Here is a 1,086,136-nt window from a genome sequence, read left to right as displayed (position 1 = left end):
AATATGTATGCATTTTATATGTCCAAGTGAACATAATTTATTTAACATACTCTGTAATACTCTATGAATTTAAATGTATTAATTATATTGCTAATGGAAATGAAAACATGTCGATACTTTTCTAGGAACCAGATTGTGTGCCTGATCAGGTATTTTTCCTATGAGAGGGACATCATAGTGATCAAATACTATTTGCTCTGGAAAGAAAAAAATAACAACAAACCAACCAAAGAAACAAATAAGTTTTTAAAAAACATTACAACAGTTAAAATAACAATAATGTAACAGTAATATTCGTCACAGATTCCATTGCTTATTACTGGAATATTCCATCCTCAATTTTTTTTTTTGTTTGCAGTGTCAGATGTATAATTGTACTGGATATATATTTACATTTTAAAGTATTTAGCATGCAGTTGACCAAGCCTTTGTTCATTTGAGGGAGCACGCATTTAAGCGTTGTAACTATAGGGTAAATTAACTCTTTTGAATTATTTCTGAAGTTGATTGCATCTGCTGGAAAATAAGAAACATGATTTAGTTATACACATTTGAAACTCTGCTCCTGACCTATGTTTTTTTATATTGTTCTTTTACAGCTGTACATTTAGCTACAGTAAAACAAGGATAATCAGCTTACCTTTGAAGATATTATTCTTAGTAAATATGAAAACAGACTTTTGTTTAAATTATTGCTCAATAATAGGCTTGGGGTTGACTTGGGCTTTTCCTTTGAAGAAAACCACTGATCTGTAGCATCTATGTCTGAAAATGACAGTTTCCATATTTGTTATTATTTCCAAAAGCCCAGGAACTTTTGCTTATGAGACAGATAGGGTTATAACAGAGAGTTCAAATTACTGATTTGGGATAATATTTTGATACTGTTTCTCATAACAGAGTAAAATATACCCACATCATCACAGAAACACATACATTTTTCTCTCATTTCATTTTTAATGCTTGGTCTAATCCAATGCTTTTGATTATATCATTATTCTTCTTCTAAAAAACGCTTGTATTATAATGCCACAAGGTGCCTCATAAAAGGAATATTTTAATTCATGATATTTAATTTTAAATCTAGTTATTAAACATATCAAGTATTTAACTGAATGTCTATAGGGAAGTCAATTTAATTACAGTTTATAGTCCACGTTAACCTTCATTTACATTTATATGTATGATCAATTTTTAAGTTATGCTTTAATTATGTATAAACAAAGTTTGGTCACTAAATAACAATACAGAATTAAAATTATACACATGGAAAATAAGAAACTTAGCTTTATAAAAACATCAATCATATTTTGGCATTTGTTTACTGACATCCTATAACTAAAAAATATTTTATTGGGAGAAAACGAAAGCCCTTAAAATGCAGATTTTCCAGGTGAGTAATATAGAAATACTGAGGACTTATAAATGTATTATTTTATGTTGATTCAGATAACACTCCTGATATGAAAATATGTAGAGCAAATTTTGGCTAAACACCAGCTGAATCTGTTTACAGCAAACTTTTCACTATTCAGAACCACTTAAAATCTTTATTGCACATTTTTTACTACAGAAATTATTGTATTACCTCTTTTTGTCTGATTACTACCACCTGCCCTTTTCATTAAAACTTTAAGTGATAATATTAAAATCTTCAAATCTGTTTTCCAAATAACTGCACTAGTATTTCTCACATCAATTAAATTCATTGAACCAATAAATAATTTAAAGCCTATTTAAGATTATGAAAGCATATGTTTTCTGCATTGGCTTTATTTACTTATTTATTTTTTATGTTTCTTGTGTGAACTCTGGAAGCAGGTAGCTGGAAGGGATATATTACTTTTACATTAATGCCAACTGGCCTTGGAGAGTAGCATGAACCCTGCTCCAGCAAGTCACCATTTTGAAGATGGGCCAGATGTTTGGCTGTGTTATGGTGGGCAGGAAAGTCTCAAAATAACATGCTACAGTATGACTCATTAGCATATGTGTATGTGTGTGTCCCCAAGCAATGTTTTCGGTCAATTGGTGCTTAAAAATACTGACAATATTTTACCTCAGCTTGAATCTTGTGGTTATCAACTGTGTATTTTCAAGAGAGACACAAAAAGGCAAATGACTAAAAACATGTGTAACTAATGGAGGACTGTAGTCCTTTAGGACTGCTGCTGCTGCTGCTGCTGCTAAGTCGCTTCAGTCGTATCCGACTCTGTGTGACCCCATAGATGGAAGCCCACCAGGCTCCCCTGTCCCTGGGATTCTCCAGGCAAGAACACTGGAGTGGGGTGCCATTGCCTTCTCCGCTTTAAGGACTAGAAGTAGTTAACTAGGAGCCCAAATTGAGAATATTGCTGCATTAACTTAAATAGAACCCCGGGAAGTAACTAATATATATTTTAAAAACATATATTTGTTGAACTAGTTGGTACAGTTAGATCATGGAAAGCAAAACATTGGACTTTTTGTTCCCATTGTTATGATCTTTGCTATGATGAGCTGCTATGCTTTTCTATTACTCAAAGATACTGAAAAAGACATTATCCTCATTTCCCAATTTAGAGTGCTAAAAAGACATCAGGGTCACAGACACGTGTAGATGGTAAAGTGTTTTAAAGATAGAGTGATGGATTCACTTTTGTATTTTCCCAAGCTTCTACTTTAAAGCTGTGATTTTACCATATTAGGAGACATCTCTATTTTTCATGTGTTTGATTGACATTTTCACTTTGTGTCTTTACTTTTGGGGGGAAGGTTGTTTCCAGAGTGGAGTTCTGGCTTTCACAAAGTCATTTTGAGATCCTCTCTCCCCCATGGGAAGGTGAACAGGAAGGATCTGGAGGAAGCAGGTTAAATTTGGGGTTCAAATACTTGTTTTAGAAAATAGGGAAAATGAAGGGAGTAGATGTGGAGTGAAAATGTGGAGCATCTTTTCTAAGAGATGCCTGTGATGCTGCAAGAGGAGAGATCCTCTACATTTCCCCTTCTAAGGATGATGGTGTGGACCTTCAATGTAAGGAAGTATCAAATGTATCTTAGAAAATCCACTACTTTAAAAGATATTTTAAATTTAATATTCAAATAGATTCTATAATCTTGTTCTTCAAAATTCAAAATATATGAAAGATTATACAGTGAAAACCCTTTGTCTTCCTTGGACCTCCCATCATGGAATTCCTCGTTCAAGAAGCACGAGTTTGATTAATTTCTTTTGTTATTTTTCCAGAGATATTTTATATTTTTCCAAGCAAATTTATATACTTTTTATTCTCTTTTACATAAGTGATAGCATAACATACTTACTGTTCTGCATCTTGCTTTTTCACTTAATACAAGTTGGAATCCTTTCTTTATTCATACAAAAAAGGAATCCCTGCTCTATTTTTATGGTTGCATGGTATTTCATTGTGAGAATGTACTATAAATTATTTAATCAGTTTAGTAATGATAAATGTTTAGGTTGCTTCCAATCTTTTGTTCTTATATAAATATAAGAAGCCTTGTGTATTGCTGATAGGAATGTGAGATAGTGTGGCCGCTGTGGGAAACAGTTTAATGCTTCCTCAAAAAATTGAACACAGAATTGCCATGTTTATGCTAAGTTGCTTCAAGTATGTCTGACTCTGTGTGACCCTGTGGACTGTAGCCTGCCAGACTCCTCTGTCCATGGGATTCTCTAGGCAAGAATACATGAGTGGATTGCCATTTCCTGTTCCAAGGGATCTTCCCCACTCAGGGATCGAACCCTTGTCTCTTATATCTCCTGCTTTGGCAGGCGGGTTCTAGCGCCACCTGGGAAGCCCCAAGTGAGCTAAATAAGTAAGGCAAATTCTTAGACACAGGAAGTAGAGTAGTAGTTACCAGGGACAAAGAGGTGAGGATGTGAGTTTTTTAAACTTCTGGAAATAGATAGTAGGGTGGTTATACAACAATATGATTGTACTTTAAAGTTTTAAAAATTTAAGTTCAAATTGAATTATAATTGACATATAATATTATAGTAATTTAAAGTGTATGACATACTGATTCAATATTTTTGTGTGTTAAAAAATGATCACCACAGAAAGTCTGGTTACCATCTATCACGGTACAGAATTATTACAATATTATTGGCTGTATTCTCTATGCTGAACTTTACATTCTTATGATATTTATTTTATAGCTGGAAGTTTGTACATCTTAATTCCCTTCACCTATTTTGCCTTTTGTCCTCTCCTCCCATCCCTCTGGCAATCACCAATTTGTTCTCTGTATCTACCAGTCTGTTTCTATTTTTTGTTTGTTTTGTTTCAGATTCTACCTATAAGTGAAATTATATGGTATATGCCTTTCTCTGACTTATTTCACTTAAGGTAATACTCTCTCGATCCATCCATGTTGTTGCAAATGCAAATATTTCATTCCTTTTAGTAGCTGAATAATATCCCATTGTATGTATGTATGCATGTATATATATATGTGTGTTCTTTTTTTTCCCATATCCTGGCTATTGTAATTAGTGCTGCAGTAAACATAGGTGTACATACATCTTTTCAAATTGTTGCTGTTGTTCAGTTGCTAAGTTGTGTCCAACTCTTTGTGACCCCATATACTACAGCATGCCTGGCTTCCCTATCCCTCACCATCTCCTGGAGCTTGCTCAAACTCATGTCCATTGAGTCAGTGATGCCATCCAACCATCTCATCCTCTGTCGTCCCTTTCTCCTCCTGCCTTCAATCTTTCCCAGCGTCAGGGTCTTTTCAAATTAGTGTTTTCGTTTTCTTCAGATAAATATCAAAGTAGAATTGCTGGATTGTATGGTAGTTAGAAGGGCTCCCAGATGGCTCAGTGGTAGAGTCCACATGCAATGCAGGAGACACAGGTTCGATCTGCTGGGTCGGAAATGTCCCCTGGAGGAGGAAATGGCAACCCACTCCAGCACACTTGCCAGAAAAATCCCATGGACAGAGGAGCTTGGCAGGCTACAGTCCAGGGGGCCGCAAAGAGTTGGACATGACTGAATACGCACATGCACACACATACACAGTAATTAGTGTTTTGAAAAACCTCCATAGTGTTTTCCATAATGGCTGCACCAATTTATATTCTCACCAACAACTGTACTCAAGGGTTCCCTTTCTCCACATCGTTTCCAACACTTGCTATTTCTTGTCTTTTTAATAATAGCTCTTCTGACAGGTGTGAGATGACATCTCATTGTGGTTTTGATTTTTATTTCCCTGATGATTACTGAAGTTGAGCTTCTTTTCATGTGCCTGTTAGCAATCAGTATGTCTTCTTTGGAAAAATGTCTACTCAGTTTCTTGGCCCATTTTTAAAAAATGGATTCAGGGTCTTTTGTGGTTCCACACAAATTTTAGAACTATTTCTTCTAGTTCTTTGAAAAATGGTATTGGTATTTTGATAGAGATTGCATTGAATCTATAGATTGCTTTGAGTAGTATGGGATTTTAACAATATCAATTGTTTCAATCCATGAGTATGATACATTTTTCCATTTATTTGTGTCACCTTCAATTTTTTTCTCAATATCTTATAGTTTTCAGAGAACAAGTCTTTCCCTTCTTTGGCTAAATTTAATCCCAGGCATTTACTATTTTTTGATATAATTTTAAATACAATGTTTTCTTAATATTTATTTTTGATAATTTGCTATTTGCATATAGAAATGCCAGATTCTTTTAATATTGGAGGATGATTGCTTTACAATGTTGTATTATTTTCTGCTGTACAACAGTGTGAATTAGCTATAAGTATACATATATCCCTTCCTTTTTGAGCCAACATTTCATCACCCCAACCAACCCACAGGTCATCACAGAACACTGAGCTGAGCTCCCTGTGTCATGTAGCAGTTTCCTACTAGGTATCTATTTTACACATAAGTCTAAGTAGCTAAGTCATGTCCAATTCTTGCAGCCCCATGGACTGTAGCCCACCAGGCTTCTCTGTCCATAGGATTCTCCAGGCAAGAATATTGGAGTGGGTTGCCATTTCCTTCTCCAGGGGATCTTCCCCATCCTAGGATTGAACCCGGGTCTCTTGCATTTCAGGCTGATTCTTTACCCAACTGAACTATGAGGGAAGCCCTATTTTACATGGTAGTATACAGTAAGGTGAAACAGAAAAACAAATATTGTATATTAATGCATATGTATGGAATCTAGAAAAATAGTACTGATGACCTATTTGCAGAGCAGGAACAGAGAGGCAGAGATAGAGAGCAGACTTGTGGACACAGCAGGGGGGAAAGAGGGTGGGATGAATTGAGAGAGTAGCTTGACACAAGGATGGGATGAATTGAGAGAGTAAAATGGACATAAGGGTGGGATGAATTGAGAGAGTAGCATTGACACCCTTATGTCACCCTTATGTCAATGCTGCTCTCTCAATTCATCCCACCCTCTTTCCCCTCCGCTGTGTCCACAGGTCTGCTCTCTACCTCTTCCTCTTTGCTCCTGCACTGCAAATAAGTCATCAGTACTTTTTTTGGCCATGCTGTGCAGCATGCAGGCTCTTAGTTCCATGACCAGGGATTGAACCCGTTACCCTTGCAATGGAAGCACAAAGTCCTAACCTCTGGACCACCAGGGAATTTCCTAGCAGCTTTTAAAGAAAGTAGATATATACAGTCCAATGGGGATGCAATAGTTATCCCTGGAAACTGGCATAATCAAAGGCAACTTGCAGATAGCTGTGATGGAACAGTTATCGCTAGGGCTCTGTTTGAGCAAATTTGAGCAAGTCTTTGGTGTGATTTCTCTTCCCTGGTGGCTCAGACAGTAAAGCGTCTGCTTACAATGCGGGAGACCTGGGTTCCATTCCTGGGTCGGGAAGATCCCCTGTAGAAGGAAATGGCAATCCACTCCAGTATTCTTGCCTGGAAAATCCCATGGACAGAGGAGCCTGGTAGGCTACAGTTCATGTGGTCGCAAAGAGTCGGACATGACTTAGTGACTTCACTTTGGTGTGATTTAGACCGGGGCTTCACACACTTGTCCACTGAAATCTCCCTCCAGCCGTAGACAGCAACACATATGCACGTGCAATCTGGTGAGAAAGCACAGAGTGATCAAGCAATGCCATACTTTGAAGTCTCCAGGTTTTATCTTAAAATTAAGTGGTTATTTTAATAATCTAATAGTAATTATGCTATTTATGCTTATTTAAAGTGACAAGGTTTTTTAGTATTTACTGTCAAATGAAAGCGTGTTATTGTCTGCAACTACGAGGTATCTCTGGCATACCATCTTAACGGACTTCACTTGGAGGAGAACTTGCTAAATAAAACTGATATAGTTTAGAATATTTGAAGGCCACTTAAACACAGTTATTGTCATACGAGGTCAGGGGTAAGAGGGTGCAGAAGGCAGTCTTTGCCAACCTTCAGTCTAGGACTGACCACACTTTCTAGTGGCTGCTTTTAGTCACAGCCACATGAGGTCCCTGTGTGTGGACAGAGATGGAAGCTCTCCTACAAGCCATGTGGACAAATACAATGCCACTAAGGTGACCAGTGGTGTCTCCCTGCCCCTGGGGTTCTAAGTCAATGGGACTTGAGCTCTAGTCCATGGAGCTTCCCCTTATTTGTTTACATTTCTATGGACTTATTTTCTTTAGGCTTCCTCTGGCTTAGTGTTTGGAATCTGTGAATGGTTTCTGTTTTGTTTTTGTCCACTTGGATGCAAAATTCAGTGCCTCCACTAGTTTACTACCCCGTATCTACTCACATCAAGCATTTCCTGAGTTTATAACTTGATTGAATATTTCAGCCTCCCAACAATTTCACTAGCCCTACCACTTCCCTCCCTGCCCTGACTTTCTTTTCTTCCACTCCTTCCCTCTTAAAATCAAACAAGATTTCTCTCTCTCTAGTTTTTGCCCTGTAGTTTCACCCTCTCCTCTGAATCCTTGGCCTCAGGTGGTATTCCTGCCCTGCAGTGCTCACCTACTGCAAGCGGGGCTACTAAAGCATTTTCCAACAAAGGCAGTTCTCTCACTAAGAGAAATTCTCATACCAGCTGCCGAGAGAATAAAATGTTCTTCGTCTAACCCCCCTAATAATAAAGTAACAAAGGTCAAGAGTGATTTATTTTCTTTTTAAAAAATAAATTAGAACAGATTCAAGGTTATCTCAGTAATAATAGCACTGTCTCTCTCCCTTGCATTCCATTATGCTGTCTTGAATGGGAGAGAAAGGCATGAAGTTATACAACTTGTTCAAAAGGAATGGAGTGTAGGGTGCTATCTGTGTATTGCAGGAGACAAAAGAGCTTCTCCACTTCACCTGATGCCTGAAGAGTCATTATCTAGCATCTGCTTCTACATCCCCAAAGTTGGGTTTGCAACTTCCTAGAGCAGCACATAGTCCTTTGGGCAATATTGACAATTTAGAAAATTATTTTTTGTATTGAACTGATGTCAGCCTTCTGGAGCTTCCATTTTTGTGTTCTAACCCTATGTGCATGAACTTGGACCTGACTACTTCGATTTGAGTTACCTTAACCCAGTGTTGTATATTCTCTATCCTAAAACATATATGTGAGAAACCACTTCTTGCTCAGATTGTCTTGGCGGAATAAAATTTTACTTCCTTAGCCTAGCAATCAATGTCCTTGGTAAGCTGCTTCAGATATCCCTTTTCCTCTTAACCCTCTGTTTTCCCCTTGTCTTGTGTCTCCTAATGTTTGAGTTTCTTTAATTCCCTAGGTAGATATGTCACTTTATTTGGTTTAGTTCTGCTTTCCCACCATTATAAAAAGCTTCCCAAACTGCTCCATCTCCACTTGTCAGCACCTTATTTATTTTCCCATGGTATATTCACTGTGAAGCCTTCTTTAGTTTCTCCTATGAGTTTTGCTTACTTTAGACATGTGCTGCCACACGATGTAGCCACTAGCCACACGTGAGTCTTGAGCACTTGAAAAGTAGCTTGTTCACATTTTTTGAGATATGTGGCTAGTTCAAATTGAGATGTGCTGTTAAATATAAATGAAACACTAGATTCAGAGACTTCTTCATACAAAAAACAGGATATGAATATTTCATTAGTAATTTTTTACATTGATTCTGTGTTAAAATAAGCTTTTGGCTATATTGGTTTGTATAAAACTTTATTAAGTTAATTTCACCTTTTAAAGTGGCTACTAGAAAATTTTAAATTAAGTATGTGGCTCACATTATAATTCTACTGGACAACCCTGCTTTAGATCATTGTATGTGATTCAATGCTAAACACCTTGCATTATCACTCTGAGTGCATTTTAGTCCCTACTGCTAGAGTTTCAGTTCAGTTCAGTTCAGTTCACTCACTTTTGAACTGTGGTGTTGGAGAAGACTCTTGAGAGTCCCTTGGACTGCAAGGAGATCCAATCAGTCCATTCTAAAGGAGGTCAGCCATGGGTGTTCTTTGGAAAGAATGATGCTAAAGCTGAAACTCCAGTACTTTGGCCACCTCATGTGAAGAGTTGACTCATTGTAAAAGACTCTGATGCTGGGAGGGATTGGGGGCAGGAGGAGAAGGGGACGACAGAGGATGAGATGGCTGGATGGCATCACCGACTCGATGGATGTGAGTTTGGGTGAACTCCGGGAGTTGGTGATGGACAGGGAGGCCTGGCATGCTGCGATTCATGGGGTCGCAAAGAGTCGGACAAGAAAGCTGCTAGAGTTTAGGTTCCCTGAACTCAGGAACCTGTAACCTCCTATTCCTTTCTGCTCCCCACTTTCATTCAGTGGGTCTGCAACATATGCTAATGAAATACAATAGAAAATATTTTCTCAAAAGAGGTAAGGAATTCAAATGCTTAAGAAAACAGGCAGATAGCATAATTATATGAAATGTGCTGGGTATAACAAGGATCTTGGTGTCAGGGACACAATAGGCTTAGAAATTGGCAAGCAGGGACTACGGTCAACTGGAGACTGGCTGCTCTGTAAACGAGGCACCACTTCTCCCTATCAGCTGAATTATTACCGCATAGGAATGCAGGCCCAGAGTTGCCAAAGTTTCCAATTTTTCAAGAGAAATTGGATGTCTGGACTATCTGGACTTTTCCTCAAATTTAACTGGTTTTTGTATGTTGGCTTAATTCTTAAAAGCTTTGTTTGAGCCAACCAAAATACGTTAGTGGCCTGAATAAAGTCTGAAAATTACCAGTTTGTGCTTCTGGTTTAGAGGGTAAAATGAAATTTAACTGTAGTACCATAGTAGTAGAAGAGTAAAACAAGATTCATTATTGTGGCTTTCATCAAGAAGGGACTAGAATTGGGACCCTTAAATTTGCAGAAAACTATTGGTAGATGGTATTTCCAAACATTCCCAAACAATTATACCCCTCTGTAGAATTTCTCAACACTTAGGTCCATAATGAAAAAAAGGGGGAGCTGTAAGTTTATTGACAGAAGAGTAAAACTGTCAACTTAGTGCTAAAGGGAATAACATGTCTCTCATTCTTAAGTCTGTACTTGTTTCAGTTCAGTTGCTCAGTTGTGTCTGAATTTTTGCGACCGCATGAATCGCAGCATGCCAGGCCTCCCTGTCCATCACCAACTCCCGGAGTTCACTCAAACTCACGTCCATAGAGTCAGTGATGCCATCCAGCCATCTCATCCTTTGTCATCCCCTTTTCCTCCTGCCCCCAATCCCTCCCAGAATCAGAGTCTTTTCCAATGAGTCAACTCTTCACACGAGGTGGCCAAAGCACTGGAGTTTGAGCTTTAGCATCATTCCTTCCAAAGAACACCCAGGGCTGATCTCCTTTAGAATGGACTGGTTGGATCTTGCAATCCAAGGGACTCTCAAGAGTCTTCTCCAACACCACACTTCAAAAGCATCAATTCTTTGACACTCAGCTTTCTTCACAGTCCAACTTCCACATCCATACATGACCACTGGAAAAACCATAGCCTTGACTAGATGGACTTTTGTTGGCAAAGTAATGTCTCTGCTTTTCAATATGCTATCTAGGTTGGTCATAACTTTCCTTCCAAGGAGTAAGTATCTTTTAATTTCATGGCTGCAATCACCATCTGCAGTGATTTTGGAGCCCCCAAAAATAAAGTCTGGTACTGTTTCCACTGTTTCCCCACCAATTTGCCATGAAGTGATGGGACCAGATGCCATGATCTTAGTTTTCTGAATATTGAGCTTTAAGCCAACTTTTTCACTCTCCTCTTTCACTTTCATCAAGAGGCTCTTTAGTTCTTCTTCACTTTCTGCCATAAGGGTGGTTTCATCTGCATATCTGAGGTTATTGATATTTATCCCAGCAATCTTGATTCCAGCTTGTGCTTCTTCCAGCCAAATGTTTCTCATGATGTACTCTGCATAGAAGTTAAATAAGCAGGGTGACAATATATAGCCTTGATGTACTCCTTTTCCTATTTGGGACCAGTCTGTTGTTCCATGTCCAGTTCTAACTCTTGCTTCCTGACCTGCATATAGGTTTCTCAAGAGGCAGGTCAGGTGGTCTGGTATTCCCATCTCTTTCAGAATTTTCCACAGTTTATTGTGATCCACACAGTCAAAGGCTTTGGCATAGTCAATAAAGCAGAAATAGATGTTTTTCTGGAACTCTCTTGCTTTTTCCATGATCCAGCGGATGTTGGCAATTTGATCTCTTGTTCCTCTGCCTTTTCTAAAACCAGCTTGTTTAGGGTTCAGGAAATGGTCAAAGAAACAAACACTTTGAATTTTCAGAGCTCTCGTGACCTGCATGTTTACAGAGGAAATCTTGTGGTTGAATATTTAGCATACATGAAGTGACAAGTCTAGAAGGGGCTGAATGCTAGTCAGAGTAATGTTATTTTTAAATGATAGGGTGCTGCATCTAAGGCAGTTTAGCATTAGTCTTGCCTTGGTTTTCATATCTTTGAAATCCAAAGTCAATAGACCAAGTAATGCAAAAGAACTCTGGCTTAGACATGTATTGCCTATTGAATTATTAGTGATTTTTGGGGGTCATTTTATAAATCTCAGTAACTTGCAGTGATGATAATATCAGAATTAGCTTGTCAAAGTGTCATTATCCTATTGAGTAGGAAAATTAGTGAGAATTTGTGTAACTGCATTTCAATTTTGTTATTTTGCATGTAAGCTGAGCACCTGAAATCAAAGATTCTTTTAGAGTGTTGTCTTTGAAAGTCATTCATCATGTATAAATGAACATATGAGAGTTTAAGAAAATTTCCTAAGCAAATAGAAAGAAGAAGTATGTTGCAAGATAGGACATCAATGAGTCAAAATAATAATGTTTCTTTACTTGGGCAAATTATGTGTGTTTTAAAAGCGGGAAACAGTTGGTCTAGAAATCTGAAATATGTTTATGGTGTTAGTCAGGTAAGTATCAATGACTTGTAAAGTCATTCATTCTGACTTGTGGTTTGCCTTTGAGTAAGTCCTCAGATCTTTCTTGTTCCTCAGTTTCCCCATTTTTAAAGTAGTTATAATAATCCCACTTATTTCTTAAAAAAATTTTTTTTTAATGACTTGTTTATTTTTGTCTGTGTGGGATCATAATTGCTGCACGGGCTTTTACTAGTTTCAGAGAGAAGGGGCTACTCTCAGTCTGTGGTGTGTGGGCTTCTCATGGCAGTGGTCTCTCTTGTTGTGGAGCCCGGGCTCTCGGCACATGGGCTTCAGTAGTTGTGGCTCATGTGCTCAGTAGTTGCGACCCACGGGCTTAGTTGCTCTGTGGCATGTGGGATCTTCCTGGACCAGGGACTGAACCTGTGTTTCTTGCATTGTGAGATGGATTCTTAACCACGGGACCACCAGGGAAGCCCTAATACCATTTATTTTTTTAAGCATAATCATATACTAATGTAGAAGATTGTGCTACTCCTGGGGAAGTGTCCTGAGATCTGGGCAGATAGATGTGGTTGTTAATTAATATAGCAGCATATTTTATAAGAGCAGCCTGCATTGCTTTATAGCATCTTACTGTTTACAGAATCAACAAGCAGCTGTTATATTATTATATAGCTCCACACGCTTATTATGAAGAGTAGACTACATCATATGTCAAATACATATTTACATAAATGATATAATAATAACATTAAAAGAAATTGTTTAATGGGAAAAAACAACCAGAATTCCAGATAACAAAAAACTGTCATATTTCATATTCCTTACCCTAGTCTGTGTGCATTTGACTGTTCCATGTAATTGTAATTATAATATAGATAAAATTTAGTATGATCTTTGTGACAACACACTCTATTTCCCCATATTTCTGAATAATATCCAGCACTACTATTTTATATGACTGTGTAACTATCCATTAAATATAGGCATCATAATTAAACATTTTTCTATTGCTGGCGTATGCAAGTCCATGGACTGTAGCCCACAGGCTCCTCTGTCCATGGGATTTTCTAGGCAAGAACATTCGAGTGGGTTGCCAATTCCCTTCTCTAGGAGATCTTCCCAATCCAGGGGTTGAACCCAGGTCTCTAGCATTGCAGGCAGTTTCTTTACCATCTGAGCCACCAGTTCAGTTCAGTTCAGTTGCTCAGTTGTGTCTGATTCTTTGTGACCCCATGAACCGCAGCATGCCAGGCCTCCCTGTCCATCACCAACTCTGGGAGTTTACCCAAACTCATGTCCATTGAGTCGGTGATACCATCCAGTCATCTCATCCTCTGTCGTCCCCTTCTCCTCCTGCCTTCAATCTTTCCCAACATCAGGGTCCTTTCAAATGAGTCAGCTCTTCACATCAGGTGGCCAAAATATTGGAGTTTCAGCTTCAACCTCAGTCCTTCCAATGAACACCCAGGACTGATCTCCTTTAGGATGGACTGGTTGCATCTCCTTGCAGTCCAAGGGACTCTCAAGAGTCTTCTCCAACACCACAGTTCAAAAGCACCAATTCTTCGGTGCTCAGCTTTCTTTATCCATACATGACTATTGGAAAAACAATAGCGTTGACTAGACAGACCTTTGTTGACAAAGTAATGTCTCTGCTTCTGAATATGCTATCTGGGTTGGTCATAACTTTCCTTCCAAGGAGTAAGCGTCTTTTAATTTCATGGCTGCAATCACCATCTGCAGTGATTTTGGACCCCCCCAAAATAAAGTCAGCCACTGTTTCCATGTTTCCCCATCTATTTCCCATGAAGTGATGGATGCCATGATCTTCGTTTTCTGAATGTTGAGCTTTAAGCCAACTTTGTCACTCTCCTCTTTCACTTTCATCAAGAGGCTCTTTAGTTCTTCTTCACTTTCTGCCATAAGGGTGGTGTCATCTGCATACCTGCGGTTATTGATATTTCTCCCAGCAATCTTGATTCCAGCTTGTGCTTCATCCAGCCCAGCATTTCTCATGATGTACTCTGCATATAAGTTAAATAAGCAAGGTGACAATATACAGCCTTGACGAACTCCTTTTCCTATTTGGAACCAGTCTGTTGTTCCATGTCCAGTGGGAAGCCCCCTTATTGCTGGTAGATCTGGCTTAATTAACTTTCTAAAGCAGATATTTCAGAAAGGAATAGTGAAAAGTTAAAAATGTTCCAGTTTAACTGGTGGAAAATAGGTTGATGATGAGGAAATGCTGTGAGATATCTATTACCTCTCTAAGTCTAGGATCTCCTGAACAACCCAGTAATCTTGTACATTAGAATGTAACTGAGGACACTGGTGAAGATGCCAGTTTGGAAGACTTTCACATCTAGATGGTCATTCAAGATCTGGGGCTCTGATGATTTGAGCCAAGTTTAGTGTAATTAACGACAGGACTCCGAAGTACAGTCACATTTAAAGGACATACAGAGGGAACAAAAGGCAAAGGAGACTAAGAAGGAATAAAACAGCAGCATCAGAAACCAAGAGAAACTAAGGCCAGCAGTACTGTTATGACTTGCACAGAGGCGGAGCTGACTCTGGATCTGAGATTATTGATTTCTACCCTGTGCCTAGTTCCATCACTTCATGGATAGGAGTAATTTTTCCTTTAACACTTTGTGCTTTGTGCCTGGGTCCAGTCAAGGACAGGATGCCTCCATGTACCTAGATCTGTTTTGATTGTTTTAAATTCTGTTAAACTAACTAATCTGAACTCATTAAAATCTAAGAACAGAATAGCTTGTTTTATAAAGCATTGCACTGTGTATTTCCACTGCTGTCTTATGGCAATGTTTTCCAAAGGCTGGTTCAAGGACACCAGAAGATATGTTTCAGTATATTTGAGAAGATCTTAAGGGCTTGTACTTTTAGTAGGTTTCCAGGTGATTTGATGCATGTTCAAGTTTGGAAACCCTTGAGTTTTTAACCAGAAAACATAAAAGCTTCACAGAGATTTTAGAATGGCACATCTAGAGATTTGCCATACCAGGGTTAAATAGATATGAGGTATAGTCTCAATTTTCACGACAACTTACTGTCATAAAGAATCAGTCCAGAGTACATATATCTCTTGAACTTTTCCACTATTCAGAGTATTAGGCAGGATTCAGAGTAAATTAAAAAGAAGATAACATAAATGAATAATTGAATGCAATCATAATCTACAGAGACAATGAGATCCTTAGTGGATATTTGTGAAAGGGATATACTTCAAAGATAATCTCAGTCAGTGGGAAAGGGAGTGTGGTATCAGAGGATGCTTTCTCCAGACTCCCTCACTTGTGTACTGCTTTGTTTCTTGGCCTTCTCCATGGGGACCATGTGTTACAGTAGTAGAAAGTGCCTTAGACTTGGCATGAGATGCTTTGATTTGGGGTCTTTCTCTGTCCCTTGCCAGCTGAACAATCTTCAGAGAGTTTCTTAACTTTTCTGAACCTGGGATTCTTATCTATTAAACATGATAAAATCAGCGTTGAGAAATGTTTGACAATGTAAATATGAAATAATATTATTTATAATTAACTCTGAAAGGGGGCTTCCCTCGTGGCTCAGATGGTAAAGAATCCGCCTACAATGCAGGAGACCCAGTTTGATTCCTGGGTCGGGAAGATCCTCTGGAGAAGGAAATGCCAACCCACTCTAGTATTCTTGCCTGGAGAATTCCATGGACAGAAGAGCCTGGTGGGCTAAACTCTATGGCATCACAGAGATGGACGTGACTGAGAACTAAACCACCACAAACACCACCAATTCTGAAAGGAGAAATTTCTAGTGTGCTTGCTTTTTATAAATATTTGTGACATATCAACATTTAAAATGTTTTAAAATGATTGATTTTAAATATTCTTATCATGTTTGGGTGTGCTGCATATTTAACTGGGTGCCTTTCAGCAATATTTCCTAAAAGCTGCTTTGAGATCACTAGTGGTTCTGGATTGGTAGATCTGGACTGGGACCTTTTAATCTATGCTTTTTCTTAATTATTTTTTTAAATTTAATTTATTTATTTTAATTGGAGGCTAATTACTTTACAATATTGTATTGGTTCTGCCACACATCAACATGAATCTGCCACGGGCGTACACGTGTTCCCCATCCTGAACCCCCCTCCCACCTCCCTCCTCGTACCATCCCTCCAGGTTATCCAAGTGCACCAGCCCCAAGGATCCTGTATCAAACCTGGACTGGCGATTCGTTTCTTATATGATATTATATATGTTTCCATACCATTCCCCCAAATCATCCCACCCTCTCCCTCTCCCACAAAGTCCAAAAGACTGTTCTATACATCTGTGTCTCTTTTGCTATCTCACATACAGGGTTATCGTTACCATCTTTCTAAATTCTGTATATATGTGTTAGTATACTGTATTTGTGTTTTTCTTTCTGGCTTACTTCACTCTGTATAGTCTGCTCCAGTTTCATCCACCTCATTAGAACTGATTCAAATGTATTCTTTTTAATGGCTGCATAATACTCCATTGTGTATATGTACCACAGCTTTCCTATCCATTCATCTGCTGATGGACAGCTAGGTTGCTTCCATGTCTTGGCTATTATAAACAGTGCTGTGATGAACATTGTGGTACACGTGTCTCTTTCAATTCTGGTTTCCTTGGTGTGTATGCTCAGCAGTAGGATTGCTGAGTCATAAAGCAGTTCTATTTCCAGTTTTTTAAGGAATCTCCACACTGTTCTCCCTAGTGGCTGTACTAGTTTGCATTCCCACCAACAGTGTGAGAGGGTTCCCTTTTCTCCACACCCTCTCCAGCATTTATTGCTTGTAGACTTTTGGATCGCAGCCATTCTGACTGGCATGAAATGGTACCTCATTGTGGTTTTGATTTGCATTTCTCTGACAATGAGTGATGTTGAGCATCTTTTCATGTGTCTGTTAGCCATCTGTATGTCTTCTTTGGAGAGATGTCTGTTTAGTTCTTTGGCCCATTTTTTGATTGGGTCATTTATTTTTCTGGAATTGAGCTGCAGGAGTTGCTTGTATATTTTTGAGATTAGTTGTTTGTCAGTTGCTTCATTTGCTATTATTTTCTCCCATTCTGAAAGCTATCTTTTCACCTTGCTTATAGTTTCCTTTGTTGTGCAGAAGCTTTTAAGTTTAATTAGGTCCCATTTGTTTATTTTTGCTTTTGTTTCCAATCTTCTGGGAGGTGGGTCATAGCGGATCCTGCTATGATTTATGTTGGAGAGTGTTTTGCCTAAGTTCTCCTCTAAGAGTTTTATAGTTTCTGGTCTTACGTTTAGATCTTTAATCCTTTTTGAGTTTATTTTTGTGTATGGTGTTAGAAAGTGTTCTAGTTTCATCCTTTTACAAGTGGTTGACCAGTTTTCCCAACACCACTTGTTAAAGAGATTGTCTTTTCTCTGTTGTATATTCTTGCCTCCTTTGTCAAAGATAAGGTGTCCATAGGTGCATGGATTTATATCTGGGCTTTCTATTTTGTTCCATTGATCTATATTTCTGTCTTTGTGCCAGTACCATACTGTCTTGATGAATGTGGCTTTGTAGTAGAGCCTGAAGTCAGGCAGGTTGATTCCTCCAGTTCCATTCTTCTTTCTCAAGATTGCTTTGGCAGGGATGTAAGGATTCTTCAATATCTGCAAATCAATCAATGTAATACACCACATTAACAAATTGAAAAATAAAAGCCATATGATTATCTCAATAGATGCAGAGAAAGCCTTTGACAAAATTCAACATCCATTTATGATAAAAAAAAACCTCTCCAGAAAGCAGGAATAGAAGGAACATACCTAGACATAATGAAAGCTATATATGACAAACCCACAGCAAACATTATCCTCAATGGTGAAAAATTGAAAGCATTTCCCCTAAAGTCAGGAACAAGACAAGGGTGCCCACTTTCACCATTACTATTCAACATAGTTTTGGAAGTTTTGGCCACAGCAATCAGAACAGAAAAAGAAATAAAAGGAATCTAAATTGGAAAAGAAGAAGTCAAACTCTCACTGTTTGCAGATGACATGATCCTCTACATATAAAACCCTAAAGACTCCACCAGAAAATTACTAGAGCTAATCAATGAATATAGTAAAGTTGCAGGATATAAAATCAACACACAGAAATCTCTTGCATTCCTATACACTAATAATGTGAAAATAGAAAGAGAAATTAAGGAAACAATTCCATTCACCATTGCAATGAAAAGAATAAAATACTTAGGAATATATCTATCTAAAGAAACTAAAGACCTATATATAGAAAACTATAAAACACTGGTGGAAGAAATCAAAGAGGACACTAATAGATGGAGAAATATACCATGTTCATGGATCGGAAGAATCAATATAGTGAAAATGAGTATACTACCCAAAGCAATCTGTAGATTCAATGCAATCCCTATCAAGCCACCAACGGTATTTTTCACAGAGCTAGAACAAATAATTTTGCAATTTGTATGGAAATGCTTTTTCTTAAGTAATAAAAAATTTCACACTCTTCTTTAATGTTATATGAAATTTGCAGATAAATTTAAATTCATGACTAATGTTAAGGATTAGTTTTTAATATATGGGCTTCCCTGATAGCTCAGTTGGTAAAGAATTTGCCTGCAATGCAGGTGACCCCTGTTCAATTCCTGGGTTGGGAAGATCTCCTGGAGATAGACTACCCACTCCATTATTCTTGGGCTTACCTTGTGGCTCAGCTGGTAAAGAATCCACCTGCAATGCAGAAGACTTGGGTTCGATCCCGATGTTGGGAAGATCCCTTGGAGAAGGGAAAAGCTATCCACTCCAGTATTCTGGTCTGGAGAATTTTATCGACTGTATAGTCCATGGGTCACAGGAGAGTCGGACATGACTGAGTGACTTTCACTTACACTTTGGAATATACATTAAAATTTGCACCCTTCATTATTTGTTCCTCTGAAAAATTGCTGGACTTTAAATTTGCTTTTGTTTTGTTCTGAAAAAGAATAATTGTCTTTCAAAGTCTTAAATGCCTTTTCATTCTGTTGATGGTTTCTTTCACTCTGCAAAAGACATTTAGTTTGATGTAGGAAAGGCAACCTACTGAATGGAAGAAATTATTTGCAAATGATATATCTGATAAGAGGTTAATAACCAAAATATACTTTTAAAAACTCTTAAATTCAGTATCAAACAACAAACAATCTGATTTAAAAGTGGGCAGAGAATCGGAATAGACATTTTTCCAAAGAAGACATACAGGTGGCCAATAGGCACATCAAAAGATGTTCAAAATCACTAACCATCAGGGAAATACAAATCAAAATCATAATAAGATATCACCTTACACCTATCAGAATGGCCACTAGCAAAAGGACAAGAAATAATGTGTTGATTAAAATGTAGAAAAGAAGGACCCTGCATACACTGTTGGTGGGAATGCAAATTGATACAACTATGGAAAACAGCATGAAATTTTCTCAAAAAAATAGATACAGTGCTACCATACAACCTAGCACTTCTGGGCATTTATCTGAAGAAAATGAAAACACTAATTCAAAAAGATATACACACTCCAGTATTTATTGCAGTTTTATTTGTTATAGTGAAGATATGGAAGCAACCTAAGTACACATTGTAGATGAATGGATAAAGAAGATGTCATATGTTTATGTGTGTGTGTTTGTGTGTGTGTGTGCTTGCTTAGTTGTGTCCAACTCTTTGCAATCTCATGGGCTGTAACCCTCCAGGCTCCTCTGGCCATGGATTCTCCAGGCAAGAATACTGGAGTGGGCAGCATTCCCTTTTCCAGGGGATCTTCCCTACCAAGGGATCAAACCCGGGTCTCCTGCATTGCAGGCAGATTTTTACCATCTGAGCCACCAGGGAAGCCTATATATATATATATATATGTATATGTATTTATATATATATATATATGAAATGGAATATTACTAAACCATAAAAAGAATGAAACCTTGCCATTTGTGACAGCATGAGTAAACTTATAGAGTTTCATGCTAAATGAAAGAAGTCAGACAAAGACAAATGCCATGTGATTTCACTTATTTGTAGATCTCAAAACAAATTAAAAAACAAAACAAAACCAGACTCAGATATAGAGAACAATCTGGTGGTTGCTAGAGGGGTGATGGTTGAAATGGGGGGGGAGGGAAATTAAGAAGTACAAAATTCCAGTTGTAAAATAAATAAGTCACAGGGATGCAATGTAAAGCATAGGGGATATAGTCAATAATGTAATAACTTTGTGTGGTGACAGATAGTAACTAGACTTGTCATGGTGGTAATTTCAGAATGCATAAAATATTGAACTACTCTATGATATACCTGAAATTAATATAATATTGTAAGTCAAGTATACTTCAATAAAATGTAAAGTTTAATTATTTTCTTTCATTCATATTTATTCTTTTTAGCTAAGCTAAAAATATGACCCTTCAATTGCCAATATACATACTTATCTTTATTTCTCTTGTTCTTAAAAGATATGATTTTGTTTTTATTATTAAAGCTTGTGTGCTTTTAATATCTTTCCTTCAGTCTTATTAATATTATTCCCTTCATTTTACATGGCTGCTTAGAAGCAACAGGTGTTTCTTTGTGGTGAGATTTGACATAATTAAAATTGAGTGAGAGGAAGGGAAGGAACCTGCTCTGTAGGTTTAGTGCTCTCAGGAAGCTCTTCAGTAAGCATGGTAATGAACTTCCTTCTATTTGCTAAATGAATGGATCTTTATTTAGAGACTCCACTAGTTGGGAAGAGTAATATTGAAAGACTTTGCTTTAAACAGTATCTTAGAGCTAAAAAGACCAATTTGAGTAACTTGTCATTCCCCATTGACTTAGAATTTAAAGTCATGACTACTGCCATTTTTTCTTGTCAATAATTTCCTAAAGGCTCTCAGTGTAAGACTTGTGTGTGTGCTCAGTCGCTCAGTTGTGTCCTACTCTTTACAACTCTTTGGGATGTAGCCTGTCAGGCTCCTCTGTCCATGGGATTTTTGAGGCAAGAATACTGGAGCAGGGTGCCATTTCCTCCTCCAGGGGATCTTCCCAACTCAGGGATCGAACCCACGTCCCCTGCATTTCCTGACTTGCCCCTGGATTCTTTACCACTGAGCCATCAGGGAACCCAATGTGTGAGACTGTAGGTGTAGGGCTTAGTTCTGTGATTTGTTTGAGGTCTCTGTCAACTTGTCTGTGATATTGTTAATGAATTAACAATTTAAAACATGTTTAAGTGCATACCTTAAACTATGAATAATATTCTATTTTTCTTCTGAAAATCTCAATTCCAGAGCCTTAGTGGCCTCATCTGCCTGAGGCAGCAGTGCAGAGGCCTCCTATTTCATCCTGCTGAAGACTAGACTTGCTCCTGTCCCTCCAGGTCCCTTTTGCACATTTGGTCACTTCTGATGCTTTTGAAAGTTGTTTGCTTACTTGTTCTTTGTCTCTCTCCCTCCTCTACAATGTGAACACTGTGAGATCAGAGACTTTTATTCACTACTGTCTCTCAGTGCATAAAGCAATGGTTGGTCCTCAGAAATAATTTATTGAATGAATATATGCTTTATTTTTTTAATAACAGGGCACACCTATTTTCTGAGTTGTCTTCCTTCTTATGTTTTGACTAATATTTTTTCCCTTTGCCATCTGGAAATCTTCATTCATTTTAAAGGGCTTTACCATCTGCTGCTGCTGCTGCTAAGTCGTTTCAGTCGTGTCCGACTCTGTGCGACCCCATAGATGGTAGCCCACCAGGCTCCCCCGTCCCTGGGATTCTCCAGGCAAGAACACTGGAGTGGGTTGCCATTTCCTTCTCCAATGCATGAAAGTGAAAAGTGAAAGTGAAGTCGCTCAGTTGTGTCTGACTCTTAGCGACCCTATGGACTGCAGCCTACCAGGCTCCTCCATCCATGGGATTTTTCCAGGCAAGAGTACTGGAGTGGGGTGCCATTGCCTTCTTCTTACCATCTGCTAGGAGTTGCTAAAATTCTGATTTTCATCTGCATAGAAAGGCCAGCAGGAAGTTATAGAGACTAGAAGTATAAGATCAAAATGCTCCCAGGGTTGATTTCTGGTGAGGAGTTTCTTCTTGGCATGCAGATTGTTGCTTTCCTTTTGTGTCCTCATATGGCCTTACTTCAGAGAAGGCAATGGCACCCCACTCCAGTACTCTTGCCTGGAAAATCCCATGGATGGAGAAGTCTGGTGGGCTGCAGTCCATGGGGTCGCTAAGAGTCGGACATGACTGAGCAACTTCCCTTTCACTTTTCACTTTCATGCATTGGAGAAGGAAATGGCAACCCACTCGTGTTCTTGCCTGGAGAATCCCAGGGGGCTGCCATCTCTGGGGTTGCACAGAGTCGGACACGACTGAGCAACTTAGCAGCAGCAGCATGGCCTTACTTGTGTGTGTGTGTGTGTGTGTGTGTGTGTGTGTGTGTGTAGAGAGAGAGAACTCTCTGGTGTCTCTTTCTTTGTTTATTAGGACACTAGTCCTATTAGATTAGGGTCACCCTTATGACTTCATTTGACCTTAATTTTGCCTCCATAAAGGGCCTTTCTCCAAGTACAGTCCCACAGGGGGATATGACTTCAACATATGGTTTTTTTGGGGGGAGGAGGGGAACACACCCATTAGTCCATAACCGCAATTATTTTCTTTCAACACCTAACAGTAGTCATTCCATTGTCTTCCGACTTTAAGATTTTAAAGTCTGTGTCTGGCAATTCTAATACCTGGATTATCTGTGGTTCTGTTCCTATTGGATATTTAAATATTTTTATCCTTACTCTTGGTATTAAATATCATAGAATTCCTGACTGGTTTCCAGAGAGGGGTTTTCTTCAGCTGCTGGTAGATATTTAGAATAGAGGCAGATCATTCTGACTATAATATTATTACTATTAATATGTTATTAGGATGATTAAGATTTGGATTGCAGTCTTTGTAAGGTTCAGGTTATTTCCACATCATTGTTACTTCTAAGGTAGAATTTTATAGGACTCCCAGGTGAAAATTTGGAATTTTTACCAAGGTCTTTTCTCTTAGGCAAATCATGAACTCAAGTTTTTATTTCCCGAGTCCTGTGAGAATACTTGAAACTCTTCTTAGCATCTCAGTCTCTTTGAAACCATATACTTTTCTGCCTGTTGACCTGTGCCATTTATGAATTGGTGAATACCTTGAGAAGAAAAATGACTTAAACTTTTGGTCTCATGTCTCTAAACTTCCTTTCTCTCTGGAACTTCATTCCTTTAAGTTCTGACTGCCTTGGTAGCTCTGAACCCTAATTTATGTCTCTCCAGCTCCTTGAGGCTGCAAAAACCTCTGCTCATCTATACCTTCTTGTCCACTTAATTGCTATTTCCTGCTAGGTCTGTCAACTTCTTTGTGTTACCATGAATTTGGCAGAAGACATATGATTACTGGGTCAAAGACAAGGAATGGTTTATTACTCACAGAAATAGCAATAGCTAGAGTATCATCATTTTCTTGTGCCAGTTCCCCAAGCCTCAATTTTCATAGGGCAATATAACAAGTAGTCATACACTTCCAATATAGTGGGTTGTATTACAGTAGAGGAATCCTAAGCTTAGGGAATCCAGTCTTGGGTTACAAATAAGTTTGTCCTTTGTTACCAAAGGAGACATGATCTTTAATAATAATGGGAAGCAAACAAAGTTGCCCTTTGCTATGGAGGCAGACAATCTCTCTGTTTTCCAAGACTATTCATTATACAAACATCCTTGAAGGTAGTCCTGAAAACAAGAGCTATGAGTGTTTCTACTTATAAGAACAAATAATAGAATCAGAACCAATCCCTTAAACCATCTAAGTTTACTATATAAAGCTAGGTGACTTCCATTTGAAATTTCTATATTGTCTTTTCTACTTAGCCTTAAGTACTCTACTTAGGTATAGCACATTGTGTTAATGAATCCATAGACTCCACTCAGGGATGCGAGGAGAAAGTTTAGGATAATTCTGTCACCCATAATAACCTTAGCTAACGCAATGAACCTGATCTGAATACAGAGCCAATATGATATCACTGATCATTTGAGCTAAAGTCAAGAATAGGTTTATAACTGGAAGACTTTCATTAAAGAAAAACTGCTTGTAGGGTGAATATAAATAATGAGTTGGTTATTCCTTTGAAAGCTCCTTAGAGCAACCAAAGGAGGTCTCATTTTGGTGAGATATTTTCAGTTATCTGGGGATTACATGATCTACTAGTTATATTTCTTTAAATATTTAAAAGCTTTGCATCTTTAGATGTAGATCCCTGTGTGAGAGGGAAGTCAGTGTTCAGCTTCCACACAAGAAGTTGCAATTGGGAAACAGTCCAGGGACACATATGATACTCTTGGAAAAAAATGTTGTTTACAATTGTTGAGTCAGGTGGCAGAGTGGAGATAAAGTTTCTCCCAGAGGGATAGCTAGAACCTTTTCATGTATAGCTGAGATGCAGCTAAGGCTATGCCAGCAATAGGGATGTACTATTCACATTTGACATGTGAAGCTCGATGGCCTGTTGTAACATGTTAGTCATTAAGTCTGAGTTTGTTGTTCGTTGTTGTTCCGTTGCTAAGTCATGTCCGGTTCTTTGAGACCCCATGGACTGCAGCATACCATGCTCCCCTGTCCTTCACTATCTCTCAGAATTTGCTCAAATTCATGTCCATTGGGTCAGTGATACTATCCAACCATCTCATCCTCTGCTGCTCCCTTCTTTTGCCTTCAATCTTTCTCAGCATCAGGATCTTTTCCAATGAGTCAGCTTTTATCATCAGGTGGCCACAGTATTGGGGCTTTGGCTTCAGTATCAGTCCTTCCAGTGAGTTTACTCAACCTCAAAATGAGAATACTAGGCTGGAAAGTCATAAGACCTCCATGGGTCAGCAAGCTAATAGTTACTTTTCAGAAGGAATATATCTAGTATCTGTGTTAGGGAAGCAAGGAGTCCAAAACCCCAGAAGCATCTATGGGTGCAATCTGCCTCCCTTTGCTTGGGCTCCGATAGTCAAAATCATTCGTCCCAGAGCTTCATAGCTCAGTAGAATCATTAGGCTGTAAGAGCTCCAAAAGCAGAGTGTGCCAGAGCTTTTTTATTCCTTAGTTTTGAGGTTGAATGGAGAGACAGTGAGGATATTTTCCTTCTACTTGAGGCCTCAGGATGAGTAATAAGATACAGAGGGCCACGACCAGAATGAAGCCTTAGAAAAGGGCATGATGCTGGCATCTCAAGCCACTTCTGGCTTAGGTCTTAAAAGTGGAAAATAGATGATTGACTTTATTTCAAGTCCAGGCCTTCAGGGCTGAAGAAAATATGTGCATTGGGGCTCAGTGTTCCAGCCAGGAAGAAATAAAGTGGTATCATTTGTGTAGAGTGTTTCCTATACATCCTGGAGAGGCCAGTGTGCCTTCTTTAGACTGTACTTTATGCATTAATTTTTTTTAAATTGTAAAAAATCTTTGATATGTGTGTGTGTGTGTATATATACGTGCATGCTAAGTCACTTCAGTTGTGTCCGACTCTTTGTGACCCTATGGTCACTGACTCTTTGTGACTGTAGCCCCCCAGGCTCCTCTGTCCATGGGATTCTCCAGGCAAGAATACTGGAGTGGGTTGCCATGCCCTCCTATATGTATATATATATATATATACACATATATGTATATACATACACATGTATACATATATGTATATATATGTACATGTATATATACATATAGTAAAGAAAGAATAGTCCATAGATTGCATTTTGAAAGTACATTAGTGAGCCTCTCACTCATGCTAGATCTTCTAATTTCTTTTAAATGGTATTAGTTATAGAAGTGTTTTCATCCTTCTCCCTTTTAATTGTTTATAATTTTTCAAAAAGTAGTTTTTGAATTATCAACCTTGCCCCTGAGACAAACAAGTACATACAACCAATTTCTGAACAGCAATGTTATTGCCAACTATTTCCCATGTCACTCGTGTCAGAGAGGATCCAGTTTCATCACCAGTCTCCTGTCCCAGATTTACTTTTCTCCTTTTTGCTGATGTCTGGTGAATCTGTAACCTCAGTTCATGGTTCTCTTTTAAGATCCAGACCATTATATGCAACACCTTACCAGACATCTACATCAGGATACAAATCTTGAAAGTGGCATTAACAAAATAAAATAATACATTTCTCCACCTTGTCCACCCTCAAATCTACTCCCACATCATTTTTCCTTCTCGCAGGCATCAGTCACTTCATTACCCACATCAGAATTTAGTCCTGCCTCCTGACTGTCTCTTACATCTGTCTCCTCTTTGTCACTCCCTTGGCCCTTCCTTGATTCATACTCCTATCTGAACTATCTAATAACTGCCATGATTGCTGGGAATTGGCCATTCCATTATCCACCCTGCAACCCATTATCCACCTTGCAACTATATTTAGAAAGTGATATTTCTAAATACAGAGTTGATCATTTTACTTCTCTACCTAAACTTCTTTAGTAATTCTTATATCTGTGGAAGGATTAGACTCCAACTCCTGGAATGGAGATACTGGCCCTTGTTTACCTTTTAGACTAAGTGCTACTCCTGTGCCTAATGCTGAATTTTTCCCTATTAACCCAGTATTCCATATAACCAGTACGTGTGAAATGGAGTTTGACATGTGAGAATAGAATACTAATTTATATTTCTACATTTAAAATGGCGAAAAGAGAGATGATTCATAGATCTTCTGAAATGACTCAAAAGTCTGATGAAAGGAATCTGTGATAAAAAGTGACTATTTTAAAAACTGAATACAGGACATGTATCTTGAAAAAGATTTTTTTTCTGTCTTATGTATACACTTTTATAAAAAGTATTGTTTAGATATAACATTATTGTTTGAAAAAAATTTATTGAAATGACAAGAAATTAGGATTATTCTTAGGAAATTTAAAATCTATGATTGCCAAACCTGAAGGAAGTTTAATGATTTAAGGCAATTTACTGTTGTTGGAAGTATAAAAAAATGACTTGATAGGATTTTTAAAAAGGATTTATCAAAAGAAATTTATAAGATTCAGATATGTTCTAGGATTTCTTAATTAGAACTCAACTAACTTAGATATTTCTAAGAGTTAATCTAATAAAATCTGTACTTCCTAAGATCATGTAGAATTTTACATGGTTCGAAATTTAAAGACATAATACATATTTCAATTAAAAATTTTATTTTTAAAAAAGTGTATTTTAATATGTGATACAATAACATACTTCAAAATCAAAATATATAAAAACTTGTACAATGAAGTCTCTCTCTACTCTGGGTTTCATCTGCTCAGTCTCCTTTTCCCAGAGTCACAGGCAGGAAACCAGGAATATCAGTTTCTTATGCATTTTTCCAGAGTTCCTTTATACACATACAAGTAAATACAAATATGTGTTTTTATTTTTATCCATTTCTAATGCAAATGGTAGTATAATGTATACATGATGTCCGTACCCTGGGTTGACATGTTTTCTGCACAGAAAACTCAGGAACTAACTCATAGAGGGTTTCATGGAAATATCAAAGATTTCTGAAATATGTGTTCTTTATATGTACTTATCTGCTTAGGATTATCTAAGGCAAATAATCTGAGGCTGAACTCTCCCAGCCCCTGAGTAGGCTTCTGAGACTTTCTCCCTTCCCACCAACTTGCTTACATTTCTTTAATAGAAATTAAGTCTAATATTAAGCTACCAGGCTCCTCCATCCATGGAATTTTCCAGGCAAGAGTACTGGAGTGGGTTGCCATTTCCTTTTCCAGGGCATCTTCCTGACCCAGGGATCAAACCCGGGCCTCCCACATTACAGGCAGACACTCTACCGTCTGAGCACCTGGGAAGCAGCCTAATATTAAGCTGCAGAAACAGAACTGAAGAGGTAAAATTGCAACAAAGAAAAGCAAATAATAATATAAATTTCTGGCATTAAATATGAAGAATATTTCTATTTTCTGTAACACAGAAAAGCTGTGGACATAATTTAAAATGCTCTCATTCTAATCATGTCAGGATGAATGTTACGAAAGTAGGTCATCATCATTCCCTCTCCTGTTGCCTGCCCCCAATCTGTGCTGCAGTAGAAGACTTTAATGTGGAGAGGCCCTTCTCACCAAGATGCTCCAGGTGCCCTCCCAGTCACGTGCCCTGAGGCAAAGACCGAGTAGGTTGTAGGAATCAGTACAGATTAGGAAGAGAGCAATCCATTTGCAGTATAAAGTGTGGGTTCTAATCCTGGCTCTGCCTCCTATTAAATGGTAATCTTGTCAATTCGTATAGGTTTATAAAGTTTTCTAGGCACCAATATTTTCATCTGTGAATGAGGCTGATCATTTCCATCCTACCTTCCCCGGTAGGTAGTGGGTAGTACCAAACATGAAGTGTTAACATACCTCACGACCAGTGTGGGGCCATGTGAATGCTGTTACCACCATGAGCTCTTTGGGATTTCTGAGGGGGAGCTTGTTACTAGGTTTTCCTGGTAACTCTGTAAAGGCTTGTGCCCAGCAGTGGGAAAAGAAGAAATTTTCCAGAAAATCAACCTGAGGGTTTGCCACTAAAATTTTGTTCTTTGGTTTGTAATATTTGTTTTGTTGTTGTCCTTTAGTTTTACTCTTAGGCATATCGTGTTCACTCTTTAATAATATTATGGTTTTATTTTGGTGGCTAATTTGCTACTTTTTTTAGATTTTGACTTAGAATGGCCTTTTTGACAACTACACAAAAATGTTTAGGTTGTTTCCAAAGACATGTTTGCCTTTAAGACATGATGCAAAACCCCAGGTGTGCCAATAGGACCTGGTATCTACTTCATTGGGATCCTTCCCCTCTTTACTTGACAAACGCAATCGTCTGGGTCAGAGCTTTGCAAACTGGAGTGATCATTGCTATCAGCTGGAAGGCTGTTAAAATACTGGTTGACTCACTATTTCTGTTTCACTGTCTCAGGTAGAGGTCCAAGAATTTGCATTTCTAATGGGTTCCAGGTGATGCTGTTGCTAATGATTCTGGTTTGGGGGCCATGCTTTAAGAACCACTGATCTAAAACCTAAGGCAGGGTTTCTTTAAGATGGTTTTAAAAGGACTGCCTTGCTCTTAAAAGGACTGCCTTATTCGGTTAACACCCAGCATTTGGTAAGAAGGCAGATCCTAGATTCCAACCCCAACTCTGAGGAAGCAGATTCTCTGCGTTTCGGGAACTACAGATTCCGTCTCAGAGGTGAGTCTCCTGCATTTTAATGTCTGAGAACCACTGGTTTGTGCATAATTGTCATCCCTGTATGCACATTAGAATTATGTGGAGAGTTAAAAAGCAGCCAATACCTACTCCTCCTCCCACACCCCTAGAAATTCTGTTTCAAGTGGTTTGGGGTGGGACCCAAACAACAGGATTTAAAAAAAAAAAAAAAACACCCCAATGATTCTAACGTGCAGCCAGTGCTATGGACTAATGAGAGAACAGGTTGAGCTTATTGTTCTATATCTTGGGGTGTTAAGAATCTGTAGGAACTGGCTTGGGTCTTTTGAGGGTCAAGGTTGTTTGGGAATGCAGCCCAAAGTGGTGATAAACTCATTTAAGGCTAAGACTGCTAGTGAAGACGTACCATGGGAAAAGCTGAAAAGCACCTACTTTGAAGAGAGTGAGTTATCCATTTGTAATTATATGTTTATAATTGCAAGCTATAAATCTAATGTTATTTTGCTAACTATATTTTGTTTAGTCTGAGATTTAATTAAGTGTGTTTGTCTTATTTTGTGTTAACTGGTTATGTGTCTGATAGCTCTGTTAAATATCTTATACTCTCCTATGAAGACACTTAGATTTATTCCCTACAATAGCAGAGAGAAGAGATAGGTGGTCAGATTTCAATTTAAGATTAACGCAGGAGCTCTGTGGAAGGAGTTTTAAGCAGAGACTGAATGATTAGGGATGGGAAGAGATGTTGGAGAAGTAAAAGCAAATATAGAAGTGGTCATGTTTAAATCACAGGAGACTAGGATTCTACATCCATGAGAATGTAGGAAGCAGTAAGGGGGTCAGGACAGCTGTGACCAAATTCTCCTGAACTTTCCAGGACATTCAAAATTTGCTTTTGAAGACATTTTGTATTTATAGCTCCCTCTTTAGTCTTGGAGACCTGGAATACTTCCAGAGGGTCTAGGAACATGAAGCAAACAGTGCCCAGCTGGTCCGTGGAGTTGAAGCTTCTTAGGATAGTGTCTTGGAAACCATATGGAGTTTTGTCCCTGTAGGATTTCACTAGGGCTCTAAGTCTGCAGCTCTGAAGCAGAGACGATAGACATAGGGCATTAATGGAGTTCTCTGACCTATTTATTTTGGAGGTGGCAATCAGACAGTTCAGGTTATCTGGGGAAGTTATACTGGGAGCTCAGTGACCTTGTCTTGCAAACATACCACCAAGTAACAGGCTATTTGAGGTCATTGAAATTGTGGATGTGAAGGGCCTGTGGCTCCTCAAGGATGTGTGTTCCTGTTCCTAGCAAATGCTATTCTGGGTCTGTCTTTAAGGGTGAGCAGTGTTCAGGGTCATTCACAGGGGAGAGAAGGCTCTGTGTCTGTCACTTCCTGATAGAATAAGCACAACAATACACACAATATCTATTTCTCTTCAGTCTGTGGGGATTTTTTTCAGCACAGCTTTTACACATCTGATCCTGAGAAAATCCACACTGTTGCTACTCACCTGGCAAACCTGACCACAATATTGGCAGTCATTTTGGAGTTCTAACAGATGAAATCAACCATTTTCAATAGACATTTCCTCCCTGCTTTGCATATTTCCTTTAGCTGCACCCCCTCCTGACTTGACAGATGCTGCTTTCTCTGCATTGGTGGACTTTTCCAGGCCCCTCCTCTTGACACTGGCCCTTTAAGCAGACATTTACAGGAATTATCCTGTTCAGTGTCATTACTCTGCTCTCACAGCTACAGTCTTAGTTCACTTGAAGGAGAGCTTGGTTGAATTTTTGTCTGCTTCCTAGTTCCTGGAGTTCCACCTCCACTCATCTCGGCTCCTCCTCCTGTTTACCTGAGCTCTCTCTGTTGCAGGAGAGCAAATGGAACAACGGAGGCCAGGTTTTCCAGACATCATCAGTCTGTTCAGTATGATAATTTTCAATTAGCAGTCTACTATTCTTAAATATCATTGAGACCATTCATTTTCTCTAAAACATCTTTTGTGTTCTAACAAACATTTTCCATTTCTTAGTACTTTTGTAATTCTGATTGATTTTGATTACATATTTGTAGAGTGTTTCTTTTTTCCCTGAAGAGACATAAAAAGCCCTAAACATTTTCTTCTTTCTGTTTGTTCAGGGAGTCTCTGAGATAGTCACACTCACACATAAATGAATGAATATAACTGAGAATGATTGGCCCAGATGAGAAGCCACTAGAATTTTCTTCCTCTTCCAACTACCTCTACTGGGTAGTGTCCTTCACATCCACCTGTGTTGACCCCAAAGCTACCGTGGCCCTTCCTCACCCTACGGGAGGCCAGTTTTTGCTTACTGATCTAACTTAACGCAACCCAGGGCAGGGTTTGGTGTGGGTGTGGGGTGGGGGTGAATGGTTAGCCGGAGAGTAGCATGGAGGAAGGGAAGAGGAAGCACCAGGGCTCTCTTCACACCTACCTACTGCTCTGGCCCCAGGACAGTCTTATTCTGGCCTCTCCTTCCACAAAGCTCTCTTCCTGGAATCCTCTCCTCCAGCACTTGACATAAAAACAGACATCTGGTACTCTCCCAGTGCATTGTAGAACTCTTACTTCATTCATGGTGTCCTACATGGCCTACTGATGACACCTCCGTACTCTATATAGCCTGTGGGTTTAGGTCTCCATGCATGGCCCTCTGGTAGTCTAGAGACTCACTGAAACTATAAAAGAATTTATTTAAATGTGTTTGTATATATGCATTGTTTAAATTGTCTACACATGAACATTCCTCTGAATATGTTTTCCTGGGGGGAGAGTTCATAGCTTTTTATCAGATTCTCAATGAGTAATATGATCCAGAGATACTTTAAAAGGTCAAGGAGTAACCACTGATGTGGCAGTGGATGGCCTGGAGACAGTGTTTAGTTCAACAACAAATATTTATTGAGTTTATATAATGTGGCTTCCATAGTGGCTCAGACAGTAAAGAGTCTACCTGCAGTGTGGGAGACCCAGGTTCAATCCCTGGATTGGAAAGATCCCCTGGAAAAGAAAATGGCAACCCACTCCAGTATTCTTGCCTGGGAAATCCCATGAACAGAGAAGCCTGGCAGGCTACAGTTCATGGAGTCACAAGAGTTGGACACGACTGAGCGACTTCACTTTCTTTCTTTCTTTGTATAATGTGCCAGGAACTGTTCAAGGCTCTTGATACATCAGTGAACAATGACAACATCCCCCCAAATCCTTACCACATGAAGTTTTGCATTTCAGTTTGGGGAGACAGGCAGCAGACAGTATACACTATACATTCTGAAGTACACTAGGGGGTGTAAAATGCCATGGAAAAATAAAACAGATCAGGGAGGTAGGAGGGGAGAAGTGTTGCTATAGTTTCAGGGTAGACCTCATTGAGAAAATGATATTTTAGGGAAATCTTAAAAAGGACAGGAATCATGTGGATATTGAGGGTAGACTTTGCCAGGCAGAGTGAACAGCTGGTGCAGTGACTCTAAGGTGAGAGTAACCCTGGCTTGTTCAGAGTGGTGGGGTGGAGTGAGTGAGGGGGATTGGCAGTGAGTCAAAGGGTAATGCCATGTGCATGTATCTGTGTGTGTGTATTTTTGGTTGGGTTGGGAATGCATTATTCTTTTTTTCATTTAAGACAATGAAATATGATCTACTACAATCTGATTTTGTTACTAAAGATGCTTTCAGCAGTGGCTAGGTTTTGGATAATAAGGGATGTCAAAATTAGAAATTCGATAGTGGAGGGAGGATGAGTTTGAATTATTTGGGTTATAGGATACATCCTGTTTCCTTGATTCAAAGACCTTCACTCCCTCAAAGAACCTCTCTTCTCTATCCCAACTTAAAACCAATTGAAAAGTAATACAGTGGAAATCAGATGGAGAGTAAATCTTATCAGTTTTGTTGATGATAGATTTTAGTATTCTAAGCAGTAACACTTTCCAATGTTGACGTTTCCCACTGAGCTGGGTGTAGCAAAAAGGAAGTTGAGAACAGGTGCTCCCCACCTGGGACTTTGGCTTAAATCAGCTTCACTAAACTGAGAAATTTGGTCCAATTGCTCTGGTCCACCAAGTGACTAACTCAACCAACCTCCAGGGTGAGATGTGAGGGGCTGGTTATAATACAGGGAGTCATAATTGAAAATTTTCCTCTCTAGCATTGTAGCTGCCAGAGTCACTTTGGTGTCCTTAAGAGAATATGGTAGCAGCTCCCTTTTGATGGGGAAATGGTTTAGTGTGCCACCTGGAGACCAGGAGGCTAGACACATGCAAGCATGCACTTAGGGGCCCTTAGTACCCAGGAAAAGAGATGTAATTCCCAAATTTTATGTTTTGAGTATCTAAAAGTGGATACTATGAAGGATGCTTTTGGAGAGAAGGTGGGAATAGATGAGTACCTGATTGTCCTTGCTGCCTTTTTGAAAATTAGTTTCAGTGCCAGAATATATTTGTTAGGAAATCATAGGCTCCTGTGTATGTGGATGTTTGGGGAGGTGTTGGTGATGGAAGGGAGAGATAGGGAGAAACATAATGATATTTTATTTTTTTAATTTAAAATGAACTTGTAAACTTGTGGCTTTCATTTTTAAAATTCAAAATATATACTTAAACATTAAAAAGGACTGTAAAAATAAGTTCTCCTTGTTTTTTTCTCAAAATTCCCCTCTCAGAGGTAACCATCATTATCAAGTTTTTGTGAATCCTTCCAGAGATATTTTGCACAATAAATATTTAGTTTGTTTTACATAAATGATTAATGGTAAAGACACTTCCAGAGAAATACATTGGGTAGTTTAGTTAAACTTAGAGGCATTTGTGATATATGATGTCAATATTAACTCCATTATGTGATACCTTACTGTAAGACAAACCCTTTTTATTAGGCATAATTTACATACAATTGATGACTTAAAATCCATTGAAGAGAAAAGAATCCAAGTATAATGGTTATTGAAAAGGGCATCATTTGTACTGATGTGTTTCAATGTGTGTATTTTAGATTTGTTTTTCCTGCAGTGTCTGTCATGTATGTTTCCATGGTTACCAGGTAATAGACATAATGGGAATAAAAATGTATAGAGAACTGACATGGAACTATTAGAGCAGATTTCCTCCACAAAGGACATTCACTGTTACCACTGTTTCCTTTGGGTTATTTGGAAACTTACAGGGCCTGGATATAAAAGGTAGATATATACTTATTGGGTAGCTGGTTCTTTTCTCTAAGTATGTCTTTACGTACTTTGGAATTACATTAAACTATCTTCTGAAAACCAAATTTGCAGTAAACAGTGGAGTTAATGTCTAGGTAAAAACACTTACTACATTCCCAAAGTTATCAATTCTGGCAGAAGTGCTGTGAGAATGAGGTACAATGGCAGTCACATTAAAAAAAAAAAAAAGGCAAAAACTTAGATTCTGTTCTTAAAAGCAGGTGAAGACAAAAGTTGCACAATTTCATACTTTCAATATTCCTGAGATTTTAAAAAGGAGAAAAAAGTATTCCCCAACGATAACAACGGAAAGCAGGTAGGGTGGGGAAGTGGCCTGGAGAAATGGAAAACGCTCTGCCCTAGAAATAGTTGTGAGTTATTCTCCCAGCTTTGCCACCACGTGGATGACCTTAATCTTGACCAGATATTCAGCCTCTTCTGGCATCAGGTTTTCCATCTCTCAAACTTGGTAAGTAATCTCTCAGGTTGCTTCCAAATCCAACATTTTATCATGTTAGGAAAGGACTTCAAGTGATCCATTCTTATCTCAATTCCACATTGAGATTTTTGTCTGATAAATTACTGCATCTCTCTCAAAATACTTAACAGCTGCCTAGTCCTGCTAATAGTAATTCTTGTTTAGTTATTCCTCAGCAGCACAATTAGATAATCACAACTAGTCTCAACTAAAAGTTTTTGGTTAGTTACTGAAATCATGGCAGCAGTTGTTTCAGTTGCTCATATATATTTTCTTTTTCTTTAACTTATTGCTTCCCTCATGAGCCACAAAATGAGATTAAACTGAGATTTTAGGAATTAGTAGTAATTCATTATTGCTGAATACATTTAAAAAATGATTTAAGGACATTAAAAATTAAAAAAATTTTAGTGAAAAAATGCAGGAAAAAAAGTACAAATCAAGAATTTAGAGCTCAGTGAATCTATGCCCATGTAATCACCATATGGCATACAGGTAGAATATTGCCAGTGCCCCAAAAGCTTTCCTCATGACCCCTTTGTACTCTTCACTTTTTGAAACAAGACTGAACTCTTAGTCTTGCCTGTTTTTGAACTTTATGTAAGTGAAGTCATATACTATGTATTTTGTATCTAACTTTCTTCACTGAATATTAAGAGATTGTTCATGTCATTACTTGTAGTTCTTTCATTTTAATAGTTAGTATACTCTTGTATATCACAACAATTTATGCATTGATTCTACTGTTAGTACACATTATGGTTGGTTTTAGTTTGGGGTTTTTAAGTATAGTGCTTCTGTGAACATTTTCGGGCATATATTTGGGGCACATGTGCACAGTTTTATACCGAGTGAGTGACAGTCACTCAGTTGTGGCCGACTCACTGTGACCCCATGAGGGGTCACAGAGGAACTGTGATCCCAGAGGAACTGTAGCCCACCAGGTTCCTCTGTCCATGGAATTCTCCAGGCAAGAATACTGGACTGTGTTGCCATTTCCTTCTCCAGGGGATCTTCCCAACCCAGAGATCAAGCCCTGGTCTCCTACATTGCAGGTGGATTCTTTACCATCTGAGCTGCCAGGGAAGCCTACTACTAAGAGACTCAAAAGTATTAAAACTACTAAGAAGCCTACTATTAAGAGTTTTATACTGAGCATATACCTAAGTGTGAGGTTGCTGGATCATAGTATACATATAAATTTAGTAGAATGTCTATCAGTTTTCCAAAGTGGTTGTTTTAGTCAGATTGGGCTGCTATTGAATATAACAAAGTATCATGGACTGGGTGGCTTATAAACAATAGAAATTTATTTCTTATAGTTCTGGAGACTGGAAGTCTGACATTAGGTTACCAGCATTAGTTAGGTTCTGGTGAGGTCTCTTTTCTGGGTTACAGGGTTACAGACTGCCAACTTCTTGCTATACCCGTATGTGGCAGGCAGAGAGGAAGGGAGCTCTTGGCTGCTGCTGCTGCTAAGTCGCTTCAGTCGTGTCCAACTCTGTGCAACCCCATAGACGGCAGCCCACCGGGCTCCCCCATCCCTGGGATTCTCCAGGCAAGAACACTGGAGTGGGTTGCCATTTCCTTCTCTAATGCATGGAAGTGAAAAGTGAAAGTGAAGTCGCTCAGTCGTGTCCGACTCCTAGCGACCCCATGGACTGCAGCCCACCAAGCCCCTCCGTCCATGGGATTTTCCAGGCAAGAGTACTGGAGCAGGTTGCCATTGCCTTCTCCAGGGAACTCTTTAGAGTCCCTTTTATAAAGGCACTAATCCCACCATGTAGGCTCTTGCATCATGACCTAATTACCTCACAAAGGCCCACCTTCTACAGGCCTCACCATCACATTAGGGGTTAGGATTCAACATATGAATTTGGGGGGACAGAAATGTTCAGTCCATTGTGGTGATTTTTGCTAATTTACATAATCATAGGTAGTAGATGAGAATTTTCATTGCTCTAAATTCTTGACCTTTGGGATTGATAGTCTTACATTTTAGATGTTTCTATGAATGTATAGATCTTATGATTTTAATTTCCATTTCTTTGATTACCGTCAAGGTTAATGTACTGGTGAGAGTTCTCTAGAGAAACAGAACCAGTAGGGTATATATAATATTTATATTTATATATTTTTATTTTATAATGCATCTGTAAATATACATTTATTTATTGTGAAGAATTGGCTCATGTGATTATGAAGCCTAAGAAGTCCCATGATCTGCCATCTATGATCTGGGACCTGGGAAAGGTGGCATAATTCAGTTTAACCTGAAGGCCTGAAAACTAGAGGAGTTAATGGTGTAAATCCAGTCTTAAGGCCAGAAAAGATGAGATGAGGTGTCCCAGCTGAAGTGTTGAGACAGGAAAAAAGGGGCAAATTCCTCCTTTCGCCACCACTTCATTCAAACCCAAAAGGGATTGGATAATGCTCATCCACACTGGGAAGGGCAATACAAATGCTAATATCATCTGAAAACATCTTCACAGTCATACCCAGAAATAATACTTAATTTGGTTTCTGTGTGCCCAATAAAATTGATGCATAAAATTAACCATTACCCTTAAGTCAATTTTCTGAAGTTTATGGGCCACTGATTTTGAATTAAATTTCTTTATAATCTGATTACTTAAAATCAGGTTCTGTGATACTTTGATTTAATATACCAATATTGGATCTAAATGGTATTCTGTACATGCTTAAATTAGTATTAGCCATGATCATTCTAACATCTATGATAAATAATAAGTAAATAAGGCAATGTATTTAAAAAAAATTATTGGTCATTTTCATTTTTGTGAAGAACTTGGTCAAATTTCTTTATTTTTTCATTTTTCTTTTTATGTTTCACAAGTATCTTTCCCCATAAATTTGACTTTACTCTTGTCTGTGTTTTGATTAGTTGTTGTTCAGTCACTAAGCCGTGTCTGACTCTGACTCCACGAACTGCAGCCTGCCAGGCTTCCCTGTCCTTCACCATGTCCTGTAGCTTCCTCAAACTCATGTCCATTGAGTCAGTGATGCCATCCAACCATCTAATCCTCTATCATCCCCTTCTCCTCCCGCTTTCAATTTTTCCCAGCATCAGGGTCTTTTCCAATGAGTCAGCTCTTCACAACAGGTGGCCAAAGTATTGGAGCTTCAGCATCAGTCCTTCCAATGAATATTCAGGACTGATTTCCTTTAGGATGGACTGGTTTAATCTTGGTGTCCAAGGAACTCTCAAGAGTCTTCACCAGCACTACGGTTTGAAAACATCAGTTCTTCAGTGCTCAGCCTTCTTTATGGTCCAACTCACACATCCATACTTGACTACTAGAAAACCATAGCTTTGACTATACAGATCTTTGTTGGTAAAGTGATGTCTCTCTCTCTCTCTTTAAGTTGTTTTAAAAGAAGATTCTTTATTTTCCTCTTCTTTTAACTTAGATGTTTCTCCTTTTTAATACATTGCCTAGGTTTGTCATAGGATTTCTTCAAAGGAGCAACGTTTTTTAATTTCATGACTGCAGCCACTATCCACAGTGATTTTAGAGGCCAAGAAAATAAAATCTGGCACTGTTTCCACTTTTTCCCAATCTAATTGCCATGAAATGTTGGGACTGGATGCCATGATCTGAGTTTTGATGAGTAGGAAAACAATTTTAATGTAATCAAATTTTTGAAATTTCTTTGTATTGTTAGTGCTTTTTGTAATCTGTTTAAGAAATCTTTTTCTACTCAAAGGTCAGGAATATATTCCTAATCTTAGTTTCATTGTTTACTTTTCGTGTTTAGATCTTTAAAGCACCCAAAACTGAATTTTTCTTTTCTATGTGAAATGGCCAAATTTTGTTCTTTCCTATATAAATAGTTGACCCTGCATATTTTTTGTGAAGAGTTGATCATTTTTCCCACTGCTCTAAGTGTTCTATTTGACATTATTCAAGTAGCCACGTAAATATGGATCTATTTTTCTGCTCTATTACTTTGGTGTATATATCTATGCTTATACCAATTCTACACTGTCCTACTTCGTACAACTTTGTAATAAGCTATGTATGCCATCTGGTAGAATAAGGTCTCCCACATCAAGAATTTCTTGGTTATTTTGACCACTTTTATTTTTTTTATGTGATTTTTAAAGTCAACTTGCCGGTTTCCACACAAAAACTGTTAGGATTTTTACTGAATCCCAAAGAAAGGCAATGCCAAAGAATGCTCAAACTACCACACAATTGCACTCATCTCACACGCTAGTAAAGTCATGCTCAAAATTCTCCAAGCCAGGCTTCAGCAATATGTGAACTGTGAACTTCCTGATGTTCCAGCTGGTTTTAGAAAAGGCAGAGGAACCAGAGATCAAATTGCCAACATCCACTGGATCATAGAAAAAGCAAGAGAGTTCCAGAAAAACATCTATTTCTGCTTTATTGACTATGCCAAAGCCTTTGACTGTGTGGATCACAATAAACTGTGGAAAATTCTGAAAGAGATGGGAATACCAGACCACCTGATCTGCCTCTTGAGAAATTTGTATGCAGGTCAGGAAGCAACAGTTAGAACTGGACATGGAACAACAGACTGGTTCCAAATAGGAAAAGGAGTTCGTCAAGGCTGTATATTGTCACCCTGTTTATTTAACTTACATGCAGAGTACATCATGAGAAACGCTGGACTGGAAGAAACACAAGCTGGAATCAAGATTGCTGGGAGAAATATCAATAACCTCAGATATGCAGATGACACCACCCTTATGGCAGAAAGTGAAGAGGAACTCAAAAGCCTCTTGATGAAAGTGAAAGTGGAGAGTGAAAAAGTTGGCTTAAAGCTCAACATTCAGAAAACGAAGATCATGGCATCTGGTCCCACCATTTCATGACAAATAGATGGGGAAACAGTGGAAACAGTGTCAGACTTTTTTTGGGGGGGCTCCAAAATCACTGCAGATGGTGACTGCAGCCATGAAATTAAAAGACGCTTACTCCTTGGAAGGAAAGTTATGACCAACCTAGATAGCATATGGAAAAGCAGAGATGTTACTTTGCCAACAAGGGTTCGTCTAGTCAAGGCTATGGTTTTTCCAGTGGTCATGTATGGATGTGAGAGTTGGACTGTGAAGAAAGCTGAGCGCTGAAGGATTGATGCTTTTGAACTGTGGTGTTGGAGAAGACTCTTGAGAGTCCCTTGGACTGCAAGGAGATCCAACCAGTCCATTTTAAGGAGATCAGCCCTGGGATTTCTTTGGAGGGAATGATGCTGAAGCTGAAACTCCAGTACTTTGGCCACCTCATGCGACGAGTTGGACTCATTGGAAAAGACTCTGATGCTGGGAGGGATTGGGGGCAGGAGGAGAAGGGGACAACAGAGGATGAGATGGCTGGATGGCATCACTGACTCTATGGACGTGAGTCTGAGTGAACTCCGGGAGTTGGTGATGGACAGGGAGGCCTGGCATGCTGCAATTCATGGGGTCGAAAAGAGTCGGACATGACTGAGCGACTGATCTGATCTGATCTGATGGATGAATTGTCGTTTGAATGATACTGAATATTCTGATTTTGAACATAGTATGTCAATCAATTCATTTAGAGTTAAAAAATTCTCCCAATAAAGTTTAGATTTTGTTTACAAGTCTCAAATCTTTTGTTAAATTGATTACTGATTATTTTGTATTTTTGTATTATTGCAAATAGTACCTTTTAAAGTTTTTTACATACTACTTGTAGCCAACATATATAAATCAATTTCCATATATTTACTTTATATCTGGCAATCTTATTTGTTCTGATTCTAATAATTTATCTGTAGATTCATTTGAATTTTTTGTCTATAACTATTTTTTGAATAATTATTTTTTAAATCTTTTTGAATACTGTCTCATTTCTTTTGCTTTTTTATTCCATGTATATTTGAAAAATGTATATTTCATTTTTTATTCATTATTAAAAATAATAATAAAGTAAAAAGTAAAATATACCATTGATCTTCGAACAAGATAGGTGGTGAGGTACTGACCCTCTCTCTGCAGTTGAAAACCTGAGTATAACTTATATGTATAACTGACTATATGTGGTTCCTCAGTAGCCATGATTCTTCTGTATTCATGGTACTACATTCATGGATTCAGTCAACCTTGGATTGTGTAGTACTGTAGAGTTTACTGTTTAAAAAAATCCACGTGTATGTTGATCCACACAGTTCAAGCCTGTGTTGTTCAAGAATCAGCCACATATGATAGCTGTCAGCTACCTATGATTAAAAAGCAGAGACATTATTTTGCCAACAAAGGTCCATCTAGTCAAAGCTATGGTTTTTCCAGTAGTCATGCATGGATATGAGAGTTGCACCATAAAGAAAGCTGAGCAGCGACTTTTCGATGTAGTGCAGGGCTTCTCATTGTGGTGGCTTCTCTCGTTGCCAAGCACAGGCTCTAGGCACAATGGCTTCAGTAGTTGCGATTCTTGGATCCTAGCACTTGTGAGTCCAGTAGTTGTGGTGCGTGGGCTTTTAGCTGCCCACTGCATGTGGGATCTTCCCAGACCAGGGATCAAACCTGTGTCTCCTGCATTGGCCGGAGACACTGTACCACCAGGCAAGTCAGATAACTCAGTTTTTATATGTCTGTTAATATCTATATTTCCCCTTCATTCTTAAAGGGTACTAGCTATAGACTTTTTGGTTGGTGTTTAATATTCTGTTTTCACACAGTTTGGGACAAAGGTATTTGTTTAATTTGTACTGGGGAGGTTTAGGAAAGATGTTTGATTAGAAAAATTATTGATCATGATGCAGCATATCCTACAGTATATTCTGCAGAGCTAATTCATGGGCTTCCCTAACACAAAAAGAACTTCATGACATCAGATTTCGTGAAAACATGCACCATCTATTGCTTTTATTGAAATTCAGTGCATTTTATACCCTGAAGAGGCTGCTGTGATAAAATCCATTTAACTTTGTTAATTCAACATTATCCAAAATTATCTTATCAGGAAACCATAGTTCTGGGTGATTGCTAATAAATATTTCAAGCACTTGGTGATATGAAGGCTAACTTTTGGGAGAGCCTTTTTAAGGGCTACATTGTCCTGGGATACCCAAAAAAAAAAAAAAATCTGTGTGAGCTTGTTTTTTTTTTTTTTTAATTAGGACATTCTGTCCCCTGAAATACTCTTAAAATCTATTGTTTTAATTTCTGACAAAGTCTACCACGGAACTCAGTTTTATAACTGTAATCACAGCACAGTGCTACTGATAAATAGAAGGAATTCTGGTGCAAGTGGTAAAGCTCCTATAAACTGAGATTTGTACTGGGTTAGAGATCTCCATCAGAGAAGGCAATGGCACCCCACTCCAGTACTTTTGTCTAGAAAATCCCATGGACGGAGGAGTCTGGTAGGCCGAAGTCCATGGGGTCGCTAGAGTCGGACATGACTGAGCGACTTCACTTTCACTTTTCACTTCGTGCATTGGAGAAGGAAATGGCAACCCACTCCAGTGTTCTTTCCTGGAGAATCCCAGGGACGGGGGAGCCTGGCGGGCTGCTGTCTGTGGGGTCGCACAGAGTCAGACATGACTGAAACGACTTAGCAGAAGCAACAGCAGCAGAGATCTCTATAATCTGTGCAGAGAGGGGCATTCTGGTAACACATTTTGTTAAATAGGGAGACAAGCAGTTATTCATTGTACTCTGAGGACTTCAGAAATTCAGGAAGGGCATGGAGGAAACAGTGAGTCAATCTTATTTAGAGATCTGGTGGGGTTTATTTATAGAGGAGTATATTGTGTTTCCACCCCCACTCCCCGCCTGGCCACCAAAGACCCATCACCCTTTCATTTAAGTCTGTGCAGAACAGGACGATTTTTCTATCATCTTCAAGCCCAGCTGGCTTTAAGATCTGATATTAGAGATTACCAATAAAAGCATCCCAAAGTTGATGCATCCATAGATCCCTGGGGGGATGTAGAGGTTGTCACACTGGATGTATGTACATGGACAAGGTTGTTGGTGACCTTGAGCAATTAGAGGACCAATGCTACGGCTTCCAGCAACTCAGCCAACAAAAGAGCTGCTTCGCGTGTCATCATGTATCTCTATGGCAGCCACCAGCTTCCATGCTTTCTGCTTTCCTTGTAAATTGTCAAGGAACTCAAGAAGCAAACCCTTGCTGCAATCCCCTTCTTATCTTTGATACTGCACACATGTGGCTCTGACACATATATCATTAGTTCCTACTTTCTCAGTTTTAATTAAAAACAGAAATGAATTATTTTAATCTACCATTTTGAGAGTCAGCATTATTGCATGTGATTATCCACTGAAATGGGGTTGGCACAGAAAATTAATGATATTTAAAATATTATCTCTACTATTTTAGTTTGCTCTCCCAGCAAATCTTAATTTAGTCCAAAAATCTTCTCTTTACACATGATCCTAAGTAAAGAGGCATTTATCCAGTGGATTGAGACTCTAAATGTTAACTTTTCAAGTATTATTTAAACTGTCTTCTGTCATTAAAAACCTCAATCTTTTGGCATATGTAACTGTATAGTATATAAAATATGTTAAACATAAATTATATAATTAAAAATATCCAGTAACTCTTCTATGAGTAGAGTGACCATAGGGCATTCTGTTTTGCCCAGGACAGCCCTGGTTTACCCTTGTTGTCCTAGGTCAATTGCAAATAGCAACTCCTTTCACTTTCAAAAGTGTTGTGGCTTGGAGAATAAATTTTATAGTCATTCTATCATAAGCCAATTTCATTCAATATATAAATTATTAGGAAACAATTATTCATTTTGACATTTAAGGACAATGGAAGTTTTTGATTGACAATTAAATATCCTCTGGTAAGTTAGTAGTTCTGGTTGCATATCAGAATCACATATAGATCACCCATAAACTAATTAAAGTTTCTGGAGGTGGAGCACAGGTATCAGTTTGTTTAAAACCTTCACAGATAATTTTAACATGAGGTCAAGGTTGAGAATCACTGGATTATATAGATTGTGCATTTAAACTTGACTTCTTTTCAGGATTAATCAAAGACATTTTAAATAATTCAAATTATTTTAAATAATTTTTCTAGCTGACATACCTAGCTAGTGTTCCAATTCAGGTTCAAACTTGTAATGTATATACAGTAAACCATATCAGTGGATGCTTTTTGAACCATCATAAGCAAATAATCTAATAACTCACAGGCCAATTTAATCATGAAGATAATTCTAATAATTGAGTTAATCTTTGGTTTCTTTTTCTTTCTGCTAACTTAAGAATTTGATAAAGCTTTGGTGAATGTGTAGCTTGGAACTTATAAATAGCTGGTACAGTTCATCTTTTATACATAGATAAAAAGCAATTATTGAGGTGAATATTGTCTTGGGAATTACTGGAGTCATTCACGAGGAGTTTAGGGGTACCTGATGGTTTAGAAGATTAGAGAAATATATGGTCATATATTCTGGAAACGGACCTGAGTATTCATCATAGTATGAGAATTATTATCTCATAGGAATTATATCTACAAAATTACAAAGGGTTTGGGGATTTCTCACTCTTGGGAACAAAAAAATAGCATTATAACTTTCATCTGTATATTTCCTATAAGATCCCAAAGTCAAAACTTCCCTCAGGAGAGGTCCTGCAATGAGCTGTTGCTGCTAAGTCACTTCAGTCGTATCCGACTCTGTGCAACCCCATAGACGGCAGCCCACCAGGCTTCCCCGTCCCTGGGATTCTCCAGGCAAGAACACTGGAGTGGGTTGCCATTTCCTTCTCCAGTGCATGAAAGTGAAAAGTGAAAGTGAAGTCACTCAGTCATGTCCGACTCCTAGCAACCCCATGGACTGCAGCCCACCAGGCTCCTCCTTCCATGGGATTTTCTAGGCAAGAGTACTGGGACAGAGGTAATTCTGTGATTCTGCTTGGTGTCCCTCTATACAATTTTGTTAAATACTTCAGAAGAAAGTTAGTCTTCAAAAGACAGTGAGTCTTCAATATTAACAAAAGATTTAAATATTTTTATTGTTTAAAATGATTTTATTGAATTTATGATCATAACCCCTGTAAATGACTATTTTAATTCTGAGTATCTATAACATAATACTGCTTCATTTTAGTTTAATTTAAAGATAGAAATCTTCTTCTAACATTACCCAGTTATTATGCTTTGAAGGAACTGACACATTACATGAAGTTTGCCATATAGAAGCCACGGTCAATTTGTTCTACAATTTTTTAGAGTAGTTGATGTTCTATTATAAAATTTCCTCTGAGTCTTTAATGTGAAAATATTTAGCTGCATTAAGATTACATGACTTCAAAAAGACACAGAGTAAGCATTTGAAAGATCTCAAAACTCAAGATAATGTACCATTTGTTAGAAGGAATTTATCTCAATTCAAATATGCTTTAGAAAAAGATAGAAATGAATTTCTTTGAAGAATTTATTTAAGCAAAAAATACTTTTAGATGAGTTTTACCTGAAGCATATATGAATAAGCTGACTTTAGCCTCTTTCACATGTGACCTGCTATTCATATAATCAAATACATAAGCCTAAGGATAACTTACTGGAGTCTGAGATTTTGAAAATGAATGTGTGTTTAAAAATGAATATTCCAGGGTAGAAGCTTTCAGAGTATGGTCCCTGGATCAGCAGCATCAGAATTGCCTTGAAGCTTCTATACATTCAAATTCTTGATTCCCACTCAAGACCTACTGAATCACATATCTGAAATGATGCTCAATAATCTGTGTTTTATCAAGCCTTCCAGGTGATTCAGATGCATCCTAAAGTTTGAGATTTTTTTTAGGGACTGAAGTATAAGGTTAATGAGTTAAGGGTGAAATTGACTCGGCATAGCTAGATGATATAGAAGCTTGACTAGTTTAACTGTGTGTTCTTTAAAGAATTCATTAGTGAGACACATTTTAAGGATTGTATGTGCCTGTGGGTGTTTCTTTTTATTTCTCTCAATGAATAAATACAACTCACTTTTTAGCCATAAATATATAGCTAAGAACTGATCCTTTGAGCATTTCTTTTGCTTTTCCTTAAATCATATAGATATGTATGTTTTTTAAACATGAAGATTTATTGAATAGCTCATGTTTCTGTAATGAAACTTCACAAGACTGAGCAGTAGATTTTCTGTGATGTTTTCCCATCTGTAATATCAATTTTTCTTAGAAAGAATTAAAAATTAAAAATAGCCTAGCACATAGGAAGCATATCACTGGATAAAATAAACAAGGATTCTTGCCCTGTAGACCAACTTTTTAGCAAGTTTCATATACTGTAAATCCAATTTAGAAATAAAGTTTATAAATACTTGAATTGATAACCTTTATTCTATTATGATAGTTCCTTTTAGAATGAAAAGCTTCCCATGTGTCAGCCTGAGATTAGTTTTAGAGGTGACAATATTGTCAGTGTCTGTCTTTGGTTTGAGACTGAGTCTTTCAGCTCAGAGTTCCTCAGAGTCATTGGCCCCATGTGTCGAGTAAATGTCTCCTGTTTCCTTGGTCAGTGCTCTTAACTAAGAGTTCAGTAGTGGTACACTCAAAAGAAATCAAATGGTTTACAATAGAAATGTCACCTGAGACCAGCCATTTTTTAATCGGTTTCTCTGGGATGCAAGTGTCGAGAACAGGGAGGAAGCTGGTCAAAAAATACGCAGATGTGCTCCATGCTGAGAGACGAAGGGAGGATCTATAGCTCTTGGTAACTTCATCTTCTCAAGGATGGGCCTTTTGTACATTGTGGAACTGATTTTTATGGCCTTTACAATTCCTGCTTTCATATTCTGAAAGTGATCATGTGGTTTCATACAATACTTGCTGCCCATCCTAAATTTCCCTGTGATTATTCGTGTATGGTAGGTCCAGTAGGGACCTTATCTTTATGAGTCCACGAGGCCCCAACCCCCCTCTTGACGAGTCAAGAGATTTTCAGCACTTCTTAACTATTCTTCCAGAGGTAGTCCAGCACTGACTGCTGAATATGGAAGACTCCTTCCATTTTTATTGAATTTGAGAAATTCAGTAAATGATTTGAAATCATTATTTCAGTCAATTCTAGATACTATAATTATACCCTCCCTCCCTTACAGTCGTAGCATTATGAATATTTATTGTGTACAATGTTTATGATTAGTACATTTATATTACATAGTTGTCTTTAGACAAATTGACCAGAGACTTGGGTGGGTGAGAGCTGTACAGAACACTTGTAGAACTGGGTGACACGAGAAAAGTCCCTGATCAGGCCTTTGTGGAGAATGTCTGTTGTGACTGTTTGTTCATGTCATCCATCTCATGGCTTTTTTTTTTTTTTTCTTTTGTACTGATACTTGGAGAGAGAGAGAGAGATATATATATATATAATTGATATTCTCTCTTATTTGCCATGATTGGGCTGCTATGCTTACTTATTTTTCTGACAAATTTAACAGAATAGAAAAGGTAGTAAGAAGATATTAGATAACAGGGCAAAAGTTGGAAAAGAGTTGGGAAGGGAAATATAAAAATGTTGCTGCCTGAGATGGAGAACTTGAAGAGATGTGGCCTTTTACAGATTTGTAGGCTAGCCACAAGGTGGCATCATCATCATCTGCTGCTGCTGCTGCTAGGTTGCTCCAGTCGTGTCCGACTCTGTGCGACCCCATAGACGGCAGTCCACCAGGCTCCCCCGTCCTGGGATTCTCCAGGCAAGAACACTGGAGTGGGTTGCTATTTCCTTCTCCAATGCATGAAAGTGAAAAGTGAAAGTGAAGTCGCTCGGTCATGTCTGACTCTGTGTGACCCCATGGACTGCAGCCTGCCAAGCTGCTCCATCCATGGGATTTTCCAGGCAAGAGTACTGGAGTGGGGTGCCATTGCTTTCTCCAGGCGACATCATTTAAGGACAGCTTAGTTGCTTTTCAGGAATTAATGAAAGTTTGCTCTGGGTGTAAGAGTTATTCTGGAATGGAAGAATAAGGTAGGGACCCTACAGCTTTCTGTTCATATGTAAGATATGAAATCTTACAAAGAGCAACTTAGTGAATATTTATTACATTAATAAGTGATGGCTTCTAAACAAATACTTTTATTTCACTGACTTCAAGTAGTTTTTTATCTTCCCATTTTGAAAGCAGCTTCATTCTTTTAGTTACCAATATGCTAGTAAGAGAGTAAGACTGAAAATTTACAATGTAAATATCTGCTGTTTCTTCATTGGATTGTTATTTGTATGTGACTTTATGCTCAGCTTTAAAAAAGTGAAGTAGTTGCATATCTAGAGAATACTTTTCTGAAAGTCTGGGACATCATGCAAAAAAGTCTAGTCAAAAAGAGCAGGAAAGAAAACTAGGGAAAGATTAGAGATCACAAGAGGAAGAAGATACAATTCTTGAAGCCCCATCAGTTGAAAAACCATTAGCGTTTTAGGGATGAGAGGATGCAGTTAAAGTATAATTGTTGTTGATGTTGTTTGTGCTTAAATCTATGAGACTTTGGAAAGACATAAGATGTTTGCAAACTACTAAGAGGCAAACAGGACTTTTCTAATGTGAAAAAGGAGACCAGATAGACCTTGACTCTGGTTTGGATAGAAAATACAAGTTCAGTTCAGTTGCTCGGTCGTGTCTGACTCTTTGTAACTCCATGAACCACAGCACATCAGACCTCCCTGTCCATCACCAGCTGCCAGAGTCTACCCAAACCCATGTCCATTGAGTTGGTGATGTCATCCAACCATCTCATCCTCTGTCATCCCCTTCTACTCCTACCCTCAATCTTTCCCAGCATCAGGGTCTTTTCAAATGTGTCACCTCTTCTCATCAGGTGGCCAAGTATTGGAATTTCAGCTTCAACATCAGTCCTTCCAATGAACACCCAGGACTGATCTCCTTTACGATGCACTGGTTGGATCTCCTTGCAGTCCAAGGGACTCTCAAGAGTCTTCTCCAATACCACAGTTCAAAAGCATCAATTTTTTGGTGCTCAGCTTTCTTTATAGTCCAACTCTCACATGACTACTGGAAAAACCATAGCCTTGACTAGACAGACCTTTGTTGACAAAGTAATGTCTCTGCTTTTTAATATGCTGCCTAGGTTGGTCATAACTTTCCTTCTAAGGAGTAAGCATCTTTTAATTTCATGGCTGCAGTCACCATCTGCAGTGATTTTGGAGCCCCCAAAAATAAAGTCAGCCACTGCTTCCACTGTTTCCCCATCTATTTGCCATGAAGTGATGGGACCGGATGACATGATTTTTGTTTTCTGAATATTGAGCTTTAAGCCAACTTTTTCACTCTCCTCTTTCACTTTCATCAAGAGGCTCTTTACCTCTTTGTTAGTCTCTAACTTGTTTTTTGCTTGTCAGAATATTTTAAAAGTGTGTAAATTTATTTTCATTGTAATTGTTGTACAGCATGAACTTTTAATATAAGCATATAACAATTTATTTTTGTTTGTAATTTTGTGATGCAGGGTTAAAATTGGGGAATATTAACTTCTAGCATTAACCTAACACTGAATCCTATTTTTCAAGTTAGTGGGTAAATAGCAATTACAATTAGAAAATGATGACAAAGAAAATAAAAGCCTTTGTTATCATAAAGAACTAAGTTTATAACTACTTACTCAGACAAAGGATGAACCCTCATTTAGGTTTCAGTTGATTGCAGAGTAGGCCATCAATAAAAGAAGACAAAATAATTCAACAGCAGGAAAAATAAAATTTTATGCCTCTAGCCTCAAACTTCCTCATTAGTGGAAATTCTTTTAAAATACCATGAAGTATTCTCATTGCCTTAAAAATGTAATTTTTAAAGAATATTGTGAGGAAGAAAAATGCCACAATAGAGCTGAGAAAGGTTTGTGTATAATTGTGACTTTTCTCCTGGGCCTCAGGCCCATAAATGCCTCTCCTTCCCAGCTAGCACAGTGGTAAAGAACCGCCTGCCAATACAGGAGGTGCAAGTGACACGGGTTCGATCCCTAGGTTGGGAAGATCTCCTGGAGGAGGAAACGGCCACCTGCTCCAGTGTTGCTGGGAAAATTCCATACACAGAGGAGCCTGGTGGGCTGCAGTCCATGGGGTCACAAAGAGTCAGAAACCACTGAACGCGCACACACACACACACACACACACACACACACACACACGTGTCTGCATTTATATTGTACATACACTTTAAACTTACATGGGAACATCTCTCAACACAAAGAAATTTTCCACTGAATCAGTTCAGTTCAGTCATGTCCAACTCTTTGCGACCCCATGGACTGCAGCACGCCAGGCCTCCCTGTCCATCACCAACTCCTGGAGCTTGCTCAGACTCATGTCCATCGAGTCGGTGAGTCCATCCAACCATCTCATCCTCTGTCATCCCCTTCTCCTCCTGCTTTCAATCTTTCCCAGCATCAGGGTCTTTTCCATTGTGTCAGTTGTTTGCATCAGGTGGCCAAAATCTTGGAATTTCAGCTTCAGCATCAGTCCTTCCAATGAACACCCAGGACTGATCTCCTTTAGGATTGACTGCTTGAATCTCCTTGTAGTCCAAGGGACTCTCAAGAGTCCTATCCAACACCACAGTTCAAAAGCATCAATTCTTTGGCACTCCTCTTTCTTTATAGTCCAAATATTTCCACTGAATATTTCTGTTATATTGATTTATTTTCAATTCCTTGCTTGGAATATGTTTTATTTTTTTTAATGACTCTGTACACTCCCTTTTCTCTGAACTATCACTCCCCTACTCCCTTCCTTGACCACCCTGGGGCCTCTATTTTCTATGTTTACATACTCCTGTAGCCTGGAGTAGGAAATGGCAACCCGCTCTAGTATTCTTGCCTGGATAAAAAATTCCACAGACAGAAAAGCCTGGAGGCTACAGTTCATGGGGTCACAAAGAGTCAGACTGAGCACAGATACACATACTCACTTAGTATACTGTATCTCTGCCTTTATAGCTCTTACAGCACCTTTTCTTGTTAGTATCACTCACTAGATTTAAGCTCTGTGATGGGAGGCCAAATTTATTTTATCCACTACTACATCCTTAGCAACCCCCTGTGCCTGGCATATGTTAAATCAATAATATTTGTTGAAGCCAGGACATCGAAGCAACCTAGATGTCCATCAGCAGATGAATGGATAGGAAAGCTGTGGTACATATACACAATGGAATACTACTCAGCCATTAAAAAGAATACATTTGAATCAGTTCTAATGAGGTGAATGAAACTGGAGCCTATTATACAGAGTGAAGTCAGCCAGAAAGAAAAACACCAATACAGTATACTAATGCATATATATGGAATTTAGAAAGATGGTAACAATAACCCTGTATGTGAGACAGCAAAAGAGACACAGATGTATTGAACAGTCTTTTGAACTCTGTGGGAGAGGGCGAGGGCAGGATGATATGGGAGAATGGCATTGAAACATGTAAATTATCATATGTGAAATGAATTGCCAGTCCAGGTTTGATGCAGGATACAGGGTGCTCGGGGTTGGTGCACTGGGATGACCCAGAGGGATGGGATGGGGAGGGAGGTGGGAGGGGTGTTCAGGATGGGGAACACATGTATACCCATCGTGGATTCAAATCAATTGGCAAAACCAATACAATATTGTAAAGTAAAATAAATAAATTAATTAAAACAAACAATATTTGTTGAATAAAAATATTTACTTTTATATTCATATAAAAGTTTCATGTTTATGGCAAGTATCAGCATAAACAGCACATCTGATACAAAAGGCAGGTTGAATTAACCTTGCTGCACCACCAGCCTCTCATTGCCGATGAAGTAGTATGGGTGCACACAGATGAGTGACAGGTGGATGGTGATGGTAGTGGAGGCAAATGAAATGGAAAACAAGCTTCTTCCTGGTGGGTGCTGGAGCTCTTTCCAGCTGCCCCCCTTCTTTCTCTCTCTCTCCCCATTCACCCTGGTTCTAATTATCACCAGCTGGAGCCACTTAATCCTAGCAGTTTAAATATTGCTAAAACATCTGTGCGGAGAAGGCAATGGCACCCCACTCCAGTACTCTTGCCTGGAAAATCCCATGGGCGGAGGACCCCGGTAGGCTGCAGTCCATGGGGTTGCAAAGAGTCGGACATGACTGAGCGACTTCACTTTCACTTTTCACTTCCATGCATTAGAGAAGGAAATGGCAACCCACTCCAGTGTTCTTGCCTGGAGAATGCCAGGGACGGGGGAGCCTGGTGGGCTGCTGTCTATGGGGTCGCACAGAGTCGGACATGACTGAAGTGACTTAGCAGCAGCAGCAGCAGCAAAGCATCTGTGAGAATGTAGTGTTTAAGCTTCAGATGGCACCAAAGCAAACAATTTTTTTCCCTCATTTTTCTTGCTATATCTTTACCTTTCAGGACTGCCAACTCTGAAGAATGATACAGATCAGAATATTTATTAGGGATATAAGAATCTACCTCCTTGGGTCACATCCCAGGGATCAATCACTTCTGGACTCATCCTGAATTGCATTTTTTATAGCATCATTACTTAATCGATGGATTCAAAGTCCAAAAAACGAAGGACATGAATACTTGTATTTGTGCATAAGATATCTATCTATCCTCCTGGAAGAAACCCAAAGGGTGGTTTTTGAGAACCTAATTCATGTTGTAAAACATTTTTATGAATTAGAGAAATACTGTCCAGCTTATAAACTTGGACATTGGATATTTAAGATTTTAGAAGACATTAGAAATTAGTTGATTTGCTCATTGTCTTTGATCTTTTTTTTTTTTTTTTTTTTACATTTAAAGTCGCTCAGTTGTGTCTGACTCTTTGCGACCCCATGGACTATACAGTCCATGGAATTTTCCAGGCCAGAATACTGGAGTGGGTAGCCTTTCCCTTCTCCAGGGGATCTTCCCAACCCAGGGATCAAACCCAGGTCTCCCACATTGCAGACAGATTCTTTACCAGCTGAGCCACAAGGGAAGCCCAAGAATACTGGAGTGGGTGGCCTATCCCTTTTCCAGGGGATCTTCCTGACCCAGGGGTCAGGGTCAGGAACCGGGGTCATGAACTGGGCTCTCCTGCATTGCAGGCAGATTCTTTACCAACTGAGCTATCAGGGAAGCCCATCGTATTGACCTACTTTTTGTCTACTTAGCCTTTTCTCTTGGTTAAGGAGTCCCTGGAGTGCCTCCCCAAGTCCTCTGCATGGGTAACTTCTGTGTGGTCTGTAAGACTTACCTCAGCCATCACCTGATGGCTCCATTCCTGCTCTTTCTCAACATTTCTTTAGCATTATGGCTACCACAATTCCCCACGCTTTGTTTTCATGGTATCCTATATCTCCTCAACCAGTTGTCTTCAGAGACTTTTTTCAGAAAACAACTCCAAAATTCTGCTCTACTAGAAAAGTCAGGCAGTTTTGACCTTTCCACAGAATATGTCATTTATGCCCAGAAAGACTAGAGCTTGGTCTTCTTCCTTCAGGTCTGTCCGCTCTCCATGTCTTCTGAATGTTACTTCATCCCCATACCTCTTTAGTATTGAGATTTCATACCCTGAGCACCAGCCTGTGACAGGGAGTGAGCTTATGTTATTTCCTTCTGAGAGAGGAACATGCAAGCTGTTATGGACTGAAGGTGTGTTCCCAACTCCCTTCCCCATGATTTCAAAGAGTGAAGCCCTAACCCCCAGTGCAGTGGCATTCAGAGGTAGATATTTGGGAGATAAATAGGTTTAGGTAAGATCATGAGGGTAGGGCCTCCACAGTACATTTACTGTCATTTCAAGAAGATGAAGATTCTGGAACGTGCTTTTTCTTCACCATGTAAGAAAACAGGAAGAAGACAAATTTGCAAACCAGGAAGAGAGACCTTATCAGACACCACATCTGCCAGTACCTTGATCTTGCACTTCCCAGTTCTTAGAAATGTGAGACATAAATGTTTGTCATCCAGTCTACAGTACCTTGTTATAGGAACTTGGGCTCACTTTTAGTGTTGTGGTAGGGTCAAAATAGCCTGGGTTAGAATGCCAGTGCCTCTGTTTACTAGCTGTGAGATCTTGGGTAAGTTTCCTAACTTGTATGTGGCTCAGATTCCTCATCAGTAAAATGAAATTGATAATATTGTAGTACCTACCTATGGGGTTGTTATGAAGAATAAATTAATGCATGTAAAACACTCAAAATGGTACCTAGTGCATAGAGCTCAACTGACGTTAGCTGTCACTTTACATGTCCTACAGCTGAACACGGAACACTAATCTTGATGAATGTGACTGCTGCCTCACTCCAGGTCCCTTGTTCCTATATCATGTCTGGCACAAACCTGCCTGTCCCTCCCACTGGAAGGTGGCAGAGCTCTGCCTGGATGGCTGGCATTCCTGCATCCCGCGACACGGAATACAACCTCAACATAAACCTTACAAGTCTATTGCACTGCAGAGGAACCACTGCTGCACAGCTCTGGAGACAGTGTGATTTCTCTCCAGCCCACGTCTCTCTGCACAATTCTTTCCTTAGCATCCTCCCACAGGCTCCCAAACTAAGAATTCTTATTTCTCTCAATATAGGAAAAAAACGGTTGTTAGTACATAGGTCCCAGTCATTGTTCTAAAATATGCATCTTAGTATATTCAGTACCTTGTTTGATAAACATTGAATAATTCCTTCTCTCCCATGGGCTTCCCTGGTGGCTCAGACAATAAAGAATCTGCCTTCAATGTGGGAGACCTGGGTTCGATCCCCCTGGTTGGGAAGATCCCTTGGAGGAGGGAATGGCAACCCATTCCAATATTCTTGCCTGGAGAATGGACAAAGGAGCCTGGCAGGCTACATACAGTCCATGGGGTTGCAAAGAGTCAGACACAACTGATTGACTAAATATAGCACAGCATGGGATAAAATGCAGTCATCCTAGAGTGCCTTTTATACTTCTTTACTTACATTCCTGAATCTGGTGTCTTTCCTTTCTAATTGCCCTTTGTTCTCATGCCTGCATACTCTGTTTTCTTACATCTCTCTCTGCCTTGTGCACCCTCTCCTCTCTACCAAGAAAGTTCTTTTTGGCTTGGTGAACTCTTATCATCCTTGAAGACTCAGTTCAAATTACCCCTTTATGTTTTATTCTTGTGAGCAAAGCTAGCTATTCTCTTTCCTAATACAGTCTTTGCACCATCTTATACCTGGTTAGGGGCTTCCCTGGTAGCTTAGCTGGTAAAGAATCCACCTGAAGTGCAGGAGACCATCGTTCGATTCCTGGGTTGGGAAGATTCCCTGGAGAAGGGATAAGCTGCCCTCTCCAGTATTCTTGGGCTTCCCTGGCAGCTCAGATGATGAAGAATCTGCCTGCAATGCAGGAGACCTGGGTTCAATCTCTGGGTTGGGAAGATCCCCTGGAGGAGGGCATGACAACCCACTCCAGTATTTTTGCCTGAAGAATCCCCATGGACAGAGGAGCCTGGTGGGCTACAGTCCATAGGGTCACAGAGAGTCGGACATGACTGAGTGAGTAAGCACAGCACATACCAGGTTAGAGGGAGCTTCAGCAAGAGAGACCTCCATTTAAGAGTTACCCAGAGCTTTTCTGTATGGAAGGAGACAGCATGTCATCTTGGAAAGATCATTTTTAGTCTATGAAGTATCACCCATGGGGCCTTTCTTAATTGTATTTTGAAGGCTGTCTTGTTTGTTAACCTTTGTGATGAATGGTTTTGATTCTGAAGAGAAACATGTATACTTCTTATCCTATACGTTGCAGTGTGGCTTGTATTATTGAGTCACATTTTGTTCAATTGATAAATAAATTTCAGGAGTGAGTGAAATGATTTCCCTCTGTGTAAGCTGGTGAAATACCATTGAAAAGTACTGTTGTAGAAAGACCTTTCTCAAGTGCAAAGCCATGATATTAGCTTGTCATCCTGTTGTGGAGTTTCCTCTTTTAATTATGGGTATGCCGCCTCCCTTTAACTATTGTGTTTTATTTACTTGGTTTACATCCATGGAGATGTCCTTGGCCACATACTTTAAATTCCTCCACATTCACACTTTATGGCTTTTTGTCAACCAATTAAAGTTTATAATCTTCATTACATAATTTATTATATAACAAGTTTGAGCATATATTGCTTTTTATTTGCCATTTGAATTACAATTATCCAGAATCATTAAAATATACATTGATAAAGTAGTACACAGATTTTTTACCCAAAAAATCTGGAACTTCATAGAGGAGTTATGAAACATTATGTTACAATGGTGGCACCTTTTTTTTTTTTTTTTAAGTAAAAGCAAGTTCTTTTAAATGCTTTACTTTTTTAGACCTCCCACTCCCCTAGAAAAGGGGAAGGACTGGGGAGGTGAAAGAAAAAATTTTAATTCTGAATATTGTGATAGTGAAAATGAAGAGTCTATATACATGACTGTATCTAATGGAGTAGCAATTCACTCCAGTTTTCTTGCCTGGAAAAACTCTATGGACAGAGGAGCCTGGTGGGTTACAGTTCATGGGGTCTCAAAAAGCCAGCACAACTGAGTGACTGAGCACATAGATATAGGATAAGAAAGTCAAAGGGATAAATTTCTCTTAGGGGGAAGCTCTAATTCACATTTGTCTTAATGTCATTATCAACAATGTCTATCCCATTGTAAAGCCAGCTGACCAGGAATGCTGTCTTTGCCCAAAATAGTCAAATTAAATGATGGAGGAGGGGCTCCCATTGAAAATATACTTGTGAATTTTGTAGTGAATGAAAACTCATCTTCACATTCAACTCCTGAAAGGATCTGTTGAGGAAAAAGGACTTGGACCGACCCACCTCTTGAAGGATTTTCCATAGATAGAGAGAAGAAAGGAAGGCGTCCTAAGTTGGGAGACAGAGGAAGGATGTTTAGAGGCAAGGACTCATCATTTTAGCTGGGAGGATAGTAGGTAGATCAGCTCAACTGGCTTGGAGAGTTTGGGAACCTGAGGGTTGACTAATTAGAGTGAATATAAATCAAGGCTGGGTTGTGAAGTAACCTGAATATTACCCATAAAAAGTGTGTGGACCTCGTAGGAAATGGGGAGGTATTACTCTTGGAAGGAAAAGATGGTGTCTCATAACTTCTTTTTCTGTCCACTGTCTTTAATACATTGTCTGCCACACTGAAGGCATTCAATCATGTCTGAATTGAATGAATGACCCTGTCACTCCTTTGGGCTCCAGATTAAAGTATTAAATTGATATCTTCACTTGGTTGATTGAAAGGAATTTTGAAGTCTATATGTTTCTTATGATTTTACAATTTCCAACCCAAACCTAGTTTCTTTAGTTTTCTCTGTTTCAATGAATGATCCCACTATCCACTTACTTACATAAACTGAAAGTCCAAGAGTCTTAACCTATCCTCTTATCCACCATGCCCAACACATCACCAAGTTTAACTGACTTCTATATTTACCAATTTATATATTTCACCAATTTACATTGGTTTTACCTTACCTTCTAAATATCCCTCATATACACTCACTTTATCCTCACTAGTTCATGTTGTAGGCAGTTCACCCCAGAACTGCCACAGTCACTTTATTTTTTCATTTAAAACAATTACTTATTTGAATTGGAGGCTAATTACTGTACAATTTTGTGATTTTTTTTTTGCCATATATCAATATGAATTGGCCATAGACATATGTTTCCCCTCCATCTTGAAGCCCCCTCCACTTTCTCTCCCCACCCCATCCCACCAGGTTGTCATAGAGCACTGGCTTTGGGTGCCCTCTGGAGTCACTTTTGAGCTTTTTTTTTTTGTAACTACTTTGATTTTCCTCCAGAAAAACTTCTACTCAGCAACCAAAGGGAATTTTTTCCTATAGGAAAATGAGATTAGGTCTTTCAAACTTAAAGTGCTTACATGCATTGCCATCACCTTTCAGTATCAGTATCAGTTTAGTCGCTCAGTCATGTCCAATTCTTTGCAACCCCTTGGACTGCAGCACTCCAGGCCTCCCTGTCCATCACCAACTCTCAGAGTTTACTCAAACTCATGTCCATTGAGTCAGTGATGCCATCCAACCATCTCGTCCTTTGTCATCCCCTTCTCCTCCCACCTTCAATCTTTCCCAGCATCAGGATCTTTTCAAATGAGTCAGCTCTTTGCATCAGGTGGCCAAAGTACTGGAGTTTCAGCCTTAACATCATTCCTTCCAGTGAATATTCAGGACTGATTTCCTATAGGATGGACTGGTTGGATCTCCTAGCAGTCCTTAGGATAAGGCCAAATCCTTAACATAGCCTACAAGGTCCTTTGCCCTGAGGCCTTACTTCCTTCTCAGGTGTGTTCAGCTTTTACTCCTAATCTTTGTTTGGATTTCCACTGGATCTCCATTTCTGCAGGGAAGTCTTTCTTGCCTTACTGTTAGTTCCTCTCCTATTATACCATATATCTTGGTTTTCTAGCTTTTTATTAAAGTTGAAAAGGTTCACTCATCTGGTTATTAACACTGGTCTTTTCCACAGATTGTGATCTCTGTCAGGGTTGAGTCTGTTTTAGTTAGCTCAGGCTGCTATAACAAAAATGCCATAGATTGGGTGGTTTAAACAGTAGATGTTTATTTTTCACAGTTCTGAAAGCTGATGAGTCTGTGATCAAGTTGTGGTCAGATTTAGTGTCTGGTGTGTGTGTGTGTGTGTGCTCAGTCGCTTCAGCTGTGTCTAACTCTTTGCAAACCCATGGACTGTAGCCCACCAGGATCCTCTGTCCATGGGATTCTCCAGGCAAGAATACTGGAGTGGGTTGCCATGCCCTCATCCAGGGGATCTTCCCCACCAGGGATCGAACCTACATCTCCTGCATGACAGGCAGATTCTTTACCACTGAGCCACCAGAGAAGCCCTTGGTGTCAGGTGAGGACCCACTAACTTCTTGGGCTGTAGATGGCCACCTTCCTGCTATATTTGCACATGGCCTCTCCTTGGTGCATGTACATGGCAAGAGAGTTCCTATGATTCTCTTTCTTCTTATAAGGGGATGAATCCCTTCAGGAAAGCACCACTCACATTACCTTATCTAAATCTAATTACCTCCCAAAGGCCTCATCTGCTCAGAGCCATCACACTGGGGGTAAGGGCTTCAACCTATGAATTTGGGAGTATACAAATATTAGGCTCATGCAGAGTCTGTTCAGTATTGAATTTCCAGTGGTTAGTACAGCAACCAGTGGCCACTCAATAAAAGATTATAAATTATATGTATGTATATTATTGTAAGAGTTTTGCTGGTGGCTCAGTGGTAAAGTATCTGCCTGCAATGTAGGAGACATGTGCAGGAGACACAGGTTTGATCCTGGGGCCAGGATATCCTCTGGAGAAGGAAATTACAACCCATTCCAGTATTTTTGCCTGGGAAATCCCATGGACAGAGGAGCCTGGCAGGCTACAGTCCATGAAGTCACAAGAGAGTTGGACACAACTTAGTGACTCAACAACAATATGTATGTAAATATATATCCACACCACTAGTGGACTATATATTGACAAATATATGTATATAGTATATAAGTGTGAATATAATATACAGTCTGGTGATGGCCCAGAGGCTAAACAGGCGTATGTGGAGTTAGGGACTATTAGAATGTTCCAGTCATGAAATAACACGATCCTAAACTGCCTCTGTGGCAATGAGAAGAAAAATATTGGTTGTATGAAGTATTACGAGGAAGGAGTTGATGATGAGAGAGGCAAGAACAGCACAGAGAACCCAGTTTTCTGAATACAAAGCTAATGTCTGGACCTCCGCAAGAGAATTCATGTGGTGTAGATGATGGACATCATCCCTCTGCTGCACACACACACACACACACACCCAAAGGAGCCTTCAGTATGCATATGTTCAGGTGGGACTGATAAATGGACGCTGAAACAGGCGCTTCCACACTGTTTATATTAAGGCTGCCCTTTGATTTGCAGCTGTGGCATCTATTTGCAGAGTTTGACTAATTTTTCATTTTAGATTCACGTCCTTCCCATTGTTTTAGCTGAGAAATAAACAGCGTGCTTAGGGTCATCAATGAGAAAAGAAGCTGAAAATCCCAATTTCAGTGCTTTTGAACTGATTGCAGTCATGGTTGATCCTCATGGGTTTACTGCTGAAGGATGTCAACTAGACAAAATGCGAAGCACACCTTGATTGCTCTGTGATACAGAGGTCACAATCCGATTCCTGTGAAGGACTCAAGGGATATACTTGGAAATTAATTAAACAGATTTCCTCCCTAACTTTAAAATCATAAAAACAGAAACATCATACAAATCATTTGTATATTTTTATTTTGCATATTTTCTTCTAGTCTTTGAGCATTTACATCTGTGTCTCAGTTATGCTTTAAGTTTTGTTTGCTACATTTCATTTAATATGCACAGTATTTTCCCATGTTTCTGTATATTATTTCTAAATATCTTTTGTCATGAATCCATGATATCTCCATAGATTTAGGTACCTTTATTTATTTTATTATTCTTCTACTTGAATATTTTAGATTTTTTTTTCAAATTTTCACTTTCAGATGATGTTGCAGTACATGTAAGTTTTGTCTTGTTCACTTATTTACCCAGTTATTAATTAATTCCTCAAGATGGGAATAGTAAGTTCAACAGTAAAAGCCCTTTGAACTCTTGATACATATTGCTAAACTGCTTTCCTAAGTGGTTTGGCAATTATATAACAAAAATAAATGAATGCAAACAGATATGGTTGCATACTTACCATGTACCACGTCCTGTTTAGGTATAGTTTTAAGTATGAGATATCTCTGGAAGAGAAAAAAATGGCATTACCAGGTTACAATTTGGAATTTTGCTGTGGTTGGAAAAACAGAAACACAAGCAGGAAGCGATTCTTAGGATACAAAGTTGTCATGCAAGAAATGTTGGAAACCCAGGGGATATTGAGAGAATATCAGGCATATTAAAGATGAGAAACTGGAGTTCTTAAACATAGAGTTGAGGTTGAGTGAGAGAGCTACAGAAGAGTTTTAGGATGAACTGTGTATTAATTTCCTGGGGCTACAGTAACAATGTTCCACAAACTCTTTTGCTTATACTACAGAAATTGTCTTGCAGTTTTAAAGGATAGAAGTTCAAAATGAAGTTGTTGGCCAAGTTGGTTTCTCATGAGGGCTGTGGGGAGAGTGTTTCATTTCCCTCTCCTAGCTTCTGGTAGCCTCTTCCTGGCTTCTTTGGCTTGTAGATGACCCTTTCCCTGTGTCTTTACACTTTACACTGTCTTCCCTCTAAGTCTCTGTGTCCAAATTTCCCCCTTTTCATAAGGACACAGTTATATCTAGATTAGGGCCCACCCTAAGAGTCTCATCTTAATTCGATCATCTGCAAAGACCCTATTTTCAAATAAGGTCACACTTACAGGTACTTGGGGACTTTGGATTCCAGCATCTTTCTGGGACATTCCAGTCAACCTGTAACAAGCTCTTAATACAAGTTTTTGTGCAGATAAGGGTGGACTAAGTGCAGTATAAAGCTTGAGGTTTGAAGTCAGGTAGTGTTCAAACTCCAAATTGAGTCTGAATCCCAATTTGGCTTCTTACTGGTACTGTGATCTTGAGTAATTTATTTATGTCTCTGAGCCTCTAGTTGCCTCATTGTGAAATTAAATGGTTCTTTGAATCAGGTGGCCAAAGTAAAGGAGCTTCAGCTTCAGCATCAGTCCATCCAATGAATATTCAGGGTTGATTTCCTTTAGGATTGACTAGTTTGATATCCTTGCAGTCCAAGGGACTCTCAAGAGTTTTCTTCAGCACCACAGTTCAAAAGCATCAATTCTTTGGCACTCAGCCTTTTTTATTGTCCAGCTCTCACATTGACAGGTGGAGTAGGGATAATTTTAGCATTTTGTAAAAGAAGAAAAAGTAACTGGAGTAGTAAATGAAGTACTTGTGGCATACCCAGATAGGAATAGGTCTTTATTCAGTGAGAATGTGGGGCTACTTATCTGCTCTCTGACCATGGGCTTTTAATTCATTTAATTGTCATTTGAATTCACTTGGTTCAGATGTGTCTTTCTAAAATTGTTTTCACTTGGGATTTTAAAAATAAAGATACCAGAAAGAAATAATTGAGAATAGTTGAAATGATGCTATGAAAGAATGGTATAAGGTTTGTTAAAGTTGTAATAACCAACAAACTATTCCTAAAACTCTAAATGTCTTTTTCTAGTTTGGAAAGTAGTGAAATCCTTAGATTGGTGTAGCTATGTCTGCCTGATCAAGATTGTATTTTGTTTGTATTTGTGTGCAAAGTGTAACAGGGGCTGAGCTGTGTGTCATCCCCAGCTGCAGCCCATGCTGCTTCACACTTCCTCTATCTTCTGACCTGGTCTTGTCATTGGCTTGAATCAGAGTCTAAATACTCCTTGCCTAGAGTTCTCAGCCTCACTAATTGCTCCAAGTTAGAACCTTAGCAGCAAGATTTTGGTACATGGAATGAAATCCTTGGAACTTGTGCTGTTTTCCATGTGTTGCATCTAGAGGAATGGAGAGCCAGTTTCTGGCTTGAAGGATGGTGCAATACTCAATCGGAACATAAGTAAGACAGGCAATGTTCTGAAGTTAGCAGGTATACCATGGGAGATACCCAGGAAAGTTTTTTCTGTATATTGACTTTTTCTAAGAAGCCTTATAATGTTATATTATTACTATCTGGGTTGTTCCAGGGACCCAGTAATCCACTAGGTTTTAATTGGCCTTGGAGACATGAGATTGGCCTCCTGGGGATGGAATAACTAGGCCCTCATCTGAATTGTGGGTCCACTGGGAGTTCTAACAGTTTCAACCATAGCAGTAGGTCATCTGTTGTTGCACTGTAATTCTCTAATGGTCAACAAACCATAAAAAGTACTTAGAAACCCTGGGCTTTTAAAGCAAGAGTATAGGAAACGAAGCGACTCTTGTCTTCTCCCTCCCATCCCTCCGGGACAGATACTGTGAAAGTCTTGGTACCCTTTTGTAGGATGTATGCGGTTGGCATCAGAAACTGGAGGGCAGGATCCTCCTGAAAGATAGTTCCTGTATGAAACGCCTGAGGAGAAGGGATGAGGCTTTGGATAGTCACAGAATACTATAGATGAAGAAAGTTAGTCTTGGCAGTCTGGGCCTAAGGCCATGGCTCAACGTTTTCATTGTATTTTCTCAGGTTACCTCTCTTGGCCCAAGTGAAAGTCTGTTGCACAGAGCTTTCTGAGGATTAGTCCATTCGAAGGAGGAGTTTCCTTTACATAGCTCATTTGCTTAATCTTGCTTATAAAAGAAAAGTTTAATGCCACTGAAAATTATGACATTCTTTTGATAAAAATCAATTCAAAATACAAAGTTTTTTTTTTTTCTCATTTATTCACTCAAATGATACATTACAAACTAAAGCTTGCATAAGGTAGAAACATTCAGTGTGACCATTGCTTTTTCTTTACACAAGTCAGGAAAATCATGACAATGTTATATTTTCAAATGTATTATTGTTTATTATTATTTTTATTGAAGCATAGTTGACTCACATATTCATTTCAGATGTACAACATACTGATTCAGTATTTTCTATAGATTATGCACCTTGCAAAGTCCCTGTGTTGTACGTTACATCCCTTACTTATTTTATAGTTGGTGGTTTGTACCTCTTAATCCCCTTCACCTATTTGGCTCATTTCTCCACCACACTCCCCCTCTAGCAAACACTAGTTTGTACCTGTGAGTCTGTTTCTATTTTGTTGAATTTGTGGTGTTCCCCACTGGCTCAATGGTAAAGAATCTGCCTACAATGCAGGAGACATGGGTCTGATCCCTGGATCAGGAAGATCCCCTGGAGGAGGAAATGGCAACCCACTCCAGTATTCTTGCTTGGAGGATCTCATGGACAGAGGAGCCTGGCTGACTTCAGTCCACGGGGTCACAAAAAGTTGGACACGACTGAGTGACTGAACACACACACACACAAACACACATATTTGTTCATTTGTTTTGCTTTTTAGATTCCACTTATAAGTGAACACATACAGTATTTATCTTTCTCTGTCTTAGTTCACTTAGCATAATACCTTCCAGATTTATCCATGTTGTCTCAAATAGTAAGATATCATCTTTTTTCCAATAACTAATAAATAAGAGTAATATTTCTATGTGTATGTATCTTTATACATTCATCTGTTGATGGACACTCAGACTGCTTTCATATCTTGGCTATTATAAATAGTTCTGCAATGAACATTGGGGTGCGTATATCTTTTTGAATTAGTGTTTCTATTTTCTTTGAATAAATATTCAGAAGTGGAATTGCTGGGTCTTATGGTAGCTCTATTTTAAATTTTTTGAAGAACCATAATGGTCTTCAAACCATAAACTGTAATGACTCTACCAATTTACATTCCCATCAACAGTGTATGAGTGTTCCCTTGTTTCCACATTCCCACTAAACACTTATTTGTTGTCTTTTTGATAATATCTATTTTGACAGATGTGAGGTGATGTCTCATTGTGCTTTTGATTTGTATTTCCCTCATGATTGGTGATGTTGAGCACCTTTTCACGTACCTGTTGGCCCTTTGCATGTCTTCTTTGGGAAACTGTCTATTCATATCTTCTGCCCATTTTTAATTGGATTGTTTGTTCTTTGATGTTGTATGATTTTTTAAAGATATGCTTTGGATACTAAGTCCTTATCAGACATATCAATTGCAAATATTTTATCACATTCAATAAGTTACCTTTTCATCTTGTAGATGGTTTCCTTCACTGTGCAAAAGCTTTTTAGTTTGATGTGGTCTCATATGTTTAGTTTTGCTTTTGCGCCCTTGCCAGATGAGACATTTATAAAAATATTGCCCAAGACTAATTTCAGAGAACATACTGCATATGTCTTCTTCTAGGAAGGTCTTATATTTAACACTGTAATCAATTTTGAGTTTATTTTTGCATATTGTGTGAGGAAATGGTCTAGTTTCAATTTTTTATATGTAGTTGTACAGTTTTCCCAATACACATATTGAAGAGTTTATCATTTCCTTATTGTATGTTCCTGACTCCTTTGTTGTAGATTCATTGACCATGTGCATGTGAATTTGTGTTTGGGCTCTCTATCCTGTCCCTGTAGTCCAGGTGCGGGTTTTGTGCCAGTATCACACTGTTTCGATTACTGCAGCATTGTAGCATAATTTGACGTCAGGGTGTGTGATATCTCTACATTTGCTCTTTCTCGAGATTGGTTGGCTATTCAAGGTCTTTTGTGGTTCCATACAAACTTCAAAATTATTTGTTCATGTCATGTGAAAAATGTCTTTGGTCAGACTATGGTCCCCTGGAGAAGGGAATGGCAAACCACTTCAGTATTCTTGCCTTGAGAACCCCATGAACAGTATGAAAAGGCAAAATGATAGGATACTGACAGAGGAACTCCCCAGGTCAGTAGGTGCCCAATATGCTACTGGAGATCAGTGGAGAAATAACTCCAGAAAGAATGAAGGGATGGAGCCAAAGCAAAAAGAATACCCAGTTGTGAATGTGACTGGTGATAGAAGCAAGGTCCAATGCTGTAAAGAGCAATATTGCATAGGAACCTGGAATGTCAGGTCCATGAATCAAGGCAAATTGGAAGTGGTCAAACAGGAGATGGCAAGAGTGAACATCGACATTCTAGGAATCAGCGAAATAAAATGGACTGGAATGGGTGAATTTAACTCAGATGACCATTATATCTACTACTGTGGGCAGGAATCCCTCAGAAGACATGGAGTAGCCATCATGGTCAACAAGAGAGTCCGAAATGCAGTACTTGGATGCAATCTCAAAAAGGACAGAATGATCTCTGTTCATTTCCAAGGCAAACCATTCAATATCACAGTAATCCAAGTCTATGCCCCAACCAGTAACGCTGGAGAAGCTGAAGTTGAATGGTTCTATGAAGACCTACAAGACCTTTTAGAACTAACACCCAAAAAAGATGTTCTTTTCATTATAGGGGATTGGAATGCAAAAGTAGGAAGTCAAGAAACACCTGGAGTAACAGGCAAATTTGGCCTTGGAATATGGAATGAAGCAGGGCAAAGACTAATAGAGTTTTGCCAAGAAAATGCACTGGTCATAGCAAACAACCTCTTCCAACAACACAAGAGAAGACTCTACACATGGACATCACCAGATGGTCAACACCAAAATCAGATTTATTATATTCTTTGCAGCCAAAGATGGAGAAGTTCTGTACAGTCAACGAAGCCAAGACCAGGAGCTGACTGTGGCTCAGATCATGAACTCCTGATTACCAAATTCAGACTTATATTGAAGAAAGTAGGGAAAACCACTATACCATTCAGGTATGACCTAAATCAAATCCCTTATGATTATACAGTGGAAGTGAAAAATAGATTTAAGGGACTAGATCTGATAGATAGAGTGCCTGATGAACTATGGAATGAGGTTCGTGACATTGTACAGGAGACAGGGATCAAGACCATCCCCATGGAAAAAAAAAAAAAAACATCCCCATGGAAAAGAAATGAAAAAAAGCAAAATGGCCATCTGGGGAGGCCTTACAAATAGCTGTGAAAAGAAGAGAAGTGAAAAGCAAATGAAAAAAGGAAAGATATAAGCATCTGAATGCAGAATTCCAAAGAATAGCAAGAAGAGATAAGAAAGTCTTCCTCAGTGATCAATGCAAAGAAATAGAGGAAAACAACAGAATGGGAAAGACTAGAGATCTCTTCAAGAAAATTAGAGATACCCAGGGAACATTTCATGCAAAGATGGGCTCGATAAAGGACAGAAATGGTATGGACCTAACAGAAGCAGAAGATATTAAGAAGAGGTGGCAAGAATACACAGAAGAACTGTACAAAAAAGATCTTCACGACCCAGACAATCACGATGGTGTGATCACTGACCTAGAGCCAGACATCCTGGAATGTGAAGTCAAGTGGGCTTTAGAAAGCATCACTACGAACAAAGCTAGTGGAGGTGATGAAATTCCAGTTGGGCTCTTTCAAATCCTGAAAGATGATGCTGTGAAAGTGCTGCACTCAATATGCCAGCAAATTTGGAAAACTCAGCAGTGGCCACAGGACTGGAAAAGGTCAGTTTTCATTCCAATCCCAAAGAACTGCCCAATTGCACTCATCTCACATGCTAGTAAAGTCATGCTCAAAATTCTCCAAGCCAGGCTTCAGCAATACGTGAACCGTGAACTTCCAGATGTTCAAGCTGGTTTTAGAAAAGGCAGAGGAACCAGAGATCAAATTGCCAACATGCGCTGGATCATGGAAAAAGCAAGAGAGTTCCAGAAAAACATCTATTTCTGCTTTATTGACTATGCCAAAGCCTTTGACTGTGTGGATCACAATAAACTGTGGAAAATTCTGAAACAGATGGGAATACCAGATCACCTGACCTGCCTCTTGAGAAATCTGTATGCAGGTCAGGAAGCAAGAGTTAGAACTGGACATGGAACAACAGACTGGTTCCAAATAGGAAAAGGAGTTCGTCAAGGCTGTGTATTGTCACCCTGCTTAATTAACTTATATGCAGAGTACATCATGAGAAACGCTAGGCTGGATGAAGCGCAAGCTGAAATCAAGATTGCTGGGAGAAATATCAATAACCTCAGATATGCAGATAACACCCCCCTTATGGCAGAAAGTGAAGAGGAACTAAAAAGCCTCTTGATGAAAGTGAAAGTGGAGAGTGAAAAAGTTGGCTTAAAGCTCAACATTCAGAAAACGAAGATCATGGCATCTGGTCCCATCACTTCATTGGAAATAGATGGGGAAACAGTGGAAACAGTGACAGACTTTATTTGGGGGGCTCCAAAATCACTGCAGATGGTGACTGCAGCCATGAGATTACAAGATGCTTACTCCTTGGAAGGAAAGTTATGACCAACCTAGATAGCATATTCAAAAGCAGAGACATTACTTTGCCAACAAAGTCCATCTAGTCAAGGCTATGGTTTTTCCTGTGGTCATGTATGGATATGAGAGTTGGACTGTGAAGAAGGCTGAGCGCTGAAAAATTGATGCTTTTGAACTGTGGTGTTGGAGAAGACTCTTGAGAGTCCCTTGGACTGCAAGGAGATCCAACTAGTCCATTCTGAAGGAGATCAGCCCTGGGATTTCTTTGGAGGGAATGATGCTGAAGCTGAAACTCCAGTACTTTGGCCGCCTCATGCGACGAGTTGGACTCATTGGAAAAGACTCTGACGCTGGGAGGAATTGGGGGCAGGAGGAGAAGGGGACGACAGAGGATGAAATGGCTGGATGGCATCTCTGACTCGATGGACGTGAGTCTGAGTGAACTCCGGGAGTTGGTGATGGACAGGGAGGCCTGGCGTGCTGCAGTTCATGGGGTCGCAAAGAGTTGGACACGACTGAGCAACTGAACTGACCTGGAAGATTGTTTTGAATAATATGGACATTTCAACAATTTTAATTCTTTAATCCATGGGCACATTCCTTTTCATTTATTTGTGTTGTCTTCAGTTTCTTTGATTATTTTCTTACAGTTTTCAGAGTATAGGTCTTTCACCTCCTTGGCTAAATTTATTCCTAGATATCTTATTCTTTTTGAGGTGATTGTAAATGAGATTGTTTTCTTGATTTATTTTCCCAATAGTTCATTATTAGTGTATAGAAATGCAACAGGTTGCTGTATATGAATTTTGTATCCCGAAACTTTACTGAATGCAGTGATTAGTCCTAGTAGTTTTTGAGTGGAATCTTTCTTTAAGGTTTTCTATATGTAGCATCATGCCATCTTTAAACAGTGAGTTTTACTTCTTTCCTTTCAATTTGGATGTGTTTTATTTCTTTTTGTCTAATTGCTATAGGAAGGATATCTGATACTATTGTGAAAAAGTGGTGAGAATGGGCATCCTTATCTTTTTATTAATCTTAGATATTAAAAACTCTTAGGCTTTCACTATTAATATGTTAGCTGCGGGTTTGTCATAAATGTCACTTATTATGTTAAGGTGTGTTTCCTCTAAACCCACTTTCTTGAGAATTTTTATCATGAGAAGATGTTGAATTTTGTCAAATTTTGTTATGGCCTTTTCTTTTTCACTTAAAGAAGACTCTTTAGCATTTCTTGGAAGGCCAATTTAGTATTGATGAGTTATTTTAGTTTTTGCATGTCTGGGAAACTCACTGTCTCCTTCAGTTCTGATCGCTACATTGCTGGGTTACGTATTCCTGGTTGTGTGTTTTTTCCTTTCAGCACTTTATCATGCCACCCTCTTCTGGCCTCTAAAGTTTCTGCTGAAAAATCTGTTGATAGCCTTATGGGGGTTTGTTTGTATGTGACTCTCTGCTATTTTGTCTTGCTGCCTTTAAAATTCCTTCTTTTTCCCCCCACATTTGCCATTTTAATTAGGATACATCTTGGTGTGAATCTCTTTGGGTTCATCTTGTTTGAGACTCTCTGTGCTTCCTTGATCTGGATATCTGTTTCCTTCCCAGGTATGTAAATTTTCAGCTATTATTCTATCAAATATGTTTTCTGCCCTTTTCTTTCTCACTTCTTTTGGTCCCCCTATAATGCAAATGGTAGTACATTTGATGATCTCTGAGATCCCTTAAACTATCTTCATTTTTTTTAATTCTTTTTATCTTTTGATTGGGTGATTTCCAGTATTCTGTCTTCTGGGTTGCTTATGTGTTTTTCCATATTACCTAATCTGCAGATGACTACTTCTAGTATATTTTTCACTTCAATTATTCTTCAACTCTGATTTTTAATGTTTTCTAATTCTTTGTTGAAATTCTCACTGTGTTCCTCTCTTCATCTGAGTTTGGTGAGCACTTTTTATGACTGATGTTTTGAACTCTTGATCAGATAAATTACTTAGGTCAGCTTCACTAGGATTTTTCTCTGGGAGTTTTATCTTGTTCCTTCTTTTGGAACATATGCTTATCTCTTCTCATCATCTTTGATTTTCTGTGTTTATCTGTATGAACTTGGCAAAAGTTACCTCTCTCAGTCTTGAAGCCTGTTCTGTGTAGGATCATCCCTTTGCATGTTGCTTCTGCCAGGTGGCTCTGGCAAGAGAAGAAGAAGGCTGGACCTGAAACAAATGCAGACTGTGGGTTTTCCAAGGTGTACTGGGGAAAGGGGAATTGGAGCTGGAGAGGCATTGGAGGTGGAGCCTGGCACAGGCTGGAGTTTCCCTTTGAGTATACTGGGGAACTAGGGTGGGGCTGGAGGCAAAGCCCGTGACTTCTCCTAGGGTGCACTGGGGGCTGCTGCCTTGGTAGGGTAGGGTTGGATCTGGAGCTAGGTATGGGCTGAGAGTGTACTGCTGTGGGCATGGCAAGCGGGTGATAGTACCAGGTAGCTATCTACTTCTGCTCTGGGACTCAGAGCAGGTAAGTTTGTATATATGGCCTTTAAGTGCTGAGTCTTTTTTCTAAAACTCGATGGCTCTTCAGGTAATAAGTGTTGCTGTTTTTCAAAACCAAATGAGGGGATTTATCTTCTACTTGCTGGTTCTTAGAGCTGGGGTTCCCCTCACCCCTTAGGGAGAAGCTCTGAATTTGTGATATCCTTTTCCTCTTTTGAATTGCCTGCCAGGGGTGTGGGTCCTAACTAAATCGCCTCTTTTCTCTTTTTACCCATTTCAAGGTGACTTTTTTCTTTCTTTCTATCCTTCATTGCAAAAGAGCTGTTCTGTTAGTCTTCATCTTGTTCTCAGAGAGAATTGTTTTATATGTAATTGTACTTTTGGTTGTTTGGCCTGAGGTGATCCAGTCTTGGAGTCTAGTTTTGGTGTGTCTGTGGGAAGAAGTGAGCTCAGGACCTTCCTACTCTGCCATTGTGATCCTGCCTTAAATCTAACTATGTTCTTAAAATATTCCCCCATATAGTTATGTTAATATTATATCATGAGTGATCCATCATTTCCTCACAGATTTGAGATGCCATCTTTTATGTTCACATATGTGCCTGGTTTTATTTCTGGGTTCTCTTCTTCTTGCTGACCTATTTTTCAATTCCTGTAGCAGAACGACTTTGTTTTTAATATAACATTAAGACATATTTTGAGTGGGTCGGACCAGGCTCCATTATTTATTTTTCATGAATTTCTGTATAATTCTGCATTTATTCTTTTGGAAGGTCTTTTTACTTTAAAGCAAATGTGTTGATATCAGTGAGATTTTTGTTGTACTTTTGAATTTGTAGAGTAACTAAAGGATAAATATCCTTAGCATATTGAACTCTCCCATCCAGGAATGTTGTATATTTCTCCACATTGCAAGTTTTCTTTTCTCTCAGCAAAATTTTATGGTTTTCTTTACGCATTGTATAAAGAAAATTTTTCTTAACCAAATTGTATATTTTTTGCTAAACTTATTCTTAATCAAATTTTGTTATAAAATTATGAAAATTTTGTATCTGTTTTATAAATTAGATTTTAAAAGATTATAGGATTATTATAAAAATTATTAACTTTTGGTATATTTACCTTATATCCAAAATCCTAATAGAACTAAATTAGTATTTTTACTATTATGTCAGTTGATTTTTCTCTTTTTGAATTGTCTTGGGTCAACAATCATATAGTTTTGTCTCTGATATTTATGCTCTTGATTTCTTGTTCCTGATTAATTTTATAGTCTAGAACCAAAGAATAATAGCTGTGGGTAGTGGGCATTCTTATATTGTCTCTAGATTTAATGAAAATACTTTGTATTTTATGTTCTTTTAGTTTCCAGTTCTACTGAATTTGAGGAATTTAAATAAATTTCAGTTCAATTCAGTCGCTCAGTCATGTCTGACTCTTTGCAACCCCATGAATTGCAACACACCAGGCCTCCCTGTCTATCACCAACTCCGGGAGTTCACTCAAACTCACGTCCATTGAGTCGGTGATGCCATCCAGCCATCTCATCCTCTGTCGTTCCCTTCTCCTCCTGCCCCCAATCCCTCCCAGCGTCAGAGTCTTTTCCAATGAGTCAATTCTTCACATGAGGTGGCCAAAGTACTGGAGTTTCAGCTTCAGTATCATTCCCTCCAAAGAAATCCCAGGGCTGATCTCCTTCAGAATGGACTGGTTGGATCTCCTTGCAGTCCAAGGAACTCTCAAGAGTCTTCTCCAACACCACAGTTCAAAAGCATTAATTCTTCAGCGCTCAGCTTTCTTCACAGTCCAACTCTCACATCCGTACATGACTACTGGAAAAACCATAGCCTTGACTAGACAGACATTTAAATTCTCTGTAAACTTCTTTATGTCTTGCCTACTTATCCTGTCCTTTTCTGAGAGAGATGAGTTAAGGTTGTCTATTATAATTTTGACTTTGTGACTAAATCCATCTTTTTTCTAATAGTTTTTGCATTATATTTTGATGGTACTCTATTTGGTTCTGATGGTTCATGACTGTAGCTATCTTCCTGGGGGAATTACAGCTTATTTCATTATAAACCTTCCTTGTCCCATTTCGTGCTTTTTGACTTGAATTTTTACTTTTTTATGCTAATAATGGCACACATGCTTTCTTTTATTGTGATTTGCCTGACATATGTTTATCTATATTTTATTTTTTTTAACCTTTGTTATCATAAATAGCATATTGCTAGAAGTAAAATCTTTAATTTAGTTTTACTGATATGTTTGGTCTTATTTCTACCATCTTATTTTATGTTTGCATTTTATAATACTTTATATAAAGGGTGTACATGTATATATACATATATATATATATATATCTTATCCTGATTTTACCACCTAGATGAAATTATTTCTCTTTTCCTCTTTTAATGGCTTGAAAAGAATTGAAAAGAATTTATTTCTTTACCTTAAAATTAACATATTGAATACTTTCCTGTGCTAAAAATTAATGATTGGACATTTAGTTTGCTTCTAGGCCTGGCTAATATAAATAGTGCTGCAATGAACATTGGGGTATATCTTTTTGTATTATGGTATGCTCAAGATATATGTCCAGTGGTGGGATTGCAGGGTCATCAGTTCAGCTGCTCAGTAATGTCCAACTCTTTGCAACCTTATGGACTGCAACATGCCAGCCTTCCTTGTCTATCACTGATTCCCAGAGCTTGCTCATACTCATGTCCATCGAGTTGGTGATGCCATCCAATCATCTCATCCTCTGTTATCCCCTTCTCCTCCTGCCTTCAATCTTTCCCAGCATCAGGGTCTTTTCTAAGGAGTCAGCTCTTCACATCAGGTGCCCAAAGTGTTGGAGCCTCAGCTTCAGCATCAGTCCTTCCAATGAATATTCAGGGTGATTTCCTTTAGGATCAACTGCTTTGATCTCATTGCAGTCAAGGGTCTGTCAAGAGTCTTCTCCAACACCACAGTTCAAAAGCATCAATTCTTTGGCACTCAGCTTTCTTTATCATCCAACTCTCATATCCATACATGACTACTGGAAAAACCATAGCTTTGACTAGATGGACCTTTGTTGGCAAAGTAATGTCTCTGCTTTTGAATATGCTATCTAGGTTGGTCATAACTTTCCTTCCAAGGGGTAAGCGTCTTTTAATTTCACAGCTGCAGTTATCATCTACAGTGATTTTGGAGCCCCCAAAATAAAGTCTGTCACTGTTTCCATTGTTTCCCCATTTATTTGCCATGAAGTGATGGTACTGAAAGGTTGTTGTTGAATCAAGCGAAGACACCAGGATTCTTGGCCCCTGGAGGAGAAGAATTCAATCTGGGGCCAGAGACGAGGCTTGATCGCTCAGAGCTTTTGTGTAATAAAGTTTTATTAAAGTATAAAGGAGATAGAGAAAGCTTCTGACATAGGCGTCAGAAGTGGGCAGAAAGAGTATCCCCTTGCTAGTGTTAGCAATGAATACTCTCCAATGAATCCAAAGAATGTTTGGAGGTTGTTAAGACCTCACCAGACCTACTCCCATAATTTACATTTTAAGATAACAGAATTAGCCAGAAGGTTTAATTCAGTGATTGTCCTTAATCCAGAGACTGTCCTCAGGCAGGATACATTATTGTTATATAATCCTTGTAAAGACCAGGTCTACTCACATAATTTACATTTTAGGATAACAGAATTAGCCAGAAGGTTTAATCCAGAGACTGTCCTTAATCCAGAGACTGTCCTCAGGCAGGATACATTATTGTTATATAATCCTAAGGAATGTAGAGAAGGAAAAAAAGTTTGTCCTTTCTTCCTCCTTGAGAATTCCAGACCCCTCTCTCCTTGGGGACCCCTAGACTCCTTATCAACCTGCCTAGGAAATGACTCTCTCAGTACCAGATGCTATGATCTTTGTTTTTTGAATATAGAGTTGTAAGCCAGCCTTTTCACTCTCCTCTTTCACCTTCATCAAGAGGCTCGATAGTTCCTCTTCACTTCTGCCATAAGGGTGGTGTCATCTGCATATTTGAGGTTATTGACATTTCTCCCCGCAATCTTTATTCAAGCTTGAGCTTCATCCAGCCTGGCATTTCTCATGATGTACCATGCATGTAAGTTAAATAAGCAGGGTGACAATATACAACCTTAATGTATTCCTTTCCCAATTTGGAACCACTCCATTGTTCCATGTCCAGTTCTAACTGTTGCTTCTTGACCTGCATACAGATTTCTCAGGAGGCAAGTATGGTAGTCTGGTATTCCCATATCTTGAAGAATTTTCCACAGTATGTTGTGATTCACACAGTCAGAAGCTTTAGTGTAGTCAGTGAAGCAAAAGCAGATGTTTTCTGGAACTCTCTTGCTTTTTCTATGATCCAACAGATATTGGCAATTGATCTCTGGTTCCTCTGCCTTTTCTAAATCCAGCGTGAACACCTCGAAGTTCTCGGTTCACATACCATTGAAGCATGGCTTGGAGAATTTTGAGCATTACTGTGTTAGCGTGTGAAATGAGTGCAATTGTGCAGTAGTTTGAACATTGTTTAGCATTGCCTTTCTTTGGGATTTGAATGAAAAATTGACCTTTTCCAGTCCTGTGGCCACTGCTGAATTTTCCAAATTTGCTGGCATAGTGAGTGCAACACTTTCACATCATCATCTTTTAGGATCTGAAATAGCTCAGCTGGAATTCCATTACCTCTACTAGCTTTGTTCATAGTGATGCTTCCTAAGGCTCACTTGACTTCACACTCCAGGATATCTGGCTCTAGGTGAGTGATCACACCCTCGTGTTTATTATCTGGGTCATGAAGATCTTTTTTGCATAGTTCTTTTGTGTATTCTTGCCACTTCCTAATATATTCTGCTTCTGTTAGGTCCATACCGCTTATGTCCTTTATTGTCCCCATCTTTGCATGAAATATTCCCTTGGTATCTTTTTTTTTTTTTCCCCTTGGTATCTTTAATTTCCTTGAAGAGATGTTAGTGTTTCCCATTCTATTGTTTTCTTCTATTTCTTTGCATTGATCACTTAGGAACACTTTCTTATCGCTCCATTCTGTTCTTTGGAACTCTGCATTCAGATGGGTATATCTTTCCTTTCCTTTGCCTTTCACTTCTCTTCTTTTCTCAGCTACTATTTGTAAGGCCTTCTCAGACAACTGTTTTGCCTTTTTGCCTTCTTTTTCTTGGGGATGGTCTTGATCACTGCCTCCTGTACAGTGTCATGAACCTCTGTCCATAGTTCTTCAGGTACTCTATCAGATCTAATCCTTTGACTCTATTTGTCACTTCCATTGTGTAATTGTAAGAGATTTGATTTAGGTCATACCTGAATGGCCTAGTGGTTTTCCCTAATTTGTTCAATATAAATCTGAATTTTACAATAAGTAGTTCATGATCTGTGCTACAGTCAGTTCCTGGTCTTGTTTTTGTTGACTGTATAGAGCTTCTCCATCTTTGGCTGCAAAGAACATGATCAATCTGATTTCAATATTGACCATATGGTGATGTCTATGTGTAGAGTCTTCTCTTGTGTTGTTGGAAGAGGGTATTTGCTATGACCAGTGCGTTCTGTTGACAAAACTTTGTTAGCCTTTGCACTGCTTCATTTTGTACTCCTGTTGCCTGTTACTCCAGGTATCTCTTGACTTCCTGCTTTTGCATTCCAGTCCCCTATAAATGAAAAGGGCATCTTTTTTGGGTGTTAATTCTAGGAGGTCTTGTAGGTCTTTATAGAACCATTCAACTTCAGCTTCTTTGGCATTAGTGGTTGTGGCATAGATTTGGATTACTATGATACTGAATGGTTTGCCTTGAAAATGAACAGAGATCATTTTGTTATTTTTGAGATTGCACACAAAAACTGCCTTTCAGACTCTTTTGCTGACTGTGAGGGCTACTCCATTTCTTCTAAGGGATTCTTGCCCACAATAGTAGATACAATGATTATCTGAATTAATTTCACCCATTCCAGTCCAATTTAGTTCACTGATTCCTGAAATGTCAGTGTCCACTCTTGCCATCTCCTATATGACCACTTCCAATTTATCTTGATTCATGTACCTAACATTCCAAGTTTCTATGCAATATTTTGTCTAACAGCATTGGACTTTACTTCCATCACCAGTCATTTCCATTATTGAGTGTTGTTTCTGCTTTGGCTCAGCCTCTTCATTCCTTCTGGCGCTATTTCTCTGCTCTTCTCCGGCAGCATATTGGACATCTACCGACCTGGGGAGATCATCCTTCAATGTCGTATCTTTTTGTTTTTTCTTACTATTCATGGGGTTCTCAAGGCGAGAATGCTGAGGTGGTTAGCCATTCCCTTGTCCAGTGGACCACGTTTTGTCAGAACTCTCTACTATGACCTGTCCATCTTGGGTGGCCCTACATGTCATGGCTCATAGTTTCATTTAGTTAGACAAGGCTATGATCCATGTGAGCAGTTTGGTTAGTTTTCAGTGACTGGTTTTTGTTCTGTCTGCCCTCTGATGGATGAGGATAAGAGGCTTGTGGAAGCTTCCTAATGAGGGAGGGACTGGACAAGGAAGTCTCTTTATGATCTGTTCCCTGGTTAGCAATGTGGCCTCATCTCCCTGCTCCAGAATTACACTCTGGCCAAACTGAGTACCTTGCAGTTCCAGAACATCCCACCCATTGCCTTGAGTATATGAGCTTCTCCCTGCTGGATTATCTGACAAGCAGCTACTGATCTTCCTGATGTCAAATAAGCATAACCTCCTCTGTGAAATCTTCTCTGACTCCCCAGGTGGAAATAGAACTCTAACTATAAACTGTTTACTGGCTTCAGTGATCATATTTATACTAAAATTGTTTATGTCTCCTTTCACCGAACCCCAAACTCCCTAAAGTCAGGGTGTCTTTTATTGTCAGTATATACACTTAGTGTTTGGTATCAAGGAGGTATTAAATAAATGCTAGTTGGATGAACAAGTGAATAAAGAAATTAATATCTCCAAGGTTTTTGGGTAGATAGGAAGAATATGACTATGTATTAGGGAGATAAAATAGTGCGAGAAGGAAACTTTGCTTTGGTGGTGGTGATGAATTGAGGAGTAATATTAAGACCTCACCAAAATAATTTAGCTTTAAAAGTGTATGCCATTTTTAGTCTTGAATTAAGAGAACTGTTTTAGAAACTGAGATATAATTTGATTCTAAGAGACTGTGACAGTATGAAAATTGTACCAGAATTCACTGTGCTCTGTTGGACTCCTCATCAACAATAGAGACTTGCAACATAAATTGATTTAAAAAATACTTATGACTCTTTTAGAAAATCATAGCAAACACAGAGAAGTATAGGCAGAAGAATAAAAATTATAGCCCCACAATCAGAGATAACCACTATTAAATATTTTGTTTTATTGTCCTTTAAAGTGTGTTTTGTTTTACCTGGTTGAAATCATATTCAATGTTGTAGCTTCCTTTTGCTTATTTAAAATTTTATCATAAGCGTGTTCTCATGTCATTAAATGTCTCTATAAACATTTTAATTGCTGCATGTTATTCTGTCTTATGGCTATATCATAACAGATAATTGTCCATGTAAATTATACATCCTTATTTTAAAAATGCAGACAAAAAATCTAGGAGAGATTGTAAGAATACTTTCTAGAGAGAAAATTACACATAGAGTTTATGTGGACAAATATAACTCTATCTCAATTTCAAGTGAGCTGGGGTTTTTGAAGTTATGCTGTGTGAGTGTGACATACACAGCACATATGTTATACCACAGTGAAAAAGGTAAATGTTAGTGTGTGCAGAGGGCACCAGAGATGCCATGAGAAGAGACTCGAAGAGGCTTTAGGAGAGTGCCATAAACTGAATGTTTGTGTTCTCCACTCCCCACAGATTCTTATGTTGAAGCTTAATCCCTAGTGTAATGGTATTTGGAAGTGGGGCATTTGAGATATGATTAAGTCATGGAGGTGGAGCTGCTGTAAATGGCATTAGAGTCCTTGACTTGCCAGGTGGTAAAGAACCTGCCTGCCAATGCAGGAGATACAAGAGACACGGGTTTAATCCCTGGGTCAGGAAGATACCCTGGGGGAGGGCTTCACAACCCACTCCAGTATTCTTGCCTGGAGAATCCCGTGGACAGAGGAGTCTGGTGGGCTACAGTCCGTGGGGTTGCAAAGAGTCGGACATGACTGAAGCAACTGAGCACAAAAGAGACTCCAGATAGTCCAATAACCCTTCCCCTGTGTGAGAATATAGTAAAGAAATGTGGCCAGTTATGAACTAGGAAGTGGGCTCTCACCAGATACCAAATGTGCTGACACCTAATCTTGCATGTTACACAGCCTCCAGTACTATGAGAAATAAATTTCTGTAGTTTATAAAGTCATTCAGTCTGTGGGATTTTGCTATAGGTTCCTAAGGGGACTAAGACAGGGAATCTGTATGAGTGGTGGAAGTAAAGTCTCCTGATCCATTAATTCATTAAAGAGCCCTTTCTTAATCAGGTCTGTGGTATTCCCCATGCATTTCCTTTAGGCCATGTGGACACAGGGGACTTCAGTCTGGCATCAGGAAGGGTCTATGGATTAGGTATATGGTACCTAATTTTGATTATTTCTTCCTTTGCAAACTATTGGGGAAGCCCTGTTTCCCTGTTTGCATCTCAACCCATTCACAAACATGGAGGGTCAATAATACATCAGTAATGTGTGAATTAAACATGAGATAGTATTCTAGCTTTTGAGAGAAACAATAGATAAATTGCAATGAAATGTTGTAAGTGATATATATAGAGAGAGATATGAGAAAAAATAGAGGAGAGGGTAAGTAACTCTGCCTGGGAAGGTACCTTTTAAGCCAGATCTTATTGGTTGAGAGGAAGATGAAGGAAGGGTAGGGTTGTGCAGGTTATTCTACATGTGCCCCTCTCAATCAGTTCTTTGCTGGGCTCTGCCCTGTTGTGTACCCTTGGAAGTTATCCCTCAGAGTCTGCATCAGCCAGGATCCTTTCTGGCTTCCATGTGGATTCAGCAATTGGAGATTATAGCAGGAGGTTAGAGGACAGGAAGAGAGAGACAGTGGAGTATTTCTTTTTCTGCTCCCTCCCAGCTTTGCTGCATCATTCTGCCAGTGGTTGGTCTCTCTACATCTGGAATGATAAATTGGAGGCTGATATGACCATCACTGTGTTTTGGGAAGATGGTGGCTGACAGCGCTAAGCATAGAGTGTAGTGGGAAGAAACAGGATCAAGAAGACTAAAGAGAAGTAACTATTATAGTAGTTCCCACAAGAGATGAGGAAGGTCTGTATTAAGGCCTTTTTGGACAAGGGGGCACATTTCAGAGACATCTCTGAGGTAGCTACTATGAGATTTATTTTTTTTTAATTTTATTTTATTTTTAAATTTTACAACATTGTATTAGTTTTGCCAAACATCAAAATGAATTCGCCTCAGGTATACCTGTGCTCCCCATCCTGAACCCTCCTCCCTTCTCCCTCCCCATACCCTCCCTCTGGGTTGTCCCAGTGCACCAGCCCCAAGCATCCAGTATCGTGCATCAAACCTGGACTGGCAACTCGTTTCATACATGATATTATACATGTTTCAATGCCATTCTCCCAAATCTCCCCACCCTCTCCCTGTCCCACAGAGTCCATAAGACTGATTTATACATCTGACAAGGGGTATTTTATTTGGGAAGTTTTTATAAGGAAGTTGGTGACAAGATAATGGGAAGGTGGGGGTGTGAGGAGAAACGGGAAAAAATAATGAGTTTGGAATACAGTTTTGAGCTGATTAAGTCTTCATTGCCAGAAAGACACTGGGTTGTACCTATATGCCTCCTTGCATTTATTAAGGAATTTTAAATTAATTTGAATATCTAAAAACCTACTATGTGCAGCACACTTAAATTACCATGCAGAGATTATAAGATGGGAGTTTTAGCCATGGAAGAGTTCAGTGACTCTCAAATTAGTGATGATACGATAAAGAAAACTTTCATCCAATGCTTTAAAAATATAAAATCATAAGTGAAAATATTTTGGGGAATGTGGAAGCATGGAGAAGATTTGAAGCACTTGAGAATGAGTGCAAAAATAAGTAGCTTCTGTTGTTTATACACATTTTTCTTTTTAAATTTGGCATTATTCCTGGCAAAATTTAGGTTTTAAAGGGTAGTTATAAACCATTACTGAAGTCAATTTCCAAGGCTAAAGTGTGAGGGATGATTTTCCTGTCATTTGTCACCCAAGAGCCTACACTTTCAGTGCTGTGATTATTTCGAGGTGAAAGGTGAGAAGAAATGCCCCTTAAGGTTTATTCAGCTAGGATGTCAGGAATGGTAATCTCAGTCGCTATGGTGTTTGAGCCTGTAGGCTCTGAAAGGATTTACTCTTTTTTCACAAAGAGAGAGCAGAATGGCAGTGTCAAAGATAAAAAGAAATGAGATTTCGAAAAAGTGGATTTCTGTGTCCACAAAATAGCTTTTTATTCAGGGAAGCTTTAATAGGAATTAGTAGTATTGTTTTACATAAAGGGCCAGATCAATGCAGTTCGATGAAAGGTAGATGTATTTATGTTAAAAATGTATACTTCTCTGTGACATAATTTAAATTAAACGATCAGCGATGCATGTAAGGCTATTTCTTGTGCAATTATTAAAACACTCCTATTTTACATTTATAAACATATACATAGATTTAGTTTAAACATTTTTAAACTAAAAACTAGAAAGTTCTTTTTTTGTATCTGAGGTGGTGGAAGAGAGCAGGCTAACCCAGGCACTGGGAAACCGGAAGGACCTTCCTTTCTGTAATTTCAGTCAAGGGCCGGATCTCCTTGTTGTTTGACTATGATTTCTACAAATGGTGGCATTAGACAAACTTTTGGGGGAATCATTTTATATATACTGGAAAAGTTGCAGTGAACAAGAAGATACAGTATCAGCTCTCTAGGAGTTTATAGACAGACAAAATCCGTGGCCTTAGAAGTAAATAGATCTCATTTTAATTGTTTCTGGTCTTGGAATTGGGGTTTTAGAGATAATATCCAACCCATTCATTCATTTTTCAGATGAGAAAACTGATGCTTGGAGATGTTAAATAACCTGCCAAATGCCTCAAAGCTAGTCTGTGGCAAAGCTAAGACAATTTACTTTAAGCCCAGTTCATTTTCTGGGGATACAGCACAGCTCACTTTGAGCACATCAGAGGAAAAGGGAAGAAAATAGGGGAGAAGTATGTTAGTAGGGTCACTCTTTGACTCTGAGGTTTTGGGGTTTTTAATAGTTCATGCTCATATTTACTATTTTCTCAATGCTGACTTCATTATTTCAGGATTAAAGGTTGTTTTAGAGGTTAAAGTCATAAAATCAGATGAGTGAAGTAAAAGGGAATAGAAGTGAGAGGTTAATGTCAGAAAATCAGATGAGTGGGGTAAAAAGGGAATAGAAATGATGTATGTGTCAGAAGTTTGGGTTTCCTGTGAGCTTCACTGGCTGTGGGATTTTGGACACAGCTTCTCAGGTTCCTCAGCTAATACTTGCTTTTTGATATTACTGTGATAGACATTTCTTGGCCTCCCAATATCTCTTTCTCTCTCTCTCTCTTTTTTTTTTTTTTCAAAAAAGACAGCAGCTTAATATCCTTTTGGGGATTTATTCATCCCCCTAGTGAGACTATTACTCAAGGTGTCCTGACTTTCTCTCACCAAAGAGTGGACATTCAAACTAGTCTATTAGTCTTTCTCTGGGACTGTATTTCCTGACAGGATTTACAGAAAGGTGAAAAAACATGTCTTATTTCTGGCTTATGTTGGTGGTGAATTCCTGAAGAGGCATCTGTCAGTTCTTGCTACTTGGATCCCTAGAATTGTCTTTATTCTTATTTCTTCCCAGATGAACAGATGCTGCTTCGGCCTTCTCTTCAAGTCACCAAAAGGGTAGCTAGATTTAGTTTCTATTGCTTACAACCTGGGTTGATAAGCCAATAGACTTACCATGAGGCTAAAATAAGGACTAAGCCTCAGCTCAGATGGATGTTATCATTACTCGTGCATATTACTTCTTCCATTCTCAAGTATTTTCTAAATTACATATCTTTTTGGTGTTACATGTCTTACCAACTGGGTATGTTGTGTTCCTCAGTTATTTTATATTTGTGCTGCTCATGTCTGCAGAGGATTATCCCTTATTTCTCCCCCATTCCCATGTCATTAGCCCTCTGAGAGAATGAAACATTAAACAGGAAATGCTATATTAGTCAGGAGGCCACCCACAGTGTTTCTTCTACAATGACACTGTGAGAAACCTGTGAGAATACCTTAATCATTTTGTGGGAGGTCCTTTTAAGTAAATATACATAAAGCAGTTGTTCTTAAATTTTAGCATTCATCACAGTTCCTTAGGAGGCTGCCTAAAATGAGGGTTTTGGGTACCCATCTTTGGAATTTTTGATTCATTTGGTCTAGGGAAGGTCCAAGAATCTGCATTTCTAATGATGCTAATCTGAGGGTCATGCTTTGAGAACTGTTCATCTAGGATAATATTTTGAGTAATTAATATGCTTTCACTTATTTTTGGGGGTACTCAGATTGGATGTTATGATTTCTCACATATATTACTCCTTCCATTCTCTGGTATTTTCTAAATTATGTATCTGTTTGGCGTTAAATATCTCATCAACATTTCTCTGAGATGAGGGTTGAGGATTAAATTAGGGTTGTAATTGTAGGGGTGTAAAGAAAAAGAAAAAAAAAAATGAACTATTCCAAAGAAGAGTTTTCAAGCATACAAGGTTGACAGACTTGAAAGTGAGGGTAGGTTGTTAAAGAAAAGAATTCTGTAAACTCCATCTCTTCCTTTAACAGAAGAGGCAAGCCAGCAAACCAGGTCATGGAGTTTTTGTTTTCTTTTGCTTTTCTGACTATAGAGTTTTAAATATGAAGGGACTTAGCAAAACAGGGGAAAAAGGAAAAGCTGTTTTTTTTTTTACCCTCCTAGAGTTAGGGTAGGAAAACTGGTGATGAGATGTCTTTCTATGCCGCAGTCTTACAGGGGGAAGTCATAGATACAGGGACTCTGCTCTAGCTCCTTTTGCAGTCTGGAATCAGGTTACTTCAGCAGCCTGCCTGGCTATGTCCAAGTTACTTTGGCTCAACACGGTTGAAGAGAGTATCCAAGTTACTAGGTCTGAGTCTCCCTTAGATCCCATGTATTGTGGAAAGGATCCAGAAGTTCACTTGTGCCCTGTGGAGAGAAGGGAAAGACAGCTGGTGCTGAGCTTATCTAATGGGTCTTTCCTTGTGATGGGGACCAAGTCTATAGTCAGGGGCTGTAGCGTAGACACCTGAACCAGAGACTAACTGGGAGTCCCCAGGCTACTTTAGGGAAGATCATAGCCCTAGTGAGAGCTGGGATGGGGCCTAGTTCAGCAAAGAAGTGACCAGTGCTCCCTGAGAACATTGTCTCAGCCCAGAGAACACCTGTAGCCTTCAGTAGCATCAGGTGCCTGCAGAATGATCAGGGATGGAACTAGTCACACCTAACTGGTCAGCAATCTGTGGAGCAGCTAGAACATCCACTCTACTGTGGAAGTCATTGAGTTCCAGGAACAACTTGTGGGTGAGAGAATCTAGTTCTCCTCCAAAGCCCCCAGGGCATATTTCTCTCTTACACACCTACATACTTTGTTAAAGAGTCGTGGTAAAGCTCAGAGCTTTGAAACACTGCAAAGTCTTTTAAACAGAGACTGAGTTAAATTAATGGTTTTAACTGAGGTTACTAGATAAAACTAGTGTATTCTCCACCCTACCTTCCCCACCTGATACTACACAATCACAGAGAAATAAAGATACTTTCTTTGTACAATTGAGGGTAGAATGTTAGCTTGTATATTGGAAAAATCTAATAAGAATATCAGGCATCGTTGCCTATAGGGATTCAAAAAACATCTGCAGAATTTTCTTTCTATCTGTCAGGTCTGTTTTATTTTGTGTTGACTTTACTTTCAGGCAGGATTTAACAAGTGGTGGTAAAGAAGTACTCTTGCCTGGAAAATCCATGGACAGAGGAGCCTGGTAGGCTGCAGTCCATGGGGTCACTAAGAGTCGGGCATGACTGAGCGACTTCACTTTCAGTTTTCACTTTCATGCATTGGAGAAGGAAATGGCAACCTATTCCAGTGTTCGTTCTTGCCTGGAGAATCCCAGGGGCGGGGAAGTCTGGTGGGCTGCCGTCTATGGGGTCGCACAGAGTCGGACACTACTGAAGCGACTTAGCAGCAGCAGCTCATTATGCTTAGTAAAATCCTGACATGCTGGTCAACCCTCTGAGGCAGACACTGACACTGCGCGGTCACATGCTGTCCCACTCGGTGGGAGGGGTAGGGCTAGGTAATCGACATCCTCACCTGGTTGAGGAGCCTTTCTTAAAAAAAAAAAAAAAAAACTGAACAAGCACTTAAAAGAGATGGTCCAAAACTTAATTGTGACCATTGGCCCCACTGTGATCACGATTCTGCCTGATACCTGGGCGGAAATAGCTTATGGGCAATTATGAAGTGCCCCAGTGTCATTTGCCTGTGTGCTTTTGGAATTTGGAATCTGAGAGAGGCTTATTAAAGGAATTTGAGGAAGTAGTATCCTTCACATGTGTGCCATTACACAATTTTAGTGCAAAGGAAATACCTGTGTTAGGAAAATACTTGAGACAAGATACCATTAGCTCAACTTGGATGTCTGCTAGGTCCTCCACCCTCTTCTTTTGGTTAATTCAGTCTTTATCACTTACTTCAGGCAGTGTTTCCTCCTGGAAGCCCTCCTAGTGCTGGAGAAAGTACCTTTCCATGGTTGCCACAGTATTCCTATGAATATGATCACATAATTTATTTTCTACCCTGGGACACATTTGAAGTCAAAACTATTAATAGTAACTTAAAAAATTATGCTAGAATAACAGGTATAAACTGGATTTGTCTGACGCAGTGGAAACTGTGGTCCTCCTAACTACAGATGCCTTGATACGGCAATTACTTACCTGTTTGTCTTCCCAACTAGCTGGTGAGCCATTTGATAATGGAGATTATTTCCTATTCCAAATGCTCAACACAATGCTTGATGAATGCTTTTCAATGTTGAACAAAAAAGCCCCCTGTGGTTCTTGAGGGCTGGCAGATTTACTTAGTCTCCCTAGACCTAGAGGGGTTAATACATGCTTCAGGTACATTTGATCATTTCCCTTTCCCTTCCTCTGTTTATTCTTGAATGTTGATGCAGATATGTGTATTTTAAAGGTCTTCCTTCCATATCTCTCCAATTGGATGAGGCTAATTACATGACTATTTTTATCAAATCTGAGCCACCAGTAAAAGGGAATCAGGCTGGTTCTACTAGTGTTTAGATCCAGTAACTAACCCTTTCCTTTAGCTTTATTTGAAAATTCTTATGTCATATATTATCACACTATAAAGCAACAGACTAAACACAGTAATAGCTTAATTTATTTTGCTTTTTTTATGGTAGGTTTGTATATAAATGCATTTTAAAATATAATCTTCTAAACTCACTGATATTCATGATCATTTAGAAATGATTTTAAAAAGTTGTCAAATACTTGTAATTATAGAAATTGTCACTCAAATTACAGGAAGCTTAGAAAAGCTTTATTGCTGTTTAGTTTTGTTTGAATGCTCCCGAGTGTGCTATTGAGAGAGTTGATAAATCGAAAGGGCTGAAAGAAGGAAGTGGTCATAGTGTTTAAGTTATGTTACACTTAAATCCATTTAATTAACTATTTTCACAAATATGGTGTTCTTTTGTAAGAAACATTAAAAAAATCATTTTTATTCTGTGTTTTCCTCTATAGAACCCCCCCCAAAATTATCCCTGCTTGCTTTTGTATTTCTCATTCTTTGGTTTTCTTTCAATGCATGTATATAATTATATGTTCATGTTGTCATGGTGATTCAGAGCCTGAATTGTAAGACTGTTGTAATCATTTGCCTAAGCCTGAAACCTGCTGTCCAGCCCAGCTAAATCAGCAATGTAATGATAGATGGTCAATGTATTCTTTGCTGAAAATTAATCTGTTGTTGAAATATTCTTAAAAATATTTCTTTAACTGTCAGAATTTATTCAATGTATAGCAACGATTTGTATTAGAGAGTTAAAAATGTAGTTATTCAGCTTCTTATATTTAAATTTCATTATGATTATTTTTTTTTCAAAATCATATTGTTAGATGACATCTTTCTTCCTAGCTGTTTTTCTTCCTCCTAAGCATATAGTTTCTTCCAAAAAGGTGTATGTGTGTGTATATATATATATATATGTAAATTTGTAAAAGTAAAACATGGCATTTAAAATATTAAAGTGTAAAGTGTTGGTCGCTCAGTTGTGTCTAACTCTTTGCGACCCTATGGACTGTAGCCCACCAGCCTTCTCTGTCCATGGACTTCTCCAGGCAAGAATACTGGAGTGGGTTACTATTTCCTTCTCCATTAAAATATTAAAAAATACATAAATCCATAAAATAAATGCTTTCTCTATTTTAACTTCCTCCCCCCAACTTAATAGTATCATAAGATAATCTCCTTTCCTTCCTTTTCAGCCACACAGAACCAGCATGCAGGATCTTAGTTCCCCAACCCGGTATCAAGCCCATACTCCCTGCAGTGGAATCTTGGAGTCTTAACCACTGGATGGCCAGGAAAAGTCCCCCACAAGTTTACTTTATCGTTTTTAATATCTGCATAGTATTCAGTTGTATAGATGCAGTATAGCATCTTTGATAAGTCCCTTAAGTGCCTCACATTTATATTGTTTCTTACCTTTCCAACTACAAATTTTAATACCATGGATGAGCATTAGATACATATATCTTTTTGGACTTGTATTTTTGTGGGAAACATTCTTAGTCATCCTTACCTACAAGCTCAATTATATAATACATCTGAATGTGTTTATAGTGGGTCAAAGAGATATGTACACATAAAACCTCAGAATGTGTCCTTATTTAGAATAAGGGTCTTTGCAAAAAGAATTAAGCTAAAGATCTCAAGATGAGATTATCCTGGATTTAGGATGGACTAATGATTGGTATCCTTATAGGAGAAAGGAGAGGGAGATTTGACAGACAGACATGGATGATAGAGCGCCATGTGAAGACAGAGGCAGAAATTAGAGTGATGTGTCTACATTCCAAGAACACCTAGTTGGCAATCAAGAGACAAAAATTTACCAATCTAGAATTCTGCATCATGAAAAATTATCATTCAAAAGTGAAACAGAAATAGATTTTCTCAGGCAAACAAAAATTGAAAAAATTTGTCACTAGTAGTTCTGCCTTGCAAGAAATATTAAAAGTTCTTTAGAGCAAGGAAAATGATAGTTCAGAAACTTTGGATCTTCATAAAGAAAGGAAGGACTTCAAGGAATGCATAAGTGAAGGTAAACTAAAAATGTTTACTCTTATAATTCTGAATTGATATAACAGACAGCATATGAATACTTATGAATGGGTATGTACAGGCAAAATGAATGACAGCAATGATACAAGGTGGAGTGATTAGGAATATTTTGTTATAATAAGGTACCTGCACTACCAGTAAAGTGAAAGTGGACTTGGAGTAGTTTTAAATATATAGCCCAAACTTTGGGGCAGCCACCAAAAAGTAAAAAAGTTCAAGTGATATCCTAAAGAAGAAGAGAAAATGGAAGCAAATAAAATGCTCAAACTCATAAAAGGGAGAAAAAAAAATCTAGAGTACAAAAATAGGAACAAATAACAAGAGTAACAGAGAAAACAGTAACAAATATGGTAGACAGATATCTAACCATATCAATAATCACCTTATACATCAAAGGTCTAAATATACCCATTGAAAAATATAGATTGTCAGAGTGGATTTAACAAGACCCAACAATATTGGCTTCATGAAACCCACTTTAAATATAAAGACCCATGTAGATTAACTAACCCATATAGATTGACTGTGTAGATCACAACAAACTGGAAAATTCTTAAAGAGACAGGAATACCAGACCACCTTACCTGCCTCCTGAGAAACCTGTATGCAAGTCAGACTTGTTCAACATTGGGAAAAGAGCATGTCAAGGCTGTATATTGTCATCCTGCTTATTTAACTTACATGTAGAGTACATCTTGTGAAATGCTGGGCTGGATGAAGCACAGCTGGAATCAAGATTGCAGGGAGAAATATCAGTAACCTCAGATATGCAGATGATGCCACCCTTATGGCAGAGAGCGAAGAGGAATTAAAGAGCTTCTTGATGAAAGTGAAAGAGGAAAGTGAAAAAGCTTGCTTAAAACTCGGCACTTGAAAACTATTATGGCATCTGGTCCCATCACTTCATGGCAAATAGATGGGGAAACAATGAAAACAGTGACAGACTTTATTCTCTTGGGCTCCAAAATCGCCATGGATGGTGACTGCACCTATGAAATTAAAAGATGCTTGCTCCTTGGAAGAAAAGCGATGACAAACCTAGATAGCTTTTTAAAAAACAGAGACAATACTTTGCTGACAAAGGTCCTTCTAGTCAAAGCTATGGTTTTCCAGTAGTCATGTATGGATGTGAGAGTTGGACCATAAAGAAGACTGAGCACTGAAGAATTGATTCCTTTAAACTGTGGTGTTGGAGAAGACTCTTGAGAGTCCCTTGGACAGCAGGGAGATCGAACCAGTCCATCCTAAAGGAAACCAGTCCTGAATATTCATTGGAAGGACTGATGATGAAGCTGAAGCCCCAATACTTTGGCCACCTGATGTGAAGACTTGACTCACTGGAAAAGACCCTGCTACTGAGAAAGACTGAAGGCAGGAGAAGGGGATGACAGAGGATGGGATGGTTGGATGGCATCACTAACTCAATGAACATGAGTTTGAGCAAGCTCTGGGAGATGATGAAGGACAGGGAAGCCTGGAATGCTGCAGTCCATGGTGTTGCAAAGAGTTGGACACGACTGAGTGACTGAACAACATATAGATTAAAAGTAAAGGTATGAAGAATGATATCCATGGTAACAATAATCAAAAGAGTAGGAGTAGAGTAGGTATGTTAATTTCTGACAGCAGGATTCAAAGCAAGGAAAATATCAGAAAAAAAGAATGGCTTTAATTAATAGCATAATGCTAGAGGGATTAATATGCTAAAAAGACATTACATGCCTTAATGTATATGTGCTTAACAGTAGAATGTCAAATTATGAGGCAAACCTTGATAGCATTGCCAGGAAAGAGAAAAATCCACTATTAGCAGATCTCCAGCTAACAGTCCTCTATTAGAAATCAATAGATTCAGCAGAAAATCAGTAAGGAAATAACTGAACTCAAAACATCAACAACAACAATCAACTGGATATAATAGAACTTTTCATAGGTTATTTCACCTAACAACTACAGAAAACACATTCTTCTCAACTTCACTAAGATTATATTCTGGGTCAGAAAATACACCTAAAGTTAAAAGTATAGAAATCCTACAATGTCTGCTCTCAGACTAAAATAAAATTGAACTAGAAATTAATAAGAGGGAGAGCTGAAAAATCCCAAGGTTAAATGACAAACTCTTACATAATACATGGATTAAAGAAGAAATGCCAAGAGAAGTGAAAAGAAAATATTTGGAGCTAAACAAAATCACAACCTATAAGAATTTGTGGGATGCAGCTAAATCAGTGTTTAGAGGAAATTTATAGCACTGAATGCATATTTTAGACAAGAAGAAAGATTTAAAATGAATCATCTAACCACCCCTTTTATGAAATTAGAAATTGAGGAGCTAATTAAATCCAAAGTAAGCAGAAGAGAAGACTAATGAGCTATCAGGCAAAAGTCAATGGAATTTAAAAAAAATCACAAGAGAAAATCAATGAAACCAAACACTAGTTTTTTGGAAAGATCAATAAAATTATAAGCCTCTAGTCAGGCTAAGAAAAAAAGGAGCACAAATTACTAAAATCAGAAATGAGAGAGAAGTCATCTTTATAGATTCCATGGACATTAAAAGTATAACAGGTGAATTCTATGAACAACTCTATGCCTACAGAATTGATAACCTAGATTAAATGGTCAATTCCTTGAAAGACTGTCTTTGAAAACTCACACAAGGAGAAATACAGAATCTGAATAGGTTTATATATACTATGGAAATTTAATTAATAATTAATAAACCTCTAAAATAGAAAGCACAAGGCCCAGCCAGAAGATGGATTCACTGGTGAATTCTACCAAACATTTAAGGAAGAAATTACATCAGTTCTCTACACTCTCTCAGAAGATATTAATAGAAGCAGAGGGAGTACTTCTTAACTCATTCTGTGAGGTTGGCATTACCTTCATACCAAAATCAGGCAAAGATACTGCCAGAAAAGAAAACTACAGACCAATATCTCTCATAGGTATAAAAATCTTTAAATTTTAGCAAATCAAATTTAACAATGTATAAAAATATTCATACATACAATGAAGTGAGATTTATCTCAGGTACACAAGGCTGGCTCCATGCTAAAAAATCAATTAATATACTTCATCACAGCAATAGGCTAGAGAAGAAAATTACATAATTATATTAGTAGATGGAGAAAAGTGAAAGTGAAGTCGCTCAGTCCAGTCTGACTCTTAGCGACCCCATGGACTACAGCCCACCAGGCCTTCCGTCCCCCGTATGGGATTTTCCAGGCAAGAGTGCTGGAGTGCGGTGCCATTGCCTTCTCCGTTAACAGCGGCTAGGCATATTATATTTACTTGGAGCTGGTATACTTGGTGACAGCCTTAGTGCCCTCGGAGATGGAGAAAAAGCCCTGACCAAATCCAACATCCATGAATGATGAAAATTCTCAGCAAACTAGGGATAAAGGGAGAAGGCAATGGCAACCCACTCCAGTACTCTTGCCTGGAGAATCCCATGGATGGAGGATCCTGGTAGGCTGCAGTCCATGGGGTCGTTAAGAGTTGGACACGACTGAGTGACTTCACTTTCACTTTTCACTTTCATGCATTGGAGAAGGAAATGGCAACCCACTCCAGTGTTCTTGCCTGGAGAATCCCAGGGATGGGGGAGCCTCATGGGCTGCCGTCTATGGGGTCGCACAGGGTCAGACATGACTGAAGCAACTTAGCAGCAGCAGCAGGGATAAAGGGAAGTTTCCTCAATTTGGTAAAGAATATTTACCAGACTTCCCTGGTGGTACAGTAATAATCCACCTGCCAATTCAGGGAAAACAGCTTTGACCCTAGTCCAGGAAGATTCCATATGCCTCGGAGCAACTAAGCCCATATGTCCCAGCTACTGAGCTTGCACTTTAGAGCCTGGGAGCTGCAACTGCTGAGCCCACCAGCCACCACTACTGAAGCCCATGTGCTCTAGAGTCTGTGAGCTGCAACTCCTGAGCCTGTGTACCTAGAGTCCGTGCTCTGTAGCAAAAGAAGCCACTACGATGAGAAGTCTCCACACTGCAACTAGAGAAAAGCCCACACACAGCAATAAAGACACAGTGCAAGCAAAAATAAATTAATTAATTAAAAAACTTTTAAAATATAAATTTATTTATTTTAATTGGAGGCTAATTCGTTTACAATATTGTATTGGTTTTGCCATACATCAACATGAATCCGCCACAGGTGTACATGTGTTCCCCATCCTGAACCCCTCTCCCACCTCCCTCCCCATACCATCCCTCTGGGTCATCCCAGGGCACCAGCCCCGAGCATCCTGTGTCATGCACCAAACCTGGACTGGCGTTTCGTTTCACATATATACATGTTTCAATGCCGTTCTCCCAAATCATCCCACCCTCACCCTCTCCCACAGAGTCCATAAGACTGTTGTATACATCTGTCTCTTTTGCTGTCTCGCATACAGGGTTATCGTTACCATCTTTCTAAATTCCATATATATGCGTTAGTATACTATATTGGTGTTTTTCTTTCTGGCTTACTTTACTCTGTATAATAGGCTCCAGTTTCATCCACCTCCTTAGAACTGATTCAAATGTATTCTTTTTAATGGCCGTGTAATACTCCATTGTGTATATGTACCACAGCTTATCCATTTGTCTGCTGATGGACATCTAGGTTGCTTCCATGTCCTGGCTATTATAAATAGTGCTGTGATGAACATTGGGGTACACGTGTCTCTTTCAATTCTGGTCTCCTCAGTGTGTATGCCCAGCAGTGGGATTGCTGGGTAGTAAAGCTTCTGCGCAACAAAGGAAACTATAAGCAAGGTGAAAAGACAGCCTTCAGAATGGGAGGAAATAATAGCAAATGAAGCAACTGACAAATAATTAATCTCAAAAATATGCAAGCAACTCCTGCAGCTCAATTCCAGAAAAATAAACGACCCAATCAAAAAGTGGGCCAAAGAACTAAACAGACATTTCTCCAAAGAAGACATACAGATGGCTAACAAACACATGAAAAGATGCTCAACATCAGTCATTATCAGAGAAATGCAAATCAAAACCACAATGAGGTACCATTTCATGCCAGTCAGAACGTCTGCTATCCAAAAGTCTACAAGCAATAAATGCTGGAGAGGGTGTGGAGAAAAGGGAACCCTCTTACACTGTTGGTGGGAATGCATACTAGTACAGCCACTATGGAGAACAGTGTGGAGATTCCTTAAAAAACTGGAAATAAAAAAACTTTTAAATTTACAAAGACCTACAGTTAACATCATAATTAATGGTGAGAAATTTGAAACTTCCACTTAGTATGTGCATGTTTACAGATACATTCTTTCTGAACTGTGTGGAATATTTTCCAGGGTAGACCTTATACTAGCCTATAAAAGAAAAGAAATCTTAGTATACTTAAGAGGATTAAAATTATACAATATGAACACAGTGGAATTAAAAATCAACAATAGAAAGAAACTTGGAAAAATTCTCAATTTTGAAAATTTAAAAATACATTTTGAATAGCCCATAGGTCATAGAAAATAAAATAACCCACAAAAGAAATTAGAAAGTATTTTGAACTAAATGAAAACAAAATATAACATATCAAGATTTAAGGTATATACCAAAACAATGTTTAGAGGAAAATTTATATCAGTAAAAGCCATTACTAGCAAAGAAGAAAAAAATTAACATTAGATTCTGCCTTAAACTTGAAAAAAATTAACCAAAAGTCAGAGAAAGGGGAACAAAAAAAAATGAAGTTAGAGCATAAATCAATTAAGCTGAAAACAGGAAAATACAGCAACAAAACTGACAAAAGATTGGGTAGACTGAGTCTTTCCTCCCCTGGCAAAGAATGGAGAAGACAAAAATTACCAAAATCAGGACTGAAAGAGATTTTCTTTCTACAAAATTTAAAAACCAATTTTATGCCAACAAATTAGATAGCATGGATTAAATGGACAAATTCCCTAAAAGAAACAAACTACTAAAGTTGATTAAAGAAAGAATATTTAAATAGACCTGTAACAAACATACAAATTGAATTAGTATTAAAATCTGTCCACAAAGGAAAGCCCAGGCCCAGATAGATTTATTGGCATATTCTATTAAATATCTAAAGAAATTATATCAGTATTTCAGAAGCTCTTCCAGAACATAGAGGAAAGGGGGACATTTTCCAGCTCATTTTATGAGGTCAGTGTTGTTATTCTGATACCAAATACAGAACTATCATAAGAAAAGACTACAGACTGATATGTGTCATAAATATATATACAAAAAATCTACAACAAAATATTAGCAAACCATATCCAGAAACCTACAAACAGGTTATACCTTGTGATCAAGTGGAATTTATTCCAAGAATGCAAGATTTATTTAATATGTGAAAATTAGTGTAATACACTATCTTAAAAGAATAATGGAAAAAAGTCACATGGTCATTTCAATAGATGCAAAGGAAGGGCATTTGGCAGAACCCAACACCCATTCATTTGGGCAGACACTAGGAGATAGTGAAGGACAAGGAAGCCAGGTGTGTTGCAATCCATGGTGTTGCAGAGTCGGACATGACTTAGCGACTGAACAACAACTTCCATTCATAATAAAACTCTTAAATTAGGGATAGATAGGAGCATCTTTGCCCTGATAAAAGGCATCAGTACTTAAAAAAAAAAACCCTTAGAGCTAAAATCATACTTGACAATGAAAGACTGAATGCTTTTCTCTGTAAGTTTGGAAATAAAGCAAGGATATTTACTCTTACCACTTCAGGTCAACAGCATTCTGGAAGGAAAGGAAGGAGAGAGAAAGAGAAAAGAAGGAAGGGAGGGAAGGATGAAAGAAGAAAGAAAAAGAAAATGGGAAGTAAGGAAATAAGGGAGGCAAGGAGATAGGAAGGGAAAAGAGGGAAGGATAGGAAGGAAAGGAAAGGTAGGGAAAGAAAGGTCGGGGGGAGAGAGAAAGGGAAGAAAGGAATAAGAAAATTAAATTGGAAAGGAATAAGTAAATAATTTGTATTTGCAAAAGATATAAAACCTTAAGGAATTCATAGTTGTAAAGAATTTGCCTGCCAATGCAGGAGTCATAAAATATGGGTTTGATCCCTGGGTTGAGCATGGCAGCCCATTCCAGTATTCTTGCCTGGAGAATCCCATGGACAGAGGAGCCTGGCAGGTTACAGTTCATAGCATTGCACTGAGTCAGACACAACTGAAGTGACTTAGCACACATAATAAATATGCAATGTTGCAGAATATAAGACCAGTATACAAAGATCTATTGTATTTCTCTGTAAAATCTCAAGAGGCATATTTTTGCAGAAATTTGACATGGGAATGCAAAGGATATCAAACAGCCACAGTAGTTTTGAAATAGAAGAACAAAGCAAATGTAGGACTTAAACTTCTTGCTTTCAAAAATGACTCTAATGCTACAATAATCAAGACAGTGTGGCACTAGCATAAGTATAGACTAAGAGTTTAAAAATTTATGGTCAATTGATTTGGACAAATGTACCGAACCAATTCAGTGGAGCAAAGGATTGTCTTTTTTTATCAGACATTGCTGGGGAAACTTGATATCCATATACACAAAATTTAAAAGATTGTATCTTAAATATAAAAGCCAAATTATTAATTTCTAGGAGAGAATATTTGTGACCTTCAGTTCAGTTGCTCAGTTGTGTCTGACTCTCTGTGACCCCATGGATTGCAGCATGCCAGGCCTCCCTGTCCATCACCAACTCCTGGAGTTCACTCAAACTCATGTCCATTGAGTTGGTGATGCCATCCAGCCATCTCATCCTCTGTTGTCCCCTTCTCCTGCCACCTTCAATCTTTCCCAGCAACAAAGTGAAAGTGAAGTCGCTCAGTTGTGTCCAACTCTTTGTGACCCCATGGACTGTAGCCTACCAGGCTCCTCTGTCCATGAGATTTTCCAGGCAAGAGTACTGGAGTGGGTTGCCATTTCCTTCTCCAGAGGATCTTCCCAACCCAGGGATCAAACCCGGGTCTCCTGCATTGGAAGCAGACGCTTTACCATCTAAGCCACCAGGGAAGTCTCCAGGGTCTTTTCAAATGAGTCAGCTCTTTGCATCAGGTAGGTGGCCAAAGTACTGGAGTTTCAGCTTCAACATCAGTCCTTCCAATGAATATTCAGGACTGATTTCCTTTAGGATGGACTGGTTGGATCTCCTTGCAGTCCAAGGGACTCTCAAGAGTCTTCTCCAACACCACAGTTCAAAAGCATCAATCCTTCAGCACTCAGCTTTCTTTATAGTCCAACTCTCACATCCATACATGACTATTGGAAAGACCATAACTTTGACTAGACAGACCTTTGTTGGCAAAGTAATGTCTCTGCTTTTGAATATGCTATCTAGGTTGGTCATAACTTTCCTTCCAAGGAGTAAGCATCTTTTAATTTCATGGCTGCAGTTACCATCTGCAGTGATTTTGGAGCCCCAAAATATTAAGTCTGACACTGTTTCCGTGTTTCCCCATCTATTTCCCATGAAGTGATGGGACCGGATGCCATGAGTTTCGTTTTCTGAATGTTGAGCTTTAAGCCAACTTTTCACTCTCTACTTTCACTTTCATCAAGAGGCTTTTGAGTTCCTCTTCACTTTCTGCCATAAGGGTGGTGTCATCTGCATATCTGAGGTTATTGGTATTTCTCCCGGCAATCTTGATTCCTGCTTGTGCTTCTTCCAGTCCAGCGTTTCTCATGATGTACTCTGCATAGAAGTTAAATAAGCAGGGTGACAATATACAGCCTTGACATACTCCTTTTCCTATTTGGAACCAGTCTGTTGTTCCATGTCCAGTTCTAACTGTTGCTTCCTGACCTGCACACAGGTTTCTCAAGAGGCAGGTCAGGTGGTCTGGTATTCCCATCTCTTTCAGGATTTTCCACAGTTTATTGTGATCCACACAGTCAAAGGCTTTGGCATAGTCAATAAAGCAGAAATAGATGTTTTTCTGGAACTCTCTTTTTCTATGATCCAGCAGATGTTGGCAATTTGACCTCTTGTTCCTCTGCCTTTTCTAAAACCAGCTTGAACATCAGGAAGTTCACGGTTCATGTATTGTTCCTCCTTGAGTGTATTAGCATTTGAATTTAGAATTCCATAAAGACAGCAAAGAATTTTCCAAGATTGACTGCCCCTATATTATGGAGTAAAATTACATTCAATTTACAGTAGAATTAAGTTAGGCAAAATTCTTTTCACATAAATGCCAGTAATTATGCCTACTTTAATTCCCAAATATCTCATTAAAGCACTAGGAAAAGCGCTTAATTGAATATGATTTGTCTTCTGGTCCAGGAGGGTTCCTTGTCTTGTACAAAGTTCTGTTGGTCTTCTGTGAGTTCTGCTGTGCTCCTGTGTCTCTCAATAGTCTATGCCAGGGTTAGTTACTTCCTTTCATTGAAGCAGCTTGTTCTTGCAGTAGCCTAAAATATGTGCCCCACACCCTAGAAAGATATCAAGTCTCAATCTCTGGAATCCGTAAATGCTACCTTATTTGGAAGAAAGATCTTTACAGATGTGATTAAGACTTGGGATGTGAAGATCACCCTGGTTTATCCTAGTGGATCCTAAGTACCATCATGTGTATCTTTATTAGAGGGAAGCAGAGGGTGAGTTTGTTCAGAGATGGAAATATGAGGACAGAGCAGAGGGAGATTTCAATATACTGGCCTTGAAAACTGAAGTGATGTGGCCACAAATTAAGAAATGTTAGAAGCCACAGGAAGTTGGAAGAGACAAGGAACAGTTTCTCCACTAGAATCTCTGGAGGGAACACAGCTATGCCAACACCTTGTTTTTGGTTCAGTGACACTGGCTTCAGACTTCTGGGCTTTAGAACTGTAGGAAAAGAATTTCTATTGTTTTCAGGCACCAAGTTTGCAGTAATTTGTTACAGTAGCCACGGGAAAATAATACAGTACTATTTCCTGACACTTCTTATTTATCCCGAAATACTTTGAATTCAAATCTTTGTCAATAGTATTATCAAGGTGGTTTTCATTTTTTCCAAAAATGTTTTGTAGAATGTTGGTTGCCTTCTCTGTTTATTGACTCACATGGTATACACACCTTTTCCTTCTCTCTCACCTTCCCTCTTTTCCTCTCTCTTTTCCACGCACCCTTTGTTTTGGCTATGATATTTTAGTTTGGTCTGTTTCTGTGTTGACTGCCCTCTGGGATGTATCAGGAGAGTCATATTCTCATCCTTCTGATAAAAAGTAACTTTAGTATTGGGAGCCAAACTGATACAGATTTCTCCAATGAGAAGAAATGTGAATATCCCTTATGGCTGCAAAGACCTGGCAGTTACTATTAATGTCATTTTAGGTCAGGAAGCAACAGTTAGAACTGGACATGGAACAACAGACTGGTTCCAAATAGGAAAAGGGGTACGTCAAGGCTGTATATTGTCACCTTGCTTATTAACTTCTATGCAGAGTACATCATGAGAAACACTGGGCTGGAAGAAGCACAAGCTGGAATCAAGATTCTTGCTGGGAGAAATATCAGTAACCTCAGATATAAAGATGATACCACCCTTATGGCAGAAAGTGAAGAGGAACTAAAAAGCCTCTTAATGAAAGTGAAAGAGGAGAGTGAAAAAGTTGGCTTAAAGCTCAACATTCAGAAAACGAAACTCATGGCATCTGGTACCATCACTTCATGGCAAATAGATGGGGAAACAGTGGAACAGTGTCAGACTTTATTTTGGGGGGGCTCCAAAATCACTGCATATGGTGATTGCAGCCATGGAATTAAAAGATGCTTACTCCTTGGAAGGAAAGTTATGACCAACCTAGATAGCATATTCAAAAGTAGAGACATTACTTTGCCAACAAAGGTCTGTCTAGTCAAGGCTGTGGTTTTTCCAATGGTCATGTATGGATGTGAGAATTGGACTGTGAAGAAAGCTGAACACCGAAGAATTGATGCTTTTGAACTGTGGTGTTGGAGAAGACTCTTGAGAGTCCCTTGGACTGCAAGGAGATCCAACCAGTCCATCATAAAGGAGATCAGTCCTGGGTGTTCATTGGAAGGACTGATGCTAAAGCTGAAACTCCAGTACTTTGGCCACCTCATGAGAAGAGTTGACTCATTGGAAAAGACCCTGATGCTGGGAGGGATTGGAGGCAGGAAGAGAAGGGGACCACAGAGGATGAGATGGCTGGATGGCATCACCGACTCGATGGACATGGGTTTGGGTAAACTCCGGGAGTTGGTAATGGACAGGGAGGCCTGGCGTGCTGCAGTGCATGGGGTCACAAAGAGTTGGACACAATTGAGCGACTGAACTGAACTGAATGCTCAGTAGCATATAAAGTACATTTTCTTTTTGGTATGTCTTAAAATATTTTTGTATACTTTAGTAAGTCAAAAGAAAATTCAGAGGGCTTTATTCAATGTGAATATTTTATTGTGTGAGAAACAAACTGCTAACAGAGAGACTTCAAATGGAAAGTGGTTAGACCTTGGCTTTCAGTAGTTACACTTTTGCTTATAAAGGCTGAATGAATAAGCACATTGTTTTCTCTTGTGGTTGGTTAATTTTGTGTTCGTTTGATTGCCTACACTTAACTTGTTTGTAGCTGGCAAGCAAGGAAGCTGGAAAGTCTTGCTGTAAGGACATGAAGAAAGCTTAAGTTTTGTTTATCATCAGCATTTCTAGTAAGTCAGAACAGTTCAAGTTTTGGTTATTGACTGAGTTTTTTATTCAGTGGTAAAAAGAGTGACCTCAACTTTTTTTTTCTTTAGCAGAAATAAAAGTGGGCGTCTGAAATCAAAGTACCTAGGATTAAATCTCTGGAGAAGGCAATGGCATTCCACTCCAGTACTCTTGCCTGGAAAATCCCATGGACAGAGGAGCCTGGTGGGCTGCAGTCCATGGGGTCGCTAAGAGTTGGACACGACTGAGTGACTTCACTTTCACTTTTCACTTTCAAGCATTGGAGAAGGAAATGGCAACCCACTCCAGTATTCTTGCCTGGAGAATCCCAGGGATGGAGGAGCCTGGTGGGCTTCCGTCTCTGGGGTCGCACAGAGTCGGCCACGACTGAAGCGACTTAGCAGCAGCAGCAGCAGGATTAAATCTCAACTCTTCCACTTCTTAATTGTATGACTTTTTGTAAATTGTCTACACTAACCTGTTTAAGCCTTGGAATTTCTTATCTGTAAAATGTGGATGGTGATAAGGTTATTGTAAGGATTAAATGAGTTAATATATGCAAAGTACTGAGACAGAGACAGTGGCACATGGCAAATGCTTGTCAAATGCTGCTTCTATCATCATCATCATCATCAAGATCATTGTCAATGTCTAGGGTGAAGACTGTGCCCTCTTAATCTGTTTTTCTGTCAGAGCAGGGATGGTTTTCATTTCTTAACCTTACCAGCTCTTGAACTTGCCATCTCTTTAACCTGGCTCTTCTGCTGTAAGTGGACCCCAGGCATTTTATACATACTTGAGCAGGAGGAATTAGCAAAAGGTTTTCCATTTGAGGTGGGTCTTATTTTTATGAGCATTTATTGGCTGTCAGAAGGAATAATTTGATGAATTACTTAAAAGAATATCTAAATTTCTCAATTTTACTTTGTACTATATGGGTTCAGGCAAATTTTTCATATATATATATACATACATACACACATTTAAGCAAAATTTTCAAACACCTTTGAAATTTAGGAATGTCTATGGTTTTGTTATGTTAATTCATTCAGCAAATATATTTTGAATTCCTACTGAGTGCCCAGCTCCTGTGTCAAGTCCTGGGTGCCTAGCAGTGAACCAGACAGACATGTTCCTTCCCCATGGAATTTACAACCCAGTGAAGACAGACTGGGTTGGATGGCATCACCCAATCCCAGGGAAGACAGACTGGTTGGATGGAATCATCGACTCAATGGACATGATGGTATCATGTCCATTGGACTGGTTGGATGGTCCATGGACTGGTTGGATGACATCACTGACTCAATGGTCATGAATTTGAGTAAACTCTGAGAGTTGGTGATGGACAGGGAGGCCTGGCATGCTGCAGTTCATGGGGTCATAAAGAGTTGGACATGACTGAGCAACTGAACTTAACTGAAGACAGACTGAAAGAACAAGCTAATGAAATAACAGCAAGTTGAGTCAGGTACTAGGAGGACCACAAGCCAGATTCTGAGATGGAGACAGAGAACAGCAAGGTTACATGGGGCAGGATGCGTTCCAAGGTAGCTGGGGAAGGCTCTCTGAGGGGTGGACATTGGGGAGAAATTGATAGGATGAGAATGAGTCTGACATAAGAGAAGCTGCAGAAAGAAAATTCCAGTTAGAGGGTATAGTACATGTTTATGTGTTAGAAGATGACAAAAAATACCAGAGTGTCAGTAGGGAAGAGGACAGGTCTAGGAGCTATAGGAGGTGGTTTTGTGGCCATAGGCATGTGCTGCATCATGCAGGAAGTGACAGGTCCTTGGAAGGAGTTTGGATTTCATTCCAAATGCAGTGGGAAGCCTTTGAATAATTTTAAACTGTGGAGTTTTTAACAGGGTTATGGCTGTAAGGGCTGGGGAGGGTGGTGGGCCTTGGTGGTTGGAGAAGGGGAATGAGAGAGGTCAGTTGGTTTGCCCTTGGCATCAGTTCAGACAGAGATAATGTTTTATGGACTAGGCCCCAGCAGCCTATAAAGAGATAGATCAGCCATTTTGGGGAAGGTAAAATCAAAAAGACTTGTCCACTGATGGGATCTGGGGTCTGAGGAAAAGGGAGGGATCAGGAATTATGTCAGTGTTGTAAAGTAATAATAGAAGTGTAACTCATGAAATCAGTCATGGTTCTTCTTGTTAGCAAATCATTTTTATCTAGAATGTATGCAGGTAGGATTAGTATATGTGCCATACTATCATATAGTTATCTATGTTTCCAAATCAGTTTGATTTTTCTCTGGGACCAAAGTGGTTCCATTGCTTAAAAAGCTCTGCCTTGATCAGTGCCTTTAATAGCCATTAATATAAATAGAAGTGTTTTAAATTTTGATTAGGATAGCTAAATTTTGCTAAATCAGACTGATTGCAAAATTGACTTAAATAGTTTGAGTTATGTAACATTTTTCAAGGGAAATCAGTTTTATTACTTTGAAATTCATAGAGCATCTCAAACTAGACTAAGAAAATACTGCCAAATAGAGGAGATACCATAGGACCCACTTTAGTGATTGATAAGATGGTTTTAATTAGCACTGCAAGTATTCTTAATTGAATGTTCCTATAATTTTTGAAATTTTTATTCTACAGTAAATTAAGTGCATCCATTTCAGTTTTGCTTACATTATTTCCTTGATAAGATCCTTTTAAAAATAGATACTACAGGTATTATTCTGTGTTCAAATTACTTTCATTTGTTATTAATAGAGTACCAATAACAGAGCTTTATAGTTGTATAACTTCTCAGTATTTAAATGTCTTCAAATTATACAACATGAAATATCTGCTTAAAAATTGAAGCTGAGGAGAACTGCAAAGTATCTGTGCGCTTGCTTACTTTTCTGTGTTGTTATCCTGAGTAGCTATTTCTTAACTTAACATCCATCCATTTGAAGTAGACTAACCCCTTTTCCAGTGAGGCCTCTCACAGCTCTTGACAGACAAGAAACAACACGTGTGTTCCTCTATAATCTTCAGCCCGAGTGGTAGTTCAGCCTGTCTGAACATTGTAAGTATTAGGGATAAACCCCTAAATGAGCTCACTTTATTTGGTTAGGGATCATGTTAAACTAGATAACTTGTTTATGTTGATATGAAAGTCTCTGTGGCTTTTACTCATTAATTTCAGTTTGACTCACAGAGCTATGCAGGACATATCTGTTGCCCTTCCCCACAAGAGAATGTGGGCATTTGCTTCTACACCCACGTCTAGGTTGACACCCACCTCCACATCTACCTCCACACCTGCATCACAGTCTGTGTCTCTCTCTCTCAGTTTTGAGAGCTGCATTCACTTAAATGTGAAGCAAAATTTTTCTTTTCTGAAAGGTGTTTTGACTGACCTTCTCTAGTTTCTCTAGATTTTTCCCCCTCATAATAATGAACCTCAGGAATACACTGGTGCATTTTGGGTTGTCCTCTGCTGGACAGATAGCATTTCCTTGAGTTAGTTCTGGGGCTATTACCATTTGAAGTTTTGCTACCTCAGGTGTGTTGAGTTCATGACACTGCCATTCTTAGAGTTGAAAACTCCCTTTCTATGCTCAGTTTGGGGAATCTTGCAGAAGTGAGGCCACTTATCCTCCTCAATCATGGAACTCTGAAGCCTTGGTGTTTTCCCTTCCGAAACACTCCAACATGATATCCATAGGCCTAGGGCTTTGAAAACAAAGACCTGTTCAGGGTTGACTTGGGAGTGGCCCAGCCCATCTAACTCTTTTTTTTTTTTAAACCAAAAAAGACTCACCTCCCCCTTAGACCAAGGCAAGTCCAGATTTGAAGGACATAAGGCTTGGCCAGTATTCCATTTTTTCAACAAATAATTGTTCAGTGCTTATTCTCCCTACTCTTTGTCAGGCACTATTTTAGGTGCTTGATAAATAATGGTAACCAAGCCAGATAGTATTTCTGCGTTCATGCAGCTTATATTTTTGGTGGAGGGGACAAATGCTAAATGTGGTATATAGCTAAGGATGATGTAAGTGTTAAAGGTGATATGTGCTAAAGACAAAGTAAAACACTCCTGTGTCATATGGGGAGTCCCATTTTTACTCCCAAGTTAAAATAAGAAGTTAGATTTTTCAATGTTATTCCCTTATATTAAAAATCCCAATAAATTGCCTAGCTGTAATCATCACTGCCATCCCTGAGTGCCTACCGTGTGGCAGGTGTGTGGTAGATATTGTCATATTTAATTCTTACACCAGTACAAATATTACAGAGCATTTACTATATTCTAGGTATATTCTAGATACACACATTCTAGATACTGTGTTAAGTTTATTTTATGCAATGTTATTTCACCTATCTTACCCTTGGAAAATTAAAAATAACATCCTCATTTTGGGGGGCTTCCTGGGTAGCTTAGCTGGTAAAAAATGTGCTTGCAATGCAGGAGACCCTGGTTTGATTCCTGGGTCAGGAAGTTCCCCTGGAGAAGAGATAGGCTACCCACTCCAGTATTCTTAGGCTTCCCTGGTGGCTAAGATGGTAAATAATCCACTTGCAATGCAGGAGACCTGGGTTTGATCCCTGGGTTGGGAAGATACCCTGGAGAAGGGCATGGCAACCCACTCCAGTATTCTTGCCTGGAGAATTCCCATGGACAGAGGAGCCTGGCAGGCTGCAGTCCTGGGGTCACAATGAGTCAGACACAACTGAGTGACTAAGCACATACTCATTTTTCAGAGGAGGAAGTTGAAAACCTATGAGGTTAGGTAGGTTGTTCCAGGTGACACAGTCCTATGGGACAAAGTAGGGATTCAGAAATGAATTAAGTCAGTCTAGCTGAAGCCCACAGCCTTCCCTCAGATTCTGGGCCACCACTCAAAGGCATGACTTTGTCCCTGTGTGGTCCTCTGCTGCCTCAACACTAGCATTTATAGTGGGACATATTTCATTAATGCTGTTATTCATTCATTCCTGGAAAAAACATTGACTGTGCTAGGATTCTGATTTTCAAAGATGGAGAAGCAATAGCCCCGACCCAGAAAGAACTCATGGTCTGATGAGGAAATAGATATGCAAAATTTTATTTTTATAAAATGTAATTAGTTTTATAATAAAGGTATGTCCACCATGGGGCTTCCCTGGTAGCTCAGATGGGTAAAGCGTCTGCCTGCAATGTGGGAGACCCGGGTTCGATTCCTGGGTTGGGAAGATCCCCTGGAGAAGGAAATGGCAATCCACTCCAGCACTCTTGCCTGGGAAATCCCATGGACGGAGGAGCCTGATAGGCTACAGTCCATGGGGTTGCAAAGAGTTGGACATGACTGAGCGACTTCACTTCTTCACTTTCACCATGGCAAAGCTCTGAGGCCCTTCTGACCTCTGAACTTAGAGAAGGAATTTTAGGGTACTTTAGGACTTAGAGTTTTGGGGGTTTATACCTACAATAAGAAATGCATTCTAGATCATGACCAATTGCAATTAAAAGTACAATGTTCAGCTGAAACAAAAATTTCATGGAAAAACAGCTCATGCCAAGTGCAGACACTAGTCTAATATGTTTTCTTTAAAACATTTATTTTCTTGAAACAAAACATTTGGTCTTAAGACCTTGTATGAAGATGTGAGATGAATCAGGTATTGCAGGATGAGGTAGGGAAGGGTAATCTGGAAAAAGAATGTCTTCTACAAAGGCCCTGAGGCAGGAAAGGAGTGTGGAAGGGTAAAGGCTGAAGCTGAAGCTGGAAAGATACATGGGCAGCAGCTTGTGAAGGTTGTGACTGGCCTATGGGTGAGCTCACATGTGTGCATGTGTTCTAAATTGCTTCAATCGTGTCCAACTATTTGCGACCCTAGGGACTATAGCCCACCAGGCTCTCTCTCCATGGGGTTCTCCAGGCAAGAATATGGAGTGGGTTGCCATGCCTTCCCCCAGGGGATCTTCCCAACATGGGGACTGAACCCGCATCTCTTGCATCTCCTGCATTTAGCAGGAGGGTTCTTTACCACTAGCGTCACCTGGGAAGCCCATTGGTGAGCTCACAAATATATTTTATTCTTTAGATCAGTGTGTCTCAGATTTAATGCCCACATGAAACACCTCGAGATCTTGTTAAGATGCAGATCTTGTTCAGTAGGTCTGGAATGGGGTCTGAGTTTTTGCATTTCTAACAAACTCCCAGGTGATGTATTTTGGTTAGCACAGCTCTGTATCATGGGGGTACTATTGAAGAATTTTAATCAGAAGTGAAATGAGTAGATTTTTCCTTTAGAAAAATTATTGTAATGTCCAGGTAGAGAATAAATTTTGAGAATCTGAGTGGGAACCCAGTTTGGACATTGTAGTTGGTTAAGTCACAGCTGCTTCAGATCCAAATGAGAACAACAGGAATTTGACTAAAAAGAAGAGGAGAAAATGTAGAGGAATTTATAAGATGTAATTCAGAGGTTTTGGTGAGTAATAGGGGTTGAGACTGAAAGACCCAACAAGCATGGGCTTGGGATTTGTTTCTTGAGAAAAAGTGTTGCTTTTTGCCCAGATAGAAAAGGAAGATTATTTGCTCTGAAGAAAGTTTGTTTGAGCTGCCCTTCTCTTTCCTTTCCCTCCCCTTCCCTCACTGTCTCCTCTTATCACCCTCTCCCCTTTGTCTCTCCACTCCTGCCCCCACAACTTGTTTCTCCCATTCCCTGAAGCCTTGTGGAAAACAATGAGGTTAATTTTTTAACATAATGAGCTGGCTTTAGGACTAGAGCAGGGGAGTAGATTTGGGAACCATTAGCATACACATCATCGGAGAAGGCAATGGCACCCCACTCCAGTATTCTTGCCTGCAAAATCCCATGGATGGAGGAGCCTGGTGGGCTGCAGTCTATGGGGTCGCTAAGAGTTGGACACGACTGAGCAACTTCACTTTCACTTTTCACTTTCATGCATTGGAGAAGGAAATGGCAACCCACTCCAGTGTTCTTGCCTGGAGAATCCCAGGGATGGGGGAGCCTGATGGGCTACCGTGTATGGGGTCTCACAGAGTCGGACACAACTGAAGCGACTTAGCAGCAGTAGCAGCAGCAGCATACAGATCATAGGTGATCTTAAAGAGGAAAAGGTGGCCTGAGAATATGTAGAGAGAAGAGGATCAAAATAGAATCTTTCAGGGATAAGGAAGAGTCCCTCAATGAAATTGCTGGAGCCAGGAATGTGGAATTAGAGGCACTGGAGAATCAGGGAGGTGGTCAGAATCCAAGAATCCAGGGAGAGAGAGTTTCAGGAAAGGTGAGTTAGAGAGTCAACAGACAGTAAGTCAAAGGAGAGAATTACTGCTTTCCTGAATGAGGCCATGGAGAGAGAAGATGAGAGGGTTAATTACAGAACCTTGAAAAATTATATCTTATATTTTCAGGACTGTATGTGACTTAGGAAAGAGCTGGAAGTCTGAATATAGAGATCAAGGAGAAAATTGACTCATATTTATTGCCTGTGAAGCACAAAAGAAAGGAATGATTCAGATATGTTATTGTTATTTTGGGTCTGGGCACTTATGATAATACATGAACAGAATCAGAGGGAAATCAGAAGGAGAGGGAGCTGGGTTTTTTTGTGTGTGGGAAAGGGCATATAAAGATATTTGGATATGTTGATTTGAGGCTTCAGTGTCATAGCCTAATAGCAATGTCTTATCATTTACCATCTGAGCCACCAGGGAAGCCCATCAGTTCAGTTCAGTTCAGTCGCTTAGTCATGTCCGACTCTTTGCGACCCCATGAATCGCAGCACGCCAGGCCTCCCTGTCCATCACCAACTCCCGGAGTTCACTCAGACTCACGTCCATGGAGTCAGTGATGCCATCCAGCCATCTCATCCTCTGTCGTCCCCTTCTCCTCCTGCCCCCAATCCCTCCCAGCATCAGAGTCTTTTCCAGTGAGTCAACTCTTCACATGAGGTGGCCAAAGTACTGGAGTTTCAGCTTTAGCATCATTCCTTCCAAAGAAATCCCAGGGCTGATCTCCTTCAGAATGGACTGGTTGGATCTCCTTGCAGCCCATAGTTTACCTGAAATGTAGCATTAGTTTGGATAGGAGGCCAGGGTTGGAAATGTAAATTTTCAATAAAATTTATAAGAAAAGGGAACCCTCCAATACTGTTGGTGGGGATGTAAACTTGTGCAGCCACTATGGGGAGCAGTTTGGAGGTTACTTAAAAAAATAAAAATGGAGTTTCTATATGATCTAGAAATCCCACTTCTGGGCATTTATACAGAGAAAACCTTAATTGAAAAAGATACATGTACCCCATGTTTATAGCACCACTATTTACAATAGCCAAGACATGGAAGCAACCTACATGTCCATCAACAGATGAATGGATAAAGATGTGGTATATATATGCATATATATATGTAGTGTGTATATGAATATATATATGTATATATACACACACACACAATGAAATATTAGTCATGAAATAATGCCATTGGCAGCAATATGAATGGACCTAGAGATTAGTATACTGAGTGAAGTAAATCAGGCAAATATGGTCTGATATCACTTATATGTGGGATCTAAAAAGTGATACAAATGAACTTATTTAAAAAGCAGAAATAGACTCACAAACATAGAAAACAAACTTATGGTTATCAAAGGGGATAAAGGTGGGGGAAAGGATAAATTTAGAATTTGGAATTAACAGGTACCACACTGCTATATATAAAGCAGATAAAGTCCTACTGTATAGCACAGTAAGTACTCAAAATCTTGTACTTCTTCCCTATAATGGAAAAGAATAAAAAATAATACATATACATATATATTTACAATTTTACAGTATATGTACATCCATATAAATATATGATGGAATCACTTTGCTGTACACCTGAAACATTGTAAATCAACTATACTTCAATAAAAAATAAATACCATTCACAGAGATGTGATTGTAAGAGTTGGGTTCCTTGTAGTTCTGAAAGGAACACATATTTTAGACCTTGAGTTATTTTGTCTATTTTAGGGAACTCTTGTCTATTTTAGGGGCTTGCTATGTTGAGTCACTTTTAAAATTTGTACACTTCACTGAGATGCCAGAGCAGCAAATAGGGGGTAAAATCTAGCCAGGAGTTATGCTGATCCAGTGTATGCCCTGGGGTGGGGAGGAGGGTGCCATTTAATAACTCATCCTCCCAGAGGAAACATCTTTCATAATTTGCAGAAAGGCACGATATGTATCAACATGCCTTGAAAGGGAGCCAGGCTGATATGTGGACAGATTAAGAATAATTATTTAGATTATTTACCAACATGAATGGTAATGTTGGTTATGTACTCTTTGTAAATGAATTGGCCACCAAGTCCCTAAGAAAACCCTTCTGTCTGAGTTTCAAGCTCATCGTTTTCTTCTTCACCTGGTCTTCCATGCTGTCAACACAGCTATGCCTTACTGAAGCATATAAGGTAATAGCACCATGAACATGACTGAGAGACTTCACTTTCACTTTTCACTGTCATGCATTGGAGAAGGAAATGGCAACCCACTCCAGTGTTCTTGCCTGGAGAATCCCAGGGACGGGGGAGCCTGGTGGGCTGCTGTCTATGGGGTCGCACAGAGTCGGACATGACTGAAGCGACTTAGCAGCAGCAGCAGTATACATAATTGGATGTATACCCAGAAGTGGAATTGCTAGCTATGGCACTTCCATATTCTAGAAGTTTTCTTTTTATTAACAGAAGTTTCTTGAAAAGTCTAGAACTTAAATTGCCATTGTTTTTTCCTTGTAACAAAGGCATGATATACATGTAATTCCTATACTGAGTAATCTGTATTCAGTTCTCTTCTCTGCAGCTTCAGCTATGCTCTGTCATGTTCCTGGCAGTTAATAATATCTTGGGATATTCCATAACTTTCCAGTCACATATTGTTGCTAAATACTGGTGCACCCAGTTAAACACTCTAGGCTTCTCACTTTCCCTCCCTCCCCTCGCCCCCATCCCCCACCCCCCACCCCAGTTCAAGCTTGACTGAGCAATTAACAGGGGTAAGGGGTAAGGTCTGCTCTTCTATGTACCTCCCTTCCTGTGCTTAGGTTATGGCTCCCCATGGGTACATGGAGAAAAAGGCCAAGTTCCTACCTCTTGGTCTTTACTCTCCTTTTCTAGACATTTGCCATAGAGAAGCATTTCCTTGGCTGCAACCTGCAAGTCTCTATATTTAGCCTCACCTGCAACAGATTAGGTTACTACTTGGGCCCTGTTGAAACTTCTTAGGAGTCTTTGGCTTTGTCTTCTGCCCCTAACTGATTGGATCTCAGTTGTCTGTGTTACCCAGAATCTGTATATGTTGGTTTATGCATATCTTCCCCTGTTGTCTGATGCCTTTGTACTGACAGCTCCTTGGGGCAGGAGTTTTTGTGGATCCATTATGTTTGGATTTTGTTTGTATTTTAAACTTTAAGCTTAGCAATTCCCAGTTGTGCAAGCACATCTCGTTTCCTTATCTTAGTGCTAAACACTGAAGCAGGCTTTGGCATAGACTCTGACTTCCCCCTTAGCCTGTGTGCTGTGCTAAGTTGCTTCAGTAGTGTCTGACTCTTTGCGACCTTATGGACTGTAGCCCACGAGGCTCCTCCTCTGTTTATGGGATTCTCCGGGCAAGAATACTGGAATGGGTTGCCATGCCCTCTCCCAGGCGATCTTCCTGACCCAGGGATCAAACTGGCATCTCTTATGTCTCCTGAATTGGCAGCCGGGTTCTTTACCACATAGCACCACCTGGGAAGCCCTCCCCTTAGCCTGGCCTACCTCTGTTTCATAAATACTGCTTGTGGCTTGGTGCTCCTCCTAGTTTTCCTCCTCCTTCATAAACCAACTCATAAAGATAAGAGTTAAAAAATGTTTAATTTCCTTTAAAAATTAAAATGTAAAAAGAAAATAAATGGCACTTGAAATTACATTATCCAAGAATAAATACTATTGCCACTTTTAATGTACATATCTATATTATATATATAAAACACATATACTATTCATATATTTATATATATATCAAATCTGTGTGCTTAGTCTCTCAGTCATCTCCAACTCTTTGCGACCCCATGGACTGTAGTTCACCGGGGTCCTCTGCTCATGGGATTCTCCAGGCAAGAGTTCTGGAGTGGATTGCTATTTCCTTCTCCAGGGGCTCTTCCTGACCCCAGGGATCAAACCCAGGTCTCCTGCATTCTCTACCGTCTGAACCACCAAGGAAGCCCATCATGTAATATATGGAGTTTTATATCCTTAATTTTTCAGTTAGTATGAATATTTTCCCATGTCAGTAAGAAAAGGATCTCTAATGGGCATACTACATTCTGTTGTATTTATCACAATTTAGTTGGTAATTTCCAAATTTAAGCATTTATAATAAAAATATCTAATACCTACTTAGTACTTATGATGTTTCAGCCACAGCGTTAGTGCTTTATATATATTAACTCTTTTAATTTTTGTAATATACTTTTGAGATCCCCACTTTACAGATGAGAAAACTGAGGCATAGAGAGGTTAATAATGAAAGTCATGAGGTTGTCATTGGAAGCTGGTGAAGTTAAATTGGAACTCAGCAAGTCTGGCTCTACAACTTGAAGTCCTAATCACTATCCTATAACTGTCTGACTCACTGTATAATTATCTTTGTGGAAAAAAAATCTTTATCTGCATTTCTGATAGTTTGTACTAGGAAGATTCCTAGAGATGGAATAACTGGATGAAGAGTTATGAAGGCTTTCAAACTCTTGAAGAATGCTGTCCAGTTTACCCTTTGGAAAGTTCGTATCCATTTCCATTTACACCGATAGTGGGAAGAGCTTGCAGACACACGGACTTCCACCAGTGTAATTTAGTTCCTCTTGTATTACCTTGAAGTTATGGTCTCTCTGAGTGGTTAAAATAGCTGAAGGATCAAGGGTCCCCTAAAAACAAAGGAGGTAAAATTTTATCCGAATGAATCATTTGTGTATATGCCTCAGATAATACTATAACCTTGTTTTCTTGATCTTTACACAAGTGACCTTCTGTATGTCATTACTACTTTATATATGAGTGTGTACTCAGACTGCTTGTGCCCAGGATTTGGGGGTCATTACACCTGTCAAGGGTGCCTTTCAAAATGTAGCCTTATTTTGACAGCTGCTGTCACAAGGCATATTTATGGTTCTTTCTCAAGCTTTCAGGCAGTAGGAAGCCCTTTTATATTAATGATCTTATACTACCTTTTGGTTTAAAAAATAGCACAGTAAAAATATATCCTGCTCACATGTCTTTTTACTTTTCATTTGCTTTATGTGATATGCAGAAAGTGTTACATGTATCTGCATTTCCAGGTAATAATAACCTTTAGTAACCCAGGTTTTATCTCTCTGAGACATGAATTCTCTACTATCATCCTGAATTCAAGGAACACTAAGACTAGCAGGAAGAAATTCCAATTATTTTTTTAAAGAGAAGCTGAAATTTCCTTGCAAGTATAATAGGGAAGAAAATTTTAGCAATTTCTACAGTGATCTGGGCAACTTCAATGGGGAATCTAAATTATTCCATGTGGTTGGATGAAAATCAATCACCTTTCCTACACTGCTTCTTTGATTTGTATTTTATCATCACTATTCTTCAAAAGAATCTTCATAGAATCACGTTTCATTAGGCTTCATTAAGATTCTATTTCTTTTAGTCACAGGTCCAGCTTAGACTTCAAATGATTTAAAATCTAAGAAAAACGTGCACACGGAGAGGCAGGCAAGAGGCTGGTAACCTGGAGCAAAATAACAAACGCACGTTCAGCTGTGTAATATCTTGAAGCCTGTGCTGCTTGGGATTCTTTCTAGTTTTTATTTTTAAGTGTGACTCGGTTGAAGCTTTGTCTTGAACACAATGCTGTTGTTAATAGTGAATGAAATGACTGGAGCTGTGCTGAGGAAAAAAAAGAAGTCAGCTGAAGGATTTAAAGCAGACCACTGCAAACCAAACGTTGCAATTATCTGCAGCTGAAAACAAGTAGCTTTTAATGTGTCCATTTGGCCAAGAAGAGAGGAGAATTATAGACCATTGCTCTTTCCTCTCTCACTCTCACACTCTGTCTTCTTCTTTATATAGTTTATCATCCATAATTTCAGGATGTATTTTGCTTTTTTAAGCTGTTTTATCTGTAGGCTTATGAGGTCACTCATGTGTGAATTCCTTTGTTAGTCATCTCACCTTTTGCCTTGATGATAGAAAATTGATCAGGCCTAAAGTACAAGTTCAATAGACAACCCCCTTGGTCCTTTGTCTAGGAGAATAGCTACCATTGAAGGCCATGAGCAGGTTGCTATTAATATGACAGCCTGCTCTATCTCCCACTGTAATTTATAATGAAATACCTAATCTCCATTATTTTGATCCAAGCAGGCGATCCCATGAAAAAGTCTTTTCATCCAGTTCCCAATGGCTGTTACATGAGAAATGGCAAACCAATAATTTTTGTCAAGTTTTTTAAGCCAACAGAAATGCTTTTCCACTGCTACAGTTTCAAAAGGCACAGATAAAGCTCATTCACTGAGATGAATGAAAAAGCCATCTGGGGTTTTTCTTTTTGACTTCCTTTCCTTTTCTCCATCCTTGTAATCAAATTTGAGCAAAATCAAATGGGGCTTTCTATGAAAGTACCTTTTGTTGATCTGAACGAGCTGGTAATTTACAAAATACCCTTCCTTTGTGAGGAAGGCTAAAGAAAAAAAGAATCAGTAGCTTTTAAAGCTGGGCCTTAGTGGGACTCTAAATGCAATGAAAGCAGTCTGTGTTGAGAGATTGAAATGCATTTCAAAGCCAGGCCTGACTCGGGTACAAGGAAGAACAGACCTATGTGCATTTTGTAGGAAGAAAAATGTGAATGGAAAAGAGAGACAGGGAGAGAAATGGGGGAAAATCTGGATAATACATTAAAGTAACCACAGATTTGGAGATGCATTCGTCTTACTGAAATTGTGTATGTAACCAGTGATACAGAAGTCGGATATTTGCTCACTCAGGATGCTCAGCAATTTAGCCTTTAAAGTTTGGAGCTGCATGGGTTTGTGGAGAAAGTCGGCTGGTGATGTGTGTGATGTTTTTCTCCAACTTTTTCTTCACTGGTTTGGGATCCTTTGGGAAGTACTTCAAGAAAACCTGAAGATGCTAATTTTCAGACAACTAATATTTGCTATTTTTCTCTCCTTTTGCCTGATAGATTTCAGTGAAGATTCCTCTTCACCCCTTTGAATTCAGAAGGATGGCATAGATGTCTTCAAAATAGTAAGTAATGTGTGATATTTTTTTCAATTACTGTTAATAGTTAAACATAGTAAAGCTGAAATTCGGTTTTTGGAGGAGTTTGGAATCAGCATGCATGCTCAGAAGGAAAATACGTTTTGTGCAGCATTTGCATTATTTGATGCGAATGACTTTTGGTTCGATTTAACTGTGTATCACAATATTGTGCTGATGAGTGTCTTTTTCACTACTACTTTACTCTGTGTATTCTGTAATAGCTAAGTTTTGTGTGGCATGTAATATATGCATTCTTAGCACAACAATTCAAGAAACAATGCACAAAATTGCAGGCAACTATCTTGGAGATGAAAGATAGAAAACTGTCTTTTCTCCATGTACCACACAGTCTTCCTCACACATTTATAGTTCTGACTCCTATCAATCATGCCCTTTCTACTTGTGCTTGAAATAAAATTCTTGTGTAAGCTACATGAGCTTACTTCTTTAAAGTAAATATCCAGAGAGAAAGGCAAGAGTTGTTTTGATATTATAAACTAATCAAACATTTTTAAGGCTCTTTAAGTTACGTTTCCTGTAATTTAATAAAGCATTATAATTGCAATGAGCTTTGTTGAGAGAGATTATCCCTTTTTAAGAAAAGTGAAAAGTCTATTTTCAGCTTCCTAAAAATAATGGCATGTGTTGTCTAAGGACATATTACTTTTAATGAGAGCACATGTCACAAGTATTTTTTTTAAACATACATGGAGCATTGGCATTTTTACATAACTATGGTGCATATTTAAAATATGTAAATACTTTAAATTGGAACAAAGGGATATGGGGCAGCATCAGTTCTAATGTCTCCTAGATGAACAGTATCTGCATTAGTGTGGGCACTGCCAACCCGAGTGTGACCTGAGAATTCCACATAGGCAACCCTGAGACCTTTCTCTCTGGAGCCAGAAAACAAGTTTAAATGAAACGGAGACCTATGTTGTTTAACCCTTAAGGTAACTAGTTTCTTAGAGATGATGAAATGGAAAGTAGGATCCAGAAGGTTTCACAGAGGTCTCTATGAGGGCCAAACACTTTCCCCTTCTAACTATTCCTCATAGCAAATCTAAATTCCTGGAAGTTTGTATTTAAGATGAAATCTGTTTTCTATGCTTTTGCTGCTTCGGGTCTCTTTTCCAACTTCCTACTCATTTATCTTTGCTTGTAGTTTTGAGCCATTTGCTGCCTCCTAATGCCTAACCGTAAAATAGCATGCATGGCAGACTGCCAAGACCGTGGCAGTGGGTATTGGTTTGTATTGGAATTGAAGTTCCAAGGTTGTTGTTACCCATAATTTACAACAGTTGCTACAAAAGAGATGATTAAAACCTGAGGGGTGGGAGGGAGGGAGAAGAGTAAAACTAATTGGCACACTTTTTCATGCATCTAAGTGGTTTTTTCCTGTGAAAGCAAGTCGAATTGTTGTGTCATCTACATGGACACAGTCATGTTCTAGACCTGCTGTACTCTACCATTGTAATCACTGCCTGTGATCTCAGACTGATAGAGAAGCTCAACGTAAAAGCGCTTTTGTTTGAAAGATGTATTTAATGGTAACAGTTACACAGATTTTTCTTATAATATTGATTTCATTCCTTTTTCTAAAAATTAAACTTGTTTGGTAAAGATTGTTGCTAGTTCTTAAAGAATAAGTTTATTATTTAGACGTCGTTTTAGTTTTATTGCTAAGCCAAATTGGTACCTGAACAATAATACTTTGTCTTTTACTTACTAATTTCATGTCAAGTCAATCTTATAAGCGTTTTGCAAAATTGCTCTTCTATGCTATCTTGAAGTACTTGTGGTAAGGGCTAGAGGTAATTTGTTTTGGTGTAGTTGTAAAGAATGATGACGGTGAAGACTTGCTAAGGAATACATAATCCAGTCTGAAATTCAGCTAAGGTTCCTGTTTGCTTGGTTTGTCAAGGACTGCCTGCTCTAGAGCTCTTGCTAGTGGAGAAATGAGTGTTTCCTCTTTCCCTCAACGTAGGTATAAACACTGTTCTGTAAACACCTGGATTTGGGGAAACTGGAGAGCATGGTATTTCCCAGCTAACCACTGGGGCAAGGGGAAACTTCTCAAGTCTTTTGCTTACAGCCTTCTGTTCCTGGATATAACAATTGATATGCCATATGCTGTACTATTTGCTAAGCCAAAACAAAACCAAAGACAAACAAGCGAAAACCCACTTCTGGAAAGTTTAGAAACTTTGGTCTTTGTGCTGTTTTCGGAAGTTATCAGAGGAAAGAAAAAGGGCACACATTTGTCAGAACTCTGAAGCACCTGTGATTTATTTTAAAGTTCTGTTTTCTTTTGTGTAACATTAAAACTTCCTTGGGTTTTGCACTAGGAACTGGGTGCTACCTTTCCATTACAGTGATGGTATTGAGATTTTGATGCTTTCATGAACTAAAATAAATTTCAAAGGTGGAGATGAGGCTTGTATAGCTCTGATCTTTCCAGGGTGGGGGCTCTGGCCCCTGCATAAGCTGTGTCATCGGAAGCTGTTGTCTTCAGTAGAATCAAATAAATGTGTCCATGACTTGATGTCCTGACAAGCTATGGATTGCCTGAGTAAATGAGTATGTTAAGCACTCACCTTCTGTAGTGCTGAGAATGCAGGAAGGTGATTGGCTGGGTTTTAATTGCAGTTTTGTATTGATGATGGACTAATCACTGGCATTTTTGGGCCTTGCTTCTCTCAGGTGTGATAGAAATGTTATCTGTTGCTTGTTTCTTTTCTTGCCTCCTATGGATGGGGCAGGCATTTTGGCGTGATTGTGATGGTTGGGTCTGATCAGCTTAGTTGGTAGTGATGCAAAGATAAAGAAGATAAAACCAAGTTTCCACAGACGATGCCTCATTGTTAATCCCAATGCTAGATAATAAAGGGGACAAGGCAAGACAGTTTGGGACAGGTTTTAATCAATGCCATGGTCACTCCAAGTATTGGTCATACAACTCCATGAAATTATAAGCAGGGCAGCAGCATTTAACATGGAAGAAGATGCTTCAATTCTCTTCATGTCCTAAAATTTACTATGGGGATCTGGGGAGGATAATAGAAATTCTTTAATACCACTTTTTATAAGGGTTTTGCTGCAGATTGTAATGTAACAGAAGAGATATAGGATGAGTGAATAATTATGAGTAGAAAAAATAAAATTTAGTTTAAAACTCTGGAAGAAACATACACTATATCTGAAGACTACATTTCAATTTTTTTTTTTGAGTCACGGACTTGGTTCAGGGTTTTCAGCAGCTACAGCAAAAATGGGAAAAAACATCATTAAAAAAGTAACTTCCATATAGTGAGTATTTTGTACATTTTAGCCGTAATCCTCCTGAAAACCCCAAAGCCTGCTATCATTATGCCCATTTTATAGTGGAGATACTGCAGGATCAGAAAGATGCAGTGACTGGACTTTGTTAATATAGGCAGTATGTGACTATGTGGATTAAGTCCCGGTCTGATGTTTTTTGCTCTTTCTTTTTTAAGTTATGAAAGTATATTAACACATTTACCTGAGACTTGGAAAATACAGAACAAAGTTAGATATAGTTATACTATATAATACAATTATTTCTTAAGCAGATAAATTAAGATTTTTAGTTGGTGTTTCAATATCAAACTCTTGAAAATTAATAGAATGAATATACAGAAAAGTAGAAGGATATAGTGGACCTGAAAATCACCCTGAACCAGTTCAACATAGTTAAGATTTGTACAATTTCTCTCTGATACCTGGGCCTTCTTGGGGTAACACGGATATTAGCTGACCCTGCTGTCTCTGCCACATGCATAACCTCTTGCTGGTTTTGTCCAGGGTCAACCCACAGTCACAGATATCAACTTTTCCTTATGTTCACCAATAGAACCCTCTTTCACAGAAGAGTGAGTGAGCAGTGAAGATTTTACTGAGGGAAAAATGAGGGGAATAGTTTATATGTATATCTCTTGTCAAACCACTCAAACATTCTGGTCTGCAAAGTGCCTTAGTTTGCCAACACTGAAGGTTCCTCTCTGGCCCTTCCCTCATACTCTACCCAGCTTCCCTAGCTCTTCTGTCCCTGGCTCCCCCCTTCTCTTTCCATCTTTAAATTACTCTTACCTCTATTATGCAGGAGCACGTTGACTCGCCCAGCTCCTAAAACTAAAGATGCATATCTAAGCCCAGTGATCTGCTTAGCACACCCTCAAAGTCTTCCTGGTAGTAGTTCTTATCGTACTTAATAGTCTTGAGAATTATGTAGCAATTGAAAAAAAATACCATTACACGTTTTCCATGAGGGAAAAAAATATCAGTATCTTAGCTTGTCAGGCACTTAGTTATGAAAACAGTATTTTTCAGTGGGACTTCTTGGAGGATGCAGAGGACAGTCTCCATGATTCTAGGACATAAGAGGGATTTCACACACATTTGCTTGTTGCTGCCCATGGGGATGAATCCAGGGTGCTAAAGCAAAACTCGGACATTGCTAATTTGTATGGAACTTTGAACAGAAAGTTAATGATGGAGGAAAGGACAATATTAAGAATGAGAAAAGAAATAGAAGAGGGAGAAATAACTCGTTTAGTAATATGATGCTGGACATGAATTTGAGTCTCTTTTTTCAGTTGTGTATCGTAAATTCTACTGTATACTGCAATAGAAACTAGATTCTTAATTTGCACATTAAATGATCAATGCAGAATCTACTTAAATGATAATAGAAAGTTAATGCCTAGAAAGAGGGCACTGACACCGAAACCAAGTCCGGAGCTTTAACACCACAAAGGTATAGACTTGCGAGAATACATGAAATCACATGATTAGGTACAAGGGCTTTTATCGATTTGGCCTCTTTTAGAAAATTTGAAGGAAGTACTGCATGCATTAACTATAATGGCTCAACACATGTAATTTGTTTGGAGTTTGGGGCGTGGAGTGAGAATTGAGAAACACTTTACAAACCCTTTTGAAAAACCAGGTTTAGAAAGCTTTTAGCAGTCTTTTGCCTACACACTCGTATACTTTCTGCATAGGTTTTCTTTTAAGTTGATTAGGTCTTTGCTTCTGCTTTTTGGCTTAAGCAATTGGTGTTATAAGGTTCTTCGAGCCTTAAACTTGACTGTCAACAGTGTAACTCTTAGGCAAAGGTGTCCAATCTGTCAGCCATTCAAGGTTGCCTATGTTGTCACAGTCTAATGAGTATGTCCTTCAAAGAGGAAATTGGAGGCTAAAAGAAATGCCTTTTGATATTCATAGACTCCTTATAAAGTGCTCTAAAACCAAGAGCAAGATTGTAGTTTTTTTCTGACAATAAGACAGTTACAAAAATAGATTTAATAATGTTTAGTTTCCTTCATTGAAAGCTTTCTTAACATATATAAGCTAGCTCAGTGAGGGTAAATACATAGGTAAAATGGCAAAAATGTACTGTGAAAAAAATAGCCCAAAGTTATTTTCAATTTCTTTCATAAACTGAAGGAAGGGCAAAGCACTTTATCCTATAGTTTAGCAATTTTAACATTTCTAAGATAGGGGCAAGCAGGACTCAGTGAAATAAAGATGTGAGCAGAAGGAATGTAAAGACTTCCCCTCTAGTTTCTGCTGTGCAAAAAATGTGAATTCAGCTATGGCTTATGCATGAATTCAGTGAATTTCTCTTGTTTGCTTGGGAATCCAGATCTGGAAAGAAGGCCTCTCTTCTCAACAATGCTTGGATGACTTCCCCAAAGCAACTCAGAATTTTTTTCTTTTTTTTGGACTTCCATGTATAACCAAGGACGTAGTCACTTGCATTTATTCATAGAAAATTCCAAAACCGACAAGTTACTTTTCTGGCCTCCCAAAAAAGAAATGTCCAGCTGTCCACAGGGATAGCACAATCCATGATCAATGCAGTGAAAATAAGAAAAATAAAAGGGGGGGTTAGAAGTATGAACAGAGGTTAGAGAACAGAGGATGCGGGAAAGAAAGGGAAAATGCCCCAAATATTCAGAGATCAAAAACACTTAAGCTCTTTATAACCAAATGTTGCACAATTTTTTAGCTGTACTCAGTCTTAAAGAGCTTCTAACCCTGGGGTTGTCAACTGGGAGGATGAGCAGTAGGAAGGGAAATGTGACTTCAACCCACTATGGGCAGCAGAATCTTCCAGAGGCTGTATACTGTTTCAAAAAGTCTATGAATACATTTAATATTACAGTATAATTTTACATTTGGAAAATTCAACAAGTACTATTATTTTAATAGTTTAAACACCAGAAGCTAATGCTCCACAAGATCATCTTGGTCTGATGGAAATGTACAATCATGCTCAAGCTGCAAAAACTTCTGGGTGAAAGGTGGGCAGCTGTGTCAGAATGTGTTTGGTACTGAGGGGCCATTGGATTTTATATTCTAATAAAAACGAGGGTACAGGATGAAACAGGCTAAGAAATGCTTACCTAGACCAAGAAGAGCAGACTTGGGAGGTATTCTCCATTCAACAAATATTATTGAGCGCTCTACTGGGTTTAACATTCAGTTGAAGGTGTCTTTGCAGACAATGGGATCTATAAATATGGAGCTCAAGTTGAGTTTGGGGCTCAAGACAAAAACTTGGGACCATCTTAGAACTGAAGTGTCAGGTATCTTAAGGACTGAGAACAGCACACTGTATTTAGCAACAAAGAGATTGTGATTGACTTTGCAAAAGCATTTTGGGTAGAGGGATGATGTGGAAACCAGATTGTGGTAGGCTAAGAAGAGGGTAGGAAGTGTGAGAGAGGAGACTGCATCCATTCCATGGGCAGTTATTTCAGGCAGATTCACTGGGGAAGTGTTTGGGTCAAAGGGTTTAGGTCAAAGTTAGAGATGAGCTTGAGCATTAAGGGGAATTTTAAAAAAATGTTTTTAAAGAAAATAGGCTGATCAAATATGACTCAGAAGGAAAGAGGGTGTTGAATCTGAGTGCACCTAGAAATAATCACATTCAGCATGCCCTATTTGCTGATGAAAGAAACTTGCTTCTTGAATTAAGGGAAAGTGTTTTAGATAGGAGATAATTAAATGCAAAGTATTTAATATATATAGCTAACCAACTATTACTTCACTAAAAGTTCATTGAAAATACATTATGAGATGGAATATAAAATAAAGAATGCACAGTTCTTGCTCTAAGAAAGTTTGCAAGCTAGGTCACTCAATAAGGCCAATCACTAATCACAGTAATAGGCTGGAAATATGATGACCCATCAAAGTAGTATAAATAGTCCTATGTGGATTAAAATATCAAAGATCAAAAGTTATTCACCCCTTGGGATCAAGAAAAGTATTATGGAGAAAGCAGACCTTTAAAGGATGAAAGATTACAACAGAAGGAGTTTGGGAACCAAACACAAAGAATGTGAAAGGCCATATTATGTTTGGGGTTATACAATAGTCTTAAAAGATCATGGAAGGCACACTGGACTTTTACTGTGGGGTGCTGAATTCTAAATTCATATGTATGGTTCAATTCTGTGAGCAATTGGAAGGTTTTTGTGTAAGATAAGGATGTGTTCCACAGATCTACATTAGGAAAATTAACTTGGTAACCACACCTGGAAATGTTTGGAGTAGGTTGAAAGTAAGGAAGCTGGTTAAGAAACTTGTAAAATAGACCTGGTAAGAGGGAACTAGAGTCTCAATCAGAGTAGTAACAGAAGGAATGGAATGAAACAGAATTAATTCACTCATTAATTCAACAGATGTTTACTTCGTGCTTACTATGTGTTAGGCAGATATAGAGTTTTTTAATCTCAAAGAGCTCTCAGCCAAATATGTGATGTGAATAAGTTCTGTAATAGATAGATAAACTCAACAGTAAGCTATTACATGGGAGGGAGAGATATGTGTATAGAGGAAACCAGAAACCAAAGGAGCAGACTTTCAAGAAAGAAAGAGTGCTGTAACCAAAGGCAAAGAGGAAAAGGAGTCCTGAAATGATTCAAGGCTGCTGGTTTTTCAACACGGAGGGTGTTAGTGATGTTAACAGCAGCAATTTCATTGAAGCAGAACTGTTATAGATCCAAGACTGATTGGGAGATGAGGAATTGAGGACAGGGAGACAGGGGAAACATTTTAGAGATAAACATATGGTAGCCGCTGAGGTCAAGGTAATGAAGGATGAGAGAAAAGAGTGATTCTATGATTTTAAGTCTCAGGGAATGATGGCATCACTTGGCAAAATAGAGAAGTCAAGAGAAAGACTTAATTTTAAGGGATCTTTGGTTTTGCCCTTGATTGAATTTGAAATATGAATAGACATTTAGCCTATGATTTGAAAAAAGGATAAAAAAACTATAAGTAGTGTTAGGGCTACATACAGCTAGTTTTGATTTGTATAAAACAGGCAGTTGAAGCCAAAGTCATAGAAAATACAGTTGATCTTTAAACTCTATGGGTTTGAACTGCACAAGTCCACTTACATGCAGTTATTTTTCAATAGTAAACACTACAGACCACATGGTAGTTGGTTAAATCTGTAGATGTAGAGTGACCACGCATGTGGAGGGCCAACTATAAACTACATGTAAATCACACACACATGCCTTTCCCCCACCCACCACCAGATGCTCAAAGGTCAACTGTAAAATTATAAAAGAAGAAAAGAGTATGGAGGACAGGAGAAAGGGATGAGAAAGAAGATTAGAAGACAGTGAAGCTGACTAAAAAGAAGTGGTCAGATAAGCAAAGGAAACCACAAGGGTGAATTTTGGCAACCAAGGAGAGCTTAGCTTTCATGGCTGTTTAATCTTGGTTAGAATGTTATTTACTCTAAAGCAGAATAAGTACCAAGTAAATGCCACTGATTTTTAAGAGCTAAGAATTTTTGGTTTTCTTGGGAACCATCTATTCCCAACTGGGAATAGCTGTTTTAGTAGATTGATCAGGAAAAAAAAAAACAAAATAGAAACCGAGTTGTGAAGGGTTAAGGTATGAGTGGGATTTCTTTTTTATTTTTGCAGGGAAAGTGAGAGAAGAACTTAATTTGTGACTGTGGCAAGGCTGAAAGGAAAACTGAGGAAGTTTATATGTATAACTATGTGCAGAGAAAAATAGAGTTATCAGGAGTGAGAACTAAGGAAAAGGGGATAATTGATGAAGAAAGTTTGGGTAGAACAACCATACAATTTATCTTCTATCTTGGTATTTCTATCAGAATTTAATGAGGTAATGAATATGAAGTATCTGATAGATTACTAGGTTTGTAACAAATGTGATCTATTAGTAATTGGGAGTCAAGTGGAATGAAGAAAACAGTCATTGAGCATCTGCTCTATACCAAATCCATGTTATGTTTTTTTAAAAATTTATTTTTAATTGAATGGTAATTGCTTTACAGTATTGTGTTGATTTCTACCAAGCATCAACATGAATCAGACATAGGTTTACCCATGTCCCCTCCCACTTGAACATCCCTCCATCCTCCCTTCGCATTCCACCCCTCTAGGTTGTTATCAAGCCCCAGTTTGAGTTCCCTAAGTCATACAGCAAATTCCCATTGGCCATCTGTTTTACATATGGTAATGTATATTTCCGTATTAATTTCTCCATACATCCCACCCTCTTTTTCCTCCCCTCTAAGCAGCCATGTCCATAAGTCTGTTCTTAACATTTGTGTCTCCATTACTGCTCTGCAAACATGTTCACCAGTACCATATTTCTAGATTCCTTATATATGCATTAGTACACAATGTTTTTCTTTCTGACTGACTTCACTCTGTATAACAGGCTCTATGTTCATCTGCCTCATTAGGACTGATGCGTTCCTTTTTATGCAAGCCCCTGTTGTTTAACTTCACCTTCACGACAGCCCTCTAAGCCAGGTGTCATCAGTCAGTTTTATACACCATACAACTTAGTGGTTGAAGTCTTGCCTAGGGTCACAGTGAAATATTAACAACTGCAGAGCTGGGATTTTAGCGCAAGCTTACAGATACTAAAATATCATTAGACCTTGTAAGTTTTTTTGAATAGTTTCGGTTTTGCATGGGGTAACAGAGTAAAAGAAGTAATTTGAAAGCATTCTTATTGTGCAGGCTTGATGTTCTTTATAAATAAAATGAGAGATTAGATACCTGGTAAGAAGGAGGAGGTCCATAAAGAGAGATGGAAATGGGGAGGTCCTTATAGAGACAAAGGAATGAGTTGAAATAGCAACTCTAGGGCATTGGTGCATCAGTAAGAGATGAAGAGAAGAAGTGAAGTTTAGGTAGCATGGATTTCAATGAACCTTGTTACATGTTGATACCTCAAGGTGAGGTCTGATTCTACAGCAGAATCTGCTAATTCAGACCAGCAAACTTTCTGTAAGGTGACAGACTGTAAATATTTCAGACTTTGTGGGCTGTGTGGTCTCTGTTGAAGCTACTCAACTTAGCTGTTGTATCATGAAAGCAGCCATAGATAATGCATAAATGAGAGTTAGCTGTATTGTAGGAGAATTTTATTCATGTTGGGCAATGAACATAGTCCTATGATATCATGATGGACAATGCCATTATATACTATATACTTATCCAAACACACAGAATGAAGAACACAAGAGTGGACCCTAATATAAACTGTGAACTTGGGGGTGATGATGATGTGTCAGTGTAGGCTTATCAGTTGTAACAAATGTCCCATTCTGATGAGTGACGTTGATGATGGGGAAGCCTGTGCATGCATAGAGGCAGGGGCTATCTGGGAAACCTCTGCATCTTCCTCTCAATTTTGCTATAAACCTGAAACTGTACTGCTAGAAAAATAAAGTCCTTAAAAAGAGAAAAAATGAGGGACATTGAAATGTTAATATTTACGTGTCATGAAATAGTCTTCTTCTTTTGATATTTTTTAAATCACTTAAAAATATAAAACTTTAGCTTGAGGATAGTACAGAAACAAACAATGAGCCACATTTGGCCTATAGACAGTAGTTTGCCCGCTCCTGTTTTGGGTACTTCTTAAAATATAGATTACTGGGTTTTACACCAGACTAACTCAATCAGAATAATTGGGGTGGGGTCCAAGAATTTGCATTTTAAAAGAGAGAGAAATTTCATGTGTGTTTTAATATACCATTCTGAGGCAACTGCTTAAGGCCAGTGCTAGTAAATAGAGAATAAACAGTTCCCTAAAAAATAACAGAGTCCACAGATCTCAAATCACAAGGCAATGCTCAGCAGCACAGGACTGGGAGCCAAGGAGGGCCCATAGTGATCTGGGACTTGGCATGGAAGGAGTGGCAGAAAATACAGGGGCAGGGGATTCTAGACTTGTGGTTAGTGCTTCACTGAATGACCATCCAGGGGACCCAGATTGGCAGGAAGGCAAAGAAAGATAGGAGGAGGCTGATGAACTTAAAAAATCAGGAGGGTTGAAAGGATTAGGTTCCTAAGAGTAGGACACAGACTTGGAAGTCAAGGATCAAAGGGAGATGAACAGGTATCTGTGGTCAGAGAGGACATCAGAAGAGATGTGAACTGTATTGGAGAATGAGGTAGGACCGTGTAAGGAATTGTATGGTGTTGTGGAGCTGGGTATTACTGGAGATGAGAGGTCAAGGACTTTTGAGGCCAGGGGCCTACAGAAAATTATACAACACGAATGGACAACACAGCTAGATAGAGTATCCAGGATAGAAATGCAGATGGTCCGAGGAGTGAGAAGAGAGGCTTGTCAGCCTGGGCTAGCCTGGCCAAGCAGGCCTGAAGAGTGTAAATATGATGTTTAGTAGGTATAAAGCAAGAGGAGGAGGAGGAAAGAGAGAGATCTTGGTCATCTGCCCTGTTCCTGTTTAGTGGCTCTCACTCATACCAGCTCATTTGGCCTTTGCAACAAACTGCCCATTGGAGCATTATACACAGTCAGAGGTGAAGAATCTAAAGTTTATAGAGGTCAAAAGTCCAAAATCACACAGAATAAACTGAGAAACTGGTCTTTATGGCTGAGAAGGCTATTGTCTTTTTTTTTATTTTGTGTATCAACTCCAATAGTAGTCAGTAGTAACTTCCTAAAGCACTGTGTTCAGAAATATTCTGAGGTAGAAACTAAGATCAGAAAGAGTTGTGATTAATGAATTAATGTGCCTTGGGTACTGGATGGGAGGGGGCTTCCCAGGTGACACTGGTGATAAAGAATCCGCCTGCCAATGCAGGAGATGTAAGAGACGAGGATTCAGTCCCCGGGTCAGGAAGATCCCCTGGAGGAGGCCATGGCAGTCCACTCAGTATCCTTGCCTGGAGAATCCCCATGGACAGAGGAGCCTGGCAGTCTATGGTCCACAGGGTCGTAAAGAGTTGGACACAACTGAAGTGACTTAGCACACTTGCACACATGCTATGTTTAATAATAGATTATGGCAGGACCTGGTTGGATGAAGAACTCAGAGGCATGGAAGGAATAAGCCTGTGAATAGGATACCAAGTTCCAGGTTTTGGGTTTGACTTGATCGGGAGCAACAGAGGATTTTAAAAAGGAAATGGCTCCAGTTTCATCCACCTCATTAGAACTGATTCAAATGTATTTTTAATGGCTGAGTAATACTGCATTGTATATATATACCATACTGGAGCCTATTATACAGAGTGAAGTAAGCCAGAAAGAAAAACACCAATACAGTATACTAATGCATATATACGGAATTTAGAAAGATGGTAACAATAACCCTGTATACGAGACAGCAAAAGAGACACTGATGTATAGAACAGTCTTTTGGACTCTGTGGGAGAGGGAGAGGGTGGGAAGATTTGGGAGAATGGCATTGAAACATGTATAATATCATGTATGAAATGAGTCACCAGTCCAGGTTTGAGGCACGACACTGGATGCTTGGGGCTGGTGCACTGGGACGACCCAGAGGGATGGTATGGGGAGGGAGGAGTGAGGAGGGTTCAGGATGGGGAACACATGCATACCTGTGGCAGATTCATTTTGATATATGGCAAAACCAATACAATGTTGTAAATTTAAAAAATAAAATAAAATTTAAAAAATAAATAAATTTTAAAAAAGATTAAAAAACAGAATAGTAAAAAAATAAAATGCTATGCTAAGTCACTTTAGTCGTGTCCAACTCTGTATGACCCCATAGACGTTAGCCTACCAGGCTCCCCTGTCCCTGGGATTCTCCAGGCAAGAACACTGGAGTGGGTTGCCATTTCCTTCTCCAATGCATGAAAGTGAAAAGTGAAAGTGAAGTCACTCAGTCGTGTCTGACTCTGTGTGACCCCATGGACTGCAGCCTACCAGGCTCCATCCATGGGATTTTCTGGGCAAGAATGGCATAATAAAAACAATGGCTTAGGAAGTTTTGTCTGGTGGCTGAGAACAGGAATCAACAGAAACACTGTTCTAAAGTTATGAAATGCTGGAAGCTTAGATCAGGGGAGTTATTCATTAGTGTATGAATAGCAGGAATGGAAAGAAAAGAGATATTTCAGAATTATTAGTATTTGTTAACTACTTAGATACAGGAAATAGCATAAATAAACGATGGGAAAGTCAAAGATGACTAAGATAAGATTTTATGTGTGTTTCAGTGCAGCTGGTTCTTTCTGAGAGGACCTTCCAGAAAGAGTCCCATAATCAAATATATTTGTAAACAGTATATGCTCGATCCTCATTTTGGAGATTTCATAATGCACATCAGCATATAAAAGGCTCTGAGAAGTCCTGAAGAAAAGAAACCTTTTAAATTGTACTTAACTCTTCTTTCCTTCAAATTAACTGAACGTGTATCCCTTTCTCACATAAAAGAATGGATATATGACATATACTCTAGAAAATGATGCAGAAAACTGTGATGCCATGGTCAAAAAATGAGGAAGCTCTTTTGAAGAGAAAAGAAGGAGTTTTGTTTGCAGCTATGGTGAATTTGAAAGCAGGTATCTTTGAGTGGAGACACTCTAAAGCTTCATGAGGAGATTAGGGCTAAAGATGTAGATTGCAGAGTAATAAGCATAAAGGAGATTGTTGAAGCTGAGCTATGCTTAGTCACTCAATCATGTCCTACTCTTTGCAACACCATGGTCCCACCAGGCTCCTCTGTTCATTGAATTCTCCAGGCAAGAATACTGGAGTGGGTTGCCATAACCATCTCAAAAAGATCTTCCCAACCTAGGGATCAAACCCCAGTCTCCTGCATTGCAGGTGGATTCTTTACCATCTGAGCCACCAGGGAAGCCTAAGAATATTGGAGTGGGTGGCTCCAAAATCACTGTAGATGGTGACTGCAGCCATGAAATTAAAAGATGCTTACTCCTTGGAAGGAAAGTTATAACCAACCTAGATAGCATATTCAAAAGCAGAGACATTACTTTGCCAATAAGGGTCCATCTAGTCAAGGCTATGGTTTTTCCAGTAGTCATGTATGGATGTAAGAGTTGGACTGTGAAGAAGGCTGAGCACCGAAGAACTGATGCTTTTGACCTGTGGTGTTGGAGAAGACTCTTGAGAGTCCCTTGGACTGCAAGGAGATCCAACCAGTCCATTCTGAAGGAGATCAGCCCTGGGATTTCTTTGGAAGGAATGATGCTAAAGCTGAAACTCCAGTACTTTGGCCACCTCATGCGAAGAGTTGACTTATTGGAAAAGACTCTGATACTGGGGGGGATTGGGGGCAGGAGGAGAAGGGGACGACAGAGGATGAGATGGCTGGATGGCATCACCAACTCAATGGATGTAAGTCTGAGTGAACTCCGGGAGTTGGTGATGGACAGGGAGGCCTGGCGTCCTGCGATTCATGGGGTCGCAAAGAGCTGGACACGACTGAGCTACTGAACTGAACTGAACTGAGCCTGTCCCTACTCCAGGGGATCTTCCCAACCCAAGAATTGAACTGGGGTCTTCTGCATTGCAGGTGGATTCTTTACCAGCTGAGCTACTAGGGAAGTGCATAGAGGCTAAGAGTGTCTAACAAAAGCTGTTAGCTGGGCAGAGGGGTAAATGCTTGTCTGTTCTCTAATTAGGGAATGGGAGATGGTAGAAGAGTCAGCTGAAGGATACAAGGGATCAATGGACAAACAAGTATAAAGAGAACCTGGGTAGGATATGCTACAAAAAGTAAGGGAGGAAGTGATTTCTGAAGGGGTCTGAGTGTCAAACACTTTAGAGTATGAGGCAAGGCCACTGTGTTTGGCAAGAAGATGGTTACTGGTTACCCAGTAGTCAGGTCATGTTAATGCTAAGAATTCATTCCTCCAAAGGGTCTTGAACATCTTCTCTAAGAGAAAACAACATGGTCCCTGCTATTCAGTAACTCAAATCATCTCCTGAGAAGACAGTTGTCACACATAAGTAACAAATATGCTAACAGAGATGTCAACTGTTACTGAAGTGTGAGAAAGGGAAAGACTATTCCTGCTTGTCAAAAGCCTTAAACATCTTGTTAGCAGAGGTGGTTCTTGGTGACATTGTGAAGTTGGGGACATGTGTCTGTGGTCGTTCCTGAGCCCCAAGTCTCTGGCCTCTTTGTTGCTGCCTCTTCTCCATCTGCTTGAGCCTCCCCTGGTCTGCTTACTCTTAGGCGAGAATCTGTCATTCTTTACCTTGAAGCCAAATGGAAAGTTTGATGTGCCTCCTTTTAAGTGCCATTACATTATAAAAAGTGATCAAAGCCAGAAATAGAATGTCTGAATTTCTGAAAAGTTTTTCCCTAAACACAAATGTTTAAATGACATTTTTAGCATACTAATAGTATATAAGAAAGTGCTTAAAATATTATGTATCTTACCTATAATAATGATAAACATTCATAATGGATATAGCACATATGTAGTATACTCATGTCCTCCTGTGTGTGCTTAGTCATGTCCTACTCTTGTAGCTCCATAGACTATAGCCCACCAGGCTCCTCGGGAATTTTCCAGGACAGAATACTGGAGTGGGTTGCCATTTCCTGCTCCAAGGGATCGTCCCAATTCAGGGATCGTACTTGCATCTCCTTTGTCTCCTGCATTGCAGGTGGATTCTTTACCTGCTGAGTCTCAGGAAAGCCCATATAGTATACTAATGTACTATATTAATATATATTAAATGTATATTTATATATATATTTTTTGTAAACAAGCATTGACTTAACTCATCAATTAGAAGCCTGTCATCAAAATAGGGGTTCACTATTTTAGTCATTTTTAATGCTTTTAAGGCATAATATGGAGAAGGCGATGGCACCCTACTCCAGTACTCTTGCCTGGAAAATCCCATGGATGGAGGAGCCTGGTAGGCTGCAGTCCTTGGGGTCGCTAAGAGTCAGACATGACTGAGCGACTTCCTTTTCACTTTTCACTTTCATGCATTGGAGAAGGAAATGGCAACCCACTCCAGTGTTCTTGCCTGGAGAATCCCAGGGACGGGGGAGCCTGGTGGGCTTCCGTCTATGGGGGTCGCACAGAGTCAGACACGACTGAAGCGACTTAGCAATAGCAAAGGCATAATATATGAAAATAAAATAATAAGATATTTACAGTTTATTAGCTGTGGTGAGAACAGAGAAAGAAATGAAGTGAATAGCCTAAATATAAAAGAGGCCTGATTTTACACTATAGGTTCAATTCAGTCCCTCAGTCGTGTCCGCCTCTTTGCAACCCCATGGACTGCAGCACGCCAGGCTTCCCTGTCCATCACCAACTATCAGTAACATTTACACTATCAGTAACATTAAAATTAAACTTTGAAAATTGAATTATGTTCCCCAAAATAAACCGTATCTGTTTCTACAAAATGGCTAATATATTATGTTGGCCTCAGGAAAGGTAACAATTTCATGGAGTGACCCAGAGCAAGAGAATTTACATCTAGATGAGATTCTTACACCTCAGAAATGTGAATAACAATAATAATTGTAATTTAGGAGTGCCTACTCATGACTGCATGACTGAGTGACTGAGCATGTATGCACTCGGTGCCAAGCAATTTATAAAGCATACTTTATGCTATCTCCTTTACAACAATAGGAAGGTAAATATTACAGCAACCAAGCAGGTAAATATTATTACCCCAAATTTATAGATGATAAAACTGAGGCTCAGAGGGGACAGGAAACTTGCCCAGCATCATAAATCTGGGATTTGAATTTGGTCTGTGTAAAACCCCATATTCTTTCCACCTCTCTACGTGTGAAGTCCTAGTACTGTTTTGTGTGTGAAGTCCTAGTATTGTGCAAAATTTCTTTTAAGTTGATGTCAGCATCTTCACAAAATGATAAAAGGTAGTGGTAGATTATCAGAAGCTTCTTATGATAATAGCAAATGAAGCACCCGACAAAGAATTAATCTAAAAAATATACAAGCAACTCCTGCAGTTCAATTCCAAAAAAATAAACGACCCAATCAAAAAATGGGCCAAAGAACTAAACAGACATTTCTCCAAAGAAGGCATACAGATGGCTAACAAACACGTGAAAAGATGCTCAACATCACTCATTGTCAGAGAAATGCAAATCAAAACCACAATGAGGTACCATTTCACGCCAGTCAGAATGGCTGCGATCCAAAAGTCTACAAGCAATAAATGCTGGAGAGGGTGTGGAGAAAAGGGAACCCTCTCACGCTGTTGGTGGGAATGCAAACTAGTACAGCCACTAGGGAGAACAGTGTGGAGATTCCTTTAAAAACTGGAAATAGAACTGCCATACGACCCAGCAATCCCACTTCTGGGCATACACACTGAGGAAACCAGAATTGAAAGAGACACGTGTACCCCAATGTTCATAGCAGCACTATTTATAACAGCCAGGACATGGAAGCAACCTAGATGTCCATCAGCAGACAAATGGATAAGAAAGCTGTGATACATATACACAATGGAGTATTCAGATCAGATCAGTCGCTCAGTCATGTCCGACTCTTTGCGACCCCATGAATCGCAGCACGCCGGGCCTCCCTGTCCATCACCAACTCCCGGAGTTCACTCAGAATCACATCCATTGAGTCAGTGATGCCATCCAGCCATCTCATCCTCTGTTGTCCCCTTCTCCTCCTGCCCCCAATCCCTCCCAGCATCAGAGTCTTTTCCAATGAGTCAACTCTTCGCATGAGGTGGCCAAAGTACTGGAGTTTCAGCTTTAGCATCATTTCTTCCAAAGAAATCCCAGGGCTGATCTCCTTCAGAATGAACTGGTTGGATCTCCTTGCAGTCCAAGGGACTCTCAAGAGTCTTCTCCAACACCACAGTTCAAAAGCATCAATTCTTCGGTGCTCAGCCTTCTTCACAGTCCAACTCTCAACATCCATACATGACCACAGGAAAAACCATAGCCTTGACCAAACAAACCTTTGTTGGCAAAGTAATGTCTCTGCTTTTGAATATGCTATCTAGGTTGGTCATAACTTTCCTTCCAAGGAGTAGGTGTCTTTTAATTTCATGGCTGCAGTCACCATCTGTAGTGATTTTGGAGCCCAGAAAAATAAAGTCTGACACTGTTTCTACTGTTTCCCCATCTATTTCCCATGAAGTGGTGGGACCGGATGCCACTCAGCCATTAAAAAGAATACATTTGAATCAGTTCTAATGAGGTGGGTGAAACTGGAGCCTATTATACAGAGTGAAGTAAGTAAGCCAGAAAGAAAAACACCAATACAGTATAATAATGCATATACATGGAATTTAGAAAGATGGTAACGATAACCCTGTATGCAAGACAGCAAAAGAGACACAGATGTATAGAACAGTCTTTTGGACTCTGTGGGAGAGGGCGGGGGTGGGATGATTTGGGAGAATGGCATTTAAACATGTATATTATCAAATGTGAAACGAATTGCCAGTCCAGGTTTGATGCATGATACAGGGTGCTCGGGGCTGGTGCACTGGGATGACCCAGAGGGATGGTATGGGGAGGGAGGTGGGAGGGGTGTTCAGAATGGGGAACACGTGTACACCCGTGGCGGATTCATGTCAGTGTATAGCAAAACCAATACAATATTGTAAAGTAATTAGCCTCCAATTAAAATAAATACATTTATATTTAAAAAATAATTAAAAAAGAAGCTTCTTATGAATGTATATCAGGCTATCTATGTAGTATTATAATATTAGGGAAGAGTTCCAAGACATTCCTTTATTACTTAACACTCAGGTGTTGTATTATGGAATATTTTGAAAATCCTTGGAGGTAGTCTTAAAATTGAACAGTTATAAACCAGAAAGGTGAGTAAACACTAATGGCAGTGAAAAAGAAATTGCTTGTTGACTTTGTTCATCCTGGAGATATATGATAAGTTTGTTCTAAACACCAGATGAAAAGTACACTCTATCAGGGGAAGTAGTGTACAGAAATATTGTGCCCTGTGTTTCAAGCTATTTTAACCTGTAAGGGAGAAAATCATTACAGGTCATAGTTAAATTCTCTCTTGTTTAGAAAGATTTTACCCAAGGTAAGTTGGCGGCAGAGGATGAGATGGTTGGGTGGCATCACCAACTCAGTGGACATGAGTTTGAGCAAACTTTAAGAGATCGTGAAGGAAGCCTGGCGTGCTGCAGTCCATGGGGTCACAAAGAGTCAGACACGACTGAGTGACTGAACAACAAGTTGAACTCAGTTAACTGTATGTTTCAGGGAAGTTTAATCCTTGTTTCTCTCTGCCCTGAATGTGCCCTTCCATTCCATTGATCCCTAATCTCTGCTCACTGCACGAAGAGTTCCACTCTTCTTATCAAAAATTTCTTGTTCATTTTGTCTTCATGTTTGCTTTACCCACTCCTAGCTTTGGACTGTCATTATTTCATCTACCTGTTTGCATTTTGTTTTCCCTTTGTGTGGGGGGGTGGAAGTGCATTTTTCTGGACAAAACCCTTCAGTAAAGGTTTGTTCTTTTCTCTTGCAGCTTTTGTTGTAATCATGTACAGCAGCATACCCCTATCCCACTTGCTTCCCTTAACTTTAGCCCAAGACCTTTTACCATTTCCTCCAACTCTCTACCAAAATTTTATAGTTTTTACTGTTACTTTTTAAAAGATGCTCGTTTAAGACATTATTAAGTTCTCCAGAGTAGTCTCTCTTCATCCTACCTTTCTCTGTTTTTCTTTACTCCTTTATGCTACTTTCATTTTCTCTCTGATTTAATTCTATCTTTCCTCTTATTTGTACCTTCATATTCCTGCTTTTCTCTTTTCTAGAATTCTGGATGAATAAATTTCTCCCTGTAGTATTCCTTTCCCATAACTTTTCTTGGAAACTCTCCTCTATCTTTTAACTTTAAATCCCTTTTACTCTTATTAAACACCCCCGCTCCAAATCCATTAACTTTTCTTCATTCTTCAACTAAAAACCTTTCCTTCAGTCTATTCCAAACCCATCAGATGTTTGAATCACTTCCTCACCTCTGACTTTCTTCTTGACCTTCTCTCAACTACTTTCTCACTATCCTCTGCACTGAAATTGTACTTACCAAAGAAGTTCTAATGACTTCCTTCTGGAGAAATTGAATGTTCTTTCATCTGTGAGCTTCATCTTTCCTGGCAATAACTATCCATAGGCTAGTAGATCATCTTTGAAATACTTTTGAAGCAAGATAGGCTTTTTTTTTTTTTTTTGAACTAACAAAATATCTTCTAGAAAGTGCATTGTTTTGTTTACTTTGCTTATGAGAGTCAGAGACAACTTTCTGTTTGCATTTCTAATAGCTGTCTTTAAAAGTGTCTTGACATTTTCCAGTTGGTTTTAAATGGTCAGAAAATGGCTTTCTGAGTGTGGGTAAGGTTCTTTTCCCTGAAGGACAGACTTCTAAGTCAGTGTTATTTCCTTCCCTGCTCCCCGTCCCCCAAACACACACACATTCTATTTCTCTAAATCTAATTCTCAAGTTATTACCACAGTTAGGAAATCTAAATAAATGACTTTTGGGAAATACTTTCTTTGGTCATTTTAAAGGTCATTTCCTTTAAACCTCCCCAAACTCAAATTCAGTTGAAAATTAGAATTTTAAATATTTCTGAATTAAACTTGAAAAAGTAAAAACACCTTTTTACAGTTCTAATTGATGATGAAAAAAACACTTTATGGAGCCTTTATAGGGCTCCATGAGTGTATTTTTTATTTTTTTGACTATTTTTGTTCTTGATAAATGTTAATCATATGAGAGTAAAAATAAGAGTAAGAAGTTCCAGTGATAAGGGAAAAAATGATATATAAAGTATAAATGTTGCTGCTTTGTAACAAAAGCTTAGAATTCCAAGATCAGGCTGCTGCTGCTTATTTTTCCTTGCTAACTTCAAGGGAGTGTAGTCTTAGACTTCAGTGATTACTTCGTGCAGGTTTATGTCACTCCTATTAACATTATTTAAATATAGCTTTCTTAATTCCTGACAATGGTGCTGAAAATAGTGTTTTGACTAGTTAAATGGAGAAGACAAAGAGACTGAGACAAAAGCGAGATATGCACTGACTGATTTATGTCATTTTAATAACATAATTACTTGATAAGCACTTACATGATTTAGTTACTGATCTTCAATCTTTCAGAGCTAGGGAATGAATTGCTGATATATCATACCAAGGTACTGTCAAAAATTCAGAGCAATGCTGTATTCTGTGGTATTTCAGGAGGCATATTCCTGAGTTGTATCATTAAGTAGCTCATCATATGAAATAGGGGAGTTTAGAGAAAATATTTCATGCTTACATGCTAAGTCGCTTCAGTCATGTCCAACTCTTTGTGACCCTATGGACTGTTGCCTGCCAGACCCCTCTGTACATGGGGTTCTCCAAGCAAGAATACTGGAGTGGACAGCCATGCTCTCCTCCGGGGGATCTTCCTGACCCAGGGATCCAACCCACGTCTCTTATGGAACCAGATTGTTTTTGAATTGGTGCTCTCCTTAATTTCTCCAGGCTGGATATATTTTAAAGTAGGGAAGAGAATAATGTACATTTTTTCCTGATTTATGAATAATGAAAAAATTCAGAAGTGTGATCTAGTCAATATTCCATCAGGATAAGGCAACTGATTACATTTTTTAGAACATCAAGTCTAGGCACTGCCTTGGACTTAGATTCATCCCAAAGAGGTGTGTCTTCCAATACCTGAAAAGGAAGTATTAATCATAATTCTTAGAAATAAATATGCTAGTTAGTCTGCCTGCAGTGAAATCCTGTCCTTAGAGCAAATTACCCAGTGTGACCCTGTCCAACTTCTCTTACAGTGGTGAAGTCAGGTTTCAGTGATCATTATGGGCAGTCTCTAGGAGGTGAATGTCAACATCCATTTATTCACCAACTTTTTTTTTTTAATTGAGTGCTTATTTGATGCAGATATTCTTTGAGATGCCAGGGATGAAGCAGGGAATAAGAAATTGTTCTTAACTCATTAGGGGTGAGAGGTGATTAAAATTACAAGTAATTCCTGGTTTTATGGATAATATAGTAGGATAAGTACTACCATAGCTTTAATCCAGTGGTGTAACAGTAACACACAGGAAGTTCATTTAGCCAGGTCTGGAGGTGCATTGGGATGGTTTAGAGGAGATGTCCTGAAGAAGTAGGGGTGAAACTGATATTTGAATAATGAGTAGTGTTGGACAGGTGAAGAGATGGCAGAGAAGAGAGAATATTTCAGGAAGCAGAAACAGTATGTGCAAAATCCCAATGGTGAAAAAATGTGATTCACTCAGGGAGTGTTATATGGTGATAGGAGAGGAGTGGGGAGAAAGAAAGATGGAGAGAAAAGTAAAGCCTGAATCATGACTAGCTTGTATATCCTGTTAAGGAGTATGGCATTTATTCTAAGTGTAATAGGGAGATATGTAAGTATTTTGAACAGAAGACGTATTTGTGTTTTAGAAAGATTACCTTAGTTACATCATGATCACCTCAGTTACTTCATTTCAGGTGAAGTGGGAACAGATAGAAATGGAAAGCAGGATTTGGTTGCGACATTTTAAATAATCTTTTGGGAAAAGATTTTGGTGCCTGAAATAAGGAGGTGAGTAGATTTGAGGGAGATATAGGAGACAGAATTGATAGAATAAGGTGACTGGATATTGGGAATGAGAGAGAAGGAAGAGAATAGAAGGACTCAAGAGTCTTGTAGGCAATTTGAAAAAAAGCATGCTATTTAATGAGAGAGAACAAGAAAGGAGGGGTATGTTTGGGGGCAGAGAATTGAGTTCAATTTTGGATATGTTGATTTTGATATCAACAAAAGGACAGGGCAATCCTACTCTTCTTTAGGGGGGTTGCTAAAGGAAGTTTTTCATCAGGCAATTATAGAAGTAGTATCAAGAAGTCTTCTCAGCATTAATTTTATGTTTTAGAACTATTTCCCAAAGAAAAGCTGATTACTCACAAAAATAGAGCTGAAGTTTGGGCAGAGACTTGTTCTTAGCTCTTCTCTCAGGACTGGCAATAAGGGTTTTCAGGGGTGAACAGGCTTGGTGGACAATGGAGTTTTGCTGCCATGAATTGCCAATGGACCACTTGATACATCTTGAAGGAACAGGCAGTTGTGTGCTGCAAACTTCAGGCAGGCTAAGGGATTGTCTGTTCTTGGAACCTTAACCAGAAATGTAATCCAATTAAAAACCAAAGAGGCAATGTATTCAAGGTAAAAACGGAAGCTAGGGGTGCATTGTGCAGTTGAGGAGAAAAGAAATTAAGAGTCTGATGTGTTACAAAATGAAAAGCATAAATATATGAGCTAGGTTATCAAGCAAGGGATGTGGAAACTCAGAGGCCTAACACAGAAAGTAATGAGTTTGGTTTGTAAGCAAATGAGCTGCTGTGGGCCTGTCCCGGAGGCTGATGCTGAAGGCAGCCTTTTGAATGTTCTCAGGGTCATGGTGCTAGATATTCACGAGGTCAGCAGTAACACTGTTATCTATGTCTCCATCTTAGGGTCTCTTTTCTTGTAGGCCTGGAACCTCTTCAATTTGGAGGGTAGTTTTAGTGTTAGAACTTTAGGTTCGAATGCTGCTGCTATGGGGGAATTACTTGCTTGGGATTTTGAGTTAGGGAAGGATGGCTGGAATGGAGGACCTTTGGGATATGTAGGCAAAGCTGGTGCCTAACTCTGAGAAGGATTGTAATGTGAATCTTCTTAAAAATGTCAGGGTTGTGAGAATCCTTTAATGAGTGCCTGAGAGTAAAGTGTTGATCTGAATAATGTTGTGCTCAGTCACTTAGTTGTGTCTAACTCTGGACCCCATGGGCTGTAGCCCACCAGGCTCATCTGTTCATGGAATTTCCCAGGCAAGAATACTGGAGTAGGTTGCCATTTCCTACTTCAGGGGATCTTCCTAACCCAGAGATCAAACCCTATTCTCTCGTGTCTTCTGCACTGGCAGGTGGATTCTTTACCACTGATCTGGATAATAGGTGGTAGTTAACAGCAGCTTCTTCTTCTTTTTTTTTTTTAATTTTTATTTTATTTTTAAACTTTACATAATTGTATTAGTTTTGCCAAATATCAAAATGAATCCGCCACAGGTATACATGTGTTCCCCATCCTGAACCCTCCTCCCTCCTCCCTCCCCATGCCATCCCTCTGGGTCGTCCCAGTGCACTAGCCCCAAGCATCCAGTATTGTGCATTGAACCTGGACTGGCAACTCGTTTCTTACATGATATTTTACATGTTTCAATGTCATTCTCCCAAATCTTCCCACCCTCTCCCTCTCCCACAGAGTCCATAAGACTGTTCTGTACATCAGTGTCTCTTTTGCTGTCTCGTACACCGGGTTATTGTTACCATCTTTCTAAATTCCATATATATGCGTTAGTATACTGTATTTATGTTTTTCCTTCTGGCTTACTTCACTCTGTATAATAGGCTCCAGTTTCATCCACCTCATTAGAACTGATTCAAATGTATTCTTTTTAATGGCTGAGTAATACTCCATTGTGTATATGTAACAGCAGCTTCTTTAATAACAGCTCCATATGATGTTCCAAGCAGCCAGTCTCTTGGGTCACTGGCCCTAGCAGGAAAGCTCCTTAACATTTCCCTTGACTGGAGGTTGGTTCGGTAGGAAACTAAGCTTTTGGGGTGGGGCTTTGTGATGATTGATTTTATGTGTCATCTTGACTGGGACACTGGGTGCCAAATTAAACATTACTTCTGGGTATGTCTGTGAGTGTTTCTAGATGAGACTGGCATTTGATTCAGTGGGCTTGGTGGAACAGATTACCTTACTAATGTGGGTGGTCATTTGCCAATCTGTTGAGGACTTGAATAAAATGAAAAGGAAGAGGAATGGGGGGTTTACTCTGTCTGCCTGACTGGTTGAGCTTGAATATTGGTCTTCCTTGCCCTTGACTGGAACTTACATGATCCACCTTCTAGTTCTCAGAACTACACTGCTGGATTTTCTGGGCCTCCAGCTTTCAGACTGCAGATTTTAGAACTCCTCAGCCTCCATAATCATGCAAGCCAATTCCTTATAATAAATTACATATGCGTGCGCACACACACACATCCTGTTGCTTTGGTTTCTCTGGAAAATACAAATTTACAATGAAAAGCTCACCTTTGTCTCTAATTGTATTCTGAGCTGGACCTGAAGGCATCTGCCTGTTACCAGCAAAAGGAGACAGGGTGCCTCTGCTGTCAGAGGTCTGCATTGCCATGGAGACCAAAGGTGAGTCCCACTGGCGATGAGTGTCGAGCTTTGTGAACTGAGACCATGCTGAGTGGTCAGACCATTAAAGCACAAGCAAATCTAGCTCTCTGCCAGTCATCAATTTTGTAGGCAGCAGAGAAGAGCAGGTTTGGATGAAAAGCCACATAAATTCTTGTTTCTCAGGAGGAATGACTGTGGGTGACACAGGCAGGGCTCTGACCAAGAACATTTGTGAGCATGGACTCTGCCCCTCCTGGAGCTGACACTGGTTAATGTAAACCATTCCTTTCCCCTAAGAGTTGTTTCCTTCATTCAGTTCCCAGCCATCTGGTCACCTCAGCATCCTGGCTTGGACACTTCCTTTAAAGTGTCCCAAGGCACACTCATTCCGCATAGGATGGTCTTGATCACATTTAGGCAGAAATCCTAAAGGACACTCAATGAGCTTTCTTTCCTGTCTAGAAACCTATTGATTTGGCTTTTGTGGGAATCTACTTTGGAGGAAATTCTGAGTTTGCTGTTGTCATATGATTGTGGTCTCTTGTTCCAGTGATTCAGGAGCTTTGACAGAAGGTGGGGGTGATTCGTGGTGACAAGAGTGCCCTAGATATATTTGGATGGTGTCAGTGCACATTTAACAGGCCAAATAGAGTTTTGGCTTATATTTTTTAAAAAACCCTCATATGTCAAGCTGATATGCTTATTCTGAAAAAGTTCCAAAGGGATAAAATCCCATCTAACCACTATTCATTCATTTCAGTGTCTCAGAGCTTTTAAATATCCTCAGATGTTTTTTGTTACAGAGGCAGGGAGCCATGTTTAAAGCATAGAATTAATTAGGATTATAAGGGATGATGGAAATTATAGTTTATTAGTTTCATACTGTTCTGGGGGATAGAAATGAAGGTCTGAGCAGGGAGAGCTGCAGACCTTATTCTTATCCTCATCACAAATATGTAGTATTAATAGCTTCACTTTCAGGTAAGATTCCTTTGCATGGTACATTTCTTGGCTAAAAAACAGAGTTTAAAAATCATTAGTGTACTGTGGGCTTTTCAGGTGGCGTTATTGGTAAAGAATCTGCCTGTCAATGCAGGAGATGCAAGAGAATCAGATTCAATCTCTAATTGGGAAGATTCTCTGGAGGAGGAAATGGCAACCCACTCCAGTATTCTTGCCTGGGAAATCCCCTGGACAGAGGAGCTTGGTGGGCTACAAAGAAGTCCATGGGGCTGCAAAGAGTTGGACACAACTGAGTGACTGAGGATGCACACTCACAGTATACTTTATTTTCTTATTTGTAGATGTAAAACCTGTTCCTTAGAGCAGTAATATGACCTGCTGAAGAACCCAGAAGCATTGAATCAAGGCAGAGTTTTAGCCTCCTTACTCTAGTCTGGTTCCTTCCTACTTGTCTCCTAAATTCTCAGTGTGGTTCAGGGACAGCCAGTGGCCTGAGTGATCCGGACTTAAGGCACATTAGAGAATTAGAACTAGATATATACTAGTTCCATGCAAATTTATTAGAGATTTATGAAGAGAAAAATGTGACTCATGTTAAACAAACTTTGGAAATTCTAACCAAAGTTCTATAGTTTTATCTAGCTTATTTCTCCCCACAATTTAAAATATTGCTAATGTGAATATCAGACCTTTAACAAGGAAAAACAATATATGCAGTTTCTCAAATTTAGGTGACTGAGGAACATGCTTTTCATGGAGTAACCTAAAGGGGCAAATTTTCCATAAAACACACCCTGGGAAGTACTCTATAAAAATATAAACTTATCTCTGAAGATATTGAATCATTGATAATCTAAAAATATTTTGGATATGGAATGTCTTAAGCAGAATGTGCTCACATTGAACTGTATGTGTAATAGCACTGGCTGACCACCTGGAAGTTGAGAAGGAGGTTACCCAAGAAACTACAGAAAATAAATTGTTGAAAATATCCTTTCAGTTCAGTTCAGTTCAGTTGCTCAGTCATGTCTGACTCTTTGCGATCCCATGAATCGCAGCATGCCAGGCCTCCCTGTCCATCACCAGCTCCCGGAGTTCACTCAGACAGACTCACGTCCATCGAGTCAGTGATGCCATCCAGCCACATCATCCAGCCATTTCATCCTCTGTCGTCCCCTTCTCCTCCTGCCCCCAATCCCTCCCAGCATCAGAGTCTTTTCCAATGAGTCAACTCTTCGCATGAGGTGGCCAAAGTACTGGAGTTTCAGCTTTAGCATCATTCCTTCCAAAGAAATCCCAGGGCTGATCTCCTTCAGAATGGACTGGTTGATCTCCTTGCAGTCCAAGGGACTCTCAAGAGTCTTCACCAACACCACATTTCAAAAGCATCAATTCTTCAGCGCTCAGCCTTCTTCACAGTCCAACTCTCACATCCATACATGACCACTGGAAAAACCATAGCCTTGACTAGATGGACCTTTGTTGGCAAAGTAATGTCTCTGCTTTTCAATATGCTATCTAGGTTGGTCATAACTTTCCTTCCAAGGAGTAAGCGTCTTTTAATTCCATGGCTGCAGTCACCATCTGCAGTGATTTTGGAGCCCAAAAAAATAAAGCCTGACACTGTTTCCACTGTTTCCCCATCTATTTCCCATGAAGTGATGGGACCTTTAGGGAAATGTAAATCTGCCCATGATGCTAACTTGCTATAACATATGGATGTTGTAGGTGATACGGGGAGAAGGGGGCGGGGGAGACCACAGTCCCTTTTCTAATTCCAAATGTCTTCAGCACATCGTAAGTTCAACCATTACAGTCATTCTCTGGGTTACTATACCATTATAATTACCAGTATGAAAACACTGCTTAATGTGCCACTCTAAAATATCTATCATTTTACCAACTTGGTTAATAGAAGAGATAGTACTGAACATAAGTTAACAGCAGAGGTTCTAACAGAAAACTTCTCAGATTTGTGTCCCTGCTTTGCCATTTACTGGCTCTGTGATCTTTATAGTAAGGCCTATCTCCTCTGTGTGTCAGCTTCTTCATCTATAAAATGGGGATGCTATTTTTGGAGTACAAGTGTAAGGTTAAGAAACAGTAAAAGATCCTGAAGATACACTATAAGATTGAACTGGACTTTCTCACAACTAAGACTACTAAAAGATGACTAGAGTAAATGGCAACCCACTCCAGTGTTATTGTCCGGAGAATCCCAGGGACAGGGGAGCCTGGTGGGCTGCCATCTGTGGGGTCGCACAGTCGGACACGACTGAAGTGACTTAGCACAAGCAGCAGCAGAGTAGGGAATGGCAACCCACTCCAGTTTTCTTGCCTGGAAAATTCCATGGACAGAGGAGCCTGGTGGGCTACAGCCCCCGCGGTCGCAAAGAGTCAGACACGATTGAGCGAGCATGCATGCATACAAAGATGAATGTAGGAGCTGAGGTTGCTACCTGAAATATTTACAATGGAGAAGGGAGATTTGACAAAGCAAGCATGAAATTCCATTCAAGGAGGAGAACAAAGTTGGTATCTTCTCTCAGTCTTAAGAACCCAGCTCATCTAATGAACTGATTGTATCTATTGACTTTGTATTCCCATTGGACAGTGGACTTCTGAATGGCAGGAACTACACATCTTAATTTCTCATTCAGCTTTGTCTTGTTAGCAATTAGTATACTGCAACTTAACTTGTATTTTTATTGGGTGTTGAAAATAAATAGTAGGTTTGGGTTGGAGGATGGATTTTTCTCAAGCAAAATGATGTAATCATTATCTTAAAAAATATGAAAGAAAGCAAAGGCAGTGGCTTCTAGATTAAATCTGTTTGATCAAGCACAAAGTTCAGAAGATTATTTTCTGGTTTAAGAGTTGTGGAAGTCTACCAAATAGAATGATAAGTAGTTGGGAGGATTGATACCACTTTGTAGATGTAAGGTAAAAAATACACTAACTCAAAAATAATTTGAAGTACCTTTGTAGTCTAATCATTGTGCTCTGGGCATAGTTGCTCAGTAGTGTCCGACTCTGCAACCCCATGGACTGTAGCCCTCGAGGCTCCTCTGACCATGGGGATTCTCCAGGCAAGAATACTGGAATGAGTTACCATGCTCTCCACCAGGGGATCTTCCCAACCTAGGGATTGAACCCAGGTGTCCTGCTTTGGAGGAGACCTATTTTATTCATAATTTTTATCTGCTTTATTTCCCCAAATTATTTGAAACTTCTACTAGTAGTTAATTTTACTTTTAATTAATGAGGTTCATCTTCATTTGGTGCCTGGATTATTCTTCATTTCCTTCAAATATCTGCATGGTAATATTATATTGTCTCAATCTAATTTGGAATTTACAAAAGAATGAAAAGTTCCAACTATTTTCCTTACAATCCAGATTAGATTTATGCATTTTCTCCTAAGGATTTAATTGCTGTTGAGTGAAGTAGTAGTAGTATAATTTTCGAGTTCTTTTATTCAATCCTGTATATTGAAATGGTGCCTCAAATGTAGTGGCATCTGGTTTTCTTCCAGAGCCAGATTCACATGCTGCTTTGACTGTCAGTGGCAGAGATAAATCATGACCAACCAAGCTTAGGCGGCAGTTCCAAGACCTCCTAGTACTGTCTGCAAAGCAGTTAACAGTAAACACATGGCTGGATAATTCAGTAATACGGTTAGTTAATTAAGAGTCCGAAAAGAAAAATTTTCTATTCCCCAACTGCTGAATTATGATTTTTATAATTATAATAATTGTTAAAATAATTTTATCATATTTTGTTTCACAAGTCCTTTACAATTATAGTACTTTAATTGGCTCTTCATTGCAAAAAACATTTTGGATGTTTATCATTTTTATTCTCATTTTGGAGATGAGGAAACCAATAAAGACTTGTTTTATGACTTTTGTGAATTTAAGGAATCATTTCTATATTTTATTATCTATTCTATTAAGTTATTTGTGGAATTTGAAAGGGAAATAAGAAAGGGTATTTTACTTAAACATTGATATAGCTGGTAGTAATTAGCTCCTATTATTTTAGAGAGATGTTCATGTCAAATTCCTAAATCTATTTGGTTTTAGACCCTTAATATTTAGGCATGTTCAGTGAGCAGGTTGGGAATATAATTAGGGGAGTGGTCATATATTTTTCTGTTCGTCATTTCATCTGGGGTTTGTTAAACAGAGGTTAGAATACATGGTACGTGTACATCCAATTTTTTAAAATTTGAAAACCACAATTATCTGAGACATTCCCTACATCATTGACTGTAATTAAACAAATATGAGGAAAAAATGAAGTTCTGACTCTGATGTTAAACAATCAAAATCAGGAAATAGTAGATTGAGATTCACGTCAATAGCCCCAGATCTTTTACCCAAATATCTTCTCTTGTCATATTGTTCAGTGTTGGCTGTATTTCACTTCCTTTTTATATTTATTTAATAGAAAATCAGAGCAAAATAAACAAAACTCAGTCATCAGTGTTTATGGAGTAACTACTGGGGCCAGAACATGGTTCCCAATGCTTTGGAGAATTGTGATGAAGCCAAGTCCCAAGTCCTTAGGGAAAAAAAAACCTATCTAGTGGGCAGTGAAGTGAAAGTTAAAGCTGCTCAGTTGTGCCTGATTCTTTGCAACCTTATGGACTATATAGTCCATGGAATTCTCCAGGCCACAATACTGGAATCGGTAGCCTATCCCTTCTCTGGCGGATGTTTCCAACCCAGGAATCAAACCAGAGTGTCCTGCATTGCAGGTGGATTCTTTACCAACTGAACTATCAGAATGGGAAGTGGGGATACATAAATAGCAATCCTTAGACACTTCTATTTCTCTAGAAGGCCTGAGATGAAATTATTCCATAAAGCAAGAACAGAAAAATAGAAATAGACAAGCTGGTAGTCAAGGATGTGTATTAATCTGACATGACCTCTTCTCTAATATGAAATTAGCATGAAAATCTTGAGTCTTTTAGGATGTAGGTATGAAGAGAAACACGTGCTGTAAAGTATATGTAAGCGTTGCTGCTAACTCCGTGTTTCCAGGATAAAGGAAGGTTCTCTAACTACAGAAGCTTAGCAGGTTTTAGTTTCTACTCACTCCAAGCAGAGTTTTGTGCCAGAGGGGAAGAGAGTGGGTGGAATTATCCCAATAGTGGAAAGATTATTTTTTTTAATTAATTGTTTTTTTTTTTTTTTTTGGCTGCTTCTCATGGTTTGCATGATCTTAGTTTTCTGATCAGAGATTGAACATGAACCCTTGACAGTGAAAGTGTGGAGTCCTAACCATTGGGCTGCCAGGGAATTCCCAACAGTTGAAAGATCCTTGGGAAAAATGGGTCCTTTCTTGTCCAGTCAAAGGAGGGATAGCCCTTCTGTCAGCCTATTGTGGGTAGATGGTGACTGCAGCCATGAAATTAAGACACTTACTCCTTGGAAGGAAAGTTATGACCAACCTAGATAGCATATTGAAAAGCAGAGACATTACTTTGCCAACAAAGGTTCGTCTAGTCAAGGCTATGGTTTTTCCAGTGGTCATGTATGGATGTGAGAATTGGACTGTGAAGAAGGCTGAGCGCCCAAGAACTGATGCTTTTGAACTGTGGTGTTGGAGAAGACTCTTGAGAGTCCCTTGGACTGCAAGGAGATCAACCAGTCCATTCTGAAGGAGATCAGCCCTGGGATTTCTTTGGAAGGAATGATGCTAAAGCTGAAACTCCAGTACTTTGGCCACCTCATGCAAAGAGTTGACTCATTGGAAAAGACTCTGATGCTGGGAGGGATTGGGGGCAGGAGGAGAAGGGAATGACAGAGAATGAGATGGCTGGATGGCATCACTGACTCGATGGACGTGAGTCTGAGTGAACTCCGGGAGTTGGTGATGGACAGGGAGGCCTGGCATGCTGCGATTCATGGGGTTGCAAAGAGCCGGACATGACTGAGCGATTGATCTGATCTGATCTGATCTGAAGCAGTGGTATAGACATAGCAGTGACCATGTGTCCTTTTAGGTTGGTTTATAGGGGAAGCCATCAGTGTCTTCTGTTATAAGGTCAGTAAATGTAGTCTTCATCCTTAAGTGACCAGATCGATAGTAGCTGGAATGCACAGATCAAAACGACCTCTCACTCCCCTTAAAATGTGTAGTTAAATACCAGTCACACACACATTTCAAACATTACATTTGGGCTCAAATACAGACTCCTGTGATATGATAAGGCTGCATCAGCCTGCAAGGACTATAGTTTTAGGGGTCTGTCTATTGACCAAAGAAAGGAAGTTTCATTACAAAGTGTATCAGTTTCTTGGAAACCTGACAAATAGTATGGTGAATTGAGTAGTTTTCTTACTGGAGCATAGAGCACTATCTAATTTAGATCTTATATAGATTCTTTAATATAGATTCTAATATAGAATAGTAATTCTAATCTATATTTTAAGAATTAAGAACAGTTCGAGAAGTTGCCATGTGATCCAGCAATCCCACTGCAGGGCAAATATCCAGAAAAGATGAAAACTCTAATTCAAAAGGATATATGCACCCCAATGTTCACAGTGGCACTATTTACAGTAGCCAAGACTTGGAAGAAAACTAAATGTCCATCAACAAATAAATAGATAAAGAAGACGTGGTGTGTGTGTGTGTGTGTGTGTGTGTGTGTGTGTATGTACTGGTACATTATTCAGCCATAAAAAGAATGAAATAATGCCATTTACAGCAAGATGGATGGACCAAGAGATTATCATACTAAGTGAAATGAGCCAGAAAGAGAAAGACAAATACCACATGATATTATTTATATGTGGAATCTAAAAAATGATATGTGAACTTATTTACAGAAACAGACTCACAGACATAGAAAACAAACTTAAATTTATCAAAGGAGAAATGGTGTGGGAGAAGGATAAATTAGGAGTTTGGAATTAGCAGATATGAACTACTATATATATAATACATAAACAACAGGGCCCTACTGTATAGCACACAGAACTATATTTCAATATCCTGTAAATAAGCCATAATAGAAAAGAATATTAAAAAGAATATATGTGTGTATATATGTATATACGTGTGTGTATATATATATATAACTGAAGCACTTTGTTGTATGCCAGAAATGAACACAACATAGTAAATATACTTCAATAACATAGATAAATAAACTATAAAGAAAAAACAGAAGAAAAGAGGAGCTAATTGGCAGAGAACAGTCCCATTCTTAATTTTGAATTTTGACTAAATATTAGGAGAAAGTTGAATTTTTTGTTCTGGAAAGAGTTTATACAATGACAATAGATAAAAGTAATTTTTACTGCCATTTAGAGAGAGAATAGGAAAAGGAATGTAATTTGGAGGATTCTTATTCAGATATCAAGTTTTTTGGATTGAAAGAAAACAGATAGTACTCTGCTCATTTTATAGATGAGAAAAACTAAGGCTTAGAAAGGTTAATTATTTTTTTCCTGAGGTTATATGGATAATTAGTACAGGTCTGGGGCTTGAAACAAAGTGTTTCTGAATCCAAAAATCCATGCTTTTATTCTTGACATAATAAGGTAGATATAATAAATATAATAGATGAAATAATTATAGAACCTAACAGTGGATTCAGAGACAGGGAAAGAAATTTGCTTGAGGAAATTGGAAGATAGTGGTACATTTCCCTATCTAATGGGGAAATCCCTCACTAATATTGCTAGATGTTGGTTTAATTTATATCAAAAGGCTGTACAGCATCAAGAGTTGGCCACTGACAGATGAATGGATAAAGAAAATGTGGTACAATGGAACACTGTGAAAGTGAAAGTCGCTTAGTCATGTCCAACTCTTTGCGACCCCATGGACTACGTAATCCATGAATTCTCCAGGCCAGAATACTGGAGTAGGTAGCCTTTCCCTTCTCCAGGGGAATCTTCCCAACTCAGAGATCAAACCCAGGTCTCCCGTATTGCAGGCGGATTCTTTACTAGCTGAGCCACAAGGGAAGTCCAAGAATACTGGAGTGGGTAGCCTATCCTTTCTCCAGGGGATCTTCCTGACCCAGGAATCAAACCGGGGTGTCCTGTATTGAAAGCAGATTCTTAACCAACTGAGTTTTCAGGGAAGCTACTCAGCCATAAAAAGGAACACATTCAAGTCAGTTCTAATGAAGTGGATGAATCTAGAGCCTATTATTCAAAGTAAGTAAGTCAGAAAGAGAAAAACAAACGACGTATGTTAATGGATATATATGGATTCTAGAAAGGTGGTACTGAGGAACCTACTGACAGGGCAGCAGTGGAGATGCAGACAGAGAGAGTGGACTCATGGACAAGGGTGGGGAGAGGAAGGGAAGGAGAGGGTGAAATGAGTGGACAGAGTAGCATGGAACCATATACACCACAATATGTAAAACAGCCAATGGAAATTTGCTGTATGACTCAAGGAACTCAAACCAGGACTCTGTAACAACCTAGAGTGAGTAGGAAATGGTGGGAGGTGGGAAGGAGGTTCACGAGGGAGGGGACATATGTACACCATGGCTAATTCATGTTAGTGTATGGCAGAACTCTAACCAGTATTGTAAAACAATCATCAATTAAAAATAAATATAATTTTTTAAAGTTTCTGAAAATTGAATAAAGTATAGGCTCCTTATTTTAATCATATAATAATTATTTTACCAAATTTTTTATTATGAGAAATGTCAAACACAAAGTATACTACAATTAACAACTATATATTCATTATATAACTTCAATAATTTTCAACATTTTGCCAATTTAATTTCACCTATTTCCTCAATGTTACTGTTGTTTGTATGAATATTTAAAGAATCAACCATTCTAGGGTTTCAATTCTAGATTTTTCAGTATGTATCTCCAATAAGGGTTTTAAAACCATAACAGTGATATTATCATCCTTAATAAAATAGTGACTCTTAGTATTCTCTAATATCCTGTCCATTTTCCTGATTACTTCAAAAACATCTTATATTTAATTTGTTCAAATTAGCATCCAAACAGCATATTCATGTTACATTTGGTTGTTTTGTGTCTTAAATCTCAGTTATTTTGTAACATTTTCTCCTGATTCTTCCTCTCCCTCCACCCTCATCTTGCATGCCATAAAACACTGAGACACTGGGCCATTTGCTCAGTAGAATTTCCTACATTTTGCATTTGGCTGATTGCATCTTTACAATGCTGTTTATGTTCTTGATATTGTTCCCAAGTCCATTGTACTGATTTTAAATTGGTAATTAAATTTAGAAGCTTAATTAAATTCAGTTTCACTTTGTTTTTTGAAGAAAAAATTTTCTTTATTTCTTATTGTCTTGCACCATGAATCACATTATATTTGGTTGTTCTACTAGTTTCTATAGTGGTTGTGGTGGTATGTTGGCCAGATCCTTCCATTATAAATGTTCCCATCAATATTTTGTTAATAGTTTATCAAGCATTAATATTCATTGTCTAGGTCAGTTATTTTGTTAAGAGTTAGAAAATGGTGATTTTGTAATATGACCATTTGTTTTGCATTAGCTGGAATTCTTCTGTAAATAAATTTCCTTCACTAGCCCTGAACTACAGTTTGCACAGGTAGGGCAAGATACTTGTTTGATTCCTTAATCTAAATTATCAGTTTTCATGGTAATGGATTGGTACTCTAGCAACCTCCAATGGTGACCAATGAAACATTTTTAGTATCAGTATGAACTTGTGTGTGTGTCTATATAAAATTAATTCAGGTACAATCATTATTCTTTTTGATGCTCAAACTGACTCCTTTAAGGCCAGTGAGAGCCCTTTTAGCTAATTCCTTTATTCTTTCAACATAACCATATTCAGTTCAGTTCAGTTCAGTCGCTTAGTCATGTCCGACTCTTTGCAACCCCATGAACTGCAGCATGCCAGGCCTCCCTGTCCATCACCAACTCTCGGACTTCACTCAAACTCACGTCCAACGAGTCAGTGATGCCATCCAGTCATCTCATCCTCTGTCGTCCCCTTCTCCTCCTGCCCCCAATCCCTCCCAGCATCAGAGTCTTTTCCAATGAGTCAACTCTTCGCATGAGGTGGCCAAAGTATTGGAATTTCAGCTTTAGCATCAGTCCTTCCAATGAACACCCAGGACTGATCTCCTTTAGGATACACTGGTTGGATCTCCTTGCAGTCCAAGGGACTCTCAAGAGTCTTCTCCAACACCACAGTTCAAAAGCATCAATTCTTCGGTGTTCAGCTTTCTTCACAGTCCAACTTTCACATCCATACATGACCACTGGAAAAACCATAGCCTTGACTAGACGGACCTTTGTTGGCAAAGTAATGTCTCTGCTTTTGAATATGCTATCTAGGTTGGTCATAACTTTCCTTCCAAGGAGTAAGTGTCTTGTAATTTCATGGCTGCAATCACTATCTGCAGTGATTTTAGAGCCCCCCAAAATAAAGTCCAACACTGTTTCCACTGTTTCTCCATTTCCCATGAAGTGAGGGGACCAGATGCCACAATCTTCATTTTCTGAATGTTGAGCTTTAAGCCAACTTTTTCACTCTCCTCTCACTTTCATCAAGAGACTTTTTAGTTCCTTTTCACTTTCTGCCATAAGGGTGGTGTCATCTACATATCTGAGGTTATTGATATTTCTCCCGGCAATCTTGATTCCAGCTTGTGCTTCTTCCAGCCAAATGTTTCTCATGATGTACTCTGCATAGAAGTTAAATAAGCAGGGTGACAGTATATAGCCTTGATGTACTCCTTTTCCTATTTGGAACCAGTCTGTTGTTCCATGTCCAGTTCTAACTCTTGCTTCCTGACCTGCATACAGGTTTCTCAAGAAGCAGGTCACTAGTCTTTGATAAATTTCTATTTTTTTGTCACAGTAGATACTGGAAACTCTCATACATTTCTTGCTCCACTTAGAATCAGCCATTTTCCCTAGTATCCCTGGTTCCTTTTTTTTTGGAAATGGTATTTAGAGATAATAATATAGTAATTAGAGAAAAACATCATGTGTTTATGCTAATATTATAATTTAAATGGAAAACTATGGATTTTTGCTGAAGTTTTATATTTTATGCTTGTATTTTTTTCTCTTCCACTAAAAATCTTGCTCTTCACAATATTAGAATAATCACTTATTTGCTTTATGCTACAATAAACCTATAATAGCTACACTAATAATGATACCAATATTAGTGCTAACAGTAAGACTAAAGAATACAATTTATCTTTGAGACTTTGTGTCCTTATATTCCATGAGAGATTTATAATCAATATTCTGTTTTGAAGTTATTTGAGGTATTTCTCTATGTAGTTATGCCACCAACTTGATGTACAGTTCAGTTTCTTTGTTTTCATTTATTTTAATTCTTAAATGTTCTTTTCTGTTTTGATTTTTAATTATGTAAGACATTGACATGATTCCAAGTTCAACCTATGTAAAAAGATACAGTAAACAAATGTTTTCACCCCTGCCCCCTCCACATTTCCTCTTTTCTTCCCCATAGAAACCAGTTTTTATTAGTGTTTGGTTTGGCTCTATATTATTTCTTCTTAAAAATATAAGGAAAATTATTTTCACAGTAGTATTTCCCTTTACCTTTCTTAAAAAAAGGGAGACCATACCACAAATATTACTCTACATTTTGCTTTTCAAAAAACTTAATATATCTTGGAGACCAATCTTTATTAGTATGTTGCTGCTGCTGCTGTCACTTCACTCATGTCCGACTCTGTGCGACCCCATAGATGGTAGCCCACCAGGCTCCCCCATCCCTGGGATTCTTCAGACAAGAACACTGGAGTGGGTTGCCATTTCCTTCTCCAATGCATGAAAGTGAAAAGTGAAAGTGAAGTCGCTCAGTCGTGTCCGACTCTTCGTGACCCCATGGACTGCAGCCTACCAGGCTCCTCCGTTCATGGGATTTTCCAGGCAAGAGTACTGGAGTGGGGTGCCATCGCCTTCTCCTGCTTATTCCTTTATACAGCTGCATGATACTCTAATGATGCCATAGTATATTAAACCAGTCCTCTGTTCACGGACATTTTGTCTCTATCCAGTCTTTTTCTATTACAAATAGTGCCGTGATAAACACCTTTGTACATAGAAATTTTATGTTTTGCTTGTTTGTATCTTTGATATAGATTCTAAAAGGTATATCTGACATAAATCTCAAAGGTTAAAGGCACGGGGAAATTACCCTCTGTATGTAATTGTGCATTTTTCATTCCTATCAGTAATATATGAGAGTGCTTGTTTTTCCTAGACTCGCCAATAGAATATATTCTCAATCTTGGTTTCAGGACAGACCACTTATAAGGGAGAAAATTATTGTAGACTCCCTGTGTTGACTTAAATGATTTATGTTATTACTTAAATATGAGAAAACATAAAACTATATATAATATCAATTTTTACACTTATTTATTGTTGCTGTTCAGTAGCTCAGTCCCTCATGTATTTGCCATGAAGTTATGGGACAGGATGCCATGATCTTCATTTTTTGAATGTTGAGTTTTAAGCCAGCTTTTTCACTCTCCTCTTTCACCTTCATCAAAAGGCTCTTTAGTTCCTCTTCACTTTCTGTCATTAGGGTGGTGTCATCTGCACATCTGAGATTATTGATATTTCTCCTGGCAATCTTGATTCCAGCTTGAACTTCACATGATGTACTCTGCTGCTGCTGCTAAGTCACTTCAGTCGTGTCCAACTCTGTGCGACCCCATAGCTAGCAGCCCACCAGGCTTCCCCGTCCCTGGGAATCTCCAGGCAAGAACACTGGAGTGGGTTGCCATTTCCTTCTCCAATGAATGAAAGTGAAAAGTGAAAGTGAAGTCGCTCAGTCGTGTCCGACTCTGTGCGACCCCATGGACTGCCTCTTACAAGGCTCCTCCATCCATGGGATTTTCCAGGCAAGAGTACTGGAGTGGGGTGCCATTGCCTTCTCCGATGTACTCTGCCTATAAGTTAAATAAGCAAGGTGACAATATTCAGCCTGGACGTATTCCTTTTCCAATTTTGAACCAGTCCATTGTTCCATGTCTGGTTCTAACTGTTGCTTCTTGACCTGCATATAGGTTTTTCAGGAGGCAGGTAAGGTGATACAGTATTTTCCACAATTTGAGGTGATCCACACAATCAAAAGCTATAGCATAGTCAATGAAGCAGAAGTACATGTTTTTCTGGAATTCTCTAGCTTTTTCTATGACCCAGTGGATGTTGGCAGTTTGATCTCTGATTCCTCTACCTTTTCTAAATCTAGCTTGTACGTCTGGAAGTTCTTGGTTCCCATACTGTGAAGCCTAGCTTGGAGGATAGTTTTTATAAAACTGTAAAAGCAAATATACATATTAAGTATAAATAAACTATAAACCCAATACAATTTGAAATCAGTTTAATATAGTTAATGATTTTTCTGAAATGAAAATTTTTATGCAATGAAATGGCGACTAAAGAGTGTGAATATGGTACTGCCTGTTGCAACACTCAGCTTCTTTTACATAACATATGAATGTGCTATTGTGTGTCAGATATATTGATCAAGACCCTTTTGGTTACAGGGACAGAAACTCAGTTAAAACTAACCTAAGCAAGATAATAACAAAAAATAACTTTGAGAAATATAATGGACCACACACACATAATCTGGAATGTTGAAACCAGTATGTAACAAATGGGTAGACCCAGGGGTTTTAGTTCTTTTATTTAAGTTCTGTCTCTACTTCTGCCCTTAGTTTCTTCCATGAGAACTTCATTCTCAGACTCTCTCTCTCAGTCCATATCATAGCAAAGTTGGCCCATAGGCAGCTTCAAGACAAATTCATCTTTACAGATCAAGACTGTCCTGGAAAAAAGATTCTCCGGTTCCTTCCCAGTATCTGTAACCACCAACCAAAAAGGACTTTAATTGGCTTGTTTAGATCACATGCTCCTCTGAACCAATCACTGAATCTTTTGATCAGTCAGCTCAGATCTTATGTCTAACTCCAAGAAAAGAAGATAGTAGCTCTCTTGACTTTTAGTCTTATCAAAACTACCAAAAGGAAGACTTGCAAGACAGAAAAACTCTTACAGCTATCCACATCATTGTGGAAAGACTCAATTTCCCTGCTACTTTTCTCTATAGAACCTATTGAAAAATCTTAGTCTGGACACTGATTACCATTATGTGACTTGTTCTTCATTAGACATGGTACAAATTCCTCATTTACACATTGGGTCTTCCCTTAATCTTTCTTTCAGCCAGACTGTAATACTGCAATAGAGTTACTTGAAAGAAACATGGTCACTGAAATGACATTACAGATCTCAGTACTAGCAGGTCATTCAGATACTCAGGTGAGTTTAATTTGAACTGTCATAACAATGATAACTCAAGATTAAAATATTTGAGAAAACATCCAGGAAGCCGTCCCTCCTCTTAATCTATCCAGATGCCATTGAGGACTATTTAAAACATGATTGAGGTTTCCCAGGTGGTGCTAGTGGTAAAGAACCTGCCTGTCAATGCAGGAGACACAAGAGATGCAGGTTCAATTGCTGGATTGCAAAGAGCCCCTGGAGTAGGAAATGGCAACCACTGCAGTATTCTTGCCTGGGAAATCCCATGGACAGAGAAGCCTGGTGGGCTAAAGTGTATAGGGCTGCAAAGAATCATACATGATGGAGCACAAGCTAAAGCATGAATAAACATGCAATAATTGATTTCATTAATATCATTTTGTAATGATCTGAGTGCTTTTAAATCTGCTAATAAATTGAGTATCATATTTGGTATCCAACCTGAAATTTATAAAAGCAAATATTAGCAGAAATATAGAATGAAAACAAATGTAAATCTAAGTGTATATGTCAAGTTCAGAACTTAATGTCCACAAGAGCTCCAGCTTTATTTGGTTTACTTAAATCCATTTTTCTGAACTCTCTCCTCCGTATGGTAAGAAATCCAAGTCTCTCTGAATAGCTTTTCTGATTCTTGGGACTGTCAGGTTTCTCTTTTCTATATCTTACCTCAGTCTCCCCTCACCTATAATGTGAATTAATTAGGAGTGGAGTTAAAAGATTAGAGAAATTCACTGTACTGCTTAGGAAGTTCAGTCCTAGGAACTGAGAAAAATCTTTGAGATACTCTTAACTATTTAAAAGTATATAGACAAAACTTATATGGGCATTTAGAAAAAACTGTCTTAAGAAAACTCTTTTTTAAAGATAGGTGTAACCACTTCAGGATGTGTGTGCATGCTAAGTCACTTCAGTTGTGTCCAACTTGTTGTGACCCCATGAACTGTAGCCCACCAGGCTCCTTTGTCCATGAGATTCTCCTGGCAAGAACACTGGAGTGGGTTGCCGTGCCCTCCTCCAGAGGACCTTCCTGACCCAGGGATCAAACCCTTGTCTCTTAAGTCTCTTACATTGGCAGGCGGATTCTTTACTACTAGTACCACCTGGGAAGCCCGCTTCAGGATGTGAGGGACAGCAATAAAATGAAGGTTAATGGTTTTGCTTAGCTTCAGAGGTTGTAGTACAGCACTGAGAATATCTAGCTAATTCAGCAAGCGCTTCTCATACACCTTATCACCTCTATTGGCCAAAGTTTTCTCATATATAGAATGATACATGGGCTCTATCACCTCCACAAATCCTTGGTATCTTTACTTTAGTTTATAAGACATGGTCTTTAGTGCTGAAGGAATGAAACTGTGGATTAATATAGAGGTTAAAGTAAGACATCAGAAAAAATTTGTTTCCCTGTGAATTTTTACCTTTAATCAAAGATACCTTTCCTCTCATAAGGACAGATATGGTAAAATGGAGAATCAGCTTTGTGGTTGGCATGAAGCTATCAGGCCTTTGTTTTGAAGTTTCAAATCTTCTCTAATGCTAGAAGTAGTTCTTATAAAAGTAGAGACATAGTTACAAAAAAATGAACTGGAACCAGAACTTACAGAAGTTTGCTTTATTAAAAATCCCATATAGATGCATTAAAAAGGAACTCTGATGATAGTTTTTATATTTTGCCACCAGTAGCTTATAGACCATACTGAAATTATTGTGGAAAGACTGAAGTGACTGAACTCAAGAACAGAGATACTGATTTGCAGATGTGTCCCATGGTGAAAAGAGTAAGATACCAAATCCTGGGTGAGGCTGACTTTATAAAAGATCCATTTTCATGTAAAAACTTGCACCTTTTTAATGAGCCAGAATTTTTGTGGGTGAGTTATGTTAAAGACAATGAGACTTAGGTGTGCAAAACCTTCTCTGTGTCATTGAGAGATGGGATCCTTTAGTATGTAAAGTGTGTTGAAATCAAAGGTAACTTGCATAAGATCCATATTCGTTGCTTAATGCATAGTATGGCTGACATCTAGTGCATGCTAAAAAGCATCCTGAAAACCCCAAACATAACATGGTTTTGTGCATTAATGCTGCTGAGGAAAGTGCTAGCTATTAAATATTTTCAAAGTATTCAATATCTGATATTCAGTCTTATGCAAGATTTTTTAAATCACTTACCGTCATGTTGCAGTTGGTATGTAAATTTTTACAGTTTTACAGTTTAATACACTTAAACTGTTTAAAAATGCTTCCATTTTAAAATAGTTTGTATCATGTAAGAGTTAATTCCAGCTCTCTCATACCAGTAAAATAATTATTTCATCAAGTGGAATTGAATCTTTATCTCTCAGTTTGTACAAAAAAAAGAAAATTCAAAAGTGGAATAAGAAATTAAATTGAAGTGTAAGTGATATGTTTTTAGTAAAACCATAATAACATATAGCTGATGTTTTCAAAGCTTGGTTTTTATTTTATTTTAAAATGTGTTTCATGTATAGCTTCAACAGGGTTTTCCAGCAGGTGTCACTGTAGGCAAATATAAAATGACAGATACATGGTTTATGCAGCTTGCTGCTGGTGGTTCCTTGAGAAAAGAGCAGGTTATGTTCAGACTTCTCAATTATTATTTTGTATTTTGTTGTTGTTGTTAATATCAGTCTCCTAGTATTATTTTCTGTTCCTGTTGATGCATTCACGAGTTAGAAATACTACTCAGCTGAGTGAACAGATGCAGCACAGTGTACACTCTGAAATGATGACATGACAAAGAGCTCCCATTTTCAGGGGTAGAACTGTTATAATTTTGTAGGAGAGAATCTTGAATCTTGAAAAGTCAAATTAAAGACTAATATTTTAAATTCTGATGTCTCTTGGGGATCTTCCCTAACAGTATAATAAATTTCTAATTTTTATGGTTACTGTATAAGATTGTTATAAAACTAAAGTTTCATCAGGAAGGAAAAGCTTTCAAATTATTCAGCAAAAGCATTAGTCTGGGATAAGTATGAGAAAGGGAAGAGTAGTAGTAATATTACTGGTTCCTTGAAATTATGCTTTAATAGGTGAGTTAGATTTGAATTCATATTATTCAGCCTGCAAAGAATATCTCATTAGGCCCCAGAACAGCCATTTCTGAGTATATTCTCAAAAAGAAATCCAGAAAACCCATTATTTCTGCCCCTCCTCTTCTTTTTAGTATGCACAGCACAGGGAAAGGGAAGCAGGGTGTTAAGGTACTGACGGGAGGAATTTTTCAGGAGTTATTTTTGCTGATTTCAAAGTTTTGCTGTTTCCTGGTGGCTAAGAGCATCTCTGCATAGCTTTCATAGCTTCTAAAGCAGGGTTTACTCTGCATCTGTAGACTAGATTTGGCTGTTGACAATTTGACATGCGCATATAGAGTTTAAAGAGAAATGCACAACAGAAAGTGGTTCAGCATTCTCTTCTGATCCCATTCTCAATGAAAAAGGTCTGCATGATGGGAAAAATTACATATTACACAGTTCATTCTTAGGAGGACAAAGTTATATTACATACATCCAGGCAGGTAAGTAAAAATATTACTTTATTCATATTACAATCAACTCACAAACTCTCGGGGAAAATTGCTGGTTTCTCTGACTAGAGTTCTTGAGCCCAAAATAGGAACCACATCTCCTGACTCACTTCTTTCTTCTAGAACATGTTGCCTAAAATAGGAAGTCTTGTGTTTTTTTTCCCTCACATCTGAAAACACATTTTCTTTTTAATAAAACTGCTAGGGTTGATTAAGGCCGATTCTTTACCTGGACTGTGCTAGGTATGTCAAACATGTTCTCTTGGTAGATTTCTTCTTCCTCCTCTTTCCTAGGAGGTGGGGTATGGTGTCCTCCTATGACACTGAAACAGGAACAGATTCAAAGCACTTAACATGTTCCAGGATCCTGTAGCCAGAAAGAATGGAGAAGGGGCCTGGATTTGGGTCTTTTCAAGTCCCAAAGCCTTTTGTTCTTTTTTAAAAAATTAATTTATTTTTAATTGGAAGATAATTGCTTTACAATTTTGTGCTGGTTTCTGCCACACATCAACATGAATCAGCCATAGGTACACTTATGTTCCCTCCTTCTTAAACCTCACTCCCACCCCAACCCACCACTCTAGGTTGTCACAGAGCACCAGGTTGAGCTCCCTGTGTTATACAGCAACTTTCCATTAGTTATCTATTTTACATATGGTAATGTTTACATTTCAAAGCTGCTCTCTCTATTCGTCCCACCCTCTCCTGTTCCCACTGTGTTCATAAGTCTTTCTCAAATCCTTTGTTCTTAACCTCTACACAAAGTGGACTGTTACATAGGAGAATAACAAAACTCTCATTGGCAAGTCACACAAAAAAGAAAAACATCCCTTTTCCTGCATTTTGTGGGCTTTTAAGTTAAAGCCAGCTTCAGCATGTCTGCAGCGTTCGGGTTCAATCCTGTGGGGTGACTGGCTATTGCTCAGGGTGATGATCCCAGGATCCCTAGTGCTGTTTCCCTGATTTTGCTTATTAAGCAGAACCATATATTTATACGTTTAAGGCAAGATTCTTAACAAAATCAAAAGCTCTTCTGGATAAAGAGAAAACTCAGGAGCTACAAACTCTGAGCATTATAATCTCATAGCATATTACATTTAGGGTTAGGGTTAGGGAAGGGTTAGGGTTCTTAGAAGGACTAAGATCTACCTTAAAGTTCAGTTTGTGACATGTTAGAATGGTTCCATTTGAGGCTTTGGAGTCATTTAGACTGTAACTTGTATAACTGTAACATGATTAAGAGTTTACAATGGATTTGAAGTCAGAGAATCCTGGAATGAAACTGTGACTAATCTTCATAACCTCAATTTTCTCATCTCTAACATGGGATAATAGCAAATACCAGCAAAAAAATATCCAGTGGTTAGTATATGCGAGGCACTGTACTAAGTGCTTTAAGGCTATTTCACTGTATCTTTCCATAACCCAGTAGGACAGGTAATGTTATTTTATCCCCATTTTACAGAGGAAAGAACTGAGGCTGAGAGGTTAAGTCCTTCACCTGAGACAGTGAGCTAGTAAGTAGTAGAAATGGGATTTCAACAAAGCCTTTGATTCGTAATGGCTCTTAACTACCATAGGAATAGTTATTATGAATATTAAGAGAAAAATTTAAATGAGGTAATGTACAGGAGGCATTTATGTAGGCATATAGTAGAAAGACAATTTTTTGGTCTGTTTTTGAAACTACGGAGGAGTCTGATAAACTTAACCCTAAGAATACAAGAGAAACTAAGAATCTGTCTTAGGGAACTAAGAATCTATTTTAAGGAATCACTGATTATTTGGTTCTCATTTTCCTAGTATTTCATTAGTTAATGCTTATGGTAGAAATTATGCTCAGGTACTTGTGTACACACACAGAGTTTTTAGTTAAAAATAGAATATACAAGAACATACAATATCTTAGAATCATAAAAGTTAATTTAAAAGTTTATATGATATCAATTTACTTTTAAAAATATAACTATCTACAATATCAAAGGTATGCTTATCATAGAAAACTTGGAAATTAGAGAAATTATATATAGAGAGAGAAATCATGATCCTAGCAAACAGAAATAAGTACAGTTAACATTGTATTCTTTTTTTAAATATATATTCTTTTACTTAATCCATATGACTTTATAGTCTTTTAAAATATGCTATTTCTTTATATTAAAATTTGTTATAGATTTGTATTTTTAAAAAACATTTGAAGTCTCTTGTGATTGTTAACATTAAGACACGACACACTTGGCAATGGAGATTTCACTGATCAAAGTGATTTCTTTTCGGTCCAACAGGGCAACAAGGTGTTTTTTTGTTTGTTTGTTTGTTTTTTTCAGTATTGGAAAGCAGTCTTCCAGCTGTCTCTCCCACAGTGCACTAGACATGTCAGGAGGTTCTTGCAGCACCACTGAAGAGAAATGCTGAGGATTGGAGCAGACTGGAGGCTGTGTGGACTGAGGGGAGGTGGTGTGCTGGGCAGAGTGTGGGAGTTCCATCATCGGGGTCTAGCAGGGTGGAAATACGGGGCTGATGGTATCATGACAGACTGCTGAAGGGAGAGAAGTAATGAAGCGACAAAGCTTCATGCGAGTACTACGTTAGTCTGGTCAGGCTGCTATAAGAGAACACCATAGGCAGGGTGGCTTATAAACACTAGGAATCTATTTCTCATGGTTCTGGAGGCTAGGAAGTACAAGATCAAGGTACTAGCAGATTTGATTTCTGGGGAGGCCGCGCTTACTGGTTCATAGACAGTCACCTTCTTATTATGTCCTCATATGGCAGAAGGTGGCAGAGAGCTCTCTGGGGTCACTTTAAAAGGTACTCATATCATTCATAAAGGCTCCACCCTTAGGACCTCTTCTCCTCACAGAGGCCCTGCTTTCTTAATACTGTCACATTGGGGGTTAGGATTTTTAACAAATGAATTTTGGGAGAACACGGGCATTCAGTCTACCCAATACTCTATTATGGCTTACATGAGAGAAGAATCTAAAAAAGAGTGGGTATATGTATAACTGAGTAGCTTTGTTATACACATGAACATAACACAACATTGGAAATCAACTCTACTCCAATTAAAAAAACATTCAGTCTGTACCAAGTAGTTGTGCTTTGAAACAGGAAGATACAATGAGCTTAAACTCAATAGAGGAGTGAGAGGACAAAGCAATGTTTTCTCTCTGATAACTATTAGGAGAGCTCTAAAGGCTATAGATGTCAAGACTCTCCAAGACCTTGAAACACTTGATCAAAAACAACAGAAAAATATGGACGTGCCTGGTTCTGTGGTTACTTGATGCTGGAATCCAAAGTATGAGACATTTAAGGCTTTTACCTCAAAGTAAGATTGAAAAAAACTGGGATTAGATTAAAATGGTTTAATAATTGTTGAAGTTTAATGGAAAAAGTACTTAATTTAAATTTCTTTTAATTTTGTCCTAAGTTACATATTTTAGTCGCCTTCTGCTTTTTGTGACCTCTGATCACCGTTTCACTTGGCATACAAAATTATTTACTTCTTTGCTTGTGAAAATGGACTTCCCTGGTGGCTCAGACAGTAAAGCGTCTGTCTATAATGCGGGAGACCCAGGTTCGATCCCTGGGTTGGGAAGATCCCTTGGAGAAGGAAATGGCAATCCACTCCAGTATTGCCTGGAAAATCCCATGGACAGAGGAGCCTGGTAGGCTACAGTCCATGGGGTCACAAAGAGTCGAACACGACCCCATGAGCGACTTCACGTTCGTTACTTGTGAAGATGTAAATCGGGTCCCATCACCTGTCTGTTTACAAGTTTTCCTAAATGGCTTCCTGAATGTGATTGGTAGGGCTCTTCACTCATAATTCCCAGGCCAGTGGCCTTTTTAATCTCTATGGAGCACTCTGACTCCAAGCCTGTTCCTGCTCCCACATTTACTTGGTGGATGTCAGTTCTCAATTTGGTGTCCCTGCATCCCAGACAAATACAGACCTAAGTCCTAAAGAGAATAGAAGCATAGCATTCACTGGAAAAAAGAACAGGTTGTTCTTTAAGAATTATTTATGAAAATTTATGTACACGTATAGAGGTATACACAAACTCACACAGACACACACCTGATATCATTTCTAGGAGCTCAATCAAGTGATTTTAAGGATTACTCGAGAGTATTTATGATGTCGAAGTAGTTTTTATAATTTGGTGTGGGTCACTAACTGGGTTAAATTAAGAGAAAAAATACATAGTTTTAAAATGAGAAGGTGAGATGCTGGTAAAGAGGGAGAAAAAAAGCAGAGATTTGGGCAGTGGACACTTATAAGATTCTAATGTCAATCTCAGTAAGCATGACTTCTCTGAGTAAACTGCCTGAGGTGATATGTCATTTATCCATTCATTCCCTTCATTCTACTATGTATCTTCCTTTTTAATCTTCCCCCCAAAATTTTAAAGTATCTTTCTACATTTCCCAGGAGAACTGGCTTTAAAGCATTTATTTTTTAATCCAAAGAAAAAATTGGGGAGATTAAAACTAAGAAATCTTTAACCATTCCCAAAGGCCCATCCATCTATTCACCTATTCATTAATTTGTCTGTACATACATACATCATTCATTCACTATTAAATACCAACTTCATTCTAGATTCTATCCTGAGAACTGGCATTCAAGGACAAATATCCTTTCTCATTGCTGGGGGTGAGTTTATTACACTATGAAACAGGTTCAAGTTTTAGGATGATCATTGAACTGAGAATCAGAGGAACTGAGTCTGCCTTTTTCTTTTACCCTTACTCATTTCCCTGTTTTCTTCTTTCCTGAGCCCTGGGTACCCATTTCCTCATCTTGTCTGTGAAGAAAAAGTAGACCTCTGACACTTGAGAGGCATTCTCTTGGCTCTAAACATACTGCCCAATATGTAGTCACCTTTAATAACATTTTATCAAATAAATGAATGAATGAATAAATAATTATACCCAGAGGTCTTCAGGAATCCATATTTGGGAATGATAATAGCAACCTTTCCCTGTCAAATCAATCAAAATATAGCTAGTTGAAATAACCTGTTCAGATGGGAGCAGATGGTAAATGTCAAATTGTGAAGCTCTATCATGATGACCTTTCTTCCCCAACTTAGACCATTTAACCCTTTCATGCTACAAGATCAACCAAGGCCACCTCTGAGTACCTTATGGTAGAGAAAAATACTCATTTTTTTAAAATTATGAGTAAATCCAGAATAAATTTTATGATTTTCACATTCTCATGTAGTGGATAAAAATATAAAACTGCTATCATGATATGTTCTGAGAAATTTTTAGAGTTGGAAAAAAGCTCCTAATGCTTGGAAATGTAGGGAAATCATCCTGTGAAATATTATCTTGGGGAAGTACATTATTACAGGGAAGGCTAGACTGAATGAATGATAGTTAATATTTTCTGAGTGTTCTGGTGCCTTACCTGTATTAAATCATTAATTCTCACAGCAACCCCATAGTTGAGCCCTATTATCACTATTAAGATCTGTATTTTAGAGGTGAGAAAAGGCACACAGAAAGACCAAGACTTAATTAAGTTCTTTGCACTGGTAGTGGTAGAGCCAGGATTCGAAGACAGCCAACCTGATTTTAAGGTTCACATTTTAAACTGATTCTTATTCTGCTTCCAAAATATGTTTTGTTCTTCTTTTGTGCTATTTTTGTTAGATCACATCAAGCTAAAAGTTGAACAAAAGTATGTAAGGAAGATGGTTACACACCCAAAAAACCCAGTGGCATCAAACTGTTAATACGCATGTTAAGGAATTTTACTTGTACTTAAAAACTTTAATTTTGGCATTCTTTATACGTAATGATAAAATATATGTGTGTATTTCTTCTCATTTCTAGGCTCACAATAATTATGTAATTTCCTTCACTTAAGGTAGAATAAACTGTTAATAAATTGAGTGGTTGGCACTTAAAGACTGTTAAAAACCACTTCAAATAACATGACAATCTCATCTTTACGGTAATGCCAGGTTGTTAATTAGATGAACTACCCAAATACAGAGATTATAGTTAAAATCGCTTTGAGACTGCCTGTTTTACAACATCCTCTATGCCATGCAATTCAACTCCCATTTTTAAAAGTAAAAATTTCCAGCACTACTTAAAAGTTCCTTTTCCTAAGCATGAGATTTTCCTGAAAAAAAATAAAGGTCTTGCTAATTAAATAGTTCTATAAACAAAGCATCTGTATTAATGTGGAAATATGTAGGAACAAAATGCTCAAGGCAGGAAATTAGTCTAGGTGCAGAAGGGAAAATGTCATTCCGATTGAATCTTTTGGTGATGCTAGTTTTAGAAAACTTGAAAGTACCCAGATAGCTGAATTAAAAAAAATATATTTTTAAAAAGTCATTTTTACTTTCAGTAGTGGCCACCTTTGTGTACTTTTGAGCACAGTAAAGATCTCTGCAGTCTTAATGTCACCACTCATCTCCAGAGAAGGACCCAACATCTTTTTTTCCATGGTCTTTGATTGTTTCCGCATTCCCAGTAGCAGCGTCTCTCATCAAGATTGAGTCTTGAGCAGTCATAACACTTCTATTTAATTCTGTAGCCAAACAGCATTTGTTCCATAAACAATTCTTAAGTATTGTCAATGTCCCAGGCCTTGAGCAAGAACGGGGGAATACCTTTATGAGTAAGAAATGGCCTTGAACTGACCTTAAGGAAGAGTCGGTCTAAGAGTGTCAGAAAGAGCATTTCAATCAGAATGAAAGGACTTAAAGACTAAGACGGGGGCTGAGGAACTGGTCAGGCTTGAATTTGAGGTCTGTGCTGTGCAGTCTGAACAAGAATCACTGGGAGGATTCCTGATAAAGGTATATGATTCCCAGGCCCAGTGCCAAGCACAGATATTTTCATAGAGATTCTTTAAGGTGGTTCAGGTCACCTCCTGACCACCCTTTCTAAAGTTACCTCTTACCCCAGCCAGGATCTTTATTTAGTTACATAATGACTACCAACCTCCACCCCCCATCTCCAAGACATACACTGGAATGTAAGCTTCATGAGGGCAAGGGTTTGTCTTGGTCATTGCTATATCTCCAGCACCTGAATAGTGCCTGGCACATAGTAGGTACTTAATAAAGATTACCAATATTACTAATGGTATAAAGCATGGAAGTCATGGTGATTCATAGACATTGTATTGCTGTAGATCAGGGCTTATTTACGGGGTAGAGGAGATGAAGCTAGAGGCACATTCAATGTTTTTACTGAAAGCTGCTAAAGGGTTTGGATTTTATCTGGCAGGTATTAGTAGATATTTGAAAAAGAATCAAAGTTCACCTTGTTTGTAGTCATTGGGAACAGAAAGTCGTCAGCTGATTCTTGGTGTTATGATTTAAAAAATGCCAAAGCCTCACTTTGAGAAAATTCTCCCTATTTTTCTTCTGAAGGCACTGAAGTCCTATGTGTTTGGAAGGAGTCACACAGACTTTCTCTTCCAGCCAAACACTGCTCACCTCCATAAAGAAGTAGAATGTTTATTATTTAGATAAGCAGATTTCTATGTTGTTTCTTATTGGTTCAAAGAGAATTGCAACTAGACTTGCTTTAATTTTGTGAGGGAGGAATGGAGTCTACCCAGATGGTTGTAGAGCCTCTGGTTCTCCATTACATTTCTTCTACGTGCTCCACTGTCTTTCCCTCATGTTTTGTCCACCTGGCTTCCCTAGTTTGTTCTTCTGGTGAAGCTGCCATTCACAAACTCATTGGGCACAGTGATTGGTTCAGGGAAGTGCACCTAACCCAAGCAGGGCAAGTTAGAGTCACCCCTGGGGTAGATACAGATCCTAAAGGATTACTTGATGTTTGAAATTAAATGTCACTCATTAAATGAATGGGTTGAATAGGTCATATTTATGTCTTGTCAAGTGGGATTGCCATATAATAGTTCACAAAATAGAAACTTCCCAGTTTTATGATATATAATATCTTCCTAAAAACCTGCAGTATTATAGAATAGACTAAACATGAGCTATTTAATTATTTGTTAGATGATGTTACATAGCAAAATAGGTGGTGATGGCATCAATATAGTATAGGATATTAATTTGGCAACACCAAATGAATAGAACCAAGAAATGACATCTTACCTGTCGAATTTATTTCAACTGGATTTATGCTTAATGTTCCCAAAGGCTGCTAAATGTTTTATGATTATATTAAAAAGATAAAATATTAATTTTGTCCAAAATTGTGACTCAAGGTGCTTTGACAACATATATATTTAACCTTTATAAGTATTTTTGTGGACTTCACTGTAAACCCTAGCACTTTAACAACATGTACTTTACAACATATATTCCACAAACATTTTATGCCATGCTTTTCTCTGCTCTTAGCTGCTATAGTACACATCAGGCTCAAAGAGGTTCTTTTTCTCTACTTGGGCTGAATGGTCCATTTTTCCTATGGTGTAGTAAGCATCATTTACACATGTGTTATAGATGTATAGACCTCACTGCCTTGCCAAAGGCTCTGTGCCAAGTGCTGTATCTATAAAGATGACTAAGATACCATGTCTGCCCTCAAGAAGTTCACAGTCCAATGACCAGGTTTATTGTCTATCTGGAACTTTAAAGTTCAAGGGCTGAGCAAAGAGACTAGGAGGTGGCAAGAGATAAAGATGGAATGGCAAGCACAGAATGGATAGAAAAAATTCTGTTATCTCCCCATTCCCAAATTTGGCCTTTTATTCTGGAGGCTGTCTTCTCTTTGAAAATAAGAAAATAAGGAAATGACAGAATTAGATTTGAATGTTAGCAAAAGCACTTTGGTGGGACTGAAGAGCAGGTTAAAAGAGACCTGTTATGAGTTGAACTGTGTCCTCTTTTGAAAAAGATCGTTGATTTTCTAACTCCTAACCCCTCAGATTGTAACCTTGTTTGGAAATAGAGTGTCACTGCCAATGTAATAAGTTATGATGAAAACATACTGCAGTCAAGTGGTTCCGTAATCCAGTATGATTGGTGTTCTTCTAACAAAGGGAAATTTGGACACAGAAACAGATGTGCACAGAAGGAAGATGATGTGAAGAGGCTCAGGGAGAAGATGGCCATCTCCAAGTCAAGGAGAGAGGCCTCGAACAGATAGTTCCCTCATAGCCCTCAGGAAGAACCAGCTCTGCTATGATAGTAGTTTGGGACATTTGCTCTCCAGAACTGAGGCAATCAATTTCTGTTATTTAAGGGAGCCAACTTGTGGTAGTTTTTTTATGAAACAAATATCTGAAGATTGTAGGCCCTCATTGGTACACAGTACCAATGAGGGCCTAAACTAAGGTGGGACGGGGTGAAGAGAAAGGATTTGAAAAATGTTTTGGAAGGAGAATTGACAAACTGTGGTGACCAGTTGGATATGTGGAGTTAACATAGTAATTAAAATGAACCTAGATTTTAGTCCTGGCTCTCTTCCTCCTCACCTGTTTGAATCTGAACCAGCCATTAATCCTCTTTATGCTTCAGTTTCTTATCTGTAGAGTGAGTCGTGATAGTTCCTATCTCACTGGGTTGTTGTGACAGTCAAGAGAGCGCAGTTTAAAATTTAGGGAGGGTGTGGAGAAAAGGGAACCCTCTTACCCTGTTGGTGGGAATGCAAACTAGTACAGCCACTATGGAGAACAGTGTGGAGATTCCTTAAAAAACTGGAAATAGAACTGCCTTATGATCCAGCAATCCCACTGCTGGGCATACACACTGAGGAAACCAGAAGGGAAAGAGACACGTGTACCCCAATGTTCATCGCAGCACTGTTTATAATAGCCAAGACATGGAAGCAACCTAGATGTCCATCAGCAGATGAATGGATAAGAAAGCTATGGTACATATACACAATGGAGTATTACTCAGCCATTAAAAAGAATACATTTGAATCAGTTCTAATGAGGTGGATGAAACTGGAGCCTATTATACAGAGTGAAGTAAGCCAGAAGGAAAAACACCAATACAGTATACTAACGCATATATATGGAATTTAGAAAGATGCTAACAATAACCCTGTGTACGAGACAGCAAAAGAGATACTGATGTACAGAACAGTCTTATGGACTCTGTGGGAGAGGGAGAGGGTGGGAAGATTTGGGAGAATGGCATTGAAACATGTAAAATATCATGTATGAAATGAGATGCCAGTCCAGGTTCAATGCACGATACTGGATGCTTGGGGCTAGTGCACTGGGACGACCCAGAGGGATGGTATGGGGAGGGAGGAGGGAGGAGGGTTCAGGATGGGGAACACATGTATACCTGTGGCAGATTCATTTTGATATTTGGCAAAACTAATTATGTAAAGTTTAAAAAATAAAATTAAATTTTAAAAAATAATAAAATAAAATTTATTACAGTGATATGTAAATACTTAATATGATAATCTTAGTAAATACAGTAAATACTCAATAAGTGTTTTTTTTTTTTTTTTTAATATGTGGGTTGTATGAAGGGGATTGAGAATGACTCAGATTTCTGACTTGGCCATCAGACAGGGCCATGCTGTTATTCAGGGAGAAGAAAAAGAGAAAAATGGATTTGGGAGGCAACATAGTAAATTCAGTTTTAATTAAATTTAAAACATACAAGCAAATTATTTGTCATTAAAAATATACTGCCTTACCTTTTATGTTGACTTTCATAGAGTTCAAGTTTATATTTTTAACTTAACAAAAGTTTATGTTTAACTTAACAATTGGAGATACTCTCACAAGGAAAATGAGAGAAGCACCATTGAGTTTTTAGGTTGCTAGAGGGAAAGGATTGTAAAATCATATTTGTTTAAAATTCCTTAAAAAATCTGTATTGATTAAAATGGCTATTATAGTGGTGAATTGAAATATTGACTTGTCAGTTCAACCAATAATTAGCTCTTAATTAACCTTCAGTTGTCACTTATGACCACCCTGTCCCTTGGATAATGACCTTAGATGTGGCGATCGATACCAGAGAAATTGAGTCATCTGATGGAGGTTATCCTTGGCTAAGTTTTAGTTCTAAGTTTGCCAGATAAAATCCAGGAGACCTATTTAAATTTGAATCTCAGATAAACAATGAATACTTTTAAATCTTCAATATACTTCCCCCCAAATTGCACAGGACATATTTATACTAAAAAAAAATTTGTCATTTATAATGTGTCACTTAAATCCACATTAAGTGATATCCTGCATTTTTGTGTGTTAAATCTGGCAACTCTATCTTAACTGTATTGATGGAATGTACTTCTGTAGAAATATTTTTAAAAAGTGAGCTTATAATCATCCTGACTTGAGACACAGTGTGCTTATAACTTGGTATACACTATTTCTCAAGAGAATTTCTTGAACTCAGGGATTTGCAATTAATGATTTAATGGTGAAAACATAAGCAAGTACAATGGGAATAAACACTGCCAAAGATAACGCATTATTTAATAATGTATAGAAGTCAAAAGGATCAACCACATATATAGTTTCTTAGAATGATATTTTTTGTAAGACTTTATTTAACAGATTAATTCCATGAGCAGCTATTTTGTTTTCTGTCTACTAATGAGTAGATTAAAATATAATGACTGCCTGCTTGTTTAATGAAGATGACAAACCCTCCATGTTGTGCTTATCTTTGTATGATGTGTTTCATATATAGCTTATATAATTATACCCTAAGAGATAAAGTCATAAGCTACTTTAAAAATTATTAGACTCAGAGTGACATTTTAGATAGCGGATGCTGCTGCTGCTGCTGCTAAGTCAGTTCAGTCGTGTCCGACTCTGTGCGACCCCATAGACGGCAGCCCACCAGGCTCCCCCGTCCCTGGGATTCTCCAGGCAAGAACACTGGAGTGGGTTGCCATTTCCTTCTCCAACGCATGAAAGTGAAAAAGGAAAGTGAAGTCGCTCAGTTGTGTCTGACTCTTCACGACCCCATGGACTACAGCCTACTAGGCTACTGCGTCCATGGGATTTTCCAGGCAAGAGTACTGGAGTGGGTTGCCATAGGTAGAGGATGAGATGTGGTTAAATGCCATGTGATTTCAATTTAGGCTTTGATTTTATTCATGAGGCCCCTGTTTGCTATCTTTCATCTCATCTATTCCTATACCTTTTGAATATGACTAGAAACCATCATGGGATCATTCTGCCTCTGTCTTGAACATTCATAGCCAAAATATTTGGTACAAATGGGAAAACTGGTAAGTTTTTCTTCTAAATCTAGGCATGTGATTTTGCTTGCTGCAGAATTGTAGTGGTTAGTTTGTGTTTGTTCACTTAAAATTTATCAGATCTTTTGCTACAAGTCATGCTACTTTGACTTTTTAGAATGGTTTATCTTCTTACTTCCTGTAACTTACTATAATGCTTGTGAAGTCATCATGAAGAGATGAAAATTATACTTCTCACTTTCCCAAGTATTTGCTCAAGTATTTTAAATGAATGCTAATTATTAAAAATACCCAAGAGAAATTCAAAACACAAATACTTTGAGATTCACTCCTAAGAAGAACAAAATAATATCAAGCAGTTCCCAGATTACAAATTGTCTGAGAAAATTCTAATTTATGTTTGAAAAAAGGCAATACAGAGATTGTGCTCATCATTTTTTTCATTACCCCATGATCACAGAATTGCTCAGACCTCTCTTGCCACTTCTGGAGGCATTCTGGTAGAAATGATTCTTTTCCTTCAGCAAATAAGCACCTCTTTTTCCCTTCATTTTTTTGTTCTTTATTTCTAAGGGACTGTGGAGAGGAATAGAGGGATACATTCATTACAAGAACCATAAGACTCTACCCTGTAAACATGTTACTTCTGGGTTTGGGATAAAAGCAATGCTGCAAAGGAATTTTACAGAACTACAGCATACCTAGAGAGCTTTGGAAGCATTTAAGAGGAGTACCTAACCAATGCCATGATTGAGGGAAGTCTGCTGAGAGGAAGTAACTTCTAAATTGAGAAAGAGAGGATGAGTAGAAGTGGATGGTGAAGAGAATATTCCAGGTGGAGGGAAAAGTACATAAAGAGACCCAAGAGCTGATAGAGATCTGCTAATTAGAGAATTGAACTTAGCTTAATTTGCCAACTAGAGTTCTAGGCCAGATTAAGAAAGTGTCATAAATCATAAAAAAGAGAATTTTACCCTGAAGACTTTGCTTAAGAATCAATGGAAAGTTTAATGCTGTGGAGGACATAGTAAGATTTATACTGTTTCAGAGATGTGGAGAATGGACCTGGGGGTTAAATGAAAGTTGGAAGAGCTGGTATGATGCTTTTCCAGTAATCCAGGTGAGGTGATGGCGACCTGACCAGGAAATTGGCTACAGGAAAGAGAAAACTGAAGAGCTCCAAGAAATATTTAAATGGCAGAGTTGACTGAACTTGATTGTTGGGTCATGGAGAATGAAATGAGGGAGGTCAGAGGATGATTTCCAAATATCTGGATTGGGAAATTAGTTGGATAAGCTGTAATATGATAAAAACTTAGAGGAACAGATATGGACATGGAAGAGTTAAGGGCAAGATAAAAATGAGTTAAATTTCAAGCATATTTTGAATACTTGTGGATACTGAATTATTCAGTCAACACATATTAATGAAATACCAACTACATGCCAGATAGTGTGAATAAAGGTCTTAGAAGTAGAGACGGCAGTGATATATTTTAAAGATTATAATCTAGTCGAGATATACAGTATGTAAGTAATAAAAATAATAAATATATACAATAAATATGATTTTTGCATGTAGTGGAGGAAAACACATTTATGAATTGATTTGTTTCTACTTAAAAGTATGTTCAGAGACATCAAGTAGATACAATACTGCCTGGCAATAGCCTGTTAGTCTCTGATCCACCTTCTCTTTCCACAGAGTACCAGCAGCCCCTTTTCTCTTCTCACTTTCATCACAATTCACAAAAGAGAAACAATTCATCTTTCTGTTATAAAAATCTATCAGCCAGATTTGTAGATTTATATCCACATATTCTTTCTTCCCATTTATGCACAAGGATAAGGTGTCTTTATCCTTCCTGAGGTCAAGTTATCTCCTTGTACACAGAAGCCAGTCTTCTCTTTTCTACTCAAGGGCACCATGTAATAATCCCATCTTAAAAGTAAACCATCTTCTCTGACTTCATGTGTTCCTCTATCCCCTACCTTATTTCTCTGCCGTCCTTTATAGCAAAACTCTCTACAAGAGTTGTTGATTCTTTAATATCAACTTCATTGAAATATAATTGCCATGTAAAACTGTAAGATATTTAAAGTGTACAATGTGGTGATTTGATGTGCATATACATAGTAAAAGAATTTTCAGCCATCTAATTAATTAACATGTCCATCTCCTAACATATTTATCTTTTATCTGGGGAAGGGAGTGAGAGCATTTAAATTCTGCTTTCTTAGCAAATTTAAATGGTATGTAATATTTAAAGAGGAATTAATTTATGACAAAATAGGCAAGATCATTCAAGAGGGCAAGCATTGTCTCTTCAATAAATGGTGCTGAGAAAACTGGACAGCCACATGCGAAGAAGTGGTCTATTTTTTTGACAATTTTTATTAATCTTACTCAGTGAATGCATAGAGTATTAAATAATTTTTGTAGTGAGATTGCTGAGGAAACTTCAGGGGTCATACTTCATTTCTTTCTGGCCTTTACTGCTGACTTGGTGACCTTTCCTGCTGAGGATGACTTCTTATCCACTGCCTCGATGACTCCAGTGACCACTATTTGTCTCATGTCCCACACATCACAATGGCCTAGAGGTGGGTACTCAGAGAACATTTCCACACATATGCCCTTGCTGGGGACTATCTGTGCATCTGCACAGTGGCCTGACTTCAGGGTCTTGGGGTTCCCTCCAGTTTCTTGCCTGAGCATCAGTCAATCTTTTCCCACAGCTCAGCAAGCTTGCAGAAGATGTGGGCTGATTGGGAAATAGTTGGGGTGGATCTTCCAACTATTGCGTCAAGACAATCACTTGTGTCATAAAGCTACCAGCCTCCATCTGGTGGGGGAGGGGTCGTTCCAGCCATATTTCCGTGATGAATGTCCTTCACAGATAAATTCTTCACACTGAAGTCCACCTGTCATCTGGAAGGGCCTCAGGCAGGGTCTCCTGGTGCATTTACCCAGCCTTGACCTCTGAGGTGAGGTTGGTGGGGCAAAGGTGACCTCCATCCCAAGTTTCAGGAATCTAGTTTCCAGAAAGTCCACAGACATAGGGCCAATATTTCCGATCATGTGCACATCTTGCAGAGGCAGCCTCAGGGGCTCATTGACCAGTTGAATGGGTGGGAAAATGGAGTCCAGAGCATCCAGGAGAGTCATCCCTGTGGCATTTCCCTCCTTCCTCTTGACCTTCCAGCTCTTGAACATGGGCATGTGGATGCTAGACTATGCTAGCCTGAGATGGGCATGAAGGCCATGGCAGCCGAATTATAGCTGATCTTCTTGATGTAGGCTCTCACATCCTTGGTGATCTGGTGGAAGCTTGCAGCACTGTGGGTGGGCTTGGTGGAGTCTGTCTTGTTGACAGCCATGATGAGCGGCTTCACACTCATTGTGTAGGCCAGTAGTGTATTTGCACATCTGCCTATACTTCAAGAGGCCTACTTCAGATATTCCCATGTTGCTGGGCCACAATGACCACAGCACAGTCACCTGGGATGAGCCAGTGATCCTGTTCTTGATAAAGTGCCTGGGGCATCAATGATGGTGATGTAGTATTTGGTTGTCTCAGACTTCCATAGTGAGATTTCATGGTGAAGCCACACTCTCTGCCTTCATTTTGTCCAGCACCCAGGCATACTTGAAAAAGCCTTTGCCCATCTCTGCTGCTGCCTTCTCAAACTTTTCATGGTTCTCTTATCAATACCCCTACACTTGCAGCTGAGATGTCCAGTGATGGTATACTTGCCAGAGTCCGCATTGTTGATGATGATAATATTGATATGGGTCTTCTTTTTTACCCATAATGGTGGGTTCTTTAGAATCGCTGATCCAGGTATTACCAAGAGCTTCACAGTCTGTAAAGTGGGAGCTGTGTATTATTGATGCTTCTGTTTCCTACCTCCCTTTCTGTTTGTAAGCCATGCAAAGGAGTATTTTTCTCTTTCACTCCACCGTAGTCTCCTTTCCCGAGGTGTTGGTGACCTCACCAACACCTTCCATCCTACCAAACCAATGTTCAGTTCTGACTTTATTTTATTTTCTCTCTCAGCTTTTATTGACATCTCTCCCCTCCTTGAAACTCTTAGATTTCCAGATACCAAAGTTTCCTAAATTTCCATCTATTATCCTCAATCTCCTTTGCCAACTCTTTCTTTTGGCTTTCTCTTATGTAGTTCTAAATATGAATTTCCTCTTGGTAATTTCACCTATTCATGTGGCTTTATATACCGCATATATCCTGATGATTTCTAAATTTATAACTCCAACTTTTTTGAACTGCAGTCATATATTCAACTGCTTATTTAATACCTTGAGATATGGCAACAGAATTCTTAATCCTACATGTCCTACTCTTGCTACCCCTACACCACCAAGCTTGTTCTTCTTCATTCTTGCCCTCTTCATTCTTATTAAATGGCTTCTCTTTTCAACCAGATGTAGGGTTAAAACACCTAGATTGTGTGCACTACCATTCTCTTTCATTTATGCTCCCCATATTCAGAAGGTTCTGTTGACTCAATCTTTAGGATATATGCCAAGTGTTATTAAATTTTTATTAAATTTACTATACAACATTAACCACCATGGTAGACTACGTCTGTGTAGCCCACTGTTTTCCCCATGTTCCCATTTCTGGACCCTCTCATAATTATTTCTCCACAAAATAATTAGGATAATCTAATAGTTTCTCATTATATTTGGAACAAAATTCAGACTACTTGCCATGACCTATAAGGCCATTCATGACCAGCCCCACCTACCTCTTCATTTTGAACCTTTCTCCCCCTTGCTCTTTATAATCCAGTGTAGAGAAGTGAAATTATTTATATCTTAGAAGCTGAATTAATACTTTCGTTAATGGATTAGATATAAGTGATGAGGAAAGCAGTGTATTAAGGACAACTCAAAGGTTTTGGTTTGAGCAACCAGGTGGGTGGCAGTTCGCAAAACTGACCATCAAATCAATGGAATGATGCTGTGAAAGAGCATTTTTCTTCTGAAAGAAAAAAGGAGAAGCAGACTTTTTATTGGTTTGCATTTTTCGTGGAAGAGGGTGAAATAAGTTTATTTAGGACCAAAATACAGTAGCTTTGATTCTTGTGAATGGGATCTATAGGTAGTTGATTAATTGAAAAATCTGTTTAAGAACAGATTCATTAAAAATAGTACTAACATAAGAGAAATCTTTTATTTTGGCTAAGAACATAAAACTATTTTCATTCACCCGTTTTTTTTTTTTATGTAGGTTCAAGGTATGTTCTTTGACATGGCTCCATTAATTAAATTTCTTCTTTTACATAAACCACATCCATAATATATTATATAATATTTCTAGTTTTGATTTATGTAAAAACTGGAGCTAAAGCTTAAATTCACATCTGAAGAAGTTGCGAGGCAAAACATTTCCAGATTTTTATAATTTTCTCCAGTCTTTTACATTTTTTGTTCCCCATAAACAATTTAATAGAAATTACTTGTTAGCTACTTGTTCTTATTTTAAAGCATCTGATATATTTTTAGACCACATCGTTTTGTTTTCTCACTTACATTTCATCAGATATATAGTAACACTAATTAAAATTACAAACTCACAATAGCAAGTACCAGTGAAATGAAAAAGTTTGGAAACAAACTTAATCAATTCTTGGTAAGCCTAAATACAACTGAAGATGCAGTTGCATTTGGATTTTCTAGAGAGCAATTTACTAGTTGTGACTATTAAGTATGACTTAGGTTTCAATTACAATATATGGAGATTACTTAAAGACAATTTCTACTGTGTATATACACTAGATTTCACATACATAAAATCTATTTTATGTACATACAGTGTAAATACCCTGAAGGCCCTACCTTTCAGGAAAAAATTCTCACAACAGTTTCCCACCCCCTCAGAGTTGTATGGGGTGGGGATGCACAAGATTGGAGAGCATGACAGCAGTTATTAATCTGAGCAGGATTTTGCTAACTGCAGAGTAGTGTTTTTAAAGAGAACATAGACATAAAGCAACTAAAATGGCTTTTGTTGAACTTCAAAGTCAACATTTTAGTGCCCCCAAAATGTGCACTAGGACATAATGACTGTGTTTGGCAAGAAGGAGGATTTTCTGGGATTGAGAGCACCAGATGGTAAAGACAGCCCTGTCAAGCTTGAGAGCAGGGCTGTGTTCCTGTTTGGGAGGTCCTGGTGTATGTATCAACAGAACATCCTCAAATGTCAGTGTTCACCAACACAAATGAAGTAGATAATGACTGTTACTCAGTGACTTGTGTTAGATAAATTAAAGCCTTAACTATTGTCTTTCAAGTCAACAAACATTTATTGATTGCCTGCAATGAGCATGGCACTGTGCTTTTCGACTAGTGCTGCTGCTGCTGCCAAGTCACTTCAGTCGTGTCCGACTCTGTGCGACCCCATAGACGGCAGCCCACCAAGCTCCCCCGTCCCTGGGATTCTCCAGGCAAGAACACTGGAGTGGGTTTCCATTTCCTTCTCCAGTGCATGAAAGTGAAAAGTGAAAGTGAAGTCGCTCAGTCGTGTCCGACTGTTAGCGACCCCATGGACTGCAACCTACCAGGCTCCTCCATCCATGGGATTTTCCAGGCAAGAGTACTGGAGTGGGGTGCCATTGCCTTCTCCGGTGCTTTCAGCTAGGGATTCACAAATGAAAAACATGATATATCACAAGTTCATACTCTAGTCACAAGCAGGCATTTCAGAACTAATAATGATATAAATCAAATTAGACAGTGCTAGAATGGCCATATGAATTTTTATTAATTTCCCTTTTCAGTGAATTTTGGTTCAGTGAACTGGTTCTGTGCTTTATGAGGTAAGTCAACTTTCATAACCACTCTTAACTTGTATAGATTTCTCACCTTTCAAATGAGCCAGTCATATTCTGGGCAATAATGCATTTTATTAAAAATGATATTTTCACTGGATAACTCCATTTAAGAGATGCCAATTAATTATCTATCATTTATAGCTGAATTTTTTTCTTTGGCATCAGCCTTATGTGTCATTCTCCCAGTGTTTTTTGTTATTGGAGATCCCAGTAGTCTATCCTTGAAGCCCGGCCACTGAAATGAGTATGAATTTTGGTTAAATTGGATGCTTTAGTGTACCCTGAATGTTAAAAAAGAGTCTGGCTTTATTTAGTAGGCATTTATTGCTTTTTAGCCTGTTACTTCAAATTCTACCTATCTCTAAGATATCAGCACACTTTCAAATAGTATCCTTCTAGTTAGGTCAAGGCTCATGGCCAGACACTGTCTGGGACCATGTGCCTTTTCTTCAGAGTTTTGATCTGTTATAATTTTATATTATTGGTGTGATTTTTCAGCTATTTATCTGTCACTCCATTCAGGTGCTAACCCAGTTGGCTCTAAACTTAACAGAGCAGGAACCACAGAAGTTTTACTCTTCAGCACTGTCTTAGCTTTTAGCCTGGTGCTTGGCACTAAATAGAGGAATGAACTTTGACCTGAAGTCTCTATTTCCTTCTTGTGTTAACTTTTGTAGGAGGGAGGTTGGGGGAAATGATGCAGATGAGTTTGGGTTCTGTACATTTGCTAATCACTTCTTCCTTCTAGTTTCCTAAACTTATTTTTACTAAAGTTTCAAGGATGCCCCACCATTCTATTGGGGAACAAGCCTGTGACCATGTTACCCAGATCGTTTGTAATTGTATAAATTTTAATCAAGTTCCCCATTAAGAAGTTGCCTTTCCAGGCTGAAGAGGCCAGTGTTTCAATGTGCCTCAAATAGCAACACTTAACACGTTGGTTGCTATTTCCTCTGTTGTGTGCCTTCTCTAGCTTCATTATTAAAATTTATGATATGTAAGGAGGCGATGGCACCCCACTCCAGTACTCTTGTCTGGAAAATCCCATGGATGGAGGAGCCTGGTTGGCTGCAGTCCATGGGGTCGAGAAGAGTCGGACACGACTGAGCGACTTCACTTTCACTTTTCACCTTCATGCATTGGAGAAGGAAATGGCAACCTACTCCAGTGTTCTTGCCTGGAGAATCCCAGGGACAGGGGAGCCTGGTGGCCTGCCGTCTATGGGGTCGCACAGAGTCAGACACGACTGAAGTGACTTAGCAGCAGCAGCATAATCTCACTTAGCATTCAAAAAGTGTAAGTACTGAAGCTTTCTAGGATACTAATTTCAGTTGGTTTTCTACTCTTCTTCTTTCACTTCTCCTTTCCTCTCTCTCCCTCTTCCTTCCTTCCCACACCCACCCCACCTTACTGCTGCTCCTCATCCCCTCCCCTCCCATCCCCCTCCTCTTCCTCCGTATTCTCCTTTTTTCCTCACACGACTTTTTATATAACTGAGATTTGTACCTTTGAATCCCCTTTACCTATTTTGCCCCCACCCCACTCCCCAACCTTCTGGCATCTACAAATTGTTCTCCATTGTATCTATAACTCTGCTTTTGTTTGGTTTGCTTGCTTTGTGTTTTTAGATTCAACATGTATTTATTATTTTTCTTTATACATTGATGTTTTCTTCACTTTTCAACCCCACAGATGATTCAGTTAGTATTTTTGGGAAACTAGCAATGACTCCTAGACATGTACTTCCTCTGCTTGAAGCTAATGGTTCAGAGCTGTTCATTTTATGCCGATGTCATTTATCATAAAATATGTTACCATATACTTTCTAAGTTGAAGTCTACTTATTATTTTTCTATCCACTTGTACAAATTGGTAAGATTTTCCTGATGGCTCAGATGGTAAAGAGTCTGCCTGAAATGTGGGAGACCTGGGTTCGATCCCTGGATTGGGAAGATCTCCTAGAGAAGGAAATGGCAACCCACTCTAGTATTCTTGTCTGGAAAATCCCATGGATGGAGGAGCCTGGCAGTCTATAGACCATGGGGTCACAAAGAGTCGGACATGACTGAGTGACTTCACTCACTTCATTCATACCTATACTTTACCTTTTTTCTTAGCTACAAATTGGGAGCTTTCACACTGAATAAATTCGGTCTTTTTGAACATTTATAAATGTGTTAAATATGATTGACATTAATCTTGATTCCCAAAGAACTTCACTCTGGAGGAAACTACACATTTATGCCTATTCTGAGTAAAAGTCATTCCTGGCCTACATCTACCCATGATAAAACTGCCCAATGGCACTACAGTGTCCATAGGGATTTCTGTCCTCCTGTTATTCAAAGGTAGGCCAATTTGTGGCTATCGTGCACTAGTATGGCTGTGCTGATGGCTTATGCACAGTGTCCTTTCTGATTGAGGATTCTCTTCTGATTGCTTGAAGCCCAAACATTGCCTATTGTTAATATTTTGAATATTTAAGGTGATCACAAAATCATTAAGCACCATCAGGATTATGTATTATCTATGGGCTTCATATCCATCTCCTAGGATAAACCATAATAGATAATTGAGTCACTTTGCTGTATAACAGAGATTGGCAGAACATTGTAAATTAACTAAACTTCAATAGAAAAAAAATGAACAAGAAAAAATAACATTTAAAACTATTGTTTCACTTCTCTTTACTGGGTAGAGAACTAACATAGCCATAAAAAAGGCTGAAACAAGACTACTGACATAAAATAGAGAATTTGAATTATTTGCAAACTATAATTATGAAGTAATGGTGCTTTTATAGGTCTGGCTTTAAGGTCATGAATCTGAGTCTTCTGGAAACTGAAAGTTCTTTGGATTTTTCAAATAATGGGAGGATATGTTTCTTGTCTCAGGGAAAAGGAGTGAATCCACTAACTTAATGTCATTCCTCTTATTTCCTTATAAAGTAACAGACTTATGACATGTTTTTGTCAGCATGGTCAAAATATATCAGAGCTGTGTGAAAAATCTTAGTTTTTTTTTTTTAAAGAGGCTGGGCTATAGCTGCAGAGTTGCTGTTAGAGACATGATGGTTCTCTTTTTTAGTATTTTAGTGGAGTCATGTAGACACAGTGGTAAGAGGGGAACATGTCCTTAGTCTGTCATAGAAACCATGGTTTGTATGAAGATCCAATTATTTATTTTTGAATTTCATAAATCATTAGCAGAAGGAATCCAATTTGAATTGAGATTTAGGTTGAGATTTAGCAATTATTTTTCAGTAATTTTGCTTAATTCTATAAATTGTTCGTGAAAGTGTTAGTCACTCAGTCGTGTCCGACTCTTTGTGACCCCATGGACTGTAGGCCACCAGGCTCCTCTGTCCATGGAATTCTCTAGGCAAGAATACTGGAGCGGGTTGCCATTTTCTTCTCCAGGGGATCTTTCCAAGCCAGGGATTGAACACGGCTTTCCTACACTGCAAGCAGACTCTTTACCCACTGAGCTACCAGGGAAGCCCTAAAGTGTTTTTAACTGATTGCTATTTTATACATAGTAGTGTATATATGCCAATCCCAATCTCTCAATCCATCCCCAATAAAACATTAAAAAAAACCTTATTGCTCAATTTTCCCATGGTCTAGACACTGTTTCCAAAAAGAACCTGAAAATAATTAAGATTTCACTAGGTACAATGTTGTATTACTTTATGGAGTTAAGATTTTCTCTATTATTGACCCCCTAAGAATGTTCAAGATCAGGCTTGATGATCAGTTGGTGATTTGTTGTAAGCAAATCCTTGCTCATCAAAATGTAGTCCATGGATCAGCAGCATTGTCATCATCTGGAAGTTTGTTAGAAAGGCTCCCTAAAGCCCCAGGTGGACTTCCCAGGTGGCACTAGTGGTAAGAACTTGCCTGCCAATTCAGGAGACACAGGAGACACCTGTTTGATCCCTGAGTGGGGAAGATCCCCTGAGGAGGAAATGGCAACCCATTCCAGTATTCTTGCCTGGAGAATCCCACGGACAGAGCATCCTGGCCAACTACATGCAGTCAATGGGGTCACAAAGAGTCAGACATGACTGAAGTGATTTGGCATGCACGCATGCAAAATCCCCAGACCTGCTCAGTCAGAATCCACAGTTTGTCGAGATACCAGGTGATCCATACATACATTAAAGTTTGAGAAGCTTGTTGTGAAGTGTATCTAATTAGGATGAAGTTGGGGAAAGGCCCTGGTAAATATAAATTATCTTTCAAGTTTTGTGTGATTAAGTTTCTATGATTCATGGAGTCGCAAAGAGTCGGACACGACTGAGTGACTGATCTGATCTGATGATACACTAAGAAGGAACCACTTTCAAATGGATGTTATTTGGATCTTTCAACATATGACTAGATGGAAGATGGTAGATGGTAAGTTCTAGATGACTAGATGGTGAATGGGATGGCAATTTTCTTTCACTTTTGCTGTTTTTCAGTGTGTACAGGTACTCTAGTTCTTGGTATTACCAATTTTGATTCTGATCTTCAAAAATACAACTGTGGATTTGAAGGCCCTATGAGAAAAATCTTGAACTGGATTTGCCATTTTTATGATTTATCATTGTTAATGATCTCTTATGTTCACATTTTTCTGAGTTTTAATTTAAAGCTGGCAGTAATGTGTAATATAATTTCAAAGAATGAATTTGGTCTCAGATTTCTTGGCTCTACTGACAACAGTATAACCACACTTGTCTAAAACTAGTCCCCAGGTCCTGCTTTCTACAGTGAAAGTTATACAAACATGTATTCAGCTATTAGCAGCTGCTGCTGGTGGTGGTCGTTTCCTTTTGCCTTTGGATCTGAAAGCAGCTTGAAAATAGAATAATACTTAAATAATTGAATTTTGGGTAAATTTTGTCAAATTCATTTTACAGTTCTTCATAAAGCAAGCAAATATGGACTAGTACACATACACACACAGTCTTTGTATAAATACTTTGAAAATCTTTAACAAATGAATTGAAAACATATTCAATACTTTATCTTACAACTGTTTCTGAAACCCTTTTCCATTTAATTTCTTCAAATCTGTTAAATCGTCTGGGGTGGTTTGACCATAGCTGCAGGCATTCTGTTACAACTAGGGGCTGGGGGTGGGAAGGTGCCACTGGCATCTGGTGGTTAGAGTCCAGACATCTTGCCTGAACATTGTACAGTGTTCAGAACATTCTCGCAGCAAAGAGTTAGCCAGTCCCAATTGTCAATAGTGCCAAGGTTGAGAAGGCCTGTGTTAAACTGAACTGGTTAATGTTTAAACTTGCAGTTAACTCCTGTGCATGGGAATATGCTATTTAGAGACAAAACAATTTATTGACTGCAAATATAAAGTCTAAATACAGTATCATTATTTTTACAAAAGCAATTGAAATGTCAAAATTCAGACTGTAAGGCAAGATGAATCCAATAGAGGATATATGATGTTGCAAATGTCAGAAATAAGTTTGACAAGTATCTTCCCTCCCTTTTCCCTTCAGCCTCAGCAGTTGAATAGGTTTCCTGTTAAGGGAAGCTAAGCAAAATACTGTCATGAAAATATTGGATATTTCAATTAATAAATTCCAAATAAAAGTGGAATTAAGCTAAAAATTATAAAGAGTCCTTGAATGGCTTGTTGATTAGAAACTAATGTAACTCCTTGTCTAGGATAAAACACCAAACAGGCAGCAGCTGCTGGTAATTTGGTGCAAGTAATTGTAGAGCCAATAAGTTGAAGAAGTGCTTATTAAAAGAAACTGCTTTCCTATCTGCTTGTAAGTTCAATTGAGTAATGCACTCTACATGTGGTCTGACACTGGGTAAATTATACACCTGATTTAAAAACACTCCATCCATAAGAGCTCCTATTTTGCTCATCCATAAAATTTTTACTTTCTTCATTACTACTTGCAGCAGTGTATGGCATAATATCTATCAAATTAGGCTTTGAGGACATCTCAGGCTGGCACCCTGCTGACTTGAAACATGTGCTTAATATTACTGCAGTGCTTTTAACCCCATGAGTGCCCTGGGTTAGCCCATATAGGCACACAGAATCTGTTATTTTTATTTCCTCTCTTTACTGCTATATCCTCCACCTACAGAGAATGAGAAGCATCAAAAATAAAGGAGTGGGGGTGGAATTGGGGTGTAGTCACTGGGTAGGAGAAATAGTCAAAGTTTATAGAAATAAGATGGACAAAAATGAAAACTGTGTGGTCGACTGTTTCACAATTTTCAAATCTGTGAGCTAGATGTAAACATTTGAAATCAAGGCATTCTATTCATTTGACTTCATAACTTTGAAAAACAAGGGTAAAACCCCACACAATAGGACTTCTGATGAACTCACATTTAAAGCTAACTTTGAAAGGTATTTTGTTTATGTGTCTGAATGATTTAATTTTAATAAGTATTTATTGCCTTCTCTACTAAGTGCTTGGAGAAGGGCATGGCAACCCACTCCAGTGTTCTTGCCTGGAGAATCCTGTGGACAGAGGAGCCTGGCGAGCCTCAGTCCATAGGGTTGCACAGAGTTGGACGTGACTGAAGTGACTTAGCACACTGCCAAGTGCTTAGCAATGTGCTTGATGGTAAAGATACAGTGATGAGCCTATGCGGCCCATGACATCTTACAGCTCAGATTTTGCAAAGGGATCAATATTTCAACAATTAACTATAATGCAATGGTAAAATAAAAATAACCTCAAGACTCTTGTTCAACATTCATTCATTCATTTGTTCATTCAGGGGAAATGATGCCTTTAATAATTATTTTACTTGCTGGGTCCCATTGGCAGCTCTTGCTCTATTATTGAGCTAAATACACCTGTGACTATCAGACTGATGCTAAATATTTGAGTCATGTGATTATTTCCCCCTATTCTTATTCCATGCTGACCTAGTAGTCTTCTGAATATAATTTAGCTTCCCACCTGGAACGTTCTTGTGGGGAAAATGAGCTTATGAGAGAACTCCAGTGGTCATTCATTTTTTTGGTAATAATACTACCTGTTCTAAAAAAATAAACTGGTATGGTATATCGGTCATAATTTTGCTCCCTATGTAATACTCTGGGTTGAAGACCCTTTGATATACTACTTTTCATTATAAGTGAATACTTCATCATTTATCTTGTGAGATTGGTTAACGCGACTTTATCGTCAAAGAAATTGGACCCACTTTCTGAGTGCTGACAAGTCAGGTTTGTCACCAATCAGATTCCAAAAATTAGTGCAAAGAGTAGAAGTTACTCGAGGATGTGAGAATGTTTAAAAAATAACGTGTGTGGAGAGAGAAAGAGGGAATAAGAGTCATACCAAGGTTAACTCTCAAGGTGTGTCAACCAGCAAAGGAAAATGGAGGACCTGGCTAACAGGAACCCAGAGAAAAGGGTCTAGAAAGGAGCAGGGAGGCAGAGATTGGTGAGTCTGAGAAGCAGGCCACTGAATAAGGTAGTTCAGTCCTTCAAGAGAGCAGTGTCAGTGAAGTGGGAGGGAGTAGGGAACCAGATTTCATGAAGTTATGGAATAAATACCTGGCAGAGAAGTGGATGTGGCAAGTGTGGGCTTCCCTTCAAGAAATTTGACCAGAGAATGACAGCTTGAAGTGTTCTCTTCGGAAAGAAAACACCGCAGTGTTTGTGGACAAAATGCAAAGTGCTGCTAGAGAGGAAGGGAATACACGACAGAGTAAATTTCCAGATAGGCATTCATGCATACCTTTGCTATTTACTCACTCATTCCTTCGTTCATGTAGAGAGCACAGGATAGTGGTTAGGCTCACAGATGTTGGAACCAAATGGCCTGGGTTTGAGTACCAGTTCCATTATTACAGCCTTGGGCAAATTAACCTCTATCTGCACCTGCCTCAGAGGGTTATTATTAGGAGTAAATGAATTAATGTTTTTAAAGCATGTAGAACTATACCTGGTATATGGTAAGCATTTAATCATATTTGATAAGAAAGGAGTTAGCCTGGAAAAGGAATAAAATATCTGATCCTCTAATAATCAATAATAATTTTTTTCTATATTTCTTGAACTTCTCATAAAATGTATTTGAGATCCAAAATTACCCAGAGCTTGTAGTGAATAAAATTGCTATATAGATCAGCACAAAATGTTCTGACAATCTTATTCCTAGGTACAACTAGGTAAAATTGCAGAATTCCATAAAGGAGTTAAAGGAATTTCCTGAAGAAATTGCCAACTAATTTTGTCACATTTTTGTGGAATTTGGTGGATCTAACTCCAGGCTACTTTCAGAATACCTCTGGCTTCATATCTTTCTTTGAATTTAACTGCCCTTTCTACCCTCTCTCTTTTATTCTAGGTATCATTCAGAGCTCAGAGAAGTAAACCTGAAAAATTTAAAAAAAAATTTATTTCTTGTGCTTTTCAATTGACGTTGGCTCAGAGCATATAGGGTTAATTTAATAAATGCATCCGATGGCTCTTCCCTTGGGCATCTCAGTCGATGGGAATGTAATTGCTTATTAATTTGTTGAGAACATTCTGCTATTAATGATGAAAGATGAGTGAATAATTCACTAAACTCTCTCCCTCCTTTCCTTCTCTTTCTCATAGATATATTCTTTCATTTCAGAGAGTCATAAGCATTGTTCATTTTGACTAGTGGCCCACTATTTTTTGAACTCAATATAGGAAAAGGAATACATGAATAAATTATTAAACTTTGGTGGTGCCAGTGGTAAAGAACCTGCCTGCCAGTGCAAGAGGCATAAGAGACTTGGGTTCGATACTTGGGTCAGGAAGATCCCCTGGAAGAGGAAATGGCAACCCACTCCAGTGTTCTTGCCTGGAGAATCCCACGGACAGAGGAGTTTGGCAGGCTATAGTCCACAGGGTCTCAAAGAGTTGGACATGACTGAAGTTACAGATCTCTTGCTTCACTTTTCACAAAACCAAGTGATAGCTTATTCAGAACAGCAAACCTGTCTCTCTTTTCCTTAACCTGTTGCTAATCTTGGCTTACTTCATCTCTGTTGTACAAGGAGAGAAAAATGCAAGTGTATATTTAATTTTTAAGTTGCATATTGGAAAATAATCCTAACAGCCACCTTGAGAATAGACTAACAGCAGATGACTGTTTTCATCCTCCTGTCCATCTGGGGACTGTCTCCAAGGCTGTGGTAAAGGATTCTAAGTGGGAACATTCCAAGGTTTAACTCAATGGTTATCTGAGAACTTGGATCTGGGAGCAGGTCTGGGATACTCTCTTGATTGGAAATGGGAGCTGAAGGAGCTGTCTGCTGGACAGAAGGCATATCATTTAAAATTATAAATTTCAGATGGCTGCAAAGAATGTACAGATTACAAAGTTGAAATCATCATCCCTGTGCTCACCAGAATGTGAATCTCAGGCCCTTTGTATTCTAGCTTTGTGATCTGGTAAAAATTGTTTAACTTCCTTGGGAATACTCCTTAGACTTTATAAACTTTAGTAAACTGCAGATGTTGATGTTTCTCCTATGTACCCACACAGAAATAGTCTGAATTGGATAAAAGAACTTTGTGTACCACATGGAACAACTCTTGGTATTATGATTAGGATTAATCTTAATATCAGTGTTATTGTAGGTATGTGCATACTAAGTTGCTTCAGTTCTGTCCAACTCTTTACTATGGACTGTAGCCCACCAGGCTCCTCTGCCCATGGGATTCTCTAGGCAAGAACACTTTAGTGGGTTGCCATGCTCCTCCAGGGGATCTTCCTGACCCAGAGATAGTTAAATTAGAACAGAAGTTGAATTAGAAAGAAGCTGAATTTAAGAGCAGAATTAGCCTTAGTTGTTTGACTGAGTAGACTTCAAAAAGAGTTAGCATCTCTCCTTTTAAACAGACTGAATAGGACAGAGATATGGGCCAGGAAAAAGATAGGATTTAGAGGCACCAGAGTCCATGACGGTACCTGCTGCACATAGACACTTAAGACATGGAGCTTGCATGAATGTGCTGGAAAGAAATTTAAATTATTTTAAATTTCTCCTTTATACTTTTTTGGTTTCTTTCCAAGTTTGATGCAAGCAGGACTTATTAATTTTAAAATTATTAACACCACTATTTAAAAGAAAATATGATACCAAAACCTAAACATGCAAAATGAGAGTACCACAGAAAATAGGAACAGTGATATTTAGAGGAGGAAACTTGGGGAATGACTAAAAGACCTCACATTTTTGGCAGACTTTTGTACGAGGCATGTGAGAAGTGCTCTGTATGTTTTATTGTATTTAATCCTCTTAACAAGTCTATATGGTAGATGCCAGTATTAATCTCACTTTGCAGATTAGGAAATGGGCACAGGAGATTTCCAATAGATTTCCAAACTCTTATGTCTGGTTGGTGGTCAGGTCAGGATTTACACCCAGTTCGTGTGGCTCTAAAATCTGTGCTCTTAACACTGAGCTGTGTTAACTTCTGAGATGATGTGGACAACTTCCCATCTTGGAAATAACTGACAAGAGCTGCTGTTCTAATTTCAAACAAGTACAAAAACAGATCAAAACAGTCTGCCATACTTAGCTCACTCATTAATCAGTGCTGCTGCTGCTGCTGCTGAGTTGCTTCAGTTGTGTCCAACTCTGTGTGACCCCATGGACGGCAGCCCACCAGGCTCCCCCGTCCCTGGGATTCTCCAGGCAAGAACACTGGAGTGGGTATTAATCAGTGCACTATATCTTAACCACAATCTTTTTTCCTTTCCTCTAAGCTGTATACTTATGTCAGGTTACTCTTGTAACTTGCTAAATTATCCAGCATTCTGATGCCTCTAGCTTTTTCCCAGAAGTGTTCCTCTCTTTTCTCTCACTGGGACTCCAAAAGGGCTAGTCTTTGCCTATCTTTGTGCTTATGTCCTTCTCGCCAACTCAGTTTAGTAAAGTTCAGTCACTCAGTTGTGTCCGATTCTTTGCAACCCCATGAACTGCAGCACACCAGGCCTCCCTGTCCATCACCAGCTCCCAGAGTTCACCCAAACTCATGTCTATTGAGTCGGTGATGCCATCCAGCCATCTCATCCTCTGTCATCCCCTTCTCCTCCTGCCCCAATCCCTCCCAGCATCAGAGTCTTCTTCGCATCAGGTGGCCAAAGAACTGGAGTTTCAGCTTTAGCATCAGTCCTTCCAAAGAACTGGAGAAGAAATGGCAACCCACTCCAGTGTTCTTGCCTGGAGAATCCCAGGGATGGCAGAGCCTGGTGAGCTGCCATTTTTGGGGTCACACAGAGTCAGACACTACTGAAGCGACTTAGCAGCAGCAGAAGCAGTTCCAAAGAACACCCAGGACTGATATCCTTTAGAATGGACTGCTTGGATCTCCTTGCAGTCCAAGGGACTCTCCTGAATCTTCTCCAACACCACAGTTCAAAAGCATCAATTGCTCAGCGCTCAGCTTTCTTCACAGTCCAACTCTCACATCCATACATGACCACTGGAAAAACCATAGCCTTGACTAGATGGACCTTTGTTGGCAAAGTAATGTCTCTGCTTTTGAATATGCTATCTAGGTTGGTCATAACTTTCCTTCCAAGGAGTAAGCATCTTTTAATTTCATGGCTGCAGTCACCATCTGCAGTGATTTTGGAGCCCAGAAAAATAAACTCTGACACTGTTTCTACTGTTTCCCCATCTATTTCCCATGAAGTGATGGGACCAGATGCCATGATCTTTGTTTTCTGAATGTTGAGCTTTAAGCCAACTTTTTCACTCTCCTCTTTCACTTTTATCAAGAGGCTTTTTACTTCCTCTTCACTTTCTGCCATAAGGGTGGTGTCATCTGCATATCTGAGGTTATTGATAGTTCTCCCAGCAATCTTGATTCCAGCTTGTGCTTCTTCCAGCCCAGCGTTTCTCATGATGTACTCTGCATAGAAGTTAAAGAAGCAGGGTGACAATATACAGCCTTGATGTACTCCTTTTCCTATTTGGAACCAGTCTGTTGTTCCAGGTCCAGTTCTGTTGCTTCCTGACCTGCACACAGGTTTCTCAAGAGGCAGGTCAGGTGGTCTGGTATTCCCATCTCTTTCAGAATTTTTCACAGTTTATTGTTATCCACACAGTCAAAGGCTTTAGCATAGTCAATAAAGCAGAAATAGATGTTTTTCTGGAACTCTCTTGCTTTTTCCATGATCCAGCAGATGTTGGCAATTTGATCTCTGGTTCCTCTGCCTTTTCTAAAACCAGCTTGAACATCAGGAAGTTCACGGTTCACATATTGCTGAAGCCTGGCTTGGAGAATTTTGAGCATGACTTTACTAGCATGTGAGATGAGTACAATTGTGCGGTAGTTTGAGCATTCTTTGGCATTGCCTTTCTTTGGGATTGGAATGAAAACTGACCTTTTCCAGTCCTGTGGCCACTGCTGAGTTTTCCAAATTTGCTGGCGTATTGAGTGCAGCACTTTCACAGCATCATCTTCCAGGATTTGAAATAGCTCAACTGGAATTCCATCACCTCCACTAGCTTTGTTCATAGTGATGCTTTCTAAGGCCCACTTGACTTCACATTCCAGGATGTCTGGCTCTAGGTGAGTGATCACACCATCATGATTATCTGGGTCATGAAGATCTTTTTTGGACACTTCTTCTGTGTACTTGCCACCTCTTGTTAATATTTTCTACTTCTGTTATGTCCATACCATTTCTGTCCTTTATCGAGCCCATCTTTGCATGAAATGTTGCCTTGGTATCTCTAATTTTCTTGAAGAGATCTCTAGTCTTTCCCATTCTGTTGTTTTCCTCTGTTTCTTTGCATTGATCTCTGAGGAAGGCTTTCTTATCTCTCCTTGCTATTCTTTGGAACTCCACATTCAGATGCTTTTATCTTTCGTTTTTCTCCTTTGCTTTCGCTTCTCTTATTTTCACAGCTATTTGTAAGACCTCCTCAGACAGCCATTTTACTTTTTTGCATTTCTTTTCCATGGGGATAGTCTCGATCCCTGTCTCCTGTACAGTGTCACGAAGCTCCATCCATAGTTCATCAGGCACTCTATCAGATCTAGTCCCTTAAATCTATTTCTCACTTCCACTGTATAATCATAAGGAATTTGATTTAGGTCATACCTGAATGGTCTAGTGGTTTTCTCCACTTTCTTCAATTTAAGTCTGAATTTGGCAATAAGGAGTTCATGATCTGAGCCACAGTCAGCTCCCAGCTTTGTTTTTGCTGACTGTATAGAGCTTCTCCATCTTTGGCCGCAAAGAATATAATCAATCTGATTTCGGTGTTGATCATCTGGTGATGTCCATGTGTAGAGTCTTCTCTTGTGTTGTTGGAAGAGGGTGTTTGCTATGACCAGTGCGTTCTCTACTCAGGGATGCACCAAAACCCTGTTAATTAAAGAGTACTCCTTTAAGAAAATGAGTACACAATTATACATTCAAAATAAAATAAACTATTAATTTTAAAATAAAAACAATAGATTACATTAAAAAAAATAAGCTGACAAATACTTTGGCACCTGATGATAAGATGTTTAGATAGCATTACTAACTCAATGGACATGAATTTAGCAAACCCTGGGATATAGTGAAGGACAGGGAAGCCTGGTGTGCTGCAGTTCATGGGGTCACACAGAGTCTGACATGACTTAGTGACTGAACATACACACACACACACACACACACACACACACACTTGCATGACTAAGGTCACTCTCAAGACTGTGCAAATGGCCCATGCAAGTGAGAATGCCTGAACTCCCAGAGTCACTATCTCTGCCCCAGCTTCTCCTGAGATCAACTGAGCACTGTTGTAACACAACCCCTGTCAGCTCTTCCAGTCCTAAAGGAAAGAGCAGTGATGAAAGGCTTTTCTTTTGGTCTCACACACAAAATCAGAAATTAATAGTTAAGTAAACAAAACAGAGACTTGTCACAGTAAAACTTGAAAAGATGGATTTGATGTCAATGAATTGGAAAGCAAGGGCAAGGCTAAGTAGTAGGTGTAACACTATAGGCTCCCCACCCCTCCACATCGTGTACTCTAGCAGAGGGTCTTCCAAAGAGTGAGACTGAAATGCCTAGAGAATGAGGTTGGAATCCTGTGTGTTAATAGAGTCAGCAATTCCAAGCAGAGAAGAGTATCTCTAGGCTTGTCTCCATTTTGCCTTAATTCCTCTTGAGTAGAGAGGACAGCTGTTGATCTTTTCACTATCCTTGTTCACTATCCTTGAGGTCCTACCTAAATTGTCCTCCTACTGGCTTCTCAGGAGGTTGGACTTGTCCATAGAGTGAGGTAAAGTAGTTGAGATCTCTGGTATAGAGGGAAATCAAGATTTCCTTCAATATTCCATCTTTAAAAAACAAAACAAACAAACAGAACATTCAGCAACTTTGGAAACTGAAATATCTGGATCTAAGTAGGGCTATAGGTTGAAGGCTCAAAAAAATCAGACAAAATAAGTTTAGGCTTCTGCTCAGAGCAACAAGTTAATACAATGATTATTATTTTTTTCAGTAAGGTATAGTTGACTTACAATATTATGCTGGTTTCAAGTATACAGCATAGTGATTCAGTATTTTTATAGATTATACTCCACACAAAGCTATGATAAAATGTTGGTTATATATATACATTATATCCTTATATCTTATTTATTTTATACCTAGTAGTTGGTACCTCTTAGTCTGCCTTCCCTATCTTGCCCCCTGACATCTCTCCACACTGATAACCACTAGTTTATTCTCTGTATCTGTGCATCTGTTTCTGTTTTGCTATATATTAAAAATGTTTTATGTTTTAGATTCAACAAGTGTGAGGAACATATAGTGCTTGTCTTTATCTAACTTATTTCACTAAGTATAATACCCTCCAGGTCCCTCTTTGTTGCTGCAATGGCAAAATTTCATACTTTTTTGTGGCTCAGTAATATTCCCTCATATATGTATGTATGTATATGTATTTGTCTGTGTATATTGTTGTTGTTCAGTCACTAAGTCATGTCTGACTCTTTGCAACCTCACAAACTATAGCATGCCAGGCTCCTCTGTCCTCCACTATCTCCCAGAGTTTGCTTAGATTCATGTCCATTGAGTCAGTGATGCTATCTAACCATCTCATCCTTTGCTGCCTCCTTCTTTTGCCTTCAGTCTTTCCCAGTATCAGGGTCTCTTCCTCTGTGTTGGCTCTTTGCATCAGGGGGCCAAAGTATTGGAGCTTCAGCATCAGTCCTTCTAGTGAGTATTCAAGGTTGATTTCCATTAGGATTGACTGGTTTGTTCTCCTTGCAGTTCAAGGGAGTTTCAAGAGTCTTCTCCAGCACCAGTTTGAAAGTACCAATTCTTCATATGTGTGTATGTGTTTATGTGTATATACGTGTATCACATATACATATACATATAAATATGTACATACATGCTATGCTATGCTAAGTCACTTCAGTCGTGTCCAACTCTGTGCGACCCCATAGACAACAGCCCAGCAGGCTCCCCCGTCCCTGGGATTCTCCAGGCAAGGACACTGGAGTGGGCTGCCATTTCCTTCTCCAATGCATGAAAGGGAAAAGTGAAAGTGAAGTCACTCAGTCGTGTCGGATTCTTACAGACCCCATGGATTGCAGCCTTACAGGCTCCTCCATCCATGGGATTTTCTAAGCAAGAGTACTGGAGAGGGGTGCCCTTGCCTTCTCCAAATATATATACATACATACACATATATATGGACTCAGTAGTAAAGAATCCACCTACCAATGCAGGAGACGTGGGTTCGATTCTTGGGCTGAGGAGATCCCCTGGAGAAGAAAAAAGCAACCCACTCAGTATTCTTGCCTGGGAAATCCCATGGACAGAGAAGCCTGGTGGACTATATAGTCTATGGGGTCGCAAAAGAGTCAGACAGGACTGAACGATTAAAACAACAACAACAACAACACACACACATACACATATACACAACACATTTCTTTATCCATTTATCTGTTGATAGATACTTAGGTTGCATCCATATTTTGGCTATTGTAAATAATGCTGTTATGAACATTGGGATGCACGTATCTTTTTGAATTAAATGTTTTCATTTTTTTGGATATCCTCAGGAGAGAAATTTCCAAATAATATGACAGGTATATTTTTAGTTTTTGAGAAAGCTCCATACTGATTTCCATAGTGTCTGAACCAACTTATGTTTTCACCAACAGTGAACAGTAAGACCCCTGTGTACAAACCTTCAAGTTGAGAACTTTCAAAGATGCAAACGTGTTTGTGTGTCCAGTCGTGAAGGTTAGTTTACATGTTTGGCATACACTGTCACATGTGTATATCCTCTACTAGTGGTGGTGCTTTTGTGTACTTTATAGAGTACAGTAGGACAGTATCTTTATGTCAGTCCCAGGATGTCCAGAAGCAAGTGTAAAAGCAGCAGTCAGTGATGTGGCTGGTAATGCTAAGAAGTGCCAAGCAATAGTGATGGAAACAAAAGTGAAAATAATTGAGAAAGTGGTGTGAGGCAAAACGATGGTAGACTTTGCTCCTTCTTAGTACATGAATCATTCAACCATTGGCGTGATTCTAAAAAACAAGGACAAATCATAGAACATGTGAAGTCTGCTGTGCCAGTGATATTGACAATAATGTTGAAGAAGCAGGGAAAAGTATGGAAGAGATGAAAAAACTTCTCAGTGTGTGGAGGCAGGATCAGCATTAGTATCAAATTCCGTTCAGTTTAATGCTGATTCAAGAGAAAGCTAAAAGCTTCTATGAGGACCTGAAGAAACACAGAGAAAAATCATAGGGCCCATCTTTTAATGCCAGCCATGGCCTGTTTCATCAGTTCCAATGCTAGAGTCTACCTTCACAATGCCAGGGTAAATGGCAAGGCAGTGAGGGTAGATATGATAGCAGCCCATAAATTTCCTGAAATACTTCAAAAATTATTTGATTTTTTGATATGTGATGAATGCACATATTTACTCGAGCAGGTTTTTAATGTGGACAAGACAGGACCGTACTGGAAGAGGATACCAGACCAAAGTAATATCAGTAAGGAGGAAAAGTTGATGCCAGACCAAAAATCAGCAAAGTGAAAGTTAAGTCTTTCAGTTGTGTCTGACTCTTTGCGACCCCATGGATGGTAGCCTACGAGGTTCCTCCATCCATGGAATTTTCCAGGCAAGAGTACTGGAGTGGCTTGCCACTTCCTTCTCCAGGGGATCTTCCCGACCCAGGGATTGAACCCAGGTCTCCAGCACTGCAAGCAGACGATTTTACTGTCTGAGCCACCAGGGAAGCTCAAAGGATAGGCTAACTCTGATGCTTGGTGGCAATGCTTCTGGCAGTATGAAACTGAGGCCTCTCTTAGTGTATCAGGTAACCCAAGATTTATTAAGAAAATAGCCATGGGCTCCCTTCCTGTTATGTGGAAGAGTAACCCCAAAGCCTGGCTTACACAGGCCATTTTTCAGGACTAGTTTTTCCACTACTTTCTCCTGGAGGAAGAGAAATATTACTTAAAGAAGGACATCTGATTCAACATTCTTTTGCTGCTTGACAGTGCTCAAGGCCACTTGCCATTCATGGACAACTTTCATCCTAGCATCAATGTAGTGCATCTGCCACCAAATACTATGTTGCTCATCCAACCTATGGACCAAAAAGCTATATCAACTTTCAAGAAATATTATTTACATCACACTTTTCATCAAGTAGTAAAGGTGAGTGACAAATCAGGAACAATGTTGAAACATATTTGGAAGGACTACAACATCTACAAGACCATTGACTTTGCTTGGTGTGAGGTTATGGCTGTCACCATGAATGGGGTTTGGAAGAACCTTTGCCTGAAGTGTGTTCACAGTTTTCATGGATTTGAGAAGGTGGACAAAGAGTCCAAAGAAGTCTTCAGCAACTTAGTGATCTTCAGTGAGAAGCTGGAGCTAGATCTGCAAGAGAATGACTTCATTGCCTTCCTTGCTATGCAACATGAGGTGCTTATTAATGAAGACCTGATGGAATTGGAGGCCCAAAGAAAGGACAAAGAGAGAGAGAAGTAACTGAAGAGCTGAACAGACTCATGACACAGGAAATGGCAAGGGGATTGTCTTTATTTGAGGAAGCACGTTAGTTTTTGAGGCACAAGACCCAAAAGTCGAATGGTACATGAAAGATGCAGCAGCTAGCTGTTCAGAAGGCAATCCAGTGCTACTGTGTCATCTATGATGAGAAGAAAAAAAAAAAGCTACTACCCAGATATCAGTGGATAATATTTTCTTTAAGAAAAATTCTTTTGGCCACACAGCACAATATGCAAGATCTTAGTTCCCTGACCAGGGGTTGAACCTGTGTCCCCCTGCAATGGAGCATGGAGTATTAACCATTGGACAACCAGGAAAGTCTCTGAATCATATTTTCAAAAGGGTTCAGTTCAGTCAGTCACTCAGTTGAGTCCGACTCTTTGGGATCCCATGAATCGCAGCACGCCAGGCCTCCCTGTCCATCACCAACTCCCGGAGTTCACTCAGACTCGCGACCATCGAGTCAGTGATGTCATCCAGCCATCTTATCCTCTGTCATCCCCTTCTCCTCCTGCCCTCAATCCCTCCCAGCATCAGAGTCTTTTCCAGTGAGTCAGCTCTTCGCATGAGGTGGGCAAAGTACTGGAGTTTCAGCTTTAACATCAGTCCTTCCAAAGAATACCCAAGGCCGATCTCCTTCTGAATGGACTGTTTGGATCTCCTTGCAGTCCAAGGGACTCTCAAGAGTCTTCTCCAACACCACAGTTCAAAGGCATCAATTCTTCAGTGCTCAGCTTTCTTCACAGTCCAACTCTCATATCAATACATGACCACTGGAAAAACCATAGCTTTGACTAGACGGACCTTTGTTGGCAAAGTAATGTCTCTGCTTTTCAATATGCTATCTAGGTTGGTCATAAGTTTCCTTCCAAGGAGTAAGCGTCTTTTAATTTCATGGCTGCAGTCACCATCTGCAGTGATTTTGGAGCCCCAAAAATAAACTCTGACACTGTTTCTACTGTTTCTCCATCTATTTCCCATGAAGTGATGGGCCAGATGTCATGATCTTAGTTTTCTGAATGTTGAGCTTTAAGCCAACTTTTTCACTCTCCACTTTCACTTTCATCAAGAGGCTTTTGAGTTCCTCTTCACTTTCTGCCATAAGGGTGGTGTCATCTGCATATCTGAGGTTATTGATATTTCTCCCAGCAATCTTGATTCCAGCTTGTGCTTCTTCCAGCCCAGCGTTTCTCATGATGTACTCTGCATAGAAGTTAAAGGAGCAGGGTGACAATATACAGCCATGATGTACTCCTTTTCCTATTTGGAACCAGTCTGTCGTTCCATGTCCAGTTCTAACTGTTGCTTACTGAGCTGCATATAGATTTCTCAAGAAGCAGGTCAGGTGGTCTGGTATTCCCATCTCTTTCAGAATTTTCCACAGTTGATTGTGATCCACACAGTCAAAGGCTTTGGCATAGTCAATAAAGCAGAAATAGATGTTTTTCTGGAACTCTCTTGCTTTTTCCATGATCCAGTGGATGTTGGCAATTTGATCTCTGGTTCCTTTGCCTTTTCTAAAACCAGCTTGAACATCTGGAAGTTCACAGTTCATGTATTGCTGAAGTCTGGCTTGGAGAATTTTGAGCATTACTTCACTAGCATGTGAGATGAGGGCAATTGGGCGGTAGTTTGAGCATTCTTTGGCACTGCCTTTCTTTGGGATTGGAATGAAAACTGACCTTTTCCAGTCCTGTGGCCACTGCTGAGTTTTCCAAATTTGTTGGCATATTGAATGAAGAACTTTCACAGCATCATCTTCCAGGATTTGAAATAACTCAGCTGGAATTCCATCACCTCCACTAGCTTTGTTCATAGTGATGCTTTCTAAGGCCCACTTGACTTCACATTCCAGGATGTTTGGCTCTAGGTGAGTGATCACACCATCGTGATTATCTGGGTCATGAAGATCTTTTTTGGACAATTCTTCTGTGTATTCTTGCCACCTCTTCTTAATATCTTCTGCTTCTGTTAGGTCCATACCATTTCTGTCCTTTATCGAGCCCATCTTTGCATGAAATGTTCCCTGGGTATCTCTAATTTTCTTGAAGAGATCTCTAGTCTTTCCCATTCTGTTGTTTTCCTCTATTTTTTTGTATTGATCTCTGAGGAAGGCTTTCTTATCTCTCCTTGCTATTCTTTGGAACTCTGCATTCAGATGCTTATATCTTTCCTTTTTTCCTTTGCTTTTCACTTCTTTTCACAGCTATTTGTAAGGCCTCCCCAGACAGCCATTTTGCTTTTTTGCATTTCTTTTCCATGGGGATGGTCTCGATCCCTGTCTCCTGTACAGTGTCACGAAGCTCCATCCATAGTTCATCAGGCACTCTATCAGATCTAGTCCCTTAAATCTATTTCTCACTTCCACTGTATAATCATAAGGAATTTGATTTAGGTCATACCTGAATGGTCTAGTGGTTTTCCCCACTTTCTTCAATTTCAGTCTGAAATTGGCAATAAGGAGTTCATGATCTGAGCCACAGTCCCCTCCCGGTCTTGTTTTTGCTAACTGTATAGAGCTTCTCCATCTTTGGCTGCAAAGAATATAATCTGTCTGATTTTGGTGTTGACCATCTGGTGATGTCCATGTGTAGAGTCTTCAGTAGAATTTTTCCTCTTTATGTTTTCTTGTTTCAGCCTCTTCTTTTTCACTTAAAGAAAACCCTTTAACATTTCTTATACAGTTGGTTTAGTATGGATGAACTCTTTTTTTTTGTTTGTTTGGGAAATCTTTATTTCTACTTCAGTTCTCGATGATAATATTGTGTAAATTAGGGTTAGGTTTTTTTCCTTTCAGTAGTTTAAAATATATCATGGCACTGCCTTCTGGCCTGCAAAGGTTTTGCTGAAAAACCACTCAGTAGTCTTATGGGGCATCCCTTGTATATAACTCTTTGTTTTTCTCAGTTGCCTTTAAAATTCTATTTAGCTTTTGTCATTTTTATTATGATATGTCTTGGTGTGAATCTTTTTGGGTTCATCTTGTTTGGGCCTCACTATGCTTCCTGAAACTGGGTATCTGTTTGCTTCTTTAGGTTAGGGAGATTTTCAGCTATAATTTCATCAGATACATTTTTTAACCCCTTTCTATTTCTCTTTTTCTTCTGGGACACCTATGACATGAATGTTAGTATGCTTGATGTCATTCTAAAGGTTCCTTATACTATTCTCATTTTTATTTGTTTTATTTTTAAATAATTTTATTATTATTATTTTTTAAAATTTTATTTTATTTTTAAACTTTACAATATTGTATTGGTTTTGCCAAATATCGAAATGAATCTGCCACAGGTATACATGTGTTCCCCATCCTGAACCCTCCTCCCTCCTCCCTCCCCATACCATCCCTGTGGGTCGTCCCAGTGCTCTGCTGTTTTGAATAGATGATTTCCACTATTTTATCTTCTGGATTATTTATACATTCTTGTGTATCACCTAATCTGCTATTAATTCCTTCTCATGTATCTTTCATTTGAGTTATTGTGTTCTACAGCTCTGACTGGTTCTTTTTTTATATTTTATATGTCTTTGTTGAAGTTCTCACTGTGTTCATCTAATCTTTTCCCAAGTTCAGTTAGCATTATTATTACCATGGCTTTGAACTCTTAATCAGGTATATTATTTATCTCTGTTTCACTTGGTTTTTCCCAGAGGTTTTATCTTATTCTTCTCTTTGGAACATATTCCTTTGTGTTCTCGTTGTGCTTAACTTTCTCTATTTGTGTCTATTAAATAAGGTAAAACATCTACCTGTCTGGGTCATGAAGGCATGTCCTTGAATTGGAGCATCCATATGTAGTCTACATGTGCCCTGTGGTTCAGTGAGAGGGCTAGATCTGGAGTGAGCGCAGGCTGTATTTTCCCCCAGGCTGTGTGTTGGCAACTTCTGACTTGATGAGAAGTAGGGCTGGACTCAGAGGGGCTGGAGTAATATCCATTGTAAAAGAGGGTTTCTTGAATTGTAGCCTACCACAGCTGTGTGACCCAAGACCTTTAAAGTCATATATTTTCTCTTTGGAATAAGTGTAATAATTCCTTCTCCATATACCTCACCACAAACTCAACTATAGTGAAATTGTTCGGTAAAATGAATTTCTCACCACAATTAAAATGTTTTTTCCTAAATGAAGTTTATACTGACTGAGTAGCATCTTAGGGGCTTCCCAGGTGGCACTGGTGGTAAAGAACCCCCCTGCCAATGCAGGATACTTAAGAGACAGGGATTCAATCCCTGGGTTGGGAAGATTCCCTGGAGGAGGGCATAGCAACCCAATCCAGTATTCTTACCTGGAGAATTCCATGGGCAGAGGAGCCTAGCAGGCTACAGTCCATAGGGTCACACAGAATTGGACACGACAGAAGCGACTTAGCATGGCACTGCACAGTAGCATCTTAGAGATCTTGAAGGCATGGGGAATACTTGAAACTCTACCTAGTTTACTTTGGTAGCTATGCTATATACTGTCTTACACACAGACCTAAACATCAATGAATGAGTTTAGATATGAAATAAAAATAATTTATTTTATTTGTTCCCTTATTTGCAAGAAGAATAATTTTCTGTATTCTGGCTTTACTCCAAGTTGTGAAAGTATCACTGGATGTAGGAAATCAATCCTTGGAAGTAGGCACTAAAATAATACAACATCTAAGAATATCAGATAAATAGCAGAGATGAAATTTAAAATGCTTTTCATAAAGATTCTACTTTATATTTAGCTAAGCAATATATGGAAAAATTGCCACCTTTCAACACTCAAGTGATTACCACTGCTGTTACTGCAAAGGCTGATGCTTGGGCAATACCTGCAGTGGAATTAAATTAATGGAATTGATTTGTAGATTCATTTTTTTCAAAAAGGTTGCTTTTGGAGAAAAATACAGATTTGCACTTAATTTTCAAATTTTTCCCATAAATGTTACCTATTTCTAATTGACTTCCTGCTATTGAACCCATATTTCTAGAACAGATCAAGACTTGCTTATTAGACATTTCATACATTATTAGAAAAACACAATGATGAAAGCAAAGCTGGTAGCACTTTATGTGTAAGAGAACACATTTAATGGATGCTTATTACATGCCAAATCTGGGCTAATCACTTTACATATGTTGGCTCATTTAATTACTCAAAAGAACAATGTAGGTATTACTGCTATCATATTTTTGCATATAGGCTTGGAGAGATTATGTAACTTGTTCAGAGTCACATAGATGATAAGTGTGGACCTGAACTAGAACCCAGAGAGTCCAAAGTATTTTCTCTCTAGATTCTTCATTTTTCACGAAATGTGCTGAGTGGCACTCTTGACTACGTGTCTTTTCATCACTGCCATTTGATTTAATTTTGCTGTTCAACAACTTGTATGTTTAGGAGATCTTTGATTCTAGAGGGGAGCCATGGGTCTTTTTCTACTCACTTCCACCTTATTTTCATGGATAGATGATTGTGAAAAACTAGGGAAAATGGAGATAATGAGAAGTTGAAGGTATATTTTCTATGTGTTAGAATAAAAGAGACAGAATTTTGTCATAGTCACAGCCCCATTGTGATTCTGAGAAATATTATTACTAAATAGAAAAGTGAAAGCACGTACTTTGTAATATTTTCATGTTTTCTCTGTTCTAAAAATCTAGTTTTCTTTTTGTTTATAATGGAACCAAACCAAAGTCAATGAAGTGCAAAAATAATAATTATGTGTGTGTATGTTTATGCATACATATATGTACAGCTGATCCTTAAGCAGCAAAGGTTTTAACTGCACCTGTTCACTTATCTGTGGAGTTTTTTCATAGTATATACTATAGTACTACACAATCCACAGTTGACTGAATCTGTGGATGTAGAACTGCTGAAGTAAAAGCTGGATAATTGACTCCAAGGAAGGCTGGCACCTCTAAACCCCTATGTTGTTCAGGGGTCAACTGCATATATGTAAATATATATATATATATATATGTGTGTGTGTGTGTATATATATATATGTATGTATGTATATATATGTATATATATTTATATTCAGTTCAGTTCAGTCACTTAGTCATGTTCAACTCTTTGTGACCCCATGGACTGAAGCACACCAAGCTTCCCTATCCATCATCAACTTTTGGAGCATGCTCAAAGTCATGTCCATTGAGTAGCCGGTGATGCTATGCAACCATCTCAACCTCTGTCGACCCCTTCTCCTCATGCCTTCAGTCTTTCCCAGCATCAGGGCCCTTTCCAATGAATCAGTTCTTCATATCAGGTGGCCAAAGTATTGTAGTTTCAGCTTCAGCATCAGTCCTTCCAATGAACACCCAGGACTGATCTCCTTTAGGATTGACTGGTTGGATCTCCTTGCAGTCCAAGGGACTCTCAAGAGTCTTCTCCAACACCACAGTTCAAAAGCATCAATTTTTCAGCACTCAGCTTTTTTTATGGTCCAACTCTCACATCCATACATGACTACCAGAAAAACCGTAACTTTGACTAGATGGACTTTTGTTGGCAAAGTAATATCTCTGCTTTTGAATATGCTGTCTAGGTTGGCCATAACTTTTCTTCCAAGGAGCAAGCATCTTTTAATTTCATGGCTGCAGTCACCATCTGCAGTGATTTTGGAGCCCACCTAAATAAAGTCTGTCACTGTTTCCATTGTTTTTCCCCATCTATTTGCCATGAAGTGATGGAACCAGATGACATTATCTTAGTTTTCTGAATGTTGAGTTTTAAGCCAGCTTTTCACTCTCCTCTTTCACTTTAATCAAGAAGCTCTTTAGTTCTTCTTCACTTTCTGCCATAAGTGTGGTGTCATCTGCATGTCTGAGGTTATTGATATTTCTCCCAGCAGTCTTGATTCCAGTTTGTGCTTCATCTAGCCTGGCATTTCACATGATATACTCTGCATACAAATTAAATAAGCAAGGTGACAATATACAGCCTTGACATACTCCTTTTCCTACTTGGAACCATTCTGTTGTTCCATGTCCAATTCTGTCTATTGCTTCTTGACCTGCATAAAGATTTCTCAGGAGACAGGTCAGGTGGCCTTGTATTCCCATCTCTTGAAGAATTTTCCACAGTTTGTTGTGATCCACAGAGTCAAAGGCTTTAAGGTAGTAAATAAAGCAGAAGTAGATATTTTTCTGGAACTCTCCTTTTCTATGGTCTTACAGATGCTGACAGTTTGATCTCTCATTCCTCTGCCTTTTCCAAATCCAGCTTGAACATCTGGAAGTTCTTGGTTCACATACTGTTGAAGCCTCACTTGGAGAATTTTGAGCACTACTTTGCTGGCATGCGAGATGAATGCAATTGTGCAGTAGTTTGATCATTCTTTGGCATTGCCTTTCTTTGGGATTGGAATGAAAACTGACTCATTATTTAGATGTATCGATTGGTAGATAAGGTATGTAGGTACATTTGTATGTAGGTACATATGTAAGGTCTGATAAGGTACATTTGCTAGGATTGATGTGATAATCTATATACCTTAGTTGAGGATGGGGAATTATTTATTGAACCTGATTCTAAAGTTCAAATTTATACGTGCAAGGAATTTAGTCTGGAATCTCATGTACAAATCAGATCAGATTAGATCAGATCAGTTCCTCAGTCGTGTCCTACTCTTTGCAACCCCATGAATCGCAGCACACCAGGCCTCCCTGTCCATCACCAGCTCCCGGAGTTCACTCAGACTCACATCCATCGAGTCAGTGATGCCATCCAGCCATCTCATCCTCTGTCGTCCCCTTCTCCTCTTGCCCCCAATCCCTCCCCACATCAGAGTCTTTTCCAATGAATCAACTCTTCACATGAGGTGGCCAAAGTACTGGAGTTTCAGCTTTAACATGTGTCCTTCCAAAGAAATCCCAGGGCTGATCTCCTTCAGAATGGACTGGTTGGCTCTCCTTGAAGTCCAAGGGACTCTCAAGAGTCTTCTCCAACACCACAGTTCAAAAGCATCAGTTCTTCGGCGCTCAGCCTTCTTCACAGTCCAACTCTCACATCCATACATGACCACAGGAAAAACCATAGCCTTGACTAGACGAACTTTTGTTGGCAAAGTAATGTCTCTGCTTTTGAATATGCTATCTAGGTTGGTCATAATTTTCCTTCCAAGGAGTAAGCGTCTTTTCATTTCATGGCTGCAGTCACCATCTGCAGTGATTTTGGAGCCCCCAAAAATAAACTCTGACACTGTTTCTACTGTTTCCCCATCTATTTCCCATGAAGTGATGGGACCGGATGCCATGATCTTCATTTTCTGAATGTTGAGCTTTAAGCCAACTTTGTCACTCTCCACTTTCACTTTCATCAAGAGGCTTTTTAGTTCCTCTTCACTTTCTGCCATAAGGGTGGTGTCATCTGCATATCTGAGGTTATTGATATTTCTCCCGGCAATCTTGATTCCAGCTTGTGTTTCTTCCAGTCTGATCAATGCAAAGAAATAGAGGAAAACAACAGAATTGGGAAAACTAGAGATCTCTTCAAGAAAATCAGAGATACCAAAGGAACATTTCATGCAAAGATGGGCTCTATAAAGGACAGAAATGGTATGGACCTAACAGAAGCAGAAGATATTAAGAAGAGATGGCAAGAATACACAGAAGAACCGTACAAGAAAGATCTTCATGACCCAGATAATCATGATGGTGTGATCACTGACCTAGAGCCAGACATCCTGGAATGTGAAGTCAAGCTGGCCTTAGAAAGCATCACTACAAACAAAGCTAGTGGAGGTGATGGAATTCCAGTTGAGCTATTCCAAATCCTGAAAGATGATGCTGTGAAAGTGCTGCACTCAATATGCCAGCAAATTTGGAAAACTCAGCAGTGGCCACAGGATTGGAAAATGTCGGTTTTCATTCCAATCCCAAATTAAGGCAATGCCAAAGAATGCTCAAACTACTGCACAATTGCAGTCATCTCACACACTAGTAAAGTAATGCTCAAAATTCTCCAAGCCAGGCTTCAGCAATACATGAACTGTGAACTTCCAGATGTTCAAGCTGGTTTTAGAAAAGGCAGAGGAACCAGAGATCAAATTGCCAACATCCGCTGGATCATGGAAAAAGCAAGAGAGTTCCAGAAAAACATCTATTTCAGCTTTATGCCAAAGCCTTTGACTGTGTGGATCACAATCAACTGTGGAAAATTCTGAAAGAGATGGGAATACCAGACCACCTATCTGCCTCTTGAGAAATTTGTATGCAGGTCAGGAAGCAACAGTTAGAACAGGACATGGAACAACAGACTGGTTCCAAATAGAAAAAGGAGTTCATCGAGGCTGTATATTGTCACCGTGTTTATTTAACTTATATGCAGAGTACAGGTACAAATAACAACAATAATATTGATAGCAGCTAATATTTAAGCAGCAATGCTTTGTGCCCCTCACAGTACTCATTGCTTTATGTATGTTCTCTCATTCTTACCTCCATAGGATAAATTAGGAACTTTCAGAAGTGAAGGCCTCTGGCAGAATCTCAGTGGCCACAGTGACAATGCATTGCTTTCTTTGGGTGCTCCTTGTCCCCCTCTCTGCCCCAAATAGCCTTAGATAAAGGTTTGAAGAAAAATGTCCTTCTGCCACTATTTTTGTACTAACTAGCAGTCAGATTTTGGGGGCTTATTGTGGCCATTAGCTATACGCTTGATCTTGGTGTTCAGGTGTGTTACTGAAATGTTACCTGCTTGTGTGTGCGTGAATATTGTCAACCTAGATCCAGCCTCTCAAGAAAACCTGCTAATAACCTGTATTGCCAAGAGTTCTGTCATTGGCTTCCAAGAACAGTGACTTGCTGTAGGCTGGGTGATTTGTTCTTCTAACCCAGCAGAAAAGGGCAGGACATAGATAGAAAATATAGCAATTTCTTTGATGCATCCTAAGTACTTTCCCAATACCTTAGTACTTTGCTAAAATGGAATGAATGACCAATCTGTGCATTAATATATTTCTGTACATCACCAACAAAGAGAGGCTGGTAGTGGATTCTTTTTAATTATAAAAATTCTCTGACTTATTCAACACTGCCAAGTTGGTGGCACACCTATAGTGTGGTGGCACAAAAATAATTTTTGTGTGACTTTGCAATCATTTGTAACTATTTGCAATCATTTTAACTATTTGCAAAATAGTTAAAAAAAAAAAAAAACAACCCTAACGAATAACAAATTAAGATCTGTGAAAGTGAAAGTCACTCTGTTGTGTCCGACTCTTTGTGACTGCATGGACCGTACAATCAATGGAATTATCCGGGCCAAAATACTAGAGTGGGTAGCCATTCCCTTCTCCAGGGAATCTTCCCCACGCAGGGATTGAACCCATATCTCTTGCATTGCAGGCAGATTCTTTACCATCTGAGCCACTAGGGATGCCAAATTGCTATGTTAGAAAATTTTAAACAAGCCAATAACTTGAGTTAACTCTGGTACCCACTGAGGGAATTATTTGAATGACTGATTAGTTCTTTTCTGGCTTCAGATCCTAAAGTAGGGAAGTAAGTATATAGCAGATTTATAGGAAATTTTCTTCCTTGTGTCAAAGGGCATAGCACTCTTTCCGAGGATTGGACACAGAATGCCCAAAGTAGGGCTTGACTTAGCAGAGCCAGAAGACTGTTTTCTATCAGAAGCATAGAGAGAGGAGGTGGGACTTCACAGAAACTGACTTCACTTGCTTATCAAGTCATACTTTGGGTTTTAATCACAGTTATGACAATACTTGGCTCTGTGCTCTGGTGAAAATAACTTTATTCTGTTACTCTTACCCCATGCACATTGTGTGCTAAGTTGCTTCAGTTCTGTCTGACTCTGCAACTGCATGGACTGTAGCCTGCCAGGCTCCTCTGTCCATGGGATTCTCTAGGCAAGAATAATGGAGTGGGTTGCCATGCCCTCCTCCAGGGAATCTTCCCAACCCAGGGATCAAACCCACATCTCCTACATTGGCAGGCAGGTTCTTTACCACTAATGCCACTTGGGAAGCCCACTCTTACCCTCACCATCTCTCAAATGAGTGAGTCTCATGAAATGACACCAAAGGCCTTTCTAACTTCAAGTCTAAGAGCTCTCACTCTGACCATTCACCTGCTGAAACCTTGTGTGGGATTCTGAGGATTAGTTTGTGAAGGTCTCTGAAGCATTTGGGAAAGTTTCAATTTAGAAAGTAACCAATTTTGCATTGACAACATGAAGCCCCTTATGCATATGTTTGGAAGGGAAATGTGGGCCCACTTAATATTTTTTAACTAAAAGAATCCATTAGTTTGATCTTCAGTGTCGTATTTTTCTTAAGAGGAGCATGTAACTTTGTGAATGGAACATAGAGCTTACATTACAAAGGCATCTTCATCAGTATTTTTGTCTGTATTACCCTATATATGATGAAAGTCATTGGATGAAATGCTTTTTTGACATGAATGAGAAACTTAGCTTTTGTGGTTTTGGAAAAAGTGACAAAAGATAGGAATCAGAAAGGTCTGGCTCTTTTTCCCCCTCTAAATAATTTGACTAGAAGTTCACACTTGCACATCTATAGAAGCTTTCATAAGCTTTTCTATGTTGACAGTAAATTCACATCTTTATACCACTTCCCACATTAAACTGAAATCTTGTCTTCCAAATAACCTGTGAATTGTTGCCTACCACCCATGTCTGTACACAAATCTGGGATATTTCTTGTGGAAGGACTTTAAATGGTACATATGATGTTGTATATTTAGAAAGGTAGAATTCCTTAGTATATAAGTGACTGCTAAACACACACATATGACATCTCTTATGTGCAGGATTTTGACTGATGAAAAGCTTAACCCTGTTGTATCTATAATACTGAATGAAGCCTCACAGAGTTTGGGGGAAAATCTTGCTCCCTGACAAATATTTTCAAGGGATAATAGCTGCTTTTCCAGTTGTAAAAGGCAAGCTGAAACCATCCTATAAGAAGAAACAGTGGACCTAGTAAACCAACATTTTATACTTGGACAAGATATGCAAATTTAAACAGAGAATTTTAGAAAGACAAAAAGTTTTTTATTGTTTTTTAAAAAATATAAAGTCTTTACAGTAAAAGAAAAAATTAGTTGTTTTTTTTTCCTTCCTACAAGAGGTTTAGGACTGTATAGAGACAGTTACATACATGGGCATCTCAAAGGAGAGGGCACCGAACGTACATGTAATTGGTTGCTTTTTTCTTTCCCTCAGCAGTCTGTAAAAAATGTGAAAATGCTCCTGCTTCTGCCTAGCCATTAAAAGGCAGTGCCTGCACCATACTGTGATTTGGGAGCTGAAGAAAATGGCCAGAACTGACTGATATCTGATAAACAGTAACAGGAGTCAGTTTATTGCACCAATCGTTAAATAATGGTGCTGATTATAAGGCTGCTAACTGCAGATGCTGTAATTGTCTGTCATAAATCTTAGTCATTTGTGACAGGAGCACAATGAAAGGGAGCATCTGCTTGAGGGCAAATGACTTCTGATAAATATCAGCTCTACGAAAATGTACTTGGATGTGTCTCAATATTTTGGAGAGCCATTCATGTTGCTTCCACAAATGTGAAGTTATTATTGGTTTGTATTGATTTTGCCACCCTTTTTTTTTAAAGAGACAGAGTGACTCAAGGTTGAGTTGAATAGCATCTCAGCTCTTTATCTGATCTACTCATTTCTCTCAAATGCATGTTTGAGTGAAAAAAAATAATTGCACTTTTTTTCAGTAGATTGCTGTTCAGAAACACAGCCTGGGAAATTCAATATGCAGCTTATAAAAAATAACAAAAGCCAACATTTGTTGAAGGAGGAGGGAAGGCTTTTGGATTTTTACAAAGGTTATTTTTTAGAAAAGATTTTAAGTCCTAAAGTGCCAATCTCTAATGAATTTTAACTGCATGAAAATGAATTACATATTCTATTATGCCTATTACATATTCTATAGAAAAATAGTGAATATTATCATATTCATTATAAAATTTACTCAAATAATAAAAACCATGTAACAAGGATTTTTAAGTTAAAAAAAACTTGGAAAAGTTCGTATCACATAAAACTAACAGCCACATCTTTAAAATAGCTGCCTTTTTCCTGAAATATTTATTTCATATTAAACATTTAGTTGCTACATCAAAGACATCTTAGAAAAAGTGCAAAGCAAATAGAGTGAGGAAATACACATTTCCTGATGTGGAAAATCAACCTTGTAATGAGCTCAGACTTACAAATGTGGTTTGAAGATGGTGAAAGTTATTAATAAGTGCAGGCTATATCTGTTTATGGCTGTTGATGATTATCAGAAATATGGGTCTCTTATCAGAAGTTTCCATATTAAGAAAGTAAAAGTTTTGCGATCTGTTCCATGTAATTGCTTAGTTTGGGAGAATCCAGCTGAAGTGGTACAGGGGTGGCTCAGGGTATAGGGCTGAGGGGATGTGAGGACACATCGTGGAAGTGGGGGGATGCACTCAGAGAGGGAATCAGCAACTTTCTTGTGGGCTGCCTGGACTCTTTCCTCTAACTTCCTCTGCCTCTATTTACAGCTCAGTGCCTTAGGTTGAAATACTGGGATATAAAGTCATCCATACATCCATAGAACAGACTCTGGGGACCACCTCAGTGATAGTATTTTTGGTTTCACCATCTTATTCACAAGATACACTTTTTCTAAAAAGTCATCTTAGACTTTTCATTCTGTTCTTGACCGCAGGACAACTTGTGCTCTTCGGAATCCCTAATAACTCTAATAATCATAGATATAAAGAGCTTCCTGGTAACAGCCAGGATGTGGGACTGTCTTTAATGAAGGATTCCCTTAAAAGGAAGAGTCTCTGGTATTATTATAACTAAATTTCCTGGGAGAATATCTGAAATATAGTGCTCTATAGTGACCCTAATTTTCTAAAAGGCAGATTTGGACAGGTTAGGTAGTCTTCATTGGTATTTTGAAGAAATAGAAAAATAAGTCCTAAATTTCAACCTTTTAAAAGAACATGGGAGGAAGGGAGATATACAAAAAAAAGTATACTTTGGCATCAGATCAAACTATATTTGATTCTCAGCTCTACCAGGCAATTTTTAAACTTTATCATCTGCCATTTTTATAAGAAAGACCATTTTTATTAATACTAGAGTTGTGAGCAAGATCTATAGTATTTATACACCATTTGGTACAATGCTTGGCACAAAGAAGACATCCAATAAATGTTTATGCTGCTGCTGCTGCTGCTAAGTCACTTCAGTCGTGTCCGACTCTGTGCGACCCCATAGACGGCAGCCCATCAGGCTCCCTTGTCCCTGGGATTCTCCAGGCAAGAACACTGGAGTGGGTTGCCATTTCCTTCTCCAATGCGTGAAAGTGAAAAGTGAAAGTGAAGTCACTCAGTCATGTTCGACTCTTAGCGACCCCATGGACTGCAGCCCACCAGGCTCCTCTGTCCATGGGATTTTCCAGGCAAGAGTACTGGAGTGGGTTGCCATTGCCTTCTCCAAATATATTATATATTAGTAGCAATTATAAATTGTATATGCTTACCTGGATTTGCATTTGCTTGTCAGTTGTCTCCTGATTTTAATATTATGATTTATCTTTTTCTTCTGGAAAGAAGCTGCTAGGAAACTTAGATAAGTTGTCGATTTCTACTTTTATGGGTATATTCCTATGACTAAGTGAAAAGGTGAAGCAACTATATGTTAAATACCTAGGTCTTATCCTACTGGGGTTGGAGATAACCAAAGGGATTCAGGGGAATAAGTGCTCTGACATTCATCCTTGCTTTCTCAAAGCTTGCTGTATTGTTGGATAGAAAAACAAGCAGATAATTATATATCAGTTGCCTCATTTTTATTAAATAGTGTCATATAATAAAGTGCTGGAATAATTGGAGAGAGGACCTGAGCTAGGATTTCAAGACCCAATGTGATTTGGATAAGTCTAGTCACCTGACTTAAGGGAGACCAACAGCATGAGTTGAAACTTCAACTCATGCTCATGTCATAAGCATGACATGGAATGAGTTTGGTGTATTTAAGGGACTCATTGAAATAAAGCAGAGAGTATGTCTTGGAGCAGCATGGGAATAAATAAAGTTGAATTGGTGGTGGTGTTTGAGGTCTGAGTAGTACTGTTACCATTTTTCTCTTCAATACCTAGCACTAATTAACTCTAATGTGCCAAACATTAAACTAAGTTCTTTCATGGTTGATTTCAGTTATACCCAATGGCAAGCCCATGTGATAGGTAATGTTATTAGTCCTAATCCTCAGGTAAGGAATTATAAATCAGTTTCGATGTGAATCGGTATGGTATGATGGTAAAGAGCTCTGTCACTATAACTGGACTGCCTGGGTTTGAATGTCAGCTTTATTAATTACCAGCTGTGTGACCTTGGGCAGTTACTCATTCACTGTGCTTCTGTTTCCTTGTCAGTAAAACAGGGATAATAACAGTACCCAGCTTATAGGATTATTGTAAGGATCCAATGAGTTGTTTACTTTTAGATATCCTTTGGAATATTCCTCGGTATATAGTCACATATTATATAAGTGTTTGCTCTGAAGTAAATAACGTACAGATATCAATTTTGTGGAAGAAACAGAATCACTATATGACTATTACTTATGTTGACAAATAGTTAAAGCTCAGAGGATAATATACTTAAGTAATTTATATTCATTATATAAAAAATAGAACATACAAATAAGAAAATTAAAAATCTTTATACTCTTTCTCATGCATAATCATTACTCTTTGTATGTTCTTTCAAAATGTGTATTTATGAATGTATTATATGACCTGATTTTCACTTAATAACAATTAGAGTTTAGAAACATTTTCTATATAAAAAAATATAGCTACATTGTATTTTTAATGGTTAGTAGTACAATATAGACATATGGCATATAAAATTGAACCAATCACCTACCTTTATATGCTATTTCCAGTTTCTTTTTGCTATTAAAAACAGTGCTGCAGTTTATAGAATTTATAAGACTCTCTCCTTAGGATAATTCCTAGAAGTGTAAGTCCTGACACAGAATTATTCCTATTTGTCAGTTACATTACATTTACATATAAAAATTTATACACACACACACACACATATATATATTACCAAACAGCCCTACAGAAACTTTTTGATAATTTCCAGTTCAATCAACAGTGTATGAGAATTGTCATCTCCCATTACCTTTGCTAACACTGGTAATTGCCCTCCTTTTAAATAGCTTTCAGTCTAACATATGAAATGGCATATCATCATTTGAAATTGCTTTATTATTACTAGTGACCATAAAACTTCCAATATGCTTACTGAACATTTTAAAACAAATTTTCTATTAGTATTATTTCCTCCAAATTTTTTAAAGAAGTTTAAATTTTGTATTGAAAAGAAATTTTCATGATTATGATAATAACCTTTTGTTAGGCATATTTTAAAAATATGTGTGTGAATATGCTTTGATTAGAGTATGATAAGGGAAAAATGAATTTGGATCCATTGGAGAGACTTTTCCTAAATTTCAAATATAAGCGTATTCTACCCTTGCTTTAAAACCTTTGATAGCTTCCCTTTAGCATGGGATAAAGTCTGCAGTTTAAAACTTGGCATGTTAGTTCCACCGTGATTCAGTTCAGTTGACTTTTCTCACCTCTTTCCCAGCCACACTCATGAACTGGTGGTATGCTAGGGCACAAGAACTTGCGTGAACAGACTGTGCACATCTCTTCTCAGCTCCACATTTAGTGATGTCACATGTCATGCTGGTGGCTTGAAATCAGCCATGGAGAAGTATTTATACCATGTTACTATTCAGTCACCCAGTCATGTCCGACTCTTTGCAGCCCCATGGACTGCAGCACACCAGGCCTCCTTGCTCCTCATCATTTCCCAAAGTTTGCCCAAGTTCATGTCCATTCCATTGGTGATGCCATCCAGCCATCTCATCCTTTGATGCCCTCTTCTCCTTCTGCCTTCAATCTTTCCCAGCATCAGGTACTTTTCCAATGAGTCAGCTGTTCACATCAGATGACCAAAATACTGGAGTTTCACCTTCAGCATAAGTCCTTCCAACGAGTATTCAGAGTTGATTTCCCTCAAGATTGACTGGTTTGATCTCCTTGCTGTCCAGGGGACTCTCGGGAGTCTTATCCAGCACTGTAGTTCAAAGGCATCAATTCTTCGGTGCTCCACCTTCTTTATTGTACAGCTCTCACAACCATACATGACCACTGGGAAGACCATAACCTTGACTGTATGAACCTTTGTCATCAGAATAATGTCTCTGCTTTTCAACACATTGTCTAGGTTTGTCATAGCTTTCCATAGACACCAGCAAACACTAGAAATTAGTTGGGTTTTTATTTTTTCTTCCAGAGACTCAATCATTGAATATTTATCAGCATTCCACTACATAATACCCTCAACTCTAGGCATCCTAAACATCTTAACATTTCTGATCCAGTGCACCACTGAGACATGTAAGCATCTCAGATAGGGTAGTAACCAGTTGCTCCTGCAAACCATTATTTGGTCAACATACATCAGCAGTGTGTGGGAGAAGCAGGGAAGCAGGCTCTCTAGTGGCAGGACTCTTGCCTCTTGCCTTTGTTCTGACCAACTTGTTCTGCTCCAACATTGCCTACTCTTTTTAATCACACAGAAAGTGAAAGTGAAGTCGTGTCCGGCTCTTTGCAACCCCGTGGACTGTAGCCCACCAGGCTCCTCCATCCATGGGATTCTCCAGGCAAGGATACTTGAGTGGGTTGCCATTTCCTTTTCCAGGGGATCTTCCAGACCCAGGGATCAAACCCAGGTCTCCTGCATTGCAGGCAGACCCTTTAACCTCTAAGCCACCAGGGAAGCCCTAATCACACAGAACCTGCAGCTAATCAACTCATCCTTATGAAGTCTTAGGCCCACCCCTTGAGAGTCTTACCACTCCCTCATCCCCACCTCAAGTGGCTTATCAGAGCAGTTCCTCTAACCATATATGGTCCCTTCCTTGAGGGCCATTCTGCTAAATATAGATTTTTTTCTGTCTTGTTTTAGTACCTCTTAAAGAATAGGATCTAAGACCATAGACTGGCTACCCCCACCTTTAACCTGAATCTACCCTCAAGATAACTTCCTTCCCTACCCTGTGCCTAAGTACATGTGTTCTTGCTTCCTTTCACCTTCCCCTGCCCATTTGGTTGATAATTTCCTTCTGACAGTAATCTCTTCCATGTCTACACCCTATAAGTCTCGATAGTAATAGGACTTATCACATGAGCCACTTTAAGCAGTAACTTTGTATCCATGAGTCTGAGCTAGATCCAGGAGTTGGTGATGGACAGGGAAGCCTGGCATACTGCAGTCCATAGTGTTGCAAAGAGTCAGACTAAACTGTGTTTAGTGTTTAGTGTTTAGTGTTGCAAAGAGCGACTAAACTGACTGACTATATCCTCATCAAAGAACCTTACATAGACGGACTTAGATCATGCTTGGCTGTATGGATATACTTGAGGAGATAGTGCCACTAAGGAAACATTTTATTAAGGTGAATTTTGGCAGAAGTGTGCAAGGTGACTGAAAGGAAAGAATTAAAATGGCCATTGTTAGGAAAACTGGATAGGGTGTTGAAATTTTGTAGGGAAGATCATCTAGTCATGAGGGGGTAGTGAGCTCCTGGAGGTGGGTGGTAGTAATGAGGACAGAAAGAGCAGACAGACAGCAGAACTTAGTGAAAGGCAGCCTAAGAGAAGAAAAGCTAGGCAAATTTAAATATCTTCAAGCTTCTAATTCAGAAACAGACATGGAGTCATCTGTGTAAAACCATGAACTCACAAGGAAGAGACCTAAAAAGTAAAAAGTGAAAGTTGAGTATTAGAAAATTTTTACATCTGGAAAAGGGGTACAGAAGAGGAGAAAGAGGAAAAATGATTAATGAACTAGAAAAAGAATCTAAAAATTGAAGTATCCTGAAACTTAAGGGAAGAGATTTTAAAAGAACAAATATGGTTTTAAGGATTTTAAATATTAGTCAAAGGCAAAAGAAAAAAAATTGCAAACCATCACTACCACAACAACCAAAAAACCAAAGGGTAAAAGGACCAAAAAAAAAAAAAAAAAAAAATATATATATATATATATATATATATATATATATATATAACTGGCATTGACAAGGAGATCTCTAGTAGCTTTGGAATTGACAGCCTCAGAAGTAATAGAACAGTGGAAAGTCACTGGACCACAACTCAGTGAATCCAGTTCAAATTCCTGTGCCACCTACTGACTGTATTACCTTGGGTAAATGTCTTTTTTTTTTTTTTTTTCTATTTATTTATTTATTTATTTTTTTTTATATTTATCTTCCAATTTTATTTTATTTTTAAACTTTACATAATTGTATTAGTTTTGCCAAATATCAAAATGAATCCTCCACAGGTATACATGCGCTCCCCATCCCGAACCCTCCTCCCTCCTCCCTCCCCATACCATCCCTCTGGGCCGTCCCAGTGCACCAGCCCCAAGCATCCAGCATCATGCATCGAACCTGGACTGGCAACTCGTTTCCTACATGATATTTTATATGTTTCATTGCCATTCTCCCAAATCTTCCCACCCTCTCCCTCTCCCACAGAGTCCATAAGACTGTTCTATACATCAGTGTCTCTTTAGCTGTCTCGTACACCAGGTTATTGTTACCATCTTTCTAAATTCCATATATATGCGTTAGTATACTGTATTTATGTTTTTCCTTCTGGCTTACTTCACTCTGTACAATAGGCTCCAGTTTCATCCACCTCATTAGAACTGATTCAAATGTATTCTTTTTAATGGCTGAGTAATACTCCATTGTGTATATGTACCACAGCTTTCCTATCCATTCATCCGCTGATGGACATCTAGGTTGCTTCCATGTCTTGGCTATTATAAACAGTGCTGCGATGAACATTGGGGTACACGTGTCTCTTTCCCTTCTGGTTTCCTCAGTGTGTATGCCCAGCAGTGGGATTGCTGGATCATAAGGCAGTTCTATTTCCAGTTTTTTAAGGAATCTCCACACTGTTCTCCATAGTGGCTGTACTAGTTTGCATTCCCACCAACAGTGTAAGAGGGTTCCCTTTTCTCCACACCCTCTCCAGCATTTATTATTTGTAGACTTATGGATTGCAGCCATTCTGACTGGTGTGAAATGGTACCTCATAGTGGTTTTGATTTGCATTTCTCTGATAATGAGTGATGTTGAGCATCTTTTCATGTGTTTGTTAGCCATCTGTATGTCTTTTTTGGAGAAATGTCTATTTAGTTCTTTGGCCCATTTTTTGATTGGGTCGTTTATTTTTCTGGAGTTGAGCTGTAGGAGTTGCTTGTATATTTTTGAGATTAGTTGTTTGTCGGTTGCTTCATTTGCTATTATTTTCTCCCATTCTGAAGGCTGTCTTTTCACCTTGCTAATAGTTTCCTTTGATGTGCAGAAGCTTTTAAGGTTAATTAGGTCCCATTTGTTTATTTTTGCTTTTATTTCCAATATTCTGGGAGGTGGGTCATAGAGGATCCTGCTGTGATGTATGTCGGAGAGTGTTTTGCCTATGTTCTCCTCTAGGAGTTTTATAGTTTCTGGTCTTACGTTTAGATCTTTAATCCATTTTGAGTTTATTTTTGTGTATGGTGTTAGAAAGTGGTCCAGTTTCATTCTTTTACAAGTGGTTGACCAGATTTCCCAGCACCACTTGTTAAAGAGATTGTCTTTAATCCATTGTATATTCTTGCCTCCTTTGTCGAAGATAAGGTGTCCATATGTGCGTGGATTTATCTCTGGGCTTTCTATTTTATTCCATTGATCAATATTTCTGTCTTTGTGCCAGTACCATACTGTCTTGATAACTGTGGCTTTGTAGTAGAGCCTGAAGTCAGGTAGGTTGATTCCTCCAGTTCCATTCTTCTTTCTCAAGATCGCTTTGGCTATTCGAGGTTTTTTGTATTTCCATACAAATTGTGAAATTATTTGTTCTAGCTCTGTGAAGAATACTGTTGGTAGCTTGATAGGGATTGCGTTGAATCTATAAATTGCTTTGGGTAGTATACTCATTTTCACTATATTGATTCTTCCAATCCATGAACATGGTATATTTCTCCATCTATTAGTGTCCTCTTTGATTTCTTTCACCAGTGTTTTATAGTTTTCTATATATAGGTCTTTAGTTTCTTTAGGTAGATATATTCCTAAGTATTTTATTCTTTCCGTTGCAATGGTGAATGGAATTGTTTCCTTAATTTCTCTTTCTGTTTTCTCATTATTAGTGTATAGGAATGCAAGGGATTTCTGTGTGTTGATTTTATATCCTGCAACTTTACTGTAGTCATTGATTATTTCTAGTAATTTTCTGGTGGACTCTTTAGGGTTTTCTATGTAGAGGATCATGTCATCTGCAAATAGTGAGAGTTTTACTTCTTCTTTTCCAATTTGGATTCCTTTTATTTCTTTTTCTGCTCTGATTGCTGTGGCCAAAACTTCCAAAACTATGTTGAATAGTAATGGTGAAAGTGGGCACCCTTGTCTTGTTCCTGACTTTAGAGGAAATGCTTTCAACTTTTCACCATTGAGGATAATGTTTGCTGTGGGTTTGTCATATATAGCTTTTATTATGTTGAGGTATGTTCCTTCTATTCCTGCTTTCTGGAGAGTTTTTATCATAAATGGATGTTGAATTTTGTCAAAGGCTTTCTCTGCATCTATTGAGATAATCATATGGTTTTTATTTTTCAATTTGTTAATGTGGTGTATTACATTGATTGATTTGCGGATATTGAAGAATCCTTGCATCCCTGGGATAAAGCCCACTTGATCATGGTGTATGATCTTTTTAATGTGTTGTTGGATTCTGATTGCTAGAATTTTGTTAAGGATTTTTGCATCTATGTTCATCAGTGATATTGGCCTGTAGTTTTCTTTTTTTGTGGGATCTTTGTCAGGTTTTGGTATTAGGGTGATGGTGGCCTCATAGAATGAGTTTGGAAGTTTACCTTCCTCTGCAATTTTCTGGAAGAGTTTGAGCAGGATAGGTGTTAGCTCTTCTCTAAATTTTTGGTAGAATTCAGCTGTGAAGCCGTCTGGACCGGGGCTTTTGTTTGCTGGAAGATTTTTGATTACAGTTTCAATTTCCATGCTTGTGATGGGTCTGTTAAGATTTTCTATTTCTTCCTGGTCCAGTTTTGGAAAGTTGTACTTTTCTAAGAATTTGTCCATTTCTTCCACGTTGTCCATTTTATTGGCATATAATTGTTGATAGTAGTCTCTTATGATCCTTTGTATTTCTGTGTTGTCTGTTGTGATCTCTCCATTTTCGTTTCTAATTTTGTTGATTTGAATTTTCTCCCTTTGTTTCTTGATGAGTCTGGCTAATGGTTTGTCAATTTTATTTATCCTTTCAAAGAACCAGCTTTTGGTTTTGTTGATTTTTGCTATGGTCTCTTTTGTTTCTTTTGCATTTATTTCTGCTCTAATTTTTAAGATTTCTTTCCTTCTACTAACCCTGGGGTTCTTCATTTCTTCCTTTTCTAGTTGCTTTAGGTGTAGAGTTAGGTTATTTATTTGACTTTTTTCTTGTTTCTTGAGGTGTGCCTGTATTGCTATGAACTTTCCCCTTAGGACTGCTTTTACCGTGTCCCACAGGTTTTGGGTTGTTGTGTTTTCATTTTCATTCGTTTCTATGCAAATTTTGATTTCTTTTTTGATTTCTTCTGTGATTTGTTGGTTATTCAGCAGCATGTTGTTCAGCCTCCATATGTTGGCATTTTTAATAGTTTTTCTCCTGTAATTGAGATCTAATCTTACTGCATTGTGGTCAGAAAAAATGCTTGGAATGATTTCTATTTTTTTGAATTTACCAAGGCTAGCTTTATGGCCCAGGATGTGATCTATCCTGGAGAAGGTTCCATGTGCGCTTGAGAAAAAGGTGAAATTCATTGTTTTGGGATGAAATGACCTATAGATATCAATTAGGTCTAACTGGTCTATTGTATCGTTTAAAGTTTGTGTTTCCTTGTTAATTTTCTGTTTAGTTGATCTATCCATAGGTGTAAGTGGGGTATTAAAGTCTCCCACTATTATTGTGTTATTGTTAATTTCTCCTTTCATACTTGTTAGCATTTGTCTTACGTACTGTGGTGCTCCCGTGTTGGGTGCATATATATTTATAATTGTTATATCTTCTTCTTGGATTGATCCTTTGATCATTATGTAGTGACCTTCTTTGTCTCTTTTCACAGCCTTTGTTTTAAAGTCTATTTTATCTGATATGAGTATTGCTACTCCTGCTTTCTTTTGGTCCCTATTTGCATGGAAAATCTTTTTCCAGCCCTTCACTTTTAGTCTGTATGTGTCCCCTGTTTTGAGGTGGGTCTCTTGTAGACAACATATGTAGGGGTCTTGTTTTTGTATCCATTCAGCCAGTCTTTGTCTTTTGGTTGGGGCATTCAACCCATTTACATTTAAGGTAATTACTGATAAGTATGTTCCCGTTGCCATTTACTTTATTGTTTTGGGTTCGAGTTTATACACCGTTTTTGTGTTTCCTGTCTAGAGAATATCCTTTAGTATTTGTTGGAGAGCTGGTTTGGTGGTGCAGAATTCTCTCAGCCTTTGCTTGTCTGAAAAGCTTTTGATTTCTCCTTCATACTTGAATGAGATCCTTGCTGGGTACAATAATCTGGGCTGTAGGTTATTTTCTTTCATCATTTTAAGTATGTCTTGCCATTCCCTCCTGGCTTGAAGAGTTTCTATTGAAAGATCAGCTGTTAGCCTTATGGGAATTCCCTTGTGTGTTATTTGTTGTTTTCCCTTGCTGCTTTTAATATTTGTTCTTTGTGTTTGATCTTTGTTAATTTGATTAATATGTGTCTTGGGGTGTTTCTCCTTGGGTTTATCCTGTTTGGGACTCTCTGGGTTTCTTGGACTTGGGTGATTATTTCCTTCCCCATTTTAGGGAAGTTTTCCACTATTATCTCCTCAAGTATTTTCTCATGGTCTTTCTTTTTGTCTTCTTCTTCTGGAACCCCTATGATTCGAATGTTGTAGCGTTTAATATTGTCCTGGAGGTCTCTGAGATTGTCCTCATTTCTTTTAATTCGTTTTTCTTTTATCCTCTCTGATTCATTTATTTCTACCATTCTATCTTCTAATTCACTAATCCTGTCTTCTGCCTCTGTTATTCTACTATTTGTTGCCTCCAGAGTGTTTTTAATTTCACTTATTGCATTATTCATTATATATTGACTCTTTTTTATTTCTTCTAGGTCCTTGTTAAACCTTTCTTGCATCTTCTCAATCCTTGTCTCCAGGCTATTTATCTGTGATTCCATTTTAGTTTCAAGATTTTGGATCAATTTCACTATCATTATTCGGAATTCTTTATCAGGTAGATTCCCTATCTCTTCCTCTTTTGTTTGGTTTGGTGGGCATTTATCCTGTTCCTTTATCTGCTGAGTATTCCTCTGTCTCTTCATCTTGTTTAAATTGCTGAGTTTGGGGTGTCCTTTCTGTATTCTGGCAGTTTGTGGAGTTCTCTTTATTATGGCGTTTCCTCACTGTGTGTGGGTTTGTACAGGTGGCTTGTCAAGGTTTCCTGGTTAGGGAAGCTTGTGTCGGTGTTCTGGTGGGTGGAGCTGTATTTCTTCTCTCTGGAGTGCAATGAAATGTCCAGTAATGAGTTATGAGATGTCTATAGTTTTGGGGTGACTTTCGGCAGCCTGTATCTTGAAGCTCAGGGCTGTGTTCCTTTGTTGCTGGAGAATTTGCTTGGTATGTCTTGCCCTGGAACTTATTGGCCCTTGTGTGGTGCTTGGTTTCAGTGTCGGTATGGAGGCAATTGATGAGCTCCTGTCAATGAATGTTCCTTGGAGTCAGGAGTTCCCTGGAGTCAGGGTTTGGACTTAAGTCTCCTGCTTCCGATTATCGGTCTTATTTTTACAGTAGTTTCAAAACTTCTCCTTCTATACAGCACCACTGATAAAACATCTACATTAAAGATGATAAGTTTCTCTACAGTGAGGGTCACTCAGAGAGGTTCACAGGGTTACATGGAGAAGAGAAGAGGGAGGAGGGAGTTAGAGGTGACCCAAATGAGATGAGGTGAATCAATAGTGGAGAGAGTGGGCTAGCCAGTAGTCACTTCCTTATGTGCACTCCACAACTGGACCACTCAGAGATGTTCACGGGGTTATACAGAGAAGAGAAGAAGGAGGAAGGTAACAGAGGTGGCCAGAAGGATAAAAGGGGGGAATGAAAAGGAGGGAGACAGATCCAGCCAGTAATCAGTTCCCTAAGTGTTCTCCACCGTCTGGAACACACAGAAATTCACAGAGTTGGGTAGAGTAGAGAGGGGTTAGGGAGGAGACACAGGCGACCTGGTGGAGAAAAAGGAGGGTCCAAAGGGAGAGAGAGCAGTCAAGCCAGTAATCTCACTCCCTAGTGAAAAATGGGTCCTGAAGATTGGGTCCTTAAAGGTACAAAATTGGTAACAAATACATAAAAGCAAAAATTAAAAATCTAGAGTAGAGTTTGGAATTTCAAAAATACGATGTTAAAGAAAAGAAGAAGGAAAAGAAAGAGAGAAAGAACGAACAAACAAAAACAAACAAGGTCGTGAAAATTATAAAGAAAGTACAGGTACAAAATTGATAACTAATACCAGAAAGCGAAAATTAAAAATCTAGAGTAGAGTTTGGAATTTCAAAAATACGATGTTAAAGAAAAGAAGAAGGAAAAGAAAGAAAAAACGAACAAACAAAAACAAACAAGGTCGCAAAAATTATAAAGAAAGTACAGGTACAAAATTGATAACTAATACCAGAAAGCAAAAATTTAAAATCTAGAGTAGAGTTTGGAATTTCAAAAATACAATGTTAAAAAAAAAAAAAAAAGAAGAAGAAAAATAAAGAGAGAAAACAAACAAACAAATACGATCAATGTCACAAAAATTATAAAGAAAATACAGGTACAAAATTGATATCAAATACCAAAAGCATAAATTAAAAATCTAGAGTAAAGTTTGGAATTTCAGATATACAATGTTATATAAAAGAAGAAGAGAAAGAAACAGAGAAGAAGAAGAAAAAAAAAAAAAGTCACAGAAATTATATAAAAAAAAACTATAGGTACAAAATTGATAACATATACCAAAAAGCGAAAATTAAAAATCTAGAGTAGAGTTTGGAATTTCAAAAATACAGTGTTAAAGAAAAGAAGAAAAAAACAAACAAAAAAAAACAAGGTCAAAAAATTATAAAATATATATATATGAAGTTTGCTGAAGAAGAAAAAAAATAGGGTCTTTTTTTTTTTTTTTTGCAAAGTAATAGGTTATAAAAGTGAAAATTAAAGGAACAATAGAGGACTTAAAATTTTTTTTTTTTTATTAAAAAAAAAAGAAAGAATGATCGTAAAAATAATAAAAATATATCTAGGGCTTTTTTGGGTTTTTTTTTTTTTTTTGTGGGTGTTGTGGGTTCAGTTCATTTTTGGCTAGTTCCTTGGTCAGATTTATATTTCTCAAGATCTATAGGCCCCTTCCTATGTAGTCCGTAGTAACCACAGGGTTTTGATCTATTGCCTGTAGCTTCCAAGGCGTTTCCCTCTGTTATATCTTCTTCTGTTTGCTAGTCTCTTCAGTATCTGGTTTCCACCCTGACTCAAAGGGCACGGTGGAGGACACTTTTTTTTTTTTTTTTAGGCTTACTTGTTCAGTCGCGCTGTGGGGAGGGAGGGAGGGATGCTGCAAACAAATAACACTGGCGTGGGCTCGCAGTGCCTCAGCCACCCTGGGTCTGCCCCCGCTCACGGCGCGTGTAGCCTCCCTGTCCACACTGCTCGGACTCTAGGTTGTTCCGCCGGGAACAATCCGAGGCTGGCCCTGGGCTGCATGCACCTCCCAGGTCCAAGCCGCTCAGGTTCAGGCACTCGGGTAGTCCTCAGAGGCGCAGACTCAGTTGGGCCTGCGTTTTGTGCTCTTCCCAGGTCCGAGCGCCAATTTGCTCTTCCCAGGCGAGCGCCAATGCTGCGACTTATCGCCTCCCCGCCACTCGGATATCTGGATGTAAAACCGGCGCACCTTCTCAGGCAGATGTTGACCGTCCAGACCCCCAAGAAGTTTTAGTTAGCAAAGAAGCCTGCTTACAGTTTAATAGATAATGTCTCTCTGGGGCTGCGATTGCCCCCTTCCGGCTCTGGCTGCCTGTCACCGGAGGGGCAAGGTCTGCAGCCGGCTATCTCTGTTCAGTCCTTTGTTCCGTGCGCGGGCCTGGCGGTCTTAGGTTAGGGCTGGCTTTTCGCGTGGTAGGTATCCCACAGTCTGGTTTGCTAGCCCAAATTATTTCGCTCAGATAGCGCTCAGGGTATTCAGGCCAGATTCTTACTCTCAGCGATGCAGCCCGCGCCGCGCCTCCCTGCCCAGCCCCGGCTTGCTAATGGCGGATGCAGGCGTCTGCGCTGCTTCTCTGCTGGGGGAGTTACCATAGGGCTCGCAATCTGCGAGTTTTAAATTGTTTATTTATTTTTTCTCCCTGTTATATTGCCCTCTGTGCTTCCAAAGCTCGGCGCAGATTCGGCAGTGAGAAGGTTTCCTGATGTTTGGAAACTTCTCTCTTTTTAAGATTCCCTTCCCGGGACGGAACTCCGTCCCTCCCTCTTTTGTCTCTTTTTTTTTGTTTTTAATATTTTTTCCTACCTCCTTTCGAAGAGTTGGGTTGCTTTTCTGGGTGCCTGATGTCCTCTGCCGGCATTCAGAAGTTGTTTTGTGGAATTTACTCGACGTTTAAATGCTCTTTTGATGAATTTGTGGGGGAGAAAGTGTTCTCCCCGTCCTACTCCTCCGCCATCTTGGCTCCTCCTCCGGGTAAATGTCTTAATATCCCAGAAATTCAGTTTCTTTTATAAAGGGAAGATAATTATTGTCCTACTTATTTCACAGGGTTAGTGTGAGGTTCAAAAGACAGATGTTTATGAAAGTGTTTTGAAAACTAAGTTTAATAAGAGTTTAATAAGAGTTACTTATTTCCATTACTATAGTCATGAAAGTGTGTTAGTCACTCAATCATGTCTGATTCTTTGTGACCCCATGGATTGTAGCCTGCCAGGCTCCTCTGTCCATGGGAATTCTCCAGACAAGAATACTGGAATGGGTAGCCATTCCCTTCTCCAGACTATTGTCATAATTGGAGCCAAATGAAAGGCAAGAAGGGTTAATGTAATCCTAGGAGGGTTAATGTAAAGAAAGGTAAAGGATGAGAAGGGGAAGGAAGAGATTGTGCAGTACTAGAAGAAGGAATATGGTAAAATGAAACCTTTATTTACTTTTGTTTGAAGGCACAGGGACCCTGGACATGGGTGAAGACACAAGGGGGCACTCGCAATGTGGAAGAAGGATGATTGTGGGGATGGGGCCCAGAGGAAATATAGAGTGTGGTCTTTAGACATAAGGACAGACATCCCCTCCTCTGAGACTGGTAGGAAGGGTGAGACCTTGATATAAAGACAAGTCAGGATGAAGATAACATAAATAAAATTGCTGTTATGGAGCACTCTAACCATGTGCTCATAGGATAAGGGAAGGGTGTCCAAGGAGGGTCAGGGAGACAGTGACGGCATCTGGCTGGAGAATCAGAACTATCATAGCAGAAATACTGTTTGAACTTCTGCTATGATAGTATCTCCTTATGTTGGAAACAATTCCTTGAAAGGAATTGCAAAGTATAATATCTATGATCTCAACCCCATGTAATCACTGAGCATTAGCTTAGTCCAAGTAGCACAACATGGCCTAATAAGAAAAAGAATTATTCAACTCTGCAATTGAATTAGATAACAAATGTGATCATCTGATTTTCTGCACTGAAGATTTAAGTACATGGTTAGATAAAAAATTTGTATATATTTCCCAGTTTTGAAAATCCATCTTGAAGGTGAACTTTGTACACTGAAATGTTGCATTCTCCAGGACATTTTCATGGTTTATAAGTTGAAAGGGAGAGTCATTTTGCAAATCAGGACTGTCTTCGATATATGAATCACATGATGCACATCTATGGTGACTTATATCTTGGATAACAAGGGACTCACATTAGGATGTAAATGTGTAAGGTAGAGTCGAGATGGGATGAGAATATACCTCTATTCCAGCATGGTTATTGATTGGTGCTGAGTAGTGGTTTTTTGTAGAAGTAAGTGCCTTTTCCTCTGCAGTTTGCCTCTACCAGATGTTAAGGTAAAGGATCAATTATCTTTCAATACCACACAGATTCTGTTACTTCTCTTACAATAAAAAAAGAAGTTCTCTCGTCCCATGACTCTATGAAGTGTGGAAAAGGAAAAGTGAGAGGTTTACATGGTTTACTTTGTCGGGAGAGTGTGTTATTTCCTCAGTTCTGTCTCACCATAGCAAAAATTTGAAGCAATGGACAGACCAGTGTTATAGCTCAGTTTTATTTAGAAAGCAAAGGAAAATACATCCTCAAGGTGTGAGGCTGGATCAGCCCAAAAGACACGAAGAGAAGCCCCCAGCTCAATTTTGGCTCCTCTTTTTATATGTTTTTTCCCTCCTCCCCCTGGGCCTGCCCTATGTAAATTGGGCTAGCCAGGAGGGCTGTTTGTTTTACCTGAGGTCCTCGAACCTTCCTTGTTTTATTTTCACGGGCTTTTCCCTTCTTTGCCTTTTAACCACTGCCATTCTGGATTCCTTTTTCCTATTCTAATTACCTAACAACTTCTTCTCTTACCTGACTCTGGTTGACATCTGAGTTTGGGAATCCTACTATAACCCAATGGTTCTCAAATTTAGCTTGTGACACATGATTATATTGAGATCAGTCCTGTGGTATGTTAACTACTTATTTAAAATGGCTCAAGTTGGGATAACTGTAAATAGTAAATTTTGATACATTAAACACTGTCCAAATTTGTCCTGTAATATTATTTCCTCATTACTTATATTCTGATATATAATTTCTTAGGCAGGTGAGAAACATTATGTTAAAGTTAGAATAATGGGAACATCCATGGAATTATGCCACGTGAAGGTACCACTTGTCTGTGTGTCCAGAGGGAAAAAAAGTTGAGAACTGATGCTCTGGCAGTTGATGGAGCAGTGGCCCTATAGTTATTTTAGACATCACTAAAAAATCATACATGGTGAACACTTTCTGCAAAGCTGTATTCTTTAATTTGATTTTGGTCAAACACATGCCTGGTTGAAGGAGTCAAATAGTTATTATAAGATTCATCTTAAAAAGCCACAGGTCTCCTGAGACTGTGGTACCCCACCCTGTTCCCACTCCCCTGAGACAACATTTGGGTTAAATGAATAATTTGTATTTGCTTTATGGTAATGTAAATTTTCTTCATAACAGATTCTTTTGTGTTTGGTTGTGTCTGACTCTTTGCAACCCCACAGACTTTACCCTCCCATACCCCAGACTCCTCTCCATAGGATTTTGCCAGCCAGAGTACTAGAGTGGGTTTCCATTTCCTCCTCCAGGGGATCTACCCAACCCAGGGATCAAACCTGTGTCTCCTGCATTGGCAGCCAGATTCTTTACCACTGAGCCACCTGGGAAGCCCTTGTTATGCTAGTACTAATGTACCATTGGGTCACAAAGAGTTGGACTGAGCGACAGAACCAACAAACAAAAATTGGACTTAATCATTGCCTCATATTTTGTTAGGCTTTTTCCTTAAATTGTCTGTTAGAACTATATTCCTGTCAAATTGTCAATATGTTAGGTAAGTTATCAGTTTCATTTTGATTTGGGACATTCCTCCTGAACCCCTCCTCCTTTTTTGCTCCAGCCCAGACTAGTTGCTTTCTAGGCTGTTACATAAGCATCGTCTGTGATTTCCCACTGCCTTAGTTCTAGAAATTTACTTTGCTTCTCTCGCTTGGTTTGACTCCCATGTCTAGTTTTTCTCCTTTATTTTCTAATTGTGGTGGTTTCTAGTAGTTTCTTGAGAAAATGAGTAAAAGGGATGAATATTTTTAAATCCTTCATGTCTGAAAATGTTTATAATCTACCTTGACATTTGGGTAGGTGTAGAACTCTGGTGTGGAAGAAATGTATCCTCAGTATTTTAAATAACATTACTTCACTGTATTCTAGCTTTTCAAGTTCCTATTGAAAAATTTAAACTCTGATTGCTGACCCATCAGCTATAACCTCTCTAGAAGCTTTTAGGATCTTCTTTTTATCCCTAAAGTTCTAAAATTATCACAGTGATGAGTTCTGACATATAACTTTATGGTCTAGTTTGGAATCTGTAACTTTAAGTCTTTTAGGGGTTGGGAAATTATAGTGGTTAGTTTGTGATGGTATCCTTCCCTTTCTTACGATTTCTCTTTCTGGAATTCCTGATTGTCAGATTTTAAGATTCTTGGATTGATTCTCTATTTTTCTTATGTTTTCTCTCCTACCTTTGCATTATTTTGTCTTTTTATTCTACATTCTGGAAGATTTCCTCAACTATATCTCCTAAACATCTTGTTGAAGTTTTGCTGTCATGTTTTTCAAGATTTCAAGAGCTCTTTATTGGTCTTATTTCATGGATGCAATAGTTTTCTTATCTCACTTTTAATTGCTGCTCTCTGACTTCTTCTTTGTTTTCCTAAAATATTTGGTGATCTGTGGATTCATTTCATATTTTTTTAACTTTTTATATATATGTATCCATTCTACCCCAAACTTCCCTCCCATCCAGACCGCCACATAACACTGGACAGAGTTCCATGTGCTGTATGTAGCAGGTCCTTGTCGGTTATCCATTTTAAATATAGCACAGATCACCAAGAAAGTATTGGGAGCTCTGTGTGTGTGCGTGCACACACACGTGTGCATGTGGGTATGTATACACATGCACGAGCATGTGGCAGGGACAGATTTCCTGATCTAGTTGGTTACCCTGCCTGATGTGAGGTGGCTGCCTACAAAGCCCTGGGGTGTTCTGGGGTTAGTGCTGGTGGGCAGAGCCAGGTTCTGGGGTGTATTGTTGTGTGGCCAGGAGTCTCAGATCTAGTGTTGGCCACTGATGGGTGAATCTGGTTCCTAACATAACTGGCTGCAGGGCCTTCAGTGTCCTAAACCTCATGTCACCCTGCTGGTATGTGGGGTTGAGTCCCAGGGCAACTGGCTGGATGGTCCAAGATGTCTAGGAGCTGGTGCCAGTAAGCTGGTGGGCGAGCTGTGTTCTTACATTGCAAACTGTTGGCCTGCGGTGGTCCTGGACCTTCTGTTTACCTGCTGATGGGCAGGGTTAGGACCCACTGGATCCCTGGGCTATTCTTGCCCACTGATGGGTGAGGCTCGTCTTGGTGCTAGGCTGTCCTACTGTTGGGCAGAGTCAGGGCCCAGGGTCTCTGGCTGCAGGGACCAAGCATCCCATAGCTGGAGTCAGCCTGCTAATGGGCAGGACTAAGTATTGCCTGCCTAGCTGTTTGCCCTGAGGTGTGCCAGTACTGGTGCTAACAGGCTGGTGGATAGGGTCAGATCCTGGTACTAATACACTACAAGGAGGATTCCAAAACTGCACTTCTTAGAACCAGTGTCTTTGTGGTAGAATGAGCTTTCAGATGGAGAAGGCAATGGCACCCCACTCCAGTACTCTTGTCTGGAAAATCCCATGAATGGAGGAGTCTGGTAGGCTGATTTCCAGGGGGTCACTAAGAGTCGGACATGACTGAGTGACTTCCCTTTCACTTTTCACTTTCATGCATTGGAGAAGGAAATGGCAACCCACTCCAGTGTTCTTGCCTGGAGAGTCCCAGGGACGGGGTAGCCTGGTGGGCTGCCATCTATGGGGTCACGCAGAGTCGGACACAACTGAAGTGAAATAGCAGCAGCAGAGCTTTCAGAATGACTGCCAGTACTGTCTATGTCCCCAAGGTGAGCTCCAATTGCTTCCTACCTCTCTGGGAGGCTCTCCAAGTTCAGCACATGGGTCTTACTCAGACTTCTTTCAAATGACTGCTTCTGCCCTGAGTTTTGGAAGGTGTGAAATTTTGCGGGTGCCCTTTAAGAGTGACGTCTCTATTTTCCACATCCCTCTGGGTTTTTTGAAAGAAAGCCACATTGGCCTTCAAAGCCAAATGACCTGGGGGCTCCTCTTCCTGGTGCAGGACCCCTGGGCTGAGGAACCCAACGTGCAGCTTCAACTCCTTCTTAGGGAAAACCTCTGCAATCGTGTGGGTCGCTCATCCCACATTATGGGTCTGGACCATACCATGTCTCTCCTCCTCCTACCCATCTTACTATGGTTCCATCTTTATCTTTAGTTGTAGAATATCCTTTCTTCCAGTATTCTTGTCTTTCTCATCAATAGTTACTCTATAAATAGTTAATTTTATTGCACTCATGGGAGGAGGTGAGATTAGGATCTTCCTACTGTACCATCTTGGACACTGGGTTACACTTTTAAAAAAGGGGGGAGAGAGAAAGATGAAAGAATGTGATTTCCAAAAGAACAGTGCTCTATAATACCCAGATATTATGCAAAAAAAATCCTATTTTTTGTATAATACAGGTGTCTCAAAGGCAAGGCTGCCGGTGTGGTTTCTCAGTTTGTTCAGTATATGAAGGTGCCTGACAAGAAACAGGCAAGGAGTACCTTTTTATTCACTATCAAGATCCCGCTTCTAACTGGCCTCTCCAGAGGGGAACATTTAAAAAAATTTTTATTTAAGTATAGTTGATTTACAATCTTGTATTAACTTCTGCTATACAGAAAAAATGATTCAGATATATATATATATATATATATATATATATATATTCTTTTTCATATTCTTTTCCCTTATGGTTTATAACAAGATATTGACTACAGTCCCTATGTTATACAGTAGGGCCTTATTGTTTATCCATCCTGTATATACTGGTTTGTACCTGCTAATCCCAGACTCCCATCCTTCCATCCCCACCATCCTTTCCCCTTAGCAACCACAAGTCTTTCTGTTTTACAGATGGTTCATTTGTGTCAAGTTTTAGATTCCACATATAAGTGATAACATATGGTATTTTCTGTTTTATGTCACTTACTATGATAATCTCTAGGTCCAATCCATGTTCCTGAAAATAGCATTATTTTTTATGGCTGAGTAACATTCATTGTGTGTGTGTGTGTGCGCGTGTGCGTGTGTGTGTGTGTGCGTATATACCACATCTTTATCCATTTGTCTGTTGATGGACATTTAAGTTGTTTCCATGTCTAGGCTATTGCAAATAGTGCTGCTATGAACATAGGGATACATGTATCTCTTCAAATTATACTTTTGTCTTGGATATATGCTCAGGAGTGGGATTGTTGGATCACATGGCAACTCATAGGGTGACATTTTTAAAATCATCTGCCCAGAGAGTAGCATCTTTTCCTAATTACTGCAAAGTCCCTTAGAGGTAGTCCGATTGCAAGATGAGTCCTGAACCGAAGGTCAGAAGAAACAAGACATAAACAATGGCTCATCCCCTGGTACATAAAGATTTGGAGAGGTTATTGGAAAGCCATAGGAGAAATGAAGCAATATTACAAATACCTCAGAGGAATCGTGGAAGGAACGGATGTTATTTAACTTGGAAAAGAGAAGAGAGCACATATTAAAAGATGTTTAAAAAATAAGAGATGAACTCTTTCAAAGAACAGAATGACTGGTTGCTCTTAAAGTTTGTCCCAAGGGGATCAATAGTGCTTTACTGGAGAAACAAAATCACTTCCTGGCAATGAAGACTATCATCAATATTAGAAGTTGTGGCAGATCCTCTTTAAGAGATGTTATAAAATGAGATGTATGCCCACCTGGGAGGAGTGTTAGTTGATTCCCCTTTAGATATTACAGAATTAACTAAAGTTTCTAAATATAAAAGTTTTATAGTTATTGTTCCTTTTGGTTGAAAAGGAAGTATGGGAAGCCCTTGATTTTCAAAGACACTTAGTTCTAGAGTTCTCCAGTGGGGAGATTCCTGAGTGCCCAAAATTGCAGAGAACTGCTGATGATATTGAGAGTGGTGGGTCTAGAATCAGGAGATCATTCATACTAGTATAAATATCTCTTTGCAAAAAATGTTTTAGTCTTTTTCCTTTCTGCTCCCTTACCTTTCTTTTCTGATAGTCAAAATTTGGTTTCTGGTACAGGATTTTTGCTTGAAAGTTTATTAAGTTATAACTACTGTTATTATTATATTAACTTCCTGCTCTGGGCACACAGTGTTCTTCTCTGTTTGCAGTATATACTTCCTACCTTTTCTTACATTCATTTATTCTTGCATTCATTCAACAAATATTTACTAGAGCTGTGTATGTATCAGTAATGTGCTGGTCGTTGAGGATTAAATGGCGAACTAGATATGACCCTTACACTCAAGAATGTCTCACTTTAGAGGAAAGATAGGCAAATAAACAAAACTACTTCCCACATCAGATGCTCATATCCTAAAATGGTTTCCTGCATATGTCAAATAGCAAGATTCTATCTAGTACACCCATCCAGACATTGACTTTGTTTACACATGTGACTTTTCTCATTTATTACTGTATGTACACAGTGTATGTATATGTGCACACACACATATATATTGAGTGTGTGTATATACGTATATACATATATACATATATACATAGTGTGCATATTGCTATCATCTATATCTATCTTAAGCTCAACATTCAGAAAACAAAGATCATGGCATCTGGTCCCATCACTTCATGGGAAATAGATAGGGAAACATTGGAAACAGTGTCAGACTTATTTTGGGGGGCTCCAAAATCACTGCACATGGTGACTGCAGCCATGAAATTAAAAGACGCTTACTCCTTGGAAGGAAAGTTATGACCAACCTAGATAGCATATTCAAAAGCAGAGACATTACTTTGCCAACAAAGGTCTGTCTAGTCAAGGCTATGGTTTTTCCTGTGGTCATGTATGGATGTGAGAGTTGGACTGTGAAGAAGGCTGAGCGCCAAAGAATTGATGCTTTTGAACTGTGGTGTTGGAGAAGACTCTTGAGAGTCCCTTGGACTGCAAGGAGAGCCAACCAGTCCATTCTGAAGGAGATCAGCCCTGGGATTTCTTTGGAAGGAATGATGCTGAAGCTGAAACTCCAGTACTTTGGCCACTTCATGCGAAGAGTTGACTCATGGGAAAAGACTCTGATGCTGGGAGGAATTGGGCGCAGGAGGAGAAGGGAATGACAGAGGATGAGATGGCTGGATGGCATCACTGACTCAATGGACATGAGTCTGAGTGAACTCCGGGAGTTGGTGATTGACAGGGAGGCCTGGCGTGCTGTGATTCATGGGGTTGTGAAGAGTCAGACACGACTGAGCAACTGAACTAACTAACTATATCTATCTTGTTCCCAAACTAAATTTTAAGCTAATTAATAACTAATATTTTATTGGTAATTTACTAGATGCTTGGTGGTGTGCCAGGTACTTTATATATAATCATGTTATTTATTCCTCATAGCAATCTCTGAGTGTTGGTTCAATTACTTTCCCTATTTGCATATGAAAAACCAAGCATTGAGAGGTTAGGTAACTCACCCAAGACTAAAGAGCTAATAAGCTGCAAAGCCAGGATTTGAACCCAGAGGTCTGACTTCAAGGTTACAAAGAACTTTAGCTTATATTATCCTATCTGATCCCTGCAATGTTCTATCCAGCAATCAGGGATTTCATTCTCATTATAGATGAAAACCTTCATGGTTTTGTTGACTGAGGGATATTGTTTTTGAAATTTTACTTTTGCAAGGACAAGATGATATTTGCTGGTAATATTTAGGGTGTATAACAATTTTAATGTTCAGTTGTGAGTGTATATGTGCATGTGTGTGTGTGTTCAGTCGCTTAGTCTTATCAGATTCTTTGTGACCCCATGGACTGTAGCCTGCCAAATTCCTCTGTCCATGGAATTTTTCCAGGCAAGAATACAAGAGTGGGTTGCCATGCTCATGTCCAGGAGATCTTCCCAACCCAGGAACTGAACCCACATCTCCTGCATTGCAGGCAGATTCTTTACTGCTGAGCCATACCAGGAGAGCCCCTTTGAGAGTTTGTGATGTGAAAGTCACTCAGTCATGTCTGACCCTTTGTGACCCCATGGACCAAACAGTCCATGGAATTCTCCAGACCAGAATACTGGAGTGGGAAGCTGTTCCCTTCTCCAGGGGATCTTCCCAACCCAGGGATTGAACCCAGGTCTCCTACATTTCAGGTGGACTCTTTACCAGCTCAGCCACCAGGGAAGAGTTTAGTTGCTGCTAAATACATCCAGCAAATTTTGAAAACTCAGCAGTGGCCACAGGGCTGGAAAAGGTCAGTTTTCATTCCAATCCCAAAGAATGGCAATGCCAAAGAATGCTCAAACTACCACACAATTGCACTCATCTCACATGCTAGTAAAGTAATGCTCAAAATTCTCCAAGCCAGGCTTCAGCAATACATGAACCGTGAACTTCCAGATGTTCAAGCTGGTTTTAGGAAAGGCAGAGGAACCAGAGACCAAATTGCCAACATCCGCTGGATCATGGAAAAAGCAAGAGAGTTCCAGAAAAACATCTATTTCTGCTTTATTGACTATGCCAAAGCCTTTGACTGTGTGGATCACAATAAACTGTGGGAAATTCTGAAAGAGATGGGAATACCAGACCACCTGACCTGCCTCTTGAGAAATTTGTATGCAGGTCAGGAAGCAACAGTTAGAACTGGACATGGAACAACAGACTGGTTCCAAATAGGAAAAGGAGTACATCAAGGCTGTATATTGTAACCCTGCTTATTTAACTTCTATGCAGAGCACATCATGAGAAATGCTGGGCTGGAAGAAGCACAAGCTGGAACCAAGATTGCTGGGAGAAATATCAATAACCTCAGATATGCAGATGACACTACCCTTATGGCAGAAAGTGAAGAGGAACTAAAAAGCCTCTTGATGAAAGTGAAAGAGGAGAGTGAAAAAGTTGGCTTAAAGCTCAACATTCAGAAAAAGAAGATCATGGCATCCGGTCCCATCACTTCATGGGAAATAGATGGAGAAACAGTAGAAACAGTGTCAGACTTATTTTGGGGGGCTCCAAAATCACTGCACATGGTGACTGCAGCCATGAAATTAAAAGACGCTTACTCCTTGGAAGGAAAGTTATAACCAACCTAGATAGCATATTCAAAAGCAGAGACATTACTTTGCCAACAAAGGTCCATCTAGTCAAGGCTATGGTTTTTCCTGTGGTCATGTATGGATGTGAGAGTTGGACTGTGAAGAAGGCTGAGCGCCAAAGAATTGATGCTTTTGAACTGTGGTGTTGGAGAAGACTCTTGAGAGTCCCTTGGACTGCAAGGAGATCAACCAGTCCATTCTGAAGGAGATCAGCCCTGGGATTTCTTTGGAAGGAATGATGCTGAAGCTGAAACTCCAGTACTTTGGCCACTTCATGCGAAGAGTTGACTCATTGGAAAAGACTCTGATGCTGGGAGGAATTGGGGGCAGGAGGAGAAAGGAATGACAGAGGATGAGATGGCTGGATGGCATCACTGACTCGATGGACATGAGTCTCAGTGAACTCTGGGAGTTGGTGATGGACAGGGACACCTGGCGTGCTGCGATTCATGGGGTCACAAAGAGTCGGACACAACTGACTGAGCAACTGAACTGAACTGAAATACATCCAGAGCATTAGGGTAGCAGCAGGATGATGGCACCTCGAAGGCTATCACCTTTTGATGCTCCCTCAGTTTATCTAATCCCAACCCCAAGTCTGAAGAGCCAACAGCTTAAGGGCAGAATTTAGGGGGCAGGCAGATTTGCTTACATGACAATGCTCACTCATAAACATTGCCTTTGCTAAATTGCTTTTCTTTTCAGTTTTTGTAGTTCTTATATTTTGATAAATATTTATCAAATTTTGAAACACTTGCCATCCTTCCAGTTAATCTAGATTTGAGACTTTTGACTCATTCCTAGACTTTCTCCATCCCATCTCATTCAAATCCCTCCCAATTCCTGTAGCTGCTTCCTTTGTAAAAGGTTTTGAGTTCCTTAGTACTCAATTCTTTCACTCTCTGTTCTCAGTATGTTATGCGCGCTTATAGGTAATGAGAAGAAAATACAGAATGAAGACTTTAACTGGCATAGGTGACGAAATTTGTTGTTCAGTCATTCAGTCCTGTCCGACTCTTTGCAGCCCTAGGGACTGCAGCACGCCAGGCTTCCCTGTTCTTCACTATCTCTCAGAGTTTGCTCAAATTCATATCCATTGAGTTGGTGATGCCATCCAACCATCTCATCCTCTGTTGTCTGTCACCTTCTCCTCCTGCCTTCAATATTTCCCAGCATCAGGGTCTTTTCCAATGAGCCAGCTCTTTACATCAGGTGGCCAAAGTATTGGAGCTTCAGCATCAGTTCTTCCAATGAGTATTCAGGATTGATTTCCTTTAGGATTGACTGGTTTGATCTCCTTGCAGTCCAAGGGACTCTCAAGAGTTTTCTCCAATACCACAGTTTGAAAGCATCAGTTCTTTAGCCTTCAGCCTTCTTTATGGTCCAAGTCTCATATCCATACATGACTACTGGAAAAACCATAGCTTTGACTATATGGATCTTTGTTGGCAAAGTGACAGAATAGTGGACAACTATTTTCCTGTGTTTAAAAAATCTTTATTATGAATATATACGTAGTAATAATTTTCAAATAATATCACTGAAATTATATGTTAATACTAATTGTACAAAACAAACAGCAGTTTAAATCAGACTGTCTTACACTTAACTGATGCTATTTACCTGGGATAATGAAGCAGTCCTATTGTAAATGGCAAATCACTTGCTGAAAGAGAATCAGACTTTGAATAAATGTGATTTTACTGTGTTTATGTACCATAGGTTTCTGACCTAAGAGTTTGAATGTAGGTCCTTGGTAATATCTAGCAAAACCCCTTCCCCACCACCTGCTACAGTGTCTCTGTTACATGTTGAAAGGGGTGATATTATGGACTCAATAGTGCCTCCTCCATTCGTATGTTGAAGTCTTAACCACCAGCACCACAAAATATGACTGTACTTGGAGATAGGGCCATTAAAGAAGGTATTAAGTTAATATGAGGCCATTAGAGTGGGTTCTTGTCCAATCTGACTGGTATCTTTACAAGAAGAGTCTGAGACATATAGAGGCACACCAGGATTGTGCATGCACATAGCAAAGGCCATGTGAGGACACAGAGAGATGGCAAAAGGCCTCAGAAGAAACCAGTCCTGTTGACACCTCGATCTTGGACTTCTAGGTTCCAGAACTGTAAGAAAATAAATTTCTGTTGTTTAAGCCACTCAGTCTGTGGTATCTCATTATGGTGGCCCTGGTAAGCTAATGCAAACTAAAACTCTGACCTTTAGTTCAACTTCTCCAGTGACAGAAAACTTTTGATCTCTAAGCCACCCAATTTTATATTTGGCCTATATTAATTATTTTATAGATCTTTCTAGTATTGAGCTATAATTTTCTGTCTTGTAACTTCTTCCCATTGGACTTATTTCTGACTAGAGTCACATTAAATCTGTTTTTGTTTTATCTTTTTTTTTTTTTTTTTACAAATGATGTTTTCAAATATCTGAAGGTAATTATTTCCCTGTATGACTTGTTTTTTCGCCAGAAACATTCCCCACCATCAGTTCTTTTCACTGTCTTCATATTCTATTGTTTTCCTGTCTTTATGATGATCATGTTCTTTTCAATCTTATAAATATTCTATTGTGCTGTGCTGTGCTGTTCTTTGGAGAAGGCAATGGCACCCCACTCCAGTACTCTTGCCTGGAAAATCCCATGGACGGAGGAGCCTGGTAGGCTGCAGTCCATGGGGTCGCTAAGAGGTGGACATGACTGAGCGACTTCACTTTCACTTTTCACTTTCATGCATTGGAGAAGGAAATGGCAACCCACTCCAGTGTTCTTGCCTGGAGAATCCCAGGGACAGGGGAGCCTGGTGGGCTGCCATCTATGGGGTCGCACAGAGTCAGACACAACTGAAGCAACTTAGCAGCAGCAGCAGCAGTGCTGTTCTTAGTTACTCAGTCATGTCTGACTGTGTGACAGTATGGACCATAGCCCGCCAGGCTCTTGGAGCTTCAGCTTCAGTATCAGTTCTTCCAATGAGAATTCAGGGTTGATTCCTTTAGGATTGGCTGGTTTGATCTCCTTGCTGTCCAAGGGACTCTCAAGAGTCTTCTCTAGCACCACAGTTCGAAAGCAATTCTTTGGCACTCGGCCTTCCTTATGGTCCAACTCTCACATCTGTATGTAACTACTGGAAAAACCATAGCATTGACTATACAGACCTTTGTTGGCAAAGTAATGTCTTCAATTTTTAACATGTTGTCTAGATTTGTCATAGCTTTTCTTCCAAAGAGCAAGTGTCTTTTAATTTCATGGTTTCAGTCCCCATCAGCAGTGATTTTGGAGCCCAAGAAAATAAAGTCTATACCTGTTTCCATTATCCCCCATCTATTTGCCTTAAAGAGATGGGACTGGATGCCATGATCTCTGATTTTTTTCAATGTCTAGTTTTAAGCCAGATTTTTCAGTCTCCTCTTTCACCTTTATTAAGAGGTTCTTTAGTTCCTCTTCATTTTATGCCATTAGTGTAGTATCATCGGCATATCTGAAGTTGTTAATATTCTTCTGGCACTCTTGATTCTAGCTTGTGATTCATCTAGCCTGGCATTTCTCATGATGTACTCTGCATGTAAGTTAAATAAGTAGGGTGACAATATACAGTCTTGATGTACTCTTTTCCCAATTTTGAACCAGTCCATTGTTCCCTGTCTGGTTCTAACTGTTGCTTCTTGGCCTGCATTCAGGTTTCTCAGGAGGTAGGTAAGGTGGTTTGGTATTCCCATATCTTGAAGAATTTTCCACAGTTTTGTTGTGATCCACACAGTCAAAGGCTTTAGCATAGCCAATGAAGCAGAAGTAGATGTTTTTTTTTTTTTTTCTTGAATTCTCTTACTTTTTCTGTGATCCAACTGATGTTGGCAATTTGATTTCTGGTTCCTCTGCCATTTCTAAATCTAGCTTGTACATCTGGAAGTTCTTGGTTAATGTACTGTTAAAGTGGTGTTAAAGTGCTGCATTCAATATGCCAGCAAATTTGGAAAACTCAGCAGTGGCCACAGAATTGGAAAAGGTCAGTTTTTATTCCAATCCCAAAGAAGGGCAATGCCAAAGAATGTTCAAATTACTGTACAATTGTGCTCATTTCACATGCTAGCTAGGTAATGCTCAAAATTCTTCAAGTCAGGCTTCAACAGTACCTGAACCATGACTCCTTACTACAAGGCAAAACTATCACTGTGTGCTTGTAGACAGAAACCTACTTTTCTCTATCAACTGTAGCTTGACTTTAAATTTTACTTAAGGGTAATTGGCTGAATGGATACAAAAACAAGACCCCTATATATGTTGTCTACAAGAGACCCACCTCAAAACAAGGGACACATACAGACTGAAAGTGAAGGGCTGGAAAAAGTTATTCCATGCAAATAGAGACCAAAAGAAAGCAGGAGTAGCAATGCTCATATCAGATAAAATAGACTTTAAAACAAAGGCTGTGAAAAGAGACAAGGACACTACATAATGATCAAAGGATCAATCCAAGAAGATGATATAATTATAAATATATATGCACCCAACATAGGAGCACTGCAATATGTAAGACAAATGCTAACAAGTATGAAAGGGGAAATTAACAATAACACAATAATAGTGGGAGACTTTAGTACCCCCCACACACCTATGGATAGATCAACTAAACAGAAAATTAACAAAGAAACACAAACTTTAAATGATGCAATAGACCAGTCAGACCTAATTGATATCTATAGGACATTTCACCCCAAAACAATGAATGTCACCGTTTTCTCAAGTGCACACAGAAACTTCTCCAGGATAGATCACATCCTGGGCCATAAATCTAGCCTTGGTAAATCCAAAAAAAAAAAAAAAAAAGAAATCATTCCAAGCGTCTTTTCTGACCATAATGTAGTAAGATTAGATCTCAATTATAGGAGAAAAACTATTAAAAATTCCAACATATGGAGGCTGAACAACACACTTCTGAATAACCAACAAATCACAGAAGAAATAAAAAAAGAAATCAAGATATGCATAGAAACGAATGAAAATGAAAACACAACAACCCAAAACCTGTGGGACACTGTAAAAGCAGTGCTAAGGGGAAAGTTCATAGCAATACAGGCATACCTCAAGAAACAAGAAAACAGTCAAATAAATAACCTAACTCTATACCTAAAGCAACTAGAAAAGGAAGAAATTAAGAACCCCAGGGTTAGTAGAAAGAAAGAAATCTTAAAAATTAGGGCAGAAATAAATGCAAAAGAAACAAAAGAGACCATAGCAAAAATCAACAGAGCCAAAAGCTGGTTCTTTGAAAGGATAAATAAAATTGACAAACCATTAGCCAGACTCATCAAGAAACAAAGGGAGAAAAATCAAATCAATAAAATTAGAAATGAAAATAGAGATCTCACAACAGACAACACAGAAATACAAAGGATCATAAGAGACTACTATCAGCAATTATATGCCAATAAAATGGACAACGTGGAAGAAATGGACAAATTCTTAGAAAAGTACAACTTTCCAAAACTGGACCAGGAAGAAATAGAAAATCTTAACAGACCCATCACAAGCATGGAAATTGAAACTGTAATCAGAAATCTTCCAGCAAACAAAAGCCCAGGTCCAGATGGCTTCACAGCTGAATTCTGCCAAAAATTTAGAGAAGAGCTAACACCTATCCTACTCAAACTCTTCCAGAAAATTGCAGAGGAAGGTAAACTTCCAAACTCATTCTATGAGGCCACCATCACCCTAATACTGACAAAGATGCCACAAAAAAAAAAAAAAAAAAAAAACTACAGGTCAATATCACTGATGAACATAGATGTAAAAATCCTTAACAAAATTTTAGCAATCAGAATCCAACAACACATTAAAAAGATCATACACCATGACCAAGTGGGCTTTATCCCAGGGATGCAAGGATTCTTCAATATCCACAAATCAATCAATGTAATTCACCACATTAACAAATTGAAAAATAAAAGACATATGATTATCTCAATAGATGCAGAGAAAGCCTTTGACAAAATTCAACATCCATTTATGATAAAAACTCTCCAGAAAGCAGAAATAGAAGGAACATACCTCAACATAATAAAAGCTATATATGACAAACCCACAACAAACATTAGCCTCAATGGTGAAAAATTGAAAGCATTTCCCCTAAAGTCAGGAACAAGACAAGTGTGCCCACTTTCAACTACCATTCAACATAGTTCTGGAAGTTTTGGCCACAGCAATCAGAGCAGAAAAAGAAATAAAAGGAATCCAAATTGGAAAAGAAGAAGTAAAACTCTCACTATTTGCAGATGACATGATCCTCTACATAGAAAACCCTCAAGACTCCACCAGAAAATTACTAGAGCTAATCAAGGAACATAGTAAAGTTGCAGGCTATAAAATCAACACACAGAAATCCCTTGCATTCCTATACACTAATAAAGAGAAAATAGAAAGAGAAATTAAGGAAACAATTCCATTCACCATTGCAACGAAAAGAATAAAATACTTAGGAATATATCTACCTAAAGAAACTAAAGACCTATATATAGAAAACTATAAAATACTGGTGAAAGAAATCAAAGAGGACACTAATAGATGGAGAAATATACCATGTTCATGAATCAGAAGAATCAATATAGTGAAAATGAGTATACTACCCAAAGCAATCTATAGATTCAATACAATGCCTATCAAGCTACCAACGGTATTCTTCACAGAGCTAGAACAAATAATTTCACAATTTGTCTGGAAATACAAAAAACCTTGAATAGGCAAAGCAATCTTGAGAAAGAAGAATGGAACTGGAGGAATCAACCTGCCTGACTTCAGGCTATACTACAAAGCCACACTCATCAAGACAGTATGGTACTGGCACAAAGACAGAAATATAGATCAATGGAACAAAATATAAAGCCCAGAGATAAATCCACGCACCTGTGGACACCTTATCTTTGACAAAGGAGGCAAGAATATACAACGGAGAAAAGACAATCTCTTTAACAAGTGGTGCTGGGAAAACTGGTCAACCACTTGTAAAAGAATGAAACTAGAACACTTTCTAACACCATACACAAAAATAAACTCAAAGTGGAATAGAGATCTAAACATAAGACCAGAAACTATAAAACTCTTAGAGGAGAACATAGGCAAAACACTCTCCAACATAAATCACAGCAGGATCCTCTATGACCCACCTCCCAGAATATTGGAAATAAAAGCAAAAATAAACAAATGGGACCTGATTAAAATTAAAAGCTTCTGTACAACAAAAGAAACTATAAGCAAGGTGAAAAGACAGCCTTCAGAATGGGAGAAAATAATAGCAAATGAAGCAACTGACAAACAACTAATCTCAAAAATATACAAGCAACTCCTACAGCTCAATTCCAGAAAAATAAATGACCCAATCAAAAAATGGGCCATAGAACTAAATAGACATTTCTCCAAAGAAGACATACAGATGGCTAACAAACACATGAAAAGATGCTCAACATCACTCATTATCAGAGAAATGCAGATCAAAACCACTATGAGGTACCATTTCACACCAGTCAGAATGGCTGCGATCCAAAAGTCTACAAGCAATAAATGCTGGAGATGGTGTGGAGAAAAGGGAACCCTCTTACCCTGTTGGTGGGAATGCAAACTAGTACAGCCACTATGGAGAACAGTGTGGAGATTCCTTAAAAAGCTGGAAATAGAACTGCCTTATGACCCAGCAATCCCACTGCTGGGCATACACACCGAGGAAACCAGAATTGAAAGAGACATGTGTACCACAATGTTCATCGCAGCACTGTTTATAATAGCCAGGACATGGAAGCAACCTAGATGTCCATCAGCAGATGAATGGATAAGAAAGCGGTGGTACATATACACAATGGAGTATTACTCAGCCATTAAAAAGAATACATTTGAATCAGTTCTAATGAGGTGGATGAAACTGGAGCCTATTATACAGAGTGAAGTAAGCCAGAAAGAAAAACACCAATACAGTATACTAATGCATATATATGGAATTTAGAAAGATGGTAACAATAACCCTGTATGCGAGACAGCAAAAGAGACACAGATGTATAGAACAGTCTTTTGGACTCTGTGGGGGAGGGAGAGGGTGGGATGATTTGGGAGAATGGAATGGAAACATGTATAATATCATATAAGAAATGAATCACCAGTCCAGGTTTGATGCAGGATACAGGATGCTTGGGGCTGGTGCACTGGGGTGACCCAGAGGGATGGTATGGGGAGGGAGAAGGGAGGGGGGTTCAGGATTGGAAACATGTGTACACCCGTGGCAGATTCATGTTGATGTATGGCAAAACCAATACAATGTTGTAAAGTAATTAGTCTCCAATTAAAATAAATAAATTTAAATTTTAAAAAATTGTTACTGAAAAACAAATAAATAAATTTTACTTAAGGATAATTAATATATTTTGTGATATATTTAATATTAAAAGTAATTTTTAAGCCTAAAATATATTTTAGAAGTAATTCTAATAAACATTAATTTTTTGTCATTTTTGAGGATTCATTCATTTTAAAGTATTTATTATCTATCCATTTATTATTGGAGTATAATTGTCCTATAACACTATTTATTCCATTGTACAACATAGCGATTCAGTATTTCTATATGTTGCAAAATGATCACCATAATAATTCTAGTTATTATCTGTTACTATACAAAGTTATTAAAATATTATTGACTATATTCCCCATGCTGTGTATTTCATTCTGGTGACTTATTTTATAACTGGAAATGTGTACCTCTTAATCTTCCTTACCCATTTCACTTCTCCCCTGACCTTTCTCCCCTCTGGCAAACTCCTTTTCATTTACTATATCTATGGATCTGTTTCTGTTTTCAACAAATATTTATTTTGTCTCTATCACATGCAAGGTTAGTTTGAATTGGGGGGGTAGTTTAGAAATCACATGTATCACTAATCAGCAATTCAGTCAAATTATCATGCATGTTGCATTTATACTGTTTGTGTCTCCTTTGACAAATGGTAACACAATAATGTATTTTAAAATTAGCGCCCTATGGCCTGGGGTTCAGGGTTGTCCCAGAAAGTGCTAGGAGTATGAAGAGAAAACAAGAAAGGTGACCAGACATGTGCCCCAGGAAGAATTAGGAGAGGGTGCTTTAGAAGAGTAAGCTTTGTGGATTCACCCACACTGAAAGGAGGAACAGTTCCAAAGATTGGTCTTTTTATAAGGTACCAACTTTGTTTGATTAGTCCAGGGGTTTGAAAGTGATCTGACCCTATAGATCAAAGCCTTTTAGTAACTATAGCTTCAGAAGCAGACATGACTACTTCAGATAAGAGGAAGAATGGCAACAAGGCAAAACCAATACAATATTGTAAAGTAAAAAAAAAAAAAAAAAAGGCAAACAGGTGATTGAATAAATGAATGAGTGAAAAAAAAAGTAACAATGGCAGCACTAATAGCAGTTACCTCAGTACTAATAATAGTTATATGAATATTTATCACCCTTGGAAATGGCACCCCACTCCAGTACTCTTGCCTGGAGAATCCCATGGATGGAGGAGCCTGGTAGGCTGCAGTCCATGGGGTCGCAAAGAGTAGGACACGACTGAGCGATCACTACTACTACTACTAGCCACTGTTTTAAGTGCTGTACCCTCAAATTCATTTACTCGCTGGACAAACATTTACTGAATGCCTATTATATGCAAAGTCCTGTGAACAAAATATACAAAAGCCTCTGTCCTTAAGTTTATCTTAGTGAAGAGGTATTTTATTTCATCTTTATTAAATCAAGGTCCTGGAATAGGTCCCAGTAAGAAAGTGAAATTTAAGCAAATACTTGAAGAAGAAGCCACATTGGCAGGCAGGTCTGCAGGTCTGGAACCTGGGGGAGGGTTCCAGGTGATGGAAGCAGTGAGAGCAGAGACCTAAGTGCAGGAGTGTGCTTTTTGTGGTCCAGGAGCAGTGGATCTGTGTGGCTAAAGCTGCTTGAGTGACTGAGGGGAAAGTGGGAGGGTATCAGCAGAGCCAGACAGAGCAGCGTGGAGGACGTTGTAAGCCGTTGTGAGGACTTGAACTTTTACTCTGAATTAAATGTGGAGTCTTCGCATGATTTTGATCAGAATAGTGACTTGGTTTGACCAAATATGAATAGGATGCCTCTTGGCAGTCATGTAGAGAATAGATCTGTGGGCTTGGAAAACTGATTTGGAAACTAGAGACGGTAGAGACAACCATGGAGGTAAGAGTGGTCAAATTCTAAATTTATGTTGAAGGACAAAGGGATTAACTTATCTGAGGTTATGAAGCTAATAAAAGTCTGAATGGGAAATTGAACACAGGCAATACAGATTCAAAGATAATTCTGATACACAGAATAACCTGACCAGTATAAACAGATGGTAAGAAGATAGGCATCAACTTAGTAAAAAGGCACAGCTTTCTGACTATTATGCCTTATTAGTCATATTATGCCTAATATTATGCCTTATTATGCCATATGCCTTATTAGTAAGGCAGTGATGTTCTGTGATTAGAGGGGTGTAAGATGAAACAAGAATGCTATTTGTCTTTGACAGTAAGGAAGATTCATGCACTGGGGATAGGGAGTTATAAAATGACTCTAAGTTCCTTACTAACTCTAATGTTCTATAATCCACATACAAAATAACAAAGTTTACTGTTTGTCAGTAGACATTAACAATTCTAATTAATAATTACTATTTTAAAAACCATTTTCTTGCCTTCATCTCGTATACTAAGATATAAACAATACTAGATTTGGCCTCTATCCTTAAAGAAAGGGTAAAACCTTGATATATCTGATAAACCTCTGTTGTGACTCAAAATGAACCCATGGAAATTGACCTTTTAAATGCACATTTGAAATATCTGTGTATTTGCTGTGTTAGTGCTACTACTAGGCAGTTCAGAGGAGATAAATTAATAAAATAATAGATGGTGGTCTCAGGTTAGGATTCTCCAAAATCATTGCAAAATATCCTTCAATACTCCTCTGGGGGTCTTGGCTTATAGTTCGTATATTTCAGGTGCTGTGTCCTGACTGTGTGTGTTGATGGAATATCAACAATGAAATATTGTGTTTGAGTTTCTGTTTATGAAACAGACAGCCCTATTTCTGCTTATATTTGTGGGTTGATATGCTGGGAGGTAATCCAAAAATATGACTTCATATAAATATTTTAAAATATTCTTTAGCATAATATCAAAGTGTTCTGAAGAAACTCCTTTGGGATATGATACATCCCACTGCAAGCAACGTATGACAAGTCTATAGAATCTACTATCTACTCCCAGTGCATTCAGCAGACAGGAAATGTGGAAATCTGGGAGAAACGTTTTGGAATATTTCTGACTGTACTAAGAAAATATGGGGAGAATAGATGAATGCACGATGTTTGGTGGAATGGGAAAATGAGGAAGCAAAATGAAGTTGAAGTAGATCCTGACAACTGACAAAGGAGATGGCAGGGCCCCTATTTTGGATGAAAGTTTCTTGAAATTCAACTCATCTTTGAAGGTGGAAAACTGTAGGTTAATATGCTTTACCTGAATCTGGATATATCTGGAGTCCTACTGACTAGTCTTCTCAAAGAAGGAAAATTAAACCCAAAAAGAACAAAGAAAAAAATACTCCTTCTCCACTACATATGAAGTGGAATTTTGGATAGTGTCCCTGTTGGACTGGATTCTGATCTTAAAAGGAACGTCCCAGGTGGCGCTAGTGGTAAAGAACCTGCCTGCCAATACAGGAGAGGTAAGAGACACAGGTTCAATCCCCGAGTCTAGAAGATCCACTGGAGGAGGGCATGGCAACCCACTCCAGTATTCTCCAAAATCCTATGGATAGAGGAGCCTGGTGGGCTACAGTCCATAGGGTCACAAAGAATCTGACATCACTGAAGAGACTTATCACACATGCTGCTCTCAAAAATTAAACCTGGTTCTTCTTTATACTGGTGGTGGTGGTGTGTGTGTGTGTGTGTAAGTACTTTCATCATGCAGATGTTCTAAGATATAACAGAGAGAGCCATTAGTTACATGAGGCAGCCTACTATAGAGCATAAGTTCAGATCTTAATGGTGACTTCTTCTCATTTGCACTGTTTGAATGGTATATCAAAGGAAGAGAATCTCAAATAAGTTGTCTAAATTTAGTAAAGAAACCTCTTCTCCCTGGTGGTTTTGCTTTATATTTCTTTTGGAGCACCATAGATACAATAGATAGCATTAAGAAATCCAGGGCTGATACTGTACTTTGTGAAAAGCTGTGACTTTCATTTCAGATTGTGTTTGATACTAGCAACTGATGTCTGAACCATGAAACAAGACCATATCAATCTTACCTCTTAGAATGTAAAATTGCACTCCTACTTGGACTCTTGCTGTTTAATTCATAGTGCAATTTTAATGAGTTCTTTTTTTTTTTTCTTTTTTGTTTTCTTCATGTGTAGCATGCAACTTACATACTTTATTAGAATTTTAGGTCAACTTTTATAATTCCCAAATATTAATTGTGGGAAAGTTTTGGTTTGTAAATGTGTACATGTAGAGAACTAGCACCCCCTAGTGTATTAACTGACCCCAAATATTTGGTTTGGCATTTAATAAGCTAATAACAACAAACAGGAATGTGTTCTAATGGACAGGTTATTTGTTAACTTTTATCACTGCCATTATGACATAACTTGTTTAGGCACAGGGCAAGCATGTTTTTAAGTTAAAAATCATCAATGGACTAAAAGGATGGAAGTCACATTTCAGATATTGAAACTAAAATTAGATAACCATTGTTGGCTGTTTGAACTGTTGGTGATATTTTAAGACTGTAAAATAAAACAGTAATCTGTGGTCATGTTGTTAATTTTCTAAATTCTTTTTCTTTTGAAAAATTTCAGCAACATACTTACATGTTTATGGAAGACTATAAAACTGAAAGTGTTTAGGATTTCTCTTCTTTGGGGAACTGTTATACTGTGTGTTGCTTAATGAAACTGTAAGCTGAAAATTATAGCTTCATTCCAGAGAGTGAGAGGACTTATTCCAACAGATGGCATCAAAACACCGGTCTAAACTGTATGATCGCTGATTGTTAATTGCATCTGTAAAACAATCCTTTTAAACAGAGTAATGCATTTTATCATACAGATTATAGTTCTACGCTTTTTGGTTTTTCAATGTGTGTTAACATTTTCTGCTCCAATGTAAGATTTAGTGCTTGCATAATTATCAGATTAAACGAGAGAGCAACAGTGACTCAATCATTTTTAAGAACTGTGCATAAGAAAGAGAGAACCATGAATCACATTTTTTGGGGGGGGGAGACATGCTATTTGAGAAATGTTTGGATTCTTATCTCATTATATAAAACAGGAAGAATGGGCTGGATCTCACCCTCATCAAATTAAAATGGTGGAAACCTATAAAAAGATCTTAAATATATGGTAAACATATACTGTATTTTTAACTATATCTCATGTAGATAAAAGTATGTTTAATCTACATGGGTATTTTCAATGAAAAGGAAATATTTGAGGAACATAGTAAGAAAGGGCTGTTCTCTGAAAGATTTAGAGATAAGGCACACAGCTTTCTTTTATAAACTGTTGCAGTGAAATCCTGCCTAGATACAGAGGGATGGGTTTGACAACATCGTGAATATCCTTTCAGAAAGATTCTTCTGGTACAGATGCATTGGGAAGATGGAATATGAAGACTTGATTGTTTGGTTAGTTCTTCAGCCTAAGTGATTTGAATCTTGGAGCCTAAGTGTAGAGATGTGAAGGGAATAATTTAACATTCGTGTCATTGTGAGGCAGTTTTTGGTTTGTGCATGTCACATGTGATTCTGTTTACATCTAATTATTAAACATAAGCAGAATTAATTCCCCCCCCCCAACTCTTTCTATTTTGAGTTCTTATGTAACTACTGGGAAGGGACTATAAATTTGCTTATTGAATTAGAATATGCATTTAGTAAATTAATTTGCGTTAATTCCACTTCTAAGTTTTTGGATATCTTTATCTGATATATAAGTGCCACTAAGATAATGTCTGATAAGCAATCCCTCCTAAGTGAAGTATTATCAATATAGATTTTATATAGAAAACATCAGAACCAAAAGCATGAATGTAATCACAGAGGATGTCTAAGTAGCAAAAAAGAAAAAAATATTTTTCCTTAAGAATCTGCAATAAACCTTTGCCCAGAGCCCACTTTTTTATTTTGAAAAGAATTCTGACAACTAGTTTTTTCTGATTTTAACCACAACAGATTACAAAGGCACCTTACTAGAGGCAAGCACACGGAGTGACTTCCAATGCCTTGCTCTGAGTAAAGAGTTGGAAAACTGTATTAACAAATCAGAGAAATACTTATTAATTACCACAGGGGAGGTAGGACCTTGGAATATCCCAGCAGACACCACCCAAAAGATGATCAAAGTTAACATCACCAGTAATAAGATACATTGCGTCATGGTCCCTGATGTACCAAAGAAATGGCATGGCCTTACATCTGTTGTGTTTTTGCCAAAAATGTATGCCCAAAAGTCCCAATATAATCACTGGAAAAGCCAGAAAAATTTAAAGACATTCTACAAAATAGTTAACCAGTACTCACCAAAAGTGATAAGATCATGATAAGCAGGTACATGCTGAAGAGCTGCCACAGGTTGGAGGAGACCAAGGAGACAAAACAAACAGTGTGAGAATCTGGGTTGGATCCGGAAACAGAGAAAGGATATTAGTGGAAAAACTGGTAAAATTTGCATAAGGTTGCATGATATTTATGTACTAATATTAATTTCCTGTTTTTAATGATTACATTGTTGTTATTTTAAGATGATAGCATTGCGGAAATTGGGTGAAGGGTGTATGTAGAGGTTCTCTATACTATTTTGTAACTTTTAATTAAGTCTAAAATTATTTTAGGATAAAACAATTTTTAATCCTATACAGCTCTAAGTGTGTAATAGTCTGAGGCCACTTAATACATGGACAAAAAGCCCTGTTATATACCTGAGTTGTATAAAATCATTGATAGCCAATATGATGAGCTTCAAGGAAGAGTTATTTTCATTATCATTTGTTTCAGGTAAATCATCATGAAATATAGTTTAAAATAATTTATATTAAAAATTTTAATATAAAAAATTTGAAACTATAAATGAATAAATTTCAATTATTTGGAAAACTATTTTTTGGGAAAATTTTATTAATAGTGTTGTATAATGAACCATTATTCTACCATAAGAATTTTCTTACCTATGCCAGAATTTTCCCTCAATCCTCTACCCAGAGAGAGGTAAAGTGTTACCTATCTTGTAGCAGTTGTGTGGCTCTGTGACATATCCAGATCTTAATTTGAACCTGCAATAAAACTAGATTTGAAAACTGAGCTGTAAGTTGAAAGAGTTCCATCATTCTGTGATCTTGATATTGTGTGGGAATGGGAAATTCAAATTATTTCCTTCAAGGCTTATCTCTGATCTCTGCTTTACAAACAGAAGTGGGAGACTTGAGTATTTATAGATCAGGTAGTGTTAATCAATCCATAGTTCTCATCCTCAAATCTGTCTGCTAATAATCTCTTATTTTTCAATGAAGAGTGACAACCAGGGTTTTCACCAAAATCCTTATAAGATGGCCCTGAATGCAACAAAGAGTAGAAAGCTCCACTATTTGCGCAATCAATAAGGAATGGAATCATATTTTTTCATGCTTTTTTTAGCCTACAATTTAGCAAATACGCCTGAATTTCTCTCACGTATACCATTACACTTAATTGTCTGCGAGAAGCTTGTAACAAGTATTTGTTGAACACCCACCATGTATCAGTTTGGGTGAGGTGCTGTAGGATTTAGAAGTATGCTTTAGTTCTTCTGTATCTCATAAGAATCTCTTTAAAGACCTCATGGGGTCTTACAAGATTAAAGATCGTGTACAATTGGAAACCAAGAAGACTGTATTCACTTAGGTGTTTAGACCAGTGGTTTCCAACCTTATTGAGATTAAAGGTTCTTTTTAAATGTTAAATATCTCACAGACTCTATCTGATAGTTGATCTGTGTGTAGTACTTGAAATTAGAAAAATACATATAGCAGAAAACAAATATGAATTATTTCAAACTGTGTATTTTATTAGTCTAATGAAAATGAAAGTGAAAGTGTTAGTCACTCAATTGTGTCTGACTCTTTGCAGTCCCATGGGCTGTAGCCCAGGCTCCTCTGGCCATGAGATTCTCCAGGCAAGAATCCCGGAGTGGGTTGCCATTCCCTTCTGCAGGGGATCTTTCCAACCCAGGGATCAAACCCAGGTCTCCCTCACAGCAGGCAGATTCTTTATCATCTGAGCCACCAGGGGAAGCCTTAATGGTATCTACTTATTTTGAAAAAAACAGTAGCAAGTACTTGTGAGTTGCATATGCTAATGCTAAGTCACTTCAGTCTCGTCGGACTCTGCGCCACCCCATAGACGGCAGCCCAGTAGGCTCCCCCGTCCCTGGGATTCTCCAGGCAAGAACACTGGAGTGGGTTGCCATTTCCTTCTCCAATGCATGAAAGTGAAAAGTGAAAGTGAAGTCGCTCAGTCGTGTCCGACTCTTAGCGACCCCATGGACTGCAGCCTACCAGGCTCCTCCATCTATGGGATTTTCCAGGCAAGAGAACTGGAGTGGGGTGCCATTGCCTTCTCCGGAGTTGCATATAATTTAGTATATACTTTGGTCCATATAGGAATCTGTAACCCATGAATTGTCCCCATGTCTATTCCATGGATGCTTATCCTCAGGCTGTGAGCCACACTGCTGGAGCAAAATTCCTATAGGAATCCAACTGAGAAACGTTGACATTGTTAGGGAAATCACCAGAGACTCCCTGGTAGGGCTTAAGGTGTGCCCCAGAGTCTACAAAAAAACTAGAGTATGCCCAAGGGAAGTCATGGAGAAGCAAGAATGAGGTAGGCATACAGAGAGGCAATGAGGAGCCAAGGCTGGCCAAAGGGAGGGCTGTGTTGGGGAATTAGAAAAAATAAAATGGGTTAAATGAGGCAAAGGGAGATTATAGAGATTATGAAAATCAAGCATAGGAGTGACAAACTTCCATTAAGACAAAGCACTGGAGTGGGACCCAAAGGAATGGTTGTAGTCCTGGCTCTACTGTTGCTAGCCTCAGGCAACTTATATTTTGGAGCCTTGATTTTCATCATTAATATGACTAGGATAATAATACCTGCCACTCAGAGAAGACAGCCATCTGTGAAATTTCCTAGTGGGTTTTCACTGTATTTTGGTTGCATCTGAAATAGGGAACTACCTAAGATTATTGAGCAGGGAATCAGCATGATGAAAGTGATATATTAAAGAAGATTAGTTTGGCAGCAATGTGGCAGGTTGGATTAGAGTCAGGAAAGCCAATGAGAAAACTGCCCCAGTGATCCTGAATCAAAGACTGTGAAAATAGGGACAAAAGGAGGTTGAGATGAAAATTGATTGGCTTTTTTATTTGATAAGGTATCAGGGATAATATGAATCAAAAATAATCTTGAGATTTTAAATAGCTAGTGACTTTAGAAGGATGGTTGGAATGCTGAAAAAGAAAATGGAGGGGAAAGTGATTTGTAGAAAAGGGATCTTGGGTTTGGACATGGTAAATGGTATATAACTGGTATGCCAACAGTCAAGTAGAAATTGAGTCTAAACTCTTGGGAATATGCAATTGGAGTGAAGGTGAAGTTTGTGCTAGAAATGGCAAGATGTGGGGCCCAGGAGCCTAGTGGTGACAGCTGAGCTGTGAAGTGGATGTGCCACTTAATAGAGATTATAAACAGAAAACCAATGATCTAAGATGAAGCCTATGTGATATTTTCTCTTGAGAAACAATTCCCAAGGCTGATCAGTTCTTTACTCTGTAGCTAACATAAGATGGAATTGAATTTTAATTATCTTATGGGGTATTTAACTTTTAATTTTTTTTTAAAAAAATTCTGATGAGCCAAAGGAATATAAATACATTGCTTTTCCTTTCAAGGGAATGACTGATTACTTGCTTTTAGCACTCCTCCTAAGATGAGGCATCGAATGACTCCTTTCAGGTCCTTTCTTCCAGAGTTATGGCAGGAAAGTATGACAACATTTCTGGAATTTCTGGTTGGCAAAGCCACTCACAACAGGCCTGTAACCAAGGGAGCTTCTCTGGCATTCAAAATTCTTCTTGATCTGACTTCTTCATTGTGTATTATTGCCCAGTTCCTTCCATCTGCATGAGTTGGGAGCTAGTCTTATGCTAGCTCTGAGCTCTCTTCCTCTACATGGAATGCCCTTCTCTCTGAATCCTTCAAGACCCAGTCCCAGTGCCTCCTCATCCCTGAGGCCCTGTTGCTAATTCCCCAGTAAGAAAGAATCCTGTCTTCACTGGTGCTTCCACCTCTGTGATACACTCCTTCCAGCCTATATTGCATCATCCTTGTTTGTTTATATCCTTGTCCCCCCCACCCCCCACCCCACTACATGGCTATGAACTCCAGCCAGTGGGGGATATGTCTGACTCCTACAGTGCCTGGCCTAGTCTCTCACTCACTGCTTAGCCAACTGTGAAGAAAATGGCAATTTCCTAGCAACAGTTTAGTAAATCAAAAAGAGAGAATAGCAGCCATAGGGGAAAAGGGAAAGAAGAGTCCTCTGTCTTTAGTTGGAAATTGAACACAGCAGAAAAGGAGCTGGTGATGGTGTTAGGCAGGGATAGCCATTTCTGTGGGTGGCTCAGGAGAAAGACACAGGGGGTTGCTAGAGAGTAAACATGAAAGTCTGACCTCCTGTGGAGCTCTGAATCTCAAAGCATTGGAAGTACATACTAAGGACATGACTCCTCTGTGGAAAGTTTTAGGTAATGTGGTGAATTTTAGGAGAACTACTCAGGTGGGGTAGCCATGCTGTATTGGAGGTGGGTCATAGGTTATAAGGCTCTGAGAGGGGCAGCCAGGGGTTGTGGAGTGGGTTGAAAGGAAGGATGTCCAGTCTGAGTACAAAAACTAAATATTTGAGAACTTAAAATTTCAAAACAGGGTAGAGGAAAAGTAAAGGGATTATTTTGGAAAGAGAAAATCCAATTCAGGCTTGATTAATCCAACCCCCAAATTAGCAAGTAAGTAATAACCTATCACATTTGGTTAGAGCTATAGAGCCTTCAATTAAATAGAGTCTGAACATTTAAATTTGATTAAGTAAGGTGACTTCTAATAATACAGGCAATTAGCCTGTGGAATGTGCAGGTGGAGAATGAGAAGGAGGAAACAATGCTGCCTTTTGAAAGCTGGTCTAGTGATTTTTAATATAATAACACCTTCTGCTTTTATAGAACTTTCCATTTACAATAGTCCCTAATCTTCATTATCTCGCTTGAGCCTTGCATCTCCCTGTTGGGCAGGTTAAGAAAGCTGTGCTCACATCTGGGTCTCCTCACTTCAAGCCTGGACTTCCTGGGTTCCTTCCACAGGCCTTGCTAGCTCTCTGATGGAGGTGAAGAAAGACCCAGTGTGTTTAGAGTTCTTAGCTGTCACTTAGTTAATACACAAAAATGTGATTTGACATAAGCTATTTGAATGAAAGTCTTGCAACTATAGTTTACTTTTGCAACTATTCTGTACACTAGGTGGCACAGTGCTATGCGTGGTAAATATCCACTGATATTTGGGAAGCAAATGAGCTGCTGCATAGTTCCCCTGGGCATCCTAGAGTTTCTGGAAAGGTACCTGAGAGGTAGCTTGGTGGGGCACCTGAGGTGGTGAAGGTGGGCCGGGGAGAAAAACGAAAGGACAGGCCTCTGATGCGCTAGTCTCTTCAACCCCAGCACCCTTTTCTTGATCTTATATAGTAAGTGTTACGGGTTGCCTTGTGTGTCCCACCCCAGAATTCATATGTTGAAGTTCTAACCTCCAGTACCTCAGAATATGAATGTATTTGGAGATAGTCTTTAAAGGGGTAACTAAGTTAAAATGAGGTAATGGGCCCTAATCCATTCTGACTGGTATCCTTGCAAGAAGAAGAAATTTGTACACAGAGGGAAGACCCTGTGAAGACCAGAGAAGACAGCTAGCTATCCACAAGCCTAGGAGGGAGGCCTCAGAAGAAACCAACCCTAATGACACATTGATCTTCTACTTCTAGCCTCCAAAAGGATGAGAAAGTAAATTTCTGTTGTTTATGCCACCCAGTATGAGGTACTTTGTTGTGGCAGCCTAGGCAAATGAATGCATTAAGATTCCAAGCATTTAAGGAAATTATAGAAAGAGAGAGAGAATGTTCTTAAGAGAGTTATAAAACTATGATTTTATGGTTTAAGATTACTTTCCATGAGGGTCAGATAAATACTTCTTTTATCCTTAAATCATATAAACTATCAGTAAGTAGTGGTCACTCTTTGAGGTGACCAAGTCTATAGTTTCATTGGTAAATAGATCAAAACAGCTTCTAAACTTTATTTTCTGGCACTAGAATATTAATCAATCTAGGCACACATTGCATCTTGCAGCATCATAACCACTGTTCTTGAAAAAACAGGTAAACAGTTTCTAAACTGTACGTGACACAAACCGATTCCATGGCTACTGAGTTCTCCACTCTTTTGCGCTAACACTTCAAACTAAAGTCCATGAAGAAAAAACTCAAACCGTTTCACAAAAGCTGGAAAAGAAACATGGCCTTTTTTACATAATTTGAACCCTCTGGGGAAGAATTCTAGATTTGTTAATACTACTATTTGTTTCAAAATTATCTTGGTTCCCCTGGAACTGAGCAAATTGCTGAGGAAAAACAAACTAGCTCCCCAAGAAGTTTTAGGATGGTGTGGTCAAATCATCATCAATTAAGGATGTCTTTTTCAGGAGTATCATTGTGAAGAAAACTGCTGCTGCTATTTACAAAAAGAAATTGGTGGGAAGGCATGAAACAAAATTGTTTCTAAAAGTGCTATGTATAAGCATTTATGTTTGGGAGCCATTGTCATTTTCCTCGATTTCAAGGCTGTATCATTTGCAGATGAAATTAATGTCAGATTTCTATTCTTCATGCCTGCTGTGGTAACAATGCTGAAACTGCTCTGAAGGACCCATATTTTGTACTCTCAAGTTTAAACCTAAATTTTAAAGAGATTTGAATGGAGTAAAATGTGAAAATTTATTGTTTAGTTAAAAAATTAAAGAACAAGCAAAAACAAAACTCACATAGGACAAGAATATATGCTTGCTGCCTTGCACAGTAGACATTGTCTGGTATTCTTTAAGAATGTAAGTGGTTGGAGCCTTTTGAAAAATGATCAGACAATTGTCTAATTAGAAAGTGGAGAAGAAAACTATTTGTTTTACTTACAGTCTAGAAAAATAATGATTCACATGAAAGCATAACTTATCCTGAATGATCTGTTCTGTCAGTATCTGGCAAGTTTTTTAAATGAAGACAATTACGTGTGTATATGCAAAACAGACCATCTATCATTGACCATTTTCTGGTGATGGAATCTTCAAACTGCTTCTTTTATAGCATCATCCTTTCAGGCTATGATGTAAGTAGGTAACAAGACCAAAATGCATATGTGATTACCTTTTTGGCACTCAGAATCCTGGCAGACTCCTCCCATAGAGTCTATTGTTTGTAAAAGGCCTATTGTTTGTAAAAGGTCATCGGTTAGACTGGCTATGAGCCCAATATTATTTATTTACATAAGTACTGGAGCACATATGACCAGTCACCTTAAAACCTAGGGTTGGTTGGGCAATGAATGACAGAAGTCAACTGCTATGCAAAGGACAAAAACAGAGCACATCTTCTTGTATACATACGCTGGGAGCTGGCAGTCTTACAGAAATAATTCTAAATTGTCATTCCCAGCGCTCTCTCAAAGGTGGGGATATCTTACAGTCTTGCACTTACTGCCACAGACCACATTAGGTTTGCATAATTTAAGCTGCTTATGAGTGAGACTGACTATTAAGACAAGAAGCTGTATTTCACTCTACATGAAGGGACTAAAGCAAATTCCCAATTCCTCATGAGCTTGTAGTTCACTGCTGTGAGTTCTAAGTCAGCGTCTCTTTATGGTTTTTAGTATCATGCATTGTTCTTGAAATGATAAATATTCCCTAACTTTTTAAAAGTTGAGTCTCATACATTTGTTTTCAAATTGGTTCCGAATTCAGAGGATAATTTTTTCCTTTAAAACATGGTTACAAACATGTCAATAAAAGCCTGCATTTATTAGAGCTAATAAAGTCAAAATACTGCAAGGTTTCAGCTGTATTCTTCACTAATAAACAAAACTAGAATAAACTGCAATTAGAATAGTTTCATATTTATCTTGGTCACTGGGGTCTAAGGAAAAGGTTTAATTAGAAAAAGATGAGGAAGAAAATGGGGACTTCTGAGTACTTGAAGGACTTAAAAGGGTGAAGACCTTAATGATGTCAAGCCTAATGATGGAAACGGTTTACCTTTCCTTGACACAAATGTGTTGTTAACCATTCTTTAATGCTTATCGATAATAATTAGTATTGTTCTTTGGGTTCACAATGGTGCATAGACAGAGGGTTTGAGAGGGTAAGGGAGAAAACTATTTCTGAAGAAATGAGCAAGGATTAAATGTGTTGGAAAGAGAAAATGAAGTTAAAGAGATATAAGTACATATATGAAAAAAATTTATCAGGATAAAATTTATGATGATTTCAAGGTTGAAATACAAGGAAAAATTATCTAACCTATCATCTCCTTGCCTGCAGGGAGAAAAAGGAGAGAGTGGACAGAGGCTTGGGGCTCAATGACTCCCCATTACTTTTATTCTGGGTGATAATATAGCTTGACAGCTACTCGGAATGGGGAAAGGGCAGGAGATGGCAACAAAGGGCAGGAACCCATGGACCAGCTACTTAATAGGGCTCAAGGGTAATATATTATACTAGGTGTGTTAATATTATACCATTAGAGAAAGATATTATTTATGAGATCCTAGCCAGTGCAGTTTTGTGTTGTATGCTTACTATCTTCCAGATATGGTTTATAACATTTATAAGCACTATCTCATTTAACCCTGTAATCCTTAAAGAGATATAATTGCTACCATTTTCCAGATAAAGAAACAGAAGTTACATTAAAGTATCTTGCCCAAAAGAGCAGAGCTCTGAACTGGTAGTCCTGAGAGTTGAATCCTGAACTGGCTGCACTGAGCCAGTGCTCTGGTCTGGATTGAGACATGATGTCTCCTCTTCTATCCATATTGAGGTATCATTCCATTAAAATATAAGAAAAAGTGTACACTTAGTACAGTACTGAGTGCAGACTGAATGTTCACTAAATATTGTGATTATCATCTACCAAAATAAAGTATTGCTTGTTAAATACCAACATGGCCAACATGGGGTCTTGGTATTCACTCTTGATTTTGCTTCTTTCTGCATTTTGGTAGTTTTCTCTCTGCCCTTCAGGCATCTCACTGTCATATATTTCTATCTTGGAAATCCACTGATTTCCCTTCCATGTGTTTGCCAGCCTATCATCTCTGTGAGAGTGAGGGACTGTTTTGGCACATAGTAGGCACTCATTAAATATTTGTTAGATTAAATCATTTAATCCAACAGCTGAACTGTTTACTTTGGATGTGTGCACACATACTTAGTCACACAGTCATTTCCAACTCTTTGTGACCCCATGGACTGTAGCCCATCAGGCTCCTCTGTCCTTGGAATTTCCCAGGCAAGAATACTAGAGTGGGTTGCCATTTCCTACTCCAGGGGATCTTCCCGACCCAGGGATGGGACCTGACTCTCCTGAACTGGCAGGTGGATTTTTTACCACTGCACCACCTGGGAAGCCCCTTTCTTTGGTGGTAGAGGACAATAGAAAAATTTAGTTCTATGTACAAACACCTGTACTTTAATATATTACAATAAAAAATTTGAAGTAAAACTTTAGAAACAAAGGGTATTTTTTGTCCAGAGACTGTGATAACACATTTCATAATTTATCATTAGGCTTTTGAATGTAAATAGTGTATTTTCGTGTTTTCATTAAACTACCAACATGAACAATTTAAGAATTACTCTTCACCAGTTATATAAGACACTTCATTTGAATTCTATTATACACATAGCATTATGCCTCCCTTCCTACATTTAAAAAAATTACATTTCAAAACAAGAGTGAATATTGTAGCTAGCAAGTTCATAATCATGTCTCTGAGATTTACAGTCTGCCTTCTTTGCTCTGGCTGTGTATCCATTCGTGGGTGTAGAAAACAAGACTATTTTATTCTTGTTCTGATATGTCCTACTAATACATGTTTATGGAATAAAATTGCCATGGTTATTAAAAGAGTCTATGACATTTTCTAAAGAGTGTGGATATTGCCTGCACAGCCTGGCTGAATTCCAGTTTGGGTAATTACATTCTGCTGTCTGGTTACCTTAGCGATCCTTGCTTTTGCTCTGTGGGTCCTCACGGTAGTTGAGCTCAGCTGAGATATTCCTGTTTGCCATCCCTAGTTTCAAATAACAGGAGCTGAAGGGAATCTAGTCTTTGGAAATTTATATTCCATCTATTTTAACAAACTTAAAATTTTGTACACATTCTGAGTCATATAGTAAAGCTTGGTTTTCTAATCTGAATTTTGTTGAACTAGAGTGGGCAGTCTAATCAGGGAGAAAACTGTGAACCTTGGGTTTTTTTCTGTTTTTGATCATATTTATTATTCCTATGGAAATTGGAGCAATTTTCTAAGTCTATTTAATCTCTCCTATCTCTGAGCCTTCATAGCAATTTGCTAGAACTTCTATCATTGTTCTTACAATCTGCCTTGAGGTAGAGCTGCTTGTGGGTTTATCTTAGACCCAGGATGAATGTTAAATTTCTAGATTATAGGGCCTCTATATTTTTCTTTTCATACTGATAAAAACTTTCACAGAATTGCATGTTGTAGGTGTTCAATAAATGATGGATGAATGACATTTCCTTTGGGTTAACATTATTTACTATTAAAGACTGAGCCTATGTTTTGGACACCAGCAGACAATTTATTATGCAGCCTAATGGGATTGTTTCAATTGCAATATTTCAGTTTCTGGACATCGGCATCACTATATTGTGGCAGGTTGCCCATAGAGACAGCTGGTTCCCTCCCTTGCACCCTCCTACACCAATTTTCTCTTAGAAAGCTTAAGGGTCCCAAGCCAGGATTATTATAAGATTATTATTGGGACTGCAACCACAGTTTGCTTTGCACTGGAAGATTCAATTTGCTTAGAAAGGGCAATTCAGAGTGGAGAATTTGTAAACTTTGATCTACTATACCAAAAAGAATGGAGGATCTACCTATAGCTGTCCCATTTTTTCTCCCATGGCAGGAAGCATATTAAAATGCAAATACCTTAGAATGACTTTACTATAGAGTTAAATTGGCTCTAAGTTTTGAAATGTAAATAATTTATATATGTCCGTATTTTAAGGAATGAAATTCTTGGTCCACATTCCTCCATAGAGCTCCACATGTTCATATCTTACTTCAGATTCCAGTTGTTCTCAGGGACCTCTCAGGAAACTCTGCTATGCATCTCATCTTGGGGAATGGCTCATCGCATTCTTGGTACTCCAATAACATCAAACTTCTATTCATTCCCTGCACACAATGGATACTTCTTTGGCCTGGAATGCCATGTTACTGGCCCTGTCTGGCTGACACTCATACATCTTTAAAGACTCAGTTTCACCAGAAGTGAAAACCCTAGAGGCAGGGTCAGGTCTCCCTCATCTGTGGTTCCCTAACATCTTGAGTATAGCTTCATATATAGTCTTTTTGGTAGAAATGATTTTTATTTTATGTCTTCCTTTATTCTTGGTGAAATGGAACTAAAATTCCTTATGTTGCATGTACATAGCAGAAACACTTGCTGGGGACTAATTATCTTTATTGTGGGGTGACTCTTCTCAGGACTGTAGTCTGCAAGAAGAAGGTAAATACAAAGGACAATGAAAATAAGATGGAGTCAGAGCAAGGAAAATCATTTTTACCTATGTCTCCTTTTCCTCTTTCCATGTGTTAAAAGTAGTTCAAGTATTTGCTGTTTTGCTTTTAAAAAAAAAAGAATTTGTTTTATAGTTAATAAGAAAAGAACTTAATTGCCTTCCAGTTCAGTTCTTAGGGACATCTTTGTAAAAGATTAGTCTGTAAACCTCAATTCTAGCTTCTCTTTTAGAATTGATATTTTCTGTTTTTCAAATTTTGAAAGTTGAACCTTTATGCTCTAGCAAGGAATGAATCATTTTGGTAAATACTTAAAATATTTAAAAGTCAGAAGTTCATAGGTTTTATTCATGATTGACTCACTGCTATGGTGCCATGGTATCAGTGAATACCAAATAAAAAATCTACATTGAACTTGAAATCTGAAAAATGATTATTCTTCAAAATACAGTGTGATATAGTCAGTAGAGTACTGATATAGGGCAGGAGAAGGCTAACATTCCAGTCTCAGGTTTGTAACCAGCTGTGGACTTTGGGAAAGTTATTTGGCCTCTTTGAGGCTCAGTTTCCACTTTTGCAAAATCATGATATTTGGAATCTGGGCTGATGACAGTAGCAATAGTAGCAACCACAGCAATCAAAACTAAAAAACTGGAAGACATATCCTGCTGCTCCGTGCAAGAAAACAATTGGAGGGAACCTAGACAGTTTTTAAACATCCTTCTTTTCATATGAAACATTGCTGGGAAAAATCTGGCATTATGGAACCCACAGGAGACTAGATAGAGGTATTGAAGCCATGCCAATCAGCCTCAGTCAAATCTAGGGAGGCAATATAATCTAGTGCTTAGGAACAAGGGCTTTAAATCTCAGGTTTGCTCCTTATCAGTGTGACAATAGACAAGTTGTTTAACCTCTGTGGAAATCAGTCTTCCCATTTGGAAAAAGAAAATAAGGTCTAACCAAAGGGTTTTAAGAAAGATTACTTGTGTCATTGTATGTTAAAGATACAATAAGTGATAACAGTTATTGTGAGGTGGTCTATATGAGTCTCAGAGTCATCTGGTATTGGGCCCCAACCTTGTTGGGGTCATCATTCTCAGTCTTAGTGGCAAGAATCATGTTAATGGTAACAATATTTATAGAATATTTATACAATAGGTTATAGACTTGCACATAGATTACCTCATTTCCCATCATAGTAATCCTGGAAGCAAGGCAGGTATTACTCCATTTATGGATGAGAAAACTGAATCCACTAATTTAAATGATACAGCTAAGATCACCCATCTAGTATGTAGCAAAGTTGGGCTCAAACCAAGGTCTTCTGTCTTCTAATTTCATCTGTTCCTTGTAATCCTAGTTCTACTTATGATTTGTGGTCTCAGGTCAATTGCCCGGTCTTAGGTCAATTGCCTAACTTGTCTGTTCAGTTTAATAAAATGATTAGAAAAGCTTTAAGATGCTTCTGTGATTCCAGAAATGTCCAGTCCAGTGTGGACGGTCACTATCTCTTTTGCAACCTCCTAGAAACACAGGTGCTGAGTCACGGGAGGGAACACTCCCTGTACTCTTGCAGGAGGGGTGGTGCTGCCTGCGTCAGGACTCGGCCTTACTTAATACATGTTGTGGCAACCATTGGATGGAACCACCCTTTGTCCAGTCCTAACTGAATCTCCTGAAGGAATCCACATAACCTTATGTCAGAGATGTTTTATGCTGGATAATTACATCATGGGGAAAGTTTATATTCCCTAATAATCCTGTCACTTCCCATAGTTAGTCTTGACTTTAAATTTGGGACCATAAATTTATTTATATTTCTCTTCCCTGGAACTGTGGGATTGGTTGCAGGACTGTTAAGAAAAACTAAGAAAATCAGAACTTTTGAACAAGTTGTCTTGTTCACGAACAGTCCATTTTGAGGCACAGTTTCAAGTTCCTACTAATCAAACAAAGGTATAAATGGACAGCACAACTGCCAGCGAGTCAGAATCCTTATGCCACCGCTGCCAGTGACCTGAAGTCACACTGGCACAATGCTTTACAGTTTACAAAGCATGTTCATATATAAGTTGCCTGAGTGTTAGTCACTCAGTAGTGTCCGACTCTGCTACTCCATGGTGTGTAACCCATCAGGCTCCTCTGTCCAAGGGATTTCCCAGGCAAGAATACTTGAGTGGGTTGCCTTTTCCTTCTCCAGGGGATCTTCCTGACCCAGGGATTGAACCTCAGTCTCCCCCACTGCAGGTAGATTCTTTACCGTCTGAGGCACCAGGGAAACCCTCATACATCATAGTGTGCTAATACAAACGGTACGTTAATAGAAATTGCTAATGGTGTTAAGTGATCTTGCCAGTTGAAGACATCAAGGGGCAGAATCTAGGATCAGTCAGCTGGTGAAGGCTAGAGCTGGGACTGGAACTCACATTTTTTACTGCAGAAGGCCAAATTGTCTTGGTACTGTATTATCTGTATTTGCAGCCCTCCATCTAGTGCTTGGGCTTCCTGGGTGGCACTAGTCATAAAGAACCACCTGCCAATGCAGCAGACATTAGTGACACGGGTTCAATCCTTGGGGAGGGAAGATCCCCTGGAGAAAGCCATGGCAACACACTCTAGTATTCTTGCCTGGAGAATCCCATAGACTGAAGAGCCTGGCAGTCTGCAGTCCAAGGGTCAGACATGACTGAAGTGACTTAGCACGCATGCATCTAGTGCCTATTAGCTTGTGAGCTAGTCACTTACACCAGATTGCTATTATCTTGGTTTTAACTTTCACCTTGCTTCCCTGGTGGCTCTACTGGAAAAGAATCCGCCTGCAATGTGGGAGACCTGGGTTCAATCTCTGGGTTAGGAAGATCCCCTAGAGAAGGAAACCGTCTCCCCTCTCCAGCATTCTCTCCTGGAAAATTCCATGGACTGTGTAAGTCCATAGGGTCACAAAGAGTCAGACATGACTGAGCGACTTTCACTTTTCTTCAGGTTTAGAGGTTTTAGCCTATTTCCTACTGAAATGATTAAATGTAACCAAAACACTCTAGAAGTTAACCATTGGTTAATGGTAACCATTGGTTAATGGTAACCATTTTACCAAATGTCCACAGATTTTAATGATTCTGGGCTATTTATATACTTTACTACTACTCTTTAGAGTTTTCCTTCTAGGAACAGGAAAGGGAAGTTGACTTCACCAGAAATAAGGATATCAAGACAAATAGTCCACCACAGATCTGTCAATAAAATTAAACAATAATCATGGTTCCTCTCCTGGGGCCCAGGATTTTGTCAGTGGTTCAGGTTAATGCAGAGGTTTTCTTTGCATTTTTGTCTTGGCGTCTAACACATTGACTTGTACAAATTTGGAACTCAATTGATTTGCTTTAATTTTACCCTAGGCCTTACATTCTCTACTTCTAGCCTGTTCTGCTGTGGTTTAAAAGAAAAAGAAAAAAGAACAGTTGTGCTCAAATCAGTCAAAGTGATCATTAAAAAGAGAACTACTTCAATGATTTTCTGAAATTGGTGAAATTATTTACACAGGGACTTATGCCTTCTTCTACTATACTTTAAAACTTTATGCCATGTTTTTAAGAATTTCATTGTAAATATCCATTCTTAGTATAAATTTTACTTATGAGATAGTTAATATTTTCCAGTTACTTTTCTGGGAAATATCTTTTCTTCCTAGTAATTTATCCAAAGGAAAAATTATGTTTTATTCTTACCAAAGATGAAGACCCTACTAAGTGAACAGTGAGTTTGGTGCTTTTACCTGCATGGTGGCATTTAGTTCTCATCAATGACCCTAAGGGATAGGTCACATTATCCCAGTGTTACAGATGAGCAAACAAACTCAAGGAGGTGAAATAACTTGCCATATACCTGCCATACACCCAGATGTTACAGAGCAGGTGGATCTGAATCTTTTCATAACATCACATTCTGTACAGAGATGAAAATCAATGGTGGAGTAATCATTTTGTTTATCAATCCCATAGCTTCTCAATGGATATGCAATTAAATGACCAACTACTGTCTTCATGAGCTGTCTGGCTTTGTGGCCCATTTCAAAGTGAATTGGACCATTAGTTCAGAGAAAAAGCATTCAAAATTATGCTTGAACTTAGAAGGAGCCTAATTTTCATATGCACTGATTCAGCTAAGCAGAGCAATCTAATCAAAGTCCTACAAAATATATATTATCCTCAAGAGTTCCAGGACGAAACTCATTTCAACTCAGCAAATATTTTGTGTGTGTGCATACAAACTTACTAGGTGTCAATACTCTCAGTGACCATTAATGGTACTCAAAGATAAATAAGATGTGATTTCTGCCCTTCAGGATCTCAAGATCTAATGAAGAAGACTTAGGTCTCTAAATACAAGGCAGGACATGGATTTTTTTTCTTCTAATTCCTTCACTAGGAGCCTATCCTCAGTCATTTTCTCTTGTTGCTTCTTTTCTTACCCTAAGAAAATCATTTATGTTCTTTATTTCAACCATCACATAATGAGCTGTGTGTTTCTCTATCCTAGATTCTAGTCTCCTATTTAAAACTATCTTCTGGACATACCCAACTGTGTTCTTCAGATATTTTAAATGCTATATACCCAAAATGAAACCTTGCCTCCTTTTTAATATTCTCTGTTTGATTTGATGGCATCTCTGCACATCAGTTTTCCACGCTAAAAACCTCAAATGCATGATTTATCTATCAGTCTCCCATTCCTCATGTTCAATTGTTCATCAAATCCTGTGAATTTTTATCTCCTAAATATGCCTTGAATTTTATATTTTATCTCTATTTTCATAGCTATGATTTCAGTTTAGCTACATTTCATCTCTTATCTGAGCTAATACAATCATCTAACTCATCTCAGCCTTTTATTTCTTTTCTTCCAAATCCAGCCTCTATAAGTTGCTTGGTTGATCTTTCTAAAATATAGTTGCTAACATGACTTTCACTTGTCTAAAACCTTTCAATGGTTCCCTCCTATCTACTAAAAGAAGTTCACATTATTATCCCACATTATTAGCCCTACTAATGTTATTGACCTCAACCTTCCTGCCACTCTTTTTGTGCCAAGCACATTCATTGATTTTGTTTCATTGACTATGCTGGCATGCATAGGTAAGACCATTTTTAATTCTGATTGGTCAGAATACACTTCCACTAGTTGTTAAGTATTTTGAATACCATCCTTTTCTTCAGTAATCTACTCTGTTTTCCATTCCCCTGTCATGTACTTTTGAGCCCTTTGAATAGTCAGTTTTATATGGCAGGAACATCATTCCCTTCTTCTCTACCTGGCAAATTAATATTAATTCTTCAAGATACCTGCTCAGATATCACCTCCTCTGTAGTATCTTTCCTATTTTCCCCTATATACAGCAGAATTTTTGTTTCCTCTGGCCTTTCAAATACACAGTGTGCATATGCTGGTTATAGCATTTATCACATTATATTGTATCACTTACCAATTTAGGAAATATTCAAGAAAAGTTTTTAAAAATCTCTGTTGTGTAGCATAGTATTTGGTATACAGCAAAAACTATAATAAAATGTTTATTGAATTGATAGATGGATCTAGAAACATTTAAGTGTTATTTTGAAGATGAAAGAGATTAAGGAGTGGTGTTTTTCAAACTTGGTTTCAGCAGGGCCTCTCTCATTAGCACTATGCTATGATAGTGGGAGACGGGGAGCCTGTGGGTGACCACAGTCCAAGAAGGGTCAGATGAATAAAGCTCTATCTAAGTTTAGGGGGGTGCAGAGCTGGAAATAAAGATGAGATTCACTTTGGAGGCAGAATTGGCAAGATTTTGTAACCGATAAAGTATAAGGTTAAAGGGAGAGAGATTAACAATAATTACAGTATTTCAAAATTGAGGGATTAAGAGACCAGACATGGCCCATCACAGGAGGCTTTGTGGAGTTTGAGTTAAATAAGGCAGAAGAACATAGATGCTGACAGTTATAGACTCATGTTTTCACCCTAAGAGCCCCAATTATAAGGCTTACTTCACATATTTTCTGTGTTTATCTTAATTTCCAGTACAAAACTCACTAGAAAATTCAGAAGCAGTGCTGATAATCATTTCTAATCACTATTGTGTAGACTTGATGAAGATAATTCAACTCACATATCCAGTTAGAAATGTTTCTTTTTTACGGGATTAGGGAAGTACAAGATCCATCTCAAACATACTTATTGCCAAAGGCTTTGTTTCATATATTGGAAAATACATTATTTTCATATCATTTGCTATGCCAATACATTATTAACTTAGAGCACAAGAGAAAAGAACAAATCTCATTCCATTAACAGGGTACAGAGTGTCTGTGCTATCAGATATGGTAACTACTAGCCTTACATGGTAGGATGCCTGTGTTAGTTGTTCAGTCATGACCAGCTCTTTGTGATCCCATGGACTGTAGCCCACCAGGGTCATCTGTCCATGGGATTCTCCAGGCAAGAATATTGGAGTAGGTTGCCATGCCCTTCTCCAGGGGATCTTTCCAACGTTTCAAGTATTCTGTACATGGTTATCGATCATTTGAAATGTGATTAGTTTAAACTGAGGTGTAAAATGCACATTAGATCTTGAAGACAGTACAAAATGAAATATCAAATTTCTCAATTATTTGTTATAGTCATTACATGTTGAAATGATACTATTTTGGATACATTGGTTATATGAAATGTATTATCAAAATCAATTCCACCTGTTTCTCTTTACTTTTATAATGTGGCTACTAGAACATTTAGAATTATATACCATGTTCACATTATATTTCTATATTTCTATTGGGTGATGCTGGAATATTTTTCTTACTCAAAAAACCACCCAACAGATATTTAGTTTCTAGTGTACAGATGGTTATGCTATGTACTAAAAGCTTTGAAGTTAGCTGAGGAGTTGCAGTTGCATAAATTATGTATATTTAGAGCTTGATAACATTTCGATCAATATACAGGACATTGGTTAGAAAAGTAGATTGAAATGTCTGTGGATTTGCTCTGTCCCCCTTTAAACGTTAGTTTTATTCTCTTACACTTTCTCCCCAATATCCTATTTAGTGATTTGTAAGGAACAACTGATTTTCTGTCTGTTATATAACAGTGGGGACTTTGATTTACAAGGTCTTAGAACCCTTGGGCTAGTAGAAAAGAATTAGCTCATATCCACATATGGTGGCCAGGATGCAGAGCCCTGGAATATAATCACTATGCTTAATTCTCAAACTATACTCAACATATCTTATTCTTTTTTTGAAGCATCAGAAGAGACTTACCAGTGTTACAGGCTTTGGGGTCATCCAGAATATTACCTGCTAGCCATGGTACAGAAAAAGAAGAAGAAAGAGGAGGGAGAAGTGGAGAGAGGAGAAGATTATATGCAGTTTATAAATATTGGAATTTTAGATAAAAAAGAATTTAGTTTGTGTTGAAGGCCTTAGTGATAGTGTATTTGCACTACCCTTCCAGATAAAACATGTGAATGTGTGTCATTGTATAAAAACACTGTTTTTTAAAGCAAAATGACTTATTATTGGCCAATATCTTAATTTTTATTTTTTGAGTGAGGCATTTAGTTTTCCATGCCTTGGTTCCTTCACCTTTAAAAATGGAAGAGATTTTTATTCTTTTGTGTTTTGTTTTTATGGAAATGAGAAGTAAATACTTTATATTTTTAAAAAGCTAAGTTTCTAATTATAATGGAAAGTGCTTCAGTGCTACAAAATGTACTGAATAGACTAAAGTTGCAGAAACAAAGTAATACAGAAGATGCAAAATATTCTTTGAAAATGGCGACTTCGTTTTAGCTGAGTGTTTCACTGGGTTAGAGTAATGTCGATGGAAATAAATAAGTAGCTGAAAACCATTTATGAATACCAAGATACAAATGCAGTTTAGATTTGCAATTCTCAATTCCTATGTGGGAACATCTTATTTAAAAAGGGCTGCCTGAATTAAGGTTATGTTCAGTTGCTGAAGTGCCAGTCTGGATATGGTTTTGTTTTTTTTTTAATTTTGATTACTAAATAGGATTTTATTTCCTTTTTAAAAAGAAAATTTGCATCACTTACTGAATAGCCCACATCGTGGACTAAAATGCTGTAAAAGTATGCACAAGCAATGAAACACCAGGAAAATGGCTAAATTTTCAATGAGTAGTGCTCATTTCATGTGTAAAGAATTGCATTATTCAAGGCTAGACTGCATATTCAAATATGAGCTATGCATTTTGCTGAAACATTGTTAACATTTTGTTGACTCTGAATAAGTGTTAATAATACACAGATTGTACCTGTATATTCTGGCTGCATAATATGCCAAATGTACCAATGTTTCTATGCATTTGGAGTGTTTTTGAGTCAGTATTAAAATATATGCTACTAACATCAGTATCTACTCAGTCTTAAAACATCTATGGCAATGGCATTGTTTCTTTAAAGAATTTATATTCTTTGAAGTATCAATGACACTTAAACATTTTGGTTTTTACTTAAAGCCTTACAATAAAAGGAATTAAACCATTAAAAAAAAAATAGCGGCAGCTTACTCACTGAAGCAAAGATAGATGAAAGTTCTGTCTGTTAGGCTAAGCCCTCACAGGATTAACGAAGTAGACAGGTCTGCAAATATGGAGGAACTGCACTGGCAGCTAAAATGACTGAGAGATTCATCATTCTTCAGCTTCCAAACCATGTCTTTGTATTGCACTAAGTGTTCAGTCATTGGTTCAATAATTATTAAGTTCCTATTATAGGTCAGGCTTGAACAAATAAAACATGATTGCTGGCTTCATGGTACTTCCTAACTAGTGTATGGGAGGTGAGAGTTGACAAATAGTGACTAGGTAATTGTGCAAATAAATATGGCAGTAAAAAGTGGCTAACAACACACACTCTGGACCCAGATATAGGTTGAGTCCTGACTCCACCACTTTGTAGCTGTGGAATCTTGGGCAAGTGATCTAATGTCTCCACTCCTTCTCATCTTCCTCCTCAAGGTTGCTGTGAGATTTTGGTTGGAATATCTATTAGCCTGGCCCATCATAAATGCATTATATTTGTATTCTTCTTCTTTTATTAAACTGTAATAAGGGCTATGAGGGTATGTAATAACACCAGTGATCTATTCTGGAGCTGGCAGTAGGGGTCAGAGAAAGCTTTTCTACGGAAAAGTTGTTTGAATTAGGATCTGCAGAATGGGTAGGACTTCAGTAGATTGAAGGGATCAGAGGTAAAGAAAGTGGGGTTGAAAGTGTAAAAGAACTTTCCAAGCATAGAGAAAAACAAGTGCAAACACTCTGAGGCAGGAGAGAATATGCCTCCTTCGAGGCCCCAAAGTAGCCTTAAGTGGCTGGGGTGCAGGGAGAGAGAGGAGGAATGCTGAGACAAGAGGTGGTACTGACTTTGCTCACTGCACGAACTTGAGCTCCCTTAGACTATTTTTTTTTTTTTTACAGTTTTTCTTTCTATCCCCCATTCCCACCACTCACCCCTTCCATGCAAAAGATAGAGGAACAAATAGTTCTTTGTGTTTTCTCTGCTCAGCCTTGCAAATAAAAATAATTCACAAGTGGCTCTACATATATAACCAAAATGCAACATTGTGTCTAAATATTAGATGTAAATTAAATTGTTTCTTGGTGTTCAACTTATCTTTTTGTATCCATTATAATCCTCTATTTATGTTTATGCTCCACAGCTGGAGAGCTGCAACTAGCTGTGGAAAAAAAATTATAATACTCCATACAAAAGAGGTGGGGTGGATGGGTACTAATTAAACCTAAGTAGTAAGAGACTTAAGGAAAAAGAGATTTCTGTATCTCTCTTAATGGGATGAATGTCATGTTCCAGTTCCTACTTTATGTAAAATCCATTATACAATATGTAAAATAATTCTCCAAATCTTGATTTCCTCAATTGAAAATGACCCTGAGCAAAAACTATAAGCAGAGGAAGGTTTGAATTTCTTGATCTTTGCACTCTTTTGTTCTCTCCGTACGTGATGTCTTAAATCAGCAGAATAATTTAGGAATGGTAGATATTGAAACAACTAATTTTTCTTTTCTGTAATCTGCATAGACTTCAAAATGCCTACAAAGCACAAAGTGCCAGTTCATATAATTTGTTGGCAAGGATAAAAAGAAGAAAGGAAATTATTTCCTAAGCGTGTGAATCAGCCCAGCTTTAACAGATATTTTTCTGTCATGTGCAGCCTGAGGGCTTATGCCTATCTGAGCTTTATTTGACAATTACCACTTGCCAGCATAATTAAATGATAATTTATAAATACTAAGAAAGCATAATGGGGAAGAGCAAATAGGTGCTTATCAGGGCATTGAATAAAGTTGATCTGCTTCAGTGGCAATTTTCATCTCTTATCTTGGTTGTTAACTGGTCTCACTTTTGTCTGTGTTTTGTTTAGGTTTGATATTTGTTAGGGTGATATTATCTACCTACATATACACATTTTCCTTCCATACAGAATTCTAATATTTCTTTTATTGTTCATTTTGAAGCCAATGTATTTATGAAATATTCCTTGTATTTTAATTCAAAACATAGATTTGGCACCTAGAAATTCACATATTTCCAGAGAAACCCTTAACAAATTAGTAATTTTTCTGTTTACTTCCCCCTCACCTTTTTTTTTTTTTTTTCCCAGTGAGTAAGTTCTTTTCTGTGTTGCATCTGTGATTTTCTTTAATCGGTTTTTTAATCACCTGGGCTTTGCAGTTAATTACATTCCACAGAGTCTCTTCATCTATCTCCTAGAATGCTGGCAGATTTTTTGTAAGAAAGAGTGAAAGCTCACGTGTAAGCCAGGACTGGCGAGAAGGGCTTCCTAACCTTGTGGTGGTAAGAATGATACTTGATATGCAGCACAGAAATTTTGCTGTGTTCCTACTGAATATAGAAATTGCCCACAGAATTCTGTAGGGTAGACAGCTTTTGTTGCATCAGTGTTTCTTCTCAAGGTTCCTTACCTATTATAAATATCAGGGCGGTTCTGCAGAAGCTGTTGTGGGGCCATGGACAGAAACACAGATTTGTCCTGGGTGACCTACATAAAGCAGTGCAAGAGCAATCCTCTACGTGAAAGGCAACAAATCAGTAGAATGGCAAATAGATATACATACTGAATTTCCACACTTTTAGAAAAGCATGTTTGAAGAAGTCAACAAGGTGGGGAAAAGCAAGATATTGTTAGTGGGTTGCAAAGAGCCTGAAGTCTTTTTTTTTTTTTTTTGACATCATGAAATTAAATAATTTTAGCAACTGCTGATTAGAGTTGTGGTGATTTGAGTGAAGAGCGTGAGGTTGCCTTATCAGAGAAACAACAAAATAAAAGGCTTTGGTGTTTAAAGTTGCCAATTCCTTGAATTATTCAGCATTTTGTCCTTATAAATAGCAATTATTTGCCTTTTTAGCACTGAAAAAATTATCTTCCATATTCAAATATTTAAATATACAGAGCCATCATTTGGGCAAAAAAAAATCCCAATGTCAGAACAGATTTTTTATACAAGAAATAATTTGAAAGTGGTGGATTAGTTTCCACCTTTTGAAACACAGTGCTTTCTATAATCTTCAAACATTATTTAGGATAATGGAAGCCATCATCCTGGTTCTCAAATGTTAGCACTTCCATTAGAATTTGCCGCTACCTCTTATTTTTTATATTAAAATACAAGGCTTAAAAGGTATTATCTTACTAAAGGGGGGCAATTGTAGAGATGATTTGATTGAATAAAGGAAAAAGCTGTACAGGCCTTTTAAGATCAAGGATGTATTGATGGAAAGCTATCATTAGAGACAATTAATGTTCTCCAAGGGAAGAAATTGATTATGGACAAAGATGGACCCTAAGGAGCAGATATGTCTTAATGCTCTAAGGCCTTAAGGATTATGCATTTCATTCACAGCATCTGTATTTTAACCCTTTGAAGTGACTAAATACTAGCTTATTCTTGCAGAATGGCATGAATTAAATTTTTTTTATAAGATTGTGTCTTGTAAAAGATGTGATTGACATTTGATTCTTTAAATAATAATAAAATAAATTTGTAGCATCATTTCTCTATATTGCCCTTCAGAGTAGATCTAGACATAAATACATATAATAGAAGGAATGAAATTAGATAGTGATGGCCATTCTTCAACATTATGGAAGTATGGTAATGCCCAATAATCGCCCTAAAGATGTGCTTTCATATGGAACCCCTGAACTTCAGCTGCATTTATGTTTCCAAATAATATATCCTTTAACTTTGCTTGTCCTTTCTATAGATCTTATACAAAGCATTCACCATGTTTTTAGCCAGTCCCTTGCAGCCGTGGATCACAATTGGGTACTTAATAAGGTGGCAACCCCACTGGGAACTTTTCATATAATTATTCTTAGCAGAAAGAAGATTGTTATGGCTTTTTTTCCCTTTTTGAGTTTGGCAAAATTCCAAGTGATTCAGTTTGGGCTCCTAAAAACCAGTTTTATACTATTGGTCAATTATACTTCATGAGTACTCTGATTCCTCACTTCCCAGTAGAATGCTGTATTGCAGGCCAGCAGAGTCAGTTTAATTGTACAGCTGGTCTCCTTGAATCTGTGACCACACCAGAACAAGTGATTGATAAAAGCTGCTTTTTGGCCACAAATTTCAGAAGGTGTCGATCTGAGCATGGAACTGTTTTTAGAAATCAATTTCTCTCCAGACTTCAGGGCACTCTCTGATGGTATATTATTCCGCTGTGCTTAGTCGCTCAGTTGTGTTCGACTCTTTGCAACCTGATGGACGATAGCCCGCCAGGCTCCTCTGTCCATGGGGATTCTCCAAGCAAGAATACTTGAGTGGGTTGCCATGCCCTCCTCCAGAGGATCTTCCCCACCCAGGAATCAAACCCAGGTATCCCACATTGCAGGGAGATTCTTTACCATCTGAGTCACAGTACAGTATGGTTATTGCTAAATATTAGGAGAAGCTCACTCATAGTAGTAAATACCTTATCCAGAGAGCTCTATGATTTTAAGTGTCAGTTAAGGGAAGGGAGGGCTTCCCTGGTGGCTCAGACAGTAATGAGTTTGTCTGTAATGCAGAAGACCTGGTTTTGATCCCTAGGTTGGGAAGATCCTCTGGAGAAGGAAATGGCAAACCACTCCAGTATTCTTGTCTGGAGAATCCCATGGACAGGGGCTCCTGGTAGGTTCCAGTTCATGGGGTTGCACTGAGTCAGACATGATTGAACAACTAACACCTTCATTTCACAAGGGAAGGGAGGTTAGATCCTGGATCCTAACTTTGGGCTTACTGAGTTTAGAAGTAACCTATTTAGTTAGCTCATATCATTAAAACTGTTTAAATTCTGATATTTAAAGGTATATCTTGATGTTCTTGGACCTTAAAGATGATGCATTTCATTCATCACTAAGTGAAATTTGTCAAAAATTTCAAATAATTTTAAACAAATTATTTTAAAGAATAGTGGCTGAATATACATGATACATTCTGTTGTGGTGCAACTGGATTATGGGTTTAAGTCTCCCAGCTGCTATTGCCAACTAATGTCCCTGAGCACTCAATACTTACTTACTCAAGTACATACATTTGGTGACTATGTGAGTGGCTGTAAGTGGCTTTTTTGGGTAAGACAAGAACATGTGAGAAGATAGTCTCCTATATGGTTCCTCTTAACAACAACAAATAGAGCACAGGACATTAATTACCCAAAGGTCTAAATTAAAGAGAAATTATGATTTATTTTTCATATAATTCAGATAAAAAGAAAAATGTAATTTTTTCATAATTTGCATTGGCCACATTGGGCTGGTGAGAAGTGGCTTGTAGAAGTCCCTTGTGTGGTTTATGAAAAGAGTGAGAATAACTAATAGGAACTCCAAGTCAGCTAAATATCTATGCAGTTTTGAATTTGAGTGCCTGGGGAGATTGTGGTACCATAGTAAAAATCAATGAGGGAAGCTGGGGTGAGGCATATTGCTTTCGAGGTCTGGTCAAATCGAAGTAGAGATGCTCAGCATAAAATTGAAAAGTTTAGGAAAGAGGTCAAAGTTTAGAATACTGGTTTGGAGATATAATAAAGAATCAAAATGGTAAGAGAAAGAACAGGATAATGCTGTGAAAAAAAAAAAAAAACAGAGAAGAAACTTTTAGGGAGAGAGTAGTTAGGTGCCATTAATGAACCAGGGAGTACCAGTGAGAATGAGAACCTAGAAGAAGGCCATTGTGTTTGACCTTTGATAGCTCATTAGTATGCTGAGAAGTCAGATGTTTGTTGTCATTGTTCAGTCAATAAGTCATGTCCAACTCTCATGCCCCCATGGACTGCAGCCGGCCAGGTTCCTCTGTCCTCCACTAGCTCCCAGAGTTTGCTCAAATTCATGTCCATTGAGTCGTGATGCCATACAACCATCTCATCCTCTGTGGCTGCCTTCACCTTTTGCCTTCAATCTTTCCCATCGTCAAGGTCTTTTCCAATGAGTCATCTCTACTCATCAGATGGACAAAGTATTGGAGCTTCAGCTTCAGCATCAGTCCTTCCAGTGAATATTCAGGGTTGATTTCCTTTAGGATTGCCTGGTTTGATCTCCTTGCCGACCAAGGGACTCTCATGAGTCTTCTCCAGCACCATAGTTTGAAATCAGATCTGCTTAGATTTAAATGCTAGTTCCCCAACTATTAGGGGAGATTTTTGTATCCTTGGGGAAGTTACTTAATCTCTCTAAGCCTAACTAATTTATTGCTCACAGCAACCCTTAACGTGATAAAGTTATTAGGACACAACTGAGTTGCAAAGAAGAGAGTAGCTTCCCCACAAGAACCACAGCTAGTAATGGCTGGATAGGGATTAGGGTCAGTAGCCAGAAATACAGGAAGATTAAACAAATTGACTAAAGAGGCAGAGTCAAGATCCAAACTCATACCCATCTGAAGCTCAAATAATATCTGTTCACTCTGTCTTTTCCAACTGCTGACTGAGATTTTGGAGAGGGGACAATTTACAAGGATTTACAAAAAAATATTGGATATATTCACTTAACGTGGCTCAATTTAATGACCTATGACTTCTATAGCCTGATATTAGAAGAACCCAGAGTATATTTTCTGGTCCAGCTGCATTGGCATCACCTGGAAACTTGTTAGAACTGCAGATTTTCTGCCCCACTCAGACCTGCTGACTCATAAACTCTGGAAGTGGGGCCTGGAAATCTGTGTTTTAACACACCCTCCAACTGAGACTCTCATGCATGTTAAAGTCCAAGAACCACTGTCTTAATCTAACTTTGTTTACAGGTATTTGTTTCTGTTGGTGCCTACTGCCAAGCAGCCAGGTAGATCTGAGTGTGGCTCGAACTGTAGTTCCCAGCCTTGAGAATGTCTAAAGGTTATTGAAATATAGGTGCTATTTTCAGAAATTTTTGTTTAATTGGTCTGATGTATGGACCTAGGCATTGAGAGTTCTAAAACTTCCCCATGATTTTAATGCACACCTCGGGCTGGGAACATCTCATCTAGAACCATTGTTCTCACACTTTAGTAGGAATCAGAACTTCACCCAGAGATCTGGTTAAAAGTCAGATTATTGGACACCCCTCCCTCTGAGTTTCTAATGCAGTGGGTTTGAGATGGGGTCAGAGAGTTTGTATTTCTAACAACTTTCTAGGTGATTTCTGCTGCTCTGGGAACCACACTATGAGAATTGCTAGTCTAGAAATCACATGTTCGGCTTGTGACATGTGATGAACTGAGCTGGTAATTTTAGTCAGAGTTCCCATTCCTGCCCCCAAGTCGAGGTGAAAGTCCCAGCCAAAGTATCCTAGTGATTGCTCCATGTCTGTGTCTCACTGACAGGGGAGACTTGGTTCAGAAATATATGTACCTGGATAGGGGCTTCTCAAACATTAGTGCACAGAGCACCAAGGGATCTTGCTAAAGCAGGTTCTGATTCAATGGGTCTGGGACAGGCCTGAGAATCCGTATTTGTGACAAGCTCCCTGGTGATGCTGAGGCTGCTGGTCCATGGACCATGGTGAATAGCAAGACACTAACAGTTTTTCTCAAATGTGCCTAATCATCCAAATCACCTGAAGTGCTTTTATTATGGATTTTTGGCTTCATCTCAGTCCTGTTGAATCAGAACATCCAAGGAAAACAGGTTCAACATCATGTCAGTATCTTTGTTAAGCAATTCATTAACTTATTTAAAAAATACTTACTGAACATTTACTCTATGCTAGGATCTATGCTACATGCAAACAAGACAAATGCATAGTTCCTGACCTCACGTGGCTTACATTTTAACCAAAGAAACAAACAATAAACAAGTTTGTTTTTTAAAAGTAACTTACAATAGTGGCAACTGCCTCAAAGCACACAAAGCAGGGTCATATGTCCAAGTTCATGGTGAGGAAGCATTGAATAGGGTCTTCAAGAAAGACCTCTTAAGGAGGAGCCATCCTGGTCTCAGTTTTTGTGAAAATCGTAAGAAGGGAGGTGCAGAGACTCTGTAGACTGAATTTGGCTGATTGCCAGGAGTTTAGAAGTGGGTGGGGCAGAAGTAGAGCAATTGAGTTCCCCTGGGTGATTTTCATACTTCAGAGGGTAAAGAATCCACCTGCAATGATAGACCCCTGGGGTTGATCCCCAGGTTGGGAAGATCCCCTGGAGGATAGCATGGCAACCCACTCCAGTATTCTTGCCTGGAGAATCCCCATGGACAGAGGGGCCTGGCAGGCTACAGTCCATGGGGTTGCAAAGAGCTGGACACGACTGAGGGACTAAGCAGGAGCCGCACGTTTGGAAAACACACCTAAACTTTCTTACTAGCGGTCAGAGCATAGTGTAACCCTTGTTGATGAAGCCATCATCAGTCACCCCATCACTGGTCACTAGAGGAGGAATGGAGAAGCTGCCAGTCCCCTAATGGCCAATAAAAAGAAATTACCTCTAAAATGCATAGGATTAATACTATAATTATTTCCTACTAATTATTTAACTATGCAGAGGTGATCATGTTCACAGAAAGTAATGAAAGGATCAGAGAATTGTATTCCACTTAGAGAATGTTTCTACAACTTTGAGGGTCATATAACATAAAAATACTTTTTGGAGGGTTTGTGTAATTTCCCAGAAACACTATAATTGAAAGGAGCAAGAGAAATTCAGAGAGTCAGGAAAAATATTTGAAAACAAGGAAAGAATCGTGGGGTTTGGGGGAGGAAGTAAGCTTATGTGGTTTTAGCATTGTTACAAATTTGTCTTATGGATACTATTTATATAGATAATAATTTTGATAACTTATTTTTTCCGTACATGCTACATTCAAAAACTATGTAAATGGGTATGAGAGAAAAAAAGAAAAAGTCTTTGGGCAGAGGCAGCTTTCACCTGTATTTTTTTTTTCCTTCAAGCTGTGAGCACTCTTTAATTACAAGTTAAAAAAAAATTTAAGATTGGTAACATATGTTGTCAGCATGTATTTAGCACCTGCAGAAATGAACATGAAAAATGTGACAGCACATAGGTGGAACACCCACTGCGTTGACTGTGAACACTGTCAACAAATTTTACTTTGTTAATTTTTTCTTATTAAAAAGAAAAGAATTTAATAGTGCAGGTGTTCAGAACATCACACAAGATGATATAACGAAGGGGAGGTTATAAACCTTTAGCATGAAAGCCAGGGTCTGGAGTTGTAGATCTTTAAGCTTTGTTTCTCACACACCTCCTTCTCGTTCCTTTAAAAAAAATAAAAATTCTCTCTACTTCTTGGTCTTGGCAGTCTCAGTTGTGGTGGAAGGCATAGGCATGTCTCCTTGAAGTAAGGGTGAGAAGCAGTCGGGACAGATCAGCTGACACATAGGACGAGACACCTTAAACAGTCTTTTCTAGAGCATGGGAATTGAAGTGTTCTGTTTGCACTTGATTTTCTATTAATAAAGTTGTAATAACTGTAGATAAGAGGTCCTATATCAGCTACTTCCACAGCAGAGGTTTTTTGAGTATAGGTTCTGTCTTCTGAACTCTTAGAGCAGAGGCCATTTCATTTAGCGATGGCATTCGTTACAATGCAGTGCTAGGCAAGAAATAAGACCTTCCTGAATGATGCTATGCTACCTTCTGATCTTACTGGTTTCTTCACTATTGAAGGAGAACCTTGCAAGTTACTTTCCGTGATCTCCCTTCATTGATGATTTCATTTCCAAATTCTGTAAACTGGTTTACTCAAGAGGAATGGGTAATGCTTTTCCTTTGAAGAGTCATTTCCTCCCCCACAATGAATTTGCCCAGACTGAAAATAAATTACTGATAGGTGTGTTCATTTTTATTTTGAAAATTTTGAACTTCTTAGGTTTTCAGAGTACCCACAGGGTCTTTTCCATTCTTTCATCCCCTCATTCAACACTTCGGTGTTGGCCTATGATCCGTCCTTTTTTCTGGTAGTTCATCAAAAGACATTTCATAAACCCAAAGTATTTCAGAGGCACAAAATAGAAGGATTTAGGTTAAGTTTGTTCGACCAATTCCCAGGCTCAGCAAAGGCTCTTGACTCTGGCTGCGTGTGTGGGAAACATTTGCACTTCTCACAGCTGAGAGAAGACCCTGGAAATGATAGGTTTTTTACACCTCTTAGATGAGACATGGGAGCTAGAAAGCATTTCACTCCCATCCCTCTGGGATGAAGAATCTGTTTGCGGTAATCACTGGCGGTGTTGACAGAGTGTTCAAAACCATCTGCTCAAGGGCAAGTGTTAACTCTATCAAATCCTAATATTTTAAGCACACTGATCCCCAGGCCCAGGAGACCTCCTGACAGAACTCTCCCTGGGCTATGTGTCAGCCTGCCATCAATTATTACTGCAATGTAGAAAGGCCCGATACACCCGCCAAAAGTCAGCGAGGAAAGCAGCAGCCGAGTCCCCTTCATTCAAGTCTTGTTATTAGGAATCTGAGGCTTTCTGTGTCTTTTATACAAGAGCTTCTCTGTAATACATGCATATTTTTAGCCTTTAATTTGTTTGTAAACAGTCTTTTGTGTTTTTTTAGGCCCCATGCATACCATCTTCAGTATGGATTTTATATAAATTCATGTAGGCTCTCTGTACAAATATAATTCTCTACAAATAAGCGCACAAACAGGTTTAAATTAAAATCCTCTACCAAAATTACTTAATAAAATATACAATCCAGCTGGGAGGTTTTTGCTGTATCACCTCACAACCCTTATTAGCAGCCATCAAGTTGTTTAAACTGGTCAGAATATTTACTTATTTAGTGTTTATATAGTTTGCCAGTACAACTGCACCTCAGAAAAATTATGTTTTAGAATTCAAAGTATAAAGAAAAATTTTTTAAAAAGCATGTAGCAGTAAAAACATTACAAAGTCCAATGAGCTGAAAACATCGCCTTATTAAAAGGAAGCCAGTTCAAAATTTCAGGGACATATCTGAGCCATTTTCCCCCAGTAAGGACCCCACTGGAAAACAAATGCACTGGCCTGAACCATCTGTAAAAACATCTTCCTTGTCAGAGACATCTCAGTAAAGCTGATATTATTTGCCATAATAGCTCAGAAGCATTAAGGGAAATGCTAAGAATAAACTCAACACTGAGAGAAAGTTCTCAGCCACAAAACTCCAAAAGCTCAAATATGACATTTTTATTTTTAAATTTTATGTATTTTGAGAATTTCATCCCACGCCACTTACCAGATCAGTCCATTGTAGATACTCAATAAATAATATGTGTTGAATAAATAGACATAGGTTTTGCTGTACTAGAGCACTAATATTATCTGGATTTATGTTCCAGATATAAAGGAGAGTAATTGGGAGAATTCTGTGGTTACGATCACCACCACCAATGCCACCCGTATAGCTAACATGTGGTGTGTGCTATTACATGCCAAGTACTTTAAGCACATTATCTCATTACCTAACTAGATCAACAGTATTAAGTAGGACCTGTTATTATTATTAGCCACATTTCTTTCTGAGGCTTAGAGAGCTAAGTGGATCGGCCAAGATCATGCAACTAGTAAGTAGTAGAGTCTAAATTAGAACCTGGGCAGAGAGTTCCAAAGCTCATCTTCTCAACATAACACTGAACTGTCTCTAAAAGAAAAGTACTTAGTGTCTATGACATTCTTAGAGGCCAAAAAACATAGATAGGACTTCATATTTTCCTGTAGACTCCCGTTGAATGCCATCCACTCATTATTGGTCTGAAACTATTGAAGGCCAGAGGACATGTGGAGATTGGCCTCAGAGCATAGAACAGAAATTCTTTACTTTTATAGTTGCATATCCTATTGAAAGTCTGAAGAAAGTTATGAAATATCATTCCTAGAAAAATGTACAAATGCATAATTTTGCATGCATTTGCCTGTGTTTTCTTTTTGGGGGGTGGTGTATGGGATGTGGTGTAGCTTTTGACTGTGAACTTGTAGGAGAGGCTGCCATGTAATTAAATAGAGTAAAACTTAGTAGACATTAACAAAACTTCTAGAATAGTGCAAAGAGAAGGTTTGGTAACTGACTTGGAGAAGTCAGGGAAATGAATGTTATCAGAGTTCTATGCATTAAACAATTAGACTAAAACCTATCTGTAGGGTCTCACCTAGCACCCAAGAGTTCTATATTTTAGTTGCTTCATCTGAAGATAGCCTTCAAGATTTCTCATTTGACAGTTTCTGGAGGTGATATAATTCCATATGTCTATTATTTTGTATTTATTTCTGCCATCCAGAGAACATTGTGTGTTGCTCTCAGCATTCAGTGTTTTTGCTGTAGCTCTCATTTTAGCTGACCATGGGTCTTTGTCTTTCAGTGTGTATGTATGTGAGAGAGAGGGAGACAGACAGAGACTTGGTGAACATATAAATAAGCAAATTACAAATTTACTTGTAGTTAGGCCTGGTAAATAGAAGCTCTTAGATCATCTGGGCCTCTTGGATCAGTTGCTTAAGGTTCTGAGCTTCAGTTTCCTCAGCTAAACAAGAATACTTAGTTTTCAGGGTTATTATAAACATTAAGATAATATGAAAAAAGAATCAGTACTTTATCTGGCTCATTTTAAATGTTCAGTGAATATTAATTCCCTTCTCTTTTCTCCTCTTCTCATCTTGGGTTTTCCATTTGCCATTTGTAAAAGCAAACAATGTTAGTAATCTTGGTTCACAGGGAAAGAAAGGTAACATAATGGCATATACATATAAAACTCTATGGAGAAAGATTCCTTGAAAATTAACTTTTGCTTATGTTTGATTATTGTGCCTTTTGTGATTGCTTGAGATAAGGCTACAAAAAATCCTATAATTAAAATAATACATGGGAATGATAGTTGCTGTTTAAAGATTTTTTAGAGGGGTGATTTTTCCTTGTGCCTGTATCTTGAGGGCTAACCTTTGGAGTTCTTCTGAAACATGTAGAGCTCTGCACTGGTGCTCTCCCCCTCAGTATGCTACCATTTATTTTTTCAAACACCTGTGTTGGAGTAGAATGCAGCACTGTCCCAGGTGCTGAAGGGACTGTCAGAAACTAGAAGAGCCATAGATTCAAGACTAGGTGATTATGAGCAATAATTTTTATATGTATATGTGTATACAGGTAATAGATGTTCTCAAGGGTGTCCTGTACCTCTGACAATGGAATTTGGGTATGATATACAAAACACTCTCTAAAATTCCAACTTTAAAAATTAAAGTAGATAATAAGCATAAAGCATCTGTTGTTGTTCGGTTCCCCCATCATGTCCGACTCTTTGTGACCCCATGGACTGCAGCAGGCCAAGCCTCCCTGTCCCTGTTAATTCACAGTAAATAAAGCCCTGTGTTAATGTAAATGACTCTTTTTACCTCAATTTCTAGGATAATCCCCAGGAATAAAATGAAATCTTTATAAGGTATGAGTGTTTTTTGCTTATTTACATTACTAGTAAAGAAGTTTAATATGTTCTATAAACAGTGACTTCCAAAAGTATAGACAGAGCATTCAACTTCTCACAGATGGCTGGTTTTTTTGGTTTTGTTTTGTTTGAAAGGTCTTCTGAAGAATATTAATTTGTTATTTACTCTCATTTACAAGATGTGTTCTAATCTCTCTAGTGCCCAGGAATTATATTCTTTCAAGAATCTTGACTCTTGGTCATTTGGATTTTCCTGAATGATAGGAAGCAGGAGGTAGCATTCACCTGTGGAAGGTGAGAAGGGGAGAGTGAGTCCCGGCTACCACTTAGAGAGAATAACAGTAGTGAGCATCCCCTTTTTTTCATAGTTAAGGCCTAATATAGATGAATGGCTTTACCCTTTGGGAAATGAGGATGTAATAGAAGAATTGCCAATGTGGATATGTGTCTTGGGTGAGCCTTGATCACAGAGGCCATGAAGGTTCAAAGGGGCAGATGGAAGACTGAAATGTGTATTAATTTTTTCTGTAGGCTGAAATGGGAAGGGGGAAATTACCTAAGTCCCCCTTGGAAGTAAGTGTCTTCCTAACTCTCTGTGGGTATTTAGGGAGTATCACAAGCTGTGAGTGTCTCTGAGTGCATCTTGTCTCTTGCTTTTGCCTCGCTGAGCCCTTCCCTCTGTGGATCCATTCTTCAAACTGCTTCTGTAAACTCTCCCCTGTGGCATCTAATTCCCCACGGCTGCTCAAATATGATTCCCCCGAGCCTCCCTTCCTCTCCAGCTGCATCTGTTCACCTCCCCTGCTGATCGATCCACTTCTTTAGCTCAGGGACAGTGAGAGGAAATGATTCCAGCAGCTAAACAGCTTTTATGCAGAGAGAATATTTAAATATTCTCAGTTCGCATGATTCCCTTCACCTCATGCTATGATCAGAGGTTAATGGAGACATTTGGGGCTTCTCTCTGATGGCATAGACAGGAAAACTTTCTGAAATGAAGGCTAAGGTCTTGTCAACACCTTCCCTCAATTTCCCCCCAAATGCATTTGTTTATTTAAGAGAGTAACAGTACCTTTCCTTGTCAAAGTCCTTTTTAGATAGTAGACCATTATCCATACCCTAACTCTGGGTAGGATGCCAGCCAAATCAGAAGCTGTTATTAATATTTATTGTTTCTGGTGGTTTGAATTAAAAAATAAATTTTGAATTCTAAGTGTTTATATCACTAAAAATTATCTTTTGCTATATAAAGTGTATTTTTATGATGATACTTAGATTTTTTCCCTTTTTTTGAAATAAGTTTATTTTTGCAAATTTGAGCTGTGAGACATTGTACAAAGTAACCTTCCAGGCAGGCTTGTCCTAGGTATTAAATATACTGATAACCTAGCACAATGCCTGACCAATAATGCCCAATAAATTAATTTATAAATATGTATTAGGAGCTTTGTGCTTCCCTGGTGGCTCAGATGATAAAGAATCTGCCTGCAATGCAGGAGACCTGAGTTCGACCCCTAGGTCAGGAAGATCCCCTGGAGAAGGGAATGGCAACACACTCCAGTATTCTTGTCTGGAGAATCCTATGGACAGAGGAGCCTGGCAGGCTATAGTCCATGGGGTTGCAAAGAGTTGGACATGACTGAGTGACTAAGCATACATATATATATGTGTGTGTATGATATATATCCTTTATACATTTGTCCAATATATGTTTATCTTTTCATTGATTTTTTGGGCTGCTCATTGCTGCTTTCTCTAGTTACAGCAAGTCGGGGGCTACTCTCTAGCTGCTACATGTGGGTTTCTCATTGTGGTGGCTTCTCTTGGTGTGATGCATAGGCTCTAGGGTATGTGGGCTTGGTAGTTGTGGCTTAGTTGCCCCACAACATGTGGGATCTTCCAGGGATCAAACCTGCCTTGGCAGGCAGAGTCTCAAGCCACTGGACCACCAGGGAAGTCCTATACATGTTTATCTCTTAATTGATTGTATAGTGTCTCCTTATGTTGTAATATCAGTTTTCTTTTCTGTTCCTTATTCTTGACAATTTATTTCCAGTTTTCTTTATCTGCCTCTCTCTCCTTTCCTTGTTTTCTTCCTTCCATTCTCCCTTGTCATTTAAAAATTTCCCTCTACAGCTTTTCTTTGTACAAGCCTTCTTCCTTTATTTTTTACTTTGTTTTGTTACTCCAAGAGATATTGAGAAGAACACCCCCATATGTCTCTCTTTGGAGTCTTCACTGTTATATAATATCCCCAAATCAAATTCCTAGATCAAGAATCTGAACAATGCTTGTCTAGACTGGAGTTGAGCCACATTCTCACAGTAATGTACACTCTTATATATGCCAGATTCTTCACAGTCCTACCAGCAATGGGTTTTCTTATTTTTCATTTATTTTTGTGTATTTGATGTTTCTAATGGGATTTTCAAAAGTTTTTTTTATTCTATTAGCAATTATAATCTTTCCATTTGAAATTTTCTTATCTGTAAACTATCTTCTTATACTTCTTATCCTGTGAAATCTGGGTAATGATATAATATATTCCTTACAAAGTATTACATATTTTGAGTAGTAACCCAACTAGAAATATTGAGTGACTATTTTGTGCTAAGTGTTGTTCAAGGAACAATGGGGAACTGGAGATATAATGGCCAAGACATGGTCTCGGACTTTCAGGAGGTTTGAGAAATGTATCTAGTGAAAGGTGACGAGTATATAAACAGAGTGCATCACAGTGTAACAGATATTTTGTGATGGAAATATGTTAGGGTTCAGTGGCATCACGTAGGAAATGGGATGATTATTCAAACCAGGGAATAAAGAAAGTTTTTTATCATCGAGGATCATAGAAGAAACCTTCACCAGTTACATCTGTCATTTTTTTTCTTTTTGATTCTGTTGGATCTGTGCTTGATTGTTTAACAAATCAACTCCTTTGCTTCCATTTGCCTGGAATTACCACAGCATTTATGACTCGATGGTAATATGTGTATGCAACACAGCATCAGGTACATTTAATATGATGTACATTTTAGGGTTTAAGGTGAAAATAGAATGCAATTAATGCTGAAAGAGACATATTCACCCTTGCATTGTTTATTTGAAGCCCTGAGTAGTGATCTTGCACACCAGTGGCACTTGGGGTTGATCCTCTCGTGCCTACACACCATGGGACTCTAATAAATTCCTACCAGGAAGTGCATGGGAAAGTGTCTTAGGGAACATAGTGACCTCTGAAATGTTTCCCTCCAAACTTCCTACTCCTGAGTACTCAAACAACTGCAGAAACTTTGACCTTTCTGGTATATCTTACAGAAAGATCTTCAGAAAGCTCTTCCACTCTTTCTAAATGATAGTGGGGCAAAAAGGTCCTGGATTCTGGGGAACAGAGTTTATCTAGTTTTGTCTTCTGCTAGCTTTGACAGATTATTTTTGGGTGGACCAATCATAGCTATGCAAGAACTACTTCCATGCAATTTTTAAGAAGAGCCACATGAAAATGTCCACTTTTTTTGCTTTTGGAGACCCAGCCTCACTTTCCAGATTTTTATTTCTCTTCCTCCTGTACTACTTGCTTTTCTCAAATGTGATTATGTAAGTCCATGAGCTGCTTGAGGGCAGGAGTTCTGTTCAGTCTTCTTTGTATCCCACACACATAGCATCGGTGCTGGCTCATGGTGGGCCCTCAGTAGTGCTTACCATATGAAGGAAGCATGCTCATCTTGTCTTTGCAGTTACCCTAACTGTTGCTCTTCTTTTTCTTCAGTTCCGTTCATTCGCTCCGTTGTGTCTGACTCTTTGTGACCCCATGGACTGCAGCACACCAGGCTTCGCTATCCATCACCAACTCCCAGAGCTTGCTCAAACTCATGCCCATTGAGTTGATGATGCCATCCAACCATCTCATCCTCTGTCATCCCCTTCTCCTCCTGCCTTCAGTCTTTCCCAGCATCAGGGTCTTTTCCAGTGAGTTGGCTCTTCTCATCAGGTGGCCAAAGTATTGGAGCTTCAGTTTCAGCATCAGTCCTTCCAATGAATATTCAGGGTTGATTTCCTTTAGGACTGACTGGTTTGATCTCCTTGCAGTCCAAGGGACTCTCAAGAGTCTTCTGAAACACCACAGTTCAAGAGCATCAATTCTTCGACACTCAGCCTTCTTTATGGTCCAACTCTCACATTTATACATGACTACTGGTAAACTTATTTTTCTTAGTGTCCAGTAATAATATGACGTCTTTATGTGCCCAGATTTCCAACTCATGACCAGATTCCATGTGAGAGAATTGGTTTGACTCCAGGAGTTTGTGTATCCACTAGAGGGCACTGTTTTGTCAGAGGCTTTCTTTGATACCTAGATCGATACCTTAAACTTCATGGTCCATCCCAGCTTCAAGTTCTTTTTATATTTGCTAATAAATGACACTGAACTTCCTATCACAACTGCACTTGTAAAAATAGAATCACTATAGTATATCATGACCAAAGATAGTTGTAATAAGTTAGATATAAGCTAATATTACTAATTGATATGGCAAATATGTATTTAACAACAGAAGGACATATACTGAGTAAGAATGCTCATATACACATTTCTCTGTTCTTGCTCATTATTTTTTAGATTTTCTTCTAACCAAAACTAGAAGGGCAAGTGAAGCTTTCATTGTCTCCAACTTCATTTCTGCACGTCCCAAATATAAGCATTATGCTGTGACTGGACAAATTCCAAGCTAAATACTTTATATCTGAATTCCAAAAGTAACTCTCAAGGAAATTTGTTTTAAATAGAATGGCGATATCAAGTCTGCTGCTACTTTTTAAGCTATAAAATCTACATTTTCTGAAGGTTTTTTTTTTTCCTTTCCATCAGTTCTAATCCCACAGAACTATCTTTAGGCAGAATCAAATGAGTTTCCTGGTCTTTAGTGTCAAACAGTTCAAGTTTGCAAATATTGTCAGCTTACACGTGAATCAACACGGGATACATGAGAAGACAAAGCTGCTTGCACTGTCAGCGAGCTTCCAAACACATCATTAACCCAGTGGTAACTCGTGAGGCCCCACTGGAGCTGTCTAAGGAAGCTGCAAAAGGAGAAGCCAATAGGGAAGGTATCTATCCCAAGTTTAAAATCTTACTGGGAATCATGTCATAGAACTTAAGGAGCTAGTGGGGCCCAGTACCCTATCAAATACAAAGGGATAGACCTGTAAATAAGAACTCTTAGAGTCTTCTCCCAAGAATTTGTGATGATCTCTTAGTAAACTCTATCTAAATTATGCTTAAAGGCTTAAGTGTTAGTTGCGCAATCCTGTTCGACTCTTTGCCACACCCACAAGGCTCCTCTGTCCATGGAATTCTCCAGGCAAGAACACTAGAATGGTAGCTATTTCCTTCTCCATGGGATCTTCCCAACCCAAGGATCGAACCCAGGACTCCTGCTTTGCAGGCAGATTCTTTACCATCTGAACCACCAGTGAAGCCCTGAAGACTTGAAAAAAAGTGGGACTTTTTTTTGTATACCAGGCAGCAAAGCCATTTGTGAAGTGTTTAATTAAACTTACTCTGATTAAAAATGTAGGCTTAAAGATTTGTTGATTTTGTGACAAATTATAGATGCTAATTGTCTTGACTGGTTTTATTTTGTATTCTCCAGACAACAGGATCATATATGCATAACTGTGGTTGGGGGAACAGGAGAAAAAAATACAATTTTTGAGAAGAAACATGTATTTAAGTTAGCCAAATGTTAAAAAACCATATATATAGGAACCATATATATTTTTCCTGAGAGAAAAATTTGGAATACATAGAAAAGGAAAAATATGAAGTTCCTCTCTCTCAGAATTTGCATCTAAAAGAAATGGATGATAGGTTTTTTTTCTTTCACAAACTTTGAAATCTAGCTTCCTACTCAGTAATCCTAACATTTAGATGTTTGTAAATGATACCATTTCCCTTAAATACTATACTTCTTTTCTAGAAGGCTTTATAACTTTTAATAAGAGGAGAAACCATTTCTCTCCACCTATTTGATGTAGCAGATTATTTATGGAGCCAACATGTTGACACACTATAAACTGTAAAAAATGAGACCTAATAAGGTTAATTGTCATCTGAACCTTCCTCTGTAGGCTGCAATCTGTAGGCTTTGATTGTTTCTCTGGGGGAAACTCTGCCCAGATGGTGAAATCTTCAAGGCCCTGACCCACAAGAGGCCTGCAGAGATGGAGAACAAGGTGCTTCTCCACAGACTAATTAATTTACTAGTATAGCACCTGTTCCAGAATAGATAGGGCTGGAAGGGAAGGCAGTCCCTGGGCACAGTGGCAAGCTCGCGGGTAAATGGATTTCAGCTGATTATATTAAGCTGATGCTTTGATCATCTAAAGGCGTTAAAATGGAAATATGGTTTTTTCTGGCTGTTGGCCTCTGTGAGTGTGACTTATATTATTATTATAATAATAATAATAATAAATGTTGGGAATAGAAAAGGCTGTTTTAGATTTCAGCACGTTCCATTTGGAAAGTATGCCATATATTTGTCTATTTCTTTTTCCAGTTTTAGAAATGTGTGTTGTCATAAAGCTGTATCTTTTAAACAATTCTGCTTTCTTGTTTCCATTTTATTCCAGCCAAATTACTAGCTGGAAATCAAACACCAGCACAGATTCCTTTTAGCTAGAACATTTTATTATGTACTCACACCTTTAATTCAATGTGTGTAATTAGGCTTTAATCAGCTGAACACTATTTGTGAAAAAATATCAGACACTTCTTTAAAGAAAATTCTGGTAAAGTCATGCTATTAAGCTTTGGTGACTAGTTACTGGCATGAATAAATCCTTGAGTAAACAAGGCTTGGTAGTAAATGGATTTACAATGTGAGTCTTTCTGCACTCAATTTCACTTTATTGCCTCTTTGATTCCCAAAAGGATTAGAGGTAATTTTTTCAGTCCTTTAGATGCCATGAAACCGTTTCCCTTTCCAAATTAACACTGTGATCTTCCATGTAATGTGTTTGGCAAACACTAGGAATTTATAAGACCATTAGTCTGATGTTGCATAGTAATAGAGATACAAACATGATGTTTTAGATGTCATGGCCTTATAGTGGCCAGCTTTCACCAAGGTTTTGAAAGTTTAGTTTTTTGAAAATAGAAAAATAATTATTGGTCATATGGAAAACAGCTTAAAGAATGCTCGTGATTTGGTTAGCTAAATGACTTGAACTATTTCTTTTACCATTATGTGTTAAATTCTGACGTTGCAATGGTGAAGTGACGACAACTAAACTTGTCTTCTTTTAGGAAGATATCACACAGAAATATGAAAACAGAACAAGTACATGAATTTAGTATATAATCCTAGGGCTTATTTCCAGAGAGTCCTATCTGACTGTGTCCTCATAATCCTTGGAACTTTCTGTTTTGTGGAAGAAATTGAAAATTTTATGGCTGCTTTTCTTTGGTTTTCTCTTCCAAAATTCCAAAAGCATCTTTTAAATGTTTGTCTTAGTGGGTTTATTTTTAATATACATTCTTTTTTAAAAAATAAGTACAGCGATCTATATAGTGAAAATAGCTCACTGTTCCACTCCTCACCCTGGTCTGTCTCTTTAGCTCCCCTCATTGACCAGTTCTCTGTGTGGACCTCCAGAGATATTTTAACCACATTTGGTATAAACTAAAGGACATTTGGGTTGCTTCCAGGAATTGACTTTTAGAATTGCTACTGTAATATCCCTGAGTATGTATCTCTGGGCCAGATGCACCTATAGTATATATTTCTAGAAGTTTTTGGACAAATATTAAGTGGTGCTCCAAATATGATGTATGAATGTGACTTCTTGCCCATAACCAGCTTTGCTTCCCCCTTCCCAATCTGAAAGTTTGTACTGTATCTTATTATATTCATTTGCATTTCTTTACTTATGACTGAGGTTGAATATCTTTTCAAATGATTAAAGATAAAGATCACGTCATTTTCTTTTGATGTGAACAGCCTGTTCATGTCCTTTGCTAGTCTCTCTATTGGGCCATCAGTGTTATTCTTGTGGGGTTGAAGAGCTCTTTATGGAATAAGGAATTCAGTATCTGTCTGCCAATGTGCAGCATTTGCCACTTCAGTGGCATTTCCCCTCATATCTGTTGTCTCTAATTTACTATGCCTTCTCTTCCTCTTCTTTTATCATTGGCAGTCTGGATTTAGGGTTGCTTAATAACTCCTGGAAACTGGAAATGATAATGTCATGGGAAAGGGGTTAATTTAGGTGGTTTTCTAACTTTGACTTTTGATTAAGTAGGAGGAGAAGGACTGAAAGGGCAAAATTAAAAAAAGGGTGAAGTGACTACTTTAGTGATTTGAAAAAGGAGCCTTTATACTGACAAGACCTTGAAAAAATAATATTTATACAAAAAAAGCAATTTATTTTACCCATAATTTTCTGCTTGCTTCTGCCATTATTACAGGTATTTGTGTTAGAATAAGAATTCCCTTTCTAGAAGCTTTGGCCATGCAGTCATATTTCTGCATTTTGAACTATATTTGAATTATAATTTGTGGTCATGAATTGAAAATGATTGTAGGACCACAAATTCACCACAGTGACCTTGATCTTGGATGGAGTGGTGAAGGAAGAGTGAGAACAGCAAGACTGAAAGCTTTTTTTTAAGCACAAGTAACTTTTTATGTTCAGCTCCAATTGATAACAAAGTAAACACAGAGACAGGTTTTAGACATTTAGGGCTCAATGTCAAAATATCTTTGTGATGTCCTGAAGTTATCACTGTTCTCTTCAGAGTAATGATTAAAAGCATGGGCTTTGGAATTCAATAACTTGGGTTCAATTCTTGAGTCTTTGACTTTTTAGCTGTATGACCTTGGTTAAGTTCGCATCTATAAAAGAGATATAATCAGAAAAACGACTTCATAAGTTGTTTTGAAAATAAAATGAGATAATATATGTGCCTGTCAAAAATGCCATTAATTTCAGTTCTTATTAGCTTTACTAATTACCAGAGAATATTTATAAAATATTATCTAAATTATTGTGTAGTCAACCTGATCTAAAGTAAGTGAATGAATGTCTGTGAAACTTTCTTACATGTGGTAAATATGTTGCAGCCTTCACTTAACCACATCTGAATAGTTTCTTGGTAAGTTACTTCATGATATCTTTCCTCTCTTTGGAGTTCTTGTCCAAACCAAGTTTAAAGGTTAAAAACATGATACTGTAGTAGAAGTTATCAGAATGAAATTTGCCCTTGCAAGAGGTCTCATATACACCTCAAGTCTTACAGTGACTAAGACTAGCTTGAGTCCACCTCAGTCCCCATGGCCTTCATGTGTTTGCTCATGCTGTTCCTCTTGTTTGAAATGCTGTTCCTGGTTTTACCACTCACATAGAAATATATACATTACTCTGTTTGTCAGTGAAATTGGTAGCTAATTTTTATTCTGTTGATGAAGAATGTCAAGGAACGCTGATAAATTGGATATGACTATCCAGTATTATGGAGAAGGAGATGGCACCCCACTCCAGTACTCTTACCTGGAAAATCCCATGGACGGAGGAGCCTGGTGGGCTGCAGTCCATGGGGTCGCTAGGAGTCGGACACGACTGAGCGACTTCACTTTCACTTTCATGCATTAGAGAAGGAAATGGCAACCCACTCCAGTGTTCTTGCCTGGAGAATCCCAGGGACGGGGGAGCCTGGTGGGCTGCCGTCTCTGGGGTCGCACAGAGTCGGACACGACTGAAGCGACTTAGCAGCAGCAGCAGCAGCATCCAGTATTATGAGGAATATGTGTGCTTACTTATTTTAAGTGAATGACTTTCAATCACTTCAGTCAACATTTCTAATGTGAATATTTCATGTGACATTATTGGTATTGTGTTGGTTAGTTCTGCAAATCAGAACTTGTTTGCAGAACCCTATTGTGTTAATATATCTTATCATAATATTTGCCAATACCAAAAGTTTTACAAATTAGTTATTGTGACTATGGTTTTCTATTAACATGAATTTACTGATTAATTTATTTACTTTATGAGAATTCATATAGCACAATGCCAGAGTTCAATGGCTAAGAGTGAGTACAGGGATTCGTGGTATTAAAAACACTGTCACTCATTGGACATTTTTATTCTGGGTCTACATGCCCAGAAAATACGTGGTAGAAAAGATTATAAAATAGTCACTTAGGAAATTAATTAGTAACATTTCAGGCAAGATCCTGAATCAAACCTATTCAATTTATGAGGGTTCCTTCATGAGTAATTGCACTTCAGAAGAAGATCACTAGAATTGTAGTTCCTAACTACAACTTTCCCCTAGATAAAAAAAATGAAAATAATGACCAAACACCATTTCTATCTATCAAATAGATAAAAGTTCCTAAAGTAATGGTAAGTTCTTTAGAATGTAATGAGATGGGTACCCTCACTGAATGGTTGGTGAGGTTGTGTATTAGTGCAACTCTCCTGGAAAGTAATTTGGCAAACATATTCAGAAACAAAAATGGCCTTCTTGGCAAAATGTTTAATGGAGCATATGCATCTTGCCTCCCTGCCCTGCAGGTTTCCATTCTATCACCAATAACATGTAGAGATAGTTAAGTACATAGACTATGCTACTGCTATAACTACTGCTATTACTACTACTACTATCTGAACCCAGAATGCTAGTTAACAAAAAAGCTGGGAAATGGTTGAGTGAAGGACAAGGAAGAAGTGAAGCCTGCTGTTTCTTATCTAATTCAGGAGTCATTAGATGCTGTTTCACTATGGGAAAAAAATGTGCATGTATGTGTCTGTGTTAAACTTAATCACTAGAAAAACTCAAACAGAATATTTTCCATATTACCAGAGAAACAACTATAGGACAAAATAAGCATGGTGCAAGATGCTCCCCCCCCAAAATAAATAAATAAATGAAAAAGAATAAAGAATGAAGAAAGTAATATAATAATAATAATAGAGAAAATAACAAAACAGATAGCATATCAAACTTGAGTTCAGTGATGTATGAACAACAAGAGCAGTTAAATTTTATAATTTAATTTTTAAATTGTAAATAATGGCTGTAGAGGGGGACACAGTCTGGTAACCAGAGTAAGCAAGAGGACTCATTCTGGATGTCAACAGGCATGGCCTGGCTCTCATATTAAGCCAAGAACTCTGGTTATAAAAATAATCGCAGTTACCAGAATAAGAGGGTTCATAATTTTCACTCTAGAAAGATTCAGTAACCCCAGTTAATTTCCATGGAAATTGTTATCCCTTATTATACCTGTTTCAACCCCAGGAAAATTATAATTAAATATGAAGGGGCAAAAAGAGTCAAAACTATAATATATAAATATTTTTGTGTTTACAAGTTACATGTACATATTTAGTATCTTATATATTTGGAAGTATTGAAATTAACTTGCTGTATTAGAGTCAATTCAAAATTGATTAACTTGGGCCTGTTATAACTTGTAAATCCAATTTAAATGTATCAGGTGGTTACATTAGCTTAAAACCATAGCTTAAGCAGAGACATTACTTTGCCAACAAAGGTCCGTCTAGTCAAGGCTATGGTTTTTCCAGTGGTCATGTATGGATGTGAGAGTTGGACTGTGAAGAAAGCTGAGTGCCAAAGAATTGATGCTTTTGAACTGTGGTGTTGGAGAAGACTCTTGAGAGTCCCTTGGACTGCAAGGAGATCCAACCAATCCATCCTAAAGGAGATCAGTCATGGGTATTCTTTGGAAGGAATGATGCTAAAGCTGAAACTCCAATACTTTGGCCACCTCATGTGAAGAGTTGACTCATTGGAAAAGACCCTGATGCTGGGAGGGATTGGGGGCAGGAGGACCAGGGGACAACAGAGGATGAGATGGCTGGATGGCATCACCGACTCGATGGATGTGTGTTGAGTGAATTCCGGGAGATGGTGATGGACAGGGAGGCCTGGCGTGCTGCGATTCATGGGGTCGCAAAGAGTCGGACACTACTGAGTAACTGAACTGAACTGAATTTGGCTAGATGGACCTTTGTCGTCAAAGTCATATCTTAGCTTTTTAATATGCTGTCTAGTTTGGTCATAGTTTTTTTCCAAGGAGAAAGTGTCTTTTAATTTCATGGCTGCAATCACCATCTGCGGTGATTTTGGAGCCCAAGAAAATTAAGTCTGTCACTGTTTCCATTGTTTTGCCATCTATTTGCCATGAAGTGATGGGACCAGATGCCATGATCTTTGTTTTTTGAATGTTGAGTTTTAAGCCAACTTTTTAACTCTCCTCTTTCAGTTTCATCAAGAGGCTTTTGAGTTCCTCTTCACTTTCTGCCATAAGGGTGGTGTCATCTGCATATCTGAGGTTATTGATATTTCTCCTGGCAATCTTGATTCCAGCTTGTGCTTCATCCAGCCCGGCATTTCATAGGATGTACTCTGCACATACGTTAAATAAGCAGGATGACAATATACAGCCTTGGCATACTCCTTTCCCGATTTGGAACCAGTTAAGTTAGTTCCATGTCTGGTTCTAACTGTTGCTTCTTGACCTGCATATAGGTTTCTCAAGAGGCAGATCAGGTGGTCTGGTATTCGCATCTATTTCAGAATTTTCCACAGTTTGTTGTGATCCACACAGCCAAAAGCTTTAGTGTAGTCAGTGAAGCAGGAATAGATGTTTTTCTGGAATTTTCTTAAGCTCAACTTAAAAATAAGGAAAAACCAGATTTTAAAAAGTGTACCTTATTTCACATCTATTTTATATCTATATGGAAGCTTAATAAGGTGGTAATTTGGGATTTTATTTCTTCACTGCTGTAGTCTTTGCACCTAGAGTGGTATCTAGCAGACAGTAGGTGCTCAATAAATATTTATTGAATTACTAAATTGACATGCACCCAAGCATTAATGATGATGATTTCTGAGTGGTAGGATCATGGGTGTTTTTTTCTGTCTTTATACCACATTTTCTAATTTTTTAACTATATATATTTATTATATTTAAAACAACAACAGCAAAAGAACCTTTAAATTGGGCCAGAAATTCCTCTATCACCAGTCTTTATACTAAGAAGAACCCATTCTTTTCTTCCCTCAAGATTTTTTTCCCCAAGAGACAGCAACGATGGTGTAGTCTTTATCATCTGAGGTAAATCATATCACCCTGCTGCTTAGGAGTTCTGAATGTTTGCAAGCCAAATTTTGCACTCAGATTCTAAAATCTGGTCCCAACATAGCTTCCTAACTGAATCGCCAGCTCTTTCATGTTAAGACAATCCCTTATCATGTTCATTCTCTGTTTTTAGTCTTTGCTTCCAGGGAACATCCAAGACTATTCCAGTCAAATGGTTATCTTGCTCTCCCTCTATCCCAGTCTTCAAAAGTCCTGCCAGTCCTCACACTCCCTCATGATTTGTCTCAGTGTCTCACCCCACGTGAGTTCTCTCTCTCTGTTGTCCTTCAGCACATATTGCATCTACAGATTCTTTTGACTCTTACCTGTGCACGCTTACTGTTTTTCTGAAATGTTTCATAAGTGGTTGTTTGATTTCCCCAAGGTGCTAGTAAACCTCATTGGGTTAGGGAGAATGATGCTTGCTTCTTTAAATCTTATCAAGCCTGGCACTGTACATTGAATATCATAAACACTGAACATGTATTTATTGAAAATGGCTAGATGCTATTCAGTTTTGACACTGGTCAGAAAAATTAAAAAAGGACCACTTGGGAGTATGATAAACTGGGATTCCCACCTCTGTTGATTACTATTTAACTTTGTGATCTTATATTAGTAAATCTCTTTGAGCCTTTAATAGCAGTTTACTATCTTCCCTCATAGCTCAGTCAGTAAAGAATCTGCCTGCAAGGTAGAAGACCCAGGTTTGATTCCTGGATCAGGAAGATCCCCTGGAGAAGGCAATGGCAACTCACTCCAGTATTCTTGCCTGGAGAGAGGTGCCTGGCAGGCTACAGTCCATGGGGTCACAGGAGTCGGACCCGACTTAGTGACTAAACCACTACCACCACAGAGATTATAAGATTTTCCTCCATCTTCTTGGCTCTGTCATTTACTGTTTGATCTTGGGAAATTTTTTCTGCCTCTTTAAGCCTCAGTTTCCTCATTTGTTAAATAGAGACATAACAACCCATCAACTCATGGCATTGTCACAAAGATTAAATAAAGCTTGGCAAATCCCTTAACATAGTTCAGAGCATATTTTCAAGTCTTGCTCATAAGATTACATTTATTTTGGTATTTGAGAGGACAGTAGTGGCAAATAAATGGTGTTATTTCTGAATTTACCTAATAGAATTCCAATAAATGTTAAATGAAAGATGCTTAGCTTGATTTTGGCTCAATAGGTGCTGGTGATCATTATTTTAGCTTTAGGTACAATGGATTAGTAATATTTACTTTGAAGAGCTTTGGTTTGAGTTCAATGTGAAATTTGTATAATGCATGTAATTCATAGATTATAATTTTCCTCTTTATCCTCTTATTTCTCTTCCTTTAATCCCTACACCTGATTACTAATTTTGGACCAATTTATATCAGAGTACTGAACACCTGAAGGACTGTTGGGGTATTCTAGTAATGTCTGAATGTAGAAATGCCTTGTGGAGAAATGCTGGTCTCCACTAAGTTTCTCTCTATGTTGTTTGCCCCCCAGTGGCATTTACTTTGTATGTTTTCAAACTGAAGGGAGGATTATATTCAGATTGTAGCAGCATGAGACCAAATGGAACCACAAATTCAATAATTTGTGTATGTAAAAATGTGAGACCCAGACAGGTTCTGTTGTTTACCTAAGGTCACACCACATGTTGTCTCTGTAGTCCTATGCATTGTGCAAATCTACATTGCCTTTCCTCTCCTGAGCTTTGTGATTAGCTGTTACAACTCTAGGACCCATGTGAGACTTGCATGTCATTCTTCAGAGAGCTGCAATTAAGTCTACCTCATCTTCTGCTGGATCTCCCAGAAAATACATTTATATTAAGGTTCTTTGCTCTTATTTTTTCCCCAAAGCTCATGTTAGTCATTAAATGGCTATTTAATATAAAGAAACAAATTAAACAGGGGAGGGGAAGAAACGCATTTCTTTAATTTTTTTTCCCAGTTGCTTTTTGTGCAGGTGGATTGCTGCAGGAGTCCCCTCTTCTGAAGCCCATCTGGGATGTTAGTTTAGCTCTATTGATGTTTAAGACTCCGTCTTTCATCATAACCACATGCCAAGACAATAAGTAATTGAACCACATGTTTTGCCTTTTTAAAAAGGTGTAATCTCCTTCTGAAGTGTAGAGATGTTTAGCAGGATTTTTCTAATTTATCTGTCATCACACCATGCAGGCTAGGCTCCAAGCCCCGAATGCAGTGTCTCTTTATCACTGTCTTTTGATGAACACCTGTTTCCAGCATACAAATATATCTGCTGAAATGCAAAATTAAAATAATTTCAACAGTATAGGAATAATTAGGAACCTTTTTTTTGAAAGGTCCACCTGTTCCAAATATGAAAATATCATATTTAGTTGCATGTACATCCCTTTATCACTATATATTCTTTATGCTAGGTATGTATATAGTTGATGATAATTCTCTGATATTACATTAAGTAAAAAAAATAAATATTTTCATTTTTAGATATTCAATTGTAAGCAATTTTTAAAAAACAACCAGAGTTATCTAAGTTGCTTGGGAAAGAGAAATTCCCTTTAGAAATTTATCTCCAAAACTTTTCAAGGGAAATTACTCCAAAACTTTCTAAGGGAAGAGACTTTGCAAATGTTCTGTTATTTATGACTAACTGTACCTTTTGTTAAGGATTTGACTTTATAAATATAATAAAGATTATGTGAATTTTAAGTTAGTTTCAGTAGATATTAGTTTTTAAGTGGTAAAGATATAAGAGCTCTTGAAAATATTTTTTCCAAAGTTTGGTATATGAAAACAATTAAAGCAACAGACTTCATATAAAGAATTACTTTTTAATTATCATTCATGTCACTTTATATTTAAGACTTTATCCATCATGTTTCCTTTTGGCTTTCCCATAAACTATGGGTGGTTGGTGCCTTCAAAGTTAAATTATGTAGCAACTGTAATCCCCTATTTGTGGCCTGACAATGTGAGAGAAAAGATCCCCATTGCCAAGAATTCATATTGCAAAAAGAGAAGCCCACACAGATATACACACACACACACACACACACACACACACACACCCCCACACACACACACCCCCCCCCCACACACACACACCCAGAGCAAGAGACCTTATATTCAACAAGCTATGTAATGATTTCCGTTTAACATTAGTCATAGTGGTGTTCACTCAATAAGAAGTAACCTTATATTTATTATCCAAACACCCAATAAAGCAAAATTCTCAGATGAAAGCCAAGTTAATGTAGAATTGTATTATAATTGGTCTTTATTTCAGAAAGTGAAATCTGAAGTGCCAGATTTTGTGTTTTTCTGACAGCCATGCAAAAAAGTAAATCACCAGTTGCCTGGCTGTTACCTGCAAAGTTGTCCACTAGGCATTTATGTGGCTGGTTGCTTTTTAGCTGTCAGGGACATTTTGGGCAGTCTTATATACATAAGACTAATTATACTAATTAACCCACACCAACGTGTGAGCAGTAAGCATGACTACTATTAGGATGTAATTTTTTTTAATCCTTTATTGTGTACATTTAGAGACACAGCAGTTTCAGATTTACCATACAATAGGAAAAGGAGTTATCCAAATTGAATAAATATACATTTTAAGTTGGGCAAATACATTAATGTATGGCACATGAAACCTACACTTGTGTTACAAATATGCCCTTGCTTAAGAATGATTTTCTGTGTAGGTGTATGGATTGTAGCTTTTGTGGTCGTTAAATTGTGGGGCTCTCTATTCACTTTGCTTAATATAATGTAGCAATATCACATTAAGTCTATAGCTTTTACTTCTGATGTGAGTAGTTGTATTAGGTGGATTAATTGCCCCTCAGAAATATCTGTATTCTAATCCTCAAAACCTATGAATATGTAAGCTTACATGACAAACGAAAACAAATAACCTAGTAGGTGTGATTTAGACAAGAATTTTAAGGTAAGGAGCTTATCCTGGAGTATTTTAGTAAACCAAAGTAACCTCAAGGGTCCTTCTAAAGAGGGAGGTGGGAGAGTTGGTGTCAGATATGATGTAATATAAGAAATGAATCAGCCTGTTGGTTTTAAAGATAAAGAAGAGGCCATTGGCCAAGGTATACGGGCAGCATCTAGCAACTGGAAATGGGAAGCATGCTAATTCTTCCCTGAACCTCCAAAAAGGAATATAGCCTTGCTACACCTTGATTTTAGCCCACTGAGACTTCTAGAATTATAATATAATAAATTTGTTATGTTTAAAGCTGCTAGGTTTGTGGTCATTTGTTATATCAGCAATAGAAAACTAATATGGTTGGTTTGAGGGGGGATTTTTTTCATTTCTCAGAGCCCCATATTCCTTGTCTGTAAAGAACTAATAACATTTGCTTATTATTTTTATAAAAACTAATGTATGTAAGTTCAGTTCAGTTGCTCAGTCATGTCCGACTCTTTGCGACCCCATGTATCACAGCACGCCAGGCCTCCCTGTCCATCACCAATTCCTGGAGTTCACTCAAACTCCTGTCCATCGAGTCGGTGATGCCATCCAGCCATCTCATCCTCTGTCGTCCCCTTCTCCTCCTGCCCCCGATCCCTCCCAGCATCAGGGTCTTTTCCAGTGAGTCAACTCTTTGCATAAGGTGGCCAAAGTATTGGAGTTTCAGCTTCAGCATCACTCCTTCCAATGAACACCCAGGACTGATCTCCTTTAGGATGGACTGGTTGGATCTCCTTGCAGTCCAAGGTACTCACAAGAGTCTTCTCCAACACCACAGTTCAAAAGCATCAATTCTTCAGTACTCAGCCTTCTTCACAGTCCAACTCTCACATCCATACATGACTACTGGAAAAACCATAGCCTTGACTAGACGGACCTTTGTTGGCAAAGTAATATCTCTGCTTTTGAATATGCTGTCTAGGTTGGTCATAAGTTTCCTTCCAAGGAGTAAGCATCTTTTAATTTCATGGCTGCAATCACCATCTGCAGTGATTTTGGAGCCCAAAAAAATAAAGTCTGACACTGTTTCCACTGTTTCCCCATCTATTTCCCATGAAGTGATGGGGCCAGATGCCATGATCTTCATTTTCTGAATGTTGAGCTTTAAGCCAACTTTTTCACTCTCCTCTTTCACTTTCATCAAGAGGCTTTTGAGTTCCTCTTCACTTTCTGCCATAAGGGTGGTATCATCTGCATATCTGGGGTTATTGATATTTCTCCCAGCAATCTTGATTCCTGTATGTAAAAGTGCTTTTAAATATTTAAAATATTACAACATAAGGTCATTTAAAAAATAAGTAAAACTATTTTTAAATTTTACAGTAACTAAGAGACTGTCAGTGTAAGACTTAATCATTTAAAAATCTTCCCTAAAGCCCTATCAATTAAGAACTAGTGACTAGAGAACATGGAATATGTCCAGCTTCATTAGAAAGGATCTGTCAGAACGTATCCAGGCAGCCAGAGAAAGGGATTGAGTAAATGACCTGGACAGTATGAAAAGCCAAGAACATAACTGATGTCAACAGGGCAGCAAAGATTCAACGGACAGGAAATTATCTCAGCAGGGCTGAGGAAAACAAAAAATACAGGGACTCATTAAAAGACCAAGCTAGATTATTTACAGCAAAAAAATAGCTTAAATGACCCTTAAACACTATTTTCTGAAAAGATGGGTAAACAATTCTTTTTGCTCAGGGGTATTCAGCATTAAATTATTTTAATTAGAAAAAAAATTGGAAACCATCTTAAATGTCCAACATTAGGGAATGGTTAAGTAAAATATGGTTTAACAATAGCATTTGATACTGTAATTAGAAGTACTTATCAAAAGCTTTTAATAACCTTTGGGGGAAAATAGATACATATATAGAGTATAATAACAACTATGTAAAAATTATCTTAAAAAGCTAGGAGGGAATATACAAATTAAAATGTTATCAGTGGCTACCTCTGAACGATGGAGTAATGGTGATGTTTTCCTTTTTTCAATTTTTCCTTTTCCAGTTTATAAAATACATATGCATTACTTTATAATTTTCCCAAGACAGCACATATTTCTGAAAAGTATAGTTAGTCTTAAGAGGATCTTCTAACTGGGCAAATTTATTCACTCTTGCTATTTACCAATTAATGACCATATCCTCTCACTTTTACTTTAACCCAGTGACATTTATTGGATACTTTGTTGCACTTACTTTGCTTTGTTGGCTGTTGGTTTAGTCCTGCAGTCATGTCTGCCTCTTGCAACCCCATGGACTGTAGCACACCAGGCTTCTCTGCCCATGGGATTCTCCAGGCAAGAATATTAGAGTGGGTTGCCATCTCCTTCTCCAGAGGATCTTCCCAATCCAGGAATCAAACCTGGGTCTCCTGCATTGCAGGCAGTTTCTTCACTGACTGAGCTATGAGGGAAGCCCTGAGCTATGAGGGAAGCCCAAATTTACTTTGCTAGGTGGTATGAAAAATATAACAGTGAGTAAAATATAGTATTATTAATGTAGTACTTAATTTACTATAATATTGACCTCTGGGATTTATAGGCTAGTGGGCAGGAAATGAAAATAAACATTACATCCAGGTTTGAGGTATAAAGACAAAACTGGGGAAGAATAGGGCTAAGTGAGAGTCACCTTCCATGAGGTGACTCATGGAAGTCATAGAGTCTTAGCAGGGACTTTCTAGATGACTAGGACATGAATAAAGAGATTGGGGAGGATGGGAGCATGTGTGGGTAGACATTGCCATTGGTGCTGTCATAGAAGGAGGAGAGGAGAAGGGTATGTTTAGAGAACAATGGATTTTCCCAGTTAGAATTTGAGGAGAGTCATAAGAGGAAGGGGTGGAAGGAGAAAAGAGAGTTAGAAAAGAAGCTGAAGGCCTGGTTGTAAAGGGCCCTGAAGTCTTAGCTGATAAATCTGGGTATTAGCTTTGTGCACATTAACTTCTTGACACTTAGCCATCATGACAGAAAAGCTAAGAAAGAAAGGCTACATTGTCACCTGAATGGTTGACAGCAAGATGTTTGACTACCTGTTAACTCTTCATTCAAATGATTTACAATGTTGAAGTCACACTCATAGGAAAAGTGGATTCTATTAATTATGTTTACTCTTCATTCAAATGTTTTACAATGTTGAAGTCGGACCCATAGGACACATGGATTCTATTAACTATATCTTCTGAGGCTGAATTTTATTTTATGTTTAAAATTTTTATTGAAATATAGTTGATTTGGGTTTTCCTGTTGACTCAGTGGTAAAGGAAATGACAACCCACTCCAGTATTCTTGGCTGCAAAATCTCATGGACAAAGGAGCCTGGCAGGCTATAGTCCACGGAGTGCAAAAGTGTCAGACATGACTTAGCAACTGAACAATAGTTGATTTACAACGTTGTGTTAGTTTCAAGTATACAGCAAAGTGATTCATGTATATGTATCTGTGCTGCTGCTGCTGCTAAGTCGCTTCAGTCGTGTCCGACTCTGTGCGACCCCATAGATGGCAGCCCACCAGGCTCCCCCGTCCCTGGGATTCTCCAGGCAAGGGTACTGGAGTGGGGTGCCATTGCCTTCTCTGTATGTATCTGTAGCAGAATTTTAAAGTGATTCCGACTGGCCTTCTTGTCCCATCAGACCTCTGGGGTGAATCTTGAAGCAATATGTAACTGGGATTCAAATTCGAACTTTAGAGCCTGGCTGCTTCCATATGCAGGAAGTCCCCCCCCTCCTCCAGCTTCTTTATCTGGTATTTGTACACATACTCTTTCCTCTCCAAAACCATAGCTTTTCAGTGGACACGAATAGTGTCATCTTATGTTTGTTCATCTCCTTTCTCCTATTTGAGCATAGACAAATAACCATAAAGTTTTAATATTAAGTGAACTGTCATCCTATCCATTTGTGTCAATTCATGTGCAGCAGTACCTGCTCAGCATTTAGATTTAAAAGAGTTCTTTGGAAGAAGCCATTGCCTGAGATATTTGGAAGGATCATGGCAACATTCTGAGTCCTCTGATCTTATTTTACCATTTTCCCCATTTCCACTACATTTTCTGACTGAACATGTAGCATTGGATGGCTCATAATTTAATTCTCCTTTTTAAACTGCTAATATAAGTGTCTGGACTGAGAAAAATAATCTTTTTTTTTTTAGGAGGTTTCTTTCCACATGGTATTTTAAAATCTTTTCTGCCTTCATCAGTTGTCTGATCGAATGGCAGTTCTTGCTCCATTCTCTTAGACTCTGTTTAATGGCATGTTTTCCAAGCCTTTTGTCATTATTACTACCCTTTGGATTCTTTCCAAATTAGCAATCTTATTTTTTTAACATAGAAAGAGCCCGAAATTGCATGCAGTTTTCCAGACAGAGCTTTAGGAGTATGGTGAATAATAGGATATTTACTTCCTGTGTGAACTTTATTGACACCCAAAGAGATTTGTAGGCATTCTCTTTTCCCTTTTTATCCCAAAGGATGATGTTCACTAAGAAATGATCAGATCTTCTATTAGGGAAAATTTAATGAGAAGTTTTGCTAAGTAACAAATTAGGTGATACCAAAATACTGTTAATTATCTAAAAGATGGACATTTCTCTTTGGAAATACTACCTTTGGTATAAATTTTAAGCTCCATTATTTTGTTCAGTAGTAAGAGTAGAGACACTCTCAAGGAGTGGTTTGGGGTGGGAGAATACCTCATTAACTCCACATTTAATCATGCAGCATGGGAACTTCCATAAAAAAACGGTCAAGAACATAAGCAGGGGTGAAACTGACATCAGTTAGCATTGCATCCTACATATATTTATATATGTTCATTAAATATTCTGTGTAGTGCATTAATCTGTAAGTTCTGGCTGTAAATGTGAACAAAACTGTTTCTGGCTATAAACCAAATTTTTTCACTTCTCAAAAATCTCTAGTAGCTTCCTCTCTCACAAGGATATAATACACATTCCTGACGCTGGTTTACAAGACACTTTGGAATCTGGGCCCTGCTCCCTCTTTGACCACATCAACAGTCTGCTGTCACACAGAGGGCCTCTGCCAGAACAGCTGGGGCCCAGCATGGAGCTCAGAGAATCACTATCTGTTAACTCTTACCCTATGCCAAGCACTAAGCTAAACGTTTTACAGACATTGTTGTATTCAAGCCAAAGAAGAAAGATACCTTTAACTGATTCTATTATTTTTTACTAGCAGTATGTTGCTGCTGCTGCTGCTGCTAAGTCGCTTCAGTCGTGTCCGACTCTGTGCGACTCCATAGACGGCAGCCCACCAGGCTCCCCCGTCCCTGGGATTCTCCAGGCAAGAACACTGGAGTGGGTTGCCATTTCCTTCTCCAATGCATGAAAGTGAAAAGTGAAAGGGAAGTCGCTCAGTCATGTCTGACTCTTAGGGACCCCATGGACTGCAGCCCACCAGGCTCCTCTGTCCATGGGATTTTCCAGGCAAGAGTACTGGAGTGGGGTGCCATTGCCTTCTCCGAGTAGTATGTTAAAGATTACTAATATTAGTAGTAATATTAGACCATTATTACTGTCTTATTGTTATTATTAAAGAAGAGAAAAAGTTATTGAAGAGAAGTAGTTCATAGTCATTCAACTAATAGTTGATTGAACCAGACAACTGTGTTCGAAAGACTTCCTTGTCCTTGGATACTCTGTTGAAAGATTTCAACAGAGTTGAATTGTGTAGATAATGGGAAAAAACTGCTTTTCTTCAAGAAACTTTCAATTTGGTACACTTACTGGATGGATAACAGTCATTCAGTTTACTTTCTGAGTCTAAAGAATTAACTGTTCTACAACTGACTTCCAGTTCAAGATGATTATTTGGACCTAAGTATTTAATGTTCCCCCTTTCCAAATTTCTATTGAAATTAACAATGAAGTGTAAATTAGGAGGAAAAAAACTGTTTCAGACCTAGAAAGGTGGAAAAGATTGACCAATAGAGCAGAAACCCAGAATTTATGTTATATCCTGCAAATAGAATTGCATAACCTCCTGCTGTTGGAGTGCCCCAGGACTTTGGCCTAGGTACCTTCTTTCTTCAATTATATACAATGAAACCTATCTCTATTGCTGCTTTGAATTTTCTCCAGAACTCTAAATTTGTATACCCAACTGACTCTTGGACATCATCCATCAGTACTCAATGGGAATGTCAAATTTAAAGTAGTCAAAACAGAACTCATAATTCTTCCACCGTCTGTCAAACCTGTCCCCCAACAGGCATTTCCATTTCAGTAAACACACACCATTATCTACCCAATTGCTAAACATAAAAATCTAAATATAATATTGGATACTTCTCTTGCTCTTAACCACTCACCCACCACAAATTCAAACCATCAGCAGGTCCTGTGATCTCAGTATCCAAAACATGCCCTGAAACTGATGTCTTCTCTCTGTCTCCATCACCTGTGGTTCTGTTGATGCTCTTGTTTCTCCTAGAATAGTTTCCCACACAGCAGAAGTGGGAGCTTTTACAAGAAAATTGTATTATGTTACTCCTTCCCCACAGCAAAACAGACACAGGAACAAACCCCACAATTTAAAACCCATAAGAGCTTTGCATCACACTTAAAAGCCATACTCCTTGTGATTTATGAAGTCCTACTTTGTCTGGTAACTGCCACCTTTTATCACTTTCTCACTCTCTCAATATGCACTGGCTCCTTTCAGTTTTTCAAAACTCACCAACTCAGAGGGTGGGACAAATTGAGAGACTAGCATTGACATACCACCATGTGTGAAACAGATAACTAGTGGGAAGCTGCTGTATAACACAGGGAGCTCAGCTCGGTGTTCTGTGATCACTACGTGAGTGGGATGGGGCGGGGTGGGACGGGGAGGGGATATATATATACTTATGGCTGATTTCACATTGTACAGCAGAAATAACACAACATTGTAAAGTGATTATACTCCAATTAAGAAATAAATTTTTAAAAACCCACCAACTTTTCCATCTCAGGGTCTTTACACTAGGGCTTTCCTTTCCCCAGTCTCAGGAGAATCATTACTCATCTTCACCCTATTGGCTGTTTCTCATCAAATTGATGTTTGCCCTTTAGAGAGACCTTGCCTAACCTCCCAATTTGAAGTATATAACCCTTCTTTCTCTATGTAGTAATTATCACTGGCTGAACCTTTTCCTGTATATTTGTTGCCTATTGTTCTTTTCACCTTCTAAGAAAAATCCCCCAGAAACAAGGACCATATCTGTTTTGTTTAGTGCAGAATTTGTCCTAACTATGTGATATATAGTAGGTACTCAATGAATATTCTAGTGAATGAATGATTTTTAGTATGGTTTTGAAATATAATACAAATATCAAAAATAATAATTATTATAATATAAATATAAAGATCATTTAACCAAAATCTAACCAGTATGGTAAATCTATATAAAAGAGTTATCATAAGAAATACAAAATAAGATGATAGAGGCTAGACCAAATGCTACCAGTTACTACAGCAAGTTTGGGTTAAGCTCCACCATTAAACAACAAATATTTCAGATTTGGTCTCAAAATTTAATAAAACTTCTTGATATTTATGAGACATACCTAAAGTAGAAAGATGAAGAAGAGCTATAAATGAGAGGAAAGGCAAAGAAAAATCTGGAATATGGAAAAATGGGTTGTAATAACAGACAAAACAGCAAAAAAAGAGACGTGTATTTTACGTTGATAAAATGTAAAATTACAGAGAAACTGTAACAGTGATATAGTGATACCATTGTGCACTCAATAACATAAATTTAAAATACATAAATTAGTAAACTTAAAAATTCCACATTAAAAAATCCCAATCATAGTAGAAGTCTTTAGTATACCTTTTTTTGAGACTTTGATGAAACAAATATAGAGGAAATAACACTGTCACTGATAACTTTTTGTTTAAATACATATGGATTTTTATACTCTATAACAGAGATGGGAAAACCAGACCACTTGACCTGCCTCTTGAGAAACCTATATGCAGGTCAGGAAGCAACAGTTAGAACTGGACATGGAACAATGACTGGTTCCAAATAGGAAAAGGAGTTCGTCAAGGCTGTATATTGTCACCCTGTTTATTTAACTTACATGCAGTACATCATGAGAAACGCTGGGCTGGAAGAAGCACAAGCTGGAATCAAGATTGCAAGGAGAAATATCAATAACCTCAGATATGCAGATGATACCACCCTTATGGCAGAAAGTGAAGAGGAACTAAAGAGTCTCTTGATGAAAGTGAAAGAGGAGAGTGAAAAAGTTGGCTTAAAGCTCAACATTCAGAAAACTAAGATCATGGCATCTGGTCCCATCACTTCATGGGAAATAGATGTGGAAACAGTGTCAGACTTTATTTTTTGGGCTCCAAAATCACTGCAGATGGTGATTGCAGCCATGAAATTAAAAGACGCTTACTCCTTGGAAGGAAACTTATGACCAACCTAGATAGCATATTCAAAAGCAGAGATTACTTTGCAACAAAGGTCCATCTAGTCAAGGCTATGGTTTATCCTGTGGTCACGTATGGATGTGAGAGTTGGACTGTGAAGAAGGCTGAGCACCGAAGAATTGATGCTTTTGAAGTGTGGTGTTGGAGAAGACTCTTGAGAGTCCCTTGGACTGCAAGGAGATCCAACCAGTCCATCCTAAAGGAGATCAGTCCTGGGTGTTCATTGGAAGGAGTGATGCTGAAGCTGAAACTCCAATATTTGGCCACCTCATGTGAAGAGTTGACTCACTGGAAAAGACTCTGATGCTGGGAGGGATTGGGGGCAGGAGGAGAAGGGGACGACAGAGGATGAGATGGCTGGATGGCATCACTGACTCGATGGGCATGAGTTTGAGTGAACTCAAACTCAGGAATTGGTGATGGACAGGGAGGCCTGGTGTGCTATGATTCATGGGGTCGCAAAGAGTCGGACATGACTGAGCGACTGAACTGAACTGAAGCAGTATCAAACTGCAAGAAAACTAAACATTCTATTTAAAAAAAATATTTCTCAAAAAGAACTGAAGACTTCCACTGTTAATGAAATTAATACATTTCAAAATTTGTGAGATGCAGCAACAAACTCATACAGAATAAAATTCATAAATTTAAGTGCTTTAATTAAAGAAGGATTAATAAACTAAGCATATGAATGAAGAATTTTAAAAGCAACCAAAGAAGCATGAAAAAGAACAGATATTAATGAAGAATAAAATAGAAAATATTGGAGTATATTTCATTCTCCTATGAAGGCTGAAGGGCCTGATTATATTCTCCCTGGATGGAGGTCCTCTGTACATCAGCAGTGGAGCAACACAGTAGTTCAATTAGATCCATGTTTTGAAATCTGAATATTCAGAAGCCCTTCCCTTCACATCATTTCATAGATACTGCCTCCATCCTCTCTGAGTGCTTAGTATATGCTGCCTACTTGATAATCATCAGTTCAGTTGCTCAGTCGTGTCCGACTCTTTGCGACCCCATGAATCACAGCACGCCAGGCCTCCCTGTCCATCACCAACTCCTGGAGTTCACTCAGACTCACGTCCATCGAGTCAGTGATGCCATCCAGCCATCTCATCCTCTGTCGTCCCCTTCTCCTCCTGCCCCCAATCTCTCCCAGCATCAGAGTTTTTCCAATGAGTCAACTCTTCGCATGAGGTGGCCAAAGTACTGGAGTTTCAGCTTTAGCATCATTGCTTCCAAAGAAATCCCAGGGCTGATCTCCTTCAGAATGGACTGGTTGGATCTCCTTGCAGTCCAAGGGACTCTCAAGAGTCTTCTCCAACACCACAGGTCAAAAGCATCAATTCTTTGGCACTCAGCCTTCTTCACAGTCCAACTCTCACATCCATACATGACCACAGGAAAAACCATAGCCTTGACTAGATGAATCTTTGTTGGCAAAGTAATGTCTCTGCTTTTGAATATGCTATCTAGGTTGGTCATAAGTTTCCTTCCAAGGAGTAAGCGTCTTTTAATTTCATGGCTGCAGTCACCATCTGTAGTGATTTTGGAGCCCAGAAAAATAAAGTCTGACACTGTTTCCACTGTTTCCCCATCTATTTCCCATGAAGTGGTGGGACCAGATGCCATGATCTTCGTTTTCTGAATGTTGAGCTTTAAGCCAACTTTGTCACTCTCCACTTTCACTTTCATCAAGAGGCCTCTGAGTTCCTCTTCACTTTCTGCCATAAGGGTGGTGTCATCTGCATATCTGAGGTTATTGATATTTCTCCTGGCAATCTTGATTCCAGCTTGTGTTTCTTCCAGTCCAGCGTTTCTCATGACATACTCTGCATATAAGTTAAATAAACAGGGTGACAATATATAGCCTTGACGAACTCCTTTTCCTATTTGGAACCAGTCTGTTGTTCCATGTCCAGTTCTAACTGTTGCTTCCTGACCTGCATACAAATTTCTCAAGAGGCAGATCAGGTGGTCTGGTATTCCCATCTCTTTCAGAATTTTCCACAGTTGATTGTGATCCACACAGTCAAAGGCTTTGGCATAGTCAATAAGGCAGAAATAGATGTTTTTCTGGAACTCTCTTGCTTTTTCCATGATCCAGCGGATGTTGGCAATTTGATCTCTGGTTCCTCTGCCTTTTCTAAAACCAGCTTGAACATCATAACTTTATTTAATTTTTGCAAAGACCTGTGGGTATTATTGTCAATTCCATATTGTAAATGAGGAACTACCCCAATTCATGCAGCTAGTCAATAATAAAACTAGGGAATTTAAACTCATATCTGTATGACAGCCCAAGCCTGTGATTGCAACCACTACTAATCCACATCACCTATCCCCTAAATTACCAAGAGTTCTATAATGCATTAATGTCAGCAGTATTTACCCTTGATACAAAAAATACATTAAAGCAAGAAAGTAGGTTTTGTCTACTCAGTTCTAACATATGATTTTTTCTCATTTTATAGTTGAATAAGTAGCATTTAGGTTATTTTACAGTTTTAGGTGTTATAGAGTTTTGGCCAGAGTGATACAACTCAGACTTTAATGTGCATCTACTCAAGGATGTTGTGAAAATGCAGATTCTGTTTCAGCAGGTTTGGGGTGGGGCCAAGAGTCTACATTTCTAATAATTTCCCAAATGATGCTGATGCTGTGGTTCCACCAAACATACTTTGCATATCAAATGACTAAAGGATCATCACCAACTTTTAGTTTTCTAAATCGGGAATAGTTATTAGGTATGAGATGTTCAATTTGTTATTCAGTTGCTCAGTTGTGCCTCACTCTTTGTGACCCCATGGACTGCAGCATGCCAGGCTTCCCTGTCCTTCACTATCTCCTGGAGTTTGCTCAAATTCATGTCCATTGAGTCATTGATGCTATCTAACCATCTCATCCTCTGCCACCCCCTTCTCCTCCTGCCTTCAATCTTTCCCAGCATCAGGGTCTTTTCTAATGAGTCAGCTCTTTGCATCAGGTGGCCAAAGTATTGGAGCTTCAGCTTCAGCATCAGTCCTTCCAATGAATATTCAGGTCTGATTTCCTTTAGAACTGATTGATCTCCTTGCAGTCCAAGGGACTCTCATGAGTCTTCTCCAGCACCACAGTTCAAAAGCATCAGTTCTTTGGTGCAGGTATGAGATGAGGAGGATGAATCACTAGCCTCCAGGATGACATACTGCTTTCCAACAGAAGAAATTGGATGTATAAACAAGTTCTAAAGGCCCTGATTACATATTTGCCTAGAGGTTCTTGGCCAAAATTAGCTCACGAGTTGAAGGAGAATAGGAACAAATATTTACTGAGTGATCAGGGCCAAGCTCTGTGCTGGATACTTCTGTTATCTTGTTAGTCCTTCCCAGATCCCTGTGAAGAGGTTGGTACCCACCCTGTACCCCTACATATCATAGAAATGGTATAATATGGAGGACGATGGAGGGCAAGTGTAGAGAGGAAGAGAAACAGCTTGTGAGCAACATGTTCTTGTATTGCACCAGGCACTTGCATTTATGTCACTTCATTTCAACCTCATGTCTGACATGTGAAATAAACATTCTTACCTCTGTTTTTTCTAAATGAGAAAACTGAAGCTCAAAGACTTGTCTAAGGTTATTAAGCTCTAAGGTGGCAAGTGTAAGGTTAAAATCTAGAATTCCTGTTTTCTGCCACACCCTAATGTATTATCAACCCCTTCTCACTTTGTAGAGACATGGATGACAACGTTTTATTATAATTAGAGCCCATGATTCATGGTTTATAGCACACCTATTCTAAGTCATAAACACAGGTGTAAAACAAGTCAACATGAGTGCAATCAGCCTTGTTTACTCATTTTACACACATCTAGGTTTGTGAAGTCTTTCATTACCCAGAAGTTAGAAAAAGGAAGCTGCTATTTTGTAGTGATAAAACTGTGTTCATTGCCCCAGCTGGGCCATATCCAGTAATGGATTCCATAAGCACTGCATGCCTTCCTCCTTACATTATCTCCACTGGGCTTTATCTCCTTTGTCCTGGGGCTGTTTCTGGCATCTTCATTTTGATTGTTGAGCTTTAGGAAGGAGAAGGCTCAACTCAGCACCTCATTTGACAGATCCAAAAGGAGATCAACAAAAGAATAAAAAATTGAGGTGGCATTCTCCCCCTGTTCCCTCCTTGGAGACACTGCTGCAGTGAATCCTTTTCCACATCCTGGACCTTTGGCCCATTCACAAACCAGCTGATTTTTGTCTGTAAGCGCAGTGATGATATCGAGATCCCTCTGGCAACCCTGCTCAGAGTGGTTTCATGGGTCATGAATTAGCTAATCTGAAGAGAGCAGATCAAAAGTAAAAATGTGAGTCCACAAGTAGCTAGTAACTTAGAAGTTCTAAACAGAAAGTGTGTTTGTGTACACATGTACGTTACATTAGAGGATGTCTTTGACATCTAATCAGGTTATTATGTCCATGTATTTGTTTAAACATAGGCTAGAGAAAACAGGGTAGGGAAATACAATTGAAAATGTTTCCTACAGATGGCTACTGATGTCTGACAGTGTTTTCTTACAGAATCAAATGATGGCTGAGACTGGAGAGGAGGGAGGCAGAGAGGAAATCAGGAATAGAAATACTCACACAAGAAAGGAGATAGAAGCAACAACCTCCTACTAGCCCCTCGGAAAGAGAGAGAAGAAGCTTGATTGTTTTCTGGGGAATAGTATAGGAAGGCTGAACAGGAGGTGAGTGTCTGAGGGAATTTCAGAATTTCTTCTGAAAATCACTTCTCTGGAAAGGCAAGAGAAATGAGTCTTAAGGAGGAGAAAAGTTTGTTATGAACAGACTTGACATTTTGCCAACATTCTGAACTTAAAACAGAGTAAAATGTATTTCTGACCACTGCAAGGGAGTTCTTTTAAGTTATTTTGTTACTTTCTTTATCAAGACATGCAAACATTTACATTTTGCGTAATTTTAAGTTGGTGAATTGTCTCCTAAAACCTTCCCATAAAAGCACCAGGTGAGTGTGGAAGTGAGGTGAACATGCTCAGTAGAGGAAATAGAAGGAACATGGGTGAAGAAGGTAAGGAAACAGAATTGGAATTTTAAAGAGAACAGTGATGAGTTCTGTTTCATTGGATTCTAGGATTCTTGATGTGGAATAAAACAGTAATGGGTTGGAAGTTCATTTGGGATAAGATCACAGAAGTCTTAAAATTTTAGAGTGAGGATGGAGTTTGGAGTTTGTTAAATATACAGAGATTTTGGAGACAGAAGTGGCAATCCACTCCAGTATTCTTGTCTGGAGAATTCCATGGACAGAGGAGCCTGGCAGGCGACAGTCCATGGGATCACAAAGAGTTGGATGTGACTGAAAACATACACACAGTTTTGTTCTGGGTACTAAGTCACTTCAATTGTGTTCAACTCTTTGAGACCCCATGGACTGTCGCCTGCCAGGCTCCTTTGTCCATGGGATTTTCCAGGCAAGAATACTAGAGTGAGTTGCCACTTCCTAGCCAGAGGACGAAAAGTCTGTGAATGCTTAAACCTCCCATCTTTGAGGCATTCTGAACAGTTTTCATGTGGTCTGGCAAGTCAGGTCCCTAGTTTCCACAGCCATGCATTTGATATTGGTCTTTCTTCCTTCCCATCTCTCACTCGCCCTGTTTCCTCCCTCTTCCTTCCTGAACTCATCTCCTTCACCCAAGACCTTGTCTCTGTCTCTGCTTAGTGGGAACCCAAACTATGACAGTAATACATACTTTCTAGAGCTAGTCAGTTACACAAATCAGCCTGCCCTATATAGATTCTGTTTGTTCTTATTTCAAAGTGAATGTTTAAGTAGTTTTAACTTTTCAACCAATTACTGTGTACCTATTATGTATTCAACATTGTGCCAAGTCTTAACGCACTTTGGAAAAAAGCATGATGTTGGCACTCAGAAGACCAGGTTTCAGTCTTGGCTTTGCTGTACACCATCTACTACTTGGAACATTACTTACATTCCCTAATCCTTGCCTATAGAATAAGGAAAATAATAAAGCCTCTTTCTGGGGAATGGGGAAAATATTGCTAATATTTTAATTAAGCATGACAGTGTATGTATGCATTCATACATACATGTGACAAATTCATACATATGTACAAATACAAATGTATTTGTCAATTAGTAAATTATAGGTTGGCATAAAAATATGGAATTGTTGTCTAGGTAAGTGACACAATCAGGGTGGTCACTTTTCAAGTTGCTTGTACATATGTTTTCTAGGTTCCTGATGTGTATGCTAAAGAAAATAGCATCTTATTACTTTTGTAATTGTAAATGATAATCTGTGTGTATGTGTGTGGATGAGACAGAGGCAGAGGCACAGGGACAGACACAGAGGGAAAGGGAAAATCAGCTCCCAAATGACTATTTGCATCTCCCCAAAAGCTGTATCTTTGGTGACTAGGAAAAGATCCTACTGAGATAGGAGACAAATGGTAGCATGCAGAATAAATCTACTTAAATGTTAATCCATTTCAAGAACTCGTGTAAAGCAACTATCAATACATCGAGGCTCAACCTTGAAATTTGAGCATATTGGTTTAGATGGCGATTTTAAGACACAAAGCAAGCAAAGATCATTGAGACAGAGGGTAAATATAAGCATTTGTGCTATTACAATAACTTGACATCAGTAAATTTTTCAAGGTTTCTCCAAATAACTTGGAATTTCCAAAAGATTCTTATGCAGTGCTATCTGGAACTACCCCAAAACTAGAAATGTGTTTTGTTTTGGTTTTTGTTATGGAAAACAAACTGAAAATAATGCTAATCAACTTTCAAAGACAATGACTTATATCATTTCCTCCTGCCTGATGGGTTTATCTTTGTGATCTCCCCTAGTAACCCCCCAAGTGTTTCCTATCTAGTTTTAAGAATAGATCAAAGATTTGGCTGAGATCTTTGGATCAGAGTTAGAGCCAGGCTTTAGAGGTAGTGGGGATGGTCTATCCCTGTGAGTCTTAAGTCAGGGGGGTCAGAGCCCTGGACCAACAGGCACAGGTTCATTCTTTGTGGCAGCACTTCATGAGTCTGATCCTTGATGATAACAAGGTTGGGGGAACAGATAAATTAAAGCAGAGGCAATCTAACCCTGCTGTAGGGCTTCCTAAATTACCATTGGTGGTATGTGAGATAATTTTAAGTGATTTATAAAAGACTATTTTTTTATTTTAAAAGATGTATGTTTATTTCAGTATTATGTACCTTCTATATTATGATAAGTAATTACAGTTGTGGAAAATAAATACATAAAAAGGAGTGAGTCAACTAAAAGATGTTGGCTGCTTTCAACAAATAGGATTCATATGACACATTAGATGGTTTTAGATGATACAGAGATGAATACTTCTTAATCTTTTTAAAACTGGGAAATAAAACATATATACAAAAATGTACATAAAACAAGATATAGAGTTTACTGATTTGTCAGAAAACAAACACCCATGTAACTACCACCAAATCAAGAAAAAAAAATTGGCATTACCATAAACTCTGCATTTGCCTACCAATCTCTACCCTCTGCTGCCCCACAAAGCACCACTATCTTAACTGTTGCTGTACTAGGTTCTGTGCTCTTCCTTAGTTTGTCTATATTAGGATGCACTCCTCAATACCATCAAGTTAGTTTTGATGATGATGTAAATTATTTGTGAATGGAACTGTGTATTATGCATTATTTATGCCTGGCTGTTTTAGCTTTTGCTTACAAGATTCATCCATGACATTGGATGTAGCTCTAGTTTCTTCATTTTCATTGCTGCATAGTATTATAGTGCTGCATATGCCATTATTTATTCTGCTGTTGATAGATATTTATACATCTTCCGGTTTTCAACTATTAACATTAGTACTGATTTGAACATTCTTGTACATGTCTCTTGGGATGTATATGCACACATTTCTGTAAGATATGTAGTGAAAGAATAGAATTGTTGATTAATTCAGCTTTACAAGATGTTGAAACTGGTGATGATGAAAACTACTTTCATAGTTTTACCAATTTCTGCTATATGATTGCTTCAAATCCTAATTTATACTTGTCAGTCATTTTAAATTTCAGTCATTCTGGTGATATGCGTAGTGATATCATGTTTAGTTTTAATTTGCATGGTCCTGACTCTTAATGAAAATTAACACCTTCCCATATGTTTTTGGACATTTGGATATCCTCTTCTATAAAGTATCTGTTCAAATTTCTTGCCCTTTTCTATTTGGTCATTTTTCTTTTTCATATTTATTTTCTCTATATATTCTAGATACTACTTTTGTTGCTAAGATATGAGTTGGTTATCACTTAATGAGAAGTTTTTAAATAATCATTTTTTATTGCTTAAAATAAGTGCTTTTTGTTGTTTTAAGAAATATTTCCTCCCTCCATATCCATAAGTCTAGGAGGAGAGGGTGAGATGTATGGAAAGAGTAACATGGAAACTTACATTACAGTATGTAAAATAGATAGCCAATGCGAATTTCCTGTATGGCTCACGAAACTCAAACAGGGGCTCTGTATCAACCTGGAGGGGTGGGATGGGGAAGGAGATGGGAGGGAGGTTCAAAAGGGAGGGGATATATGTATACCTATGGCTGATTCATGTTGAGGTTTGACAGAAAACAACAAAATTCTGTAAAGCAATTATCCTTCAATTAATAAATAAAATTTTAAAAGGTATTTAGTAACCAATAACAATAAATCAAGGAATCAAATACAGGAAAAAAAAAAAGAATAGGTCTGGAGTTGGGTGAAAATCTGGGCTAGAGGTATAAACTCGAAAGTGGCATCATGTAAGACATTTTATTGCAAATGATTAAATATGAAAATATGAATGTGGTTCTAAAAATACAAAATTATATGAAGTAGAAAGAAAAGGTATTTCCTATCTTAAGGTCATGAAAATATATTCCTATATTATTTTCCAGCAACTTTGCTGTTTAGTCTGACATATTTAAATCTATAATCCACCTGGAACTTAATTTTTGAATAAGCTGTTAGATAGGGTGCAATTTTCTATTTACATCACCATTTATGGAAAACAGTATTCTTTCTTCACAGCTCTGTAGTACCATCTTTTCATAAATTATGCCCTAATATGCAGAGGTCTGTGCCTGAGATCTCTATTCTATTCCATTGTTCTATTTGTCTGTTCTTTGCCAGTACTATTACTATATTGCCTTAATTCTTGTTGCTTTTTAATAAGTCATGATACCTGATAAAGCTTGTCTTCCCACTTTGTTCTTTTTCTTCAAATCTGTCTTAATTGGTCGGTTCTTTGTTGTTGTTCATTTCTGTATCAATTTTAGAAGAAGCTTAGTAGTGTGCAGGCTAATGGGTTCTCTAGGGGGGAAAAATCTCTGATTTGTTAGCAGCTGTCAACTTCCATAGGTTAAATATTTCCAAAATGGTTGATTTCAAGCCACCACAAACACTAAAATAACTATTTTGGCTTGGGTTGCATTGAACCTATACATCAGGCTGAGAAAAATAATATAATGTATAATATAGAGATGTCCAGCCCATGAATATATTCTCCATTTATTTAGGTCTTTAATTTCTCTCCATAATACATTATAATGTCTTTCTTTTTTATATACTTTTTTGTAAAGATCTTGCTCATATTTTTTAGTTAACTTTATTACTAGGAATTTGATATATTTTATTAAATGTAAATATATTTACATATAAATATATAATTTATAAGGGCTTCTCTGGTTCAGATGGTAAAGAGTCTACCTACAATGAAGGAGACCTGGATTCCATTCCTGGGTCAGGAAGATCCCCTAGAGAAGGGAATGGCAATCCACTGCAGTATTCTTGCCTGGGAAATCCCATGGACAGAGGAGCCTTGTGGGCTACAGTCCATGTGGTCTCAAAGAGCTGGATAGGACTGAGCAACTAACCCACGTGTAATTTATATGCTATTAGAAGTTTGTTTTGTTTTTTTAATGTTTGTTGCTGATATAAAGAAATGTATTTTTTTAAAAAGGTTATGTTGTCATTGTACTCAGCAATTCCCTAACTCACATACACATTTTAAAATTTATCTGTACATTTTTTTCATTTTCTATGTATGCATATTTTTGTGTGAATGATCATTTTATTTCTTTTTTATTCCTTGTTCCTTATATTTCTTCTTCTTGCCTTGCTGCACTGTATTTCCAGTACAATGTTAGATAAATTAGTGACTGCTTTCATTCTTTTTCTATTCCAGGTTTCAGAGTAAAAGCTTCTAGCATTTTACTGTTAAATATGACTTTCTGGTATAGGGTTTTTTTGTTGTTGTTTTTCGATTTGTTTTTCTTCATTTGTTTTTATACATTCCCTGTATTGAATTATGGAGGTTCCCTTCTTGTCTTACTTTGATAAAGGTTTTTAATTATATATGAATGGTTGCTGAATTTTATCAAATGCTTTGTCTCCATTTATATAGACCATATTATTTTTTCTTTTTTATGCAAATGTAATGAATAACACTAATCACTGTTTTAATGTTATATCAATCTTAAATTCTATATAAACTAGTAAATATATATTACTGGTTTCAGTTTGCTAAGTTTAACATTTTTACATCTATGGATATGAATATAATTACCTGTAATTTTCCTTTTATCTTAATATTCTTGTCAAGTTTTATTACCAAAGTATTCTGTTTATGAAAGAAGATAGGGAGTATTCCTTTTTTTCTATTCTCTGGAATAATTTGGATTTATTTCTAGGATTGCATTGGATTTGTTTATTGTTTGGTTGAAATCACTATTAAAAATAAGAAATTATATTAAAGAAAATAGGGCTGTTCAAGTTTTTTACTTCTTTTTGTGTTAATTTTGGAAAATTGTATTGTTAGAAATTTCCATTACTTAAACATTTTCAAAATTGGCAAAAAGTTGTCCATATTACCTTACTGTAAACTTTTCCAGGTCTATATAATCCATACTGATCATAATGATGTCCCTGTTTTGTTGCTGATACTGATTTTTTCATGCCTTTCTCTTTTTCTTTCATTAATATCAACATAAGGTTTTAAAAATTTTACTAATATCCTAAAAAAACAATATCTGAATTTTGTTGATCTTTTCTGTTATTTATTTTTTATATCATTTATGCTGTTAACTTTATTTCTTCCTTCCCTGTATTTTCTTTGGATTTTATTTTATTGTTTTTTAACTTTTTAAGATAGATGCATAACTCACTTTTAGCTTTTTTTCCTTTTGAATACATTTTTTTTCTTTTTTTAATATTTTATTTTATTTTTTAACTTTACAATATTGTATTGGTTTTGCCATATATCAACATGAATCTGCCACAGGTATACATGAATACGTACTTTTTAAACCTTTAAATTTTCTTTAAGCATGGCACCATATCCTACGTATTTTGATACTTAGTAACTTTATTATCTTCAGTTAAAATATTTTATAATCCTCAATATATTCTCTTCATTGAGCCCTAATTTACTTAAGCATATATTTCTTAATTTCTAAATTAACAGAAATATTCCAGGGAAATATCTGATACTAATTTCTAGTATAATTGCATTGTGACCCTAGAATATACTTTGCATGACTTTAGTTGCTTGAAATTTGTAGAACCTTACTTGGTTCATAATATGATAAATTTTTGAAATATTCCATGTGTATGTAAAAAGAATGTGTATTATTTGGTTTTTGTCTGTATTATTCTATACATGTTAATTAGATCATTTACTCTTCATGTCTTTCCACTTTATCCGAACTGCTTTTCTGTTTGCTTTTATTATAAAGAGAAGTATATTATAACCTTTCACTATAATTGTGTGTTTACCTATCCCTTTTTGCTGTCAGTTTCACATAGCCTTTGAAGGCTATGTTCAGTTCGGTTCAATTCAGTTGCTCAGTCGTGTCCGACTCTTTGCAACCCCATGGACTGCAGCACACCAGGCTTCCCTGTCTATCACCAACTCCCGGAGCTTACTCGAACTCATGTCCATCGAGTGGGAGATGCTATCCAACCATCTCTTCCTCTGTTGTTGTCCCCTTCTCCTCCCGCAAAGCTATGTCATTGGACACAAAAACATACAGAATTTTCCATAAAATATTCTTACTTTTTCCTTAAGCTCTGTTTTCTGATATTATGGTTATACAAACTTTTATTTAATGGGATTTTTTTTTTACTTGTAATCTTTTTATGTCAGTAGATTTTAGATATTCTCTCAAAAAGAATATAATTTTTAATGCAATCTGATAATGTTTATTTTTTAATTGGAATATTATGCTCTTTATATTTAGTATACTTACTGATATTTCAGTTTAAATCTACCATTCTATTATGAGCTTTCCATTCTGTCTGCTTTGTTCTTTCCTCTTCATTCTTAACTTCATTTATATTGATAAATTGTTATTATTCTATTTTCCTTCTATTTCCCACAAAGTTATACACCCTTACTATTAAGTGGTTGGCTTACTTACTGTAGCATGTATTCTTGGCTTATGAAAATCTAGTTATCAATTGGTTCTTTCAGACTCTACCCAGAAAATGAAAGTAGATCAAAGACATTAAATAATTTTATTCACCCTCATTTTACTTAGATTGATTTAATTTTATGTATCTTCCTTTTAAGTATAAATGCTATTATTTGGTATGTATCTTATTTATGTATATATTACAAGCCAAACAAAACCCAATTATGACCCTCTTACATAGCCAATAATCTTTTTTACTCATTTATTTAGCTATTACAGTCAGTTTTCAAAAATAGAATAACCACTCAGCCAAAAATTTGTTTAGTTTTCAATACTGATGATGCCATACACATTTAAACAGGGTATGAAAATGTTTATTACTTACGTAATGAAGCTGACTGAGGAGAGCAGGGAAGATCTCCTAAGATGGTCTCAAAAATTTGGGAGAATAAGAAGATGACACTTGTTGTTCAGTAGCTCAGTCATGTCCGACTCTTTGCAACTCCAAGGACTGCAGCACGCCAGGCTTTCGTGTCCTTCACCATGTCCTAGAACTTGCTCATACTCATGTCCATTGAGTTGGTGATGCCATCCAACCATCTCATCCTCTGTCATCCCATTCTCCTCCTGTGTTCAATCTTTCCCAGCATCAGGGTCTTTGTTAATAAGCTGGTTCTTCACATCAGGTGGCCAAATTATTGGAGCTTCAGCTTCATCATCAGTCCTTCCAATAAATATTCAGGACTGATTTCCTTTAGGATGGACTGGTTGGATCTCCTTGCAGTCCAAGGGGCTCTCAAGAGTCTTCTCCAACACCACAGTTCAAAAGCATCAATTCTTCGGCACTCAGCTTTCTTTATAGTCCAACTCTCATATCCATACATGACTACTGGAAAAACCATGCTGCTGCTGCTAAGTCGCTTCAGTCATGTCCGACTCTGTGTGACCCCATAGATGGCAGCCCACCAGGCTCCCCCGTCCCTGGGATTCTCCAGGCAAGAACACTGGAGTGGGTTGCCATTTCCTTCTCCAATGCATGAAAGTGAAAAGTGAAAGTGAAGTTGCTCAGTCGTCTCCGACTCTTCATGACCCCATGGACTGTAGCCTACCAGGCTCCTCCATCCATGGGATTTTCCAGGCATGAGTACTGGAGTGGGGTGCCATCGCCTTCTCAACTGGAAAAACCATAGCTCTGACTATATGGACCTTTGTTGGCAAAGTAATACCTCTGCTTTTTAATATGCTGTCTAGGTTGGTCATATATTATCTTTCAAGGAACAAGCATCTTTTAATTTCATGGCTGCAGTCACCATCTCCAGTGATTTGGGAGCCCAAGAAAATGAAGTCTCTCACTGTTTCCATTGTTTGCCATGAAGTGATGGGACTGGATGCCATGATCTTAGTTTTTTCAATGTTGAATTTTAATCCAGCCTTTCACTCTTCCTCTTTCACTTTCATCTAGAGGCTATTTAGTTCCTCTTTGCTTTCTGCCATAAGTGTGGTGTCATCTGCATATTCGAGGTTATTGATATTTCTCCCGGCAATCTTGATTCCAGCTTGTGCTTCATCCAGACTGGCATTTAGCAGGATGGTTAGAGGGTGGGCTAACATGAGGGTTTGTGTGTAAGTAGGGGCCTAAATCATTCAAATCTCACACTGGTACCAGAGGGAATACCCAGACATTTTTCTTAGCCTGTTCAGATATGGAGCAGAACAGAAACTCAAGAGGAAGAAGGGGTAGTTTAAAAACTTTTAGCGTTCAAACATCAAAACATGGAGCCAGGCTCCCTAATACTTAGGCTTTCCATTGCTTTTAATGACTTCCTACATTTCTAAGTTTCCATCTGAGATGGAAACTTTTCATTGTACCTGAAGAACATCCTTTAATATTTATTTTAGTGTGTCTCTTTCTGGGAAATTATTTTGTCAATCTGAAAAGATTTCTTTCACTATCAATTTCAGAAGATATGAGGTTGTAAGTTGTTATAGGGGCGGTCCTAAGATGGTGGAGGAATAGGATGGAGAGACCACTTTCTCCCCCACAAATTCATGAAAAGAACATTTGAATGCTGAGCAAATCCACAAAACAACTTCTGAATGCTGGCAGAGGACATCAGGCACCCAGAAAAGCAGCCCATTGTCTTCGAAAGGAGACGGTTGACATCTGCCAGGAGGGTTGCAGCCAGAGATCAGCTCCACAAAAGAGACACGTGGCACACTGGAGACGGGTGCATCCATGGGAACCCAGGAATCCGAGTGGCTGGAATGGGGAAGTGGTAAGACACACTCACCACCTGCGGAGAGTGCGCTTGCCAAGCACCTGGTCACCTGAACTGCTCGGACCTGGGAAGGGGACAAAACGCAGGCCCAACCGAGTCTGTGCCTTTGTGGAGTACCTGAGTAGCTTAGACCTGGGAAGTACATGCAACCCAGAGCCTGCTCCCTGCAGAGCAACCTGGAGCCAGAGCAGTGTAGACTGGGAAAGCACACTTGCCGTGAGTGGGGGCAAACCCAGTGTGGCCCAGACACTGTGAGCACTCCCCACACATGCCAATGATATTTGTTTGCAGTGTTCCTTCCTCCCCACAGCACAATTGAACAAGTGAGCCTAAATAAGAGACCACCTTCGCCCCCTTGTGTCAGGGTGGAAATTAGACACTGAAGAGACCTACAAACAGAAGAAGCCAAATAAACTGAGGGAACCAATTTGGAAGTGACAGGTGCAACAGATTAAAATCCCTGTAGTTAACACCGGATACATTGGAAGGGGCCTATAGGTCTTGAGAAGTATAAGCTGGAACAAGGAACTATCTGAAACTGAACTGACCCCGAACTGACCCCACACTGCCCGCAACAGCTCCAGAGAAATTCCTAGAAATATTTTAAAAAAATTTTTTTCTTTTTTCTTTTTTTTATGTCCTCTATTACTCCTTTAAGTTTCATTTTTACAACCTACTATTACCTACAAAAAAAAACACCAATTTTTAAAGCAAACTTCATATATATTTCTTATACTTTTTGTGATTTTGTTTGGTTTTTATTAATATTGTATTTTTGAGAGTCTAATTTTTAATCTTTGCTTTATGGTGCTGCTGCTGCTAAGTCACTTCAGTTGTGTCCAACTCTGTGCGACCCCATAGACGGCAGCTGGTATTTGTTATCAATTTTGTACATTTAAGAATCCAATCTTCAGTACCCGTTTTTACTTAGGAGTGTGATTACTGGCTTGATTACTGTCTCCCCCTTTTGACTCTCCTTTTAGTCCCCCAGGTCACCTCTATCTCCCCCACTGCCTTCTCTTCTCTATCCAACTCTGTGAATCTCTTTGTGTGTTCTGGGCTGTGGAGAACACTTAGGGAACAGAGTAATGCTTAGGTCTATCTCTCTCCTTTTGATTTCCCCTTTTCTCCTGCTCACCTCTATCTCCTTCCTCCCTCTTCTCTTCTCTATGTAATTCCGCGAACCTCTCTGAGGGTTCCAGACTATGGAGAGCACATAGGGAATTTTTTACTGGCTAGATTGCTGTCTCCCCTTTTGATTCCCCCCTTCTCCTCCTGGTCACCTCTATCTCCCTATCTCTCTTCTCTTCTCCATGTAACTTTGTGAACCTCTGGGTGTCCTTCACTGTAGAGAATCTTTTCACCATTAACCTAGATGTTTTATTATCGGTGCTGTATGGATGGATAAGTCTTGAGGCTACTGTAAGCATAAGACTGAAAACCAGAAGCAGGAGGCTTAAGCCCAAAACCTGAGAACACCAGAGAGCTCCTGACTCCAGGGAACCTTAATTGATAAGAGATCATCCAAAAGCCTCCATACGTACACCAAAACCAAGCATCACCCAAGATCCAACAAGTTCCAGAGCAAGACATACCATGCAAATTCTCCAGCAACACAGGAACATAGCCCTGAGTTTCAATATACAGGCTGCCCAAAGTCACACCAAACCCATAGACATCTGAAAACTCACTACTGGACACTTCATTGCACTCCAGAGAGAGGAAATCCAGCTCCTCCCACCAGAACACAAACACAAGCTTCCCTAACCAGGAAGCCTTGACAAGCCACTCATCCAACCCCACCCACAGGGAGGAACTGCCACAATAAAGAGGAACCATAAACTGCCGGAATACAGAAAGGCCATCCCAAACATGGCAATTTAAACAAGATGAAACGGCAGAGAAATACTCAGCAGGTAAAGGAACATGATAAATGCCTACAAAACCAAACAAAAAAGGAAGAGATAGGGAGTCTACCTAAAAAGAATTCAAAATAATGATAGTAAAAAGGATCCAAAATCTTGAAAACAAAATGGAGTTACAGATAAATAGCCTGGAGACAAGGATTGAGAAGATGCAAGAAATGTTTAACAAGGACCTAGAAGAAATAAAAAGGAGTCAATCAATAATGAATAATGCAATAAATGAGATCAAAAACACTCTGGAGGGAACCAACAGCAGAATAACTGAGGCAGAAGATAGGATAAGTGAAGTAGAAGATAGAATGGTAGAAATAAAGGAAGCAGAGGGGAAAAAAAGAAAAAAGAATTAAAAGAAATGAGGACAACCTCAGGGACTTCTGGGACAATGTGAAATGCCCCAGCATTCAAAGCATAGGAGTCCCAGAAGAAGAAGACAAAAAGAAAGGCCAATAGAAAATACTCAAGGAGATAATAGTTGAAAACTTCCCTAAAATGGGGAAGGAAATAGCCATCCAAGTCCAAGAAACCCAGAGAGTCCCAAACAGGATAAGCCCAAGGTGAAATACCCCAAGATACATATTAATCAAATTAACAAAAATCAAACACAAAGAACAAATATTAAAAGCAGCAAGGGAAAAACAACAAATAACACACAAGGGGATTCCCATAAGGATAACAGCTGATGTCTCAATAGAAACTCTTCAGGCCAGAAGGGAATGGCAAAATATACTTAAAGTGATGAAAGAGAAAAACCTACAACCCAGATTATTGTACCCAGAAAGGATCTCATTCAAATATGAAGGACAAATCAAAAGCTTTACAGACAAGAAAAAGCTGAGAGAATTCACCACCACCAAACCAGCTCTTCAACAAATGCTAAAGGATCTTCTCTAGACAGGAAACATAGAAAGAGTGTATAAACTCAAACTCAAAACAACAAAGTAAATGGCAAGTGGATCATACTTATCAATAATTACCTTAAATGTAAATGGGTTGAATGCCCCAACCAAAAGACAAAGACTGGCTGAATGGGTACAAAAACAAGACCCCTATATATGCTGTCTACAAGAGACATACCTCAAAACAAGGGACACATACAGACTGAAAGTGAAGGGCTGGAAAAAGATATTTCACACAAATGGAGACCAAAAAAAAAGCAGGAGTAGCAGTACTCATATCAGATAAAATGGCCTTTGAAATAAAGGCTGTGAAAAGAGACAAAGAAGGACACTACATAATGATCAAAGGATCAATCCAAGAAGAAGATATAATAATTATAAACCAACATAGGAGCACTGCAATATGTAAGGCAAATGCTAACAAGTATGAAAGGGGAAATTAACAATAACACAATAATAGTGGGAGGCTTTAATACCCCATTCACACCTATGGATAGATCAACTAAACAAAATGAACAAGGAAACACAAAGTTTAAATGACACAATGGACCAGTTAGACCTAACTGATAGCTACAGGATATTTCACCCCAAAACAATGAATTTCACCTTTTTCTCAAGTGCACACGGAACCTTCTCCAGGATAGATCACTCCTGGGCCATAAATCTAGCCTTGGTAAATTCAAAAAAAATTGAAATCATTCCAAGCATCTTTTCTGACCACAATGCAGTAAGATTAGATATCAATTACAGGAAGAAAAAAAAACAACCTATTACTTCCAACATATGGAGGCTAAATAACATGCTTCTGAATAACCAATAAATCAGAAGAAATCAAAAAAGAAATTTAAAAATGCATAAAAACAAATGAAAATGAAAACACAACAACCCAAAACCTATGGGACACTGTAAAAGCAGTGCCAAAGGGAAGGTTCATAGCAATACAGGCTTACCTCAAGAAACAAGAAAACAGTCAAATAAATAACCTAACTCTAAACCTAAAGCAACTAGAAAAGGAAGAAATGAAGAACCCCAGGGTTAGTAGAAGGAAAGAAATCTTAAAAATTAGGGCAGAAATAAATGTAAAAGAAATAAAAGAGACCATAGCAAAAATCAACAAAGCTAAAAGCTGGTTCTTTGGGAAGATAAATGAAATTGACAAACCATTAGCCAGACTCATCAAGAAACAAAGGGAGAAGACTCAAATCAACAAAATTAGAAATGAAAATGGAGAAATCACAACAGACAACACAGAAATGCAAAGGATTATAAGAGACTACTATCAGCAACTATATGCCAATAAAATGAACAACTTGGAAGAAATTGAAAAATTCTTAGAAAATATAACTTTCCAAAACTGAACCAGGAAGAAATAGAAAATCTTAACAGACCCATCACAAGCACAGAAATCAAAACTGTAATCAGAAACCTTCCAGCAAATAAAAGCCCAGGACCAGACGGCTTCACACTGAATTCTACCAAAAATTTAGAGAAGAGCTAACACCTATTTATAGCATATTCAAAAGTAGAGACATTACTTTGCCAACAAAGGTCCGTCTAGTCAAGGCTATGGTTTTTCCTGTCGTCATGTATGGATATGATAGTTGGACTGTGAAGAAGGCTGAGCGCTGAAGAATTGATGCTTTTGAACTGTGGTGTTGGAGAAGACTCTTGAGAGTCCCTTGGACTGCAAGGAGATCCAACCAGTCCATTCTGAAGGAGATCAGCCCTGGGATTTCTTGGGAAGGAATGATGCTAAAGCTGAAACTCCAGTACTTTGGCCACCTCATGTGAAGAGTTGACTCATTGGAAAAGACTCTGATGCTGGGAGGGATTGGGGGCAGGAGGAGAAGGGGACGACAGAGGATGAGATGGCTGGATGGCATCACTGACTTGATGGACGTGAGTCTGAGTGAACTCTGGGAGTTGGTGATGGACAGGGAGGCCTGGTGTGCTGCGATTCATGGGGTCACAAAGAGTCAGACATGACTGAGCGACAGAACTGAACTGAGCACCTATCTTAGTCAAACTCATCCAGAAAATTGCAGAGGAATGTAAACTTCCAAACTCATTCTATGAGGCCACCATTACCCTAATAACCAAAATCAGACAAAGATGCCACACAAAAAGAAAAGTACATGCCAATATCACTGATGAACATAGATGCAAAAATCCTTAGATGCAAAAATTCTAGCAAACAGAATCCAACAACATATTAGAAAGATCATACATCATGACCAAGTGGGCTTTATCCCAGGAATGCAAGGATTCTTTAATATCCACAAATCAATCAATGTAATACACCACATTAACAAATTGAAAGATAAAAACCATATGATTATCTCAATAGATGCAGAGAAAGCCTTTGACAAAATTCAACATCCATTTATGATAAAAACTCTCCAGAAAGCAGGAATAGAAGGAACATACCTCAACATAATAAAAGCTATATATGACAAACCCACAGCAAACATTATCCTCAATGGTGAAAAATTGATAGCATTTCCCCTAAAGTCAGGAACAAGACAAGGGTGCCCACTCTCACCACTGCTACTCAACATAGTTTTGGAAGTTTTGGCCACAGCAATCAGAGCAGAAAAAGAAATAAAAGGAATCCAGATTGGAAAAGAAGAAGTGAAACTCTCACTGTTTGCAGATGACATGATCCTCTACATAGAAAACCCTAAAGACTCTACCAGAAAATTACAAGAGCTAATCAATTAATATAGTAAAGTTGAGGATATAAAATTAACACACAGAAATCCCTTGGATTCCTGTACACTAACAATGATAAAACAAAAAGAGAAATTAAGGAAACAATTTCATTCACCATTGCAACAAAAAGAATAAAATACTTAGGAATATATCTACCTAAAGAAACTAAAGACCTATATATAGAAAACTATAAAACACTGGTGAAAGAAATCAAAGAGGACACTAATAGATGGAGGAATATACCATGTTCATGGATCGGAAGAATCAATATAGTGAAAATGAGTATACTACCCAAAGCAATCTATAGATTCAATGCAATCCCTATCAAGCTACCAATGGTATTTTTCACAGAACTAGAACAAATAATTTAACAATTTGTATGGAAATACAAAAAACCTCGAATAGCCAAAGCAATCTTGGCTATAGAAGAATGGAACTGGAGGAATCAACCTGCCTGACTTCAGGCTATACTACAATGCTACAGTCATCAAGACAGTATGGTACTGGCACAAAGACAGAAATATAGATCAATGGAACAAAATAGAAAGCCCAGAGATAAATCCACGCACCTATGGACACCTTATCTTTGACAAAGGAGGCAAGAATATACAATGGAGAAAAGACAATCTCGTTAACAAGTGGTGCTGGGAAAACTGGTCAACCACTTGTAAAAGAATGAAACTAGAACTCTTTCTAACACCATACACAAAAATAAACTCAAAATGGATTAAAGATCTAAACGTAAGACCAGAAACTATAAAACTCCTAGAGGAAAACATAGGTAAAACACTCTCCAACATAAATCACGGCAGGATCCTCTATGACCCATCTCCTAGAGTCATGGAAATAAAAGCAAAAATAAACAAATGGGACCTAATTGAACTTAAAAGCTTTTGCACAACAAAGGAAACTATAAGCAAGGTGAAAAGACAGCCTTTAGAATGGGAGAAAATAATAGCAAACGAAGCAACTGACAGAATTAATCTCAAAAATATACAAGCAACTCCTGCAGCTCAATTCGAGAAAAAAAAAAAAATGACCCAATCAAAAAATGGGCCAAGGAACTAAACAGACATTTCTCCAAAGAAGACATACAGATGGCTAACAAACACATGAAAAGATGCTCAACATCACTCATTATCAGAGAAATGCAAATCAAAACCACAATGAGGTACCATCTCATGCCAGTCAGAATGGCTGCTATCCAAAAATCTACAAACAATAAATGCTGGAGAGGGCGTGGAGAAAAGGGAACCCTCTTACACTGTTGGTGGGAATGCAAACTAGTTCAGCCACTATGGAGAACAGTGTGGAGATTCCTTAAAAAACTGGAAATAGAACTGAAATGTGACCCAGAAATCCCACTGCTGGGCATACACACCGAGGAAACCAGAACTGAAAGGGACACGTGTATCCCAATATTCATCACAGCATTGTTCATAATAACCAGGACATGGAAGCAACCTAGATGTCCATCAGCAGACGAATGGATAAGAAAGCTGTGGTACATATACACACCATTAAGAAGAATACATTTGAATCCATTCTAATGAGGTGGATGAAACTGGAGCCTATTATACAGAGTGAAGTAAGCCAGAAAGAAAAACACCAGTACAGTGTACTAACGCATATATGGAGAAGGCAATGGCACCCCACTCCAGTACTCTTGCCTGGAAAATCCCATGGACGGAGGAACCTGGTAGGCTGCAGTCCATGGGGTCGCTAGGAGTCAGACACGACTGAGCGACTTCACTTTCACTTTTCACTTTCATGCATTGGAGAAGGAAATGGCAACCCACTCCAGTGTTCTTGCCTGGAGAATCCCAGGGATGGGGGAGCCTGGTGGGCTGCCGTCTCTGGGGTCGCACAGAGTTGAACACAACTGAAGAGACTTAGCAGAAGCAGCAGCAGCAGCAACACATACAAATGGAATTTAGAAAGATGGTAATGATAACCCTATATGCGAGACAGCAAAAGAGACACAGATATATAGAACAGTCTTTTGGATTCTGTGGGAGTAGGTGAGAGTGGGATGATCTGAGTGATAGCATTAAAACATGTATATTATTATATGTGAAACAGACTGCCAGTCCAGGTTCAATGCATGAGACAGGGTGCTCAGGGCTGGTGCACTGGATGACCCGGAGGGATGGGATGGGGAGGGAGGTGGGAGGGGGCTTCAGAATGGGGAACACATGTACACCCATGGCTGATTCATGTCAATGTATGACAAAAACCACTACAATATTGTAAAGTAATTAGCCTCCAATTAAAATAAATTTTTAAAAAAGTTTTTATAACACTTTATAAAGATACTATTCCATTCTTAGGTGATATTCATTGTTTCTGCTGAGAGGTCAGCTGTGTGTCTGATTATCACTCTTTTAATGGTAATAGTTTCTATAACTTTTAATTTTTTTTTCCATTTGGGGGTTTTAGCAGTTTTATTATTTAGTGCCTCAGTGTGGATTTCTTTTTTGGATATTCTTCCTGGGATTTATGGTGATCCTTGAGTAGATAGCTTGATGTCTTGGTTTTAGAAAATTCTCACCTACTATCACTTCAAAATTCACTTCAGTCTAATTATATCTCTCTTTTCTTTGTACTTCAGGTCTATTATTTTTCTTCTCCATTTTTAGGACTCTATTGAAATGTTATACCTTCTCACTGCATCTTCTACATCTGTTATCATCTTTTCTGTTATTATCATTTCATTTTTACTGGGCTTACTAAGGATATTCCAAGTTATTAATCTCTCTTAGATTGTGTATATTCTACTATTAAACCCGTCTATTGATTGCTAATTTCAGTTCTTATTTTCAGGTTTAAAGATTTCATTGAGTTTTTCTTTCTCTGCCAAACTTCTTAATCTGTTTTTTATTTTCTTGAACATGAGAAGCAGATTTATTTTAAAGCTTTTATTTGGTTATACCTATTTCTGAAGCTCCTACAGATTAATTTCTATTGTTGTAGTTTCTGCTGGATTTTTCTCATTTTCTCTTGCTCATCATGGAGCCGTTTTAAAATTATGTGCTAGAAATTATAGCTTTAAATTGTTTATAGGAATAATAGAGTGCCTGAGATATATTACACTATGTAGAAAGACATTTGAGAACTTTAGCAAGATCTGAGTGCACAGGCATTCTTGGATACCGAAGACTAATAAATTGGTATTACTTTAATTCTATTTCAAGGATTAAGATAATTCAAGGCTGAGCTACAAGAATTTGTCTATTCTGACTTACCCTATTCCTTAGGATATATCCCTTTATGGTCTCATCCCAAAACAGGAATATTCAGTGTGTCTGTTCATCACCTTACAGAACTCTGGACTAAGATCTTCTTAGAACCTCATGAAAATGTCAAAGTTTCACTTAGCCTCTCAGTTGCTTATTCCAAAATTAGAAAACTATACCAAGGGAAATGGAGCTCTAGTCTTCAGTTTCACCTCTGACCATCTCCCTCTCCTGCACTGTGGACCAGGAATTCTTCATTATCTTGTTGGCTTTACAGTACCTTCCAAATAAAATTTTAAAAACTATTTTGCCTGATTTTTGTCTTTTGTCAGAACAAATGAAAAAGTTACATAGTTTGACATTACTGGGAGTGGAAACTGGTAGAGTGAATATTTTTACAATTTCAGTAGTTAATTGTTTATATAAATTTATACCAGTAAGATTGTTAGTATATCCAAACTATTATTTCATAGATATAATTTCTTAGGTTGAATTAAAAACTTAACCAGCCAATTGGAAGAATATATTCAGGAAATAATAGGTAATGATGGCAAAAATTACGAAATTTGAATGATATTAATTATGTGAAACTACAGTTCAGTTCAGTTGCCCAGTCGTGTCTGATGCTTTGCAACCCCATGAACTGCAGCATGCCAGGCCTCCCTGTCTATCACCAACTCCCGGGGTTTACTCAAACTCATGTCTATTGAGTCGGTGATGCCATCCAACCATCTCATCCTCTGTCATCCCCTTCTCCTCCCATCTTCAATCTTTCCCAGCATCAGGGTCTTTTCCAATGAGCCAGTTCTTTGCTTCAGGTGGCCAAAGTATTGGAGCTTCAGCTTCAGCATCAGTCCTTCCAATGAATATTCAGGACTGATTTCCTTTAGGATGGACTGGTTGGATCTCCATGCTGTCCAAGGACTCATAAGAGTCTTCTCCAACACCACAGTTCAAAAACATCAATTCTTTGGCACTCAGCTTTCTTTATAGTGCAAGTCTCACATCCATACATGACTACTGGAAAAACCACAGCTTTGCCAAGATGAACTTTTGTTGGCAAAGTAATTTCTCTGCTTTTAAATATGCTGTCTAGGTTGATCATAAATTTTCTTCCAAAGAGCAAGCATCTTTTAATTTCATGGCTGCAGTCACTATCTGCAGTGGTTTGTGAGGGAAGCCCCCAAAACTAAAGTCTGACACTGTTTCCCCATCTATTTCCCATGAAGATGGAACCAGATGCCATGATCTTCGTTTTCTGAATGTTGAGCTTTAAGCCAACTTTTTCACTCTCCACTTTCACTTTCATCAAGAGACTCTTTAGTTCTTCTTCACTCTCTGCCATAAGGGTGGTGTCATCTGCATATCTGAGGTTATTGATATTTCTCCTGGCAATCCTGATTCCAGCTTGTGTTTCATCCAGCCCAGCATTTCTCATGATGTACTCTGCATATAAGTTAAATAAGCAGGGTGACAATATACAGCCTTGATATACTCCTTTCCTAATTTGGAACCAGTCTGTTGTTCCATGTCCAGTTCTAACTGTTGCTTCTTGACCTGCATACAGATTTCTCAGGAGGCAGGTCAGGTCGTCTGTTATGCCTTTCTCTTGAAGAATTTTCCACAGTTGGTTGTGATCCACACAGTCAAAGGCCTTGGTGTAGTCGATAAAGCAGAAGTAGATGTTTTTCTGGAACTCTTTTGCTTTTTCAGTGATCCAGCAGATGTTGGCAATTTGATTTCTGGTTCCTCTGCTTTTTCTAAATCCAGCTTGAACATCTGGAAGTTCAACAGTTCACAGAACTGTTTAAGTCTGATGGAGAATTTTGAGCATTACTTTGCTAGCGTGTGAGATGAGTACAATTGAGTGGTAGTTTGAGCATCCTTGGCATTGCCTTTCTTTGGGATTGGAATGAAAAACAGACCTTACACACCTTCTTAGAGTAATTCAGCTTCTACGAATGTTTTCTTCCAGGGAATCCACTATTGCCCTAAATAATTCCTTACTGGAAAAACACTTTCTGTAACATTGAGTTCACAATTTTGTGTACCTTGTGCTGAAAATTAAGTACCTATTTATTTGAATCAATGCTAATACTGTATAATAAAAAGTTAGACTTTTTTTTTTTTATCATTGGCTCTTTATATGAGATTATTGACGTTGTGATGGGCCACAAAATTCCACTGAGGCCCCAGAGGAGTCCTATTTTATTATGGGTATAAGAAAGTTGCAAATCTGTCACCAAACTTTAACTGTTTTAGTTATTTTCCTCCAGTGCTTTCTAATGCTTTATTATACATATAGTACTAAAGTCAAACATGACTGAATGACTGAACTGAACTGAAAATATTTTCATTTTATTTTTGACTAAACATTTTTCTTAAAGCCATGAAAATATATAATTTCAAACCATAAGTTTTCTGTTTGTTTTGCCACATTCACTAGAATTCTATTTTTTCATCAAAGTGTAGTTGATTTATACAATATTGTGATAGTTTCAGATGAACAGCACAGTATTCAGTTATATGTACATATATATATTCTTGCTTATCATAGGTTTTATGATATTGAATATGCTTCCCTGTGCTGTACAGTAGGTTCTTACTGTTTATTTTATGTATCAGTTCAATCCAGTCCAGTTCAGTCACTCAGTCGTGTCCGACTCTTTGTGACCCCATAAATTGCAGCACACCAGGCCTCCCTGTCCGTCACCAACTCCCAGGGTTTACTCAAACTCATGTCCATTGAGTCAGTGGTGCCATCCAACCATCTCATACTCTGTCATCCCCTTCTCCTCCTGCCCTCAATCCCTCCCAGCATCAGGGTCTTTTCCAATGAGTCAACTCTTCGCATGAGGTGGCCAAAGTATTGGAGTTTCAGCCTCAGCATCAGTCCTTCCAATGAACACCCAGGACTGGTCTCCTTTAGGATGGACTGGTTGGGTCTTCTTGCAGTCCAAGGGACTCTCAAGAGTCTTCTCCAACACCACAGTTCAAAAGCATCAATTCTTTGGCACTCAGCCTTCTTAACAGTCCAACTCTCACATCCATACATGACCACAGGAAAAACCATAGCCTTGAGTAGACGAACATTTGTTGGCAAAGTAATGTCTCTGCTTTTGAATATGCTATGTAGGTTGGTCATAACTTTCCTTCCAAGGAGTAAGCATCTTTTAATTTTATGTATAATGGTGTGTATTTGCTAATCTCAAACTCCTAACTTATCCCTCCCCTACTTTGATAACTGTCAGTTTATTTTCAATAAGTCTGTTTTGTAAATTAGTTTATTTATATCTTTTTTAAAACATTAGCTTCCACCTGTGAGTGATATCATGTGATATTTGTCTTTCACTGTGGGTTACTTTACTTTGTATGATAATCTCTAGGTTCATCCATGTTGCTGCAAATGGAATTATTTCATTCTTTTATATGGCTGAATAATATTCCATTATATGTACATACCACATCTGCTTTGTCCATTTATCTTCTGATGGACAAATAGATTGCTTCCATGTCTTGGCTGTTGTGAGTAATGCTGCCTTGAAAATTGGTATGCATGTATATTTTGGGGTTAGAGTTTTCATCCTTTATGAATATATGTCCAGGAGTAGGATTCCTGGATCATAGGGTAACAATTTTTAGTTTCTTAAGGAACCCTCATACTCTTCTGCATACTGGCTGAACCAATTTACATTCTCATGACAATAGCATGGGAGAGTTCCCTTTTCTCTACACCCTCTCCAGCATGTATCATTTGTAGACTTTTTGATGATGGCCATTCTGACCAGCGTGAGGTGATACCTCACTGTAGTTTTGACTTGCATTTCTTTAGTGAATAAAGAATAATTAGTGACATTGAGCGTCTTTTCCTGTGCCTGTTGTCCATCTATATCTTTCTATAGAAATGTCTACTTAGTATTTGGAGTTTTGTTCCAGCCACCCTGAAGGAAAGGTGTGCTGACCTGAGTACAGCCTGGCCTGTGATGACCACGACAGCCTAAAAAGTGGCCTTGCCCCTCCATGGGCCACACTGCTGCCCCACTGGGGCCCAGACACTCCCATGGGACAATGTGGCCTGGATAGTATGGTCATTTTAACACTATTGATTTTTTCAATCCAAGAACATGGTTTATCTTTCCATCTGTTGTGTTGTCTTCAATATTATCAGCATCTTATAGTTTTTTGGAGTACAGGTCATTTGCCTCCTTAGGCAGGTTTACTCCTAGGTGTTTTTCTTTTTTGATGCAATGGTAAATGGGATTGATTCTTTAATTTCTCTTTCTGATATTTTATTGTTAGTGTATAGAAATGCAACAGATTTCTGTATATTAACTTTGTATCCTATAACTTTACCAAATTCATTTATGAGCTCTAGTTGCTTTTTGGTAGCATTTTAAGGATTTCTTATTGTTTAGTTGCTAAGTCATGTCTGACTCTTTGTAACCCCATGGACCACAGCACACCAGGCTTGCCTGTCATTCACTGTCTCCCAAAGTTTGCTCAAACTCATGTTCATTGAGTCGGTGGTGCCATTTAATCATCTCATCCTCTATCATCCCCTTCTCCTCCTGCCTTCAATCTTGAAAGTGGTTGCATCACAGCCTTGCCCATCCCAATGGCCTATGAATGATTTTAATATTTAAAAAATATATACAGAAGTTGTATCATAGGAAATAACAAGAAACAAAGACAGATCACCATCTAAGTCAGAAGTTATTATTTGAAAAGATTAATAAAATAGATATATCTCTAGGAAGATTAAGAAAAAGCAAAATGGGGAGATAATAAACAAAAGAATTGAAATGATATAACTATAGGTGGAAAAGAAATGATAGATGATCATAAAGCTGGGGATTTAGAGGACTGGAGGATGCAACTTATTCTCATATCCCAGAGTAAAACTGAGAATGCTTCTAAGTGACAAAATCTGATTAAAACTTAACTTTGGAGTCATAGGCTGAATTAAAGATGTTACGGGTGCCTTAGGTTGAATTGATTATTGTGATAGCTGGTCAATCTTTTCAGGGACACAAATGGCTTAAAAGAACCTAAGCATATAGTGCCCTCAGAGAAGTCTGATAAAGTTCAACAGAGCCTCCATGGAAGACTGGAGAAAGAGAGGCATGTCTTGAAAGGAATTGCCTATGTGGCTGTTGGTACAAAAAAGCTGATGAACTTGTTGGGAGAATTACGCTGCCAAAATAGCCATGAGCCTAGGATAAAGGAGATTGTGTCTGTTCTAAGTATAAGAGCAGGAAGCAGGAAATTCTTAGCTCACAAGGGTGCATTTTCTCCAGTGCCCTTTTCAGAGGTGGCCCATTAGAGTAATAGAAAAGGCAGAACTGCCCAGAGGTTTGCGTCAAGGGTTGTCTATAGCGATGGGCTGGGGAATTGGAGACAGAGCGGAATGAACTTAATCCAGAGGCATTTCCACCCCCAATGTTGGAGGGCCCTCACAGCATTTGCCCAGTGGAATTTCAGAACTGCTATACTTGGCAGACTGTTTTAGTTCATGGGTCTTCAAATGAAGAGGGACTGTATCTGGACCCGATGTTCTGGACCTGATGTTAAGGTGATCATAGAACCCTGGACCTAGAATCTGATGCTTTAATGGATACATCATTTAAGCTGTTTCCCTTGAGGTTGGGAAAAGTATATCATTACCTGGAAGAACAAGAAATGAATAATTGTAACCAAGAGAACAAACGGGTCAGTTTTATTGTTTCCCCCTATTCACTGTCATTTCCTGAAAGATGATTATGCATTCCTGTCCTTGGCCATGTATCTTGTAGTGCTCCTCCCTGCGATATACCTTCCTTACTTATAACAGGCTTGGCCAGTGAAACGTGATGGAACTGAGCCATTTCCAGCAGAAGTTTTAAGAGTCATCCATGGTGTTGCCACTGCTCTTTTTCCTTTGCAATGAAACTGAGATGGAGCTACTCCTGTAGTCTGAGTCCTGGAATGGCAAAGACCCAGAACAAAGTCAAAGCTGACTCACAGACACACAGCCAGCCTGTACCAAATGTGTGCTGCTGCTACTGCTGCTGCTAAGTCTTATCAGTTGTGTCCGACTCTGTGCGACCCCATAGACGGCAGCCCACTAGGCTCCCCCGTCCCTGGGATTCTCCAGGCAAGAACACTGGAGTGGGTTGCCATTTCCTTCTCCAATGCATGAAAGTGAAAAGTGAAAGTGAAGTCGCTCAGTTGTGTCCGACTCTTCGCAACCCCATGGACTGTAGCCTACCAGGCTCCTCCGTCCATGGGATTTCCCAGGCAAGAGTACTGGAGTGGGGTGCCATTGCCTTCTCCGGTACCAAATGTGTACTTGAGCAAAATATTCAATATTTCTTTGTATAAATTACCACTGAAGCATAACTTAGCAAAGCAGATTAATATAGGAAAATATATACAAGTAAGAAAAATTGAAAGGAAAAACAAGAGAATTGTAAGCACAGAATTTGAGATAATAATTACCTTTAGTGGGGAAGCAAGAGAATACAGGGAGGAGCACTTGGGTATTTAGGTGATATATATATGGGAGTTCACTTTATCATGGTTTTACCTGACAAATACAGTCAATTGATTGACAGAGCATATTATATAGTACATATACACATGTATAAATACATACACACGCATATATACATATGTACAGTCTTTATACAAATATAGTTTTATATTCTATTGCTTGTGCCAACATTTCATAATCATAAAATAGGAAAGTATATTAAAACCATGAAATAATAAACTGAATACATGCTTTGACCTATTCTTCACAAAACCATACTAAAACGACAGCATGAAAACAAGGAGAACAGGAGAGGAAAAACAGCAACCAGATTTTTGACTTAACAGCCCAGAGAAAGCTGAAACCTAGACTAGCAGCTTGACAAGCCTAGACTCAAGATGCTTCAAATCAAATTACTCCAGGGAAGTTCAGGAACTGTAGGCACAATGGACCTCTGAAGAAGGGTGTTCAGTTAAGGATGAAAACAGAAGAGTTACCTTAAAATGCTATAATTTGCAGTTGGACCCTCAGATCTGCTCCTTCATCATAAGAAGCTGAGTTACTGCTCATTCTCTATCCTGCAGAAGATGAGAGGTTTAATTCAAAGATGTTGAACTCCAGGATGTCAGGCAAAGCTGATCACAAAAATAGCTTTCTAAAAAACAGATCAAATAAGAATCCACAGTAAAAAATGTTCCTCCAGTTTTTGCAGTATTCAATACCAGAATTACTCTGAAAGAATAAGCAGTTAGTTCTACAAAGAGATTAAAGTGATCATTCTCCTAGGGCCATTACGACTCCTAAAATGTTGTATATGTGGGGAATCCTCAATTTAGTTGTTCAAAAAAATATTTGAATAACTTCTATATGGCAAGACTGCCTTAAACAAGAGATAAAGAAATTGTCCTGAGTTCTTTCAAGAGGTGAGTGTTAGAGGGGATGATAAAGCATTAAATAAATGATTACACAAATTATTAACCAATTACAATGGTAATAAGTGCTTCACTGGTGACCAACAGCCATACTTGTAAATATTTTGTAGATAAAAATATTTAACTGTTATGGCATGGATATCAACTAGACTAGATTGGTAAACATTTCCAGTGCCTCCCAACTAAATACTGTCACTGAATATAGGAAGTAATAGACTCTCACTCAAAGTATGGTTACTCCATATTTATTACTAAAATTGGAAAAATAGAAGGAAGACCCTTTAGACTTGTCTAAAGGTCATACTATGATATTGCTCTGCTGCTAAGTCACTTCAGTCCTGTCTGACTCTGTGCGACCCCATAAACGGCAGCCCACCAGGCTCCCCTGTCCCTGGGATTCTCTAGGCAAGAACACTGGAGTGGGTTGCCATTTCCTTCTCCAGTGCATGAAAGTGAAAAGTGAAAGTGAAGTCGCTCAGTCGTGTCCAACCCTCAGCAACCCCATGGACTGCAGCCTTCCAGGCTTCTCCGTCCATGCGATTTGCCAGGCAAGAGTACTGGAGTGGGGTGCCATTGCCTTCTCCAACTTTGATATTAACAACAGTTAAACTGGAGTGCCATTCTTGAGGTCATGTGACATAGTATTCTACTTAAACACAGTTAACTGATTTTCCACACTTTCAGGACAAATGAGGAACAGTAAAAAATAATCATAAAACCCTGGATTATTAAATGACCAAACAACTCTACAGTACTCATTTAATTTTTACATGCTAAAGTTAATATCTTGGGGAGTAAGAGAGTTGGCAGTCAGGGAAATGTGGAAAGCAGGTTTTTGAGATGACAATATTAAGACCTATAGTTAGTACAGAGGTTAGTTTTCCCCTTCCCTTAACTATAGGATCTGGGATCTTAAATTTGGATTATGGAAGTCTGAAAGGGTAGGAATCTAAAGGGTATAAGAAATCACCTACAGAGTGGAGGTTAAAAAAACAGTCTTCTTGATGTGTTTTTAATTCTTCGAGAGCATCTATCTTGTACAAAGCAGCCTTTTTTCTCTACTGACTCTGCTCTTTCTGCCTCCCTCATATTCTTTTTCTCTCCTATCCCCCCTTCCAAACTTCAAGGTGACCTCCTCCTCGTGGTGGGTAACTGATGTATGAAGGAGACCACCCGGCTGGGCCTACCGCACACTGCAAGTGCCACCCCGGTCTGGTAGGGTTCAGGAAGGCCCCCCCATTTAGCACGCTTTGTATTTTTTGTTGTATTGTTCCCCTAGCACTGGATAAAAAACATAGCATGAACAATAGAGCTGTGTGAGATTTAAAATATCTGAATACATAATAATTTTACCCAGCTTTCAGAAAAAACTAAAAAGTAAATAACAAAAACCACTCCTCAGAATGTGTGAGCCTAAATTTTCAGTCACTTTGGAAGCATTTTTCTTCCTTTTCTGGTTTTTCATTATCTAGGCCAGTTGGCAATAAAACAGCATTTAATTATACATAAATGTGAGAACTCTGGTGAGAGAATATGGATTGTGATCTAGTCAGAACTAGTTTAGGGCCAGAAATTGTTCATTCTTGATGGCTTCATTCTTATCTGCTTTTCCCCGATTTATTTTGTACTTTTATTTTCCCCTGCAGTTTTCTTTCTCGGCTTTTTTTTTTTTTTTGCTATATGGTCTTCATTTTCTGTTCCCTTTCATTATTTTCTCTTTTAAAAGTCCCACCTTTACCAAGGTACAAGCAGTCTCCTGGCAAGGAAAAAAATAAAAAGAAAAGAAAACTATTTTGTTCAGAAATAATTACCCAAAATTGGCAAGTTTTTTCTGCAGCAATGTAAATCATAGTCACATTAATGAGATCACATTTTCAGTGAAAGGTACTTTTAGGGAAGGTATGATAAAACATGCTCCATTTAAGTCTGAAGCCTCTCCTGGAAATACATCGTGGGCTTCATTTGAATAAAATTTATCCTATGAATCTGTTGCTTCTTATGGATTTTGAGAAAGTGCCCTGTTCTTCCTGTCAGTGGCAGACGGCATGTCTTTAATTTTTTTTTTTCCAATAATATTGCAGTACTTCAGTACTCATTTTAAAGATAGATGGATTTTTTTCTCTCATAAAGAAGAACATTGTGGGGGAAAAAACGCTGGATGTGATTTCAAAAAATGTCAAAATATGTCAAACGCAGATACCACTCAAGGGTTTCATTAACTGAAGCTTTGGTGATAAGTGTCATCTTGTCAAAGACCCACCCATCTCTTCCAATACATTACCAAATGTACTAATTTCCTTGCCGAGCTTGATGTTTATTGTATAGCTGAAATTGAAAATGGTCGGTAATGGAGTGAGCTTCAATCCAAGACCAATTCTGAATCTAAATTACTTGCTTCTTTCAATAGCATCGACAGAGGAGAGCTTTATGCACCTTGTACCTAATCAACCCTTACTGTGACCCTAAATTCAGCAGTCTTCAGAGATTAATAATAAAATCCTCAGTTCAAACAATTATTTGCCCTGAACAAGTTGCCCATTTCTTGTGCTGAGAATGAAAGAATGTGACATTATTTTTTAAAAGCTCTGCATGTTGTGGCCCACCATTTATTTTTGATCTCTGACCCCCCCCCCCCACCCCGCTGAAGCATGATTGCAAATCCTACATGCTTGCTTGAATATTTTTTGGAGGGTGGGGGGGAATTGAGAGGAGATTTCTTTGTTAGCGTTTTAACATGCCTCTTCTCATTCCATATCCCCTTACGACTGTGGTTTTCACAAAATAAATGAGATACATCCTAGCAATATATATATTACTAAAGTTTTTAATACAGGTCTTTAATGATCATGGAAAGCATGACCTAATTCTGGCTTTGTATAAAACTATTCGTAATCTCTACAAAATAAACTCTGGGAAAAATCAACTATATCTCTACTTTCTCAAATAAAAAATATCAAATTCAGGGAATGTCTTCCTGAGACTCAAACCATAAATTTTTTAATGAAATGTTTTCCTCACTCAATCCCATTGGGCATTATAGCCCTTGAGAGATTAGCTGAGCAATATCATTCTTTTACTCATATTTACAATGAAAAAATATTCCTTCACATTCAGGGCCACACAGTTGTGGGATTTATTTATTTATTTATTTTTTTTGTATTTTGTGTTTTCAACTTCCTTTTGTCCAGTTAGTATTCATTAGTGTGATTACAATGATAGATAGAAAGGCTCAATCTCTGCTTTTCATAATGTTTGGGTTGGAGGAAATATCTGAATCAAAAAGGTAAAGGAAATATTTGGACACCCAAAATGGATGGTTTCTTAGATTGATCAGTAAGAGTCACTCCTATGTCCAGTAACCTACTGGGGGAGGGAAGAGACCCATGGTACACTGCTGCCCTAGAAACTCTGCCTGACATTTGACATGGTCGACATTTCCTCTGGCTGGCTGCTTTTGGAGGGAAACCCTCCCTAAGGACTGCCCTGGTTGACAAAATGAGTGTTTCCAGGAGAGTCTCATGCCTCTTGAATGCACTTTTTAATGCCCGACAGCAATAATGGCCATCTAAGTATTGATTATATAATATGTCTGCTGAGGTGGCAACTACATTATTGTTGCAAGAGGCCAAGAGGCTAAGAAACTAGGTTATCTATGAACTGTCTCAGCCATTGAGCATTTTCTTGAGCAAAGGTCAATATACAAAGCTATCTTTGGACCTTATTATACCTTATTCTATGATTTCAATTGACAGATAATACAACGAGATGGCCAGCATGTTCCAAGTCCTTTGAAAACAGCCTCAAGTTTACCACGGCATAGGCACGATTTGCTCATCACCACAAGGGGACAGTAGTCTTATGGAGGTCTGATTCACGAGGAAGACTAGGAATTGCCCAGGCTGTCGCTCTATGAGGGCACCCGGATGCTAATTAGCAGCAGTGAATTGGTTAAGTAGACTTTGAAAGGCAGTCAGGAAATAATTTAATATTTTTTCTTTCATCCAAAAAAATACAATGGATGGTATATAGTAAGTCTGCTGCGTATAGTAACAGCAATAAGGGCACTGAGCTTTTATTATACACTGAATTACATCCCCTGTGTGGGGACACTAGACAGCCTATCGTGTATTAAGAATTCAGCTGAGATCACAAGCTTGCCTCACCTAAACCTTCTGTGATGTGATGAGAATGACTTTTGGTTACTGTACATCAAAGAGGGTCTAGCAGGCTAAACAGTGATTGATCCATTCTCCTCTTTCAAGCCCTCTCTTCAAAAATAGCTTTAAAGCAATCATCTAATAAGTGTCAGAATAGAAGACAGAAAATGTTAGTACAAGCACTAGGCATATATCTACACTAGCTAAATTTCTGCAAGATGTTCAATGACTGAACAAGGTTTTTAGAGCAAATGCTATCATCTCATAAGAGGCAAGAAGTACCAAGTGGACTGCCATTGACATGGAAACTAGGCTGAGACTTAAAATGATTCAAGGCGAAATACTGTGATTTGCTCGACTAGCAGAGAATTCTGTTAAGAAAATTTATGAATAATTTTATTTATGCACAAAATCTGGTAAAGGGGTTACCTTCTTGCTTATGCACACAAAAGCAATAGTATCTTCACAGTATTTATTCACAAAACTGCATTGATTGTTTCTTTCAATGAAAGCTGAGTTAAATGGACCAACCATGTGAGTGTTCCAGCATGGGGATCATTAGAGCTATTCACAAGTACTGTGATTCTCTTCCTCTTCCCTGAGGTCAGATCTGGCTACATGATTTTCTCTGGACAATTAAACGTGAGACAAAGTAACCTGAATAACATGTGGATGGGAGCTTTAAGAGCTAGTAGAGGATTTGCCACATCCTTGTTTCTCTGTCTTGATGACTCAGAAAGCTTGAGTCAAGATGGAGCCTCTTTCAGTCCCTGAGTCATTAATGTAAAACCTCTCTGCTGACTTGCACTGGACAAGTAGCGCAAACAAGAAATAAATCTGTTCTATGTTTAGCCACTGAGATCTTTGGAGCTGTTTGCTACCACACCATAACCCAGCCTATCCAGACAGATACATAAGAGCTAAGTAACTTAAGAGCTCCATTAGGTCTCTGAATAATGGAAAATGGTGTAGAGTGGGGCATCGTTATGGATCATATGCTTTCTTTTGTCCAGGCAACAAAGATTTATTAAGTACACACTGTGTGCCAGACAAGGTGCACATGAGGATAACAAATAATTGGAGAGTGTGGTTTGATGTGTTGCCCTTTGTCACCTCTTTGCTAAATCCCCAAGGAGTAGATGAGTAATAAAGCTTGAAGTTTTCACTACTTTCAGATAACTAATCAAGAGAAAAATAAGATTAGTGGTGTTTTGACATCCTTTTGAATGAATGGCATTTTTCAGAGTACAGTTTATTGGAGAAAAATGATTTTGGCAAATCCTGAGATTTCTTACATTGTCCAAAAATCTGTAATTGTTAACCCTGACAGTCCAGTCATTTATAACCACATCAGGCATTTCCTAGGCTTGTTCAGGCTGTGCTCTCTACCTTGAGCACTCTTCTTAGCCTCTTCTCATCTTTCAAATATCAGCTCATGTGTCTTCCTTTACATGAAATTTTCCTTTCTCTGCCTCTCCACAGCATCAGGTGAAAGTGAAACTGAAAGCTGCTCAGCCGTGTTTGATTATTTGAATTCTCTAGGACGGAATACTGGGGTGGGTAGCCTTTCCCTTCTCTAGGGGATCTTCCCAACCCAGGGATTGAACCCAGGTCTCTCGCATTGCAGGTGAGATTCTTTACCAGCTGAGTCATAAATGAAGCCCAAGAATACTGGAGAGGGTAACCTATCTCTTCTCCAGCAGATCTTCCCAACCCAGGAATCAAACCGGGGTCTCCTGCATTGCAGGCAGATTCTGTACCAACTGAGCTATCAGCATCGGGTACCTATCTCTGAATTGAAAGTGTTAGTGGCTCAGTCGTGTCTGACTCTTTGTGACCCCATGGACTTCTACAGGCAGGAATACAGGAGTGGGTAGTCATTCCCTTCTCCAGGGGATCTTCCTGACCCAGGGATTGAACCCAGGTCTCCTACATTGCAAGCAGATTCTTTACTATCTGAGCCACCTACTTAGCATTTATTTCAGTCTGCATTATGTTATGATAATTGTTTACATGATAACTTTCTGCTGCAAGATTCACTACCCCCCACATAAAGGCTGTACATTCATTATAAGTAAAGGACTTTTTATTCTGTTTTATGTATCTCCAAACTGACTCCCCCGTCTACCACTTGGTTCATGTTAATTGATATTTTAATTGATTTGAGAGATGTGTTTGGGTGGATCATGGATTTCTTAAAACAGATAGCAACTGCCCTGATTTGGAATATTGAAGAAACAAAGAAACCCTTTCAGCTGATACTTTTGGCTACTAGGGGGAATTAGTTCTGTCTTGGCCAAGGACCAAAGCCTGCCTCCTGAACACCCATCACACTTAGCTAATTTCCATTCTCCCCAGGGACCAAGACAGAAAGACAAAAGAAGAGGGAAGTAGGCATTTCAGAAGAGTTACCCACCCACAAAGAGCCAGTTGAAAGGGAGAAATGAAGAGGGGAGGAGGAAACTGGTGTTAAAAAAATTACCAAATGAATGTAGAATTTAAATTGCATTTCATTATCCATCTTCTCTGCATCATACCAATAACTCTCTAGACTTGCTCTCTCTCCCCGGGATGAGTCCCCGATTGCTCAGAGATTGCTGCTACTGGAGCAGAGATCAGAAACCTTCAGTGTTTGTGCCAAAAATACCAAGCCACTACATTCAGTCCTTCTCTCTCCTTCCCATTTCTTCTTCCTCACTCAACCCCAGCGTTTACCAGCCAGGACACCACTATTCCCTTGATACTTGACCTGATGAGTACTAAATACGAGAGATGAGCAAGTGGTTTTTCTCTCCTGATTTATCCACCACACTGGCAGTTTCTAACCTTTCATTCTTCAGCAAGGTAGAGAAAAAATGACTTTGGCTTCAAGCAGATGGAAGATGTAATCCTAGTTTAAAAATGTGCCTCAAATACTTTAGAATATTAACCATTTAGCCTATTTCCTCATCATGTGAAATAGAGTTAAGTACATCTATATAAAGTGATTGTTAATATGGATGGGTGAGATATGATTGTAGGCACATAGTTAGTGATCAGTAAATATCTTACTATTGTTATTACTAGTAAATATTTCGCCATGATTTTTCTCCTCCATGATCTTTCCACTGTGATGATATTGATTGTATCCTAATGATCCCATGTCTAATATCATGCAGTCTCTTCTAAGTCATCTTCCTAAAACTAGAGATCAGAGCATGACACCTTCACAGAAGACCCTTCCATGCCTCTAAAACTTTAAAAAATTTTCCAACTTTCCAGTCATTCTTAGGGATTTATAAGGAAAAAAATCTTAACCTAGTATAGCACAGGAAGGCTGAAGCAATCTAGCATCTGTATCCAGTCTCATTGCCCATCGTTCCCCTCGTTGAAACCGTGAGAGTCTGTTTCTCTACAGAATCCCAAAGAATCACACCTCCAAGGGTCCATGTAATAGTGCCCTCACATCTTGAGAATGGGCTTGGCTGTGTGACTTGCTTTGGCTACTAGAATATCAGCACATGTGACTCAAGTAGAAACTTGATAAGTGTTTATGCACTGGGGCTTCCCCTCTTGAAACTCTGCTGGCACCATTTGAAGAAGTACAGCCCAGTCTTTTGAGAGTGAATGACTTCTCGGCAAGAGGAGCTTAGTTAGCCCAGATGTTCCAGCTGAGTCCAGCCCAAGCCAAGCCTCCAGAGAAATAAGCCACATTTGTGCATGCAGCCAAAGCTTCAGAACATCTATCCAGCCAACCCACACAATTATGAAGAATTTTAAACTTTGTTTAAAGCCATGTTTCAGAGTAGTTTATTACACAGCAATAGATAACTGATACACAATGCCTTTATCTCCAAAACAATGAGTAACTACAGTTCAATGAAAATGTTATTTTTTGTCACACACCCACTCCTTTACAAATGCTATTTTTTGTGCTTGTAATGCCCTATACCCTTGTCTATTACCCTTTGTATCCCAGTGAAGGCTGGTATATACTAAGTGTTTGATAAAGTTTCAGTGAACACACTTAAAATGTCAAAATATGCCACAAAACCTCCAAAGGTCTACACTAGACACCATTGTTCTGATGGGATCTTACATAGAAATGCATCCATGTTGCTGCTTTTGTGAAAGGAAATACTGGTTTATATGCAACCATACACTTATATATCTGCTACTACAGAAAATGTCTTAGCTTCAAAAAAGATTTTATTTTTAAAAAAAGAAATTTAGTTTTAATAAAAAGGAGACAAATTCTTTCACTACTTAGATAGCAACTTTAAAATTATACGCCATCAGACATTGCTTGTACTTGGGAAAATCAGGGTAATATTTGAGAGGTGAATTCTGGTGCATCTATTAAGAGCCATAAAATGTATATAGGGTTTCTTTGATACACTAATTCCATTTATGGAAACATAACTCATAGGAATAATACAAAATACAGAAAAATATGCACAAGAACCCTGAGCATGCACTGTTTGTTTTGAAAAGTATAATAAATTAGATTCTGATCACCAGAGCTTGGCTCAGTCACTTTTGGTGCATCCATTTAGTGAAATGTCATGTGGCCATTTAATAGCTATGAAGTCTGTCATGAAAAATACAGAAGAGCAAATATTAAGAGAAAAAATAAGATACATAATAATTGTATGCACCCAAAGATGACAACAGTATAAAAATATAAATGTGAAAATAGTTGTAGGAAATTATGGATCACTTCCTCCTCCACACCAGATTTTCTATAATCTTGTAACATTATTTTTATAATTTAAGTAGAAATTTTAAAATAAAAAATAAATTATATCTCTAATTCTGTAAAATATAGTATTATAGAAGTAATTTTGATGCTGAGCTTTTAATTTAATTCTCTATCTGAGAATGATCCCTCATAGTAATTGCTATTACTTTACAGAATCCAGGAATCATGGTGTTCCACCATCTGGTTTATGCCATCTCTTTAATCAATATTTATGAATATACTTCACAGGAGTTTTGTGAGTCACTGTACCTTATAGAATTTTTAAATGGAGTCATTTTGTGAATATTACTGACACTCCTGCATTTGTGAAAATTATTAATACTTATTGCCTTTTGCATGGGTCAATTTATATTGGGAAGGTTTCCTCAAGACAGTGGGAACATTCTTTGCCAGGTTGGATTTGCATATCCCATTTAAAGAGCTGCATTTTAGAGAGAGATCCCCTAGCCCCAGACACATCCCCAAAGAAAATCAATGGAGCATGACTCATGATAAGGGCCCAGTGACTTCAACTCTTCTTGCAGGTTGGAAGATCTCCAAAATTTCTATCTCAGCTGTTAGGACTTCCAAAAGGTCCAATCACAGACTTCTAGATATATTTCTACTGGCATGATCTGCTTTCACTGAAACTCAGTACAACTGAAGTGGCCCCAACTGATTCTTTTCCTGACTTCCATCTTTCTCACGTAAGTCACTTAAACTCTCCAATTAGAAAATTAAAGATTTTTCTCTCTCCTTCATACATACATATGAAACCAGTAAGGCCAGTCAGTTTTAATAATGCTTCTCAGATCAAAATCCTTCTCTTTGCTTTTCCTTGTCTTCATGGTTGTTTAGGTTTCATCACTCTACCAAAAGTCTCCTAATTAATCTGTCTTCCTCTACTCTTCTTCTCTATTTAATCCCACTATTATATGAATATGTCTTGAGTGGTCATATGCAACTCCCCAGGACACTAAAAAAATTGCAGTACATTTCTCATTACTAGCTGGGCTAAATCAGGTGCAGCATTCAAAGCTCTCTGTCATTTAGAGCCAGTCTACTGTCCTAGCTTCATTCTCTCAAGGCTGCCACATTACACAACTCTGAGGGCACCCTTTAGACTGCGGAGTACGTAGGTTACACCATACGATGTAACCTTACACCACAGTGGGACTGCTGCTTCTTGGAAGCGTGTGAATTGTGGCTCTGTAACCCTTTTCTCTCCTATACCACCCAGCCAAAACCCATTCTCGAAAAGGCCTTTTGGCATCTGCATCTTTAGACCATCTCACCTAGCAAGTCTTGCCCACTCTTTAATATCCCTTCTCCTGGAAATCTTTCTTGGTTTCCTCAACCCTTTTCCTCTCCTCTGATATCACTGTAATTACAGTTGTTAACTGCATGTACTGAGATAGGTCAGAATTGGACAGAGTAATTTTTAATTGTTCCTCATTTCAGCACTGTCTCTGTGACCTTGGAGAAGTTACTTCTCTACGTCTCATCTGCCTGTAGACAGAGATACCTATACCCATTCCCACAGAGCATAGGGAAGATTAAACGATATCATGAATGTCATGTAACACTTTTAGCATGGTTCCCAGCACATGATAAACGCTCTGCATATGTTAATTGTGGAGGTGGAGGTGGCAGCTACTGCTGAGGTGACAGTTGTAGGTTTTATTTATTCTATTAGCTGAGAAAGTAGAGCCTGGGGAGATGGGTTTTATGCCAGGCTCTGCCATGTAAAGGCTGTGAAGCCTTGAACAAGCTCTCTTTACCCTGCTGAACCTTGTTTTCCTTTCCAATAAAATGACCAAATGACACAATGGATAAGAAAATGCTTTGCAGACTAGCAGACAATATAAATGTAAGGTGGCAATGGGAGTAGGTTGGCAGGGTTTTCATTCATCTCTTGTCCCCCTCTGGACCTTGCACTCAGTGTGGGGAAGTACATTCAGTGTACTACTGTACAACCTATTAAATATTTGAGGAAAATTTTGTGAGTCCAAAGGGTTGTGGAATATGGTTGTTAATGTATGTTTAGGGTTTCAAGAGATTTCAGAGGTTATTTGCTTCAATGCCCCATCTCACTATCACCTAAAGTCATACCCAGGGTCATAAAGAAATTAAGCAGTTGAACTCAGATCTGTATCTAATTTTTCAGGTTTTTCTTCCCATCATTCTTGGCTAACTCCCTGGATTAAGATCTCATTGATGAAAAAGGGAATACATTTAAATGTCATTAGTTTTATTTTAACCCAAACCTTAGTAACCTAGTTAAGGAAATTCATGGAAAGCTTTCTTAAATACATTAGAAGAATTAGAAACAATGACTACTGGAATTTAGCACTGTTCTGCTCTTCAATGTCTTTTTCCTTCTACATGGAACAACAGTCACTGTAGCTTTGAGTCTGAGTCCTCTTGAGAAGAGAAAGGTGTGGCTAGTGACTGACATAGAGCAAACAACTGGGGCCAGACACCTGGGACTTGACTTCTCTAAGCCTCATCTGCCTGTCAGTGGAGATAATAGTACCCAATATAATTCAATGTAATGTGTACCCACTGAATTCTATTGAATTCACATTATATTGAATCATAATATATTGAATCCTTTGCCAATGTTTAAAAATTGGGAGATGTCACATTTTAAAGGAATCCAGATTTTTCTGGAAAAACTCAGCAACAGTGAGCTCATATTCCCATTCCCTTTTGATAAAGCAGATACTGTCCTGTGTGCCACAGCAGTAGTCACTGACCTAGACAATAGTCAATTGCCATCTATTGGTCACGTTCAAAGTATTAAAAATCCCCACTCACATTGCTTGCTTACATGACTTGCTTAGCCTCATTAGGTGTTAAGGGCTTACACCTTTGGCTTTAGTCAGTATCACAGCCCCTGCCCACACTAAAGAGGAAAAAAGATGAAAGGGAGAGAAATTTTAAGTTAATAGTAATAATAGTTACTGAGCTTTTGCCATGAGTGTGCACTACGCTATTTTACATACCCTCACTATGTACTCTGTGCATGAAGAACTAGTCTTATCACCATTTTCTAGCCAAGACTATGGTTTTATATGTTAGGTAACTTGTCCAAGGCTACAGTTCATGAATGTTTATAATTTGGATATTTCTGCCTCCAAAGCCTATCATTGGAACCGCTACACAGCTTTTGTACTCTTTCTTAACATATAAATGATGAAATCAGCACCATAATATACTTTCTTCATCTCTCAGAAAAAGCAAATATTGACTAACTACACTCAAGCAATTTTAAATTAGGCAGTCAGTCTTGAAGTGCTCCAAATCTTGCCTATTTGTGTTCGTGCAGTGGTGGGCTGGCATTAATAATACGCCTGGGTAAATTCTCGCAGCATTTGGTAGTTTGAAACATCCAACATACAGGTGGGAGGATGTGTATAGCAAAGTAACAGAAAATCTCTTTCTTTTCTTTCCAATTGAACTTATTGTGACATGTAGGGAATTCATTCTGAAAGATGGTGGGTTTCTTAAATGGTGGCTAATTCTGATGCATCTGCAAACACTTGACTCCTTGGGTACCCAGGCTCCTTCTGCAGTTGTCTATGCAGAAGGGGACGTTATCGCTGAATTAGAGGAATTAGAAGCAACCCACACTCTCTGTGTCATATGCTCAGGCCCCCTTGCAGAATGGAAAGGCTTTTTTGCACTCTTTCCAGTAATAGCTCCTATGTCTTAATCAAATACATTTCTCCCTGTTTCAGTTTTTTTCTAGCAATCTTTCATGTTTTTTCTTTGTAATTCTGCCCTGTGAATTTTGGGGGTGGGATGGGAATTCTTATCTAAACCAAATCTCTATCCCTCCCCTCCACCGTTATTAAGCAGCATTATAATAGCAGATTTTATTGGCTGTTCCACATTGTGCTGAAGCCACGCAAGGCCTTATCTAATTGTTTATATAAAGGGCTATGTATGGAGAAACCCTGAATTCATCTGGTGAGGCTGCAGTGGAATAGAAAGTTGCCTCATTCAAGGGATAACCACGGTATCAGAAGGATTGCTGCTTTGTTTTTAAGTGAATGTCTTGCAAAAACAAGTGCCCACAACCAAGGCACAGAAACATTTATTAAACCTATTTATTGCACATTTCATTACCATAAACCTTCTAGGGAGTCATAGCCTAAGCAGCAGCTTGGCCACATGGGGACAAATGATCAGTTAAGTCTAGTTGGAGACAATTTTATATATTTTAAATTGTTTTTCCCCTAGTGGGAAGAGTGTGTTCTTATGGCTAATGTAGACATTTGGATTCAATCAGAAATTGCATTCCTAAGAACATCCTGGATTACATTGGATGTTAGGATATCAGACTGCATATTAATGCCTTCTTAAGTGTCCAGTTCACTGGTTTGTGCCCTTTTCATTTGACAGCTGCTACGAGAAGCTCCTTTCAGAAGCAGTTCTCTAGAAATGTGATTTCTGGGGTGCTGAAATCCCCTCTCAAATCCCCACCCAAGAATATGCTACCCTCAAATTTTCCACCAGGATGAGAATTCCCATCATTAGTCACTGCTCTGAGAGTGGAACTTTGTCCCTGAGAGAAGTGGCTGATTAAGATCCACAAATCTGCCACTGTAAAATTGATACATTGAAGACGCCTCTGGTCTTTTCATCAATTAGTCCATCTCCATACCTAGGCAGATATTTGGAATGGTCTTACATCTCTTTGCCCCTTCTCCATTTGCTTCTCAAAATCAAAGGTCTGGCTTAAATATTATATTCCCCTTAAAAATCATCCCTAACTGTCCCAGCCAAAGCACTGCCTACCCATATTAATGCCTTTGGTGCATATTTATGCCTTCACTTATTCATCATTAAATGTAGACTAGGAACTTAGAAAAATGGTGAGAACAGAAAAATAAACATGGGCATTTACCCTTGGGTCATGTCTTCCAGGGAAGCTCTTCCCAAAGTAATAAAGATCCCAAGGCGGGGTATATGTAATGATTTTAGATGATGATTTGATTATTTTTTAAATTTCAATTATTACATATTTACATTTACTGTCTAATTACAGTTTTTCAGTCATGGAGTGATATAAAGGTGTTTTAAAAATAAATGTATTTAACTAAAAAGCATTAATGGAAAGCTTTTAAAAATTATAACACAGGCAATACATAGATGTAGGGGAAAAAAACAAAAGCAAAAATCCATGAAGTACTGAGCAATTACAGGCATGAGAAGAACCATTAAGGGAATATGTGAAAAACAAAAATTTAGAAAGTTGTTTTAGGAAAAGCAGTTTGATAAAGACTGTGATAATGTTATATAAAGATATTAATACCTCTGGAGGAGCCTATCGAGGTATCATCAGCTTGGGATGGAGCATCAGAGCCAAATCAGCTTGTTTACTGCTTGCGTGATCCCCCATATCTGATCATGTTTGGGTGGGTATCTCTTTTCCTTTGAAACCATGCAAGGTGGCCCTGAGGAAAGGATTCGCTCTGCAGCCTTATCCCTCCACACAGTAGTGCATGGTGTGAACTAATCATTGTTCCTATAGCTAATATCTAAGGAGAGGTATTATTTTTCAAGGATCTAGCAGATAAAATAGAAATGTATATGTATGTCAGACTTGTCATGTTACTACTTCCAGATTCATAATCTTTTGTTTTTGAAGTATACTTGACCTCCAGCACCATGTTAATTCCATTTGCACAACTTAGTGATTTGATTTTTCTATACATTACAAAACGATCATCACAGTAACTTTAGTTACCACCAGATTTACAATCTTGGTATCTTTTAATCAGTAATCAGAATGCATTCATTTTTTATAATGTGTCCTGGCAAGTGAGCTAAAGGTCTTGGGATACACCTTTCCAAAAAAGATTCTGTTTAAGAATAACCAAAGTCTGGCAAAATAGGGCTCTGTGTATGGGGCAAGGGCTACCTATAAATCCTAAAACTCAATATTTACAAGATGATGAGACCTCCATAAAACAGATGGGCTGGAGACCTGAATAACTACACATCCTTTGGCTCTTTCCTTTCTGATTTCTACTGCTTCTGCCCTCTGGAGTGTCCATGGAAGGCATATCCCCTGGAAAATAGCAAAATGTCAGAGAAGAGCCCAAGACTGGGTGTCACACACCCTGAATTTGAGTCCTAGGTCTGCCCTTTTGAGCTGTATGACCTCAAACATGTTACTTAGACTCTTTATGTTTTTTCATCAGTAAAATGAGCTTCATAGCACCTTATCCTTACAAGATTTGCTCTGAGAATCTGAGATAAAGAATATAAGCACTTGGCATATATCATAAGAATAATTTTGTAATTATTATTGTATGAAGGAAAATCTCTCTGAAAACAGTGTTATGACATTAAGTGCTAGAAATACCCCTAATATCCAAAGTTCAAGATAAGCCAGCTGGTAAGAAGGAAAGAGAAGTTGATAAAGCAGTGAAGGAGCTGTCAGATCCTTTCACAGCAGCTGAGATATTGTTAGAAATGGGGAATCTCAGGCCCCACCCCATATCCACTGACTCAGAATCTGCATTTTAACAGGATCCCCAGGTAATAGGCTTGCACATTAGAATGGGAGAAGCACTGTTGTCAGATACTTCCTCTGCTCACATTTGTTGTTCAGTTGCTCAGTCATGTCCAGCTCTTTGCAGCCCATGGACACCAGGCTTCCCTCTCGTTCACTATCTCCTATAGTTCCTTCCTTTTTCACAGACGAGAGGATCTTGTCAGGCAAATGCAGTCACAAATTTCTTTTCTTCAAGCAGCTCAAAAATAATGATAATAACAAAAGGAGTAATGGTAAACAACATGTGTGTGCACTTGACATATATTAATTTAATACCCACAAAAGAACTGGAAATGGATACTGTTACCATTCCCATTTTACAGTTGAGAAAACCAAGGCACAAAGAAGTTCCTTACTAGGGGTTATATATAACTGCAAGTTCTGGGATGACAACCCAGGCATTTTGGCTCTAGAGTCCTTGCTGTCAACCACATTGATTCCATTGATCCAAGCAATGACGCACTTGCCTCTTCCCTGGAGGCAAATATTATTCCCCTAAACTTCCGTGAGATCATCTACAAGTGAATCTAGGAGTGTAGGTTCACCAGTTTTAGTATTTCCCCACTGCTTCTGTCCGAGTTCAGAGCTGAATTTCTTCTTCCTAGACTTAGGTAGTAGCTTCCTCAGCTGACTTGCCTGTGGTCTTTCTCCCACGCTAGGCTGTTCAAATATTATAGTCACAGTTATCTTTCTAAAGGATAGCTCTGATCACCTGTTCCCATGTCAAAACTTCAAAAGCTTCCCAATTTCAACGTGACCCACCTGCTCTACTCAAGATTCCAGTTTATGCTTTGATCCCATCTTTCCAAAATTATTTCCATCCCCCCAACACATGCGCACTCATGGAGTGACCCAGGTGCGTGCTCATTTTGGGGGTCACACCTTTGCCTGTCTCTAAAATGCCATTTCCCACATTCCACCTGTCTGAGACAACTTTAGTCCCATGTAGGTATTATATTCTCAAGAGGCTTTTTCACTTGTGTAGAGCCAAGAGTCATCTTTCTCTCCCCTTTTTTCCTGTTCAACTTTGTGACTGCCTCTTGGAGACATCTTGTATTAATATCGGGCAGGTGCCCTTTACAAGGCTAGTTAAATGTTCTTTGAGTTAAAATATTGACTGTAAGTAATGAATTCTACTCAATCTACTTTCAAACTTGACTTCCTGAGACACATATATCCAGGTTTCTCTGTGGAGTATGTGGCATTTAATCAATTATATGATAGTATAAAAGGGGAGGAGATAGTGGCATTTAAGCAATTATATGAATATCAGGGGAGGAGATAGAAGTTCCCCTTCACCCTGCAGCAGATCACTCTGAGAAACCTGATTCAGTCTTTGATTTTCAACAAACTTGAAAAGCCATGAATCTTGCATGAATTGCAGTGAATAGCTTCAAGGTGTCCTACTCCATTCACCTTTTCTCCCTTTTTACCTTTTTGTCTTACACACATACATATGTTTTTAAGCATTTGTTGTTGTTCAGTTGCTCAGTTGTGTCCGATTCTTTGTGACCCCATGGACTACTATCTCCTGGAGATTGCTCAAATTCATGTCATTGAGTAGTTTCAATGAATATTCAGGGTTGATTTCCACTAGAATTGACTGGTTTGATCTCCTTGCAGTCCAAGGGACTCTCAAGAGTCTTCTCCAGCACCACAGTTCAAAAGCATCAATTCTTTGGCACTCAGCTTTCGTTATAGTCCAACTCTCACATCCATACATGACTACTGGAAAAACCATAGCTTTGACTTGAGTTCTTTCATTTTCCAAAGGAGTTCATTGTCTAAAAAATGTGCATACCTTTGATGTGACAGCTTGCCTGTAGTAATCCTAAGAAATTATCATAGTTGTTCAACTGCTCAGTTGTGTCCAACTCTTTTTGACCCCATAGACGGCAGCATGCCGGGCTTCCTTGTCCTTCATCATTTCCCAGATCTTGCTCAAACTCATGTATCATGTATAAATGCAAAGATTATGATACAATATGATCTATGATACATGCAAAGATGGTGATATAAACCATTACAGGGTGGTTTATGTTACCAAAAATTCCAAATTTAAATGTCCAAAATGGTAGTGATTTAAAAAATTATAGTATGTTCTACCCATGCTTTAGGGTAGAACTTTAGGGAATAGTGATATTTACTATTTACTTTAGGGAAAGTGATATTGAAAATATTTTGTGGGAACAGGTTCATAATATATTTTTGACTGAACAAAATGTGTATGAAAAAATAGAGAACCTGGAAATAGTCCCACACAAATATGTCCAACTGATTTGTGACAAAGATGCAAAAGTAATTCAATGAAGGAAGAATAGTCTTTTGAACAAATGATGCTAAAGCAATTGAACATCAGGCAAAATGTGAAATAAAATAGGTAAAATCTTGACATATTGCATTTTATAAAAAATTATTTTGTAATGGATCATAGATTTAAATGTAAAGTGTAAAACTAGGAAACATAGAGAAGAAAACATAGGAGAAAGTCTTTGGAACTTAGGAATGGGCAAACAGTTCTAATGTATGAAACTCTAAAGATGATCCATAAAAGAAAAAAATGACAGTTTGGACTTCATCAAAATTAAAAATTGTTGCTCTGTAGAAGGCCTCACTTAAGGGCTGAAAGGATAACCTAAAGGCCAGGAGAAAGAACTGCAAACCACATATGTAACAAAGGACTTGAATCTAAAATATATGAAGAATTCTTAAAACTCAGCACAAAATAAAGGGTAAAAAGACCAAAAATCTGGCTAGAACTTGGGTAAAAGACATAAATAAAACTTCCGTCAAAGAAGAGATATAGATGATAAATGAACACATGAAAAATTGTTCAACATTATTAACCATTAAGAAAATACAAATGAAAACCACAATGCATGTTACTTCACATGCATCAGAATGGACAAATGAAAACTGATAATATCAGATGTTAGTGAGGACATGAAAAAACTGAATAACTTGTATATTGCTAACTGGAATGTGAGATGGTACAGTCATTCTCAAGTCTAGTTCAGCAGTTTCTTCCAAAAACAACAACAACAACAACAACAACAACTAATCATGTTCTTACTGTATAACCCAGCAATCACATTTTGGAGCATTTATCCCAGAGAAAGGAAAACTTAAGGCCACACAAAAACCTATGAATGATGGTTCATAGAAACAACCCAAACAATCTTCAGTGGATGAAAGATAAAAATAAATTGTGGTATATCCATTCTGGAATACTACTCAGCTATATAAAGGAATATATTATTGATGTATGTAACGATTTGGATGAATCTCAAGGGAATTATGCTGAATGATAAAAGTCACTCTCAAAAGGTTGCACATGCATGATTCCATTTAACATTTTCAAAATGAAAGATTATAGAGATGAAGATCAAATTAATGGTTACCAGAGGTTAGAGATGAGGTGGAATAGGGAAGGATGTGACTGTAAAGGGTTAACACAGGGATCTTCATGATGATGGATAGTTCTGAATCTTGACCGTGGTATAGATTACATGAATCTACATATGTGTTATAATTACACAGGCTACACACAGATACAAAAACAGGAGTGCAAATGAGTATATGTAAGATTGGTGAAATCTGATTATAAGATCTGTGGATTGCACCAATATCAGTTTCCTGGTTTTAATATAGCACTGTAGTTATCTAAGATGTTACCATTGGGGGAAAGGTATACAATACCTCTGTGTAATACTTATCTAACATCTTGTAAATCTATAATTATTTTAAAATAGAAAGTTGAAAAAAACCTGATTTGCTATATGTGATAACTTAGACAGATCTCAAGGACATTATACTGAGTGGAAAAAAAAAATCTCAGTTACATACTATATGACTTCATTTATAGGAGACTGTGTATTGGTTGGTTAATGAAAATGTTACCAGAGGCCCACAAGAATTTCACACTAACTTCCCCCAAGAGATATTATTTAATATTTGCACGTTAGTATTTGCAGTGACTTTATAGAACAATACCATGAATAACATGAATCAACTGTATATAATTCTCACAATAGCAGATAGATAGAAGAAATTAGTAGTTGCCTAAGGATAAGGATGAGGAAGGTGGTAATGAAGGGGTAGACTCTAAAAGATTGCCACAGGAGAGTTTTATGTAATGAAACAGATTTGTATAAGGTTATGGTGGTAGTCACACAAATATATACATGGGATTAAAATGCATGAAAGTCTATACAGGTGTGTTTGTGTGTATGTGCACATACATGGGTAGAACTTTGTAAATTCTCAACAAAGCAAAATATAGTTAGCGGTATTGTACGAATGTCATGGGCTTCCCAGGCAGTGCAATGGTAAAGAATCTACCTACCAATGTTGGAGACATAAGAGATATGGGTTCAATCTCTGGGTTGGGAAGATCCCCTGGAATTGAAATGGCAACCCACTCCGGTATTCTTGCATGGAGAATTCCATGGACAGAGGAGCATGGTGGGCTACAGTCTATAGGATCTCAACGGATTGGACAGACTGAGCACACACATACACACAAATGTCAGTTTCATGCTTTAGCTACTGTATTACATTTATGAAAGATGTAACCATTTATGTAGGATGTAACCATTGGTTCCTCTGTCCATGGGATTCTCCACACAAGAATACTGAAGTGGGTAGCCATTGCCTACTCCAGGGAATCTTCCCGAGCCAGGGTTGAATCCAGGTCTTCTACATTGCAGGCAGATTCTTTACCATCTGAGCCACCAGGGAAGTTCTCAGCCATTGGGGGAAGCTGGGAAATTTTGTACTACTTTTGCAACTTCCTGTAGTTTATAACTATTGCAAAATTTTAAAAGTCTACAAAATAATATGTATAATACAATCACATGCATATGTAATTTAAAACATATCTACAACTTAAAATTTCAAGTCTTAATAATAATTGCTGATCAATATAAAAGTTAATGAGGAAATACTAAAATCATCTCAGATATAATTATGTGCCAGCAGCAAAATTTCTTTTCGTTTAAACTTAGACTTGACTATAATTAATTTAATTAGGATTTAGATTTAAATTTTATTAAATATAGAGAAAATTTTTAATGTAACATAAATGTAACACACAGTATTAGTGTTTTTCTATAAATTTGAAAATCACCTGTAAATATTGATAGTTTACTTTTTACTTTCATATAATATTTAGTTAAGTTGGAATATTAGAAGTTCATTGACCACTCTAATGTATCCAGTAGATTACCTTATGTTCCCATTTAAAATATATCAAATTATTTAAAATTTTAGTCTTGATTTGAAAGTAAAAGAATTTTATTAAGATTATAATATTATTGGAAGTTTAAGAAAATTTAAGATTTGTCATATTTAAAGGTTTGATATAATAGATTTTAAAAACTTAAGTATTAGAGGAGATTTTTTTTAAACAGTTGAAGTATTTAAAATGTTAATTTCATCTTCAACATATAAAATATCATAAGTTTATGAATACTATAAAGCTTAAGGGAATTTTATTCAAGTTATTAAATACTTTTAAAAGTTATAAGGATATATCAACAGAAAATTAAGATAAGTTAAGTTTAAAATCTTAAGGAAAAATGAAGTTTATGATTGTGTGACTTTAATAGATAGAATGTTAATATTTTAAAAAGTAGCCCCAGAATAGTCCCTTTTGTGTGTCCTCAAAAGCCAAATCTCATGTTTATATTGTGGGATGTAGATACTGATTTCATTGATATGTTGGCATTACAAAAATAACTTTTTGTTTTTGTATTTTTAGTATATTGTATATGTATTTCATCATATATGTATATATAATATATGTGTATTTAATATGTAACTAACATATGAAAATGATGGTAATAAGAAAAAGATAACAATGGCACCCCACTCCAGTACTCTTTCTTGCCTGGAAAATCCCATGGACGGAGGAGCCTGGTAGGCTGCAGTCCATGGGGTCGCCAAGAGTGGGACATGACTGAGCAACTTCACTTTCACTTTTCACTTTCATGCATTGGAGAAGGAAACAGCAACCAACTCCAGTGTTCTTGCCTGGAGAACCCCAGGGACAGGGGAGCCTGGTGGGCTGCCGTCTATGGGGTCTCACAGAGTCGGACACGACTGAAGCGACGCAGCAGCAGCAGGCACTTTATTAAAAGGATGTCCTGCCTTTCCCCTTAAAGTTATTGTGAATCTTGTACTTAACCATGCCTGGTGTGTGCTTGCTAAGCTGCTTCAGTCGAGTCTGACTCTTTGCCACTCTATGGACCATATCCCGCCAGGCTCCTCTGTCCATGGGATTCTCCGTCTCGAAGCGGGGACGGCGTCGGCGAGGGTCAGGATACAATAGCTTCAATTAGATATTAACTAAAGATATAAAGAGTAATAGAATAAGGATAGCTCAGTAGGAAAATTCAGTGGAGAAAAGAGGCTGAGTAGCTTGGTTTATGCAGGAGACCAATAAAACTTCAAGACAAGAAGCTTGCACCACTTATGTAGGCCGCAGGCGTCCTTCCGTTCTCCCGAAGGAGAGGAGACACTGAGGCCTCCCCGGTCGGATCTTAGAAGCCCAGGCATAATTAGTAAGCATGGTGGGTTCTACGCTCCAGATGGAGACTCAACCAGAGTGAGAGAGAGAGCGACATGGGGAGACCAGTATTTCGAGAAACTGATCCCAATTCTTTATTTTCCATGGTCTACTTTTATACACTGAGATGTTATGCAAAAGTCACGCGTGGTCAGCAGTCCTGACTTTTATCAAAGTCAGGTGCTTCATACAAATGTATACAGAGGTCTTATGGGTGTTACATCATCTTCTGGCCAGGGGGGCCTGCAGACAATTTATGACCCTCTCCTTGTGACAGCGATCAGTCAACCAGGACACTTATTTCTGCAGGGGTGATTATTCTTAAAACAGACGCCACCCAAATAAAGTTACATTCCTATAGGGTGAGGGTATAGTGGGTTTTAGTTAAGGAAAGAATTTACTTAGCCTAAGGTCTAATGTGATTAATATCAAAGGTTAATACTTATTTCTTCTATATATTCATTAATGTGTGTAAGGGCAGGGGATATGGAGACTTAGCAACAAACATTGGCTCAACAAATGAAAAACCCTTCACCAATACAATTTCTAATCAGCCCATTATACTTATACTAATAGTTTTCTAACTTTTCTAAGGAACCTGTTTTTATAAGGTTTAAAGCATCTCCTGCCTCTCACGGTTGGGAGGCTGTGAGCAATCACATGTGGCCGGACAAGCCTGTCAGGCAGGCTAGAGAACCTTCAGAGAAGTTTGTAGGTTAAAACACTCTTACCACGCCCAGGAATTATTATTAACTGGAGCTCTAAGTTAACTCCTTTTCCGAAAGAGGTGGTGGGGGACAGCCCCCCGTAAAGTCAGAGGTGTAGGTGAGAGCACAAAGTAGTAAAGTAGGCAGGCTCTGGTTATGGGGGTAGATGCTTGAGGATTTCCAGGGGGACTCCTGAGGCTCGATCCCGCCTTTGCGCATGTCGTATGTCGAGCCTCCTTCCTCATGACCTTTGCCATGGGCAGAGTACCTCACTCTGGCCCCCAACATTGACTCTTTGGAAAAGACTCTGATGCTGGGAGGGATTGGGGGCAGGAAGAGAAGGGGACGACAGAGGATGAGATGGCTGGATGGCATCACTGACTCAATGGACGTGAGTCTCAGTGAACTCTGGGAGTTGGTGGTGGACAGGGAGGCCTGGCGTGCTGCAATTCATGGGGTGGCAAAGAGTCAGACATGACTGAGCGACTGAACTGACTGACTGAGTGAAGAAGTGGCAGTCAGAATCATCTAATACATTCAGCACTTGATTCCTCAAGTGACTATTAGCTGCTCTGTGTAAAGTTTACAGCAAATTCTTAATCTTCAGCCAGCTTTCATCTGTCATCTAGCTTTTATCTGTCATCTAGCTGTTTTCTACATCTAGGGAATTAAAGTTGGTGTTTGTAAGTAACTAAGCAAAATACAATCAGAAAGGAAATCTGTATTTTAAAAGAAGTTTATGATACATTGTCCGAGATTGTAATCTGGCTTTTTGTTTAATCTCAGCAGTTAACGGTAATTTATTTTCTCAATTATTGATCAGACATATCATTTTTCCCATTGAAAAGTGTTGTCATTGAAAGAGAGAGAGAACTCACCTTCTCTAAATTTTAAGAGTGAAAAAATCCATATACATATAAATATGAAAATATTTTCTATGGTTTTGAGTGAGATCAGTGTATATGTATGCTATGTATATGTTTAAAATTCTTCCACCTGGTCAAAATGCTTTCAAAAGAGAAAGAACAGCTGATGCCTCTTGTTCAGACTGGAAAGTATTATGATTACACTGAAAAGCATAGCCCCTCTTGAAGTTTAGTTTTTTACTTCCTTTATTTGAGTATAAAGCAAAAAAAGGAGGTTTCTCTAAGATGTCCTAATAGAAGCTCTTGAATGATCTGCAGAGGTAGCATTGAGGTGAATGGAGTCCATCAAGATTTGCCAGAAGTATGAAATAATTATCAGAAGGATTCCATTAGAGACAAAAGCTACCTAGACTTAATAGACGCAGAAAAGGCTGACCCTTTTCAGGCTCTTTAACTTTCTCTAATGGATGGCCTTAAGTTGAAATCAAGACTCAACTGGATCATTGATTCTTAAAAGAAAAACATTGAGCATAGTGGCATATAAGCAAAAGCTGGAAAAATGGTCATAGATTTATCTTTTAGTTAAAGCTTGCTGTTGGCTTTTGTTTTTGTTTGGTTTGTTTTTAATTTTGAGCTCACAGGAATGGAGGCTAAATGATGGGATATGTTCTGATGACATAAACTTTCATTTTAATAAATAAACCAAGGCTTCTTTCAACAAGTACAGCCTGGTTGTCAACAAAAAGGAATCTACAGATTTTTTAAAAACCGTTTCCATTGTATGTTACCTATTAGTTAATGCAGAGGGTTCTTTACCTAGTAATTGACCCATGTGTCAAATTTTTCACTTCCCTTTGAAGGGACCATGGTAGTGTTTCTCCCACACAAAGTCTTAGAATCTATATTTTGCAGTGCACACTTTCGTAGCTAATATGTAATGCACAGACACATACCTTTCCAGGATAAAGAGGATCAAGTACCTGAAATTATCTAAAATTTCTTGTGTCTGTTGAAAGCAGCAACTGATGCCTTTGCCTCTAGTTGTTCCAAAGCACGTTGCTGCTGTATAGAAGTGTTTTGAGTGTCAGATTGGTAATTAAGTGGTCCCTTATGAAGGGAAAATTGTTAATAATAAATACATGTACAACTATTGTCTGAGTATAGGGCCAGCAGAAATCAAAATGTTAAGAAGAGAAGTGAAATTGTGGATCAAGCATTTTGGTTGTCATTGAAATTAATATTATGTTGCTCTTGATAAGTAAGATGGGTTGAAGTGCCCAGTAATATGAAAGTGGAAGTAAAGAATCTATTTTAAAATGGTTCGATGCACGATACTGGATGCTTGGGGGCTAGTGCACTGGGACGACCCAGAGGGATGGTATGGGGAGGGAGGAGGGAGGAGGGTTCAGGATGGGGAACACATGTATACCTGTGGCGGATTCATTTTGGTATTTGGCAAAACTAATACAATTATGTAAAGTTTAAAAATAAAATAAAATTAAAAAAAAAAAAACAAATAAATAAAATCTCAAACATAGAGCCAGATTGAATAAAAAAAATCTGTATCATTTTAGTGGGCATGTCTGTGTATTCAATATATGGTTAAATACTAGATCATTAATAAATAAAATACTAGATCATCAGTACTCAAATTAATAATATCCTGAGAGAATATAGGAAAACTGAGAGTACAGTTAATGAATTTCTGAAAGGGAAATTGTATACAATTGGTATCATTTTACATTGAGTGTAACAAATAATTCTGTATCAATGACTCAGCAGATTCTGGAAACATTTCTATCAGAATTTTCTAATTTATCTCATTGAAAACTATACATGTTTTAAATTAACAAATTAAGTACTATTTAACCAATAAACAAACATCATTTATATAAATCAATATAAATACTTAAATATATATAAGATAAAGTAAAATCATATATAGTTTATTAATAAAATAAAATGTTTTATGAAATATAAAATAATTTCTCTTAAATATAATATGGCCCTAAATGTTACTCTGAATATTTTAACTTTAGAGTAACTTTTCCTTCATCATGTCTCTATTACAATAACTGTACAGTTATACTTTTCAAAACAAGTTTTCATATATATATTTTTCAATCCTCCTTTAACAGTTCTATGAGGTAGATGAGACAAATATCACTGTTAGTTTTGTTCTGTGGATGAGAATATTGAGACTCAGAAGGTTCAAGAAAGTGATTTACCTTGAAGTCATATAACAAGAAATTGGTGGAGTCTGGAATTGAATGTCTTCTATGACTCCAAGGAGTACAGAGTGTGGGTATGGGCAAGTGGAGGGTTCTTATGACTCTTCATAGTTGAAGATGCTCATGCTGAAGGTACAGTGATTTGCTTAGTAACAAAGAGATATGGGGGAGAGGGAGAGAAGAAAGAAGAGAGAAAATAAAATATATATAGATGGGTCCAGTTCATACAGTGCTTATTTGGTGATGTTTGACTGTAAGATGATGTTTGGTGATGTTTGGTGAATGTTGACTTGTAAGATGTTTTTGTTTTGTGACTTGCTTGTATACCTTCCCAATTACATGACACTCTTGTTCAAAAAAGATAACTGCAGCACAGAAAATGAAAATTGTCAGCCAAGCCAGCATCAACTCATGGGGACTAAGTTATTTGCAGGAGAGCATCATCACAAGTATGGCCTTTGGGAACATGCCATAGGTTGAAACTAAATTAGAATAGATGATGATAGCACTTGATAGTATTAGAAGTTTTATATTAAAGCTTTTGAAATAATATATATCAGTTCAGTTCAATCGGTCAGTCATGTCCAACTCTTTGTGACCCCATGAATCACAGCATGCCAGGCCTCCCTGTCCATATATTGGAGTTTAAAAGTGAGACTAGAAGGTTTATTGTGATTTTTGCTTAAAAATCTCTTATATCTAACTCATGAAAAAAAATATTCTCTGTACTATACTATACCTAGAAATGCCTGCATGGACCTTTTAGTATGGTGAGTACAATTATTTCATAATTCACTATTCAAAATATAGTGAATTTTATAATATTCACAGATGTAATGTGTCTTAATGGGCCAGGGTAATTTGTAGTTAACTCTTAGACATGTCTTGAGAGGTAAATAAATCAATGACTATGAAGCACCTTCTACAAATTTGACTCTTGTCATGAGGGAGTGACCCAGACTAAGTTTCTAGCAGCATATCTGTGTCATCAGATGGAGTACATAAATTGAAGATTTATCAAAGATCTTAAGATATGGATAAGGAAAATATTGAAATGCCTACTCAGTTATCTGCATTACAGTGAGAATCTGGTTGAATGGGTTTCCCCTCCTCACCCAGTATGTTTATAACTATAATTGCTTGTAAAGCAAACTCTAATGAAGTCAGAATATTTAAGTATTGCATACTTCATTTGTTGACAGAATTGATCAAGTCCAAATATTATTTTTGGTCTTGCAGACATCACTGATGTATAATTTGGAGGGGAGAACACTAGAGTATGAAAGTTCTGGAAATGCTGAAATGTTTTCAGTATACATCAAAATATAAGTCCCACTAATTATGCATTTATATTACACTCTGAGCAAAAAAAAGGAATTCTTCTCTAGTCTGTTTTTCAGATTTCCAGATAACTATCATATGCTGAACAGATAGCCCAGCTGGAGTGAGTGGGCCCAAAGTGATGAAAATATATAGGGTAATTGGCCTGCCAATAAAATGAAGGGGTTTTTAGGTTTCTCAGTTATACAGGAGATTCTGAGAGTCCACATGTCATGTCAATGAGTAAGTAACAATAGTTATGTAATAATTTAAACCAAGCTAACTTTATGGATTAACGTTAGGATACAATGTTATAATATATATATTCTATATAGTAAGAAAGGAGACAAAGCATTTGGCTCTTATATGAAATTAACACTCTAAGAATATTTTCAGGGCCAAGTGTTTCAAAATATTGACATGTTACTAGGGTTCTTTGCCATTAAATATAGACAAGTATATTTAGAATATAGAGAAAATATCCAATTAAGGAACCCTTGGAGAAAATCTGCCTACTCAGTCAGCTGGTCCTGAGACATGGTTCAAGGGCAAACGGAGGAAGGGAGGAAGGTTCATTTAAGTTTAGGTTGATAATAATAATAAATTTTGAATTGGGTTTGCATCCCCTTTCAAATGAAAAAAAAATGATTCCTTGCTTTTTCTATTTTGCATAGAGAGAAAGAAAAAAAATCTAATATTATCAAAGATTTAACAGGTTCAGAGGTCTAAAGAAAGAGCTTATCCCCCAGTTAATAGCTTTATTCACAATATCTTTAGTTGAAAAAGTTTTAAATGCGATTTACATGGAACAAATCAGTTTTAGGTTCCAACATATATTTCAGTCTGAAGCAGTGTGCAAAATCCAGCTAAAGATAACCACCAAACATTTCATTTATTTGAGGTAAGCATGTGCATTTGCAAATGAGTTTCCCTTTATAATAGAAAAATAGCACCAATTTTTACTTAGAATTTTATTTTTTTGTTGTTATACCTTAGGTCCTAATTTTAGTTATTATTGCTTTCTTTTTCACCTTAAATAATTTATTTAGAATTCTGTCAGTCTCTGCCTCCCTCCAAAATCTACCCTATTAAGGGTCTGCCTAGTTGAGGTTATATAACCTCAACAGTTGACTAAATGCATCTTTTTCATGCCTCAGTTTTTGTTTTGAGCAAATAGAAAAGCAAGTAACATTCATTTGTTTTTCTTTTTGCTATGTTTTGTGAGAATCAGTCAAATTATAGGTGTTTAACTGAAGGTTGGGCCTTATTTATAACCATTGTGCACTAAAAACACTTCATTTTGTATCTACAAAGATATAGGTTACAGAAATGTCAACACAAAAATAATCTGAAGTTTTATTTTAAAATGCTGATGTATGGAGATTGGGGCTGCCATTGTGCTGATAAGGAAATGAATGAAGTATTTCCCATGGATAGATGAAAATCTTGAGTTAGACCTTGAATTTCTGATTTTTTCAATTATATACATTAGCATTTGGTACATAGACATTGGCCAGGCTATTCTCAAAGATGGCTATTCTCCTTATTTTCCAATGAGATGTCCAGTGGAAGATTACATACTACATCTCAGAAGAATCAAATGCTGGATGGTGTTTGGGCTGGTGCAAAATGAAGCTAATAAACTAGAAAAAAATGTTCCACACTTGCTTAACAAACTGTTAAGTCTCTAGTGTTTTACCATTGTTTGAAATGTTTAAACATTTTGTCACATATTTAAATTACGGATGGGCCATTGAGTCATTTCCTTTATAGTACATCACCCACTGTTTGTAAATTATCTGTGAGCTTGGGACAAGCAGCCGTCTGTGTGTGGAATTTAGGGGAACGGAGTTCTTTTCTTTTGTTGCAGAAAGTATTACTTCTGCCTTACTTCATTCACTTGATTTAACACTTCAAAAACTGACTTTTTGCCTGTCCATGATTTTCCTGCCTGTTTTGTACATCAGACAAGTAACAAGCAACATATTGAATTAGGATTTATTATCAGATCTAGGTACAATTTTCTATGAAAAATAAAATGATTATATTTTAAAAATTATTCTTAAAAAATGATAGCCAAAAGAGAAAGAACAAATTTTTAGACTAATATTAATATAAGTTTGAGGATGAACATTTCCTAAGCCAGTAGAATAATAAACCTTTTTCCTGACATATAGCCGCAAGTAATACTACAGAATTAAAAAATGTAACCTTAAAGATGTCTCATTTTAACACTTCTATTTACAAGTGAAAAGGCCAAAAACTCCTAGAGTCAGGTGCCTTGCCTAAAATTGTACTACAAGTGACCAGGAGAGTTATGTATCCACTTATTCAAAAAAAAAATATCATTGGAGAGCCTATTATATATTAAACATGGTGGAAGATTCAAAGAGGAAAAAGATCCAGACCATATTTGATGCTCATAGGAAATTTTTGCGGTAATAGAGAAGAAAGATATACAGAAGTAACTAAACTATATATAAAGAGAATATGATTTGTATCATAAGGCTGATACAATAAAAGGAATTTAGGATTTGAGAAAAAAAAGCAAAGTTTAGAACTCTGATTTTTTTTCCCTGGTTTATCTCTACCCCTACTAGAGTATTAGCTCCATGAAGGCAGGGGCCTTACCGTGCCTGATAAGTGGGGTATATTAAAACTCAGTGAATGAACAATTGAATGTTCTTTCCACACTTTAATGCTGCCTCTTAAAAGTAGCAAATGTGTATGTTTCTCCTAGAAAGCATTTATCCTCCTCACAGTGGATATCTGTTCTTTTATTGACTATTCTGTGCTTAATACCATTCTGGTGATCTGTCAGAGTATAATATTCCTACTTTACCATATTTAAGCAATCTCAATGTTTATCTTTCAACTTAAAGCATACAGTTTGCAAATTATAAATTCTAAGGTACAGAGTTAAAAGCATAGACAGAGTCAATCTCATTGTTTCTAACATGTTCCTAGCACATATACCATATGTGTCTTATAACTGGGAAGATGGGTTTTTTCCCCTATATAAAGAAAGAAAGAAAGTGAAGTCACTCAGTTGTGTCCAACTCTTTGTGAACCCATGGACTGTAGCCTACCAGGCTCCTCCTTCCATGGGATTTTCCAGGCAAGAGTACTGAAGTGGGTTGCCATTTCCTTCTCCAATAATAGCACTTGAAAAAGATAAATTTGGCCACTTAACCATTGTGAAACTTTTTGATTTCTAGGATACAGATTACTGTTTAAGTCCTCAAACATACATGCTTACAATTAAAGAACTTGGAAAGATTTCTAATAAGAAAAGTGGGCATTGTCATATGACCATGCAAGAAATCCTTATGCTTTTAATTATACTTTTTCTGGTTTAAAGGAGGAAAAAAGGATAAAAAGGAAAGTCATCTCTAGGTCCTCTATTTCATTGCATAAGGGACGGACTGACCCGAAATGTGTGACAACCCTGTTTGGCCCTTCATATGTAAAACAAAATAAAAAACAGAAAGAAAAATCATGTTATTTTCAGGCATGGGCACTTGTTCTAGCCAGAATTATTCAGATAGTTTTCTTTAATTACTTCTTTACTGTGGCATAAACTTGTTTAGAAATTTTCATGAAACCCATCATCTGGACATGAATTATTATTGAAGAGTATAAGAAGTGTATTTTTTTTTTTTTTTTGCTGGGGAAAATATGTCAAATAGGACAATACTAGAAGTCAATATTTTTGGTAGTTTCATGTAGCATATTATTTACATAAAAATAAAAGCATAAGATAATACCTTTTGAAAATTTTTCTTGGATAATATTCAGTTATAGGAATTCATGTTAAAGTTTGGGGGTCTTCAGGTAGATTTCTGAATTCTAAAACATGGGCTAACATATATGTTATATATTATATAACATATTATAATCAAGTTGAAATTCTGGGCATATATAATACATGGATCATTTGATAGAAAATAAATTTTCTTACCTTTACCCAGAAAGGTGAGAGGACATTGATTTAGGTTTAAGGATAATTTAAGGATAATTTGGATAATTATAGATATCGTTGGTGTTCATATATTGTAGGTTACTTGAATACCATATGAATATTTGAGTTTAAATGTGAAAATTTCATATACAAGTATCCTTAGAAAGTCTGATTAAAATAAAGAAAAAATATGTATTTAAAATTGAGGCAATAATAGAGATGATATAACATTTTGAGAAATCCACATTTTAAAATTATTTAGAGATGTTATGAAAAGTACTCCAGCACTTTTTGGCATTCTTGCTGTTTAAACAGATTAAATTTCAAAAATATATAATTGTACATAGCTATCAGAGTAGTCCTGTGTCATGAAGGAATTCATCACTATGTACTTTAAAAGATCTTAATGATAATTATATAAGATTTTTTGAAATCACCTCAGATTTGGTTAATTATAAATTATTATTGCTATATGGCAAGAAGTTATAAAGTCTCATAGTGCTGGCAAAAGCTGTTTAAAAAAAGTAATCCTAACTAATGTAATGCAAAGTAAGTGTCCCTAGTAGTGGAGGTAAATATTTTAAATTATGGTGGTTTGTGACTCGGTATTCAGCCTAATGAAGTCTAGGGATTATGCAATAAGTAAAAATCTTATGACAAGAATATAAAATTTCTAATCCAAAACCATAAAAGTAACTGCTTGACATTTTATAATTTTGTAAAGAACAGGGCAAAAAATACAACTTCTGGTTACAAAAGTCTAATAAATAAACCTTTGCATGGCTGACTTTGAAGTTCTTCCTTATAAATGGACAACGCATTTTGTATTTTTTGGTCGTATTCCCCAAGTGCCTTTCAGTTTTAACAATCTGAGTTCAGTTTTCCTAAGAAAGAAGCCCCTCTTTCTCTTTCGTAACATCTAAGAGGTTAGAGAGTATGTTTAAACAGATATATTTTCTTTTCGTCTAACCTTGTCTGGAAGATATAGGAAAACTAATTTGCCTTATTTACATATGGCACAATCTATCCAGTATTCAAGGGTTTGTCAGAAACAGGAACCTTGTGCATTTCCATGGTAACCGATGGCATGCTGACAGTATCTGGCTTGTTGCAGCTTCGTCTAGGCAGGCCGGCAATTAATCAGCCATCTACATGCACAAAATTCTTTGTGAGTGAATGGCAGCGCGCCTCTGTAGTGCTGTCTGTGCTTTTACAATTTTGTATTCCTGCCGGGCAAAGTACTTTTTTGTCTCTTCTATTCATTTTCCATAGCTCCCCAAAATGTGCTCAAAAAGAGTGTGAGGGGGAGGGGGAAAGGGGAACACATCTACCTGTAATTTCAAAATGACATTATTTCTTCCTGGCATCAAATACACCAGAGTACGTTTCTTCCTTTTATTTGTAGTGGGCTTGCCTTTTATTTCTTTCTGAGTTTTCTTGGGTTTGTGCTAGATGGTCCCTTAATCTATGTCTCAAGGTCCTTTATTGTTGGTGCAAGTGGGACATACCTACTGAAGCCCAGTCTGTGTGTAAATCATGGCTGAGTCTGTGGCATGGAGCCTGCAGTCCTTATACTCCTTATGTAAGACCTATAATTCAATCAGTCTTTTGTCCTTGAAAGATGACAAAATGATTTGCATTGAACAAAACTGAGTAAATTTCTTTCTTCAAAAAGGAAAAAGAAACACTTAATAGTAGATTTGTAGTTGACAAATCTCAGAAGGATTTAGTCATTAGTGATTTCACAAAATTCACAGAGCAAAAAATTTGGTTGTCTTCAAACTCAAGTGAAATATCTGAAGAAAATTTTAAGTATATTGGGGTATAGAGATATTAAGTTCTTGAAAAGTTTCACACCGTAAAAGAAAAGTTTTTGTTGGAAAAGTTTTGACGCAAAAAAACTATCAGCAAAACTGTTTATTCATAGAATGGAAGAAATACAGGTGAAAATACAAGTAATTTTTAGTATCTCTGTAATATATAAGGTCATTTTTATTAGCTTAGGAATATAAATATATATACCTACTTTAATCAGGAAGAATTACTTATTTATCATGTAATTTTTCTTTAAAATTAAAAACATTTCTTAAAAATGTGATCTCAGTTTGAAAGTCAAACCTATTTCAATAAAATAATGATACGGATGCTTTTTCATGCAAATATTTTGCCACTCTCTCTTCCAGTTATGTTTCATTTATTTAATGAATGACAAGATCTCTAATGTAACTGTTTTCTCCAATTTTGTCTTTCTGTTTAGAAAAAAAAAAACAGTGAAATGTGAGCACAAAGCTTCTGTTTTCTTCTAACCAAGTATTGTTATTCCTTTTAAGTGCTGCAAACATAAGGGCATCATTTGTTCTTCCACGCTCAGCTTCTCTTACTTGTTTATGTACTAAGTAACACACTAAATAATATTTCATCTAACATTTAACCCACTTTATAATTTTATTTATTTATTTTTGTCTTTGTTGCTTTGCAGGATTTTCTTTAGTTGCAGTAGTTGTGATGCAAGGACTTCTCATTGCAGTGGCTTCTCTTGCTGTGGGGGCTTCCCTGGTACTTCAGCTGGTAAAGAATCTGCCTGCAATGCAGGAGACCTGGGTTTGACTCCTGGGTTGGGAAGATCCCCTGGAGAAGGGAACAGCTACCCACTCCAGTATTCTGGCCTGGAGAATTCCATGGGTATATAGCCCATGGTGTCACAGCAGATGAAACCACCCTTATGGCAGAGAGTGAAGAAGAACTAAAGATGAAAGTGAAAGAGGAGAGTGAAAAAGTTGACTTAAAACTTGATGAAAGTTTTGATGAGAGTGAAAGAGGAGAGTGAAAAAGTTGACTTAAAACTCAACATTTAGAAAACTAAGATCATGGCATCTGGTCCCATCACCTCATGGCAAATAAATAGGGAAACAATGGAAAACAATGACAGACTTTATTTTTTTGAGCTCCAAAATCACTGCAGATGGTAACTGCAGCCATGAAATTAAAAGACGCTTGCTCCTTGGAAGAAAAGCTATAACAAACCTAGACAGCATATTAAAAAGCTGACATTACTTTGAGACATTACTTTGCCAACAAAGATCTGTCTAGTCAAGGCTATGGTTTTTCCAGTAGTTGTGTATGGATGTGAGAGTTGGACTAGAAAGAAAGCTGAGCACCCAAGAATTGATGCTTTTAAACTCTGGTGTTGGAGAAGACTCTTTTTTTTTTAAAATTGATTAATTTATTTATTTTACTTTACAATATTGTATTGGTTTTGCCATACATTGACTTGAATCTGCCATGAGTGTACATGTGTTCCCCATCCTGAAAGCCCCTCCCTCCTCCCTCCCCATCCCACCCCTCTGGGTCATCCCAGTGCACCAGACCTGAGTACCCTGTATCATGCATCAAACCTGGACTGGCAATTCATTTCACATATGATATTTTACATATTTCAATGCCATTCTCCCATATCACCCCACCCTCACCCTCTCCCACAGAGTCCAAAAGACTGTTCAATACATCTGTGTCTCTTTTGCTGTCTCGCATACAGGGTTATCATTACCTTCTTTCTAAGTTCCATATATATGCGTTAGTAGACTCTTGAGAGTCCCTTGGACTGCAAGAGATCCAACCAGTTAATCCTAAAGGAGATCAGTCCTGAGTGTTCATTGGAAGGACTGATGTTGAAGGGCTGAGGTTGAAGCTGAAACTCCAATACTTTGGCCACCTGATTCGAAGAACTGACTCATTGGAAAAGACCCTGATGCTGGGAAAGATTGAAGGAGGGAGGAGAAGGGGATGACAGAGGATGAAATGGTTGGATGGCATCATTGACTTGATGGATGTGAGTTTGAGTAAACTCTAGGAGTTGGTGATGGACAGAGAAGCCTGGCATGCTGCAGTCCATGGGGTTGCAAAGAGTTGGACATGACTGAATGACTGAAGGGTTCTAGGGTGTATGGGCTTCCGTAGTTGGAGCACATGGGCTCAGTACTTGCTCCCTGGCTCTAGAGCACAGGCTCAGTAGTTGTGGTGCTCAGGCTAAGTTGCTCTGCGGCATGTGGTATCTTCCAGGATCAGGGATTGAACCCATGTCTCCTGCATTGGGAGGTGGATTTTTTTTTTTTTTTTTTTTTTACCACTGAACCACCAGGGAAGCCCTAACCCATTTTAAAACATCCTATTTCCTCCAGAGTTCAATTAAATTTATCAGTGATATTCCAAATCTGAATGCTGTTTTGCTCTTACACCTAAGTCCTTTCTTCCCCAGTTTAAGATATCTTATATTTATGTAAGAATCTGTCAATTTTTTTAGTATAATTTAGCTCACAGTATGTGATCTCTATAATTTTTTGCTGTTTTAGAGAAATCAGCCCCAAACCTTCTCTGCATGGATAATGTTACCATGAGCTTTTGCAAGTTCTCATTCTTTCATATTAGTAGTTTTAATTAAGGAGGGATTCTGTCACATAATTCACTCAGTCATTAATCAGGTATTTTTTGAGCTGCATTATTTGACTGTTTGGCAATCTACAGCACCACTGCCACCTCCCAATAATAAAAAACATGGGAACTCTTCTCTATGGTAGAAATTATTCTTATCAATTTGGGTATAATAAATTTGAACACAGGTAGTAGTGGATTAGTTTCAGATGTGACTTTATATCTACCTTTTTAATTTCTTTATATCTATCTTTTTAATTTCCGAGGTTATAAATGAGGATAATAGTACTTCATAGAATTTTTTCAGAGTTAAATAAAATGCATGAGGCATCTGGCTGATTTTACACACTCCAAAATGGTATAAATCTGAGGTATCCAAAGCAATCAAATTCATAGAAACAGAAAGTAGAATTATGGTTACTAGGAGTTGGGAAGAGGAGAGAATGGAAAGTGACTGTCTAATAGGTACAGGATCTCCTTTGGGGTAGTAACAATATTCAGGAACTAAATGGAGATGATGGCTGTACACTGAGTGTACTAAAAAACATTATATTGTACACTTTAATTGGATGAATTTATGGCATTTGAATTATATCTCAACAAAGCTATTTTTTAAGCTAACGTTAAAACTTAGAATATTTTACACAAAATTCCAGAATAACCTCCTTTGGAAAAGTCCTTTGATCTGATACCACCACCCACATGGTCCCTCATAAGGTTTCTAGTTGTTTAATGGGTGTAGAGTTTCAGTTTTGCAAGATGAAAAAGTACTGGAGATCTGTTTCACAATATTGCAAACATACTTAGCACAACTGAACTGTGCACTTAAAATGGTTAAGATAGTAAATGTTATTTACATATTTTTAGCACAATAAAAAATAATAATTAAAATTAAAAACAATGAAATAGTTGATAATGTGTTATTAAGATTTTTATTTTTATTATTATTACTTTTCCTATTAACTTGCTAGTCCTTAATTTATTGAAAAGGTTAGGCAGAGGCAGAGAACTCTGGAGTAGTAAAACTTAATAATGATATGTATATTAGATCAAACCATATGCAGTCACAATATTCAGCCACGTTTGACCCACAAAATGGCAATTTCAAATGATTCAACCTATTAATTAATGAAAATGTCCTAATGTAACTAAGAGTATAACATACTGATTTTATTGATTTGCTGTTATACATATTTGAATTCAGTACAAAAGCATATTTATTTTTAGCTTCTTAATGAATCTCCACTTCAGGGCCCAATTGAAATCATTGTTTTGTTTTGTTTTTCTTTCTGAGTAATCTTCAACCTTGGTTTCCTTATCTGTGAAATAAATGACAAATAGCACTGAGGTCAGGAATACATGAAACAAATTTTGAGAAATGCTAAATCCAGAACTTGGCACAAAGTAGATACTCAACAAGTACAATACTTCCTTTCTCCTGGGTAGCAATATATGCGACAATATGGCATATTGTTAATGGGTATATGAACTTGAGTTAGATGTGAATTCCAGCTGCTGATTGTAGGTAGATTACTTCTCCTCACTGAGCTTTAGTCTCATCAGAGAAGAGCTACCTCAAAGGAATGTGAAGATTAAAACACCCTACCCAGTTCTGTGAACTTATTAGGTCTTGACAAAGTACCCTAACCAAGGATTTATTGTTTTCATAATCTTTTTTCCCCAGTGGAGAGGGGAAGACTGTGGAAAGAGGAGAATGGTCTTACAAACTTAAAAATGCACCCGTTTCCTTTCCTCAGAATGTTCCTCCCATTTTTATTCTTTTTTTTCTACGAACGTCCCTGATCCCAGGGTTGTCCCAAATCCTATATGTAGGCCAGGATTTCTCTTACCTTCCATCTTGGGCACTTTGCCATGTTCCCAGAGTCCAAGCAGATGGTGAGTAGAAGAAACATTAAAGTGGGCTCCAGCAACCTGGGTACTGGTTCCAGCCCCAGTGACCACGGATTTGTAGCACTGGTCAGTCATTGCCCCTGTGAAGCATTTGGAGCAGTTCAGAGTATTCTAAACTCCAGTTATGACCAGCCTAAGATGAAAAGAGAAAAATAAAGACAAATTTATGTAGCTATAACATTTAATCTATATTTATATTTGCATCTATCTTTCTATTGCTATACACTTATACCTGTCCTTGCTTAGGAGAGGCTGTCCTTGATACTGAGATGATGCTGTTTTTCCTCTTTGTTTCCAAATGCCTATTCATTTATGGGATCACAGCTAAATAGATGGTAGATTGTATGTAACTTCCTCACTTGGCAAAATGAAAGGCTGGCTACTGTCCATCTTTCCCCTTAAAAATTGTAAAGGCTAAAAGGCTGGACCTTTTGACTTAGTTAATTCAAGGATATTTCTCAATCTGACATTCAGTTCTTCTAATTAGAATTCATCAAACCCATAGATCCTTAAGTGGTTCTTTGGCTTGAGGATTAGAGAGGCAGCCCTTTTATAAACTCAATGAAATCTGTACTTCTCCAGGTTTTGTCCCCAAACATCTTTGCTTCACCAATATAGAAACATGGGTTGCTTTTATGACTTTATTTTTTAGAGCAGTTTTAGATTCACAACAAAACTGAGAGGGGGATACAGAGATTTCCCATACATGCGGAGCCTCCATCACTCACCAAACATTTGCTGACATATCACAATTACCCAAAGTCCACATTTTACCTAAGGGCCCCTCTTATACATTCTGATTTTGAACAAATGCTTAATAACATATATGCATCACTATCGTACCATGCAGAATATTTTCATTAAACTGAAAACCCCTGTGTTCTACCTATTTATCTCCTCACCCTCTACCTTTTGTCAACTGCTGATGATTTTACTGTCTCCATAGCTTTACCTTTTTCAAAACATCATATCGTTGGAGTAATACAGTGTGTAGCCTTTTCAGATTGGCTTCTTTCACTTAGCAATATGCATTTAACTTTCCTCCATATGTTTTCATGGCTTATGGCTCATTTCTTTTTAGCACTGAATAATATTTAATTGTCTGCATATACCACAATTTATCCATTCACCTACTGAAGGACTTCTTAGTTGCTTTCAAGTTTTGGCAATTATGAATAAATTTGCTATGAACATCTGTGTACAGGTTTCCATGTGGACATAAGTTTTCAACTCCTTTGCATAAATACCAAGGAGTACAATTGCTAAATTGTATGCATGAGTATGTTGGGCTTTGAAGAAACCTTCAAATTGTCTTCCAAGGTGGCTGTACCATTTTTAGTCTCACCAGCAAGTGTTCCAGTTGCTTTGCATCCCACCAGCATTTGGTGTTGTCAGTGTTTTGGATTTTGGCCATGCTAAAAATTATGTATTGACAATTTATTATTTTAAATTCATTTTCCAGATGACATATGATATGCAGTATCTTTTCATATGCTTATTTGACATCTATATATCTTCTTTGGTGAGGTGTCTGTTAAGATCTTGCCTGTTTTTTAATTGGATTGTTTTCTTATTGTTGAGTTTTAAGAGTTCTTTATGTAATTTGGGTAACAGTCCTTTATCAGATATGTCTTTTCCTCCCATTCTATGGCTTGTCTTCTTATTCTCTTGAGGTTGCTTTCACAGAGCAGAAGTTTTTAATTTTAATGAAGTCTGGCTTAGCAATTATTTCTTCCATGCATCATGCCTTTGGTGTTGTATCTAAAAAGATATCACAATAACCAGAGTCATCTAAGTTTTCCCCTGTTATCTTCTAGGAATTTTATGATTTTGCTTTTTTACATAAAGATCCTCATGCTGGGAGGGATTGGGGGCAGGAGGAGAAGTGGATGACAGAGGATGAGATGGCTGGATGGCATCACCGACTCGATGGACATGGATTTGGGTAGACTCTGGGAGTTGGTGATGGACAGGGAGGCCTGGCGTGCTGTGATTCATGGGGTCGCAAAGAGTCGGACACGACTGAGCAACTGAACTGAACTGATCCAGTTGTTACAGCACCATTTGCTGAAGAGACTAACTTGCTCCATTACATTGTCTTTGCTCCTTTGTCAAAGAACAGTTGACTGTCTTTATGGGGGTCTATTTCTGGACTCTGTTCTATTGATCTAGTTGTATGTTCTTTCACCAATACCACACTGTTTTAACTACTGTAGCTTCACAGTGAGTCCTAAAGTTGGGTAACATCAGTCCTCCAACTTTGTTTTTCTCCTTCAATACTGTGTTGTCTATTCTAGGTCTTTTGCCTCTCCATATAAACTTTAGAATCAGTTTGTCAGTATCTGGATACAAGTAAATTGCTGGAATTTTCTTTGAGATTTCATTGTATCTATAGAGTAAGTTGGGAAGAACTGACAATATGGTGTCTTTTTGTCCTTGAACATAGACTATATTTACATTTATTTAGTTCCCCTTTGGTTTCATTCATCAGAGTTTTCTAGTTTTTCTCATATAGGTTTACACATATTTTTGTTCATGGTAAACTTTTGAGAAAGATAAACTTTCTTTGTGCAAGTTGGGTTCTGGCACATCCTAGTAAGTATGAGACATGTGTTAGGTTAAACAAGGAAGCTCATTATATAGAATTTTGTAAACAGGAAAAAAGTATGTATCATATGCATCATCAGTTATTGAATTTTTATTTTTCTCCACATAATGCATAATATCAGAGTTTTCTTTTACAGCATTTATTATAAATGGAATTATACCTTTACTTGTTATAAGTATATGGGGTTACCTTCCTATATTTAAAGCTCTGTGAGGGCAAGGATGATGTTGGTATATTCACCATGGTGTGGCTGGCATGTGCTCTGCAAATATGAATAAAAGTGGTGTGTGCCATAAGAGACGGGGGAGGATCTCAAGTTCTAAAGTGAGATCAGTGAAAACCTTTCCAAAAATGGCAGGTGAAGTAGCTTAAGTGGTGGCTGGTGTTTCAGCATACAGATATGAAATATTACATGGTGTTCAGTATAATTATAAAATAGAGTTCACTTTAGTGTATACTGGTGACTTGAAAATTGGTAATTTCTATTTATAAGGCAAACCTAGACAGCATATTAAAAAAGCAGAGACATCACTTTGTCGACAAAGGTCCATATAGTCAAAGCTATGATTTTTCTAGTAGTCATGTACAGATGTGAGAGTTGAACCATAAAAAAGGCTGAGCACCGAAGAATTGGTGCTTTTGAATTGTGGTGCTAGAGAAGACTCTTGAGAGTCCCTTGGACAGCAAGGAGATCAAACTGGTCAATCCTAAAGGAAATCAACCCTGAATATTCATTAGAAGGACTGATGCTGAAGCTGAAGCTCTAATACTTTGGCCACGTGATATAAAGAGCTGATTCACTGGAAAAGATCCTGATGCTGGGAAAGACTGAGAGTAGGAGGAGAAGGGGATGAGAGAGGCTGAGATGCTTGGATGGCATCACCGACTCAATGGACATGAGTTTGAGCAAACTCAGGGAGACAGTGAAAGATAGGTAAGCCTATTGTGCTGCAGTCCATGGGGTTGCAAAGAGTCGGACACGACTGAGTGACTGAACAACAACAACTTAAAGGAAAAGAGGGCTGTAGAGATTAACACAAATAAAGAAATAAAGAAAACCTGACCTAGTAACTCAAACAAGCAATTCTCTTAACAGTTCCATGATCCCTTTGGTAGGAAGAAGTTTGTAAGAAGTTATTAAACTCAACAGGCAAATATAGCCAGGGCTGGAATGAGTCAGACACGACTTAGCAACAAACAACAATTTATAAGGCAGCTTCTGAATAATCTGGAAAAAAAAAAATGAAATTATCAGATCAGTTTACCCTAAAGCCAGTCTAGGGAAAAGGAAGTTTCTCCATATGAAAGGTAACATAGAGGAAGGGACTGCAAAGTCTTAGCCACTAAAGGATGTAAAGAGTTAAGCATTATTCCAAATGTGTTAACTTAATAGACCAGTGAGCACAATCTCCTTTTGATAAAGAGACTGAGCCAGAGAAGAACTTATATAAGAGATAGGGAGCTCTGTTTCCATCTACCTGCAAAGTAATTGATAAAGCAGAAAACGTAGAGACAAATTGTAGGCACAAGGCAGCTTGCCATGTGGAAAGAGCTTTGGTATTAAACAGATTTCATCTTTACCTTCAGCTCTACCACTAACTAGCTGGTAACTTGGGACATATGAAATAAACTTACTAAATCTCAGCTTCTTCTTTGGTAAAATGAAGATAATACTCTTAAGATTTTTATTATAGATAAAATAATACATGTAAAAAGGACTAGCACAGAATTTAAAACATAGTAGGTGTTCAGGAAACACTTTTCTCTCCACCCTTTCTTTGTCTATTTTGTCTGTTTCAGGTCTTGAGTTTAGCTTTTTCTAAGAAGATACCTATTCCCTAGTTACCACATAGGCACTTTGTATGTTCCCAAAGCTGGAAGCAAATATTTAAATAGAATAACAATTCAATGAGTCTAATAGTAACACCAAATTAACCTGCAGCATCAAAGACTTGAAAATTAAAGTTTGGAATCTTCACTTCTGTAAAATGCTTAAAACAATGTATTCATTTAGTCTTCTTTCTCTGTTATTTTATCAAATTAAAAGAGAATTAGAGGTCAAGTTTACAGCTCATATATAGATTACTGCATATCAAATTCTGTATCAAAACTCATTAAGGTCCTGGAGGTCCTAAGTGAGGTCCTGGAGTGGTGACACAGAGTTTCCTGTGGGAGGAGGTGACTGGAAGAACTATGGAAGTTAAATGGAGCAGGAGCCAAACAATTTATCACTATGTGCTGACCAGCAGCATATGATACTGTTCAGACTGCTGAGTTTATAGTTAAAAGAATTCTGCTTGAGCCCTTGGTCTCATGCTTATTAGCTTAGCAAATCCTGAATAGTACCCACCTGAGTTCCCAAAAGAAAAATGGTGCTTCGATAGTGCTGACCCGAAGTAAGTGCTTCCCCAATGGCTCAGCAGTAAAGAATCCACCTGCAATGCAGAAGATGTAGGTTTGATTCCTGGGTGGGGAAGATCCTCTGGAGTAGGGCATGGCAACCCACTACAGTATTCTTGCCTGGAGAATCCCATAGACAGAGGAGCTTAGCAGGCTATAGTCCATGGGGTTGCAAAGAGTCAAACATGACTGAATGAATAAGCACAATAAGACGAGCTCCCCCGCCAAAAAAAAAAAATTGTGCTTCCATAGTGCTGACCCAAAGTAAGTGCTTAGTAAATATTTGTTGAGTGAATAAATGTGACAGAAATTGACATCAATCCTTAGTTCTCACGTGTTTATGATGTGGTCCCCTACAGCTTCCCTTAAGCCCATAGACTATGTAAAATCACATTTAGATAAGTTAATCCCCACTATTTGACCAGAAATGTGTGTGTGCCTGTTATTCAATGAAAGTAACTGGCCAAGAAGACTGACGTATCACTTGTCATCTTTAATGTTCCTTCATCATACGATCCCTTCATGGATTCATATATCACCTGTCAGGTAATCTTCTGGAGAAGCTTGACTATAGCAGTTTGTTCTGTAGTTTGGATGATGAATGAGATGAGTTAGATCATTTAATTCACTATATGGCACCCAAATGTTAAAGCTGAAGAAAAAGAATGTCTGACAAATTGTTTGTTGTCATTAAGGTTTATTTCTCAAATGTCTTAGATGGTTCCCCCCACCTCACTCATTGTCCAACACACAAAGCTAACTATTATAAAGAAGACAATACTTAATGGATGCTAGACAAATGATAGTTGAAGCTGTCTGTTGTATTGCCCGATAAGTGAGAGCCAAATTATAATGTCATTAGATGGGATGCCTCAAGTTATTATAAAGTTGTGCTTCCCACAATGTCCTTCCTTTACGCCCAGCATGTTTCCTCCTGGCATCTGTTTTCACTCAGCAGCTGCATTGTTTTTATAACAGCTGAGATCAAGCTTTGAATCTTCTGTTAAGCCAGTTTTTAAATGTCCTCAACCAATACCTAAAAACATATTTGGGGATCATAGAAACATAAACTTTAAAGGCAATAGAGTTCACAGGGACATCGGGTATATATTTCTGTACATACCCACTTAACACTATCTCTGGGGCTATTTTCTCCAGGCACAAATTATCTTCTTAGATTGTACATTCTTGTGTCCATTTCACAGCCAGCTTGGAATAGTAACACTCAGTTAATAACTGAAGAATGAATGAAGGAAGGAAAGTACTTTCAAAAATACAGATAGAAGCATACTAAATGCATTTTAGTGTAAAATATTTTGGTACTAGTTGACTACAGAGGAAATGAATTCTACTTATAGTACAGGAAAGTTAGGATACCTTGGCATTTTTATTGGCAACAAACTGATTATCTTCATTATTTTTTTAAAAGTGGCTTCATGAGTACACTTACCTTTCTCAGATTTAAACAGTGCCTGACAAACAGAGCTATGGATTTACTTGTGTATTTGAAATGCAAACGAGGAAGCTTTGTTCTTTTTCGGTATTAAGCAGAGCACCCAAACGAATTACTCATTTGACTTAATGACAATTCATAGTATATAATATATTAGTGACTGTTACATTGTCTCCTTAAATAGAGCTCAGAAAATGTACTGACACATTTGAAATGTTATCTTGCCATTTCACTGATGTGAAGGATTTGAAGTTAGATATATCTGTGTTCAAATTCTGGCTTTACCAATTATAGACTATGAGATAAACTACTTCAACTGTGTGCCTCAGTTTCTCCATTTTTAAAATGAGAATAAAAGTAGTTTCATCATAGAGTTGTAATGAAAATTGTTCACCTATAGAGAATTTAGAACAGTTTGGCAGTTAATAAGTGTCAACAACGTTAGCCAGTATTATAAGGTAGACTTTAGCTTTAGTCTTGTTATATTTATAAGGGATAAAGCAAAAAGGATTAAAGGCTGCCAGTTTCCCTTGCACATCTGTCGTTGGTCCCAGCCTGGTCCCTATACTAATACTGAAGAAATATAGTGAGAGCTGCATATATAATTTCAAATTTTCAGTAGTAGGATCAAAAAAAACTAAAAAGAAACAGGTGTAATTAATTTTAATATTCTTTTAACCACACATATCTAAAATATTATCATTCTAATATGTAATCAATGTGAAAAATTAATGAGCTATCTTATATTCTTTTTTCCTACTGAAGCTTCAAAATCCAGTATATATTCTATACTTATACCACATCTCAATATGGGAGCTAAATTTTGATTAAAAAGATTTGATTTACATTACATAAATTGACAACTGAAAAAAGCAAACTCACATATCTGTTGTTCCAGACATATTTAAAAGTTTTACATTACATTTAGTTTTTAAATTTAAAACTCAGTTCCTCTGTCTCACTAACCACATTTCAAGTTCTCAATGGCTTCATAAGGCTCGTGTTCATTAGCAATCTCAAGATAAACATACCTGAGATCCTGCCACCCTACCCAGCATGAAGCTGAGCTGCACCTCCAGCTGTAATGTTGGGAGCAGGATGGGGCAAAAGAAGAGGCTGACTTCATATGACATCCTGAACCTGCTGTAAAGGAGAAGAAACAATGGTGAGGTTGGTGGTTAGGGGGTAAGTGACCCAAAGGATATCCATAGAAACAGAAACTTTGGCTACTCATGACTCTGCAGACTGCTTGGTCCCCTCTGCGTCTTTGTCTGCACTACCCACCCTTTCTGGTTATAAATGGGCCTATTGACCTGTGACTAGAACTCTCAGGCAGGTATCACAAACATATGAGCACAGTTCTTTATTAGTGGTCAATAATATAAATACTCAGCTTTGAGGGCTAAGTGTTCCTCAGAACCTTAGTTTCTCTGAATCAGAAGGTTTACTTGTTGGCTTATTTTTACTCTATATGTTTCATTAAAAACATCTTATCTGACTTTATAATATAAAATTAAAAAAAAATAAATTTACCACCAAGTCCACTAAATAAGTGGACTTCAAGAACTATTTAGTAAGTACCTACTTTGTTGCATGCTCTCTGTTAAGTACTGAGAACACAATGGTGAACTGTCATAGACAAGCCTCTGTTCTCATATAACAGCATCTGGTGAGTTTACAGGTTAGTAAATGGATAGCTGCATCTCAAGGTGACATATCTTAACAATAAAGGCAATAGAGAGGCTCCAGGAGCAAAGAAGAGAGGGAGCTAAGCTTGAAGCAAGGCATTGTTGGGGAGGGGGGGCAGAGGTCAGAAAAGATTTTGGGAAGGAAATTATGTCCAAATGGAGACAGAAGAATAAAGAATTATTTAGGGAAGACACGTCAGGGAAAAAAGGAATAGATGTGACAAGACCTGGGGAAAAGGATGAGAGAAATGTGCAGGGAAAATTCAGTGTGACTGAAATATCAGGATGAGGACTGAGTCAGAGAGATTAGGCTGGGGAGGTTAGCAGTGGTCAGATTATCCAGAGCTCTGTGAGCACAGTGGAGAGTTGGAGGATGACATAATAAAGTTCACATTCAAGAACCATCACTCTGGCTGTGATGTCAAAGACAAAGGCAAACAGGACAGGAGGCAAAGGGGCTTCATAAGAGACCATCTCACAGTAATGCAGGCAAGAGATGAGGCTGGGTTGAACCAATAATTTAGCAGTGGGGATACAGAGAAAGGATGGACTGGAGAGAGATTTGGGAGGTAGAGGTCATGGGGTTCAGTAATAGATGAAGGGGAGACACAACAGAATCAAGACCTATGCCCAAGTTTCTGACTTTGGTAGTGTTTCCATTATTTGGACTGGGGGGAAGATATTGAGTGGTTCAGGAATATCAGTTCAGATTTAGGCATGTTAAATTGAGATATTTGGGGGATAAACTAGTAGAAATTTTCAATTGACAGGTATGGCTGCAGGTTTAAAGCTCAGGTTAAAAAAAAAATCAGACTGAGATGGGATTCTTGGAATTAGCATGTAAGGAGTAACTAAATCTGGTAACATTGTGAGGACACCTGAGGAAATTATATGGGAGAGGAAGAGATCAAAGGCCAGGATAAATCTGTGTGTGTGTGTTAGTCAGGCAGTCATGTCTGACTTTTGCAATCTCATGGATTGTAGCCTGCCAGGCTTTTCTGTCCATGCAGAATCTACAGGCAAGAATACTGGAGTGGGTAGCCATTCCATTCTCCAGAGCATCTTCACAACCCAGGGATCGAACTGGGGTCTCCTGCATTGGCAGGTGGATTCTTTACTGTTTAATTTACCAGGCAAGCCCAAGATAAATCCTTATGGAATGCCAAGCTTAATGGAAATAACAGAGGAAGCTAAGTGTACAAAGGAGACGAATAGCCGAACAGGTAGGTGCATATCAAGAGCACAGAGTGTCAGGAAAGTAAAAGGACAAAAGGATTGCACCAACAAAAGAGTGGATAATGGTGGCAGAAGTAACAAGACTATTGGTGACCTTGATGAGGTCAGTTTCAGAGGTGTGGTGGAGACAGAAACCAGCATGCAGTTGGCTGATGAGAAAATAGGATATAAGGGAAGTTGCATTCTTTGACTTCTTGCGTAAATTTCTCATCTTAATTTTTGACTAAAATGTAGTGTAGGAAAAGAGAATATTGTGTTTAATGCACAGTTTTCCTTGGTAGCTCAGCTGGTAAAGAATCTGCCTGCAATGCAGGAGACTGTGGTTGAATTCCTGGGTCAGGAAGATCCCATGGAGAAGGGATGGGCTATTCACTCCAGTATTGTTGGGCTTCCCTGGTGACTCACAGGGTGAAGAATCCACTTGCAATGTGGGAGACATGGATTTGATCCTTAGGTTGGGAAGATCCCCTGGAGGAGGGCAGGGCAACCCACTCCAGTGTTCTTGCCTGGAGAATCCCTGTGAACAGAAGAGCCTGGCAAGCTGCAGTCGATGGGGTTGCAAAGACATGACTGAGTGACTAAGCACACACACACACACACACACACGCACACGCACACATGCACACGGCCAGAGCCACTGGTAGTATCACATTTTTGACATCAGTCAAGTACTCCAGAATAGAGCGGTATTAGTAATCACTCTAGAGGTCAGGGTGCCAAGCCTTTCTTTAGTTGTTCTCCTGTAAACAAAGTGGAAGCAGAGAGATGAGAAGACTGAAATATAGGTTCTTGGAAACCCAGACTAGGAATGGAGAATAGAAATGCTCAGCAGGGAAATTCCAAGTACTCACCCCCTCTTCTTAAATTCCCTCCTTCCCCCTTTTGTGCTCTCCTTTTATTTTTCCTTTTAAAATTCCATTTTAAAATGCAGGGTCTTTGAAAGTTCTTAGCATCTCAATTACAAGTGAAGTTTTGTCAGAGTGATTGGGAGATGAAATACTGAGGAGGAAAGAGCCAGTGCAGAAGCAAAGAGCTACAAAACCTGACTTTTGTTTACCTCACAAGGTTTACTTAAGTGTCAGCTGCTTTCCAGACTCATTGTGATACCCATCATATTCATGGGAAGTCACGTGAGAGCCATTTCTGTCGCATACTCAGTTACCCCTGACTGCCGTCATCTGGACAGTATAAGTTTTGTGAGTGCTAATCTGACAAATAGACACATTACAAAGGTCAATCCTTGTTTCATTTGGTAAAGAATCTGCCTGCAATGCAGGAGGCTGCCTGCAATGCAGGAAACCTGGGTCTGGAAGATCCCCTCGAGAAGGAAATGGAAACCCACTCCATAATGCTTGCCTGGGAAATCCCGTGGACAGAGGAACGTGGTGTGCTACAGTCCATGGGGTTGCACGACTTAGCGACTAAACCACCAGTAATGGCGAATCTTCACCCAGAAGTCTGTGTTGGGTGGAGGTGGATGGATGGCTCGTGAGAAGAAGGAAAGCAAGAAGGTCTTCATAAGAGGCCCCGTGGTTATAGTTATTATTGTTAACCTTGTTTTATCATTAGAACATATAACACGCCATTCACTCCTTTTATGGTGGGGAAAGCACAGGTTTTGGGATAAGATGACTGTTACCTTCTGACTTGTGTTCTTAGGGAATTCACTTTCCTTTTCTGGGTCTCATTATCTCATCTGTCAAGTGGTATTATACTGTGCACATTATGGGGATGTTACAAGCGTAACAAATCTTTTATGTAAAAGATCACGTATGTAAATTATGATGCACTCCACATACACTAGTTATTATTCGGCATCCGAGTACAATTTATCTTCCTGGAGGGAGGATTGCCTAGATATAACCTATTGTGAACAAGTACGAGAACTTTTAATACACTAATAGCCTTAGGCCTCAAATCCTGGAGAGCTTATTAGTGCTCGTTAGTGCCCATGCAGTAAGACCTCGCTGACTCTTCTGAGCGTTTTGTGTGCTATAATACTCTTTTCAAACTGTTTTCAGTTATTTCCCCCATACACTCCCCCTCCAAAGTGCCCACTTTTTTCTCTTGCAAGCTCTTTCTCCATGCTTAGCTCTTCCATTTTATAAAGTAAATAATCTTACCCACTCCCACCCACTGGCATACTTTTAATCACTGCTGATACTTAAGCATAGTTTTATGCTTCTACTTCCTCTGTGACAAACATACTCCGAGTGCTAATTAGGACCAACTTGAGCATATGTCAGCAGCCCTTTAACTGTTCTTTTTGAAACAGTTCCAGTTAGTCCTCTTAAATGAACTTCAGAAAAGAACTCAAATTAATTTGCTTCTCAATGTCCAATGGTTCAAACATTGGGTTTCTTTTTCTGCATGGTGACTTCTGGTTAGCAATCAAAGAGCTGCTTTTCTACATTATGATTTTAGCTCAACTTCCTGGGAGTGGAAAGATTCAGTCATTTATGAAACTCCATGATTATTCTTGTCTTTACATTTTGTACTTCCCCAAAATGCTTTCCCTTCTCCTTAACTCCATCTCTTGTTTCATTTGGATTATTCTTTGAGGGTGATATTTCTCATGAAGAGTCATACCAGAAAGTCTAAGATAGGAACATATCTCCAGGGCTTAAAACTGGTCACACAGTCAGCACTGGCTACAAAATATGTGGGTCCCCAGACAAAATGAAGCTGTTAAAGTGTTGCACTCAGTATGCTGACAAATATGGAAAACTCAGCAGTGGCCACAGACTGGGAAAAGGTCAGTTTTCATTCCAATACCAAAGAAGGCCAATGCCAAAGAATAGTCAAACTACTGCACAGTTGCACTCATTTCGCATGCTAGCAAGGTCATGCTCTAAATCCTGCAAGCTAGGCTTCAATAGTACATGAACTGAGAACTTCCAGATGTACAAGCTGAATTTAGAAAAAGGCAGAGGACCCAGAGATCAAATTGCCAACATCCATTAGATCATAGAAAAAGCTAGAGCATTCCAGAAAAACATCTACTTCTGCTTCATTGACTACACTAAAGCTTTTGACTGTGTGGATCACAACAAACTGTGGAAATTTTTTAAAGAGATGGGAATACCAGACCACCTTACCGGCTTCCTGAGAAACCTGTATGCAGGTTTCAAGTTGCAACAGTTGATTCAAGAAGCAACAGTTAGAAGTGGATATGGAACAACAGACTGGTTCCAAATTGGGAAAGGAGTACATCAAGGCTGTATATTATCACCCTGCTTATTTAACTTATATGCAGAGTACATCATGCAAAATGCTAGGTTGGATGAATCCCAAGTTGGAATCAAGATTGCAGGGAGAAATATTAGTAACCTCGGATACACAGATGACACCAGTCTTATGGCAGAAAGTAAAGCAGAATTAAAAAGCCTCTTGATAAAGGTGAAGAGGAAAGTGAGAAAGCTGGCTTGAAACTCAACATTCAAAAAACAAAGATCATAGCATCTGGTCCCATCACTTCATGGCAAATAGATGGGGAAAAATGGAAACAGTGAGAGACTTGATTTTGGGGCTCCAACAGTACTCTTGCCTGGAAAATCCCATGGACAGAGGAGCCTGGTAGGCTGCAGTCCATGGGGTCGCTAAGAGTCGGGCATGACTGAGCGACTTCACTTTCACTTTTCACTTTCATGCATTGGAGAAGGAAATGGCAACCCACTCCAGTGTTCTTGCCTGGAGAATGCCAGGGACGGCGGAGCCTGGTGGGCTGTCGTCTCTGGGGTCACACAGAGTCAGACACAACTGAAGTGACTTGGCAGTAACATTACTGCAGATGGTGACTGCAGCCATGAAATTAAAGGACACTTGTTCCTTGGAAGAAAAGCAGTGACAAACGTAAATAGCGTATTAAAAACCAGAGACCTCACTTTGCCAACAAAGATCCGTATAGTCAAAGCCATGGTTTTTCCAGTAGTCATGTATGGATGTGAGAACTGGACAATAAAAAAGAGTTGAGTGCTGAAGAACTGATGCCTTCAAACTGTAGTATTGGAGAAGACTCTTGAGAGTCCCTTGGACAACAAGGAGATCAAAGCAGTCAATCCTAAAGAAAATCAATTTTGAATATTCATTGGAAGGACTGATACTGAAGCTCCAATATTTTGGCCACCTGATGTGAAGAGCGGACTCGTTGGAAAAGGCCCTGAGGCTGGGAAAGATTGAGGGCTGGAGGAGAAGGGGACAACAGAAGATGAGATGGTTGGATGGCATCACTGACTCAATAGACATGAGTTTGAGCAAACTCTGGGAGATAGTGGACAGGGAAGCCTGGAGTGCTGCAGTCCATGGGGTCACAAAGAGTTGGACATGACTGAATGACAGACAAGATGAAAATGCAGGGATATAAAATACTTTTAAGAATTTTAGGACAAGAATAGCATAACATTGAACCAGATGCACAGACTTCCTGCACCAGTATCCTATGTAACTGGTCACACATGAGGTCCTGCATACAACCAGTGTGGTGACACAAATTGATAGTCTTGTTCACTTTACATCCTAATCATGAACTTCACATTTTAAAATAGGTACATACCTTCGATAATCTCTGTAAATAGGTTCTTACTAGATGAGAAACTCAATCCATTTGGCAACTTTTAGTAACTCAGTTATTTTACTTTTATGTGAATTTTCTGACACCCTTTAGTCAATGCCTACCTTAGCTTTGGATTGTAAAACTAATTGGAACGTTTCAGGGAAATGGAATTCTCAGATAGCCATACTTCAATAATGGCATTAACCCAGAAATTGCATTTATTGCAGTTTCATTTGTTAACACAAGTACATTTATGGTGCTGAGAGCTTTTAAAGTCCAAAAAACACTAGAAAGGCATAAACACGAAAGAGTATGCAGTCTGGTAAAACCCTGGAAGCATTTCACGCATGTTTGGGGGCAACCTACGGTATCTGAATTGATTGTTAAATATATTTAATGCTAAATTTGATGGCATCATTACAGTGCCTTGTGTTCTTACATGCATATTTTCAGACCTCCTCCTCCTCCACCTGGGCTAGCCACCACTTAGCCCTGCAGGAAGCTGACTTTCTATGCTTATCTGCAAGGCTAGGGGAGAGCGAGTGGTGTTGATTTTGCTGTATGTGGCCAATTATCTTGACCTTTATGATGGATCAAGCCGTGGCAGGACTAGGAAGCCAAGTCTCCCTCCCATTTACATCTCCTTCGAGGGAGCATAGCACATTGCAGTCATGTCAGTTTGTGGTCTTATATTTCACTCCCCAGCAATGCACATCTTGAGATACTGTGATTAGCATCCCTAATTCCTAAAAATTGACTTGCCTTGTTATAACTGGAGAGCTGTCGCCTAAAAATACTTCACCTACTGTTCAAAAGGGTATTATTTTAGTGCCCTGGGGATAGGAAAAGTTTTCAACCCACCAGTGCAGGGATTAGTTTTATTTTAAAGTATTTGAAGTGTTTTAGATAACTTAGCTAAGAATGATCCAAGTTCAGTGGCCTCCCAAGAGTCTTTAAAAATCTGCTTCAAGTCCTTATCTGACAACAGTGTGTAAAAAGATGCTTGCATTCTGCATAGCATATTTGGACATCAAGCTCTCCCTCCCCTACGTGTCAGAGAAATTAAGGCACCTTCTGCATCAACCAAACACAAAGGGTGATTTGTTGGGATAAATAGCTTTCTCTTTGAATAGAATTTCTGACTGAATCATCTAGATTTAATCATATGTCTATTGAATAGCATGTGCACTTTTCCTTTTTTTCATATCCCTGTCCACTGAGCAAATAAAGGCATTTCTCTTTTTATTAATTGGGGTATTCATAATTGCCTGTATAATTTTAGAGAAATACATAATTTTGTGATTCACTTAGAGTCAGGTTAAAGTTATATCTCTGAGACACTGAAAGAGCATCATCTCTTCAAATGATCTCTATTCACCAGCTTCAGGAACCACTGACTGACTTAAACCAGTCAGATCAATGTATATGTACAGACAGTTTGAGTCAGACAGCTAGCGTGAATAGGTTTTTTTTTTCCCCAAACCATTGAATTAACTGACTAAACTAACTGGACTTTTCAGTGGTAATTTGGAAGTGGTATATTTTCTGTTTTGTTTATGAATCTGTGCAGTGAAACCATACATCCAAGGCATATGAAGAAAGCATCTGTTTTCATTTTTTTTCATGGTTCTTCACCTGGGTAGGAAAGGATGACATGCTGTCCTTCTCCTCAATAGCAACATGATTGATGACAGCTGCTATCAAAGAGCTTCCATCCTCATTCATGATTATGACTCTCCTTCCTAAGTCTCATTTTTGAGAGGGAGAATCTGAGACAGCCATACTAAGTCAAACAGATTAATCAGATAGGTGTTTTGCTTCTGTGAGTTTCTAAGGTATTCTCTGACCGTGTTAATGATTGCTCACAGCTGCACAGGTATTCAGTGTAGTTCAACAAAGTTATTTTGTCAGTTATTGCTTGAACGCCAGGCTACTGTCCTCCTGTTGGTACCTACAACTCTTCATCATTTCATGTAGAGCTCATGATCTAAGTAGAGCTCTTAGATGATATAGTTAAAGAAGTCATGTGTCTAGAGTTTATCATGTTCAAGCCATAGGTTACTACTCTTTCTCTATAGACATGTGATTGGTGCATGTTGGTTAGAGAAGAATGATAAACTAGTTAAAACCATGTATTCATATTTTTACGTATTTTTTGTTTTTGTTTTAATTAATTTATTTTTTTTTTAACTTTACAATATTGTATTGGTTTTGCCATACATCAACATGCATCCACCATGGGTGTACATGTGTTCCCCATCCTGAACCCCTGTCCCACCTCCCTCCCCATACCATCACTCTGGGTCATCCCAGTGCACCAGCCCCAAGCTTCCTATATCCTGCATTGAACCTGGACTGGCGATTCATTTCTTATATGATATTATACATGTTTCAATGCCATTCTCCCAAATCATTCCCCCCTTCTCCCACAGAGTCCAAAAGTGTCCATCAGTGTCTCTTTTGCTGTCTCGTATACAGGATTATTGTTACCATCTTTCTAGATTCCATATATTTGCGTTAGTATACTGTATTGGTGTTTTTCTTTCTGGCTTACTTCACTCTGTATAATAGGCTCCAGTTTCATCCAGCTCATTAGAACTGATTCAAATGTATTGTTTTTAATGGCTGAGTAATACTCCATTGTGTATATGTACCACCGCTTTCTTATCCATTCATCTGCTGATGGACATCTAGGTTGCTTCCATGTCCTGGCTGTTATAAACAGTGCTGCTATGAACATTGGGGTACATGTGTCTCTTTCAATTCTGGTTTCCTCAGTGTGTATGCCCAGCAGTGGGATTGCTGGGTCGTATGGCACTTCTATTTCCAGTTTTTTAAGGAATCTCCACACTGTTCTCCATAATGGCTGTACTGGTTTGCATTCCCACCAGCAGTGTAAGAGGGTTCCCTTTTCTCCACATCCTCTCCAGTATTTATTGCTTGTAGACTTTTGGATCACAGCCATTCTGACTGGCGTGAAATGGTACCTCATAGTGGTTTTGATTTGCATTTCTCTGATAATGAGTGATGTTGAGCATCTTTTCATGCGTTTGTTAGCCATCTGTATGTCTTCTTTGGAGAAATGTCTAGTTCTTTGGCCCATGTTTTGACTGGGTCATTTATTTTTCTGGAATTGAGCTGCAGGAGTTGCTTGTATATTTTTGAGATTAGTTGTTTGTCAGTTGCTTCATTTGCTATTATTTTCTCCCATTCTGAAGGCTGTCTTTTCACCTTGCTTATAGTTTCTTTTGTTGTGCAGAGGCTTTTCATTTTAATTAGATCCCATTTTTTTATTTTTGCTTTTTTTTTTCTAATTTTATTTTATTTTTAAACTTTACATAATTGTATTAGTTTTGCCAAATACCGAAATGAATCCGCCACAGGTATACATGTGTTCCCCATCCTGAACCCTCCTCCCTCCCCATACCATCCCTCTGGGTGGTCCCAGTGCACCAGCCCCCAGCATCCAGCATCATGCATCAAACCTGGACTGGCAACTCGTTTCCTACATGATATTTTACATGTTTCATTGCCATTCTCCCAAATCTTCCCACCCTCTCCCTCTCCCACAGAGTCCATAAGACTGTTCTATACATCAGTGTCTCTTTTGCTGTCTCGTACACTGGGTTATTGTTACCATCTTTATAAATTCCATATATATGCGTTAGTATACTGTATTTATGTTTTTCCTTCTGGCTTACTTCACTCTGTATAATAGGCTCCAGTTTCATCCACCTCATTAGAACTGATTCAAATGTATTCTTTTTAATGGCTGAGTAATACTCCATTGTGTATATGTACCACCACTTTCTTATCCATTCATCTGCTGATGGACATCTAGGTTGCTTCCATGTCTTGGCTATTATAAACAGTGCTGCGATGAACATTGGGGTACACGTGTCTCTTTCCCTTCTGGTTTCCTCAGTGTGTATGCCCAGCAGTGGGGTTGCTGGATCATAAGGCAGTTCTATTTCCAGTTTTTTAAGGAATCTCCACACTGTTCTCCATAGTGGCTGTACTAGTTTGCATTCCCACCAACAGTGTAAGAGGGTTCCCTTTTCTCCACACCCTCTCCAGCATTTATTATTTGTAGACTTTTGGATCGCAGCCATTCTGACTGGTGTGAAATGGTACCTCATAGTGGTTTTGATTTGCATTTCTCTGATAATGAGTGATGTTGAGCATCTTTTCATGTGTTTGTTAGCCATCTGTATGTCTTCTTTGGAGAAATGTCTATTTAGTTCTTTGGCCCATTTTTTGATTGGGTCGTTTATTTTTCTGGAGTTGAGCTGTAGGAGTTGCTTGTATATTTTTGAGATTAGTTGTTTGTCGGTTGCTTCATTTGCTATTATTTTCTCCCATTCTTATTTCCAATATTCTGGGAGGTGGGTCATAGAGGATCCTGCTGTGATGTATGTCGGAGAGTGTTTTACCTATGTTCTCCTCTAAGAGTTTTATAGTTTCTGGTCTTACGTTTAGATCTTTAATCCATTTTGAGTTTATTTTTGTGTATGGTGTTAGAAAGTGTTCTAGTTTCATTCTTTTACAAGTGGTTGACCAGTTTTCCCAGCACCACTTGTTAAAGAGATTGTCTTTTCTCCATTGTATATCTTTGCCCCCTTTGTCAAAGACAAGGTGTCCATATGTGCGTAGATTTATCTCTGGGCTCTCTATTTTGTTCCATTGATCTATATTTCTGTCTTTGTGCCAGTACGATACTGTCTTGATGACTGTGGCTTTGTACTAGAGCCTGAAGTCAGGCAGGTTGATTCTTCCAGTTCCATTCTTCTATAGCCAAGATTGCTTTGGCTATTCAAGGTTTTTTGTATTTCCATACAAATTGTGAAATTATTTGTTCTAGCTCTGTGAAAATACCGTTGGTAGCTTGATGGGGATTGCATTGAATCAGAAAATGAAGATCATGGCATCTGGTCTCATCACTTCATGGGAAATAGATGGGGAAACAGTGGAAACAGTGTCAGACTTTATTTTTCTGGGCTCCAAAATCACTGCAGATGGTGACTGCAGCCATGAAATTAAAAGACACTTACTCCTTGGAAGGAAAGTTATGACCAACCTAGATAGCATATTCAAAAGCAGAGACATTACTTTGCCAACAAAGGTTCATCTAGTCAAGGCTATGGTTTTTCCTGTGGTCATGTATGGATGTGAGAGTTGGACTGTGAAGAAGGCTGAGCACCGAAGAATTGATGCTTTTGAACTGTGGCATTGGAGAAGACTCTTGAGAGTCCCTTGGACTGCAAGGAGATCCAACCAGTCCATTCTGAAGGAGATCAGCCTTGGGATTTCTTTGGAAGGAATGATGCTAAAGCTGGAACTCCAGTACTTTGGCCACTTCATGTGAAGAGTTGACTCATTGGAAAAGACTCTGATGCTGGGAGGGATTGGGGGCAAGAGGAGAAGGGGATGACAGAGGATGAGATGGCTGGATGGCATCACTGACTCGATGGACATGAGTCTCAGTGAACTCCAGGAGTTGGTAATGGACAGGGAGGCCTGGCGTGCTGGGATTCATGGGGTCACAAAGAGTCGGACACGACTGAGCGACTGATCTGATCTGATCTGATAGATTGCTTTGGGTAGTATACTCATTTTCACTATATTGATTCTTCTGATCCATGAACATGGTATATTTCTCCATCTATTAGTGTCCTCTTTGATTTATTTCATCAGTGTTTTATAGTTTTCTATATATAGATCTTTAGTTTCTTTAGGTAGATATATTCCTAAGTATTTTATTCTTTTCATTGCAATGGTGAATGGAATTGTTTCCTTAATTTCTCTATTTTCTCATTATTAATGTATAGGAATGCAAGGGATTTCTGTGTGTTGATTTTATATCCTGCAACTTTACTATATTCATTGATTAGCTCTAGTAATTTTCTGGTGGAGTCTTTAGGGTTTTCTATCATGTCAGGATCATGTCATCTGCAAACAGTGAGAGTTTTACTTCTTCTTTTCCAATTGATTAACTCTAGTAATTTTCTGGTGGATTCTCTAGGGTTTTCTATCATGTCAGGATCATGTCATCTGCAAACAGTGAGTTTTACTTCTTCTTTTCCAATTTGGATTCCTTTTATTTCTTTTTCTGCTCTGATTGCTGTGGCCAAAACTTCCAAAACTATGTTGAATAGTAGTGGTGAGAATGGGAATCCTTGTCTTGTTCCTGACTTTAGGGGAAATGCTTTCAATTTTTCACCATTGAGGATATTGTTTGCTGTGGGTTTGTCATATATAGCTTTTATTATGTTGAGGTATGTTCCTTCTATTCCTGCTTTCTGGAGAGTTTTTATCATAAATGGATGTTGAATTTTGTCAAAGGCTTTCTCTGCATCTATTGAGATAATCATATGGCTTTTATTTTTCAATTTGTTAATGTGGTGTATTGATTGATTTGCGGATATTGAAGAATCCTTGCATCCTTGGGATAAAGCCAACTTGGTCATGATGTATGACATTTTTAATGTGTTGTTGGATTCTGATTGTTAGAATTTTATTAAGGATTTTTGCATCTATGTTCATCAGTGATATTTCTGTAGTTTTCTTTTTTTTTTTTGTGGCATTTTGTAAGGTTTTGGTATTAGGGTGATGATGGCCTCATAGAATGAGTTTGGAAGTTTACCTGCCTCTGCAATTTTCTGAAAGAGTTTGAGTAGGATAGGTGTCAGCTCTTCTCTAAATTTTTGGTAGAATTCAGCTGTGAAGCCGTCTGGACCTGGGCTTTTATTTGCTGGAAGATTTCTGATTACAGTTTCAATTTCCGTGCTTGTGATGGGTCTGTTATGATTTTCTATTTCCTCCTGGTTCATTTTTGGAAAGTTGTACTTTTCTAAGAATTTGTCCATTTCTTCCACTTTGTCCATTTTATTGGCATATAATTATTGATAGTAGTCTCTTGTTTTTTGAATTTATTTTTTAATTGGAGGAAAATTGCTTTATAATGTTGTGTTGGTTTCTGCTATACAACAACACAAATCAACCATAACTAATATATATATTTCCCTCCTCCTCTCCCCCCCATCCCACCCCTCTAGGTATCAGAGAGTGCCAGACTTGGTTCTCTGTGTTATATAGCAACTTCTCACCAGCTATCTATTTTGCACATGATAGTGTATTTATGTCTATGCTATTTTCTCCATTCATCCCATTCTCACCTTCTCTCACTGTGTCCACAAGTCTCTTCTCTATATTTGCATCTCCCTTCTTCCTTGCAAATAGATTCATCAGTACCTTTTTTCTAGATTCCATATATATGGAATATATATTAATATACAGTATTTTTCTCTTTCTGACTTACTTCATTCTGTATAACAGACTATAGGTTCATCTGCCTCACTAGAACCAACTCAATTTTTTTTTTCTTTTTTATGGCTGAGTAATATTGCATTGTGAAGGCAATGGCACCCCATTCCAGTACTCTTGCCTGGAAAATCCCATGGACAGAGGAGCCTGGTGGGCTGCAGTCCATGGGGTCGCGAAGAGTTGGACACGACTGAGCGACTCCCTTTCACTTTTCACTTTCATGCATTAGAGAAGGAAATGGCGACCCACTCCAGTGTTCTTGCCTGGAGAATGCCAGGGACGGGGGAGCCTGGTGGGCTGTCGTCTATGGGGTCGCACAGAGTCAGACATGACTGAAGCGACTTAGCAGCAGCAGCAGCAGCAATATTGCATTGTATATATGTAGCACATCTTCTTTATCCATTCATCTGTCAGTGGATATCTGGGTTGCTTTCATGCCCTAGCTATTGTAAATAGTGCTGCAGTGAACATTGGGGTACATGTGTCTTTTTCAATTATGGTTTCCTCAGGGTATATGCCCAGTAGCAGGATTGTTGGGTCATATGGTAATTTTGGAGAGGGAAATGACAACACACTCCAGTATTCTTGCCTGGGAAATCCCATGGACCGAGGAGCCTGGCAGTCTACAGTCAGTGGTGTCACAAAGAGGAGGACACACCTGAGTGACTGAACAACAACAACAGTGGTAGTTTTATTCCTAGTTTTTTAAGGAATCTCCATGTTGTTCTCCATAGTGGCCATATCAATTTACATTCCTACCAACACTGTAAAAGGTTTCCCTTTTCTTCACATCCTCTCTAAAATTTATTTGTAGATTTTTTGATCATGACCATTTTGACTGGTGTGAGGTGATATCTCCTTATAGTTTTGATTTGCATTTCTCTAATAAAATTAGTGATGTTGAGCATCTTTTCAAGTAAAACCATGTATTTAAAGAGGCAGTTACCATGATTATATTACTTGGGGCTTGGTTGAAGAAGAAACTTCTTAGTAAGACCCTGAACCGTTGACTGAATGAAGTCAAAGGCACTGGTAGCTCATTGCATAAAAGTGAGTAATAATATAGAGCAACGTTTCTCAGCCTCAGGAATATTGATGTTTTAGATTGGATAATTCTTTGTTGTGATGGACTGATCTGTGCATAATGGGATGTTTTGCAGCATCCCTGCTCTCTACCCAATAGTTCAGTAGTTTACCCTCTCCCAGTTGTGACAACTAAAAATGTCTCTAGATATTGCCAGTTGTCTTCTCAGGGCAAAATTCCCTTCACTTGAGAACTGTTGGTACAGAGCTTTCCAATATGGAAAGCACGTTGATCTTGTCAATAATTCTGTTAGAGATTTTTTTAAACCCTTATTTTACAAGAGGAAACTGACGTTCAGAAAAGTAAAGTTACTTGCCTAAAGGCTCACAAGTAGTATATGATGGAGATGGAATTCAAACTCAGACAGACCTTCTGAAACCATATTGGGTGTTCTTTTATTACACAAGAGAAAAAAGATACAGTATCATTTCTGAATTCGGTTTTTTCTTCTTTTAGTTGGGTTTCCCAGGCTTTACATTACTTGAATTGAACCAAAATTATTCTCAATGTCCCAAGGGGCACTTAATGTTTAGTCTTTTAGTAGGACATTAATTTCTTATTTGGTCTTTAGTGCCAATAGTCCAACATTCAATATGTTGACAAGAGTGCATCAAGTTAGTGTTAAGAGCCATACAACTTTTCTTAGGAATCATCTTAGATTTTAGTAAGATGAAGAAACATTTTTTTACTTCAGTAAGGTTGTAGATATAGATTTCTCTTCAACTTAAAATTTGTTAATGCTTCAAGTCCACATTAACAATTCACACTCAAAGGTTGGTTGATTAAAAAATAGATTCACTTTTTTATGTCAAAATCTCTAAGCAATCAAGAAGAGAAAAATTGTTTAAGATATCCTCATGTGCAAATAAAGAACTGTCTTTAAGAACCAACTTCAGATCAGTCTGTGTTGGCACATTGAGACATATTCCATGGCTACTGAGTACCAAGGCTAGTATTCAAATATTTATTCTTTACCACAGTGAAACCTTTCTTACAATGCCAGAAATAAAATGCAGCATATCTTTTCATAAGACAAAACCATTTAGTCAAATAAATAAATGGACAGTAACCTCTAAGATTTACTTAAGTTTCAAGGTTCATTCATGATAGAACCTGTACATAGGCCTATAGTTCAGCAAGACAACTCTGTAATGGCTGAATTTCAATCTACTCAACAAATATTTCAATAAAGAGACTGAGGAAACTGTTCTAATTTCCTCTTAAAATGTTCCTCTGTTAAAAAGGAAGAAGAATGGTATGAACCTGCCAGTATTGCTAAGGAGGCATATAGTTTCTGCTACTAGATGATAGTGGCGTTTCTAAGGCATACAGAGTAACAGTAGTTTAGTGGTTTCTCAAAATGTCAAACATAGACTTGTTGTATGGCTAGACAATTCCACTTCTAGATATATACCCAAAAGAATTGAAAATAGAGATTCAAACAAATACTAGCAAAAGTTCATAGCAGCGTTATTCATCAGCATCCATCAACAGATGAATGGGTAAACAAAATATGGCATATATAAACAATGGAATATTATTTAGCCATAAAAAGGAATGATGTTCTGGTACATGCTACAACATGAATGTATCTTAGAAACATGCTTAGTGAAAATAAGGCAGACACAAGAAAGCAAATATTATATGATTCCATGTGTATCTATAAATATCTTAAATAGGTAAATTCATAGGAACAGAAAGTAGATTAGAGGTTATCAGAGACTAGGGGAGGAAAAAAAGGAGGACATTTAATGGCTACGAAGCTTATGTTTGGGATGATGAAAAAGTTTTGGAACTAAGTAGTAGTGATAATTACACAACATTCTGAATATGATTAATGCCAATGAGTGAAACACCTAAAATGGTGAATATGGCAAATTTAATGTTATGGGTGTGTGTATTTACCACAAAAAGTGAAATATTTTAATTTATGTGATAAATTAAAGGCTGAAATTCCTAATGCACAAAGCAACTTGAAATCCATAAGGAAAAGCTCAATACTCATCAAAAAATGGACAAAGGAAATAAGTAGGCAATTTACAGAAGAAATCTTATGATAATAAATATATAAAAATATAATATGATCATCCTTGCTTATAGTAAAATAAAGAAAAATAAGATATTACTTTTATTCCTAAGGGAAAAGGAGTTAAAGGACACAGTGCAATCAAAAGAGAGTGGCTGAGTGGATTAATAGACAGGATCCAGCTACCTGCTGCCTACAAAAGACTCACTTCAGAAATAAGGACACAGAGGGAAAATGAAAAATGAAGGGATGGAAAAAGATATTTTGTGCAAATGGAAATAAAAAGCTGGGCTAATTACACTCATATTAGACAAAATAGACTTTTTTTTAAATTTTTATTTTATTTATAAACTTTACAATATTGTATTGGTTTTGCCAAATATTGAAATGAATCCACCACAGGTATACATGTGTTTCCCATTCTGAACCCTCCTCCCTCCTCCCTCCCCATACCATCCCTCTGGGTCGTCCCAGTGCACCAGCCCCAACCTGGACTGGCGACTCGTTTCATATATGATATTATACATGTTTCAGTGTCATTCTCCCAAATCTTCCCACCCTCTCCCTCTCCCACAGAGTCCATAAGACTGTTCTATACATCAGTGTCTCTTTTGCTGTCTCGTATACAGGGTTATTGTTACCATCTTTCTAGATTCCATATATTTCTGTTAGTATACTGTATTGGTGTTTTTCTTTCTGGCTTACTTCACTCTGTATAATAGGCTCCAGTTTCATCCACCTCATTAGAACTGATTCAAATGTATTCTTTTTAATGGCTGAGTAATACTCCATTGTGTATATGTACCACAGCTTTCTTATCCATTCATCTGCTGATGGACATCTAGGTTGCTTCCATGTCTTGGCTATTATAAACAGTGCTGCGATGAACATTGGGGTACACGTGTCTCTTTCCCTTCTGGTTTCCTCAGTGTGTATGCCCAGCAGTGGGATTTCAAAATAGACTTTTAAACAAAAACTGTACTGAAAAACAAGGGTGTTACCTAATGATAAAGGAGTCAATCCAGCAAGAAGAAATGACATTTATAAATATGTATGCACCTAACATAGGAACACCAAAACATACAAAACAAATATTAAAAGACCTAAAGGGAGAAATTGACAGCAATATAATATTGTTGGGGACTTGTACACCCCATTTACATAAATGGCTAGATCAACAAAAAAACATAGAGCATATGTTAGGCCATAAAACAAGTCTCAATGAATTTTAAAGGATTGAAATTCTTTATACCACAGTGGTATGAAACTAGAAGTCAATTAGAAGAAGAAAACTGGAAAAATTACAAATGTGTAGAGATTAAACAATATGCTACTGAATAACCAATATATCATTGAAGAATAAAAAAAATTAAAAATACAGATAGACAAATGAGAACAGAAATACAATATACCAAAATTGATGGGTACAGCAAAAGTGGCTCTAAAAAATAAGTGAATAGCAATACAGGTCTAACTCAAGAAACAAGAAAAGTCTCAAACAGTCTAACTTCACACCTAGAGGAACTAGAAAAAGAAGAACAAATGAAGCCCAAAAATAGTGGAAGGAAGGAAATACTAAAGATTGGAGTAGGAAAAAAAATGAAATAGAGACTTAAATAGCAAGAGAAAGCAATCAATGGGAAACTAAGGGCTGGTTCTTTGAAAAGATAAACCAAATTGACCAACCTTTAGCTAAACAAGCCAAAATAAAAAGAGGGCTCAAATAAACAAAATAAAAAGGAAAGATAAGAAATTACAGCTGACACCACAGAAATGTGAAAGATCATGATACTACTGTGAACAATCTTATGCTAACAAACTGGACAACCAGTCACAGCCATTAGGGGGACAAAAGTATTCAAATTGGAAAGAAAGCTATTCAGATCGTAAAAAAGGAAGTAAAACTCACTGTTTGCAAATAACAAGACTCTTTATACAGAAAGCCCCAAAGATTCCACCCCAAAACTGTTAAAATTAATAAACAAATTCAGTAATGTTGCAGGATGCAAAATCAATACAAATGTGTTTCATTTTTATACACTAATAATGAACTAGCCAAAAGAAAAATTAACATGATCCCATTTACAATTGCATCAGAAAGAATAAAATACCTAGGAACAAATTTAACCAATGATGTGAAAGACTTGTACACTGAAATCTAAGACACTCGATGAAAAAAAAAACTGAAAAAGAGGTACAGCTGCAAGTAAGGCAAAATTGAGGTGAAACAAACAGAAAATTGTGGAGGTTTTGTTGGGATGGAGGTGGGATCAAGATGGTGGAATAGGAATACTCTGAGCCCACCTCCCTCCATGAACGTGTCAAACTGTATATAGAGCAACTCTCTCTGAGAATGACATGAAGACTGGCAGAACAGCTCTTCTACAACCAAGATTATAAAGAAAGAACCACAAGGAGTCTGGTAGGAGGGGAGAAGTGATTTTCAAGTCAGGACCACACCCTGGTGTGGGACCCAGAAAAGCAGGGGGACATCACAGACTCTGAGGTCTTCCCTGAGGGTTGAGGGGCTCGAGCCCTGTATTGGTATCTCAGTCATGGAATCCAGCACTGGGAAGATTAATCACCTTGGCTGGTTTAAAAATAAAACAAATGAAGAAAACAAAATAAAACTCCTTAATACAGAGAACAAAATAGTGATAGCCAGAAGGGAGGCAGCTGGAGGTGGGGGTGGGGAAAATTGGTGACAGAGGTCAAGAAGAACAGTCTTTCATTCATAAAATAAAAATGCCATGGGAAGTTGAATTGAACATAAAAAAAGGTCATGGAGATGTAATGTACAGCATGGTGATTATAGTCAATAATATTATATTGAATATTTTGTAACTTTGGTGACAGAGGATAACTTACTGTGATCATTTCACAGTGTATTCAAATATGAAAATATTATGTTCTGTACTTGAAACTAATATAATGTTATATGTCAATTATACTTCAATTTTTTTTTAAAAAAGGGATATTATATGTATGCCTAGTTTTTCCATTTTGTATCTTTTACAATAAAGAGGTAAATAAAGGCTAATAAAGAGGTAGGCAAATGGGAATATTTCTTTACAGGAGAACTTTGTGCTATGTCTGTGATTAAATCAATCACATGTATTCTTTAGGTTAAAATAATATGTAAATCACAGTATTTCTATTTACTGTCCTTCAGTTCAAGAACTGAATATGATAATTTCAGTGTTTCAGAGGGTAAAAATAGCCCAAGACTCATAGAAGAAATTTAGAAAAATTAGTTACTTACTAAAAAAAAAAAAAAAGGTGGAGTTGGTGGTAATGAAACTTCACTTTTAAAATTCAACGAGGCATAATCACTAATCTTCAGGGAGGTCAGGTTGAGGAGAGAAGAAAGATGTGGTTTAGAGAACACTTTTGAAGCGGATGAATGATTTAAGTACTGAGGGGCTTCCCAGGTGGCGCTAGTGATAAAGAGCCTGCCTGCCAATGCAGGCAATGGTACCCCACTCCAGTACTCTTGCCTGGCAAATCCCATGGACGGAGGAGCCTGGTGGGCTGCAGTCCATGGGGTCGCTGAGGGTCGGACACGACTGAGCGACTTCACTTTCACTTTTCACTTTCATGCATTGGAGAAGGAAATGGCAACCCACTCCAGTGTTCTTGCCTGGAGAATCCCAGGGACGGGGGAGCCTGGTGGGCTGCTGTCTCTGGGGTCACACAGAGTAGGACACGACTTAAGTGACTTAGCAGCAGCAGCAGCCAATGCAGGAGACTTAAGAGGCATGGGTTTGATCCCTGGGTCGGGAAAATCCCCTGGAGAAGGAAATGGCTAGCCACTCCAGTATTCTTGCCTGGAGAATCCCATGGACAGAGGAACCTGGTGGGCTATGGTCCATAGGGTTGCAAAGACTCAGACATGACTGAAGCAACTTAGTAGGTACCAGGCATGGTTAAGCCCAATGGGGATGAGTGAGGACAGTGGGTCCCCAAGCCCCATGCTCATGGAAGGCCTCCTGTGGGCTAACCAGTTTCAACACAGAGATATCCTGACAGATCAGGCAGAAGGAAACTCTCTTGCCCTGGTACCGGTCATACCAACTGGGGTACACTGAAAACCGATTTTTGTAAATATAATTTTTATATTGACAATCATATAGCATTGTATTTTACATATATTTATAGCACTAACATATTAGGCATTAGTGCTATAAATATAGCATTTTAAACTTTAAATATAAAACACTTTTGCTAACTCTGCTTTAAAATATTTTAATAAACCAGGAGTTTCAAAATATGAAAGGGCCTGGGCTTTGTCCAACCTCTGAGAGGCATTTATCATGGATTAACAAATTGGAAATGCTGAAAATCCCCTTATAGGGTTTGTCAATTTGCAGATTATTTACCTGGATATGTAATTGAGCAATACTGTGACTGGTCTGCTAGTTGTGATTATGGGGGCCTCCCAGGGGGTCATATTAATACCAAAATTACTTAGCTCTTTATTAATCAATTATGGGCTGCTTTATTTAAGAGATGCAGGGAGTTTGCAGCGGTGGAAAATCCACTGGGCTTAAGTTTCTTATTAAATCTTCTGCAGGTTTTTTCCAACATGTGATACATAACAGAGTTCTATGACATGATAAGAAAGCAAAGTATACCATTTGCAATTCTAAAAGAAAATTACAGGTAACTGAACTCCAAAAGCAGTAATAATTAGAATAGCAAGAGGTGCTGAGATAACAGCAAATAAAATCCTATGGACATCTTGTGGTTATTTTGGAGAAATCATTACCTACTTTAATCATTTGGATTATGTGTACTGGGAATGCACTCATCATTAGGGGTCTGATAGATGTGTGTAATTTGACTCTGGATGTCAATAGGATCACAACTCTAGATAGTAAATATTGTAAACAGTAAATATTGCCAGTTGCTTATGATGCCTGCATAACAAGTGGAAAAAAATCTTACAAATTGTAACTTGGATCTCATCAGTATATTTGCTCTATTTATTAGTTTATGGCTAATAAACTTCTTTGTGAGAAGGAACATGACATTTCTTTTGGGAAGTTTTATTTTCTCTTTCGTTTTTTTCAACTTAAAAAAATGTTTCTGGTCCAAATGGACTGATATACAGAACATTCAAACTGATATTTTTGTGCTTGCTTGTTTCCCTTAAAAAGACTAGTCTTTCCTGTTGGTAACAAAAAATAGTGCATTGGTCCAGTGGTTAACACAACTATATTAAATTGACAGTATAACTGTATACTGATCAGACTATCCAAGACACAGAGGTAAAGCCTGGTACTAGGGAGAAAATCAGAGGGACTCATTCATGTAGGAGATATGCTCTGAACTTAATATGTGCCAGATATGATACCAGATGCCCTGGGTATGTCCTCTTGTTACGTGGCCAACACCAAAAATTGCTAAATTCAACTCTGAGTCTTTACTGGGAAGCCACAAATTAAGGAATGCCTTTGTTGGGTTTGAAGTTAATTATTAATAAGTGGATGACCAAAACATCTTTTTCTCTTATGAATTTCCAAAACCTTAAACCCTATCATAAAAACAATGTTAAACCTTGTAGAGGATGAAACTACCTTAAAATAAATCAGTATTTTCGAAAGTTTTGCTATTTATAGTACATATTTGAGCGTTTTGCAGTAGAAAGGTGATTTGCTCTTTACTTCCTAGAAAAATGACCAAAGTGGAAAGATGTGATGATACATTTAGTGGAGGAAGTTAAATTGTGGATTTATCAGAAATTTGGAGAAATGAAGATAAGGACTGGGGGGCTGTACTTGGTTACCTATTCCAGTGATCAAAAACATGATGCTGGTGCAATAGCAATACCAAAGGAACAGATCATTTCTGACCCAGCATTTGCATGACTCAGCCTCACTCACCTCACCCTAATTCAGGCCTAAGCACCATGTTACCAGCCCAATGGCCTCTCACAACCATTCTGTCCCTCTCCTTTGACAGATGGGGGTTGGGTTGGGTGAGGTCTCAGGAACCTGAGCTAGATGGGGACTTATTACCTTCAGATGCAATTGCCACCAGGGAAATATTAATAGCAGGGTCCTAAAAGAAAGGTAGGTAAGAAGCAGAATAAACAGCCCACGCTGGTGGAGGGCAGGGGGGTGGGGGTAGAGCGGTTCCAAATGGAGCTCAAGGTAGAAAGGCAGCCAAAGGACAAAGTTAGAGACAAAGATAAATGTTGCTGCTGAATGAGGATGTGGGGAGATGAAGTATAAATCAGTGTTGGTCGCTTAGTCATGTCTGACTCTTTGCAACCTCAAGGACTGTAGCGCACAGGTCTCCTTTGTCCATGGAATTCTCCAGTCAAGAATACTGGAGTGGGTAGCCATTCCCTTTTCCAGGGGATCTTCCTCACCCAGGGATCAAACCTGGGTCTCTTGCATTGCAGATGGATTCTTTACTGCCTGAGCCACGAGGGAAGCTGGAACCTGTAATAGTTCCTGAGTCATCTGTGGACATCTGCATGGTCTTTTGGTATCCAGTTTCCATAGCTTTTAGGAGAGCTCCCAGAGCTTTGAAAGTGATGGCCAGAGACAAATCATTTATGTGTTTTGGTATTTCTAATCATCTGACAATACACCCTACTGAATTTATGTACTTTCCCCATTATATCAACCTTATACTACTTTTTTATTTCAGTCTTGAGAGAAGGGAGCTCAAGATACTGGACATCTGCTCTCCTTTCTGGAAGACCGATAATATGAGCACACTCTCAATTGGGTTGAATGCGGCCTCTTAGCAGTCCTACAGTAGACCAGGCAGCTGCATACCTGAGGCTCAAAAAGGCTGAATAAATTATCCAAGAAACTGGTAGAACTTGAATGAGCCCAACCCAGGAAGGCTACTAAGGAAAGTTTGAAAGCTTGAAGTGTCAACAAATTTAGCAGCCTCTCAAACAACCAAGAAGCATTTCTCATATGCACTTTCTTCTACCACCATCATCACCACCAAATTCACAGGGGCACATTTCCTGAGGATAGTTTGTCTAATGAGCTAGTCAATCTGAAAACAAAAGCCCCTTCTGGGAGTTTCCATTGTGAGGAAGTTTTCTGCTCTTTGTGATGAAAACGGAGGAAGCTGATGCCCCAGAATCTAAATCTGCCTTGCTCAATTTCTGCATAATAGGTTAGAAGGTACAAATGAGAGAGAGAAGAAAAATGAATATTTTTAATACTTGCATTTGTTTAATTTCTTAGGAGAGTATATTAATAGACTATTCTTTTAGAAGAAGTAAATTAACTTTATACAATGTTTAAGGAATACTGTATATGTAAGATCAAATGAGGGGAAAGGATAGTTTTGCCAAAGGCAACTGTTATCAAGGTTCTAAAATTAATTGGATGCTTTAATTGAGGTAGATTACTAGCTAATGCTTGCTTGAATACAGTAATTCTCCTATTAAATTATCTTTGAATAATTACCTGAAATTTCTCAGCTGCAGGGACTGATGGCTATTTAATTGCACAGTGATGTTGCTATATAATTACTTAACAAGGTGTCCTGTAATAGTTTAATTCCCTTTTTACTGAAAAAAGTGGATGATAAAGTAACTACAAATACCTCTTTCATAAAAAATAAATTGCTATAGATTTTTTCCTTCAGATTATTTGATATTTCAAGGTAAATGAAATTATTTCTGAATTTTTTATTTATAATTCAAGTATTGATTTTTAAAATAGACTAGAGCCTCTCTAACACATAATACATTAGATAACATTTCAAAGGGTTGGAATTGTCATTTTTAATTTTTTACTTATCATGAGTATTTTATGTTATTAAATGCCCAGGAAGCCACTCTTTTCATTTTTATTGCATAGTTTATCTAAGGTTTTCAAATTAGGTATGCAATCATTAAATGAATAATTAAATATTATTTAAATGTGGCCATATGTCATGTGACAGTAGTATGACAGAAAATTAAATTAATTTCCTTAAATTATTTTGCAAACAATCTCCAAAGCAGGTAGTTTCCACCAAGACATCAATATATTAGCATTTAGAATATTGCTACAAACATTACTGGAATATCAATAGCAAATATCATCTTATCAGGTTAACCTAATTGACCTCTATAACAATCTTGACACTAAAGTCAAAAAGCAAAAGACTCAATATATTTTGACAACCTTTCTTTCTTATATAATTTGGTGATATAGAAACTAGTAAAATCTTAAGAAGGTACCGCTGATTGGGATGTTGCCCGAAAAAGCAAATTAACATTAGTATATTTCCAGTCTTGCACATTAAATATATTTCCAAGATTTGTCCTAATGATTTAACATTGTATAAATGACCTTGCTCCTAGAATAACATGTTTGTTGAGCTTGAAAAACTAGAATTGAACACTGTTTAAATAAATTAGGAGGATGGGTCACAATAACAAGATGAAGTTTGACAGATTCAAGGCAATTTCATTCCCATACAAAAGATAGACAAGAATGGTCTTTTCCCTATGGCAGAGATAGTACTTAGTCACTGTGGAAAATAACTAAACATGAGACTTTCTGTTAGACCTTTCTTTAAGCAAAACTAATACTGAAATATATAGATGAGAATGCAGAATACAGGTCTAACCATCTTAAACACTGGTTTATAAAGAACTGGGGATACCAAAGTTAATTTCCATTTTTTTAAAAAATCAAAGTTCATAGGTATAATATATGCATCACACATATTATTAAACCCTTCAGTATCTGCAAGGTATTTGTCCTGGCTCCATTATGAACAGTTTAATTCTACTTGTGATAAAATTTTTAAATCAGGTGAAAATATGGCACAGAATACCACTTGTGATTATTAGCTAGGAATATAAACAATGCAGATGAAATCATTCTCATACATTACAGCTATAGCTGGATCTGCTGCCTGAGAAGTACAGCACACAGGGAAATGTATACTGTGATTTGTGCAAGGATGCATAACCTAACACCCTGGCCCCATGGAAGTAGGTATAATGAATTCTGATTCTGCAGCTAGGGAAAACTATAGCAGCCACTGTATCTTTGAGATCTTTAAGATTAAAATGGAGTTTTAAAATTATGTTAAATGAGAAAGCAGAGCCAAGGTGTTGGGTCATTTCGATCTTTTGGCCCCTAACAATATTTAAAACCAAAGTCAAACAGAAACCACTTACTACAGTCTGTGAGGAAGAAGGAATGAGGTGATGCAGAGTCAAGAGGGAATTTGGTGGGATGGGAATGGTGGAGATGGAAGTGAGGAAGATACAGAACATGAAACAATAATCTTAGTGATTCCCAAAAGGCTGTGTGTCCCAAGGTGAAATTCTTTGGTTGCTTATGAACACTGCAATTGTGACCACTCTTTTATGGCCCGTGTCACTCATATTCTTCTAGTATCATGGTTATCGTTTAGTCGCTCAGTTGTGTCCGATTCTTTGCAACCCCATGAAAGGCAGCACGCCAGACTTCCCTGTCCTTCACCATCTCTGTCCTTCACTAGTATTGTGGAGAGGATGCCAAAAAGCAGCAGGATTCTGTCTCAAACCTGTGACGAAAAGGAAAATTGGTAAAGTCCTGTTTTTGGAAACCTTCTCCACAATGCAGACACCTGGCCAAGCCTGTGATAAGCATGTACGTATGGCACTCCTTCCCCAGAACCTGTCCCACTGGTGTGTGGGGACAAGGCACCCATGGCACAAGACAGTGGGCCCATTTGCCATGTACACTCTGGTAGTTAATTTTTCTTTTTAATAATAATACTATGGCAAGCATAACAAATAGCCTCAGAGGTTTCCTGTGGATGCTACAGTTTCTTATTTCTGCAAGTAGCAATTGTGGATAAGTCTCTCTTTTCATTTAGGAAATATGTTCTTTACCAGAAAACTCAGTACCATTATCTTTTTTAAAAAGGCCTTAATTTTGTTTATTTAAAATTGGAGCTCTATTCTAATCACATGATTTAATCAGTGGGAGTGGTAGTCTCATACCACTGTTGTATTTGACTTCAGAATCAGCTATGTTTGCTTTCAAAAATAGAAGTGGTCCTTGAATAAAATGAATAGTCTGATTTATTAAGAATGGACTTCATTTTCTTGTATGGCTTTTCCTCAAATGGAAATATGTATCTCAGAAGTAATTACACAGGAAATTGTCCCTCAACTCACACATCCGCTCACCCCTAAAATAAAATGAAACTTCTTCATGTGGTTCCAAAAGGAAGGAGACATCATCTCTGTTCCTCGTCTCAGTGATGCATCTTCTGCCAAAAGACAAATGTCAAATTAAATAGACAAGACAAAACAGAACTGTCTTCATTGGGAGCAAGCTGCTTTGTCTTGCATGGTGTAGATGTGTGTCTACAGTTGTGTCACTCACTGTTCAGTGATTGAGATCAATTCTTCATTGGGATTCATGTTTTCACCATAAATGAAAGACCACAATTAGGTCGAACTTTGATCAATCTTTCTGCCAACAGATCTGAAATCAAATTTTAAGCCTGACCAGAGCTCATGTTCTTCCTTTATTCCAGTACAAAAGCTTGGAACCACAGCATCATTGAAGCATCCTTGAAATCATTTGTGTTTCACTGGTGGTGTGAGATACGGCAGTTCTTTCATTCCACAAACTAGATGGCTTTTTTCTACTTTCATTGAAGGAGAATTATTTAAGCTTTTATGGCCTTGTCCTCTCACTGGCAGACCTATGATTTCAAACTATGATGAGTATTTCCCAAACTTTATTGTGCTTCATAATCACCTGGAGCTTGATAAAAATGCATTTTTCTAGGCCTTCCACCAGAGATTCTGGTTTAATAGGACTGGGGTGGGCCTCAGGCATCTGCATTTTTAACACACTCCCCAAGTGACTCTTCAAACTTTGAACACGCACTTAGATATCTCTGTGGTCCCTTTAAGATTCTAACAACTGCCATCAATTTGTGAAATCCTAGAGCTGGCAGGTCTTCTAAAAATCGAGTGCAATTATATATAAACTGGTTGCATAATACAGATGATGAACTGTGTCAGGTAACAATAATTAAACAACTAACAAACATTTGTTGAGTATTTCTTAAATTTAGGCAAATGTTATTTTAAGGACTTTGTATTAGCTCATTGATCCTCAAACAGTATTAGGAGGAAAGTAATATTACTATTGTCTGTTCCAAAGGTGTGGGATCTGAGGCCCAGAGAGGTTAAGTTGTTTACTCAGGATTGGACAGGACTTGGGGGATGGGCAGGCACCTGCCTGTGTTGAAAAGAACATTCTAGGTGGAGAGAGCGGAAGGAGCAAAAGCCCAGATCTATTAAGTTTAGGAATTATTCAACGATAGCAAGTGCTACTATGCCTGGGGCTCAAGTGGCTTTGGGAAGAGTGTGAGAAGGGAGGAGAGAGGGGAGAAGAGAGAAATTAGACCTACCTAAAACCGAAAAAATAGCTCAGGATCTCGTTTATGGAGGGACTTAGGTGGTATGCAATTTGGGCTCTTCTACCTTTTTACTTTCTGTTATAGAGTTAAACTGGCAAAAGAAAGGTCAGCTGTATTTATAATGTCCATATCCTTTATAATCCAAATAATTTCACTCCTAAACTTTTAAATGCATAAACAGAAATGCATGTTAGAAGTTATGTACAAGACTATTTTTATCACAGTTTATAAGTAACTTTCAAATTTTAACTAAAATTTTGGCAACAATGTAAATGTTTGACAATAGGAGATTCCTGCAATCAATCTTTGTATATGCATATGATGGAACTTCATTTAGCCATTCAAATAATTTCGGCAAATATTTAAGGTCAAAAAAATGTTCAGAATATAATATTACTCTTAAAGCAAATTTATGAAACAAGTACATAGAACAGTATAATTTCAATTTTATGAAAATTATGTAAAGATGTAGAGTTATACTATTATGATGTATACTTAATACTAGTACGATGCATGCTTAATATATATGTATTAAAAATACTGAAACATTGACAGGTTCTCACATCAAACAGTGATTATGCATGGTTTTCATATTTTTAATATTTGTCCATGTTTTATAGATTTTTCTCTATGAGTCAAAGTTTTATTTTGTAAAATAACTGTAATAAAACACATCATTTAGAAATATTATCAATATGAACTGAAGCAAAAAAAATTTTCTAGTAACCAAAGCATTTAATCAGGAAACCCTAATTCTATGAATTCCAGTTAAATTTATTTCCATTTTCCAAACACAAATCTTCAGCATCATCCCAAAGTTTCATTAGTTGCTTTCGTATCTATTTTTTCTGTGAACTCACCTGCATGGAAATTCAGAAGTTTTGCAGCTTAGCAGTGTTCCCTCACTGCTCTGCAAATTCACAGCGAGGCATAATGCCATAACATAACAGTGTCCATGCCGTGGCTCAGGGATCCTGTGTGTGGAGGGTGAGATGGTGGGGGGAACTAGATTATTTCTTCTTTCTCTTCTGGCCAAGCAATGTAGAAAGTGACTGTAGCAGTGGTAGCTGGCTATTTCCAAAACTTCCCAAAGCTTCCTGAGGCTAACCACAATCAATACTCACTGAAAAAAGAGATTAAAAATTGTTTACAATTCTCCCCTTAAAGTCTAAAAGGCTTTGCTGAAGAGTGGCTAGCGCATGAAGTCTAGCTAGCACATGAAATTTTTGAGGCATATGGCAGTTGTTTGGACAAAAGAGTAATGGTCTTACTTACAGACAATAGAATCTTTGGAGGTGGAGAGTCTGATGTTTTTTATTCCATGGACAGCATTCTAGGTGTACTCTCTGGAGCTGCCACCATGGTGTTAGCCAGCTATAGGGAAATAATAATAAATATAGTGTTCCCTCTGTGCTCTATGTGTTAACTTGACATATAATATTCACAATCACCCTATGATATAGGTGACATTGTTATCCCCTTTTTACAAGTGAAGAAACTAAGACACAGAGAGATTTAAAAAATTGTCCAAGTTGATATTATCACCATATCTTGGGGATTTATACATGTCATTCACCAGTGGCTCAGGATGACAAAGCACTTTATGTGATCCACCAGAGAAGGGAATGGCAAACCACTTCAGTATTCTTGCCTTGAGAACCCCATGAACAATAATGAAAAGGCAAAAATATAGGACACTGAAAGATGAACTCCCCAGGTTGGTGGCGCCCAATATGTTATTGGAGATCAGTGGAGAAATAACTCCAGAAAGAAAGAAGAGATGGAGCCAAAGCAACAACACCACCCAGTTGCGGATGTGACTGGTGATAGAAGTAAAGTCCAATGCTGTAAAGAGCAATATTGCATAGGAACCTGGAATGTTAGGTCCATGAATCAAGGTAAATTAGAGTGGTCAAACAAGAGCTGGCAAGATTGAACATCGATATTTTAGGAATCAGTGAACTAAAATGGACTGGAATGGGTGAATTTAACTCAGATGACCATTATATCTACTACTGTGACAAAAATCCCTTCAAAGAAATGGAGTAGCCATTGTAGTCAACAGAAGAGTCCAAAATGCAGTACTTGGATGCAATCTCAAAAACAACAGAATGGTCTCTGTTTGTTTCCAAGGTAAACCATTCAATACCACAGAAATCCAAGTCTATGCCCCAACCACTAATGCTGAAGCTGAAGCTGAATGGTTCTATGAAGACCTATAAGACCTTCTAGAACTAACATCCCAAATGATATCCTTTTCATTATAGGGGACTAGAATGCAAACGGAAAAGGCAATGGCACCCCACTCCAGTACTCTTGCCTGGAAAATCCCATGGATGGAGGAGCCTGGTAGGCTCCAGTCCATGGGGTCGATAAGAGTCAGGCACGACTGAACGACTTCACTTTCACTTTTCACTTTCATGCATTGGAGAAGGAAATGGCAACCCACTCCAGTATTCTTGCTTGGAGAATCCCAGGGACAGAGGAGCCTAGTGGGCTGCCGTCTATGGGGTGGCACAGAGTCGGACACGACTGAAGCGACTTAGCAGCAGCAGCAGAACACAAAAGTAGGAAGTCAAGAAATACCTACAGTAACAGGCAAATTTGACCTTGGAGTACAGAATGAAGCAGGGCAAAGGCTAACAGAGTTTTGGCAAGAGAACACACTGGTCATAGCAAACACCCTCTTCCAACAACACAAGAGAAGACTCTACACATGGACATCACCAGATGGTCAATACTGAAATCAGATTGATTATATTCTTTGCAGCCAAAGATGGAGAAGCTTTATACAGTCAGCTAAAAAAGACCGGGAGCTGACTGTGTGTGGCTCAGATCATGAACTCCTTATTGCCAAATTCAGACTGAAATTGAAGAAAGTAGAGAAAACCACTATACCATTCAATATGACCTAAATCATATCCCTTATGATTATACAGTGGAAGTGACAAATAGATTCAAGGGATTAGATCTGATAGATGAGTGCCTGAAGAACTATGGATGGAGGTTTGTGACACGGTACAGGAGACAGGAAACAAGACCTTCCCCAAGAAAAAGAAATGCAAAAAAGCAAAATGGCTGTCTGAGGAGGCCTTACAAACAGCTGAGAAGTGAAAAGCAATGGAGAAAAGGAAAGATATACCCATTTGAATGCAGAGTTCCAAGGAATAGCAAAGAGAGATAAGAAAAGCCTTCCTTAGTGATCAATGCAAAGAAATAGAGGAAAACAATAGAATGGGAGAGGCTAGAGATCTCTTCAAGAAAATTAGAGATACCCAGGGAACATTTCATGGAAAGATGGGTACAATAAAGAACAGAAATCGTATGGACCTAACAGAAGCAGAAGATATTAAGAAGAGGCGGCAAAAATACACAGAAGAACCATACAAAAAAGATCTTCATGACCCAGATAATCACAATGGTGTGATCACTCACCTAGAGCCAGACATCCTAGAATGCAAAGTCAAGTGGGCCTTAGGAAGCATCCCTATGAACAAAGCTAGTGGAGGTGATGAAATTCCAGTTGAATTATTTTGAATCCTAAAAGATGATACTGTTAAAGTGCTGCACTCAATATGCCAGCAAATTTGGAAAACTCAGCAGTGGCCACAGGACTGGAAAAGGTCAGTTTTCATTCCAATCCCAAAGTACTACTACTACTACTACTAAGTCACTTCAGTCGTGTCCGACTCTGTGCGACCCCATAGACGGCAGCCCACCAGGCTCCCCTGTCCCTGGGATTCTCCAGGCAAGAACACTGGAGTGGGTTGCCATTTCCTTCTCCAATGCATAAAAGTGAGAAGTGGAAGTGAAGTCGCTCAGCGACTGACCCTCAGCGACCCCATGGACTATAGCCTTCCAGGCTCCTCCATCCATGGGATTTTCCAGGCAAGAGTACTGGAGTAGGGTGCCATTGCTTTCTCCAAATCCCAAAGTAAGTCAATGCCAAAGAATGCTCAAACTACTGCACAACTGCACTCATCTCACATGCTAGCAAAGTAATGCTCAAAACTCTCCAAGCCATGTCAACAGTATGTAAACTGGGAACTTCCAGATGTTCAAGCTGGATTTAGAAAAGACAGAGGAATCAAATTTCCAACATCTGCTGGATCACTGAAAAAGCAAGAGAGTTCCAGAAAAACATCTACTTCTGCTTTATTGACTATGCCAAAGCCTTTGACCGTGTGGATCACAACAAACTGTGGAAAATTCTGAAAGAGATGGGAATACCAGACCACCTGACCTGCCTCTTGAGAAATTTATATGCAGGTCAGGAAGCAACAGTTAGAACAAGACATGGAACAACAGACTGGTTCCAAATAGGGAAAGGAGTACATCAAGGATGTTTATTGTCACTCTTCTTATTTAACTTGTATGCAAAGTACATCATGAGAAATGCTGGGCTGGCTGAAGCACAAGCTGGAATCAAGATTGCTGGGAGAAATATCAATAACCTCAGATATGCAGATAACACCACCCCTATGTCAGAGAGTGTGAAGAACTAGAGAGCCTCTTGATGAAAGTGAAAGAGGAGGGTGAAAAAGTTGGCTTAAAGCTCAACATTAAGAAAACTAAGATCATGGCATCTAGTCCCATCACTTCTTGGCAAACAGATGGGGAAACAGTGGAAACAGTGACAGACTTTAATTTGGGGGGCTCCAAAATCACTGCAGATGGTGACTGCAGCCATGAAATTAAAAGACGCTTACTCCTTGAAAGAAAAGCTATGACTAACCTAGTCAGCATATTGAAAAGCAGAGACAGTACTTTGCCAACAAACGTCCATCAAGTCAAAGCTATGGTTTTTCCAGTGGTCATATGTGGATGTGAGAGTTGGACTGTGAAGAAAGCTGAGCGCCGAAGAATTGATGCTTTTGAACTGTGGTGTTGGAGAAGACTCTTGACAGTCCCTTGGACAGCAAGGAGATCCAACCAGTCCATCCTAAAGGAATTCAGTCCTGAATATTCATTGGAAGGACTGATGTTGAAGCCGAAACTCCAATCCTCTGGCCACCTGATGTGAAGAACTGACTCATTTGAAAAGATCCCGATGCTGGGAAAGATTGAAGGTGGGAGGAGAAGGGGATGACAGAGGATGAGATGGTTGGATGGCATCATCAACCCAATGGACATGAGTTTGGGTAAACTCCAGGAGTTGGTGATAGACAGGGAGGCCTGGCATGCTGCAGTCCATGGGGTCACAAAGAGTCGGACACGACTGAGTGTCTGAACTGAACTGAACTGATAAGCACTTATAGATTTTTAACTTAAAGCCTTATAACAATCCCGAGAAATATCAGTATGTCCATTTTTCAGATGAAGAAACCAAAGCTCATTTGAGAAACCATAAAATAACTAAAGGAAGAACTGCCAGGTGGGGAGGAGCTGCCATGCCAGGGCCCCTGTTTTTCCTGCCTTGTATTTCCCCTTCCCTCTTCTGCTGTCACCCTCCAGGCTTCCACTCCTTAGAAATCGGATCCAAATATGGATTCAGACACCATCAAGAAAGACTCTCATAAGTCCCTGAGAAGAGGAACACAAGTCTACAAAATCAGACAGAAACAACTGAATCCGGACTGTGCCATTTAATGGTGGTTTGATTTTGAGGAATTTTTTTTTTTTCATTTTCTCAAGGCCTCCTTTTCCTCATCTGTCAAATGGATGGTACTTATGTCATATAGTTATGGTGAGGATTAAACAAGGTTATTCTTATCAGGAACTTAAAATGTACTCGGTAAATAATAACAATAATAATATTGGGGGGAATGTTGACTTTTAAGGGAATTGATTATACCAGTATCAAACTATGTATCATTAGTTCATGATATAATAATGGAACTCTATAAAAAGGAAGAGGAAGGTAAAAAGCATAACAAATATAGGAAATTTTGATATAAAAGATTTTATCATAGAACTCTACCTAGCCTTTAATAACCATCATTATTGGTGAAGCTGTTTGAGGGCAATATAGGAGGTAAGTTTTCCTAACCCATTTGATCATTATTTTTCTGGAGTCCTGTTAATTTCTAAGGAATCTTTGGGAAACTCTCAAACAGACAAACTCTGGTTGTAATTTAAATTATTCGGAGAAGTAGGGAATTGTTTTATTGCCAAACAATATGCTTCCACATCAGAGACTTTGAAAATACATATTCTAACATTTTCAAATTCACATAGCATCCCATAGGCTAGAAAACCTAGGGCTTTAGGAAAAGTGAGTTATGATTCCAGTATTATTTGATATTAACTAACATAGGATTGAATCTCTCAATACAGAAAGAAAGCCAGGCTTGGGGAAGGACAGAGCGGAAGGCAAAAGAGACTCCCCCAACCACCACCACCACCTAGGAGAAGGGGGAAGGGAGAAGATGTGGAGAGTGGGGACCTGCTGGAAAGATGCATGTGGATGGGCTCCAGGTTTCAGAGAAAGACAGGAAAGAGAAAGGAAAATATCTCTGTAACCCTGGGGAATCAACTAGGAGGGGCATCCTGAGGATGCCAAGCATAGGGTCCCGACTTTGCTAAGCACCACCTTGTTTGCCCTCAGCTGTTTCTGTGTAACCAAAGGCAGTGTGTGTAGGAATTTTTGTCCCACACAAGTGCACATATTTGCAAGTCAATGGAAACAATACCAGTGAAAGTCAACACTGCTTTGAATGATTTGTCAGTTTCTTTGGAACACATGGTTGACTGTGTCCTAAGGGCAGCTCCCAGGTGATTCCATAGTGGAAGTATGACTGCATGTTCTTCATGGTGGAATTGGTATAGAGTGGTTGCTGAAGCCCAGAAAGATTTCTTAGGGCACCCTAAGGCCAGCTCACAGCATAAACCTGGAGGAACACTGACCAGTGAGATGCACTACCTGCCTTCTTCTCATTCGCCTCCTCAATTCAAGTCTTCCTAACAACATCCAATGTTCTATTTTGTTTTGTTGTAAAATTGTTAAATAAGTGCTTCCTCATAGAAAAATTGACAAGCAGATGAAAGGAAAAAGAAGGGGAAAATCACTCTTGATCCCACTGTTAGTATTTACTAGTATTTTTTCATTAAATTTTCTATCAATTCTAAATACAACTTTGAGTCCAGATTCTTTTCACATATATATATATATATCCTTTTCCATTTTAAGTTGTTATAAGATATTGAATATTGTTCCCTATGCTATAGAGTAAATCCTTGTTGTTTATTTTATATATAGTAGCGTATATCTGTTAATCCCATACTCCTGATTTATCCCTTTCCTCTTTCCCTTTTGATAACCATAGAATTTGTTTGCTATGTCTATGAGTCAGTTTCTGCTCTGTAAACAAATTCATTTGTATTATGTTTTAGATTCCACAGGTAAATGATACCATAAAATATTTGTCTTTGTCTGACTGACTTAGTATCCAGATTTGTTTGTTTTTTCCCCAAATCTATTATTGACTCTCTTGCTCTCCCTCATTTACTGCAACTTTATTTCAGACCTTTTCTCACTTGAAAGTATTTCCCATCCTTAAGGACACGGGGGTGACTGAAGAAAGCAAGAGCCCTACCTATTCTCATACAGCCTGAAAGCAATATCAATCAATCTTTTCCCTTCTTTAACAGAGGTCTTTTATAGTTCATATTCTTCTGTGGCTTGTTTTTCCCTCTTAACATTATATCCTGAAGATCATCCTCACTCACTCTTATTAATACATTGTGTGTTATTTCCTTGTATCCTTGTATCATAATGTAACCAACCCATGTTGACGGGCCTTTAAGGTGTCACCAGTCTTTATTACTGCAAATGGTACTACAGTAAACAACCTTGTACATGTGACATTTCACACATGTGGGAACAGAGCTGTAGAATAGAAACCTGGGAGTTGGCTTGGGTAGACTTGCCAGACCGCCCGCCATACAGGTTTACCAAGTAACATTTCCTCAGCAACCTGTCAGAGGGCCAGTTTCCCCACCACCTTAAAAAGCTCTCCTCTTTCTCCTCTGAAACCCACTTCCTGGCTCTGGGAAATCCCATAGCAGAGAGAACTGAAGGAGATGGGAAGGGAAAGGGCAAGCTTTCTTTCTCCCTCGGGCCACCAAGGAACTTTTCTCCATGGAGGTCTGGGCTGATTTTTTAAGGTTCCTTTATTCCTTAAAGAAAGAAACTGCTACAGTGCTACTATGTAGGGGCCCTTTGAGGGGACGGATTTCTCTCCTGTGTTTCCATCTAAGCCAACCACTTAAAAAGATAAGGGGCACCGTTCAGGGTTGTTGGAGCAGTAGGGGAACACATGGCTGATCAGCAATCAAATGGCCACTCAGGAGAGCAATCTGTGTGCTCTCCCCACCGAGCAGCCAGTTTCAACCGGCACCTAGGCAGAGCCCATTTGCCAGCTTCTTTGTGCCGTGGCTATGCTCCCCGCCTTGGGGGCTGGGGCAGGTTAGGAGAGAGCGCCCATGTTGTACAACAGGATATCTGAGCCGCCCTTTATGCCTACCTATTTCTTTCCCTGTTTTCACCCTTTTGTGTGTTTTTAATGGGGATAAGTGTGAGATGTACTGGAGTGCAATCACATTGTGGTCTTAAAAGGATCTCTGATGACAGAAAATATGTCAATTTATTATTTCCCTCGGGACAGAGGGAAAAAGTACAAAGGTTCAATGGATGATGAAGATAATACTTGTGCGCTGTATAGCATTTTCCAACAAAAGATTTTAAGGTGATTTTCCTTCAAAAAAAAATATTTTAGTCCCATTTTGTAGGTGGGGAGACAAGAAGATTTCGTAGTGACTGAAACGTCCTAGTGGTGGGACCCTGCCTAGAGTCAGCATCTCTATGATCCTTTCTGGGCTCTTTTCACTCCCTCTAGTGGAATTTGGTTCTTCACATCAGAGTTTCATACAGCAAATAGCAAGCACTGTGCTATTGTGTGTGATCTTTTGGGTACCAGGGCCACAGTTTCATCAAATCTTCAACCCAATGGCTCTGTCTGTGATCAGAACCATCTCCTGTACCTACAGCTCCATTTTCCTTAAATAACAATTAGCCCAGCAGATCCTAGGCTGTTCTCAAACGCAGGCAGCATTGTGGTGAGGCTCAAGCAAGGAGGTAGCCGCTTGTTATTTGTCACGCAGGGTCATTCATAATGAATCAACAAAGCATTGACAATAGTTTTCTTGTAAACTGAACAAACCTTATAAATGGTGTGTGGTCTCCCCTCCCCCATGAATTAGTTCCTTTGTCCTGAAATGTGTGGTTAGCACAGATATTCATTCTGCTCTGCTGGGAGAGTGGCGGGAGTCTAGGGAGGCACCCGGAATGTGCAAGACAAGTCGACATTTTATCTTTTGGTTTTCTGTATCAGAACTGGAAATATCTCATGTGTACCTTGAAAAGTCAGAGAAAAACCTAGGTGGAAAGCATAGAAAACTTTCTGGACTGAGTGATCAATTTTAGGACATGAACGTGATGGCTACTTCCTCTCTTTTATGTGTACAAGGATGAAAGGAAATTAAGACTGTAAAAACAGTTTTTTAAGCGCTTTGTATGGCTGCTTGAAATTCATTGTATGATTGCCTATTTTTTAAAAACCTAAATAAGGAGGCCGAAGGTACTTAGATGGAAACTAATTGCTTTAAGCTTTTCCTCCTCAGTGTATGCTATTCTCTGCTGTTATATAATCTTGGATACTGAGCAACTGAATGAAAGAAGCAGTGTCTTACTTAAAGTAAATAGACAAACATTGTTTGCTGCTGGCATCTTCTTTGGCTCCTGGGATAGGGGTGAGAGGGTATATTTTGTAGTTAAAGTTACCATGACTTAGAGTTCATAATATCAATCTTATTATCAAAAACTAAAACAAAAATTCACAGAATTGCAAAGAGCAAATTTATGTGGAAGGTTTTTAAAATCTTGAAATGTTCAAGTATCGCTGCTTGTCTTTGTAAAAGGCAAATTATGATGGCATAATTTCTGATGTGTTGTTACCAGATAGTGTGTTGGAATGTGTATTAGATCAAACTGATAGACTGCCGCATGAAAGAGCTGCAATATTCAAACAACTTCACGTATAAAATTATTTACAGAATTATACCACATTAATAGCATTTATTTCATGTCAGATATAATTTTTCTTAATGGTAAATTTTTATTAAGGCCTATGAATGTGTTTTCACCTCTTTAAAAGAATTGCCAAAATCACTGCTCACACATGAAAACAAGTCAATGATTAAGATCACATAAACCCATGTAATATGTATATTCAGTCCAGAGTTGTTTTAGGGTCATTGTAGCCATAGAGTTTTCAAATAAATTATTTGAATATAAAAGTAGATTATGTATTTCCCCTGTGGCTGGCCAAATGTCTTTTCAACAAAGGGTAAAATAAGAAGGCTATTTTTTTGTGTAAAAGAGTGATCTTTTTAGTCATGCTTGGCTGCCTTTTCAGGACTGTCTCCATTTATAATGAGATATTCTTGAACTCATTTGAACCAGAAAGTTTAGTAAATTTGTGGCACATTTTTACATGAAATATAATGATTTGTTTAAAATGATCAGGGGAGAGCAAAGGGAGAGTAGAATAATGGTTGTTTTGATTTCTAGATTATAATTTTTGAGCTGGCATTTAAATTGGACAAAATCTAGAATATTGAAAACGTGTATGTATTTACTTTATTTCAAACTTCTTGGCAGTTCTCATTTCATCTTATTGCTTGCTGAAAGGTATACTTGCCATTCGGATCTCAGTTAAATCTCAATTGAAGCTGTCATAAAGACTATCATAACAATAGTTTTTATAGTAGTGTTTTTCAGGGTTCCTGACATTGAAAGGTGGTGATGGCCCTTCCAAAATATTGAAGAAAAGTGTTTTTCTATAATTTCATGGCTCTGATTTGTAGTAGATTTGACTTAAATGCAAATTTATAAATATTGAGTTTTTCCTTTTCTTTATAAACATACTAAAAAAAAAAAATCCTGAAAATGAAAACATACACACACAAGTGGTGAAAGGGATCTTTGGAAAACTGAAAGTAAACTTTGACATGTTCATTAACATATGAAAACACATTTATGTTATTCTCTTATATTTTAACTTTCTCTACATTTAATTATTTTTCCTCACATACCTGAAGGTCATTTAAAAAACTCTTAGTTATATATATTTTGCCATTTCAAACAGAAAAATCAGTTAATAGACCTTAACCTGGTATCAGAAATCAATTCTGTATTGTAATCATTCCCAATCTTATTTCTTTAATTGTGCTTTGAAATGGCCTCATTACTTGTTTTACATTTGTGTTTTTCTCAAACCCCCTATTTTCTCTATAACTGCTCTACAACAAATGCCATTTTTTTCTATTTTTTTGCCTTTCCCTGGTTTTTACAGCAAACGATGTGTCATATCTCTCCTGAAATTGGCCATTCTTTTCAGAAAAGATTTTTTTTTTTTTTTGGCCTGTGGTGTTACACTGAAAAAGTCACCCAGCTAAAATGAGTTACTTCATTTCCAAATAAAAACAATGGTGTTTTCATGCCTGCACTTATTATTATTCTGAGAATGTACTAATTTGTTACATCCAAGATGACGGTTCGTTGGGTCTGTGAAAAGGGCAGTGTGCCAACTATAGCAGGGAAGTAAAAGGCCTTCTTTCATGGGAAGTAGTGGGACAGAAAGTAGCCCGCAGTTCAGCGGGTATCAGGAGGCATGCTGCCAGTGGAGTCATCCCAGTGTCAGGGTTTCCTGTGCTGGGTTCTGAATCAAGCAAAAACTATGATTTCACTTAATGTCAGCCTGGGCAGCCAAATTTTCAAACCCACTATTGCTCTAAGGAGCAACTGATAAATGTTTTATCCCTGCAGGCACTGGCTGATGTGGCACAAGGGTTTTGAATGTGTGCAGTGCATTATTACTTTTGGCATTAAGCTTAGATAATTGTCTACTTACCCTGAGCCGGTAATAGCAAAATACAAGTGGAGGTTACTCTTATAAAGTAAAACTACAAAATAGATTTATCTGTATTATGATGAATTTTTTTTATTCCTGTCCTCCCCCCTATTAAATTTAAATGATAATGAAGTTTGATTCTATACCTTTATTTGGCTCTAAACCAGGGTGGTCTCATAATTTTGCTTTACATGCATGACATTGCTTAAGGTCATTAGCTGTAAATCGTAGTATAAAAAGGCTGAAAATATATTCAGTACTTTGTAGTTTCCGAATACACATTTAAGAGCTGCTATGAAAAGTCGAGACCTACATGGCAGATTTTCTGGCACTGAATGGTCAATTTAGTGATGTAGATTAGTGAATCCACACAGTAAGTGGAGAGAAACGATAATAATGCTTTGATATGTCCCTCTGTTGAAGCATATCCTGGCTGATCTATTTTCTGTTGTAATATTTTTCCTTGTCCTGTGGCAAAATGCTCTCTAATTTTTAAAAAATATAACCCAGATAAAATGATCAGTTTTTAAAAATTATTTTCATCTGCTTTGGGACCACTGAAATAATAAATGAAAGGCATTTGGATGAATGAATTTTATTTTGTTGGAGTAAAAAACTTCCCTTTGAGAATGTTTGCTTTTTGTTCAACATGTATTTGTTGAGTTTTCTTTTCATATAAAGTTTTAATTCATGGTCATTTTTTATTTTAAAGAGGAGTGTTCTTGTTTAACATTTAAACAACTCTTTTAGTAATAATGATGATGACGATGATATTTTATCTAAATCTTGAAATAGGTCTTGCTTAAAATATGACTGACCTTAACATGGTGCTTTAGTCTTATTTCATTTTTTGTAACTGTTCATGTTCCTGGAAAATGACAATGAGTTCTACATTTTGTAATTTTTCCTAGGTTACAAATTTGATTTTCTTGACAACTTCAAAATTAAGGGCGTACGTATTATTATTTTTCATTTCAAATGGAAACTAGCTGAATTTACAATAAAGGCAACTGAAAATTGGGATTGTTTAAAAATTAAAACAAAAATACACCGTTGTAACAGATTTTAAATGAAGTAGATTATCAAGTGGACTGCTAATTTTGCCTTTCCAAAATGTTGGATATTTAACCCTCAGAATAATTAAATATTTGTAATAAAGCAGTTAATTCAAGCAGTTTATTGCTGTAATTTGCAAAAGTACATTGAGCTGCTTTCTTTTCAGCTCATTGATGGAGGAACAAACATTTCTTTAATAAGACTACAGCACATTCTAATTTTGTTGCAAAAGCTTAGATAAGGATCAGGCCCCCTCTGAATCACTGCATTGACCTATGACATTGAAAGTGCTGAAGCTCTTTGGCAAAAGAAGAGTTAGACAGTCATTATTATGCACAGGACTTTCCAGTTCTAAAGGGGCTCTGTGCTTTCTCTCAGATAGACTTTGTTTGTTGGAAATGAGAACTGTATTTTGGCAGCAAAGGACCAGAACTGAAGCTACTCTGCAGGCAGACTCATTATGACATAATCCTTCATTAATCCTCATTCTCTATTAATAGATCATGCAGCAGTTTTGCTTTAGTTGATCATCTTCATCAAGGAGCTATGAAAAAGCATTATTGGTGAAATGCCCACCTCTGGTTTTAAGGCTGCTGGTTTATATTCATCTTTATTAGCTGCAAAGATTAATGGTGAAAATAATCTCTTGGACTTTGCTTAGTATACAAATGACATATGAGCACCTAAAAAATCTAAAGTAACTGGATCTTGGTGTTTGGGTGGGGGAGGAGTTGGTAAAACTCACCTGGGAAGAAAATACACCATTTAACAATTTAAAAAAGAAAGGTTTATCAGGCTGAAATTTCCTCTGGAGAGATAAAGGGGTTCTAGTTGTAGAAGTGTGGGAATAGTGGCTGAACAGTCCAAGTTCCCATAGTGCTTCAGAAAACTAGTGATCATAAAACATACATCTGTTACTGTGTAGATTGGAACAATCTTGAGAAGCTGAACTTTTCAAAATGAGTGGGTAGGGGCGCATTTCCCTTAGAAATATATATGTGTGCTTCTTTTCATCCAAATTATCTGCCCCAATCAGAGATGAGAGCTATAGCATTCTGTTAGATTTTCATGTTACCCTACTGCATTTTGGAACCCATGTAAAAATGTAGGAACAATAAATAAATGTGCTTTGCTGGGGTGTTTTGTCATTTTTTAAATTGAAATCTGTAACACTCTTGGGGTCACTGCTGAGCCAGAAGTTCCCACAGCAAGTTTGCTCCTAGGCTCAGCCTGAAATTCCCCGAGTCCCATGACCTCCTACTTTCCCTGACTCTATGCACCAAGACTTTGATGTACATTTGTTGATAGACCCAAAACCTTATCAGAAGGTATAATTAGGAGCAATAGGAGGAGGTTCTAATGATATTTCTTTCATCTTAAGTCCACAGAGTGTGAATATTACAAAATAAAATACTATCAATGGGGACATTATTTGGCTGAGAATATGAACATTTTCCTAGAGGAATATACTAGAAAACCTTTTTCTGTGGTTGACAGGTAATTGTTCTGGTAGGAATGTACTTATAGTGTTGAATCATTAATGGAGATTGTGCCTCTTTGGAACTGGTGACAGCCCTACATTGATCCCTGATAGTAATGCCACTAATTCTTAAAATATTAGAAAATATGCAGGCTGCAACAAAACTGTGGGGATGTATTTTTTGTATTGTCTTGCACATATTTGTGAGTTGAATAAACCTCAAGGAAGGTAATGAAGTTGTCATTAAGCACCCAATTGTAATGGTTTAATTTGGTTTCTATCCAGGGCCTTCTCATCTCTTAATATTCTTATTTATATTCTATAGTAAGAGAATTAAGGTTTACTGAACAGCTCTTATAAACGTACCACCTCCCTAGGCACTTTACATAAGTTATCAAAATTAATTTTAGAGTTAATAGTCTAAGCTAACTGAGGGAGAATTATTGTAGAACTGTGTTTTCTAGGCTTTTGATATTTAAACTGTGTTGGAACCTGGGTTGACACCATGGTAGAGGACAGTCCAATCAAAGCCTGAGAGATCAAAATATGACTGAGGCTTGAGATCTAGTGGCTGTCTTTCTTCATGAGAAGTGGCTGGTGGTGGATGGAAGGGCAACATAGACTCTATGCAGAGAATATTCAGCCCTCAAATGGGGATCTTTACGATAGCAAATAAGAAGCTGCTAAATAAGAACTTTGAAATTACCATGACCAAGCTAGGACCTGCAAACCTGAAAAACCAGTCAATCTCGTCAATCTCCCCATGGTAGACAGCTTCTTAGAAATGTTTGACCACCTCTTCATTGATTTGATTTAATCTGAGGCTTTGCTTGGGGCTTCCCTGGTGGCTCAGATGGTAAAGAATCCGCCCGCAATGTGGGAGACCTGGATTCGATCCCTGGGTTGGGACAATCCCCTGGAGAAGGGCATGGCAAGCCACTCCAACATTCTTGCCTAAAGAATCTCATGGTCAGAGGAGCCTGGCAGGCTACAGTCCCTGAGGTCGCAAAGAGTCAGACATGACTGAGTGACTAAGCACAGCACAGCAGAGGCTTTGCTTCACAGCAATAGCATGGCATTTAGTTAGTTTCTATTTAAGGAGATTCAACACAGCAAAAGTATTGTTGCATATAAAAAAATAAGGACCAGACAATGTCTAAGAAATGTATTTAACATTTAATAAAAACATAGATCATAGCAATTTGGTCTTGGGTTTTCTTGCTGAGTTTTCTGGTGTTTGGATATTAAAAAGCCTCAGAGTTCCCCATAAAACCATTGCAAATTGCTCCTGGACAGAATTCATCCTCCCCTATGTTATTCTCCTATTGTTGTGGTAATAAATTAACCACAAACTTAGTGGCTTAAAACAACCCCAATTTATTATCTTACAGTTATGGAAGTCAGATGTCTAAAATGAGTCCACAACACTGCTTTCTTTTTGGAGACTCAGGAGAGAATCTATTTCCTTGACTGTTCCAGCTTCCAGAGGCCTCATACATCCTTTGGCTTGTGGCCCCTGTCTCCATCTTCAAAGGCAGCAAAAAAGCATAGTATGTTCACATTCCCTTCTTTCTATCCCTTTTCTTCTGGGGTCACATACCTTCTGTCTGATTCTGACTCCTGCCTCCCTCTCATAAAACCCCTGTGGTGACATCTCAGGCCCACCTGGACAATCCAGGATAAACTCCCCATCTCAAGATCTTTACCCTGATCACCTCTGCAGAGTTCCTTTGCCATTCCAGGTAACATTCACAGGTTCCAGAGACTAAGGTGTGAACATCTTCAAGGACCATTTTTCAGCCTAACACATCCCCTGACCCTCAGGAAAGAATAGGGCTTGTATTCCTTTTCTTCAGGCATGAAATGGTGCTGAGATCAGCAGTTTCCCGCCTTGGCTGGGGATTTTTTTTTTTTTTTTAACCCTAATGCCTGCAATGTACCCCAGATCGATTACATCAGGTCTGTGGGCGTGGCTCACAAGGCATAGGGTATTTTATGCTCCCCAGATGACTCCAAAGTACAGCCAAGGTTGAGAGCTAATCATTAAGAATGTTTCCTTTTCTTTTTGAAGGCTGTCTTAGGGCATGACCTGGATATATGAGAGTGCCTCAACTTTACCAAACTAATTTCAAATTTTGTTAAGAGGTACATGAAAATGTCTAGAAGAATGCATGTTTTTGTTCATTTTTATTGAAGTATAGTTGATTTACAGTGTTTCAGGTGTACAGCAAAGTGATTCAGTTAGACATTGATATATACACATATATGGAGAAGGCAGTGGCAACCCACTCCAGTACTCTTGCCTGGAAAATCCCACGGACGGAGGAGCCTGGTGGGCTGCGATCCATGGGGTCACTAGGAGTTGGACACGACTGAGCGACTTCACTTTCACTTTTCACTTTCATGCATTGGAGAAGGAAATGGTAACCCACTCCAGTATTCTTGCCTGGAGGATCCCAGGGATGGGGGAGCTTGGTGGACTGCCGTCTATGGGGTCTCACAGAGTCAGACAGGACTGAAGCAACTCAGCAGCAGCAGCAGCAGCAGCATACACATATATACACACACATCAGTTATGGTTTTCTCTGGATATATACCCAGGAGTGAAACTACTAGATCATATGGTAGCTCTATTTTTAGTTTTTTAAGGACCCTCCATTCTGTTCTCCATAGTGGCTGTACTAATTTACATTCCTACCAACAGTGTAGGAGAGTTCTTTTTTCTCCACACCGTCTCCAGCACTTATTACTTACAGACTTTTTGAAGACGGTCATTCTGACTGGTATGAGGTGGTAGCTCATTGTAGTTTTGATTTGAGAATGCATATTTTAATTGTTCAGAATTTGTTAGATTAGCCTTAGGATGCTATAGTCAAGAGAGTGGGATGAAGACAATCTATTCTGTAATTACCGAGTTCAAGCAATAATGATTTAAACTATATACACCTACAGATAAATCTTGTGCTGAATATATAAGTTAAGCACTTTTTAAAAATAATTTTTCCCTTAATAGTATGAATTCAAAGCAGTCTCTTCCATGCTGTTATAAGCTGTAAATCAATGATACAGAATGTAACCCAACATTCTGAAATTGAAATTGACTTAACAGTGAGTTGCTGCTGCTGCTGCTAAGTCGCTTCAGTCGTGTCCGACTCTGTGCGACCCCAGAGATGACAGCCCACCAGGGTCCCCCATCCCTGGCATTCTCCAGGCAAGAACACTGTAGTGGCTTGCCATTTCCTTCTCCAGTGCATGAAAGCGAAAAGTGAAAGGGAAGTCACTCAGGTTGTCTACTTGAAAGTTATACAGTCGTGTCTGACTCCTAGCGACCCCATGGACTGCAGTCTACAGGCTCCTCCGTCCATGGGATTTTCCAGGCAAGAGTACTAGAGTGGGGTGCCATTGCCTTCTCCAACAGTGAGTTATATGGATTCAAATATGAAATAATTCCTTCCTTTTCATATTTACACTGTATTTCTTCACTTAAAGTTTACCCTTCCACATAGCTAGAAGGCTTGGTGTTTTAGAAGGGCTTATGTTGGTTGACATTTGAATAATTGATTAACTTATTGTCACTGAATCATCAAGACCTTTAAGTCATCACATAATCTTGACTCTCTTCCAGTGTGAAAATATACATTATATTGTATCTCTAGATAATTACTACTAAAAAAGAGAGACAAAGGAGTTCAGATATTTTCCTCCCTTGACTATTTGAATTGTCTGTGGGCTTTACTGGTCAATTCTGTTTCCTAGGATTGGAAAAGGTCAGCTCTGTATTGGGCTCCATCGAGAAGGGTTTAGGAGACTGTTACAAGATGCCGTTAACATAAAATGGTCTGTTGGTGTTTATGCTTTGATGCTACAAGGACAAGGAATACAGTGGCTACATTTTTTTGAATTAGGACATAAAGTCTAAGGAGCAACATTTGCCCTATTTCCACATAGAAGAGGAAGTGTGGAAAATGTTGCATCCGTACTAAATGATGGGAGATTACTCAGGACATTTTCATATATCATGGGGGCAATGAATAAAACATTTAAAATCAAACTGATTATTTTCAAAAGTAGGTTTGGTTGTAGGTAATTTATTAGATTCTTATTAGTAATTTAAATAATGGGAACTATTCATTAAGAATAAATAAATACTAATATAATAAATAGCATGGACTGCAGCCCACCAGGCTCCTCCCTCCATAGGATTTTCCAGGCAAGAGTACTGGAGTGGGGTGCCATTGCCTTCTCTGAATATATCAATTTGTTCAATTACATTTGAGAAAGGAATGTGTTCCATTAGCATTTTTGACAAACACTAAAAGCACACAAAAATCCTACACTGAAGGTACTATATCAATGCATATGTAATAAATAATAGCTACTACTTAATACACTTTAAATTTAATTAATACACTTTAAATAAATTAGCTCATTTAATAGCACAGTAACATATAAATGCAAATACCCCATTTTACAGATGAGAAAACAGAACTAGAGAAGTTTAGTAACTCCATCAAAATCATAGAACTAGTAAGTGGTAGAAGCAGCAGGCACACCTAAATGTGAGTCTCAGCTCTCCTGACCACTTCAGTTCCAGAGAATGAAGGCTTTAACTAACTTTCAAATGCTCTGAATTCACAGTTGTTAAGTCTGTAATCCCAGATCAAGAGATAAGAATAAACACAGGCCAAAGCTTTGTACCCAGGTTGGTTTTCAGGGCATGATGAGATAAGAATGAGAATTTTACTACAAAGAAGAGGTCTCCAGGAAGCTTGATTTTTCATTTGGAATTGTTTCATATGCATGTTTAAACTATCCTCAAGATGATATTGATTCCTCTATTTGTGTGTGTTCCACTTTGAAAATCCTGATCATTTAGAGGTAAATTAATTTGCTTCGTTTTATTTTAGACTATATATAAAATATCTAGTTTTATTTTTATGAATCAGTGTTTCTTAACCCGATCCTTAAATCACAAGAATTAAAATTACCTGCTTGTTAAAAATATACTTCCTGGATTCCATTTTAGATCATCCTGATTCACAGTCTCTAAGGTCGGGGCTTGGAGAAGATGTTGTTCGTTTTATAAACTAATCAGGTGATTTGTTGTAGAAATTAATTTCACTTGCCCAAAATTTAGATTCTAAAATCAATGCTCATTATAGTGATTTAGAGACAGTGCAAAGCTTCCGAGAAGGACAAAGCTAATAATATACTTCATATACTATTTTCTTCTATCTTCATTTCTTCATGTTAACTTCTTCCTTCCTTTTTCTTTATTCATCAAACACTAGCTGATGCTCCCACAATGTGTGGCCACTCGGCTAACCTGGATGCATGACTACTGTCACAGTTTAGGAGATTTCACTGTCCCTGCTCTTGCATATTAGATAATTCCAGCTCTAAAGAAACCTGTTTGATATTGTTAAGTCCACCATTTTCCAATCATATTTACCCACATATGTATCCTTTTTCAAAGAATATTTGTTATCCTGGAGAGCAACTTTAGAAAAAGGGGATTTGACAATGATATTTTAAAGCATATTAACATATAATCAATAATTGGCAGGATTTCCTGGAAGTGCATTTATTGCCTTTTTAAAATAACTATTGCCAGGATAAAAGACTTCTGGTAGATTACCCATGCTCTGAAGTTTCTCTTGGAAGACTTGACCTGTACTAAAGGAAATAGAGGCAATCCTAGCGTTTTTGATTATACCAGACTTTAGGTAAGAATCCTAATATATATTTCTATTCCTTTTTAGAAAAGTGCAAACTCAACCAATTCACCTATTTTGTTATAAATTTGGATAAATGATTCAGTATTATAATCTTGGTCTCTAACTGTTAATTTACAGTTTGTCTTTACTTGTTTTTAGATGATTAAAGCAACATGTATATTTTAAAAACACACAAATAAAACAGAAGCATATAAAGTACACAGTAAGAACCAAAAATGATTTCCCATTCCTATTATGTCAGTCTCATTCCCTAGGCATGCTTCTGCATCTCTTTCAGTTTTTTCCTATATTGTGTTTACACACATACACATGCAATGTATGAGGAAATCAGTATGTATAATATGCTACCCTGGAATTCTCTTGCTTTTTCTATGATCCAACGGATGTTGGCAATTTGATCTCTGGTTCCTCTGCCTTTTCTAAATCCAGCTTGAACATCTGGAAGTTCATTTCCCATACTATTGAAGCCTGGCTTGGAGAATTTTGAGCATTATTTTGCTAATGTGTGAGATGAGTGCAATTGTGCGGTAGTTTGAACATTTTTTGGCATTGCCATTCTTTGGGCTTGGAATGAAAACTGACCTTTTCCAGTCCTTGTGGCCACTGCTGAGTTTTCCAAATTTGCTGGCATACTGAGTGCAGCACTTTCACAGCAACATCTTTTAGGATTTGAAATAGCTCAACTGGAATTCCATCACCTCCACTAGCTTTGTTCGTAGTGATGCTTCTAAAGGCCCACTTGGCTTCACATTCCAGGATGTCTGGCTCTAGGTGAGTGATCACACTATCCTGGTTATCTGGGTCATGAAGATCTTTTTTGTATAGCTCTTCTGTGTATTCTTGCCACCTCTTCTTAATATCTTCTGCTTCTGTTAGGTCTATACCATTTCTGTCCTTTATTGTGCCCATCTTTTCATGAAATGTTCCCTTGGTATCTCTAATTTTCTAGAAGAGATCTCTATTCTTTCCTATTCTGTTGTTTTCCTCTATTTCTTTGCACTGATCATTGATCTTTCTTTTTTTAAATTTTATTTTATTTTTAAACTTTACAATATTGTATTAGTTTTGCCAAATATCAAAATGAATCCGCCACAGGTATACCTGTGTTCCCCATCCTGAACCCTCTTCTCTCCCCATACCCTCCCTCTGGGTCCTCCCAGTACACTAGCCCCAAGTATCCAGTATCGTGCATTGAACCTGGACTGGCGACTCATTTCATACATGATATTATACATGTTTCAATGCCATTCTCCCAAATCTCCCCACCCTCTCCCTCTCCCACAGAGTCCATAAGACTGATCTATACATCAGTGTCTCTTTTGCTGTCTCATACACAGGGTTTTTGTTACCATCTTTCTAAATTCCATATATATGCGTTAGTATACTATATTGGTGTTTATCTTTCTGGCTTACTTCACTCTGTATAATAGGTTCCAGTTTCATCCATCTCATTAGAACTGATTCAAATGTATTCTTTTTAATGGCTGAGTAATACTCCATTGTGTATATGTACCACCACTTTCTTATCCATTCATCTGCTGATGGGCATCTAGGTTGCTTCCATGTCCTGGCTATTATAAACAGTGCTGCGATGAACATTGGGGTACACGTGTCTCTTTCCCTTCTGGTTTCCTCAGTGTGTATGCCCAGCAGTGGGATTGCTGGATCATAAGGCAGTTCTATTTCCAGTTTTTTAAGGAATCTCCACGCTGTTCTCCATAGTGGCTGTACTAGTTTGCATTCCCACCAACAGGGTAAGAGGGTTCCCTTTTCTCCACACCCTCTCCAGCATTTATTGCTTGTAGACTTTTGGATAGCAGCCATTTTGACTGGCATGAAATGGTACCTCATAGTGGTTTTGATTTGCATTTCTCTGATAATGAGTGATGTTGAGCATCTTTTCATGTGTTTGTTAGCCATCTGTATGTCTTCTTTGGAGAAATGTCTATTTAGTTCTTTGGCCCATTTTTTGATTGGGTCATTTATTTTTCTGGAGTTGAGCTGTAGGAGTTGCTTGTATATTTTTGAGATTAGTTGTTTGTCAGTTGCTTCATTTGCTATTATTTTCTCCCATTCTGAAGGCTGCCTTTTCACCTTGCTAATAGTTTCCTTTGATGTGCAGAAGCTTTTAAGCTTAATTAGGTTCCATTTGTTTATTTTTGCTTTTATTTCCAATATTCTGGGAGGTGGGTCATAGAGGATCCTGCTATGATGTATATCGGAGAGTGTTTTTCCTGTTCTCCTCTAGGAGTTTTATAATTTCTGGTCTTACGTTTAGATCTTTAATCCATTTTGAGTTTATTTTTGTGTATGGTGTTAGAAAGTGTTCTAGTTTCGTTCTTTTACAAGTGGTTGACCAGTTTTCCCAGCACTTGTTAAAGAGATTGTCTTTAATCCATTGTATATTCTTGCCTCCTTTGTCAAAGATAAGGTGTCCATATGTGCGTGGATTTATCTCTGGGCTTTCTATTTTGTTCCATTGATCTATATTTCTGTCTTTGTGCCAGTACCATACTGTCTTGATAACTGTGGCTTTGTAATAGAGCCTGAAGTCAGGTAGGTTGATTCCTCCAGTTCCATTCTTCTTTCTCAGGATCGCTTTGGCTATTCGAGGTTTTTTGTATTTCCATACAAATTGTTAAATTATTTGTTCTAGCTCTGTGAAGAATACTGTTGGTAGCTTGATAGGGATTGCATTGAATCTATAAATTGCTTTGGGTGGTATACTCATTTTCACTATATTGATTCTTCCAATCCATGAACATGGTATATTTCTCCATCTATTAGTGTTCTCTTTGATTTATTTCACCAGTGTTCTATAGTTTTCTATATATAGGTCTTTAGTTTCTTTAGGTAGATATATTCCTAAGTATTTTATTCTTTCCGTTGTAATGGTGAACGAATTGTTTCCTTAATTTCTCTTTCTGTTTTCTCATTATTAGTGCATAGGAATGCAAGGGATTTCTGTGTGTGTTTATTTTATATCCTGCAACTTTACTATACTCATTGATTATTTCTAGTAATTTTCTGGTGGAGTCTTTAGGGTTTTCTATGTAGAGGATCATGTCATCTGCAAATAGTGAGAGTTTTACTTCTTCTTTTCCAATTTGGATTCCTTTTATTTCTTTTTCTGCTCTGATTGCTGTGGCCAAAACTTCCAAAACTATGTTGAATAGTAATGGTGAAAGTGGGCACCCTTGTCTTGTTCCTGACTTTAGAGGAAATGCTTTCAATTTTTCACCATTGAGGATAATGTTTGCTGTGGGTTTGTCATATATAGCTTTTATTATGTTGAGGTATGTTCCTTCTATTCCTGCTTTCTGGAGAGTTCTTATCATAAATGGATGTTGAATTTTGTCAAAGGCTTTCTCTGCATCTATTGAGATAATCATATGGCTTTTATTTTTCAATTTGTTAATGTGGTGTATTACATTGATTGATTTGCGGATATTGAAGAATCCTTGCATCCCTGGGATAAAGCCCACTTGGTCATGGTGTATGATCTTTTTAATGTGTTGTTGGATTCTGATTGCTAGAATTTTGTTAAGGATTTTTGCATCTATGTTCATCAGTGATATTGGCCTGTAGTTTTCTTTTTTTGTGGGGTCTTTGTCAGGTTTTGGTATTAGGGTGATGGTGGCCTCATAGAATGAGTTTGGAAGTTTACCTTCCTCTGCAATTTTCTGGAAGAGTTTGAGCAGGATAGGTGTTAGTTCTTCTCTAAATTTTTGGTAGAATTCAGCTGTGAAGCCGTCTGGACCTGGGCTTTTGTTTGCTGGAAGATTTTTTATTACAGTTTCAATTTCCGTGCTTGTGATGGGTCTGTTAAGATTTTCTATTTCTTCCTGGTCCAGTTTTGGAAAGTTGTACTTTTCTAAGAATTTGTCCATTTCTTCCACGTTGTCCATTTTATTGGCATATAATTGTTGATAGTAGTTTCTTATGATCCTTTGTATTTCTGTGTTGTCTGTTGTGATCTCTCCATTTTCATTTCTAATTTTATTGATTTGATTTTTCTCCCTTTGTTTCTTGATGAGTCTGGCTAATGGTTTGTCAATTTTATTTATCCTTTCAAAGAACCAGCTTTTGGCTTTGTTGATTTTTGCTATGGTCTCTTTTGTTTCTTTTGCATTTATTTCTGCCCTAATTTTTAAGATTTGTTTCCTTCTACTAACCCTGGGCTTCTTCATTTCTTCCTTTTCTAGTTGCTTTAGGTGTAGGGTTAGGTTATTTATTTGACTTTTTTCTTGTTTCTTGAGGTATGCCTGTATTGCTATGAACTTTCCCCTTAGGATTACTTTTAAAGTGTCCCATAGGTTTTGGGTTGTTGTGTTTTCATTTTCATTAGTTTCTATGCAAATTTTGATTTCTTTTTTGATTTCTTCTGTGATTTGTTGGTTATTCAGCAGGGTGTTGTTCAGCCTCCATATGTTGAAATTTTTAATAGTTTTTCTCCTGTAATTGAGATCTAATCTTACTGCATTGTGGCCAGAAAAGATGCTTGGAATGATTTCTATTTTTTTTGAATTTACCAAGGCTAGATTTATGGCCCAGGATGTGATCTATCCTGGAGAAGGTTCCATGTGTGCTTGAGAAAAAGGTGAAATTCATTGTTTTGGGATGAAATGTCCTACAGATATCAATTAGGTCTAACTGGTCTATTGTATCGTTTAAAGTTTGTGTTTCCTTGTTAATTTTCTGTTTAGTTGATCTATCCATAGGTGTGAGTGGGGTATTAAAGTCTCCCACTATTATTGTGTTATTGTTAATTTCTCCTTTCATACTTGTTAGCATTTGTCTTACATATTGCGGCACTCCCATGTTGGGTGCATATATATTTATAATTGTTATATCTTCTTCTTGGATTGATCCTTTGATCATTATGTAGTGACCATCTTTGTCTCTTTTCACAGCCTCTGTTTTAAAGTTTATTTTATCTGATATAAGTATTGCTACTCCTGCTTTCTTTTGGTCCCTATTTGCATGGAAAATCTTTTTCCAGCCCTTCACTTTCAGTCTGTATGTGTCCCCTGTTTTGAGGTGGGTCTCTTGTAGACAACATATGTAGGGGTCTTGTTTTTGTATCCATTCAGCCAGTCTGTCTTTTGGTTGGGGCATTCAACCCATTTACGTTTAAGGTAATTACTGATAAGTATGATCCCGTTGCCATTTACTTTATTGTTTTGGGTTCGAGTTTATACACCGTTTTTGTGTTTCCTGTCTAGAGCATATCCTTTAGTATTTGTTGGAGAGCTGGTTTGGTGGTGCTGAATTCTCTCAGCTTTTGCTTGTCTGAGAAGCTTTTGATTTCTCCTTCATATTTGAATGAGATCCTTGCTGGGTACAATAATCTGGGCTGTAGGTTATTTTCTTTCATCATTTTAAGTATGTCTAGCCATTCCCTCCTGGCTTGAAGAGTTTCTATTGAAAGATCAGCTGTTATCCTTATGGGAATTCCCTTGTGTGTTATTTGTTGTTTTTCCCTTGCTGCTTTTAATATTTGTTCTTTGTGTTTGATCTTTGTTAATTTGATTAATATGTGTCTTGGGGTGTTTCGCCTTGGGTTTATCCTGTTTGGGACTCTCTGGGTTTCTTGGACTTGGGTGATTATTTCCTTCCCCATTTTAGGGAAGTTTTCAACTATTATCACTTCAAGTATTTTCTCATGGTCTTTCTTTTTGTCTTCTTCTTCTGGGACCCCTATGATTCGAATGTTGTAGCGTTTAATATTGTCCTGGAGGTCTCTGAGATTGTCCTCATTTCTTTTAATTCATTTTTCTTTTATCCTCTCTGATTCATTTATTTCTACCATTCTATCTTCTAATTCACTAATCCTATCTTCTGCCTCTGTTATTCTACTATTTGTTGCTTCCAGAGTGTTTTTAATTTCATTTATTGCATTATTCATTATATATTGACTCTCTTTTATTTCTTCTAGGTCCTTGTTAAACCTTTCTTGCATCTTCTCAATCCTTGTCTCCTGGCTATTTACCTGTGATTCCATTTTGATTTCAAGATTTTGGATCAATTTCACTATCATTATTCAGAATTCTTTATCAGGTAGATTCCCTATCTCTTCCTCTTTTGTTTGGTTTGGTGGGCATTTATCCTGTTCCTTTATCTGCTGGGTATTCCTCTGTCTCTTCATCTTGTTTAAATTGCTGAGTTTGGGGTGTCCTTTCTGTATTCTGGCAGTTTGTGGAGTTCTCTTTATTGTGGCGTTTCTTCACTCTGTGTGGGTTTGTACAGGTGGCTTGTCAAAGTTTCTTGGTTAGTGAAGCTTGTGTCGGTGTTCTGGTGAGTGGAGCTGTATTTCTTCTCTCTCCTTCCAAAGACTTGGGTTGCTTTTCTGGGTGCCTGATGTCCTCTGCCGGCATTCAGAAGTTGTTTTGTGGAATTTACTCGGCGTTTAAATGTTCTTTTGATGAATTTGTGGGGGAGAAAGTCCTCCACCAACTTAGCTCCTCCTCCTCATTGATCTTTCTTATCTCTCCTTGTTATTCTTTGGAACTCTGCATTCAAATGGGTATATCTTTCCTTTTCTCCTTTGCTTTTCACTTCTCTTCTTTTCACAGCTATTTGTAAGGCCTCCTCAGACAGCCATTTTGCCTTTTTGCATTTCTTTTTCTTGGGGATGGTCTTAATCACTGCCCCCTATACAATGTCATGAACCTCCGTCCATAGTTCTTCAGGCACTCTCTATCAGATCTAATCCCTATTTGCTCAGAATCTATTTGTCACTTCCACTGTATAATTGTAAGGGATTTGATTTAGGTCATACGTGAATGGTCTAGTGGTTTTCCCTACTTTATTCAATTTCAGTCTGAATTTGGCAATAACGAGTTCATGATCTGAGCCACAGTCAGCTCCTGATCTTATTTTTGCTGACTGTGTAGAGCTTCTCCATCTTTGGCTGCAAAGAATATAATCAATCTGATTTCAGTATTGACCATCTGGTGACGTCCATGTGTAGAATCTTCTCTTGTATTGTTGGAAGAGGGTGTTTTCTGTGACCAGTGTGTTCTCTTGGCAAAACTCTGTTAGCCTTTGCCCTGTTTAATTTTGTACTCCAAGGCCAAATCTGGAGTTATTCCAGGTGTTTCTTGACTTCCTACATTTGCATTCCAGTCTTCTATGATGAAAAGGACATCTTTTTTTGGTGTTAGTTCTAGAAGGTCTGGAGAAGGCAATGGCACCCCACTCCAGTACTCTTGCCTGGAAAATCCCATGGATGGAGGAGCCTGGTGGGCTGCAGTCAATGGGGTCGCAAAGAGTCGGACACGACTGAGTGACTTTACTTTCACTTTTCACTTTCATGCATTGGAGAAGGAAATGGGAACCCACTACAGTGTTCTTGCCTGGAGAATCCCAGGGACAGCAGAGCCTGGTGGGCTGCTGTCTATAGGGTTGCACAGAGTCAGACACGACTGAAGTGCCTTAGCAGCAGCAGCTAGAAGGTCTTGTAGGTCTTCATAGAACCATTCAACTTCAGCTTCTTCAGCATTAGTGGTTAGGGCATAGACTTTTATTACTGTGATATTGAATAGTTTGCCTTAGAAATGAAGAGAGATCATTCTGTCATTTTTGAGATTGTACCCAAGTATTGCATTTTGGGCTCTCTTGTTGACCATGAGGGCTACTCCATTTTTTTAAGGGATTCTTACCCACAGAAGTAGATATAATGGTCATTTGAATTAAATTCATCCATTCTAGTCCATTTTAGTTCACTGATTCCTAAAATGTCAATGTTCACTCTTGCCATCTCCTGTTTGACCACTCTAATTTACCTTGATTCATGGACCTGACATTCCAGGTTCCTATGCAATATTGCTCTTTACAGCATTGGACTTTACTTCTATCACCAGTCACATCTACAACTGGGCATTGTTTTTGAGTTGGCTCCATCTCTCCATTCTTTCTGGAGTTATTCCTATACTCTTCTCCAGTAGCATATTGGGCACCTACCGACCTAGGGAGTTCATCTCTCAGTGTCCTATCTTTTTGCCTTTTCATACTGTTCAGGGAGTTCTCAAGGCAAGAATACTGAAGTGGTTTGCCATTCCCTTCTCCAGTGGACCATGTTTTATCAGAACTGTCCACCATGACCCTCTATGGGTGGCCCCACACAGCATAGCTCATAGTTTCATTAAGTTAGACAAGGCTGTGGTCCATGTGATCAGATTGGTTAGTTTTCTGTGATTCTGGTTTTCCTTCTGTCTTCCGTCTGATGGATAAGGATAAGAGGCTTGTGGAAGCTTCCTGATGGGAGAGACTGACTGTGGGGGAAACTGTATCTTATTCTTATGGGCAGGGCGATGCTCAGTAAACCTTTAATCCAATTTTCTGTTGATGGGTGGGGCTGAGTTCCCTCCCTATTGTTTGACCTGAGACCAAACTATGGTGGAGGTAATGAAGATAGTGGCCACCTCCTTCAAAAGGTCCCATGCACACACTGTTGAACTCAGTGTCCCCGACCCTGCAGCAGGCCACCGCTGACCCACGCCTCCGCCAGAGACTCTTGGACACTCACAGGCAAGTCTGGGTCAGTTGCTTGTGGGGTTACTGCTCCCTTCTCCTGGGTCCTGGTGCGCACAACATTTTGTTTGTGCCCTCCAAGGGTCTGTTCCTCAGTCCTGTGTAAGTTCTGTAATCAAATCCCACTGGCTTCCAAAGTCAGATTTTCTGGGTGTTCTCAGTCTCTTTGCCAGATCCCCAGATTGGGAAATCTGTTGTGGTTCCTAGAACTTTCTTAACAGTGCAAGAATTTCTTTGGTATAATCGATCTGCAGTTTGTGGGTCATAAAAAAAGCAAGAGAATTCTAGAAAAACATCTACTTCTACTTTATTGATTATGTCCAGGTCTTTGTGTAGATCACAATAAGCTGTGGAAAATTCTTAAAGATATGGGAAAACCAGACCACCTTACCTAGCTCCTGAGAAATCTGTATGCAGGTCAGGAAGCAACAGTTAGAACTGGACATGGAACAGCAGACTGGTTCCAAATTAAGAAAGCAGTAGGTCAAGGCTATATATCGTCACCCTGCTTATTTAATTTATATGTAGAGTACATCATGTGAAATGCTGGGCTGGATGAAGCACAAGCTGGAATCAAGATTTCCAGGAGAAATACCAGTAACCTCTGATGTTCAGATGACACCACCCTTACGGCAGAAAGTGAAGAGGAACTGAAGAACCTCTTGATGAAAGTGAAAGAGGAGAGTGAAAAAGTTGCCTTAATATTCAGCATTCAAAAAACTAAGATCATGGCATCCAGTCCCATCACTTCATGGAAGATAGATGGGGAAACAGTGGAAACAGTGACAGAATTTATTTTCTTGGGCTCCAAAATCACTGCAGATGGAGACTGCAGCCATGAAATTAAAAGACACTTACTCCTTGGAAGAAAAGCTATGACAAACCTAGGCAGTATATTAAAAAGCAGAGACATTAGTTTGCTGACAAAGGTCCATCTAGACAAAGCTATGGTTTTTCCAGTAGTCATGTATGGATGTGAGAGTTGTAGTATAAAGAAAGCTGAGCGCCGAAAAATGCTTTTGAACTGTGGTGTTGAAGAAGACTCTTGAGAGTCCCTTGGACTACACGGAGATCAAACAAGTCCATCCTAATGGAAATCAGTCCTGAATATTCATTGGAAGGACTGATGCTGAAGCTGAAACTCCAGTACTTTGGCCACCTGATGCAAAGAACTGACACATTTGAAAAGGCCCTGATGCTGGGAATGATTGAAGGCAGGAGGAGAAGGGAATGACAGAAGATGAGATGGTTGGATGGCATCATAGGCTCGATGGACATGATTGTGAGCAAGCTCTGGTAATTGTGATGGACAGGGAAATCTGGCATACCGCAGTCCGTGGGGTTGCAAAGAGTCAGACATAACTGAGCTACTGAACTGAATATGCAACACTCAATAGAAATGGGAGCCCACCTAGAAAATGCTATGGACAGAGGAGCCTGGCAGACTACAGACCATGGGATTGCAAGAGTTGGACATGACTGAGCATGCATGTGTGCATCATGTAATACATATAGTAAGTATATATTTTTGCAAAGATAATATCATATATTATTCTAAAATCCACTATTCTGTATTAAATATGTTGTCTCAGGTTTCTGAAGTTTCTGCAAAATAGGGCTCTTAGGTTCCTGTGTACCTTTCACAACTTTTTGAGTATACCACCATGAGCTTTATGTAAGCAATAACACCTGGATCTAGAGTTTAAAGGAATTTATGTAAGTGTATTGCTTTCTGAAATATCCAAGTATCATGTGGTTAGTTGATGATGCCTCAGCACATTATTACATGAGGATGTATTCTCATGCATCAGTTGTAAGTGTGCCATATGAGTTTCACAACCACATTCTATACAAACGCATTTTTGCAAAACAAATACTCTTTAAATATGCTAGAAGACATTTACTATTTAAAGCAAAGCTGGCACAAATTCTATTTTACACCTAGGAATTCCACTGAAAAATAATTCCTCCCTAATTCATGAATCTGAGAAATCTGGGCTTTTATAAATCAAACATGTGCTTATTAGAAAGACTTTACAGCCTTCCAAAACAACAAGATAACAAAAACTTACTATTACAAGGTCTATGTCATTTCCAAATCATGAACCATAAGAAAGATAAAGATAGTTCAGTTCAGTTCAGTTCAGTTACTCAGTCGTGTCCGAATCTCTGCGACCCCATGAATCGCAGCACACCAGGCCTCCCTGTCCATCACCAACTCCGGAGTTCACTCAGACTCACGTCCATCGAGTCAGTGATGCCATCCAGCCATCTCATCCTCTGTCGCCCTCTTCTCCTCCTGCCCCCAATCCCTCCCAGCATCAGGGTCTTTTCCAATGAGTCAACTCTTCTCATGAGGTGACCAAAGTACTGGAGTTTCAGCTTTAGCATCATTCCTTCCAAAGAACACCCAGGACTGATCTCCTTCAGAATGGACTGGTTGGATCTCCTTGCAGTCCAAGGGACTCTCAAGAGTCTTCTCCAACACCACAGTTCAAAAGCATCAATTCTTTGGCTCTCAGCCTTCTTCACAGTCCAACTCTCACATCCATACATGAGCACTGGAAAAAGCATAGCCTTGACTAGACGGACCTTTATTGGCAAAGTAATATCTCTGCTTTTCAATATGCTATCTAGGTTGGTCATAACTTTTCTTCCAAGGAGTAAGCGTCTTTTAATTTCTGGCTGAAGTCACCATCTGCAGTGATTTGGGAGCCCCCCAAAATAAAGTCTGACACTGTTTCCACTGTTTCCCATCTATTTCCCATGAAATGATGGGACCAGATGCCATGATCTTCATTTTCTGAATGTTGAGCTTTAAGCCAACTTTTTCACTCTCCACTTTCACTTTCATCAAGAGGCTTTTTAGTTCCTCTTCACTTTCTGCCATAAAGGTGGTGTCATCTGCATATTTGAGGTTATTGATATTTCTCCTGGCTATCTTAATTCCAGCTTGTGCTTCTTCCAGCCCAGCATTTCTCATGATGTACTCTGCATATAAGATAAATAAGCAGGGTGAATACACAGCCTTGACGTACTCCTTTTCCTATTTGGAACCAGTCTGTTGTTCCACGTCCAGTTCTAACTGTTGCTTTCTGACCTGCATATGGGTTTCTCAAGAGGCAGGTCAGGTGGTCTGGTATTCCCATCTCTTTCAGAATTTTCCACAGTTTATTGTGATCCACACAGTCAAAGGCTTTGGCATAGTCAGTAAAGCAGAAATGGATATTTTTCTGGAACTTTCTTGCTTTCTCGATGATCCAGCGGATGTTGGCAATTTGATCTCTGGTTCCTCTGCCTTTTCTAAAACCAGCTTGAACATCTGGAACTTCACGGTTCACGTATTGCTGAAGCCTGGCTTGGAGAATTTTGAGCAATACTTTATTAGCTTGTGAGATGAGTGCAATTGTGCGGTACTTTGAGCATTCTTTGGCACTGCTTTTCTTTGGGATTGGAATGAAAACAGTCCTATGGCCACTGCTGAGTTTTCCAAATTTGCTGGCATATTGAGTGCAGCACTTTCACAGCATCATCTTTCAGGATTTGAAATAGCTCAACTGGAATTCCATCACCTCCACTAGCTTTGTTCGTAGTCATGCTTTCTAGGCCCACTTGACTTCACGTTCCAGGATGTCTGGCTCTAGGTGAGTGATCACACCATCGTGATTATCTTGGTCGTGAAGATCTTTTTTGTACAGTTCTTCTATGTATTTCTGCCACCTCTCCTTAATATCTTCTGCTTCTGTTAGGTCCATACCATTTCTGTCCTTTATTGAGCCCATCTTTGCATGAAGTGTTCCCTTGGTATCTCTAATTTTCTTGAAGAGATCTCTGCTGCTAAGTCACTTCAGTCGTGTCCAACTCTGTGCGACCCCACAGACGGCAGCCCACCAGGCTCCACCGTCCCTGGAGTTCTCCAGGCAAGAACACTGGAGTGGGTTGCCATTTCCTTCTCCAATGCATGAAAGTGAAAAGTGAAAGTGAAGATGCTCAGTCATGCCTGACTCCTAGCAACCCATGGACTGCAACCCACCAGGCTCCTTCATCCATGGGATTTTCCAGGCAAGAGTGCTGGAGTGGGCTGCCATTGCCTTCTCCAAAGAGATCTCTAGTCTTTCCCATTCTGTTGCTTTCCTCTATTTCTTTGCATTGATTGCTGAGGAAGGCTTTCTTATCTCTTCTTGCTATTCTTTGGAACTCTGCATTCAGATGCTTATATCTTTCCTTTTCTCTTTTGCTTTTTGCTTCTCTTCTTTTCACAGCTATTTGTAAGGCCTCCTCAGACAGCCTTTTTGCTTTTTTGCATTTCTATTCCATGAGGATGGTCTTGATCCCAGTCTCCTGTACAGTGTCACGAACCTCCGTCCATAGTTCCTCAGGCACTCTATCAGATCTAGAGCCTTAAATCTATTTCTCACTTCCACTGTGTAATCATAAGGGGTTTGATTTAGGTCATACCTGAATGGTCTAGTGGTTTTCCCTACTTTCTTCAATTTTAGTCCGAATTTGGCAATAAGGAGTTCATGATCTGAGCCACAGTCAGCTCCTGGTCTTGTTTTTGTTGACTGTATAGAGCTTCTCCATCTTTGGCTGCAAAGAATATAATCAATCTGATTTCAGTGTTGACCATCTGGTGATGTCCATGTGTAGAGTCTTCTCTTGTGTTGTTGCAAGAGGGTGTTTGCTGTGACTAGTGCATTTTCTTGGCAAAACTCTATTAGTCTTTGCCCTGCTTCATTCTGTATTCCAAGGTCAAATTTACCTGTTACTCCAGGTGTTTCTTCACTTCCTACTTTTGCATTCCAGTCCCCTATAATGAAAAGGACATCTTTTTTCGGTGTTAGTTCTAAAAGGTCTTGTAAGTCTTCATAGAACCGTTCAACTTCAGCTTCTTCAGCATTACTGGTTGGACCATAGACTTGGATTACTGTGATATTGAATGGTTTGCCTTGGAAACGAACAGAGATCATTTTGTCATTTTTGAGATTGCATCCAAGTACTGCATTTTGGACTCTTTTGTTGACCATGATGGCTACTCCATTTCTTCTAAGGGATTCCTGCCCGCAGTAGTAGATATAATGGTCATCTGAGTTAAATTCACCCATTCCAGTCCATTTCAGTTCGCTGATTCCTAGAATGTCGATGTTCACTCTTGCCATCTCCTGTTGGACCACTTCCAATTTGCCTTGATTCATGGACCTGACATTCCAGGTTCCTATGCAATATTGTTCTTTACAGCATCAGACCTTGCTTCTATCACCAGTCACATCCACAATTGGGTATTGTTTTTGCTTTGGCTCCATCCCTTCATTCTTTCTGGAGTTATTTCTCCATTGATCTCTAGTAGCATATTGGGCCCCTACTGACCTGGGGAGTTCCTCTTTCAGTGTCCTATCATTTTGCCTTTTCATACTGTTCATGGGGTTCTCAAGGCAAGAATACTGAAGTGGTTTGCCATTCCCTTCTCCAGGGGACCACAGTCTGTCAGACCTCTCCACCATGACCCGCCTGTCTTGGGTGGGCCCACGGGCATGGCTTAGTTTCATTGAGTTAGACAGGGCTGTGGTCCTAGTTTGATTAGATAAAGATAACTCTTTGAATAAAGATGAATGTTCTTTCCACAGTGTCATTTCTGTCTTTAGTCTTTCCCCTTTAGGTGGGATAGCAAATGGAAGATAGTTTAAATATATTTATACTGAACTATTGATGATTTATTTAAAACAAAATATGTATTTGAAGAGATTAGCCATCATTATATTTAAAACTTGTGTTTACAGTGTTTTGTAAAATAAAGCAAACCATGTACTTGATAAAAATGCTCAGGTGGTTTAAAAAAGATACTCAAAGTGAAATCTCCCTTTTTAAATCTTATCCCCAACAAGCAGTACCAATCCCCAAGAGAACTATGGTTAATAGTATGTTGTGTTTATCCTTTCTGAAGAAAAGTCTGTTATACTCCAGACCTATATATATTTTTTATTATTTTCAGATAGGATCATACAATTTTTTTTAGTCTCAGATAGAATCATACCATATGCACTTCTGAACTTTATCTTTTTCGTTTAATAATATATGTTCAGTTCAGTTCAGTCACTCAGTTGTGTCCGACTCTTTGCGACCCCATGAATCGCAGCACGCCAGGCCTCCCTGTCCATCACCAACTCCCGGAGTTCACTCAGACACACGTCCATCAAGTCAGTGATGCCATCCAGCCATCTCATCCTCTGTCGTCCCCTTTTCCTCCTGCCCCCAATCCCTCCCAGCATCAGTCTTTTCCAATGAGGCAACTCTTTGCATGAGGTGGCCAAAGTACTGGAGTTTCAGCTTTAGCATCATTCCTTCCAAAGAAATCCCAGGGCTGATCTCCTTCAGAATGGACTGGTTGGATCTCCTTGCAGTCCAAGGGACTCTCAAGACTCTTCTCCAGTACCACAGTTCAAAAGCATCAGTTCTTCAGCATGAAGAAAGGACTCATCATATTGACATGAACAGATTTATTTCATTGTTTTTTAACAACACTGCATTCCTCCTTATCACTTCACTATCATTTAACTTAGCCTTTGTTTGGGATCACTTAGATTGTTTCTTTCTTCTTGCTAGTATAAACGTTGCTACAGTGAACATCCTTATGCTTACCTACCTTGGCACAGTTTTCAAGAATATCAACGGATAATTTTTAGCAGCGATGTTACTCACAGAGGTTAAGATGCATGATAATATGCAACATTCAAAAGCATGTCAAATCAAAAGCTTTCTAATACTGTAGCGGTAGTACAAATTGATGCATACTCCTGGGAGGGCAATTTGATGATGACCCAACAAAATCTGAAACTCACTTAGTTTTATCTAGAAATTTTGCTGTCAGAAACTAACATAATGCTATATGTCAATTATATATCAATGAAAACAAAAAGAGAAACTGACTCTATCAATGTGTGCTAAGTTGCTTCAGTCATGTCTGACTGTTTACAACCCTATGGACTGTAGCCCCCCAGACTCCTCCATCCATAGGATTTTCCGGGCAAGAATATTATCAATTCATATAATAGCTTTTTTGCATAGAAAGTTTTTGTTATTGAAGTATAATTGATTTACCATATTATATTAGTTTCAGATGTACAGCATGGCGATTCAGTACTTTAAAAAATTATGCTCCATTTAAAGTTATTATAACATAATGGTTATATTTCCCTATTTTGTTTACTTATTTTATACTTGGTAGTTCGTGTCTCTTAATCTCATACCCCTATCTTGCCCCTCCCTCCTTTGCTCTTCCCACTGGTAACTGCTAGTTTGTTCTCTATATCTGTCAGTCTGTTTCTATTTCATGCATTCGTGTTACTTTTTAGGTTTCACATATAAGTGATAACAGGGTATTTGTCTTTCTCTGACTTATTTCACTAATCTTAATGCACTCTAGGTCCACCCACATTGTTGCAAATGGCAGAATTTCATTTTTTATGGCTGATTAATAGTCCATATTCTTTATCCATTTTTATGTTGAAGGACATGGGTTACTTCCATATCTTGGCTATTGTAAATAGTGCTGCTATAAACATTGGGGTGCATGTATCTTTTTGAAAGGTGTTGGCTCTCTTTTCTGGATAAACACCCAGGAGTGGAAGTGCTGGATCATATGGTAGTTCTGATTTCAGTGTTTTGAGGAACCTCCATGCTGTTTTCCATACTGGCTGCATGAATTTGCATTCCCACCAACCGTGTACTTGAGTTCCCTTTTCTCCACATCCTTGCCAACATTTGCTATTTGTAGACTTTTTGATGTTAGCCACTCTGACAGGTGTGAGGTGATGTCTCATTGTGGTTTTGATTTGCATTTCTCTAATAATTAGCAATGCTGAGCATCTTTTAATGTGCCTGCTAGCCATCTGTATGTGTTCTTTGGGAAAATGTCTATTCAGGTCTTCTACCCATTTTTTGATTGTATTGTTTGGCTTTTTGATAATGAGTTTTATGAGGTGTTAACCCCTTATCTGTCATATCATTGGCAAATATTTACTCCTGCTCAGTAGCGTGTCTTTCTATTTTGTCAGTGGTTTCTTTTCCTGTGCAAAAGCTTTTAAGTTTAATTAGGTGCCATTTATTTATTTTTGATATCATTTCTTTTGCCTTAGGACACAAATCCAAAAAAAAAAAAATACTGCTACAATTTATGTCGAAGAGTGTTCTGCTTTCTTCTAGGAGTTTTATGGTTTGGAGTTGTACATTGAGATCTTTAATCCATTTTGTTTATTTTTGTGTATGGCTTAGGAAATGTTACATGGTATCGTTTCTTATGGACACAACCTCTTATATTACATCTGTAAGAATAATATGTAATATAAGAGGAAAGAAATTTGGAACTTATCTACTCCAATTTCTGAGATCTAAGAGGGAAAGTTACATAGCAAACAGATGCCCTGTAAAAACTATTACACAAGTTCAGGACTACCAGCTGGGTATGCTAAAAGAGATGGATAATTAGACACATCCTTTTCCTCTCAGACCTCCATCTCATTGATTATAGTCACTGTATTGCTCTCTCTTTCCCTTTCCATGTCTATTCTAATATTGTTATGTCAGATCTTTATCAAAGGTATAGCTAAGGAGCACTGTTCTAGAAAATAGGTCCACTTCGCATGGTTGAGGGCAGGAGAGAATAGGAGTGAAACCAGGGTTAGGTTAGGAGAGTGAGAGAAGGGGCCTGAAATTTGTTCCATTAATAGATAGAAATTAAAAAGAGTCAGGGGTCAGGGTGGTGTCCTTAGCTCCCAGAACCAGTCCTGATCTACCGTGACCTCAGTCATTTCAAAGAGGAAAAGCATCTACTAGTTATAGGTTTGTAGAACCCACAGTGTGAGACATAGATTGTTGCTGCTTAGTCGCTAAGTCACGTCTAACTATTTGCAACCCCATGGACTGGAGCCTACCAGGCTTCTCTGTCCATGAGAGAAGGCAAGAGTACTGGAGTAGGTTGCCATTTCCTTCTCCAGGGGATCTTCCCCACCCAAGGATCGAACCCATGTCTCCTGTTTGGCAGGCAAATTCTTTACCACCTGGGAAGTCCCATAGATTTCTGCAGCTGTCATCAATTGACTGGTCAGTTAGCAGGTGTTTCATCAAATGATGATTTTACCTGTAGATTTTTAATACTCAACATCTCAATACATTGTATGTATGGCAAACAGGTATACATACATATATGTAGTAGGACATCACCAGGCAATTGAAACAAACAAAAAAGGGAATTACTCACCAGAAATGGAGGAAAATGTTCATTTTAATTAGAAACAAAATAAAAACAATCAAAAGGTACTATTTCCTGTTCAACAAGTTAACAAAAAATGTGTTTTTCAAAAAATACTTAATTATATTAAGGTTTCCTTGCAATGGGTGCTTGTTGGAGTAGGACGGGGGCCTTGGGAAAATACAGCTGATGGTACAAACCTAAACATTGAAACATCTGGGGCCAGTCATCCTACTACTAGGAATTTAGCCTGAGAACATCATTTGGAAATGAAGTTGCTTGCTATAAGCTGTAGGATATTCCCATCAACTTTATTTTTTAACTAGAAACACTGTAAACAGCCTTCAGTCCTATCAGTGAGGAATGGTGGGTGAAATTGTAGCACACCAAATGGATGAAACATTAAATAGATGATGATTACCAAAGCCATTTAACTCTATGAGCAGATACTGCAATAGAGCCATAAAAGATGTCAAATTGTACACGGTGATTGGCACACTGAATGTATGTCTGTGCTTGGATAAATTTTGGAGGAATACCCACACATACAACAAACAAAATAGACTATATTAGAACAAGAATATGCTGGTTTCCCTCCTTTTGTAATTTTTTGATTAACAACAATAACAAAATGAAACAATAAAAATAACAAATCTAAAAAGGTCAATAAATATTTTCACTTATAAAATTTTCTCCTGCTCAATCTATATGTATTCTTGGTTGTTCCCACCTAGGATGTCAAGAAGGGATATATTTTGGTCAGTTCATGTAGATTCTTTCAAAGTTTAAGCACAATTCCAGTGTGCTCTCTTAATTCATTTTGGAATAAGAAGACTCTAACAATGTAATAGAATAAAATCAAGCAAGACTTTAAAAGTGTTTTGTTTTGTTTTTTTTTAATTCAAGAAGATGTATACTGATTCAGTATTTCAACATTTGCAGTGTTAGGAAGTCACTAGCTCGTAAAGCAGCATATTCAATTTATAAATTTCCATTCACTCATGATAAAGGTATTAAGCTGATTCTCTGTTTAGAATGACAGTAACAAGACCGAAAGTGAGGAGACCAGTTTAGAGTCTTTCTCATTAGTGTTGATGAGAAATGATGAAAACTGAACAGAATCAGCACCAAAAAAGTGGAAGAACAACTCTAATACATATTTAGAAAACAGATCAATCAGACTTAATGACTAACTCCAGCCCAAATTCAAGGAGAGAGTATTAGTTTTCACTTCTTAATAAGAGGAATAGAAAAGAATTTACGGCTATCTTTTGCCTGACACATCCTCCTTCCATATTCTATGCATTTGTTTTAAAAATCTGAGCTCATCAGAAACCCCAGACATCTACAATGTTTCCTCTTTTAATTTCAAAATCTCACTTTTCTTCCTCCACTAAGAGACACTTTTCTTTTTATGGTTTTAAGGATTTTTAAAATTCTGTTAAGATTTGTGTCCACAGAATAATCTAGATCTTATATCTTAACTTTAAAAAATCCATTTTTCAGAATTCTAAACAGTGCTTCTCAGCTGTGAATGTACACACACATCATTAGGAGATCTTGGTAAAATGCAATTTATGATTCTGTAGGTTTAGGTGGGGCCTGAGATCCTGCATTTCTCACAGGCTCCCCAGATTATGCCCTGTTGCTAATCCTCACACCATACTTTGTGTTGCAAGAGTCTAGAGAATCCTATCTAATTCCAACATTGCTTAACTTATGTGGCTCCATGACACTCTATCAGTCAATTCTGCCTTTGGGGAAAGAGTAAATTTCAGAATGATATTATTTCCTAGACTTTTTCAAGTGATGTAATTGGAGACACGTCAAACCAATAATTTATCAAAGACTCTGCTTAGTGAAATAAAAGTCCAGATAGCTATAGATACATCTTGTCACTGCACCTATTCTATACTCTGTAAGGTAGTGATAACATTTTTATGGAGTCACATAGCAGTCATATGAAGCATTTATGATTATCTTCTCTAGATGAAGAAAGAGGCTCAGAGAGGGCAGATCCAACAGCTGGTATTCAGTTAAGTGCTGCCTCCCTAACTTGGATCATCAGACTTAATTATATAAACCTGAAAGAAAAAAGTCTGATGAGGGTTCCTAAGGTCAGCATTGATTATCTACTAATCATATGAACCAGTATCCAAAACCCAGAGTACCCCTAAAATATGGGAGAATAAAACTCAAGTGAGGTAGCTGGGTATTTGGAAACCATATATTTTCACATGAGATCATTCTTGATCCATTTTCCATCACAAGGCATAGATGAAGAGACACTCACTATCTCCAGACCCCCAAACATTAGTTTGCCATAATGACATAAACAACAAGTCTCCCCACTCCCCAGTCCCCTAAGGACATGCTTAGATGCAGTGCTGGCAGTGTCATGTTGCAGTTGTATTGAGAGCTTCTCTTCTTTGTTGAACACCAAGAATCAGGTCTGGGGAAAAAAATCTGTAAGTACTATAATTACCTTCAATTTAATTTCTGGGTGTCTTTTTTTTTCTCCCAGCTGCTGCCAAGGTTCTCCTTCTGCCACATCAGTTAGAGCAATATACATGAAACTCAGGTCAGACATCCTGGAGCAATTTTTGTGAGGTTTCAGGGTGATGTACTCAAGCCCTTCTAGGAAACGGGAGTCAAACTAAAATCAGGATTGATTGTTTAAAAAAAAAAAAAAGCATACCAGTTTCAAGAGGCCAGTTTATTTTCTCAGTTTGGGGAAAAACTTTTAGGAGTTGAAATGTTAATACTTCATGGTTTTCAACTTGTTTGGGTAGAATACATTTAATCTTCAGTTCATTTTCTTTGTCATTTGTTAATATTTTTATTATTCCTTCCTTACCTATTACTATTACTTTTCCCTATGGGTGTTCATTGCTCCCCTGGTGGCTCAGAGGTAAAGAATCCACTTGCAATGCAGAAGACTTGAGTTTGATCCCGGGGTTGGGAAGATCTCCTGGAGGAGGAAATGGCAACCCACTCCAATATTCTTGCCCAGAAAATCCCACAGAGGAGCCTGGTGGGCTATAGTCCATGGGGTCGCAAGAGTTGGACACAACTTAGCGTCTAAATCACCACCATATATATTCATACATAGCTCTATGTGCATTTATTCTGCTAAGAATGAAGATCACTGAAAGTCTCGGAAAATGTATCCCTCTATTCTACTCCAGGGCTGTTTAAATTAAGGTCTTCACTTCTTTTAAAATCCAGTTTATGTTACTTGGAAGCCACATTTCATATTATCCATAATAATGTCTGTTTACCCACAAATTAATAGTGTACCAGACAGAATAAATGGAATAAAAATAGGATCTATTGTAGAAGTTAGGCTTCAGGCCTACTGTATAATAAACCATAGAGAGAGGGCAGGATGAGGGCACTGGTGACTGACCCAAAGGCTAGAAGGCATCCAGTATTATTCTGGCATTAACTGAGGAGTAAGACTGTGCATAGTATACTAATTGGGGGTTTAAAACATGTACACGATTTCTGTCTTCAAGATGCTCACAGTGTAGACAGGGAGACAGATGAGAAGATAGAAAGTGAATAGAAAGAGTAATGCCATAGGAATAGTGTAGGAAAGAGATTCCTTTCAGTGGAGGTAGAGGAAACTGGGAAAAGTTCACAGAGATTATTGCATGTGAATCAAAACTTACAGAATGGATAAAAATTAAATAAATAGGAATGAATGGTAAGGATAGTTACAGAAAATAGATTACGCTATTATCATCTACAGAGGTGGGAAAGTGGAAGGCATGCACAGGGAATGTGTGATTAACTGAAAAATCACGGACTGTAGAACTGAAAGTTAGAAAAGTAAACCTCCTTTTGCATCGTTTTGCCAGTGGTGTATATCCTCCAAGACCAAAGTGTCTCACTTATTTTTTTTAGCCCATTTCCTTTCTGTAAGACTCCTAAGAATAAAAATTGAGATTTTTGTATTTATTGATAGGTATAAAGAAGAGGTTTTATTTTCCTTGTTGGGCTTCATGGCAATGTGTCTCCTATATATAACCCCCTATCACTTTTCAAGCATGTCCATATTCTTGCAAAGTGTAGATGTCTAGTCACTTAAAGATAAGATTAAATATTTTAAATATGAGATGGATAACACAATTATACTCAGGGTTTAATGAAAGCAGAATATAAGTCATTGACATGTCTTTTCCTTGTTCAGTTTACTTTTAATTTTATTCCATTGTGTAGTTCATATAGGATGTCTCCATTTATATCTTGAGAGCAATTGAAAGATACTGATTAAAATAATTTAATAATAACTAAATAATTATTAATAAGTAGTACTGAACTGATTTGACTTGATCCTAAATTGCCATATTCTGACTTTCCTCTTGGCTCAAGTGTGAATATCTGTTTTTGTTATATTCTTAAGTTCAAATTCAGTGGCATACTTTCCCAATAATTCTGACTAAAACACATCTAAATGTTATCCATTCTCTGGGTTTCAATTACTTCCAGAGTAACGTGGATATTACAGAATTTTAGGAATGCCGTTTCTTTTCTCCAGGGGCTATTCCTGATCCAGAGATCGAACCCAGGTCTCCTGCATTGCAGGCAGATTCTTTACCATCTCAGGCACCAGGGAAGTCCCTTTAGGAATGTCAGTCATTCTAAATGTATGCAAACTGCCTTATTCTTTAAATTTGTCCCCTTATAGAGCGTAGCTTAATTATTTAATCCATTAAAAGGTTCTGAACAAGACTTTTGACAGGACAGGAATTGAAGGCCATCCTCCACGTCTGGAATCTTCTTTTTGACTCTCTCACTTCAAAATCCTACTTTGGACAGCAAGAAAATGTTGCATTGTGGAAGGTTATTTGATTTTTGATAGGTTTCCCTAGGCTTACATCTATCTATTATCTTAGGATCCAGAAATCCTTTTTTTTTAGGAAAGTGTTGCATCATTATTTTGTTAGACTTATAAAAATCACAGTATTTCAAATGACTATATTGTTTAAGTGACTATTCATGTGTGTATTGAACATATCGCAGGTCACAGATAACTCTTCATCCAAACGTTTACTGGTAAGGGTAGCTGGGTTCTGTTTTCACTTTCATTTATCTCTTTTTCAAGATGTGAAGGCAATACATTTTTTCTTGCCTCCATCTGCTTCCCTCACTCCCTCTTCTTTTGCTCACAGCATGGAAACTAGAGTTACAGCTTAGCCTGTTTTGTTTATGGAACTGTGCCAGAAGCAGTTTTGAAGGTGTTTTAAAAATGAAGACATCTGGCAGCTGGCATACTTACAATTCATTTGCCAAAGACAAGTTGCACGCTGCTGGAATTTTTAACTGAAGGTCACGCACCAGGTAAGATGCAGTCAGGTGGAGCTGGTGTGTAGGAAGCCACACTGAAAATTTGTTAGCCCTGTGAAGTTGGGTGAACTAAATCAAGAAGCATGCCTGCCTCCTTGTCCACCATCTCCCCCATGTCACCAGGCCCCCTTAGAAGAAATAAGAGGAAAATAAATCCAAACCAGGAAAGCTGACAGTGAATCACAAAGCTCTGACATGTCCGCAGAAGCCCTGGAAAATAGGCAAGAGGAAAGTGTTAAGAAAATAGAGATGAAAAGAGTTTTTAGCATAGTGTTGGATACACATGATTCTGTAAGTTGAATGGTTCAGTTTTTCAGAAAGAAATAGCCTAAGAGATTATTGGGTTTATGACACCTCACTAGTGAATATCTAACAGCTAACCAACAAATAACACACTCCAGTATTCTTGCCTGGAGAATCCCATGGACAGAGGAACTTGGCGGGTTACAGTCCATGGGGTCACAAAGAGTCAGACATGACTGAAGCAACTTAGCACGCATACACACAAACCACTTAATGCTCTGTGATTGAAAATTGACTTGGTGTCTGATAGCTTTAGAGTAGTTTTTTGGGGTTATCTGTTTTACAATCTTTTATTGTAACTGGAAATAACTAAACACTAGTGCCAGATCAATTTGTTTTGTAATTCTACACTGGGATTAAATTAATCTGTGTTTTATACTTTTGTTTTTCTGCAACAGGAATTTAACATATAAACATGGGCATTTCATTATGAGATTAACACTTGACCTAACAGAGGAAAGGAGGGAAATTATCCCACCACATTGACAATTTCTCTCTGACAAATTTCAGCACTTTAAAAGTAGTGTGGGCCATATTTGACATATAGGCAATGAGATACACGTTTATAAATCAAGAACTAGAGATTACTTCTGTTAGGCCTTGATATATTTCCATGTAAAAAGTCTGAGCTTTTTTCCTTCTGTTCTAAGTCCAGGCCTGTTGTCTTGAGTGTTCTTATTCAAAATATTATGCCTAGGGATACTGGTTAGTGGAGAAGGAAGGAGATAGTGTTGCTGTCATGATTCTGTTGTTGGACCCTTACCTCACTGCAGATGGAGACAGAATTGCTGCCCTTACAGAGGCTGCAAACCTGTAGTCTAAGTGCAGGATCTAGTCCAAATATATGTTCATTTGACTCACTCACTGTCAATTTGCAGAGTGTTCAGAATTTTTTTTTTTTAATTTTATTTTATTTTTAAACTTTACATAATTGTATTAGTTTTGCCAAATATCAAAATGAATCCACCACAGGTATACATGTGTTCCCCATCCTGAACCCTCCTCCCTCCTCCCTCCCCATACCATCCCTCTGGGTCATCCCAGTGCACTAGCCCCAAGCATCCAGAATCATGCATCGAACCTGGACTGGCATCTCATTTCATACATGATATTTTACATGTTTCAATGCTATTCTCCCAAATCTTTCCACCCTCTCTCTCTCCCTCAGAGTCCATAAGACTGTTCTATACATCACTGTCTCTTTTGCTGTCTCGTTCACAGGGTTATTGTTACCATCTTTCTAAATTCCATATATATGCGTTAGTATACTGTATTGGTGTTTTTCCTTCTGGCTTACTTCACTCTGTATAATAGGCTCCAGTTTCATCCACCTCATTAGAACTGATTCAAATGTATTCTTTTTAATGGCTGAGTAATACTCCATTGTGTATATGTACCACCACTTTCTTATCCATTCATCTGCTGATGGGCATCTAGGTTGCTTCCATGTCCTGGCTATTATAAACAGTGCTGCGATGAACATTGGGGTACACGTGTCTCTTTCCCTTCTGGTTTCCTCAGTGTGTATGCCCAGCAGTGGGATTGCTGGATCATAAGGCAGTTCTATTTCCAGTTTTTTAAGGAATCTCCACGCTGTTCTCCATAGTGGCTGTACTAGTTTGCATTCCCACCAACAGGGTAAGAGGGTTCCCTTTTCTCCACACCCTCTCCAGCATTTATTGCTCGTAGACTTTTGGATAGCAGCCATTCTGACTGGCATGAAATGGTACCTCATAGTGGTTTTGATTTGCATTTCTCTGATAATGAGTGATGTTGAGCATCTTTTCATGTGTTTGTTAGCCATCTGTATGTCTTCTTTGGAGAAATGTCTATTTAGTTCTTTGGCCCATTTTTTGATTGGGTCGTTTATTTTTCTGGAGTTGAGCTGTAGGAGTTGCTTGTATATTTTTGAGATTAGTTGTTTGTCAGTTGCTTCATTTGCTATTATTTTCTCCCATTCTGAAGGCTGCCTTTTCACCTTGCTAATAGTTTCCTTTGATGTGCAGAAGCTTTTAAGCTTAATTAGGTTCCATTTGTTTATTTTTGCTTTTATTTCCAATATTCTGGGAGGTGGGTCATAGAGGATCCTGCTGTGATGTATGTCAGAGAGTGTTTTGCCTATGTTCTCCTCTAGGAGTTTTATAGTTTCTGGTCTTACGTTTAGATCTTTAATCCATTTTGAGTTTATTTTTGTATATGGTGTTAGAAAGTGTTCTAGTTTCATTCTTTTACAAGTGGTTGACCAGTTTTCCCAGCACCACTTGTTAAAGAGATTGTCTTTAGTCCATTGTATATTCTTGCCTCCTTTGTCAAAGATAAGGTGTCCATATGTGCGTGGATTTATCTCTGGGCTTTCTATTTTGTTCCATTGATCTATATTTCTGTCTTTGTGCCAGTACCATACTGTCTTGATAACTGTGGCTTTGTAGTAGAGCCTGAAGTCAGGTAGGTTGATTCCTCCAGTTCCATTCTTCTTTCTCAGGATCGCTTTGGCTATTCGAGGTTTTTTGTATTTCCATACAAATTGTGAAATTATTTGTTCTAGCTCTGTGAAGAATACTGTTGGTAGCTTGATAGGGATTGCGTTGAATCTATAAATTGCTTTGGGTAGTATACTCATTTTCACTATATTGATTCTTCCAATCCATGAACATGGTATATTCCTCCATCTATTAGTGTCCTCTTTTATTTCTTTCACCAGTGTTTTATAGTGTTCTATATATAGATCTTTAGTTTCTTTAGGTAGATATATTCCTAAGTATTTTATTCTTTCCGTTGCAATGGTGAATGGAATTGTTTCCTTAATTTCTCTGTTTTCTCATTATTAGTGTATAGGAATGCAAGGGATTTCTGTGTGTTGATTTTATATCCTGCAACTTTGCTATAGTCATTGATTAGTTCTAGTAATTTTCTGGTGGACTCTTCAGGGTTTTCTATGTAGAGGATTATGTCATCTGCAAATAGTGAGAGTTTTACTTCTTCTTTTCCAAGTAAGTTGACAGGAGAGTTCACATTTTAAAAAAATTTGATTTCTGGTTTCTTTTTCAAAATCAGAAAATCAGGCATCACCACCCACAATCCCTCATGAGAGTGGTCTGTTGGCCCTGGCCCCCACGATGCTATGGTGCAGGGGTCCTCCAGTCACCAGGCCCTGACACCCCTATTCTCTCCCCAGGGCTGAACACAAATTGCTACTTCTCTTTGTTTTTGCTGTTACTTTTCCAAACTCAGAATCAAGAGGAAAGTGAAATGTTTCTTCTATCTTTGTCTCTGACAAAAATGTGGAAATAGAAACAAGTCAGAGAGACATGTTTTTCTAACACCAGGCCCTTTACCCACAGTGATATTATCTCTCTTGTCCCAGTCCATTTCCTTCCTTACATGAAGCGCCTCCTCTGTCCACCTCAAATTCTGGGGCTGGAGACTCCAGGAGTATAAGCTGCTTACTGGCCCAGCCAGGATCACAAAACCTGTACCCCACATCAGAACTGCTGCAATATCGCAAGCAGAGTCTTCTATTTTAAAAAATGAATTTATTTATTTTAATTGGAGGATAATTACTTTACAATATTGTGATGGTTTTTGCCATCCATCAACATGAATTTGCCAGAGGTATACATGTGTCATCCTCCCTCCCTCAGTTCAGTTCAGTTCAGTCGATGAGTCGTCTCCGACTCTTTGTGACCCCATGGACTGCAGCACGCCAGGCCTCCCTGTCCATCACCAATTCCTGGAGTTTACTCAAACTCATGTCCATTGAGTCTGTGATGCCATCCAGCCATCTCATCCTCTGTCATCCCCTTCTCCTCCCACCTTCAATCTTTCCCAGCATCAGGGTCTTTTCCAGTGAGTCACTTCTTCACATCACGTGGCCAAAGGATTGGAGTTTCAGCTTCAACATCAGTCCTTCCAGTGAATATTCAGGACTGGTTTCCTTTAGGATGGACTGGTTAGATGTTCTTGCAGTCCAAGGGACTCTTAAGAGTCTTCTCCAGCACCACAGTTCAAGAGCATCAATTCTTCGGTGCTCAGCTTTCTTTATAGTTCAACTCTCACATCCATACATGACTACTGGAAAAACCATAGCTTTGACTAGACGGACCTTTGTTGGCAAAGTAATGATTCTGCTTTTTAATATGCTATCTAAGTTGGTCATAGCTTTTCTTCCAAGGAGTAAGTGTCTTTTAATTTCGTAGCTGCAGTCAACATCTGCAGTGATTTGGGAGCCCAAAAAATTAAAGTCTGTCACTGTATCCAATGTTTCCCCATCTATTAGCCATGAAGTGATAGGACTGGATGCCATGATCTTAGTTTTCTGAATGTTGAGCTTTAAGCCAAATTTTTCACTCTCCTCTTTCACTGTCATCAAGAGGCTCTTTAGTTCTTCACTCTCTGCCATAAGGGTGGTGTCATCTGCATATCTGAGGTTATTGATATTTCTCCCAGCCATCTTAATTCCAGCTTGTGCTTCATCCAGCCCAGCGTTTCTCATGATGCACTCTGCATATAAGTTAAATAAGCAGGGTGACCATACACAGCCTTGCTGTACTCCTTTCCTTATTTGGAACCAGTCTGTTGTTCCATGTCCAGTTCTAACTGTTGCTTCCTGACCTGCATACAGATTTTTCAAGAGGCAGGTCAGGTGGTCTGGTATTCCCATCTCTTTCAGAATTTTCCACAGTTTATTGCGATCCACACAGTCAAAGGCTTTGACATAGTCAATAAAGCAGAAATTGATGTTTTTCTGGAAGTTTCCTGCTTTTTTGATAATCCAACAGATGTTGGTAATTTGATCTCTGGTTCCTCTGCCTTTTCTAAAACCAGCTAAAACATCTGAAAGTTCCCGGTTCACGTACTGTTGAAGCCTGGCTTGCAGAATTTTGAGCATTACTTTACTAGCGTGTGAGATGAGTGCAATTGTGTGGTGGTTTGTGCATTCTTTGGCATTGCCTTTCTTTGGGATTGGAATGAAATCTGACTTTTTCCAGTCCTTGTGGCCACTGCTGTTTTCCAAATTTCCTGGTATTTTGAGTGCAGCACTTTCACAACATCATCTTTTAGGATTTGAAATAGCTCAAGTGGAATTCCATCACCTCCACTAGCTTTGTTCGTAGTGATGCTTCCTAAGGTCCACTTGACTTTGCATTCCAGAATGTCTGACTCTAGGTGAATGATTATACCATTGTGATTATCTGGGTCATGACGATCTTTTTTGTATAGTTCTTCTGTGTATTCTTGCCACCTCTTCTTAATATCTTCTGCTTCTGGTAGGTCCATACTATTTCTGTCCTTTATTGAGCCCATCTTTGCATGAATGTTCCCTTGGTATCTCTAATTACCCTCCCCCACCCCAATGGAGCCTTCCTAAAGACACACAACATATGGGCCATCCCTGGTTTCAAAGGCTGTTAAGGGATTGGAGGATGGAAGGGTAGGAGACCTGGGAGAGGGGGACAGTGCACTCTCTGATATTATTTCAGTTAAAAATGTAGTTTTTTTTTTTTTTTTTTTATTGTTGTTTAGTTGCTAAGTCATGTCCAACTCTTTTGTAAATCTATAAACTGTAGCCCGCCTGGCTCCTCTGTCCATGGGATTTCCCAGGCAAGAATACTGGAGGGGGTTGCCACTTTCTTCTCCAGGGGATCTTCCCCACCCAGGGATTGAACCCAAGTCTCCTGCATTGGCAGGGAGATTTTTTACCACTGAGCCACCAGGGAAGCCCTTTGTTCATAAATTTACTCATAAATTGGTATTGCCTGTTAGGGGTTTTTCTACAATCAGGCTCTACTGCTTTTATTGAAACTGACTAGTTATAAAACCTGGGAATGTTTCTCTTTCTTTTTCTTAAGAGAAACCACCATAAACACATACAGGGAAAATGGTACGTGGTAGAAATGAAGACATTTGCCTGGTGATTTTAGTGATTGGTTATGAAAGCAATGATGCAGTAACTACTCTTTTCACCGGTCCATCCATTTAGTGTAATTGCTCTCTAAGGAGAATTTTATAGTGCTTGGAATTGTCACTCTGTGAAGTACTAGCAAACTCTACCTCATGTAATCTATACTAAAGTCTCAAGAGATGAATTATAAATGCTTAGAAATGGGTTTCAGAAAGAAAATTGATGATTTGTTAACTCTCCATCTTTCCTTTAAAACTTGTTTGTTATTGACAGTCAAGTGCCTATCAGATGAGGCCAGTCTAAAATCTCTCTATGTTTTTTATTCATCACATAAAGCTATTTATTCAGACTTTATAATATATAAAGCTAAACCTAAGGAGTACTGTTTAATTACAGGATCTCAGATCTCTAAGATGACCATGGAAATTAATTTCTACAATGTTAGTTCTCATTCTCCTTGTGGATGATTTTAGGTCTTTTCTTATTTATATAGAATTTTATTACTGGGTTAAACAGAAGCAAAGTGTACTTTATAGACAGCAAATATAATCTTCAATAAGATCTCTAATCAAAAGGGAGTTGGAAAAGTGAAAAATGTAGATTATTGGAAGTAGGTGCATTTTCAAAGAATGATTTTTGGTTGTGTGTGTATGTGTGTTGGTAGTAGAGTGGCAGAAACACAATTTATTCTTTTCAGCATTCAATTTTAAAAGTTAAAGGAGATGGTTATGTTCTCCTTGTTGTTACTATTGATTTTAAAACATGAGAGTTTGCTCAGATGGCATGATCTGGAGATTTTGTTTTAAATATCAGGTTGGTCATTCACTCAGCCAACATTGAACAAATGCTATATGCTAAACGGGTTTTCCAGGGGACACAATGGTAAAGAATCTGCCTGCAAATGCAGGAGACATAAGAGATGTGAGTTCAGTCCCTGCGATGGGAAGATCCCCTGGAGAAGGATATAGTGACCCACTCCAGTATTTCTGTCTGGGAAATTCCATGGTTAGAGGAGCGTAATGGGCTACAGTTCCATGGGGTCACAAAGAGTTGGACATGACTGAGCTACTGAGCATATATGCTAAATACTTTAAAAGGTTCTGGGGCTACAACTCAAAATAAAACAGACAGGCTGATTGGAAAGAGTATCATTAAATGAAATACCACACTTATTGTATCCCAGGAACATACCACGCCTGCTCCTGCTTTGGGCCATTTGCACTCACTATTGCCTTTGCTCACACTTCTCTTCCCCCAGATAACTGCATAGCTCCCTCCTTCACTATTCTCAAGTCTTTACTCAAATGTCACTTTCTCAGTTGAACAATGCAGAATTCTAAATCTAGCTAAATGAACACCAAATATTAAGATAAGATGAAGGTATTTTTTAAGAAATCCATTCAGAAGGAAATGTTCAAGGAAGTAGTCAAAGAAAACAAAAAAGATTTCTGGAGAAAGAAGCACATTAAATACAAAAAATATGAGAGAAAGAGAAACCAGTGAGACATTTGACTAAGTGTAGATGCTAACAATCATGTGAACTTTTAAAAATACTAATAATTTGGAACAGAACTCCAAATAAGTTCAATATGAAAGCTGAAGGTGAAGCCAATGTCATTGAAGGGAGAAATGATAGCATGCTGTGGTTCACTTTCTTTTATTAGGAAAATGTTATATACATTTGGGCTCCCCTTGTGGTTCAGCTGGTAAAGAATCTGCCTGCAATGTGGGAGACCTGGATTCGATCCCTGGGTTGGGAAGATCCCCTGGAGAAGGGAAAGGCTACTCTCTCCAGTGTTCTGGCCTGGAGAATTCTATGGACTATACAGTCCATGGGGTCGCAAAGAGTCGGACACAACTGAGCAACTTTCACTTATATACATTTAAACATATGAGTTTAAAAATTCATGGCTAACCAATACAGGAATAGACACAGATATATAATTCTTAAATCTCTAGAGAAGGAAAAAGTGGAGAAAATGAAATTAAACCCCTCCCCCAAAAGACAGAGAGAGTAAAGAAAAAAAAATTTTTTTAAGGTAAATATTAAATATTTACTAGTGGTAATATCGGAGAAGGCAATGGCACCCCACTCCAGTACTCTTGTCTGGAAAATCTCATGGATGGAGGAGCCTGGTAGGCTGCAGTCCATGGGGTCGCTAAGAGTCGGACCGACTGAACGACTTCACTTTCCCTTTTCACTTTCATGCATTGGAGAAGGCAATGGCAACCCACTCCAGTGTTCTTGCCTGGAGAATCCTCGGGATGGGGGAGCCTGGTGGGCTGCCGTCTATGGGGTTGCACAGAGTCGGACATGACTGAAGCAGCTTAGCAGCAGCAGCAGTGGTAATATGGCCAAATATTTTAATAATTACAATGAATGTAAAATGTTAATTATTTTAAAAGGCAAAGATTATCGGATTTTATTTTTATCTAACTACATACTAATTCGCTGCTGCTGCTGATCCTAAGTCACTTCAGTCATGTCGGACTCTGTGCAACCCACCAGGCTCCCCCATCCCTGGGATTCTCCAGGCAAGAACACTGGAGTGGGTTGCCATTGCCTTCTCCAATGCATGAAAGTGAAAAGGGAAAGTGAAAGTGAAGTCGTGTCTGACTCTTAGGGACCCCATGGACTGCAGCCCACCAGGCTCCTCCATCCATGGGATTTTCCAGGCAAGAGTACTGGAGTGGGTGCCATTGCCTTCTCTGACTAATTCCCTGTGACACTTCCAAAACAAAATGACACAACGTAATTAAGGAGATGGACAGAGGTATATCAGAAAGATGCTAAATAACCAAGAAAAAGATTAGTTAAAATAATATTAACATGATTTAAGAGGTCAAACTCATTTGGACAAAGAGGTAGATTTCACACTATAAACAGAATAATCTGTTAAGATACAAAAATCAATAAAGAACAAAAATTTGATGTACCTAACCATCCAGCTTTCACATATATAAAACAAAAACTATTAAAAATGCAAGTAGATATAGGTAAACCCATAATCTTAGCAGGAGTATTTAGTGCAGCTCTCTTAGAATTTGATGATTAAAGTAATAAAATTATAATAATAAAGGTACATAGGGTTTTAATAATACATATCAGATCAGATCAGTCGCTTAGTCATGTCCGACTCTGCGACCCCATGAATCGCAGCACGCCAGGCCTCCCTGTCCATCACCAACTCCCGGAGTTCACTCAGACTCACGTCCATTGAGTCAGTGATGCCATCCAGCCATCTCATCCTCTGTCGTCCCCTTCTCCTCTTGCCCCCAATCCCTCCCAGCATCAGAGTCTTTTCCAATGAGTCAACTCTTCACATGAGGTGGCCAAAGTACTGGAGTTTCAGCTTTAGCATCATTCCTTCCAAAGAAATCCCAGGGCTGATCTCCTTCAGAATGGACTGGTTGGATCTCCTTGCAGTCCAAGGGACTCTCAAGAGTCTTCTCCAACACCACAGTTCAAAAGCATCAATTCTTTGGCGCTCAGCCTTCTTCACAGTCCAACTCTCACATCCATACATGACCACAGGAAAAACCATAGCCTTGACTAGACGAACCTTAACAAATTGCATATGTATACACATACATGTCCAGTAAAAAACGAATACACATTTATTTCAAATGCAAGTCCATTATTTATTTTTAAAAATATATCACATATTATGCTTCAGTAAATAATCTGAAAAATTTCAAAGGAAAACTGAAACTACACACACATGTACTGACTTCAGTTCAATAAAATCAGAAATCAATAACAAACTGATGACTACACACAATCTAACTACTTAGGTACAGTTTTTAAAACTATTAAAATAATTCCTGAGCTAAGAAGGATATTTACAAAAGCGAACGATAATAAAAACACACTATAAAAAACCATGGAGCTTCCCAGGTAGCATAGTGGTAAAGAATCCACCTGATAATGCAGAAAATGCAGGCTCAATCCCTGGGTTGGGAAAATCCCCTGGAGAAGGAAATGGCAATCCACTCCAGTATTCTTGCCTGGAAAATCCTATGAACAGAGGAGCTGGTGGGCTACAGTCCATGGGGTCACAGAAAGTTGGACATGGCTTAGCACACATACACATACAAATACATATAAAAACATGTGATATAATTCTAGGTAAATATATAGCAAAATATAAAAAGAATAATATTTTAAGAAAAGATAATTTAACATTTAGAAATGTATTTATGTCATTCACTCTAGTAACAATAATAAAGAATGATAAAAATATGGTCATCTCAATATATTTCAAATTAAAAAAAAATTCAATAACATTTTTTGTTAAAACTCTTAGTAAACTAGGAAGAGAGATAAGCCTCCACACTTTAACAAGAAATATTTATGCATCTTACAGTATACCAAAATCAATAATGAAACATTATAAAGATCTTCATTAAAGTCAGGAATAAGTTTCCATATTCAAGATTGTACTCTCTGTCCTAAGCAATGCAATAATAAAGAATAATAAATTATATTAATTATAGGACTAATATTAAATAAGAGTTATAAATGTTAGAAAGGAAGAGAAAATTCATGATTTATAAATACTATAATCTTATATCCTGAAAATCCAAAAGAAATAATTAAAATTACTAGAACTGAGAAAATTTAATAAAGTAACAATTTTAAAATGCACAGCTTTCATATAGACCAATTAAAAACAATTAGAAAAATTTTGAATATTGTCTTTAACTGCAAAAAGGGAAAAAAACACAAAATAAATAGGATATTAATATGATAAGAAATATACAAGATTTACATGGAGAAAGTAGTAAAATATGGCCTCAACAATGGATAGAATTACTCAGTATAGTAAGCTCACAATTCTTTTCAAATTAATCTGCAATTCAACGTAATACCAAACAAAACTTAAAAGCTAATTCATTTTAATATATATCTGTAGGTGAGAATAGTCAATAGCGTAAAGAAAAATGGAGGTAGAGTATATTTTTAAACCTTCTAAAATATCAGGACATGTTAAGAAATTAAAAGAGATTGATACTGGGGGCAGAAAAATAGATAAATAAATGGAATGGAAAGTGCATAAAAGCAAATTTAAGATATCATAAAAAATTGCATTTTAAACCATTAAACACAGGAAAATACTTTTATAATACTGGAGTAGGACATGCACTGTTAAGAGAAAAACTAAAAGCTAAGAATCAAATTATTGATAATTTGATAAAATTTAAAACCTATGTATGATCCAAAAAATATCCACAAATAAATTTGTCAAATGCAGTATATTTGGAGAAAATATTTGCTATATATATATATATAAAACAAAGGATTCCATATAGGATATGTAATAAAGGATTATATATAAGACATATGAAGAATTCCTAATAATTAACAAGAAAAAGATTACCACACCACAGGAAAAAAAAGTCAGCAGAATATGATCAAGCAATCTTAAAAAGAGGAAGCATGCATGATTAATTAATAAGTAAAAATGTATTCCACTTCAGTAGTACTCACAGAAATGGAAATTAAACCAGAAGTTAGATATAATTTCTCAGTCATCAGATTAGTAATTTATTTTTAATGGCAGAGTTCCAGTGTAATGTAGTATCCTTAGAGCCAGCACTTCTACTCCGAGATGTCTGTGGTGGACACTGTTAGCTGCCCATCTAGCTTTTCATCCTTCCAGAGCACTGATTTCTGCAGTATTGCTTTCCCCTCCCACCCCAGGGAGGAGTCTGATTGAACCAAAAGGTAATCTTAAGCCCTGCCCTCTCAATCAGTGATTGGTCAAAATTTTTGAGAGGCACAAGAGAGAGAGAATTTTGCAAGTGTTTAGAAAAAGTTCTTCCTTACTCTTAAGGAGAATATCAAGAAGCAAAACTTACTTTCTCTCACAAAACATGAAAAAATGGCACAGAAGTCCAAGTATGCCTGGCATGTTTAAGGAAGAACAAGAACCCCTGAGAAGAGAAACTGTTTTACAGTGGTGGAGGGGAGACATCAGGGCTTTGGTTCAGTTTATCTGTTTGAGATAGTGTATTTCAACGTGGAGATGTCAAGTAGACATTTGGATACTCAAGTCTGGCTTTCAGTGAAAATATTGGTTTGGAGGTAAAACTTTGGGAGTTATCAGAATTCACAAGTCATTTGATCATGAGAAATGTTTACATGCCTTATGATCCAGCAATCCCACTGCTGGGCATACACACTGAGGAAACCAGAAGGGAAAGAGACACGTGTACCCCAATGTTCATCGCAGCACTGTTTATAATAGCCAGGACATGGAAGCAACCTAGATGTCCATCAGCAGATGAATGGATAAGAAAGTGGTGGTACATATACACAATGGAGTATTACTCAGCCATTAAAAAGAATACATTTGAATCAGTTCTAATGAGGTGGATGAAACTGGAGCCTATTATACAGAGTGAAGTAAGCCAGAAGGAAAAACACCAATACAGTATACTAACGCATATATATGGAATTTAGAAAGATGGTAACAATAGCCCGGTGTACGAGGCAGCAAGGGAGACACTGATGTGTAGAGCAGTCTTGTGGACTCTGTGGGAGAGGGAGAGGGTGGGAGGACTTGGGAGAATGACATTGAAACATGTAAAATATCATGTAGGAAACGAGTTGCCAGTCCAGGTTCGATGCACGATGCTGGATGCTTGGGGCTGGTGCACTGGGATGACCCAGAGGGATGGTATGGGGAGGGAGGAGGGAGGAGGGTTCAGGATGGGGAACACGTGTATACCTGTGGCAGATTCATTTTGATATTTGGCAAAACTAAGACAATTATGTAAAGTTTAAAAATAAAATAAAATTAAAAAAATAAATAAAATAAATAAATTTAAATTAAAAAAATAAAGCAGAAAAAAAAAAGAATGAAGAAAAAAAAAAAAGAAATGTTTACAGATCACGAAGGAAGTGAATAAAGAGAGGACACTGAAGGACGTGGCTCTAGGGTACTCCAGTAGTACCCTAGGAAAGGGTACTTAGGAAATTTCCTGATATTTAGGAAAGCCAGAAAGAGGAACACGCAAGAAGAATAGGTCAAGAAGATAGGGGAAAAGTTCAGGAAAGCATAGTGTCCTAAAAGTCAAACAAAGAAAGTGATTTAAGGAGGAGGCAGCAATCAACTGAGACAAATACTAGTGAGTCAGTATAAGGTAAAGTCTAAGATAAAGGCTCTGAAGCCATATGCCAGGTTCAAATCCAGCACTCACATTTACTTGCTGTGGGACCATGAAAAAGTCACGATACCTCTCTGTCTCCACTCCTCATGTAAAAAAGTTATTATAATGGCTCTGATGTCATATGTTATTGTGAGGCTTAAGTGTCTAAATATGTTTAACACACTTAGAATAGTGCCTGGATATGGTAAGTGCTCAATAAATGGCAGCTAGGATTACTTTATTGTTGGATATTTTTTATTTTTCTCTTCAAGTTTTATTGAGGTATAATTGACACACAGCACTCTAAGGTCTACAGCATAATGACTTGACTTCCCTATCCATATATACATATATGTGCTGTGCTTAGTCACTCAGTTAGGTCCAACTCTTTGCAACTCCATGGACTGTAGCCCTCCTGGCTCCTCTGTCCATGAGACAGAGTTCTTCAGGCAAGAACACTGGAGTGGGTTGCCATGCTGCCTCATATACATATATATACACATACTATTTTTCAGATTCTTTTCCATTATAGGTTATTATAAGATTAAATATAATCCCTGTGCTATAGTAGGTCCTTGCTGTTTTTCTATTTTATATATAGTAGTGTGTATCTGTTAATCCCAAACTCCTAATTTATCCCTCTCCCCCCAAACCTTTCCCCTTTGAAACCTTAAGTTTGTTTTCAGTGGGTCTATTTTTGTTTTATATATAATTTCATTTCTATCATTTTTTTTAGATTCCACTATAAGTGATATCATATGATACCATCGTATTTGTCTTTGTGTTATTTCAATTAGTATGATGATCTGTAGATCCATCCATGTTGCTGCAAATGGCATCATTTCATTCTTTTTATGGCTGAATAATACTCCATTTTAGGTAAATACCACATCTTCTTTATCCATTTATCTGTTGATGAACATCTAGGTTGCTTCCATGTCTTGGCTATTGTAGATAGTGCTGCAAAGAACTTTAGGATGCATGTACTTTTTAAAATTAGAGTTTTCATCTTTTCTGTAAATATGCCAAGAGTGGGACTGTTGGGTCACACAGGAACTCTATTTTTAGTTTTTTAAGAAACCTCCATACTGTTCTCCATAGTGGCTACACCATTTCACATTCCCACCAATGAGTGTGGGAAGGCTCCCATTTCTTCACACCCTTCCCAGCACTTATTATTTATAGACTTTTTGATGATGGCCGTTCTGACCAGTGTGAGATGGTACCTTATCATAGTTTTGATTTGCCTTTCTCTAATAATTAGCAGCGTTAAGCATCTTTTCATGTGTCTGTTGGTTATCCATATGTCTTCTTTGGAGAAATGTCAATTTAGGTTTTTTGCCCATTTTTTTTATTGTGTTGTATATGTTTTGGATATTAAGCTGAATACACACTTTGTATATCTTTGAAATTAAGCCCTTGTGAGTTACATAATTTGCAAATATTCCCTCCCATTCCATAGGTTTTCATTTTGTTTATAGTTTCCTTTGCTGTGCAAAAGCATTTAAGTTTAATTAGGTCCCATTTATTCATTTTTGCTTTTGTTTCCACTACTCTAGAATGCAGATCCAAAAAAATACTACTGCAATTTATGTCAAAGAGTATTCTGCCTGTTTTCCTCTAAAAGTTTTAAAATATCTGGTCTTACATTTAGGTCTTTAATCCATTTTGAGTTTATTTTGTGTATGGCATTAGAAAATGTTTTAATTTCATTCTCTTACATGTAGCTTTCCAGTTTTCCCAGCATCACTTATTGAAGAGACTGTCTTTTCTCCATTGCATATTATTGTTCCTTCTGTCATAGATTAACTGACTATAAGTGTGTACGCTTATTTATGGGGTTTCTATCTGTTTCCATTGATCTATATTTCTGTTTTTGTGCCAGTACCATACTGATTTGATTACTATACTGATTTGAATAGTCTGAAGTCAAGGAGCATGATTCCTCCAGCTCTATTCTTTCTCAAGTGTTTTGCTATTCAGGGTCTTCTGTGTTTCCATACAAATTTAAAATTTTTTGTTCCAGTTCTGTAAAAAATGCCATTGGTAATTTGATATGGGATTGCACTGAATCTGTAAATTGCCTTGTATGGAATACTCATTTTAACAGTATTGATTCTTCTGATCCAATCTTTCCATCTGTTATCTTTCATTTCTTTCATCAGCATCTTATAGTTTTTTGAGTACAGGTCTTTTGCCTCCTTAGGTAAAGTTATTCCTAGATACTCTCCTCTTTTTGATACAATGGTAAATGTGATTGATTCCTTAATTTCTCTTTCTGATATTTCATTGTTAGTGTATAGACATGCAACAGATTTCCATATTTTCCATGTATTTTGCATCCTGCAACCTTATCAAATTCATTGATGCACTCTAATAGTTTTCTGGTAGCATTTTAAGGATTTTCTATGCTTGGGATCATGTCATCTATAAACAGTGACAGCTTTACATCTTCTTTTCCTATTCAGATTCCTTTTATTTCCTTTCCTTCTCTGATTGCTGTGGCAAAGACTTGAACAAAAATGACAAAGAGTGTATATGCAAATCAATCAATGTGATATACCATATTAACAAATTGAAATATAAAAACCATATGATAATCTCAATAGATGCAGAAAAAGCTTTTGACAACATTCAGCACCCATTTATTATAAAAACTCTTTAGAAACTGGGCATAGAAGGAACCTATCTCAGCATAATAAAGACCATATGTGATAAACCCACAACAAACATAAGTCTCAATGGTGAAAAACTGAAAGCATTTCCTCTAAGATCAGGAACAAGACAAAGGAGCCCACTCTTGCCAGTTATTCAACATAGTTTTGGAAGTCCTAGCTATGGCAATCAGAGAAGAAAAAAATAAAAGGAATCCAGATTGGAAAAGAAGAAGTAAAACTCTCACTGTTTGCAGATGACCTGATACTATACATAAAAACCCAGAGATACCATTAGAAAACTATTAGAACTAATCAATGAGTTTAGTTAAGCTGCAGGATACAAAATCAGTACACAAAAATCACTTGAATTCCAATATACTAACAACAAAAAAATAAATAGGAATTAAGGAATCAATCCCATATACCATTGCAACAAAAAGAATAAAATATCTAGGACTAAACCTACCTAAGGAGAAAAAAGAGCTGTATACAGAAAACTAAGACACTGATGCAAGAAATCAAAGACAACATAAACAAATGGAGATATTCTATGTTCCTGGCTTGGAAGAATCGATACTGTGAAAAAGACTATACTACCAAATATAATCTACAGATTTAGTACAATCCCTATCAAATAACCAATGGCATTTTTCACAGAACTAAAACTAAAAATTTCACAATTTTTATGGAAACACAAAAGACCCCAAATAGCCAATCTTGAGAAAGAAGAATGGAGCCAGAGGAATCAACCTTCCTAACTTCAGACTATATACAAAGTTACAGTCATTGAGACAGTTTGGTACTGGCACAAAAACAGAAATCTAGACCAATAGAACAAGATAGAAAGGCCAGAGATAAATCCACACACCAATAGGCACCTAATCTTTGACAAAAGAGGCAAAAATATACAGTGGAGAAAAGAGAGTCTCTTCAATAAGTGGTGCTGGGAAAACTAGACAGCTATGTGTAAAAGAATTAGATTAGAACACTTTCCAACACCATACACAAAGATAAACTCAAAATGGATTAAAGATCTAAATGTAAGACTGGAAACTATAAAACTGTTAGAGGAAAACATAGGCAGAGTCTCTATGATGTAAATCACAGCCAGATTTTCTATGACCCACCTCTTAGAGTAATAGAAATTAAAACAAAAATAAACAAGTGGGACCTAAGTAAACTTAAAAACTTTTGCACAGCAAAGAAAACTATTTAAAAAGGTAAAAATGCAACCCTTAGAATGAGAGAAAACAATAGTAAATGCAACAACTCACAAAGGATTAATTTCCAAAATATACAAGCTATACAACCAGCTTATGCAACTCTATACCAGAAAAACAAGTGACCCAATCAAAAAGCGGGCAGAAGACCTAAACAGACAATTCTCCAGTGAATACATACAGATGGTTCGGTTCAGTTCAGTCGCTCAGTTGTGTCCGACTCTTTGCAACCCCATGAATCGCAGCACGCCAGGCCTCCCTGTCCATCACCAACTCCTGGAGTTCACTCAGACTCACGTCCATTGAGTCAGTGATGCCATCCAGCCATCTCATCCTCTGTCGTCCCCTTCTCCTCCTACCCCCAATCCCTCCCAGCATCAGGGTCTTTTCCAATGAGTCAACTCTTTGCATGAGGTGGCCAAACTACTGGAGTTTCAGCTTTAGCACCATTCCTTCCAAAGAAATCCCAGGGCTGATCTCCTTCAGAATGGACTGGTTGGATCTCCTTGCAGTCCAAGGGACTCTCAAGAGTCTTCTCCAACACCACAGTTCAAAAGCATCAATTCTTTGGCGCTCAACCTTCTTCACAGTCCAACTCTCACATCCATACATGACCACTGGAAAAACCATAGCCTTGACTAGACGGACCTTTATTGGCAAAGTAATGTCTCTGCTTTTGAATGTGCTATCTAGGTTGGTCATAACTTTCCTTCCAAGGAGTAAGCATCTTTTAATTTCATGGCTGCAGTCACCATCTGCGGTGATTTTGGAGCCCAAAAAAATAAAGTCTGACACTGTTTCCACTGTTTCCCCATCTATTTTCCATGAAGTGATGGGACCGGATGACATGATCTTTGTTTTCTGAATGTTGAGCTTCAAGCCAACTTTTTCACTCTCCTCTTTTACTTTCTTCAAGAGGCTTTTAGTTCCTCTTCACTTTCTGCCATAAGGGTGGTGTCATCTGCATATCTGAGGTTATTGATATTTCTCCCTGAAATCTTGATTCCAGCTTGTGCTTCTTCCAGTCCAGTGTTTCTCATGAGGTACTCTGCATATAAGTTAAATAAGCAGGGTGACAATATACAGCCTTGACGTATTCCTTATAAACACAAAAAGATGTTCAACATTGCTCATTATTAAAGAAATACAAATCAAAACTATAATGATATATCATCTTATATAAGTCGGAATGGCCATCATCAAAAAATCTACAAACAACAAATGCTGGAGAGGGTGTGGAGAGAAGGGAACCCTCTTGCACTGTCAGTAGGAATGCAAATTGATATAGCTACTATGGAAGACAGTATGGAGCTTCCTTAAAAACCTAGGAATAAAACTACCATATGGCCCAACAATCCCTCTACTGGACATATACCCTGAGGAAACCATAACTGAAAAATACACATGTACCCCAATGTTTGCTGCAGCACTATTTACATAGCTATGACATGGAGGCAACCTAGATGTCCATTGACAGATAAATGGATAAAGGTGTGGCACATATACACAATGGAATATTACTCAGCCATTAAAAGGAACACATTTGAGTCACTTCTAATGATGTGGATGAATCTAGAGCCTGTTACAGAGAGTGAAGTAAGTCAGGAAGAAAAAAACAAATATTGTATATTAATGCATTTATATGGAATCTAGAAAGATGGCACGGATGAACCTATCTGCAGGGCAGCAGTGGAGACACTGACATAGAGAGCAGACGTGTAGCCATAGAGGGCAGGGGGAAGGAGAGGGTGGGACAGATGGAGAGAGTAGCATGGAAGCATATACACTACCATATGTGAAACAGATAGCCAGTGCGATTTTGCTGTATGACTCAGGGAACTCAACCCGGGGCTCTGTGACAATCTAGAGGTGTGGGATGGGGTGGGGGATGGGAGGGAGGTTCAAGAGGGAGGGGAAATATGTATACCTATGGCTGTTTCATGTTGATATATGGCAGAAACAAGCATAATATTGTAAAGTAATTATCCTTCAGTTAAAAATAAATAAAATTTTTAAAAATGGCAAGAGGAGTCATCCTCATCTTGTTCCTGATCTTAGAGGGAATGCTTTCAGCTTTTCACTGTTGAATATGATGTTAGCTGAAGGTCTGTCATATATGGCCTTTATTAGGTTGAGGTATGTTCCCTCCATGCCCACTTTCTGGAGAATTTTTATCATAAATGGATACTGAATTTTATCAAAAGTTTCTTCTGTATCTGTTGAGATGATCATATAGTTTTTATTCCTTAATTTGTTAATGTCATGTATCACCCTGATTGATTTGTGGATATTGAAAAATCCTTGCCTTCCTGGGATAAATTTCATTTGATCATTGTGTATGATCTTTTTAATGCATTGTTGGATTCAGTTTGTTAGTATTTTGTTGAGGATTTTTACATAATGTTCATTAGTGTTATTGGCCTATAATTTTATTTTTGTAATATCTTTATCTGGTTTCGGTATCAGGGTGATGGTGACCTCAAAGAATAAGTTCAGAAGTATTCCTTCCTCTACAAATTTTCAGAATAGTTTCAGAAGGATAGCTCTAAATGTTTTGTAGAATTCACCTGTGAAGTCATCTGGTCCTGGATTTTGTTTGTTGGGAGTTTTGAAATCATTGATTCAATTTCAGAACTTGTAATTAGTCTATTCATATTTTCTATCCTGTTTACTTTAAATATACCTTTAATCAGAGGTTGGCCTTAGAGAAGTCATTCTGAGGACTTGCTGGTGGAGGACAGAGAAGATAGAGGGATGTGGAGCTCCAGGCAGCTCATGTTAAATGTACTTATTTGTTATTATATCTCTATCACATACTACAATGTAAGCTCTGTAACAGAGGGCCCTTATTTTATTCCCTGCTATATCTCCATCACCTTTAACAGTTCCCAGCACACAGTAGGTATCCAGTAAATATTTTTAAATGAATGACTACTTTCAGTAAAAAATTGAGGCCCAGAAAAGATAAATAAAATGCTTTCCCACCTTATTATGTCAGAGTTTGATCTAAAACCTGAGTCTCTTGGTTCGTATTACAGGGACTATCCCAGTAATAGGAAAATCTGGGTTTCAGAATTTATATCCCACCCTTCAAAATGGTATTAAAGTTGTAACAATTTCAAAGGCAGAAATGAGATAGAAAAGAGTAGAATGAATTCCCACTTCTTTTCAAGATTATCCGAAGTCATTGCATACACAGTTTTTATTTTGCTGAAAAGTTAAAACTTTTGTTGATGATGTGGCTGCTAAATAATTAAAATAGAAGTCTTTAAAAAATCCATAATCTAACAAAATTAGTCATTTATTGAACAATACAAATGAAAGTGAAATTTTAAAAATTACCACAATTTTACCTCCTTCGTGTTGCACACATTTTATGTATTTTTCAAGGACTACAATTGAAAATTTGAGAATATAATTCCTTATAGTAAAAAGTTAAATTGTGTATAAATATAACAGATACTTATTTCCACAAAACTCACCAGTAATATGACATTTATGCAATTAGAAATAACCTTGAATCTCTTATCCCTCAGATTAATAATCTATATATAGCATAAGACTGAAAGGTTAAGAGAAGAATTATATTTCTCTGTAATATTTACTCTTAGATATTTAAGTGGCAATATTAAGTAGCAATGAATCACTTCATCCACATGTAAAACTTCATAGTTCTGTAAATAACTAGCTAGAACTGGGGAAATATTTTTAGAATAGCCAGGGACTATAAAATGAAGCTAATTCATAGAAGTCTCCAGTTAATTATAGAGAGATTACTAGACGATTTCTGTAAAAATATACAAAGTAGGTCTAAATCAACACAGATGGCAACATGTAACATGTCTGTATAAAGAAATTGAAAATTGTGTCTCCAATCATGTAATCATAAAAATGTCCCTCTTGATAAATTTCTAAAAACCATAACATTGTAAAATAAAACAAATAGTTTGCCAGAGTTTTTTTAAAAAATTTTTTTATCTTAAAAATGGCCTTAATTTTTGATCTAGAAAAACTCACTTTTAGAAGATTACTCTATGGAAATAGTCAAAAGGAAGGAAAATGCTATATGTTTTGAAGATGTTCACTGTGGTATTATGTATATAACTGGAGAATCTAAAAACTTAGATGTCCAACAACAGGGAGATATTTAATTAAATTGGAGTTGATCTACTTAATATATATTCATTAAACACAGTATAAAATGCTCCTTGTAAAAAAAATGTTTAATCTGTATGTGTATCATTAAAGAATTCAATCCAAATCAACTCAGCTACTGTCATGTGTGTGTGTGTGTGTGTGTGTGTGTGTGTGTGTATACACACACACATACATAACTGTGTGAATGCTACTTAGGCTTACGGGTAGGGAAAACAAAACTAGAGAAGTAGCACCGCTTATACAATTCTTAAGAACGTTTAATTCTGACTGGTTAAGCCACATGCACATGACACAGTGATAAAGACTTTTAGGTTCCGAGGGTAATTACAAGTCACACCTAAGCAATCACCATTTAGACTTTCTGATTCATTGCAGCTAATCTGAAGCAGAGAAATTTAGTGTATTTATTCTGGGTATTTTGCTAGCCTCTTCAAGTCATTTTGGAATCCTTTATTGGCAATATGAAGTAACTGTATATTTCGGTGCACATCTTTGCTATAGAAACATGATTTTCAGCTTTGCAGCCCAAGGATGCATTCCATGTATGAATAGGGTCTTTGTGAAACAAGAGTAAAGTCATCAGCTTTTATGCTATGAAGAAGAAATGTTCATCTTCTAATGTGCATATATGTAAGCCACCTCTTTAAAATCAGCCCCCTTAAATGGCAATGAGTATGCTTGTGTGTATGACACATCAATGTCCATTAATTGCATGAAGAGAACTGAGATTCCAATGGCAAAATCTGTAAAAGTAGATATACAAAGAAAAGTGGAAGCATCTGTTTAATATATACGACATTAGAATTTAATTTTACCTCTGTGATGCTTTTGTGTGACTGCAGTGTTACAGCAGAGCACAGAAGCATAGCCGTGCAGTGTCAGCAGGTGCATGCCACCAAATTACTGCTTTTAATTTGCATATTCATCTGCTAAGAAGCATGTCATTATCATATCAAAGGGATACTAAGCAACATCTAGCTTGGAGAGATGTGGCATAGTTTCAATAGGAGCAATTAATGCAAGATGAGGACTCTCTTTCTGTCATGTCTCCCAGGGCTAGCTGTAATCGGGCTGATTATTGGATACCAATAAGACCGAGGGCCCAGTTGGCACAGAATAAGAGAAGAACTGGAAAGAGAGCCTGCTAGTCCTCTCCACTGTACACTTGATGGCAATGTGATGCTCTGGTCACTCAAAAGAATCCTGTCCTTATCATAGATGCTATCTCTCTGCCCTCATCTATTTCAGATGTCATTAAATGACCAAATGCATTCCAAAAGTAATTATGTATTAAAAGAAACATGATCTTGACTTTAGAGAGCATGGGAAAATTTTTTGAAAAAGACATTAAAATTGTATTTTAATAGAGGTTTTAGTACTTTAGGTAAATTTCATTCAAGCAAACATTTTTCTTCCTCCTTTAAGCAGTTATTGAGCACCTAAGTATATATCAATGGAGAAGGCACTGGCACCCCACTCCAGTACTCTTGCCTGGAAAATCCCATGGACGGAGGAGCCTGGTGGGCTGCAGTCCATGGGGTCGCTAGGAGTTGGACACGACTGAGCGACTTCACTTTCACGCATTGGAGAAGGAAATGGCAACCCACTCCAGTGTTCTTGCCTGGAGAATCCCAGGGACGCGGGAGCCTGGTGGGCTGCCGTCTATGGGGTCGCAGAGTCTGACACGACTGAAGCGACTTAGCAGCAGCACCAAGTATATATCAAACAGTGTCAAGTGATGAAGGTGCAGATGCAAACTAGTCACTGTCCCTAATCTCAGCTTGCAGTTGAACAGGAGGAGACAAACATGTAAACCAAGCAAAACTTGACTAACATTTCTTACTTAGTGTTTATTAGGAAAGGTCACAAACATGCAGAACCATCTTTTTGGTATAATAGTAAGGACATGTGGTGTCATTTCTTTGTGGAAAGACGTTAAGAACAGAATTTTAAATTTTATTTTAGTTTTAGAAATGATCTCACTTTCTCTCTCCTAATGGTAGTAGCTAAAACAGTGTACAAATATGAATACTTGAACAGTAGAAATAGAGACAATTGTTTCAATTATTCTGTTGTTCTTTAAGCTTTCATTGGATGTATTGGTATAAGCAAGTGCTTTTTAAAAACAGGAACCATTAATAGCTTGCTTCCTATGGTGTATAAAATGGGATGGTATACACATACACTTTCATTAATTTATTCAACAAATATTTTTTGAGCGCTCACTATGTGGTAAGCACTGCTATTAAGCACTGAGGGTACAGCTGTGAACAAAATGTGCCAAGTGCCTGTCCCTGAGTTTATACTCACACATGCTCCTCTGTGTGAATATATGCACTGAGCATATGCCTAATGAAAAGTTCAATGGCATTCATTCAACAAGCACTTAATAACCACCTTATGTGGCAACTTCACTTTCACTTTTCACTTTCATGCATTGGAGAAGGAAATGGCAAACCACTCCAGTGTTCTTGCCTGGAGAATCCCAGGGACAGAGGAGCCTGGTGGGCTACCATCTAGGGGGTCACAAAGAACTGGACACAACTGAAGTGACGCAGCAGCAGCTGCAGCAGGGAAATAAAAGGAACATGAAGTTTACCTTGGAAACTACAAGCCAAGAATGAGTACAAGAGAGATATCAAATGATCAGTAGACCTAAAACCACATGTCTTACGTGAAACAAAAATAAATCAGTATTCTTTCATGGTTGTCCAACCTTATAAGTAATTTCAGATATCAACCAATCATCTCAGTATAACCCCAGAAAGTTCGTCAACCACCTTCTTATCAATTGCTATTAAAATTTTAGGGGCGAAGTGTTGAACCTTGTTGAGCATCAGAGCTAGGCATTTTGGGTGCATCATTTTTCTTAATACTCAGACGAACACTCTGATAAATGCTAATATACCCAATTTGCTAGTAAGGAAACTAAAGCTCAGAGAGTTTTATATCTTCCAAGGTCACTCAGTTAGTAAGTGCCAGGTATAATCAGAACTTGGAATTTGCTAATGCCTAATATGTGTTCTAACCAATTCTTTGGGCTTCACTGGTAGCTCAGCTGGTAAGTAATCCACCTGCAATGCAGGAGACCCCTGTTCAATTCCTGGGTCGGGAAGATCCCCTGGAGAAGGGATAGGCTACCCACTCCAGTATTCTTGGGCTTCCCTGGTGGCTCAGTTGTTAAAGAATCCACCCTGCAATGCAGGAGACCTGGGTTCGATCCCAGGGTTGGGAAGATCCCCTGGAGAAGTGAATGGTTACCACTCTAGTATTCTGTCTTGGAGAATTCCATGGACAGAGGAGCCTGGCAGGCTATAGTCCATAGGGTCTCAAAGGGTTGGACACAACTCTTTTGCTTTATTATAGTAGAAATTATGGGTTAAATGATATATATCTCATTAGAACTACTGATTGAAAATTTAAACAAATGAACAAAAATATAATCTCTTTAACTGTATGTTACTACTCTGGCTGACCTTTTCACCAAATGAAGAGGATCTTTTTTCTTTTTAATTAACCTTATGCTGAGAATTGTAGACTCATTTTATCTTGTTTAAATTGGTTGTTTCATAGAGCTGAGCTACTGACTTAGAGTCAGAAAGTCTGAGGTTAAATCCTAGTTGCTTGAGGAAGATCCTTAGCTGGTAAGAGCTTCAGTCTTCTCATCTACAAAATGAGGAATTTAATCTATATGCTATATTAGGTTTCTTCCAGGTCTGGCTTTCTATGAGTCTATGAAAAACAGCTAGAGAGGATGATAAAATATTTAAACATCCTATACTTCCTGTATCCTACTTTGCTGCAAAAAGAAAAATAAAATTCTCTGTTATGTTTTTAAATAATACCTTTAGGTAAAACATCAGTAAATACTAATTACTGATTAAATGTTTTCTTCTCACAAAAGTTGACTTCATTACAGCACTGAATGTTCATTTATTTCTTTTTTTACCAAGAATAAAGGAATGAATGGAAGAAGGAAAGAGAAAAGGAAAGAAAGAAAGCCATATATGGGTATATGTACATTATATATTCACTCATATAACAACAGTTGTGTATGCGTGCCTACATGTATGTATGTTATATGTACACAAATGAACGTATCGAAAACCTCAAGTTCTGTAATTTTTTTTCTGCTGTAGCAGGAGGAGGAAAATGTTGCCCTTTAACAAGTTCATATTTCAAGGAGCTTATGGCCTCCTTCCTCTAAGTGAAATGGTGGGTTTCACAAATGGTGGAGTGTCACAGAAAAGTTTATTTAGTTCTCCTGTTTTATCAACAGGAGTCAGCTTTATGAATCTATCATGAATTGGTTGAATGTATATCTATTTATAACTATTCATAGTTTTTACAACTATTAGATTAAATATTATTCAATTATCATCTACTCTGGCATCTGGGCATTTTCTAATTGGTTTAAGTCTGCATTCACACAAGGAGGTCTTCAAAGATCACTCTGTTCTTTTCAAGAGACTCTAATTCATATCAAAACCTTAACTGATCTCAAACAGAAAAACTTTAATCACATACACGACTCAGTTGAGGACATACTCAAAAGACAGAATCTTTCGCAAATAAATCACATCTTCACCTATCAGTTCATCTTGTGTCCTTCTGTCAGTACAAATTCCCAAACTTCTTTACAGTAATTGTAGGCCTCAAATAAATGCTAAAACTTTTAAAACTATGAATAGGCTTTTTAAGCATAATTCATAAAGGAAATTTTTTTGTCAGTTCCTATCTTCATGGCTTATATGAAATTTCTCAGCAAATTCACTCACAAACCTGTCCGCTCCATGTTTGTCTGCTATGGTAGAAAATGAGAACCTCAGTTCTCTTACAGGGATGATTCAAAGTACTGCATTCACCTTAAGTAAACATAAGTTTATTAGTATTTGTGTAACATATTTATTGTCATCCTGCTTATTTAACATATGCAGAGTACATCATGAGAAACACTGGGCTGGAAGAAGCACAAGCTGGAATCAAGATTGCCAGGAGAAATATCAATAACCTCAGATAGGCAGATGATACCACCCTTATGGCAGAAAGTGAAGAAGAACTAAAAAGCCTCTTGATGAAAGTGAAAGAGGAGAGTGAAAAAGTTAGCTTAAAGCTCAACATTCAGAAAACTAAGATCATGGCATCTGGTCCCACCACTTCATGGGAAATAGATGGGGAAACAGTGGAAACAATGTCAGACTTTATTTTTCGGGGCTCCAAATCACTGCAGATGGTGACTGCAGCCATGAAATTAAAACACACTTACTCCTTAAAAGGAAAGTTACAACCAACCTAGATAACATATTAAAAAGCAGAGACATTACTTTGCCAACAAAGGTCTGTCTAGTCAAGGCTATGGTTTTTCCAGTGGTCACGTATGGATGTGAGAGTTGGACTGTGAAGAAGGCTGAGCGCCAAAGAATTGATGCTTTTGAACTGTGGTGTTGGAGAAGACTCTTGAGAGTCCCTTGGACTGCAAGGAGATTCAACCAGTCTATCCTAAAGGAGATCAGTCCTGGGTGTTCATTGGAAGGACTGATGTTGAAGCGGAAACTCCAATACTTTGGCCACCTCATGCGAAGAGCTGACTAATTGGAAAAGACCCTGATGCTGGGAGGGATTTGGGGCAGGAGGAGAAGGGGATGACAGAGGATGAGATGGCTGGATGGCATCACCGACTTGATGGACATGAGTTTGGGTAAACTCTGGGAGTTGGTGATGGACAGGGAGGTGTGGCGCACTGCGATTCATGGGGTCGCAAAGAGTCGGACATGACTGAACGACTGAACTGAAAGGAAAGATAAATAAGCTGCTTTCATTCGTGTATGGGTGTATGTATTAGCAACAGTAAAGCCAAGTGGTGTTACTGGATATGGTAGAATAAGAAAGTAGGTGTTCTTTAGGAAAAAAACTAAACTTTATTGATACAATTCAAATGGCCAGAGATAACATTTGTCTCCAAAAGAGAAAACTACAAATAAAAAATATTAAGTGATGTCTATAACAAATTATTGCAGTTGAAACTGAATAAAGAATTCCAGTATCACACATCAGCTTTTCTATTGGTACAGGAGGAGAGATATGAATAGAAAGAGATAAAATTATGCCATTAATAACATGGGAAAAAGTGAATCATAGGCAAATCTATTATTTTAACTATATAAGATATAAAAAGTAGTAGATTCATCATATGCTTCTGTTATGCAAAGTCATAGCTAGAAAGCCTTGGTCCATTTCTATAGCTATATGTTGATAGATATTAACTAGACTTGTGATCATTTCACAGTATATACAAATACCAGAACTTTATATTGCACATCTGAAACTAATATTGCATGGCAATTATGCCTCAATAAAAAAATTAAACAAATAAGAAATCCTTGATCTAGTTAGGAATAAATACTTGGTAGAAAGATAAATAAATAATTGATTACTTAATTAAAATGCAGCTAAAACAAGAACAAATTTTGAAACCATCCACAACCATTTAACAGTAATATATTTACATGGCAAAAGAGAATTAAAGCAGAACAGAAAATTGGTAACACCCAGATATGGTTGGCTGCTTTAAAAGAAGGGAAATATTACCATAAAAATATCTAGAATTTCTTTCTTTTTAAAGAAAAACAAAAGATCTGAAAGTACTGCCTGTATTCCTATATGACAAGTGGCAGGAGCTAAGCAGTAAATGTCACCTTTAGTTGAGTCTCTCCTGGTTTGCCATAGTTCCCACCAGCTCCTCTCACCTTCCAGCCATATTGCTTTACCTATGTGATACTTTGGTGGCTTTTGAGTGTTCAACCCGATATGCTAAATAGCACTTTCTCTGTAAACAGTACCTTAAAGATTAGAAAGTTCAGACCAGTCATTCTCAAAATCAGCTACATATTAGAATGACCTGAGAAACTTAAAAAAAAATTTATATATATATAGATATATGGACCCTGTCCCAGGCTATAAATCAGAATCTCTTGAGGTGGCATAGGTTTTTTTTTGTTTGTTTCTCAGCTAATTTTAATACATAGCCAGGGATGTAGTTTAGGTATTAAAGATCATTTCTAGTTTGCTCTTAATTCTGATTTTTATTAGTTGTTTGTATGAAAACACATACACAGACATTTGGCATTACAAAAACCCTGCACTTGTTGAATGCTTAACATTTGAAAGTGTATTAAATTGTTGTTCAGTCGTTCAGTTATGTCTGACTTTTTGTGACTCCATGGACTGCAGCACACCAAGCTTCCCTGTCCTTCACTATCTCCCGGAGTTTGCTCAAACTCATGTCCATTGAGTCAATTATGCCATCCAACCACCTTCTACTGTTGTCCCCTTCTCCTCCTGCCCTAAGTCTTTCCCAGCATCAGAGTCTTTTCCAATGAGTTGGCTCTTTTCATCAGGTGACCAAAGTATTGGAGCTTCAGCTTCAGCATCAGTCCTTCAAATGAATATTCTGGGTGGATTTCCTTTAGGATTGACTGGTTTGATCTCCTTGCTGTCCAAGGGACTCTCGAGTCTTCTCTAGCACCACAGTTCAAAAGCATCAATTCTTCAGTGCTCAGCCTTCTTTATGGTCCAACTCTCACATCTTTACATGACTACTGGAAAAACCATAGGTTAGACTATACAGACCTTTGTCACCAAAGTGATATCTCTCCTTTTTAATAAGCTATTTAGATTTGTCATAGCTTTCCTTCCAAGGAGCAAGGGTTTTTTAATTTCGTGGCTGAAACCACTGTCTGCAGTGATATTGGAGCCCAAGAAAATAAAGTCTCTCACTGTTCCCATTATTTCCCCATATATTTGCCATGAAGTGATGAGACTGGATGCCATGATCTTAGTTTTTTGAATGTTGACTTTTAAGCCATGTTTTTCACTCTCCTCTTTCACCTTCATCAAGAGGCTCTTTAGTTTCTCTTCATTTTCTGCCATTAGGGTGGTGTCATCTGCATTTGGTTCAGTTCAGCCACTCAGTCACAAAGTCCGACTCTTTGTGACCCCATGAATCCCAGCACAGCAGGCCTCCCTATCCAACACCAACTCCCGGAGTTCACCCAAACCCATGCCCATTGAGTCGGTGATGCCATCCAACCATCTCATCCTCTGTGGTCCCCTTCTCCTCCTGCCCTCAATCTTTCCCAGCATCAGGGTCTTTTCAAATGAGTCAGCTCTTCTCATCAGGTGGCCAAAGTATTGGAGTTTCAGCTTCAACATCAGTCCTACCAATGAACAGCCAGGACTGATCTCCTTTAGGATGGACTGGTTGGATCTCCTTGCAGTCCAAGGGACTCTCAAGAGTCTTCTCCAACACCACAGTTCAAAAGCATCAATTCTTCAGCACTCAGCTTTCTTTATAGTCCAACTCTCACATCCATACATGACCACTGGAAAAACCATAGTCTTCACTAGAGATGGACCTTTGTTGACAAAGTAACGTCTCTGCTTTTCAATATGCTATCTAGGTTGGTCATAACTTTCCTTCCAAGGAGTAAGCGTCTTTTAATTTCATGGCTGCAGTCACAATCTGCAGTGATTTTGGAGCCCCGAAAAATAAAGTCTGACACTGTTTCCACTGTTTCCCCATCTATTTCCCATGAAGTGATGGGACCGGATGCCATAATCTTAGTTTTCTGAATGTTGAGCTTTAAGCCAACTTTTTCACTCTCCTCTTTCACTTTCATCAAGAGGCTTTTTAGTTCTTCTTCACTTTCTGCCATAAGGGTGGTGTCATCTGCATATCTGAGGTTATTGATATTTCTCCCAGCAGTCTTGATTCCAGCTTGTTCTTTTTCCAGCCCAGAATTTTTCATGATGTACTCTGCATAGAAGTTAAATAAGCAGGGTGATGATATATAGTCTTGACGTACTCCTTTTCCTATTTGGAACCAGTCTGTTGTTCCATGTCCAGTTCTAACTATTGCTTCCTGACCTGCATACAGGTTTCTCAAGAGGCAGGTCAGGTGGTCTGGTATTCCCATCTCTTGAAGAATTTTCCACAGTTTATTGTGATCCACACAGTCAAAGGCTTTGGCATAGTCAGTAAAGCAGAAATAGATGTTTTTCTTGAACTCTGTTGCTTTTTCGAAGATCCAGTGAATGTTGGCAATTTGATCTCTGGTTCCTCTGCCTTTTCTAAAACCAGCTTGAACATCTGGAAGTTCATGGTTCACATATTGCTGAAGCCTGGCTTGGAGAATTTAAGGTCAGTTTTCATTCCAATCCCAAAGACAGGCAATGCCAAAGAATGCTCAAACTACCGCACAATTGTACTCATCTCACACGCTAGTAAAGTAATGCTTAAAATTCTGCAAGCCAGGCTTCAGCAACATGTGAACTGTGAACCTCCACATGTCATCTGCAATATCTAAGGTTATTGAGTTTCTCCTGGCAATCTTGATTCCAGCTTGAGCTTCATCTAGCCTGGCATTTCTCATGATGTATTATGCATATAAGTTAAATAAACAGGGTGACAATAAACAGCCTTGATGTACTCCTTTCTCAGTTTTGAACCAGTCTGTTGTTCCACGTCTGGTTCTAACTGTTGCTTCTTGACTTGCACACACGTTTCTCAGGAGCAAGTAAGGTGGTCTGATAAATTTTCATCTCCTTAAGAATTTTCCAGTTTGTTTTGATCCACACAATAAAAGGCTGTAGTGTAGTCAATGAAGCAGAAGTAGATATTTTTCTGGAATTCTCTTGCTTTTTCTACGATCCAACAGATGTTGGCAATTTGATCTCTGGTTCCTCTACCTTTTCGAAATCCAGCTTGTACATCTGAAAATTCCTCGTTCATGTACTGTTGAAGACTAGCACAAAGGATTTTGAGCATTACCTTGCTAGCATGTGAAATGAGCACAATTGCACAGTAGTTTGAAAATTCTGTGTCATTGCCCTTCTTTGGGATTAGAATGAAAACTGACTTCTTCCAGTTCTGTGACCACTGCTAAGTTTTCCATATTTGCTGGCATATTGAGTGCAGCACTTTAACAGCATCATCTTTTAGGATTTGAAATAGTTTAGCTGTAATTCCATCACCTCCACTAGCCATGTTCATAGTAATGCTTCCAAAGGCCCACTTAACTTCACTCCAGGATCTCTGGCTCTAGGTGAGTGATCACACCACCATGGTTATCCAGGTCATAAAGATCTTTTTTGTACAGTTCTCCTGTGTATTCTTGCTACCTCTTCTTAATATCTCCTGCTTGTTACTGTATTATATAGACAAAGAATTAACAAACCTCCTAAACTGAGTTTGTTTTGACCCAATTCTACATGGAGTTTGTATAGCCTGGTTTGTTAAAGTACTGAAACAAAGCAAACCTTTGAATATTGGTGCCTGTTTGCTGTAGGGATCAAATATGTTCACGGGACTAACATTCAACTTCGCATGTATTAGGCCCAACCAGGCCTCTAGCTACTTTGAGTAATTAAGTTTTAGCACAGGTCATGGCAAAGCTTGTATCTTTTCTGATGCTTCAGGCCTGTTCTTGGTACTATATGCAAAGCTCAGTTTGATCAGTCAGTCAAAAAATGATATTAGTTAACTTTTTTAAAATAAGAAATTGGACTAATTTAACTCATCAAATCTACTAAGGTAGATTAGTTTGTATGTGTAGACCATCTACAATATTAATGCCATTACTGTATTTTATTAAGTTGTTGAAAAAATTCAATGTAATTTTTATGTGGATCAATTCAAATATTACTAGATCTGGAGAGAAGGAAGAAGAAAGTAGAAAATATAATTATTTAGTCCTGGCAAAATGTGACACAATTTTTGCTTTAAAATAAACTCCATGCATTATAGATGAGTATTTGTTTTTAGAGGCTCGTTCAGTCAGGAAAAAAAAAAAAAAACAACTTGCAAATTACTTCCTTCTTTTGGAATATGTCTTTACCAGTAAGTGTACTGGAAATTATTCTACATTAGAGTGGTTTCTAAAGTGGTCCTAAAATTAGAAAATTTACTTCAGACATAACTTATTTTGATACATCATAAAATTTTGTGAAGAATAATTTTGAAGGGAGGTTTAAGATTGCAGTGTTCTCTATTTTAGTGAATAGAGAGCTGGATAGTAAATTTCAGAATTTGGATATTCATCCAAAATTAGAAGCTAAAGAAGCACTGGAGTTTGCCACAATTAAGGCATGGATGTGTGGAGGCCTCATAAGCCTACTTTCTCAGGTCACCAGTATATGTTAAATAATCACTCAGCATCTGTAAAAATCTGTCTCAGTTAATTTTAGCTCATTTATTCTCAAAGCATCTTCACCAGTAAGAATACTGATAAAAATCTATTTTACATACAGAATGTAGTAGTAGTAGTTTAGTTTCTAAGTCATGTCCGACTCTTTGTGACCCCATGAACTGTAGCCTGCCAGACTCCTCTGCGCATGGGATTCTCCAGGCAAGAATATTGGAGTGGGTTGCCATTTAGAGACAAACTTTGCTAAAGATGAGGTTGAAATCGCATAAAGTTTAAATTGCAAACTGAGTACAATATTGCAGCCTGTATAACATGTGGTGGGTAGGAGGAGGGAGGGTATGTATGCATAGGCATGTATGTATATATACATACATATACACAAATATCAAATATATATAATACTTATAACAGACTTTGATATGAAGCTCATAATATCAAAATTTTAAAAAATTTTATTGGAGCAGAAAGTGAAGAGGAACTAAAAAGCCTCCTGATGAAAGTGAAAGTGGAAAGTGACAAAGTTGGCTTAAAGCTCAACATTCAGAAAATGAAGATCATGGCTTCCGGTCCCATCACTTCATGGGAAATAGATGGGGAAACAGTGGAAACAGTGTTAGACTTTATTTTTGGGGGCTCCAAAATCACTGCAGATGGTGACTGCAGTCATGAAATTAAAAGATGCTACTCCTTGGAAGGAAAGTTATGACCAACCTAGATAGCATATTCAAAAGCAGAGACATTACTTTGCCAATAAAGGTTCGTCTAGTCAAGGCTATGGTTTTTCCTGTGGTCATGTATGGATGTGAGAGTTGGACTGTGAAGAAAGCTGAGCGCTGAAGGATTGATGCTTTTGAACTGTGGTGTTGGAGAAGACTCTTGAGAGTCCCTTGGACTGCAAGGAGATCCAACCAGTCCATTCTGAAGGAGATCAGCCCTGGGATTTCTTTGGAAGGAATGATGCTAAAGCTGAAACTCCAGTACTTTGGCCACCTCATGTGAAGAGTTGACTCATTGGAAAAGACTCTGATGCTGGGAGGGATTGGGGGCAAGAGGAGAAGGGGACGACAGAGGATGAGATGGTGGATGGCATCACTGACTCGATGGACGTGAGTCTGGGTGAACTCCGGGAGTTGGTGATGGACAGGGAGGCCTGGCGTGCTGCGATTCATGGGGTCGCAAAGAGTCGGACATGACTGAGCGACTGATCTGATCTGATCTGATAGCTGCTTTACAATGTTGTGTTAATTTCTACTGTAAAGTGAAACAGTTATATATGTATGTCCCCTCTTTTTGTATCCTTCCCATTTAGGTTACCACAGAGCATTGAGTAGAGTTCCCTCTGCTATATAGTAGGTTCTCACTAGTTATGTATTTTATACATGGTATCAATAGTGTATACATGTCAGTAAAAATCTCCCAATTCATCCCGCCCCCCTTCCTTCCTTCTTGATATCCATATTTGTTTTCTACTTCTATGTTTCTATTTCTGCTTTGCAATTATTTATAATACATTGCTACTGTCTATAGCAATTTCTTCAGATTCCACATATATGCATTAATATACAGTATTTGTTTTTGTTTTTGACTTCAGTCTATACAACAGTCTCTAGGTCCAGATACATTTCTACAAATGATCCAATTTTGTTCCTTTTCATGAGTGAGTTGCAAAGAGTCGGACATGACTGAGCAACTGAACGGAACTGAATATTCTATTGCACCTATGTACCACATCTTCTTTGTGCATTCCTCTGCTGATGGACCTTTGGGTTGCTGCCATGTCCTGGCTATTGTAAACAGTGCTACAGTGAACACTGGGGTGCTTGTGTCTTTTTGAATTATGCTTTTCCCTGGATATACACCCAGTAGCAGAATTGCTGGATCACATGGTGGTTCTATTTTTTAAGGAATCTCCATACTGACTGTATCAACTTACATTCCCACTAACAGTGCAGGAGGGTTCCCTTTTCTCTACACCCTCTCCAGCACTTATTGTTTGTATATTTTGTGATGATGACCATTCTGACTGGTGTGAGGTGAAATCTCATTGTATTGTTAGTTTTGGCTTGCATTTCTCTAATAATTAGAGACGTTGAGCATCTTTTCATGTATTTGTTGGCCATCTGTATACTTTCCTTGGAGAAATGTCTATTTAGGTCCTGCACCCATTTTTTGATTGGGTTGTTTTTTTGAATGATATCAAATTCCTTATGATAACATAAGTTTTTTAGTTAGAAACAACAAAACCCAATTCAAACTAACTAAAAAATAAATCTTATTTATTAGCTGACATAGACCTGGCTTCATTCAGTGGCAAGTGGTGCCATCATGGAATCTCTATCTTGGATTTTTTCGCAGACTGTCTCCACTTGGCATCAAGATGTACTGAGAAGCTTCCCTCTCCCTAAACCTCCCTTCTGTTGTGGACATTCTAGTTACCACTCCAGAAAGAATTGTTCTTCAATAGCTCTAACAGAAAAGCCCAGGACAGCACCCTGATTAGCCTGGCTTGGGTCACCAGCCTGCCCTGTACCAATCACTATGGCCTGAGGGAAAGTGTCCTCTTACTACCTAGGGCTAGGTCATGTGCCCACCCTTGTATCTGGGTGAACAATGAAGGAGCTTGGGTCATTCTGCCTCTCCAAGCCACGTGCAGAGGGTCCTCTCCCTGGAAGAGAGAGCTCAGTTACCAGGAGGGTGTGGAGAAGAACAGCAGTTAAACAAAAACAACATATGCTCCACTTGAACATACAAGGCTCATTGCATTTGGCCCCTGCCTTCCAGCATAGCCTTATTAGTTCTCATTTCCCATAAATACATCAGTTACTGCAGTTTCCTGAATTTGATGTGTTTGCTTGATGAATTAATGAACACCTGTATCAGTAGAGGTGAAAGTGAAAGTGAAGTCGCTCAGTCGTGTCAGACTCTTTGTGACCTCGTGGACTGTAGCCCACCAGGATCCTCCGTCCATGGGATTCTCCAGGTAAGAATACTGGAGTGGGTTGCCATTTCCTTCTCCAGGGGAATCTTCCTGACTCAGGGATTGAACCCAGGTCTCCTGCATTGCAGGCAGATGCTTCAACCTCTGAGCTACCAGGGAAGCATTGAGCTACCAGTAGAGGTACCTCCTGGTTAGATATCTACTGATCACGTATCTACTCATTGAGCTATCAGTAGAGGTACATCTATGCTACTACTGGCTATATGGAAACCTTGAAGCCTACCTAAACTAACAAGATTCCAGATAACTTAAAGATAACCAATCTTGTTCCTAAATGATCATTATTATTCCATAGAATGTTGCATAAATATGAAAGTGGGTTTATTAATACTGATTTTGCATGATAAAAGTATTTCTATCTATGTATGTATCTAAGTATCAGGCTCCTCTCCCAGACTAAAGGCAGGAATCCCACTGCATTTGCATCTTTCAAAGCACCTCTATGATGCCATGTACATACTACCTGCTTAGTAAAAGTTTTTGAACTGAAATGAATAGTGGACTCGAGTTTTGAGGCAGAGCACTTTCTGTTTTCTGAAAATAGGATGGCTATTTTCCCTCAAGCAGCTATCAAGTGCTATAATTTACATATGTGTATTTAATAAAGAGACTCTGCTCTTAAGTATAAACATTCTGACTTCATAGTAGTTGTCCAGATCACCCTGTATAATAAAAATTGTGCTGTCTTGTTTTTAGGTTGACGTTGAGTACTGGATTGTTTTAGAAATATTAGAGTCCATGGGTGAGAGTCTTCCCTCTACTATTTGCAGCCAGATTAGTGTAACCTGTTTTTGTTTGTTTTTTTTAATGATATGGAGATTTTTAGAAGGCAGTAAGAATATCCACAAATTATAATTTATCTGTGAACTTTTTCACTGTAAATATAGGTCAAATCTTCCACTTATGCTATTATTAATAAATAATATTAGCATAGTAGTTTATAGTCTATAAACTGCTTTCCTGTTTATAAATTTCTAAAGGTCATAAATTTCATAAGTCACATAAAAAAACCACTTAGGGTTTTAGTTGACAGCAAGTGAACCAATAAATGTTTAGTTGCCAAGAAATGTAACACAATTTCAGACTGCATTAATATAAGTAAAGTATCTGAACTAAGGAGGTGATAGTTTCACTGCGGTTTGTGCTAGTTAGAAAACATCCGGGCCATTGTGTTCAGTTCTAGGCATCACTGAGTCTTAAGACAGGCAAAGATTGACACAACTGGAGCTTGTCCAAAGGAGAGCAACTAGGAGGATGTGAGATCTGGGAAGGCCAAGTCACATGAGGAACACTTGAAAGAGCTGATGATATTGGGTCTAAAAACATACTTGAGAAAACAGCAACTGCCTTTATTAATAGGGCTATCATAAGAAGGAAGAATTAGACCTTCTCACATGTCTATTTAGAACTGTGTCTATTTAGAACTATTTAGAACCTGTCTATACAGAACTGTGACCGAGAGCTGAAAGCTACATAATTCAGTTCAATATTTTTTAAAGCCCTACCCCTCAAAAAGTTGTTTTCAATGACATAATAATTTACCTGTCACTGGAAGTGACAACTCAAAATCTACATGATCATTTATCAGGAATATCAGCTCCACCATCTGTTAGTATGTAACTTGGGACAAGTTACTTTCCCTCTCTAAGCCTCAGAGTTTTTTTTTATCTTGAAAACAGATTTTTAGGATTGCTGTAAGGAATACATGATGTGATGCAAGTTAAGCCATCAACACAGACAAGCATTATCATCAGAACAGCTTGAGAAGGGCATCTCTAAACAATGCAAGAATAACAAGTAAGGTAAATATAAGAGTTTAATGACGTAGGCTCTTATACACAACCAAAGGTTGACAAAGGTTTGCCCTCATTATGTCATACACTGATTTTAATGATTCTCTTGTCTTGAATTTTACTGTAAGCCTTAGCCAAGGGAATTACCATTTTTCTTAATAATAATAAACTTTTTATGGAATATCTCACTGATTTTATGGAATGCCATAGAGTATTAATGGTAAGCATTTGGGAATGAGAGTTACTCAAGAGGCAGCAGAAATCAAAGAGTGTGGTTGTTGAGGCAAGCAAAGGTCAACTTACAGTCTGTGATGTACCATATGCATCTGAAATAACTCAGGACACTTAAAATGGAATACTGAGAACAGAAATATATAATTTATGGGAATTTATCCCATTCACATTGCAAACATTTATTAAGCACCACGTGTCAGCATTGAAAGAATAAAAGCTGAATACAGGAAATATAGAAATAACTATAGGAAATGATGCCTGTCCTGAGGATTTTATACAGTATAGTCTGAGACAGAGAAATATATAGAACTCAGCATAAATCCAAACAAAACAATTTTAACCAAATGCTGTCGGAAAACAGAGTAGGAAGCAATGAATATAAAAGAACCATAATTCTAGTGCAGGGAGCTGGGCAGGTTTTGCAGAAGTGAAATTTGTAGGTCCTATCTTTGTTTCCATGATGAAAGGAGGACAAACATTCAAGACCTTGGGGATAGCATTAATCAAGGTGAGGAGATATGGAAGAGCGCCAGTCTTGCAGGGATGGCAAGCTGTCTGGAGTGACTTAAATACAGGAGGTTGTGGGGAAGGGAGGAAGGAGTGACAGATGAGCCTGGAAAGGCAAGTGTGGTCACATGTAAGTGGAAAACCATGCTAAGTAAATACACCAAGATAGGATAATTGGGGCGTAAGTTTCATGAAGTATATTCACTGTTATGTATTCCATGTGGGGCTGTTAATAACTTCTTTAGACCAGAAGGCATCAAAACATCCCAGACAGGTTCCTGAACTTATATTGAGACAATAGGTAGATATGGTTCCTGCAGTCAACCACTGTCCTGAGTTTAAAACAATAAAAACATAAACAAACCAAAGAAAAAAATGAACACACTATCTTATTAAAAGTCCACTTGTTTATTTCCCAATTTTAGTTCTATCCGATCTCAAAAGCCTCTTAAGCAGAAATATAGTTCCTGCACTATGGAAGGAAACTCCTGCATACGATACTTAATTATTATTAATTTCCACCAGTAATACTTGTAAGGAGTAACCAGCAAATAGGCTTTTCGCTCTTTGAAGTTTTCATGAACAAATCTACAATGTAATTTCTGCTATTTACAAACTGGAGTATTCTGAAGATGACAGTAGAGCAAGCTTTTACATGTGTGTGCACGACAATTCTGGGCTGCTACTAAGCTCAACCTGTGAATTAGGGATTCAATTTCCTCTCAGTTTATTGTCTTAAACTAAAAACATATCAAAAATATCAAAGATCATAATACTTCCAATACCCTTTGACTCAGCTTTCTAAGAATTTATCATTGAAATTTTTCATACATATATTCAAAGATTTTATTGCATGGATATTTTTGCCTTCAATAACAAAAGGAGGGCAATCTAAATGTCCCATAAAATGGAATTAATTAAATTATGACACAGCTATATGACGGCAAAATATTTTACAGCCTAATAAAAACATAGTATCCATTATGCTCACAATATAGTTAAGTGAAAAAGCATATCGCAAAATAGTCTGTACTATATAATCTTATTTTTATAAAATTAATGCACATGCATAGAAAAAAATGATATTTATTTTTACATTATTCTTTGGCCTTTCTGTATCTTATTGAATAAATACATAGAAAACAATATTTCTTAAATAAAGGGAAAGAAATTGAAAGTTATTATTTTAATAGCATGTCAGTATACTTTTATTTTGAAGCTTAAAAACATCAATGCATTTGTAACATTCAATTGGTGGTTAAGGCATTTTTCAAAACAACTTTAATTCTTCACTTATGTGAAACTCATAACAGTGAGAATGATATCGTCTGGGACCCCCAAAAGAAAAAAGATGAATAGTTTAATTGTAGTTGAGAAGTGATTTTTTCCCCCCTATAACTGTATAGTCAGAATGATTCTTTTGGTCTTTTGGTTCAATCTGACAGTCCCAAGCTCTACATCTGTTGGTCGTATATGTGTGAACCACATGGAGTGAGTTTGGAAGAAGTCAAGGGTATAAAAGTGATGAAAAGGGACTTTCTGCTTGGATGGGTCTGCTTTGAATGCTAGTACAACTGTGACAAGAAGGGAAATACCTTTGAAAGAAAGAATCAGGAAGCTACTTGGAAGAGAGAGAGAAGGATCTCTGTGGTTAGAAGGAAAGCTTTATAGCAGCACGTTTTCATGCTAGAGATGAAAAAAATGGCTTTCCAAAGAGCAGAACTGAGATTATGAAATGACTGATGTGACTTTCAGTGTCCTGGGCTATGTGATGATCAGATGCAGGATGGCCAGTGTGTGGCACTGTGCTCAGCAGAACTTGAACTGGTCACCCACCCCTTGGCCGGGTGACTCAGATAAGAAACCTGAGACCTCTCTTGAGAAAATGATGGGGGAGATAGGGGAAGAAAGAGAAAGGCAAATCTTGAGATATGTGTACAAAAACAATGGCATAAGAAAAAAGCACAGAAACATGATTTGATATGGTGTGATAATCAAACTAAAGCCCTTAGTGGAAAGAGATGTAGTTTCTCCATCAGTCAACCCAATGAAAGATGAAATAATACAGATGAAAGGTTAAGAAAGTCATGGCTATCATCATGACCATAGGAGCTACTTTTAAAGAAAGATACTGCAACCAGAGAAAGTGGGAGCCCTCTTGCATGGTATGCCTGATTTAACGTCCAAATGCACAATTCTGATAGTTTTCAAGACTCCGTCCTCAGAAACCTTCCATGTCTACCCACCCCCCTGGTGCTATGAGAGGAAGCTCAGATTTCTTGGCCTGGCTTTGGAAGTATTCCCTGGACTAGATTCAGCCTCCTCCACAACTTTACCTCCCACTGTTCTCTTTCACACTCTCTCTGCTCCAGCCAGGAGGCTTCCCTGATGGCTCAGTGGGTAAAGAATCTTCCTCCAATCCAGGAGATGCAGGAGACATAGGTTCAATCCCTGGGTCAGGAAGATCCCTTGGAGAAGGAAATAGCAATCCCCTCCAGTATTTTTGCCTGAAAAATACCATGGACAGAGAAGCCTGGTGGGCTACAGTCCAAAGGATTGCAGACAGTCAGACACAACTGAGCTACTAAGCACACACATACATGTTCCAGCCAAATAGGATTATGCACTGACCACTCTGCCTTTCCCTGTTTCCCACTTTCGCGTACATTGTTTTCTCTACTTCTTCCTCATTGTTAGATAGCTAATCTCAACTATGCTTCAGGGTCTCATCTCAAGTGCCATCTGATCCTTTCCACTGTCACAAATAACTTCTTCCAATGCCAAATTTCCTCTTAGTTCAGTTCAGTTCAGTCACAGTTGTGTCCAACTCTTTGCGACCCCATGGACTGTAGCACGCCAGGCCTCCCTGTCCATCACCAACTCCCAGAATTTGCTCAAACTCATGCCCATTGAGTCGGTGATGCCATCCAACTATTTCATCCTCTGTCGTTCCCTTCTCCTCCCACCTTCAATCTTTCCCAGCATCAGGGTCTTTTCAAATGAGTCAGTTCTTCACATCAGGTGGCCAAAGGATTGGAGCTTCAGCTTCAGCATCAGTCCTTCCAATGAATATTCAGGACTGATTTCCTTTAGGATGGACTGGTTGGATCTCCTTGCAGTCCAAGGGACTCTCAAGAATCTTCTCCAACACCACAGTTCAAAAGCATCAATTCTTCGGCACTCAGCTTTCTTTATAGTCCAACTCTCACATCCATACATAACTACTAAGCCTTGACTAGACAGACTTTGTTGGCAAAGTAATGTCTCTGCTTTTTAATATGCTGTCTGGGTTGGTCATAACTTTTCTTCCAAGGAGGAAGTGTCTTTTAATTTCATGCCTGCAGTCACCATCTGCAGTGATCTGAGAGCCCCCCAAAATTAAGTCTGTCACTGTTTCCACTGTTTCCTTATCTATTTGCCAAGAAGTGATGGGACCAGATGCCATGATCTTAGTTTTCTGAATGTTGAGTTTTAAGCCAACGTTTTCACTTTCCTCTTTCACTTTTATCAAGAGGCTCTCTAGTTCTTTGCTTTTTGCCATAAGTGTGGTGTTATCTGCATATCTGAGGTTATTGATATTTCTCCCAGCAATCTTGATTCCAGCTTGTGTTTCATCCAATCCAGCATTTCTCTCAGGCTCTTTCTATTCAATTTAACCAGAAACTATTGATTACACATGTATGAGATACTCTACCAAATACCAGAAATACCTCTACACATGCACACAAATTTCATGTCCTCAAGAAACTAACAGTATAAATGAAATAATGAGACTATATAATAATTGTGTATCAGTGTGAAAAATTAAAAAAGAGAATCATGTACTAAATATACCACCAGGGTCCCAAAGGAGAAATAAGTCCCCATCTCAGTAAATGGCCCTAGCATTTACCCAATTGCTTAAGCCAAAAACTGTGGTGGTCATCTCAGAGTCCTTTTATCCACACAGCCTCCACATCCAGTCTGTCAGCAAGCCTGTAAACCCCCATTTCAATGCATATCCCAAATACATTCACTTTGCTCCTTTTCTACTACTAGCATCATTTCCCCCCCACCCCATCAGTCTCCTTGTGAGTCTCTCTGCTTCCAGTCTTGCCTTCCTACAAGACTGGAAGAGAAATTAGGGTGAGCTTTTTACAACATTGATTGAATCATAGCCCTTTACTGTTTATAACTTACTGTAGTGGTTCCTAGCTACACATAAAATCAAAACTTCTTTCCATGGCTTATGAAGTCTACATGATCCAACCTCTGTTCCCCTTACTACCTTTCTCATCCTCTCCACTTTTTTCCCATTCATTCTGTCCCCATTTCTGTCCTCAGATGCAAATTTGTTCTAATTTTGGCATCTTCACATTGTCTGTTCCTCCTGCCTGGAGCACACTTCCTTCAAATCCTCTCATAACCCTTCACATTATTCATTACTAGTAATGAAGACTTATACTCACCCATCACTTAAAGGTCATTTCCTTGATCATCCTACTTTAAATAGATGACAATGACGACTAATATTACTACTCTCTATTATCTCTCTGTTTGTGTCTTTTACAAAAAATTTGAAATTCAAAATTATCTTTATTTACTTATTTATGGTCTGTCTCTCTCACTACAAGGCAAGAAACTATTTATTTCACTTCTGCCTCTCAACAAAGCTTAGCATGGTCCCTGGCATCTTGTAGGTACACAATAATTATTTTTGAATAATATTAACTCCAGTTAACATTTATATTATACCTACTGTGTCCCAGGTACTGTTCTAACACTTTATAGAAATTAATCTTTGCAACAATGTTATAAGATAGATTAGATACTACTATCATCTTTATTTTATAGGCAAGAAATAGAGACTCCAAGGGGCTAAGTAACTTGTCCAAAATTATACAACTCCTTAAGTGTCAGAACTAGGATGCCAAACCTGAGTCTAGCTTTAGAGCATTTGTTTCTAATGTCTACACAATATCACTTCTGCAAATGAACTCAGTGCTGAACTTTGCTTATGTGGAAAGGATAATTACTCTGAGAAGAAAATGCTCTGCTGGAGTTTTGAAGGACAACTAAAAGTTTGCCAGAGAATAAAGGACGGAAAGGCATTCTACGTTGAGGGAAGAATGCATTCAAACGTTTGTATTTTGTAAAATCATTTGTATTTATCTTTTCATATCTGCATATACTTTACATTTCAAATAGTACTTATTATGTACCTACATGCCCTGAGTGATGCACATATATATTAGTTTTTGGTTACTTATGGCTGTGCTGGATGTTCATTGCTGCATATGAGCTTTCTCTAGTTGAGGCAAGTGGGAGCTACTCTTTGTTGCAGAGTGTGGGCTTCTCATTGTGCTGGCTTCTCTTGTTGCAAGCATGAGCTGTAGGTGCACAGGTTTCAGCAGTTAATGGCGTGTGGGCTCAGCAGTTGCAGCAATAGGCTCTGGAGTGCAGGCTCAGTAGTTCTGGCACACAGACTTAGTTGCTTCATGCACATGGAATCTTCCTGGGCCAGGGATTGAACCCATGTCCCCTGTGGTGGCAAGAGGATTCTTAACCACTGGACCACCAGGGAAGCTGCAAATGTTTTTAACATTTTTTCTGGAAGGGGCTTTGGACAAGAATCTAGAAAAATCTGTGTTCTATCCCCTAGAGTTCTAGCATTTAAAATTTCTATGACCTCTTAAATGCACTCTCATCCTCAGTTTCCTTACTAGTAGAATGGGAATGATAATCCTACATTTGGGGATGCTGGGAGTCCTGAAGGAGATCATGGATGTAAAAGATGAGTGAAGACCATAACAGGGAAAGAGAAACTTTATGTTCTGTCCCTCACGTAACTTAGTTTAATAATTACAATAGTTTTCACAAATCTGTGAGATCTTTAGTCTTGTTCTGACATTTATACCTTTTCTCTTTTCCCCTTCATCAGTCATACTTCCTCTATAAATTTGTCTTTTCTAGTTTCTAGAGGTAAATGTCTATGTCTGTTATGTCTAGTTTGGCTTTACATGACCCTCGAAGCATAGCTTTAATTGTATTCCACAAATTTTGATATGTAGCATTTTCATTATAATTGAATTCAAATATTTTCTAATGTGCAGAATCGTTTTTTTCTTTGACACCCCCTTGCATATTTAAACGTTTATTATTTAATTCCTAAATCTGTGGGGTTTTCAGCATTGTTGTTATTGGTATCTAATACATTTCCACTGGGTTTCCCAGGTGGCGCTAGTGGGCAAGGACCCACCTACCAATGCAGGAGACATAAGAGGCACAGGTTCAGTCGCTGGGTCAGGAAGATCCCCTGGAGGAGGGCATGGCAACCCACTCTCGTATTCTTGCCTAGAGAATCTCTTGGACAGAGGAGCCTGGCAGGCTACAGTTCATGGGGTCACAGAGTTGGACACAACTGAAGCGACTTCGCACACATGCACATATTTCCACTATGGCCACAGAAAATGCTCTGAATTATTTAAATCTTTTGAAATTTTTTGTGATTTGTTTTATAGTTTGGCTCATATAAATTTGGATAAATATTCCACATTCACTAAAAAGAAAGCAGTCTAGGGTGAAGTTTAAATCTTGTGCTGTTTAAATCTTCCATATTCATATCATTTTTTGGTCTGCTTGTTTCACCAGTTATTGGGAGAGGTGTATTAAAACTTCCAACATGATTGTGGACTTGTCTCCATCTTCTTTTAATTCTGTCCATTTTTCCTTTGTATATTTTAAATCTCTGTCATTTGGTGCCTACAGTCAGAAAATTTAATCTTCTTGCTGAGTTGAAACTTTTATCATTATGAAATGTATAAATGTACCAATGTGCTATCTTTTAATTTTGCCTGAGAATGCCTTCATTTTTGAAAGATGTACTCACTGAGGATAGAATGCTAGGTTGACAATTATGCTCTTTCAATGCCTTGAAAACATAATTCCTTTGTACTTTGATTTACAGTTTCTTTTGAGAAAATACATTATTCTTGCTTCTTTGAAAGTAATGTTTCTTTTTTTCTGTCTGCTTTTAAGATTTTTCTCCTTGATTTTGGTTTTCAGTTGTTTCAGTATTATGTGCTTAGCAATGGTTGTCTGTAGTTGTTTTGTGTAGGGTCTTCCATGCTTCTTTAAAATGTGGTTTGGTATCTTTTAGTTGTTTGGGAAGTTCTGTCCTATTATCTCTTCAACTAGTGCTTCTTTCTGTCTACAAATATATCTGATATGCCTCTGCTACTTTTTTTCTGTATTTTCATTGTTTTATATGCTCGTCTGATGCTTCTTCCTGAACTGTGTTCTGCTTCATAAACTCTTTCTTAAACTGTGTCTAACTGGCTGTTGAATCCAGTTATTCTATTTTTCATTTCTAGAATTTTTATTTCATTCTTTTTATAACTTTCAATTTCCTGTTGCGGTGCTCTTCCTTGCCTTGCCTTTTAATTCCTTGGACATATGAAACAGTTATTTTTAAGCCTATGTCTGATAATTCCATTATCTCCTGTGTATTATTTTCTAGTATCTGCTTTCCCTTTTTCTTCCATTATTTTACAGATATGTTGAGGCTTCAGATAATAGTATTTTTCTCTAAAGAGGATTTACATTGTGTGCATGCTAAGTTGCTTCAATCGTGTCTGCCTCTTTGCAACCCAACCCTATGGATTGTAGCCCACCAGGCTCCTCTGTACAAGGAATTCTCCAGGCAAGAATGATGGAGGGGTTTACCATCCCCTCCTCCGGGAGATCTTGCTGACCCAGGGAATGAACCGACATCTTTGTGTCTCCTGCATTGGCAGGCACATTCTTAACCTGGGGCTTCCCAGGTAGCACTAGCGGTATACATTGATTTCTGGTAAAAAGACAGGCTCGGACCACTGCCAATCTTCAGATTATCTTAATCCAATTAGAAACTGAATTTATTCAAATCTGGGCTTTAATTCTGGTAAGGTACAGCAAGCCCAGGCTACCCATGAGCTCGGGCAGGTGGTGGGGTGCTCATAAACATTCCAAGTTATCTTCCTATAAGGAATGCTACTGAACTTTCTGAGAAGCTGGCCAGACTGCCTGGGAACTCAGCAGGAAACTGCTTACTGGGGCAGCTGCTCTATTTGCTAGAAGTCACCTTCATGTCAGGGGGAAGGATGTCTGAAATTCACTGGGTGTGAGCCCCAGTGGGTACACAAGAGTACTCACTGAGCAGCACCACAGCAAGAAGGAGTAAGAGCACACTCAAACCAAGCAGGAGAGAGGTTTAAAACTGCTCATTCCCACATTATATTATTAAAGAACTGAAAAGAAACGTCCAACATTAGTGGAACAGATCAATAAAATATACTTATAAAGAAGTTTTACATAAAGTAACTTGGTCCTACATGCAGCAATGTAGACATATATCAAAATATAATTTTTAGTGAAAATTATGGTATTATAAAGTAACTTTTAAAATATACAAAGCCATACAAATGTGATATATACATAGGAATGTATCAAGTTCAGGATGTTGGCTACCTCTGGGAAAAGTAAGGAGAGAATAGGATTGGAAAGAGACACACAGGAGAATTCAATTATTTCAATAATATTTTATTACATTTTAAAAGACCTTATCAAATGGAAAATGACTAATGTGCACCCATGGTTTTATAATATTCTTGTTTTCTATATGTTTGTCATTTTATAATAAGATACTTTTTATAAGACAGGATGGGTGGAGTGTCTATTATCTGTCTGTCACAGAAGATATTTCATAAGTAGTCATGAGCATTGCTGTTTCAAGGCCATTCCATAGAGATGATTGAAATTTGGGACTTTCCTAATCTGTGTGCGTTGTTGTTGTTATTGTTCAGTCACTCAGTCATGTCCAACTCTTTGTGACCCCATGGGCTGCAGCACATCAGGCTCCCCTGTCCTTGACTATCTCCCGGAATTTGCTTAAACTCATGTCCATTGAGTCTGTGATGCCATCCAACTATCTCATCCTCTGTCACCCCCTTTTCCTCTTGCCCTCAATCTTTCAAAGCATCAGGGTCTCCTCCAGGGAGTCAGCTCTTCTCATCAGGTGGCCAAAGTACTGGAGCTTCAGCATCAGTCCAATCCATGCTCTGGATGATTCTAATAGACATTCTGCGAGAAAAAAAAAAAAAAAAACTTCCTGCTTAAATAGATGACTCTTGACTGGTTATAATATATATTGGCATATTCTGAAGGACAGGGGAACATTTTTTTAAAAAATCCATTTAACCCAAACTTTCTTGGCCCCAGATTTTTCTTCTGTGTGATACTCATTGATATCTTACTGAACCCTCTTCTATGCAGCACAGACAAGTGCTGATCTGCTAAATAAACTGTGGTTGTAACACACATAATTCAAGCTGTAAATTTAAGAGACAAAATTATGCTATTAAAGAAATCATCCCTTTGTTTAAGTTGAGTATGATTTCTCAAGTGATAAAGACAGTTCTCCCAGTATTTGATTTTACAGCCATACCTTATCAACCCATTTGTGATACCTTAGTTCAAGGCTTGATTTTCAACTGAAGCATCATTTATAGTAGAAAATATTACAAAGGAAAAGTGGTGTGACCTATATGTCCATTCCAATCCCACCAATTTTCCTGATTCTACACAAGCTCAATCAGTTGTAACACCCTTTAATTATCCACTAAAATAGTCGTTTTCCAGTTCAAAGCATTTGAAACCTACAAAAGCTTATGTTTGGGGCAGTGATTGACAGTACTCTTTAGGGGTGGGACCAGAGAAATGCAGCTAATTCTTCACTATTTCTTCTTATGGATGTTCTCATTATTGAAAAGCACAAACTCAGATTTTGTAAATACTACTTGTCTAGTCAAAGTGTTTGATTCTTAAGTGAATCAAGGAATGCATAAAAGCAATCTAAATGAAAATATACCATCAGGTCACTTGCTGGAACCATTTTATGTAATTTGCAGACCTCACTATTTGTCAGTTTTTCTATAAACACATAAACTTCAGTATAATCTTAATTTGTAAAACAGTAAGAAAGGCTTGCCAGGGATGACTTATTCAACAGTTGAAAATTGGCACTACATTTAAGCATTGAGAAAGGATTATTCTCCTTTAAAGTTCTTTCATATAAGCAGTTGACTCTCTCTGGTATCACAAAACTGTTTATTCCCTCATTCATTTACTCAACAAAGGTTTGCTTTTTTAACATGCCAGGCATTAAACAGCTTTAAGCTAATTTTGGCCAAATCAACTCCTCTATAAAAATGATCAGTGAGATAACAGAAAAAGCTTTACGACCTTGGAATGGCATTATCCTTTTATTCAATGAATTTTTGAGTACCTACTATGTGCCATACATTTTTCAAGGCACTGGGATTATAACAGAGATGAACAAAAAAGACAAAGTTTTCTACCAGTCTAGTGATTAAGAGAGATATTAGGCAAGTAATCATGATAAAGTATGATTATTATGACTACATGGGAAATACAGGCTGCTCTTTGAGAAGTTCATTTATTGACCCTTGTTCATTTATTTAGCAAATATTTTTATTATTTAATATGTACTAGTCATTGTTCTAGGAACTGCTGGTCAGCAAGAAACAAATCAAAATACCTGTTCTCATGGAGGTCAAATCTACAATGCTGGTCTTTATCAGCACAACACACCAAACCAGTACTTTCCAAAGTGTAGCATTCATAACACATGTGAAATCTGAAATTATGTAGGTGGTACACAGACTAATACATTAGTAGTTTTACATTTATATGTTATTATATTTTATTCATGATATAGGCTGTTTGTGACAGTTTAGGCAATGACTTCTTCCTAATTGAATTTAATTTTAAAAAGCTGAGTTCAGTCAAAGAAAAGTATTTAGTAAATAAGTATAGACTGTATATTGACTTGGGAAGATGTTATGGTGATACGTATATTACCAAAAAAACAAAACAAAACCAAAAAAAGAGTGGAACACAGCTTTCACCTTAAATAAAGTGTTGTCCAGATGTCAACAGTATCATTACATTGCCCAAATTCTCAGGATAAACTTTTCATTATTTTAAAGTTTTACAGCTATATGACATAAACTCAATGGAGCGGGGATGAGGGAGGTAGGGGTAGAGAAAACAGATTTACAATTTTTCCTTCCACTCTTCTGTAAACTGTTTGAAAGTAGGGAAATTCTTATTCATAATTTTCAACATAGTATACAGCAATTAATAGATGCTAAATAAATGCTAGGTGAAGGAATGAAAGAATCATTTAATGAAATGGGAAATGCCCTCTTGTACCACTCAAACTATAGTGAATGCTCTGACCTGACTGAATGTAATTAGCCACCGGGCACGAGAAGGAACAGTCTCTCTGAACCAGTCTTCAAGAACAATTTACGACTCTGCCCTGAAGATTCAAGAGCTGTTTTTTCTAATAGAAGAAACATAAAAGAGATTAACCTTTCTGCTGTGTAACTACAGACCAAGTGGTACAGCTTGCCTTCTATCACTGCCACAGAAGAACAGAGATAATGAAAAACCCTCACCAAGTTTGTTATATGCATTTTTTTAAAGAACCGATTAAATTATCAATAAGACCCTATTAGGTAATCTTTCGTCATCACCAGGATCTCTGTATTATGCTAACAATCAAAGAGAAATCATAGAAACTGCAAATTATAGACAGTTCTCTTTGAACCTATAAAAACTAAAAAAAAGGGGGGGGGGGGGCAAGGGGTAAGTAACCTTTGAAAAGTAGCATCCTGACCAAAAAAATATTAAAATATGGTTACTTTCCATATTTTCTGCAGCTTAAGAATAAAATTTTACATCCCTTATTTTGAAATGTTAATTCCTGCCATCTTTAACTGCTGAGGAAACCATATTTTCTATTTTGAGAGTTTGAAGAATTAAAAGGTCATTAAACTTTTGCTAATAGAAAATCTTAATAGCTAAATTTCAAAGAACTAAGGATTCAATTATGATGAATAACCCATGTTCTTATTTTTTACTGTGACAATTTAAGTAATGATTCTGTACGAGGCAATCTTTCTCAGTCATATCAGTTCAACCAGGAATTATCTTCTTTCCTGTCCAAACTCTGATTGTCTCACAGTTATCAACACACAAATGAAGTAAATATCCTAGTCCTGTTGATGTCATGCTCAGGTTTTCTTGTCAACTGTCATGAGAAATCCTGTCATTAGGCAGGTTTGGTAGATGCCCACTGCCAAGTCCTCTTGCCTCATTAGACCAATTTCATAAGGCTTTCTGAATCTATTTGGTAGAAATGGGATCCAGACATCCACGTCTGAAATTAAATTCTCCCAGCAGTTGCCTCTCAAAGAGCGGTCCATCTCTCTGCTCTCTTTTCATTGGCTGTGGTATGAGTTGACTAGCGTAGGATGAAGATGGACTGCTTGGCTTTTAAACTTGCCATTCTCCAAGGAACATGAATATGGTCTCGGCAATTTGAACCACTGGGAGCAGGATTCAGTCCCTGATCTTGCCTAAGTTCACTGTAAATAGCTTGACAAGGGGGGCAAATGGCTTTCTTCTTGCTAATACATCAATATACACTGTCTAGATCCACTTACAAGTATTTGCTAGCCAGTTCTTTGACTGCCTTTGCAAATCAGTCAAAGGATCTAACCATTTCTCTGTAACAAAACAAATGATTTCTTAGTGCTGACCGACATTTCCACGATAAAAGAGACTTTACAAGCCTGCATTTTGTAAATCAAAACTATGGTAAATACAACATACAGAGCATACTTTCTTTTCAGGGACTAAATAAGCAAGGATTATTTATTCATTTATTTATCCACATATTTACAGTCACATTTTTGTTTGAGGATATGTCAAGTAAGAGATTAGAAGGCAATTTTCACACACAAGCCCCAAAGAAACATGTTGTTATTCTGTGGAAGTTATTTGATTGTTCTTCATAGTCTTTTCCTTTCAATTGGCATTTAGAGAACTAGCCACACAAGCTGCTCCGTACCTTCCTGCATGATACCATTCCTTCCTGTTCTCCTTATCTGTACCTGCAAGGATGCACAGCTTTCTCTTTTTTCTTTCTTGTGGGTTTGTGCAGTTTCTTGATGTTTGTGACAGGCCACGATAGGGGAAGCTTTTATCACCGTGGGGTTTGGAGGCCTCAGTAAATTGAAAATTGCAAATGAAATCCACTGGGCTTGAATTCATCAGCTATTATGTCAGATGACCTTTGGCAGCTGCTGATAAAAATGAGAGAATGTTAGCTCTGATCCAATTTTCAGCACTAACCATTCCTTTTCAAATCCATTCACAGTCAGGCAGCAGACACATGGGAAGTGAAAATGATAGGGTTTCAAGAGAACGGCATTGTGTTGCAGATTAAGATTTTCTCCCCCTATTTCTAGAGGTCGGCCCCCAGGCCTCTGTCTGGTATCTACCTATTGTCCAATCAGTTTCAATATCTGCTTCAGAGGACATGTTAGCCATCCTTACAGATAAGTGCTTACAGGAGAGAATGTTGGACTTAATAGTTTTGCTTAGGAGGCATCAAGGGTCGCAGTGTAGCAATATTGACTGGCACATGTTAGTTTAATCTGACGTTCTAAGGAATGTGACACTAGATTCTTTCAGAGTTGTTGATATCTAGGTGATTTTTTTGTTACCAGCTCTGGTTTTATAAAATTTATTTTTGTACAACTATTTATATTCATGAGTCAGAGATATTCTAAAATGTCTATCATAGCCAAGCAAAGCAGCCTAAGCTTGTCTAAATAATGTACGGATGCCAAAACTATGAAACTGGGAACCAAATGACATGTGCGCTGTTCCTGCAATCCAGTTGAAGGTTAAATGTCATCAACAGTATTTCAGCAGCTGGACTATCCTGAACTAAATGAGTTCTTATAGCTGGTACTGGTTCCCCAATAAATGTAGATTTTTATTTTGCAGGGGGATAAATTAGACTTAGTATTTTCCACACAGGTAGCATAAACAAGCAAAATAACACTATGGATAGTTGAGTCATCAGTATCATTTCCCTACCTATGAAACTTTTAGAGGCCTTCTAAAAGCAAAGAAAATTGAAGTTAATCACTTTTTCCTTCATTTGACTGTAAGTTAATCACTTTTTCCTTCATTTGACTGTTCAGAAATGGGGGGGGAAAGTCTCTCCTTCAATTCTTTGAAAATGCCGAGTTCATTGTGGGAACAGTCTCAAATAAATATGAAGTCAACAAGCATCAAATAATTAAAATCCATGTATCATCATAAGCATTTTCAAGAGAATCTAATAAACTGAAAAATATTTATTTAGGTTTTCTTGGTATGCAGATTTAACTTTTCTATTTGCCCTTGACACTGTTAGTTAACAGTACATTGAAAATAGATGTTTATATGTAAATAGGGTTATAAAAATACTTTTCATGGCATAGCAACTGCTTTCTTCACGCATAAGAACTATAAAGACATTTAGAGACTCCTCCAAATGTAAGTATTTGGGTGGGAAGAAAATGGTTCTATACACTACTTCTAAGAAAAAAAGTAAGTGCATATAGGATGTGTAGTATGCATACAGTATATCTTACTTTTGAAAAGTAATTGGGCTTCCCAGGTGATGCAGTGCTAAGGAATCCGCCTGCAAACGCAGGAGATGCAAGAGACACGGGTTTGATCCCTGAATCAGGAAGATCACCTGGAGTAGGAAGTGGTAGCCTACTCTAGTATTCTTACCTGGGAAATCCCATGGACAGAGGAGCCTGGAGGGCTGCAGTCCATGGGGTGGAGAAGAGTCAGATGTGACTAAGCATGCATAGTTATTTAAAATCAGTATGTTTCCCCCCTGCCTTTTTCTGGTACTCTTAAGCCCTTTTAAGAGCAGACAATAATCTGTTGCCCAATGAGCTTGTATAAATAAAATGCCTAATGATGGTGTCTAAAATATTCCAACCCTCCCCAAAATATGCAAATTAAAGTCAATTATTGTTGAACAATATTTAAAGGAATCAAAGTCACGTTGTAAGCACTTATTGGATCTAAAAACAAGAGGCACCAAATAACCAAAAAAGTATGGATTCAGTATATTCGGGGCTGCCTTTAATTTCTCCAGGTGGTTGATTTTCTACGTTTTTTTTTTTTTTTAAACTAATGAAGACACATTTAGACTCAGATTTAGAAAACTTTGATACATGGTATTTCTGTCCTACATCAGATAAGATCACATCAGATCAGTCGCTCAGTCGTGTCCAACTCTTTGCGACCCCATGAATCGCAGCACGCCAGGCCTTCCTGTCCATCACCAACTCCCGGAGTTCACTCAGACTCATGTCCATCGAGTCAGTGATGCCATCCAGCCATCTCATCCTCTGTTGTCCCCTTCTCCTCTTGCCCTCAATCCCTCCCAGCATCAGTCTTTTCCAATGAGTCAACTCTTTGCATGAGGTGGCCAAAGTACTGGAGTTTCAGCTTTAGCATCATTCCTTCCAAAGAAATCCCAGGGCTGATCTCCTTCAGAATGGACTGGTTGGATCGCCTTGCAGTCCAAGGGACTCTCAAGAGGCTTCTCCAACACCACAGTTCAAAAGCATCAATTCTTCGGTGCTCAGCCTTCTTCACAGTCCAACTCTAACATCCATACATGACCACAGGAAAAACCATAGCCTTGACTAGATGAACCTTTGTTGGCAAAGTAATGTCTCTGCTTTTGAATATGCTATCTAGGTTGGTCATAACTTTCCCTCCAAGGAGTAAGTGTATTTTAATTTCATGGCTGCAGTCACTATCTGCAATGATTTTGGAGCCCAGAAAAATAGTCTGACACTGTTTCCCCATCTATTTCCCATGAAGTGATGGGACCGGATGCCATGATCTTCGTTTTCTGAATGTTGAGCTTTAAGCCAACTTTTTCATTCTCCTCTTTTACTTTCATCAAGAGGCTTTTTAGTTCCTCTTCACTTTCTGCCATAAGGGTGGTGTCATCTGCATATCTGAGGTTATTGGTATTTCTCCCAGCAATCTTGATTCCAGCTTGTGTTTCTTCCAGTCCAGCGTTTCTCATGATGTACTCTGCATATAAGTTAAATAAACAGGGTGACAATATACAGCCTTGACGTACTCCTTTTCCTATTTGGAACCAGTCTGTTGTCCTACATACCTCTGTCCATTTGGATCTCAAATGATGCCCTGGCTGGCTCTGTAAAAACATCACCCGGTTGTTTGGCTGAACCACCCTTCTGACAGTGTGGACAGCAATTCTTACCAAAAGGCTGAAGTCTTTACCTTCAGAAATTTATCAGTGACTAAGGCCACACATGGCTCAATTCATCCATCGCATACAGCAGGACTTGTTTCTCTGATTATAGTTTCCTCAAACTTCTACCTGCCTTTAGGTTTTGCCATGGGTACTAGCACTATTTCTAAAGAAGCAAATGGCAATAGTGAGCATGTTCTTAGGGAACTGCAAAAGTGCCAGGCCCAAGCCATTCAGCTTGGACCCACTCAGCTAACAGGTCCCTGCCAGAAGAAACAGCGGCAACACACTTGGCTAGACCCGAGCCTGGCTTTCAGCCACTATGATCTGCATACTCAGATAGATAGAGCAATTAGATAGGCCTGTTAGGTTTTATGTCTTCATTATTGATTTATAGTATGAACTCAGCATGACAATTGAACCAGAGCAGCCAATAAAACAACTAAATCATTGAGCTTTACATAGGCACATATTTCCAATTTATATTTGGGGAGGAAATACATGGATGTACCATTATTTCTGGTATTTTGTCCAAGGACTTGAACAGAGATTTGGGTAATTCATTATTCCCACTTCCTAATCTTTCATTGCTGTTCCTTCTATAGAAACACTATCCAATAGAACTTTCCATTATGATGGATATGTTGTACTCTATCTTGTTCAGTATGGTAGCCACTAGCCACATGTGGCCATTAAACATTCAAAATGTGATTAGTTGGACTGAGGAAGAATTAAAATTTTAAATTATTTTATTTTCATTGGAATTTAAACAGCCACATATAGCTAGTGACTACTGTATTGGACAGTGCAGCAGCTTTATAGTGTACTAAATTTGTCCTCCCTCCACCAATAGCTTTTTCACCTTTTCAAGACTGTTTGAAAGCTATGCCTTTGATAAAGTCTTTATTGACTCCCCCATCTCAACATTCCCTAACTCTTCCTGAATATATTTCATTTTGTATCTTTGATCATTTTCTGCCATTTATTACACTTACCTGTTCTACAATGCTACAAACTGCTTGAGGACAAGGACTGTATCGACCCAGTGACGTGCTCAAATATTTGAGAAATTAAACTGAGTTGTAGGCGTTATAGGGTGAGAGGATATAATTGTTTTAATACACGCTAATTAAGAGAAGAAATGACACTTTGTCATCCTTCTTTTCATGCACTCTTTAAATTTACAAAAGGGCCTATTATTTCCCTCTCCTGATCTATTAGGTAGAAGTATAAAACAAAAGTATTACATTTGTTCTTTTGAAGGCAGTAAACTTGGGGATACTTCTTCCTCTCTTTATAAATGATAACAATGCTATACATGTAGAAAAAACTCAGTACATACTTCTTGAGTCAATTAGTAAATGAAAGAGAATTATTAGCCAACTTTCAAGTGTATTTGAAGTCCCTGAATCAAGGAGATGTACTTACATTGGCTTCTAATTTTAGAAAAATTCTTTCTAAATATTCATGTAAATAAACTCTAAGAGCTGTCCTATACAGTAGTTATACAACTCTATGTATTTGATAGAGCTCAGAACTATACACTTGAGGGTGAATTTTATTACAGTGTATTAGTTTTTTTAAAAGTGAGGGAAAATACCATGTATTTTAGTGTATGCTCATAATTTTAAAGTAGCTGCTTAGCATTTTAGTGCTAAATTATATTTATATAATACTAATTTTATTCAGTTGTGTGCTCCTGTGATGCCATATGACATCTAGGTGACTTTTGGGGAATAGTGAAGAAATCTGAGACAGTTGTAGAAACTAAATTCTTCCACTTACTAATTAGGAATACTACTACTAATTGCCACATTATATTATAGTAGCTTATGATTACTGAACATATGCTACATGCCAGACACCATTCTCAGGCATCTATTTAGGATAACTCATTTAATCTCTTGCAACCCCATAAAGTTAGTATTATTATCCCCACTTTAAAGATGAGGGAAGTAACATACAGGAGGATTCAGTGCCTTGGCAAAGGGCACACGGCAGTTAAAGTGGCACTTGGCCACAGTAGATTCTCCATTATTTTGGGTCCATGTGAATATTAGCAGGTAGGGTCAGGGGATAGGTTTTAGCAGCACACACTGGCTCTATTGGCTCTTACAATTTTACAACAGCTCTGACCTTGTATTTTCTTTAATAAAAGAAAGATTATTTTTTAGGCATTTCATGGAGAATGCTGCAATGAGGGCTGAATGAGATATTAATATGAAAATACAATTATCTGTTTACTAGCTGTGCTTGTTAGCTGTGTTTAGTGTTTAAAATTACAGTTCATGTGCCTTTTTGTGTTTGCATGAAAGCCATATATACCTCATTTCTGATAGATGTCCTCCTCACTCCCAAGTTCATAGTTAATTAGTCATGACCGCCCTTGAAGAAATCCAGGGAAAGGAACAATAAAGATTTCAGTCTTTTGACATCTAATTATACAGCAGGGCCCTTTAACTGTTTTTCCTTTGTGAAAAATCTGGGGAAAAGGAACAGGAAGAACAGAGGAGAAAGGAAGGGATGTGAGGTTGAAAGGAAAGTAGGAGAATCCCCCAGAGCTCACTGTGAAAAAATCAATTAATTCAACCAAGATGAGACTTTCTAGCACTTTCCTCTGCCCTCTGCCATTCACCTCAGCTGGGTAGTGTCAGATTCCCAAAATGCTGGACACTGAAAGGATTCTAGAGTAAAATGTTTAAAAAAACAGTTAATATCAGAACACGAATTGTTTCTCATTCCCAGAAATATATACATGGACTATATGAGGGATGGAGGGTGTTAATGAGGTTAAGTTGTTCTACTTAGTGTTATTTTAGACATTTTATTGCTAATCATTGTGAAAATGTCCCTATCAGTCAGTTCAGTTGCTCAGTCGTGTCTGACTCTTTGCAACCCCATGGACTGCAGCATGCCAGGCCTCCCTGTCCATCACCAACTCCTGGAGTTTACTCAAACTCATGTCCATTGAGTCAATGATGCCATCCAACCATCTCATCCTCTGTCGTCCCCTTCTCACCTACCTTCACCCTTTCCCAGCATCAGGATCTTTTCAAATGAGTCAGTTCTTCGCATCAGGTGGCCAAAGGATTGGAGCTTCAACATCAGTCCTTCCATTGAATATTCAGGACTGCTTTCCTTTAGGATAGACTGGTTGGATCTCCTTGCAGTCCAAGGGGCTCTCAAGAGTCTTCTCCAAGACCACAGTTCAAAAGCATCAATTCTTTTGCACTTAGCTTTCTTTATAGTCCAACTCTCACATCCATACATGACTACTGGAAAGACCATAGCTTTGACTAGACGGACCTTTGTTAGCAACGTAATGTCTCTGCTTTTTAATAAGCTGTCTAGGTTGGTCGTAACTTTTCTTCCAAGGAGCAAGCATCTTAATTTCATGGCTGCAGTCACCATCTGCAGTGATTTGGGAGCCCAAAAAAATAGTCTGTCACTGTTTCCCCATCTATTTGCCATAAAGTGATGGGACCAGATGCCATGATCTTAGTTTTCCAAATGTTGAGTTTTAAGCCAACTTTTTCACCCTCCTCTTTCACTTTTATCAACAGGCTCTTTAGTTCTTCGCTTTCTGTCATAAGGGTGGTGTCATTGACATAGCTGAGGTTATTGGTATGTCTCCCTGCAATCTTGATTCCAGCTTGTGCTTTATCCAGCCCAGCGTTTCTCATGATGTACTAAGTATGTAAGTTAAATAAGCGGGGTAACAATATACACCCTTGATGTACTCCTTTCCTAATATGGAACAAGTTTGTTGTTCCATGTCCAGTTCTAACTGTTGCTTCTTGACCTGAATACAGATTCTTAAGAGGCAGGTCAGGTAGTCTGGTATTCCCATCTCTTAAAGAATTTTCCACAGTTTGTTGTGATCCACGTAGTCAAAGGCTTTGGCATAGTCAATTAAGCAGAAGTAGATGTTTTTCTGGAACTCTTTTGCTTTTTCTTAGCCTACAAATACACAAAACTATGTCCAAAAGATTTACAACTACAGACCAAACTTTACTAATCAATACCTTCCATCAACATATTGTACTAATTTCCTTTTTGTGAAATCAATCATTCATTCAGATAAATAAGAAATAGTGGCATTAAGAAGTTCAGGTTAAGTGGAGACCTTAAATAAATAAATATAAAATACTATACTTCTTCAAACTTCTTGTGAAAACAGCCTCCTGAGAATATACATTTTTTTAAGTAAGGTTAGAGAGAAGTTTTCAGAGTCAGAAGGAAATTGTTTCAGTCTATCTGGCCAATGAATATTAAGTACCACCGAAGTCTAAGGCTACCGCTGGCCATTCCTTTTGATGGTGAACAACAATAATAATGGTCATAGCTTCTATTCCTTTTTTCCCATCTGCATACATAAGGAAAGGTAAATAACTGTAGCTGCTACAATCAGTAAACCCCCAAATCCAAGTTCTTAAAAATATCTGCTAGATATCAGGAGAATCTGATATGGGTCAGGTGGCTCTTCTTTACAGTTTTCCTCTTCTTTGCAGTTTTCCTCTAAGAAAACACTTTCCTTCCATTCTGCAACTCTGCAATCTCCGAGTCTCTCTAGTAGTGATGGTGGAGTAGAAAGGATTCCTTCCTTCCTCAACCTGTAAATGACATAACACTTCCCTTTACATCCCACTGGTGAGATTTAATCACACTACTTTACCTAGGTCTTGAGGAGCTGAGAAATAAAGTTTAGCTCCATGCCAAAGAAAATGAAATGGATGGTGAACCCATATGTTATAATCTGCCACAGCCGGACACTTTACATTTGTTGTATGTGATTAATATATTACATGTTACATATATTAACTTTAATGTTTATAAGAACCCTGGAAAGTATATGATATTAATCTCACTTCACAGAAGGGAAGCCAGAGATGCTTTATATAAGTTGCTTTATATAAGATGCTTATATAAGTTTAAATAAATTGCTAAAGACACATCGTGAATTGTGGGACCAAGATACAAACACAGTCTGTCTTCAATGGATTTAAAAAATAGTATTTTATAAATGACATGCAAAAATATATATGAATGGCCAAAGGATATAGAAGGCAATGGCACCCCTCCAGTACTCTTGCCTGGAAAATCCCATGGACAGAGGAGCCTGGTAGGCTGCAGTCCATGGGGTCACTAAGAGTTAGACACGACTGAGCGACTTCACTTTCACTTTTCACTTTCATGCATTGGAGAAGGAAATGGCAACCCACTCCAGTATTCTTGCCTGGAGAATCTCAGGGATGGGGGAGCCTGGTGGGCTGCCATCTATGGGGTCGCACAGGGTCGGACACGACTGAAGCGACTTAGCAGCAGCAGCAAAGGATATAGAAAGAAACAAGAGCTAGTAACTAAATTATGAGAAATGGTCAGGCTCAAAAATAGAGAACTATTCTAAGCTATCAGAACATTAGTGGAGAGAGAGTACTATCACATAATAAAATGGAAACTATCATGTGCTACCTAATAGTAATTTCAATCATATAGAAAGCAATGTAAAGACTGTAGATGCAGAATAAAGTGGTTTTAAAAGACCAGATCCTGACAAATTGGTCAGAGTAATATTAGGGGATAGTGGGTGCAGGTGGGGGAAGGGTCAGGACAGAAGGATGAAATGTTTCATAGTGCTTATATTTCTCGCCATTTGCAGAAATCCATTTTCAATTGATCGGCCAATTCAGACATGCCTCTTTTAGCCGAAAAGGGAGACTCTAACCACCTCTCACCTCTCATTAAGATACCATGTCAGCAATACAGACATAAAACGTATTTAAAGACAAGTCATTGCTCATATTTCCTGTATTAAGAACAAACTTTCATGAAAATCAATTGATAACAAGACTTGAATCTTTAAGTAAATTTTGAGAGATTCCATTAGAGTCTAAAAATCTATAGATAGTAAAAGAAATTCTGAAATAAGATAGTGACTAAAGCCAATTTAGACCAGCACAGGACTAGAAGAATATAGCAAAAGCAAAATAAAAGCAAAAAACATAGGAAAAAAAGATCTCTATAACCTGGAAAAAAGAATATTTTAATATGGAAAATATTTCCCTGATCTTTTACTTAAAGGCCCGTTTCACTAAATCCAAATAGTCGGTTTGCCCTGCTAACTAATGCCATCGCCTTCTCCACAACTAAAGACATAAGAGTTGTCAAAAACAGTTAGCGACAGCTATTTTGTAATATGGCCAGTTATTAAAGCATTTTAATGCAAATTTCTCAGGTGTAGTGTACACAGTACCTCTTCTGAGATACAGGAATAGATATTCTATAAATGAAGATTTTGTGCTGGGTGAAACAAATCATGAAAAGATTTACAGTAAAATTTAGCAAAACCTTTACTACTAGTACTTACTATGGATCTGAGATGGGAAGAGGGATATACAATATTGAGTGTTTCACCAGTGCACCCTTTTATTTTGCCATGAAGCATATGGTGGCGCTAGTGGTAAAGAACCCACCTGCCAATGCAGGAATGTAAGCGAGATGGGTTCAATCCCTGGGTTGGGAAGATCCCCTCATAAGGGAATGGCAACCCCATTCCAGTATTCTTGCCTGGAGAATCCCATGGCTAGAGAAGCCTGGTGGGCTACAGTCCATGGGGTCACAAAGGGTTGGACATGACTGAAGTGACTTAGTACATACTGAGGGACGAATGTCTTTTGGATCATTCTTTGGAAGTACTGATTTGGCACCACTCCTCTCCATCAACAGAGGCCTTTGTTTTCAGTTGTCAAAAAGGGGATAATGCAGTTAGGAGTTGTAAAAAGCAGTTGGGAAAGAGGGGATAATGGTTAGGAGTATGGACTCTGGAGTCAGACTGCCAGCGTTCAAACTCTGACTTGCTGTAGGCTCTTGGGCAAGTTACTTGAGCTCTCCTTTTTCTTTATTTCTAGGATGGGCATGAGAGTAGTAACTAGCTGAGAGAAAGTTACAAGTGTTAAATAACTGGACACATTTAAAGTAGCTGGAACAGTTTCTAGCATACATAGTATGCTAGTACATACTACATACATACATAGTACATAGCATACTCCCAATATTAGCTCTTGGCTACTAAGGCAAGGAACAGTTGCTCCAAATAAATATCTTTACTAGGACAGCTCCAAATCTAGTTTGGGTTATGCTATGTATGTGTGTGTGCATTAGTCGTTCAGTTGTGTCTGACTCTTTGCAACACCAGGGACTGTAGCCCACCAGGTTCCTCTGTCCATGGGGATTCTCCTGGCAAGAACACTGAAGGGGGTTGCCATTCCCTTCTCCAGGAGATCTTCCCAACCCAGGGATCAAACCTGGGTCTTCAGCATGGCAGGCAGATTCTTTACCATCTAAGCCACCAGGGAAACCCAGGTTATGCTATACAGAACATCTTTATTTTGTAGGGAGGTTTTTTTTCCTAAGACTACTTCTAAAAATCATATTTTGAAATTTAAAACTTGTTATTATACTCAGGAAAAATTTTTTATTTTTCCCCCTAGATTAAAAACATGACCATTTAAACCTTCATTTCTTTCACTTAAGACCCTAATTTTCAGTAGGTTGCAGTGATATATTATTAGATGAGGATATTTTCATCTTTGTTTTACTATCAGGACTCCAAAGATGACCAGATCCTTCTACTAAGGAATAGCTCTTAAATTCTGCATCTGTGAGTAACCAGATAACTAACACTTGATTAGCACTTCATCACTGACAGTATGTTTTCATATACATTAGAGCACTTATAGTTCTTCCTGAACCATTTTTCTTTAACCCAGGCTGTCTCCTTGCCCCTACCTGTAGTTTCAGCCATATGTATATTCACCTCCAAGCAGGAAGTATGAATTATTTATTACTCGTAAATCCATTTCACTTAAGAAAGATTTCAGACAAATAACAAAAGATTGACTCAGGATCAACATTAGCTCTATTCTTATCACCTGCCTCCCCAGCAAGTGTCCAGCTGCTCAGATACCCAGTAACTGGCTCTGATTCCATTATTCCAGCTCTCTCCTACAGAGCTCACATACTACCATCACCTGGAGCCTGTCTTGGCCCCAAAGGCCCTTTATTCCAACTCCCAGATTCCAGATAACCAGGTCTCCTATATCACAGTCTGTTCTGAGGAACAGAGAATTCTTGTGGGAAATCCATCCAAAAGTTTCTCAGTTTTCTTTTTAATTTTGCAATCAAAAAACCAATGGAACCTGTCCAATAAATCCTACTAATGAAGTAATGGATTGTCAAGCACAACTGGCCAGAGTGCCTCCTATGTCTTTGAAGCTGATGTCCAGATTACTTAACAACCTAAAGAATGTAGGTGTAAGCATTGGTGGTTCAGTGGTAGAATTCTCACCTGCCACTCGGGAGGCCTGGGTTCAATTCCCAGCCAATGCAAGAGCACTGCTACTGGGTTTCCATGCTCGCTCCGATGGTAAAGAATTGCCTGCAAAGTGGGAGACCTGGGTTCAATCCCTGGGTTGGGAAGATCCCCTGGAGGAAGGCATGGCAACCCACTCCAGTAATCTTGCCTGAAGAATCCCCATGAACTGAGGAGCCTGTCAGGCTATAGTACATGGAGTCCCAAAAAGCCAGACATGACTGAGCGACTAAGCACAGCATGAAGAATGTAGATATGCTCAGACTGAGGAAAAAGAGAAAAGCAGGAACCCAAAACTAGTGTTTCACATCTGAATGGTCTGTACTCATGGATTTTTTTTGGACTGATTTATTCAGATTTTTCCATTAAAGAATTCCAAAATACAGCTTAATTTTTCTGATATTTACCTGCTCCTTTAGCTTCCCTAAATAATGCTGCCCCAATTTGGGGTTACATTTTTATTGTGGTAAAATCTATGTAACATTAAATTTTTTAATGTACAATGCATTGGTTTTAATTACATTCACAAAGTTGTGTGGCCAGCACCACTATGAATTTATAAAACTTTTTCATCACCCAAATAGAAACCCTGTACTCATTTTAAGCAGTAACTCCCCATTCTTCTTCCACCCAGCCACTGATAACTTCTGTTCTACTTTTTGTCTCTGTCAATTTGTCTGTTCTAGATATTTCATGTAGGTGGAATCCTACGGTATTTGTCCTTTTATGTCTGGTATATTTCACTTGTTCTCAAGGTTCATCATTGTTGTAGCATGTATCAGAATTTCAATCTTGTTATGGCTAAATAATATTGTATTTATATACCACAATTTATTTATTTATTTGGGTTGTTTCAACCTTTTGGCTAATGTGAATAATTCTACAGTCTGTACAAGTATCTGTTTGAATTCCTGTTTTCAATTATTTGGGGGTATATACCTAGATATCCAGGAGTTTAATTGCTGGGTCACGTAGTTATTCTATTTTTAGCTTTTAAAGGAGCCTCCAAACTAGCTTACATAGCCACTATATGTTCCCACTAGCAATGTATAAGAGTTCAAATTTCTCCACATTCTCAGCAGTAATTATTATTTTGTTTTTGTTAATTTATTATATCCATCCTAGTAGGTGTGAAATGGTATCTTCTTGTGGTTTTTATTTGCACTTGCCTATTGGCTGATAATGTTAAGCTTCCTTTATGAGCTTGTTGATAATTTGTATATCTTCTTCAGAGAAATGCCTATTTAATTTCTTTGCCTATTTTTTAATTGGGTTGTCTTTTTATTATTGCATTTTAGGAGTTCTTCATATTTTCTGGATATTAAACGTTACCAGATAAATGACTGTAAATAACATTTCCCATTCTGTAGGCTGCTTTTTTAAAATAATATCTTTTGATTCAAAAAACTTTTTCATTTTAATGAAGTCAAATTTATCTATTTTTTTCTTTTGTTGCTTGTGTGTTCTGTGTCGCTGATCCACTTTGAGTTAATTTTTATATATAGTATGAGGTAGGAATCCAACTTCATTGTTTTGCATAGGGAAATCTAGTTGGCTCATTATCTTGAGGAAACTATTCTTTCTCCTCTGAATGGACCTAGCACACTTGTCAAAAATCAACTGACCACAGATGTTTACTTCTGGACTGTCAATCCTATTCTATATGCTTATATATCTATCCTAATGGATCATGGAATAAGGAAGAGAGTTCCAGAAAAACATCTATTTCTGCTTTATTGACTATGCCAAAGCCTTTGACTGTGTGGATCACAATAAACTGTGGAAAATTCTTCAAGAGATGGGAATACCAGACCACCTGACCTGCCTCTTGAGAAACCTATATCCAGGTCAGGAAGCAACAGTTAAAAGTGGACATGGAACAACAGACTGGTTCCATTTAACTTATATGCAAAGTACATCATGAGGAATGCTGGGCTGGAAGAAGCACAAGCTGGAATCAAGATTGCTGGGAGAAATATCAATAACCTCAGATATGCAGATAACATCACCCTTATGGCAGAAAGTGAAGAGGAACTAAAAAGCCTCTTGATGAAAGTGAAAGAGGACAGTGAAAAGGTTGGCTTAAAGCTCAACTCAGAAAACAAAGATCATGGCATCTGGTCTCATCACTTCATGGGAAATAGATGGGGAAACAGTGGAAACAGTGTCAGACTTTATTTTTTGGGCTCCAAAATCACTGCAGATGGTGATTGCAGCAATGAAATTAAAAGATGCTTACTCCTTGGAGGGAAAGTTATGACCAACCTAGATAGCATATTCAAAAGCAGAGACATTACTTTGCCAACAAAGGTTCGTCTAGTCAAGGTTGTGGTTTTTCCAGTAGTCATGTATGGATGTGAAAGTTGGACTGTGAAGAAGGCTGAGCGCTGAAGAATTGATGCTTTTGAACTGTGGTGTTGGAGAAGCCTCTTGAGAGTCCCTTGGACTGCAAGGAGATCCAACCAGTCCATTCTGAAGGACATCAGCCCTGGGTATTCTTTGGAAGAAATGATGCTAAAGCTGAGACTCCAGTACTTTGGCCACCTCACGAGAAGATTGGAAAAGACTGATGCTGGGAGGGATTGGGGGCAGGAGGAGAAGGGGACGACAGAGGATGAGATGGCTGGATGGCATCACCGACTCGATGGACCTGAGTCTAAGTGAACTCCGGGAGTTGGTGATGGACAGGGAGGCCTGGTGTGCTGCAATTCATGGGGTCGCAAAGAGTCGGACATGACTGAGCGACTGAACTGAATGTATCACACTGTTTTATTTTTGCAGTTTTGTACTAAGTTTTCAAAATAAATGGAAGTCCTCCAACTTTGTTTTTGTTCTTCGAGATTACTCTAGCTATTATGGGTCCTTTACAATTCCATATGAATTTGAGGGTTGGCTTTTCCATTTCTGGAAAAAAAAAATGAACTTGGAATTTTTATAGGAATTATACTAAATTTCTAAATAGCTCTGAATAATATTGACATCTCAAAAACTGAGTTTTCAGGCTTAAGCACTTGAGCAATATGTAGGGTTTAGTAAGTTTAGGAATATCACATACTAGAGTCCATATAATTTTTATTCTTAAAGATTCAATCTGCACTAGCATATTAAATACTCAGAGAAATTCTGTAAGATATAAGTTTTCAAAATGTGGTTTAATTCTGCATTTCCAAATCCACTGACCCCAAAATCCTTTTTCATCTAACAGCTATGCTATACTATTGAGCTCTGGAGTCAAAGGGCCCAGTTCAAATTCCAGCTCAACTGCCTACCGATGACATTTATCTAATCCTCACATCCCTTATCCATAAGATGGAAATAATAACTAATATTATGCAAAGACTTGTAAGCACTGGATGATAAAATGCATAGAAATCATATACTAAGTACTAAACAAATTTAGCTAAAACTGTTGTTAACAGTTCTCAAAATGAGAGTTTATAGAACATAATTTGAAAATGGAATCATAATTATTCAATAACAGCATAGAATGCATACACAAATAATTGCTGCAGGTCTATTATATACCAGTGGTAATGTAAAACTTATTGGAAGGTTTTCAAGTAGCACATATTTGTGAGAAGGTTTGCAATCCTGGCAAAGTGTGGCATTTTCATTCAGGGATGAAGGACCATGTAGTGTCATACCATTGCTGAGATTTGCTGATGTCTCTATCAGTTCAGTTCAGTTCAGTTCAGTCGCTCAGTCATGTCTGACTCTTTGCAACCCCATGAATTGCAGCACGCCAGGCCTCCCTGTCCATCACCAACTCCCGGAGTTCACCCAGACTCACGTCCATCGAGTCAGTGATGCCATCCAGCCATCTCATCCTCTGTCGTCCTCTTCTCCTCCTCCCCCAATCCCTCCCAGCATCAGAGTCTTTTCCAATGAGTCAACTCTTCGCATGAGGTGGCCAAAGTACTGGAGTCTCAGCTTTAGCATCATTCCTTCCAAAGAAATCCCAGGGCTGATCTCCTTCAGAATGGACTGGTTGGATCTCCTTGCAGTCCAAGGGACTCTCAAGAGTCTTCTCCAACACCACAGTTCAAAAGCATCAATTCTTCAGCACTCAGCCTTCTTCACAGTCCAACTCTAACATCCATACATGACCACAGGAAAAACCATAGCCTTGACTAGATGAACCTTTGTTGGCAAAGTAATGTCTCTGCTTTTGAATATGTTATCTAGGTTGGTCATAACTTTCCTTCCAAGGAGTAAACGTCTTTTAATTTCATGGCTGCAGTCACCATCTGCAGTGATTTTGGAGCCCAAAAAATAAAGTCTGACACTGTTTCCACTGTTTCCCCATCTATTTCCCATGAAGTGGTGGGACCAGATGCCATGGTCTTTGTTTTCTGAATGTTGAGCTTTAAGCCAACTTTTTTACTCTCCTCTTTCACTTTCATCAAGAGGCTTTTTAGTTCCTCTTCACTTTCTGCCATAAGGGTGGTGTCATCTGTATATGTGAGGTTATTGATATTTCTTCCGGCAATCTTGATTCCAGCTTGTGCTTTTTCCAGTCCAGCATTTCTCATGATGTACTCTGCATATAAGTTAAATAAGCAGGGTGACAATATACAGCCTCGACGTACTCTTTTTTCTATTTGTAACCAGTCTGTTGTTCCATGTCCAGTTCTAACTGTTGCTTCCTGACCTGCATACAGATTTCTCAAGAGGCAGATCAGGTGGTCTGGTATTCCCATCTCTTTCAGATGTCTCTATAGATGTTTGCAAACACAGAGATTGTCCATGAAAGGATAAAGGTAAAGCTGGTGCTCAGAGGCAGATAAAGAAAGGGCAAATGAGAAGGGAGTACTAACTCATGCCACTTCTCTTATTCCAATCAGTAATATCTGTCTTCCCATTAATATAACCCCATTTCTCAAATACAAACAAAAAGATACTCTTCATAGTGGCTACTTTTCCCAAAAAAAAGATGAATCATGTTCTTTTACTTTGAAACAGAAAGTGGTAGAATTAAGAGAAAATACTACCAGCTGTTTTTCTTTTAAAATGGAAGGTTTGTTGAAATCATACTCTGTAAAAGAAGATGTGTGTGTGCTTAGTCATTAAATCATGTCTGACTCTTTGTGACTCCTTGGACTAAAGCCTGCCAGGCTGCTTCTGTCCATGGGATTTTCCAGGCAAGAATAATGGAGTGGGTTGCCATTTCCTTCTCCAGGGGATCTTCTTAACTCAAGGACTGAACCCGTGTGTGTCTCCTGCATTGCAGACAGATTCATTACCCACTGAGCCATTTGGGAAGCCCCATAAAAGAAGATAATACAGAGTAAATACAGCAGACTTTATTTAGATTGATGTATTAGAAAATTCATAGGGAGACAATAAACAACTAATATTGCCATTGTCTATATATTTGTAGAGCTATTTTTCTATACAGCAAAGTATAGCCAAGCTATTGAAAATCCTAAAGATGATGCTGTTAAAGTGTTGCACTCAATATGTCAGCAAACTTTGAAAATGCAGCAGTGGCCAAAGGACTAGAAAAGGTCAGTTTTCATTCCAATTCCAAAGAAAGGCAATGTCAAGGAATGTTCAAACTACCACACAACTGCACTCATTTCACTTGCTTAATAAGGTAATCCTCAAAATCCTTCAGCTAGGCTTCAGCAGTATGTGAACTGAGAACTTTCAGATGTACAAGCTGTATTTAGAAAAGGCAGAGGAACCAGAGATCAAATTGCCAACATCCATTGGGTCAGAAAAAAGCAAGAGGATTTCAGAAAAACATCTACTGCTTCACTGACTACACTAAAGCCTTTGATTGTGTTCAGTTCAGTCAGTTCAGTTGCTTAGTTGTGTCCGACTCTTTGCGACCCCATGAATTGCAGCATACCAGGCCTCCCTGTCCGTCATCATCTCCCGGAGTTCACTCAAACTCACGTCCATCAAGTCAGTGATGCCATCCAGCCATCTCATCCTCTGTCGTCCCCTTCTCCTCCTGCCCCCAATCCCTCCCAGCATCAGAGTCTTTTCCAATGAGTCAACTCTTCGCATGAGGTGGCCAAAGTACTGGAGTTTCAGCGTTAGCATCATTCCTTCCAAAGAAATCCGAGGGCTGATCTCTCTCCTTCAGAATGGACTGGCTGGATCTCCTTGCAGTCCAAGGGACTCTCAAGAGTCTTCTCCACCACCACAGTTCAAAAGCATCAATTCTGTGTGGATCACAACAAACTGGAAAATTCTTAAAGAGATGGGAATACCAGACCACCTTTTCTGTCTCCTGAGAAACTTGTACATAGGTCAAGAAACAATAGTTAGAACTGAACAAGGAATAACAGACTGGTTCAAAATTAGGAAAGGAGTATGTGAAGGCTGTATTTGTCTCCCTGATTATTTAACTTATGTGCAGAGTACATCATGTGAAACGTTGAGCTGGATGAATCACAAACTGGAATCAAGACTGCTGGGAGAAATAACAACAACCTCAGTTATGTGAGATACTACTCTAATGGCAGAAAGTGAAGAGGGCCTCTTGATGAGGGTGAAAGAGGAGAGTGAAAAAGCTGGCTTAAAACTCAACATTCAGAAAACTAAGATCATGGCATCCAGTCCCAACACTTCATGGCAAATAGATGAGGAAAAAGTAGAAACACTGACAGATTTTATTTTCTTGGGCTCCAAAATTACTGCAGAGAGTAACTGAAGACATGAAATTAAAAGATGCTTACTCCTTGGAAGGAAAGCTGTGACAAACCTAGACAGTGTATTAAAAAGTCAAGACATCACTTTGCTGACAAACGTCTGTCTAGTCAAAGCTATAGTTTTTCCAGTAGTCATGTACAACTGTGCGAGTTGAACCATAAAGAAGGCTGAGTGTTGAAGAATTGATGCTTTTGAATTGTAGTGCTGGAGAAGACCCTTGAAAATCCCTTGGACTGCAAGATCAAACCAGTTAATCCTAAAGGTTATCAACCTTAAATCATTGGAAGGATATCATTGGAAGGACTGATGCTAAAGCTGAAGCTCCAGTACTTTGGCCACCTGATGCAAGGAGATGACTCACTGGAGAAGACCATGATGCTGGGGAAGACTGAGGGCAGGAGGAAAAGGAGGCAGCAGAGGATCAGATGGTTGGATGCCATCACAGACTCAATGGACATGGGTTTGAGCAAACTCCAGATGATAGTGAAGGACAGGAAAGCCTGATGTGCTGTAGTCCATGGGGTTGCAAAGAGACAGACATGACTTAGCAAATGAACAACAACAAAGTATATTACATAATATCGAAGAAATTTTATTACCTAAATATCACTTTGGTGTTGTAATAATTTCATCACATTAACACAAGAGAAAATGGAAGTTTTATTAATATTAATGTATAGTTGTGAAACAAATAGACTAAACTCTAACAGCTGAATAGCTGTTTCTGTTTTGCAATAAAAATAAATAAATATGTTTTCTACAGGGTACCTTGTCCCACGCTTTTCTATGATTAAGCTGCCTCTTCAATGCATTAGTCACTCAATTTATAGGATACCATTTATGGCTTATCAAGAAATATTAGTTTGCCTAATGCATTATTCCTTGTAAAAATGTTTATCCTTCCTGAATATGATGATGAGCAGTTGATTTATTTGTTCATGTCTCTTTAAGGATGATTTATCAATGTCAATGATACTTAAGAGTTCTGAGAGCAATTAATGTTGCTTCAAGAAAAGTTAATATGGCAGCTCCACTGAAGGTAGCCAGGGAAAACAATACTTCTTGAATGGTTAATTTAAGATCATGGACTTTCTGACTGAAACTCTAAAAAATCAACCTCAAGAGTTCATTGTATTTTTGTGGGCAAGTTGGAGAAAGAATAGGGGGTACCCACAAAAAAATATTTCTCTAGTTCAAATGTTACATTTATACAAACAGAGCCAAGATAATCAATGTAAACCTGACCTCTTTGCTTTTCCTTTTGCAGCATGCAATAGTTTAATGTTTTATTTTGATATTACAGAAATTTTAAAGTAAAAGAATTATTTGTTGTACAAATTAAAATATCTGAATTGAACTATAGCATGTTTCTGACTCCATCAAAATCCAAGATCCATTCAAGCTGCTATCTTCTGATAATCTCTCTGATCAGATAAATCTCAAAACTCTACTCTTGCAAGGTAGCTGCAGAAGTCAACTCTTTCAGCAGGATTTGTCTTGCTGCCCAACCCTGGTGATGTAAGGGAGGTGAAATGCAGTTGGTAGGTAAAGAAGCCTCTCCTAGTGGGAGGGGTTGGGAAGTATAAAATGGTGCTGGTGCCAGGTACAACCTCACTTAATCAGAAGTCGGAATCTGAGGGTTGAGACAAGAGAGTGGAGAAAAAATGACATGAGCTCATCTCTGTTCATGAAAACACCAAAATCACACACCTTGACATGGCCCTGCTCACCAGAGACACAAGACCCAGATCCACATGCCAGTGGGCAGGAACCAGTTCCTCCCATCAAGAAGCCTGCACAATCCCCTTAGGCTAGCCTCATCCACCAGGGGTCAGACAACAGAAGCAAGAAGAATACAAGCCTTCAACCTGTGGAATGGAAACCACAATCACAAACAGACAAAATGAGATGGCAAAGGACTATGTTCCAGACAAAGGAACAAGATAAAACCCCAGAACAACTAAGTGAAATGGAGATAGGCAATCTACCCCTAAAAGAATTCAGAGTAATGACAGTAAAGATGATCCAAGATCTTGGAAAACAATGGAGACACAGACCAAGAAGATACAAGAAATGTTTAACTGCATGTAGCTAGAAGAACTAACAAACAAACAGATGGGGACTGTCACACCCCACTTTCATCAGACAAATAATCCAGATGGATAGATAATCCAGACAGAAAATCAATAAGGAAACACAGGCTTTAAATGATGCATTAGACTAGATGGATTGATTTTTATAGAGCATTCCATCCAAAAGCAGCAAAATACTCATTCTTTTCAAGTGCAAATGGAACACTCTCCAGGACTGATCACATAGGGATTGGCCACGAAGTGAAACTCAGTCAATTTAATACAACTGAAATTGTATCAAGCAAGTTTTCTGACCACAATGAAATGGAATTAGAAAACAACTACAAGAAAAAACTTTTTAAACATAAACACATGGAGGCTAAACAGTATGCCACTAAAAAACCAATTGATCACTGAAGAAATAAAAGAGGGAATAAAAAAAATACATAGGGACAAATGAAAACACAACAATCCAAAACCTATGGGAGGAAGTAAAGAGGTTCTAGATGGGAGGAAGTAAAGAGGTTCTAAGAGGGAAGTTTATAATCTTACCTCAGGAAACAAGAAAAATTTCAAATAAACAACCTAACCTTACACCAAAAACAACTAGAAAAGGAAGAAAAACAAAACCCAAAGTTAGAAGAAATTACAAAGATCAAAGCAGAAATAAATGAAATAAAGAAAATAATAGCAAAGATCAATTAAACTATTATAAAAGCTGGTTCTTTGAAAAGATAAACAAAATTAGCCAGACTCATCAAGGGAAAAAAGGGAGACAGCTCAAATCAATAAAATTAGAAATTAAAAAAAAAGAGAAGGCAGACACCACAGAGGATCATAAGAGAGTATACAAGCAACTATATGCCAATAAAATGGAAACATGGAAGAAATGGACAAATTCTTAGAAAGGTACAATTTCCCAAGACTGAACCAGAAAGAAATGGACAAGATGAAGAAACTCGGTTTGGGGCTTCCCTGGTGGCTTAGATGGTAAAGAATCTGCTTGCACTGCAGGAGATGGGGGTTTGATCCCTGGGTTGGGAAGATTGCCTGGAGAATCCCATGGACAGAGGAGCCTGGCAGGCTACAGACCATAGGGTCGAAAAGAGTTGGACATGACTGAGCAACTTTCACTTTCACTTACCATTACTGAAAGTGAAACTGTAATTTTAAACTCTCACAAACAAAGTCCAGGACCAGATAGCTAAACAGGCAAATTCTATCAAACGTTTAGAGTAGAGTTAAAAGCTATCCTTCTGAAACTATTCCAAAAAGCTTCAGAGAAAGGAATGCTCCCAAACTCATTTTATGAGGCTACTATCACCTGATATCAAAACCAAAGATATCACAAAGAAAGAAAATTACAGGTGAACATAGACACAAAAGTCTTCAACAAAATACTAGCAAATGGAATCCAACAGGACATTAAAAAGATCAAACGTCATGTTCAAATGGGGTTTATCTCAGGGATACAAGGATTTGTCAATATCCACAACAAATCAATCAGCATGACACACGAATCAACAAATTGAAGAATAAAAACCATATGATCATTCCAACAGGTGCAGAACTTTTGACAAAATTCAACATCCATTTATGATAAAAACCCTCCAGAAAGTGGGTGTAAAGGGACCATACCTCCAAATAATAAAGGCCACACATGTATGGTAAACCTACAGCTAAAATTATACTCAACAGTGAAAAGCTCAAAGCATTCCCTCTCAGGATCTCCACGGTGGCTCTATGGTAAAGAATCTGCCTGCCAGTACAGGAGACAGAGAGATGTGGTTTCAATCCCTGGGTCAGGAAGATTCCCCTGGAGTAGGAAATGGCAGCCCACACCAGTATTCTTACCAGGAAAATTTCATGGACAGAGGAGCCTGGTAGGTCCCCAGGTTGTAAAAAGTCAGACACGACTAACCGTGCATGCACACTCCCTCTAAGATCAGGAACAAGCCAAAGATGTCCACTGCTGCCACTTTTATTCAACATAGTTTTGGAAGTCCTGGCCACAACAATCAGAGAAGAAAAGGAAATAAAAGGAATCCAAATTGGAAAGGAAGAAGTAAAACTGTCTCTGTTTGCAGATGATATGCTACTACACAAAGAAAATCCTAAAGATGCTACCAGAATACTACTAGAGCTCATCAATGAATTTGGTAAAGTTGCAGGATACAAAATTAATATACAGAAATACTGAACTTTTATACCCTAACAATGAAATATCAGAGAAATTAAGGAATCAATCCCATTTACCATTGCATCAGAAAAAATAAAATACCTAGGAGTAAAGCCACCAAGGAGGCAAAAGACTTGTACTTTGAAAACTATGACACTGATGAAAGAAATGGAAGATAATACAAACAGATGAAAAGATACACCATATTCTTGGAGTGGATTGGAAGAATCAATATTGTCAAAATGACCATGCTACCCAAGGAAATTTACAGATTCAATGCAACCCCTATCAAATTACCAATGACATTTTTCACTAGAACAAACTGGAACAATACATTTTTAAAGTTATGTGGAAATACAAAATACCCCAAATAATCAAAGCAATCTTAAGAAAAACAGTGATGGAAGAATCAGACTCCCTGTCTTCAGACTGTACTACAAAACTCCAATAATCAAAAAGGTATAATATTGACACAAAAACGGAAATACATATCAATCAGTGGACAGGATAGAAAGCCTGGGAATAAATTTGTGCACTGTAAGACAATGAAACAGAATTTTTCAAACAGAACATTGTGATATCCAGTGGGAGGCTTTTTGCTAGGCCTTGCATCTTAAGAATATAAATGTTCTATCACAGTGGAGTTACCTCTGAGAAGAGAAGTAGTGGTGACAAGATGTTCTCAACATTATACACTGACAGATTCTCCAGGGTGACGAGAAACAACTAGCTGGGCAATACCAAAGTTACTGCTTAGCATTCTGCCATCTGAAATTTGTCAGACTAGTATCTGCTATAAAATAACCTATATGGTATATGTGTAATAGTATTCCTGAGCAAAATATGGCTTTCATTATTTTTAAAAATTTGTGTTTGTTTAAATTTTGCCTATAAAACACATAGGTGTGGGGAGATAAAAATCTGTTGGATATATTCCCCAGTGAAATATCATCCTCATTTTATTTAAATCAGATGTTCTCCACTGTGCTTTTTAGGATAGTGCCAATAATTAAACATTTGTATTATAGCTTCAACCGTACGGCTGACATTTTTTTTAAAGATGTGATATTAAACAAATTTAATACCAATTTTTAGGTTGTTTTTTCCTGCAATTCTTACTTTGCATATGTAGTAACTGTGGTAAACAGTTTCAAGAAATGTTCTAGGGAAATACTACATATCTAAAGCTCATTTTGTTTTTTTGATGTCTGTAGTTGCAAAAATAACTTCCTGTATATAAGCTTTAATTTTTTCATTCATTTGTTTATCCTAGCAGCCTGGGTAGAATTAAGTATTTTGAAAGTAAATAGAGTTTGGGTCATGATTCATTTTATTAACTTTGAGTGATCTCATTTTTCATTTTTAAAAATCCTGATTATTATTTTGACCCCTTCTTTACAAAGAGGTAAAAATCACTTTAAAATAGTATAGTATGAATTTACTGTCTGAAGGATCAGTGATTTTTCTATACAATCATGAAATTGTAGCTTAAAGAGAACCATTTCTTTGATCTAGTCTGAGATGGAAATGCTAAATAAGACTTTCAGGTTTTTCAGTAGCATTATGTTGGTTGAACACTAGGCCAGTAGACTTGTTTCTCAAGACAATATCACAGGTGGCTCAGTGTTAAAGAATCCACTTGCAGTGCAGGAGATGCAAGAGACTTGGGTTCGATCTCTGAGTTTGGAAGATCCTCCAGAGAAGGAAATGGCAAACCACTCCAGTACTGTTGCCTGGGAAATCCATAGACAGATGAGCCTAGTGGGCTACAGTTCATGGGGTCTCAAAGAGTCAGACACAACTTAGCAACTAAACAGCAACATGATCAACTAATCTATGAAAGAGGAGGGAAGAATACACAATGGAGAAAATACAATCTTTGCAATAAGTGGTGCTGGGAAAAACAGACAAGTACATGTGAAAGAATGAAATTAGAACACAACATTCTCTAATACCATATGCAAAGATAAACTCGAAATGTATCAAAGACCTAAATATAAGGCCAAACACTATAAAACATAGGGAAAAAAGGCAGAACATCCTTCGGTATAAATTGCAGCAATATCTATTTTGATCCACCTCTTACAATAATGAAAATAAAAACAAAAATAAAATAAACAAACATAATTAAATGAAAAAGCTTCTGCCCAGCAAAGGAAATCATTACTTCATTTGAAAAAAATTTTTTAATCAACAGTGATTAATCTCCAAAATATACAAACAGCTCATGCAACTCAATATGAAAAAAACAAACTTTCCAATCAAAAAACAAAGGACAGAGGATCTAAATGGATATTTTTCCAAAGAGGACATACAGATGGCCAAAAGAGCACATGCAAAGATGCTCACCATCACTGATTATTAGAGAAATGCAAATCAAAACTACAATGATATATCACCTCACACTGCTTAGAATGGCTGTCATCAGAAAAACCTACAAACAATAAATATTAAAGAGGAGGACATGGAGAAAAGGGAACCCTCTCACACTGTTGGTGAGAATGCAAATTGGTACAGCCAATTACGGAGAACAGTATGCAAGTTCCTTTAAAAACTAAAACTAGAGCTACTACATGATCCTTGAATCCCATTCCTGGGCAGACAGAGAAAGACAAATATATCACTTACATGTGGAATCTAAAAAAATGGTACAAAGAACTTATTTACAAAATAGAAATAGAGTCACAGATGTAAAAAACAAGTTGTGGTTACCAAGGGGGAAAGCCAAGGGCAGGGTAGAGAGGGATAAATGCAGATTGGGACTGACAATATATACAAAACTATATATAACTAATAAGGACCTACTGTATAACACAGGAAGTGCCTCAATACTATGCAAAACTGATGTGGGAAAAAAATGTAAAACAGAGTGGATATAGGCATATGTATAACTGATTCCCTTTCTGTACATCTGAAACACACTGTAAATCAAATATACCCTAATAAATACTTCTTTTTAAAAGTATACAAACAATAAATGCTGGAGAGGATTTGGAGAAAAGGGAACCCTCCTACACTGTTGCTGGGAATGTAAATTGGTACAACCACTATGGAGAATGGTATGGATATTAATTAAAAAACTAAAAATAGAGCTTGCACATGATCCTGAAATCCCACTCCTGGACATATATCTGGAGAAAACCATAATCTGTAAAGACACACCTCAGTGTTCATTATAGCACCATTTACAACAGCCAACACACGGAAGCAACCTAAAATGTCAATCGACAGAGGAATGGATAAAGGTGCAATGCTGCTGCTAAGTGACTTCAGTCGTGTCCGACTCTGTGTGACCCCATAGACGGCAGCCACCAGGCTCCCCCATCCCTGGGATTCTCCACGCAAGAAATGCAATACGTATATACAAAGGAATATGAGCCATAAAAAAGAATGAAATAATGTCATTTGCAGCAACATGGATAGACCGAAAGATTATCACACTAATTAGACACAGATAGAAAATTAGACACAGATAGAAAAATATTATATGCTATCACTCATATGTGGAACCTAATTTTTAAAAAGGTATAAATGAACTTATTTACAAAACAGAAGGACTTACAGATGTGGAAAACAAACTTATGTTTACCAAAGTGGAAACGTTGAGGAGGAGGGATAACTCAGGAACTTGGGATAAACATATACACACTACTACATAAAAGAGATAACCAACAAGGACTTACTGTTTATTACAGGAAACTCTACTCAGTATTCTGTGATAACCTATATGAGAAAAGAATCTAAAAAAGAATGAAGATATGTATCTGTATAACTGAATCACATTGCTATACACTAGAAACTAACAACACTGTAATTCATTGATACTCCAATAAAACTAAAATTTAAAAAGACAAAAAATAATAAGTATTAGCAAGGATGTGGAAAAAGGAGAATCCTTATACACAGTTGATGAGAATAGTAAATGGGTTAGCCATTATGGAAAACAGTATAAAGATTCCTCAAAATATCAAAAATAGAACAACCATATGATCCAGCAATTTCACTTCCGGGTATATATCTACAAAGGAAATGAAATCAGCACCTGAAAGAGATATATGCATTCCCATATTTGTTTCAACATATGTGCAATAGTTAATATATAGAAACAACCTAAGTGTCTGCCAGTGGATAAACAGATAAAAAAGAGATGGTGTATGTAACACTGCCAGTAAATATGAAATCTGCAACATCTGAAATCTGTCATCTGCAACAACATGAAGAAACCTGGAGGATATTATGCTAAGCAAACTAAATGAGAAATAAAAAGACATATACTGCATGTGCTAACTTATATGTGGAATCTAAAAAAGCCAAACTCATAGAAACAAAGAATGGAGGGATGGCTGTCAGAGGCCAGGAATGGGAAAAATGGGAAAATATTGGTCAAGGGGTATAAACTTTCAGTTATATGATGAACAAGTTCTGGGAATCCAATGTACAGCATGGTGACTATAGTTAACAATATGGTGTTTTACACTTTGAGTGTGCTAAGAGTAGTTCATTAGCTTAATTGTGGAAATCATTTCCAGTTTGTCCATATATTAAATCATCACATTGTACATCTTAAATATGTACGTATTTGTTAATTATATCTCAAAAAACTGGAAAAAATAAAAGAAACTGAAAATGACAAAGAGATAGGCAGTATTTTTGAATTGGAAGAATCAATATTGTCAAAATTTTATACTACCCAAGGCAAGCTACAGATTCGATGCGATCCCTATCAAATTACCAATGACATATTCCACAGAAGCAGAACAACAAAAATTTTAAATTTGTAATGGAAACACAAAAAACCCTGAATTGCCAAAACAATCTTGATAAAGAAAAATGGAGCTAGAGGAGTTAGGCTCCCTGACTTCAGACAATACTACAAAGCTACAGTAATCAAAATAGTACCATAGTGGCACAAAAATAGGAATATAGATCAATGGAACAGCACAAAAAGTCCAGAAATACACCCATGCACCTATGATCAATTAATCTATAACAAAGGAGACAAGAATATACAATGGAGAAAAGACAGTCTCTTCAATAAGCAGTGCTGGGAAAACTGGACAACTATGTGTAAAAGAATAAAATTACAACATTCTTAAACACCATATACAAAAATAAACTCAAAATGGATTAAGGATCTAAATGTCAGACTGGATACTATAAAACTCAGAGAAAAACATAGGAAGAACGCTCTTTGACATAAATTGCAGCAATGTCTTTTAAAATCTGTCTCCTAGAGACATAATAAAAGCAATAAAAATAAATGAAAACAAACAAATGAGACCTAATTAAACTTAAACACTTTTGCACAAAGAATACCATTATTAAAAAAAAAGCAAAAAGACAACTCACAGAATGAGAAAAAATATTTGCAAATGATGTGACTGACAAGGGATTAATCTCCAAAATATACAAACAGCTCATGCAGCTCAATATCCAGAAAAACAAACAACCCAATCAAAATGGGCAGAGGACCTAAACAGACATTTCTCCGAGGAAGACACACAGATGGCCAAGAGGCACCTGAAAAGATGTTCAACATCACTAACAGAGAAATGCAAATCAAAACTACAATGAGGCATCACCTAACACCAATCAGAATCAGATCAGATCAGTCGCTCAGTTGTGTACGACTCTTTGCGACCCCATGAATCGCAGCACGCCAGGCCTCCCTGTCCATCACCAACTCCTGGAGTTCACTGAGACTCACGTCCATCGAGTCAGTGATGCCATCCAGCCATCTCATCCTCTGTCGTCCCCTTCTCCTCCTGCCCCCAATCCCTCCCAGCATCAGAGTCTTTTCCAATGAGTCAACTCTTCGCATGAGGTGGCCAAAGTACTGGAGTCTCAGCTTTAGCATCATTCCTTCCAAAGAAATCCCAGGGCTGATCTCCTTCAGAATGGACTGGTTGGATCGCCTTGCAGTCCAAGGGATTCTCAAGAGTCTTCTCCAACACCACAGTTCAAAAGCATCAATTCTTCGGCGTCAGCCTTCTTCACAGTCCAACTCTAACATCCATACATGACCACAGGAAAAACCATAGCCTTGACTAGACGAACTTTTGTTGGCAAAGTCATGTCTCTGCTTTTGAATATGCTATCTAGGTTGGTCATAACTTTCCTTCCAAGGAGTAAGCGTATTTTAATTTCATGGCTACAGTCACCATCTGTAGAGATTTTGGAGCCCAGAAAAATAAAGTCTGACACTGTTTCCACTGTTTCCCCATCTATTTCCCATGAAGTGGTGGGACCGGATGCCATGATCTTCATTTTCTGAATGTTGAGCTTTAAGCCAACTTTTTTACTCTCCACTTTCACTTTCATCAAGAGGCTTTTGAGTTCCTCTTCACTTTCTGCCATAAGGGTGGTGTCATCTGCATATCTGAGGTTATTGATATTTCTCCCAGCAATCTTGATTCCAGCTTGTGTTTCTTCCAGTCCAGCGTTTCTCATGATGTACTCTGCATATAAGTTAAATAAACAGGGTGACAATATACAGCCTTGATGAATTCCTTTTCCTATTTGGAACCAGTCTGTTGTTCCATGTCCAGTTCTAACTGTCGCTTCCTGACCTGCATACAAATTTCTCAAGAGGCAGATCAGATGGTCTGGTATACCAATCTCTTTCAGAATTTTCCACAGTTTATTTTGATCTACACAGTCAAAGGTTTTGGCATAGTCAATAAAGCAGAAATAGATGCTTTTCTGGAACTCTCTTGCTTTTTCCATGATCCAGCGCATGTTGGCAATTTGATCTCTGGCTCCTCTGCCTTTTCTAAAACCAGCTTGAACATCAGGAAGTTCACGGTTCACATATTGCTGAAGCCTGGCTTGGAGAATTTTGAGCATTACTTTACTAGCACGTGAGATGAGTGCAATTGTGCAGTAGTTTGAGCATTCTTTGGCATTGCCTTTCTTTGGGATTGGAATGAAAACTGACCTTTTCCAGTCCTGTGGCCACTGCTGAGTTTTCCAAATTTGCTGGCATATTGAGTGCAGCACTTTCACAGCATCATCTTTCAGGATTTGGAATAGTTCAACTGGAATTCCATCACCTCCACTAGCTTTGTTCATAGTGATGCTTTATAAGGCCCACTGGACTTCACATTCCAGGATGTATGGCTCTAGGTCAGTGATCACACCATTGTGATTATCTGGGTTGTGAAGATCTTTTTTGTACAGTTCTTCTGTGTATTCTTGCCATCTCTTCTTAATATCTTCTGCTTCTGTTAGGTCCATGCCATTTCTGTCCTTTATCGAGCTCATCTTTGCATGAAATGTTCCTTTGGTATCTCTGATTTTCTTGAAGAGATCCCTAGTCTTTCCCATTCTGTTGTTTTCCTCTATTTCTTTACATTGATTGCTGAAGAAGGCTTTCTTATATCTTCTTGCTATTCTTTGGAACCCTGCATTCAGATGTTTATGGCCATTATCAAAAAGTCTACAAACAATAACTGTTGGAGAGAGCATGGAGAAAAGGGAACCCTTCTACACTGTTGGTGGGAAGGTAAATTGGTACAACCATTATGGAGAACAGTATGGAGGAGTTCCTTAAAAAACTAAAAATAGAGCTACCATATGATCCAACCATATATCTGGAGAAACCCGTAATTTGAAAAGATACATGCACCCCAATGTTGATAGCAGCACCATTTACAATAGCCAAGATATGGAGGCAACCTAAATGTCTATCAAACGAGGAATGGATAAATGAAGATGTGATACATACATACAATGGAATATTATTCAACCATAAAAAAGACTGAAATAATGCCATCTGCAGCAACATGGATGGACTTGTAGATTATCATACTAACTGAAGTAAGTCAGAGACAAATATCATATACTATCACCTATATGTGGAATCTTAAAAAATGATAGAAATGAACTTATTTACAAAGCAGAAACAGATTCCCAGACTTAGAAAACAAACTTACAGTTTCCAAAGGGGAAAAGTTGGGGGGAATGATAAATTCAGAGTCTGGATTAACATATATTCACTATTATATTTAAAATAGATAACTAACAAGGACCTACTGGATAACACAGGGAACTCTATATTCTATAATAACCTAAATGGGAAAAGAATTTGAAAAGAAGAGATATATCTGTATATATTACAGAGTCACTTTGCTGTACATCTGAAAGTAATACATTATAAATCAATTATACTCCAATATAAATTTTTAAAAATTTTTAAGAAATTGTAATGCAATGAGATTACAAGGTGAAGAGAGAGTGCTCATGTTGATTTTTTTTCCTTCTGGTAAACTAGCCTTACATGCAAACTATCAGGGAAGAATACTGACAACTATTCAATTTTCATAGGAAAAAATGTGCTTATTGAAGTTTTTTGATCAGCAGGGAGATTTTTGAAGCATGAACTTTGTACATGAACAATTTCCCTCTCCCAAAAAGTTCAGTATATTTTTTCTTTTTTTGCTTGTATATTTGGAGCTGCCAGAACTTTAAAGCTCTCAGGGTATTTCTAGCTTGAGTAAAGTTGGATCCATACAGAAATAAAAATGTATCTTCTTAATTTTCAAAGCAATTTCATTTGAAAGTGAAAGTCACTTAGTCGTGTCCAACTGTTTGAGGCCGCATAGACTATACAGTCCATGGAATTTTCCAGGCCAGAATACTGGAGTGGGTAGCCTTTTCCTTCTCCAGGGGATCTTCCCAACCCAGGGATCAAACCCAGGTCTCCCACATGGCAGGCAGATTCTTTACCAGCTAAGCCACAAGGGAAGCCCTTTCACTTATGTGTGGAAATCTAAAAAACGAAAGAACATACATAACAGAACAGAAACACTCATAAGTAGAAAACTACTAGTGGTTGCCAGAGGGGAGGGAAGTGGGAAGATAGGCAAATTAGGTGAAGGGAATTAAAAGGTACAAATTACAAGTTATAAAATAAATAAGTCACATGAATGTAATGCATAGCACTATATATTGTCAATAATACTGGAATACAGTCAATAATATTGTAATAACTTTATATGGTACATAATCTAAGAAAATAATGAATCACTATACTATAAACCTGAAACTAACATAATATTCTAAGTTAACTATACTACAGTTAAAAAAAAAAAGGCATTCAAATAGTACACCATTGTTGCAGCATGTTAATACAGAACTCTTCAGAGTCTTAATTTACTTGAGCAAACCCAGTATAAACCCATGCCAAAGAGTGGGAAAGAAGGTTGGCAGCCAGAGAACTAGAAGCCAAATGGCTCCTCACTGGCAGCGGCATCTGGATGGGAGGTTGGCTTGCCTCCGGGACTCTTGGCCAAAGCACTGTTGTCTATACAGACGGCTGTGTATCTGTTCAGGAGTCCAACAACTGTGTGTATGTATTTTGGTAAGCTTTTATTTCTGGGCCAAAGATTTCCATGGCATTTTTACATCTGTTGGCACCAATTCTATATTCAGCTCCCCCCTTCCTCACCCATAGTTACATTTTAGTTTTAGATGAAAAACACTGCACATAAATGGAAATGCATTAAGAATAAATTTCTTGAGATTTTTTCCCTTAAATTCGATAAAACATGTATAGGTATGGCACTGACATTATTCTAGATGGTCTATCTTCCTTTCTCAAACCTTTAATAATGTGGAAATTCCCAAACAAAAAGCAAAAATATCCTTGATATTCACAAGATTTAGATAGAACCTAACTATAAAACTATCAGAAGTTACTTTCATCATCAAAAGTATAATGGACCATAAAGAAATTTAAAGTCAAGTTACTCTTTCAATGTTCTAGAGAAACAAAATCATTTTATAATTTTATAAATGTAGTTCCTGCAACATAACCACAGGAACTGCCACACATCCAATCAACGAGCTTGTCAAAGTCCTGTTTTGCAGGGTTTCAACTTCTCAACCTAAATTACTTGTTTCAAGGTCACTCACTCTCACACTAATTCAATCAACATCTATCAAATAGCCCCTTTATACAAAATGATAGGGGATGTAGAGATATCTACCCCTAAACGTTTATATCTTCTTTTTGATGAAGAAAGTTGGAACAGACTTTTAAACAAGTAACAAGAGCACCAGGACAAAAACAGTAAAAGCTCAGTGGAGGTCCAAAGTACCATATAGCATATTCCAGGAATAGGACAATAAAGAAATGAATCCCATTTTTATGTGAAACATTTCAGTTGAGCTTAGTGCTTTAAAGCTAGAAGGGTCTGTGGAAATCATGTAATCCAAAACTATTCTATACTTTTGATGACGAAACTGATGGTCAAAGAGGCTGGATGGTCTGGAGGCTTACGTGGTGGTCCGGTGGCTAAGGGCTTCCCAGGTGGCTCAATGGTAAAGGATCTGCCTACCAATGCAGGAGATGCGGGTTCAATCCCTGGGTCAGGAAGATCCCCTGGAGTAGGAAATGACAACCCACTTCAATATTCTTGCCTGAAAAATTTCAAGGACAGAGAAGCCTGGAGGGCAACAGTCCACAAGGTTGCAAAGAGTTAGACACGACTGAGCACACACATACCAATGATTAAGAATTTGCCTTTCAATCCAGGGGATGTGGGTTCAATCCCTGGTTGGTGAACTAAGACCCCACATGCTAGCAGGGCAACTAAGCCCAAGCACCTCAACTAGGGAGAAGCCTGAGCACCCAAATGAAAAATCCCACATACCACAACTCGACACAGCCAAATAAATAAGAAGTGATTTGGTCACAATCACAGAGTAATAAGTATGAGGACTCAAATCCAGTTCTCTCTCAATGCTACTCCTCATGATTTGAGGGTTAGGGCATACTTAAAGGAAGTTTGCATAGAAATCCTTTAAAATATCATGGCTAAATTTCCAAGATGATGATAAACAATGAACCAAGAATAGGTAATTACTGTGCGACGTAAATGAGAGGTGGGATGGAGTTACTACAATTACAAGCAATCCTCTTTGGCTAGAGTGTTGGGACAGGACCCCAGAAATATCACTCAGTGCCAGCCTATAGATGTTGCAATTGATAATGAAAAAGGCATCTGCCACAACTTTTCTCTCCCTATGGCTTGTAGACATATCTGTGGAGAAAGGAGGTGTGTCCAAAAGCTTATAGACAACTATGATGTTACCTCCATCCTCTTAGGGACCATGTTGTTATTTTTTCGTTGCTAAAACATGTCCAACTCTTTTGTGACTCCACAGACTGTAGCCTGCCAGGCTCCTCTATCCATGGGATTCTCCAGGTAAGAATACTGGAGCGGGTTGCCATTTCCTTCTCCAGGGGATCTTCCCAACCCAGGGATCCAACCCATGTCTCATGCATTGGCAGGTGGATTCTTTACCACTGAGCCACCAGGGAAGCCTCTTAGTGACCACAGTGTCATAAAAAATGGCTCCCCCTTGGATATACTACTTAAGTGTCACTCATCAGCAGCCCTCTGAAAAAGACTGAGGGCTCCATAGTTTGAAACTGGGTGTTACATGGGTTTAAACAGTCTTACTGTATTAAGCTGAAGTTACTGTACACAGTAAATACAGTGTAGTCTGTATTGAACACTACTGAGAAAAGCTCTTATCCAACTTGGTCTGAGCAAAATAAGATTGTTTTCTGAATTAAACTAGGTAATCAGTACTTGATGGACTGGAGCCCTGCTGAACTGATAATCAATATACAAAACCAACTTAAAAAGGCTGAAGGATGTCCAGACCAGAAGGACGTCTTCATAACCTAAAAGAATTAGCAAATCTGAAGGAAGAATACAGCACTTAGAAGGGAAGTTAATCAACTACAAAGAAACACAGAAAAAAACACGAAAATGTGTGTATGGACAGTGTCCATCCCATAACCATCCTAGGCAAGAGTGCCCTGGGCAAGGACCCACCTATATTAATCATGCTTTTTATTTTCTGTATTTTCTAGCATTTTGACATTAGGGCCTTGAGGAAACTGGAGAGACCTCCCTTCCTAGTGCTAATTCCAAGAGAGAGCAAACAACTTAAAATGACTACACTTTCACAAGCAAACCACCCAATACTCAAAGCCCATACCCTCAACTCCCTTCTTTACCTAGTTTTTACACTCTGGGCCCATTATCCACCAGCCCTAATCACCCCAGGGTCAGGTACTAGAAAAAGAAAGACAGTCCCTAACCCTGGAGCCTGCTAAAACTATTCAAACTAGCCCATCCTAAACCTGCTCATCCTGCCTCACCGACTTCTTCTCTCAGAATAAAGGCTCTTCCCCATGTTTTCACCTTGCTCCTTCCTCCTGAGCTACCCTGGTGCCTCCCTGTAAAGGTATATAGTGTGTCTCTTATTTCTAGGGATTTGTGCATATAAAACTTCTTCCCTCATATAAGTCATTTCCATGTATGTATGACTGCTTATCACTAACCATACCTGATTAAAACAAATCCCCTGTACATTTTAAAACCACCATTCTGATGCAGTGACAGTGAGCTCACAAATCTCTCTTAGCCTGAAGACTTTGAACAATCTAAACAGACAAATACCTTTCACTGTTTCCAGTCCATTCCAATCCTCTGCTCTAATCTGGCATCTCAGGTGGCATATCTTAGGAACAGAAGATTCTGGATCAGTCCCTACCATTTTCCTAATTTAACATATTAAGTAGATATTTATAATATGAGCAATAACAAATTAGATTCCAGTCTTGTAAGCCTGGTTCAGTTCAGTTCAGTCGCTCAGTTGTGTCCAACTCTGCGACCCCATGAATTGCAGCACACCAGGCCTCCCTGTCCATCACCAACTCCCAGAGTTCACCCAAACTCATGTGCATCGAGTCATTGATGCCATCCAGCCATCTCATCCTCTGTTGTCCCCTTCTCCTCCTGCTCCAAATCCCTCCCAGCATCAGGGTCTTTTCCAATGAGTCAACTCTTCGCATGAGGTGGCCAAAGTACTGGAGTTTCAGCTTCAGCATCAGTCCTTCCAATGAACACCCAGGACTGATCTCCTTTAGAATGGACTGGTTGGATCCCCCTGCAGTCCAAAGGACTCTCAAAAGTCTTCTCCAACACCACAGTTCAAAAGCATCAATTCTTTGGCACTCAGCCTTCTTCACAGTCCAATGCTCACAGCCATATATGACCATTAGAAAAAACATAGCCTTGACTAGATGGACCTTTGTTGGCAAAGTAATGTCTCTGGTCTCTGCTTTTGAATATGCTGTCTAGGTTGGTCATAAGTTTCCTTCCAAGGAGTAAGCATCTTTTAATTTCATGGCTGCGGTCACCATCTGCAGTGATTTTGCAGCCCCCAAAAATAAAGTCTGACACTGTTTCCCCATCTATTTCCCATGAAGTGATGGGACCAGATGGCATGATCTTAGTTTACTATGACTCTATTCCTAAAAGATCTCCTAATTGGACTTCTCAGTCTTGGAAGCCTAAGTGTTGAGGACCAAAATCTAGAGGCTTGTTTCTCAAAATGTGGTCCTCAAACTAGTAGCAGCAGCATTACTACGGGCCTGTTAGAAATGCAGACTCAAATCTCAGGCCCCACTCTAGACCTACTGAATCAGATCTGTATTTTAAAGATTCCAGATTTGTATGCAAATTAAGACTTTGCAAAATACTATTCTAGAGCAAAGAGAAGCAAACTTCTTCCAGAAAGGACTAAATAGTCAAAATTTTAGGTTTTGTAAGATATATGATATTTGTTGCACTTCTAATCTCTGCCATTTTAGACCAAAAGAAGCCTTAGACAATGGAAACAAAAAAGCATAGTTATGTTCCAAAGGACTTTATGTATGGATACAGAAATTTGAATTTCATATGACTTTCACATGTCACAAAACATTATAAAGATTGTTAACCATTTAAAAATGTGAAAACCAGTCTTAGCTTTCAAAGACTTACAATAATAAGTGGCAGGCCAAGATAGTTTGCTCACCCTGAATCTAGACCATGGAAAAGTCAATAGGATAGTTATTCTTTCAAGTGAGGCATTACCTATTCATCCACCCTAAAACCCCATGTGCCAAGTGAGACTCTTCCTCTTTACACTTTCAGAGCTGGATTACATTTTTTGTTTTGATAATTAACATTTCAAATTAAGATCTTATAGGAACTCAAGGATTCTAGAACACAGATGCAGAAGCTAACAGAGAAAGAGCTCCCTTCCTAGTGGAAGAGCACTGTAACCTGAAATATCAGTACTTTAGCAAAACATACCGTTTCCAACTTATTTCATATGGTTTCCTGAACTGACTGAGAAGCAATGAGGAAGTGATAGACCATTAGCCTTACTACAACCATGCACTCACACGCAACAAGAATCATCAAAGCTTACTTAATGTAAGTGCAGACAGAAGCAGACATGGAGTACCGATTACCTGATTTTCAATCCCTGTTCATAACAAAGGCCAAACGACAACATTCTGGTGTCTTGATTTTTTTCCAGCATTTGTGCAGCAAGCTATCTATTTGGAGGTGTGCCATAAGCACCCATCAGCCCTGACACCATCTAGTTCATCTGTCAACCACAGAAATGGTCTGGCCATCTACAGTGGTTTTATTTTTCCCCAATGAGATAAGGCAATTCACCCTACAATTTCCAATTAGTGACATGCAATGAGTTGCTGAATTCAGAATATCAATTTTACTGTTGAATTATTAGCTATTTCTCTAATTGGATTAACTAAGGGGAAAAAAAGGTATTTCCACCATAATACTTGAAGTGGAAACTTCAAATAACTCTATAGCTCCCATGATGATGTGCTTAAGTTTCCTGACATCCATTTCACCATAATATTCTGTAATGTGAATTTTTACTTTTTATATTAAATCTTATTATATAAGTTTCTAATTTTATATATTTATTCCCCATTCTAAAGCTTGAAGACACACACACACACACACATGCATATGAATCATCTAGGGACATTTTTAAACATGCCAGTGCCCATGGGGCTCCTAGTGGTGGGTCCTGAGATATTCATTAAAAAAAAAAAAAAAAAACTCCCAGGTTATTCTAATATATGGTAATTGGAACCACTGCTTTTGTGATTCCCAAAATCATTAAATATCACCATTTTTTTCTGAAAGTTTTGTAAGTCACCTTTTGTTACAATTATAAAAACTCAGAAACACTATTTTAAAAAATTAGAATTCTTCATGAAAATGACTTCCAGAATGTTCTCAGGATCAGTATCGATACAAGTGAAGCTATACACCTCCTTTATTTTTGTCTTTTTTATCTAGATAAACTGGTTTCAAATGCTGATTAACTATAACCCAGTAGGTACATATTCCCTAATGTCCTAGAAATATGGTAGTTTTATTACTGCTCAACATAGTTTCAAAACTATAATTGCAGTATAGTTGCTTCTCTGGGTACTTCCATAATTTTCATTCTCTGTTAGATGGTTAATATTAAAGTAGATATATAGTAAATTATAAAAATGAACTTACCTAGATGTTATTTTTATTGTTCATGTTTGGTTTTCTTACTATCTCAATTCCACCAGGATATGGGATTGTGATAAATAAACATTACTCAGATTTGTCTCTACCATCACCCTAGAAGTTTCTGAAGACATTCTAGCCTATGTGCCATCTCATCAATTCCAACTTTTGTGCCTCTGAGAAACATCTCAATAAATCAAAGTAGCACCTTGGGATATCTACTACCCAGGGATATTAGTAATCTTTCCTCAATTTTCCTTCAGGGATAAGTGAGCATACACTTGTTTTTAAAAATTTTTTTCTTATTATTTTGGGCATATGGAGGGAAAAAAGAATTAGTTGTTCTTAAAATTTTCATCATATGAAATGGAAATGGAAGTAATTTGATTATTCTGATTACAAACAATTGTGCTAAAAATAATTAAATGTTACTTTTTAAGTGCTTTCTATTCTAGGTACTGTGCTAAGATGCACATATTATATCACTTAATCCTCACAGTAACACTATAACATAGGTTGAAAATGCTCCCATTTTACAGCTGAGAAGCTGAAAAAATCAGCAAGATTACATAATTTACCCAAACTCATACAACTAGTTAGCAGGATCAAAATTTGAAACTAGGTCTTTAGGATTCCAAAACCCACAATCCTAACCACTTTGTATAGTATAGTATTGTATAGTATACAATTCAAAACTATACAATATTCAAACACACAATTCAAAACTACTACTTATCATAGTAAATGACCTTAAAAAAAAAAAAAAGACAGACTGGGTCCCTTCTCTCACACTTTGCTTTCCTCTGCACAAAACTTGACTCTTGGTTAATAATTAATCAGCTCAAACAGGTTAATCACCTCCTGACCAATCTGTTTCTAACTGTTCAATTCAATAGAAGCAATCAGGCTGGCAGCAGTTTTGAATAGCTGCTTCAAGAAGATGGTTCCTTCAGTTTGGGTTTGAAACAGGATTGAAAGAACTCAGACTGCCATTGTTTTCAGAGAAAATATCCAACTCTGGAAAAAAAAAATCAACCAAAAATGTTTTTAAATGACCATCACACACCCTAAGTTTGTGTCTGTGTTCTTTAGCATGAATATTCTTTAATAGTTACCGTACATACATGTAAATGGATATAATGAGTATGTGTATGTATGCATATGTGTATATGTACACATACACACATTACTAGCAGGTGAGCATAAATTAAACCAAGTGTGCATCCTTTTATTTTTTTTAGTTTTTTCTTCCACACCTGATAGATTTAAACCCCTACAGGTCATCTTGTCAAAATACAATTTCAGCTCTGAAATAAAATTACAGAACAGAAACAAACACAATCTATTACAACTCACTGCCAGTGTTGCCAGATAACTACAAAAAAATAGTGTCTCAGACAGAAATATCAATAACTTTAATGCGTACGATTTGTTAACAGGGAAGAAAACAAGCAAAGTTGCTCTCCGCTGACTGTCACTAATATTTATTCGTCCAGTGACTGTTAATCAAACCAAGTTTACAGTCCCGTACAGCACCTGTCACAGGTGCTGATCATTAATCAGCTATTACAGCAGTTTATTCTGCTGCTGACAACTCGCAATTTTCCACTGATTCAGCTAGTTTGTCAGGTGGGAATTATGGCATAGCGCATGTGACAAAACACATCACCCTTTTTTTTTTTTTTTTTTTTGCATTTTCAGGCTTCTCTCTCCTGCTTTCTCCCCCTTTTTAGACAAACAATATCTGGGAACTCAGAAGTAATAAGGCGGAATGCATAATTAATTACCCAGCTTGCTCTAATTAGGGATGAATAAGTTGTGTCCCTCTCATCATCACAAATGTGGTGATGGGTAATACCAGTTTATGCTGTATTAACTGCAAATATGCAATCCTTCTGAGAGCACTTTTGTTGATGAATTTGATGAATGTGACAATAATTAGCAGAGACAGATGAGAGCTAAATTACTACTGACAATGTAATGCTATCCTGCTCGAGGGCCTGGGAACGTGGCAGGATAACATGGCAGGGACCTGGGCCTCGTTTCTAATTAATAGTCTTTTTTTTTTTTCCCTTTTCCTTTTTTTTTTTTTTTGCCAGTTGGGGGGAAAAAAGGAGTAACGGTAATTGTTTTCGTCAAAGGCTGCAGGGAGTTATCAGGGTAATAAAGTTAATTAGCAGAACAAACATCCTTTCACTGACTTACCAGTCTGAGGAAAAGAGGGTAATTCAAACTGCAGAAAGATATGACTAGATGGGATGATAAGGAAAGAAATTTTACACAGGAGGCCAACAGGGAAGAACAGTTTTCTCCCTTCACTTCTCTGACTTGATACATAGAAAGAAATTAGACTGTCCCTGCTTTCAGTTCACAAAGTTGCTCATATAAAGAACTTTATTGTTATGGTTTTAAGTTTAGGAAATAAAGTTGGCTTAGACTGTTTTTTTTTTTTTTTCTAGGTAGTGATAAGTTTGTTCAGTTTCATCTTTATTCAAGTGACATTTTCTTAACGTCTCAGGCATAGAAGTTCAAATATTAGCCAAGGAGAACATTTAGCTGCATTCTGTCCTACAGATATCTGTTTCATTCTCTGAATCTTTGGGGAAAAGTAAGAAATTGTTAAGCAATTTCCACCAAGTAGTATTTACTCTCCTGTGTAAATTAAAAATTAAAATGGGATTTTAAAAATACATATTTTATTCTATTTTTGTAGCCTCAAAAAATCACCTGTATTTTTTATGGCAACATTGTTTTTCACTTCCACTGTCTCTTTTACAAATACAATTGAACAATTTTTAAAAAGGTGAACATTTTAATGAATCTCAGTTTTAGACTTTATTCACTTCATAAACACTGCTTACCATAAGTAAATACAACATAAAGAGAAAAGATCCAAACATTCTGAAGCCTTTCCAAGTTCATTTTCTCCCTTTAAATATCATTAGTGGTTGGCCACTTTAAAATATCAAACACTTGAAACATGTATAAAATAAATAATACTAGAGGGGAAGGAAGTCTGATGCCCCCATAAAAAAGTATCTATGGATTTTTATTTCATTTAGGTACTGGATTCAAAAAAGTTTTATGTTTTTTTGAAAAATTAAATATCTCACATTTATTATGTACATTAATGTGCACACATTTGTTTGCTGTCAGAGTCAAATAATAAATATAGCCTCCCATAATGTTCTGTTTGATTCTAAGTTAAGAACGTAAAGAGTAAGTAAATGGTAAACCTGACTTCTGAGTCTGACTGCATAAAACCAGGGTGACCTCCTAGCAGACTTCTGCATGCATAGACTTTCACTAAGAATAGGGAAAACATACCAAAACAGCCTTAACTCCTAATATCTACATTTAAAAAGTGCTATGCTTGTCCCAAAGACACAAGCAGCATGAGAGTGGAAGGCATAACACTGAACTACACACAGACACACACACACCAAAAAAAAAACAAAAAAAAACCTGAGTTCTTTATTCACTTTTCTATCAACATCTATATGATCATGAGCATTTCTGTCATGCCTCTGATCCTCAATTTGCTCATCAATGAAACTGGGAGCCTTTCCTACTAACTTGATGGTATTGCTGTTAACACAAAAGAAATCATTTTTGTACTTTAGAGACCAAGAGATAATCTATGAATATACTGTTAACATTATTACAGCACAGAAAAATCATAAGAAATAATATTGAGAAAATCCATCTCCTTTTAATAATCTTCCCATGTGTGTTAGTCAGAAGCCAGAGCTAAAAGACTTGACAAGAAGTTTTTGTAGTAAGAAGAACTGAAATCTAGCTTTACTTTGTGCTTTTGCTGCTAAATTTACCAGAGAAATTCTCATTGAAAAAATATCCCCTTGGGGGTTCCCCCAGGAGCTCAGTGGTAAAAGAATCCATCTGCAATGCAGGGGATGTGGGTTCAATCCCTGGTTTGGGAAGATCCCCTGGAGGAGGAAATAGCAACCCACTCCAGTATTCTTGCCTGGAAAATCCCAGGACAGAGGAGCCTGGCGGACTATAGCTCATGGGGTCGCAAAGAGTTAGACACAACTGATAGGGCACACAGCCCAGAGAGATGTTTACCTTACACACAGATGAAATAATACAGAATAAGAGTGAGCACAAACAATGCCACAGAGGTAAACTTGAATCCAGATTATTTATTAAAATTCATTAAATGCTAAAAAAGAAAAAATACCCTCCAAGTTCATTTTCAAAATTTTCTTAATCTCTTTTAGAAGAACATATTAAGGTCATGACTAAAGAAAACTAATAACTGGCCAATATAGAAAGATCTCTTAGACTTGTCAAGCAAAATTTCCATTTGAAAATAGTCAAATTATCACAGACAGCTACGAGCACACACACACACACAACAGATTTAGACGGCTATTCTTTGCCTTGTATCCTTAGGAACGTTCTTAAGTTTTTACCATATAATCAAACTTTATGTAGGAAAACTCTATAAATGAAAGAAACATTGTAATGCTACTTTCAACAACTTGTAATAGTTCTTATTTAATAACAGCTACCATATGAGTAATAAGTTTTAATAGAAGGTCATTTTACAGAGAGGGAGGGAGGGAGAGGGAGAGAGACAGAAAAGATGTTAAGCAGCAACACAAAAATCCAAATGTGAAATTGTTTCTTTCTAGGAGTGGGTTGGAATTTTTTATTGTGAGAGAGGGAGTAACAGGGAACATGTTTGTTTCCTCTGGGACCAACACTGAATTTATCGAATATTTTGGTCTTTTCCCCTCTAGTCACAAGGTATGTCCTTTCAGAAAAGTAATGCAGAGTCTAATCAACCTAACTTCACTGACCTCCAAGGACTATTGAAAATTACAAAACTTGCTATGGTATTCTGACATGCCAGAAACCACTAGAAAAAGAAATTTGGTAACTCAGAGGTTCTCCTCATCTTGGAATGGAGACCAAAGTGATACTTCAAAGTAGGCAATAATTTCCAATACTAGCTAGCCTATTGGGTGAGCTAAAAACACTTAGTGAAAAAAAAAAACTATTAAGAGATTCGCCAATCAGATACTGTAGGCACTGGGAGCGTGTACTGTTGGTATTATTATGAATGTTCAGGAAATTTAATTCTTTCTTTTCCTTTTTGCTTGGAATTCCTTGGCCATTTTAGAGAGTTTTTTGACGGATTCTCAGTTCTTGAAGGCTCTAGGGCATTTTTGCTTCTTATTTAAGTGTAGAGAAGTGTTACTTAGTTAAATAATTGCAAAGGACTAAAAATAAACCATAGTTTACTTTTTCAGATTTTGAATTACAAAATTATTTAAATGTTGTGTATAATCGAAGTGCTACATTACTACGTAATGAAATTACAATACTGCTTAATGACATTAAGGAACTGCATGCAAAAAAATATTTGTACACAAGGTGGTGATGTTAGCAACCAACTACAGTACTTTTATTCTGCTAAAAACCACAATAAATAACAACAAATTATTTTCCCTGAGTGATCTCCAAAGGGTATGTTTAGGTATTCATACAGTGACAGTATGCAAGGGCACAGAGCATGTAAGAAATTTGTCATCACATCTTACAGAAGTAGCAGGGAAGAAAGAGAAAAAGGACAAATCACACACACACAGAGTAACTTCTAAGGAATAAGATTATATTGAACGTAGTAATGATTCAAGTATTCAGCTTTTAACACTTACGTCTCTACAACACGTATTTGGATATTGAAGTCCAAAGATTAAATCCAAAATGTAAAGCTGTTTCTAAAACTAGCTCTAGCAAAATATTCCCACTTCCCAGAAAGGTTTCTTTAGAAAGCCTCTGCCTTACCACTCTCCCTGGCCTTCGTAAACAAGTTTCCTTATCCTGGTGACTCAAATGGTAAAGAATCTGCCTGCAATGCAGGAGACCCAGGTTCAATCCCTGGATGGGAAAGACACCCTGGAGAAGGAAATGGCAACCCACTCCAGTATTCTTGCCTGGAGAATTCCATGAACAGAGGAGCCTGTTAGGCTGTAGTTCATGGGGTCACAAAGAGTCAGACACAACTGAACGACTGACACTTTTATTTCCTTACTTTCCTTATCCCAAACCTAACTACAATGGTGATTAATGGAAGGCAATGTCGTACTCTCTATTCATGTTTCTTGTGAAGAAACTGAAGTTCGTAGATTTATATTAGCATAATTCAGAGCAATTAAAAAGTGAAGCTGATAAATAGTAAGTCACAATCTTATTTCTCCCGAAATACTGGACTCATTAACATTATCAACACTAAAATATAAGTTAACTAATATATAGAGAGCTATATGCTAGCTAATATGTGTCCACAAAGAGTCGGACATGACTGAGCAACTGAACTGAACTGAATATATGCTAACACAAATCAATTCATATTTTTTGAGTACTAGTACACTAATAATGACATATAAGGCAAGTAAATAATTTTATCATCAAGCCCCAAGTCCAATTATTTGTTACAGTGAAATATATTTCTACTGATAGTTTTTCTTTAAAAAAAAAAAATTAAATGATGACACTAGCAGGAATGCAGAACTTGTTGGTTACAAAGTGAAAAGCTTGTGTGCCATGAATCAAAAAGGTAGACAGATGTGTTTCAATTTTAAGATTCTTCTCCCAAGATGAAAAGAGCAGCAATTGTTATTTGCAATCTAGAAAGCAAAGTATCTGTTCATGAATTATCTAAGGATGAGTAGGAAACTTAAACCCATAGAAAAGTAATAAAAACGACAACAGATGTTTGTAAACCTGTGCTCCCCTGTTCAGTGTTTCTACGTGTTGTTTTTGCTTTGATGTGCTGTCAGCCGCCTCTCACCTGGGAGTAGTGATATCTTATCAAAGCCCAAACAGTTCCTCTTCACAACAGACAGATAATGGTGCTTTTCAATTTATCATACTGGAAGTCTAAAAGAACCATGGGAACGATTGGTCAGGTGACAGCTTGATGGACAGTTTGACAGCACTTAAAGCATCATGGGAAATGGCTGTCACCTGATTTTCAGAGCGACCAGGGAGATAACCTTCAGAATGATGAGGAAAACAAAAATCTGAATATTTGTATAAGATCCAGAAGCAGCATCAATGTTCACTTAAGTGATAATAGGTATGAATTTAGATGACTCAAAATGTTATTATCAAACCTGAGAGGTTTCTCCAAGTCCAGAAGTGCCCTTCCTCACTTTTGATGCCTTTTACTATTTTATTCAAATGTCATTTGAAAAATATATACATAATATAGGAATTCTGACTTTAAAAAGACACAATAAAACATATTAAGTAGTTAACCACATGCTAAATATATTGGATGACCACTAATATTCTCCAGCTTTGAAATCACCTTTTCTTTTTTTACAAACTCCTCATATACTTTTTCTTAAATTTAATTTGCACATTACAGTTCTAATTAAAAACGCTATCATAAAGAATCATATGGATCAAATGTCACACTCTGGGCTAACTCGGCTTCATGATCAGCGTAATCTTGGTGTGAGAAACAAAATAAGCACATCAATTTGAAGATCTTTTGCACAAAAATGTTTGAATCTGTATTCATTAATTTATACAGCCAATAAGAACTGAGTACTTACTACATCAAGGGTCTCTGCTAGGTGTATAAAGATGAGAAAGAAAACACTTCAGCTTACAACTTGCCTACAGTTTGAATGTGAGAATGGATAGAGTTTTAATTAATAGTAGTTGGCAAGTGAGATCAAGAGATCAGTCCAAATTTATTGCCTTTTAGTTCATGAAGCTGATATACAGTCGTTTGCAAAGTTGTCTCTTGAATATTTTCTCTTGTGAATTGTATATACAGTTTACACTAGTTTTATGGTCTGATCTGAGGAATTCTGCCTGAAAATTAGGATTCCAAAGAAAAAATAAGCAGTCAGTGTTTATACATTTACTGAGTGCCTCACACGCAAGTTTAAAGAATGATTCCAGAAGTAATAGAAAGGTAAGAGAGACTTAAGATGCAATTTCTACAATCAAGGACTCTAGACATCAAAAACCCTCAGTCTCTTAGATATTTCAGCTACCTTTTTTTTCAGAGCATACACATGATAATTTATTTTAAAATAATACCTAAGAAAAGTTATAAGAATAGTACAAAGAACTCCATTATACTCATTATCCAAAATTCACCAGTCGTTAACATTTTGCTGTATTTGTTTTTATCACTTCAATGCTCACTCTTTTTCTCTCTCACACACACATAACCCTCTCTTCCTCCTTCTTCTCTCTTTTATTTAGTTATCTATATATTGTATTTTATATTTTTATATAATTTTAATAGAGGGAAATGAGATTTGTGTCTAATTCATCTTTATATTCCTTTACAAAACTTAGCAACTGCCTTTTATATACTTAATAAAAATATACATGAATGAATGAATAATAAATAATATTCAACCTAAATATAGTCTCTGATCTTTTAGATTTGTGTTTATACATAAATATAAAAGGAATTATATTATTCATCTAAAGTGCATGTAATATTTTACAAAATGTGAATCTTCCTTCTAACTATGTCTTATCACTAAGTGATTTAGTAAAAGAATAATAAATAAAATAATGAAATCACAGCAGGAATGTCAAATAACTTTCCAAAGGAAGTAAAAGATAAAAGCTTCAGGTGCTGCTGGCTCTTTGTCTTTCTCCGGGACAAACAGACTAACTATAGATGCCAGACAAAAAGCTGAGATTTAAACAAAAACTGTCTTTCTGAAAAACATTCTGGCACTATTGTTGAAACTGGTACCACTTGGCTGCTTGACACTTTTGGGATAACACTTTGCTTTCATAAAATTTGATGCTTTGGATTCACATTCCAACATGATTTTCCAAATCCAGTTGTGCCAAAGCCAGACAAGCCAAACAAATTGTGAGAGTACCCTTAGTGTTTTCCAGAGACCTGAAAAAAGCCAATAAATAATTTAAATGACTATTAACAAAATGTTCTCCAAGTATTCTTCATAAGAATTCATTTGACAAAAAAAATGAAGCTGAAGTTTGCAAATGCAAAACAAAATGCTTTTGAGTGTTATATGTAAAATGAAATACTTAGAGACTGATAAAAACACATTTTGCTTGTTTCAAATTGGGAGGGAAAGATGCAGAAGGATTTATAATAACTGATTTTTGGAGAAGGTCCAAGTGCTACTGAACAATTGAATTCAGAGTCATTTCTGAATCATGTGCTTAGTCACTGTCATGTCCGAATCTTTTAGACCCCACGGACTGTAGCCCACCAGGCTCCTCTGTCCATGGAATTCCCCAGGCAAGAATACTGGAGTGGGTTGCCATGCCCTCCTCCAGGGGATATTCCCAACCCAGGGATTGAACCCAGGTCTCCCACAGTGCAGGCAGATTCTTTTACCATCTGAGCCACCAAGGAAGCCCAGAAAGCTTTTCCTTTCCTTGCTGAAATAAACCCATGCAACATCAGGTCCTAACAGGTCTCAGGTGTAGTCCCTAGCTCACCTGAAATGAATTAAGTTTCATTTTTAACAATTAATGTAGTCAAACCAACTAAAGTTAAATATAAAGCCAAAACTAAAGTCTAATGACATATTTCATAGTAATGCCAAAATTTGTGGTCTGGAAACTTAGAATAAGTTTTAGTGTTGAACTTTCAGTCAGATTAAATTTTCACAGAAAGAAATTTTCAAACTAAAAATTCCACAAAAATAAAAAATGATTAAAACCACTTAAAAAATAAGATATGTACTGTCCCATTATAAATTTCAACATATAAAATTAGCTTTTGGGGGGACTATTAAGCAACATTTTGAAGATATGTACTGTCCCATTATAAATTTCAACATATAAAATTAGCTTTTGGGGGGACTGTTAAGCAACATAGAAGTCTTAAAGTATTGGTTAATGTAGGTTGTATGAACCATGGACTTTTAAAAACACCATCCTTACTTGAAAAAGTGTATAAAATTGGTGATCTTTTGACTCAGAAATGTATGCACCACTGTTTGGACTCTGCTTTGGTATGAGATACAAAGAGAGCCTTGAGTCTTATGACCCAAATTTGAGCACTGAAGTTATTTCTGTTAGTTCTTTTTTCTTTCAAGGTATGTACAGTATGCTTTAAATGTGGGATATTCTGAATTCATTTTCCTTTACTTTTCTGACTGCATCTTTTTCAGATTTGGTAGATTTTGATATTCAAAACACAGAAAGCTTTCCTTTAGATGCCTTCTCTTATAGAGACTTTTACGTATTCATTACTAATGATTATAAAGCAGGTGGTGATGGAGAGGGAAGCCTGGCGTGCTGCAGTCCATGGGGTCAGACAGTCAGACTGAGCAACTAAACTGAACTGAACTGAAAAAGCAGGATAGCTTGCACATTTAGAACACAGGTTTAAGGTTTTAAAATTTGAGCTCATCAAACTTCGTCTGTACCTTTCCAATAAACTGGAGACTTGCCACAGAAAAGAATCAGTGAAAAAAGCTGTTTAATTTTCTTAATGCCAGAAAGCAATCACTGAAGAATCTTACCTAAAGCTATTGTTATGGCTTATATAACGTCTTTACAGATAAAAAAGCTTAATTTTTGTTTCTTTTTTTCTCAATAAAAATATAAAAAATGCTGGAAAAGAGGGGAATGTGATAGCATATCTCACTTATACTATTTGAAAAGTGAAAGTTGCTCAGTTGTGTCCAACTCTTTGCGACCCCATGGACTAGACAGTCCATGGAATTCTCCAGGCCAGAATACTGGAGTGGGTAGCCTTTCCCTTCTCCAGGGGATCTTCCCAACCCAGGAATCAAATCCATGTCTCCTGCATTGCAGACGGATTCTTTGCCAGCTGAGCCACAAGGGAAGCCCTATACTATTTAAACATTTACTATAAAAGCTGCATATTTACATTTATAAGACCATGTTTTGAATGTGGAAAAGGAATCGATTCTCAACTTTCTGTCCAACTATTTCTCAGAATTCTGATTTGTGATTCAGAAATTTATGACAAATTTTCTAAACCTCACATATACTGTATAAAGCTAGGATTATAAAAATGGCACCTTACATGGCTCAACTTTCACATCTACCAAAAGTATTTTAATAAATTCTTCTAGAGGATATAAGAAGAAAATACATGAAGCTAGGTTAAGCCAATTCTTAGTATCCAAGTGTTATTAGTACCTACATTATTTACCTACATTAGTACCCACCAAAGTGAAAAGTCAAATTTCCAGTACTTTGGCCACCTCATGCGAAGAGCTGACTCATTGGAAAAGCCTCTGATGCTGGGAGGGATTGGGGGCAGGAGGAGAAGGGGACGACAGAGGATGAGATGGCTGGATGGCATCACTGACTCGATGGACGTGAGTCTGAGTGAACTCCGGGAGTTGGTGATGGACAGGGAGGCCTGGCGTGCTGTTATTCATGGGGTCGCAAAGAGTCGGACACGACTGAGCAACTGAACTGAAGTGATTTTTTATCTACATTATATCAAATTAACACTTAGGTTTTTTCCATTGAGATGCTTAACTGGCAGTTGTGTTGGAATTTCATAGGTGCAGCTGTAGTGTTTTAACAATCGAGCAGCAACCTTCCTCTTATTCATTCTATATGGCATTTTAAACCCATCATTTTCTTTCTAACTTTATAGTTAACAGAGAGCAAATGAACATCATACTTTCCACCCCTGCAATGTTCCTTATCTATTATGTTGGAAATTTGCTCTCTCTTCTCTCAGTCAAAAAAGGCTTAATCCTTTGTTATTTCATTTCCCTCACCATCTTAGGAAAGTTACAGCTCTCTGAGACTCAGTTTCCTCACCTGTAAAGTGGAAATAATTATGCCCACCTCTCAGATTTGTTATGAAGATTAGAGATTACTACTAGTAACTGCATAGGACCTCCTGTAACAGTCTGCTCCCCATAAAAGCTAATTCCCTTCTCTTTGATTAGTATTGAAATCCTTATTGATCGACTTGTTTACAAAGACAGGTTATTCAATGTCTTAAATTAACCTCTTTTCAACTACACTGAAGCACAAACCAATGCATCAGCAGATACTAATCTTTCTTGCTGGGCTGACTCATTAAAAGGGATTCAGCACACACAAAAAATCCTAAATCATTAAGGCTGACATTGACAACGTTCAGACAACACAATCTTTCCCAAAGACAGAAAAAAAGATTCTTTGCCTACCTTACTAAAAGCCATTGGGGGACTGGGGCAAATTGAGAGACTGGGATTGACACATACACATTATTATATGTAAAATAGGTGACTAAGGCAACTAATAAGGACCTACTGTATAGCACAGAAAATTACTCAGTACTCTTATGGCCTACACGGGAAAAGAATCTAAAAAAGTGTGGATATATGTATTTGCATAAAACACACTCACCTTGCTGTACACCTGAAACTAACACAACACTGTAAAGCAATTATACCCCAATAAAAATTTTCAAAAAAGAAAAGACCAACACCAATTTCCCCTTAAATATTTTCCCTACAATTCCATGAGGTAATAATAGAAGAATAATCAGATTATAGTCACAAGGATGTTTATACAGATATTTGAAAACTAAAAAAGATATACAAGGTAGTATTCACATTTGTTACTATGGAATCAAAGAGCTATCCTATCCTCAAAACAATAATAGAAGAAATACCAGTGACAGGCATTGTGGTCAAGTACTTAACATGGATTATCTCATTTAATCCTCACACCACTACTCAAGTAGGTATTACCATTATCATTCATAGATGAGAAGCATGGTCATGGAGATAATAAGCAATCTGGTGAAGGCTATATAGTTTTTAAGTGGTAGGACTGAAATTCCAAATGATCTACAGAAAACTCTTTATATTCATTTGGACATAAGCTTTAAAAGTATAGCAGTCTTTTTATTCTTTAAAAAAAGAAAATTATATAACTATTTCATTATCTTTTGTCTCTCAGCCAATAACAAATCTAATTTTAAATATGTAAGCATTCATAGCATTCATTTACTGTGGTTTATAAATTTTGTTGGCCTCAGATAGGCAACCCACTCCAGTGTTTTTGCCTGGAGAATCCCAGGGACGGGGGAGCCTGGTGGGCTGCTGTCTATGGGGTCACACAGAGTCAGACACGACTAAAGTGACTTAGCAGCAGCAGATATCCTTTACAGTTTTAAAAATTATTGAAGACCCCAAAAAGCTTTTGTTTATGTAATCTAGATCTAAGAATATTATATTAGAAATTTAAAACTGAGCAATTTTAAAAACACTTAACAATTTACTGAAAAATAACAAAGAATTCATTACATGTGAGCATAACTAACATATGAAATATAACTAGAGTTATTTCATCAAAAAAGTGGCATTACTTGACATTTTTTTCAAATCCTATACTATCAGGCTGAATAGAAGACAGCTGAAGAATTTGAAATAAAAAGCTTCCAACAAAAATCCAAGACCAGATGGTTTCAAAGGTGAATTACACCCAACATATAAAGAAGAACTTAAACTAATCCTTTCCAAACTCTTCCAAAAAAAACCAAAGAGGAAGGAACGCTCTCAAAGACACTGTATGAATCCACCATCACTGATACCAAAATGAAACACACCACCAAAAAAAGAAAATTACAGGTCAATGTCTTCATTGAATATAGATGCAGAAATTCTCAACAAAACATTAGCAAACTGAATCCAACAATATATAAAAAAGATCATACATTACAACCAAGTAGGATTCATCCAAGTTCACAAGGATGATTCAACATACACAAATCACTGTGATATACCACACAAAGACAAGACAAAAATCATATGATCATCTTCACAGACGCAGAAAAGGCATTTGACAAAATTCAACATCCATTCATGATAAAGTCTTACAAAGGTGGGTATAGAGGGGAACATATCTCAATATAATAAAAGCTATTTATGACAAACCCACAGCCAATATAATGCTCAATGGTGAAAAGCTGAAATCCTTCCCACTAAAATCTGGAACAAGACACAGACTCCCACTATCACCTCTTCTTTTCAAAATAGTATTGGACGTCCTAACCACAGCAATCAGATAAGAAACAGAAATAAAAGGTATCCAAATTGGAAGCAAAGAGCTAAAATTATATACAGAGGTCATTATATGCAGGTGATATGATACTATATATAGAAAACCCTAAAGACTCCACACAAAAACTACTACAACTGATAAACTAATTCAGGCAAGTAGCAGGATACAAGATTAATGTATAGATATCGGCTGTATTTCTTCAAACCAACAATGAAATGTCAGAAAAGGAATGTAAAAAAATGATATATTTTAAAATTGCACCCCCCAAAATAAAATACTTAGGAGTAAACCTGACCAAGGAGGTGAAAGACTTATATGCTGAGAACTATACAACATTAATAGGAAAACTGAAGATGATTCAAAGAAACTGAAACATATTCCATGGTCTTGCATTGGAAGAATTAATATTGTTAAAATGGCCAAAGCAAACCCAAAGCAATCTACAGATGTAATGCAATCACTATCAAATTATCCAGAACATTTTTTCACAGAATTAGAACAAATAATCCTAAAATTCATATGGAACCATAAAGGACCCAGAATTGCCAAGTGAAAGTCAGTCATGTCTGACTGCGACTATACAGCCCATGGAATTCTCCAGGCCAGAATACTGAAAAGGGTAGCCTTTCCCTTCTCCAGGGGATCTTCCCAACCCAGGGATCGAACCCGGGTCTCCTGCATTGCAGGTGGATTCTTTACCAGCTGAGTCACAAGGGAAGCCCAAAAATTGCCAAAGTAATCCCGAAGAAAAGGAACAGAGCAGGAGGCATAACACTGCAAGACTTCAGACAGGGTAGCTACAAAGCTATAATAATCCAAACAGCATGGTACTGGCACAAAAACAGACATGTAAGTCAATGAAATAGCCCAGAAATAAGCCCACACACCTGTGGTCAATTAACCTCAACAAAGGAGGCAGCTTTACAATGGGAAAAAGACAGTTTCTTCAGCAAGTGGTACTGGGAAAGTTGGACAGCCGCATGTAAGTCAATGAAGTTAGAACACACCCTCACACCATACACAAAAATGAACTTAAAATGGCTTAAAGACTTAAGAAGAAGACATGACACCATAAAAGTCCTAGAAGAGACATTGGCAAAACATTCTCTGGCATAAATTGTACCAATGTTTTCTTAGATCAGTCTCCCAAGGCAACAGAAATTAAAAAAATAAAGAAATGGGACCTAATTAAACTTGAAAGCTTTTGCACAGCAAAGGAAGCCATAAACATAACCTGCAGAATGAGAGAAAATATTTGCATATGATGTGACCAACAAGGGCTTTACAAAATATATGAGAGGTCACACAACAATAAAAAACAACTCAATTGAAAAATGGACAGAAGACCTAAATAGACATTTCTCCAAATAAGAAACATAGATAGCCAACAGGCACATGAAAAGATGCTCAACATCACTAATTATTGGGCCGCCTTGGTGGCTCAAGATGGTAAAGCGTCTGCCTGCAACGCGGGAGACGAGAAATGCAAATCAAAACTACAATGATTTGCTCACAACAGTCAGAACAGCAATCATTAAAAAGTCTATAAATAACAAATGCCCGAGAGGGTGTAGAGAAAAGGGAACCTTTCTTCACTGTTGGTGGGTATGTAAGTTGGTGTAGCCACTGTGGAAAACAATATGGAAGTTCCTCAGAAAACTAAAAATAGAACTACCATATGATCCAGCAATCTCACTCCTGGGCATATATCCAGATGAAACTATAATTCAAAAAGACACATGCACCCTCATGTTCACAGCAACACTATTCACAATAGCCAAGATACAGAAACAACCTAAAGGTCCACTGACAGATGAATGAATACAGAAGATGTGGTGCATACACACAATGGTGTATCAGTCAACTATAAAAAAAAAGAATGAAATAATACCATCTGCAGCAACATGGATACAATTAGAAATTATTACACTAAGTGAACTAAGCCAGAAAGAGAAAGACAAATACCATATGACATCACTTATATGTGGAATCTAAACTATGACACAAATGAACCTATCTATGAAACAGAATCCTGGACATAAAAAACAGACTGGTGGTTGCCAATAGGGATGTATGGAGTGGGACACTGGGATTAGCAGACCTAAGTTTTTATATAGAGAATGGATAAACAAGAAGGTCCTACTGTATAGCACAGAGAACTATATTCAATATCCTATGATAAACCATAACAGAAAATATTTTTTAAAAGGAATATATATGTGTATAACTGAATCGCTTTGCTGCACATCAGAAATTAACACAACAGTGTGGGGAGTTCTCTGGTGGCCTAGTGGTTAGGATTCCAGGCTTTCTCTGCCATGGTCCAGGTTCAATCTCTGGTCAGGAACTGAGATCCTACAAGCCACATGATGTGGCCAAACCAGGAAAAAAAAAAAAGAAATTAACAACATTGTAAATCAATTTTCAAAATTGATTCAATTTTCAAAATCGATTGAAAAACTTAAAAAAGAAGACAGCCAAATGCTCAGATCTGTTTCTTCACTCAATCTTCTGTGATTTTGAAGTATATCGAGAAATTCTGATCTCTTACAAATGTGCAGTTAGAAAGGGGAGGAGTGTCTAAATAGCCTTTATAGTTATGAGTATCATCCTTTTATGCAACACCAAAACTTGATGAACATGGTTTCTTTAATGGCTAGTTTCAATATGGAATCTGAAACATCAGTGAACTTTCTGTACTCTGTTATATTCAAATCCATTGGCTTATTTCTAGTGCCTGGCTTTGAAATCAGGCTTTCAGGTGGTTCAGTGGTAAAGAATCTATCTGCCAGTGTGGGAGACCCAGGAGACACGGGTTCCATCCCTGGGTCAAGAAGATCCTCTGGAGTAGGAAACAGCAACCCACTCCAGTATTCTTGCCTGGAAAATTCCATAGACAGAGGAGCCTGGAGGGCTGCAGTCCATGGGGTCACAAAGAGTCGGACATGACTGAGCATCCACATACACAGTAATTTTGAAATATTATATTAGTCCTTTGGAAAATATCCGTCTACTTCAAATATTCTACATGTCGATATACTTCATTATGTAATATTTAAAATCAAGCCATATTAATTAAAATTACCATTAATTTTATCAGAGAGTCACCTTGCATCTCAATCATGATAGTGCTATCCTTGAGACAACTATGTTACTTCAGTACACAGCAGAAATGCTTTATATGTATTTCCCATTTAGTTACACAGACTATTAAAAAAGACGTGTACTCAAGGGACAGCATTTAATAAAATTAAAAACTTTTATTGTTGAATCAAAGAAATTCTTAAGTGCAACTGGCTTTTTATTGTAAGTGTGGAGGTGAAGAATATATTGACTATTCAAGTTTAGTACCACTGCCTTATATCATCAGCAGTTTATCCATCATAGTTTGTGTACAATCAGTGCAAAATACCAATACAGCAAGAAAATAAGTAACGTCTTAGTAGTATCATGGGCTTCCCAGGTGGCTCAATGATAAAGAATACACCTGCAATTCAGGAGATGCAGAAAACGTGGGTTCAATCCCTGGGACAGGAAGATCCCTGGAATAGGAAATGGCAACCCACTCCACTATTCTTGCCTGGAAAATTCCATGGACAGAGGAGTCTGTTGGGCTACGGTCAATGGAGATACAAGAAGTTGAAGATGGCTGAGCATGCACGTGTGTGAGTATGTGCGTGCACACACACATACACACACACAGTAGTATCCTAAAAATAGTTTCGATTTCATGGACTCCTTGAAAGACTTTCAAACAAGGGTTTGAAGACTACACTTTCAAAACCATTGATTTAAGGTTATACTCTCCTTTGCCAACCAAATCTTCAATCTTCCCTAGGCAGTTCTGGCAGAGGAATTAAAATGGGATGGAAAGGATGCATACAGAAAATTTTTTATTCCTTTGATTCTTGGGTCTTCCTGTTGTATTACAACAACTAAAATTTGGCCTCTTCACATACTGTAAAACACTGAATTCATTTCTTGGTAACTGCTTGTCTGTATTATTATGGTGTCAGTCAATGTCTACAAGTTATTACACTGTCTGGAAAGGTTTTTTTGAACATATTAGGAGAAAGATAGAATAAACAAGTAATAATATTTTCCCAGCATATAAATTATTTACTATGTGTAAACTGCTCCACAGGTAAAGTTATTCAGTCAATAGGGTATCTCTCTCACTAATCAACCTCTACATTAATTTACTAATTTATCTGTACCTCCCAAAGTGAGAACTCTATGTTTCCTAATTTGAACAGATTATGAATATATTATGATATAATTGAAGATACATGCTGCTGCTACTAAGTCGCTTCAGTCGTATCTGACTCTGTGCGACCCCATAGACAGCAGCCCACCAGGCTCCCCGGTCCCTGGGATTCTCCAGGCAAGAACACTGGAGTGGGTTGCCATTTCCTTCTCCAATGCATGAAAGTGAAAAGTGAAAGTGAAGTCGCTCAGTCCTGTCTGACTCCTAGTGACCCCATGGACTGCAGCCTACCAGGCCCCTCCATCCATGGGATTTTCCAGGCAAGAGTACTGGAGTGGGTTGAAGATAGTACATAGATTGTACATATTAGATCTTTTCTGTAATGAGTTCAAGGATGAAATAATACATGTTTTTAAAAGTCAGTTGTCACGGGTAAAAGATGCTAAACTAAACCTCAGAGGAATTCTTTTACTCTGGGCCATTGTAAACTACTTAATTCTGAAAATACCTCCTTAAAATAAATTTAAAAATTTATTCCAATTAATCCTTTATGAATAAGGGTTAAAGACTTAATCCTATGAGTTTATAAATCCATGGTGTCTAACAAATTTCATATTTATTTAACTCTATTGTCCAAATCAGTTCATACAAGTTCTTAAACAAGAAGGATTGATGCTGAACCATGAGACACCTTGTGATCTATGAACCCTTTATCTTAGAGTCATTTTAGACTCTGAATATGTAACTAGTTTATTTTTTTTTCTTACTTTTTCTGGTTGTAATCTAATAGTAAGACACAATAGAGGACTTTTTACCAAATTTTCATTCTTCATGTAACATTTTAAATAACTTTATTTAGAGTAAAAATAAAACTGAAATATTTATCATAGGAGTAGTACAAGTGAGCATAGAGTGGAGCACCTGCCATTTCTCTAGTAAGGCAGTGCTAACCAGTGGCCCACTTCTGGGCTTTTAGATATCCCTTTCCCGCTATGTCAACACCTCACATACGTCCTATCTTCCTTCTTAAATGCTACTCATTCTTCAAGGTCCTCTTCAATAAAGCCTGGTGATTCCTGGTTCCATGCTTGTCCCTGTCGTATATTTTTAATCTAGGGGCATTTCTTCTATTCCTTCAGCATTTTTTCCAGCTTATTACCATACTGTTAGTTATTAATCAGCACCCAAGAAAAACTATCATGCTCAAATATAAACTGCTGCTGCTGCTAAGTCACTTCAGTCGTGTCCAACTCTGTGCAACCACACAGACGGCAGGCCACCAGGCTCCCCTGTCCCTGGGATTCTCCAGGCAAGAACACTGGAGTGGGTTGCCATTTCCTTCTCCAATGCATGAAAGTGAAAAGTGAAAGTGAAGTCGCTCAGTCCTGTCCGACCCTCAGCAACCCCATGGACTGCAGCCTTCCAGGCTCCTCCATCCATGGGATTTTCCAGGCAAGAGTACTGGAGTGGGGTGCCATTGCCTTCTCCGTATACACACATAGTTGTATCTATTATACTTGGACTGTACTTTCCAAGGAAAATAAAATGAAAACAATAGCTAAACTAAAAACAACCTTGTACCTATAGATTTTGGATCATAACATGTTTTCCAGGAATAGAGCAGTTGGGTATACCTGACTTTAAGATACCAGAAACCTGAAAAGTGGGGCCCTTCAATGACTGTCTTCACACCGTAATCCAAACATACTAGTCTGGACTTCATTTTCCCAGTATAATGATTTTGGTCATGGATAATTTGTAGTGGAGGTCTCCATGCTGAAATTGGTCTCATTTCAGGATAAAAGATTTATATAAGAACAGCAAGATGATGGTCAAAATAATCTTTCAAAAGTCAGGAGATAACCTTATCTCAAGAGAAAAATACTGTCCAGTGACCACACATTCTAAAATAAAAGCCTTGCTACTGGTGTGACTTTTCTATCAGGGAAACTGTAAAAATATGATAAAATAGAAGCTATTACTAGAGTTCAGGGAAAATTGAAGGTATTTTATTTAAATATTGCTCTTTCCCCCAGTGTGCTCCTTGTTGTTTTTTTGCATGATATAATTTCATGGTATTTTGATAGAATTTTGTACCTAAAAGAAATCTTAATACGTATTATTGACCTGAAAGTTCAGAGGCAACATTACCAAATAGCAAGCAATGTCTGAGTTAAATTTTATTATTTATGACAAAGGCATCTCTATCTTGTCTGGACATGTTAGTCAGTTGTGCTTAAAGTGCAGTCCTCAGTCCTTTATAGGCTGTGTTTATTTCTTCACGTCAGTTTCCTGTTCTTTTAGAAACCTTAAATCTAAATAACTGTGGGGTTTTTTCCCTACTTGAATGAAAGTTGCTTTCTTTTCTTCCTCCTTCTATATGGTTGCACAAGTTCCCTTCTAGGTTCATGAACCTATGACTGCTTAGTGAAGTTGAATATAATTCTTAATGGATACTCATGTATTACTTTGAATATCCAAAGACACTTATGGAAAAAGACCTGATCATATGTACTACCGTATCTTGCAGGGGCCACTTGTTCTCATACAGTCTATTTTGCTGAGCACTGCAGTGCCTACAGTACTCTATTAAAGCTGGTGATTTGGGCAGGAACAGACTCACAGCCTTAGGCAACAAACTTCCAGTTATTGGGGTGAGGGCGGAAAGGATGGTGGGGAGAAGTAGACTGGGAGTTTGGGACTGATTGCTATATTTAAAACAAATGATCAATAAGGACCTACTGTATAGCACAGGGAACTCTGCTCAATACTCTGTAATAACCTAAATGGGAAAAGAATTTGAAAAAGAATAGATACATGTATTTGTATAACTGAATCGCTTTGCTGTACACCTGAAACTAACACAACATTGTTAATCTACTCCAATATAAAATAAAATTAAAAAATTAAAATAAAGCTGGTGATTTGGGGATAAAGTGACAGACTGACAGATATGATACATAGGTGGATAGATGGATAGATGGATGGATGGTCAGGAGGTGAAAATATATATATAAAATATATATATATGCACATTAATATATACTTTGATCTCTTCCTGATGAGGTCAAAGGTTTAAACTATTTTCTTTCCAAGGCCTTTGGATCACAGACATCATCTGTCTTGCTGCAGTAATGTTTCTTCAGCAGCCTATCCAACACTGTTCTTTTATGAATGACATATAGGGATCTTCTGAAAAAGTGCAAGAGTTTCAGCCAATGCAGGTTATCATCCATGAAGATCTTTCCAGGCTACAGTTATTTGCATGATTGCTGAATCTTACATTTCTTCTCCCTCAGAGCAGAGGTAGACTGACCAAATAAGATAATATAATTCCTGGTCTTCTTTCTGAAATGAGTTAAATAATATTTTCCTATGTCATATTTTGAAAATTATTTAAGGAATAAATGGGTATTTTAAAATAAATATTGATGGTTAATTTTTAAACGAATTTATCATGTGCAATCCAAAAACTGAGCAAATGAATGATCTGTAAAAATGGATTTCTTTTTCTGTGTAAAAATTTTGTTAAGCATTCAAGCATTCTTTTTAAAAGAAAATCTAAAATCAAGAGGTAGCACTATGAAAGACTTACATGCATACATATTCTGACAAACACCCCCCTACTAGATTAGAACAAATCATTTTACCTCTACTTTCTCTCTGAAAAATAGGCATACTCTTAGCCTCTGACATGAAAGTTTTTCAAAGTGACAATCAGGATATGCCAGCTAATATGCACATTGGCATTAGGTGGGTTGTGGTTTGCCTTTCTCAGAGATGGGATATCAACTCATCCTGCATAAAGAATATTTAGGAAAAAAAAAAGAATATTTAGGATGACATTAGATACCGAAAGACAAGGATAGAATAAAGACATGGCCATTTTCACAATAATCTAGTATTTATGTCTAAAATTAATTTCTAAGTTGTGACCATCCACATGAGTAATATTGCCAATTAGAAGTCTCTTTGGTGTGTGTTGTTATAGAGGAACTGTAAGATACATGCAAAACATATTCATCCAACAATAATTCCAACAGAAAGTATCATATAAGGCTGAATAATGAGAATAGTTTGGCCATTAAAGAGAGATTGAAAGACCAAAATCTATCTCAATTTAAGATAGTTTATACCAATGATATTAAGTAAAGACCTTTCCTGAGAATACTATGGAAGCAGCAAGTCAGAAAAACATGCTGATATTCATCCTACCCATCTGGAAAAAAATAGGTATTATGAATACAACACTATGCAGGTCAAGAAGCAACACTTAGAACTGCACATGGAAAACTGGTTCAAAATGAGCAGTGGAATATGTTAGGCTGTATATTGTTACCTTGCTTATTTAACTTATATGCAGAGCATATCATGCAAAATGCTGGACTGGAAGAAGCACAAGCTGGTATCAAGATTGCTGAGAGAAATATCAATAACCTCAGATATGCAGATGACACCACCCTTATGGCAGAAAGCAAATAGGAACTAAAGAGCCTCTTGATGAAAATGAAAGAGGAGAGTGAAAAGTTTGGCTTAAAACTCAACGTTCAAAAAACAAAGATCATGGCATCTGGTTCTATCACTTCATGGGAAATAGATGGGGAAACAATGGAAACAGTGACAGACTATTTTCTTGGGTTCCAAAATCACTGCAGATGGTGACTGCAGTCAAGAAATTAAAAGACGCTTGCTCCTTGGAAGAAAAGCTATGGCCAACCTAGACAGCATATTAAAGCAGAGACATTACTGTACCAACAAAGGTCCATACAGTCAAAGGTATGGTTTTTCCAGTAGTCATGTATGGATGTGAGAGTTGGACTATAAAGAAAGCTGAGCACTGAAGAATTGATGCTTCTGAACTGTGGTGTTGGAGAAGACTCTTGAGAGTCCCTTGGACTGCAAGGAGATCCAACCAGTCAATCCTAAAGGAAATCAGTCCTGAATACTCATTGGAAGGACTGATGCTGAAACTGAAGCTCCAGTACTTTGGCCACCTGATGCGAAGAACTGACTCATTGGAAAAGACCCTGATGCTGGGAAAGACTTAAGGCAGGAGGAGAAGGGGATGACAGAGGATGAGATGGTTGGATGGCATCACTGACTCAATGGACATGAGTTTGAACAAGCTGCGGGAGTTGGTGATGGACAGGGAAGCCTGGTGTGCTGCATCCCATGGGGTCTCAAAGAGTCAGACATGACTGAGCAACTGAACTGAATGAATACAACAGCAGAAATTGGACACCCCAATTTAACAGACTTGTGTGATAGGGATCTTTGGAGTGTTCTGGTAGTGAGAAAATATGGGCCTGACATTTGAGGAACAGCTACAATAAACAAGCACTTTGAAGAAGACTTTGATCACATGAATTCAGTAACTGCTTAAAATATTTCTCACACAATAGTTTTATTCTCGTTTCAAGTTGAGAAACTGACTTTCAGACAAGCTGACTTTCTTAAGCTGATAAATACCAAGATGTGTGAAGGATGTGTTCTTTTGGTTATATTTGGTGTATTCTAGGAGTCGGACACGACTGAGCGACTTCACGTTCACTTTTCACTTTCCTGCATTGGAGAAGGAAATGGCAACCCACTCCAGTGTTCTTGTCTGGAGAATCTCAGGGACAGGAGAGCCTGGTGGGCTGCCGTCTATGGGGTTGCACAGAGTCGGACACAACTGAAGAGACTTAGCAGCAGCAGCAGAAGCTGTACAAGACAACAGAGACAGAACATTGTCATTAAATAATTTGCAAGTTGGTGAGGTATATATAGACATACATACAAACGTGACAACACTAGGATAAAAAGAAAAGAATGAGAAACACAAAACTCAGAGGAATGGTTACTCGTTTCTAAGGAAAGACAGGAATTATGGAAGGATACTTTCACTTTTTAAGTAGAGGGTACATGGGTTTTTTAAATTATTATATATATATCATTTATGCATACAAAACAATATGAATTTCCTGTTTGTATGTATAAAATAAAGAGCTTCATGTTTTAAAAAGCATAATTACAAGTAGCTAATGGGAATACCAGACCACCTGACCTGCCTTTTGAGAAACCTGTATGCAGGTCAGGAAGCAACAGTTAGAACTGGACATGCAACAACAGACTGGTTCCAAACAGGAAAAGGAGTACGTCAAGGCTGTATATTGTCACCCTGCTTATTTAACTTATATGCAGAGTACATCATAAGAAACACTGGGATGGAGGAAGCACAAGCTAGAATCAAGATTGCTGGGAGAAATGTCAATAACCTCAGATATGCAGATGACACCACCCTTATGGCAGAAAGTGAAGAGGAACTAAAGAGCCTCTTGATGAAAGTGGAAGAGGAAAGTGAAAAAGTTGGCTTAAAAACTCAACATTCAGAAAACTAAGATCACGGCATCCCGTTCCATCACTTCATGGGAAATAGATAGGGAAACAGTGGCTGACACAACTGAGCAACTGAACTGAACCTATGTGATTTACAGGTATTATACCTATCTGTGGAAAAGCCCAAAATAAAATTTACATATCAATCAGATGGAAAGTTATCTGAGAGAAAATCATTTTTGGGTCCATATATAACAGATGGGTACAGTGTCAGAATGAGCCATTTGATAACTGACAAAAACTAACAAATGCTTACATGCAATTAAGCTTTTTATCCTCAAATCACTTCAGGGGTATTATTTATTTGTGACAACTCTTAGTACCACAAGGTAAGAATATGAGAAAATAATGGCTAATACAATAGCCTTCTTCAGTTCAGTTTAGTCGCTCAGTCATGTCCAACTCTTTGCGACACCATGGACTGCAGCACGCCAGGCCTCCTTGTCCATCACCAACTCCAGGAGTTTACTCAAACTCATGTCCATTGAGTCTGTGATGCCATCCAACCATCTCATCCTCTGTCATCCCCTTCTCCTCTTGCCTTCAATCTTTCCCAGCATCAGGGTCTTTTCAAATGAGCCAGCTCTTCGCATCAGGTGGCCGAAGTATTAAGAGTTTCAGCTTCAACATCAGTTCTTCCAATGAACATTCAGGAATGATTTCCTTTAGGATGGACTGGTTGGATCTCCTTGCAGTCCAAGGGACCCTCAAGAGTCTTTTCCAACACCACAGTTCAAAAATATCAATTCTTTGGCACTCAGCCTTCTTTATAGTCCAACTCTCACATCCATACATGACTACTGGAAAAACCATAGCCTTGAGTAGATGGACCTTTGTTGACAAAGTAATGTCTCTGCTTTTTAATATGCTGTCGAGGTTGGTCATAACTTTTCTTCCAAGGAATAAGTGTCTTTTTATGTCATGGCTGCAATCACCATCTGCAGTGATTTGGGAGCCCCCCAAAATAAAGTCTGACACTGTTTCCACTGTTTCTCCATCTATTTGCCATGAAGTGATGGGACTGGATGCCGTGATCTTTGTTTTCAGAATGTTGAGCTTTAAGCCAACTTTTTCACTTTCCTCTTCCACTTTCATCAAGAGGCTCTTTAGTTCCTCTTCACTTTCTGCCATAAGGGTGGTGTCATCTGCATATCTGAGGTTATTGACATTTCTCCCGGCAATCTTGATTCCAGCTTGTGCTTCTTCCAGCCCAGTGTTTCTCATGATGTACTCTGTGTATAAGTTAAATAGGCAAGGTAGACAATATACATTCTCGATGTACTCCTTTTCCTATTTGGAACCAGTCTGTTGTTCCATGTCGAGTTCTAACTGTTGCTTCCTGACCTGCATACAGATTTCTCAAGAGGTAGGTCAGGTGGTCTGGTATTCCCATCTCTTTCAGAATTTCCCACAGTTTGTTGTGATCCACACAGTCAAAGGCTTTGGCATGGTCAATAAAGCAGAAATAGCCTTCTTAATAATCTGAAATATTTACCAGCTACACTGTAAATCCACATGTTCCTTAGAGTAAATATCACAGGGCCTTGTACACAACAGACACACAAATCAGGGCTTTATTTAAAATTACTAACATAAATATACTTAGCATGGGCTAGGTAATTTTCATACATTATTTTCCTCACAGCCACCCTGAAAGATAGGTGACTGTTTCTCACTGCAGTATACAGAAAGTGTGGCTCAGAGAGAGTCAGTATTTTGCCCAAGGTCTCAGGAGTAGTATACAGCAAGAAAAGTATTTGAACCCAGATCTGTTCCCCCATACAATCACAGGTAATATTAATCCTTAAAACCACCCTGTAAGATACATTCTATTGTGCTCTGCAAAGTCTCTTCAGTCATATCCAACTCTTTGCGACCCTGCAGCCCACCAGGGTCCTCTGTCCATGGGATTCTCCAGGCAAGAATACTGGAGTGGGTTGCCATTCTCAGGGATCAAATCTGCATCTCTTCCATTCACTGCTTTGGCAGGCAGATTCTTTACCATCTGAGCTACCTGGGAAGCCCATCCTAAATTTACAGATAAGGAAATTGAGGCATGAAGGGACTGTCATATGTCCACAGTCACACACTTGACTCGGACTCAGAGAGACTTAACTGGGAGGGAGATTGGACTAGATCTCATGTCCTCAGGTCTGGGTTCATGGCCACCACTGTGGTGGAAGAGAAGGACACCATCTCATACACGAACTTTCCCAAGGCAAACCAGGAAGAACCCTCACTGTAAATAACCTTATTTCTGGATTTAAGGGGCTTAAAACTGGCAAAAATGCCCCCTGCCCTTTGGCCTCCTAAGGTCTGTCCTAAGAGTGGACAGAATCTCCCAGGTCGCCCAGAAGACCAAAATCCACAGAAATACAGACTTAACACTTGAGTTCAGTGTCACGTTAAACTGGAGCAAGACAAGAATCCCCCCAAAGCTCTCTTTATTTCTCCTCCTCCTTCTCACAACCAGGCTTCTGACATCAAAGTTTACCACTAAAGCATCGTTAATAGAAATATTACTGTATATATTTTCACTAGAGAGAAGAATGTCATGGAAATTTTTCATGATAGGTGTTCACCGTAAGTTTGACATGCATTATGTTAGCGCATTCTGCTCTCCTTCTATAATTTTTCTATGCAACTTATTTATGTGCATATTTAAATGGTGTGCCACTTAATTGAAATTATAGTGTGTTTAAGCCAGATCTGACACTCACTGGCAGTTGCTATTAAGGAATATTTGGAACCTATGAACAGGTCATTTTCCAAATAGTACAGATATAACCATGTTATCTAGCAGAATGTTTCAGGAAATCAAATAACTGATATTGCTAACCTAAGTAGCCCATTCATTGCAGGCAGGATTATGTCTTATTAACCTTTACAATCCACAACCCCAGATCCACATATGACCTAACAGTGGTACCACTAACTTCTTCTCATATAAAGACTCTGCGTACAAACCCAAGGATCTGGGAAATAACTTTAAAAAAAATTTGTTCAATCATTGGAGTACTTCTTTAAAAATGTAAGTATTTGTACTGCATACAAAAAACAGTATTTTTATTCAGTTTTCTTTAGATTTCATCTGGATATTTATTATAAACAGTCTGTGACAAAGAAAACAAATCCAAGCTATCACAGGAAGAAGGTCCTTGATAGGGCAACAGTCCAAATAGTTCAAGGAACTAACAAAAACACCAAATAGCCTCTAATTTTAGTTGTGAATTTAGAAAGGCTAAATTTTATAATAAGCAACAGATTTTCTTCTCCCCTCCTTTATGTTTCCTACTACACATATCTACTTTAGTTCTCAGGTACTTAGTCACTCTGTGTCTGCTTCTCATCTGTCAAACAGGATACTACTACTACCTTCTCTCTGGGTTGTTGTATTAAATGAGGTAAAGCAGTTAAATGCACATATCAGATACCTGCATGTGATAAGTGCTGTATTTTAGATAATATATTATTTATAATTATTGTTCTATTATTATTCCATGATTGTTATACACTATAACTTACGATAGCTTTTAAAAAGTAAATTAACAAAACATTTGTGGTACCTCTATGAATATAAAAAATAAATTATGAACATAATGAAATGAAAATTGGTATATGATCAAAGATCACTTTGATGATAATACTCATAAAAATTATACAATGGAGCCACTCTTGAAATGTCCTTTATTTTTCTACAGACTAGATTACATGACATCCTAATGTGTTCTGCAAAGAAACTTCAACCCTGTATCAAAGGTGTCTATAATGCAAGTTTCACTATAAGAAATATATGACAACCTTGATCTCTTTAAGATTTGGCTTTCCCCTGTAACTTTTGCTTGTGAATTAGAAATCAAGTAAATAGGTAAGTGATCAGTATGTTTTAACTATGAGGGATGCAAAAGGGGAAAGGAATTAATATTTTTTTAGCACTTTCTAAGTGCCAGAGAGTCTGCTATGTGTTTTACATTGGTCATTACTTCATTTAATCCCCATAACTGTTCCCCTGAGATAGATATTATCCCTACTTTAACAAATGTGGACATTGTTTCTCAGAGACTTCTTTTTTTTTTTTTGATATGATTAGTCAACTAATAAGGGATGGATCAGTTTAGAACCTAGATCTCTCAAGCCTATTCTCCATATACTGTAAAATGTTTGAGAAACTGCTTTTTAAATTGAAGTATAATTGATGTACAATACCATACTAATTTTAGGTGCACCTCATAGTAATTCAATATTTATATATTTTTTCTTTTTTAATTGAAATGTAATTGCTTTACAATGCTGTGTTAGTTTCTGCTGTACAACAAAGGGAACCAGCTATATGTATACATATCATATGCCCCCTCCCTCCGGGCCCTCCTCCCACTCACCTCACCCATGCAGGTCATCACAGAGCACTCAGGTGAACGCCCTGTGTTTCACAGCAGCTTCCCACTAGCTATCCATTTACACGCGGTAGTGTATACGTGTCAATCCTGCTCTCCCAGTTCATCCCACCCTTCTATCCCTCTGCAATGTCCACATCTCTTCTCTACATCTATGTCTCTATTTCTGCCCTGCACACTGATTCATCTTTACCATTTTTCTAGACTCCATATATATGCGTTAATATAAGACATTTGTTTTTCTGACTTACTTCACTCTGTATGACAGACCCTAGGTCCACCCACATGACTACAAATGAGCCCATTTTTACGGCCAAGAAATATTCCATTGTAATGTTTATATTCATTTTGAAATGATCATCACAGTAAGTCCAGTAACAACCTGTCACAGTACAAGACTGTTACAATCCTATTTTTTCCTATTCTGTACATTACATCCCCATGACTTATTTTATAAATGCAATTCTGTATCTTTTAGTCCCCTTTTTTGCACCCCCAACTCCCTCTCCTCTGGCAACTACCAGTTTGTTTCTGTATCTATGAGTCTGTTTCTGCTTTGTTTTGCTGGTTCTCTTGTTTTTTAGATTTCATATGTAAGTGAAATCATATGGTAATTGTCTTTCTCTGACTTATTCACTTAGCATAATGCCCTCAAGTTCCATCTATGTTGTTGCAAATGGCAAGATTCAGTTCTTTTTTATGGGCTTCCCTACTCAAACAGTAAAGAATTTCCTGCAATGCAGGAGACCCAGCTTTGATCCCCGGCTCAGGAAGATCCCCTGGAGAAAGAAATGGCAACTCACTCCAATATTCTTGCCTGGAAAACTCCACGGACAGAGGAGTCTGGCAGGGTACAGTCCGTGGGATCACAGAGAGTCGGAGTTCTTTTTTATAGCTGATAATATTGCATTGTGTGTGTATATATATACATATATATGCCACATCTTCTTTATCCATTCATCCACTGATGGACACTTTGGTTGTTTCCACATTTGGGTTGTAAATAATGTTGCAATGAACACAGGAGTGCATATACCTTTTCCAGTTAGTGTTTTTGTTTTATTTGGATAAATAGTCAAAAGTGGAATTGTTGGATCATATTTTTAATTTTTTGAAAAACCTCCATACAGTTTCCCACTGTATAGAAAGTGGCGGTACATGTCCACCAACAGTACACAAGGGTCCCCTTTTTTCCACATCCTCACTGAGTAACTACCTTTGACTGACTACTGTTTTATAGAACCAGATAACTTATTTCTCAAAATTATCTGAGAATCACCTTTAGAATAGCACATTGTGACCTTCTGGGAAATGGTAACAAATTTTTTTTTCTTTTGCTGACTCTAATTAGGATATTTCTCTTTAATTTTGGGGAATCCTGGCAACAAATTTCTACAAAGAATTTCTGTAGCAGCTTAGAAACTTCTCCATAAACATTTCATTTGATATTCTCATATTTTACATTAGTGTAAGTGTTCTATACACCCCAGGGAAGTGAGCTGCCAGTCAATGTCCCACAGGGGGATTTATGAAATGAAATCCTGCATATGTTGTTTGTTTCTTTTCAGCCCAGACTGCATGAACTATTTGAACTAAATGGGGGTGGGGGGGATGAGTGAAGGGGTACAGGAAGCTAATACAGAGCTCTGTACCCCCATGGATGATAAATAAATACTTATGGCCTGAATGACAGACTACTTATTACAAAAGTCTAAAACTTTTTATTTTGAGATACTGGTTTTATGTAACTCCTGCAGATTTGTTTAAAAAAAAAAAAAAAAACAATTTACCCCAATTATCATCAACATCCTTTCTAAGTAAAAGCCAGACTCGGCTCCTTGAACTGCTCTCCTCCCTCCTGCCAGGAGAGGGACTGCATGTAAGATCCAGGTGCTTTATTCTGACCAGGTTTACCTTCTGAGACAGAAGAAGGGTTAGTCTCAGGATTTGGAAGGAGCTAGACTGATGGGGAAAGCACCATGCTGTCATGGTTAACACTTGATCTTTTAAGGGCCTGAAAGTGAATGTGTAGTTGCTCAGTTGTGTTCAACTCTTTTCGACCCCATGGACTGTAGCCTACCACGCTCCTCTGTCCATGGAATGCTTCAGGCAAGAATACTGGAGTGGGCTGCCATTCCCTTCTCCAGGGGATCTTCCTGATCCAGGGATCAAATCCGGGTCTCCTGCATTGCAGGCAGATTCTTTACCATCTGAGCCACTTTAATGAATCTGAAGAGGCCAGATCCATGGAATTCTCCAGGCCAGAATACTGGAGTGGGTAGCTGTTCCCCTCTCCAGGGAATCTTCCCAACCCAGGGATTGAACCCAGGTCTCCTGCATTGCAGGTAGATTCTTTACCATCTGAGTCACTTGGGAAGCCCAAGAATACTGGAGTGAGTAGCCTATCCCTTCTCCAGGGAATCTTCCCCTGTCAGCAATCAAACCGGGGTCTCCTGCATTGCAGAATTCTTTGCCAGCTGAGCAACCAGGGAAGCCTGAGTTTTACTCAAAGTTTTTCTACTTTCTAATTGTTTGGCTTGGGCAAGATTACTACCCAGAGACTCCAGTTTCTCATCTCTCATATAGGGGAAATATCATGAGCATTAAATGAAATGCAATTTTTAAGACACCTGGTACATAGTAAGCATATCATTTACTAAATACTAGCAACCTTTGTTTTCATTTTTCAGGAGGCAGTAACACAAAATAGTATCATGCCCTGAATACACACTATTAGATATTGGGAGATTTTACAGGCTTAATTGCCACTTAAAGCCCTTTTATTTTTTTTTCTAAACTGTAGTTATCACTGAACAACCCAGCAGAACTCCTTGTTCACTTAGTGGCTGTACATACAGTCTGACTGAAAACTAACATCCTCTTCTTCAGTAACCTTCTTCTCCAGGAATCTATATAGTACTATAGTCCTCAGATTATATCACTAATTACTTAAATCCTATTGTCTGAATATAAGTTGTCAAATCATCATCTACTTGTTGATAAAGAGTAATATAAAACATAAATATATTGTCAAAAGGATTTATCTTCACCAGATAAATTTATATACATATATAATATATTTATTCTATATGTCTAGGGACTCAGCTGGAATCAAGTAGGGTTATTATCATTCTCAAGCCTGTGAGTGAAAGTTGCTCAGTCATGTCCCACTCTTTGCAACCCCATGGACTATACAGTCCATAGAATTCTCCAGGCCAGAATACTGGAGTAGGTATTCTTCTCCAGGGGATCTTCCCAAGCCAGAGATCAAACCCAGGTCTCCCGCGTTGCAGGCGGATTCTTAACCAGATGAGCCACAAGGGAAGCCCATTCTTAAAAAGCCTGTACTACCTGGAATTAATGTGGAAGCTATCCATTTTCAAAAACTAGGCAAAATGAAATATTCTATGGTCATGCTACTGCATTATTTTTGATACAGTGGTACATGTTTTAATCTGCAGAAAGCTAAACTTACACAGTGGGATGTGCTTCTTTACAATTATAGATACTGTTTCATCCAGAGACGCAGACTGAGCTTTTCTACTTACTTTTGTTTTAGTAAGTTTTAGAAAAACTTACTAAACTTACTGTGTATATATGTGAGTGTATGTGTACAGTATTTGCCTGACCAGTTACACTTCAAGTATAAAAATTAAGGAGCTTTCCTGGTGGCTCAGTGGTAAAGAAGCTACCTGCCAATGCAGGAGACATAATTTTGATCCCTGGTCTGGGAAAATCCCAAATGCCATGGAGCAATTATGCCCACGTGCCACAACTATTGAGCCTGTGCTCTAGAGCTGGGGAGCTATGACTACTGAAGCCCGTGTGCCCTGGAGACCATGCTACACAAGAAAAGACACAATAAAATTAGAGAGTAGCCCCCTGCTTACAACTAGAGAAAAGCCTGCACAGCAGTGAAGACCTAGTACAGCCAAAATTAAATAAATAAATAAAATTATTTTTAAAAACTCAAAATTTCTGTTATTCATCCCAATATTTCAATTTAGGGAGCTCCTTACTTCTATATTTAACTAGATCACCATTTTCCAGTGTGGAGACATCAGTGTATGTAGCTAAAAATGTATTTCAGTATTTATTTATTTTAGTATGCTTTCAGAAATTTAACTAAAATACTAAATTATGATATAAAATTTCCTTTTTCAATAAAATTACTAACATAAAAAGAGGTAATTTAAAGTATTAAGGAAATAATATTATAGGATTTAATGTGGAAATATCAAATATTACAGAGGTAGGGCTTTCCTGGTGGCTCAGTAGTAAAGAATCCATCTGTCCGTGCAGGAGACATGGTTTTGATCCCTGGTCCAGGAGGATCCCACATCCGGTGGAGCACTGAGCCCATGTACCACAACTACTGAGCCTGTGGTTCTAGAGCCCCAGGAGCCACAACTAGCGAGCCCATGTGTCACAACTGCAAAGCCTGCGCATCTGAGAGCCTATGCTCTGCAACAAGTGAAGCACCAAAATGAGAGGTCCACGTATCACGACTAGAGCATAGTCCCTGCTTGCTTCAACTAGAGAAAAGCCTGCACAGCAGTGAACACCCAGCACAGCCAAAAATAAATAAAAATTTTTTAAAAGTTACAGAGGTAGTATTTAAAAGAAGTTCAGAAAATAACTGCTCTAAATAACTCATTGAAAGCATCTTCTTACATGTTAATATTAAGTTATTTTGTCATATGGTTTTACAGAGTATTTTGAGTGGTAAATACCTGATAGTTTAAAGAAACCAGGTTGTATCAGTCGGTAATCAGAGACTCTTGCCTGAGTAAATTAGCAGAAGAATGTGGTATGTAATTTTCTATCACTCCTTACTATAAAATAAATCCTAAATAAAGCAAAGATCTAAGGGGGAAAAATGACAGAAGGGAGCAACATAGGATGAGATAGTTGGATATCACCAACTCAATGGACATGAGTTTGAGTCAACTCTGTCTCCCAGACAGGGAAGCCTGGCATATTGCAGTTCATGGGGTCACAAAGAGTCAGACACAACTTAGTGACTGAACAACAATAATAATCTTGGAGCAGAACAGATCTTTCAAAGCATGATTTAAATTTCAGAAGACTTCAAAGATCTAAGAATTTGACCATTAATTTTTTAAAAATTTCTCCATTGCAAAGAAAGTAAATAATAAATAAAATCAAAAAACAAAATAGAAAACTTATTTGCAGCATATGACAGACAAAAGCTAATTTCCATAACATAGTATAAGTCCTACAATACACACACACACACACACACACAAAGAAAGACAACTAAAGGATAACAGAAAATCTAAGGTCATGAAACTAGTAAACATAAATGGCTTTTAAACATACTAGAATGTACTTAAATTTCTCATAATACAAGAAATACAACATAAAACCAGACATTCCTTTTACCTGCTTCGTAAGAATTTTAAAAGTTTGATAGATATGTGTATATATTCATATAGATATATGGCATATGTATATATGTATATGAATCTAAGCCTCTGCACCAGAATTAGCAAGCCCACGCTGTAGAGACAGCAAACAGCAACCACTGAGCCCACACGCTCCAGAGCCCAGTGTTCCACACCAAGAGAAGCCCCAACCACTGCAACTAGAGAAGGCGCACATGCAGCACGGAGGACCTAGTGCAGCCTGAATTAATTAATTTTTAAAAATTATCTATTGTGCTTTATAAAATTTTAGTTTTTGTAAGTTCAAAAATAAAATCTGAGGCTAGCTGGTATTTTAGTCGGTTCCTTTAAATTTGTGTGGACTGGATGAAAAATAAAGAAAACTAATAAAATATTAGACTATTTTGTGTATGCAATAAAAATACCAGGTTTTTAAAAAGAATTTAGAAGCCTGAGTAATTTTTTTCAGTCATTTCCAGGACTCTTGGATTTGTATGCAGAGTCTTCTTACAATGCTAACAGTCTGTTTATTTAAGTCTGCATTAAATGCTAAATCCCAGGGCCCCATATCAACGCAAGCATTACTGGAGCAAGTGACCAAGGGAGAGAGTGGTAAGACATGAACTGGGAGATAGAGCCAGAGGTCAGGTCTTTTTGGGCCTTAGAGCCTACATAAAATATTTGGACTTTAAGTTTACCATGCAGTGACTGAAGGCTTTTATTTTTAAGCATGTCATTTCTGATGTTGATCTGATATGAATTTTTAAATCACAGAAGTCTATAATAGCCATTTTCTAACGATATATATGAGCCATGCCATGTAGGGCCACCCAAGACAGAAGGGTCATGGTGGACAGTTCTGACAAAATGTGGTCCACTGCAGAAGGGAATGGCAAACCATTTCAGTATTCTTGCCTTGAGAACCCCATGAACATTATGAAATGGCAAGAAGACAGGACACTGAAAGATGAACTCCCCAGGTTGGTTGGTGCCCAATATGCTACCGGAGATCAGTGGAGAAATAACTCCAGAAAGAATGAAGAGAGGGAGCCAAAGCAACAACACCACCCAGCTGTGGATGCGGCTGGTGATGGAAGTAAAGTCCGATGCTGTAAAGAGCAATATTGCATAGGAACCTGGAATGTTAGGTCCACGAATCAAGGCAAATTGGAAGTGGTCAAATAGGAAATGGCAAGAGTGAACAATGACATTTTAGGAATCAGCAAACTAAAATGGACTGAAATGGGTGGATTTAACTCAGACGACCATTATGTCTACTACTGTAGGCAAGAATACCTTAGAGGAAGTGGAGTAGCCATCATAATCAACAAGAGTCCAAAATGCAGTACTTGGATTCAATCTCAAAACCAACAGAATGATCTCTATTTGTTTGTAAGGCAAACCATTAAATAACATAGTAATCCAAGTCTATGCCCCGACCAGTAATGCTGAAGAAGCTGAAGTTGAATGGTTCTGTGAAGATCTACAAGAACTTCCAGAACTAACACCCAAAAAAGATGTCCTCTTCGTTATAGGGGACTGGAATGCAAAAGTAGGAAGTCAAGAAATACCTAAAGTAACAGGCAAATTTGGCCTTGGAGTACAGAATGAAGCAGGGCAGAGGCTAATAAGAGTTTTGCCAAGAGAACACACTGGTCATAGCAAACACCCTCTTCCAACAACACAAGAGAAGACTCTACACATGGACATCGCCAGATGGTCAACACCAAAATCAGATTGATTATATTCTTTGCAGCCAAAGATGGAGAAGCTCTACACAGTCAGCAAAAACAAGATCAGGAGCTGACTGTGGCTCAGAGCATGAACTCCTTATTGCCAAATTCAGACTTAAATTGAAGACAGTAAGGAAAACCACTAGACCATTCAGATATGACCTAAATCAAATCCCTTACGATTATACAATGGAAGTGACAAAGAGATTCAAGGGATTAGATCTGATAGAGTGCCTGAAGAACTATGGATAGAGGTTCATGACACTGTACAGGAGGCAGTGATCAAGACCATCCCTAAGAAAAAGAAATGCAAAAAGGCAAAATGGCTATCTGAGGAGGCCTTACAAATAACTGTAAAAAGAAGAGAAGTGAAAGGCAAAAGAGAAAAGGAAAGATACATCCACTTGAATGCAGAGTTCCAAAGAACAGCAAGGAGAGATAAGAAAGCCTTACTCAGTAACCAATGCAAAGAAATAGAGGAAAATGATAGAATGGGAAAGACTAGAGATCTCTTCAAGAAAATTAGAGATACCAAGGGAACATTTCATGCAAAGATGGGCACAATAAAAGACAGAAATGATATGGACCTAAAAGAAGCAGAAGATATTAAGAGGTGGCAAGAATACACAGAAGAACTATACAAAAGATCTTCACGACCCAGATAATCACGATGGTGTGATCACTCACCTAGAGCCAGACATCCTGAAGGTGAAGTCAAGTGGGCCTTAGGAAGCATCACTATGAACAAAGCTAGTGGAGGGATGGAATTCCAGCTGAGCTATTTCAATTCCTAAAAGATGATGTTGTGAAAGTACCAATTGAGTGCTGGCACACTCAATATGCCAGCAAATTTGGAAAACTCAGCAGTGGCCACAGGACTGGAAAAGGTGAGTTTCCATTCCAATCCCAAAGAAAGTCAGTGCCAAGGAACGTTCAAACTACCGCACAATTGCACTCATCTCACACACTAGCAAAGCAATGCTCAAAATTCTGCAAGCAAGGCTTCAACAGTACGTGAACCAAGAACTTCCAGATGTTCAAGCTGTATTTAGAAAGAGCAGAGGAACCAGAGATCAAATTGCCAACATCTGCTGGATCATCAAAAAAGCAAAAAAGGTCCAGAAAAGCATCTACTTCTGCTTTATTGACTATGCCAAAGCCTTTGAATGTGTGGATCACAACAAACTGTTGAAAATTCTGAGAGAGATGGGAATACCAGACCACCTGACCTGCCTCCTGAGAAATCTGCATTCAGGTCAAGAAGCAACAGTTAGAACTGGACATGGAACAACAGACTGGTTCCATATAGGAAGAGTACATCAAGGCTGTATATTGTCACCCTGCTTATTTAACTTCTATGCAGAGTACATCATGAGAATTGCTGGACTGGATGAAGCACAAGCTGGAATCAAGATTGCCAGGGGACATATCGGTAACCTCAGATATGCAGATGACACCACCCTTATGGCAGAAAGTGAAGAGGAACTAAAAAGCCTCTTGATGAAAGTAAAAGAGGAGAGTGAAAAAGTTGGCTTAAACTCAATATTCAGAAAATTAAGATCATGGCATCTGGTCCCATCACTTCATGGCAAATAGATGGGGAAACAATGGAAATAGTGGCTGACTTTATTTTGGGGGGGGCTCCCCTCCCAAATCACTGCAGATGGTGACTGCAGCCATGAAGTTAAAAGATGCTTGCTCCTTGGAAGAAAAGCTATGACAAACCTAGACAGTATATTAAAAAGCAGAGACATTACTTTGCCAACAAAAGCCCGTCTAGTCAAAGGTATGGTTTTTCCAGTAGTCATGTGTGGATGTGAGAGTTGAACTATAGAGAAAGCTGAGTTCTGAAGAATTGATGCTTTTGAACTGTGGTGCTGGAGAGGACTCTTGAGAGTCTCTTGGACTGCAAGGAGATCACATCAGTTCAATCTAAATGAAATCAGTCCTGAATATTCACTGAAAGGACTGATGCTGAAGCTGCAACTCCAATACTTTGGCCACCTGATGTGAAGAACTAACTCATTTGAAAAGATCCTGATGCTGGGAAAGACTGAAGGTGGGAGGCGAAGGGGACAACAGAGGATAAGATGGTTGGATGGCATTACTGACTCAATGTACAGGAGTTTGAGTAGGCTCCAGAAGTTGGTGATGGACCGAGGCCTGGCATGCTGCAGTCCATGGAGTTGCAGAGTCAGACAGGACTGAGTGACTCAACTGAACTGATGGTATCTCTTATTCTTTATAGCAGAGGATATTTTGCTTTCTATAACACATCGTTTTAATTTTTTAGTGTGAAAGTAATTTATCCTTTTCTCACTGTAGAAAATTAAGAAAAATATTTAAAAAGAATAAATGCATCTGCAAATCTAACCCAGAGGTGGACAAATTATGGCCAGCAAGCCTATTTTTTGTAAATTAAGTTTTATTGGAACACAGCACCCCACCCCGCCCCCCCATCTGTTGACTGTTAATTACGGCTGCTTTCCATACCACCACAGCACAGTCTAGTAGTTATGACAGAAACTCTATGGTCTACAAAACCTAAAATGTTTCCATCAGCCAGCACTTTACAGAAAAGGTTTGATGACCTTTGTTCTAACCCTCTGAAACAATGTTAATATATTAACTACATTTTCAAAGGTATGTTCTAGACATATTTCTAAAGTGAGGATCAGACTATAAATACAACTATATATTTTGCTGAGCTCTCTTACCACTATACCATCAGCATTTATGCATGTAATTAACATTCATTATGAAAGATAGCCAGAGGCCAACATTTTTTAAGCTAGTATATATTGTACCTTTTAAATATGTCATCATCTATATAAAGAATCCTTATTTATTCCCCTGTTTTCTGACATTTAGTTTTAATTTTTATTCCTAGATAATGCTGTGGTGAATAATTTTGTTAATACTTTTTTCATTTTTATTATTTCCTTTGACTAGGTTCCTTAAGGCAAAATTATCGAATCAAAGGGTATTAACATTTTTATGACCCGTGATAAATATACTGAGATTTTAAATCCTTGTTTGCCAAAACTCTAGGCCTCTGCCAAGATTGAATAACAACATATGGATAAACTAAATAATGGGGAGATTGCTTGCAGAAATCACTAATTTTTCATATTTTAAATATTTGTGAGGATATTTATAAATATAACTAATCTTTATTTTGGATAGAATATTGTTCTAAGTGATTTACATATAATAACTCATTTAGTCCCTACAACGACCCTTTGGGATAGGTTTTACTACCCCTATTTTAGAGGCACAGCGAAGATTAAAACCTAGATACTGTGACACCAGAGTTCTTGCATTTAACCACTTTGCTAAACAGTTGGAGTATTCATGCTTCTTGTTCATTTTTCTTTTCATATACACTATCATATTACTACTACTATTAAGAATTATGTTCTATGTGAACCTTCTAGGAAGTGTGCTTTGACTCTAAAGATCTGTGACTTCAAAAAAGTTGGAAACCCATTTATCTCAAGGACTGTATCCTGTTGGCAATAGGATTATTAATTTACATTACATATTTCTCCTTCCATTCCTTTGGGTTTTCTGTATTTGTTCTCTCATTTTTTCATCTCTCAGTACTTTGTCTTGTTGACATTTATCTCCAAAGTTTAAAGTTTCCATGTCATGCTGTTATTGAAAATTTATTTAGTATTACTCCTAATTACCACCATGAACACAGAGGCAGGCAGAATCAGCTTCCAGAAACTCAAGGAAAATTTTATCTACTATAATTTTTTTAAAAGATAGATGCAGACACAACTTTGATGTTATAATTACTTCTTTTGGGTTTCCAGCTATTTTTAAAACAAATTTACACCATTTCATGCTTGTGTGAAACCTCAAGGATAATGTTCAAGAGTTCCTCCAATTATTTTTCCAAAGCATAAGACCTACATCTTAATTGTTTTAATTAGCAAACCTATGAAAATTAATTAAAATTGGCATCATACTTCCAAAATTACATACCACTGAATACTGAACATAAAAATCTTAATTGAAACACTGAAAAGCTTGAAACCAACTTGTTTTAATTGTCTAATATGTTTGCTTGAGGAATAAAATAATGAAAACAGTGAGTAAAAAGATGATGCCTTTTTCAGGGAGTCTACAAGAAAGACCTTCTAAATTTGTGCTTCAAAAAGTAATAACGATGATGATGTGGCCAGTTTCTTTTTCACTCTACCAAGATACAGAATTTGCTTTCAGTAGAGGTGCCCACCCTGATGAGAGGGAAGCAATTCAGTTGCAGTGAGTCCCTGACAGCTTTGCATGGAGATGAAATGTGAGCAGCCTAAGGAAGGGGCATCAACTAGTGTCCAGGCAGAGAAAGGAAGGGAAAAGAAAGAGATGCAAATGGTCTGGCTGTCAGGAGAGTCAACTGTTGCTCCAGTAAGTGCCAGGAACTGGGTTAGAAGCCTTCCCAGAGGCTTTTTTTTTTTTTCCCTGAAAAAGAACAGGCCAAATTGTGTTTTTATTAACCTCATTTTACAGCTAATAAAATCAGATTAAAAGGGATTAAGTAATCTGTGAAAAGCCATACAGAATGAACATGGCAGGACATGTTCTCTTCACCATTTGCTCCTTCTCCCTTGGTGGATCATGTCTCCCCTTCAAGCTCTAATCCTAATTCTATTCCTGCTATGACCACTTCAAGGAGGGAGGCAGTTCATACATGACAAATCCACAGCTAACATCATACTCAACAGTGAAAAGCTGAAAGCCTTCCTTCTAAGATCAGGAACAAAACTAAGATGTCCACTCTGGCTACTTTTATTCTACATGGTTTTGGAAGTCCTAGCCACAGCAATCAGAGAAGAAAAGGAAATAAGAAAATAAAAGGAATCCAAATTGGAAAGGAAGAAGTAAAACTGTCATTGTGTGCAGATGACATGATACTATACATAGAAAATCTAACATTGCTATCAGAAAACTATTAGAGCTCATCAGTGAATTCAATAAAGAGGCAGGATACAAAGTCAATTTACAAAAATCTGTTTAATGTCTATATATTAATAATGCACTATAAGAAAGAGAAATTAAGGAAACAATCCACATACCGTTACATCAAAAAGAAGAAAATACCTAGGAATAAACCTACCCAAGAAAGCAAAAGAACTGTATTCCAAAAACTACTAGATGCTAATGAAAGAAATTAAAGATGACACAAACAGATGGAAAGATATACCACTCATCCTGGGACTGGAAGAATCAATATTTTAAAATGATCATACTACCCATAGCAATCTACAGATTCAAAGCAATCCCTATCAAGTTACCAATGACATTTTTCACAGAACTGGAACAAAAATTTTTTAATTTGCATAGAAACACAAAAGACCCCCATTAGCCAAAACAATTCTGAGAAGGATTAGAGCTGGGAGAATCAAGCTCCCTGACTTCAAACAATACTACAAATCTACGGTAATCAAAACAGTAAGATCCTGAAACAAAAACAGACACTAGATCAATGGAACAGAATAGAAAGCTCAGAAATAGGTGGCACTATAAACTAATACAGCCACTATGGAAAACAGTATGATTTTAGTTTCTTAAAACTAAAAATAGAACTACTATATGACCCAGCAATCCCACTACTGAGCCTATACCCAGCCTAAAACCATAATTTAAAAAGATACATGCACTGCAATGTTCACAGCAGCACTATTTACAATAGCCAGGACATGGAACCTACCTAAATGTCCATCAACAGAGGAACAGATAATGAAGGTGTGGTACGTATATACACAGCAACATTGTGTATATGCATGTTAGTCACTCAGTAGTGTCCAACTCTTTGTGACCCCATGGACTATACAGCCTGCCATGCTCCTCTGACCATGGAATTTTCCAGACAAGAACACTGGAGTGAGTAGCCATTCTCTTCTCCAGGGGATCTTCCTGACCTAGGGATCAAACCCAGGTATCCTGCATTCAGGCAGATTCTTCACCATCTGAGCCACCAGGGAAGCCCAAAGGAATATTACTCAACCATAAAAAGGAACAAAATTGTATCATTTGTAGAGATGTGGATGGATCTAGAGAGTGTCATATAGAGTGAAATAAGTCAGAAAGAGAAAAACAAATATTGTATATTAATACAGATAGGTGGAATAAAAAAAAAAAGGTCAGATGATACGATGTACAAAGTTGAAACAGAGACACAGACATACAGAACAAATGTATGGATACCAAGGGGGAAAGGGAGCAGGAGGAACTGGATACTGGGATTGACACATATACACTATTGATACTGTGTATATAATAGATAACTAATGAGAAATACTGTATAGTACAGGGAACTCTACTTAATGCAGCTTGGTGACCGGAATAGAAAGGAAGTCCAAAAGGGAGGGTATATACATATAAGTATGGCTGATTCATTTTGCTATACAATAGAAAGGAACATGGGCTTCCCTGGTGGCTTAGATGGTAAAGAATCTGCCTGCAATGCAGGAGACCAGGGCTGGACCCCTGGGTCAGGAAGATCCCCTGGAGTAGGAAATGGCAACCCACTCCAGTATTCTTGCCTGGAGAATTCCATGGACAGAGGAGCCTGGCAAGCTACAGACCATGGGGTTGCAAAGAGTCGGACACAACTGGGCAACTAACACTTTCACTTTTCAGAAACTAACACAACATTGTAAAGCAACTATATTCCAATTAAAATTAATTAAAAAAAGAAAGCTCAGAAATAAACCCATACATTTACAGTCAATTAACCTATGACAAAGAAGGCAAGAACACACAATGCAGAAAAGATTCTGTCTTCAATAAGTCGCGTTGGGAGAACTAGACAGCTATGTGTAAAAGAATTAAATTAGAACATTCTCTAACACTATATACAAAAATAAACTCAAGATGTATTAAAGACCCAAATGTAAGACCAGATATTATAAAACCCCTAGAGGAAATCATAGGCAGAACACTCTGACATAAAGTGCTGTAGTATTTTTTTTGCACCCATTGCCTACAGTAATAAAAACAAAAGCAAAAATAAATGAATGGGACCTAATTAAACTTAGCTTTTGCACAGCAAAGGAAACCATATACAAAACAAAAATCTATGGAATGGGAGAAAATATTTGCAAATTATGTGACAGATGAGGGATTAATTTCCAAAAACACAAACAGCTTATACAGCTTGATATTTAAAAAAAAAACCCTAAAACAAAAACAACCCAACAGAAAAATGACCAGAAGACCTAAATAAACATTTACCCAAAGAAGACATACAGATGGTTATCAGGCACATGAAATGATACTTCACATCACCAATTATTAGAGAAATGCAAATTAAAATGAGGTATCACCTCACACTGGTCAGAATGGCCATCATCGTGAAGTGTACAAATAACAAGTGCTAGAGAGGGTACAGAGAAAAAAAAACATTCTTACACGTTGGTGGGAATGTAAACCAGTGTAGCCACTATGGAGAACAGTATAGAGGTTCCTTTACAAACTAAAAAGAGAGTTACCATAGTATTCATCAATCTCATTCCTCAGTGTAAATCCAGAAAAGATGAAAACTCTCATTCAAAAAGATACATGCACCCTGTGTTCGTAGCACCATGATTTCCAATAGCCAATAGCTGGAAGCAACCTAGATGTCCATCAATAGATGAATGGATAAAGAAGATGTGATATATATGTGTATTATTATCCAGCCATAAAAAAGAATGAAATAACATCATTTACAGCAACATAGATGGACATACAGATTATCATACTTCATGAAGTCAAAGACAAACATTATATCACTTACATGTGGAATCTAAAAATATGATACAAATGAACTTGCATACAAAACAGAAATAGACTCACAGATACAGAAAACAAGTTTATGGTTTACCAAAGGGGAGAAAGGGGGAGGGATAAATTAGGAATTTGGGATTAGCAGATACACACAACTATATATAAAATAGATTAAAAAATAAGGATTTACTGCATGGCACAGGGAACTGTATTCAATATCTTGTAATAACCAATAAAGTGATAGCATCAGCAACTCGATGGACATGAGTTTGAGCAAGCTCCAAGAGTTGGTGATGGACAGGAAAGCCTGGTGTGCGGCAGTCCATGGGGTCACAAAGAGTTGGACACGACTGAGTGACTGAACTGACTGACTGAATAACCTATAATGGACAAGAATATGAAAAAGTAAATATGTGTATATATATCTGAATCACTTTACTGTACACCTGAAACATTACAAATCAAGTAGACCTCAATAAAAATAATATGACAGATTCAATTTCTCTGCATCCAAATAAAATAAAAATTGGTGATCTGAATATAATAAACTAAAACTGCTTTGAAAAGAAAACATTTTCTTAAGAGTTAATACTTATCTGTGCAACTTGGATGATTCCTCAAACATATTTTCAGTAGTCACTTTTATAAAAAATCACTACTCCTGTATTTTTGCTACTATCACTTTTATTCAAGAAGTACAAATACATCTTTCCACATTCTTCTCATTTTATTTGATGTTTCAGAAGTATGCACTTCCTCCTGTTATGCATGTGTTATGTAGTTTATTTGTAATAAACCTTTCTTATTGCATGCAAAGACATGCAAAATAAAGAAAATGGCAATATTTGCACTTTGCCCGTTTGGTTTGGAAAGTTTCCTCGCCATATCAGTTTTCATACTTATTATTCTTCAAACATAATGGGTGCATATTCTTGGATTTTTCTCTGGATTCTCCAGAGATCTAATAGTACATTTAGAACACTTTTCACCACAAACATGTGCATCTGTACCATGTATGCTACAGTAATAGATTTTCATCAGTGATACAAGATCATATTTATAATTTGATTTTGGAGTTCTTAAAAAACTCTCCATGGAACCCTTGGTTCCAGAAAACACTATGAAAACCATAGTAATAGGAAATGGATAGTCATTAAAGGTGAGAGACACTAACAGATCTGCATTTTATAATAACATCTCTGGTCATAAAATGGAGACGCTTAAAGAGGGAATAGATTATTAGAACCTGAGAGATCTATTAGAAGCTTACTTTAAGGCACAATGGAGGGCTGAACTTCAAATTAAGAATTAGAAAAGATGTGATATTTGAAAAGTAAAATTTTAAAAATTAGACAATTATCAGTTATCAGAATTGAGAAATAAGAGATCATTGATAGCTTCCTGCTTTGGAGTTCACCATAATTAAGTGTGGTAAAGACAGAACAGGATGTTGAAGACAGGGGAACATGTTTTTGTTGTTTCACAGTGAAGCAAATCAAGAATCAGATTGATTTAAAATACTACGCAGCTGAGGTACTAAATCTTCAGTGGACAGCTAAATACAGATCTAGAATTCAAGAGAAAGACTAGGGCTGCCTTTGAATTTGATAACCAATTTGATAAAGCCATGGGAGTGATAGGCAAGGAGAAAGTGCAGACTGAGTTGAGAAGATGGTTAAGGGCCAATTCTGAAGACCGTGGACCATTATGGAGAGTGTGGGGAAAGAGCTACTGAAAAGTTAAGTTACTCTAAGTCAAGCAGGCAAGAGTTAACATTATAGAAGTATGCAAACTAGAAATGTGGAAGTAAGGAGAAAGCCAGTGCTAAGCCTCTGAGAAATGCATTTTTTTCTCAATCCTTTTTTTCCTCTTCTAAATCTCTGTGCACCTTTACCCTCTGCTATCTCTTACTCAAAAAAGAAAAAAAAGAAATTAAAGCCTTAGTGAATGATTTTACTCCTGCTTCAAAAAGAAGCTTGGTGTCATCCGGTATGACCTATTTATTACACACTCTTTACCTTCACAAACCATTTTTCCATATAAATCCTTCTATGTTTCTTTGCTTTTTCCACTCCTAAGGCAACTCTGAGTCCTCTTACTTCTTTTCTACTCCTCACTTTATTCTGTGTTCTCATGATAGATCTTCTTCCCACTTCAACAAATACAGTCTCCTCAAGGCTTCTTTATTTTTCTGGGCTCCAAAATCACTGCAGATGGTGACTGCAGCCATGAAATTAAAAGACGCTTACTCCTTGGAAGGAAAGTTATGACCAACCTAGACAGCATATTAAAAAGCAGAGACATTACTTTGCCAACAAATGTCTGTCTAGTCAAGGCTATGGTTTTTCCAGTGGTCATGTATGGATGTGAGAGTTGGACTATAAAGAAAGCTGAGTGCCGAAGAATTGATGCTTTTGAACTGTGGTGTTGGAGAAGACTCTTGAGAGTCCCCTTGGACTGCAAGGAGGTCCAATCAGTCCATCCTAAAGGAGATCAGTCCTGGGTGTTCAATGGAAGGACTGGAAGCTGAAACTCCAGTACTTTGGCCACCTGATGTGGAGAGCTGGCTCATTTGAATAGACTCTGATGCTGCAAAAGATTGAGGGCAGGAGGAGAAGGGGACAACAGAGGATGAGATGGCTGGATGGCACCACCAACTTGATGGACATGGGTTTGGGTGGACTCCGGGAGTTGGTGATGGACAGGGAGGCCTGGCATGCTGTGGTTCATGGGGTCGCAAAGAGTCAGACACGACAACTGAGCGACTGAACTGAACTGAAGGCTTCTTCCTTTAGTTCTTAAAATATGAAAACTTCTTCCCTAACACTGGCTTCTTGGAGGCTGCTGCTCCCAATAACTGCCCTCTTTCCTCCTTTCCCAACCAGTGTTGAAAAAATATTTTTTATACCTACTGCACCTCATTCTTCTCCTCCCATTCTCTTCTGAATCTCCATAGTCTGACTTTTTCCTCCACCCCAGTATTAAATTCCTTGGTCAAAGGTTAGCAATGACTTTCTTCCAGCCAACTCTTTTGTCCTTTTCTTAGATCAGCCTAATCAACTGCCTGCCTCATCTGACATTGCTGATTGGTCAGCCTGTCTTCGAAGCCACTGGGGTGTCCATGGTCTCGACCTGCCTCTGTGCCAGGTCTCTCCTCTAGCAGTGTTTCTTCCTCCTCCTAACTCAAATTGTGGGTATTCCCTGAGTTGCAAACCTTGTTGTTATTTCCTCACTGTACATGCAATGTTCCTTCAGACCATTCATCTATTCTGCTAGTTTCCATTGCCATTTCTATTCCAGTGGCTCTCAAGCCCGTATCTCCTGTCTTGACAGAAAGATTACGTTGGTACTCCCATCTCTCTCGAGCCATCTGTGAACTAAAAGTGAAGACAGTAGGCTGAAGACAGAGGATGCAGCTGATCGAGGGCAATACTTTGAGAATCACTAGCTTAGAACAATGATTCTCAAAACTTGGCTTCACTTTAGAATCACTAGGATAGCTTTTTAAAAACTCTGAATGCCCAATTCTTTCGACTGAAGCGACTTAGCAGAGAGTCGGACACGACTGAAGCGACTTAGCAGCAGCAGCCCAATTCTTTCAACCATCACTCACGTGTTTTCCAGAGTCCAACCCACCTGAGTTAATATTACTTGTCAACCTCTGATTTGAAGTATCCTTCTCAAAACTGAGGACCCAAAAATAAGTATGACCCTCCAGAGGTTCACCCAGTGTAAGCAGGATACAGGAAGGCTGCTCCTTGCTGGTGTTACGGCACCACTCAGTACCTGTCAGCAAGCAGAGGATCACCTCTGTTAACCAGGTCCCTGTTTCCCTTACACCACAAATGATGCCCAAGAACCAAACAGAAGAAAGGAAAGAGTTAGCCACTCAGTCCTGTCCAACTCTTTTTGACCCTACGGACTGTAGGCCACCAGGCTCCTATGTCCATGGAATTCTCCAGGCAGGAATACTGGAATGGGTAGCCATTCCCTTCTCCAGGGGATCTTCCTGACCCAGGGATCAAACCCAGGTCTCCTGTATTGCAGGCAGATTCTTTAACCACCAAACCTACGTTGTATCATATAATTCTACTTTTCTTGATTCACACACACACACATATACACACACAAAAAAAGAGAGAGAGAAGTATCATAGATTTTAAAACCAAGGTGTATGTAACATGGCAAAAGCAGAGTCAGAGAGAGGTTATTCCAACAGTGATGTTGTGGGTTAAGATGGAAGATCAGATCATCTTCAAAGCAGTTCTATTAATGCTTGTATGACCTGCTATAGACTAGACTAGTACATAGGTCTTTGGAGAGCAAGTGTAAAGATATAAAAGTGATGTTTCATGAATTTTATCTGGGATATTTTGAATAATAATATCACTGCTATAGCAAGTACAGCAAAGGTAACAGGGAAGACATTAATTTGTTTAAGTAAACAAAACTTATTTAGTGCTGTCAGTATGCCAGTATCGAGTGACAGTATCTACTGCTCTCACATACATATATTTATAGAATATGTGGGGCTCCTAGGTGATGCAATGGTAAAGAATTCACCTGCCAATGCAGGAGACGCAAGAAACAAGAGTTCAATCTCTGGGTCAGGAAGATCCCCTGGAAAAGGAAATGGCAACCCTCTCCAGTATTCTTGCCTGGAAAATACTATGGACAGAGGAGCCTAACATTGAGAGAGAAAAAGCTGCGAACACTGTCAAGTCATTCTACACAATAAAACTGTAGTTCAGTTTACGCTGTGACATTCAATAAAACAAATTCTATGGACTTAGGACATCAAGGCGAAATAGTGAGAAGTCATGTTTCTTGTCTGTTTGGGTGTGTTTTTTCACTTTTAAACAAGATCTTATAGAGGGATGGGAGTGGAATAAGAGAGTAAATCAGTTCAATCTTTCATAGCATATTTACATCACCAAAAATAATAACTTTAATTGTACAGGAATAGAAAAAATGTTTGAATATCCATCTTTGACAAGATTCAGGACTTTGATGTGAGGAAAAAAATAGAGACATTTAAGTTTAGATTTGGTGGTGGAATTTAAACCTCATGGCCATCAACATATCATAACGAATGTGACACTTGCATAATAGCATTTGTTTGAGCACTTTTAGAAAGAGCAGGGGGAGTCTTTGCAGTGCAGTAAAGGAGTTTAAATTTTTAAGGATGTTATCTTTTCAATGAGAAACAACACCTACTCAAAATAAGTTGGAGATTCATGTTCAGAATCTATGTTGTCAGTCTGATGTTCAGGAATGGTTACAGAAGGAAAGAGAATCTCAAGGTCACTGGGAATGATCGTTAGAGTATTCTTATAGGGCTTATCTGTGCTCACATGCCTAATTTTTTTCCAAGTGCAAAGAATGGCCACTTGCTTGAGACAGGCCCAGTGCCATCCTTTATTCAAGTTCCTTTATACTCCTCTTTTTAAAGAAGCTGTCAAGTTCTTTTTTTGCAGCTGACAGAAAAGGCCAAATCTGTGGTACAGGAAAGGAGGCGCAAAAAGAAACTTTTTTGTGTTGATGTTTTACTAAGTGAGCTAAGGAGAATTTTAGAATCATGTAATTTACTCTGGAGGCATTTACTGTACATAGCTATAGTGATGGTAATTTCTTTCATTGTTGAAGTGAAAAGATAACCATCAATCAGTTGTCAATTGGTCAATTGCAGAAGTGATGAAAAGAAACTGGTAGGAACAATCACTTCTGTGGCTACCTAGACCATTTGCAGGCTTAAGAAAAGTATGGGAACTGGATTGCATCTTAAAAAGGGATTGGACCAGATTTCTAAAAGGTTAATAGGCATAACTTCCTCGCATAGAATGGCTTTGCAGTTAAACATGATCAGGAAATGCATTTAAAAACAATGAACAGTTTAAATGACATGGGGTCAAAAAAGTTTAAAAAAATGTATTAAACTAGATATCAGGAAAGTAAGCCCCCAAATTTTGGAGTTCAGTGTGTTCTTAATGGAGGAAATAAATATAGTATATTAATAATCCAACACAAGTATTTTAATACAAATTAATGAAAATTATTTTGTACTCAGCCCTTAGCATCAATATGGGTTCTTTGAAATGAACTTTCCAGGTATTTATCATAAGAAATTGAAAGTCCAAGTTAATTTTAAACACTGTTATTAAGCAAATTTCTACAAATATTTTAATGTTTTAAACCTATGGAAGCTCATATAAAGGTTAAGATAGATTTAAAAATCATTAACTTGCATAAAAGGCAAATGGCACTTGGGATTTAGTGTTACAAGCAAGACTTCATTTTCATTTATCCTATTTACCTAAGAATAGCAATGTTACTGATTTATTCTGAAAGAGCTTCCCCCACACACAGTGATTTTTTTTTTTTTTACTGTGGTAGGTAATAAAAAGGATTACAGGCCCCCAGAAGGATGAGATATCATCAGTTTGTAATCCAGCCCATGGTTTCCTAGATACCGTATTGTCTATTCTGTTCCGCTATGTGAAAAATGTTGAATATCAACAATGGGTTTCAGTGCTGTATTGTTGAGTTTTGTATGAACTAATCTAGCTTCACTAAGGAAAAAAAAAAAAAAAGAAAGAAAAGAAAAGAAAGAAAGAAGAAAAAAAGAGGAAAAAAAAAGAACCACAGCTTTGGACAAAAGTCTATAGCCAGTGCATTTGAAACTCCCCTTGCACAAGGGCTGACTGTAGCTGGGGAAAGACAGTTTACTCATTTGCTCTCTCCTTTCATACAGTTAGCTGGCCCTCTTCTCAGGTGTAGATCACGTATTATCATTTCACCTGTTTTGATTCTCTGATGAGGCAAGTCCCAGGACTTATCAGCAGGGATAGGCCTCATTGCCAAGACAGCTCTGTTCAGTATTTGGAAGGTAAGCCATTTGCGCAACTTCTCTGCTGTAGTGTGCTGGCCTAGCTCTAGAACTTTTGCAGCATATCACTTATTTTTAACTTTCACTTTTTTCTTCTCTTTTCTTCTTTTGGAGAAAGAAAGCCTGACAGGTTTCTCCGGGAAAGTGACCATCCATGGAATGAATGAAATGTTCCCTTTCTATTCCTGTAAGTAATTGACTTGTAACTAAAAATTGAACTGGCTGCTATGTCAACTGCAATGTGAGCTGCTGCTGGCACAGGTGTTGCTTACTCTTTAGCCTGGAAAGAAAGGGGGCTTAACCTGTGATTAAATTTCAAGTCAATTGACCTCAACAAGATAGTACATAATTCTCACTTGCCTACTGAATGGCCTGAGTCTCATTTTGACCCTGATTCTGGCACCTGCTTTTTTAATGTTTGGTGTAGCTAAAGCTAGAGGTTGCTCTTTTGGTTATAAATAAAGTGGGAGGAGAACAGTTCTAAGCAAATAACAAATGATGGTCAGCCGATTAAGTCTTTAATCCAGTGCTCAATGTGTTCTATTTCTTTAATGAATTAACTGCAAGTCATGTAAATTATTATTCAAACTTTTGTTTTAAAAAGTATGGGTTCATGTATTTTACTTTATTACTAAACCATTTTATTACTAAAGACATACAGTAAATCCAAATCAGAGAATTACAAACAAGCAAAAGAGGTGAGAATTATGATGCTTTCAAATCCTTAAGTTTGATTACGTAACCTATCACAGGCTCTCTAAATAAGACTTGCACTTTAATGATTTTTTTAGCCCTAGGAATTAAATAGCAGCATTGTTTTTCCTAGAATTACCACAGTTATCCAAGTAGGAGAGGAGCGAGTTTCTGTAAATAAACAAAAGACTGTTGAACTTTAGCAAAATGACCCTATTTGAGTTCTTGGAGAAAAACCTCTATTTCCAAAAAGCAAAATAAAAATTAATGACATCTAAAATTACCATTTACACATGAAGCTATTCTCTATTTTTTGCAAAATGGTTGCACGCTAAGAACTGGTCTGTAAGAGGAGAACAGCCTGGACTGTTGTTTTTTCTTCCTCATTTCCTTTTTAACCTGAGAATTAGAAGAAAGTGCTGATGATGCTTGCTTAACCCTGCTTTTAGTGCCAGGCTGTGACCAGCTCTCTGTGAAACCATTTCTGACCCTCTGCTTGCAGTGTTGAGCCTGAATTTTTCCCCTTCCTTGCCCATCACTGTCAGTCAATTATAGGATTGAACTGAACCAGAAAATCTGGTACAGTCTGGTAATTAGTACAAAGGGTTTCCAGTCTAGTGTAAAGATGGGGATGCAAGAGCCCCAGCAGTCACAGAAATCGTTTTGATTGGCCGTGGACATTGCCTTTTAGTGCTGCTCGGTGACTTCCTAAAGATACTGCCTCCTACCCTACAGGTCTTCTCCTTTAAGTACATTATGGACCTTTTTTAAAGTCGAGTGTCTGTGTATGTGTGTGTGTTTCTTTTTTTAGATCCAACTTCTCCCATTTTTAGTCTGTCATTTTTGCCTATCAAACAGACACATTTTGACTTGCCCAACAAAGAACCAAGTTATCAACACTCACAGAAACTGACATTTTTAATTCAGGCTTCATTATGTCTTTGAATTATGACAGTGAAGTACAAAGACATTTTAAGAGTTTTTTCATTATTTTTTTTAAATCCAGCATTGGGATGTTTATCTTTCTTTAGTATTCATATTTCCTTTTCTACTTTTATTCTCAGTAATATATAATTAGCATTATCAAAACCATCAGCTATTATCCTTTATGACTTTTGACCTTTATTTTTTTAATATGTGTCAAGCTAGAGCACTCTCTAAAATAAGTAAAAACGCTTTCAGAGATTTTAATGAAATATTTTAGGGTTATAAAAACAATGAAATAATTTAAAACATGAATCTCTTTTAAATATCAATGTTACATGATAAATAACATTATATGATAAAATTATAGTGACAATAAATTTCAGAAAAAAATTATTTTGTAAAACAAACTTGTATTTGATGGTAAGTAAAATTTTATAATCTATATTTCATCACATCTTTAAACTACTACCATGGAGTTCTTGGCTTAATATCAATGCTATGTTTAGGTAAATCATGTATTTTTTTGCAGAAGCAAACATCCTCTTTGATTATAAATGAGAAAAACTCATTAGTCACATATTAAATGCAGCAAAAGTGTTTGGTAGCTTGTCAGTGTAAACAAATGCCTGCCTTCAAAAGATAGATATATGTATATGTAAGGGCAAATTTAATGTCTGACACCTTGTTGCAAAAGCAACAGTCCCTAATATGACAAAAGCAAAAGAAAAAAACAAGGTTTTTCATTTCCAAGAATGCTATCCTTAGCACAATCTGCATCAAGATTTTATTCATGATGCATGTGTGCTGTGAATCTTCTAAAGGCCCATTTACTTACCCACATCTTAATGTAGTTTTAAATATCTGTTTTATCCTACATACAATCTTAACAAAAGTAGTTATGTGACCATGTCTGGTACTGATTTTTACATGTCTGGCTTTGCTATTAAATTTCAAGAAGGTTAATATTGCTTTTGTAACCCCTGTCACAAGTAACGTATTTTCCCAGTAAACATGTCATAATTTTAAAGGCTGTTCAAGAAGCAGTACTTCTGTTGAAATAGTTTTGCATTCATTTTTCTATTTTTTTAACCATAATATAGTGTATGCTTTGAAAAGAATACGCATATTTATGTAATTAACACTTTTTGTTTTTAGTAAAACCTTGCTCATTAAAAATAAGAGAGTCTTAGAAACCATACAAATGGGCAACTTCTCAGTGACAATATTTGCATTCAAATTTAATCCACCATCATGTTGGTATCTTGAAATGTATCCATAAAATGACTGAGGGAAGGATACATTCTGGTAATATTTTTCTTATTTTTTAATCTAAAATATATGTTGAAATTCAAAAGGTGCTTGCCACATGTGGTATGGCAGTATTCTACATTCTGTAATAGCTAAATGCTGTGTGAGTCTGTATAACATTACAGGGGTTCACAGGCTTTAATATGGACACAAATATTCTTTTCTGCTTCAGTCTTACTTCAAGTGGTAGGAAAAAGGCTTGGGTAAAACTAAAGATTATCTAACATCATGATTTTCAAACTATGTTCCCTTGAGCTCTCGGGCTCTCTGGGGATACTTAGGGCCATGGAGGAAGGGAGGCCAAGTAGCCTCTTACCTCTTGCCTTTATCTGCTGTGACTGTTAGAGTTCCATGTAAGATGGGATAACCATGCTGGAAGGAAGAAGTAAATATCTTATGGATAAAGAAACGTTATCCATAAGATAACCAGGGTTTACTTAATGTACCACTCCGAGTCAGTAACAATATCAATTTTTTGGCACAATTTCTTGTGCCTTAGTCCTAAACTCACTCTACTAAACCACAATAAACTTTCCCTACACATCTACAGATCTTTTTGCATAGTCATCCTAAACAATATTACTAAAAACACACACTAAGAGATCCATAAGTCAATGTTCAAAACCAAGATACTTACTGAGAATACAGCATCCAGATATGTAATACAACTGAGTAAAGGTTGTAGCCCCAAATCATGCCCTTTATTTGGCAATAACATTAAATTTTTGGTTCATTATTATAGCCCTTAGGTAAAATACTGATTCATCTATTTTTAGTAAAGTAATATTTGGGGAGTATTTTTAAACTTTTAATTGTGATTTAAAAAAACAGAACATAAAATTAACCATCTTAACTATTTTTATGTGTAAAATTCAGTACTGTTAATTGTATTCACATTTTGTGCTTAAGGGTATCGTGTACAGTGAAAGAAATTAGAACTTAAATTCAAAAGATAATTAAAGAAAGTAAAGCTGAATGAAGATGCTACTTTTCCCAAACTGTGTTTTATGGAATAGTCTTTCTATAAGATGTGCCAAGTAAAAGAGGAACATAGTCAAATAATCTTTAAAATGTAGCATGTTATATCCTGCTCTAAGAAATTTACAGTGACAATTTGGACCTGAAAAACTCTGAGAAATCATATTGTAAATATCTCTTTGAACTTTGTATAATATAGAGTATCCTAAACAATTTTTTTCATAGACTTTCCTCACCTATTTTGCATTTTAAAAATCTATCTATTCTTCAGAGCTAACGTTTTGTTAAATACGTTTTGGGAAATTCTCTATAGAACTTTTGCAGATTAAAGAAAATAAAATTAAAGAAAACATAATGTTTATGTTATTTATGTTAACTGGTTCTGTATCTACCCATCCTTTATCCTCAATTTTTTGGACAGGATATTAATAGACATCCCATTAATTCAATCACTCAACAAATATGTAGGCACAATACTAAATGCCAGGAGTATAGTAGTGAGGAAATCAACTGGGGCCCATGATCTTACAGAGCTTCAGGAAAAAAAATCACCCGAAGTGCTCTAGTGTCTAAAAAAGAAAAGCAAATAGAAGAAGCACAAGCAATTTTAGCTCTCTCTGGCACTCACATCTGGTTATTTTTGTTTTCCCTAATTCTAAAATGAGAGAAGAGGGAAAGGAAAAAAGAAAAGCAGAATATCAATCTGTTTACAATCTGTTCTTTGAATAGAGATATGCCATATTCTCCTGAGGTCTACTTATGCATCAATTAGATCTATGATAATTCTCTAATAATCCAAAGATGGGCTTCCATTGTTTATAACAAGGGAGATGGGTAGGAATGGAAAGAAAGAAAAGAAAGCAAAGGAGGAAGGAGGGAAGAACTGCCGAAAGGAAGGGAGGGAAGAGGATGGGGGGAGAAAGAAAATGCAACACAGTGTTTTCTGCTCTTTCCTCCTATTGTAACTGCTTAGTTATTAATGTTACCTTCTATATAAGATAATTCTTTTTCAAGTGTAAGCTAAAGACCTTGCTTGTTCAACAACAGGCTGCATGTCATCACTGTCTTTCTAATAATTCAGGAATATCCCTCCATCAGATTCAAGCCCTACTTCTGTTAGGAAATATTTTCTTTAATTAACTCTACTAGCTCAGGCTCTGACCTCTATACTGGGGAATCTGTGTCTTCATCTGAGCAGATGTCTCCTAAGCAAAGGAAAAGACAGGCCCGTGGGTTCAGCTAGTACATTATTCTCTAGAACTATCCCAGCCCAAGAATGCCTACACAAAAATGTTAGACATAGTCCTACCAAAAGATGTTCTTGAAAGGTTTAGGAAGAGCCTTGCCTTCTTACTGGATGGTTTCCTCAGGTCTGTTTTCTTGAGTAGAAGTCAATGACCTGAGGGGTAGCTCCTGTATATGCTACTTGAAAGTAAATATTGTAGATTACTGGTCTTTGATCATAGAAATTTAGGAAGAAGGAAAGGCTGCAAAATTTATAAGAGAAAAATAAAAAAGCTTACAACTAAGAGAGAAAAAAGGAAGACCTATGGTTTATTGGCTACATTTGCCATCACTGATGTGCCACAGGTGATTCTGTAAATTGGTTCTGAGCTGCATTCTCTAGGAAATCACAACTTCATTTTGTTCTTTCCCTCCAACTCCTCCCAGCAATTCCTTCAATGGAAATAATGTGAGATAATATCATTGTCAGAATACTATGAGGAAAGGACTTAGTAAAGAATTTGGGATTTTCAAGTTTAAAATTAAGAGCTGTGTTAGTCTGGTTTCTTGTTCTAGTTAGCTGGGAATCAATTTTCTAATTCATTCTCCTCTCTGTCATTTGCCTGTTGATAATATGCTAGGCCACTGCACTATTTGTCCTGTTTTATTCCTTTTAATTAACTTTTAAAAATCAATTATGATTACTTGCATGGATTTCTATTCTCTCTTCTCATCAAATTTGTTTGGCTTATTTTTTATTTACACACCACTACCCACTGCTGTGAATTAACAATAACAAAAAATCTGCACTCCTCCCTTCTACCTCTTGAACTGGAGAAACAGTTAGCTAATAAGAGGCTAAATGAGCCTTAGAGTATAGAGAAGCAGGAATCCTTAAATTATTTAAATTGAAAAATGGCTGGTTTTACAATCAGAAAAACTCAAGTGGACTGTAAGCCCTACTTGATTGTCCCCCCCTTATCTGGATGATCTTGTAATGACAGCTGGAGTTATCTACCATCAGCATCACTGTCCACAAAAGCGTCTCCTCTCTCTGCTCCACTCTGCAGCAGCCCTGGGGAGCTGGAGTTGTTTCAGGGGAGAGGGTCCTAGAGGACTGGAAACTGTATTAAAATGCAAAGCTGTCTCTAGTGACAATAAAAGCTCAGTAAACAGTGACAGATCTTTAGACTAGAAAACTGAGATTTCATACAGTGCCACCAATAGCCTAGGGTCAGTGTAAAATAAAAAGCAATGTGAAATAAAGAGCAGAGTAAAATAAAGACTAAGAGCTGGAAGGAAAGGAAAATACCATGTTTCAATGTTAGCAGTGCAACAAATGCCGTGTGTCAGACCAGGCCTTGCAGATTTCTGTCTCAGGAAGCAACCCAGTCAAATGTATTGTGGGAAGTCAGGATAGTGTCTGCTTTGAAAGATTAGGGAAGTACCCCCCAAACATTCCTGATTTTCTCTCCATAAGCAAGTTTTTCTTGAGCTGTACCCATGAATTTTCTGAAACTTTTTGTTGCTAATAGTATTAGTAGTAATAAGATGGTAACAGCAATCTATCACACTTTTTGAAAGTCCTTCACTTCATTTGCCATACTGCCACAAGGAATCAAATCTTCAACATATATTTTATGTTACTTGCCCAATTTAATCGATTGCATTATAAAATAAAATCAAATTTATTTGACATTGTGTCCATTTAACTCAAAGGACTCCACATAATATTACTCACTAATAAGTTGAGAAGCTGAAAATTAAGATGCCAAAGTATAATTAAGTCATTTGTTACAAACAAGGAAAATTAAAAACATGATTCAAGTGATTTCAATTTGAGAATGCTAAGCTTTTCAAAAATCCCTCTTTATCTTGCATTCAAATTCCTTACTAGAAAAAAAATTAAGCACAAAAGTAATAAATAATACTTTAAATAGCTCAGTACTCATAAAAATCAAAGTACTCATAAAAATCAAAGTTCCCTGTGATTTGAAAACTTTCTCAGGAGAGATTTATTAATATTATCATCACCACCATGACAACCACCTACAGCCACTTATTGAGTGCTTACCATATTTCTCCCCAGCCCTTCTTTCTCCTCCAAGCCTCATGTTTAAGCTCATTTTCCCTTCTGCTCAGGAACCCTGAAAAGCAAAAAAAAAGCAAAAAACAACAACAACAAAGTGTTGATCTAAATTACCTAACTGACAATTTCTCTCTTTATTCAACTAGCAAGTTCAGCTAACAAATGAAAAAGCTGAACGGAGTACCCCATTCCTTCATGTTCAGCAGAAAATATTAAAATTACTGGTCAGATCACAATTACTCAAATTATCAGAGGAACCCCCTAAGTATGTAATACTTTTGTCCTTATTTTTCCTAAAAATATTTTGTTTACATTTGACCTGTTTATATACTGATTTTTGTGATGATAAAGCCTGGTAGAGTTACTTAAGATGTTTTTTCCATTTTCAGTTCAAAGATGCCTTAAGGTGTGACCTTGTACACCAGCTTCCTTCCCCAATGTAAGAAAACAAGATCCTCTCTGTCCCCAAAAACAAGACTGGGCACTGGAACACAGAGAGGCCCCTTTGTCCAGCTCCCTCCACCACCCCCATTAATATGCACTGCTGCAAATGAGGCCCAGTGAGGAACGCTTTTGACTTAGGAGATTGGATTTTTTGCAAAACCCCAATCTTTGTTCCACAAGGACACATGTCAAATGACAGTCCCCCATAGTAATTGTAACTCCACCATGTTCTCCCATTCAGGATACTGTTCTGGTGTGCAAGTGAGTGAAAACAACGCTGTTACAAGGATAACCTTGAGTTTTCTGGAATTAATTCTTAAACCCGAAAACTTATCATTTCACGTTTCTTGTAACATATCTCAATCACAGCAGATCATGACACACACACCAAAGTCTTGTGGACAGTGGGGCTGAAAATACCCATTTAGCACAACTAACAGCCAAACAAGAAGAGCTAATAAATGAGGAGATCCTTTGATCCCTAGAGCTAACCAGAGATGCAAGAGAGCACTCTGAACTACCACTGCCTCTTAAGAAACTTTCTGTAAATGATAGGATCAAATCCTACTGCTCTGCTCCTTCCAGCCTGGTACCTTTCATACCAAGTTGGCTCAACAGCCTTAATTTTATGAGGCGGGGCAGGACAGAGGGTGTTTACATTAAACTAGATTTTAAATAACTGTGTGTGTGTGTGTGTGTGTGTGTGTGTGTGTGTGTGTGTGTGTTGCTTAGTTGCTCAGTCGTGTCTGACTCTTTTCGATCCCATGGACAGTAGCTCACTAGGCTCCTCTGTCCATAGAATTCTCCAGGCAAGAATACTGGAGTGGGTTGCCATTTACTTTTACAGCAAATAACCTTAAGATACCAAAATATTCTTAATAGTATGAAATTAATTCTATGCCCTGTGACTCAATTTCTTTTTATTAACTGCATTTTTGGCATGGGTTAACTTGGACTTTACATTGAAAAACAAAATTAATTTTGAAATTTTCAGTGCTCAAAAGTGCAATGACTTTCTGGAGAGCTTTTAAAAAGACAATTAAAATCAGACTCTCTGAGAATGGGACCAAGTCATCGGTAGTTTTTAAAGCTCCACAGATGATTCCAAGGTGTAACCAAGATTAAGACCCACTGGTCTAAGGCGGGGGAAAAGGGCAGGAGAGGGAAGTTAGTACAGGGCAATCTTGAGAAACTGTGGTCATGCAATTATAATTGGTGTTATTTAGATTTGTCAACCTGATATTCTTAAAGCTGCCAATGACATTGGAGAGATGGGCCTAAGATGTTCCCCAACGGCAATCATCTGCTGTCTCCCTGTGCCTCTATCCTTGGAGCCTCATATCCCTGGGAGCCAGGGCAAAAAGAAGTGCTGACTTCTGCATAGCTGCAGAATTCTCTTAAAATAGATTCATTAAAATCTTTCTCTACTTCTTTCTCTTTAGAGGCAGGTAGAAGTAGATAGTCCTATACCTACTACAGACTTCCTCAGAATACACAGATTCAGACTAGAGTGAAAAATATATATATATATATGGTATATCTATTGCAAGCAAGGTGCTAACTTAACCTGTACTACCACCTCATGAGTCAGATATTAGATGTGCCTCCATTTTACAGGTGAAGATACTGAGAAAAAGCAACATAAGAAGGCTGCTCAAGGTCATACAGCTAAAACGTGTCTAAATCTGGACTTTTTACTACTCTAAGACAGATGGAAAACTGACCAAAGGTCACCCCAGCCATTCATGGACAGCTGTCTGTGTCAAAGCAATTCTTCATTCTTTAGGTAGAGAATCAAATTAGTATGCTAATTGTGTTCTTTGCTAGTATGTGTAAGCAAACATTATACTCACAGACATAGAAAAAAATCTTAGTATTCAGACACCATTATGGTATATTTGTCCTCTTTTGAAACATCATCACTAGTTCTCATAACCAATTTAAGTCTATTGGAGTTTCTTTGATTAAAAAAATGTTTGAAATAGCTAAGAGAACCCAGCATATGCATCTAAGCTCAAGCTTACATGGAACCTTTGAAAACAGTGTATGACTCCTTTATATAACCTTTTTTTTTTTTTTTTTTTGATTTGTGCTTAGTCGCTCAGTCATGTTTGACTCTGCAACACCACGGACTGTAGCCTGACAGGCTCCTCTGTCCATAGGATTTTCCAAGTAAGAATACTGGAGTCAGTTGCCATTTCCTCTTCCAAGGGGATCTTCCCGACCCAGGGATTGAACCCTAGTCTCTTGTCTCTCCTTCACTGGCAGGTGGATTCTTTACCATCATGCTAACTTTTTTTGATACTGAACTTTTAAATTTTTATTGGGGTATAGCTAACTTACAATGTTGTATTAGTTTCAGGTGTACACCAACGTGAATCAGATATACATATACAAATATCCACTGTTTTTTAAGATTCTTTTCCCATATAGGCCATTACAGAGTCGAGTTCCCCGTGCTATACCGAAGGTCCTTATTAGTTAACTATTTTATATATAGTAGTACAGTAGGCACCCAATATGCTACTGGAGATCAGTGGCACTGACTCGATGTACGTGAGTCTGAGTGAACTCCAGGAGTTGGTGATGGACAGGGAGGCCCTAGATTCATGGGGTCGCAAAGAGTCGGACACGACTGAGTGACTGAACTGAATTGAACATACATGTTAATTCCAATCTCCCAATTTATCACCCCACCACCCCAGAGTAAATGGAAATCTTGAATTCACGGTGCTAGAAGAGAAAAAAAAAAAAAATACATCTTGTACGGTCTCCCTGTGAAGTCCTACTTTGTGAGCATAACTGGGATTTGGCGTCAACCCCAAACAGCTGGAGCCATCTGTTTCCTATTTTGTAAACTTTTACTCAACCAGAAATCACTAGCTACCTAAAGAAACAGCCTAAGGTAAAACTTGCCCTTTATTCAAGCACTGCCTTGAGTAAATTGTGTCTACTATGTGCTAGGCACTGTTGCTCTAGCTATTTCATTTTTACCCCTTTCCCAACTTACTAGCTCTCCTGTCCCTCTTCTTCTCACACTCCCAAAGGCCTTTTCTCTGTCCTTCTACACCTCGGAGCCAAAACCTGCTCCTCAATTTTTCATTTATATGAAGGCAGAAGTACTTGATAACAGCTAACAATAATTATGATTTCCAAGGTGATGTGCATTTTCACAGTGATCAAATTCTTTATTCTAAAAGGGCAATGGTCTTCTAATTTCCAAGCAATGGTTCCCTGGAGATTGATGAAGCTTGCTCTGATCTTGTCACTTCATGGCAGCCTATGGCTCTCCTGAGGTCAAGTCCATGCCTTTCCAAGTTTTTATCCCAAGTATTTGGCACAGTGACAAACATATCTGGCACTCAATAATGAAGGAAGCTCTGGCCTGAGGCAAGCAAGTTACAATAACAAGTTGCTGACACGAATGAACGAGAAGGTGCTGGGTTAGTTTTGAGCCAAAATACCATCAGGAGAGGCCAGGTAGAATAATAAGAGGAGATAACCCAGAGCCATCATTTGAACTCTCCTAGAAGCCTGTGTTAGTTTTGAGAGATTCCTGGGAGTTCCCGTTAGCTCTAGGATCTACAGATCTGGTTTTACTTAGAAGCTCTGCTACTTTTCAATTTGTTGAATGGAACTGGGATAACAAGTAACTGAATTATTTTCAAAAAATCAATACTGAGCATCTGCTATGAGCCAGGAATGCTGCTAGGCATTGCAGATACAGCAGCATAAAATCTAGCTCCTGCCCTCATAAAGCTAATATTCTACTTAAAGAGTCTGGTGTGAAAGCATTAATTACATAATTTAGTATTTAACTGGAGTCATATTCAGCACTACAAAGGAAAATTGCAGGGTGCTAAGAAAGCATATAACAGAGGGACATGATCTAATACAGAAGATGAGACAAAGCTTCTCAGAAAAAAAAAAAAAGTCATTTAAGCTGATTCCTGAAAGATAAGGAATTAGGAAAGGAATTAGGTGGGTAGAGTAGACATTTCTAATAAGCACCTTTACCATGTGATATACTAGATTCACTAGAGCTAATCCTGAGAACTGTCTCAACTCCTTTTCTTGATGTTGTTCATGAAGTAAAACTTTTGAGACCTTTGCAACAAGTTAGCCTATTCAAGGCTCTGAATTCAGACAAAAGGAAACACTGGCATAGAAAAAGAAATCATTTCCATACAGTCAACAACTTGCTGAGGCACACACAAGTATACTGGGATCCCATCCATGACTGCTCTTCTGTGCTCTCACCTAGGTTATTAGCATGAACGCCCATTTGACTTACCCCATCAGCAGGCCAGCAGCTCAAATTCTAAAATTACCATAGACTAGACTTTCGATACGGTTCTATCCAAAAACCTTGGGCAAAAGAAAAGGAATTAGGAAAAAGGAAATGAGACAAGGCCCTGAAGACCTCAGAGAGAGTCTGATCTGTGTAAGGGGTATTTTAACCATTCCACTCACCCTTCTTTTAATACGGAGCCAATTCTTTGTAAGTTTGCAAAAAGACATTTCCAAGCTCATCATGCTATTTTATACATCACCTTTCCTTGGCCCTTGGTGCCCTTCTTCAGCTAATTAAATTCTTGTTCCTAAACTTTAACCTCTGGTATTTTATCTTCTTACCTTACTGTCCCAATCGAGATCTCCCTTTTTTGTGCTTTCACAGAAAGCTGTACTTTAATACCTCATCAGTTATAATAACTGATTTACTTATCTGACTCATCTATTTCTTGTGGGAGTAAGTTCCTTAAGGGCAAAGCTCATTTTTAATCATTTTTATATCCCTAGTTTCTAGCAGAGTACTACTTTAAAAATCCACTGAATGAATTAATGCTCACGTATGATACTTTTCTTAGCCTCTAGACAGACACGGAGGTTTAGATTTTATATATCTAGTAAATGGACACAGAAGCCTGGCGTGCTGCAGTCCATGGGGTCTCAAAGAGTCGGACACGACTGAGTGACTGTGAAATGAACTGAACTATCTAGTAAATAAGTCTTGTTTTGTACATAGGAAATTTTTTGACTCATACCAGCCTGAAATTCTCCATTTAAAGATAAGTCTGCTGTGATTATCTTAACAAGGCTGTTGTTCTATAGTCTTCCTTTGAAAACATCTTAAGAACTAAGTAGACCAGTATACATGGCCCCACTGACTAATAGATCAGTCAAAAACATGATTAGTTTTGATGTTCAACACTGAATAAGATTCAACCATATGCATGCTGCTGCTGCTGCTGCTGCTGCTGCGTCACTTCAGTCGTGTCCGACTCTGTGTGACCCCATAGACAGCAGCCACCAGGCTCCTCCATCCATGGGATTTTCCAGGCAAAGTACTGGAGTGGGGTGCCACTGCCTTCTCCGAACCATATGCATAAGTCTGATCTTTTAGATAGTGCATTTTAAATAACTTCCATGTTTCATATTCCAAGCTAGAAGCAAGGGAAGAATAAACTATGCCTAGCAAGATACTTATCAAGTAGTAAATACTTAAATATTTAATGAGAAAAAGAAAAGATATTAATAAAGGAATAACTAGATACAAGTATAAATATAGCACAATCCACAGGAATCAAGTTATAAATTAGAATAAGAAACTTATCATTGTCCAAAATGACTAAGCCATCAAACATAAAAAAATAAAAGCTATTGGAGAGTCACATGGAATCAAAATAGAATCAAAACATCATTCAAATATTGAAAAAGAGTATGTCTGAAAAAAAAAAATACTAACCTGGAGGAGGCAAAATTTGGTAAATGAGGACAATATATTATAAACTCTAAAGAAATCCCCATACCACCCAATCTTTCTTCTCACACCCATCCTCCTCCCCATCCACCCCAACACGCACAATCACCATCCTCAGGTACACACATCATGGTTGTCTTGTCTATCTTCTCTTCCTAAAATAACTTTGATCTGCAAAAGAGGAAGTCAGAGATGATAGCAGGATAAAAGAAAGTTTCCTCCAGCTAAAATTCTCCTCTTCCAGTTCTGCCTATTATTCTTCAAGAAAATGTGAAAGTAAAAGTTGCTCAGTCATGTCCAACTCTTTGTGACTCCATGGACTATAGTCCATGGAATTCTCCAAGCCAGAATACTGGAGTGGGTAGCCATTCCCTTCTCCAGGAGGATCTTCCCAACCCAGGGATCGAACCCAGGTGTCCCACATTGCAGGCAGATTCTTTACTAGCTGAAGCCTTTACCACCAGGGAAGCCGAAGAATACTGGAGTGGGTAGCCTATTCCTTCTCCAGTGGATCTTCCTGACCCAGGAATCAAACTGGGGCCTCCTGCATTGCAGGCAGATTCTTTACCAACTGAGCCACTAGGGAAGCACCATTATTCTTCAAAGACTGGCATAATTGCCACCTCTTCTATGAAAACCTTTTTTGATCTACTATATAGCCCCCTAACTAATTGCCTCCTTCCTCTGCACTATCACCACAAGTTACCTCTTCCCCTCTTTTGCAATTATTTTATTAAAATCTTTTATTGCAGTTGCTTCCATCTGTCCTTCCTCTAGGACAGCAGCTTTGAAAGAGGTGCTGGGTCTCATTTACCTTTATATTCTGTTCTCCCTCCCTCTGTTCTTCATCCCTAACCCAGAATCTGGCAAAAAGTAGGAACTCAGAAAATGTTGTATGGAAAGGAAGAAAAAAGAAAAAAAGGAAGTTTATTTCTGATGAAAAAAGCCATTTGTCTTTCTTCAAAATATTTTGTCTTTTCAAATTCAGGGGCAGCCTTTTATTCCCGAGGTGTTAGGGCATGTGCCCTTAAACACCTTACTTTGGCAAAGAGCCCAAATTCCATTTCCAACCAGCTGAGTCATTTTCAGTTTCTTTGTAGTTCATTCATGCTTTCCGCCTTCATTGACACATTAACATTTCATGGTGAGTGGGTCCTGTTCAGCTGGCAGCCCCTCAGCCCCACACCTCTAAGCTGTACTCACTTCACTAGTTCCCAATTGCCTGCCTCTTGGGAAGCTCTCTGTCATCAGCATCACCTAGCTGGCAGAGTTGTCTGTCTGCTGTTGTCACACCTAAGTTATGATACTGAACAACATGAAGCAAACTCGGAGACTGAGAGACCTCTGTTAGAGGCTATTTTCTCTCATATGTTTTTTTCAAAAGCACCTAGTTTAAGAAAATAAGAGAAATACAAATAATTAAAGAACTGGATAGGTCTAATATCAGCTTAATTTGGTATCTTGTTAAAACCTCTCATGTTTATTCTTCTCAAATACCTATACTCTGTACCTCCATGTCGTCTGCAACAGGGACACTCAGTGAGTTTCTAGCTTGATCTTATTTTGTAGGTAATAAATTTAATATCTTAACCTCAAAAACAGTAATACTCCATGAACAAATTTAGTAACTAAAAATCTAGCATCTCTAAAGCATGGCATACAAAGGTTTCTGCTCATTGACTTCCAAAAGGAAATCATACATGCATACACATATAAATATCTGTTACAAGGTTAGCATTTCAGGATTGACTTTCATGCCTTAGGCCCTTAGTAGGTGTTCAATAACTCCCCACAGAGACACTGATTCGTTTTAGTAGCTTCCTGTTATTTCCAAAGAAACAGTATTTTCCAGACTTTTCTGATCAACAAATGAAATGTACATTTTTTTAAAAGCTGTAGAAATAGAATAATTCATATTGCAAGGTTATTTATGACCAGCCAGACCCTCATCTTGCTCTACGGGTCTCTGATAATCACCTATTTCAGAAGCCATTAGCCTTCTGTGTGTTGTTAAGCACTCTTCACTGTAACGTGTCTATGCCTTTGTATTCTAGGGGGAGGAATGGTGTGTACTCAAGTAACAGACCTCTGTTGACCAAGTAAGAAAGTCTTTGATACACAAATAGTACATTAAACTGCTTTTATTTGTTATTGTTGAAATTAAACAGTTTGTGGAATCCCTGCCCAAGTATGGGAACTTACAAAACCTTTGAGAATATGTACATTAATTCAAATTTTTAATGTTACTCAAACACAGACTTATAAGGAAAATGCACACTGAAAGGATGTAACAGTCAAAGCTTAGGCACTTATAGGAGGACAGCAGGAGCTGGATTTAACAATGATTTTAGAACCACTGTTTTTTAAAAAGGAGGCGAAATATTGCTTTTACTGTTTTCAGATAATAATGACTGTTGTTGCAAATTATAAAATTTAATTAGCTATATAAATGCCAGAGGAACAAATAGTGTGCTATTGTCTTGATATCTTTCCAGAAATTAGTCTTTTAAAATAAATTTGCCATATTAATCATCTAAAAATATTTTTGATCACTGAATTAATAGTTTGCAGCCTGTTTTCAGGTACTCATTGCCATAGGTGATTGCTTCTTAATTACTACATGGGTTCTTTCTATTCACTCATATTAATTCATGTTTTCTGGCACAGTCCCAAAAGGCAGCCTTGCCCTATATCTTCTAATTACTTCTATAATTGAATTTGCCCACTTTTTCTAACCTATTTTTTAAACTGACTGTGTTTGTTCATGGTTTATTGTGTCTTTTTTGTGTCAGTTCTCTGCAAGCAGAATGTACATTGATTCTTTCCTCGTTTCTCATTAATTTTCAAGAGCTTTGCTGCATGTCTGTTTTTTCAGTCTGTCAGACCTATTGCTGAACCAAAAAAATAAAAAGACTCTTATTATTAAAGGTTAGGTAAAATAGACTGAAGTTAATTAATTCATTAGTAACTCTGAGCCAATTACTGAAGCCTTCTCTTATTTATATACTTGTTAACAAGACAGAAATGAGAAAGGCCAATTACAGGCACATGTCCTTCAGAAGTTCAGCAAACCCAGAGCTTATGCATTTATCAATAGTCATCCAAAAAATATTCAGTTAATCTATTATATATGTGAAACTACATTAAAAATTTTTTGACTAACATTCTATTCCATTCTGTTGATAAATTCTAACATGTTTTTGCCCCCATCCAGATATCTTTAATCTGTCTAAATTCTTCTAAAATTATCTCAGTGTATTACTTAGCCTTACAGCAATTACAAAAATAGAAAAAAAAATATTTTCTGGTTTGCAGCATTTTCTTCTTTATAAGCTTTTAACTGATAAAAGCTCAAATAACTGATTAGCAGATTCAGTATACTAGAACTCTTTAAATATATTCCACTTGATTTTTATTATGTCAGAACTTTACAACATGCAGAAAGGCAGTTTTTCCCAGATTTTTCCTGGTGACCAGTATAAAAAAATTTAACTTGTTCATCCATACAAACTACCTTCACAGTACATACTATAACCATTACTTCCCCTTCCTTACCTCAGAAATATTTTAATTTAAATGGATTTAGGAGGGAAGGGGGGTGATCAGTGGTTGATTAGTTTTTTTATACATTTATATTCTCTTTATAGGTTTGTGTCACCATGGGACCAACAAATCAACAGAATGAATTGACATTAGTGTCTCAATACACTGACTGGTTGTTTGGTGGAATTAAAACTTGAGGCTTTTTTTTCCCTCAGTTTTTTCTTACTTTTGAAATATTGTATAGACATGGTTTTCCATAGTCAAGTGATGCCAGGGTTACTGCTCCCTTAGTTTTCCCACAGTTCCAAATGTATTCAAACTTAATCGATTATTTGATAACATGGTAAGAACAGTCACAGTATTACAAAATAAGAAAGAATCTCAGCAGATGGTTAGTTCAGGTCTTCTATTCTTAGAAGACCAAAGAATAAAATTTTATAAAAGGTAGTATGCCTTTCTTGATACTTTCTACATCTGAAGTTAATACTTTCTTGCCTCTAAATTTTCCTATCCTCTTATTTATAACCATTTTATGAAGTTTTTCACTTTTTATGGTGCATTATAATAACTTGTATCTTTTTTTCTGCTGAATTGTTACTTAATTGAGGAAGAAACTGTGTTTTATGCATTTTGTAGTCCTAACACTTAGCACAATGCCTGGCAAATAGTAGGCCTTCAATAAATACATACCAACAGAATTAGGAATGAGGAGTCCATAATCTCCTTTTAATGTGTTCGTTGTCTAACCTCCCTCACTGTCTGAGCTAAAGAGTCTCCTGCTTGAAATCAATTAGTGTATCTTGGTTTTATGTGGTAACTACAGTAAATGGATAACAAATGTTCCATTATTAATTCAGTATGTAAGCGTCTCTGCTCAAGATTAAAAATCTATAGTAATTTTTCCTCAGATGAACTGTTTCTCATTCCTTTAATTACTATCTGACTAATTTTTTATGACTTTACCGGCCTCGAGTTTGTTACTTTGGGCCAAGACCACACAGGCCCTTGTTAACACTCTTCCCAATTCCATGTGCGGTGTGGTCTCGGTATCTTCATCAACACCTATGTGGAACAGAAATTAGATTTCCCAGATTCCTTTACCTTCTTCTACCCATAAGTTCTCCAAACCCCTGCGGCAGTGACTGGTTTTCCTTCTGTTGCTTTTTTTAAATATTGTCCTTGCCTCTCTTTTCTTTTTACCCTTTCTTCCTTCCTTCGTCTCTTTCCCTGACCTCCCTCCTTTTCTTTCCTATTTTTTTTAATAAGGTATCTCATTGCTCTATCTCCTAATAACAGCATTTTTTATGTTTATGATGATTTTCCAGTGTATGAGCTCTTTTCACAGGTATCACCTTATTTAATTCCTACAGGCTATTATGCAGATAAGGAAACTAAAATTCAAAGAGGTGAAGGGACTTGCTCAAGGCCACACAGCTAGTTAGAACTTCGGGTTTTAAATTCCTGATTTGTCTGCCAGTGAGTACAAAATCCTGAAGGCCCCTTTCCTTAGATAGTTCTTTATGTGAGGAAACTATCAAACAATTGGATTTGCAGCCAACTAAATGATTTTTCCAGTAATTATACAGATCACTCTAAGGGGAAAAAATGTCACCTAGTAGTTTAGGGGGCGTATATCATGTGAAAACGCATATTCTGACTCAGTAGGTCTGCATTTCTAATGAGTTGTCTGGTGGTCTGGGGGCCGAGACTTCAGTCCACGGACCTCACTTGAAGTAGTTAGTCTAGTCACAGAGTGAGGCTCTGGAGTTGGAGGGACTTGATTCAAGTCCTGGCTTTTCTATTTACTGTAATCTGGGGCAAGCTACTTAGTCCCTCTGACCCTCAATTTCTTCATCCTTAAATGAGGATAGTAATATGTATCTTGCTGAAAGCCAAGGGAACTGACTTTCAATGAACTGGCCTGCTTCCTCTCCATACTACCACCTGATCAATCTTCCTAAGGTCTCCCTCTACTCAGACACTTCCCAGGGAGCCTCACCGCCTGGTGAATTACATACAAACTTCTCCCCTCGAGGCTCAAACCTTCAAAAATATTATAGCCAAAGTTGCCTTTCTAATTTTATCCCTCCTTACTTCTTACTCACACCTTGTATGTCACCAACACATTAGATTTCTATTTTTTCTTCTTGATTCAATTTTGTTCCACTCAGCCTTCATCACATCTCTTTCATTCTTCCTTTTAGTCCCTTTTCCCATCCAGGCTCTTAATGGGAGTGCTTTCCTGCTCTCCATCTCCTCTCATTCCTAACTCCCACACAGAGCTAGATAGGCATGTCTGGATCTGAATTCTTCTAACACTCTGTTTATATCTTGGTTGGTTGGTTTTGTATCCTTTCTTATGTCTTAGTTATTTCTACAATTATATCATATCCTATTAGACTCTAAGTTCCTTGAGGATGGGATCCAGTATTGTCCAGACATCAAGGAACATAACTTTGGGGTGCACAGAGCTGGGTGCATATCTCATGAGGCTCCACCATTTACCAGAATAAGTCTCCTAACCTGTCTTAGCTCCATTTTTCTCATCTTTATTTTTGTTTTCTCATCTTTAAAGTATGTGCCAATAATTACCAAACTTGCAGAGTTACCGGGGAGAAATGCTGTATGTATAAAATACCTCACACAGTATCCAGCACATAATAAGAGCTCATGTCAGTGAAACTGAATAGATTAGAACTGACCATGTAATCCCAACAGAACTCAGACATTTATCCTAGCGTCTGAACAACTGGACCCAAGCCCAGGCTTCCAATCTGTGTGAACATTTTAACATTTTCTTTTCTGGCTATGTTTATGTAAGTGTTAAGTCTTATCAGAATGTTCCATATTCAGCCTTCTTCGAATGAAACTACATTTGTTGATCTAGCACCCAGTGAGTATAGTTTAAAGTGATATTAGAAGGCAACACAGTATAGTTAAAAAAAAGTATATGGTTTCTAGTTAAACCTGAGTTTGAATCTAAACTGCTACTCTTCCAACTTTCTAATCTCTCAGAACTATAACAATCTCAGAAGTTGGATCTAGGATGTTTTCACTTTCTTCTTTGTATTTGTCTATATTTTCAGATTTTTAAAATAAAATGCATATTATTTCTATAGCCTAGATACATTATTATTACCATGAGTGACAGCAATAACTTTGAATGTTCCAAATCTCACTTTTGTAAATTACATTTATACTTATATTTTTACATGTGTGTGTGTGTGTGTGTGTGTGTGTGTGTATATATATATATTTTTTTTTTTTTTTTTTTGCTTCACTGTTCGGGGCCTTTGTGAATTTAAATGTTTTACTTATTTCAGTAATTGCTAAGGAGTAGTACATTCTTTTCATAATCTTATAAACTAATTTTAAAAACAATTAAATCTATCAATAAACTATATTGCCATTCAGTTTAGGATTTGGGGGAGGACAAATAATATTACATTTTGTCAGTGCAACCAGATTTCATTCAATACCTGGATATAATATGAGAGACAGAAATCAAGTTCGATCTAAACTTGAAGGCAGTCAAACAAATAGACTCACAGACATATAGAGGACAGATCTGTAGTTCTTAAAGGCCAGAGGGGATGAATTGGGAATTTGGGACTAGTAGATGCAAACTATTACATGGAGAATGGATAAACAGCAAGGTCTCACTGTACAGTACAGGCAACTATTCAATATCTTGTGATAAACCATAATGGAAAAAAAGAATGCATATATGTGTAACTGAGTCACTTGCTGTACAGCAGAAATTAAACAATACTAAAAATCAACTATACCTAGATAAAATAAATTTTTAAAATAAATAAACTTAAGACAGTCAACGCCAAAGTCACAGCCACAGTCAGTATGCTGTTTTGTTAATGTGAGTAAAGATGGCTTAAAAAAAAAAAAAAATAGAACATGGGGCAAACCTTGTTTTAATCATGGAGTATATGGAAAGAGAATTAAATGTCTATATTAAAACCTATTCTTTCAGACCACCAATAACATTTTCCCTCGGCCTCAAGAGACACTCACAAAACAATGGCCCACAGTGCTTTTTAGGACAAGAACTGCAGTTGTGTACTGTGCGTGCATAGTCCTACGCAGGAGGAAGGCAATGTTTAAAGCTGCTGTCGCCTCCTGGAAAAAAAAAAAAAGAAAACTGGGACTCTGAGTCAAGTACGTATGCATTTTCTGTTTTTCTGTCCTGTGGGTCTTTATTGCTAAAAATATTTTTATGAAGTTGTTCTGTGCTTCTTTAAGCTTCGTGTGGTCTTGTTTGCTTGTTCTCAAATCTCAAACCACGACATAGTTATGAAACATCTTGAGTTATTAAAAGTAGAGAAAACTGTACTTTGTTTGTGAACTGAACAGCAGGCCAAGCAATGGCTTCATAAAGTAAAATCTTATATGAAAAAATGTTCTTTTTTCATTATAAGCTAAAAGGATGACAAACTGAGACATACTCCATCAAACAGTTAAGAGCATGGCCTTCAATTTAGACCCACCTGAATGTGAGCCCTGGCTCTACTGCTGGCTAACCATGTGATCTCTGACAACTTAACCTCATTAAGTCTATCTCCTCTTCTGTAGTGTGGGGAGTATATCATAGTCCTCAGAGTTAAGGCGCATATTCTTTCACATTTTAACATCTCTGATATAAGAATGCATCTTAAAACTGATGATATGTCTTGGTTTAAATAGTAAAGCTTTTTTCTTACTAGTAAATAAATTGTGGAATTTATAATCTATGACATGTGAGATTTGGTTAAATAATATATACTTTATGGAGTTGTTCTGAGATAGAAGTAAAATAATGATATAAAACCTAGACCCTGACCCATAGAAAACTCTAAGTAATATCTATTAATGTTGTTCAGTATGGTTTTTCATAAACTCTGGCATTACCCTGTCCTTTTAATCATAATTTTTGTCTGCCAAAACTGGAAGTTCTTTTCAAAATCCTTGTGCTGGAATAGTCTACCTACTGAATTGTTCATTAAATTTCCTCTAATTTCTCTGGCAGCAAGATATTGACCCTAAGGGCATAAGTCTGAAACATGATCAAAATAAAGGTTTGGGCAAGTCCACACTGATTTGTCAGATTAAGCTCTCTGCAGACAAAAAGAGGAGTAAACAGTGAGCATGCCTCACCAGTGCCCGGCCCGTAGGTAGCATTACCACAGTGTTGTTGAGAGGCAGCAGTGTGCATAGCGTGGTGAAGGACCACAGATTCTGAACTGGACTGGCTGAGTTCAAATTTTGGCTCTTCCCTTTACAAGCTGTGCAACATTAGAGAAGTTACTCAACCTCTCTCTGGCCTCCATTTCTTCCTGGGGTTATTGTGAAAATTAAATGAGAGCTGTCTATGTCTAGAGAGGATGCTTTGTAAGTTCGCTATTATTGAAAATACACCCTTCTGTGTTTAAGTTCCTTTTAAAAAGGTCTGAGTTTTCTTTCTTTTTAAAAAAAAAAAATCTATTTTTTTTTGGAGCCGGGGGGCTGTGCTGGATCTTCCGTGTTCTGTGCAGGCTTTCTCTAGTTAGAGTGAGCATGGGCTGCTCTTTGTTGCAGTACACAGGATTCTCTTGCTGTGGAGCACAGGCTCTAGCACCAGGGCTTCAGTAGTTGGGCACAGCAGTTGTGGCGTAGGGGCTTAGTTGACCCGTGGTGCACGGGATCTTCTGGGACCAGGAATCAAACCCCTGTCTCCTGCACTGGCAGGCAGATTCTTACCCACTGGACCACCAGGGAACTCTCAGGTCTGAGTTTTCTGATACTAAAAGGGAATATTCTAATCAATTTACTGTTCAAGAAAGTAACTGTTATAATTCCATTAGAGGTTTGTATATATGTTTATATGTTACATAAAACCTATAATACACAAACAGTGCCTTTGAGGTATTTTTAATTATGTGGCCCAACTGATAAAACTAATCTACTTATGAGTAAATACATGACTAAAAAAAAAATAAAAAAGTTTGAGGTTCTTCCAACAGCCTCTGGAGTATCTGTATAATATCTCATTGTGGCTTAAAATTCACTATGATTCAGGTCAGCCTGTAACCACTATGTTTAAGAATTTTAAAATGGATGGCCTTCTTCCAACATTTGTTCACTTGTAACCCATATTATTCTAACTTTTTACAGTTGTGAACATGACTATTATGCCTAGAACAATTATGGCCATCAAATGTGTATCTCTAAGCACTGAGACTGGGCATGGCTTGTAACTTACTGTTCACACCTTTAAATATAGAGAATCAACTCTGAAATGAAATAATGCTTACCAATAGTCATTTTTGAGTGGTAATTATGTGTTAATTCACTCAAATAATTGTAATCAATATTATTTTTTCAAAAGCAAAGCACATTTTTAGCTTTTATCTTTCTCTTCATTCAAATTTTGTTCACTCTCTAATGTCTGTCATTAGTGTCAATATCAAGACACTACAGCACAGTGTGTTAGAATGTTGGGGTCCCAACAACTTGCTCTAAAACCCAGTTTGTCACTCAACTAAGCCCCAAAATCTTCAATAAGATTTATTCTTGTTCATGTCATAAGTCTGATAAGAGATGATAATTCCTTTATCCTGTACCTCTGCTATCCTGGTAGGGAAAGCAGAACCTAGAGACAATCGGTCCTGGAAATGACTTACGTCACTTCCATCCAGATGCATCAGCTAAAAAACAATCACACAACCCGAACTGAATTACAAGACAGCCTGGTAAATACTACTTGCCCAGTTAGAAAAAATAGTGTGGTTCCCTGGTGGCTCAGCGGTAAAGAACCTCAGTGCCAATGCGGGACACGTGGTTTCGATCCCTGGGTTGGGAAGATCCCCTGGAGGATGAAATGGCAACCTACTTCAGTATTCTTGCTGGGAAAATCCCATGGACAGAGGACCCTGGCGGGCTACAGTCCATGGGGTCACAAAGAGTCAGACATGACTGAGCATGCAGAAATAGCCTTTTCTCTACCACAGCCACTTACAAACTGTATTACTTTAAGCAAGTTACTTAAATTCTCAGAGCGTATTTTCTCACTGGCAAAGTGGCAGTAATAATATCTATCTTGCAAAGCTGCTATGAGGATAAGTGAGGAAAGGAACATAAAGCACATGGCATATGATAAGTAATCTATAAAACTGTTATGTTTTAGTACTAATAATAGTTTCTCCCTAAAACACATACATGCATAGAACCAAAGCCACTAGAAACCCAAGTGCTTTGGTCCTCACCAGTTTAGCTCTCTACTGAGCCTCTAGCTCCCACCCAGCCTGCCGGGAGTGCAGGACTCAAGATAGCTGAGACTCTTGGCCATGGGGCTGATATCAGTTATAAGGGTCATACTACAGGAGCAAGACTGAGGAGAAACCAAAGCCAGGGCAGGATACTGAAAATGGCTGTATGTTCTCCAGGAGAAGACTTGGAGGGGAAGACTTTACGGGAACGAATTAAAGGGGTAGAGGACCGACAGCAGAACTCACCAGTTGTGTGAACTTATGCTCAAAGTTGACCCCAATATGTATAGCTGATTCACTTTGCTGTACAGCAGACACTAACACAACATTGTAAAGCAACTGTGTGTGTGTGTGTGTGTGTGTGTGTGTGTGTCCTCAGTCATGTCTGATTCTTTGCAGCTCTATGGACTGTAGCCCGCCAGGCTCTTCTGTCCATGGAATTTTCCAGGCAAGAATACTGGAGGGGGTTGCCCTTTCCTCCCCCAGGGGATCTTCTCATCCCAGGGATCCAACCAGAGTCTCATGTGTCTCCTGCATTGGCAGGAGGATTCTTTACCACTGTGCATCTTACTCCAATTTAAAACAAAAAGTTTCAGTTACATAAGAAAAAATTAGTTTCTGTCAAGACAGATAGGGGAGGGAAGGACTAGGAGTTTGGGATTAATAGATGCAAACAACAAGATCTTACTGTATACACAGTGAACTATATTCAATATCCTTTGATAAACCATAATAGAAAAGGATATGAGAAAGAATATATATATATATATATAAAACTGTGTCCCTTTGCTGTATAGCAGAAATTAAATACAACATTATAAATCAATTATACTTCAATAAAATTATAACAACAAAAAACACAAAGTGGACCCCAAGTCCCAAGACGGCAGCTACAAGAAAGGGGGAAAAAAATGAACACGTACTGAATACTTACAACGTAGCAGGCATCATGCTGGGACCTTTACACAAGTGACCTCATTTAATTCTCACGAAGATCCTTAGGTAAGAATCACAAACCCCTGTTTCCAGTATTGTCAAAGTAACTCACCCAAGTTTACATAGCTAGTAAGTTAGCATTGGGTCTTCAAAATCCTAATGTAGTGCTCTTTGTACTACACCACCACTTTACATCTCCCAGTGACACTAAATTGTGCTGAGGACCAGTCGATCCCAGAAAGTAGACAGGAAGTTTGTCCTGCTCAGTGGAGCAGGAAGTATATCCATTAACCTCCTCAAGTAATCCCCTCTACCCCTACTTCTCACATGACCAAAATAGCTTAGAGTACAACAGTAGACCCTGCCAAAGACATACAAATATATCCCTATCTGCTTGCTAGTATCTGAAATTTATTTCACTGAGAGAGGTAATTAGCATGTGGATGGGTTTCCATTAACATGTATGTGATATCATTTCTTTTGTGGGGGCACGTGGAAGGTGGAATCATTTTATGAACAGAGCAAGGATTTGGATGGAGAATATGGATTAAACCAAGGCCACAGCTCCATTTTCACCAGAAAATGGCTCAGAAGAACTTCTGAGTCCTCTGTAGCCATGTAAGTCTAGAATATGGTGGGAATTAATCCCATAGAACAGTCTCACAGAATGAACCCTGAGTACCATGCCATGAAGTGCCCTCAGTGTATCCAAACATATTCAGAAAAACCAAGGGATTTGGGGCTTGGCATCTTACAGGAACAATATAAAGGCAGAATACATTCGCAGCAGAACTGAAATGAATATAAGACCAGGTTTTTCCAATCTATCAAATTTACTTGGAATTGTGAGCAGCATAAACTCTAAAAGTTCTAGCCTCTGCATCTATTTTTAACACATGCTAGGATTCTACCTACTCATTTGGGCAAGTATAAGAAAGAGTACATAAGATGCTCAACATCGCTAAGATTAGAGAAATGCAAATCAAAACTACAGTGACTTACGAACTCATGCCATCAGAATGGCCATCATTAAAAGTCTACAAATAAATGCTGGAGAGTGTGTGGAGAAAAAGGATCCCCTCCTACTCTGTTGGTGGGAATGTAAGTTGGTGTAGCCACTGTGGAAAACAGTTATGGAGGTTCCTCAGAAAACTGAAATAAGAATTACCATGTGATCCAGCAATGCTACTCCCTGGCATATATCCAGACAAAACTATAATTCAAAAAAGTACATGTACCCCTATGTTCATAGTAGCACTGTTCACGATAGTCAAGGCATAGAAACAACCTAACATTCATCAACAGACAAATGGATAAAGAAGCAGTGGTACAGATATTCAATGGAATGCTACTCAGCCATAAAAAAAGAAAAAAGGAATGTCCTTTGCAGCAACATGGATGCAGCTAGAGCTTATTATACTAAGTGAAGTAAGTCAGATACCATCTGATATCACTTAAATGTGAAATCTAAAATATGGCACAAAGGAACATATCTATTAAACAGAAACACGGTCACAGACATAGGGAACAGACTTGTGGTTGCCAAGGGGGAGGGGTTCAGGGAAGGATGGAGTGGGAGGTTGAGGTTAGCAAATATAAGCCATTATATACAGAATAGATAAACAAGGTCCTATCATATAGCACAGAGAACTATATTCAATATCCTATGATAAACCATAATGGAAAAGAATATTAAAAGAAGAATGTATACACATATATGTATAACTGACTCACTGCTGTACAGCAAAAATTGGCATGCTGCTGCTGCTAAGTCGCTTCAGTCATGTCCGACTCTGTGTGACCCCAGAGACGGCAGCCCACCAGGCTCCCCCATCCCTGGGATTCTCCAGGCAAGAACACTGGAGTGGGTTGCCATTTCCTTCTCCAACGCATGAAAGTGAAAAGTGAAAGTGAAGTCGCTCAGTCGTGTCTGACTCTTAGCGACCCCATGGACTGCAGCCTACCAGGCTCCTCCGTCCATGGGATTTTCCAGGCAAGAGTACTGGAGTGGGGTGCCATAACACTGTAAATCAATTTTAATTAAAAAAAATAATAATAAAAAGGAAACAATCCATAGAGCAGGACAAAAATACTAAAAATAACTATATTTTAAGTTCAAAAAAAGAAATAGTTCATGACCCAAGATGCCTCTCTTACTTGCAGTATATTTTGGGACTCCTCTGTCATTTCTATGAAATGGTATCTTCCTTACTATTACTTTTCGTGGATACTGTAACACTCAGAACAGGGTTTCCATAATATACATCCTACTGAGATGCAATTCAGTGTAGTGGTTAGTGGTTCTGTTTGTACAGGTTTGTACAGGTTTCATCATGTACAAGCTGTCCAAGTTTGGGCAAGATTTTCCTGTGTGCCTCAGTTTCCTCATCTGTCAAATCTAGAGATTAATAGTGCTACTTCGTAAGTTTGTTTCAAGGATTAAATAATATATGTAAAACAATTAGAAAAGTTACTGACACAAAGTAAAATCCAAATTCTCTAACAAGGACCTCAAGGATGACGGAAAGAAACTGGCAAAGAGAAGATTCAATATCTAAATACTTTTATGTCATGCAAAAGAATGGAGACAAGCCAGCATAAAGTGGCTAAAATTTGTCTCATTGGTCCATGTCTCAACAGTTCAGAAACAAAGGCCAGTGCTTCTGAAATTTTAATGTGCTTATGAATCACCTGGAGATCTTGTTAAAACGAGGACCTGTTAAGATTCTGCATTTCTAACTGGCTTCCAGGTGGCACTGATGCTGCTGGTCTGCAGAGCTCCCTTGCAGGAAACCAGTGTCAAGAGAACACCTATTCTAACCGCCACAGAGGCTCTTTCTCCAGAACAAGAAAATTCTCCAGGGATCTTCCTTTAACTCAGTCTCTTTTGTCACTTTGGTCATGGATCAATAAAATGTTGGAAAATAAGTATTGATTCAGAGGAAAATGGCACAGATACTATATCTTGAATTACATAAAATATTTTTAATCCTTAAGCATGTGATGATTTTTTACCCTTGGGATCCAAAACTGGTTTCTCTCTTCTGCTCATCAATTATAAACTAAAAGACTGAGACCTTTTTTGAGGTAGGCAAAAATGTCTCCATCTGTTTTCCAAATAGGGATGGGATTAGCAAAACTAAGCATTCTCTTGCCAAATGGTGACCTTCGCCAAGTAACCAGTTCTTTAATTCTAACCTCACGCGCATTTCAAGGGAAATGTAAGCCACATGTTTGTGTTCCACTAATACATAAAGCATTGACATTTCTCATAAAAAGAGTTCTGATTGTTTAGGAGCTTCAAACTACTAGACACTGTTTTGCTAAGACCAAAGTTGGGCCTTGGCAAAGAGCTAAATTGAACAGCATTCAGATCTGAAAAGCCTAAATCCAGTCAAATGACTGTTTTGACCTTGCCGTTTTTGACCTCACAGATTCAGATTAAATTAATTTTTAATCATTTAGCCATTTTTTTTCACTATTATCTATTCACACTTCTTCATAGAAAGCTACAGTATGCAGAGACTTGAACTTGTGAGTGTATATGTATTTTAAAACATGCCTGCAAGCAAAATCAACAAGCATCGTGTCTAAACTTTTCTGAAGCCAGAAAAAAGACCTCAGGAAAAATGATCCATAACCCACCATCAAATCATGCTCGAGCTTAGCTGTGACTGACTCTTTGTGACCCCATGGATTGTAGCCTGCGAGGCTACTCTGTCCATGGGATTTCCCAGGAAAGGATACTGGAGTGGGTTGCTGTTTCCTTCTCCAGGGTATCTTCCCGACTCAGGGATCAAACCTACATCTCCTGCATTGGCAGGAGTTTTCTTTACTGCTGAGCCACCAGGGCAACCCAACCATTAAGTCACTTATGACTAGTTCTTACTTCTAATTCCACCAAGATTAAGCCAGAGCCCTACAGCAGAAGTGGCAAACTTTTTCTGTAAAAAGCCATTACTTAATACTATAGGCTTTGTGAGTTATACAATATATTGGTTTGCGAGAGCAACTCTAGCAAAGGACTCCACACTGGGTGGCTTAAACAACAGGAAGTAGTGCCTCACAATTGTGGAGGTTAGAAGTTAAGACGAAGGTGTCAGCAGGGCCGGTTCCTTCTGATGGCTGCAAGCCATCCGTCTCACGTCTTACCTAACCCTGGTGGTTTGCGGGCAATCCTTAGCATTCCTTGGCTGCATCACCCTCATTTCTGTTGTCAGCTTCACATGGTGCTTTTCCTGTGTACATGCTTGTGTCCAAATTTCTCGTTTTTATAAGGATACCAGTCATATTGGATCAGGGTCACATTCTCCTCCAATATGACTTCATCCTAACCTAACTGATTAAATATGCAATAACCCTATTTCCCCAAATAAGATCATATTCAGAAATACTGGGGTCAGGACTTCAACAAATGGAGCTGGTGGGGAGGGAAGCACACATTTCAACCTATAACATAGAGTATCTGTCCCAACTACTCAACTCAGCTCTTGTAATACAAAATCAGTCACAGAAAATTCAGTTTAAAAATGGGTATGGCTGTGTTATAAGGAAGTTTCACTTAGGAAAACAGGCAGCAGGCAGGCAGGCAATAGTTAGATGAACCTAGTCTTAGAGCATTTCTGATCCTTTCTGAATATGAGAGAAACCAGGAAGAGATTTGGCACTTGGCAGGAAAAGAGAAGAAAAAACTTCTCAAGCTTGGAGAAAATCTACTTTATATTTTATATTCTAGTCACAGTGTTTTACATTAGACTTAATATTTTATGTTTGTATTCTGATAGAACCTGAGTTAGTATACATAGTTTCAATTAAGCAAACTGATACAAATTTTATGAAGACGACTCTCAGTTCAGTTCAGTACCAAAATGACAAAAAATAGACCTTTCCATTTAATATTATGCTGCATGCTTTGTTTTCAGTATAATTTGTCCAAAAACATTATAATTATTTATGATTGCCAATCCCATAGGAAATGTGTATATATTTATCCTCATGAATATATTTGTATAATCCTCCCAATATGATTAACATTTCTAGAATGCCCACATGCACTATATTTCATTGTGTACAGAGTCCTGGACAAGACACAAACATTGCTTCCAGGGATTTACTCTGTCCTGGAATTTGGCCTTGGAGTACAAAATGAAGCAAGACCAGATGGTCAATACCGAAATCAGACTGATAATATTCTTTGCAGCCAAAGATGGAGAAGCTTTCTCTATACAGTCAGCAAAAACAAGACCGGGAGCTAACTGTGGCTCAGATCATGAACTCTTTATTGCCAAATTCAGACTTAAATTGAAGAAAGTAGGGAAAACCACTAGATCATTTGGGTATGACCTAAATCAAATCCCTTATGATTATACAGTGGGAGTGACAAACAGATCCAAGGGATTAGATCTGATAGAGTGCCTGAAGAGCTATGGACGGAGGTTCGTGACACTGTACAGGAGACAGGGATCAAGAGCATCCCCATGGAAAAGAAATGCAAAAAAGCAAAACGGCTGTCTGGGGAGGCCTTACAAATAGCTGTGAAAAGAAGAGAAGGAAAAAGCAAAAGAGAAAAGGAAAGCTACAGCCATTTGAATGCAGAGTTCCAAAGAATAGCAAGGAGAGATAAGAAAGCCTTCCTCAGTGATCAGTGCAAAGAAATAGAGGAAAACAACAGAATGGGAAAGACTAGAGATCTCTTCAAGAAAATTAGAGATACCAAGGCAACATTTCAAGCAAAGATGGGCACAATAAAGGACAGAAATGGTATGGACCTAACAGAAGCAGAAGATATAAGAAGAGGTGGCAAGAATACACAGAACTATACAAAAAAGATCTTCATGACCCAGATAACCACAATGATGTGATCACTCACTTAGAGCCAGACATCCTGGAATGTGAAGTCAAGTGGGCCTTAGGAAGCGTCACTACGAACAAAGCTAGTGGAGGTGATGGAATTCCTGTTGAGCTATTTCAAATCCGAAAAGATGATGCTGTGGAAGTGCTGCACTCAATATGCCAGCAAATTTGGAAAACTCAGCAGTGGCCACAGGACTGGAAAAGGTTAGTTTTCATTCCAACCCCAAGGAAAGGCAATGCCAAAGAATGTTCAAACTACCACACAACTGCACTCATCTCACACGCTAGCAAAGTAATGCTTAAAATTCTGCAAGCAAGGCTTCAGCAGTATGTGCATCCTGAACTTCCAGATGTTGAAGCTGGATTTAGGATTTAGAAAAAGCAGAAGAATCAAAAATCAAATTGCCAACATCCGTTGGGTCATTGAAAAAGCAAGAGAGTTCCAGAAAAACATCTACTTCTGCTTTCTTGACTATGACAAAACCTTTGACTGTGTGGATCACAATAATCTGTGGAAAATTCTTCAAGAGATGGGAATACCAAACCACCTGACCTGCCTCCTGAGAAATTTGCATGCAGGTCAAGAAGCAACAGTTAGAACTGGACGTGGAATAACAGACTGCTTCCAAATCGGAAAAGGAGTACATCAAGGACCCTATATATTGTCACCCTACTTATTTAAGTTATATAAACAGTACATCATGTGAAATGCCAGGCTCGATGAAGCACAAGCTGGAATCAAGATAGCAGGGAGAAATATCAATAACCTCAGATATGCAAATGACACCACACGTATGGCAGAAAGGGAAGAACTAAAGAGCCTCTTGATGAAAGTGAAAGAGGAGAGTGAAAAAGTTGGCTTAAAACTCAACATCCAGGAAATTAGGATCATGGCATCTGGTCCCATCACTTCATGGCAAATCTATGGGGAAACAATTGAAATAGTGACTGACTTTGTTTTCTTGGGCTCCAAACCACTGCAGATGGTGACTGCAGTCATGAAATTAAAAGATGCTTGCTCCTTGGAAGAAAAGCTATGACCAACCTAGACAGCATATTAAAAAGGCAGACATTACTTTACCAACAAAGGTCCATCTAATCAAAGCTATGGTTTTTCCAGTAGTCATGTATGGATGTGAGAGTTGGACTGTAAAGAAAGCTGAATGCTGAAGAATTGATGCTTTTGAACTGCGGTGTTGGAGAAGACTCCAGAGTCCCTTGGACTGCAAGGAGATCCAACCAGTCCATCCTAAAGGACTGATTTCTAATCAAAGACTAATTGGAAGGACTGATGTTAAAGCTGAAACTTCAATACTTTAGCCACCTAATGCAAAGAACGGACTCATTTGAAAAGACCCTGATGCTGGGAAAGATTGAAGGCGGGAGGAGAAGAGGACGACAGAGGATGAGATGGTTGGATGGCATCACCAAGTCGATGGACATGAGTTTGAGTAGGCTACAAGCAGTTGGTGATGGACAGGGAAGCCTGGCGTGCTGCAGCCGTGGGGTCGCAAAGAGCCTGAGGGACTGAACTGAACTGGAAGATATACACAAAGCAAATAGATAATACAGTAAAGTAACATATATTAAAACATCAACCAAAGGTTACATGTATTCCTGGCATGCAGGGGTACTGCTTTGTCCTGTCTGAGTTCCTACACATACATATATATGTGAACCCTGTTTCTTCACTTACAGACCCTTAAATGGAACCAAATTACAGAGTTCTGTATAAGGTCATAGATGGAAGTGTTTTAAAAAGCTTTTACAGAAAGCTTGAAGTTTGACTATGTAGGAAAGAAAAGCTATCGGTCAGCCACATACTATATATTTTGTAATAGTAGCATAGGTCATGCTCCCATTTACATTAAAACACAGACTGGGCTTATTAATGATCTTTTATATTAAAATCCTGGGCCTCTGAAAAACCCTGGAACTCTTCCTCCATATGGTTATAAAGGTGGCTAGAGTCAGAGGCCAGCATCAGCTTTAAATGTTACGGGAACGTATGTGGAAGCAATGAGTGGTCTCACTGAAGATGAAACAAACCTGGTCACAGGTATCAGAATTGGATGTTGGGGCTCATTCATCTTCAGCAGAAGTGCCCCACAAAATCACTTACTTGGAGTGCCCCCAAGATTGGTCTTGTATTAGGATCTTAAAGAAAATACCCACTGGATCGTACCAATTATAAAATGGGTCAAATTTGGGGTCCAAAAAAAGTGGACCATATGCCTTTAATCAAGCTTGTTACCTAAAAGGTTTTCAGTTCAGACAGAAATTTTCAGAGAAAGTGTCAGCTATGATGATATATATATTTATATAATTGCTATATGACCTGAAATGTCAGATATATGTGGCTTTAACAATTTTAACTATTTCAGGTCCAAAGAAAACTTCTAAAATCATAATTAAAATGCAGTTAGTCTCTTTATAATTATAAACACCACTACATTTCCTGACTACTATACCCATGACCTTCATTAACATAAGCCAAAATCTGCCTTTACACATACAGATGATCTCATAACCACATATAATTGACTTTTACTGCCTGAAATAAGATTTGAGCTCAAGGAATGCAAGTAGAATTTATTCTATGAATAAGATAGTAGAAAATCCTTAAAATTTTTTTATTCTAGAAATTTTTTTAATCTCTTGGATTCCCCAGCCTATAGTTTAGAAAAAACTGTCAACTATCCTAAGGATTTTGTACACAGTTGTTTGGATACGGAACGGTTTCTCTCTTTTCCTTCTACTTTCTCTAAAATAAAGAGACTGGACATCCATCTACCCACAGAACTAGAAAAAGAGAATGGGACTAAATGGCTTTTTTCTTCTCAACACTTTGCAAACTTTAAGAAAATGAAGCCCTACAGCATGTCAATGCAGAATAATGATAATATTAATAATGATGGTGACATTGATGATAATGATGAATTAGACAATATCATTCTCTTCTTATAAGTAAAATGATGAAGTGCCTTTCCCAAGATCAGTGGCTCCACAATTAGAACTTGGGCTTTTCCTCCCTTCACACCTCTTCTTCTGAACAAATATCACTAATGTTCATCCTCACCAGGAGAAAACCATACTGGCCCACTCAATGGCCAATTAGAATAAATTGTAAATTAGGATAAATATGATAGGTAATACAAAAATCAAAAGCTCTCAAAAGAAAAGGAACAAAAAACCTGAATAAATAAGCTTAACGGTCCATTGTTTGTGGGGGAAATGATGAAATTATCATCAAAATATTCTATGAATTGAGAATGAAGATACATTTTTATGTGGAAAGATTTTACAAAAAAAAATCTATCTAAAAAAGTAAGACTCTTCTAGGACAGGTATTAGTTTTCATAAAGGGAGCATCAGTCTGTGTCTGGTAAGGGAAAACATATGCTTTATGTAAATCTCAGTAAATTGGTTAATTAAGATTCTTCATACTAACCCATATTTAAGGGAATATTTGTGACGAGGCTAAGCATCTGGACATTAAAACCATATCCACACAGGAGAGTTCCAATTATCCCTGAAGCGGCCACACAGTCTGAATCATTCAGGTGAAAACACCCCTTTTCTTTAAGAGCAGTTTTAGGGACACAGGTTAACAGTAAATTCTGTAATGCTTCTTTTGCCCTGAAGGGAAAAAAAAAAAAAAAAACCCTAGTCTAAATATCAATCCTCAGATATCAAACCTGTGTTTAAACCAAGTACCAATCTGCTCCCCCACCAAAATTCTGGGTGAGGTATTGTCTCCACATTCAGGGACATTAGTCCAGCAGTGTGGGAAAAAAAAAATCTTCATTTGGACAGTGCATCTTCCAGACATTCCCTTCTATTATTGATTTGTTTTCTCCTGTCCCTTTTCTCCTTCTTTTGTTTCCTTATCATAGCTTCAGGTTATTACGTGCGAAGTATTGATGGGAATGGATGGTTTTGGTCGATGGAGAGCTAATGCATCCCTAATCCCACTATTGTTACAGAGTTATGCTTTACTCTGGTCTCTGATGGGGGAAAAGGTGCAAAGCTGTTGATCCTAGTTTTATTTGTCACAAACCCATCCATCAATCAAGCGCAAGCATGTCTGAATGCTGAATGACATGTGGGTCTCAGCTGAAAAAATTCGATAACACTGTATTGTCAGCTCTCTCACTCTTTTTTTGATAAGAAATACATTTGACTGAAATAGATAAGCATGCAACTACTAAAGACTTGAAGAGAGAAAGTGACGCATTGGCACCAAAGGTTATATATCTTTGGTATTAATGATACTTATGAGTAAATAAAATGGGAGAGGGCAGCTACAGCTAGAGACATACAACATCCCTAAGGCTTGGTTATGTTTAAGTATTGTCACTCTACTATTATTCAGGTTTTCAAATATTAATCTGACCATATTTCACAGTTGGCTACACTGGTTAAAATGTAAGCAAATGTGCATTTAGTGAAGGTGGTGAGGTGGAGGGAATCAAATATCACTTGTTTACACTGCTCTGAACAATAGAGATAATCCTTTTTTTGTTATGTATGGTACATGAAGCCATGCAATATTTTTGTGTATATATGAACTCATAAGTTCACAACTGTCTCCTCTTGTGAGTGAAAGCATTTGGGGGAAAAAAGCTTTAATTATTTTAAACTGGAAATATATATACATGTCATTTTAATAGTGACTTAACTTATAATTACAGTCTCAAAAATGGTTTCTGTGTGTCCTTTTTATTCTTAGTTACTAAATTAGGTACTTTAATACATTATGAAAGCCTGTCTTTTCAGTTATACACAATTTTCTATTCATAGTTATTTCAAGATAATTACATTTGGAAATAGTTAAAGCATTAAAAACAACACTAGTATAATATAATTTTAGAGGCAAAATTAATCAACAAATCAGAACATTTTAAAAACCATTTGATTTTCTTGTCATAACATTTTAGAGAAGACAAGAATTTTTTAAATGACCTAAAAAAGCCTATCAAGAAAGGTAACAAAAAGACAGTCCTGAATTAGAGGGCATGACAGATGAACATTTTGTAGCTGTTAAGTATCACCATGCTATGAAAGTAAGCCATCTTTTCTCTGTTCAGTGACTGGGGGCTAGAAAACTGCAAAAAAAAAAAAAAAATCAATGTAGAAGTGCTTTAGATTTGTGGGGTAAATTACATGTGCTTGGCCGCTCCATTTTATCTGCCCTATATTCTATACGAGATACTTTAGATGGAACTGTCACATAATACATATACTTAATATTGATTTTTAGAGATTTAACAGAACTTAAATTGAACCCAATAGCAAAGCAAAAGAAACTGTATCTTCTTCAAATCCCTAATACTTGAAATATTCTTGAAATTAACTAAATAGTAACTCCCAATTTTAAATTCATGATGATAGACAAAAAAAAAATCAAGTTTGATTCCTAATTCTCCTCACTTTGTTTTGCTTCTCTTACTAACATTTTAATCTTACTTTTTCACTTCTTTAAAACCATGTTAATTCTTGAAGACTTCCCAGGAGGGTCCATGAATCAGCAAATGGGAGCCAACTGGAACCTTTGAGAGTTGCTAGAAGTTCCAAACAATGACCTTTCTGTTGACTATTCTTTTGGGTTTTCATTGCTTTAGTTTGGCCTCAGTTTGCAGTGATTTCAATTTGCAGGGCTTCCCTGGTGTCTGCAATGAAGGAGACATGGAATCGATTCCTGGGTTGGAAAGATCCCCTGGAGCAGGGAATGGGTACCCACTCCAGTATTCTTGCCTGGAGAATTCTTCATGGACAGAGGATACTGATGGAGTATAGTTCATGGAGTCACAAAGGGTTGGACACAACTGAACAACTAACACTAACAGTGAATTATACACTATTGTGAATTCTAATCCCATTTAAATAAAGTATCTGAAGCCACCAGGATCAAGGAGTCCATAGTTTTCCAAGGGCAGCCTCTCCTAGCTAGATACTATCTATGAGGCTCCAAACAACTCTAGTTGAAAGAGAACCCAGTTCAGTCCCTGGTAAGAAAAATACTATGAGGTTATTCCAGTCAACTCTGAATATCCAGGTCCTGGACTTTGGACAGAAATATAACCTAGTCTGCACATACTCTTGAATAAGAATTTATTGCATCTAGGGTGACCTCAGTTCTACAGTGGGCCTCCAGAAAGAATACAGACTTTATAATTTTACTCATCATGATGAGAAGCAATAGCAATGTCAACAAAACAGGGAACCATCTTGAGATCTGTTGGTAGTAGGGCCTCATTCCATCCAGAAATGCCTTGGGAAGAAGGATGAAATGTGGAATAAAGGGGATTTTATGTTCAGGTGGTATTTTGAAATCTTTTTGAAATATTTTATAAAATAGTTAATTTTATAAAAAAGAAAATGAAATCACATACAAAATGCCATAACCCACAAATAGCATCTGTAGCTTTGCTATAATATATATGTAATACAATGAAATATTGAGATTAATCAATTGGTCTAATGGGAATGTTTTAATGTGGCTAATTACACACTAATAACCCTATTCCAAAACTCCTCTGATAAAAGAAACATCATTAATAGAAGATGTTACTTCCAAGTGACCAATATTTTCACATAAATGAATATTAAAGATAGCCAAGATATTAAACAGTATCTATTTTCCCATGGGACACAGAATTTTGAACTCTACTCCAATGATCAAAGAATTTAGAAATGGCTTTTCTCTAATGACTATGAGATAAAGTTCTAATGACTCCTGCTAGCCCTACTTAGTATAACAACTGTGTTTGCGTGTGCGTGTGTGTGTGTAAAACCATTTGACTCTGGGAATGTCTATTATAGTTAATATTGCAATCAAACCTTTTTTAAATGGGGACAAAGTAAAATCAGGAAAAAATATATCTATAAAAACAACTCAAACTCTACTAAAGAATACAAAAGAAGATTTTAAAAAATGGAAAGATATACCATTTTTCTGACTGAGAAGACTCAATGATAAACAGATTCTTTCCAACTAAGTGTACAGATGTAATATAAACAAAATAAAAGCCCTAATGCCATTTTTAACCTTAGAGACTAATTCTAAACTCTATTTGGAAGAATAAATGTGTGATGACAGTCTAAAAAATGTTAAGAAAGAAATAGGAGAAATGATTTGTTCTACCAGGTGGCAAAGCATTCTGTAAAGCTTCAATAATTAAACAGTGTGTGTTCTGTTTGTATCTCCTGAGTAGATAATTTGTATCTCCTGGGCCCCCAGTTATGATGATGTTCATTATTAAATTATAATGTCATATAGTCTAAATCACTCTCCAAACCCAAAGGGGAGAAAACAGGCAAAACAGTAGCAGCAATGGTGAGAGACCTTTTCTTCCTATCAATATTCCTAGGGTTTGACCCCTAGGAGAAGACGAAGGGGGAGGTGACAGCTATCACAGAAGCATGTAAGAACTGGAAAACTTTGTTACTCTGTCTATTTTCCCATCTCACAGAGAGGTAGAATTTTAAAAGGGCACACAGAGAAATATTTTACACTCTCCCTAATTCCTGTCTCCTTGCATTAGTCAAAGTTATACAGTATTAACCTCTATGCCTTTAAATAGTTTTAGAGTGAAACTGAAAGTGCTACTCGCTCAGTCGTGTCTGACTCTTTCTTGACCCCATGGACTATAGCCTCTGTCCATGGAATTCTCCAGGCAAGAATACTGGAGTGGGTTGCCATTCCCTTCTCCAGGGGAATGTTCCCCCAAATAGTTACTTTAAAACTCTAACACCTTTGTAGGAAAGAAGGGAAGACAATCTTACACCTAAGCCCACTCAAGCATTCTTGGTGCTGATTATAGGGAAAAGTTGTCATATATGATTTGAAAAAGTAGAAACTATCTATGGCTTTTAGGCCTGGCTCTGGTTCATGGATCTCCCAAATTCTGCCAAAAAAGCAAGATGTTAGTGAAACAGACAAAGCAATATAATAAACAGAATCTGGGAATTTGGTAGCGGTAAAAACAACATTTTAAATAGAGAGGGCTGCTCTCAGACACTACTGGTATGAATGTAAAATTGGTAAGCCAATTTAGAAGCCAATTTTTGCAGTATCTGTTAAGATGAAAGACATGCATAGCCCAAGACCCAGCAATTCCACTTTCCCATGACAAACACTGGCACATGTGCACAAGTACAAGGTCACAGCACTAGCTGAGCAGTGAAAAATCGGAAACTACAAACGACCACAGGGGATTGGCCAAATACTATGAATATAATACATAAGTAGGAAAGGGTGAGATCAATCCCTCTATACTGGCACAAAAGAGATTCCTAAAACATATCACTGAGTGAGAAAAAACAAGCTTCAGAATATTACTACATAAAGTATTTTATGCTTGAGGTATATATACATGTATAGTGCACCATTCACCGTGAAAAAAAAAATGACATAGATTTTCATTAATCCTTATCTACCTCAAATCATATACAAAAATATACTTCTTACGTATTACCTTAGCTGTGACTTTAAGCTATAAAGTTAGTTTCTAAAAGGAATGATACGAAACTATTTATTTAACCTTATTATGGTTAAATAAAAGCCAGAAGGTATAAAAGAAAACAACAGCAACAAACTTCTGTATAACAAACAGCACTAAGAAAAACTGAAAGAAAAACTGTCAGAGGAGTTCAGACGGTACAGCATCTCTTAGGGAGAAATCCATTAATATGCACATTTAAAATGCAGATACCCTGTATCCCAGCAATCCCTTCCCATTTACAAGAGTTTATGCCAAGGAAATAATTGTATATATTGTCCATTATGTGTGTAAAAGGATGTTCAGCATGGCATTTTGTGTTTATAACTGCACATAAAAGGGGGGACACTAAATGTCCATTAGTAAGTAAATGGTTCAATAGATCATGGTGCTTCCATATAATGGAATACTATAAAGTCATTAAGATGAATAGTATTAATATTAACTTTGTCAAGTTCCACTGACCAAACTCTGAATTAAATGCAGTATCTCATTCAATCCTTTCAACAATGCTTTGAGGTAGCTATAATTAGGGCCAAACTCTGAGTTAAATGCAATATCTCCTTCAATCCTTTCAACAATGTTTTGAAGCAGCTGTAGTTAGAATTGTCATTTTAAAGATGACAGGGCTGAGACTTAGGTTAAGCAGCCCAAAAACATACCACTGTCTCACTCTGAATCTGGAGCTTTTTGAAGATCCACGTGTACACAGACATAGGAGGATATTGGCAAAATACTAATATGAAAAAAAGGCAACTGAAGAGTAGTACGTATAGTGCAGTCACATGTATATACATAAATGTAAAAGTCTGACAGGGAGAGAGAAACATGTTAAAGTGGTCTCTATATGGATGGATCTTTTCTACTTTCTTTTTACTTGATTATATTTTCTGACTTTTTTCCAGCAAGGAACACATACTGCACTTTTTAAAATAAACTAAGCAATTCTAAGATAAAAAACCAATAGTGTTTCAGAGCAGTGAAGATTATTATTCTAGCAAATGTAATTATTTAAATGAAGATTTTTAAGAAGTTCGATGGTTTTGCCTAGAAAACACATTTCCATGTGTAAGTAAATGCTGTGTAAGTTAGAGTATGAAAATTCAGCTGGCTTTTCCAATAATCAAAAACTGATATATCATTGGAGAGATAAAACTGATCTTTTTCTAATTACCTAGATGCTCAGGAACTCTTTTTAAAGCACACTGGAATAACAGCTTTTGAGCAAGCAAGCAATAATATGAATTGGGGTTTTTGACAGAAAGGATGAAAGCAAGTTACTTTAAATCTAGTATCTCCACTTTTCAAAAAGCATTCTCTAAGATTAGCTGTGCTTTTTCCAGGCAGTGTACTGATCTAGAGGATCCCTAATCCATTGGGATGAGCCTGCGTGATCAATAAGATGGAATCTACACTTGTCACATCCAGGGATGTAGTTCTGGAGACAAAATTGCCACCAAATGTGAACCCTCAACCAAACCATGATCTTGTCAAACACCCCTACCACTTTTCTTTTCTCTTATTATCTCATTCCTTTTTTAATGACATCAGGTTAAAATGAGTATCAGAGGGAAAACTGAAGATAATGTAGCAAGACAATGCAGTTCTACTTTCTCAACTGGAAGATGTACCAAGTGAGACCCAAAGTATAAATTAGCCCCTTCTTCCTAAAGCTAGAATCACAACCCAGGTCTCCTTCGTGGCACAGAATTCTTTGACTGGACAACTCTGTGTAATATACAGTCTGAGTGGGCTGGTATATAATGAAACACAGTTTTTGCCTTAGGAACGCAGTCAGGCAGAGGTGAAGAGGGGTAAGATTCTGGGATGTGGGCTGACTGTAGACATGTACGTTTGAACACCAGCAATCAGAGCCACTTTTCCTTTTACCATTATTTCCTGAGAATGATGAGCCAACAGTTCCAAAGCTCTAGATTCCAAAATACCACCCCCTAAGGAATATTCATGGGGTCGCAAAGAGTCAGACACGACTGAGTGACTGACCTGAACTGAACTGAAGGAATGTTCATGTCCATTTGCGAGAAGCCAAGGACTGGGAGAGAAAAGAGCAACAGCTGTTTTCTCTCTTCCTCTAGTCTGCAATTTGGTTGAAAGATATCTAAGATTGGAGCAAGGCACAGATAACCACCTTCTAGTATGATCTGAGAAAAACAGTCCTCCCACCTCTAAAATAGGTCCTCTAGGGACTTGCTGAAGTGCTTGACACATCCACATTAAAGAGTCATTCCTTTGGGACAAAGAATTATTTACATATTCAACACTGAAGAAATATCTACTAAGAATCTATGTGCCCAACACATGTTCTTTATGCTTCCCTCCTTAAAAAGTGACAAATGAATAATAACTGGGCTCTATCCTAAAGGCATTTAAAATCTAGATGGGAACGAGAGCAGAAATAAGATAATTTAAGTAGAAAACGATGTGTTAGCACAGGGTTAGGATGTGTGTCAAGCACTCAGGAGATCTGAAGGCAAGCTGCAACAAAGTGAGGTGAGACTTATCAGGTGGCAGGCGTAGGCACGGGGACCCCAGAGCTGGAAGGAAGTGTAAGAGACAAAGACAGAAAGTGAACACAAGCTGAGCGCGAAGGGCCCACTTCATCCTGAGGAGGAGGAGAGCCACTGAAGAGGGTTAAGTTAGCAAGGAAGGGTGGGGAAAAGGTGATATAGAACATATATTGATGCTTATGTATCATAGTGGAGAAAAGAATGCATCAGGTGATTAACAGTCGTTAACACTTATGAAAAATTTGCTCCAGGAAACAAAAAGGGGAGAAGAATTAATCTCAGAATTACATTCTTGCTCTAAAACTGTGGGAAAACGGTCTTGCCAGAATTTGTAATCCTGTGAAACAAAAAAAAATCTGGCAAGCAAAATCTTGCCAGAACTTGTAATCCTGTGGAAGGTCGAAATCTTTGCGTGCAAAAATATTAGAGTACATATGTTAACCTACAGGGTGGAGATTTCAATGCATTAGTGGTTCAGGGAAAGGCCTGCTCCGGAGAAGACTGAAGCAGCCTCAAAAGACCTTATAAAGGAGAGGGGAAAATACTTGCTGGGAAGAGTGACAGCAAGTGTCTGTTTGAGGGTGACAGAACCTAGTAACATTCATTCAAAAACATTAACCAAGCCCTGTGCGGGTGCCTTCGGTGGATGAACAATAGATAGAAATGACCTGTCCTCAAAGGCCTTCAGTTTAGTGTTCGCTGGGGGTGACAGAAATAAACAAGGTCTTACCATACAGCACAGGGAACATATTCAATATTCTGTAATAAACCATGATGGAAAAACATGAAAAAGAATATATATCTATAACTGAGTCACTCTGCTGTACAGCAGAAACACAACATTGTAAATCAACTATACTTCAATAAAAGAAAAGATACTCGTCTGATTGGAATAGAAGCTTTGCTGAAACAATGATTCAGAGCAGGTGTGTGTGTGTGTCTACTGGGCTAGGGACTGGGAGTCAAAGGACTTGCATGGCCAGGTTTCAACTCTGAGTTCTTGAGGAGACAGACGGATAGAAGCCAGTGAGAACTCTGAAGGTAAACTTGATCACTTCACAGTACCTCCTTCTGACTTAAACATACACACATGCACAAACACACACATGCACACGTATCTATTCACATGCATATGTAATACATACTGACTGAAGTGTACTTTAGAAGTATACATAAGTTGCCCCTAGATGAAAGATTTGCTGTAGAATACTTAATTAAAATGTGTCTCTATTTCAGTTAGAGCTGCCTTCCAAAGACATTATTGCTAAAACACAATCAAAACGATAGCCCTTCTTTGGGGGCTATGCTTGAAAAAAGGTAACTTTGGTTCATGTGTTACTTTTTTTAACTACTTTACCTATTATTCCATTTATATAATAATTTTACCTCTTTTGTGGGTTTTTAAACTTTTTATTTTATGTCAAAATATAGTTGATAATAATGTGATTCATGTATCATTTAGTTGAAGGATGTTTTTATAGAAAAAGTATATGTGAAGGTCATAGCAGGGACCCTGCACCTTGGCTTAAAAACAAAAGTTTGTTTTCTACTTAGAAAACTTTTCTATCCATTATTTAAAATGTATAATGTACATAAAAATATGAAACAATCATCCATAAGTGACCAAAGCTGACATTCTTTGTAGCTCCTTCTAACTGTGTATCTTTTAACCAACTGTCTCATTAAAGCTGAGCTTGCTGTTTGTATCAGTAGACGCCTTCAGGTGCTCCCACTGCCTACAAAGCACAGGTGACTGGGTTAACTGACCCAGGTCTCTGGCCAGCTAACCTAAAGTTTTGTATTTATTAATATGTTCAGGGTAAACATCAATTTCAGGTTTTGCACTGAAAGGAACCTCAGAGAGTGAGTTCACTGCCCTGGAGCAGTGATTCTCAAAGTGTAGACCTCACAACAGCAGTTTTGGCTTCACCTGTGAGATGGTTAGAAATGCAAAATCATGCGCCCCACTCCCACCTGCTCCATATAAACCTCTGAGAAACGCGCCCAGGAAAGAGCATTTTAACAAGCTTTCCAGGTGACTCTAGTGCACATATGTATTTGTGAACCCATGCTCATGGGGAACACACAGCTAGTTAGCAGTAGTCCCCAGTCCACTGCAACCTGGGAAAAACATGTTTGATGGTGCCTCGTGTGACTTACACAGAGTAGGAACTTACTAAATGCTTGTTGACTGAAAGAGCTGACTTCTAAATTCTCCCAAATTTCTAACCCTTTTCCCATACTTTTTTCTTAGAACAATGCCTGGCGTTTTATTATCTAGTTACTGTTTACAAACTCATCACCTTCCACTGCTCACACTTGCATGCACCATTTTTTTTTAATTTTTATTTAATTTTTAAACTTTACAGAATTGTATTAGTTTTGCCAAATATCAAAATGAATCCACCACAGGTATACATGTGTTCCCCATCCTGAACCCTCCTCCCTCCTCCCTCCCCATACCATCCCTCTGGGTCGTCCCAGTGCACTAGCCCCAAGCGTCCAGTATCGTGCATCGAACCTGGACTGGCATCTCGTTTCATACATGATATTTTACATATTTCAGTGCCATTCTCCCAAATCTTCCCACCCTCTCCCTCTCCCTCAGAGTCCATAAGACTGTTCTATACATCACTGTCTCTTTTGCTGTCTCGTTCACAGGGTCATTGTTACCATCTTTCTAAATTCCATATATATGCGTTAGTATACTGTATTGGTGTTTTTCCTCTGGCTTACTTCACTCTGTATAATAGGCTCCAGTTTCATCCACCTCATTAGAACTGATTCAAATGTATTCTTTTTAATGGCTGAGTAATACTCCATTATGTATATGTACCACGGCTTTCTTATCCATTCATCTGCTGATGGGCATCTAGGTTGCTTCCATGTCCTGGCTATTATAAACAGTGCTGCGATGAACATTGGGGTACACGTGTCTCTTTCCCTTCTGGTTTCCTCAGTGTGTATGCCTAGCAGTGGGATTGCTGGATCATAAGGCAGTTCTATTTCCAGTTTTTTAAGGAATCTCCACACTGTTCTCCATAGTGGCTGTACTAGTTTGCATTCCCACCAACAGGGTAAGAGGGTTCCCTTTTCTCCACACCCTCTCCAGCATTTATTACTTGTAGACTTTTGGATCGCAGCCATTCTGACTGGTGTGAAATGGTACCTCATAGTGGTTTTGATTTGCATTTCTCTGATAATGAGTGATGTTGAGCATCTTTTCATGTGTTTGTTAGTCATCTGTATGTCTTCTTTGGAGAAATGTCTATTTAGTTCTTTGGCCCATTTTTTGATTGGGTCATTTATTTTTCTGGAGTTGAGCTGTAGGAGTTGCTTGTATATTTTTGAGATTAGTTGTTTGTCAGTTGCTTCATTTGCTATTATTTTCTCCCATTCTGAGGCTGTCTTTTCACCTTGCTAATAGTTTCCTTTGCTGTGCAGAAGCTTTTAAGGTTAATTAGGTCCCATTTGTTTATTTTTGCTTTTATTTCCAATATTCTGGGAGGTGGGTCATAGAGGATCCTGCTGTGATGTATGTCAGAGAGTGTTTTGCCTATGTTCTCCTCTAGGAGTTTTATAGTTTCTGGTCTTACGTTTAGATCTTTAATCCGTTTTGAGTTTATTTTTGTGTATGGTGTTAGAAAGTGTTCTAGTTTCATTCTTTTACAAGTGGTTGACCAGATTTCCCAGCACCACTTGTTAAAGAGATTGTCTTTAATCCATTGTATATTCTTGCCTCCTTTGTCAAAGATAAGGTGTCCATATGTGCATGGATTTATCTTTGAACACATACCACTGCAATCTGCCTCTGAAGTAAACACTCCCTTTATTTGCTGAGAGTTCCCTTTGGTGTCAACAGGAAAAAAAAAAAAACAAAACTAAGTACCACAGTGTTTTCTTCACTTTCCTCATTCTAGGGCCTTACTACCCAAAGTGTGAACAGCAGGTTAGCAGCATGGGCATCACCTGTCAGCTTGTTAGAACTGTAGAATCTGGGGCCCTACTCCAGACCTAATGAGCCAAAATCTGTATTTTAACACAATTCCAAAGTGATGCATATACAGTTAACATCTGAGGAGAAAACTGCTAGGGAGCCAGTTGCTACTCTTAATCGTGCTCAGACAGGTTTTGAAGTACGTGTATCTCAGTATTAACACTAACACTATGTGACACTCATTCACTCCTTATTCAGCAAGTGTTTCTTGAGTAGCTACTGTGTGCAAGGATGCGTGCTTGATTGTGCTTGCTCAGTTGCTTCAGTAATGTCTGACTCTTTGCGGGCTCCTCTGTCCATGGGATTCTCCAGGCAAGAATACTGCAGTGGGGAGCCATTCCCTTCTTCAGCAGATCTTCCCCACCCAGGGACTGAACCCAGGTCTCACATCTCCTGCATTGGCAGGTGGATTCTTTACCACTAGCGCCACCTGGGAAACCCATGTGTAAGGATGGGTGGTATGGAAATACAAAGATGAAAATGACTCTTTTAGGAACATAGTATAGCTAACAAGGGAGATAGACAGTGTGTGCCAATAGCTACAGTGCCAAGCAGGATATGGTTTAGAGTCTTCTGAGTGGTCTAAGAATACTGGCATTCAGAGAGGGCAGAGAGTACTGTCTCCTAGGGTAGAAGAGGATAAATAAGTCATTAAATTTGAAAACTTGACTGAAGTATGAAAATAAGAAGTTTATTGTCTTAGCAATGCATGGCCAACTACAGTAGAAAGAGCATCTTTGGAAATAGAGGCCTGAGTTCAACCCCAGCCAGGTGATCTTGGGAATATTACCTAACTCTTTGAAGCTAACTTCCTCATCCTCGAAAGAACATAATACTATATTTCAGGATTGTTAAGAGGCTTAGTGAGAGTGAGCGCACAGCTCCTAGAACAGCACCTGTCACACAGCAGGCACTCAATAGTGATGTTATTGCTGCTACTCCTGTTCCTGAGATTCTTTGTGAGAGGTACTCTGTCTCCTTTGATCTCAGAAACATGGCAAGAGCTGCTTGAATGTGACACCGCTGGAGTAGCCCAACAGATTCTAAGAAACAAAAGGGCAAGAAAAAAGTCTTGACAATTACTCTTGAATATCAAGATGTTAAAGCTCAGTGTCTGGATTTCCAAAGAAAAGACCCACACAGAAGGAGTGCCACACAGTCAGCACAGCCATGAAGATACAGTCATCATACACCTTATCACTTATAACTCTTTTAATAATTGAAGAGGTGCTATTAATAATATTTATATAATTATAAAGATTATTAACCCAGGATAGTTCTGGGAAACAGATGTATAGGCACCCTACCTAAAGGCAAGAAAGAAAAGGACAAGATTTGGAGCAGAGGTAATGGTAGGTAGGGCTTCCCTGATGGCTCAAACGGTAAAGAATCTGCCTACAATGCAGGAGCTATGGGTTCGATCCCTGGGCTGGGAAGATCCCCTGGAGAAGGGAATGGCAGTCCACTCCAATATTCTTGCCTAGAAAACCCCATGAACAGAGAAGCCTGGCAGGCTACAGTCCATGGGGTTGCAAAGACTTGGACACGACTGAGCAACTAAGCAGCGGTAGGTAAGGAGATATGGACAATTATTATTTTTCTGCATTTGATACGTATATTTATAAAATCTGTCCATGGGGCTACAGATTGATAGGACTTTGGTAAAGTAGTTAAAAACATACCTCATCTGACTTAGTCAGCAAGCTCAGCCATATGGACTAGCCCAGAACCGAGTTTGAGTGGCAAAGCACATCCATTAACATTCATGTGCCTACGAAGAAACAAGAGAGAAGCCCCTCAAACCTTCCCTCAAAGTTTACTGAATCTTCCATGAAATGCAATCCATTAAGATATTCATTTAACTAATGCCAGACATGGTCTATAAAAAGTTGTGTATCAGAAAATATAATGGGCCTGGCACACTCATAAGCAGCACGGGACCTGACAGCTTCATTGTTAGAGGATAGAAAACTCCCAAAGCAAAGTTTCTATGACCTATAAACCTATAGCCTCTACAGTTGCCATTGCTGCAACAGCACAGTACAATAACTGATGTTCATCATTATGATCCTGAGTCAAGAAAAGAGTTGTCATTTAAGAACAGAAGCAGTATAGTGACACTGAAAGAACACTAACAATGGAAAGACCTAGGATACAGTCCGAACTCTCCCATTCCCTAGCTTCGTGATCTTGGGTTAATTATTTAATCTCTCTAAACATTATCAGCATTAGCATCATCTCCAGAGTAGGAAGACTGCATAGGCTTTGGAAGTTCTCAGAGTAAAAAGATCTTTATAAATGAATTGTACTGCCTTGAAAAGTAGTGAATTTTCCATCAACAAATGAGTATTCAAATTTAACTTTAAAAGTTTCTTGGTATGGGTTTTGTTGAATGGATTTAAGCACTGGCTGGAAGACAAATCACCTCAAGATGGTCCTTTACAAAACTAAAACAATATTTCATTTATGTAGAATACTCTCAGTTCAGTCACTCAGTCATGTCCGACTTTGCGACCCCACAGACTGCAGCACACCAGGCCTGCCTGTCCATCACCAATTCCTGGAGCTTGCTCAAACTAATGTCCATCAAGTCAGTGATGCCATCCAACCATCTAATCCTCTGTCGTCCTCTTCTCCTGCCTTCAATCCTTCCCAGCATCAGGGTCTTTTCAAATGAGTCAGTTCTTCACATCAGGTGGCCAAAGAATTGAAGTTTTAGCTTTAGCATCAGTCCTTCCAATGAATATTCAGGAAATGAATATTCAGGACTGATTTCCTTTAGGATTGACTAGTTTGATCTCCTTGCAGTCCAAGGGACTCTCAAGAGTCTTCTCCAACACCACAGTTCAAAAGCATCAATTCTTCAGCACTCAGCTTTCTTTATTAGAGATTCATAAAAATGCTAAGTGAGATGCTATTGTAAATAGTTTATTTTTTCTGAATATAAAGAGAATGTATATCAACTGAAAAGATTAATATAGTACCAAAACACATATGTTAGGCTGGCCAAAAAATTCATTTGGGTTTTTCTGTAACATCTTATGTAACAACTTTTTGGCCAACCCCAACACAAGAGAAAATAATCTTAATTCTACCCTTTTTCTTCTGCAGAATTTTTTCCAAAGTTGAAAATTTATTGCTCATACAAATTTTATGGTCTGAAAACTGCTTTCATTTTTAATTTACAATGCATCATAAACATTTTTCCATCCAATGAATGGAAATCTGCCACTGAAACACAGAGGGCTGCAGTTGGCTAACAAGAGTGACACCTAAAGCACAAGATTAGCATAAGGTTAAATAAAGCACAAGGCCTGGTAAACGCCTGCCAGAGGCACTACACAAAAGGAATGTCTTCCAAGTCCCTTTGTGGGGCCCTGCAGCCACCCTGAGTTCCCCTGGGCCCCACAGGTAGAAGGGGTCCTATAAACTTGTTTGCATCCACATAAACCCCCTCAATTTCTGTCTGGTTTTCTTCACCTCATCCTCCACCCTGGCCATCTCATCCAATTCTCTTCTCTTCACTGCTCAATTGCATATCGTGTACAGCCTCCTCATTTCCTTAAGACACTTAGAGCCAGCCTTTTTGTTGGTTTTTCTTTGGGCCTTCCTGGGTACATTCTCCCCAGCTGAGTGCTTTCTGGTGGCACCTGGTTCGCTGGCTGGCTTGTCTTCTTTTAGTTTTCCCGTGCTTTCTGCTTTTCTTTCTTTTGCTTTTCCTAATTCACTGGCATTCCCTGGCTCTTTGGGTTTCCTTCTTTTAGTTTTGTCTCACTCTCTGACCTTTCCTTATCCTTTAGAATTTCCTCATCTTCCATCTTTCCCTTGTGATCTGTCCTTCCCCTGTCTTCTAACTTTTCCTTGTCTTCCACAGTACACACTACTCCTGGCTTTGCCACATCCAGTGGCTCGCCTCTGTTTTCCATCTTGCCTTGGTTCTCAGGCTTTCCTTCATTTTCACTGAAGAGTTTTTCCTTGTTGAGTGTCCCCTCCTTTTCCTGTTCTGTGGAGATTCTGGATAGGTTCCTCCTCTTTCTCTAGCCCTACAGAGCTCTGGGAACAATAGACACGTAGACCTGAAAGAACCTGTGGCAACAATTAGGGATTTGCAGATGCCTCTGGGTCCAAGAGCACAGAAGGAGGATGGGTACCTGGCCTGGTGCCCAGTTTGGAGCCCAGCAGTCGCCACACATTCAATTTTTATCCTACTTTTATTTTTGCTTTGTTATACCATAATCATTTTTGTGTCATAAAAAAAAAGTTTTAGGCAGTATTTTAACGTTGCAAAATATTACATTATCTGAATACCTCAAATTTGGGCACAAATTCACATGCCTAGGTAGGAATCCTGCTCTGCCATTTACCAGCAGTGTGAATTTGGGCCATTTACTAACACCTCTGGGCCTCCTCTGTAAAAATGTGAATAACAGTACTACCTACTTCATAGTTTTATTATTAGGATTAAATGAGTTAATACATATAAAATACTTAAAGTGTCTGGTACAGGAAAAAGGAAAGTGTTAGTCACTCAGTCATGTCTGACTCTTTGTGACCCCATGGACTGGAGCCCACAAGGCTCCTCTGTCCATGGAAGTCTCCAGGCAAGAATACCAGAGTGGGTTGCCATTTCCTTCTCCAGAAGATCTTCCCAAACCAGGGATAGAACCTGGGTATCCTGCACTGCAGGCACTCTTTACTGAGTGAGCCACCAGGGAAGCCTTAATACTTAAAGTATCTGGTGTGAACTTAGAAGTGTCTGGTACACAGTAAGTGTTGAATAAATTTTAATTACTACTGTTGCTACTCATTTTATCAAACATAAGTCATTTAGATTGCTTTCAATCTTTTCATTATTATAAACAATTATGTGATAAACATCTTTGCAATGAATGAGTTTTTAAAGATATTCTTCACAATCCAAAATCTTCAGCCATTTTTTAAAAACTTGTTTTAGCTGTATGCTTCAGCTATAAAGCAGTGGATGAACAGATGCTATTTATCTGGAACCACTGGCTTTGCCAATATTTTTTAAGTTAGAACTATTTCTATTGTTCTATTTCCTCTTTTTTTAACTGTGATACAACACACATAAAATTTACCACTACTGACATCCAGTACACTGTTGTGCGATTTGCCAATATGCTGCCAGACTACTTATCCTAAAAATCGTCAAATATAATGCACAGAATGGAAGGAAAAAAAGGTAAAGGTTATTAACCTTAAAATGTCTCTCAAGAAAAAGGAAAAATAACTTCTTCATTCTCAAATTTTATTAGGAAATCATTAGGTCCAATCACCAAATTATAACCACCTTAAATACTTTCTAAAGACATATCATACATATATATTTATTAAAACTTCAACTGTCTGCATCTCTGGAGTCAGGAAGAAGATAGCTGAGGGAAGACTATCACTTAGAGTCCCATTACTTAAGGAGTCCTATCATAGTTCAGGCACTGTGGAAGCTGGTTAACATAAAATATCCTATTTAGTCCTTATGAAGACTTCAAGTTACAACTATTGTCCTCCATATTACCAGTGAGGAAACTGAGGCTTGGCAATGTAAAGAAATTTGTCTAAATTAACACAGCTAAAAAGTGGCAGAGATGGGACTCAATCTCAGATCTACCTGGTTCCCAAATTCCATTCTTTCCTTGATACTATGCTGCCTTGTTGATATAAGTATTCGTTGTTACCCCAAGAGAAAGTTATTCTCTGAAAGTTGTAACAGAAATTCCAATAATCATCTAGATAGAAAACTGCAAGTCTACAAACCAGCAAATTCAGTTTTTGCAACTTTTCCTAATGGATGATATAGTTCTCCTAACATTTCATCCTCCTCTATTGCCATCAATTTGTTGCCTGGATATCTCAACATCCCTGAAAGGGTTATTCTAAAAGGATTAGGCATTAGCATTGTCAGTTCTATGCCAAAACACACAAGGCTTGTTGACTCAACAAGAAACTGCTTGTAGAGCAGCTTTACATAAACCAAAACCACAGATCTCCAAAGCTTCTCCTTTTCTATCACAGTTATTTTCTTTTTCACGTTTGACAACATACACAGACCATCAAGAAGAAAATGTTTTTCACTGATTTACTAGATTTTAGTGATAGAAATTAGCAGTGAAAAGTAGTCTTCTGTTAATAATCTCATTCGATCCAAAGCCTTTTTTATTTGCTCATGTTCTCCAGTTTTCCATGATGCTAAATTTCTCATTTATAACACAAGAATGACTTAAAAACTGTACCTAACATTGTTATATAGAGATCCCCTTCTGCTTCATCTGCTCTTGGCTTACTTTTCTTGTTCCCTTCATTCCATCCCACTGATACCCTCCTGAGGTGGTTTTCCTGGGGTATTACTAACCTCCAAAGAGAAAGAAAAAGAACGAGCAAATACTGTAAATCTTAGGGGAAAAAAATTCTTCCTAGATGACTACAATTTACAACCATACTATTTAGTCTAAACAGAAATTACCAATTTTAAGTTAACCCTCAATGTTTTTTTTAAGATTTTTTTGATGTAGATCATTTTTAAAGTCTTTATTGAATTTGTTACAATATCGTTTCTTTTTTATGTTTTGGTTTTTTAGCCATGAGGCATGTGGGATCTTAGCTCCCTGACCAGGGATGGAACCCACATCCCCTGCACTGGAAGGCAAAGTTCTAACCCCTGGACCACAGGGAAGCTCCCGAAGCTACCAACCTTCAACTCTTACCGGGGCCACAGTTCCCCTCTCCTGTTAATGTTCAGTGTTTTGAGGTGGGGGATCAGTAAGTGTCCACAGATTACAGCACTCTTTTTCCAGAATGACATTCATCTGCCCAGACAAAATTAACTCCATCAGCAGAAACAAGTTCATAAACAATGACTGTGCAGATGTACAGTGCAATCTCCATCAAAATCTAGAACTTTCCAAGGCATTTTAACCAAGGGGAAAAAAAAACTTGAAGAATTAAATTTCTCTTTCTTTCCTCCTGTGCTCCCTGCCACCCCTCACAGTAATATCAATATTCTGTGTAACTTGGATATTTCAGAGGTTATTATAGTAAAAAGGCCATGGTCTGTCATTTACTTTCAGTAAATAAGCTGTAAATATACACACACACACACACACACACACAAAAGTTTTGGAGATACATTTTATAGTTTATCAAGATATGAATATAAATAATTATAACCAAAAAAATTATTGGGTATGATTATCATACAGATCTACGGATGGCCTCAAATGACATTATGACACACTGCTGACTTACAGATACTTGGACTGTAGGACACTCAATGCTCCTTAAATCATATCATCAACACGGTTGCTTATTTCACCTAAGGACTATGGGATTCAATTTTATGTGGTGTGATTACAGAATATTAGAAAATCAGCTGGTAGAATAGTTTGAGTCAAGCAAATTGTTAAGAAAAAAAATCACTGAAACCTATCCTCTAAGCAATTTGGAAAATATTTATCAAAATTATAAATACATATACTTTAATACAATTTTACATCTAGGAATTTATTCTAATGAAAACCTGTGTAAAGAATGACTTTTACAAAGTTATTCATGTCATCATTGTATCAGTAAAATATTGGCAATAACTTAAATGTTCATTATCAAGGAATTGTTTACATAAATTGTAGTAGACTCATGCAGCAGAGAATGAAGCCACAAAAAAGAATGAATACACTCTATATGAAATGATACAGAAAGTTCTATAATAGATTTAAATTAGCTGAATTTTCAAAACTAATTATTTCTGGAAAATTATGCAAGAAACTAACAACATCAACTGGGAGGAGGGGGATTAGGTGGCTAGGGGTCAAGGATGGGGGAGAAAACTTTCTGTTTTGAATTTTAGACTAGAGTTGACCCTTGAACAACACTGGTTGTTCTACTACATGGGTCTGTAGACTGCATGGGTCTACTTAACAGGCTGATTTTTTTCAATAGTAATGCTCAAATTTGGAACCATGAATACCAAGTAACCACAGAGATGAAGGAACCAGGTACAGAAGGGCCCACTGTACGTTACACCTGGATTTTTGACTGCATGAGGAGGTTAGTATCCCTAACCCCACAGGCGTCAAGAGTCAACTATAGAGGAAATAGTGGTTAGTTAGGTCAAAACAACTGATACGGTAGGTCTTCATTACATAAAAATGGATGCTTAGTTGTGAAGATACACAAACGAGACCTAGAAGGACATGTCACGGTAAACTGCTTGTGATTCTGAATGACTTCGTTTTTTGCTTCTTGTGCTTTTTGGTTTCCTATTATGCACATGTTAACTTTTAAGAAATAAATGTTATTTTAAAAACCTTAAATAAAATAAAATAAAACATGATAACTCATGTATGTTTCAAACTGCCCTGAAACAGGAAAATACTGCTGTAAATATTCCTCTTATAAATTTTCTCAGATTACCAGATTTTAAAATTTAGTTTAAAAAAACAAATACTAATGCTTGTTGCTATTGTTTATTTGCAAAGTCATATCCTACTTTGCACCCTCATGGACCGTAGCCTGCCTGGCTCCTCTGTCCATGGGATTTACCAGGCAAGAATACCGAAGTGTGCTGCCATTTCCTCCTCCAGGGGATCTTCCTGATTGAGGGATCAAACCCACATCTCCAGAATTAGCAGATTCTCAACCACTGAGCCACCAGGGAAAGCAAATAATAATAAGCAAATCAACAGTTAAAAGGGGACTTGCCTGGTGGTACAGGGGTGAGGAATCCACTTGCCAATGCAGGGAAATGGGTTCAATCCCGGGTTCAGGAAGATTCCACATGCTGAGGGGCAACTAAGCCCATGTGCCACAACCTGTGCTCTACAGCCAGCAAGCTATAACTAGAGAAGGCCCACATGAAGCTCCAAAGATTCAGCACAGCCAAAACCAAAATTAATTTTATTTTTATAAAAAGCCTTTAATTATACAGTTTATAATACATGTACCTATGCAAACATAATCAAAGGCAATTTAATCTTTTGACTTTCACAAAGTTATAAACTTTTAATGTAGGCATCATTATGTATTTTATCAACCAGGACAACAATCATCATTCCTCATTCTCTTAAATATATATTGAGCACCTACAAGATATCAAGTACCAGGTTGGCCTCTGGAAACTCAGTGTTGAATAAGATAGCCTTGGTCTCTAACCTCTTGTACAATTCTGATACTCTACCTATTAAGGACAGAAAAGGTTCCTTTTTTTACAATGATACATGCAACACTCAATAGCTGCTTTCCACTTTCAGTAAAACTGTAAATATTCAAATGTGAAAAACAGCTGGAGCAGATGGATACAATTTAACCTTAAATTAAAAAATCCTCAGACATATATTACTTATTCTCTCCACACTCATATGAGTTCAGAAGGCTCAGTGTGCAAGGAGAGTTGGAAAAGACTCCCCTCTTCCTCATATCTCTATCTTCTCCTGTACATGCACACTTTCGTTGGCCCACAAAGAAGAAAATACAGGAGTGCTTTTAATATAAGGTTCCATAAGTTATGGTTGGACTAAATGATAGTTTCCTAGGTATAAACTGTTGTGTTATATTTACCCTCTTTTTAGAAAGTCTGGAAAACACATTGCTTAAAACCTGTGGAAAAATTATTGGATGGTCCCTATTAGAATTCACTTGCATACTCTCTCCATTTGAGTTGAGATATACAATCATAAACCTCCCCAAACTAGCAAAGCATACTTTGGTGAAAGGTGATGAAGGGGATGGTTTTCAAAAAGCAACAGCAGTAAGAGGAGAATAAGGGCAATGAGGTGAGAGTAACTTCATCGAGTGCTTCCTTCACACGTGACAGACATTAATCGTACTTCAGAAATAAGATGCTCTCCCTCCTGAGACAACCAGAGTCTGGGGCAAAGAGCAGTCCCCAGATGAGAAAATAGACAGAAAACATGAATGGCTGTTAAGGCATATTCCATTCAAGCCTGAGTAGATCACAGGGAGGAGACACTGTTGAGGCCTACTTCCTGGGGAATACCTGGGCTGCAAAGATGGACAAATACTACAGTCAAAATAGAAGATTGGGGAGATGTTCAATAAACTGATCTCAACACTGCTAATCTGATGAAGTGAATTTCTGTCTTTGCTTCCATGACTGTTTTTAACAGTTAACACACATATGCTCTTATGCAAGTAAATGACACGTTTCACAAGCAATAGCCTTCAGGAAAACAATATGCACTTTGCAAACCCAAGTTCTGCTAAATGAGAGAAATTATTTTCTAATAATAATTAGAAATGTTTTGGGAGAACCTTTAATTATTCATAAACAAGGAAACTTTTAATACATGATTGCATTTCTTTTGGCTACCAGAAGAGTGGATATGATTTAAAGCAACTACATGTCACTAACTTTATGCTATAAAGAACTTCAATATGCCTCACAGTTTTGCAAGACCACACACTTTCAAATGTCTAACACACACAATAATCAGTGAGTGCTATACCTCATGTGTTGAGACAGGGTTGGGGGAGGAGTTAGGAAAAGGAACATAAATATGCTAACATGAGATGAACCAGTGAGAGCAATTCTACTGTTGAAAATTGTAATATCTCACAGAAATAGTCCTCTGTTGTCTACTTATTACATATATAGGACACCGAAATTTTATTTATTACAGCTATATGGACTTTTATATATTTGAAAATTAATTTACCAAGATGCGATTTTCTTATAACAATAGCCTACAGTGGTATCCCTTTCGGTTTACGCAGAAATGAAGTACTGTAAAATGAAGAGAAATGAAAAATAGATCTTATATTTAATCATACTTCAAAAAGTTATTTGGAAAAAAAGATGAATTTTCATGAATCTCATTCATACTTCTTCCTTACCAAATTTTGACTGTTTGGCCAAATAACTTATAAGAAAAAACTATAAGCAGTTTGTTGGAAAACTGGACAGCCACAGGCAAAAAAATGAAACTAGACTACTATCTTATACCAGATACAAAAATTAACTAAAAACGAATTAAAGATTTGAATATAAGACCTGAAACCATAAAATTCCTAGGAAAAACATTGGCAGTAACTTTAATGACATGCGCTTAGTGATGTTTATGTGGACCTGAGTCCAAAAACAAGAGCAACAAAAGCAAAAATTAACAAATGGGACATCAAACTAAAATGTTTCTGCACAGCAAAGGAAACCATCATCCAAATGAAAAGTCAAACTACTAAGGGAAGAAGACTTTGCAATGATATATCACATAAAAGGCTAATATCCAAAGCATATAAAGAACTCATACAATTCAGCAACAACAACAAATTTTTAATGGGCAGAGGCTCTCAAAAGACATTTTTTACAAAGAAGACATACAGATGGCCAATAGGCACAAGAAAAGATGCTGAACATCACTAATTATTAGAGAAGCAAAAGTCAAAACCATAATGAGATACCACCCTGCACCTGTTAGAATGGCTATTATCAAATAATAATAGTAATAAATACCAAAAAGAATGTGAAGAAAAGAGAACTTTCATACAGTGTTGGTGGGACTGAAAGTCGGTGCAGTCATTATGGAGAGCAGTATTGAGATTCTTCAAAAAATTAAGAATAGAACTACCTTTTTTTTCCCTGCTCAGTAGTGCCCAATTCTTTGCGACCCCATGGACTATACAGTCCATGAATTCTCTAGTCCAGAATACTGCAGTGGGTAGTCTTTCCCTTCTCCAGGGGATCTTCCCAACCCAGGGATCAAACCCAGGTCTCCCGCAATGCACGCGTATTCTTTACCAGCTGAGTCACAAGGGAATGACTCAGCTATTTCACTTCTGAGTATTTATCCAAAGAACACAAAAACATTAATTCAAAAAATACAGGCATCCCTGTTTACTGCAGCATTATTTACAATAACCAAGATACAGAAACTACCTAGGTCTCCATGGATCACTGAATGGATAAAGATACGGTATACAAATACATAACAAACTAGTACTCAGTCATAAAAAAGAATGAAATCCTATTATCATCCTATGACAACATGAAGGATTTTGAAGGTATTATGCTAGCAATAAGTAAAATAAGTCACATAAGGACAAATACTGTATGATTTCATTCATAAGTTTAAAGTTTAGTCGCTCAGTCGTGTCCAACTTTGTGACCCCATGGACTGTAGCCTACCAGGCTCCTCTCTCCATGGGATTTTCCAGGCAAGAGTACTGGAGTGGGTTGCCATTTCCTTCTCCAGGGGGTCTTCCCGACCCAGGGATCGAACCCAGGTCTCCCACATCATAGGCAGACGCTTTACCGTCTGAACCACCAGGGAAGTCTATGGAATCTAAAAAAACAAACCAAATGAATAGGGAATTCCCTCATGGCCCAATGGTTAGAGCTCTGCACTTCCACTGCAGAGAGCATGGGTTCAATTCCTGGTCAGGAAACCAAGATTCCACATACCATGTGGTACAGCAAAAAACAAATGAACAAACAAAACAAAAACACTGAGAAAAAGACCAGATTAGTGGATAACAGAGGGGAAAAGGGATTGGGGGTGGGTGAACAGAGTTAACTGTATGGTAATGGATGGTAACTAGACTTGTGGTGATCACTTTGTCATGTATACAGATGTTGAATTATATATTTTTTTTCAAAAATAAATTTAAAGTAGGCCTGATTCAATATGGTACAGAATATCAATAAGATCTCTGAAAATTAGTTTTTCAGGAAAGATGATAGAAATAATCTCTGGAATCATTTTCCAATGCTATTACTTGGTAATTTTAAGAGTTGATAATGATTTTAGGCCCATAAATATGTAACTAGAAGTGAAGTTCTTTGCTTAAAGTTCACTAAAGTTTTAGGATTACAAATGGATTTAGGACCATCTTAGCTATGACCTTTCCAGTGGTCATGTATGGACGTGAGAGTTGGACTGTGAAGAAGGCTGAGCACCGAAGAATTGATGCTTTTGAACTTTGGTGTTGGAGAAGACTCTTGAGAATCCCTTGGACTGCAAGGAGATCCAAATAGTCCATTCTGAAGGAGATCAGCCCTGGGTGTTCTTTGGAAGGAATGATGCTAAAGCTGAAACTCCAGTACTTTGGCCACCTCATGCGAAGAGTTGACTCACTGGAAAAGACTCTGATGTTGGGAGGGATTGGGGGCAGGAGGAGAAGGGGACGACAGAGGATGAGATGGCTGGATGGCATCACCGACTCGATGGACATGAGTTTGAGTGAACTCTGGGAGTTGGCGATGAACAGGAAGGCCTGGTATGCTGCAATTCATGAGGTCGCAAAGAGTCGGACACGACTGAGTGAACTGAACTGAACTGAAACCATAGATTTCTGTTATCTTCTAGCTATCATGTAAATTCCAGTAGTAGTAGCTGATCTTAAACAGATGGGAATACCAGACCACCTTACCTGCCTCCTGTGAAACCTGTATGCAGGTCAAAAAGCAACAGTTAGAACCAGACATGGAACAACAGACTGGTTCAAAATTGGGAAAGGGGCACATAAAGGTTGCTTATTTAACTTATACGCAGAGTACATCAAGCGAAATGCCAGGCTGGATGAAGCACAAGCTGGAATCAAGACTGCTGGGAGAAATACCAATAACCTCAGATGCAGATGACACCACCCTAATGGCGAAAGCGATGAGGAACTAAAGAGCCTCTTGATGAAAGTGAAAAGAGGACAGTGAAAAAGCTGTCTTAATATGCAACACTCAAAAAACAAAGATCATGACACCCAGTCCCATCACTTCATGGCAAGTAGATGAGGAAACAATGGAAACAGTGACAGACTGTGTTTTCTTGGGCTCCAAAATCACTGCAGATGGTGACTGCAGCCATGAAATTAAAAGACACTTGCTCCTTGGAAGAAAAGCTATGGCAAACTTAGTGTATTAAAAAGCAAAGACATACACTAATATATGTAAATAGACAGCCAATGGGAATTTGCTGCATGACTCAGGGAACTCAAACAGGAGTCTATAATAACCTAGAGGGGTGGGAATAGGCATGAGGTGGGAGGGAGATTCAACCACAGACACACCTATAGTTATTTCATGTTGATGTATGACAGAAATCAAACCAATAATATAAGCCAATCATCAATCAGTTAAAAATAAATACTTTTTGTAAAGTAAAAAAAAGACAAGCAAAGGCATCACTTCATCAACAAAGGTCCATACAGTCAAAACAATGGTTTTTCCAGTACTCATGTATGGATGTGAGAGTTGGACCATAAAGAAAGCTGAGCACCAAAGAACTGATGCTTTCGAATGTGGTGCTGGAGAAGATTCTTCAGAGTCCCCTGGAGAGCAAAGAGATCAAACCAGTAATCCTAAAGAAAATCAGTCCTAAATACTCATTGGAAGAACTGATGCTAAAGCTCCAATACTTTGGCCACATGATGCAGAGAGTCAACTCACTGGAAAAGACTGATGCTGATAAAGATTGAGGGCAGGAGGAGAAGGGATGACAGAGGATGAGATAGTTGGATGGCATCACCAACCCAATGAACATGAGTTTGAACAAACTCCTGGCGATGGTGAAGGACAGGGAAACCTGGCATGCTGCAGTCCACGGGGTCACAAAGAGTCGGACACGACTGAGCGACTGAACAAAAACAGTAGCTGATAATCAATACAAAATCTTTTTGCCATCCACACTTTCAGTTAGTAGAGCAGAGCAACTGACAATAAGATTATGTTGCCTGGGTTAAAAGAGACCTTCAAAAAACTCTGAAATGTCTTAGCTACTTTTAAAATTCATCTTCCTGGTGTTCTTCACAGTTCTCCACTGCTACTTCCCCAGCAGCCACCTTCTCTTTCTTCTTTCATGTTCTTCATTCGCCATATATTTATGGAACATCTACTAGGTACCAGTGTGTGCCTGCTCAGTCGCTCAGCCATGTCAAACTCTTTGTAACCCCATGGACTCAGCCCACCAGGCTCCTCTGTCCATGGAATTTTCCAGGCAAGAATACTGGAGTGAGCTGCCATTTCCTCCTCCGGGGGATCTTTCTGACCCATGGATTGAACCTGCGTCTCTTGCATTGGTAGGTGGATTCTTTTACCACTGTGCCACCTGGCAAGCCCACTAGGAACCAGTACTAGAGCAGCAAACAAGACAGGCAAAGATTTTGTACTCCAGGTTTAATTACCTTTGAGCCTTCATTAATCACCAACTGCTTATATCATTCTTAATCCAAAGTTACAAAAGTGATAATTCTCCTCTTTAATCTAGATTTACCTAACCACGTTTAAAATCCCATTTCTTTAAGCCAAATCTCCATCCCCTGGAGAAAGGAATGGCAGCCCACTCCAGTATTCTTGCCTGGAGAATTCCATAGACAGAGGAGCCTTTTTACTACAGTCCCTGGAGTCACGAAGAGTCAGACACGACTGAGCAAATTAACACTTTCACTTTCACACTTTCCTAGTGGTTCAAAGGTAAAAAATCCGCCAGCCAATGCAGGAGACACAGGCTTGAGTTTCCACATGCCACAGAGCAACTAAGGCTCTGCACTTCAACTACTGAGCCTGTGCTCTAGATCCCTTGGAGTCGAAACTACTGAGCCCAAGCACCACAACTACTGAAGCCCTCTGCACACCCTAGAGCCCATGCTCATCAACAAGAGAAGCCTCCACAATGAGAAACCTGCACCACAACTAGGGAAAGCCTGGGCAGCAATGAGAGTCCAGAATAGCCAAAAATAAATTAAAAAATGTTTAAAGTAGGAAATAACATAATCTCAGTGTAAAGGACAGTCCTAATATAAACTTAAATTTAATGATGAAAAACTTACTATGTTCTTCTAATATTTCTATTTTACCACAGACAGGTGTAAATTTAATCATGAATCACTACTTAGGAACCAATAATATAGGGTACGCCAAGTCTAGACCTATCAATTATTTTAAGAATTGTATTTGAAAAGTATTTGTAAAAATCTGGCTGCCCTAATTTTAAATTTTAGATAAATTGTCATTAGTCTTCGCTGACCAAAACAACTAAGTTTTTAAGACAAAAAAAAAAGAAAATTCCTATCTCTACTTCCAGGTGAGATTTTAATAAAGCCATTTTAGAAATGAGAGAATGCACCCTATTTAAAAAAAGCAATTTCTAAGAGTTTCCAAGAGTTCTCAGGATAAACCATCTTGGAGTTTTCAAACCATGCTGGAGAACTTTGAAGATGTGTTGTAGTTATACACAAGCCCGCAAGTTGTGTCTGTAGGGAAGCAAAATATCTGTTACCTATTCAATAGTTCGATTTGCATGCACTCTCAGAAATGAATTCCAGATGCAGAAATCACAAGTTCCCATAAACATTCTCAGGCAGGCAGACAATATAACGTGTCTACTAATAATGAGAAAAATCTTTGACAGACTATTCCATAGCTGTATTCTTGCTCTTCCCATGTGGGAAGGGGAGGCAGTTTCTGCAAGGAAATTCTCATTCCAACCACATGTGAAAATAGAACAGTGATGCCTCCAAGCCGGAAATGATGCCATCCCCAGAAATTTCTGTGCAACACAGAAAAAGATTAAAAAATTGATTCAGCCCTCATTTGAGTAATTTCTGATTTTTCTTCTAAACATAAATATTTATCTATTTTTCCAAAAATAAAACTTCATTTGAAATAAAAATGATGTAGTTTGATCTCATGTAGAACAAATTTAAGAAAATTTTGACCTTAATTTTGTTAGTTATTAAAGTTGAGTCTGTTAGAAAATAATTATTACTTGGAAAAATAATGAATAATTTAATGATGAAGGTGCTATATCAAAAATGAATGCTACAATTATGTCAGTTATAAATATGCATTTTTCATTAATGAAAGCTTTTTAAAAAGTGGTAAGTGGATTATTTTGTATCAACATATGTGTAGGTCCATAAAGACATGTAAAACTGTAAAATGCTTCAAACAAACTGAATTGCATCTTTCCTCTGTTTTCCAATTATATGTCAGAAATCTGACACCATGTAAGCGTATTCTGTTGCCCAGAGTAAAGAAAAAAAAAATAGTAAGAGAAAACTTATTGCAATTACAGTATATGCACAAGGAGCTTACAATAATAATTTGTATTATGTATGATTCATGAGTTTGAGGAAACAGTAAGAGGTTATTATTATTCACTTACATTAAGTATATATTATTTACATTTATAAAGTTATAAATGTAAATTTATACCTTTGATTTACTGGATTTTCAGTTCTTATGGGATATGTTCTATTTGACCAAGTGATTGACTGATGTAAGAAAAGTATGAAAATTCAGGAATCAATGGATTATAAAATTTCAAGCTCTGTGACTAGTCCCAGAACTCAACAATCTGGTTTCTGTCTACCTGTACACAAAAAGGTAAATAAATTTTTCAATTTAAATCAGTTTATTTGGTATAATATGGACCCTGCTTTACTGTTTGTTTAAAAAAAAAAAAAAAAAGGGCATAATTCAGAACCCCCAGCTCTTATATAGACATTTGTCCATTCACATGGAGTAGTCTTTGCTCAAACATATTTTTATTCAGGTCTGGGAAGTGGAGCATGACTGGAAGCTCATGTTTATAAAAACAAAAAGAGAGAGAGAGAAAGGAGGTGTAGGAAATAAGATACTGTCCCAAGGAAGAAAGACCATGGAACTAAAAGTGAGTTTTATCTCATGTGTAACATTATCATAACTAATAGCACTGCAATGTCACTGTCCATTTTTTTCACTCATTAATTCAATATGTATTAAGTGACTACTGAAAATACTAGGTACATAATTTCAATTTCACGTATCAGAAAATATATGGATTCTTTTTCTTCCCATTTTCCATCTTTGCAACCATAGAGAGAAATTTAGTACCTGCCAGGTAGTATAAACCATTTTAAAAAATCTGTTAAATGTAATGGGTACATGTTCAGTTTTTTTCAAAACAAAATATATGGTGATAGATATACAGACAATGTATGACTAGGAGAAAATATTTGCAAATGATGCGACCAAGAAGGGATTAATTTCCAAAATAAACAGCTCATGCAACTCAATAACAGGAAAACAAACAACCCAATCAAAATGTGGGCAGAAGACCTAAACAGACATTTCCACAAAGAAGACAAACAGTTGATCAACAGGCATGTGAAAAGATGCTCCACATCGCCAATTATTAAAGAAATGCAAATCAAAACTAACCTCAAAACCTGTCAGAATGGCCATCATCAAATATTCTGCAAATGATAAATGCTGGAGAGGGTGTGGAGAAAAGGTAACCTTCCTACACTGTTGGTGAGAAACGTAAATTGGTTGCAGCCACCACAGAAAACCACCTGGAGGTTCCTTTAAAAACTTTAGAGTTATCATATGATCCAGCAATCCCATTTCTGGGCAAATATCAGAAATGAATAAAACTCAAAAAATAATTTGAAAAGATAGCTGCACACCAGTGTTCACAGCAGCACTGTTCACAATAGCCAAGACATGGAAGCACCTGGAATGTCAATCAACAGACAAACGGATAAAGAAGATGTGGGACATATATACAGTGGACTATTACTCAGTCATAAAAAAAGAATGAAATATTGCCACCTGCAGAAACACTGATTCTGATAGAGATTATCAAACTAAGTGAAGTAAGTCAGAAAGAGAAAGACAAATACCATATTATACCACTCATACATGGAATCTAAAAAAATAACACAAATCAACTTAGTAATAAAACAAAAACAAATCCACAGACATAGAAAATAAACTTATTATCAAAGGGGAAAGAGGAGGGGGAGATATAAATTAAGAGTAGGAGATTAATAAATCTACAGCACTATATATAAAATAAATAAGGATTTACCGTATACACACAGAACTATATTCAATTATCTCATAATAATCTATAATAGAAAAGAATCTGAAGCTGTACACCTGAAACTAACACAAATTGGAAATCAAGTATAGTTTAATAAATAAAATAATGTAATCCACATCACAATGATATATTTAAAAAAAAAAAAAAAAAGATAGTGGCACCAAACCATTCTCTCATTGTCATTCAGCACCATGCTAGGAGGAAAGACAGATCCATTTAAGAATGTCCTCCATGAGTCAGCAGAGATCATTAGTTTTATTAAATCGCAACCCTTCCGTACAAGCCTTTTTACTACTCGGTTATAAAATGGGAAGTATACACAAAACACTTCTGCGGCACCCCAAAGAAAGTCCTGTGTATATCTCACGATACTGTGTGCTGTACCTGAGTTGCAAGCTGAACTACTAGTATCTTTTTTCATGGAACACCATTTTTATCTGAAAGAAAAGACTGCAAACAAACTACGGTTTATTCAGACTTGGGTACTTGGTATTTTCTCAGAAGTAGAGTGAGTCTATAACCTGAAGGGGAAAAATTGACAGTTGCCAATGATAACTTGCAATGAAAACTAAAATTTTGGAAAACCTGTATGCAACTGCTGGGAACTTCAAAGTTTCCCAATACTTAAGCACTTTCCTGATGAGATCAGTGTTATAACTAACAAATGTCATTTTTTTTAATTGTATATGGTCCCTCATGTCTCACTGGTAAAGAATCCACCTGCCAATATGGAGACTTGGGTTCAATCCATGGGTCAGAAAGATCCCCTGGAGAAGGAAATGGCAACCCACTCTATATATTGCTTCCTGGGAAATCCTACAGACAGAGGAGTTTGGTGGGCTACAGTCCATTGAGTCGCAAGGGTTGGACACGACTGAGTAACTAAACAACAAAATAGTGATACACAAACTCAGCAAAGCAGAATTTTCCAACTGACCAACGCATGAAATTATAAAATCATGCATGGTTAAAGATTCATCAAAATATAAGATACACCAGTAACGAACTACAAAATGTTCATTGATAATAGTTTCAGATCTCAGAAGGTGATTGAAAATCACCTTCAAGAAACTACCACTTGTCGAGCTTTGGTGCAATATCAAAGAAAAATATCCACAATTAACTGAAAAGGCTGTTAAGATACCCCTCATTTTTCTAACTACATATCCGTGATGCTGGATTTTCTAGATATATTTAAATCAAAACAACATTTTACAAGAGATGAATACAGAACAAATATGAGAATCCAGCTGTCTTCTATTAAGTCAAACATTAGAGCTTTGTACACATGTAAAATGATGCCACTCTTCTCACTAAATGTTTGCACTGCAAAATATTATTTTTAATTTAAAAATATTATGTTAACATTTTATGTTTTATGATTATTATTTTAAAATTAAATATTTAACATTTTTATTTCTAATGTGGTAAATAACAAGGGCTCTTAGGATCCTCAATAATAAGAATATAGAGATCCCAAGACCAAAATCTTTGAAAGTTGCTTAAATAGTGTTTTTCTGTCAGGATCAGTCAAGCAGTTCATGTGAATACCCTTGATGCTTGCCAGGCACATAACTATGATTTTACTTCTGCCTAAAGTACTTCAGAAAAGAACAGGACTACAGAAGACATCTAAGAAATGCATAGTGCAAGAAAAAATTTCATTTTTAAATTACAAAGTAATGTATGATAAAGATAGCCACTGTTGCAAAAGACTAAAAACGACCTGTTTGATCTGTTGTTAGATTTTGAACTTCAGACACACAGACAGCATCTAATTGTGGCCTTAATTTCTCAACATGTTGTCGTCACTAGTCCATGCCAGATCCCTTTCCTTTGCTTTATTCTTTCTTCACTTTGATCTTTACTTTTCACTCTTTATTCAATTTGCACCTCAATTCCCTCGAGTATTAACCCATTTTAAAGAGATTAGCATGTATCTTTAATTATGTGTAGTATTATAAAATACTACTATAAAATATTATAAAATAGATATATCTTTATAAATACATGTAGCATTATAAAATAGATACATCTTTAATATGTGTAGCATTATAATAGATATATCTTTAAATAAATGTGTAGCATTATAAAACAGATATAGTTGTTTTGTAAAGAATTATGTGTGTTCTGTTTAAATAAATAGCATTTGTGCTATAACTCATTATGTTTTCTATTTTTTCTTTCATTATGTTTTTTTTTTATATTAAAAAAAATTTTTTTTATATATTAAAATAAAAAAAAAAATAAGAGAAAAAAAATAACCTTGTGTCGAGGGCTGACTTTCAATAGATCGCAGCGAGGGAGCTGCTCTGCTACGTACGAAACCCCGACCATCATTATGTTTTTAAAATTCTTCCATGATCAATGAGTTCATTGCTTCTTACTGCTGCATAGCACTTCATAGTATGCATCCACTCTATTTTACTTATTAAAATTATTTATTGGATGCATCTCTCTACCAACACTAGTGATATTATAACATCCATGCATATAATCTCAGATGCATCTAACTCTCTACCTCCATTTGCAGGAATATAATATCCATGAACATGTCCTCACTAAAACTTTTGCTAGTTCTCTGGAAAACAGACCCATGAGTAGTACTGCTATGCATATGATTGTGCAATTTATATCCCCATCACTCACTGCTGTGTTCAGTTGTGTCTGACTCTCTGCAACCCCATAGGCTGTAGCCTTCCAGGCTTCTCAGTCCATGGAACTCTCCAGGCAAGAATACTGGAGTGGGTAGCCAATCCCTTCTCCAGGGGATCTTCCAATCGAGGGATCAAACCCAGGTCCCCTGCACTGCAGGCAGATTCTTTACCATCTGAGCCACCAGGGAAACCGCATCAGCAGTGCAAAAATTTCCCCTATCCATATCCTCTCCAATACTTGGTATTATCTACCTTTCCAAGGCTTCCCTGGTGGCTCAGATGGTAAAGCGTCTGTCTGCAGTGCAGGAGACCTGGGTTTGATCCCTGGGTTGGGAAGATCCCCTGAAGAAGGAAATGGCAGCCCACTCCAGTACTCTCGCCTGGAAAATCCCATGGATGAAGAAGCGTGGTAGGCTATCAGTCCACAGGGTCACAAAGAGTCGGACATGACTGAGTGACTTCACTTTCACTTTTCTTTCACCTTTCTAACTGCTGCCATTCAAATGCCAATACTTGTAAAGTGGTATTTTATCATTGCTTTAATTTACACTTCACCTCCTTAGACATAAACTGTAGCAGCTCTTCATACATTTGCTATTTACTCAGACATCTCTGAATTACCTGTTCATTCTGTTAGAGTTTTTTGCTTGGGTTCTCCATATTTTTCATGTTGATTTAAGATGGGGATATTATCCCTTGCTGGTTTTAAATACAGCAAATATCCTTTCCCAATCTAACATCTATTCATCAACTTCATCTATGGAATACTGCACTGAACAAAATCCTCAACTGTGGTGTAACCAAATCCGACCACTCTTTTTTGACTTTCAGTTGGAGCTTCTAAGAAAAAGTCTTTTCTAGGGTCAGGAAGGGAAAAATTAGGAGGCTGGGATGAATATATACATGCTACCATATATAAAATAGATAACCAAGAAGTAACTACTGCATAGCACAGGGATATTAATATTTTATAATAACTTACAAGGAAAAAGAACCTGAAAAAGAATATGTATACACACACATATGTGTATATGTATATGTAATAACTTATAAGGAAAAAGAATCTGAAAAAGTATATATACACATGACTGAATCACTGTGCTGTACACCTAATACTAATAAACATTGTAAATCAACTATACTGCAATAAAATTAAAATATTTTTCCTATCCTTTGGCCACAAAGATTTTATTTCACATTTTCTTCTATTATCTTCTACTAGCATTATACCTTTATCTCTCACTTTATTAGGGGCCAATCTTTATATGTTAGAGGTTTATATTTTTCTCTATATAATGAGATAGTTATCCTCACATCATCTACTAAATGACTTATCTTTTTTCAACTGTTTTGTGATACAAACATTTATCATATAAGTCTTTATATACACCTAGATCTATTTTTGAGCTCTCACTTCTGTTTTATTTATACATTGCTGGAACAACAGCAGCATCATCACCATCACCATTTACAACATATATTATCCGATGACTAAGGGTGACTATCAATTTGGCTTATCTTTTTCTATGCACAGTTTTAGAAATGTTGGAACAATCAGCCATCCATATAAATTTTAGAATTTGTTGGGTTCCTAAAAAATCCTCAAGAATTTTGACTAGAATTTCACTTACTTTGCATGTATACCTGGAAAGAATTAATAACTTTATTAGGTTAAATAATACCAACAGTGCACACAGTATCTGTTCCCATTTATTAAAATCTTATGTACTTTTCTATTTTTCTACTAAAGGAAACAAAAAAATTATGCTTCTTAAAATAATACCTTATTTAAAGGAGTACTTTTTTGAGTTGATAAAAAAATACAGAAATATACAAATTCTATTCATCTTACTAAACTTTTGTTACTACTCACAGTATGTTCATTCAATTGAACTTTCTACATAGATAATCATATGTGCCTTTCCAATTCTAACATACCTTTGATGCTAAGTCACTTCAGTCATGTCCAACTCTGTGCGACCCCATAGACGGCAGCCCACCAGGCTCCCCCATCCCTGGGATTCTCCAGGCAAGAACGCCGGAGTGGGTTGCCATTTCCTTCTCCAATGTATGAAAGTGAAAAGTGAAAGTGAAGTCGCTCAGTCATCCTGCCTTAAAAGACAGGTGGGACCTGTAATATTATGTTTAAGTGATAGTGAAAATTCTAAACATCTTTCTCTTGCTCTTTGTTTCAATGGAAATGCTTCTAATTTATTCCAGTAAGTTTTCTGTAAATTGTCTGAGAAGTCCTTTGATATTCCTAATATTCTGTTCAGATCAGATCAGATCAGTCGCTTAGTCGTGTCCGACTCTTTGCGACCCCATGAATCGCAGCACGCCAGGCCTCCCTGCCCATCACCAACTCCCGGAGTTCACCGAGACTCACGTCCATCAAGTCAGTGATGCCATCCAGCCATCTCATCCTCTGTCGTCCCCTTCTCCTCCTGCCCCCAATCCCTCCCAGCATCAGAGTCTTTTCCAATGAGTCAACTCTTTGCATGAGGTGGCCAAAGTACTGGAGTTTCAGCTTTAGCATCATTCCTTCCAAAGAAATCCCAGGGCTGATCTCCTTCAGAATGGACTGGTTGGATCTCCTTGCAGTCCAAGGGACTCTCAAGAGTCTTCTCCAACACCATGATTCAAAAGCATCAATTCTTCGGCGCTCAGCCTTCTTCACAGTCCAACTCTCACATCCATACGTGACCACAGGAAAAACCATAGCGTTGACTAGACGAACCTTTGTTGGCAAAGTAACGTCTCTGCTTTTCAATATGCTATCCAGGTTGGTCATAACTTTACTTCCAAGGAGTAAGCGTCTTTTAATTTCATGGCTGCAGTCACCATCTGTAGTGATTTTGGAGCCCAGAAAAATAAAGTCTGACACTGTTTCCCCATCTATTTCCCATGAAGTGATGGGACCGGATGCCATGATCTTCGTTTTCTGAATGTTGAGCTTTAAGCCAACTTTTTCACTGTCCACTTTCACTTTCATCAGGAGGCTTTTTAGTTCCTCTTCACTTTCTGCCATAAGGGTGGTGTCATCTGCATATCTGAGGTTATTGATATTTCTCCCAGCAATCTTGATTCCAGCTTGTGTTTCTTCCAGTCCAGCGTTTCTCATGATGTACTCTGCATATAAGTTAAATAAACAGGGTGACAATATACAGCCTTGACAAACTCCTTTTCCTATTTGGAACCAGTCTGTTGTTCCATGTCCAGTTCTAACTGTTGCTTCCTGACCTGCATACAAATTTCTCAAGAGGCAGATCAAGTGGTCTGGTATTCCCATCTCTTGAAGAATTTTCCACAGTTGATTGTGATCCACACAGTCAAAGGCTTTGGCATAGTCAATAAAGCAGAAATAGATGTTTTTCTGGAACTCTCTTGCTTTTTCCACGATCCAGAGCATGTTGGCAATTTGATCTCTGGTTCCTCTGCCTTTTCGAAAACCAGCTTGAACATCAGGAAGTTCACGGTTCACATATTGCTGAAGCCTGGCTTGGAGAATTTTGAGCATTACTTTACTAGCGTGTGAGATGAGTGCAACTGTGCGGTAGTTTGAGCATTCTTTGGCATTGCCTTTCTTTGGGATTGGAATGAAAACTGACCTTTTCCAGTCCTGTGGCCACTGCTGAGTTTTCCAAATTTGCTGGCATATTGAGTGCAGCACTTTCACAGCATCATCTTTCACGATTTGGAATAGCTCAACTGGAATTCCATCACCTCCACTAGCTTTGTTCGTAGTGATGCTTTCTAAGGCCCACTTGACTTCACATTCCAGGATGTCTGGCTCTAGGTCAGTGATCACACCATCGTGATTATCTGGGTCGTGAAGATCTTTTTTGTACAGTTCTGCGTATTCTTGCCATCTCTTCTCAATATCTTCTGCTTCTGTTAGGTCCATACCATTTCTGTCCTTTATCGAGCCCATCTTTGCATGAAATGTTCCTTTGGTATCTCTGATTTTCTTGAAGAGATCGCTAGTCTTTCCCATTCTGTTGTTTTCCTCTATTTCTTTGCATTGATCGCTTAAGAAGGCTTTCTTATCTCTTCTTGCTATTCTTTGGAACTCTGCGTTCAGATGTTTATATCTTTCCTTTTCTCCTTTGCTTTTCGCTTCTCTTCTTTTCACAGCTATTTGTAAGGCCTCCCCAGACAGCCATTTTGCTTTTTTGCATTTCTTTTCCATGGGGATGGTCTTGATCCCTGTCTCCTGTACAATGTCACGAACCTCAGTCCACAGTTCATCAGGCACTCTATCTATCAGCTCTAGGCCTTTATATCTACTTCTCACTTGCACTGTATAATCATAAGGGATTTGATTTAGGTCATACCTGAATGGTTTAGTGGTTTTCCCTACTTTCTTCAATTTCAGTCTGAATTTGGAAATAAGGAGTTCATGGTCTGAGCCACAGTTAGCTTCTGGTCTTGTTTTTGCTGACTGTATACAGCTTCTCCATCTTTGGCTGCAAAGAATATAATCAATCTGATTTCAGTGTTGACCATCTGGTGATGTCCATGTACAGAGTCTTCTCTTGTATTGTTGGAAGAGGGTGTTTGTTATGACCAGTGCATTTTCTTGGCAAAACTCTATTAGTCTTTGCCCTGCTTCATTCCGTATTCCAAGGCCAAATTTGCCTGTTACTCCAGGTGTTTCTTGACTTCCTACTTTTGCATTCCAGTCCCCTATAATGAAAAGGACATCTTTTTTCGGTGTTAGTTCTAAAAGGTCTTGTAGGTCTTCCTAGAACCGTTCAACTTCAGCTTCTTCAGTGTTACTGGTTGGGGCATAGACTTGGATTACTGTGATACTGAATGGTTTGCCTTGGAAATGAACAGAGATCACTCTGTCGTTTTTGAGATTGCATCCAAGTACTGCATTTCAGACTCTCTTGTTGACCATGATGGCCACTCCATTTCTTCTGAGGGATTCCTGCCTGCGGTAGTAGATATAATGGTCATCTGAGTTAAATTCACCCATTCCAGTCCATTTCAGTTCGCTCATTCCCAGAATGTCGACATTCACTCTTGCCATCTCTTGTTTGACCACTTCCAATTTGCCTTGATTCATGGACCTGACATTCCAGGTTCCTATGCAATATTGCTCTTTACAGCACTGGAGCTTGCTTCTATCACCAGTCACATCCACAGCTGGGTATTGTTTTTGCTTTGGCTCCATCCCTTCATTCTTTCTGGAGTTATTTCTCCACTGATCTCCAGTAGCATACTGGGCACCTACTGACCTGGGGAGTTTATCTGTCAGTATCCTATCATTTTGCCTTTTCATACTGTTCATGGGGTTCTCAAGGCAAGAATACTGAAGTGGTTTGCCATTCCCTTTTCCAGTGGACCACATTCTGTCAGATCTCTCCACCATGACCCGCCCGTCTTGGGTTGCCCCACGGGCACGGCTTAGTTTCACTGAGTTAGACAAGGCTGTGGTCCTAGTGTGATTAGATTGACTAGTTTTCTGTGAGTATGGTTTCAGTGTTAATATTTCATAAATAAGTATTAATACTTTATTCTGCAACTTTTATCATAGATAAGATGCTTTTTATGTGTCTCATGAAATCATTATATATTTCTTCTTTGATCTAATACTAAAATGAAATACATAGATACAATTTTTCTGACACTGAACTATCCTTTCCTTCTTGGCATAAACACTACTTAATCAATATGTACTTTTTAGGGAATTCCCTGACAGTCCAGTGGCCAGGAGTCAGTGGTTTCACTGGCAGGGCCCAGGTTCAATCCCTGTTCAGGGAACCAGCCAAAAAAAAAAGTACTTTTTAAAACATACTATTGGATTTGGCTAGCTAATATTGTATTTAGAATTAGTGCACCAACATCCATAATGAAACAGATATATGCTTTTCGTATCTTGTATCTTCCTTATCTGTCTTATATCTTCATTTTCCTTGACTTGATAATCAAGATTATAAAGCTTTGTATAAAATGAGCTGGGCAACTGGGCAGCTCTTCTCTTGCTCTTTTTTTTTTTCATTTTCTGGAGCAACATATATAAAATAAATACTATTTGTCCCTTGAAAGTTTTGTAAAATTCCATTGGAAAACCATCTAAGTGAGGGAGCCTATTTTGGTAGAGAGGTTATAATTTCTTTTTCTTTTAATCATTATATATACACTCACATACTTTATAAACCTTGTATTATGTGAATGTGTAAGTTATACAGAAAATTATACACACACCTTTTAAAAAAACAGAGAAGACACCATCATATTTTTAAATTCATACAATGCAGTCTGTGCCGAGTATCTTCCATTTGCCCATCCAGACCCTTTCCCACCCTGCTCTGCCTCAGGAGGCTGCCCCGTATAGACATGCTGCCTAGATTCTAGCTCCCTGACTATTAGGCAATCTGCAATGAGAAATCCAAGAGAGGGAGCAGAGCATTCACGCCCCTGTTGGGCTTGTTGCCTCCATGACCAAAGTCATAGCCCCTCCCAAGGTAGCTGTCCCTCCTCCACTCTTTGTCTCTGAATTCCAGAAATTGCTCCTTCTCTTCATTCTTTTGGGCCTCAAAGTGTTAACAGTCCCTGCTGCTGCTAGGCCTGGGATACTACACTAATTTTTGTGGTTTCCCAACACCTCATCCACATGTTTGTAAACAGTCTCTTTATTAACTGTTTTGATTATCCTAATTTGAAAGTACCATCTGTTTTCTCCCAAGACCCTGATATGGAGATGAAAAGAGAAAATCCAACTCCGACTCCAACAGATTAACAATTATTAATAGTTTGGTGTATATCCTTCCAAACACAGAACACACTTGTGACATATATTACACCAAAAGCATGCAGATAAAACACAGACAGTGAGAACTTGTTTGGAAACGTGAACATTTTTGGTTGCTATTGATCTCGTCTCATTTTTTTAAACTCTTTCCTTTCTTGGTCCCTATAATGCTTCACAATTCTAACATTTGTTTAATCTGTTTGACAACTCTACCTGTTTCCCCTATGGGCTTATCTTCCCTAGTGGATAAGTAGTAAAGAACCCAACTGCAATGCAGGAGACATGGGTTTGATCCCAGGGTCAAAAACATCCCCTGGAAAAGGAAATGACAACCCACTCCAGTATTCTTGCCTGGGAAATCCCATGGACAGAGGAGCCTGGAGTTGAAAAAGAGTCAGATATGACTGACTGGCTAAACAACAAAATCTTCCATTTAAGTGTTTGGATTTTGTCTGAATGCAGAGTTCCAAAGAATTTCAAGGGGAAATAAGAAAGTCTTCCTAACTGAACAACGCAAAGAAATAGAAGAAAACAACAGAATGGGCAAGACAACAGATCTCAAGAATATCAGAGATACCAAGGGAACATTTCATGCAAAGATGGGAACAATAAAGGACAAAAATGGTATGGACTAACAGAAGCAAAAGATATTAAGAAGAGGTGGCAAGAATACACAGAAGAACCATACAAAAAAGATCTTAATGACCTAGATAACCACAATGGTATGATCACTCACCTAGAGCCAGACATCTTGGAATGCAAAGTCAATTGGGCCTTAGAAGCATCACTACAAACAAAGCTAGTGGAGTTATGGAATTCCAGTTGAGCTATTTCAAATCCTAAAAGATGATGCTGTGGAAGTGCTGCACTCTATATGCCAGCAAATTTGGAAAACTCAACTCCAGGCCACAGGACTGGAAAAGGTCAGTTTTCATTCCAATCCCAAAGAAAGACAATGCAAAAGAATGTTCAAACTACTGCACAATTGCACTCATCTCACACACTAGCCCACCAGGGCTTCCCTGATGGCTCAGAGGTTAAAATGTCTGCCTCCAAAGCGGGAGACCTGGGTTCGATCCCTGGGTCGGGAAGACCCCCTGGAAAAGGAAATGGCAGCCCACTCCAGTATTCTTGCCTGGAGAATCCCATGGACAGAGGAGCCTGGTAGGCTACAGTCCACCAGGTCTCAAAGAGTTGGACATGACTGAGCAACTTCACTCACTCACATGTTAGCAAAGTAATGCTCAAAATTCTCCAAGCAAGGTTTCAACAGTACGTGAACCAAGAACTTCCAGATCTTCAAGCTGGATTTAGAAAAAGCAGAAGAATCAGAGATTAAATTGCCAACATCCACTGGATCACAGAAAAAGCAAGAGAATTCCAGAAAAACATCTACCTCTGCTTCATTGACTATGCCAAAGCCTTTGATTGTGTGGATCACAACAAACTGTGGAATATTCTTCAAGAGATGGAAATACCAGACCACCTGACATGCCCTCTGTGAAACCCCTATGCAGGTCAAGAAGCAACAGTTAGAACTGGACATGGAACAACAGACCGGTTTCAAATTGGGAAAGGAGTATATTGTCACCCTGCTTATTTAACTTACATGCAGAGTACATCAAGTGAAATGCCTGGCTAGATGAAGCACAAGGCGGAATCAAGATTGCCCGGAGAAATATCAATAACCTCAGATATGCAGATGACACCACCCTCATGGCAGAAAGCAAAGAGGAACTAAAGAGCCTCTTGATGAAAGTGAAAGAGGAGAGTGAAAAAGCTGGCTTAAAGCACAACATTCAAAAAACAAAGATTATGATATCCAGTCCCATCACTTCACAGCAAATAGATGAGGAAACAATGGAAACAGTGACAGACTGTGTTTTCTTGGGCTCCAAAATCACTGCAGATGGTGACTGCAGCCATGAAATTAAAAGACGCTTGCTCCATGGAAGAAAAGCTACAACAAACCTGGACAGTGCATTAAAAAGCAGAGACAGGAGAAGGAAATGGCAACCCACTCTGGTATTCTTGCCTGGGAAATCCCATGGACAGAGGAGCCTGGTGGGCTATAGTCCATGGGGTTGCAAAGAATTGGACACAACTGAGGAACACAGCAGCAGGGTATTCCTAAGATTGTACGGGTGTCGCCACTGACTCCAGCTGTTTCCATCACCCCCAGAAGACAGCCCTTACCCATTTGCAGTCACTTCGCATTACCACTTCCCCAAACCTCTGGCAACCACACTGTGTTCCTATGAATTTGCCTATTCTAGACACTTCATATAAAAGGAATTATACAGTCAAAAAAAAATAAAAATAAAAAGCAGAGACATTACTTTGCCAACAAAGGTCCGAGTAGTCAAAGCTATGGTTTTTCTGGTAGTCATGTATGGATGTGAGTGTAGGACCATAAAGAAGGCTGAGCACAAAAGAACTGATGCTTTTGAATTGTGGTGCTGAAGAAGACTCTTGAGAGTCCCTTGGACTGCAAGGAGATAAAACCAGTTAATCCTAAAGGAAATCAACCTTAAATATTAATTGGAAGGACTGATGCTGAAGCTGCAATACTTGGGCCACCTGATGTGAAGAGCTGACTCATTAGAAAAGACCCTGATGGTGGGAAAGATTGAAGATGGGAGGAGAAGGGGGTGACAGAGGATGAGATGGTTGAACAGCATCACTGGCTCAATGGACATGAGTTTGTGCAAGCTCTGGGAGATGGCGAAGGTCAGGGAAGCCTAGTATGCTGCAGGCCATTGGATCGCAGAATCGAACACAACTGAGCGACTGAACAACTCTTCTCTCACCATCTTATCTCTCTGAGACTGTATTCCCCATAAAGCTTCAACTATAATTACAAGGCAAATGATTCCTAGATCTCTGTCTCTAGTCCTGATTTCCCTCCCAAGTCCCTCCATTTTCATCACTCTCTGATAGCTATCTTCATTCAACCTGAGGAAACTAACAATGCTGATACAACAGGATCAAAACTAAAATCACATCTTTTCCACTAATTCAGTTTCTCCACCTGATTTTCCTCTTTCTACTCCTAATACCATCATTCTCCTTGTCATCCCAGCCCAAAATTTGGTGACATACTTGGTTCTTTTTTATTGCTTTCCATCACTTCTACTTTGACAAATTTTAGCAGCTCCTACAGCCACACTATTCATCCAATATTAATCTCCTTGTTTACAGTCACGACAGCCAAATTCCAGTATGAGCCTCTTATCCTGGAATCTTATCACAGACTTCCAACTTAGCTACCCACTGATAGTTTTTCCTTCCCTCATACCTAGCCTTCCAAAAGACTGACAACCTAATCCTCCTTAAAAAAACAGAACATTTCTATTTTCTAAATTAAAAAATAACTGCCCAGGATTCCCCAAATTTAAGTCTGTATTTCATAGTTTATATTCAAGTGTCTCTATTATATGACCTTAAACTGATACAAGCCTTCATTTCAACACTTTCCCTATACTCCTATCATGGAGCTTTAATGTGCTCTTTTCTCTTCGTCACATCCTCTGCTGTTTTAAATCCTTCAAAGTTCAGCTCAAACATTACTTCCCTAATGTGCCTCCCTTAGAACATCAATCATATTAATCATATTTTGCTTTACACTGCATGTGTACTGTCTTCTTCTTTACCAGATTAAAAGTTCCCTGAGAACAGGGGCTATTTCTTAATCATTTTTGTTTCCCTCATAGCACCTGTATAACCCCTTTACAGTATTGGCAGTCAATAAATAGCAATTCTTATGTTAAATCAATGAGACCAAATCATCAGAAACAAAGTTTTCTTTCCTTTAATAAAGATTTAGAAACCACCTGCTTTTTGGTTTTTTGGTTGCTGTTTTTAATCGTTTTTCTTTTTAAATTTTATTTATTTTGGCTGTGTCTTCATTGCTGCATGGGCTTTTATCTCATCACGGTGCACAGAGGCTACTCTCTAATTGTGGTACTCTGGCTGCTCACTGCAGTGGCTTCTCTTACTGTGGAGCATGGGCTCTAGAATGCAAGAGCTCAGTAACTGAGTTTCCCGGGCTCTGGAGCACAGGTTCAACAGTTGTGCAGCACCAGCTTAGTTGCTCCACAGCATGTGAGATCATCTCAGATCAGGAATTGAACCCATGTCTCTCGCATTGGCAGACAGTTTCTTTACCACTGAGCCACCAGGGAAGTCCAATAGTTTTTCTCTTCAAATGCATACATACCTATACTCCGTAAGTTGTCTATTCTGAATTCTTAAAAGATTGTATTTTCTATAAACTACATACAAGAGATGAAATCCAACTTAAGGTATGACTGATCACAACATGATCCATGTGTTTGTGTGCTTAGTCACTCAGTCTTTGCGACCCCATGGACTGTAGCCCTCGAGGCTCCTCTGTCCATGGGGATTCTCCAGGCTAGAATACTGGAGTGGTTTGCCAGGCCCTCCTCCAGGGGATCTTCCCAACCCAGAAACTGAACCCAGGTCTCCTGCATTGCAGGTGGATTCTTTACCATCTGAGCCACCAGGGAAGCCCGAAACTGTTGCATGGTCTCTAACCAAAAATAAGTGTGACTTTGGCACAAGTCAATCTTCCTTTAAAGAAAGAGTAGAATAAGAACTCTGGGCCTTTAACTGAAAGACTATGTGGTTACTTCCTCTTTAGTGACACTACCATCCAAACCTACTTGAATGGAATTATTCTAATTGTATTTTTGTAGATAACCAGTGCAAACAAAAAATAAATATGGTACTTGTGGCTGTCAGAAATTGAATGTGTTGAGTGACCCGCTCATCTTAAAAGCTACATTATGAAGTGTTATATAGTATATACATAAAAGAATAACTTGTAGCTTCAAAGATGGAGTGGCACAGGTGGCTGAAAAATCTGTTTATTACTTCCGGGTGAAGAAAAGATTGAACATTTTCCTGCCTTCATTCCTTCCTTCCTAAATTCATCCTACATGCTGATCATTATGGTAGGCACTAAGGGTATCCAGTAGGATAAAGACATGAGCCCTTCTTTAAAAGAGAGACACAATTAGAAACAAATGATGAGAAAATAATCTAAATGTAAAGTTTGTGCCAGGTATAGCAGCAACACAGAAAAAGGAAAAAAAAAACTGTTAACAGTTTTATCCTTTAGAGCCTTTGCTAGTTTTTCTATAAATTACTATACAAGATCATTCACCAGACAAAACCAAGAAAAAAGAATATTTTACAAGACTTAAGTATTTGAATAATGGCTATATTACTCAGAAAACTTCAGTTCATTTAGGCAAATGATGAGATCACTGATCTTAAAATTGAAGAAAAGCATACAGCATTGTAGGAGAAGGCAATGGCAACCAATTCCAACACTCTTGCCTGGAAAATCCCATGGACAGAGGAGCCTGGTGGGCTGCAGTCCATGAGGTCGCTAAGAGTCGGACAGGACTGAGCGACTTCACTTTCACGCATTGGAGAAAGAAATGGCAACCCACTCTAGTGTTCTTGCCTGGAGAATCCCAGGGACGGGGGAGCTGGTGGGCTGCCGTCTATGGGGCTGCACAGAGTCGGACATGACTGAAGCGACTTAGCAGCAGCAGCATATAGCATTGTAGGGCCTAAAAACAACATACAATTGCAAGTATTTAAAAGTGATGGCTAAACTAATAAGAACCTACTTACAGCACAGGTAATTCTACTCTGTAATGGTCTATATGAGAAAAGAACCTTAAAAAGAGGGGATATATGTATAACTGATTCACTTTATTGTACACCTAAAACTAACAAAACGCTAAAAAAAAAAAATCAATCTTGCACACATGCTCAGTCATGTCCAACTCTTTTGCGACCCCATGGACAAGTAGCCCGCCAGGCTTCTCTGTTTATGGGATTTTCCCCACCAAGAATACAAACAATCCTCCTCCAGGGAATCTTCCAAACCCAGGAATCAAACCCGTCTCTCCCATGTCTCCTGCACTAGCAGGCGGATTCTTTATCACTGAGCCATCTGGGAATCCCTGTAAATCAACTAGATGCCAAGAAAAATTTGTTTAATAATTGTACTTTTACCATTAAAAAAGGGGGGGGAGGGGGCTAGTCATAATTATTTTCTGTAGTCAAGAGGAAAAAGGCCTGTTTACTTCATATTTTAACAGAATGCTTACCTGCCTGAGATTTCTTATCTCTGAGCTAAGTAAATCATTTTAATTTCAAGCAAAGTCACAAAGCGTTATTTCTCAAAATATGTATTTAATTAACTGCTTATTTACTGGGCTTTTTCCTCTCTAAACCGTGAGCTTCTTCTAGGACAAAGACTATTTCCTATTCATCTTTATATCTAGGGCCCAAGCACAATTTCTGGCACTTAACAGGCAATAAATACTTATTCAATGAAAAATGTAAATACAGACCTTTATATCCTTTCCAGCTCGCAATATTCAAGTTTTTAATGTTCATCGTTTGCATACTTTTGTTATTCTTCTACTGATAAAAACAAGGGGGATATTTCTAAACAGTCTAATTTGTGGTTTACTGGTGATCCAACAAACTAAAGCCCCAAGAATTACTGTGTGTGCGTTCATTATCTAAGCTGTGTCCAACTCTTTGCAACCCCATGGACTACAGCCCTCCAGGCTCCCCTATCCATGGGATTTTCCAAGCAAGAATATTGAAGTAGGTTGCCATTTCCTCCTCCAGGGGACTATCCTGACCCAGGGACTTTAATTCTCAAAAAAAAAAAAAAAAAATTTAAAAAGGAGAAAGTAAGGATTGGAGGGAGGGAGAAAAGAAATCTATTTATATTTCAACTCAAAACTGTACGCTTCCTGAAGATGTTCCTCTTGCTAGGTAACTGAGACACCTTGAGCAAATAGAAAATGGTATACATGGCCCTAAACTTCACTTAAAATGATTGTATTTATTATTTATATTTTTATCCTCACTTTTGCTGTAGCCGCCATGAATGGCTTGGAAAATGCAAAATATACTAAGCAAGAAACACAGCCCATACCTGAAGAGTTAGCAGTTGAAAGGCACAAAGAGGTAGAATGTATTTAAAAGCCTCTTGAAGAACAGCCTTTTGCTGCATAGATGCCAGGCAAGACAGTATGTGGCAGGAAAAGAGTTGGGGAAACTGCTTTAAAAACCTATTAACTAGGAATGTGAAAATGCAGGGAACAATTGGGAAAGGAGGGAGGTGCTCACTGCTTAAAAGGCTTTTAAATGTGACTATATTTTTGTTGGCTTTTTGCCTGCAACATAAAATGAGGATGGTGTACAGAATAGCTAGATGGCTGCTGAAGGTGGAATGAATGGAAGCTAGGCTAGGGAGTCAAGGCCTAATTTTGAGATGCCACTATGGACTGTGTGCAGCTGTCAAGACCACTGTCAGCAATGGCTTAGTGAAGTAAACACAAAATTCAGTCAGCCGGTTCAATCACCCTTTCATTCTTGTGGTTTTCTTGATCCGTAAATATTTCCCTATGCAGTTTTTGCAGCAGATAACAAGGAGTTAACAAATTAGCCAGCCAAACAGGCAGGAATGGAGAAAAGCCACAGAACTTAGAATTGAACAGCTGACAGCAGATTCTGCAGGTGTGAGATGAGACTCAGCTCTGCATTTTCCATGTAGCACAATTTTCTCTGTCTGGGCTGTGGCCTGATTTTCTGGCCCCTTCAGGACAAGCTGAGTTATAAAGGGGAGAATTCCAGAGGGCTTTGTTCTATGATCTTATGAACTCTAACTTACTTTAGAAAGGAAGCAATCTCCTATGTTTAGACTGATAATATTACACGTTGTAAGATTTTAGTTTTATATTAGGAAGGAAAATACTCTAGCTGCCATCCTACTTAAATAAGAAATGCTGGATTAAACTGCATAGCACAATGAATCATTCCCTGCAATGAATCATTCCCTGCAATTGGGAGTCAAGGGGCAGCCCACACACACACACACAACACGTGTAAGACAGGGGATCACTACTTGCAATGAATATGTAAATATCACAACAAATAATAAGGTCATAACAATGTAGGTAAAAAGGAAAGAAATGGACTGCATTAAAGTGTATCTTTCTAATGTACTACTTTCTAATATTCTTCTAATCATTCATTTGCTGGTAATGGACATTCAAGGCTAACCTCCACACTGCAGCAGTTCTTCTAAATCTTTTTGACTAATAGTGGTAAAATACACACACACACACACATATATATATACACACACACTAATTACATAACACATTAAAGTGTTCAATCTGATGCCTTGCTTAACAAAACATTCCACTGTTTCCTTCTGAGGTATCTACAAAAGTGATTGTGACTGATCAGATTGATAATTAAAGAATTAATTGCTCTTTACATTGGTGAATATGGCCTACCAATCCAAATCCGTTTGACCAAACAATGATAGAAAAACTCAGCAAGCTCAGGCTTTTTTCTAGATAGACTCTGGGAAGGACAGGTAAATACCTTCAGTTATCAACATTCAGAAGTTGATACCTACTCTTAAATCTCATTTTGGATCTTCTCTTTCCCCAAAACCTACTTTATGTCCCTAAAATCAGATGTTTCTAATTTCTTCTTCTAAAACAGAAGATCCTATGATTTATACCATAAAAGATTAGCTGCTTTCAGATACACTGCCCTTACTGAGATCTGAAAGTCTCCCCAATTCAAAAATATTCCTTTTTTGTGAAGGTATAAAATTTTATCATTAGAGATTTTAATATTTAGGGAAGTCATTGTCCCTTCCCTAAATGACAGATTCAATTTCAAAAACAAAAAATTAAGCAAACATAAAAATAAAAAACTATGTGTACTACAAATATAATTTTTAATTATCTATGGGCCAAAGATCAGAAAGGAATACAGAAAATTTAAGTTATTTACATTGTTAGGTTGGTTGTATTATAGAGGACAGTTTCCTTTTAAACTTTCCCTTTAATGTGTTTTTAATAAATATCAGTAAGGAAAAATTAACATCACTTTTAAAGACCAGTTCTGCTTGATTGCTATACCTAACCATTGGAGCCTAAAAAATAAATACATAAAATTTAAAAATAAAAAACATAAGATTAGTCTCAATTATATACAACTAGATGTGCGGACAAAAACATAAAGCAACAAATATTCCTTTAGGATTTAATGTATAGTATATTTATTATGGGGAAGACGTTAATGAGTGATACAAAGATACAAAAATGACTCTAAGATCTCTGCCCACCTTCTCCTTCAGTAACAGCAACTTTGAAGAAAGAACACAATGTTATTACCAGTCATTAGTATATTAGGTTGAATCTATTGGCCATTTGTTTCAGATTTTGAAAAGCGGAATGGTAGGGTAAAGCTGGGACATTACCTAAGAAAGATCAGCCAGGATTAAGATACTTAATGAAGGAAGATGAGGGCAGTGGGTACAAACAGAGGAAGTGATAGCAACAAAAGAGGGAAGATGAGAGCATGCTGACAGTGTACTCTCTATTTCAGAGGATTGATCAGAGTTAGCTGTGACTTTGAGCAAATAATTTTCAACATATAAAATGGACCCTGAAAATGTATTATTCCTATCATTTAAGGAGCACCAAGTAATTAAGGAGGGATATTTAAACACAAATGTACGTTTATATTCACAATATAAACTCTGAAATCATGTGTATTTCATTTAAACCACCACTGTAGTGAAGACTCTTTTAATCCAACCATTTTGAAGCTCATTCTGATATCTGATGTTACAGATGTTCTTGTTCTACTATTCTGTCCCAAATGTTCAAAACAGGACGGGAAAAAAAGTAATATCCTTAAGGAGTGGAATTCATCATTAAAAATAAGTATTTTCCAAGTTTTTTGGGAAATGGGTTACTTTCTCTCCCTCTCTCATTCCAGGCATCAACTATATTGACTTTTACTCAATGATAAAGAAATATGGCATCAAGAAGTGTCAAGTAAATTCACCTTAAGAGACCTCAAAACAATACTACTAAGCAATTGTTTCTAAATGTTTCTCTCTCCAAGACTAAGTTCTTACAGCTGATAACTCTCTTTAGGAAGTGCTGACACTCACAAGGCCCTAAATTTTCATTTGGTCCCTAATACTCTATTTGGTAATCAATATCCTCTTTTACTCTTCCCAGAAACCCCATAAGCCTTATTCTTCATCAGTATCACATTTTTCTTTTCATGGTCTTTTATTTTTAATCCTTCCTTTTGGGCCAAGTTGTCTGCCTTTTATATCTATATTTATTTTCCCTTCTTTTCTCATTTGACTCTTTTCAGACCTTTAGATTATAAACGCTGACATTTGTGACTCATTTTTTGCCAAGGCGGCCTTTCATGAATAAAATTTCCCTCCTCCACAAGACTGTTCTAAGCAAGCATAATTTTAAGCATCCACAACTACTGTCCAAATAGACATTCCCTTCATTTGATTCTTCATGTGCTAAATCAAACGTATTTAAGAATATGATTTCCTACTCCTGTTCCTTTTCAATATTTTCTCTGTGTCTCCTTTATTATACCTTTCTATTGCCATGTGGAAACTTTAGCTATCCATGGTCTAGTGTGAACTGTACATAGGACAGTGATAATGACCTTCTGACCCTACAGTTCTTCCTGGCTGTGGGTAGAATTGATAGCACTTTTTCAATTTCTCCCTTGTCTTTGCTTGAACATACTGGAATTACAACCTCTGACAATGGCAACATCCCTTTTGTAGTGGAAACAAAAGGAGTGTGTAATGAATTGGTTAAGATTACATTGCATGTTTAGATGATGAAATCCAACTGCAGCTCAATTCCTTCATTTTCTCTAGCTGGGCCTGGTCTTTCAATAAGACATTATTGACTGGCATCTTCCCCAGAACAGGTGATTCGGAATACAGTCTTGCTGCTTCGAGTTCTTTAGACTGAAACACAACAACTGCACAGGTCAAGGGAATCAGATATGAGACAATAATTCCCAGTATCTTAGGATGAACACTGTAGATGATCCATACCCAGGTGGCATTAAAAGAATGAATAGTCCTTGAATTTATATGATGTGCCAACCCTTTCAAATTAACTTTAGTTACCAAGATGGCAAGATGTGAATTTTAGTTTTATATGCCATTTCTCTGCAAAATTCTAGGACAGAGAAGCTCTATGGCAAGGAGAGTGGAGGAAGGCAATTTTTATAATTCATCAATACAGATTTCGCTATACTGACATTATAAAACAAATTATTAATCTTTATGACTATGGAATCAATATCACAATTATGTGGTATTAAAACCTATCTTTTTATCATAAGACATATAACACCTTTGGTTGCTCTGAATAGCAAATTACTGGCCTCTTTCTGCCCTCCCTCTTATTTAACTTGTACTTTTCTTTTTCTAACTTAATCTTTTTATAAAAAAGCACTTAGAATTTTTCTTTTCAAAATGGCATAATACCAATATTGGCTGCAGAAAATATTTAAAATGTGTGTTTTTCGAAGAATGATCAGATCACTTATTCATCTGATAAAAATGACTATATTCATCTCAATTATTTTTGCCAAGGACTGTAACACTAATTTTACTCTTTCTAAAAATTAAAATGGCAAACAGTTTGTATAAGGTGTTGATAATTACCTATATTATTGTACTGCTGTGACAGATGTTGGCAAAAAAGCCTAAAATGCCTACAGCTGTGCACTCCATGACATCTAGTTTATACTCAGACAGAAGGCTAACAGATGTTCTGAACTGTCACTTTGCCTAAATGTTTTTAAAGTCTAAAGACCTGCTTTATAATTCACCAGGGTCTGGTTTGGTTTCACACAGGTCCTCAGAATTCCCATCTGTGACAATTAGTTTTAAAGACGTTGACAAATCAACCCGTGTGTCTTCCCTCTTTTTTAATAAACAGGCATCCGTTTATATATGGACTGTGGATTGTAAAAGCTGTTTTTATATACATCCTAGTTGTTAAGTTCTTTCCTTAACATAGATTTTATTGGGCTACCAGAATTCATGAAGCTCTGTTTAGAGCTGAGTGGATGGCAAGAGCCAGGAAATCACCTATTCTTTTCTTTTTGCTAAATTTCATGCACCATGAAAGTAAAATGTTAACTATTTCCAAAGACAGTTTTATTTTTTCTAGTGAATAAAAGTGTTTTATTTTTTATTTCAGTATTTTAATAACTCTGCTCATAACAATAACTATTAATTGCACAGGCTGTTAGGATAATGAAAGAATAAAATAAATGGCATTCACAAAGCAAATAGCACATCTTCCGCTGCCTGACAACCTAATACTTCCTCTTCCCAAACATACCTTTAGATCCTTCATATAGAATTACTGCCCCGTGCAAAGGCCATCAATGCCTTATTTGCTGTTGCTCTTAATTTTAACAAGCTGGATTCCTGTAGTACACTTGCTTAATAGTTTAAACATTCTGTTAACAATCAGGTGTTTGGCCTATCCTGTTTCTCTCCCATTCTGTATCGAAATATAACTCCAAATAGTACATCTTTCTGGGTTTGTTTCTAAATTAGTCCCCACACTTAATTATGAGGATGAGAGGGATGCCTTATTCCTCTTTGTTATAGGCTAAGCTCTCAGTAATCCCAAACAAAAGAGCCAGTTCTGGAAGATATAGGATTTGCTAGCAGGATTATGGTCTCATAGATAATGATGTGCAGTCAGCAGAAGCGAAGCTTTATTTTAATTCAAATAAGCTAGTAAACAAACCACTGACAAGTCTGCTGGTGAGAGTAACTGGCTGCTGTTGCCACATTGGCAGCTAAATTATGGAAAATCTATTATACCCTGTTCACCATATGTTTAATTTAATACAAGATACAAATTAAACTATCCACAGTGCCTATTAAAATAACAATACTTTTTTATATTTGAATGTCTTAAAATAATTTCTACTGACCTTTTAAAGGGTGGTTTTGATATAGGTGATTATCGGGGGGGAAAGGTAGTTAATAGAAGGCAAAAAAAATTAATTGCCTTTGAGAAAATAAAAATATAAATGTTCACTGGCTTGCAGTTGTTAATAAGGTTAATTAGCAATCATGTGTTCTGTTATTACTATATTTCCCTCCCACCCTTTTCATTTCTGAGGCTGGAGTTTTAAGAGTGATACTTAGTTTGACCTGAGTCTATCCTCACGAAATCATACCTTGACCAAGCCAGCCTATGGGTAGCCTTACATCTGATGCCAATTGAGACCTAAATGCAGAAAACCTGCGTTTAAACTGTAGGTTCAGTTTTGGTATGGCACAGGAAAAAGACACAAAATTTTATATCCCTGCTTCAAATCTGTCTCTTCATAGCCAAAAGATCCTAAGGAGAGCCAGAATTAAGACCTTGCCTTCTAGAAAAAGGAGAGAAAAACAAAAAAAAAAAAGATAAAATGACACACTGTTCACAGTTTCCACCTGAACCTGCAATAATTAGTAACCAATGGTGCTTGCTTGAGTCTATTTAGACTCAGTTAACCAGATTCTAAACACTGAGCTGGATTTTAGAATTATAGAGCTAGATTTCAAACCTAGATTAACTATTGCCACCTGTGTGAGCACAGATATTTAAACCAGCTGGATCTTTCCCTTACTTTTTTAAAGAGGATAATAATTCCATTTTATAAGATTATGAAAATTAAATATGAGAAAGTTTCTGGTACATAATAGATGTCCATTAAAGGTTAGGATCTTTCCTCTTATTACCCTCAAACAAATAGAATATTGCTCTTTTTTCAACAGTGAAGAAAGAATGTTGGAAAAATGGATTGGAAGGGAAGATATAAGTAGGAATTCTCCCTAGAATCAGTTTCCTTGGATCATTAACTACTTTCCACAGGCAAAACTTCAAATGGGATGGTCCTTTTCTCCCCAAATGCACAATTTTTACTCTAAGAATGTGTCAGCAAATGAACTTATTTACAAAACAGAAATAGACTCACAGACAGAAAACAAACTTATGGTTACCAAAGGGAAAAGGAAGGGGGTTTAAACTAGGAGTTTGGGTTTAGCAGATATGCACTACTATATATAAAATAAACAAGGACCTACTGTAGAGCACACAGAACTATATTCAATTAACTATAATGAAAAGGAATATGAAAAAGTTTATTAATATATATAATGGAATTAATTTACTGTATATCAGAAACACACCACTGTAAATGAACCCATTAAAATATATATATATATATAAAGAAGAATGTATCAGTAATCTACCCATACCAACTGCCCATCCTTGGGCCTCTGAAATAGAGAAGCAAGGAATAATCACCACATTCTGAGGTACCTTTTTAAACATTTATGTACATAAAACTTTTGCACTGGGTCTTCAAGGGTGTTATGGAGCCGCACTCCACCATTTCAGTTCAGTTACAAGCCTATCAAATCCAACTGCATACTGGTAGTTACATTACTGAATAAGGTATATGTGTGGAGAATATCCTCAGTTTATTGTCATTCTTGAAGTCCAGTAGATGGTGATACTATTTGAACTAAAACGCAAATTACTTTATTTTGGGAGCATAGTACTAGTATGACTATGCCAAAGGGACACAAAACAAATATTCCACTACCCTCAGAGGTTGAAAGACCAGAGACATTTCCATTTACTGAAACTCTAAAACTGATAAAGAAAGTTTTTTCAAAAGTCACAGATGTGTGGCATATCTTCAATGTTCAACACTTTTAAGTGCTAACACATAAACACAGAACATACGATTGCATGAATAATTTCATGTATCTCAAGAAAGTTTAAGGAGGCCATTGATGAATGCTACTCAACAGGCCTTACTCCTACCTCCCAACTTGCCTCTTAATTACAAAAACACATCCTTCTTAGTCCCTTCTTAACGTAAAACAAAGACTGGGGGATCCTCAGAGAGTTCCAGAAGTTTGAACACTAGTGGGGAGGAAGACCACGCCTCGCATGTGACCAGCGAGGAAAGAGGCCGCCTTGGAGCCTGCAGCCTCGGCTTCTCACCTGGGCCTCCCAAGTAGTGGCCGCGGACCCGCGAGCCGCCTCCCCTGGGAGGGTCTGCCCTCCTCTCCCGACTAAACGTCCCTGAATCCCTCGAGCCGTCGAGATGCCCACAACCCAGCCCCGGGGAGGACACCACGCTCTCCACTCTTCCTGGGCTGTGCCGGGCTCGGCCTCCACACGCGGCGTAGTGGGAATAGAACCAAACCCACCATACAGTGCACTCGAGTATACGAGCGAGTCTCAACACACTTGAGTCTCGAGTCCGGGAGGCAGGCGCGCCCGTCCGCGCCTCGGGGCGACCAGAGTGGGAAAGGGTGGCCTGGAAAGCAGGCCTGCAGGCGACCCGGGACTCAAGCTTCCACTTACTCGGTCCGCGCCGCTTGTCCCTCGGCGGATAACCTCCGCCTTCCCTCTCGCAGCCGGAGACCGAGCGGGACCCGGAGGCGGGGCCGCGCGGGGCCTTGTAGGCCGCGCCGGGAAGTACGGGCCGAGAGCGCGGGAAACGCGGCGGCGCGCGAGGGACGCCGCTGCTGCGGGGCGGGGGTTATGCAGCCCGGCAGACCGATCGAGCCTCGGCTCTCCAATGCGAGCGCGGTCGGGTCAAGCAGACCGGTCCCGCAGGGCCCCGCCAACTTAGAAGGCCGACCCGACCCAATGAGACTCGATCACCCACAGTCCCGACTGTCCTCGGGAGGAGAGGGGGGCGAGAAGTTTATTCTAGAGTCTCTGAAAACCGAGGTTCTCAGCCTCTTCACACACTCGCGCGCGCTCCCTGGTTAGAAGCTCAAGAGCTTGGATTTTAAAACACGTTTCTCCCCGAGTCCTGTCCGGCGGAGGGTCTGCCTGGCCCGCGCTCCCCTGTCCTTTTAAGTGCGCATCAAGTGGCAGGTTGGTGTGGCGGTGGTGGTTTATCTAAGTGAATAAATGAATCATGTTGAGCGAGTTGACGGGAGCAACACGTTCAGAGTCCCCTAGTGATTTGGAGGCACTCGCGGCCGTACCCTCCGCAGGCTGGAGAGGCAATCGCCCTCGGATCTGGCGCGGGCCGCTCCCATCCGAGCCCCGCTTGGCCGGCACTCGGTCGCCCGCCCGCGCACCCGCGCCCGCAGAGGGTTCCCAGACCCAGCCCGCGCCGGAGGCTCCGAGTCCGACTTCTTTCCGTGTGGAATGGTGGAGCGGCCAGTTAGTGAATGATGGATTGCCTACGAGAGGGAGGCTAGTTTCCACGATAGCTCATGGCTAAAGCATGACACTATGTCATCCCTGTGAAACTCGTGATTTGTATGGTCATCAGTTCGCTGGAACACCCAGACCCTGATCTTGCGTACAGTGTTTTCTTCTAAAAAGCACTCGCCAATTTAAAACCAGGTCACAAGTGCCCCTCTTGCTAATCCCCTCTGCCACTAAGTCCAATTAAATCCTCTCTTTTTAAAAAATCTCTTCTCTTTCCTCCTTTCTTCCTTCCCTTCCTTCCTTTTTTTTTTTTTTTTTTTCTTCTTTCCTTTCCTCCCTCCCTCCCTCAATCTGAGTCTTTCTTGAATGCAGCCTAGTCTGGTGGTGGGGGTGGAATATCCCCCCTCCACATATCCCCAGTAGGGCTTTCTGCTTGTAGAGTTGGAGAGCTCATTTGGCCCCAAAGCACTTTTGAACAGTGAAGTTTCCGATTCAGAGGCACCTATAAACGCCCCTATATAGTGCACACGTATTCCCCACCCCCTCCCCCCCGTCAGAAAGCCGGCCCTGTAATTTAAGAGTCGTTTTTGTGGTGTGTGCTTGCTCCAACGAGAGGGGAGCTGACCAGTCAAATTAGTTTGTGGATACAGAAAGGTTATTTTGCTTTTTGTTTTTTTTTTTTTTAAGCAGTTTTCCAATTGAAGGCAGCTGGTTCTTGATTCCCTCACCTACTAAAGCAGTTAGTCACTTTCCCTTCATCATCACCCACTCCACATTTTAGTCATAGGCTGAAGTCTCCTCACATGTCAGATAGAATGAATTGCATTACAGCTTTTTAGACAAATTTTGGAGGCTTACCTACAAAACTGTCCTCCTATCCTTAACCAGAGAGAGAGTGAGGCCACCTGAGAGATTTTAAACTTCCTTTTGACTGGGATTGAATAGATTAGTTGATAAAATATGTAAGGTTTACTCACTCTTTAGACACCTCAGGGTACTCACTGATGCCTTCCTAGCCTACAGACACATTCAGTCCCAAACCCCTCCCTTGTTGGAAAAAGGACAAGCAGTTCAGAATCTTCTTTCAGTTCATTATGGAAAGGAAAATAGCTTTCAGCAGGTTGGGACCTCCTTTATAAATTTTGACATTCAAAAAAAATAGGACAGGGGAAGCAGGAAGAGATCATTCCTTTATTTCAGTGGATTACTTTTGTAGTGCAAAGTTATGAAACCCTGGAATAAACATTTTACATTTGCCCTCTCCCACTCCACCTTAGTTGGAGGAGGTGTTTCTACTATTGACTTTCAGTTTTGCATAATGCCCCCCCCACACACACACCTTTCCCCTGGTGAGGAAAGTAACACTCCTCAGCCTATTCTATTAAAGGTTGCTCTTGATTTACACTCTCCACTTGCTTGCTTCACCAAAATACACTTATACAGGCACATTTTTCTTGATCCAGAGCATGCAGAGAGGTACATAACTTTTTAGTATTGCCTTAACTTTCATTCCTTTCAAACTGATATTAAGGTGTTCATCCTGAGACACAAAATGAATTTTTGAGAAACAGCCATGTGGAATACTGTTTAATTTTCTGTTTTATTGTTTGTGTTTTTCAAGTTTTGCAGGAAAGGCTTTAATTAGTGTCTAAGTAATAGCCCCAAGAATTCCTTATTAGATTATTTCAGACCAGTTGTAAACAAATAACATTACAGTTTCCAAAAGGGAAAGTAGAAGCTAAGATCAGTTCTGTCAAGACATTCATTTGAGTATTCATCTTTTATTTTGAATGGTTTGTGGGAAGAAAGGGAGGACTGAATGATGAAGGGGGCAAGAGAAGCCAATGAAAACTTGTTTTTAAGACTAAAGCCATTTCCCCAGACTGTTGTCTTTCCACAAGTGACAATACACAGAACAGAAGTCATGAAAGTGGGTTACTGTCACTTTGGACTATTGGAGGCCCAGAGAGCCCTGGCATTAATTCCTGTAGAAAGGTAGAGGAATTTAGCCATCTTCTGCACTTCTCCTGCAGCACCCTCATTGCCTTAGGGTTCAGGGCTCAAAGTTGATACAGACCTCAGCTGAGTCTAGGTGTCAGGGCTCCCCCTGTGAGGGGAAGCAGATGTTCTCTGTGGAACCAAGGGGGAAGCAGGGTGGTTATAAGAACCCTGAGGGCATGGGGCACTGTAGCAGGAGGGCTGTGGCCAACAGTCCCCTTGCAGGATAGCAATCCATGAGTCTAAGCTAACTAATAGTAAATGAAAGAGAGCCAAGAGTAGGACCCTTTGGGTACTAAAGACTAACCTCTAGTTTGTTCTAGTCCTCCCCCTGGGATCCCATCCTAGGTTTTCTGTGATTGGAGATCTACCTAGAGAAGAAGGGAAGCATAGTAGGAAAACATGCCTAACCCCTGTCCAACATGCACGCACGGGTGGAGCTTGCAGAGATCAGCAGACACATCTCAAGTCCTCAGTGATCTGTGTGTCTGGCTTGTGCAGTTATGCATGGCCAACAGGGGGTGGGGGTTGGCAGGGAGGAAAGCCTGTTTCCCCCCCACCCCCCACAGTTACTCTGTCTGGGGCTGGTGTGTTTCCTCTTCCCCCAACCCTCCACCTCACCCCATCAGAACGAAACAGAATTGAAACTCCATTGCCTTTGCCTGCACTGAGCCTAAAAACTCAAGATTTGATAAGGTTACTGCACCATTGATACAATTGCAGATTTTTTTTTAAAGCTTCCTCAAAGAGACAGATGTTTGGGCTGATTAAGAATCGAGGAGGAAACCTGCAGCTGCACCAAGGAATAATCTATTGGACAAATATTTTAATAAAAAATATGAAGAGATCAGCCCGACCTTGCAAGGTCTTCTGCTTTAAAAAAATCTTTATCAAACCCCTATTCTATGGCTTCAATAAACAGAACCCATTACCTCACGGCATCTTTTGTTGGCCCCATACAAGAGAGAACAAAATGGTTATTCAGGGGAACGCTTTCGATTTTTATTGTGGGTAGCCTGCACAAAGAGCCGTGTTATTGTATTTAAAAGAACCATCTGTAGCAGAAACAATGGCATCAAATTATCTTTGAATACCCACTGAAAAAACATAAAGCTTTTTTTTTTTATTCTTCTTCTGTACGGTGGGGGGATAGAGCAGTGTTAGGATAACTGACTTTTTTGTTGTTCTCTGGGTGCATTCTTCTCGCTCCCCCTCTCTCTCCCCCTCACCCTCTCTCTCCTCTCTCTCTCCCTCTCCCTCTCTCTCTCTCTCTTTTAAAAAATCAGCCATTTGGGGTTTTAAGCCATAAACGATTTTTCTTGTTGCAGGGGATTGCAGTGGCAAAGCTAGGCTAGGTCTTGGAGGCTGGTGTAAGGCGAAGCGGGTGAAGGCAGGAGGGCTGATGGAGAGACTGGGGGGAAGAAAAGCCGAAATGGATTCATGGTGCCTTGGATGGAGGACGAGAGGAGAATTGCAAGCTCCTTCAACTCGTTCTGTCCGGTGAGAAGTGATCAAGCTTGGGCTGACAAGAGGCTCAGGGAGCCCTCACGTTCTTTTGCTTTTTTACCTGCCAATCAAACTGCTACAAGACAACACCCTGATCTGGCATGGACATGTAAGTAGCTTGCAACCCAACTTTGACATTCACTGCTAGCTCCCTCCTCTCCGCCCACCCCCCCCAACTCACTCTTCCTCTCATTCTATTTTTTTTTTTTTTTTTTGACCTTTAAGAGATCTGGAAATACACTCTGTGTGGCAGTCATTTTATACAGATTTAAGTCTGAAAGCGTTAACTTTTGGAATTAAACACTAATTTTGATTTCTTTAACAAATGCAGAAATGAAATGACATTATTTTATTCTCTTCTGAGCAGTTTTAGCACTGAACATAATCAGTTGCCTTCCCTGGTGTGTGTTTCCTTTTCTATGAAAATGAAGAAATCTGTGAGCCCCCAGAGAGAAATGCAGAAATGAACAATTCAGGCTTCCATTTCAAAAATATTAAATTCTAACATTTCATCTCTACAAAGAACCTTCTCCATACCTAGATTACACAGAGTAGAACGAGTGATTTGCGTCAAAAGGTATATATCATTAAGGGGCTGCTGCTGTTTTATCTGGCATCTTACTATTTTGGTGGTGGCTGAGGGGAAGGGTGTGAAAAGAGAAGGAAAAGGACATGGCGACACCTTGTTCTTTATGAGAGATTGACACTGAGGAGGCTAGAAAAGCAAGAGGGCAGGATAAGCCGGAAATATTACCTGAGAGAAGGAATTACAGAGCATGGCGAAGCTGGAAGCTAGGAGGGCTTCTGTGGGAAGTTGTGCGAAGGGGTGATAGGGCTTGCTCTCTGGTGCCCTCTAATGGCAATTTAAACCAACGTTTTACTTTCTCAAGTCTACACAGAAAAGCAGCTGGGTTTTGTCGTTACCGTTGGTGGGCTTCCCCCCCCCCCCGCCCCCCCCCCACCACTCCCCGCAGACTTAGAAACTGTAGACTACTTGTATAAATTAATTGTTTTCATCCTGGAAACTTATGTACGTGCCTTAAAATTATCAGTATATTTTCCTCAAACATTCGTCCTCTTCCAAAATTTTGTTAAGAGTAATAGAAAAGGAGAGGCTAATGGCAAACTGACTTATGGAGGGTGGCCCATGCCCAATTAGTAATTCGGGGGAAAAGATTTCTTTCCCACCTGAACAACATTCTGACTCTCTTACTACACTGGAGAAATGCAGCGGGCTGGGGTGAGGAGGGAAGATTTGGAAATTGCAGATTCTGACATAGGTTCATTATAATACAATTTTAAGGGGTCTCTTAGGAACCTCTGTTATTTCGACATGCGGTGGTAAGAGGGCTTTCCTTCCCGCCTCCTTTTTCTTTTTCTTCTTTCTTTCGTTGCTTTTTTCCTTTTTTTTTTTTTCTAAATTTGGTAGATAAAGGTTAATCTTGGGCTGAATGATAGAACTATGATTGACAAGAGAAAAGGTGTTGAGGGCAGGTCGCGCTGTCTTATTTACAGCCCACTGCTTGCTGTAGAGTCTTTGTTAGGACTGGAAAGCTAATTTAGTGCTGATCAAAAGCACCACAGAGTTAAAGGACTGGTAATGACTGCTAATTTCATTTCAGCCTCATGCATCCCCAACTGCTGTAATTAAAGACACGCTATTTAAATACAGGTGAAGGTTTTTTTTTTTTTTTTTAAGTTAGGGTGGGGGTGGGTGGATTACAATTTTATTTAGATTTCATCTTACACTTGGGTGTTATGTAGTCCAACATCAAAAAAAAATTTTTTAGAGTCGCTTCTTGTCATTTATACATGGCTTTGCAGAATAGGCAACGTGAAATGTGTCAATCACATAAAAGTCCCTATTTAAAGAAAGAAAATGGGTAAAAAAGGATGCAGAGGAGTAACTGTTTTGGGGGATTTAAATATTTGGGTCTCTTTTTCCCCCTTCAAATTAATAGAAGGGCCTTCGAAATAGCTAAAGTATTTGAAACTTGGGGCAGGGTGAACAGGCCAAAGAGATCAGTGTCAGCTTTTTAAGTACTTCTAAAAAGATCATGTGAACAGATGGAAAAATATATTTTTAATTAAATAATTTCCCTCACACTGTAGCTGCAGTGTTGGCTCAGAAACCATGTAATTCCCCCACCGATAGGAGTCTCTTTATATAGAACATCAAAGGATAAAAAGCTCTACATTTTCGTAGTTGGTTAAAATTGATAAACCCCCGCCACACACACACACACATACACACACACACACACGCACGCGCGCACACACACACACCCCAAAAAAGAATTTAGCCTTTAATCTCTTTTTATCCACGAAGACTAAAGCTCTGTACTCGACCCCGTGAGCGGCTCTCGCCTTCAGGGGCTAGAACCCGGCTCAGATGTGAAGCGGCGCTGAGCCGCCGCGCAGGTTCGAGCCCAGCGCCCCCTGTTGGACACAGTCGGAGCTGCGCAGCGCCAGTCCTGGAAATCGCTAGAACCTTGCTCTGGGGTTAAAGATAACACGCTTTATTACCGTCCAAAAAGGAGATGGGACCAGGAAACAAGTTCTTGTATCTTTGAAAGATAATATAAGTTTAATTCAACAAAAACTAAAAGGAGATAACACAATTTTAATTCAATAAAAAAGACGAATCTATTCTCCCTCCTCACATCCCGCAGCCACATCCTGTCCCCCGTTTGGGTTTGGTACTCTCTTTAAAGATTCAGCGAGAGTAAAACAGGTACAGAAGCATGATTTTAAAAAGAGAGAGAGAGAAAGAGGATTTTCCTCTGTAGCAGTGGAGAACCAACCAAAAGTTACCTCTCCCGTTCTGTACACATTAAAAAAAAAAAAAAAAAAACCGAAGATGCTGTTGCGTGCTGTATTGATGTTGTCCACAGCATCTTGTTGCCCTAAGAGGTCCTTCACATGTAGTAACAGAGTCTCTGACTAAACGAAATAACTTGCTCCTTTAAAAATTTATTTTCAGAGTGTAATTAAAAGGCCAGTCTCTTTGAATGTTTCCATTCCCCCAGACCAATCTTGATCAAACTTTTCCTTTTCCGGCTAGCGCTTAAATTCCAGGTATTCTCTAAGAAACAAGTTCCTGATACCTCTCCCTCTCTCTTCACCACCCTCCACCCCCACCCGGAGCTGTAGGATTCCAGGAAAGCTGTGCCGGCGGTAAAGAGTATTTTCTTTTGGAATTCAGCATTTTCGTTGACTAGGAATCCAAATCATCCTAGGGGAAAAGGAGTATTTTTTTTTTACACTTTCAAAAACTACCTGTCTACGTAAGAAAGAGCTTTGACTTTTTCTTTGGTTTGGGAGTGAGGGCAAAGGTACACTTTGAAATCGTTCAGAAAGATTAACTATAAAAATGACACATTCTCTGAATTTAAAACAGTGGGGAAACATGGATTTGTTTAGGTGTTTAAGATCAAACTGAAACGACGTGTGTGCTAAATGAACACACATGATCTCAGCAAGGTGTTTGGTGATATGGTTCTTGAGGGCTGTACTTACAATTCTAACTTTTAGATAAAAACCTTAAGAAGTTTAAGGCTTGCTTGCTTGCTTGAAGTTTGCCTTTTGAAGGAAACTAGCTTAATTTTCATAATAGAATTACTTTTTAAAAGATTTAATACTGTGGCTACACAAGTTGTTTTTAACGTTGGTCTTACCTTTGTTCTCACCTCCCAGTCAGCAGATCTGAGATTGTGTTTTCAGGGAAATTGCTGTTGGGTGAGAGGAGAGATGTTTTCTCTCCCTGATTCCAGAATCAAATCTTGGTTTCTGTTTCTCAATACTTGAGTTCAGAAACAGTGGCAGATAGAGATTCAAGGCTTTTATTCCGTTTTTACCTGGAATTCTATGGAAAAGACAGGCAAGCAGACTTTCCCCTCCCCCCTTCCCCCCCCCCCCCCACCCTTTGCTTCACTGAAAGGCTAGTTAGTCCCCATTACAGAAATATTAAGTCTGGGCAAACTTTCATGCCAACCTCCTTAAGGTGACAAACTGAGCTCTGACAGCCGCGGTCCAAGGCTGCCTAAGGCGTAGGGAGGCCAAAACCAGCAGAATCTTGGAGGTGACCAGAATCTTGGAGGTGACCAGCTAAAGGGGCTAGATATATGCTTGCTGTTCCGAAGTGATGTAGAATTTGCAAAAGCAGAGGCCGAGATTTCACACACACACACACACACACACGCGCGCGCGCGCCCTGCTCCCCTCCCCCCCCACCCCTCGCAACCTCTGCCCCGCGGGGGTCCCAACCTACTGGGAGAAGTCTAGGGAAGGAGCTGCACCTGGCTGCCAGAGGGCAAGCAATGAGCCCCCAGATTCCCAGGACCCAGGGAGAAAGCACAGCCCCAAGTTTAGGAAAAAGAACTGAACAAGTGGGTGGCCTAGGCCTGGAAATACCACCCAGCTCTCCCAGCACAGTGTCATTGCTGTGGTTTCAGGCGGCCTCAGCCCCTGCAGAAATCTCACGCCCCACGCTGGCAAGCAGGAAAGCAGCCTCGCATCTTTGGGGCCTAGGGAGGAGGCAGCAACTGACTCCGTGGTAGCAGGCAAAGCCGCAACGCTGGCAACCCGCTGCGTTTTCTCTGCAGGAGCAAAGTGCCCTTTAGGGGCGGGGCGGGCATTTTTGGTCTCTTGTCCCAGTGTCCACGCCAGTGCCCGCGTCTGTTGGCTGAGCCCCCTGCTTTGTAAGTAGTCAATCTTGTCCGTTTCTGAGGGCGATCCAGGAGGATGGGCTAGCCTAGCTTTGGGCCCACTGGGTGCCAAGTCCTCAGACCCCTCTCCCCTCCATCTCTCACACCTTTCCTGGTGAATACAAACCCTCCTTCTGAAAGCCAGTATATGAGGCTTGGAGTTTTGTAGCTATTTGGGAGTGTAGAAAATGATTATTAAAACCAAGATTATAAGGATGAACCTTCATTTATTATTGTTTGCTCTTTTACTTTGTCTTTAAACTTTGAAGATCTTTAAGTTCATTTGATCCAACCCTGAGACAGACAGGGAACCAGGGAGAAAGTACAGCCCAGCTTGGGCAGGAGCTGGGGTATAGACAGATACTCACCTCTCCACCACTCAGTGGGCAGATAAGTGCTGCCAGAGTGTGGGTCCTAATCCAGGGCCCAGCTGCTATGTGGGTTGCTGAAGGGTGTTGAAACTACAAGTACAACTTGACACCACTGAGCCCACAGTGCTTGTCAATAATCTGTGAATTAGGTGCAGAGATTGTCACCGTAGATCATAACAGTTTCTGAAGGACTCATTACAGCCTATCGTGTCAATGATCTTCAAATTAAGGAGAGGGGTGGGGCGGGAGGTAAAAGGAGTAAGGAGAGCCTGCAAAAAGGAAAGAAGTGTGGGAGGGGAGATAAAAGTCAGAGCCCCAGCTCCCAAGGAGCCTTTAAAGATTATCAGGCTAGCGATCTGAGAATTCCATTGGGATGGATTTGGAAGCCCAACTTCATGTGAGCCTGAGCCAGGTCTGGAAGCAGGGGTGCTAGGGCTTGAGCAGAAGTGGGCCCCTGGGAAGGCAGACTCTTCAGACATTTCTTTTGAGAGCAGAAGAGCTTTGGGGAGAGTACTCCAGATGTAGAGGGGAGGCCTTAAAGATGCCAGTCCATCCAGTATGGGTGTGCACTTTCATTTACAGTGCTTTCCAGGGCTAGATGTTGCTGCAAATCTTGGAGCAAAAGTGGGTAACAGTTTTGTTTAGAGCTGATGGTGATTGTATGGTGTTTATTTGTTGGTTCTAATGGTTTTCTTTCAGTGTATTTTCATGGAAACAGGTGAAAATCTTAATTCCTTTTCCTTTGATAGTGTTCCTGTCCCTCACACATACCTTAATTAAGCAGATCTTTCTTCCCCCAACTTGCTTTTTGGGGTGTCAGATACCTCTGCCTTGTGAGGTTGTTGAGTTGTCACTCTTGGGGAATTTGTATTATGCCTGACTGTACTTCTGGAAAGGGGATTTTGCAGGTAACACAGGAGCAGTGTGCACCATGAGATCTCCAAAAGGAAGGAAATTAAACCCCACTACTGTGGCTTGGAAGGGACCAGGCTAAGGGAAAGATGTTCTCTCTGCTTGGTGGGCCGCCGGTGCAGGCTGTGAGGAGCCCAGCCCACACTTTGGTGTTACTTATCTGTCATTTAATATGGTCTAGAGAAACTTTAAGGAGGACTTAGATTTGTTTTTCACATAAAAGCTGTGGTCATAGTCAACTGAAATAATCACATTTGGAAAATTTGAGACAATCGTCTTTTTCCCAAAATGGGGGCAACAATCCTAGTCGCTGGAAAATTAGGATTCTAAGGAAACCCTGTTCCTTTGGTATGATTAGTTGCATGAGATAGTATGGTCAATCAGGGAGATACGTATTTAGACTCACAAGCAATGATTTAGAGGTGGGAAAAGGCCCATGTGTTTTTTGGGCCATTTGCAGTTCTTGGTGATCTATATGCTGATTTTTATTTTTCATTTGCTTCTCCTAAATTTAATATCAAAATCAGAGGATCTTTTTTTTTTTCAGTGCAAATGAAAACCACTGGTGGCAGCTATTTACTTATTTTTAATTAAATTTTTTATGTAGTATTGGAATATAGCTGATTTACAATGTTGTAATAGTGTCAGGTGGACAGCAAAGGGATTCAGCCACACACATACCTGTATCCATTCTCCCCCAGAATGGCAGCCTTTAAGTTTTCAGTTTGTCTTTTTAAAAAGAGAATTTCTATTTTAATAATTAGATTATTTAATGGCCACACTGAATTTTCCCTGCACAATAGCTGCAGTACAGAGACTGAATCCTATGTTAAAACTGCTTGATAATTCAGGAATAGAAATGAAATTGTGAAATTGTGTTAAGTATTTTCCAGAAAATATTTAAGCTGGAATATACAGGGATGTGTGTGTGTGTATATATATATATATATATATATATATATACACACACACAAATACATACTATAAGCAATATGATTATTATTATATACAACCCTAAAGACATACACAAGTGATTATATATAACTCTGTTGCTGTAATTTGAAAGGAGAAATATATTTAGTTTTATAACTATTGAGTTCTTTTTAAAATGTATTTATTTCATCAGTGGGAATTAGATGAAAGAAATGAGTATAAAAAGGAACTGAATGCAGAGTAGCCCTGCATTCCTTAGGTTTCAAGGGTCCTTACAGCTCTTGAGTGAAATTATTTGGTGAAATTGGGTCTGGACTGAAATAGCATTTGTTATCCCCTTATTCATTTGTTATGTGTAATACCACTTCTGAAAATTAAATGCAAGGTGCTGAAGAGACAGACAAGAAGAAAAAAATATGATTAAGCAATTTAAAATTGTCACTCTATCATGCATCCACATGCATGTCTATGCCTTAGTAAATAAAAAGGGATAGAGGTATATGCTAGTCCTTTGTATCAGCTAGAAACATTTATTGTTTCTGTTGCTGTCAGTAATCCTCCACACTTCCAAAACCTGACAACTTTGCCAATAGGAAGAAAATGGGAGAAATACAAGTGAAAGTTTCTATCATTTTGAAAATTGCTTTATAAAAATTGAAGTATCCCCCTCTTGGATTTCCTAAAGCAAATGAAGTTTGGTAACAAGACAATTCTATTCTAATTTTTGCTCTTCCTTTCAGTATTCTAACTTTTTCCAGACTATTTTGTATTGATGTTCTGGGGAAATATATGGTGCTTTTTTTAAGGAAAAAAATCCTCTAATACGTTTCTTTCTTTACCTTCATTTACCTATGTTTGTTTGATAAATCTTGGAGACTCAAGTGTTGATCATTTTGAAAGTCTTGTGGCATGATCCAGTTTGGAGTGACTGAGGTTTTTTCCAGTTTAGAAGGGGGAAGGAAGCATTTTAAAAATTGACTTATACCAGTTTCCTTTCTTTATAATTCTCAGTTTTCTTTTTTCTTGCGTTGGGAGCTAAATGTCAATAAAATCTCATCTTACCAGATTGCACCAACGTTGTCCCAAACACCGAAAATCCTCCTTTATTTTTGTCTTTTAAAGTCAGGAACTTTCCTTGGGTTGCCGTACTTCTCTTTTTAGTTGTATTCGCCTCTTACTTCCCATACTGCTGGTATGATCTCTTTCACTCCAGTATGATCACTGCTATGGTCACTTTCCCTGGAGCTGGTTGGAAGGTTAGCATTCGAAGGAAATATGATTTAAAAGAGGAAGAAGAAGAAGAGAAAAAAAAAACCCTTCATTTGGCCAAATCCAACTCCTAATATATTTAACCAGTTCCAGAATTAGAAATTCTTTCTGTACATTTTCTTCTATTTTTCTCTCTTTTTTTCCTTACATAATGAAATTAAAACTTTTGGAACCCACAGTTGACATTTTTCAGAAAATTGAGTTATCAAGGCAGTAATTATTTCACGGGGAGATAAAACTCTCATAGCCCTAACTGTCAAATAGGACCCTTTTCAGATTTTAATTACAAAATAAAATTAGTCTGCTCTTCCTCGGAATGGTTTGTGAGTGGTTAAACAGAGCTTTCCCCCCAATACTGGTGGTCGTCAAACTCTGCTAATTAGCAATGCTGAGAAATTCCAGTTAACAAGGACATTCTCCAAGACTCTGCAGGTTCCCTGCCGTTTGCCTTCATTTCCATAAGAAGATTAAGAGAGGAGGGGAACACACTCAAATGCAGATGCAGAAAAGAAGCGTTTTTTAACAAGCATCATAATAGTAAGATGCCTGGCTAGTTCTCACCTAATTACTGCAAGTTAAACCTCTATTTGCCACTAAGGAGAAAAAATAAGTCTACAGTCCCCCATCTCCACAAAATTGTTAGTTGGCTTCAGATACAACACTTGAGGAGGGATGCAGGAGTTCAGGAGGGAAATATGAATGCAAAAGGTTTTTTTAAAAAACTGAGTTACACTTAATCAGTTAAGGATTTGGAGTTGGGGCCTATAATAAAACAAAATCGAATCAAAATATCCTGGGCATTAAGGATTCTTAATTTCTAAGCTTACTCTGAAAGTGTGCAGCTTTTTGCTGCCCAAGGAAGGGAAATGTTACACTATCTTTAGATTAAGCACTTTCACATTTTCATAAACTGTGCCAGTGGCAACATTTTAAATTCTCAGAGGATGAAGCACCCTCTTCCAAGTCTTATTTTGATTCCTCAGTAGTCAATGGTGTATTGTTATTAGTACTGTAGCCGTCTGTTAGAAGCCTAAAGCCGGGCTGCTTCTGTCATCTATTATGATTGTTATAGTTATTATTATATTTAGGCCCAGTGATGGTGCTGGATTGAAATAGAGTGGCCGGTGATCTGATTTTTTTAATGCATATGTTCTAAAAAATCTAATGAGAAAATTGTTTCTGCTATCACCATCTTCTTTAATCTTATTTTCATAGCACATTATTATGCATAAACGCCAGCCACAGTTAGTTTATTGCCTTGATAAGTACAGCAGGCTTAATTAAAATAAAGCTGTAAATAAATGCAACCAATGATAACACAATTGTAATGTATTTCCATAGCTTATTTATATGATAAAAGCAATTAACAAAAGACCTAGCCAGCCCCTTTAACCTCTTAAATGCATTATTATAGAGTTCAGGCACAAACACATGCATCTGAGAATGTATAAAAGCTTTTATATATCATACCAAGGAAAAATTTGTGCCTCTTACTACTACCCTTGAGAGAGATTAATAACGTTTGCTTCTATAACCATCCATTATTAGTATTTATTTTAATACATATACACCATTATCCACATCAACCCCTTGTATTTTTTTTCTTCAAACTTAATTATCCATAACCTTTTTTTTTTAGTTTTCCGATAATGCTATTAAGCGCAGACCAATGCATACACAATCATAAAGTGAATGCTTGGTCTGCCCTTCATGGCGTCTGGACAATCACAATTCATTCATATGTTGAATCTCATAATTTGTACCTATTTTTTCCCATGGTTTAACCTCCCACTTATCTCGAGGTTATATGTACATTTCTAAGCTAAGCAAATTAAATCCGATTCTTGTGATTTGGTTTCATAGCTTATACATGTTAACTTTTCTTTTGTTTAGATTACGTGCAATTAGTTTGGTCTCACTCCCATCCCCCTCATTTTTTTTTTCTTTAATTATTTCCAAACACCTTATTTTAAAGGTAAAAGCAATAGTCTTGGAAAAGTGAATCCACCAGTAGGGGGCGCACCAGCCACATCCCTGAAATCAGACGCGCTGAAAAGCCGGTGGCCGCCTTCTGTTACCCAGATCCTCTCAACCTTTTCTCTTTCCTAACTCCAGGTCTCTGTTTAGCTTAATATTACACCTCGAATAAACTGAAAACATTAAAGACTTTAAAATAGAAGGTTCTGCTTTATTTTGAAGAGTGTGTAAGTTTTCGAACTAGCATCATCCTTCCCGGATTCCTGATAACTACAACTAATCATAACTTAAGTGCTAATAAGAGAAACTGCAGGGGTAGGAGAGGCTGATTGGAAATAATATTTTACTAAGAAAAGTCTGCAACTTTTCCACAACTTTTCTGGGTTTCCAGGGAGCAGACTTGAGTTTGACTAGAACAGAAAAGCCTGGGAAGGCAGGGATCGGGAAGCTGGAGCGGGGGATGGGGTAGGGGGTAGGTTATGGGAAGAAGGTTAGTAAGGAACAAAACAATGCACAGTTTTGTAAAGATAATAAATGGAACGTGGCCGACAGATACTATTCAGTACATTTTCTTTGGGTGAGTAAGGGTAGATCAGGGGAGGAGGGAGGCGGAGAGAGTGTTATAGAAGAAAGAAAATAAGTAACCCTGATGGTTTAAGCCCTTTATAAAAAAGAAATGGCATCAGGTTTTTTTTTTTTTTCCATCTCCTCCCGTCCCCCCCGCCCCACCCCCACCCCCGCTTTGTAGTCAAGTGCATTTTAGCCACAAAGATCCCAACAAGAGAGTGGAAGGAAACTTAGACGGGGCTTTGTTTGACTCCGTGTAGCGACAACAAGAGAAACAAAACTACCTATTTGTAACGGACGTGCTGCCATTGCTCTGCGCATTGAGCGCCTACCTATTGAAATCTTTACGTCGGGACAATGGGAGAGCGGCTAAAATTACCCTCTTGGGTCCTGGGAGGGCAGGATTCCTGAGCCCCTACTCCCGCCCCCATCCCATCCTCCTCCAGCCCGGGCCTGGCCGGGTTCGCTCCCTTCTCCAGCCCAGGTCGCCTTCCTCTTGCCTTGCCTGGCCTGCACCTGTGCCTGGAGAGCACCACCCCCGCCTCCCAGGCCCGGAACCCCCTTCGAGGGCAGCCCAGACCCAGGCTGCCCGGGCGATGCGGCCACCGCGGTAGAAGTCAGTGGGGGAAATGCCAGGGCTGGTTCTGCTGGAGTCCTGGGAACTCTGCGTGGGAGGGAGTTTGTGAGTGCGGCTCAAAAGCCACCTCCAAGCAGTGCCCGGGGATGCCAGGAAGTTGAGACTACCCTCCCCCACAGCCTGCACTTCTCAGGGCCCTTCGGTTGATCTTTTTCTTCCCCCAGCCCCCCTTTGGAACCCCGCTCCACTGAGATCCCTCCTTGGGGCGGGGGTGGGGTGGGGGCGGGGAGCTCAGGAGAATGGGGAGAGAGGACGAACGTCCCATTTTGCACGGACTGAGTGGAGGAAGATGGGTGGGAGCTGTGGCTAGGGTGAGGACCAAGCTGTGGTTTCCTGCCCCGCGGGCTGAGCTGGGCCGGGAAGAGGGTGGATTCGGCTGCTCACACAGGCCTGGTCTGACCTCAGCTCTGGAGGCAACCGCACAGTCGGAGCAGGATTTATTGGGGTGGGGGTGGGGGGCGGGGAACAGAGTACATTACGTGGAAGCAAGAAGGTTTTGAGGACAGAACTTCTTGTCGGGACAGTGTGAGAAGGGGGCGAGAGAGTGTCGGTGCCCTTGGAGCGAGCCGGGCGAGCGGAGAAGCCAGCTTAGGGAGAAGCGCTGGAGCGGCTGGAGTTGGGGGAAGTGTGCGGAGGAGCGGGAGAACAATGACACACCAACTCCAGCACGGCTGGTTTCCCGAAATATTAGTGGGACAGTCTCACTGAGCCACCTTCTCTGCCCTACCCCACCCCCCCACCTCAGCTTCTCGCGCCCCCCTCCTCATTTCAGCAGTCCGCACCAAAAGAGTAAATTCAAGATTAAGTTTAAAGAAGAAAATATCGTAGTCTTAGGGCTGTTTACCCACTTCCTCCGAAAAGGCGTGTGGTGTGACCTGTTGCTGCGAGAGGGGATACAAAGGTTTCTCAGTGGCTGGCAGGCAGGCTGTGGGAGCCGCCTCCCCCTCCCTCCCCCCCGCGCCTTCCTCCCCCCCGCCTCCCCCGCGCGGCTGGCGGCGCGGCAGGCCCCGCCCCCTTTCATGCAAAACCCGCCGGCAAGGCTGGGCTCGAGTGGAGGAGCCGCCGCGCGCTGATTGGTCGCTGGAAACCCATTTATTCCCTGACAGCCCCCGTCACATGGATGGTTGTCTATTAACTTGTTCAAAAAAGTATCAGGAGTTGTCAAGGCAGAGAAGAGAGTGTTTGCAAAAGGGGGAAAGTAGTTTGCTGCCTCTTTAAGACTAGGACTGAGAGAAAGAAGAAGAGAGAGAAAGAAAGGGAGAGAAGTTTGAGCCCCAGGCTTAAGCCTTTCCAAAAAATAATAATAACAATCATCGGCGGCGGCTGGATCGGCCAGAAGAGGAGGGAAGCGCTTTTTTGATCCTGATTCCAGTTTGCCTCTTTCTTTTCTTCCCCCAAATTATTCTTCGCCTGATTTTCCTCGCGGAGCCCTGCGCTCCCGACACCCCCGCCCGCCTCCCCTCCACCTCTCCCCCCCGCCCGCGGGCCCCCCAAAGTCCCGGCCGGGCCGAGGGTCGGCGGCCGCCGGCGGGCCGGGCCCGCGCACAGCGCCCGCATGTACAACATGATGGAGACGGAGCTGAAGCCGCCGGGCCCGCAGCAAACTTCGGGGGGCGGCGGCGGCGGCGGCGGCAACTCCACCGCGGCGGCGGCGGGCGGCAACCAGAAGAACAGCCCGGACCGAGTCAAGCGGCCCATGAACGCCTTCATGGTGTGGTCCCGCGGGCAGCGGCGCAAGATGGCCCAAGAGAACCCTAAGATGCACAATTCGGAGATCAGCAAGCGCTTGGGCGCCGAGTGGAAACTTTTGTCCGAGACGGAGAAGCGGCCGTTCATCGACGAGGCCAAGCGGCTGCGAGCGCTGCACATGAAGGAACACCCGGATTATAAATACCGGCCCCGGCGGAAAACCAAGACGCTCATGAAGAAGGATAAGTACACACTGCCGGGAGGGCTGCTCGCCCCGGGCGGCAACAGCATGGCGAGCGGGGTCGGGGTGGGCGCCGGCCTCGGCGCGGGCGTGAACCAGCGCATGGACAGCTACGCGCACATGAACGGCTGGAGCAACGGCAGCTACAGCATGATGCAGGACCAGCTGGGCTACCCGCAACACCCGGGCCTCAACGCGCACGGCGCCGCTCAGATGCAGCCCATGCACCGCTACGACGTGAGCGCCCTGCAGTACAACTCTATGACCAGCTCGCAGACCTACATGAACGGCTCGCCCACCTACAGCATGTCCTATTCTCAGCAGGGCACCCCTGGCATGGCGCTTGGCTCCATGGGCTCGGTGGTGAAGTCCGAGGCCAGCTCCAGCCCCCCCGTGGTTACCTCTTCTTCCCACTCCAGGGCGCCCTGCCAAGCCGGGGACCTCCGGGACATGATCAGCATGTACCTCCCCGGCGCCGAGGTGCCGGAGCCCGCCGCCCCCAGCAGACTTCACATGTCCCAGCACTACCAGAGCGGCCCGGTGCCCGGCACGGCCATTAACGGCACACTGCCCCTCTCGCACATGTGAGGGCCGGACGGTGAACTGGAGGGGGCGGGGGAGACATTTTCAAAGAAAAAGAGGGAAATGGAGGACAGCAAGAAACAGCATGGAGAAAAACCCGGTACGCTCAAAAAAAAAAAAAAAAAATCATCCACAGCAAATGACAGCTGCAAAAGAAAACGCCAATCCCATCCACACTCACGCAAAAACCGCGATGCCGGCAAGAAAACTTTTATGAGAGATCCTGGACTTCTTTCGGGGGGACTATTTTTGTACAGAGAAAACCTGGGGTGGGCAGGTGGGGAGGGCGAGGGAATGGACCTTGTATAGATCTGGAGGAAAGAAAACTACGCAAAACTTTTTAAAAGTTCTAGTGATACGGTAGGAGCTTTGCAGAAAGTTTGCAAAAGTCTTTACCAATAATATTTAGAGCTAGTCTCCAAGCGACGAAAAAAATGTTTTAATATTTGCAAGCAACTTTTGTACAGTATTTATCGAGATAAACATGGCAATCAAAATGTCCATTGTTTATAAGCTGAGAATTTGCCAATATTTTTCAAGGAGAGGCTTCTTGCTGAATTTTGATTCTGCAGCTGAAATTTAGGACAGTTGCAAACGTGCAAAGAAGAAAAGTAATCAGATTGGGCATTTTAATTGTTTAAAAATTGTACAAAAGGAAAAAATTAGAATAAGTACTGGCAAAACCATCTCCGTGGTCTCTAAAGGGGCAAAAGTTTTAGATTGTACTAAATTTTTTTAACTTAACTGTTAAAAGCAAAAATGGCCATGCAGGTTGACATCGTTGGTAATTTATAATAGCTTTTTTGTTTCCCAACTTTCCATTTTGTTCAGATGAAAAACCAACATGAAATTACTGTGTTTGAAATATTTTCTTATGGTTTGTAATATTTCTGTAAATTTATTGTGATATTTTAAGGTTTTCCCACTTTTAGTTTCCGTAGTTGTATTTTAAAGATTCGGCTCTGTATTATTGAATCAGTCTGCCGAGAATCCATGTATATATTTGAACTAATACCATCCTTATAACAGGTACATTTTCAACCTAAGTTTTTACTCCATTATGCACAGTTTGAGATAAATAAATTTTTGAAATATGGACACTGAAATTATGCTTGAGTCTTTCATTTATTTGGATAACATTGTGATTATAACCCAGCTCCTCGGGGAATATACTGTGCTCAGCCAAGAACGCAGAGTACCTAAAACCTTAGTATTCTAGTCCGGTAGCATGTGCTAATGTTAACAGCAACAAATAAATGGCTGGATGATTAATTGAATAAGTATTCTCGAAAAAATGGGAATGCTTATGTCATTTCCAAAATAGAAACTAGGGACATATATTGTAAACCCACCCCCTCCTTTTCTAAGCAGCATGAATAAGCATGATGGGGACTTAAACTGATTTATGCCACTTGTTGCCAGAAAGGAGTCAATTCTGAAAAATTTCATGTAGCTTAGCAGATGGGGTATTGAGCCAAATCAGAACCAGGTTGGCTGGTTTTGTTTTCGTTTTCTTCACAGCACAATGGCCCTTTGGAAACGTGGTTATAGGGGGAAATGATGCTTCTTGTATAGGAATAATTGCAAACTAGACAAGCAAAGTGCTCATCTGCTGGGTGGGTGTTTAGATTACTCTGGCCCTGCTATTGTCTGAGAAGAAACAAGTGGTTTGCTTCTTTGTTCCATCACTTCATAAACTTTCTTCTCTACATTTTCCTGTTTAGGGACAAGGGAAAGCAGAGAGCGGCTTGCAAAAACTCCCCGACTTATCACAGCTATTTATTATTATTATTTATTTTCTTTTTTCCTCTCTCTCCCTCCACGAATTCCATTTCTTAAATTGACAGCGTGGGTCCAAGCCTGTAGCCCCAAATCGGATAATCTCTGCAGCTGATAACAAGCAAAAGAGAAGCCAGGCAACAGCCATATTAAAGAAGAAAACAATCAACTCTGAGGTAGATATTTTACTTTGTCCGGTCTAATCACATTTAGAGATGATTGTGCTTTTGATCTGTTAACCATGTTTTACTAGAGTAGTAGAGAAGTAGGGGGAGGGGAAAGGGGGTGGAGAAACAAGATTGGATTTGTTGTTTTCTTTTGCCCTAGGAAAGGTAAAGAAAGACTGTAGTTATCCTCAGTGGGAGCGGAAAAGTTAGGGAATCGCCACGGTCTTTGAATTAGCGATGTTTCAGCTTCGCAGCGAACCCGCGCGCTTTGGCGCAGAGAATCTGTAAGACCGACTCGGGGACTTTTATTTTATTCACTACTTAAGTCGTTCATCTTCCCCTACCGAAGGGGACCAGGAACCTAGAGTCCTGCCTTAGGAGCGTGGGTTTCCTTCCTACAATTTCAAGGGCTTGTTGTGTGAACTTGCCACAACTTTGGAGAAGTTGGAATCCAGCTGCGCCTTTCACCCTTGAGTAAAGTATCGGCTGCAGCCACTAAATTAGTTCATCCCGTTGGTTTGCATCTTCTCGTTTTCCAAGAAAGTATTTCTCTCTCGTGGTGTTGTTATATTAGTTCTGGGCTCAGCTGAGGATATCCTCATATTTTCTCTTTTTATTTCATATGGATTGCTTTATGTGTTGGTTTTTTATTTTATTCCCTTTTTTCATCCTCATTTTTAGGGTAATATTGTACTGAGAAAGACAATTATTATGCCAGTTCCCAATTCTAAGTGAGGCATTTCCCCCCCTAATTAATGCAGAGACTCTAAAAGAATTTCCCCTGGCCTGGCCAGCCATTGTAATGCATATACAGATTATTCACGTGGTAATGAGCACATTCGCCAGTTCTTGCTCACACATACGAATAAAAGAAACTTTGAATAAAGATCCAAATGATCTTGCTGGGGGGTGGGTAGAATATTCCCGGAATTTGAGCCAATCAACTATATAGAGTGTATATATTTAAAAAAAAAAAAAGATATATTAGAAATATGTATTGGGGTTTGGAGTAATTGCACTGCACTAACCTGTTTAAAAAGCCCCACAGGATCAGACTGAAAAAGAAAAAAACTTATTGGCAAAATGCTCAGATTCAAATATTTTGCAAGAGTGATATTGTGGGAAGTTGAACTAGTTTTGAATGACTGTTACTGTCTACTGAAAGGAGAGTACTTGCGTTCTCCCTCCTAACCCTCCATATGTCCTAACCAATGAATGGAAAAACATTTTGTTTGCAAATATAAATGCTTTTGATAAACCGCGTTTGAGGAAAATGATGCATATTTCATCACTCATTGGATTGGGTTAAACGGTTCCCCAAGATGTGTAGTTTCATGGCTAGATCGATACTGAACATATGATATTTTAATTATAACATGATTTCCAAGAAGGGGGTAAACCCATAAGCTTGCCTAGAGATGATTATCTCCCAGTGCTAAAGTTGTTGAGTGTTCAGTTCCTTCCTTGGGATATTATCCTGCTCACTAAAACTATTCAACTTGCAGTGAAAGAGGTGAATTTAATGTTTTGCTAACCTTATACACAGGATAGAAATGGGCAGAAGGATGAGATTATTTGTTCCCTCTGCAGTTTTTTTCTCTCCCTGCATCCCCTCCCATACTTTAAATAAAGAGTGTTAAAATATTTTGCTGAGCTGTAGTAGATTAGCAAGGTTTCTTGCCAGTGCTGGGAAGCGGGTATTACAGATGGTCCCAGGGGAAAATGGCTCACATTAACCACTAAATGAATATTTGACAAGGGCTCATTCGGAGGTATTATTACTATAAACGTGTCCCTACTGGACTTTTCAAGGGTCAAAGAGCAACGCTTCAATTAATTATTTAGTCTGCTAGTAGATTTGGTTGTAATAGCTGTACTTATTTCTAGAACCGACACATTCTTATAGTAGGAAATCTCAGGAGAATCTTCTCCATCAGCAGTGCCTTGAATTGAAATACACACAGAGCCCTGGCATTCTAAAGCTGACTTTTTCATAAAATCTTTTCCTGGATTGGGAGTATGTGTATGTGTATTAAGGGGGAGGGGGGTTATAGTCTCTTTTTCTATTTTATTTACTGGTTTTAGGTTTCAAAGGAAGAAAACAAGAACATAATAAGTTGTCTTATTTCTGCATCATGTCTGGCATAGTCTTTCAGGGCCTTGCAATTTGGAGAGAGAGGGGAGGAGATTTATTTATAACCTTTGCCTTTTCTAAGTGGAGATGTCACAGAATTTCAGAAACTCAAGCAGGCTCTGAATTTAGAAAGGATACAGATTCCCATTTGCCAGTAAAATTCAGGTTTTAAAATGGAAGATTCTGTAGATTGAGTACTGAGTTCTAGTAGTCTCACAGTAAATTAGGGTACAAGATAATCCCTCCTCCTGTCTCTACCTATTGGGTATGAACCTTTCCAGGTGTAGTGGGGGGGTGAATGTTCCATTTCTGCCCTGTCATAAGTTCCTCTGAGACCCCAGGTAAAATGGGAAGAGAATGATTTTGAGAGTAAGATTCTTTGACAATAATATAAGGTGAATGAATAAGAGATAAGCTGCAAGGGGTGGGGGAACAGGGAATGGGATGCAGTAATTACAAACCCAATTCATTCAGCTTTTCAGAACTTTTGTTGTGGGCGCTCCATTGATGGGTTTTGAGCTGCCACTTTTCTCACATTATAAAGAACTGATCAGCACCTCAGGAGGACAAGAAATACCGTTTAACTGCATAGTGATGGGGTCTTCATTTAGAACCCTTACAAGAAGAAAATTAAACAGTGCCTTTGTGTGCACAAGGTTTACTTTTCAACTGCTAACAGTTTATAGCTAAATGCCCTGAGATTGAAGTTTGATTGTGGTTTGATTGCCTGATATCTGGCATTGTTAATTAATTTATTTGTTGTAATTAAAAGATTTTAAAATATCCTTCCCCCCTGCTTTTATTTCTTGCTTTTGGAGGATTTTGCAAAACGGGTTCTTATATTTTGCTTTGTGGAAGGAATTGCCTTTGCCATGAGCTTTAGCAGAGGCCTGAATTAACATTTTCCTGAACTTCCTTTCCACCCCCCGACCCCCCCCCCCCCCCCCCAATATTGCCTTAAAATAATTTGCATCTCACTGTTTTTTATACTGCCTTTCCTTGCTCTCAGAGCAAAGGCTGTTTTCAGGACAACTACAAGTGAGATTGGGGGTAGGGTTGATTGATTTATTTTCGTTGCTTTTTTTTTTTTTTGACCGAATTTGGAAGATGGCTGGATGGATTTCCTTAGGGACCTCCTCGATGAGGTGAATCCCTTTAAGACAGGAGAAGAGGGAGAAACTCTTGACCTTTACTATGAAAATATGGATTAAAGTCCAAAGGGACACGGCTTCCAGAGTTCTAGAGTAAGCAAATGTGGAAAGAGCTTTCCAGAGATAAGGAAATAGCCCAAACCAGAGAACTGGTTTAGTGTCTTTCATAGTTATTTTCTATTTAAAAACTTTCCTGGAAATATGACCTCTAATATCACCCAGAGAGACGTTGTAACATCACTCCCTTCTGACGATGCTGTCCAGTTTTACAATTTTTGTTTTCAATTTTTTGTTTTGCTTATGTGGCCTTTAGGAAATTATAGATTTGACTTTCTTATTTTAACTAAGAGACTTCTCTTTGGGAGCGTGGGCTCCTAAGACAAGGCCAAGATTTCCCATGGTGGACAGCTCTCTTTCTGTATGCGGGTTCAAGGGATTTTATTTTATATCTTGGTGTAACGGTAGTATTTCTTATTCCTTGAGCGGTGCACTTAGTTTCTGTTAAAAGCAAATAGGACGTCCTCTCTTTTCAGGACGCAAAGATATTTGTTACTTTTGGGATTTTGGACTTGAGAGGCTTGCTCTACTTTGCAAAGAAGTGCCAGGTGATGTAAAAGCTCCCAGGAGTCACTCGTTTCATTACCCTCGTCTGCCTTTATGTACAGATGAAATGTGCAGTATTAGTAAAGATTTCAGCGCTTTGAACTATCTTCTCCCTCCCTCCCCGTGCTTCTGTGCGGGGCGCGACTCAGGGCTATGAGCGCGCGGGCCTCCCACCGTCTGCCCCAGGGAGCGCGCCGCGCCCAGCGCTGGGAGCGGATGCGCCGGCAGATGGAAGCTGAGGCGGCCAAGCGCTGGGCCGGGGCCCTGACGTCACCGCGGCCGTAACCACGGCCTCCATCGGGCTCCCTGAGAAGGTGCTGCGTGGGGCTCGAGTTCTCTCCGCGCGGACCCTGCCCAAACTGCCCGATTTCCTCTCTAGGCCCTGGGCCGTGCCCGCGTCAGGCAAGTTTGCAGTCTCCCGAGGTGCTGAGAGCTCTCGCCCCTCCAGAGTGCTCTAGCTCCTGTACCCCAGCCCTCTCCACGTTGACATCGTGACGCCAAAGACAGCTCTAGACTCTAGACTTCCCAAATCAGAGGCTCACTGACTCAAGTTCTGCCTTCCTTTTGCCTCTTAACCCAGACCCTTATTTTTAAGGGGTTGTTTGTCCTTGTTTGGCGCCGAGGCTCAGCATGAGTTATCTTGATCTTAGTCCTTCCCAGTGCCAGAGGTTGCGGATAGACATGGCTGTGGGATGCTACAGGAGCTATGTGGGCTCCCGGGAATATTGCTCCCCCTCTAGGATCAGAGTAGGTGGGGATGGGAGGATGCAGATCTCTCTTTCCCGTTTATAAAATAGGGATAATATATAGTTACCCCGCAGAAGATGAGTAGAAAGTCACTGACGCTGAACAGGATTAATAGCTATTACTTTTCTTACTGCCCAATGGTAATAGGGAAGGTGATAGGGAAGTCAAAAGAGTCTCATTTGGACTCCGAGTTCAATATCGACATTTGGGTTCCTCCTCTGCTTGCTGGTCTTTGGCCATGAAATTAGCCTTGTTCGGACCACCCTGCTCCCTTTTCCAGTGCCCTTCCTGGCTTTAGGGTTCGCCTAGGAAGTTATCCTCCAAACTTGCCACCCCTGGGCATCTTTCTGAAGGGAGGGATACAGATATTCCTGGCAGGAGCCGCCCCCACCCATAAAAGGCAGAAAAAATAATTACTGTATTAAAAGGAGCAGCAAATTCTTCCCAAGGGTTCTTATCGCTGGCGGCCAGACCAGTAACAGGACTGCGCCCCCACCCCCACCTCGTGACGTCAGGGTCTGCAGGGCCTCCGGGATGAGATGATTCGTTTGAGCGTCCCAGAAAGGACCATCCGAACACTTGCAGGACGAGGCCAGGGGAGCTGGCCCTCTTCCCCAGCACCCAGCTCCAGCTTTTGAAGTCTCCGCCTCAACACAACCAAACACAGCGATAGCAAGAGTCTTCACTACACATACAGTTAGCCACAGGACAACCATCTCCATCACCTTGGCACTCTATATATTTATATATTTATCCATTTACATATATGTAAAGAACAATATAGTTTTTTGATTTGCTAACTAGAGTTTGTTGTGAAGTCTGAATGAGTTGATTTTGATTTACATGTGTTTTGAGATGATCAAAAAATTACACTAAACACCTTTACAAAGTACACCACATCCTTATTTTATTTGGTGCTGCAGAAGTTTCACTGGTGGTTGGAGAACTGGACTCCCAAAAGTTTTCCGATTCTGATATGGAGAGGTGATTAGGACAGTTGCTTCTGGCTTGCCATTGCTATGCCATTTCGATTTTCTCTTTCCTTCTCCATCCCTAATAATTTGTGTAGCTTGTAATAATCTTTTTTTAGAATCAAAAAAGTATTGCTGAGAGAACTCCTTGGAACAGTGATTTAAACTGTAGATAAGAATGACATTTGGTCTGTGCACTCCATATGAAATGGATAAAATTATGTGTTAGGTGAAACACCTCTGCATTTCTCAAGTTTTATTTACGACCCAATGTAATTCATCGAATGCCCTTGCAACAGGAAGGATTGCAGGGCCTTATATTGGCTAGACTAATGATTTGCTGAGAATGAGCCAATATTTCACATACAGTCAGTTTAGTATCAACTTACATCCAGGTTGATTTGACTATCACATGTAACTCAATTCTAGGTTATTGCATAATATTACAGTTTAATCAGTCTGAAATACTAACTGGCAAAGTTGTGTTTCCTTCTGCTCAAAGTCCTCTTCCCTTTCTTTGTTTCCCCCCTTACTCCTACCTCCAAGGAAAATCTCATAAACTCAAGTTTGCCTTGTGAGAGTTTGTTTACTCCAACTTCTGTTAAACTAGACTAACACTCTCTCATCAGCTTTCTAAACACTCTCTCATCAGTTTTATAAAATGGTGTAAAAACATCTTGGAGTCTAAGATGGCAAAATAAACCTGAGCATATGGGAGGAAGACTTTATTGTTAGAAAATTGATTTAAATGTTTAACTCACACTTCAGCCTGGTTGCCTCCCTTACTACCCTCTCTCACTTTGCTCACTGCCCACCCTTGGCTCTTGGGTACCTCACCTCTATTAGCAAGTTGGTTCACCAGCATAAATTATGAATGCATTTCCAGTCACCGTTCTGTAAGATAAATCAGGGGCTTTTCTCTTTTGCAAATTTCTACTTTCGTTCCCATTAAAACTTCTCCATGAGCCATGCTGCAGTGTCTTTTTGCAAACTTACTATGCCGGTGTAAAATATGGAGGTATGTTTTCAATAGGAAAAATCAGGTAATCTTTTCTCAAGAAGGCTTACACGTTAAGGATACAAAATATTTCATGGTTAGTTGTGTGAGCTTCCAAATTAGCTGCATATAAAGTATTTTAAGATTTTTTTGGCTGTCACTGGCTGGCAATACTCATTTTGTGTGTGTGTGTTGGTTTGAAAAGCAGGAAGAAATGTAATGAATTGAGTGCTGTCAGAGATGTCTTCTGTTTGAACAATCTGCGATGGGCTGAATGGCAGAGACTCCCTCATCCAGTGCAGGTGCAGTAGAGCTGGGGAAGGGGGAGAGGGGGGGCTCCCTCTGTTCAGTCAAAAAGCACCATTCTCCACAATAGACCACACACTGACAGCCAGCGTGACATCAACTCACACTTTCATACTTTTCCCCCCATCCATAGTTCTGAGTTCACAAAGTGGCCATACAGTAGCCTTGGTTAGGTTCCTTTAATGAACATTTTTGTGGCTCCATGACCAACATTGAAATCTGCTGAGCCCTGGGAGGAACAAATAGATTTTTAATCGAGAGTTCCAAATCAAAACGTATAGCCATAGGTTTTTAAAGTTAAGCTGGTCTCTCCACTCTCTCCCAATACCCATGCCCACAACAGCCACCCCCGCCCCTCCGCCCCCAGATGATCTGAAAACTCTGAGTTAAAAGTTCTTCTAAGATTCACTAGGTTCCAAGACGCTGTTTTCTGATGTCTGGAGAGAGAGACCAAACAGGAAGGGAGAGAAGGCACGAATTTGGGGTGTTTATTTAAATTTAAAAGAACCTCTAGTATTTTATTATGCTTCGTAAGAGGGTTAATCCTGCAAATGAACGGACATTAATCTGGTGGAGTGGAGTCTGTCCCCTTTTGAATTGGTTTTACTGGGAGATAGAGAAGGGGGTTAGGAAAGGCAGCAACTGTTCCAAAACTCTCGACAAAGATGCGACCACCCTTTGGCTGCCCCGCAGCTGAAGGGCCGGACCTTCTGAAGATTTCATTTTTACATTTGTTTAAACTCAGGCCTCGGTGCCTCAAGTTTTAAATGGAATTATTCAAGGAGGGTTCGCTACTAAAGAAATTCTTCTCGTCCATCCCTTCTTGCCACCACCCCCACGCGGTTCCTACTCTTCTCCGCCCCCAACCTCTACCCCCCCACCCGCCCCGCACTGCTTAATCTGGGATCCGAGCGTTTGGTGGAAAGAGGGAGGGGCAAGAAAAGGACTGTGCGGACCAGGAAGGTTCCCCCAGCGCCGCCGCCGCGCGGGGCCAGATTCCATGGCCCTGCCACTGGCTGATTTCCCTCTGTGCCCGGACTTGCTGAAGCATCGCGCAGAGGAAAATTGCTCCCCTGTTTGCTTATTTAAAAACCATGTAACCGTATACATTTTTAATCGCGGCAACAAAAATATCAACTTTCTAGCCCTTGGAGCAAAACCTTTATCATTCGCCTGAACATTGTTCAGTGGGGTGGGGGCGGGAATAGGCAGACCTCCCAGGGCCGAAGTCACAGCCTTACCCAACACTCGCCTACGGCGTGGAGGCAAGGAGTCGGGAGTCCGAGGATTTGGTGAGCAGGGTAAATAAGGACCAAGTTCTATAAGAACCTCAAGTAACACAGAAGACATGTATCTTACCATCTCCGTGGCGCCCTTTGCTTGGGACTGCAACGAGTTGCCGATGACCTGCGATAAGTATGCCTACGGCGCCTACTAAAGTCTGGGCCTCGGAGGAGAGGCGTCTCCCTCCCCTAGCCCCGCTGCCCGCCACCACTTGATAACTGCCGCGTCTTCCGGCAGGTACACACCCACAATTAATCTTTCTTATTAAAGCCTCCATTCTGTACCCAAGGGGCGACTCAAACCTATTTAGATTTCCTTGGTTGGCTGCACAAATTTAAGTGGGCAAAGAGTTATAAACCTAATAACAGAGGGCGAGAGAGAGTGATTTGAGTAGAGAAGACGCAAAGATCCACTAGGAGTGTGAGGATGCTGCGGGCCTTGCCCGCCCCAGGCCCCCGCCTCCGGTTGCACTCTAGGCTCTGGGAAAGACAGCAAACCTCCCGCGCACACACGGCGCGCAACCTCCGTACACACACCTTCATCGCTCACAGGTACACTTGCCCTGAGATTGCCTCTTCCGGATTTCTTATAAACCCCTCCCAGAAAGGAGGACATTTTCAGAGCATCCCAAACCAGGGAACTCCCAGAGAACCAGGGAAGGTCTGCACTGTTTGGGATTAATTGAGAATAATTAACACTGGAGACCGTTAATCACCACTTTGCTGCTCTCTCCCTCCTTTCGGGTCTGCGGCGACTGCCTCTATCGCTCCGGCTGCAGGCGCGGGTGGGTTCGCTGGTGAAAGTGAAGACGTCGCGGTAGCTGTCACCCAGTTCGGCTGTACTTTTTTAAACGCTCGCATATTGTTTGATTACTAATTCGAGTTAATATGATCTTTATGGCAACATAACAGTGGATAATTGGCCTTTTTTTCTGAACAACAATGTAAATCACAATCGCTTTATTATTTAATAACGTCAAACGCTTCGTTGGATTGGCCCCGACCGAGAAGACCTTTTCTTTCTAGACAGTGTTGTGGAGGAAGAACAATGAAGATCTAATTGTGGAGATTTCATAAGTTGGCTCCCGTAAATGAACAGCTTAGATATGGAAGTTCCAGCAGATGTGGGCACTACTCGCCATAGATACTCTACCCCCACCCCACCCCCAATGTACTCAGCCCAAACACTCTATTGGAGGTTTTTTGTGGTGGTGGTGGTCCTCAGATCCTAGCAACCACCCAAATCTTCCAGTAGCAATTAGAGCTTTTATCGGGCTTGCTCTTCAGCCCTTTATGTTGCCGATTTAGCATTAAGGCATTGAGTCCACATACCAAATTAGCTCAACTCCCCAAGAGCCACAACCACTAATGGCGCCCCTTCGGTTATTTTGGTTGTTGGACACGGAGAGCACGGACTCGGGGCTTTTAAAAAGTCTTATTTTGTTTTGATTTGATTTTTAAAACGGATTCACCAACGCAGTGTCTTGGAATATACTTTTTCAAGTAGAGTTTTACAAGAGGCACGAGTCATTATTTTGCTAATGCCTGCAAGAGCAGATGAAAGCCAGAGACCCCTCAAATGCAGATGGCAACGCTTGGAAGGATGGGCCCTCGTGGCCCGAATGAGAGATGAGTCACATTTGCCCCCAAAGCCCCAATTCTAACGGTTCTCTGTCGCGGCTCTTGCAAGACTCAGGAGGACCGCTGTCTCTGGGGGTCTTAAGACTTTGGAGTTTTTTGCAAATAGGGAACCCTCACCATTTGCAATTCGGGTCAAGGAGAGAGACTCCGAGTCTACAGCAGGTTTTGGTTTTTTGCGTGTGCCCGCCTCTCCATTTTATTTAACTTCTACTGCCCGTCGGGAGGAAGAACAATTCGCCCCCCTCCTGCCCACCCGCCTCGCTTCTAAGATAAACAAGAGGTGCGAAATGCTTCGCCCGCACACGCGCCCTCGGGGCCCCTCTCCCCTTTCCCCCGGCGTACCGACTGTGCAGCTGTCCTCCGCCCAGACCTGAGTGGAGACACCCCACCCTTTTCTTCCCACCCGCATTTTAAAACCGTCACATCGACGGTTCTAGAATCATTTTCACATTTTCGGCCCCTCTTCCAATTTTTTCCGGTCCACTCTCCCCCTTTCTGAGAACCGAAAAAGTGACAAAGGAAAGAGTTGAGAAAGTGAGAGAAGGCCATGGATTTTTCAAAAGTTATTCCCCCACCCCACCCCGCCCTGTTAAAAGTATATTTTACCACAAGGAGTGCATTAGGAAACTTTCCCTAACAGGACTTGGGCGCAGTGTTATTCTTCTCCAGGGGCCCGCTGGCCTCCCCGCCCCCGCTGGACAATGCCCGCTTTGAGGCTCGGTGGCCTGCAGGCAGCGGGAGACGAGGGGACTGGGCGGCCTTCCTCCAAGGGGCCCGCAGTTGGGGGAGCGCCGGGCAGGGAACAGGGCCGGGGAGGCGGGCCGCGCAGAAAGAAAAACCATAAAAACACAAGTTTCCTCCCCCACCCCACCCCACCCCCCCAAACTCCCCAGCCTTCCACAGAAGTCGGCTTTGAGGACGTGGGGGAAGGGCGGCTGGGGAGGGGGATGTAAGAGGTTTTGCATTTTGTTTCTTTCTTATTCTGCCCCCACCCCCTCCCAAACATTTTATTTCGACACAGAATTGTGCAGCCTAGCGTTTCCAACCCCCTGGCCTTCACTCTTGGGGACCTGGTCTCTGGTTAATATCTCAACCCGGGTCTTTAACGCTCGAATCGACCCGACGCCCAAGCCTGGACCCAGCCTTTCTCAACGCCGACTCCCCCCTCCCCCCTTCCACCTCAAGCCTCCCCTCTCGGGGTGCCGGGCCACAAGGGAAGCCCCCATGACCATGTACTCTGGGATACTACTTTCTAGTTTGGGGTCTTTTTTCTCCCAAAGAGAACACCACCACACTCCCCTCTATGCAGCATCAGGGCAGGACCGCTGAGATCAGCAGAAGCCCTTTAAGGGTTACCATATTGGTGCAAGCGTTTGTCTGATGTTTTAAAAGTTATACCAAACGGGGCGCCAAGGCCACGTGCTGTGCCTTCGAAACGCCGCCGCGGGCCCTGGCTTTCAGAGCCGGGGACGCCTGGCTGGCGCGGAGCGGGCGCAGAAGCCCCGCGAGGGCGTTAGGGGCCCGCGCTGCGCCGTAGTTCTGGCCGCAGCGCTGAGTGAAGCGCATTATCTGGAGCGTGTTTGATCTGGGACTGCGTAGTCAGCTTCTGCTTTATTTGTTTGTTTGTAATCTCATATTTAGCAAGCCGGGACGGTGGCAGCAAGGGAGAAAAGGAAGGGATGGAGGAGGGGGCTTCGCAGTAACCACACCCCTTCCTAATGAGTTAATTTCCATATTTGCGCCTCCCGTGTCTAGCGCCCTCTTTTTCGCGACGCTACCGTGCTGTTGCGTCTTGCGCAGCGCAGACGCCTCCTCTCAGGGTTGAAATGAAAAAGCTCGCGGTGGGAGCAGAAAATTGGTCTATTGATACATTCGCTCCGAGTCTTGGTTCATTTTTTGGCATCACCGGCAACCGGTTATTCCCCACGCCCCAAATGGTGCGCACACGGATTGCAGAGCTCGCAGACAGCCAGGCAGGCAGCAGACAGAAACCGACCTTCCTGCTTTTTCCCGTGCTCCAACTGTCCGACCCCCACGTCCCTTTCTTTTTACCCAACTCTAGAATTTTTTTTTTTCTCTCTCTCTCTACCTCAAGGTGATGGCAAGAGAGGGCAGGGTCGCAAAGAAAGGGAGGATATAATTCCAAACGAATGAATCAAAAGTGAAAGTTTCAAAGTAGATACCCGGTCCTGATCGAGAAACATAATGTTATCTTTCACTCAAGAGAGTGTGCTGGCCCGAGTCGTGTGTATGTCAGAGAGGAAAGGAGAGAAACTGAGGTTTTGAGATTTGTCTCTTCTCTGAGTCGTTTAAAAGTTGTGGCAAAGATAGTGAAGTTTTGGAAGACCCTCAGTCGAAAACTCGAGGCAGGTTTCAGGCGCTTCTCACCTGGTTTCCTATACATTTTTGTGGCAAGCCTGCTCAGGAAATTGGAGAAACAGACTTTTACAATGTGCTCACACACACCCCCCCTTACCCGCACCGCATCACCCTCCTTACTTTGCCGCGCGCTAACTAGGGTGTGGGCTCGGGTTTGAGCTCCAAAATAGCGTGGTTGTCAATTGCGAGTTGTAGCAATATCAAAGTGAACTGTCCCAAGTAACTCTTGTCTAGAAACTGGGAAGAAGCTTAAGCAGCTCGCTTTAATGATGATTTGTAGCTCGGCGAGGGGCACGGACAGCAAACACCCCGCAGGTGTGTGCCGTAACACCACCATCCGGACTTGAATGTAGATTACTCTGGCGATCGTTTGATCGGCCCTTTGAAACCCTTCACAATTGCCTGTGACGAACGGCCAGTCTCAGTTTTTCTCGGAATAATGCCTTGAGGGTAAGTCCTTCGGGCTTTTAAAGAGCTCCAGTATTTTTTTTTTAAGAAGAAAAAAAAAAAAGAAAAACGTTCGATTTTGGTTTAGACGTTGTCAACTTTGAGTCGCTAACAGGCATCACTCAAGCTATTCAATACTTAATGGCCGTTACCTTTGCTGCTTTTATATGTATACTATATATATATATATATATCATATATATGTTAACGAAGTCATTAATTTTGTTACAAACTGCCCTGCCTGTTTACAGATGTTCGTGTGGGTGTTTATTATAGACATGCATTATTATTATTAATGGCATTGTTAATCTTGTCTTAGTATGTTCTCTGTATTCTCTCTGAGTTATATCTCTTTGAGCAAGTGGGAGTTTAGCTTAAACATTAAAGCTTTCCAAAAGTAAAACTGTAGTTTAACCTGCCACCAACACCTTCACACCATCCCCCATCACCAAAATGAAAAAGGTAGTGCCTGTTCAGCCTTTAATATTTACTTTGAGTGTTTATATAAGGGGAGGAAAATGAACTTTTGTCTGAAACGTGCAACAAGCGGCACTTTGATTCCATAAAATAAATGTCAACAGTTGCAAGAGCTTATCAAACTAGGGTAGGGGGTGGAGGGTGGGAGTTGCAGTTGAATTAAAGGCCCATTCCTGCCATTTCAGACTACAAAGGGTTACACATAAATAAGTGCCACATTTGCCTATTGCAAAAGTTTTCTCGGTGCTTTCTAAGTCTCAACAGGGGAGGAGGAAAGCTGTCGTTTATTATCAGCTCTGGGCAGGAGCAGACCCCAGTACCATGAGGCTCTTAGCTTTGGCCGGCAGAAGAGGGGTAGCCTTTCAACAGCAGCCCCCTTTGTTCTCCCGATCTCTTTCCCAATTTCAAGCTTCACTTGCACATCCCAAGTTTGTGTGTTAATGACGCTATTACCATCTGGCTCGCCCTACTTTCCAAAAGATATAAATCTCCTAGCTCCATTGCCCACATTATCATTTAAGTGCCACCATAGCCAGAAGAAAAAGATGCTTTCAAGACTCCAGATTCTCTTGCACGGACTACCCCTGGCATGACTCTTCCACGATATTTATAGACTATACATTGGGTGCGAGAGAGCTCCCTGAGAGCCCTGATTTCTCAAAAGCTGTCCCTCCAAGCCAAGGAAGACATGCTACTGGGTGAAAGGATTTCAAATAAATTTCCCCTTAATATATTTTTGGTTTGTTTATAGCAAGCAGATCGTTTGCCCCAGCATAGTTTTATGTGCCTGTGTCTCCCTTTCTCCTGGTTCAGGTTTGTAAAAAGTTGAGGTACAACTCCTAGACATTCAAGATGTGCCACTCTTCAAACCCTATTTTGAGTGGGAGAATAGACTGACCTCTTTATGGGAGTGGGGGCAGGGGTGAAGGGAGGAAAAAAGTCCTGTGAGGCAACTTTTGGGAGCTGGGACAACTGCATCCACTCTCTTAAACCCTCACTTTTATAGTGCCTTCGTAGATGTGTAGATGTTGTGGGATGTGCCCACTTCTAGCTGTAGATTTAGATCCAGCTCTTTTTTCCCAGGTAATCAGTGATTTGCGTGTTTTGAGAGCAAAAGCTGAGAAACTACTACAAAAAGAGTTGGGCTGGCTTGCGAGTGACTCCACAATGACTTCATTTATCTGGCCAGGTCTGAGTGACCACAGCAGAGCAGAGTCTGCCTCCAAGCACACGGAGTTTAGACTCAGGCCACTAGCTGATTTGAACAGCTCATTTCCCTGAGAGCTTCTCCTGTCTGTGGCCCTAGATGACCACATCCAGGGTCATCTCTCTCCTTCCCAATGCCATCTTCACGGAGGTGAGTTCCACTAAGATCAGCCAACCCCAAAGGTGGGAAGTGGGATTGGAAAGGTGAACTTCTCAGGTTCCTAAGAAAAGCTTTTAAAATCATCAGGATTTGAGCAGACCCCTCTCTCTGGCTCTTAAAAAAAATCTTGTCAGACAGAGAAAGAAGAAATTACATTCTTCTGGAGGGATGAAAAAACTCACCTGAATATATTCCTATTACTTTGAACTGAGCACAGAAGATACCCAAAACAGTGATTAATTTATATCACACCCTTGTCTCTGTTTGCATGCAAAACCCACTTTTTTTTTCCAGTTCACTTTCCTGCTTCCCCCCCCCAAACTCAAAAAAGATCTTGTTTAGAAATGTGTATCCCTATTTTTTCCTTTTGAGAATATTATCAAGTTGATATGAACAAATTGCAGAGGATATACCATTTAAGTAAGATGCACTTTTAATCACTGATCATTAAAATGGTTATGTTAAATATACTCAATTACATGCATGACTTAACTCTAACAGTACTTTCTATTCTCCCAGCTGCTCACGTATTCCTTAACGATAGTCTGCGGTAGAAACTTGATTATGCTGAATTCATACATTTCGATGGATTTCATCAGCCTAATTAATGCTTCAGTGTGGTCCTGGGGTCTGAATGAACCCTTTACTATGTTTGAGGTTAAAGGCAGTATTGGAATGTAGTTGGTTTTTCTTTTTTCAAAGTACTCATGAAGTACTTTGGAATTCCACTAAGAAAGGTAGGTAGCAGTTGTTAAACAGAAAGACAGCAAAACAAGGACACCCATCCTGATGACAGAAGAGAGACAAGGCTACTCTCTCATCCTTCCTTCCATATCAGTGTTTCTGGATTTGATAGACAATCTCCAAATATTTAGTAAACAGGAAATTACCACCTGCCCCCTTGTACCTTAAAACTATGCTAAAAAGGAAAAGTTGAACATAGAGTTATACTGCTGCTAAGTCGCTTCAGTTGTGTCCGAGTCTGTGCGACCCCATAGACGGCAGCCCACCAGGCTCTGCCGTCCCCGGGAGTCTCCAGGCAAGAACACTGGAGTGGGTTGCCATTTCCTTCTCCAATACATGAAAGTGAAAAGTGAAAGTGAAGTTGCTCAGTCGTGTCCGACTCTTGGCGACCCCATGGACTGCAGCCTACCAGGCTCCTCCATCCATGGGATTTTCCAGGCAAGAGTACTGGAGTGGGGTGCCATTGCCTGGTGGCTAAATAAATTACCTTTAATTCATCAAGACTGTCCCTACTCCCCACCCTTCTCCCTGCTCCCATAACTTCTGGATGACTTTCCCCTCCATTTCAACTTTCACGTTTCCCAAGGAAGCACTTAAGGCCAGCATTCATGAGAAACTCCAGTCACCCCCCATGTGGGTAACTGCATTCAGCCTTTTCAGGTGTAAATTAACATCTGAATACATCTCAACCTTGCTGACCCTTGCCACCACCGCAGCCATCCGGGCCTCAGCAGAGTCTCAGCTAATCTACAAGGCCACAATTGGCAGGGCAGACTGAGGTCAGGTTTCCCAAACCCCGCCCCCAACAAAAGGACCGAACAGTGCTCGTATTGCTTGTGAGAGCAGGACCGGTATCTGCCCATGTCCAGTGAGACACCTGCGGAAGAATATCATTTAAGACATTTTTTTGGTGGTCAAGGAAAGAAGTGTATGGAAAGAGGAAGGTAAAAAAAGATGGAGGCATCTGTAAGAAATGTCCCAACCAGGGCAGCTGACACTTGAAACTTTTACTTCACTTTGAGTTCCTCAGGACAAACGGTTCAGGTCAGAAGAACCTCCCTCCAGCAGGGGATCCACTGACTCAGATCCTAGTGGCCACAGGGCAACCTCATACCTCAACACCAATCTAATGGAAGAGGAAGGATTTGAGATCTATAACCAAATTACCACTTGGAACTTTGTGCTTGTTATGCTAATATAATGACTTCTGTAGTAAGAGTATATTTTTCAGAGTTGAAAATGAGCTTTTTAGAATGCTTTGTGTAATGACTGACATTAGACAGAAGAGACAAATGTGCCAGCTATGGTGGCACAATACTCCTGGCACACACCCTGAACCATTTTAACAGATAAGTGGAGACCCAGATAGTGTGTTTGTAAAATTGAGCTTAGAGTGAGTTCAGGGAACTGCCTGAGAAAACAGATGCAGCCAGAGTACTGCAACGGTGAAGATGCTCTTCAACCCCCGCCTTTTCTCTCAGACCTAGTTGAGTAGCACCATGCATCACTCAGTCCCTTGGGGTGGATGCCTGGGTAGGAAAAGAGAAGTATTTCATAAATAGATCTGTTACCTCCAGCTCATGATTTGTGTGCTCTTAAATTTAGATTGTAGACAGTAAAGGAAAGAAATATTTTCTGTGTGGTGGTGGGGGTGGAGGGGGTGTGTATGAAATTATAGAGACAAAAATGAACAACTTAAAAATTTCAGAGCCATAGATACACTGATGTTGTCCAGTACATCTGTATCCAGTGTGTCATATCTGTGCACTGTGTGATTAAAGAATTCAGGCAAATTCTCAAATTTGTGATACTGACCTCATGTGATTTATGTCTCAAGAATCAAGGACAAGATGATTTAATGCACCACATTTCTAAATAGTCTGGGATGGGATCAGTCATTTCTCATAATCGTGAGTAAGATAAATTGACACACTGAGCAAGAATCCAAGAAGAGATCTTGTTTCATCAGTTACCTGAATGTCCTTGATCAGAACTCAGTTACTCCCAGCCTAGTTATTTTGTGCCTATTTCTTCCCCGCTCCCCGCCCTTCTCTGGCCTTGCCCCCACTTACCCGTGGCAGTTACTTCGGAAATAAGGGACTTGGTTGCTGGATGGATTTTCATCCCGTCTGCATGTCACAGGTTCCAAATGTCAACTTGCAGCTATGGAGAAGCCTGTGAACTATGATAATGGATAAACTCTACTGTGTTAACAGTCCTGTTTGGGGCTGGAACAAGTTTGCCAAGACATAGTCTGAATGAGTTGGGGGTTTCTGAGAACTTGTAAAATGAAGCCAATTTGAAATTTTGGCACTGAATGCTGAGCTTTTTATAATAGCCCACGTTGTCCCATTTTCTTCTAGAGTTGAATAGGAGCAAAATACCTGGCTTGATGCAGTGGTTCTCTGATGACAAATGAACTAATTAGAGGTGGTGTTTCTTAGTTTACTGCAAAGATCTTAGCCGTGGTAGATGTGGGAAATGCAGATTCCAATAGCTTTAGTTTTAGAAAAGACAAATTTTATGCCTTCATGCTTTGAATTTATAAACTGAATTTGTCTAACCTAGCTTGCTACTGTCTGATCTAGTACTTTGCTTTGTAGAAGTGGGTCTAGGTAGGCTAAGTGTAGCTGTACTATTTAATACATCATTTCATTGACAGAGCAAATCTATGAATGAAATTACCTTTCACCTTTGGTGTGTAAAGGATTCCAAGTACAGAATGGTATGCAAATAGTATGTCAAGGTCATGAGGCTTTTTAGCAAGGTTCTTGTGAGATAAATTAACCTTTTAATCACATAATTTAATCTATTGAGTGGCGTAGATTCCACAGTAGGTCCACCCAGTACCACTTTAAAAACACTGCCAGTGGTGAAAGAAGTCATTGAGTTGAAAGTACTTTATCTAAGATAAAAGAGGAGAAAATATAGATAAAGATTACATCTTCTTCATGTTCTTATATGATATGGCAGCATTTGTACATGGCAGATTGTAGAGAGAAAGCCAAAAATGCAACTAGAGACAGCAACTTTGAGGCAGAAAAAGAGAGATTATGGGTTCCTGCTACTTATGATCAGATGCCATTCAGTTACTTTTGAGCCGAAAGATTTATATACTGCAGAAATCCTGATCACATTGATGGAATGATGTAGGACTTCAAAGGATGGGTGTTGAAGTTGTTGAACATTTAGTTTCAGATTTCGACTCCAAAATCCACATCTGAATTGCTCATTGGCTCAGGGAGGAAAATGCCTGATTTAAAATTCTCTCATAAACTCTATGAGAGCCGACAAACTTAGATGAGGTTAGAAATAGCTTTGAATCCCAGATCCCAATGTTTTTATACTACTGGATAACAGAAGAAAAAAAGGAGCACCTGGTCTCTAACCAGGAGAGAAGCCTATTTGAAATATCTCAGCAGGTCCATCCATAGCCAATCATAGAGACCATGACATTTAAACCGTCTAGGTAGTTCTGGTCTCATGTCATCCAAACAGCATATTTTTCAAACTCACAAATGCCAGATCGTGTTATTTCTGTGGCAAGGAATTGCTTAGGATCTGTGACAGCTGAGTTTTTCCTATCGATTATGTGACAATGCAGTTCATTTATACAGCTCAAGGAAATGGGAAACGCCTTCAGTTTAACAAGACCCTAAATTCAAATACTGTGTGGTATTTACTTGCAGAAATCAGAATTCAACTTGGAGAAAGTGGAACAGTGGCTTCAACTGTGAACTCAAACTTTAATAGCTAAATCAGCCACCTAGGTGGGCTGTGATTGATAATGGAAACTGAAGCCTTAAGTTTACAGATAAATCACATAAGAAATCATATCTTACATAGAGAATTCATGTTTAGATCGATGTGTATGTTTGAAGTTACTCTTAAATTTGAAACACAAGTGAATCCAAAATGTAAAAAACAAATCAAAGGGCACTCTAGTGAATCTGGCGTGTGTGTGTGTGTGTGTGTGTGTGTGTGTGTGTGGGTGGGGGGTGGGAGAACGTGTGACGATGTGTGTGGGTGGGTGGAGGCACTAACTTGCAAACACTTTGAAAGAGCTTTTTCAGATTTATCTTAAATTCTGAAACGATTTAACGTGCACACCTTCCAATGCATCCACAGGTAAAAATATTATTTCTCTTGAACCTCAATTCCTAATCATTTTCTCTGTCGCAGGATACAGACAGGCATGCAGAAGTAACTAGACGTCCAACACATGCCAAAGTCTTGCGGGCCCAGGATTTCAAACAAAAGAAAACTCGGGTAACGTGACTGTAAATCAAGGGCGCTTGAGACCATAGACACGCGCGCCCAAAAGGGTTAATCGGCGGAGAGGGTGGAGAGAGGCTCCTCCTGCGGTCTGTGTTGATTCAGACTGCTGAAAGAGAACCAGAGCTCCAGCGGGCGAGTGGGAGCCCGGCGGTCCTGCACCGCGCGCGGTCCCCGGCTGAAGGGCTGGGGTGGCGCCGGGCTGGGGCAGGGCGCCACCTGGGAACCGCGGACCCGGCTGCGACCCGCGCGCCCCCTGCCCACCTCTTGGTGCGTCTGCTTTTTTATTGCCTGCAAGTCATCTTGCACGTTGAAGGCGCGATTATCGACAATTTGTCAGCCCCAATTTGTCGCTGGCAATAACTTTTGGTGACGTTTCACTCGCAGGCATTTGAGTTTGGGGATGAGAAAGCTGGTGGTGGGAGGGCATTGTCGTGTGTGCTGCCTCTCATTTCGACGTGGCCCCGGGCAGGCAGAAGAAGGGAAATGAGGGTTAATGTGACCACAGTCACTCCAGCATACAAGTCATGGGGATCCAGGAGAGAAAACTGGTTCCTTCTCCTACAGAGCTCTCCCCTTTCCCCCAGGTCCCTCACAAAATGGCCTCATCTCTCTCTCTCTCTCTCTCTCTCTCTCTCTCACACACACACACACACACACATACATGCACACACAATGTGTGTTCTTGGGCCTACAAGTCATTTCAGCAACCTGGGACTGAGTGATAGCTGTTTATTTGTTTTGCTCACCTTTTCCTTGGCGTTTGTGGCTATGGATGTCTCTCCAACACTCAGAGCCAGGGCCCTCTCTCTAAACTTGACCCCTTCAATTCATGCCCCTCTTCTTGCCTCCTTCTGGGACTAGTGGGTGTGGTGCCCAAGAGGCTGGCCTTTCTCAAGGCGGGAGCAGCTGGGGCAGCTGCTTGGGAGCAGCTGCCGGTGCCTCACCCCTCTTTTCTCAGTCTTTACAATTCAATTTCAAAATTTCTGTCTTCAACAATTTCCTAAGGAGCCTTTGAAGGATGCCAAAAGAGTGAGCCCCTTTTCTAGTGGTCCTGTCTCAGCAGAAGGAAGGCACTGGCCAAGTTGCCTTAGCTAGCACTCCCCAACCTTTTTGCCACCACGGACCGACTTCCGTGAAAGACAACTTTTCCATGGACCTGGTCGGTTGGGGTTGGTGGGGGTGGGGATGTTTCAGGATGATTCAAACACATTTATCGTGCACATTATTTCTATTATTATTACATCAGCTCCACCTCAAATCATCAGGCATTTAATTAGATTCTAGAGGTTGGGGACCCCTGCCCTAGACTTCGGAGAAAGCAATGGCACCCCACTCCAGTACTCTTGACTGGAAAATCCCATGGGCAGAGGAGCCCGGTAGGCTGCAGTCCATGGGGTCTCGAAGAATCGGACACGACTGAGTGACTTCACTTTCCCTTTTCACTTTCATGCATTGGAGAAGGAAATGGCAACCCACTCCAGTGTTCTTGCCTAGAGAATCCCAGGGACGGGGGAGCCTGGTGGGCTGCCATCTATGGGGTCCCACAGAGTTGGACACAACTGAATCGACTTAGCAGTAGCAGCAGCCCTAGACTATGCCCTTCTAGGAGCAGTGCAGTGGATTGTTATAGGAAAGGAGGCTGGTGTTTGGGAAGACAGTTATGTGTGATTAAGAGGTGAAGGCAATGGGTCATGTAGTCCTTAAATGCCGTCTAGAATTTCAAAGAAGTGCTATATCCTTTCCATGATGTTTTAGACAGGAGTGCTCTGCCCACCTGGACTGAGGGAACAGCCCTGGCAAAGTCTCAAGACAGGTCAAGAAACTGGGGAAGACAATCAGCTCTTGCATCGTCCACATTGTTTCTGGAGCACAGCCTGGCTGATCCTGGGGCTAGAGCTCAGAACCAGGTGGGAAGTTCTCACTCTTTAATCTCACAATTCCCCACTGACTTTCTTGGCTGGCTTCTCATCCTTGATTCCAAAAAGAAAAAAATGTGTGTATATAGAAAAGTTTCCTTCTGCAAAGGAGTTTCCCTTAACAGCTCTTTCTCCTTTGGGTGAAGTCTACTTCTGGGAAAAGGGGAGACGACTGAAGTGTTTTTGAGAAACAGAACGATAGATAGACTCACACACATAACTGTAGGATAGGTAGCTGAACTTCATCAGGAGCCTTGACTAGCCAAGCAAACACTCTTCTGACCCTCAACCTCAGAGTTGTTTTTCATTCCCGTCCCCCAACCACCACCACCTCCAAAACTTTAACAAGTAATTAGTACCCCAAATTCCTCCCTTAACCAACACCCATTAGAATCTATGGAAAAGATATAGCATTTCTTTGAAATTCTAGATGGCAGTTAAGGGACTACCTGACTCTTGCTGCCTTCACCTCTTAATCACACATACCTATCTTCCTAAACCGGAGAAGGCAATGGCACCCCACTCCAGTACTCTTGCCTGGAAAATCCCATGGAGGGAGGAGCCTGGTGGGCTGTCCATGAGGTCGCTAAGAGTCAGACACGACTGAGCGACTTCACTTTCACTTTTCACTTTCAATCATTGGAGAAGGAAATGGCAACCCACTCCAGTGTTCTTGCCTGGAGAATCCCAGGGACAGTGCAGCCTGGTGGGCTGCCATCTATGGGGTTGCACAGAGTCGGACTCGACTGAAGCGACTTAGCAGCAGCAGCAGCAGCATCTTCCTAAACACCAGCCTCTTTCCATATTAAAATCCCTCAGCATACCTAGTACTTTTCCTCCTCCCCTCAAATTCTTATCCTTTACTCTTTTTTCCCCTCTGGAGCCTTGAACCAGATTCTCAGGATTCAATCATGGTCTTCTCCCAAACACCATGACAAGTTAGAAGGGAACTTTGATGATTGCACTGAAAATACATGATATAGAAAATAAATGTTATAGTTGAATGCAGTTGACAAATGGCAGTTTGGGGTATGAGCAATGAATTCCATATTTTTCTAGGGGCTTCCTTTTACTTCATTTTTAAGATCCACTGATCCTAATAGAAACAAGTTAAAGCTAAAGCTAATTAGAGAAATATTAAAGAAAAACCACATTAAGCCCTTTCTACACTGGCAGCCATCAAATCTTACATAGCTCATGGTTATTTGGACAGACCTTCATACCACTGGAAACTTAGACTAACACCAAGAGCCCTTCTTCTCAGTATTTAATTATAAACCTGGCAGAGTGAAGACTCCATACTGATTAAAAGAAAATCAATCAGTGCCTGTTAGCCATAACAAATCAATAAAAACAATTAGCTGAAGAAATAATATTAACAGCCTACCCTTGTTATCTAAGTTCCTGAAAATTTTTAAGCTTCCTACAGCACACATTATTGTATTGTTTCCTACCTGATTTTATGGAATTAAAGTTGTTCCCTGGAAGTGTAACTTGAAGGAGTTTTACAATCATTTTATACCATGGTTCTAGAATAACTGTCACCAAGGCTCTGAATAGGTCTACAGGCATGGTGTTTTAACACCCTTTCTACCCAGTGAAGCGATCACACATTATAGTGGAGAATCCACTAAGCTAGAAGTGCGGAGCAGAATCTGAGTAAAGAGATAGGACCAGATGATCTCTTAAATCCCTCCCAGTCCCTGAATTCTGTAGTTCTAGAACCAACCAATTTTCAACATAAGAGAAGACCCATGTTTATGAATCTTCTAAATATCTATTTATTTCATTGTCCTTTTAGTAGAAATTTATGCAGAATACTGATAAGTGATTTTTGTTTTTTTCCCTGGGAGAGGTCCTAACTTTGACTTGAGGAAACCAAACTAAGAGACTTGGCACTGTTTTCTTACATACAAATGAACCATTGTCTCATACTTGAACTTCTTTTCCTTTTCAGATCCAGCTTAGAAATAATGTTTCACTCAAGATAAGGCTTGTGGTTTAGGAGATTCTGGTCTGGCCTGCCTCACTTTAAGACTTCTATCATCTCTTTTCAAAACCTGAGGAGGACCTCATTTCCTGTTTGATAGTTCTTCATGCTTTGCCAGCCTCCGGGTCTTTAACGAAGCTTGCCAAGAATTCCCGGCTGGGAAGGACAGCCTGAGTTCATCATAGAGAATGAGCTGGCACCACAGTTGTAGTGACTCACCAACCTCATTGCAACTTTGCAATGGCAAGAACCACACTATCTAATTGAAAGACCTGTGTTTTAACAAAGTGCAATTGGATCACATGGCAAAATCCTCTCAAAATATGTCTCCAATCTTTCCTTTCACTGGATGTTTTGAACCCAAAGGAAATTATATTCTGAATTATATGTTTTTTTGTTTTTAATTGAGATTAATTAACAGATACTTGGTTTTATGTCCATTCCGTTCTAGGAATTTAGTGGTGATTACAAAGCAGTGAAAATAGGTCACAGCAAAATGAACATTCCAGATTAGGTTAAAGCATTCCTCTGAAATTTCAGTATTCATTTTTGGAGTGTCAGTTACTACATTTCTGTAATTCATCATTTTTTTTCTTTCTTGGCTTACAGTCAAGATGAGAAATGATATCGAGACCAAAGACATTGTTTTGTTACATAGCCAGTGCTTTTTAAAATGCAAAACCACCCTCCCCTCACCAATGCTTAATCGTTTGTGTGTGCTTATGTTCACACACACACACACACACACACACATGCTGGAGAAAAACCTTTCAAGACTTCCAGGACCTGGGTCGTGTAAGAGGCAGATGAGAAAATTAAAGGAGGACCAGAAGGAGGCCAGAACAGTAGCAACACTAAGAGTCCATGATTTCACTTTACAAAAAGTCCTTATATACCACACAGGCATTTTTAAAAAGCAAGTATTATTATAATTAAATAATATACTTCTAAAGTATTATGATTCTCATCTAATTTCAAGATGTATATAGGAGCCGTTTAAAAGTATTTTGTATTATAATCTGTCACCAAAAATCAACTAGCAGAGTTTTATAATGTGTGTAGGTTTACCCAATGGGAATTAAATTTTAATTTATAAGTCTTTCTATCACTGTAGAAATTTAGGACAAGATAGCATTTGGTATTAACATAGAAGAATATTCTATAGCTTTTGTTTTTTTTTTTAGTTTCAAATTGATCTAAAAGAAAGTACACTTTGAATTTTTCCTCCTAGTGTTCTTGTGTTATATTAGAGTATTTTCATGACATTGTTTTTAATGTAAACATTATTTTATTAAGTCATTAGTTAAAAAAAATTTTTAAATATAGAATAATGGTCATTTGCTTTTCTCTTAATTTTACTATTTCAAGTCAAGCAAAAATGGACATTTTTCTGTCAGAAAAAAAATTTGAGTGTGTTTTTGACACAAAAATGAATATTTAGTTACAGTGTTTTTCCCCAACTAAATTAGCATTTATGGTGGATCTTATTTAAAAGCTGATTAGTCTCAAAGAAAAGCAGAGAGATAATAGAATTTCCAAGTAAATTATGTTGTTTAAAAAGTATTTTAATACATTATTCAAATTGTTTTCAGTTATTGGTTTAAAAAAAAAAACAGTATCTGTTACAAATGTGAAATTTGGTTTTGAAAGACCTTACAAGTTCCAATTTCTTTAGGACAACAGTGGAAATTAAAGTCATAGACAATTTAGAACTTCAGTTTTTTCCCTTTGGAAAAAAAAAAAAAAAACTTGTGATAGGCATCTCTGCAAGGTAGGTTTTAACATATTTTTTTCCTAATTTTTTTTTCCTTCTTTCAGTAAGAAGGATAAGCTTTTAGAGTACCCAGTCACCGTGGTAACTGCCAAAAAAATTCTCCTGAAGTTTGAAGAGGTCAGCTAGCAGGGTCAACAACTCTAGCCTCTCTCTGAGCTCGGTCTAGCATGCCCCAGCCTGCGGTTGGAGTGTCAGGCCAGATCTGACCCTGGGAGGTGGACTATTCCGGCTCTGATATAAATTTTTTGAGTCAGTTCATGGCCTGGACTCTCCAGGTGGCCTCCAAAATCGATTTTGACCCCCTGACCCTGTCTCACGGAGGCATAGCATCCACCCTAAGTAAGGATTTAGCCAGGAATGACAGCTTTCCACTGAGTGTTATTGGGGACAGTATAAACAGTTTGGAAAGCAAGTAAGGAGGTGTGAGTGCTAGAAATCATTAAAAACACATTAAAAAAACAATTAAAATTTTTTCTTAGCTTAAAAAAGTTTAAAATGTTTATTGGTTGTGTAATTCTTACATGATTTTTAAGATTTTTTAATCAAAAAAATTTGAATATAAATAATGAACCACACAGCTTCATCCTTTTATGAACTTTGTTACAAATATACAAATAAGATAGCCTCACTTACAACAAAATAAGTAGCAGGGATGTAAAACTAGGGAAAAGAAAAGCTAGTTATTAAAATACATAATAGATAAAGAGTTTCAGGTATTTTCTCTTACTTTCTCAAGTATTTTAAATATTACACTTCATGAGCTTGTGTCTTGAAATGTTTAAAATGTGAAAATATGGAACCTTAAAAAGAAACAGTCACCATCTGAAAGAAGATAAGCTTGTTTTTCACTTCAAGTGCCTTGGTACTTTGTAAAACAACTAGCTGATATACTCATTTGGATACAAATGAGGTAAAAATTATAAATAGGGAAAGTTAGATCTTTAGAGTCAAAGAGGAAAAAAGAACAAATTTATAAATGTATAGTGTCTTAGAATTAATTTTATGTATTTTCAATAGTTTAAGATATCAGAAGCTTGGGAAATAAATATAAAATGTGTAAATCATCAATGATTTTTTTTCCTTCTTTTTCTTCTCCTCCTTCATTTTTTAATTTTTTCTCCCAGATGCCACCCTGAATATTTTATTTCCTCCAAGAAAGTAGAGTACTCTTTGAGAGTTCTAGCCTGTGAACTCATTATGTAAATGTGGTCATCAAGCAAGACAAAACTGCCAAGAGAGAAGATTTTATCCTAGGAACATTCCTCCTTCCAGTGGTACTTTGCTCAAAGTTTCCCCCATTTTCCAGTGATGTTGAAATGGCTCCAGAGCAACTCTACGGTAGCTAAACTGAGATGCCATTTCATCTGAATCCTTTGTAAAAATAAGATTTTAAGTAGGGGTGAATGTCCTTTCCGGAGAATAAACCAGGAAGAGTGGAAGCAGAGGGGGAGGGGACTGAGCAGTTTATACACATATATACTCTTTGTGTTTGAAGGCCTCTGTGTCTTGGCTTCTCACTATGTTAAATCCCTATTATAAAACTTATCTTCACAAAGCCTATTATAGTATTCTGAGAACAAATTGGACCATGAATAACTTAGTTGGAAGTGTAGATTATTTTCTACTTAGGGAAAGTTAGAGATGACAACAGCTTAACTAAAAGAATAGTGATTAATCTTAAATAGATGGATTTCAAAGTTTCACTCTTGATAAAGAGTACCTTTGATAGTTCCCCTCTTCAGACTCATGTTTCCACTTTCTTTGTATTCAGAGTTGTCCTAGTGATTACACTGTCCACCTAATATAGCATGGCTCAAACTGTGGATCCTTTTCTTACAGTTTGTTAATCTGTCTGAGAGGTGGCCAGAAAGACATTCTACTTCCTATTGGTAAATGTATGATTTCACAGTGGTACCTATGCCTAGATATCAAACTCACTGTTAGGAAAGATATGTTGCATAAATAATAATTTCTCAACTAGATAAAATTATTACTTAAAAACATCTTAAATTTGTTTTAATGCCCTGTAACTTACAAAGCACTTCTTAGTTCATAATTTTGTTTGATCCTTAGAATAATGTCATGAAATAATATCATTAATCCCATTTTACCAAGGAGGCAGCTGAGTCATTGGCACACTGATCCAGCTGATAAATGGGACACCTCGGATACCAACTCAGATTTTATAGCTTCTGTTTCAAGTGATTAACCCATAGCAATAGGCTTTTTAATTGTTGTTATGTTCTATATCCCCAAAAACCAAGATTTTGTATTAAGGAGCAAAGTTTTTATATTTCACAAAAAAGTTATGACACAATTTAAAAACTTTTTTTCATTTAGAAATGAATTTTACTAATTATTATTTTCTTTTGTGTGTATCTATCTATGTATCAATGGTCTTTCAGAGTTAATCTCTAGAAGTCAAACATGGGCAGCCCTACATAAGTTAAATAACTACCTGGAATTTTTTAAATGAATATGAAAACCATCGATAATACTATAGGTGAGGTTTCTTGTCTAGTGTTTTTTGGTTTTGTTTTTTTAGCTCTGTTGAGATATAAATGACAAATAAAATTGTTAGATATTTAAAATGCACATCATGATGATTTGATACAGGCATACACTGTGAGGGGATTCCTCCAGTCAATTAATACATCCATCACCTATGCATTTATTTATATATATTTTGAGGAAAATATTTAAGTTCTACTGTCTCTCTTTTGGCTGTGCCAAGTGGCATGCAGGACCCCAGTTCCCTGAACCAGGATCGAACCCATGCCCCCCACAGCGGAAGCTTGGAGTCCCAACCACTGGACCTCCAGGGAAATTCCATTGAGTTCTACTCTATTAACAAATTTCAGTTATTCAATACAGTCTTATAAACTATAGTCACCATGTTACACATTAAATTTTCAGACCTTTATTCATTTTATAGCTGAAAGTTTGTACCCTTTTATTAACCTCTAATTCCCTCACTCTCCAGCTCTGCTTTCCAGTGTTTATAAACTAGTACTTTTAACATCTTATCAAGTTTGGATAAACAAAGTTGTGAAGGGCTACTTCCTGTTTCTCTTGGATGTTTTACTCTATGTGTATAAAAAAAAGTTTGCAAACTACTTTATGAATGATAAATAAAAGGTTTAGTTCACCTGATGTTGATGTAACCTATCTAAACACAGAAATCAAAAAAAAATGAAAGGATTACAACATGTGATTCTAATTAGGCTTTTGATTATATTGTTTTAACTATGTAATATAGATGTGTGAATGTTATTGATAATATGAAAAAATCCTTTTTTTATTTCTTAAAATTTATATACTCAAATTAGTCACTTTATATATACTTAAATCAAGGTTTTGCTCCTGAATTTTGCTAGCAGCTAGACAAATCCAGTCAAAATCTTTAGGATTAGGAAAAAATGAAAAGGTGTCTGGAAAAGGGAAAACAAGTGTTCTGGTTGAATGTGTATTAATAATGACATACATATATTATAAGCTTTCTTGGGCCAAGGTTTTTCAATTAAAATATGACATTAGACTGAGAATTGTTTAGATGTTAAAGCCCCCAAGTTCAAACTTCTTATGTCTTCTCTAGAATTTGCAAATTAAGAAATGTAAAAATAAAGACTCTCATATTCACATTGATATGTTTGCTTAGATGCCGTTTTTGTTTTGTACATTACCAGTCTCAATCTATCTGCCTTTAACAGCTACCATTGTCCTAAACAGGCTTTTTTCCCTCCTGTCTTCCTCCCTTCCTTCCCCACTTCTTCCCTTCCTGCTTTCCTTTCCTTCTTTCTTTTTTGTCTTCTCTTTCCTCCTTCCCTTCTCTCTTTTCCTCCCTTCCTCCTTCTTATGTTACTCATCAGTTTTTTTTTTTTAACTCATCAGTTTTTAAGTAGTTTTGTTTTAAACCCAGCTTGGGTTAAGAGGCTTATCTAAGGCAGTGCCTTATGCCAGACAAATATTCAGCACAACACAACACTCACTGCAGCTGAACCTACAAGTCAGAGAAGCTAAGCACAATACCAAGAGTTTTCTGATAGCCAAACTCTACTCCTAGGGGTAAACTTTTAATGTTATAGAGTCTGGCAATGTCCCTCCCTCTTGCTGTCTTCATAGTATTTCTAAGCCAACTAAGTTATTGGTTAGTTTTCATGTAAACTTCTCATGTTGCAAAAGAAGATAATGAAGAAGGAGGAGGAGAAGAATTATTTAAGGAATCCAAAAAGAAATATTATCAATTGCTACATAAAACTTGGATATAAGTACATAGAAGCACCACACTAACGTTGGGAAGCATTAATAAAGATTAAAGGTTTCTCATTTTTCTTTTAAGTTACTCCTGCCCAATATACTGAGGTATCAAAGATATGTTTTCTTTCTTTCCTTCTCTTTCTCTACTCTCCTCTTTCTCTCCTGAAGCTGTTATCAATCTAAAAAACTTAATATAATTTTGCAAAATAGGATTTTCTTTTCAGTGATACAAACATTTTCCCCAATGAGGTTTTTAAGCAAGTCAACCAAGCACAAAAATGTTTTATACTGTTCTGAAAGGAATATTATTTATCTATGTAGTAGAAGATCACAGTATATAGTGAAAATTCAGTCAATTATTTGTGTATTAGTTTCTATAATATCAGATTTTTTTCTGTCTCTCAATATTGTGAATATATCTTATATAATTGACTGCTGATAGATGCAGTTTCTGCTGCATCTATGGATTTGGTGATTATGCTGATCTTATAACTTTGGTAACTGCTGATTATGGAACTTAATTTGTTAGCGTAACTTGTTTATGTTGAGTATTGTTGGGTGCCTACTATCCGTTGAATAAGCATAACTGACTACCTCTAAGTAAGTATAACGTATTCCTTTAAGTTATTCAAAGATGAAAAGTATAAATCCCTGCCATCGTGGAATTTTGTGGAAGTAAGGATTAGAATTAAAAAATATTTTAAAAGCTCAGGATTTGGGTCCAGCTATCTGGGAAAGAGAAATGAGCATGTATAGAAGTCTCGTCAGAATAAGTTTTTGGTAAAAGTCTGAACAAATGACTAAAAATATGGAGTATTTCTGTTTGATAGAGTATTAAGTTTGATAGAGAACATGGGCCTTAAAGTGTAGGTGGGGCTCTGGTAGACAGAGATGGGACCATATTCTATATGGAAGGGGAAAGTAGAGAAGTGAGATTGTACAGTGTACCATAGAAAATGATTTAATGGATTTAAAATGCTTCTAGAATAACACAATGTGAGGCTGAATATTCTGTTTTAATGGGTCATCCTATACTTTATTCATTTAGTAAATACTGTCATTAAACATTTTATTAATAATAAAAGCATTTATCTTAAAGGAAGTTAAAATTCAGTGATGAGAATTGAGTGTGAGAAATCTAGTGCTTTTCATATTGTTTTATTCCTGGATCTGGGTGCCTCTGTGATCCTCAGTATCTCCATCTGGATATCTCTTTCTTATATTTGTGAAATAACATATCAATTATTAAATTGAAGATCTTTATGAAAAATCAATTATACTTTTTCAAAGATATTTTGTGGGTCACTCCCTATGTGCCACTTGCACTCAGAGTTCCAATATAGGATTACAAATAAATACTGCATCTTAAAATGTATTATTATTATTTTTTTATATTTATTTATTTATTTGGCCGCACCAGGTCTTAGTTGTGGCTTTGGGGATATTTAGTTGCAGTATGTGGGATCTAGTTCCCTGACCAGGCATCAAACCCGGCCCCTGCATTGGGAGCTTGGAGTCTTAGCCACTGGACCACCAGGGAAGTCCCCAAATGTATTATTTTTTAAGTTAGTGAATCTTCAGCTTGAGAGGAAAAAAATCATTTTTTAAATTCTTCATTCCGAAGTTCTACATTCATGCTTATGTAAGTGAATGAAAGTTTAGAAATACATTTAAATATGTTTAAAAGGCTACTGAGATATCTTGCACTCAGGAAGTATCAGCCAGTTGTATAAACAAACTCAAAGTCTCTGATAAAAAGATACTAAAAGGCACAGAAGCAAGGAATAAAAGCTCACTGAATACATTCTAGCAACCTCATACTCATCCTGCAATAATCAAAATAATAAGCGAATACAAATGTTTTTGGTGATGTAATGCACGAGAGTCCAAGAATGGAATGTTTGTTGTGGCAATCTTCCTAACACGAAACCTCAAGTCAAGTGGAAATTAAATCTGAGCTCCAAAGCTTAGAAATCCAGGTCCAAGAAATATTTTAAGAAGAAAATGTAAACACCAAACTCGAGTAAAATATGAGGTAAATAATGAGGATTGGTGTGAGAGTTTGTGAGGGCAAAGTGAAAGTCATTCAGTCGTGTCTGATTCTTGGTGATCCCATAGACTATATAGTCCATGGAATTCTCCAGGCCAGAATACTGGAGTGGGTAGCCATTCCCTTCTGCAGGAGATTTTCCCAACCCGGGGGTGGAACCCAGGTCTTCCGTGTTGCAGGCAGATTCTTTACCAGCTGAGCCACCAGGGAAGCCAGTGAGGGCAAAAGAAACCTTTATTCTTATCTGTGGCTGTTTAATCAAGTTGGATAAAGCACTGGTTAATTGTCCAGAATCATTTATTTAATTTCAATTTAACTTTGCCCTTCTACATACCCGCAAATTATAGTCCTGCTCTAACAGAAATCCTTCACATATAGTCTCCTTTTGGTCAGGAAACAAAACTTTTGAGTGCTCATAGGAGACAATGCATTACGTAGGTGCTATTGAAATAAAAAGGTGTTGCAATTAAAAGGAAAAGTGTCGTACCCACCCCCCCATCTCAAAGATACAAACAATATTCATATTTAAGGCCCCACCCAAAGTAAATTATTGACATTGCTTTCAGTGCCCACTTAAGGACCACTTGCTGTAAAGCTTTTCCTTTATAATCACTGCAGCTGTATATCAGATCTCCCCAGTACTGTACTTCTAAACTTGACTGTGGAATGGCAAACAATACACAGGTTTATAGAAGTGAAAGTGTTGTGTAGGATAAAAAGTGAAAGTGTCCCTTGTCACTTCTCCAAAAGTATATAACCTTTCAGATCTCAGATAGATAGACAATAGCTGGATGGGTGAATGGTGGATGGAAAGATAGGCAGACAGATGATGGGGAGTTGATAGATTGATAGGCAAACAGAGAATGAAGAACATAGATTCTGGATCTAGAGAGTCAAAGTTTTGGTTCAAACTCTACTACTCACCCCATGTATGATCTCACCTGAGTTTTCTCATCTATTAAAGTGAAGATCACAACAGTACAATTGCATTGGGTTATTGCAAGGACTAAGTGAGTTTATATATGAACTGCTTAGAGCAGCGCTTGGCACACAGTAACCATTTTATGTGAAGTTAACTACTCTTCTTATTATGACTACATATATACTAATTTTTTAAAAACAAATGAGACTTTATGATATTTTTCTCACTTCATAATATGTCAGGGAAAACATTCTTATAACTCAGGTCGATCTAGTTCACTCTTTGTAACTGCTGCCTAATATCCCCCAGGAGGGTTGAATCAGAATTTCTTTCACCATTGTCCTATTGATGGTCATTTAGGTTGTTTCCAGATATTTCTGCTTCAAAGCCACTACTCATATCTTGTCCTTGAGTATAAAACAAGAGATGCAGAAGGGGCAGGCATATAGGCATTCCCATTTTATACACGATCAAAAGGAGGCTCAGAGAAATTTAGTCAACTGCGTAAGGTCAAACAGCTAATAAGTGACAGAGTTCCGAGAACTAGTTTAACACAGTTTCACACTGTTGTGTCTCAAATCTTCCCATTTGAATTAAAACAGTTTCACAGACATTGTGGTCCTTATGTCACAATAAGACATTTCTGCTTTCTGGAATAAGCACAAGGCATAAGTTAACGTGCTGCAAAAGTGGGCATGAACAGAGAGATATAAGAGAATGAACTAAAAGACTGAATGAAATAGTAAACCTGGTGAGGTCCTAAGTACTACAGATAATATTGAATTTATGACCCCAATCTTAAAAGCTTAAATGGTTTGAAATCAGGATAAATAAAACATAGTGGTGGGAGAGGGAGTATAAAGGATGACTTGCTATTTGACTATTTGGAAAAATATTATTTATTTATTTATTATTTATTCTTTTGGAAAAATATTATTTAAAAAACAGCCATATTGGCCTCTCGTCTTCTGAGATGGGACACATTTAATTAACTCTGATCTGGCATTAGTATGACTGATATTAATACTTAATACCTCCCATACCCAAAATCTATAACCTATCACACTCTTATTAAATAATAAGATAATCAAACCTTCATTAATTACAAATATGAAACTAACTTTAAATTATTGTTCTCTTAGAACATATAGTCCATTTATAATACAATGAAGCATTAGCCAAGTACATTCCTCCCTCAGACAAGAAACTATTGTACGATGACTTCAAAGTGTATAGAGCTCATTGTGGAAATACCCTTCTAATAAGCCGCATTTCTAATTCCAGCAGTATTTAACTTCAGAATTTTATTCTCAACTAGGTCATTCACTGTCTTTAGGCCTGGGACAATGACTTCTCCAAGTTGAAGTTTTCCTTCTATATAAAACATGGTTTCTGTGTTTATTTTGTTGGGAAATAGGTGAATTCATCTTATTGGTGTTTATCTGAAAGTTTGAGAAAGCCTCGGAGATGCCACATGTGACCTTTTACTGCAATGCCAACATTTAGAAATGTGAAGGACATAGTGTGACTTATAGTAGAGAATGGGTAAAAAATGAAGCACCGTGGCCTTTTCCAGATAGATTTCTTACCATGAAGTATGTTTATTTATCCATCTGTTGTTTACCTTCTGCCTCTGTTTCTGAATTATGATAAGGTATAAGCAGCTTACAAAAATACTTATCAAACTCAGTAGGATACAAGGCAACAATTTAACCACTAATGACAGCCACCTCTAACTATGAATGACATATAATAAATTATGTTTGAACTGGATTTTCAGCCGCAGATCCTTATTCTGCCACCCAGACAGGCCTATAAAGTTGCACTTGTGGCCTTAATCCCACTTGGATGTGTGCCCTACTGCCTCTACTTTCCATCATTCTAGTGCTTTAGTCTTCTTGAATAAGTGAACAATCTTTGTTTCTGTACCTTATTAGGCCAAAGACCATAACAGCTAGTGATGGCATCGGCAGGCCCTGCGGGCAGGATTCTCTGCAGATCCAGCCAACCTCCAACAAACCCCTTTTTATACTCCTGTTTCTAGGAAGAATTATGATGGCGGTGCCCTGCTGTTGATCAGTCAAATGTGTGGTAGGCCTAGAGATAAGTCCTGTAAGTGTGGTGTACTGTAAAACAGCGGCTCCCATTCATGAGTAGCTTGTGTGTAATAAACCACCAAAAAGGGGGGGTGGGTGGGGAGGCAGCTGCAGTGTGCAAGAGAAACAACGCATCTCATTCTTGGGAGCCAAAACTTTGTAATTTGCTACTGGGCAGCCTGCTCTCGCTGACATTCTTTCTGATAACAGAGTAGTGCCCTCTCTTTATTTATAGCTGGACGACTAACCCGAGAGATCTATTTGGTAACTAGGTATACATATTATAACAGACTCTTATTAAGGAAGAAATGAAAAATACTATCAAATTGCCTCTGGCAAACAAAATTACTGGGCCAAGGGACATTTTCCTCTACCAGCTGATAACCTTAAAGACATTTCTATTAGCCACGGTTTCACAGTACTGGTTTCATAAGGATGCCATTTCACAAGACACCAACTGAAACACACAGAAGGAATACTCTCTGGGAATGAGTTTCTTTGGTAACATAGTTTTTAGACATAAAAGTGTTCATTGAATAGAGAAATGTTTGGAGGGTGCTTGTCTTTAAAGTTAAAGAAAAATCTATAAAAATGTAAAACTAAATTTTATGTTTTGGTTGTTAAGTGTCTAAGAAATTCTCTTTTGCAACAGTACTACAAATGACCCATCGGCCTAAACCAAAATGTAGGAGGCAATTTAATTGTGAAAGGAGGACAATACACTTGTTGGGGAAGAAAAGGGAAAAAATTCTCAAGAAGCCCTTTTAATTCAGGATGGGTTAACCTAATAAAACGGAGACACACTTGAATTTGCTCACAACTGCTTAATGAGAAGATGAAAAATGCTGCAGTTTCTGTAATAAACCCTTTCTTTTTACATCCAAAGCAGGTGCACAGCATTGTGATATCAACACTGTACTAGCTCCTCATCAGCCCCCCACTGCTCTTCCAAATAGGAATGGAAGACTGTACATTCTAGGCATTTTTGTCTTTACCACTCCGAACTCAGGGTCAGGAAAGTGGCTCTAGCAGAGTGGAAGGCTTGCCAGTTGTTTTGGAATTCTTGCAGGTGTTTAAAAAGCAAAGGATTCTTTTCAGAGGCACATCTGCATTTGTCATATGCCATTTGTGCTAAAGCCTGTGGTGTTTTTGTTTGTTGGTTTGACAGATTGACATGTAATGGCCAGGACCGTTGGGCGGCTGCTCCCAACAAAGTCATTCTGATGGCTGGAGTCCTCTAGAAATCAGTTCGCCCGAATTACCCGTGATTTTTCTCTGCCCTTCAAAGGAAAATGCGGAGTTCTAATGCTCTTTTGGCTTTTTGTTTGCTTTCGCAATTCTTTTTCTTTTTTTGTTTCATTGTTTTAAATTCTAAATTAAGATGAACTATGGATTTTGATGGGATAATAATATCTACAAAGAGTTTTTAAAGCCAACCAGTTCTTACCATTTACTTAGAAGTTGTTAAAGAGATTTGCGCATTTTAAATAAATATTGGGATATCATAAAATTATTATAAAAATTAAGAGAACATATCTGTGTCAGTGGTGGATAAGGGAACTTAACGGAGGTAAAAACTGCCACTTTTGAACTTTTTAACATTTTTCAACAGTAAAATAAAATTACTCTTGAAACCATTTTTACTTTTACTTGTTAGTGAACAATATACCTGAATTTATATGTAAGCATGCATCTTATCAGCCATGTTACCACAAAGCCAAGTACATATGTGTGAAAGCAAATTTTAGTATGGTGTCTTTTGTTGACAAAGTTAAATCAGATATTCGTATTAATGTGCTCCATACATAGGTAGTATCTCACAAAATTAAGAGCTCAAAGCTCAAGCTTCAAGTATTAACTTTATTGTTAATGTAAGTTTCTGATTTCATTAAACTGTGGGAGGCTATCACCCTGTCACCCTGTTTGGAAAATATAAACCAACGAAGGAATACCAACAGTTAATCAAGCAAATACAAAATGTCATAAACATGTTCACTGCGCCCCTTTACACTTGCTTGGTTGACCTGAACCTCTCCTGGACATACATCCTGCCTTACTACACAATACCACTTTACTGGAAAGGACCATTCTTTTTGACAGAGCATCTCAATTTGGGTCTTATTTGTCAGTTTACTCTCAGTTCCACAGGTCTGTCTGCATAATCAAGTTTCCATGGAGCCCTGCACTGGAGAAAGAGGAAAGGCAAAACAAAACAAAATTCAGAACTGGCCAAGGGAGCCTGGAAACTGCACATTGCCATGGTTTGTGTGAGAGATGATTAAAAACCAAAAGCCAATGGCTACACTATAAAATGAAAAAGAAGAAGAAAAAAAAAAGGCAGTTGTTTTTTCCTCATATTAAAAAGCTAAAGTTCTGGATATTTGAAAAGTTTTAATAATGTTAATTTATTAATCTATTAATTTATTTTAAACTTTTTGAAATAAAGATTTCTTTCCTGTTAGCACAGTAGGGACCTGGGCTAAAGGAAGTAGGAATTAAATAAACTCAGGTCTCTACTGTTTGCAGTTAGGTGGCCTGATGTGGTGAATAAAAAAGAGGACAATCAATTAAATCTGAATTTTAGATGAGCAACAAATAATTTTTTAGGTACAATATTGCATGGGACATCTTACAATACTAAAAATATTTGTTGTTCATCTGATATTAAAATTTAAGTGGTGTCTTTTTTAAAAAATCTGTCAATGGTATTTGTAGCAGAGATTGATTAATGATAAATTCATGATCAGAAACTTTATGGTTTGAAGGGTTTAGGTTTTTCTTTTTTTTAAATTAGGTTTATTTTTTCTGGGCTTCCTAATTTCCTTAAGACTTTCTGTTACCTTTTTAGAGTAATGGGATGAATGATAATAGCTACTTTGATTGGGCACCTGCCCAAATACAACCAGGTGCCTTCCATTTATTATCTTATTTAATCTTCACAGCAATTTGAAGAGACAGATGATGTTGTGTCCATTTTACAGATTAGAAAACCAAGGCCCAGAGACACTTTTTCTTGAGCTAGGCAACTAATAAGTGGGAGAACTAGGATTGAAAACCAGGTTTGTCAGAGTCCATAGTTGAGACTTCTCCTCTTAGCTGCAATAGCTTATTAAATGTGAATGTTCACTAAAGTTACAAATGATGGAATCAGCTAATTAGAACTCATTAAACAACATCACAGGTTTCCCTGGTGGCTCAGTGGTAAATTCACCTGCAATTCAGGAGTCATGGGTTCGATTCCTGAGTGGGGAAGATCCCCTGAAGAAGGCAATGGCAACCCACTCCAGTATTCTTGTCTGGAAAATCCCATGGACAGAGCAGCTGTCGGGCTACAAGTCCATGAGGTCGCAAAAGAGTCGGACAGGACTTAGCGACTATACCACCACCAAAAACATCATATTGCTACTCATCTCTGTGTGTGTGTATTTGCCTTTTTCTTGCTAATTGCAAGGGTAGTGTCAGTGTCTCATACACATTTTAGCATCTTCCCTTAGACAAGCAGTCATAATTTTATAATGTCACATTAAAAGAATGTCATAATATTTAAAATAATCAGTTTGTCTTTTGTTTGAACCAAGTATGTTTTATTATTATATAAAATTTAGAGCATATTGTCCTAATGACCCTTACCTAGTTCGCATCCTATGACTTAGTTTGCCCATTGATGGTATATTCTGTGTTGTTGCATTTCTGAAGTTTTACTTGCTGTACAAACTACTCACAACTGCTCCCCGCCACCATAAAAAAAAAAAAGAAAAAAAATCAATCTTTTCGTTGCTAACATACAAAATAGAAACAGTTATTGCCTCAATAACTTAGACGGATCAGGCCTGTAAAGTATTGAACTTAGGCTCTTGTTTCCCTGGAAATTCTTCAACCCCCAGTTTACCTTTGCCTGTGGTAAACTGTATGACGTAAATATTATTCTACAATGACGCCCCTCCTCCTTGTCCTTTTATGGTCCTTTGATATTATGTAGGAGGTCATTACATAGCTTCATTTATCTCTTTGAATGCACAGGTTTCATGGTCATTTAAATAATCACAGACTCATCAGTTCTCCCCATACTTAAATAAGATCAGTACAAACCAGAATAAGAGGCTTCACGCCTCTATTCACCAAGATTTCTCTTTTCGTTCTCTTTTCTTTCACTCTTCATCTTCCCTCTACTTCTCTAATCCCTTCCCTTCTTTCCCACCTTCAAACATGTCATATACAATACAACGGTTTTTTAATAGCTTTTTCTATAACGACTCAAAACATCTATTCAGCTGTTATCCAAGACATGGTGAAGTGTTGCCTTTATACAAATGACTAGAGGCAGCTGTACCAGTTTTGGTGTTTGCTAGAGAGAGAGAGAGAGAAAAAAAAAAAAAAAAAAACCAAACCCAACCCTGCTGGTCTGGCCTTAGAAATTAGTTCAGCAATGAAATGGTTAATAGGATGAGTAAAGGCTATTTTTAAGTCTGGCTCCCCTTTCTGATACACTCTTGAAAATTCACCCTGTACTGCAGAAATCCTAAATTGCAGTGCCCTGCACCCCACTGAAACTCTTCAGTCTGCTGTAAGTAAGCCTCAGCATGGGCAAGATTGGGGGTGAACAGCTGGAGGAGGGGCTCAAGCCCTGGGCCTTTGTGATGGAGGGGCGCAACACTGAGATCCTGCGGAGAAGGAACACAGAAACCCTCAAGGCCTAGAGAAATAGACCCAGACAAAAGCCCCGTTACATGGTTGCAAATCACCCCACTGCTGTTATTTTATTTACTGTGGTCTGCAGGAGGATTGTTTTCTCCTTGCAAAATTTTTAAGCTTCATGGGCTTTTCTCCTCCACAACAGCGGTCACTTATACCACAGTGCCACATAGAGACAGCCCTCACCTTCAGCTTTCTTAAGGAAAACGGGAAAGAAAAAAAAAATCTTGTGTAGTCAGGATGCAGTGTTTCCTATCTTCCAGTTCTTTTCCAGGGATTGAAGTACGTGTATTTAGAATATTGACTTATACTGGTTTTATTGGTTTGGTTATGTTCCATGTTTTTCTGGCTTTACTTGATTATTTTTCTTGAAGATGACACCTACATTCATGCTTTTGGACATAAATTTATTTAGATGTGAAAGGGAAAGAAAAGGCAACACCATTTTGTATTGAATCAATTAGAGATACATAAATGAACATTTTCCCCAGTAAAATAAAATTTTTTTATTCAGTTTCAAAATTGATAGAAATGTTATCCTATCACAATGGCAAGACAAATGCTATGAGTTTGAGGTGCTTTTTTTTCCCCCCTCTGAGGGTTAGGAGAGGAGGTAGGCTGACAGAAAGAGTTATTTTAAAATCTAAAGAGAAAGAACCGTCTGTGAGGGCAAGTCTATTTTGTACAGTGTTCTTTGGTTATTTGCAGGAGGGGGCTCTTGCCTACTTGCAGAGGGAGGGAGAGAAGCCTGAGGAAGGAAAAGCAGTTTACTTCTCTGTATAGAAATACGTGGCTGACTTTGGTAAACATTTCTCCACAGTTGAGTCAGAGCTGCAAGCTATGCCTTAGGGTAACTGAGGAGGCGGGAGGGTCCCTTCACAGTAACCAGAGTAGGAGTCTCTTCTGTTTAGGCAGTTGTAGTGTCATGACTAGCAAGTTGAAAGGGGAACTTGGAATAAGTGTGCTCTATTTAAGAAAAATTTTAAGAAGTGTAATTTTCCTATGACAAATCCACGGAGATATTTGCAAGGTGTTTGGGCAGGTAATTAGCACCCAAACCAGGTTTCAGGAAATAGTTCTGGTCACCTCAAATGAAGAATATATAATGAGCTGAGGAGCTTGATTTTCAATGGATGATTTACCCAGGACAATAGCCCAAACAGAACTGGGTAAAGGGTTTACAAATGGTAACTTGAGAAGCAGTGGGCTCCCTTCCCAGAAGCTTAATTCTGTCCCCTTCCCCTACTACTCTGTCCCTTCTCTTCAACCTCTCTCCTCTCTTCTTCCATCATTTCACAAAATACATGACTAATATAACTTTTCATGAGAAGTTGAACACAGTCCTTAAACTTTTTTTTTTTGGTCAAAGAAACAGGTAGGGTGCAAAAAAAAAAAAAAAAAAATCAGAGTAAATTTGCCTATTGGCATTTAGACCTAACTAGTTCTGGGTTATTTCAGGCTGAAACTTTTTTTGCTTACTTGCTGAGGCTCATTGTGAAGTCTTTCCTTATCAGAGTTTCTTGCACTGGATAACAAGCAATGCTGAAAAGATTACCCATTCTTTTCAAAGCCAATTCCGGAAGACTGACAACATGGAGAACCGAAGATGATTTATATAAAAAATAGTTCAACATTTCTTAACTGACAATGTTACATGATTTTGTTGATTTAAGAAAGGCTCCTTACCAGAGACAGTCTGATTTGCTCTGCTGCAAGCATTAATATTTCCAGTAAAATAATATCCTCTGCCATAGTAACTATGGTAAGCAAAATAAACAATAATTGTAAACTTTCACCTACTGTAGTCTCTTTGTATGTTGAGAGATGAATTTTACTTCATTGTAATCTAAAATGTTTTTGTGATTCCTGTTTTGCTCTTTTATGGTTTAAGTCCTTCCTATTCCCTGATTGGTTTGGGTTCATATTTAAAGCTAAGAGAAGGCAACTCAGATGTCATTTTACAGACAAGGAAATAGGTTCAGAAAGTTCAAATTACTACCCAAGGTCACCCAGTGTCAGAGCCCAAACTAAGATTTCTTAATTCCTAATTTTGATTGTTTTTCCCAGGGCTTTAGACTGTCTTCCTATGTGGTTAATAACACACGGTTGCTGCCTAAGAATACCAATTTCTACTGAGGCATGCTCTCTGTCATTAAGTGCTCCAGCAAACTGTTAATTAAGATTGTTTTGAGCTGTTTACCAATTTAAGTGATGTCAGATACTTCTCTTGGATTCTGTTAGCCTCTTGGGAATGACAGAAAATTCTGTTGATTCTGTTGCCTGTCCTTTGGCCATCTGTTCTAAATCATGATTGTGGCTGCCATTTGGAAATCCATAATCTGATACTGTTACCAGAGTTGTACATTTAAAACACATTAAGCTCTTTGTAGGTTACAGGCCCTTCTTAAGCTCCCCTTAGTTTTTATAGGATATGCACAGAGAAGGCTAAATTTTGAAGCTGAGAGATGTAGACTGAAAGAATGAAGAAGTTCTATCCTTGTTCTCTTCCCCAGCACTGTGGAAGCTGTTTCTGTCGAAGAGGTCAGAAATAGAAGATAAAACCCTTGACGGTGCATCTGCTGATCAAGCACAAAGCAGTCAGGAAGTAGGGGTGAGGGTGTAGGTATTTCCCTGCCATCCTTACGAAGTCCCCCTCAAGCTACATTGGATGTTCACGTAGGAAATGATCAACACTCTTCAGTGTGCACAGGCCTACAGAAGACTTTCAGAGGTATTCTGTTTTTAAATGTTTACTGAAAAAATTAATTTGGATGTCACACTCTGCACTTTCCAGAGTTAATTCTTAGTAGTACTGTAATGCCCTTAATACCCTTTGTCGTTCAGGCTATTATAATGCTAAGGGTTAAATATTTTTCTGAAATAATGAGTTAACACACAAAAAACACATAGAATAGCACCTGGTCCATAGCAGGGGCTCTGCAAACATTTGCCACTATTATTCACGTGTTGATGTATCCTTCATCGAGTGCCCAGTCCAGGCAATGGAGACACACTAGAGGTGAGGGTCATAGGTCCTGCCCTCGAGGACTTTATAGTGAAGGAAACAGATAGGTAAACTGGTGATAACAGGGATACCTGTGGAAATATGCAGAAGATGTGGTGGGAACAGTTAGGCGGGGCAAACTGATTTCCTGGGCCCCACCCCTCCTGGCATTAGGTGGTCTAGAAATCTGTATTTCCAAAAGCTCCTCAGGCAATTCCAAAGTAGCTCTGGCTGTGTGGGTTGCCTAATCTTTATTAGGCTGGAGGAAAATTCTGGGAAGGCCTTTCTGGAGGAGCTGATATTACAGCTGGTATCTGGAAGAATGAAGGATATCCTAGGCTGAGGGAAAATTGCTCAAAGGAAGATATGAAAGAGTCTCTGCCATTTGGATACCTGCTGGTAGATGGGTCTGGTTGGAGTGAGTGTTAGTTGCTCAATTGTGTTCAATCCTTTGTGACCCCATAGACTGTAGCCTGCCAGGCTCCTCTGTCTGTGGAATTCTCCAGGCAAGAATATTGGAGTGGGTAGCCATTTTCTTTTCCAGAGGATTTTCCTGACTTAGGGGTTGAACCCAGGTCTTGGGCACTACAGGCAGATTCTTTACCATCTGAGCCACTAGGAAAGCCCGATTGGAGTGGAGCCCCTGCAGAAAAGGAGTATGTAGGTAGGATGAGCATATATATCATTACTCAAACCAGGACACTTTGGAGAGTGAAAGGAGGTATGATGAATCATTATATGGGGAACAGGAGATGATGTTTAAGCAAGAGCTCTGAAGAGATTCTGAGGGTCCTTCAGAGGAGAACTGTTTTAAGTATCACCTGGGGCAATGGCAGCCATTGAAGATTAGGGCTGACTGGTGACAAGATCAGGTTTACATTTTAAAGTTTTCTCAGCAGTCTTGGAAAGTTATTCTAAGTGAAATTTTAAAGAATGGTTCACGTTTCTACAGTTTCTTTGAATATGTCATTTAGTTTTAATCTTTATAAGAATCCTAACGTAATGCTGAAAGTGTTCTTAGTGGTTAAAATCAATATAAGTATGGCAGTCTAAGGAATCCACAGTGTTAATAACTGTGGTCCTAGTATTATTATTTCATATATATATATTTCATTCATTCATCTGCTCGTTATTTATTAAATATCTGAGACTAATCATTTTCTCCTCTAGGTACTGGGGAAGCAGAGTGAATGAGGTCCCTGTCTTTATGGAGCTTACTTTCTAGCAGAAGGATTTCCCTGGTAGCTCAGATGGTAAAGAATCTGCCCACAAAGCAGAAGACCTGAGTTCAATCTGTCCTCAATGCAGAAGACCGAGTTCAGTCCCTGAGTTGGAAAGATCCTCTGGAGAAGGGAATTGCTACTCCAGTATTCTTGCCTGGAGAATTCCATGGACAGAGGAACTTGGCAGGCTTCACAAAGAGTTGGACATGACTGTGTGACTAACACTTTCACACTTTTCCAGCAGAAGAAATAGACAATTAAATAAACACGCAATATAATTTCAGGTATTGGTAAGTGTTGAGGAAAAATTCAGTCAAGATAAGGGGTTGAGGGCAGGTGGGAAGACTGTGCTTAGTCGCTCAGTCATGTTAGACTCTTTGCGACACCATGGACTGTAGCCTGCTAGGCTCCTCAGTCCATGGGGATTCTCTAGGCAAGAATACTGGAGTGGGTTGCCATGCCCTCCTCCAGGGGGTCCTCTCAAACCAGGGACTGAACCCAGGTCTCCCGCATTACAGGCAAATTCTTTACCATCTGAGCCACCAGGGTAGGAAGACAGTATTTTAATAAACACTGATGGAGATACCCTCCTTGAAGGATGGCATTGAATGCAGTGAGGGAATGAGCGTCTTAAGTTCAAATGAGGAAACAGAAAGTGCAAAGGCTGTGAAGCAGGCACAAGCTTGGTGACTTAGAGGAACAGAAAGAAGAGCCTCAACCTGTTTTTGCATCCCAACTCCATGAATTCTTCCCTGGTGGCTCAGACAGTAAAGAATCTGCCTGCAATGTAGGAGACCTGGGTTCGATCCCTGGGTAAGGAAGATGCCCTGGAGAAGGGAATGGCTACCCACTCCTGTATTCTTGCTTGGAGAATTCCGTGGACAGTGGAGTCTGGTGGGCTATATAGTCCATGGGGTCACAAAGAAGTGGACAAGACTGAATGACTAACACTTTCACTTTCATTCCTGATTCTATACTGAGACCTTCAGGGCATCACATGATCTGGCCTTTACCTATCTATCCTTCCTCCTATCTAAGTTTTACAGTTTGGGAGGGAGAGGTGGTCTGCAAGTGGAGTGTCCTTGAGGAGGGTAAGGGACATTAACTTTTCTTTTTTTTTCTTCTTTTAATTTGTTTGGTCGTACAGTTTATGGGATCTTAGTTCCCCAACCATGGGATAGGACCCATGCCCCTGCAGTGAAAGTAAAGAATCTTAACCATTGGACCACTAGGAAAGTCCAACATCAGCTTTTCTTAACCATACTCTGTATTCGTCTCACTCTGTTATTCTAACAGCACTTTTTCAAGAGAAAGAATTCTACCACCACAATCTACTGCCCGAGTGCTTTACAAATGTCATTTATTTAAGCCTTATACCAGTTCTATGAGATTGGCAGTGTTGCCATTTTGCAGGTAAAGAAACTGACTCAAAGAGGTAAAAGAACATTTCCATAGTTATACTGTATCAAATGGTGATTTCAGGTCTTTTCTCTACAAACTGTCTTTCAATGCCTTGGAGCCATAAGCCATACTAATAGGGTATGCCAATAGTACATTCTACATAAAAGTCAGTAGAATGTACATAAAAGTCAGCTCCTGACAGAAGCTCCAAGGCACAAACTGTGGAACAGTACTTTCTTTTTCCCAGGAGGAAATCTCAAAGGCTATGCTATAAACTTTGTGTGTATATATATATAAAACAATACAGTAAAGAAAGCCAGAATTCCAATACTGATGCTGCAATTAATTAGCTCTGTGACCCTGGCATGTCCCTTAGTCCATCTGAGTCAAGTTTCCTGATCTGAAGAATGGGTATTATAATTTAACTCCAGCTTAGGTACATGTGAAAGTACTTTGAAAAGGAAAATGATGTACACATAAAAGAAATGATTAAGTTCCCAGAAATTTACTGTAAGTATGTATCTATTTGGTGATTAACAAAATTATGGGTTTGATTTCTGAGGTTTGGAATATTAAAACACACACACAAACATGCACAACTGTTGGAGTGATAAATAATTGTAAACTCTCTTAGTTAAATGGTATTTTCACCCTTCAGCCTTTTTCATCCTTGTACTTTAAAGACTATATTGAGAGGATAAGAAGCTGTTTAGGCTACTGCCAAGTAAGATGAACTGTGGGGTGCCTTCTTTTTGGGCACTAGAAAAAGAACAATTATTTCTGGAAACTAAAAAAAAGAGACAGAGAAGGAAGGGAAGGAAGACTGCAGGGCAGGTAAGAAAGAGAAATTTCTATTTGTGTGTGGCCATTTGACCTTCTGTGGGGCGACTGAGTTTAATGAGCTGGTTGTGACCAAGTGTGGTCTAGCTGTGCTATAGTTGGGGGTAGGCACAAAATATAAGAACCCAACTCCTTAACACCCTTAAAATCCCAAGGAGCTGTCTACTGAGGCCCGCCTAGCAGAGGAGTCTTTAGCCTCTGTAGGCACTTGTCCTCCTGGGTTGAACTTGGTACAGGCAATCACTGTTGTTTCTGCAGTCCATGGAAGAAGGCTGACTGAGAGCTTGAAAAGTTCATTTAGGAAGAGTGGATACAGAGCTAGTGTGGAAAGATCAGTTAACCTAGGGGTGGCTGTAGTCTTTCAAAACAGGGTCAGTATGGTATAACCTTCTTCCCTAACTTTTCTATTCATAGTTTTAAACTTCTGTATGGTTTCCTTCCCCAGAAAAGCGTTAAGTGTTACTGAAAGAAAGGAAATGAGAATCAAAGTCTTCAAACATGTGCCTGTCAACAGTAATCTTTTAGAACTGAAAAAAGAAGTTTCTACCTTGAAGAGTTTAAATGGAAGGGAAGGACACTCACTATAATACTACTGTTCAGAAGCTTGAGCAGGAAATTAATTATTGCAGTATTTTTCTTCTTTGATATTTCCCCTTCTACTTTAAGCAGATTCCAAATATCTCTAGTGTTTTCAGATAAGGACTCAAAGTCTTTCCCCTGGGACCTATGGTGGATGAGGGCAGCTGGTAATTTGACCAAGAGCGTGGGCTCTGAAGTTCCATCAGTTCAGTTCAGTCACTCAGTCATATCTGACTCTTTGCAACCCTATGGACTGCACACCAGGCTTCTTTGTCGATTACCAACTCCCGGAGCTTGCTCAAACTCATGTCTATTGACTTGGTGATGCCATCCAACCATTTGATCCTCTATCATCCCCATTTTCATCCTGTCTTCAATCTTTCCCAGCATCAGGGTCTTCTCTAATGAGTCACTTCGCATCAGGTGGCCAAAGTATTGGAGCTTCAGCTTCAGCATCAATCCTTTCAATGAATATTCAGGACTGATTTCCTTTAAGATTGACCGGTTCCAAGGGACTCTCAAGAATCTTCTCCAACACCACTGCTCAAAAGCATCAATTCTTTGGCACTCAGCTTTCTTTATGGTCGAACTCTCACATCCATACATGACTACTGGAAAAACCACAGCTTTGACTATATGGACCTTTGTCAGCAAAGTTATTTCTCTGCTTTTTAATATGCTGTCTAGTTTGTCATAGCTTTTCTTCCAAGGAGCAAGCGTCTTTTAATTTCATGGCTGCAGTCACCAGCTGCAGTAATTTTGGAGCTCAAGAAAAGAAAGTCTGTCACTGTTTCCACTGAGTACATTTGTGTGGTAGTATGAACATTCTTTGACATTGTCTTTCTTTGAGACTGGAATGAAAACCAATCTTTTCCAGTCCTGTGGCCACTGTTGAGTTATCCAAATTTGTTGGCATGTTGAGCACAACACTTTAACAGCATCATCTTTTAGGATTTGAAATAGTTTAACTGGAATCTCATCACCTCTACTAGCTTTGTTCATAGTGATGCTTCCTAAGGCCCACTTGACTTCACAATCCGGGATGTCTGGCTCTCGGTGGGTGATCACACTATTGTGGTTATCTGGGTCATGAAGATCTTTTTTGTATAGTTCTTCTGTGTGTTTTTGTCCACTCTTCTTATTAACTTCTACTTCTGTTAGGTCCATACCATTTCTGTTCTTTATTGTGCTCATCTTTGCATGAAATGTTCCCTTGATATCTTCACTTTTCTTGAAGAGATCTCTAATCTTTCACATTCTATTGTCTTCCTCTATTTCTTTGCTTTGATCACTTAGGAAAGCTTTCTTATCTCTCCTTGCTATTCTTTGGAACTCTGCTTTCAGATGGATATATCTTTCCTTTCCTCCTTTGCCTTTAGCTTTTCTTCTTTCCTCAGCTATTTTTAAGGCCTCCTCTGACAATCATTTTGCCTTTTTGTATTTCTTTTTCTTGGGAATGGTTCGGTCATCGCCTCCTGTATAATGTCACGAACCTCCGTCCATAGTTTTTCAGGCACTCTATCATATCGAATCCCATGAATCTGCTTGTCACTTCCCCTGTATAATTGCAAGGGATTTGATTTAGGTAATATTTGAATGATCTAGTGGTTTTCCCTACTTTCTTCAATTTAAGTCTGAATTTTGCAAAAAGGAGTTCCTGATCTGAGCTACAGTCAGCTCCCCGTCTTGTTTTTGCTGACTGTATAGAGCTTCTCCATCTTTGGCTGCAAAGAATATAATCAATCTGATTTTGGTCTTGACATCTGGTGATGTCCATGTGTATAGTTGTCTCTTGTGTTGTTGGAAGAGGGTGTTTGCTATGAAATTCTATTACCTAGTTTGAATGTAATCTTCTCCCTCCTAGCTCTGTGACCATGGGGAGGTTACTAATTCTCTTTAGTATCCCCATCTAGGACATGAGACTATTCATCCCTATCTATTAATTAAGATCTAATAAGATTTCAATTAAAAAAGATAAAAAATCATTGAGATCTCACATTTAGCGGGTAAGTGTTAATTCATTTTCCTTTCTTCCTTTTTTGGTAAAGCACCCACAATTTTTAATATATCTTTCTAAAGGGCAGCCAGTAGGAAAGTATTTTGTTCTGAGATTTGCATGGCTAAATCTTCAAAGTTTCGCAAATTTTAGGGTCAAAGGCAAAAAACTTTTGAATAATAATTGAAGTTTTGAATAATAATTCATTTGGCTATAAATTGCTTAGCATTTGGGACTACCTCTCTCATATTTTTATATATATGGCTATTCATTCAACATTTGTTATGTGCTAAGAACTGTTTTCCGGTAATTTATATTAATTCTTTCACTTGATTATCACACACCCTGAAATGAAGGGTTTCTGTTTCCATTTTAGAGTGAGAAAACTAAGGCTCAAGCTCTTAAACACTGTACAGCCTCCATGGAACCCGATGTATAGTAAATACTCAATAACTAAGTGACGGTGGAGTGAATAAATTGACCCATTACACTTGTAGAGTTCTTTCAACTTATACATCCTGTTCACATACTGGATCTTGTTTTATTCTTTTTTCAGGCAATCAAATAATTCTTCCCTTCTCTTTTGAACTGGGAGGGACCTTATAGCTTTTAGATATAACTGAAGTGCCTTAAAATACTAATGGAGTATTAGTATTTTACATAGGAAGAATGGTTTTCTAGTTCAGTCATTCTGATTGGAGAACACTTCCAAAGGGAGGAGGAAGAAATTGTCAGGAGCACGCCCAACTCTAAATAGCCCAAATCTACTGCTTACTATTCTCTATTCCTTGCTAAGAGTAGAAAGACAAATGTCAAGACGGAAGATAAAAGTCAGTTTTGATGTTCAAGTCAGCTTCTGTGTCCTTGTGATCTTGTCATAGATCATTTATATTAACTTAACATAATTACTTTAATAGTGATGTGTATTATAAATAGACTAATCATCCTGAATGCAAACTGTAGAAATTAAACAAATTAAGTGTTTAGCTCAAAGGTTTTTTTTTTTTCCTCCTCTGTCTCACTCTCTCTTCTTCTTCTTCTCCTCCTTCTCTGTCTCTTCCTGAACACAGGCAGCCAGAGATTCAGGCCCCAGATTTCTCTCTACAGAGTGTACTTTACCTTTTGGATGGGACTTTAAAGACTTTAAACAGCTTGAGACTTATAGTTTGCCACAGGAGCATGTAGCAAATTCCTGTTTCTACTTTTTGAACCAGGAGCTGGAGTATAAGAGCCCCGCGCAGGAAGTCGCAGGTGGTGGGAAAGGGGAAACAAGGTCATTTTCAACCATGTACATTGAGGTTGTACCTTTAAAGTCAATTCTAAATTTAATTGAAAGCCGAGGGCAGAGAAGCCAAGATCGGAGCAATGTGGTGATTTATTCTGAAGCCTGTAAGAAGTCATGCGGCTGAATGTAGGATGAGCTGGAGCTTTAATAAAAATGGCACTGGGGAAGCCAGCGGGAAGAGGCACAAGAATGGAACTGGGTTAGATGAAGGATCTCCAGGCCTAAAAGGGAGCAGGGGTCTGAGAGAACAGTGTTTGCCCAAACTCTGCTGTTTTTACCATGATGGATGCACGTAAGTAATCTGCATCAAAAGGAAAAACCAGGATCAGACAGAAGCCACCAAGACTCTTTAGACAGTGAATTTTGCATGAAATCATTAAGGTGTCCAAACTGCAGAAAGGCTATGGAATGAATGGCAAGGAAACCTCATCTAGTATTTTTCCTAGCTGAAATTTAGCTGAAGAAAAATGACATGTTCCTTTATTAAAACACTACGGGACTTGACAGCAAGGCTCCCACACATTTCTAGGCGTGTTATTGTCTACTAAATGATATTGGACCATTGCTACAGAAAATCCATAACATATTCTCAGAATCAAATCTTCTCTGTTGACAAATGGTTTAGGAACAAAAACAACAACAACAACAAACCCAAACCAAAAACCAACAACAACAAAAAGAACAGGCTTGTCAGCCGATCTTAGAAAGAGAGTTGAACTAGAAATCCTACATAATTCCTGGGTTCTAGTGGGTAGTAGGCTCTCTGATCTGAGGGAGGCACTGGTTGTAGGCACTCCAGTTGTAGGGACTATATGATCTATATCCTTGACTCTAATTTTTCTAGACTCTTTTCTTTAGATCAACTTCATATTTTATTCAACATTGGTATTCATTTTAATCTTACTAAAAACAGTACATGTTCATTGCAGAAAATTCAGAAAATGTAAAAGAGACTCAAAAAGAAAATAAACATCACTGTAATCTCACTGCCCAGAAATAACCGCTGTTAACATTTTGGTCAATATCACTCTTATTAAGATAACATTCAAAGGACCAGGAAGGTCCTTCCTACTGAGAAATAATTGTCATAATCAGAATTTGGATATGGTAGTGATGGCTCTTTTAAAAATCTTTAGATGAATGGTCACTAACTTTGAGTAAGTCTTTTGCTCCAAGAGCAAAATGTTCTAGCTCTCTGGCTTGTGATATCAAGATTCATGCTATCTCAGAGGAAACTGTGTGCAAGGCTGTCTGGATTCTGTGAATCAGGAGCTTGTGACCACCAACTTTCAATCATCACCAAGTCTCCTGCTGCTGCTGCTGCTAAGTCTTTTCAGTCATGTCCGACTCTGTGCGACCCCATAGACGGCAGCCCATCAGGCTCCCCCGTCCCTGGGATTCTCCAGGCAAGAACACTGGAGTGGGTTGCCATTTCCTTCACCAATGAATGAAAGTGAAAACTGAAAGTGAAGTTGCTCAGTTCTGTCCAACTCTTAGCGACCCCATAGACTGCAGTCCACCAGGCTCCTCCATCCATGGGATTTTCCAGGCAAGAGTACCGGAGCGGGGTGCCATTGCCTTCTCCAACCAAGTCTCCTAGAGGGGCTTAATTATTTGTGTGCGTGTGTGTGTGTGTGTGCTTTTTTGGTAATATTTGGATAAGGACAGGTGGCTCAGTGATCAAGAATCTACCCACCAATGCAGGAGATGTGGGTTCGATCCCTGGGTCCTGAAGATCCCCTAGAGAAGGAAATGGCAACCCATTCTGTATTCTCGCCTGGAAATTCCATGGACAGAGGAGCCTGGTGGGCTACAGTCTATGGGGTCGCAAAGAGTCTGATATGACTGAGCACACATGCACAGACAAATAACAGAAACCTAAAAATAATTGATATGTTGGGGTACTGAAATTATGAACAACTTTCTTCTAATTGTTTTCCATATTCTTGTTATAATATCTGTGCAACTGGGAATTCCCTGGTGTTCCAGTTGTTAGGACTCCATGTTCTCACTGCAGAGGAGGGCCTGGGTTTGATCCCTGGTTGGGGAAATAAAATCCCACAAGCAGCATGGAGCAGCAAAAAAAAGTTGTGCAGTCAGTGAAAATAGTAAGGAAAAAAGGCAACAGTGGAGAGATGAGAAAGTATGATACCATGTGTGTTTGGAACGCCTTGGACAAGTTACTTAGGCTCACTGAGCCTCAGTTTCCTGTTCTGTAAAATGGGAATAGTAAGACCTACATTGCAGGGCTGCTAAAAAATTAGGAATAATGTATGTAAAGCAACAAGCATTGAATTGGTCACACAGTAAGTATCCAACCCATGGTGGCATAACAGGGTCGATTTTAAAAAAACATTCTCCTTCAGCTCCCACTCTCACATGTGTATGAGCTGAGTCGCTTTACTCATGTCCAACTCTTTGCCACGCCATGGACTGTAGACTGCCAGACTCCTCTGTCCATAAAATTCTCCAGACAAGAATACTGGAGTGAGTTGCTTTGTCCTCCTCTGGAGGATCTTCTGAACCCAGGGATTGAACCCATGTCTCTTCCATTTCTTGCATGGGCAGGCAGGTTCTTTACCACTAGCACTACCTGGGAAGCTCCCTACTCTCACAGTTCATATGTAAAAAATATAAGGAGATGTTGCTTAGAAGTTCCTCATACATAGCTGTTCCAGTTCTTGGGAAAATTTTCTAACTCAGTCCAGGAGAAAACCCAATACCTTAGTCTTCTAAGGGATTCAGTTTGCTGGTGATTCTGTTCTGAAAAGCCACTTAAACATAGTCAAGACAGTGTTTACCAGCAACAGGGGACTTGACTGTAAACCATCAGCCTAGAGAAAGACAAAAGAAATTCAAGAGTGTGGGCCAGCTCGTGTCAGGAGAAAACAATACACACACAGTCAAAAGATTTCTGTCAGCACATCACGCTTCTGGTTGTTTATTCAAAAACATATCTTGGACACTAATCGTGTATCATCCAGACCCGGGCCATCTCTAGGGATGCAAAGCTGAGGGGCAATGTTCACTGTGATTATTTTCAGTTTTAATTTCCAGGTTGGGAGTGGGAGGTAGATGGGTTTGAATCTCAGTTTAGCAGTCCAAGTGACAACAGCTAGCTTACTGGCTGAGTGATGTTCTGCAAGCTGACCAATCTGCTGAAAATCAGTGTTTACACTGGTATCTCGGATACCCATGCTTTTTAGACAAAAGAATGAGCTGAGAACATGAATTAAAGTGCCTGGGCCAGGCACTTAATAGGTCCTCAGAAAATGATGATAGTGGTTGTTGCTGGTAATGATGAGATGCAGGCTTCATCTTTGAGGCATGCTCAGCATAGCAGCAGGGAAAATGTATGTGAATAAAGTCCTGAATAAAAGTGGGCCTCCCAGCTGGCGCTAGTGGTAAATAACCTGCCTGCTAATGCAGGAGACATAAGAGACACGGGTTAGATCCCTGTGTTGGGAAGATCCCCTGGAGAAGGGAATGGCAACCCATTCCAGTATTCTTGCCTGGAGAATCCCATGGACCGAGCAGCCTGGTGGGTTATAGTCCATGGGGTCACAAGGAGTTGGACCCGACTAAGTGACTAACACTCACAGTGCCTCAGTGTTAGGAAGGTATGTGAGCAATGAAGCCGAGGTGAAGAGAGGGGGCTTCAAAGAGAAACGTGGGATCCTCACCGTGAAAGACGTGTAGAAATTCTCGGAGAGGAAAGCGAAGCAGAGCAGTCCAGGCAGAGAAGCACAAGGCAACCATAAGGGTACACAGTTTGAGACTTGGGTAGGGATGTCATTCCGTGTCTTGAACCTAGTGCTGCCACATGGCTAAGAATGATGGGAGAGTGGGGAGAGGGAGGGCTGAACTGCTCCAGGTGGAAGACCACTCAAAAACCATGGGTCTTAGTGTCTTGAACAAGAGGCAGATTTGATATGGAAGTTGTGCTGGACACCCTTCATCAGCCCCTCTAGAGTCACCCTCCACTCACTTCCATCTGCTCATGACGCAGGGGCTGACAGACTGTGGACCCATCAACTGGCTTCCTTGCCCTCCAGCTTCCAGTAGGCTTCAGCCAAGGAGACATGGGGAAGAAATGAAAGGAAGAAGACTAAGATTGGGTCTTTATTGGAGTATTTATTGCCTTGATGGAAGATCCAGCACCTGTTGGGTGACTTTCTCATAGAGATCCGTGTGCCCTTCCTTTCCCGTGATCAAAGCACTGAGGTATGGAAACCATCTCTTACTGTGTATATAGTCCTTTCATGAACTTTCCCTGAATTACCCAATTTGAGCTACCAAATGTTTCCTGCCAGCGCCTTGACTGATACATATCTTGAATAAGTAATACAATCAATGTGTCTGTCGGGGAGGGTTAGAGCAGCGAGCTGATGGCACTAATGCCAAAAGACATGAGATTCCAGAGCATACGATCTGTAAAAAGAACAATGGTTTGTCCGTTTTGTTGGGGTTGCTAGTCTGGAACCACATGGAGACATGGCATCACTTCTTGGAGAGTGTCCTCAGTCTTGCCTCTAAGTGAGCCACTCACAGCAGGCTTGAAGGGTGACACTGTCCAAAGATGTTCCCCATCTCAAATAGATGGACTGACTTCAAAAGGAAAGCCTTGAAATAAGCTGTCTCATGTCAAGATTTTTCTTATTAGGATAGCCAAGGGGATCATAAGTGGGAGTGGTTGTTGGGAATTCTCTGGCAGTCCAGTGGTTAGGACTCCACGTTCTCACTGCTGAGGGTGTGGATTCAGTTGATTGGGGAACTGGGATCCCACAAGCCATGTGTAGTGGTAGAAAAAGGAAAAAATAACGTGGGAGTGGGTAACTGATGTAGCAGACTTATGAAGAGAGCTCCCCCCTCCCCATTTTGATCTGTTTTTCCTTTGTAAAGAATCAACAGAGTTTATATTCCCCACCCCTGCCCCTCACCTTTTCCCAGGTCTGTAGGAACCATCTACTCTTTCTCCACCCACTCCTGCCCATCCGGTCCTCCGGGAAGGATGGGATGCAATCATTTAACTTTTACAGCTCTCCCCAGGGGAGCTGAATTTTGAAACTCAGCTTTAATTATATAATGAAAGCATATGTTTCCTATTGCAAGGATTGTAGACAGCAGTGAGGAGGAGGGAAGAGTTGGGGTGAGAATGTGTGAGGAGAGAGGACTGAGTGACTTCTAGGGAGCAGTAGTTACAGCGGCAAGTAGAAGACCATTCTCAGACCTCCGAGGCGGAACTGGGAGCATCTCCTTCAATAATCACGAAGTACTGAGAGCTAGGTATGCAGGCCACTGCTGGGCTTGGGGAAATTTGGAGTACATGTATATATCAGTAGAGGAAAGAACTGGGGTGGGGTTTAGAAGAGAAGAGATGAATTCAGGTTGGTGGGACCTAGAGACAGTATATGAGTTGAATCTCAAGATAGGCAGATGTGGAAGTAGCAGGGAATTTCTGGGTACTTCTTCCCCATCTTTGCCACCTCCCTTGCCCTGGCCCCTCCAAGCACTGAACCAGCTCAATATATGTAGAGAAAAACTTCAAATATTTGATAATATAATATACTCAGAATATGCTTCAGGGTGTATGGTCTAAGACAAATCGTATTTTGCATAGGCTACCTTCGTCACATTAGTCACACCAGCAGTAGATAAATACGTGCTTCTACTTATAGAATTAACACACAAATACTTTTTTTAAATTTGGTTGAGCCAGGTCTTTAGTTGCAACATGTGGGATCTAGTTTCCTGACCAGGGATCAAGCCTGAGGCCCCTGCGTTAGGGAATGTAGAGTCTTAGCCACTGGACTACCAGGGAAGTCCCCACACATACTTTTTTTATCATAAAAAAGTCCAAGCATTACAGACGTTCCCTTTGAAATCACCACATTCAAACCCATATTTACTTCTAGAAATATATTGTTCTGTGTGTGGGTCTGTGGTTGCATAATAGTATCATACTGTGTGTTCATTCTATACCTTGCATTTATCACTCAATATATCCTGGAGCTCGTTGTGAGGTATTTCACAGAGAGCTACCCTCATTCTTTTTAAATCCTGCCTAGCATTTGTTTATTTCTAGATACAGTTTTGAAAACACTTTTCATAACTCTTTTTTTTTCTTTCATAACTCTCTTGTAAACTTTCCTTGTGGTAAAAAAATATACCCCAGAAATATTCAGGACCCTCCCCAAGAGAGTCTATTGCCATAGGAGGACTGGAAAGGGGGTTGGAGAAATGATTTTCAATCAATATCCCAGGTGATTTTATTACTTGGCAAATCTGGAAACATTATTATGGTTTATTTTTCTGTTTCCCTATCAAAGGCTATTTAAGTAACTTAAATTTTTTGTATTACAATACTGCAAGGCACAGTCTTCCTAGTGAGGCTGATACTGAGAAATGCAATTGTTGGGTCAGGCAGTATGTGCATTTTAATATTATATGAGATACTGCCAAATTGCCTCATAATGTGGCTGTAGCAATGTACAGTCCCCTCACTATCTTAATATGTCTTCTTGTATCAAAAAAAAAATGAATTACATCCAATCTGTCTTCATGTCTTAATATCAAATTTTACCAGAACTCATCATCATAACCCATCTCTCTCAATATGTTTCATACTATTCTAGAAAGAGAACTGAAGCTCACTCAGATACTCAAGCCAGAAATCTAACTCCTCTCACTTCTCACTCCCTAGCACTAATTGGTCATAAAGCTTATCAATTTTACCAGTTTAATATCTATACACTCCTGCATGTCTATCATTACTACTTAATTCTTACTACCTAATTCATTTTTGTCTTGTTTTTTTTTCATCTTAGACAATGACACAGACCCCTCATCCATCTCCTGGCTTTTCTTTCCACACCCCACCCCCTAAAATTTATATATATTAACCTATCAGCTTACTGATTACAACTCTTCAATGGCTACCAGTTGCCATGAAAACCAACTCCAGACTTAAGATTTTACAAAGATTTTGAAATCAACCACTTTTTGCCCATTTCTATCCCACTTGATAGAAATGTTATCTATGAAGAAACTGTTTGAAGGACATGCAGTCTATCCATTCTAGCTATTCTAGATTTTATTCATTGAAAAACCATAAGCATTACTTGGCCAGTTCTATTGTGGTTCCTATAGAATTACTTCCTATGAGTTATTGTTTGCTCTGTGTATCCTTCTTTCAAGAAGTACTGCAAAAATTTCTCTCTCTATCCCCCAAATCTAGAACAATGCTTTATTTACAGAAATATTGTCATATATATATATATATATATATCTTTCTATCTATATGAATGACACATAGAAATGCACACACATCAAATGAAAACCAATAGGAAAAATCCAAATGTAATCATCTACTCCAGGATGTCTTTTCTGGTTATTTTTATCTACTATACATTATGTAACCTCAGACCTACTTACTCTTCCCTGCATGCTCTGTGCTTTATTATGTCTCATGCAATATTCTCTGCCTAGACTCCTTCCCCCATCCACTCTTGTTAAGCTGAAGAACTCTAATGCAGCCTGAAGACCAACTCAAAGTCAATCCCAGTAAGTTGAGGGGCTCCTTCCTGTGTTCCCACAGCATATCATATATCAGTCTTAGAATTTCTCACATTGCTTTGCCACATGGCTCGTGGAATCTTACTTCCTGGATCAGGGATTGATCCCTGGCCCTCAGCAGTGACAGCGTGGAGTCCTAACCACTGGACTGCCAGGGAATTCCATGATGATTTTAAATTTAGGGTTTTCCTCAATTTTTTGAACCTGGGTTTCCGTTTATGATTAAATTGGTGCCAAATTGTGTTAAGTTTCATTGTACCTGACTAATAAGAAAAGATCACATAAGAACTACACTAGTACCAAGCTAAGACTGAAGAGTTCCCCAGCCAGCTAGGGAAGGATTCACAGAAAAGTAGGGAGAATTTGGGTCACCACCCAGCATCCAGTAGCCTGGTCATGAAGACCGATAAGACCCTTCGATAGCATGTTCTCTCAAAGAGCTGTGATTTGGTTTCAGCACGTCACCTGTGTCACATTATGTAAATATTTATTTGGATTCTATTGGTTTTGTGATTTGGCTTTCATTTAAATTTATTTTTACTTTATTGTTGCTTAAGTTCTATGTATACACAGAGTTAAACACCCAAACAATATTTAAATAACATTATAATAAAAATAGTCTAAAAAATAAATAAAAATAATCTAAATCAGTGCTAGCTCTACTTTTTTGTTTGTTTGTTTGCGCTGTGGGGAATGTAGGATCTTAGTTCCTCAGCTGAGGACTTCCACAGTGAGAGTGTGGCGTCCTAACCACTGAACCACCATTGAAACTAACATGGATCTAAAGTTTTTCTTGAAACAACTGGGCACTGGTGTGATTAGAACTCTACTTTAAAGGGCAGAAAGACTCCGGCTGCTAGGCTCCTACAATGACCACATGAAGGGTGGAAGCCTTGGCCATTTGACCAGGAGCTGACATGAACTGTCCAGTGTAGGCAAAGGGCCTTAAAACCTCACTCAATCTTCACAACCACCAGCGTCCTGATTTTACAGACGAAACAAACTGGCTCAGAGAGGTTAAGGAATTTAAGCATGGTTAGATGTAGAGAAGTGCTACAACCCAAGATTTAACGTAGAGCCATAAAAGCCAGTTCTACCTTTCCTATTTAAATTTTCAGTTTTTGTTTTTATTCTTGTATCAAGCTTATACATGCCCATAGCTTAAAGAATAGAATGGTTCCATATGGTTTAAAAGGAAAAGCAATAGTTTTCTACCTCCTAGACCCTTACTTCCCTCTCCCTGGAGAGAACCACTTTCATGTATCAGCTGTTGCTGTTTATATTTACCTCCACGTTTCCATATAACTTGCTTAATTGCTAGCTTCTTGCTTTTTCAGTTGTAGGTGCCAACTAACAACTTTTCACTCTGGTAGAAGATGAGGTTAAGCTTTGTCTCTCTTTGCCCCCACTCCACTCACTCACATACCACCCTTCTCATCTCCCTCTTCTCCCGATTTAATTATGTTCTAATTTTTGTTTGGTCAGCACTAGGGTTTATACTACAATGACTTTTCACAGCTGAGTCATCTCATAAACCATGATTTTTTTTTTCTTGTGTAACTTTTGTTTTCCCTGATAATTATCTTATCTTCCCATTTGCTTTATCTTCCTATGTATTTTGCTTTGTTTTCTTTTCAGTTCAGTTCAGTTAGTCACTCATGTCTGACTCCTTGCGACCCCATGGACTGCAGCACGCCAGGCCTCCCCGTCCAGTCCATCACCAACTCCCAGAGCTTACTCAAACTCATGTCTGTCGAGTCGGTGATGCCGTCCAACCATCTCATCCTCTGTCGTCCCCTTCTCCTCCCATCTTCAATCTTTCCCAGCATCAGGGTCTTTTCCAATGAGCCAGTTCTTCACATCAGGTGGTCAAAGTGTTGGAGTTTCACTTCAGCATCAGTCCTTCCAATTAATATTCAGGGCTGATTTCCTTTAGGATGGACTGGTTTGATCTTCTTGCAGTCCAAGGGACTCTCAAGAGTCTTCTCTCAAAAGCATTCAAAAGTTCAAAAGCATTGGTCCTCAGTTTTCTTTATAGTCCAACTCTCACATCCATACACGACTACTGGAAATTGCTTTTTTAATATGCTGTCTAGGTTGTCACAGCTTTTCTTCCAAGGAGCAAGCATCTTTTAATTTCATGGCTACAGTCACCATCTGCAGTGATTTTGGAGCCATAAAAAATAAAGTTTGTCACTGTTTTCCCATCTATTTGCCATGAAGTGATGAGGCCAGATGCCATGATCTTAGTTTTCTGAATGTTGAGTTTTAAGCCAACTTTTTCACTCTGCTCTTTCACTTTCATCAAGAGGCTCTTTAGTTCTTTGCTTCTGGCCCTAAGGATTGTGTCATCTGCATGTCTGAGGTTATTGATATTTCTCCTGGCAATCTTGATTCCAGCTTGTGCTTCATCCAGCCTGGCATTTTGCATGATATACTCTGCATATAAGTTAAATAAGCAGGGTGACAATATACAGCCTTGATGTACTCCTTTCCTGATTTGGAACCAGTCTGTTGTTCCATGTACAGTTCTCTTGCTTCTTAACTGTTGTTTTCTTTTAATTAATTCATCTTTGGTATTTGTCTTCCCTCAAGATGCGCAGATATCACATGTTCTACAAATCTGATCTCCCTGCAGATTCTCCCCAGGGGCGTTATGATTTGCACCAACTTGGACTGGCTGTCCTCATAGATTCCCATCATGAGCACCCTGCTCATTCCTGTCACCACTCCCATGGGTGAAATACTGCTTCCTGTATCCATGGCTTCCTCTCTTTTGTTTACTGACCAAACTCTAGCTTCCTGAGAAAGTATGGAGGAGAAGTAACTGTTTTGAAAACTTGTAATTCTGAAAGTATTATTTTTTCTACTATCATACATGGTAAAGGTTTGGTTAGATATAAAATTCCACAGTAATAATCATTTTCCTTTAGAATTTTGAAGACTTTTTTCCATTGCTTTCTAGTTTCCAATGTTGCTATCAAGAAATCTGAAGCTCTTTTATTGTGACATGTTTTTTTTTTTCTTTTTAGAGTCTTGTAAGACGTTTTTTTTTTGTTTGTTTGTTTGTTTTTTACCCCAGTGATATTCCACTTTTCTCTAGCGTGCTTTAGTGTTGGGAACTTCCCTGGCGGTCCATTGGTTAAGACATGGTGCTTCCACCGCAGAGGGCCTGGGTTCCATCCCTAGTTGGAGAACTAGGATCCTGCATGCCACATGGGGACGCCAAAAATTACAGGGAAAAATAGCTTTAGTGGGGGATTGTTTTCATCCTTTTTGCTGGATAGTCAGTAGGCCCTTTTGAATCTGAAAACTCATGTTCTCTCTACTAGAAAAAAAGTTAAAAATTATTTTACTGTAAGTTCCTACTTTCTATTAATATTTTATCTGTTCTTTCTGGAACTCCTATTCTTTGGATATTGTATCTCTATCTTTTCTATTTTCTATTCATTTTATCTTTAGGTCTTTTTGCTTTATTTTCTGGAATAGCCTTAGCTTCCAACCCTACCTTTGTGTCTTTCAGATTTTTGATTTCCAGTAATTCTTTGTTTGTTTTCTGAATGTTCGTGAAAAAAATCTTATCCTGTTTCATAACTGCAATGTTTTATCCGATAGTATTGATTTTTATTTTTTTATTTTTCTTCTCATTGTATAATCATTGTTTGATTCATATTTCTCTTTTCCACCCATTTGTTTTACATTATTTTAACATTAGAGGCTTTTCTGAGCAGTCTGTCAGTCTTGCCCACCTGCTCATATCTAAGCTGTTGGGGGCTTGTAGATTGAGGTTCACTGGGAAGCCATGTCATTTAACCTTCCAGCTGGGGAAACTCTAGGATAAGTGTCTTTAGATTTTTTCCTTTGGGGTGGCCAGAGGAAATGCTTCCATCTTTTGGTTAGTGGGTGAAGGTGTGACAGGAGCTGAGTATAGAAAGAGTACTGGCCAGATGTGTGTTGGTGTGGTGTGCCTGCGGGGTGTCTCCAGATCTTCACCCTTTGACTCACTACAGCACTTCTGTCTTCAGCTGTGCCTGGTCTCCTCAGCCCAGGGACCCTCTGTTTTACTCTCAGAGAATAAATCTTTAGCAAGGATGGTGAGGAGTTGTCACCCAGCTATGCAGGGTGCAGGAATGAATCTGGAGGTCTCTAGGATAAACAAAATAGCTTTAAATTTTTTAAAACACTCTTTTTCCTAATAAAAGACAAATATTTATTACAAGCAGAAAAATTGCAAAGGAGACTCAGGCAACAAAGAAGAAAATAAAACTCAACATCCAAAGCTAACCACGGCTAACTTTTTTGTATATTTCCTCCTAATCTTTTTACTTGTATGTGCATTTACGTGTGTTTGCTTGTTTTATTTTTTCAAGCAAAATTCTGGTGATAAAATGAATATTTCTAATTGTTTTCTACTTATGAATATATCATAGGCGATGTTTCAGGAATGGCTTTTAAAGAACTTTATCAGCTTTCTGTTGGCAAATACCTCTTGGAATCTAATAGCAAACATGACTGAATTCGTAAGCCAGCCCCTGAATTTAGAGGTCAAATCCTGCCCACATCCCCATGTACACATTTTATCCTTTTAAGTTAGTGAGAAAAGGAAAATGTTCAATGAAAAGAAGTAAGATGTCCTTAAACCCACCAAAGAGTTTTAGGAAATGCACTTGGTTCCATCTTTTAACTCAGCCCTTTTCACTGGCAACACCAATAGTTGAAAGTGTCAGGAACTCACTGTGAGAGGGGGAAAAAAAAATTTGTTATCAAAAGGTAATAGGATGAAGCCTGGCTAACTCAATTCCATTGTTCTGTAGAATTAACTTCGGCAGGTCACATGCACTGACCTAAAGTCAAACAGGTTCAGAACAGATTGGGTATAAAAGAAGTGCACATTTCCTGATACAAGGGATGGGGCTGACAAGCTTTGACTTCTTTAAAAAAAAAAAATTATTTATTTATGGCTGCCACTGGGTCTCGTGTTGCTGCACAAGGTTTTTATAGTTGCCCAAAGCGAAGTTACTCTCTAGTTTCTGGGCAGGGCCTCTAAATAGTGGGCTTAGTTTCTCCGGGGCATGTGGAATCTTCCTGGACTTGGGATGGAGCCCACGTCTCCTGCATTGGCAGGACGACTCCTAACCACTGGACCACCAGCGAAGCCCTTGACTTCTCTTCTGATTTGGTGAAGCCCTCTTCTTTCCCTTACCCCTTTCCCCCAACCCTGCACATCTTCAAAAGAACAAAACCTTCTCCTGGTAATATGTCAGTAAGAAGAACTAAAACAGATATTGCAGGTTAACTGTCCTCTTGGGTGTTAGTCCCATGAAGCACAACTACCTATCTGGGTGATTCTGTGGGAGGAACGCACTTAGGAGGTACGGTGGGCTGGTTGGCAGGGCATTCAAACATTCTTTGTCACTGGGCCTTTTTCTTGCCACAGGCTCAGCCCTGTCTCCATCTTGGGATTTGGAAGGTGGAACTGCCCCCTGTCCTGCTCCCTTTTCCTGGACTGTGCATTGCATATGGTGGCACACCATGGCCTCCCTCAGCGACCACTCACTCCACGCACGGAGGACCGTTTACATCCTGGCTGCCAGGCCGTTTTCCCATGTCTTGGTTGGGCCAACCACCTTCTTACCCTGGCATTTGAGTTTCCTCCTCCCGTGGGAGATTCCAAGCCTAAGTGCGGGCAATTATCTTGGCTCTGAAGGAAGGAAGAAGTAGGAGGATATGAAGTAAAAGGGCTGCAGGTGACCAGAAGGGGAAGGATGAGGGATAACAGTGGCAGGAAGGCAATGGTACACAGCTTCCACCAGTTCACACAGAAAAGTTAAAACAATGTCAGGAACTTTTCATAAAGTTAAATGTATTTAATGATTTTATTCTGTGATTATGAACTCTCCATGGTGTATTAGAATGTTCTTTCTTTTGTGAGTTAATGGAATTGAAATAAAGAGTTGGTAAGTTGGTTCATAATTTTATTATTATTATTTTATGAAATTGTATCTGTCTGGGAAATTCCAATGCCTGGCAGAGAGGTTTGACGTCTAGGCTTAACTGCTATTTTGTGTCCTTGGGCAAGTGACTTAACTTTCTGGGTTTTGGTTTCTCATCTGAAAATAATAATCACTGCTTCACAGAGATTGGTGGTTTAGTTGCTAGGTCGTGTCTGACTCTTTTCAACCCCATGGACTGTAGCCCGCCAGGCTTCTCTGTCCATGGGATTCTCCAGGCAAGAATTACTGGAGTGGGTTGCTGTTTCCTTCTCCAGGGGATCTTCCCCGCCCAAGGATTGAACCTTGGAATCCTGCATTGCAGCCAGGATTCTTTACCAACTGAGCCAACAGGGAAGCCCACAGAGGTTAAAGAAGACAATGAAAGACTTGTGTTTAGCACAACATAGAGCTCAGTAGTGCTAGCTTTTATTTTTATTAATATTGGATACTGATAAAAGAAATTTACTTGCAGTTGGAGACTTGTTAAGGTGAATAGGGCTCACTTAATATGTGAAGCAGATTTTAAGTATTGGTAATCTGGCAAACATTTGGGAAGACTGGGTTGAATTTTCCTTAGGATAATTGGAAAAGCAATGGGCTTGGTGGCAGATTCGTGTTCACGTCCCACTTCTTGTGATGTACTAGCAGAGAGACCTTGGGCAGTTGACATCAGAGTCTCATTGGTCCCTCATCTATCAGATGGGGATAATAATGCTTACCCTTAAGGGTTCTTGGAGGCCACTCTCTTCAATCATTACTAATAGTAATGGCCCAGCACAGTAGGTAGTTCTTGGCATAATTAATCCTCATGACAAGCCTTTAAGGCAGGTTCTATTATTATCCCCAGTTTAAATACTGTAAGAAAACTTAGAATAAGAAGGTCAAGTAACTTACCCAAGTCACCCAGGTGGTAGAGCCCAAAGTTGAACCCATAGTGGCTTCCAAGGCCAACTACTAAGCAATACTAAAGATAAAAGTGCCGTATGGAGATGTTTCCAGTATGCTCACAAAGGAATTAGATCTGGGAGGAAACGCAAATCAAAAAGTTAAAGATATGAATTTGGAGAAACATGTATTTTTTTCCTAGTGTGTATTTTCTTTGCTTATATTTCGAGGGGACCATAATTTGAATTGGTTAAATTTTTATATATACACATTGTAAACATTTAATAAGCATTAGTTTGCTGAATCAGAATCCAATTTGGGATTAACATATTAAAGTTAACTCCTAAAATAAAGACTAAGGCACTATCTCTGCCCTCAGGGTGGATAGTTACTAGGGGAGGGAGATAAGCAATGTAAGGAGACAAACTTTGGAGGTGTGTTTGAATGCCCAGAATTGTAGCACTAGACTGGTTGTAAAGGAGAGGTAGGGGTGGGGGCATTTTGAAAGAACTGTTGCCAGAAGAGAGTATTGAAGGCTGATATGAACTAGCCACATGAAGTTGAGATGGTGAGATGAAGAAGAGCCTTCCATATAGGAGGTTGCAAACTGGCAGTTTGATTTTGGTTAGCAGATGTGTTTTGATTATTCACAATTTAATTATTTGCCAACATTTAGAAATTGGAAGATTTCACATAAATGTAAAGATTTCTGGGTTCTTTTGAAAAATGGGATGATCTGGAGACCCTGGGCCCACATTCTGGCCAGACAACAATTTCTGGCCCTGGGTAAGGGCCACCCTATGAAAAGGACAGCTCACTAGTATTGTACCTAGAAACCTAGTTCTCTATTCCTCTCTCGCAGAAGGCCTGAGAAGCAAAGAAGCAGGATGTTTGTACTGACAGCTGTTTGCAGTTGCTTAGATGTAAAGTTTCTGACATAGAGCTTCTGAAGAGGGGCTAAGTAAACTAATTAACAATCTTCATGGATTTATAGATGGCCATGACAATAGAATAATCGTGAGGAACACTGTAGTAAGAACTGTTTTCTCTCTTTTCCTTGGATACATTTTCCAGCTTAGATGAGGGGCAGTTTTTTTTTTTTTTAACCTTAGCTTATCTAAGGCCTAAATGTGAAATGTGCATACTTCAAAACAGTTATCCTCATGCTTTGCTGCTTTTAAAAATACCTAGGCCAATTATATAGAATCCAGGCATCGGAATAGTTTTTAATACTTTCCAGGTAGCTCTGCTGAGCAGCTACTTTTGAGAATCAGAGTGTCTGCCTTTTCCTCTCATGTAGTCTCTCTGAACCCCTGGCTCACCTCCAGGGAGAGGTGGGTCAGTGACATAGTTGTCTTTCAGAACATCCATTTCCAGGCGGCAGGGAAGAAGCTCCCGCTCAACGTCTAAGTGTGTTTGTCCCTCGGATTCAGAGGAAAGCCCAGCTCTCAACCCTGGGGAGAAACAACTTCTCCACAGGCTGAAGAGACTTGCTGCTTTTTGGCACCTGAAGAATTTTAACCTGAGGGTTCTGACAATTTAAATAATTGGTATGCTATAACTATTCTGGCTGACAGAAGTGTGGTTTAATGCCGATGAGTCTGAGTTGTAAAAACATGTAACAAACAGGCTTCAGGCTAAAGATATCTGGATTTAAAAAAAAGGAAAAGAGAGAAAGGAGGGGGAAAGGAGGGAGGGAGGAAGTAAAAACTAGCAAGTAAGCTAGTTTCCTCATTTTATTCCACTGACTTAACATTTTAATCAGGTTTCTTCCTTCAGGATAGCAACTTAGTGACCTTGGCCATGTTTTCGGATGTTCTGGTTCTTTGGGATGACTGACTTATATAACAGCTAGTGTGCACAATAACAGTTTTTCATAGCCGTACTTCGCTGAAAAAGAATTGTTGAAAAATATCCCCAACTACCTAAACTCAATCTGTACTTTTGACCAAAGCACTGACTTCTCTGGTCCCCAAGAGGAAATATCAATGAAGATTGTGGCCTCTGACTGCATATAGTAATTTATTGTAACAGTACTTTTTGGCCAACATACAAGTGGATCATTGACTAAAAATGATGAATGGTGAAGACTTTCTGAACTTTTTGTCTGATGGTGAAGTTGAAGCTCCAATACTTGGCCACCTCATGTGAACAGCTGACTCATTTGAAAAGACCCCGAAGCTGGGAAAGATTGAAGGCAGGAAGAAGGGGATGACAGAGGACTAGATGGTTGGATGGCATCACTGACTCAATGTATATGAGTTTGAGCAAGCTTCAGAAGATGGTGAAGGACAGGGAAGCCTGGCGTGCTTAGGTAGTCCACAGGGTTGCAGAGTCAGACAGGACTGAGCAACTGAACAACAATGACAAATCATCTCATGTCTTGGAGCTAAAGTATCTTTCTGTGAGTTTAAAATGAAAAGTATATGCATTAAAAATTTAGCAGTTCTAATTTCTTTGCTCAGACAGACTGTTTAGATGCAACTTTATTTGTAGGGCAGATCGCACACACGCTTGTCTGATCCTTGAAGAAAATGAGTCAGGATAATGGCTTACATTGGGAAAACTTGGCAGTCACCAGCTGACTGCGGAACTTTTGGAGCTAATCAGAAATGTTGAATTGTCTTCAGCTTTAAAAATGATTTTGCTTTAACATAGGTTAGCTGAAGCAAAAAATAATACAGTAGGAGCTATGCGTCTATCAGAGTGACTGACAGACTGAAATTCTCTGGAAAAATAGATTATTTTCCCTCACAGAGAGTAAAGTTTTGGTTTTCAAAGTCAATCAGAAAACTAACAATTTGGACAGGAGAGGAATCAGCTTCTCTTTTTGAGACAGTATATTTCTAATGATTTTTATGGAGACTATAATAAGGATCAGGAAACAAAAGCTTGATATGGACATGTTTTTAGCTAGCAGATTGAAAAGAAATAATGGCATGAATAAAGTTTTTTTTTTAATACTGACAAAGTTCTCATTCTTTTATATTGTCTGAAATAAAATTGATAAATGAAAAAAAAAAAACTGTAGCAGCTAAGTTCTCTAATACAACTATGTTTTTTCATGGTTAAAACTTTATCATAGATACTTTCCTGTGTATTTTTTCTAAATTTGGGGGAAGATTCAAATTTATATAGCAATCTCCTGAATACTCAGTATATTTGATATATGTATAAAGTATTAAAAATTAAATTTTAACAATAAGAAACCTTCCTAATATTCAGATGTCAACAAAAAATTTTAAATGTGATGGTTTATGTATCTTAGCAACACTGTGTCTAAGACTACACGGACAAACACACTTAAGACACTTTAAACACTTTGTATATTTGTAGAAATACCAGCATTTTTCAATAAGGAAAGAAAAAACTCCCTTCCATATCTGCCTGCCTCATAGTCTTTAATTCCCTTTCTATAAAAAGGCATTTATGGGCTTGAATCAAAAATAGGTCATCGTGTGGAAAGAAAGTTTCAAATGCAAACAGCACTGTTTCTCATTCGTCCTCTAAGTGTGGCATCTCACCTGGATGTTCTCTGAAACACCAGCATCCTTTTTGTGTAGTTTCTATAGTATATTTCCTTAAAGTCCTTGGGATACCTCTGCCTTCTCCCCCTAAGAGGAACGGGACTTTTCTAAGCAGTGGCGGCATTTCCCCCATTTGGAATGTTCTTGTCCTATCAAGCCTTAAGCCCTCCCTTCCCTTCTCCAGCTGGCTAACTCCAGGCCCAATTCAGGTGTCATGGACTCCTTCTCAGGGTGCCCTCCCTGACCACCCTTCCCCAGACAAAGCTGGGGTCAGTACTTCCTCCCCCGGTTTCCCAGCACCTACGTCTGGTTGGTGTTGCAGTCTGCACTCCTGTTAATTCTTCTTTGCTGGCCTTTCTCTCTAGACTGTCCATGAAAGCTCTTTTGTTCACTGCTGTGTTCACAGTGCCCCAAACAGTGCCTGGCAATAGTAGTGTTCAATTAACGTTAGCCGAATGAATAAATAAATGACGGTTTAAAATAGAATTCTCAAATGATAGAGGTACAACAGAGCCAGAGATCAAGAACACCTTGGTGGAATCTGATTAGCAGATTGGTTAGCAGTGCTGAGGACCACACAGCTCTCTTTCCCGGGAAATGAGACAGTAGACGTCAGTGGTCGGCACGTTTAGCTTTGGAAGCGACTTCCTTTAAATCTGTCTCTCCCTTTTATCTCCATTAAAGAGCCTCGCTGGATCTATAATAGACAAGAATATAAAAGCATCATTCTCTTTCTCATCCCATCCTGTTTACTCAGCAACCCCAGCCCCCGCCTTAGCCTCAGCCCACATGTTCTCTATTAATAAGCGTTAGGAGAGGCCAACCTCACCCAGCACAGTTTTCCCCCTTTCTTTTTTCCGCAGGGAGACCTCAGCCAACTGCCAGAACTCATGAGTGAAAGGCCTCGCCGGCTCTTGGGAGCTTTGAGGGGAGGGTGAAGACAAAGGTGACGTCTGGGCCTCCAGTGACTCTGAGACCCAAGTGGCCCCAAGTGTTTTCAAACCAGTGAGCAGCTCTCTTAGAATTTGGTGATAAGCCATGGCTTTCATTTGGGGGAAATTTAGAGGCACATTTTAAGGAGTAAACATATTAACTATAACTAGAAATAGGGCCAAATTCTGTGCCTTCGGAAAAGTCAGTAAAGCAGACACACCCTTGTGCCTTCTAAGTGAATTAACGTACTGTGTTCTGTTGGAGAGCCATTTCTCTCTTCATCTTTAATTTCTGCCCTGAGGAGCCATCTGTACTTGGAGGGTATGTGTTCAGGATAAAACGCACTATGGACGGAGGACTTTCATGCCCAGCTCTCGATGAATGACTCTTTCATACTTGGGGTGGGGGCTCCCTCTGATTTTCTTACTAGCCAGAACTTAGCTGGGCCTAGACATTTCTAGTGACAGAAAGGTTCACACAAATGTAAAAACAAAAGGCAATGACTGAATTTCCTACTTTTTGTTGTTGATTTGGTGGTTGTTTTTAACCTGTATTATATTAACATATAGTGCAATATTATTCTCCTCAGGGATCTCATGATTATCCTTGATAAAAACAGATGAAAACTTCAAGTTATTTTAGGGCTTCTGGGGAAGAGCTGGTGCATGAATTCTTCTTTCAGTAGAGCAAAGTCCTAGAGTCCAGGAAGAGTTAATACCTTCAAAAGGTGAATGGTATACTTCCTTCTTACCAAAGGCTGAGGCCCAATGCTTGATTTAGAAAAAACAATTCATTAAGTAGCTGGAGTCATGCTGTCCATCAATATGATTGGCAGTCAACTATACCAATCAATGGACTTATTTACATTTGAATCTCTTCCTCGTTTTGTATAGTCTTTTGGAAACTCCTTTTCTTTTAAGATTTTACTTTATTATTTTCTGTTTATACGTTATATATGCCTATTGTGGAAAAAAATTAGAAAGTATAAAAAAAGCATAATGAAGGGAAAAAAACCCACAATGTTACCACCCAGAGACAAACAGACCATTAACATAATGGCCTGTTTCCTTGGAGAATTTCTTCAAGCCTACATTTTTGATTCCTGCCTGCCCCTGCTTCAGAAACGTTTTCCCTAGTAGTTTTGCCAACAAAAGAGAATCCTTGTTGTGTCCTGTCTGAATGTGAATAAAACTGTCCAGCTGTTGGTTCTCACGTGGCACATAGTAGGAATACAGGGCACATTTACCAATATAGCTGATTATTTCCAGAGTCCCAGTGAACTAATTCTTGAGTAACCAGTGGTATATACATCAGCTGGACCATGTGAGATGAAATTGAATGCACGTTAGAAAGAACATGCTATAGAAACGTTAATAGGCATGTGTTTTAATAGTTGCTCAGCAGTTAGGATGAAGAAATGAAATTAAAGAAGAGGAAACATTATTGAGCTCTTTTTCACCAGAGCATTTGTAAAGGGTAAACTCTGGGAAGCCATGGGACTCCAGACTATCCTGAAATCCAAGCCTATGCATTTGGTTTTCACATTATATGTCACCTAAACCTACTCAAAGTCTCCATTAAGGACTGAGAAAATAGCCCTTATTTTATACAGAATAAAATTTGGGGTTCTGAATTTCTAATTCATGCCTCTTATTTAAGTTCCCACACAAAACCTAGCATTCAGCGTTTGCAGCACCTCCACTGTGTTTCAGTATATCCTTTTCAGATCATTCACCAGACAGCATCCTACAGCTCTCATTCATAAAGTCCAATTATAAGACAAGAAATGTCAGGAATATACACTTTGAGAGTGGGAGGCAAACAGAACAGTACATTGTGACTTTGTAAGAACAGCCATGCATTTCCTCTGGGCTTGTTTTCAGTTCCTTTGTCAGCTGATTACATGGTCTTTTATAATTTCTCATCTACAGAATGGAGCTATTTGCTTGTGGATTATTTGAAAGACACAGGCTTATGCAAAAGAAAAACGAAGTCATCGTGAGGTAGAATGATATTTCTGGGTAGATGTTTTTGCTTTTCTGTTTCTTTTTTAACATAATTATGAGAAAATAATTTGTAATAGTGACTCTTTAGGTGTATGAAACAAGTAAATATTCTATTAATTCAATCTTAATGCATATGTAATGCTATCTAGGCATTCATTATTTTTGTAATTGTGTTTATCAATAATTTCATTTATTTTCATATAAAGAATGTTATCTTACATGCAGTTTGTTTTCAAAGTACACAAATTTTCAAAGTATATAGATTAGGGTTTTTGATTCCTACAACAATCTTTTTCATTTAGATAGTACTTTATAGATTACAAAGTGTTTTCATATATATTATGTTACTTAATTCTCATGACACTCCTGAAATTTAAAACTGATCAAAGTGCTTTGGATTTTAAACCCTCATCTGTGGCTTTAGTCTTCTGTCCATCCCCATAGATAAATTTCCTTTTTTTCTCTGTCTTATATCCCTTTACTTGCTAACATTTGAGACAGCTCAGGGTTGCCTCTTCTACGAGAACTTTCTCCAATAAATTAAATCGAAGTGACTTCATCTCTTCACTGTGTCCCTTCACTACTCTATACATTTAATTCTCACTGGAAAAAAAATTTTAATTGGTTCTTTATAAAAATTCACATCAGATATGACTACATTCTTATAAAATTATAAAAATCTCAAGGCCCTATGAGTCAATATAGTCAACTTACATAAAAAGTTAAAAACAAATTAAAAAAAATTGTACCTTCTCATGTCAATATATATAGGTCTTCTGAATTCTTTTGAAATACTGTATAGTATTTCATAGTATGAGTGTTCTATATCAGCACCATTTAATAGAGTTTTCTGTGTTGATGGAGATATTCTGTATCTGCCCTATCCAATATGGTCATCATTAGTTCCACGTGGCATCTGAGCACTTAAAATAGGGCTAGTGAAACTGAGGTGCTGAAATTGAATTTTATTTAGTTTAAATTCAAATAGTCACGTGTGGCTGGTGGTTGCCATATTTGACAGCACAGATTTCTACTTTATATTAAAATCATTTGCTAGTCTCTTAGATTGTTTCCAGTTTCTCCTTAAAACAAAGTGTTGTCAACCAAGTAAAACTTTAGAACAAAAAGGAACTACTTTTGCTTTATTACATGTATTAATTCTTGAGAAGTTTGCATTCATTTTAATGCAGGCTTCTTTGAAGTTCTACAAGAAATTATTGCATGAAGTAGGCAATAATAAAGACATTTTCTATATGAGAGACTGCTTTAAAATGTGCGGCAAATAAAAATATTTATGTCAGTTATTACTATAATAGTAAAATATTGGAATCAATCCTGTATCTAACAATGACAAATTGGCATCAATATTTTATGATCCTCTATATATAATGATGGCCAAAGCAGTCATTAGAAATGATAACAAAGGAATTCCTTGGATGTCCAGTGGCTAGGAGTCGGCACTTTCACTGCCGTGACCCCAATTCGATCCTTGGCTTGGGAACTAAGATCCCTCAAGCTGTGTAATATGACCAAAAAAAGAAATAATGATGAAAATGTTGTAATTTATTGTGATAAAAATAAGTCTGTATTTTCAAGTGAAAAAAAAGGTTACCAAATAATATGTATAATACGGTTCCCTTTTCATATATGTATTAATACATGCATGTGTTTGAGAACATGATCTTTGGGGACTGATCTGGGTTTGAATTCAGACTGTGTCACATATCATTATGTAACTTTGGACAAGTCTCTCACTTCTTTGAAGTTTGTTTTCCTCATTGCTAAAATGGAAAGCTGATATTTTTATCTTATTATGTTGAATAGCATATGTAAAGCACTTAGTACATATGTAGTATTTAATAAATGGTAGTTGTTTTTCTAATACTAGTATGTATTGGCATAGAAAGAAATCAGAAATGATATAACAAAATGATTTTCCAAAATGCTGAAAGTGCTCTTTTCTCAGTTTTAAAGTTATTGCTGATACTGTTTTTAGTTTAATTAATTGGATGGAACATTGATTTCGTGAATATGAAAAAGTCCATTAAAATTATGTATATATGAGAAAAAATTAATAAATTCTATATATAATATCAAAATATGGTAAGATAATAAATTATGGAGCAGCATAGTTAATGTAATCCCATTTGTGTTTGAAAACAAATTTTTTTAAAGAAATATAAAGTTACTATGGATGACCTAGCAAGGAAAAGCAGAAAAATCTTTTAACTTTTACTTTATGACTTTGATTCTGTTTTCATATGATTTTATTTAAAAATTTTTATTAATTGTTAAAATAACAAGTGTTCCAAGAGCTTTCAACAAAAAGATAAAAAGAGAGAGGAAAGAGAAAACTGCTTTTCATTCAAGTCTACCTTTGCTAGTTTGAAGAAACATGCTTTTCAAAGGCGTAAAAAGGACTTCGAAATTACTTCAATATTAGTAACTTTTCAATTCAGATGAAAACTGTGACAATTCTGCCACTATATCATATTTGTGCAACATTTTACTTTTTCTGCTAAAATACTACGAATATTTATTGAGCATTTATAAGATAGAAATGAGAAAGATGAAAAGAGGTGATTTTCTTTATAAAGAGAACTAATCTTTCATCATTTTCTTATTTTAAAAAAACTTACAGAAAAAAAAATAGTTATGGTACTTCATGTGTATCTTTTTGGCCTCTTGCCATAATTTTCCACCTTTTTCTTTTAATATGGCATTCTAAAGACCAGACCCAATAAACTTAAAAAAAAAAAAACTTACGGAGTTCCCTACTGGCCTAATGGTTAGAATCCGGGGCTTTCATTGCCATGGCCTGGGTTCAGTCCCTGGCTGGGGAACTGAGATCTCACAAGCTGTGAGGAGTGGGCAAAACAAAACAATACTCATATTTTTCTTAATACAGGAAATAGGTATTCACTATAGAAGAGAAAAATAAAATGCTTATAAGACTACTCCAGATGCAATCGTTGTTATTCTTAATATACTGATATGAAATCACATTGATATTTTCACATGTATACTGTGTTCTTTTATACATCATCCTTAATGGCTGCATGGTATTATCTTTTATGAATTTTCAAGGATTTACATAACTAAGGCCCCTTGCTGAACACCTAGGTCATCTCTGGCTTTTTTCTTTATGGTAAACATTCTTATATTATAGTTGGGTATTCGTGTTCAACTATAACTATTTCCCTGGAATAAATTCCTAATAATATAACTGCTGAGTCAAGGTTCAAACAAAAATTAAGATTTTAATATGTCTTAATAAATAATTGTTAAAAAGAATCAGTGAATAATTGTGAGCTTGTGGCAAGAAGATGTGTGGAGGAGGCATCTGCAGTCAGGCTCAGAAGCCGAGTTGGTGGATGGCATAATTAGAGATGTTCTTAAGCCGTTTTGGGGTCAGGAGAGTAAAAAGGGTGGAAGAATCTCCACACTCTTACAAACACAGTGCACTAACTATTCAAGAAAGGAGGCTTAACCTTCTTATTACCGCCAGTTCATGATGCTGCTCTACAGTGTATCTTGTAAGAGAATATTTAAAACACAGAAAAAGAGCAAGTCTCTATCCAGCCTCTCTCCTACAATTGTGACTATTCAGAATCTACTCATGTTTCAAGGAGTAATTTAAGTCTTACCTTCTTCACGAAGCATCCCTGACTCTCAAGTATTTCTTCCTTTATTAATGCATAGCATTTCTCATCCTCATTCCTATATTCAAGAATCATTTTTGAAAAGACTTTGCACCAACACTCTGCTTGTTTATCACTCTTATTTTCACAGATATCAGGTGAGGTGGTTATTATCTTTCTCAATTTGTAGATGGGGCCCTGAAGCTGGGTTAGACCAAGCAACCTTCCACTGCGCTACAAAGAGGCTAACTCAGAATGAACGCAAGGTCCTTCCCTGTCTTGAAATTTTGAAGTCTGCTAACATTTTTTCTAAGAGGTAGGAAACAGCAGAAGGGGAAGCAGATACAAAAGTAGAGGGAGAGTGAATGTGAAAAGGAAGAGCAGTGGTCTAGGGCATCGCTGGGAGGGGTTAGGGGGTCTGGCACAGAGGGTCATGGGTGAAGTGGCAGGAGATGCTGTTGGGAAGGAGAGCTGGGGCTGGCATCTTACTGGATGCTGAAGCACATAGCACAGCTCCGAAAACAGTGAAATTCAATCAAGGGAGCTGAATCTTACAGTATGTTGAAGATTCAAGCTGTCTTTGTTAAAAGATTCATCTTCCTAATTAGACTGTGAGCACTACAAGGTTAGTGATTGTTTTCCACATTTGTAGGGTCCTGCACAGTACCTGGCATATGGTAATGGTGTATAAACCCCTGGTAAATAAATTAATTAATTCATAAACGTTTTCTTGGGAACCAGAACAGACAAAACAAACCAAAAATAAAGCAAAACAATGCTTTTAGAATCTGAAGACCTCGTTTCAGGTATCTTCTCTCTAGCTTACAGGTGGTGTGACTTTTTGTAAGTTACATAACCTCTTTGAATAGTTTACTCATCTGATGATAATACTCACCTCAAAGTGTTATTGTGAGGATTAAATCAGAACATACTTTTGAATTAATTCACAGTACTTGACAAAATTGTAGGCATCCATAAATGTCAGTTTTCTGCTTCCAGCTTCCCGCTATCCAGAATTGAATTGTGCACTAGGAGAGCTTATAGTCATATTTAAAGAATAGTCTCCATTTCTATTCAATATTCAGTGCTATTGTCAGACTGTGAGTCTCGATTTAATATTTTTAAAAAGGTGACTACTTTTTTTTTTCAAGTTTCAGTAGATTTTTTAAATTAATTAATTTATTTTAATTGGAGGCTAATTACTTTACAATATTGTAGTGGTTTTTGCCATATATTGACATGAATCAGCCATGGAGTATACATGTGCTCCCCATCCTGAACCCCCATCCCATCCCTCAGGGTAATTGATTTAATACTTTTAAAAAGGTGACTATTGTTTAAAGCATGTATTATTAAGTACCAGAAACAGGCTCTCAGTAAACAGATGAATGAATGAATGATTTGAATCCTCAGAGTTTTGTCACAGTATCTACAGCATTCTCAGGAGGCTAAATGTATAAATACATCTGTCACTAGTTGATTATGTTGTTTTTAGCTGATTTGAGAGACCTCACTCAAAATCATTAAATTCCTTTTGTTTTGATTCTCTCTGTATCACACAAACTTCTGATGGCCAGTTTCCAAGCTATCTTGATATCTAGAATAAGAGGACCTTGGAATCAATGAATAGGAATTACATCTATTTAAAAATAGCTTATTGTTATCTGGACTAAATCTCTGTTTCTTTTTTTTCCTTTTTGAAAACAGGTTTACTGAGGTAAATTCATATACCATACATTTCATCCATTTAAAATATATGTCTCAGGGAGTTCCCTGGTGGTTTAGTGCTTAGGACGTGGTGCTTTCCCTGCCATGGCTTGGGTTTAATCCCTGGTCAGAGAAATGAGATTCTACAAGCCCAGCAGTGTGTGGGCAAAAACAATATAAATAAAATAAAATAGTTTAATAAAGCGTACAAAATTGTAAACATCAAGGGTTTCAATGATCTGTAATATATTCACCAAGCAGTACCACTCTCACCATAATTTAATTTTTACATCTTTTTCTAATCTCCAAAAGAAACCATTTACCTGTTAGCAGTCATTGGCTATCCCCCACTCACTTCCTCAGACCAGGCAAATACTAACCTCACTTTCTGTCTATAGTTCTATCTATTCTGGATATTTTATAGTTATAAAATCATAATGTATATATATGTTTAAGACTGGTTTCTTTCCATGAACATAGTGTTTTCAAAGTTCATCCATGCTATAGCGTATATCACTTCTGATTGCTTTTCTTTAGATGAAAATACTGCATTCTATGGATATATCACATTACATTTACCCATTCATCAATTGATAAACATTTTGGATTATTTCCATTTTTGCCTGTTATAAAAGACACCATCATTTCCACCAGACACTGTTTAAAACTGATCCACACCTTCCCATTGATTTTTAAGATGATATTCAAAACATTGTATATAGTTTTAAATACTCAGCAAGTTTTGGTCCCAGTGATTGCTTCAATTCGATCTTGAACTCTACTTGTTCCATTCATATCATCTTCAAAATTGCTGCCTCAAGGTTTTTGCATGTGTTCTCTCTTCCTGGAGACCACCACCTCTTTATCCACCCACCTCTTCCCTCTCCTGCTTAGTTAATTCCAAATTCTTATCTGAATGCAAATATTTTCTTGGAGAAAAATGTTCTGAAATTGATTTCCTTGTCCCCTTTCCCACTCCACCCCTCATCTAGCATAGGTTCTCTGTTTTACTTTCTTAGCTTTTGATTCCTTTTTCTCAAAACACTTGTCTCAGTTTATAATTATGCATATATTTGTATGATTGCTTAACCAATGTTTATTTCTCCAGGTAAGTATGTGTTGAAATTGGTTTGCCCCTATTGCATGTCTAACAATAAACACAGCACCCAGCCATTGGTAGAAAATAAATCAATCTTGGCTGACAATACAAATAAAGACCACCAGAATTTTGGTTTGGATAATTGATGGATCATGAGGCCGTTAATTAAGCGAAGAAATGCAAGATGAGGAATATTATTGAATAGGGCCAGAAAAAGGGGAAGTTAAGTACTAAGAAAGTTGCACTTGAGGAAGTCCCAATGAGGAAGGCTAGCAGACAGTTAGACTAAGACTTTAGAGAGGTGGAAAGAGATGTGGGATGGAAACAGGTCCAAGGATCTTGGGAGTGGCTGAACTCTCCCTGGAAGAACATTTAAAAGGAAAAAGGAAAGAGGGCAGAAGACTAAACTCTAGAGACACATATATTGAGAAATAGGCAAAAGAAGACAGAATAAAGTTTGAAATGAAATATCAAAGATATGGGAGAAGAATCTTGTCAAATCGTCAGAGGAAAGCTCTGAGTTTGATCATTTGGGTTAAGTGATGATCATTACATTTTTCCATTTTAAGAGATTTTTGAGCATCCCGTTTCCCAATTTTTCACCTAATAATGTTAGCATCCATTTATGATTTTTCAGTAAATCAATTATTTCAGTGTGGATTGCTGAGTAGTGAGTAATGTTTTTGTTTCTTTGTGCAAATGTGCTAAGTTACTTCAGTCCAACTCTTTGCAACCCCATAAACTGTAGCCCACCAGGCTCCTCTGTCCATGGATTTCCCAGGCAATACTACTGGAATGGGTTGTCATTTGCACCTCCAGCTGATCTTTCCGACCCAGGGATCGAACCCACATCTCTTATGTCTCTTACATTGGCAGGCAGGTTCTTTACCACTAGTGCCACCTGGGAAGCCCCTTGAGCCCTCACCAGACCTCAGCTTTGGTTCCATAGTTGTATTACCAACATTTAATCCAGGGCCTCACTCACAGCAGAGACTCAAAAAAAAAAAAAAAAAGGAAAGAAAGAAAGAAAAGAAAAAATGTACTGAGTGAATGAAGGATTGAAGGCTCTCCATAAGTAGGCTTCTGTAACTGGCAAATGGGAGAGCCTGGGTGAATTGGGCTGACCAAGCTTCCCAAACTGATTGGATTTTACCAGGAAGGCACAGGAGAGCCCTTGGGGCCTTCAAGCAGTAAATCAGGCTTCTACTGGATTTATGATTCAGCAAGGTCTCATTTAATCCTCTTAAAAACCCGATGAGATAATTACTCCTATCTCTGTTTTACTGATAAGGAGAATGACCTCAGAGAAATTAAGCAAACTATTCAAGGATACTAGGAAGTAAGTGAATTTGACTTAAATTGAAGAAAGTAAGGAAAACCACTAGATCATTCAGGTATGACCTAAATCAAGTCCCTTATGATTATACAGTGGAAGTGAGAAATAGATTTAAGGGACTAGATCTGAGAAACAGAGCGCCTGATGAACTGTGGACGGAGGTTCCTGACATTGTACAGGAGACAGGGATCAAGACCATCCCCATGGAAAAGAAATGCAAAAAAGCAAAATGGCTGTCTGAGGAGGCCTTCCAAATAACTGTGAAAAGAAGAGAAGTGAAAAGCAAAGGAGAAAAGGAAAGATATAAGCATCTGAATGCAGAGTTCCAAAGAATAGCCAGAAGAGATAAGAAAGCCTTTCTCAGCCATCAATGCAAAGAAATAGAGGAAAACAACAGAATGGGAAAGACTAGAGATCTCTTCAAGAAAATTAGAGATACCATGGGAACATTTCATGCAAAGATGGGCTCGATAAAGGACAGAAATGGTATGGACCTAACAGAAGCAGAAGATATTAAGAAGAGGTGGCAAGAATACACAGAAGAACTGTACAAAAAAGATCTTCATGACCCAGATAATCACAATGATGTAATCACTCACTTAGAGCCAGACATCCTGGAATGTGAAGTCAAGTGGGCCTTAAAAAGCATCACTACGAACAAAGCTAGTGGAGGTGATGGAATTCCAGTTGAGCTATTTCAACTCCTGAAAGATGATGCTGTGAAAGTGCTATACTCAATATGCCAGCAAATTTGGAAAACTCAGCAGTGGCCACGAGAATGGGAAAGGTCAGTTTTCATTCCAATCCCAAAGAAAGGCAATGCCAAAGAATGCTCAAACTACCGCACAATTGCACTCATCTCACACGCTAGTAAAGTAATGCTCAAAATTCTCCAAGCCAGGCTTTAGCAATACATGAACCGTGAACTTCCAGATGTTCAGGCTGGTTTTAGAAAAGGCAGAGGAACCAGAGACCAAATTGCCAACATTCGCTGGATCATGGAAAAAGCAAGGGAGTTCCAGAAAAACATCTATTTCTGCTTTATTGACTGTGCCAAAGCCTTTGACTCTGTGGATCACAATAAACTGTGGAAAATTCTGAAAGAGATGGGAATACCAGACCACCTGACCTGCCTCTTGAGAAACCTGTATGCAGGTCAGGAAGCAACAGTTAGAACTGGACATGGAACAACAGACTGGTTCCAAATAGGAAAAGGAGTATGTCAAGGCTGTATATTGTCACCCTGCTTATTTAACTTCTTTGCAGAGTACATCATGAGAAATGCTGGGCTGGAAGAAGCACAAGCTGGAATCAAGATTGCTGGGAGAAATATCAATAATCTCAGATATGCAGACAACACCACCCTTATGGCAGAAAGTGAAGAGGAACTAAAAAGGCTCTTATCAAGGAGGCCTGGCATGCTGCAGTTCATGGGGTTGCAAAGAGTCGGACACGACTGAGCGACTGAACTGAACTGAACTGAACTTGAAATGGAATTTCTGGGTCATCTCTCTCTCTTTTCTTCTTTTTAAAATTGGGTGTGAAATAATATTTCATCATATTTGATTTTCAGACTGCAGGTGGTGACTGCAGCCATGAAATTAAAAGACACTTACTCCTTGGAAGAAGGGTTATGACCAACCTAGACAGCATATTCAAAAGCAGAGACATTACTTTGCCAACAAAGGTTCGTGTAGTCAAGGCTATGGTTTTTCCTGTGGTCATGTATGGATGTGATAGTTGGACTGTGAAGAAGGCTGAGTGCCGAAGAATTGATACTTTTGAACTGTGGTGTTGGAGAAGACTCTTGAGAGTCCCTTAGACTGCAAGGAGATCCAACCAGTCCATTCTGAAGGAGATCAGCCCTGGAATTTCTTTGGAAGGAATGACGCTAAGGCTGAAACTCCAGTACTTTGGCCACCTCATGCGAAGAATTGACTCACTGGAAAAGACTCTGATGCTGGGAGGGATTGGGGGCAAGAGGAGAAGGGGACAACAGAGGATGAGATGGCTAGATGGCATCACTGACTCGATGGACATGAGTCTGAGTGAACTCTGGGAGTTGGTGATGGACAGGGAGGCCTGGCGTGCTGAGATTCATGGGGTCCCAAAGAGTCAGACAGGACTGAGCGACTGATCTGATCTGATCTGAATGACTAATGAGAGTGAGCATCTTTTAATATTCCTGTTGACCATTTGTATCTCTTCTTTAGAGAAATGTCTACTCAAGTCCTCTGCCTGTTTTTAAATTGAATTGTTTGCCTTTCTGTTGTTGAGTTGCAAATGCTCTCTATCTACTCTGGATACTGGACCCTTATCAGGTATAGGATTTGCAAATAATTTCTTCCGTTCTGTGGGTTCTTTTTTCACTCTTTTGATAGTGCTCTTTGAGGTACAAACATTAAAAATGAGTCACGGAAGATATCTTCCTGTAAGCCTTGTGGCTTTTATTTCACATTTTTCCAGAGCATGGTGGTTTTTAAGGACACCTGTCTAATTGGGGGAAGACCCAGTGGAGAGAAAGCTTGGCTTGTCTGATGACTGGAAATTGTTCGGCATTGCTGGGGCTTCTTGCAGAAGCTAAGATTAGAGTTAAGGGTCTGTGACCTCTTGTGTGTCAGGCAGTACCAGAAGCACTTGTAAATCCTCATGATAACATTTGGAGGTAGGTCCCATTTTAAAATGTTTTATACCAAGTGCTTCCCTGGTGGCTCAGACGGTAAAGAATCCACCTGCAATGCCAGAGAGCTTGGTTAGATTCCTGAGTCAGGAAGATCCCCTGGAGGAGGGCATGACAACACATTCCAGTACTCTTGCCTGGAGAATCCCCAAGGATAGAGGAGCTACAGTCCATGGGATTGCAAAGAGTCCAACACAACTGAGAGAGGAAGCACATACGTCAAGAACTGAGGAGTAAAGTCTTGAGGAAACTTTTTCAAGGTCACATAGGGATAACTGGTAGAGATTGTATCTGAATCCAAGCTGGTGCAGACTGCGTGTTCTGAACTAGACCCCACAAGAGAAGTTTTGTTTCACTCGTTTTTCTTTTTCTAAAGATTATGCTGGGAAAAAACAAACAGTCTCCCCTCCCCAAATTTAACAAAAACTGTTCTTTGGCCATTTGTTTGACCTTTCTCTTCCGAAATCTTTTGTACGTATATTCTAATCATGGCTGGAAGAAATAATTGATAATTTTTCCATATAGTGGAGACAGCTTCCCAGGTGGCACTAGTGATAAAGAACCCACGTGCCAAAGCAGGAGACATAAGAGACTCAAGTCTGATCCCCAGGTTGGGAAGATCCCCTGGAGGAGGGGAGCCTGGCAGGCTACAGTCCAAAGAGTTGGACACGACTGACATGACTTAGCAAGCATGTATAGTGAAGAGGTTGCTTAGCTTAGTGGAGTTCTAACACTTGGCACCTGTATACCCATTTTTCAGCCTCAGTTTCCTTTTATATCAATTGTTTCTTAATCCTTGACAGCTCCTCTTGGTTGTCTAATACACACCTCCTACCAAAGCAGAACTCTTAATTCCTAGTCTCTCCCACAGCCCACTGAACAGAACCCAGTCCCTAAACTTCCTCACCAATTCAATTCAGTTGAATAAATTCAGTCCAATACAATTCAGTCCACACCACCAATTTCTTCTTGACACTCAAGCTAAAATCTCAGGGTCATCCTTGATTACCACATTCCCATTAGTTCCCTCTAGCCCCACACATATTCAATCTATCACCAACTCTTCAAATTTGAACTCCAAATGACATCTCTGATAAGCCCATTCCCCCCCACCCCCAACCTTTGCTTAGTCTTACCCAGTCTAAGCAAGCATCACCTCTGCCCTGGAATCACCTCTTCATCTGTTTCCTGATCTCCTTCTCCTCTTTGCATGCTCAGTTACTTGGTTGTGTCCTACTCTTTGTGACCCAATGGGCCATAGCTAGCAAGGCTCCTCCATTCATGGAATTCTCTAGGCAAGAATACCGGAATAGGTTGCCATTCCCTTCTCCAGGGGATCTTCCTGACCCAGGGATCGAACCCATGTCTCTTATGTCTCCTGCATTGTCGGGTGGGTTCTTAGCACCACCTGGGATGTGAGAACTAGACCATAAAGAAAGCTGAGCACTGAAGAATGGATGCTTTTGAACTGTGGTGTTGGAGAAGACTCTGGAGAGTCCCTTGGACTGCAAGAAGATCAAACAAGTCAATCCTAAAGGAAATCAGTCCTGAATATTTATTGGAAGGATGGATGCTGAAGCTGAAGCTCCAATACTTCGGCCTCTTGATGCAAAGAACTGACTCATTTGAAAAGACCCCAATGCTGGGAAAGATTGAAGGCAGGAGGAGAAGGAGACGATAGAGGATGAGATGGTTGGATAGCATTACTGACTTGATGAACATGAATTTGACTAAGCTCCGGGAGTTAGTGATGGACAAGGAGGCCTGACGTGCTGCAGTCATGAGGTCACAAAGAGTCGGATATGACTGAGCAACTGAACTGAACTGAACAGAACCACATGGGAAGTCCCTGCTCCTTTTTAATGCAATCTTTATAGAACTAGAGTAAGTTTCTTAAGATTTCATTCTGCCCAAGGCAACCCCCATGCTTAAAACTCTTCAAAGACTTAGCCCAGAGTAAAATCTACACTCCTTACTACACCCTCGTGAGGTCCTACATACTGGGGCCCATTTTTCCAACTTCATTTCATATGACTCAACCATGCTCGTTATGTAAAAAGTCAGCCTTCTCTTTGTTCCTTGAACAGGCCGGGCCCTTTCCCTCTTTGCTCTTCTTCAGATCTCAGTTCAAGGGTTATTTTCTCAAAGAAGCTGTTCCTGATGTGCCTCCCCAGGCAGGCTCTATCTCATCAGTCTGTTTAGATTCTTCATAGCAATGATCTCAGTGATCCTTTCTAATTATCTTGTTTATTTGTTTTTGTTTATCATCCTATTTGTTGGTTTTCTGTCTCCTACATTGTAATGTAAGCTCCATGATGGCTGTGACCTTGTCTATCTTAGTCATCATTAAATCTTGACAGCTTGGCACATGATGGTCCAAAATGAATGAATAAAAAAGTGTCTCAACCTATGATAAGGACATAAACAACTGTCTCCTGTAGGTGGGGTACTATACTAGTTGCTGGCATAATTAAGATTCATAAGGAAATTGTGGGACTGGACTGGCACTCCAGTGGTAAGGATTTCACACTTACTTGGGGAGCATGGGTTTGATCCCTGGCCAGAGGAACTAAGATTCTGCATGCCATGTGGCACGGCAAAAAAAAAAAAAAAAAGAAAAAAAATTCATAAGGCATCTTGGTTTTGAAAAGGAAAGCAGAAACAAAACAGGTAAACTAATAGCTATATGAAATATTTACATAAATATAAATATAAAGTGAGAAGAAAGATTTACATATAGGAGTAATAATATCTGGTAGAAGAAGAGCAATGCTAAAGAAAATCCATAGAGATAGTGATGTGAGCTGAGCTTTGAAGGATGAAAGTGCCAGATGGACATGGAAGAGGAAAAAGAGGGGACAGTGTGAACCAAGGCATGGAGGTGAGGTGTAACAATGGTTCTGAGGAATAGAAAGGAGCTTGGAGTGGTTGGGGCTTAGGGTGGTTTAGGAGGGTATTTGGAGATGAGGCCAGAAGTGTAGTCCGGAGTCAGTTAACGACAGCTTTGGAGATTCAGCAAAGTTTGGAATGTGTTGTATATGGCAACAAGGCACTCCTCTGTAAGCAGACGTGCATGTTAAGCTGCTTCAGTCATATCCAACTCTGTGCGAACCTGCAGAATGCAGCCTGCCAGGCTCCTCTGTCCATGGGATTCTCCAGGTGAGAATACTGGAGTGGGTTGCCACGCCCTCCTCCAGGGGATCTTCCTGACCCAGGGATCGAATCTGTGTCTGTTACATCTAACCTGCATTGGCAAGCAGGTTATTTACCACTAGTGCCACCTGGGAAGCCCTGTAAGCAGAGGAACACATCTTATTTCATTAAGGTCCCTCTAACAACAATATGATGTGAACCAAACCTGGAGACAGGAGGCTCAATTTGGAGGAGACCTAATGTGGAGAAGGAAACGGCAACCCACTCCAGTATTCTTGCCTGGAGAATCCCATGGATGGAGAAGCCTGGTAGGCTACAGTCCATGGTGTCGCAAAGAGTCAGACACGATTGAGCTACTTCACTTTCACTTTCTAATGTGGCCGAAGGCAGGGTGAGCAGGTGTGAGGTGCATTTCAGGGATAAAATCCACAGGACTTTGTCCAGTTGGATATGTATAAAGGGGAAAAAAATTAAAGAACTATCTGTACATTTTAGCCAGGGTAGACAGTGGTGTTGTTAGGCAAGAAGGTTCAGTTCAGTTCAGTCACTCAGCTGTGTCCAACTCTTTGCGACCCCATGAATTGCAGCACGCCAGGCCTCCCTGTCCATCACCAACTCCCAGAGTTCACTCAAACTCACATCCATAGAGTCGGTGATGCCATCCAGCCATCTCATCCTCTGTCGTCCCCTTCTCCTCTTGCCCCCAATCCCTCCCAGCATCAGAGTCTTTTCCAGTAAGTCAAGTCTTCACATGAGGTGGCCAAAGTACAGGAGTTTCAGCCTTAGCATCATTCCTTCCAAAGAAATTCCAGGACTGATCTCCTTTAGAATGGACTGGTTGGATTTCCTTGCAGTCCAAGGGACTCTCAAGAGTCTTCTCCAACACCACAGTTCAAAAGCATCAATTCTTGGGCACTCAGCTTTCTTCACAGTCCAACTCTCACATCCATACATGACCACTGGAAAAACCATAGCCTTGACTAGACGGACCTTTGTTGGCAAAGTAATGTCTCTGTTTTTCAATATGCTATCCAGGTTGGTCATAACTTTTCTTCCAAGGAGTAAATGTCTTTTAACTTCATGGCTGCAATCACCATCTGCAGTGATTTTGGAGCCCCTCAAAAAATAAAGTCTGACACTGTTTCCACTCTTTCCCCATCTATTTCCCATGAAGTGATGGGACCAGATGCCATGATCTTCATTTTCTGAATGTTGAGCTTTAGGCCAAATTTTTAACTCTCCACTTTCACTTTCATCAAGAGGCTTTTTAGTTCCTCTTCACTTTCTGCCATAAGGGTGGTGTTGTCTGCATATCTGAGATTATTGATATTTCTCCCAGCAATCTTGATTCCAGCTTGTGCTTCTTCCAGCCCAGCATTTCTCATGATGTACTCTGCATAGAAGTTAAATAAGCAGGGTGACAATATACAGCCTTGACATACTCCTTTTCCTATTTGGAACCAGTCTGTTGTTCCATGTCCAGTTCTAACTGTTGCTTCCTGACCTGCATACAAATTTCTCAAGAGGCAGGTCAGGTGGTCTGGTATTCCCATCTCTTTCAGAATTTTCCACAGTTTATTGTGATCCACAGAGTCAAAGGCTTTGGCATAGTCAATAAAGCATAAATAGATGTTTTTCTGGAACTCCCTTGCTTTTTCCATGATCCAGCGAATGTTGGCAATTTGGTCTCTGGTTCCTCTGCCTTTTCTAAAACCAGCTTGAATATCTGGAAGTTCACGGTTCATGTATTGCTAAAGCCTGGCTTGGAGAATTTTGAGCATTACTTTACTAGAGTGTGAGATGAGTGCAATTGTGCGGTAGTTTGAGCATTCTTTGGCATTGCCTTTCTTTGGGATTGGAATGAAAACTGACCTTTTCCATTCTCGTGGCCACTGCTGAGTTTTCCAAATTTGCTGGCATATTGAGTATAGCACTTTCACAGCATCATCTTTCAGGAGTTGAAATAGCTCAACTGGAATTCCATCACCTCCACTAGCTTTGTTCGTAGTGATGTTTTCTAAGGCCCACTTGACTTCACATTCCAGGATGTCTGGCTCTAGGTCAGTGATCACACCATCGTGATTATCTGGGTCATGAAGATCTTTTTTGTACAGTTCTTCTGTGTATTCTTGCCATCTCTTCTCAATATCTTCTGCTTCTGTTAGGTCCATACCATTTCTGTCCTTTATCGAGCCCATCTTTGCATGAAATATTCCTTTGGTATCTCTGATTTTCTTGAAGAGATCCCTAGTCTTTCCCATTCTGTTGTTTTCCTCTATTTCTTTGCATTGATCGCTGAAGAAGGCTTTCTTATCTCTTCTTGCTGTTCTTTGGAACTCTGCGTTCAGATGTTTATATCTTTCCTTTTCTCCTTTGCTTTTCGCTTCTCTTCTTTTCACAGCTATTTGTAAGGCCTCCCCAGACAGCCATTTTGCTTTTTTGCATTTCTTTTCCATGGGGATGGTCTTGATCCCTGTCTCCTGTACAATGTCATGAACCTCAGTCCATAGTTCATCAGGCACCCTATCAGATCTAGTCCCTTAAATCTATTTCTCACTTCCACTGTATAATCATAAGGGATTTGATTTAGGTCATACCTGAATGGTCTAGTGGTTTTCCCTACTTTCTTCAATTTCAGTCTGTATTTGGCAATAAGGAGTTCATGATCTGAGCCACAGTCAGTTCCCGGTCTTGTTTTTGCTGACTGTGTAGAGCTTCTCCATCTACCCTGGCCTTTATAGACAAGAGTTTTTACCCTCCTGGGACAAAGTGAATTGTCTATTCATATAGCTGATGAAAGAATGAAGGCAGGAGGAAAAGAGGGTGTCAGAGGATGAGATGTTTGGATGGCATCGTCAATGCAATGGACATAGGCTTGGACAAACTCTGGGAGATGGTGAGGGACAGAGAGGTCTGGCGTGCCACAGTCCATGGGGTTGTAAAGAGTCGGATACGACTTGGCAACTGAACAGCAATAACAACATAGTTGATGAAGGAGCAAAGCGTGGAGCCCAGGACACCTGAATTCTGTCTGGTGCTCTTTATTTATCAGTACTTCTCTATCAATCTGTGGGAATCCAGATCTTCTTAAAATTTTTTTCTAAACCTTGGCTGATTTATACTTTTATAAAATAAAAGTGAATTCTTAGAAAAATGATATTTAAAAGGACAAACCTAATATTTAAGTTATTAGGTATCAAACTATCCTTTAGATAAGTAGCTTCAGTTGTGTCTGACTTTTTGTCAGACATAACTCTATGGTCTGTAGCCCACCAGCCTCCTCTGTCCATGGAATTTACCAGGCAAGAATACTGGTGTGGGTTGCCATTTCCTTCTCCAGGGGATCTTCCCGACCCAGAGGTCGAACCTGCATCTCCTTTGTCTCCTGCATTGGCAGGCAGGTAAATAACCACCTGGATCTAGGTAAACTACCCTGTTGAACTGCTATAAATGTTTCTAAAGACTTACTCCCAATTTTTATACTTATGGCTAACCCACAGATCAACCAGATGGCAATATAAGCACTTGTCCCCAGACCGAATTTGAGCTCTCTGGTCCACAGAGATCTGAAGGAGCAGTGGGATCTGAGTTTGCAAGAGTGACGAGACTAATCAAAGTTGAGATGAGATCTGCTGGGCTACCATAGAGAAAGATACCACTTGTCCAGTTTGCCAATTACTGTTCTCTAGTAAAAGTGTTCTTTGCAGTGCTCCCTCTAGTGCAAGGGAGGTCTTACTGTCACAACTTCACTGAAAGTGCCACGCCACTGCCCCTCTCCCCTCCCCAAAAAGGATTTTCCTCCTAAAGAAATCATTTCCAGTAAACCCGTCGGAACAGTTAGTAGCCATTCTGAATTTTAGTTCCTGGGTCACTGGACACGTTCCATACGTGGGCTGGCAGTTTGGCAGGCTTCTCAGTTCACTACTCCTGCCTGCCAAGGGAAAGAAAGGCATGACTCTTTGCTTGCTCATTCTATTCCTCTGCAAGGAAGAAAAAAAAAAAAAAAAAAAACCCTCAAACACTGCTCGCTGTATTAACATTGGAGGGGAAAGAGCTAATATTCACTTACACAATCCAACTTACACTTGCACAATCTACTGAAGGAAACAGCAGAGTGACATTTGCACCTAATCCTTCCATGGAGCGGTGACTAAGACTGCAAACAGCAGAGGGAAAGCACAGAGCTGCTTGGTGCATGGGGGCAAATGAGTTATTTGATAGGTAAGGGGCACCTGCAGTAAGAGGAACAGATTTTTTTTTTTAAGGGAGTTTTGCTTCTGTAATCCTCAAACAGAAACACAATAAACAACCCAGTTGGTGACAGAGTTGCGACAAGAGGAATAAGGTTCAGTGATCTAAGGGAGATGGAGGGTGTGGGAGGAGGGAGAAGTTAGGGGGCAGAAAGTCACAAGGGCTTTGAGACCACGTGGACTCTGTAGTATTGGCTTGTGTTTATTTTACACAAGTGACTCTGAGGCTTCTCTGCTGGCACCCTGTCACATCATATATGTGGCATTTCCTTGTTCCTTATTCAGATGGTAAAGCAGGAAGGCAGTGGCCTGTGTGTAGCTGCTCTGGGCTCTGTGAGGAGTAGATGTTTGACGCAAGCACACCAACCACACTGGTGTCCTTATTCTGCTTTGGGCCATTTTAAGTTAGAATTGTCACAGTTTTCTTTTTGCTGGTCTCTTGAATGTTTATGTGTTTGGATGATGGAATGATAGTATTCTGGGGGCAAGCATGGAGATTTTGACTTTCTTGGTATTTATCATCACTGTCTCTGTGAATTCTAATATTTGAGCATTTCTTGTATAAACCCAAGCTAGCTGTCATTCACCAGCTCTTCTGATAGGAAGAAACCTCCAAGGGACTCCTCTTGTTTACTTGTCTCCTTTACCATCCCAGGGTCACCTGAATGGATGCATCGTAGCCATTTCCCTGTCCCATTCTACTCCTCCAAATGCAAGTGCTCTCAAATGAACCCCCCACTTCTACCCTCACCTTACCTACCTGATTATCCAAGACAGAAACAGGGGACACTATGGACTACTTCTGCAGATGGTGACTGCAGCCATGAAATTAAAAGACGCTTACTCCTTGGAAGGAAAGTTATGACTAACCTAGGCAGCATATTAAAGAGTAGAGACATTACTTTGCTAACACAGGTCCGTCTAGTCAAGGCTATGGTTTTTCCAGTGGTCATGTATGGATGTGAGAGTTGGACTGTGAAGAAAGCTGAGCGCTGAAGAATTGATGCTTTGAACTGTGGTGTTGGAGAAGACTCTTGAGAGTCCCTTGGATTGCAAGGAGATCCAACCAGTCCATTCTAGAGGAGATCAGTCCTGGGTGTTCTTTGGAAGGAATGATGCTAAGGCTGAAACGCCAATACTTTGGCCACCTCATGCGAAGAGTTGACTCACTGGAAAAGACTCTGATGCTTGGAGGGATTGGGGGCAGGAGGAGAAGGGGACGACAGAGGATGAGATGGCTGGATGGCATCGCTGACTCGATGGACGTGAGTCTGAGTGAACTCTGGGAGTTGGTGATGGACAGGGAGGCCTGGCGTGCTGCAATTCATGGGGTCACAAAAAGTTGGACACGACTGAGTGACTGAACTGAACTGAACTGATGGACTACTTCCTTTTTCTTCATTTCTGCCTCCATCCCCATGTTCAATCAATCACGGTCTTATCAGTTTTATCCTTCCTATATTTCTGACTGCCACTGCCTAATTCTTTCCTCCCTTATCTCTTGCCTGGATGATTACACTTCCTGCCCACCTCCTAACCCACAGCCCTCTCCTACTACCTCTATTCTTATCCCCCTCTGGTCTTTTATTTTCATTGTCACTAGGAAATCTATCTAGAGCACCAACTCTGCCCATGTTGCTCTTGGGGTTAAAAGCTCTCCAGTGGCTTCTCATGGTTAAGAGAGTAAAATCCATGCTTTCAGCATGGTAAACACACCTTTCTTTGACCTGTTTTCTATCCACCTGCATAGGGTCTTCTCTTTAAGAGAATATTTGCTGCTACTTCAGTGACAGAGGGGACCTGAAATCACCTACGCACCCTGCTCCTTTGCTGGTCCTTCTCACTGTGCTCAGCTCAGGTGTCCTTTTTGACATACCAAGGAATTGCTGAGGGATTTTTGTGTTTCTCTATCACTTTTTTTTTTTTTTGCTGAGCAGCTTGTAGGATCTTAGTTCCCTAACCAGGGATTGAACCCAGTGTGCTGTGTGCTCAGTAGCTTCAGTCATGTCCTACTCTTGGTGACCCTATGGACGGTGTAGCCTGCCAGGTTCTTCTGTCTATGGGATTTTCCAGGCAAGAACACTGGAGTGGGTTGCCATGTCCTCCTCCAAGGCATCATCCCGACCCAGAGATTGAACTCTTGTCTCCTGTGTCTTCTGCATTGCAGGTGGATTCTTTACTGCTGAGCCACTGGGGAAGCCCACTAACACTGGACTGCCAGGTAATTTCCTCTCTATAACATTTTATAGATTATTTTTAGACTGTTCTGTCTCCTCTCCTATGCTGTGAAGTCCTTCAGGGCAGGGATTGTGTTTTCTTCAGCTGTGCGTTCTTAGAGTATTGTGTGTGTTTAACTCTTAGCGACCCCATCGACTGTAGGACCACCAAGCTCCTCTGCCTATGGAATTTTTTGGTTAAGAATACTGGAATGAGTTGCTGTTTCCTACTCCAGGGGATCTTCCCAACCCAGGGATCAAACCCACATCTCTTAGGTCTCCTGCACTAACAGGCAGATTCTTTACCACTGCACCACTTGGGAAGCCCTCTTAGAGCATTGTATAAATACCTACTAGGCACACAATTAGTATTCACTGAAGCGAAGGGAGTACACATCCCTCAGTTTTTCCTTGTTTCCTTATTTTACATTTATCCCTGTGTATGAACCAAGTGGTTGGATAACATCACCGAATCCATGGACATGAATCTGAACAAATTCTGGGAGCTAGGGAAGGACAGGTAAGCCTGGCATGCTGCAGTCCATGGGGTCAGTCCATGGGGTCACAAAGAGTCAGATACAACTTAGTGACAGAACAACATGAGCCAAGAAAACCTAGGCTTATTTTCATATACTAAAAGATCATTTTTTCTTTTTTTGTAAGAACTGATGGTAAAGAAGGGAAGCAATAGCAGTGAACCTAATGTGTGTTGAGTGGTGTGTGTGTGTGTGCCTGAGCGAGAGAGAAGAAATGCCAACAGAATGAGATTCCAAGGAGTCTTGTGCCCTTAACAAACTTAGACATCACCAGAGCCTTTAATTATTCTGTTTTGTTATTTTTTATTTATTAATAGCAAATAACAATTATATAAATTTTAAGCAGTACTTTTCCCTTTATTATCTCATTTGAGCTTTACAATACTTCTAATGTCACTTTCCTCATTTTAGAGATGAGGAAACAGAAAGATTGAATGATTTGCCCTCAGCTAGTTGGCTGAGTATTCAACACGGTCACTTCAGTCATGTCCAGCTCTTTGCAACTCCATGGACTCTAGCCTGCCAGCTCCTCTGTCTGTGGGATTCTCCAGGCAAGAATACTGGAGTGTCCATCTCCCTCTCCTGCATCTCTTATGTCTCCTGCATTGTCAGGTGGGTTCTTCGCCACTGGTGCCACCTGGGAAGTCCCTTCTAATGCAAGCTCTGGTGCTCTTACTGATGCTGACCCCTCTTACAGTCAGGGGCAGGGGTGATAGACTTCTGCCACTTGGTATGTACAGAAGTCACAGGGAGTCAAAGTGAGTAAATATTTTTGTCTTTTTTTTTTGGGTGGGGAGATTTATATTAACAAGGGGCAGCCCTGACAGCATGCATTAATAGACTGTCTAGCACAGCGTATGGCACACAGTAACTGTCTAGTAAATTACCTCTCCTTATCGATTCTAGAGCAATCTTGATAACATTTATAAAAATATCTTGCTGGGATTTTGATAGGAATTGTGTTAAGCCTGTAAATCAATTTGAGGAGAATAAATATCTTTACTGTGTTGAGTCTTTTCACTTCATCAGCACCATATGTCTCTCTATTTAGAGCATCTTCAGTTTGTTTTATCAGTGTTTTGTAATCCTCATTATAAAAGTCTTATACATATTTTGTTAGATTGACATATAAATTTTTTTTTTACTGTCCGTTGCTAGAATTTAAAAATACCATTTTTTAGTTTATCTTATATCCTGTGATCTTGCTGGACTCAGTTATTAGTTCTAGGAGGGTTTCGGGGGTGGGTTTTTTTTTTTTTTGTATTTTCAATGAAGAAGGTTGGCTCTCTTCAAATAGAAATGGTTTTACCTTTTCCTTTCTTATAGCTATACCTTTTATTTACATTTCTTGACTTTTTACTCTGTCTAAAACTTCTAGCACTATGTTTAATAAGAGTGGTGAGAGTAAGCATCCTTCTCTTGTTCCCCATCTCAGAAGAAAAGCATTTAGTCTTTCTCCAGTAAGTATAACATTACCTTTGTAGATGTTCTTCCTCAAGTGGAGGATGCTCCCCTCTAATCTTCTTCTGAAAGTTTGTTTTTTTTTTAAATAAAAAAATGAGTGTTGAATTTTGTCAAATTTTTCCATATCCATTGGTATAATCATGTGATTATTGACATTTTGTTCCCTCAAGATAAGTATTCTGGAAATTCCCTGGTGGTCCAATGATTAGAATCAGTGATTTCACTACCAGGGCTAAGGTTTGATTCCTGATGGAGGAACTAGATACCACAAAAAGATTAGTATTCTTTTCCCAAATTGTATGTCTCCTTTCAGCATCTTCTACCCAAACAATTCAAGGTTGCATCAAAGGCTTTAGCACATTCTGAAATCAGATCTGCTTTCAGACCCAGGTGATATCAACAAGGAACGGGGTTCCCTATATTACTCATGTGTAAAATGTGTACAGAAATTTTACCTTAAATCATGTTATTTTGGCTTCTTTTGTACCTCTGTTACTGTGGGTCATCTGGAGAAAATCCTTTGCTCCATGACAAAGGAGTCAATTGCATATCTCCCCTATTTTTGCCTACAGTGCCTACAGTTATTTATTTGAACAATTTCCTGTCTTCTACAATAGACAGATTTTCAGTTCTCAATAAGAAACAAGGCCAAAAGAAAACTGAACAATTCCTGAGGTCCTACTATGTGACAAGTACCCTCACATAAATCATTTATTGACTCCACTAATAATATATGCACAATCTAATGAAATGAATGGAAGATACATAGATAATGAGGACAAAGTTCATGTTTAAGATGAGTTCCTAGTCTACAGAGAGACAGATAATGTCTAAGGAGAAAGAGCAGAAGAAGTAATATGTAATAGTAACACTCTTTGGAGGTAAGTATCTTTATTCCCAGTTTATAAATTCAGTAAATGAGGCCACCAGAGGTTAAGTGATGAATTCGTGAATTCATCAGAGTTATAACCAGAATTTCAAGTCAGATCCAAATCACAACAAAACATCTTTCATTAGGAAAAAATTAAAAAAAAAAAATCTACTAGAAAAATACACTAAAATTTTTTCAAATGTTAGGCTTAGAAAATAAGGTACAATTAACATATAACATTAAAGATATTTTTTTCATTTTTGTGTCCTAAATTACTAGCAGAGAAAAATCATTGGCTTTGATTTGATCCATCTTTGAAAGACATAGGAGTTGGAGTCTTGTAAAATGAGCCCTAAGACTGAATCAGGCAGAAAGTCGATGAAATTCACTCCTGGTTTCTGGACATTCTAGCTGTATGAACCTGGACTTGTCATATAATGTTTTCTAGACTTGAGATCTCACATCTTTAAGGCACAGGTAGATAATACCTACTCCAAGGTGAGGATTATACAAGATAGGGAATGTAGACATGTATTAAATGTTGGATAATTTTGAATCAAACACTTTCATTGTTCTGGCTTTCCCCCAGGGTTTTATTTTACTTAATTTGGTTTGTTTACTTGTTTAAAAAAACAAAAAAGTTAAGAAGATGGGTAGAGAGATGAAGATGGGAAAGAAACGAGGTACTTTCACATTATCAGGTGGATTATGGTTTATAGTCTATAAAACCAAAGTTTTAGCTTTAGGACAGCAAAGTGGATGCTGCTCAAGGGTGAAGTTCAATGGTGCTTCATGTCCTGGCACTGGGATTGACTTCCCAAGGATTTATAGACTCAACAAATTAAAACCACTGTTACCTCTAATGAAATTTCTAACCAACATATCTTACATGGTAACATGAGGCCTTTATGCTTGGAACAGCTGAATGGGCTACAAACTGACATAAATTAGTTGACACAGAGCAATTCTGGATGAACCAAATTGACCTAGGAAAATGCCAACTCATCCTGGAAGTGGGTTTGTTTGTTCTTTTCCCTTTAGTCTAATTAGACATTACACTGTCTAATGACATCTCTTATGCTGCTCCCCAGATTAGTGCTTCCCTGAATGATAAGCAGCACTAAAAAGTACTGAAAGACAACTGTCGGAAGCCATTCTGCAAATTATTGCCTCCAGAAAGTGAAGGCTTCTCAAGGATGCCAAGTCATAGCAAAGACACTTGGGGGCCTGCCTACAGATCTTTAGGTAACTTGAGAGCATGAGAGTCTTCCCAAAGGCCTTAGAAGAGGCCACCAACCTCCCATATTCTATGGTCATTTGGGCTCAGGTAAGCATGGCCTTGAGTGGAATTCACACCTTCTCCATCCTGATACTGGGATGATTTGTGTGCTGGAAATTCCCATCCATAGCAATGGCCTATGTGGGACCTGATCTCGCCATCCCAGACTATGGAGGGAAACCAAAGAAGGGAGGGGGGTGGTGCCAGTGCATTTATTTGCATTTGCCATTTTTATTTGCCTCAGGGACATTAGACTGCAGGTCTCCTTAAGCATGGACTGTTTGCTAAAGTCTGGCGTTGGCTTTTGTGGACTGGTCTAGCCAAGAGTTGTTTTAGCCCAAATGGGGAGATGGGGGTGGGGCTGGGGTGGGGTAAGACATCTGCAGAGCCCAACAACCGTTACCAAGGCCTACCTCGGCTCTGCCTCTACCTGCCAAACGGTAAACAAAGCCCCTGGGAGAACTCCGGCGAGCTGAACACCTTGGTCAAACACTAAGCAAACCACCACCAGGTGTGCTTGCTGAACAGACTCTCCATCAGCGTCCTGTCATGCAGAAAATGTTTATCCAATTTGTCAAGATAATCTTTCCTCAAATAAGCCTTGGGCCTACTCCTTGGAACAGCCTGAATTTAGTCGGTATAATGTAACTCTATTTTTTTCACCCATTTTCCTTTAATCGCTGTGTCAACTCTTCCCGGGCTTTAAGCAAACTGAAAGTAATTATATCATTCTTAAGTGAGTAATCTTTTGACTGGGTTAGCTGATTCGTGAGTTACTCTAAAATTCTTCTAAACTGTGCAGACCTTTTCCAAACACATTTTCTTAGATGTTTCACAGAGTTAGGCTCATCGATGACCCGCGGATGTGTTTATTCTGTCACGTTTGGCGGCTACGCCACGACTATATTAGGACATTTGAAAAGAAGTCGAGTGTAGAAATTTGAGAGCAGGAAAAAAAAGGTAACTTCACCTACTAATTTAGGTGTTCCTTGGAAATTTTACAGTCACTGTAAATAACTTGTAGCTTCAAGCATGAAGCATGTTTGATTAGTGCTTTGAATCACGATGTAATATTAAAGGCTGGGCTTCGCAAACTTAAAAGCATTCACTGCTTTCATTTCATTATATAATTTCTTTGCTATCTGACACCCTGTGTGATATTGTTTTGTTTAAAAAATAGAAGCCTTCAAGGTTACCACATTTTTCTTAGTGCTGCTCATTGACATACTCCCACAGAACTCGTGATATATGTAAAAATAGAAAGCTCAGCCATCTGGCTATTTGATGGTTTCTATTTTTGTTTCTCTTTGCAGTCACAAACTCTGTTGAGTCTGAAATTTCCTATGTTCTGCCCTATATGTAATTGTGTATATGTACACACACAGTTTCTCATTTAAATTTAGCCATTATCAATCTGGGTTTGTTTTACCGACCACAGTGGCACTTTTGTGGGGACACTAACCTTGTTTCATCTATGCATTAGTCAAATCTGTGTTAAGTCCTGACTTTGAAGACTGTTACCCACAGTCTAGGGGATGCCAAGTCAAAAGCATTTCTTATTAATATGTACCCACCTATGTTTACTCAGAAGTTTCATTGGTAATAATATGCACCTTGCTTTGGCTTTGATGAAAAACCTAGAACCATAGGGCCAGAGGGAAATTTAAAGCTCATCTAATTCACCCCGTTCATTTTACACTTGAGGAAAAAGATCTAGAGATGGACAGTGACTTGTGCAGGGTCACAAAGCTAATTAGCAAGCAGATTTTTTTTAGAACCCGGATCTCTTGACTTTTTCTGATGCTTTGTCCATATTCATAAAACTGGATTAAAAAGATTAAAGATACTTTTGGGCATGTTCACAAGTGTACATTTGAATTATATTCATTATACACTTATAACTTTGAGTATTTATAGGATTGTGCTTAAAAACAAATTAAAGTGCATTGCTACACTTTGGTGACTGAAGGAGAGATTTCTTCACTCTTTAGTTTGAGCAGAAAGCACAAGCACGAACTTTATTGCATATAGCAAATAAAAAAAGAGGACAAGCCACAAACTGGAGAAAGAAAATGCTTACAAAAGATACATCTGTTAAAGGACTGTTATCCAAAAATATACAAAAAACTCTTAAAAGTCAACAATAAGAAAATGGGAAACTAAGTTAAAAAGTAGGCAAAAGACCTGGACAGACACCTCATCAAAGAAAATAAACAGATGGAAAGTAAGCTTATGAAAAGGTGCTCCACACCACATGCTGTTAGACAACTGCAAGCTAAAACAATGAGATGCCTCTATATACATATTAGAATGGCCAAAATCCAAAACACTAACACCACTAAATGTTGGCAAGGAGCAACAGAACTCTCATTCACCGCTGGTAGGGATGCAAAATGGTACAGCTACTTTGGAAGACAACTTGGCAGTTTTTTTTTTTTTTTTTTAACAAAGCTTAACATACTTCTACCACACAATCTAGCAATCATGCTCCTTGGTATTTACCTAAATGAGTTGAAAACTTATGTTCACACAAATACCTACTCAGAGGTGTTTATAGTGGCTTTATTATTGCCAAAACCTGGAAGTGACCAAGACACTCTTCAGTAAGTGAATGGATAAACAAGCTGTGGTATATCCAGACAACGGTACACTATTCAGTACTAAAAGAAGTGAGCTATCAAGCCATAGAAAGACATGGAGGAATCTTAAATGCATATTAGTAAGTGGAAGAGGTCAATCTGAAAAGACTACATACTGTATGATTCCAACTATATGACATTCTGGAGAAGGCAGAACTATGGAGACTATAATATAGAAGTATCACTGGTTCTTGAAGGTTAGTGGGGAGGGAGGGATGAATAGGTGGGGCCCAGAGGACTTTTAAGGCAGTGAAACTATTCTATATGATACTATGATGGTGGACATCATTACATATTTGTCCAAACTCATAGAATGCAAGGTACCAAGAGTGAACCCTAAAGTAAACTATGGACTCTGGGTGATATTGACGTGTCAAGGTAGGGTCATTAATTGTAACAAATGGACTACTGTGGTGGGGGATGTTGATAGTGGGAGAGGTTGTGAGTGTGTGGGGGGACAAAGTATCTGTGAACTCTATACTTTCTGCTCAATTTTGCTGTGAACCTACAACTGGTCTAAAAAAGTAAAGTTCATTAATTAATTTTAAAAATGCAGATTCCTGCTCAGCTACACCTCTCCACCTCCCCCCATCTCCATTTCATCCCTATCACCATTTCCAGCTTCCCCTCCCCCACCAATACTGATTTAGCTGTTCTGAAGTGAGGCCCTGGAATCTGCATTTTCAGCAGTTTTGATGAGGGATGGGAAACTGTTCTGTCAGAAATCCTAATTTCTGCCTTCAAGTTCTGAAGATGGGAGCTCATATTTAAAAGACTCACCGTTTATGCAACTCTTGTTTTCAATATGCAATTGTTAACTACAACCTCCTAAAGTAGCCTACTGCTTGGAAATCCCTACTTGGCAGTTAAGTTGCTTAATCCAGAGGTCAAAGTGTTTTGGAAGGAGGCGGCACATGAGGCAGGGCTGCTGCTGCTGCTGCTAAGTTGCTTCAGTCGTGTCCGACTCTGTCTGACCCCATAGATGGCAGCCCACCAGGCTACCCCGTCCCTGGGATTCTCCAGGCAAGAACACTGGAGTGGGTTGCCATTTCCTTCTCCAATGCATGAAAGTGAAAAAATAAAGTGAAGTCACTCAGTCGTGTCCGACTCCTAGTGACCCCATGGTCTACAGCCCACCAGGCCCCTCCGTCCATGGGATTTTCCAGGCAAGAGTGCTGGAGTGGGGTGCCATGAGGCAGGGCTACTGTGTGGTTATCTCCCTCTTTCTGCTGGAGGTGAGGCCTGGGGGGAGCTTCTCCTCCAGTCACCGTTGAGCCTGCCCTGGTTGGCTGCACCTGCTTCTGGCCTTTGCTTTCCTGTCCTGTGATAAGAGCACAAAGCTTCCAACTGAGGAACTGCCTACCAGGAGTCGGTAGGAGCAAAGTATTCTTTAAAGAGATTTGTCCTACCCAGGGTCTCAGCCAGCTACAGGCAATGGCAAGCCAAACAGGAAAATGGTACATCAGCTGGAGAGTCCAAGGCTCGTTCTGATTTCTTAGCATTTCTGAGTCGTTTCTTGGGGGTATCATTGTTTCCTATGTGCAGGACTGTCTTCTAAGCAGTTGTATGTCAGGGAGCAAAATCTTTATCCTCATGGAGTTTACATTTTATTTGTAAGAGTTAACATTTATACAGTGCCTGCTCTGTGCCATGTACTCTCATGTATTAATTCATTTAACCCTCACAACACCACAGGTTAGGTGATGATGTCAACCCTGTTAACAGATGCAGAGACTGATGTCCAGAGAGGTTAAGAGGTTAAGAAGTCTCATTGCAACAAAGACTGTGGCTGAGTGCCTCTCACAGGGCGAAGTTTTCCTTTGGATCCTTGGGCACAGATTATTCTATCTCAGTAGCCTTAAATTATTCATCAGGAGGGAAAGGGGACTAGCACTGATTAAATACAGACCATATGTCAGGGACTCAGGGAGGAGCTCTCTGTTCTGATCTCACTTAATGCTCACCAGCAACCTGGGCGAAAAGTTAGAGCTGGCAAGAGGTGGAATTTTTCTTATTTCAGTGTCCACCTAGTGCTAGGAACATATGTGTGATTCACCTTATGCAAACCCACTGCCCCTGCTAGAGAAAAACAGTAAACACATCACTTGTGTTCTTAACTCAGAATGCACAGATGGCCCTCAGAGAGGAATGCCTTCAAGCTACTCTGAAAGTACATTTGATGGAGAGCAGAATCTTTGCATTGTCTTAAGGTGTGCCCTCACAGATTGTCTGTTATAGGTGCAAGAGAGAAAAAAGCACAGCAAGTATACAGTGGAGGAATTGACCTTTTTTGGATGGTCAGAATGAAGCTTACTGATGAGGCATGGATGGACGGTGAAAGGCACAGCATCCCCTAGATAGTTTGCCAACCAAGAATGCAGAGCCTCGATCTACCCAGGAAGAAACTTTAAATGAACGCAAAATGAAGAGTATTCTATTTAATTTAAAAAAAAAGATGAGGGATCTTTATTCTTCAATAATGTTAATATCAAAAAAAGACAAAAGCTATGGAAATCTAGATAAAAGAGGCTAATTAGACATGGCAATTAAATGCAGTACATGACCCTAGACTGGATCCTATCATAGAGGGGAAAACAATGCTAAAAACGATAGTATTAGTGTACAATCAAAACAGGGAGGGTGAATTAGATAAAAACATACAAATTTATAAAGTGGAATCTACTGTGATTACATAAGTTGTTTACAAAAAATTTTACTTGTATACACATACACACAGAGCAGGAATGAATGAGCTGGATGAATCAAATGATAAAACAAGTGGGGGAGGTTGGGTAAAGAATATATGGATATTTCTACAACACATTTATTTTTCTCAACTTTTTATAAATTATCTTTTTGAAATGATCACCAAATAAGGAATTGTACATGGATATTTGTCTGGAAGTGTACATGTACCTTTTCATGGGGAGAAGGTCCATCAGTTTCCTTAGATTTTGTAAGAATGTGTGACAGAAAAAAGTGACTGAGATATAGCATCTTGACTTGTGAAGAAGACTATCTTCCATTGGAAAGAAGTGTATTCTTTAAGAGAAAGAGCACGTATAGTAGTCTCCCTTAGCAGCAGTTTGCCATTCCTGTTTCCATTACCTGTGAGCATCTGCAGTCCAAAATATTAGATGGAAAATTCCAAAAAATTCATGATTCTTAGGTTTTAAATTGTGCACTGTTCTGAGAAGCCTGATGAAATTTCTTACTAGCCTGCTCTGTCTCACCTAGGACATGAATTGTCCTTTGCTCAGTGTATGCTGCCCGTTAGTCTCTTAGAAGCCATTTTGGTTATCAGATTGACCATCACAGTGCTATCAGATTGAGTTATCCCAGTGCTTGTGTTCACGTTACCTTTATTTTACTTACTGGTGGCCCAAAAGTGAAAGAGTTGTGATGCTGGCAATTGGCCAGAGAAGTCATAAAATATTTTCTGTAGGTGAAAAGGTGAAAGTTCTTGACTTAATAAGGAAAGAAAGAAATTGTATGTTGAAATTGCTAAGATCTACAGTAAAAACAAATCTTCTACCTGTGAAATTATGAAAAAGGAAAAAGGAATTCATGATTGTTTTTCTGTTGCGCCTCAAATTGCAAAACTTACAGTCACAGTGTGTGGTAAGTGCTTAGTTAAGATGGAACAGACATTAAATTTGTTCAATAAGGTATTTTGAGAAAGAATTTTATGTATGATTACACATATAATTTTCATTACAGTATATTGTTATACTTATTCTAATTCATTATTAGTTATTAATCTCTTTCTGTGCCTAATTTATAAATTAAACTTTATCACAGGTATGTGTTTATAGAAAAACATAGAGTATGCAGGATTCAGTACTATCTGCAGTTTCAGGCATCCTTTGGAGGTTTGGGGACATATCCCCTGTGGATAAGGATTGCAGGGTGTGTAGGGAGGCAGGCTACTGTATTTCCAACTTATGGATTCCAATTTCTGGTACTAACATCTGCTTTTCAGCTTAATCTTTCACCTCCCTGAGGTGTGTAATAACTACCTGCAGTATCTGGGTGGCCTCTTGGTTCATTGAGCATTCACTGAGAACCCCCAATGTAGCATGTATTCTGCTACAGATATACAAAGATTGAAAGGTTGTAATTGTTAGCAATTCTTTGTTCCTTAAAAAGCATACTGTGATTTTAACTAGAAAAATGCTGAATGTCTCCAAACAGGTGTGAATCAGAGTTAAGGGAGTTTAGAAGATTTTAGGCAGAGAGATGGTAGGTAGGCTTCCCTAAAGAAGAATCATTTAAGCTAGACTTAGCAGGATGAATGAGCTCTATAAAGGGGTGTGTGTAGACTGGGAAAAACGTGCAGAACTCTGGGCTGCTTTGGGGGGATTTTCCATTTGAGTTGGAATGCCTGGCATATGATAGAATTTCGTAATATAACATTGAAGGTTGGATTAAGACATCTGGATTCATTTGCTAGGAAATAGGTGATACTGGATTTTTGAACTGGCAAGTGATATCATGTGATGCTTTGGGCTGACTGACTCAGTATTGTGGAGGTGAGACCAGGTTGGGGGGAGGGGGAGGGGAAACAGGGCCAGACTCCAGGGTTTCCCTCAGTTCTGAGGGACCTGCAGATTGCAGAAGGCAGGGAGTCAAGGCTTTCAAGAAAGGCTGAGGGAGGGAGGTAGGCCCTCCTTCATCCCACCAAAGGTGGGATGGGTAGAGATGAGGGCTAAGCAGTCCTCCAAAAGCCATCTTCAGCCTGGAGACCAAGGCAGGCCGTCAAGTGGTTCCTGGGCAGGGAGTTGGGGGAGAAAGCTGCTCCAGCAGGGCTCCCTCCTCCCCTGCCACAGATCTGTGCCACCCGCTGTGAACACACCTGGCAGAGGACTGAGGTTTGGGTGGGGTTAAGCCAAGGCAATGCTGGGGCTTGTAGCTGGCCCCAGGCGCTGGATGACTTTACAGCAGCTCTGGACTAGGTCTTCGTGTAGAGGGTTCTCAAGGCTGCCCAAATCCAAGGGCTCACAGAACAATCCTTTTGGTGTTCCGCTGTCACTGCCCCCTAATTATTCATGAACACTTCTGCATGGCACAGCTATGATCTTGTTTCTTTGCCATGGAAATAAAAACACAGCTCTAGCCATCCAGGAGAAAGACAAATGCCAGCTCACCTGATGCATCCAGATTTTTTATTCCAAGGAGCCTTAAGGAGAGTTGAATCTAACACTCTTTCTTCCCAGTTTTCCAAGAGTAGAGCTGCATGGGAATACCTCATGTTCCCCCGAGACTTAGAGCCCATGTTAAGGTCCCATTTCTCTTACTGTGAGGTAGGGCCCATCAGTCCACCTTGGGTCTTCCTGCCACTGACCATCAAGGGTGATTTCTTCTGAGTCACAGAATTTTAGAACTGAAACAGACTTAATAGGTTATCTACTTCAATCCTGTCCTTGCACAAATAGGAAATGGAGGTTCTAAAAGTTGGGCAACTCATCCAATGTCATACAGACAGGGTAAAGTACAACCAGAATCCAGGTGTGCTGGGTTCCTTGTCTGGGGTTCACCAGTTGTGGGTTCCCCAAAAGTTCCTTAGAAACTCTTAGAGCTCATTCATCTTTTTTTTTTTTTTGGAACTTTCTATAAAAGGGATGTCATAGATAGCAGACCCCAGGGGAGATTCTTGAAAGAAATTGCCCCAGTGAGATTGGAAAAGGAACTGGGGCGGGGTGTTTATGTGTGATGACATGGCCCATGTCTCCAAAAGCCTTAAAGGAATGGGAAGGATTTGGTATTTTACAAAACCTGAAACAGGTGTCTTGTTTGTTCACAGAATCTTTTCAGAGAAAGTCATAGTGCATCCTGAAAGAGATGAGAAAATCATAAAGTTTTAAGTAGATTAGATAGTTGAGATTAGCTTTTAGTGATCTTGCAAAGTTCTCATTTCTTCCCAAATCATATAACGCTGAGCAAGTTGAGCAATCAGGTGAAAATCACATGCAAACAGAGTCTAAGTCCTGATAAGAATCCTAAAGGTAAACAGTGAATTCCTACTAATGGCTAAGTCACTAAGGTAAGATCCAGTCTAAATACACACCCTTGGTTAAATAGGGTTTCATTAGCTCAGGTTACAGTGGTTCAGGAAAATTTTTCTTTTATGCTTGTCAAGTGAAATTAATTATATATCATCCATCAATCATTCCTGCCATAGAAGGTCTATGGGAATATTAAGGATTCCACAGAGCCTCCCCAACCTGGCCCCACCTCCACTCCCCACCCTACCAGCAGCACTCTGGGCATATTTTGGTGCCCATAGCTAAAAGTTCCTAGGATTTTCTGGGAAGTCACAACTATGGTTTTTACTGATAACCTGTAAAAGTTTCCTTTTTCCAAATTTGACTCTCAGTGTGTGCTTCAAGTTACTGACAAATATTTGATTTTGCAGAGTATGTCTCAGACTACACAGCAAATCAGATTCTTGCAAGTTTCTGGTAATAATTTTGTTTTTGTCGAAAAGTTCAAAAATGTTTAAAGAAAGAGAAAATAATTTTTAAAAGTATAACCCATTTTTTCACTGCCATATGAAACCATTGTTAGAATTTTAATACATTTTCTGCCATCTCTTCTTTTATTTTCTCCTTTTTCTCCTTATTAATAAAACAATGCATGTGTAGTATAGATAATTTAAAAAATATGGATAAGAAAATAACATAAAAATTAGCCACTAACTCATTTATCTTGACATAAACTTCCCAGTCTTTTTTAACATTTATGTATTCTACTTAGTTCTAATCATATTGTAAAGCTGCCTTTTCACTTACCTTGCAAAAAAAATAAGCATATACTTTTTAAATTTATTTTTTTAATCAAAGAAATACATTGTTGTTGTTCAGTTGGTAGGTCATATCTGATTCTTTGCAATCCCATGGACTGCAGCACGCTAGGCTTCCCTGTCCTTCACTATCTCAGACTCATGCCCATTGCGTTGGTGATGCTATCCAACCCTCTCATCCTCTATCGTCTCCTTCTCCTGCCCTCAATCTTTCCCAGCATCAGCGTCTTTTCCAACGAGTCAGCTCTTTGCATCAGGTAGTCAAAGTATTGGAGCTTCAGCTTCAGAATTAGTTCCTCCACTGAGTATTTTTTTGTTTTTTTTTGGAGGTGCTTCCCTGGTGGCTCAGATGGTAAAGAATCTGTCAGCAATGCAGGAGACCTGGGTTTGATCCCTGGGTTGGGAAGATCCCCTGGAAAAAGAATGGTTACCCACTCCAGTATTTTTGCCTAGAGAATCCCATGGACAGAGGAGCCTTGCAGACTGCAGTCCATGGGGTCGCAAAGAGTCAGACACAACTGAGTGACTAACACTGAAAGAAATAAGTATATATGTTTAAAAATTAAACAGCACATAATCATTTTATTGATGTTTTAGTAGTCCCTAGCAGAGAAGGTGATGGCACCCCACTCCAGTACTCTTGCCTGGCAAATCCCATGGACAGAGGAGCCTGGTAGGCTGCAGTCCATGGGGTCGCAAAGAGTCGGACATGACTGAGCGACTTCCCTTTCATTTTTCACTTTCATGCATTGGAGAGGGAAATGGGAACCCACTCCAGTGTTCTTGCCTGGAGAATCCCAGGGACGGGGGAGCCTGGTGGGCTGCTGTCTATGGGGCCGCACAGAGTTGGACACGACTGAAGCGACTTAGCAACAGCAGCAGTGGATATTTACTTAATAATTGTTCTTAATAATATTTAATAATTATAGATGAAAAAATTTTATCTTTTTGGCTTTAATATTTAAGGTTTTTTCCTCTTATAGTATTTTATTCATCACATACTTAGTAAGCTTATATCTGGTCTAAGCAGTAAGTTAGGCATCACAGATAAAATGTATTTGTTTATTAAAAAAAAAATTACTGAGGGTCTAGCATGTGCCAGACAGTGTTCTAGACATTTGGGATATAGCAATCAACAAACCAGACAAAAATCTCTGCCTTCGCCTTCTCAGAGTTAAGTTCTGGTTGAGATTAACAAGAGATAGTCTTTGCTGAGATCAAAATATAGCATCTTTAGGAAATAAGAGTAGCAAAAGTTAGTATTTATATTTGATTCTTATGAATATCTACTCTTTTGTGAGTAGGTATATGTGAGTGTATCTATTCCAGCTGATTAGAATACAACAGTGAACAAGATATCCTCCTCTATTCTCTATGGGCATGTATTTCAGTGTCTCTAAAAGGCATTTGGGAGCCCTGGGAAATTAGCATGCCCAAATGGGTATAATCATACTTGTCCTGCTACCTCACTGGATGAGTGTGAAATCAAATAAAATGAATCTGCAAGTGCTTTGAAAGCTTCAAAGTAAGATACACGTTGGAAGAGCTGATGTTAGTATTTTCAGCAATGGAGAGACCTATAAACACAAGTGAAGTAAGGAAATGATAGCACCTAAGAGTGACGACTAAGGGCCAGATGGGCAAACCGTCCACTGGGATGCGTTTACCCGATGCAGGAGACACCTTTACCAGTTAACAAAGACCTGACCACAATTCAAAATTTATCCTTCCCAGAAGTAAAGTCGTTCAATGAATAGGGCCCCTAGGATAAAAAATATTTTAACATCACTTAACATCTCACTGTATCAGTCCACTAATTCTCACAATAGCTACATATTTTCAAAAAACTCTGCTCTCACCCTTTCCCTAACTCAGTGGTTCTCTAACTTGGTGAGTATGAGAATCCCCCAGGAACTTTACAAAAATCGCAGGGCCAGGTACTACCCTCAGTGCTCTTTACTGGCTCTCCAGGCCAATCTGATACACACCAGCTCTGAGAATTAGTAACTTTTAGCTTACCTACAATCTGGCAGTTTACAGAGCTAAAAAATACCTTGGAAAGCATCCTACAAATGCTTTCACTTTATAAGGAAGGGGACAGACGTTTTGCTATGGTAAGTGGCTTGTCCAGGGTTGCGCAGTCAGTCAGTATCTGAGCTGTCACCCAAGTCACAGGCTTTTCCACTTGATTGACCAACGTGTTGCACTCTCCTCTCTGCTCTTTTGGGGCCTCTAGGTGCAGGAGTGTCCATGTGACTGTGGAGTGTTGGTGGCACAAAGCCACCAGCTCTTGTGTTTGAAGAAAGTGTGATTTCCCAGAGAAAAGCTGCCCTTCAGAGTTTCTAGCACTGCCTTACCTAACCACAAAAGTACTTATTTTGTCTGATAACAATGTATTCTATGTAGTGGCCCCCAAGATAAGTTTTTAAAACACTGTAAAATTTCCAGCTGAACACTAGAGATTTCCAAATTAATCTTTCCAAACTGGAACATTATCACTTGCCATAGAAAAGCATTTCTCCATCCATCAAGGTCTCTTGCTTCTTCAATCTCCTGCCTAAAACTAAAGTCCTTTACCAATCCAGATGCCTGGATCTGACTAATATTTCCACATTCTGAAACTATGCACTGTAAATGATACAGTTGTTTCTGTCTTTATTTTTCCTGAGAGACAAAAAGATTAAGCAGTGATGTGCCACTGGGATGTTCATATACAACATCAGTTCAGTTCAGTTCAGTTCAGTCGCTCAGTCATGTCCCACTCTTTGCAACCCCATGAACCACAGCATGCCAGGCCTCCCTGTCCATCACCAACTCCCGGAGTTTACCCAAATTCATGTCCATTGAGTCAGTGATGCCATCCAACCATCTCATCTTCTGTCGTCCCCTTCTCCTCCTGCCCTCAATCTTTCCCAGCATCAGGGTCTTTTCCAATGGGTCAGCTCTTTGCATCAGGTGGCCAAAGGACTGGAGTTTCAGCTTCAACATCAGTCCTTCCAATGAACACCCAGGACTGATCTCCTTTAGAATGGACCGGTTGGATCTCCTTGCAGTCCAAGGGACTCTCAAGAGTCTTCTCCAACACCACAGTTCAAAAGCATCAATTCTTCAGCACTCATTTTTCTTTAGAGTCCAACTCTCACATCCATACATGACTACTGGAAAAACCATAGCCTTGACTAGATGGATCTTTGTTGACAAAGTAATGTCTCTGCTTTTTAATATGCTGTCTAGGTTGGTCATAACCTTCCTTCTAAGAGTAAGCATCTTTTAATTTCATGGCTGAAATCATCATCTGCAGTGATTTTGGAGCCCCCAAAAATAAAGTCAGCCACTGTTTCCACTGTTTCCCCATAAAAGTCAATAATATTATAATTGGTGACAGAGGGTTGCTAAATTGATCATTTCATAACATATTTAAATGTTGAAACACTATGTTGATACACCTGAAACTACTTTAATATTGTTTGTCAACTATACTTCAATAAATAAGAAGGAAAATTCCACAAAACATGCAAAACAGCATATACTGCTTATTTATTTATGTATATGTGGATTAACGTTATCTGTCTGCCTATCTATTGCCTATCTAGTTGTCTAATTTGGAGGTGATATATACCACAGTTGCAGGTGGGGTTATGAAAGATGTAGTCTCTGTTAAACTGCTTCAATTGTTCATTGCATGTATTACCTGTTAGGTAGGTAGAATATGGAAAAGGAGTCCAAAATGGCGGCGGCTAAAAGACAAGGAAGGGAAAAGCCCGCAAAAATAGAACAAAGGAAGGTCCGAGGACTGGAGTGAAGACCTCAGGTAGAACAAACAGCACTCCTGGCTAAGCCCAATTTGCATAGGGCAGGCCCAGGGGGAGGAAAAAACATATAAAAGGAGGAGCCAAAGTGCTTTCTCTTTCTCTCCCCCTGCCCCACCCCCAACCCAGTGTGTGAGCTCTCTTTCTCTCCTACATGCTGGCACGCTCCTCCACTCTCTTTTCGCGTCTTTGGGTTGGCATGCCCTCACACTTCGAGGATGGATTCTCCTGCTAGCTTCTAAATAAAATAGAGCTGTAGCACTGATTTGTCTAAGAGCTGTAACACAGTTTGTCCAAGACCCAAGAGATGCTCGGAGGGCTTTAATGGCCGTCACTCCAAATCTTTGTTGTGACGAGACAGAACCGAGGAGCATACACTCGCCTGACATAGCCTTTGTAATCAGGTGAAATCAGGAAAAGATTGAAACCAAAAAGAGGAGTCAGCAGAGGATGGGATAGTTAGACAGTATCACTGATTCAATGGACAAGAATTTGAGCAAACTCTGGGAGATTGTGAAGGACAGGGAAGCCTGGGGTGCTGCAGTCCTTGGAGTCATAAAGAGTTGGACATGACTTAGCGACTGAACAACAACAAATCAGGTGAAAAATAAAACTAGCGAAGCATATGTTCTTCTTAGTTTTCTATATATATGTGTATGTGTATGTATTTTTATATATATATATATTTATATATATATATATATATATATGAAATTCCCTGGTGGTCCAGTGCTTAGGACTTGGTACTTTCACTGCTGAGGCCTGGGTTCAACCCCCCTAGTTGGGGAACTAAGAACCTGCAAGCCAAGTGGCACAGCCAAAAGGAAAAAAAAAAAAAAAGCCATTTATCCTGTCCAGGTTTTAACCCAGGCGGGTCCATGGAGGTGTCCTTTCTCTTCAACATTTTGCAGATGACGAATTACATTAGAGCAGCCAGAATCGAGGGGAGGCCAGCTTGAGGTAGTTAGGTTTCCATGCACCATGCTTGTGTACTCTGTTGTGACTCTTTGTGACCCCGTAGACTGCAGCCCATGGACTTCAAACCACCTGGCTCCTCCATCCATGGGATTTTCCAGGCAAGGATACTGGCGTGGGTGGCCATGCCTTCCTCCAGGGGATCTTCCCGCCCCAGGAAGATCCCACATTTCTTGTTTCCCCCATTGACAGGTGGAATCTTTACCACTAGCACCACCTGGGGAGCCTGGGAAGCCCTTTAATTTAATGCAAAAGGCTAGATTGGTCTGAGGGGAATATTTTTTACTAGAGATTTCTGGTTCCAGGGAAAAGTTCATATGAATGAGAATGCAGATTTCTGGTGAGGAAGTGATAAAGGTCTTCCTTATCTTCAATTAGTACTTAGCAAAGGGATGGAAAGGATAGCAAGAGGAGCCTGTGGGCTGGGAACTGACTTTAGCTCCTGGCCTTTAAGCCCTTTACCTTTCTGCCTACTAACCAGGCACCTTTCTGTGAGGCTTGTCTAGGGTTTGTCAGGCTCTCCTCACTTTGTGCCTAAGTATATGTGTGCTTTACCTTCCTCGCTAGACCATAAACTTCCTGCCGGTATGACTAATCACATTTAGCCACGTGTGTGCTTAGTCGCTCAGCTGTGTCTGCAACCCCATGGACTGAAGGCTCCTTTGTCCATGGGGATTCTCCAGGCAAGAATACTGGAGAGGGTTGTCATGCCCTCCTCCAAGTGATCATCCCATAAACAACTCATGTTGCCAAACACCTGGAGCAGTGCTTTCTCAGAGGTGCCAGACAAATACTTAACTATCTGCATAACTTTCTTGCTCAAATTCCCTTTGTTTCTCTGTTTCTTACCAAGTAAAATACAATTTCCTGGCAATCACGTATCAACCAGCTTCCCCCCTCCCCCTTTTTTTTTTAACTTGTCTCCTTAAATGTACCTTGGGCTCTGGAAAAATGTGACTGGGAACCAATCCCTGAATACAGCCTGGATCCTTCTTCCAAGCTACAGTTTGATTCAGAATAAAATTCAAATTTTGGATTCACTGCCTTTCCTTGACATCCTGAAGCCAGCACAGAGAAATGGTTGAGTGGTTTATCAATGACCCCTTGTTGTTCAGCTGCTCAGTCATGTCTGGCTCTTTGTGACCCCCATGGACTGCAGGCCTCCCTGTCCTTCACCATCTCCCAGAGTGTGCTCAAACTCACATCCACTGAGTCAGTGATGTCATCCAACCATCTCATCTTCTGTCATCTCTCCTGCCTTCAATCTTTCCCAGCATCAGGGTCTTTTCCAATGAGTCGGCTCTTCACATCAGGAGGCTAAAGTATTGGAGCTTCAGCTTTAGCCTCAGTCCTTCCAATAAATATTCAAGGTTGATTTCATTTAGAATTGACTGGTTTGATATCCTTGCTGTCCAGGGGACTCTCAAGAGTCTTCTCCAACACCACAGTTCAAAAGCATCAATTCTTTGGTGCTCAGCCTTCTTTATGGTCCAACTCTCACATCCATACATGACTACTGGAAAAGCCATAGCTTTGGCTATACGGACCTTTGTCGGCAAAGTGATGTCTCTGCTTTTTAATATGCTATCTAGGTTTGTCATAGCTTTTCTTCCAAGGAGCAAGTGTCTTTTAATTTCATGTTGCAGTCACCATCTGCATCTGCAGTGATTTTGGAGCCCAGGAAAATAAAGCCTGTTGAGTTTTAAGCCAGTTTTTTCTCTCTCCTCTTTCACCTTCATCAAGAGGCTCTCTAGTTCCTCTTCGTGACACCTGGGGCTGTTCAAGTCCAAGTTCCTCTCCTAGGAACTCTGACCTTGGGGAAATTACTCACCCAGGGGAGTGGGAATAAGAATAATAGCTACCTGTAAATTGTTAATGAGTACTTTGTTTTAGCATAGTTCTGGGGAATGGGTTAATGCTGGATATTGTTATTATTATTTATTTAATGCCTTTATGTTAATATCTATCTCCCCACCACCACCACCCAAGGCTTTTGAGTTTGCCACATGAGCTAGGAGGAAGGAAACTTTGGCTATATTAGGGGTAGGGATTTGGGAAGAACAGCTTGTAATGAATGGACCTTGAACTTCTTAGAAGTTAGTTTGGAATTAAAGATTTTAAGTTTACAGTATAGTCCATGATCTTTGAGAAGTAATGAAATAATTTAAACAATATTTTAATAAGATAATTGGCCAATTCTGCAACCCAATTGGAAGAATTGAATTTCCTTACAATTCTCCCCAATATATGGTGAGGATAATAACTGTTATTATGAATAATAGTTATGACTTGGACTTTCCTGGTGGCTCAGACAATAAGGAACCTACCTGCAATTCAGGAGACCAAGGTCCATCCCTGGGCCGGGAAGATTCCCCTGGAGAAGAGAATGACTACCCACTCCAGTATTCTTATCTGAGAATCCCATGGACAGAGGAGCCTGGTAGGCTACATACAGTCCATGGGGTTACAAAGAGTCAGACATGACCGAACGACTTTCATTTTCACTTTTTCAAGAGTTTGTGCCATCTCTTGTAATAAATGCTTTATATTTTATATTTTAATTCACTCATTCACGTGCTCATTCAACAAATACTCGTTGAGCACTTATTTAAAGCCAGTCACTGGGGAATAGTGGTAAATGTGACTGACAGGTCCTACCCTTATGGAACTTTCACGCTAGTGCAGATTCAGATGATAGGAGAGGAAACACATACGTGTTAAGCCAACTGTTATGAAACACAGAGCTTTGCACACATGTCAATCCTGTGAGCTATATTCAGAATCAGATCCCAACTCACTTTTCCATCTTGCTTTCCCATGACAAGCACCAATGTCCTCCAACTCCATGGAATTTCTTTCTGGACTCTTCTGTCTTCATGTCTGTGTCCACACAGTTCCCTCTAACAAAATATGCTACTGTGTATGTTTGCCTCTTGAAGGCTCTAGGCTTTCTTCATCACCTATTTCAAATACCACCCCTGCCAGGGGCCTTTTTGGTCCTTCCATTCAGGATCAGGACAGGGAGGCCTGGCGTGCTGCGATTCATGGGGTCGCAAAGAGTCTGACATGACTGAGCGACTGATCTGATCTGATCTGATTCAGGATCGGCTACTTCTTCCTCCATGCTCCAGGGCTAGGGTTTAGACTTCTAGAATTACCTCTGCCTGAATATTTAATATGGTTATTTGTACATACTGGTTATCAGCCTAACTTCTCTACCAGACTGTCAGCTGCTTGTTTCCCACCTCTGTTATTGCATCTCTTGCCCGTGTTAATTCAACTGGTCTAGAGTAGCCAGAGGAGAAGGCAATGGCACCCCACTCCAGTACTCTTGCCTGGAAAATCCCATGGAGGGAGGAGCCTGGTAGGCTGCAGTCCATGGGGTCGCTAAGAGTCCGACACAACTGAGCGACTTCACTTTCACTTTTCACTTTCACGCATTGGAGAGGGAAATGGCAACCCACTCCAGTGTTCTTGCCTGGGGAATCCCAGGGACGGGGGAGCCTGGTGGGCTGCCATCTATGGGGTCGCACAGAGTCATACACGACTGAAGCGACTTAGCAGCAACAGCAGCAGCAGCAGAGTGCCAGATTTGCTCTTCCACAGTCTCTTTTTTAAACCAGGGATCCTGAATCCTCTACCTTTTTCCTCTCCAACTGATCCCACTTATATATGTCTGAATACACAACTGAGAACAGCTGCTGACAGAGTGATCTTTCTGAAAGGCAAATCTGCAGATTTCACTGCCTTGCTTAAAATGTGTCAGTGGTTCACACAGTGAAGATAAAATCCAATTTCTATGGCCCGGCGTTCACTAGCTCTTTCATAACCTAGATCTGCTTAAACCTCCAGCCTCAGGTCTCACTCTGCTCTCTCACTAGGTTCCAGCTCTGCCCAGCTGCTCACCATCAGTCTCTTCAGTTCAGTGACCTTTGCAGTATCCTCGGCTGGAAACTCTCCCTCCTAACTCCTGCTAATCTTCCAGGTCTTAGTTTAGATGTCACCCCCTCCAGAAAGCCATCCTTGATTTCTTCTAGGGCTCCCATGTGCCCCAGTAGGACCTAATCATTCTTGGTCAAGGTGTTGTCATTCCTTATTGTTGATATGGGCTTCCCAGGTGGCACTAGTAGTAAAGAACCCACCTGCCAATGCAGGAGACATAAGAGATACAAGTTCGATCCCTGGGTTGGGAAGATCTCCTGGAGAAGGGCACAGCAACTGACTCCAGTTTTCTTGCCTGAAGAATCCCAGTGGCAGGGGAACCTGGTGGGCTATGGTCCATAGGGTCACAAAGAGTCAGATATGACTGAAGCAACTTAGCACAACACACAGCACAGCACATTATTGATATAATCCCATATTTAATGATCTGCCTTCACTGCTGGACTATAAGGTTTGTGAGGGAAGCACCCCTGCTATTGTTACTCACTGCAGTATCCCTAGCATCTAATCGCAGAAGACAATGGCACCCCACTCCAGTACTCTTGCCTGGAAAATCCCATGGACGGAGGAGCCTGGTGGGCTGCAGTCCATGGGGTCGCGAAGAGTCAGGCATGACTGAATGACTTCACTTTCACTTTTCACTTTCATGCATTGGAGAAGGAAATGGCAACCCACTCCAGTGTTCTTGCCTGGAGAATCCCAGGGACGGGGGAGCCTGGTGGGCTGCCGTCTACGGGGTTGCACAGAGTTGGACACGACTGAAGCGACTTAGCAGCAGCAGCATCTAATTAGTGGTTGATGCACAGTAGAATCTGAAAGAAAGTTTATTGAATGAGTCCTCTTTGCATCTCCGAAAGTCTTCCTCCAATTTTTGGGTGGTTTAAAAAAATACACATGTAATGTGAAGACATGTTTATTGTAAAAAAAATCAAATAAAACAGAACATGTGAATGCAATTACAGGTTCCCTTTTATCCTCCCCCTAACCTTCTCTCCCCTTTTTCACTCTCTTGCCTGAGATATTAACTGTTCAATGTATATCTTTTTATTTCTTTATACTGCACATACCCACAAGCACACAAACCTAATACAGTCCTGGCTCCCAAATCCATGTGGGTGTTTTAGTAAACAGAAATGGGGTAATATTAGAGATGCTGTCCTTCTGCTTGTGTCTGCTTTTTTTTTCAATTCATTTCAGAGATTTTTCCATTTCCCAGGTAGATTCACCCCCTACTACCTCATTCTTTTAATAGCTATTTGTATTCCATAGTAAGGTTGTATCATAGTTGATTTATTAATTCCCCATTGGAAGACTTTGTATATTCATCTTGTGCTCACAAATGCGGGTAGAGTTGCAGGACAGGTTTCTAAAAGTGGAATTGCTGGCTCGTAGAGTGTATGCATCTTAAAATTTTTTCAGTTGTCAGCTATTTTTTCGCATAGTTCTTAGTGGGAGGATTACAAGTTCTCAAAATGTTTAATTTGTCAATGGCCCTTGGCAAAACTGTGAGAAGGGGGAACTTTATCTCTGTGTCACGTTTGACCCTTTTAGATTCTACTCTCCTGCCCCACCTTCTCCCTATCTCTCCCATCCCACCCAGATGCACCCTTGCCCCTCCCCACTACTCCCACTGAGTAAACTTAGCAATTTCTAGTAGCAGAAGAACATTCCTCATCTGTGTGTCTACCACCTTCCAGATAGTCCCTGTTTCCATTAATGGAGCCACCATCCAGCCAAGGAAACATCCCCTGTGACCTAGAAACCCAGGTTTTCCTAGACTCCTCCCTCTTCTAAACTACCCTGAGGCAAGTCCCAAATCCTGTTATGCTCTCTCCAGATTCTCCAGAATCTAGTGGAGCTCCTATCACCATCATCTCCAGTCAGCAGCCTTGGTTTTAGAGGAGTGGGTTACAGTCAGCATGATTTTTCCTCTGTCCTCTGCTCATAATCATTTGGAAGTTTCTTCCTGACAAACCCCAGATCCCCAACATGGAGGATCTTTCTGTGGCTCTAAACTTGCTGTTTCGCCTCATCCCCAGGAAGCATGTCTCACTACACGTTGTCTCCTGCATTCCTGGCACCTCATTTGGTACATACCTGGGCTGCTGGTTCCTGAAAGGCTCTGCAATCTCTCTCTCATTTTCTGCTTCCACTGACAGGAATGGCCTTCTCTTTGACCCACCTTAGCCTACCTGACTCCTACCCATCCTCCCGGTCTCAGCCGAGATAGCACCTCTTCCTTGGCGCCCTCAGGTTGGCCTAGGTGCCTGTCCCAGTCTTCTCACCCAGTGCTAAGCCTCCTCTCAAGCCGGCCATTCACATCCCTGGTCACGCTTGTAGTGTAATTGTCCATTTACCTGCTGGTTTCCCCTAGAAGGTAAATCCTCTGAAGGAGGGAATGGTCATCTGCATTGCTGGATACCCTGTGCCTGGCTCAGCTTTTGTTGAAATACAAGTTGTGGATTTAAGTGAAGGGGCAAATGAATGAATGAGTGAATAAGATGTTTTCTGGCAGCCTGTACTTTTGACATGTATTTGTGACAGGACTTTCCTGGTGGCTCAGCTGGTAAGCAATCTGCCTGCAATGTGGGAGACCTGTGTTCAACCCCTGGGTTGGGAAGATCCCTTGAAGAACGGAATGGCCACCCACTCCAGTATTCTGGCCTGGAGAATTCCAGGGACTGTATAGTCCATGGGTCACAAAGAGTCGGACACTGAGCAACTTTCACTTCACTTTACTTAGAGGTTTTTATGCACTGTGTAATCTAATGCTTACTATCACTCTGTGAAGTAGATATTCTTAGCAACATTTACTGGACACGCTGAAATGCAAAGAAGTTGAGCTCCTTGTCCTCAGTGAGCGGCAAAGTGAGGACTGTAAGCTTGTCAGGTCCCAGGGCTTGTGCCTAAAAAGTAACTCAGCTGCTTCTGCTCTGCCTCTGCTGTTTCCAATTGATTCTGACTCGAATGGAGAGCTTGGCTGACTCAGTGACTCAGCATTCTGTCTCATGGAAACTCTGTGTCCTGCAAACGGTGCTAAGTAGGGGCTTGTCACCTTCCCCTTCAGAGCAGGCCCAGTCTAGATGGAGTCATAAAGAACTTTTGCTCCCTGGACCAGAATAAATATACAGAATATCTACTTTTGAAATATTTTTGAGCCTTTTGAAAAAATGTCAACTTACAGAAGAGTTGCAAGACTCATAGGAAGAATGCCTGTATACCCTCCTCCCAGATTCACCAATTGTTAATATTTTGCCAAATTTGTTTCATTTCTTTATCTCTAAAACATGTGTTTTTTCTGACCATTCAAGAATAAGCTCCATCCACCATGTGCCACTTTACTGCTAAATACTTCAGGGAGTATCTCCTAAGAAAAATGACATTTTCTTATATAACCACAGGATTTATCAAATTAGGAAATGTAACATTTATTAAATACTATTATTGATAATCAGATTTCAGAAGTTATCTCAATAATGTGCTTTATAGAATTTGCCTCTAATACATGATACTTGTACTTTTTTTTTTTTTTTTAATCCTAGCAGTTACCCCTGAATCCTTTGAGAATGTCCTTTGTAACAGGGTCAGGGGATGGTGATGCACATGCTTGCTCACTGGGATCAGAGGCAATGGAGTTCCAGACTGAGACCCCAGGTTTTGTTCTGCTCTTGACTTTGAAAAGTCCTTAGGGCCTCAGTTTCTTCACCTGTCAGTGGGGAAAAGGCAGAGTTGAGCTTTAGCATGTCCCAAATCCTTTCCAGCCCTTAAGCCACAAAATAATTAACAACAAAACATTATTTTTTAAAAGCTTTTTTTCTTATTTATTTTTTTTTTTTAGGTAGGAAGAAACCTGTCTCTTTCAAAACCTGTCAGCTCTGAAAACCCGCTAAATGATTTTTATTTTCCGGATGTCTTACTTCTACAACGTTGTCTTTTCTTTGCCATTGTCTTCTTCAAATGCTTGGCTGACAGTCTTTTTCATCTTAGAAGTATTTTGAACATAATATGACTGTTTATTTAATGTCTCATGCACTTCAGAAGATAATGACCAGAAGAAGGGCTTGTTTACCTATTTTTTTTTTTTTTCCCCAAGCACTAGAGCTTACTCAGCCCAGACTTTCCAGAAAGCCTACATTAATTTGTCTTTATTTTGTCAGCTCGGAGTTCGATGAGTACTTTTGAGCTTTCATTTTTTCTCTCCTGCAATCTGATTCAGAGATATTACCCAGATTTCTTGGCATCTACATTTTCATCCCATGGGTTTCACCACCCAGATACAAATACTTCTCAGGGGAAATCCATAAGGAGGTTGCAAAGTTGTAAAATAGTGGGAATGACATTTGAGTCTTGAGATTTCAAAATACTTTTCATTTTCTCCTCTCCCCTATCCTTAAGGACTATTTCAAAAGAGTCAGTAACAGATTTCAAAGTGGGGTATTTGTTACTTTAAAACTGGTTTTCCCTGTGGCAATCACATACAGATGAAAATATCTGTACCTTCTGTGAGCATTTGTTCACAGTCTACTTTGTTCAGTACTGCACTGGTATTGGGCATGCAGCGAGGAATTGGGGCATGGCGTTTGGTGGGACAAACAGGTTTGTAAATATGTAAGTCCGAAGGTAAGCTAAGTGCTCTGCTGGGTATTGCCACTCCAGTACAAAAGAGCCGGGTGATCAGCTCAGTGAAGATGGCTGGTGTCGTGAGGCTATTTGTATCATTAGCTTTGAAACCTTAAAATTTGCTTTCTAGACAATCTGTGAATTACTCTCTGAGGAACGTTTCTTCCCTATCTTCTCATTTGATGCAAACCCGTTGAACTCTGAGCTCTTTGGAGGAAGATTTTTTTTTTTTTTTGGCATCTTAAGTGAATGAGGGTGTCTCAGCTTGAATCTGGGCGTATAGTAAGCCCATAATAAATATTTGCTGAACTCAGAACTTGCAATATCATTAATAGTTGCCTAACAGGGGCCACTGCATTAAGTACTGCCAGAAGCAGAGCTCATTCCTCTGATGATTCCACATTAAGGAGGCAGGTAGACATGAAATATAGGCTGGAAATGGACCTAAGGAAGTGGCGTGTGGGGCATCTCCCAAAGGCTGTGAACCTTCTGAATTGGGAGAAAGCCAGGAAGCTGTAGAGTAGGCAAGGCTGATCGTGTCCAGGCATCTGGAGTGAGTCATGGAGTGAGTCTTACTTTGTGAGGCAGAGAATTGGGTGGGAAATGTGGGGGAGGAGAGATCGCCACAGAGTCTCCTATAAGGTGTGGGTCCCAAGCAAGAATAAAAACTATGTGGTCTTAATTCTGTGAAAAAAAATTTGGGGGATTGTGGACTAGCAAAAAGAATTTTTTGTATGTATCTACTAATCCATTTATTTTTAAATTTTTATATGCGTGTTCAGTCGTTTCTGACTCTGTGTGACCCCATGGACTGTTAGTCTCCCAGGCTCCTCTGTCCATGTGATTTTTCAGGCAAGAATACTGGAATGGGTTGCCATTTCCTCCTCCAGGGGATCTTGCAGACCCAGGGGTTGAACCCCGGGTCTCCTGTGGCTCCTCCAGCTCTTGCATTAGCAAGATTCTTTACCATTAGGCAGATTCTTTACCACTAATTTATTTCCCCTCCCCACACTCTCCACCCCTTGCCCAGCCTTTGGTAACTATAAATTTGTTGGGCTTGTTGTTGTTTTATTATTTATGAATTTATATTTTGGCCATAACACCACACGGCATATGGGATCTTAGTTTCCTAACCAGGGATGGAACTCGTGCCCCTTGAATTGGAAGCCAGGAGTCTTAATGGCTGGACCACCAGGAAAGTCCCTCCATAAATTTGTTTTCTATGCCAATGGCAAATATTGTTTTTATTTGTATCTGTGAGCCTGTCTGTTTTCTCTCATTTCCTCCATTCAACTTGTACTGCTTTTGAAACTAAGAAATAAAAACTTAAAATAATCTTGATAGGCTCTAAATGTTGGGTTGATAACAAAACGTGTCAGACTCTGGGTAGAGGAGATGTGTTAAACAGGAGCAAGTGAGGAAAGAGGGCTCTTTGGGTTGATTGAAAGCTTGATATGAATAAGCAGTGTGTTCAGGCTGCGGCCCAAAATGCTGATGTCATCTAGGGAATGAGAACATGGTCTTCCAGACGTGTGGCCTAGTATCTAGAGGAAACAATCAGAAATGAACCCACAAATTTATCAACAAATGTTCACTGACATTTTATTCACGAGTGAAAAGTGAAAGTAACTTAAGTGTCCAACAGGGACTCAGAGGCAAATCATGATGCAGTATGAAGCTGTGAAAATTTACATGAAGAATAAAGAATAACATGATATTTTAAAATTAATAAATTATACTTATAAAAGCAGGAGGCTTTTGAATAGAAAATTTTCCTTCACGTGGCAGAAACAAAGGAGAATTAACAGATGTAAAGTGTTCTGAAAAGGGGGGAGAGTGTCTTAGTCTATTCAGGTGGCTAGGACAAAATACCGCAGACTGGATGGCAATAAAGGACAAAAATTTCCATCTCACAACTCTGGAGGCTGGGGAGTCCAGGTTCATGGTGCCAGCATAGCTGCCTAAAGGCCTTCTTCCAGGTTACAGACTTGGCATTCTGATGATATCCTCACACGGTGGAAGGGACTTCGGATCTCTCTGGAGCCTTATAAGGCTCTAATCCCCTTCACAGGGCTTCCCTGGTGGCTCAGCAGATAAAAATTTTGGCCTGCAATGCAGGAGGACAGGAAGATCCTCTGGAGAAGGGAATGGCTACCCACTCCAGTATTCCTGCCTGTAGAATTCCATGGACAAGGCAGCCTGGCAGGCTATAGTCCATGGGGTAGCAAAATAGTCCAACATGACTGGATGACTAAAACAACAACAATCCCCTTCATTAAAGCTCCACCTTCATGACCTGAGCACTTCCCAAAAGCCATATTAACCAATATCAGCATCTTTGGAAGTTAGGATTTCAACAAGTGCTTTTGGAGGAGAGAAGACACAAATATTCAGACCACAGAAGAGAGGATATTAGGCTTGGGTTTTAGGGCTCCAGAGAACCTCAGTGGATATTACAGATGGAATTTATAATCCAAAATAAGGGTGGGCTTTTAGAGTTTGACTTTATTTCAATCTTTCTTACAACATTGTGACAGGAGTAAAAATATTTTAAAGGGGGAAAAATTTGACCACAATTAGATTGTCTTTAATACCTCAGCAGTTAAATTATCTTATTCTCTTCAGGTCCCTATCAATTTTCAGGCATCCTTTTAAAGAATCTGCCTTCAATGCAGGAGACCCAGGTTTAATCTCTGGGTCAGGAAAATCCCCTGGAGAAGGGAATGGTTACCCACTCAGTGTTCTTGCCTGGAGAATTCCATGGGCAGAGGAGCCTGGTGGGCTAGGGTCCATGGGGTCACAGAGTCAGACATGACTAAATGACTAACACTTTCCCTTTCACTTTTGGGGTATAACCCCTGTATTCACAAATCGTTCGTAGTCATGTGCACCTGTGTCCTCTTACTCTGTGGCCAGTTCCACTAACTTTTATGACCTAATAAGATGATATGGAATGAGAAGAAGCCTTCATGAAAGGAAAGCAAGAAAAAAGGAAAGTCAAGGCCTCCCAAGAGGAGGCTGGCCTAGAACCATTCCTATTAGGCTCCTGCACCACTTCTCTTATTTGATTCTGATTTAACTGGCCTAAGGTATGTTCTGGAAATTAAGTTTTAAAAAGTTTCTCAGCTGATTCTAATATTCAGCCAAATTTGAGAACCATTGTCTTCAATCCAGATGTATGTGTGTATGTGTGTGTGTGTTTAAATTTTATTCTTTGGCTCTGGTGGGTCTTTGTTGCTGCACGAAGGCTTTCTTTAGTTGTAGTGAGTGGGATCTATTCTTCTTACAGTGTGTGGGCTTACTGTTGTCGTGGTTTCTCTTGTTGCAGAGGACAGGTTCTAGGTGCATAGCCCATGTTCCCTATTCATCGAAATAGATTATATACTGAACAAATAAAGCAAGTTTCAACAAATATAAAAGATTTGAAATAATGCAGAATATATTCTCTGACCAAAATAGAATTAAATGTAAATAACAGTAAGATTCCTGGAATATCCTCCAATGTTTGGAAATTAAACAATTACTCCTAAATAACCCTAGGGTCAAAGAAAATATAAAAGTTTGTAGACTGATGCTGAAGCAATGCTTAGAGGGAAATAAATCTAATAACTGCCTAGAAAAAGAAAAAAGGTCTAAAGTCAACAATCCAAGCCACTCTACCAAGAAAAAGAAGAGCGAATTAAACTCACAGTAAGTAAAAAAAAAAAAAAGAAGAAGACATTGAAAATAAGAACAGAAGTCAATGAAATGTACGATGAAAAAAGGGATGCTGTGAGTACTGCCTGCTGCACACAGATTCAGTAAGTACTTTCCTTCTGACCCACCCAGCTGACCTTACCAGAGTCTGCTGTGGGTGATGGGCTGGGACACACAGAACCATCTTGAAAATAAAGTAGAAGTGATGGATCATGTTTATAAAATAAGGTTGCTATGAGAGGGCAACTTTTGAAAATTAAAAACTTCTTCAAAAAATGTCTATATGATTCAAAAAGCTAGCTAGATTCAGCAAGGGAAAAAAGTACCGATATTCGGAATAAAAGAGGTAACATCACCTATATAGACATTAAAAAGATAATAGAATAGAAAGAAATGGTATGGATATCTTCATGTCAATAATTTGAAAAGAAATGAACATCTTCCTTCAGAGGTCACTTACCAAAACTGGCATGAGAAGAAATAGAAAATATGAATAGTCCTATATCTATTAGAGACATTACATTTGCAACTAAAAATCTTCTTTTCAAAAGAAATACCACTCCCCACCCCTGCCAAAGCTACTTTGGGTTAAAGCCATTTGAATAAAATTTTGCTTTTAATTCATTTCTTCTCTCATTCCCCCCCTGAATCCAGCAATTGGCTTCCTTAATATAAGATTTTATTGTGTGTCTTTGCTAAATTGGTAATATCCTTCATTTCTAGTGCAAGATGGTTTATTTTATTTAAGTGATCATTTGCTTGATGATGGTGATTATTTTGCATTAACAGAATGTACTTTTCTGAGCATTACCATAAATAAAGTTACAGAAAGTATAACAAGACAAAGTGAAAACATCAACAAATATTACTTAAGGGAAAAGGCAAGGGCCCTTGGTTGTCAGACAGTCTAACCCTTCTGACTGCAACCGCCCTCTTGAGTAGGTTTTCTATGCCTGCTTTATGTTGATGAATGCACCTCAGCATACGGCTGCCAAGACCTGGACCTTTAAAAAATAATTCCACTCACTTCCTTCTTTTTTACACCAGAAGGTAGTGACTGCCCTGGGAATATATGTCATTTCAGCACTCCAGTTGGCTCTGGATCCTGAATTGTCGCAGCCTGTTTGACTGGTAATCTCCTTGTCTGTGTGAGTTGTTAGGGGTAACCAAAGGCAGCTGATTACTTAATTGTTGAAGGCCGGAAACCAGGCCTCTTTCATTAGTTCCCATCAGGAGTTTGAGAGCAGTGGGTGTTTGGCCCGGCCAGGTTTTCCACCGTTTCTAATTCAAAAGGTGTACTTTTTTCCTGAAGTGGTCACTGAGGTTTTGGCCAGCTGAATTATATACAGAATCAGCTGCATATTAAAAACAAATTGAAAAATTTCTATAGTTAATACAGATAATTGATTTAAGGCAGATAAATGAAAACAGCCTGATGTCATTGAGATACAATTCCATTTTTCTTTGAAGACGCATCAAAGTGTGTCATATTTCCTATTTTATTTTTGTTAGATCATCAAGGATACTTGAATGCATGGAATTTGTGAGTACCTAGTATTCTTATCAAGCAGATTGACCTCTCAATGGATGTTTTCTTCTGTAGTCTGGAGTGTTAGTTGTTACTGGCAAGTGCAGTTAAATCTAAGGTACAAATTCAGTTATTTAAAAAAACAAAAAAACCAAATTCAGTTATTTATATGAGTAGTAGGGTTTTGAGGACTTTAATTTGCCTTTAGAAAATAAGATTTTCTTTCCTTTCCCTCCCACCACCCACCATGTTTGGTTATTCTAATACTGAGGCTATGAGAACCCAATGCCAAAGCAACCAGTTGAAAAGGGAAACATCCACGTAATTACTGGTTGTTTTGTCTATACAATGTGAAACAAGAAGTTGGCATGATTTTGTTTTTCACCTCTTTGACAGTTTTGTTTTGTTAGATTTCTTTGGACTGAAATGATTTGTTGATTCGGTATTGTGTAAATCAATCTCAATTCCACAATACCTCTGTGACTGTTAGGCAGAAAAAAGAAAGAAAGAAGGAAGTAAAGCAAGTGAGAGTGAAAAGCATAATTAAACTGAAAGCTAGGAGACTTTGTGATTTCGTTCCCTCTTTGTCACCTACCAGTTACATGAACTTGCGCTTAGTCGCTCAGTTGTGTCCGACTCTTTGCAACCCCACGCACTGTAGCCTGCCAGGCTCCTCAGTCCATGCGGAGTCTCCAAGAAAGAATGCAGGAGTGGGTTGCCATGCCCTACCTCCAGGGGATCTTCCCAACCCAGGGATCAAAACCAGGTCTCCCGCATTGCAGGCAGATTCTTTACCATCGGAGCCACCAAGGAAGTGTGAACTTGGGCAGGTCATTTCTCCTTCTAGGGCCTCCATTTCCTTAAATGTAAAATGAAGAGATTGGGCAAGACAAGTCTTCAGCGGTCTGGAATTTCACCTTTTGATTCGTTGACTTGGAAGATGCAAAATGAGGTTCTAGTGTGATCCCCAGAGACCCGCTAGTGACTAACATTTTTGATTGGTTCAGGGAGAGAATCCATTTTGTAACTGGTTTTTAGGACCAGATCACAACCTTTGGCTGGATTTTTAAACTCAGAAACATTTTCTTCTATTTCTTATGAGAAATTAATACATGTTGCTCAAAGGAAATTTAGCAAATACAAATTAGCAGAAAGAAGAAAATTTAAATCACTTATAATCCTACATGGAGTTAGAACTAATATCAACATGGTATACATATTTCCAGATTTATAAAGATCATCTAAATACAGTTGGTTCTGGTAATGTTTGTTTTGAAAACATTAATTTGTTCCAACATGATTAATGTTAGCAGGAAGCAATTGAGCAGATTTGTGTATGTTTAGTTTCTTGCAGGAGAAATGCCAGGTGAATGCAGAAAACTGCTGGCTCCTTGCACGCGCACCCATACACACATACACACACACACACACACATACACACACTAACACCCTCCCAAGGAAAATGAGCCACAGCCACCAACATCTGCTGTTACAACTTGTTTTAAAAAATTAAATGGAAATTGAAAAATATTATTTACTTTTGACTGCTCTGGGTCCTCGTTCCTGCCCCCTGGGCTTTCTCCCATTGCGGAGAGTGAAGGCTTCTCTCTAGTTGTGGTTGGCAGGCTTCTCGTTGCCGTGGTTTCTCTTGTTGCAGAGCACAGGCACTAGGGTGCATGGGCTCCAGTAGTTGTGGTTCGTGGCTCTAGAGCTCAGGTTCAGCGTCCTGGTACTCACTCAGGCTTAGTTGCCCTGAGGCATGTAGAATCTTCTCAGACAAGGGACTGAACCCTTGTTCCCTGCGTTGGCAGGTGGATTGTTCATCACTGGACCACCAGGGGAGTCCTGATGTTACAACTTTTTGTCCCAGTTCTGATAACCCTCCTGCCGGCACTTCTGCATAACAGGCAACCTGTAACCCTTCCCTCCCCTGGCACTGGGGTACCCTCCCTGCCTTTAGTTTCTCTCTTTCTTCTCAGCCTATTTTGTACTGTTTCTCCCTGCGCTCTGCTTATTTTCCTCCTTTCTTCTCGCTGTTCTCTCACCCTTTTCCCCACTGTGGTATTTTGCCTCTCCCACACAGGATGCTGGGCTTTGGGACCCCAGTGGGCACCCTGCCAGTCAGGCAGACACCTGCTTCCACAACAAATTCCTGGTCTCTTTCAATGTAAATTACCACCATATTTATAAAATTCACATTTAACTTATGTAAACCTGTGCTTTTTTAAAAAAAATTAAGTTCCTGTACCTTTTATTGTGTCACTGACAAAGATTTTCATATTGTGCCCCGAACCCATTTTCCTGTAAGTATTATAGTTTTTTTTTTAGTCTTGCAATTTTTATTGCCTGATTTTGCATAGATGCAGTAATAACTAATACTTAGCAAATAAATAATAATTAATAACTGAGTGCTGCTGCTAAGTCGCTTCAGTTGTGTCTGACTCTGTGCGACCCCATAGATGGCAGCCCACCAGGCTCCCCTGTCCCTGGGATTCTCCAGGCAAGAACACTGGAGTGGGTTGCCATCTCCTTCTCCAATGCATGAAAGTGAAAAGTGAAAGGGAAATCACTCAGTCGTGTCCGACTCTTTGCGACCCCACAGACTGCAGCCCACCAGGCTCCTCCATCCATGGGACTTTCCAGGCAAGAGTACTGGAGTGGGGTGCCATTGCCTTCTCCGAATAACTGAGTAATAATTAGATAATGAAAGAATAAACTATAATTTATTTAAATAATCATTTAAGTAATGGTTTAATTAGATAACAGATTACTAACTTTATGAAATTTCAACCCACGTGTTCATATCCTTTTAATATGCTATGTGATGAAATCAGAAGTACTCATAAGGCACTCTTGCTGCAGGCTGAAGTCACGGTGAACATCTGGAGGAAAAGCCCTTGAGCGATTGTTTGAGTTTCTAATTCAGTTTCTCAGTTTAAATTTCTAATATAGCAAATATTAATAGATTCAACTCAAACAAATGCTTTGCGGTGTACTCAATAACTTTCAAGAGTGTAATGGGGTCTTGAGACTAAAATATTTGAGAACACCTGCTAAATCTAGTCTCCTAGAGCTTTTCATTCCTGCAGTGAAAAATATAACATTTCCTTGGTATAAACTCAGAGATCTTAGACTTTATAGTCTAAGAATAAATACAGACAGCTACTGTGTAATCTCTTATATGTGCGATCTAAAAAAACAAACTAGTGAATGTAACAAAAAAAAGAAGCATACTCACAGATAATAGAGAATAATCTAGTATTACTGGTGAGGGAGGGAAGGGGGACGAGCAAGATTGGGGATTAAAAGTTATAAAATAAATAAGCTACAAGGATATATCTATTATAGGCACAGGGGGCATAACATTTAATAATAACCATAAATGGAGCATAAAAATTGTGAATCATGTTGTTCATCTGAAATTAATATAAGATTGTAGATCAAATATACCTCAATTTGAAAAAAAGCAGGTATTAAGCAGTTTGTCTCTATAATGCTTAATTGCCCTCCAGAAGTGTGGTACCAGTTTATAATCTTTCTTATGATCAGCATTGGATTATGCTCATTTAATTTTGGCTAAATTTAGTTAACATCCCAGGTCATGAACACCAGCTAGAGTACAAAGTTGGAGATTGTGTTAAAGTTCTCCCAACTTTTTGGAAATTTTTGAAACATTTTTATTTTGAGCTTTAAAATGGCTTTGAAATGTACTTATTGATGTATTAGTAGGTTTTAAGCCAAAGATGAAATCTCTTGTTTTGACTTCTTCTGAGAGGAAAACTCTGGAAAGTGGACATTATAGATATATATATGACTCAACAGTTCAAGGGTTGGTTAAAAAACAAAGGGACATAGCTTTACATACTGTTGTGATTGAAGACATTGAGTTATGAAGTAAAAATTTCCCTTTTGTAAAATCACAACATAGAGGAAAACACTACCACGAAAACTACTTAGGAAATGGTTTGGCTTCTTAGAATGAAAACACATGGAAACGGCCCTCCTTGTCTTCCTTCTGGCCTTCCCTTTACCTAGTTTCTTCTCTTCCCTCCTAATTAGGCCATTTGAGCCCATGTTCTCAAGGAGGCTTTTCAAATAAGCCTTGGTCTCTCCAAGAACTGAGGAGTTTAACAAAGCTGAAAGAGACTTACAGAAACAAAGCTGGTCTTCTGTCTCTCTTGTTTTCCCTTTTTTTCCCTTAATTAACCCTGATTTGGGTTCATGCTCTGTTCTAATTTCTCTCAGATGCTTTATGCCTGCTCTTATTGTACAATATGATATAGTAAATAACCTCCTGTAATTATATGGAACAGAGTATATGTCTCAAGTCATAGCCATCTGAGCATCTCCAGAAATTTCACCTGTACAACATTGCCAATCCTCGTGGTGTTCCTGGTCTTATTTCATTTTCAGGTATCTGAAACAAATTGGTTTATTTCACTGTGGAGAAAATAGACTGAAAATATAGTTTCATCACAAACTGGTCACCTTATGATAGAGTACTATGCAGCTATGTGTGTGTGTGTTAATCGCTCAGTTGTGTCCGACTCTTTGCAACCCCATGGACTGTAGCCTGCCAGGCTCCTCTGTCCATGGAACTCTCCAGGCAAGAAACTGGAGTGGTTGCCATTCCCTTCTCCAGGGGATGTTCCTGACCCAGGGATTGAACCCAGGTCTCCTGCATTGCAGGCAAACTCCTTACCATCTGGGCCACCAAGGAAGCAGTATTTCACTGTGGAGAAAACAGACTGAAAACATAGCTTCATCACAAATTGTTGCACCTTATGATAGAATACTATGCAGCTATAAACAAGAACACAGCTACTCTTTTTGCACAAATATGGAAAGAGTTCTAAGGTCTGTTTGTTGGGTGAGAAAAGGCAAGGGAAAATATGTATATTAGTGTTTGTTTTTGCATCAATTCTAGAGGACTATACAAGGAACTACATGCAGTGGTAGTGTTTGGGCTGGAGGAAGGAAATGAAGCAAATGGAAGACAAAGGTAGAAATGAGACTTCTCATCTTGTATCTTGTTTGTTTTGAACAAGTGAATGTGCGTGTGTGCATGCTAAGTTGCTTTAGTTGTGTCAGACTCTTGGCAACCCTATGGGCTGCAGCCGGCCAGGCTCCTCTGTCCATGGATTTCCAGGCAAGAGTACTGGGGTGGGTTGCCATGCCCTCCTCCAGGGGGTCTTCCTGACTCCAGGATCGAACCACATCTCCTGTATTGCAGGTGGTTTCTTTACTGTTGAAGCACTGGGGAAACCCAAACATGTGAATGTATCATCTTAAAAATTAATATAATAATAATAAAGATTTACACTTGCATTGAGGAAACAGAACCATGACATATTACTAGCATGTGAGAGAGCCCAGGGTCTGATAGTAAGGAGGCATTTTCTCACAGGTTTATATTTAATTCATAATTCTGGGATTCTTCCCACCATTCATGTGTGTAATGAGGTTGACCTTGGGATCTTGGCAGCTCTTCTTAGTTGGAGGGTATCCCTGGAGAGGAGGAAGTAGGTCTTTTCCTTCCCGTCAGCAGCAACAGGACCCTTCTTTGCATTTTTCAGCTGTCTGGGTCATGCTGGAACTGGCAGATGAGGGGAGGAGGCAGCCAGGGGTTCTGGCACGGTCCCCAAGGTGAGCTGTTTTTGACTGCAGGTATCACAGACAAAGCTTTGAAGAGCTGTCAAAACCAATGCCTTGCTTTCTTTGCAGAATGATGAAGATGCTAATACTGGGGCAGTTGAAAGCAAATTTTGAAGGTTTTCATTCAAAGAATATGCTCACAGGACAATGCTATTAATGATCTTTGGCTGGGTCCAAGTTTGCTAATATTCCAAATACCTTAGGTTAGTTAAGCAGCACATGTCTAATTTGGAGTAATTTATTCTGTTAATATTTTGGTTTTCTGCTGCCAGGAACGCTGGGCATATGGCATTCCCCTAAGACATGAAGAAGGAAACCATTATGGGTGATAATAAGGAACTCACATTCATTGATATGTTTAACATCTTGGCTGGAAGATGAAATTCTAAGCCATGAGTCCCAGTGGGTTCCCAGTTGTGCACAGGTTAAAGTACATTTCCCCATGACTGCTGTATTGATTCCAGTAATAGGATGACTCTGAGGGCCACTCTGAACCTAGGCTTTCTGATAAGAATCACCTGGGATGCTTGCCAAAAACAGATTCCTGGACTCCACCTAAGCCTGGATATCTGCTCAGTTCCCTCAGATAATTCTTATCTGGCAAGTTTGGGAAACACTGTAGAATCTTGAGAGGAAAGTGATGTTTTACTGAATCATCCTGTCATTAGGCTGACCTCTTCTACCTGGAAGATAAACGTCTTTCCCTGGAAAGAAAGGGGCAAGCGCTGTCAATTCCCGGGGTGTCATTTTGCATGGGCCTGTGAGAGAACGTTCAGGATCTCCATTAGACTTTACTAGTGATTCATACTTAAAATATTTGATTTTCCCATTTTTGCTTACAGGAAGAAGGTCGTGAAATACCTGCAGTTTCTTCTCAGAGGTTTCTATTTTAAATGCAGAGCTCAGAAATCTTTGGAGCCATATGTAAAAGTTCAGGCTTGCACTCAGTAGAGGCATCTGTTAACAGCTGTGTGCTTAGTCACTCACTTGTGTCCAATTCTGTGAGACCCCATGGATTCCTCTGACCATGGGGATTCTCCAGGCAAGAATACTGGAGCGAGTTGCCATGCCTGCCTCCAGGGGATCTTCCCAACCCAGGGATTGAACCCAGGTCTCTGGCATTGAAGTCGGATTCTTTACCATCTGAGCCACCAGGGAAACTTGATTTAATTGCCTTCACAATATTCTGTAGTCAGACATGTGAGTGTCTCAGGAAGACAGACTAGTCACCGCAGAGGATGTTTCTGTGGCATACCTATGGAACGCTACCAGATGCCCTTCCTGTAAAAAAACATCTTCTCCCATTACAAAGTAACAGTACCCAGTTGGTGGCTTCTATTCAACGAAGCTGAAAATATGGAACTGGCCTTTCTGTTCCGTGATAGAAGAGGTCAGAAGTTAAATGAATCCTCCTCTGGGGTTCTTCTAGTGATGAGTCCCCAAATCTCACTCACAAATGAATTTGTGAACCAGGTCAGCAAATGGATTTGTTTTTATTTGACTTAACTGATCAGGAGAATAGACAAGTTAATAAAAAAGTTTAAAAACTGGCCTAACAGGTTGTTGAACAAACTTTTGTTTTTGATCTGTCACCGTTGTGTCAAATCAGTTCAATGACTGATACTTCTATGAGATGAAAGGCAGTCCGGGTTTCAGACTCAATGTATTTTCAACAAACGTCACTACACTGATAGTAGAACTCACCCTACCTGTTTTGTTCAAGGGGACTGTGATGATTTCACTAAGAGTTTGCTTTTTATACCTTCTTATTTTTAATTACTCTGACTTGATCTTAATTTGTATTAATACATTAATATATTTCTTTTCATTAACAAAACCACACACTTTTCCATTGTCCAGTCCTAGAAAAAAGGAAGGAGGAGAGAAGAGCAGAGAAGGGAAGGAATTCAGCCCCGAAAACAGGAGTGGATATAGGTTTCACAGGACCTGAAGCTCATTGTCTTCTTTATGAAAAATTATTCAAAAATATCTCACTTCTGAAAATTTTATACACTCATATGGCCATGTGAACCCACTGCTAGGACCCTTCCAGCATCTTGGAAGGAGCCCCTGCTAGTAAAGAACTCAGAGCTGAAGTTTTTATCAGCTTTAAAACAGCCTCTGTCGACGTACACCTTTTCATCTTCTAACTTCACTATTAGATTTACGCCCCTTCAAAAACTGCACATTTCTGAATAAGTAAATGAGTAAAAGTCTTTCCATGCCCAGGTAAACAGTATTTTGAGAAACACAGAAACCAATTCTCAGATGAGTTTCCTGGGGGTACTAATGGGCTTCATGACAAGCTGGTTTCTACCTCTTCTCATCTTCCCAGAACTTTGCCATTGGGTGCATTTTTGTGACATCCGTATTTCTTTTTGGTGGGATAGGGCAGAGCATCAGGAGACCTGGATTCCAATCTCAATGTCACAACTGTCGAGAGGGTTAGGAAGGAGGAAGCAGTAGTTGAGATGCAATTACCCAGAAGGAGAGACTGAGGCCTGGGAAGATGTGGCCACCGACCCCGAGCGGCACAGTTAGCTCCTTGAGCAGCAAGGATTCTCAGTCCAGCGCTCTTTCCATCTGTACTTCTTGCATCTTCCTCCAGCTGTTCATCCTTGGGAAGAAAGACTTCTGAGTCAGTGATGCTTGGTTTCCTTCTCTATATAGGAGAGAGCTAATTCCTTTTGGGTTTAAGATTATCTGATTTTCTGATTCTCTGGCTGTTTTTTTTTTTTGATTGTCCCGATGGGGATTCAGTTTCCAGCTGACCTGTGTGTAGCTCGTAGTGCCCAGTACAGGGTTTGCTGAACGCTTTGAGAATGGAGGCTTTATAATTTAGGACCTCAAGGTGGAACTGTGAGCAGAATGGCTTTCCCCTTGGCTTATTACTGACCTCTTGAACTTTGTTGATTTGAGAGTTGTCGGAGAAGCACAGGGCTGAAAGGGCCCTGAGAAGGCAATCATGGCTTTGTTTCATTACACAATTGAAGAAGCAGAGGCCCAGAGACCCTCCCAAGGCTGCTTCACAAACATTAACAGGGAGACAATGGGAACTTGGTTCCCCTGATTCTCCATTTGATGTTTTCCCCATTACTTTATTCTTTATTCCCTTTGGACTGATTTTAAGTCGTTACTACTGGTCCATAGGAACCCAACTTCACTTCTAATAACACAGCTTCTGAGAGACCATCTGTCTTGTCCACAGAACAGACTAAAGATTCTGGTGGAGTCCATGTTGGGGTTATTCTTGTTTATCTAAAGTCAAGTCTCTATTGTTTATATATTTAAATTAAAATATGACTTAGTTTATTAACAGGGTTTCCCAGGTGACTCTAGTCACCAGTGCAGGAAATGTAAGAGACAGCAGTTTGATCTCTGAGTCGGGAAGATCCACTGGAAGAAAGCATGGCAACCCACTCCAGTATGCTTGCTTGGAGAAACCCATGCACAGAGGAGCCTGGCAGGCTACAGTCCGTAGGGTCTCAGTGAGTCAAACATGACTGAAGCACCTTAGCCCACACACACAGTTGATTAACACATATCCCCCTGCTTTTCTCAGGTCTGTAATTCTTTCTGACCCCTGTCATAAACATAAGGGACATCAGTTATTTTGATTTTACTTTCACCACTAGAAGATCACAGATAAGCTAAATATTCCCTCTGTGGATCTTTTTATCAGTTTTTCCTCCTCTTCCTCAAAACTAGATTTTCCCCTTTGCAGCCATCTTTTTTTTTTTAAATCTTTTGGCCACATCGCACGGCATGTAGGATCTTTGTTCCTTGATCAGGGATGGAGCTTGTGTCCCCTGCACTGGAGTAGTAACCGCTGGACCGCCTGCAAAGTCCTGAAACCATCTTTGAGGAGGTGCATGTGCTCTGCTTTCCTGCTGGGTTCAGTTTTGTGTGGCTCTTGCAGCTGGCTCATCACTATCATAAACTTGCTCATTGAAATCTGGTTACCCTTTGAAGTGGACACAATTTCTCTATTTGTTGAAATGGGAGATTATGACTTTCCTACTGTTAGACTGTTCGTTGGCAGTAAAATCTGAGTACCAACTCAGGCTTTCTGAATCAATTTCTGATATTCTTTTTGTTACCTCATAGCCACCTGGAGGACAAAATGTGAGGAATCCAATAATGCCTCTGAGACAACATATGTGGGAATTTGGAAGAGGAAGGATACCTTCTATTAGCTGACGGCAGGAAGAGCTTATCACAGACACACTGTGGTCTGGGCTGAGAAGGCAGGGTAAGACGTTAGAGGGGAAGAAGAGTGCACTTGTGTGGAGGGAGGGTGGTCTGTCTGTGAGCGTGGGGTGTGGGCTAGTGCAGACTCTTGTCATCAGCCTCAGCCTGTCCAGCACTGGCTTGATTTGGGAGTCACTGAATTATGCCTGTTGATTCGCTCATCACTGTGCGGACAAATGGCCTTTGCCGGCAGCTTCTCCTGCCGTTTCTTTATCTATAAATAAATTATGCTTTTGTTCCCCTATGTATGCATTTCTCTTTTTTTTTCTCTCTTTTCATAGAAATAGTCTTTGTAAAGTATATATCTTAAAAGCTAACATGTGTTACCTATGTCATTTGAAAGGTATAATCCCACCATTTAGCAGCTAGTCTTGATCTACAGTTTAGAACCCTTTTAATGGGCAAGAACATTTTCTCCTCATTATCACTTCCTTAAATTGAATAGAACTGGGAGGCCTGGACTTGGCCTTGGGGGTTTCTCAAGGTGATAATGAGATGGCATTTTGTCCAACTTGTGCCTTATTTCAGTTCTTGGTGTATTTGCCTTATTATCTCTACTAGGTTTTAAGCTGTTTCAGCAGGGACCATGTCATTTCAGTGTTGAATTCCTCACTGTGTCTGGCACAAAGTCAGTGCTCAGGCAGTCAAAGATACAAGGTGGGGTTTCCAAAATTTTCTTGATGATAGAATCAAAAGGGTGTTAAAAGAATAAGGGTTATTCTACCTTCTGGACAGCGAAGCTCTTAATTTCTGTGAAGTTGATTTCTGTATGTTTATGACAGAGACTTTTTTCCCCTTAAGGGCCAGAATATTTCTGTGCAGTTTACCTGGACACTCTTTTGGGGATCTAGGTATTCATCAGAAGGTTGCTTGGTGAATATTGAATCCAAGCTGTAAAGGATTGAGAATCATAAGGGTTACTTCATTCAGGTTTTGGTGACTCCTGGGCAAGCACACCGCTTTAAGGACAGACTTACCATCACCTACCACATACACCAGCTTCCCCTCCCCTGACCCCTCCTTCCCCTACAAAGGCCTGCCTTGATCTCAGGCCCCAGCAGACCTTCCCAGCAGCAGTGCCAGTGCAATCTATTTGCTGACTAAACCTAAGACAGGACTATATACTTTTTACTTTATTTTGGCTTCACTGGCTCTTCGTTGCAGTGTGCAGCCTTCTCTCATTGGTGAGCGTGGGTTCCAGGGCCCATGGGCTCAGCAGTTGCAGCACTCAGGCTTAGTTCCACCCCTCCCCGCCACCCCGGAAAGTGGGATCTTAGTTCCCTGACCAGGGATTAAACCTGAGTTCCCTGCATTGAAAGGCAGATTTTTTGAACACAGAACCACCAGGGAAATCCCTGTATATATATATTTTTTTCTTTAATTTATTTATTTCGCTGCTCCAGGTCATACTTGTGGCATATGGGATCTAGTCCCCTGACCAGAGCTGGAATCCGGGGCCCCTACATTGGGAACGTGGAGTCTTAGCCACTGGACCACCAGGCAAGTCCCAAGACTATATATTTCTAGAAGTTTTCACTCTGAGGTTGGTCTTATTTCTATTTAGGCAGCTGGACAGGTCCAACTATGTGAGTGTGAATGAATTTAAGAGAAGGTATAGTCAGTGTCATTTTCACCGTATCTCATTTAATCCTCCCAACTACCCTATAAGGTAGGCAGAGCTGGGATCCAAACCCAGCTGATTTCAAAGCCCAGGTCTTTTACCCTACATTGCACTGCCTCCCTCTGGACACTCAAAGCCCTCCATGACTACACTTCCATCCATCAAAACAGTCTCACCTCTCTCTGCTCAGGCTTCCCTCTAAGAATGAGAAAGGCCGTGATAAGCTGTGTCTGATCCAGAGGCAGAATGGTCTGTTTGGCTGAGATCTGAGTCCCCAGGACTGGGAAGATGACAATTTCACAAGAGTAGGTGGGCTTCTCATGTGGCGCCAGTGGTAAAGGATCCACTTGCCAATGTAGGAGACGAAAGAGATGTGGGTTCAATTCCTGGGTCAGGAAGGTCCCATGAAGTAGGAAATGGAAACCCACTCCAGTATTCTTGCCTGGGAAATCCCATGGACAGAGGAGCCTGGTGGGCCCTAGTCCATGGAGTCACAAACAGTTGGACACAAGTGAGCACGCATACAACAAGAGTGGGTAAAAGGGAGTATAAATTTATGTGTCCTGCACACTGTGTAATAGATTCTTGGTATAAGTTGTTTCACTTACTCATAATCATTTCCTGGAGTGTCAGCAGTGTTAGCGAGAGCACATGTATATAAGGATTAAGAATTTAGAATAGGGAGCCATTTCCCCCAGTATTCAATCCCAGTTTTGCTACTCACTAGCTGAATGACCTTGGGCAGGTCACTTACCCTGCCTGTGGCTTAGTTTGTTTCTCTGTAAAATGGAAATGATGATAATCAAACTTGTCTTGTAAGGTTGTAATGAGGATCAGTTTAACAGTGTCTGGCAAATGGTAACCTCTTTCCAAGGGTTAACTCTTCATTGTGTTACTCACTGAGTCGTGTCTGACTCTTTGCAACCCCATGGACTGTAGCCCACCATGCTCCTCTATCCATGGAATTCTCCAGGCAAGTATACTGGAATGGGTTGCCATTTTCTTCTCCAGGGGATCTTCCCCACCCAGGGATCAAACCCAGGTCTCCCTCATTGTGGGCAGATTCTTTACCATTTGAGCCATCAGAGAAGCCCTAGTTCTTCAGAATGTCCTGATTTTAGAGGGGAGGAATTTGGACATGAAAAGGTTATGTAACTTGTTTGCCATTTAATCAGGAAATGGTTGCACTGATTTAAAAACATTTTTTTAAATTAACTAATTAATTTGACTGCACAAGGTCTTAGCTGTGGCATGCAGTATCTTTAGTTATGGCATGTGGGATCTAATTCCCTGACCAGGAATCAAACCCAGGCCCCTGCATTGGGAGCATGGAGTCTTTACCACTGGACCACCAGAGAAGTCCCAGCTGCACTGAGTTTTTAAACCTAGGTATGTCTGCTTCCAAAGACCATATTATTTTTAGTGCATATTACTGCATTCAGTGAGATAAAGACAGTGAGCTTTTCAGAATGAGAGGTTGTCTCTTAAATATGTACTTTTAATAAGAACATAGTGACACATTAAGGAGTTAAAAAGAGAGTGGGTTTTGAGATGAATGACAGAAAATTGCCCTCAGTTTACATACTTTTCATAGTCTAGCATGACATTGGGGCTTCCCTAGTAGCTCAGATGGTAAAGCATCCGCCTCCAAGGCAGGAGACACAGGTTCGATCCCTGGTTCGGGAAGATCCCCTGGAGAAGGAAATGGCAACCCACTCCAGTATTCTTGCCTAGAGAATTCCATGGACAGAGGAGCCTGATGGGCTACAGTCCATGGGTCACAAAGAGTTGGACACAACTGAGCTACTAACACACACACACAGCATCCCATTCTGGGGTCATGGAAATATAGCATGGTCACCTGCGAGCAACTAATGGTTGTAAACCCTATGTAATGGTTGCTGCTGCTGCTACTGCTAAGTCACTTCAGTCGTGTCCAACTCTGTGCGACCCCATAGACGGAAGCCCACCAGGCTCCCCTGTCCTTGGGATTCTCTAGGCAAGAACACTGGAGTGGGTTGCCATTTCCTTCAATGCATGAAGGTGAAAAGTGAAAGTGAAGTTGCTCAGTCATGTCTGACTCTTTGCAGCCCCATGGACTGCAGCCTACCAGGCTCCTCCATCCATGGGATTTTCCAGGCAAGAATACTGGAGTGGGGTGCCATTGCCTTCTCCATGTAATGGTTAACCTTCATCATTAGAGTGTGCCAGTTTTACAGTGAGGAACTTGGCCATGACGAATTTAAGTATGGGTCCCAGATGGCATGGAATACAGAAAAATGAGATATGCATGATCAGTACACACACAGAAAAAAGGAGTTTTGGTGGGAGGTGGATTATATGAATCGATCTAGGGCCAAGAAAGCAACTTGGGACTGGAGGCTGACTGCTTAGATTGCTTGCATTGGAAGAGAGCTAACGGACTGAGGGCAACTACCAAGAGTAGGGGGAACATCAGCGAGGAGATAGCAGACACGGTAAACATAAGATGGGAACGTTCGTGGCTGAAGGGAGTGTCAGTAACTGCATCCTTTCTGATCAGGAATACGGCACCAGGTATTAAACACCTCAAATGTGCCTGTCATACATATCTTAACTACTGTCTCCTAGCACAGAATGAATGATAGTCAAAGATTTGTATTCATCACAGTGTTATTTAAAATAAGAAAAATTTGTAGATGATTTGTTCCAAAATAAATTGATAAAATTGAATAGTATGCAGCCATGAATAGTAATTTTAGGAATGGTTTTTAAACTCTATAGGAGCAAGAATCTTGTACGCTTGCTCATATCTGTAATAGTCTTTGCTTAAGACAATGCCTGGCACATGATAAGAGCACAATTAATATTTGTTAAAGGGACTTCCCTAGTGGTCCAGTGGTTAAAACTCTAAGTTCCCAATGCAGAGATGCAGGGTGTGTGGGTTTGCTCCCTGGTGGGGGAACTAAGGTCCCACATTCTGCGTGACATGGCCAAAATCCAGTATTTGCTAGAGAAATAAATATAACACTAAGTATAAAAAAATTACCAAAGGACACTAAACTGAATCTCTTGCTTTGAAAAGAATTCTGACCATAGAAAAGGGAGTGTTAAAAAATGCTTCCATACTAAATACTAAGTACTCTGTATTGGATGGATCCTGAAACAGAAAAAGGACATTAATCTAGGCATGACAAGACATGGAATAGTCTTAAATGCACATTGCTCAAAGAAGCAAACCAATCTAAAAAGGCTGCATCTATTGTATGATTCCAACTATGGTGGTTTAGTTGCTAGGTCATGTCTGACTCTTGTGCCCCCATGGACTTTAGCCCTTCAGGCTGTCAGTCCATGGGATTCTCCAGGCAAGAATACTGAAGTGGGTTGCCATTTCATTCTCCAGGGGCTCTTCCTGACCCAGGGATCTATGTAACCAGTTTCTGTTACATCTACCTGCACTGGCAGGCAGGTTCTTTACCACTAGCGCCACCTGGGAAGCCCAATTCCAACTATATGAGATTTCAGAAAAGCCAAAACTAAAGAGACAGTAAAAAGATCAGTGGCTGTCAGGAGTTTCAGGAGAGAGAGGGGAAGGATGAATAGTGAAACACAGGGTATCTTTAGAGCAGTGAAATTATTCTGCATGATACCATAACGATAGATAAATGTCATTCATCATCTGTCAAAACCCATAGAACTGTGCAACACACAGAGTGAACCTTCACGCAAACTACGAACTTTAGTTGATAATAGTGTATCAATATTAGCCCTTTACTTTAACAGATGTACTACACTAACACAAGGTGTTAATAACAAGAGAAACTGTGGGCAAGGTGTGGAGAGGCTGGAATAGAATGGGTATGTAGGACTTATACTACCCGCTCAAATTTTCTGTAATTCTAAAATTCAATAAAAAAAATAAATTCTATTAATCTTTTAAAAATAGAACATTAATGGAAAAGCTTGTGAAATCTGAATACATTCTGGATTTTAGCTAATAGTAATGTACTAATGTTAATACATTAGTTTTAATAAAGTTACCGTAGTTATGCAAGTTAACCTTATGGGAAACAAAGTAAGTAATATATGAGAACTCTATACTATGTCTGTTACTTTTCTGGAAATCTAAAATTAATCCAAAAAGAAAAACATGTTTTTAAAAAAATGCCTTACAGCAAATAACAGAGCCTCCTGGCTGCCATCTAGTAGGGCTGTGTTCCAGTGGGGCTGCCAGGACTCAGGTGAACAGGAGAAGGGAAAGCAGATGATCAAGGGAAAGTTAAATGCTGACACTTCAGTTCTGGACTTCAGGTGACAGCAATGACACCTAAGAGATGAAATTAACCGCTTTATGTGTTTTAAAACACTCAAGTACATCTTTTTTTTTTTTTTTTTTTTTTAAATTTTATTTTATTTTTAAACTTTACATAATTGTATTAGTTTTGCCAAATATCAAAATGAATCCACCACAGGTATACATGTGTTCCCCATCCTGAACCCTCCTCCCTCCTCCCTCCCCATACCATCCCTCTGGGTCGTCCCAGTGCACTAGCCCCAAGCATCCAGTATCGTGCATCGAACCTGGACTGGCAACTCGTTTCTTACATGATATTTTACATGTTACAATGTCATTCTCCCAAATCTTCCCACCCTCTCCCTCTCCCACAGAGTCCATAAGACTGTTCTATACATCAGTGTCTCTTTTGCTGTCTCGTACACAGGGTTATTGTTACCATCTTTCTAAATTCCATATATATGCGTTAGAATACTGTATTTATGTTTTTCCTTCTGGCTTACTTCACTCTGTATAATAGGCTCCAGTTTCATCCACCTCATTAGAACTGATTCAAATGTATTCTTTTTAATGGCTGAGTAATACTCCATTGTGTATATGTACCACAGCTTTCTTATCCATTCATCTGCTGATGGACATCTAGGTTGCTTCCATGTCTTGGCTATTATAAACAGTGCTGCGATGAACATTGGGGTACACGTGTCTCTTTCCCTTCTGGTTTCCTCAGTGTGTATGCCCAGCAGTGGGGTTGCTGGATCATAAGGCAGTTCTATTTCCAGTTTTTTAAGGAATCTCCACACTGTTCTCCATAGTGGCTGTACTAGTTTACATTCCCACCAACAGTGTAAGAGGGTTCCCTTTTCTCCACACCCTCTCCAGCATTTATTATTTGTAGACTTTTGGATCGCAGCCATTCTGACTGGTGTGAAATGGTACCTCATAGTGGTTTTGATTTGCATTTCTCTGATAATGAGTGATGTTGAGCATCTTTTCATGTGTTTGTTAGCCATCTGTATGTCTTTTTTGGAGAAATGTCTATTTAGTTCTTTGGCCCATTTTTTGATTGGGTCGTTTATTTTTCTGGAGTTGAGCTGTAGGAGTTGCTTGTATATTTTTGAGATTAGTTGTTTGTCGGTTGCTTCATTTGCTATTATTTTCTCCCATTCTGAAGGCTGTCTTTTCACCTTGCTAATAGTTTCCTTTGATGTGCAGAAGCTTTTAAGGTTAATTAGGTCCCATTTGTTTATTTTTGCTTTTATTTCCAATATTCTGGGAGGTGGGTCATAGAGGATCCTGCTGTGATGTATGTCGGAGAGTAAAACACTCAAGTACATCTTAACAAAGAATTTACACAAATGCCATAAAGTATTTTGGAAATAAAGTGACAAAGGAAGGACAAAGGAAGTTGGACCTTTTAAACTTGTCTCGTCTTTCCTCTTGGAACATTTTCCTTTACTTCTATCCACCCACATTTATTGAGTGACTGCATTAGATCCTGGGGGATTCCTCAAAGGACAGGGCAGATGTGAACCCTGCCTTCAAGGACACAAAAACGTGGCCTTCAACAGTCAAGGAGTAAGGTTTTCCCCTAATTTGAGGCTCATCTCACTCTGAATGACCTCAGTGTTTTGTTTATTATTTGTTGGTCTTTAGCACTCTCCTAGGTCCCAAGCAGAGTTGCCATTACCACCTTGTGCTGTTTCACAAGTTTTCAGACTTTCTCATCCCTGCTTTGTGGTATTTTATCAATGGCTACCACCTCTGAAATTGGTATCTTAAGGATTTCTTGTAGGTTTTCATAGAACCGTTCAACTTCAGCTTCTTCAGCGTTACTGGTTGGGGCATAGACTTGGATTACTGTGATATTGAATGGTTTGCCTTGGAAACAAACAGAGATCATTCTGTTGTTTTTGACATTGCATCCAACTACTGCATTTCGGACTCTTTTGTTGACCATAATGGCCACTCCATTTCTTCTGAGGGATTCCTGCCTGCAGTAGTAGATATAATGGTCATCTGAGTTAAATTCACCCATTGCATTTAGAACTAACACCCAAAAAATATGTCCTTTTCATTATAGGGGACTGGAATGCAAAACGTAGGAAGTCAAGAAACACCTGGAGTAACAGGCAAATTTGGCCTTGGAACACAGAATGAAGCAGGGCAAAGACTAATAGAGTTTTGCCAAGAAAATGCACTGGTCATAGCAAACACCCTCTTCCAACAACACAAGAGAAGACTCATGGACATCACCAGATGGTCAACACCGAAATCAGATTGATTATATTCTTTGCAGCCAAAGATGGAGAAGCTCTATATAGTCAACAAAAACAAGACCAGGGGCTGACTGTGGCTCAGATCATGAAATCCTTATCACCAAATTCAGACTGAAATTGAAGAAAGTAGGGAAAACCACTAGACCATTCAGGTATGACCTAAATCAAATCCCTTATGATTATACAGTGGAAGTGAGAAATAGATTTAAGGGCCTAGATCTGATAGATAGAGTGCCTGATGAACTATGGATGGAGGTTTGTGACAATGTACAGGAGACAGGGATCAAGACCATCCCCATGGAAAAGAAGTGCAAAAAGGCAAAATGGCTGTCTGGGGAGGCCTTACAAATAGCTGTGAAAAGAAGAGAAGCGAAAAGCAAAGGAGAAAAGGAAAGATATAAGCATCTGAATACAGAGTTCCAAAGAATAGCAAGGAGAGATAAGAAAGCCTTCCTCAGTGATCAATGCAAAAAAATAGAGGAAAACAACAGAATGGGAAAGACTAGAGATCTCTTCAAGAAAATTAGAGATACCACGGGAACATTTCATGCAAAGATGGGCTCAGTAAAGGAGAGAAATGGTATGGACCTAACAGAAGCAGAAGACATTAAGAAGAGGTGGCAAGAATACACAGAAGAACTGTACAAAAAAGATCTTCACGACCCAGATAATCACGATGGTGTGATCACTGACCTAGAGCCAGATATCCTGGAATGTGAAGTCAAGTGGGCCTTAAAAAGCATCACTACGAACAAAGCTAGTGGAGGTGATAGAATTCCACTTGAGCTATTTCAAATCCTGAAAGATGATGCTGTGAAAGTGTAGTACTCTATATGCCAGCAAATTTGGAAAACTCAACAGTGGCCACGGGACTGGAAAAGGTCAGTTTTCATTCCAATCCCAAAGAAAGGCAATGCCAAAGAATGCTCAAACTACCTCACAATTGCACTCATCTCACACGCTAGTAAAGTAATGCTCAAAATTCTCCAAGCCAAGCTTCAGCAATACGTGAACCGTGAACTTCCAGATGTTCAAGCTGGTTTTAGAAAAGGCAGAGGAACCAGAGATCAAGTTGCCAACATTTGCTGGATCATGGAAAAAGCAAGAGAGTTCCAGAAAAACATCTATTTCTGCTTTATTGACTATGCCAAAGCCTTTGACTGTGTGGATCACAATAAACTGTGGAAAATTCTGAAAGAGATGGGAATACCAGACCACCTGACCTGCCTCTTGAGAAATCTGTATGCAGGTCAGGAAGCAACAGTTAGAACTGGACATGGAACAACAGACTGGTTCCAAATAGGAAAAGGAGTACGTCAAGGCTGTATATTGTCACCCTGTTTATTTAACTTCTATGCAGAGTACATCATGAGAAATGCTGGGCTGGAAGAAGCACAAGCTGGAATCAAGATTGCTGGGAGAAATATCAATAACCTCAGATATGCAGACAACACCACCCTTATGGCAGAAAGTGAAGAAGAACTAAAAAGCCTCTTCATGAAAGTGAAAGAGGAGAGTGAAAAAGTTGGCTTAAAGCTCAACATTCAGAAAACTAAGATCATGGCATCTGGTCCCATCACTTCATGGCAAATAGATGGGGAAACAGTGGAAACAGTGTCAGACTTTATTTTTGGGGGCTCCAAAATCAGTGCAGATGGTGATTGCAGCCATGAAATTAAAAGACACTTACTCCTTGAAAGGAAAGTTATGACCAACCTAGATAGCATATTCAAAAGCAGAGACATTACTTTGCCAACAAAGGTCCATCTAGTCAAGGCTATGGTTTTTCCAGTGGTCATGTAGAGTTGGACTGTGAAGAAGGCTGAGCGCCAAAGAATTGATGCTTTTGAACTGTGGTGTTGGAGAAGACTCTTGAGAATCCCTTGGACTGCAAGGAGATCCAACCAGTCCATTCTGAAGGAGATCAGCCCTGGGATTTCTTTGGAAGGAATGATGCTAAAGCTGAAACTCCAGTACTTTGCCACCTCATGCGAAGAGTTGACTCATTGGAAAAGACTCTGATGCTGGGAGGGACTGGGGGCAGGAGGAGAAGGGGACGACAGAGGATGAGATGGCTAGATGGCATCACTGACTTGATGGACGTGAGTCTAGTGAACTCTGGGAGTTGGTGATGGTCAGGGAGGCCTGGCATGCTGTGATTTATGGGGTCACAAAGAGTCGGACATGACTGAGCAACTGAACTGAACTGAAGGATTTCTTTAAATAGCCATCAGTGTGTCATTATCTTTCCTTTGAAAAGAATAGTAGCCATGGGGAGATGGCCTTAGGGGTAGGAGGGGCAGTCATTTAGCTTGTGGCTGTATGAAGTTGAGTTTCACTCTAGGTCTCCTTAGACTTAGCTCTCACTGGCCCTGATATTGGTTCATGGAATTTCAAAGAAAGGATCCTTTCTGGATATCACGGTCAGTTTCAGCTCTCATGAGCTCAAGTACTGGACTGTTACCCTTTACTTTTCATGGTTCTCATCTCCCGTCTGGCTCTTCCTTACCTGCTGATGTATTAAATCTGTTTCAGCAGAGTAGCAAGGGCAGGACACCTATTCTTAGGGACTTTATTTGGTTGGTCAGTGAGAAATTGCAGAGCAAAGTGTAATATTTTCCTAGTTCCCATTGCCATCCCTGATCAGGGCAATTGATGGTGTTGGTGGTGACAGACATGGAGAATGTGATAGAAACATATTTTGAGGTGATCCTTGCCCATGGCCATCCCCAATCTATTTTAGGATGTATATCTGACTTTTAACCACAGGTGTCTGAACCAGGTTCAAGTTTCCTGTGTGTAGCTGGGGTGCAGCTGGTGTACTTCTGCCTTAGACAGGTGGGCTGGATGGCAGCCTGGGAGTGAGGGGCCCCAGAAACTGGGCTGGCTTCATGGGTGTCTGGCTATGAAGCCCCACAAATTCCATGCCTAAAAGGGCTCCAGCTGAAGTTTAAGGCTCTTCTGTCACTGTCTTGAAATTATTAATAATTTTTGAATGTTTATACATTTTAATTTTTCACAGGGCCCCCACCTTAGTCTGTTGAGGCTTCCATAACAAAATGCAATTGACTGGGTAGCTTAGAAACAACAGAAACTTATTTCTCACAGTCCTGGAGGTTGGAAGTCAGAGATCAGGAAGCCAGCATGGTCAGGTGTGGGCCCTCTTTGGGGGCTGCAGACTTGGTGGTGTTTTCTCATGTGGGGGAAGGGGTGAGGGGGTCTCCCAGTGTCTTTCTCACTCACAAGAGTAGCTCTGCTCTCATGACCTAACCACCTACTAGAGTTTCCAACCCCTGATACGGTCCTGATACTTAGGGCATTAGGGTTTCAACATGTGAATTTGAGGGAGACACATTCACATCATAGCAGTCCCACATTTATGCAGCCAGTCCTGGCTAAGTACAATCAGACAAATTTGGATTCAAATTTGGGCTCAGCTACTTGTTAGCCATGAGATCATGAGTAAAACCTTACCTGAACTTCTGGGCCTCAGTGTCTTCATCAGTTAAATGGGACTATTTCCTCCTTATGAGAAACATTTATGTGAGAAAACATAGTTTAAAGAATGAGCATGGTACCAGGCACACGGATGAGATCTTGCTATCTATGACTCCATCCATCTATTAATTCACTTATCCAGACTGTTTGTCAGTTTATGTAAAATATTATGCTAGGTAGACCCTGTTTGGGATGCAGAATTGAGAAAAATGTGTTCTCAAAAAGTTGACAACATAATGGGAGAGATAAGACCCCCTCGGGCCACAATGGTCCCTTCCAATATAATTTAGACATAGTAATCACTTTGGAAACTGGTTATTATTTGCAGGGAGGTAGGAAGGAGGTAAGAGAAAAGTGAAGTGTAAAACTTAAGGATGAGAAGGTAAATTTTTAATTTCGGAGAGCCTGTGTCTTGGAGAAAAGTTGACGAGTGTAATCTTATTTTAGCCAATATACTAGGGAGGGAGAACATTGGTAATGTGGTTGAAGGGAGAGAGAGGAAGAAGGCCAGGAAGGGAGGTGACCAAGTCACAGATTGAGGAGAAAGAAAAGAGCAAAACTGGACCCAATAATGGGCTCGACTACAAAATGTTGGCTTAAAGCTCAACATTCAGAAAACTAAGATCATGGCATTTGGTCCCATCACTTCATGGGAAATAGATGGGGAAACAGTGGAAACAGTGTCAGACTTTATTTTTGGGGGCTCCCAAATCACTACAGAAGGTGATTGCAGCCATGAAATTAAAAGACGCTTACTCCTTGGAAGGAAAGTTATGACCAACCTAGATAGTATATTGAAAAGCAGAGATATTACTTTGCTAACAAAGGTCCATTTAGTCAAGGGTATGGTTTTTTTCAGTGGTCATATATGGATGTGAGAGTTGGACTGTGAAGAAAGCTGAGCGCCAAAGAATTGATGCTTTTGAACTGTGGTGCTGGAGAAGACTCTTGAGAGTCCCTTGGACTGCAAGGAGATCCAACCAGTCCATCCTAAAGGAGGTGAGTCCTGGGTGTTCATTGGAAGGAATGATGTTGAAGCTGAAACTCCAGTACTTTGGCCACCTCATGCGAAGAGTTGACTCATTGGAAAAGACCCTGATGCTGGGAGGGATTGGGGGCAGGAGGAGAAGGGGACAACAGAGGATGAGATGGCTGGATGGCATCACCGACTCTATGGACATGGGTTTGAATGAACTCCAGGAGTTGGTGATGGACAGGGAGGCCTGGCGTGCTGTGATTCACGAGGTCGCAAAGAGTCAGACACGACTGAGCGACTGAACTGAACTGAACTAAATGTAACACTCTCATTGTCAAACCAAGCGATGGGCTTTAAATAATAGATTTCTGGTTTTAACCAAAACAGCTTTTATCAGGTTAAACATGAAAGCAGACTAGCAAGGCCATACATGGGGAAATTTACCATCTTGGTTTAATAAACGCGTTTACGTGCTGTGTTGAAACAGTGCAACTTCCTTAATCCAATATCTGATGAAGGAGCAAGGAGAGAAGAATTAATTTGCCACACACTAATTAAAGAGGGGTATGCACTGTATATACAGTGAAAGTCTCTGAAATGAATATTTGATAAACAATATCTGGTAAATTAAAAACCTGAAATGTTAAATTAAATGCAAATTAAAAATCTGGAATGTTAGATTAATTAAATACAGAAAACTGCATCAAATAACATTACAGGTCTCAGTTAAATCAGGGAGAAAAAAAAGCCAAGTTACCCAGCATCACATCTTGTCAGCGTGTGCTTCTGATTCACCTGTTGGGAATAAATGAGGGCTGACAGGAGTGCTGGCTTTATTTGTGAATTACATGTGGCATGCAGGAACACTTTTACTTGTGAAGCTAAGTCAGGGATAAATTGAACTTTTTACTTTATCATGGAAAAAATGCTAGGAGATTTATTCAAGTCACTAGGTTTTCTTCTAGCTTGAGATAAGGACAAATTGTTACTACATAGAAGGACCTCTCTAAGGCAGTGATTCACACTGTGTGGAGGCCGAGTTTATATTTGATGTGCAGCAGAGGAGTGAGCTTGGAGAAGCAGGCTCAGAATGTTCCTGGAGACCTGCCTCTTGCTGTGGCTTTTCTCTGGAAGAAGGACTGAAATGTCTCAGTTGTCCTATGGACATGAGCCACATGGCCCTGTAAAGACATCTAATAGGTGAGGCCAGACACACTTTCTTCTTTTTCGAGAAGAGGAGATGTCTCTAAACCATCACCTATTGTCATCTGACAGTTTCAACACAATCAATTTCAGCAGGTCCTTTGGATTCGAAATTCTGCTCTTGCCACTGACTACTGGATGATTCTGGGCAGGACACTCCTTTTCCTTTTCCTATTTTCCCACCTGTTAGCTAAGGTTGGGGATACTGACACTGCAGAGAGTCGCTGGCAGAAATAACAAATAAGCCTGAGTGCTTTATAATTTTGGTTCTAACTTTTGTAAATTAATGAGCATTCTAAAGCTGTCACAGACTGCCAAAGTAGTTTTGCTTAGTCTAAGTCTCTGGGTGTGTATGAACACTTGAGATATATAATTTATTTTTTAAAATGAATAAAGGTATGTTTAGTGGATTGGAAAATTCACAAAATAGATTATTTTCACCTTCTATTGGGTTGCATAATACCTTGTTCATATCTCTGTTTTGGCACTTTTCGGGGGCACTTATTTTGCATTGCCATGTTTTCAAACCTCTTAAATTGCATTCATTTAAAATAACACCAGTAATATATGAAGAGATTCTCTTTAAAATATTAAAAAAATACAGATAAAGATAAAGACTCTTGGACCAAAACCTACAAGCGACATATATCCCCATTGTTGGTTTGGTGTGTATTCTTTTAGACCTTTTACTTTACATGTGTTTACAAATATATAAACATAGAGAAATACATAATTTTTAAGTTAAAAAAGTGTTTATGTAAGTATTTTTTGTGCTGTATCCATTATTTGACAACTTGCTTATTTTTTTCTAAACTGTACAATGTCTTGGAGAATCTTGTATCTTTGAATTATAGGTGTATTTCATCCTTCCTTCACTGCTGCACAGCATGCCATGGCTGTATCGTAACTTATTTAACTATTTCTGTATTGATGACGCATATGTTGTTTCCAATTCTTTGCTAACATACAACAATATTTCTCTAGAAATATAATGGAGAAATAGAGTCTATGGTAGGCATGTTTAAAAGTGTAACACTTTAAATATTTTAAATGTACGGTGTTGCAGAAAAACCAGAATGAACTTTTTGGCCACCCCAGTAGATTCTGCTGACTTGCCTTTGAAAGTGCATGAGCAGCTTTATGGTCTCACTAGTAACATATAAGAATATTTGCTTTCCCACAGCCTCAAGACTGAATACTACCAGATATGTTAACTTTTGAATATGGATGGAACCAAGAAGGTTTATATTTTTATTGGTCATTTGTAGCTGATATAATCTTAACTGGTGCATATGGGTGCTATTCCAGGTGAAGGGTTCAAGGGAGGCCTTTTGGAAAAAGAGGTCATTTGAACTGAGTCTTTAAGGAAAGAAGAGATAGCATGTGAAAGAAAAAGTAAATCACTGGAGACAGGAAAAGAGGGGACCCAAGTGACTCCTGCTGAGCTTTCCTCAGCAGCTGAGAACAGGGTGAGGAAGAAGTAGGGAGAAAGCTGGACTGTCCTTGCCTTGGAGTCTGGCTTGTTTGCCATACCTTTCCCAATACACTGTGAACAACAAAGGCTGTGCTTGCAGCCAGGAGTCAGTGGATCCAGAGATGGGGGTGACTTGGTCACTGGGGAGAAATAAACTGTTGAGGGCTCATTCAGTTACATATCTGGTGGGTGATGTTGGCTGTAGCCTGGGAACCCAGCTGGGTCTATTGGCCAGAGCATCTTCTTAGGGCTTCTTTGTCTGGCTGTTTTTGATGTCTTTACAGCATGGTAGTTAGGTCCTAGGAGTGAATATTCCAGAAGAACCAGGGAGAAGCTATATCATCTTGTAAGATTAGTGTCAGAAGTCACATAGCATCACTTCTGCAACAAAGAAAAGCCCAGATTTGAGGGAATGGAACATAAACCCCACATCTTTTATATTTATTTATTTATTTGGTTGTGCCAGGTCTTGGCTGAGGCACTTGGAATCTTTTTTCTTTGTTGCTGCATGTGAGATCTAGTTCCCTGACCAAAAATTGAACCAAGCCCCTCTGCATTGGGAATGTGGAGTCTTAGCCACTGGACCACCAGGGAAATTCCATAAACCCCTCATTTTGGTGGGAGAAGCTTCAGTACATTATAGTAAGAGCATATCGGATGGCGGATAGCGTTGCAGCCATTTTTGGAAAAATATCATCCCTCAGAATTTTGTGGTTGCTGTTTAGTCACTAAATCATGTCCAATTCAGGCTCCTCTGTCCAGTGGAATTCTCTAGGTAAGCATACCGGAGTGGGTTGCCATTTCCTTCTCCAGGGGATCTCTTTGACCCAGGAACTGAACCCTCGTCTCCTGCATTGCAAGTGGACTCTTTGCCACTGAGCCACTGGGGGAGTCCATCTCCCAGAATATATTTCCCTTAAAGAGACACTGAAATCCTTATGAGAAACCCATTGCTGAAAAGAGTGATAATCTTCCACAGGGAGCTTGATGTATGAAACATTCCATCGTAGAAGATAATGTGATAATTGATTTGATATTGAGGAGGCTTGAGTTATGGTCTTAGTTTTACCATTATGTTATCCTTTAAAATTGGGACCATTATGTAACATCTTCAGGCTTCAGTTTTCTCACCTGTAACTAAGAAGGTGATGACTTCTACTTCTAAACATAGATAAAGCGGATCACAATTAGCCCATATATTTCGGATGGCTTGCTAGCTTTCTGCATCAACCTGAGAGAGCTTGTGATCTCTTTTCTAAACAACACATAGATCAGATGGTGCTTGATAGCAAGAGATTTGAGAACATCCAGCGTCACAATGATATATTTGTAACTGAGAGAGAGTTGGAATTTCCTTTGAGAAAGTTTACAAGTTGAAGGCTCAGATTTAATGAATTTTTTGAAAAGTCCATTAAAAATCCATCAAATGTTGCCATGGAGATATTCTGGATTAAATATTAGACCAGAGTCTAAACTGATAGTTTAAAATAATTCCCCTAGTTACAAATAATATCAGATCAGTTTTTAAACTAACTCAATTAGCAAGACTATGTACTAGATTTTAAGGATCATTCCTATATGATAAAATCAGACCATTTAAGAGAGAAGAGGGGCGGGCAACTGAATTAGCCTTAATGGCACTTACAAAGTTTCTTCTTTCTTAAGTACTCGGTTAATCCCAGGCAGGAAACAATACTGGTTCGTTTTAGTCACTCTGTTGTATCTGACTCTTTGTGACCTCATGGACTGTAGCACACCAGGCTTCTCTGTTCATCACCAACTCCCAAAGCTTGCTCAAACTCATGTCGATCAAGTCAGTGATGATGTCAATCAAGTCAGGGATGTCATCCAACCATCTCATCCTCTGTCATCCCTTTCATCTCCTTCCTTCAATCGTGCCCAGCATCGGGGTCTTTTCCAGTGAGTCAGTTCTTCGCATCAGGTGGCCAAACTATTGGAGTTTCAGTTTCAGCATCAGTCTTTCCAAAGAATATTCAGGACTGATCTCCTTTAGGATTGATTGGTTGGATCTCCTTGCAATCCAAGGAACTCTCAAGAGTCTTCTCCAACACCACAGTTCAGAAGCATCAGTTCTTTGGTTCTCAGCCTTATGTATGGTCTAAGTGTCACATTCATACATGACTACTGGAAAAACCATAGCTTTGACTATACAGACTTTTGTTGGCAATGTGATGTCTCTATTTTTTAATATGCTGTCTAGGTTTGTCATAGCTTTTGTTCCAAGGAGCAAGTGTCTTTTAATTTCATGGCTGCAGTCACCGTCTATGTCTGCAGTGATTTTGGAGCCCAAGAAAATAAAGTCTGTCACTGTTTCCATTATTTCCCCATTTATTTGCCATGAAGTGATGTGACCAATGTCATGATCTTCATTTTTTTGAATGCTGAGTTTTAAGCCAGCTTTTTCAGTCTCCTCTTTTACCTTCATCAAGAGGCTCTTTAGTTCTTCTTCACTTTCTGCCATAAGGGTGGTGTCATCTGCATATCTGAGGTTATTGATATTTTTCTCTGCAATCTTGATTCCAGCTTGTGCTTCATCCAGCCTGGTATTTTGCATGATATATTCTGCATGTAAGTTAAATAAGCAGGGTGACAGTATTTAGCCTTGACGTACTCCTTTCCCAATTTGGAACCAGTCTGTTATTTCATGTCCAGTTCTAACTGTTGCTTCTTGACCTGCATACAGATTTCTCAGGAGGCAGGTAAGGTGGCCTAGTAGTTCCATTTCTTTAAGAATTTTCCACAGTTTGTTGTGATCTACCCAAAGATTTTGGCGTAGTCAATGAAGCAGAAGTGGATGTTTTTCTGGAACTTTCTTGCTTTTTCTATGATCCAATGGATGTTGGCAATTTGATCTCTGGTTCTCTGCTCTTTCTAAATCCAGCTGGAACATCTGGAAATTCACAGTTGACATAAAATTGAAGCCTCACTTGGAGAATTTTGAGCATCACTTTGCTAGGGTGTGAAATGAGTGCAATTGCGCGGTAGTTTGAACATTCCTTGGCGTTGCCTTTCTTTGGGATTGGAATGAAAACTGACCTTTTCCAGTCCTGTGGCAACTGCTGAGTTTTCCCAATTTGCTGTTACATTAGGTGCAGCACTTTCACAGCCTCATCTTTTAGGATTTAAAATAGTTCGGCTGAAATTCCATCACCTCCACTAGCTTTGTTCATAGTGATGCTTCCTAAAGCCCACTTGACTTCACATTCCAGGATGTCTGGCTCTAGGTGAGTGATCACACTATCATGATTATCTGGGTCATGAAGACCTTTTTTGTACAGTTCTTCTGTGTATTCTTGCCACTTCTTAATATCTACTGCTTCTGTTAGGTCCATACCATTTCTGTCCTTTATTGAGCCCATCTTTGCATGAAATGTTCCCTTGGTATCTCTAATTTTCTTGAAGAGATCTCTAGTCTTTCCCATTCTATTGTTTTCCTCTATTTCTTTACATTGATCACTGAGGAAGGCTTTCTTATCTCTCCTTGGTATTCTTTGTAACTCTGCATTCAGATGGATTTATCTTTCCTTTTCTCCTTTACATTTAGTTTCTCTTCTTTTCTCAGCTATTTTCAAGGCCTCCTCAGATCTGTTTGCATTTTGCCTTTTTGCATTTCTTTTCTTGGGGATGGTCTTGATCACCACCTCCTGTACAATGTCATAGTTCCTCAGACACGCTATCAATCTAATCCCTTGAATATATTTATCACTTTCACTGTAAGGGATTTGATTTAGGTCATACCTGAATGGTCTAGTGGTTTTCCCTACTTTCTTCAATTTAAGTTTAAATTTTGCTTACTTTTAAATAAACAACATAGACTAATGTTTTTAAAGTAATACATCCCCTGAGACTAATGTTGAAATTGAGAAGAACCCATTAATAATTAAAGTTGCTTCACTCCTTCAATGAAAAATGAAGACTGTAGATAAGACTCTCTCTAAATAAAAATATTTTATATGTGTACATATACTTGTGGGTGTACACATTGACATGTCTTTTTTATGTACACACTGTGTGTGATAACATTCTAGGGTACATGAGGTAGAAAGTAGAGCATGATGCAAACGAGTAAAACATCAAATGTATGAAGATACTTATCAAAGTCTCAGATTAAATGCAACTCAAGGAACAACTACAAGGGTATGATCTGTTTAATAAGCTATCTTGTGTATGGAAATAAAACATATAGAAGAACTTAAGACACAAACCCCTCCCAGAACATGCATGTGCATGCATATTCACAATTAAAGAATTACTGCAATTAATATCAATCCTTTGCTTTCCTTTTCTCTTTAGTACTAAGCCAATTCTATCTTGAGATTTTTTACTCATGAAGAAAAAAATGTCTCCATGTTTGTGGACCATACTCCCCCCACCCAAGCACAACATGAGATTGGTCCAAAAATAAAGTTGCAGATTTGCATTCTGTAGTAATTAAAAAGGAAACTTCCTATATACAAGTAACTTTTCCCTGTAGGTATAGTCAATTTCCCACAGCAATAGAAGATATAATTATACTGATGTAAATCACAGCCAGATGCCTGGGAGGGATTGGCCTTTCACCTTCTTTAATTCATTGAAAGATCTTATCTTTTTGACAGGTACTGTCAGGCAGAGCAAGGGGCTGGGAGGCAGTATATTTTTCTGGTAACTAATTTGCTTGGAGGAAAAAAGTATTCGTTGCAAACACTCGAAAGCAGTGAGATAATCCAGGTTTAGCAGAAAATTCTCTACCTCTTTTTTCTGGGAGGGGGCACCTTAATAATTGTCCTTGTGTGCCCTGTCCTGGCTCCCTCTCTGTCCTCTCGGTCTCTCTCTCCTCCATAAAACACTAACCATTCTTTTGGGCCTCATGTTTCCAAAATATTTGTAAAGAAATGTGTATATATTTACACACACATATTTTTTTCTTCTTCTTTAGGATGAATCCTGTTGCCAGCTTTTTGGTTTTATATTGTTTGTACAGAAAAATTAACACTGGAAAAAGCCACGTTCTGAGAAGGACTTTCTACCCCAACCACATCTGACTTCCTTTCACAGTTGCTTCTGGGTTTGCTTCTTCTATTCAAGAGTCATGCATTTTCTTTTGGGCAAAACCACCCAGAGTATAAAGTTGGATGTCTAGGATCGCATGAGAGTCAAAGCAGCTCCAGTGACTGATGGGAGTTGGTGCGGAGAACCCAAGAAGCGGAAGGAGATGGAGCATCAGCCACCCAACTGGAAATGAAAACATGCTTTAAGTTTGGTAGTTTCTCCTACCCTCCCCCACATTCCTTTTATTTCTGTGGCAAAACTTGAAACAAAGCTACAGTAAAAATGCTTTTCATTTGGTGGGTGGTGGAGGTTCTGACTCAGTTTTTGCAAACATGACATTGCTTGAACCCTGAGATGAATGCTCCCATGGGATTCTGGAGAAACAAAGCTGCCTGCTCCGTCGCATGGCATGGTCCCTTTGGGAATTCCAGCCGAGCTGGGGCGGTGGCCTCACAGGTGCAGGTCTTCTGAGGCACCTGAATGGAAGCGCCGAAGTTCAAAGAGGTTTTGAACTTTAGATTCAGGCTTTCTTGCTTGCATTTAGCCAATTTGGATATCAGGTTTAATTAAGTCTGGATCTACTAAAGCAGAATTTCCCAACTCTCTCACTAATAAACTAGATTATGTTAGTAGAGAAAGTACCCAATACAAGTTTTTTTTTTTTTCCGGCCTCATCCTGAGGCATGTGGGATATTAGTTCTCCTACCAGGGATGGAACCCGTACTTCCTGCAGTGGAAGTGTGGAGTCTTAATCTCTGAACTGCCAGGGAAATCCCCAGTATAGGGAATTATTAAATAAATTATAATATGTCCATATAATGGGATAGTACATAGCTATTAAAAGTGGAGCAATAGAAGATAATGTAAAAGTTTCATGATATGTTGTTATACAACCAAAAAAAATTATAAATCTGTGATACAATATTATCCCAGTTTGGGGGAAAATGGAAAGATAAAGAAGGGAAAAAGGTAAATCCATATAGAAAGATTGGAAGATGAATTCCAAAATGTTAAAGTGCTAGCCTGGCATTAGTTGTCTATGCTCTGTGGGACAGCATGGAATTTAATTTTTTCTTTTTGTTTATCTGAATTTGAAGATACAGAGAATATGTGTTACTTTGGTAGTAATAATAATGATAATACTATAATTTAAGAAAAGAAACATTATATGGTACTCTTAGAGCTTCTCAGCTTTAGCATCAGCCCTGGGTGTTCTTTGGAAGAAATGATGCTAAAGCTGAAACTCCAGTACTTTGGCCACCTCATGCAAAGAGTTGACTCATTGGAAAAGACTCTGATGCTGGGAGGGATTGGGAGCGGGAGGAGAAGGGGACGACAGAGGATGAGATGGCTGGATGGCATCACTGACTCGATGGACGTGAGTCTGAGTGAACTCTGGGAGATGGTGATGGACAGGGAGGCCTGGCGTGCTGCGATTCATGCGGTTGCAAAGAGTTGGACACGACTGAGTGACTGAACTGAACTCAGAGCTTCTCACTTTTGTGTTTGGCAGTTGGCATCTTGTGGCATAATTATGGAAAGATCAAATGGCAGAAAGTACCCAGAAATTCTCTTAAAAAGCCATAGCCTTTACTATGTTGCCATTCATGCTCATTCCCAGTTCCAAGTCCATGTGATGGTAGATAAAGACATTGGCTGGGTCCTGGTTTATATGTGGGGGTTTGAGGTTTCATAAGCCAGGGTGACACTGACTTTGTCACAGAAAGGAAATATTTTATCCAAGTATTTGTTGCTGATGAATATTCTGAGGATGAAAAAATTCTTGTCCAAATGTTTGAGGTTAAATAGTTCATTTATTCCCAGTCAACACGGTAGTCTATTTTAGTGTTCAGAAATACTGAGTAGAGACTTTGCCAACTCTTTGTCTTAGAGATATGCAGTGGGTGAATGGACAGTTGGCCTCATTGCTGAGTGGCAGCGTTTTAGGTGAGCCATGGAACCGTGAATTCAGCGTCCCCTCATGCCCCATTGGCTAAGTGAGCTCTCATCTGACATTTTTGGTCAACAAAGCCTTTGGCTTCACTAGACTAGGAGGCAGACTATTATGTACTCACGGTCCTCTGTGGAGGCATTCCACATGCTTTATCTCATCTCTACACAAACTCTGCAAGGTGGACGTGATTATCCTTCCCCTTACAGACAAGGAAACTGAGGCTCAGAGAACTTAAGTCATTAGTCTTGAAACTTCCAGTGCTTGGAATCCAAATCTGTCTGGCTGAAAACCTGATGCCAGTACAATCACTAACACCATGATTTCATTGTATTCACAATCCCCCAGCCTTGATTATTTTCAAGTGGCCTATTTAAATCCTTATCAGTTTATACTGTTATGTTGGCCCTTTCACTTTCTTTCCTCCTTACTTTTATCCATTCTGTTTTATTTCTCTCTCTTTTTTAATCTTTTAAACAAAGAAAAACATTTAAATTGAAGAAAATGTATCAGGCAATTTCATTCATTGTGCTCTACTCTGTAGCCTACCAAAGATATCATTTGCTCCATTTAAAAAGGTAAGGGACTTCCTCTGTGGTCCAGTAATTAAGAACCAACCTTGCAATGTGGGGCATGTGGGTTCAATCCTTGGTCAGGGAGTTAAGCTCCCACATGCCTTGGAGCAGCTAAACCCGAGAGCCGTAAGAGACCCTGTGCACCACAACACAGACTGTGTGCCTCAACTGGGACCTGATGCAGCCAAATAGATAAATATTTAACAAAGTAAAAGTTATGCAGCTGTGGCTTCTCATTTTCAACCCAGGTTATTGTATTAAACTTTTACTTTACTGATGGGAGAAGGGTAAGATAAAAATTAACAAATATAGATACCATTTATTTTCAAAAACCCCTCTTTATTAAGGAAGATTTTTAAACAAATATAAATAGAAAAATAGTATAATGAAACCCCATGAACCCATCACACTCAGCTTCAACTCAGGAACATTCTTATTTCACCTAAATCCTCCATTCCCACGTCCCATATTATTTTGAAACAAACCCCAGATATCATACTGTTTCATCCATAGGTAATGAAGCACATATCTCAGAAAATAAAGCCTCTAAATAAAAACACAGAGTACTATTATCATATCTCAAAAAGTTAACAATAATTCTTTAATATCATCAAATACCTAGTCACTATTTTAATTTGCAATTGTCTCACAAATTTCCTTTTTTATAAGTTTATTGAAATCAGCGGTCATATGCAGTTCACACATGATTTGTTGATGTTTTTTGAATCTTTAATCTATATGTTTCTCTCCTTTCCCCCCTCTCTCTCTTCATGTGATGTTATTTATTTGCTGAAGAAATGAGACTGTTTGCCTGTAGAACTGTTCATTTCTGGATTTTGTAGACTGTATCCCTGCAGTGTACCTAACATATTCCTCTACTTTCCATCTGTGTTTCTTATAAATTGGTATGTGGATCTAGAGGCTTGGTCAGATTCAGGCACTTTGGGGACAGGGCACTGGACTAAGGGTCAGGAGACACTTTTGGTTCAAGCCCTGGCTCAGTTATTTCCAAGGACTCTAGACAAAATTGGATCTCTCTAGAAGCACAAGCTGGAATCAAGATTGCCGGGAGAAGTATCAATAACCTCAGATATGCAGATGACACCACCCTTATGGCAGAAAGTGAAGAGGAACTAAAAAGCCTCTTGATGAAAGTGAAAGAGGAGAGTAAAAAAGTTGGCTTAAAGCTCAACATTCAGAAAACAAAGATCATGGCATCTGGTCCCATCACTTCATGGGAAATAGATGGGGAAACAGTGGAAACAGTGTCAGACTTTATTTTTTTGGGCTCTAAAATCACTGCAGATGGTGACTGCAGCCATGAAATTAAAAGACGCTTACTCCTTGGAAGGAAAGTTATGTCCAACCTAGATAGCATATTCAAAAGCAGAGACATTACTTTGTCAAGAAAGGTCTGTCTAGTCAAGGCTATGGTTTTTCCAGTAGTCATGTATGGATGTGAGAGTTGGACTGTGAAGAAGGCTGAGCGCAGAAGAATTGATGCTTTTGAACTGTGGTGTTGGAGAAGACTCTTGAGAGTCCCTTGGACTGCAAGGAGATCCAACCAGTCCATCCTAAAGGAGATGAGTCCTGGGTGTTCATTGGAAGGACTGATGCTGAAGCTGAAACTCCAATACTTTGGCCACCTCATGGGAAGAATTGACTCATTGGAAAAGACCCTGATGCTGGGAGGGATTGGGGACAGGAGGAGAAGGGGACAACAGAGGATGAGATGGCTGGATGGCATCACTGACTCGATGGACACAAGTTTGGGTAAACTCTGGGAGTTGGTGATGAACGGGGAGGTCTGGCATGCTGTGATTCGTGGGGTCGCAAAGAGTTGGACCCGACTGAGCAACTAAACTGAACTGAAGTCTCAGATACTCCATTTGTCAAATGATAATGGATACGCTTTTGCCATCTCTCCAGGATTGTGTTGAAAATCAAATAAGACCATGCCAGCTGATCCCCTTACAGCTTTATTCAAATGAAAAACATTTCAACTGATATTTATTTTTTTAATTGTGAAAAATACCATAGTTAAGAAAAAAATTTAAATTATGTATCATATCTTCTTAACACCTTATTTTTTATTTTTGCATATTTTTTCTGGTTATTATTCACATATCAAATTTTTATAGATTTGAAATCATGTTAGGATACCATTTTATACTTATTATTTGTAGCTTAATAATTTTTAATTAATATGGTTCTGGGTTGCTGTATTATCTTTATAAGTATTGTTTGTTAAAACCATGGTTGAACATTTAAGTGATTTCACTTTTACATATGAAACTGCCACAAACATATTTGTGCATGATTTATTTCCTTAGAATAAACCCCCAGGGATGTGATGACTGGGTGAAACTATATGGGCATTTTTATGGCTCTTAATAGATTTTGCCATATTGCTTTCCAAAGGCTAGTAACAATGAACCTGACACCAGCAATGAATGTGTGTCATTTAAAGTGATTATTTTAAATCAATTATTCACCAGCCATGTGTGAAGGCATGTCCCAGGATCCTTGTCTGCCAGGACCTTCCATTTCTGACTCATTCATTCATAAGAAATAAGTAAATAAAACAAAGAGACTGTGTATGATGAATAAACAAGAGTTCTAATAGTTCAGATTCTAGAAAAAAAAGTAGGTTGTTGTTGCATGTAATGCTCATTTGCCTGTTTGGTTTTATAGATTTGTTGATATTTTTCCAAATTTTCTGGAACATACAGAGAATCAATACATACTACATTATCTGAATCTTTTGTAAAAGTATATATAGAAATAAGATTTTTTTCTCATCCTCAGGATGAGATCATCAGGAGATTTCTTTTTTATACCAAGCAAAATCTTTTTTTTTTTTGGTTTTGTTTTAGGGCTGCTAGTTAGGTAGATTATGTTTCAAAAGAATGACCAAACTCTGAGTAGATACTAATATGCATGTATACTTTCAAATTATGGAATTATAGTAACATCTATCTTCTGTGCCTATAGATCTTTTAGCTTTCAAAGCTCTTTCACATGCTTTTCTTATGACCCTCACAGCATTGCCTGGGCTAGGTATGATGAGGAGACTGAGGTACAAGGAAACTTACCTAAGATTGCTTTCTTTCTGGGACTGCCAAGGCCTCCTGGCTATTTCCACTGAATTGTACAGTCTTTAAAAATACTCTCTTATGGGAATTTCCTGGTGGTCCAGTGGTTAGGATTCTAGGCTCTTGGGCTCTTGTTGCAGAAGGCCTGTTTGAGTTCTGTTCCTGGTCAGGGAACTGAAATCCCACTAGCAGTACAACCAAAAAAAAAAGGTTAAAAAATACCCTTTCATATCAGTTCTGTGCTTTTCAATTAGCATTTGAAAAACTTATGGTTATATAGAATTGACTTGTTTTTTAAAAAATGCTTTTTTTTTTGCAAAATGGCATTGGCTTTTTCCTCACAACAGCTGTGGGCTGAAGGGAGTTCTTTAGTCATGGCCATCCATAGCTGTCATATGCTGAGTGACTAGTAAGTCTGAGGCACTTTTTACTGTTTCAATCCCCATTACAGCTCTGTGAAGAGGTTGATGTCATCACTCACTATTCACAGGTGAGAAAACGGCAATTCACAAAGAAGTAAAGAAATTTTCCAATTTCATGGAGCTAGGAGGTAACAGAGCTAGAACTTGAACCCAGACCCTTTCAATTGGAATCAAATCTTTCATCCGTTCTCTTGTTTTCCTGAGGGATCACTTTTCAAATAGTTAATACATTAATTTTTTCTTATTATAAAAGAAATATATCTTTACTAAACAGCATTTGGAAACATAGAAAATTCTATTTACACAATGTCAGGTCATGCTTTGTCATGCAGAGTATCAAATCTAAGATACTGTAAAGACATATTTAATTAGCTGTCATCCCAAAGATGAAAGCATGCAGTTTAAGCCTCTAGTCAGCAACTTTTTGTCCCCTAGAAGTCTAGCTTTCTCTAAAGCTTAAAGGTTTAACTCATTAAATCCCACCTACCTGTCTTATGTACTCTTCAGTTTCCGGTCTTGTACTTCTTTTATTCGTTCACTTAGGAAGAAAGCAAACACAACAAAAAAGAAATCAAGCCCTAACTTGGTACAGTAGCTAACAGAGCATCTTAAATCAACACACCAGCATAACTTGTACTGATTAAAGTAATTATTTTTGTCTCTAGCATTTTGCATTGTCTCTGCTACCAAAACTTCCTGATACTCAGACACAGAACAATGGGAGGCCCAGATGTTTATTGGTATAAGGCTCATCTTCAGCTTATGAAAAGAAGACACAATTTACAGTGCTGTCTCTTAGACCTCCAGTATCACATCCTTTCCTTTGACTACATTAAAGTGGTAGCAGAAAGCAGAAAGACACACAACGGAGCAAGTTACCAGCCACCCCAGAGCTGGCATTGGTATTAGGTTACCATTCTGCATTTCTTTCCCCATCTTCTACCTGTTTACAGGAAAGTTGGGACAAGGTCAGGGAAAGTGCGGAATTGTTATCAGCTTTGCTGAGGCCACACCTGAATGAAAAGTTTGGTGCTGAAACAAGATTGAACTTGAGTGTCATTTGGAACTTAAAACAGCGAATGTCACAGTAGAAATCAGACTGACTCGTAGAGTTGTTTTAAAGGGGACCAAAGCCCAATCTGAGCAATTAATTTTGGCTTGGCTGACATCACTTGCCGGCCTAGAATGCACAGTTTTTGTGCTGCACCCTCCAGGGTGTGCCTGCAGAGCTGGGACTGGCCACAGCTGAGCATCCTGGAAGTCAGCAGCTTTGGTCCCGGCCACACACGCTTTGGCAGAATCCTAATTGTTATCACCCTGATTCCCATCTGAAACAGATTGCTCCTGTTCTAGGAAACAAATTCCATACAGCAAAAGCTTGAGAGAGCATAATTAACCCATATCCTGTTCTGTCCCCTGTCCCTGGCGATATACAGATCTTCTTTAACATTTTGCTCATATTCTAGCTGCTGGCATGCTGACTCGTTTAATGAAATTCATATCGGGTCTAAGGAGCTGTCATTAGATGAAAATTATTACTGAGCCTGCAAGCAACTCTCAGATGACTTTGAGAATCTCCAGAATTAATTATGTTTAGAGACACTGCCAGCTACATTGGGTCAATCTGTTTCTTCTCATTTCAATTAAATCGAATTTAGCAAACATTCATTGCATTCCTACTGTGTGCCAAGCACTGTGGTTACAGAAATGAATGGGATGTGGTTTGTGCCTGAAGGAGTTCTTGACCTAGCAAGTTTTGGAGTCTCTCATTCTCCCTGGCTTTCTTGCAGCCATATTCTATTCCCTCCCCCACCACCCACTCCTTCTCGCTTTTTTGGGGAAGGGGTGATGGTTCTGTTTCTCTTTATACCACGTGCCGCTAGGTTTTCCTTCTGCCGTGGATGAACTCTGTCAGGCCCTGTTCCTAACTCTGCTATCGTCTTCCTAGTTCGAGGGCTATAACCACCTCAGAAGGATGAGCCTGTGCATCTGGACTGGAAAATGAGGTCAGTTGTCATTATCAGAGAAGCGGAGCCAGTATCTTGGTGAACCATAGATTTGTCAGGGGAAATAACTGTTATGCTGGGTTTTTCTGAGTTATGGGAAAAAAGATGGCTGTGATTTGAATTCCCCTCAAGCACTTGTAGGAAAGGAAGAAAATCTGCAGAAGACTCCAGTCTTTTCATTTCTGTCTCCCATTTAGAAGATTCCCCAACTCAGTCCAGACCATTCACAGGCCTGGCTAAAGATGGCTGTTTAGAAGTTATAATTGAAAATTTGGCTTGGGGGTTTTTAGTTTAGGCCTACAGAGGAGAGGCTCCATTTTGAGGCATAATTCAAAATGAGCAATTTGCCTTGAAAACAGGCATATTTTCCAGCTTCATATGACTAATGGTACATGAAGGGAGTCTAGTAATCACATAATTAGTTCCCCATTACTAAGAAACCATTTTTGGAGTCCATGAGATATGGTTTACAATAACTTAAGTGGTTCTGCATCAACAACCTAAACTTTGGAGGCCCACATTGGAAGACAAAGGCCCAATTTTCAATGATAGAGCTATGGGGAATTCCTCTAACTAGGGGACAAAGCTTGGTTTAACTCATTTTCTTTGTATTTTGTTTAGAATCCAACACTTGGATCAGATTCAGGAAAAAACTTTGCTAGAGGATTTGTAAGCTTTTCACAGATCTTAGACCCTTGTCGAGTTCATATTCTTTTCTTGATTCCATGCTGGATTTGAGAATTTGTTGGATCATATATCATTTGTAAAGTTTTCTCAGCTTGTTATACTGTATACTGTGATTCTAAAAAGACTGGGCTCCTTTTTTTTTTTTTTTTTTAAATGAGCAAAGAGGGAAATAACTGTGAACAGTATTTACATTGGATTGGCCAAAATGTTTGTTCAGATTTTTCCAAAAGGAAAAATGAACTTTTAAGGAAATGAACTTTTTGGCCAACCCAATATATTTGAAAACAATTTCTGGAATGTTTGGCGTTTTAATGAGAGAAACTCAAGTGATTCTATATAACAAGTAAATTGAAGAGGAATTTTCCTACTGGTGTTAACCTTTAGACCGTTAATTACAAGTTGATAATTGTTGAAGCTGAATGATGTATATTGGAGTTTCTAATCTCTAATTTATGTTTGAAATTTTCTATAATAAAAAGTTAAATATACAGTTTCAAAGAAAAAAAGAGGCTAATATTAATAAAAAGTTAAAAGTAGATTAGAAAGAGAGGAGGAGAGAATGTTATTAACCCATTGCAATGATTAAAAAAAAAAACACCATATCTATGCAGTCATTATTTCAGTGAAAAATAATAATAATTAATAATAACGGTCCCTTATAAAATACTTACTATGTACTCAGACCTTTAGAACATTATCACATCTAATTTCCACAACCATCCTTTGACATACATATTTATAATCATATAAAATATTTATATTTTAAAAATATAATTTATGAGGCTTAAAGAATTTATTCAACTTGCTCCAGATCATACATTAATAAATGGCAAATAATCTATCACGAGAGCCCAGACCCCAAAGCACAGGGGAATTTGATAATTGCTTCCTACAGGGTGAAGAAGCTTAGATGGGAGAGAACTTTTTTATTTAGAGTTGTGAAGGTACATTTCTGTAAGGCTTTCTACCACAATGCAGTGGAAACACTTTGGAGTTAGATGACCTCACCTTGAATCTTACTTATAACTGTGTGACCTCAGGCAAGTTTGAGTATCTTTGGGCCCTTGTTTCCCCATCTTTAAAAAGAGCACACAGTAGTCACTCAATGCAGCAGAGCTCTCATTTTCTCTTGCCTGCTGTCTTCATGTATGGGTGGCTCTGTTCCAGTGAGTATCCACATTGTTCTAGATTTTCTTAGAAGATGTTGTACTAGAGGGACTTTAAAACAGTTTTTAGTAATAAGAAGAGGCTGAAAAGCTGACTTTGCTTTATATTAATAGAATATGGTATATAGGTCTACATGAAATTTACTTCATTAGCTTGATCTCTGAACTTTTTTTTTAAACCACACACACAGGGATATTTTTATAATTGCTTGTGAGACAATGGTGAATCATCTTATTACTACTGAGTCATCTCACCAGAACTAGAAGAAAGATGAGTAAGGGATCATCAGGGCTGATCCCAGCATACCTCAGAAGTCTGGAAGCCCTTTAGATTGATTTATTTTCCTATTCTCCCTGTGAGCCAGAGATAGTCTTGGGGACTGAACTGCAGTCTGGGTTACCTGCTCAGAGGCTAAGTGTGCTGAGGCTTACTCGTCCAATGTGTAAGAAAAATAAAAAATTGCTTAAGTCAGTGAAAAACTAGATTCGCTACACAAGTTGTTTGAAAGAATTGCTAATTTAGTCAAAACAATTAGCAAACAATTACCCAGTACCCCTATAGACCACACCAAGGATAGTAAAAATTAACTTAATATTCTTAAATGTGTCATAACATGTACTGAATTGATAAAAACATACAAAAAAAAGAGCATACAAAAGACAGAGGTTGAAAAGTTTCTAAGTGCACCTTGCCTTTATCTACAACATGATGATTCACTTAACTTTTCTTCCTCTACCACTATCTCCTTTCTCTCCCAATTAAGGCTGTGTTACTTGACTATGAGTTCTTAAAATCTAACTATACAAGGGTTCTCCTCCAACTTATCCTTAGGGGCATAGAAGAATTCAGTGCTATGAAAATAAAAAATCCACGCACTTTGTTGGACAAGTTTTCTTCCCTTATAAAGAAAGCAGGACTATTTCTAAGTGCTGCAGTTAATTTCAACTCCAAAAGTTGGTTTAGCACACTGTAGACATAGCTGATGGTAATAGGCCAAGCACTTAATTAACTTTGAGATGTCTCAGGTAAAGAAAAGCTGGTGAAAGAAGTTTTTCCTTTAAAACTTTTTTTTTTTCCCTATAGGAAGCCTTTCATATCCTGTCATTATATTATAAAACAGCTTCTTATGTACACCTTCAGTGTTAGAGATTGGCAGTGTAGGAAAGGAGACAAAACATTATCAAGTAAAAGCAAATGATGCCTCTTAAATATTATTAAACAATTTTAAAAGTTCAGTCTTTCTGAGAAGGGAGATTTTAGCTACTTTACAGAAAACACTCCAGTTTGTAAATTAACAATCTAATATATCTTGTATTTGCAGCATGATTTAGTAGGGTTTTTTTTGTTTTGTTTTTTTTCCTTGATCAAATTCCCTTTAAGTCACTGGGACTTATGTCTGAATAATTACTTTAGAATTGGACCCAACATAGATTTCTGAATTGGCAAATTCTAGATACTGGGTGAATACTTTCGTTGTCTCTGTATCAGGTGGGGAAGGGAGAGGTGAAACCTCATTGCTTTGGAAACTAACGTCCATTTTAGTTCTGTCTGCCAGGCAGTTGGACTTGCACAGAACACAAGGAAACTACCTTGTCGGGGCTACACGTTGTTACTTGGAAAAGTGACTCTGACATGCACAAAATCCCGAGAATTACCCTGAAGACCTGTTTTCAGAAAAAACAACCCTTTAGTCAGCTGCCCTACCAATACAGGTGGTCTCTCAGGCAGCTTTTTCTGTGTGAACAAATGAACAAGTGGAGGAATCTGACTGTTCCATTAGCGAATAAGCTGCTTTTGCGGAAAAATGCAAACCGGATTAAGGCTGGATTTTCTAAGAAAGAGGATAGGATCTAAGACCTGGAGATTGGTATTTGGTTTTGACATCCCCAATCCCCTTTTAGCAATTGGTCCAGTAGATGACAGTAGATCTGGAAAGGAAGTCTGGCCAACTCTCGTCTCCTTGAGAGAAGGCCCTGAACCTGGTACCAAGGGAAGCCTGGATAGGCTTGAGGGTTAAAAGGTTTGGCAGGGCTGGACCAGGGCAAAATTGTGAGAAGGGAAAGCTTGACTTTTCAGGTGCTCTATCACTCCCAACGCAGGCATCCAGGAACGTGGGGGAACCACAACTGTCATTTCCTACCTGAGCCTGAAGTACTTGGTTGAGATCCAGATTTCAAAAGACACAAGAAAATAGCAAAACAATGAAACTCAACAATTTATGTGCTTACTTGTTATTATAAAGATAGTAGAATTGCAGACAACTTGGAATATTCATTAAAGAATAAAGACAATGAATTACTCTCCATATGTCACTCAGAGATAAATTACTTACTAGCTTTTTTGATTACTGTATTTCTATTATATGTCACACACATTTTGGGTTGGGGAGGGGAGCATTACAGTTGACCATTAAGATTATTTTCTACCCTTCTACCCATCAAGATTTATTCATTCTAATCTTATTCCTTGAAGATCTTGTTGAATGTCAGAGGTACAGTCAGTTCTTTTATAATGTGATCTATATGCACACCTGAGAATATCCATGATCTGCATAAATGCACAATAAAAAGCATAGAACTTATGGGATAATGAGATTAAAGGGACAGGACTCAAAAGCTTTGTCAGTAAAGATGAGAACTTACAAAGATGAGAACTTTCAAAGATAAGAACTTAATAAAACTTCAGTTCAGTTCAGCCGCTCAGTCATGTCCGACTCTTTGTGACCGCATGAACTGCAACATGCCAGGCATTCCTGTCCATCACCAACTCCCGGAGTCCACCCAAACCCATGTCCATCGAGTCAGTGATGCCATCCAACCATCTCATTCTCTGTTTTCCCTTCTCCTGCCCTCAATCTTTCCCAGCATCAGCGTCTTTTCAAATGAATCAGTTCTTTGCATCAGGTGGCCAAAGGATTGGCGTTTCAGCCTCAACATCAGTCCTTCCAATGAACACCCAGGACTTATCTCCTTTAGGATGGACTGGTTGGATATCCTTGCAGTCCAAGGGACTCTCAAGAGTCTTCTCCAACACCACAGTTCAAAAAAATTAATTCTTCGGCACTCAGCTTTCTTTATAGTCCAATTCTCACATCCATACATGACCACTGGAAAAACCATAGCCTTGGGGTTGTACCATGTCAAATGGTTATGACATTCATAAATATTAAAATACATATGGCACTTTAGTTTGAAAAATAATTGATGTTTACTTGAAGTGGGCATTGGGAGGGTTGCCTCTTGTGAGTTATTGTGAAGTGCCAGAAGGAGGTTTTTCTGAAATCCACAAAAAGTCGTAATAGTAGGATGTGAATGGCTGCAACTCATTGTCCTCAGTTTCTGATCCAAAGATTGCAGTTAAGTGATCATTCACAGCTTTAAATTATGGAGCATGGTTTTCTGTCTTTGACATGCAGATCTTTCCAAACATTTGTTTACAAAAAAATCTTCCATCAAAATTAAAAAATTGGATCTAATGTACAACTTTCTTCGATTAAATTTGTATGATGGTTAGAAATTCTTTTGTAGTTTTCTCATTTTCTTGCAGTTTCACTGGGCAGCTGAAAGCTTTGGAAAATTGTACTGATGTTTGAAGCAACTGAAGCAGCCACTACTAGCATAAAGTGGAGCCATTTTGCAGGGTCTGGGGTCTTCCGTTTGAGGTCCTCAAGTGTATGTGCCACTTTCCTTTGTGTGTGCACTGCTTGGTGTTTTGAATCAGGATTCTTAGGTTTGGGATGTTGAATGAGTATTTATACAGAAAAGCTCACAAGTGTGAAAGAACAGAAAGCACAACCTCATAGAATAGCACATGTGATGAATTCAGGTAGTTGATAGTTTGAGATATGTGTGTTTTGTGTATTCCTACCTTGTTGGTTCAGCTGGATGCAGTTTTCTATGTTCACCTAAGCTGAACACTGAAGAATTGATGCTTTTGAACTGTGGTGTTGGAGAAGACTCTTGAGAGTCCCTTGGACTGCAAGGAGATCCAACCAGTCCATTCTGAAGGAGATCAGCCCTGGGATTTCTTTGGAAGGAATGATGCTAAAGCTGAAACTCCAGTCCTTTGGCCACCTTATGCGAAGAGTTGACTCCTTGGAAAAGACTCTGATTCTGGGAGGGATTGGGGGCAGGAGGGGAAGGGGACGACAGAGGATGAGATGGTTGGATGGCATTACCGACTCGATGGACATGAGTTTGGGTGAACTCCAGGAGTTGGTGATGGACAGGGTGGCCTGGCGTGCTGTAATTCATGGGGTTGCAAAGAGTCAGACACGACTGAGCGACTGAACTGAAGAATGTGCAAAAATAAATGTGAAATTTGAGTTATGCTCAGACTGTTCCCTAGTATATCAATGGTATTAAAATAAATTGGTGTTGTCAAAACAAATGTTATAGCAAAATTAACTGTGGTCTGACAAACACATTCCATAGAAGGCATGATCAGGTGGCAGAGATCCATGAACTTTTATCTACAGTTTTGAAATCTTTAAAACTCTGAGAACTAAAGGGAAGTTTTATTTTATTTTATTTTTTGGTTGCTTTGCTTGTTTTTGTAACTCAGCTTAGGGTAAAAGTTAATTTAACTTAGCTTCATTTGTCACCTGGCTTAAACTGATACGAGACTATTTTCTTTATTTGTATTGCTCAGTATAAATATTTATACATTTTGTTGCAGAAGTATTTTTGTATCTGGCAATTAGATATTATCTCAGACCCCGATGGAGACTTAAATAATATATGGAATAAGCAGGCTTCTAATATCCTCCAAATTCTTTTTTTTTTGGTTTGTTTTTGTTTTTTGACTGCATGTCCTGCGTCCTGCGGGATCTTAGTTCCTGACCGGAAGTCAGACTCGAGCCCTCTGCAGTGGTAGCGCAGTGTCCTAAACACTGGACTGCCAGGGAATTCCAGTACCTCCCAAATTTTGGATTTGCAAACACATATGGACCCAAGACTGTGGATCTGCAAGTACCAAAAAGGTATGACTCATTTTAGGTGACACATTCCCATTTTGACAGGACCTTCTGGGGTGTTACACTTAAGGGTGACCGGTGCAAGCAGGCTGATGGAGAGATGGTGGACAGGCCCCTCCCTCTCTTGTTGGAGCTGTCTTCTTTGCTCCACAACTAGTCCCTCTCCTTCCACTCCCGCTGCTCTTTCTTGGATTTCCCTGAGCATTTCTCTTCCCCTTCCCTTCTCTGAAATCAGTGTTTTTCAAGTATTGTTCCCAGTCCATCCACCTCAGAATCGTCCAATGAAATAAAAGGCCCCGGCTTCCCTGGCGGCTCAGTGGTAAAGAATTCACCTGCCAAAGCAGGAAACATGGGTTCCATCTCTCATCCGGGAAGATCTCCCTATCATGGAACCACCAATTCCGTGAGCCACAACTACCGAGCCTGTGCTCTAGAGCCGGCGAGCCACAACTACTGAAGCCTGAACGTTCTAGAGCCTGTGCTCTTCGGCAAGAGGGGCCACCGCAGCGAGAAGCCTGCGTACCACATCTAGAGAGTAGCCCCGGTTCGCAGCAACTAAAGAAAAGCCCGAGTAGAAATGAAGACCCAGCACAGCCCAAAATAAATAATAATGAAAAGCAAGGCCTCAGGTTAGACTTTCTAAATGAGAAACTCACAGGATGGGGCCCTGTATATTTTAACAATTTCCTCCATGATTCAGATACATTATTAAGTTTGGAGTCAGCTGCCTGAAATAAATGTATTCCTCAATATCCTTCATTATATTCACTTTCTAGTCTCACTCAATCAATGATCATGCATATGCTGACAACTTTACTGCATTATCACAGGTCAGTACATAATGTCTTTACTTCTACTTTTGGGCTTCAGACTCAATATGCAGCTGCTAACTCAGGTGTCCCCGGGGCATTACAAAATAAACGTATTAAAACCTGGGCTCATCCTTTTACATTTCAATGAATGGAACCACAGTCATCTCAGTTTCCCTGTCAAAACCCATGGCTCCTCTCTGATTGTTGTCTCACTCTCATCTTCCACATCTGACCTCCCCTTTCAAAATAGATGTCCAGTCTTTCCACTTTTCTCCTTCCCCTAGCCCAGCCACCATTCTTTCTTGCCTAGACTATTGCAGCTGTGTGAACTCCTCCAATCTGTTCTCCATAACAGAGCCCAATGGAACTTTCTAAAATGCAAACTAATCATGTCACTTCCAGTTGAAAACATTGAAGGTCTTCCTATTATCACTTACCAGAACCCAGACTCTTTACCCAGGCCTGAAGGCCCTCAATTTCATCTCGAAGGACCCTGTACTCTGGGATACTGTCTCTCCACTGTTTTATTTAGGTCTACCTGACATGTGCTCCTGGGGTTACCTCCTACTTTGCTCTCTGAGCACTCTTCCTGCTGTATGTAATTACTTCCTTAATTATCCATTTCCTCCATCATCAGACTCTAAGCTCCATGATAGCAGGACCCTGCCCATCTTGCTTATTATGGAGCACTCCCATGGAAAGCACTGACGAACCAGTGAATAAATGGGTTATTTCAGCATGTGTGGTTTTGGGGTTGGGGGTGGAGGCTTTCATGTTTCTCAAGTAATACCAGTGAGGATGGCTGGCCAGTTCAATTTAGTTCAAGACAACTCAATTTAACAAACAGTTATTATTGAGTATTTATTATGCTCTATTAGGCATGTCACAGGAGTTGGAGAAGACAAGCCTCTGCCCTCAAAGACGGCTGCCCTAACCTAACCTGTCACTTGCTGGCATCCTGCTGTTCCTGGGCAGATGGCTCAGAATCAGAATGCCACTGATGCCCTGACTTCAGGAACTGCCTGATGCCTCTGCTCCTCCCCTGGTCCTCTGTCTGCCGCCACTTCAGGTGTTTGCCTAGACTAGGCCTGAATTTGCCACATTCATTAGCATGAGAAAAGAACTGTGTAATGACTGAGTTCTCTAAAGGAATTCCAATCCCCCACTGCTACATGCCCTTGGTCCTGGGGAGACAAGCAATTTCCACATAAGATTACGTTTTATAACAGACGTTACAGCAGAAGCAGGAGTTGGGCAAAAATCTCAATTCCATCATTTGCCAGTTGATCTTGGACAAATCTTGATTTTTTTCATGCGTAAACAGAGATAATAGCAGATGCCTTATAGGTTTTTGTGATTATTAATGTTTTTAACAAAAAATAATAATGTCTAAGACTGAGTGCTGGCTACATGCTGGCCATTGTCCTAAGGGCTGACCTCATTTAATCTTTGCAACAATCCTAAGAGGTAGATACTAATATATTCATGTTACAGGTGAGGGTGGTGAGGCTTAAGTAACTTTCCCGTGCTAAGAGTGAGTAAGCGGAAGGGTTAGAATTTCATCCAGGCAGCCTGGCTCCAGGGTTCATGCCCTCACTCACTATACCACCTTCTCAAGGCTGAGGTTAATTGAACATATGGATAAAATTTCTATTCTCTTATTGTAAAAAAGAAATAACAAAATATTTTAAAGGAATTTATTTAATTTATCTTTAATTCTCTTGTTTTGAATTAAACAAGAATTTTTTTGAATTTCTTGTTGAATTTTTTTGAAATTTTTTTGAATTTCTCTTGTTTTGAATGCCCTAAAAAACACATTTTCTTGTTCCATGGAATAAATAGGTACTATTAAAAAAACCCATGCCATCCTGCATGTTATTTTTTACTTTAGCTTTTTCTCCCTGCTTCTCTGATACATTAACAGTTGTGTGTATTTGGACCACATGTGGCCTGGTCTCACAGATGTCCAGCCCTTTTGACAGTTGGGTGGTGTAATGGGCATATTGGGGAGGGGTGGGGGGCAAACGAACATCCTCTAGTTACTTATTAAAGGAGCTGGCTAGTTTAGCAGTCAAGATAGTTCTAAAGTCTAGTGGCTGTCTTCAATCCAAACTTTTTCTACTTAATATATTATCATTTTATAATATATTATTTATATATATTTAAAGTGATTCTAATATATCATTTCATAATATATTATCATGGTATAACTGAAGCAATTTTAAACCATGATAGCAGTTTTTTCTAAGTGCTTGCCGGCAGTGACTATAAAGGAATATGATAATTTAGAGGGTGGTCAAAAGGGAATTATATTGTTTTTTAAAAGATCATTTTATTCACAAACACACAGTATTGACTAGTTGCTAATAATATCTAGAGTCTAAGAATTTTAGGATAAAGAGAGTATATTACTGATTGAATGTGGCTTACATCCGTTAAGATGTTCCTGTAGCCTTACTTCTGTGGGCTTTGAGCTTTTTGGTACAAGTATAGCGTTCCACTGTGATGAGACACATCTGTTGTTGTTGTTCTTTAGTCACTCAGTCATGTCTGACTCTTTGTGACCCCATGGACTGTCCTCCAGGGGGATCTTCCCCACCCAGGGATCAAACCCAAGTCTCCTACATTGGTAGGCGGATTCTTTACTGCTGAGCCACCAGGAAAGCCCAAGACACACTTAAGGGAGAAAAATATTTGGTCCAGCGATTTATCTATAGCCTTTGTTTGACCTCACTGGAGGTCAAATAACCCAATTTCCTTAGTAACGCTTGGGTCAAGGCAACTGAGGTTATTTACCTACATAAATGGCACCCCACTCCAGTACTCTTGCCTGGAAAATCCCATGGATGGAGGAGTCTGGTAGGCTGCAGTCCATGGGGTCGCTAAGAGTCCGACACGACTGAGAGACTTCACTTTCACTTTTCACTTTCATGCATTGGAGAAGGAAATGGCAACCCACTCCAGTGTTCTTGCCTGGAGAATCCCAGGGACGGGGGAGCCTGGTGGGCTGCCGTCTATAGGGTCGCACAGAGTCGGACACAACTGAAGTGACTTAGCAGTAGCATTCATATTGTATGCTCTCAAGGAAAGATTGGGTGGAGTGGCAGAAATATAAGTAAATATGCTGTGAACTTATAAATTTTGTATATTTACATATTGATACTCATTTAAGCATAGATTAAAATATGATTTATGTAGTAATATTTACTACATATTACTTACATAATATTTACTACATATGACGAATACTACATATTCGTCCAACAGCGAAAGGTAACTTTTGTGAAATAACTGCAGAATTTAAAGAGGTTAAACACTTTAAGATTCACATTTGCACATCAACCCATTTGAAGGCAGATTCTAAAGTATAGATAGAAGTCCTTAAAAAAAAAGAATGTGAAAACACATGTGCATTAAATAAATAAGATTGCAAATCTGGTGAGATTAGAACTGAGCACTTAGAGAAACTGACATTAAAGGAACACAATCTATAATTCGGAATATGATAGAAATGTCTCAACTGGCATTGTGGGCTGATTGTTGTCAGTATGACAAGTGTCCTCATCTGAAGAGGAGATTATAATACAGACATGTACAGAGGAGAGAGCATGGGAAGACAAAGAGAGGAGGCCATCGATTAGCCAAGGAAAGAGGCCTCAGAAGACATCAACCCTTGACCTCAGATTTCTAGCCTCCAGAATTCTTAGAAACAAATGTCTAGTTTTTAAGCTACCAGTTTTTAAGTACCAGTCTGTGGTACTTTGCTATGGCAGCCCTAGCAAATTATTACTATTATACCCTTTGACACTCTTGCTTTGTGTTGGAAGACACGAGCGTTGTTTCAACTTCTTGTACTCAATTTGGCTCTGCAAATGACATGACTCAGAATAACTGACAAGCCACAAGAGCCTCATTTCTGTCTTTCAGTATGAGCTGAGTCAGGTTTGATGCTGAGAGACCTTGCATATATCTTGAAGTTTATCCTTGAGTGGGAAAAAAGAAAGGATGCTTATTATATTTAGATAGCAAGAGACCAGAGAGCACAGTCAATCCAAATCATCTTGATTAGTTGAACAAAGAGCTAAACTGAAGTAGAGGAAAATTCAAAAGATTTAACTATAAGTTCTTGAACTTGGACTTTAAAATGTCAATTGCACAAGTACAGGGGAGGCGAGAAGTTGTTAAACAGTGGTGTGTATTGAAAGCTCATAATGAGTCAACTGAATGGTGAGAATGCCCCCAAATTCAGTGTGTTTATAAGCCATCATTTATGGGATCCTTATTTTCAGGGGTTCCTGACAAGATAAAGAGCTGCCTCATGAAGTAGTGAGTCTCCCATTGCTGAAGGTATCCAAGGAATGACCCAGTGACCAGTTTTCACTTATGTGGCAGAGGGCACATAGTTAACTTGAAGATACACAAGTGGTTGAAGTTAAAATCACACTAATGGTTGCCTGAGGAATTGAAGACCACATGCCCCCACATAATTCTGAGTTTTTACTGTAACTATCAGTGCTTAGGAAGATTCATGGAAGGAAATAGAGATAACCCTGAAAGCCAATTATGTCAATATTAATTTCTTTTTTTCTTTTTATCTCCATTTGTTTACATCTTCCTTTGGGAGAAATCATTTCTTTAGAGGGGGTTTGGAAACAGTGGTCTTTGGCTGTATTGAGAATCTGTCCAATTTGACAACTCCAGATATTGATTGAGTTTGCTTTATTCTGAAGTTAGTATCTTGAATGGGGAAATGTTGATCTTGGTTTTATCTCTAACCTCTGTTGCTTTCAAGATAACCAGAAAGAGATTAGTCTATAAAACATGCGTTTACCTGTGCAGACTAGTGAAATCTTATGCTGGGAAAAGTCCCCATTTTAATAAGCTTTAAACAAAAAATTCCACCTTAGGTGCTAATTAGAATCTAAATTCAGGTGTTAACCTCTTTGACTGAAAGTGCATGTTGAGTAATTGCAGGAAAGGGGCCAATTTCAGGCACAGCAGTAATTACTGAATTAGTAGAAAAGTTCAAGTAGGGCTTCAGATTTCAGATCATTACTGAGCTTTTTGAGGAACAGCTAATCCTGGAGTGATTGGGCTTCTCACACCTGTGTGTGTGTGCTTGTGTGTGTGTGAGTGTGAGTGAGTGTAAAGGGAGCCCACTTAAATTTCAAAGAAATAACCTTACAAATGACCACAGAATTAAGTACTAATATTTCTTGATATTTAAAAGTATAATTTTCAAATCCTCTGAAAAATCTTTAATACTTTTCATTTTTACTTCAAATAACGGGGATGGGGGAAAGCAGAATCTGTTTTATCTGACAAAACAGCTTCATCTTTAAAATTTAGTTTCTTGTATTATTTACTTCTTACTGTCCCGGCAATTAGCCTTTAGTGTGCCAGGGGGTGTGCTGTGTGTAGTTGTTCAGTTGTGTCCGACTCTTTGCAACCCCATGGACTGTATAGCCTGCCAGTCTCCTCTGTCCATGGGATTCTCCAGGCAAGAATACTGGAATGGGTTGCCATGCCCTCCTCTAGGTGATCTTCCCAACCTAGGGATCAAACCCAGGTCTCCGACATTGCAGGTGGATTCTTTACCGTCTGAGCCACCAGGGAACTCATAAATACTGGAGTGGGTAGCCTATCAGGGTCTTTCCGACTGAGGAATTGAACCGGGGTCTCCTGCATTGCAGGAGAATTCTTTACCAGCTGGACTACCAGGGAAGCCTGTGCCAGGGAGTATTCACCTCTAATATATATATACTACCTTCAGGGTCTCCCTGAATTTGGTAGTTGTTGAGGGTTTGCTAAGCTGTTGAACCAACTGCAGTGACAAATCTCCAATGACATAGAAGAGGAAAACATGGGAGACTGCAGCTGCCTTGTTTGTTGTTACATGGTGTACTGTTCAATCACAGTGCTGTCTTCCTAACAAAATCTAATGGCTCTAAGGAGAAACAAAATCTACAGAGACAAAATCGACCCAAATCCTCGGGGTGTAAAGTAGCTTATGTCCTCTTCATTATGGCAACTGTTTCTTCACCTCTGAGTGTAATTTCAAGTATTAACTCTGATTTATAAAGCACTAAATGGTCTGTCCCGTAAAGAGTTTCTTGCTTCCTCTAGGAACAAAGATGAATTATTAAGTATCTGGTCACTGACCTCAAAAGTAAAGCTGTGGAAATTTAGAGTACTGAAACTCATTGTGGGCATTTTTCAAGGAGCCTTTCAAATGGAGGACCAAGTAGATGCATTGTGGAAGCAGTAGTTCGTACAGTGTGTCATTAAAGAAACGCAATAGGCTTTACACCTTAATGAAGAGTTCAGTCAATTAAGTTATAAATGTATAAAGTGAAACAGGAACACCAAATAGAAAAGATCATATAAAACTTCAATAAGCTTAGCTATTCATCAGTGTAGAACTAGATAAACCTGTTATGGATACTGTGTACCCATTCAGAAGAATTAGGGAATCTGGATATATTGGGATATAAAGAGCCTCAAAATACAGCTTTAGATTTTTTAAAATGCAAAATAATAGATATATAATTAGTTTACTCATAATTTCTTTTAGAAGAAATGGACATCTATAAATATATGTGTAAACTTAGATAAGCATACTTTAAAAAAATGTCCTACAAGGAATAGGATGAGTTCATACTAAGTTGCTTCAGCTGTGTCTGGCTCTTTGCAACCATATGGACTATAGCCCGACAGGCTCCTTTGTCCATGGGATCTCTAGGCAAGAATCCTGGAGTGGGTTACCATGTCCTCCTCCAGGGCATTTTCCCAATCCAGGGATCAAACCTGTGTCTCCTGCATTGCAGATGGACTCTTTACTCCTGAGCTACCTGGGAAGCCCACTGTCCTTACTGAAGATCAATTTATCCAGTCTTCAGCCAGTAGAAGCCTCCTGAAGTTGGCTTCTGAGTCCATCTGATACAACCTCAGTAATCCTTGATAGCATCTTTGCTTTCTAGTATGACATGATATTACAAGATCATCTTGTATATTTTTTGCCCCAGACCAAGAACTGAGAATCTCTAGAGAGCACTGGTCCATTTTAGTGGGAAATAGTATTTAGAGATGGAGAAGACAATGGCACCCCACTCCAGTACTCTTGCCTGGGAAATCCCATGGATGGAGGAGCCTCGTAGGCTACAGTCCATGGCATTGCTAAGAGTCGGACATGACTGAGCGACTTCACTTTAACTTTTCACTTTTCACTTTCACTTTTCACTTTTCACTTTCATGCATTGGAGGAGGAAATGGCAACCCACTCCAGTGTTCTTGCCTGGAGAATCCCAGGGACAGAGGAGCCTGGCAGGCTTTCGTCTATGGGGTCGCACAGAGTCAGACACTACTGACACGACTTAGCAGCAGCAGCAGTATTTAGAAAGCATGGTCTGGTCACTAGTGCTTATTGCTGCTGGGTTGGTCATTTTTTCTAGGCTTTTTCAGGATATATATATATATATATATATATTTAAGATAAAATGTACATGTGTTGCAATTCAGATGTTTTTCTCAACCTCTTTGATCTTACGTATTTATCTCTTTTCATTGATACTGAAAATTTCAGTTTTCAAAACACTAGCATGATTATATAATAGTCTTGGAACAAAAATACCAACAGTGCTATTATACTGTTACTACTATAATATATGCTTACTATAATTAGCGAAAACTACTGTCCTTAGAGTCTATCCTGCTAAGAACATATAGTCAAACAACTGTGTTGTAAGAGTCATTTGAAATAGATCTGTAAGGTTATGCCATCAATTGGTTACATACTGAACTTCATTTGTTTCATTTAAATTTTGAGTTTTTTAGATTGTATTTTAAATTTTAATTTTGCTCGGTGATTGTGTAAAATGTTAACTTGGATCCAAAGTCAAGTCTATAAAACAATGCCTGCGTGCATGCTCAGTCGCTTCACTTGTATCTGACTCTTTGTGACCCTATGGACTGTAGCCCGCCAGGCTCCTCTGTCTATGAGGATTCTCCAGGCAAGGATACTGAAGTAGGTTGCCATGCCCACCTCCAGGGGATCTTCCTTACCCAGGGATCGAACCTGAATCTCTTATGTCTTCTGTATTGGCAGGTGGGTTCTTAACCACTAGCGCCACCTGGGAAGCCCATAAATTCAAAAATCTCTAGCTATTATGTCACTTGCCCTACAGGTAATCTTAAAATTTTTATGTTATGATTTTTCTTTCCCGTTTTTGATTTTTAATATAATCAAATGTATATTCTTAGAGCAATGGAAGCATTTAACTTAATATATCAAGGAGATCACAAGTAGTAAGATCCTAGTAGTGAGTAAAGATATTCTTTATTTCTTTTCATAGCATCTTTCATAACTTTTTGTCTTCTCTGAAGCTGATAATAATTGCTTTTCATTTAGCTTTTTTTTTTTTTGAAGTTTGGGTTACTTTTCTAGATTTTTGACACTAATTTATCTTCACATGCTCCCTGGTTGTCTAAATCTTTTGTCAGTATATTTAAGCACATTGGGTACTCAATCAAGTTCATATTCTTGGATTCATTCTTCTGGAATCTGCTGCCTGCTCTAATCTGGATGAATGATTCCCCTGTCCTGCTGCACAATGCTATCCCATTCTCTATAATCTCCCTTCTTCAGCATCCGAGAATTTTCTCTTTTTATGGAGCAAAATTGCCTGCTTACTAAGTCTCCTGTCACCTTCTTTCTTGCTTTACTCCCTCATTTTAACTCACAGTTGAACTCCATTAACTCATACTGTGATGAGGTTCATAATTCTTATTCACTGCTGCTGCTGCTACTGCTAAGTCACTTCAGTCGTGTCCGACTCTGTGTGACCCCATAGATGGCAGCCCACCAGGCCCTGCTGTCCCTGGGATTCTCCAGGCAAGAACACTGGAGTGGGTTGCCATTGCCTTCTCCAATTCATGAAAGTGAAAAGTGAAAGTGAAGTCGCTCAGTTGTGTCGGACTCTTAGCGACCCCATGGACTGCAGCCTACCAGGCTCCTCTGTCCATGGGATTTTCCAGGCAAGAGTACTGGAGTGGGGTGCCATCGCCTTCTCCCTTATTCACTCTACCATCATCCAAAGATGAGATTTCAATGGAGCATCATTTGGATGACTTGTTCTTCCCTGGTGTGTCCCATGATATGCTTTCACATGGCTCTAAGTCATGTAACATATAAATGCTCCACAACCTGATTTAGATTCCACCCTTAGTCAAAAAGGGCATGACTGAAGGCTGTCTTCATGACTTAATCAACTGGAGAATCATTTGCTCCACGTTCAGATAGCTCTTTGCCTACTATGGGCTTCCCTGATATCCCAGTTGGTCAAGAATCCACCTGCAATGCAGGAGACCCTCCCTGGTTCAATTCCTGGGTTGGGAAGATCCCATGGAAAAGGGAATGGCTACCCACTCCAGTATTCTTGGGCTTCCCTTGTGGCTCAGCTGGTAAAGAATCCATTGCAGTGTGGGAGATCTAGGTTTGATCTCTGGGTTGGGAAGATCCCCTGGAGAAGGGAAAGGCTACCCACTCCAGTATTCTGGCCTGGAGAAGTCCACGGATTGTATAGTTCCATGGGGTCGCAAAGAGTCGGACACGACTGGGCGACTTTCACTTTCACATTGCCTACTGCACAGTAGTTTCTGATATAACAGAAGCAAAGCCTTGCAACAGACTAGAAAAACTTGCAAGTTGTTTTATGTACATAGTAGAGGCATGAAATGCAGCCTAAACAAAGGCTTGACTGTGTCCTCAGAGCATGATTGTTTGCATCAGGTTATCAGTGCACTTGTGGGGAAGATGGGAGTCTATGAAAGTTATGATATCGATATCTTGATGCTGATGGAGCATGATTCTCTCATATAGGTAAATAAAATTCCCTGGATGAGTTTAAGATAATGAGGGGTACAAGCTACTTGCAATTATAGCAAGCAAGCAAACAAACAGTAACACTAACAAAATCGTTGTTAAGTGACAGATGCATACATGCATGGATGCAGCAGGAAGAAGAGAAAAGCAGTTCTCTGGCAGGCTTTTGGTTATATATTTCAGTAACGTATAGGGTTTGTGGTTTATAACATCATCAGAGTTGTACAATAGCATTATATCCCTGAGAGTTGTGCAGTTATCTCTCCCTTTCTCTTTCTTTTCTTTGCATACAATGGGGGATCTAAGCCTGGATCCATGCCCTACCCAGGACATTTCCTCTTTGTGGCATGTGAGCCGTTACCAAGGCTAAGATTTACTGCTTTGGGGATCGGTTCAGAACAAATGTTCCAAACAGCCTTCCGCCTCAGGCAAGGTAATTTTGGACCAATTCAACAAGACTTCAAAGGAAGCCACCTACTACAATGCCTAAGGAGGATAAAGACCTGATTTAAATGAATGTATTGCAATTAGTGGGTATTTACTTTATATGTTGCCAAGTTTTGATAGCTTTCTTTAACCCTCAGGGAAATAATATATATGTCTACTTCTGGTGAGCTGAAGAAATGGGATATGTGCTTCCCAGAGAGACAGGTGTTGAGAATATACACAGATCTAAAGGAGAGAAAAGACAAAAAGTTCATGAAAGCTGGGGACAAAGAATAGATTCAATGCTTGTTTTGGGGAAAAAAATGTTAGTGTAAGGGGTATTTTCCCAGCATCTCCTTCCCTGAAAAAGAGACATTCCTTCTTCTACAAAATTCTGTCTTCTTTGCAAATAGCTTGTATTAACTAAGGAAAATAAGAAGGAGGCAACATTTAACATAGATAAATATGGAAAAACCACTTATCAATTAAAGGAGTCTTGGACCACCAAGCTGATTGAGGTACATCCTGAAGTGCTGTGAGTTTAATCCAATCATTCAGCATGAAGCATTCCAGCAGAAGAGGAAATTAAGGATTAAATGGCGGTGGAAGAATGTGAAAGTAAGACTCTGGATGCAGAGTCTGAGTGGACTTTAATCAAATCAAGCCAGAAACAGACCAGAATGGAAATCTGATCACCCAGTGTTCTCATAACCATGCCTAGAGTTTCATTGGAGATCTTACACTTGAAAGTGAGGTTTAGTGTAAGAATTGTTACAGGGAAAGACTAGAGTGTTCTCTTAGCATTTCTCATAGGAAGAATGAATGCTGAGAGAGACAGCCCCAAATTTAGTCAAGAAGTGCTGTCTGGAGACCTCTATATGGAGGTAAGGGGCAGGCAGAAGGAGCTACATGTCAGTTGTTCCCCAATCTGACTTATTTTGGCCCTAAAAAGATCTCAAAGAAAGGAAAAGCAAAATATACTCACTCTAATCTGTGTTCCTATGTATTTCCACAGTATCAGTTCAGTGCAGTTCAGTTCAGTCGCTCAACCATGTCCGACTCTTTGAGACACCATGAATCGAAGCACGCCAGACCTCTCTGTCCATCACCAACTCCCAGAGTTCACTCAAACTCAAGTCCATTGAGTCGGTGATGCCATCCAGCCATCTCATCCTCTGTCGTCCCCTTCTCCTCCTGCCCCCAATCCCTCCCAGCATCAGGGTCTTTTCCAATGAGTCAACTCTTTGCATGAGGTGGCCAACGTACTGGAGTTTCAGCTTTAGCATCATTCCTTCCAAAGAACACCCAGGACTGATCTCCTTTAGAATGGACTGGTTGGATCTCCTTGCAGTCCAAGGGACTCTCACAGTATACAACTGAGCAAATAATCATTCACAGCAAAATGGAATCAAAGACACTGGTAAAAAACAGATCTAAAGTTAGTAGAAATCTGTTAATAACACCTTACTCAAAATTTTTTTAAACTAACTTTTTTTATGTGACTTTTTAATTAGAATATTCTTTCTACTGTAGTAGTCTGAAACAAAACCTACAGTCTCTTTGAGATATGCCTGTTCCCAACTCCAATCTAATCTAGCGATCCTGTTTCACCTGAGGGGTGAGAAAAACTGACTTTATTTTTTAAAAAATGTTTACTTAAATATCTGACTGCACTGGGTCTTAGTTGTGGCATGCAAGATCTTAAATCACTTGCCTGTGAACTCTCAGTTGCAGCATGTGGAATCTCGTTCCCTGACCAGTGATTGAACCTGGGCCCCCTGCATTAGAAGTGCAGAGTCTTAGCCACTGGACCACCAGGGAAGTCCCCCTTCTTCAGATTTAAAAATCTGATTTGTCTGGATAATTGCCAACCTTCCCTTCCATTGAAGTCAGAGCCATATACCACCATCATGTATAAAACCAACCTCTTCCTGAATTTTGGACTCAAACAAAATCATATTTTGATGTTTAAAATTTATCTGACAGATGAAAACACGTTCTAAAACTAGCCTGTACAAAAAAACTGCTCAAATCTCCTTTTGATAATGTTACTATCTTTTGCTATCTAAAACACATTTCCCCATCTTTATGACTGTGTTAGATATTCTGTGAGGCAGTTGATTGCTTTATGTTTGGTGGCACGTTTTCTCCTTGCTGTCCTGCAGCATTCTAGTTGGGACACTTTGCCATTGCCCCTGGATTTCTGGGATTTCTCAGACAATTGCTCTCTGGTTACCCATGTTTTGAGGAAGTGGGGAAAAGAAAGAGAAACTCATTCAGGGGATGGCGAGTGAGGCTTCTGATGGCATTAAGACTATCTTAATCGATCTTAAACCATCTTGACATGTGCTAATGTTTGAAATGTAGGTGTCTTTTAGGTGTGTGGCCTGGCCTGTTCTCCCCTGCTGTTTACTTTAGCAGCTTGTCTGTCTGAAAGTTGTGATACCACAAAGCCTCCTCAGGGTCTCAGGGCAAGATGCAGCACGCAGACTATGAGAAACAGCCCCCAGGGCCGGCCCTCTAAGCCACTGCAGGTAGAACCACCAGGGTGCTGGCAGGTAAGCCTTCAAGGGAACAATGAAAGGGGTGGCTCAGGTGAATGGAGCCTGGCTTCACCTGGATGTCCTGGAACAATTAGACAACTTCCACCCTAAAATGCTCTCCTTAGGAAAGATAAAGGGACCTCTGTTGTTAAATGACTACTGTCATGTTCTGAAACGCCGTGTGATGCAAAATTTTCATTTCCTGGACCTGCCATTCCACCTAAATCAGATTTTGCTCAGTATACTTGCTAGCGTCAATCCTGGTGATTGGTGGCTTTTAAGTAAGGAAACTTTCTAATTTTTAAAAACACATTAGCCATGGAATTTATTCTCAGATAAGGCAGAGTGAAGTGGCAGTGTAAACAGAATGACCTAAAGGAAATCAGCTTTTAAAACACACACACACATACACACAGAGGAAAATAATGAATCTGAAATAATTTCTTTACTCTGTTGGTCATACTTTGGCAAATATGTTTTTGCCTGAATTACGTCTAAAATTACTTCTAACAAAATTTAAATTGTTTATTCCCCTTTGACAGTATATTTTTTATTATATAGATAATATACAACTATTATATTATTGTGAAAGGTTAAATGAATACTTTCATTCCCACCCCTCTGAGCTCTTTCATTTTACACGCAATCATGCACTCTGTCTTCCCCTCCCTAAAAGGTAAGTGGCGACTGACTGTCAGAAGTTTTCCCCATATTTTTTGAATTTCCTTTCAGATTTACATACAAATGTAAATTCTTTGGAGATTTTAAAAAATAAATATAAATAGAAATACCTCTTTTTGAAACTTTTTTTTTTAATTTTAAAATGTTTCTTGGAGATTGTTCCAAGTTAGTGCATATTCGAGTCTGCATAGTATTTCTTAGTGTGGGGTTATACCAGCTCACCTACTCATTCCTCCATTGATGGACATTGAGGTTGTCTCTTTTTTTTTTCCTATCACAGTTAAACTTCAAAAAGGGGAATGTATTTCTAGCTGAAATTTCTATTCAGTCAAAGATGCCAATTTTGCTATCCTTTTCAAATTAATTAATTAATGCTAAATGACTTTTAATGCTTAAATAAATTTCTAGCATATGTTGTTTATCATAGGCTTCCCAAGTGGTGCAGTGGTAAAGAATCTGCCTGTCAATGCAGGGGGTGCAAGAGATGTATGCTTCATTCCTGGGTTGGGAAGATCCCCTGGAATTGGAAATGGCAACCCACTCCAGTGTTCTTGCCTGGAAGATTCCATGGACAGAGGAGCCTGGCGGGCTACAGTCCATGGGGTTGCAGAGATTGGACATGACTGAGCACGTGCACAGAGATTGTATACCTACTGTGTGCATGAGGCTTTAGCAAGACATAAACTTTAGGCAAGTCTTAGTAAGAGATAGAGTAAATCCCATTTGGAACCTAGGCCTTTTCAGACAAAACTTTTAACTAATCTTGCTTTCTTTGTCACCAAAGTGTTCTCTAAAGTAATTAAAGGACATGGGCCTTTGCCATAAAGCTGATGGAGGCTACTTCATTATAACACAGTAATTTTCAGTTTAGGACTTTGCGCTACAATTGCAGTACAAGTTTGTGATTGACTTTTGGTGACGTGATTTCAAAGGACCTGTGGTTGTTTTTGCTTGGGGATTTCCAGCCTCTAAAGTATCCCTGATAAACCCTAGGCAGCCCCATCTTGAAAATGCCTAATGCTGCATCTCAGGGCTGGGGGACAGGACTCTGACAGCCCTGCCACAATGCCCAGCAGACTTTAGGGTGAGGGTGGCAGGCATGTCTGCTGGCTTCTCTCCAGGTCAGCCCAAAGTGACAGGACACCAACTCTGGGTGATGAAACTTGCTTGCAACTGGTGAGCAGTAGAGCAGGGACTTGAATTCAGGTTCTTTGACACCTGAGCCTGAGGATTTTAGTCACTAGGTTGTCCTGCAACTCTCACTACAACATTGCTGTCAGTACAAAAGGGATTCAGAGGAGGGAGTGTTTCCTATGGGCTAGGATTACCTGTAAGGGCTTTCAGGTAGGACCTGGGAATTAAATGATTTAGGTTTGGGCTATGAAGAAGAGGAAGGAAAAGGTATAAATAAAGATATGGGAAGGGAAAAGCAAAAAACAAAAGACAAACAACAGTCACAACCATAATAATAGCAATAAATTAACATTATAGATCATTTACTCTGGGCTGGGACCTTGCAAAGTGCTCCATAGGAAACATTTTATTTAATTCTTAATAAAGTCTGATGAGATAGGGACTTCCCTGGTGGTCCAGTGGTTAAGAACTCATCCTGCACTCTGTGGATATGAAGAAACTCAAAATGAGACAGATTTTTCTGAAATTTCTTTGCGAAAAGAGAAATTGTGCAGCCGGATCCTAAGCTCTAATATAAATACCAGATAAATAAATAAATCTATAAATAAATCTCTTTCTTAAAAAAGAAAATAATTCAATTTGCAGGGGATGGGGTTCCATTCCTGGTCAGGGAACTAAGATCCCATATGTCATGGAGCCTAAGGAGCTACTAAGCCTGGGAGTAGCAACTACTGAGTCCAGAGACTAAAACTAGAGAGTCTGTGTGCTTCATGGAAAGGATCCCATGCGATACAACGAAGATCCTGCGTACAACAACTCAGACCCGACACAGCCAAATAAATATTTAAAAAATCCTGATGAGATACAATTCCTAGAGGGGTGGGATGGGGTGGGAGGTGGGAGGGAGGTTCAAGAGGGAGGAGACATACATATACATATGGCTGATTCATATTGATGTATGGCAGGAACCAACAGTATATTATAAAGCAATTATCCTCCAATTAAAAACAAATTAATTAAAAAAGCATTTTGTAATGGGGAAATGGAATTTAATGATATTAAGTAAGCTGTCCAAAGCCATGGAGCTGATAAAGAGGTGTAGCTTAGTAAGTGGACTGATGCAGGGACATACTGGATGGGAGGGGGACTCAGGGTTGGGATGGGGGGAAGGAGTACAGGGACAGTCAGGGGAGGACCTTGAATGACCATGCCTGTAGGCAATGGGCAACCCTTGAACAAATTTTGAGTATTAGAGTCACATGATGAAAATGGATGTATAGAAAAATTCTTTCACTTTTATTCATTCACTCTCCCCACCTCTGATGAAAGATGGAAACCCTGGGTGCAACGATGTGGGTGGTAATTGCAAAGGATGAATTAAAGATAAGAAAGCCTGAACTGTGCAGCCATACACCTTCCATGCCTGTTTTGGGGGCCCTAAAATAGTCTAATGTATCTTGAATCCATGCTTAGGAACCCCAGGGCTCTGTTGAAAAGAATCTGAGTCCTGAAAGCAGAAGGACCTGGGTACACATCCTGGCTCTGCCACTCTCCAGCTTTGAGCAAATCTGCCTCTTGAATGACCAGTCTGTGGGATCCTGACTGGGAGAGCAGAAACCTGGTCTCTCTATGACTGACTGACTCATGGGTGCTGTAAGCATCTTTTGAATAACAGGTGAATGGATTTTTCTAAGGCTTCCTCTCCATCTACACAATGAGGATCATGAAACCTATTTCATAAAGTCCTGCCTCCTGTAAACCAAGGACTTGCAAACACGTAAGGCCTACACTGGAGAAAGAGGCCAGTGTTTTTGCTGCCATAGTATCCTGCTTTCCTGTGAGTTTTGCCACTGGGAAGGGATAATAATTCCTTGTTTGTTGTTTCAAAAGGTAATTTATTTTTCTATTAAAGCAATGTGTGTTCATTTATAGAGAATTTGGAAAAATTCAGGGAAGTTAAAAATAGAAAATATTAATAGATTTTATAAGATAGTTGATATTGGTATTCCTGTTTTCACCAGTTTTCTTCTAGTCATTTATTTTTTCTCTCCATGTTTGTTTTATGTAATAAAACTGTGATCATACTAAATATAAAATTTGCTAACCTGTTTTTTTTCAAGTCCCATTTAATTATATGAACTTCCATAGCCCTTCAGTTCAGTTCAGTCACTCAGTTGTGTCCGACTCTTTGCGACCCCATGGACTGCAGCACGCCAGGCCTCCCTGTCCATCGCCAACTCCCGGAGTCCACCCAAACCCATGTCCATTGAGTCGGTGATGCCATCCAACCATCTCATCCTCTGTCGTCCCCTTCTCCTCCTGCCCTCAATCTTTCCCAGCATCAGAGTCCTTTCAAATGAGTTAGCTCTTCGCATCAGGTGGCCAAAGTATTGGAGTTTCAGCTTCAACATAAGTCCTTCCAATGAACACCCAGGACTAATCTCCTTTAGGATGGACTGGTTGGATCTCCTTGCACTCAAAGGGACTCTCCAAGGGAAGTCCAAGAGTCTTCTCCAATACCACAGTTCAGAAGCATCAATTCTTCTGCGCTCAGCTTTCTTTATAGTTAGCTTGCAGTTTTTCAGAATTCAAAGGACATGGCAATGAACCACCTCACTAATAGTGCCCTGAGGCTAGTTCCAGGCTGATAATATCAGTCATCCATGCAGTTTTTAAGCCAAAGATTTCTGTCTTCCACCCTGGGGACCCTGAGCAGTAGGTTTAAGTGGAGGGAGGTAGCTTCTAAGAAATTTTAAAAAGGCCCTCTAGGTGATCCTGATGGAGATGAAGGACCTCTAATTTTGAGTTTCCCAAGGCCTGGCCTTGTGTATGACTGGGGTCCCACGCCTGGGTACCTGGCACATAGTGGGTGATCATTCAACATGTTTTAATCCTGGTTCCTCTGTCTGTAACACTGACTCTTGGGAGAAAAATTATTGGGCTAAAATTTTAATTAAAAAAACTCTTGATGGATATGTTTATAGTGCCTTCTTAAGAAATCAATGCACATTTGTTTTTTCATTAAAACAAATAATTTTCTCAAGAGCAATATAGATCCATAATAGAATAATGATAAAATGCTGATAAATTAAAAAACACTCCATGCTTCATTCCTTTTTATGAATGAGTAATATTCTGTTGTATATATAAACCAGAACTTTCATTGCTATGTTGCTTCCTCTGGGGAAGGCTCCAATCCTCTACCTGCTGAACTCTTCTTCCTTTTTGAAAGCCTAGTTCAAATGTCCTTTCCTCCGCAGAACCTTTTCCTCTTTCCCCTTCAATATTTCCAAACTGGCCAGGATTAGTTATTCTCATCTTTGTGCTCCCACAATGTTTTATTTATACCTCTGTTTTAATACATCTTTGTGGGTTTGTTTTTTGTTATTTTGGCCACACCATATGGCTTGCTGGATTTTAGTTCCCTGACCAGGGACTGAACCCAGGCCCTGGCAGTGAAAGGGCTGAGTCCTAACCATTGGACCACCAAAGCATTCCTCATCATTGTGCTTTTTCAGTGAAATGCCTGTCAAACCATCTGGGCTCCTATAACAAAATCCACAGACTGGGTCACTTGTAACAACGGACATTCATTTCTCATAGTTTTGGAGGCTGGAAGTCCAAGATCAGGGTGCCACCATGGTTGAGTGAGGGCCTTCTCCCGGGTGACTTCTCATTGTATCCTCACATGGTGGAAGGGAGGAAGGCAGCTCTCTGGGGCTTTTTTTTAAGGGCACCAATCCCATTCATAAGGGTTCCACCATCATGACCTAATTACTTCTCAAATACCCTACTTCATAACACCATCAGCTTGAGGGTTAGAATTCAATATATGAATTTTGGGGGGACTCAAGCATTAAATCTATACTAATGTATATGAGTCTATCTTCACCGCAAGGTGGAGTTTCCCAGGGGCTGGGGAGGCTTATTATTTACCTTTTCATCCTCAGTATCTAGTATAATACATGCTGTAGGGTAGGGACTCCTGATATTTGACATCTTCAGGGACCTTCTATTCAGCATCACCAGCTGTAAATACATTTAACATCTTTTTTTGTTCTCCTCGGATGCTAAGCTGCATCTGTGATGATACATAGCAAACTCAGGTTGTCCTTTGTGAATGGGCTCTATTGGCTGGGTGGTTCCCAGGCCTTCTCAGCCCATTGTCAAACTCATGAGAAGGCACTGTGGGTGGGGTGGGATGGGACTATGTAGGCAGATGCGGTACTCAAACTCTGGCTCCACACTGTTACTAAGCTGAGTGGCTTTCTTCTCACCCCATTGGTCTTCCAAAGCCAAATGTATTTAATCACCTACAAGTACCACTTATTAACTGCCCCTAAAAACAATAATTAGGTACCACATTTTAATGAGAAGTGATCCATGTTACTATTGTTTCCTCCTCATAGTGACTCTCCCACTGCTGGTATTGTGACAGCTAAATAAAAAGGCCAGTAATATGTGGGTTTCTGTTTTTTGTTTTTTTACCTTGAGGAAACAAAGACTCCCCTGATGTAATGAGATACTAAGAATCTCAAAGGAGCTAAACAGAACAATATGGATTCTTTTTTAAAATATTATTATTATTATAAAGCCACAGAGAAGGAATTATTCAGCAATAATAAATGGGAGACTGGTTATTGTTAGAGCTTATATCCCATCACAGGGAGAGAAACAAAGCTGTTCAAGGCAACCTGTAAGGGGTGGGTGACCACAAATGCACACGAATTGTTAGAGTCAACACGGTCTCCCAAGTGAAGACAGACATTAAAAAACAACAGAAATGCTAATAAGAATTGGCCAATGCACCTTTTCAACAAAGCTGTCTAGTATTAAAACAACTTTTTAAAAACTTTTCTTTACTATGGCTTTCTTCTTTGAGCTACTTTATTTTTATTTTTATGTAATTTTTAAAGGTTAATGTCCATTTACAGTGATTATAAAATATGTTGGCTATATTCCCCATGTTGTAGAAGACATCCTTGAGCCTATTTTACACCCAATAGTTTGTACCTCCTACTTCCCCGGCACTATATTGCCCACCCCCACTCATAACCACTAGTCTGTTCTTTCCATCTTGAGTCTGCTTCTTTTATGTTAAATTTAGTTTGCTGTATTTTTTTAGATTTTACATATAAGTGATATAATTTATAGTGTTTATTTTTGTCTGACTTATTTCACTTAGCATAATGCTCTTCAAGTCCATCCATGTAGCTGCAAATGACAAACTTTCATTCTTTTTTTATGGCTGAGTAGTTTTCCATTATATATTTATATTCATTCTATATATTCTTTATCCATTTATCTGTTGATGGACACTTAGGCTGTTTCCATGTCTTAGCTACTGTAAATAGAGCTTCACTGAACATTGGGATGCATGTATCTTTTTGAATTAGTGTTGTTTTCTTTCAGATATATATTGGGTCACATGATTGTTTTCATTGTGCCAAATTTTTGAAAAGTAGCAAACTGCTTACTAAAAAAGCATTCGGTCAAGTATTGCTCAGTACAATGTGACTTTAGGAACCCCCACTGAAAACCTGTCTACCCTAATTTCTCAGGAACTTATTTCTTGGTTGGAAGGTTTGGAATAGGTCAGCACCAAGATTCTAATTCATTGGCCTGAGGGGTACCCTCCCCTCCTCAAAGGGACCTCCCTGTGCTGTAGGTGGAAAAGCCCTCTTCCTAATTGCCATGGAATACTCAGGGTTACACAATGACCCTGTCACCATCTGATTGGCCTGGTGCCCAGGTGCACCATGGGAGAGAATTTGAATGCTCTTGGCAGTTGAAATTGAGACCTTGACAGTTGTAACTGATGGATTACTGGGGCACTGTTCAGGAATGTCACACTACTGAGAGAAAAATCACCCAAAGTAAGGAGCTTTGCATGATAGATTGGACTGAACTTCAAGAATTGTCACTAGAAAGATGGTGTTTCCAAGGACAGGCCTTTGAACCCACCTGGTCCCTATCCCCTAAGAGGGTTCTGTGCCTTGTGAATGAGAGGATTATGAAATAAAACTGAAAAACATGACAAATCAAATATCATTTGGGGTTCCAGCTGCCTGAGGGAGTTGGGAACTAGTAAAGGAAATGTTTGCGTAGAGAGAGGTGTTAGGGCTGGAGATTAAGAGGCAGGTGATGAAGTAGAGGCAGGGGTGAGAACTGACCCAGCAGGGTCATTAGAGGTCACAGGTGGGTCAGTGCTCCCCCATGGGGCTCTGAGTTGGTTCTGAGCATCACATTGGCAGACCCTGCTCTGAGAGTTGTGGGGATTTTTCAGAATCAAAAGAAGCTTTTTAATTTTAAAGAGAGAATAACCCACATGAAAGATGGGACATACCAACAATACAGTTGACATTTTGAAACTGTAGCAACAATAAGAGCACTAGGAGTTCAGAGGAAGGAGGGATTTCTGGGAAGGTGATTAGAGGAGCCTTAATAGAAAAGCTTTAAAAGAGAGACAACACTTAGGTAAGTTGGAGGAAGAAATAACTGGGAGCAAGAAACCTTCCTAAGAGCTGAGATGTACATTGAGTCTAAGCATCTTTGAATAACTTTGGTTTCCCACCTATTATAACTATACATTGTGCTTTCAGTTCAGTCGTTCATTGTGTCTGACTCTTTGCAACCCCATGGACTGCAGCATGGCAGGCTTCCCTGTCCATCACCAACTCCCGGAGCTTGCTCAATGTCCATCACGTTGGTGATGCCATCCAACAATCTTGTTCTCTGTCATCCCCTTCTCCTCCCACCTTCAATCTTTCCCAGCATCAAGGTCTTTTCCAGTGAGTGGCTCTTTGCATCAGGTGGCCAAAGTATTGGAGTTTCAGCATCAATCCTTCCAATGAATATTCAGGACTGATTTCCTTTAGGATGGACTGGTTGGATCTCCTTGCAGTCCAAGGGATTCTCAAGAGTCTTCTCCAATACCACAGTTCAAAAACATCAATTCTTCTCAACTTTCTTTATACTCCAACTCCCACATTCATAGATGACTACTGGAAAAACCATAGTTTTGAGTAGACGGACCTTTGTTGATAAAATAATGTCTCTGCTTTCTAATATGCTGTCTAGGTTCGTCATAGCTTTTCTTCCAAGAAGCAAGCATCTTTTAATTTCATGGCTACAGTCACCATCTGCAGTGATTTTGGAGCCCCCCCCCAAAAAAAAATAAAGTCCGTCACTGTTTCCATTGTTTCCCCATCTATTTGCCATGAAGTGATGGAGCCAGATGCTATGATCTTAGTTTTCTGAATGTTGAGTTTTAAGACAATTTTTTCACTCTCCCCTTTCACTTTCATCAAGAGGCTCTTTAGTTCTTTGCTTTCTGCCATAAGAGTGGATTTACTTACTTTGGATTTTTCAGTCTCTTCTCCATCTTTCTAAATGTTATTACTATGGGTCCTGACTAACTGGAGAGACTCATAATTCATAAGAGTGCACTTTACTATCTGAGATGAATACCTTTACTTGGTTCATGTTTGGTTCTTAGTATAGGTACAGAATCCTGTAAAATGGAATATACAAAATAATTATAAAGTTAAGAGAATTTTCAGATAGGTGCTCACCCCAACACTAGCCCCACTGGACAATTAAGATCAATACAGGGTGCACTGGAGAATGGATACTGTAGGCAGGCTAACTCTGTTCTATTCAACCCAGGAGAAGTGTTTACTATGCAATGAAAATAACTTTCCCCCAATGCCATCATTTCCCTTTGGCACCCAGTGAAGTTGGGTAAGAAGGAGGGGCCAGGTACGTCACTTGACAGATGCTCTGTTCGCATTCAGCTCATCTGGGTAGCTGTGTTGTCCTGTCTCCTGAATTATCCCCAGTGGCTGTCAGTGCCACATGAACTCACTGTTCTTTGCCAATCTTTCGGTTCCCTTGAAGGAGCAGATGGACAGAAGCCTGCTCCCTACTGCAAGCTCTGACATAACAGTGCGCCCCTCTTGGCTATGCTTCTAAATCTGGAGTTTTAGCAGCTAAACACCAGAGATGCTGCTGGTGGATAGTTTTGAATTTTGGCTTCATGTTTGGTTCAAATGTCATTTTTGAAAAGAAAATAATTCTTTGGTGTTGTTATTTACAATACCACTACTACCATTCCAACTCTACCATTCCCTATTAATGATCAGTCCCAAGCTGATACTGTTAGTTTATTAACACCAATGACACTGCCAATATTCAAGTTATGTTCACTTATTTCATATTCTTCTTTCCTTCCTTTCCTCTTCCTTTCTTTTTTTAATTTTTACTTTTGTTTTTTAAACAGTCCACAGGAACATCATAACTGCATTCTCCTGGGCATTTTCCTGTGATCACCGAGCCAGAGGGGAGTACATCTCTATGACGTCAAGACTTTTAGAGGTAGGTGTGGTCTGTCAGCTGGATTTCCTGGTCCTGGCTCAGTGATAAAGAATCTGTGTCTGCAGGAGACTTGCAGGAGACATGAGTTCAATTCCTGGGTCAGGAAGATCCCCTGGAGTAGGAAATGACAGCCTACTATAGTATTCTTGCCTGGGAAATCCCATGGACAGTGGAGCCTGGCAGGCTATAGTCCATGGGGTCACAGAAGCATCGGACATGATTTAGTGACTAAACAAAACCAATCAAATGAACTGTAGGTGTTAGAAGGATCTTTGCTTTTTTTACTCTGGTTGCTCTGTGACCTAACTTTTCACTTCCCCCCCAACTTTACTGCCCTTCAGACTTCTACATCCATTGTCTGATGGTCAAATGTGGAACCTGGGGGGTCAGAGAAGAATTAAACCCTTTTCTCCCCAATGTCCTTCTTCTTCAGGGAGACCATCAAAAAAGCCAATGGAGAACTGTGTCCTAGGAATAACGTCAGACTTTATGAAAATCATGGGGATCAAGGACTTCAAGGAGGGTGACTGCTGATTTCTCTGGCACTCTTTTTCCTTCAGGACTTTTAGGAAATGGACTGAGTAGTATGTGCGGTTGTGTCTGCCAGGACATAGAGACTACAGCCACAAGCTACAAGCTCTGTAGAGAACCATTGACTGGGGAATTGGTTGTTAAAATATTAAGTGAAACAGGCAGTTGAACATGCAGTGAGTTCACTTACAAAAGGAGGAATATGTGTAGGTAAAAGATCTGAAATAAAATGAAGTATTCACAGCTGCATGTGAAATTATAGTTGATAGTTTTCTTCTTTGTTTTTTAACATTTGCCAACCCACAAAGAGCGTGGTAATTTTTATCAATAGAGGGTTAAAGAAAAAGCCTTTAAGAAGAAATAATGTAGAGGTAGGAATTGTGCTTCTTTCATTTCACCTTGTGGTTAATGAATCCTACAGTGGACATCTAGTCTTGCACCTGGGTTGTGATTTATCAGTGTGGAGTCTGGAGCCTGCTCTAGTGCTCCTGGGGCAGCAGAAATCAGGATATCTTGGAGACCTGGAAATGAATCCCTAACTTATGGAGTCCAGGGGCTTGTCATGGTAATCAAGTTAGTTAGCCCTCTTGCTCATTTCAGTAACAGGATCATAAAGTTTCAGACCTAGGAGGATCTTGAGGAATCAGCTATTTGGTTTTTTTTTTCATTTTTGTGGCAGAACCAGGATGAGAGTTTGATAGTAATAATGTCTACGCTTTAGTAATCATGTACCAGGAATGATACTAAGTACTTTACATAGATTACTCTTTAATCACAGCATCAAAGTAAGCATTATCCCTACCTTGATTTATAGACAAAGAAGCTGAGGCATATAGATTACTCCAAATTATCCAGTTAGAGTCCATGGCTGGTTTTGAACTCAAGTTTGTCTGGTTCTAAAATGGGCTCTTACTAGGCACAGTTCTGTCTCTTTATTTGTAGGATGAGCTACCGGATTCCCACTCTTAGATCTTTACCTCTTGTCTCCACATAGAAAATGCAAGGTCTGTTTTAACCTGTGTGGAGCAGATCAACCCCCAAAAGGACATTGTCCTTGCTGCGGTAGCCTGTATGGTCACAAAGAAGCTCACTCTGTAGTTTAAAGACCCATGTTTGCTATTCTTCAAAGCAGTGTGGCCTCAGGCCTTCAGCCTGAGCTCAGACTTGCTTTCCTTTACTCACGCACTTCCCTTTCATTGTGAGAGCTCCCATTCACAGATGGTGGCAGTGACCAGCCAGAGTGAGGGTGTGGTGACCAGGAGATAGTCACCAGTGCCCCAGCTGGAAGGAGGGAGCTGGGAGAGAAGTCTTAAGGCTTCTTAAGGCTGTAGCACCCTGAGGCCTCTGCTGGTGGTGACTCAGGCCACCCCCTCCTGACCCCTTCTGTTCTCCGACTGTGGGAAGACTGAACTGACCCGGTCTTTGAGAGAAGAGAGACTTGAGGGGGAAGAAATATCTTCTCTTTTAGAGGAAAGTAAAATAGTCTCAGATCATGAATGGGATCAACCTGAGAGTAAGTTCTCTATTTCACATATGGTAATGTATATGTCGGAGAAGGCAATGGCACCCAACTCCAGTACTCTTGCCTGGAAAATCCCATCAATGGAGGAGCCTGGTAGGCTGCAGTCCATGGGGTCGCTGAGAGTCGGACACGACTGAGCGACTTCACTTTCACTTTTCACTTTCACACATTGGAGAAGGAAATGGCAACCCACTCCAAGTTCTTGCCTGGAGAATCCCAGGGATGGTGGAGCCTGACGGACTGCCATCTATGGTGTCGCACAGAGTCGGACACAACTGAAGCGACTTAGCAGCAGCAGCAGCAGCAATGTATATGTTCAGTGTTAGGAGGGATAGGGTGGGGAGAGAGGAGGAGGGGATTCAGGATGGAGGGGACACATGTATACCTATGGCTGATTCAAACTGATGTATGGCAAAAACCATCACAATATTGTAATTATCCTCCAATTAAAATAAATAAATTAATTAAAAAAGAATCCCAGTAAGTTCTCTGTTTTTCAGCCTGGCCAGAGGGGCCCTGTCAGCCACAGTCTTCAAACTAAGGGTGACGGTATGTGTTGTAGCGGCTGAAGACTTTTCCAGAGATTAAAACACAATAACATATGGGTAAAACCCCAACTGCACTAAATATAATTAAACCTTTCTTTGATGATTCAGAAGGCGTTTAGGATACTATAGTGCCTGAGGGTCACCATTATGCTGATCATCATCCTTGATGAGGCAGGCAGCTGAATAAAAAGGCCAGTTTTAAAGTTAAGAGGCCTCACTCCCACTCTGCCTACCTGGGTGGGCTTGGGCAGATGACTTGACTCCTTGAGCTTCACAGTCCCCTCAAGATAGGGATGGTAGCATTGCATGGTCGTGGTGTCATAGTAGAAACCTTGTGCACAGAGAATCTTGCTGTCATTGTTATCATTTCTAGTAAGCTACCAGGACATCCACCTGCTTGCCAAAAGAGAAGTGATATTTAGTCAAGGGCCAGTAAAAAACATTTAGTGTTTTTAAACTGTAACAGTGGTACATACTTTGAAATTAAAAATGAAAAAGTTACAATATCACAGAAGAGAACTTATTAAATATAAAAGTCCCCTTCTACCCTCATTGTCTCAGTCTTCCCTGGGGTTCAGCCTGATGTAACTTTGTGTGTGGGTGCATTAGGTTTAAATTACACTAGTCATTATTGTTCTATGTCTTTTTTGTGTGTGTTTCACTTAGCATATTTTGGAGATCTTTTAATTCTTTTTTTACAGCTGCATATCCATGGCCTTTCATAATATAGATGAGTTTTTTGTTTGTTTGTTTGTTTAACCATTACCTTGTTGATGAACATTCGGTTATTTCTAGTTTTTCTATGGCCAACAATGGGGCAGTGAGTACAAGATGACAAGTTTATGGACCAATTCAGTTGTGGCCACCCAGTAATTTTTTATTGTCTCAGATTGTTTTAACCCATACTTCCTAAAACATATTCTTCTTGATCTCTATGTGCCCCAAAAGAGATAGCGTCAAATGTTAATGAAGCAAGTGATCTTCTCTGGTGGTTTGGTGATTTCTAAATAAATTTATACACTTGTGCAGTTATCACCGCAACCAAGATTTACAGCATTCATGTTACCCCCAAAGTTTCCTTTTGTACGTCCCTGAGATACACATCTGCTCCAGCTCTAGAACTGATCTGATTTCTAGCTCTAAAATTTTGCCTTTATCTGGAAATTTCATATGAATAAAATCACAGCATGTCACCTTTTGTATCCGGAGTCTTTCACGTAGCAAACTATTTTTCTGAGGTTCGCGCGTGCTGATGGACCTATCAGTTAACACTGCGTAGTATTCCATTACCCATAGGTGGACTCATTTCGTTTGTTCATTTGAACTGTTTCAGCTGGAGGCTATTTTCAGTATTTGCCTGTCACAAAAAAATGATATTGTGAATATTTGCATATAAGTTTTTGTAGGGACATACATTTTTATTTCTCTTGGGTGAATACCTATGAGTGGAATCATAGGGTCTTATGATAGGTATATGTTTAACTTAAAAAAAAAAAACTGCCAAATTATTCCTCAAAGTGCTTATTTCATTTTACATTTCTACCAGCAATATATGAGGGTTCCTGTTTCTCCACTTCCTCATTAACACTTGGTATTGTCAATCTTCTTTATTATAGCTCATCTAATGGTTGTGCAATGGTAGCACAGTGTCATTTTAACTTGCATTTTCCTAATAATTAATGATGCTGGGCACAACTAATGATGTTGGGCACAGTAAAGCCATTCTTATATGTTCCATGGTAAAATGTTTAATTAAATCTTTTGTCCATTTTTTAAAAAGCCAGGCCGTTTGCTTTTTATTACTGTAATCTTTTATAGATTCTGACTATAAACCATATATATATTTATATATAATATGATTTACAAATATTTTCTCCCAACTATGACTTATCTTTTCATGGTTTTTAGTTGTAACTTTTTTTCTAGATGTGACTTTCGAAGAACAAAAATATTTAATGTTGATGAAGTCTGAATTAGTCAACTTTTTCTATTGTGGATTATGCTTTGGGTGTCATATCTAAGATACCTTTGCTTAACTTCCACTCACATAGATTTTATCTTCTGTTTTTTTCTAGAAGTTTGGTTAAAAAAAAAACAAGGTGATTTTATAAGTTATTTAAAAGATAAGGTGAAGCTAATGTTCTATAAGCCCTTCCTAGGGTGAAATCAATGGGCCGATGGAGTTAAGTCTATATAGGGATCTTTCCTACATTTTCAGGACTGCCTTTCAAAGGTTGGTTATATTGTGTACCCACAGAAGCAGCTAAGTGTTCCTTATTACTGATCCCTCAAAATCTTTTCCCAAGGAGAAAATGAGATCATGCTCATTTAAAGGGATCTGGAAAGGTTTTACTTTGAGGAGGTCATATTTATTTCCTATACCATAACTAAAATGTTCTTGGTGTGTTATTTCATTTAGCAAGTATAGGCCAATATCTTTCAAAACCAAAGCAGGAAAGAGTCATTTCCTATTACTAATGGTTTTGACATGGGCTTAGTTTCACTTGCTTCTCTTTATTCCTGTGCTGTGCTTAGTTGCTCAATTGCGTCCGACTCTTTGCGACCCCATGCACTACAGCCCGCCAGGGTCCTCTGTCCATGGGATTCTCCAGGCAAGAATACTGGGGTGGGCTGCCATGCCTTCCTGCATCTCTTTATTCCTAGAAACTCATTTTATTTCTCTAATAATGAGACGTTCTGTAATGTATTAGACATTGAAAAGTTATTTGAACTTGTGTGTGTGTGTGTTTGTGTACATGTGCACAATCAAGGGTTACATTGCTCTTGATTATTGGGGGAACTTACACCTCATTTCTTTCAAATCTTCATTGATCATAGCATATACAGGTCCTCATTCCTTATTTGAAACACTCAAAGTCAAAAATGGTTTCAAATGTGTAGGTTTTTAAACTTTAGAGAGACACTACAATGAATATTCTGAATGAATCTAATTTTTCCAGAGTCAAGATGACTAGTATTTCCTAATATGGACATATTCATATTTTGAAACATACTGAATATTTACAATATGTGAAATAATAAAGCCCATAAGAAGTGTCAATCAGTTCAGATTTTCTACCATTTGAATTCAGTTCTGGGGGCAAATGAGTTGTAAAACCTTTCCATTTAGAGCATTTTTGGATCCTGAACTGAGAGTAAGGGCTAGTGGATTCATACTGCCTTTCTTAGGAGCACACTACAAGCTGCTCCTTGTGGGCTGCCGAGATCCTTAGTCTCAGTTGCCGAGTTCCTTGGTCTCAGTTGATCACTGCTGCCTCTGCATTTTCAATTGCTATGAGTGGCTGTCGCATTCCAGTAGACACAGTGAAGCATCGACTTTGGCGAGTCTTAGTGAGGCTTTCAGCTTGAAGGAGTTTTCTAAATGAACATTTTAAAGAGAGATTATTTCCACCATATACAGTGCTACGGTTTAGATTGCTTTCTAGGGAGAAGGTGTTTTACCATTTAAAATCAATATACGCTTAAAAAAAATACTTCCTCATCCTCACTAATTTTAGGCACTAATTCTATCTGCCTCATGGCACAGGCTGTCAGAGGCAGATGCCCAATAAAGATCTGTTATCTAGGGGGCCTGGATTCCTGGCTTGGGGTGAAATTATATCCTATAAAATGGAATTGAATCAAGCTGTGATATATTTGAATCCCATTGAGAGCTAGATTATATGGTCAATGGCAGCTCAGAGGCACGTTTTAATCACTGAGCACTGTGGTACTGACCTGACGGCACTTGTGGAAACCATTGGCCCACGTTCCTGGGGAAAGAGAGAGCCTCCTTGGTACCCAGAACTTCTTTTTCATGAAAAGGAAGCGGCTTAGCAATTCGTCTAATGGCGCTTTATGGAAAAATTACAGTGGTAGTACACACTCGTCTTAAAATATTTACACAAGTAATTATATAGAAAGGTTTCCTAAGCATATAGAATGAAAATGCAAAAGCCCTTCCATGCTGCATTCCTATCCCATTCCTGCCACCCTCTTTAAGTGGTTGCCACTGATCATAATTAAGTGTGTGTCGCTCTAGACCTTTTCCTTTCTAGCCATGTACGGGCACACACGAATACACTTGCACAGTCACATTTAGAAACAAATTTACTCTTCAAATTGTCTTGTCACTTGCTTTTCTTAATTATCTATCAAGACATCTTTCCATGACACTACTATCCTTTTGTTGGCTGCAGAGCATTACCAAGAATATATTTAACTGGTCCAATAGTGAAAAGCATGTAGGCAATCTTTTGGGGATGTTGCAAACTGTTTTAGTGAAATTTCTTATTTGTATATTTTTGTACACACGTATATTTTTATAAAGTAGATGGTTATGGTTCTTGGTTTATCTCCAAGGTTTCCCTCATTGCTTTAAGCCTGAATTTCAGCATTCTCCCCTGTCCATCTACTGTTTATCTAGAAATTCATTGGAGCACTGCTTTGCCATTGGGCAAAGTTGTCTTTGCTGGACACATGGGTGTCTCTTGGAGGGAGGATGGAGAGTTTCAAAGAGGAGGATTATTTATGTTACAACTTCTGATACTTCTGATTTTGCCTCCTAGCTTAAAGTCATTTAAAAAAATTTCCTCTCAAGTATAGGACAGTTTAGATAAAATAAAAGCTTGCCTTCAACTGTGTAAATTGTTATAAACTATTCACGGAGCTCTTGATAATGTCTCCTGAAATATAAAATTTTTCAGAGTAAAAGATTTTTTCTCCCATGCATTTCCTCTAGTCACCTCTCATCTCAGTTCAGCTCAGTTCAGTCACGCAGTCGTGTCTGACTCTTTGCGACCCCATGGACTACAGCACACAGGCTTCCCTGTCCATCACCAACTCCCGGAGTTCACTCAAACTCATATCCATTTAGTCAGTGATACTATCCAACCATCTCATCCTCTGTCATCCCTTTCTCCTCAAGCTTTCAATCTTTCCAAGCTTCAGGGTCTTTTAAAATGAGTCAGCTCTTTGTATCAGAAGGCCAAAGTATAGGAGTTTCAGCTTCAACATCAGTCCTTCCGATGAACACCCAGGACTGATTTCCTTTAGGATGGACTGGTTGGATCTCCTTGCAGTCCAAGGGATTCTCAAGAGTCTTCTCCAACACCACACTTCAAAGGCATCAATTCTTTGGTGCTCAGCTTTCTTTATAGTCCAACTCTCACATCCACACATGACTACTGGAAAAACCATAGCTTTGACTAGTTGGACCTTTGTTGACAAAGTAATGTCTCTGCTTTTCAATATGCTGTTTAGTTTGGTCATAACTCTCCTTTCAAGGAGTAAGCATCTTGTCATTTCATGGCCGCAGTCACCATCTGCAGTGATTTGGGAGCCCCCCAAATAAAGTCTGCCACTGTTTCCACTGTTTCCCCATCTATTTGCCATGAAGTGATGGGACCAGATGCCATGATCTTAGTTTTCCAAATGTTGAGTTTTTTTTTTTTTTTTCTCTAATTTATTTTATTTTTAAACTTTACATAATTGTATTAGTTTTGCCAAATATCAAAATGAATCCGCCACAGGTATACATGTGTTCCCCATCCCGAACCCTCCTCCCTCCTCCCTCCCCATACCATCCCTCTGGGCCGTCCCAGTGCACCAGCCCCAAGCATCCAGCATCATGCATCGAACCCGAATGTTGAGTTTTAAGCCAACTTTTTCACTCTCTTCTTTCACTTTCATCAAGAAGCTCTTCAGTTCTTCTTCCCTTTCTGTCATAAGGGTGGTATCAATTGCATATCTGAGGTAATAGATATTTCTCCTGGCAATTTGATTCCAGCTTGTGCTTCATTCAGCCCAGCATTTCTCATGATTTACTCTGCATATAAGTTAAATAAGCAGGGTGACAATATACAGCCTTGATGTACTCCTTTTCCTATTTGGAACCAGTCTGTTGTTCCATGTCCAGTTCTAACTGTTGCTTCCTGACCTGCATACAGGTTTCTCAAGAGGCAGGTCAGGTGGTCTGGTATGCCCATCTCTTTCAGAATTTTCCACAGTTTATTGTGATCCACACAGTCAAAGGCTTTGGCTTAGTCAATAAAAGCAGAAATAGATGTTTTTCTGGAACTCTCTTGCTTTTTCCATGATCCAGGGATGTTGGCAACTTGATCTCTGGTTCCTCTGCCTTTTCTAAAACCAGCTGGAACATCTGGAAGTTCATGGTTCATGTATTATTGAAGCCTGGCTTGGAGAATTTTGAGCATTACTTTAGAGCGTGTGAGATGAGTGCAATTGTATGATAGTTTGAGCATTCTTTGGCATTGCCTTTCTTTGGGATTGGAATGAAAACTGACCTTTCCCAGTCCCGTGGCCACTGTTGAGTTTTCCAAATTTGCTGGCATATGGAGTACTGCACTTTCACAGCATCATATTTTAGGATTTGAAATAGCTCAACTGGAATTCCATCACCTCCACTAGTTTTGTTCATAGTGATGCTTCCTAAGGCCCACTTGACTTCACATTCCAGAATGTCTGGCTCTAGGTGAATGATTAAACTATTGTGATTATCTGGGTCATGAAGATCTCTTTTTGTACAGTTCTTCTGTGTATTCTTGCCACCTTTTCTTAATATCTTCTGCTTCTGTTAGGTCCATACCATTTCTGTCCTTTATTGAGCCCATCTTTGCATGAAATGTTCCCCTGGTATCTCTAATTTTCTTGAAGAGATCTCTGCTGCTGCTGCTGCTGCTGCTAAGTCACTTCAGTTGTGTCCAACTCTGTGCGACCCCATAGATAGCAGCCCACCAGGCTCCACCATCCCTGGGACTCTCCAGGCAAGAATACTGGAGTGGGTTGCTATTTCCTTCTCCAGTGCATGAAAGTGAAAAGGGAAAGTGAAGTCGCTCAGTTGTGTCTGACTCTTAGCGACCCCATGGACTGCAGCCTACCAGGCTCCTCCGACCATGGAATTTTCCAGGCAAGAGTACTGGAGTGGGGTGCCATTGCCTTCTCCAGAAGCGATCTCTAGTCTTTCCTATTTTATTGTTTTCCTCTATTTCTTTGCACTGATCACTGAGGAAGGCTTTCTTATCTCTCCTTGCTATTCTTTGGAACTCTGCATTCAAACTGATGTATCTTTCCTTTTCTGCTTTGTTTTTCACTTCTCTTCTTTTCACAGCTATTTGTAAGGCCTCTTCAGACAGCCATTTTGCTTTTTTGCATTTTCTTTCTTGGGAATGGTCTTGATCCCTGTCTCCTGTACAATGTCACGGATCTCCATCTATAGTTCATCAGGCACTCTGTCTATCAGATCTAGGGCCTTAAATCTATTTCTCACTTCCGTTGTATAATCGTTAGGGACTTGATTTTGGTCATACCTGCATGGTCTAGTGGTTTTCCCTACTTTCAATTTAAGTCTGAATTTGGCAATAAGGTGTTCATGATCTGAGCCACAGTAAGCTCTTGGTCTTGTTTTTGCTTACTGTATATAGCTTCTTCATCTTTGGCTGCAAAGAATATAATCAGCCTGATTTCAGTGTTGATCATTTGGTTATATCCATGTGTAGTTTTCTCTTGTGATATTGGAAGAGGGTGTTTGCTATGACCTGTGCATTCTCTTGGCAGAACTCTGTCAGCCTTTGCCCTGCTTCATTCTGTACTCCAAGGCCAAATTTGCCTGTTACTCCAGGTGTTTCTTGACTTTCTACTTTTGCATTCCAGTCCCCTATAATGAAAAGGACATCTCTTTTGGGTGTTAGTTCTAGAAGATCTTGTAGGTCTTCATAGAGCTGTTCAACTTCAGCTTCTTCAGCATTATTGGTCAGGGCATAGACTGGGATTACTGTGAAATTGAATGGTTTGCCTTAGAAACGAACAGAGATCATTCTGTCATTTTTGAGATTGCTTCCAAGTACTGCATTTCAGACTCTTTGGTTGACTGTGATAGCTACTCCCATTTCTTCTAAGGGATTCTTGCCCACAGTAGTAGATATAATGGTCATCTGAGTTAAATTCACCCATTCCAGTCCCTTTTAGTTCCCTGATTCCTAAAATGTTGATGTTCACCCTTGCCATCTCTTGTTTTACCACTTCCAATTCACCTTGATTCATGGGCTTAACATTCCAGGTTCCTATGCAATGTTGCTCTTTACAGCACTGGACCTTGCGTCCATCACCAGTCTCATCCACAACAGGGTGTTGTTTTTGCTTTGGCTCCATCTCTTCATTCTTTTTGGAGTTATTTCTCCACTGATCTTCATTAGCATATTGGGCACCTACTGACCCGGGTGAGGAGCCACTCCATGCCCAAGGTCAGGGTCGGCAGCAGAGAGAAGCTACCCCATGCCTTTGACTGTGTGGATCACAATCAACTGTGGAAAATTCTGAAAGAGATGGGCATACCAGACCACCTGACCTGCCTCTTGAGAAACCTGTATGCAGGTCAGGAAGCAACAGTTAGAACTGGACATGGAACAACAGACTGGTTCCAAATAGGAAAAGGAGTACATCAAGGCTGTATATTGTCACCCTGCTTATTTAACTTTTATGCAGAGTACATCATGAGAAATGCTGGGCTGGAAGAAGCACAAGTTGGAATCAAGATTGCCGGGAGAAATATCAATAACCTCAGATATGCAGATGACACCAACCTTATGGCAGAAAGTGAAGAACGAAAGAGCCTCTTGATGAAAGTGAAAGTGGAGAGTGAAAAAGTTGGCTTAAAGCTCAACATTCAGAAAACAAAGATCATGGCATCTGGTCCCATCACTTCATGGCAAATAGACGGGGAAACAGTGGAAACAGTGTCAGACTTTATTTTTGGGGGCTCCAAAATCACTGCAGATGGTGATTGCAGCCATGAAACTAAAAGACACTTACTCCTTGGAAGGAAAGTTATGACCAACCTAGATAGCATATTCAAAAGCAGAGACATTACTTTGCCAACAAAGGTCCGTCTAGTCAAGGCTATGGTTTTTCCAGTGGTCATGTATGGATGTGTGAGTTGGACTATAAAGAAAGCTAAGCACCGAAGAATTGATGTTTTTGAAGTGTGGTGTTGGAGAAGACTCTTGAGAGTCCCTTGAACTGCAAGGAGATCCAGCCAGTTCATCCTAAAGGAGATCAGTCCTGGGTGTTCATTGGAAGGACTGATGTTGAAGCTGAAACTCAAATATTTTGGCTACCTGATGGGAAGAGCTGACTCATTTGAAAAGACCATGATGCTGGGAAAGATTAAGGGCAGGAGGAGAAGCGGACCACAGAGGATGAGATGGTTGGATGGCATCACTGACTCGGTGGACATGGATTTGGGTGAACTCTGGGAGTTGGTGATGGACAGGGAGGCCTGGTGTGCTGTGGTTCATGGGGTGGCAAAGAGTCGGACACGACTGAGTGTCTGAACTGAACTGAGCTGAACCAACCTGGGGAGTTCATCTTTCAGTGTCCTATCTTTTGCCTTTTCATACTGTTCATGGTGTCTCAAGGCAAGGATACTGAAGTGATTTGCCATTCCCTTCTCCAATGGACCACATTTTGTCAGAACTCTCCATCATGACCCGTCCATCTTGGGTGGCCCTACACGGCGTGGCTCATAGTTTCATTGAGTTAGACAAGGCTGTGGTCCATGTGATTAGGTTGGTTAGTTTTCTGTGATTGTGGTTTTCAGTCTACACTTTGCTGGAGCAGCCGTGAAGAGATATCCCATGTCCAAGGTCAGAGAAATCCCAGTAAGATGGTAAGCATTGGAGCAGCTGTGAGGAGATACCCCACATCCAAGGGCAAAGGAGAAGCTCTGGCAAGATGGTAGGAGGGGCGAATGTCTAGACAGATATTTTATATCTATTGACACAAATTTACTTCAGATTACAGTCAAAGAGAGCGTGTAGATAAACTTAAAAAGTTTTTAGCACTTTAGGCAAGGTCAAAGCAGACTGATTTGTTTAGGAGAAAACTTTTAATCTTGGTCTCATTAGTTTTATGTTCTAAATACTGAGTTTATTATCCTGGACAAGAGTTCCTGATTGTTCACAAACCAGCCAGCCTTCAGAGCTCTGCCTTAAAATATTTTAGCAGCATTTGAATCTGGTGGTTGGCTTCTGAGGGTGCTGTGACTATGCTGGGGACCTCCCCATGATGGTCCAGAAGTGAGTCAGAGCCAATGGCCAGGAGGTAGAGGTGGGGGGGGGGGGAGGGGCTGAAGCACCAGGAAACCAAGCACAAACACCCCAGGCTCCAGGCAGGTAAGCAACATGTGTCCATGTCCAGATTAGCTTAAAGGGTCAAAGGTTTATGGGAAAAATATACTCCCAACATTTAACTCAACCAGTGAAACAGCTAAGAGAACTCAAGTCCCTCTCAAGCAATAGAAAACCTGGGTACTTCTGTGTGACCAAAAAAACCTTTCAGGTTATAATAAAGCTTCTAGCTGATTTTATGTCATAATGTTCGAAAAATGATCCATAAGAAGAAGGATTGAGTGCAAAAAGTGAATGACATTCATGGTTTTCTTTCAGTGAACACTTTGTTATTCCTCTTTCTACATGATGTGATATTTTATTAATTGATGATTTCCCTCAGTTTTTTGATATACAATGAAAGTCTCTCAATCATGTCTGACTCTTTGTGACCCCATGGTCTGTAGCCCACTGGGTTCCTCTGTTCATGACATTCTCCAGGCAAGAATACTGGAGGGGGTTGCCATTTCCTACTCCAGGGGATCTTTCCAGCCCAGGGATCAAACCAGTGTCTCTTGCATCTCCTGCATTGGCAGGCAGACTTTTTACCTCTACCGCCACCTGGGAAGCCTGGGCCAGAGTCTATAAGAAGGAAAAGGTATACTGGAAGTGACCACTCATTTGACACCGGCATGAATTGTGCAGCTTCCTGCCGTGAGTGGGGAAACATGGTGGGTGCTGTGAGCAAGACTGGGGTCCAGGGACCTGTGTGCCCAGGGGGTGGAGCTTGCTTGATGGTGGAGATCCTGGGGTTGTTGTAGCAACAGAATGAAGTTCAGATTGAGGACAGGGTGAGAAGGGGTAGGGACAGTGCTTAGGAGACCAGAGCCATCATCAGACACCCTCTTTTAACTTCGAATCTCTTTCCCTTGTCCCACTGCCCCTCTCACCAGCACTTCTCAGAGACATGCTCTGGCCCCACAGTCTCCTCTTTTATCCTTCTGGTCACCTCTTAACCTGTTCACGAAGGCTCCCAACACCTCCCATTCCAGGCCCTCAATACAGGGTTTTATTTTTAATTTTTTTCCAATGAAAGGTAGAGTACATGGTCTCTGCAGAATATTAAGACAGTACAGGAGGTATTAAAAAGCAAAGAAGATCATTCATAATCCCACCACTCTATTTCAAACACTGCTACCATTTTTTATTATTCCCTTCCAGTCTTCTCCATGTATTTTAACTGAGTTGAGAAGAGACCAAATGAGTCATTATAGGCTCTGTTTTTGCACATACAGAGAATTGGCTCCAGCATCTGTCCCTGCATTAATCACCAGGGTTGATTTGGCTGATCTAATTGGCTAGACCCCTTCCTCCCTCACTGCTCCCTGGGTGTTTCTCCATATGGAGTAATTTAATTAGACAGAGATAAAACTTCTCATTCATTCATTCAACAAATATTTATTAGTTGTCTGCCATGTGCACTGTGTTAGTTGCTGAAGGATGGAGCAGTGAAGCAGACAGACATTTATCATCTCCTCATATTTGAACAGTGTCATCTGCAGAGGGACTTGACTTCCTCCTACGGTAACAGGGACTGCATTCACCTGCTAGATCTTCAGACAAGCTTTCAATTCCATTTGTATAACTTTCTCACTTGATAACTCCTCCAACATTAAAAACTCTTCAGAATTGTTACTCTCAATGGCTGATGTTAAATACTCAGTTTTTCTTTTTCTCTTTCCCCATAACAATGCTGCTAGAAATATTTTTGAAACTAAGCTTGGTCCATATTTATTTTGTACTATTTTCCTGGAACTGATTCCTAGAGGAGGAATGTATCCGGTAAAAGATCTGAGCCTTTTTAAGGCACTTACATACCTTTTGCCAAATTGCTTTTCAGAAAGCACCTACTAATTCACCTGAGAGAGGGTTCATTTGTTTATATGAGTTGGATGAACCAATATGAAATGTTGAAGACAAGATGGAAAAAGGTCCCTGAGACGCAGTGTTGGTGAGATCTGGAGAAGATGCTAGGAGGTAGTTATGTAAAGGAAGAGAGAAAACTGTCCTGTTGGGACAGGAGTTAAGGAGGGTGCAGCTACAAGGAGTGTTTATGTATGTACTGAGAGAGTGGGATCTGATAGCCTCCATCTTCTTCACATGCCAGGAGGCAAGATCATCTTGGGGAAGATGACTGACATCTTAGGGGAGAATGAGGGGGTTCGGAAGGGCCATGTAGCAAGGGGAACACCAGCTACAAGGTACAAATGACCAGATAATGTAATGTCACATTTTGTTTATGATTGTAAGTGAAAACTTGATCATTGATACTAAGACCCTGTTTACCAGAGTATAGTGAAATTGAGGATTGGCAATTATTTGATTAATTGATGAATGTTCCAAATTAGAAACACCAGGTCGGAGTATGTTTCTGACCTAAATTATACAGTGCAGTTGTCTGCAGTGATCACATTAACTAGCTGATTGCCAAATCACTATTTCTCCCTGTCCCCTGTGGACACAGCTTAAAGAACTAATAAGTGAACTGGACTCTGCCCCAATCTATTTTGGGATAATTGATGTCTTTGTATTCGTATCCCAGCAGCTTGGTATTAAACACTGAAGCTTTGTGGAGATGATGTCAGGAGGCGATTTACTACTTCAAAAAGTGGTCTTTTGTAAAGCTTATCAATCAGAAGTTTGAAGGAAATTTTCCAACTCCCTAAGGAAAATTATATTTTATTGCTATGGAAAAATATTTGATTCTGTACATTTTGCTTTACAAAATGAATTTGTTTCAGATTCTGAATACTTTATGATTTTTGTTTCTGTTTTCATAAATTACTTTAAAGCAATTTCAGTTTTACATTTAAATGGTTTTGGTTCTTAAAACACATTGACTGAAAGTTGGATTTTTTTTTTCCTAAATGAAAAGTATTGGTGATTTAACCTCTTAAAGCATAAGGAAAATCAATTATGGTAAAGAAATATTTCATTCCTTACTATTTAAATATTCCCATCCGAAATTGATGGTTGATGTAATGTAGTCTGTGAAATGAATGGAGGCAGTTACTGGCAGTTAGGGGTAAATTGGACTCTGAAACCTGTTTTGTGAAATAGCAATGTTAACTGGAATAATTTAGGAACTGACCTCAGTGCTTTGAGCTTCCTTTGTATGCTCTTAAACAATGCCCTGACATGTCATTTACTTAAATATGAAAGCAAAGGTAACCACTGTGTACTCCAGTTTTGACTTCTTTTTAACTTGTTTTTTTACTGAAGGATAATCGAGTTTCGACTCTTGCCTTCAGAGACTCAGCCCACCTTACTCATCAACCTGCAGGGCTGTGATGGGGTAAGATGATGGCATGAGAGGGCCTGACAAGAGTTCCCTCTTCTCAAAGAACTTAGAAACTGTTGAGGTTTACTAGCAGACCAAACTCTAACAAATTATAACCCAGTTTCAATCTGAATATTATTCAAATACTAACACAGATTAAAATGGTAAGAACGACTTTTGGCATTAGAGATTTGATTGTCATGTGCTTTTACTGATTGTAAAATGGATAAACAAGCTAAAGTTCAAAATGGCAGAATTACATTCTTTGCATCTAGATTTCAGTCTGTTCCAGACCTCTGAATTGGCAAGAAAGCCAGTCGGATTCAGCCTACTTACTTCCAAGCAGCTCCAAGGGACGGTATGCACATGAGGATCCCTGGGGCCATTGTGGCTTTTTCAGCTCCCACCTCCTACCCATAGAGGGGAACCTCTTAAATCAGAGGATCCCAGAACCCAGGTTTTTGGAGAAATTAGAAACCTAGATTTTTACACAACATTCATGATTTTTAAATGTCAGTATTTCATATATGCATGCTTGTCTGTGGCACTGCACCAGATTCAGCCTGAGGCTGTTGGTCTGTGACCTCTGACTGAAAGGTTTCCGAGCTCTGATTTCTAGGTAAAAACCCAGACTTCACCACTTGTTTTAGAAGTCATTGCTTATTTGTTTTTGAACCTTAATCTGCTCAGCCTTCCTTTTACATTTGAAGAAATAAGAAGAAACTTGTATTAGAATAAAACAATGACAGAACTAAAATTAGACTGACTACGTTGTTTTCCTTGAAAGCTTCCATTTCAACTTTTCTGGCTGGATTATGCTTTACGAAAGCTTTTACTGCACATTCTATGGCACTTTCTTTCCAAAAAAATATGTTGTGATTTTTTATTTGCTAATTTTAAGAGTCAGATTTTGTCTGTTGGTTTAATTAAAAAGGAAAGGCAGTATCTTATTTTGGCTAGTCTCTATCTAAGGAGTTAACTTTGTGAAATGCCACAAAGTGAGGTCTTGATTTATCCTGGAAAGTGTAACACCTGCTAAGAAGGAAATGCTCTCCGATTTAGGTGTGAATGAAATGATTTTAGCAGTAGGATCAAGTCATGCTGGAAGGAGTTTGATGTGATTCTTCTCTCTGAACCATTCAGTTTCATAACTGATCTTGTCAGGGACACATCAATATACATATTTGTTTTAGGTGGTGAATACCTTGTAATGTTTGTTTCTTTCTTCATGAAGTAGTACCAAATAATGATGGTGTGAGTAATAAATTTCCATTTATGTTAGAATGATATGAGATTAGATCTACTGATAAATGAAATCTGCTTTACTGACTTTCATTCATCCATAAAATAAACATTTATTGTGAATGTTATTATATAGAGATGCAAAGATAAATCAACAAAATACTTTAAAGTTGTTCAATTTATAGCACATAGGTAGCAATTAAAATAACATTCTCTCTCTCTCCTCTTGCTGATAGCAAACTATATCTTTGAGTTGCAGAACTGGGGAGTAAGAGAGAGAGAAAAAGCATTTTTTCCAGGAAGCTCTTCTTTCCTTTCTAAACCTGCCAAGGTCTTTAAATAATGTTTTCCACCATCAGATAGGGCTCATTACAGGCTTTCAAGAGTGTCCTGAGGAAGCTTCATGAGAAGTTAGGAGAGGGTTATTGCAGAGTGTCAAATGAGTTCATTCTAGGTACAGAAATTCACATTACATAGATAACAGGGAAAATCATTGAATAAATTCTTATAATTAAGGTTAATAAAACCTTAATGTTCTATTGATTGAATTTTGAGTATTTGTCTAGAGTACTATGTGCTTTTTGATTGTCCAGTTAGCGTTTCAGCATGAATCCAGAAGACAAGATTAGTGGCAATCAAATACATGGAAGGAGAAAAAGGAGACAATGCTACATGACACAGGGGAAGACAGCAGGAGGAGAAATCCATGTTATGGATTTTTTCCAGGAGTCAAAAGCCATGTTATTCAAAGGGCACTGTAAGTCTTGCCTGTGACATTCTGTGTTAAAATGAATGTGTATGCTTACATGGCACTTAGTATGTGCCAAGCAGTTCTAAACCTTTATATATCATAAATCATAGATGATGTATAGAAAACAGATGCACAGATAGACAAGAGAAATTAATTTTATAAGGGTGTTTCTTTTTTTTTTTCCTGTAAACCCCATTTTAGGCATGGGTTGCTGCTGCTACTGCTAAGTTGCTTCAGTTGTGTCCGACTCTGTGCAACCCCATAGACGGCAGCCCACCAGGCTCCCCCGTCCTTGGAATTCTCCAGGCAAGAACACTGGAGTGGGTTGCCATTTCCTTCTCCAATGATTGAAAGTGAAAAGTGAAAGTGAAGTCGCTCAGTCGTGTCGGACTCTTAGCGACCCCATGGACTGCAGCCTACCAGGCTCCTCCGTCCATGGGATTTTCCAGGCAAGAGTACTGGAGTGGGGTGCCATTGCCTTCTCCAAGTGTGTGTTAGAGACCCCATTTAAATTTCATTGAGAAGAGAAACCTCAGGCCTCAGGGACCAATGTACATTTGGTCTCAAAGAGATGGCTTTCATAGAGTTAGCCAAGAAAGCATCCTTCAGGCAGGAGTTGCAGACTTTGACCTCGTTCAAATTGGTTCATCATGAAAACTATCCAGAAGTGATTAATCTTTGCTATGTATCATAAGAGACATTAATATTTTATACTATCTTAGGATCATTAATATGAATAATAATGAGCACAATGCTGTGCCATGAGAAAATGGTCATTTAGATTTTTAGACATCTGATACTAGAGACATGTTTCATTATCAGCTTTTATTACATGGGTATGCAAGGTGTAGGTGTGTGTGTTTCTTTATGTGTATATGTGTGTTAGCATGTACACTCATGCATATACCCACGTGTGCATGTTTGCATGTAATTGATGACTTTGCCAAAGAGACAAAGATGAGAAAACTGCTTTGTGGTCTTGAAGACTTGCTGCTGGCTTGTAGATAGAGCACTGAGAAGAGAGCTTCTGGAATTTGTTTAAGATCCCTGGGACAGAGGAGGGAGCCAAGTTTGCATGTAGGGATCTAGGTGGGGTGGAAAGAGAAATGAAGAGACAAAAAAAAAAAAAAAAAAGCAAGGTGTGACACTTTGGGTGTAATAGTGAATGACAGTAGCAGGAGTCGGCAAAGAGTCTGAAAGGTGGAGGGGATAATATTGGGCAAGGAGAGGAAAAGAGGCTGTTGATAGCATGATCTCCCCATGAGTCAGATTTGCTTTCTGTTCCTGGCTCTTCTCTTATCCTATTCCTGGTATTGTTGGGGCTTGATTAAGTAGATACTGGCCCAAGTGATCCTAAGAACTCTCAAGTGTACGTTTTGAAACCAGACATTATTAGGCAGATGACTTTTATTAAGTAGACATTCACTACACATTGGATTAAACTTTTGGACATTTTGGACATAGGATATTCAACAATCCACTTTTCCTCTTTACTTTTACTTATGGACTGCTTTTTTTTTTTTTTTTTAAGAACTTTACTTCTTTTAATTTAATTTTTTAATTATTGAAGATCTTTTTATTCAGGATTTATAACTATGCCATCAAATAGCTGAGCAATATTCAGATGTAATAAGCCTGACATGAGAAACTTAAAGGAGGGCAAAGAACCAAAAACACTTTTACAAGCAGACCATGAAAACTTGGAAAATAGATTAGAGGCAAAAAAATGTCCCACCAAATTATTATAAGAGAGGGAACTGAGGCAATAGGCTATGGTTTTTCCAGTGGCCATGTATGGATGTGAGAGTTGGACTGTGAGGAAAGCTGAGCGCCGAAGAATTGATGCTTTTGAACTGTGGTGTTGGAGAAGACTCTTGAGAGTCCCTTGGACTGCAAGGAGATCCAACCAGTCCATTCTGAAGGAGATCAGCCCTGGGATTTCTTTGGAAGAAATGATGCTAAAGCTGAAACTCCAGTACTTTGGCCACCTCATGCAAAGAGTTGACTCATTGGAAAAGACTTTGATGCTGGGACGGATTGGGGGCAGGAGGAGAAGGGGACAACAGAGGATGAGATGGCTGGATGGCATCACTGACTCGATGGACGTGAGTCTGAGTGAACTCCGGGAGTTGGTGATGGACAGGGAGGTCTGGCGTGCTGCAATTCATGGGGTCGCAAAGAGTTGGACACGACTGAGTGACTGAACTGAACTGAACTGAGGCAATAGGGAGGACAAAATATTATTTACATATGAGTCAATGAAATCGCTGTGCTCCCAGGTAGCACAGTGGTAAATAATCCAGCTGCCAATGCAGGAGATGCAATAGACATTAGTTTGATTCCTGGTTCATGAAGGGTCCCCAGAGGAGGAAATGGCAACCCACTCCAGTATTCTTGTCTGGAAAATTCCATGGACAGAGAAGCCTGGTGAGCTACACAGTCCATGGGGTCACAAGGTTACTTATTGAGTAAGCAACAACAAGAAAAAAAAATATAGCAGTTTCTGAAATCAAAGATTTTCTTGTCTCCAGCTACCCATTCTATATCCAAATCCTTATTTTTAAAAATCTTAGAGGAAGACACAGTTTGTATGAATTATTGGAAGACTGTTTCTATCTTCACTCAGTTAAAAATCTACATGTAATTATTACTGATTTTTAATCACAAAGTGAATTTTTCTGATAGTTCAAGGTGCTTTTGAGACAGATAATTTTCCAATCTTTGGAAGCCACTTAATAGAAAAGGTTATAAGAGACCAACATGCCTTTCCCTAATTGTACCATACTTTCTCTTTATGTTCATGCCTGATTTTTAATGGCACATCTTTAAGGACCCTAAACATAATATACATTATGTTGATTTTTTTAACTGAGTTATAAGCTGTGGAATCTATTTCTAGATTTCTAGATTTCATTAGTTACTCTTAAAATTTTAACATCAATTTATATGCTTTTAGCTTTCTTTTTTTCATCCTGTTTCTTCCATCTGTGTTAATTTCTTTAAGTAGTTCTTTCAGATTCCTCTAGAAATTTCTTTCAGTGATTACTTCTGCATAGTATGATCTCTCTAATCCTTATTTGTCTTTCATTTTCACATGACACTTTAGTTGATTATAGAATTCTAGAGTGACACGTATATTCTTTCAATATTTTGAAGATACTATTCAATGATTTTCTGGTCTCTTTTGCTACTGATGAGAAATCTATGTAGTTCTTTGTAGAAAAGATGTCTATTTTCTCTGATTGCTTTTGATATTTGATCTTTTTCTCTGAGATCCTACCCTTTTACTCTGAACTGTTCTGGGTGGATTTGATAATGTATTTATATTTTCAATAAAGTGTTATTCCATATTAACTGTTTTGACATTTACCTCATCAATAAATATTGATATGGAATATATTTCCATGTCAATAAATATGCATCCATTATGTCAATTTAAGTGATTGTATATCTGTATAGCTGGAGATTAGAGCATTTAATCTCACATTTTATTTGAACAAAATCATGAACACACATGCTAAGAAAAGGGGTCATAACCTACGCGTAAGTATTAGACACTGCTGATGTGCTCACTGGTGCTCGCACAGCTGCTCATACCCTTTCAGAGGGAGTCGGCTGTGTTCATCTCTTCCCAACTCCACATTCAGTGATGCCACTTTGGCCATAGTGGGAGTATTTACACTATGAAAACAGACTAAGGTTGCAAATCAGGAATTTTTATTTCCTTCCAAATTGGTTCTTAAACATTTCCTAGCATATTGCCAGTTATCTTCATTCTTTTGGACACTTGCTACTTCTTTCCAGCATCAACGATACCCATCTTCTGTACGCTCAGCTTCACCTGGGTCCAGAATCACTCTTGACTTTAGCAGTAAGTCTCTGGACAATCTCAAGTCCACTAACTAGTGGACCATAGAGTAATTCATTCATTAGTACATTTCTTTTTTTAAGGAATAATTTATTTATTTAGTTAGTTTTGGCTCTGCTGGATCTTTATTACCAGCTTTCTCTAGTTGCAGCATGCAGGGGCTACTCTGTTGTGGTGCATGAGCTTCTCCTTGCAGTGACTTCTCTTGTTGCGTAGCACAGGCTCTAGGACACACTGGCTTCAATAGTTGTGGTTCCCGGGCTCTAGAGCTCAGGCTCAATAGCTGTGGCACACTGGCTTAGTTGCTCCATGGCATGTGGAATATCCCCAGATCAGGGATCAAACTCATGTTCCTGCATTGGCAGATGGATTCTCAACCACTGAGCCACAAGGGAAGCCCTATTAGGACATTTCTATAAAGAATGTTTATGAAGATCTTATATGGGCCAAGCATGAATGCGTGTTGGGCAGCCAAGAACACACAGATGACCAAGGACAGGATATCTACCAAGCCAAGTGTCAGCTTTAGTTCCCATTCTACCTTCTTCCTACTACTTTGAATGATCATTATTTGGGATATATTCCTGAGGCCCAGCGTACGTCGGTTTAATTTTTCTGTATTATGATATCTGTGTTAACTTAATGGGGAGATGTAGTCAGGAGCATGGTATGAGTTGATTGCTTTTGTTTATAGACATGAATTTTTAGCAAATACTGCTTTAGGCTTCTAAAGAGTAGCAGAACCCATTGTTTATCTGTAAGTTCTTAAACTCACCAAGTGTCTTTAAGTAAGCAATTTTAGTTAAGTTTTCATCTCTAAAATTATACATTTTGAAATAAATCTTAGATGTTCAGGAATTGATTCCTACTTACTATAGTTCTTAGAAAATGGCTTATAATTTAAATTCTGGAGACATCAAGTAGTTCTTCCAATACTATATTTTGATGAATTCAGGATAAATTAACAAAAAACAGATGAATGAAATCCTTTTCAGAGTTCACGTGGATTTAAAAATTAAGGCTAGGTATATTGAGAAAACATGTTTTGGTTTTTGCCAAGCCCTCAAATTTTTCAAGAGCTTGAAACATTTTGAGTTGAAAATGTTACTGAAACTACTAATGTACTATTTAATCAGTATAGTGTCTGTTAAAACAATATAAATATTTTAACTGAATTGATTATTCTCTTTTTATGTAAATATGATAAAGTTAGTATCTTTAAGTTTTGCTCAATTAATAATTATAAAGAATATGTATTCATAGATTAATTAAAAGTATCTGATAAGTAAAGCCATGTGTTAGGACCATTAACACATTTAAAAATAAGATCCAAATTCAGTTATTGATGAGATCTGATATACTCTTTAAAAAAATTCAGCACTTACATAAATTACGCAAATCAAGAAAGCATGCAAATTCTAGTATATGTGTTACAATAGTTCCCAAACATCCACAAGCCTGTGAGACAAATACATACTTTGTATCCATTGACAGCTGAGACAAAAACACAAGATTTTGCCCTAGAATCTTGAAGGAATCATTCAAAATATTAGAGGAAGTATCTGAAGAGAGAGATGTGATTGCCCAGGGAGTCCTTTGATGAACTCAAATGTTAAGGAGCATGGGACAATGGCCACATAAATGCAGATTCATGCAAAAGAATGATACAATCTTGTTTAAAGGGTGTAAGAGAGGTTAATTTTAATGTTCAATAGTCTGCATGAAACACCAAAGACCTCAAAAAAGGACATTCAGAGCAAGAAGAAAAAGACGCACAAATTTGGGAAAGAAAATGTAATAATAATAAAAGTTGGAAAGAAGCAAGATATATTCAACTCTTTTCATCTATTAAGGAACATGATCCCCAGATTCTGAAATGTAGGGTTAACACTGTAGACAAAGGTACATTTAACTAGGCTAGAATAAGAATTTTAAGTCCATAGCTTCAAATAGATTCCTGCCTCCATTTTTGAATGACATATGCAGGGAGCTTACAGGTCTACAGATATGACCACCAATCCACTGCTGATAATGAGTGAGACATTGAGTGAGACATCAAACTTAATGAAACATTGTTGACAATGTGAGCAGAGCCAGAAGATAGGAAATGGACATATGCTATTGCTGTCAACAAAGGAAAAACATTTGGACTACTAAACTGTAATGCTGGTCCTGGGCAATAATTGAAAACAAATCATAAAGCTAATGATTTCTAAGTACCTAAAAGAAAAAGAGAGCTATTCATAGTTATTGATTTGGTTGAAGAACCAAATGCATTGACAAACTGTATCTTCTTTTCAGCAAGATGATAGCTCTCATGAAAATCTAGATGATAGGAGAGTTGGATGGATTAACGGATGCCTCTGTGACCAGAGAGAGGGATTCTTTAGAAGAAAGAAGAGTCCTAATCTTAATCTTGTTCTGTTCAGTGTCTTTATTAATGACTTAAATGGGGCATATATTATGTTCATCAAATTTGCAGAGAGGTTCAGATTGTGATGGGGTGAGTTAATAGAAAGGTGTAAAAAGATTACTGATGCCTGGAATAATGGGCTTAAACTGACATGATGAAAACTAACAGAGATTACTATTAAGGTCTGGATTGAGGTAAACAAAATAAAAATCAAAGCATACAGGAAGGGGCTGGAAGTCCAGCACAGCAAAAGTTTATATGAAACACTGATAGAGCACCTCAGCTGCTCCATTTTCTGTCTCATGAGAAATAAAAAGTCATACTACACTATGTTGGTCAGAAAGCACATTTTGATTAGAATGTTCACTTTGGGAGCAAAGTGGTGAGGATGATTCTTACAGTTAACTAAAACTGCTGCCTGGTTGAATGGTTCGACCTAAATCTAACAGGCCAGCTTACCTGTGAAGTGTGGAACAGGCAAAGGTTTTTGAACACTGCAGTAAGATCCAGAAACAAATCCTTGCCACACTGTTGGGTGTCTGTGTTTTCAAAGAAATTTCATAAATTCCATGAGACTCAGTTTCCTTGGCTGAAAATTAAGGATAAAAATACCTCCTTTGCAGAGTTTTCTTGAAGACTGTAGATGTTTAAGGGACTTAGCCCAGGGCCTGTCACCTAGTATCTGCTTGGTCAGTGGTAGCTGTTAGTGTGATAATGACCATGTAACCAGTGCTTGCAGACAGAAGCATGTGTGTATTTTGCCCATTAAGATACTGGTCTCCAGGAACTGGATATTCTTAACAAAATTAGGGAGAGTGTGAGGACACTGTCTTTATGAAAACTATGCTCAAAATTAGATGATTGCATTTTGATGAAAATGGTCTCTAACAGAAGCAAATGTTATTTGATATGTACATCTTGAAGGAAGATGACTCCCAAGCTCTGAGCTTTAAGATTGCAAATGAGAGAGACTGATTTGAGGCTAGGTGCTAATGCCAAGAGGATTTCTTAAGGACTGTTAATGTTTTTATTAATGTTCTGTTCCAAAGGTCTACAGCTGTGGAGTGGCCTGCCTTACCCCATTTCCCCTATAAATTTCTTTTAAAAAATATCTTTAGTTATTTGAATATTTTTGGTTGTGCTGGATCTTCCTTTGTTCGCAGGCTTTTCTCTAGTTGCAGCAAGCAGGGGCTATTCTCTAGTTAGAGTGTGCAGGCTTTTCACTGTGGTGGCTTTTCTTGTTGTGGAGCACAGGCTTTACAATTCACGGGCTTCAGTAGTTGTAGCACGTGGGCTCGGTAGTTGCAGTTCCCAGGCTCTAGAACACAGGCTCAAGAGCTGTGGTATAGCAGCTTAATCGCTGCAAAGCATGTAGGATCTTCCCCAATCAGGGATCAAACCCATGTCTCCTTCATTGGCAGGTGGATTCTTTACAACTGAGCCACCAGGGAAGCTCTCCCCATAAACTTGTATTTTTCATGTGCAATTTTGTAGAAGGCAAGGAATTTTTTAATAATGCATATGTTGTAGTATAGCAGAGATGCTGTAGATGGAACGTAAGAATATAAATGAAACCTTATATTTACTTGATAATCTTAAAATAATTCCATGAGCAACATGTAGTTAGGCATAAACATGGACAGAAAGTTGCAGTGGACAAGAGCCTTGGATTAGGCCTTTGGGGCTGCTGGACTCTAGTCCAAGTCCTTCACTCAGTAACTGTGTATTATGGGATGAATTGTGTGCACCAAACTGTAGTCCTAACCACCTACCCAGTGATTTATTTGTGACTATATTTGGAGATAGGGTCTTTAAAGGCTCTTTAGCCTCATTTAAAGCTAAATGAGGTCAGTGTCTGTGTATGTCTGCATGTGTGTTAAGTTACTTCAGCTGTGTCCAACTCCTTGCAGTGCTATGGACTGCATCCTGCCAGGCTCCTCTGTCCGTGGGACTCTTCAGACAAGAATACTGGAGTGGGTTGCCATGTCCTTTTCCGAGGAATCTTTCTGACCCAGGGTTCGAACCTGCATTTCTTAGGTCTCCTGCACTGACAGGTGGGTTCTTTACTACTAGCACCACCTGGGAAGCCCTAATGAGGTTACTGGGAGGCCCGAATTCAATATGACAGATGTCCTCAGAAGAGATTAGTACATATAGGCACGAAGGAACAAGAAGAAGATGGCCATCTGCAAACTCAGGAGAGAGGCCTCAGAAGAAGCCAACCCTGCCAACACCTCTGTCTTAGACTTCCAGCCTCCAGAACTGTAAGAAAATAAATGTCTATTCTTTAAGCTACCCAGCCTGTGGTACTCTGTGATGCCTGCCCCAGCAAACTAATACACGATTTAACTCTGATATATCTTCCCTCTGAATTTTCACTTACTTACATGTAAAATGGAGATTCTGATATAAAAGTGGATGGTATTTTAATGTAAACAGATAAAATAACCTATTTTTTATTGGGGAAAATATGGCAAGAAAGCACTATTGGATTATAGTAACTTTAATTTTTTTTTAAATTCAAAATTTTTATTTATTTCTCTAGAAGTCAGAGAGAGAAAGTATAGATATATCCTGCTGTGAAAAGATAAAAAAGTCTATTTTAAAACTAACTAAATGGATAATTATTACAGGAAAAATCTCCAGTAGCCTAATGCCATTGACTAGAGAGTGTTCAAAGGGATTTTCAAGTATAATTTGATCTCCTCTCCCCCAAAACTTCAGTCTATACCACCTTTCCATGGACATGAGTTTGAGCAAGCTCTGAGAGTTGAGGATGGACAGGGAAGCCTGGCATAATGCAGTCCATGGGGTCACAAAGAGTCAGACGCAATTGAGCACGGAACTGAACTTCCAGAAACATACCTGTTTCATAAATTAGGACATATCTGTACATGTTAGATACTTAAGGTTTGATTTAGTAAAAGATTTCAGGTTACTGAGAGCGGCTTAGCCCTTATTATTGTAATGCATGCATAGGCTGCAGATAATCAGAGCTGTGTTGGGCATTCCACTTTGCACCTCCTAGGGCACCAATTTTCAGAAACTGTTAGAACCCAATAGAAAAATCTCACCTAAGATTCATCTGTGAGCTAAATTACAGGGGAAGCCATTATCGTTCATTTCACATGCACTATTGGTCCAGGTCGTCAGCCAAGCACCTTAAGGATTTGGCTAGATTTAAGAATCCTGAGAATTGAAATGGTTAACTGAAGTATTTCATTGTTCTTCTGATCAAGAAATAATTCTTAACTGAGCCAAAAGGATTTATTGAGTTTCCACTAGATGCCCTGGCTGCCTATGTTCTGGAGTGAAAATGGAGGAGTAGAAATTTAAAATCTGGTTTGAAGAGACCAAACAAATACCAAACAATTAGAAATCAATGAAATATTAAGCTAAAACAGAAATAAGTGAAAAGGAATTTCCGCGAAGGGCAAGAACAATGTGAGTTTGAGGAAATGGGTAAAGCTCGGGTAGGAGGTGGGAAGGATTTGGAAATGGGAATTTAAAACAGAGGATACATTAACAGTTCTTCTGAGATGCGTGCCCCTTGACAGGAATGCTGCGTGTGTTCTTTGCGCATGCATGTTCAGCACCCCTTTCTTGGGGGCAGGGTTGAGAAGAGAGATGGCAGGAGCAAAGGCTTGAGTGGAAGAGCCTAGATGCTGTGTGTGTATAATGCATGGAGAGAGGTCAGGCTGTGAGAAAGAGATGTGTTACTCCTTCACATGTACTACCACGATTACACATGTGTTATTTTTCAATACTAAGAATAACTTACAAGGTTAAATATAACCAACTTCATTTTTCAGATAAAGGAACTGAGGTTTAGAAAAGTGAAGTGACTTGTCTTCAGTCACACATGATAAACGCACAAACCTCCAAAGTCTTCATGAGGTTGTTCGGGCATAGTGGGAGGTACAGATGTTCACAAGAGTACCACAAATTAATGAGTATCACTTTCTCTCTTCAGTTTCATTCAGTCCCAGGAGGATACACCCTCCAGACCTTGGCCAATGACCATTATGCATGGAATGTAAAAATCTAGCCCTCTTGCTCAAGTGGGGGCTCACTTGGTGATATGTTTTGTTCTCCAGAGCTTCTCCCTGGGATCAGATGGAAGTTTGTCTGAAGCTGAGCTTACATTCCTGCTTCACTTCTCTTCCTTCTCCATATACTCTCTCCTGAGAGCACTCCCCCAATAAATCAAATCCTACCTAAGACATAGTCCTTAGATCTGCCTCCAAATTGTGATCATGTGTACAGTGCACCGTTGTTACAAGTGAGGATGCTGTGCTGGGGAACTACCTGTTTGACAGCATTGTGCAGCACCAGCCATGGGAGCGGATAGTGATGGCCTCTGCCATTAGCTGTCTTGTGGATGTCAAACCCTTTTCCTTCATCTTCTTACCCACAGTCAGGGCAGTAAATAGCTCTACTCAGTGTTGAAGGGAGAAACAAGTTATAATGGTGGATCCAATTTAATCTCTTAAATGGGTCACCATGAACACAAAATGATTTGAGAGCTACTGAGCATGAAAGACTAACAAGTTGGGCAGAGGGATTTGAAGTAGGTAGGAGATAGGGTGACCACATAATTATCCAAGTTGGAACACTGTTGAGGATAATAGGAGATGCCATCAGTAATTGCACCAGGATAACAAATGTAAGCCATACTATCTAGCAAACCAGGATGTACGATCACCATAACATTAGGGGGCAATGAGGAGCTTAGTAGGTTCTTGAGCAGGGGTGTGAAATAATTCTGTCAAGGGCATGCAACATGATTTAGAAGAAACCTTAGAGCTGAGAAAACAGCAGACAGGAGATTGTGATAGAGATAGTAGTTTGATTTGTTTGGGTTTCTGTCTTGGCTCCTGGTTTTTTCTCTAGTTCACTAGTTGAAATGGTTATTATTTCTGGACATTAGCACGCTTGCTGCTGCTGCTGCTGCGTCGCTTCAGTCGTGTCCAACCCTGTGCGACCCCATAGATGGCAGCCCACTAGGCTCCCCGTCCCTGGGATTCTCCAGGCAAGAACACTGGAGTGGGTTGCCATTTCCTTCTCCAATGATTGAAAGTGAAAAGTGAAAGTGAAGTCGCTCAGTCGTGTCTGACTCTTAGCAACCCCATGGACTGCAGCCCTCCAGGCTCCTCTGTCCATGGAATTTTCCAGGCAAGAGTAGTGGAGTGGGGTGCCATTGCCTTCTCCATTAGCATGCTTACCAGAGAGTAATTACAGTTCACAGTAACTGTAACTTTGTGCATTTCCACCAACAGTGTAGGAGGGTTCCCTTTTCCTCCATATCCTCGTGAACATTTATTATTTGCATTCTTTTTTTTTTAATGATAGCCATTTTAACAGATGTGAGGGGATATCTCATTGATTTGCACTTCCCTGATGATTACAATGTTGAGCATCCTTCATGTGCCTCTTGGCCATCTGCCTTTCAGAGGACCTGTTGTTACTGATGGAGAGCTCCTTTGTAAAAAGAAGACTATGGACTTGCAGTGTTGAAAGAAGTGGAAGAGAAAGAATATTGTCTCCAGTAAATTTCCAGGGTCTGGAGACATCCAAAAAAAAAATTAAATATGTAGTTTGTGTCTTTTGGAATTGAAACACAGGTACTCTCTTGAAGCTTTCTGTGCCCTGGTCCTCTGGAAAATACTGCTTGTATGAGGGAATGAAGAAAACAAAAAGCTGGGGAGTTAGTGAAATTTAGGGAAGAAACAAAACATTCACCATATGAATGTGGGAATTCATTTCTGAATTCAGGTTGAGTATCCTGTTGTAGTAAAGAACTGAAACCTATAAGATGGGCATAGAGTATATTTTTGCGACTTACAATGCAGTGAAAAACAGTCAGGCTTTGGAGTCACACAGACCTGGGCTCAAATCCTAGAGCTATCATGTAATAACTGTGGAACTTCAGGTAAACTCCCTACTGCTGACCTCTATCTTCTGCATCTATACAATGGCAGGGGGGCATAGCACCCACACCCTGAGGTTGTCATGGGATATAAATGAAGTATGTATGTATATCAAAGCGTGGAGCTTGGCATTCAGTGAGGAGAGCGGTTGCTATAATGGTTCTCATTCAGACAAAGTTGCCAATGGGTTGACTTCTGCCTCCTCTGTGCTCCTGTATCTCTTAGCATAGCCCACTCTTTTTTTTTTTTTAATTGAAGTATAGATGATTGACAATGATGTGTTAATTTTTGCTGTACAGAAAAGTTATTCGGTTATATATTTGTACACATTCTTTTTGTATTCTTTTCCACTATTGTTTATCATAGGACATTGCATACTTAGCATAGCCCACTCTTATGGCATGTGTTTATTGCTCAGTTATGTCTGACTCTTTGCAACACCATGGACTGTAGCCCACCTGTAGATTCCTCTGTCCATGGGATTCTCCAGGCAAGAATACTGGAGTGGGTTCCCATTCCCTTCTTCAGGGGATCTTCCAGACCCAGTGATTGAACCCAGGTCTCCCTCATTGTACACAGATTCTTTGCTGACTGAGCTACCAGGGAAGCCCACCCTCTTAAGGCATCTATCACACCATCTTACACTCATTTGTCTGTGTGCCTCCCCCAGCAGATTACCTGCTTCTCCTTATATTCCACAGCTTGATACACAAGTGCTCAGAATATGGTCAAAGGATAGAATTTCATTTTTTTTTTTAATTTTTGGTATTAGCAGTAACAGCCTCCTGTCAATATTCTCTTTCAAATGTTGAACTGACAGTTTGTGCTCACTTCCTCTCTCTCTCTCTCTCTTTTTTTAATTTTTTTTTTAATTTTTTAATTTTTTTTTTACGCAGCGCCTCGCGGCCCCCTCCCAGCTACTCACACACGCCGCCCCCCCGGGGCCGCGAGCTTCCAGGCAAGGGGGCCGCGCGCGAGCATCCCCGGCAGGCGCGAGCAGAGAGGAGGGAGGCGGGGAGGCCGACACCCGCCCAGCCAACCACCTTCCGCGAGGCGCCCGGCAGCCCGGCAGCCCGTCTCTCTTTTTTTTTAAAGAACAGACTACCTGAAACTATAATTGCACTTATAAATTTCTTAAGGACATACACTTCCAACTCTGTTTTCTCATCAAGAAAATGGAGAAACTCATAGAATTCCTTTCTTATGGGGTTGCTGTGAGAAGATAAACGACTCAGGGCTGAGGAGGGCTTTGCACACACAGGTGTTCAGTAAGCACTTGTGATGATTATGATCAACTTGCTATGTATTTGCTGTTATGGAAACATAGCATTTGAGGTCATTTATTTTGTAATTTCTATATTTTCAAATATGTTTATATTACTAAACTTAACATACTCACTGCTGAAAAAAAATGGAAAATAAAGAAAATACCAACTGCTCAGCTTAATGACTGACTCCTTTCTCAGGTTTTTGTGGAATGAGTTTGTGGCGGGTGATACTCTTGGAAGATGTGACAGCATAGGAGACCAGAACTGGGATCCTCAGACAGACCTGTAGATGTAGAAATCCTCTGACCCTGGGCCTTGGCCCAGGCCTGGAGCACTTTTCCTGCTGGAGTTCCCAAATGGGTTTGGAGAGCATTATCAATGATTGGCCTGGCTACACGGCTTCTTTTATTCTAGTCTGTGTTTCTGAAGCCCTCTTAATGGCACTAGAGTCTGGAACCTCTTGCGTAATCCTGCTTGACCCACCTCTGCTAGAGTCCCCATCTGGATTCAGACTGCCCTGGCTGCCTGTCCAGCCTTCCAGAGCCTGATCCCTGGATTTGGAGAGGTTCGTTTAATATTGGCTTGTAAGAGCTTGTAGGGTCAAGTACGCTATGAGTATGTTTGTGACCACATATTTGTCTCATCAGGGGCTTGAAATACATTCTCTAAATTTGAACCTCTCAACCACACAGGGACCCTAACCTTTCTCCCACTCATGAACTGACCTTTTAGTAGTGGATCCAGTGACTGCACATGGAAATGGTCCATAATAGCTGTGTGGCTGCAACACACACTCTCTGTCTTCCCATTCTTTCCACAAATGAGGAACATCACCAGGGATATATCAACAATTACATTCTCTTGATTCAAGCTCAGGAAGAGCTTTTAAACTGGCCCTTCCTGTCCATCCCCATTGTCTAGTCTTCTTGAAGTCCTGAAAACGTGTTCAAGCCATGCTACAAAGTTCTGTCAACCTAGTCCCAACCCATATTTCCAGTCCCATTTCCTGGAAGAAGCTGTGGCCAAGACCCAGCTGCTCCAGACATTTTGCTGTTGCCCAGGAGTCCATCACAAGTGCCCAGAAGTCTGTGTCTTTTTAATGCTGTTCTCTTTGCTTAGACTATTCTCCTATGTTGGAAAAGTCCTGCTTATTCTTTTTTTTTTTTTTTTTTGCCTTTTCTGAATGTCATTGCACTGACATCCTTTGTTTTCTTTTTAAAGTAAAAATACTTTTTTAAACTTTTTGTCTTGTATTGGGGTATCGTAATTAAAAAGCAATGCTATGGTTGTTTCAGGTGAATAGTGATGGGACTCAGCCATACATATACATGTATTCATTCTCCTCCAAACTCCCCTCCCATCCAGGTTGCCACATAACATTGAGAAGAGTTCCATGTGCTATACAGTAGATTGTTGTTGGTTATCCATTTTACATATAGCAGCATGTACATTGTTGTCATTCAATTGTTAAGTTGTGTCTGACTGTACGACCCTGTGGTCTACAGCACACCAGGCCTCCCCATCCCTCACTATTTCCTGGAGCTTGCCCAAGTTCATGTCCATTGAGTTGGTGATGCTATCCTACCAAGTACACAGTCCATCCCAAACTCCCTAACTGTCCCCTCCCCTCATTCTTCCCTCCTGGCAACCATAAGTTTGTTTTCTAAGTCTCTTTCTTTCTATTTTGTCATCTTTTGTTGATTCTGGAAAATAGACAGCTATCCACTTCCTTCCAGTGCTCTCAGCAATCTCTGCATTCTCTCTTTCATGGCCCTTATGGTGTGCTGCAATTATCTATTTACACATCTATCTCCTCCCACTGGATCTGAGATTGTGGAAGACAGAGAGAGCTCATATTCAGTGCTGTGTCCCTAAAGCCTAATGCACAGTAGGTGTGCAAAGCTGGTAGAAGGAATAGCTAGTGACTGGATTAACGTTCTCCTGCTCTTCTGAAATGGCCTTTAGGCTGCTGTGCTATTGTGATCCAATGTAAAATGATAAACTTTAAAGGGGAAAACTTTCCTGACCTGTTGCAATATACAGCAAGAGATTTTATAGCTTATTTCTGTTCTCATCTGCCATATGGCTTTCCATTCACAAACTGCTCTAGTGAGAATTACTTTTGCAGGTAATTTTCTAATGATTGTCTTGGGATAAACAAATTTATCAGACTTGTTTGGCTAATGTATTCAAGGAGGTTCACAGGGGAAAAGATTAATCATCTAAGAAGCAGGCCGGTGTCTGTCATTAGGCGGAAGGGTCCAGAGATGATCAGAGCTGAGCGGGTGGTTGCTATGACTGCAGATACTTTCTCTCCCTTTGTGAGGTCAACAGCAGCTCCCAAGCTGATTGGCTAAAATTAGATTATCCTGCTGACCAAGCATGGGGAGTTAATTTCATCAGAAAGAGAAAAATGGTGGGAAATCCTGTCGTGATGCTACAAAGGAATTTTCTTTAGAAACCCACAGAGTCCAAGTTTGCTTTTATTGTAATTAGTATGTTCCTTCTAATAAAATAATCTAAGGGAAGCAGACAATAGCATTAGTCTATTATTTTATATATCCACATAAGTTTAATCTGGTTTGTCCTCAAACCAACTCTCAAAGTTAAAGTAACCTTTATTTTCTAGTAATAGCTCCATAACTGAAGGTCATTGTGTACCATGTTTATATAATTGGAGATAAGCTAATTGTGAAAAATACAAAAAGAACTGGTGCAGTTAAATGTATTTGCTGGCAGTGCTCCTACTCCAGGGAAACAGTGGGTACAAAAAACTTTGAGTAGAACCACTTACCTTCGGATTGGGAGCATCATTTGTATTGAATTTGAAAGGTTTCCTGCCTTCCAAAGCATTCTTTCACAGAAGTCTTAAATGGCCTATCCTCTGGCATTCTGGCATTATACTTAGTACACCATCCCTCCCCCGCCCCAGGAATTAATTATCACTGATCTCAATTATTGCATTTATTTCTGTATAGGAAAGATACAGAATTAGTTAATCTGCAAGCTCTGCTGAGTTGTAAAATTAAGTTGATGTGAAATAAAAAGCCAAGGAAAACCAGGATTTGTTTCTTTAGCATGTATCTGACTATAGAAATAAAATATGATTGAGGAAGAAATGGACAAAAAAGAGCTAATGTTGATTAATTATGGATAAAACCCACTCCAGGATTCTTGCCTGGAAAATCCCATGGACAGAGGAGCCTTTTAGGCTACAATCCATGGGGTCGCAAAAAGTTGGACATGACTGAACAACTTCACTTTCACTTTACATAACATCTTCTATCTATATGATCACCAAATAAATGTGTTTTAAAAATCAAAATAATTTGTGGTGATGCATTTGGTTAGACGCTTAGTCCTTGGCAGGAAAGTTATGACCAACCTAGATAGCATATTAGAAAGCAGAGACATTCCTTTGCCAACAAAAGTCCATCTAGTCAAGGCTATGGTTTTTCCAGTAGTCATGTATGGATGTGAGAGTTGGACTATAAAGAAAGCTGAGCACCAAAGAATTGATGTTTTTGAACTGTGGTGTTGGAGAAGACTCTTGAAGAGTCCCTTGGACTGCAAGGAGATCCAACCAGTCCATCCTAAAGGAGATCAGTCCCGGGTGTTCATTGGAAGGACGTATGTTGAAGCTGAAACTCCAATACTATGGCCACCTGATATGAAGAGCTGACTCATTTAAAAAGACCCTGATGCTGGGAAAGATTGAAGGCAGGAGGAGAAGAGGATGACAGAGGATGAGATGGTTGGATGGCATCACCAACTCAATGGAGATGAGTTTGGGTAAACTCTGGGAGTTGGTGACGGATAGGGAGGCCTGGCGTGCTGCAGTCCACGGGGTTGCAAAGAGTTGGACACAACTGAGCCATTGAACTGAACTGATGAAGGGCCGTGAAGAGGGATCCTAAGTGGCCCTTTCCTGAGAGCCATGTAGGGTAATTCAAGGATCAGTATGTACACAAAACAGTAATGATGAACTCCAGGCCACATGAAAGCACTGTCCAGCAGGATGCATCACAGGAGGTCCTAGGAGGAAGAAAACAGGAGCACCATGAGTGGAAGTGATCCAGACCCAGGCATTTCTCCCAGAGGAGGGGAAGAAAGATGAGAGCACATCATGACTTATGTACTGTTAGCCCATCACTGAGGATTTAGGGATTCTGCCTACAATGCCCCCCTGGGTTTGACTGCTGGGTCGGGAAGATCCCCTGGAGGAGGAAATAAGTGGCAATCCACTCCAGTATTCTTGCCTGGGAAATGTCGTGGACAGAGGACCCTGGTGGGCTATAGTCCACGGGGGTCACAAAAGAGTCAGATGTGACTGAGCATGCACGCATGCAGGAGGATTTCGGAGATGAAGACAAAACTCCGTAGTTTCATCACCCTTATAGTTACACTGGAGTCAGCACATCTGCTGAGTGCTTACCCTCTTCAGTCACAGCACTCATTTCCCTCCTACTACACTCCTCAAGTCAGTGATTTAATTATTATTATTATCACATTATAGTTAATGTGAGGAAATTGGACCACAGAAATGAACCCACCTAAATCAACACAATCTGTGAACTGGGCAGACAGAGTTTAAATTTGGTTCCCCTTGGTAGCATTTTCTGCCTGAGTCTCTGTGTATTTTACATAGGTGTTATCACAGTGCATGGTTTGTTCCTTTTTCCCTATTATGTTACATATATTTAATAATCATTTTTTGATAACTACACACTGTTTCATGAGTGGTTACATCACCATTTGCTTAACATTTTATTATTGTTAAACTTTAAACATTTTCAAATTTTGGAAAGATTTTTTTATGTGAACTTCCCCGTGTTCTTATGAGTCAATCCATAGAAGAAAAAGGATATGAAATCTCTTACAAGCTATGTTATTAAATTCTCTTTTGTCAAAGATATGAGGATACTTAATTTATCACATTCCTGTCAGCACTGGGGAAGAATTATCAAAGCAAACAAACAAATAAAAAAACCCAAACCAAAAAAACATAGATTTGTAGGCAATAGTAAGCTTCCTGTGTTAATATGTTTTGATCTTAAATTCGTTCGTTTGTTAAAAATATGTTTATTGAGTGCCTATGAATCTTGGGATGTATCAGTGGGCAAAATAGATAGTGATTATCTGTTTGACAATTTTACTCAAAGATTTTTATTATATATACCACTATAGCAACATGTAGAAGGCAGATTGATTAGAGGAGAGAAAGATTTGAGGAAGGGAGACCAGGTTCGGATGATATACTAATAGAATAAATAAAACAAATATTTAGCAACTTAGCCATTAAAAAAAGACAAAAGTGGATAGGATATGACAAAAGTAAAAAAAAAAAGTACAAAAGTAGGATATGTAGTATCACAAGCTCCATGAGTTGTTTACATCCTTAGTAATAGTGGGATCTTCTTATAATGAAGATGTTGTATAAAGTGCCCATCCCAGGGAATTCCCTGGCAGTTTAGTGGTTAGGACTCTATGTTCTCACTGTTAAGGCCCCACCTTCAATCTCTGGTCAGGGAAGGAAGATCCCTTAAGTCTTTCGATGTGGCCAAAAAGAAAAAAAAGGTGCCCATACCAAATAGTGAAATTTAATAAGAACCTTGTAGGTTGAAGGGAGAGATTGTCAGAAGTCACTTTCACACATATTTCTCTTCCTACTTTTAATCCTGTGGCTCTTGGGTTGTCATGTTTTATAGCTTCAAATGAAGGTAGCATTTCAAGCAGGAGGGATTTGGTGGTGGTGAGAGATGTTGAAATTTGAGTTTGGTAGCCTAACAATAAAACTGAGACAGTATTGTCCCATGGCACCCTGAGGTAGGAGGGAAGGTGGTTATTCATCCACCCATTTCTGGCTACAGCGTAGCATCCTATAGCCAGAGAGTTGGTTCTTTATTTTTTGGCCATGCGGAATGTAGGATCCTAATTCCCTGACCAGCTAAGGAACCTGCGCCCCCTGCATTGGAAGCCTGGAGTGTTGGCAGAGAGGTGGTTCTTGAGTGTAACTGTCGCACAGTTAAAGTCTGCTTGAAAGTGGTCATATGGTAACACAATCCACTATTGTCATCTTAGAGGGTGGGCTGCGAAGAAATCAACCATAGCCTGTGTTTCCACAGACCACTTATTATTTGAGACAAAAATAGCTTGCAAAACAGAAAAGGTGTTTATTCAGAGGTCACACCTGCTAGGTATTTAGCTCGGTCCTGAGTACAAAGTAAGTGCTCAATAAATATTTGCCACTTTTGTTACTTACTGTACATCATCACTATTTTATTATTAAACTTGCCGAACGCAATTTTTTTCTCTCTCCTATTCCAAAGGCACCTAGAAGCGAGAGGGAAAAAGGAATAACACCACAGATGAAAGAGCAGGCAGGATCAAGGGGGAAGCTATTTTTAGGACCAGGCCGTGGCTAGGAAGTGCGGAGGAAGGAGCAGGAAGAATAAAGAGGCTGATGAGGAGGGCAGAGGGGAGCTGAACAGTTAACTATGTGGAGTTGCGGGAGCAAATGAAAGGTCCTGGATGGGAAGAGCAGTTCATCGGAAAAACTAAAGAAGTGTTAGCAAGTCAGGGCTCTGAAATCCCTGAGGAATTTAGCTGCCTCGGGCTGAGCCCTGTTCTGTTTCTAAAAGCCGTGTAAGTACTGCAGGCCTGGCTCACTGCTGCAGGCAGGGGAGTGGGGATTTACAAATGAGAACAAATCGATCTGTTGCTACAGAGAAATTAAAGGCTGAAGTGCGCTCACTGATGACGGGTGGATGGACCTTTGTTTTGTTTTAAGCGAGATTAATAAATAAATGTTGAGATTTCAGTTGGTTAACTCCACAGAAGGCCCACACTGTTCTGCATGAGAACCAGACTGAAAGTTTCAAGATGGGGATACTGGTCTGAGGAGGTGGCCAGGACCAAGTGGAGTCAGTGACTGCTGAGCACATCCTCAGGTGTTTGCTGGGTTTTGCCTCAGCTGAGGAGGGAGGAGGCGGCATCTAAATGGTTCTTGAGCACACGGCTTGTTCAGGGCTTCCAAAGAGGACCGGCTCAGTGGCATCTCCACAGCCACTCCTGAGCACTGCCGAAGTGACCGGGTTTGTGGCGGTGGGAGGGACACCGTGGTGAGTTCAGACTTGGCGCACTGCCATCCACTTGTGTGCTTGCTTGCTAAGTCGCTCAGTCGCGTCCGACTCTTTGCGATCCTATAGACTGTGGCCCACCAGGCTCCTCTGTTCTTGGCATTCTCCAGGCAAGAATACTGGAGTGGGTTGCCATCCCCTCCTCCAAGGGATCTTCCCAACCCAGGTATCAAACTCGCGTCTGTTATGTTCCCTGCGTTGGCAGGTGGGTTCTTTACCACTAACGCCACCTGGGAAGCTTGAGGCAAATCCCTTCATCTGCTGCACCTCAGTTCCTCAGTCTGTAAAGCAAGGGGAAGAGCCCCCTGGATGCTGGATCATGAGTTAAATACAGCCTGAGGAGCAGGGGTCTGAAGAACCACTGGGCCCACGGATATATGGGCTCTTGTTGGAGGAATAACATCTAAGTCCTGTCTTCTCTGACCCAAGACCAAGTCTTTAACCCCTTCCTTGCCTTGGTGCTATAGCCTGTAAGATAGTTGTAATGACCTCTTGCCCATGGTAAGTGTGTTTGTCTCTGTTGGCTGTGAACTAGTCAAGGACAGAGACTACCTTTTCATAGACTGAAGCCTGCTTCTCCCAGCCACCCATTTTCCCTCTCACATCAGCAACCAAATATTATTGTTCTCTTGGGTCTCTCCCCAGAGTTCTTTTATGCCTATACTAACACATACATACATATTTCCCTTCCCCAGCTCCCCATATCATTTGTTTCAAAATGGTAGTATAGTATAGTCCCTGTTCTGCATTTTCCACTTACTACTGTATTCTTTTTAACTTAGTTTATAATGTGTTTTCCCAGGCTTTGAAAAATAGCTTTATGGTATTTCATTTTATAATATGCCATAATTGATTTAAACAGCCCCACACTGATAAATATTTAGGTTATTTTCAGTCTCATGGTATGATAAATATTGCTGCATTGAATAATCTTACCTATAAGTGATTCTGCAGGTGTGTGGGTGTGTGATCTTGTGCTAATGAGACCAGCAGTGGATGTCATTTAGTGTGATTTGAAAAATTCTAATGAGGTGTCTCCCACTCAGATATCTATCCCACCAACTTAATTTGATTCTTCCAAATTCTACATCCAGAGTCATTCCTTTGCTTGTCTGTTATCAAAACGCCAACTGATTAAATCTTATCAGTCCTTTGCACTCTATCATGAGTGCTTAACCCCCTGAGCCATCTGGCTGAGGAAGAAGTCAGGGAGGAGATGGCAAGGAAAAGACTGTGAAAAGAGAGAGACCAGAGGGAAATAGTCAAATGTCACCTGTTTATTAATTTTGCCTACTTCAGCTCTATTATCAGAGAGACCTCCTCTAAAGCCCAGAGTTGGTCATAGCACACACCTGCTTAGTGTATTTCTGTGTCCTCTCCACCATCAGGATCAAAGGCACATTTGGCAGAGTGCCCATGCTCAAGTTGAGAGCTTCTTCTCTCTCAGCCTTCACTCTGCAAATCACAGCCGTTCCTCACCTCTGTCTCTGCTCATGTGGGCGATGCTTTCTCGTTTGGAGGCCTCTGCTCACAATACCTGTGTGCTGTGCACTCCCTTTGGACCAGCACCCCACTCCAGTACTCTTGCCTGGAAAATCCCATGGACGGAGGAGCCTGGTGGGCTGCAGTCCATGGGGTCGCTAAGAGTCCGACACGACTGAGCGACTTCACTTTCACTTTTCACCTTCATGCATTGGAGAAGGAAATGGCAACCCACTCCAGTGTTCTTGCCTGGAGAATCCCAGGGACGGGGGAGCCTGGTGGGCTGCCGTCTATGGGGTCGCACAGAGTCGGACACGACTGAAGCGACTTAGCAGCAGCAGCAGCAGCAGTGGTGCCTCAGCTCTACCAGGTGACCCAGTGGTCACCTGCCTCGGGTGTCCTTTGCCGTCTTGCCTGGTTTCAGCTCTGAGGGCCGTGCTGTGCACTTGTGCTTAACTTTCACCAAGCTGAAGTTTCATAACATGGCAATTGCCCTTAAAACTTCTTGGTTTTTTGAACTTACGGTTACCAGGGAGGAGGAACAGGGTTGGGGGTAGAGGTAGAGATAGAGCATTCAGGATTGACATGTACACACTGCTGTATTTAAAATGGATAACCAATAGGATCCTGCTGTATAGCAAAGGGAACTCTGCTTATTGTTATGTGGCAGCCTGGATGGGAGGGGAGTTTAGTTTGGGGGAGGATAGATCCATGTATACATGTGACTGAATCCCTTGCTGTCTACCTGAAACTATTACAGCATTGTTAATCAGCTATATCCTGATACAAAACAAAGAGTTTTATTAAAAAATAAAGTTTTAAAAAAAAATCCTATATCTTAAAAGACCATAGCTCCTTTAGAGATAGAAACTCTTTCTTTTTCAGTCTTTTTTAGCTCTAGTGCCCATAGAACAATAGGGACTCACAAAAAGTTTTTGCAGTGATAAATAAATGGAATGTCCTTTAGCCCAAGGGATGAATTTTTTAAAATGAATGTTTATTGGAATATAGTTGCTTTACAATGTTGCATTCGTTTCTGCTGTACAGGAAAATGAATCAGCCATACATGTACATACATACCCTCCCTTTTGGACTTCCTTCCCATTCAAGTCACTGCAATGCATTAAGTACCAAGGGATGAATTAATAGGCAACTAATCAAAATGGAATATTGGGTAGAAGGAACGAAAAATCGAATTAGATCACCATCTGGATTATTAGACCGAGTATTCAAAATCTGACTTTGTTTTTAAAAATAGATGCTGGCTGGAATCCCATACAAAGCTAGTGCAAGGAGGTTCTGTTTTGCCAGTTCCTGCAAAGAATCACCCGGTCACAACGATGGTCTCTGGCTTTCAAATCCCTTTAGTCACAGCTATTTTGGTTTGCATTGATGTGATGAAGATGCAGCCTGATCATTTTTTCCTTTGTAGTCATCTAGGGAAGGAGAAGGGAGTGGTGAGCAGACTTGTGCCTGACTCATCTGGCCTGGCAGAGACATGGCTGAATGAGGGATTCTGGTGTCTAGCTCAGCATATTTGGCTTTGAGAGGTGGGTTTGAATTCAGTCAGTTCAGTTCAGTTCAGTCACTCAGTCATGTCCGACTCTTTGCCACCCCATGGACTGCAGCACTCCAGGCCACCCTGTCCGTCACCAACTCTCGGAGTTCACTAAAGCTTATCTTCATTGAGTCGGTGATGCCATCCAACCGTCTCATCCTCTGTCGTCCCCTTCTCCTCCTGCCTTCAATCTTTCCCAGCATCAGGGTCTTTTTAAATGAGTCAGCTCTTCATATCAGGTGGTCATAGTATTGGAGTTTCAGCTTCAACATACGTCCTTCCAATGAACACCCGGGACTGGTCTCCTTTAGGATGGACTGGTTGGATCTCCTTGCAGTCCAAGGGACTCTCAAGAGTCTTCTCCAACACCACAGTTCAAAAGCATCAATTCTTCGGCACTCAGCTTTCTTTATAGTCCAACTCTCACATCCATACATGACTACTGGAAAAACCATAGCCTTGACTAGATGGACCTTTGTTGGCAAAGGAATGTCTCTGCTTTTTAATATGCTCTCTGGGTTGGTCATAACTTTCCTTCCAAGGAGTAAGCGGCTTTTAATTTCATGGCTGCAATCACCATCTGCAGTGATTTTGGAGCCCACAAAAATAAGTCTGCCACTGTTTCCCCAACTATTTGCCATGAAGTGATGGAACCGGATACCATGATCTTCATTTTCTGAATGTTGAGCTTTAAGCCAACTTTTTCACTTTCCACTTTCACTTTCATCAAGAGGCTCTTTAGTTCTTCTTCACTTTCTGCCATAAGGGTCATGTCATCTGCCTATCTGAGGTTGTTGATATTTCTCCCGGCAATCTTGATTCCAGCTTGTGCTTCTTCCAGCCAAGTGTTTCTCATGGTGTACTCTGCATATAAGTTAAATAAGCAGGGTGACAATATACAGCCTTGACGTACTCCTTTTCCTGTTTGGAACAAGTCTGTTGTTCCATGTTCAGTTCTAACTGTGGCTTCCTGACCTGCATACAGATTTCTCAAGAGGCAGGTCAGGTGGTCTGGTATTCCCATCTCTTTCAGAATTTTCCACAGTTGATTGTGATGCACACAGTCAAAGGCTTTGATATAGTCAATAAAGCAGAAATAGATATTTTTCTAACTCTCTTGCTTTGTTGATGATCTAGTGGATGTTGGCAATTTGATCTCTGGTTCCTGTGCCTTTTCTAAAACCAGCTTGAACATCTGGAACTTCACGGTTCATGTATTGTTAAAGCCTGGCTTGGAGAATTTTGAACATTACTTTACTAGAATGTGAGATGAGTGCAACTGTGTGATAGTTTGAGCATTCTTTGGCATTGCCTTTCTTTGGGATTGGAATGAAAACTGGCCTTTTCCAGTCCCGTGACCATTACTGAGTTTTCCAAATTTGCTGGCAAATTGAGTGCAGCACTTTCACAGCATCATCTTTCAGGATTTGAAATAGCTCAACTGGAATTCCATCACCTCCACTAGCTTTGCTCATAGTGATGCTTCCTAAGGCCCACTTGACTTCACATCCCAGAACATCTGGCTTTAGGTGAGTGACCACACTATTGTGATTATCTGGGTTGTGAAGATCTTTTTTGGACAGTTCTTCTGTGTATTCTTGCCACCTTTTCTTAATGTCTTCTGCTTCTGTTAGGTCCATACCATTTCTATCCTTTATTGAGCCCAACTTTGCATGAAATTTCCCCGTGGTATCTCTAATTGTCTTGAAGAAATCTCTAGTCTTTCCCGTTCTGTTGTTTTCCTCTATTTCTTTGCATTGATCACTGAGGAAGGCTTTCTTATCTCTCCTTGCTATTCTTAGGAACTGTGCATTCAAATAAGTATATCTTTCCTTTTCTCCTTTGCTTTCACTTCTCTTCTTTTCACAGCTATTGTAAGGCCTCTCAGACAACCATTTTGCTTTTTTGCATTTCTTTTTCTTGGGGATGGTCTTGATCCCTGTCTCCTGTACAATGTCATGAACCTCCATTCATAGTTCATCAGGCACTCTATCAGATGTAGTCCCTTAAATCTATTTCTCACTTCCACTGTTTAATCATAAGGGATTTGATTTAGGTCATAACTGAATGGTCTAGTGGTTTTTCCTGCTTTCTTCAATTTAAGTCTGAATTTGGCAATAAGGAGTTCATGGTCTGAGCCACAGTCAGGTCCTGGTCTTGTTTTTGCTGACTGTATAGAGCTTCTCCATCTTTGGCTGCAAAGAATATAATCAATCTGATTTCAGTGTTGACCATCTGGTGATGTCCATGTGTAGAGTCTTGTCTTGTGTTGTTGGAAGAGGGTATTTGCTATGACCAGTGTGTTCTCTTGGCAAAACTCTATTAGCCTTTGCCCTGCTTCATTCTGTACTCCAAGGCCAAATTTGCCTGTTACTCCAGGTGTTTCTTGACTTCCTACTTTTGCATTCCAGTCCCCTATAATGAAAAGAACATCTTTTTAGGATGTTAGTTCTAAAATGTCTTTTAGGTCTTCATAGAATTGTTCATCTTCAGCTTCTTCAGCATTATTGTTTGGGGCATAGGCTTGGATTACCGTCATATTGAATGGTTTGCCTTGGAAAGGAATAGTGATCATTCCATCATTTTTGAGATTGCATCCAAGTACTGCATTTTGGAGTCTTTTCTTGACTATGACGGCTACTCTATTTCTTCTAAGGGATTCTTGCCCACAATAGTAGATATAATGGTCATCTGAGTTAAATTCACCCATTCCAGTCCATTTTAGTTCACTGATTCCTAAAATGCTGACGTTCACTCTTGCCATCTCCTGTTTGACTACTTCCAATTTTCCTTGATTCATGGACCTAACTAACATTCTAGGTTCCTATGCAATGTTGCTCTTTACAGCATTAGACTTTACTTCGATAAAGTTTGAATTGAGGGTGTTTAACTTTATAGACCTAGGCTATAATACACAAGTTCAGTTCAGTTCAGTTCAGTCGCTCAGTCGTGTCCGACTCTTTGCGACCCCGTGAATCGCAGCATGCCAGGCCTCCCTGTCCATCACCAACTCCCGGAGTTCACTCAAACTCATGTCCTTCGAGTCAGTGATGCCATCCAGCCATCTCATCCTCTGTCGTCCCCTTCTCCTCCTGGCCCCAATCCCTCCCAGCATCAGAGTCGTTTCCATTGAGTCAATTCTTCACATGAGGTGGCCAAAGTACTGGAGTTTCAGCTTTAGCATCATTCCTTCCAGAGAACATCCAGGACTGATCTCCTTTAGAATGGACTGGTTGGGTCTCCTTGCAGTCCAAGGGACTCTCAAGAGTCTTCTTTAACACCACAGTTCAGTTCAGTTCAGTTCAGTCGCTCAGTCGTGTCCAACTCTTTGCCACCCCAGGAATCGCAGCATGCCAGGCCTCCCTGTCCATCACCAACTCCTGGAGTTCACTCAGACTCACGTCCATCGAGTCAGTGATGCCATCCAGCCATCTCATCCTCTGTCGTCCCCTTCTCCTCCTGCCCCCAATCCCTCCCAGCATCAGTCTTTTCCAATGAGTCAACTCTTCATATGAGGTGGCCAAAGTACTGGAGTTTCAGCTTTAGCATCATTTCTTCCAAAGAACACCCAGGACTAGAATGGACTGGTTGGATCTCCTTGCAGTCCAACGGACTCTCAAGAGTCTTCCTCAACACCACAGTTCAAAAGCATCAGAAAACGAAAATCATGGCATCTGGTCCCACCGCATCATGGGAAATAGATGGGGAAACAGTGGAAACAGTGTCAGACTTTATTTTTCTGAGCTCCAAAATCACTACAGATGGTGACTGCAGCCATGAAATTAAAAGACGCTTACTCCTTGGAAGGAAAGTTATGACCAACCTAGATAGCATATTCAAAAGCAGAGACATTACTTTGTCAACAAAGGTCCATCTAGTCAAGGCTATGGTTTTTCCAGTGGTCATGTAGAGTTGGACTGTGAAGAAGGCTGAGCGCCAAAGAATTGATGCTTTTGAACTGTGGTGTTGGAGAAGACTCTTGAGAATCCCTTGGACTGCAAGGAGATCCAACCAGTCCATTCTGAAGGAGATCAGCCCTGGGATTTCTTTGGAAGGAATGATGCTAAAGCTGAAACTCCAGTACTTTGGCCACCTCATGAGAAGAGTTGATTCTTTGGAAAAGACCCTGATGCTGGGAGGGATTGAGGGCAGGAGGAGAAGGGGACAACAGAGGATGAGATGGCTGGATGGCATCACTGACTCAATGGACGTGAGTCTGAGTGAACTCCGGGAGTTGGTGATGGACAGGGAAGCCTGGCATGCTGCAATTCATGGGGTCGAAGAGAGTTGGACACGACTGAGCAACTGATGTGATCTGATCTGATCATAGTTTATTTAAGTGCCATAAGACCACCAACCATGTCACGTTGGTACTGGGATATGTTTCCCTCAATATCATAAAATATTAGTGAAATTTCTCTCTATACAAATTTCTATGTATTTCTCTAAATACAGCGTGTGTATTTGTGTGTATGTTCATGTGATATCTGTGACTTGAGTGCTGGCCAGAGTTCCTGATGAAGTTTACAGCCAGAGTATGTTTAGCTTGACATATAGTCCAGAATGCTTGGCTTTCAATCCTGGCTTCATACCAGCCTTACAACCCTTTGCAGATCATTTAACATTTTCATCACTTGTGTTGTCATCTGTAGAATAGGTTGATGATAATTCATGAAATATTTTGGGGATAAATGAATTAATATACATAAAGTATTTTGGCTGGCACTTGGTAAATGTTTGATACATGATAGTGATTATTATCAAGTCCCTCTACATGACATTGGGAGTGCTCAGTGGATGAAAAATAGTGGTTTGTATGAACCCTGGGTTGGGGTTTAGTGTTGAAAATATGTATCAGTTCTCATTTTTCTCCTCACCTCTTTACCTCCTCAGGGGAGCCTGAAGATAGAATAGCTAGATTGGGGTAACTTAGCTGTCCTTTGGAGGAGAGCAGACTGGGGAGGATGAACCCAGGCTGTGGAAGGAAGCTTGGCCAGGCAGCAGGTAGGTTTCATGAGAGTTCAGGTATGGGTGGAGCTTTCCAGGTGGCTCAGCAGTAAAGAATCCACCTGCCAATACAGGAGCCACTGGGGATGTGGTTTAGATCTCTTGGTCAGGAAGATCCCATTGAGGAGGAAATGGCAACCCACCCAGTATTTCCTGCAGGGATAATGTCACGGAGAGAACACCCTGGAGGGCTACAGTCCATGGGTTACAAAGAGTCCGACACGACTGAGCAACTGAGCACGCACGCATGCACACACATACGCATGCACGCATGCATGCAGGTACGGTTGGGTCACCATGGTGATGGATAGGCTGCTGGTGCTGGTGCCGCCATTGTGGGCTGGGCTTCTCAGTGGACACTGACAAGAGAAGGCAGATTGTCCGGCATGGAGAAACTGTGCAGCTCAGGTCTCAGACAAAAGTCTAGTTTCCATAATCTACAAATCAGTAAAAAAAAAAGTTCCAAGCCCTACAAAAAAGTGAGCAAAGGATAGTTTGCAGAAAATAGAAATACAATACCTTAAGTACACGAAAGCTATTCAGCCATGCTCATAGGAAGAGAATGTAAATTGCAATGACAGTGAAATTTCATTTCTCACCTATCATAATGGCAAACAAAAAGAGTTTGATAACATTGAGAGATTGTTCTCTGCCAATTGATAAGACTTCTAGAGATAGATTTGTTAATATCTATTAAAATGAAATGCAATTTCATTGACTGAGCAATTCCACTTGTGGTAGTGAAACCCACATATATATTCTCAAATGTCTGAAATGATCCATGTAAAAGATTATTCACTGAGATATTGTTTATAGTAGTACAGTTTTCAGAACATCCCGAAAGTCCAGTAATAGGATTGGTTAAATAAATAATAATGCATCAATTTCATGAAATATTAACAGCAGTAAACAAAAATGATGGAGGACTTTATTTACAGATGTGAACTCCAAGATTTCTTGTTAAATGAGAGGGAGCAAAGTGTGGAAAAGCATTTCTAGTGGGCTACTATTTGTGTCTAAAAAAGGAAAAAAGACTATATACATATATATTATTGTTGTTCAGTCACTAAGTCATGTTCAACTGTGCACAAAATAGACAATAATTTGCTTATTGAAAAGGGAATTAGGCATTGAGGCTTGGAGGTTAAGTGAGAGAAAAACTTTCCACTTTATACCATTTTGTAGTGTTGGAATTCTGAATCATATTAATTCATTACCTATTCAGTGTTTTCAAAAATAGGAATATGGCCTCTGGCTCTCCAATATAACCATTGACTTTAACATGAAAAAGTGTGTTTTGACATACTAATCAATGCAATTACTTAATCCTATTCCACCCTACTTCTGGTATAGGGTGACACCAACCAATGTTTGAGTAAATCTGATGCCCAGGACACTATGATGGATTTCTCCCATAGCTCCCTGGTGTCCACAGTCAAGTGGTGCTGGACATGCACCGCCCCAGAGGTAAGATGGTTGTAGTGGCAGGAACAAGACTGCTGAGTTGGAATACTGCCTCTAACACCCATTGGCCGTGTTAACCTGGTTGAGTTGCCTTACCTCTGTAAACCTCAGTTTCTTGAACTGTAAAATGGAAATAATAACTGCTCCCTGTTGCATCATGAAGTCAGCCTTGGCTACCCTGATATACTGTAAGATTTCAAGTATTCAAGACTTAAATTCATGAATAACAACATCTCTATTCTGGCCCACCACATCGTTGTCCCAGCTGACCTCTGTCAGAGTCACAGGAGAGCTGGCCAAACTCACCTCTGCACCTTGTTTCACTCACTCACTCGGAAATCCCTCGGGACCACAGTTCTCTGGCCCCTGCTGTGTCCCTGGACATGGTCTCTGTTCTTTCCAGGGCAGCCAGCTTTCCCTCTAAGGTACCCTTGACTTACCCCTAAGGATGCATCTCTTATTCTATTTTAAATCTAGACTCTAGCAGCTTTTTGGACAGTCTTCCCATTTTCTTATGATGGAGAGAAAGGGCATTCCTTCAGTATTGAGGTGAGGGCCAGTCTATGGTGTTTGAAGCCCCAGGGACATGGCAACAATGACACGTATCCTGGGGATATTTGTGCCAGGGCTACAGGGATAGGCCAATGTCTTCTCTCTCTTCTCCTCCAGCTCACCCCTCATCTGGGGCAAATGTCAGACCCCTATGCCACCTCTGCATCAGCTTGAGTTTGGCTTGGTGTGATTTGTAATCAACTGTATGTAAAATGTGTATGTGTCTTGCCAACTGTTGACTTAAGCAACTGCTGGGACCTGCTACCAAGTGACATCAAGGCTCTGAGGTGGTGGTTTTATAGTCTGCCTAAGAAGTGGTAGAAGCTTCAGGTTTATATGTGTTCATATGCTTTACTGGGAGAAAAATGCATATATGGTGAATAGCTTCGTTGCTATGGCGAGACAGAATGCTTTTTGAAAAAGTTTCTCTTTAAAGTCAACGATTAATCACTTGCAAGGCAGAGGGAAAACAGGAGGAGGAAAAAAACCCAGACTGTGGTAGGCTAGATTTCCCCCAGATATTATTGCCGCTTCTGTCTCTGCAGCCGAACATAACAGCTGGTGAGTAGGGAGAAACTGGAGAAAGATCTTTTTTGCCTTTAATCCAGTATGCTGTTTTCCTGTGCCCGTTTTACTGTAATTCTCAGCGGCCGCGGGACAAAAGCTGTTGACTGATACATGCAATTACCTCCTCTAATATTGCTCTCAACTGTCGGCCCTGACTGACAAAAGTGGATGAGGTTTAGTTAAGGTCTGGGAAAACACTCTTTTAATAAAAGCCAGTCTCATCTCTATGATCACCTCCCCCCGTCAGACCTTTTCATCTGTTTTCTGGAAAGATAAGGCCTGGTGATGGAAAGTTAAAAAGTGGTGCTGAACTTGGACGTTCTGGACGCCAGTATTTACCTCACAAAAAGACGCCACAGTGTGTGTGTGTGTGTGTGTGTGTGTGTGTGTGTGTGTGCTATTTGCATTGGAAATGAGAATCAGTTTGGGTCATTGGATAGGGTTTTCCCAGAAAGAATAAGAAGTTATTTTAGAAAGTTATAAACCAGCTCTTTGTTGATTTCAGCCCATGTTTGGTTTTGGTGGGCACGGGAAGCCTTAAGGAGGTGACCCTTTGAGTCCTTCTCTGGGTTGCTAGACTTGGGTGGCCCCATTCCTATGGAAGATATACACAGCGACAGCGGTAAGGAGCTGGAGATGGAAACCTCTCCCCTCCAATCCCCCACAGTGCTGTGTGTGCGCACTCACGGTGGCAAGAAAGGGGCTAAAATCCTAGTGGAGGGCCCTTTAGTAAGAAGATCACCACCGCCCCGGCCCCTGCTCCATGCCTTTGCTTCCAAGAACTCCTAGTTCACACAGAATAGGACGGGATCACAGAAGTGAGGACGATGGCCTATTTACAAGCATGGTTTGGAAGACTGAAGTGGAAACTGCAGGGAGATGTCCTCATAAGAGCCCCAAACTGTATGGATTGGACTGTGTCCCTGTCTGCTGAGAGGCCTGCCGGTTGCTGTGAGTGCAACTGCTGGCCCTGATGCCGACGGAGCCAGTTCTTCAGGTCAGCTGGGAGCACTTGGTAGTCGGTCCTCTGATGAGGGCAAGTTTGCAGAGGGGGCTGGGCCTGAAGAGGTCACAGTTTATTCACAGGCCCAGGAGGGAGCTAGCTTAGGTCTGAAGGAAGTCAGCTCTCTTATCGACAGAGCAGGTAGCTGAGTCTATCAGTTTTCCCCTGTGTTGGCACTCAATTTTCATAACACACTTTGTAATGTGATAAGGTCTGCACAGTATTAATAGTGGCAATGGCATGGCAAGGTTATTCCTGTGCAGTTTTAATAAAAAAGCAAGGGGCCACTCTGTTGATGGAGTGAATTATCTAGGATTTTAGAACCAGGACACAATCTCTCTCAAGTGTCTGCAGACTCTACTGAAAAAACTTCTTCCCACAGAGATAAGCCTGCCTTCCAACCTCCACCCCCAACTCCCCACTGATATGGAGACCAAGTTAACATCTCCCTTGCTTTCTTCAGGGGTTTCAGAGCATGTCAGCTGTGGAAGGGAATGGACTGAAATCTTGGAGTGTGTCACATGGGAAAAGACAAGAGTCATTGCCAAGGAGTCCTCCACCCGGGAGGAGAGACCGAATTTCAGTCTAAGGTGAAAAGCGCTGAAGTGTTCCAAGGGAGGTGAATGCATAAGCCCACGAGCAAGAGGAGATAGTCAGTCATGGCTGGTGGAGGAAGAAAGAGGTGCCCCAGCTGAACCATATGAAAGGACATCTGACTTCTGGGAGGGGATGGCAGGGGAAATTTTGACATGAGGCATACTGGGAAGGAGGACTCTTTCTTTTTTTTTTTTAACTGTGGAATTCTGCCCCCACTGCCACACACAACCACATATGCACTCACACCTACGCAAACCAGACACACACACTCATATTCACACTTCTTTCCCCTAGTCCCAACTCTGTCTTTGCATCAAAATCACCCAGAGCTTTAAGTAAAATACAGATGCTGAGGCTTCTCAGATATACTAAATAATCATCTCTGGGAGCAGGGTCTGAATTTTTTCATTTTTTAAAAATTTAGTAACATGCATGCCCAAAGTGAAAATTCATAGTACAGAAAAGAAAATCCTTTCACCTCTCAGTCCTACTCCCCAAAGGTAGACACATTTTTTTTTTTTTTTTTAAGACCACACCATGCAACACGTGGGATCTTAATTCTCCACGTCCCCTCTATTAGGAGCACAGAGTCTTAACCGCTGGACTACGAGGGAGGTCCTAAGGCAGACATTTCTAACAGTTCCTTGAAATCTGTTTTCTTCCAAACACTATGTTCATACATAGCCATCGGTTATTATTTTTAACCTCTGTCAAAGATTGTAATGAATAGTCAGGTGAGAATCTCCTATTTGGGTCCTGCTCTGTCCCCCTCGGAGATACATCTTTTGTGGGGAAAGGAGGGCTGGAAGAGGGAAGCTTAGGAAGTGGGGAGCTTTCTGAGTGGACAAGCAGACAGGACAGCCAAAGGACAGAGCCCAGAGAGGGGCTACTCAAGGAGGCAGAGTGCTTGAGAGTGAAAAGAGGCAGCAATTTCTCTTAATGCACATCAAGTCCCCAAGCGCTGAAAAAGGCAGAGTGGCAAGAGACAGAATCCAGTGGGGCTCAGTGAAGAATGCCTTCCAGAGGAGACTTGAAGAGTCTCAAAATGAGAGGAATGGGTATTCAGGGTGGCAAGACTGGCATGGGATGTGAATGCTCCTTCATCCTTTATTCCAGGCATCTTTTTCTTCAGTTCTTTAGGAGACAGGGGCAATTGTAAGAGTGTGCACTTTAGTGTCCAGCTGCCCTGGATTCCAGAGGTTGAATGCATAGTAAGCGTGTGGTGACAGATGTACAGGAGGCACTGGGGAGCGAAGGGTGAAGGAGACATGCCCTCGTATTCAGTCTTGCGGGTAGATAGACATGCAGAACCCCCAGTGCAATGTGATGAATGTTTTCCTAACAGCAGATCAGTGCAAGGTGTATTGGGGAGACTAGGACTGCTGCTAAGTCGCTTCAGTCATGTCTGACTCTGTGCGACCCCATAGATGGTGGCCCACCAGGCTCCCCCGTCCCTGGGATTCTCCAGGCAAGAACACTGGAGTGGGTTGCCATTTCCTTCTCCAATGCATGAAAGGGAAAAGTGAAAGTGAAGTCGCTCAGTCGTGTCCGACTCTTCGAGACCCCATGGTCTGCAGCCCACCAGGCTCCTCCGTCCATGGGATTTTCCAGGCAAGAGTGCTGGAGTGGGGTGCCATTGCCTTCTCCAAGAATAGGACTAGGACTCATATTATTTCTTTTAAGAACTAAATAAGGACCTCATTAGCCAGAGTCTTCAAATAGGTCATATGTTTTTCTTGCCAGATTCTGGAAAGGTCCGTATTCATCTGTTTCAGACAAAATTGCGGGACAGCTGAGGCTGGGTTGACTTTGGCCAACCCTTGGTTATAGTTCTGTGGTCTGTTGGCTTTCCAGGGTCTCCACAAGTCACACAAGGGCACAAGTGGTTCCCTCATCCTTGTTTGATAGCTCTTGTTCTTCAAAATGCAGGCGAAGTCAGAGGTAGAAATCAAAGGCTTACTTGAGTTTTATTGCTTTCAGGACTTTTACAATTGCTTTACTGTCTTCCTGATAATACAATTACATTTTCTGTAGACAACATGTATCTGGAAAGGATCAGTATGTACTGAAGTCAGTCTTTTTTTTTTTTTGAAAAATGGGTCAGAAAGAAATATTCATGTTGTATCACAGACTAGCCCTGGGTTGAGTTCCAGACTTGTTTTTGTTTGTTTTTTTGCTGGTCATTCCTGTCATAGAACGGCCTGTGAATTTTTTTTCCTTTTTTTAAACTTGAAGGACTTTTGACAGTGACAGTTTTTCTTTTTCTGTTAGAATTCCTGCCATGTGTCAGACGTGGCTGTTGGCATGGTGTCTCTGCAGCAGCGTTGCAAAGGGAGTATTTTGCTCTTGTCATCTTTTTTACAGATGAGGGAAATGAAGACACCAATACATGCAGAATCTTACCTGAGCTCCTGTTCTGTTGTGGCCAGGCTGGCATTTGAACTTGGATGACCCCACATGAAAATTAAGCCTCTCACTTTACAGATGAATCAACTGAAGTCCCTAGATCACCTGCCTCATCAGTTGCAGATTTTGGAACCCAGGGCTTCTGAATTTGTGACCAGTGTGCTTCGCATGACAAGAAGGTCGACTGTAAAGAGCAGACTCTGCCTTTGGTCTCTTCCCTTCTGAGGGCATCCTGCGTACTGTCACTCTACAACCTGCTCGAACTCCCAAGCCCTCAACACACACACACATCCATGTTTTGGTTTCCCCCTAACCACTGATGATGGTCCTAGACTCTGCCCATCCTGACCGCTAATATCTCTGGCATGGATCCCACAGTCCAGCCGGACAGCCCCTCTGATGCCTGTAGGAACAAGATACATGCTTTCCTCACTCCATCTTTATTCACCATTTCCCACTAGTTGGCCTGCTCTCTTCCTGCCAGAGCTACAGGTCTAAATGATACCTGTCTTTCAGACCCATCGGAAATGCCACCACTTTGATGAAGCTTGTGAAGTTGTGTAGGATCTGTTGCTCTTGTTGAGGGTTAAGGGACAGGGGGGAAAGAAAATGGGGTGGAACTCAGGAAAATAGTTCTGAAGCTTGGAAATGGGTGTCGCATTGTATAACCCAAGGCCAGTCAACAGCCACAAGACCTGTGGCTTTTTGAGTTCTTGCTGTGTCTTGAAACAATGAGTGCCATGACACTTTCTGAAGTCTCCACAGCAAGTCATCATTTTGCTGGAGCTGGAATTCCAGCCAATCCTGCCTGAAGTCAAAGCTTGTGCTCTCCTTTACCATTGTATGATCTCCCAAGACAACAGGTCATGTGGCAAGAAAAGAATACAGCCATCCTTACGTGGAGGATTAAAGAGATGAAACAAAATTGGGTCATGGATGGAGACAAAGCAGCGAAGGGCCCTGGAATTGGAAGAGATGAAGGAACGGCCTGGAGTGGAACTCTTCAGGCTGTGGCCTTTGGGTCTCTGGAGCCTCTATCATTAACAGTGACCATCTGGACACCAGGAATTGTGCTCACAGCTTGTGTCTTTTGCTTTGTGTCTTAGGGCTTTGAGGCCCAAGCTCCCTGAAGGCAGAGACTACATCTATATCTTTGTGGGGTGGAGACATAGTGTGGCCAAGCAGCCACATGGGAAGTGCCGAGGGGCAGGCATCTTGATCTGCCCAGGGATGTGGGGAGGCTTCACAGAGAGATGAAGTTCCAGGCAGAGAAGGGAACAGGGTGAGGGAATCAAGGTGGAGGGTGGGGCACACATTCAGGCAGGAAGGCCAGGAGAGGTAGCAGGCTGCATTGAGGGGCACGCCCAGACTATTAGTCAAGGCTGGAGAAGCAGCTCAAGGCTGTGCATAGATGTAAAAGCTGAAACCTCCCACCTCCACTTATATGCTTCAATGCCCCCTGCAACAGACATGCCCAGCACCCTACCACTTGAAACGCTGCCTTATTTCTGAGAGGGATCAGGGTATCCATCCTTACTCATCTAGAGAATTCTATTCATCTTTTAAGACACTTTAAACATGTGTCTTGTGAGGCTTGCCTTACAGTCTCAAGTAGAATTCCCTGTTTCCTCAGAAGTATCTTTTCTACCTCTCTGTTCTAGCACTGGGCACCCTGTTTTGTCTCTCTTCCCTGTTATCGCGGGAGCTCCTCCCAGGGGAGAAACTGTGTCCTGTCTTTGTGTCCCCAGAACAAGCAGATAGTCGGTACTCAGTACATTCTGATGATGGAGCAGCTTCAGCCCAGCATTCTGTGTTTTTCAGGGAGACAGAGTGAGCAGCCAGTGGGGACTCGTGAGGCTGGGAAGAGGAGATGGGAATTTGCAAGTTTGGTCTGTAAAGTCTGCTGGGGACTTCTTACTGTGATGGCAGGAGGCACCTGCTCCCCCTGACTCCTATTAGCCTCTGCTAACTGCCAACCAGGCCTGTGATGTCTCTGCATTTTTCCCCTTTGTCACTTTTTTTTTTCTTTCCTGCGAGGAGTTTAGCAGCCCCTCAGGAGTTTGATTATATTGCAAGATGAATAAGATATTTGAATTGTGCTATTTAAATGAGTCATCTCAACCCTAGTGTAATTGTTCACCCCCTGTCACACTCAACGTGACTACATTTCCAAACGAGTGCTTTGGCCTGAATAGGGCATTGCTGAAATTGTTTGGTTCCAGTTCTCAACAGCTTTATCGTTTGCATCACAGGGTGTGTCTTTTGTTTCACATCTGGGCAGATGTGGACTTTTACAGTCACCCACCAGAGCTATTGGAACAAGCAATGTAGCTTCACAGAAGGAAGTTGAACCGATTTTCTAGATGTTTGCACATGTGTGTGGTGTGTGTTGGGGGCAGGGTGGGAGCTAGGGAGGAGTGGCAGAGTGCAGAGTGTCATAGAAGGTGATGTCTGATTGCAACTGAGCAGCTTCTCAACATAGAATAGGACTCAAGCTGAATAGATTTAGATTTTGGATTTGTGGTCTGAAATCTCCTTGATTCATATTTCTGTTTTGAGAGTTTTTGTCACTTTTACAACTAAGCCTTCACTGATGGTCTCAGGATGGTTGGCCCAGGGGCCCAGGGTGCCTTAGCATTTCTTCATCTTGGAACTGAGCCAGAGAACAGGACGGTGACCACTGCCCACAGGGAGTTGGGCACCTCTCTCTTCTTTGTTCATTTCTTCTAATGAAGAGAACATGATTGAAGGTCAGACTGTCAAACACAACTCCAAAGCTGCCTCTCCACATCTGGGAAGGTCTCAGTAAGGAACTGGTGGAGAAGTTGCCACAGGGTGGCAAGGCCCATACTGAGATAAAAAAGATTTAAACTTTCCAAATTAGGGGTATGCAGTATTCCTAAAGTGATAAAGTCAGGTGTTAAGATTCATTCAGTAGATGTTGCTTGTGTGCCCATGAATCAAGCCTGTGCTCAGGGGATGGTGGTACAAGAGAAAGAGGCCCTGGAGACCCTGTCTTCAAGAAGTTCACAGCCTAGTGTGGTTGATGGGCATGCAAATGATCATAACAGAGTAGAGGCGTGTCAGAGTGCTGTGGAAAATTAGGACAGCAGGGTCTGCCCAAGGAGATTGGCCAAAGTTTTTGAAAAGTAGGAGGTACTTTCGTTAGAACTTGAAGGTTCTAACCTTCAAGTTAGAATGAATAGTAAATGGCATTTACTATTAATAAACTGGACAATTTTGGGGATGGTATTTTAGGCAAAGTTTAAGGTAGCTAGAAACTCATGTATGGTGTTGGAGATGAGATGGTTAAAACATGAAGAACACAGTGTCTGTTAATTTTACACTGTAGATGTATTAGTATGTGTTCAGTTGCAAGGTCAGAAATCCCTAACACAAAGGGGTTAAACTCTAAAGAAGATCCGTCAACATATATAATATGCTCAAAGGCAGGGATATTTCAAGAAGGCTGAATTCAGTAGCTCAACTCTATCATTAAGGACCTAGATTCCTTCCACCTTTCTGCTCTGCCATCCTTGGTATGATGGTTTATCCTCAGACTTGCTCTTCTCCTGAGCAGAAGATGATTGAAAAGAAGGAGAGGTTTGTTTGTTTGCTTTCTTTCTTGATGTGTATCTTTTTAATCAGTGTGGAAAAGCTTTCTTAAGAAGCTCCCATCAACTCATCCTCATGGCTCAGTGGCTAAAACTGCATGACATACCCAATCCTAAACCATTCACTGGCAAGGGGAATGCGACCACCATGACTGGCTCACCCTAACCTTGACTTTCCCCCTGGAGGGGGAAAGACCCACTTCTTCTGAAATACATGGCCAGATAGAGGAAAGTGGAGCAAAATCAGGCCTGAGAGAAAGTAGGGGAAAGGGGACAAATGACTGCAGAGTTGGCAATCAAGTGTTTGCTACAGTAGGTGATAAACAATTATGATAGATGTTTGAGCAGGAGTTGGCATGATTAGCTCTTCATGTTAAAAAAAAATCCTGTCACTAGTGTAGAGTTTATTTTTGTAGACAGAACAAATGGAATAATTCTATGAGAAGTCAAGCTACCAATCTATACATATATACACACACACACACACACACACATACATGTGTATGTGTGTGTATATATACACACATATATGTATACACACACATGTATGTATATATGTGTATATACACACATATATGTATATATACACATATATGTGTATACACACGTATATACATATACACACATATACATATACACATATACATATGTGTATATATGTGTAAATATGCACATATATGTGTGTGTGTATACACACACACACACACTTATATGGAATTGGAGCTAAATTTTTCCTTGGGCCATTCTCTCCTCTCTATCTTCAGGGATAAAGGGGAGCTGAGGGGTTGGGGAGGTTCCAGAACAGAGTAGAAGGTTTTCACTCAGGATTTGCCAGGAAGTCTTTCATGGTACTGTGACAAGCATGCAACTTCTTCAAAATCCAGGTGATCATATGGTCCACTCTGAAGGGCTGCTGTCTTCACAGAATCCCAGCTTGCTGGAGCTGGATGTGACTTTGAAGTCAACTAGTTCAAGACTTTTATTTTACAAATGAGGAAACTGGGACCCAGACAAGAGAAGTGACTGGTTAAGTTCCTGTGTTTGTACACGGCTGAGTGGCAACCAAACCAGACTTTCTTCACTCCTGGCCCTGTGCTCTTTATAATGGGTTCTCTGGGCCAGCTTTTTAGGGTGCTTATGTGTATATTCAGGGGTACTGGAAAGGTTCTGTAGGCCCTCTTCCTATGTTTCTATTATCCTTGACAATAAATCTATTGTTGGAATTGAAAAGCAATAATGCTTTGGTTTCTTTTAAAGGTAAACAATACTGACAGGTATAATGCCTCAGCTCTCTTATTCATTTTTAATATAATTCTTAGATTTTTTTCTTTGAAGCAGTTTAGTGGGGAATGAGGATGAGATCTCAGGGGCACTGGGAGCCTGAGAGAGTTGAAAGAAGGCCCTAAGCTGTGGAATCGGAGACTTGAAGCCTCTTTGCTTTGTTGAGGTCTTTTCCTATCTCACCCCGTCAAAAATAAACTAAATAAGAGCCTTGGTGACTGAGGCATTAATGAGTGGCAACTGGTGCGCTTCTGTGAGGTGGAACCTCTGACCCATTTTTCCTGGGGACTCAAACATCCTTCAGAGTGACTCACACACTCTGTTTCCACTCTTTCCTTTGACTTTTGCTGTCTGTATATGTGCCTGGTCTACCTAGAACATACACGCATCTTGGCCAAAACTTTTCCCTAGAAACTTCTGAAAGTTTGCCACTGTAGATAAATAGTGCTTCAAACAGCAGCCACCAAAAAGAAAAAAAAAAAGCTTTCTAAATACTAGAAATGGTTTTAAAATCAGAATTGAATTTTACTGAAAAAGCGCTATGTGCAAATCACCAAGTTAACTACAGAGCGCTTGATAAAATCCATTTATTTCATCCTTACTTTTGAAAATATCTTTAAAGTATGTTAGTTGATTTTTCTAGTAGTAGGCCAAACATTATAAAGCTGCTAGTTTTAGATGTGGAATGTAGATAAAGATTGGGCTGAATCTGAATAACCATTCTTGGAGGTTGTGTAAAGATGGTTCCATTTCTGTAAAACAAACAAACAAAAACAGCCCTATGTAAGTGTGTGTCTGTCATAGGGTTACCTCATCCTAGAGAAACATAAATGGATATATATGAAGTTGTTAACAAGGGTTACTTTGCTGGGCAGTGCTGATATGGGTGAGCGAGCATAGCTGGGGCAAGTCAAACAAAATGTAAGAGGAAAAAGGGCATTGAAGGGGCATGTATATGAATTTACATAAATGTATCTTTATTTATAGGTAGACGCACAACAATTTGAGTAAGATACTTTCAAAAAGTGATCTGAGAAATGAGAAAATGGAAGTGACTCTAATTCTCATGTACACCGAAAGGTAGAACACGCTTTGGCTCTCTGGCTAGATTGCATGTTCATTGAGGGGCCTTCAAACTTGAAATGTTAAGGTTCTCTACAGTTCTGTTAAAGAATCTGTCTGCCAGTGCAGGAGATGCAATTAGACGGGTTCGATCCCTGGGTTGGGAAGATCCCCTGGAAGAAGAAATGGCAATCCATTCCAGTAGTCTTAGAAAATTCTGAGGACAGACGAGCCTGGTGGGCTACAGTATGGGGTTGCACAGAGTTGGATACCACTGAGATTACACACACACACACACACACACACACACACACAGTTCTCTAAATTAAATTTGTCTGGGAATGCTGTTCTACTTTAATTAGCATTTTGTTCTACTATCATCTACTTGTTATGTATTGATAGTTTTTCATCTCATCTCATTTTTTGCCATCTTTTATCAGTAAAGGCTGATTATAATAGACAAAAATGTATTATATATTATTGTATACATAATTAGATCTAAGTTTATTTCACTGTTGCATACAGTTTGCTCTACAGTAGGAATTTGGTCCATCTTAAAAAATCCTCTAGTATTTCTATGATGTCCCATTTTAAAGGAAGCCCTCAAAGTATTAGGAAGTGATCCCTGAATAAGCTGGTATCACCTGAGATTTTCAATCGAGATCTTGTATCTCCTTTCAGAAAGTGTGCCTGAAGTGGACTGTAACTTTGGGGGGTCACCCAGCACATTCATGTGGCCCTCTTCCCATTTAGAGGCTAGAGGCATGCATCCAGCTCTTTTGGTACACACACACAGCACATGCAGGACGGCAGACAGCTTTTCCTAAGCACTTACCATTTGTCAGATACTTTCCTCACAGTAAATCAGCAAAGGCAAATATTTCACATCCATTTAATAGATCAGGAGCCTGAGGCCCACAGGGCTCAAGTAATCTATTCAAGAATGAGTAAACTGAGCCAATTTTGAAATTCTGGTTTCTTTGATTCAGTAGGACAGGGTATTATTTGTTTTTTTCTTTCTCTTCCACTACACAAACTCAGCCACATCAGAAGGAAAACTGGAAGGGTTTTCTTAACTCTGAGGACTTTCCTTCCTTTGATTCTTTCCCCAGCCACTGCTTTTGAGTGTGGGACAGGGGATGGAAGAGAAAGATCAGGAGAGGGAAGACAAGGATATTCATTCAAACGCCAGGTTTCCCAGGAGAAAGGACTGTTGGGGAATAGTTCAGATTGGGAAAACCTCCTTCTAAGAATCTCATCTACCCAGTCACTTGGCTATCAGAGTATTCTGATCTTCTTAAGGTGGGAGGAACTGAGCTTGGGAGTGTTTAAAGATATAGAAAGTGAGAACAGGTCGGGGAGGGGATCAATGATGTGAGCAGACTAAACTTCTTTCCCAAATCTTGAACTCCCCGAGAGTAAGCTTCCTTTTGTTAAGTAGCAAGGGTTGAAAGAAACTTCCAGTAAAAGAAACTGTAATGGCCTATGGCCTACAATAAAATGGAAACAATGCAATGTGGGTTTGTTTTCTCCATTACTTTGGACTCTCCACTGGCTCTCAGATTCAATTCAGTGCAAATGTATTTGTTGTGTTTATTCCCCTCTGACATACGCACTTTCAAATTGAACTACCGTTTGAGTCTGTTAAGGGGGAAGAATCTAGGGTGCCTATTTGACATTTGAAGTCATTAATTATTGCGTAGGTTTCATCAGTTGTTTTAGCAGAAGGCTTTTGTTTGCTTCCCTTAAGTTTTCTTTTTTTAACTTTCTAATAGGACAAAATAGCAGAGGACTGATTTTTGCTTCTTGTTGGCTCAAGCAGGAAACATGAGCCAGCCTTTGATTCCTCTATGTTTGATTGATAATTTTGAGAGTGTCTAGCCAGGTATTCTGAGTGTGATCCAGCAGGTAACAGCTGGAGAGCGTGTGGCAAGAGAAACCACACAGCAAGGGGCCAAATCACATTTTTCATTTATTACTGAACAGTTTTAGAATAAGCTGATGCTTAACACACGGCAATCTGATGCTTGATACAGTGTGTAATGTATGTTACTGTGTGTGCAGTCATACAATTATGTTCTGCATAATTGCTCATACAGTCTATTATAAGCTTGGAATACATATATTTTAAATGTATTTCTCTTGAATTTTTTAGCAGAAAAATTATATTTTTACATAGGTTAATACAGATTATACGTAAGATTAAGCTACGTGTAGTTGTTTGGTGTATACGACCCTCAGGGTCCTGCATCCCTCTCTGAATTGTGGGTTTCCCCCCGGCACCGAGCAGTGCTCCGACAACAACTGCGTATCCTGCAATTCAACTCAATATATTTCTGACGCTGTCTACCTGGAGACAGCATCAGATTTTACAGATTAAAGGTTCAGTCCCATAACACTGCCCTCCACTTCTGAAAGCGGCCGGTGAGTCTAGATCCTCATCTTTGCTTCTGACTGACTGGTTACTATAAATCAGAGATTCCTATGATCTCCTCCTTGGGTTCAATTAATTTGCTAAACGTGCTCGAAGAACTCAGAGAAATCTTTTTCTTATTAGATTTCCAGTTTATTGTAAAAGGATAGAACTCAGGAACAGCCAGATGGAAGAGACACATAGGACAAGATAGGGGGAAAGAGGCACAGAGCTTCCATGCCTCTTTCAGAGCAGGCTACCTCCCCAAACCTCCACGTGTTCACCAGGAAGCTCCCTGAACCCGTCTTTTGGATTTTCACAGAGGCTTCCTTTCATAAGCATGATTGACTAAGTCATTTGCCATTGGTTCTTGAACTCAATCTCCAGCCCTCTCTCTTCACAGGACAGGGAGTGGGACTAAAAGCTCCAAACCCTCTAATCTTGTGGTTCCTTCCCCCAATCAAAGATTCCCCCCACACTTCCAGGGAACCCCATCCCATCCTTAGGTGTGGCCCAAAGTCATTAACAAAACACAAACAGCACTTCTATTGCTCTTACCACGTAGTAAATTCCAAGGGCTTAGAAGGCAATGGCACCCCACTCCAGTACCCTTGCCTGGAAAATCCCAAGGACGGGGGAGCCTGGTGGGCTGCTGACTATGGGGTCGCACAGAGTCGGACCCGACTGAGCAACTTCACTTTCACTTTCCACTTTCATGCATTGGAGAAGGAAATGGCAACCCACTCCAGTGTTCTTGCCTGGAGAATCCCAGGGACGGGGGAGCTTGGTGGGCTGCCGTCTATGGGGTCGCACAGAGTCGGACATGACTGAAGTGACTTAGCAGCAGCAGCAGCATCAAGGAACTCTGTGCCTAAAACTGGACAAAGATCAAATATGTATTTTTTAATTATAAATCACAATATGACAGATACTGTACCCACTGTATGCCCACTTGATACTGAAATAAATTCTCCAGAAATACTCAGGTATTTTGAAGGACAAGAGAAAAATCATCTAAGCATTTCAAAGGGCAGCACCAGAAGAAACAAGAGACAGTCAATATGTAACTGGTAGTGTTTCCTCTTGTAGTTGCCTTCTTTTGCCTTTTGACTGGTTGGTTAGGGGATCCTAAAAGGCATCTCTGCTGTCTTTGCCCAGGGAATCATCAGCCCTCCTGTGAGTAATAACCAGGCTTTGTGATCTGCTGCTCACTAGTTATAAATATGCTCTCAACAGCTTTTTAGACACTGTTAAACATTAAACAGACCCAGGATAATTGAAAACAGTAATTCTTATACCATTTAAATTCAAGGAAACTAATAGCTAATTTAGGATAGGAAAGGATAACAAGAGATGTTCACATTTTCTTCTTGATGAAGGGGGCAACTGGTACCAAAGTTTATTCCACCAAGCCCATAATTTCTGAATTTGGGGCTCAATTACATGCAAAAATGGAAAATTGGAGACTGAATGAATTCCCTATTTAATCTTGCTTCAGAATTTCCTTAATTGGCATGGATTCTAAATTAAGAACCACAGAAAATAACATAGGTCCTATTTTGAGCTTCCCTGGTGGCTCAGTGGTAAAGAATCTGCCTGCCAATGCAAGAGATTTGGGTTCGATCCCTGGGTCAGGAAGATCCTCTGGAGAAGGAAATGGCTACCCATTTCAGTATTCTTGCCTGGTAAATCCCATGGACAGAGAAGTCTGGTGGGCTATAGTCCATAGGGTCACAAAAGAGTAGGACATGACTTAGCAACTAAACAATGAAACAAATACATACAGCATAAAATTCATCTTTTAAAATGTACAATTCAGTGGTGGTTAGTATATTTACAAAGTAGTACAACCATTACCAGTATCGAATTTTAAGAATATTTTTATCATCCCCAAAGAAACCCCATACCCATTAGCAGTTACTTGCATTTCCTGCCTTCCTCGAGCCGTGGCAATAACTGACATACTTTCTTTCGCTATGGGTTTGTCTGGCCTAATCACTCCTGCCTTAATCAGATGAACTAAGTTGTAGTGTTTATTTTTGTCCCGTGTCTTCTGTAAGAGTCCTTTGCACTCTCCTTGTACGTGCTATTTCTACACTGAAGGCCTCCTGTGTGGTAATACCCATATAAAGAACTTACTACAATTTTATCATGTTTTTTTGTCTCATCCAGGTTATTAATTCCAGAACATCAGGGAGATCTTAAAATTTGACATTTATTGAGCACTTCTTGTGTTATTGGGACTTGATTGAGGTCACATATTTATTGGGTGCCTACTCCTGACTAGGCACAGTGCTACGTGCTGGGGGTGCAATTTCTATTTCTGAATTATTTGATTTTTCTACCACCTTGGATGCTTTATATCATTATTACAATTGCATATACATTGAATGTAAGGTCCAGATTTTTCCAGCTAGTAAGTGGGAGAGGAAGGATATGAACCCAAGGTTGGACAGTCCAAGTCCTAGTACACTCAGTATGATCCCCATAATAACCTTCACAGAAATATTCCCGCATATACCTAATTCAATACCCAACACTCACAGTGCGCCTGGTCCATATTTCGTTTTGGACTGATGCTCTTCACATACCCCTATTGTACAAAATTTAGAGTAGTAAGTGTGTTTTAAAAAGTACGAGAAAATGTTTAACCTCACAAGTTATCAGAGGAATGCAAAGCTGAAAGAAAAAGGAGGCTTTTTTTTTTTTAATCTTCTGGCCACATCGCACAGCATGTGGGATCTTGTTCCTCACCCAAGGATTGAACCTGTGTCCCCTGCATTGGAACTGCAGAATCTAAACCACTAGACCACCAGGGAAGTTCTGAGGCATTATTTTATATTTGCTAACAGGCATTTATAAAGTGACAAAATTTAAGTGTTTGCAAAATTTTGGTGTATCCTTAAATTTCAGATGAAAAGTATGGAATGTAAGAACTGTCCAAAAAAAGTTCAGACTTACTGAAGGAATTTAACATAAAGAAATAATCCAAAGACAGAGAAGAGCATTTTCTGTAGAAAAATGTTCAATTACAACATTATTTCTACCGCCAGTGAATTATTTAAATGCCCAAGAACAGTTTAATGTTACAGTGTGGTAGATATTCTTAAATAGAACGTTATGCAGCAACCAAAAGTGGTAATTACGAAGACCTAAAAAATGTTTGAAAACAATGAAAAAATTTGAATGTGGACTTAAATTTAAGCCTTGAGTATAACCATGTAACGATTACATGTGAAAACAAGTTTTAAAAACTTAACAACACTTGGCACAGAGTAAACAGTAATGGTTGAATGAAAGGGTGACTGAACAGAAATGGAAAACATCCTGCTTGGTATGTAATCTCATCTCCAGACGTTACAGGATTTAACTAATATACTATGGTTGAAGCAAGATATTTTTAATCATGCTAAAGCTTTCATAGTGACCCAGGAAATGTCAATCGTTATGAGATCATTGCAGGTCTAGAAAAATTTTAACATTTTTGATGATACATGCATGCGAATGATATATAACAAAACCTTAGAACATTTAGAGAATGGTAGGACAGAGGAGCCTGGTAGGCTGCAGTCTATGGGGTCGCTAAGAGTCAGACACGACTGAGCAACTTCACTTTCCCTTTTCACATTCATGTATTGGAGAAGGAAACGGCAACCCACTCCAGTGTTCTTGCCTGGAGAATCCCAGACGGTGGGGCCTGGTGGGCTGCCGTCTATGGGGTCGCACAGAGTCGGACACAACTGAAGCGACTTAGCAGCAGCAGCAGCAGTGATTATATCAACAATCATAATAGCCTTATTAGGGCCCAGGAGCTTAAGCTTCCTTAGCTTCAGGACTAATGAGCCTTTGAGTGTTGCATTTCCAACGGAAAGGTTCCACTTTCTATCTTTTGATTATGTACCCAAGGTTTAAACATGATGGGTATATTACAGTGTAATAAGAGCTTACATATATATTAATATTTACCTAGGAATTATATATAAGACATATAAAGTAATACTTGTAACTCTGAATGGTATAATCTATATTTTATTATACCTGTAAGAAGACATGTACATGTGCATATTATTTTCATGGGACTGGAATGGTGTTACAGCACATTAACTAGCTCTGGCAGAAGGAGACATTTATTAATCATCATAGCCTCTGTTTATTCTTCTTTTCTAAAAATTTTTATTTATTTAATTTTGCTCGTACTGGGTCTTTATTGCTGAGCTTGGGCTCTCTCCAGCTGTGGCGAGTGGGAGCCATTTTCCAGTTGCAGATGAACTTCTCATGGCAGTGGCCCCCTTGTTGCGGAGCATGGGCTCTAAGTTATTCGGGCTTCCATAGTTGTAGGGCGTGGGCTCAGTTGCTGTGGCACATGGCCTTTAGTTGCCCCACGGCATGTGAAGTCTTCCCATACCAGGGATCAAACTCCTGTCCCCTGCATTGGCAGGCGGGCTCCTAACCATTGGACCACGGAGGAAATCCTGGTTCTTCTTTTATGTCTTGGAGGCCCACTCCTGAGCCCCTCCCCACTGTCACCATTGAGGAACATGTCTCCAGGTCTCTCCAATTCTTCATCTGCCTCTGCCCGAATGCTCAGCGCCCAGTGATGCCTTGGTCACTGGAAACAGCCACCAACAGGATCTGCCTTGCTTAGCCATCCCTCTTTTACTTGCCCAGTTCTATCTCAGTCCATGGCTCTACTTAGGCTCCTTTGCTCCTTTTTTTTTCTGAGTAGAAATTAACTCAAGTTGTTAGAGGGGGAAGAACTGTAAATTGTAGCACAAAAATCTGCTGTTAAAGAAAAAGGAAGCTGTTCTAATTTTGGGACTGCAAATACATTAAACCACTTATTGAAGTCTTCTTGGTGCCTCAATATTACATGGCCTTATGGCCTTCACTCCAGGGACCTGAGATTAATCAGCTTTTAAGGAAGACAGTCTTAAACAACTAAACAGGAAATAGGACATCCCAAATCTGAGGATAGTCACTGTGGGACTAGAACATAACAGAGCATATCTGAATTTTGTAAGGTCACAGAAGAGATGGTTTCTATTCAGGAATCCTTTAGTGAGAAAAGAAGGCTGCTCGTGGCAAGTGGAGGGGGAGGATAAAGTGGGTACGACTCTTGGCTTACATTAATTGGCAAGATACGTGGACTCTGGAGTAGGATACAGCTGCAGGAGCATTTGAGGGGGATAGTTACCTCTCTGAAGTCATGGCTTTGGGAATAGATCAGCAGGAAGTTTTGGCTAAGTTATTAATGACCAAGTGGCAGTTAATTATGGCATTTCTAACATCCAGATAGTTGCTTTTAGACTGGATAGTCTAACAGTTGAACAGTCACTTTAGACTGAATTTTACTTGTGCTTAGTTATTCTTAAATGCATATATTCTTGTGCCCTTCTCAATCTTGGAGGTAGAATGAAAAATCAGATATCAACTTCTTCTTTTTAATTTTAATCACATATTTGAAAATTCTGCATGAAAATGTCACCCATCAAAATAATGAGGTTTTCTGATCACAGTGTAACATTTCACCCTAGCTCTCACCACCCTCAGGATTTTACCACTGTATGAGAGCTCATGATTTGGGGAAAACAAACAGAAGGTTCTCATAGCAGAGCTAAGGCAGGGGTTGCTGCATTGACAAAGGAGAAACCATGTGTGGGAATATGGTGGAAGGAGGACAGTTATCCCACTAATGTGTGGTCAAAACCTTGGGAGAAAACACATAGTTCCTATTTGGTCCTGAATTTATACCATGTTTAGTTGAAAGAACATCGGCTCTTAAATCAGAGTGAATCTTTATTTCATTACTCAAAAGCTGTGTAACATTGAGCAAGTTGATTTATCTAGTTGTACGCAAGCTTTGGGCTTCCCTGGTGGCTCAGTGGTGAAAGAGTCACTTGCAACTCAAGAGATACGGGTTTGATCCCTAGGTTGGGAAGATCCCCTGGAGGAGGAAATGGCCACCCACTCCAGTATTCCTGTCCAGGAAATCCCACAGTCCATGGAGTCACAAAGAGTTGGACACAAATTAGTGACTAAGCACACACTCAAATTTTAGCATGCATCCTTAGAATCCCCTAGAGGGCTAGATTTACACAGATTGCAGAGGTCTATCCCAAAGTTTCAGATTCAGTAGTGCTGGGTGAGGCTCGAGAATTTGCATTTCCAAGTTTGCAGGGACCAGACTTCAAGAACCATCAGATTAACCCAATTTGAGTCTCAATCTTCTCACCTATAAAATGGTGCTAATATTACCTTCTATTAGCAGGTATAGGTGCTATATTATAGGTGCTAATTTCACCTATAAAATGGTGCTAATATTACACACAGAATTGTGTGACAGTAATATCCAGCTTGTATTAAGCACTTAAGCAGTATGCCAGCCAAACACTATCTTAAGCATGTTACATTCATTTAATTCTCACAGATGGGACTTCCCTGGAGGTCCAATGGCTAAGACTCCACACTTCCGGGGGTGGGCATGGGTTCCAACCCTGGTCAGGGGACTAAGATCCCGCATCCTGCATGCTGCGTGGCACAGCCAAAAATAGTGGAGGAAGTTCTCAGAAACCTCTTGAGAAAGGATTTTCTATCACAGAAGGGGTAACTGAGACAAGGAAAGTTTTCTTAAGGTCAAACAACTAAGAAGCATAATTTTGATCCAGGCAGTCTTGGGACCAGAGCCATGCTCTTAACCATGCCCTGATGCCATCTTTTGAAATTAAAGGAGATTATGTGTAAGGTATTGTTATGGTGTCTGGCCCATGGCTAATTAATATATGTAGCAACTGGTAGTAAATTTGAGTTGTTCTTTCTCCAAAGGACCTGGGGCAGGAAAAAAAAAAGGGAAACAAGATACAGGAAGGTGATGTGCATGCGTTCTCAGTGGCTTCATCTGTCAAATGGTGTCAGGCTGGTGGTTTGGCTCCCTGAGCCTCTTTGCTTCCTCATCTTAATAAAAAGATATGTGGAGAAAGGGTGTAGTGATGGGAGCATCAGTCTTCAGAAGTTACACCCAGCCACTTTGTCTAGTGTTAAGCCCTAGATTTCACTCTCTCAGGGTGAGACGAACCTCAACCCCAAAGCACATTTACACATCATCCAGGTTGGCTCAGGACTTGGCCAAAAGAGAGAGTGTTTCCTAGAGCCAAGCTTTAGTATTCTCATTGGAACTTGAATCCACTCAAGTTCAAATATGTCCCCCGAGCCAACTTTGACTATCTGCCTAATATAATGATGATACTCTACATATAACACTAGATAGGGTATATAACTTCTCTGAAGAGAAAAATAGGAAAAGGACATGAGAAGACCCTAGTTATTCATTGCATCATTCTGTCTTTAATGAAAGTCTGTGGAATGATTTTCTTGGGGAGTGGAAGTCACTTCCAGGACAGCTGCTTAGAGTTGTCACTAACGTGTCCTGAGAAGAAGTCAGAGCCTTAATGTTTATAAGCTCATCAAGTCACAAACTAAATCTTAAATTAGAAAAACAAAATTCTCCTGGTTCAATTCTTTAATAAGTAGCAGCAGGAAAAATGGTGACTTATTATGTAAGATATTGTGATGGATATCTTTTATATTTAGCTCTATCTGGAAAATAATGTCTTTAAACTTAACACCTTCAACTCTGTCCTTCGGATATTTCTTCTTTTACACCTTGAAAAATAGTCACATACCTTGAACAAATTCAGTGAAATTTCTGTTGCAAAAGTCTGACACTTAGAAAAGTCAGAGGGAATTTTTCCCCAAAGAAGGAAATAAACCAAAATCCAATTATTTATGGTTGTAACTGGAATTATTCCAGTTGCTCAGGATTTGACTATTATTCCCTTGAGAAAGCAAAATACCAAAAGTACTAAGGATGAGGGTAATATGATAAATGGGGATATGGCTTACTTCTGTGCCTATTATCATTAATAAAACAAATATGTACATAAATACTTCATACATATATTTATAAATATCTACACCATTCCTTTTCTATTAGTTACTACATATTGAAAACTAGGACACGGTAGAAATTCAGAAGCAAGTTGTCCTATCCTTGCATGCATTGCATTTTTCCATCCACACCCCTTGCCTCCAGAAGGGAATGCCATGAGGATTATCAGGACAATGTTAGCAAATGTGTCTAGAATTTGCTGGTAGGAGGCAACACTGAAAATCAAAGCACAACAATGTTTGGCACTTTTGATAATCTAGGGTCTAACTTCTCTGACTAAAGCTTACTCTGCATAGAAACACAAATATCAAATCCTGGCCTGTAACAATTCCATCGCCAGTTACTTACTCATTCACTGGGGACCTTTGATGTTTTCCATCTACGAAGTTTCTAATCTTTCTGAAAAGTAGAGGAAGCACTCACTGGTTTACGTTTACATTTGGCGTTTTAATTTTGTAATTCCACCTTTCCCTTCCCCCTTTCTTTCCACTTTGCGGATCTCACAGGTGTCTGGTCCGACCTGTCAGGTGGGTCTCTGTTTGCCTGTCATTTGGGAAGCTGATGGTCTTACCTGGGCATGGCTGATTGCACAAAGCGGAACAGGGGTTAGTTTGAATTGCAGGTGTGAGCAATCAGTGTAGATCAGCACTAATCCATCAGATATTAGAACTGCCAAGCTGCAGCAGACATGGCAGAGAGAGCCAAATGCTGAGAGTGACGGTAGCTCTGTGTGTGTGTGTGTGTGTGTGTGTGTGTGTGTGTATAACCAGCAGTTCCAGTGCTAAAGGATTTTGTGTTTGCAGAACGTGGTCTCCCTGATGCTGACCATGACACTTCCTTATTGAGGACCCACGCTGACTGTGGCTGTATAAAACCTCATGGTGATAAGGGGCAAATAAGAAACTGGTCACATCTTCAGGTAGCTTATACCCCAGAAGAGACGTTGATGTACAGCCTAAAGAATGCTTAGCTCACATTATGTAATGATATATACCTCAGCCTATAGAATTCTAAGTTTAAGTAGCCATTCTGTCATTTACTGTCTATTTGATCTTGGGAAAGTTTCTTATTTTCACTGAACTTCACATTCCCTCATGTATAAAACATGGATAATCCCTACTTGGAAAAATTATTGTCTCTGGCATATCAGTTCAGTTCAGTCGCTCAGTCGTGTCCGACTCCTTGCGACCCCATGAATTGCAGCATGCCAGGCCTCCCTGTCCATCACCAACTCGCAGAGTTCACTCAAACTCGTATCCATCGAGTCAGTGATGCCATCCAGCCATCTCATCCTCTGTTGTCCTCTTCTCCTCCTGCCCCAAATCCCTCCCAGCATCAGAGTCTTTTCCAATGAGTCAACTCTTCGCATGAGGTGGCCAAAGTATCGGAGTTTCAGCTTTAGCATCATTCCTTCCAAAGAACACCCAGGACTGATCTCCTTTAGAATGGACTGGTTGGGTCTCCTTGCAGTCCAAGGGACTCTCAAGAGTCTTCTCCAACACCACACTTCAAAAGCATCAATTCTTTGGTGCTCAGCTTTCTTCACAGTCCAACTCTCATATCCATACATGACCACAGGAAAAACCATAGCCTTGACTAGACGGACCTAATGTCTCTGCTTTTGAATATGCTATCTAGGTTGGTCATAACTTTCCTTCCAAGGAGTAAGCGTCTTTTAATTTCATGGCTGCAGTCACCATTTGCAGTGATTTTGGAGCCCCCAAAAATAAAGCCTGACACTGTTTCCACTGTTTCCCCATCTATTTCCCACGAAATGATGGGACCAGATGCCATGAACTTTGTTTTCTGAATGTTGAGCTTTAAGCCAACTTTTTCACTCTCCTCTTTCACTTTCATCAAGAGGCTTTTTAGTTCCTCTTCACTTTCTGCCATAAGGGTGGTGTCATCTGCATATCTGAGGTTATTGATATTTCTCCCAGCAATTTTGATTCCAGCTTGTGCTTCTTCCAGCCCAGTGTTTCTCATGATGTACTCTGCATAGAAGTAAAATAAGCAGGGTGACAATATACAGCCTTGACGTACTCCTTTTCCTATTTGGAACCAGTCTGTCATTCCACGTCCTGTTCTAACTGTTGCTTCCTGACCTGCATATAGGTTTCTCAATAGGCCGGTCAGGTAGTCTGGTATTCCCATCTCTTTAAGAATTTCCAGTTTATTGTGATCCACACAGTCAAAGGCTTTGGCATAGTCAATAAAGCAGAAATAGATGTTTTTCTGGAACTCTCTTGCTTTTTCCATGATCCAGCGGATGTTGGCAATTTGATCTCTGGTTCCTCTGCCTTTTCTAAAACCAGCTTGAACATCTGGAAGTTCACGGTTCACGTATTGCTGAAGCCTGGCTTGGAGAATTTTGAGCATTACTTTACTAGCGTGTGAGATGAGTGCAATTGTACAGTAGTTTGAGCATTCTTTGGCATTGCCTTTCTTTGGGATTGGAATGAAAACTGACCTTTTCCAGTCCTGTGGCCATTGCTGAGTTTTCCAAATTTGCTGGCATATTGAGTGCAGAGCTTTCACAGCATCATCTTTCATGATTTGAAAGAGCTCAACTGGAATTCCATCACCTCCACTAGCTTTGTTTGTAGTGATGTTTTCTAAGGCCCACTTGACTTCACATTCCAGGATGTCTGGCTCTAGGTGAGTGATCACATCATCGTGATTAACTTGGTCGTGAAGATCTCTTTTGTACAGTTCTTCTGTGTATTCTTGCCACCTCTTAATATTTTCTGCTTCTGTTAGGTCCATACCATTTCTGTCCTTTATCGAGCCCATCTAGGCATGAAATATTCCCTGGGTATCTCTAATTTTCTTGAAGAGATCTCTAGTCTTTCCCATTCTATTGTTTTCCTCTATTTCTTTGCATTGATTACTGAGGAAGGCTTTCTTATCTCTTCTTGCTATTCTTTGGAACTCTGCATTCAGATGCTTATATCTTTCCTTGTATCCTTTGCTTTTCACTTCTCTTTTTCTCACAGCTCTGGCATATAGTAGGTGCTAAATACATGTTTTTTTCCTTCTTTTTTTGAACTATTATCTTTAGACAGTAGTATTGTCTGAGTGTTAATGTGAGTCATGAATGCCCTGAGTGGTCCATGTGGAATGAGAACCAGGAGACCACACTCGTGATCCAGGAGGTCAACAAAGCTTTCAGGATGGGCAGGATGTGATGAACCTGAGCCTCGAAGATTCAGATGGGTTCACACAGAAGTGCCATACACACAGGCTGGCAGGTGGGCTCTGGGACAGCAACAAGTCCGTTTGGGTTAAACCATTCAGACCTAAAAGTCTGAAGGATCCAGGTTGTCAAGGACAGTGCTCTTAATAGGTTTGTCCTTCTAAAACAAATTCTGAGATCTGAAGCCCTGTCAGCCGCTTGTCAAGGTTCTGGTGTAAATACATCACTGTCATCCACTGGTACAAGAAGCCCGGTGACACAGGAGGCACATTTTCCTTCTTGCCAGAGAGTCTGATTGACTGAATGTACCTTCCTCAGTCAAAGAATGTCTTGGCAGTATATGTTACATCAGGGAGCATCGACCTTTGGTTAACTTCAGTACCACAAACATGAGGGAGGCGCCTCCTCCTCACATGAGGAGAATCCCCTGCTGCATTGATGCTTTGGATCTAAACATGGGTCCATAAGCCTGTGAGGCCCAAGAGGCTGCAGTAGGACTGAGGTACACCATAAAAGGTTGTGGGTGTTCACTTCATATGGCGATCATTTCACAGTTCAGATAAGTCAAGTTGTTACGCTGGCCAGCTTGCACTTATACAGTGCTGCAGTCAATTTATCTCAATAAAAGTGGAAAAATATTAAAATCTTAAAAAGGCTGAAACACACAAAAAAAGTGACTTATGAGCAAAACACTCCATCATATAGGCAGGTGGAAAGTAATAGATGAAGTCAGGAAACCTCTGTCATCTATTAGTGGGGAGGCCCTGGAACATACCACTTCATCTTCTAGGGTCTCAGTTGCCCCAGGTATAAAATTAGGGTGTCACACTAATCATGAGTGCAAATCAATTTTGTTAATTCTAAGTCTCTCCTGTGTGTGCTCAGTCCCTCAGGCATGTCTGATTTTTTGCAACCCCATGGACTGTAGCCCGACAGGCTCCTCTATCCATTAAATTTTCCAGGCAAGAATACTGGAGTGGATAGTTCTTCAGGGGATCTTCCCCACCCAGGAATCAAATCTGGGTCTCCTGCACTGGAGGAGGATTCTTTACTGTGTGAGCCACCAGTTTCTTAGGTGACAACAAAAGCTCTTTTATGCCAATAAATCTAGTGTAGAATCACAACCTGTAAATAAAAGCAGAGCACCTCCAGCCAGTGGGCACAGGTCCTGCCAAGGCCTCAATGTCCTCTCTCTCCTCCCCATCCTCAGAGTTAGGTGGAGAAGGTCACCTTGTCCTCTTCAGGGCATGATGTCCAGGCCGATAGACTACAAAGTTGCTGAGATTTCTCATACTTCCCACAAGTTCCAGTCCTATCACAGCTTGAATTAATGTAGTTTTCAATTTTTTCTTTAAGTTGACTGAAACATTTTAGAAAATAAACTCATCTCCCTAGGCCTCTCTTTTACCAGATTGCATAATTTTTCTCTCTGCGACGGTTTTTATTCTCAAGACAAATTTCATTTCACTAATGATCGTCAGAGCTCCAGTACTAAGATCCCTGATAGAAAGGGCATTGAAAGATTATATCTCATTCTGAGTCAGAGGTATTCTTATTCATACAGGAAGCTAGCTTTGTTAGGAAAGATACCCAAGTGTTCACAGTAAAAAATCTTGTTTGGCATTGAAACAGAGGTGAGGAAACTTACAGAGAATTTTCTCTGTAGCAGAAGAGGCTTCCCCTGGAATCGGTTGATGCTTGTCTATTGATGTCTAGCCCAAACGAGAGCAGCACAGTCATACTGAAAGGCAAATGCCCTGGCCCTGAGAAATTTGAGCAAAAGGAAAGCAGCTGAAAGATGCTGAGATCTTAACCCTTCAAAAGTTTCCCAGTCCACCTCCACCCTTGTTAGAACGGTCAGTGCAACCTGGAGAAGATACCTTAAAACATGGGCTTTCTGTGCTTCCTAGCACTGTCATTCCCCTGCAGCAGACTCAGTGGAGAAGAAAGTCAGGCTTTGATTATCTCTAAGGATACAAAAACTCAGACCACACTGTAAGCATAATGATTATGCATATGTTGTTGTTCAGTGGCCCAGTAATGTCCTACTCTCTGCGACTCCGTGGACTGCAGTGTGCCAGGCCTCTCTGTCCCTCACCATCTCCTGGAGTTTGCCCAAGTTCATGTCCATTGCATTGGTGATGCCATCCAGCCATCTCACCCTCTGATGGCCTCTTCTCCTTCTGCCCTCAATCTTTCCCAGCATCAGGGATTTTTCCAATGAGTCAGCTCTTCACATCAGGTGACCAGAATACTGGAGCTTCAGTATCAATCCTTCCGATCAAAATTCAGGGTTGATTTCCTTTAAGATTGACTGGTTTGATCTCCTTGCTGTTCAAGAGACTTTCAGGAGTCTTCTCCAGCACCATAGTTTGAAGGCATCAATTCTTTGGAGTTCTGCTTTCTTTACAGTCCAGCTTTCACTACCATACGTGACCACTGGGAAGATCATATGGGATTATGCACATACCCCAGGATGAATGCATTGCAAACTTAGAAATCACATCCTATATACAGTCACCGTTTGCTGTCATGAAATACCTGTGGCCAGTTGACACGCTTCATCTCAGAGGAGCAGCTGCACAGGCCAAAGGGTTCTCATGACCTTCTTGAGCCGCTCAAACTTCACCTTTGCAGCTAGTGAGCCCCATGGCTAGCCAAGGAGTGTGTATTCTCTTCTCTGCCTCATTTCTGTCCTGTATTCAGTGAAAGGGTTCTGTCCTGGAACTGTAATCTGAAGAAAGTCCCAGGTTCATCAATAATTCTTGAGAGTTGTGCTTGAAATTCTATGCTAATTTAAAATTCTATGCTAATATTGAATTGCTATGCTAATTTTTTCACACACCTAAATGTACATTATTATACACATTATAATAAAAGGAAAACAAAGAAGCAAATCCTGGCAAACAGAAAAGCCAATAGCAAGCTGAATGTTGTGTATTGGCCCAACCAGAAGTATGCTGCTGCTGCTGCTAAGTTTCTTCAGTCATGTCCGACTCTGTGCGACCCCAGAGACAGCAGCCCACAAGGCTCCCCTGTCCCTAGGATTCTCCAGGCAAGAACACTGGAGTGGGTTGCCATTTCCTTCTCCAGTGTCTGGCCCATAGGGAGGGATAAATAGCAATTGCATTATTGTCATTTTTAGTCTCTATTTGTTAATTGGTTAACCTTGTTGAGGTCTGTGTCTGAACCATGAACTCATCACACACAAACTACTTGTTTGAAATTCTCTAAAAGATTTCTCCTATTTAAGACTGGATATTAAACAGCAGTGTTCATACCAAAAGGACACAAGAGAGATGGCCCATGTTCAACCACCCAATGATATATTAACATCCTATAAATTTGGAATTATAAATTCATTACAAATCAACTCATTATAAGTCTTAAAAACTGAATAAATTATTATAATAAATAGTTAAAGATGCTCCTGAGGTGTGACTTAGCCTTTTCGGAGCAATTCCAATGCAATTTGGTTCAGACCAATTTCTAAAACACATGGGATTAATATTAAGTAAACAAATTGGCAAAGTGATATGAATTAAGTCACTCTCCAGCCTTGCTAGCTTAATGCTAATGTGGACAAAGCTTAAATGGCTAATTCTACCTAGAAAGGAAGGTTTGAAGAGAGATCTCTTTTCTATTCTTTGACTCCTTTGCTGGTTAAGGTGTTTTTGTTAGCTTGTGTGGAAAAAAAATACCCAGAAAAAGACTGCTAGGCATTTCTTTCCTTTGGTTTATTTTTTTTCAGCCAAAGTGTAAGACCTGACTTAGATGAATAGCAATTAAGGAATTTTTGTGGTTTATTTCCTGATCTAACTGCTTACTACTGAAGAAAGCAATTCTGACAAGCCTGTGTTAACCTGGGTCTTAACCAAAACTGTAGAGCCAGAAACATTTTTGAAAGATTTAGATAGGATAGTCAAGCTAGAATTTTAACAATAAGTGCCTCTTAGGGTAGTTTTTCCTAGATCACATGGACTTAATATTTTTCCCCTTGGATACTGATTTTGTAGAAAATAAACCACTTTTCTATGCATTAGCTTCATATTTCAACAACATTGCAGACCTGCAGCTGAACAAGAAGGAAGATGAGTAATCAAGTCAACGCTGATAATTCCACTTACAGTAATACTTTGAATTAATAAAACCCTTCACTTATAAAGATAGCAACATTTGTTTTCATAAATTTGACCTGTAAGCATTAGTTGAATATGGATTTGAATTTTATTTATTTTTCAAAGCATTATTGTGATGAAGAAGAGAACTTTTAAAGATCTATTTTCTGGGAGGAAAAGCTCAGAGATGTCACACTAATTGTCAAGATGCCCAAATATCTCTTCCTGATTATCTTTACTGCTGGGTAGTGCTGGTGTCAAGCGAGGCATGATTCAGCAGCTAGAGAATGCCCCAAGGACAAGATATTTTCATGTCTCTCTTTGCTGTGGATTTGCTGGCTTCATCTTACCAGATTTTGCTTATTGTTGCAATATGACTGCTGGCACCTCCTACGGTGGTTTGCTGCCTGGTTGACCCCTTGTAGCTCAGTCGGTAAAGAATCTCCCTGCTGTGCAGGAGACTGGGTTCGATCCCTGGGTTGGGAAGATCCCCTGCAGAAGGAAATGGCAACTCACTCCATTATCCTTGCCTGGAAAAATCTCATGGACAGAGGAGCCTGGTGGACTGCAGTCCATGGGGTCACAAAGAGTTGGGCACAACTGAGCGACTAACACTAACTAACTGACCCAGCAGAGAAGCGTGGCCATCTTTGCTCTACTCCTCCCTGAGGAAGTCCTGAAATTCACTCTGATTGGACTGGCGGAGTCATGGCTTGGGGAGGCCCAGGGACCATGGCCATTGGCTGGGAGAATCCAGGGTGCTCACTGGCTTCTTAGGCTTCCTATTTGAGGTCCTAGGCCAGAATCTGCTTCACCCAAAGGATGAGATCCAAGAGAAGAACTTCCCCTAGAGTGAAATTAGAGTGGCTGCCAGGCAGAAAACCCCCAACTGAGACATAGAAATGTCCATGAGACTGACAATCAATTCACATAGCCATGCTCTAGGAAGTATTGTTGAAGGTGGAAGAGTGGGTGACAGTGTGGAGGTACTGGGGACTTTTGAGCAGGAATATGACAAAGTGGCGATTTAGGCATTTAATAATAACAGTAATACTAATATCTTGCATGACTAGTTCCTTATATTTTCCAAGGTGCTTTCACTTAACTGAGCCCTTTGGATCTATCCTATTACGAAGTAGGAGGGTTAGGTGTTATACCTATTTTGCAAATTAAATTGGGGTGCAGAGAAATTACTTATAGCTAATGGCAGAGCTAGGATGATGATAATCCAGGTCTCTTTTGATACATTTCTTTTTTCACTATTATCATTTATAATATAAATTATTACTAGATCAACTTCATCAAGTTGAAGTTTTGAAGGTTTTCCTAATTCATTCACAGAGTGTTTATTTAATGACAGCTATGTGCCAAGCATCATGTTAGGTGTTGGGAACTCAAGGAATTTGTTAAAAGTAATAACAAAAAACCCATGATTTTGAGTCATTAGCTAAGTGAAAGCATAGGGTGATATGACATGAATCTAGTCCTAAGAGAGGAGGAGGGGCTGTCAGAGAAGGCTTCTGGAGTAGATAATGTCTCAGACAAAACCATAAAGACAAGTGTGAGTAAGCTAGATAAAATGATAGAAGGCCAAGAGTTGGCAGGAAGTAAAGCTTTCAAATAGAGGGGACAGCATGTGCAAAGGCTCTGGGGTGAGGGCATGGCTTGCAGGAAAGTTGTAGAGTTGAATATGACTGGAGCACTAAGTGCCAGAAGTTGCGTTGTGGAGATGGAGGAGGTTGGAGAGACTGGCTGTGGGCACATAATGAAGTATTCTGAATGCTTTGGGCTTTATCCTGAGGGGATGGGTGGGGGGATACAGAAGGTTTTAGAAAGGTCAGCTTATAGAATGGAAAAAGAATGGGAGGAGGAGTGGGGCAGTGTCGGGGGGCGGTTGGTTGGGCAGAAATGGGGCAGGAAGCCCATTATGCATGTTTCAGTCACTGAGAAGTGAGGTGAAGATGGCCTGAATTAAAAGTGTCAGAGGAAAGAAGAAATAAGCATTTGGATTTGCATGATATTAAAATTGCAAATTTATAAAACATTATTTTGCCCCCCCCCCAAAATAATAACATAGGTGATATTAATTTTATGTCTTCATCCAAGTTTTACTTTAAAAAAATTCCACTAGGCTTGTTTCATTCAGCAAGCATTTATTGAGAGCCTATTACAAATCAGATGTTCTAATACTGCCAGATTTGGCATTCTGTCAGTTTAAATTACTTAAAATATATATGTTTGCATCTTTTAGATATACCACAAAGTCATTTATTTTACTTCATTTGGAGCTATTCTGAATTCATATTGTTTTGAGTGTAGGAGAAAAGGTTTTCCAAGAGAGGTGTGGGATAACTTGTTTTTCCTAGCCAAAAAGGATCTTGTTTATTTTTGTGATAATATCTGGGAAAAAGGTCAAGAAATGTATTGAACATATCACTTTACTGAATTATGTAACTATTTAAAATTTACTGAGATCACTCCCAATGCATTTTGTGGGCTTGCTCAAAATGAGGACAATTCAATATTCTCACAGATGCAAATGGGGAAAGGTATTTAGCTTCTCAGGGAATAAAGCGTTGCGGCAAACATGCAGCATGTGTTTACTAATTAATTCAGCTAAATTTTCATGAAGTCTGATGCTTAAAAACATTCTATTTATTTATGGAATTAAAAGTCAGTACACTCCTTCATTATCAGCAGACTGGGTATATTCTTCACTCAGGTATCAGCTTTTCTAGTAATCTCTAGGCTGTTACAGTGCTTTACAACTCTGACTGATAAAGGAATTCTAATTTAGTGCTCACATTAATTATCAGTAATATTAAATGAATATATTGGAGCTATTTACATGTGTCATTCATAGTTGCCGTATTCTAAAGAAAATGATTATAATTGTTCTTATTAGTTATCATATTTCATGCTTCTGCAGTGAAATTCATTTTTTCCCCTTTGGTTTTGTTTTGGGAATATCTTAATGAAGAAAAAGGCTTACAGTATTTTGAAATGTTCACAAGGCACTGGATAGCACTTTCTGATTCATTAGTCATATTTTATTGGAAAATGCTTTTGTGTTACTTTATTTGTTTCTGAGTATGAATAAACCAGATGAAGAAGGAAAAATGGAGCAGCCAATCTTCTTTAATAGCTAGCAAGAATTATAATACAGAACAAAAAACAGAATACCTCGGATTTGAAAAAGTTTACATTTCTCTGCATCTTAGTTCGGTTAGGGACTGAAATATGAAAACATGTAGTATACCTTTTGTTGCCTAAATAATATCCAATAGAATCCTGACTCATTGTAAATCCTGACTCACTGTACGATAACCTGTTTTTATAGTACCTTTTCCCTTAACTGAAAACATCTCCATCTATCCTATGTTGAATAAAAATTTACATTCCTGATATGTGGATTATCTGCCTGCTGTGGATACCTGATTAAGCTTCAGAATTGATTCAAAATTCAAAACGTTGCTAAGACAATGAAAACTGCCAGATGTCCACTTGAATTGACTTCTATAGAACAATGTCTGTTACTTAGTATAATGAGGGTGCAAGGTGTTTCAAAAAGTGGATTGCTTTGTAAATAGATGAAATTCAAATCTTTAAATCATTTTCACTCTGAACATTCCTCTTCAGCATCCAGGGCTCAACTCAACATTGACTTTTTCGAAAATCTTTCCCTGATCTCTGTGTCAGTCCTGGTCAGATTTTATGCTACTCTCCCCGCTGTTTTTTTTTTTTTTTTTTCCTTTTGTATTTTGTATTATAAGCATCTGTTTTACTCATTTGTTCTCATCAGCATCACACCCAGCCCCCCAGCTGTTGTGGAGTTGGGACTGCCATGCTCACCTTTGTACTTTCAATGTCTTAACTACTCCATGTCTCATACATAGCAGATAAGAGTCCCACCATGTAACTGTCTGCAATGCAGGAGATCCAGATTCAATCCCTGGGTCAGGAAGATCTCCTGGAGCAGGAAATGGTAACCCACTCCAGTATTCTTGCCTGGAGAATCCCATGGTCAGAGGATCCTGGCAGGCTACAGTCCATGGGGTCGCAAAGAGTTGGACATGACTGAGCAACTGACATTCATTCATTGACCATGTAATAACAGCTATTTGAAAACAGGCCATATGCTTCTCTACCTTTTTAAATACAATTCACCAAAAAATAATAAAAATATTGATAATTTAGACTTGTCACTAAGAGCCACAGAGTTTTTAAAACTCTCTGAATTTGTCCATCTCCTTGTACATGGCTGAGCTGCCTAAGGTTTGTGTGGATTTTAATAAGCTCCTGGAAGGAGGTGGGCTCTTGGCATTTGATTCTAGAACTGTTGCAGAATCTTGTGGGATTCATTGAGCTGACTCCCAAATCAGGTGTCTGCTCCTTGGTACTGTAATTGACTTTAATCTCTGTGTTGTCTGTTTATTAATAGTGATGCTATCAGCAAGAAATGTCTGGGGCATTCCCCAATTCCACATTACTTGTAGTGAGCCTTGCAAACATTTCCACAATGGGTCAATGTTGTGGCTGGACTGACCCCATGATTCCTATTATGACTGCATGAAGTTCTTCAGCAAAATCCATCAGGGAATTTTGAGCAACAGGGTTTATTATTTACAGATCCTGGAGGGAACAAGGCATACCCGAGGGCCACAGAGCCAGTTTGTGGGTAGAGAGAGAGAAATATCAGGTCTGGGGCTCTCCACTTATGGTCAGAGGGTGGGGTGTCTAGGGTTTCACGCTTCACTCTTTATTGTTAGTTTAAAGCATAAGAATGGAATTAGGGCACAGGAAGGGAGAAGAGTGGTCACTTAAGTCATCTATTATCTAGGTTACTCAGATGAAAGAGACATCTTCATGGGTGGGGGCAGTTTAACTCCTTATCTGGTTCCTTTGCTAGTAGCTGGCACTTGCACTAAACTCTGCCACTTCCAATGGTCTCCATTCCTTTTCTCTTCTCTTTTCCTTTTAGTTTAAGGAACTTAAACCAAATGCCTGATTTTCTGAGCTAATACCATCTTCTTTCCCAATACAGAAGCCAACTGCTCCCAACACATATTATGGCATCTTTTTGACTAGTTACATTACTGTTTTTTTTTTCCCTGTTCAATTATTTCCTTCCTTTTTTTCTCTCTACTGACAGGAAAGTCTTAATTAAAAAAAAAAACAAATAAACAATAGAGAAAAACCATAGACTCAATTTCACTCTGAATGTTTAATGTTTACTAAAAACCACTTTCTAGAAGATGGACATGTTGCTCTAATTGATTCTCATGTCAAATGATTCCTTAAAATTTAATTTTGAGAAACATTGGGCTGGAGGAAGCACAAGCTGGAATCAAGATTGCTGGGAGAAATATCAGTAACCTTAGATATACAGATGACACCACCCTTATGACAGAAAGGGAAGAACTAAAGAGCCCCTTGATGAAAGTGAAAGAGGAGAGTAAAAAAGTTGGCTTAAAGCTCAACATTCAGAAAACTAAGATCATGGCATCCAGTCCCATCACTTCATGGCAAATAGATGGGGAAACAGTGGAAAAAGTGGCTGATTTTATTTCTTTAGGGTCCAAAATCACTGCAGATGATGACTGAAGCCATGAAATTAAAAGATGCCTACTCCTTGGGAGGAAAGTTATGACCAACCTAGATAGCATAATAAAAAGCAGAGACTACTTTGCCAACAAAGGTCCGTCTAGTCAAGGCTATGGTTTTTCCAGTGGTCATGTATGGATGTGAGAGTTGGACTATAAAGAAAGCTGAGCACCGAAGAATTGATGTTTTTGAACTGTGGTGTTGGAGAAGACTCTTGAGCGTCCCTTGGACTGCAAGGAGATTCAATCAGTCCATCCTAAAGGAGATCAGTCCTGGGTGTTCACTGGAAGGACTGATGTTGAAGCTGAAACTCCAATACTTTGGCCACCTGATGGGAAGAGCTGACTCATTGGAAAAGACCCTGATGCTGGGAAAGATTGAGGGCAGGAGGAGAAGGGGATGACAGAGGATGAGATGGTTGGATGGCATCACCAACTCAATGGACATGGGTTTAGGTGGACTCCAGGAGTTGGTGATGGACAGGGAGGCCTGGCATGCTGCAGTTCATGGGGTCTCAAAGAGTCAGACATGACTGAGCAACTGAACTGAACCGAAAAGGAAAACTAAATATAGTTCAATTTTGCAAAGGGAAAAATACAACGTTTTAAAGGTATGAGATTCTATGAACTAAGTAATTCTATAATTTTTTTTTTTTTTGCTTTAAATAATCCTAGGATGAGATCTTTGTCCATTTCCTTTAAGTTCTTCCAAGAGTCTCAGTGATTTTTATTTTAATTTCTCATGACTCTTACATTAGAACATGCTTCTGAAAGTTAACACAGTTTCCTATTTTTGCCTCTTCTTAATTGCACAATTTGCAGTGAAAAATGAAGATTCCTCATTAATACCAATTATAGTTCATCACCTTAAAAACTTGGTGACTCCTGTAGTCTATTCTTTTTTGAGCCAAAAAAAAAAAACAAAAAACAAACCTCATTAGTGTTTTAACCTTCACGTTTGGAACTTATATACTAACCTGCTATTTTTTCCCTTTAATTGTTGCTCCTTTCCAAGATACACATTAGAGAAGCCTTTCTTATAGAAAGATTCTTGGACCACATGTATTAGAACTGACTTATCCAGTATTTACTGAAAAAGGGAAGTGACTCAAAATTGTACTTCATATATTCATTATATAGTATCTCACTTTGTATAACAAATAAAAGTAACATCAATAATAAGGTGTTCAGTTCAGTTCAATTCAGTTACTCAGTCATGTCTGACTCTTTGCAACCCCATGAACCGCAGCACGCCAGGCCTCCCTGTCTATCACCAACTCCTGGAGTCCACCCAAACCCATGTCCGTTGAGTTGGTGATGCCATCCAACCATCTCATCCCCTGTCATGCCCTTCTCCTCCTGCCCTCAATCTTTCCCAGTATCAGGGTCTTTTCCAATGAGTCAGCTCTTCGCATCAGGTGGCCAAAGTATTGGAGTTTCAGCTTCAACATCGGTCCTTCCAATGAACACCCAGGACTGATCTCCTTTAGGATGGACTGGTTGAATCTCCTTGCAGTCCAAGGGATGCTCAAGAGTCTTCTCCAACACCACAGTTGAAAAGCATCAATTCTTCAGCGCTCACCTTTCCTTATAGTCCAACTCTCACATCCATACATGACTACTGGAAAAACCATAGCCTTGACTAGACGGACCTTTGTTGGCAAAGTAATGTCTCTGCTTTTTATTATGCTATCTAGGTTGGTCATAACTTTCCTTCCAAGGAGTAAGCGTCTTTTAATTTCATGGCTGCAATCACCATCTGCCATGATTTTGGAGCCCAGAAAAATAAAATCAGCCACTGTTTCCCCATCTATTTGCCATGAAGTGATGGGACTGGATGCCATGATCTTATTTTTCTGAATGTTGAGCTTTAAGCCAACTTTTTCACTCTCCTCTTTCACTTTCTTCAAGAGGCTCTTTAGTTCTTCTTCACTTTCTGCCATATCTGAGATTATTGATATTTCTCCCAGCAATCTTGATTCCAGCTTGTGCTTCATCCAGCCCAGCGTTTCTCATGATGTACTCTGCATAGAAGTAAAATAAGCAGCGTGACAATATACAGCCTTGACGTACTCCTTTTCCTATTTGGAACCAGTCTGTTGTCCCATGTCCAGTTCTAACTGTTGCTTCCTGACCTGCATACAGGTTTCTCAAGAGGCAGGTCAGGTGGTCTGGATTTCTCATCTCTTTCAGAATTTTCCACAGTTTATTGTGATCCACACAGTCAAAGGCTTTGGCATAGTCAATAAAGCAGAAATAGATGTTTTTCTGGAACTCTCCTGTTTTTTCAATAATCCAGCAGATTTTGGCAATTTGATCTCTGGTTCCTCTGCCTTTTCTAAAACCAGCTTGAACAACAGGAAGTTCATGGTTCACATATTGCTGAAGCCTGGCTTGGAGAATTTTGAGCATTACTTTACTAGTGTGTGAGATGAGTGCAATTGTGTGGTCATTTGAGCATTCTTTAGCATTTCCTTTGTTTGGGATAGTAATGAAAACTGACCTTTTCCAGTCCTATGGCCACTGCTGAATTTTCCAAATTTGCTGGCATATTGAGTGTAGCACTTTGACAGCATCATCTTTCAGGATTTGAAATAGCTCAACTGGAATTCCATCACCTCCACTAGTTTTGTTCATAGTGATGCTTCCTAAGGTCCACTTGACTTCACATTCCAGGATGTCTGGTTCTAGGTGAGTGACCACACCATAGTGATTATCTGGGTCGTGAAGATCTTTTTTGTACAGTTCTTCTGTGTATTCTTGCCACCTCTTAATATCTTCTGCTTCTGTTAGGTCCCTACCATTTCTGTCCTTTATTGAGCCCATCTTTGTATGAAATGTTCCCTTCGTATCTCTAATTTTCTTGAAGATATCTCTAGTCTTTTCCATTCTATTGTTTTCTTCTATTTCTTTGAATTGATTGCTGAGGAAGGCTTTCTTATCTTTCCTTGCTATTCTTTGGAACTGCATTCAAATGGGTATATCTTTCCTTTTCTCCTTTGCTTTTCGCTTCTCTTCTTTTCACAGCTATTTGTAAAGCCTCCTCAGACAGCTATTTTGCTTTTTTGCATTTCTTTTTCTTGGGGATGGTCTTGATTCCTATCTCCTGTACAGTGTCACAAACCTCCATCCATAGTTCATCAGGCACTCTATCTATCAGATCTAGGCCCTTAAATCTATTTCTCACTTCCACTGTATAGTCATAAGGGATTTGATTTAGGTCATACCTGGATGGTCTAAGGGTTTTCTCCACTTTCTTCAATTTCAGTCTGAATTTGGTGACAAGGAGTTCATGATCTGAGCTACAGTCAGCTCCCAGTCTTGTTTTTGCTGACTGTATAGAGCTTCTTCATCTCTGGCTGCAGAGAATATAATCAATCTGATTTCAGTGTCGACCATCTGGTGATGTCCATGTGTAGAGTCTTGTCTTGTGTTGTTGGAAGAGGGTGTTTGCTATGACCAGTGCATTCTCTTGGCAGAACTCTATTAGCCTTTGCCCTGCTTCATTCTGTACTCCAAGACCAAATTTGCTTGTTACTCCAGGTGTTTCTTGACTTCCTACTTTTGCATTCCAGTCCCCTATAATGAAATGGACATCTTTTTAGGGTGTTAGTTCTAGAAGGTCTTGTAGGTCTTCATAGAACCATTCAACTTCAGCTTCTTCAGCATTACTGGTTGGGGCACAGGCTTGGATTACTGTGATATTGAATGGTTTGCCTCGGGAACAAACAGAGATCATTCTGTTGTTTTTGAGATTGCATCCAAGTACTGCATTTTGGACTGTTCTGTTGACTATGATGGCTACTCCATTTCTGCTAAGGGATTCCTGCCTGCAGTAGTAGATATAATGGTCATCTGAGTTAAATTCATCCATTCCAGTCCATCTTAGTTCACTGATTTCTAGAATGTCAATGTTCACTCTTGCCATCTCCTGTTTGACCACTTCCAATTTGTCTTGATTCATGGACCTAACATTCCAAGTTCCTATGCAATATTGCTCTTTACAGCATCGTACCCTGCTTCCATCACCAGTCGCATTCACAACTGGGTGTTGTTTTTGCTTTGGCTCCATCCCTTCATTCTTTCTGGAGTTATTTCTCCACTGAAATCCAGTAGCATATTAGTATTCTATTAATAATTAAATTTAGATTGTGGTCTACTCTAAGCCCCTGATTTTACCCTCTTACCTGTCCAAAGTCAGTCTGTTTGACTATGAGTTGTTGTATTGAAACAGCCTTATACAGTCAAGTAATATTTCTCGGTTACTTTTGAGGAATTCTCTTTTCAAATCTCAGTTTGGAGTCTCTTTTCTCTCCATATTTTCTCTGGATAGATGCACCTAGTCTCATGGGTTTATATAAGTTGGTAGCTTCCAAATTAAAAATTTACAACTCTTGCCTGACCTCTCCTTTGGATTCAGATCTGTTATCCAACTACCTTTTTGTCATCCCCATTTGAACATCTAATGGGCATCTCAAATTGAGCATGACTGAAATTTAATTTTTGATTTCCATCCCAACATCCAAAACACATACTCTTCAAGTCTTCCCCATTCCAGTGAGTGGCATTACATTTCATATTCTTCTCTTTCATTTCATATTCTTCTCTTTCTGTCTTCCATTGTATCTAATCCCTTGACAAGTCCTGTTGATACCCCATTTAATATATATCTTGAATCTGACCACTTCTCATTCCCTTCACTACTACCAGTGGTCCAAGCCACAGTTATCTCTTGGTTAGTTCTATCAGCCTCATCCCTCTTCCTGTGGTTTTTGCTCCTACCCTTCACCTATAGCAGAGTCACTTTTTTGTAACTTTAGTCAGATTGCATTATGCTACTACTCAACCTTCCTCTCCCTACCCACCAAGGGCTCCTGGTCATACTTAAAACAAAATCTAAGATTTATACCATAGCCTACAAGGCTTGCATGATATAGTCTGCCTCCTTTTCCCACCTTACCTCCTTCCACTCTGTCCTAGAATGTTCCTAACTTCATATCTATGATTGATGCGATTTCTGTCTGGAATGAAATATCCTACATATCCACCTGAATTTCTCCATCACTTCTTTCAGGTCTCTGCCCACATGCCATCTTAATTGAGGGGCATTCATATCCAAACAGCCACCTTTCCATCAACTCCTATTTCTTTACTCTGTGTGACTTTTCTTCAAAGTGTACATACTACTTGGCATCATAGTATTACCGAATTATTTTTGACTTGTTTGTTATCTGCATTCTTCCTGTCTGTGTTCTTCTACTGGACGTACCACTTCTGTTCACTACTGTTGTCCAGTGCCTAGAGCAGCACCAGCACATAGTATCTGTTGAATGAATAAATTTAATCTAGGCCTCTTCTTCATTTGATCCTTCAGTTAAGCAAATGTTGAGAGTTTGAAAGAAAGCATGGTGAAAATTTTCCATGACCTAAAATGACAGGCAGATGGCTCAGTGCTGGATGATCACTAAAACTGCACATTAGCCATTCTTCTCTTCTTGGAAAGTGCATCCTTAAGTCTGATGAGCTTTATTCTCTTTTGGAGACTCCTTTCCTCATACTGACTGAGTCTTTCTGCAGTCTCTAAGCTGGGCTCTCTGCCAATCTAACCCCAATGCTAAAGTATGACCCAGTCATAATTGTTTTCATTATTTGATATCACTGTGAATCTGTGGGTAAGAGTTATCTACAGAACTTCTTCTAAGGCATTTTTTGATCTCTCTTTCTGATTTATAGGTTAGACATATTTTAGACATGTTTTGTCATAGTTTTACTCCCTGAGTAGCAAGGAAATATTTTAACTTGGATATCAGGAGGGATATAAAAGCTCCTTTTTTTCTTAGTTCAGCATTATCAGCCATGCTTATATACGTAGTTGAATATATTATGCCCAGAATTTAGTATATGCATTAAATATGATAGAGTTCACCAGGAAATGTAAAAATAGAATAAAATACAACACTTTACTTGCAGATTGGAGGTAAGGTGATTGGTATGTTAATTAAAGGTGACCTCAGCACTCTTAATATTAACCTCCTGATTTTCTCCAGTGTTTCAGGTAGGAAAAAAAAATTATTCTTCAATATTCCTAAGAATGAGATTGGATAAAGGACACAAATGAAGTCCAGACCAAGTACAAAAACATGAGCTCCTTCTCCTGGCTGCTCAACTAATGCAGACTTAGTCTGGGGTTGAGATAACTATCTCAGCCATTCCATCGCTCAGACTTCAAATTATAGTAATTATGACAATTTGTACCAATAGCCATGAGGTGGGATTTTTGATGTGGTTAAAAATAACATCTGTAAAATCCAATAAAAATTACATTTTGCTAATTTTCTGATAAGATACTGTTTTAACTATACTGTGTCTTCTGCCGCTGCCAGTTTTCAATTAGAGCATTCCTCTAAGAAAAAAATTTTTTAACCCATTTTGTCTCCTGGATCCAATTCCACCCTCAGCAATGCATTTGTTTTAATGCTCTTAATTAATTGTTTTGTGTGAATTTTGCCTTTCAAACCGATGCTAATCTTCGAGACATGATTAATTTGCTGATTGCTAAATCTTGATACAAAAGGACCAATAGTAGTTACTCAGTTTGTTCTTTCTGGCTTAAAAACCAGAGTTCCCAGAGAGGCTTGCTCAGCCGAATTAGTGCAGAAAAGGACAATGATGAAATAAATAATGGGGCTACTAAGAGAAGTTGGGTCTATCCAGCTTGGTAATTGCTTGCTCACCCTAGGGACACAGTCACTGGTGATAGCTCACAAAAACTTCTCTAAGTGTGTTTTAACAGAGCCTCCTATGTCTTCCAATGCTGTGTTTTCTTAAAGCTCTTTCATCTTGTTTAATTTTTGATTTAAAAAAACCCACATATTTTTATATGTTTTTACTGCAGAGATGGTAAAATTGACGTTCGAAGCACTCAAGCCACCTCCCCAAGCTCGCTAAGAAAATGAATGAGGACCAAAGGCCGGGCAAGCACCTTTGATTCTCCTTGTATTGCTCTTTCGGTCAAGTCACGTGGCCTCTAAGCCAATCCAACTGTGTGCGGATAGGACCCACCCCTAGCTTCTCAGGAATCCTCTCCATTATTTTTGCCCTTTTGTCTACTCCCATTTTGCCTTGAAACAAAGTCTCCCCTGATCCAGCAGCCCCCTCCAGCCACTACCTCAGCTTTTTCCTTTTCTTTCCTTCAAATCTATAGTTTTTAAAAGAATTGACTACTCGCATTGAGTCCATATTCTCACATTCACTCCACAACACACTCCTTCTCAGCTAAGACTAGTTGCTGATGATATTTCTCAATTCCCATCTTTCCTCTTCATTCTTACCTTCATTGCATCATTTCTTGCTCTTATCATCTATCCTCTGAAAAAGCGAACCTTATGGTGAGATGGGAAAGAATTTATATTCATCAACTGCTGAGGGCATGAAAGTTATCAGGACAAACATGACTCCTGTCCTCACAGAACTTATGGTATCTTGTGCCTGCTTGTTTGAGGTGAATGACTAAATCTCCTTCTCACTTCCTGGATTTCCTCTGTCTCTCTCCCTCAGTTATGAGTACATAATCATCTCACTCAAAAATAAAATTCTATTTTACAATATACACTATAGGTCAATAATATGACCTTTTACACATATGAACTTCTGAAACACAACAGTTAAAGTAATAACCTTGCTTTTAAGTATCAAAATACAATTCATATAATTCTCTAACAGCATTTTTTGACCTCTAAGACTGGTGTTTTCTCAGTGCACATGCATGATCAGTGTTATATTTATATTACCATCATCATATTTTATATGATGTTTCTCTGATTGATCTTTATCTATGAAGACATTTTCTTACTTTGCCATTATTGACTAGTTTCAAACACTCATAAGCTTGTTTTTAAAAAGTCAGCATTCAAGGATTCAACTTTTGATCTATTTTCTCTCATTCACAGTAAAGAATCTCTCCCTGGCTGTGCAAAACATTGATTTTAATATGTAACATTATCATGTAATTGCTCAGCATTGCTTTTCTGTCAACTAATCCATTCTTCTAATTATCTTAAACTTTCTTGTTGGAAACGGCCTAGACATTTCCAGTTTATTTTAGTTTAAGTCAAAAATTCAAACATTCCGCTAGAGTCTTTTTTTTAGTTTTATTTCCTTTATGCTTTTGCTTACTCTTCTTAGAGCTTGAAGACTCAGACATGCTAAGAAATCAGCCCTTGCTGAACATTTGAATGACTTGTTAGGAAACCTGGCTCTGTCTGTGCCTGCAACATGAATAAACATGACATGAATAGTCCTGGGAAGCATAGGAACCCCCAGAGTCCTAAGTGAGCCTTCCATATCAGTCATTAAGGGATCTGAAAAAAAAAATAGCCATTTTCAGTTATTATCTCAATGACCTGTCAGAGGTTTCATTTCAGGAAGAACAGTGGACAAGGCCCATGTTTTTCAACCTCGTTCAAGCCATGGCTCACCTGTCCTTGCAGGAGTAGAGCTGAGTGAATGAAGGAGACAGTGATGGCCAGTAGGAAGAGAGTGCTGAGTCTTTCACTCTCTTCCCCCCATATCCAGTCAGGAGATCCAGACTTACCGTCTCAGAGCCGTGAGGGCAGGGCCATGTCTGTTTTGCTTCCCATCATGATCACTTCACTTGATGAATGCTCATCAGTGAGAGTGGTTTTAGACAAACATTTTTGCTCCACTTGCTTTGAGTTGCAAAGTAAATGGGAATTGAAAAGATGAAGACAAATGTGGGCTTTTCTTTCAAGAACTTGGGTTGAGTGAGGATGGGGTGATGGCTAGAGAAACTGTGGAATTAGATGAGGTGGGTGTTTTGGCAGTGTCCTAAATGTGTTTATAGGAATAGCAAAGAGGTGGGAGAGAGCTTGAAGATAAGGAAGGAGTGTTGACAGATTGGGATCCAATAGGAACAACATAGGACACACACACACACTTTCCCACCCCCTCAACAGACATATGAGTCTCTTTACCATGTAAAGGAAGAGCATTAGACTCCTTTTGACCCTCACAGGAAAGTCTTCTCTCTTGCTTCTGTTTCTCAAAACTTCCTTGTATAAAATTATTAATTCTGGAAAAAAAGATTTCCATTAAAAGCACCAAGCAGAACAGATGAATAGATACATGCACATATATAAAATATATGAATACTTATGGTTATATATGTGATTCATAAATAAATATACATTATATATTATATATATAAAATATGTATCCATAGGCATGAATCTCTATGGGCCAAGATACATAATAAAATATGATTTGTGTGGATTTTTAAAAAAATAATCTAGGTTGTGAGAGATTGAAAAGAACACAGATGAAACAAGATTGATCATGAGTCCTTTTCATGTTTGCATATATTTGAAATCTTAGTTAATAAACAATATTTTATAAAGCACCAAAGAGTTGCTAAAGTTTTCCATTATTTACTCATTCCTTGAGTTTTATTTTTAATATATCCATATTTTTTCTGAAGCAAATGAAATGTGTTAGATGGTAAGACCTTGGCCAGGCTGCAATGATGGTTGACTGGGAACCTTAATGTCTTCAATGAAAATTGCAACAAGGGACTTAAAAAAAATTCTCCATCTCTTTAATTTCTGTGATCTTGTAGGCAACAAATAAGGTAACTACTTTTTAAAATTGACAGTTTTTAAAATCACTAACATTGAACATCTTTCATGTGCTTATTGGCTATTTATATTTCTTCTTCTGTCATTGATGCTTTTATTTTCTCTAACAATTGCATCAGTTTCCTGTGGCTGCTGTAACAAATGACCATAAACTTGGTGGTTTAGAACAACAGAAATTTATTCTCTCACATTCTGGAGGCCAGAAGTTAAAAATCAGTGTCATTGGACAGAAATCAAGGAGTCAGCAGGGATGCCCTCCCTCTGGAGATTCTAAGGGTAAAAATATTCCTTGCCTCTTCAAGTTTCTATGGCACCAGGTGGATCATTCTGACCTTCAGGATCATCTTCTTCAGATAGCTCTCTGCTCTATCTTCATATTATGTTATTTTCTCTCTGCCTGTAAAATTCCTTTGCCTTCTTTTTGTAAGGATACATGTGAGTGCATCTAGGGACCATTCAGATAGTCCTGAATAATCTCCCCATCTCAATATCCTTAAATTTATTCTTGCCTTCCAAGAGGTTCCCCCTCCCCCCCAAAAATAAAATAATATTCACAAATTTCAAAGATTAGGCTGTGGATATCTCTTGGAGAGCCATTTTTCAGTCTACGACACTCATTCTTTATTGCTTTTTCTTTTAAGAGGGTTTTACTTTGGAATACTTTTAGATTTAGGACATGATTCAGAAGTAGTACAGAATGTTTCCATATACTCTTCTCCAAGTTTCCCTAAGATGACTTTTTTACATGCTTTTTTTTCTCAGCAATTTTATTTCAATTGCTAATAAGGTTGGATATGATATTTATTTCTAGAACAAAATATGTTGAAAAAAGCCTATGTTGTATTTTTTTTGTTATTTAAAACAAGATCTCCATTATCTACATACTACTTTTCTAAAGCAAAGAGGGAGAAGAGGACTGTGATTGTGGATAACAAATGAACTGATTGATAACAAGCATGGATTCACATGTTTCCAGTTGAAACAACACCTGGAAAGAATCAAGACTGACAATATGGGTAAGAGTTCTAGTAATTTTTGATAATTCTCCAAATTTACTTTTTACCTTGCCAATATACTTCCATAGACTAGATTTTCTTTCATGTACCCTTAAGAACAGCTTGGGTTACAACAGAAATTAACATGATATTGTAGGTACTTCAATAATGATTTAGAAAAAAGAACAGCTTGGGATACTTTAAGATTTTTATCAGAAGAAAAGATTAAAAGCAATGAATTCATTTTGTGAGTCAGTGTACACTGAGAAATGTGACAGCTTGGGTATCCCATTTACTAAACCCATGATGTGCCATAGAATTACACATCAAACATACTGAATTGGTTACATATTGTTTATTGAAAATTATCCAATGTGATTTGATCCAAAGTCTAAACAATGTCAGTACATCTATGGGTTCAGATAAGTAAGCCTAAAGTCCATTCAATTTCAGGCATTTGGTGGTGTGGGCAAATGATCAATAGGTTTGACATTCATTTTTATTTGATTTCTGAGGTCAAAACTCATCACCATATAGATCTGGCTTTCCTGGTGGCTCAGTGGTGAAGAATCCACTTGCCAATGCAGGAAATGCATTCAATCTCTGGGTCTGGAAGATCCCCTGGAGAAGGAAAAGGCAACCTACTACAGTATTTTTGCCTGGAAAATCCCATGGACAGAGGAAACTGGTGGACCACTGTCCGTGGGATTGCAGAGAGTCTGACAAGAGTTAGCAACTAAGCAACAACAACAACATAGAGATCTGTGGACTGATTCGATAGAATCAGGTAACAGAAGGTAGCATGCTACCTGAAGACTGAAATTTGGGGGTGATAAAATACTTTCAGCTTCTTTAAAACCATGGAGAATCATGCCAGTGCTCTTAGTGTAGGTAGCAGAACAAGCATATTTCCCACTGGGCTATTGGTTTAATGGTTTTATATATGATATAAGTAGTAGTGTTAGTCAATGGTTTTATATATGATATAAGTAGTAGTGTTAGTCACTCATGTTCAGCTCTTTGCAATCCCAGGGACTATGGCCTGCCAGGCTCCTCTGTCCGTAGGATTTTCCAGGCAAGAATACTGGAGTGGGTTGCTATTTCCTCCTCCAGGGGATCTTCCTGACTCACGGATCAAACCCACATCTCTTACTTCTTCTACATTGGCAGGCAGGTTCTTTACCACTAGGCCATGATGTACAAGAGACAAATGGAAAAGCAAACGTTTTATTCAAGTTTGAAATCTCAGAGCTCCTTGGGTCACCACCATCTTCAAATATTGTTTTCTCAATGACTTTGGGCCAATTACTTAGTCTCTATACCTCAGCTTCTCAATTGGTGAAAAGGAAACTGTTACAGTGTGATTAATTTATCTCCTAAGGGGGTTGTTTATATTCATTAACTGCTATTAAGAGCTTGGAAGATGAAAAGAGCTAACTGCTTATGCCATGATTAGCCATGGAATAGTGGAATATGATAACTACTTCACGAGATAAATGACTGAACCTGATATGCACAAACTGTGAAATCTGTGGGAGGAGTAAAGACCTAGGGCAACAAGACAGCTGAGAAATCAATCTCATCAAAAACTATATTAGTTACACTTGAGTCCCGGCTTAACGGTTTCAACTGCCTTCTGAAATGTTTGAAATGTCACAGCACTAGCACCACATTTTGCTTTGTCACTACCCATAGTGACATTTTTTTTCCTGGACATATTTTCCCCATAAACCCAGCTAATCTACCTTGACAAATATTCTAAAGAGTTATCAATTATTCTCAGTTACCCTTTGCATGTGCATTTACATACGCCTACAGACAACACACAAACTGCTGTGGCTGACAGGGCAGAACATTCTGCTTTTTATTTGTATTATTTGAAGCAAACTAAACACATTAGTGGAATATAAATGGCCACTGCTTTGAGCCAGTGAATATTTAAGGATATTAACTTACTTCCTCTAATAGTCTTTAAGACATTTTAAAAAAGTAAACATATAGAGAAGAATAAAATATCAGACTTTAAGTTTGAGCTCTTGTTGAGGGCTGTTTTATAGTTGAGGGTATCATTACTTATCTAGCTATGAGGTCATATTTTTGCAGAGTTCATTAGAATTTACCTTTAATTCTATAGCAAACTATAACTGCAAAGCCAGAATGTCTTGATCAGCATTTATTGCACTGGCATATTTATTTCACATGTTAAAACTAAAGCGACAAGGTCTCTCCAAAGTTTTTTGAATTAGGATTCTTGGTAAAGCTTTAATGTGATATTTCATTCATGATACCATTCTGGGAACCTCTGCTAGCATTCTAATGATTCACAGATAATGTGCAGTTCCATTTTGTTTTGAGACAATTCACAAACTTAAACTTTTTTTTTTCAGTTTTTATTTCTATGTTTTTTATGTATGTGCATTTTTATTTTTAAAAAAAGATTTAGGGCAGACTGCTTTAAGAAGGAAAATACATACTTTATATGTATTTATATGTATATAAATTATGTATATTGCACTTTGGTCCTTAACACTTTTATTTGGAGTGGAGTATGAGAAAGAACAAATTTAAATTAATTCTCATTTCCAGAACAACCACTGAATACTTAATATTCAAGCTTAAGAGGTGTTAAGTAGTGAAAAGAATGCCAAATTTAGAGGTAGAAAACCTGATTTTACATCCTCTGAAACTTTCATGGCAGTAAAACTCTGACAAATCATTCAGCCTCAGTATTTCCATTTATAAACTGAGAATAATAATACCTTCCTTATAGATTTACTCTAAGGATTAAATGACCAGAGTTTATGACAGAGTCCCTGTTATCTGGTAGCCACTACACACCTAGTTTTTATAGCAAACAATTTTATAGTTTGCTATAAAATTAAAGGTAAATTCTAATGAACTGGGCAGAAATATGACCTTTATTTATCCTCTTTGGTCAGTAGAATCCACTAGAGATCCCTGCCAAAGTGCCGTTACAGATTTTCTAAAAGCTCAGGTTTGCATCACTTCTATGTTTCTAAGAATAGTTCATTCTTGAATAATTTCCACAACTATAACGTGCCTATAGTTTTTTTTGTGCTGTGAATCATAACATTCATATTAAAAGTGAATTTGTTTTTAAAGAATTTAATCTTAAGGGGGAAAAAAGTTCATTGCAAATGTTCCTCCAGTTGAGAAAGATTTCAGTGATACAAAATCTGATTGGGTATTTTATTATTGCTTTTTTAAAAATGGTAAGTTAAAAAAAAAGATAAGGTTGCAGAATGGTGAGCTGAGGGTATGACTGTAAGATATGGTTTGTTTCATGACTTAAACTTTTATGTTTAATTTGTGTGTCTCTGAATCCACCATTTTCAGGCTCCAGCTACTATTTCAAGGAAGAAAACACCAGTCCTTTAGAACAAATGACAAGGAACTCCTCATCTAACCTTCAAAAGAGAGAGAAAGGAATGGGGAAGTGCATAAACCTAACAGAGGAATAAGTCTTTCTGGAATACAAGCTCAAATAAATATTTGAACAGGAATGGTATCCTCATGTGTGTGGTGAAAAGTCCGTCTGTTTCAGGCAGCACATTTTGGCAGCCTGACCTGTTGACTTTATCACCTTGGGATCACTGGGCCTTCAGCCGCCTTCCAGCAGGCATCACCCCATACATGTGCATACTCATACCCCAGTGGGGAGGCAGCAGGCCAAGGCCTGTGAATGTCGCTCAGGAGCATCCCGGAGCCCAGCCCTCCCTTGCCCAGACACATTCTTGGACCTCCCTCTTCAACTCTCCAACCTGGTTTTGAATCACTCTCCATCAAATGCCATTTTAGATGCCTCTATTATTAATACTGGCTTTTGGTAGCTCAGATGTTAAAGAATCCTCCTGCCATACAGAAGACCCAGATTTGATCCGGGTTGGGAAGATCCCCTGGAGGAGGAAATGGCAACCCACTCCAGTATTCTTTCCTGGAGAATCCCATGGACAGAGGAGCCTGGCGGGCTACAGTCCACGGGGTCGCAAGAGTCAGACATGACAGAACAACTAATACACATACATTATTAATACATCCCTGGAAGTCAGAATTCTCTTCAGAACACATAGAACTGACAATATTTTCTTCACCAGATTGAATTCTGCTCTCCTCATTTTAGTTTTATGCTAAAACTCCACACATTTGGATTGAGAGAAAAGGAAAGAGGCCAATTCAAGTTTTTGAGAGTTTGGATTGCAGGCTATATGGAAAAGAAGAGTGGACTGACTGCTTGGTAAGTACAGATCTTTAACAAGTTCCATTCATATTCTTCATGGGGCAGGTTAAAGTGCCATTTTGGAGATACCTTAACAATCACAAGAGCCTCTTGATGAAAGTGAAAGAGGAGAGTGAAAAAGTTGGCTTAAAGCTCAACATTCAGAAAACTAAGATCATGGCTTCTGGTCTATCACTTCATGGCAAATAGATGGGAAAATAGTGGAAACAGTGACAGACTTTATTTTTTTGGGCTCCAAAATCACTGCAGATGGTGACTGCAGCCATGAAATTAAAAGACACTTGCTCCTTGGTAGGAAAGTTATGACCAACCTAGACAGCATATTAAAAAGCAGAGATATTACTTTTCCAACAAAGTGTGGCTCAGACAGTAAAGTGTCTGCCTGCAATGTGGGAAACATGGATTCAACCCCTGGGTCAGGAAGATTCCCTGGAGAAGGAAATGACAACCCATTCCAGTACTCTGGCCTGGAAAATCCCATGGACAGAGGAGCCTGGTAAGCTATAGTCCATGGGGTCGCAAAGAGTCGGACACGACTGAGTAACTTCACTTTCACTTTCAACAAAGGTCCATCTAGTCAAAGCTATGGTTTTTCCAGGAGTCATGTATGGATGTGAGAGTTGGACTATAAAGAAAGCTGAGCACTGAAGAATTGCTGATTTTGAACTGTGGTGTTGGAGAAAACTCTGAGAGTCCCTTGGACTGCAAGGAGATCCAAGGACTGCAAGAAGTCCATCCTAAAGGAAATCAGTCCTGAATATTCATTGGAAGGACTGATGTTGAAGCTGAAACTCCAATACCTTGGCTACCCGATGCAAAGAACTGACTTATTTGAAAAGACCCTGATGCTGGGAAAGATTGAAGGCAGGAGGAGAAGGGGACAACAGAGGATGAGATGGTTGGATGGCATCATCAACTCAATGGACATGAGTTTGAGTGAACTCCAAGAGTTGGTGATGGACAGGGAGGCCTGGAGTGCTGCAGTCCATGGGGTCACAAAGGGTTGGACATGACTGAGTGACTGAACTGAACTAACAGTCACAAAGGTGGACACTGCCTAGGTTGCCCTCTGATTGGTTGGTGAGTTCAAGAAGGAAGGAGGTGGTTTCAAGAGATGATTTCTGAAGGCAGAAGATTCTGCTTGGTACCCAGAATAAGAGTCCCACCACCAGTGGCCCCACTACCATGATCTGATATGACAAATGCCCAAAAGTTACCTTAAAAAATGTCATTATACTCTCATATGAAATAAAAATGCCAGAAACAAATTACCATCTAAATGGGAACCATCTGTTGTTTATAGGTATTTTTAGATATTTGCAATGTTTTCAGAAAATACTTTTTGCTGCTTTTTGAAAGTCACTCTACAATGAAAATGTTTATGTTGTATGTTTCACTTTATCTCACCTTCCTCAGCCTTTTAACTTTTAATAATTCTAGTTATTATTATTTTTTAAATAAAAGTAACAAATCACTGTGTATTATTCACACTTTGATCTGCTTGCCTTCCTGAACTGAATCACTATACTCAACATATACTTTATTCTTCCAGGTTAACTTTGGGAGAGTTTATTTTCAATGGTCAAGAGTTTTAAAAGTAATGAGTACAATGTTTATACTAATAACCAGTACTCAGGTAATTAGTCAGAGTAAAGGTTGGATAAATAAGCAATTTTAATATGAGAAGAATAGTTTTATTCTTGCAAGGCATTCACCCAAATTTGCAAAAGTAGGATCAATGAATCTGTCCTTGACTTCATGGATGAATTGTGAGCTTTTCATCAGGTTTATGGGATTATATGAGATAACATCTGTAAGTGCTGAATTAGTCTGGCACACAGGAAGCCCAAGAGGCTTCCCAGGTGGCTCAGTGGTAAAGAATCCCTGCCAAGTAGGAGATGTGGGTGCAATCCCTGGGTTGGGAAGATCCTTTGGTGGAAGAAATGGCAACCCATTCCAGTATTCTTGCCTGGGAAATGTCATGGACAGAGAAATCTGGTGGGCTACAGTCACACAAAGAGTCGCACAAATGGGGTCACAAAGAGTTGGACACAAAAATAACAAATAAAAACAGTTATAACAGTGTTAAAACAATCCTCTGGGTTTCATCCTGATCAAAAGGAGGGAGAAGTTGAAGACGGTGTCAACCACTGCCCCCATAGCTTTTTTGCTGTGTTCCAGTGTGCGATGCATATTACTCTGGAACTGCTTGGATCACTAGGGAAAGTTCTCCCTCCTTACTACTCACATTTACTGTGGAGGGATGGTCTAACACAGTACTTCTCAGAGGCCATTGACTTGCCTTGTTCACCAACCATATGCCAATAAGAATTGTGTGAGCTTAAAGGCTTCCCTGGTGGCTCAGTGGTAAAGAATCTGCCTGGCAATGCAGGAGACATGGGAGACTCAGGTTCGACCCCTGGGTAGGTAAGATCCCTTGGAGGAAGAAACAGCAACCCATTCTAGTATTCTTCCCTGGAGAATCCCATGGACAGAGGAGCTTGGTGGGCTGCCGTCCATGGGGTTGCAAATGACTGAGCAACTGAGCATGCATGCACTGACAGAAGGGTGAATTCTGGGGGTATGTCATCATTTTGGTCCCCCCAAAATCCAGAGCAGTCTTGCTGATGGCTTCCCTCCATCCAGGCTTAAGGTTTTCCAAGATATTGTCATAGTTCACAACTCACTTCACTGCCCTGACTCTCTTCTTAAGAACCACAGGTTCCAGTGGTTGCCCTAGACTGGCAGATGGGCTAAACTCTGAAATGATGTTTTACAAGAAGGCGGTTCTTGCTGTGGCTGGATTTATATTACAGAAGCTTCATTGGGGAGGCACATTGTTCAAACTTGTGTGTTGGAAGGAATAGGTAGAGGAGGCAGTAATATGGCTGCCCAGCCTGAAGCTGGCCCATATCCTAGACTGTCAATAACTTTTCCAGAAGTGAGCTCCAATAGCCAACAACCTCAAGCTGACCTTGAGGACTTAGCAGCAATATCAGGTCCCATTAGGGTCTGAAACATCTCCAGAGGCATTTGGTCTGCAAACTCAGTGAGCAGCCATCCACCTCACATTTGTGGCCATTCTGATTTTAGCAAACAGCAAACTGTGAAATTCCAGGACCCCTATGTCAAGGTCTTAGGAAGCCAGATGCCCCCAACAGTCTCTTCAGAGAATAGCAGCAAGAGAACCAACTGTCATCTGTATGTTTGGTTTTCTGTCTTCACGGGTTGCCACAGGGCAGGCGTAGGTGAGTGTGTGTGGCATGGGGTTGCAAATGGGGAGTGGGGGTGGGAGAACAGAGATTAGACATGGAGAAAATGAGCTTAAATGGAGAGCATGGATTTCATGACTATAAACCAAGACCAGTGACCTAGGGGAGACTGATATTGCAGCCTTCCAGAGGAGTATTCAGCATCCTGGCTACAGCCTCAGGCTGAGGCTGAGAGCATGTTGGTAGGTGTGACTTTTGCACCCCTTTTCCTGAACCTTCCTTCCTTCCTGCCTCACTTCCTCCAGTTCCACCATTCTATTTCTCTTGTGACTTTAAAAAAACAAAAGATATGGGCTAGGCTGTTAATACTGGCTAGTCTAGGAGGGAGTGGGCAGGATATTATTCACTTTAAAATCTCTGTATATTTTTGGATTATATTGCTTGTTGCTATAAGCATTTACTCCTTTTGAAATGAAAAATAAAAAGTTGATAAACACATTTTCTTTCCCCTACTGCTCCCCTCCGCCAAGTCTTCTGGTTCCTTCCATTCCAGCCCAGTAAAAATTTCTATTTCCCAAATACTAGCCTCCTCAGCAAGATAATGATCAAACTAGTTGGCTAAAGTAATTCCACTAATGCGTGTGTGAGAAGTGTTGTTGGGTGATGTTGACATTGATGATTACCCAAAAAGTGGCTGCAGGGCATTTGAAGAGCAGTTGGCCTGGGTGGTAATCCTGCTACCACTGTTAGCTTCATTCAGGACTTTGAGCATGTCATTTCAAATGTCTGTATCTTGGCCCCAATTCTTTATCTTACATGCAAAACTAAGAAAACAATACTACCACTCTTGCTAACCTCATAAGACTCTGAAAGTTTTTGAAACTTTCAAAATGTACTTAGAATGCAATTGCTCGCTACATTTTCTCCTAGGTCTGATGGCAATGGTGGCGGCGGCAATGATGTGCAGGAAAATGGTGAGAAGGGAATATCATTTCCACCCCACCCCGCAATGGGGCAAAGATGTGTCCCCATTGACTAGATATCATGACTATTTTTTCTTAAATGGATATGCAGGTTCAAGAAGTACCTTGTAGTTTATACCCACTAAAACCTAAAACACAAATTACTTTGCTTTGTACTCTTTATAGACTGATATGACCTCAAGATGGTTCTCTTAGTATAATTCCACTTTTCGTAGAACACTATGGTGGAGAATTGGCCTCCTCAAGAACACTCTTTCTTTGTCACATCAAGTACCTACTTTGTCCTTTGACTCTACTGTTCTTGTACTGGGCTCTTAAAATGAGAGAAAATCAAATGCTCATTTAAAAAGTGAAATGAGAATAAAATTTCAGTCACAAGGAAAATCTTTATTATTTTTAAAAGCAATGGATAAAACAAGGGAAATTAAATCATAACCTTTACCTGAACCAGTTCCTCCTTTTTTTTTTAACTTAATTCCCCTCATAGGAAAATAATTCATCCAGTCTGACTGTGTTCATTACCACATAGCTGGCATGGTTGTCTCACGCAAGCACCAAGAAGATATGAAGCTAAATCAACAGACCCTGATTTGTTGGCTCAACCAAGTATAAACTAGCCACTGGAAAATCAAGTTGAAAACCTAGGACAAATATATGAAAGGGACAAGCCACAGCTTGCAGGAAAGAAAATGTTTGCAGAAAACTCCAGTGCTACAGGTTTATCTAAGGTGTGGTCTCAAGTAAGCTGCAGTAATTACCCAGGATACCACAGTTAGTGGCTGAAAACTGAGGTGTTTCATGGACTTAACCCTTTCATCCCACCCCCAAATTCTTCGAAGAAATTACAGTTTAGCCAGGTTAGAGTAAACTAGAGGAATTGTTTTTATTGTAACCAAAATTGTTTTTAATTCATTTCTACCACTGTCTACCAAAGATATCTCTTAACCATGGCTTTTAGGGCCTTCTTTCTAAATATAGAATTATGAATAGATAGGCCTTCTTGTATATTTGTGTTATTTCCTGTCCCAGCCCTAAAATCAATCATTTCTCCAAGGAGCCCTGGTTCCTTTAATTGAAAAGTGGTATTAGAACTCACTTCTAATACCACTTTTAGAACTGGGGACTTCCCTGGTGATCCAGTGACTAAGACCATCTCCCAATGCAGGGAGCCCAGGTTCAATCCCTGATCAGGGAACTAGATCCCACATGCTGCAACTAAAGATCCCGCATGATACAACTAAGACCCAACACAGCCAAATAAATATTTAAAAAGAAAAAAAATCAAGATATGAGTACTGGTGTTCTCATTGCTTCTGGGGTGTAATTGCTTCTAGGTCCTCTCCGTGGATAGAGTGAGGAAATGTGTCTATACTAACCTCTGGATACACGTATCTGTAATTATTTCTGTATATATCCATCTATATCTTTGTGTGCTGAAGATAAGTTTATACTGATGTCTCTGAATCTGACCAGTACCACATGATTCTTTCTAGCTTTTCCTCTTTATTTGTAACTTCCTACTCCATCTATGAGAAATCTGGTCCCCATCATGCACTAACCATTTACTTACTTATTCAGTCTTAGTATACAAGTATAGCAATCTCAGAATTAACAAACATTCCCATGGTTATTGCAACAGAGTCTACCATTTATTCATGAATACCTCTTGCTGAGAACTTCACTGAGACATGCAACTGCTATGATATACTTCGTACATCTACCTCTCATAAAAAAAAATTCTTTCACATATACAAGACCCTGCATTGTGGTCATGATATAATTCTGGTGGTGAGAAATTGAGGTTCAGAGAAATTAAATAATGTGTATCAGATAGCACAGTTTACCAGTGGTAGATGGGATTCTTCTCTTAGCCACTAGATCTCCCTGCGGATGAGCAAAGGTATCTGGAATTCATGGGGTACCAGTAAGAATGGCACTGATAGAGTGAAACCAGACACAGTAACCAGGGCCCTGAGGCACCCTCTCCCCTCAACACTCACAGAGACAACCTCACCCACTCATCAGGAAGAACCTGTGTCACTAGGACAGAAGGAGCATGACTATAAAGAGTAAATTCATGTCTTTGATATAATTCATCTCTCAATAGTGGCAAATATGTTTGTGATCAGAAAAGATATAACTGTAAACAATTCCACTCTCTTAGCCATTATCACTGGGAATCACTCCGGAGCAATTCTCCATAAACGCACACAACTTCGCCATCTTCTCTTCTAGGCAGATGAGAAAGTATAAGCTGGGCCCGGATGATCTCTTTAGGGGCTGTCACGAGGCAGATTTGTTCAGAAAGGGCATAGAGAGATCAAGTGATCTCAAGGGGGCTTTACTTTCAAGGACTGTTCGTGAGCTCTTTTGTTTGGAGAGCATCATCAGGGAGTAACTGGTGGGATGTTGCCTGGAGGTATATATTCAGATACGTGTCATGATAGATTATCTTGTCAAGCATATTGATTAATAAATATGACTTTGTTCAGACTCCCAATATGTAAATAGTTGAATGATATTTTATCAACTCCATTATGCATGTGTTTTCTTTAAAAGCTCTGTTTGCAAATTAAATGGTATCCTTCTAACTTACACAACACCCCTTTAAATAGGTTTTAATCAATGCCTTTAAATAGGTTTTAAAATATTATATATTAATACATTTAGAAGGATTCCCTGGGTCATCTAGTCTTGGTTCAGAGTTGTTGAGGTCTTGACAAAGGTTGGACAGTTGACTTTGACCAAAATAAGCTGCCTAGTTTCTTGAGTAGCCTTCTTTGGTTTTCTTCTCTTCAAGTGATATGAATGGTCATTATTTACCTGCTAGAAGTGGCTGTAATGAGAGAAACTGGAATAATATAATTACACATTGTAATCTATTAACTATGCACATACCCCAAATTTCTTTGGCAGAGGCAGGAAGGTTGGGATTAGAGTTAAAGGAGAAAGATGAGAAAGAAGATGAAGAATTGCTGTTTGTCTCTGAGTCTTGAAATATTAGCTATCTATAGCTGCAAAACAAATTGCACCCCCCGCCCCTCCAAACGTAGCAGCTTGAAATGATACATATTTATATCAGGGTATCTGTGAGTCCAGAATTCAGGAACAGCTTATCTGGTTGGTCTCTTATGAGGCTGTAGCCAAGATGTTGGCCAGGACTGCTGTCATCTGAAGGATTGATTGGGGCTGGAGAATCAGCTTTAAAGACTGCTCACTTCCATGGCTTATATGTTGGACTGGGCTGGTGGCAGGTGGCCTCAATTCCTCCCATGCAATTCATAGGCTCAAGTGTCCTTCTTAAGCAGCAATTGGTTTCCTTCAATGTGGGTAATTCAAGAATGTGAGGCAGAACCTAAATATCTTTATGATCTGGCCTCACAAGTTACACTCATCATTTTTCCATCACCCCATTGGTTATACATACCAGCACTCAGTAGTGGTGGAGGAGACTACACCAGGATGGGGATTCTAGGAGCCTTATCTCACTTCGTTTCTCTATTTATAAATGTAAGGTAACATTTTCCTGGTTTGTCTCATGATATTATTGTGAGACTCACATGGCACAGTGTATATAAAAATCAGACATGAAAGAACATAGAAATATAATTCATAAGTGTCATTTTCAAATTATTTTGAGGAAAATATTTCCTGGACACCTGCCATATCCCATGCCCTGGGAAACAGTAGTGAGCAAGATGCACATGGTCCTGCCTTTAGACTTTATCTTCTAGCAGAAAAAAACCGAAAAGAGGCCACAAAAAGTAGAATAATTATGAAATTGTTTTGTTTCCATGTAAGAAAAAACAGCATCCTCTGATGGAGAGAAATAGGTGCTGAAGCTAATAGGAGGATTATGAAATGCCCTCTCAGCATTCAACTTATCAGGTGAGATCTGAAGAACAAGACGGACAGTCACATGATGAGACTCAGACCACACTGGGCCAGGGATCCCTGCTGAACAGTTTGGTGGCGCTCATAGGCTGAACTCTGCAAAACACCAAACTATTGTAAAAGCCCAAAGGAGCATGGCTAGCCTGTGATACTTACTGTTAGTCATTGTCTCAGACATTATAAAGTGTGTTCATTGTGCTTCCCATTCAGGGAAAATTGTCTATTGACCTTCAGCTAGAGGTGTGGCACCTGAAAGAAGCAACCAGAGAGATAGTATTTGCAGGGCTTAAGATGCATCTGAGGATCCAAAAAGCCTCCCCCAACCCCCTCTCACTGCCCCAGCCCCCCCAACTCCTCCCCACCCCCCGCTCCACAATGTGGTAGCCTTGAAATTTGCCAAAAAATAAATCAAGCCCTGTGCAGGGGGGCTGAAGAGAAAACAATGGAGGATTATCTGCTCCTCTCACTCTGTTCCAGGTCTTCATGGAACCAGCTGAGGACTGGGTGAAGGAGATTAGAAGATGGGAAATGGAAATTAAACTTCATGGCCAGCTTCCTGGCTATCTATTCCAGGTCAGCCTCTTTCCTAGATTTTTGTGTCACTCCATACCTTTAAAATCTCTTTCATATCCAACAGAATCACTGGACACAGGGCAGGCTTACCCTAATTGTGTTGGTTTCTGAGTTTGTTTTTAGTTGATTTAAAAAAAAATGCTCTTACTTTAATTGTTTCATTATTTTTGGCTCAGAGCAATAGAAACCATTCTTCCAATATTCAGTCTCTCTAAGTAAGCATAGACCTGAATGGAGAGAGGTAAGCCACCCTTAGTTTGTGGGAGAGTAAAAGATACAGTAAAGTATCTCCATCAAATCCTAGCTCAGAATCCTTTTGTCTGAAGTCTAGCAGAAGTGTCCTTTACATGAGAGGGCTTTACAAACGGATCGCTGAAAGCAGAGACATTGCGGGGTCCCTCGTGAATGTGTATCCCTTCCCATTCACCCCACCTGTATCAGAACAAGCAGAAGGATAATACAATACAACACCTGAGCAGCTGGCACAGGCACGTTTAGGCCCACAGAGGCTTTAAAAGGAAACCCAGAAGCCCACAAACTCCCCCAAACAATTTTGCTTTAAATATGGTTTTTATGTTAATCTCCATCACAATAGATGATCAGAATCAAAGGAGCGCCCTATGGAAAATTACTGTAAAGCACAATGCTCGCGACAGGGTGCTTCTTGGCCAAGAAACATACTTGACAAATTGCTGCAGGATCATGCTGGATGAAGCCTCATTGTGGTTATTAGATATATGACTTAGGGCCATGTACCTCTTTTGATCTAGCCCACTGCTGCCAGTGTTTGCAAACAGAAACCCAGGTTACTACCGCATCCATCCCGGAGCTCACTCTCTCCAGAACCCTGGCCGTCCGGCATCGTGGTTCTAGCCATGGACATTGACGTCAAATGGATCTGAATCTTAGCTTTGCTGTTTCCTGTCTCTAGAATCCTGGGTAATTTGCATCTGTCTGAGACTCTGTTTTTTTTTTTTTTTTAATTGATTTTTAAATTAGATGATATACATGGTCATTCTTTAAATTCAGAGTATGCATGTAGACAGAAATAAGATAGCAATGTATCTCAGTGGATACAAAGCAAATATTTCTTTTTTAATTTTTATTTTATATTTGAGTATAGTTGATTAACAATGCTGTGTTAGTTTTAGGTCTACAGCAAAGTGATTCAGTTATACACATACATATATCTATTCTTTTTCAGATTCCATTCCCATTTAGGTTATTACAGAATATTAAGCAGAGTTCCCTCTGTGTACAGTAGGTCCTTGTTTAATTATTTTCAATATAGCAACGTGTACATGTCAGAGACTCTCTTTCCAATGGGAATAAAAATAATGTGTACTTTCTAAGCTCGTTGAGGATTCAATAAGATAATGTTGAGAAAACATCTTTCATAGTAAGTGCTCAGAAAATATTTGTTATTTTTATTGTTTGTTATGCTGCTCAGTCGCTTCAGTCGTGTCCGACTCTATGCGACCCCATAGACAGCAGCCCACCAGGCTCCCCCGTCCCTGGGATTCTCCAGGCAAGAACAATGGAGTGGGTTGCCATTTCCTTCTTCAATGCTTGAAAGTGAAAAGTGAAAGTGAAGTTGCTCAGTCGTGTCCGACTCTTAGCAACCCCATGGACTGCAGCCCACCAGGCTCCTCTGTCCGTGGGATTTTCCAGGCAAGAGTACTGGAGTGGGGTGCCATTGCCTTCTCCGATTGTTTTTTATATAATATTATTAATCAAACTTCCCAGGTAGCACAGTGATAAAGAATCTGCCTGTGAATTCAGGAGACTCAGAGATGCGGTTTTGATTCCTGGATAGGGAAGATCCCCGGGAGAAGGAAATGTCCACTCACTCCAGTATTCTTGCCTGAGAAAATCTCATGAACAGAGGAGTCTGGTAGGCTACAGTCCAAATGATTGCAGAGAGTCAGGCACAACTGAGTGACCGAGCACAGCACTGTTCACCTTTCTACATTTCAGAGTAAGGTATGGCTTGTGGGCAAGGTCTTCCCTGTAGCTCAAATGGTAAAGAATCTGCCTGCAATGCAGGAGACCCGGGTTTGACCCCTGGGTCAGGAAGTTCCTCTGGAGAAGGGAATGGCAATCCACTCCAATATTCTTGCCTGGAGAATCCCATGGACAGAGGAGCCTGGAGGGCTTCTGTCCACGGGATCACAAAGAGTTGGATACAACTGAGCGACTAACAGTACCATTACTACTATGGCTTGTGGGCAGGTAGAGTCTACATCCATTATCAGTTGCATCTCTAACACTCTTTCTCTATATGGGTTTCATGGTTTTCTTTTTGCAGCTATTAATAACAAATCTAGCCAGCATGAGACTATAGTATGTTCTCTATAAGCCAGAGTTCTGGGATTATACTGTTACTGTGCATTTGGGCCTCAATAATGCTGTTAATGCATGAACATGGATCAAAGCTGAAGTTAAGTTCCAAGAGTTTCAGTTTAGTGAAATGTTTTTCAGGCAACTAGTATACACTTTGGAGAAGTCTTTTCAGCCATATAACAATCTTCCTATGAGCCATTGTACTGGTTTGGGTATCCCTTTTAGTAACATTAGCTAAAGGTTTTGTATTATTTAAAATTCACCTTAGAAGATCTGGGAATAGTTGAGCTGATTGGAAAAAGGCAGTGGGCACTTCAAGTTCAATGTAAATTTTCAATGTGGTTTAAACAAATTAAAGTCCTCTTTAACTCACAGTGCTTAATATGAAAAGCATCCAGACTAACACAATAGGTCACACTTAAATGATTCTCTCCTTAAGAATTAAACTGTCTTTGCACCATGCATTGGTGGCAGAAGATAATAAGATGCAGCTCTCTTAACCGAATCTTTCTTAAAGGAACTGACCAGGTAAAAGAATGGAGTTACTGTGCATGAAAAAAGAAAAATACAAAAATAATTTGGCCTGTTAAAAGAATCAATTTTTCTGTGTACTGGAGCAAGACGCTAACAAGCATGACAGTGAGCCCTTCGGCTATTGAAACACTCTGTAAAGTCTTTGCTTCAGCATGGAAGGCATCCATGGACGAGGTTTCAGTGCGGGGTGAGTCTAGCTGCCCAGGTCTGAATTCATAAAGAGTTTCAGATAGGATATGTCTGTGACTACAGGGAGTTGGGATTCGTTACAAGATTGTATGTATGGGGGAGGTGAGATTAATAGGATATTGAGGATTTAACCCTCTAGAGAAACAGAATATTACTTCTGAGTCTGCTAACCACCACTGAACCCTATGGCTCAACTTTCGTGTTTGTATAAAGTGGTCACTTGTGTTAGTACTGGCATAGAAAGGGCAGAAGACTAAATGGGGTTAAGACATTCAATTTCTTCTGATGTAGCAGGTGAAGATGGAGTTGGGAAGAGGCTCCATTTTTGTACTGAGATTGCATAAAGCTGACTGAAAAGTTCTGTCATATTCTTTTTGAATAGGCCTTTTAAATTCTTCATAAATTTGAAATTCTTTCATCCCAGCAAGTGAAATATAGCTCTAAGTTTGCACTGACTGTATGAGAGACACTGTTCTTTACATCCGTTTTCTTATTCAGTGTTCATAGTAACCCCCTGAGGCATGGGTAGGTATTCCCAATTAAGAGACCCACAAACTAAGGCTCAGAGAGTAAGTAACAAGGCCAAGTTCACATAGTAGTAAGTGGAAAAGTGGGGATTTGAACCCAGGTCTTTCTGTCCAATTCTAAGATGTTTTTATGATGCCCCTAAGTGTTATGTGATTATCTTTGCTTCTATTTGGGCTTCCTTGTCCCACGGGGAACAGCAGGACCGCTCCCCCCCCACCCCAGAAGGCCAGGGGACAAGTCCTAAGTCACTCCTCTAGGGAGAGGACTTTTTCATGTTAGAACTCTATTCAATTTCAAGAGCTAAAGGGTGCCTATTTTTTGTGTTTTGACATATTAATCATAAATGTACTTATGGAGACACAATAAAATATTTTAAATTGGAACTATCAGACAGTATGGAATGCTGGTCACCCTAATTACAAGACGCACAACATAAAAAAATGGTACTGCAGTCCCTGGGCCCTGACAGCTGCCTCGAGGGGGTGGGTGGTTAAGGGTATTCTGACTATCTAGATGACTCTCTCCTTTTATACAGCAAAAGAATGTAAGCACCACTTAAAACACCAATATGGATCAAGTGACTCTGATCTTTAGTCAATCTCCATCTACCCTCTGGGCTTCCCGGGTGGCGTTAGTGGCAAAGAACCCACCTGCCAGTGCAGAAAACGTAAGATGTGGGTTGGATCACTGGGTCAAGAAGATGCCCTGGAGGAGGGCACGGCAACCCACTCCAGATTCTTTTCAGGATGATCCCATGAATAGAGGAGCCTGGGCTACAGTCCATAGGGTCCCGCAGAGTCAGACATGACTGAAGTGACTTAGCAGACATGCACATACATCTGCCCTCCAAGACCTTTTGACAGGTTGAGGCATCCCTCTGGCTTCTTGAAGAATGTTGAGATTGGTTTTAATGGCAGTGTGTGAGAGAAACCTGGTAATGGGAAAATGCTAACACACATGCGCGCGCACACACAATGAACAATGTGAGCAGAACAGAGAAACTGCTAGAGCCACAAGGTGACTACAGTTGCTGAAAACGTGCTGTCTCTAGCTCCTCTGCATCACCACCTGTGGACTCTGCTCTCTGGGCAAAGTTCTCCCATTCCCCATTCCTGGATGAAACATCCTGGAAACCCGTTCTACTTGATCTGGTTAGCTAGCTCCATCTGAAAAAATAAATTCATGCCAAGGCTATTTGATTGTCTGCTTTTACTTCTAGTTTTATTGAGATACAACTGATATAACAAGACTGTATAAGTTTGAGATGTACAGCATAATGATTTGCCTACATACATCATGAAATGATTATCACAATAAGATTAGTGAACATTCATCATCTCATAGAGATATAAAGTCCAAGAAACAGAAAATTTCCTTGTGATTAGAACTCTCTTAATTTCATATGTAACATCACATACAACAGTATTAATTATATTTATCATGCTGTACATCACATCTCTAGTACTTCTTTATCTTATACCTGGAAGTTTGTGTCCTTTGGCTGCCCTCATTTCTTCACTCCTGCTTCTGATGAACACAGATCTCTTTTTCTATGAGTTTGTTTTTGAGATATCAATGACCTACTACACTATGTTAGTTCCTGTTAAACAATATAATGATTTGATATTTCTGGACATTTCAAAATGATTACCACAGTGAGCCGAGTTACAATATGTCAGCATGCTAAGATATTGCACAGTTACTGACTACATTCCCCACACTGTACATTTCATACCTGTGACTCATTTATTTTGCAACTGGAAGTTTGTGCCTAATCTTCCTTACCTATGTCTTTCCTCCCTCCACCCACTTCCCTCTCTGCCAAGGATATTTTAAATCCAAGTTCAAGTGGCCCCAAAGTCACCTCACAAAAAGAATGTATGAAAGCATGTATTTATTTAAAATCTTTCACATGCAGGCTGAGTGCCACAAAGCAGAGAAATCAGAGACCAAGGTGAACACTGTTGGGCACAGTTCTTCAACATAACATTTGTTCTGAAAAGCACAGTTGATTATGAGAAGAGTCTAGACAGGGATAATGACCTTTTACTTGGACTTGCAAAAAAATGGAGGAGGGAGGGAGGAGAGGAAAGAAGGAAGGAGGAAAGAAAGTAAGGGAGGGAGGAAGGAGAAAGAAAAAATGTTAACATGATAGGTGCCTGAGCCAAGTACTTTCAGCCAGTCTACACAAAATGTGCACTCAGTTAAATCTAGGTTGGCAGCTAAAAATGTGATATCACAGTACATTCAAATGCCTTCAGAATTTGTGAGCTTCATGACAGAATCTTGGGAGGGAGAAGGAAATTAACCAAAGTTGTTATTGTCATTTACAGAAAGTCAGATGTTAGAGCCCAGCACAAATCTCTCAAAATAGACTGGATTTGCTTAAAAGCAAATGGTTTTTGTTAGGGGTTTATTTTTCTTGTGTCAAAAACATAAAGTTACACTGTAAAAGGAAGTGGTAAAACCTACATCACTCAAAGCATTGGAGATGTATCCACGTGTTCCCACATGCTCAACAGTTATTTAAAGTGTGATTCTCATTTTACCTGTTAATCCAATACTTGGAAGTATTCAACAAGGAGCTTAGCCTTTTTCTCAGTTCTGATTTCTGAGCAATTGCAGAGAACACATTCTACTGGGGGAAAAACCCTGAAATGTTTACATTCCAGAATCCATTTTCAGATCAACAGTATTTTATGAGGTTGATTAAAGGTGTTTACCTTCAGAATGAAGCACCAATTTCAGTATAAGAACTATGTTCTTTTCAACATAAGAACTATGGGCTGAGGTTTGTAACATTGTACAGGAGGCAGTGATCAAGACCATTCACAAGAGAAAGAAGTGCAAAGAGGCAAAATGGCTGTCTGAGGAGGCCTTACAAATAGCTGAAAAGAAGAGAAGCAAAAGGCAAAGGAGAAAAGGAATGATATACCCATTTGAATGCAGAGTTTCAAAGAATAGCAAGGAGAGATAAGAAAGCCTTCCTCACTGATCAATGCAAAGAAACAGAGGAAAACAACAGAATGGGAAAGACTAGAGATCTCTTAAAGATAATTAGAGAAACCAAGGGAACATTTCATGCAAAGATGGGCACAACAGAAGCAGAAGATATTAAGAAGAAGTGGCAAGAATACACAGAACTATACAAAAAAGATCTTCATGACCCAGATAATCACGATGGTGTGATCACTCACCTAGAGCCAGATGTCCTGGAATGTAAAGTCAAGTGGGCCTTAGAAAGCATCACTACGAACAAAGCCTAGTGGAGGTGATGGAATTCCAGTTGAGCTATTTCAAATCCTGAAAGATGATGCTGTGAAAGTGCTGTACGCCAGCAAATTTGGAAAACTCAGCAGTGGCCACAGAAGGGGAAAAGATCAGTTTTCATTCCAATCCCAAAGAAAGGCAATGCCAAAAATACTCAAACTACCGCACAATTGCACTCATCTCACACGCTAGTAAAGTAATGCTCAAAATTCTCCAAGCCAGGCTTTAGCAGTATGTGAATTGTGAACTTCCAGATGTTCAAGCTGGATTTAGAAAAGGCAGAGGGGACCAGAGATCAAATTGCCAACATCCGTTGGATCATTGAAAAAGGAAGAGAGTTCCAGAAAAATATCTACTTCTGCTCTATTTACTATGCCAAAGCCTTTGACTGTGTGGATCACAACAAACTGTGGAAAATTCTGAAAGAGATGGGAATACCAGACCACCTGATCTGCCTCTTGAGAAATTTGTATGCAGGTCAGGAAGCAACAGTTAGAACTAGACATGGAACAACAGACTGATTCCAAGTGGGGAAAGGAGTACATCAAGGCTGTATATTGTCACGCTGCTTATTTAACTTATATGCAGAGAACATCATGAGAAATGCTGGGCTGGAAGAAGCACAAGCTGGAATCAAGATTGCTGGGAGAAATATCAATAACCTCAGATATGCAGATGACACCACCTGTATGGCAGAAAGTGAAGAACAACTTGATGAAAGTGAAAGAGGAGAGTGAAAAAGTTGGCTTAAAACTCAACATTCAAAAAACTAAGATCATGGCATCTGGTCCCATCACTTCATGGCAAATAGATGGGGCAACAAAGGAAGCAGTGACAGAACAGACTTTATTTTTTGGGCTCCAAAATCACTGAAGATGGTGGCTGCAGCCATGAAATTAAAAGACACTTGCTCCTTGGAAGAAAAGTTATGACCAACCTGCTGCTGCTAAGTCGCTTCAGTCGTGTCCAACTCTGTGTGACCCCATGGACTGCAGTCCACCAGGCTTCCCTGTCCCTGGGATTCTCCAGGCAAGAACACTGGAGTGGGTTTCCATTTCCTTCTCCAATGACCAACCTAGACAGCATATTAAAAAGCAGAGACATTACTTTGCCAACAAAGGTCCGTCTAGTCAAAGCTATGGTTTTTCCAGTAGTCATGTATGGCTGTGAAAGTTGGACTATAGAAAAAGCTGAAGTGAAGTCGCTCAGTTGTGTCCAACTCTTTGCGACCCCATGGACTGTAGCCCACCAGGCTCCTCCATCCATGGGATTCTCCAGGCAAGAATACTAGAGTGGATTGCCATTTTCTTCTTCAGGGGATCTTCTTGACCCACGGATCGAACCCAGGTCTCCCACATTACAGGCAGATGCTTTAACCTCTGAGCCACCAAAAAAAGCTGAGTGCCACAGAATTGATGCTTTTAAACTGTGGTGTTGGAGAAGGCTCTTGAGAGTCCCTTGGACTGCAAGGAGATCCAACCAGTCCATCCTAAAGGTAATAAGTCCTGAATATTCATTGGAAGGACTGATGTTGAAGCTGAAATTCCAATACTTTGGCCACCTGATACAAAGACCTGACTCATTTGAAAAGACCCTGATGCTGGGAAAGGTTGAGAGCAGGAGGAGAAGGGGACAACAGTGATGGTTGGATGGCATCACTAACTCAATGGACATGAGTTTGAGTAAACTCCAGAAGTTGTTGATGGACAGAGAGGTCTGGGGTGCTGCAGTCCATGATGTCACAAAGAGTCGGACACGACTGAGCAACTGAACTGCACTGAACGTAAGATTTTTCTGAATGACATTCAAGAAATACCTAATGAATGTATATATTTTATCTATATATTTAGGAGAGGTTCTGTGACATATAATAATAAGGAAAAAAGGTTTTTCTAGATTGAATATATGCATAATGGGAAAAGTTCCAAGAATTGAGAGAAAAGCAACTTTGGCCTGAACTTTTCGAGATAACTGGTTCAATTATGTCATTCCTCTCCCTCTGTAATCTCATACAGCTTTAAATTTGAGGGGAGAAACAGGTACATTTTCATTGCAGTATAAATAATCTCAAAAGAGAAGTTGAAATCTAATTTTTATGATACTCTTTAAAAAGTTTAAATGTCTTAGAATTTTTAGAATATTTAAACAAAATATAATATTAATAACTTCTGAGTATAAAGAGAGGAATAACATTAAGTTACTTTTTGTTAAGCCACTTTTAACATTGTATATACTAACCTCGGACATGGGGTAGCCCAGAGGAGCTACCCCATGCCCGAGGCCAGGGACGGCAGCCTAGATGAGCAACCCCACATCCAAGGAGCGGTGGCTGCGTGGGTGCAGGAGGGCGTAGAGGAGCTATTCCACTTTCAAGGGCAGGAGGGGTGGTGGTAAGGCGATAACCCTCATCCAAGGTAAGGAGCAGCAGCTGCGCTTTGCTGGAGCAGCCGTGAAGAGATACCCCACCTCCAAGGTAAGAGAAACCCAAGTAAGACGGTAGGTGTTGCAAGAGGGCATCAGGGCAGACACACCGAAACCATACTCACAGAAAACTATTCCATCTAATCACACTAGGACCACAGCCTTGTCTAACTCAATGAAACTAAGCCATGCCCATGGGACCACCCAAGATGGGTGGGTCACGATGGAGAGGTCTGACAGAATGTGGTCCACTGGAGAAGGGAATGGCAAACCACTTCAGTATTCTTGCCTTGAGAACCCCATGAACAGTAGAAAAGGCAAAATGATAGGATACTGAAAGAGGAACTCCCCAGGTCAGTAGGTGCCCAATATGCTACTGGAGATCAGTGGAGAAATAACTCCAGAAAGAATGAAGGGATGGAGCCAAAGCAAAAACAATACCCAGTTGTAGATCTGACTGGTGATAGAAGCAAGGTCCGATGCTGTAAAGAGCAATATTGCATAGGAACCTGGAATGTCAGGTCCATGAATCAAGGCAAATTCGAAGTGGTCAAACAAGAGATGGCACGAGTGAACATCGACATTCTAGGAATCAGCGAACTAAAATGGACTGGAATGGGTGAATTTAACTCAGATGACCATTATATCTACTACTGCAGGCAGGATTCCCTTAGAAAAAATGGAGTAGCCATCATGGTCAACAAAAGAGTCCAAAATGCAGTACTTGGATGCAATCTCAAAAATGACAGAATGATCTCTGTTCGTTTCCAAGGCAAACCATTCAATATCACAGTAATCCAAGTCTATGGTCCAACCAGTAATGCTGAAGAAGCTGAAGTTGAACGGTTCTATGAAGACTTACAAGACCTTTTAGAACTAACACCGAAAAAAGATGTCATTTTCATTATAGGGGACTGGAATGCAAAAGTAGCAAGTCAAGAAACACCTGGAGTAACAGACAAATTTGGCCTTGGAATACGGAATGAAGCAGGGCAAAGACTAATAGAGTTTTGCCAAGAAAATGCACTGGTCATAACAAACACCCTCTTCCAACAACACAAAAGAAGACTCTACACATGGACATCACCAGATGGTCAACACTGAAATCAGATTGATTATATTCTTTGCAGCCAAAGATGGAGAAGCTCTATACAGTAAACAAAAACAAGACCAGGAGCTGACCGTGGCTCAGATCATGAACTCCTTATTGCCAAATTCAGACTGAAATTGAAGAAAGTAGGGAAAACCACTAGACCATTCAGGTATGACCTAAATCAAATCCCTTATGATTATACAGTGGAGGTGAGAAATAGATTTAAGGGCCTAGATCTGATAGATAGAGTGCCTGATGAATTATGGACTGAGGTTCGTGACATTGTACAGGAGACAGGGATCAAGACCATCCCCATGGAAAAGAAATGCAAAAAAGCAAAATGGCTGTCTGAGGAGGCCTTACAAATAGCTGTGAAAAGAAGAGAGGTGAAAAGCAAAGGAGAAAAGGAAAGATATAAGCATCTGAATGCAGAGTTCCAAAGAATAGCAAGAAGAGATAAGAAAGCCTTCCTCAGTGACCAATGAAAAGACATAGAGAAAAACAACAGAATGGGAAAGACTAGAGATCTCTTCAAGAAAATTAGAGATACCAAGGGAACATTTCATGCAAAGATGGGCTCAATAAAGGACAGAAATGGGATGGACCTAACAGAAGCAGAAGATATTAAGAGGTGGCAAGAATACACAGCAGAACTGTACAAAAAAGATCTTCACAACCAAGATAATACGATGCTGTGATCACTCACCTAGAGCCAGATGTCCTGGAATGTGAAGTCAAGTGGGCCTTAGAAAGCATCACTACGAACAAAGCCTAGTGGAGGTGATGGAACTCCAGTTGAGCTATTTCAAATCCTAAAAGATGATGCTGTGAAAGTACTGCAATCCATATGCCAGCAAATTTGGGAAATTCAGCAGTGGCCACGGGATGGGAAAAGGTCAGTTTTCATTTCAATCCCAAAGAAAGGCAATGCCAAAGAATGCTCAAACTACCCCACAATTGCACTCATCTCACAGGCTAGTAAAGTAATGCTCAAAATTCTCCAAGCCAGGCTTCAGCAATATGTGAACCATGAACTTCCTGATGTTCAAGCTGGTTTTAGAAAAGGCAGAGGAACCAGAGATCAAATTGCCAACATCTGCTGGATCATCAAAAAAGCAAGAGAGTTCCAGAAAAACATCTATTTCTGCTTTATTGACTATGCCAAAGCCTTTGACTGTGTGGATCACAATCAACTGTGGAAAATTCTGAAAGAGATGGGAATACCAGACCACCTGACCTGCCTCTTGAGAAACCTGTATGCAGGTCAGGAAGCAACAGTTAGAACTGGACATGGAACAACAGACTGGTTCCAAATAGGAAAAGGAGTACATCAAGGCTGAATATTGTCACCCTGCTTATTTAACTTATATGCAGAGTACATTATGAGAAACGCTGGACTGGAAGAAACACAAGCTGGAATCAAGATTGCCAAGAGAAATATCTATAACCTCAGATATGCAGATGACACCACCCATATGGCAGAAAGTGAAGAGGAACTAAAAAGCCTCTTGATGAAAGTGAAAGTGGAGAGTGAAAAAGTTGGCTTAAAGCTCAACGTTCAGGAAACGAAGATCATGGCATCCGGTCCCATCACTTCATGGTAAATAGATGGGGAAACAGTGGGAACAGTGTCAGACTTTATTTTTTTGGGCTCCAAAATCACTGCAGATGGTGATTGCAGCCATGAAATTAAAAGACGCTTACTCCTTGGAAGGAAAGTTATGACCAACCTAGATAGCATTTTCAAAAGCAGAGACATTACTTTGCCGACAAAGGTCTGTTTAGTCAAGGCTATGGTTTTTCCAGTGGTCATGTGTGGATGTCAGAGTTGGACTGTGAAGAAAGGTGAGCACTGAAGAATTGATGCTTTTGAACTGTGGTGTTGGAGAAGACTCTTGAGAGTCCCTTGGACTGCAAGGAGATCCAACCAGTCCATTCTGAAGGAGATCAGCCCTGGGATTTCTTTGGAAGGAATGATGCTAAAGCTGAAACTCCAGTACTTTGACCATCTCATGTGAAGGGTTGACTCACTGGAAAAGACCCTGATGCTGGGAGAGATTGGGGGCAGGAGGAGAAGGGGACGACAGAGGATGAGATGGCTGGATGGCATCACTGACTCGATGGACATGAGTCTGAGTGAACTCTGGGAGTTGGTGATGGACAGGGAGGCCTGGCGTGCTGCGATTCATGGGGTCGCAAATAGTCAGACATGACTGAGCGACTGAACTAACTATACACACACACATGGGCTTCCCTGGTGTCTCAGCTGGTGAAGAATCCACTTGCAAAGAGGGAGACCTGGATTTGATCCCTGGGTTTGGAGAGCCCTTGAAGAAGGGAACGGCTACCCACTCCAGTGTTCTGGCCTGGAGAATTTCATGGACTGTATAGTCCATGGGGTCTCAAAGAGTTTGACACGACTGAGGAACTTTCACTTTCATATGCACATATACAATATTTAAGGCAGTATCAGGAGCAGTTATCCTCCAAAATTTGTATACAGGTGAAATTTACTGATTTTGAAGGTCATGGCTGTCCCTTACTTTCTGACTTCCTGGATCCAAGATTTTAGGGCTAAGTGGAGCAAAGGATCATTTCACCTGAAGAAATGGAGGTACCAGGAGGACAGGGCTGAGCTGGCTCTTACATGCTCTTCTACTGACCTGAAAGTGTACATCAGGTCTGTTGAGAGATATCAGTGATACTAAACAAATTATTAGTCATAATAAACGGCATTAATTATGCTTGACATGGATGTAGCTCTTAGCATTTCTGTGGGCTTACATTGTGTTACCTAATTTCTGAATTCAAGTGGCAATACTCTGCCTTAAATTGTCTACATAGCTACAAGACTAAAACATAAAGGAAAAAAATAAACTGCCAATTTTCTTGAACCAAATAAACCATCCTAACTGAATTTGAGTATTCTTCTGGTACCATGAAGCCCTGGTAAATGGATCATGCTTTTTGCATATCATTTCCTTAAGAGATAAAATAAAGATGGTCATTTCTTCCTATTTAGAGATTTTGTCATGGAAACATACTAAAAAAATCAGCCCTAACCACTTGGGACCAATCTTCCCAAATGGATGTACTGAGCACACTGTTGATTCAGACTGAAGCATTCACTCAGCTTAGTGATTATCTAGCATTATCTCAGTGGATAATGATTTTAATACTTCATAACACTCATTATGGCATTAGTGGTTTCATATTAATAAGATATTAGTTTTATTATTCAGGGACTCTAATACATGAGAGTAGAAAAAAAAAAAGAAAAACAAACCCAAATCAACCTTAAAGCCTTTGTTACGCAACAGAGTTTTTGTTTGTTTGTTATTTATCAAAATCCCTTTCCTTATTGAAACAATTATTTAAGTTTTCCATGATTCTATCTCACTATGCTTAGTGTTAAAAATATGTTAACACTAAGAGTGTTAACATATTGAGATTTAAAATTTTAATTGAGAGTTTGATCCTGTGACTGCCACAATTTGCATTTGGCTAATAGTTGATCCAAAGAAAAATGTTAGATTATCTTATTTCAACTTATTTAGTTTTTTAATATGCAAAAATGATTTGATTTTAATGCTCATCTTTCATTCTGTGCAAATTCATGATAAATGTACTGTAGATCAAAAAATAAAATTTAGAGGTAATATCATTATCCTTGGGACCCAATGGCTTTCAAAGCTTATGAATTAACAGAAAGTCCTTTAATAACATCACCCATCTTGTTCTCATGATGAAGCATGAAAATTGACACAGGAGAGTGTCATGTCAGGGTTTTAAAAGGTCTGGTAATGTCTGGATGAAAAGTTTTACTCTAAAGACTTGGGAAATTGCCTGAGGAGAAGTCTTCCCTTAAAACCATAGTATTTTCTAACAATTTTTAGACTTTTGAGTTTAATCCCAAGCCAAGAAAATGTGAAATTTGTGTAAAATGTTAAAGGAAAAATATATCCATATATCCTCAAGTAAGAGGGTAGCTCTAATAATTAGGTTTAGATGTCTGATAAACAGTTATAAATAAAAACAAGACTGATTCATTCACTCAACAAATAGCTATTGAGGGCCTGCTCTGAGTCTGATCCTGGACTAGAAGTTAAGGATAGGGACACAGTTATGAATAAAGCACAGTTCTTGCTCCAAGGAGATGTTTATTCTTAAAGCTACTTGTCAGATCTCACAAATACAGACCTAATTTTTCAATATAAGTGGTTAACTGCAGATTCTAAGTCTTCTTCATTCAAGATACACCATCATCCCACAATGAACACAAAGTACAGAATCTGGATGGCAGAAAGTCTGCCTTAGTAAACAGTATCGTTAATGACACCTTCAAATTGTGAAGACTATATTAGATTTACTCTTTCTCATTAAATTGAAAAGTGAAGAATTGATGTTTCTTGCAAAGTTTTTGGAAATGCATTCTAAAAATTATGGTTTCATAAAGCTAATTTTAGTTATTTTGATTTTCCCCTCCAATTTCTTATTTTATCCATTTCTCCCTAAAACAATGGAAAAATGCACTCTCAGGGAAATCTGACTCTGTTTCGAGAGACTCATAATGGAGCCTAACGGAACTTATAAAAAGGATTTATTTTTTCAACGCATTTTTGGGCAACTGAACCGAAAGCTTTGCAAATGCAGAGTAAGCAACAAATTCAAAACTTTGAGAGCTGAAGGGAATGCCACCAATTCAGAAATTCTGGCTTTCAATCTTGCATTTGGGGAAATACTGATTTTTAGGAGACTTAATGTGTGTAAGTGACATAACCATTTTGGATAGTAGTGTTTTTACTGAAGAATGTAAGATTTTTAAAGTCTTGAACTTTGTAAAAAGAAGTAGCTTAAGATTTAAATTTTAAGTGTTGGATATGCGGAAAGAGGAATGGGGTTCAGAAAAATGTGGTAAGAAGAGCTCAAGTCATGAAAGCTCTAAATAAGAAGTGAGGATTCTAAATGTATCAGACAGCTCTTAACATACATTAAATGCATTTCAGAGTTCACACTATGGCACACTAAATAAAGTAAAAAGGTGAGTGTTAAATATTTTCTGTATCATTTTTGGTGGTTTTCTCAGTCTAGTCACTGAAAACTTTGTAAAATCATGCTGATTCAAGAACATAGGAGGACATTTATATATCCTAAGGTGAGCCCCAGAATGGACACATTTCACTTCTTTTGCAAGTTTAAAGTTACAAATATCAGAGGCTGACTTCTGGACCTTTTGCTACTAGACACAAGTGATCTTTGAGATGAACCGATGTTGCTCAGTACTTCAAAGAATACTGAACAAATTCTCAGGATCCTCAAAGCAGCCTAGTAACATCAACAAAAGTGCACCGTGTTCTCCAGTGTCTCATGGACCAAACAACACAATATGACAATTCTGAGTCCTGGAGATCACAACTTGACTTCATTTCTATTTGTGACAGCCTCTAGTTTTAAGTTTATTTTTTTCCAGATTTTAATGTAAATCTGCTGGCAGAGATGTATATATAGTTCAGCAACATGAACTCATTTAGTGATCTCTAGACTTTCATACTGGAGAAGGCAATGGCACCCCACTCCAGTACTCTTGCCTGGAAAATTCCATGGATGGAGGAGCCTGGTAGGTTGCCGTCTATGGGGTCGCACAGAGTCGGACACGGCTGAAGTGACTTAGCAGCAGTAGCAACAGCAGACTTTCATACAGTCATGCATGTGTGCACGTGTACACACACACACAGAGTAGTGCCCCATAACTCTTGCCACCTATAAGTCTTCCCAAAGTTTCTCTCTTAATACCAAAGTAAATGGTAAATTTGAAAAATAGCACCCTTTTACTGCAATTTGACAACAGCCATCTTTGCAAATATGATAACAGGCCCTGGTCTCTGGCACTTAATACAAAAGTTTTCTGTATATTACAGGATGACATAATGGTATTTTGAAGGTCAACATTACTGCCAAATCATCTCTCTGCCTAAAATTATCATACCAAAGCCTCAGAATGAAATATATGGGGATTCATATAGTTTTCCCATTTTTGGAAGAAGCAAATACATCCCAAGGGATAATTTGGATGACACATGGATGAACAAATATTCACTTGTTCCTCTGTAGTTATTTTTCAAATAAGTCTTCCACATTAGGTATAATAAAATATGTAAGTGAGCTCTAAAATCTAAAAATTAGGTTGCCCTTTGTGATTGGAAATCAGTGATGATAATGTGGGAATTATGCCACAGGAAGGCATCGTTCCAGTGAGCAACCCTGGCTGTCGAATTTCTGATCTCGTTGCAACCTGAGCTCAATAGCCTGGAAAATAGCAAACCAGTAATTGTGTGAATCCAATCAGGGAACAAAATCACAGAATTTTTCAGCAAGTAAGAAAATGGAATTGTAAATATCAGCCTTGTTTATTTCCCATTACCACAGCTGGAGGCGAGAAAAGAACATGGTTTAGTACAATACAGTCAGGTAGGAATTATCACATACAATGAGGTTGAAAATTCTAGAGAAATATTGGAAAAAGAAAGCAGAGCACCTTCACAAAATCTGCTTGGGTGTGGCTCCCTGGTCCCATTCCCCCATTTAAGATCACATGTGATTTAAGACAAAACTATTTTGAAGTTTTAGCAGTAGCAAACCTGCTCTGTTTTGCCAAGAGTAAATTATCAGAGCATTTCTGTGAGCTATTATTTTTTAAACAGGGCATTTTTTCACACTGTATGTTATGATAATTTTTTCAGAGCAGTCTAATGACTGATTGATTATTAACAAATGGCAATAGCTGTTGCTCAGAGGAGTACTTTTATATAACTCCACGAGTACCTTGGAAACGTATTTGTGTAACGATCCATTATGTGTGTGCCGCTCACAAATGCTGACTTGAGGTAGGCTGCCTCAGCCAGTACTGGCAACTAGACATTTTATGGGTAATGAACATCCCCTCTGTTATTTCAGAACTTCAGGCCTCTCAATATATCTGTGAACTTTGCTTTCCCAAAAACCTCCCCCCAAATCCTCTGTTTCTTGTACCCTTCTTCCTTATTTCTCCCAATGAACTGACTCTCTCATTTCTTTTGTGACTCTCCCAACATTATCTTACACTTCTTATAAGAAAAAAACCCAACTTTCATCTTCCTATGAATAATGGCAATTAGAAGCCAGTTCTTAAGATATTTAAAAATCTTAATTAGTCTAGCACCAAGCAGTAATCTTTTACTTAAAAATAAGTAAGGATATGACTGGTTTGCATTGTTGAATGGTAGAAACCAACACGAAATTGTAAAACAGTTATCCTCTAGTTAAAAACATAAAAATATAAGTAAGGATAACAAATGGGGGAATAATAGGGTCATGTGAAAATGACATTAGGACATTTGCTATAGAGAATCCAAATTAATCTTATGAAAAGCTTAGTGAAAAGTTTCACACACTTTTAAGCTATACCAGAATTCCTGGTATTATCTATTCATGAAAGTAAAGACTAGAAATCCTAGGAAAGATTGATCACATGGAAGGGTAGTTTGTTCATGGTTTGCTTGTTCATGGTTTTATTACAGTCTTTTTATTCCAGAGGATATAAACTGGCTCACACAGTTACATGGAATGCAATGTTGCTGCTACTGCTGCTAAGTCATTTCAGTCCAACTCTGTGCGACCCCATAGACTGCAGCCCACCAGGCTCCCCCATCCCTGGGATTCTCCAGGCAATAACACTGGAGTGGGCTGCCATTTCCTTCTCCAATGCATGAAAGTGAAAAGTAAAAGTGAAGTCGCTTAGTCGTGTCCGACCCTCAGTGACCCCATTGACTGCAGCCTTCCAGGCTCCTCCATCCATGGGATTGGGGTGCCATTGCCTTTTCCGATGGAATGCAATAAGTTATATTAAATATGGATGAGAAAAAATAAAGATTTGGACATATCAAAGACACAAAAGAGAAATCAGGCCATGTTAAAACTATAGATCTCCATACTTGTGGGGTTTATCTATCAGTCAAGGTTTTCCAGAAAAAAAGAGCCAATGAGGGTGTGTGTGTGTGTGTGTGTGTGTGTGTGTCTGTATTGGCTAACAGACTATGTTATGGCAAATATGGAAACTAGCAAGTACAAAATCTGCAGGGTGGTCTAGCAGGAGACCTAGGGAAGAGTTGATGTAGTTCAAGTCCAACAGCCTTCTTTCATTTTGTCGCATCTCTGTCACCTTTTGTATAAGCTGGAAGTGTTTTTCTGTGCATTCCATCTCTGTTTCTGGCTTCTGTTGAGATGCGCTGAGTGGATACATGAGTCACACCCTTGGTCTCTTATTTTTTTAGTGATTTTATTTTAAAATATATATATTTTAATTTATTTTAATTGAAGGATAATTGCTTTACAATATTGTGTTGGTTCTGCCATACACCAACATGAATCAGCCATGGGTATACATATGTTTCCTCCTCTTGAAACTCCCTCCCACCTCCCACCCCATCCATCCCCTCTAGGTTGTCATAGAATCCTGGTTTGAGTTCCCTGAGTCATATAGCAAATTCCCACTGGTGATCTTTTTTGCTTATGGTAGCGTATATGTTTCCATGTTACTCTCTCCATTTGTCTCACTCTCTCCTTCCCCCGCTCCCACCCTCCATATCCATAAGTCTGTTCTCTATGTCTGCATCTCCATTGTAGTACATATATACAATTGAATACTACTCAGCCATAAAAAGGAACACATTGGAGTCAGTGTTAATGAGGTGGATTGACCTAGAGCCTATTATACAGAGTGAAGTAAGTCAGAAACAGAATTATATATTATTATATATAATTATAAGTATTGTATATTAACATATATATGGAATCTAGAAAGATGGTACTGATGAACCTAGTTGCGTGGCAGCAATGGAGATGAAGACATAATTTATTTTTTGCAATGTTTTGTTGATCTCTGCTGTACAACAACTTTTAAATATGCCATAAATTATAATCTAGAGGAGTGGGATTGGGGGATGACAGGGAGGCCCAAAAGGGAGGGATTGTGTGTATAATTATGGCTGACCCTTGGTCTCTTTAGGGAGTGATTGTCTAGTAACAACGCCCTTGCTATTCGTTTGAGTAGGTTCCGGGAGTTGCTGATGGACAGGGAAGTCTGGCGTGCTGCAGTCCATGGGATCACAAAGAGTAAGACACAACTGAGTGACCGAACTGAACTGATTCTCTTCAAAACACACTTTATCAGATTTTTGCAATAGAGATAGGCTGTGTTCTTTGGAAGGAATGATGCTAAAGCTGAAACTCCAATACTTTGGCCACCTCATGCAAAGAGTTGACTCACTGGAAAAGACTCTGATGCTGGGAGGGATTGGGGGCAGGAGGAGAAGGGGACAACAGAGGATGAGATGGCTGGATGGCATCACCAACTTGATGGAAATGAGTTTGAGTGAACTCTGGGAGTTGGTGATGGACAGGGAGGCCTGGTGTGCTGCGATTCATGGGGTCGCAAAGAGTCGGACACGACTGAGCAACTGAACTGAACTGAGTTTTCCAAATCCTCAAGTTCTGGTTCCTTTGTGCTTAATAATTCCTTCAATCTGTCTCTCCTCTTTTGCATTTTACTGTAAAAAGGAGCTACAAAGCAGGTCATACCTTCCATACTTTGCTTAGAGATGTCCCCAGCTAAATAATCAAGTTTGTCACTCACAAATCCTACCTTCCACACTAGATCACAATTCAGCCAAGTTCTCTGCCACTTTATGATAAAAAATTGCCTTTCTTCCAGAGTCTAATACCACATCTCTCATTTCTGTCTGAGACCTCACCACAATCATCTTTAATGTCCATGTCTGCCAACAATCTCCTCAAGGCAATCTTGACTTTTTCTCACATTCACCTCAAAACTTTTCCAGTTTCTACCCATGAACCATTTATAAAACCACTTCCACATTTTTAGATATTTGTTATGGCAGTGCCCCACTTTTTGCAATCAAAATTTACATTAATTTGCTAGAGCTGCCATAACAAAGTACAACTGACTGAATGGCATAAACAAACGTATTCTCTTATAATTCTGGAAGCTGGAAGTCAAAGATCCAGGTATCAGCAAAGTTGGTTTCCTCTGAGGCTTCTTTTGTTGTTTTGTAGATGGTACCCTCTTGCTGTGTCTTCGCATGGTCTTTCCTCTGCCCACACACATCCCTGGTGTTTCCCTATATGTCCCAATCTTTTCTTGAAAGAACAACAGCCAGATTGAATTGGGGCCAATCCCAATGGTCTTATTTGAACTTAATCATCTCTTTAGCAGCTCTGTCTCCAAATATATGGGCTTCCCTTGTGGCTCAGCTGGTAAAGAATTCACCTGCAATGTGGGAGACCTGGGTTTGATCCCCGGGTTGGGAAAATCCCCTGGAGAAGGGAAAGGCTACCCACTCCAATATTCTGGCCTGGAGCATTCCATGGACTATACAGTCCATGGGGTCACAAAGAATCTGACATGACTGATCCAGGGTTAGGCTTTAACATATAATTTTTTTTTTGTGGGGGACACAATTCAGTCCATAGCATGGGAATTAGGAGAAAATTTGGTCTAAGCTTTCTTGCCACTAAAATGAATAGGAAACATTAATTAATGGCAAAATTCATGAATCTTTTGAAGCGCCCAAAAAACACAAGAGGCAAATGCAGTGCTAGAAACTTGACTGCATTTGAACTGGAAACAAAGGAGCTACAAGGGATATTTGGAGGATAACAAAGGAAATTTGAATTATAAACAGCATGTAGGATGATAGTACTGTTCAGTCACTAAGTCATATCCGACTCTTTGCGACCCCACGGACTGCAGCACACCAGGCTTCCCTGTCCATCATCAACTCCCGGAACCTACTCAAACTCATATCCATTGAGTCAGTGATGCCATCCAGCCATCTCATCCTCTGTTGTCTTCTTCTCTTCCTGCCTTAAAACTTTCCCAGCATCAGGGTCTTTTTCAAGGAGTCAGTTCTTTGTATCATGTGGCCAAAGTATTGGAGTTTCAGCATCAGTCCTTCCAATTAATTTTTAGGACTGATTTCCTTTAGAATGGACTGGTTGGATTTCTTTGTAGTCCAAGGGACTCTCAAGAGTCTTCTCCAACACTACAGTTCAACAGCATCAATTCTTCAGCTTTTTTTATACTCCAACTCTCACATCATACAGGACTATTGGAAAAAACACAGCTTTGACTAGATGGACCTTGGTTGGCAAAGTAATGTCTCTGCTTTTTAATATGCTGTCTAGGTTGGTCATAACTTTTTTTCCAAAGAGCAAGTGTCTTTTAATTTTATGACTGCAGTCATCATCTGCAATGATTTCGGAACCCCAAAAATAAAGTCTGTCACTATTTCCATTGTTTCCCCATCTATTTGCCATGAAGTGATGGGACTGGATGCCATGATCTTAGTTTTCTGAATGTTGAGCTTTAAGCCAACTTTTTCACTCTCCTCTTTCACTTTTATCAGGAGACTCTTTAGTTCTTCTTTGCCTTCTGCCATAAGGGTGGTGTCATCTGCATATCTGAGGTTGTTGGTATTTCTCCCAGCAATCTTGATTCCAGCTTGTGCTTCATCCAGCCTGGCATTTTGCATGATGTACTCTGCATATACAGAGAAGGCAATAGCACCCCGCTCCAGTACTCTTGCCTGGAAAATCCCATGGATGGAGGAGCCTGGAAGGGTGCAGTCCATGAGTTAAATAAGCAGGGTGACAATATACAGCCTTGACGTACTCCTTTCCCAATTTAGAACCAGCCTTTGTTCTATGTCTGGTTCTAACTGTTGCTTCTTGACCTGCTTACAGATTTCTCAAGAGGCAAGTCAGGTGGTCTGGTATTCCCATCTCTTTAAGAATTTTCCACAGTTTGTGGAAAAGACTACACAAAGACTTTGGTGTCGTCAATAAAGCAGAAGTAGATGCCTTTGTGGAACTCTCTTCCTTTTTCAATTATCCAACGGTTGTTGGCAATTTGATCTCTGGCTTCTTTTTGCCTTTTCTAAATCCAGGTTGAACATCTGGAAGTTCTTGATTCATGTACTGTTGAAGCTTGGCTTGGAGAATTTTGAGCATTACTTTGCTAGCATGTGAGATGAGTGCAATTGTGCAGTAGTTTGAACATTCTTTGGCATTGCCTTTCTTTGGGATTGGAATGAAAACTGATATTTTTCATTCCAATAAAATGAAATGAAATTTCATTCCAATTTCAAAAATTGGATAGTACTGAGTTACTGTTGATTTCTCAGTTACAGTAATGGTACATGATTACACTAGAGAATGTCCTTATACTGAGGAAATACATACTTGAGAGGTATTTACAGGTAAAGTATCATGAAATCTGCAACATACTTTTGGGTCATTTGGCAAAAGAGAATGTGTGGCCAGGAGAAGGGGAGAGAGATTATCTGTGGTATGATAACAGCTGATGAATTTAAATGAAGACTATACAGGTGTTCATGTAAAACAAAAAGCTTGTCAGCCAGCAATCTAGGGGGCTGCCTCAGTGGCAGAAGAGGGGAACAAACTGGGACAATATTACTAAGGGTATTTACTTGCAGCAAACTCTGCAAAAATCACTGTGGTGTCTGGGTGTGCTCAGGAAACTTGAGGCAGAGAAAAGTGGAATTTTAATTGGACGCAGATGTGCTGATATTCTAGCTAGTGTCCTCTGAGAAGAAATTCTGGTGAAGAAGTGGGTCTCTGTGAGAGAGGGGGAACAGAGGAGACCTCCCCAGGGGAGCAGCCCCTCTCCCTCAAGGAGAGGAGACATTTCAAAGACAAAGGCTTTTCGAGCATGAGTGAGGAATCTTGAATGTGCCGACTGAGCCCAGAGATTCAGCTCAGAGGGCTAATGGAGATGGAGATGGAGTCTGGGGCCAGCCGATGAGGTGGTGGTTCTAGAGACTGGAGGGCAAGTAAGTGTGGCTGATGTTGAAGGAAACATCCTTTAAGTCAGAAAAATGCTCTTAATAGGCTTCTTTCCCTCCATCCCCAGGGAAATGGTGTGTGTGTGTGTGTGTGTGTGTGTGTGTGTGTGTGAGAGAGAGAGAGAGAGAGAGAGAGGTACTGAATGATTGGTTGGATCTGAAATCATCTTTCAGACCACAGAGTTCAGGATATTGGATTGTGTGGGTGTGTGCTACTGCTCAGTCTTGTCCAACTCTTTGCAAACCCATGAACTGTAGGGCTGTAGTTCACCAGGCTCCTCTGTCCAGGGAATTCTCCAGGCAAGAACACTGGAGTGAGTAGCCATTCCCTTCTTCAGGGGATCTGCCTGACCCTGGGATCCAATCCATGTCTCCTGCATTGCAGGTGAATTCTTTACCTCTGAACCATACTTCAAATTAGAATTCCTAAATGAAACCCTGGAAATGATGACAATAGTACATTGATTTTAGCAATCTTGAGTGTGCAGAATGCACATTAGCTCATTTGAATCTTGTCAAAGATTTTTTAAAAATTTATTTATTTATTTTTAATTGGAAGCTAATTATTTTACAATATTGTAGTGGTTTTTGCCATACATTGACATGAATCAGCCATGAGTGTACATGTGTCCCCCATCCTGAACCCCCCTCCCACCTCCCTTCCCATCTCATCCCTAAAACCTGGGTTGGTGATCTATTTCACATATGGTAATATACATGTTTCAATGCTATTCTCTCAAACCATCCCACCCTCACCTTCTCCCACAGAGTCCAAAAGTCTATTCTTTATATCTGTGTCTCTTTTGCTGTCTTGCATATAGGGTCATCGTTACCATCTTTCTAAATTCCATATATATGCATTAATATACTGTATTGGTATTTTTCTTTCTGACTTACTTCACTCTGTATAATAGGCTCCAGTTTCATCCACCTCATTAAAAATTATTCAAATGAATCTTGCCAAAGTTTTTGACAACTGCCTGGCAGAGTGTTCTCTTTAACTCACATTGGAAGATACTGAAACTCAGAGGAGCAATGACTTGCTCAAGATCACGAGGTTAATCGCCACACAGAGAAGGTCTTCCGATACCACAGCCAGAGCTCTCTCCCCTTCAGCGCTCAGCGCCAATGGACCAACGGACTGTGGGCCATTGTCTTGTGACTTACGTCAGCAGTGCGCAGGAGAGTAGGTGTGGCTTTTTGGAGGAGAACCAGCTACTTTACCATGGATTTCCCCCAACCTTCTACCAATATATTCTTTTTAAAAAACTTGGTAGCTGTGTACGAGACAGCAAAAGAGACACTGATGTATAGAACAGTCTTATGGACTCTGTGGGAGAGGGAGAGGGTGGGAAGATTTGGGAGAATGGCATTGAAACATGTAAAATATCATGTATGAAATGAGTTGCCAGTCCAGGTTCGATGCACAATACTGGATGCTTGGGGCTAGTGCACTGGGAGGACCCAGAGGGATGGTATGGGGAGGGAGGAGGAAGGAGGGTTCAGGATGGGGAACACATGTATACCTGTGGCGGATTCATTTTGATATTTGGCAAAACTAATACAATTTTGTAAAGTTTAAAAATAAAATAAAATTGTAGTTGGAAAAAAATAATAATAAATTACATAAAATATTCATAAAAAAAAAAAAACTTGGTAGCAGAAGAAAATAATCCAAAGTGAGTGGCAGTTGGAGAATGGCTTGAGGGTGACTGAGGAGGCCTTGCCATACCACAAACAGCACTGGAAAAGAAAAGAAAAGAAATTAATAAAAAAAAAAAATTTTTGCCTGAAGAAAGGCAGAAGTAAGGAGAAGCTTATTCAGCTGTCCAGTAGTGATTTTACAGTAAATATGTAAGTAAATATTTTTTACAGTAAATTTTACAGTAAATATGGAAATTCCCCTCTTGCCTTAACAATAGTAATTAAGTAGAAATTAATAACCTTAGGGATATTTTAAATTCAGGATTCTATTTTCAAATGGAACTCTTCTCAGGGCCCAAGGCTCAGCTGTATCATGAAAAAACTTTAATGTCAAGCAATCAGGAGACAGTATTAAAAGTATAGAGATTTTTTTCTTATTAGAACCTTTAAAACCCATAATCATAATTATCTGTGTCTTTGGCAAAGAGAAAAAAAAAGGACAGATTTTAAAACTATTAATTAATTTAGTCCAGACTCAGAGAAAGTTATTCTCCTTTAAAAGATAAGTAAAGATAAGGAGTAGTAAAAATCACCCAGAATGTCAGAAATAGAGCACAGATAAGATTAATTTCATGGAATTAACCCTAGGTTCTACTGTTCCTTCTAAAGGATTGTTCTTTATCCATTCAGGGAAGATTTAACAAAACAGCAAGGAATTGAAATATGTGAATGAAGAACACACCATCTTCAGTGCCCATTCTTGTTGACATGAAGGAAAATTACTGCACTAACTATATACAAAATTCTAATGGCACTAAGCAAGTTTAGAAAGGTATACGCTTCATCAGATAGTCATATTTTACCTCACATTCTGCTACAAAATCATGGCAGGTTATATAAGTCAGGGGGCATGAGACTGTGTCCAAGCTGGTTGCCTACTTTCTGATGTTAACACAAATTGCTGTGCATTACTTAGATTTGTTATTAGGGATTGCAAAGTGTGTATTATAATTATTTTATTCCTTCTCCATTTAATAACTGAAATAATTCTATACAGAGAAATCTGTTCTCATTTTGTTATTCAGTGGTACAGTTCATTTAAGAAAGGCAGATATCTACTCAATACATCATTCTTCCCAGCCTTTAAAAATGAGTAAGCCAAAATCTTTTCTATTTACTTGTTCAGATCAGAAGTATGCCATATTTGTTTTGTTCCAATCATTTGCTTAAAAAAAATTAGTCCTATAAATGTTTCCCTCTAACTGACGTTCACCAAGACACTTACCAATCCTACTTATTAAAGGAACATGCCCAATTTTGAAGTGTGCCAGATGACGTGAAAAAGAGAACTGTGGGATTTCAGTAAAGACCCCAATGTTAAATTGCTTATATAAAACCTATGAAAATCGTTTGGTTAGAAAACTAGAAGCCATATTAAAACAAAGGAGAAATTTTGAATTAATTTAAACAGTTTTATTAATATTACAAATATCCAGCAAATAGTAAAGAGACTATTATTGTTGTTTGTCAAATCACAAAGTATCTTTCTGGTATTTTTGTATGTATTTGTGTGTAACTTTCTTTTTCTTTCCTTCTTTCTTTTTAAGTTTTTAAGTTTCTTAATCTCACCAGTCTGCTTAGTCTAAGGAACGGTAGACACCTTAAAAGGTGTCAGACCTTTTAAGTCTGCTGAGACCAGTACCATTTATATAAACCTTTAAAAGACCTACAGCCCTCAGGTAAAGAAGTTTTACATGCTAAAAGGAAAGATATTTGAGCTTTGTCAAGGCTGTATATGGTCATCCTGCTTATTTAACTTATATGCAGAGTACATCATGAGAAACGCTGGATTGGAAGAAGCACAAGCTGGAATCGAGATTGCCAGGAGAAATATCAATAACCTCAGATATGCAGATGACACCACCCTTATGGCAGAAAGTCAAGAGGAACTAAAAAGCCTCTTGATGAGAGTGAAAGTGGAGAGTGAAAAAGTTGACTTAAAGCTCAACATTCAGAAAATGAAGATCATGGCATCTGGTCCCATCACTTTATGAGTAATAGATGGGGAAACAGTGGGAACAGTGTCAGACTTTATTTTGGGGGGCTCCAAAATCACTGCAAATGGTGACTGCAGCCATGAAATTAAAAGACGCTTTCTCCTTGGAAGGAAAGTTATGACCAACCTAGATAGCATATTCAAAAGCAGAGACATTACTTTGCCAACAAAGGTTCATCTAGTCAAGGCTATGGTTTTTCCTGTGGTCATGTATGGATGTGAGAGTTGGACTGTGAAGAAGGCTGAGCGCCGAAGAATTGATGCTTTTGACCTGTGGTGTTGGAGAAGACTCTTGAGAGTCCCTTGGACTGCAAGGAGATCCAACCAGTCCATTCTAAAGGAGATCAGCCTTGGGTGTTCTTTGGAAGGAATGATGCTAAAGCTGAAGCTCCAGTACTTTGGCCACCTCATGCAAAGAGTTGACTCATTGGAAAAGACTGTGATGCTGGAAGGGATTGGGGGCAGGAGGAGAAGGGGACAACAGAGGATGAGATGGCTGGATGGCATCACTGACTCGATGGACGTGACTCTGGGTGAACTCCGGGACATAGTGATGGACAGGGAGGCCTGGGGTGCTGCGACTCATGGGGTCACAAAGAGTCAGACACACTGAGCAACTGAACTGAACTGAAAGTTTTGACACAGAATAAATGCTCAATAAATATTTATTGATTGAATACAATTTAGAACTTATCAATTTATTGTATAACATTTGGAGCAAATATAGTGGCAGAAGTGTCATCATAGACATTTAGTTTTCAAGTAAACAATTCCCTCTATCTTTTTCCCTCTCCACTAACCCCTGCCCACCCTATTCCTCCATCTCAATTTTATCTTTCTCTCTTCATAAAAGATACACACTTAGGAAGGAGGAAATAAACCATGACCAAATCCAGTTTGAGTCCTTTCCAACTTCTTACTTTCAGTTGGTATTTTATTAAATGTTACAACTTGTCATTTTAAAGAAGGTTTAGCCAACAGTATTCAATCTACTTTCTACCAGGTAAACCTTGCCCATTCCTTAACCTTTCAGTCATGTTATTTGTCCTATAATGCTAGAAGTAATGCAGTAGGCAGGAGGTGAAAGTAGAAGTTATATAGCTCTGTTTGCCTGTCTTTTGTTTGCTTGTCTCTAACTACCTTAAACTATTTCCTTATAATCTTTCTAACAATATGGCCAAATGGTTTCCTCTAAATGGTCCCAAAGCCAGCCCAGATTTCTGTAAACCTATTATGACCTTTCTCTCATCAGTAATTGCTCATCAGTTTGTATCTGAAGAAGCCCTGTGGCCTATATGCCCACCTAAGATACAGTGAAAATAACTTGGAGGATAGTTGCAGCAGTTATCACGTATCAGGATGCTACAGGTTACCCAGATGCTCTCACTTAAGGTATTTCAACCTATTTGAATAGTGAAGTGTTTAGCACACTTTTAGAGTAATCTTTTAATTTTATTTTAATATGTATCTTCTCATGTATTCCTGATCTCAGTTTTGTATCTATTATAAAGGTGTCTTTTTTGGTGAAAAAGCCCAAGTAAGAGGCTTTATGTATGTTTTGCAGGATGTGAGAAATAGCCATTCAAATAAATAAAGAAATAAAAGATGGATAAGAAGAAAGCAAATGAAAGAAGAGAAGAGGTGGAGGAGGAAACTCCAACACAAAACACATATTTGTGTTCATCAGCTGATTATAAATCATGTCCTGTCATTTGCCAGGTGTAGTGACAATGAGGAGCAGGCACCAGTGAGCAGCAAATACAGCAGTTACAAAAGAAATGATTTATTCTATATCTTCATGTGCTTTGAGCATCTCTTCTGTATTATTCCCTTCCCACATACCCTTTATTACCACTGCATTCTCTCATAGTTAGAATTTTAATAATCATTATGCCTGGAGTAGTTTTATGAACTGAGCGTTCAATTTATGATTGTCATGTACCATGTATTATGGATTGTTGTGCTTTTCTTGGCTCACAACCCATTAGTCTGATCTGAGCCATAGCAACCTTATAAAAAGACACAATGTTACTAATGACAGCAAGTCTTTAAAGAATTGCTTTTGGTTTCATGATAATGAACACTTAGGAGAATTCCCATGTAATAGTGAAAACTTGAAAGCATTTGGTAGGAGAAGGTGAAAGGAATTAAGAGGGTAAGTGGTAGGGATGTCTTCTAAGGTCCACTTCTGGTTGAATTTGGGATTATTCTTTGGTTTAAAACTACATACTATGCCACCTTCCACCATTTCCCAATGTTCTTTGCAAGCTCTTTTAAATTTGTGTCTGTCACTTATGATTATTTATCCTCAGGTAGTAAAAAAGGCAAAGGAAGCCAAGAAGCCAGAAAAGTCTCTTTGAGTCTGTCAAACTTAATCCACCAATAACTGCTAAAAGGAGGCCTGGTCTGCAGCAGTCCATGGGGTCACAGAGTCAGACTTGACTTCAGTTCAGTTGAGTTCAATTCAGTCACTCAGTCGTGTCCGACTCTTTGCGACCCCATGAATTGTAGCACGCTAGGCTTTCCTGTCCATCACCAACTCCCGAAGTTCACTCAGACTCACGTCCATCGAGTCAGTGATGCCATCCAGCCATCTCATCCTCTGTCGTCCCCTTCTCCTCCTGCCCTCAATCCCTCCCAACAACAACTGCTAAAGTAGGCCATGCACCAGAAATGTGCAAAATAATAAAGTAGTGGCACTTCAACTTTTATTTGATTTATTGTTGTTTTATTGTTTTTTAAATTGAAGTGTAGTTGATATACAATATTGTGCTAATTTCAAGTGTACTGCACAGTGATTCATTTATAACTTCTAGGTATTTTAGTTAATATTTTAGTCATTTAAACTTTCAGTTATAACTTTTTCTTTAAATCTACCTTTTGTGTATGTTTTCTTTTGCATCTAATATGTTACCAATGAATCTCATGTATTTGATTTATCATCAAGAAATCAATCAATAGACAAAATGATTATGAAACTTCAGGGCACAGCAGCATGATGTGATGGAAACTGAATCTTTGTCCAAATTAATGATGATGAGATTCAGGAGATCATAAGTTTATTATGTTCAGAATAAATAACCCTTGTTCTCTTGAAATCCAAGAGTAACTTACATTGCATTTATACTCATGAAAAGAGGGGGGAAGAGGCAGCTGATTGGGGGGACAATCTTTCTTGTTCTGATTCTGGCTAGTTTTGCACTGGTTTTTCTGCTTTCTTCACAGAGATTGGAATGGCAGGGCGTACATAGTCTTTACAAGCTAAAAAACAGTCTTCAGCAATTGGGTTTGGCTAAGGTGGGTGCATTATATCAATAAACGCAATTTTTCACAGATTCTCAGAGCTTTTTGAATATGTAGAAAGTGCTTTACTTAAAAATTTCCAATCTAAAAGCATTCACAAACAGGAACTATACCAGGCTTCATACGTGAGGATTTCAACTTCGATGGCATTAATGGTCTTGTGAAAGCAGCACACTTTATCTTGGTCTGTTATTCCCAGTGTTTGTGCATAGCTCTGAGATGTTTTACCAGAATTATTTACCCCATCATGTCCAACTAACTGTAAGAGCAATGGAATTGCTGAAAGTACTCCTAAGATGAGGTAAAAAGTTTTGAAAATAAAGTAGAGCTCATCAAATAATTGAAAGTGGGTAGAGAGTGGTGATCACTGCATGTGAACGTGGAGTGAATCTTTGTCCAAATTAATCATTCTAAAGGATAATAGTGAATCAGTTAAAGAGCAGTGCCTGTGTAAGATACACTAATTAGAAAATAATTATTAGGGGTGTGTGTGTGTGGAATTCTTGAAGAGATGCCTAGGTAGTAAGTTTCAAACATTCCAAACAATAAGCAATTGTTAAGTATGTATCCCAATAATTTGTACTTATTTATTTTATTAATACGTAACATACAAATACTATCTTTAGCTTATGTCTCAGAGAAAAATACACTTAAGGCAAGACTATTATTAATAAGGGCTTCCCTGGTAGCTTAGTGGTAAAGAATCCACCTGCCAATGCAGGAGACATGGGTTCAATCTCTGAGTGGGAAGATCCCCTGTGAAAGGAAATGGCAACCCACTCCAGTATTCTTGCCTAGGAAATCCCATGCACAGAGGAGCCTAGCAGGCTACAGTCCACGGGATCACCAAAGAGTTAGACAATGACTTAGAGACTAAACAACAATGACAAATTTATTAATAACAATGAGTGCAAATTCAGATTTCAAAAAGCCTTCTTGACAATACTTTATTTTTCTGGAGAAAGAAAATGTCTTGTTAGATCTCATAAGATCATCATTAATTTTTTCTTTGTGATATAGTCAGCAAAGAGTTTATACTAGGAGTAGAAGTATCATCTCTGTCATTTCCTTATTGTCTACATGTACTTATTTTTATTTTTTTATTTTTAAACTTTACATAATTGTATTAGTTTTGCCAAATATCAAAATGAATCTGCCACAGGTGTTTGGATCCACAGCTTATTTACAGAAAAACTTTAAAAGCTACATGTCCATTTTGAGATGGTTAACTTCAACCAGAAATTATAATCTGGAAATGTACTGAACTGTGTATATGTATACTGTAGTAAATTGCAGTGTCCAGTCAGGGAGAAAAAGAGAGGGTCCACTGCTAATTCTCCATACTGTGAATTGTTTTCTCTTCCTTTAGGATATCCAGATTAGTTACTGATATGTGTCCATTTTCATACTAAACACTAGTAAATATTAATTCCTTTTGATTTTTAAGATAAAAATATTTGTCAATGAAAGTTCTAGTAATTTCTTCCTGTATCTCAGGGGATAAACTTTTGCACTCTTAAGAGGTATGCGCATCTCATTTAGAGACCCTAGACTTAAAAGATCAACACAAATATCACACATCTATCAACTTGATATTAATTCTAAAGAGGGCTAAGTTTGTACAAAATATTAAAAGGCCATGATGATGATAAAGCCTTTGGTAAGCTTTTATTCCAGAGGTTCAAAGCTTGTTTTACTTTGTGCAACATCAAAGTGTTTGGATACTGAATTATAAAGCTCCTATGGGATTTTCTATAACAAAAATGATACCCACCTTAATATATTTTGATGTATTTAGATCTAAAACATTTCTGACAACAAAAATTAAGGAAGAAAATATATGACAGATCTTAAAGTGCTGAAGGACAGATTTCATCTCCTACTTACTGGAAATTCATTATAGCTTCCACATCTAGTAGTATTGCCACCTAGAGATCTTGGCTGACTCTCTTGTTTAAATATATGCTGTACAAAATATATTAAAAATATTTTTAAAGGTACTGATGAGATAGTAAGAGATAAAGATTCCTGAAAGATCAAACACTAAATGAAAGAAGAAGAAACTCAGAGAGGCAAGCAGAACACCCTGAAGCCGGTTGAACCTCAGTGACTTTGAGTTTTAATTTTCACACTGTGGACAGGAGACAAAACATAGGACCTACTCAAAGAGGGGGATTTAATTAGGAGACCTCTGACATAAAGCCAGAGTCTCAAAGAGTTATAGCTTCAGATTAAGAGTAAAGATGTAAAAACCTGAATTCCCTGGAAATGGTATGAAAAATGACCTCTTTCAAGTCTTGATGATGAGAAGAGGAGAAAAAAAATCTGAGTATCCTTGGAAAGCATTCAGCTCTCTTTATGGTCCAACTCTCACATCCATACATGACTACTGGAAAAAAAATATAGCTTTGACTATACGGACTTTTGTTGACAAAGTAATGTCTCTGCTTTTTAATATGTTGTCTAGGTTTGTCATAGCTTTTCTTTCAAGGAGCTGAGTAACCTCAGCTACTTGCCCAAGTTTGAAGTCCTACCCATACTATCTGGGTTGGCTGCAAGCCTAAAAGCCAATAATTACGTGTTAAGAGGTACCAGGTAAGCCAGCCCACATATCTAGGACATGCAACGGTTTGGAAAAACCTACCTCGGCTACTCAGACCCAAATAATCCCCAAAGATTGACTTTCTGATAAACATGAATTCAGAGTCAAAAATTATATACTATATGTGAAAACAAGACACCAACATAATCAGATCAGCAAAAGCTTCAGATTCAATTGGAAATGTCTGAAACAAATGTAAAATAAATATATTTATATATTTAAAGGAATAAAAGAAAAGGCTGTAGTTAGGAGTAAAGATCAAGAATCTAAAACATTTCCAAACAACGGTTTTAAAAGAGCATACATGCGAAGTTGCTTCAGTCGTGTCTGACTCTTTGTTACCCTATGTACTGCAGACCACCAAAGCTCCTCTGTCCATGGACTTCTCCAGGCAAGAATACTGGAGTGGTTGCCATGCCCTCCTCCAGGGAAACTTCCCGACCCAGAGATCGACCATGCATCTCTTATGTCTCTTGCATTGGCAGGCCAGCTGTTTACCACTGGTGCCACCTGGGAAGCCCCTTTAAAAGAGCAAGATATAGTAATTGAAATTAGAAACTCAATGGATGGAATTAAGAGAAGATTATACATAGCTGAAAAGTGAATAATGAATTGGAAGAAAGATCTTATGAAATGACGTAGGATGCAGCACAAATAGCTCCAAGTATTGAGCAATTAAGTAATATGTAGGTAGAGTTTCAGAAAAGAGAAAAGAGAGAATGTGTGCATGAGGCAATACATGAAAAACTGATGGCTGAAATTATGAGAAACACATTTCTTAGATATGAGAGGCCCAGAGAAACCTAAAAATAATAGTAAAAAATAAATAATATTTAAACCAGCCTTAGTGAAAATGCAGAACAATGAAGAAAAAAAAAATGAGTCTTAATGGTTCAGTTTAGTTGCTCAGTCGTGTTCAACTCTCTGCCACCCCATGGACTGCAACTTGCCAGGCTCCCTGTTGATCATCAACTCCCAGAGCTTGCTCAAACTCATGCCTATTGAGTCAGTGATGCCATCCAACCACCTCATCCTCTGTTGTCCCCTTCTCCTCCTGCCTTCAATCTTTCCCAGCATCAGGGTCTTTTCTAAGGAGTCAGTTCTTCGCATCAAGTGGCCAAAGTACTGGAGTTTCAGCTTCAACATCAGTCCTTCGAATGAATATTCAGCACTGATTTCTTTTAGATTAACTGGTTTGATCTCTTTGCAGTCCAAGGAACTCTCAAGGGTCTTTTCCAACACCACAGTTCAAAAGAATCAATTCTTCAGCACTCAGATTTCTTTATACTACAATTCTCACATCCATACATGACTACTAGAAAAAAAACATAGCTTTGACTAGACGTGCCTTTGTTGGCAAAGTAATGTCTCTGCTCTTTAATATACTGTCTAGGTTTGTCATAGCTTTTCTTCAAGGAGCAAGTATCTTAATTTCATGGCTTCAGTCACTATCTGCAGTGATTTTGGAAGCTGAGAAAATAAAGTCTGTTATGGTTTCCATTGTTTCCCCATCTATTTGCCAAGAAGTGATGGGACTGGATGCTATGATCTTAGTTGTTTGAACGTTGAGTTTTAAGCCAGCTTTTCACTCTCCTCTTCCACTTTCATCAAGAGGCTTTTTAGGTTCCTCTTGGCTTTCTGCCATAGGGTGGTGTCATCTGCATATTTGAGGTTATTGATACTTCTCCTGGAAATCTTGATTCCAGCTTGTGCTTTATGCAGTCCAGCATTTCACATGATGTACTTTGCATATAAGTTAAACAAGCAGGGTGACGATATACAGCCTTGACATACTCCTTTCCCTATTTGGAACCAGTCCATTTTCCATGTCCGATTCTAACTCTTGCTTCTTGACCTGCATACAGATTTCTCATGAGGCAGGTCAGGTGTTCTGGTATTCCCATCTCTCTAAGAATTTTCCACAATTTGTTGTGATTCACACAGTCAAAGGCTTTCACATAATCAATAAAGCAGAAGTAGATGTTTTTCTGGAATTCTCTTGCTTTTACTATGATCCAATGGATGTTGGCAATTTGATTTCCAGTTCCTCTGCCTTTTCTACATCCAGGTTTGAATATCTGGAAGTTCTCAGTTCATGTACTGTTCAAGCCTAGCTTGGAGAATTTTGAGCATTACTTGGTAGCATGTGAGATGAGCACAATTGTGCAGTAGTTTGAACTTTCTTTGAGATTGGAATGAAAACTGACCTTTTCCAGTCCTGTGGCCACTGCTGAGTTTTCCAAATTTACTGGCATATTGAGTGCAGCACTTTTACAGCAGCATCTTTTAGGATTTGAAATAGCTCAACTGGAATTCCATCACCTCCACTAGCTTTGTTCATAGTGATGCTTCCTAAGGCCCACTTGACTTCACGCTCCAGGATGTCTGGCTATAGGTGAGTGATCACACCATCATGGTCATCTGGGTCTTTAAAATCTTTTTTAGTGTTAGCTGGAGACAAAAGAAGGGTTACCTATAAAGGTGTAATTAGACTGTCAGCCAACATCTTAGCAGCAACAATGGAAGTTTGACAATAGTGGAGTGATGCTGTGTAGGTGTTGAGAAAACCTGGAATTATATTCCTTATGAAAATATTCTCCAGAAACAAGGATGAAAAAATTATTTTCAGACAAATATATATATATTGAGTGAATATACCATCTAAAGAATATACCTCAGTCAGGAGGAAAGTGATCCCATGTGGGAATTTTTAGATACCATAGGGAAGAATTTTTCAAAATGGTAAATAGTAAGTAAATTTAAGCAGACGTTGGCTGTATAACAATAACCACCAATTTGTGAGGTTAAAAGGTAGAAGTAAAACATAGGACAATAAGAAAATATAATTTGGAAAGTTGTTGTTGGAGTTAATGTTCTATGTTTTGCATAATTACAGTTTAAGAGAAGCATATAACTATATGGTTATATAGTTTAAGAGAAGGGTAAACTTATTATCAATAATTGTAGGCTTTAATAAAGTAAAAACACATTTAAAATACTAGGATAATCACTGAAAGAATAGAAACAAAATATACATCTAAATTAGAAGAGGGGAAAATGGAAAGAGAAAAATACTTAACCTAAAAGAAGTCAAGAAGAGAGAAACAAAAAGGAAAGACAAATAGAAAGCAGCAATAATATGGAAGAGATAAATCCAAATATATTAGCAATATGAATGAAATATGCCTATTTTAAGATTGCTGGATTGGATTCTTTGAAAACCCAATTCCCAGGTGACTTAGTGGTAAACAACCCTCCTGTCAATGCAGGAGACTCGAGTTCAATCCCTGGGTTAAGAAGATCCCTTGGGGGAGGAAATGACAACCCACTCCAGTATTCTTGCCTGAAAATCTCATGGACAGAGGAGCCCGGAGGGCTATAACCCAAGGGGTCACAAAGAGTCAGGTACAACTGGGCTGCTGCTGCTGCTGCTAAGTCGCTTCAGTCGTGTCCGACTCTGTGCGACCCCACAGACAGCAGCCCACCAGGCTGCCCTGTCCCTGGGATTCTCCAGGCAAGAACACTGGAGTGGGTTGCCATTTACTTCTCCAATGCATGAAAGTGAAAAGTGAAAGTGAAGTCGCTCAGTCGTGTCCGACTCTTAGTGACTCCATGGACTGTAGCCCACCAGGCTCCTCCACCCATGGGATTTTCCAGGCAAGAGTACTGGAGTGGGGTGTCATTGCCTTCTTCGATACAACTGGGCACACACACACAAAACATATGATGCTTATGAGACCCTTAAAAAGCATAGGGATATAGAACTGAAAATAAAGGGATTCAAAATGAAACTCTCCACAAAATTATCTAGGCAAAATATTCCAAAATCCAGCCAAATGAACTTTAAGGAAACAAGACTGAGGACAACTTCATTATGAAAAATGTTCAGTTAACTAGGAAAGTATAACATTTTAAAATTTGTCTATCTATAATATCATGGCCTCAAAATACATAAAGTAAAATCAATAAAGCTATCCATGCACCACTGTAGTTGGAGAAACAATGCACTGTTCTACATAACAGATCAAACAGACAAAAATTAAGTAAGGCTATAGAAGTTTAACACAGTGTAAATAACACTTGTTCCCAATGGATATACTATACATCCCAATGGATATACTATACATCCCAATCCATATACTATACATACATCATGTCATGTATACTCATACATGACATGAGTGTCATGAGAACATGACACTCAACAAATGAGAAATACATGTTTTTTTTCAACCACCTATACTCATATTATCTAAGGAAATAAACATCTCAGAGAAACTCTTGAAACAGGAGACAGGTACAAAAATACAACAATAAAATAAAAACTCAACTGTACATCAAGAGAAGATATTGGATAATGCATTGTGGAATAGTCATATAGGAGAATATTATATAACAATCAAAATAGATGGCCTGTAACATGAATTTTAAAATGTAATAAGTTAAAAGCTAATGAACCAAAAACATAGTATGAATCCATTTCTTTCAAGTATGGAAACTTGCCAACCAAATAACATATTATTTAGGGCTACAAAATATCAGGTAAGAGTTTAAAGACAAACAGGAGTTATAAATGTATAATTCAGTGGGGTTTACTTCTAAGTGGGGAGAAGAGGCAGGTGTGCCCAGATTATGCTGTGGGTACACAGACACTCAGTGTACTGATATTCTTTTACTTCACACTCTATGCATATATGTAATTAAGTCAACAAGTGCATTGGAGCCTGTAAGCTTCCACCAGGCTTGGTTAAGCTGAAGTTTTTTAAAAAATGGATTTTACTCACAAGTCTTATGACTTATGTTTTTGGAGATAGACTTGCTTCGGAACTATGTGAACTTTCTTTATTGAATTGAGCAAACTTTAAATATAGAAAGGCCATCAGGTTATTTCTTTGGCATCTCCACAATCTCTGGATCTCCAGACTTCCTAAAATCTGATGCACTCTGAAGTCAAAAGCCCCAGATAATTCAAGTCCTAGTTCTAACACTGACCAGTTAGTGTTATGTTGGTAGGAGGTACCTTCTACTGTGCTGTGCTTAGTCGCTCAGTCTTGTCTGACTCTTTGCAACCCCATGGACTGTAGCCCGCCAGGCTCCTCTGCCCATGATGATTCTCCAGGCAAGAATACTGGAGTGGGTTGCCATGCCCTTCTCCAAGGGAACATCCTGACCCAGGAATCGAACCCCAGTCTCCTATATTGCAGGCGGATTCTTCATCACCTGAGCTACCAGGGAAGCCTAGGTTGTGTCCAACTGTTTGTGACTCCATAGACTACAGCCCACCAGGCTCCTCTGTCCACAGAATTCCCAAAGCAAGAATACCATAGTGGGTAGCCACTCCCTTTCCAGGGGATCTTCCTGACCCAAGGATCAAATCCAGGTCTCCTGCATTGCAGGCAGATTCTTTACCATCTGAGCCACCAGGGAAGCCCACCTTACATAGAAAAAGATCTATTAAGTCCTACAGTGATCCTACTCTGAGATAATTCTATTATGTCCATTTTACAGATGAGAAAACTGAGACAAAGACAAATTGAGACTCTTAACAGCTATCCACAGCTGTTAGGTTGTAAAACTGAAACTTTTGCCAAGTTCTGTCTGATTCTAGCCATGTTTTTCCCAATATTACTCTATGCCCTCTTAATCCCCTGAGTCTTTGCTCTTTCCATTGGTATCTTCCCTCTGTATCTCTTAGTAGCTTTCCACATAAGGGTTTTGTGAATGCAGTCCCAAGCAAGAAATTGGGTGGAGAGGAAATTCACTGTTCCCGCTGGAGATGGGCTGCAGCACACACCCATCTGTTGTTTACTGAGGCTGAGAGTGCTGAACGGTTCCCAGCAAGCAGTGTCTGCCTCCTGCATTTTGCCTCTTTGGAAGATGTTTCTTGTCCTGCCCCTCACCACCCACTCGCTTCTGTCTGCTTTCTCTTTTGCTGGCCTTTTTCCCATAGCAGTTAATGTTTGCCCTGCAAGTGCCAGAGCATTCATCCTTTCTTCCTTGAATGATGTGCTCATTTGCATATCATGCAAACAGCCCAGCTGCTGGAGTCCCAGTTAGAGTAAATAACGGTCACAGTGTTTATACTGATTCCTCCTGGGGCCTTCTGGAACCTGCTGCACAACTCCAGGGAGAAAATAGTTTAGTTGGAATCTCTGCTTAGATCTTCTGACATCATGAATGAACGCTCATGCTAAAAATGCACACATAACCCTCTCCATGTCAATATGTGCTTTAGAGTCTTGTGGCTGAGGGAGGTTTGAGGATGGAAAGAAATATTCACTGTTATTTTTGTCTTGTCTAACTCCATTTATTAATCTTTGGAGTTCGAAAATGTTTTCTAGGTAGACATTCACTTAACAAAAATTCAATGAATAACTGAAGAATTTAACATATTTCCAAGAACATGTATTGTTTTCAAATGTAGTAAATTACACTCTATAAATTTATCAGTCTTATAATATCTTAAGTAGAGAATTGGCATTGAATAAAGAGTTGACCCATAAAGTTACACTGAAACCGACTACGAGTATTCTAACTCTTATCAATTTATTTTTTTCATTTTCTCTATTCTTATTCTTTTAATTTTTTTACCTGTGGCGGATTCATTTCAATGTTGGGCAAAACTAATACAATATTGTAAAGTTTAAAAATAAAATAAAATTTAAAAAAAATAAAAATATTTTTCCCTATTTCATCTTAGGAATACAATTTACCCCCCAAACCCAGAGTCAGACTTACACTTTCTGAACCAGCTGAGGCTGATTTTCCAGGGGAACACAGACCCTTGAGTAATTACACTTTGTTCGTTACAACAAAACCATTCAATGTATTGGTTCTGAACCAATCAAATAGATTTTGATTTTTGTGACCCCAATTAGTACTCCTTAAATGATGCTTGCTTTGAGATTGTAATTTTTGTGTTATTTTGCAGGTGTTTCATGTTCCAATTAAAGTTTAGAGTTTCTTAGTACTCACCTATATGTGAATACTTGAATATTTCTATACTATTTCAGGTCATGTGTGCTCTTTTAAAACTGTTATAATTCATTTAAAAGCTTCTAAAATGTGATCATTAGTCATTTAGGGTCAGCCTAGGTTAAACCCTCTTTAAAAATAGTCAACATTTAGATTGTAGCAGCTCCTAAATTCCTGGACAGCTTAATGAAAATATCTAATTGTTTTACACTTTAATGCTCTGGTTTAGAGAAATGTTTTCGCACTAAAACGATTTTACCAGCAACTAGTTTGAACGTTAAGACTTGAAATGTAGGAATTTCAGGTAGAAAAAGTGAAGCTAAATCTTAAATGTATATGATACTTATTCCAGCCAATTCAACTCTTTCTTTCATGCTTACTAATAGTGTCTCTCTGCTAGGCCCCATGGAGGACATAGGTGAGTCAGATCGCCCACCTGCACACAGCACCTCTAGAAACATTCTAACATGGTACACATGCCAGCTGACAAACCCACATACACAAGAAAAGTACCTTTTTTTTTAACAACTTAGTTTCTGATTTCACTGTAACACTGGTATGTCCTCCTTGGTCATCTTTTCCATATAAACACATCCTTGTGAGATTCTTATCAAGTCCAACAGCTTTACACAGTATCCATATACTGGTGGCTCCCATACCCATCTCTTCCATCTTGACCACACTCCTGAATTCCATACCTGGCTATTCAACTGCCTGATTGAAGTCTACACTCAGATGGTTAACAGACATCTCACACCAAACTAGTACACAGAGTTCCCCCCCAACATTACAAATTGCCTCATCTTATAGACTTCATCTCAGCTAATAGCACCCTGTTCAAGACAAGAACTGCAGGGTCATCCTTGATGCCTCTCTTTTTCTCCCATCCCAAATCTGATCAATCAGCAGATTCTCTTGGCCCCATCTTTACAACACATCCAACATTTATCCACTTCTCAACACCTCTACTTCCACAATATTATACAAATACCATCCCCTCTCACCTGGTATTATTGCACATAATCTTCCAAGCAGTTTCTCTGTCTGCCACCCTTCTTCATCTTTTGATCTCCCTTCTTCCTATCCCCCATGCCCATCAAGTCTTCTCAAGGCAAAAGTGGAATTGTTTCAGTATAAGTCAAATAATGTTACTCTTCCACTCAAAATCTTAACAACTGCTCCACCAAAATATCCTGCTGTGGTTCCCTATTTCTTTCAGAATACAAACCAAAACATCATTCTGATGATCTAGAAAACTACTCCTCACCCCATACCTTTCTGACCCCAACTCACTCTGCCTCAGTGGCCTGGCAATTCTTTGAATACCCCAGGCTCCATCCTGCCCCGGGACCTTTGCTCTTCCTATGGTCTCTTCTGGAAATATTCTTCCCCCAGATAGCTAGCTCCTACATTGCTAGCTCCTCTTCTACATGTGTTTACTTAAAACTCACTTTCTCAGTGGATCTTCCCAGGAAGCCCTAACTAGAATTTAAACCCCAACTTTTCATATTCTTCTTCCTTGTTTAATTTTTTTCTCCTTAGCACTTATGACTAATATCTTAAATATTTTACTTATTTATCTTGTTTACAATCTATCTCCCCTATTAGAATATAGTCTCTAGGATGTTAGTGATTTTTGTTTTGTTCATTATTTTATTTTCATTACCTTGAACAGTAATATTACTCAACAAATATATATGTATTTTTATGGAGGTATAATTGATATAGGGCTTCCCTGATAGCTCAGTTAGTAAAGAATCTGCCTGCAATTCAGGAGACCCCAGTTCAATTCCTGGGTTGGGAAGATCCCCTGGAGAAGGGATAAGCTACCCACTCCAGTATTCTTGTGCTTCCCTTATGGCTTAGCTGGTGAAGAATCCACCTGCAATGCAGGAGACCTAGGTTCCATCCCTGGGTTGGAAAGATCCCCTAGAGAAGGGAAAGGCTATCCACTCCAGTATTCTGGCCTGGAGAATTCCATGGGCTGTATAGTCCATGGGGTCACAAAGAGTTGGATACAATGGAGCGACTCTCATAATTGATATACAACATTACATTAATCTAAGGAGTATGACAATGATTTGATATTTGTAAATATTACAAACTGATGATACTCAATAAATGTTTGTAGAAAGACAAAGTGAATGAATAGTGAATGACTAATTGATCACATACTTATTGTAATATTGGTGACTGCAACTACTTAAAAGTGGGTCTTCCTCCAACCTAGATGTCCATCGGCAGATAAATGGATAAGAAAGCTGTGGTACATATACACAATGGAATGTTTAGTTCAGTTCAGTCACTCAGTCGTGTCCGACTCTTTGCAACCCCATGAATCGCAGCATGCCAGGCCTCCCTGTCCATCACCGACTCCCAGAGTTTACCCAAACTCATGTCCATCGAGTCGGTGAAGAAAGCTGAGTGCCAAAGAATTGATGCTTTTGAACTGTAGTGTTGGAGAAGACTCTTGAGAGTCCCTTGGACTGGAAGTAGATCCAATCAGTCCATCCTAAAGATCAGTCCTGGGTGTTCATTGGAAGGACTGATGCTGAAGCTGAAACTCCAATGGAATATTACTCAGCCATTAAAAAGAATACATTTGAATCAGTTCCAATGAGGTGGATGAAACTGGAGCCTATTATACAGAGTGAAGTAAGTCAGAAAGAAAAATACCAATACAGTATATTAACACATATATATGGAATTTAGAAAGATGGTAATGATGACCCTATATGCAAGACACCAAAAGAGACACAGATGTATAGAAGTCTTTTGGACTCTGTGGGAGAAGGCGAGGGTGGGATGATTTGACAGAGTAGCATTGAAACATGTATATTATCATATGTGAAACAGATCACCAGTCCAGGTTTGATCCATGAGAAAGGGTGCTCAGGGTCCGTGTACTGGAATGACCTTGAGGAATGGGATGGGGAGGGAGGTGAGAGGGGGGTTCAGGATGGGGAACACATGTACACTCATGGCTGATTCATGTCAATGTATGGCAAAAACCACTACAATATTGTAAAGTAATTAGCCTCCAATTAAAATAAATAAAAATTTTTTAAGTGGGTCTTCCTTTTATTAACTGGTTGCAGGAAGTACCATGTCTCTTTAACCCTCACTTTATTTTCTTAATTCTGAGTGTCACCTCGTCTTAATTTTTCCGTGACCATGGAATGCTGTCTTCAGAAATTAGCCAGATGATGGTGAGCAACTAGTCTCTAGTGCACTCAGTTCAGAGCAGATGCAACCATTCCTTCCTGTTCCATCTGAGGAAGTCGAAGGAAGGAGCAGGAGCTTCAGATCCATGGCTCAGTATCAGGCAGCAATTCAGGCACCTAACTGTTGTTTTAAAGGCAAGACTAATGTTTTGGTTGTCCTAGATTTTAGCCGAAATGCTTGCATCTCCTCTTTATCAGTCATACATTCTTAGGCATAGCCATGAGAGTTTTGCAGGTTATTCCATTAATTTTGTCCAGAATTCTTTGTAACATTAACATTGTAACATTTGAAGAAAAGGGGAGGGTTCTCTTGAGGAAGTAAAGTTGCTTTAAAATATCATAGTTATCTTTTAGGACTCTGCCCTAAAGAAATAATGACTGAAGATCCATGAATGGAGATACTAATCACAATTATAGTTATCATACTGAAAATAAAAAAGCTAATTGTTTATAATAGGTGAATGTTAAGTGGAAGCTTTTATAGCAATGAAAATGCAATTTTTGCAGAACTTTTTGTGACAGAGTGTTTAGAAGATCTCTTGAAATTTGTTTTATCTTCCTGGGAGTAATAAGGAAAAGAGAGCACATCTTAACTGGTTTATGAACTGCAAGTGTCTTAAAAAAAAAAGTAAAAATAATAATTTTCACTGGCCAGGAAGATCTAATCATGAGAATGGTTTGATTCTCAGTCTTATTAAATGTTGTCTTTTCATAAAAGAGAGCAGTTGATTCATTAATAAGATCTCAACTTGGAAGAAAAAAATCTTAGATATGAAGGAGCCAATACAGAGTAAACCTCATTTCTAATATATGGATTAGAGAGGAGGGTGGCGGTAACTCTACAAGTTAGTGTTCATATAAATTATTGCCCAAATTGGAACACTATTAGTGAGTGAGAGAAGGCATTATATTGTTAATAACATGTGCCAGAACAACAGGCATCGGTTGGGAATAAACAGGCAGACTACCACATATGGCTTCCTTCTGACCTAAGAGACATTTTCCAAGAGATTTCATGGAAGGTCTCTGGAATCTGGTTTCCAGGGATATAAATGACCAACATTATCTGTAACCCATCCTACCTCATGGGGATTGTCTGGATTTCACTCCCTTTGAGGCCAGGGCTGGAATGTTAAGAAGAGTTGGGTCATCAGAGTCACTTTATTATTTGCTCGGTGCACTCAATTTTCCTTAGCACTTACTGTCCTTGGCTTAAAGGGTTGGGAGAATTAGGTTGAACAGTATTCTTCTGTTCAGAAATCACCTGAATACCTGGGGAATGTACGTACTAAATCAGTATTTCTGATTACTGATTTACCATCTGAACATAAAAATCATGTAGTAGGAAGTAGCTGTTAAAAATACCAACTCGAGGCCCCAACTCAGACTGAATGGATTGGTTCTTAGGTGGAGAATTCTGAAAGATCTGTATTTAAAATAAGTTCTTCAGGTTATTTTAGTCAATAGGTAAGTTTGAGAAATGCTATTTTACATAATGTAAAGTTTTAAGAAGTAGCAGAGAGAGTATAGGATACATATATATATATATATATATACACATATATATATTTTATGTGCATATAGATGGACCAGAAGGAAATGCAACAAAAAGGTTAATATGAATGGAGTGATAATCTCTAAGATAAGGAATTATGGTTTACTCATTCGTATGTACTTTGCAACCCCATGCACTGTAGCCCTCCAGGCTCCTCTGTCCATGGGATTCTCTAGTTAAGAATACTGGAATGGATTGCCATTTCCTCTTCCAGGCAATCTTCCCTAGCTAAGAATCAAATCCATGTCTCTTGTGTCTCCTGCATTGGCAGGCAGATTCTTTACCACTGGCATCACCTGGGAAGCCCCACAGTGAGTTGTAATCAAACATAATAAAAAATTATTTTAAATTATGAAACTATTTCTCAAATATAATAAGACTGGTTTATTCATTTTCCTTGATGTAAGTGTGAAAATCAGTCAGTTCAGTTCAGTCACTCAGTTGTGTCCCACTCTTTGCAACCCCATGGACCACAGACGGCAGGCCTCCCTGTCCATCACCAACTCTGGAGTTTTTAATCAAACTCATGTCCATTGAGTCGGTGATGCCATCCAACCATCTCATCCTCTGTCGTCCCCTTCTCCCGCCTTCAATCTTTCCCAGCATCAGGGTCTGTTCAAATGAGTTGGCTCTTCGCATCAGGTGGCCAAAGTATTAGAGCTTCAGCTTCAGCATTAGTCCTTCCAATGAATATTCAGGACTGATTTCCTTTAGGATGGACTGGTTGGATCGCCTTGCAGTCCAAGGGACTCTCAACAGTCTTCTCCAACACCACAGGTCAAAAGCATCAATTCTTTGGCGCTCAGTTTTCTTTATAGTCGAACTCTCACATCCATACACGACTACTGGAAAAACCATAGCTTTGACTAAACACACCTTTGTTGGCAAAGTAATGTCTCTGCTTTTGAATATCTGTCTAGGTTGGTCCTAACTTTCCTTCCAAGGAATAGTGTCTTTTAATTTCATGGCTGAAATCACCATCTACAGTGATTTTGGAGCCCCCCAAAATAAAGTGTCTCACTGTTTCCACTGTTTCCCCATCTATTTGCTATGAAGTGGTGGGACCAGATGCCATGATCTTAGTTTTCTGAATGTTGAGCTTTATGCCAACTTTTTCACTCTCCTCTTTCACTTTCATCAAGAGGCTCTTTAGTTCTTCTTAACTTTCTGCCATAAAGGTGGTGTCATCTGCATATCTGAGATTATTGATATTTCTCCCGGCAATCTTGATTCCAGCTTGTGCTTCCTCCAGCCCAGCATTTCTCATGATGTACTCTGCATAGAAGTAAAATAAGCAGGGTGACAATATACAGCCTTGACGTACTCCTTTTCCTACTTGGAACCAGTCTGTTGTTCCATGTCCAGTTCTAACTGTTGCTTCCTAACCTGCATACAGGTTTCTCAAGAGGCAGGTCAGGTGGTCTGGTATTTCCCATCTCTTGAAGAATTTTCTACAGTTTGTTGTGATCCACATAGTCAAAGTCTTTGGCATAGTCAATAAATGTTTTTCTGGAACTCTCTTGCTTTTTCTATGATCCAACAGATGTTGACAATTTGATCTCTGGTTCCTCTGCCTTTTCTAAATCCAGCTTGAACATCTGGAAGTTCACAGTTCATGTACTGTTGAAGCCTGGCTTGGAGAATTTTGAGCATTACTTTACTAGCGTGTGAGATGAGTGCAATTGTGCGATAGTTTGAGCATTCTTTGGCATTGCCTTTTTTGGGGATTGGAATACAAACTGACCTTTTCCAGTTCTGTGGCCACTGCTGAGTTTTCCAAATTTGCTGGCATATTGAGTGCAGCACTTTCACAGCATCATCTTTTAGGATTTGAAATAGTAAAGAGTGAAAACACTCTGTATTATATAAACTATGGTTGTTTCTCTGAAGTTTTCGCAACTTGGAGAACTTCATGCAGCCACACAGGCCGTGGTCTGTACCATGCCAGGGTGCCATTTACACTGTGCCCTGTTGAGTTGCACCTCATAGGGTGTGCCATGGGCACCTCTGCTTCATTGCCTGAAAAGCTGCTTACCTGTAATTGATTCTTGACTTAGAGATTATGTGTAGAAAAGCAAGGTGATTTGTTAAGGCTTATGCATATTTAGCTACTTTTATAGGAGGAATTAGCAAATATATCACTGATGTGAATGAGTCTTCATAATCATATGGGGAAAATTCTTTTATGATAGATTTCAAGTTAAAACACCTTGATTACTTTAATAATGGAATTGGTTAAAGCAAATACAGTGCTGCAAACCAATCTCCAAGTAGCCCAGGGCCTAGAGAAGAAATGAGGTTGATGTCAAAAAAGTACCTAAAGCTCCATTGTTTAAATCACCACCGTGTTCAAATGGCAACCCACTCCAGTATTCTTACCTGGAGAATCCCAGGGGCGGGGGAGCTTGATGGGCTGCCGTCTATGGAGTCGCACAGAGTCGGACACTACTGAAGTGACTTAGCAGCAGCAGCAGCATGTTCAATATAAGCCTTTCCTTCTCCTGGAAATATTGCGTGATTTAAGTTTCATCCATTCATGCATGGGCAGTTTAAATATGTGAAGTGTAAAGAGATGAGAGGAATTCATTCATTTAAATAACCAAGAAATATGGAGAGTATCTACTACTTGCTAAGTTCTATACAGAAAACAAAAACAAATCTGGCCTGAATTCTACTATCAAGGATTTGACAACACAGGGGGAAAAAAAGCTTGTATATAACTAATTAAAATGCATGGAAGAAAATACTAAGTGCCATATTAGGAAGCATTCAAAAGAGGGAGAAATTTACCCACCACCTGGGACGAGAGTAGTGACAATGAAGGAAACCTTTCTGAAGGGGAGCCTCTGCAAGAGGGTCCCTGAAGAATGGATGGGGTTTTCTGACTTTGGTCATGTAGAGACATGAAAGAAGCAGTGCATCAGGCTCAGGCCATGGCTAAAGGCTCAGAGTGGGGGAAGTGTAAAGGATCACACACATGGTCCTAGTAATGGCGGTGAAGGGCAGAGGCACTGGATGAGTAGCTAGGCTAGCAGGTTCAAGTGATCTGAGCATAGTAATGAAAAAGCCAAGGCTGCTTCTTATGCTCTCAAAAAGGGACTTGTTAATTCTAGAAAGCAAGCCTGTGGTCACAGCTCAGCTGCCCATCTAGTCTCTCAGAGGGCAAAGCCCCATATCTTCTTAGGAAGTGAGGGCTAAACACTTTATGTTTCGCGTGCCATGAGGTAACCAGACAAGGTTGTGTTGCATAGTGTTGGGTTATTTTTATATTCATGTAAAACGGTAACAGTAAGATTTTTAAAGAATGTATTGTTGATATAGGCCATTGACTTGGCCACAGAAATTCCTTTTGCACAGAATCCTCTTTTGTGGCCTGTTAATCATAAAAGGATCTTACCTGCCTATCAGAGAAAGGTTCTTTCTTTGTCTTCCTCATAGCTTCAAAGAGCAAGATGATCTAAGTTTGATGTGCGTTTGTATTGTTGTTGGTGGTGGTGGTGGTGGTTTTGTGGTGAGTGTTACTGCCTCAGTTTATTCATCTTTATAATGGGCCAAGGAATATGGAAAGAGCAACGAAGTATGAGTAAGTAGTGATTGGTGCGTATGTGCTCAGTCATATCCTATTCTTTGTGACCCCATGGACTATAGCCCACCAGGCTCCTCTGTCCATGGGATTTCCCAGGCAAGAATACTGGAGTGGGTTGCCATTTCCTCCTCCAGGGGATCTCCGTGACCCAGGGATTGAACCTACATCTCTTGCATTTCCTGCGTTGGCAGGCAGATTGCTTACCACTGAGCCACCTGGGAAACCTGGTGATTATAAACGTGAGGGACAGAGGCCTCTGAAGACATCACATTTTCAGGCCTGGATGAAAAAAATAAATGAAGAGGCTTTCAGTTGTTTGGTTACCTGGCCAAGAGGCAATGGAAATGGCTAAGTATCACTCTGGTCCCAGAGCTGAAAAACAGCAACTTAACCAAACTTCAGTAACTCCATCCCCACTGACCCTCTGCTTAACTACTCTGAGCACCATAATTTCCTTGGGAAAGTGGTTATCATTATTTTATTTCAAAGAATTAGTAATAGAATAAGATAATTAGTCAAAAATAAGTGTTCTATAATGCAAACTAGTAATAATAATACTTGCTATGATATGGAAAATATTTAGTATATATTGGGAATTGCTCTGTGCTTCAAATTGCCTCAAATCAACACTTATGCAGGTATTATCAACTCATGCAGACAAAGAAAAATGTTCAGAAAGGTTAAGTGACTTGCCCAAGGTCCAAACAAGGATTTAAATCCAGGCCTGTTTGGCTCCCAAGCCTCTGCTCTTTGGTGTTTGAAATGTTTTGGATTTCTTTTCTTGTTTTCATTAATCACTAAAGGGCTTCCTTGGAAATGAGCCTACAATAATAATAATAATATGTATTGACTGCTTACTATGTGAGGTACCAGGTACTGTTCTACACACTTGAAATGTAATAACCCATTTAATCCTTATAACCCTATGAGGGAGATTATCTAATTTCTATTTTATAGATGAGAAAATTGAGACCCAGAGAGGTTGACTAACTTACCCAAGCTAGTAAGTGGCTGAGCTAAAGTTCAAACCCAGTCAGTCATATGATTAAATTATTTAGAGGATAAATAAATTATTAGAAATTTACAAGGGACTGTAACTTTTTATTGATATAATACCTGGTGTAAAGCCTTCTTAGCTTTACACAGAGATTTACACAGAGATTAAAGTACATCATGCATTTGTGTTCTAAAGCCTTGTCAAAACTGTTTGTATTTTGGGCCTATTTTGTCTATCATGAAATGAGGTTGAAGAATAAGCCACATCTATACACATGAGCATTTGTATACATCTAACTTGAAGCATTACTTTCCTGATGATCAGTATAAACGTATAGTTATAGAAATGGTAAATTTACAAAATGTTTCCATTCTATTTTGGTTTCAACTTAATAAGCTGTACAAATAAGTTATTTTGCTTTTTTAATTTTCCCAAAGAGGTTATGATTTGGTGGCTTGTTGAAACAAGTCTTTTTAGCAAGATTCATTTTAAAGTTAGACATTATGAGTTTCAAATTAAGCTGTCAGCCTGTGAAGCAATATGGAGAGAGGTGTGTTACAACCACCCTCTCCCCCTAACCCCCACTCCTCCTGCCCAACCTCTGTGGAGGCTGGGAAGTACCAACAGGAATACCAGAGGCCAGGAACACATTTTAGTAATTCTTTTCCAGTTATGTCAGATTTCTAGCATGCTATTAGAGACACATGTGTCATCCTCACCATCAACCAACATATCATTGCTGTTTCAAACTGTTACTAGAGCTGTTGACACAGAATATTGTGTCTGTCGACAGCTCCAATTAGCTGGCGTGTCTGACTGGTGACAGCATGGTCTACTTTTATTTACGGGGACGGTGGGAGCTGTATCTTGTCTCCCAACCTCCAGAGTCAGACAGATGGATAGAGCTATATAATCACTAACGGAAGCGTGTGATATGCTGTCTTCACAAACCATCGTGCGGAGCAGAACCAACGGCCTTTTGTCTGCTTTTAGAAATGACTGCAAGATCCCTCCTTACTGTCAAGTTATGAGGGTGAATATGTATAAAATGCATCACATACATGTACATGTGGCACATACTGGATTGTGATATGAGGAGGAAATAGAGCAAGCTTTTAAAAAAACAAGTGATATTTAATTTGTATCATGTCAGCACTTAAGATGTTTTTGCCTCAGCACTAAGCTGATGAAAGTATCTTTCATGGAAAAAATTTAAAAAATAAACCAATCATCCTTCTATTATTGTTGACATCATACCAGTAAGGATTGTTAAATCACGTTTTGTAATATTTGACACTCTCTATTGTGAATGACCTTTCTCCTGACACGTGGTAGAATCATCAGCTTGGAATTCCCTTTGATAAGTCATCTTCTCCACTAGCTCCCAACCTTTGGTCATAGAGACACATGGGAGAAATGATATTCACAGGCCAAAAAACCCACCTTAATAAATATCTTCAAAGACGTGTACAGTTCAGAGTACACAGCTCATAACTCCATACTTTCCAACAGAAAGAAGAAGAATTCAAAGCTAGTGATTGAGAATGATGCAACGATAGAACTAGTCTGGATTAGTCTGGATTCCATTTTTTTTTTTTAAGTTAAAAAAAATTACTGACCTAGTTCATGAGTTCATCTCCTATCCTCAGTTAACTGCAATTCATCCCTCAGGTCTCAGCTCAAATGCCACTTGCCTAAGTAAACCTTCCCAGGATTTTCATTATAAACACAGCACTCCATTTTTCTCCTTTCTAGCATCTGTTGCAGTTTGGAATATCCATTTGTGTAATTATCTGACTAATTACTAATGTCCACGTCTGTGCAAAGTTCCACGAAGGCAGAGAACAGATCAGTGTTCTCAGCATTGAAGCTCTGGTGCCCAGGACAGCAGTTGGTACCCAGCAGCCCCAAAGAGATGTGTTGGATAAATGCTATTCAGGAGGACTCATACTAGAACTTTCCAGCTAAAAGGAGCACCACTCTTCTGGTTTTCTAAGACTAGAATTTCTTTTAAGAAAGTACTCCTTTGTGTCTAATTTATGCTGCCAACTTAGCCCAGTACTAGATTTAGTTATGCAGTGGTGTGGCTATGGGAGTTAGGGGATATATTCTGGGCAGAGGGAGTAGCCTGAATGAGACTTCAAAGAGCCCAGTTCTACACATGGCAGGATGGAGGGAGAGGTCTAAGAGTCAGATGGACAGGGAGGCCTTCAACAATGGACCTCTTGTAGCTCTAGGAGGTCACCCTGAAACTCTGACTTGGAAACATTGAGCGTGATTTCTTTTCACCCTTCATTCATGGTTAGTAAACATATTAATATTGGTCCTATCCATGTTGTATATTGGCAACCATGGGAATGAGATGCAGTCTTCTAAAACTTGGTTTGATGGTGATATCCTCCATATTCAGAAGATAAGTGGCATGAAGGAGAAATTATTTTATGTGATCAAAATTTGGGAGTTGCTTTTTATGACAGCATAGCTCAGCCCATCCTGACTGATGTAGAAGCTTTTACATTATACTGTTATTTACATATTTCTATATGGTAAACAAATATCATGTTTTTATCTTTACTGCTCCGTACTCAACAAGTTAGATGTTCATGTTTCTTTAGTAGATACTTGAAACCATTTTCTGAGTAAATGTTTGGAATATGAAAATAAGTATTTACTCAGTGGATAACTCATTGAGGGCAGAGGTCATCCCTTTTACATTTTCACTCCTCCCCTGAAGCCCTACACACTTAGTAACTGTTTGTTGAAAAAATGGGTCATCTTATAAAAGTTTTTTTTTCCTGATTGAGGCCTGTCAGTTTCATTTTTCTGCATAGATTTTACTTCCCAACACTTGCATCCCTTTCCCCAAGTTCTCCTTATTCTTTCTGAATTGTAGGCACGCAACAGAGCGTGGTATGAATACCTGCGAGCAATAACTCTGCATTTCTGTATTGTCAGGCACTTGGATCCATTTCTCTTGCCTTTTCTCAGACAGGCAGCTCATGTATAATACTTCTGCAGTTCTTTCCTCACATACTTTGGACCTTGGGAAAAACAAATAAGAACTCTTTATTTAGTTTTCACTTTCCAAGACATTTTAACACATTTTTTTTTTCATTTGATCCTCCCTGGAAAGCCTAAGAGAACTAATAAGATAGATATTTCCTCTTTTTGATAGATGGGCAAAGTAAGGTTCAGAAAGATTACAAAATTAGAAAATGGGACATGTACCATCAAACTATTGGCAGGCAGTTTTATTGTGTTAAAATCAAGAAATCAGATAAATAGTTACCTGGCTGTGCTTTTCCATCAGTTTGATCTTCCAGAAGGCAGAGGTTACTGCTGCTCTGAACTTAATTTTTGTTAGGAACGGAAGGCCTGTGAAAGGGGTGGGGATTATGAGAGGAAATAAGTACAGTTTTTAGAATTAAAAATAGTTGAAGGAGGGAAGACTGAGCACAGTCAAATGTGTTCTTTAGGCAACGAGGATGCATTTTTCTTCCCCTAAATCAAAGAAATGGCATCATTCTATAGACAGAGACTTTAAAAGGGAACATAGCTCAAAGGAGAGAGGGGAGTCTGAAAAATGTAATTCTGATCATATATGCATGAAAAATGTCAATGTGAATAAAGGCAGGCACATCTAAAGAATCTTTTGTGACTGCCATGGGGGGCCCTCTGATGAGCTTGTATTTAAAGGGGCTCCTAAGAGAGAAGGAAGAAGGAAAGCATGAGGATGGAAGACACTGGCTGGGCAGTGCCATGGACCAGCCCTTACAGTGGCAGGATTAGACCACAGCCTGCTCAGCCACATGGGACCTGAGATGGACCATTCCTTGCTCATGAGGGCTTGGAGTTGATCTTCTCACTCCCATGTTTAAGATTCATAAATACCGAACATACCAAAGAGAGATCCTAAAGAGTGTATTCAAATGAAACCTGAAGGAGTTGAAACTGGCAAAAAGAAAATGGTAAAGACACAAAGAGTTGCTTTCAAGCAAGAAAAATAAGACAGAGAGTTGTGGAAATGAAAGTGGAGGGCGCAGGTAAACACGTCCTCTAAACCATGGGGAATATAGAATGTGATGAGGTCTGACTCTGATTAATGTCAAGTACCCTTGCTTGGGGAATCTTTTGCTTTGTTAACAGGAATTACTTCTATTTGCCTGTAGACAGATCTAAGAAGAATAATCTTCAAACTGAGTGGGCAGATCAAGCGATGCAAAGAGGAAACAAAGCCACGACAGATGAAGAGAGTGTATAAGTGTCCTTAATGAGAAAAATATGTTTAGAAGAACTGCATCCCAGGATGCTGAAATACCTTAAAGATATGATCAAAGCACCAGATTCGCTGGTCTTAAGTCGTCTTAAGTCAGACGACTGAGGGGCAAACACCATCCCTACTTTCTAAAGAGTTAGAAAGATGAAGCATTGATATGATGAACCTACGGTTGTTGTCTATCAAAAGTATATTTTTATGTTAGAGAGTTTGTGAGCACGCTGTAATGAGAGAGGGCTTCCCTAGTAGCTCAGAGAGTAAAGAATCTTCCTGAAATGTGGGAGACCTGGGTTCAATCCCTGTGACGACAGAAGCACACATTGAGTTAACATGATTCTCCAAGAACAACTTCTGATTACTGAAGAGAAACACCCATGCACACACGTCACATTATGGATTGGCAGGTACAGGCAGACCGTGTGTGCTAAGTCACTTCAGCTGTGTCCACCTCTTTGCCATTCCATGAACTGTAGTCCACCAGACTCCTCTGTCCATGGGATTCTCCAGACAAGAATATTGGAGTATGTGGCCACGCCCTCCTCCAGGGGATCTTCCTGACCCGTGATGGAACCTGCGCCTCTTATGTCTCCTGCATTGACAGGCAGGCTTTTCACCACTAGCACCACCTGGGAAGCCCATAGGCAGAATAATAGCTCCCAAAGATAACCTCATTCTTGAACCTGTGAATAAATCAGATTATACAGCAAAGAGAAATTAAGACTGTAGATAGGATAAAAGTTGCTAATCAGTTGACTTTGAATGGGGGAGATGACCCTGGATTATCTGGATGGGCCCAGCATAGTCACAGGGCTTCTGAAATGTGGAAGAGGGAGGCAGAAGAGTCAGTGTCAGAGTGATGCTCTCTATAAAAGACTCTACTGGCCATTGCTGCCTTTGAAGATGAAAGGGTGCTATGAGCCTAGGAATGCCAGCAGCCTCTAAAAGCTGGAAAAGGCAAGAAAGCAATTCTCCTCTAGAGCTTCCAGAAGGATCGTGGCCTTACAGATATCTTGATTTTTATCTCAGTGAGACCCATTTGAACTTCTGATCTCCAAAACTGTAAGGTAATAAATCAATGTGGTTTTAAGTCACTAAATTTGTGGTTATTTGTTACAGCAGCAATAGGAAACTGACACAGTAGGCGAGGGGAGTATCTTGATTCCCCAAGATCTTTGAGAAATTTTCTTACAAACCTGATAGGGAAATTGATTAGTAATATTATTTTGATGGATTTCCAGTTGCTTAAGCAATCAGCCCATGTCACGCTGAGAGAAGTTGCCCTGCGTCCTGCCACAGGACTCTGCCCTGGGTTCATTCACTCATTCACCTACTCAACAAATATTTATTGAGCATCTTTTATGTCACAGGCACTGCTGTTAAGAACTGAAAATTCAACAGGGAACAAGAAAGCAAGGTCCCCACACTCAGAGTTTATATTCCAGTGGAACAAACAGACAAAAAACATAGTTTCCAGTAGTGATATGTGCTTTGAAAGAAAATCAAGCAGATTAAGGGAATAAAAGGATGCAGAGGAGGTCTTTTTTGGGATAGGAATGTGTCTTGGGGGTGATATTTGAGCAGACAACTGGAAGCCATGAGAAGGTCTGATGAAAGAAACTTTCTAAGAGAGAGGAACAGACAGTGCAAAGACCATGATAGGAGAAAGAGTCTGTCATGTTCTGAAGACAGCAAGGAGGTCACAGGGGCCAAAATGAAACCAGCAAGGGTGAGAGTGGTAGGAGACCAGGCAGGAGAGGAAGTAGATCACACAGTGTTTGAGTAGAGACTGAGTGATCACCTGCGAGGCATGGTTGGTCTCCATCTTTGATTCCCAATCTCAGATGCTTAGACAAGAGAGAAAAAGGTGTACCACTTTGAACCTAGTTCCTTCTCTATCTGTGGCCTCCGTGGCTGTGGCTTGGTACCTCTTACTCTAATACTGCTCACTCCGCTCTCCCTGACTTGAGGGGTCAAGTCCTCCTCTTGACAGGAAAAGGATAAAGAATGATTTAATCCTCTGTGGTATAATTTTAGTTGAGTCACTTGTCCATACAACTTCTGAAGCCTCTTTAGTCTTTAGGATTGTATGATTATGTAATTAGTACTCTCACAGGACCACATGGCTACTGGGCTTTAGCATCTCATAGGTGAGAATAATATCCACTCTCTCTCAAAAGGTTACTGTGGGGAAATACTGTGATAACATCTTAGAGTGCTTTACAAAGATTAGAGCTATGCAAATATAATTTGCAATTATTAATTAGATACATTAATAATTTATAGCTTTTATTCATTCTTTACAAATCATAATCATTTTAAATTCTTATCTAATCATCTCAGTGGACACTTTCTGACTCAATAACATGTATGAATTCAAATAAATCTTGAAGAATCAAAGGAAAAAATAGGACACCTTCAAATGATTTCAGAGAAATTCCCACTGAATATCTTATATTATTTCTTGGGTCTGTTGACATCTCCAACCTCAGCTTTCTAAATAGTTACAACTGGTGTAATAAAGAGGCAGATTGGGAGGCGCCATGTATGGTGTAGTGGTTAAAAATGTAGACTTTGGGTTTGGATCCCAACTATTTCCCCTACTAGGAAATAGCCTTCGGCAAGTAACTGAACTGCTCTGTGCCTCAGTTTTCTCATCTGTAAATGGTAGTCATTTTTAAATGATTTAATTTATGTAAAGTACTTAATGGTATGGACCTATCAGAAGCAGAAGATATTAAGAAGAAATGGCAAAAATACACAGAAGAACTGTACAAAAAAGATCTTCACGACCCAGATAATCACGATGGTGTGATCACTGACCTAGAGCCAGACATCCTGGAATGTGAAGTCAAGTGGGCCTTAGAAAGCATCACTACGAACAAAGCTAGTGGAGGTGATGGAATTCCAGTTGAGCTATTCCAAATCCTGAAAGATGATGCTGTGAAAGTGCTGCACTCAATATGCCAGAAAATTTGGAAAACTCAGCAGTGGCCACAGAAGGGGAAAAGGTCAGTTTTCATTCCAATCCCAAAGAAAGGCTATGCCAAAGAATGCTCAAACTACCGCACAATTGCACTCATCTCACATGCTACTAAAGTAATGCTCAAAATTCTCCAGGACAGGCTTCAGTAATATGTGAACCCTGAACTTCCTGATGTTCAAGCTGGTTTTAGAAAAGGCAGAGGAACCAGAGATCAAATTGCCAACATCTGCTGGATCATGGAAAAAGAAAGAGAGTTCCAGAAAAGCATCTATTTCTACTTTATTGACTATGCCAAAGCCTTTGACTGTGTGGATCACAACAAACTGTGGAAAATTCTGAAAGAGATGGGAATACCAGACCACCTGATCTGCCTCTTGAGAAATTTGTATGCAGGTCAGGAAGCAACAGTTAGAACTGGACATGGAATGACAGACTGGTTCCAAATAGGAAAAGGAGTTCATCAAGGCTGTATATTGTCACTCTGTTTATTTAACTTATATGCAGAGTACATCATGAGAAACGCTGGACTGGAAGAAGCACAAGCTGGAATCAAGATTGCCAGGAGAACTATCAATAATCTCAGATATGCAGATGACACTGCCCTTATGGCAGAAAGTGAAGAGGAACTAAAAAGCCTCTTGATGAAAGTGAAAGTGGAGAGTGAAAAAGTTGGCTTAAAGCTCAACATTCAGAAAATGAAGATCATGGCATCCGGTCCCATCACTTCATGGGAAATAGACAGGGAAACAGTGTCAGACTTTGTTTTTTGGGGGCTCCAAAATCACTACAGATGGTGACTGCAGCCATGAAATTAAAAGACGCTTACTCCTTGGAGGGAAAGTTATGACCAACCCAGATAGCATATTCAAAAGCAGAGACATTACTTTGCCAACAAAGGTTCGTCTAGTCAAGGTTATGGTTTTTCCAGTAGTCATGTATGGATGTGAGAGTTGGACTGTGAAGAAGGCTGAGCACTGAAGAATTGATGCTTTTGAACTGTGGTGTTGGAGAAGACTCTTGAGAGTCCCTTGGACTGCAAGGAGATCCAACCAGTCCATTCTGAAGGAGATCAGCCTTGGGATTTCTTTGGAAGGAATGATGCTAAAGCTGAAACTCCAGTACTTTGGCCACCTCATGTGAAGAGTTGACTCATTGGAAAAGACTCTGATGCTGGGAGGGATTGGGGGCAGGAGGAGAAGGGAAGGACAGAGGATGAGATGGCTGGATGGCATCACTGACTTGATGGACGTGAGACTGAGTGAATTCCGGGAGTTGGTGATGGACAGGGAGGCCTGGTGTGCTGCGATTCCTGGGGTCGCAAAGAGTAGGACACGACTGAGCGACTGATCTGATCTGATCTGAAAGTATTTAAAACATCACTTGGCCCAGGGAAAACACTCAACTAACATGAGCTATTACTGCTGCTGCTGCTGCTGCTAAGTCGCTTCAGTCGTGTCCGACTCTGTGTGACCCCATAGACGGCAGCCCACCACCAGGCCCCGCCATCCCTGGGATTCTCCAGGCAAGAACACTGGAGTGGGTTGCCATTTCCTCCTCCAATGCATGAAAGTGTAAAGTGAAAGTGAAGTCGCTCAGTCGTGTCCGACTCTACCTATATTAATTATTTGTCATTACATAACAATATTATTTGGTGCTAAAAACAACACATTTATTATTGCATAGTTTCTGTGAGTTTGTAACCAGACATGGCTTAGCTAGGTCCTTTGCTTTAGTGCTGCTAAGTCACTTCAGTCGTGTCCGACTCTGTGCGACCCCACAGACGTCAGCCCACAAGGCTCCCCGGTCCCTGGGATTCTCCAGGCAAGAACACTGTGGAGTGGGTTGCCATTGGGTCTCCAATGCATGAAAGTGAAAAGTGAAAGTGAAGTAGCTCAGTCGTGTCCGACTCTTAGCGACCCCATGGACTGCAGCCTACCAGGCTCCTCCGTCCATTGGATTTTCCAGGCAAGTGTACTGGAGTGGGGTGCCATTGCCTTCCCAATAATAGGCTACAATTAAGGTATCTGATGGGGCTGCAATCTCACCAGAGGTTCAGTTGAGAAGTATAGGAGTCTAAGCTCACAAAATTACTGCAGCATTCTGTTCCTTGCAGGTTGCTGAACTGAGGACTTCAGTCTCCCTCCAGCTGCTGGCCCAAGGCTACCCTTAGCTCCTTATTGCATGGATCTCTCCATATAGAACCTCACATCATGGCAGCTTGCTCAAAACCACCAACGGAGAGAGAGTCACATACATGCAATCTCCTGTCACCTTTGCCATAGTCTATTAGAAGCTATTAGTCAGGTCCTGCCCACACTCAAGGAGAGGAAACCACACAAGGCTATGAATTCTAGGATCATGAGAGTCCCAGTAGAGTCTGTCTGCCATATTATCTTATTTTCTCAATCCACTAATGAATATATTTCGAATAGGGGAGACAGATCATATGTTAAGTTGCTTCTCTAAAAAGCACCGAGAACTAGATCCAATTCTTCATTGAAATTACCAAAGATGCATGCTGCTAACTTTTGTCCCAACAGTTTGTGAGTTCCTCAAGAACAATAAACCTTCAGTTGCTACCAACATTGCTGAAATATTGATCACAAATTTGCCATATATTATATATGATATAAACTCATGGCTAGAGAATTCTAAATGCTACTTTAAACATAAATCAGATTAAAACAAACCCATTCAGTTATATAAATTTGGTTTTTATCACATATACGAGTAAGCAGGTCAATGAAGAGAGAAATAAAGGCTCATATTTAGAGGGAATCTTCATCTTTCTTTTAAGTAAAGAGAATTTCATGGTGTAGAGTCCTAAATGATTTGTTCTTCTTGCTACACACTCTTTGTAGTTGTTTTTTCTTTCCAGACACTTACCAACCATCTGCTTCACACCCTCCTCTGCCTGCCTCTTCAACATGGTCTCAGGCCACTTTTCTCGTGGTGTTCCAGCCACACTGGCCTTCTTTCTATGTCTCACACTCACTGAACTTTTCTGCCTCAAGGTCTTAGTCATGTTGTATAAAAATGCCTCTCCAAGTTGCTTTCTCGACTGGCCCCTTCTCTATATTCAAACCTCAGTCCCAAATCCTCAGAGAGGCATTTCCTGAATCCTCTATCTAAAGTTCCCTCGTGTCCTGCCAGAAATCCTTCTATCATAGAGGTTTTTCAGCTTTGTTGTGCATCACATTCCCTGGACAACTTGTTAAAACACAGATTGTTACATTAGTTTCTCATTCAGTAGGACCCAGAAATTTTCATTTCTAGCAAGTTCTGAAGTGGTGGTCTAAGGACCACACTTTGAGAACCACTGGTTTATCACATCATCTTATTTCCCTTGTTACACTCATCACTTACTTTCTATGCATGTGTTTACTTATTTGTTAGACTTTAGGTCCTATGAACATCAAGGGCAGTGTAATAAGTTACTAGTGCAGAGCCAGATGCTTGGCATATAGTTTCTATTGAATAAGTAAACAACTAATGAATAGGATGAACTATGGAAGGAAATTCTACTAGAATGCACATTACTTTTTGGAGCTAAATTAAAGGATCCATTTTTACTGTGGTTTCACAAATATAAATTAAAGATTGCTTAGAAAATCTATATTTTAAGCTTTACAGTAATTAAAAAGGAAGTTTTTGTGACTCTGTCCTCATAAAACACTGGGTTGCCATAATTCTCATGTGATGGCAAATATAACATTATATTACATATATTATTATACTATATTAATATAGGAGCAAGTAAGACACGACAAGTGTAACATTAAACAGGTTAATTTTGTAAGTAGTTTGTACTAGTGAGCATATTTCAAAAACAATGCAAGTTCAACATATTCTAAACTAAACAGTATTGGTTTTAATTTTATCTGTATATATTTTCTTCTCTCATCTTTCATTTTTTCCTCTTTTGTATCTCAAAAGAATAGCAAAAATTATGTTTTTGCCTTAACTATAGATTCACTGTACATCTAACCTTCCACCCTGGAGGGTTTCTCTCATTTTCTTTCATTATAACCATAAACATTTTGGTAACATATATTGATCATCAATTACACGTATCATTTACCGGCAACACTGTGGATACCACATGCAGAGTGGACATCTTTTAAAATGAGCAACCTGATTAAACAAAGTTGGTATATGCTAATTGTGAGGCATAGGCCCATTGGGAAAAAAGAAGTCTAGGAAAACGCATAATTAAAAACAAAAACAGAGGCCCAAATGACTGCATCTTGGCTTTTGACAAAGAGTATGTTATGTGGGTTGTGTAAGGACAGAAATGGTATGCACCTAACAGAAGCAGAAGATATTAAGAAGAGATGGAAAGAATACACAGAACTGTACAAAAAAGATCTTCACGACCCAGATAATCACGATGGTATGATCACTGACCTATAGCCAGAGAGCCTGGAATGTGAAGTCAAGTGGGCCTTAGGAAGCATCACTACGAACAAAGCTAGTGGAGATGATGGAATTCCAGTTGAGCTATTTCAAATCCTGAAAGATGATGCTGTGAAAGTGCTGCACTCAATACGCCAGCAAATTTGGAAAACTCAGCAGTGGCCACAGGACGGGAAAAGGTCAGTTTTCATTCCAATCCCAAAGAAAGGCTATGCCAAAGAATGCTCAAACTACCGCACAATTGCACTCATCTCACATGCTACTAAAGTAATGCTCAAAATTCTCCAAGCCAGGCTTCAGCAATATGTGAACCGTGAACTTCCTGATGTTCAAGCTGGTTTTAGAAAAGGCAGAGGAACCAGAGATCAAATTGCCAACATCTGCTGGATCATGGAAAAAGAAAGAGAGTTCCAGAAAAACATCTATTTCTGCTTAATTGACTATGCCAAAGCCTTTGACTGTGTGGATCACAATAAACTGTGGGAAATTCTGAAAGAGATGGGAATACCAGACCACCTGATCTGCCCCTTGAGAAATCAGTATGCAGGTCAGGAAGCAACAGTTAGAACTGGACATGGAACAACAGACTGGTTCCAAATAGGAAAAGGAGTACGTCAAGGCTGTATATTGTCACTCTGTTTATTTAACTTATATGCAGAGTACATCATGAGAAACGCTGGGCTGGAAGAAGCACAAGCTGGAATCAAGATTGCCAAGAGAAATATCAATAACCTCATGTATGCAGATGACATCACCCTTATGGCAGAAAGTGAAGAGGAACTAAAAAGCCTCTTGATGAAAGTGAAAGTGGAGAGTGAAAAAGTTGGCTTAAAGCTCATCATTCAGAAAATGAAGATCATGGCATCCGGTCCCATCACTTCATGGGAAATAGATGGGGAAACAGTGGAAACAGTGTCAGACTTTATCTTTGGGGGCTCCAAAATCACTGCAGATGGTGACTGCAGCCATGAAATTAAAAGATGCTTACTCCTTGGAAGGAAAGTTATGACCAACCTAGATAGCATTTTCAAAAGCAGAGACATTACTTTGCCAGCAAAGGTCCGTCTAGTCAAGGCTATAGTTTTTCCTGTGGTCATGTATGGATGTGAGAGTTGGACTGTGAAGAAGGCTGAGCGCCGAAGAATTGATGCTTTTGAACTGTGGTGTTGGCGAAGACTCTTGAGAGTCCCTTGGACTGCAAGGAGATCCAACCAGTCCATTCTGAAGGAGATCAACCTTGGGATTTCTTTGGAAGGAATGATGCTAAAGCTGAAACTCCAGTACTTTGGCCATCTCATGTGAAGAGTTGACTCATTGGAAAAGACTCTGATGCTGGGAAGGCTTGGGGGCAGGAGGAGAAGGGGACAACAGAGGATGAGATGGCTGGATGGCATCACTGACTCGATGGACGTGAGACTGAGTGAACTCCAGGAGTTGGTGATGGACAGGGAGGCCTGGGGTGCTGTGATTCCTGGGGTTGCAAAGAGTCGGACACGACTGAGCAAATGAACTGAACTAATATATATATATATGTCATCAAATAAAGTCTAGATTTGGCACGTATGTCTCCCCAATTTCAACCCTAACTACCCAGATACCAAGTCACAGCTTCAGTGGCCCAAAGTGACTCTGGTGACCAGAGGAACCTGATACCTGTCAGACCTCACTTCTGTCTTCTATTGAAGAGACATTGCTGTTGGGCAAAATGCAAATATTTATGCTCAGGTGTAAGCAGTTTCAGCAAGTGGACACTACCTATAGCCTCCTTCATCTCTGAATGAATAACCTTTGATTGACAAAATTGTAAAGCAAAGTCACAAATTCGTAAATATTGTAGTTAGAAATGACCCTAGAGATTTTTTTTTTTTTTAAGACTCTCCTTTAAGAGATAAGGATATTGACACATAGATGAGTCAAGTGATTTTCCCAAGGTGACATGGAAAGTCTAGGACCACACTCATCTATCCACAGTGCTCTTTGCCTCAGGCACACTTTTCTCCCCTCACCCTACATTCCTTTCACTGTTAGGTGGCTTGAAGAAAATCCACTAGACATAAGCTACTACAATTCAAAGTAATGTGAGAAATTAATTAATAATTATGTACATGTATGCAATCTTTCCATAATTCTATATTTCCATTTAAATTGTATTAGGTTTGTTATGGACTGAATCATGCCCTCCCCCAAAGTTTATGTGTTGAATCCCTAAACCCTAGTGTGACTATATTTGGAGATAAGGTCTTTAAAAGGAGATTATTAAGATTAAATGAGGTCAAACTTACTTACAAAACCCAAATAGAATCACAAATGTAGGAAACAAACTTATGGTTACCAATGAGGAAAGAGCAGGGGGGTGATAAATTGGGAGATTGGGATTGACATATAAACGCTCAGTTCAGTTCAGTTGCTCAGTCATGTCCTACTCTTTGTGACCCTGTGAACAGGCCTCCCTGTCCATCACCATATCCCGGAGTTCACTCAAGCTCACATCCATTGAGTCAGTGATGCCATCCAGCCATCTCATCCTCTGTTGCCCCCTTCTCCTCCTGCCCCCAATCCCTCCCAGCATCACAGTCTTTTTCAATGAGTCAACTCTTCACATGAGGTGGCCAAAGTACTGGAGTTTTGGCTTCAGCATCAGTCCTTCCAAAGAACACCCAGGACTGATCTCCTTCAGAATGGACTGGTTCAATCTCCTTGCAGTCCAACGGACTCTCAAGAGTCTTCTCCAACACCACAGTTCAAAAGCATCAATTCTTTGGCACTCAGCTTTCTTCACAGTCCAACTCTCACATCCATACATGACTACTGGAAAAACCATAGCCTTGACTAGATGGACCTTTGTTGGCAAAGTAATGTCTCTGCTTTTGAATATGCTATCTAGGTTGGTCATAACTTTCCTTCCAAGGAGTAAGTGTCTTTTAATTTCATGGCTGCAATCACCATCTTCAGTGATTTTGGAGCCCCCAAAGATAAAGTCTGACACTGTTTCCACTGTTTCCCTGTCTATTTCCCATGAAGTGATGGGACCACATGCCATGATCTTTGTTTTTTCAATGTTGAGCTTTAATCCAATTTTTTCACTCTCCACTTTCACTTTCATCAAGAGGCTTTTTAGTTCCTCTTCACTTTCTGCCATAAGGGTGATGACATCTGCATATCTAAGGTTATTGATATTTATCCCTGCAATGTTGATTCCAGCTTGTGCTTCTTCCAGTCCAGCATTTCTCATGATGTACTCTGCATATAAGTTAAATAAGCAGGGTGACAATATACAGCCTTGACATACTCCTTTTGCTATTTGGAACCAGTCTGTTGTTCCATGTCCAGTTCTAACTGTTACTTCCTGACCTGTATACAAGTTTCTCAAGAGGCTGGTCAGGTGGTCTGGTATTCCCATCTATTTCAGAATTTTCCACAGTTGATTGTGATCCACACAGTCGAAGGCTTTGGCATAGTCAATAAAGCAGAAATAGATGTTTTTCTGGAACTCTCTTGCTACTATATATAAAATAGGTAACTAATTAGTACCTACTGTAAAGCATAGGGAACTCAAGACTCTAACGACCTAGATGGGAAAAGAATCTAAAAAAAGAGTGAATGCGTGTATAACCTATTCACTTTGCTGTACAGCAGTAGCTAACACCGAATTGTAAATGAACTATAGGAGGAGCCTGCTGCTGCTGAGTCGCTTCAGTCGTGTCCGACTCTGTGTGACCCCATAGATGGCAGCCCACCAGGCTCCCCCGTCCCTGGGATTCTCCAGGCAAGAATACTGGAGTGGGTTGCCATTTCCTTCTCTAAAGCATGAAAGTGAAAAGTGAAAGTGAAGTCGCTCAGTCGTGTCCGACTCTTAGCGACCCCATGGACTGCAGCCCACCAGGCTCCTCCATCCATGGGATTTTCCAGGCAAGAGTACTGGAGTGGGGTGCCATTGACTTCTCCATAGGAGGAGCCTGGCGGGCAACAATCCATGGAGTCACAAAGATTCGGACATGACTTAGTGACTGAACAACGACAACAAATAATAATAAGAGGGAAAACCTTGGCATACTAGAACAGCAAAAAAAAAAAAAAAATTAAATGAGGTTGTAAAAGTGGGGCTCTAATCCAACAGGGCTCAAGTTTTTATAAGTGGAGAAACATACAACAGGTGTGTGTATACACAGAGAAAACGCCATGAAAAGACACAGTGAAAAAAGCAACCATGTGCAAGCCAAAGAGAGGTCTCAGGAAAAAACAAACCTACCTCCAAAACAGTAAGAAACTGTCGTATTTTCCTATGGCAACCCTACAACATTAATAAGGGCTGATTCAAGATCGAGCGTTCTTTCTAGTGAGAGCTTTATAAATGAGTTCAACCTTTTCCTCATTTCTGCCACTGAATACTAGAAGTAAAGCTATCACAGTTAGCTCATAGTAGGATTGTTCCTTTGCTAAATAATGAGAACTCTCAAACAGTCTTTCTGAACAAGAAATGTGATTCCATTTGGCTGGACTCACATATCACAAGTGAATTGCTGCCACTTTGGGAGGAAGGCCAACCCAACAGTTCGTCTCGTGGGACCAGTCCCTTCTGGCTTCATCCTTTCTCTCTGTTCTCCACCACTCTCCACCACACTGCATTCATTTTTACAATCATGTTTTTGTTTGAGAGGAAAAGAATATAGAAACAGATAAATAAGTAGAAGTCCCTGTTTGTCAAAGAAAAATTGTAGTTATGGGTAAAAATGGGAGAGCAGAGTTCTACTCCAAGTCTGGTTTGGAAGATGACAACCAATTTCAGCAACTTGGTGTGTGGAATATTGGATGTGTAACATTATCCCTTTCACATCCTCATCATCATGCGCATAGCTCATACCTTAATTTCATGAGTGATTCACCATAATGAATGTGGTGGGAGAAAGTTTTGAGATGGGGCCCCAGCTGGCTGCAGCCTTCCTTCTTGGCTGTGAGTAAAAAGAAACGTTATAATGACTGAGGCTGCTTTGAGTTAGAGTCTCCATGTGATTCTGGCTCCCTACTTCCTACCCCATGATGTCTAACTCTTTGGCCTGGTTTTTTATGTTCCTATGCTTGTCTGTCCCATACAATTCAACCAAACTGATGTCACCAGCCTTCTCAGCACCATTTCCACCCATTGGGTTCACCCCTGCTGATTGTCTTCCCAGAAATACCCTCCCCCTCATCTAAATTCTGCCAATTTTCAAAGCTCACCTTAAGTCCCATCCCCTCTAAGAAACCCACAAAGATACTCAATCCTCTCAGTCTTTTGCTCTTCCCAAACTGCGTTTGCAATTTGTCATTACCATATAATTAGTATCTTATTATATATTCTTTGATCCATAAGTTTTCTGTTTTTAACTTTATGCAATGTTGGTGGCTATGTAGAGGCAGTCCTGTATGGAAGAAAAATTATGGGTTTTAGAAATAGACAGATCTAGGTTGAAATTCCAGATCTGTCATTTATGAGTTGAGTGACTTAGGTAAGTTACTCAACCTTCCTGAGCCTTATTGGCTCTGTCTGTAAATAAGAATATAGTAACTGTATTCCAATATCCTCTAAGAATTAAGTGTATGTGGTATGCCTTTCATTTATATTGGTCTCTCCTCCTCCACCGTTAATAGTACTAAGTTACATAGAATTTTTCAATTTACAAAGCACTTTTCTTTAATATATCCTATCATTTATGAGTTCCTTCTTTGTGGAATGACTCTAAGACTCTCTATGGAATTGTTATTCATGCTTCCCTGGTGGCTCAGACAGTAAAGATTCTGCCTGCAATGCAGGAGACCCAGGTTTTATCCCTGAGTCAGGAAGATGCCCTGGAGAAGGGAATGGCTACCCACTCCAGGATTCTCTTGCCTGGAGAATTCCAAGCTTTTCATACTGGAAGAGCTGGAGGCATGCAGAAAACACCACCCTAACTGGAGCAGTTTCAAGCACAAGATGGACTGAGACTTCAACTACCCTCTTCAAAAGAGAGAAGGAAGAACCCAGCAGCAGTGGAGGAAATCTGGGAAAGCTTATGGGCTATAAGACTGGCTCCGTCAGGACCTCAGTTATCCAATACATGGTGTACATAGAGTCACTATTTGATCCAAGGCAGTACTCTAGCAGATCTAATTTGGTGGATGGAAATCAGAAATTAGAGTCTTAAGGACAGTTGTCAATCAAAGTCATTCAGGTGACAGCACTCAGGTCATCAGCCCACTTAAAACATATGCCATGAAGAGGAGACCAAAGCAGTAGGGTCCTTGGAGCCAAGAGCTGGAATACTTTTTAAAATTAATTTCTGTCTAATTGAAGGATAATTGCTTTACAATATTGTGTTGATTTCTCCTGGAAAATTTAAGAAGGGCATCATCTGGGCACCAGACAAAAGCTCTGGGATCTAGAGCCCCATTTGCAAGATAACAGCAGCAGAAAGCATGGCCAAGGTGATGAAGACCAGAAAAGGCTCAGAAGGACTCAGAGGCCAGATGTGTCCCTAGGCTCTTGGTAGGCAGACCAGACAGTAAATTCATGGTAACAAGACTAATTTCAGGTCCTACCAGCTGGTCACCTGGGCCCTGTTCTCTTTCTTCTGCCTGTGTCCTTTTGCAAGCAGCTGACCACCTGGTAACCTTGGCTTAAAGTACCAGCCAAGGTAATAGGCAGTAGTCTTTAACTCAGGAATGTCCCAGACTTCTCTCTCATTTACCTTTTTTTCCTCCCTGTCTCTATATGCTTGAGAGTTCCAGCTGTGCATATCTATTTCTGCCCCATCTTCGAATAACCCTTTTAAACTGCCTTTTCAGGCTTAGCCCTCTCATACATATGCACATTTAGATGCAACCTTTGACTCTGCATACATGCACTTAGTTTAAAGCTGTACCTGCCACTCTTGGAAAAGGTATCTGCAGCATTTACTTCCAGCTTGGCCATGGTGTCCTCACCCTCTAATTAGAGCCAGCCATCTGGACAGGCCGAGGCTTGCCCTGCTCTGGTTTGGCCCAGGGACTGGACAGGGGGTGGGATGGGGACTGGCTGAGCCTGCTGTAGAGAACATTAGTGACTCCAGCTGGGAGAGCTAGGGCAAGGTCACAACTGACAGACACATAAAAGGCTGTCTTGATCCATTTGTTGGGAGACAACCATGAACTTAGGAACAATTCTGCCCTTGAGAATGGAGTGATTCAATTTTCAACTTCAGGCTCTTGCCTTGGCTAGCTTCCTTAGCAGCTAAAATACACCATCTGCTTAACTTCCTATGCCCACTTGCTTGCTGGAGAAATTGTTTGTCTAGCCTCCCACCTGGCTAAAGCTCACAGAGGAAAGAACTAAAGATGCCTGGGGGCCTTTCCCAATCTCTCCTGAAAGAATCAAAAGATTTTACTATTTGGAAATGTATTTCCTGTCTTATTCCTTAGTCACTTTTGGAAAACGTTTCACTGGCTTAATTGTCCACTCAGTAAAATGGAAATGGTCTCCTCAGTACCACAGTATAGTAAAAAATACACTTACAGTTACCTTGACATCAAATTAACAGCATAACTGAGGAGTTTATATCTTTACAGATAAGAAGACTTTCAAAGTAATAACTCCAGACTGGAACACTTAAAGAATTGCTCCTCTACTGATCTGCACTACAAATAACTACTCCTGGGCTGCCTAGAATGCTAACCAGATTTCCATTTCATTGAGAGTACTTCTGGCACATTTGAACTATATCCCAAGTCTTTAAATCTGCAGATTCTAACTAAAAGCCAGGACATTAAAATGGTACAGCTGGGATAGGGCAAGGAAAATGACTGCAACTCAAAAATCTTCAATGCCTCCCCCATTCCCTACAGCAAAAAATCAAAATTTCCTCATCAAGCACATGGTAGCTTTCCAGATTTATCCCACCCACTCTCTTCAAAGTGACTTTTGTATCAACATAACATACCAATACCCTGAAAGGTGGCTCCCTGCCCCTAAATCATACGTTTGACTGTAGTAATCCATTTTTCATTAAGGAGATCTTAAATTATCTATACAAACTGGATAAACTTCCCTCTGAAACCAAGTAGGAAACTTCAAAGTAGGAAGTTCTGATGTGGAGAACATTCTAAAACATTCTGCATCGAGGAAAGGACTTACCCTTGAGCAAAAAGGCAGTTAATCATGAAACCCTGAAAAAACACTTTGTTTTCACAGAGAAATTTCTACCAATATCTCTTTCTAGAATTTTCTTAGAATCCTATGAGAATGGAATATAGGGCTGCTCATATACCTGCTCCTTCTGACACCAACCTCTTCTTCATCCCTAAGCTCCAGACTCAGGACTAAAACATCCTGAAGTATTTAATGAGTTTTTAAGGCCTTTATAATATTTGATTCTAGGCGTCTAAGTCCCCCTACCTAAGGGTACAGTCACAAGTGTGTGTGAACCTGTATATGTGTGTGTACCTGTATGTGTGTGTGTACCTGTGTGTGTGTGCATGTGCACATGTGTTTGAACAGGCGTGTGTGTGTATGGATGGTTGGTCGGTGCGTTTTCATGTTTTGGGCCAGATCATCATGATCTGTATATGCCATATTGCCTGCTATTACTAATCCTGGGACCTACCCTAATTCTTGGAGTTCTTGTCCCATTTTTCATTTAGGATAACAAGTATCTTGACTGTAATCTATTAATTGAATAATTGAATAAACTTGTTTCCCTCCAGCGTGAGCATATTGTTTGCACACAGTGTCATCCTGGGCCCTCCAGCTATGGAAGGCCTGCCAGATATGTTTATTAAACCCCCTGTGCTTGGAAAGAACACAGAAAACTGTCATCTAGAGCAATACAAAAGTGCCTATCTCAGCTGGAGATCTCGCAGTTATGAATAAAGGAAGAGTTTGTGGTACAGTTTTGAGATGTAAAGAGAAAAAGCTTCCCCATGGTGCAAATGTGTTGTAACCCTCCGGCGAGAAAAAAATATTGAATTGTTGCTGGCAGGACAATGTAATTATTGAGTTAGCAGCAGCTATGTTTCTAAGCTTCTTAAGGTAAAAAAATCACATTAATTTGGCCTTCTCCAAAGGACATTCCAGGTTGTTAAATGGAGCTGTTGAAACATTTTTCACTAATGAACCTAGCCAACAAACAGCCATTTCCACTGAAGTCAAATACTGGGCAAGTTGGCAGTGAGAGAGGAGACGTGCTACCTCGGAGTCTGTCTTTGTCTGCTTGAGGCCATACTATCTTGGGATGTGTTTTCCAAGCTCCCGAGGTGCAGGCATTTGACCTAGGTGGTAACTGAGTTGGGGGCAGGATGGAAGTCACAGTGCTGTACTCAGAAGACCAAGTGCATCAGACGTTGGCCTCTTTCTGAAGAACAGAACTCGTGGCACACCCCTGGGATGGATGGGCCTGAAGCCAAGAGCTTTCCAAGATGCAAAATGCTCTCTTCCAGACGAACAAAACACTCAACTTCTGCAAAATGGAGGCTTTCATCCCTTTGCGCTGATTCCGCAGGGCTTGGGTAGTTTCTGACACACTGTAGGCCCTGCCCCTGAATAGCACCACCTCTTCCAGGAAGGGAAAAGAGCCAGTGATGCTCTGGGATTCAGACTCGGATTTGAGATCATCCTGTGATGGTCAGGTATCACAGTACGTCACGTAGGAACCTATATTCCTTCACTGAGGCCCTTGTTGAAATGTCAATGGGGGAAAAAAAAATCTATGCTTCCTGTTACTAAGACAGGGCTGGGCTACTGGGCCTGCCAGGTTCACTGGGTGTGCTTCTGTTGAATACTACTGAGAGGGTGATTTTCTTGGCAACCAGGTCAAACTTTTGTTGCTTCCCCTCCTTACTCTACTGGGTGGGATCAGGGCACTGCTCAACAAAGGGGATTAATGAGTAAGGAAGTTAGGTTGAGGATTCCTTGACCTATGTTTCAGTGTTAACATATAACTAATGGATTCAAGGGGCTTGCCTGGTGGTTCAGCGGTCAAGAATCAGCCTGCCAATGCGGGAGACGTGGGTTCGAACCCTGGGTGGGGAAGATCCCCTGGAGGAGGAAATGTACCTCCACTCTAGTTTTCTTGCCTGGGAAATCCCATAGAACAGAGGAGCCTGTCAGGTTACAGTCCATAGGATCCCAAAGAGTCAAACATGACTTAGTGACTAAATAACAACTGATTCAAGGAGGCAGTGTGGAGTCTTGGAAAGTGCTGGTTTTGAAGCCACACTGGACTAGATTCATATTCTTTAGACTTTTAGACACAGGCAAGTCATTTATCCTCACTATCAAGTTCAATCTATAAATTGAGTTTAAAAAAATGCCTCATTTGTGGGAATTAGATATAATGCCTTTAAAGAGACTAGAATCATATCTGGCAAACAGAATCAATAAACTTAACTGTTATTGTTTTTTTTTTAATTTATTTATTTTTAATTGAAGGATAATTGCTTTACAAAAGTTTGTTGTTTTCTATCAAACCTCAACATGAGTCATCCATAGGTATACATATATCCTCTGCCTTTTGAATCTCCCAAAACATAGGAAAAGACTCTACACATGGACATCACCAGATGGTCAAAAACCAAAATCAGATTGATTGTGTCCTTTTCAGACAAAGATGGAAAAGCTGTATACACTCAGCAAAAACAAGACTGGGAGCAGACTGTAGCTCAGATCATGACCACCTTATTGCCAAATTCAGACTTAAATTGAATAAAGTGGGGAAAACCACTAGACCATTAAGGTATGACCTAAATCAAATCCCTTATGACTATACAGTAGAAGTGAGAAATAGATTCAGTGGACTAGATTTGATAGACAGAGTGCCTGATGAACTATGGACGGAGGTTCATGACACTGTACAGGAGACAGGGAGCAAGACCATCCCCAAGAAAAAGAAATACAAAACAGGAAAATGGCTGTCTGAAGAGGCCTTACAAATAGCTGTGAAAAGAAGAGAAACAAAAAGCAAAGGAGAAAAGGAAAGATATACCCATTTGAATGCAGGGTTCCAAAGAATAGCAAGGCCAGATAAGAAAGCCTTCCTCAGTGATCAATGCAAAGAAATAGAGGAAAACAATAGAATGGGAAGACTAGAGATCTCTTCAAGAAAATTAGAGATACCAAGGGAACACTTCATGCAAAGATGGGCTCAATAAAGGACAGAAATGGTAGGGACCTAACAGAAGCAGAAGATATTAAGAAGAGGTGGCAAGAATACATAGAACTGTACAAAAAAGATCTTCACAACCCAGATAATCACAATGGTGTGATCACTCACACTCAGCTAAAGCTGGACATCCTGGAATGTGAAGTCAAGTGGGCCTTAGGAAGCATCACTAGGAACAAAGCTAGTGGAGGTGATGGAATTCCAGTTCAGCTATTTCAACTCCTGAAAGATGATGCTGTGAAAGTGCTGCACTCAATATACCAGCAAATTTGGAAGACTCAGCAGTGGCCACAGGACTGGAAAAGGTTAGTTTTCATTCAAATCCCAAAGAAAAGTGATGCCAAAGAATGCTCAACTACTGCACAACTGCACTCATCTCACATGCTAGTAAAGTAATGCTCAAAATTCTCCAAGCCAGGCTTCAGAAATATGTGAACCGTGAACTTCCAGATGTTCAAGCTGGTTTTAGGAAAGGCAGAAGAACAAGATATCAAATTGCCAACATCCGCTGGATCATTGAAAAAGCAAGAGAGTTCCAGAAAAACATCTATTTCTGCTTTATTGACTATGCCAAAGCCTTCGACTGTGTGGATCACAATCAACTGTGGAAAATTCTGAAAGAGATGGGAATACCAGACCACCTGACCTGCCTCTTGAGAAACCTGTATGCAGGTCAGGAAGCAACAGTTAGAACTGGACATGGAACAACAGACTGGTTCCAAATAGCAAAAGGAGTATGTCAAGGCTGTATATTGTCACCCTGCTTATTTTACTTCTATGCAGAGTACATCATGAGAAACGCTGGGCTGGAGGAAGCACAAGCTGGAATCAAGATTGTCGGGAGAAATATCAATAACCTCAGGTATGCAGATGACAGCACTCTTGTGGCAGAAAGTGAAGAAGAACTAAAGAGCCTCTTGATGAAAGTGAAAGAAGAGAGTGAAAAAGTTGGCTTAAAGCTCAACATTCAGAAAACTAAGATCATGGTATCCAGTCCCATCACTTCATGGGAAATAGATGGGGAGACAGTGGACACAGTGTCAGACTTTATTTTTCTGGGCTCCAAAATCACTGCAGATGGTGATTGCAGCCATGAAATTAAAAGATGCTTAATCCTTGGAAGGAAAGTTACAACCAACCTAGATAGCATATTCAAAAGCAGGACTTTGCCAACAAAGGTCCGTGTAGTCAAGCTATGGTTTTTCCCGTAGTCATGTATGGATGTGAGAGTTGGATTATAAAGAAAGCTGAGGGCCAAAGAATTGATGCTTTTGAACTGTGGTGTTGGAGAAGACTATTGAGAGTCCCTTGGACTGCAAGGAGATCCAGCCAGTCTATCCTAAAGATTAGTCCTGGGTGTTCATTGGAGGAACTGATTTTGAAGCTGCAACTCAAATCCTTTGGCTACCTGATGTGAAGAGCTGACTCATTTGAAAAGACCCTGATGCTGGGAAAGATTGAGGGCAGGAGGAGAAGGGGATGACAGAGGATGAGATGGTTGGATGGCATTACCGACACAATGGACATGGGTTTTGGTGAACTCTGGGAGTTGGTGATGGACAGGGAGGCCTGGCATGCTGCGGTTCATGGGGTCACAAAGAGTCAGATATGATTGAGCGACTGAACTGAACTGAACCCATCTCCCTCCCCATCACATCCCTCTAAGTTGATACAGAGCTCCTGTTTGAGTTTCCTGAGCCATACAGCAAAGTCTCATTGGCTATGTATTTTACTTATGGTAATGTAAGTTTCCATGTTACTCTTTCCATACATCTCACCCTTTCCTCCCCTCTCCCTATGTCCATAAGTCTATTCTCTATGTCTGTTTCTCCATTGCTGCCCTTAAATAAATTCTTCAGTACTATTTTTCTAGATCCCATGTATAGCATTAGAATACAATATTTATTTTTCTCTTTCTGACTTACTTCACTATGTATAATAGATTCTAGGTTCATCCACCTCATTCGAACTGACTCAAATGCCTTCCTTTTTATGGCTGAGTAATATTCCATTGTGTGTTTGTACCACAACTTCTTTATCCATTCATCTGTTGATGGACATCTAGATTGCTTCCATGTTCTAGCTATTATAAATAGTGCTGCAATGAGCAATAGGATACTTGTGTCTTTTTCTATTTTTGTATCCTCAGGGTATATGCTTAAGAGTGGGATTGCTGCGTCATATGGTGATTTTATTCCTAGTTTTTTAATAACTAGGAATTATTAAATACTATCTTCCATAGTAGCTGTATCAGTTTACATTCCCACCAACAGTGCAAGAGCATTCCCTTTTCTCCACACCCTCTCCAGCATTTATTATTTGTAGACTTTTTGATGATGGCCATTTTAACTGATGTGAAGTGATATCTCATTGTAGTTTTGATTTGCATTTCTCTAATAATAAGAGACATTGAGCATCTTTTTATGTGTTTGTTAGCCATCTGTATGTCTTCTTTGGAGAAATGTCTCTTTAGGTCTTTTCCCCACTTTTTGATTGGGTTGTTTGTTTTCTGATATTGAGTTGTATGAACTGCATGTATATTTTGGAGATTAATCCTTTGTCAGTTGTTTCATTTGCTATTATTTTCTCCCATTCTGAGGGTTGTCTTTTCACTTTGCTTAGTTTCCTTTGCTGTGCAAAAGATTTTAAGTTTAATCAGCTCCCACTTGTTTACTTTTGTTTTTATTTCCATTACTCTAGAAGGTGGGTCTTAGAGAATCTTGCTTTGATTTATGTCATCGAGCGTTCCGCCTGTGTTTTCCTCTAAGAGTTTTATAGTTTCTGATCCTACATTTAGGTCTTTAATCCATTTTGAGTTATCTTTGTGTATTTTGTTAGGAAGTGTTCTAATTCTATTCTTTTACATGTAGCTTTCCAGTTTTCCCAGCACCATTTATTGAAGAAGCCATCTTTGCCCCATTGTATATTCTTGCCTCCTTTGTCAAAAATAAGGTACCCATAGGTGCATGAGTTTATTTGGGGGCTTTCTATATGGTTCCATTGGTCTATATTTCTGTTTTTGTGCCAGTACCATACTATCTTGATGACTGTAGCTCTGTAGTATAATCTGAAGCCAGGAAGGTTGATTCCTCCAGCTCCATTCTTCTTTCTCAAGACTGCTTTGGCTATTCAGGGTCTTTTGTGTTTCCATATGAATTGTGAAATTGTTCATTCTAGTTATGTGAAAAATGCCATTGGTAATTTTATAGGGATCACATTGAATCTGTAGATTGCATTTGGTAGTATAGTTATATTCACAATATTGATTCTTCCTACCCAGGAACATGGAATATCTCTCCGTCTGTTTATGTCATCTTTGATTTCTTTCATTAGTGTCTTATAAATTTATGTGTACAGTTCTTTTGTCTCCTTGCTGCTGCTGCTGCTAAGTTGCTTCAGTCATGTCCGACTCTGTGCAACCCCATAGATGGCAGCCCACCAGGCTCCCTCGTCCCTGGGATTCTTCAGGCAAGAACACTGGAGTGGGTTGACATTTCCTTCTCCAATGCGTGAAAGTGAAAAGTGAAAGTGAAGTCTCTTAGTTGTGTCCAGATCTTCATGATCCCTTGGACTGCAGCCTACCAGGCTCCTCCGTCCATGGAACTTTCCAGGCAAGAGTACTGGAGTGGGGTGCCATTGCCTTCTCCATTTGTCTCCTTAGGTAAGTTTATTCCTAGATATTTAATTCTTTTTGTTGTAATGGTGAACGGGCTTGATTCCTTAATTTCTCTTTCTGATTTTTCATTGTTATTATATAGAAATGCAAGTGATTTCTGTGTATTGATTTTGTATCCTGAAACTTTGCTAAATGCACTAATTAGCTCTAGTAATTTTCTGATACTATCTTTAGGGTTTTCTATGTACAGTATCATGTCATGTGCAAACAGTGAGAACTTTACTTCTTCTTTTCCAATCTGGATTCCTTTTATTTCTTTTTCTTCTCTGATTGCTGTAGCTAGGACTTCCAGAACTATGTTGAATAATAGTGGTGAAAGTGGACACCCTTGTCTTGTTCCTGATCTTAGGGGGAAGGCTTTCAGTTTTTCACCACTGAGAATAATGTTTGCTGTAGGCTTTCCATATATGGCCTTTACTATGTTGTGGTAGGCTCCTTCTATGCCCATTTTTGGATGAGTTTTAATCATAAATGGGTGCTTAATTTTGTCAAAGTCTTTTTCCTGCATCAATTGAGATTATCATATGGTTTTTATCTTTCACAATATGGTATCACATTGATTGATTTGCATATATGGAAGAATCCTTGTATCCCTAAAATAAACCCAGCTTGATCATGATATATGAGCTTTTTGATGTGTTGCTGAATTGTTTGCTAAAATTTTGTTGAGGATTTTTATATCTATGTTCATCAGTGATATTGACCTATAGTCCTCTTTTTTGTGTTGTGTATGTCTGGTTTTTGGTATCAAGATGATGGTGGCCTCATAGAATGAGTTAAGTGTTCCTTCCTCTGAATTTTTTTAAGAGTTTTAGGAGAATAGGCACTAGCGCTTCTCTAAATGTTTGATAGAATTCTCCTGTGAAGCCATCTGGTCCTGGGGTTTTGTTTTTTGGGAGATTTTTGATTACAGCTTCAGTTTCAGTGGTTGTAATTTGGTTGTTCATAATTTTTATTTCTTACTGGTTTATCTTGGAAGATTGAACTTTTCTAAGAATATGTCCATTTCTTCCAGGTTATCGTTTTTATTGCCATATAGTTGTTCATAATAGTCTCTTATAATCCTTTGTATTTATGCATTGTCTGTTGGACCTCTCCTTTTTCATTTTTAATTTTGTTGATTTGATTCTTCCCTCTTTTGTTATTGATGAATCTGGCTAAATGTTTGTCAGTTTTGTTTATCTTCTCAAAGAACCAGCTTTAATTTTATCAATCTTTACTATTTTTCCTTTCATTTCTTTTTCAGTTATTTCTGCTCTGATCTTTATGATTCTTTCTTTCTACTAATTTGTGATTTTGTTTTTGTTTTTTTTTCCCCTCTTTTTCCAGCTGCTTTAGGTGTAAAGTTGGGTTAGCTATTTGATGTTTTTCTTGTTTCTTGAGGTAGGATTGTATTGCTATAAACTTTCCTCTTAGAGCTGCTTTTGCTGCATCCCATGGGTTTTGAGTTGTGTTTTCATTGTCTTTTGTTTCTAAAATTTTTTTATTTCCCTTTTGATTTCTTCAATAACCTGTTGGTTATTTAGAAGCGTATTGTTTAATCTCCATGTGTTTGTGTTTTTTACAGTTTTCCCCTTGTAATTGATATCGAGTCTCACAGCTTTGTGGTTGGAGAAGATGCTTGATACAATTTCAATTTCTTTAAATTTACTGAGGTTTGATTTGTGACCCAAGATGTAGTCTATGCTGGAGAATGTTCCATGTGCACTTGAGAAGAAGGTATATTTGTCTGCATTTAGATGGAATGTCCTGAACATATCAATGAGATCCATCTCATCTAATGTATCATTTAAGATTTGTGTGTCCTTATTAATTTTCTGTTTTAATCATCTATCCACTGGTGTAAATGGGGTGTTGAAGTCTCCTATATTATTGTGTTACTGTCAATTTCTTCTTTTATGTATGTTAGTGTTTGTCTTGTGTATTGAGGTGCTCCTATGTTGGGTGCACAGATAGTTACAATTGCTATGTCTTCCTCTTGGGTTGATCCCTTGATCATTATGTGGTGTCCTTCCTTATCTCTTGTAATCTTCTTTATTTTAAGATCTATTCTGTCTGATATGAGGATTGCTACTCTAGCTTTCTATTGCTTCCCATTTGCATGGAATATAGCTTTCCATCCTCTCACTTTCAGTCTATATGTGTCTTTAGGTCTGAAGTGGGTTTCTTGTAGACAGCGTATATGTGGATCGTGTTTTTTACCCATTCAGCCAGTCTGTGTCTTTGGCATTAAATCTGTTTCAGTTCAGTTCAGTTCAGTCACTCAGTCGTGTCCAGCTCTTTGCGACCCCATGAATTGCAGCACGCCAGGCCTCCCTGTCTATCACCAACTCCCGGAGTCTACCCAAACCCATGTCCATCGAGTTGGTTATGTCACCCAGCCATCTCATCCTCTGTCGTCCCCTTCTCCTCCTGCCCCCAGTCCTTCCCAAGGAGAAGACCTTAGGGTCTTTTCCAACGAGTCAACTCTTTGCATGAGGTGGCCAAAGTATTGGAGTTTCAGCTTCAACATCAGCCCTTCCGATGAACACCCAGGACTGATCTCCTTAAGATGGACTGGTTGGATCTCCTTGCAGTCCAAGGGACTCTCAAGAGTCTTCTCCAACACCACAGTTCAAAAGCATCAATTCTTCGGTGCTCAGCTTTCTTCACTGTCCAACTCTCACATCCATACGTGACTACTGGAAAAACCATAGCCTTGACATTTAAAGTAATTATTGTTATATATGTCCCTATTGCCATTTTCTTAATTGTTTGGGGTTGATTTTGTAGATCTTTTTCTTCTCTTGTATTTCTTGACTATATAAGTCCCTTGTAAAGCTGGTTTGGTGGTATTGAATTCTCTTAACTTTTGCTTCTCTGAAAAGCTTTTTATTTCTTCATCAATTTTGAATGTACAGTAATCTTGGTTGTAGATTTTTCCCTTTCAGTACTTTAAATATATCCTGCCATTCCCTTCTGGCTTGCAGGGTTTCTGCTGAAAGATCTGTTAAACATTTGGGGTTTCCCTTGTATGTCAATTGTTGCTTTTCCCTTGCTGCATTTAATATTCTTTCTTTGTGTTTAGTCTTTGTTAGTTTGATTAGTATGTGTCTTGATGTGTTTCTCCTTGGGTTTCTCCTGTATGGGATTCTTTGTACCTCTTGAACTTGATTGACTATTTTCTTTTCCTTGTGGGGAGATTTTCAACTATAATCTCTTCAAAAATTTTCTCATACCCTTTCTTTTTCTCTTCTTCTTCTGAGGCCCCTATAATTTGAATGTTTGTGTATCTAATATTGTCCCAGAGATCTCTGAGGCTATCCTCAGTTCTTTTTATTCTCTTTACTTTATTCTGCTCTTCAGAAGTTCTTTCTACTATTTTATCTTCCAGCTCACTGATTAGTTCTTCTGCTTCAGACGTTCTGCTATTGATTCCTTCTAGAGTATTTTTAATTTCAGTAATTGTGTTGTCTCCGTATGTTTATTCTTTAATCTTTCCATGTCTTTGTTAATTGATTCTTACATTTTCTCCATTCCGTTTTCAAGGTTTGTGATCATCTTCACCATCATTATTCTGAATTCTTTTTCAGGTAGTTTGCCTATTTCCTCTTCATTTATTTGGACTTCTGTGTTTCTAGTTTGTTTCTTCATTTGTGTAGTATTTCTCTGCCTTTTCATTATTATTTTCTTAACTTATTGTGTTTGAGGTCTCCTTTTCTCAGGCTTCCAGGTTGAATTCTTTCTTCCTTTTGGCTTCTGCCCTCCTAAGGTTGGTCCAGTGGTTTGTGTAAGCTTTGTATAGGGTGAGATTTGTGCTGAGCTTTTTGTTTGTTTGTTTTTCCTCTGATGGCAAAACTGAGTGAGATGGTAATCCTGTCTGCTGATGATTGGGTTTGCATTTTGTTTTGTTTGTTGTTTAGATGAGGTGTCCTGCATGGAGTGCTACTGGTGGTTGGGTGATGCTGGGTCTTGTATTCAAGTGGTTTCCTTTGTGTGAGTTCTCATTATTTGATACTCCCTAGGGTTAGTTCTCTGGTAGTCCAAGGTCTTGGAGTCAGTTCTCGCGCTCCAAAGGCTCAGGACTTGATCTCTTCAAAGATCCACTGGGCCAGGAACCTCCCAAAACCTTCCTTGCTTCTGGAAGCCGTTCTTTTCCCAGGATGCCAACTCCTGAGAGCAGCTTTGGTTAAAGTCTTCAGCACACAAGTGTGGAGTATCACAAAGATTCCTTTCTCCTAGAACTCCCACTCTCTAGCTTCCAGAGTTCAAATCCTAGGGAACCTGAAGACCCATCTACATTTCTTTTCCTTCCAGAAAGCCTTCCTATTATTGAGGTTTTTTAAATTAATTTTTTTAAGTAGCTAAAAGATCAAAAGTGAATCTAGTCTGCAAAAAGTCTCACTTTGCAAGGAGTCTCACAGGCATGTGTTTTGGCCTGGGGGTGTGTGGAGATGGCATCCAAGAGATTCTACCTCAGTTTGGAGCAATCAGAACCTTGTTTTTAAAGTTCCCCCTGCAGGCTGGCACACTGCTGACACTGAACCTGAGCATGAGTTGGCAGGATGACTATTCAACAGAGCTGAGCCACAAAGCCAAGCATGAACCCCATGCTGTCTACCAGATTTTTCTGCGGCCTTTGGTGTGAGTCACCCCACTTGTTCTCATTACATTTTTTTTTTTAATGGAAAAAGAGTTTAGTGATAAAGTTTTAAAAGTACTTTCAAAATACGAAGTCTTTAACATTGATACTGGACTATATTGCTAGTGGTTTTATTGGAATATTCAGCATATTCCTCTGGACAGGAAGGAAATCTCCAGAGATCCAAGAAAGGAAGGATAAAGAGGGCGAGAATGACAAAGGAAGAAATCTTCCATTTATGAAATCAAATTCTTCAGAACTCTAGAAAATTGAATTTCTACCCTCAGCTAATTTTCCTAAGGAGAGAGAGAAGCTCTCTAGGACTTGTGATAAATGCAATACTTTGGTGTTAAAATACAATGTGATATATTGTTAGAAGGTAGCACCTGAATTCGGAGAAGGCAATGGCACCCCACTCCAGTACTTTTGCCTGGAAAATCCCATGGATGGAGGAGCCTGGTAGGCTGCAGTCCATGGGGTCGCTAGAGTCAGACACGGCTAAGCGACTTCACTTTCACTTTTCACTTTCATGCACTGGAGAAGGAAATGGCAACCCACTCCAGTGTTCTTGCCTGGAGAATCCCAGGGACGGGGAAGCATGTTGGGCTACCGTCTATGGGGTCGCACAGAGTCGGACATGACTGAAGCAACTTAGCAGCAGCAGCAGCAGCAGCACCTGAATTATATTAACTGACTGTCCACGTTGTGGCAGACCATTTAGAGACATTGTCTACTTATTGATCTCAATGACCATGTGGGGACATAGAGAAACATCCCTATTTTAATGATGGCAACCTGTGTTTCAGAGAGGTGAAATAATCTGGTCACTTTCACACAGCTTCTGATGTTTGACCACAAATTATGACCTATCCCTAACATCATACTGCCTCTATTAGAGCACAAAGGCAAGTATTTCTCCTCCTTACCTCTTGGTTGGAACTTCCCAGCTTGCTTTGCAGCACGGAGTGTAACAATAGTCCACCCTCAAGGGAACAAAAGCTGGGATAACTATGTTATGTACCTTGGTATTATTTGCATGGCAAAATAAAGCTATCTTGCTACAGATGTAACCTTCGATAATTTATTGATGTAAAAGTGGCCTCAGGTACCAGGTTTTTGGCAGCTGTTACACTGTCAGAGTACACTGTAGAACATGCCAGCTATGAATATTTTATGTGGAGAAGAAACGGAAAAATATACCTTTCAATATATCAGTTCCCAGTCCTGATCTTCATTACTGAAATATGAATCGAATCCGATCTCTTAATTTGATCAACCCAAACTGTGAAAACCAAGTGCTCCTGAAATTGGGTTTGAGCAGTGAATTGATTTGAGCCCTAATTTTTGTTGAGTACATCAGCTGTTTATGTCAGCCCATCCTGTAGTGGTGGGTTAGTGACCTCAGTGATATGTTGGAAACTGCAGACTTAACTGTCAATAGGATTGGCTTGGCCCTTTATTCTTCAGCGGCAGATAAATAGAGCCCCATTCAGTTGGTTCATTGTGTAGGGATTTGTTGGAGTTTTATTTATGCAGATTTTGAAGCAGTTGGAGACCATCAACATCCAATACACCCTCTGTCAAATATTTCTCTCCCATTGTTGGGTTATTAAAATATGGTTTGGAGGGTTGGGGGATCCTGTCCTTTTTAGAAGCAAATACTTCTAAAAAATAATCAAAAGGGAATTTTTTTATTTGTATTTTTTTGGTATCCAGGGTACCTCTGAGTAGTAGATTTTTGATCTCTAGCCCATCCTCAAAACTGAAAACCAATCCTCCATTTCTCCAGGGCTTACCTTTTCATCACTTGAAGACCAGTGGTTACATGATTTGGACCCACTGAGGAAGGTAGAATGATATCAGTTCAAAAGTATCGGATACCTGTGGAGCACTTTGCAAGATATTGCAGGATTTTCTGTGCTTTCTATAGAACTACACAGAAGTATTGCTGAGTACTTTGCAATATGAATTCCTGCAATTTTCAGGAATTTGCCGTGCTTTTCAGGTGATCATACTAGGTAAGTGCTTCATTTTTATCTCAATTGGTTTGATTTTGGGCTTTCATTATATTATTGCATTTAGGTTTTGCATACTTAGGGGTTTGCTTTAAAAAAAAAAAAAAAAAAACAGTCTTTAATCCTACCTCTGATGAGCACCTGACTAAGCTTAGCTATATCTTTAATTGATGCTCTCTTCAACTCTATATGCTAAATTGCAATTCCATGATCTACCTAAAGAGATAGACAGTTTAATCAATGTACAAGTTACTCTACTTATTTTAAATAAATGCCTTTCAGACTTAGTAAACACCATTAGGGGAAACATGGGTGGTTTAAAATCAGGTAAGTGATTTATGTTTCCTCAAATGAAGCCCTTAAATTCATTTAAGTAATGAAAAACTCATATGACCCTTAGAAAATTGATTTTGTGTAAAGTCTTTTGTTTGCAAAATTCTCTAATTGAGCAGGATTCCTTTAAGACAGATTGAAAGGTATACCTTTGTTGGCAGCTGTTAAATCTTCTAGTAATATTCTAGGGTTCTAAATTTAGGATGCTAAGATAGACCTTCCCCATAATATTTGTTATATCCCAAAATATATTTATCAAAGGGGAAGAGGTTAATTAATATTATGACTAGCATTATAAAATTAAAGCTCTCTAGGATTTTTAAACATATAAGTATAGTGAGTGACAAATAATTACTGAGTTTTATGGATAAGCCTAAATGCTTTAATTAAACTTCCTGAGCTACCTAACTTTTAGCCATAAATGAATGCAGATACTGAGAGTAAGTTTCATCACACTTGATTTCTGCGTGATAACCACCCTGGTGACCATCACCGCTTCATCCCAATGAGAAGGTGATAACTTTGTGTTTTCCTGTTTTTTGTGTGTGCCTAAGTTCTTATTCCTAGCTGGTACAGCGTCAGAATTAAAACTCAGATCTTCTGATTCCTAGCCCAGAGATCTTTCCAAAACTGTGCTTTTCTTGAATGCTCTCCTTCAGCACAGATGCTAAATAAATCAAACATGAATATCTAGTCTATTCAATTTTAGAAGAAAAGTAAAAGCACACCCTCTTTCCTACCAGTTGGCAAGTTTGGTTTTTCACATTAGAGTACTAGAGCACTTGGTTAATCAGAAGCAATAAAGCTTCAAAGTGTTACAAAAATTATAAATCACCAGAATCTCTTTTCATGAAGGAATCACGGACTTATTTTTCCTGGGAGTTTCAACTTCAGTATTTTTGTCTCTTATTCCCATAAATGTACTGGTACCAGTTAGATACTGGTGTAAATTTCTTATTTTAAAACATAGTTACTTAACTACAGGATTCCTTTAAATGGCAAAAATGCCTAGTGAATTTAAATTATCATTTGATTCATAAAATCATCAATACTTACAAAAATATCTATCTCCAGCAGCCCTAAACTCCCACCACTAGTCAAAATTTGAGTTAAGTCTCTGAAAATCTCTCCTTTAAATGTCAATATAATCATAATAATAATTACCATTTGTTGAATGCCTACAGAGGGGCAGACTAGATGCTTTACATACATTACATCTTTAATCCCCACGTCTGTCATTGAAAGTCTGCATTATTATCCTCATTCTAAAGATAAGGATAAGCAACTTGCCCAAGGCCACACAGCTAGTAAGTCCTAGGGCCAAGGCTTGAATCCAGGTCTCTGTGTTTCTGAAGTCTTTTCATTTCTCCATGTAAGATGGAGAAATAAATGCATGAAATTGTGCTGATCAATGACACCGAGT

At 39.0% G+C, this 1,086,136-nt stretch overlaps 2 protein-coding genes, 2 long non-coding RNA genes, 2 other non-coding genes and 1 pseudogene across 11 annotated transcripts; 4 read left to right on the top strand and 3 right to left on the bottom strand.

Annotated features, from left to right (window-relative positions):
- Positions 1–113,892: 113,892 nt before the first annotated feature.
- Positions 113,893–733,023, top strand: LOC113891754. 5 transcript variants are annotated; one of them, XM_027540236.1, is made up of 6 exons: positions 113,893–113,963; positions 594,559–594,627; positions 704,076–704,183; positions 723,603–723,689; positions 725,454–725,605; positions 727,572–733,023. In XM_027540236.1, exons 2-6 carry the CDS (start codon positions 594,604–594,606, stop codon positions 727,603–727,605), a joined length of 405 nt encoding a protein of 134 aa, XP_027396037.1. In that variant the 5' UTR covers positions 113,893–113,963; positions 594,559–594,603; the 3' UTR covers positions 727,606–733,023. The 5 variants fall into 5 exon arrangements, 3 of the variants coding, with proteins under 3 accessions (XP_027396037.1, XP_027396020.1, XP_027396028.1); XM_027540219.1 differs by lacking the exon at positions 113,893–113,963 and adding an exon at positions 594,222–594,440; XM_027540227.1 differs by lacking the exon at positions 113,893–113,963 and adding an exon at positions 594,222–594,440 and having other exon boundaries at positions 594,555–594,627.
- LOC113897858 lies at positions 173,000–174,925 on the bottom strand (annotated as a pseudogene).
- On the bottom strand, positions 501,705–684,427 carry LOC113891774. Of its 2 annotated transcripts, XR_003510882.1 has the most exons (4): positions 684,034–684,427; positions 601,645–601,717; positions 505,693–505,927; positions 501,729–501,833 (listed from the first exon to the last, which is right to left on the bottom strand). It is a non-coding gene; the product is annotated as an uncharacterized LOC113891774 (long non-coding RNA). The 2 variants fall into 2 exon arrangements; XR_003510883.1 differs by lacking the exon at positions 505,693–505,927 and having other exon boundaries at positions 501,705–501,833; positions 684,034–684,418.
- TRNAG-GCC lies at positions 517,250–517,320 on the top strand. The gene has a single exon. It is a non-coding gene; the product is annotated as a tRNA-Gly (tRNA).
- On the top strand, positions 700,777–702,711 carry SOX2 (SRY-box 2). The gene has a single exon (XM_027540211.1). It carries the CDS (start codon positions 701,272–701,274, stop codon positions 702,232–702,234), a length of 963 nt encoding a protein of 320 aa, XP_027396012.1. The 5' UTR covers positions 700,777–701,271; the 3' UTR covers positions 702,235–702,711.
- Positions 733,024–849,416: 116,393 nt separating the features above from the next.
- On the top strand, positions 849,417–857,463 carry LOC113899021. Its single transcript, XR_003512813.1, has 2 exons — positions 849,417–849,458; positions 857,052–857,463. It is a non-coding gene; the product is annotated as an uncharacterized LOC113899021 (long non-coding RNA).
- A 27,445-nt stretch (positions 857,464–884,908) lies between these two features.
- On the bottom strand, positions 884,909–884,981 carry TRNAR-UCU. Its single transcript has one exon. It is a non-coding gene; the product is annotated as a tRNA-Arg (tRNA).
- Positions 884,982–1,086,136: the final 201,155 nt, after the last annotated feature.

This window comes from Bos indicus x Bos taurus, chromosome 1 (assembly GCF_003369695.1).
Source record: "Bos indicus x Bos taurus breed Angus x Brahman F1 hybrid chromosome 1, Bos_hybrid_MaternalHap_v2.0, whole genome shotgun sequence".
In the NCBI taxonomy this organism is placed as follows: domain Eukaryota; kingdom Metazoa; phylum Chordata; class Mammalia; order Artiodactyla; family Bovidae; genus Bos; species Bos indicus x Bos taurus.
The sequence above is the reverse complement of the archived record's forward strand: the minus strand, read 5'-3'. Positions and strand labels throughout refer to the sequence as shown.

Bases quoted from the DNA above. Each gene is read 5' to 3' on its own strand.
- SOX2 (XM_027540211.1), top strand. From the start codon at position 701,272: ATGTACAACATGATGGAGACGGAGCTGAAGCCGCCGGGCCCGCAGCAA.
- LOC113891754 (XM_027540236.1), top strand. From the start codon at position 594,604: ATGAAATGTTCCCTTTCTATTCCT. The intron at 704,184-723,602 runs GTAGATATTTTA...TCTCTGTCGCAG, and splicing joins AGAAAACAATCAACTCTGAG to GATACAGACAGGCATGCAGA. The intron at 723,690-725,453 runs GTAACGTGACTG...ATGATGTTTTAG, and splicing joins TCAAACAAAAGAAAACTCGG to ACAGGAGTGCTCTGCCCACC.